The sequence below is a fragment of the Odocoileus virginianus genome, chromosome 3 (genome assembly GCF_023699985.2).
Source record: "Odocoileus virginianus isolate 20LAN1187 ecotype Illinois chromosome 3, Ovbor_1.2, whole genome shotgun sequence".
NCBI classification, from domain to species: Eukaryota; Metazoa; Chordata; class Mammalia; order Artiodactyla; family Cervidae; genus Odocoileus; species Odocoileus virginianus.
In genome coordinates this window covers 53,730,766-54,807,390 of record NC_069676.1, presented here as the reverse complement: position 1 = coordinate 54,807,390, position 1,076,625 = coordinate 53,730,766, and the positions used below count along the sequence as shown (strand labels likewise).

General features: G+C 40.5%; 7 protein-coding genes, 1 long non-coding RNA gene and 3 other non-coding genes across 43 annotated transcripts; 4 read left to right on the top strand and 7 right to left on the bottom strand.

The window, feature by feature from the left end:
* Positions 1 to 132,745: 132,745 nt before the first annotated feature.
* PPP2R2B (protein phosphatase 2 regulatory subunit Bbeta) lies at positions 132,746 to 645,271 on the top strand. Of its 10 annotated transcripts, XM_070465592.1 has the most exons (11): positions 132,753 to 132,872; positions 132,993 to 133,070; positions 340,980 to 341,173; positions 517,539 to 517,636; positions 520,833 to 520,998; positions 527,531 to 527,643; positions 570,636 to 570,813; positions 585,657 to 585,821; positions 629,010 to 629,179; positions 641,901 to 641,992; positions 644,546 to 645,271. In XM_070465592.1, exons 2-11 carry the CDS (start codon positions 133,021 to 133,023, stop codon positions 644,823 to 644,825), a joined length of 1,506 nt encoding a protein of 501 aa, XP_070321693.1. In that variant the 5' UTR covers positions 132,753 to 132,872; positions 132,993 to 133,020; the 3' UTR covers positions 644,826 to 645,271. The 10 variants fall into 10 exon arrangements, with proteins under 10 accessions (XP_070321694.1, XP_070321693.1, XP_070321695.1 ...); XM_070465593.1 differs by lacking the exon at positions 340,980 to 341,173 and having other exon boundaries at positions 132,746 to 132,872; XM_070465591.1 differs by lacking the exons at positions 132,753 to 132,872; positions 132,993 to 133,070 and adding an exon at positions 165,765 to 165,935.
* On the bottom strand, positions 378,957 to 379,028 carry TRNAC-GCA (transfer RNA cysteine (anticodon GCA)). Its single transcript has one exon. It is a non-coding gene; the product is annotated as a tRNA-Cys (tRNA).
* A 32,497-nt stretch (positions 645,272 to 677,768) lies between the features above and the next one.
* Positions 677,769 to 680,587, top strand: LOC139032416 (uncharacterized). Its single transcript, XR_011484956.1, has 3 exons — positions 677,769 to 678,345; positions 678,441 to 678,638; positions 680,282 to 680,587. It is a non-coding gene; the product is annotated as an uncharacterized lncRNA (long non-coding RNA).
* Positions 680,588 to 720,382: 39,795 nt separating this feature from the next.
* On the bottom strand, positions 720,383 to 721,723 carry LOC110124104 (armadillo repeat-containing protein 1-like). Of its 2 annotated transcripts, XM_070465590.1 has the most exons (2): positions 721,310 to 721,566; positions 720,383 to 721,119 (listed from the first exon to the last, which is right to left on the bottom strand). In XM_070465590.1, exons 1-2 carry the CDS (start codon positions 721,465 to 721,467, stop codon positions 720,735 to 720,737), a joined length of 543 nt encoding a protein of 180 aa, XP_070321691.1. In that variant the 5' UTR covers positions 721,468 to 721,566; the 3' UTR covers positions 720,383 to 720,734. The 2 variants fall into 2 exon arrangements, with proteins under 2 accessions (XP_070321691.1, XP_070321690.1); XM_070465589.1 differs by having other exon boundaries at positions 720,383 to 721,723.
* Positions 721,724 to 740,016: 18,293 nt separating this feature from the next.
* Positions 740,017 to 742,567, top strand: GPR151 (G protein-coupled receptor 151). Its single transcript, XM_020872607.2, has one exon. It carries the CDS (start codon positions 740,054 to 740,056, stop codon positions 741,272 to 741,274), a length of 1,221 nt encoding a protein of 406 aa, XP_020728266.2. The 5' UTR covers positions 740,017 to 740,053; the 3' UTR covers positions 741,275 to 742,567.
* Positions 742,568 to 744,170: 1,603 nt separating this feature from the next.
* Positions 744,171 to 796,963, bottom strand: TCERG1 (transcription elongation regulator 1). 20 transcript variants are annotated; one of them, XR_011486892.1, is made up of 25 exons: positions 796,884 to 796,911; positions 790,593 to 790,818; positions 788,162 to 788,314; positions 786,856 to 787,189; positions 786,434 to 786,553; positions 782,344 to 782,586; positions 778,073 to 778,135; positions 776,701 to 776,901; positions 775,806 to 775,978; positions 774,838 to 774,926; positions 766,465 to 766,625; positions 765,311 to 765,367; positions 765,100 to 765,166; positions 763,979 to 764,029; positions 762,487 to 762,622; positions 761,579 to 761,668; positions 758,457 to 758,575; positions 754,919 to 755,069; positions 750,685 to 750,849; positions 750,251 to 750,433; positions 748,665 to 748,844; positions 747,916 to 747,999; positions 746,623 to 746,723; positions 745,703 to 745,798; positions 745,346 to 745,433 (listed from the first exon to the last, which is right to left on the bottom strand). XR_011486892.1 is itself a non-coding variant. In XM_070465580.1 (24 exons), the coding sequence occupies exons 1-24, from the start codon at positions 796,912 to 796,914 to the stop codon at positions 745,232 to 745,234; spliced, it is 3,408 nt and encodes a 1,135-aa protein (XP_070321681.1). In that variant the 5' UTR covers positions 796,915 to 796,963; the 3' UTR covers positions 744,171 to 745,231. The 20 variants fall into 20 exon arrangements, 19 of the variants coding, with proteins under 19 accessions (XP_070321681.1, XP_070321677.1, XP_070321680.1 ...); XM_070465580.1 differs by lacking the exon at positions 745,703 to 745,798 and having other exon boundaries at positions 744,171 to 745,433; positions 796,856 to 796,963; XM_070465576.1 differs by lacking the exon at positions 745,703 to 745,798 and having other exon boundaries at positions 744,171 to 745,433; positions 796,884 to 796,910.
* Positions 796,964 to 811,266: 14,303 nt separating this feature from the next.
* LOC139034512 (U6 spliceosomal RNA) lies at positions 811,267 to 811,373 on the bottom strand. Its single transcript, XR_011487058.1, has one exon. It is a non-coding gene; the product is annotated as a U6 spliceosomal RNA (small nuclear RNA).
* Positions 811,374 to 886,976: 75,603 nt separating this feature from the next.
* POU4F3 (POU class 4 homeobox 3) lies at positions 886,977 to 889,517 on the bottom strand. The gene is made up of 2 exons (XM_020872593.2): positions 889,398 to 889,517; positions 886,977 to 889,082 (listed from the first exon to the last, which is right to left on the bottom strand). Exons 1-2 carry the CDS (start codon positions 889,515 to 889,517, stop codon positions 888,186 to 888,188), a joined length of 1,017 nt encoding a protein of 338 aa, XP_020728252.2. The 3' UTR covers positions 886,977 to 888,185.
* A 45,942-nt stretch (positions 889,518 to 935,459) lies between these two features.
* On the bottom strand, positions 935,460 to 997,612 carry RBM27 (RNA binding motif protein 27). 4 transcript variants are annotated; one of them, XM_020872327.2, is made up of 21 exons: positions 997,350 to 997,612; positions 987,109 to 987,227; positions 984,732 to 984,856; positions 980,261 to 980,352; positions 979,403 to 979,596; positions 978,208 to 978,471; positions 976,451 to 976,732; positions 972,184 to 972,318; positions 964,853 to 965,017; positions 962,798 to 962,947; positions 960,605 to 960,749; positions 960,024 to 960,177; positions 957,468 to 957,764; positions 955,984 to 956,124; positions 951,773 to 951,892; positions 950,776 to 950,850; positions 950,469 to 950,633; positions 948,824 to 948,928; positions 948,520 to 948,711; positions 944,228 to 944,338; positions 935,460 to 942,677 (listed from the first exon to the last, which is right to left on the bottom strand). In XM_020872327.2, the coding sequence occupies exons 1-21, from the start codon at positions 997,406 to 997,408 to the stop codon at positions 942,594 to 942,596; spliced, it is 3,174 nt and encodes a 1,057-aa protein (XP_020727986.1). In that variant the 5' UTR covers positions 997,409 to 997,612; the 3' UTR covers positions 935,460 to 942,593. The 4 variants fall into 4 exon arrangements, with proteins under 4 accessions (XP_020727986.1, XP_020727996.1, XP_020728006.1 ...); XM_020872337.2 differs by having other exon boundaries at positions 978,208 to 978,468; XM_020872347.2 differs by lacking the exon at positions 964,853 to 965,017.
* On the bottom strand, positions 943,076 to 943,147 carry TRNAC-GCA (transfer RNA cysteine (anticodon GCA)). Its single transcript has one exon. It is a non-coding gene; the product is annotated as a tRNA-Cys (tRNA).
* A 16,324-nt stretch (positions 997,613 to 1,013,936) lies between the features above and the next one.
* On the top strand, positions 1,013,937 to 1,076,103 carry LARS1 (leucyl-tRNA synthetase 1). Its single transcript, XM_020872313.2, has 32 exons — positions 1,013,937 to 1,014,090; positions 1,022,260 to 1,022,378; positions 1,024,338 to 1,024,425; positions 1,024,820 to 1,024,900; positions 1,026,731 to 1,026,868; positions 1,029,638 to 1,029,799; positions 1,030,435 to 1,030,547; positions 1,031,208 to 1,031,271; positions 1,032,842 to 1,032,909; positions 1,033,010 to 1,033,235; positions 1,036,270 to 1,036,357; positions 1,036,440 to 1,036,516; positions 1,037,769 to 1,037,822; positions 1,038,909 to 1,039,049; positions 1,042,279 to 1,042,356; positions 1,045,984 to 1,046,069; positions 1,046,163 to 1,046,228; positions 1,046,460 to 1,046,542; positions 1,046,942 to 1,047,080; positions 1,047,979 to 1,048,191; positions 1,049,629 to 1,049,686; positions 1,051,733 to 1,051,796; positions 1,056,497 to 1,056,680; positions 1,059,372 to 1,059,462; positions 1,060,705 to 1,060,845; positions 1,061,863 to 1,062,003; positions 1,062,243 to 1,062,353; positions 1,064,520 to 1,064,630; positions 1,067,392 to 1,067,496; positions 1,069,457 to 1,069,552; positions 1,071,008 to 1,071,140; positions 1,075,709 to 1,076,103. The coding sequence occupies exons 1-32, from the start codon at positions 1,014,085 to 1,014,087 to the stop codon at positions 1,075,912 to 1,075,914; spliced, it is 3,531 nt and encodes a 1,176-aa protein (XP_020727972.2). The 5' UTR covers positions 1,013,937 to 1,014,084; the 3' UTR covers positions 1,075,915 to 1,076,103.
* Positions 1,076,104 to 1,076,625: the final 522 nt, after the last annotated feature.

Here is a 1,076,625-nt window from a genome sequence, read left to right as displayed (position 1 = left end):
TTGTTCTCTTCCATGGAAGCCCCCTCTACTTCCCCCCTGTAATAATCAACACGATTGAAATTACTTCTTCACGTTTCCCCTCTGACCAGGAGTCGCACACACTTAAGCCATTGGAGAACTGGCACATAGGTTTCTTTTCTTGCTTTTACTTTTTTTTAGATTTTGAAGATCCCCGGAGAGGGATATGGCTGCCCACTCCAGTATTCTTGCCTGGAGAATCCCATGGACAGAGGAGCCTGGTGGGCTACAGTCCATGGGGTCAGGAAGAGTCAGACACGACTGAGGACTTTCACTTTTGATAGTTGCTTTACTGTGTATAAAATAGATAACTCCTGGCACATAGGTTTCTTACTGAAGTGACCAGGGTGTGAGAAGGTGGTCAGTGGTGAGGCAGGGAGACCAGAAGGTGTAGGTATAGTCTAGGAGTGGGTTGGGAATAGTTTATATTCAAGTCCAGCGTTCCCCTGCAATGTGAAAATGCCAGCTCTTTGTTGCCAAATATTCAGATTTTAAAAGAGAAGCTAGAAGTGAGAACTGTGTGAAATCTCCCATTGTTTGTCAGTTCAGTTTAGTTCAGTTGCTCAGTCGTATCCGACTCTTTGCGACCCCATGAATCACAGCACGCCAGGCCTCCCTGTCCATCACCAACTCCCGGAGTTCACTCAAACTCATTCCCATCATTTATAAACACTGGCAAATTTTAAGAATGTTTAAAAACTATGTTGGTCCAAGAAAATGCGTCTATGGCTGAAATGTATTTTTTTCAGACTCCACTTTTTGATTTATCTAGATACAAAATTGCAGAGTCCTAGAACCACCTTGGCGTCATTCAGTTGGAACCACCTTGAGATCATTCAGTTCAGTCGCTCAGTCATGTCCAACTCTTTGCGACCCATGGGTTGCAGCACGCCAGGCCTCCCTGTCCATCACCAACTCCCGGAGCTTACTCAAACTCATGTCCATCAAGTCGGTGATACCATCCAACCATCTCATCCTCTGTCATCCCCTTCTCCTCCTGCCTTCAGTCTTTCCCAGCATCAGGATCTTTTCCAATGAGTCAGTTCTTCACATCAGTTGGCCAAAGTATTGGAGTTTCAGCTTAACCGTCAGTCCTTCCAATGAGTATTCAGCACTGATTTCCTTTAGGGTGGACGGGTTGGATCTCCTTGCAGTCCAAGGGACTCTCAAGACTCTTCTCCAACACCACCCATGGGTACAGTCTATCCTAGGAATGTAAAACTGGACATAACCTTGAACTTCAACTGGCCTACTCTCTACTTTGATAGTGGAGGTCCTGAGGAAGGAATTTCCTAAAAGCCAAACAGTGAGTTGGTGGCAGAACTCTGTAGAAATTTACTTTATATTGCCAGCTCCTTATGAAAACCTGTTTGAGAGAGGATCAAATGTTGTAGCCGAACATTTAAAGTGGAGTTTTGGTCAATTTCCAAAAGAGGAAAACCAAATTTAGAAAGAAAAAAAAATTTTTTAAGAATTTATTTTGGAGGAGGGCATATTATTTTTAAGGCACCTGACTGAAAATACATTGTTTTCATATAACATCTGGTAGTTTCCAAAATACTTTTGATTGTCTTCATGGCATCGGAGAGGCCGTACAGATTTATTGAACCTATATTATTATCAGCCTCTCTCCACTAGGAGATAACAACATCCATTTTATTACTGAGAAGACTGAGATTGCAACAAAGTGGGCTGAGACTAGAACGGAAATCTCTGGAAGCCTCTTTTGGTGACAGTATAATGAGCTTTGGATTTTCCAGTTTTAGTAAAGGGTGTAAAGCTCATTCCTATCAGCTATGATTGATGGAGGATTAACTGAAATAATATATATAAAGCAGCATAGTATTCTTGCCTGGGGAATCTCATGGACAGAGGAACCTGGCAGGCTACAGTCCATGGGTTGGAAAGAGTGGGACATGAGTGAGTGATTAAGCACAAGAAACAGAGAGTAAGCCCTCAGAAACTGGCCATCTTAAGGCTGTCATTGTAGTTAGCAGCCTGCCGGATTCTGCCCTAATACTTCTCAGATATCTTTTGGCTTCCATTGTGATGCAGTGGTTGGGAAGATCCTTTGTAGGAAATGGCAACCCATTCCATGGAAAATTTCATGGAGAGAGGAGCCTAGGGTGCTACAATCCATGGGGTTGCAAAGAGTTGGACACCACCAAGCACACATGATTTGTAAATATTTTTTTTTGTTGGTACAGTAACTTTTTCTTAAAACTACTCATTGGTCCTAATGCATTTAGTCATGTAAAGACTTGGCATATCCTGGGTTTTATAGAAAAAATATTGATCCTTATTCTTGTATCATATATAGTCTATCGAATGCATACCTGTTTCAAAGAGTTGGTTGTATTTTAATCTTTTCTTTGCTCATTCACTCATATTCTCTTGTCCCTTTTCCTATCTTAAAGCTGTTTAAGGACGCTGCCATTAAGTGTTGAGAGACAAACCCAACCAGATACTTTTATGATCTTTGGAGCCCCCTTGTGGATAGGGGAGTGAAGTGACCAGTAAACCAGTGAGGAAGTCTTCTCCAGTCAGATTCCCAGAATTTTTTTGTTTAATGTTTTTTTTTTTTAATTGTGGTAAAAGTCACATACTATAAAACATACTGTTTTAGTCATATTTAAATGTTCATTTCACTGGCACTAAGTACATTCACATTATTGTACAACTCTCACATCCTCCTGATTTTTTCCTAAACTGAAACTCTCTCCCCATTAAACATTAAGTCCCCATTCTCCCTCCTCATCACCCTCCCACCCCAGACCCCTGGCATCTACCAGTATATTTCTGACTTTCTGAATTTGACTATTCTATTCTACGTACATTGTATAAGTTAGATATCCAGAATTTTTTTTAATGCTTTTTTTGAGTTACAAACACTAATACTGCACCAACCCAACCATGACATTTTTGGCTTGAAGCTGTCCACTGGGTTCCACCACATTGAGAATAAAGTGACACTTTTTTCACCAGTGGGTAAAACCTTATGGCACTCATCTCACATACTAGTAAAGTAATGCTTAAAATCCCAAGCCAACCTTCAGCAGTACGTGAACCGTGAACTTCCAGATGTTCAAGCTGGTTTTAGAAAAGGCAGAGGAACCAGAGATCAAATTGCCAACATTCACTGGATCATCGAAAAAGCAAGAAAGTTCCAGAAAAAACATCTATTTCTGCTTTATTGGCTGTGCCAAAGCCTTTGACTGCGTGGATCACCACAAACTGTGGAAAATTCTTCAAGAGATGGGAATACCAGACTACCTGACCTGCCTCTTGAGAAATCTGTGTGCTGATCAGGAAGCAAGTTAGAACTGGACATGGAACAACAAGACTAGTTCCAAATAGGAAAAGGAGTATGTCAAGTCTGTATATTGTCACCCTGCTTATTTAACCTATATGCAAAGTACATCATGAGAAACGGTGGGCTGGATGAAGCACAAGCTGGAATCAAGATGGCCGGGAGAAATATCAATAACCTCAGATATGCAGATGACACCACCCTTATGGCAGAAAGTGAAGAAGAACTCAAGAGCTCTTGATGAAACTGAAAGACGAGAGTGAAAAAGTTGGTTTAAAACTCAACACTCAGAAAACTAAGATGACAGCATCTGGTCCCATCACTTCATGGGAAATAGATGGGGAAACTGTGGAAACAGTGGCTGACTTTATTTTTGGGGGGCTCCAAAATCACTGCAGATGGTGATTGCAGCCATGAAATTAAAAGATGCTTACTCCTTGGAAGGAAAGTAATGACCAACCTAGACAGCATAGTAAAAAGTAGAGACATTACTTGGACAACAAAGGTCTGTCTAGTCAAGGCTATGGTTTTTCCAGTAGTCTTGTATGTATGTGAGCGTTGGACTGTAAAGAATGCTGAGCACCAAAGAATTGATGCTTTTGAACTGTGGTGTTGGAGAAGACTCTTGAGAGTCCCTTGGACTGCAAGGAGATCCAACTAGTCCATCCTAAAGGAGATCAGTCGTGAGTGTTCATTGGAAGGACTGATGCTGAAGCTGAAACTCCAATACTTTGGCCACCTGATGCAAAGAGCTGACTCATTGGAATAGACTGATGCTGGGAAGGATTGAAGGCAGGAGGAGAAGGGGACGACAGAGGATGAGGTGGTTGGATGGCATCACTAACTCAGTGGACATGAGTTTGGGTAGGCTCCAGGAGTTGGTGATGGACAGGGAGGCCTGGTGTGCTGCGGTCCATGGGGTCGCAAAGAGTCAGACACAACTGAATGATTGAACTAAACTGAAAACCTTATATTGTCCATTCCCTGCCAGTTGGTCCAACTTCATTTAGGAACAGTCACTCCAGTGATCATGGCTTTCTGTAGCGCATGCTGAGGCTGTCCCCAGCAGAACACTTAAAATGGCTCTTGTTCGTGCATGGACATGGTTCTGAACTCCTCGTCAGTCAGCTGTCAGTTCACCTTTCTCTAATTGAGAGAAACCTTCCCTCAACTTCTTACCTGAAGTTGTTTCCCTGCCACTTTCTCCATTCCCCACCACACTAATTTCTTCCATCTTATCATTTAGCATAACCTATAATTAATTTGCTTATGTAAATTCCTTGCTACGCTTTCCCCCATTGAACCCAGGCCCTGCAAGGGAAAGAATAGTATCTGTCTTATCTACGTATCTACCATTATACATCAAGGGCTGAACCAGTGTTTGATAAATAGATTGTATTTAACTATATAAATCTTTGACTTTTTCATCATTCTTTTTATTAATCTTTCTTAATAAATGCTCCTTTAAATAATTTTTATGCTGTACAGTGTTGTGTTGGCTTCCGCCAGACAACCGTGTAATCAGCCCTGGGTGTACATGCGTCCCCTCCCTCTACTGCCTTCCTCCCACCCCTACCCCAGTCCGCCCCTCTGGGTTGTCAGCATCAGGCTGAGCTCCCTGTGTTACAGAGCAACTTCTCAATAGCTGTCTGTTTTAGATATGGTAATATACATGGTTCGATTCATCATTTTTTAAATTTCTTAGTCCAGGAGGAAAATATCAAAAAGATAGATTACACGTCCAAAGCAGTAACCATCCAGGATGTAAATGGACCTTTATTGGGCCATATTTAAACCCTGCAAAGACAAGTAAGACCTGACAGCTGGACATGAGGTTTGTGGTTTGGATGGAAGTGTAGCCACAACCTGGGACTGATATAGGTGTCCAGCGGGAGCCCCTGGAGAGCACTGGTTACCTCTGCCTGAAGGTGCCGGAAGTTTCCGTAACGTTTAATCAGTGTCTTGAAGGATGAATGGAGGGTTGTTAGAGGGAGAGTAAGGCATCCCAGATCTGTAGACTGGAGGCATACAAAAGTATAGTTTTATGGGAGACATAGAAAAGATTTAGTGTGACTGGTGAGTAAGGAGTAAGTAAGTATAGTGGGAGTAAGAGGGGATGGAAGAAAGTTCTGAAGAACCAAATACACTACGGAAAATAGCTTGAAGTTTAAACATCATGGCTGTGGAAAGCCCTCAGATGTGTGAGGCAGGAAAATGGACCTCATTAGAGTTGAATTTTAGTATGATTGCTCTACCCTCTCCACATAAGATGAAACTTTATTTTCTTTTGGTCTGGTTTGCAAATGATTCTGTTACTAAAAGGGTAAGTTCTCTCTTGTAACAATAAGAAAATTCTCCTTAGTTATCAAATAAATCATCAGATCCTAGCATGGTGCCTCAGATTTTGTGAGTTTTCAAATATTTTTGAATGCAATTTAAAGTTCAGTGTTTCCTGGTTTGTCCACTTCTACCAATTTAATCACTTGTAGAAACTCTGTATAATAGCCTGAAGTTCTATTTTAGCTATTATCTTTGCAAAGACCCTCCATTTTATTTCTCAGTTTCATGAAATGAGTGACATTTATAGTTTCTAAATGGCACTTACAAGTTCTGTTATGTCAAGTTCACGATTTCTTTTAACAACCCATTCCTGCGGGTTTTATCATTTGTGTGCAGTGGGGCCAGCATCATGCTAGCAGCTGGAGACACAGAGCTAAATAGGGCACCCCTGTTCTTGGGGAGCAAGCCGTCGAGTGAGTGAGCGCACACTGTCTTCACCACTCTGCCTGTGAGCGTGGTGTAGTTCAAATGAGGTAGAGGGAAACAATAGGATGTAATGAGAACATTTTATATTTATTGTCCTAAATAAAAAGATAGCCGTAATATCAAATAGTTCCCTCATATGTGCTTACTTGAAAATAAATAACTGAAAAAGAGAAAGAGAGGGAACATGGGTGAGTTAAAACACCTAAGAAATGAACAGTCGTGGTGCCTACTGTGTATACCCATTCATGTGCTCATTTATTCCACAGCATTCACTGAGGCATGAATAATTTAACTGTCCTCCAGAGAACGTGCACAGGAGAGCGTTGTTAATGAGAAACCAATTTTGTTAGTGTCTGGCAGATCTAGGTTTGCGTCTTGAGTTCACCATCTAAAGCTTCATGCCCTTGTCAAGTTGTTTAGACTCAGGGTCTTTGTTTCTTGATCTGTACAATATGGATGCTCGTAGTACATATTCCTGACAAGGATGGCAATGAATAAGTGAAATAATGTATGAAAGCACTTTTGCCATGCTTAGTGCAGAGAAATACCTAATAGTTGCATTATTATTATGATTATTACTACACCAAACCTTGCTCTTTTGAACAAAAAGTGTGAAAGAATGCCCATCTCACTGCACTCTCCTCAGCACTGTTGGTTTGGAAAGATCATTATGGGGAGACATGGTTACAAAACTGAACGTAATAGATATGTATCCTTAGGAGCTCATCGTCTACTAAAACTTCAGGCAAATGAGTTGGCAGTTTCAGTCTAGGGTAATTGGGACATGGTAACAGAAGTTAGGATGCTCTGTGAGTGCATAAATGAAGTACGTGGTCTAGTCTAGGGGTGGCAACAAAATTGTCACAGGAGTGTCGTAGTCAAGATGAGTCCCGAAGGTAGAGTACACAGTGGTTGTGCAAAGGGAGGGGGAAAAGGGTGCTTCAGCCCAAGAGAACAGCATGTGCAAAGCTGTGTGGGCAAGAGAGGGTGGGTTGTGTTGAAGGAAACCAAGGAGCTACAGTGTGGCCAGGTTGTGAAGGAAGAAAACAGAGAAACAAGTGCAATATCCTGCATGTGACAGAGGCGGTGTGCACCTGTATTGCTTCACCCAGTCTGCATGACAAACCCATAAATCTGTGCTGCTGTATTCTGTCTTCAGAAAATAGAAACTCAAACTGTTCAGTAAGTTTCACAAAGTCCCAGCTCTGGTTTACTACAAAGTCTTATCCTTTCCACTACACCATAGGCACTATAAGCTTCTCTGTATGGCGTGTGTGTGTGTGTGTGCTCATGTAGATACCTGTGTGTGACACAGTTGTGATCCCTTCTTCTATATCACAAATATAATAATCAAAAATATAACCTTAAAGAGAGTGCATTCCCATAAAGTTGTTTTTAAGCCAGAAGAGTTCAACCTGGATTTTCTTTCTTTAAAAATAAGTTAGTTTATGCTTAAAATCACAGCAGGATCCTCTATGACCCACATCCCAGAATATTAGAAACAAAAGCAAAAATAAACAAATGGGACCTAATGAAACTTAAAAGCTTTTGCACAACAAAGGAAATTATAAGCAAGGTGAAAAGACAGCCCTCAGATTGGGAGAAAATAATAGCAAACGAAGCAACAGACAAAGGACTAATCTCAAAAATATATCAGCAACTCCTCCAGCTCAACTCCAGAAAAATAAATGACCCAATCAAAAAATGGGCCAAAGAACTAAACAGACATTTCTCCAAGGAAGACATACAGATGGCTAAAAAACACATGAAAAGATGCTCAACATCACTCATTATCAGAAAAATGCAAATCAAAACCACAATGAGGTACCATTACATGCCAGTCAGGATGGCTGCTATCCAAAAATCTACAAGCAATAAATGCTGGAGAGGATGTGGAGAAAAGGGAACCCTCTTACACTGTTGGTGGGAATGCAAATTAGTACAGCCGCTATGGATAACAGTGTGGATATTTCTTAAAAAACTGGAACTAGAACTGCCATATGACCCAGCAATCCCACTTCTGGGCATACACACCGAGGGAACCAGATCTGAAAGAGACACGTGCACCCCAATGTTCATCGCAGCACTGTTTATAATAGCCAGGACATGGAAGCAACCTAGATGCCCATCAGCAGATGAATGGATAAGGAAGCTGTGGTACATATACACCATGGAATATTACTCAGCCAGTAAAAAGAATTCATTTGAATCAGTTCTAATGAGATGGATGAAACTGGAGCCCATTATACAGAGTGAAGTAAGCCAGAAAAGATAAAGACCATTACAGTATACTAACACATATATATGGAATTTAGAAAGATGGTAACGATAACCTTATATGCAAAACAGAAAAAGAGACGCAGATGTATAGAACAGACTTTTGGACTCTGTGGGAGAAGGCGAGGGTGGGATGTTTCAAGAGAACAGCATCGAAGCATGTATGTTATCTAGGGTGAAACAGATCACCAGCCCAGGTTGGATGCACGAGACAAGTGCTTGGGCCTGGCGCACTGGGAAGACCCAGAGGGATCGGGTGGAGAGGGAGGTGGGAGGGGGGATCGGGATGGGGAATACATGTAAATCCATGGCTGATTCATGTCAATGTATGACAAAAACCACTACAATATTGTAAAGTAATTAGCCTCCAACTAATAAAAATAAATGAAAAAAAAAGAAAGTTAAAAAAAAAGTTTATTTATGTTTAATTGGAGGATAATTGCTTTACAATACTGTACTGGTTTCTGCCACACATCAACGTGAATCAGCCACAGGTATACATGTGTCCCTCCCAGCTCCCACCCCACCCTGCCCCCTACGTTGTCACAGACCACCAGGTTTGAGCTCCCTGTGGCTTTTCTGATGTCACTTCAATCAATGAGCAACCAAATCACCTATGACTGACAGCTCGTAATATACAGAGTTTTTGATTTCTTAAACAATCCCTGTATGTTATAATAAAGAAAAGAGACAGTCACAGCTTGACTTTGTTCTCTACCTCATTAGTTTATACCTCACTCTTATGAAAGGTTAGGTAGAGTTGTGACCATGGGGCAAGGAAGTGGCCTTACTCACCTATAAACAGTTGACTCCTTCAGTCACCGGTTCCTTCCTCAGTCCTTCACTCAGCACACACACTCTCTCAGCAGTATTGTGCTAGGATATCCAGGAGCATGTAGACTTGGTGTTTACCTATCAATAGGTAACATAGCAAACTAATAAGTGCTTACCTACCATCTGCTCTATCCTTCCTTTTTCTTCGTGTTTTTCTTGTTTTTCTCCGATGACTTTGCAATGAACTGACCTCCCGTATGACCCATATGAACTGGCCTCCGTATGACATGGAGTTGTGGTCTGATAATGGAAAATACATATGATGAAATTACATTCCTTTTTTCTAAATTACCTAGGAACTTACTTAAAAATCTATAAATTTACAAATACATATTTTTCATGCTGAGGATGAATGTTAGGTGTCATTGGATCAGTTTTTATATTTGTCTTGGACTCTTCTGTGTACCTTTGTGAATTTCTGAGGATAGTGTTTTTTTCCCCTAAAAATTACCCTCTCTAAACACAAATGTTTCTCAGTTTCACTTATCCATGCTGGAATTAGAGATGTTTTCTCCTAGCGTTGGTTTGAATTTTTCTATTTTTGAAGGATATTTCAATGAGAAGTTTGGAAAAGGCAAATATGAAACAATCCAGGATATAAATCAAACCAAGAAATAGTGAAATATCTTCAGGTATCTCTGAAATTAAGGATAAAATGCTATCCTTTACTTTTCTCAAAGCTGATCTCCATGTAGCACATGGTTTCTGTAGGGAATAGTGCAGGACCTAGGGTTGGTGGTGAAGACTGGGTATTTTGAAAGGAAACTTTAGATGAACTACAGGGAGTACTGTAGGTACTGTATTGAAGGTAAATTACTAAATCAATTTCAATGTATTTGTCCTAGCCAAAGAAGTGTCTTTTCCAAAAGTGTCTGTAAATTGTTCAGGTCAGCATGACACAAGTTCACAGTGATGTATTTCAGGTGAATTCCAAGTGTGAAATACATGAATACTTAATGTTCATATGGTTCCAGTGAAAATCCAAGAAAGGGTCTTATTTTGTTGCATATCCCTTGTTGTAAGGAGCAAGAAATAAAGGTAATGATGATGATAATGAAAGAAAAGAAGAGAAATAGATTAAAACTACTACTGGGAATTCCCTGGTGGCCCAATGATTAAGATTTCACTTTCCAGTACAGGGAGTGTGGATTCAATTCTTGGTAGGGGAACTAAGACCCCCCAAAAAACCAAAGCATAAAAAAGAAACAGTATTGTAACAAATTCAGTAAAGACTTAGAAAAGTGGTTCACAGTAAAAATATCTTTAAAAATAAACTACAAATAATAATAAATATTTATCATGTTTTATGTGCCAAGCACTGAACTCAGTACTTTATTTGCATCCTCTCAATGCTACCAAGGCCAATTTTCAGTCAGGAACATTAGGGCTTTAAAAGATCAGAGAGTTGGCCCAGAGTCACAGGACAGAAGCCCAAGTAGTTTGACCTCAAAGTCTGTGCCTTTCACCACTATAGATGTTTTCTTCTCTCTCTCTCTCTGTGTGTGTGTGTGTGTGTGTGTGTGTGTGTGTGTGTGTATGTGTGTGTTCAGTCACTAAGCTAAGTCGTGTCCAGCTCTGTGACCCCGTGGACGATAGCCCACCAGGCTCCTTTGTCCATGGAATTTCCTAGGCACGAATACTGGAGTGGGTTGCCATTTCCTTCTCTAGGGAATCTTCCTGACTCAGGGATCGAACCCAGGTCTCTTGCATCTCCTGCATTGGCAAGGGGGTTCTTTTCCACTGTGCAACCTGGGAAGCCGTTCTTCTGTATGACACTCGCAAATCTGGATTTAGCATACTGGAGCTCCCTTGTCTTCTGAAACACTGCTTGGGTTTAGCTCTGTATCTGTGGAGACATCATCAGCCCCTACCTCGGATCAGACTTCCCATCTGTGAAATGAAGAAGTTGGACTGAGTAGCTTCTGTGGTCCCTTCTAGTCCTGTTTGTTATTCTGTGATTGTGGAACATGTCCTGTGACCTAGCTAGAGCAACCAACGAACAATGCCCAGGACTGAAAGTGTTACTGAGATGTGGAAATTCAGTCTACGGCAAACCTGGACTGTTGATCACCTATTTCAGTGCCTGCTACTTTGACCTCACTATTCTGGGCACAGACAGTTTTTGAAGAGTTCTCTGAGCTCCTTTGAACTGGGACTTCCTGTTTCTTAGATAAGGTCTTGAAGAACTGGAGAGGAGAGTAGATATATTCAAAGGGACAGGGCCTGCTTTCTCCCAGGCATCCTATGCTTGAGTTGTTGGGATAGTTTCACCTTCTTTTCCTTTTCCTTCAAAATTGTGGGTTAGTTTGTTTTGCAAATTTGCCTTTGCACTGACACTTTAGGAGTGCACATTGACAAGATTACGGCACTGCTAGTCCATTTGGAGAAGGAAATGGCAACCCACTCCAGTATTCTTGCCTGGAGAATCCCATGGACGGAGGAACCTGGCGGGCTACCATCTGTGGGGTCACAAAGAGTTGGGCACAACTGAGTGACTATACAACAACAAACAATTCTATTTGAAATGACCTCCACGGATGAAAGGAAATGGGTGTGTAGGAACACTAACTCCATTTTATTAAGCACCTGCTCTTCAAAAGGCACTTTGTGTGCACTAACTGAATTTTGACAACAGTGATTCCAGGTAGCTATTATTATCCACACGTTAAGGGCAAGGAACCTGAGACTCAGAGAAGCTGAGTAACTTACTGAAATAAACAAATAAATCTAAATTAGAATTTGAACACTGGTCAGAGTACCTGTTTTTCCAAATTTAGAGTCCCTGTTTTTCCCATGCAAGTGGTGACTTCTGCTGTGCAAAACAGCTACAGTTTCTAGTTTATTTGAATATGGGTGCTGCTTATGTTCTTGAAGATTCCAAGTGAACTACATTTAGACATCTGGCTTCTTGCTTTCAAACCCTGACTTTCCCGTGCAGAATAATGGGATCATTTCTTCGACAGAGAAGAAGCAAGTGTCAGACATTGCTGTATTTTTCCCCTACTTTGTAAATTCTGTTTCATTAGAACAGAGTTGCATTTCCAGTTCTTGTAAGAGTAAGTAAAGATGTATTTTTATCATTAGAATAAACAGACAGTATCAATAGAAAGTTGAAAAAATACTATTTCCATGGACTTAGGTAATTCAGGCAACAAGAAATAACATTTCAATGACTCAGCATTTAAAAGAATTTACTTATTAAACTTCAGTTTTGAATAATATAGATTCCAAAATGTGTCTTTTTAAATCCAGTATATAATACTAGAAAACCCTTAACTCTAAGTATAAAAAAATAGATGAAAATATAATTTTGAAATCTAATCATTAATCAGCATTAGCACTCTTTTTGCAGTATATAAACAAACAAAATCACAAAATTATGGCAGTATTACAAACATTTATTGTATGCTTACTCTGTGAATTTAATCCTCACAGAAGCCTATGGACAAATAACTTTTTGTCTCTTTTTTCACATTTTACCTTTATTGAAAAGCTGTCTTTCTCCCAACCACGAAGAGTTAGATGAACTTTTCACTGTGGCATTTTTCTTAATTGTAATTTTAACATCTCACTCTCACGAGACACTGAGTGTGTTTCCTCTGCTCTCCAGTTATTTCCTCCTTATATGTTATTTGTTCTTTTCAGGGATAGGAACTGAGTGTTATCCAAATACTAATGAAAGCTAAACTGCAAATTGTATTTCAGCAAATGAGATGTTTCTTTTCTCATATATGGAGAAATTAACAGCTCCAAAATCCTTTAAAAGAAGAAAAATTTCATTAGTAAAGAGTATAGAAAGCAATTAGATTCTGAACTAATAAAATGTTGACGTCCATTTATTTGCTATCTTTCAGTTGCTAAGTCATCTCTGACTCTTTGCGACCCCATGGACTGCAGTGTGCCAGGCTCCTCTGTCCTCCACTATCTCTCAGAGTTTGCTCAAATTCATGTTTGTGAGTTGGTGATGCCATCTAACCATCTTATCCTCTACCACCCCCTTCTCCTTTTGCCTTCAATCCTTCCCAGCATCAGGGTCTTTTCGAGTGAGTCGGCTTTTCACATCAGGTGGCCAAAGTATTAGAGCTTCAGCATCAGTCCTTCCAATGAATATTCAAGATTGATTTCTTTTAGGATTGACTGGTTTGATCTCCTTTCTGTCCAAGAGACTCTCAAGAGTCTTCTCCAAAACCACAATTCCGTTCTTCAGTGCTCAGATCTTCTTTATGGTCCAACTCTCACATCTGTTCATGACTACTGAAAAACCATTACTTTGACTGTATGGACCTTTGTTGGCAAAGTGATATCTCTGCTTTTGAATATGCTAAGTTTGTCATAGCTTTTCTTCCAACGAGCAAGAGTCTTTTAATTTCATGGCCGCAGTCATCATCCACAGTCACCATCTACTTTTGGAGCCCCCGAAAGTAAAATCTGTCACTGCTTCCACTTTTTCCCCTTCTATTTGCCATGAAGTGATGGGACTGGATTCCATGATCTTAGTGTTTTTGTTGAGTTTAAGCCAGCTTTTTCACTGTCCTCCTTCACCCTCATCAAGAGGCTCTCTAGTTCTTCTTTGCTTTCTACCATTAGAGTTTTGTAATCTGCATATCTGAGGTTGTTGATATTTCTCCTGGCAATCTTGTGATTTATCCAACCTGGCATTTCACATGATGTACTCTGCATTGAAGTTAAATAAGCAGCATGAGAGCATACAGCCTTGTCTTATTCCTTTCCCAATTTTGAACCAGTCAGTTGTTCCATGTCCAGTTCTAACTGTTGCTTCTTGACCCACATACTTATATTGATAGTTAAATAGTTTTCAGTTTGCATAAACCAAAGTTTAATCAGAAGCAAAATTCTGCTTGTTTGCATGATTTATTGCAGACTCAAACACTTGTAAGCATATCATTAATCAATTAAAAAGGATTATCATATTGACATGAAATATAAATATCACTGGGCATGCTTTCATTTAGAGTATTTTTCCCAATTCCTCTCCATCCCTATGAGAGAAGAAGGAACTTATTTTAGCTTCTGAAATAGAAGATTAAATAGGTCACTTGTTTTATACAACTTAAAAATATGACTAGTAAATAGTGAACAATTTAAAAAATAGAATGCATTCTGCCAAGACCCCCATAGTGTTCACTGAACTTATTTCTTAGCTGGATTATAAAATACAAATCTCATGTTAAATTTACATTTCAGTGGCCTCTTTCAGAGCACCTAATTTCATGTCAAATTCTTCTCTGTAGTCCCCAAAAAATTCCGGGTCTTTTTTATTTTTATGTTTGGCATTCTTTTCTTATGAAAAATTTTTATTGCAAAATAATAAATGTAGTAGAAATTTTATAATAAAATTCACCCTTTTAAAATATGTCATAAGATGAGTTTTTGACAAATACATGCAGTCATGTTATGTTGCTTGCTCTTATTTTATCACCTCTGCTGTTAATACCAATTCTTTGACTTGGCGTACAACCCACAATTTTCTTATCATACTTTAGTTTACATATTTTTTTTTACTAAGGATCCATTAGTAATTATTTTAGATTTTGTGGGGTGTATACTCTGTGATACAACTGTAACTCTGTAGTGTAAAACAGTCATAGACAAAAATGTAAACAAATAACAGTGACTGTTTTCCAGTGAAACTTTATAAGTACAAATATTAATTACATACAATTTTATATTTCACAAAATATTATTATTATTTGATTTTTTGGTGATTTAAATGTGCAAAATCCATTTTTATCTCTCAGGCCATACAAAAACAGGTGATGAGGTGGATTTGATCAATAGGCCTTAATTGTCCGACCCCTGCTGTAACCTGTTGTTTTTGTTCAGTCACTAAGTCATATCTGACTCTTTGTGACCCTATGGACTAGGCTCCTCTGTCCTCTACTATCTCCTGGAGTTTACTCAAATTCATGTCCATTGAGTCAGTGATGCTATCTAGCCATCTCATCCTTTACTACCCTCCTCTTTTGCCTTCAGTCTTTCTCAGTATCATGGTCTTTTCCAATGAGTTGGCTCTTCATGTCAGTATTGGAGTTTCAGCATCAGTCCTTCTAATGAATATTCAGGGTTGATTTCCTTTAGGATTGACTGGTTTGATCTCCTTGCTGTCCAAGGGACTCTCAAGAGTCTTCTCCAACACATAATCTAATGGGTCATAATATCAGAATTCAGTGTAAGGTCTAGTAAGCATCTCATCTAGTGCTTTCTTTCTTAAAATCACATACAAAATGAAGCTAAAAACAGTAATGAAATCTAAGTTGTTTAAGAACATTATATGGAATGTCAGAGAATTTGTACTTGTTACCTGTAGTGGCTGTCTGAAGTGCTGTGTTGGGAAGAACTTTGAGGTCCAGTCTTGGTCAAATGAGAGGAAAATCGTGTTGTGACTGATTGATTATGTCTGCCTTGAGTACCACAGTAGAATTGCATCAGAGGGATATTTAATGTATGCAAAATTCTCCTGTTTGTGCTCTGCTAAAGAGAGGGAGGAGAAAAGGTGGGCCAAAAAGATAGAAGTCAAGGTTGTGTGAATGAATGGTAGCTTGAGGATGAAGATGAGAACAAACAAATGAATAACTGAAATACCACAAGCTCTTCTGATTGGCTTCCACTCAGTGAGTATGTTGTTCTTTGTTTGAGAAGATGGGTGGGAAATTCTTGTTTTCTCAGTCAGGAATAGTCACCATACAGAGACACGCTAGGGTTTAAAATACTTTATTTAAAAATTGCAACATCCCAAATGCAAGCCACTCACGTAATCTAGTGTTCAATCAGAAAAATAAAAGAAACATGTCTTAAGAGAGAAAAATCTGGCTGTGTTGGATGTTTTGAAACATGTTGAGATCCAACATGGAACTTTCCCAAATGCAATTTTGACTTGCTGCATTTTTGCCTTATGTGACGTACTTACAGCCCAACCTTCTTGAAAAATGTGTCTCTGTTGTAGGTCACAAATTTGACATTCTGTTTTAAGCCCAAGGTAGCACCGAACATTAACAACTCAATTTTTAACTTCCTTAGTACCCTAACCCATGTGGGTATAAGTGTTTGAAGAACAGACCAATGCTTAAGGAAGGATGCTGCCTTGTCACACTTAGGAGAAACTGAATCAATTAATCCTATTCTTTTGAAGTTAAGAATGACTTTCTAGAATGGTGTCTTTACTCATGTGTTTACTCATTCTTCTCAGGCTTTTATATCTGGATTAAATACATAGCAGGGCCAGAGACTATTCTTTACCTTTCTAATAACTTTATTGGGTGATCAATCCATGAGTTTACCTTAATCGTTCAAGTATCTATACTAACTCTTCACCCTTGCAGCCTCCCTATGGAACAAATGGTATCAGACAAACAGGAGTTCAAGCGGTGATACTGAACTCTAGCAATATAAGCTCAGGCCCTTGCTCAGGGTCAACCTTGGTCTCTGCCTGATTGGCAGGCCAGGGCCATATTAATACCAGTTTACATAATCATGAGTCATGACTGCCATTTTTCCATGCTCAACACTGCTTCTATTATAGGGAAGTTGGTTACAGACAGAAAGGAAACATATACAAAGGGAAGCACAAGCAAGAATTATAAATATCATTCCTGCCTCCAGTGCAAGGGGTATGGGTTTGATCTTAGTCAGGGAACTGAGATCCCACATACTGCACAGAGTGGCAAAAAAAAAAAATTATTCCTTTCTTTGTTCTCAATTTATAGATATTTCTGTAAATCCTTTGGAAAGTACAGAAGTGGCATATTCCAAATACAGACTGAAGCAGTAATCAGAGATTAAAGATACCCAATTTCTATGCATCCTCTGCCTTTTTTGCTGGTTCTATTCAACATCTCTTATCTTTGGAATAAAGGAAGTACTGTGTCTAGCTCTTTTGGCACAAGGGAACTATTGAGGATAAATGATATACTCTGCTTCTGTGTAATTCATTAGTTAATTATATTACCATGTAAAAATTATGCTAATAAACATTATTGCTCCAACCATTATTTGTGGTTTATGACAGATAGGCTTATTTCCCCCCAATTAGTTCTAATTTACCAGCAGATACCCTTTTTTTCTTACAGACTATAACTATCTGCTAAGTACACTCTTCCAAATGATTGGTTAGGCAAGAACAAAAAACCATTGCCTTTGCTGTATATTAACTAGATAATTGGCACAAATAATCCTTGTATTATAAATAGTTCTCTTTCATCCCAGATGCAACTAGAAAGTCAAAGAGAATAATGTGATAGATGAAGAGAAGGATTCTTTCCATTTTCTGGAAGGAACACAGTGCTGCCAGTGTTCACTTTTTTTCCCTTTCATGATTTCCACTGACACAGCCCGATTGTGTGGCCCTGATAATTTTCCAAATATGTGAAAGATCATATTTTCTGTTGATAAAGTGACATGACAGCTCTCTTTTACAAGCTTGAAAATTCAGTACTTACTAATTTGGGGGGGAAAGTTAATGCTATACAGGTCAAAGTAAATGTCTTTCTAAAATCTTAGTGTTAAGTTAATGCTTTTTTATTGTGGTAAAAAAACACACAATTTATGAGACCACCCTCTTAACAAAATTTCAAGTGAAAATACAGTATTGCTCAGTGGGAGCACCATGTACAGTGGCTTTCTAGAACATTTACATCCCTCGTGACTGAAACTTCATACACATTGAATAGCTGCTCTCCACTTTTCCCGCTCAGTACATGGCAAAGAGTATTTTACTTTCTGCTTCTATGAGTTTAGCTACTTTAGATATTTTATATTAGTGAAATCATGCAATATTGGTCCTCTGTGTCCTTATTTCACTTAACATAACGTCTTCAAAGTTCACTCATTTTGTAGTATATGACAGAATTTTTTTATGACTAAATAATATTCCAGGGTATGTACTTTTCAAAAATCCATTCATCTGTCAGTGAACATTAGGTTGCATTCATGTCCTGCCTATTTTGTATAATGCTGCAATGTACATGAGAGGGCAATTATCTCTTCAAGATCCTGATTTCAGTTCCTCTGGATAAATACCCATAAATTGGAATTGTTGAATCATATGGTAATTCTATTTTTAGTTTTTTTTAGGAAACACTGTGCTGTTTTCCATAGTGGCTACTCTATTTTATATTGCTATCAAGAGTAAGGAATTCCAGTTTTTCAACATCCTTATCAACACAGTATTTTCTGGGTTCATTTAGTAAAGTGGGCCTTTGGAAGCATCATCATGAACAAAGCGAGTGGAGGTGATGGAATTCCAGTTGGGCTATTTCAAATCTGAGAAGATGAGGCTGTTAAACAATGGAAACAGTGAGAGACTTGATATTTTCTTGGGCTGCAAAATCACTGCAGATGGTGACTACAGCCATGAAATTAAAAAACGCTTGCTCCTTGGAAGAAAAGCTTTGACCAACCTAGACAGCATATTAATAAGCAGAGACGTTTCTTTGCCAAAAAAGGTCCATCTAGTCAAAGTTATGGTCTTTCCAGTAGTCATGTATGGATGTGAGAGTTGGACTATAAATGAAGCTAAGTGCCAAAGAACTGATACTTTTGAACTGTGGTGTTGGAGAAGACTCTTGAGAGTCCCTTGGACCTCTAGGAGATCCAACCAGTCCATCCTAAAGGAGGTCAGTCCTGGGTGTTCATTGGAAGGACTGATGCTGAAACTGAAACTCCATTATTTTGACCACTTGATGTGGAAAACTGACTCATTTGAAAGGACCCTGATGCTGGGAAAGATTGAAGGCAGGAGGAGAAGGGGCGGCAGAGAATGAGATGGTTGGATGGCATCACCAACTCGATGGACATGAGTCTGAGTAAGCTCCAGGTGTTGGTGATGGACAGGGAAGCCTGGTGTGCTGCAGTCCATGGGGTTGCAGAGAGTCAGACTGGACTGAGTGACTGAACTGAACTGATCCTAGCAGGTATGAGGTGCTAACTCATTGTTGTTTGCGTGTGTGCTCAGCGGTGTCTGACTTTTTGTGATCCACCAGGCTGCTCTCTCCATGGGATTTTCCATGCAAGGATAGGGGAGTGGGTTGCCATTCCTTTATTGTGATTTGGATTTGCATTTTTCTGATGATTAGTGGTGTTGGTCCTGGACTTCTCTTTGTTGGGAGATTTTGGTTACTGACTCAATACCTTTTTTAGTTATAGATGTGTTTACATTTTTTATTTCTTTGTGATTCAGTCTTGACAGATTGTGTGTTTCTAGAAATTTATCCATATCTTCCAGACTATCTAGCTCCTTGGTATGTAATTGTTCACAGTAGTCTTTTATAATTCTTTTCATTTCTATGGCACCAGTTATCATGTCTCCACTTTTATTTCTGACATTGTTTGAGTCTTCTCTTTCTGTCTTAGTCTAGCTAAAGATTTGTCCATTTTGTTGATATTTTAAAAAATTAATACAAACAGTTTAGTGTTTGTATTAAACTTACAGCCAGTTTAGTGATCTCAGGTAACAAGAAAAGTGGAGAGGAAGAGTTTGAAGACTGGAGAAGGGAAAAAAGGAAGGGTAACAGAAGAGGCTATGGTTTTTCCAGTGGTCATGTATGGATGTGAGAGTTGGACTGTGAAGAAAGCTGAGCGCCAAAAAATTGATGCTTTTGAACTGTGGTGTTGGAGAAGCCTCTTGAGAGTCCCTTGGACTGCAAGGAGATCCAACCAGTCCATCCTAGAGGAGATCAGTCCTGGGTGTTCATTGGAGGGACTGATGCTGAAGCTGAAACTCCAATATTTTGGCCACCTCATGTGAAGAGTTGACTCATTGGAAAAGACCCTGATGCTGCGAGGAGTTGGGGGGCAGGAGGAGAAGGGGACAACAGAGGATGAGATGGCTGGATGGCATCACCGACTTGATGGACATGAGTTTGAGTAAACTCCGGGAGTTGGTGATGGACAGGGAGGCCTGGCGTGCTGCGATTCATGGGGTCGCAAAGAGTCGGACACAACTGAGCAACTGAACTGAACAGAAGAGGGGATTATTAAGCTGTCCTTACTGTAGCCAACTGAGGCTAACCTTGTAGGAACCCTCTGCGGAGCCTATAGGATGTTCCTTGGAATAGTCTACCCGAGGACGGATGAGAAGAGTATTGACTGCTGCATGTTTCTTTAGGATATTGTAATTCCTAGTGACTTTATCCCACTCTCGACTGTTCCTTAAGAATACAGTCCACATTCTATATCCCCAGTGTCTACTACAGTATTTGTACATATAAGGTACTTTATTCATAAATACTCACTGAATTAATCAATGAATGTGTTTGCCTCAGTAGTTATTCTGAGCCAAGAAAGGAGCTACTGAAATGCACAGTGTACATTTATACTTTCCCTTAAGCAAAGATGATGAATATTAACCTGGAGTCCATTTGAACTGCTAAAATATTAATAAAATATCAGGCTGGCCACAGAGTTCTTTTGGATTTTTCTATAAGATGTTACAGAAAGACTTGAATGAACTGTTTGGCTAACCCAATACCACAGACTAGGTGGCTTACAAACAACATACATTTATAGGTCACGGTTCTGAATGCTGGGAAGTCTAAGATCAGGGTGTCAGGGGAAACCTTCTGATGAGGATCCTCTTGATGGTTCTTAGCTGTGCCTTCTCACTGTGTCCTCATGGGAGGAGGGGCTGCAGATCTTTCTGGAACCTCTTTGTCAGGTGCTAATTCCATTCACGAGGGTTATACCTACTAATAACATCACACCAGACATTAGATTTTCAATGTATCAATTTTGTGTGGGACACAAATATTCAGACCATGGCATTAACCTATGTCTCTGAATAAGTGTTCAACTTATTCTCTGCTTCTTGACCAAGACTGCTACTGGTGGGGTGGAAGTTTAAGTATCCTTCATATTTTTAAAATTTATGAAGATAAATCATTGTTCTACAGTTCCTTGTTTATTTTAAACACACCTACAGATGTAGGCAGACACATAGACAGACACACGTAAAACTTGCTCCAGAGTTAGACTGCCTGGGTTTGAGCCCTGATATATATCTAACTGTTGTCTAGATATATCATACAGCTTTGCACAAGTTGCTTAACCTCTTTGTTCCTTTGATTCTACACTGAGAAAATGACAATGATTCTAATACCTGCCTCATGAAAGAATTATAGGTGATAAACAATGTAACCTGCTTTATAAATAGGTACAAGTCCCCCCAAATGAGGCATTTTACTGATAGTGTATAGTAATAAAATCAGTTTGGGCCAGGGAAGTATATTCTGTGTATCTCTGGCATCATCAGAATACACATTATCAGGGGCAACGTTGAAAATTTTTAACAGTTGTCTGGCATGGGCATTGACCAGTCAGAGTGGTCACTAGTCATTAATGATCATTATGGCCCTACTGGTATGTTGTTGTTCTTGTTCAGTCGCTAAGCCATGTCCAATTCTCTATGACCCCATGGACTGCAGCCTGCCAGTTGCATCTGTCATTCACTGTCCCTTGGAGTTTGCTGAAACTCATATCCATTGAATCTGTGATGCTATCTAACCATCTTATTATCTGCCACCTCCTTCTTCTTTTGCTTTCAATCTTTCCCAACCTCAAGGTCTCTTCCAATGAGTCTGCTCTTTGCATCATGTGGCCAGAATATTGGAGCCTCAGCTTCAGCATCAGTCCTTCCAATGAATATTCTGGGTCAATTTCCTCCAGGATTGACTCGTTTGATCTTGCAGTCCAAGGAACTGGTATGTACGTGCCAAATATAAGTGTGCACTGCCCTTAGAACTTTCCCAATGCAGAAGGCTCCTCTGATACTTCCTGACTCCACTCACTCCCAATTCGCAGGTTTCCTGCATCCTGGGGTGGTCTAGGACTGTGCATGAGTCTATGCAGGCAGAGTTAGATCGGAGATAGAGTGCTGAGAGGTGAGAAACTGTTGCCTCTGGGCAAGGGTATTGATTGTGGTGAGGAAGGGCCCTCCCATGCAACTCTTAGACAGTCTTGCTGCAGTTTTAGAAAATCAGGTGTGCTCTGCCGTGGGGGAGGACCTATGTGTCTGTGGCCATGCACAGCACCAGAGCCACCTGGGGTCTCCTTGCCCACTCCCCTCTCTCAGCGTCTATGGGCACCAGCAAGCCCAAACTTCCATCTACCAATGGTGTAAGAACCAAGGGTGCAGGCAGCTCTCAGATACTGGCGTTTGTCTGCCTCTGCATGGTTGTGCACTAGAGGAAATGTTTACTTTTATTAATCAAAACAGCGACCAGAACAGAAAGCTTACAGCCACCTGATTTCTGAAGAGGGGTGAAGATTTAACCACTGCCTCAGTTTATCAAACCAGACAGCTAAACTGTAATTAATTCCCACTCTGTCACTGTGGGATACATGGACACTTTTGAAAAAGGAAAGAGGCAAACTGGTTTACATGATCTTTTTGCATTATATAACCTTATAGATTGTCATTCAACATGTAAAAGCTAGAAACATGAATTGATAAGCGTGAATCCCCAAAGGCTTTTGGGATCTGTGTCACTGGATTATTTTTTAAGCTTATTGTATCAAGATAAGGAATGAAAAGTAGTGAAAAGAATAAGCAATTATAAGAGCTGGTTTGATCTCTGACCTGCTATATTCTAACTGTGGGAAAATCAGAAAGTTATTGTCCCCATTCTGAGAGCATCTGGTTCTTCATCTGTATCAAGATCTTCCTCGTGGACTGTATAGCCTCACCACTATGACACTCTTAAACAAAGTCACGAAGGCATTGAACACATCACAATGGGTTCCCACCCCCACTCCCACTCCTCATGTCTTCTGAGTTGGGTCTTGGATGGACAGAACCTCAAGACTGATTACCTCTGGCTGCCAGCTGTCTTCTTTGGGTACAACCTCTTCTTGTGACAAAGAACAAATGGGGCTGCTAGAGGAATTTGTATTCCAATTGTCTGAAGAGCATGTCACAGTGCCCAAAATGTGGTCAGTAAAGGAGGGGGACTGCAAATCTGGACAGGGGATCTGGGAGATGCAGGTGCAATTAGATACCCAAATCTGTCTTCCCATGCATGCATCATATCTATTCTTCTGCAGCATACATGCCCTTTTAGTGTGATCCAGACTGGCTTCCCAGGTGGCACTAGTGGTAAAGAACCTGCCTGCCAGTGCAAGAGATATAAGAGACGCAGGTTCAATACCTGTGTCAGGAAGATCCCCTGGAGGAAGGCATGGCAACCCATTCCAGTATTCTTGCCTGGAGGATTCCCATGGACAGAGGAGCCTGACTGGCTATAGTCCGTAGGGTTGCAAAGAGTTGGACACAACTGAAGCAACTTAGTGTACACACACACACATAAACTTGCTTCAGTTTCTCTGAAAAAGCATGTGAATTCTACAAATTAAAGCTCCATCACTGTTTTGAAGCAATAAGGAAAAGATGATGAGATTAAAAAGTTCATTTTCATTATCAAGATATTTGTCAACAAAAGATAGAGGAACTATTAGTGCTTTTATACAGAATAAATTTTTTTTTAATATGTGAATGATGAAAATTATGTTTCATTGTTTCACCACATTCTTGAGCAAATAGTTATTTCGTGGATAATGTCTAAGTTGAGTTTGAAGGGCTTATCATTCGAAAGTCTAGATCAAGCTATTATTTGAAAGTTATACAAATTGAATGTTTAGAATAAACTATAATATTTTGTACTTTATTTTTATAATGATATAAAAGTTTCCAAGCACAGACACACTAATATCTCTCAGTTAACTTGTGTTCTGTATAAATGTCTTGATTTTCTGTGTTCTGACTTATGAGGTGAGCTTGGAGCTCTTTAGAGGATATTTGTAAGGATATGTTTACACACACACACACACACACATACACACACACTTCTTATTCAAAATACCAGGGAAACTGAATATTTCAGAATTGAGTAAACAGAAAGCAACTCCTACCTACTGCTCCAAAAGACATGGTCTCCAATTTCCACATATCAAAGCCTGAACAAATGTAACTACTCCATTAGTTTATAGCCCTTCTAAACCTTTTTGTGGCCAACATGTTCACTGAATCTTTTTCTTTCTGTAAATGTGCTTTGTTTTGGCCCTTAAGACCCTAGAGAGCAGAAGCATGTTTCAGAACTCTAGACAGATATATGAATTCTTTGGATGATGTAAATTTTAGCACACTGTGCTATCAGAGCCAAATAATGTACTCTTGCTCTTCTGGGTCTTAATGAAGTAGGCAAGGACAACAGGGCAATGTAATCCTTATCTCCATTTTTAAATTGAGAGCATTAAAGACACCGAAGGAATAATAGTTCACGATGGTTCTGTTCATCCTAGTTCTAGATCATGTACTGACTCCATTCACTTCCCTCTAATTTCATTCTCTCCACCTTCTCTTGTGTAACCTCAGTCTAAGCTACTATCATTTGTTACCTGGACCATGATAATAGACTTCTAACTGGTTTTCCTCTCTTGATTCCTTACAATGTATTCCCCATATAGCAGTCCAAACCTATCACTCTCCCCAGAGTGGAATCCTTCAGTGATTTCCAATCGCACTTGGAATAGAATCCAGACTCCATTCAGGTATGACCTAAATCAAACCCCTTACAATTATACAGTGGAAGTGACAAATAGATTCAAGGGATTAGATCTGATAGAGTGCCTGAAGAACTATGGATGGGGGTTCATGACATTGTACAGGAGGCAGTGATCAAGACCATCCCCAAGAAAAAGAAAGGCAAAATGGTTGTCTGAGGAGGCCTTACAAATAGCTGAGAAAAGAAGAGAAGTGAAAGGCAAAGGAGAAAAGGAAAGATACACCCATTTGAATGCAGAATTCCAAAGAATAGCAAGGAGAGATAAGAAAGCCTTCCTTAGTGATCAATGCAAAGAAATAGAGGAAAACAATAGAATGGGAAGACTAGAGGTCTCTTCAAGAAAACTAGAGACATCAAGGGAACAATTCATGCAGAGATGGGCACAATAAAGGACAGAAATGGTAGGGACCTAACATAAGCAGAAGATATTAAGAAGAGGTGGCAAGAATACACAGAAGAACTATACAAAAAAGATCTTCATGCCCCAGATAATCATGATGGTATGATCACTCACCTAGAGCCAGACATCCTGGAATGCAAAGTCAAGTGGGCCTTAAGCATCACTATGTAGTGGAGGTGATGTAATTCCACCTGAGCTATTTCAAATCCTAAAAGATGACGCTATTAAAGTGCTGAACTTAATATGCTGGCAAATTTGGAAAACTCAGCAATGACCACAGGACTGGAAAAGGTCAGTTTTCATTCCAATCCCAAAGAAAGAATGTGCCAAAGAATGTGCAAACTACAGCACAATTGCACTTATCTCACACACTAACAAAGTAATGCTCAAAGTTCTCCAAGCTAGGCCTCATCCGTACACGAGCTTGAATGTCCAGATGTTCAAGCTGGATTTAGAAAAGGCAGAGGAACCAGAGTTCAAATTGCCAACATTCACTGGATCATCAAAAAAGCAAGAGAGTTCCAGAAAAAAAATCTGCTTTATTGACTATGATAAAGCCTTTGACTGTGTGGATCACAATAAAGTGTTAAAAATTCTTCAAGAGATGGGAATACCGTGCCACCTGACCGGCCTCCTGAGAAATCTTTATGCAGGTCAAGAGGCAACAGTTAGAACTGGACATGGAACAATAGACTGGTTCCAAATCAGGAAAGGAGAATGTCAAGGCTATATACTGTCACTCTGCTTATTTAACTTACACGCAGAGTACATCAGGTGAAATCCTGGGCTGGCAGAAGCACAAGCTAGAATCAAGATTGCTGGGAGAAATATCAATAACCTTAGATATGCAGATGACACCACCCTTATGGCAGAAAGTGAAGAGGAACTAAAGAGCCTCTTGATGAAAGTGAAAGAGGAGAGTGAAAAAGTTGGCTTAAAGGTCAACATTCAGAAAACTAAGATCATGGCATCCAGTCCCATTGCTTCATGGCAAATAGATGGGGAAACAATGGAAACAGTGAGAGACTTTATTTTTGGGGGGCTCCAAAATCACTGTAGATGGTGACTGCGGCCATGAAATTAAAAGGTGCTTGCTCCTTGGAAGAAAAGTTATGACCAACCTATGCAGCATATTAAAAAGCAGAGACATTACTTTGCCAACAAAGGTCTGTCTAGTCAAAGCTCTGGTTTTTCCAATAGTCATGTATGGATGTGAGAGTTGGACTGTAAAAAAATCTGAGCACTGAAGAATTGATGCTTTTGAACTGTGGTGTTGGAGAAGACTCTTGAGAGTCCCTTGGACTGCAAGGAGATCCAACCAGTCCATCCTAAAGGAAATCAGTCCTGAATATTCATTGGAAGGACTGATGCTGAAGCTGAAATCCAATACTTTGGCCACCTGACAGGAAGAACTGACTCATTTGAAAAGATCTTGATACTGGGAAAGATTGGAGGTGGGAGGAGAAGGGGACAACAGAGGATGAGATGGTTGGATGGCATCACTGACTCAATGGACAAGAGTCTGAGCAAGCCCCGGGAGTAGGTGATGGACAGAGAAACCTGGTGTGCTGCAGTCCACGGGTGGCAAAGAGTTGGACACGACTGAGTGACTGGACTGGACTGAACTGAACTGTAGCTTACTTGATCTGATGTGATCTGACTCACTCACATCATCTCCTCCTGGGTCACCTGACTTAATGTGCCTCAGCCAACATATAGACTGATCCTTGATTCTGCCCAAGTTCCTTCATCACAGCTCCTACATTTGTGATTCCCTCTGTGTAGGATCTCTTTGCTCAGATCTTCACACAGCCAGCAGCTTCTTATTCTTCAACTCTTGACTTCCCTAACTAGAGAGAACTTCTATGGCCATCCTGATTAAAGTAGCTTTCCAGTGGAGACCCCATTCTCTCCTTATGGACTAGGTTTGTTAGCATCATGCTTAGCACCCATTCAGATCTGAATTTATCTTGCTTAACTAATTGTTTCTTTCTTTATTTTCCACTTCTCCAATGAAAGACAAACTCCTTGAGAGCAGGCAACTTGTCTCCTTTTCCCACCAGTAAATTCCAGCCACTATTAGAGTACATGGCAAATAGCAGTTGATCAGTTATTATTTGCCAAATGAAAGAATGTATGAATGAGTGAAATGTACCATGTCAAGTACTCTGAAATAGCTTCAACAGGTTATTGGATCAGATCCTTCTGAGAAGGTAGAAGGGAAAACGAGTAGAAATTGCTAAAATTTATGCCATCAAAATAGCATTTCCTTGTCAGTTGGAAATTAAGCTATTAAGAGAAAGGAGGTAAAGAATTTTTTTTCAGGTTCGCTCTACTAACAGTCAAGCTAGGATTCAAAACTAAAACTGTCTAAGTCTGAAATGCATGGCCTTTTAACTGCACAGCACTGGCAATAGTGGCTAGGTTTCTTTCACTTAAGACATTGTCCACTGGCATAGTGGTTAATATTATTACATAGTTTTTGAAACTGTAATTGTCTCAATTGAATATTTATGATGTTTTAGAATCACATTCTTTCTTATAAATATTATTTTTATTCCTCTGAAATTATTGCAGGATGCTGATTCTATAATGAAATAAAGTAATATTTGCAGTAAATTTCCTCTATTCAAGACCACAAAGACATGCAAAGAGAAGATGAGTTTTTTTAAAAGTACATTTAGTTGGAAATAAGAAAGTAATTCTCGGAAACCAATCTAATTGCCTCACTGGAAGCAATCCCAGAGTTTTGAAAGTTACTCTTAAAAATAAAAGGGAGATGTTCTAAGAAATTAAATGGCTGCCTATAAACCACAGTGATTGCACCTCTCATCTCATGAGCAACAGGCTCTGCTGTACAAGAAGTGAATTCTCTCCTTCTAACGAGTAAATTCTCAACTCAGAATCACAGTCAGGCAAGCCATGTAGCCAAGTCTACAAATGAATCTTTTCACTCTCTGGGCAATTATATGTGTGTGTTCTACTGTCCACGTTATCAGTGGTAGTCGGTTCTCTTGTGCTAAGTACAACTACTTACTGTATCATTTTGCTCTCACAGCAATCTGATTTCTCCTATTTCAATTATGTAACTGAATCTTAGAGAGATGTGACTTGTCCAAGGTCACACAGCTCCTAGGTGTTAGAGCTGAAACTCAGTCCCACAGGGTAACTTTAGAACCTAAACCCTAAAGCATTCCATTATGTTCCATGTTCTTACAATTTAGAAAGAAGTTGACTCTTTAAATGGAAAAAAAAAAAAAAAAAAAACCTTAGCTGGTTTACTTTATTTTTTTATTATAATGATGCTTACTATAAGTGAAAGCATAAATCTGCACTTTTTTAATGTTTGAGTGCATGCATGCTTAGTTATTCAGTCCTGTCCAACTCTTTGTGACCACATGGAGCCTGACAGGCTCCTCTGTCCATGGGATTATCCAGGCAAGAATACTAGAGAGGAGGCATTTCCTCCTCCAGGGGATCTTCCCAACCCAGAAATGGAACCCATGTCTCCTGCATTGGCAGGCGGATTCTTTACCACTTAGCCACCAGGGAAGCCCCATATTTTTATGCTTAGAGCTTAGATAAAACCATAAAAGCAAAATGCAATTGGAAGTTAATTATGAAAAAGAACATTATTCAGATTAACACAGTTTTATGGGGGAAATGACTCTTGCTTTACTGAAACAAAGGTGGGATATATGGTAGTGATTCTGAGGTGGGAATTCTTTTTGACTTGGCATGCCTCCCATACTGTGGGCCATGATGTCTGAATTCTACCACCACTTTTCATTTCCATTAATAACCAAGGCACCTTGGTTTTGTGATGTTGTTTGTCCTTCTCAGACAACATTGGCTCCTCTTTTATTTTCTCACTGTGACAATTGAAATGGTGCAACCAGATGCCAATGTAAGCATAGGCGCAGGTGTGAAAGCAGGCACCAAACCGTGCAGAAATGAAAATGGAAGTCGCTCAGTCGTGTCCGACTCTTTGCGACCCCATGGACTATACAGTCCATGGAATTCTCCAGGCCAGAATACTGAAGTGGGTAGCCTTTCCCTTCTCCAGGGGATCTTCCTGACCCAGGAATCAAACTGGGGTCTCCTGCATTGCAGGTGGATTCTTTACCAACTGAGCTATCAGGGAAGAGCTGAGCTATACTTGTACAGTAATCAGGTCAGGTCAGTTGCTCAGTTGTGTCCTCCTCTTTTGTGAACCCATGGACTGCAGTACACCAGGCTTCCCTGTCCATCACCAACTCCTGGAGTTTACTCAAACTCATGTCCACTGAGTTGGTGATGCCATCCAACCATCACATCCTCTGTCGTCCCCTGCTCCTCCTGCCTTCAATCTTTCCCAGCATCAGGGTCTTTTCCAATGAGTTAGCTCTCCACATCAGGTGCCCAAAGTATTAGAGTTTCAGCTTCAGTATCAGTCCTTCCACTGAATATTCAGGACTGATTTCCTTTAGGATGGATTGGTTGGATCTCCTTGCAGTCCAAGGGACTCTCAAGAGTCTTCTCCAACACCACAGTTCAAAAGCATCAGTTCTTCAAAGTGCTCAGCTTTCTTTATAGTCCAACTCTCACATCCATACATGACTACTGGAAAAACCATAGCTTTGACTAGATGGACCTTTGTTGGGAAAGTAATATCTTTGCTTTTTAATATGCTGTCTAGGTTGGTCATAACTTTTCTTCCAAAGAGAAAGCATCGTTTAATTTCATGACTGCAGTCACCATCTGCAATGATTTTGGAACCCCAAAATATAAAGTCTGTCACTGTTTCCATTATTTCCCCATCTATTTGCCACGAAGCAATGGGACCAGATGCTATGATCTTATATATAGTAATACTTAACATAGAAAGTATTATACTGTAATACTTGTGTAGCAGTATTGTACAGTATTATACAGTAATGCAGAAGTATTATACAATAAGTGTTACTTATACAGAACCATTACAGAAGTATTATACAGTAATACTTGAATAGAAAGGGGTCATCCAGGTAGTCAAGAAGCACTGGAAGTCAGTGTTTTAGGATAACCAAACTGAACACGAAATTTAAAAAATTTAGAGATGAATGTGAAAACCTGAAAAGTATGTCCCTGAATACCCTTAAGGGTCTGCAGATCCCAGTTTGAGTAACCATGTTTGCAGTAGATCTATTTGAGTTCAAATGATGACATTACCATTTCGCCCACTGTGGAAACTGGGTACAAGTTACTCAATTGTTGAGCTCAGTTTCTCCATCTATAAAATGTTTTATATAGTTGTCACGAGTGTTAATGGATACAATGCACAAAACTTGTTCAACTTATATAATAAAGGATAAAATCTTTGTAAATATTTTCTAGTATTGTTAATATTATAGATAATCAGGGTATAATGAGGAAAGTAGATACACATACAATGAATAAGACCCAGAGAAAAACTGCTTTGTATCTTTATGTGTAGAGTGTACTGTTAGCATAGATAAGGTTGCAAATTTGCTATGCAAATAGCTGGTAAGTGACAAGGCTGGGATTTCAACCTGAACAGTCTGGCTCTTAGTTGTGCTTTTGAGTTCTTGAAAGAGATTTAAAATTAACAAGTAAAACAGAAGAACATTGGTAACCAGCAGAGTCAGTCCATCTGATGCTCAGATCCATGCACAAATTACTGTGATCCAGGCCTCCTGTAACAAATGCCACAAAACACTGAGTTTGAAGAGCCCCATTCAGTCTTGGGGCACTTCCCCTCACCCTTCCTGGCAAGTATAGCTGTTGCTCTGGGGTTCCTCCCACATTGTACATCATACATTTTAATTTTTTGTAAGTTGTTTTTAATTGAACAAAAGATTCTTTAAATTTTATAGTTTACAATTTTCAAAAGTTTCTCACACATGATTTCATAGTATCCCATAATAATCCTTTTCTTCTCCCTACCCATATAATGCTCCCTCCCCAGACTTTTCCCGTTGGTAACCACTAATTTGTTCTCTGTATCTGTGAGTCTGCTGCTTTTTCATTTTATTCACTATTTTGTTGTATTTTTTTAGATCCCTCATAGAAGTGATATCATACAGTATTTGTCCTTCTCTGACTTATTTCACTTAACATAAAGTGTTTGAAGTCAGTCCATCCATTCTTGCAAATTATAAGATTTCATTCCTTTATGACTGAGTATTATTTCATTGTGTTTGTGTGTGTGCGTGTGCATATACACACCATATCATCTTTATCCCTTCTTCTGTTGATGGACATTTAGGTTGCTTCCTTATCTTGGCAATTATAAATAATTCTGCTATGAACATTGAAGTACATGTATCTTTTTGAATGAGTGTTTTTCAGATATATACTCAAGAGTGGAATTGCTGGGCCACATGGTAGTTCTATTTTTTGTTTTTGAGAAACTTGCATACTGTTTTCCATAGTTTACATTGTTTACATAGTTTACATTGCACCAGTTTACATTCCCATCAGTGATGTACAAGAGTTTCCTTTTCTCCACAACCTTGTCAAAATATGTTATTTGTGGGATTTTTTTTTTTTTATGATAGCCATCCTTTCTGACTGGTATTAAGTATTAGGTGATACCGGGTGGTTTTGATTTGCATTTCCCTGATAATTAGCAATGTTGAGCATCTTTTCATGTGCCTGTTGCCATCTGCATTTATTCTTTTCAAAAATGTTTCTTTAGTTCTGCCCATTTTTTAATCAGGCTTTTTTTTAATGTTGAGTTGTATGAGCAGCTTATATATGTTGCATCATACATGTTAAAAAGAAGAGAGTGCTCCCAAGTCCATAATGACATAAATCACTTAGTTCCGGCAAGAAAGAGTCAAGGACACCATCTGATCATCCCTAACCCCCAGAGAATGTACTTGCTTCTGCACAAAGTTTAAGAAATTCAGTTAGGTGTCAGCACTTAAATATCAGATTTTATATAGAAATCCAGGTTTCTTCCATCTGCAGAACAATAAGAATATCTAGAAACATTGAGCCCGTGTTCCCAATGAAGGCAACTGAATGGTGTTTAGCTGCAAAATAGGGACTTGAGTATTTTTTTCTCTTAGTCTCCTCCCTAAAATAATCTTCTCTTGCCGTCAGTGGTAGCCTGGTCCCACGTGCACTGATTTGGGAGATGCCTGGAAAGCACTCAGAGTACGTCTGCTGCTACTCCTGAGGCTATGTGGGTTTTGTGGGCTGGCTTAGATGCCCAGTACTCTCAGAGCCTGGGACTTGGGCAGTGTGGTAGTTGGCAAAAAAGTGTCCACAAATTTCTCCTAGCCTGCACACACACCCCTTTGTAGTACAGTAAGCCCCTGTGTACAAACATTCAAGTTGTGAACTTTCAAAGATGCCAATGAGCATCTGGTTTCAGCAAAGAACCAGAACCTCTTCCATCAACACCAGATGTGAGTGACGTTGCAGCTTGCCCTCCATCTGCTGTTTCTGACCATCCTTCAGCTCTGCCATCTCCCGCCTCTCTCCCTCCTGCAGTCGGTAACTCTTCTTGCCTGTTCACTCCACGCCAGTCCCTATATGCTAGCTGTTGTACTACTGTACTTTTCACAGTACTGTCCTGTAAGGTTGTTTGCTTTATTTTTTGTGTTTGTTTTTTTAATGTATCATTTGTGTGAAAAGTATTATAAACTTATTACAGTACAGTGCTATATAGCTGATTGTGTTAGTTGGGAACCCAGGCTAACTTTGTTGGACTTATGAACGAATTGGTCTTAGAAACATGCTCTCGGAACAGAACTCATTCGTATGTAGGGGACTTACTGAATAACTTTGCCACTTTCCCTCTCTGCCCTGGAAACCTGGGCCTGGGCTTGGCTCTGTGACTTGCTTTGGCAAATGGGCATTGGCAGGGTGTGCTTCTGTCTTGGGGTTTGCCCTCGCTGGCTGTTGGGAAGCCTTTGCCACCATGTGACAAGCCCGGCACACCCGTGGAGGATGTGTGACCACGTAAAGAGGTGGGCCCGGCCCTGGGAACAAGGTTATCTGAGGAGTGGGTCAGAACTGACCCCCAGATCAGGAGTAAGAAATCACTATTGCATTAATGTGGGTTGACTTTGAGACAGCTGACTCACGAGTAGGTAAAGACTTAGAACATCTCCCACGTGACACAGCCTCCAGGGTAAACTCTGATGTTCCTGAGGGAGAATCAGGCATTTTCTCTCTACACATACGTTTTAAAGCAAGTGACTCATCTGCTTTAGTTTTTTAGTGAAAAAGGATAGCATTAAAATCACTGGTGAGAGGATATTTAAGGTGTTTTTATAATTGGGAAATGAATGTTTAGGTATACATACAGAAAACCAAAGTTAAAGTAATTTAATCAACTTACAGATGTCAAAGAACAGGCAAAGCAATGCACATAATCAAACCACTCTAAGACAATTTCTTGATAATTTTTCTAATTATCAAGATTCTATTCATGTGCATACAAATTTATTCTTTGAAGTATATCAAAATGATAATAAAATCAACAATAAGAAGAATAAATTCTATATTGAGCTCTTAGTTATCCAACACGTTTCTAAAGACTCATGTAGATTTTCTCCTTTAAATACAGCACCCTATAAGGGAGGTTCTATTGTTACCATTATTGAAAGTATAACTGACTTAAAACATTGTGTTAGTTTCAGGGCAATAGCAAGCAGAGTGCTTTGATTTTATATATATGTGTGTGTGTGTGTATATACAATTGTCTACATTAATAACTATTTTCCTTAGGATAATAGTCATGCAATCAAAGGGTTTATAGCTATACAGCTGCCCAGAGAGGCCTGGAATTTAAGCGGAAGTTTTTTTGTTTCTCATTTCTTTTATTTAATCTGACAGTTTCAAGCTCACTTTTAATTTGTTAATAGAATAACAGGATTGACTGGAGGCATTTTTATTCCAATCCACCAGAGGGCAGTATGAGGCAGAGTTTGCTTTGGAAGAAAGGCAGGCTCCACCTTCATTTCTATTACTGGCTTTTTGCGTTGTTGGTTTTTTCATTTTAAAATATTTGGAGATGCCCTTAACTTTTAGAACATTGTTCTTTTCCAGCTAAGCACCCTGTGGCTGTGGAAGCTGTGCTGGATGAAATACCTGGGTGCTTCTTTACTTGTGGTCCTTCATTTGTGATATTTGGAATCACATAGCTTCCTGGATCAGATTCATTTGTATCAGTCAGTTAGTGAGTACTCTGTCGTGTCTGACTCTTCTGTGACCGCATGGACTGTAGTTCACCAGGCTCCTCTGTCCATGGGATTTTTCAGGCAAGAATACTGAAGCAGGTTGCCATTTCCTCCTCCAGGGGATCTTCCTGACACTGGGATCGATCCTGCATTGGCAGGTGGATTCTTGACCACACCAGTTCTTACATTCTACAATTTCTAATGTAGAAGGCTCTATGAGTCATCTTTAGCACTGTGCAACAAGGATATGTAAAAAGTGTCCCATTTGTTGTCATTGTTATTAATAAATAGAATTCAATAGAACTGAGTTTCCACCCTACCAGGTTGATGAAAAATGCAATCTGTAATTATTGGGGGTTCCTACAATTCTCATCAGCCCCACTTGCCTCTTGAGTATTACAGAGTGTCCAAGGGTCAGGGAGGAGCCTGCGCTTGTGTTTCCTGAGGTCAAGCAGTGGCTTGGGAAACTTCAGCTCTGTCCGTCTACCTGTTTAGAGCTCTTGGCCCGCAGCTGGTCCTGGACCTCTTTAGGGCTCTGCGGATTCATGCTCTGCGGGACACTCTTTGCACTGGACCCTCCCAGGTGGCGCTAGTGGTAAAGAGCCTGCCTGCCAAAGCAGGAGACATTAGAGATGCTGCTTTGGTCCCTGGGTCAGGAAGATCCCCTGGGGGAGGAAATGGCAACCCACTCCAGTATCTTGCCTGGAGAATTCCATAGACAGAGGAGCCTGGTGGGTTACAGCCATAGGGTCGCGCAGGATTCGACAGGACTGAAATGACTGAGCACACACACTTTATTACAGCCTTTTTCATCTCCTGCGTTGCTCATTCTATAAACAGATCTTGCTCCAGGTTCAAGACCCTAAGCCAGATCCACAGTCCCACAACCCCAGGCCCCCCAGCAATGATCCATTAAGTGCAACAAAAGTCTATTGTACCAAAATAGCTCCACCACATCCCTTCTCATCAGCAGAGCACAAGGGTTAACCACTGTCCTATCCTCACCAGCATTCCGTCTTCACAGACTTCCATTATTAGCTTTTCTTTTCTGCTGCTTTCCATTGTTTGTTGTTAATTTTAGTAAAAATATATGACATGAAATATACCCTCTTAAACTTCTAAGCATATAGAACATTTTCTTGTGTTTTCACCCTGTATATCCTAATGACTAAGAAAATTTAGCATTTTTAAACAGGTTGCTAAGGTTGGCCCTTTTGTGAGTGGTCTCTTAAAACTCTTGAAAAACTTTAGCCCATGTCTCTGTTGTTGTTGTTGTTGTTTTGCTCTTTTTAAATTAATTTGAGTTCTTTATATATCATTTATATTTGACCTTTGTTAAATATATGTGTGATGAATGTATGTTTTAAGTCTATAGGTGATCTTTTCATTTTGTTCATAGTGCCTGCTGATGAAGTTCAATGTGCTAAATCTATCAATTGTGCTCTTTGTATTTTGTTTAAGAAATCCATTCTACCCTGAAAAACTGGCTGGGGTCAAATTTTAATGAGCTGTTGCTTGCCTAACCTCAAAAAACCTTTCTAAGATCTCTTTTAAAAATCCCCAAATTGAAAATGTCCTCTTTAAGGGTATTAGTTGGTTAAATGCCATTGATTCAACTAGTTTGCTCATATGAAAGACAATAATGACAGATTCCTACTTTACATGAAAATCAAGGCTAGGACTTAAAAACATGTGAAAAGAAAATCTTTTAGAAAAATATATAGGAAAAAGAATTTATTTTATTAAAAAGCTTTTCTTTCAAAATTCAGCCCTACTCTATTTTGTCAGAGACTCATTACGGTGACTGCAATGAACAAGTTGTAATGCAGTAAAAATACATCTCTGGAGTGGCCAGGCACATGGCTGGTCACACATTAGCACCAGATCCTCCAGGGTCTTGACACCAGACCATGAAGTTGGAATTTTATTTGGACGGTAAGACAGCTGTTGAGAGGTTTCACGTAGGAATTTTACATCAGATTTGCCTTTTAGAAAGATATTTCCAGCAGGAATAAGGCATAGACACTGTAAGAAGAAGAAATAGGATGGAGTAGAAAATAGTGAGAAGGCTGTTGAGTAATCTAGGTGAGAGCGGAGGGGCTTTGAAACAGGGTAGCAGGTGTTGTGATGGATAAAAGAAGGGGTGGATTTAAGAACATTTAAGGAGACAGTTTGCTAGGAGCTAGTTAATGGAAATTAGCTTTTTCCAAGTTCCAAGTAAGGTTAATAGGCCACCTGGAAATACAAAACTGGAAAGAGACACAAAAGAGAAATCTGAGTACTATGTGAGGGCCAGTTCTGGAGTGGAGGAAACACACCTGTTTTATTTTCTTCATCTCAAAACTCCTCTTTTAAGGAGATGGAAAAAATGTCTTTCCTTGGTGAGTTCGCAGTTCTTTGACAGTAACATTTTCATACTAAAAGCATGTTATTTGATTTTGATCACATTTTTTATTTTACAAGGGAAAAAATAGAGGCTTCCACAGTGGAGCTTCCCGGTGAAAGAAAGGATACTTGAAATTCACAGAGCAAGATGAAGTTTAGAACAAATCGATGGGAGGAAATTATGCTTAATAAATGTTCAGTTGTGAAATACATGTTAGTTACTCACCTGCAGTCCGTGCCTTTTCTGAGTGGAAACACAAGTAGGAGCTCATTACTTATGCTAGGAAATGCCTCCTACCCCACCACTGCCCACAAAAGCCATAAAATGTTAGTGCTTTAGAAAAATGAGACAGTAATGGGGGTTGAAAGAAGGGCAGGAGGAGATTGCTTTTTAAAACAAATTAGTTGAATGAAATAATACTCGTGACTTCTATAGCAAGGATGAATTGGAGACTATATATGCTAATTTGAATGAAGTTGTCCTAAAAATACTTACCTATGAGAAGGGTATAGAAAGTTTTTTTTGCTCCCAATGGCAGTTGGGTTTTTTTGTCTTTGTATCCAGAATTTGCCCCCAACTATTCATACACACAGTTGTTTTTTGTCTAATACAGTTTCTTTGCATTTTTTTCTTTTTAATTTTTTATTGAAGGATAATTGCTTCACAGAATTTTGTTGTTTTCGCCAAACCTCAACATGAATCAGCCATCAGTATACATATGTCCCCTCCCTTTTGAACCTCCCTCCCATCTCCCTCCCCATCCCAGCCCTCTAGGTTGATACAGAGCCCCTGTTTGAGTTCCCTGAGCCACACAGCAGATTCCCATTGGTTATCTATTTTACATACGGTAATGTAAGTTTCCCTGTTACTCTTTCATACATCTCACCCTCTCCTCCCCTCTCCCCATGTCCATAAGTCTGTTCTCTATGTCTGTTTCTCCACTGCTGCCCTTCAGCAGTAAATTCTTCAGTACCATTTTCCTATATTCCATATATGTGCATTAGAATATAATATTTATCTTTCTCTGACTCACTTCTCTCTGTAAAATAGGTTCTAGGTTCATCCACATCATCAGAACTGACTCAAATGTGTTCCTTTTTATGGATGAGTACTATTCCATTGTGTATATGTACCACAGTTTCTTTATTCATTCATCTGTCAATGGACAGCTAGGTTGCTTCCATGTTCTAAGTATTGTAAATAGTCCTGCAATGAACAATGGGATGCGTGTGTCTTTTTCAATTTTGGTTTCCTCAGGGTATATGCCAAGGAGTGGGATTGCTGGTCATATTATGGTTTTATTCCTAATTTTTTAAGGAATCTCCATACTGTCTTCCATAGTGGCTGTGATAGAGTTTCTTTGTCTTTTGTTGCTTGAGGAGAGGTGTGTCCAGGCGCAAGCTTTGCAGAGTTGCAGGTAAGAGTCTCGGGTCCCAGGCCTGACTCATTTCCACTTGTGATGATGTTAGTACTGTGGTGGACAGTGGCTACCCTGGTTTCCCACTTCACATCTGGCCACCATGTCATCAGGACATGTTCATCAGCCCATATGTATTTAAGTTCCCTAGTCAGAGGAATGAATGTGCTGCTTGCCTTAAGCCAAAGTTAACGAAGGAATCACTATGTCCAGGGGACTGAGATGACTTTGATTGACTTTGGGTTATCAGAGTCCACCCTGGGACCTGGAAATAGAGTCGGCTTAGCTTCAAAGTACAAGCCTATCTAGGAAAAGGCTAGATAATGGAATAATTTTATGAGTTCTGCTATGAACAGAGAAGAGGGAATGTGTTATTACTCATAGCATTCTAAACACCAATGGGAGAGATATGGTATTTTCTAATAGTTTATACTTGATAAAGAGACTTAGCTGAAATATGGGTGCAAATTTGAGTCTTTAATACTTTTCAAAGTTCTTTTACACTGAATCTCCTTTGATCTCTGTAAAAGCCATTAAGATTTTTAAGGTAGGCAATGGGTTCCCTTTCTTCTGCAGATGGAGAAACCAAGGAAGGAAGGACTTGGAAGAGAGACTGAATCTTGGTTGTGAATCTGTGAGAGAGAGTGTGACCTAGTGCTCAATGCTTAGGTTTTGAAGTAGGAGACCTCTGGTTGTTTGGGCAGGTTCTTAGATCTCTCAGAGACTCAGTTATTTCTGCAGTAAACAGGAATTAAAATGTCCACCACTAATGACTATAGGAGGAGAATTAAAAGGGATGATGTAGGTGAAGCATGGACTCTCTGGATGGTGCTGAGGACAGGCATTGAGAGGTTTAGGGTTCGGGAATGAGATAGGCTATTTGGTTCCAATCCCAGCTCCATCAGGACCTTGGCAAGTCATTTACTTCTCTCTGACCTTCAGTTGCTTGATCTACAACACGGGTTGATAAGATAGAGTCTTACTAATAGAGTTTCCAGGAAGATGAATTGAAATGATGACTGTCAAGCATTTAATACGGTATCAAGCACCAAGTGAGCATCAAATCAGATTTGGGTGTGATATTTTGATCATGCGTTAGCTAGGGCCCTCAATACAGGTGGTGTGGATTATCTGAGGGTCCCGGCCTCCATCTGTAATGTGACCAACCAGACCAACAACTGATCCTATAGATCCAGAACCCTTTCCTTTCCATGACCTGGGATATACCTTCATTTCTTTGGTAGGAGTCTGTTGGTGCATGGATGCATACAGCATTTTTAGTATTTCTGCTTTATCACAGGCTGGGCTGGGTAGAAAGATGTGGGAGCCCTACACACCCACACCCAGCTTCTGTTCTAAGGAGACGAGGCATCTTCACTGAGGAGGTGAGTTAAAAAGAAAGCCCCAGTGCAAATTGTACTTCAGTTATATCCATTTCCCAGATTTGAGGGAAAACTGCAGTGCCGTCTTATCCTTGTGTGAAAAAGCAGCAGAACATTTGATGTGAAAGAGGCATGCTTTGACAGCGATTTCACACTCCGGTGAAAGGCATCAGCTCTTTCCCTAGAACCGAAAAGGCAGGGTGGAGACCAACCATGTGTGTAAAATGTCAGAGAGCACTGCAAGTCAATTGCAGTATTTTAGTGCTTCATATATAGGCCTGTTTCACTTTCTGACATCTGTTTTTAATCCAGAAGTTTACGGAGAAATAGGGCATTGTCCTGTTGAAGTTATTTTCTCAACTAAGTCAGAATATTGTATGGAGAAGTGTTGTTGTGAAACATTTTTCTGATTATGTTTGACATTTCAGCACAAGTGTATTGATTATCATTTATTATAACTGTGACATTAAACATGTTTATTAATTAGTTTTAATAGAGTTGTCAAGAGCCAGTTATGCTCACTAGAAAAAATGAAGTAGAAAACACAAATGAATTAAAAACAACCATAATCCAGCAAGTGCTATGGATTCTTGACATTACTTTGCATTTATGTTTTCATGCATTAAAAAAAAAAATCTATGGTGTGTATTGTGGGTGTTTATATATATTTCACTCTGTTTCCCCGTAATATATTCAAAACATTTCTCATGATCATGATATTTTTCTCTCTTTAAAAATTTTTAATTCTATGAAATATTATGGGCACACAAAAAGGTGTAGAGAATAGCAGAACAAATACTAAGTACCTCTAAACACACACAAAAAATCACAAACAATTCAGTTGAATCTCTTATCACACTGGCAAAGGTAACTGTGCATTGAACTTTGATGTTTATCATTTTCATAAACTGTATGTTCTTTTATGGTACATTTAGGTAGCTTTAATATTTTTCCTACTGTTTCATGTAGTTCAGATTTTCATCTAAGTGGTGTCAGATAGTAATTTTTTTGTAAATTGCCTTTTATATTTCCTCTGTGATTTTTTATTTTTCAGATTCATCTATGTTGATACCTGTAGCTCTGGTCATTTTTATTTGTATCATATTCCATTTTATAAATATGACACAGGTTATTTGTCCACTCATCAGATGATGGGCATGGTTATGCATGTTCATAGGTATGAATGCAGTTCTATATGCCTAGAAAGGGAAATGAAGGGTATGAATATCCTCAAATTAGTTAGATGTTGTCAAATATTCCCAAAGGGGTTGTATCAGTTCATACCCATCAACATGTTAAGCATTGCATTTCTTCAAATCTTCCTCAAGTCTTTAAATATTTTTGCCTATCACACAGGTGTGAAATAGTTTTCCATTGTGCTTTTAATGATTGCTTTTATGATTGTGCATGAAAGTGAACAGATTTCATCTGCTTTTTTAATCTGAGTTTCTTTTATAACATTAGCTTCATATGCTTTATCAGTATTTTAAATTATTACTTATTTTATAGGTATGTAGAAAATATATGTCTGTGGGAGTGGATACACACACACATGCTAATCTTTTATCACATTAACAAAATCTTTAGTTTCTGATATGTGTTGCATGTGCTTTTGGTGTCTTTTGATGAACAGAAGCTTTTAATATAGTTGAATTTGTTAATTTTTATTTATGCTTTTTGTGTTTTACTTAAAGAACACTTTCTGTGTCAGAAAGATGATTTGAGTCTTCTCCAAGTTTTAAGGATTTTGCTTTTCACTTTTAGATCCCTACCACATCAAAAGTTGATTTTTGGTTCAGTATGTAGTAAGTTTCTATCCCTTTATATATCCCAGCACCATTTGTAGACAGCTTGTCATCTGTGCTGTAATCTTTGGCCTCTTCTCTGACTTTGATGGTTCCTGCATATGCATGCATCTGGTTCTCACCTCTCTGTTTTGTTCCACTGGTTAATTATCTAAATCTACTCATGTGATGTTACCATATTACAATAGCTTTATTACGTATTTTGATATCTGGTGGTAAAAATCTTCAACTTTAATTTTCTCTAAAGTTCTCTGAGCTATTACTGGACCTTTGCATTACACATTAATTTTAAAATTAACTTGTTGCATTCAATGAAAAACATATTAGTATTTTGAGTGGCATGAATTTATAAATTTATTTTGGAAGAACTGACATCTTTACTATGTTAATTCTCAATTATTTCTTCATTTATTTAAATTTATTTAATTTAAAAATGAAGTTTTCTGATTTTTCTGTAGAAACATTGTGTATCTTTTGTAAATCTATTTCTAACATAGTACAATGTACTGCTAAAAATTCATTTGCTAATTTTTATTTGTAGCTAAATGAGAATAAAATATTAATAAAGAATAAAAATGCAATTGAACTGTCATTAGTTCACAAAATGTGTTTGTGTATTATTTTTTATTTTTAATGTAGATAATCATGTTGTATCTAAATAATGAGGGTTTTATTTCTTCCCTTTAATATGAAGTACTACGAAAGTAGATTTAGAGGCATGGCCTTAAACAAATTAAGACAGTTCCCTTCTATTTTTTCTGTGCTAGTTGCTTTATTGTTAGTGAGTGTTGATAAAATTTTATTTAATGCCTGGCTTTGCCCCATCCATTGAGGTGAACTGTGTTGTTCTCTTTCAATCTCTTAATATTATGAAATATATTAATTTTCTACTATTAAACTATTTCTATATTACTGGAAAAAACATAACTTGGGCACAATAAGACAATAATTTTACATAGTGCTGTGATTATGTAGTGCTAATATATTCTTAGGATATTTGCATTTATATTCACAAGTTCACCTAATTGTTAATTTTCCTTGTTCTCATGGTCCTCAAGTTTATCCTAGTTTCATGAAAAGAGTTTGGAAATATTTTGTTTTTTCCGATTTTCTGGAAGCCTGATGTTTCTCTGTGTTTTGGGATAAATTTTTAACTATTGGTGTAATTTCTTTAATAAGTAAAGTCTCTTCTCATTTTCTGTTGCCTTTAGGGTTAGTTTGGTAAGCTATATTTTTCTAAAAATATGCGCTTCTAAAATTTATTTAAAATTGACTTGTTATGATTTTTAAAGTTTATGCTTTAAGTTTAGGCATAGACTATGTAGGCTCATGGTAACATTATTGTCTGAATTCTTATATTTTGGTTGTTTTCTGCCTTTATGTTTGAAAGTTGTTTGACTGAATATAAAATCTTTAGCTCACATTTACTTTAATTTATTGTCTTAAATATGTTATTCCATTGTCTTCTGGTATAAAGCATTGATATTGATACTTCTGATGATGATTTGACTTTTTTTTCTTACAGTGACTTTGTCTTTTTGCTTATATACCCAAATATTTTTTCTTTTTCTTTGAAGTCAATAATTATGGCAAAAATATATCTCGTCCAATAAACAGAGAAGAACATTTGCAAAAATCCAATATCTTCTTACAATAAATAAAAGAAACTCAACAATCAAGGAATAAAATAGAACTTCCTCATTCTGATAAAAGACTCTACAAAAAACTCATAGCTAACATCATGCTTAATGGTGAAAGACTTATTTCTCTCCTCCTAAGATCAGGAACAATAAAAGAATGACAGTTCTCATACTTTCTACCCAAATTGTACTGGGAATTCTACCCAAAACAGTAAGGCAAAAAAAAAAAAAAATAGAGACATTGAGATTGGAAAGGAAGAAATAAATCTATTTCTAGATGATACAACCTTGAATACAGTAGTCCCCCCTTATTCACAGGGGATACATTCTAAGATGCACAGTAGATGTGTGAAACTGTGAATAGTACCAAACTCTATGTATATTGTGTTTTTCCTATATATAGATACCTATGATGAAGTTTAATTTATAAATTAGGCACAATAAGAGATAAATAACAAATCATAAAATATAACAATTACAGCAATACACTGTAAAAAAAGTTATCAGAATGTGGTCTCTCTCCTGCTCTCTCAAAATATCTTATTGTATAAATTTAATGTATTTTTCATCTTAATTAAATACTTACCATGCACAGGGACTGTAACTTCTGCAGGTTGAGTCATAGAAGCAAAACCAGTGTGGATTTCTTTTTCTTTCTTCACAATTTTGTGGATAGAAGTTTGCTTACTATAGATGTTAGTAACTGCATCGTATCATTTTTTTTCTTAAGTCAAGAACTTTCACCTTTTCACTTAAAGGAAGCACTTTACAGATTCTCTTCAGCATATCTGAATCACCAGTATCATTACTTATGTGCTTTGGGATCATTATTAAATAAAATAAGAATTATTTGAACATAAGCACTGGGACACCATACCTGTCTGATAACCAAATGGCTACTAAATGACTAAAGGGTGGGATATCCTGGACAAAGACATAATTCATGTCCCAGGTGAGATAAAGCAGGATGGTGTGAGATTTCATCACACTTCTTTTTTTTTTTTTTTCATTTATTTTTATTAGTTGGAGGCTAATTACTTTACATCATTGCAGTAGTTTTTGTCATACATTGAAATGAATTAGCCATGGATTTACATCACACTTCTTAGAATGGTGCACAATTTAAAATTTATGAAATTTTTTGTTCCTAGAATTTTCCTTTTAATACTTTAAGATCTTGGTTAACTGCAGGTAACTGAAACCATGAAAAGGGGACTCTTTATTGTTGCAAGGTATAGAAAAAGTAAAATTCACTTAAAAAGTTGAAATTATCAACTGCAAGATATATTTTTATTTTAAAGGCATTTGTAACCAGGTATTCTTATCCTCAGTGTTCCCTGTCTCTTGTCTCTGTTCTGTTTTCCTTTATGGTCGTTTTTCTTAGGCACTTCTTTACTTGTTGCCCTGTAGTGGTTTTTTATTTGACCTATACTGACTTAACAACTCCACCGGAAAGAAAACTTCTCTTTTTCACATTTCCTATGAATCATAGAATTTATTTGATTGAACCAGGTAGAACTACTTGGTCATCCATGAGCCAAAGTGGGACTTGTGCTTAGTCCTGCATTGTTTAATATGGACATGGCTGAATAGTATTCTGAATTGTCAGGCCAAGGTAACATGAAATGAAGTAAGGAAGGTGAAGTAAGCAAGAAAAAAGAAGTGTTCTTTTAGCAGTCAGTCAGTCAGTCAGTCAAGTCGTTCAGTTGTGTCTGACTCTTTGCAACCCTAGGCTTCCCTGCCTATCACCCATCTATAACCAACACCCTGAGTTTACTCAAACTCATGTCCATTGAGTCAGTGATGCCATCCAACCATCTCATCCTCTGTCGCCCCCTTCTCTTCCTGCCTTCAATCTTTGCCAGCATCAGGGTCTTTTCAAATGAATCAGTTCTTCACATCAGGTGGCCAAGGTATTGGAGTTTCAGCTTCAGCATCAGTCCTTCCAATGAATATTCAGGACTGATTTCCTTTAGGATTGACTGGTTGGATCTCCTTGCAGTCCAAGGGACTCTCAAGAGTCTTCTCCAACACCACAGTTCAAAAACATCAATTCTTTGGTGCTCAGCTTTCTTTATAGTCCAACTCTCACATCCATACATGACTACTGGAAAAACCATAGCTTTACTGGATGGACCTTTGTTGGCAAAGTAATGTCTTTGCTTTTTCATATGCTGTCTGGGTTGGTCATAACTTTTTTTCCAAGGAGCAAGCATCTTTTAATTTTATGGTTGCAGTCACCATCTGCGGTGATTTTGGAGCCCAGAAAAATAAAGTCTGTCACTGTTTCCATTGTTTCCCCATCTATTTGCCATGAAGTGATGGGACCAGATGCCATGATCTTAGTTTTTTGAATGTTGAGCTTTAAGCCAACTTTTTCACTCTCTTCTTTCACTTTCATCAAGAGGCTCTTTAGTTCTTCTTCGCTTTCTCCCATAAGGGTGGTGACATCTGCATATCTGAGGTTATTGATATTTCTCCCAGCAACCTTGATTCCAGCTTGTGCTTCATCTAGCCTGGCATTTCACATGATGTACTCTGCATATAAGTTAAATAAGGAGGGTGACAATACAAAGCCTTGGTGTATTCCTTTCCTGATTTGGAACCAGTCTGTTGTTCCATGTCCAGTTCTAACTTGCTTCTTGACCTGCATACAGTTGTCTCAGGAGGCAGGTCAGGTGGTCTGGTATTCCCATCTCTTGAAGAATTTTCCACAGTTTGTTGTAATCCACACAGTCAAGGGCTTTAGCATAGTCAATAAAGCAGAAATAGATGTTTTTCTGGAACTCTCTTTTTTAATGATCCTCCAGATGTTGGCAATTGGGTTTCTGTTTCCTCTGCCTTTTCTAAATCCAGCTTGAACATCTGGAAGTTCACGGTTCATGTACTGTTGAAGCCTGGCTTGGAGAATATTGAGCATTACTTTACTAACATGTGAGATGAGTGCAATTGTGTGGTAGTTTGAGCATTCTTTGGCATTGCCTTTCTTTGGGATTAACAATGGCAAGAAAGCTAGCTAATTAAAAGTAACCACTGTCCACAAAAGAGTTCTGCTTATACCATCATTATGATTTTCCCAGCAGCATTCTGAGATAGGCAGAAATATCATGTAGTCTTGTTTGATTCCATGGTCTTGAGGATCAGTGAATAAATTGTTCTAAAATTCTCCCAAGTGGTAAAATGTAGAGCTTGGACTAGATTTTTTTTTTAAAGCAGTGGATTCCACTTGGCTTCGATAAATGGCTCCATAATAATTTTTTAAATTCCCCTGAATTTGATCTTCTACAATTGTTTCCTGAACTCTTTGGGTGATTAACTAGATTCCCAGTTAGTTCAAGATTTTCAGAGACTCTAGTGCTTGAAATTCAAGACTGTTTCACAACTGTATTAGCTAGAAACCAGAAATCTGCCATTTTCTGTCTCATAATTTACAGCCAGAATATGAAACTATTCGTTAGTCTTCCCCACATCTTTCCTATCTTTGCACCGTGGCCCTGGGAGTTCTTTCTCACTGGGATGTTGCCTTCTTTATGAGTCTAGCTATTACCCCTTTTTGTAGATGTATTGCTGTTTCCTCCTAGAGTCTGTCTTATCTGCCCCAGACAGGATTAAATACCCACCTCCATACTCCTCTCTGCAGGCCTCTGGCTTAACATCCACCACTTTCTGTTGACATTTTCTTTTTCCACCAGGCACTGAGGTAGGTTCTTGTTGGAGGAATTGTAACTTGTTTTTCACTGAACCCCTGGAGTCCATCATAACGCCTCATACATAGTAGGCCCTTAAGTACTTAGAAAATATATACTGAATAAATAGAAGACTACTTAAAGAAAATAAGTATGGGATCAGGAAAATTAGATGGTATGAACGTGATGTAGAGAAGGGTTGGCCTGATTAAACAGGTCCCTGGAAAGGTGACTTGTTGGTAAAATCTGGAGATCAGTGATCCAAATAATAAAGGACAAGCAACTAGATGTCACTAGTACTTAAGCTGGAGAAAGAAAGATAAAAAAATTTTTAATAATTTTTTTTAACAGTCAAATGGATTATCCATTTAGAATTTGTCAGGCAGAAGACTATCACTAGAAGCTATTACATTTTCCTCAATAAAAGGTTCACTTATCTTGTAAATAATGACAGCCTTTGTTTGAATAGCACTTTAACATTTGAAAAGCTCTCTGGCTCTATAATCTAATTCTGTCTTTTGGCAAACATGTCCTAAAGCCCTATGAGAGATAGTATGTGAAGCATAGAGGCAAATAAGAATTTTGTCCCTGCCTTCAAGGAGCAAAGGCTATTGATAGAGATAGAGGTAAAGAGTTACAACACGTCAGAAGAAAAGCTTTATTATAGGGATTGTGTCCTCAGCATATGGCCCTCCCTCAAAGGAGAGGGGAAAGTAGAAGCTTTGTAGTCAGGGTATGCCTTGGGAGAGGGGAGTTTGGTAGAAAGACAAAGCAGATATAAAGGATATTCTGGACAGGGAGAAATGCATCCAGAAAGGCAAAAATTGTTGATAGGAATGTGTTCATAAAACAATAGAAAATGATTGTGGCTACAAGTTATTTGATATTCCTCTTTTTAAATATTTTTTTTCTGTTCAGAATATTCTCATTTTCTTTCTTTTTGTAAATTTATGCTTTATTTATTAATTTATTTTTGGCCTACTGCACATGTGGGATCTTAGTTCCCCAACCAGGGGTCAAACCCACACCCCCTGCATTGGAAGCAGGGAGTCTTAACTACTGGACCATCAGTGAAGTCTCTGATATTCCTCTTATACCAAGATGTGGTCCATGTCCCCTCCTCTTGGATCTGGGAAGCCTTGTAATCAATAGAACCCAGAAAAGTGACGTGGCCTAGCTTCTGAGGCCAGGTCAGAAAAGGTGATGTGGCTTCCCCCTTTTTGCTGTATTGCCAGGGTACCAAACCCTGGGTTGCAATGTGAGAACCCCATCCAGTTGAAGGAGGACTTCCATGCTGAGGAAGCCATGTGTAGGCACTCAGTTAATAGTCCAGCTGAGCTCCCATCAGGCAGCACTATAGTCATTTTATGAAAGAGCTATCTTGGACATCCAATCCAGGCGAGTCCTCAGATGTCTACAGCCCCAGCCTACATCTCACTGCATCCACAAGGGAGACCCCAGCCAGGAACTAAGCCCTTTCTGAATTCCTGACCTCCAGAAAATCATGAATAAAATAAAATAATTTTAAGCCACTAAATTTTAGAGCCTAGAGTGGGAGAGACATTCTTATGGGTGAGGACAATAAAATAGGTATTGTTTCTGCCAGGCTAGCATTACTTTGGTGATAGCAGTCTGATTTCTGTGGCTAACTCTACTGTTCAGTCATGTATTTTAGACAGGATTGTGCCAGCCAGGCCTTCTGGATGACCCTGTCTTGTCACCATTTCCCTCCTAGTCACAGTGTCTAGTTAAGGATTTGGGACCCATGACCCAAGGCAGACTATTGTGGCTTTGCCTTGTGACTTGTTAAAATTAGTGAGAAGAAGATGTTCTCTTTCCAGGGAATTACTAAATAAGGACTAGGCAACCCTGAAACTTCTGGGGGTAAACTTGTTATTGAGTGGGAAGAGCCTAAACAAGAAAAAAGTCACTATGAGAAAAGCAAAGCAAACGATGACGAGAAACAGCTTTTTAATGAGACTGACTGAGCCTTTAGACCCTGTTGTACCTGATCTGCCCCACGCTTTTTTAGTTTTCCTATGTGAGTAAGTTCTCCTCTGTAGGTAAGCCTATTGGAGAGGTGATTCTGTCACTTGCATCTGAAGATACCTAACTCTTAAGGTATGTAAGATCAAAGTCATGGAGGGCTTTGTATCATAGGCTGGCAAGTTTGCATTTTATTCTTAAGTGAAGGAGAGTCATATAATACTTTTAGTCAGGATCAGCATGATGAGATGCGTACTTTAGCACAATAACCAGCTGCTATACAAGAAAGAATTGATGATGGTGCTGAACTAGGAACAGAGGGATTGGTTAGAAGGACCTAATATTAGTCTAGTGAGGATATCCTAATGCCTGAAGTAATGTAGCTGGTGGAAATGGAGACAGGGAGACTTGGGAGGTACTTAAGATATGAAATCAACAGAGTTCAGAAATAGATGGGGTCCTGGGGGGAAAAACAGAAGAAACAAGGATGACTTGTAGATTTCTGACTTGTATTCACATGGATTGTGTACCATTAAAGAAACAATGTTAGCTCCCATTTATGTCTGAGGACATTGAGACTCAGGGAAGTTAAGTGACCTGCCCAAGGTTGTGTACCTCATCAGAGATGGGCCAACCAGGTCTTTAGGCTTTAAGACCACTGCTCCTTCAGTTCAACAGGCCACTTCCTGTGTTCAGGCTGCCTCGGGCATTGCATTCCTAGGAAACAAACAATGTATGCGGGGTTGCTTGTTTTTCAGCCCATCACAAGGACGGTGATCTTATTAATGATTTATTTGGGGCCCCTCGCAGTGTCTGTCTCACCAGCAAACAAACCCTGCAGGGCATTTGTAGCATTCAGGCTTCCACGGCTGACTTAACAGTGTTCATGGGGGGTAAAGCAACTCTGGTCCCAGCCTCTCTGCATTCCAATTTCTGCAGCAGATTATAGACACAGAAGCCTCAAGGGAGAGGAAATCTATTCCCCAAGATGGACTATTGATTTGTACTAAAGACCAAAAGGGTGTGACTTTTCAATAAGTTCTCTGGAGGAGGAGAAAGGCAAATAGTAAGGGAGTGATTGAGTGGGAGTAAAGCCCTTGTTAAGAAGAAAAATGTGGAAGAACTAGATTATTTGGTTTTAAGGCAGGTATAAAGAGGTTTTGAGCTTTCTGGAAAGAGCATCAGAGGAAGAAAGGATGCACGCTGAGTGGTGGATACTGGTTTTCATACTTTTCTTTGCTGCTGGGTGAGGGAGATGGGGTGCCCTGGGCTCAGTCCATCTCCCTTGAGCTGGGCTTCACACCTGAAGGGGAGGTTGGGTAGCATGATGGTTAAGCCTCTACACTTGAACTTGACCTGAGTTCACGTTCCAGATCTGTAATTCATTAGGTGTATGAACTTAGGCAATTTGTTGCACATCTCAAAGGCTCATTTTCCTCATCTATAATATGTAGATAATAATAGCATAAACCTCAAGAGATCTGCCCTGTATAGTGCCCTTAACTAGACAATATTATCCGCTTAGGACCCAGAGTAGGGAGAAAAAGAAAAAATGTGCACAAAAAAATACTTTGCATGACTCTTTGGCTAATAAATTTTAGCCATTAGTGTTGTGGTCAGTTTCTTCATTCCTATGAATTATCTTAATAACTCATGGCTGCCAAGAATATAATTTTGTTTTTATTGTATGGATTCTGATATTAATAATAACATCAGTAATATTAACCTCCTCCTCCTTAGAGGTCAGTCACATGGATCCTCTACACTGGATCTTATGTCTGCAACATAGAGTAGCTGAAATGTTAATGATGGTGTTGTCTTTCCCCTTGCCCAAGAAGATTCTGTTTGATTCAGTTCATTTCTATTGGATTCAGTTCAGGTACCACATCAGGTGCCAGGGGGAAAACAAGGTACTAACTACATTTTATGCTTTAGGAGCTCACAGTGCAATGTGATTCCTAGATCTTTAAGTAATAGAGAGGTGATCAAATGCTGTCATTTTATGTTGAAAACTATTTATGCAACTCATGAGAATAGCGTACTATTTTTGGTACATGTCTGGTATAATGTTTGGTTCTTAGCTTTTGGAAGGAATTTATGAACTGAAGGAGATCTGACAGTATACCACTTCAGAAACCCATTCATGCATTCAGTTGAGATTTGTGGGTCTCATTCATCACAGTTTTAAAGACATTTTAATCTATTTTGTCCATATTTAAGGAATAGATGCTTCTTTAGTTATGTTATATTGTCCAAGTCCTTTACTATCTTGGGGCCACAATGATCTTATCAGTAATACTTTGTACCGTTAAGTTTGCTGTGAGTGTCAAAAGAATAACAGCCTGAATGTGCTTAGCTATGTGCATGTTATGTGGAATCTACGCACCTGATGCTTTTTGCCTATAGAATTTCCCATCCTCCTCTGTAAGCTTTTATTGATAAATGCAATTAAGATAGGGAAATTTCTGCTAAAATGATCCATGTGTATTTCATGGATGTTGAGTAGACAGAACAGTCAACATTCATTTGTAGGAAAAATACCCAAGGCTTACAGAGGTTTGACGGCTTGTTCAGCTGTCAAAGGACCTGAGGTGGGTTTTTCTCAGAGATGCCAGGTAAGATGCACAGGTGTGACCTGGGGTCAGTGGCAGCAGCAGTCACTTCTGGCCACTTCTGGCACCAGCTTCCTCCTGGCCTTCACTTTACATGGTGGCTTTTATCAGAGGAGAAAGTTGACACCCTGGACTGGAGAGAATGCTGTAAAGGACAGGGCATTACAAGGAGGGAAGGAAGAGGTTCTGAATGAAGCTGGGATGGTGATGGTGAGGTCAGGAATATGATGGTGAGGTCATGAGTCAAGGAAAGGTCAGAAGTGGGGAGGGTGCTTGTAGACTAGCGCGAGGTCTTCAAGTTTTGGATCCAGTGAATTTGTGCTCAAATATTCACTCCTTTACCTGTGTCCTGTTTGACTTCATGCAAGTGCCTTAACTTCTCTAAGCCTGTTTTCTTCAACTCTAAAATGGAAGAATAAGGCCTTAGTTAACTATCATTATTAATATCAAATATGATATGATTGTAAAGCACTCAGTCTACATACTTAGGAGATGTTCAAAAAATCTAGTGATGGTTAAGGCTAGTTATGGTTAGTTATGGTTAATTGTGCTTAGTGACTAGTTAGATATTGGTAATGACTTTTTATATTGGAGTAGTTCAGTTCAGTTGCTCAGTGATGTCCGACTCTTTGCGACCCCATGAACTGCAGCACACCAGGCCTCCCTGTCCATCACCAACTCCTGGAGTCCACCCAAACCCATGTCCATTGATTCGGTGATGCCATCCAACCATCTCATCCTCTGTCATCCCCTTCTCCTCCTGCCCTCAATCTTTCCAAGCATCAGGGTCTTTTCCAATGAGTCAACTCTTCACATGAGGTGGCCAAAGTATTGGAGTTTCAGCTTCAGCATCAGTCCTTCCAATGAACACCCAGGACTGATCTCCTTTAGGATGGACTGGTTGGATCTCCTTGCAATCCAAGGGACTCTCAAGAGTCTTCTCCAATACCACAGTTCAAAAGCATCAATTCTTCTGTGCTCAGCTTTCTTTATAGTCCAACTCTAACAACCATACATGACCACTGGAAAAACCATAGTCCTGACCAGACGGACCTTTGTTGGCAAAGTAATGTCTCTGCTTTTTAATATGCTGTCTAGGTTGCTCATAACTTTCCTTCCAAGGAGTAAGCATCTTTTAATTTCATGGCTGTAATCACCATCTGCAGTGATTTTGGAGCCCAAAAAAATCAAGTCTGACACTGTTTCCATTGTTTCCCCATCTATCTGCCATGAAGTGATTGAACCAGATGCCATGATCTTAGTTTTCTGAATGTAGATCTGTACAAAAAAGATCTTCATGACCCAGATAATCACGATGGTATGATCACTCACCTAGAGCCAGACATCCTGGAATGTGAAGTTAAGTGGGCCTTAGGAAGCATCACTACGAACAAAGCTAGTGGAGGTGATGAAATACCAGTTGAGCTATTTCAAATCCTGAAAGATGACGCTGTGAAAGTGTTGCACTCAATATGCCAGCACATTTGGAAAACTCAGCAGTGGCCACAGGACTGGAAAAGGTCAGTTTTCCTTCCAGTCCCAAAGAAAGGCAATCCCAAAGAATGCTCAAACTACTGCACAATTGCACTCATCTCCCATGCTAGTAAAGTAATGCTTAAAATTCTCCAAGCCAGGCTTTAGCAATACGTGAACTGTGAACTTCCAGATGTTCAAGTTGGCTTTAGAAAAGGCAGAGGAACCAGAGATCAAATTGTCAACATTCACTAGATCATGGAAAAAGCAAGAGAGTTTCAGAAAAACATCTATTTCTGCTTTATTGACTATGCCATAGTCTTGGACTGTGCAGATCACAATAAACTGTGGAAAATTCTGAAAGAAATGGGAATACCAAACCACCTGACCTGCCTCTTGAGAAACCTGTATGCAGGTCAGGAAGCAACAGTTAGAACTGGACATGGAACAACAGTCTGGTTCCAGATAGGAAAAGGAGTACGTCAAGGCTATACATTATCACACTGCTTGTTTAACTTATATGCAGAGTATATCATGAGAAACGCTGGGCTGGAGGAAGCACAAGCTGGAATCAAGATTGCTGAGAGGAATATCAGTAACCTCAGATATGCAGATGTCACCACCCTTATGGCAGAAAGTAAAGAAGAACTCAAGAGCCTCTTGATGAAAGTGAAAGAGGAGAGTAAAAACGTTGGCTTATACCTCAACATTCAGAAAACTGAGATCATGGCCTCTGGTCCCATCACTTCATGGCAGATAGATTTTGGAGTAAGCCTCAAGTAAATATATCACCTGTGGAATAAGACTGTTTTACTGAGCATTACCCAATTCAGATGGGTTTATTACATGGCCAAAAATTAGGCAATGTAATAAAACTAGGGAGAGTTTGACAAAGTCTGAAAATCAATTCATTAAATTGTCAGATTTTTAATTTTTTAACTGACGTGTAGTTGATTTTGCAATATTGTGTTATCTGGTGTTTTGAATGCAGAAAGTAATTGCAGCCCATCACCAGTCCTATTTCAGTTTGGAGTCAAGGCCAAGGCTTGAAGTGAGACATAGAAATAGGCTAGTTGGTCACTAAGATTCAGAGATAGGATCAGTTCAGTTCACTGCAGTCGCTCAGTCATGTCCGACGCTTTGTGACCCCATGAACTGCAGCACGCCAGGCCTCCCTGTCCATCACCAACTCCTGGAGCGTACCCAAACCCATGTCCATTGAGTCGGTGATGCCATCCAACCATCTCATCCTCTGTCGCCCCCTTCTCCTTCTCTCTCAATCGTTCCCAACATCAGGGTCTTTTCAAATGAGTCAGCTCTTCGCATGAGGTGGCCAAAGTATTGGAGTTTCAGCTTCAACATCAGTCCTTCCAATGAACACCCAGGACTGATTTCCTTTAGGATGGACTGGTTGGATCTCCTTGCAGTCCAAGGGACTCTCAAGAGTCTTCTCCAACACCACAGTTCAAAAGCATCAGTCTTTGGCGCTCTGCTTTCTTTATAGTCCAACTCTCACATCCATACATGACTACTGGAAAAACCATAGCCTTGACTAGATGGACCTTGTTGGCAAAGTAATGTCTCTGTTTTTTAATAAGCTGTCTAGGTTGCTCATAGCTTTCCTTCCAAGGAGTAAGCATCTTTTAATTTCATGGCTGCAATCACCATCTGTAGTGATTTTGGAGCCCAGAAAAATAAAGTCAGCCACTGTTTCCACTGTTTCCCCACCTGTTTGCCATGAAGTGATGGGACTGGATGCCATGATCTTTGTTTTCTGAATGTTGAGCTTTAAGCCAACTTTTAAACTCTCCTCTTTCACTTTCAGCAAGAGGCTCTTGAGTTCTTCTTTACTTTCTGTCGTAAGGGTGGTGACATCTGCATATCTGAGGTTATTGATATTTCTCCCGGCAATCTTGATTCTAGCTTGTGCTTCTTCCAGCCCAGCGTTTCTCATGATGTACTCTGCATATAAGTTAAATAAGCAGTGTGATAATATACAGCCTTGACGTACTCCTTTTCTTATTTGGAACCAGTCTGTTGTTTCATGTCCAGTTCTAACTGTTGCTTCCTGACCTGCATACAAGTTTCTCAAGAGGCTCTGGTATTCCCATCTCTGGGAATATATTCTGGTATGGGAATATTCTCTGGTATTTCCATCTCTTTCAGAATTTTCCACAGTTTATTGTGATCCACACAGTCAAAGGCTTTGGCATAGTCAATAAAGCAGAAATAGATGTTTTTCTGGAACTCTCTTGCTTTTTCCATGATTCAGCGGATGTTGGCAATTTGATCTCTGGTTCCTCTGCCTTTGCTAAAACCAACTTGAACATCTGGAAGTTCACGGTTCACGTACTGCTGAAGCCTGGTTTGGAGAATTTTAAGCATTACTTTACTAGCGTGGGGGATGTGTGCAATTAGGAGTCAGAAATATTTGTTGTAAATTAATAGATTAAAAAGTCCAATCAGTGAAGACGTGTTTTATTTGTTGAAGCAATGCCTCCTGATTTGTCTGGAAGGTTCTAAGTTAAGATTCATCATTGGAGGTAAAGGGGCAACTGACTGGAGATCCATCATTCTATGTTCACTGAATTTTATGTCCAACTTTCTGTGTTGTGGGTGAGGGCCATTTGCTAAATTTCATTTTTACTGTGCCCTGGATACAACTAGCTGGTTACAGGTCAGTGTGTGACCTCGTAGAAGTCACTGAAATGTCTGTGCTCCCTTTTTCTCACCTGTGAAATGGGCATACCAATGTAGCCTATGTGTGAAGATTATGTGGAATCTCTTTATACAGTGTTTAGACTGATGTTTGGCATTGAATATGTGCTTAGTAAATATTGGGTCACTTTTTTAAGTTACTGTCTCAGAAAGAGAATCAAGCTTTAGAGTAAGCCTGTGTAAAAATCCGCCACTGATTGTGTTGATGATCTGCTTTCTGCTTCCCTGCCAAACATTTAAAATGAAAAGATGTGAGTTATGGAGGTGAATTGTGTTCACAGCAACTAGAGGAGGAAAAACTATTGTCAGGGAAAGACCTTCAGGGATCAGGACTTCACAGCAGGACAAGGAGGATAGAACCCACTGAGAAAACAGGCTTGGGGCAGTGAAGTGGGCCTGTGGGCTGCTCAGTGGGAAAATGATGCCACACTAGATCCGAGTTGGATCACAGAGGTTGTGAAGTCTGCTCTCTGCCCCTCCTCCCTTCTGATGTGTGAAGAGCCATGTGAAACATCCTTCGTATGCTTCATACCTGCCTCTTTTGTTTATTCATTAAATGAACTTTTATTTTTAACCCAGGTTTTTAAATTTTGCAATATTTGGGTAACTTTATTTTTAAATTCTATAGTGCTTTACAATTTTCAAAAGTTTCACACATGTGACTTCATATACTCCCATAGGAACCCTTTTTCCTCCTGACCCTTACATTGCCCATCCCCCTCCCTCCTCTTACTGGCAACCCCTAGTTTGTTCTCTGTGTCTGTGAGCCGCTGCTTTTTTTTATTCACTAGTTTATCGTATTTTTTTAGATTCCACATATAAGTGGTATCATAACGTATTTGTCTTTCTCTCTCTGATTCATTTAACTTAGCATAATGGCCTCCAAGTCCATCCATGTTGCTGCAGACAGGAAAAATCCATCCTTTTTATGACGGAATAGTATTCCGTTGTGTGTGTGTCCCATATCTTCTTTATCCATTCTCCTGGGATGGACACTTAGGTTGCTTGCATACCTTGGCAGCTGTAAATAATGCTACTGTGAACACTGAGGTGCGTGTATCTTTTCAAGTTACTGGTTTTGATTTTTTTCAGGTATATATACCCAGAAGTGAAATTGCTGGGTCACATGGTAGTTCTGTTTTCAGATTTTTGAGAAACCTCTGTACTAGTTTCCATAGTGGCTGCTTCAATTTACATTCCCACCAACAGTGTACGAGGGTTCCCTTTTCTCCACATCCTCACCAACATTTGTAATTGGCCTTGTTGATGATGGCCATTCTGACAGAAGTGAGGTGATACCTCACTATGGTTTTGATTTGCATTTCCCTGACCATTAGCAATGCTAAGCATCTTTTCATGTGCCTGTTGGTAAATAAACTTTTTTTTTTTTTAAAGAAGAGTTTTACAGAATAGTTGCTAAGATAGTACAGTGAGTTTCTGTACATCTTTCACTCAGTTTTCCCTCCTGTTAACATTTTGCTTTAACATTTAGCATTTTGCTTTAGTGTAGTACCTGGGCCAGAACTTATGAACCGATATTGATACACTATTACTAACTAAACACCATACTTTATTTGGATTTCATCATTTTCCCCTCATGTCCCTAATTGTCTGCCCCAGGTCCCATTCAGGATACACATTATACTCAGTTGTCACATCTCCTTAGACTCCTCTGGACTATAAAACTAGACTTTCCTAGTTTTTGGAGAGTTTGACAATTTTGAGGAGTACTGGTCTGGTATTTTACAGGATGGCCGTCTCTCTGAGGGGTTGTCTGATTGGTTAGACTTGAGTTATGGATATTTTGGAAGAATACCACAGAGGTCACAGAATACTACAGAGCCATTTCATGACATCACATCAAGGGTACATATGATGAACATGACTTATCACTGTGGATGTTGACCTTGATCGCTGGGCTGAGATAATGTTTATCAAGTTCTACACTGAAAGATTATTCATTTCTCCCTTTTGCATACCAAACTCTCTAGAAGTCATTATGTGCAGCTCATGCTTAAGGAATGGGAAAATGACTTTTGAAAATAAGATGGCAATAGTATCAGCAACAACAACAATAATATTTGTGAACAGGTTTTAAGGGCTTATCATATGCCAGTAGCTTTGTTAAAGCCTTCTTCTGTATTAACTCATTTTATCCTCATAGCAGTTATGAGAAATCAAGGCTCCAAATGTGATATGTCTGATATGACACAGCTACTCATTGCAAAGGCTTCATCTTCAAAGCCAGCCTCTTTGATCAGGTCCCTCCTGCCCACCAGTAGGATTTATAAATGCTTCACTGTGATCTGTGCAGTCTGATATATCCTATCTGATGAGTGAAAGAGTCTCTTATATTCTCAATACCTAGGCGTTATTCTTTTCAGGTCCCACTGTAAGTGTGATGTACACCCTTGCCCACTCTCCAGGCCTCTGGTGCCCATGATGTAGCCTCTCAGATATTCAAGGGTGAGCCTGAGCCCTGCCACTCCCTGGGCCCATCCTCATGACTCGGCATGTTGTGTGACCTTGCCCTTCAGTCATGCTGTTCACAAAGGCTCATCCTTCCTTAAGCTTCCAAATTACAACAGCATCATCTTTCATCAGCTTTTATCTTTCTTCTCTCTCTGGTATTTTTTTGCAGTAAGGAATATTTGGCAGCTTTACATTTTGTAAAAAAACCAAAGAATAAAAACTGCCTGCCTTTCATCATGAATGTTTTATTCTATCTAGTTGTGAAATCTCTTGAGAGAAAAGAAACATTTTCCTTGTGAAAGTGTGACAGTGAACATCCTTGGAGACAAATCATTGTGCACAATTAATGACTTTGTGATTAACTTGTGCTTTTCTTCTCTGCTCCCCTCCATTTAATCTGAATAATCAAGAATCAACCCAACCTTATCTATTGCAAAGACAGTTGCCTACCAAAGAAAAATGATTCCATCTGTCCTGAGTTCAGAATCTTTCAGAGACTCAAAGAACACATCAGCTCAAAAGACCCACAGTGTGTTTTTATCAGAGAATCAGAATGGCCGATGACAATGAAGATTGCCAGGCATGAAGTGAGTAAATAAAATAGCCTGGGTCCTGGGATCATACCTCTGTTCTCAGAGCAGTGATGCACTCTGTGACTTCAGTAAATTGTTCCTGCACCTTCAGGTGCGACACCGCATCCCTTCCTGGGAGAGGGGACCAGGATGAATGAAACCAGATTTCCAAGACATCGTGTGGCCCTTTTGTGAGTTAACTCCTCAGAAGTGAAAGTATCAATTTCAGTTGACAGTTCAGATGGTTCAGAAACAAAAAGCATGCTTTGAAGGTCCTAAGTTGCCTTACTTAGGGATAAAATGGAGGGCGAATCAATAGCTGTAGCTTCCTCTCAACAATTGCAGTTTGTTTATTACTATGATTCTGTTTTCAGGTCTGACCCAAGTTATTACATTAGGGCAGGATTTATCCTGTATTTCCCAGAAAACTAAGAAGTCTTGTAAAAACTGTGGTGCAAAGGCCACAGAGCTCGCAGATTCATGCCAGGAAGTCAGAGCTGCCCAGCCAAAACTGCCCTTAATTGCTACAGCTCCAAGAAGTGAAAGCTGCAGTTTCTAGGGAAATTAATGTTTAATGATAAGCCAAGTGCTTGAAAGAGTTCAAGATGCAATAAATACGCCATGGAGGCAAGTTTATCCCCTTAACCCCCAATTTTTGCTTCCATTTCAGAGATATCCACTAAAGCCGGATGAACTGTTTATTTTTTTCTAGAGTCTTCTTTCATTCACAGACTTTGCAATCAGTGGTTGAGAGTCTAACTTTGATCCCCCCTGTTGGTTATTCTACTATGAGTTCAGTCTTGGTCAGATGATGTCATTCATGTGTGTGAATGTGCTCCTATATGCGACTCATTTGTAATGACAGCTGTGTAACACACCAGTGACTTCACACTTAGACCACTCATGTGCTTCATGTGCCTTGACGGTTATTGCATAGTGTCCTGAAAGCCTCAAGAGAAAATGTATATATTCAAGAGAGCAGAGCAGTGGAAGTTAGGAAGGAAATGGGAAGAAAGAGGAAAAGCTTCTTTTCAATATAGAGATCGGATTTTGAGTCAACCCCCGAAGGGTTTTAAGACCCAAACTTTGATTTTGTTGTTCAAAAAGCTGACTTCTTAACTATTTAGTAGTTAATCTCAAATGCTTCTGCCAAGTCTTCTTGTTATACCTGGAAAATGTGGAGGAGAAATGACTGGCCCAAGGTCTGACAAGTCATCAGACTCCAAACCAGAAAGTCATGGTTCTCCTGGTGTCTGGTGCGATGTGAGCATCTCTGACCTGGAGCTCCAGGGCTACAGCACTCAGGGAAACCATGTCCTTGCCCATCTGTGTGGGAGGCCACCTGGGGAGGCTCTTCCAACACACAGAGGGTGGTCCTGAGTGCAGGAAGGAAGGACGGGCATGCTGCGATTCGTGGGGTTGCAAAGAGTCGGACGCGACTGAGTGACTGAACTGAACTGAACTGAATGTAAGTTTTAAGGGACTGGAGTGATCTTTATAGGAAGAGATGGATGTAGGTATAGGTGTAGGTAGGTGATGTAATTACTTGGATTGCCCAGGACAGTTCCAGTTATTCTCTGTTGTCCTTAGATCTTGTTTATTTTTGCATTTGTTCCAAGTGTTTCATTTTCTAGTCAAACATGCTGTTCTGTGGAAACTACATCCACATATTCTTCTGAAGTGTGAAGAGCCAACTCGTTGGAAAAGGTCATGATGCTGGGAAAGATTGAAGGCAAAAGAAGAAGGAGATGACAGAGGATGAGATTGTTGGATGGCATCACCGAATCGATGGACGTGAGTTTGAGCAAACTCCAGGAGATGGTGAAGGACAGGGAATCCTAGTGTGCTGCAGTTCATAGGGTCACAAAGAGTCAGACACAATTTAGTGACTGAGCAACAACTGAAGCATGACTTGTCATTTAGATCAAAGGAAAATGACAAAGTTTAGATCATTTAGACAATTCTAAAATAATTTTCTTTATCCTAAATCTTTTTTTACTTGTAATAAAATAAGGCAACAGCTGTTTAACATGCCGGTACAATTAGCAGGATGAGAACTTTGCAAACATGAGATGCTTTAAATAAAAAATTAGGTTGATTCCATAAGTGGTTCAATTTTTCTGTTTATAAAATTGTAACAAAACATTTTGAAGCTCATCCTGTCACTAAAGTGAAAAAAAAAAAAAAAGAAGGAAGGTTGTTCAGATCCCAGCTTTGCCACTTTGAAGTTCTCTGAACTTCTGGTGGATAATGAGGCCAGCCTTGCACGGGCACTGTAAGTGGGCCAGAGTCAAGTGTGACTTATAAAGACAGTTATATAGATTAACTTTGGGGCTTTCTACTTTGATGAGTGGAGTATGAAATCTGTTAATAAGAGGAAGATATGGATTGCTGGGGCCAAACAAAAGGGACCTTTTAGAGGCTCTAGGGAGATGGACATGAGGAGAGATGGAGCAGCAGGGAGAGTGTGTGGAGAAAATTTGAAGAGAAGACTGACATGCTTAGTGTTGGACTTAGTTTAAGTTTTGTTGTGTGGAATAGGGTGTCATGCTGTCCTCTGTTCTGTGTGATACCTTCAGTTAAAAAAAAAAAACCCCATTCATTGCTAAGCTTTTAAAATCAGATGTGTGTGTGTATGTGCATGTGCATGTATGTATTAGTAAGAAAAGCAGTGATGTTCTTAGATAGGCCAGGGCTCTAGGCAAGCAAGAGGCCAGTGTCAGAACACAGGAAGTATGTCTGCAGCATGTATAAGATAATGCAGTGACCCTGACACATTGTCATGTCACATGCATGGTCTTCAATCAAGAACTGTAGAGAGTCTCTGATTATCATTTAATAGACTCAGATAAACAATAAACCAAATGTTGATTACATTTACCATGTGCCTGGTGCTGTGTTAGGCCCAACAGTGGCTGTGACTCAGTATATGCTTGCTGTTGTTGTTCTTCAGTCACTAAGTCATGTCTGACTCTGCAGCCCCACGGACTGCAGCATGTCAGGCTCCTCTGTCCTCGACTATCTCCTGGAGTTTGCTCAAATGCATGTTCATTGAGTTGGTGATGCCATCCAACCATGTCGTCCTCTGTTGTCCCTTTTTCCTCCTGCCCTCAATCTTTCCCAGATTCAGGGTCTTCTCCAATGATTCGGCTCTTTGCATCAGGTGGCCAAAGGATTGGAGCTTCAGCTTCGGCATCAGCCCTTCCAATGAATATTCAAGGTTGATCTCCTTTAGGATTGATTGGTTTGATCTCCTTGCTGTCCAAGGGACTCTCAAGAGTCTTCTCCAGCACCACAATTTGAAAGCATCCATTTTTCAGTGCTCAGCCTTTTTTATGGTCCAGCTCTCACAACCATGCATGACTACTGGAAAAACCATAGCTTTGACTATATGGACTATACTATCTGTTTCTGTACCGGTCTATCTCTATAGCCACACTCTTACACACAAACCTAAATTCCCTGATGTAGAGAAGCTTATGCTACAGAGGGGAAGAAATGAAAATCACATGAGGATGTTGAGATCCCAAGTGTCTCAGACAGACAAAAATTTCTAGTGGCTATTATTTTCGGTTAAGTTGGGCAACCTTCTGAAGGCTCCTCATCTCCCACAGTAAAGTTAAATTCCTTTCCACCGAATACAAGGCCTAAGTGACCTGGCCCTTGGTGACCTTTATGATTTCATCTCCGAGCCCTCTTCACTTCCTCAGCCACCCTGATCTCTTCCTTGTTCAGTTTTCAGAAACAGAGGAAGTCCCCTACAGTAAGTTCCCTACATACAAATGCGTTCTGTTTCAGGAGCACATTTGTTAAGTCCAATGTGTTCGTAAGTCCAACAGTTATCCTAGGTGCCTAACTAACACAGTGGGTTATATAATACTGTAATAGGTTTATCATACTTTCACACAAATAATACATAAAAAACAAGAAAACATTTTTAGTTTTACAGTATTGTCCCTTGACAAGTACAGTAGTACAGTCCTGGCATACTGGGGCTGGCATCCAGTGAACAGGCAAGAAGAGTTACTGACTGGAGGCGGCTGGGGAGGTGGGAGAGCTGAAGGATGGTCAGCAATAGGGGATGGAGGGCAGACTGCAATTTCACTCACACCTGGTGCTGATGGAACATACGTTTGCATCTTTAAACATTCACAACTTGAAGGTTCATATGTAGGGAATTTAATGTATTACCTCTGCCTCAGGACCTTTGTACTTGCTGCTCCTTGCTTAGAACATCTTTCCCTCCCTATCCAAATAGCGTACTCTCTCAGTTCTTTCAAGAATCTACTTGTGTGCTATCTTACCAGAGATTCCTTCCTTGACCACTAACTATAGCAGCAACCCTCGGCTCCATCCCTTGACATCTTATCCTGAACGTTTTCTTCACAGCTCCTGGCATCACATTATCATCTAAAGCAAGGAAAGAGGAGGGAAGGGGCAGTTATAAAATTTTTTGGAGGGCAGAGTTTACCCAGAAGTCTCCAGCAGATTTCCACATTTACTTAAATGGCGAGAAATCTAACTTTATATCCCCTGGTATATCCTAGCAGCAAGAGTAGCTACAAAAGTAACTGTTTAAGCTTCCCACCTCACATAGGGCTTCCCAGGTGGTGCTCATGGTAAAAGCCCGCCTGCCAATGCAGGAGACATAAGAGATGCAGGTTCGATCCCTGGGTTGGGAAGATTCCCTGGAGGAGGGCATGGCAATCCATCTCTAGTATTCTTGCTTGGAGAATCCCATGGAGAGGAGCCTAGTGGGCTTCAGTTCATAGGGTTGCAAAGAGTCAGACATGACTGAAGGGACTTAGCTCACACATACCTCACATAGGTATGGATGTTGATTTAAGAAATGTACAACATGAGAGTTAAATTTTACTTGGGGCAAAATGAAGACAGCAGCCTGTGAGACAGCACCTTGGATAGCTCTGAGAAACTGCTCTAAGAAGGAGGGGGAAGGTCAGTATGTATAAGATTTTGGTGAAGGGGTAGTACATGCAATCAGGCATAAATTTTTCCAGAAGTTTTCTGCTAGTCTCATGACACTTTCTGCTAGTCATGAGGAACTTTCATCACTATGAAAGATTTTAATGTTTATTTTAGACATAAGGAGATACAGGAATTGGGCTCATAAACCAGCTCGTGAAAATATACTAACTATCTGAAGATCTGTCCTGCCAGATTTCCCCACTGCCTGAACAGAGCGTGCCTCATTCCTGATCTCCACCTTGAACTCCTTTCCGGGGGTACTGAAAATCAGCAGCTGCAGCAGCACATAATTTAATCCTTGTAGAGCTGGATGGCAAGTGCCCATGCAAAGTGCCAATTTGTAGTTGACATGAGCAAGGGACAAGGAGGTTTGAAATAAAAGCTGTATTAGATGACCAACTTGTCATTCATGGTCAATACTTTCTTTTTTTTTTTGACACTACAGTTTGCAGATGGAGAAATAAAAGCCTTAGGATGTGTTGCTTTTCCACAGGCCCACATGCAGTGGTGGCAGAGCCAACAGTGGCTAGTGTGTTCTGCTCTCTGAGCCTGGAGTCTGAGGTGTTAACTGCTGTAGTGCTCTATGTCATTTCACCGATGATGACCATTTATTCAAGTTTGTTCAGTTGAATTCAGTTCACTCGCTCAGTCGTGTCCAACTCTTTGTGACCCCATGGACTGCAGCACTCCAGGCTTCCCTGTCTATCACCAACTCCCAGAGCTTACTCAAACTCATGTCCATCCAACCATCTCATCCTCTGTCATCCCCTTCTCCTCCCACCTTCAGTCTTTCCCAGCATCAGGGTCTTTTCATATGAGTCAGTTCTTTGCATCAGATGGCCAAAGTATTGGAGTTTCAGTTTCAGTGTCAGTCCTTCCAATGAATATTCAGGACTGATTTCCTTTAGGATGAGCTGGTTGGATCTCCTTGCTGTTCAAGGGAGTCTCAAGAGTCTTCTCTAATACCACAGTTCAAAAGTATCAGTTCTTCAGTGCTCAGCTTTATTTATAGTCCAGTTCTCACATCCATACATGACTACTGGAAAAACCATAGTTTTGACCAGATGGACCTTCATTGTCTAATGTCTCTGCTTTTTAATACGCTGTCTAGGTTGGTGATAACTTTTCTTCCAAGGAATGTCTTTTAATTTCATGGCTGCAGTCACTATCTGCAGTGATTTTGGAGAAGTCATCAAACCTTGACATAAGTTCACTGTGGAGTCATTACCATCTTAAAGGATGATCCTTAAGAAAAACATTACATACTGATTTGCTCAGTTTTTCCCTCTCCTGTCCATCCTTCAATAATTTGCTTAAAAGCTGTGAAATATTCAGAAGAATATAGATGATGAGAGAAACAAACCATAATCAATGATTATTGATGAAGGGAAGAGGAGAGGGGGTAAGAAGAAGAGGGAAGAAGGGAAAGAGAGAGACAGGTGAACCCTAAGGGTGATGACTCATTTTTAAAAATTAATTTTTATTGGAGTAGAGTTGCATTACAATGTGTTAGTTTTTACTGTACAGCAAGGAGAATCAGATATGTGTGTGTGTGTGTGTGTGTGTGTGCATTTGTGTACATATACATCTCCTTGTATACATATATGTATCTCCTCCCTTTTTTTATTTCCTTCCCATTTAGGTCACTACAGAGCATTGAGCAGAGTTCCTTGTGCTCCACAGTAGGTTCTCCTTAGTGATCTGTTTTGTGTATCATATCAATAGAATGTATATGTCAACCCCAATCTCCTAATTCCTCCCACCTCCCTACTCCCCACCTTTCTCTCTTGGTATCTGTAAGTTAGTTTTCTGTGTCCTCACTGAGTGAAAATTTCTGCTCATCCAGGGTTATTTGAAAGCCAAAAAGCCAAGAACTCCAAGTCCTCCATTTTGTTAAAAAAAAAAAAAATGTAGCGAGCCATATTTCTTTTGTCTCATGCTCTTTTTCACCCAGAGCCTGGCATGAGGCATCAGCTAAGTTGTCAGGGCATCTCAATTCCTAGCCCAGTTGTATCTGTGGCTAGAATAGCACCAAGCTGCTGGCATTGGATGCTAACTTAGGGGCTGTTTTGATAGAACATCTTTTACTACCCATAGATTGTCTGAAAGATAGGACTCTAGCCAGGGTTAGGGATAGCAGGAATAATAAATAATGAAAAAAACAGTAAAGCAAGGTCCATTAGGGCTTAGGTCCCAGCTCTGTCACTGTGACCTAAAAAAGAACAGAGAAAATGACTCTTTCAATCTCTGGGCATGAGTTTCTTCATCTCTAAAATAGGGGAATTAGGATAAATGATATTGAAGATGCTTCCAGCTCTTATATTCCATCAGTTAGGATTGTTTGTTTTCAGGCAACAGAAACCGATGGAAAACTCAAACAATTGAAGAGAAAGCTCAAGCACCTGCCTTGGAAGGGATGAAAGTGACAGATGTTTTGTGACCTGGGAGTAGTAACTGATATGCATTCTATTCCCAAGCTATTTTCAGGGCTATGCTTAGTGTCTAGCCAGTAAGCATCAGATTGGCCTATGCTAGGTCTTTAAGGCCTCTCTGCAGGGGAAGGACAAGGACCTGCCTGATAGTCTCCCAAAACAGTATCATTGGGAAGGAATCATTATTCCAAAAGTTTGTGTGGGCATCTGTACATACTTTGATATGATGTGTGTATATATGAGCATGCATGAATTGAATATCAATTGTTCTTTAGTACAGCTCTAATCTATGACTTGGTAATGGCGGTGGATTTGGATAGTTGGTAAGGGTCAATTGCGGATCTGTTTTTTTATACTGTGAAATTAGCAGCAGGAGGAGGACTAGGCATTGGGCAGACAAAAGCAGTAGACGATCATGGTCTGAGTCTGGCTCCTGGTCAAGCAACTTTGGTTCATCAATAAGAACAAAAATTTCCATTTATTGAGCACCTATGATATGCTGGAAAGTTTGTGGGATGCTCTAAGCCCATTTTTCTTTAATCTTCACAAATTCGGTGTCTGTTGTCCACATTCTTCAGGGAAGCAAATGAGATTAATTTACATGCACGTATCTGGGAGGCATTAATCAGCAAGTCATTTCTTGGCAGCTCTGAACAGGCTTCCCACGCCCCATTCTTCTTCCAGGAAAAGTCCTCTTTTAACTGTTGAAGTGTTTTCCTTTAATGTCATATGTTTAGAGCGTCCTGATAGCATTTCTTGGGGGAAATTGATGACATTATGTCCTCAAGGAATACAGTCATTGACACAAACTCTAATGTCTCTTTGTCCTCCACCTATTTCTAAAAACCTTCAGTGGCAATATTTGTACTGACATATTAACATTCCAATTTCCATACCTCGTAATTCAATAAAAACAATGATAGCAACTCTGCAAGGCAGGGGATAACTAGAAATTTTATTGTTTGGTCCTGAGGTAAATCTCTGTTAACAGTGAGTTCCAGTTAATTGATGTTCAAATGCAACAGTACACAGTTCAAATGCACATTGTTTTAATAAATCACCCAAGTTCTCAGGTGCTTTGTCCGTGAGAATAACTTAACATCAGCATCTATGCACTTGGCAATCCTTGCCAATTGCATTCTGATTTGAAACGTGAAAATGCATTTCCTTGTGCTCCTTACCACTGCAGTTCTGTAAAACACGTCCGTAGAATCCTAGGCTTGGCTAACATCAGCCTCTGTGGATCTTCTTCACTATTCTTGCAGGTTACAGTGACAGTGTTCTGTGTTGTTTCCAAGGGTCTCAGAAAATAATTTATTGTTTTACCCCCATGGCAGTCCTGTCTCCATTACTTTCCACTTTCTTATAGAACAGGATGAGACTGAAAAAGAATGTAATTAAATGTTAAACTCATCAATGATTTTGGCTTGGTTGTGTAGCCCCACCAAAGAGAAGCTCCTGCCAAACTGAATGACTTATTATTCCTATGTACCATAATCTCTTTCACCTTGGTCTTTGCTCAGACTTGTTCTCTGCCTGTCATGACTTTCCTCATTTCACCAGAGACCTTGTTAAAACCCAGATTCCTGAACCTGATACATTAGGTCTGGAATGGAACTGAAGAATTTGCATTTCTAACAAACTGCTTGGTGATGCTGAGGATCCTGTTCCAATATCATAAATTCGAGTAGCCTTGTTCTTGCATCTGTTATGATAAGAATAATTAAAGTGCTTGTGGAAGTCAGTTCTGTATTATTATTTTAAGATGAGGTTATTTTTTTTCATTTATTTTTATTAGTTGGAGGCTAATTACTTAAGATGAGATTGTAAAAATGAGATGTAACCATTCTCAAGGTGCAGACGAACGTGTATGCACACATGCAAATGTGCAATATATCACTTCCTTCTCTGGAGTAATTGCAAGTGAACTACAGACCATACACCAGGAGGAAACACGAAGTTAAAAATGATTCTACCTGTTAGGCTTCTCCAGATAAATGTTGACTCTGAGCTTCCATTATGAAGGCTGCATGAGGGGTAGGTGCTAGAGTGTACAACTCTTCCAAAGTGGGACCTGGATATAAGATCTCCACTCCTGGGATTCCCAAAGGGCCAGAGCTTCAAACTAAGAGGAAACAAGAAATAAACCCAGTGCTCAGGCTCGAACAACACCGAATGATGGGAAAACCAGAATACACAAACATTTCCTTGAGACTTCATAACTGTAAATTCATCTTTGTGTGGTTTTGTAACCAAGTCACAATGCCTATAGGATACGAAATACTTCCAGAGGAGAATTTGATTACAGAAGTCCTAAATTGTTAGTATCCCCAGGTGGTTACAAGAAGAACTGCAGTTTTTCTCTGAAGGAGTGAAGCCTTGAGTCAAGCTCTCCAAAATTGCTTCAAGAGAATTTGCAAGGAATTTGAATTCACAAGCAAGCACATGCACATAAATGTACCCACACGCAATACACATGGAAATAGGCAGCATGGAAAAGAACAAGAAACAATAGCAAAATAGTACAAAGACCTGTATGATTTTGGAATTCCCAATAAGGTAAGTAAAGGGACATCCCTGGTGGTCCAGTGTTTAAGAATCCACCTGCCAATGCAGGGGACATAGGTTCAATCCCTTGTCTGAGAACTAAGATTCTACGTGTCGCAGGATGACTAAGCTTATGCACGACAGCTCCTGAGCCCTTGTGCTGCAGCTACTGAAGCCCACATGCCTAGAGCCTGTGCTCCACAACAAAAGAAGCCACTGCAGCGAGAAGCCTCCATACTGAACTGGACAGTAGCCCCTGCTTGCTGCAACTAGACAAAGCCTTCACGTAGCAATGAAGATGTGGCACAGCCAAAAATAAATAAATACTTAAAAAAAATTGGAAGACATTTTTTAAAAATGCAGCAAATAAATAACTCTTTGTAGTATGTTTAAAGAAAAAGTGGTTACATGAATCATCATTGTATTTCCCTATTACTTGCACATAGTAATTTTTCAAACAATATTAGTTGACTGAATGAAGAAAACAGAAAACTGCTTCCGTAATAGAGATCATCAAAATCCAGTGCTAGAAGACAGTAGTCAATTATGTTCTCCCAGCAACTATCAGTTGGCATCAAGGAGTCACTTACCTCTAGAAGTTCCTAGGTTAGTAACCCTATACCTTCTCTAAGCCTGGTAGAGCATCTTGTATCACTCCAAGTGTTAACCTTTCACAGACTTAAATATTTAAGGGAACTTCTGAAGTGTCTAGGCTCTTTGTTGGTCCTGGGTACACATCTTTTCATTCTACAGATATTTAGAATTCTGAAATAAGCTGCTAAGTCACTTGACAGTAGAAGAACAGGAATGGGGGGCTGCTTTGGCTTATAAGAAACCTAAAACTTTATTGAAAATAACACAACATTTTTACCTGAAATTGAATTTAGAGATAAATTAGACTAAAGTCTTTAAACTTGGAATTCACAGACATTTGGTAACCCATTACTGGGTGGTGGTTGTTCAGTTGCTCAGTTGTGTCTAACTCTTTGCGACCCCATGGACTGCAGCACGCCAAGCTTCTCTGTCCTTCACTGTCTCCTGGAGTTTGCTCAAATTCATGTCCATTGAGTCAGTGATGCCATCCAACCATCTCATCCTCTGTTGTCCCCTTCTCCTCCTGCCTTCAATCTTTCCCAGCATCAAGGTCTTTTCTAATGAGTCAGCTGTTCGCACCAAGTGGCCAAAGTATTGGAGCCTTAGCTTCAGTATCAGTCCTTCCAACTTATATTCAGGGTTGATTTCCTTTCGGATTGACTGGTTTGATCTCCTTGCTGTCCAAGGGACTCTCAAGAGTCTTCTCCAGCACCACAATTCAAAAACATCAGTTCTTCAGTGCTCAACCTTCTTTATGGTCCAATTCTCACATCCATACATGACTCTTGGAAAAACCATAGCTTTTACTGGGTTTCAGGGGGTCTTTGAACTTATGGATCATAAAATTTGCATTTTTCTGAAGAAGGGATCCACAAACATCATTATATTCTCAAAAGGATTTGTGATCTCAACAAAGGATATAGAAAGATTTTTTTCTGTTTTTCCAAGATTAAGGATCCACTGTCACAATTTCACAGGTATGCCTTTATTCTGAGTGTTAATCATAGCCCAGGAGAACAGCTTATCCATTCAAAAATTTCATCTTTAGTCAAAGGCACCCAAAGAGTGGGTTATGAGTATTTCCAATCATTATCTCTCAGCAGATGAGAACATCTTTGAAGTTTCTTAAGCTTCCTCAGTAACTTGTTCTGAAAACTACTCATATTAAATGTTTAAAATTTCTTCTTTGCAAGGACATTACTGTGCAGATGTAGATTTTCTCCACTACACTGGAGGGTTCTAGTCCAGGCATCCAAACCTGCCCCACAGAGATCCTAAGTCTCTCTTCACTCATAAATACACACTTCTTTTTTCAGTGTTTGCATGGGGAACCAGAACAAGGCTTTGACAATTTTTCACAGTCAGATGACTCTGAAACACTTATTGAGGCTGCTGAGAGTTGAGAATTATCTTTCCCAAAAAGTTATAATTAGTAGATTTTCCATTAGCATTAGAAATATCTTAAAGGATAAACAGTTTTCCTGCAGGTCTGTTTGTAAGTTTGGTTTGGTAGAAAGAACACAGACTGGGTCTGCCACTTGCCAGCAATGGGACCTGAGCAAATCACTTCAACTTTTAGCTTCTTATGGTTAAGTAAAATGGAATCACCTTTAAAATGGATTAGGTATGGTTTTGTGCAAATGTAGGTATTGGAAAAGGCCCTTATTTCATTGAATATTTGATGAAAATTGCTTTGCTGCAAAAGATTATACACTATGAAAAATGTGTGATTTGCCCCCGAAACCATTACAAGTGAAATTGTAGAAACTAAATATGGATGACCCACTGTAGAAGGAAAACTGCCGCTCATCTCACACAGGCTTGTTGTAAGGGGGTGAACAAGTTGTAATGACTGAGGTTGAGGCGAAGTGTTAGTTACCTATGTAGCCAAGGTCTATCAGTTACCACTTGTGTGTGTTTGACTCAGTTTTTGAACCTCTCTGGCATCCCCTTCATGTTCTGTAGTGTAGGAATAGTAATAGTAACCATCTCATAGGTACTTGTTAGGATCAACTGAGTTACTAAATGTGATGTGTTTAGAACGGTAGTAAGTTCTCAATGCTGAAGCTGAAACTCCAGTACTTTGGCCACCTGATGCGAAGAACTGACTCATTCAAAAAGACCTTGATGCTGGGACAGATTGAAGGCAGGAGGAGAAGGGGATGACAGAGGAGGAGATGGTTGGATGGCATTACCAACTCGATGGACATGAGTTTGAGCAAACTCCAGGAGTTGGTGATGGACAGGGAAGCCTGGCGTGCTGCTATCCATGGGGTCACAGAGAGTCAGACAGGACTGAGCGACTGAACTGAACTGAAGTTCTCAATTAGTACTATTTTTATTGTGACTGTCTACTGAAAAAAAAAAAAAGCACATCCTGAGAGTTGTGAGTCAAACTGTATTTGGGACAAAGTGAGGACACAGTCTGAGAGACAGCACCTCAGATAACTCTGAGGAATGGCTTCGAAGAGGTAAGGGAAAGGTCAGTGTTATACATGACTTTAGTGAAGGAGCGCACGTGCAGTCAAACATACGTTTTGGCAGAAGCTTGATGCTGGTCATGAGAAGCAGATGTCACTAATAATGATGTCAGTGCTTTTCTAGATATGAGATGTAGGTTTTGAGCTCATAAAATTGTCTCCTGAAAATATCTCATATCTAAAGACTTGTTCTTCTGGTTTTTCCCTGAGCACAGAGAACCTCCTTCCTGATCTCCTCCCTAAACGCTGGATATGTGGAAATCAGTGGCTTCACTGGCTAGTGACTTAATCCTTGTAGAGGCAGATGGCGCGTGCCCATATTCTTGTTGGCATGACCATTATGATTCATGCTCATCAGGCTTATTAGAGGTTTTGAGATTTACAGATGATCAGTGGTGTTTTAAAAATTAATTTATACTAAACAACCAGGTTGGCACCCAACACAGAACAGGTGCTCAGTTCTGATTGAGTGAATCCCCTGTTCGGTACAGGGCAAGCTCTTGAAAGCTTTGAGGTGAAGTGAAAGTGTTAGTGGCTCAGTTGTGTCCAACTCTTTGCAACCTGATAGTCTGTCCATGAAATTTTGTAGGCAGGAATACTTAAGTGGGTTGTCACTCCCTTCTCCAGGGTACCTTCCCAACCCAGAGATCAAACTGGGGTCTCCCGCATTGCAGGTAGATCCTTTACTGTCTGAGCTACCAGCCTTAGGTGGTTTTGAATATCCTGGAGGTTCTGATGGCCCTGGCTCCTCCCCACCCACCCTTTGCCATCTAATCATCTTGCAAAGGGAGAGGGGATATAAGAGTCTTGAAAACCACCAGGGTGACTCTGCTGTCGGCCCTCCCTTCATCAGTGAGAAAGCTTTTGGCAGAACAAGAGAGCACAGCTGCAGGAAACAGAGAAGAGGAACTCGATGCACGGTCCCAAAGGGGAAAAGGGAAGCTATCCCTGAGGTGTCAGCAGCCACAAAGCTGCAATGACGGATGCTGGCAGACGCGGGGCTTCTTCAGGGTTGCTGACAGCAGAAGAGGGTTAGATAGCACGTGCATGCTCAGTTGTGTCCAACTTTTTTTGGATACAGTGAGCTGGTAATACGAGTGGCGATAAGTGCTGGTTGTCACTAATACCATCCTGCTCAGGACATAGGATCTTTGAGCATAGTTTGGGAACAGATGGCAATTGTACGGCCTCTCATTGTTGAATGAGAGGAGTGAAAAGTCACAGGAGTGACTTGGAGTGAAAAGTCCCAGGTTGTTCATTCTGCTTAGCCCCGAAATAACTTTGGTCAAGTGGATACTTTGTATGAACTTCAGTGTCCCCATTCTCCATTGGCTAAGCCACCACCTCCATTCCTGACTTGGCCCTGTGAGAACTACATCAGACAGTGGCTGACAGGCGCTTTCCGCACTGTGGAGGGCTAGACCAGTGGTCTGCTGTGACCCAGAGAGTTGGGTCTTCTCCAGATGCCTCTGCCTCTTCATTCAGGGGAGATCCTGGCTAGTGGTTCAGATAAAGAAGACCTACATCAGTGGTCCCTAAGTTCAGTTCAGTTCAGTTGCTCAGTTGTATCCAACTCTTTGTGACCCCATGGACTGCAACATGTCGGGCTTTCCTGTCCATCATCAGCTTCCGGAGTTTACTCAAATTCATGTCCATTGAGCCAGTGATGCCATCCATCCATCTCATCCTCTGTCATCCCCTTCTTCTCCCACCTTCAATCTTTCCCAGCATCAGGGTCTTTCCCAATGAGTCAGTTCTTCACATTAGCTGGCAAAGTATTGGAGTTTCAGCTTCAGCTTCAGTCCTTCCAATGAATATTCAGGACTGATTTCCTTTAGTATGGACTGGTTAGGACTCCTTGCAGTCCAAGGGACTCTCAAGAGTCTTCTCCAACACCACAGTTCAAAAGCATCAGTTTTTCAACACTCAGCTTTCTTTATAGTCAATTCTCACATCCATACATGACTACTGGAAAAACCATAGCCTTGACTAGATGGACCTTTGTTGGCAAAGAATGTCCCTGCTTTTTCATATGCTGTCTGGGTTGGTCATAACTTTCTTCCAAGGAGCAACCGTCTTTTAATTTTATGGCTGCAGCCACCATCTGTGGTGATTCTGGAGCCTAAAAAAATAAAGTCTCTCACTGTTTCCCCATCTATTTGCCATGAAGTGATGGGACCAGATGCCATGATCTTAGTTTTCTGGATGTTGAGCTTTAAGCCAACTTTTTCACTCTCCTCTTTCATTTTTATCAAGAGGCTCTTCAGTTTTTCTTCGCATTCTGCCATAAGGATGGTGTCATCTGCTTATCTGAGGTTATTGATATTTCTCCTGGAAATCTTGATCCCAGCTTGTGCCTCATCCAGCCCAGCTTTTCTCATGATGTAATCTGTACATAAGTTAAATAAGCAGGGTGACAGTGTACAGGCTTGACGTACTCCTTTTCCTATCTGGAACCAGTCTGTTGTTCCATGTCCAGTTCTAACTGTTGCATCCTGACCTGCATACAGATCTCTCAAGAGGCAGATCAGGTGGTGTGGTATTCCCATCTCTTTAAGAATTTTCCACAGTTTGTTGTGATCCACACAGTCAAAGGCTTTGGCAGAGTCAATAAAGCAGAAATAGATGATATTCTGGAACTCTCTTGCTTTTTCGATGATCCAGTGGATGTTGCAATTTGATCTCTGGTTCCTCTGCCTTTTCTAAAACCAGCTTGAACATCTGAAAGTTCATGGTTCACATATTGTTGAAGCCTGGCTTGAAGAATATTGAGCATTGCTTTACTAGTGTGTGAGATGAGTACCCTTGTGTGGTAGTTTGAGCAATCTTTGGCATTGCCTTTCTTTGGGATTGGAATGAAAACTGACCTTTTCCAGTCCTGTGGCCACTGCTGAGTTTTCCAAATATGCTGGCATATTGAGTGCAGCACTTTCACAGCATCCTCTTTTAGGATTTGAAATAGCTCAACTGGAATTCCATCACCTCCACTAGCTTTGTTCATAGTGATGCTTCACAGTCCAGGATGTCTGGTTCTAGTTAAGTGATCACACCATCGTGATTATCTGGGTCATGAAGATTTTTTGTGTATAGTTTTCCTGTGTATACTTGCCACCTCTTCTTAATGTCTTCTGCTTCTGTTAGGTCCATATCATTTCTGTTCTTTATTGAGCCCATCTTTGCATGAAATGTTCCCTTGGTATCTCTAATTTTCTTGAAGAGATCTCTAGTCTTTCCCATTCTGTTGTTTCCCTCTATTTCTTTGCATTGATCACTGAGGAAGCCTTTCTCATCTCTCCTTGCTATTCTTTGGAACTCTGTACTCAAATGGCTATATCTTTCCTTTTCTCCTTTGCCTTTCACTTCTCTCCTTTTCGTAGCTATTTGTCAGTGGTTCCTCACAACCCTCTGATTCTGAGGATTTACTCAGCTCTGGGCTGGATGTCTTTACCAGAGTCTTTGCAAGCAGTACCAGCCTAACTTTGGGGAGGGGTCATTATTTTCTTTAAAGAATTACTTGGCTGGTCTCAGAATCATATCCTCTTGGATAGGCTCATGGAATGGATCACATTAAAGGATCCATCAAAGGCAAAGGATCACATTAAATCTTGCACTTTAACAGCAACAGAATCTGATTTATCAACACATTCTGTGTGTCAGGCACCACTTTGGGTACTAAAGATTCAGTGGTTCCTGATTTCATAGGGCTCAGCTTCTCTTTGAAACTCCTTCATCTCAAAGGGGAAGAAACTGGGACTAGCAGCTCAGAGGTGAAAGTAATCTAGGGTGGCCTCTGCCTGCAGTAGCTAGAAGCAGGATTTCAGTTCCTGGCCAGAGGTTTAGATCGGGTCATGGTGGTAAATGTAGTGAATCCTAGCTACTAGACCAATGGTGAGTGACAAGGCATTGGCTCTTCAGCTTTGCAGAAAAGAATTCCCACATAGGTGGAGATTTGTGAATAAGTGAAGTGTTTATTAGGAAGAAAAAATGAGTACAGTACGTGTGGATAGAGACATGGGCGGGCTCAGACAGAGTCATGCTTTTGTGGCAGTTTGAGTCACTTTTATGAGGCATTTCTTTTGGATTTCTTTTGGCCAATCATCTTGCTTTGCACGGTTCTTGTCTCTATTAGGTATATCTTAGGGACCTCCCATATGTGCACATGCATCTCTTAGCCAAGATGGATTCTAGTGAAGAGGCCTATGGGTAGTTGACATTACTTACTATGAGGTGATGCCCCCTCCCTTTCTGACCTCCAAGGAGCCTTTCTGCACATGTGTAGTCAGAGAGGTCTCCTTAACTTTGAGAATGAGGAATATTTTATCTTTTATCTCTTATCTGGGCAAGGCCCAGACTTGTCCATCATCCTGCTTTTATGGAGTTTCTGTCTACAGGAAAGATAGATGGCCTGAACCCATCATTCTTGGGCCTCAAAGGGACTTGGGAGCATCCTGTATTGATATTGTAGCTTAACTGTATCCTCAGCCCAAGGTCTCACTTCTACTCCAGGCTTATTCCCTAAGTATAATCTTACAGACTGAGCAAGTTCTTTTTTTTCCTTCCCTCTGAAGTTACCTGTCAACGCCCAGCCTCAAAAGAATATGGTATGCCATGTCTGCAGAGGATCAGGCATCTATAGGAGGAGAATGGGATCACTATTTTACACAGGGCTTCCTTCCCTCTGCATTTTGCTGACAGCATTGTTTTTGCCATACAGCTTATTAACAAGAGAAAAGATGCTGGGGGCACAGCAAATGAAATTCCTGAAAACTTGCTCAGCCTTAGGGATGACTCCACAGCCTCTTGGGCCTTCCCCTTTGCTATTTTCAGTTGCATCCCTTTCTCTGGCTATACAGAGAAAATTGCTAGACAGTCAGGGGCTCTTTGAGGTTGCCGGTGCCAATTTCCATGGCAAGGGGTGATTCAGGGCTTGGGAAATGCTCCTGCCATTGAAATTATTGAGGTTCCCCAGTGCAGGTACCAAGTCCTCTGTGTCACTTCTCCCGGGGCATCTTCAAAGTCCTTTAGCAAAACATAGAGCAAACAGAAAAAGTAAATCCACCTGGGCCATCCTACTCCTTCAATTTTAATTCTTAGCTTTTTATGTTTATTTAGTAGGTGTATGTGTTTAGATATCCCAGCTGAAACCATTCGTATGTGAAGGACATTTCTCTCAGTGACAGTTAACACCACTGGCTGCTTTCTGTGGCCCAGGCACAGTGGCCAGTGGCTTACTTGCATTGACTCATTTAGTCCTCTTAGACTCCTATGAGATAAACACCATTAGCCTCATTTTATAGATAAGGAAATGGAGGCCCAAGAGCTTAAACCCTTGTCCAAGACTGTATGCTCAGTATGTGTCAAGGCTGGGACTGGAAGGCAGATCTACCGAACTTCAGAGCCCATGTTCTTTTTTCTTAAATTTTTATTGAAATGCATCATTGATTTACAATGTTGTGTCCCAGGTGCACAGCAAAGTTACTCAGTTATTTTCTCTTGCAGGTTCTTTTCCATAATAGGCTATTACAAGATATTGAGTTTAGTTCCCTGCATGATGCAATAGGTCCTTGTCATTTATCTATTTTGTATGTTGTAGTGTGTACCTGTTAATCCCATATTCCTAACTTATCCCTCCCCTCTCTTCCTCTTGGGAAACCATAAGTTTGTTTTCTGTGCTTCTGAGTTTATTTCTCTTTTGTATTTAAGCTCCTATAAATTCATTTTTATCTTTTTTTTAGATTCCACATATAAGTGATATCATGATATTTGTCTTTCTCGTCTGACTTGACTTCACTTAGTAAGATGCTCTCTAGGTCCATCCACATTGCTACAAATGGCAGTATTTCATTCTTCTTTATGGCTGAGTAGTATTCCATTGAATATATGTACATCCTCTTCTTTCTTAGTCATTAAATGGGACTGTCACTCCACAGATTTCTCATTGGAGGCAGGCAACAAGAACCACAAAGCATCATGACACCTTCAGGCAAGGCCTCTTCCATGCTGTTTGTGCCTGTGAGTCCGCTTATTCACTGAGTTTCTATTCCACTCTGTTTCTGGAGTTTAGTTTTTCTAATAGAATGAATGTCTAGTACAAGGAAATTGCATTAATTCTTAAGTTATTTCATGAGAAGCCCAAGTTATATTAGTGAAATATAGTCTAAATATGAGAATACTATAAGAAGAATAATGATATCTCAAAATTCTTTATTTCTTCCAGTTTATAGGAGGGTCACTACCTATATCTGTGTAATCTTCCTAAGAATCCACAGAGGTGGTAAGGGTGGAGTCCAAGGTTGCTTCACTCTGAACCAGTAGCTTAGGGTTATGCTTTGCAGGCAGGTAAAAATGAATCCAGTTTTCCTACATGTATGAATCCTGAGTGAGTTATTTAAATTACCTGAGCCTTAGTTTCTTTATCTGTAAGATGGGCATAATAACCCCTTTTGCGTATATATCCTCTGTAATCCATTGTATTTGGTATAACCCTACCAAATAATAAAATTATGATAGTGGTAATAGTAACAATAATAATACAACATCACTAGTTCAGTGTCTTCAAATAACAACAATGAAAATAATCAATGTCTGGTTGAACGTTTGCTAAAATCCAATCTCTGTACTAAATATATAATTCCGGCAAGGAATTGCTGACTCCAACATGTAAGATAATCATCATAACAACTAAGATTTACTAAGCCTCTACATATTTTGGAAGCTGAAAATAATAGGTCTATTTTTTATTTGTCTCTCTGTTTTGTAGACACTTTGAAGAAGCAAAGCACGCACATTCTAGGCAACAAGATAAAATCCTACCATACCTTGCCCTCATCACTCTCTACTCACTTGGTTCTGACAGTTATTTAGCTAGCAAGCTTGCTGTGGAGACTCAAAGAGCTTGCATCATAGAATTACTCATGTTTTAACTATTATTGTAATCATCATAATTGTTATAATCATGAAAAAATTTATATGGAGCAGAAATTCAGATTATTGTATGTTCTCACTCCTCCTTTGTCTTTATAGATGTAACCTAAGAAAAAAGTAAAATGAAAACCATTAAAACTAGGCAAATGTCATTGTTTAGGTAGTTTTAAATGCCCCAAATACATCATATTATTCCCCCTTTCCAGCAGTTAAATCCTTCTTGGCTGAAGCACTTCTATATTATGTTCAGGTTCACTCAGACTAAATTTGTTTCCACTGTGAATAGAATTAAGTGACGTGAAAATTCTCTCATCTCTATTTTCCTTGTTAGTTATATAATAGGAAATATTTAAAGAGTGAGGACTGGAATTTTTTTTACATTTCATTTTGTGCATTTCAAAATTAAACACAATGAGTATTTGTGCCTCAACTATAAAAATTTTAATGGCTCAGAATATTTGTGAAATATTGAAAGCATGTCAGCAGCAACAGGATTTTAAGTTCCATCAAGTCAGCCCTGGAAAAGCCTCTCTTCCCTTTGTCTCGAGGCTGGTACAGTTTTATGTATTCAAAGGAGGCTTGATAAATGTACAAATACAGAGTTTGTAGCTGAAAAACTGAATAAATAAAAGAACTCATCTCAGTACTCAATAAGGAGGTCTTAGCACTAGTTGGGCAGAGCTCTAAAAATTCCAAGCTTACTATGATTATTTGTAGAAGCTGTGATTCTTTATAGAATCATGCTGGTTTATTATTGTTATTGTTAGCAATAAACAGAGGACAAGAGCTACCATGTTTGAGCCTCTACTACTGTGCCTGAGGCATGCTAGAAGAGTTATATACCTTATCTCATTTATTCCTCATACACACTCTGTGAGGTTGTTATTAGTGTATCCATTTGACAGCTGAGAAAACTAAGGCTTAACAAGGAGTGTCTTCTATGGTTACACAGCTGGTCAGGGATAGGGCTGGTATTTTATACCAGGTCCCCCTGATTTTGAAACCATGTTCTTTCCAAGAATAGCATGGCTTTTCGTTTGTGTTGGCTGGACCGTTTCTGCGCCGAAGTTGCATTCAAAACTGGAAATCTCTAGGAATGCAGAAAGGCTAAAAATACCCAACTGTTCTACTCTGTGACCTGCCTGGGGACTGCCTTCAGGAATCTCAGCTAGCAGTGAGTGCCAGAAAATATCATTACAACCCTATCAGTCCCCTGGAACACTCAAGTATGAAGACAGATTTGATCTTGGAAAAGCTCCGTATAGATCTGAATGGAAAGGCATTTAATTTGCAAGCCCAGGCCATGTTACATGAGATAAAGAAAGCGGGGGTTCCCTGGTGGGTTTGAAGATGCATTAAATACACATGGAGCCAAACTTAGCTCCCTTCCCTTTGTCTTGGTTTATGGGTCAAGGATTGGTGTTGCAGTCACCTTGTGGAAACTCTATTGAAGGCATAGTCCCTAAGTGAGATTTCTGAATTATATGTGTGACCTCCAGTGCCTTCTGCATTTTAATTAGGAAGTTTGGAAGTTAAGACCATTATTTCTTCCTCTGAGCTCCCCTTGCTTCAAGTTAATTAAGTTCGCTGCTCTCCAGATGCTCGGCTCCCAGGCCCTGAGGAAGGGAGACTGTGTGTGAAGGCCCGGAGCTGACAGCAAGTGTCGCCAGGCTGCTATGCAGCTGCAGGACGGCCTGGCCTCCTGAGACCTTGCCGTTGTCCCCGCAGCTTGCCACTGAGAAGCTTCTAACTGCCAAGGACACAGCGACAGTAAATCTCTACTCTGGCCTTCTGGAGAATGAGACAGATCATTGAAGGAGGCGTTCTCACCACATTTCCCTCCAGGAACCATGCAGCTATGGCATGAGTAATAAAGCTAACGTGTGCTGAGCATTCATCCCGCATCAGGCAGTGTTTGTTCTGTGAAATGACTCAGGAAATTAACTCATTACGTCCCTTCAACATTTCTGTAAATTAGACTTCGCAGTCATCCTCACTGTGTCCTTGAGAAGATGAGGCACAGAGAGGTTAGTACCTTGCCCATGGTAGCACAGCTAGTAGAACATCTTTCCATTAACCCAACCAACTGCCCATCAGTATCCCAAGCTGCAGTACTAGCACGCATGGAAATGCAAACCAGTTCATCTCTCTTGTCTCCGTTAGAGGCCTGTCCAAAGTTAATAGAGAAAATCAGCAAAAGCATCCCAGTAAAGAGGATTTCGTAGTACTCCTTCAAATCATTTAATTGGTTGCAGAGCCTTACTTAGAACTTTGCGACAGAATCCTTGAGCACTACTACCCAAAAGAAATATATACCACTTTAAATTATCTAGTAGTCACATTTAAAAAGTAGGAAGAAGCAGACATGAATTGTTTTAATCATATATTTTAAACCAGTAGATCCAAATATCTTATCATTTAAAAGAATATCTTTTTATTTGGCTGCGTGGGGTGTGGCATGTGAGATCATTGATGTGTTGCGTTGAGCAATCTTCTCTCATGTGGTGGTGTGTGGGGTCCAGAGCACATGAATGAACCTGGACTTGTTTGCCCTGTGGCATATGGAATTTTAGTTCCCTGACCAGGGATCCAACCTGAGTCCCCTGCACTGGAAGATGGATTCTTAACAACTGGACTACCAAGGAATTCCCCCAAATCTTATCGTCTTATCATTTTGATATGTAGTTCATATTAAAAACTGTTCTTGAGATATTTTACATTCTTATTATTCATCTAAGTCTTTAAAATTCAATGTATTTTACAGCACATCTCAATTCTGACTAGCCACATTTCAAATGATCAGTAGATAAATGTGGCCAGCGGCTGTCATAGTAGATAGCACAGCTCTGGAAAGTTGCAGGGTGGTGGTAGTTGGGGGTGGTTGGGGAATAAATAAAGTGTCCATCCTCAAGGAAGCAACAGGACCAGAGGCCAGGAACACTGGGCAATGATTACAGTGCAATGTGGAAAGTAAAATCATAATGAAGGCACGTTGCCAGGACATAAGAGGAGCCATAATCCAACCTGTAAAAGGGGAAAAACAGAAAAGTCTTCTGGAGGATGTGTCATTTGAGCTGACTCTCAAATGATGAGTAAGAGTAAACTAAATAAAGCTAGAGAAAGTGTTTCAGGAAAGAGGGGTGGGCTGCTCAAGGAAATGAAAATAGCTGAGTGGGGTTGGAGATCTGAGGGGAGGCTCTGTGGCATGATGATAATGGATACATATTTGGCTCATAACTCTATCACTTAGCTGGACAAGTGACTTGACTTCTGTAAACTTAATTTCCTCTTCTGCAAAATGAGAATGATACCATCTACATTAAATATGCTTTCAAAGATTGCATGAGCTACATATTACAGAGCTACAGTAATCAAAACAGCATAGTATTGGCCCCCAAACAGACATATAGGTTAATAGAACAGAATAGAGAGTCCAGAAATGAACCCACACACCCACAGTCAATCTATGACAAAGGAGGCAGAAATATGCATGGAGAAGAGACAGTCCCTTCAGCAAGTGGTTTTGGGAAAACTGCACAACTGCACATAATTCAAAGAAAGTAGAGCCCTCCCTCACACCATATTAAAACTATGAATGCAAAATGGTTCAAAGATCTAATACAAGACATGGCACTACAAAACTCATAGAAAAGAATATAGGTAAATCATTCTTAAACATAAACCATAGCAACATTTTCTTAGATCATCTCCCAAAGCAAAAGAAGTAAATGCAAAAATAAACAAATGGGGCCTAATCAAACTTAAAAGCTTTGGCACAGCAAAGAGAATCATCACCAGAACAGGAAAGACAACCTTCAGAATGAAAAGAAATATTTGCAAATGATTCAAGTGACAGGGGATTAATACCTAAAACAAACAAGTCATACAACTCAATAATTAAAGAACCAAACAATCCAATCAATAAATGGGCAAAAAACCTAAATAGATATTTCTCCAAAGAAGACATACAGCTGGCCCACGGGCACATGGAAAGATGCTTAACACTGCTAATTAGTAGAGAATGCCAATCAAAACTACAAGGTTTTATCTCACACCCATGAGAATGGCCATCATTAAATAGTCTGCAAACAATAAATGCTGGAGAGGTTGTTGAGAGAAGGCAGCCCTCCTACAGTGTTGGAGGGAATGTGAATTGCTGGAGCCACTGTGGAAAACAGTATGGAGATTTCTTAAAAAACTAAAATAGAGCTAGTATATGATCGTGCAATCCTACAATTCCACTCTTGGGTATATATCCAGAAAAAATGAAAACTCTAATGTGAAAAGATTTACATACCCCAGTGTTCACAGTAGCACTATTTACGATAGCCAGGACGTAGGAACAACTCAAGTATTCATCAACAAACAGCTAATTTAAGATGTGTGTATATGTATATACATATATATATGTATATACAATGGAATATTGCCATTTGCAGCACCATAGATGGACCTAGAGAATATTATACTTGGTAAAGTAAGATAGAGAAAGACAAATATTATATGGTATCACTTATATGTGGACTCAAAAAATCATGCAAATGAATCTATACACAAAGCAGAAATAGACTCACAGCAGAAGAACTTTTGGCAAAGGAGAGAGGGAATGGGGGAGGGATAAATTAGCAGTATGGGATTAATTTATACAAAGCACTAAGTATAAAATAGATAAGCAACAAGGATTTACTATGTAGCAAAGGAACTGTATTCAATAGCGTAGAGTCTTGTAAAGGAAAAGAATCTGAAAAAAGATATATATAACCGAATCACTTTGCTGTATACCTGAAACTAACACAATATAATAAATCAACTATATTTCAGTTAAAAATAAATAAGTGCTAATTGCCCGATGACTTTAGAAATGTTGCATGGCCTCTTATGGAGTTAAACATGTTCCTCTAGGGAATGAAAACAGAAGTTCATAAACGTCTTGTGCTAGAAGTTCTAACAGCCTTGAACTTAATTGCCTAAACTGGAAGCACCCTGGGGTTAGTCAGTTGGAGAAAAAATAAACTTATAACTCATACAGTGGAATCAGTTCAGTTCAGTTGCTCAGTCGTGTCCAACTCTTTGCAACCTCATGAATCACAGCATGCCAGACCTCCCTGTCCATCACCAACTCCTGGAGTCCACTCAAAACTTATGCCCATTGAGTCGGTGATGCCATCCAGCCATCTCATCCTCTGTTGTCCCCTTCTCCTCCTGCCCCCAATCCCTCCCAGCATCAGGGTCTTTTCCAATGAGTCAACTCTTCGCATGAGGTGGCCAAAGTATTGGAGTTTCAGCTTCAGCATCAGTCCTTCCAATGAACACCCAGGACTGATCTCCTTTAGGATGGACTGGTTGGATCTCCTTGCAGTCCAAGGGACTCTCAAGAGTCTTCTCCAACACCACAGTTCAAAAGCATCAATTTTTCGGCGCTCAGCTTAGCAATTAAAAACTAATGATACACGCAACAGCACAGATGACTCTCAGATACAGTATGTTGCATAGAATAAGGCTTATATAAGAGGGCATACTATATGATTCTGTTTATAGAAAATTCTAGACTAGACAATGCTAGTATAAGGTGGAAGAATTCAGAATAATGGTCACTGGTTGGGAGGTGGGTGTGGCTGCTGATGGAGAAGGGGCAAGGGAAAGTGTTTCAGGGTGAAGGTCATGTTATCTTCTTAGGAATCTGAGTTATAAAGGTGTATAATTTTGTCAAAATTCAAGCAAATGCATAGTTAAGATCTTTGCATTTTATTGTATGTAAAATTTGCCTCAGAAGAAAAATCAGCGAACACATACTGAATTGTAGCTAAAGATAAGCATACTAAAGTATTTAGGAAGAAGTGTTCTGATGTCGGCAATGTACTTTAAAATGTGTTAAAAATGAGATGGTTTGATGCATAGTTAGAAGTTAGATAAGTTAAAGCAAATGTACTACAGTGTTAATGTTGTACGGGTAGATGTGGGTGTTTACTGTGAAATTCTTTCAACTCTTCATTTGAAAATTCTTATATTATTGGGAAACAAAGCTGTGTTTGAAATCTAGTGATAGCAGTACCTGTGTTTGTCACTGTCGTTGTTGACTTACTAGTCCATGCCTTAGTTTTTACAATATAAAACTGGAGATGTTAACTCTGAGCAAGGAGTATAGAGTACTGATTGCATGTGACCCTTCAAGCTCTGCTATAAACTGACAGTAAATGTCTTCTGTTTTATCTCCTAAAGCCACTCAGGACATTTTTACTTCAGGAATTATAGGTTGTGGTAGAATAATTCATACTGAATAGTTCCTTCAAGTCACCTACCTCCTCTGCTCTTCTTTCAGTTAGGGATAATAACATATACACTCACTGTATCTTAGGCTGAAAGTCAAATATGTCTGGGTGAAAAAAAGTAAAATACAGCCTATTATCAGAATTACGTAAGTTCTGGTAAATGAGGGATTTGTTTCTTTATTTCAGATTTGCTTCTTTCTCTGTCCTGGAGGCCTTGGTGTATTCTTACACACCAAAAAGGCACTACCAACTCAATCCTACGAGGAATCTCTTCTGGAAGAGGAAAAGAGTTGGGATATGTCAATTCAGAATTGTGTCAAGTGTGCGGATAAGGATAGCAAAGTTCTACGTAAATTCTCTTTCCTGGATCACTGTAGAGTTGCTGAGAAAGGAATAAGTTTCCTCTCTGCCTTTCCTGAGGTGAAACAGGCATTCTGATAAGCAGCCATCTGTAGCCATCCTGTGTTTGAGCTCTTGGCTATCTACTCCTGAGGTAAGTTCAGTATGGCCATAGGCAGCCCTGATGGAGGGGGACGAATGCAATCTCCTCACTTAGGATCTCCAAGGAAAGCATTTGCTTATGCAAATTCACATCCAGTCCTTCAAGTACATCCATTATTCAACAATCATATCTATGGAGATTTTTCCTGGTAAAAGATCTTTCAGGAGGAACACTTCTTAGCAAGCTGTTAATCAGTTCATCAACTGGATGTAAAATATCATGGCAGCCGGTACCTCAGTCCCATGGATTTTTCAAGTGGAGAATTCCAAAGCTTTATAAGGCTGTGAATTTTAAAATTCCCATTTCTTAGCACAGTGCTTAGTACACTAAGCAGGCATTAAATGTTTTCAAAATGAATAAATGGATGGATGAATGCAAGAATTTGTGAACATCCCAATGACTAAGAGCATATATTAAAATGAGGTTTCATTTGAGGATGGCCAACTTGACCAGTGAAGAAGAATTCATTACAGTATAAAGAAGGTAAATGATTCTTCTCCTTTAAATGATATTGCCTTGGGGTATCAATTGTACTGAATTAAAACTTTGCCAGTGCTTATTTTATCCATCCATCCAGTCTAATTTCATTTTAGGCTTCATAAAGAAATAATATTACTTTTGATTGTAACATTAAAAAAAGAGTTAAAATTTTCTCTTATTTCTACTTCAAAGTCTGCAAATTATGATTTTTTATTATACATGGCTTTTGGAAAAAGCAGTCATTTTTAGTTTAAAAATAGGGCCAACATTGGTACCTAATGTATACTCTCAGAACAGAAGTTGATTGGTGGCTAGATATAGGGTGGACTCTCCTGAGACACCAAGTCTTCTCATATCCAAGGGATTCTGAAATTCCTGGGGTAAATTATTATTTACTTCACTCGCAAATCTTTTCAAAATTTATCAGTTGGCTTCTTGATAATAAACCTCATTTTAATGTCTGTTCTTATTCATTGGGATGTTTACAAATTCTTGCATTCATCCATCCATTTAGTTATTCATTTTGCAAACATTTATTGCTTACTTGGTATACTAAGCTCTGTGCCATGAAATGGGTTTTAAAAATGCGTAAGATATCGCTTCTATCCCAAAGGAGTTTCATTGGGTAGATGACTCACAAATAGTTAACTATAGTAAAATATGAGATTTATAAATTAAATGTGGCCATTTTTAAAAATGTTATAAGGCAATCAAGGAAGCAATTTCTAGTCCCACTTTATAAATGGATAACACACAGAGGCCCAGATGTGTGACTTCCCCATAGTCACACAGCTAGTTAAGCTAAAACCAGATGCAGAACTCAGGCCTTTTCTTTGCTAACCCAGGCCTTTTTCTATCAAAGCATACTTTCTATATTTAGTGATTATGCTTGTTGCTTTAGTTAACTTTGCGTATCTACTTGGTGCTTAAAAAAGAAACCACTTTTCTTCAAGAAAAAAAGCTGACTTCCCTAATTGCAAGCTTAACCAAGTACTAGGGTATGTATGCATGGTACATAGATCATTACCGATTAAAGTTTGTAGAAAGAGGCAGCTAATTTAGCTAATCTTGCAGGAAGTAATATGGCAAAATTGAATCTCCCCTGCCGTGGGTGTTCATACATATGCCTAGAAAAGTAGCCAGTGTGTCTTGATAGAGAAGGACCCACAGAGTTTCTTGACACATTTGTGAATTTGTCAACACTTTTATGAGTACATTCCCAGGGTAGAAACCTGGTTTCATTCTCTAGGAAAGAGCTTGGCAAGCACCATCCTTCAGACTGAATCCAGCCCAACTCAGTTTTTATAAATAAAACTAAAACTTTATTGCAAACAACCATGTCCATTTATTTATAAATCATTTGTGGCTGCTTTCATGCTTAAACAGCAGAGTTCAGTAGTTATAACAGAATCACATAGCCCACAAAGCCTGAATAGTTACTGTCTGGCTCAGTACAGGAAAAGTTTGTCAAGCCTTTCTAAAATAAAAAGGTTTTTCAACTGGCACACCCTACAGATGAGTGTAAAATGGTGCATGCTTTCTGGAAAGCAGTTTAATCATCTTTATTAAGAAAGTAAAAAATGTCCATGCTGTTTAATGAAGTAATACCTCTTCTGTGCCACAAAGCCTGGGTTGAAGTAAAAGGGTGAAGTAATTGTTGCTTAGCACTTACTGTCTGCTAGGTGTGGGACTAACTAAGCACTTTAAGTGCATAATCTCATTTCAGTCTTCCAACTCAATAGAGTAAGTATACCAATAAGAAACTCAGTTTTCAAGAGTTTAATTTCCCAAGGTCACATCATTAGTAACTTACAGAGAGTTTCGGTACCCCAATTCTAAAGCCAATTGATTTTAAATACCATGCATCACTGTCCATAAGTTAAAAAAAGAAACAGATATAATGGTTAGCTATTGCTGTGTAACCAACAAGCCTATATTTAGGGATATAAACAACCATTTTACTGTGCTAATGATGTTATGACTTGGGAATTTGGGCAGAGTACAGAGGGAATGGCTTATTTTTTGCTTTACAGTGTCTTTAGGTTGGTTTCTCAGATTTCTTGAATCATCTCAGAAGGCTTCAGTGGTAGCATATATCCAAACTCTTGATTCTGACTGTTGGCTTGTTTCCTTGGTTTTACTCCACTTGTTTCTGTTGTGGTTAAAATTTCCAAGATGGCATCATTTTCATATCTAATGCCTGAGTTGGGCTTACAGGGACAACTGGGGCTGACCAAGCATCTCCCTCTTTTCACAGTCTCTCCTTTGGCTAGCTTGGGCTTCGGGGCAGTTACAGGGTACTCAGACCTCTTACGTGGCTTCTGGGTTCTCCTAAATGGAGTCTTCTGAGAAAAAGAAAGTGGAATGTGCTGATTTCTTAAAAGTTTGTGCTCAGAAACTGGTATAGCATTTCCACTGAATTCTACTAATCAAAGCAGTCATAGAGCCACCCAGTGAGCAGTATAAAGTCAAAGAATTAGCAGTCATATATTTAATCTATTATGTATTTTTCAAGAGAAAATACCTTTTTTGGGGAAACTTTGATCATATTGATGCCCTTGGGTGATTCTCAATGGACTTTTGTCTATTAAAAGACTATGAGAATACCCAGAATGAACAAAGTTGCTTTGCAAATATATTTAACCAAAGAACATTATATTTGTATTATAACTGTTAATATACTACAGCACTCACTTTATGAAATATTTTTCTAAGGAAATATCCTGAAATGGGATAGTTTCATGTACAGTGATCTTCTTTGCATTCTTATTTGTAGTAAGTTCATGTTTATACAGCTCTATGTTAAATATCTGATACTATTCAAGAACTGGTAAGACAAATAATGTTTCTATAATAGGATATTATAAAGGCATTAAAATTATGTTTAAAGACAGTTTTCCTATCTAAAATTATATTTACATGGTAAAATGCTTATGTCAGATTTGCTTTAACTGTTCATTTTAAGATTACTGTAGACTTATGTGCAGTTATAAGAAATAATACAGCAAGATCCTGTACATCCTTCACTCAGTTCCCCCAAGGGCCATATCTTGCATACCTGCAGTCCAATATCACAACCAAGATATTGATATTGATGCAATCCATTGATCTTATGCAGGTTTTATATGCCTGTGTGCGTGTATTTAGTTCTGTGCAGTTTTATAACATGTTTACTTTCATGTAACCACCATGGTGGTCAAGGTTCTGAGAAGTTCCATCACAAAAACCCCTCATGCCACCCTTTTACAGGCACAGACATCTCTTTGCCCCACTTCTCCTGGCAATCTCTGCTGTGTTTTTCCATCTGTATATATCATTTCAAGAATGTCCTGTAAATATATACAATATGTAGTTTTTTAAGACTGGTTTTTATTACTCAACATAATTTTCTTGTGGTTCATCCAAGTTTTGCACATATAAATAGTTTTTCCTTTTTGGTGCTAAGTAGTATTCCATGAAAGCATTCCTCAGTGATCAGTGCAAAGAAATACAGGAAAACAATAGAATGGAAGGACTAGAGATCTGTTGAAGAAAATTAGAGATGCCAAGGGAATATTCCATGCAAATATGGCCTCAATAAAGGACAGAAATGGCATGGAACTAACAGAAGCAGAAGACATTAAGAAGAGGTGGCAAGTATACACAGAAGAACTATGCAAAAAAGATCTTCACAACCCAGATAATCACGATGGTGTGATCACTCACCTAGAGCCAGACATCCTGGAATGTGAAGTCAAGTGGGCCTTAGGAAGCATCACTATGAACAAAGCTAGTGGAGGTGATGGAATTCCAGTTGAGCTATTTCAAATCCTAAAAGAGGATGCTGTGAAAGTGCTACATTCAATATGCCAGCAAATTTGGAGAACTCAGCAGTGGCCACAGGACTGGAAAAGGTCAGTTTTCATTCTAATCCCAAAGAAAGGCAATGCCAAAGATTGCTCAGACTGCTGCACAAGGGTACTCATCTCACACACTAGTAAAGCAATGCTCAATATTCTCCAAGCCAGGCTTCAACAATATGTGAACTGTGAACTTTCAGATGTTCAAGCTGGTTTTAGAAAAGGCAGAGGAACCAGAGATCAAATTGCCAACATCCACTGGATCATCAAAAAAGCTAAAGAGTTCCAGAATATCATCTATTTCTGCTTTGTTGACTATGCTAAAGCCTTTGGCTGTGTGGATCACAATAAACTGTGAAAAATTCTGAAAGAGATGGGCATACCAGACCACCTGACCTGCCTCTTGAGAAACCTGCATTGCAGGTCAGGAAGCAATAGTTAGAACTGGACATGGAACAACAGACTGGTTCCAAATAGGAAAAGGAGTATGTCAAGGCTGTATTTTGTCACCCTGCTTATTTAACTTATATGCAGAGTACATAATGAGAAACACTGGGCTGGATGAAGCACAAGCTGGAATCAAGATTGCTGGGAGAAATATCAATAACCTCAGATATGCAGATGACACCACCCTTATGGCAGAAAGTGAAGAAGAACTAAAGGGCCTAAGGATGAAAGTAAAAGAGGAGAGTGGGAAAGTTGTCTTAAAGCTCAACATTCAGAAAACAAAGATCATGGCATCCAGTCCCATCACTTCATGGCATAGATGGAGAAACAGTGGAAATAGTGAGAGACTTTATTTTGGGGGGCTCCAGAATCACTGCAGATGGTGACTGCAGCCATGAAATTAAAAGACTCTTATTCCTTGCAAGGAAAGTTATGACCAACGTAGATAGCATATTAAAAAGCAGAGACATTATTTTGCCATGAAAGGTCTGTCTGGTCAAGGCTATGGTTTTTCCGGTGGTCATGTATGTATGTGAGAGTTGGACTGTGAAGAAAGCTGAGCATTGAAAAATTGATGCTTTTGAACTGTGGTGTTGGAGAAGACTCTGGAGAGTCCCTTGGATTGCAGGGAGATCTAGTCAGTCCATTCTAAGTGAAATGAGTCCTGAATGTTCATTGGAAGGACTGATGCTGAAGCTGAAACTCCAATACTTTGGCCACCTGATGCGAATAGCTGGCCCACTGGAAAAGATCCTGATGCTGGGAAAGATTGAAGGTGAGAGAAGGGGACAACAGAGGATGAGATGTTGGATGGCATCACTGACTCAATGGACATGAATTTGGGTAAACTCTGAGATTTAGTGATGGACAGGGAACCGTGATGTGCTGCAGTCTATGGGGTCGGTCGCAGAGTTGGACATGACTGAGCAACTGAACTGAAGTATTCCATGATGTAAATGTCCGACTGTTTGCTTGCCTATTGAGTCATTGGAAAACATTGGCATTGTATCCAGCTTTGGGCTTTTACAAATAAAACTGCTATGAACCTTTTTATACAGGTTTTTTTAAAAATTGAGTTTTAATTGATTTACAGTGTTTTGTTCCAAGTGTACAACAAAGTAATTCACACAAACACACATACATATATGTGTGTATATATAGACTTTTCCAATTATTTTCTCTTATAGGTTATTACAAAATATTGAGTATATTTCCCTGTGTCATATACTAGGTCTTTGTTGAGTATCTTTTATATATAGTAGGGTGTATAGTGTAATAGGGTATCTATTAATCCCAAACTCCTCATTTATCCCCACCTTTCCCCTTTGGTAACTAGAAGTTGTTTTCTATGTTTGTGAGTCTATTTCTGTTTTGTATATAAATTCATTTGTATCATTTTTTAAATATTACACATATAAGTGATATAACATGATATTTATCTTTGTCTGGATTACTTCACTTGGTATGATAATCTCTAGGTCCATCCAGTATTGCTGCAAATGGCATTTTCCTTCTTTTTCATAGCTGAGTTGTATTCCATTGTATATATGTGCCACATCTGCATCCATTCATTTATTGATGGACATTTATGTTGCTTCCATGTCATCACTACTGTAAATAATGCTGCAGTGAACATTGGAGTACAGGTATCTTTTCAAATTAGGTTTTTCTCCATATATATACCCAAGAGTGACATTGCAGGATCACATGGTAGCTCTATTTTTAGTTTTTTAAGGAGCTGACTGTGGCTCAGATCATGAACTCCTTATTGCCAAATTCAGACTTAAATTGAATAAAGTAGGGAAACCACTAGACCATTCAGGTATGACCTAAATCAAATCCCCTATGACTATACAGTGGAAGTAATAAATAGATTTAAGGAACTAGATCTGATAGAGTGCCTGATGAACTATGGATGGAGGTTCGTGACATTGTACAGAAGACAGGGATCAAGACCATTCCCATGGAAAAGAAATGCAAAAAGGCAAACTGGTTGTCTGAGGAGGCCTTACAAATACTTGTGAAAAAGAAGTGAAGAGTAAAGGAGAAAGGGAAAGATGCCCCCATTTGAATGCAGAGTTCCAAAGAATAGCCAGGAGAGATAAGAAAGCCTTCCTCAGTGATCAATGCAAAGAAATAGAGGAAAACAATAGAGTGGGAAAGACTATAGATCTCTTCAAGAAAATTAGAGATAACAAGGGAACATTTCATGCAAAGATGAGATAGATAAAGGAAAGAAATGGTGTGGACCTAAAAAAAGCAGAAGATATTAAGAAGAGATGGCAAGAATACACAGAAGAACTGTACAAAAAATATTTTCACTACCCAGATAATCACGATGGTGTGATCACTTACCTAGAGCCAGACATCCTGGAATGTGAAGTCAAGTGGGCCTTAGAAAGCATCACTACGAACAAAGCTAGTGGAGGTGATGGAATTCCAGTTGAGCTATTTCAAATCCTGAAAGATGATGCTGTGAAGGTGCTACATTCAATATGCCAGCAAATTTGGAGAACTCAGCAGTGGCCACAGGACTGGAAAAGGTCAGTTTTCATTCCAATCCCAAAGAAAGGCAATGCCAAAGATTGCTCAAACTACCGCAAAATTGCACTCATCTCACACTCTAGTAAAGCAATGCTCAATATTCTCCAAGCCAGGCTTCAACAATATGTGAACCGTGAACTTCCAGATGTTCAAGCTGGTTTTAGAAAAGGCAGAGGAACCAGAGATCAAATTGCCAACATCCACTGGATCATCAAAAAAGCAAGAGAGTTCCAGAAAAACATCTATTTCTGCTTTGTTGACTATGCTAAAGCCTTTGACTGTGTGGATCACAATAAACTGTGGAAAATTCTGAAAGAGATGGGCATACCAGACCACCTGACCTGCCTCTTGAGAAACCTGCATTGCAGGTCAGGAAGCAACAGTTAGAACTGAACATGGAACAACAGACTGGTTCCAAATAGGAAAAGGAGTATGTCAAGGCTGTATTTTGTCACCCTGCTTATTTAACTTATATGCAGAGTACATAATGAGAAACACTGGGCTGGAGGAAGCACAAGCTGGAATCAAGATTGCTGGGAGAAATATCAATAACCTCAGATATGCAGATGACACCACCCTTATGGCAGAAAGTGAAGAAGAACTAAAGGGCCTAAGGATGAAAGTAAAAGAGGAGAGTGGGAAAGTTGTCTTAAAGCTCAACATTCAGAAAACAAAGATCATGGCATCCAGTCCCATCACTTCATGGCATAGATGGAAAAACAGTGGAAATAGTGAGAGACTTTATTTTGGGGGGCTCCAGAATCACTGCAGATGGTGACTGCAGCCATGAAATTAAAAGACTCTTATTCCTTGCAAGGAAAGTTGTGACCAACGTAGATAGCATATTAAAAAGCAGAGACATTATTTTGCCATGAAAGGTCTGTCTGGTCAAGGCTATGGTTTTTCCGGTGGTCATGTATGTATGTGAGAGTTGGACTGTGAAGAAAGCTGAGCATTGAAAAATTGATGCTTTTGAACTGTGGTGCTGGAGAAGACTCTTGAGAGTCTCTTGGACTGCAAGGAGATCCAACCAGTCCATCCTAGAGGAGATCAGTCCTGGGTGTTCATTGGAAGGACTGATGCTGAAGCTGAAACTCCAATACTTTGGCCACCTGATGCGAAGAGTTGACTCATTGGAAAAGACCCTGATGCTGGGAGGGATTGGGGGCAGGAGGAGAAGGGGACAACAGAGGATGAGATGGCTGGATGTCATCACTGACTCGATAGACATGAGTTTGAGTGGACTACAGGAGTTGGTGATGGACAGGGAGGCCTGGTGTGCTGTAATTCATGGGGTCGCAAAGAGTCAGACATGACTGAGCGACTGAACTGAACTGAACTGAAGGAATTTTCGTATTGTTTTCTGTAGTGGCTGCACCAGTTTACATTTCCGCCAACAGTGTAGGAAGGTTCCCTTTTCTCCACACCCTCTCCAGCATTTATTGTTTATAGACTTTTTAATGATGTACATTCTGGTTTGAGGTGGTCCTTCATGGTGGTTTTTATATGCATATAAGCTTTCGTTTCTCTAGTATAAATGCCCAGGAGTGAAGTTGTTAAGTTGTACAGTTATAATTTTAAGTGCAAAAATCCCCAGCAGAATTGTATTGAAAACTGTGTTAAAATATATAGTAAACAACTAGAAATGAATATCTCTAAAATATTAACAGTGGTTACTGCTTGCTGACAGATTTATAAATTTTAAAAACCATTTTATATTTCTCCAATTTCTAACTTTTCCTAACAAATATAAATTACTTTTAAATTTAGGGAAAAAAAGTTTTTTGAGAAATAAGAAATATAAACATGAAAGGGAAAGAGCTAAAATACTTAAAGTAGCTATTTCTAAATAATGAAACTAGGTAATTTTAATCTTCTTTAAAATGTTAAGAATTTTCTAAAATTTGAGTATTTATTACTCTTAAAATTGGGATAATATGGTATGTTTAAATGATGAAATTATTCTTGTTACTGTCTTTAGATCTTAGTCTCTTTTTCTATAGATCCATATTTTTAAAGCAATTTTCACAACCTGATGCTTTTAAAAATACTTATCTTGATTCCTACTGCATCTTGAATTTTCTTTTTTGATGGACATCTCATGGTACACATTTACCTTTCCTAAATTCTCTACTTCAAGCCAGAAATAAACTTCAGATCTCTTGAAAATTAGCTCCAGTTGTTTGGGCCAATCTTCTGCCCCTTCACATTGATTACAAAGTTTGAATCTTGCCAAAAACTGTATTGGCATGCAATATCTTAGCACAAAGTGATGACCTACATCTAGTGGAATTAAGCTAAAAAATGAATCAATAGCCAGTAACTTTCTCTGGGCCTTTTTCTGCCTTATTCTATTCTTCCAGCTTCCCAACTGTTTTTCTTTTGTAACCAGATAAAACAGACAGGTCCTTTTCTTTACTTGGGACTCTATCACCAATCCATTTAGTAACTGACAATAATTGGATAGTTACCTTTGTCAGGCGAGTGTATGCTCCTCGGTTCTGTCTCGTCACAACAAAGATTTGAAGTGATGGACATTAAAACCCTCGGTGCATCACAGCTCTTGGGTCTTGGACAGACCATGTTATAGCTCTTAGACAAATCAGTGTTACAGCTCTATTTTATTTAGAAGATAGCGGGAGAATCCATCCTTGAGGTGTGAGGGCATGCCAACCCAAAGACACGAAGAGAGTGGAGGAGTGTGGCAGTGTGCGGGGGGCGGGGGGCAGAGGGGAGAGAGAGAGAGAGAGAAAGCGCTTTGGCTCCTCCTTTTATATGCTTTTTCCTCCCCCTGGGCCTGCCCTATGCAAATTGGGCTTAGCCAGGAGTGCTGTTTGTTCTACCTAAGGTCTTCACTCCAGTCCTCGGATGTTCCTTTGACCTTTCTTTGTTCTATTTTTGTGGGCTTTTCCCTTCCTTGTCTTTTAGTCACTGCCATTTTGGGCTCCTTTTCCCTATTCTAACTACCTAACACCTTGAAATAAAAAATGCCCAAAAGTTTGATGCTCTCATGGCTGAGTTTCTGTAGTTGAGTTTTTATCGTACTTACAGAATATTTTACCTACAGTATTATTTCATTCTGAAGCACATCTTTGTTGAATCTTCTGTAATATGCCTTCTCCTCACTTCCAGCTTCATGAATTAGATAGAATTCATTCAAGATAATTTTAGTTGATCTATATACTGAAAAGTATACAGTACACTGAACACAGGCCATTAGTTTCTCTTTAGGGAAAAAAAAAGTTGAGCTCCTGAGAATTCAGTCTTTGAAGGAATTTACAGGTATTTATTAATCCTCATTAAAGATTCCTAAACCCATCTTGCCTATGAGTGTCCAGGAGTCTCCAGCAGGGGTGTGGGTTGGCAGCGGCCTGCTGCAGGGTTGGGGGCAGAGTACAGCATGGGACCTTTTGAAGGAGGTCGCCATTCTCTTCGTTACCTCCACCAGAGTTTGGCCTCAGGTCAAACAACACAGAGAACGCAGCCCCGCCCATCAAGGGAAATTTGGATTAAAGATTTACTGAGCATGGCCCCACCCATCAGAACAAGACCCAGACTCTCCCTCAGTCAGTCTCTCCCATCAGGAAGCTTTCATAGGCCTCTTATCTTTATCCATCAGAAGGCAGACAGGATGAAAACCACAATCACAGAAAACTAATCAAACTGATCACAGGGACCAGAGCCTTGTCTAATTCAATGAAACCATCAGCCATGCCTGTACAGCTACCCAAGGCGAGTCATGGTGGAGAGTTCTGACAAAACGTGGCCCACTGGAGAAGGGAACAGCAAACCACTTCAGTATTCTTGACCTGAGAACCCCATGAACAGTATGAAAAGGCAAAATATAGGACACTGAAGATGAACTCCCCGGTCGATATGTGCCCAATATGCTACTGGAGAACAGTGGAGAAATAACTCCAGACAAAATGAAGAAATGGAGCCAAAGCAAAAACAACACCCAGTTGTGGATGTGACTGGTGATGGAGGTAATCTAATGCTGTAAAGAACAATACTGCATAGGAACCTTGAATGTTAGGTCCATGAATCAAGGTAAATAGGAAGTGGTCAAACAGGTGATGGCAAGAGTGAACATCGACTTTTTAGGAATCAGTGAACTAAAATGGACTAGAATAGGTGAATTCAACTCAGATGACCATTATATCTACTACTGTGGGCAATAATCCCTTAGAAGAAATGGAGTAGCCCTCATAGTCCACAAAAAACTCTGAAATGTAGTACTTGTGTACAGTCTCAAAAGCAACAGAATGATCTCTGTTCATTTCCAAGGCAAACCATTCAATATTACAGTAATTCAAGTCTATGCCCCAACCAGTAATGCTGAAGAGTCTGAAGACCTACAAGACCTTCTAGAATGAATACCCCAAAAAGATGTTCTTTTCATTATAGGGGACTGGAATGCAAAGGAGGAAGTCAAGAAATACCTGGAGTAATAGGCAAGTTGGCCTTGGAGTACAGAATGAAGCAGGGCAACGGCTAATGGAGTTTTGCCAAGAGAATGCACTGGACATAGCAAACACCCTCTTCCAACAACACAAGGGAAGACTACACACGGACATCACCAGATGGTCAATACCAAAATTGGGTTGATTATATTCTTTGCAGCCAAAGATGGAGAAGCGCTGTATAGTCCCCGAAAACAAGCCTGAGAGCTGACTGTGGCTCAGATAATGAAATCCTTGTTGCCAAATTCAGACTTAAATTGAAGAAAGTAGGGAAAACCACCAGACCATTCAGGTATAACCTAAATCAAATCTCTTATGACTATACAGTGGAAGTGAGAAATAGATTTAAGGGACTAGATCTGATAGACAAGGTGCCTGATGGACTATGGACGGAGGTTCGTGACATTGTACAGGAGACAGGGATCAAGACCATCCCCAAAAAAAGAAATGCAAAAAGGCAAAATGGTTGTCTGAGGAAGCCTTACAAATAACTGAGAAAAGAAGAGAAGCTAAAGGCAAAGGAGAAAAGGAAAGATATACCCATTTGAATGCAGAGTTCCAGAGAATAACAAGGAGAGATAAAAAAGGCTTCCTCAGTGATAATGCAAAAAATAGAGGAAAACAATGGAATGGGAAAGACTAGAGATCTTTTCAAGAAAATTAGAGATAGCAAGGGAACATTTCATGCAAAGATGTGCACAAAAAAGGACAGACATGGTATGGACCTACAGAAGCAGAAGATATTAAAAAGAGGGGTCAAGAATACACAAAAGAACTATAGATCTTTATGACCCAGATAACCACGATGGTGTGATCACTCACCTAGAGCCAGATATTCTGGAATGCAAGTCAAGTGGGCCTTAGGAAGCATCACTATGAACAAAGCTAGTGGATATGATGGAATTCCAGTTGAACTATTTCAAATCCTAAAAGAGGATGCTGTGAAAGTGCTACACTCAATATGCCAGCATATTTGGAAAACTCAGCAATGGTCACAGGACTGGAGGAGGTCAGTTTTCATTCCAATCCCAAAGAAAGGCAATGCCAAAGAATGTTCAAACTGCTGTACATTTGCAGTCATCTCACATGTTAGCAAAGTAATGCTCAAAATTCTCCAAGCCAGGCTTCAACAGTACCTGAACTGTGAACTTCCAGATGTTTAAGCTGGATTTAGAAAAGGCAGAGGAACCAGAGATCAAATTGCCAACATCTGTTGGATCAAAAAACCAAGAGAGTTCCAGAAAAACATCTACTTCTGCTTATTGACTAGGCAAACCTTTGGCTGTGTGGATTACAACAAATTGGAAAATTCTTAAAGAGATGGGAATACCATGCCACCTTACCTGCCTCTGGAGAAATCTGTATGCAGGTCAAGAAGCAACAGTTAGAACTGGACATGGAAAAACAGACTGGTTCCAAATTGGGAAAGGAGTACATCAAGGCTATATATTGTCACCCTGCTTATTTGGCTTATATGCAGAGTACATCATGCAAAATGCCGGGCTGGAGGAAGCACAAGCTGGAATCAAGATTGCTGGGAGAAATATCAATAACCTCAGATATGCAGATGATACCACTTTTATGGCAGAAAGTGAAGAAGAACTAAAGAGCCTCTGGATGAAAGTGAAAGAGAGTGAAAAAGTTGGCTTAAAGCTCAACATTCAGAAAACAAAGATCATGGCATCTGGTCCCATCACTTCATGGCAAATAGATGGGGAAACAGTGGAAACAGTGAGAGACTTTATTTTGGGGCTCCAAACTCACTGCAGATGGTGACTGCAGCCATGAAATTAAAAGACGATTGCTCCTTGGAAGAATAGCCATGACCAACCTAGGTAGCATTTTAAAAAACAGAGACATTACTTTGCTGACAAAGGTCCATCTAGTCAAAGCTATGGTTTTTCTAGTAGTCATGTATGGATGTGAAAATTGGACTATAAAGAAAGCTGAACACCGGAAAATTGATGCTTTTGAACTGTGGTATTGGAGAATTCTCTTGAGAGTTCCTTGGACTGTAAGGAGATCCAACCAGTTCATCCTAAAGGAAATCAATCCTGAATATTCATTGGAAATACTGATGCTAAAGCTGAAACTCCAATACTTTGGCCACCTGACAAGAAGAACTGACTCACTGGAAAAGACCCTGATGCTGGGGAAAGATTGAATTCAGAAGCAGACGGGGACAACAGAGGATGAGATGGTTGAATGTCATCACCAGCTCAATGGATATGAGTTTGAGTAAGCTCCAGGAGTTAGTGATAGACAGGGAAGCCTGGCATGTTGCAGCCCATGGGGTCGGATACGACTGAGTGACTGAACTGAACTGAACTGAACTGAACTTAAACTCATCTCTCCTTTTTAGCTAATGGAAGAGATGAGCAGTGTGGGGAAGGGCCAAGAGTATTATGTGACTTCAACAGGGGCACAAGAAAATCAATGATTCTGAATTTGTAATTTCCAGTTCCCATGTTCGCAGTCAGAGAGGCTGGTCATTGAGAGAAGGTGAAAAAAGAACATGTCCCCATCTTGTACCAATGGAATCTACTTTGAGGAAGCAACACAAACTGCTTTAGTTTCTATTTTCATCCTGTAATTGACCCCTTTGCAAACAAATCATTATTATTGAACCCTTACTGGGCCAAAAGTGAAGAGTTGCTCAAAAAGCAACGTAAACTACTTCATCAAGGCAGATTCTGCTAATTCAGTTTTCCAACCAATTTTGTAAGTGGCAGTAGTTCCGCCATATGACTCCAGAGCCCAATAGGAAGTTTCAGGGAACGAAAGGTAAGAATTCAGCCTCATTAAGACATGAATTATTTTTTTCTTTAGTGTTATTACCAGGAAATAGGCTTCCCTTGTGGCTTAGCTGGTAAAGAATCTGCCTGCAATGTGAGAGACCTTGGTTTGATCCCTGGGTTGGTAAGCTCCCCTGGAGAAGGGAAAGGCTACCCACTGCAGTATTCTGGCCTGGAGAATTCCATGGACTATACTGTCCATGGGGTTGCAAAGAGTTGGACACGACAGAGCGACTTTCACTTCATTACCAAGAAATATTTCAAATAAGGGAGTAAACAGCTAATGCTTTTGGAAAGCTTTTAGTTGGCACAAGCTGGAGCTAATCAAACTGATGAATAACTTTGTATTCCCACATTTCAAGTTCCATGTCAAACATGCATTCCCAAGAAAGACAGTATTGTCCAAAAACACTGTGAATATGTTAGAAATGTCTAATCAGTGGTTTATCCCATCTTTTATTCCTCCCTCCCTCTAGTAAATATTTGTTAACCACCCTGTCATTCACTGTACCAGGCATTATGGCCAAGAGAATGAATAAATACATAATCTAAAGGAAAATCCAGGTGTCACATGGCTCCTGTAAACAGTTTCCTTCTGATTCCAAATTGAATATTGCTTTGAGAATGATTCCTCCCCCACTGTTAGACTTGGTTTCTACTTAGCACCGAGTCAAGGCATGGAGCATATGACCTAGATCTAAACCAGTTTGCTTCAGGCAGTGATTGATTCAGTAATAGGCATAAGCCCCATTTAATGCCCACGAGAAGCAATGGAATTATCATGGGAGTTTTAAGAAAGAACTTCTTTCTCTTTCCATTAGAAGTAAACAAGAGACAAAGGCTGGAGCTGTGGCAGCCATATTGCAAGCAGTATGAGAATGGAGGTCAAGAAACAAAGTAAAATTCCGTCCTGGTGACATTATATGAATCTTGAATCAAATGATTTCTATAAAAAGAACTATCCCTAAACTGTTCAGATTTGTGAGCCAATAATCAATTTTTTTTTCCCTTTCTGAAGTTTTTTGTGGAGAGAATTGCTAGCATTTAAACAGATTCTTGGCTAATATGTATAAGAACAAAGAAAACATATGGCAAGTGCCATAGCAGATATGTGGGCTAAGTAAAACTGAAGTTCAGGGGACAGAAGGATTACTGCTGCTCAGGGCACAAGAGAAATGGGTAATGTTGTAAGGAGACACCTGCCACCTCTGAATTAATCTCAACTTTGTAAGGATGTTGATTTTGAGTGAAACATTTCCACATTTTTAGAATCTGGCCACAAAGTATCCACAGGCAGAAGGAAAAGCAGATTAGGACTTAGGTTGGAAACCTAATGCATAAAAATTCATCAATCTTAAAACTTATTTTGAGTATCTACTATGGCTTTTTACTGTGTTTAGAGCTAAGGTAGTTACAAAAGACAAGTGAGATCTTTATAAAGGCTTCTCCCCATCCAAAGCTAATTCCTCTTATTCTAAAATTTCTTTTGGGGAAACATTTTCTTCTATTCCATTGGCTTAGGTGCTGGAATGGGGCAAACTATGTATCTGCAGCTCCAAGGTGTACATGTAACTGAAGCCGGTTCAATGCAGAGTCCCATCTCCTGGGATGTACATAGGAGTGGCTGGAGAAAGGCAGGCTATATTCCTTTGGGCTTGCTACTGTGAGGGTGTGAGCATGGCACTCCCAGCACTGGGGGTAAGCTTCCAAGGAAACAGTACAGATGGAGGCAGATCTGAGAGGTCCAGAGAGACTGGACTGGTGGTGTCTTTTGAGCCCCTGGATCCAGTTCTACTTGACCTAACTCTGGACTCTGGGCTACATGAACAATTAAACACCTTTAATACAGAATCTTGGTTTATTCACTATTTTCATATATTAGTATTTTTGGAATGCCTACCATGCTTATGGTACTAAACACTGACTTCAGGGAGCTTATTAAGTGAGGAGATAAGTCTTACAACGATGAAAGAATTTGAGAACACAATGAGGACTGTTTCAGAGACAGGAGACATCAATTGAGTGAAAGGTTTTTGGAAGGAGGTGAGACATGAGCTGAAATGTGAATTTATGTATAACCCTTACTTCATTTTGTCATAAAGTATGTTAGTAGAACATACTGGGACCTTTTCTTCAGAGCAACATAGACACACATATGTTCAAATAAATTAATGTTCCAATTCTCAATCTACTCATTTGGCAGGAAAAATGGTTTCATTCCCATTATAAATGGAAGGAGTTTAAGAATACAAGAAAGAGGAAGGGTGAACAGTAAAAATATTTTTTAAATTTATTGAAATACTGTGGTTGTAGTAATAGAATAGTTTTGATAGCAATAGTAGAAGTATGGTAGTTGGAGGAGGAGGAAGAAGAGTAATGGTAATTATTGTTCACTTGCTCAGTCATGTCTGACTCTTTGTGACCCCATGGACTGCAGCACACCAGGCTTCCCTGTCCATCACCATCTCCTGGAACTTGCTCAAACTCATGTCCGTCAAGTTGATGATGCCATACACCATCTCATCCTCTGTTATCCCCTTCTCCTCCTGCCTTCTATCTTTCCCAGCATCAGGGTCTCTGCAAATGAGTCAGTTCTTCATTTCAGGTGGCGAAAGTATTGGATTTTCAGCTTCAGCATCAGTCCTTCTAATGAATATTCAGGACTGATTTCCTTCAGGATGAACTGGTTGGATCTTCTTGCAGTCCAAGGGACTCTCAAGAGACTTCTCCAACACCACAGTTCAAAAACATCATTTCTTTGGTACTCACCCTTCTTTATGGTCCAAATTTCACAACCATACATGACTACTGCAAAAACCATAGCTTTGACTATATGGATCTCTGTTGGCAAAGTAATGGTAATAGTAGTACTAATAGTGGTAGTAGTAATATGGTGATATGGCTCAAACTACCACACAATTGCACTCATCTCACACTCTAGTAAAGTAATGCTCAAAATTCTCCAAACCAGGCTTCAGCAATACATGAACCGTGAACTTCCAGATGTTCAAGCTGGTTTTAGAAAAGGCAGAGGAACCAGAGATCAAATTGCCAACATCCACTGGGTCATCGAAAAAGCAAGAGAGTTCCAGAAAAACATCTTTTTCTGCTTTGTTGACTATGCTAAAGCCTTTGACTGTGTGGATGACAATAAACTGTGGAAAATTCTTAAAGAAATGGGCATACCAGACCACCTGACCTGCCTCTTGAGAAACCTGTATGCAGGTCAGGAAGCAACAGTTAGAACTGGACATGGAACAACAGACTGGTTCCAAATGGGAAAAGGAGTACGTCAAGGCTGTATATTGTCACCCTGCTTATTTAACCTATATGCAGAGCACATCATGAGAAATGCTGGGCTGGAAGAAGCATAAGCTGGAATGAAGATGGCCAGGATAAATATCAATAACCTCAGATATGCAGATGACACCACCCTTATGGCAGAAAGTGAAGAAGAACTAAAGAGCCTCTTGATGAAAGTGAAAGATGAGAATGAAAAAGTTGTCTTAAAGCTTAACATTCAGAAAACTAAGATCATGGCATCTGATCCCATCACTTCATGGGAAATAGATGGGGAAACAGTGGAAACAGTGCCAGACTTTGCTTTTTTGGGCTCCAAAATCACTGCAGATGGTACTGCAGCCATGAAATTTAAAGATGCTTACTCCTTGGAAGGAAAGTTATGACCAACCTAGATAGCATATTAAAAAGCAGAGACATTACTTTGCCAACAAAGGTCCATCTGGTCAAGGCTATGGTTTTTCCAGTGGTCATGTGTGGATGTGAGAGTTGGACTGTGAAGAAAGCTGAGTGCCGAAAAATTGATGCTTTTGAACTGTGGTGTTGGAGAAGACTCTTGAGCATCCCTTGGACTGCAAGGAGATCCAACCAGTCCATCCTAGAGGAGATCAGTCCTGGGTGTTCATTGGACGGACTGATGCTGAAGCTGAAACTCCAATTCTTTGGCCACCTCATGTGAAAAGTTGACTCCTTGGAAAGACCCTGATATTGGGAGGGATTGGGGGCAGGAGGGGAAGAGGACAACAGAGGATAAGATGGCTGGATGGCATCACCGACTTGATGGACATGAGTTTAAATAAACTCCAGGAGTTTGTGATGGACAGGGAGGCCTGGCGTGCTGCGATTCATGGGGTCTCAAAGAGTCGGACACGACTGAGTGACTGAACTGAACTGAACTGAATATGGTGATAGTGGTGGTAGAAATAATAGTGCTAGTTCTTATTCAGTTTTTCACTATCTCATTGCTTTTCTAGGTGATATAGCACACACACGTGTGTGTGTGTGTGTGTGTGTGTATGTGTGTATTTCCTTACATAATTCTCACAACAAACCTGAGTAAGTGAAAGTTGCTCAGTCGTGTCTGACTCTTTGCGACCCCATGGATTGTGGCCTGTCAGGCTTCTCTGTCCATGGAATGCTCAAGGCCAGATTACTGGAGTGGGTTGCCATTCCCTTCTCCAGGGGATCTTCACAACCCAGGGATCGAACCCAGGTCTTCTGCATTGCAGGCGGATTCTTTACCATCTGAGCCACCAGGGAAGCCCCACAACAAACCTAGGATGAGGCTATCATCATTATTTTTATTCTATATATGGAACCAAGACTTACGGTCAAAGGTCACAGAGCCCAAATTTAAGTCCACGTCTATCTAATCTCAGAACTTGTGTATTTAACCGCTAGTTATTCATTCCCATTTCTAATCCTAGAGTGAATGTCTGGCTTGTGTATTGATACTGATAAAGATGCATAGAATATTTCAGGCCTCAACTTCAAACCAGCTGAAATGGCTTCTAAATGCACATCTGAAGCAGCTACTAGACCAGCCACCAGTCACAGTCCTGGGGCCATTGGCAGTAGGTCCTGCAGATGGAAATATGCTAGTGATAAGCAGGACCATCTTCTTTAGGAAATGGGTTTTTTTTCAATCTTAATTCCTTCATCTTACTATATGCATTTAATACTACATGAGAATTTTTTATGTAAATGAAGTTTGGGTACAAATGCCAGAGAAACAGTTCATTTTTTTCCCCCTCTAAATCTGAAGGCTTACTAGAGTACAGTTTATGCTTTTTACTAAGTAAGTAAACATTGAGCAGGAAAGTGGTATTTAGAAAAATCTCTTGCTAAACCATGTTTATGTAATATAATTGACTTCTATCTTTTGGACTTTATTTTAGATCTCCTGCTTATTGAGCTTTTCTAATTTCAATTTGTTTTTTAAGTTCTGAGTTCAGTAAATTCTAGCATGTGACAAGGAAAATCAGAGAGAGTTTATTATTAATACATGGAATTTGTGATTGCCCAGCCTTCTCAGTGGTTGCCTCTTGAAATCAGTCTTAATCCTGTCAGTAATGAGACCTTGCCTGGAGGAGAAAATGGCAGTATTCTTGCCTGGAGAATCCCGTGGACAGAGGAGCCTGGTAGTCTACAGTCCATGGGGTTGCAGAGTTGGACACAATTGGCGACTTAGCACAGCACTGAGACCTTGGTCTGGGGATCTGTTTCACTGTGGACTGAGGATGGTGGGGTTTTCATATTGACTCATATACCCTGTTTACCTCTTATATATCTGCGCCACCTCCAGGATGGGGAAAACTTAGCCAATGAGACACCCTGTTTCACAGACAAGGTGTTAGAGGAATTCAGCAGAAGAGAACATTTCAGGAGATCCAATACTCTGAGCAGAAGCTGAGGTAGGAAAGTGCATGGCTGTTTGGCTCCCCAATTTATGGGCCTGGGATAACCTTGGGCAACATACTCAGCTTCCCTAAGCCTCAGTTTCCATTTCTTCAGAATGGGGGATACCAGTACCTATCATTTAGGGTTGCCGTGAGGACTAAATGAAGTCATGCTTAGCACATAGTAAGTCATTAATGAAAATTAGTGGCTATCATCATCATTATGTTTTTAATTGCAAGAACATGGAGATGTGACTCAGCTCATCATGTAAGACAAAGATGCTGCCTTTTTGCTTCTGCTTAAGTACCTGAAGGCCAGAGCCAACTGATGACTCAGTCGCTGTCCCCAGCAACAAAATCTGGGAGGGCTGGGAAGAGAGAGAAACTGAGGAATGAAAGCTGGAACCACTGGGGCAGGTACCACAGTTGTGTGAACAATTATAACAACTGGGGCAGTGTAAACAGTCATTGGGAAGATGGCCCTGTTTTTTGTAGCCTGTGGAGTGATGTGTCCTTGTCAGTGTTTCCTGTGACAGTCTTAAATTTCCAGAAGGCATCATATTTTTTTTTCTTTTTGAAAGCAGACCAAGTATAAATAATGGATAAATGAATAAATAGTCCTTTGTGTACCATGCCCAGCGAACAAGTGCTCAGCCAGTATCTTTTAATTCTTTTAAAAGACTATCGCTGATGAAGTAGAATAGAAAGGGCCAATATCTTAAACTAATCAAGAAGCTGCTGTAGACTGAATGATGGTTCCCTGGCCTCCCAGCCAACTTCACCTGTTGAAGCCTAACCTCCAGTGTGATGTATTTGGAGATGGGGCCTTTGAAAGGTAATTAGGTTTAGAGAAGGTCATAAAGGTGAGGCCCTCGTGATGGGATTAGTGCCCTTGTAAGAAAAGATACCACAGAGCTTGTACATTCTCCCCAACACATGAAGACACAACCAGAAAGTGGCCATCTACAAGCCAGGAAAAGTGCTCTGACCACAATCCAATCATGATGGCCTCTTGATCTTGGACTTCTAGACTCCAGAACTATGAAGTGTACATTCCTGTAGCTTAAGTTGTTCAGTCTATGGTATTTTGTTATGGCAGTCCAGCTTAACTAAGATAGAAGGGTTCTCTGCAGTCACTGAGGACAGATGTGTTCCCTCCCACAGGAGGGTGGGGAGGGGACCTGGGCAACAAGGCAGTGCATGAGCTGGAGCAGTGGCTGCCAGTCTGGCCCTGCAACAGCCCAGTTTGGGGATAGGGACACAAACCCTAGAGTGTAAACAAGTTACTCAGTTGCTTCTGATATGTGACCAGTTATGACAGTCACTGGTCAGGTGGAAAGCGTTGTCAGGCTTTGGAGGGAAGCTGACCCAGAGTCCAGTCTCTGCCAGGTTTGTGGCCTCAGGCTGTTCATCCATTTCTCTGTAAGACTTAGTTTCTTCATCTTTTCGAAATGGGACAAAAGTACTGCCAATTCATACTGGGGCCTGCCACCTTCTGAGTACTGTGTAAATGTTCACTGTGCATTATTTTTCATAGAAAATTTTATTTTTAAAGTGAGGAAAATTAGGGGGAGAGAGAGAGAGACTAAATGCCTTATTGAAAATCCCACAGCTGGTAAATGCAAAGTTAGACACCAGAGCTGTGGTTTCTATGAGAGATTGTTATGTTAATTTTCAAGAACTTCTGGAGACTCATAGCTGGCATATAATATTTGTCCACTAAATTATAGTGGCTGTTATTATCTCTGTTGAATCAGTATCAATTATCTTTGTCACTGTTATTTAGGACAGACCTGGGATTCAAGTCTGGGTTTCATTACAAGCTGTCATTAAGACCAAAGTATTTTGCAGGAAAACAGGTACTTCTGCTTTTTCCCAGATTGAAATGAACTCTTGAAGAAGATAACAGAGCAGTCCCTTAAGGTTTCTGGTTTTGGAATCAGAAGACTATCAGCTAGTAGTTGTGTAATCTGGTCAAGTTACTTAACCTCTCTGCGCCTGCTTCCTTATCTGCACAGTGGGCTTACATGACAATTTCATGAGTCAACTTGGCTGGGCTAAGGGGTTGCCTGGATTGCCGGTAAACATTATTTCTGAGTATCTATGAGGGTGGCTCTGAAAAGAGTCCATTTGAACCAGTGGACTGTGTGAGGAAGATCACCCTTCCCAATGTGGTGGGCATCATCCAGTCTGCTGAGAGTGGGAAGAATGAAAAGGCAGAGGAGGGGCCAGTTTGCTTTATCTGCTTAAACTGAGACATCCAGCTTCACCTACCCTCAGACATCAATGCCCCCAGTCCTTGGGCCTTCAGATTCATACTGTTACTCACCCAATGGGCCCCTTGATTCTCAAACCTTCTGACTGAATTATACCACCAGCTTTCCTGAGTTTCACCCTCGCAAACAGCAGATTGTGGGACTTCTCGGCCTCCATAGCCACGTGAACAAATTCCTATAATAAATCTTCTCTTATCTACATCTCTATACATCCTTTCAGTTCAATTTCTCTGGAGAACCCTGATAGCTTAATAATGATTCCCCTCTGAGAGGATGAGTGTAGGAATTAAATAAAATAATTCCTGTAAAACATCCAGCATGTTGCCTGATATATTAAGCACTCAGTATGTGGAAGTTATTAATATTTTTTATTATCATTCAGGAGAGGTCTTTGACCTCTTTGGCTGACCCCATCACACAGATGAGAAAATCTTAGACTCTGAGCTTTCCAAATTTGCTTTGACTTCTGTTCTAGAAGAGCAGAAAATCTGAAGCACAGTTGGCATGACCTTGGGTTGTACATTATGTCCCCCTGAACTGAGGCAGGATGAAATCCAGGAAAGAAAGGGCAGAGTGGGCTCCCTGCTCTCCCACCCAGACAGCGGTCTGTTTCCACTGTAGAGGTCTGATGTGGGCGTGTGGCCTCCCCAGCTACCTACACATCGTGTTGGGCAGGAATGGAGCTAGATTCTTACCGTATTTTGTGTAACAGCTCCCAAACACCATGTGACAGTCTCCTGTGTGTAGCTGTATTTAAAGGTGTAGAGGTGTACCTCTCAGTGAGCAGAAATGTGCACCAGAGATTTTGAAATTGAAGAAGTCTGTGGATTGAGCCGGAAAAGTAAAAGCTCAAAACCCACAGAACGAGAGGCCCTGAGCTGCCATCATCTGGAGTTTGGGCCTTTCCATCTTTAGCGTTTATAACCAGAAACAGGTCGATTTGTTAATAATTCATTAATAACACTCATTTATTACATAACTTTATGATAACATAATAAATCACCATTTATTGGGAATTTACCATGTGGCAGGCACCAGGCTAAGCCCTATATATACATTACCCTTTTCTTTAAAATTGAAGTGTAGTTGCTTTAAATATTTCAGGTGTAAAGCAAAGTGATTCAGTAGTTTTATATATATATATATATTTATATATATATATATTTTATATATATATATAAAATACGTATGATGAGATGGTTGGATGGCATCACCAACTCACTCGATGGACATAAGTTTGAACAAGCTCTGGGAGTTGGTGATGGGCAAGGAAGCCTGGCATGCTGCAGTCCATGAGGTCGCAAAGAGTCAGACACGACTAAGCAACTGAACTGAACTGAACTGATACATATACATATTCTTTTTTAGATTCTTTTATAGGTCATTACGCAATATTGAGTACAATTCCTTTTGCTATGTAGTAGGTCCTTGTTGTTTATTTTATATATAGTAGTATGCATATGTTAATCCCAAATTCCCAATGTATCCACCCTCACCCCTACCCTTTTCCTTTTGGTAACCATAAATTTGTTTTCTATGCCTTTCAGTCTATTTCTGTTTGTGTATAAGTTCATTTGTATCATTTTTCAGAGTCCTTGTATAAGTGATCACATATCATATTTGTTTTTCTCTGTCTGACTTCCTTCCCTTAGTATGATAATCTCTTTGTACATGACTCTTTGATCCTCATCACTCTATGAGTGAGCTGTCATTTTCAGCAGGGAGACCAGGAAACTGAGACTCCTCTGAGTCTCAGTAATTTATACTGAGTCAAAGTAATTTATACTAAGTCACACATGTATGGCAGAGCCTGGAATTCAACACAGGTAGTTTGGCTCAATATCTGTAAAACATGAATTAGTGTTTTTTCAGAAATTTTTCAAATACGTGATTTTAAAAGTATGCTTCATTTTAAAGTGTTATTTCTTATCACATCCAGAGACCCTTTTCCCCCCCACTCCTGGAACACCTCTTGGTTATCATGGAAACCAGTGAACTGATTGGAGTCAGCTAACAAAAATTTGCTGTATAGAGGCTCTTTGCCCAAACACATCTCTTCCTGCTGGGGAAGGCTACCTGTAGTGCCAATATCTAAGAAGGTATCATTTCTCTGCGTGGGCAAACTAATGGGAGCACTGAGCAATTATCTGGAAAATGCAATCGCTGCCAGCAGGCAATAAGAATAATTTAAACCAATAAACTCTTTTTCCCTCAACCGCAAGGCTCAGTGTAGGGTTTTCTTCGCTTGTCTTTTTGTTTTGTTTTCCATTGGCTGAGCTTTCCAAATAATTGTTCCATCTGTCCACTTCACTTTGTCTGAGTAATCGCAGCCGGAGGGGAGTTAGAAGTCAAACGTCAGACATGCAGGGAAAGCTAATGCGTGGGAGGCTGTGGGAAGAGAAATCCTTGTCTGTTCTCCTTCCCTGCAGCTGGGCCAGGGATCTGGAAGTAAATTACAAGCACCAGTTGCCCCAGGGAGGAAGCTAGATTTGGGGAAGGGGGTTGGGGGTACTATTTGGAAGACCCCATTGTCAGGAGTGTCAACTACCAGGAAGGAGCGCTCTTAGCAATGGAGTTAAGGAGAGAGATCATAGCTAAGCCAGAGATGAAAAGTGCAGAGACAGGAAATAACAGCCAGAACCCTTGTAACAGCTATTTACTGTGCCCTTTACTCTGAGCTGGGCCCTTGGCTGGACACTCTATGTAGAGTGTAAAATAAACTGTATTATTTTGATCCTTCCAACAGCTCTGTTTCACAAATAAGCTGAGGCCCAGAGAGGTCAAGTAACTTGCACAAGACCACACAGCTAGTCAATAGCAGAGTCAGGATCTGAACTGAGTTTTAGTCCAGAACCCTTGCTGTTACCCACTGCTCCTGGCTGCTGTAACCCAGAGGTGCTAGCCAGAGATGGAAGTAGAGTTCTGTAGAGGACAAAAATAAGATTATAAAAGCCTGGCTACTCTTTATTTTGCATCAAGATATTTTACATGCATTAGAAATAAAATACCTAGATAGTCTGTAATAACCAATATAGGAAAGGAATCCTGAAAAAAAAATGAATATATGTACATGTACAACTGCATCACTATGTCGTACACCTGAAACTAACATTGTAAATCAACTAGTCTCTAATAAAAAATTTTAAGATAACTTTAAAAAAATGCTTAGAAGTAAAACAGATTAGATTTTCAATTTACAAAGGCACAGAGAGGTTAAGTAACTCAACTGAGGCCACAAAGTCAATAAATAGGTTAGTGGAGGATTTAAATCAGAGTCTCTGAACCCAGTCAAAGACTGTGCTTTTCAGTATATTAGAGAGCCTCCCTTCTTTCTTACAATCAACTTCCAGGTAAAGCAAATGAGCTCTTTCTCTTATAAACAGAATATGCTATTTCTCAAGACATTGAGCAACAAATTAACATATGCTTGCAAAAATGCTATGCTAAAGAAGGTGAAAAAGATTTCTAAAATTTAAAACTTCTCCCAACATCTGACTTGCTAATGTCCACTGTAAATATCCAAGACTGGGAAATGATAAGCAGAATATCTCTAATCTGTGTGACTGAGGAACCATTTTTTTCATTGTCCAAGATAAAGCTTGGACAATGGTTGGCCAACGTGTCCGCCATAGATATGGCGTTTCTCCTGTGCTATGCCTCTGTCTAGCAGAATGGAGGCTTTTTAAAACACAGCACTCACACTCTTTGCTGCCTAATATCTGAATCTTATATTGTCTGAGCAGCCAACTGCAAACATGGTAAGGTCTCCCCAAATTTCTATCTTAAATGCTCTTATGTGACCCATCCCCTGTGGGGTGCAGTGAATTACACAGAGACCATTCTATGCTGATAAAATGTTAATAAAAAATAATGACTTCATTTCTTGATGTATCTTATTGAAGGATTCCTGAAAGGAAATGTCAGTGCAGAGAAGTGCCTCTTAAAATTCTTAGTGGAATTTTAAGCACAAGGATCTGCTTATGCCTTGAGGAGTGGATCGTAGGGTCTTTATGGTACTAAAGTGGAGGCTATGGCATTCTCTTTAAAGATAAAGGTAGTATGAGGATAAGAATTTCAGAGTGATGTTGGAGATACAGATTGTATGAGTAGGATGTTCTGGTGGGTTGAGTAAGACCACAGAGGAATCCTAGAATAAAATTTCCAATTACCATGGATGGAAAACTTAAAATTAGGTGGCAATATTGCCATTTATAATCAAGAAAATAGATCTACAATATTTATTTTGTGAATACACACGTATTATGTCTTTTTAAACAATTTTTTTTCTTGGAGGATAATTGTTTTACAATGTCTCTGCCATAAATCAATGCAAGTCATAATTATATATATATATATACACACACATATGTCCTTTCCTTCTTGAGGTTCCCTTCCCCACCCCATTCTACCCATCCAGGTTTTCATAGAGCACCAGGCTGGGCTCCCTGTGTTATATATCAGCTTCCGGCTAGTTATCTATTTTACACATGATAGTGTATATATGTCAGTGCTACTTTCTCAATTTGTCCTACCCTTCCTTCCCCATATGTGATGACCAGTCTATTCTCTACATCTGCATCTCCATTTCTTTTCTATAAATAGGTTCATCAGTACTATTTTTCTAGATTCCATATATATGCATTAATACACAGTATTTGTTTTTCTCTTTCTGACTTATTTCACTCTGTATAACAGGCTCTAGTTTCATCCATTTCACTACAAATGTTTCCCATTTTTTTCCTTTTTATGGCTAAGTAATATTCCATTGTGGGCTTCCCTGTTGACTCAGTGGTAAAGAATCTGCCTTCCAATGCAGGAGATGTGCATTCGATCCCTGATTCAGGAAGATTGTCTGAAGGAAAAAATGGCAACCCACTCTAGTATTCTTGCCTGGGAAATCACATGGACAGAGGAGCCTGACGGGCTACAGTCCATGCGGTAGCAAAGAGTCATATACAACTTAGCAACTAAACAACAACAACAACAACAATATTCCATTGTATATATGTACCAGAACTTCTTTATCCGTTCTTCTGTTGATGGACATCTAGGTTGCTTCCATGTCCTGGCTACTGTAAACAGTACTGCAGTGAACACTGGGGTACATGTGCCTTTTTGAATTGTGGTTTTCTCAGAGTATATGCCCAGTGATGGGATTGCTGGTGGTGGTGGTGGTATTATTGCTAAATCATGTCCTACTCTTTGCTGGGTCATATGGTCGTTTTATTTCTAGTTTGTCAAGGAATCTCCATACTGTTCTCTATAGTGGCTAAAACAAATTACATTCCTACCAGCAGTGTAATAGGGTTCCCTTTTCTCCACATCCTCTCCAGCATTTATTCTTTGTAGTTTTTTTCTGATAGCCATTCTTTATTGAAAGATAGTTGATTTACAGTGTTATTAGTTTTGGATGTATAGCAACATGATTCAGTTATATGTATGTATATGTGGTGGTGGTTTAGTCGCTAAGTCATGTCTGACTCTTGTGACCCCATGGACTGTAACCTGCCAGGCTCCTCTGTCCATGGGATTCTCCAGGCAAGAGTACTGGAGTGGGTTGCCGTCTCCTTCTCCAGGGGATCTTCCCAACCCAGGGATCAAACACAGGTCTCCTGCATTGCAGGCAGATTCTTTACTGATTGAGTTATACGGGAAGCCCTGTATATGTGTATGTATGTGTGTGTATAAATATTATGGGCTTCCCTGGTGACTCAATGGTAAAGCATCCTCCTGCTAATACAGGAGAGGCAGGTTCAACTCCTGGGTTGGGAAGATACTCTGGAAAAAGAAATGGCAACCCACTCTAGCATTCTTGCCTGCAGAATTTTTTCATGGAAATTCTGTGGACAGAGGAGCCTGGTGAGCTATATACACTCCATGGGTGTTTTAAAGAGTCAGACATGACTTAGTGACCCAATAGTCCCCTGTGCTGTGTAGTAGGACCTTGTTCTTTATCTGTTTCATATATAGTAATTGGTATCTGTTAATCCTAAACTCATAATTTATCTCTTGCCCCTCTTTTCTCTTTGGTCACCATATGTTTGCTTTTGTATGTCTATGAACCTATTTCTGTTTTATAAATAAGTTCATTTGTATTCTTAGATTCCACATATAAGCAATAAATACATTTTCTTTGTCAGTTCAGTTGTTCAGTCATGTCCAATTCTTTGTGACCCCATGGACTGTAGCACACCAGGCTTCCCCATCAATCACCAACTCCTGGAGCTTGCTCAAACTCATGTCCATAGAGTCAGCGATGCCATCCAACCATCTTATCCTCTGTCTTCCCCTCCTCCATCCACCTTCAATCTTTCCCAGAATCAGGGTCTTTTCAGATGAGTCAGTTCTTCATATCAGGTGGACAAAGTATTAGAGTTTCAGCTTCATCATCAGTCCTTCCAATGAATATGCAGGGTTGATTTCCTTTAGGATGGACTGGTTGGATCTCCTTGCAGTCCAAGGGACTCTCAAGAGTCCTTCTATACCACAGTTCAAAAGCATCAATTCTTTGGCGCTCAGCTTTTCTTATAGTCCAACTCTCACATCCATACTTGACTACTGGAAAAACCATAGCTTTGACTAGACAGACCTTTGTTGGCAAGGTAATGTCTCTTCTTTTTAATATTCTGTCTAGGTTGGTCATGACTTTTCTTCCAAGGAGCAAGTGTCTTTTAATTTCATGACTGCAGTCACCATCTGCAGTGATTTTGGAGCCCCCCAAAATAAAGTCTCTCACTGTTCCCATTGTTTCCCCGTCTATTTGCCATGAAGTAATGAAACGCTGGGCTGGAGGAAGCACAAGCTGGAATCAAGATTTCCAGGAGAAATATCAATAACCTCAGATATGCAGATGACACCACCCTTATGGCAGAAAGTGAAGAAGAACTAAAGAGCCTCTTGATGAAAGTGAAAGATGAGAGTGAAAAAGTTAGCTTAAAGCTCAACATTCAGAAAACTAAGATTATGGCATTTGGTCCCATCACTTCATGGCAAATAGATGGGGAAACAGTGGCTGACTTTATTTTTCTGGGCTCTAAAATCACTGCAGATGGTGATTGCAACCATGAAATTGAAAGATGCTTACTCCTTGGAAGGAAAGTTATGACCAACCTAGACAGCATATTAAAAAGCAGAGACATTACTTTGCCAACAAAGGTCTGTCTAGTCAAGGCTATGGTGTTTCCAGTGGTCATGCATGGATGTGAGAGTTGCACTATAAAGAAAGCTGAGTGCCAAAGAATTGATGCTTTTGAACTGTGGTGTTGGAGAAGACTCTTGAGAGTCCCTTGGACTGCATGGAGATCCAACCAGTCCATCCTAAAGGAGGTTAGTCCTGGGTGTTCATTGGAAGGACTGATGTTGAAGCTGAAACTCCAATACTTTGGCCACCTGATGCAAAGAAAGAGCTGACTCATTGGAAAAGACCCTGATGCTGGGAAAGATTGAGGGCAGGAGGAGAAAGGGACGACAGAGGATGAGATGGTTGGATGGCATCAGCAACTCAATGGACATGGGTTTGGGTGGACTCCGGGAGTTGGTGATGGACAGGGAGGCCTTGTGTGCTGTGGTTCATGGGGTCACAAAGAGTCAGACACCACTGAGCAACTGAACTGAACTGAACTGAATGGGACCAGATGCCATGATCTTAGTTTTCTGAATGTTGAGCTTTAAGCCAACTTTTTCTCTCTCCTCTTTCACTTTTATCAAGAGGCCCTTTAGTTCCTCTTCTGTTTCTGCCATAAAGGTGGTATCTTCTGCATATCTGAGGTTATTGCTATTTCTCCCAGCAATCTTGATTCCAGCTTGTGCTTCATCCAGCCCAGCATTTCGCATGATGTACTCTGCATATAAGTCAAATAAGCAGGGTGACAATATACAGCCCTGATGTACTCCTTTCCCAATTTGAACCAGTCTGTTTTTCCATGTCAGGTTCTAACTGTTGCTTCTTGACCTGCATACAGATTTCTCAGGAGGCAGGTAAATTTTGTAATTCTAAAATAACATCAGCATTTAATACCCTTTAATTAAATTGGAGGTATGACCTGAATTAAAGGGAAAGAGAAGATGTCAACTCCAGTGGCCTCTGTGTGGGTCATTCCACTGATGTGGCTCTGCTCTCTGACCTAGTCCAGGCAGGTTATGGAAGCAGATTTCAGTTGGCCCAGTTCCTACCACAGGGAGTCATTAGGAGTAATCACTCCCTTGCATTTTTTTTCATTCACTCATTCATTAGTAACTGAGTGCCGACTATAAGCCAGTCACTGTGCTATGTGTACAGTGGAGAGAGTTAAACCTAGTCACTGCTTTTAGGGGACTGCACTCCAGGGAAGATGATGGATGTCAGTCCACTTCATGTGTGTGTGCATGTTAAGTTGCTTTAGTTGTATCCAACTCTTTGTGACCCTTGGACTGTACCCCCTCAGGCTCCTCTTTCCATGGGATTCTCCAGGCAAGAACACCAGAGTGGGTTGCCATTCCCTTCTCCAGGGAGTCTTCTCTACGCAGCAACTGAACTCAGGCCTCCTGCATTGTTGGCAGATTCTTTACTGCCTGAGCTACCAGGGAAGCCTGGAGTGGGTAGCCATTCCCTTCTCCAGGGAATCTTCCCAACCCAGGGATCGAACCGACTTCACTTATGTCTCCTGTATTGGCAGGCGGCTTGTTTACCCCTAGGATCACCTGGGAAGTCCAGTCCAATCCACACATCGTATTAAATAAGGTAGCTTTGGCACAGAGTAAGGAGACATAGTGAAGGAAGGTGACGCTATGTAATGCCTACTTAATATGTTATGGGCATCTGAGGATAACATAGACACAGTACCTCCTGGCCTGCTCCTCCCCATCTCAGCTCATGATGACTCCATTTTCCCAGTCATTTGGGCCAAGTTCATCTTGGCATTACCCTTCACATCTGTCTTTCTTGCATGTCCAACATTTGACACTCAATACCTGCACTGCTACCATTCTAGTCTATTCCTTGCTTATTTATTCCATTAGCCTCCTAACAGAATTCTTCTTTTTTTTTTTAAATTTGTTTTTACTCTTGTTTCTTTCTGTACTACAGCCAGGTGCTCCAGTAACTTTTTTTGTTTAGGGTCCTTGTAGTGTCCTAAGTGTTCAGCCCTCAAGAGCTGCCTGCTGCCACACCCTCTTTGTCCCTGTTACCTTCTGCTCCCCTCTTCCCCTTCGGCAGCCACACTAGTTTTCATAGAGTTCCCAGAACACAAAGCACTTACTAACCAGTGATTTTGCAAAGGCTGTTCTCTCTCCCTGGAATGACTTCTCCTTGCTATCTGGTTCACTTACTCATTTTGGTCTGTGTTCAGATGTCACTTTGTTCAAGGGACTTATCTGACCTACTTATGTAAACTAATGCCCCTTGTAGATTTTTATGCCTCTTTAACCAGCTTCTTTGTGCTTCATAGAACTTGTTATTGTTGTTGTTGAGATGCTAAGTCACATTTAGCTCTTTGTGACCCCATGGACTGCAGCATGCCAGGCCTCCCTGTCCTTTACCATCTCCTGGAGTTTGCCCAAATTCTTGTCCATTGAACTCGAGCTGCCATCCACACATCTCATCCTCTGCTGCCCTCTTTTTTTGCCTTCAGTCTTTCCCAGCATCAGGGTCTTTCCAATCAGTTGGCTATTCACATCAGGTGGCCAAAGTACTGAAGCTTTAGCCTCAGCATCAGTCCTTCCAATGAGTATTCAGGGTTGAGTCCCTTTAGGATTAACGACTTTTTTTAAAAAAAAATTGTCTTCTATAAGTTTCATAAGAACAGTTACCTTATTTTCCATATCCCCACAACCCTGGACATAGTTGACCTGCAATAAATATCTGTTGAACAGTTTATTGGATGAATAAATGATGTAATGAGAAACAGTAACCCACTAGCCGTAAAGTTTGGGAAAGTGGCCCAATTCCAGTAACATTCAGCTCATTCCGTCTCTCCTGCTATTCTGTGTCCTTCTACTGTTTATTAATCAGACATCATTTTTTGCATACAGCTGTAAGAGGTTGACTAGCTCATGCCCCTCTGAGCTGCATTTCCCTCAATAGTTCCTCTCCCTAGTGATGATAGTCCTGAGCATAGTTCAGTGGGGTTAGTTCAGCAGGTGAGCCACATGTGTCTAGTCATTTGGGGACTCTAAGCACCTGATTATTTCAGGAGACCTTCCATCTCGCATCCTGGGCTCCAGCCAATGAGTTCTTCCCATGTGAGAGAACTGTGTGACCTAAAAGAAGCATGAGAGGGAGAAAATTTAGATCATCCAAAAGCAAACCACAGCATTTTCTCTTTTATGCCCTTCTTGACTATCACCTTTTGTACTTAGCATGCAGAAAAGTCTGAATTTACTAATTGACCATTACGAATGGATGCTCCATTTACCAAAAGTACCTTGAGGTTCCTTTTTGAGGTTCCTTTTAACCAGCAAGCTTCCCTCATACCTGTAGGCAAGAATTTAGGTCACAGAAATTCCATCTGCCTTTTACAACAGAGACACCTGATGGAGATGTGATGAGCAGGGAGGCCTGACTTCTAAATCCAGGTTTGTCTTTCTTAGCCAGCTCTTGGGCAGACTCCTTCACCTGTCTGTGCTTTCATGTCTTTGCTTGTAATCATTTAATTTATGGGGCTGTTGTGAGGAATCTTTGAGTCCTGCTTCCCTTGGTACCCAGCATACAACAAAACCTCAACACATAATAGTTAGAGAGGGCATCTAATTTGTAAGAGGTATTCAGTATCTTATTCATGTATTTCCACATGCATGTTCTATTATGCTAGGTTTATGGCTGTTATATACATCAGTGATGGTTTGTAGCTTCAGTTTATAAGAAGCCCATGATGACGTGCTTACCTACTATGAATGGCTGTCAGGGGCTCCTCCATGATCCTGGAACACATTTTATTATTTTTTTTTAATATTTCATAAGTGTGTTTAAATGGAATAAGAGAATTCTAAACTGAGTCCTGTGGAAACTCAGAAAATTAGACATTTAGATTATTTTTTTAATATGATGGAAAGTAAAACCTCATGGAAGAGGCATTAATGAACTTGACTTAGGGCAGTGTTCTCAGTCATGCCTTTCCAAATGGCCTGGAACACATTTTGAATGACCATCCTTTGCAGTATTTTTCATGCCTGCAGATTCTGAGATTTGCTTTCTGTTTCCGTTTGCTGTCAGTGAATTATTTTAGCTTCTAATTTTGCAGATCCTAATTGCTTATACTTTTTATTTTCCATAGCAAAAAAAAAGCCTGTGGATAAAGGGAGTGAAGGATGAGGTACCAAATCTGGCTGTACCTGCTTAGCTGGCTGGATTTCCTTCCTTCCTATTCTGATGCGGCATTGTTTGATTTCCCTGTTTGCAAATGTGCTCATTGCTTCCCATCTTGCCAGCCTCTTGATCATTTTCTTCCTTCAGGAGGAAGAAAAAACAACTGCCACCAAAACTTCATTTGCCATACAGTTTAATTGAATTTATGGCAGCTGTCACAAAATAAAACAAAAACCTCACAAATATGAATACGGCGACTACTAGGATTAGGTAACCTCTGAAGTTTTAAAAGAATTCTTCAAGGCATTTATTTGTAAATTGGACTCCATTTGCATATTTCATAAGCACAATGCAAATGTATTATTTATCAGGTGGTCTAGGCATGCCTGTTCAAATGAATGGTTGCAAATTCAACCTTCATTTAAAAAATCCTTGTTATAAATTTATTCCCCCAGCTTGCAGGACAAATGGGCCTTTCAACCCTGCCTTTCCTATTTTATTCAAAATACTCCAGGCTGCACACTAAGAATGACCTTTCTCAGGATTATAGTCCTGTGGATTTGAAAGAATGGGTTCCAATATATACAATTACAAGGTAATTTACAAGGTCAAAATTGCCCGTTCCCATTGAATTGCATCTATCACAACAATACCCATTCCAAAAATAATCTTGCAAGGCTTCAGACAGAAGTACAACCTCCTCACACTTAGGCAACTTCGGTTGTGAATGACTCAGGAGTCGGGTGTTTCATGCCTTAATAACTTATCTGACCTTCATGGGCAGGCCTGAGAAGAAACTGATTTTGAGCTGGTGCTGGTTCCTGTTGGTCTCAGACCCCATGGGCCAGAGAAAACCACACTTTTCAGTTCCAGGGAAACTAATGAGTGAATAATCCTCACAGGAGAAAATAAGATTCAATAAGCAGGTCGTTGTTTGGCTTTTTGCCACTTGTGCTTTATAAAGTCACCATCCATTTTAAGTGAAACAAGTAGGAGAGCTATATATATATTTTTAATATGATTGCTGTCTTTGGTGAAAAGTAATTACAGGCAGAAAATGCTGAACATAGAGGAGTATTTGCTAAAGCATCTATCAGGGCTTCATTTTTTGCACGTTCCCTCCCCCCACCCCCACCCCCCGGATGCTGAAGGCATTTTCATCCTTGTAGAGATGCACAATGTTCTCTGTATGAAAAGACTGAGACACTGGTTTAGTGACAGACAGCTGACCCTATATCCTGACTCCTTTCTGCTTGCCTGTCATATCATGTATCTGAGCACTGGTTTTTAACCTGTAGCAACAGCTTCCACCCTAGGATTAGAGAGATTCTTCTCCTGATAGTCTGAATAAATTAAACACTCGTTTCCTGACCTTTTAGTAGGTGCCAAGAGATGTTTTAGGTTCTAAAGGTGAAAGGATAAATAAGACATAGGTCCTCCCCTTAAATAATTTAGAGTCTATAAACAGATGTAAATAAAGAATTATAATGTAATACTATTTGGACTTTGCTACTTGACATTTTGGCTAAAGGTTGAATGCAGTGAGCCAGAAGATGAGTAAAATATATTGTTCTGAAATGATGTACCTCTTAAAATCTAAAAATGGCTGGTTTTTCTTGTGGAAGAAATAAAAATGATTATGTAATTATGCAAAGATAACATCCTCTTTCTCCATTGGTGTATGGGGGACTGGATTCAGCTGTAACTGAATAAAGAGTGGCTTCAACATATTAAGTTGGACTTTTTTTCCGCCCTGAAAAGCCAGAGGCAGGCCATTGTTGTGTTGGTTCAGCGGCTTAAATATATCAGGGTCAAGGTCTCTGTGGTCCTTTTTCTTTGGAATACCAGGAGACTGTGATAGCTTCTGTCACCACTTATTATTTCAGAAAGCACAAAGGGGGACAATGGTATATGGAGGAAAAGTGGCATCTGTATCACAAGACAAAAGATGCTTCAGATACTCCTAGGAGGAGCAGATATGAGTCACAGACCATTCCTAGCTGCAAGAGAATCTATGATTCCAAACATTTTTATTTGTTTAAACAAGACAATGGGTAGTAATGAACAAAATCAAGAATCTGTTAGTAAGATATAAAGAAAGGATGGATATTGCATTAGGCAGCCAGGAGTTTCTGACACATCATTTGCCAGAAGTACAAAGTAAAGGGACAATATAGAAGAGAGAATAGCTATCTGAGGACACAGAGTCTGCTGCAGAAGCTGGGGGTTGATATGGAAACAGTAACCTTAGTAGAAGCCAGAACTGTATCATAAAATTGTTTTGATTATATATATAATTTCAAAGTTAATTTCACATGAGTAAATAATCTGATCATCTATGTGATATGACAAGAAAAAAAATTCATTTTATCTAGAAATGGTCTTCAATGGTGACTTAAATTTCTACTCTCAGGAATCTTGTAAGAACTTTTCAAAGAATGTCTTATAGTGCTTTTAGTTATAGATGATAAAATAGTAACTCAAGGCTTAGAATAATTGGTTTCTCTGGTTAACACTACCTTTTGCAGGAAGCATGGTCTGAGGGAGTGGTATGGATAAACACACTTGAGGCCACAGGGATGATGGGATGCCATGGTGGGAAGCCAGGAACTTCTTAAGGCAAATGGATGTTTTCTTTGGATGGAAACATAAAGAGGCAAAAAATTCTGAAGATACTTGAGGGCAAAGAGTTATGGAACAAAAACATAGCCTAGTAGATTTCTACCTTCCTTTTTTCCTTCCTTTCTTCCAGGCCAGATGACCTAGCTGGTGAATGCTACCACACATTTAAGAAAGAAATAATACCAATTACACACAAACTCTTCCAGAAAATTGAAGAGGGGTGAGTAATTCCCAACTTATTCTGTGAGGTTAGCAGTCTTTGATACCAATTTCCCTCATGTGTATAACTGCAAAAACTATAAACAAAATTTTAGTGATTAAAATCTAACAATATACAGAGATATAGTGCACCATGACCAAATGCAAGCTTACTTTAATGTTAAAAATTAAAACCACATAATAAAATATTAAAGAAAAAAAATATCACCACAATAGATGCAGAAAAAACATTTAACAAAATCTAACATCCCCGATAAAAACTCCCAGCAAACTAGAAATAGAATGGAACTTCTTTAACCTGGTAAACAGGTAAATCAATCTGTGAAAAATCTACAATTAATATTATAATTAATGGTGAAAAACTTAAAGGCTTCCCCTTTCAGTTTAGAAATAACAAGCATACCTAATTTCACTGCTTCTGTTAAAATTTTTATTGGAGGTTTTAGCCAATGGAACTAAGCAAGAAAAATAAGACATATACATAGCAAATAAAAGATACTTTTTATCTTTTATTAAAAGACAAAGACAGAATACTTATCTAGGAAATATAAGAAAAGGTACTTATTTAGGAAAGTGCACATTTAATACACAATAAGCTACTAGATTCCCAGTAGAATGGCTAAAATATCTGCCTATATAGTGAGCTGGTGTGGATGTGGGTTAACTGAAATTCTCAGATGTGTTGGTGATAACAATCACTTCAGAAAAAAAATCAACTTAGATTGGCATTTATTATTATTAAAAATGATTATGCATACCATGATACTCAGCTATTCCATTCCTAGGTATTTACCCAAGAGAAATAAAAGCATATGCAAATACCTATATATGAATGTTCCTAGCAGCTTTAGTTGTAATAACAAAAAATTGGAAACAGCTCAAATTCAGGTAATGGGTCAGCAAACTGTGCTATATCCATATAATGAATGCAATGCTAGTCAGCAATACAAAGGTATGAACTCTTAACACAAAGATGTGGATTAATCTTAAAATAATTTGCTGAGTGAAGGAAATCAAAAGGAAAAAAATACATATAATAGACTTTCATTTGTATAAAATTATAGAGGATACAATTGAATGAATAGTAACAGTGAATTGATCAGAGGTGCCTGAGACGGGTTGAGGAAGGTGGCGAGGTGGTAGTGAGCAAGAGCTGGAAAGAATGATTATAAAGGAGCAGGAGAAATATTCTGAGGGTGTTGGCTGTATGTATTATGTTGATTTGAGTGATATTTGAAAGTGGTAGTATATCTCAATACATGTCAAAAGTTATCAAATTGTATACTCTACGTATGTCCAGTTGAATAAATGTCAAGTTTATCTCCAAAAGCTTTTATAAAGAGTAGAAAGGACTACAATAATCATCTACTAAGGCCTTATGATAAATAATAGAAAATCATTACAAAATAATCATTGTGTATACGGAAAACTTTGGAAAAAAAAAACAATGCTTTGATATATGCTACTTTTTAATCCTATTCCCAAATGACAAGCTAGGATGCATTGGGGGAAGAATTGCTGTTTTCTCCTTTTCTCAATATCTAACACACAAAAGTTTACATCCATCTTTTTAAAGTTCTTAGGCACCTCCATTTCCTTTGATTAGTAAACTGGAGTGAGATTTCCAGTCAGGCACATTGCTGTGTTATTACTTCTTTGAGAGTATAAAAACTTTTTCTTTTGTTCCACAAATAAATTCTTAGGATGTAGAATCAAAAGAAAAATAAAAATGAACAGCTCCACTGTCTCACCCATAGCCCCAGATTTTGTCCTCTCATCCCTTCCTCACTCATACATCCAGTCATCTCACTCATACATCCAGTCATCTTGAATTCTTCTGGATTTTTCTTTCTTAAAATCAGTCAGTATAGCCACCCTCTCCCATCCTCTTGTCCTTCCTCCCATCAGATGGTTTGAAAGTCAGTTTAGCCAATTAACAATTTGTTTGTTGATTAATACCATGCAGTGAATAGTTGCTGTTCAGTCTCTCAGTCACATCCGACTCTCTGAGACCTCCCTGACATCACCATCTCCCAGAGCTTGTTCAAACTCATGTCCATTGAGTCAGTGATGCCATCCAACCATCTTGTTCTTGGCTTTCCCCTTCTCCTCCTGCCTTCATCTTTCCCAGCATCAGGGTCTTTTCCAATGAGTTGGCTCTTTGCATCAGGTGGCCAAAGTATTGGAGCTTCAGCATCAGTCTCTCCAATGAATATTCAGGATTGATTTCCTTTAGGATTTACTGGTTTGATCTCCTTGCAGTCCAAGGGACTCTCAAGAGTCTTTTCCAACACCACAGTTCAAAAACATCAATTCTTCGGCACTCAGCCTTCTTTATGGTCCAACTCTCACATCCATACATGACAACTTGAAAAACTGTAGCTTTGACTATACAGACCTTTATCAGCAAAGTAATGTCTCTGCTTTAAAATACACTGTCTAGGTTTGTCATAGGTTTTCTTACCAAGGAGCAAGCATCTATTAATTTCATGGCTGCAGTCACCATCCAGAGTGATTTTGGAGCCCATGAAAATAAAGTCTTTCACTGCTTCCATTGTTTGCCCATCTGTGTGCCATGATGTGATGGGACCAGATGCCATGATCTTCATTTTTTGAATGTTAAGTTTTAAGCCAGCTTTTTCACTCTTGCCTTTCACTTTCATCAAGAGGCTCTTTAGTTTCTTCTTTGCTTTCTGCTGTAAGGGTGGTGTCATCTGCATATCTGAGGTTATTGATTTTTTTTTTTCTGCCAATCTTGATTACAGCTTGTGCTTCATCCAGCCCACCGTTTCTCATGATGTATTATGCATATAAGTTAAATAAGCAGGGTGACAATATACAACCTTGGTGTACTTCTTTCCCAGTTTTGAACCAGTTCTTTGTTCCATGTCTGGTTCTTACTGTTGCTTCTTGACCTGCATACAGGTTTCTCAGGAGGCAGGTAAGATGGTTTGGTATTTCCTTCTCTTTAAGAATTTTCCACATTTTGTTGTGATCCACATCAGTTCAGTTCAGTCGCTCAGTCATTTTTGACACTTTGTGAACCCATGGACTGCAGCATGCCAGGCTTCCCTGTCCATCACCAACTCTCAAAGCTTGTTCAAACTCCTGTCCATCAAGTTGGTGATACCAGCCAACAATCTCATCCTCTGTCATCCCCTTCTCCTCCTGCCTTCAATCTTTCCCAGCATCAGGGTCTTTTCTCTGGAGTCAGTTGTTTGCATCAGGTGGCCAAAGCATTGGAGCTTCAACTTCAGCATCAGTCCTTCAGAAGTTCTCGGTTCACATACTGTTGAAGCATGGCTTGGAGAATTTTGAGCATTACTTTGCTAGTGTGTGAGATGAGTGCAGTTGTTTGGTAGCTTGAACATTCTTTGGTGTTGCCCTTCTTTGGGATTGGAATGAAAACTGACCTTTTTCAGTCCTGTGGTCACTGCTGAGTTTTCCAAGTTTGCTGCTATATTGAGTGTAGCACTTTCACAGCATCATCTTTCAGGATTTGAAATAGCTCAGCTAGAATTCCATCACTTCTACTAGCTTTGTTTGCAGTGATGCTTCCTAAGGCCCACTTAACTTCACACTCCAAAATGTCTGGCTCTAGGTGAGAGATCACACCATCCTAGTTACCTGTGTCATTAAGATCTTTTTTGTATAGTTTTTCTGTGTATTATTGCCACCTCTTCTTAGTATCTTCTGCTTCTGTTAGGTCTATACTGTTTCTGTCCTTTATTATGCCCATCTTTGGATGAAATTCTCCCTTAGTATCTCTAATTTTCTCGAAGAGATCTCTAGTCTTTCTCAATCTATTTACTTCCTATATTTCTCTGCATTGTTCACTTAGGAAGGCTTTCTCATCTCTCCTTGCTATTCTTTGGTACTCTGCATCAGATGGGTATCTTTCCTTTTCTCCTTTGCTTTCACTTCTCTTCTTTTTTCAGCTATTTGTAAGGTCTCCTCAGACAACCATTTTGCCTTCTTGCATTTCTTTTTCTTGGGGATGATTTTGATCACTGCCTTCTGTACAGTGTTACAAATCTCCATCCATAATTCTTCAGGCACTGTGTCAGATCTAATCCCCAGAATCTATTTGTGTCTTCCACTGTTAATCGTAAGGTTAGGTCATGCATCAATGGCGTAGTGATTTTCCCTACTTTCTTCAATTTAAGTCTGAATTTGGTGTAAGGAGTTCATGTTCTGAGCCACAGTCAGCTCCCGGTCTTGTTTTTGCTGACTGTATAGATCTTCTCCATCTTCGGCTTCAGAGAATATAATCAATCTGATTTCAGTATTGACCATCTGGTGGTGTCCATAGCATCTTCTCTTGTGTTGTTGGAAGAGGGTGTTTGCTGTGACCAGTGCATTCTCTTGGCAAAACTCTGTTAGCCTTTGCCCTGCTTCATTCTGTACTCCAAGGTCAAATTTGCCTGTTGGTCCAGCTATCTCTTGACTTCCTACTTTTGCATTCTGGTCCCCTATGATAAAAAGGACATCTTTTTTTGGTGTTAGTTCTAGAAAGTCTTGTAGGTCTTCATAGAACTGTTCAACTTCAGCTTGGTGGTGTCCATAGCATCTTCTCTTGTGTTGTTGGAAGAGGGTGTTTGCTGTGACCAGTGCATTCTCTTGGCAAAACTCTGTTAGCCTTTGCCCTGCTTCATTCTGTACTCCAAGGTCAAATTTGCCTGTTGGTCCAGCTATCTCTTGACTTCCTACTTTTGCATTCTGGTCCCCTATGATAAAAAGGACATCTTTTTTTGGTGTTAGTTCTAGAAAGTCTTGTAGGTCTTCATAGAACTGTTCAACTTCAGCTTCTTCAGCATTAGTGATTGGGGCATAGAGTTGGATGGCTGTGATATTGAATGGTTTGCCTTGGAAACGAGCAGAGATCATTCTGTCATTTTTGAGATTGCATCCAAGTACTGTATTTCAGACTCTTTTGTTGACTAGGAGGTCTACTCCATTTCTTCTAATGGATTCTTGCCCATGACAGTAGATATAATGCTTATTTGAATTAAATTCACCCATTCTGGTCCATTTTAGTTCATTGATTCCTAAAATGTCAATGATCACTCTTGCCATCATCTGTTTGACCACTTCCAAATTACCTTGATTCATGGACCTAAGATTCCAAGTTCCTATGCAGTATTGTTCTTCACAGCATCAGACTTCACTTTCACCACCAGACACATCCACCACTGGGTGTTGCTTCCACTTTGGCTCAGCCTCTTCGTTCGTTCTGGAGCTATTTCTCTGCTCTTCTCTAGTAGCATATTGGGCACCTACTGACCTGAGGAGTTCATCTTTCCGTGCCATATCTTTTTGCCTTTGCAGTGAATTAAACCCAACAAAATCAATCCAATGATGATTTCAGTGTGATATCACTAATGGTTGCTTCAATTCCATGCCAAGAAAAAGTTTGACTTAAAAATAAGTGTAAGATGCTACTAACAGGGGAAATTGGTATATGCGAACCCTCTGTACTATATTCTCGATTTTTCTACAAATCTAAAACTGTTTGAGGAAATAAAAGTTGATTTTTTAAAAGTAAAAAAAAATCGAACATATCGAGACTTCCCTGGTGGTCCTGTGGCTCAGACTGTGCACTACCAATGCAGGGGGCCTTGTTTGATCCCTGTTCTTGGAATTCAGGGCTTTCCAGGTGGTGCAGTGGTAGAGAGTCCTCCTGCTAATGCAGGAGACTTGGGTTTGATCCCTGAGTCAGGAAGATCCCCAAAAGGAGGAAACGACAATCTATTCCAGTATTCTTGCCTGCAAAAACCCTATGGACGGAGGAGCCTGGCGAGCTTCAGTCTGGGGTTGCAGAGAGTCAGTCACGACTGAGCATGCGCACATGCGTGCAGGGAGTTAGATCCCACATACTGCAATTATGACTCAGTGCAGCCAATTAAGATAAATAAGTAAAAATTTAAAAGTTAAGAAAATAAAATATGATAATATTTGTTAATACCTTTGCTGTACTTGTTCATATGTTCCTGTTCTTTTTGAGCTCGCTGGCAAGTTGGGTATATAGAAATGACCTATTTTTACTAAACATAGCGACAATTGCTAAAATGGAGCAATATGTAAGATGTTAAGTTAGCAAGTTTTACATTAAAATAAAAGCCTGTCTTAGTCTAAGTGTAGAGTCCTCTTTTTAAAATTATAGTATAAATATGATAGTATAGTATAAATATAAAAGTACAGTATAATATACTTTTTTAAAATTTAAAATATAGATGATTTACAATATTATGTTAATTTCTGCTATACAGCAAAGTGACTCAGTAATACAGAGATATATGTTCTTTTTTATTTTTAACTCTCTCTGATGTGGCAATCTCCTCTTGGAGAATCAGCATCCTAGATAGAAAAGTTTTTATACTAAGTTGTGGCTGATGTGTTAGCGAGACATACATTCACACTGAGAGCCTTTTTAAAGTCATCATGGTCTCCTCATGACAACACACTCAGAATCGCACAACTGTAGGCTCTTTTTATGTAGTTGAATACACATTTACAGCTGTCTCATAGCCAATTGCAAAATAGATTTTTCTCAAAGAAAAATTTTCTGGGCAAGGATCATGTTCTTCTCTTGTCTCTGTCTCTGTCTCTCTCTCTGTAGAAAAAAGCATGCTGCTGATGCCAAGCCCCTGAAAATAACTCTTTACAGCAGTCTCCCAATCAACAAGGAGCTTTATTGGCTGCATGTCACACTCTCTGTTCATTGTATTCCCGCGGCCAAGTTGGCACAGAAGAGGCAGCACAAAGGCTGACCCCCAACTCCAAAAGGGCCCCGCTGGGGCAGCACAAGAGGAGAGCCAATGCTGGGCATGGGAGTGCTGGCGTCTAGCTCCAACTCTGCTGTGAACTCACTGTGTGTCCCCTCTGGGCCCCGGGGTCCTCTGCTTTCAATGAGGCAATTGGACCACATGCTCTCCAAGGGCTGACCAAATTCAGAAATCAGCTCTTGCATGAACCTAGAAAGAAGACAAGTGCATGCCATCTGTGAGCTGTCCTCCTGGCCTTCCAGTAAGTGGCACTCAGACCTTCCTGAGCCATAGTTGTGAGAAGAGAGGAATAAGCATCTTCCAGGATGTGTAGCTATGCGATCTGGTAGAGAATGGCTTATTGACAACATTACCATAGCAACTGGAGTGCCATTTGGTACCAAGGCTCAGAGAAAGCCTCAAGGTGGGCAATTTAAGAGGAACACATTTTCCTTTCTCACCCGTGTCAACTTCTTCCTCCCAGCCCATCCACTTTAGAAATTAATATACTTCCCTAAAGCACAGTCACTAAACCAGACAGGTATCTTACTAAATCATCACCATGAGAGGGAGCCTGGTGGTAAAAGAAAAACCTGGTATCAGAAATAAAACTGCCATCTTATAGTACTAGGTCCACAACAGTACCTTTACTGTATTGTGAGTCCTCTCCCCTCTTGGAGTCTTGCTTCCTAATCTGTCAAATGGAAACAGTCGGACTAGGTACTATCTAAGGTGTCATTCAGTTCAGATATTCTAGCCCGAGGTTTGCAAATTGGTGACATACAGATCATACTCAATGTGCAGATGTGGTGTGTTTGCCCTGTGTTGGATCAGACGCACAGTGTTCAAATTTTAATTGATTGACTACATTTAAAATTTTTGAGTTTATGCATAACAATCCAGATTTCCCGCTTCTTCTGGAAATTAAGCAAAATCCAGGCAATCCAGTAACACTGGACTGAAACCCTTCATGACAGCGATTAGCTGGTACTAAGTAGCTGCTGACCCCTTTTGTACAGGTCCCACCATCCCTGCCATTTCTGAGGTGATCACTGATTCAGGTCATGTATCAACTCTGCTGAGCGTCTGACAGCTAGCCAGCCTTTCCCATCCTAACTGATCAAGACATTTGTTTTTAGCTGCTGTCTAGCTCTTTTAGGATAGAGAGGGCATGATACAAACTCTTTACACCACTGATGCCATCACTAGGCAGTGATCTTGGTGGAAGATAGAAACTGGGTCTGAAAACTTGCTTGGATGAGAAAACTGGCAGTAACATTGGCTGCTTTGACCTCTCATACTAATCAACAGAGCTCATGGGACTAGGCAACCATATCTGTGGGTGATGATTGGAAATGTCACTGACATTGGTCACATGATCCCTTGCTCTGTAATTCTCAGCAAATTAGGAATTCTCTATGACTTGGCCTTTTCACGTGTGAAATAAGTTGATTGACAATAAGCAAGTTTCTATCTAAAGCTAAAGTTTCATGAAGGAAAATAAATACTCATACAAAGGCCCTTATTTTTTTTTAATTGTTGAAGTATAGATTTATAATATGTCGATTTCCGCTGTATAGCAAAGTGATTCAGTTGCATATATATGTGTATATATGTACATTCTTTTTCTTATTTTTTCCATTATGGTTTAACAGGTTATTAAATATAGTTCTCAGTGCTACACAGTAGGACCTTGTTGTTTATCCATCCTATATATAGTGGTTTGTTTCTGTTAATCCCAAGCTCCCAATCCATCCCTCCCCTACCACCTCCCCCTAGGCAACCACCAGTCTGTTCTCTAAATCTATGTGTCTGACTATGTTTTATAGATAGGTTCATTTGTGTCATAGTTTAGATTATACATATAAGTGATATCATTTAATATTTGTCTTTCTCTTCTGACTTATTTAGTATGGTAATCGCTAGGTTCATCCGTCTTGCTGCAAATGAAAAGGCCCATATTTAAATCTGCCTCTGTATGTGTGTGTTTCAGAGTTATATATGTCTGCTTATTTTAAAGCACTTTTTTTGCGTGATCATAGATGCAGAATCTACACTTAAGAGTCAGAACTCTTAAGTATGGAGTTAGACTCACTGGTATAGGACGTGCACTAGGACAAACATCAGGAAGAACTTTATCTGTAACCGGTATTCCCTGAGAGATAGAAGCAGTCCAGACCCAACAGTAGAATTGACAGTTTAGAGAGGACTAGCATGACTTAGAAAGAAAGAGTAGAAACTTATCAAAGAAAGCCTAACGTTGAAATCCAAGGCCAGAGCTAGAAATGAAAGCTAGAAATCCACATTACAGGTGGGTTCTCAACCAGCTGAGCTCCCAGGAAAGCCCCAGAAACATGAAAAGGATCAGCAATAGGCCTGTGGGTTGTGGCCTCTCTATACACTAATAGTTGCTGTGAAATGCCTTTGTATTCTCTCCCAGAAGCTAATTTTATTGAGAATTATAGCCCTGTGTAGTCTTAGAGGAGAGACAGGTATTTTCATTACTAACATCTGAAACTGTGTTCTAGCTCAGCTTTCCAAGTGAGACTTCAGTTCAAGCTGTGTAGCCTCTCTGGGCCTAAGGACTCTGACTATTAGGTGGGCAGGCTGACCTGGGCACACTGGGAATATTGGGATTTCATGGGTAGGATGACTTTGGCAAAAAGGGAATACTGGAATTCAGACAGCCAGAGTGGAAATCCCACCTCAGCCACGTCCTAGGTATGGTCTCAGAGGAGTTCTGAAAACTTCCTGGGTCTCAGGTTCTTCACCTGTAAGGTGGGGTTCTAGCACTACCCTCCTTGTAGTGAGAGGAGACGTGAGAATGGGCCAATGCATTTAAAGTATTTAGCACAGTGTGTACTTCATAGCGACTAACTGAAATTTGCTCAGCTTAAGTTCTTCTCCTTTTTATTGACTAGTTAACGTTTCAGGTCCTTCACCAGTATATTCTTTATTAAGTTGCCTCACTGTGCCTAGTGCCTTCAAAATGGACAACTCTAAGAGACGGGCACTGTATTATTACTGTCATTTTTAAAATGGAAAACACAGACTCGTCATGTCTGGGGACTTGTGTCGGGTCAGAGCCAAACTACAAACCCCAGCTGACTGCAGAGTGTATCCTCTGTGTAATGACCTTGTGTGGCTTCCACCTGGCATGCCGTCAGCAACAGTGAGAAAAGCAGGTGGGCAACAATGCCACTCAAGTGATAACGTGAGCGAGGGTTTCCACGTAGGAGTCCAGGAAAAGTCTGTCATGGGTGATGAGGGTGGCTGCGTAGCTCTCTGTGTGTTTTCAAAAGGTCAATTTGGTTTCAATGTTTGATTTTTTTTTTTCTGCTAATATAAATTCTTAAATTGATAGACTCTCCCAAAATTTGATGATGCAATATTCCCCTTAATTGTAAAGCCTAGTGGAATTGAAAGGGACATCCATGCTGTTGATTAGTAGACTACCACTGCTGCCATCCAAAAATGTTCATCAAAAGGGCCATTTTGACTTGAATATATATATGTGTGTTGTGTGTGTGTGTGTACAAATATATATATAAGTATATGCATTAGTATTGGATACATATATTTTGGGGAATTGGAAGTCATAGTAAGTCAGAAAATCTAACCCTACCTAAGGTCCAATTCGAATTTGAAACAGAAATCCCCACCAACCAAAACAGGCACCACATTCGTCAGCACTGAATCCCCAGCCCTGTGTTAGCCACCGCTCCCCCCCCATCAGCAATCCTGTTTCACTTTCCTCTAGTCTCCAGTCAGCTCCGACTTTGGCAAGCAGTCAAGAAGGGAACAAGGGAGATGGGAGTTCTCTGAGTATCTGACCCCTTACTGGCCATTCAGCCATGCAAGCTGTGAGACCAGCTTAAAAAAAAAAAAGTTGCCTTTCTTTTCCTCTCTCCCCTCTGACAAACTGCCTCTTTCTCCCTCCACCATCAGGGAGGGAAGAAAACAATGGGCAGCCTTAGCGTTCCCATGAAAAGGAGCAGTCACACAGGGTGTGACCGCAGGCCGGCTGTAACTGCCCCAGGACACTGCCAGGGGCCGAGGAGGGACAGCTCGGGTTGCTCCAGCTCAGACTGGTCCTGGCACAGTCAGATGGAGGAGCCAGAGCTGTGATTTGCTGCAGGACGCCATACTTGCAGCCGGGCATCCTTCTAGGAACCACGAGGTTCTCCTCTCCCCGAGATGATAACTGGTGTGCAAGTCTTCTTTTAGAAGTGCATAGATTACACTCTGTGTTTCTTTCCTTGTTGGTCTTTTCAGGACAACTGGGGGCCCTCACCTAACCCCAGGTGTCTCCTTGTGTTGCTTTCAGGACTTGGGGCGCTCACCCAGGACACACCATGGTGCTTCAGCCAGGTGAAAGGCACTGTGGAGATTGGAGCCACAGAAGGTAGGAGAAAGCTCCTGCTCCCCCTTTTCCTTGCCTCCTTTGGGTTTGAGTTGGTTCCAGATCTGAAATGTTCATCTCTGTGTCCATGAATGTAAGTCCCCACACATCCCAGAATAGCATTCTGAGCTAGAAATGGATTTAATCATCTCTTTCTACCCCACCTCCTTTTTTTTCTGTTGAAGCTTATTTTATTCCCACTAATGAGGCTGTGCTGAAACAAACTTTCAGTGAAATTGGTTGGCAGAGAGAGAGACTAAACCAGGCAAGTCTTGTTTCAGGATGGGCTGTTTGTTCTATAGGATTCTCAAAGCAAACATTTCAAGGTGGTCAGATGTTCATCTCATCCTTCCATTCCATGTTGAAGATGACTTGCCACTGTACCTGAAACGTATGGGGAGAAAGAGGAATTCAGATTTGACTTGAATACAAAGTGTGGATATATTGATTCCCAATATCAGCATATAATTTCCTTTCTGGCTGTCAGGAGATTATCCTATTCCAGGTTCTTTACCTGGGATAATGCATTCCTTTTCCTCCTCCTGAAGAACTTGCATTTAATTCTCTTCACTTTCCTCCCTTATTAGCATGAGCTTGGAGACCTTTAAGACTTTCCCATAAGACGTCTATGTTTCAAAACAGCTTAGTGATAGGCAATTGGAAGGAACTAGAATGGCACTTCTGGGTGTTTTAAATAAAGCTTAACTTGTCGTGGCAGAGTGCAGTAAAGATTGCCTGAAGCAGGGTATACTGCATGGATGGTGGGTATAGATACCAGGTGTGGTATAAGGCAGGTCTAGAACTAGTGTCAGTGAGTGAGGATGTTAATAGTTGACAGAGCTGAACCTGGATATGGAAACTAACATGCATAAATGCATGGAAACTTTTGGGTCATTCTATAGCATTATAATTCTGAGTAAAAAACTGCTTAAATAAAAATTATTTTGAGTAATGTGGAGGAGGTATTTTATCTGCAATCTTGCTGTAATTCATTTCTAGAAACACAACATAATTAATGGCAGATATTGTAAAACCAAGCAATTTATGGATAAAGAGAGAAAGCACTCTAAGATAAATTAGTGACTAAATCTGTAGAATTATAGTTTTCTGTAGCATTTGCTAGTTTTTCAATGTACAGTCAAATGAAGCTTTACAAACAATTCTTACAAAGCCCCTATGAAGTAGACAGAGCAGGTTTTAGTAGGCCAATTTATGTTCATCTAATCAAAAATATTTGTGTCTTCTATATGGCAGCACTGACCTAAGCCCTAGGAAAAAAGGGAAGGGAAAAATGCCTTACTCCCTAATCTTATGAATCTTAAGAAAACTGAAGCTCAAGTTAATCAGTTGGTTTAAATCTTGGCTTTGATTCCAAATCACTTGTGCTTTTTAAATAAGAGAGACTTCCAGGTCTTGGAGATACTGACTTAGGGTTTCGATGACCAGGGTGATACAGTGTATTTTAATGAGCTCATCAGATAATTCTGAGGATGTGGACTGGCTTTTGGGATCACCAGGCTAGATGATTTGTTCCAGATTATCCGTTACTCTCAGACTCTGGACTTAAATCTTGTCTGTGTGACTGGCTCCCCACCTATTATAAGGACTACGAGTGTCTACTCAAGGTAGAGTAAGTGGAGGACTTACTCTAATAAGTGCTTAAAACAAATGAATAAGGATGTAGGTATAGCATTTGCACAGTGCTTTGCACTTTGTGAGTACCCAATATTTGTAAGCAATTATTAAAAATATTATAGACCTTCATTCTAATTTTAACCCTCACCAAAACCTTATAAGTGGTAGGTGTATTTATTCCCACTTAACTTATAAAGATATTAAAGCTAAACAAATAAATAATGAATAAAGTCTTTGCCAAAGGCTCCCTAGCTAATCAACAGGTGAGCTGGGTTTCAACGCAGCCTACAGGATCCCAAGCCCAGCTCTTTAAACACTGTTGTGAACACAGAGATTGTCACATTGTAGGTTGGAATAAGGCCCAGGAATTGGCATTTTTCACATATGCCCTTTTAATCATCATGGCAGGTGAACAGGAGATGGGTTTAAATATCTGCTGCTCATAAGTAAGTACTGTAACTCACTTGAACTAACTGTTAATTGAATCATAGAGTCAGAATGATAATCACTCTTAACTTTTGTCTTAAAAAAAAAAATCACTCTAAAGTGGTGGAAAAATGGAGAATCGCTCTTTAAGAGGAGAATCAGATTGGACCCTAACATGTCCAACTAATACTACCTAAATGGCAGTTGAATATTTGTTGAGTGAATTAATGAGTGACCTTCAATTAATAAAAATTAAGGTTCTTAAAAATTAGGTTTTTTAAAATTGGACTGCTCTATCCAAGTTGGTTTTCTGCACTGTTCAAAGTCAATAAAAATTATTCAGCTTTTTTCTTTTTGCTTAATGAGTTTCCTTTTTTAAAAAACTGAGGTATCATTGACTTAGAATATTGTGTTAGTTTAAGGTGTACTTAAACTAAGAAAGTGATTCAGTGTTATACACTTTTCTTTAGATTATGTTTCCATTATAGGTTGTTACAAGATATTGAATATAATAGGTTGTTACAAGATATTGAATATAATGTACTATAAGGTAAATCCTTGTTGTTTATCTATTTTATGAATGATGAATACTAGTTTGTATCTATTTTTATATAGATTCATTTGTATTATTTTTAGATTCCACATATAAATAATATATATTTCCCTCCCACTTTACTTTTTTCTATGAATGATTTTTCTGTTCCATTTCTACTGCTTTCTAGCTGGTAACCTTTGCCAAGTCACTTAATGTCCCTGTGCTTAAGTTCCCTTGTCTGCAAAATGAAGCTAATAATATAGGTATCAATTAGGATGGTGTGAGGGCTAGGTGACTATGAAATCTAGGTTGTTATAAGATGCTCAGATCACATTACCTGCTATTACTGTTTTATAAAGGCAGGGCTGATATTAGGTAAAGTGACAAAAATACAGATCGATATTTTAATTCAGTATTTTTTAAAAACCAAAATTACTGAGAAGAATCCATGATGAACAAAATATCAAAATGCTTAATAAAGAAAGGATCAGTATTACTAATTTATTTTTCAAAGATCAATATGGCTCAGCTTGGCACTGTTACTGCTGATTTAATTAAAGGTATATCATGAGTATCAACTAGTAGGCTAAATTTTTTTCACATTCCAAATTATTTAGTAGGCTATTAGATGATTGATACTTTGGCCACCTGATGCAAAGAACCGACTCGTTGGAAAAGACCCTGATGCTGGGAAAGATTGAAGGTGGGAGAAGAAGGGGATGACAGAGGATAAGATGGTTGGATGGCATCACCAACTCGATGGACAGAAGTTTGAGTAGGCTCCAGGAGTTGACGATGGACAGGGAAGCCTGGCATGCTGCAGTCCATGAGTTGGATATGACTGAGTGACTGAACTGAACTATAAGTCCAACAATAAATTTAGTGAGCACTCATTAGACCTAAGGCACCACCCCAGAAAGTGAAAGTGTTATAAAGATAAATATAGTCCAAGCTTTCAATGAATGCACCATTTAAGGGGAAATAGGCATTGGTACAGGAGAATAAGGCATTACATCAACAAATATGATAAGGGCAAGGTGAGCTAAAGACAAAGTGCTTTGTTAAAGACTAAAGTGCTTTGAATACAAGAGACTGAAATCTCATGTATTTGAGGTTACTATTGAAATAGTTCTTATCAGAATTCTGATGAGAGGCAATGTGGCTTTATTAGTGAGGAGAAGTTGTAGATGATGAGAGGAAGAGACTCAGTATATATTCTGGGGGTAAGAAAGTGGACTCTAAGGGAGAGGTAAAGTAGGGAATTAAGAGAGCTCCCAGGTTTTGGCCTTGAGCCTGGGCACAAGTTATTGAGACTGTGAGAAATGTGGAAATGAAGCATGTTTGGGGATTCCCACCCCTCTCTAATGCTCATGCATCTGTGAAATAAACTAGCAGCAGGCAGATCAACAGGAGAAAACATATACAGATGCATGAACTTTGACTATGTGCATGGGGCAACCCAGGTGAAAAAAGTGAATACTAAAAAGGCAGTGAGATTTGAGAGTTTACCTACCATCTTATTGCCTTATCATACTGTTCATGGGATTCTCATGGCAAGAATACTGGACTGGTTCGCCATTCCCTCCTCCAGTGGACCATGTTTTGTCAAAACTCTCCACTATGACCCATCTTGGGTAGCCCTGCACAGCATGGCTTATAGCTTCACTGAGTTATGTAAGCCCCTTTGTCATCAGATCCATGAAGGAGCATGGTTTATATACCGTCTTCATAGTGAAGGACAGAGGAGCCTAGCATGCTGCAGTCCATGGGGTCACAAAGAGTCAGACACAACTTAGCGACTGAACAACAAATACGATCTTAACAGGGGAGGGGGAAAGGATGTAGGCCTCTTAGAGGAGAATAATGATTTTTAGGAAAGACGAATGATTTCTTAGATGGAAGAGAAGAGACTTTGTGACAAAGTTTCTGTACAGTGGTGTCCCCTAATCTTCTCTCCTGTAATAAGTCTATCTGTGATAAGTCAATCTTCCCTGGTTGACAAGATTCCCAGGGAGGGGACTTATAATGTGACCATGAGTTCCTTTTGGAGAATCTGTCTTACGTAGATAAAGAGAATTCAGAGAAAGCCTCTTCCTACATGTGCTGTTTTTCAAATGACTTCAGCTCAAAATAATCAATAGTCAATATATCAAAGTAGCATGCTTTGAGGTTGCATGTCCTAAACTCCTTTCTGTAGAGAGATCAAGAGCTTCCTTTTGAGCATAAGTGTGAAATGTCTGTAAGACACTCAGGGATAGATACTAAGAAGGAAATGTGAATGTGGCTCTTTGGAGAAGGAATGGGAGATGGAGCTGAGAGGCAGGGTGGCATCAGCAACTAGATGATATTTGGAACCACTGAGCTGGAGGAGACCACATATGTCATACAGATCATTTGACGTGCAGTCACCCAACAACTTGTCTGTGACCTGAAGCTTTCCCTCTTGCTGGCAGTTGCTGTCTAAGCGTTATTCACTTACTTTAGTTCTTGGAAGATTCAGAGTTTCTGATTCTGCATGTGCAAGTCTTGTGTTTGACTTGCCTAGGATGCACATTTCTTATGTTAATAATACCTGATTTCATCTCATGCAGTTTTATACTACATCATCCTAGGAACACTTTACATTCTGGAAATAGGCTACACTGGACATGAGACAATTTCTTGAGATGTTGCACATGAGTCTGTGTGTGAGAAGTCAGAAATATCTGGTGGGATTTCTTGGGGTTTTTTCTTAGCTGTCATATATAAGCATTTTCTTTCTGCCACTACAATTCTAGGATTTTTTATTTGTTCCTCATTCTACAATTTTTAAACACCTATCAGTATAGGTCATTTCATCTTATTCATGAGAAATAAACATTGTGTTCTTATTTTCTGCATGGCAATAACCTCCTTTCCTGACCCTTCCAAAAAAGACAAGTCGTAGAGGGAAGGATGAGGCAGTCTACTGATTCAGCTGCCTTCAGTTCAGTTCAGTTCAGTCACTCAGTCATGTCCGACTCTTTGCGACCCCATGAACCGCAGCACACCAGGCCTCCCTGTCCATCACCAGGAGTTTACTCAAACTCATGTCCCTTGAGTTGGTGATGCCATCCAACCAACTCATCCTCTGTCATCCCCTTCTCCTCCTGCCCTCAATCTATCCCAGCCTCAGGGTCTTTTCTAACGAATCAACTCTTTGCTTCAGTGGCCAAATTGTTGGAGGTTCAGCTTCAGCATCAGTCCTTCCAATGAACATCCAAGACTGACCTCCTTTAGGATGGACTGGTTGAATCTCTTTGCAGTCCAAGGGACTCTCAAGAGTCTTCTCCAACATCACAGTTCAAAAACATCAATTCTTTGGTGCTCAGCTTTCTTTATAGTCCAACACTCACATCCATATATGACTACTGGAAAAACCATAGCTTTGACTAGATGGACCTTTGTTGGCAAAGTAATGTTTCTGCTTTTTAATATGCTGTCTGGGTTGGTCATAACTTTTCTTCCAAGGAGCAACTATCTTTTAATTTCATGGCTGCAATCACCATCTGCAGTGATTTTGGAGCCCAGAAAAATAAAGTCAGCCACTGTTTTCACTGTTTCCCCATCTATTTGCCATGGCAAATAGTGACAGGACTATCCAGTGACAGGACTGGATGCCATGATCTTAGTTTTCTGAATGTTAAGCTTTAAGTCAACTTTTTCACTCTCTTCTTTCACTTTCATCAAGAGGCTTTTTAATTCTTTTTCACTTTCTGCCAGAAGGTTGGTGTTATCTGCACATCTGAGGTTATTGATGTGTCTCCTGGCCATCTTGATTCCAGCTTGTGCTTCTTCCAGCCCAGTGTTTCTCATGATGTATTCTGCATATAAGTTAAATAAGCAGGGTGACAATATACAGGCTTGACGTACTCCTTTTCCTATTTGGAACCAGTCTGTTGTTCCATGTCCAGTTCTAACTGTTGCTTCCTAACCTGCCTACAGGTTTCTCAGGAGGCAGGTCAGGTGGTCTGGTGTTCCCATCTCTTTAAGAATTTTCCACAGTTTATTGTGATCCACACAGTCAAAGGCTTTGGCATAGTTAATAAAGCAGAAATAGATGATTTTCTGGAACTCTCTTGCTTTTTCGATGGTCCAGCGGATGTTGGCAATTTGATCTCTGGTTCCTCTGCCTTTTCTAAAACCAGCTTGAACATCTGAAAGTTCACGGTTCACATATTGCTGAAGCCTGGCTTGAAGAATTTTGAACATTACTTTACTAGTGTGTTAGTTGCCTCGTGAAAGAAAAATATCAGTTTGGCTACTGATATATGTGATATACCCTAAAGTAAAAATTGATGATAGTGAGGACCTTTCTAACAAAACAGGACTCCTCTACCTAGAACATTTGCAAGAATGTCAGATCTTTACTTTGATGTTTGAGAAATGTGAGGATCATAGGAATGATTTTTCAGCTTCCCTTCAGTCATCATGACTCTCTGCTGTCATCCAGAAAGAAAAAGACTGATTGGGTTATCTCAAAGCAGTGTAAAGACTGCGACCCTCTCATTTTATGGAAAGAAGCCTGTGATTGACAGATAACCTATCTTAAATGTTTATGCCACATAAACGGCACAGGGTGATTGTTGTGTTACCTCACAGATCTTAGCCTAATTGATATAAGATAGATCCTTTCTGGCCTTGCTTCTCCCACTTCTGGATGTATGCAGTGGCATCTGTGATAAAAACCTCTACTTTAGGGAAGGAGAACTCTTGTTTTGGGACAGACACTTCCTGGTTCAACAACCTCAAGCCACCAATATAGGGTTATGAATCGAGCTGTAATTTGAAGTCAGTTATCTTTAACTTTAGGGTGGGTGAAGCTACCCAGTTAGTGACCTTAGGTCACTGAATGATTTTCAAATATTATTGTGCATATGAATCACCTGACGTGCGTGCATGCTTGCATGCTGTCATGTCTGACTCTCTGAGCCCAAGAACTGTAACCCACCAGGCTCCTCTGTCCATGGGATTCTTCAGGCAAGAATATTGGAGTGGATTGCCATTTCCTCCTCCTGAGAATCTTCTTGACCCAGGGATCAAACTCGCATCTCCTGCATCGACAGGCAGATTCTTTACCACTGAGCCACATGGGAAGCCCATATGAATCACCTGAGGACAATGTTAAAATGCATATTTCAAGGTCCTCCCCTTACCGATTCTGGTTCAGAATGTCTGAGATGCCATTAAAAACCTCGCAAATTTCACAGGCATCCCAAATAACTTTACCATAGGTCTTTCCTGCTTGTAATGCAGGAGACCCCGGTTCAACCCCTGCATCAGGGAAGATCCCCTGGAGAAGGGAATGGCTACCCACTCCAGTACTCTTGACTGGGAAATCCCATGGACAGAGGAGCCTGGCGGGCTACAGTCCATGGGGTTGCGTGGGGTCACAGAGTCAGACACAACTGAGTGACTAACACTAAACTACACAAGAGACAAACAGAAATTGTTTGTTCTTTCCTGACATCAGGGGGCTATTGTGAGAGCAGAGCAGAGAGCATATGTGAGCGTATTTTGAATGCTTTTTAAGGGAAGTCCGAGTGCCAATAAATACAAGGTTACTGTGCAGCCCAGTTCTCTGCCCCAGGCACTGAAGGAAGTAAGAACCTCTCTTCTGTGAGTCAAAAGTAAGCCCGGAATCTCCTCTCTGCATCCAGTCATCTACAAAGGGATTTCCTACACAACTGTACTTTGAACTGGGCTCCAATCCGCTGGAAGCAAAATTGGTCTGATTGTGAACAAGTTGACATGAGATGAAAGCATTTTTCTCCACTCTGATGGAGGATGTCTTTTTGCAAGAGAGCTGTGGGTTTGCCATGCTCCGAGGGTGCCTTGGTGAGAAGTGGACTCGCAGGAAGCTTGCAGTGCTCTGCGGGGGAAGGGAAGCAGATCCTCTGCACAGCACTGAAGTCAGATATCCTGTTGTCTCTGTAAGCATTAGGTAACAAAATCTTTCTGAGCCAAGAAAGAGAAAAAGCTCCATGGCTGTCCCTTTCACCCCTGCCCAGATGTCAGTCACTTTGAATGTGTTTCCTCAGCAAATATTTATGGAGAACCTGCTATTTGTCTTCTCCAACACCACAGTTCAAAAGCATCAATTCTTCAGCACCCAGCTTTCTTTATAGTCCGAATGTCACATCCATACATGACTACTGGAAAAACCACAGCTTTTACTAGATGGACCTTTGTTGGCAAAATAATGTCTCTGCTATTTAACATGTTGCCTAGGTTGATCATAGCTTTTCTTCCAAGGAGCAAGTGTCTTTTAATTTCATGGCTGCAGTCACCATCTGCAGTGATTTTGGAGCCCAGAAAAATAAAGTCTGTCACTGTTTCCACTGTTTCCCCATCTATTTGCCATGAAGTGATATGACCAGATACCATGATCTCAGTTTTCTGAATGTTGAGTTTTAAGCCAACTTTTTCACTCTCCTCTTTCACTTTAATCAAGAAGCTCTTTAGTTCTTCTCTTTCTGCCATAAGGATGGTGTTGGAGAAGGCTCTCGAGAGTCCCTTGGACTGCAGGGAGATTCAGTCAGTCCATCCTAAAGGAAATCAGTCCTGAATATTCATTGGAAGGACTGATGTTGAAGCTGAAACTCCAATACTTTGGTCGCCTGATGCGAAGAACCAACTCATTTGAAAAGAACCTGATGCTAGGAAAGATTGAAGGCAGAAAGAGAAGGGGACGACAGAGGATGAGATGGTTGGATGGCATCACTGACTCAATGGACATGAGTCTGAGTAAACTCCAGGAGTTGGTGATGGACAGGGAGGCCTGGCGTGCTGCAGTCCAGGGAGTTGCAAAGAGTCAGACATGTCTGAGTGGCTGAACTGAACTGAACACTATGTGTCAGGTACCAGCTGGGGGGAACAAGACCCCATTTCTCCCCTCCTGTGAGCCATTTACACTCTCCTGAGGGATAGCAACAAATGGTTGTCAATTGCAATCCGGGTGAGTGTGGAATGGACTAGAGAAATAGTAAGCCACCTAGCTCAACCCACGGTGGAGTGGCAGAGGGTGGCCGGGGAGGGTTGCTATGGTAACTGCCGGCCAATCTTAGATCAAAGAAAGGAACAGGAACTAGCCAGGCTTCTTAAACACATAGACCCAAGTTTTATTTAGGTTTATTTAGGCTTTCCTAGTGGCTCAGACAGTAAAGGATCTGCCTGCAATGCAGGAGACCCAGGTTCAATCCCGGGGTCAGGAAGATCGCTTGGAGAAGTTAATGGCTACCCATTCCAGTATTCTTTCCTGGAGAATTCTATGGACAGAGGAGCCTGGAGGGCTACAGTCCATGGAGTCTCAGCCCATTCCTTACCCCCACCCCTGAAGCTTTGTTGACAAGATCTTGAAAAGTACTGCACAATACTTGGCCACAGTAGAGTAATAATAATGATAGTTCTATTTAATCAGACATCACTGGGCCAGGTTCTATAATAACTTTAAATATACAATCTCATTTAATTTTTGCCACAACAATAAGATACAAGGCCACTTAATCTCGTTTTAGAGTGAAGGAAATTGAGACTCTGAAAATTTAATGATCTGGAGCTTCCCTGGTGGCTCAGTGGTACAGAATCCACCTGCCAAGGCTGGAGACACAGATTCAATCCCTGGGTCAGGAAGATCCCCTGGAGAAGGAAATGGCAACCCACTCCAGTGTTCTTGCCTGGGAAATCACATGGACAGAGGAGCCTGGTGGACTACAGTCCATAGGGTTGCAAAGAGTTGGAGTTGGGCACAACTTAGCAACTAAACAACAACAAAAAGTTTACTAACCTACTCCAGTAGCACACCTGTCTGACCTCAGAGTTTGTATTCTTAACTGTGGTGATGGTGCGTCCCTGGAAAATAGTCTGGTACCAAGAAGGGGCTCAGTGATTACTTAATGAATAGGGCCTTCAGCAAGTAATAAATATCAACAAAGCAAAAAAAAAATCATGGTTACCATTAATGCAACACTAATGAATGTTTACAGGGGAATGAAATAGCTCATTTGAAACAACTCATCATTTATACACATAGCACTTTTCTGCTTTTAACATGTATGAGTTATTTATTTCTTAAAATCCCCATGGGAAATAACTAGAGTAGGTTTTATAATCTCATATTGCAGAGATAAAAGAGATAGTATAGATATTACTGATAGTAGATAGATTATTCCTCATAGAGATAAAAAGATTAAGACAGATAGAAATAAATTTTAAATTGTCCATGGTCTCCTAGAGACCAGAAAGTAAACTTTTGAATCCTATACCAGCGATTTTTCTTCTGCTCAATATAGATTGAGCAATATAGATTGCCCAGTATACACAATATAGATTGATAGTGGCTTTGGGGTTGGGAGTACCGTGTTCTAGAAGCGCTAACTGTGAATTTAAAACATGGTTGACAGTCTTGAGAATTCAGGGCACTGGTCACATGGCAGCTCAAGGGAAATTCTTCCCTCAAGATGCATTTCCCTGCAACAGGAAGATGCATCTCAAAACTTATGGGACAGTGCAAGAGTTATTACCTCCTCTTTAGTTCCTGTATACCTACTCAGTACCTTCTGAGTTGTAGGCATTCTAGGCCTTGCAGATTCAGTAGCAGAAGGGATAGACAATAGATAAAGTAAGTGGAATATAAGCTATAAAGTTATAAGTGCATTTGCGGAAAGTAGAACAACGGAGGGTCTAGGGATGTGGGTGTTCACTTTTAAATAGGATGATCAAGAAGTCATGCAAAAGGTAACATTTTGGCAATGAGATGAAGAAGGTAAGAGAGCAAGTCATGTGGATGTCTGCAGAAGCAAGTTCCAGACAGAGGTAACGGTCAGTATAAATGCCCCGAGGTAAGAACTTGTCTGTTATGTTCAGGGACTAGACATGAGGCTTTGTTGTTGTTCAGTCATGTCCGACTCTTTGTGACCCCATGGATGGTAGCACACCAGGCTTCCCTGTCCCTCACCATCTCCTGGAGTTTGCTCAAACTAATGAGTCATTGATGCTCTCCAACCATCTCATCCTCTGTCACCCTCTTCTCGTCCTGCTTTCACTCTTTCCCAGCATCAGGGTCTTTTCCAATGAGTCAGTTATTCGCATCAGGTGGTCAAAGTATTGGAGTTTCAGCTTCAGCATCAGTCCTTCCAATGAACATTCAGGGTTGATTTCCCTTAAGATGGACTGGTTGGATCTCTTTGCAAGAGACTCTCAAGAATCTTCTCCAGCCACCACAAGTCAAAAGCATCAGTTCTTCAGAGTTCAGACTTTATAGTCCAACTCTCACATTCGTATATGACTACTGGAAAAACCATAGCTTTGACTACATGGATCTTTGTCAGCAGGGTGATATCTCTGCTTTTTTAATATGCTGTCTTGGTTGATCATAACTTTTCTTCCAAGGAACAAGCGTCTTTTAATTTCATGGCTGCAGTCACCATTGGCAGTGATTTTGGAGCACAAGAAAATAAAGCCTGACAGTTTCCATTCTTTTCCCCCATCTATTTGCATTAAGTGATGGGACCAGATGCCATGATCTTAGTTTTCTGAATGTTGAGTGTTAAGCCAGCTTTTTCACTCTCCTCTTTCACTTTCATCAAGAGTCTCTTTAGTGCCTCTTCACTTTCTGCCATAAGGGTGGTGTCATCTGCATATCTGAGGTTATTGATATTTCTCCTGGAAATCTTGATTCCAGCTTGTGCTTCATCCAGTCTGAGAATTTCACATGATGTACTCTGCATATAAGTTAAATAAGCAAGGTGATAATATACAGTCTTGACGTACTCCTTTCCTAATTTTGAGCCAGTCCATTTTTCCATGTCTGGTTCTAACTGTTGCTTCTTGACCTGCATACAGGTTTCTCAGGAGGCAGGTCAGGTGGTCTGGTATTCCCATCTCTTTAAGAATTTTCCATGGTTTGTTGTGATCCACACAGTCAAAGGCTTTAGAGTAGTGAGGCTGGAGTTGAATGACCAAAGGGAGAAGTTGTGGGAGGTGAAGACAGAGATAAGGAAAAGCAGGTGCAGGTCGGGGCCTTAGAGACCATTTTACAGACCTGATGGACTTCTGCTTGAATGAGGTAGAGAACTACTAGTCACAAAATACTCATGTAAATAGCAGGTCAATAATAAATGGTAAGGTGCCAAGATCAGAAGCAAAGAGCAGAGTTGAGCTTAGGTCATTGTCATGTCAGTTTTTCACAAGATAAGCCATGAGGCACGTGTCCCCCAGAGCTGATTAATTCCCTGGCTGGAGTGTAGCATACAGGACTCAGATTCTCTCCATCTCCCTGCTTTACTGCTCTTAGAATGTCAGCTTTGTCCCAAGACAACTGCAGTCCATTTAGGGCATCATACTCAGACACAACAAATTCTGGTGTAAAGACATTGTTGTGGGTTTTTTTGTTTTGTTTTTTACAATTCTTTTGCAGGGTCCCTAACAATTTCTTATGATGGCCCTTTGGCCTCAGTCTGAGTCATATACCCACTTCTCAACCAACATTAACAAGGAGAATGGGATTAGCCTAGCTGTCCTACACAGATCAGGCTTGTACAGGAACTTGAAACAGCATGATCATCTCCAGCTAGAAGATACTATGATAAAATCTGGGCTTTCCAGCAGGAACCGTGTCAACTACAGGAAGCAGAGGCAGATGAGTTCTGTTGCTGAATGCGTGCTGAGTTGCTTCAGTCATGTCTGACTCTCTGCAACGCCATGGACTGTAGCCGGCAAGAGTCCTCTCTCCATGGGATTCTCTGGGCAAGAATACTGGATTGGGTTGCCATGCCCTCCTCCAGGGCATCTTCCTGACCCAGGGACCAAACCTGTGTCTCTTACGGCTCCTGCATTGACAGGCGCGTTCTTCGCTACCAGTGTCACCGCTGAGCAAAGGGTAGAAGTTCATTGGCTAGTTCTTTGTATAACATGCAATTCAGTTCAGTCACTCAGTCGTGTCCCACTCTTTGCAACCCCATGGATTGCAGCACACCAGGCCTCCCTGTCCATCACCAACTCCCGGAGTTCAGACACTTTGGGCTCCAGTAAATCCAAAGGCCAAGCTACTGTGGGTTGACTTCCTTAAAGCTGGTATCTGGATGTATGAGATGACAACTTGCCTTTTGTTTTCTTCTTGTGTTACTAATTAAGCAGGCTCAGCATCATGCCAGCTTATTCCCTGTGTTATTTGTCAATGGAATTTAAAAGCTGAGAATAAATAATTAAGCATATGGACACTGTGGAGTGGTATGTGGTTTTGTGTTCAAGGTTTCAAGGAAGCATTATGGCTCTTTCTTCAGTGTTTATTTTTAATTTATTAGGTAGAGCTTCTTTTAAAAAAAAAAGAAGAAGAGTGTAGGTACCTTTATAATAGTCTGATTGGGGTAAGAATATTGAATTTCACTCAGCTACTTGTTTGGTAAATATTGGGTACTAGCTGTTGAAAATACAGCAGTACTTGAAATAACCAAGGTCTTTTGTGTTATGGCACTTTCATTGTAGTGAGTGAGAAAGACAATGAATAAAGCAAGCTTTTGGAAGCACAGGGTAATTTCAGATGGTGACAAGCTGTAAAGAATATAAAATGTGGTCTTGGGGTTGTGGCTGCATGAGGTGATGGGGAACACCACTTCTCATGGTTGTTCTGTGAGGATTTTTTTAGAGGTGAGACCCAGATAATGAGCAGAAGCCAGGTTCAAAAGATGTGTTGGAATACTGTGTTGACCCAGGGAACAGTAAGTGCAAAGGTCCTGAGGCAGAAGCAAACTTAGCATGACCAGAAGGAAGACCAGAATGATGGGAGTGGTGGGTGGGGGAAGGATGAGGTCGTGAGGGAAGCAGCAACAGGTTCAGGAGAGGCCTTGAAATCCATGGCAATTACTTCGTGTCCTTTTCTGGATGTTACAGCCATTGGAGGTTTTTAAGTATGGGAGTACCCTGATGTTGTTAGAACTAGTAATAAAATGGAGAATTGGCCATCTGACCTTCCAACAAAGCCTAGAGTGTTTCACCCCAATGGAGAACTTCAGTAAATGGAACTTTCCCTAAAGTTGTATTGAGAAAGTTAAATCTCATCTCAAACTCAAGCTTTTTTGTCATGTGCTTGTTTTGTTTTACATTCAACCCCGAGGTCTGCATACTCACCTCTCAGAGTTCAACGTTACCTGTGGTCTGGAGCTCACTGTGGTCTCTTTGCTGAGGACAGGAGTAGTTCACAGTAGGAACTAGTAAAATTTAATTTTAGTCAGTGCCTAGAATTTTACTTTCAAGGCATTGTTGAGATCACTTTAATTGGGGAGTCTACAGAACTGAGGCATCCTTTGTTTATATATAGTTCAGGGAATGGAGGGATCTGTTTTTTTTTTTAATTTTACTCTTTACCATGCTAGGCATTTGCGAATGTTTGTCAGCTCTTTAAGAATCATGATTACCTGTTTTTCAGGAGTGATTCTTCTGATCACGGTTTAAAACAACCTTCCCCCACATTATGGCACAAGTCAATTCTTGGTGTGAGCCTACTCTACGCCATTCATCAAATATATCAGGCAATTTCAATGCTGACAGGTCTATGCAAACAGTATTCAAGCAATAATGACTTCCAAATATTGATGCCATGTGCCTATTTTCTAAGGAAAATGGATGATAATTTTCTACAACTTACCATTCACACATGCATGAGAATTTACATTCCTCTTTTTTATTAGTCTATGATTGATGTAAAGTACAGCTTCTCATGAGATGTATCTGAGAATGTATTTCAATAAGTAATTTGCAGCTTTCTAAAGATAAGCTGTCTTTACAAAATATTGTCATTTAATAGCACCTTAAACCAATTCATGAAGCTAAAACTGAAAAAGTAATTCACAAACTTTATCTTCCCCATGCAAATAAAGAAAAAACAAACAGCAACAGCAAAATACCAATTAGCTTTAACTTTTTAAATATTCAATTCAATTCAATCGCTCAGTCGTGTCCGACTCTTTGTGACCCCCATGGACTGATGGCAGCTCACCAGCTCAGACTCAGGTCCATCGAGTCGGTGATGCCATCCAACCATCTTATCCTCTGTCATCCCCCTTTCCTCCTGCCTTCAATCTTTCCCAGCCTCAGGGTCTTTTGCAATGAGTCAATTCTTTGCATCAGGTGCCCAAAGCATTGGAGTTTCAGCCTCAGCATCAGTCTTTCCAATGAATATTCAGGACTGATTTTCTTTAGGATTGACTGATTGGATCTCTCAGTCCAAGGGACTCTCAAGAGTCTTCTCCAACACCACAGTTCAAAACCATCAATTCTTTGGCGCTCAGCTTTCTTTATAGTCCAACTCTCACATCCATACATGACTACTAGAAAAACCACAGCTTTGACTAGATGGACCTTTGTTGGCAAAGTAATGTCTCTGCTTTTTAATATGCTGCATATAGGTTGGTCATAACTTTTCTTCCAAGGAGCAAGCACCTTTTAATTTCATGGCCGCAGTCACCATCTACAGTGATTTTGGAGCCCCCCCAAAATAAAGTCTCTTACTGTTTCCATTGTTTCCCCATCTATTTGCCATGAAGCAATGGGACTGGATGCCATGATCTTAGTTTTCTGAATGTTGACCTTTAAGCCAACTTTTTCACTCTCCTCTTTCACTTTCATCAAGAGGCTCTGTAGTTCTTCGCTTTCTGCCATAAGGTGATGTCATCTGCATATCTGAAGTTATCGATATTTCTCCCGGCAGTCTTGATTCCATCTTGTACTTCATTCAGCCTGGTATTTCATATGATGTATTTTGCATATAAGTTAAGCAAGCAGGGTGACAATATACAGCCTTGATGTACTGCTTTCCCGATTTGGAACCAGTTTGTTGTTCCTTGTCCAGTTCTAACTGTTGCTTCTTGACCTGCATACAGATTCTCAAGAGGCAGGTCAGGTGGTCTGGTATGCCCATATCTTGAAGAATTTTCCACGATTTGTTGTGATCCACACAGTCAAAGACTTTGGCATAGTCAGTAAAGCAGAAGTAGATGTTTTTCTGGAATTGTCTTGCTTGTTTGATGATCCAGCAGATGTTGGCAATTTGATCTCTTGTTCCTCTGCCTTTTCTAAATCTACTTTGAACATCTGGAAGTTCATGGTTCATGTACTGTTGGGATTTTAAATATTGGGTTGGCCAAAAAGTTCATTTGGGTTTTTTCATTAGATCTCACAGAAAAACTCAAACAAACTTTTTGGCCAACTCAATAGCTGCATTTCTTTTCAAATAAAATGATACTCAGTATCTCTAATACAGACTTGAGGAATCAGGAAGAATGGATTTACCAGAGTTAAAAGCATGAACTCTAAACAGATAGCCTGGGTTTGAATCCCAGTGGCACCACATTCTATGCCCCTTTAAATAAGTTACATAAGTTGTTTTGACTGAACTTTACTTTTCTCCTCTGTAAAATGAGGGGTGGGGGGCAGGTAAGTAGTTTTCTCCTTTATAGACTTGTCATGAGCAGTAAATCAACCACATACAGCACAGAACCTGACACCAAGTAATTACTAAGTAAATGTTAGCTATTATGCTAATGAGAGAGCACAGACTATAAGAAAATAAAAATAACCTGTCATCCCACCATCCAGATAATTATTTCTTTAATATTTTATATTTGGTAAATTTGATACATTTTTTTCAACGTGAATTTAAAATGTTCATCAGTCTCATGTATTTACTAAAAGGATTACTTACACATGGTTGCAAACACAAGCCTTATCTTTGGGAAGAGCAATAAAGGTCTATAGAAGATTCTGGACTCAGTTTCTACCTACATAATGCCATAACAGTGGGAAGGCAATTGTAGATAGCCAATTGCCTCCATATTATCAACAAACATGAGCAATTTGTTAATATTCATTGTGCTATGCTGTGCTTAGTCACTCAGTGGTGGCCGACTCTTCACCACCCCATGGATTGTAGCCTTCCAGGCTCCTCCATGGGGATTCTCCAGACAAGGATACTGGAGTGGGTTGCCATGCCTTCCTCCAGTGGATCTTTCCAACCCAGGGATCGAACCCAGGCTCCCGCATTGCAGGTGGATTCTTTACCATCTGCGCCACCAGGGAAGCTGTAATACTCGTTACTCCTAATCAAAGCATTATTTGTCCATATTATGTCTGTGAGCAAATAGGTAACTGTGATTTGAACTCTTCGGTTCATACCACACTGTAGTGTGAAGCGAGGCTGAGGGTCACGTCTCATCTCCACATGGCATAGATGGGGGAGCTGGGGTGCAGAAAGAAAACATAACATAAGCAAAGCTACAAGTTTCCATCTCCAAGTTACCATCCACCACTCAGGTTCCCCTGTCACACTGCGAGGTTAGATTAGCCCTCTGATCTCCTTTCCAGTTAAAAAATGCCATGAATCTGTGGTCCCTGACATCTGGCCGCCAAACGTCTGTGAGATAAATGTTCCTGACTCCTCTGTGAGCCAGTTGTTTTCTTTTACCTAGACACTGAAATACTGGCTCCTTGCCTCACAAAGGTGCATAAAGATGGGAAGAAGGAGGTCAGCAGCCCCTCCAAGGGTCTCTTCAGGGTCTTTTGGGCAAAGTCAGATCAATCATCTCAAAAGTTTGGCTTAGCACTCTGGATTAATTTCTGATGAAGCCCGGTCCCTCAGCCTCATCTGAACCTTCCATATAAAACGCTGATATGTCCCAACTTCATCTGGACAGCAGTGGCCTGACAATGGAAAAACAGCTGACTAGAAATGACTTTCCAGAAACCTAACAAAGGCATTAAGACAGGGTCCATGTCTATTTTGTCTGCCTAAAGCAGTGCCTGGCACTTATCAGAAATGTGATAAATTTTAAGTTGATTAGAAATTGTACCAAGCAAGTATAGTTTCCCAGATACTAGGCTCTTGGCCTATCAAGTAGTTTCTAAGATCTGACTTTTTAGTAGAGGCAGCTTGACATAGCAGTGAAGAACACAGGCTTCAGAAATGCGCGAGAATGTTTACATCCCAGTTACTTAGCTCAGAGGATGCATTTAATCGGTCTGTGCCTCTGTTTCCTCATCTACAATATAGAGACCAAGAAGCTACTTCAAGGGAGATAATACATATAAAGTATTCATAATACAGCATGGAATATAGTCAGCATCAATAAATGCTTGCTCTCTCATTATTATTATTAGGACTAATTTAATCATTATACCTAGAGAACGGCATAGCAACCCACTTCAGTATTCTTGCCTGGAGAATCCCATGGACAAAGAGGAACCTGATGGGCTACAAGTCCATAGGGTCACAAACAGTTGGAATGACAAGCAACTTAGCACGCACACACACACACACACACACACACACACACACACAATCATTGTACCAACTCTGTGAAGGAGGTATTTCTAATACCCAGATTTTGGCTGAAGAAACTGAGATTCAAAGAGTTTAAGTGAGGTGGTGATTCCTCTAGAACTTGTTAATGACCAGAAGACCTATGATTTAAACCTAGAAGTGAACAGCTCAAGGGAATTAATAATGCTGATATGTGGTGGTTCAGACAGTGGGCACTGGAGGTGGGAAGCTGAGTCTGAATCTTGGCTTCATCATTTTCAGTTATGTGTCCTTGAGCACTTACTAAGAATAATACATCCTGTATCCCAGGGATGTTGCCAGACTTAAATGAGATAATGCTTATTATTCGTTAGCCCAGGGACCTGCACTCAGCAGGAGCCCCTTAAATGTTCTTTCATTTTTTTTATGATCAGCAACAGCCTTAGTCAACTCCACTTCCTCCAAAAGCCTACGCACACTTCCTCTGTGACTCTGTCTTCCTGACTTCCCTGAAAACACACTTGCTTGTGTAGTCTCGGTCCTGTGTCATCCTTCCTTCAAATGATCTCAGCTCCAGTCTCTGACATCTCTTGATCTCTCCCACCCCATTGCCACAGTCCCAGTTTGGGTACCATCTTTCCTTCTCTGGATGCTGAAGCACCCTCCTTGGTTTTCTCCATCCTCCTTGTCTTGATCACCTGCAGCCTGTTCTTCACCCTGTACCCGCAGTAGTAGTGAATATTTCTCGTGTGCACACATGTCACTTGACGCCCTAAGTCCTTCAGTGGGCTCCGCTGTTCTCAGAATACGTCCAGCCTTGCTCATTGTTTTTCTTCACGTCCCGCATGCTCCGTATCCCCTCACCTCCAGCATGCCGCACATGCTGTCCTCTTTGCCAAAAATGTTGTTCACCTTCTTTTTCCCTGGTGCACCCCTATGTATCATTCAGATTTCCCCCTGATTTTACTTTTCCCAGGAAGCCTTCCCTAACCCTGAACTCTCAGCTGATGGCCCTTCTCGGAGGTCCTGGATGTGTGTGTGCGCTCAGTCACTCAGTCGTGTCAGACTCTTTGAGACCCCATGGACTGTAGCCCACCAGGCTCCTCTGTCCATGGGATTCTCCAGGCAAGAATATTGGAATGGGTTACCATTTCCTCCTCCAGTGATTCTTCCCGGCTCAGGGATGGAACTCGCATCTCGTATGTCTCCTGCGTTGGCAGGCAGCTTCTTTACCACTGAGCCGGCGGGGAAGCCTGTTTTATTTCATAGCACTTCCCAAATGCTTTACAATTTTCTTGCTCCTTGCGTGTTTCCTCTACTAGATCATAACCTCTGTGGAGACAGGGCCAGGTATACTATGCCTACTACCTTTACAAGTTATATAAACAGCCCTAATGCCCAGCACAGGGCCTGGCACATAGTGGTACTGAACAAATGTTATTGACTAAATGGATGCATGAAATTGGTAAAGTGCAATAAGACAGAGGAGGCTAAGAAAATTCATCCTAGTGGCAAGAGTGAGGTTTCTCATTACTAGTTCAATACCCTGTCAGTCAAATTGGTAGATGGGATTCCTTCAAACTTAAATAATTTATCGCAGAATAGAGGTGCCATTTTTCAATGTGCCAGTAGCAGTGGCTGCCTAAAGACCCAGATTGGACTAAATGGCATCAACAGCTATATTTTGAAACTGTGAAAAAAATGTATGAATATTGTTTAATAGGATTTATACACCAGGTCTATGTAAGAATGAGGCGAGGACTGAGACCTGAAGAAGTCCAGTTAGAGCTCAGTTCTCCTTACTTCTAATCAACATACTACTTACCCACATTATGCTGCCTGATGTGCAATTAATGAGACCATACCCCAGACCTGGTCTCTGAAACCATGTTGCTATAAAGCAGGGATTCTCATTGTGGGGGTGGATTTGGGAGGGGGGGTTGCCCTTCATGGGGATATTCAGCAGTATCTGAAAATCATTTTTTTTTTTATTGTCACAACAATCAAAAAGGTGGGGAAGGCTCAATACTGGCATCTAGTAGGTATGGGGTGCGACTAAACCTACAACACACAGCATAGACCTCCTCCCCCATCCTTCAGGCCCTGCACCCCCAACCTCTCTGCCACTACCAACAAAGAATTATCCAGCCCCAAATGACAATAGTGCTGAAGCTGAGGATCCCTGCTGGAAAGCAAAGCTTATAGACAGAAACAGAGAGGACCAGAAAAGTGTAAATCTCCACAGATGCAGAGAGACTTGTGGGTGAACAGCCCATTTAAAGGCATGAAGTTTGAATTAAAATATAAAATACTCTGCAGGCCAAACAGAGCTCCTCGCAGGCTGCATGTGCAATGAGGACTCTCTGGGGAAGTCTTGGCTGAATGAGCAAGTCTTGGTCCGTGCCTCAAGAGCAACAAATGGAACATTCTCTCCCCTGCTACCTTCTGAAAGATTTACTATTATGGCCTCTCAGAATCAAGGGAAAACTTGGATTAAAAGTGTTTAAGGCATTAAGCTGATCACTCAAATGCCTTTTCTTGCAAAGGGTGGCCTAAAGGTCAGAAAACTTCTCACCCCCAGCTTCATGTGCCGGTTGCCTTAAAATCCTCTAACGTTCTCATCTGACCAAAGGGAAATAAGGCTGCTGAGTACTGGGGCATGTGGCCAAAGTGGACATTGTCGTCAGAGAAATCCTTATGAAATATGTTGTTTTTATCTTAGCATATTATTGCTTTTCCTACTGTTCATGGTTTAATTAAAACCCAGAACTGGACAGGAGAAAAGCAGACAAGGCAATTCCTTTTGAGGAACTGGAAACACATCCTGGATTTACATTGGAATGCTTTCTTCTTACAAAGGCTTTAAGACATTACACAGACTGAATAACTGGTTTGTTCTTTATCCAGCTTGGATAAGGGAGGTTGAAGTCTCCTGTTTCCAAATGGAAGCCAGTGAGTGTACAGACCCAGCTTAGAAGCTGGAGTCTTTATAAATTTAAAGCATATTTTATAATTCCATTGATTTACAGTAAATAGGGGAAGGAGTGAATTTGAGTTGTGAATATATACTAAAATTTTTACTGTGATATTAGTATTTTCATGTTCACAAAGTAGCATTAAGAAATGTCTTACAATAGAATGACTAATAGACAGAAGCACTCATTATTCCCCTCTACAATTCTTGAGGTTCCTTGTCTTTAAACTATTGCTCTAACTATTGCTGCCTATCAGAATATTCTTACCACTCACATCTCTACAGATTCAGCTTCTCCCTGTCCTCTAAAGGCTATCTCAAATGCCACCACCTCCAGGAAGTCTTCTTGGAATCTGACTCCATGTCCCAATTAAGTATGAGAGTTTCCTGCTTTGTACTTTATCTGTTACTGTATTGTGGCCTTTCTGTAATTTTTAATATATTTGTATTTTTCATATCTTTACACTCTGTGCCTTATTCATCGCGCCCCCCCCCGCCCCCCAACTTTGCCTGCCAGTGCAGGAGGCATAAGAGACTTGGATTCAATCCCTGGATCAGAAAGATTCCCTGGAGAAGAAAATGGCTACCCACTCCAATATTCTTGCCTGGAAAATCCCACAGACAGCCTGGCAGGCACAGTCCATGGGGTCGCAGAGTCCAGCATGACTGATGCGTCTTAGCACGCACACACTCCTACAGTCTTTGGCACTGTGTCTTAGAAATAGTAAACCTTCAGTGCATATTGGCTCTCTGGGGTCAGTGATGGGTAGGTGCATGGATTTGGTTAGATTCCCCGACATGATCATGCTAGTCATTAGCAAACCCTTTCTTTTAAGTAGGTCAGAAGTAAACTTGAATAGCCCTGATCAAATGTTCACAAGTTCCAAATAAGTAAACCCAGAAATTTAGTCTCATTCTAGGTGTTCTGTCCTACATCTGACCACACAGGAGAGAATGTCAAGATCATAGCGTCCAGGTAGCAGCGTGGCACCTACACAGCATGGGGTAGGAGTGAAAAGTCCGCACTGGAATCTTAGCTCTTCTACCTGCTTGCATTTGGCAAGTTACTTACCATCTCTATGCAAATTTACTCATGTGTGAACAGGTAAAGACATTTACTATATGATAATTTTAAAGATTAAATGAGATCTTCTAGGTATAGTGGTTAGCAGAGTGGCTGAACCTAGTAAGAACTCAGATTTGATGGTGTTGTAATTACGATTCTTATCCTCATTGATTAAAATCAAGTCATGTTTCTATGATTTAGAATTTATATATGGGCTTCCCTGGTGGCTCAGTGGTAAAGTGCAATGCAGGAGATGTGGGTTGGATCCCTGGGTCAGGAAGAACCCCTAGAGGAGGAGACGACAGTCATGGCAATCCTCTCCAGTATTCTTGCCTGGGAAATTCCATGGACAGAGGAGCCTGGTGGGCTGCAGTCCATGAGATCACAGAAGAATTGGACACAACTGAGCAACTGAACAAACATGCATATGTGCATATATATATATATATATATATATATAGAGAGAGAGAGAGAGAGCATATTTATATATCTTTATTTCATGCACCTATCCGTCAATGACCCCAGAAACAATGCCAAGGATTATGGTGGGCGGGGGTGGGGGGGATGGATAAGGCACAGGGTGTTAAGTTGAGTAGGGAGGTAAGAAATAAACAAGCTGGCTACTTGCTCCAATGTCTCTTGATAAATTGGGAGAAGTTACTTGTCTATTTTTGTAGGTACTGTAAGAATTAAAATAAAAAATTTAGTGGGAAATGTGTTTGGTTTTATTATGCTTTTCATTCTACAGTCTTTTCAGTGAGAGCCAAAATCTTCTGTTCTAAGTGACTACATTTTGTCTCTTTCTTTGCTGCATGCTAGCAGCTGCTCTAAATTGAGGCCGTCCTCCATCTCCGGAATCCTCTTTAGTCTTATCTGTCGTTGCCCACCTCTCACTTGCTTTAGTCACTTGCCAAGACAGCTGGCTCAGCAACCGATCCCGACTGCCAATCAGAAAAGTGGATCAGGTCTCCTCTGACATCTTAGCTAGGTCTGGGGGGGATGCCACAATGATGGAGAGAGCACACCCTATATCCCCACCAAACTTATAGTAATGCAGTGAGTCAAACACTATATAATTTATTACTTTATTTTTTGGGTTCTTATATTGTATTTTTATTTATTTTTTTAAATTGTCTTATAGTTGATTTTGTTTCTTTAATCAAACACTTCAATCATTAAATTAGAAGAACAAATTGCTCTGAAGGTAAATCAGAGGCTTCAGAGGAAGAAGAGAGGAACAAAACCCTTCTTGCCCAGCACCTTGTCTTTCAGTCTCAGCTGAAAATATCACCTCCTCAGAGAAACCTTCCATGACCATTCAAGCAAATCAGCCACTCAACTGCATCCCCCAATTTATTTTACAGAATCTACATTTTTAAAAATGAAGTATAAATGACAAGTAACACTAGTTGTAGGTGTATGTTATAATGGTTTTGTTCAGTTCAGTTGCTCAGCTGTGTCCAACTCTTTGCGAGCCCATGGACTGCAGCATGCCAGGCTTCCCTGTCCATCACCAACTCCCGGAGTTTATTCAAACTCATGTCCATCAAGTCAGTGATGCCATCCATCTCATCCTCTGTTGTCCCTTTCTCCATCCACCTTCAATCTTTCCCAGCATCAGGGTCTTTTCAAATGAGTCAGTTCTTCATAAAGAAAGTATTGATGGCCAAAGTATTGGAGTTTCAGCTTCAGCATCTGTCCTTCCAATGAATATTCAGGACTGATTTTCTTTAGGATGGACTAGCTGGATCCCCTTGCAGTCCAAGGGACTTTCAAGAATACTTCCCTAACACCACAATTCAAAAGCATCAGTTCTTTGGCGCTCAGCTTTCCTTATAGTCCAACTCTCACATCCGTACATGACTTCTGGAAAAACCATAGCTTTGACCAGACAGACTTTGTTGACAAAGTAATGTTTCTGCTTTTTAATATGCTGCCTAGGTTGGTCATAACTTTTCTTTCAAGGAGGAGTGATCTGTTAATTTCATGGCTGCAGTCACCATCTGTAGTGATTTTGGAGCCCAAAAGAATAAAGTCTGACACTGTTTCCACTGTCTCCCCATCTATTTCCCATGAGGTGATGGGACCAGATGCCATAATCTTAGTTTTCTTAATGTTGAGCTTTAAGTCAACTTTTTCACTCTCATCTTTCACTTTCATCAAAAGACTCTTTAGTTCCTCTTCACTTTCTGCCGTAAGGTTGGTGTCATCTGCATATCTGAGGTTATTGATATTTCTCCTGGCAGTCTTGATTGCAGCTTGTGCTTCATCCAGGCCATTGTTTCTCAATATGTACTCTCCGTATAAGTTAAAAAGCATGGTGACAATATACAGCCTTGACATACTCCTTTTCCTATTTGGAACCAGTCTGTTGTTCCATGTCCAACTCTAACTGTTGCTTCCTGACCTGCATACAGGTTTCTCAAAAGGCAGGTCAGGTGGTCTGGTATGCCCATCTCTTTCAGAATTTTCCACAGTTTGTTGTGATCCACACAGTCAAAGGCTTTGGCATAGTCAATAAAGCAGAAATAGATGTTTTTCTGGGAATTCTCTTGCTTTTCTAATGATCCAGTGGATGTTGGCAATTTGATCTCTGGTTCCTCTGCCTTTTTAAAAATCAGCTTGAACATCTGAAAGTTCACAGTTCACGTACTGTTGAAGCCTGACTTGGAGAATTTTGAGCATTACTTTATTAGCGTGTGAGATGTGTGCAATTGTGCAGTAGTTTGAGCATTCTTTGGCATTGCCTTTTTTGGGATTGGAATGAAAACTGACCTTTTCCAGTCCTGTGGCCACTGCTGCATTTTCCAAATTTGCTGGCATATTGAGTGCAGCACTTTCACAGCATCATCTTTCAGGATTTGAAATAGCTCAGCTGGAATTCCATCACCTGCACTAGCTTTGTAGTGATGCTTCCTAAGGCCCACTCAACTTCACATTCCAGGATGTCTGGCTCTAGGTGAGTGATCACACCATCGTGATTCTCTGGGTCGTGAAGATCTTTTTTGTATAGTTCTTCTGTGTATTCTTGCCACCTCTTCTTAATATATTCTGCTTCTGTTAGGTCCATGCCATTTCTGTCCTTTATTGAGCCCATCTTTGCATGAAATGTTCCCTTGGTATCTCTAATTTTCTTGAAAAGATCTCTAGTCTTTCCCATTCTGTTGTTTTCTTCTATTTCTTTGCATTGATCAGTGAGGAAGGCTTTCTTATCTCTCCTTGCTATTCTTTGGAACTCTGCTCTCTTAGTTACTTTCAAATATGCAATAGTTTCATTAACTATAGTCACCATACTTTGCATCTTTATGACTTACTTATTTTTTAACTAGAAGTTCGTGCTTTTGATTTCTTTCAACTCATTTTCTTTTTGCCTCCCCCTCCCCCACACCCCTGCCACTGGCAACCACCCAGTCTGTTCTCTGTATCTTTGAGCTTGGGGTAGGGATTTTTTGCTGGTGTTTTTTAGATTTCACATATAAGTGAGACCATGGTCCTTGTCTTTTTCTTTCTGACTTAGTTCACTTAGCATAAAGCTATCAAGTACCATGTAAGTAGTCACAAATGGTAAGATATCCTTCTTTTTAGGGATGAATAATATTCCATTGTGTGTGTGTGTGTGTATGTGTGTATATATGGTGTGTGTGAGTGTGTTTACAAAACACATCTTCTTTATCCATTCATCTACCAATGGACACAGGTTGTTCCCATATCTTGGCTATTGTAAATAGTGCTGCAGTCAACTTGGGGGTGCATGTGTCTTTTTGAGTTAGTGGTTTCATTTTCTTTGGATAAATACCTAGAAGTGGAATTGCTGGATCACTAGTCTTCTTTTCGCCATCTGAAATAACCTTGTTGATCTAATGTTTACTTGTTTATTGTCTCTCTCCTTCTTCTAAAATATAAACTCAATGAGCTAAACCGTAATACATTATTCACTGCTGCATCTCCAACATTTAGAGGTGTGCCTAGAATTTAATAGCTGCTAAAAATATTACCTTGTATCAGTGGATGAATGAACTAATCAAAAAGAGTTTCCTGTTCCTTGCAGATCCAAATGCACCAGGTTATAAAATTTAGGCACTGACTGGAGAGAGTGGGGAGGATGATGGCAGTTATGTTAGAATTCCCCGTGTTTGGTTCAACTCATTTCAGTCCTGCACATATTTATTGAATTCCTATTATGGGCCAGGCAGTGAACTTCACACTCAGGATTCAGCAAAGAAAAGTCAAAGTCCTACCCTCCTCTCACTTAGAGCCTGGCAAGGGAGATAGACACTTCATAGCAATTATAGAAGTAATTGAATAGCTTTTACTTTGGACCAGGTAGAATTCTAAGCACTTTCATGAGTTACCTCATTTAATCCTCACCATAGCCCTTTATGTTAGGAGCAATAATGATACCCAAAGAAGAGAGCAGGTATCTTTATCTGTCTATTGACTTCTTAGCACCATGTACAGTGTCTGGCATATATAGATGCTGGACAAATAGGATCAGTAATATATGCATGTTTTTAAAGGGAGGATGGTAGTTGAGAGCAAGTAGCAGATGGATTTGACCCTGTCTGAGGCATTAAGAAACCACTCTCTGATTTGATATTTAAGGACTTGATGAATGAATAGGAATTTGCTCTGCTTTGACTCGAGAGTAAAAACCTGGGCAAACTTAGCCTGACTGATCTTAAATAAGTTAATTTCATCTCCTACCTACCCCACCCAGAATTTAATTTTCTTAGTAAAATGAAAGACCATGATGATGCAACTTTCCCAAAGGAGGTTGTAAAAAAAATGCTAAAAGAGACTGATCAGAGTAGCTTTCCCATAGAAGTTGGGCTTCAGTGAGAGAAGGCAACAGAACTGGCACTGATGGGAATAGATTGCCTAGAGACCCCCAGGCCCACTGACCCCAAGGCAAGAGTTCTAGTTGGGACTTTGCAGGACAAAGTTGCTTGTTGAGCTCCCATGAGTTCAGTTTAAAGAAAGCTTGGAACAGCTTGATCCATAGTGAAGCACTCATCAGTTTCCCAATTAATTACTTTTTTTTTTTTTTTTTTTTGGCCATTTGATGTCGGAACCTGGCATTTGGAAGTCTTCTGGGGCATTTGTTGTCCCTGGGCCAGACTCCAGGCCCTTCTGGCATGGCACCTAAAATAGGTCACCTTTATCTTTCCCTCCTCCTGGCTTCTCGTTTCCCTTTCTCTCTGGTTGTGGGCACTCCCTGCAGGCACCCCTGCCACTGCCGTGGAGCCTCCCTTCGCCATAGAAAGATTCCATTCTCTCCTGGCAGCTGTGCTCTGATCTGTGATGACATGAGGCACATCAGAGTCCAGTTGCACTTTTGGAAAAAATGACTGCTCTTTATTTTCTGAGTTTCCAGTAAGATCATTTTCTTTTAATGGGAAACTTTCGTAAATAATACCTAATGCAAATTATGGGTCTCTTTATTATATGGGCAAATACCATATTATCATCATTCCTCATACTGGGTACTGACGACACACTTGGACAAAATATCAGAGATGGAAGCCAGTCTGTCCTTTGCCAGTGGGCTAGACACTCAGAATGTAAAGGTGAACATGGCAGGTTGAGCAAAACTTCCTGGCACTGGGTGGCCTTGGATGACCCTGAATAACCCTGCATGGCTCTAGGTGACTCTGGGTGGCACTGGGTGATCTTGAGTGATGTGAGGTGACCCTGGGAGATTCTGGGTGAACTTGAGTGGCCTGGGTGATCCTGAATGACCTTGAAGAAAAGCATGGATCTTTAACGTCAACCTTTTGGGAGGTCCATAATCCCAAAGAAACGTTTTAGAACCTCTACCTGCTGTCGCCTGTATAATGATATGATAGTTTATTAGTTCTTTTTTCTGGAAAACATACTCCATTAGAGCAAGGATGATATCTTATATCCTGTATCCCCATCACTCAGTCTGATGGCTGATATAAAGTCAAGTAGAACTATTGTTGGGCAAAAGTGACATGACAAATAATTTATGAAAATGGTGTTTGAAAAACTTGCCCTGTTACCCTGGCCCTTCAAGTCAAAGCATGAAATGAAATACCTTACTCCAGAGGTTCTTAAATTTTAAGTAAGAATCACATGGATTGCAAAATACTCAGATTCCTTGTCTATCCCCAGAGAGTCTGAATCAATAGCTTGAGAGCTATTGCGATCTTCACAAGATCATCAAGTGAATGTGATGCAGAAACACTGGATCTCCTGGTTTGGCAGTACATGGGGAGCAGGGTCTGTTTGTCTTTGGATAAATTATTATATCCTTTCAGCCCGTTTTTCCTTCCGTAAAGTGGAGTTGTTCAGAGAATCAAGGAGAGAAAGACACAAAAGCACAGAGTAGTTGGAATAGTGCAGTGCACACCACCCACCTGGGAACCACTCATCCGAGGAGACTGCAAATCTGGTTTCCCTGTTCCTTGCCCATTCTGCAGATGGTTAGGTAGGGTCCATAGGCCTGGCACTAAATCAGTCATTTTAAACTGGGACTGGAGAAGGCATTTATAATTGAGGTTATGAGGTACTGACTGGTTGGGGGTGCCTTGTTTGTGTCCAGTTAATGTTCATTTCTTTATTTAGTTCTTTGAGGATAATTATGGGCAGCATCATCAGTGAGTATTTTTTCACCCAGGAAGTACTAATTGAAGGCCTACCATGACTCCGAAGGTATTTACTAAATGCCTACTGTGTATATCTAAGACTGAAATATGCAAAGTTGAAGCATGTCTCGTCATGCATGCCATAATCTCTTTGCTTAAATAATATATTCCAGCTTTACGATGGACTCAAATTCACTTCATTTGTGGCGGGAACGCCACAGAAATTATAAAATATCTTTCAGAAGCTTTCTCCCATATATGTGGATTCATTCACTCATTCATTAGCTTATTCATTCAACTAATACTGATTGAGTACCTGCTTCATTCAGGCCATGCGTGAGGCACTACCAGTACAAAGATGAATTAGACGTTGCTATCTCCCCTGAGAAGTTTACAGTTTCATTGTTTAGATAAGATAGGTAAGTAAATGCCATAAGATACTGTGATTAAGGGCTGATACTGTTGTTATAGACAATAGCAATTAAACTTATGTGGCACTTACAAAATTCTAGGCCCTGTGTTTAACCCTTCATATGAGCCATCCTATTTAGCCCTCACGCTGTCATGTAACATTCTGTTATTATTCTGTTACTATCCTCATTAGCTCTGTCATGAGACTTGCTGTTGTTCTTCAGTTGCTCAGTCACGTCTGACTCCTTGTGACTCCATGGACAGTCATTTTAAATTGGGACTGGAGAAGACATTTATAATTGAGGCTATAATGAACAAAATGCATCACATGTTTATTATCTCCTTTCATTCAAGAAAGTGAGGGGAAAACCGTGTTGTTCCCATTTTATAGATGCAGAAACTAAGGTTAACAAGTATTAAAGCTGTGTTTATATCTTCCCAGCCAGTAAGTGAATGCACTGGGATTCAAACTCAGGTCAGGTTCCCTGTCCCTATCTCCCACAGTTTTCTCAAACTCATGTCCATTGAATCAATGATGTCATCCAACTATCTCATCCTCTGTCACTCCCTTCTCCTCCTGCCCTTAATCTTTCCTAGCATCAGGGTCCATTCCAATGAGTCAGCTCTTCGCATTGGGTGGCCAAAGTATTGGAGCTTCAGCTTCAGCATCAGTCCTTCCAATGAATATTCAGGGTTGATTTCCTTCAGGATTGACTGGTTGGATCTCCTTGCTGTCCAAGCAACTCTCAAGAGTCTTAGAGATGTTAAGTATGTTGCCAGAGATCACACAGTAAGTCAATATAAAAGACTGGCTTAAACCCAAGTGGTGTAATGGCAGCACCACTCTCTTAACCACACCCACTCGTTCATCACTCTGAAGGTTTTTGTGGCCATGGAGCTCAGAGAAGGCTGACAAGAACAGTAAGAACAGCCTTGGCAGTGACAATTGAACAAGGTGCATCACATGCTTATTATCTCCTTTCATTCAAGAAAGTGGGAGGAAAACCTTGTTGTTCCCATTCTATAGATGCAGAAACTAAGGTTAACAAGTATTAAAGCTGTGTTTATATCTTCCCAGCCAATAAGTGAATGCACTGGGATTCAAACTCAGGTCAGGTTGGTCTCAAAACCACCTTCCATTTGACTCATTACTGATCAGGGATTAGATGTTCTGTATCTCCCAGGAAGATGCCTCCAGATTTGCTTATCTGTTGGGGGTTTGAGATTATCCACACAACTAATCCAGACCATTTAGGCATTGTCTAAACAGCACCTGATTTGGGATGGCCCAACATTGCCAGGTCTCTAGGTCTAAGGAAGTGATCGATAACATGATTATCAAAGGGTTAATGTTCCGTCCCCAACAGTAGTTTGTCATCATGTTGCAGTGGTCCAGAAATCAGGCGGAGAGCATGTTGGTGGAAGAGTGAACTTCCACCTGGCCTGCACTGACTCTATAATTACTTACAGCTCTAAGTCTTTGCTCTTGTGGGCAGACCAGCACATTTCTCCAATGCTAAATTAAGTATTTTCATACAGAGGAGAGCCCATAAAGGCTCGAAAATTATCCTATCAGATTTCAAGGCAAACTCTTATATTCAATCTTATTTTTAAAATGTTCACCCAGGGGAATACTGGCTTTCCTTTATGGGCCATTTAAATCATTTCCTGTGCCTCTGAATACAGCACAGAAAATATTCACCTGTTTCTCTTTATCACACTCAATAGTGTATTTGACAGAACTTGTAAATCCCAAACTGATGATGTCTTATGCTTACCTTCCAGTGGTAAGATTTCCAAAATTATTACTATTTCCTGGGTCATAACCAAACCAACTCCCAAATCTAAATTGTTTGTGTTTGGCAATTGGTCCTTTCCTTTAATATTCTCTATGTCTCTGTCTCTGCAATCTCAGTGAGAGTTTTAGTAAAGTTGTGTAGTCCTGGCATCAACTTCCTTGTTCCAGATTTCCGTATGCCATCAGGGCACACGGGTTGGTGAAAGGCCATTTCCCTTGGGTTTGCCCTCTATTCTTGTGTTGTGGCTTTAAATTTGTACAGCAAATAACTCAGAACCAAGTTACTGCCTCGGCATGAGTGCTGGCAGGAAAAACAGCCGTAGTGGAGCACAGAATCTGTCTGTGTTAGCCCTGTGTCACCGACTACTCAGCCCAGCTTTTGGCTTCACCTAAATGATAAATGGTCCTATTGTCTGAGTTTCGTATTAAAAAACTAGAACTCAATCTAGATTAAGCAAGGACAGAGACCCATTTCATTGCACTGTACTTTAATATTCCTGAGACCAGGGCTTTACGGGTGTCTCCTTTTAACAGTCATCTCTCTCCAGGGCGGAACACTGTGCTGCCTTTGTTTTATCTGATCTTGCAGCTAAATAAGAGATGGTCACTTATCCTCACGCCTCCCATATCCTGCTGGATTTCTCTTGCTAAAAGAGAAACTGACCACACGGGGAAAGAGAGAGGTTTCAGGCAGGGCATTTCAGCGTGTGTTTACAGGCAAGACCGACTTACTCAGCAAATCCTGCTCGGAGGAGCTGCAGCCAATGAAGAGGCTATATCGCGGCTTGCTTGGGGGCTTCTGAGTTTGAGCTGCCTGCAGAAATGTAAGGCAGTGCTGCCTCGCGCTGATGGCAACATGGGACCCAGCTTCAGTTACTCCTCGGGCTCCCCAGCTCTGCAGCACGGGGAGAGAGCCTCCATAAACATGTGGGTGATGTAGCCAGCTTTAGAGGCCGAGAGAATCCTGATGGATTCAGGAGACTGTTTTTTTATTTAGATTTTTTTCTTTTGCCTTCTTTTTTGGAAGATGAAATGCTTCTCTCGTTACCTGCCTTACATCTTCAGACCTCCGAACACCATCCTCTCTTCCAGCTGCCACACGGAAGGTACAGACCAGAGAGGGAGAGTGTCTGGGTGGGTGGGAAAAAGTGGGCTGGTGTCTGACTTCCCACAGGCTCTGCCGAGACTGCCTTCTGCAGCTCCTAGAAGACTCTGGTGCCTGGCAAAAGCGTCTATCTCACAGACTCAGATCTGCTTCTAAAATCAGTCTGTTTTCTACAAGGAAAGTCTTTTCTGAAGAGCAGGATAACAATTGCAAAGGTGGTCTCAGCACTGATGCAGCTGAGTAGAAAATAATTTAGAAATGTTTTGCCAATTCTTCTTGGTCTCTTTCACATGCAAACAAGTAACTGGAACTAACGTTAAGGGGAAAACAAATTGCTGTAGGGGCCGCCACATACATTTATCCAAGCTCTCTTGTTTTGTCACTGTCCTTTTAATAACTTGGTGTATGCCCAAGAAAGCAATTAGCAAAATAGAATGGGCTTATTACTGTATGACGGTGGAGCATTGGTTGGTTGTTGGGTTGATTTGCTCAGAGTCTGTACTTGGGGTGCAGGGCAAGAAGATCGCAGCTGAGTTTCAGTGCTTGCTGGCAATGTGGTCTGTAGGGTCCTAAGTTGATGCCTTAAGGCGAGGGTGAGCCGAGTCTTGTACAAACAGTTCCTGGTCCTTTGGGGGACCTTCCCTGCACCCTCTAACCTAGCGTGCTATGTCTACGTGAGGGGGGACTTTCTACATGCACGTGTGCAACGCCTTGTAAACATGCTGGCAATTCCCCGTCAACTAAGCACTGCAGCTTTCAACATTTCTAGAGTCAGTAGCTGGTCTTGCATCTTCTCTGTGTGATTTGCCTGTTTCTTTTGATCTGACACATCCTAGGAAAAGAGCAATTTCAAGAAAAGTCTGGCTGTTTTTCAGCTGTAGGGGTTGTCCTACAAGCAGTCCTTGATAGAGAGCTGAGGTTGGTGGGGAACAGCAGCTCTGCCTTAGGGCCAGACATGCTCTCTGGAAGTGAGCCGGTGAGCAGCCTGTTCTGAAAACCCATCCTCGTTTCTCATCCTCATAGGAAGAGCCTTGGGCTAGGGGCTGTGTATTTAAAATAAGAGAAGTGTGTATTATACCATAAAGATGCTTTTTAATCAGTATCCTCAGGAAATGGGAGTAGAAGTTTGGAACTGAAATTGAGGGTGGTATTTTCCATAGGCATTGATAATTCATAGATTTTTTTTTTTAATTTGGATATTTACTTTAAAATATTATTGGTGGCTAAAGGAGATGGCCCACTGAGAAGTCTTTCTTCCCTCATAGAGACTTAGCAAGTCCCTATATATACTGGGGAGAGACAAAGGGTAGCATGGATAGAAATCTCCATGAGGAGAACTTTCCAAATACAGAAGACTTAAACTCATACAGGAAGCTGCCTCAGTGATTTCTGATTGGTGCCCTGCCTCTCCTCCCACCTTGAACTTTGAGAACTCAAACACTTTGTCTATTCAGTTGCTGTTTTGTATATGAATCAGACTCACGATCCTATCTTAGGGGACAGACCCTATCTTGGGCAGACAGAATACCACCACCATGAGAACTTCCTTGAACTGTTTTTTTAAATCAGATTTAACTGATTAATTCCATCAAAATGGAAACCTCATTTTATTCATGTCAAAGCAAACAATCTCTGAATCACCAGCTATCATCAGATGTAGGTGGTGGGGGGAGAAAGACTATAAATTTCTTGTAAACCTTTCAAAGACGATGGTCAAGGGGAATAGCCTCTGCCAAACATTAAAATCATGGATAAGACTCTGGGGCAGAGTAGAAAAGGTAGGAGTTAAATATCAAGAGGCCAGGGCCAAGTCCCTTAATTGCTCTATGCCCAGTTTCTTCTCTAACATGGAAATAAAGAGACCTACTTCCAGGATGTTGGACTTGCCAGGTAGATCAGTGGTAAAGAATCTGCCTGCCAATTCAGGAGACAGGGGTTCAATCCCTGGGTTGGGAAGATCCCCTGGAGAAAGAAATGGCAACCCACTCCAATATTCTTGTTTTAGCAATCCCATGGACAGAGGAGCCTGGCAGGCTATAGTCCCCAGGGTTGCAAAAGAGTTGGACACAACTTAGCGACTAAACAATAGCTACCAGGTTGTTAAAAATTAAGTGTGATAATTAAAGTTCTTCATAAAACTTACTTCATGATAGATGCCCTCCATTTTTTAGTCCCACACCCTATATACTTTCTTAGATATTCAAGTCTCTGTTATACTCTCTTAAGCAATAAAGTGGTTTCCCCCAACATATCACAGAGTCACTAGAAACTTGTTACTAGTTTGTTACTAGTTGAAACTTCTTTAGAGTTTGAGGAGAAAAAGATGTCAAAATGAATCTGAATTTATGTTTCTACATGGTTAGCAATCAAGTTACTCTGTAGTCTATTCTGGAAAAGTTATGACTGGGAACATTTATTTAATTGAAAAAGACAGTAATGATTAACTTGTGTCTATCCCTGTGAAAGTCAAATAAATCCACACAGTCCAGACAATCCCTTTAAGAGTAATTCTAGAACAACTTTAAGAGCATTAACAATTTCTGTGCTGCTTCAGGGATGGAACCATCCTACTGAGAAGACAACATTATCCTCCCAGCTTTGCCTTGACTTTGTTCTTTCAACACAGGAAGATCCTGGGCACTGCGTCCTAGCTCTACCACTTGCCAACTAGGTGATGTTGGGCAGTTCCTTTATCTCTCTTAGCCTGTTGTTTAGTTGCTAAGACATGTCTGGCTCTTTTGCAACCCCATGGACTGCAGCCTGCCAGGCTCCTCTGTCTATGGGATTTCTCAGGCAACAATACTGGAGTGGGTTGCCGTTTTCTTCTCCAGGGGATCTTCCCGACCCAGGGATCAAGCCTGCAAATCCTGCATTGGCAGGCAGATTCTTTACCACTGAGACCCCTGGGAAGCACTTCCTCTTATCCTAAGTTCCCTCGTTTGTAAAATATGCAAAGAAATACTTTCAGAATGCCATACACAGTGTGATGATAATGGTAACCAGCCTGTACTTCTATTTACTGCATCCAAGGCATTACCTAAACGCATTATATACAGCAATACATTGTACATAGGGTAAATCTATAATATGTAGTCAATAAATATTAGCTCCTTTTTCCTTCACTTTCTCATTCTCAGCCCTCAAGCCTGTTTCTTCTTCCATCATATAGAGTTGGTCCATATATTGCAGTCAAAATTCTTGCCTGAAACATGATTCCACCCCACCACCTCAAACACAAACACACTTGCAATGACCTCCCCAGGACTGCTGCTGCTGCTGCTGCTAAGTCACTTCAGTCATGTCCAACTCTGTGTGACCCCACAGACAGCAGCCCACCAGGCTCCTCCATCCCTGGGATTCTCCAGGCAAGAACACTGGAGTGGGTTGCCATGTCCTCCTCCAATGCATGAAAGTGAAAAGTGAAAGCGAAGTCGCCCAGTTGTGTTTGACTCTTAGGCTCCTACCAGGCTCCTCTGTCCTTGGGATTTTCCAGGCAAGAGTACTGGAGTGGGGTGCCATTGCCTTCTCTGCCCCAGGCCTGCTAGGTCCTGCATATTCTGACTCCTGCCTGACTTTCCTGAGTGACCCCAAACATGCCTTCTTGTCGGCTCTCCAGCCATAAGCTGTCTGTCTCCATATTCTCCCTCTGACCACAAATTTGGGGGATGGTTCTCTCTCCCCCCTGCCCCATTCTTTGATTCAAGCCGTCGATTCTCAACTGAAGCTGAGACGCTATCCTTGACTCTCAGCTGATCTTAACTCTTTTTTAAAAAATGTATTTACTTATTTGGCTCTGCTGGGTGTTGGTGGCAGCACATGGGATCCTCAATCTTCACTGAAGCATGTGGGATGCAAACTTTTAGTTGCCACATGTGGGATCTAGTTCCCTGACCAGGGATTGCACCCAGGCCCCTTGCATTGGGAGTGCAGAGTCTTAGCCCCCAGACCACCAGAGAAGTCTCTGATCATAGCTCTTAAAGACCTGGGTTTCTTTCCTTCAGAGCACCTATTCTAGTTTGCCATTACGAATAGACTGATAACAACTGTTTTGTTGGTATCTGTCTCCTTGCTGGACTGAAAGCTTCATGAGAGCAAGACTCATATAATTCGCTCTCTGTTTTATCCTCATCACTAGAACAATACCAAGTACATAATAGGCACTCAATTTTTATTGAATAAGTGGATTAAAAATACCAACATTGTTGTATAGGTAAATCTTAAAAACATGTGGACAATATTCTGAAAAGCATTACCTTTTATGTGAATGCTAGTTGTTGTAAACATTGTGGATTGGGGAGCTTTTGGTGGCCATACTTGAGGGATCTACTTTTATTACCATATTCTAGTAATACTATAACTTGAAATAAGAAGACACATCCAGAAAAAAAGGACAACTAAACAGTGCTGATGCAAGAGCACAGGTAGGGTTTTGAGAAGACAACGGGATGGTATGCCCTTCTCTGTGGATCCATCAAGTGAGCACATAACTCCCACCTCCTGATAGGGAAGGATTAATACAGCAAAATGGCTTCAGGAGCAGAGAAAAAAAAATTCCAATCTCCATCAAAAAGAAATTATTCCACATAGGACAGAGGGGCCTAGGAGACCCACAGAAGTAAGAGAGCCAGAGAGGTATGAGGAAATTTGCCTAATATTCTCCGATGGACCTGATTTGGTACCTGGCATGAAGGGCTTTTATTTGGATTATTTTACAAATTGGTACGGGTGCTTTCTTTATCCAAAGGGTGATGTGCTATGCCAGAGGCTGTATCCTTTCCCTGAGTTGCCTGGTCATCATTTCATGCTGCAAACCCCATTCATCCTTTAAAACTCAGTTTGAGTCACATCTTTCTAGGAAGACTTCCTCAACAAGTCCGAAGACAGAAGTGTTTTTATGAGTCACATAAACCACAATAACAATGAGAAGAGGAAATGAGAGAGAAGCAGCCGTAGCACTACAAAGTCTGTGGATCTTTGGCTGTGTGCTGGGGGCCGTGGCTGTATAATCTCATTGGCCCCTCACACAACCTCTCGTGTCAGATGCCATCATCTCTGTGTTACCGATGAGGACACTGATGCTCACCACCTTGCCCAGAGCCTTGGTTAGGAAAGTGGCAGAGCCAAGACTCAGGTCCAAACAATCTGAATCAAAACTCAGTGCTCTTCAGGGAACTCTGCTCAGTGTTATGTGGCAACGTGAATGGGAGGGGAGTTTGTGGGGAGCAGGGGAATGGACATAGGTATATGTATGGTTGAGTCACTCTGCTGAGTACCTGAAACTGTCACAACATTCTTAGTCGGTTATGAAAGTATTAGTTGCTCACTTGTGTCCGATTCTTTGTGACCTCACAAACTGTAGCCCAGCAGGTTCCTCCTTTCCCTTCTCCAGGGGATCTTCCTGACCCAAAGACCGAACCCAGTTCTCCTGCATTGGCAGGCGAATTCTTTACAGTCTGAGCCACCAGGCAAGCTAACTGGCTATACTTCAATAGAAAATAAAAAGTTTAAATAATAATAATAAAACCCTAGCAGCCATATATCACATGGAATTGTGTGGGTCTGGTGACTCTCTGATCTCTTTCTCTAGGCTGTTTGATCCTTAAAGGCTGGTATAAATTACTGTTGAACAAGACAAAACAAAACTCAGCTCTCTTGCCCCTTACATTGCATATTTCCTCCTGAAGATGTGTATGAGAATAGCCTTCAGGCTATATTGAAACAGTCCAAGTCTGCATCTATCTCCTGGTGGCCAGGAGCAGCTTGGGCACAGGAACCCTGCCCTAGTTATCCTCGGCCTCTGCAACCTGGTCAGTACAGAGCTGGACTGAGTAGATGCTCAAGAAATTCTTCTAAAATGAAGGACTGAACGACAGAGTGAGTGAGCATACTTATCTGTCTTCTTTCAATAATGCTCCTTCAAGACGAGGAAGGTTCTTTGCTCTTTTTGACTTTTTTTTAACTGGAGTATAATTGCTTTACAATGTTATGTTAGTTTCTGAGGTACAGTGAAGTGAATCAGCTGTATGTATACATATACCCCCTCCCTCTTGGACCTCCCACCCATCCCCCCATCCCACCACTCTAGGTCATCACAGAGCAACGAGCTGAGCTCCCTGTTCTGTAAAGTTCTTGCAGCAGAATATCTTCCAATGATAGCCAAAAGCAGGGCTGCTGGAAGTACATACACACACACAGGAAAAATACACATTTTTTTTCAAACTCTACTTTTAGAAGTAAACCAAGCAGTGTTCTCTACTTTCTAGGCACAGTTCCACTATGTGTGTAAATGGATGTAGGTACAGTTACCTGTATGCATTCCTCACAACAATCCTATGAAGTAGGTACAATTACTATCCCTGTGTGTTAAACGTGGGGAAACCAGAGCACAGAGAAGTTAGGTAACTTGTCCAAGGTCACACAACTATTAAGTGCAGGAGCTAGGATTAGAATCCACGCTGTTCAGTTCCAAAGGACCTGCCAAGAAAGGATTTTGCTCTACTTTGTGCCTTTTTACATATTTATAGAATTCTTATATGTATTTGGAATTCTTGTCTCAGCCCTTTTCACGTATTTAGAACCAACCCACTCTTTGGGTCCACGTCAAACACACTTCCACCTACAGCATCCCCTGACTACTCATTTTCTCATTGTTACAAATACGCAACTACATTGAAAGTCTTTCCCAAGTGCACATTGTGAGCCTCTGTAACACAGAAAAAATATTCCATCACATGAAGGGGTTATTATAAGGATTAAGTGAGACAAAACCTTACATTGTTTGACTCTGCTTTGCATTCCAAGTTGGCTTTCTACTTTTAGGTGCAGTAGATGAACAGTCCCTGCTTTCATCTATAGCCAGTCCTCCCCTGTGAGCCGAATCCCAGCCCTGACCCCTACTCAGGCCCCTCACTCCCACACTCAGCCCTCTCCCTCTGCTATCTCTAAGTCTTCCTCTCTGCAGGATCCTATGTGGCAGCCCACAGACATGCTGTAAATCATCTCACTTAAAGTCATCCTCTCCTGATCCTGTAATCCCCTCAGCTGCTGCCTCATTCCCCACTGCCCTTTTCAGGAAAAAAACCAAAATCTTGAAAGTGTCCTCTCCACTGTTACCATGTCTTTTCCTCCAGTTTGCTCTTTCCATCCGCCACCGAAGCCGCTCTTGAGAGTCACCGGTGACCCTCTCCTTCGTGAATCCCGTCATCCTCTGCTGCAGCTCTCACTAGTTTTGGCCCACGCAATCGCCGCTTCCTTCTGGAGAGAGTTTCTTGTCTTGGCCTCAAGGCCACACTTTCTCTCTGTTTCCCTCTCCCTCACTGGCTAGTCCTTCTCTGACTCCCCAGATGGTTCCTCATCATCTTCCCAACCTGTAGATATTGGGGCCCAGGGCTCAGTCTTATTCTTAACCTATACTTGCTCCTAGGTGATCTCATGGTCTGAAATATTTTCTGTTCAGTTTATATTTCTAGCTCCAACTTCCCCTTAAAATACAGACTTGTATATCCATCTGCCTACCTAGTATTTCCACTCGGATGCACAACAGAGATCTCAAAACAGAACTCCTGATTTCCTCTCAAGAAAAACCTCTTTGTCGAACATTTTTCTCCAGCTCACTAAGTGAGAATTTCGTTCTCCTAGTTACTCAAGGCAAACACTTTGAAATTTTCTTTTATTTCCTTCTGTCTCATATCCTTCTAACTCTATGATAAATCCTTAGGCTTAAACTCCTAAAAATTATCCAGAATCCAAACACATCTTATCATGTCCATCACTCAAATATTTCTTTATCAGAAGTATTTCTTGGCCTTCCTATCTAAAATAGGGACTTCCTGGGTAGCTCAAAAGGTAAAGAATTTGCTTGCAATGTGAGAGATCTGGGTTCAATCCCTGGGTTGGGAAGATCCTTGGGGGAAGGACATGGCAACCCATTCCACTATTCTTGCCTGGAGAATTCCATGGACAGAGGAGCCTGATTGGCTCCCGTCCAGAGAGTCACAAAACGTTGGACACGACAGTCTCACTCCAATGTTATTAGCAGCATTATTTACAGTTGCCAAGATATGGAAGAAATCTAATCCATCAACAGATCAGTGGATAAAGATGTGGTACGTATATACACAACTGAATACTACTCAGCCATAAAAAGGAGTGAAATCTTGTTATTTGCAACAACATGAATGAAATTGGAGGGTATCATGCTAAGTGAAATAAGTCAGACAGAGAAAGATAAATATTGTATGATATCAGGACATATGTAGAATCCAAAAAAAAGTACAACAAAGTAGTGAAAATATAAAAGAAACAGACTCACAGATACAGAGAACAAACTAGTGATTATCAGTGGGGAGAGGAAAGAGGGCAGGGGCGAGATAGGGGTATAAGATTAAGAGGTACAAACTATTGTGTATAAAATAAGCTACAAGGATATATTGTACAATGCACCATGCTGTGCTTAGTCGCTCAGTTGTGTCCAGCTCTTTGCAACCCCATGGATGTAGCCCACCAGGCTCCTCTGTCCATGGGAATTTTCCAGGCCAGAATACTGGAATGGGTTGCCATACCATCCTCCAGGGGATCTTTCCAACCCAGGGAATGAACTCAGTTCTCCCACATTGCAGGCAGATTCTTTACCGCCTGAACCACTAGGGAAGCCCAGTATTTTACAATAGCTACAAATGGAGTATAATCTTTAAAAGTTGTGAATCACTATATTGTATCCCTGTAACTTTTGTGCATGAACTGTATGTCAATAAAAAAAAAGAAAAAGAAGATTACAATATAGCCAAATGGAAAAAAAAAAATTCTCACACACACACATACACACAAATACATACTCCCTCAGTTACTTGTACCCTGCTTTATTTTTCCTCCATAGCACTTACCTTGACCTGACATATTATATATCCATTTACTTATTTGTCACCAGTCTTTTTGTGCTCTAGAATATAAACTACGTGAAAGCAGAGACATTCTCTGTTTTGTTCGTTTCTATGTCTCCAGTACTTAGAACAGTTTCTAGCACATAGCAAGCATGGCAAAGATGCTTATTGATTGAATGAATGTGAATCAACATTTATGTGAAATTTTAGTGATAAAGTAGAAAGAGTGAGATCTGAAGCCAGATAAACCTGAGTTCCAATCTCAGACTGATAATTACTGGCTGGGTGACCTTCAGTTACTTACCTGGTATATTTCCTTTTCTAATAACATGTCAAAGTATTATCATGAAGGTGAAAAAAATTATTGATAAAACCCCTAGCAAAAGGCCTGTGAACGTTCAGGGCCTTGGACTTATTTTTTGTATCCCCGCTGCGTCTACCACAGCTGTTACATAGAGGCATTAAGGTTCCGTGTTGATTGAATTTTTTGCCTATCTGCATAGCTAGCATTGATTGTGGGTTTGCTATGTGCCAGACCTTGCATTAAATACTTTATAGTTACTTCCTCCCATAAATCTCACAAAAACATCACAAATATTGATGAATGTTATCACTTTCCAGATAAGGGAATGAGGCATTGAACTGTATAGTAGTACTTACTCAAAACCACACAGCTAATATGTGGTAGATGAGGGTTCACATCCAAACGGCCTGACTCCAGCATCAAGGCTCTTAGCTGCCCCCTGCTACTACCTACAATACTCAGGCATTGTTCTCAGCACGTGGAAACTGAAAAAATAGAAAAAATTCATTCCTCTTTTAAGAAACTATGGTCTACCAGGAGAGAGAAAGGCACAGGCACTCAGCTCTAACAGCGTGTTTTAACCCTGGCCGTGTATGAGAATCAGCTGTGGAAAGGCACAGGGCTGTCTCCGCCCTACTCTCCATGGAAATTGGCCCCAGGAATCCTGGTTTTTAAGATCCCTCAGGTGAATCTTAGGAGTAATCAGAGGCTAGAAGCTGAGTCTGTGATAAGCAGCAGCCTTGACTGACGTATATCTTCAGAGCTCCAGGGAAGAGCTCTGGGAGAAAGCGATTGATCAGTCGTGGATCCCTTTGAAATGACAGACTAAAATCCTGCTGCTGACAAGAGGTTGCTTTTGGTCAAGATGTCTGGCAGAGAAGTACCTGTCCTGAAAAGATTCAAGGTCAGTGCTGTCCTCTTAAACATTCAGTGAACCTCTATTATGCATTTGTCTGCTTCACAGTACCTATGAATTTGCTTCCTGATGTTTTATTCAAGTACTGGCTAAACTATCTACCTAACATAGAGAAAATCACTCAAGTTTTGCTATCTATCAAAAGGGGGATAAAAATGATTCACATACCAAATGTGCATTTGTTCAGCAAATATCATTCATACAAAGCGACTAGTGTGGTTCCAGGTGCAACTGAAGAGCTAGCTGTTGTTTTTATTAATGTGATTCATATTAGGGAAGCTCCTGGAAATCAACTCCTGCCCTGTGTGTTTTAATAGGATGTGGTGGTGGAAAATATTCTGGCCCAGCAGTCTGGACTGGGTTCAAGTTCTCGTCTGACATTGGCGACTCTTGGGAAAATGGCTAATTCTGCTGTGCCTCGTCAAACAATGATGTAGCATCAGTAAATCTTGGTGGGATTGGTGTGAAATTGAGAGGTACTTTGTGAAGTCCTTGTCTTGAATCTTTGAATATTAAATCATCTTTCTGGGAGTAGTAACCCTATTTTAGGAATTTCTAATAAAAATCCATAAGGAATTCAACAGTGGGTAGGAAATAGGAAGGACAGAAAATAATGTTTAAGTAGAAGCCAATGGGGCTTCAGGTACTCTGCATGTATTACTATCACCTGGAGATAATCCTGCCTGGTCGTATCCACACTTTGCAGGTGAAGATACTGATGGAGGACTGATGAGATGAAATATTGGGTTGACCAAAAAGTTCGTGTTCAGGTTTTTCCATGACAGCTTACAGAAAAATTCAAACGGACTTTCTGGCCAACCTAATATTTAGTTGGAAAGACTTTGGCTTTGGAATCTGATAAACCAGAGTTCCGAACGTGACTTCAAGTTATGTATCCTCTGAGTGTCTTTTTTCTCTTCTGTAAAATGAAAGTAAATAATGCCCCCTTTTCATGTTTATTATAAGGATTAAAGACATTGAACAGCATGTGCCTGGTCGCCGCTTAATATACTGTCTCTGCGCTTGCTGTGATGGAATGTTTGTCCAGGTCTCACCAGTGAGTCTGGTTGCAGATCCTGAATTTCTTGCATTTCATCCCACTCCCATCAAAAAAGCTTCCTTTTTTTTTTTCTTTCTTTGATTCTTTCAACCTCCGTCACCTTTCCTGGTGCTTCCTGTAATATACATTGGTCAGTGTTGTTCTGAATTGTGTTTCTGAATTCATTATTTGTCTCTGGTGGTTGTGCCCCAAGGCAGTGCCTACATTTTGACTCAATTTTAGAAATCTAATAGAGAAATCAACAGTGGTGAAATCATCATTGTTATTAGAGAGTCTGGCCCATTAGTTTTCTGAGTCATTGTTTCTTCACTGGCAGCCTGAGCTGGGAGGAGAGATAGGCCGAGATGGCCAAGGGCTTTGCCTTTGCAAGTGTCTATAACAGCCCAGTCAGTAAGAAAAGCAAAGAGGAAGCAAATTAATTCAAAGATGTGCGTGAAAGCCCTATCTGAATCCTATACATGGCAATGTCACTTACCTGAATATGTTTGGAGCAAATTCATTAGTCAGGGAACCTCCTTGCAAGAGAAGTTATTAATGTATTTATTCACTTATTTTAAAAACACAAAGAATATCTCTATTCTTAACGTCAAATATTGGCTCGGCAGTGGGTTCCTGTGGTGGTAAAAATAGATATGGTTCAAACCCTGTTGAAAGAAAAACTAATCAAATGAACATTAATTGTGGCAAACGCTGCAATGGAGAGGACATGGAATTAGGACAAGGCCTCAGAGGGGTTTGTAATGCACAGGGAGCTCAGGATACTTTCCTTGGAGAAGTGTCAGAACTGAGATCTGACGAATGAGTAAAACTTAAGGAGGCAGGATAAGAGAGAGAATCTTCCAAGAAAGATCTTGTTACCAGAGGGTCATGGTGAACATGAGGTCCTAAAGGAAGGCCAGTGAGGCTGGAGCACAGAGGCCAAGAAGGAGTTTGGAAGAGACTGAGGCTATGAATGCTATGACCCTTTGTGTCTCTGTAGTGTGGATGATGGAACTGGTCTTGATCCAGAGACCAACTGGAAATTATGAAAGTATATGAACTTGGGGAAAGAAGCCTGACCATATCTGTAGCATGAAAGACTCTTCTGACTGCTGTGACAATAGAGTAGAGAGGCTAAGAGGGACTGGACATATTTTAAAGAGTTGGCCACTCAGATGTGTGGTTGCTTTCCTAGAAGCAGTCCTTATTGTTGCAGTGCAATAGACTTGTATTAATGGATAGTTCTTTGTACTCTCCAAATTCCTCAAGGTGCATTTGTGTATTATTAAAACAGTCTTACAAACACAGAAACCTGGCCATTGTCTTGACATTCAGACAAGGAAATTGTTATTCTAGATGAGCAATGGCAGGAGCACACCAGGCTGTGTTTTGAAGAGGCAATAAACACTATAAGCATTGAAAATAAGAGTGTGTTCACTCTTCCAGATACAGCACTTGCAAAGCACAATATTTAGAAAGAAGAGAAAGGCCGTCTTAGGATAAAACCATTAAGAATGTTGTCATATCATGTATGTTTGACAAGAAATAGCTGCCAGATCCAAGCCTCTGGAGAGAACGGTATGCTCAACCGTGTATCTTTATTTATAAACAGCAAGGTGACCCTCTCAGGGGACTGCTGGCCAAAGGTCACTCTTTTAGGAGCAAAGGTTAGGAAGCCACGTCCTACCTTAATTATAAACTCATCCTCTCATAGACCTGTAACCCAGATAGAATGTCTCAGCATGCAGTGGGTGCCCCAAACATCCTGCGGGAGCCAAGCAGGTAGCAATTACCAGAAAGACATGATATTGGCAACATGTTGTGTGTACAGTATGTTCCAGCCCTGACTAAAGGCAACACAAGTTAGATAGGAAAAAAAAAAAAACTACTGAGAAAGGAAAGCAAATCCAACCCATAAGCCAAGGCCTTTAGGCCACCTGTTTGCATCCCACAGAAAAATGTCATAGAATTTTCATTTGGGAGAAGACCTCTGATTCAGGGACTTTTGCAGGGTCCGTGAACTACCTCACAAAATTCCTGGTAAGATAATGGTGAAAAGCTAGCTTTCTGCCCAAGCAGGCCATTCAACTTCAGGACAGTGCTGACCATGCCTTCATCTTTAAGTTGCACTGAAATCTATTTCTTAGAACCATCAAGACAATTCTACATGTGCACAAAAATGCTTTGCATTCGCCTCTACAAGTTAAAAGATCATCATTCCCTGTTACTGGAATGTTCTCCCAACCCTACAATCCTTTCTCTCACTTCTTTTAAGTGACTTCTTTGTACAGATGTCATCCTTTAAATAGGCCGTCCTGCCTACCTTCTCTGAAAGGGCACACCTCGCTAGCACTTAACCTTGGTTTTACGTCATATATTTTCTCACTCCTTCACATGTTAGATGTTTGCATTGTTTCCCCTCGCTAGACATAAACTCCATGAGAGAGCGAGAACTTTAAGCCTTTGCTCCCCACTGTACCTGGTACATAGAATGTGCATGTGTGGTCAGTCACTAATTCAGGTCCAGCTCTTTGCGACCTCATGAACTGTAGCCCACCAGGCTCCTCTGTCCATGGAATTCTCCAGCCAAGAGTACTGAAGTGTTTCCTTCTTGTTGTTCCCTTATCCAGGGGATCTTCCCAACCCAGTCTCCTGCAATGTCAGGTGGATTCTTTCCACTAAGTCACCAGAGAAGCCCATACTTGGCACATAGTAGGTGAGATAAATGATGGTGGAAGAACAGATGATGAATCTTCATGTTAGCATCAAGAGTAGGCAAGTGGAGTGACCCGTGTTATGTTTGCCTTCCTTCATCTAGGACAGTGGTCCCCAAAGGCTAGCCCACATAAGATTAACTAGATTAACTAGAGTGCTTAGTTTAAAATGCAGATGTGGGAGCTCCCACACTCTCTGCTGAAATTCTGAATCAGTGAAGCCAGAGTAGAGCCCAAGAACTTCCATTTTTAAACTGCACTCCAGCATCTGTTGAGGAAGGAACCTCAAGTTCAATAATACAAGAGGCACTGTCCTAGGTTAACAGAGAGTAAAGAAAATAAAAGTGACACTACTAAATGTTGCATGGTTTCCTTCATCCCTCCCTCCATATCTAGCCCAAGATGTGGAAACTGTAGAGGTAGCATTAGAGAGCAATGCTGCTCAAGGGAAGGGGGTTAGGTGAACCCATTTGTAAACACACTGATTCTAAATCTCAGTTGGGAGATGGCATGACTGCAGACCTGCCAAAGATGGGTGAACTTAGAAGCAAAGGGTTAACACTCATTTCCTCTCCTACCTGAACACAGAGTATTTTTCTGAATGGCTGCTGCAGCCTGTGAGTGGGGCAGGGCTTCACCTTGGTCCTGACAATTTACATCGAACCAGATGCATAGCCAGAGCTGGAAGAGACAAGGCAACCTTGTTCAGAGCCCCGCCCTCCACCATGCAGAGACATGAAGTGAACCGTCCAAAAGCACACAGCTAATTAGTGTCCGGGGCTTCCCGGGTGGCTCAGCAGTAAAGAATCCGCTTGCCAATGCAGGAGATGCGGGTTTGGTCCCTGGGTCAGGAAGATCCCTTGGAGTAGGAAACAGCAACCCATTCCAGTATCCTGGCCTGAGAGATCCCATGGACAGAGGAGCCTGGCAGGCTATAGTCCATGGAGTTGCAAAGAGTTGGACATGACTTAGCAACTAAACAGCAGCAACAATTAGTATCAAAGAGAGAAGAGAGAAAGTAGTTCAGTTGTGTCCAACTCTTTGTGACCCCATGGACTATACAGTCCATGGAATTCTCCAGGCCAGAATACTGGAGTGAGTAGCCTTTCTTTTCTCCAGGGGATCTTCCAAACCCAGGGATTGAACTCAGGTTTCCCGCGCAGGAAGATTCCCATAGCTGGCGCTGAAAGACAGCCTGTGGTTTCACTGCAGTGTTTCAGCCTCAATACTCCTTTGAAATTGGTTTGACAGTTCCCGACAATCCCGTGGATACGTTAAAATGATAGGCTGGCCTGAGTAGAGACTCTATATGGAAGAGAGACAGGGAAAGCCCTCCAGGATACCCTGTAAAGACTTTCCTTCCTTTCCCATGGCAGGCTTGGGTCCTGATAAGCCCTCAAGAGAGAACCAGTTTTGAGATAATTTTAAATAACTGAGTGAGGTATGTGTAATGATATTATTATTTTACAGTTTTTTTTTTTTATAAAAGGAAGCTTATTTTTCTTTGAAATTGGCCCTATATACACACAGAATCAGCTGAAAAGACTATTATCTGGTACTAAACTTTCAGGAATTTTCTTATAAGTGCTATCTTCCCCGTTTTGGGTACCTAATTACGTAGCTTGGACCAGGGTATGGAACACGGGTTTCTCAATAATTGCACCTCTCCAGTGCCACTAAGCAATGGGCTGAACTTGACACTGTAGAGCTCAGGGCTGGAGCTATGGGCAAATTCTCCTCCAACATCTCCTGCTCCAATCTCAGACATGCCACTGTGCCAACTTGCATTTCTCTGTTCCCTGTCTAACTGCCTGATGTGAAGTTTGCTGTGAGTGCTGGGAACAGCCTCCTTCAAATTCACTTCATTTGCACTCATTTCCAGTCTTCTGTTTGGAAATTGTATTTTTGGCTCCAATTCAGATCAAGTCAAAGTGAGATGATAAATGGAAATGATCCTCTGGGTAAAGCACTGGCAAGGCTTTAGTTATAATTTTCTATTGATCCTCAGACATGTTCTGGGCATTGCACAAAATTATTTTTTTTTCATTTATTTTTATTAGTTGGAGGCTAATTACTTTACAATATTGTAGTGGGTTTTGTCATACATTGACATGATTCAGCCATGGATTCACATGTATTCCCCATCCTGATCCCCCCTCCCACCTCCCTCTCTACCAGATCCCTCTGGGTCTTCCCAGTGCAACAGGCCTGAGCACTTGTATCATGCATCCAACCTGGGCTGGTGATCTGTTTCACCATAGATAAAATACATGTTTTGATGCTGTTCTCTCGAAACATCCCACCCTCGCTTCTCCCACAGAGTCCAAAACTCTGTTGTGTACATCTGTGTCTCTTTTTCTGTTTTGCATATAGGGTTATCATTACCATCTTTCTAAATTCCATATACATGTGTTAGTATGCTGTAATGTTCTTTATCTTTCTGGCTTACTTCACTCTGTATAATGGGCTCCAGTTTCATCCATCTCATTAGAACTGATCCAAATGAATTCTTTTTAATGGCTGAGTAATATTCCATGGTGTATATGTACCACAGCTTCCTTATCCATTCGTCTGCTCATGGGCATACAGGTTGCTTCCATGTCCTGGCTATTATAAACAGTGCTGTGATGAACATTGGGGTACATGTGTCTCTTTCAGATCTGGTTTCCTCGGTGTGTATGCCCAGAAATGGTATTGCTGGGTCATATGGCAGTTCTAGTTCCAGTTTTTAAAGAAATCTCCACACTGTTTTCCATAGTGGCTGTACTAGTTTGCATTCCCACCAACAGTGTAAGAGGGTTCCCTTTTCTCCACACCCTCTCCAGCATTTATTGCTTGTAGACTTTTGGATAGCAGCCATCCTGACTGGCATGTAATGGTACCTCATTGTGGTTTTGATTTGCATTTCTCTGATAATGAGTGATGTTGAGCATCTTTTCATGTGTTTGTTAGCCATCAGTATGTCTTCTTTGGAGAAATGTGTGTTTAGTTCTTTGGCCCATTTTTTGATTGGGTCATTTATTTTTCTGGAGTTGAGCTGGAGGAGTTGCTTGTATATTTTTGAGATTAATCCTTTGTCTGTTGCTTTGTTTGCTATTATTTTCTCCCAATCTGAGGGCTGTCTTTTCACCTTGCTTATAGTTTCCTTTGTTGTGCAAAAGCTTTTAAGTTTCATTAGGTCCCATTTGTTTATTTTTGCTTTTATTTCCAATATTCTGGGATGTGGGTCATAGAGGATCCTGCTGTGATTTATGTTGGAGAGTGTTTTGCCTATGTTCTCCTCTAGGAGTTTTATAGTTTCTGGTCTTACATTTAGATCTTTAATCCATTTTGAGTTTGTTTTTGTGTATGGTATTAGAAAGTGTTCTAGTTTCATTCTTTTGCAAGTGGTTGACCAGTTTTCCCAGCACCACTTGTTAAAGAGGTTGTCTTTTTTCCATTGTATATCCTTGCCTCCTTTGTTGAAGATAAGGTGACCATAGGTTCGTGGATTTATCTCTGGGCTTTCTGTTCTGCTCCATTGATCTATATTTCTGTCTTTGTGCCAGTACCATACTGTCTTGATGACTGTGGCTTTGTAGTAGAGTCTGAATTCAGGCAGGTTGATTCCTCCAGTTCCATTCTTCTTTCTCAAGGTTACTTTGGCTATTCGAGGTTTTTTGTATTTCCATACAAATTGTGAAATTATTTGTTCTAGTTCTGTGAAAAATACCGTTGGTAGCTTGATAGGGATTGCATTGAATCTATAGATTGCTTTGGGTAGTATAGCCATTTTGACAATATTGATTCTTCCAATCCATGAACACGGTATGTTTCTCCATCTGTTTGTGTCCTCTTTGATTTCTTTCATCAGTGTTTTATAGTTTTCTATGTATAGGTCTTTTGTTTCTTTAGGTAGATATACTCCTAAGTATTTTATTCTTTTTGTTGCAATGGTGAATGGTATTGTTTCCTTAATTTCTCTTTCTGTTTTCTCATTGTTAGTGTATAGGAATGCAAAGGATTTCTGTGTGTTAATTTTATATCCTGCAACTTTACTATATTCGTTGATTAGCTCTAGTAATTTTCTGGTAGAGTCTTTAGGGTTTTCTATGTAGAGGATCATGTCATCTGCAAACAGAGAGAGTTTCACTTCTTCTTTTCCTGTCTGGATTCCTTTTACTTCTTTTTCTGCTCTGATTGCTGTGGCCAAAACTATGTTGAATAGTAATGGTGAGAGTGGGCACCCTTGTCTTGTTCCTGATTTCAGGGGAAATGCTTTCAATTTTTCACCATTGAGGGTAATGCTTGCTATGGGTTTGTCATATATTGCTTTTAGTATGTTGAGGTATGTTCCTTCTATTCCTGCTTTCTGGAGAGTTTTAATCATAAATGGGTGTTGAATTTTGTCAAAGGCTTTTTCTGCATCTATTGAGATAATCATATGGTTTTTATCTTTCAATCTGTTAATGTGGTGTATTACATTGATTGATTTGTGGATATTAAAGAATCCTTGCATTCCTGGGATAAAGCCCACTGGGTCATGATGTATGATTTTCTTAATATGTTGTTGGATTCTGTTTGCTAGAATTTTGTTAAGGATTTTTGCATCTATGTTCATCAGTGATATTGGCCTGTAGTTCTCTTTTTTTGTGGCATCTTTGTCTGGTTTTGGCATTAGGGTGATGGTGGCCTCATAGAATCAGTTTGGAAGTTTACCTTCTTCTGCAATTTTTTGGAAGAGTTTGAGTAAGATAGGTGTTAGCTCTTCTCTAAATTTTTGGTAGAATTCAGCTGTGAAGCCATCTGGTCCTGGGCTTTTGTTTGCTGGAAGATTTCTGATTACAGTTTCGATTTCCGTGCTTGTGATGGGTTTGTTAAGATCTTCTATTTCTTCCTGGTTCAGTTTTGGAAAGTTATACTTTTCTGAGAATTTGTCCATTTCTTCCAAGTTGTCCATTTTATTGGCATAGAGCTGCTGGTAGTAGTCTCTTATGATCCTTTGTATTTCAGTGTTGTCTGTTGTGATCTCTCCATTTTCATTTCTAATTTTGCTAATTTGGTTCTTCTCCCTTTGTTTCTTAATGAGTCTTGCTAATGGTTTGTCAATTTTGTTTACTTTTTCAAAAAACCAGCTTTTAGCTTTGTTGATTTTTGCTATGGTCTCTTTAGTTTCTTTTGCATTTATTTCTGCCCTAATTTTTAAGATTTCTTTCCTTCTAACCCTGGGGTTCTTCATTTCTTCCTTCTCCAGTTGCTTTAGGTGTAGAGTTAGGTTATTTATTTGACTTTTTTTTGTTTCTTGAGGTAAGCCTGTAACGCTATGAACCTTCCCCTTAGCACTGCTTTTACAGTGTCCCATAGGTTTTGGGTTGTTGTGTTTTCATTTCCATTCATTTCTATGCATATTTTGATTTCTTTTTTGATTTCTTCTATGATTTGTTGGTTATTCAGAAGCGTGTTATTTAGCCTCCATATGTTTGAATTTTTAATAATTTTTTTCCTGTAATTGAGATCTAATCTTACTGCACTGTGGTCAGAAAGGATGACTGAAATGATTTTAGTTTTTTTGAATTTACCAAGACTAGATTTATGGCCCAGGATGTGATCTATTCTGGAGAAGGTTCTGTGTGCACTTGAGAAAAAGGTGAAGTTGATTGTTTTGGGGTGAAATGTCCTATAGATATCAATTAGGTCTAGCTGGTCCATTGTGTCATTTAAAGTTTGTGTTTCCTTGTTCATTTTCTGTTTAGTTGATCTATCCATAGTTGTGAGTGGGGTATTAAAGTCTCCCACTATTATTGTGTTACTATTAATTTCCTCTTTCATACTCGTTAGCGTTTGCCTTACATGTTGTGGTGCTCCTATGTTGGGTCCATATATATTTATAACTGTTATATCTTCTTCTTGGATTGATCCTTTGATCATTATGTAGTGTCCTTCTTTTTCTCTTTTCACAGCCTTTATTTGAAAGTCTATTTTATCTGATATGAGTATTGCGACTCCTGCTTTCTTTTGGTCTCCGTTTGTGTGAAATATTTTTTTCCAGCCCTTCACTTTTAGTCTGTATGTGTCCCTTGTTTTGAGGTGGGTCTCTTGTAGACAGCATATATAGGGGTCTTGTTTTTGTATCCATTCAGCCAGCCTTTGTCTTTTGGTTGGGGCATTAAACCCATTTACATTTAAGGTAATTATTGATAGGTATGGTCCCGTTGCCATTTACTTTGTTGTTTTGGGTTCACGTTTATACAACCTTTCTGTGTTTCCTGTCTAGAGAAGATCCTTCAGCATTTGTTGAAGAGCTGGTTTGGTGGTGCTGAATTCTCTCAGCTTTTGCTTGTCTGTAAAGCTTTTGAATTCTCCTTCATATCTGAATGAGATCCTTGCTGGGTACAGTAATCTAGGTTGTAGGTTATTCTCTTTCATTACTTTAAGTATGTCCTGCCATTCCCTTCTGGTCTGGAGGGTTTCTGTTGATAGATCAGCTGTTATTCTTATGGGAATCCCTTTGTGTGTTATTTGTTGTTTCTCCCTTGCTGCTTTTAATATTTGTTTTTTGTGTTTGATCTTTGTTAATTTGATTAATATGTGTCTTGGGGTGTTTCGCCTTGGGTTTATCCTGCCTGGGACTCTCTGGGTTTCTTGGACCTGTGTAACTATTTCCTTCCCCATTTTAGGGAAGTTTTTGGCTATTATCTCCTCAAGTATTTTCTCATGGCCTTTCTTTTTGTCTTCTTCTTCTGGGACTCCTATGATTTGAATGTTGGGGCATTTCACATTGTCCCAGAGGTCCCTGAGGTTGTCCTCATCTCTTTTAATTCTTTTTTCTTTTTTTCCTCTCTGCTTCATTTATTTCCACCATTTTCTCTTCTAACTCACTTATCCTATCTTCTGTCTCCATTATTCTACTCTTGGTTCCCTCCAGAGTGTTTTTTATCTCATTTATTGCATTATTAATTTTTAATGGACTCTTTTTTATTTCTTCTAGGTCCTTGTTAAACATTTCTTGCATCTTCTCAATCTTTGTCTCCAGGCTATTTATTTGTAACTCCATTTTGTTTTCAAGATTTTGGATCATTTTTATTATCATTATTCTAAATTCTTTTTCAGGTAGATTCCCTATCTCCTCCTCTTTTGTTTCACTTGGCGGGCATTTTTCATATTTCTTTACCTGTTGGGTATTTCTCTGCCTTTTCATCTTGTTTAGATTGCTGTGTCTGGAGTGGGCTTTCTGTATTCTTGTGGTCTGTGGTTCCTTTTTATTGTGGAGGTTTCACCCAGTGGGTGGGGTTGGACGATTGGCTTGTCAAGGTTTCCTGGTTAGGGAAGCTTGTGTCAGCGTTCTGGTGCGTGGAATTGGATTTCTTCTCTCTGGAGTGCAATGGAGTGCCCAGTAATGAGTTTGGAGATGGGTCTATGTGTTAGGTGTGACTTTGGGCAGCCTGCATGTTGACGCTCAGGGCTATGTTCCTGTGTTGCTGGAGAATGCGTGGTATGTCTTGCTCTGAAACTTACTGGCTCTTGGGTGGTGGTTGGTTTCAGTGTAGGTATGGAGGCTTTTGGATGGTCTCTCATTACTTAATGTTCCGTGTAGTCAGGAGTTTTCTGGTGTTCTCAGGTTTTGGGCTTAAGTCTCCTGCCTCTGGATTTCAGTTTTATTCTTCCCGTAGTCTCAAGACTTCTCCAACTATAAAACTTCTGTGTTAATGGTGAAAAGATTCTCCACCGTGAGGGACACCCAGAGAGGTTCACAGAGTTACATGAAGAATAGGAGAGGGAGGAGGGAGATAGAGATGAGCAGGAGGAGAAAAAGGGGGACTCAAGAGGAGAGAGACAGATCTACGCAGTTCTCTGTTCCCAAAGTGTTCTCCGTAGCCCAGACACCCACAGAGATTCAAAGAATTGGATTGGAAAGAGAAGGGGAAAGGAGGAAATAGAGGTTTTCTGAGGTAGAAAATGGAGAGTCAAAAGTGGGAGGGAGTAATCAACACACTCCTGAATAAAAATGGGTACTGAATATTGGATTCTTAAATGTCCAAAATTCATATCACATACTGTAAAACAAAGATTAAAAATCTAGAGTAGAGGTTAGACTCTTAAAAATACAATATTAAAAATAAAAACACAAAAAATTTTAGAAATATATATGAAGTTCAGTTTAAAAATAGGGCTTCTCTCTCTCTCTTTTTTTTGCAAGGTTATAGTGAAATGAAAATGAAAATTAAGGAGTAGTAGAGGAGTAATAGAGGACTTTAAAAGAAAATAAGAGAAAAAGAAAAAAAACAAGAAAAAAAATTTTTTCCCCTATTTAAAAAAATCGTAAAAAATATATGAAAATGAAAGTTAAGGAGTAATGGGGGAGTAATAGGGAATTTTAAAAGAAAATAAAAGAGAAAAAATAGAAAAAAGAAAACAAAAAATTTTTTTAATTAAAAAAATAAAAGGTAAAAATATATCTAGGAATTTCTTTGGAGCTGTTGCGGTCAGTCTGGGTTCAGTTCAGTTTCAGATAGCTCCTCGTTTCAGGTTATACTTCTCAATATCTATAGGCCCCTTCCGGTGTAGTTGGTGTTATTTACAGGGATTTTAATCTGTTGCACTGGTCCCTTCTGAAGCGGTTTATTTGGCTTCTGTTTGCCGGTCTCTTCAGTGCCTAATTTCCGCCCTGACACAGGCGGGTGGAGGTGGTCTCTTGTTCAGGTTCGGTAGTTCATTCGCGCTGCGGGGAGGGAGGGGCGCTGCTTTCCCCGTCTACGCTGCTCAGGCTCCCGGCTGCTCTATAGGGAGCGTGCCCTGCGTTGCGTGTGGTTCCAGTTTTCGGGTACTCCACAAAAGCGCGGACTCGGTTGCGCCTGCGTTTTGTGCCTTACCCGGCCGAGCAGCTCAGGCAGCCAGGAGCTTGACGGGCGCACTCTCCCCGGGTGCAGTGCGCCTTCTCCCCTCCATGGCCCCAGCCTCAGTTTCCGCCCGCGCCGGTTGGGTGCTGCGCCTTGTGTTTAGCCACGACCCTCCCTGCGGATGTCGACCATCCAGAATCTCAGGCAGTCTTTGGTTAGAAACTGGAGGCCTGCTTGCAGTGTGGTAGGGGATGCGGTCCTTGGGGCCGAGCCTGCCCCTTTGCCCTCCCCGCTGCCTCCAGCCTCCGGTGGGGCTGGGCCTGTCCGCAGCCGGCTAGCTCTTCTCTGGACTTGCTCAGTCCCTTTGTTCTGTGAACGTCCGGCAGTGTGTTCGGGCCGGTTAATTTTCTCTCTCTCTATTGCTATTCCACAGTTTAAGTTGCTGTTTCACAAAAGCTCCCTCTGATTGCCCTCAGGGCACTCAGGCCCGGTCCTTACCCTAAGCAATGCCGCCCGCTCCTCTCCGCTCCGCCCCCACTTGCTGGTGGCGGATGCGGGTGTCTGGGGTACTTTTCTGCTGGGAGTTGCTTTTAGGCACATAATCTGTGGGTTTTATTTATTTTTCCTCCCAGTTAGGTTGCCCTCCGAGATTCGAAAACTTCCCCCAGACCCACCAGTGCGAGGGTTTCCTGGTGTTTGGAAACTTCCTCTATTAAGACTCCCTTCCCAGGGTGGATCTCCATCCCTCGCTCTTTTGTCTCTCTTTTTATCTTTTATATTTTGTCATTCCTCCTTTCGAAGACAATGGGCTGCTTTCTGGGCGCCTGATGTTCTCAGCTAGCAATCAGAAGTTGTTTTGTGAAGTTTGCTCTGCGTTCAATTGTTCTTTCGATGAATTTGTAGGGGAGAAAGTGGTCTTCCCGTCCTATTCCTCCGCCATCTTGGCTCCTCCCCTCTATTATTTTTTTTTGATACAGCACTATCAGATATCAGGCTTCTCAGGTGGCACAGTTGTTAAGAATCCACAGGTCAATGCAGAAGATGCAAGAGCTCAGTTTCCGTCCCTGAGTCAGGAATATTCCCTGGTGTAAGAAATGGCAACCTGCTCCAGTATTCTTGCCTGGAAAATTTCATGGACAGAGGAGCCTGGCAGACTACAGCCCTTGGGATCACGGAGAGTCAGACATGATGGAGCACATGCACACATCAGATATTGGTGCAGACCTCAGTGAACCGATTAAAGCCTGAAGATCCAGGGATACCCAATGTTCATTTAAAGAACCACTTCCCTAGCCAGACGTGGTTTTGGGATATAAAAGAAGAAAGGCGTCTTCCACTCTGTATATTTAACTCCTTGAAAGGTTTTCTGTGTGGGTCACAACAAACTGCGGAAAATTCTTCAAGAGATGGGAATACCAGACCACCTGACCTGCCTCCTGAGACATCTGTATGCAGGTCAAGAAGCAACAGTTAGCAACATGGAACAACAGACTGGTTTCAGATAGGAAAAGGAGTACATCAAGCCTGTATATTGTCACCCTGTTTATTTAACTTATATGGAGAGTACATCATGAGGAATGCTGGACTGGAGGAAGCACAAGCTGGAATCAAGATTGCTGAGAGAAATACCAATAACCTCAGATATGCAGATGACACCACCCTTATGGCAGAAAGTGAAGAAGAACTAAAGAACCTCTTGATGAAAGTGAAAGAGGAGAGTGAAAAAGTTGGCTTAAAGCTCAACATTCAGAAAACTAAGATCATGGCATCTGGTCCCATCACTTCATGGCAAATAGATGGGGAAACAGTGGAAACAGTGACAGACTTTGTTTTGGGGGGCTCCAAAATCACTGCAGATGGTGACTGCAGCCAGGAATTTAAAATATGCTTGCTCCTTGGAAGGAAAGTTACAACCAACCTAGATAGCATATTAAAAAGCAGAGATATTATTTTGCCAACAAAGGTCCATCTAGTCAAGGCTATGGTTTTTCCAGTAGTCATGTATGGATGTGAGAGTTGGACTGTAAAGAAAGCTGAACACTGAAGAATTGATGCTTTTGAACAGTGGTGTTGGAGAAGACTTTTGAGAGTCTCTCAGACTGCAAGGAGATCCAACCAGTCCATCCTAAAGGAGATCAGCCCTGGGTGTTCATTGGAAGGACTGAGGTTGAAGCTGAAACTCCAATACTTGTGGCCACCTGATGTGAAGAACTGACTCATTGGAAAAGACCCTGATGCTGGGAAAGATTGAAGGCGAGAGGAGAAGGGGACAACAGAGGGTGAGATGGTAGGATGGCATCACCGACTTGATGGACATGAGTTTGAGTAAACTCTGGAAGTTGGTGATGGACAGGGAGGCCTGGTGTGCTGCAGTCCATGGGGTCACAAAGAGTCGGACCAGACTGAGTGACTGAACTGAACTGAAAAGGTGGGCTCCCAAAGCTTCTAACTTAACAGGTAAATAACTGAGGTAAGATACATTCCAGGAACAGTGCCTGGGACTTAGCAGGGACTCAATAAACATTGGTTCCATTATGGTATTCCACCTGCCTTTCTCTACAGACACAACCAAGTGTGGGCTCATTTATTGGTCCTTTTATTAAATGTTTCTTGTGCACCTACAATATGTTTGCAATGGTTCTAGACACTGAATGTGTGTGTTTTCAGTCACTCAGTCATGTCTGATTCAGGCTCCTCTGAGAATAGGATTTCTCAGGCAAGAGTACTGGAGTGGGTTGTCTTTTCCTCCTCCAGGGGATCTTCCCAACACAGGGATCAAACCCAAATCTCCTGTGGCTCCTGCATTGGCAGGCAGATCCTTGACCACCAAGCCACTGGAGAAGCCCTGGACATTGAACATCTAGGAGTATAAAGAGAGTTAGATCCCTGCTCTCATGGCCTTAAGTTCTGTAGAGGAGACAGGTGATTAACCATCACAACCATTTGATCTCAAGTAAAAAGGGAGCCAAAACAAAACAAGACCAAAATAAGGAGATTCAGGTAACATTTAAAATGATGACCTTGCATATTATCTAACTATAGAAGAACCACTGCAGTGTTGTAAAGTAATTAGCCTCCAACTAATAAAAATAAATGAAGAAAAAAAAAAGTGAAAAAATAAAAAAATTAAAAAAAAAATACCCTCCAAGTTTGTCTTCTGGCAAAAGTTTGTCTTCATACCTGGTGGCCTTGGCAGCCTTCAGAGCATTCACAGCTCCTTTTAGGTGCTTATTGGGCAGTATTTCTCAGCCTCTGAAAACACCTGGTACACAGAATGATGGGCAGGTGTTGTCAGTAGCATGCTCTTCCATAAAAGTAATGCCCTCTGGGAGCTGAGGCTGCAGATCCCAGGGAGAGTGTAAATTCATTCATATGTTTTTTTTTTTTTTTTCTCATTCATATGTTTTTAAAGCCTCCGTGAGGGACCAGGCAGGGTTCCGTCTCTAAGGAAACTTCAGGAAGGAAGCAAAGCAGCTGCTACCCCTAACCTTGTGGTGCTTACATTCTGGTTGGGGAAAAAGATGACCACAAGTAGACATCAATAGCCAGGAACTTTCAAATACTGATCAGGGCTGGGAAGAAATCAAAAACAGGATAAATAGAATAGTGAGTGACTCAAGAATGTTGGCCAACTAGGCATAGGGTGGACAGGAAGAAATATGTTTGAGCTGAGGCTTGTCTGATAAGAAGGAGCCAGCCATGCAAACAGCCCAGGGAAGAGCTTTCCAGGTAGAGGTACCTACAAATACAAAGACTGGAAGGCTGAAATAAATTGGCAGTCTTGCTGGAATACTGTATGCTTTTGTAGTAAACTTGCTAGCTTTGTTTAAAAATAATCTTCTCATATATTTAAGCCCTATAATTCATTATACACTTCAAAGAAGCAGAGTATACTAGTAGTTTAAAAACCTTGGATTCTAGGGACAATGTGCTTAAATTCTACAGTGGAGTAACTTAATAATTTACCCTTAGAGTCAGACTGCCTGGATCCACTGCTAGATTTTTCCATCTACTAGCTGAGAGACTTCTGGAAGCTTACTTAATCTTTCTGTGCCTTGTTTGCCATCAAAAGGTGATAAGAATAGTGCCTGTTGCATGTGAATCTCTTGGTAGTAAATTAAGGTAATAAACATGCAATCCTTACCAACACAGGACAAGTGCTCAAAGTATGTTAGCTATGGTAAACCCTCAATTCTTTTCTCTAGGAGTGCATTTTCTTGATCACTTTTGCCATTTTTTTTATCCTACTGATCACTCATTAAATAGATTTCTGTACAATCAAGTGGAAAATACTTTTCCCAAATCTTCAAGACTTGAACATCATGGAACTGGATAAATGCAAAGATCTATGTTTAATTTCTTCAAAGTGTATATATTTAGTGCTTCATCTTATGGTTCTTTGAAATACCTCATGTTTATGAAAATAATTAGCTATTAAATGATGAAAAAAAGTTGTTACAGCTATATTTCCCTGTGCTATACAACACATCCTTGTTGCTTACGTATTTTATACATGTTGTTGTTGTTAAGTTGCTAAGTCATGTCCGACTCTTCCCAACCCCACGGACTATAGGCTGCCAGGGTCCTCTGTCCCTGGTATTGTTCAGGTAAGAGTACTGGGGTGGGTTGCCATGGGTTCCTCCTCCAGGGTATCTTATTGATCCAGGGATTGAACATGCATCTCCCTGCAATGCAGGAGACCTGGGTTCAATCCCTAGGTTGGGCAGATCCCCTGGAGGAGGGCATGGCAACCCACTCCAGTATTCTTGCCTGGAGAATCCGCATGGACAGAGGAGCCTGTTAGGATACCTACAACCCATGGGATTGCAAAAAAGTGGACACGACTGAGTGACTAAGCCCAGCACAATGTAACTACCCCTCCTCCCATCTCTCTCCCCACCTCTGGTGATCATTGGTTTGTTTTTTATATTTGTGAGTCTGGTTCTTCCAACTGTGTCTAAATCTACAACTATCTTAAAGTTAAAGCTTAATTTTAAAAATTAGAGAAAAAAAGACTTGGGCACCATTGATATCCTTGACTAGTTTTCAGTGTGATTTCCTAGAGGTGGACCTCGTGACTACCTCATTAAGTTGATTCTAGGTCCTGGACCGTGTTTCTATCTCCTCAGGGGAGATAGTTTGGGCTACTGTATATCAATAGTATTTGTCCATAATTCTTTTTCTTGTTTCCCTGATTTTTCATAGCATTTATTACCACCAGTTACTTATCCATGGTTTTATTATTGTGCTTAACCTACAAGAAGAGAACCTCTAAGAGAACTAAGACTTGTTTGCCTGTTCAGTGTACCATCCCCAGTTCCTCTAACAATGTTACAACAGTAGAGCTCAGTAACAGCTTGTTGATTGAACTGATATCTATATACCCCTAGAAAAAAATACTAGGGTTGCTAATGGTTCAAGGACCCTTGCTTCTAAAAACATCCAATGAATTTCATGCAGTCAGAGCTGCCAGCTTCTCAGTGACCCAGGAGAGCAATGATTCACAGGGAGGATCTGATCCAATAAATACAAAATATTACATTCATTTATTATTCATTTATTCATGCAACAAATACTTATTAGGTCCTGAATTCATGCCAGGATGTTGGTACACAATGGTGAATAGAAAAGACATGGTCCCTGCCCTCAGGAGATTAGAGTCTTGTAATTAATCAAACTAGTTATTATAAAAAGCATCTTATCACCAGATTTGGCAATATCATCTTTTCATATGAAACTGAAGATTAGAACCTAGAGAAGAAAATAAAACCTGGCAATGTGCCAGTGAGTGGGCAGTCAGGAAATGCTATTCTTGGCCTGACTCATCCCTCTTCACATCGCTCCTGGGGGACTGGTTGTTTTCAGGGCTGTCTCCAGATGGCACACGTGTACATTCCCCCATGGCACACCACAATTCCTCTCTCACCCTACACACACGTGCAAACACACGCCACCTAGTATGAAATGCTCATCAGCACCAAAAACCCATCCTGAGGAACTAGAAATAAAATTCAAAGTGGCACAAGAGCATAAGCATTTGCCAGTCTGAATACCTCTTTACAGCATGTAATATCACACCCTCGATTTGCCAGCTGCCTGTTGGTAAGACAAACTGGATCATGCAGAGGAAAACTTTCTTTTAGCAAAGAGGCAAAGGCAAATATTGCATAAGGAAATCTCAGAGAATTTGCTGTTGGTTGGCAGAGAATCCAAGTCCACATATATAATCTCCAAGTCAAGGGTAAGACCCCATTCTACTTACTTACTATCCCCAACTTACTGACTTGGAGCTCAGTTTCCCTTAGATCATGATGTCAGGAGTCACTCTGTCTTGAGTCTTGTCTGCTTTTTTTTCCTTTTTTTTGAAGTATAGTTTGACTTACCATGTCAGTTTCAAGTGTATAGCACAGTGTTTCAGTTATATCTCTCTCTATATATGTATATGTATATAAATATATGTATATGTTAATTGTATATGTGTGTGTGTGTGCATGCTTAGTCGCTCAGTTGTGTCCAACTGTTTGTGACTTCATGGACTGTAGCCTGCCAGGCTCCTCTGTCCATGGGATTCTCCAGGCAAGAATACTGGAGTGGGTTGCTATGCCCTCCTCCAGGGGATCTTCCCAACCTAGGGACTGAATCCTCCTGCAATGCAGGTATATTCTCTACCATCTGAGTCACCATATGTATATATGTGTGTATAGATATATGTGTGTGTGTGTTTGTGTACATACATATATATGAATATATATATTCTTTTTGAGGTTCTTTTTCCTTATAGGTTGTCACAAAGTATTGAGTAGAGTTCCTTGTTGGAACTCTGCAACAGTAAATTCCCTGTTGGTTATACAACAAGTGATACAGTGAGTCCTTGTTGGTTATCTACGGTATATACAGTAGTGTGTCTCTGTTATCCCAACCTCCCTCTCATCTGCTATTAACACCATGGTGAGCCTGTGATTTTGCCGCATTCATAGACCGTTGATCCCACAACTCCTTTTGTTGTGACTTAACCATCTCATTCATATGATTATATTTTTCCCCCAGAAAGCTGTAGATTTCCTTGAAGAGTTGCATGTAAGTATGTTTGGACTCTCAGGTTAGACTGTCTGGGTTCACGTGACCCTACTGCATGCTACCATCACTAACATATAGTTTGCTCATCTGTAAAGCTATGTTTGTAATAATACCTTTCTCAAAGGTTTGATATAAAGTTAAATAGGCTAATTCACAGAAAGTGCTTAGCAAAACTCCTGACACATTTAATTTGCTTAATAATATTTGCTGAATATCTCTTTAATATTTTGCACCCCCACCACGGGCTGATCTAGACACAAAGGAAGCCACCACTGAATCATTACTGATTCAAAGAACAGCCTTCCTAACAATATGATTGTGTGACTGTATTTAATGGATTTCACATCAAGGCTGATTATCCATATACAAAAAGTTAATCACATTTTATACCTCAAGATGTTAATATAGAAAACTAAAATTCTAAGAAAGTTTGTTGAATAGAAGCAACAATTTTAAAAATACTGTTTTAAACAATTTTTAAAAACAATTTTAAAAAAATCATGTGCTCAGTGCTTTAACACAATTCTACCTTCGTGATGCCAAATAACCAGATATAAAATTAATTAAAATTTTAGCCAATTATCTAGTCATCTAAACTCTCCTTTTCCATTAGTTTTCACCAAGACATTTGCTGTTGCATAGAGACAGGCTCTGGCTTCATGTGGTCTCCTATCGTGCCAAGATTTTCCTCAACTATTTTTCTCTCTTCATAGTCTCTTCTACTTCAAACTGTACACTTCTTGGTGATATTTAAATGCATTTTTATGTTGCATGTAATTTTGCTTCTGGGTAACAGAATGAATTGGGCAAGCTAAGCCCCAAGATTAATTGACTGAGCAAAGTCAGCCTTTCTGATTTTCTTGAACTCAAAACCTTGAGAGTCCACTAATTAGACAGTCGTTCTAATAGAAGAGGAAGAAATTCACAGTCAGTGATCTGACTTTGGTTTGTCTTTCCTTCTGGGGAAAATGCTAAATTAGCTGAGTTCAGAGTTTGCTATCAAAGTTTTATTTGGTCACCATGATACAAATTTCTCTCTCTCTCTATCCTACTATCACTGATAACCAAAAGGATTCTTGGGCGGGGTGAGTCAAAGTGATCCAAATTCCTCCTTATCCTACATGATTCCTCAGTTCCTGAGGTTCACTTGAGAAAGTAAAATAGAATATTGGTTAGCTTTGTGGCCTTGAAAAAATAATTGAAATATCACAAACTTCAGAGTTATAAAGTATGGACTGTATAACAGGATCTAATGTAGAGGATTGGTGTAATAAATAAATGAGATAATTAAGCATATTGTCTGGCATGAATAAGAGACTGAAAAGTGAAAGTAAAGTCGCTTAGCTGTGTCTGACTCTTTGCAACCCCATGGCTTGTAGCCAGCCAGGTTCCTCCGTCCATGGGGATTCTCCAGGCAAGAAAACTGGAGTGGGTTGCCTTTTCTTCTCCAGAGGATTGAGACTAATAAATATTAAATCATTTTAGTTCTGTAAGGAAAGAATATAGGCAGGGGGAAAATTATGAATTTTAAGCTTATTCTATTTTTTTCTTTTTAAGTAAAGAATAAATGAGCAACAATGGTGGGAATTACTTGGCAGTCCAGTGGTTAGGGTTTGGTGCTTTCTCTGCTGGAGCCCAGATTCAATTACTGGTTGGGGAACTAACATCCCACAAGCCACACTGTATGTGGGGCGGGGTGCAAAAAAACAACAAACGAACAAAAAAACAACTATAGAGCAACAATGGTGTGAGAGACAGCTTCTCCCTTCATTTCATTCGTCCATCTGTGTATTCCACAAAAAGTAGTCAGTATCTATTGTGTGTCATATTATTTTTAGATGCTGGGGAGATGGTAGGGAGTAAGATAATCAAAAGAAAACACATCAATAAATAAGATAACTTCAGTTGGTTAAAAGAACTGTGAAGAAAATAATACATGACAATGTTATAATGAAAAACTATGTGTCCATAGATGGGATGGTCAGGGAAGCTCCATATTTGAAGGGTGTGAGGTCATCATTAACACACAGACTATGTAACAGGATCCTCCAGACAAAGGGTAAGTAAAAGGGACCTCAGGCATCAATGAGCTTGTCTTGTTAACATAAAAGGAAGCAGGGCAATATGGCCAGAGCTCAGTTAGCAAGAGAGACCTGGGGGGCCTACCGTCCTAAAGGAAGACAGAGGTCATGTATGGTTTTGAAGGATGTGATAGGAATTTGGTTTTATTTTTAATTGTAGTAGGAAGTTTGGGTGGTTTAAAATAAGACAGGGACAAAGTGTTTTATGTTTTTCTAAACGCCACTTTGGCTTCTGTGTAGAGAATCAGTTCAGATCAGTCGCTCAGTTGTGTCTGACTCTTTGCAACCCCATGGACTGCAGCACTTCAGGTTTCCTTGTCCATCACCAACTCCCGGAGCTTACTCAAACTCCTATCCATTGAGTTGGTGATCACCTTCAATCTTTCCCAGCATCAGAGTCTTTTCTAAGGGGTCAGTTCTTCACATCAGGTGGCCAGAGCATTGGAGTTTCAGCTTCAGCATCAGTCCTTCCAATGAATATTCAGGGTTGATTTCCATTAGGATTGACTGGTTGGATCTCCTTGCAGTCCAAGGGACTGTCAAGGGTCTTCTCCCACACCACAGTTCAAAAGCATCAATTCTTTTGTGCTCAACTATCTTTATAGTCCAACTCTCACATTCATACATAACTACTAGAAAAACCATAGCTTTGACTAGATGAACCTTTGTTGGCACCGTAATGTCTCTGCTTTTTAGTAGGCTGTCTATGTTGGTCATATCTTCTCTTCTAAGGAGCAAGTGTCTTTTAGTTTCATGGCTGCAGTCACCATCTGTAGTGATTTTGGAGCCCAAGAAAATAAAGTCTGTTGCTGTTTCCATTGTTTCCCCATCTATTTGCCTTGAAGTGATAGGACCAGATGCCATGATCTTAGTTTTCTGAATGTTGAGCTTTAAGCCAGTGTTTTCACTCTCATCTTTCACTTTCATGAAGAGACTCGTCTTCACTTTCTGCCATAAGGGTGATGTCATCTGCATATCTGAGGTTATTGATATTTCTCCAGGCAATCTTGACTCCAGCTTGTGCTTCATCTAGTCTAACATTTTGCACGATGTACTCTGCTTATAAGTTAAATAAGCAGGGTGACAATACACAGCCTTGATGCACTCCTTTCCCGATTTGGAACCAGTCTGTTGTTCTATGTCCAGTTCTAACTGTTGCTTCTTGACCTGCATACTGATTTCTCAGGAATCAGGTCAGGTGGTCTGGTATGCCCATCTCTTTCCGAATTTTCCACAGTTTGTGGTGATCCACACAGTCCAAGGCTTTGGCATAGTCAATAAAGCAGAAATAGATGTTTTTCTGGAACTCTCTTGTTTTTTGATGATCCACCAGATGTTGACAATTTGATCTCTGGTTCCTCTGCCTTTTCTAAATTCAGCTTGAATATCTGAAAGTTCATGATTCACATACTGTTGAAACCTGGCTTGGAGAATTTTGAGCGTTACTTTGCTAGCATGCAGAGAATAGAGGGAATCTATCAGAGTTGATGGGAAAAGAGGAGAGGCTTGGACAAGGAGGCAGCAGAGGTGATGGAGAATGGTTTGGGGTAAACTATTTTGGAGGCAGAATCAACAGGATTGCTAATGGATTGGACAAGGAAGTGTGGGGTCAATAGAGGGATGTGAGTGACAGCCCCATAAGGAAGGCTGACTTTGTATGTAGGCATTCATTTTACAAAGAATGAGGATGAGACCTCAACCCATCCACATCCCTCCCAACTCTACTCCAGCCAAATGTCATCTCAGAAAAGAAAGTTCATTTGTTCCACAAGTAATCACTCAGTTTCTGTTACTGTGTTCTAGAATAAGTTATGGGTACTGGTCAAACAGTAGGAAGCAAAATAGACATGCCTTGTTCTAATGGAAGTTATATTCTAATGTATGAAATAGAGTATAAATTATAAATAATGAAAAATCAGACAACTTTGGTCCCTACTGACAAAAGTAAGAGCAGAACAGCATGTTAGTAGTTGGTGGGTTGCTATATTAGAATAGTTGTTAGGGAGGGCCTCTGTTAACAGTTTTTTCAAGAAAATTGACTTTGTTATGTATTAAACATCTGTCAGGGACATCAAATAGGTTATTATTAGATGTCTGTGTCCAGAATATCAGGAAGAGAACAGTGTTAGAAGTAGAGGTGGTGTTTAAAGCTGTGGGCCTGGGTTCTCATTAAAATAGAGAATAGGAGGAGGCCCAAGACCAATCTCTTGGAGTTCTCCAGTATTTATATGGTACATATGAACCAGCACAGAAGATTGCAGCATCCAGACTTACAGCAGTAAAATCAAGGGACTGTGGCATTAGAACCGTATATGCTGAATCTTCTCCCCCATCTTCCTCCACTAGCCTTTCATCCTCAGGGAATTTCAGATAATGATGACTTATTTAACACATATAATGGAATCTGGGTAGGGCCCAGCATTGAGACCCTGCTTCTCATTAATGTAGGGTGGTACCCACTCAATCAGAATTCATCTGTCCCAAGTGTAGATGAGTAATTGTTTTGCTGTTGGAGGAAAGACAAGGCCTTGCATTGTGGAAACTCTGACATCAATCTGATCTTCCTTCTTTTAAGCTCATAGGCTTTTGAATCAGTGATGCTCTCCAGGGCTGGCAGAGAGGTATCTGATATACAAACAATATTTAATTACTTCAACCAGGCAACATAATGGGTTCTTTTCTAGGGGAACACAAACAACAAGAGAAAGCTTCTCAGAACACTAGGGCTCTATAGAATATAGCCAATGTCACACTTCTTGAAACAGCAGGCAGATGCCACAGGATAACCAGGAAGATAGCTTGGTGGAGATTGAGGGGTAGCAGGGAGGAAGGTAAATTCTGGGGCCATGTCATAGCAATATATGAAAATCATAAGCTAAGAAAATTTAAAAATTCAGCAACTCAAATTAAGAACTCAATCAGTGTATTTAAGAGCTGCAGGTAGAGAAGATTACTGACCAGGAAAGCAAGTTGATAAAATATATCCAGATTGAAACAATAGAGTAAAAAATAAGAGAAATAAGAAAAGAGCCTAAAAGTTACATAGAACATAGTAAATAGGTCTAACTTTATATCAAAAGTCCAAGAAAAAGATGAAGAGAGATAACAGGCAAAATCAATGTTTGAGAAGACTTGTTGAAATTTTTCTAAAAGTGATGAAAATTACTGGGCTACAATTAAAGAATTGCTGTAAATGCCACTTGAGATAAATAAAATCATCGTTAGATCTATCATAGTATTACTGCTAAAAGTTAAAAACAAAGGAAATCTTAAAAATAGAGACAAAATCATGTTATCATTAAGCTATTGCATAGCTGAGTTTTCAATAGAAATTATGGGATCCACAAGACCATTTTAAAAATACTGTAAGCAAATGCTGCTACTCTAGAATTCCAGGGCTTCCTTGGTGGCTCTGCAATAAAGAATCCTGCCAATGCAGGATATGCGAGTTCAATCCCTCAGTCAGGGAGATCCCCTGGAGGAGGAGGCAACCCACTCTAATATTCTTGCCTGGAAAATCCCACGGACAGAGCAGCCTGACGGGCTACAGTCCATAGGGTTGCAAAAGAATCAGACATGACTTAGTGACTAAACAACAGCTAGAATTCTATATCCTCTGAAAATGTCCTTCAAATATAAAGGCAGAATAAAGATGCTTTCAAGTAAATAAAATCTGGGATGAATTATTACAAGCAGACATGTGTGTGTGTGTGTTTTTTTTTTTTAATGAAAAATGCATGGGCATCAACCCAGATGACACAGAAATCTGGCAGAGCTAGGCATGACCACTAGTGGTACCCGTAGGCAAGCTGTGGTCCCTCCCACTGTGGCACAGGTGTAGCCCCCTGACACTGCTCTATTAACCACCTCTGCTAGTTCCAGGTTGGCAAGGCCCAATCAGGAGTCTCTGTTAGGTTGTTACAGAGATCATCTTTGGGAACTGGTGTAAAACTCAAATCTCCAAAGTCTTTAAGGTGGCAGCCCAAATGGGAGACCCTTTTCATCAAACCAGCTTCTCTTATGGCAGTGGGATCATATTCCACTCCTTTTCATTTCTGTCCTCATGAGAGTGGGGCTCCAATGGTAGCTTCAGAGCAGACAGTTTTCCTTAGGATGGAGTGTGCTTGTGTCTAGAGGAGATGTAAGCGGTCGCTCCTCAGGGACGTGATGGACAGCATGGGACATGGACAAGTGAGAGCCAGGCAGACATGCATTTTAAAATTCAGAAATGACATGTACACCCCTGGCAGATTCAAGTCAATGTATGGCAAAGCCAATACAATGTTGTAAGGTAAGATAAATTAATTAATTTAAAAAATAAATAAAACATAAAAATAAAAGTCAGAAATGAATGAAAAACTGAGAAGTATTGACTATTGATGAAAATTTTTAAATGATAGCTTTATGTGTAGTTTAAAATACAGGTGAAAATAACATAAAAGGCAGAAAGGAGAGATGAATAGAGTAAGGTATTCCAAATGTTTAAGGCTTTAGGTTTTGGGAGAGAATAGTAAAATTGTTAGCATAAATTACATATATTCTAATAATTATTAGGTATATATCATAATCTCTAGTGTAACCATTATTTTAAAAGAATAAAATAATCCAGAAGTAACAAACTGAGACAAGAGAAAATTTTAAAGTTAAAAAAACTGTTATCCAGAAGAAGGCAAAAAAGGAGGAGAAGAGAAAAATATAAAACAAGGGGGACAAGTAAAATAAAAATAATCATGAGGTACATTACAGTAATTACAGTAATTGTAAATGGACTAAAATCTCCAAAAAAGCAAAGGTTCTCAGATTGAATTTTTAAAATCTGTACTGTATATATAATAAAATCTCTTAGCAACTACATGTGGAAGACATTTTAACATGATGAAGGGTATTACAAAAATCTTATACCAAATTCCATACTTAATGGGGAAATGGTGAAAGTGGCCATTTTTTAATGGCCAATCTTCTTAATTTTAGCCATTCTAATAGGTGTATAGTGGTATCTATCGGGAATTTAATTTGCATTTCTCTAATACCTAATGAGGGGCTTCCCAGTTGGCTCAGTGGTTAAGAATCCACCTGCTACACAGGAGATGCAAGTTTGATCCCTGGGTGGGCAAGATCCCCTGGAGGAGGAAATGGCAACCCACTCCAGTATTCTTGGAAAGTAACTTGGAAAAACCCATGGACAGAGTAGCCTGGCAAGCTGCAATCCATGGGGTCGCAAAGAGTCAGACACAACTGAGCACGCATGCAGTAACTAATGAAGCTGGACAATTTTGCATGTTCATGTTCTTATTTTTTATCTGTATTTCTTCTTTGAAGTACCTGTTAACATCTCTTGCCTATTTTTCATTGGGTCTTTTGCTTTCCTACAATTGAGTTTTGAGTTCTTTATCCTAGTTACAAGTCATTTATCAGATACATGATTTGCAAATATTTTCTCAAAGCCTATGGGTTTCCTTTTCTCTCTCTTCATTTGTATTCATTACTTTTAGCATATTATCTCTTCTGTTGATTTATTATCTATACCTTTTAATTTTTTTGTGGTTGCTATAGAATTTGTAGCATAAATCTAATTTATTATAGTCTGAGTATTATACCAGACATTAATAAATGTATAGTATATACAGTATTATTCCTTTGTGTTTGTGGTCTTTATGCTACTATTTTCACATAGGAAATATGTGTACGTATATACAATATACGTACATATGATAAAACACAATTCATTATTACTCTATTTTGTTTATTAAGTTAGATATTTGGTCAAGTAAGTCATTTTTTAAAAAAATTATAAAATGAGAAAAGAAGTCTTTTATAGCTATGCAGCTCTGAAAAAGCCTTGGCCAAATTAAGGGAAGCTCTGAAGCAAAGATGGTTAGGAATGGACAGCTCTAATACCCATGCATCATTCATTTCATTGCTTTGGAGCATCCTAGGGAAAATATAGCCTTGACGTTGATGCTATGGTGAATCTGGAAAGGGTGGCAGCTGGAAGATTCAGTTAACAACACTCCTCATAGCACATAGTCCCTGAAGGAAGATCTGAACAGAGCACTCCCATAGCTGTCATACAGGATAATTGAACTTAGTCTGGGAATTGGAGAAAGGATTATCTAGGACATATGTAAAACAATGACTAAGTGATTAACATCTTTTACATTGGACAGTGGAAAGGCTAGGTATTCAGGTCACATATGAGAACATTTCTTTGACTAGTTGTTAAGGCAAGGGCCATTTTGCAGTATTTTGGTGATATACCCTATATTTTTTTTTCCATTTATTTTTATTAGTTGGAGGCTAATTACTTTACATCATTACAGTAGTTTTTGTCATACATTGAAATGAATTAGCCATGGATTTACATGTATTCCCCATCCCAATCCCCCCTCCCACCTCCCTCTCCACTCGATCCCTCTGGGTCTTCCCAGTGCACCAGGCCTGAGCACTTGTCTCATGCACCCAACCTGGGCTGGTGATCTGTTTCACCCTATATAATATACATGTTTCAATGCTGTTCTCTTGAAACATCCCACCCTCGCCTTCTCCCAGAGTCCACAAGTCTGTTCTATACATCTGAGTCTCTTTTTCTGTTTTGCATATAGGGTTATCGTTACCATCTTTCTGTATTCCATATATATGTGTTAGTATACTGTAATGGTCTTTATCTTTCTGGCTTACTTTGCTCTGTATAATGGGCTCCAGTTTCATTCATCTCATCAGAACTGATTCAAATGAATTCTTTTTAATGGCTGAGTAATATTCCATGGTGTATATGTACCCTATATTTAAAACACTCTGTGATTTCAAACTATAACCTTTCAGACTAATGGATATTAAAAAGCAAAGGAAAAATACTTAGCTTGCATTGGATCTCACTTCTCTATGTTTTCATAGTTACATCATTTTATTCATTGTGAAAGCTAAAAATCTTTCTTCTCTCCCAGCACCATGTTAGTTGTAGATACCTTTATGCATATATCTCATTCTAAAAATATTTATTGAGCACCTAATATACTACAAACATTACTTTATGAACTTTCTCTTATTTTTACTGCTAACAGTACCAAGAAATAATTTACATTGAATCTTTTCTACTTAACTTGCTTTCCTTGACCTCAGCAGATCACATTTGTATTTTTAAACAGCTACTGTTGTGAATACCTTTGATTGTTGAACAGCAGTTATTTAAATATTTATGGTCAATCTGTTCCAAAACAATATTGAAAGCAGCAGTGCACAGTTTAAGAAATACATAAAAATCAATGGGGCAAATTTATGTATCAGAAGATCTACATTTCTAACTATGTGCCAGATTTTCCATTTATAATTCTTTTAAATGAAACACTTCGGGTAGTCATAAATACTAACCTCTCTGAACCTTTCTCTGTGAATTATGGTCTTGCAGTAATAAACAGAGAGTAAGATTTGATTTGTAGGCCGAACTATACAAAGCAAGAACTCAATGCTAATGCCTTTGATCATTCTTGCTCATTTTAACTGGCCAGGAGGGAGATGGCAAGAAGTCTTTTATAACATGATCACCTTCTGTTCTAAGTGTGCCTCGTGTCTGTCTTGACACATTTTCTGCAGAGTAGCTGTCCCTAACTTTGTGTTTGGCATGACATTGTTAAATATTGCTTATTAATTTGATAGTCTAAAGTCAGCACTGAATGCTGCTTAATTCATCCTGGACCTCGGTTCCCCTGCAAGTCCCATGAGAAGCACAGGCTAATATGACACCAATTCCCCTACTGCTGGTCCCAAATACTTTAGTTAACTAAGCTCTTTCTTTTTTTATTATCTTTTCAACATTTACTCTAGGAACTATATTTACTGTAGTTTCTAGAATCTAGATACATGATATTTTCTATTTAGAAGGGTCTTTAGGAGGCAACCCACCCCAGTACTCTTGCCTGGAAAATCCCATGGACAGAGGAGCCTGATAGGCTACAGTCCATGGGGTCGCAAAGAATCGGACACGACTGAGCAACTTCACTTTTCACTTTCACTTTAGGGAAAACATAATCCAGGGATAAAAAACATAATTTATTTTAGTTTCTCATCTTAATAGGAAGTGATAAATGATGTCTCTTAAAGGGGACTTACATCAGGAGCACCAGATATTGGGACTTCGAAACTGAGTCCAACTATCCATCCTGACAGGTGGCCATCAACCTCAGCTCAGATGCTTCTAAGGCAGCAGTACACTGCTTTTCAAAGTGGCTCATATTGTGACTAAATGATAGAAGTCCTAGTTAATTAGCTGACATCTTCATGTCTACAGCTTACACACTTTAATTTGAGTTCTGCTTTTTTGAAGTCACACAAAAATCAATATACTCTTTTTTTATTCTATGTAATAGTACTTTATATATTTGACACAATTTTTCTGAGCTCCTTTTTCTTTTTGTTAGTCTCCAGTTTTCAGCATCTTTGACATTTGTATTTACGATGCTGAAAGTTTTCCAACAGAAGTTCTGAAATAACTGCAAGGTGTCTGCATGCGTGCATGTGTTTGTGTGTGTGTATACATGCGTGTGTGTGTTTGTCCTAGATTATAATTCTTTCAGGCCTGGAAGATTTCCTCACATGAAAAGCAACACTGTTCTGTTTTGACTATATTCTAATTCATCTTGGGCTTTAATTCCCTCTTAAACACATTGGTGCCTCCTTTCCAGTTTGAAGATTGTTCCGCTTGATAGGATAGATAAGCAATGGAAATGCTAGATGCTTCTTCTCTCACTGTCATCTGTTAACATTACATCATCTTTTCCAAGCAGCACGCTTAACCTTTTCTTGTTTTTCTCCTTGCTCCAAATCTAATTTAAAATGCCTCTGCCAAATCTAAGAAACCTTTCAGTCCATATCTTATTTTGCATGGAAGCTGTGTTGGACACTGTTGATCAATCCCCACTTCCTTAAAACCTCTACTCCTTTGACCTTAGCAATATATTTTCATTTGATTCTGCTCTTCTTTTTCTCTATGTGTTCCTAATATACTTCCCCTGTGGCCTCCTCTGCTTTATCTGCCATGTTTACCAGGACTCTGGTCTCTACATAAACTCTACACTTGAGTGAGTTTCTACACTCTCATGTTTAACCACCCTGTATCCTGATGAGGATGAGATGGTTGGATGCCATCACTGACTCAATGGAGATGAGTTTGAGCAAGCTCCAGGAATCGGTGATGGACAAGGACGCCTGGCGTGCTGCAGTCTATGGGGTCACAAAGAGTCAGACACGACTGAGCGGCTGAGCTGAACTGAACTGATCCTGATGACAGTGAAACCCTATCTTCAGCTTCGATTCCTTCCCTGTTGAGGACTCTGAGTAGCGATGTTCCAGTTTGAATGGAAACTAACTTGTCATCATCTTCCCATGTGTCCAGCCCCTCCTCCGCTTCTTCTCATCCATATCCTTTCTTGGTGATTGGTATTCCCTTCTGCACAGTCATCCGAATAGAACCCTAAGTTCCTCTTTTCTCCCATCTAGTTCATTACCAAATCCTATTGATTTTGTTGCCATAAGTTCTTTTTTTTTAAATGTTTTATTGGAATATAGTTGCTTTACAATGTGTTAGTTTCCATTCCAGCAAAGTGACTCAGCCACACATATACATATATCCCCTCATTTTTGGATTTCCTTCCCATTTAGGTTACTACAGATCATGCCTACAGTTCTTGATTTCATCTCCCCACCTCTTACCATACTTCCCTGGTTAACATTTCATTTTTATAGCTTGGAGCTGTTGAATAGTCTCCAGACCTATTTTTGTATTGTTGCTATTTGTTTGTTGCTTTGATTTTGGTGTTCCTCAGGTCTACCTGCTACATGTAGCCAGAGGAATCTATAAAACAAAAATATGATCATATCCCTACCCCATTTAAAATTCTTAAGGTCTCCCCTTTCCCTGCAGAATTGCACTTAGGATATTCTGTGACTGGCCTGCAACTCTCTCTCCAAGTTCATATTTTCATGTTCTTTGCTCTGGAACAGAAGCTGCAGTCACACCAAAATGCTTGTAATATCCGGCGTGTATCATGCGATTTCAAGTCTTCTTACCTTTGTTTATGCCATGTCTGTTGCCTGGATAAAATGCCTATTCTACTCTTGTTCTTTTGACTGATTTTCACTCATCTCAAATAGTTTAGCTCAGATATCACCTCCTCTAGGAAATATTTCCCAAATAACACGTAAGGGCTGAATATGCTCTGATGTTCCCATAACACCCTGGGCTTGCTTCCATTCAATCACTTACTGTGTATGTTGACTCTCCAGGCAATCTGTATATAGTGCTGTCTCCTCAGTGACAGGGACCATGTCTTGTTGAATTTTATTTTTGTTCCTTGACTTTCTTCCCTGACCTTACATTTCCTTGGGACTATTTTATAATGATTTAGGTTGATATTTTCTTATGTAATGAATTCTTCTTGTACACTTGGAAACAATAAGAAAATCTAATGCTAGCAATTTTCATATTCTATGCTAATAATATCTGAGAACTAAAAGTCAGATAGGAATGGATTTACTTGCTAGAAGATGATTGCAAAGAAAAAAAGCTCTCATCTTTTTAGCAAGTTTCTTTAACTTAGAGGAAAAACTCTTGGTCTTAATTCTCCAATTTACTCAATAAAAATTTACTGAGTACCTAGGTATATATAGAAGTAAATTAGATATTTATCTAATTTCAAAAAGCTTACAGCTTAGTGGGAAAATAACATAAATCAAGGAAGAAATGATGTTGGTGATAATAGTGTAATAGCTAACGTTTATTGAGATCGGACTTGTGTCTATTACCTTGTTTAACTTCATAGTCATATTGTAGGTAACCCACTGCCATCCTCATTATCAGAGAACCAAGACTTAGAGAATTAATAATACACTCAAGGTCACACTCTTAAATTCGTGGGTTCTTTACCACTGGAGCCACCTGGGAAATCAAAACCCTTCACCCTGTGCTGTATTCTCTGCAGTACTATGATATGTTATGAAGGGGAGTCAGCTAGCAGTAAGACTCAGAGAAAAGTGAACCAGGTGGCTTCCTGCTGGAGGGATCAGAGAAGGCTCCATGGAGGAGGTGGCATTTGATCTAGGCCACTCATGTTGAAGTGTGAGTAAAATTTAGACCTTCAGAGAGGCAAGGCAAGGACATTCAGACAGGGAATAGAGCTTAAATATAGACACAGAGCTGAGATACTGTGTAGCATGTGTGCTCGGTTGGCTTCAGTCGTGTCCAGCTCTTTGCAGTCGTGTGGACTGTAGCCTGCCAGGCTCCTCTGTCCATGGAATTTTCCAGGCAAAGATACTGGAGTGGATTTCTGTGCCCTCCTCCAGGGGAATCTTTGCAACCCAGGGATCGAACCCGGGTCTCCTGCATTGCAGGCAGATTCTCTACCACTGAGCCACCAGCGATACATAATGTAAAGCAAGGGGGATTGGTTTGGATGAAGCAGGGAAAAAAAAAACTAGAATGCAAATTGAAATATTCGTAGGTCATTCCATCTTACTGAGTCATATGAATTTCCTTCTAGAGTCACAGAAAACCAATGAGAATTTTAGAACAGAGCAGTGATATATGAAGATTAATCCACCAAAGCCTATGAAATTGATGAGAGAAAAGAAACTGTTCTGTGCAGGGGCAACATCAGTGAACCAAACAAAAATCCCTGCTCTCATGGAAGTCCTCTCATTGTAGGATAATTAATTAATTACAGATAATTAATAAGTAAACAACATACATACACATACATTCATATGAACTCATATATATACATGAATGCTTTGTTAATTATTTATATTATATCTGGGATTCCCTGGTGATGCAGTGGTAAAGAATCTGCCTTCCAGTGCAGGAGATTCATGAGACATGGGTTTGATCCCTGGGTCAGGAAGATCCCCTGAAGAAGGGAATGGCAACCCACTCTAGTATTTTTGCCTGGAAGATTCCATGGATAGAGGAGCCTGGTGGACTACAGTCCATGGGTTCACAAAGAGTTGGACACAACTGAGCACACATACACACTCACACACACATATATAGTATTATATATTATACACACACACACACACTGTGTGTGTCTGTTATGAGATGATACATTTTATTTTATATATGTAATTTACATTATATGTACAATAATATATGCATATATATTTACAAGGCATGTGTCTTTTAGAAGGTGATAAATGTTATGGACAAAAACTAAGCAAGGGAAGAAGACAGAAAGTTCCTGGATGGGAACAAGAGGGCATTTACAATTTCATATAGGATGGTGGTTAAAGGCCTTACTGAGAAAGTGACATATGGACAAAAGCATAAAGCAGGTGAGAAAATGAACCATGTGGAAATTTGAGTAAGAGTATTTCGAGGCTGTGAGCATGGTGATTATTCACATTTAAAGTACAGCAAAGGATGCTCTGGTTTCTCCTCAGATTATATAGATCTTCCGCCTTTTACTAAAGACAATGAAGAGACCAAGGGGCTGGAGTGGACTGGGGAGGGGACAGTGGTAGGAAGTGTGCTGAGAGGTTACATGGACGAGGAACGCTGCGAGAACTTCAGCTTTTTCTGTGAGTGAAATGGAAGCCACTGAAGGGTGCTGAGTCACGGTGTGGCCTGGTCAGACTTGTGTTTGTAAAGGAGAGTTCTGGTCCTTGGTGGAGAATCTCTGTATGGACGAGAGCAATAGGTGGGAGCTGAGTTGGGAGGTTATTCCAGCGTGAAGGATGGTGCCAGCTGTGGAGCTGATGGTCACAGATGTGCTGACCAATCAATGTGGCGTGAGTTAGAGAGAAAGGCTCCGAGAATGACTCCAATAGACCCTGTTCTCAGCCACGACTACTGAGTGTGTTTGTCTTGCTGGGTTTGTGTTGGTATAGGTACACTTTTTATACACTATGTTTTTAGCCCTTTCATTTTAGGCCACAAAATTGGAGTTCCCTTTTGACAAATAAATGATACCCCTATAAAGTGTGTGCTTATGAAGAAATACACAGCATACTGCTTTTGATCAAGACTTTGTAAAAAAAGTACTTTCTCATCTCATTTTCTACTGACAACATTTCTATATTAGGATGCCCATATTTGTACTAAAAATGCACTAAATTACCTTTAGGTAAAATATCTCGAATCAAAAAAGTACATAAACAAGCTTCAGAAAGTTAGAGAATAATCACTTTAATAATAATTTCATACTTGGGATAGTTGGCAAATTGGTATCTATGTCTGTATATGCCAAATATCTGGATATAATCTATAAAAATGATCTGTATGATATTGAAATTGGTTGGAACCATGTAGGAGCAGTACCTTTAGAAGTTCAGATGTTCTAAAATATTTGGTGCATCTTGCATGTCCTAAAAATTTGAGTTTTTTCCACTATTCAACTATATGGCTGAGTAGGATATAGAAATTTCTACCACCAACTTTAATTTTTCCTTCCCCCTTATTATTCTTCCTCTTTCCCTTTCCTTTTAAAAAAGAAATTTATGTGTATGTATAAATGATTCACTGTGCTGTACAGTGGAAAGTAACACACCATTATAAACCAATTATATGCCAATAAGAATTAAAAATAAATAGAAAAGAAATTTGGCTGCACAGGCCTTAGCTGCAGCATGTAGGCTCCAACTGCCTGACCATGGATCAAACCCAGACCCCCTACATTGGGAGCCTGAAGTCTTGGTAGGTCACCAGAGAAGTCCCCTTCTTCTTTGCCTTTCAAAACACATGCAAACTTTCTAAGGTCCAAGTATTGGAAATTCAAAGCAAATAAGATATATCTACCTTCAAGGAAATATTAATTAGGAATCTATCTCTTAACCTCTTTTATAAAAGAATTCAAAGTGTTTTAAAGGAGTACATAAGCAAAAAAAAAAAAATATGTAAATGACTGAAATGACTGATGAGCAAAAAGTTAAAAAGGAAAGACTAAAGAGCAAAGTTAGAAAAATAACATGAAGCCAGAAATAGTATCAATATAACAAGAATGCACATCAAAACATTCTATAAAATGTTCACTTGGAGTTTTCTCCTGACCAGGGAAAAAGAGAAAACAGGACAGGATTCATTGCTATCAACAAGGTTAAAGCTCACCAGTTGCCTAAAAGAAGTACATTTTTTCCTGGTCCTCAACCAGGCAGACAATTTCCCCAGTGGGTAATATGGCACACTGCAGGTTTTTTATAAAAATTTTCTGACATTAACATAGCAATAGGTTTTATAGGATCGTTCTTAAATATTTCTTAATTCAGGGAGATTGTATGTGGAAGCATAGAACAGTAACGAGGCCCAAACAGCATGGGAAAAGAACATATCCCCTTATGTTCTGATGCACGAGTACTGCTTACCTTGAGAACTGAGTAGCAAAAAAAAAGTCAAGTTCAATTCCCTGAATAGAACTTAGGGTTCTGTTATTTTGGTTGTTGGTTAAAGCCTGACAGTCAACCAAAGCAGCTTTGACAACCAGCTGAACAGAGATTAGAATTGCTTGCTCCCCCCCACCCCCCACCCCATAGAGGATAATCAGCTTATGGAGGATAGTAGGACAGAGTGGAAACCCTGAGATTTCCGAGCTGCGCTTGGATGGAATGACAGTAACAAATCACAGGGACGTGGAATGGGACCTTAGGTGACACCTGAGTCTGATCTCAAGGGCTGGTTATGATTTTCTTTTTTTTTTTAGTTTTTATTTTTATAGAATGTTTAAAGATTACTTTCCATTTATAGTTATTACAAAATATTGGCTATATTCTGTATGTTGTATAGTACATCCTTTAGCCCATCTTATACTCAATACTTTGTACCTTTTAATCCCTTACCTCTGCATTGCCCATCTTTGCTTCCCTGTTCCCAGTGGTAACCACTAGTTTGTTCTCTATATCTGTGAGTTTGCTGCTTCTTTGTTATATTCACTAGTTTGTTACATTTTTCAGATTTCACAGACAAGTGAAATCATACAGTATTTGTCTTTCTCTGCCTGACTGATTTCACTTAGCATAGTGCCCTCCAAGTTCATCCATATTGCTGCAAATGGCAAAACGTAGCCCTTTTATGGCTGAGTAGTATTGCATCGTGTGTGAGTGTGTGCTTGTATGCCACACTTTCTTTAAGGGTGGATATGATTTTGATATGAGAGGAGAGGCCACTCCAGGCAGATGAGTTTAGGAAGGAAGTTAGTTTTACACAGTATGTTAACAAACAGTAGAAACTCCTATTTGGTGAGGACAAATGGTCAGTCATGGCAGGTATGAGGCTGAAAAGACAGTAGAGACTCCAGCATAAATGTGTCTGAATATACACAGAGGAGCCTGAGTTTCCTCCTTGGAAAACCTCTCCTTTTACTTCCCTAGGCTCTCTAAAGACACAAGAGTTCTGCCCCCAAATCTGTACATTGGGAACCTTAATGTATTACAGAATTCAACAGATATTTACTGCATTTACAAAAACTGTGATTTCCATCTTGGGAGTCAATGACAGTCTCCTCTCTCTACAAATATTTGTGTCACAAAACATGAATGGTGGATTCTTGGACTCTTTGGGAAGTACCAGCCATTTATTTTTATTTTTATATTGTTGTTCACTCACTTAGTTGTGTCCAACTCTTTGAGACCCCATGGACTGCAGCACACCAGGCTTCCCTGTCCATCACCATCTCCCGGATCTTGCTCAAACTCATGTCCATTGAGTCAGTGATGCCATCCAACCATCTCATCCTCTGTCATCCCCTTCTCCTCCTGCATTCTGTCCATTCCCAGCATCAGGGTCTTTTCCAATGAGTCAACTCCTCACGTCAAGTGATCAAAGTATTGGAGCTTCATCAGTCCTTCCAATGAATATTCAGGACTGATTTCCTTTAGGATTGACTGGTTTGATCTCCTTGCAGTCCAAGGGATTCTCAAGAGTCTTGTCCAATACCACAGTTCAAAAGCATCAATTCTTCAGAGCTCAGCCTTCTTTATGGTCCAACTCTCATATCCATGCATGACTACTGAAAAAACCATAGCTTTGACTAGACAGACCTTTGTTGGCATGGTAATGTCTGTGTATTGATGTTCACTCAATAATGATGGTCAGTCCAAAAGGTTTGTTTTGCTCTTTCTAAAGACTTTCATTTAAGATGCTGCATTTCATGTTTCTAACTTTACATACTTCATCTTTGGAATAAAGGTAATGCAAATCCACAAGGGACAAACTGGAAAATCATGAACAAGTTGTATGACTTGGTAAATTATATGAAGCCTTTGGCGGGGGAAAGGTTTATTCTCAGGTCTAAAAGAAGTCAGGGTAAACCTAATCAGAAGGGAACCTTCAGAGATGACAGAAACAAGAGGCATTTGCTGATGACACTGACTGCTTAAGGTATTCAGCCCACACTCTGTGCTTTATGTGTGTTATCTCGGTCAGTTACTATAAACCTGTATGATCAGTATTATTATCGTGACTTCATGGCTAAGGAAAAACAAAGGCCCAGAGAGGTTTAGCAATTTCCCTAATATTACACAGCTTGTAAATGGCAGAGCACTTGAACATAGCAGCTTGGCTCCAGAACGCCTTCTCTTTCGCACCACCCCTCCTGCCTCTCTTTAAGGAAATGTTAGAGCTGGAAGGGTCTTTGAAGTCACAGAGCTCAGTGATTCTCTGCCAGTGGCCCTTGGCCTGGTGGAATTAGAGTCAAGTGAATTCACCTTTAGGTCCAAAATGTCATGGGGCTCCAAAAACACTCCGTAATCAAATGAATTATATTTTAATACAGTATTTTTTAAAAATCAAAATAATGCAAAAACATATGAATAAAATATCAAAATTTAAATAAAGATAGGATCTCTGTCCACAATAAACAATGAATCCTTCTGGAGTTCTTTCTCTGGTAATGGCACCTCAGCCCGGCACCTGAAGCAGCATCAGTATCCCCTGGGAGGATGTTAGTAATTCAGATTCCCAGGTGCCACCCAGGCCTATTCAGTCACACACTCTTGAATTCAGGGACAGCAATCCGTGTTTGAACCAGGCCCCCAGATGACGCTGATATGAGTTCAAGTTCGAGAACCACTGGTCTAGTTCAATGCCTTCATTGGACAGATTGGAGAAAGTTGCCTCTTAGTGGCAGAGTCTGTGACTTCTCTTAAGTTTAGGGCCCTTCCTAACCTACTGTGTTGCTTCCCCTTCCCTTGACTGGGTATGGTTGGGCACTTCTTAATCTGTTCTATCTTATTTGCCAGGATTTCTATATGTTTCTTTTTAGTAGGCAAATCAATTTGCAGCTGAAAATCGTAGCATTCTCTGTTGATGACGACACACAATCAGATAGACAAGGAGCCATGTAAGGTCCTCTGGGAGATGGTTTAGAGTGGTAGAGAGTGGTTGTTAATTGTGGTGGCAAATTATAAGCAGCCTAGCAGCTTGGAAAAATTACCTCAGACCTCACCTCAACCAAGTCAGCCAGAATCTCTGAGGATAGGGCTTGAATTACTAGTATTTTTTTTCTACGTGATTGTAATGTACATCCAGGATTGAGAACCACTGGGTTGCAAATGTGGGAGGGGCCAAGTCTGGTCTAAGGTGATATTTACTGTCTGTTCACTAGTCATACACTGGACGTCATCCTCACCATCTTCCTTGTCGTCATCCTCTACACACCTCCACTCCAGAATCCTGTCCACAGTAATGCACTCCTTGCTCCTCAGTTCATCCACTTCTCCATCCCAGTCGCCATCATTCTGGATCAAGCCATCATTGTCTCTGCCCTCCAAAGAGTCCTTTCTGCCTGCCCTCAGGCAGTTCTTCAATCTGTGCTTTACCCTGGAAGCACAAAAATCATTTTAAAACAATAGGCTGACTGCTTAAGTTGCTCCCTCCCCAACTTTAAAATTTCTCATAGCCTTTCATTGCTCTTAGGATAAGAGAGCCTTCTAAACTCATCTGCCACAGTCCTGGGGGGCGCTCAGCCAGCCCACCTCATCCATTCTTGCCCAGAAGTTTGCCATACTCTTGCTATACGCTGTTTCCTCAGCCAGGAATGCTCTTTCCTGTCTTATTTGCCTTGTGAACCACTAAACATTTAGATTTTAATTGTGGTTTTACATCTCAGGGAAATCATCTTGATTTCTCTGAGGAGGGAAAATCCTCCTGTCATAATTTTTGTAATTATGGTTTTCTCTAAAGAACAGGAGAGGGAGGCTAAAATTCACCTGGGACAAGCCCTGTCATCAGTTCTTAGAGCACCGCTGCTGCTTTTTCATAACATAAATAACAGTTGCAATTTTATGTTTATTCATATGGCCATTTGAATCACATATTTACCCTGCAATAGAATTTGTGAGGACAGGGACGTCATCGTCTTCAGTGTACCGCTGAATCCACAGCAGCTAGGTAGTCCTGGGAACACATCAGGTGCTCAATAAATATTTGCTCATAGAATGAATGGGTGAGCACCTAGCAAATATGGCAGCCCAAATGAGTCATTTCATGGGCCCAATGAATTGCATAGGCAAGGTCTCAGAACCATAGACTAATTTTTCATCTAGATTCTGATCCTTTTAAGTCCTGTTACCTGTGAAAAGGCATTTGACTTCTTGACATCAGTCTTTTTCTGCACAGTGTCAAGGGGCTTCTAATTAGGCTTTGTTGTGTCTTTCAGGGTCAGTGGTTGATGGGGGTAGAGAATGGGAAAGCCAGAAGGAGCAACTGGAATGAACTCCCTTTTTATCTATTTCTGGGTAACATTTATTTTGAAGACAAAGTTTCTTGTCTAAAAGAAAAAACAGTTCCAAAAACCACTGTGCTAGAAGGTGCCCACAAGCCCATCTGGCTGACATTTCTGTGACAAGAAGTCTTGACTCACACGAAGTTACGAGGAGACTGAACAGCTGCTGCATTCATGTTTCTGGTTTTCTAGAATGCTGCAAATGGGCAGGCAAATCCAGGTGGGCTTTTATTTTCAGGAAAAAAACAAAAACAAAAACCCTGGCATAGTCCAGTGCAGCTGCCTAAGCAAAACACAGTGATAGGCATAAAGACTGAGTCACTCCCACTTCCTCAGTTGGCAGTTTAACAGGCTGCCCAGATTGTTGGGTTCAGTGCATGGTGTTTACCGGGAACACATTCCTAGACAGGTGGCTCAGCGTCAGGGATGCAAAGTGCAAAGGCAGTTCAAACACTGGAATTTCCGAGGCACTCACCTCGATCCTGAAAGGGCCTCTCCCCCATGAAGATCCCCTCCCCTTTCTCTGTCCCGGGTCTTTAGGGAAAAACACAATCACAACAAAAACAAATTTTCTTTTTGTATTAATTAAAATGCCTGTCCTAGGAATATGATGGAATTTCCCTGAGGCCTTTGAATCGGGCATGCAATAGGAAGGGGGAATTAAACCTATTTCTGCAGTAACGGGCCTGCTTGGAGCCCTGGGTCCCTGGGAGGAGGGGAGGGACTGGGGCGTGGCTGGGAGGCTGCGCGGGAGACGGAGATCTGACTCCCTCCCCTTTTCCCTAGAGTACAACCCAATTATCTTTTTTACATTTGGGGTTTGTATTTAGATTGCATTTAAATTAAAGGTTATAGAGCTTTTAAAAAAGAAAAAGAGTGGGTCTTGGAACCCACACATTTAGATGATGCAAATAAAAACTCGGCACTTACTTGCCTTAATTACCTGAATTTTTTAGACTTAAGCCTCCTGGGTAATTTCTTTCTTTGTCCATAGAGATGTTGCTAGGTTTCACTAAAGCGTCTACTTAATTCACAAAAATTAAATTCTATCCATTCTAAATTTTTACCACCTTATATTACTGGGTCTGCCTTTAGCTCACAATAATGCAGCAAGACGTAGTGATGCCTTTTTCTTCTTTCTCTCCATCTTTGAATTCATCTGTTCTCCAACATCAGCAGGTGCCAGGATCTCCTATAGACTTGTCACATGAAGGCTAGCTAGGCCCATGCCACAGTTTCTGATTCTGTAGGTTGGGAAGAGCCCAAGAGGACCTGCCTGACAATGAAGGAAACTTAAGAGACCTGGGTTTGATCCCTGATCCGAAAGATCCCCTGGAGGAGAGCATGGCAACCCACTCCAGTATTCTTGCCTGGAGAATCGCATGGACAGAAGAGCCTGGCAGGCTACAGTCCATGAGGTCGCAGAGAGTTGGACATGACTGAAGTGACTTAGCATGCATGCATGCTGGTGCTCCAGGATCTACCCAAGGAGAGCCTCGTTTTAATTCAGAAGGGCCCTGGAAATGGAGAGATCAGGGTGTGTGAGGCCCAGGTGCAAGGCCACCTGGGTGCTGGTGTCCAGCTTGCTTGGTCTTATGCCCCAGGGCACATCTGGACAGCCGGATGCCTTGAGCAGACGGTAGTTGATGCCCTCACTTTGCTGAGTCATCTGTGGTGCTGCTGGTCCACACAAGTGCTTTCACCAGGAACCAGAATAGGGAGTAGCTACAGGAAAGGATCTGAGAATCAGAAAAGCACCTCTGAAAACAAGTTCACCCCTTCCTGTCCAGATCTGCCTCTCTGGCTGCTGCTTGAAATCCTGCCATTAGTACTAAGTTTCTTGGTGAGGCCCTGTGCCTTGTGTAACTACCAATTTCTAGCAGGATCGTGAAGATGCCCTGAAAGCTTAACCCCTGAGTATGTTTGGTCCTGGTGGAGGATGTAAATTGGAAAAATGTAGAGCTTTGGAGGTGGATTTAATCCTGGGTTTCAGACTTCCAATTTAAAAAGGTGAAGTGAAAGTTCAAGGAGGTTATTTTTCCTAAAGTCCCAAAGCCAGGCTGTGGAAAGCCAGGCTAGGGGTGGGGGTTGTTTCTGCCAAAAGAGGGCAGGCTTGGATGGGGAGCAAGTTGGGGGCCCTAGGAGGGTCTAGGAGCATGAAGGCTCCTGGGAAGATAGAGTGAGGGGAGGAGGGAATGGGGTGGGGTGGAGAGTGCAGCTTACCTGAGTTTTCTCTCTCTCAATGATACCATCAAACTGGCCCCAAATTGGAAACGTGGGTCAACGTGGACTTGGTTTTCAACATCCTCATGAGTTACAATGTCTTACCAACAGTCTCCTCCTTTTCATTACCTCTCCTACTGCTCGAGTCCAGGCCCTCTGTGTCCCCAGAGCCTCCTTTGTCATTGCTGCTCAGTTGCTAAGTCATGTCTGACTCTTTGCAACCCCATGGACTGCAGCATGCCAGGCTTCCCTGTCCTTCACTCTCTCCTAGAGTTTGCTCAAACTCCTCACATCCATTGCATCAGTGATGCCATCCAACCATCTCATCCTCTGTTCCCTTCTTCTCCTTTTGCCTTCAATCATTCCCAGCATCAGGGTCTTTTCCAATAAGTCAATTCTTGGCATCAGGTGGCCAGAATATTGGAGCTTCATCTTCAGCATCAGTCCTTTCAATGACTATTCACAGCTGATTTCCTTTAGGATTGACTTGTTTGATCTCCTTATTGTCCAAGGGACTCTCCAGAGTCTTCTCTAGCACCACAGTTTGAAAGCATCAATTCTTCAGTGTTCAGCTTTCTTTATGGTCCATCTCTCACATCCATACATGACTACTGGAAAAACCATAGCTTTGACTAGACAGACCTTTTTCACAAAGTGATATCTCTGCTTTTCCACTGTCTAGTTTTGTCATAGCTTTCTTTCCAAGAAGCAGTTGTCTTTTGATTTCATGGCTGCAGCCACCATCTGCAGTGATTTTGGAGCCCAAGAAAAGAAAATCTGTCAGTGCTTCCACTTTTCCCCCATCTATTTGCCATGAAGTGATGGGACCAGATGCCATGATCTTAGCTTTTTGAATGTCAAGTTTTAAGCCAACATTGAGCCTCCTAATTCATCTTTATTCTAGTCATGAAATCACCCTTCTATACAGTCACCAGAGCTCTCTCTGAGCAAACCATGCTACCACTTGGGGGGTCTTCAGTAGCTGCCTGAAGCCAACAGGTATCAATCCATTTTCTTAGTATAGCACTCAAGTTGTTGCATTCTCTGAACTCAATCTCATTTTCACTCTGGTGTCCTTACATACTCTTCATGTAAACTCTGTCCCAGTCATACTATATGACCTAGAGCTCCTTGAACATGCTCTATACTTTCACACTCTGTTTGTGCTTAAGTTAATCCCTGCAACTGTGTCCTCCTACAGCCCAAATGCTTCTCCTCATTTAAGGTCATGCTCAAACTCTCCTCTGAGAAGGTTTCCCCAGTCTACCAATTAGACCTGATTTCTTCCTCTACGGTGATCTGGTAGCATTTTTGTTTGCAAATCTCTCATGGACCTAGCTGAACTCTATTTACCCTTTTCCCAGGATTTTGATGACTCCTGCCCAACACTTAACCAAAACTGTCCTTGTCGGTTTTCATTTTTATCATGATGACAGGGCTGAGATTTGAATCGGGTCTCCAGAGCAGACTGAAACACGATGTATATTTCACAAGCAATAGTGCTGACTTTATGAGCATAGGACTATTCTCTCTGTCCAACAATAACAAATTATTCGTGCTGTGTCTCAAAAGTCTGAAGGAGGGGCTCTTGCCCTCTGGTGTCCCTGCCCATCTTGGGTTATGCTCTTGATCCCAACATCTCCCTAGTCTGACCTTATATCTATCATCTTGAGTGTGCTTTCTCTTCCAGTCTTGTGGAGCTCACAGTCTTGCTCACTAGAATGGACACTGCATTAGTATTTTTCTCTGAGTCCACAGAAGATGATCCCTGACATGTGGTAAACACTTAGGAAGTGGGCAGTTGAACTTGTGGAAAGGCAGGTGGGTGGACACCATAGACATCCTTTATTTCCTTTCCACTTCTTGGCAGAGTGCCACCATTTGCCTCAGCAAACTGAGAAGTGCCTGCATTATCTCTGAATTCAACACATTCTGCCTCAAGGAATTCTATTTCAGAATGCTGAACCCATCACTCATCATCTCTGCACTTACAATGCCTGCCTCCTTGGGGTCCCAGCCTCAGCAGAGCATGTGGCTTTTTCTATGGCAGATCATTTATTTCTTCATTCCATGGATAATGACGACACTACTATGTGTGACAAACAGGGCCAAGTACTGGGGACTCAATAACATAAAAGGCATGCATTCCTCCTATTCAGTGATAATCCAACTACTGATTACCATGGAAGCATACTGATGAGAAGTAGAGCCTAGTGTGAAGATTCAGAAAGGCCTGTCTGAAGAAGTAACATATAAGTGGGGATGAGAAGAGTGTATAGGAGAAGCAAGCAGGAGACAAAGTATAGTAGGTTCTGTGCAGAGGGAACAGGATTGTGGAAACCTCAGACATAAGAGAGTATGGTAACTTAAATCACTGAGACATCATTGCCTCTGGGAAGTCTCCCCTGGTCCTCCTAATCTTGAAATGGAAGCCCCTCCTATATGTTTCCAAGCATCACCATGTCCATTAGCACAGCCCTTATCACTTTGTATTGTGTGGGTATCTATTTACTAAATTATCTATTAATTATTTATTAAATTATATATTTACTTGTTGATCTTTCCCACTAAGTAATGAAATCCACAAGAATAAGCATCATGTCTGTCTTGACCATTACTGCATCATCTGCAGTTGGTACAGTGCTGGGTATGTAACATCCTGAAGGAAATGCCCTACACATGGCCTTTCCATTCAACATTGTTGCGTGTGCTTGCCTGCCTGCCAACCATCCATGCCTGATGTATGGGCAGAGGAGGCCCTGCTAACAGAGAGCTACAGATGTCAGGGAATGAACGCCCCCAGGAGCAGCCGCCACCAAGGACTGAGGGTCAAGGGGTAAATATTACAGCAGTTCTCTTGCTTCTCAGGTGGGAGAGCTCTGAGAGGCACTTCCTACAATAGGATTGCATTCTAGTGACCCCCAGGACTAAACTGCTTGAAAAGGCATTCTTTATTGGCTGCCTTCCCTTCCGTTCTCACTCGCTTCCTGATGTCTCCTGGGCTCCCCTCCCAATTAAGTCACTCACAATCAGATCCTTGGCTCGGGGTCAGCTTCCAGAGGAAACCAAACTAAGATGGTCCTTACCAACTAGATGGCTCCTGTCTCAGCTGCTTATTTGCTTTATTAAGCAGTTATTATTATTTCCCTGAGTCTTCACCGTTGTCCCCCCCGCCTCCTCTGCAAAATGCCCTCCCTCTCTCACCAGGTTGTTGCATAACTCCAGGAATACAAGGTACATGAAGAGCCTGCTTGAACTGTGTTGTGCCTTGTTACATGCCCATATCTAAGGAGCTTGGGCACAGCAGAGAAAGAGTTAAATGTCTAGAAAAAGATTTTCTGATTGCCTATCTTAACCTCAAGAACCCCAAATCTGCACTAGTTATTCCTGAAGTGGGTCCATACCCAGAGGGAAAACACAGTGCTTTTAATGAGAGGTGATTTCCTGCAGGTCACACATAGCTCTGGGGCCTGTTCCTGCCTCCTGGCTTAAATCACAACTCTCTCGAATCCATAGAAACTGGCTGGTAACCATTCCAGCATTCTCACAGAGGGAGCCAGAATTTGGTTTCTATGTGTCTCGCATTCACCTAAAACTGTGCTGGATATGTTCAGTTAAAGTGACAATAAGAGCTGACAAAGACATTGATGGGAACAGTGATGAGAGTAGGGGTCATTTTTTAACCCTGCTAGGAGCTAGAAGCTGCACATTTGTTACCAACCTAAAGACTCCAAATAGTGCTGTAATGTTATTGTTGTTTTCACCATTTTGCAAATCAGGACCCTGAGACTCAGAGAAGCTAAAGTGCTGCTCAGGATGAGACAGTGGCAACTTAGAGAATTAAGCTCAGGTTCTAAGTCCCACTCTCCGTATACTCCTTGTTAGATGTTCTAAGTCCCACTCTCCGTATACTCCTTGTTAGACATGCCATCATCAGTTCAGTTCAGTTCAGTCACTCAGTCGTGTCCAACTCTTTGCTACCCCATGGATTGCAGCACACCAGGCTTCCCTGTCCATCACCAACTCTTGGAGTTTACCCAAACTCATGTCCACTGAGTCAGTGATGCCATCCAGCCATCTCATCCTCTGTCGTCCCCTTCTCCTCCTGCCCTCAATCTTACCCAGCATCAGGGCCTTTTCCAATGAGTCAGCTCTTTGCATCAGGTGGCCAAAGTATTGGAGTTTCAACTTCAACATCAGTTTTTCCAGTGAACACCCAGGACTGATCTCCTATTCCATCGTAAGAAGAGAAAATTGAAGAGTCCACTAGAGGCAGAGCTACCATAGGTTTTTGTGGCCTTACCGCAGAGTAACATCATCTGTCATAGAACACATGCAGCAAAGGTTGAATGGGAGCCTAGACTCCCCACCTTCAAGAGTCTGTAAGGAAGAAGCTCAACATCTCCATGCAGATGAGGTCAGAGAAGGCCAAGCGGGAATCCAGGACTTTAATCCCGCCAGGTGGTAATGAGCCCCTGGCACTATAGGGCCAGTGAGGCCCCAGGAGGCACCTGGGAGCCCACCCCTCCCTGGCCGTGATGAAACATTCCCCCCTCTTCCCTGACTAGAGGTGTCTCATAGGATGCCCAGAAAAGGGTCAGGACTCTCACCACCACCCACCAGAAACAAGGCCAGACCCTCCCTCCACCCCAAACTGATATCACTGAAGGAAAGCAATATCAAAGAATTCCCACCCCCCTCATCCAGGGAGCTATTAGCAATGCCTGCTAAGGGGTCAGAACCTCCCCTTCCCACCCCCACTCCTAGAGTCTTCCCTCTCAGGTGTCAATAGATGCAAGTGAGAAAGCTGGACTTTTACCCCAGATGACAGTTGCAAAGCTACACCCCTCTCACTTCCCTTTCTGATAGAACTTTAATATATCTAAATTGTATTAAATAGTCCAAATAAACAGAAGATAGAAATTGTCAAAGTCCCTATTGAAGTAAGCACAGCAAAAAATCTATAAGAAATGGTGAACTGGGTGAAAATGTTTAATTTGCATTGCAGAAAAAGTGCTTATTTCTTATATAAATTGATGTCAAAAAGAACTCCACAGAAAAATGGACAAAATAATAACAAAGTTTCAGAAAACACAGGTTTCTTACATATGAAAAGATGCTCACTCTCATAAGATAAATAATAACTACAATTTCACTAAGGTTTCCCTCTTAAGTTTGGACTTGACTTAGTGACTCAAATCCAAAGAATAGAGTATGGAAAATGAAAATATAAAGTAACATTATATTGGAGAGATTTGACAGACAATACCAAAACTAGAGGTAATATTATTATCCTATTAGGAAAAAAGGGTTATTAACCTATTAGAAAAAAATCCTTTAAGAAAAAAATATCAAACCTGAATTAAGGGATAGTCTACAAAATACCAACTAGTTCCTCAAAATTGTCAAAGTCATGAGGAAAAACAAGGGAAGATTGAGTAACTGTCAGAGATCAGAAGGGAGAGGCATGATGACTAATGCAATATGTCCTCCTGGATGGAATTATGGGGAAAGGGACCTCAGTAGAAAAACTGGTGAAATCCAAATAAAACCTTGAGTTTTATTAACAGCAGTATGAATGCACACTGTCACTTAAGGCATGTCTGACTCCTGCGACCCCATGAACTGTAGCCTGCCATCTCCTCTGTCCATGGGATTCTCCAGGCAAGAATAGTGGAGTGGGTTGCCGTGCCCTCTTTCAGGTTATCTGCCCTACCAGGGATCGAACCTACATTTCTTACATCTCCTGCATTGGCAGGCGGGTTCTTTACCTCTAGCATCACCTGGGAAGCCCGAACAGCAGTTTACCGATGTTGATTTCTTAAGTTTTCATGAGTGTATTTTGTTGTTGTAAGAGGTTACCAGGAGGGGAAACTGGATAAGGAGTGTCCAGGAATTCTGTACTGCCACTGCAACTTTTCTATAAAATCCAAAATTATTCCAAAATAAAAACTTGATTAAAGATATATTGTTAACCTATCAATTTGGGAAAGATAAAAATATTGATGTATATGCTCAGTCACTCAGTTGTGTCTGAGTGACCCCTTGAAACTGTAGCCCACCAGGCTCCTCTGTCCATGGAATTTTCCAGGCAAGAATTCTGGAGTGGATTGATATCATACTGGAAATTGTGTGGGAAAACAATATTTCATACATTCCTGGAAGAAATATAAATTGAAGCAACATTTATGGAGGTCAGTTCAGTTCAGTTCAGTCACTCAGTCATGTCCGACTCTTTGTGACCCCATGGACTGCAGCATCCTAGGCCTCCCTGTCCATCACCAACTCCCAGAATTTACTCAAACTCATGTCCATTGAGTCGGTGATGGCATCCAACCATCTCATCCTCTGTCATCCCCTTCTCCTGCCTTCAATCTTTCCCAGCATCAGGGTCTTTTCCAATGAGTCAGCTCTTCGCATCAGATGGCCAAAGTATTGGAGTTTCAGCTTCAACATCAGTCCTTCCAATGAACACCCAGGACTTATTTCCTTTAGGATGGGCTGGTTGGATCTCCTTGCAGTCCAAGGGACCCTCAAGAGTCTTCTCCAACACCACAATTCAAAAGCATGAACTCTTCAGAACTCAGCTTTCTTTATAGTCCAACTCTCACATCCATACATGACCACTGGAGAAACCATAGTCTTGACTAGACTACACGGACTTTTGTTGGCAAAGTAATGTCTCTGCTTTTTAATATGCTGTCTAGGTTGGTCATAACTTTTCTTCCAAGGAGCAAGTGTCTGTTAATTTCCTGGCTGCAGTCACCATTGCAGTGATTTTGGAGTTCAAAAAAGTAAAGTCTGCCACTGTTTCCACTGTTTTTCCATCTATTTGCCATGAAGTGATGGAACCAGATGCCATAATTTTAGTTTTCTGAATGTTGAGTTTGAAGCCAACTTTTTCACTCTCCTCTTTCACTTTCATCAAGAGGCTTTTTAGTTCCTCTTCACTCTCTGCCATAAGGGTGGTGTCATCTGCATATCTGAGGTGATTGATGTTTCTGCCATCAATCTTGATTCCAGCTTGTGCTTCTTCCAGCCCAGCGTTTCTCATGATGTACTCTGCATATATATTAAATAAGCAGGGTGGACAATATACAGCTTTGACATACTCCTTTTTCCTATTTGGAACCAGTCTGTTGTTCCATGTCCAGTTCTAACTGTTACTTCCTGACCTGCATACAGGTTTCTTAAGAGGCAGGTCAGGTGGTCTGGTATGCCCATCTCTTTCAGAATTTTCCACAGTTTATTGTGATCCACACAGTCAAAGGCTTTGGCATAGTCAGTAAAGCAAAAATAGATGTTTTTCTGGAACTTTCTTGCTTTTTCTATGATCCAGCAGATGTTGGCAATTTGATCTCTGGTTTCTCTGCCTTTTCTAAAACCAGCTTGAACATCTGTAAGTTCACGGTTCACGTACTGTTGAAGACTTGCTTGGAGATTTTGAGCATTACTTTATTAGCGTGTGAGATGAGTGCAATTGTGCAGTAGTTTGAGCCATTTTTGCTATTGCCTTTCTTTGGAATTGGAATGAAAACTGACCTTTTCCAGTCCTGTGGCCACTGCTGAGTTTTCCATATTTGCTGGCATATTGAATGCAGCAGTTTAACAGCATCATCTTTCAGGATTTGAAATAGTTCAACTGGAGTTCCATCACCTCCACTAGCTTTGCTTGTAGTGATGCTTCCTAAGGCCCACTTGACTTCACATTCCAGGATCTGGCTCTAGGTGAGTGATCACACCATTGTGATTATCTGGGTCATGAAGATCTTTTTTGTATAGTTCTTCTGTGTATTCTTGCCATCTCTTCTTAATATCTTCTGCTTCTGTTAGGTCCATCCCATTTCTGTCCTTTATTGAGCCCATCTTTGCATAAAATGTTCCCTTGATATCTCTAATTTTCTTGAAGAGATCTCTAGTCTTTCCCACTCTATTGTTTTCCTCTATTTCTTTGCACTGATCACTGAGGAAGTCTTTCTTATCTCTCTTTGCTATTCTTTGGAACTCTGCATTCAAATGGGTATATCTTTCCTTTTCTCCTTTGCTTTTTACTTCTCTTCTTTTCACAGCTATTTGTAAGGCCTCCTCAGACAGCCATTTTCCTTTTTGTGTTTCTTTTTCTTGGGGATGTCTTGCTCCCTGTCTCCTGTACAATGTCACGAACCTCCATCCATAGTTCATCAGGCACCCTGTCTATCAGATCTAGTCCCTTAAATCTATTTCTCACTTCCACTGTATAATCATAAGGGATTTGATTTAGGTCATAGCTGAATGGTCTAGTGGTTTTCCCGACTTTCTTCAATTTAAGTCTGAATTTGGCAATAGGGAGTTCATGATCTGAGCCACAGTCAGTTCCTAGTCTTGCTTTTGCTGACTGTATAGAGCTTCTCCATCTTTGGCTGCAAAGAATATAATCAATCTGATTTCGGTGTTGACCATCTGGTGATGTCCATGTGTAGAGTCTTCTCTTGTGCTGTTGAAAGAGAGTGTTTGCTATGACCAGTGCGTTCTCTTGGCAAAACTCTATTAGCCTTTGCCCTGCTTTATTCTGTACTCCAAGGCCAAATTTGCCTGTTACTCCAGGTACCTCTTGACTTCCTACTTTTGCTTTCCAGTCCCCTATAATGAAAACGACATCTTTTTTGGGGTGTTAATTCTAAAAGGTGTTATAGGTCTTCATGGAACCGTTCAACTTCAGCTTCTTCAGCACTACTGGTTGGGGCATAGATTCGGATTACCGTGATATTGAATGGTTTGCCTTGGAAATGAGCAGAGATCATTCTGTCATTTTTGAGATTGCATCCAAGTACTGCATTTCGGACTCTTTTGTTGACTCTGAGGGCTACTCCATTTCTTCTAAGGGATTCCTGCCCACAGTAATAGATATAATGGTCATCTGAGTTAAATTCACCTATTCCATTCCATTTTAGTTCACTGATTCCTAAAATGTCAACGTTTACTCTTGCCTGTTTGATCACTTCCAATTTGCCTTGATTCATGGACCTAACATTCCTGATTCCTATGCAATATTGCTCTTTACAGCATTGGAGGTCAGTTTGACATTATCGGTCAAAATAACTGAGGGAATTCCTTAGTGGTCCAGTAGTTAAGAATCTGCCTTGCAATGCAGGGGGACATGGGTTCAACCCCTGGTCAGGGTATTAAGATTCCACATGCCTTGGAGCAATGAAGCTTTTGCACAGCAACTACTGAAGCCCACATGCCACAACTAGAGAGTCTGTGCACTGCACAGAAAAAGATCCTGAATGCCACCACCTAGACCCAAAGCAGCTATGTAAATGAATAAGAATTTTTTTAAAAAAATAAGTGAACTTAACCTTTGACTTAAAAATAAGTGAACTTACCCTTTGACTTAGCAGTTTTATTTTTACCTATTTACTCAATAGGTTGACTTGTAGGTGTGCAAAACATACAAGATTATTCATCATGGCATTGTTTAATTCAGGAGAAAATTAGATATAACTTTGCACATTAGTAGAGGACTTCTTAATGAATTATGGTAATACTTTCAAGTGAAAACTTGCGATTGGAAAACAAAAATCTTCAACATGTATTGTTGAGTTTAAAAACAAAAATTCAAGGTGCCGTAGTGTGAATAATAGGTTTTCCATGCACTTAAGGAGAGGAGGCCATATATAATGTTTTCTTGTATGTATATTAAAATAAATCTCAAAGAGTAGACAGGGAACTAGAAAATACCTGCTTCCAGAAAAGAACACTTGAGTGGCTAGAACTGAAAGAGATCTCTACCTGGACACCTGGACACTTTTTAGTATATTTTGAATTTTGAATCTTACCTACCATATTTCCCCAATCTAAGATGCCATCAGTTGCAAAATGCAGCTTTCTTTCATGTACATCTAAGAACAAAAAGCTGCCATTTACCTGTAAAACCTAAAACCCCACTGGTTATAAGAGAAATGCTGATTTTAAGATGTACATCTTTAGAAGCAATAAATATACAATTTTCAATGTGCTTGTTAGAAACAATAAAATATGACTTCAAAATAAAATGTTAAAAATATTTTCAAGAAATATCCATTTGTTTTTAATATGTGTAGAAACTGTCTGAAGGAATGTGTGCCAAACAGTTCCAGGAATTATTGCTAGGTGGTAGAATAGGGGTGACTTTTATTTTCCTCTCTGTATCCTCTCTATTTTCTAAACCTTCTACAAGGATAAAGCATTACTTTTATGATCAGAAAAGAATGTTAATAAATGCAGTGTGACCCTAAGTTTTAAAGGGGCAACTTCAGTCACCTCATTTGTGGTGAGAAAGTTTTTAAGAAGTTGACCTTGTTAGTGATAAGCCCTCCACCTCCACGCCCTACCTAACAGTCTCCTTTGAAATTTCCTCCTCCTGTCACTTAAACGGTGATTTCCCAGCTTGTCCTCCTCCTCTTCTCTCCTTAGCCTGTCTGTTTTGACAAAGAACCAGCCGTGTTACAGTTCAGGGTGTAGGCTGTGATGCCAGATGGACCTCTTGTGAATCTGAGCTCTGCTTCTCACTGGACAACCTCTCCAGGCCTCGGCTTTTTCATCCACAAAATGGGGTGATAACTAAGAGAGTAGTTGTAATAATTAAGAGGGGGTGTGTATACAGTGGGTGCTGGCAGAGTAAATGACCTATCAACTCTAGTTATGCTGACTTGTCCCTGGATCATCTCCACACACAAGGTGTTGGTCATAATCTGTTTGCTGATGATTCCCAAATTTATATTTCAGCCCAGATCTGTGTCCTGAGCTTCAGGCCTCAGGCTTTCTGGATATCCCCCCTTGAACATCACACACGTACAACCTATCTAAAACTGAACTCATTAGCACTCAAGCCAATGATCTGCTTTTCCTTCATTTTCTTCTACTTCCAGTCATCTGCTGGTTTTCTCTGGTGAGACCTCATTCTTGACTTCATTTTGCTTGGCACCACCCCTACCGTCATGTCACACACACACACACACACACACACACACACACACACACACACACACACAGAATCAACCAGTCACTTTGTCCAACAGGTACAAACTTCTTCTCTATCCCCATTGCCATGTAGGCAACCTTCATCTCTCTCTTAGATTGTGGCAGCATCTTCTGGGCTTCCCTCCATCCTATCTTTTTGCCATGCTTCAGGCAGAATGATCTTCCCAATGAGAAATCTAATCAAGGTGTCCTTGTCTATGCTGCTGTCGTTCAATCACTAAGTTGTGTCCAACTCTTTGCAACACCGTGAACTACAACATGCCAGGCTTCCCTGTCCTACACTATCTCCTGGAGTTTGCTCAAACTCATGTCCATTGAGTTGGTGATGTTATCCAACCATCTCATTCTCTGTCACCTCCTCCTCCTGCCCTCCAGCATCAGGGTCTTTTCCAGTGAGACAGTTCTTCACATCAGATGGCCAAGGTATTGGAGCTTCAGCTTCAGCATCAGTCCTTCCAATTTATATTCAGGGTTGATTTCCTTTAGGATTGACTGGTTTGACCTCCTTGCTGTCCGAGGGACTCTCAAGAGTCTATGTAAGCTGTCAGTGAGTTCCCACTAGTCTTAGGACAAGCTCTTTTTATATGGTTATACATCCTGGCTCTGTATTCATTCTTTCCCCCAATCTTATTTCATGTCACTTACACTTGATTCCAGCCATAATGAAATACTGTTTATTTCTAAAGGGATCTGTTGTCTGGTTTCACTCAAGACCTTTGCACAGGTTGCTTTCTCTAGCTGGAACACACTCTCCACTCTTTGCACAGCTAATGCTTGCTTTCCATTAGACCTCAGATTAGATGCCTTTGTCTCAGAAAGCATCTCCCAAACCCAAATCTTGGCTGGTTTTGCCTTCCAGATGCTCCCACCATACCTATACTTCTCATAAAGGATTTTGCAATCTTTGCTTGTTTTTCCTCAACTTACCTTGACACTTCTTTTTTTCCTAATTTTATTTTAATACAGTTTTTTAAAGGTTACTTTCCATTTACAGCTATTACAAAGTATTGGCTATATTTCCATATTGTATGATACATTCTTGAGTCTTTCATACATCTAAAAATTTGTACCTCCCACTCCCTCATCCCTAAATTCCATCCCCCCCACTGGTAATCACTACTTTGTTCTCTGTCTGTGAGTCTGTTAGAGCAGTATTTTTTAAACATTTTACATTGGAGTATAGTTGATTTACAATATCATGTTAGTTTCAGGTGTATGGCAAACTTATTTAGTTGTATACACACATCTATTCTTCTTCAGGCTTTTCCCCTTCCAGGTTATTACCGACAGTTTAGCGGAGTTCCCTGTGCTGTCCAACACAAGTGTACAGGTGTACAGCAAAGTAATTCAGTTATACATATGATATATATCTGTCCTTTTTCACATCCTTTGCCCATTTAGGTTGTTACAGAATATTGAGTAGAGTCCTCTGGGTTACACTGTGGGTCCCTGTTGGCTATCTCTTTTAAATATAGCAGTGTGTATTATGTCAATCCCCAAATCCCAATGTATCCCTGCCCGACCCCATCCTCTCCCCCTGATAACCATAAGGTTCATTCTCTAATGAATGAGTTTGGTGAGTCTGTTTCTATTTTGCAGATAAGTTCATTTGTATCACTTTTTTTAGATTCTGCAAATAAGTGCTATCATATGATATTTATCCTTCTGTGTCTGATTTATTTCACTTAGTATGCCAATCTACAGGTCATCCATGTTGCTGCAAATGGCATTATTTCATTCGTTTTAATGGTTGAGTAATAGTCCATTGTATATAGTCACCACATCCTCTTTACCCATTCTTCTGTCAGTGAACAGGTTGTTTCCATGTGTTGGTTATTGTAAATAAGGCTGCAGTGAACACCGGGGTGTGTGATTCTTTTCAAATCATGGTTTTCTCTGGTTATATGCCTAGGAGTGGGATTGTGGGGTCATATGGAAGCTGTGCTTTGTTTTTTAAGAAACCTCCAAGCTGTTCTCCATAGTGGCTGTACTAATAGGCATGCATTCCCACCAAGAGTGAAAGAGGATTCCCTTTTCTCCACACCCTCTTCAGCATTTGTTCCTAGTCTTTTTGATGATGGCTGTTCTGATTGGTGTGAGGTAACCCACTAGTATTCTTGCCTGGGAAATCCCATGGACAGAGGAATCTGGTGGGCTACTGTTCATGGGGTCACAGAAGAGTCAGATACAACTTAGAAACTAAACAACAACAACATTTCCTCATTGTAGTTTTGATTCACATTTCTCTAACAATTAGGGATGTCAAGCATTTTTTCACGAGCTTTTTGGCTATCTGTATGTCTTCTTTGGAGAAATGTCAATTTAAAATCTGCCCATTTCTTGATTGAGGTTTTTTAGTTTTGGTATAGAGCTGCATGAGCCATTTGTTTATTTTGGAGATTAATTCACTTTCAGTCCCTTGGTCTGCAAATATTTCTTCCATTCTACAGGTTTTTTTCCATTCTGTTTATGATTTCCTTTGCTGTGCAAAAGCTTTTAAGTTTAATTAGGTCCCATTTGTTTATTTTCATTTTTATTACTCTAGAAGGTGGATTAAAAAAGGTATTGCCCTGAATTATGTCCCATATTTTTGGGACATATCTGCAGAGTATTCTGCCCATATTTTCCCCTAAGAGTTCCATAGTATCTGGTCTTACATTTAGGTCTTTAATCCATTTTGAGTTTATTTTTGTGTAGAGTGTTAGAGAATATTCTAATTTGGACTTATTTTTGCATGAAAGTGGCAAGTGCTACAAACCAGAACTTGAATTATTATTTTTGTTGATTGTGTAGACTCACCACTATGTCTACCTCCCTTTGACGTTCCCAGCACTGTTACCAAACCACACTTGGTTCTATTCTCCCCCACATGCAGTAAAGCCAATCTCCTGACACTGGGCTGTGGTGAAGGAAAGTGCAGTATTTATTACTGGGTGCCAAGCAAGGAGTCCAGACAGCTAGTGCTTGAAAGGCCCAAACTCCCCAAAGGCTTTCAGGGAAAGGTTTCCACAGACAAGGTGAGGAAGGGGGGTTGTGGGGTGTGTGATCAGCTCACGGACATTTTTCTGATCAGTTGGTGATAAGGTAATCAGGAGTCAGCCTCATCAATCTTCTGGGGTCTACATGTCTGTGAATAGCATATAGTTAGCTTCTTCCACCTGGTGGGGGTTTCAGTATCTGCAAAACAGCTCACAGACATGGCTCAGAATATTATCTATAGCCCTTGAAGAGAAATTAAAGATCCTTGACTTTACTTAATGACTAAACTGTTATTATTTTGTCTGATTTGGCTGCTTTCCTTTGCTTCTGCATTGTCTCACTTCTCTAATTAAATTTATTCTTTGTCTACAGTTGGTCTATAGACAAAAGACAGGTGAAAGACATCGGTCTGTTGGGTAGGGGCTGTTTCTGTTATGGGAAGGTCCTGTAGGGTCCTGCTTAGTTACACAGACACTGACTTGATACTTGATAAACATTTATTGAAAATGGATGAATATATAAAAAGATGAATGAATGAACACCAGGCCTATAATTTCCCCGAACCTTCTGACTATCTGTTGCTTTGGAGGAAAGCTTCAAGGTACCTGACGTGACACCCATGGACCGTCTTGCCGCTATCCTTAGGGTGTTGCCTGAATCTCTGCCCTGGTCTGGTGAACCAGGATCAACAATTCAATAAGCACAGGCTCAAGTTTCCCAAATTGCCTGTGGGTGCCCCCTAAATACATTTCATTAGCGTGTAATTGGCAGAGTTGTCCTAGATTCAGGCCTTGGTTGCATTCCTTAGTGGTGAAGGCCACTTACATAAGCTGAGTGGGCCGTCTTTGAGACATATCCAGGGCTTGCAGGGGAAATTTTCCTTCTCTCCATCATTTGTTTGCTTGCTGCAGTGAAGATATTTTTGGATTTTGGCTGAGTCGGTCTCTCTTTTTGGCCTGTGTACCCCTAGGGAATTGCTGCTCCTACAGATGGAAACTAATTGAAGAGTAACTGTAGGCAGGAAGAGGAAGAGGGCTGCAGGGTGCCCTGCCCTGTCCCCCAGCCCCTGCCCCACACCACCCTAGGGCCCCACCCGCAGATCTGTTAGGACTTTAGCATAACTTCTGAGCTGAAACTTTCCAGGAAGTGCACTACTGAGAGAGACGCCCTGAGGTCCTCCGCAGCACAGTGAGTGCAGCCAGATGTGCCCTCGAGAGAGACCGCTGGTGCAGAGGAGTGGATCCTAGGTTCAAGACAGGGCTCTGGCTTAGAACCTGGGTAACAATAGGGAGGTTAGTTAACCTCTCTGCACCTCAGTTTCCTCATTTGTAAGATGGGAATAATATCACTGTAACCCTATTTTGCAAGATTGTTTAAGAATTAGATCATTTGAATCCTGCCTGACCCATAATAAGATCTCAATAAATCTCATCTAGTCATTATATTTAAAGTGGAGATACAGGGAATAGCTTTGGATGAATAAAAACCTGGCTACAGGAAAAGCAAGCTTGAGATTTAGTTTGGCAGCAAGTCTTTTTTCCAACCTTTAACCAAAACTCAGATGTGGCTTTCCAGGACAAAATTAAAAGCCCTGTTTATCCATATATTTAATAGAAGGCAGTGTGCTGCAGTGAAAAGAGCAGAACTTTGAGAATTAGACAAGATCTGGGTTTTAAAGGTGACCTGAGTAACTTTGGGAAAATGACTTCTTTTCTGTAAGACTCAGCTTTCAAATCTGTAAAATGAGTAAAATGATAGTACAGTTTACAAAGGAGAGAGGATTAAATAAGGTACAATATTATAATGTTGGACAAAGAGATGTTATGATTACTGATGCTATGATTATCCAACTGAGAAAATCATTTGTAGGCCCTAGAAATTTCTGATTCCATGTGAGTGGTGACATGAACTCACCCCCTAGAAAGGTGATTGTATAGATTTAATGAGACCATCTATGTGCAGAGCTTTGCTCTGTGCCCGGCAAATAAAGATGGATATCCATAAGCAGGAATGTGGTGACTATTAGCTTTATTATTGCTAATTTTTAAAATTTTATAGACAACAAAATTTCTGAGCACTGCCTGTGTGCCAGTCTGTGTGTGTTTGGAATGAGGGACAAATGAAGGAATACAGCCTTGTATTCAGGAGACTTCCTTCCACTCCAGAGTTGTGGGGGAGAAAGGTGGGAGTGGGAGACAGAAATAAATATTTTTAGAAAATGATACGACTTACATAGAAAACAAAAGAGTAAGATGAGTGATGGGGGTGGGGTTACTTCAGTCCATGTTGTCAGAGGAGGCTGTGCTTTGGCTCAGGTCACATGACCAACACCAGCCTTAGCAAAATAAAACAGTTTTCATGTCTTTGTGTCAGTCTGACAACTGCGAGAAGATAAAGGGAAGTCTACAAAAGCAGGAATCCCCATATTGCTCCATATCCAGAGCTCTAAATTACGAAGCTGAAATCAGTATGGATGAAGTGGACAGAAGAGTGTCTTCCTTGGGTGACCAGGCGACCTGACGTAACCTCCGCTGATTTTCTTGCCTGCATGTGGCCTGTCCATCCACCAGGTGGCAGTGTTCAATAATGAACGACGACAGCATTATTTGAAGAGGGCCTCTGGCCAGCGTGAATATTGCAGGCTGCCTGATGAACATTTGCTACGAGCACTAATTACAGTTATCCTTTCTATGGCTGTGCAGGATTCCTGGTCTTGGTACCATAACAGTTTTCTTCTGATTCTCCTTTTTTTCTTTTATGGGTGAAATAAACAGATAATGTTTTTAAATGATATAACCCAGCGCACACACGCCCAGGTGCTGTTCCAAGAGCTTTACAAAAATTATGATGTTGCATTTTTGCACCAGCTTTGTAGTGAGTCAAATTATTCCTACTTTATCCATGAGGAATCTGAGGATCAGAGACTAGCAGCCTGCCTTGGGATGCTCAGCTAATACATGACAGTGATGTGTTCAAACCCAGGTTTGTCTGATGTCAAAGTCTCACTACTACCCATCACACTATCTTGCTCTGTATTTTAAGAACAATGATTACTTCTAAGATAAGTATCATTAAAACAAAAAAAACTGTCTCCCATGTTAAGGTGTCATATTCTCATCCATACGATGTTGTTTAGTCGCTCAGTCCTGTCCGACTCTTTACAATTCCATGCACTGTAGCCCGCCAGGCTCCCCTGTCCATGGAATTTTCCAGGCAAGAATACTGGGATGGGTTGCCATTTCCTTCTCCAGGAGATCTTCCCAATCCAGGAATCAAGTCTCCTGCACTGGCAGGATCCTTTACCACTGAGCTACCTGGGAAGCCCCATCCATACCATACTAGCATTAATACTATCAAATGGAGTATTTATGTAGCCCTCACCTAGGAGTGGCTGGGAGTTGGAGTGAAGAGAATGGGATTAGAAACACTTGAACTTGGGGCAGTGGCAGACAAATAGCCAGAGGACACAGGTTTGGTTTGGTTTGGTTTTACTATGACTGATAGTCCTCACAAAATATCTTCGAGTGAAAGGCAATTTTACTTCTCATATGAAGAATGTAAATCACAAAGAGGTAAAGCCGCTGCTCAAGGTCAACAGAGCTTAACTAGGACCTCTCTGGAGATTCTAGGGACTTTCTCATTGTCCTGGAAACTGGCTGATCAGGAAAAGCCTCAAAGCTCTAGAAAAGCAAATGATCATGTAATTCCATTACTTTCTGCAATTTACTAGCAGATGGAGGCAAATTAATATTTATATGTTTAAGATTTCTATAGCTTGAAAAGGATCATTATCATTTTGTCTCTGGGTGACTGAATGAGATTAAGGAGATATAAATACATAGTTTATCGTTATATTTTGCTTTGTGGCCTCACAAATTCCATGTGTTTTGGTGATAATATGTTAGAACTGGAAGGAAGTTAAAGACAATCTAGTACAAAACTTTTTTTTACAGATAGGGAAACTAAGGCCCAGAAAGGAGTGAGTCACAGTCACTCAACTAGCTGATCACAGAATCAGGCCTAGATTCTCCAAAGGGGTACCTCCACTAACCCGTTTTAAAGCACAATTTCAAACTGAAATTCACACCAGAAGCCTGTCTGGAGTGGGTCTTTGTGAGCTAGAGTTGCATGATGAAATAAGGCCCTAAGATCAAATAAATCTGAGAAGCATCAAATTTTAAAAAATAGATTTTAACAGAACTTGTCAGGATCTTTCATGTATTAACATTTACCTGGAATCTCCAAGAGGAAATCAGAATATTCAGTTTGCTGAGCCAAAATTATTTGATCTCAACTTGTTTATTCACTACCACAACTAATACAACCTCACACAACAGTGTTTAATAGAACATAAATGGAAACAATGACTTAATTTATCTCTGTTCCCTGAAGTATGTAGTCATGAAACCCAATGTTTAGGAGTGTCTCCTAGAATACATGCTTTGGAAGCACACTTAGGAACTGCTTCACTGAGGTATGGACAGAACAAAACTGCCTTGGAGTCCCATGTACAACTACTTTAGAATCAGCCTGTGGAAGGCTCACCTGCCTAGAGGAGATCAGGTCTCATCAGAGGAGACGCAGCCTCAGTTCAGTTCAGTTGCTCAGTTGTGTCCGACTCTGTAACCCCATGGACTGTGGCACACCAGGCCTCCCTGTCCGTCACCAACTTCCAGAATTTACTCAAACTCTTGTCCATTGAGTCAGTGATGCCATCAAACCATCTCATTCTTTGTCTCAAGAAAGGGCAATTATCCATCATAGTGAAATCTCCATCTTTGTGAAAACTTCCAAATGAGATCCAAAAGCTCAAGCGGTTTTTCACTCTTCTTTCTTTGGAGTATAAGTCTTTATTCACTATATTGGAAGTTAGCAAAGATGGTAAACTTTGAGCACAAAGAGTTAGGGAGCTAGGGTCATTAGAGCTGGAATTTGGGGACTCACATAAATGGACTTGAGCTCAGGCTGTGTGATGTGTCAGTGGTGTGACTTTAGGCAAATTCCTTCATTAGCCTTCAGACTCTTTACAAGGGGGATAATGGCATTATGGAAAAATTTGGATAGTAATATTACCTGTAGGAAAAGATGGGGGAAAAATTGAGGGTGCCAAATTTGTACAAAACAATTGGTTTAAACCACTTGGAGAAAAAAAAATGAAGCCCCAATTAACTGGATTTGCTCAGCTGACTGCATAGTTAAAGAATAAGAAAATCCAAGTGTGGGTGGAGAACTAAGCTGGTAGAGGAGGCAGTGAGCCTGTGAGAGGTGAGCAGCAAGCAGGTAGGAGCAGGGAGAGAAGGAACACCCCACTCCCCACTGCACAGATCCCCGCTTCCTGTGGCACCGAGGGGAGGGACTTGACTACAGCATCTGAGAGACATTTTCACATGTGATATCAGCCCAGCTTTAACCCCACTGAACCTCCATAAAGACAGCAGCTCACACACAGCCATTGCGTATGCTGACTTTTATCTGAAGGTAACTGACACTGGGGTATAACTACCAGTTATAGAAAGTTTTAGAAAGACTCCCAGGAGATACCCCTTGGTAGGGAGCTCTGCAAAGAGCCTGGTGTTTAGCTCACTTTGTCCAACATGTTCTGAAATAACAAAACAGCCCCGATCCAATCTGTACACATTTAATGTTTTCTCATTAGATTGCATCATCTTCTCAAAGATGAGTCAGCACGGTGAAGGGAATCAGCTGTGGCCTGCTGGTCAGAGGCCTGTATGCTCCGCTCAGCTTTGCCAAGGAAATCTGAGGACCACAGGCCAGTGGCATAGTCCCCTGGGCCTTCTATCACTTACTTATAAAAACCAGAGTGAGCAGACGTGGTGATTACAAGGCATTGTACACACACAATGAATTTGGACTCATAGAGGCCTGAGTTCCAATCCCAGCTCTGCCACTATTTAGTTGTGTGGCTACCGGCAGGTTCCTTACTATCTGTGTAATGAGTGTGATCAGAGTCAGGTCAGGTTATATTTGTAATTCTGAAATGGTATTTCTGATTGGGCCTTCCTCCCTCCGTCCCTCTATCTCTCTGTGCTAGATCCATCTTTTCCTCACCTAAAAAACAAAGAGAAACGTTGGAAGCAGAGGATTTTGGAGAAGTGTTGGACCCTGGACTGACCCAAAATATAAGCATAATGTTCTTCACACCTCTAGTGCTTCTAGAATTCAGAACACAGGAATGTAAAGAAAGGCCCCCACATGCAGATTCATAGAACAAGTTCAAAAAGACCTGGAAGGGAGTGGGGGTTGGGGGTGAGGTGATTCACTCTTTCCTTTCTCCTTGAAGCACAGAGATGGCTGTTTAAGCACATGAATCCCAGACTAGCTGAATAAGCTTTGCCAGGCTTTTTTCTTTCTGAAATACCTTAGACGATGACTTCATAATACAGTCAGTGCTCTAGGGACACACCCAGAGGTGTGTATCTGCCTATCAGAGGGTAGGGTGGAAAGTCTGTAGGTAACTGGACCCAATTATAATTTTCTGTCTATAAAATAAATTTTCAGTGGGTTAATATTCTTTTTTATTTTTAATTTGAGGATAGTTGCTTTACAGTGTTGCATTTGTTTCTGCCATACAACATGAATCAGGCATAAGTTTATATATATATATATACCTTTCCTCTTGAGCCTCCCTAATATTCTTAATATAATAGAAAAAGCATCATCAAACAGGAATATGAGCAGAAGACATGAAAATGCAATTCATAAAAGAATAAATGCCTAGTAATCACAAGCAACAGTTAGAACTGGACATGGAAACAACAGACTGGTTCCAAATAGGAAAAGGGGTACCTCAAGGCTGTATACTGTCACCTTGCTTGTTTAACTTATATGCAGAGTACATCACGAGAAACGCTGGGCTGGAGGAAGCACAAGCTGGAATCAAGCTTGCTAGGAGAAATATCAATAACCTCAGATATGCAGATGACACCACTCTTATGCCAGAAAGTGAAGAGGAACTAAAAAACCTCTTAATGAAAGTGAAAGAGGAGAGTGAAAAAGTTGGTTTAAAGCTTAACATTCAGAAAACTAAGATCATGACTTCTGGTCCCATCACCTCACCATAGATGGGGAGACAGTGAAACAGTGTCAGACTTTATTTTTCTGGGCTCCAAAATCACTGCGGATTGTGACTGAAGCCATGAAATTAAAAGACGCTTACTCCTTGGAAGGAAAGTTATGACCAAACTAGACAGCATATTAAAAAGCAGAGACATTAGTTTGCCAACAAATGTCCGTCTGGTCAAGGCTATGGTTTTTCCAGTGGTCATGTACGGATGTGAGAGTTGGACTGTGAAGAAAGCTGAGCACTGAAAAATTGATGCTCTTGAACTGTGGTGTTGGAGAAGACTCTTGAGAGTCCCTTGGACTGCAAGGAGATCCAATCAGTCCATCCTAAAGGAGATCAGTCCTGGGTATTCATTGGGCGGACTGATGCTGAAGCTGAAACTCCAAAACTTTGGCCACCTCATGCGAAAATTTGACTCATTGGAAAAGACCCTGATCCTGGGAGGGATTGGGGGCAGGAGGAGAAGGGGACGACAGAGGATGAGATGGCTGGATGGCATCACCGATTCGATGGGCATGAGTTTGAGTAAACTCCGGGAGTTTGTGATGGATAGGGAGGCCTGGAGTGCTGCGATTCATGGGGTCGCAAAGAGTCAGACACGACGGAGTGACTGAACTGAACTGAATCATGGGAAAATGTGTTCAAACTTACCAGTAATCAAAAAGTTGAAATCAAGTGATGCTGATTTCCACCTGTCAGGGAGGCAAAAGTTAGAACAAATGGTAATACTTAAAGCAGGTAAAGATGGTGTACATTGGACACTTTTGGTCAATTTTTAAAAAATAGGAATGTTTTAAAGACAATAACATGCTTTATTGTTTTTATTTTTTGACTGTGCCACATGGCATGCAGGATATTATCTCCCCAGCCAGGGATCAGACCTGCCCCCTGTCATGGAAGCACCAAGTCTTAACCACTGGACAACCAAGGAAGATGGTACATTGATACCAGCCTTTGAGAGGGCAGTTCAGTGATATGTAGCATATGTAGCAAGTTTTAAATGTGCATACTGTTTGGTTTCACAATTACACTTCTTGAATTTTAAGTAAATAATCGCAGAGATGTAAGAAAATTTAGCTACATGGGTGTTCCTCACAGCCTGCCTTTTTCATAAATTTTCTGGTTGTTATGAATAATTCTAATGTCTATGAAGAGGAGATTGATAAAATTATGGTATATCCACATAATGGAATATTCTTCAGGCTTTAGAAATCACAATGTAAAGCATAGCTACAGAATACTAAGTAAAAGAAAGAAAATTACCCAACTGATATTTCTTTAAAAGACAACAATAATAGCAAAAGAGTAATAACAATAACTTTATGTATATTTGAGGGCAGAAGTTGGGACAAGAGTCAAAAATGTTGTGCCTGGTTGATCTGGTTGGTGGCATGAAGAATACTTTTTGTTTCAATTATTTTTTCTGTATTGCATAAATTTTTACAATGAGCATAAGTTGCTTTCACAGTCAGAAAATACCAAAATGCCAGAAAACAGAAAAAAGCATGGAGGCTGGAGTATAGTATAGGGGGAATCACATACAATGAGGAAAGACTTGCAGCTTCAACATGCTAGAAATAAAATCTGTTGTTTCTAGCTTAAGAAATTTATAGGTTATCTTCCTCAAATGTGTGAAAACCTATCACCTGGGATTTAGGGCTGATGCTCTGCTTGAAAGATGTTGAACTGAGCTCTGACTCTAATTTGTTTAGGTTTGTCTGTACAACCTGGTCCTTTTCCATTGAGGTCTGGTGGCTTTTCATTCTGATTGCTATTCCTCTCTCTCTGCTCTGTTGAGATTCTTAGTGATTTTCATTCACCAGAGCATGTGCTGGTCTTTTTTCCCAGTGCTTCTATAGGTGTAGGATGAGATATTAGGTCTGATGGATGGAGCACCCTTAGAAGCAGTAAAAGGGTCTTGGATCATCCCGGCTAGTCTCACTAGGGCCAAGGGAGGCAGAGGAGGAGCTTAGGAGAGGGACTTATAGGCAGTCGCTCTAGAACTGAGCTAGAAATAGGATGACAACTACTAATAAATCTTGACACAACTGTTTACAACATTATCTAACAAATCCATACCTATAAAGGGTTAGAGAAGAGGGGTCACAACTTTTCCAATCAATTAAAATTGTTCATGATGTTTCCCTGCTTAAAACCTATCGATGACCTCTCTGTGGCTTTTGGAGTCAGGTTGACAGTCCTTAGCTTGAGAGCCGTGACCTGGCTCCTGAGGACCCCAGAGCTCTGTCTCACTGTGGCCACCCCTCCTCTTCGAGTCTTCCTGTCTTCTGGGTGTCAGCTGGTTCACATTTCTACGTGTCCCCAGACAAATCTAAAAAGGCTTTTTCAGAGGCCTGTCGTCAGCATCACAACTCACGTTGCTCTCGTCCATGTTTCTGGTCCTCCATTTCCATTGTCCCCAACCCCCTCCTTGGCTGGCTCACTTCTGCAAATTCTTCGGTTTTTAATAACCCACCTTTAAGGATTTTTCGTTGTCCTCTGTGCCCCAAAGCTTGGCTGATTTAGACCCTGTCCCCCACCCCCTGCCTCACCACCTTCATACGATCTGTTCATTCACACATGCACTTGTAAGTTTTTGTGTTCTCACCTTCCTTCAGGCACTGGTTTAGGGACTGGGTGGAGACAAAGCAGAATGAGGCAGAGATCCTGTCCTCGTGGAGTTCCCAAATCTGTCAAAGCATATGATAAACCGCAGTACTTGAATAGATCATTACTATAATCACTGGTTTCCTTTTGTGTCTCTTCCACCAAACTGGAAGCTTCTTGAAGTCAGGGATCATGACTCAGTCCACTTTGATTCTCCAGTCCCAGAAGCTACAGGAACCCAGTGACGATATGTAAATCACTGAACATGGAATGAATAAATTAATGCCAATAAGACATGTTAGGTAGGCAAGTTTTGACCATGTATTGCAAAATTTAGTTTCTAGTGATTATATTTGGAAGCAAAGATCTGACACTTAAAATTTCTAGATTCTTATGGTGCTTTCCCTCTGAACTAAAACACAAACCTAGATAACTTAGTATATTTTTCTAACTGGTAAAACATCTTACTAATGTTGGATATAATTAGATTAAGACTGCTATGTAAGAACAAAATACAAGATTGGAGCCATTTTAAATAGATATCATATGCTGTTTTGAATAATTTGATCCCACCTCCAACCACTTATTAACTGAATGATCTTGGGTGTATGGTTTAATTTCTCTGTGTCATGGTTTTCTGATCTCTAAAATGAGGACACTATAACCCACAACAGAAGGTTGTTGTGAGGTTTAAATAAGCTAGTATGTTGAAAGAACTAGCTCACAAAAGGTTAGGTATAAAATTGATATTGATGATATAGCTCCTTGTTTGAAACAAAGGGACAGGGCAGTATCCATACTGATTAGTACTGTGGCCTTTGGAGGCACACAATACTATGTTTGTATCCTGGTTCTGCTTTTAATTAACTGTGATCCAGGAGAAGTTACTTAACCTCTCTGAACCACAGTGTTCTCTTCTAAATGGGGTTTAATAATAGCTATATCACAGAATTCTTCTTAAAAGAAAATCATATGATCAAAGGATCAATCCAAGAAGAAGATATAACAATTATAAATATATATGCACCCAACATAGGAGCACCGCAATATGTAAGGCAAACGCTAATGAGTATAAAAGAGGAAATTAATAGTAACACAATAATAGTAGAGAGACTTTAATACCCCACTCACAACTATGGATAGATCAACTAAACAGAAAATGAACAAGGAAACACAAACTTTAAAGGACACAATGGACCAGCTAGACCTAATTGACATCTATAGGACGTTTCACCCCAAAACAATCAACTTCACCTTTTTCTCAAGTGCACACAGAACCTTCTCCAGAATAGATCACATCCTGGGCCATAAATCTAGTCTTGGTAAATTCAAAAAAACTGAAATCATTCCAGTCATCTTTTCTGACCACAGTGCAGTAAGATTAGATCTCAATTACAGGAAAAAAATTGTTAAAAAATTCAAACATATGGAGGCTAAACAACACGCTTCTGAATAACCAACAAATCATAGAAGAAATCAAAAAAGAAATCAAAATATGCATAGAAATGAATGAAAATGAAAACACAACAACCCAAAACCTATGGGACACTGTAAAAGTGGTGCTAAGGGGAAGATTCATAGCATTACAGGCCTACCTCAAGAAACAAGAAAAAAGTCAAATAAATAACCTAACTCTACACCTAAAGCAACTGGAGAAGGAAGAAATGAAGAACCCCAGGGTTAGTAGAAGGAAAGAAATCTTAAAAATTAGGGCAGAAATAAATGCAAAAGAAACTAAAGAGACCATAGCAAAAATCAACAAAGCTAAAAGCTGGTTTTTTGAAAAAGTAAACAAAATTGACAAACCATTAGCAAGACTCATTAAGAAACAAAGGGAGAAGAACCAAATTAACAAAATTAGAAATGAAAATGGAGAGATCACAACAGACAACACTGAAATACAAAGGATCAAAAGAGACTACTACCAGCAGCTCTAGGCCAATAAAATGGACAACTTGGAAGAAATGGACAAGTTCTTAGAGAAGTATAACTTTCCAAAACTGAACCAGGAAGAAATAGAAGATCTAAACAAACCCATCACAAGCAAGGAAATCGAAACTGTAATCAGAAATCTTCCAGCAAACAAAAGCCCAGGACCAGATGGCTTCACAGCTGAATTCTACCAAAAATTTAGAGAAGAGCTAACACCTATCTTACTCAAACTCTTCCAGAAAATTGCAGGAGAAGGTAAACTTCCAAACTGATTCTATGAGGCCACCATCACCCTAATTCCAAAACCAGACAAAGATGCCACAAAAAAAGAAAACTACAGGCCAATATCACTGATGAACATAGATGCAAAAATCCTTAACAAAATTCTAGCAAACAGAATCCAACAACAAATTTAAAAAATCATACACCATGACCAAGTGGGCTTTATCCCAGGAATGTAAGGATTCTTTAATATCCACAAATCAATCAATGTAATACACCACATTAACAAATTGAAAGATAAAAAACATATGATTATCTCAATAGATGCAGAAAAAGCCTTTGACAAAATTCAACATCCATTTATGATTAAAACTCTCCAGAAAGCAGGAATAGAAGGAACATACCTCAACATAATAAAAGCTATATATGACAAACCCACAGCAAGCATCACCCTCAATGGTGAAAAATTGAAAGCATTTCCCCTGAAATCAGGAACAAGACAAGGGTGCCCACTCTCACCACTACTATTCAACATAGTTTTGGAAGTGTTGGCCACAGCAGTCAGGGCAGAAAAAGAAGTAAAAGGAATCCAGATAGGAAAAGAAGAAGTGAAACTCTGTTTGCAGATGACATGATCCTCTACATAGAAAACCCTAAAGACTCTACCAGAAAATTACTAGAGCTAATCAATGAATACAGTAAAGTTGCAGGATATAAAATTAACACACAGAAATCTCTTGCATCCCTATACACTAACAATGAGAAAGCAGAAAGAGAAATTAAGGAAACAATACCATTCACCATTGCAACAAAAAGAATAAAATACTTAGGAGTATATCTACCTAAAGAAACAAAAGACCTATACATAGAAAACTATAAAACACTGATGAAAGAAATCAAAGAGGACACAAACAGATGGAGAAACATACCGTGTTCGTGGATTGGAAGAATCAATATTGTGAAAATGGCTATACTACCCAAAGCAATCTATAGATTCAATGCAATCCCTATCAAACTACCAACGGTATTTTTCACAGAACTAGAACAAATAATTTCACAATTTGTATGGAAATACAAAAAACCTCGAATAGCCAAAGTAACCTTGAGAAAGAAGAATGGAACTGGAGGAATCAATCTGCCTGACTTCAGACTATACTACAAAGCCACAGTCATCAAGACAGTATGGTACTGGCACAAAGACAGAAATATAGATCAATGGAACAGAACAGAAAGCCCAGAGATAAATCCATGAACCTATGGTCACCTTATCTTCAACAAAGGAGGCAAGGATATACAATGGAAAAAAGACAACCTCTTTAACAAGTGGTGCTGGGAAAACTGGTCAACCACCTGTAAAAGAATGAAACTAGAACACTTTCTAACACCATACACAAAAACAAACTCAAAATGGATTAAAGATCTAAATGTAAGACCAGAAACTATAAAACTCCTAGAGGATAACATAGGCAAAACACTCTCTGACATAAATCACAGCAGGATCCTCTATGACCCACCTCCCAGAATTTTAGAAACAAAAGCAAAAATAAACAAATGGGACCTAATGAAACTTAAAAGCTTTTGCACAACAAAGGAAACTATAAGCAAGGTGAAAAGACAGCCCTCAGATTGGGAGAAAATAATAGCAAACGAAGCAACAGACAAAGCATTAATCTCAAAAATATACAAGCAACTCCTCCAGCTCAACTCCAGAAAAATAAGTGACCCAATCAAAAAATGGGCCAAAGAACTAAACAGACATTTCTCCAAGGAAGACATACAGATGGCACAAAAACACATGAAAAGATGCTCAACATCACTCATTATCAGAGAAATGCAAATCAAAACCACAATGAGGTACCATTACACGCCAGTCAGGATGGCTGCTATCCAAAAGTCTACAAGCAATAAATGCTGGAGAGGGTGTGGAGAAAAGGGAACCCTCTTACACTGTTGGTGGGAGTGCAAATTAGTACAGCCACTATGGAAAACAGTGTGGAGGTTTCTTAAAAAGCTGGAAATAGAACTGCCATATGACCCAGCAATCCCGCTTCTGGGCATACACACCGAGGAAACCAGATCTGAAAGAGACACGTGCACCCAAATGTTCATCACAGCACTGTTTATAATAGCCAGGACATGGAAGCAACCTAGATGCCCATCAGCAGATGAATGGATGAGGAAGCTGTGGGACATATACACCATGGAATATTACTCAGCCATTAAAAAGAATTCATTTGAATCAGTTCTAATGAGATGGATGAAACTGGAGCCCATTATACAGAGTGAAGTAAGCCAGAAAGATAAAGACCATTACAGTATACTAACACATATATATGGAATTTAGAAAGATGGTAATGATAACCCTATATGCAAAACAGAAAAAGAGACTCAGATGTATGGAACAGACTTGTGGACTCTGGGAAAAGGCGAGGGTGGGATGTTTCAAGAGAACAGCATCGAAACATGTATATTATCTAGGGTGAAACAGATCACCAGCCTAGGTTGGGTGCATGAGACAAGTGCTCGGGCCTGGTGCACTGGGAAGACCCAGAGGGATCGGGTGGAGAGGGAGGTGGGAGGGGGGAATGGGATGGGGAATACATGTAAATCCATGGCTAATTCATTTCAATGTATGACAAAAACCACTGCAATGTTGGAAAGTAATTAGCCTCCAACTAATAAAAATAAATGGAAAAAAAAAGAAAAGAAAAGAAAATCATGAGTATAAAGATTTAGGACAATGGATGGGCACATGGCAAGTGATGAATAAATGTTATTTTAAATAGTCATGATAATGAGGTTGTAAGGATGGTTACAGAAGTAAGCTGGCTAACACTGCACCTGTAGATTCCTTATCGCTCCTTAGATGGAAAATATGACACCCTTGGAAAGTACCCATGTAGGAAGATCAACTAGGTGATGTTACTTTCAAAACTGAAATAAAAACATCTCTCTGAGGTTAAAGTCTTTGAAATGAACACGAAGGCTCAATTCAACAGAGAGAAGGACTGACAAAAACCCAGATAAGGGTGAGAGACAGTGAACAGTGAGGGTTCTCTTGAGAAATGAAAGCTGTGCTCTGGGTAGATGGTGTCTGGAGTTTGAAAGACCAAGGTCATCAGATCTGTGACTAATGGTTGCAGCTTGGTCTTCTGTCTGAAGCACTCTTAATATTGGTTGTTTGATTAATGTCTTGGCACCATTTGGAGAAAGACAGACAGTGAATAAGATGTTTGATCATCCCCCAGGTCAACTTCAACTTCTCCCATTATTTAACCTTTCTCCGAGCAGTCAACAGTGGGGTGTAACTGCAGTCTTTCTTTAGGATTCCTTGTGTTCCTTATCAACAGATGTGTACATCTATGAGACTGACAAGTAGTGAACATGGAGTACAGTCCTTGTATTTCTCTTCCTCTAGCCCAACCACCAACCCTCTAGTCTTGGTCCAAATCAGAAACAGGCACTCTTTCTTCAAGATACTTTGTTGACACATGTCAGAAAATCATTGCAGTAAGTACACAAAATTGTGATGGCTATAATGTGATTAATGCCCCCGAGGAGGTTGATCAGCATATAACCTACATGATGTCGTGTGCCAACTGCCTCTGCCTTCTCTCATTTCCCCCAACTTTATCTTTAACAATTGTACTTTAGAAGGTGTGTCTGTTTGCTTCCCATTAACCAGCCTCTGCTGAACTTTTACTTCTCTCTCAAGACTCAACTTAAACACACACTGTGAGGAAGCCACCCCTAACATCCTTCCCTACTCTGCAATAAGTATAGTCCTTTCTCTCCCTTTCCTCACTCCTTGAATTTATCAGATGTGTGCAATGATTTGTTTATATGACTGACTCCCATTCTAAACTCTGGGCTGCTAGAGAAAGGACCCCTGAGATACTTGTAGAAAGGCAGATTCCTGAGCCTGACTCCTCATCTCCTGAATCACAATTGCTGGGCATAGAATCTAGAAAACTGCATTTCCAAATAAGACTTATCTGGGGCAGGTTTGTTGTTGCTGTTCATTTACTCAGTTATGTCCAACTCTGTGTGACTCCATGGATTGCAGTGTATCAGGATTCCCTGTCCTTCACTATCTCCCAGAGTTTGCTCAGACTCATGTTCATTGAGTTGATGATGCCACCCAATCACCTCATCCTCTGTCATCCTCTTTTCCTCCAGCCCTCAATTTTTCCCAGCATCAGGGTCTTTTCCAATGAGTCGCCTCCTCATATCAAGTGGCCAAAGTATTGGAGCTTCAGCATCAGTCCTTCCAATGAATACTCAGGACTGTTTTTCTTTAGGATTGACTGGTTTTACCTCCTTGCTGTGAAGGGACTCTCAAGAGTCTTCTCCAGCACCACAATTCAAAGGCATCAATTCTTTGGTGCTCAGCCTTCTTTATGGTTCGACTCATATCCATACATGACTACTGTACGGAAAAACCGTAGCTTTGACTATATGGACTTTTATCAGCAAAGCAATGTCTCTGCTTTTTAATATGCTGTCTAGGTTTGTCATAGCTTTTCTTCCATGGAGCAAGCAACTTTTGATTTCAGAGTTACAGTCAACATCTGCAGGGCAGCTTAAGTCCTATCAATTTTTTTTTGCAAACTTGATTTTTTTCACCCAGTATTTTTAGTTTTGGAAATCTCCCCAGGTTGATACATTTAGCATTACTCTTTTTTATATTCACCCTCATTGCTCTATAGTATTCTATGACTCAATGAAGTCCTATCAATTTTGAAACTCACTTCTCTAGAGAGCACAGCACGTATTTGGACAACGAGATATCAGGTATTGTGTTTCACTTGAAGAAAGTCTTGACTATTGTGTTTTCCCATTAAGGAATGTTTTTGAGTCCCCAAATGTGTTAAAAACCCTATGATATATACATACATGTCTATATTGTCTTCAGAAATAGATTAACTCTTACATCTGTGAATTGGTGTGTGTGTGTGTGTGTGTGTTTGGCATGGATGGAGTTAATGAGAGGAATGGAGAGCTGAGTTTGAAGTAGTTATTAAAAAAAAATCGTGATGACCATATACTCAGTTATTCTAAAAACTTGCTGACTAAGTTGGACATATTTTTCTTTCCAAGATCAAAAGACTAATCTTTGGTCAAATAAAGGTTGATAAAATCATGAGCAAGTTCTTTGGGGAGTGACCAGGGCAATTAGTTTTCTGTGGTGACAGTTCCACATAGCTGTAGATCAGATAGGAAAATGAAGACTGCAGGAATTCAGGCAGAAGTTTTCCCATGTGAATAGAGTGTATAGGAGATGAAATTTTAATACAAAAAAAATTTGAACAGTAAATATTTGGAACTTCAGTACCATATAATTGTGTTTTTTTAAGATGTTTAAATCTTTTTGCAAATCCTAAAGAGCACATGTCATTTGCCTTTGTTCTGTAGTCTAACAACTTTCTTGATGGAGAACCCATTTTTCCATAACTCCCTAGAAAAGTGACTACTGTCGATTATCACCTAACAGGAAATCAGATTCAGGGACTGATTCCATAACTACTTATATGTGGAAGTAAATCAGGGCCCCTGCACTGTGCAGGCAAACTCCTTTGTTCCATTTCATCTTGTGCTGAGATTTTTAAAAGAATATTTTTCTCAAGAATTACTTAAGCATTCATTGAATGGCTTTATTTCTACAGGTCTAGCACTGAAAGGGGATGGAGATACTCTCTAAGATACTTAAGGTGTTGATGATTTGTCTGAAGACAGAAGAACTCAGGACATTATTAGAGAACAATTTAAAACTTTCTGCCCCTGAGTGCTGTGTTCTATTGACTTGCTGCTCAAAAAGTGGCCCAAGGACAAGAGCCGCAGTATCACCTGGCTCTTGTTAGGAATGCAGACCCTCAGGCCAAAATCCAGACCTACTGAATCAGCATCTCCTGTGTAACAAGATTCCTAAACAATTTTTATGTACATTAAAGACACTTTACTAGTGGATTCTTAAACTAGCATTAAGCTGGACGCATAAGAATTACCTGGGGGGACTTTTAATTATTCCCATTTCTAGTCTCCAACCCTAATATATTTTAACGTGATGAGTGAGAATGTGAACTCTTGGAGAAGACTGCTGAGATTTAAATTATGCTTTTTCCTCTCACTAGATGCATTAACAGCTTTCCTGGTGGCTCAGTGGTAAAGAATCCACCTGCCAATGCAGGAGTCATGGGTTCGATCCCCAGGTTGGGAAGATCCCCTGGAGAAGGAAGTGGCAACCTGCTCCAGTATTCTTGCCTGGGAAGTCCCATGGACAGGCCTGGTGGGCTACACTCCATGGGGTCACAAAGGGTCAGATACGACTTAACGACTTAACAACAACAAGACATGTTAACAGGCAAAGGATCCAACCTAACTGGGTCTGTTGTCTCATCAACAAAACAGGGAAGTGATACCTATTTGGCAGGACTGTTGGAAGGATAAGGTATCTCTCTTGGTTGTTGGAATATAGTAAGCAACTGAAGAAATGCTTGCTATTTTTTATTCTGAGGGTCAGTGACTTTTGGGAACCACTGTGCTGCGTCAGTGTACTTAGTTTCTTTTACTGATCAGATCATAGGGCTTGTTGGGTCAGAGCTGAGTGAAGGAAATGCTCAGTAATTCCAGCACCACCACACCCTCAACATGTAGACACATGTAGGCACTTGGCAAGTGTGCTTCTCAGTGGATCTGGTCTGTTTTTCATTTTGTAAGTTTTCCAGAGGTCCAACAGATGTACTCTCTTAAAATCTGGTCCAGGCATCTTATCAACCTTGATTATTTCACATTCAGTTCTGTTCAGTCGCTCAATCATGTCGGACTCTTTGTGACCCAACGAGTTGCAGCACGCCAGGCCTCCCTGTCCATCACCAACTCCCAGAGTTTACTCAAACTCATGTCCATTGAGTTGGTGATGCCATCCAGCCATCTCATCCTCTGTCGTCCCCTCTCCTCCTGCCCCCAATCCCTCCCAGAATCAGGGTCTTTTCCAATGAGTCAACTCTTCGCATCAGGTGGCCAAAGTATTGGAGATTCAGCTTCAGCATCAGTCCTTCCAATGCACACCCAGGACTGATCTTCTTTAGGATGGACTGGTTGGATCTGCTTGCAGTCCAAGGGACTCTCGAGAGTCTTCGCCAACACCACAGTTCAAAAGCATCAATTTTTCGGCGCTCAGCTTTCTTCACAGTCCAACTCTCACATCCATACAGATTAGCAGGGCAATATTTTTACTGAAGTGTCCTTAAACACTTGGGGCTGCTGAAGAATTGAGACCCAGAAAAATACCTTCCAGAAGGAGTGAGTTATTCAGAAGGGGAAGAGAAATTGTCCCTATTTAGCTCCTCAAGTTGAAAAACAAAATTTTTTCTAGGTAAAAGCAAACTACGTTATCTTTTTTAAAAGAATTTTTATTGGAGTATGGTTTATTTACAATGTTGTGCTAGTTTCAGGTGAAGATCTGAGTCTATTATATATATATATATATATATATATATATATATACACATATATATATATATACATACATCCAATCTTTTTTAGATTCTTTTTCCATATAGGTGATTATAGAGTATTAAGTAAAGTTCCCTGTGCTATACAGGATGTCCTTATCAGTTACCTATTTTTATAACTATTTTATATACACACTACTGTGTGTCAGTCCCAGCCTCCCAATTTATTCCTCCCCACTCTGACCCCCTAGTAATCATAAGTTTGTTTTCTATATATGTAACTCTATTTCTGTTTTGTAGATACATTTGTTTGTATGCTTTTTTTTAGATTCTACATATGAGAGATATCATAGGACATTGGACCTACTTCACTCAGTATGTCAATCTTTAGGTACATTCCTGTTGCTGTAAATGGTATTATTTCATTTTCTTTTATGGCCAAGTAATATTTCATTCTAAGGTTATTGATATTTCTCCCGGCAGTCTTGATTCCAGCTTGTGCTTATTCCAGCCCAGCGTTTCTCATGATGTACTCTGCATGTAAGTTAAATAAGCAGGGTGACAATATAGAGCCTTGACGTACTCCTTTTCCTATTTGGAACCAGTCTTGTTCCATGTCCATTTCTAACTGTTGCTTCCTGACCTGCATACAGGTTTCTCAAGAGGCAGGTCAGGTGGTCTGGTATGCCTATCTCTTTCAGAATTTTCCAGTTTATTGTGATCCACACAGTCAAAGGCTTTGGCATAGTCAATAAAGCAGAAATAGATGTTTTTCTGAAACTCTTTTGCTTTTTTGATGATCTAGCAGATGTTGGCAATTTGATCTCTGGTTCCTCTGCCCTTTCTAAAACCAGCTTGAATATCTGTAAGTTCACGGTTCACGTACTGTTGAAGCCTGGCTTGGAGAATTTTGAGCATTACTTTATTAGCGTGTGAGATGAGTGCAATTATGCAGTAGTTTGAGCATTCTTTGGCATTGCGTTTCTTTGGGATTGGAATGAAAACTGACCTTTTCCAGTCCTGTGGCCACTGCTGAGTTTTCCAAATTTGCTGGCATATTGAGCAGCACTTTCACAGCAGCATCTTTCAGGATTTGAAATAGCTCAACTGGAATTCCATCACCTCCACTAGCTTTGTTTGTAGCGATGCTTTCTAATTCCCACTTGACTTCACACTCCAGGATGTCTGGCTCTAGGTGAGTGATCACACCATTGTGATTATCTGGGTCATGAAGATCTTTTTGTACAGTTCTTCTGTGTATTCTTGCCACCTCTTCTTAATATCTTCTGCTTCTGTTAGGTCCCTACCATTTCTTTCCTTTATTGAGCCCATCTTTGCATGAAATGTTCCCTTGGTATCTCTAATTTTCTTGAAGAGATCTCTAGTCTTTCCCATTCTGTTGCTTTCCTCTATTTCTTTGCATTGATCACTGAGGAAGGCTTTCTTATCTCTCCTTGCTGTTCTTTGAAACTCTGAATTGAGATGGGAATATCTTTCCTTTTCTCCTTTGCTTTTCACTTCTCTTCTTTTCACAGCTATTTGCAAGGCCTCCTCAGACAGCCATTTTGCTTTTTTGCATTTCTTGTCCATGGGGATGGTCTTAATCCCTGTCTCCTGTACAAGGTCCTGAACCTCCGTCCATGGTTTATCAGGAATTCTGTCTATCAGATCTAGTCCCTTAAATCTATTTCTCACTTCCACTGTATAGTCATAAGGGATTTTATTTAGGTCATACCTGAATGGTCTAGTGATTTTCCCTACTTTCTTCAATTTAAGTCTGAATTTGGCAATAAGAAGTTCATGATCTGAACCACAGTCAGCTCCCTGTCTTGTTTTTGCTGACTGTATCACTTTATGAGAAATAGATGGGGAAACAGTGAAAACAGTGTCAGACTTTATTTTGGGGGGCTCCAAAATCACTGCAGATGGTGATTGCAGCCATGAAATTAAAAGACGCTTATTCCTTGCAAGGAAAGTTATGACCAACCTAGATAGAATATTTAAAAGCAGAGACATTACTTTGCCACCAAAGGTCCATCTAGTCGAGGCTATGGTTTTTCCAGTAGTCATGTATGGATGTGAGAGTTGGACTGTGGAGAAAGCTGAGTGCTGAAGAATTGATGCTTTTGAACTGTGGTGTTGGAGAAGACTCTTGAGAGTCCCTTGGACTGCAGGCAGATCCAACCAGTCCATCCTAAAGGAAGTAAGTCCTGAATATTCATTGGAAGGACTGATATTGAAGCTGAAACTCCAATACTTTGGCCACCTCATGCGAAGAGTTGACTCATTGGAAAAGACCCTGATGCTGGGAAGGTTTGGGGGCGGGAGGAGGAGGGGACACCAGAGGATGAGATGGCTGGATGGCATCAGCGACTCCATGGACATGGGTTTAGGTAGACTCCAGGAGCTGGTGATGGACAGGGAGGCCTGGCGTGCTGCAATTCATGGGGTCACAAAGAGTCAGACACGACTGAGCAACTGAACTGAATATTTCATTGTATACATCTTCTTTAACATTTCCTCTGTTGATGGACATTTAGGTTGCTGTGTAATCTTTCCATCTTCAGGACATGCTGATGTAACATGTACTTATAGGGAAAAGAAAGCTGCATGTACATATCCTCAGTCAACCTTAGCAATTCCAATTAGCAGAGTATTCACACCCCAACTAGAAACAACTTCAGTTCTTCCTTAGTAGGTGACCAAGCTAGACACTGTTTAGCAGAGATTTCACAGGTCTCTTTTAATACATCTCTATCTTTTCTCTATCTTTCAAAGTCTTGTTAAAATATCCACGGTTATCTTTAGATGTATGCATTCTTCCCTAAGAGTTTTTCATTGGACACACCTTCAGAAACTGTTGTCATTTAAACCTGTTTTTAAGAGTTATATGGAAATTAAAACTACTGCATAGGAATATTGTAAAGTTAATAAAGATAGTGAAGGGCTCAGTGCAATGTTTAACAAAGATTGAGCACTCCATAGAGGGTGACCATTGTATCAGAATTACTCTTGTGCTAAGTGGAGTTCATTTCCTTCTGGCAATTCATCAAATTCAGTTTCATATCATTTCATAATACTTTGTGATTTAAATGGCAAGTACTTCTAAAGTGAAAGTCACTCACTCATGTCTGACTCTTTTTGACCCATGGATTATATACAGTCCATGGAATTCTCCAGGCCAGAATACTAGAGTGGGTAGCCTTTCCCTTCCCTAGAGGTACCTCCAGGGATCAAACCCAGGTCTCCCGCATTACAGGAGGGTGCTTTACCAGCTGAGTCACCTGAGAGTTCTCTATTAACACTCCTGAATTCATTTTTCCTTTCCGCCATGTAAATGATGTGAAGTTCCCCTTCAGTTCAAAGGAAAATGCTTATTCCGTGGGAACAGGTGGAAACTCAGTGGAGCTCCATACTTGCAGCAAGCTATTTCCACTGTTCCCTGGATAGAACCATACCCAGAATGCCTTAGTAACAGTTTTGCAAGTGATTTGAAATATCATATTTCATACCTATCATAAATTGCAAGTATAATTTGCACATTGATGTAAGTGTATGGATATGTATTTTTAATGCAACAGCTATAGGTCATGCAAATGAAGGCAGTAAATACTTTATCAGAAGCCACATGGCAAATTTATTCCTTGTCAGCAGTTTTATTCAGATGTGGATCTATGAGCATTTATTATATTTTATAGATTATAACTCAGTGATCTGTTTTGATTAGTGGAAAAGTATGCAGCTTGGTACCAGTTATTTGGCTTTTTCTTGTGAAGCCAGGGTTCCAAATAGTGTTTATTATTTTTTATAGATTTCATTTAAACTCTAATATGAGTTTTTTAATCCTTGTGACTGTCCCCCCAAATTGACTGTGATCCTAGGCCTCTACCCTCTCACTTATTATCTTCTAGTTCCTATTCATTTGTTAACTTCATGTCAAGTGGATAACCAGACAGATTGGCTATTTTCAAAAGATTGCTAAAGTTTGTCACTTACTTTTTCACTCTTTCACACTCTCCCCTCACCTTGGTTGTAATCTAGGACCAGTCTAGACATCACAGACTGCTTGTAACATTGTACCTTATAGAGCTCTTTAGCTGCAAGCAACAGAAACCAACTCTGGCTAGCTTTTGCAAAATGGGAAATTGTTGGCAAAACATGAGTAGTTCAGCCAATTGAAAGTCTAGCTGAGAAAGGGCAGGAACCAGGGCAGCTCAGGCTGTCTAGGTATCTAATTGACTGTCTCATCTGGAAGCTATTCAGAATGGATCAGTCACAACCTTATTGTTTCCTGTCCTTGCATTGCTCAGCTCAAGGTCTGAAGTCTTAAGCGAGAAAACCTAATTAGCTTGGATCACAAGCAAGGCATCTTGACTGACAGTTTCACTGAGATCATTGGCAGTGGTAGAGAAGAGATGATGTTACCAGTCAAATGAATGGGCAAACGGCTGGTGGAAAAAAATCACCACAATCACTTTATGGTGTCATTTATCTGGTTTATTATAAATGATGATTATAGAAAATATAGCCTTGCAAAAGAAAAATACAAAATAAAAAGGCAGTAAAGGAAGGGAAAGTTGTTCTCTTCCCTCTATGGAAAGATAATAAAAATCATGATAGTATTTTCAGTTTATTCAGGTAGACAGGATTTTATCTATGGAACTTTTGAATTAGAAAAGTGCTAAAGATAGTAAATTTCAGTGATGCTCCACAACTGGGGTGAATCAGCTGTATTAAGTCACCAGGGGGCTTTTAGAACTAGACAGTTGAGTCCCAAAATCTGAAAAATAGTGGGGTATTTAAAACTGAGATTTACCTCCAAAAGTAAATAAGTAATTTTGAAGGACTGTCATTCGGGTGAATGGAGACCTCAGATAGAACGGCCGTTCACCTGGGCCTCATAGTCATGAAAAATCTCAAATGTAGATGATCAGTCTTATCTCTACATGAGGTTGTGTGATTTACTGTGTAAGCAACTTGAGACCACTGGGCTCAGAGTAAAAAAATAAAATAATTGTAACATATTTGGGACGAGTGGAACGATGGTCAGGCTCTGTGATCTCTTTGACAGTGACACCAGGAAAGCTATTCTCAATGCAGGACACAGTTGTCCTGCTTGTGTCAAAAGCTAGCAGACTCCTAATCATTGGTAAGAGCCCAGCACATGCGTCACCTCTGCCATGCAGCCTTCCTTGACCTATCCAGGCAAATGTTACCTTCTTTTCTTCTGTTCCAGGAATCACTCATGGAGATCTGTCACAAATGCAGGTACATAACCCCAGACCTGGTGTCTCAAAAGTTCTAGGAATAAAGCTCAAGATAGTGTGTTTTTAGTAGACTCTTTAGATGATCCTTAAGCACAATCATATCAAGAAGCATCGCTCCTATTCCCATAGCTTGTATATAAACATCTCTTATCACACACTGACTCAATTATAATCAGTTATTTACCTTTCAGAGTTCATCTACTAAGTCATGAGCTCCTTGAAGGCAAGGATGTTATCTTAATGAGTTTTGATTCCTAGAACCTAGCATAATTTTCTCTCAATAGATGTTTTTGTGCCAAATGAATGAATATGAGCAAATTTCAAAACTGCCAAATTTTCTTTAAAGTCTCATGATTTCTCATGGTGACATGAATTTAAGAAGATAAAGATTTAAGGATTAAGTTACTCTTCTTGCCCTTTCTTTTCTACCAAGTATAAGCTTTCTTATCATAGTTACATTTGTATTTTTGAGTACCTATTTTATGACAGATATTATTAAACACCAAAAATATAATAATAAATAATTATTAAATACTAGAAATACAACATAACACACTGTTTATTGAAAATTTATCATGTTCCAGATAGTTTTATTAAGTACCTGGCACTGATTAACTCATGTAATCCTGACTGTAGCCTATGATATAGGTATTAATAGTACCCCTAATTTTACAGATGGGGAAACTGGCACAGAGGCAGTAGGTAATGTACTTAAGTCACATTCCCTAGGAAGTAACTGAGCCAATGTTTGAATTCAGGCAGTATGGATCCAAAGACAGCCTCTGAGCCTGACAATGCCTGCTCTGAATGATCAACAGAGCTCTGTCCCTGATCTTAAGGAACTGAATGCTTTATGGGAGAGACAAACAGTCTCCAAAATATTCTAATAAAGTGTTAAACTTTTACAGAGCTAGAGAAAATGGTTATGAGAACATAGTTCAGGAAGTTTTCAATGTTGCCTTTGAAGGTAATAGGGGAAAACTATGCTTAAAGATCTCATTGAGGGAATAAATTTGGGTTGAACCATGAAAGGTGATTAGTGGAATCTGGCCAAAGGTGTGGCCTCATGAGAACGCTTGGTGCATGTGGAGAGGCTCAGTGCACTCACAGTGTTTCTAAAGAAGGAAATGACAGGTGGTGACGTACAAAGGCTCAGTGGTGGGAGATAAGACCGGAGAGGTGTGTGTAGCCTTTGGCCTCCTATAGAAAGGCTGATCCAAACTGAGTTAAGTGCCAAGAGACTGTATTGCCTCATTGAGCAGAGTCAGGATAGGGCTGGCCTTGGGCATTCGGGACTAAGCCTTGATACCCTATGCTAGGCATCCAGTATCTCTCCTGGGCTTCTGGCTGTTGGCTCCGTTCTCTGACTACACCTCAAAGACTCTGTCATCTCATGCTCCAAGCACCAAGCTCAGCAACTGAGAGAGTCTTTCACTCTCTCTTGTCCACTTCTCCAACTGTTGCAGAAAACCCACAGAAATCAATGTCATTGACCCTGATGGGCCAGACTTGAGTCACATGCTGGCCCCTGCCGTCCTTGACCCAGTCACCAGAGGAGAGAAAGCACAGACTGGCTTAGTCAGTCACATGCTCTGCCTGCGGAAGTCACGAAGAAGTCACAACATGGGGAAGAGGATAGAGAAGAGCCATACCCCAAAGCAGAACTAGGTATTGTGGTCACACAAAGAGGGAATAAATGCCAGGTGAAAACAACAAATGTCCACTAGAGTCGAAGCTCAGTTTCCTAGAGGCCTTAAATGTTGTCTGTAAACTTACTGAGGCTTCTTGGCATCATATTATGGAGTATTTTTCTCACTCTCAAGCGCTGAGGTTTGTCTGGTCACCAGCCATGCAGAGAGCTCTGTGTTGTCCTTTGCAGCTCAAACTGAGTTGAAAAGCAAGTTTTAGACTCTCCTTCAGTTGTGAGCATGTTCAACACAGAACAAGAGGCAGGCTCACTAACCATGCTTTGAATTTCAAGAGAAGCCCTCTCAGGCTCCTTTTGCTGAGTGTTTGCCAAAGTTACCTAAATAGACCACCCCACCCCCAGCCACCCACCCAGTCCCCATCCTATTGGCAGTTGCTTCCAAGGGGAGGTGCCTGTGACAGGAATTGTTTAGATGCAAACAATCCTTCTGTAATGGCCTGGCCCCCTCTGGCATGAATGGGACACTTACAGTAGTGAAGCCATGTTTTATTTATGCTATTTCCTCAAGACCGCTGGTTAACTTCCCTATTTGCAATGCAAATCACAGAAAAGGTTTTACAAATTCTACGTACGGTTCTCCATACATCCACATCCAGTGACAAATTGTAATCTCTTAGCCTAGCAGTTCGAGTGTGATTTCAGATAATAAAAATACTCAACACGTACAGTTCTAGCTCACGCTAATAGACTCACAGTCATCTGAGATGCTGGGACTGAGCGTCAGACTTGGGGATCAGAAATAAAACACCATTCATTACACTGTCTTTTGAGGGGACATCTTTCAGTGGGATACACTGATTTACACCCAGAGGGAGGCGTACACCCAGTACTCGGAAGAGATGAACTGATTACTAGAAATTCAAGCATCACTTAGCTTGTGAGTTCTTGCTGGTGTTCTAACAGACTCCAAGCAAAATAATCCAGAGCCACTTTAATATTTTTTAATTTTGTATTGGAGTATAGTTGATTTATCATATTGTGTTAGTTTGAGGTTTGCAGCAAAGTGATTATTATACATATATCTATTATATTGCAGATTCTTTTTCTGTAAAGGTTATTTCAGAATAGTGAGTAAAGTTCTCCGTGCTACACAATAGGGCCTTGTTGATTATCTATTTTGTATATAGTAGAGCCACTTTTGAAGGAGTGGAAAGACTAGCCTCTACATCTGGTGCCACCGACAACTTGAATGCTTAGGTTTGCAGCGGGGGAGTTGTGGGACACTAACTACTAGCTAATTCTCTACCCTTTTGTGTAAAGCTGTTGCTTAAGTGGCTACAGTTTAGGAAATGGAACATGAGGTTAAAGAGGGTTTAGATGAATTACTTTAAAGAATCCTCATGAATAATGGCTGAATTGGTTCAAAAAATACATGATAGATTAGAATCAACAGCCCAAATGTAAGAAATCCCACTCAGCCTTCTGGTTACCCTTCATTCACTACACTATCCCATTTGTCTTTTGGATGGTAAGCCTTGCTAACAGCTGATGATCTACTGGCCATGAGACAGGGGCCCATAGTAATACCTTGTCATTCAAAAGATCTGACATAGGTATATGTTATTGCCCTGTCTAGCCCTCAACTCATTATTAGAAACACTTCTTCCTCCTTACTATCAGCACTATTGTTTTTCAAATTAGGTTGCCTCACATGGTAATTTTCTGCCTTCAAAAATTAGACTCATGTGGGCATCATATAATACCATGTTATCTGTGATGACAAGGCTGAAAATGCCTGCCCTACTGTCCTGTAAACTTTCAGGAAAAATAAGTTGCTACTTTTGTTTCCCATCACTCTCCTAGTGGATGCATCCTGGAAACACAATCCTTAAAAACAGCAGCAGCAGCAGCTGCTCCAGCAGCACACTTCAGCTGCTTAGACCCGAAAGCCTCTGGGTGCAGTGGAGAGCAAGGTAATCAATACATTGGGCTTAGATGTACCTAGACCACTATTATAATTCAGGCCATGAATTCTGGCCTAATTCTGGGGAATTAGCTGCTTTCCAAGATAGAAATCTGTTTGGCAGAAAAGAAATGTTTGTTTTGAAGTGAAATCCATTTAGTTAATAATTAACCACCCAGTTTTCGATTGCTTTCCCTAATTCTGTAAATAAGATTTCCTGCATGGCCTTTCCCAGTGATAAAAAGTAGATTGACCATCTGAGAAAAGGATCCTAAGAATATAGCATGTCCCCCTTTCCCTGTTGGTGGTGGTTGCTTCTGAGGTTTTCTGGCTGTTTTTCCTACTGAATTAATCAGACAATACAGCATGCAGACAACATGAGAGTGGGCATTCATCAGAAGATGGAGAGATTCAGCATGGGTCACTAAGGTGCCATATGTTGACCTAATTTGAAAAGAAACTCTACAAACTGTAACCGACAGACATTAGAAGTCAGGCTGTCTACCTGGGTAATTGGGTTTTTACAAATCCTAAGTTGCTGTTAGAACATTTCTGTCAGAGAGTTGAAGCAGCAAGTTACACAAAGGCACATGTGGTTAAATGACAGAAGCTCATCTAATCACCAATTTGCAGAACCTTTTAAATGAAAGCAAAATAGTAGGCTCCTCTGAGAACCCATAGCAGACATTTGGTTTTTCTCCTTCTCATTCAGATGCCCCCTTAACTTCACAGTATTTCTTTACCCTCTAAATAATTTTTTTTTAATGTTGACTACTAAAGGTTGCAGGGGTGACGATGGGGAGAAAGGAAGGGAAGTAAGGTTTGAAATAACTTTTACTGATAAAATCAGCTTATTCAGGCTATCAACTTAGAATAAATAGAGCTCTTATACCGCCTACTCAGGCTTCTCGCTTATGTGAATGTTCTTACTTTTTTTTTGCTTTAAATCACAGGACACAATTCTGCTTTTTCAGGAGATGCATTGAGTTTCAATCAAACTATATAAAAACCCAGCCAAATGAAATCGAGTGCAGGTCAATTGCTGTAATAATGTGGGAAGGCTAAGAATCCTGGTTTATTTAATGTTATGGTTTCTTTAAACCTTTCAAATAATTTGAGTTTCTCTGGGTTGTGTAATTTAATAATGAAAAGAAAATAAGATTGTAACATCTACCTTCTCTCTTTCTCTCTCTCTCTCTCTTTTTGCTCTGATCTACAGCTTGAAAATCTCTTTTCAATTCCTTTCCTTCAATTAATGAAATAGTTTCCCACCCCACTCCCACTCCCATCCTGCCTGGAGACACCATTGCCATGGTTACCTGGATACCTCTTCTCAAAGAATATATGTAGTAGCAATTCGGCAATTTAAACGTCTCAGTGTGTTGCACTAAGGAACAGTAATAAGACCATTATGAAACTACTTGTGATGAGAGTACCACTGATGTTGCAGTCTGAGATTAAAACTTCAATTTGTATTCACTTACTCACTTAAAGACATGAGGCTGATCTCAACAGCTAAGGAGCAAGTCACTGACATGAAATGCCTTCCACCCGAGATGAGGCACTGGGACTGCCTCTTCTTGAACACATGTTGTGGATGCCAAGAGAACAGACAGAATCACCAGCTAACCCAATGGGAAGCTAACAGTAAAAGACCAGTGTGCAGAATCACGTATTTTTTTAATTTTTATTTATTTATTTTTAGCCGTGCTGGGTCTTCGTTGCTGCGTGGGCTTTTCTCTAGTTGTGGCGAATGGTGCTACTGTCTTGTTGCAGAGCATAGGCTCTAGGTGGACAGGCTTCAGTACTTGCAGCAGTTGGGCTCAGTCGTTGTGACACACCAGCTTAGTTGCTCCGAGGCGTGTGGAGTTTTCCGCGACCAGGGATCAAACCTGTGTCTCTTAAATCGGCAGGCAGATTCTTTACCATTGAGCCACCAGGGAATCCCCAAGAACCCTGTGTTTTGAGAGCGAGTGTTCTTTAATAGCGAATCCATGTGAGTGTCCAGAGGGAGAGAGGTCCAGGGAGGTTGTCTTCATTTTATTTGAAAACACTGTTGTGATAAGCTTGATCTGGGAGCTCTCATATGGATCCCTACAGATTTTCTTTGGGAAAAAATAAACATCCCCCTAGTTTCAGCCGTTTTGCCACCAAAACTTTACAATGCCTCTCTGAACCACTAGTCTGAAACTCTAGCTTGTGACAAGTTTGGGAGATGATTTGCAAGTAATCGTCACTAGTTGTGATAATTAAAAAGACTTGATTTTGCCGATATTGTAATTTAAAGAGAACAAATTAGAATGAATTAAAGATTAACCCTATAATTTTATATATTCTCACAGTTTCATGGGCTATTTTGAGTAGGAGAGAAAGGGAGTAGTTATAGCTAGAGTACTGGGAAATTTAATTATCCATGATATTAAAGCTAAGAGTACTGCTTATTACTGTGTGCTCAATATCATGTTCATAATTGCTTCTTGAAAATGCCTTTTTTCCTGTGAATTAGTATAGGTTTTTACTAAATAAATCTGATTCCTTTGAGAAGGGGAACAGGAAGCATACTGTATTTCCCCATTCACATTCCCCAAAATACACAGAACTATAAAAAAAGATCTTCATGACCCAGATAACTATGATGGTGTAATCACTCACTTAGAGCCAGACATCCTGGACTGCAAAGTCAAGTGGGCCTTAGGAAGCATCACTACAAGCAAAGCTAGTGGAGGTGATGGAATTCCAGTAGAGCTATTTCAAATCCTAAAAGATGATGCTGTGAAAGTGCTGCTCAATATGCCAGCAAATTTGGAAAACTCAGCAGTGGCCACAGGACTGGAAAAGGTCAGTTTTCATTCCAATCCCAAAGAAAGGCAATTCCAAGGAATGTTCAAACTACTACACAATTTCACTCATCTCACATGCTAGCAAATTAGTAATGCTCAAAATTCTCCAAGCCAGGCTTCAACAGTACGTGAACCGTGAACTTCCAGATGTTCAAGCTGGATTTAGAAAAAGCAGAGGAACCAGAGATCAAATTGCCAACATCTGTTGGATGATCAAAAAAGCAAGAGAGTTCCAGAAAAATATCTACTTCTGCTTTACTGACTATGCCAAAGCCTTTGACTGTGTGGATCACAACAAACTGAAAAATTCTTAAAGAGATGGGAATATCACCTTACCTGCCTCCTGAGAAATCTGTATGCAGGTTAAGAAGCAACCGTTAGAACTAAACATGGAACAACAGACTGGTTCCAAGTTGGGAAAGGAGAACATACAGGCCGTATATTGTCACCCTGCTTATTTAACTTACATGCAGTGTACATCATGAGAAATACTGGGCTGGATGAAGCACAAGCTGGAATCAAGATTACTTGGAGCAATATCAATAGCCTCAGTTATGCAGATGACACCACCCTTATGACAGAAAGAGAAGAGGAATTAAAGAGCCTCTTGATCAAAGTGAAAAAGGAGAATGAAAATAGCTGGCTTAAAACTCAACATTCAGAAAACTAAGATCATGGCATCCGGTCCCATTGCTTCATGGCAAATAGATGGGGAAACAGTGACAGACTTTATTTTGGGGAGCTCCAAAAGAACAGATGGTAATTGCAGCCATGAAGTTAAAAGATGCCTGCTCCTTGGAAGAAAAAGCTATGACAAACCTAGATAGCATATTAAAGAGCAGAGACATTACTTTCCCTACAAAGATCTATTTAGTTAAGGCTATGGTTTTTCCAGCAGTCATGTATAGATGTGAGAGTTGAACCATAAGGAAAGCTGAGTGCCAAAGAACTGATGCTTTTGAACTATGTTGTGGGAGAAGACTCTTGAGAGTCCCTTGGACTGCAAGGAGATCCAACCAGCCCATCCTAAAGGAAATCAATCCAGAATATTCATTGGAAGGACTGATGCTAAAGCTGAAACTCCAACACTTTGGCCACCTGATATGAAGAACTGGCTCATTTGAAAAGATCCTGATGCTGGGAAAGATTGAAGGTAGGAGGAGAAGGGGACAACAGAGGATGAGATGGTTGGATGGCATCACCAATTCGATGGACATGAGTTTGAGCAAGTTCCAGAAGTTGGTGATGGACAGGGACGCCTGGCGTGCTGCAGTTCATGGAGTTGCAAAGAGTCAGACATGACTGAGCAACTGAACTGGAAACACAAATTTTTAGAGTAAATTACATATCAAAGCAAAGAAATGAAACTCTATTGGAATCTCTGCATGGCAGTGTTACAATAAACACTTATTCGTACACACACAACCTGAATGGTCAAAGTTTAAATGTTAAAATATCAAATTATGAAAACAATAGAGAAAATACACATTCATATTTGATGCCTGAGAATAATGAAAAATTGTGGTTTACAATTCTGGAAAGGAGAACATATATTCATAAATTTAAAGTTTAAATTCACGTATCTCATTTATACTTATCAATAGGACAAAGGAAATGGGAAAAATTAGAACTCTCGTGTACTATTGGTGAAAGTAAAAGTTGCTATATCCTTTCAGGAGGATAATTTAGTAATATGAATAAATACATTTGTTCATTCTATACAGACATTTTATTTGTAGGAATTGATCCCAAAGAAGTAGTTGTACAAGTGGAATGAGAAAGATGGGTGGGATGGGGGGAGTGGGTAAGGAGAGAGGAAAGGTATATCATAGCATCATTTATTGTAATTTGCATGAAATGGCTGACATCTTTAACTGCTGCTGTCCTTCAGCTTAACTCATTTCTGATGGTAAAGAAAGAAACCATTTAGGGGGAATTTATCAAGATAGCAGCGTTAGGAGGACATGGAATTCACATCCCCCCATGAACACATCAAAAATACATCCACATGTAGAATTCTCATTGAAAGCTAACTGGAAACTGGCAAAATTCTCCTGTGCAACCAAGGCTGTAAGAAAGGTCCACATCTGAAAGGACTCAGATAGGAACAGAAGAGAAGTAAGTGATCATGTCAAGACCTGTGCCCTTCAGAGTGGATCCAGAGGAAAAGGGAGATTATATGAGTAGACATCCATCCTGGGGGGTGAGCAGTTCAAGCCATATATGATGTGCTCAGTCCCATCTGACTCTGTGACCCCATGGACTCTAGCCCGCCAGGTTCCTCTGTCCATGGGAATCTCCAGGCAAGAATACTGGAGTGGGTTGCCATGCCCTCCTCCAGGCGTCTTCCCAACTCAGGGATTGAACTCAGGTCCCCTGCATTGCAGGCGGATTCTTTTCTGTCTCAGCCACCAGGGAAGCCACATATAGGGCGTCCCGGTCCTGGAGTTAAACACAGGTAGGGTGACCTCCCTTGGCTGGTTGGAGGGCCACTGTGAGTAACAAGAAAGTCATGGAAAGCCTAGACTCATGAGGAGTCTGCAAGTGCTGGCTTACTCCAGAGACACGGCAGCGAGGGGGAATTGAGGACCACTCCAGTGGCCACCCAGTTTCCCCTGACTACCCCAGTGTATGCCCCAGCCTGAACTGAGCAAATTCTCCAGCCCACTCTTACATCACCTTGCATTTCTGCACCAGAGCTCAAGCAGCCACAGCCCAGGAGAGAACTCAGCCATGGGCTGCAGAAATGACTCAGCTGGGGTAGTGCCTGAGTGCAGTAGGGTGACCATTACGGCCTACCATTAAGCAGGCAGTGCATGATACGTGGTCCTGATATCTCACGGCAGCAGGACCACTACAGCCTGCAGCATGAAACACACAGAGAGCCCATGTTGCGTGGCTCCACAGCAGGGCAGGGTCGGCAGAGGCTATGGGAAGTGATTGGCCATGAGCGACAAAAGAGACACAGATGCAGTGGGGGCTGCCATAGCTGGTCCGAGAAGAGGCAGTGCCTCAGAGGCAGCTCAGACCTCTGTCCATGACAGAGCAGCCCACCGCAGCCCGTTCCCCATCATGAGCTGAGAGCCTGCACAGGTCCTTCTTGCTCCAGCACTGCTCCCAGCTGGGGCAAGGGTGCTGATGTTGGGAGAGCACACACTTAAAGGGCACAGAGTCAGCTCAGACCCCATCCTTGGAGCTTCTGCTCCATCAACTTGGGACTGGCCACGCACCACCCCTCACCCGCCCCCCGACCACCCGCAACAGAAAGCACTGTAGCAGAGGGGGAAACCCTGCCTCATACCTGCCCTAGCCTGGCCTGGGGATCCAGCTCCGGCCCCTTCATCTCCATCCAGCACCATCTCCCACCAAGGTTACTTGTTTTCTGGTTGTTTTTACAGTTCTCTGTTCCTTTCTTCTTCTTTGAGTTTCGTCCTTGTGGTTTGATGAGCTACTATAGTAGTACACTTGTACTCCTTTCCTTCTGCTTTGGGGAAATTCCATTTACTCTACAGATATAGTAAGATACACTGGTTCATCATGTCACACATGAAGAGCAAACCCCACTAGTAACAGTTCTGCAGTCAGTACACTAATCTGGAATTGAATTCACGGAACTTAGAAAAAGGAAGTGAAAATGGCCACTTCTTAGATGTCACACAGATGACACAAATGCTGAAGTGGTTCTGAACACATCCCAGGTAACAGAAGCATTATTTTGCAAAGCTTCTCAAAGGCTCCTCCTCTTGTGAGCCAGGATAAACATCGTGAAGCATGTAGAGAGCTCTCTCACTGATGGAGAGAGATCTTCGAAGGATTACAGGCCTGTGTATCATAATTTTCATTTCTTTCCACAGCCATATTAAACATGACAGTAACAATGAGCTGAAGGGAAAAAGGGTCCCAAGTATTTTGGCATCTTTTCCATATCGAAGGTCAACCACATAGCAGTGAGCCAGAATGCACTGTGAACAGACATATGGCATTTGTTTCGGAGAGGAGAGGGTGGGAGGATGAGTGTCCTGTTTTCCAGCTGCCTTCTAAAGTCAGCCTGGATGTCTGTAAAATCTTACTGCATCTTATGTAGCCTCCTAATCATTTTCTTTCTAAGCTCTCTTGGATATCTTAAGAACCGAGAAGACACAACTCTAGGAAACATGTGCCTCCTGACTGTGCTGGGTCTCTGGCAAAGTAAAGTGGAGGGTTTAATTGCATCAGGAGTGAATAAATGCACTGATTCAGGACTAAAGTCCGAACACGAGGGCAAACGAACCAAGAGACAAGGCATAACTCTATGGTAAGATTATAGCTTACGGAAAATATGACACTGAGGTCACTCTTAATATTTTTAGAGTTAACTGTGCTCTGATGCTACAATGGCAATCCACTCCAGTATTCTTGCCTGGAGAATCCCATGGACAGAGGAGCCTGGTAGGCTACAGTCCACGGGGTCGCAAAGAGTCGGACACAACTGAGAGACTTCACTTTCGCTTTCGCTATACCTATCAGTAGTTGCTTCCCTGGTGGCTCAGAGGTTAAAGCGTCTGCCTGCAATGCAAGAGACCGGGGTTCGATCCCTGAGTCAGGAAGATCCCCTGGAGAAGGAAATGGCAACCCACTCCAGTATTCTTGCCTGGAGAATCCCATGTAGGGAGGACCCCAGTAGGCTACAGTCCATGGGGTCACAAAGAGTCGGACATGACTGAGCACTTTCACTTTCATACCTAACAGCATGCTCTTATGTTAAAGAAATCGGCTGAGCACAGCCAATTCTGTGTACATAAAGACCATACATATGTACTTCAAAAGGTTTGGAAGGTAGAGGAAAGACCAAGTATCAGTCAAGGACTTGCACAGTTTTAAATTCTAGAAACCCATCTCCAACAAGCATATCTTAAAGCAGGAAAGGAGTTCTGATGGACAATCGAGGTGCAGAGGTGCCATTCTGTCTGTAAGGACTCAGCCTTAACTGTGCCTGTCCATCGCTCTGCTCCCTTTAGCTCCCGTTCTCCTTGGGAGGCGGCATTGCTTTCCCTCCTCTTCGTGGGCTACTCCCACATGGCCAGAGCAAGGAAGATTTAGCTCTGGACTTGGGTTCCCATGGCTTAAAATCCAAGATGAAAATGAAGAGAGAAATTCTCCTTCTTCAGTATCCATACATAATTCCAGAGGAGTTCTCTGGCTGTTGGGTTTGGGTACAGTGCCCATACATGAGTCTGTTATCCTGGCCAGGTAGAAGAGGTGTTCTGGTTAGCCAGGTGTAGATCAGCAGCCAGGAGGAAAAGGTGCTGTGATTGGCCAGACTGTTAAGACAAGATAGTGTGGAAAGAGTAAGTTTCTCCAGAGAAGTGAGGGTACTGTACTTTCAGAAGAATAAAGTGATGCAAGGAAGATAAATAGCAAATGCCTTCTAGAATACCCAAACATTACCCCAACACTGTCCCCTCTTCCCTTGACCTATGCTTCTATGTTACTTGAAATCTTTGTTGTATTCTTTTGTCCAACAGTATACAAAAGAAATATAGATGATTGATAGAGCGATATATTACATATAAAGCAAAACTTGCAGAGCTGACAAGTGAAATGACAAACCCAAGCCTATAAACAAATAAATAAAAATTGATCATAAAATAAAACTTTTATGTGAACTGAGCTTTAAGTTAAGGAAGAGTTAGATATATAATGTTTGAAAGCATAAAGAATAGCTTATTTTTAAAGCAAGCTATAAATAAATTATAAAGCTATATTGAAACCATATATCAAAAGGCAGCTCCTGAGGTTTGGGGAAAAAATATACAAGTAGAATGCATAGCTACAGGCTTGCCTTTTCAAGCAGAAATTCTTTGACTGGCCATTAAAAAGTGTCTCTTGTTTACTTAGAGAAGACCAGGTCACTATAGTAATAGATGGAGTCCAATATAGCACTTCATCCATAAAGTGGGGTATAAGCCACCAAGGTTTTATCCATCAAAAAATGACCTCATCTGTAAAAAATTACCAGTGACTTGCAAAAAAAACAAACAACAGAATTGCGAGTTTGTAGCGGGTGTATTACTTAAGAGACAGACCCAAAGGATTTTCCATTCTGCCCATAGTAAAAACTGAGGCCTCATCCTGACTTCTGACCTTTACCCTCCCTTCCCATCTGTAGGACCAGGAATTTGCCCTGCTCTAGCTCAGGGTCTCATATTTTGCCGATGACATGGCAAAGTTGGAGTTCCCAGACCCCTTGCGGAGTTGTGGTCAACAGTATTTATTTTCTGATTTTAGGTGTCAGCTTTTGAGGGGAAAACCCCCAGGTGAGGACGTTGTATTTCTGACTGGAAATCAAAGAGCCTCTTTACCAGGGCTTCAGTTGGAACCAGCCCAGCCAGGCTTGCTTAGGAAATGAGAAAGATTCAGGAGCCCACTCAGTAGAAAAAAGTTTCTATGTCAAGGTGGTTAATGTTCCATTATCCACATCCATATATCTACTTAAAAGTCTGCCAGAGTAATGTTTGGTTTTCCAGTGTTTGAGCAATTAGAACATAGAGAAAAGAAGAAGATCAGCCAAACAACCCCTGTAAACATTTTGACATGTGTCATCCAAGACTTTATTCCTATGTAAATATGAAATTAAATGTTCTTTTACAGCAATAATTTTGTTTTAAACAAGTAACACAAATCACCTGATTTTTTAAACTTAATGTATTAGAAAGATGTTTCACCATTTAAATATATTCTCTGTCACTTTAATCTATTATAGAATTCTAACATCAAATATGTTTTATGTAGATATATATATAGTGGAGAGTTCATGTTTACCATTTAAATATTTGCTATATTTTAATCTGTTATGTAGCACTAATATCACATATCCATGCAATATCACACATCACATCATGTATAAGTGAAGATTTTAGATTATTTCATTTCTTGTGGCTATAAGTAATTCTTTGATAACTCCTTATAAACTGCTATGTTTATTTCCTTCGATTCAATTCCTAGAGATACAACTGCTAAGTTTAAAGTGTTTCCGGAATCTTTAAGGTTTGAATTGTTAGACAAAGGGTCACCCAGAAAGGTAGAAAAGTTTCATTAATTTTTAGAATTTCTGACTTTTTAAAGTGGATGGGGGCAATATGATCACCATATTATCTCTTCTTTAAAGGCACACTTTTTTTCATATTTAACCATATCTGAAATCAGATTGCATCTTGCAATAGATGGAACTGAACATGGTATTATAGTTTAAGTTGCAGTGGGTTTTTTTTTTCTTAGTGGCACAAAAAGTGACAGCATAGCCATGCATCAGTGGCTTCTTAGATTCAGTGAAATACGGTGTTCAGTCTAAGCAGTTTTAAGTTTTGGGCCAGCTTTCTTGCCACCCACCGAGCTTCTGGGACCAGTTGCCCTTGCTAACTACTTAGAGTATGCTCAAAGTATGTAAATTCAATTCAACTTTCATTCAATTCGCTGTGCATATGGCTTAGGGAATACAAAAACAAGCATGACAGTGCTGAGAAAAACTTAATTAGGAAGGTCACCACATAAAAACCATATAATGAACTTTACCTCCAAACCTTTGTGGAATGAGACAGGATATAAATAAATAAAAACATTAGCCACACAGAAGCCAAAGAGACATGAATTTTAGGGCATCTCTTTCATGTGCTCCCTTTATGGATGCAGATAACAAAAGAGCTCTTCTGAGCATTTCCTTGGAACCATCCTCTTCCTGAAGATGGAAATGCTGCTCAGTGTCCCTCACAGGGTTTCTCCTTTCCTCACAATCTGACCTGCTCAGCCCTCAGAACTCCACGCGGAGACCACCTCCCTTGGGATGTTACTCTGGCTCCATCTCTTTCTTCCTGTCTCCCTGCCTTCTGTCAGTGTTGCTTCCACAGTACTTATACACTCAGCACCACACATCATAGTAACCTACTTAGACACCGTAAGGAATGGGAGAGTGGTGTAACCTGGCATTCAGAAGCCAGAGTCTTGAGGTAAGATGACTTCAGCTCAATGCCGGCTCTGCCACGTGTAACCTAGCCATCTGGGTTCTAGTTACTAGAAACCACTCTTAAATCTCTCTCTTCTTCCCTGCAAATTGAAGTCGATATTGCCTGTTTCAAAGGGTTGTTCAGAGGGTCAACTCTAACAAAACCTATGAAGCCTTTAGCACAGGTGCTAGCCATTGGAAAACATTGAAAAAAGCATTAACTTACAGGCTATCTATTTCCCTTGGCCGACCAATGACCTTTACGAGAACAAGAAGCATATGTCCTTTATCTCCATGGTCCCAGTTACCTGGCATGGAGTAAATTCTCAATACTAGTGGTTTACAGTGCTTCTACAGAAACACCAAGCCCACAGCCGTAGGGGCTAAAAGAAATGAGATAATAGCCTTTTCTTTTCAGCTCAAAAGAGCTTTTTTTTTTTGCTTGGTCAGCGAGTGCCTTCCTACTATCTATCAGTCTATTGAGAGAGGTTTTGTTTGTTTGAGCCTAGTGATGTGAAAAGCAATGGATAGGGCTGTAAGAATCTCAATAGACCCATCTTTCTTTTAGAAACAATTCATAATAATAACTGTCTGGCTTGTCTTATTTTTTTCCCTACTTACCATGAATCTTAAAGTGATAACGAAAAGAAGCCATTTCATGTATTAGGAATAGTTGGATGCAGTCATTAGATTTATTTCATTTACTTCCTGTGTCCACTCAGCAGGGCATATGATGGTAGTCTGAGGATCTTATGAAATAGCATGAATGATCAGGACAATGAGTGTGATCGTGGGTGGACACAATACCTACAACGATGTTCAGTCAATGGGCTTCATGCTTATTTTGGGAAAGCGTTGCTCTCTTGGAACTAAAGACTAACCTTTTATAAAGAATAAGTAACTGAGTCATATCAGGAAGTTAGCCCACCCCAAAATGTCAGCACACCTAGCCTCGCTGATGCCTAAGATGATGATAATAGTGCTTACTTTCTCTGAGAGATTATTCCTTATAGAAGTGCCATTGTACTTGACCATCACAAAGCAAACGGCTGGAGCTCTCATTTATTGACTACTCTCGTCTACCAATAGAGACATGTTCTATCACTTAATTTTCCAAGAAGTCCTATGAAGTAGGTATTATATCCCTATTAACTGAATAAGGAGGCTTAGAAGGGAAGTAACTCATCCTAGGTGCTGGGAAAGGTCAGCACTGTGGATCTAGCCCAGCTCTCTCTAATCCTAAGCCTGTGCAGACCTCAGAAGTCAGGACTCAATCCTCATGACTCTAAGATTTGCTTAGTCTTCTAGCCAGGTTTTCTACCCTCCTCTTCCAGATTTTACATCTAATGTCTATCAGACTTCTCTTAGTTACTCCAACATACCATTAGAACACTTTTTTCCCTCCTCTCCTTCCCCTATTTTTTTTTTCAATCCTTCTTTACCTGGCTCACACTTTTGGGCCTCAGCTGAAATGCCACTTCCTCAGAGAATTTATTTCCTGACAGTTCAGGATCATCCTCAGATATTGTTGGATCAACCCCTAAGTGCTGCCAAAGCTACCTGACCTTCACCCCTGTTAGCATGTATCATGCAGTGCAGTTATGTCTGGTGGAATTGTTCACATCCTTCATTACACTGCAAGAAGCACAAGAACTGGGCTTCCCTGGTGGCTCAGATGGTAAAGAATCTGCCTCAATGTGGCAGATCAAGGTTTGATCCCTGGGTCAGGAAGATCCCCTGGAGAAGGGAAAGGCTACCCACTCCAGTATTCTTGCCAGGAGAATTCCATGGACAGAGTTCGTGGGGTCACAGAGTCGGACACGACTGAGCGACTTTGAGAGAGAGATGGAGCACAGGAACTGGTGTAAGTCTGTCTGGTTTACTGTTGCACCGTCAGTGCCCAGCATCTAGTAGGAATTCAGTACATAATAGTAGAATAAAAGAATAAAAGCATGAATGAATTGATGGTAACTGGTAGAGTAGGAATGCATTACGGTAGGGAAGTGATGACTTCCCATCTGTTTTTCTACACCAAAGACAAGTCCTGCCTTTCCATCATTCCGTATCCAGGCCAGCCCTGCCTGTTTACGAACATTACCAATTAGTGAGCTGATTCACCTTAACAACACCTCTGACGCCTAAAATAAAAAAATTGTTCTCTTCTCTGATTTCTCTTTCAGCTTTGATGAAATAAGATCCAAGTTTCAAATATTTGGTTTTAAAATTTGAGCTACAGTGAAACAAAGACAAGTTATAGGTGTACAACCTTGTTTGAGGCCCCAAGTCACCCCCTGACCAGCCCCCCAACACACGTACACACTCTTTTCCCACCTCACTTGTGAAAGGTCACTCCTTCTACTTCCTCATGGGTTCTGTTTTTCACAATAAGCCACACGCTTCTAGTTGACGTGTGTTTCACTTTGCTTGTATTTGGATGCTTGGAAATCTGCCTGAAGTAGAAATTTCAGAACCAAACAAAGCAACCACTAATACCATCACTAGTACAGTTGATAATAAGGGTTTTTTCCTTTCATTTTCCCCCAAGAAAAAGGCACCATAGCCAAAGTGCTTATCTGATAGAAAATGAAAAAAAAAAAAAAAAAAACCTCCTCTCAAATAATCATAAAAAGCCTTTTGATTTAAGAGAAATAATTAAGGTGAGGTTTGACCTGCTCACTAATCAGAGGATTCGGTTCCCAGAACAGAGTCTTTGTGCTCGTCTACTTAACCAAAGAGCGACTCGGGCATTCATCCAGAGTACTCCTCAAGGATCTAATATGTTAATTGAAAAAAAAAATCTTAGGAAGTAACTTTACAAGCAAACAATTCATCCAATTGGAAACACATGAGATTACCTTCCAATCCCTTTTACTTGAAATCTGAGCTGTAGAAGGATATTTTTTTTTAATCAGAATTTTTCAAAGAGCAAACAGAATTTGTTATAATTCCAAGGTAGAATACAATTAGCTTTAATTAAAACAGCATACGATATAATTCGCACATGGGCATTTTAACATGCTTAATGCCGTTACAAGTAAGGAAGCACCATTTCCTAAGCAGTCCTTCCAGATTCTCAAGGTCGTTTTCATACCTTCACAGTGGTAATATCTCTGGTGGATTTAGCTTTCTCTGCCTGGCCCCCTCCTAAAGTGACTCTCTGGATGTACTTCAGCAGGAAGTATCTCTTGGCATGTACTGGGTGGTTAGTTTTCCTTTCCTCACTGCTCTGTGATTTTCTTTATCATAATCATGAATGTGGTGCTCCTTAAGAAGATCTCAGATGGGAGGAAAGGATGTAGCCAGCTAGACCTCTAGACTTTTTGAAAAATATTTATTTATTTGGCCATGCTGGGTCTTAATTGCAGCACACAGGATCTTTTTAATTGTGACATGCAGGATCTTTAGTTACATCATGCAAACTCTTAGTTGCAGCATGTGGGATCCAGTTCCTTGACCAGGGATTGAATAAGAGCCCTCTGCATTGGGAGCAGAGATTCTGAGTGACTGGACCACCAGCAAGGTCCCTGGACTTCTAAACTTTTCAGTCTCTTCCTAGCATCTATTATCCAAAGATTTGATATCTTAGATAATTGAACTGATCCTGTAAAACCAGGATGGAACATTGAGAGACAGACTGATCAACTGATAAGCTCTAAAACACAAAAGGATTTGAATTCGAGAATCCTGATTTCCTGGAGATGATTGTGAAATAATATAAGAAAAACAGAAATGGAGTGCCTTGGTGTGACTAGTTCCTGAATGAATGGGTAGAGCCAGTCCAAACAACTGAGTACAGACACACAAAGAAAGGTCCAAAGAGTTTGGAATTCTGCTGATGGCTTGTGAAGAATGGCAGGAAATATACTGGATTGTTGTTAATGACCTGCTCAGGTGGTAGAAAAGAATTGAGATGAATCCATTAACACCCTTGTGGAAAACAGAATGCACACACGTATACACACCCGTGAATAAATGCATACACACAGGTGTACACACAAACACACAAGTTCTCTTCTAGATGATAGATTACATTAATGATTTAAAGAAGTAACTTCTTTACTAGTTAGTCATTAAGATATTTAAGATCTGCTTCTAGTTTATAGTCAAATTTCAGTTATTCGTGATAAAGCAAGCTAAGGTGGGAAGAATGAAAACCTACAGAGAATTCTTAAACCTCACCTTGGACAGTTTCTTTCTACCGTCCTTTCTACCATCCACCCAGGCTTTTCCCAAACCTGTTAATGAGGAGCTAAAAGTGGCCTCAAGTTTCTCCCCTATGCCTACCCTCTCCTAGAGCTGCTAAGAATAATGAAATGTCTCAAAAGCCAAGAACCTGAAAAAGGAGGAAGATGTGTCATCTTCCTCTGGGTAAATCCCTGTAAGGCCAACAGCCCCTGAATCTTTGAATTGGTGCCTTTTGGTACCCCTGACTGGGCTGAGATCAGTCAAGAAAATGCTGCTTTAGAAAAATAAATGATAGATAGTATTTCCTTTTTTTTTTTTTTAACTTTTATTGGAGTATAGTTGCTTTACAATGTTGTGTTGGTTTCTGCTACACAGGAAAGTGAGTCAGCTATGCATATCCATATATGCCCTCTTTTTTGTATTTCCTTCCCATTTAAGTCACCACAGAGCATGGAGAAGAGTTCTCTGTGATACACAGTAGGTTCTCACTACTTATCTATTTTATGCATAGTATCAAGAACGTTTTGTTTGAGCCCTCTGAGCTTCCCTGGCAGGTATGCGGTTTGATTCGAAATGCGATTTTGCCCCTCCTACCGTCTTGTTGGGGCTCCTCCTTTGCGCTTGGACGTGAGGCTATCTTTTTTTGGTGGGATCCAGCATTCTCCTGTCAATGGTTGTTCAGTAGTGAGCTGCAACTTTGGAGTTCTTGCAGGAGAAGACAAGTGCACGTTCTTCTACTCCAGCATCTTGTGATATCATACAAGAGTCTGCTGAAGAATCAGATGTGCCTTCTCAGGGCCCAGATGGAATGAGCTGCCTCTAAAGGGCAGGCCTGAGGGCCCTGGCGGGAAGTTCTTTGGATGCCATCTTTGGGGCAATAATGTATATGTGTCAATAATGAATATACGTCAATCCTAATCTCCCAGTTCATCCCACCCCCCTTTCCTCCTTGGTTTGTTCTCTACATCTGTGGCTCTATTTCTTCTTCATAGATAAGATCATCTATACCAACTTTTTCAGATTCCACATATACACATTGATATATGATACTTATTTTTCTCCTTCTGAATTACTTCACTCTGTATGAGAGTATTTTTGAATATTTCCAAGGAGGCCTGCTGTGAGCAAGCATTCTTGTTAAGAAATTTTGTCTGAAGCTACAAGGTCAGCCATCCTCTCACTTTGCTTTCCCATTGTGGAGCAGAAGAATAACAAACAGGTCCGTTCTACATTCAAAAGCATTAAGATGGGGAACAAAGGCATGCCCACACAAAACAATGTCGTCACATTGTCACTTGCCCGTGTGTTATTGCACAAGGATCTGGTTTGAGTTACAGAGATATCACTTTCTCCTCCTTTCAACTATTGTTACTGAGAAGAGCACTAAAAATAATTATCCTTGGCACAAAAGGAACAAAATTTTCAGGCTAGTTTGACAAGGTCAAATGAATGCCAGTGAAAATTTATATTCACTGGCCATATGCATAGGGTTTTATGTCTGGAAAAGAACTTAATTATGGTATTGTGAGTAATTGAGCTTCTCCAAGGTAAGTGTGTGTTGTTTGCTGAGCATTTTCCTGGATGTTTAGTTGGACCCAGGAGATGTGTCTCTATCCTCCAAGAAGAGAGAGATGGAAAAAGAATACACGAGAGAATTTTTAGACTCGTGTCAAATGAGAGAAGTGAGTGTAGGCTTTGACAAGGATGAGAGTATTAGGGTCAGAGGAAAACACAGTATCATTAAGACCCAGGTATGGACCTTTACTCCTGAATTTCTATTTCCTTTTCTTTTATCCTCTGAGTTGATTATATTCATATCCACCTTAACCCCACTGCCCTTTTTAATAAGTAGTTGAGAAGAGCACTGGTCACCACTCTTACCTGGAAACCTATTCAAAACAGTCTGGTCAATTCCTCCTGAATCCCAGGAATGATAGTTGCATCTCCCTTCCTCTCCAGACCACTGGGTCATTGTTAGAATCCCTCTAGAACCACTCTCCTTCCTCTCCTCCCCTCAGAAAGGATTGTAAGTTGAGAGGCCATCCCCCAAATAAAAGCCCAGAAGTGTTGGTGCTATTTAAAGCAATGGAGACACTATCTCTCTCCTATCTTCCCCATGATCAGCCACATGGATATTTCATCTAATCCTGACCAAGCCAAGCTCATGTCTGCCTTTACACCTCTGCCCTTGTTCTGCTGTGATGCTATCTCCAGAAAAATGGTGGCTTGACACTGGATCCTAAACTGTTCAAATTCTCAGTGCAAGTTGCCCCTCTTCTGAAAAGGCTTCTGGACTACCCAACATAAAGCAACCCTCCACTCTTCTCCATCACATTGCCCTGGTTTACTTTCTCCATACTTCCATCATTATTAGAAAATGTTCATTCATTAGTTTTCCCATCTCTTTCCTCTAGAACATCAGTGCCATGAGGACAGGAGCCAATTTCTACCTTTGTATCTCCAGCATCACAGGCATTCAAATGGTTGTTTAGTTTAAAAACTTGTGTTGTTTAGTCGCTAAGTAATGTCCAACTCTTTGTGACCCTGTGAACTGCAGCATGCCAGGCTTCCCTGTCCTTCACTATCTCCGTGAGTTTGCTCAAACTCATGTCCACTGAGTCAGTGATGCCATCCAACCATCTCATCCTCTGTCACCCCCTTCTCCTCTTACCCTTGATCTTACTTGTGGGAATGCTTATTATTCTAGACACTACCATATTATCTTATTTCATCTTCACCCAAAAATGTGATATAGCTACCATCCCTATTTAAAGATAAAAGAACTACAGCTTAGAAACAGAAAGAATTCTTATAAATGACAAAGCCAAACTACAAACTCAGGTGTTTGTCTTTAAAGCCCACACTCATAACTGCTATTCACTTTACTTATGCATGGTAATATAGAAACCTTTTTTGGAAGTTTGAGATTAGGTCCATAAGAAATTAAGTTTTTATTGGACAATTCTAAATAAAATTAAGTTTTTATTGAACTTAATTCTAATATAGTTTTTATTGAACTTAATTCTAATAAAAATTAAGTTTTTATTGAAAATCTAGTTTCACATTAAGGCACTTGGAAGCTGCCACTCCACCATAACAATAAGAACAGAGCTGAACAGACTGAAAAATCAACACTTCTTAGATCTGTAAGAGAAGGGAGGGCACAGGGAAAACTGCTGTCCCTGAGATTGGAGAGACAGGTGAACACCAGAAATCTTGGCTTACCAGAAACTGCTTTGAGAACCAGTGCCAGGGTAGAAGGGGCTGTCAGGTGGCTCAGTGGTAAAAAATCCACCTGCCAATACAGGAGTCACAGGAGACATGGGTTCAATCCCTGGGTCAGGAAGATTCCTTGGAGAAGGAAATGACAATCCACTCTGGTATTCTTGCCTGGGAAATCCCATGGACAGAGAAACCTACCAGGGTACAGTCCAAGGGGTCAAAAAGAGTTGGATACAACTGAATGGCTAAGCACACACACACAGGGTAGAAAAATCTGAATTTTAATGGATGAATTGCTGGAGGTTCAGTGTGGATAGCTCTTAGAGTTAAAAACGCCACGGGAACCCTATCACAGAAGGGCCCACGGTTTTGTGAAATTTACCTCCAAGAGGTCAACTGAGTTCTCACAGTAAATTTCAGAGAAAAATTCCCTGTACTTCTAGCAGGACAATGGGAAAAGGAACCATTTTGAAATATGACAGAGCCTTCTATTCTTTTTAACAAGGCCTGCCCTCAGGAGGAACTATTAAATATACCCTAACATACTGGGGTCTTATCAGAGCCTAACAGACATGGAGGAAAGGAAATACCCAATTCCCCCAACTCTCACTTTTTACATGGAAGGAGAAGTTTCCACCCAACCCCAACCCACTCTACCTATCCTGTCCTGGTGAAGGGGAGATAAAAAACAGTGGGGAAACATATGAAGTTCACAGTCCAGAGGCATAGCCTGGTTAAAAGACAGAGACCTAATCATAGGACACTAAAATATGTCCCCATTTCTCCCATCTTTCCATTACATTAGTAAAGGTCCATTTATAGCAATTCCTTTCACTCGGTACATTATGCCCAGCTACCAAGAAAAAATTGCAAGATGTAGTAAAAGGCAAAAAATAAAAATTTTTTTGAAGCAGCAGAGCAAGCACCAGAACCAAATATGGCAGAGATTTTGAAATGATCAGCCTGGGAATTTAGAACAACTAAGATTAATATGCTAAGAGTGATAATGGATAAAGTAGACAGCATGCAAGAAGAGATGGGCAATGTAAGCAGAGAGATGGAAATTCTAAGAAAGAATCAAAAAGAAATGATAAACATAAACACTGTAATAGAAATGAAGAATGTTTTTGATGGACTTCTTAGGAAACTGGGTACAGCTATGGAAAGATCTCTGTGCTAAAGGACAAGTTAATAGAACTCTTGACAGTTAAAAGCAAAGAAAACAAAGACTGAAAAAACAGAATATTCAAGGATTTTGGAACAACTATGAAAGGTATAACATATATACATGTGATGGAATTAACAAAAGAAGAGGAAAGAGAGGAAGGAACAGAAGAAAAATTTGAAACAATAATGACTAAGAAGTTCCCCAAATTAGTGTCAGACACCAAACCACAAAACCAGGAAGCCTAGAGAATGACAAGGAAGATAAATGCCAAAAACCCTACACCTAGGCACATAATTTTTCACACTTTGGAAAATTCAAGATAAAGAAAGTAATCCTGAAAGAAGCCAGAGATAAAGTTAAGCCCATTTTTTGCCTACAAGATTTCTCAGAACCTTTAATATGCTAGTGTATCCCAGGACTTGCCAAGATGAGGATTATAATACCCTGTTTAATTTTTTTAATCACTGACTCTTCTTTTCATGCAAGTTCTCTTAACATTTCTTTTAACTGTTTTACTCCTAAAGTTTTTTGGGGAACTGTTCTCACTTCCTGTCCTTATCTTCAAGAACACCTACCTGTATCAGAACCATGGATCCACCAGTGATTCATTCATTCAACACATATTTTTTAGATACCTATTATGTACCAGGCACTTATCTGCAAAGTGTGAAATAATGTATCAATGAACAAAACAAAAATTCCTGCCCTTTTTGCATTACATTCTAGAGAGGAGGAAAGACAGATTATAAACAATAAGGATAATAAAGAAGTAAATTCTCCAGGACATGGAAGCAAACTAGATGCCCATCAGCAGATGAATGGATAAGAAAGCTCTGGTACATATACACAATAGAATATTACTCAGCCATTAAAAAGAATACATTTGAATCAGTTCTAATGAGATGGATGAAACTGGAGCCCATTATACAAAGTGAAGTAAGCCAGAAAGATAAAGACCAATACAGTATACTAACGCATATATATGGAACTTAGAAAAAAAGATGGTAATAATAACCCTATATGCAAGACAGAAAAAGACACACAGATGTATAGAACAGACTTTTGGACTCCGTGGTAGAAGGCGAGGGTGGGATGATCTGAGAGAATAGCATTGAAACATGTATATTATCAAGTGTGAAACAGATCACCAGCCCAGGTTGGATGCATGAGACTAGTGCTCGGGGCTGGTGCACTGGGAAGACCCAGAGGGATGGGATGGGGCGGGAGGTGGGAGGGGGGATCAGGATGGGGAACACATGTAAATCCATGGCTGATTCAAGTCAATGTATGGCAAAAACCACTACAATACTGTAAAGTTATTAGCCTCCAACTAATAAAAATAAATGAAAAATAATAATAAAAATAAAGAAGTAAATTCTATCACACAGTATATGGAGAGAACCCTAGGGAAAGAAACGAGAATGTAGAAAAAGGTGAGATGGGTGTGGAAGAAGGACAAAAAGGAAGAGTTGAGGGAGCAGTGGGTGGGAAGGAAAGGTTTGCAGTGTGAAATAGGGTGATCAGGGTGGGCTTCATTGAGGAGGTAGCATTTGAGCAAAACGTTGGAGGTGAATGTCACACGGACATCCAAGGTATAAGCATTTTGGGAAGAGGAAACTGCAAATGCAAAGTATTCAAAAAGCCAATATAGTGTTTTCAAGAAGCATCAGGAAGGCCAGCAGCCCTCAAAAGGAGTAAGAGGCTGTATAATGGAAGATGAGATCAGTGCGTGTAAGCACATACTGTGTGGGTTTTACTGGTGGCTCAGGTATTAAAGAATCTGCCTGCACTACAGGAGACCCAGGTTCAATTCCTGTGTTGGGAAGACCTTTGTAAGTCATTGAAAAGCCTTTTGTCCTAAGTGGAATGGAGTATTTTGGACAGAAGAGTGGCACAATCAGCCTTAATTTTGAAGAACATCCTTCTGGCTACTATGTTGAATATAGAATACCTGGGATCATGGGTCACTCTGGACCACTATGTTGGGTATAGAACATTAAAAAGTCAAATTTATAAGTAGTCAATTCAGTTTCAACAATCCTGTGAAAGACGTTGTATCTCAGACCAGGATGGTAGCAGTGCCAGAGGTAAGGCGGCAGAGTGTTCTGATCTACTTTTGAAGGCACAGCCAATAGGATTCCCCGATGGTGTGAGAAAGAATGAGAAGAACCAAGGATGGCTCTTAAGTTTTTTGTTCTGAACATCTGTGAGAATAAATTGAATGTCGACCAAGACTGACAAATCCTAGCAGGGTGAAGGAGATTCTAAGTGGGAAATCTGAAGTTGAGTTTTGGCGTGGTCACTTGGAGACGTCCTTAAGATTTCTAAGTGGAGATGATGTATAGGTAGTTGGAGTTTGGGAGAGATCTAGTCTAAAAATATAAGTTTGAGAAGAGCCAATAAGTGGATTGGATTTAAAATCATGATATCTTAACACATTGTTAATCAACTATACTCCAATATAAAATAAAAAGTTTTAAAAAATCTTGAGAATATAAGAAATCATCAAGGGCGTAAGTGCAGAAGCTAGAGGAAAAACTGAACCAAACGAGCTAAGCCTGAGATCCAAATAGAAAAGGATACCAAATCCAGTCTTGACTTGTGAGTGAAAGCAGAACAGGTAGTTGAAGAATTACAAACTTCAGCTTTGGGGACTTCAAGTTTCAACTAAGCAACCTCATCTCCTGAACCATCTGAGTGCTTGAGAAGTTCTACCTAGAGTTCTGCTTGAGGAGGATTCGGGGGCCATGTCTGGGTTTAGTGGGGAGGAAAATTGCAATTGATTAGTGATGTCTGCTGCAGTTGTGGTGCATTGAGTGACAGCAAATAAGGCAGTATCAGATAACTGCCAGTCTTTGCCTAGAGGAAAGGCCATGGGACTAAGACTAGATCAAGTGGTGTTTGGAGAGTTTACTGAATGTTGCAAGTCAGTTTGTGGGGTTTATAGCAATAGCAGTATATAACTTATTGCTGAAATTATCTTAAATATTTAAGAAAGATTTTATTGCTCTTGAGCCATTAGCATTTATTGGGCCTAAGTGTGTGAAACAGGATCCATACGGGAAGAAGAGAGAAAAAGAAAATCTGTAATAAGCAGGATGATCTACATAATTTGTGGACTCAAGACACAAGTGTACAAAGTCAAAACCCAAGGGAGAGTTGAACATTTGGCTGTGGCTCTGTGAGGAAGCTGGGCAAATCCTCTCCCTAAAATGCAATCAAAATGCTGGAAAATTTTAACAAATATAACAGTTCAGTGCTTTGGAAATCAACCAAAGACATACAATCTGACAAGTGTCCATGCTTTAAAAACCACTGAACTTCACACATAAAGAGTGGAAATCTATGAAGTTCTGACCCCAAGGCTTCTTTCATCAGCCTCACCCCAGCTTGTTGGTTCTGCCAAGGTAAAGAAATCCATGATGACCAGGAGCTTCTCTGCCAGTGTTGAGGAGACTCATCCAGTTTGGAAAGGTAGGCAATATGTGCACTCAGCAAAGCTGTCAATAGAAATTATAATCTCAGGAGTGGGTCAGTGGGGAAGATCACAAGCCCCGCCAGCCTGAGGGTGTACTTGTGGGCAGGAACAGCATATTCCTGGCTGAGGCTGTGATGTGTATGGTGGATACTGAAGATGGCACAAGCCCTTCACACACTTCTGGTTGATCCTAGGCCTGAATGCGCAAGCACAGAAGACTTGAGAGAGTCCAGCAGAAATTAAAACCCACAGCGGCTTGAAAACAGCCTGAACTTTAAGTGTGCTTCCCTACCCACAGTTACAATAGCAAAGGAAGGAAACCTTTAGGGTTCGAGGTGTTTCAGTACAGCTGATACATTAGCTGAGCACTAAGCTCTATAGACACAGAAGCAACTTCTGCAAACCAGGTTTAAGAATAAAATGAAGCATCTATATTTATACCAACAACAACAACAGCCTCAACCTAGCAGGGGCACTGGTGACCACAGAGGAAACATATTTCAGATTTAGTTCAGGTAAGTTACTAGACAAATAAAACCAGCAACAACAACCTCTGAGGGAAAAAATACCAGAATTCAGAATAGTTGTAATATATTATCCAGAATGCTCTACTTTTAAGAGAAAATATTAGACGTGCCAAGAAATAAGAATGTGTGGTCTGTACTCAGGGAAAAAAGTCAGTTAATAGAAATTTTCTCTCAATGTTACCAGATATTGGCAGACAAAATCTTCAAAGCAATTACTGCAAATATGTTTAAAGACCCAAAGGAAACCATGTTTAAAGAATTCAAGGAAAGTGTGGCAACAATAGATGATCAAATAGAGATTCTTAATAAGGATACAGAAAATATTTTTAAAGTACCAAGTGGGAATTCTGTAGCTGAAAAGTACAATAACTAAAAATTCACTAAAGGGGCTCAACAGCAGGTTTGAGAGAGCAGAAGAAACAGTGAACTGTAAATCAATAGAAATTACCCAACCTGAAGAATAGAGAAAAAAGACTGAAGTAAAATATACAGAGCTTCAGAAACCTGTGCCTTGAAAGATCAAGCGTAGCAACATCTGTGAACTGGGACTCTACCAGGGAGAAGAGGAGACAGAAAGGTTACTTGAACAAATAATGGCCCTAAACTTCCATACTTGATTTTTTTAAAGTGTTACTCTACACATCTGAGTTCAACAAAAGCTCAAAATGATAAATACAAATAGATCCACACCTTGCCACATCATAGTCAAGTTGCAGCCTAAATCAACAAAAAGTCAAGAAAGCAGCAAGAGAACAACCACTCATCATATATAGGCAAGCATCAATACAGTTAATAACTGGCTTCTTACCTAAAGCCAGGGAGGCCAGAAGGCAGTGGAATGACATATTCAGAGTGCATCCAAAAAAATGCCATCAAACAAATATACTATAGTAGACAAAATTCTCCTTCAAAAATGAAGGCAAAATAAAGACATTCCCAGGTACACAGTGACTGAATAAATTTGTTGCTAGCAGATCTGTCTTATAAGATACACTGAAGAAAGGAGGTCCTCCAGGAAAAGACATCAGAAAGTAACTTAAATCTGCAGGAAAAATAAAGAGCATAATAAGTGTGTGGTTTAGTATAAAAGATTCCATAATATACTTTTACTCGTCTTTCCCCAACTTCTTAAAAAGACATAAGATTGAATGAGACAACCATATCAACACTGTATTGTTGCATTTATAACACACTGATTTAATAAATATGATATAATACAACATAAGAGGAAATGGAATTATATTGGAGAAAAGTTACTGTATTTTTCAGAATCAAATTAGTATTAATATAAAGAAGGTTGTGGTAAATTAGAATGCATATTGCAATCCCACTAAGAAAATAACCCCCCAAATGTAAATCCAGTGTAAGAATTACAACGCCACATTGAAATATTTGTTCAGCACTAAGGCAGTCAAAGAAGAGCAGATAATCAAAAAACATAGACATATAGTTAGTCACAGGCAGGTCTTTGACAAAATTTCTTTTCTTTTTGCCCTTGTGTGATTTTAATGTGTGTTTGCTCAGTTGTGTCTGACTTTGTGACCCCAGAAATTCTGTCCATGGAATTTTCCAGGCAAAAATACTGTAGTGGGTTGCCATTTCCTTCTCAAGGAGATCTTCTCAACCCAGGGATCGAACCTACATCTCTTGTGTCTCCTGCATCGGCAGGCAGCTTTTCAGGAGAGGAAACTTAAGATAAATTGACCAGTAAATCAGTACAGTTTCAGATCAATACAGCAAGCAGGATGGCCTACCCAATTTGTGAATTAAGGTTGAAATGAAAATTCGGGGGTCCCTTGTTCAAAAAGTGTTAAAAATACCAAGATGATGACAACAGGTTATTATATAGATTATCAAAGGGCCTTTGTGAGTAAAGGGCCCTGTATGAGTTTACAAGTTACTCACCCAGGAAGCTGACTCTAATAGTAAGAGGTTACCATATCCTATTTTCTCACTCTTTTGATAAACCTCCTTTGGAGAGTCACTTCCTCCTATTGTGGTCTTCTCTGTTGTCTTCCCCTTTCCCATCCTTATATCCAAATTCCCCTGCATTTGGAAGAGGCTCATCCTTCACAACTAGATAGCTAAGAGATGAGATGCAGGCTGTCACATTAATCCAAGGCAGCTGTGATTCCACTTCGCTACAGATTGCTTTGCATTCAAACCTGTAATTCCTTTATTTGCACTGATTTTATATTTTCAAGTGCAGTTGTGTACAAAGGCAGCATGGAGGTCTCAGAAAGGAACATCATTCTCTAAGTAACTGATATTTACTAATCCATGTGAAAACGTTTAATTGTATATGAAACGCAAGCCACGTCTTTGCGGAATCATGCTGGAATGAACTGATCTGCTTGTTAGGGTAGACATTGCCTCTTGGTCCAGTTGTGCAATGATCTCATCGTGTCTTCATAATTAGGCTTTATGACTACTATTGAAAGCCTTGACTGGAATGCAGTTCACTAGTGCAGACACACTTTAGGGCCCTCTCTGAGATTACAGATCTCAATCATGCAAGCCGATCCTACTCCGGCTTTGATGGCTAAAATCAGCCTGTGTACAGTTTGTGTTAAGCTGCAGTCTCCTGTGATCCTTCAGACCACCGTCATACTTGCTGTCCTGAAAAACGAGTAAGTGAATTTTATGATGAGCATAAAACAAACAAAGTGGTTACCCATATACAGTGTGAATCTTTTTGTTTCAATTCAGAAAAAAAAAAAAAAAAACTAGCTCAAAACAGATTTAGTCATGAGAGAGGAGGAGAGAGTTCAGACTTCCATGTAGCTGTAAAATGTGGAAATAGTCCAAGCTTCGGAGCAAGGCTTGATTAAGTAGTTCAGCTATGCCATTGAAAACAATTTCTTTCCATTTTTCTTCTTGATCTTCTGTGGTATCTTCCTTAGTTCCAAGGTTGAATTTCTAGCTCCAGGATGATTCGCCTACCTTCTGAATATCTTTTTACATAAATGTTGAGCAAAGAGAGAGAAAGAGAGAATGTCTTTCCTGGGAGACCTCGAGCCATGAAGCAGTTTCCAGTAGCTCCAGGAAACATCTCCTTGTTTCTCGCTGGCTTAAACCATCTTCTGTCTTGACCTAATCACCATGGCAAGACCAGTGAGAGGTGCCCATTAGCTTAAGCCAATCAGAGTTCCACACTCAGGTTGACTGGGGAGTGCTTCCTCCAAACACATGGTAGACTTGCTGTTACTGGTCTGAGGAACAGCTTTGTGCGCTGAGAGGGTTAAACCCCCCAAAGCCCACTGCCCCCGCCAATGGGAAACATGGACTATTGTGAAGTCAGTGGCCCCCAGGCCTTGAGCTGCTGACGGGGTGCCGTGTGACTACAGAGCCCAGGATGAGGAATAGAGCTGCGTGGAGGCACTGGGCTGCCTCCTTCCATCGAGCTTGCCGTCCAACATGTGAGTAGCACCACTACAAATGAAAAGCCGTCGAAGGTACCCCACTGGGAATATCATCCTGACAGGCACTGAACTGAGAGGTAGAGTCCTGGAGAGGTGTTTATTTTCTAATGTGAAAAAGGTAAGGGGAGCTTTTGTTGACATTTTTGGATATCCAGTACTACTAATAACGCTTAAAGTCACGCGGACCTGGGAAAAATACACAAGCAAGTGGGAACTGCAAAGATTTAACCTTAACTACCAAGGGGATGCAGGAATGAGTTGATGGTAAGAGATGCATGTATTCCACTGACATGGATCCACGTCTGCTGTGTACTTGACCCTGACCTAGGTGCTGTATATAGCACAGAGACAGTTTTAGCATAGTGTTTCAGAACACAGAATTTGGAGTCTTTGAGACCTCGAAATGAATCCCAGCTGTCACTCAGCCTCTCTGAGCCTCAGTTGCCTCATGCATGTAAAGTGAAGAAGTACTTACCCCAGGCTACTGTTGTGAATATTAAACAACAAAAATTAAGTAGAAGTTAAAGCATTCACTCAAGTGACATATTGATCACAACTATTATCAGTAGTAGAAGTAGTTGTCATTGTTGTTGTACTTTGTGGTTGTTGGTGGTGGCTAAATCATGTCCAACTCTTTGCTACCCAATGGACTGCACAACACCAGGCTCCTCTGTCCCTCACTGTCTCCCGGAATTTGCTCAGATTCATGTCCATTGAGTCAGTGATGCTATCTAACCTTCTCATCCTCTGCTGCCCACTTCTCTTGCCCTCAATCTTTCCCAGTGTCAGGGTCTTTTCCAATGAGTCAGCTCTCCGAATCAGTTGGCCAAAGTATTGGAGCTTCTGCTTCAGCCTCAGTCTTCCAGTAAATATTGTTGTACTTATAAGACTAGTAATATATGGTTTCTGTTCTTCAGTTGCCTGCCTAGGAGAGGAGATATGAAATGTGTACAGGTAATGAATGTCAGAAAAGACGGAGTGATCAAATGACATAGAAGTTTGCAGGAAGATGAAATTTCTCCTCTGTACTGGGAGCCAAGAAGCCTCTCTGATAGGCATTTTCCATGCAGAAGCTAATGGGATCGCATTTAACATTAGGTAACATCTTTGGGATCTTTTCTTTTCTGTCTCTTAAAGGAACCAAATCTAAAGTGTCAGTACAAAGAAAGCTACATGAGCAACATTGACACTTGCATAAGAGTTCATTCTCTCGAGAGAGGGTGAATTGCCAGATGTCTCCCCCTGCTCTGCTTTGCCTCACATGGAAACAGGATGGTTGTGGCCCGTCCTCATGGCTAAAGGAGTAGCTTGATTCATGGCTTAGTTGGGGCTATTCGATTATACTCCCAAAGGCATTTGATAATCTGTTTAACTGAGCACAGTCGTTTGTCTTGTTTGCTGACTACTTAGCAGATGGATTTGTGATTTTGGTAATTACCGTATGAACGTTAATAAGACATGATATCTTTTATTAATTAGTACTACATGGGGTTTGTTTTTCAAAATAGCAAAAACTAGATGACTTACAAATATTAATGAGTCACAAGTATTCATTTGGCAAGATTAGCATTTAGAGGTTGTTCATTATAGAATGGTTTTCCTCTCTCGAATTTTTTATTTAAGAACAAAGACCAGAGCATTGCACTGTACTCTGTATCCTAGAAAAGGCTAATTTGGTCTGCTCAGCCGGAAACTTTAATTTAGAGAAGTGCTCATTTACACATTTTCCCTTTTAATTCTCTCCAAAGAGTTTTTTGGTGTTCAGAGTATAAACCATTTTCAGAGTATCTAAGTTATGCCTGAAGAATAATTTTCTAATAGAATTAAATGAGATTTGGACTTGTTTTTCAAAAGTAGATGAGCATTGCTGATGTAGTCATTCCCCCCCCCCACATACACTCTCACATGCACACACACACACACACACTCACATACACACTCTCACATGCTCACATGCACAGCATTATCAGACACAATGGTGTGCCAGAGGGTGGGAGTAGATTGGTGGAAGTCTCGTCCTGCTCCGCAGCACTCTCCCCTGTGGCCAGCCTCTTCCCTGCATGTATACACATACACACACCAGCAAGTGATCGTGAAAAGCCATTTCCTCGTGGGGGCTGGCCGTCATGCAGTGATGTAGCAAAGAACAGCATCTCTTCTGGGGTCACCCAGTCAGAAAGTGTTTCTGAACAAAGCAGTCAGGTGGCGGGTTGTTGCTGCCTTTCCTGAAGAAGTCTTTTAATGACTTGTAGGAGGGTACCATTTCCTGTCAAGATGCAGATGCCTGTGGTGCTTTGAACCACCTGCACGTGCTGTTACTGACAGCTTCCACAAACTCTTCATGAACACCCATCGTGTGCCTCACACTGCAGTGAGCCTGGCAGAGGCCTTCTAGGAGTAGGCTGCCTGTGCAATGAGGGGTTTACAGCCCATGCTGCTGATTATTACAAGAGCACATGAGAAGCCCACTAGCTTTTGCAGTAGACTTAAGTTAGCGAAGAGACTCAAAGGAAGAGCCGCTCATCTTTTTGTCCAACTACCTTTTTAGGAAATCAAATCAATCCTAATAATTACTGTAACTTTCCTTGATTAAGTGCCACACATTATGTTAAAAATTTTACATGCATTTTCTTATCTACTACTCACAAAAAAAACCTAGTAATTATGTTTATAAACCCATTTCATAGATGAACAAATCCATGATAAAGATATCAAGGAGATCTCAGAGGTCACATAGGCATGAAGTGGCAGAGCTGTGTCAGGACTGCTGCCATATACAAACTGGTCTACCAACTTTGAAACTCAATGTTCAATTCAATGGCTGTTTTTTTTTCTTACTACTAACCACAAAATTGAAACCTCAGCTTTTTTCCTCTTTTGAGTTGCTCTTCTGATAGAATCTACAGATTAAACATTGGACTTTTTACCCGACTACATAGTAAGAATCTGGAGATATTGGTTGTCTGTCCATGGAGTTGTCTTTATAAATTGTGTCCAGTTGGGGCAGGTAAATCTTTCAGCAACACAACCTTAAAAGTGTGTATGAACATGATTGACTGCCGCCCCCAGAAGTGAGCATCGTTGTGGTAGAAGGTGTAGATGCTGCTGTGTGTCTCAGCTGGGTGGTCTGGTGCTCGGGCTCTGTCTGTGTTGCCTGGGCAACCTTTCTCAGAATGTGAAACACTCACTTTCTCTTCTTTCATGTCGATCTGTGAGAAGGACTAAAAGTTATAGGTTGCCTGTTATCCACCACTATCTAGTTGAGAGACAAAAGCAGCATTTGAAGAAATCACACCATCATATCCAGGGTGCAAAAAGATTAAAAACTCATCTAGCCTCTCTCATGGAGCTCTGGAATCAGATGGAAGAAAGATCATCTCCCTGAATCCCAGCAGCTTTTTCTACTCCATTTCTTCTCTAAGAGAAGTATTTTATAGTAATTGTCTTTATTTTTTTCTGTTAAATTTCTGAGGAAATTCTGAAAAGACAATGCTATAGAATGATCATGACATGGGCTTTTGAGCCTTAGCTTTTCCAGTTGGCAGCTATGTATCTTTTGGCAAGTTATTTAACCCCTCTTAACCTGTTTCCTCATCTATGAAATGGAAATGTTCATATATAGATTATGCAGATACTAGTTGATGTCCCTTCATGTATTCAAGGTCTACTCATGTGGTAGGCATTCAGTTGGATGGTAAAGGAACTACTGTGAGTAAGAAGGTGTGGTTGGGGATTCCCTGGCGGTCCAGTGGTTAGGATTCTGTGCTTCCACTGCAGGGGATATGGGTTCAATTCGTGACTGGGGAACTAAGATCCTACAAGCCACATAGTGCAGCTAAAAAAGAAAAAAAAAAGAAATGATGTCTGCCAGCCTTCACAAAGGTTAAATCTGGCAGGAAAGGTACATATGTAACAAGTCACTTCTTGTTTTGTAACTCCAAACCTGTAGTCCTAGTGACTCCACTAGGACTACAGGCATAGAGTTATGAAATAAGAAGTAGAATGAATCATGGAACAAACAACCCAACCTAGTTTAGTTGGAATGAGGGACAGTCTCCTCCAAGAAAAGTTATTTAAAATGTGAGAGAAAGTTGGAGTTAGCCAAATGAAGAGTGAAAGAAATGTGTTTGCAAGGAACATATTTAAAGAAAGTGAAAGTCGCTCAGTCAGGCCTGACTCTTTGTGACCCTATGTACTATACAGTCCATGGAATTCTCTAGGCCAGAATACTGGAGTGGGTAGCCTTTCCCTTCTCCAGGGGATCTTCCCAACCCAGAGATTGAACCCAGGTCTCCCGTATTGCAGGCAGATTCTTTTCCAGCTGAACCACCAAGGAAGCCCAAGAATACTGGAGTGGGTAATCTTATCCTTTCTCCAGTGGATTTTAAGTACTGGAATGGGTAGCCTATCCCTTCTCCAGTGGATCTTCCTGACTCAGGCATTGAACTGGGGTCTCCTGCATTGCAGGTGGATTCTTTACCAGTTGAGCTACCAGGGAGGCCCTATATTTAAAGGCTCATAGGCAAAAGAGAGCACTAAACGTAGGAAGAACCAAAAGTGTTTAAGTGCCAATGAGACCAGACCATTCAAGTGAGGTGCAGAATGGTACAAGCTGAGGTTGAGAGAGAGGCAAAAGTTGATGGAGTCTTAAGGTCTCATAAACTATGTTAAGACATATGGACTTAATTTAAAGGTGATGGGAGGTCCTCCAGGGGTTTAAATGGAAGTGACATGTGGAGCAGTTTTAAGGACTGAATAAAACAATATACCCAATATATCACAGGGAACTCTAGTCAATATCCTGTGATAAACCAGAATGGAAAAGATTATGGAAAAATATATATACACACACGCATGCATATATAACTGAATCACTTTGCTGTACAGCAGAAGTTAACACAACATTGTAAGTCAGTAATACTTCAATAAAATGTAAGAAGAAATCTACCCAAAGGCTTAGACTAGTGCTACTATGACGCACTTGAATGGTGGGTGCTGTCCTCGTTATCACCTTCTTGGCCTTCTCCCTCCCTCGTACTATTACCAACTCCAGTTAAAAGGACAAAGTCCTGCCATGTACTACAGGAGGAGACTTAAAGTTGTCTGTGATGGACAAACTTGTTAATTCTGAAGGGCAGGTAAAACCATTCTCAGCAACACCCAGAAGAGGTGGGGAGCCCAAAGGCAAAATTCTCTTCTTGTCTGCTCTTCCTCCTGTATCTCGCTGCCTCCGAGGTGAATTCGTATGCTGCTTAAGCAATGAAGTCATCATTCTTTTTGGCAGTTCTGTCATTTTCATATGGTTTCTTTGCTGCAGTCCAGCTAGAAAAATGCAGGTGGACCAGATTTTATTTTTCCAAGGAAAGGCAAGGGGCTGTGGGTGGGCGGGTAGGGGGCACATTCTCACACATAAAGTATGAGGGAGCACCTGTGGAAAGCTCGGGTCAGTTGCAAAACAACACAGATCCATACGTGCTTGAGATGAATAAGTGTTGTTTTAACTGAAGAGAGACGTCACATTGCTTGGCACTTTGCTGTTAAATGAAGACTTTGCGTCTTCAGATAGCAAGTATAATGACAGGACTTGGTGAAAGATGAGGAAAGAAGAACTTAATAGCTCTAATTTCGTTAGACCGTTTATTTTCCTTGTCCTCTGGTCTTGCCACATTGAAGATATGAAGGAAGATTGGGCTAAAGGATTGAGATGGTTGAAGTTGGCAGTTGCTGTGGTGTTAGAATATGGATGGGGAACCAGGCGATAAATTAGTCATCTATTTCTAATCCTCCTGCTCATAAAAGAATGTGAAGGGACCCAGTGGAGTAGGTTCTGAAAGCAACTCTGCCATGAATTGTGTGTCCTTGGGAATAGTTTTGAGCCTTTTTATAAATAAGAATCCTTACCTGTAAAATGCATTTTTAATTGCATGCAGAATATCTGATAGATATCAGTGTGCAGGACAGTTTGTTTTGTTTTGACTCTGAGGAATGTTGTACAAGGGATGACCCTGCTCTGAGGCACCTACAGGCACTTGGTGAGAAAAACCACTTAGATCCTCTGGGAGAACACACAGCAAGGATCAAAGAGTGGCAACAAAAAACAGCAACACTGTTACTGCGGCAAATGAAGGAGTCAGTTTAACTGTGGAACATGGGTTTATGATCAGACAAATCTGGCTTAGAATACTGGCTCTGTCATTTATTCATGTTTTAGTGCCATTCACATGCCTGATACTGGTTTGGGCTGTGTGGGTAAACAGCAACCAGAACACAGAAAGAACACAGGGAAGCAACTTGCTTTATTTCTCTGTCATTCTCTGCCAAGTGTAATCATCTGATTAGCCACATATATGATGAGACCAGAGAGAGAACATTCTCTGAGCAGTCCAAAAAAAAAAAAAAAAATAGGGAACATCTGGTTAGAGTTTCCTTTTCAATTCTTCTGGGTTGGAAAGAATTTAAATAACTCAAACGCCTTTTTAAAATATTAACCCTTTGCATCTTTTTGTTGTGGATATTGTGGTGTTTATAACAGATATTTGAGTGTCAACTATGGGCCAGATGTTGTATGAAACAGTTCAAAGTGAGTAAACTTGTTTCAGTGGAAAACATAACTGACCCTGAAGTGAAAGTCCTGTGTCTGCAAGTCCAGGTTTAAAAGCAGATTCCCTGATAGCTCAGTTGGCAAAGGATCCACCTGCAATGCAGGAGAGCCCAGTTCAATTCCTGGGTTTGGAAGATCCACTGGTGAAGGGACAGGCTACCCACTCCAGTATTCTTGGGCTTCCCTGGTGGTTCAGCAGGAAAAGAATGTGCCTGCAATGTGGGAGACCTGGGTTGGATCCCTTCTCCAGGAAGAGACCTGGGTTGGATCCCTGGGTCTCTGGGTTGGATCCCTGGGTTGGATCCCTTCTCCAGTGAGACCTGGGTTGGATCCCTGGGTCTCTGGGTTGGATCCCTGGGTTGGATCCCTTCTCCAGGAAGATCCCCTGGAGAAGGAAATGGCTACCCACTCCAGTATTCTGGCCTGGAGAATTTCATGGGCTGTATAGTCTGTGGGGTTGCAAAGAGTTGAACATGACTGAGCAACTTTCACTTTCCTTTCACTTCCCCACCACCCCTCAAGGGGCGAGAGGTGTCCAAGGAAGGGAGGTGTCTGTTTTCTTAGAAGAGTTTCATTGCAAAAAGGGATGAAAAGAGAGGGAAGAGAGGGAGCAGTAACAGTGTTACGGTTACTGGAGGTTTCCTTTGCTTTTGTTTGGTTAATAGTTTGAAAATATCCGCAAGGAGAAGGCAGCACTATAATTGGGACTGAGGGGAGAAAGTCAACAGGAGTGAATTTTTCTGTGGTGGCTCAGAGTGTGGCATTATATGCCGACCAAACAAAATGATGTAGTCTCAGGGAACAAAGGGCAGTTCATCAATGAGTAGTCATTAAAACGGTGTAGTGATTGGAGCGGATTCCTCCTCTAAGTGTGCACCTGCATGTGACAGCTCAACTCAGGATAAAGGAACAGCAGATTCATGACATGACCTTAATGTCTAGGGCCCTGAAATTTCACATAGTGGAAATTTTTATGAAGAAATAGTGATAGAGGAAGGGGTAGATGTGTGTGTGTGTATGTGTAGGATACCTTCTTTGCACTGATGGGGTGAAATAGGGAGGAGATAAATGAATGAGAAGGGTAGGCCTGCAAAGGGCTGTGGGGAGAATATCAACAGAATACCAGGGTCAGCAGTTTGGATTTTATTCTCAGCACAAGGGGAAGACATTGGAGGATTTTAAGTAGAATGGCATGGTCTGATTCACATTTTTGTAAATGTGTTTCTCTAGCTCCTTGACAAGTAAGCCAGAGGCAAGAGTAGGAGCAAGAAGACTAGTGAAAAGGCTGTTTTCTCATGGAGGCGATGGTGATGGTGGCTTGTGCCAGAGGGGTGGCAGTGAATATCGAGAAGGACATACTTGAGAGCTCTGTAGAAAGTAGAACCGCAGTATTTGCTGATGAATTAGATATGGAGGAAAGGAAAAGAGGGAAGAGAAAATGCCATGTTGGTTTCTAGCTCTAGAATGTGTCCATTTTGACTGGGACATCCAGGTGAAGGTGGCCTTCGTGGAACTCACTGTTGATTCTAATGCCTCGAGCAGTGGACTATTTAGAAAGATGCTTTTGAGCTAATGAGTGCCCTTTAAGTATTAGGTCCCAAATCCTACTACACAAGATATGCCAACTCCTACTGGGTCTCTTTGGAGTTGCTATTTGGCCCACCAGATCTGCTTTCAGCACCATCATGTAGCCAAAGAAAATGGCTTTGTTCACAAAACCCAATCCTATAATATTTACTTAACAGGCAGGACATGATCTTTATCCTTTGTCAGTGTTTTTATCGACTGGTGTTTCATCCTTAACTTAGGGCCAACCTGGCCAACAACATTTGCAACAGCATCTTACCCCATTTGGATGTCTTACCCCAATCCATTCCCACATCTGAAGTGCTTCATTCAGTAGATTGTCACTTTGCTGACAAAGGTCCATATAGTCAAAGCTCTGGTTGCTCCAGTAGTCATGTATAGATGTGAGAGTTGGATCATAAAGGAGACTGAGCACTGAAGAATTGATGCTTTTGAACTGTAGTGCTAGAGAAGACTCTTGAGAGTCCCTTGGACTGCAAGGAGATCCAACTAGTCAATCCTAAAGAAAATCAACCCTGAATATTCACTGGAAGAGCTGAAGCTGAAGCTCCAATCATTAGGCCTCCTGATGCAAAGTGCTGACTCATTAGAAAAGACAAGGATGCTGGGAGAGTTTGAGGGCAAGAAGGAAACGACAAAGAATGAGATTGGATGGCAACATCAACTCAAGCGACTTGAGTTTGAGCGAACTCTAGGATAGTGAAGGACAGGGAAGCCTGCCCATGGTGGGGGAAGCTGCAGCCCATGGGGTCACCAAGAGTTGGACATGACTGAGTGACTGAAGAATGATAGCATCCTGAGCTCAAATTTAGAGGTTATTGTGAACACATCCTAAAGATGGAGATTGCCAGATATGGGAAGTGGTGCCAGGAAAAGATACAAATCATTAACTCTGGGATATGACCTTTATACAGGTAATGATGAGGTACCAGGATCCAGTCCAGTGGGACAGCTGTGTACACTGCCACCACCCTCACCACTGCTTCCCAAAGGACCCCGTGGATAGTCTCCTCTGAGTCCAGGTTACACAAGCTTGATGAATACAAACCACGTGTCTCCTTTAGCATTTCATCTTGCTCATGACTGAGGCCCTCTTTAGAGGAAAGAGAAAATATACTGCAATCGATCTTTAAGAGTATTGTAACATTCCAAGTGTCAATATTGGTTTGAAATGATTGCATCATTTTCTGAAATAATGATTTGTGTGAGGCATGTCATGAATTATAATTAATGTACACATGCATTGAAGTCCACTTGCAAAGAAACCCTCTTTTCTCCCTCAAACATTGGGAATTAAATATTTATACTTGTTGTGATTTCATATATACATAGTTAATATTGCCTCTCAAAGCCACCTGCTCTGCATCATATGTCATTTTCTCTGCTGATTCTTCATAACCCATATATTTGGAGTTGAGTGAACCCAACTGAAAATCTTACCAGAGATCACATATATATTCATAGAGAGTGGAAAGCTCTAGTTAGATCCATTTCAGTAAAACATAGAAAATAAATGGATTGTCAGTAGTCTCATTGCTTTAAAGGATATCTTCTTACAGTCCAATTCATTAAAGGATTTAAGAGTTTACTTTTTAGTCCTTGAGTTTGAATTACTGAGTGGCGGTGGTGGTTGTTCAGTTGCTAAGTCATATCTGACTCTTTGTGATCCCTTGGACTGCAACACACCAGGCTTCCCTGTCCTTCACTGTCTCCCAGAGTTTACTCAATTTCTGTCCATTGAGCCAGTGATGCTATCCAACCATTTCATCCTCTTGTCACCACATTCTCCTCCTGCCTTCAATCTTTCCCAGCATCAGTGTCTTTTCCAGTGAGTTGTTTCTTCACATCAAGTGCCTGACGTATTGAAGCTTCAGCTTCAGCATCAGTTCTTCCAATGAATATTCAGGGTTGATTTCCTTTAGGATTGACTGGTTTAATCTCCTTCCTATCCAAGGGACTCTCAAGAGTCTTCTCCAGTCACCATAATTCAAAAATATCAGTTCTTTGGTGCTCAGCCTTCCCTGTGGTACAACTCTCACATCTGTACTCCTAGACTCCTAGGAAAACCATATCTTTGACCCTACCGACCTTTGCTGGCAAAGTGATGTTTCTGCTTTTTTTTTTTATTTTTTAATTGAAGGATAATTGCTTTACAGAATTTTGTTGTTTTCTGTCAAATCTTACCATGAATCAGCCATCAGTATAAATATATTCCCTCCCTTTAGAACCTCCCTCCCATCTCCCTTCCCATCCCACCCCTCTAGGTTGACACAGAGCCCTTGTTTGAGTTTTCTGAGACATACAACAAATTCCTTTTGGCTATCTATTTTACATATGGTAATGTAAATTTCTCTGTTACTTTATCCATACATTTCACCCTCTCCTCCCCTCTCCCCATGTCTGTAAGTCTGTTCTCCAAGTTTGTTTATCCATTGCTGCCCTGCAAATAAAATCTTCGGTACCATCTTTCTAGATTCCATATATATGCGTTAGTATACAATATTTATCTTTCTCTTTTTTACTTACTGACTTACTTCACTCTGTATAATAGGTTCTAGGTTCATCTACCTCATTAGAACTGACTCAAATGTGTTCCTTTTTATGGCTAAGTAATATACCATTGTGTATATGTATCACAGCTTCTTTATCCATTCATCTGTTGATGGACAGCTATTTTGCTTCCATGTTCTAGCTATTGTAAACAGCGCTGCAATGAACATTGGGGTACATGTGTCTTTTTCAGTTTTAGTTTCCTCAGGGTATATGCCTCATAGTGGGATTGCTGGGTCATATGGTGGTTTTTTCCCTAGTTTTTAGAGGAATCTCCATACCACCTTCCATAGTGGCTGTATCAGTTTACATTCCCACCAACAGCGCAAGAGGTTGCCTTTTCCCCCACACCCTCTCCAGCATTTATTGTTTGTAGACTTTTTGATGATGGCCATTCTGACTGCTGTGAGCTTTGTAGTTTTTGATTACAACTCTCACTGTAGTTTTGATATACATTTTTCTAATAATGAATAGTATTGAGCATCTTTGTATGTGTTTGTTAGCTATCTGTATGTCTTCTTTGAAGAAATGTTTGTTTAGGTCTTTTCTCCACTTTTTGATTGGGTTGTTTTTCTGGTATTGAGTTGTACATTCTGCTTCTTAATATGCTGTCTAGGTTTATCATAGCTTTCCTTTCAAGGAGGAAGCATCTTTGAATTTCATGGCTGTAGTCCCTTTCGGCAGTGATTTTGGGGCCCAAGAAAATAAGATCTGTCACTGTTTCCACTTTTCCCCCTTCTATTTGCCATGAAGTACTGAGTGGTATTTGAAATATATCTATTGTATTTACTGGAGAGTATGAATAGGTTCCTTAATTCTCCATGTCTCAATATAGTTCCATCTTTTCAAATAGAGATAATCATATAATTCATGGACCATGCCCTGTGGGGTCTCTGGATAAAGGTAAATTAGAGATTTGAAAGGTTGAAGGGATTGTTTTAAGGTGATAAATTTAGAAAAATCCTTGAAATCCTTGAAATTCAGAAAATAGAGAGGCCTTGGATGAGAAAGAGTTTCAGTCTCCTTGGAAACACATACTGGCCTCTATTTCTTTCCATTCTAACTAAACTAAGAACTTCTTTGACTGTTTCTGCCGTGGATGTAGGGCTGGCTCGAAATTTTGGGCTAAAATGACCAATCACTCAAATCAGAGACAATAAGCCCTAGGGATTTCCCCTCTCTTTCTCAAACACAATATGTTCTTTTATTTTACTCACTGGCTGTGCTGGGTCTTCCCTGCTATGCACCTGCTTTCTCTAGTTGTGGCAGGCCAGGGCTATGCTCTAGTTGTGGTGCATGGACTTCTCGTTGCAGTGGCTTCTCCTGTTGCTCAGTACAGGCTCTAGGGCACCTGGGCCTCAGTATTTAGTGGCCTGGGGGCTCAGCTGCCCCACTGTATGTGGGATCTTCCCAGACCAGGAATTGAACCCATGTGCCCCGCATTGGGCAGGCTGCCATTCACTGTACCACCAGGGAAGTCCAAATGCGATGTATTCTTTGTGAAGAGTGTCTTTTCCAAAGCACCAGTCATTCTTCCCTTCTGCCTTCTCTATCCTCCTGAATAATAATAAGAACAAGCATTTAGGTAGCATTGTTTTTGTTTTGTTAAGTACTTGGCTCTCTCTACGCTCTGAAATCACAGTAAATAGACACTTCCAATCAAATATAAACTTAGTCTTGCTTCTAATTCTAAACATCTTGCCCTCAGAGCAGACAGTCACCTCAGGACCACTGCATTTCAATAATGGCCTGAAATGAAACACTACTCAGATATCTACTACAATTCTGGGCACAGGGCAGTTTTAGCAACCTTCCCTGCATGGTGCTTGAAAGTTTCTTGGATATAGATAGGATTTAAACATACCAGTATATAATCTCCCAAAGAGCACAAGATCTGTCTTTTTTCCTATTATATTTCCATACCAAAGTAGTACTTGGAGGTTTGTTATGAATGAATAAATAAATGAATGAATGAATACAAGTTAATAATTGAAAGAACAAAAGAGATTGCAAACTGTGTCATCTCTTTGTGAATGTGCAGAATGTCTCAGCAACCTTTGTCCTGAAAATATTGGTTTTCTTCCCTCTGTTCTTTGGTATATAACTCCTACTTATTCTTCAGGTGTTAACTCAAAAAGTTACCTTCTTCAGGAAGTGGCCATTGATTGCTCAAATGAGAAGATCCCTCTCCTTAGCCTACCTTGTACCTCTCTTACAAAATTTAATATATGCTGCCTTAAATCCAAGGCCTTCCCAGGTGGCTCAATGGTAAGGAAACTGCCTGCCAATGTAGGAGACACAGGTTTGATCCCTGGGTTGGGAAGGTCCCCTGGAGGAGGAAATGGCAACCCACTCCGGTATTCTTGCCTGGAGAATGCCGTGGACAAAGGGTCCTGGTGGGCTACAGTCCACAGGGTCCCAGAGTCGGGCACTGTTGAGCACGTACACATGTCTTAAATCTGAGCGCTCTGCCTGATTCATCTCCCCCTCTGCAGAGAGAACCTAAGTGCAGACAGAGTACCTTTCTTCACTGTGTTAACCCAGCCAAGCTTGATGTGCTACCCATTCTCAACAAGCGCTTATGAACTAAGAAATATACAAAGAAGGCGGCTGCATGTAGAAGAAAATAGGATGGAGGTATGGCCATGTAGAGAAAAGAGTCATTTGCCCTTCTATAAGGAAAAATAAGTAGTAAGAACTGTTGATTCAAAAGGCAGTGGTCTCCCATGTGAGGTAGTGCCCGCCCTCTGCCTGGCTTAGGATAGCCCTGTCAGAGAAGGAGCAGTGGCAATATGATGCTTTTATTTTTGCTTTTTAGGGTTAATCTCTTTGTTTTTTATTGGATTATAATTGCTTAAAATGTTGTGTTTCTGCTGTACAATGAAGTGAGTCCGTTATATGCATACATATGTCACCTCCCTCTTGGACCTCCTTCCCCGCCCAGTTCTCACCCCTCTAGATCGTCACAGAGCTTCGAGTTGAGCTCCCCACTAGCTGTCTGTTTTATACAGGGTAGTGTATCTATGTCCTCATCTCCCAATTCGTTGCACCCTCTGTCTCCTCCCTGTGTCCACATGTTCATTCTCTGTGTCTGCATCTCTGTTCCTGCCCTGGAAATAGGTTCATCTATACCTCAGTATTCATTACAGCACATTTCAATAGCCAGGACATGGAAACAACCAAAATATCCAACAACGGATAAATTGATAAAAAAAGATGTGGTAGGTATATGCAGTGGGATATGATGTGGCCATAAATAGGAATGAAATTGAGTCATTTGAAGAGATGTGGATGGACCTAGAGTCTTTTTCATACAGAGCGAACTAAGTCAAAAAGAGAAAAAAAAATATTAACATATATATGTGGAATCTAGAAAAATGGTACAGATGAACCTATTTCCAAGGTGGAAATAGAGATGCAATATTATTTTTGTATCACTCATTAAGCAGTTACTTATGGTATACCCAGTGATTATGTACTATGATGAGGATAAATTGTTGAGGGCATAAAGATCACTGCATTCTTGCAGTTTAGCATCTAGTGGAAGAGAGAGAGAGTAATAAACCTGGAGCGGTGGGATGGGGTAAGAGGTAGGAGGGAGGTTCAAGAGGCAGAGGACATATGTATACCTGTGGCTGATTCATGTCGATATATGGCAGAAACAAATGCAATATTATAAAGCAATAATCCTTCACTTAAAAATTAATTAAACTGTTAAAGATTATCCCCTATCCTAAGACAATTTTGGTATTAAAATGCCTTAAAATTTTTTTTAAGTAATCAAATAATCAAACAAATAAGGACCAACTATGATTTATTTTATTTTATTTATTTATTTTTCATTTATTTTTATTAGTTTGAGGCTAATTACAACATTGCAGTGGTTTTTGTCATACATTGAAATGAATTAGCCATGGGGATTTATTTTAAAGGTGAAAGAAGTATCTGACAGAGCTGATCTAGACCCTAAGGAAGCAATGACTGAGGTGTGATGTGAAGGATGAAGCAGAGTTAACTGTGTGAAAGGGGAATGGAAAAGCATTTTTGACAGGGAACAGCCTATGCCAAGGTCCTATGGTAGGCAGAGGGATATTCAGCATGATACATTCAAGAGCCCAAAGGAAGACCCATATATTTAGACAGCAGAGATTTTCAGAAAGAGTATTAGAAAATACTTTTAGAAAGAAATATAGGGACTAGAACATACTTCACTGTGAGGACATGTTAATGATTTTATACTTTATTTTTAAAAGACCATAAGAAACCATTGAAAGGCAAGAGGTAACACAATCAGATTGCATGATACAACATAATTGTTTTAATCAGCTTGTGTTGTCATAAAATACAATAGGCTAGGTGGGTTAAACTGTTATTTCTCACAGTTCTGGAGGCCAAAAGTCTAAGGCCAGGATGCTGGCATGATGGGTTCTGCTGAGAGGCCTCTTTCTGGCTTGCAGACAGCCACCGTCTCACTGTATCCTCACATGGTGGGACAGAGTGAGCGCCAATCTCTTCCTCCTCTTATGGCACTAATCCCATCGTGGGAGCCCTACTCTCATGAACTCACCTACCTCCAAAGGCCCCATCTCTAAATACCACCACACTGGGAGTTGGGGTTTCAATGTATATGAATTGGGAAGGAGCACATACATTTAATTAATAACAACATATTCTTAATAGTAACATCATTGAACATTTACTGAGTGCTTGCTATGTGCCAGGCTGTATGCCAAGGGCTGTATGTGAATTATTTCATTTCATCCTCTTAGCACAGCGGTCCCTGCCTCCAGGATCTAATGCCTGATGATCTGAGGTGGAGCTGATATAATAATAATAATAGATATAAGTGCATAATAAATGTAATGTACCTGAATCATCCTGAAACTATTCCCCCCAACCCAGTTCATAGAAAAATTGTCTTCCATGAAACCAGTCCCTGGTACCAAAAAGATTGGGGACTTCTGTTAGCAGATAAGGCACTTGATGTTTCAAGCTCAGGGCTAACGTTAGAGTGAAGCAAGCTACAGGCTTACAATGTTAAAGTTCAGAAGGATGTACTTACTGACAGGGTCGTGTCACAACTCTGACAGTAAATACCTCCTTCAATTTTGCACCCTGGGAGCCTCATTTGTCTCACTCTCTCTAGAAACTAGATTGAATCAATCTGTTCTGGGTTATTTCCCTGTTTGTAAATGATCAAACTAGGTTTTGAACCCAGGGCTAGAGAGTCCTGAAATTCTTTTCTATCTTTAAAATTTTGTGGGTTTTTTCCCTTAGTTTTATTCAGATGTAATTACCATACATCACTGTATAAGTTCAAGGTGTACAGCATGATGGTTTGGTTTGCATGTGTTGGGATATCATTACCGCAATAGGTTCTGTTAACAATCATCTTCTCATACAAATACAATTAAAAGACGAAAAGAAAAAATTTAATTGAAAAAAATAATTTCAAATGAACACTCAACTGCCCTCCTCATTGCTTGGGTTCCATAAAAATGAAATTATTTTTGATGAAAGATTAAATTTCATATGAGACTTCAAATTGTAAATAGTCAGACTGAGCAGCAATGAATTCAGAGGAAGAAAACTGATAAAATAGAGGATTCAGCCCGTGAAATGGACTATCTCAACATTATATGAGAGATGGGAAAGAATGAGTCAAATATTTAAAAAGTAAACAGGTTTTTCCCATTAATTTTAAGCCAACAGACTGAAAATTAAATCTTCTCCCTGCAATTAGATAAATGGATGTCAATCAGATAGGAAACTGCTAAAGAAATTAGCCATGAGGTAGTCCTTAATCTGTTTTCTGTGTGTGTTGGAGGGAGGTGGTGGTAGAAATGTAATCTGTTATCAGCACAGGTATGATTGAATTATTAATAATATTGTGCAAGGCCACCTAGAAACCAGAGCTTGGGGACTCTTAAATCTATTCTAATTGAAACCGAGAATCAGCAGACTGGAAAAGACCCTGACTCTTCTCAAGATATGTCACAGTATGTGACACGGAGGACACGTGGGGCTTGCCACATAGGGGCAGCTGCAGGCCGACCTCTTGGCAAATTTAATCTGCAAATGGGTCCCTGGTTAAGAGAGTTAATGCCGTCTATTATTAAGGAGCCTTCCTTCTATATTTTGGAAAGCCTGGTTAAACTATTTCATGCCAAGGTATTATGCAGATTGTCTAACTAACAGGAAGATTATGGATGCAAATAAATTTTAAAATGAAAGGTTTGCTGACCTCTTAAGAGGATAATAATACATGCATAATTGTGAGGAAAATGCTTGCTCACAGATCATCAGGATAAGAAAAGGGTCACGTTGTCCTTCCTTGAAGTAGATTGAGGTTAGAATGGACATCCAGGGACACCCAGAAACTGATGAACTAAATTCAAGAAGTGCTCAAGCTAATGCTGTTACTCCCTCTTTCCTGTGGCTTTAATGGGGGAAGGGAATCATAGTCTAGGAGAATGGATGGATGGGGTCCCCATGGGACCTTCAGTAAGTCACTTAATCTCTCAGTGTAAATTTCTACTGTGGGAATAGTTGGTGGTTAGAAACAGCTGGGGGCACTGACCCTGCTTCTTTCTGTGATGTCCCGCTGCCCTCTTTTAGCCCCAAGGGAACTCTTCTCCCACTTTTATCAATACTTCTCCATCTGCTTTTTCTTTGGTGACTGTCTCCAGGGACTGATCTCAAGGTCTTAAAGTAAACCTAGGAGGTTAGGAGCACGCGTTTTATATCGAAGGGAACCTGATATTGAATCCCAGGTCTAGCATTTACTTGTGGGTGTCCCTGGACAAATTCCTCCACCCCCTAGGTTATCAGCCTCTTCTCTAGAACGTAGGAATGATCATATGAACCTTACAGAACAGAGTCCTCTAAACTCTTTCAGTTCATAGAGCTCTGATTGTGCCTCAGTGATTCCAAAAGAAATACCAACAATTCCTTTATTAAGTGATTAGGTTAGAATAACTTAATACATATTTACATACAAAGAATTTAGTAGCATTTAAAAAAATAAATGTATATATGAATAAAGATTTTTTATTCAACTTTTCAGTAATCACAGGTTCTTGCTAATGGGCTGTGTGCATCTGTTAATCACAGCACAGTTTCTTGTGCCTTGGAATCACATTTGCCCTTACACATTCATTTTCCCACCATACTTGCATTTAATCACAGCAGCTGCGAAAAACCAAGCTTTGCAAAGATGTGACAGGTAGCACAATTTAATGTTGAAACTGTGATCTACCTCAAGCTAATAATTTGCCTGGTGTCTGACATGCGTGTTTCTCTCTCAAATCTGCCACGCACCCCTGTGAATTGCTGTGATGCCCTGAGGTACCTTGTGTCACTTTGGGTACATATGGTATCAATATATGTATTGATATTGGGTATCAATATGGTTTTAGGAACCATATTGATTGATTTTTGGATGAGAAGTGTGGGAGTGGTATATCAAGAAGTTGGCTTTGAACTTGTTTATAAAATAGTAGCTGCTGCGCTGCTTTACATATTTCTAAGGTCATTATTTATAAGGAAGGGGAAACATGGTTTTCCTCCTAGGGAATTCAGTGCTGCCAAACACTGATCAGCCAGTTTGAATGCCGAACCAAGTGCTGCCTACTGTGGGAGTGAAATATGCTCCCAGGAACCTCACAATTAGGTTGGAGAGGGAGGGTAAACACGTATGAAACAACAGGAAACAATTCACCAGTTCTGATATTAAAGTAGAGCAGGATTTCAAAGGCATAAATGATGAAAGTGACTTGGAGACGGAAGGAAGTGAGAGGGGTCTTGACAAACCAGCATTGAGTTTGGGCCAGGGAGGAGGGGCCCTCCCAAAGAAGGGAACCGGGCACTCGTGGGGCTAATGTTTACCCTTCTGCAGCCAGTGAGAGGAGGTTCACACCCTCCTTGTCCTCAGCACCTTCTCCAGCTTCATGAGGACCAGACAACACATGGATGCTCTTCTCAGCTTGGCTCCTCTTAATGACACGAACTCCACAAGCATTCTTTACCTGCTATGTGAACATTTCTGTGGTGAGAATGCAAGCCAACCTTTGGCAACACTAGAGCAGGAAATTCTCATTTTGACCTCGATCCAGGAGAAAGCCCCACCTGAGCTGGGTCTTCAGGAAAGGGCACGAAGATGGCTTGCTCTATGTGCCACAACAGTCCACCAACTCACTGGTACCCCAAAATGCAGATTTATTTCTTGATTTTACCTTTTACTTCAGCGAATGGCAGATGTTGTTTTGCCAATGTATGATCCAATGACTTTCAGATTTGTGCTGATAATTCAGGATGTGAACATTCAATTTCACACACACCCCGCCCTCCTTCACCTTCCCCCTTCCCCATCAGAAAAGCATCCCTCGTCCATCTGTCCTCAGGGGATCAGCTGAGAAGTATCTCACATTTCTGATCTTCTGTCCTGGCCTTTATCCCTGTAACATCCACTTCCAGGTAGAACTCATCTTGCTCTAGGTCCAGGGGAAATTTACTTCTCCCTCATCAGGTCTAATACATCTTGTGACCATGATTTTGCCTTTTCTACAATGTCACACTAGTGGAATCAATATAGCACGTAATGTTTTATTTCCGACTTCACTGATTTTGAGACATCATCTATGTTGCATTAGTGACGTCCTTTTAATTGATGTAGATGACACAGTATTCACCATTTGGTGGACATTTGGGTTGTTCCAGTTTGGGGCTTTGTATTTTAATGTTCATAACAATTTTAAGGTGTTATGAACATTAAAATACAAATATCTGTGTGGATAGACATAGGTTTCTACTTCTCCCAAATATCTATGAGTATATGGAATGGTGTGTGTTTAACTTTACAGGAACCTACTAAGTATTTTCTAAAGTAATAGCATTTTGCATTCCCACCAGCTAGTTATGTATGAGAGTTCCAATTGCCCCACACACTCACCAACACTTGATATGGTTAGTCTTAACAACTCTAGTAGGTGGGCAGTGCTTTTGTTGTGGTTTTAATTTGCATTTCTCCAATGACTAGTAGTGTTGAATGTATTTTTCTTGCGCTTACTTGCTTTCTGTATATTTTCTTTGGTGAAGCATCTTCATCTACTTGTCCCTATTTTTGTCAGGTTGTCTTTATATTATTGAGTCGTAAGATTTGTTTTAGATAGGGTAGATACACGTTCTTTATCAGTTATGTTTAGTTTATATTTTCTCACAGTCTTACCATGGGAATGATTTTTTAAATCTGGTCTCTGGTGTTAATGTTAATATTTGCTGCTGCTGGACATGGCCTTGCAGTGACCCCTGGTTCATTGTCCACGAGTGCATTTTCACTCCTGGCAGCTTGGATCCACCAGTGTGTTCATAATATTTCTACTTATCTCTCAGGGACCTGTAGGAACTAGCAATCTCTTTCACCCTATGCTGATGTTGCAAGATTCTGAGTAGATGCGGTCAGCTGGTTGACATGAACAGTTGTTACATCTGTCACTGGGCACCACATTGATTAGACATGAGGTTTCTCCATCTCACAGCATCTCACAGCCCCTCTGGGCCATAGTTTAGAACTTGAGGCACAAGTTTCCACTGTTGTCTGAGATTTCTCACAACACATCTGTACTTTCTATCATTCATCTGTCTATCCTAGGACTGGGCTTAATGAGCCTTATCTGAGGCTCAGGGGACATCCAAGTACTGGACTTGCCCTTCTCATCTTTCTGTTTCCTGCCTCTTGGTCAGACTTTGGTTGCCTTTAGTAATAGTGCCCCTATGCAATCAATTTTAATCCTTCCCTTCTTTTTCTTCCTCATAAAAGTAATGCCAGGTTTTCAGTCTTCCAGGCATTTGTGCTAAGTATTTAAAGCCAAGCTTTTGATTTTCAAAAATCCTTTTTGTTCCCATCTCAGGCACCAGATTCTAAGGTTAATATCCCTGCTATAAGTTTTATAAAAATCCGATTAGAAACTAACAAAGAATATAACATTTTAGTCTTTCCAGTTTTATCTTCTAAGTTGTGTGTACAAAGAAGGCTACTTCTTCTGACCAAATGGTAAGCTTTAGAAAGACAGAGTTACCTCTTAATTCTATAAAATATTACCCTATGGCAGTTGGCTTTCTGTGGGGTCAGGGGTAGCAGTCTCTAGAAGAACAGTCTATAACTAATAACTCAGAGACAGGAAGTCAGAGCATATTTGGAAAATAATAAAAGTAATTGTTACATCGATCATGATATTGGCAGAATCTACCATTTATTGTGGGTGTACAGTTTGCCAACTCTGGCTCAAGCACTTTCTTATAAAGTTTATAATTATTATCCCTATCTTCCTATTGAGGAGACTGAGAATTCTGATGCAACTTAACCTTTCCTGAGGTCAGAAAATATATGTCCAGGATTTTAAACTCCAGGTCAATCTGACTTTAAAGCATATACTCTTAACCATTAGAACAGGGGTTTCAAGACTTTTTGATGACTTCTATACCACCGTAAAAATTATTGAGGATCCCAAAGAACTTTGATTTATGTATGGAATGTCTGTTTATATTTACTTTAGTGTGTTCATTGCTCACTCATGTCCGACTGTTAGTGACTCCATGAACTATAGCCTGCCAGGCTCCTCTACACATGGAAGACTACACATGGACATCACCAGATGGTCAATACTGAAATCAGATGGATTATATTCTTTGCAGCCAAAGATGGAAGCTCTATTCAGTCAGCAAAAACAAGACCGGGAGCTGACTGTGGCTCAGATCATGAACTCCTTATTGCCAAATTCAGACTTAAATTGAAGAAAGTAGGGAAAACCACTGGACCATTCAGGTATGACCTAAATCAAATCCCTTATAACTATACAGTGGAAGTGACACATAGATTCGAAGGATTAGATCTGATAGACAAAGTGCCTGAAGAACTATGGATGGAGGTTCGTGACATTGTACAGGAGACAGGGATCAAGACCATCCCCAAGAAGAAGAAATGCAAAAAGGCAAAATGGTTGTCTGAGGAGGCCTTACAAATAGCTGAGAAAAGAAGAGAAATTCAAGGCAAAGGAGAAAAGGAAAGATATACTCATCTGAATGTAGAGTTACAAAGAAAAGCACGGAGAGATAGGAAAGCCTTCTTCAGTGATCAGTAAAAGAAATAGAGGACAACACTAGAATGGGAAAGACTAGAGATCTCTTCAAGAAAATTAGAGATACCAAGGGAACATTTCATGCACAGATGGGCTCAATAACAGAAATGGTATGGCCCTAACAGAAGCAGAAGATATTAAGAGGTGGCAAGAATACACAGAAGAACTGTACAAAAAAGATCTTCATGACCCAGATAATCACGATGGTGTGATCACTCACCTAGAGCCAGACATCTTGGAATGCGGAGTTAAGTGTGCCTTAGAAAGCATCACTATGAACAAAGCTAGTGGAGGTGATGGAATTCCAGTTGAGCTATTTCAAATCCTAAAAGATGATGCTGTGAAAGTGCTGCACTCAATATGCCAGCAAATTTGGAAAACTCAGCAGTGGCCACAGGACTGGAAAAGGTCAGTTTTCATTCCAATCCTAAAGAAAGGCAATGCCAAAGAATGTTCAAACTACCACACAATTGCATTCATCTCACATGCTAGCAAAGTAATGCTCAAAATTATCCAAGCCAGACTTCAACAGTGTGTGAACCATGAACTTCCAGATATTCAAGCTGGATTTAGAAAAGGCAGAGGAACCAGAGATCAAATTGCCAACATCCATTGGATCACTGAAAAAGCAAGAGAGTTCCAGAAAAACATCTCTTTCTGCTTTATTGACTATGCCAAAACCTTTGACTGTGCAGATCACAACAAGTTGTGGAAAATTCTTCAAGAGATGGGAATGCCAGACCACCTGACCTGCCTCCTGAGAAATTTGTATGCAGCTCAAGAAGCAACAGTTAGTACTGGACATGGAGCAATAGACTGGTTCCAAATTGGGAAAGGAGTATGTCAAGGCTGTATATTGTCACCCTGCTTATTTAACTTATATGCAGAGTACATCATGCGAAGTGCCGGGCTGGATAAAGCACAAGCTGGAATCAAGATTGCTCGGAGAAATATCAATAACCTCAGATATGCAAATGACACCACCCTTATGGCAGAAAGAGAAAAGGAATTAAAAAGCCTCTTGTTGAGAGTGAAAGAGGAGTGAGGAAAAAGTAGGCTTAAAACTCAACATTCAGAAAGCTAAGATCATAGCATCCGGTCCCATCACTTCATAGCAAATAGATGGGGAAACAGCGACAGACTTTATTTTAGGGGGCTCCAAAATCACTAGAGATAGTGACTGCAGCCATGAAATTGAAAGATGCTTGCTCCTTGGAAGAAAAGTTATGATCAACTTATACAGCATATTAAAAAGCAGAGACATTACTTTGCCAACAAAGGTCTATCTAGTCAAAGCTGTGGTTTTTCCAGTAGTCATGTATAGATGTGAGAGTTGGACCATAAAGAAAGCTGAGTGCTGAGGAATTGATGCTTTTGAACTGTGGTGTTGGAGAAGACTCTTGAGAGTCCCTTGGACTGCAAGGAGATCCAACCAGTCCATCCTAAAGGAAATCAGTCCTGAACATTCATGAGAAGGACTGATGCTGAAGCTGAAACTCTAATACTTGGCCCACCTGATATGAACGCCTGATATGAACATTTGAAAAGACCCTGATGCTGGGAAAGATTGAAGGCAGGAGGAGAAAGGGACAACAGAGGATGAAATGGTTGGATGACATCACCAACTCGATGGAAATGAGTTTGAGTAAGCTCCGGGAGTTGATGACGGACAGAGAAGACTGGCGTGCTGCAGCCCATGGGGTTGCAAAGAGTCGGACACAACTGAGCGACTGAACTGAACTGAGGGCTTCTCTCTCCACATAATTCTACAGGCAAGAACACTGGAGTGGGTTGCCATGCCTTTCTCTAGGGGATTGTCCCAACCCAGGGATTGAACCCAGATCTTCTGCACTGCAGGTAGGGTCTTTACCATTTGAGCTACTCGGGATTATAAGTTAAAACATAGAATTTATAAATAGTCATTAATTTCTTTTAAAATGATCTATTACATGTTAACATCAATAATATGGTTTTTGTGAAAAATATTATTTTCATGAAAACTAGTAAGAGTAGCATTGCTTTATATTTTTTGTAACACTTTAATGTATGTCTGACTCAGTGGAAGATAGCTAGATTCTCATATTTGCTTCTGCGTTTTCTGTTGTGAATTCACACATCCCACTAGGGCTTCCCTAGTGGCTCAGAGGGTAAAGCGTCTGCCTGCAATGCGGGAGACCTGGGTTCAATCCCTAGGTCAGGATGATCCTCTGAAGAAGGAAATGGCAACCCACACCAGTACCCTTGCCTGGATAATCCCATAAATGGGGGAGCCCAGTAGGCTACAGTCCATGGGTTTGCAAAGAGTCAGACACGACTGAGCAACTTCACTTTCACTTTTCACTTTTCTGTTGTGAATTCACACATCCCATAGCTTCCGGGAAACCCCACTGTACACTCATGAGAGAATGAGAGTCAAAAGGCAAAAAACACCTCACCTAACTATTATGAAAGTAGTTTTGTTCTGTGTGTCCCCTCAAGAGTCTTCAGAGATGCCTAGAAGTGCTCAGAACACAACTTGAGCATTACTACATTAGGATCATTACAAATATATTGATTCCATTGTAGCAAACATTTATTATGTATAGAGAAGTAGACTGTGAACCAGGAAGTATAGAGTTGAATAAGTATAGAGTTGAATCATGCGGATAGTGTTAAGGAATGTGATTGTCCTGAGAGCATAGATGGCTTTTAGTTAAGAGAGTTTCTTGTGGGTGAAATCAATCTGTCAATAAGATGGGTACAATGGATTGGAAAGAGGATAGAAAAATGGCAACCAGTTAAGAACACTCTAAAGACCAGCCCAGGTTGGGTACATGAGACAAGTGCTCGGGCCTGGTGCACTGGGAAGACCCAGAGGGATCGGGTGGAGAGGGAGGTGGGAGGGGGAACTGGGATGGGGAATACATGTAAATCCATGGCTAATTCATTTCAATGTATAACAAAAACTACTGTAATGATGTAGAGTAATTAGCCTCCAACTAATAAAAATAAATGGAAAAAAAAAAGAAACAGTGTACCATCATGTATCCAGAGCCAGACTTCTCAGAATTTTGTGAAAAATAAATGTGTTGATTTACAGAAAAAGCATAGAACAAAGCCTGCTCCATAGTAAGCACTGTCTGTATCATGTTTTTGTCATAGTTGTTGTAATTGTTCTGCTGTTGTTGTAACTATTAATATTAAATCAGCAGTAACAAAAACTTGAACAAAGCAAAATTGGAGAAACAGTTTGCAATAAAGTTTAAAAATTTAGCTGCTGATTGGCTTTGGGGGTGAGAAATTGAAAATGTGAAGATAATGATATTTTTACCATTTGACTATTATAGGGAACGAGGAAGTATTTTGACAAAGAATTGATTCTCAGTAAATATTTGAAAGGATGTGAGCACATGGGGAGGAAGGGGAAGAAGTAGAGCTTTCGAGGGCAAGGAAGGTGATTTCTGAGCCTTGTGATTTTGAGATGTCTGTGAAAAATGCATGAGATCCTTAAAGTAGATAAAACCCAGGACCATATATCAATTCATGTCCCTTCTGTGCTTTAATTTCTTCAGAGGTTTTCTGTTACACCTTGGGTTTTATTCTAATTTCTTATGATAGCCTAATACATAATGATTCTATTTGCCTTTCCAGTGTCATCTTGGGCCATCCTCGCTTTCCATTATTTTGGCCCAATATTACAGTTTCTTAAACCCTCCAAGCTGGTTCCTCACTGGGATATTTGAACTATGTTCCCTTCCTTGTAATGCTCCAGCCATCACACCCACCTTTCACATAGCTGGATCCTTTGAACTAACTAAATGTTAACCTCCTTGGGAGCCCTTGTCTGAGGATTCTCCCCAAGTCTCCCACCCCTTGCTTTCTTTTCTTTCCCTGAATCCTGTTCATTATTTTCATAGATTGAATGTTTCATGAGGACAGAGACTTTCTATTTCATTCATCATTGTTGACTCAGAACCTAGGGAAAGTCCTCGGATATAAGGTCTATCTGTTTCATGAATAAATAAATGGGATCCAGGAGACAGGCTGAAATCAAAAGAGAGCATTAAAATGTAGAGGAGTCTGTGCTTTAGTTTGAATTTATTTGTACTGGTATATTAAGTTAGCACCAATAAGCTGGTGACATTTAATGGGAGCTGCTTGATCATGTTTGACTTTAAAATTAGATGTGCCTCAATTTATGAAATCTCTTTAATCATATTTACCCATGTTGTCAAGTGGAACACTGAGCTTTAAAAGTTGCCAAGGTAGAACAAGAACATAATGCTCCTTTACAAATGGCAAAAGCCTTCCCCCTTACCCCAAGTCCCAGTAGTGGATGACTCCACCCTGTAACTCCTTCAGCTTGTAAGCTGCCTTTGTGTGTTCAGAGGCCCAGTGATTTGCTCCAAAAGAAGAATGGCAGATTGACTCAGGTACATTTTCTGACTCTACCACTTATTTGTTGGATTGATCTATCAGTAAATTCTCATCTTTGAATGGTGAAAATAAGTCTTCTCTAAAAGAAATGTTGATATCTCCAGTAAAGCATCTAGCACAGCAAAATAAACATTAGTTTCTCTTGCTATTTAGCCACTTCATTGAAAATATAGAATTTTTGTTTGAAAACCTTTCTGTCTTGGAATTTCAAAGTTATTGTTTCACTGTTTTTTAGGGAACCAGTATTGCTGAAGAATAAATTCCAGTGACAGTCTTAAAGTTACTGCCAAATAGATGGCCTGTGTTTTCTTCCAGGGAACTTTTAGGAACTTCTCTTTATCCTTGATATTCTGAAAATTCACAATGATTGCATAGCTGTGGGTCTTTCTAAGACAATGTGGACACCCAGTTGTTCCTTTTGATCCTGAAGACACGGGTTCTTTGATTCTTTAGTGAAGATGCATATTCTTCAAATATTTCCCTAATAATTTCTTTCATTTTGATATCCTAATTATCTCCTTGTGGTACTTCTATTAGTTAGATGTTGGGCTTCATAGAATAATTTCCTAATTCTATTATCTCTTAATAATTTCTCTCTTATATTTTTTTGTCCCTTTTGCTTCAGCTTTGTCGAGATATAATTGACAAATAAAAACTGTATATTTAATATGTGATGTGATTTTTTAAATTGGAGGATAATTGCTTTACAATATTGTGCTAGTTTCTGCTGTGCAACAACATGAATCAGCTGTAAGCATGCATTTATCCCCTTCCTCGTGAGACTCCCTCTCATTCCTCACATCTGATCCCTCTAGGTCATCACAGTCAACTGAGCTGAGCCCCTCTGTTATATGGCAGCTTCCTACTAGCTATCTGTTTTGCATATGGTGGTGTATATATGTCAATGCTACTCTCTGTTTGATATTTTTATATATGTGTATATTGTGAAATGATTACCATAGTCAAACTACTTAGCATATGTATCACCCCACATAGCTACTGTGTATGGTGAGAACACTTAATATGTATTCTCTTAGCAAATTTCAAATGTACAATATGTTATTATTAACTCTAGCCACTGTGCTCTACATTGGGTCTCCAGGGTGAATTCATCTTATAACTGAAAGTTCTTACCCTTTGATCAATTTCTCTTCATTACTCTGATTCTCTAGCTTCTGGTGACTACTATTCTACACTCTTACTATGAGTTCAGTTTTATTTTTTTTTAGATTCCACATACAAGTGAGATCATGCAGTATGTAATTTTTGGTGTCTGACTTATTTCATATACAAAAGTATCCTCTAGTTTCATCCATATTATTGCAAATGGCATGATTTCCATTCTAAGGCTGAATAATATTCCATTATATATCTTATTTTTTAAGGAACAATGTATACAGATGTCACTCAGTATCCAAGGGAAATTGGTTTCAGGACCATCCCCCAACACCCTCACCCTGTGGATACCTAAAATCCCTTATATAAAATGGCATAGTATTTGCATATAGCCTACACTCAAATTCTTGTATACTTTAAACTATTTCTAGATTGCTTACAATACTTAATAAAATGTGAATACCATATAAGTATAATATAAGTGTTAATAGTTGCTGGCACAATGCAAATTCAAGTTGTGCTTTTTATTTATGTATTATTTTGGGTCTACGTTGCTTTTGCATGGGCTTTCTCTAGTTGTGACGAGTAGTGGCTACTCTTGGTTGCTATGTGCAGGCTTTTCATTGCAGTGGCTTCTCCTGTTGCAGAGCACAGGCCCTAGGCACATAGCCTTCAGAAGTTGAGGCTGCAGGCTTAGTTGCTCCATGGCATATAGACTGTTTCAGGACCAGGGATCGATCCCATGTCCCCTGTGTTGACAGGCAGATTCTTATCCACTCCACCATTAGGAAAGTCCAGTTTTGCTTTTTTAGAACTTTCTGGAAAATGTTTTTCCAAATGTTTTTGATCCTCAGTTGGTTGAACCCACTGCTGCAAAACCCACAGAAATGGAGGGCCTACTTTATATCACATTCTGTTTATCTATCATCCATCAACAGATACTAGGATGTTTCCATACCTTGGCTACTGTGAATAATGCCGCAACTAGCTTGAAAGTGTAGGTGTCTCTTAGAGATAGTGATTTTATTTCCTTTGGATATACACTCAGAATTGGGATTGCTGAGTTCTGTATGTTAGTTCTATTTTTAATTTTTTAAGAAACTTTCCATAATGGCTATAATAATTTATATCCCCATGAACAATCTACAAGTTTTTTTTTTTTCCACATTCTCACCAACACTTGTCATCTTTCAACTTTTTGACCTAACAGTTGAGGTGATATCCTGTGGTTTTGATTTGCATTACCCTATTACTGATGTTGAGTATTTTTTCATGTACCTACTGACTATCTGTATGTCTTCTTTGGGAAAATGTTTATTCAGTTCCTTTGATCTTTTTTTCAGATTTTTAAAGGTCTTTATTTGTCATGTTTCTACAAACAGTTTATGTCTGTGTGAAATCAGATGAATTAGCAATATGGTTAGTTTGAGTTCTACTACCATCAGGCTGGGCATTTGTTGAGCAGGAAATATATGCAGTTTCAGACTGGAGATAGCTATTTATCATTTGGGCAAGTTGAGTCTCCATCATCATACTCAGAATGCACAGATTCAGTAAATATTGTAGAATCCTAGCACCTGATGATTCCAAACAGGAGTATATGGTATACTTTGTTTTGTTCCTTTCCACTTATACATGCACCTATTATTTTTCTAAGTCTTTTGATCTTGTTTTAGTCCAATTGTTATTTTGCTACTGAGTTATATGAATTTCTAATATATTTTGAATATTAACCCCTTGTCAGATACACAGTTTACAAATACTAGCTCCCCTTCCATAGGTTGCCTTTTCATTTTGATTGCTTCCTTTGCTGTGCAGAAACTTTTATTTTGATGTAGTCCTACTTGTTTATTTTTGCCTTTGTTGCCTATGCTTTTGTACCCTACTTTAAAAAAATCATCATCAAGATCAATATTAAGGAGCCTTCCCATGTGCTTTCTTCCAGGCATTTTACTAATTCTGGTCATACATTTATTTGATTTTTGTATATGATGTAAGATAACAGTCCAGTTTCATTCTTTTGCATGTGGCTGTCCAGTTTTCCCAATATCATTCATTGAAGAGACTGTCCTTTGCTCATTGTGTATTCTTGGCACCTTTTTCAAACATTAGTTGACCTTACATGCATGGCTTTATTTCTGGCCCTTCTATTAGGTTTCACTGTTTCAGTTCCTTGACTATATCTTTTAACCTTCCAGTGATTTAAAAACGAATTACCAAATTTTTTAAACCTATGGATTTTTCTTATTCTCTATCTGTTCCTTTTTTATAGCTTCTTGTTCTTCACCTGTAGATTTATTCTCTTAAAAAAAAATCTATATAGGGACTTCCCCAGGGGTCCAGTGGTTAAAACTTCACCTTCCAATGTAGCAGGTATGGATTCATTCCTGGGTTGGGGAACTAAGATCGCACATCCTTCAGGATAAAAAAAATCCAAACATAAAGCAGAGCAGTGTTGTAACAAATTCAATTAAGACTTTTAAAAAAATGATCCACATCAAAAAAAATCTTTAAAAAAATTTATACATGTGCTAATTAAAATTTGTTTCTATTCCTAAGAGTATATATATTTCCCCCAGTATCCCTTTTTTTAATGTTTATCTTGATCTTTTTTTTTTTTTACATTGTACACTTTACTGAACTGTCTAGATGATCTTATATTGCCCAGTCATGTAAGAATGAATATGCTAGTACTGATCTGATGGCTGGCTGGTTCCATAGTAGAGGTAGCTCACAGGGAGAAAATCTTGTATTTTGGACTCCCTAAACACCAGAATGCAGAGCACTTCACTTGAAAGACCCAACACTTGCCTTCTTATCCACTCCAGACTAACTAAATTATTTTTCCAAGGGGAAGAACCTTCTATTGCATTTTCCTTGGGTGGGGTAAGGAGAGGAGTTTTAAGCAGTTACTCCTAAAGGGCAGGTGAATCTATTTTTCTCTCTTAACTTTAGCACCCTCTTCCACTTTTTAAGCCTTCATCCCATGTCATTTGGATGTTTCCAAGCCCTAAGCCTCTCCAGGTGTCTCCAAGGTATTAATCAATGGGTCCCATTTTTGGTTTTGCAATCTCTCCCCTTCATCTGTCATTATCCTTCCATCTGCTTTTCTTCCCTCAGAAACACATAACATCGATAGTCCATTTAATAACCCTCTTTATATTCTCCTTACTGTTTGAGATTATATCTGCTTTCCTCCTTTGTTATCATTTTAAAGAGATCTTGGGGAAAAGAGACTATAGATGTATGTTCAATTCACTATTACCCTTAATTTTTCCTTTTTGATCTGTGCTAAATCAAGGAAGACTATCACCTTATTCAAAGACTAAACCACTCTCTTTTAGTTGGTCAACTTCTGTATCCTGAAACTTTGTTTTATAGCAAGAATACTATCTTTTTTACCAGTTTGAGCATCCACTTTCCCCCAATGATATTGAGTTTCCGTGCTTTCAGGTATTGACAACTCACTCTAATGCCTTTAAATCTTGGAATATTCAGTCTTATTTAATGTGTAGGTGTATAATGTTCTGAGTAATAGAAAAATGAATCACCAAAAAAAAAAAAAAAAATCCCACAGAAATGGATTTTTAAAAATTTTAAACAAAAAAGCCCAAAGATTTATTTATAGTTTCATAAGTTCCCACAAGACACTTTAAACTGAACAGATTTTTTTTGAGAATTATTCCAGTGACTGTTGAAGTGTTCTTTTCAAAGAATGATGGGGATTATATTAATAGCTCTTCATTTTTTTTTATAAACAGTTTGTATATATCAATATTTACATGAATGGAAATTTCCAAAGGAAAATAAAAGTGGAACTATGATGGAGTTGTTGATTAAGAGTCAAGTCAAGCTAGATTTGAACCCCAGGCCTGCCCCATTCTACTTGCTCTAAAATAATTAACATCTCTGAGCCCTAGTTGCCTCACCAATAAGTGATACTAATATTATCTCCTTCATGGGGTGGTCATGAGTGAGAGAGATAATGTGTACATAAAGAAATGAGGACAACACCTGATTTTGGTAAAAACTCATCAAATGACTTCAGATTTGATTTTGAGGTAAACAACTTTAACAATTTCATTGCTTACCAACTTCTTTAAAGTAAGGGGGAAAAGGGTACTTATTCATAGACTCTATGAAGGTTGTGTAATCCTACTCACCTTCAGATTAACTCTCTTTAATGTTTCTCTCAGTCCCTCTGTTGATTTTTTTTTTTTTTTTTTTTGTCTACACTTATTCTATTTACTCAGCCTTCAGAAGATTACAAAACTGAGTCAGGCCACCGTCTAGTCAATATCATTTAGCCCCAGTGAATGGACAAGCAGTAATGACTCCTCCAGACTGTTTGTTTTGCCATTTTAATAATTCCTTATTGAAGAATCACTGGCTAATCTCTGACATGACAGGTTTTGATGTCTCCCAATTATGGGCACATTATGTAATCTGTGAATTAGAGCTATTGTCCTTTCCTGTGGGTAGAGATAGACTTTGCAGCTCCTTTTTTGCTTAATACAGTTAAGTCCAAGAGCCAAGAAGATGGAGGTTCTTTTGACAATATTTATATTCATTACAGGGAAAGCTATCAACATATTAAAAGGTGGAATGGATATATGCAAATATTGCTAAATTTGTAGGAATGAATTTATTTAATTCAAGCATACTAGTTAACAGCTATTTACAAGCTTGGGAATGAAAATCAGTTCTAATCTTTCGTTTGATAAACAACTCTTACTTACTGAGCCATACTGTATACACAGTGCTGAAATGAGCCAACTAACTGCTGATGAGACAGAGTTTTTAACTCACGTATTTAACAAAATGTATTTACTTTAGGCACTGTACTTTAGGCACTACGGTTACAAATAGTAAATGAAAAACAGACTTGATTTTGTCCTTTGGAATTTACGTCTACCGAAGGAAGCCACTGGTAAATGAACAGTCATAGACATAAACATAGAGCTACATTTTGATAAGAATGATACAGGAAAGATGCCCAGTGCTAGAAGAATAACATAGACAGGGGCTGACTTTGCATTGGCAAGCATCTTTCCCTGCTGAAAGGATAGTTAATCTGAAATGTGAAGGATAAGGAAGCAGACTCTGGGTGGAAGAGGAAGGGGTATTCCAGGCAGATGCAAAGGCCCTACAGTTGAGTGTGGTGCTTTCAGGGAGTTGAAAGGACAATGTATTTTGACCTAGAGGACAAAGAGAAGTGGATGTGTGTGATAAAGCTCTCAGTTCCTTCTCTTGTAATATTCCAAGCTGCCTTTCTAGTTTGGCTTTCATTCACCCCTTTATTCATTCAGGAAGTCAACAAATGAATGTCATTACAGGCACTGTGTGGCAGGCAGTGTTAGGTGCAGATACAACAGTGAATATGCCCACAGACTCTGGTCCCAAGATGTCACAGGAAAAGAGAAAAGGATGCCCGGGTGCTATGGGGTCACAGAGGGAAAGCTTTCATCTTTGCCATGAATTACCAGGATGAGGATGAGAAGAAAGAATTTCAAGTCAAAGAAAACATGTGTACACAGGTTCAGAGGCAAAGGAATGCTTGGAAAGGCAAGAAACCTTGAGAACTCATGGAGGCTTCCAGAGTAGACTGTGAAGACCTGATTGGATGAAATGAAGGAAAAGAAGCAGGCAGTAACCAGTCCTTAAAGGGTCCTTTAGGCTGTGTTGAGGATCTTGGATCTTTTTCCCCTGATAGTCACAGGGAGCCACTCAAGAAATTTAAGCAGGGAATTGGTATGACCACATCTGTACTTTAAAATTATCATATTCATGTCAACATGGAGCATGGATGATTGGCTAAGAAGCTACTGCAGACACATTGCTGAGGGAAAATAATGGCCCAAGTGAAACTAGTAGCAGAATGAATCAGTAAATGGGGACAGGCTTTGTGGCCATTAGGAAGGGGAAGTTTATAGGACCTGGCATCTGACTAGATGTACAGTAGAAGGGAAGGTGTTGAAAATGTCTTTGATTAAGGATGGTTTTCTGTTTGGGGCAGCTATGTGGACAGTGGGCACCACTCAAAAGATAGAACACAGAAAAAGGAGTTTCTTAATCTGTGTGTTTCTTGATCTGTAAAGTGGACATTATTTATTTTAATCATCTTGCAGTGTTGCCTGTACTACACTAAGAAAAAAGATGTTCAATAAACAGCAGCAATTATTTCTATGGACAAAGTTGCATAGAAGCAGTTAGCCACTGGTAATAGAACACAAAGTGGTTACCAAGTATGTCAGTGAAGGCAGGCAGGGCTATTGGGCCAAGCCTGAAATGATGAGTAACAAACTCCCACGGCATAAATGGAGGGATGGGTGACAGGAAACATTCTCGGGAGAGATCACAACAGGCACAGAGCTCAAAGTTCTTCCAGAAACTTAGGAATGGCCCACTGTTCCTGGAGCATAGGACTAGAGGAGACAGCAGACAATGAGCTAGAAATCTAGGGCTTCTGAAAGCTCTATAAACCAAGCTGAATAATCTGTCATCCTCCACCCCAGTGTTTGCTGAAGTTTTCCTGCAGAATATAAATTTCCTGTAGAATGTTAACAGGGTTAAATTAATATGGAAAATTCTGGTTTAAACAAAATTAACTTTATTGCCTTTTTAATACTGTTCATGTATAGCATCACTGATTTAATGGACATGAACTTGGGCAAACTCGGGGAGATAGGGACAGGGAGGCCTGGCATGCTACAGTCCATGGGGTCGCAAAGAGTCGGACATGACTTAGTGACTGAACAACAACAGAAGTTTATTGCAAGATTCCTCAGAGCTTTTATTCCCCATGTTTCCAAAAGACAGTTAAATTCATTTCATAATTCAGGTATTGGCTTCATTTTAAAATTAATTTTCATATTAATTTTAGACTGATATTAGGTATTTGTAAAATCATTTCTGTTTTCTCATCTATGTATTTTATATAAATTCATCTCTTATTGACAGTTTTATGTTTAATCTGCTGCTGTGGTGGGTTTTTAAAAAAATTTTAAGCAGAGGATAATTTCTTTACAATGTTATGTTGGTTTTCTGCTATATAATGTGAGTCAGCCATAAGTTTACGTATATCTGCTCCATCTTGGACCTCCCTCCCACCTCCCCTCTCCTAATTTTTTAATGGGCATTGTAAATCCAACAAAAGGGTCTATCATTTTATTTTTTCTCAAATTCCATACCTCTTTTCCTGGAACACTGATTGGTACCTCAGGAAACACTAACACCATTGAGTTTAGAAAACTCTGCTCCAGGTAATGGGAAACCACCCAAGGATTTAAAGCAGGCAAGAAAGGACCAGATCTATCTGTTATAAAGACCGTGCTTACTTAGTGAGGAGGATGGATTGGAGGGTACTGAAAGCTTGATGGTCCTGAGAGTTCGACTGAAAGACTAAGACCTCAAATTCATACATGTCAAAGATGGGGCAGCAGTGGAAGGCACCTGTACATGCAGTAGCATGCACATGTGTGTTTTAATAATATATTGGACACTCAATGCAAATGCTGCTTATGCTTGTAGACACTAGGAAAGTCTTCATCAAAAAGTATGAAGCACTTTACCAATATGAGAAATCACTATTTCAAAGATCTTGTCTGTTTGTAATATCTTTTGATCCTCCTTCATCCTATCAGACACTTTCAAAATCAATTTCCCCAACTAAATATCAGAGCAGTCAAGAGACTTGCCCAGACCTCCAGTTCAGTTCAGTCACTCAGTCATGTCTGACTCTTTCCGACCTGCAGTTTGCCAGGCTTCCCTGTCCATCCCCAAATCCCAGAGCTTGCTCAAACTCATGTTCATTGAGTTGGTGATGCCATCCAACCATCTCATCCTCCATTGTTCCCTTCTTCTCCTGTCTTCAATCTTTCCCACCATCAGAGTCTTTTCTACTGAGTCAGCCTTTCTCATCAGGTGGCCAAAGTATTGGAGCTTCAGCATCAGTCCTTCCAACGAATATTCAGGACTGATTTCCTTTAGGATGGACTGGTTGGATCTCCTTGCAGTCCAAGGGACTCTCAAGAGTCTTCTCCAATACCACAGTTCAAAAGCATCAATTCTTCAACACTCAGCTTTCTTTATGGGCCAACTCTCACATCCATGCATGACTACTGGAAAAACCATAGCTTTGATTAGACAGACCTTTGTTGGCAAGGTAATGTCTCTGCTTTTTAATATGCTGTCTAGGTTGGTCATAGCTTTTCTTCCAAGGAGCAAGCATCTTTTAGTTTCATGGCTGCTGTCATCATCCACAGTGATTTTGGAGCCCAAGAAAATAAAGTCTGTTTCCACTGTTTCCCCATCTATTTGTCATAAAGTGATGGGACCACGTGCCATGATCTTCGTTTTTTGAATGCTGAGTTTTAAGCCAGCTTTTTCTCTCTCCTCTTTCACTGTCATCAAGAAGCTCTTAAATCCCTCTTTACTTTCTGCCATAAGGGTGGTATCATCTGCATATCTGAGGTTATTGATATTTCTCCTGGCAATCTTGATTCCAGCTTGTGTTTCAACCAGCCTGGCATTTTGCATGATATACTCTGCATATAAGTTAAATAAGCAGGGTGACAATATACAGCTTTGATGTACTCCTTTCCTGATTTGGAACCAGTCCATTGTTCCATGTTCAGTTCTAACTGTTGCTTCTTGACCTGCATATAGATTTCTCAGGAGGAAGGTCAGGTGGTCTGGTATTCCCATTTCTTTAAGAATTTTTCAGTGTGTTGTGATCCACACAGTCAAAGGCTTTGGCATAGTCAGTAAATCAGAAAGAGATGTTTTTCTGGAATTCTCTTGCTTTTTTGACGATCCAACGGATGTTGGCAATTTGATCTCTGATTCAAATCACACACTACCTGTCTGCTGTGGGATTAGCACTAGCCTTTTTAGGTTCTGGATGGGAATTCACGTTTCAGTTGCAGAGGTCAATGCTAAAAATTTATGTTCCCATAAGAGACTAATCAAGTGTGGATTAACCACAATGTAAGAATTTAGAGGTATTCACCTGGGCGAGAATGGACTCAACATGTACGATGGACAAATGACATACTTGATCGAGCTCTGAAGCAGGACTAGCTACATAATTTGTAAGGTTTGAGCCAACATAAAATCATGGAGCCTTCTATTCAAAGAGTATATATAAGGAATTTCAAGACTAACAGCAGAACTTTAATGCATATAAGTGACATATACAGAACCAGGGAAAAGCAAACTTGATCCTAGCTCTTCTAATTTCAAGTCCAGGACTCTTTTCATTATATCTTACATGCTTAGTCATTCAGCCATTTTGACTCTTTGAAACTCTTTGAACTGTAGCCTTCCAGGCTTCTCTGTCCATGGGATTTTTCAGGCAAGAACACTGGAGTGGGTTTCCTTTTCTCCAGGGAATCTTCCCAGCCCAGGGATTGAATCCACAGGGATCAAGTCTCCTGTGTCTCTTGCATTGCAGGTGGATTCTTTACCCGCTGAGCTATTGTGGGAGCCCTCTAAACTAAGACTTGAGCTGGAATTTAATGAATACTTAGAATGTTCCTAAGTTGAAAAAAAAAAAAAAGCAAAACCTTTTTAACTAGGAGGAAAATGTGGAAGAGAGGACACAGAAGTAGATATATGCATGACATGGCCAGTAGTCTAGGAAGTGTCCATCTGCTAAAGGCTGGCATCTCTCCATGAGTCCTCCTGACCTTCAAGGCAGGGCCGGCCCCATGGTGCAGTGACATGTTCAGTGTATGTCATTTCTATGTATTAAAACGCTGATGTTAGTCTTGAAATTCCTTGTGCTCTTTGAATAGAGGGCCCTGTGTTTTTATGTTGGATCAAGCCTCACAAATTATATAGCTAGGCCTGCTTCAGAGCTCGGTCAAGTGTGTCGTTTGTCCATCGTACATTCTCGCCCAGGTGAATACCTCTAAATTCTTACATTGTGGTTAATCCACACTTGATTAGTCTCTCATGGGCACATAAATTTTAGCATTGACCTCTGCAACTTGGATGTGAGTCTCTTTCCAACACCTAAAAAGACTGATGCTAATCACACAGCACACAGGTAGTGCATGATTGATGTTGAATGAATCTATGCCTCCATCATGAGCCATTGACATGAACATTTGCTTGTAATGAAACCATGTCTTTGAGTTAACTTTTAAAAAAGGAGGTTTGGGGGACAAGAAGCACATCTGGCAAAGCAATTCAAGAATGAGAACCAGAAAATTGAATAAATCTGGTGTGAATGTAGACATCAGAGCATGTAATAATGACAGTCTGCAGTGCCTCCTAACAACAGCTAACATTGTTTAGCTTTGTTTAACATCATTTTGTGCCAGGGACTGTTTTAAAATATTTTATATATAAGAACTCATTTAATATTTACAACAACCCTATGAAGTAGATACTATTATTGGCATTTTGCAAATGAAATTGAAGAACAGAGAAATTAAGTAAGTTGCCCAACATTACAGTGTTAGGAAAAAACAGAACCAAGATTTGAAATCAAGCTGTCTGGAACTCAAAAGTCCTGCCTTCAACCCTTCTCCTCTTACACTTGACTGACCCATCTGAGAAAGGAGCTCCCATCTGGCCTTGCATCATTGCTATTAAGTGTATGCGTGTGATAACTATTATTAGTCTCCCTATAAAAATACATGTGATTCATGAATCGAGACAATACCCTGGAGAAGGAAATGGTAACCCACTCCAGCATTCCTGCCTGGAGAATCCCATGGACAGAGAAGCCTGGAAGGCTACAGTCCATGAGGCCGCAAGACTTGGACACGACTTAGCGACTAAACCACCACCACCGATCCATGAATCACATATATGTGATTCACATATGTGGGGAGTAGTATCTGTGTAATTCTGAACTTGCATTCAACTTGGGGCCTTTCTTTGTTCCTAGGTCTTTTTTTCTCCTTTTTCTGTCCATGAAATAGATGTAATGAATCAGCAGTTGGAAGCAGGAGATGCTCTAAACTATGATTTCTTCTGAGGAGAGAATTCAAAATCTTCATTAAATTCTCAGAAAGGACCTGTGACCCCCAGCATGTTAAAGTCACTGCTCAGGGCCTTATGCTCCTTTTCAGATGTTAATTCATAAACTTTGATTATCATAGTTTGTTTATCCTTGTAGTGCTACAGACACCAAATGGAAATTACAGAGGTCTCTCTTTGAAAGATGTTTAATACAGTTGTTGATATTTTCATTCTGTATGATACCCATAAATATTTATTGAGTTTTAAAATATATTCAAACTTGCTTCCAAGTTCAAGGTCCAAGTAGTGCTTGAATTCAGTTCTTATAATTTATTTCTTTAGTATAGTGATGGCCAGGGTGTTATCCTTGTTTGCATAACACTTTGAGCTTATCAAAATGTCTTCCCGTGTAATAAGCTAAGATTACTATGATATGTCCTATAGCTTCCAAAGGTGCCTATACTTAGAAACTTCATTCCAATGAAGGAGAATGAGGCAGAATGTGGTGGTGTAGGAAGATGACAATTAGTGATGGTACTCAGTGAGCTGGAAGGCTTTCTTCCCAGACATCTGCAGCCTTGGATTGGGGTTGGGGGTGGGCAATGATAAGGTCCATCTGTAGCTCTTCCCTGACCCATCTCATGGCAGAGAAAATGGAGCTGAAGAAGATGAAGAGGAGCAAGGAGCTTGCTTATTTCAATTATATCCAGGGTTGGACCCTGGGACTTTTTTCCCTTCCAGTTTTATTGACATACAGCACTATGACATACATACAATTGACATACAGCACTATGTAAGTGTATAGCACAGTGATTTGACTTACATACTGTGGAATGATTTTTTAATGAGTTTAGTGATTACCCACCATCTCATATAGAAGCCAAATTAAAGAAATAGAAAAAAATTGCATAATGAGAACTCTTGGGATTTACTCTGTTGACTACTTTCATATGTGGTATAGAGCAGGGTTAATTATATTGATCATGTTCATTATATCTCTGCGTGCATGTGTGCTCAGTGGGTTCAGTCGTGTCTGATTCTTTGCAACCCAATGGACTGTAGCCCACCAGGCTTCTCTGTCCATGGGATTTTCCCAGCAAGAATACTGGAGTGGGTTACCATGCCCTCCTCCAGGGGATCATCCCAGGGATCGAACCCATGTCTCCTGCATCTCTCACTTTGCAGATGAATTCTTTACCTCTGAGCCACTGGGGAAGCCATTATATCTCCAGTACTTATTCATCTTATAAATAGGAGTTTCTTTTTGACTACCTTCATCCAACTCCCTTACTCCTCACCTCTAGTAACCACAAATCTGATCTTTTTCTATGTTTATTTGTGTGATTTTTTGTATTTGAAATATAATTGTTCCTATAACATTATGTTACTTCCTGAGTTTATGTGACATAGTAATTTTTTCTATATGTTTCAAGATGATCACAAGTCTAGTTACGATCTGTCACCACACAACGTGACAAATTACTTATCGAGTATATTCTCCACTCTATACATTCCATACTTACAACTCACTTATTTTGCAACTAAAGCTTGTACCTCTTTAATCTCTTTCATTTATTTCTTCCCTCCCCCCATCTCCCTCCTCTGTTAACTACTTATTCTCTGAATCTATAAGCCTCTTTCTGTTTTGTTACAGTTGTTCATTTGCTCTGGGTTTTTTTTTTTTTTAGATTCCATGTACGAGTGAAATCATAAGGTATTTGTCTTTCTCTGTCAGACTTATTTCAGTAAAGATGATACTCTCTGGGTCTATCTATATTGTTACAAATGGCAAGATGTCATTCTTTTTAAGAATGAGTAATATTCTACTATATGTGTGTGCGTGTGTGTGTGTGTGCGTGTGTATGTGTGCATGTGTTTGTGTGTGTGTATGTGTGCATGTGTCTGTGCCTCTGTGTGTGTGTGTGTGTGTGTACCATGTCTTTATCCATTCATCTTTTGATGGGCACTTGGGTTGTTTCCATATCTTGGCTGTTTGAAATAATGCTGCAATGAACATAGAGGTACATACCTGTTTTCTAACTAGTGTTTTAATTTTCTCTGGATAAATACCAAGGTGTGGATTTGCTGAATCATATGATAGTTCTCCTCATAATTTTGTTGAGGAATTCCCACAATTTTCCACAGTGGCTGCTTCAGTTTATGTTTTTACCAACATAAGAGGGTTCCCTTTTCTCTATATTCTTGTGACTTTTAAAAGAGAGTCATAATTTCTCCCCTTAATATTGACCTTAAAGTATTGAGGAGTTAAGGTCGACTTAACCATCCAGTAACTTTCAACTTAGCCTCTTAAGAAGCAGCAGTGTCTCCCGAAACAGAATCTGAGGAGTGCCTGTGGAGGGGTGTGTGTGGGAGCCAGAGCTGGCTTCCATGCTCTGTGTCTGTCAACCACCAGCTGACCTGGGCAAGTCTGTTCTTTTCTGCAGGCTTCAGTTTCTTCATTACCAAAATTATGGGCTGGAACTAATCATCTCTCACCCACCTTTTGTTTATTTGTTTCTTGACCATGTGGCTTGTGGGGTTTTAGTTCCCCAACTTGGGACTGTGTAGTTCCCAGACCAGGAGTTGAACTCAGACCCTCCACAGTGACAGCATAGAGTTCTAACTACTGGACCACTGGGGGATTCCCTAAGCTACTGTTTACCATGAATCTTGTTGAGTATGTGTTTGGTATGACCTGGAGTTACCTAATTTTTTTTGGCACATGCACAAATTTATTTTTATAAAGTTGGGGTCCTAATGCATATACTGTATTATACTCTGAGTTCTGCAAATAAGGAGTTAGCTAATTTGCAAACTTTAAGGGCAGAGTTCCCAAGACTGTCCTCACTTCTGACATCAACTGCAAGTTTGAGGGGTTTCCCAAAACCACTCTCAGTTTCAATAATTCACTGGGTCTCAGAGAACTCATAGAAAGCTATTATACTCATGGTTGTAGTTGATTACATGGAAAGGACACAGATTAAAATCAACCAAAGAAAGAGATACACTAGGGCAGTTGGGGAGGGTTCCAAACTTGCAGTTCCCATTGTTCTCAGGACACGTTACCCTCCTGGCATTGATGTATAACAATATGAATAAAGTATTGATACCCAAGAAAGCTTACATAAGCCTGGTGTTCAGAGTGTTTATTGGAGCTCCATTATATAATAGACATGATTCATTGATTGCCCACGTTGTTTGAACTTTGTCTGCAGCTTGTCCCAAATTCCCCACACTAAATCACATGGTCTTTCTGCCGTGGTCAATCCCCACCATAGAACTGTTGGAGGGAACATCTCCCACTCGAGACAAAGACACTATTATCACATCCAACACAGATTATCTCCCAGGAGCCTAGGGCAAAAGCCAGGCCTCTCTTTGGGCAAGGAAAAATTCTTTATTATTCAAGAATCCAAGATTTATTGTTTATTATCCCCACACACAGTTTGATCCATTTTCAAGCAAATGTACATTGACTGTTTCATTATTTCTCAAGGTACATAAGAGTAACCAGCATGTGCCAGGCTCTGCTCTAGGACCAGGTAGAGTGTAGGGAATAAACACATCTCGGTCTCCCCAGAAGTTATGTTCTTATGTAATAACTAAAGCCTAATAAATACATTGTCAAGTAGCAATACGGAAATAAGGAGTGCTGGGAGGGATACTTCTATTTTATTTAAAACAGATCAGTCAAAAAAGGCATCTTAGAAAAGTCCATTCTGGTGTGACACCCAAGTGAGTTGAAGCTCTGAGCTAGGCTGCTGATGGAAGGAAGACACTCAAATCCAGAGAGAACAAGCAGATGCAGAGGACCTGGGGTGGGGCTGCTCTTCCTCATGTGTGTGGCAAACAGTTATGTCTATGCGTGGGGTAGAGGGAAGCCGGGTTGAGACAAGCACTGGTATGCTGCAGGTGAGAAGTGAAAAAAGAAAAAGGATAGAGCTCCAGCTAGAGCCAAACCTTTCCAGCATTTTAAGAAAGTTTTACCCTGAATGTGTAGGAAGCCAATAAAGAGCCTGGAGCAGAAAAGTGACAAAATGATTTGCATTTAAAAGGCCATTCTGCCTGCTACACAGAAACTATTCTGTAGGAGGGGGAAGTAGGGATCACACACTCATTAGAGTCTATTGAGACCATCATGATGAGATGCGAAGGTAGCCGGACCGTGGTAGTAGCCATGGAGGTGATGAGGAGTGGCTGGATGCTGCATGCATTTTGAAGTTAGAGTTGGCAGGATTTGCTGATGGACTGGAAGGATGTGGGGAATGAAAGAAGAATCAAGGAACAGGCGGTGGAGCTGGTCTGGTGGGGGCGGATTTAGGGATTGGGCTGCCTGGTAGATATCAGGGAAATATCAGGTCAGCTGTTGGTGTTATTAGTCTAGGGGTCAGTGGAGAGATCCATGCTCAATATTTATGAGATTTTTACCGTTGAGTGAGTGGCAAGCTAAGAGACTGGACGAGGTCACCTTGGATGGGACTGTGGATAGAGAAATCTGAGAACTTTGAACTCGAGGGTACCTGGAGAGGTCAAGGCAAGCAGTGAGGAGGAGTGTGCATTGAGGATGAATCAGGAAAGGCTGATACCCAGGAATCAGTGAAGAACGTGTGTTTAGGAAGGAGGAAGTGTTCAGCCATACACACAAAACTGTTTGCATGCAAGTGCTAAAAGCCATGGGGTTAGGTTAGTCTTCAGAATTCACGCCACTCATCACATGACCACACAGTTCCACACTCTGATCCAATCCAAAATACTCCAATTTAAATTCTTAGCTGGAAAAAAAAAATTCTCAGCTGGATTCCCATAACTGCACCTTTGCATTTCTTCACCTTTAATGGCCATAATAGAGGCCAGATACCTAGCTGTGAAAATTCCTTTTTTAGTAGTTACATCTGGTTATGTGGCTGCTTCTACTGGCTGACATTGAAGCCACAGGTGTTGAGCTAAACATTTGGCCTATTCAGATGATAATTATATGCTGACTGAATTACATCTTTCTTGCTATTTGTTATAAATTGTTTTATAATGTCATTTTAGTGCTTCTAAAATCTTGATCTTTTATCATTCTGTTAATTCACCTTACTAGGTTTAAGGGGAAATGCAGATTGGGTTCCAGCTTAGTATTACATATTATACATGCACACACACGCATAGATATATATGTATATATGGGGTTGCAAAGAGTCAGAGACAACTGGGTGACTAAACACAGCACAGCGTGTATATATGTTGGTGTGTCTATATATTTTTTCTTTTCTTTTTTAAAAAAAGTTTTGGCTGAGTCACTCAGCTTATGGGATTTCAGTTCCCTGACCAGGGATCAAACCTGGGCCCTTGGCAGTGAGAGCTCAGAGTCCTAACCACAGGACTACTAGGAAATTTCCTATATATATTTTCATATTTAGTTTGTATTACTTTAAATAGTTGTGAGGTTCACCAGTTTAAAGTTACTTAGTTTGGTTTTAACATTACAGTCTAGTTCAAGTCCTTCGTAGATGAAAATTTTTCCTTTGAAATAATGTGATAAAACTCATTTTGTGAGTCTACAAACGCTAAATGCTGGAGAGGGTGTGGAGAAAAGGGAACCCTGTTATACTGTTGGTAGGAATGCAAACTGGTACAGCCACTATGGAGAAGAGTGTGGAGATTCCTTAAAAAACTGGGCATAGAACTGCCATATGACCCAGCAATCCCACTCCTGGGCATACACACAGAGGAAACCAGAATGAAAGAAACACATGTTCCCCAGTGTTCATTGCAGCACCATTTACAATAGCTAGGACATGCAAGCAACCTAGATGCCCGTCGGCAGATGCATGGATAAGGACCTTGTGGCACATACACACAATGGAATACTACTCAGCTGTAAGAAGGAACGCATTTGAGTCAGTTCTGATGAGGTGGATGAACCTAGGGCCTGTTATACAAAGTGAATTAAGTCAGAAAGAGAAAGATATATACAGTATAAAATACAGTGTACATTAATACATATATGTGAAATGTAGAAGGATGGTACCAATGATCCTACATGCAGGGCAGAGGAGACATAAAGAACAGACTTCTGGACTCAGTGGGAGGAGAGCGTGGAATGATTTGAGAGAATAGCATTGAGACAGGTACACTACCATATGTTGAATGGACGACCAGTGCTAGTTCAATGCAGGAAGCAGGGGACCCAGGCCCGGTGCTCTGTGACAGTGCAGAGGGATGGGGTGGGGAGATAGGTGGGAGAAGGTGTTCAGGTGGAGGGACACATGTATACCTATGGCCGACTAATGTTGATGTATGGCAAAAGCCGTCACAATATTGTGAGGTAATTATTCTCCAATTAAAGTAAATAAATTTAAAACACTCATTTTGTGAATGGAATAATACTTTTGGAATAGTTCCTCTATACTTGTGCTGTAACCACTAGGAACTTGTGGTTATTGAGCCCTAGACATGTGCGTATTTTGGAGAGGTGCTGTCAGTTGTAAAATGCACACCAGGTTTCAAAGACTTGGCATAAAAAGGGTGTAAATATATTGTCAATTATTCTGTATTCTATACATGCTGAAATTAATGTTTTTGGTATATTGGATTATTCTCATTTGATTTTCCCCAAATTTTAAACATTATTAAAACTAATTTCATCTGTTTCTTTTCACTTGTTAGTGTGGCAACTTGAAAATTTACAATTATTAATGTAGCTTGTATTATATTTCTTATGGGTAGAACTGTTCTGTGTGTTTGGTAGCACATACATTTACATCAGTGTCTCTCATTTTTCTGGTGTGTACAAAATGTTTTTTTATTTTTTTCACTACAAAGTTTCATCCTAAAAAGTATTTCATAGACTTATAAATTTTTAAAATTTTCTTACTATAAAAATGATTGTGTTCTAAATTTTCTTTGACAAGAATATGAACCACAAAGAAAGCCACACTTAACCACTCTCAAGCATTTTCATGTATTCCTTTTGTGATTCACACATTTTTTCCAAAAAAGGGACCAGTCAGTATACATTGTTTTTTGACTTTTTCAAACAACATGACATGAACATATATCCTTGTCATTACATACTTTAAAATTTTTCTGCACTAATAATAACCTGAGGGATGTACCATACTCCTAGAGGTAATAATGGTTTATGACAACAGCATTCTTTTTAATCTTTAATAACAGTTTTGTTGAAACACCCTTTTTTTCTCTTCTAGTTTTATTGGCATACAATTGACATACAGCCTTGTATAAGTTTCAGGTGTACCTCATGATTTGACTGACATCATGAAATGATGATCACCGTAAGTTTAGTGAACATTCATCTCATATAGATACAAAAAGAAATAGAAAAACATTTTTTCTTGTAATGAGGATTTACTCTCTCAACTTTCATATGTAACATGTGCATTGTTTGTGTGCTCAGTCGTGCCTGACTTTTACGACCCCACAGACTGTAGCCTGCCAGATAGCTGGGTCCATGGAATTTTCCAGGTAAGAATAACGGAGTAGGTTGCCATTTCCTCCTCCTCCTCTTCCCGACCCATGTCTCTTGCGTCTCCTATGTCTCCTGCATTGGCAGGCAGATTGTTTAATAAAGCAGTGCTAATTATATTTATTATGTCTACTGTACATCTCTAGTTTATCTCACAACTGGAAGCTTGTACCTTTTGAAGCATATTTTTAAAGTATTCAATTCAGTGATTTTTAGTCTATTCAAAGCTGTGCAGCTATTGTCTTTAAGTAATTTTAGAGTATTTTCATGATTCTGAAAGGAAATCCCGAACACACAAGTAGTCACTCTTATTCCCCCATCTCAGTCCCTGGCAACTAATCTACTCTCTCTCTATGGATTTGCCTGTTGTGAACATCTTCCATAAATGGAATCATACAGTATGTGGCTTTTTGTGACTGGCTTCTTTTATTTAGCATAATGTCTTCAAGGCCCATCCATGTTGTAACATGTGTTGGTACTTCATTACTTTTTATAGCTAAATAGTAATTCTTTATATAGATATATCACATTTTATTCATCCATTTATCAGTTGATGAATATGTGGGTTGTTTCCACTTTGGGGATATTATGAATAATGCTGTTATGAATACTCATCTACAGGTTTCAGTATGAATATGTGTTTTCAACTCTCTTGAGTGTAGAACTAGAAGTGGAATTGCTGGGTCATATGGTAACTCTGTTTAACATTTTGAGGAACTGCCAAACTATTTGCGATTGCACCATTATACAATCCCACAAACAGTGTGTGAGGATTCCAATTTTGCCACCTCCTCACCAACACAATAGTAGTGATTTTCAACTGAGAGGCTATTCATTCTTAAGAGATACAGATCAGCCTCCAGTGGTGGGTGGTTTGGAAAAAGACCTCCAAGTTTCTGTGGTGACCTCAACCCACCCAACACACAAGCACAGCCAGGCTCCTATTTGTTTGACTTTGGGTATGTTATTTATCTTGACTAGCCACAGTTACATGGAGATACCTTACCTTATAGAGGCAGTTGTTAGAATTAAATAAGATAATGCTAGTGAAACCCTTTGCACAGTGCCTAGTACATAATACATGCTCAGTAAACATTAGATGTTAATATTATATCAGTGGCTCAATAATTTCCCACTATACATACAGACCATAATTTGCCTAGACAATTCTGTTGTTGACACTTAGGCTTGTTTTCAGTTTTTCATGACTATAAACAGTGCTCTGAGAAATATCCTTATGGCTAAATTTTTGCCCTATATCCATGATTATTTTCTTAGGATAAATTCTGTAATGTGTTATTGCTTGGTGCATTTTAAAGAAATTTGAAGACATTTCCCAATGTATTTTTTTGTTTGCTTAAATTATCTTGAAATATTTCTTTGAGACATGTCTTCAGGTACTAGACAATATACCACTTTAGATTTGCTAAACTGGTTTCAGAAATCCTTACTTTGTACCTAACAAATATAATGCAAATACAAACCTCCAAGACAGTCCAAGTTTAACTCTTAAATGACTGAATGAGAAAAGGCTCTCAGATCTGGACTTTTGATTGTACCTTTTCTGTCATTGCTTCAATATCCTAACTAGACAACTAAAAGTGCTATCAGTGAAATTAGGCATGGTGGGTGTTTTTGTTTTGCACTGAGGTGAAACACAGGCAAAAATAAGGTGACAATAGAGCATAAACAGCAGAAAATAACTATTCATTGAGAGTGAGCACGCACCTCACTTTCCTTACATTGTCAGATCTAGAAACTTTGCAGAGGCCATCACTCACAAATCCATCATGGCAATTTCATAACCAGCCTAGAGGGGCTCAAACAGAGGCATCGGGTTTCCTCTGATGGATATGGAAATGCTTTATAAAGGTAGGATTTTTTAAAGATATTTGATCAAATGGTGAAATGTTCTGAAATTTGACAGTTTGGGAGATTGAGTGCTGAGGAACTGAAAGGAACTTTGTATAGATTAACACATGTAAGTAGAAAGATATATCAACAATTCATATGTTTCAACTGGCTATAGTAGTAAATGTTTACAAATCAGTTCTCTGCCACCCCAGCCCCAAAGTCAACGCACTGATTTATGTAGGTTTGGTTTTTTTTTTTTATTTTTATGATATAAATATCCCACTGTGGCAGATTTCAGATTTTAAGCTACCAACATGATGTCACTTGAAGCACAGCTGGATAAAAAGATGTGTATAATCGACACAGTCAGCTGTCAAGAGCCAGCACCTCCCAGCTCCTGCATACAAGTGTTTATTTTCATAAGTTTCTGTACTTGGATACTGAGGGAACATGGTACTCAGTGAAATCCATTAAGTATATCCAGAAGCCAGAATGAATACATTTTGAGAACAAGATGTTTTGTTTTCATCTCCTAGGTTAAATGCCTTGCTAAAGGTTCACTCATGTGGTATTTATTACATGCTGTAACACGCACAAAAAGGAATGGCAAACCTTGCTAGAAACTCAAGAGGTCATCCTCTGGGCGGTCGTGGCAAACCATCTCAGAGAGACATTTGGGGCTCAGTGATCTAGAGAGGGATTCCACAGGATTCCCTGATGGACAAACTTGATTAGGTCTGTACTTACATATGTGAAAATCAAGAAAACAGAATTCTAATTCCTTCCCTTTGCACAGGACTTCCTGGCTTATAAAGGGCTTTTTATAAGACAGTGAGGAGTGACTAGGGCTCATTAAGACGATTGCTAGGTGGTTAAACTCAGGTTTCTAGGTCACTTGTGTCCACACATCTGACTGACTGGTAGTGCATCTCTCCAATTCTCTGCTGACAGAGACCCCAATGAGCCACTACCAGGAGGCCAAAGGGACCTTTTAGTAAGGCCTGGCTATGGGCCAAGCTTGTATTAAGCACTTTCCTTACACAATCTCTGAAGCCACTCAACAATCCTATGAAGTGGTTCCTATTATTTTCTTTCAGTGTTGCAAATACAAAGGCTCAGAGATGTTGAATTACTTGCCAAAGGTCATGAAATTCATAAATGCCTGAGCTGAGACAGAAAACCAGGCCTGTCTGACACCTGAAGCCTATATTAAGAATCTCTAGACTGGCTTAAGTCAAAGGTTTTAATAAAATTGTAGATATTTAATGTGCTAATTGGATAGCATGTCCTACAAAGGGTTTCCAATGTAGGCAGTGCTAACCTAACTGGGCTGGGGGTATGTGAGTGTTGAGGGAGGGGGGAAACATATGAAAGATGATGAAAAAAAGAATGCTTTCCGGTGCTGCCATGATGCATTGTGTAACTTAAGAGGGCTGTGTGTTTGTAACTGGCCTTTTCTGTGTACAACACAAGCCTGGATTTGGTCAGCCTTTCAGAGTGTTCTTTGCTGCCACTTCTGCAGCCTGTGGCCCCCCTTTCCATAAACCATAAATTAGATACTAAGTTCCATGACAGCAGAGATGACAATACATTTTCAGCACTGATATTGCTGAAACCCTAGACCTATCCCAGTGGCCAACATGGTAGGTGCTTAAATATTTGTTCAATATTGACAGTGATAATGATAGTAAATACCCAACAAGTCATAGCAATATATTCTTTCCAAGTATTGTCTCATTTGATCATCAAAGAAACTCCATTAAGTAGTATTATTTTTCTTTCTAATTTATAGATTAAAAAAATAGGTTGGGAAATCTTGTAACTTTGCTCAAGGACATAATAATAAATGGCAGAAAATCAGTTTTGCTTGATAGCAGAGCCTTGGCACTTAATATTATACTCTAGTCTGTTAATTTATAATGCACTGTTGTATTTCTAAGAAAGCTCATATTTCTAAAATCAGATGATAGAATTTCAGTTTTGTGAAAGAAAGGAACTCTGTTCTAACTGTATTGCAATACCTACAAAAATTCTTGTCATAGATTAAGTGCTCAGTAAGTATTTTCAGTGCCTATGCATACAGGAATGGGTAGGACAATTGTTTCCAATAGGGATAGGCATTACAATCTAGAAATTCACTCACTCACAACAGTTCCTTGTTGGGCAAGAATTTTAATAAAAGTATAGCTTTGAAACCTAAATATCACTGAACGAATTCAGTAATTTACTCATTCATTTATGAAATATTTATCTCTATTCGGTAAATATAATTGAGCATCTACTAAGTGCTAGACACTTAATAGCAGAGATATAGTAGAATGGTTGACAATTATAAGTAAACAACTAGTACAAAATGCAAATGTTCCATGAAGAAGAAGAAACACATGTACAGGTAAAAAATTCCAAAGGAAGGGGCCATGGGGAGGGCAGGAAATGCTTCAGTAAAGTAGGGACAGATCAGCTGCAATGCTGCAGAATGCCAGGAACACAGGGAAGGGATAGGAAATGAATGGCATGGGCAAATGCCAAAAGGTTTTAGAAAGAACTTGACATGTTGGAGGAACAGAAAGAAGGTCAGTGAGTCTTCTGAGAAATGGCCTGTGTAGTCCTCTTACAACCACAGGATTGCACAGGGCTTCCTTCACTTCCTGACCTCCTTTATTGCACATTGTTGTGTTATAGAACAAAGCCAACAGGTGTATTTTTCTTGGTTTTGGTTGGAGGGGCTAGTTCCCCACTGTCCATAGTAGAAAAGAATGGTTCACAAAATAGAAATCTTGGAGTCTACTTAATCTATTTAATGGATAGCCATCTAATTTGCCTTCCCACAACTTGTGTCTTAAGAAAAAAACTTGTCTATACTATTGGATAAAATAAACACAAGAGGGATTTTGCAGAAAACTGGAAAGGAAAAATTTAGTAAACCCAGAGGTCTGATCTCTGGCAGGGACACTTTTGCCATTGGTTACAGTGGAAGATTTCTCAGGCACAGCCTGGCTAACAAACCTGGGCCTTCCTGATTGATCTTGTAACTCTGTTCCAATATAGCCCACCTCCTGGGAAGATATGGGAAAGAATAGCTTCGTGGTGACTCAGACAGTAAATAATTTACCTGCAATGTGGGAGACCTGGGTTCAATCCTTTGGGCTATGAAGATCCCCTGGAGAAGGGAATGGCTATCCACTCCAGTATTCTTGCCTGAAGAATGCTATGAACTGAGGAGCCTGGCAGGCTACAGTCCATGCGGTTGCGGAGAGTCAGACACAACTGAGCGACTAATACTTTCACTTTTCATCTCAAATACTACTCCAAGGTCTCCAGTGGCAAGTGAGGGTCATTTTGACTCAAAGCAAGATGTCTTCTCACCACTTTAAGATGAATTTAGCTTTTCCCCTCTTCCCCCCCCCCCCCCACCCCCTTATGCCAATCTGCAAGAGAAACTGGACTGTATAACTACAGATGAGCTGACCACTGGAGTCTTGGTGATGGATACGACTCATAACGTGGAAGAACCAGCCATGGCAACTGGCACTGGAGTGGATTACATCAATTTGTACATCAGTCTTCATCTCTTCCTGGAATTTCATATGTGAATTTGGCACACACAGTCAAAGAAGTAGGGAAGACTTAATTACCAGATAAGAATTAAATGGAATCTTTTGTAAGCTGAATATTATATATCAAAGAATATTTCTCCTATCTTCTCCCAGAGATAAGTGGTTGGTTTCTGGAGATGAGGACCTTGCCATTTTCTACCTGCCAGAAGAATGTTTTCTTCATGGAAGTCTAATGGCAATTCCCAACCTCAGTTAAGGACTTGTTTTCCGGTTTTTTTTTTTGAACTTCAAATACCGTCTAAATTGTGTTAGCCGAAGCATTGTATGTATATAATTAACTCACAGATCCCTCTGGGCTCATCCAGCTAAACTTGTGGAGCTTAACTGAGCAAAACATTCGCTGATGTCTCTCCCCTGCAGTGACGCTCACTGAAATGAATACGAGGAAATCGGGGACATTTCTTGTCCAAATTGACTTTCTAGTGATTTGGGTTGCTTCAGAAATGATTGTTGTTTCATAACAGTCATGATCTCATTTTCTTTCAAATATGAAATCTGTGATTTGGCAATTCAGGAAAAATTGGGGGCGGGGCGGACTTCTGTATTTTCTTCCTAGCTGAAGTGGGAAGACAGGCCACTTTTTGGTATTCATTGGATCTTTGAAATTCCCCCTGGGAAACAGTGGCGCTCTGGGGGCACTGGGCTCCAATGTACTTTTCACCGGGAGAGCAAAAGTCAGAGGTTCCTGCAGTGCTATGTCTTAGCAAGCAAAACCCACCGGAGGGGCTGGAGCAGTTTGACCAAAACTGAGTGCAAAGGGTTAGGGAATATGGACTTTTTCAGAGCATGTTGACTAGATTCATAATTCGACCCTCTTCCTCCCTCTGCTAGTATAGACTTAGACACCCCCAGTTAAAAGATATTTTTGACTCTCTTTGAAAGGGAAGAGTCAGGTGTGATCCGCAGAAAAGTTCTGGCCTCTGATTCCCCATTTATTCCTAACCCAGAGAAGGGCTTAAGCTAGGCTCTGAGCATTCTCTCCTCTCTGGGTGAGGCTTCAAACCCCAGGCCTCACCCTTGACCTTCGTCCAGGGACCGTGTGCTTGATAGAAGGGTGAGCAAAAGAGGCCGGGATGTAGGCTTCCTGCTTGCTCAAGGGAACCTTCTCTTTGCTATCCTGGAGCACAGGTGTCTGAAGAAAGGCGGTGAGCCAGGGGACTCTGGGTGCTGGAGTAAACGCCGCCCTGAGCTGCGTGGCGCTGGGCGGGGAGGGAGGTCGGAAGAGCGCGTCTACGCTTTTCACGTCAACCTGCGGAGCTGGATGCTCGCTGCCCAGGTGCGGGTTGGCGGCTGCGTGCGCCCCACTGCAGCAGAGAGCAGCCGCAGCCTCTGCCTCGGCCACCGCCGCTGCTGGGGAAAGAGTCCTGGGGCTGCTGACGCGGTTGGGAGGAGCCTCGCCTTTAATGCACCAGCCGCCTCCAGCCTCCTGCAGCAGCAGCAGCAGCAGCAGCTGCGAGTGCGCGCGTGTGGGTGTGAGGGTGAGTGCGCTGGCGCCGGCCGCCGAGCGCCCTGCCCAGCTCCCCGCCGGCTGCCGAGCCCCCGCCAGCCGGAGCCGCCCTCCCGTGGGACCAGCACCCTCCTCTGGGCCGGGCCAGCCTGAACCCTGCCCCTGCCATCTCGCCACTGCAGCTCGGGTCCAGAAAGGCACCATTTTGTCGTGGCTGCCCGCTCTCCCAGGGGGGAGGAGGGATCTTTTTTGCATTTCGGAGCGGCTGCCAATGAGGGGAACCTGTTGGGCATCTCCCCAGCCCGGCTTGTGAGCGCCTCCTGGGGCGGCGGGCGGGACCAGACCCCTCGGGGCACGGCGCATCTTGGCACCCCAGAGGCGGAGGCGGCGGAGGCAGGCGCAGCATCCTCGCTGGGAATTGGAGCTGGAGTGAGCGCACCGCGGGAGGAGCCGCCGCAGCCTCGGAGATCCCGGGCGGAGGAGGTGACAGCTCCATTGCCGGGTTTTTATTTTTTTTCTCTCTCCGCCTCCCCCGTCTCCTCCTCAGGCTCGGACCATGGTGCAGTCCCACTGGCTCCCCTGCCCCCCTCTCCTGTGAGACTGGCTGCGGGGAGGGAACATGGATACTTGTCTGCCGGCTTCTGGTTCCCACGCAAGTAAGCCTGCTGTCAATGGAGGAGGACATTGATACCCGCAAAATCAACAACAGTTTCCTGCGCGACCACAGCTATGCGACCGAAGGTAACGCCAGCCCCACCGCATTCCGCCGCTGGGGCCGGGCGCAAGTTGCGGATCGCTGAGCTCCGCGGGCGGCAGGGCGCGTAGCGGCGCAGACTCCTCCGGGCCCCGGGGCTGGGGCGGGGGCTCGGCCCGCAGGGGCAGCTGCCCGGGCGCCCCACATCCATCCGGGCTCGGCGAGGCGAGCTGGGTGTTCAGCAGCAGGTGGACCCGGCGCCCACGGGAGTTAAAATGGCCCTCGGGGGTGAGGTTTTTCAGGGTGGGGCTCCCGGCTGGAAAAATGACTCCTGCCCCCAAAAGCAGATGACCCTCTCCGAATATATATGCAGGGGCCGGTGGAGTGGGGGATAGGTAAGAAAGAAGAGGGCCCAAGAAGACCCTGGGTCCTCGTCTCCCCGAGCGGAATGATGTGTCTCAGTGGCTGCAAGGGAGGGCATGGTTTCATTTCCTGCCCGTTAATCTCCCCGGCCGGGTTACCTGCTTAGACAATCAAAAGCCCAAAAGGCCCGTTCATAAAGGGCGAACCTCTCTCCCCTTGGAAGTGCATTAGCAAGATATAAAAAGGTGGCTCGGGAAACCGTGTTGGGGCGGGCGAGTGAATGAGTCTGACACGTGGGGCGAGCAATGCGATCAGTGGGGCCTTTAAAAATCACCATTATGAATTCTGCAGCAGTAGTTTCTGCTGAATCAACAGCCAGCAGAAAGCAAGAGGGTTCAGTAAGCTGAGCTTTGCCAAGAGGTGAAATTGTCGTATCTCTCTCTCCCTCTCTCCCTCCCTTTCTCTCTCTCTCTCTCTCTCTCTCTCTCTCTCTCTCTCTCTCTCTCTCTCTCTCACCGTTTCCCCAGCTTGTTCTGACATTAGCCTGAGTGAGGTACGGGCAGAAAAGGAAAGTCAGCAGGTGGAATCTCATTTGCCTTTTGTGTGGGAATAGAGAGTGGGGGCATTTTTTCCAAATACCAAAACTTTTGCATTTTTGCTTTCATTTTCTACCTGTCGGCCTTTATCCTTAAGCACTCCTGTACAGTGTTGCATCGTCACATTGTAATACCCACGTGAGAAAATGTGTGTGAAAGGGTTTTAGGAACATGTAGCAAGGCATGTTCATTTCAGATGATTCCTACTATTGGATGCTAAAATTTCTGTCACATTTAATCACATCAAGACTACTAGAGAAATGTGGATGGGGGTGGTAAAGAGTTCAAGTTCTGAAAAGAAAAAGACAAACAGTTTAGGGGTAAAGGTGGCATCTTCTGTAAACATCCCTGAAAGTTTCAGATAGAATGCTCAGCACTTTGAAAATATATGCTTTATTCATCATCATTATTGGAGAGCATCACGCCTAATATGTCCGTGATTCTAGACAAATCAAGCAGAGCTGTGTGAGCTCTGGCCTTCAAGAGCTTAGAGGTGGCTTTTAAGATGTTTAGCTTGTCCCTGCCCCACATCAAGCACCATGCTTACCGAGTCTTTTTACTTGCCTGGTGACAACATGATTGTTCGATGGTCTTCCCTGGTCTTAGTGCTTTGTCACTGACTCACCAGCTAGCATATGATCAGCTCTGGGTCTGAGCATAGCGTCCAAAGAGAAGTTGGCTTTGGGTCCATTGTCTTTGGGGGCACACTTTTGTGTGTGTGTTTGTGACAACAAAGACAGAGGGTTGCCTTGACGTTTTCTTCTGTATTGCCTTATGCCTCCAAGTGCAGGCAAAAGAAACTTACTGAGCTAGGAAGATGGGAAAATTGAGGTCATGTGTGTAGGAGTATCATCTGTAAAATGAAGAAATGAGTTAAACATGGCATTCCTCATTGCTTTCAGGGCCTTAGATAGACCTAATCTTTGTTCCTCTCTGATGCCATTTTGGAAGACTGATTGCAGATAAAATATTTGGGTTTATATAGCCCGAAATGAGGTAGAGTTTATAGCAAAGAATTTTCTAAAATCTTTCCAAATTAGCCTCCTTGGATCACTCTCCCCACCGCAACTCCAGTGCCACTACATTCAAAACTAAACAAACCTTTATTTCACAGTACATTTTCAAGTTTTTTTTTTTTTTTTTTTACCTGAGCTTAGTGAAAGTCTGGGAAGAAAAAAATGGTACTTAAACAATGTAAGTTGTCTTTTTACGTGCAATTCCCAATTGCATTTTATTCATCAAAAGAGCATCCTTCCTCTTCTGATAAATACCTCAAAAGTGCTAGTACACCTTGAAGGAACACTGCTAGATCAAAATATTCATTGTTAAAATCCTCTGCATTTGGGGACTTGCCCCAAAGTTCTCTTCCTCTTTTTTAACTGAAACCCACCTTCTGGGGAATTAGTTTCTAGGTCCTTCTACAGACTTTGCTTTTCCTTTTGTCTTTTTTTATATTTCTGCATTTTCCTGTCTTGCCCAGATATGTCAGCTTTCTTTTTTCCTGCAAAATTTCCTTTGCATTTATGTCTGAATTTTTCTTCCCTTTGCTTGGATCATTCCACACTGCAGTATTCTATTTAAAGCTGAAAGGTTTTTGCTGTGTAGTTAGTGTGAAGGACTCCAAGCTCAATTTGCATTATAAGTGGTAGCTGCAGGCAAGTTCATCCAGCTAAGAGCAATGCAAATACTAAAGGACACTTTTCCCAAGCTTTTCTGTCTTTCTCTCTCTCTCTGTGGGAAAAGAATGCGTGATGTGTATTTATTTAAAACATTTCTTACAACTTTTCTTTTGTTCTGAGTATGAAGTTACCATCTTCATCTCCCTTTTCCTTTTTCTCCCTTTATCTTTGAGCATCTCTCTTTTCCAAGCACTGTACACACTGAGCTTTTTGTAAGTAGTGTTTCAATATGTCCATACCCAGTTAAGTGGATCTTGTGATTTCCATTTTTAATAAGAAAACTGAGCAACTGAGGCCCAGAGATGACACTAATTAGTCAAGGTCACACAGGCAGGGTAAAATTTGTCTTCCGACTCAAGACTGTCTGATGTGCTCTTCTATTAGGAAATTCTGCACAGCTTCATTTTTCTTTAACTATTAGCTCCTGTTATGAGGAAGATCACAGTGGTTTATCTCTGTGTGTAAATAGTGTTCCCATCTGAGGGAAAATTCTTTGCAGGGATCATTTGAAAATGTGCCTATAGGGTTATACATGAGGAAAATGTATAACCCCCCCAATCGGTAGGGTTGGCTTTCTATCTTTTGGACTTGTTAGAACCAACTAAAACTCCCTCTCCAATAGCACAATCAGAGTTTTCTAGATTAATACTTATGTTCTCATGGGGCAGAATAAATATTGTACCTAGGAGGAGTTCACGGGAATGGCAATCTGGTTAGAAGGAGAAGTCAGATAATTTGTTGTTTAAAAATAACTATTCTTTTCTCAATTTCCTTAGCCATAAAATGGGAATAACAGCAGAACCTACACCACAGGGGGAAAAAGATCTATAGTCGTTGGGGTCGCAAAGAGTTGGGCTTGACTGAGAGACTTTCATTTTCAATGCAGGAAAAACACTCAAGAAAGTGCCTAATACAAAGCCAGACCTTGATAGGTGCTCTCAGTAATTACAGCTGTTGTTATTATTACTTAAACTGCATTTGCATTGCAAGCACAATGTTTTTCCTTGCATTGTTGTTGATTTGGAGTGATCTTGAGGGAAGAGCTAGTGGAGATAGGAGATATGTCCCTAAAACCCACCACAGTCTCTTCTTGACTTCTCCACTAGCTGTGGATAGCCTCTAGGCAATTTGCCTTAATGTATTGGGTTGGCTGAAAAGTTCATTCAGGTTTTTCCATAATATGTTACAGAAATAACTTGCTGGTTATATTCTGGCAGCAAGTTCCGTTTTCCCCTTAGAGGCCTTAAAAAACCCATACTGCTTGTACATATTTTTGAAAGAAGAGCAAATTCACTTAGTCTATGTATAGTTATTATATTAATATGATATCATTATTATTATGTAACTGTTGATGCTTTCTGACTTTAATTCCTTCAACAACTATTAACTGACTTTCTGCAGAAGTGATCCTGCACACTCCAGTATGCTGTGTCTGTTCTCATGGAGTTTGAAATCTGGTGGAAGAGGTAGACATTAAACAAACAATTTTCCAAAGAATTATGTAGCTTCCAATTGTGACAAGTGATATTCAGGAAAAGCCTTGAGATGATTTGTAAAGCAGAAAGGTAAATCTAATTTAGATTGAGGCTCAGGGACTGCCTCACACAAAGTGTAAGCTGAAAAGCAAGGGATAAGTCAGGAATGAACAGGAGCTGAAGACATTTCAAGTAGAAGGGACAGTAGGTCCAAAGAGCAGAGATATAAAATAGTCTGACAGATTCAAGGAATGAGAAAATGCCTAGGGCTGAGTGTAGGGAACAAGAGGAAGAGGGGTGACAATGAGATTGAAGCCTGTAGTTTACTTTGGAATGGACCAAACCAAGAAAGATTAGTATTAGGAGAGAGGAATGGATAAATAGACAAGCAGATGATAGAACAAATATAAAATGTTAATGGTAGAATCCAGGCGATCAGTCAGTGGATATTCACTGTAATTTTTCAACTTTGCTATCTGTTCAAAAATATTCATAATGTTGCAGAAAAGAAACTGGAGAGGTATTTAGGGATTAGGTCACGTTGAACCTTGTTGACCATAAGGAGTTTGGACCTTATCCAATGATGGATCGAAAACCATTAAAGGATTTTGATCAGGGGGGAAATATGATCAGGTTAGTTTTTTCAAAGCTCAGGCTTGCTGCTGTGTAGGGTGGGGCCAGAGGGCTTGCTAGGAAGTGAACAGGAGAGAAAGCAGGGAGATAAGTAGGAGGCCGTAGCTGTTCTGTAGGATGGTGGCGTGAGTAGAGATGGAGACGATTCTGTAGATTTGAGGTACATTGTAGGAAAAGAATGGATCAGGCTGACTTGGTGTGGTAGACTAAGTGGAGATGGAGAAATGATGGAGATGGCATCGAGGAAGACTTGCCATGAGGATAGATGCATGATGGGCTGTTCACTGAAACTGGAAAAAAGACTTTGGAAATTGATGAGGTGTGTGAGTCATCTAGCCTCATGGTGAGACTCTCAAGTAAGCTTTGGATATCTGGTTCTGAAGCTCAGAAGAAAGATCTAGACTAGACACATAATTTGGGGCGTCATGGGTATATTAAAGGCACTTAAAAGTATGTGAACAGTTAAGATACCTAGGAGAAGAGCCCTCCAGGGCAGATTGAGCCCTATGGGTGAAAAATTTCAAGGAAACTGATCTTGGGTCCATATAAAGAAATTGTAACAGAACAGAGTACCTTGGTATAAGTGTAATTAACCACACAGTTAAATTATTCAAATAACGCTGTATGGCCATTTCTCAGAAATGTGGTAGAATAAGAAAAGACCAGTCTTGGGTGAGTTGAGTTCAGAGGGTCTCCAAATGTGAGGTCTGTGTGATCTGTGAAATGTTACAGCTTTTTAGGGGCACAAGAATCAGAGTAAGAAAGTAAAGCCCCTGCTTCCTCCTCTCTCCCTATCTATCCCACACACCCTCAAGAAAAGAGGGAAGCTATAATGAATAAAACTAGGAAGAAACGTGAAAATGACTTTTCATAAGAAGCTAATGAAAAGGCATCAGAAAAGTAAAAAGAGGTGATGTCATGATGGAGAGCTGCCTTGTATTAATAGTTCCTTAAGTTGCTTTGGTATTTTTATGCAAATCCAAGATCAGAATAGTATTTCCAATGCATATGGATGAATGTTTGAATTCTCTGCTATTCTCAGAAAAATCTGAAATGGAAGGTGAGAAGAAGCTGCCTTACAGTATTATAAATGACCTTTCCGGGGATAGGAAATGTTCCGCTACTAAACGAAATAACCAAACTGCATTGAAAATCACTAGCAAGTATTCATTATTAGCATTCAGGTCTCCAGAGGCTATCCCAAGCCCTTTATGAGGGCTGGTCAGAAACATACCAATAAACCTGGGGTGAATAATATTAGGCCAGTCCTGTCAAAATACTGGTAATGCTCAATGAACAGAGCACAGCTGCAGACTGACACTCCTAAATTCTATCATTTGCATTTATGAAGACGCTAAGGGTCCAGTTTAGATGCTTAGGTGAGGGAAGAGAACGAAGGTTTCTTGAGTTCTGTCTGTATTCCAGTCATTTTCCTAGATGTTTCTCATGTGTTTACTCACTTCATCACCTTCAGCAACTCTGAGAGAATACTTGCATTAGATGCATTTTTCAGAATAAGAAATTGTGCAAGGTTTGGAGAAGCAAAGAAACTTATGTATAAGGTCACATACTTGTAAGTGGCAGAACCAGATTGGAATCAGTGACTGCCTGGATCTAGGCAAGAGTTCTTTGCCCATCCCTGCTGTGTCTTGTTTGGAATTTAGGGGGAAATGCTGGCTGCGTTCAGCACTCTGCATACATTCCCGTGGTGGCCATTCAGCGCTACAGTTCACCTGGTCCCTCTCTTCCCAGCAAGGCAGTGCATGTGTCTGGGCCTTCCTCTTTTTCCCACAGGGAGGAAGCTGAATTCCCCTAGCTGATGCCAGAATCCTTAGCTAACTTGCTCCTGTAGATTTATTTTCCTCTATCTATAATAAGGGCTTCCCAGGTGACACAGTGATAAAGAATCACCCTGCCAATGCAGGCAGGAGATGTGGGTCCGACCCTGGGTCAGGAAGATCCCCTGGAGAAGGAAATGGCAACCCACTCCAGTATTCTTGCCTGGAAGATCCCATGGACTGAGGAGCCTGGCGGGCTACAGTCTTTGGCATCACAAAGAGTCAGACACAACTGAGCACACTCACACATGTGTATAATAAGAAAAGAAAGGAAATATGGAATTGAGCAATCAAAATATGAAATTTAGCTGGCTTTTTCTAGCCCTCTCCATGTCCCTCTGCCTGGGACACTTACGGTGAAGTTCCCACTGAACCATCCAGGCGTCTCTTCTCCAGAGCTAGTAGCAACTCATGTAATTGCCTGGAGTGGAAGGAGTGGACCAGAGCCAGCTGTATGATGGCTGATGTCCTTTTGCACTGAAGTGAAGTATGGGGGTGTCTAAGGCCAGAGAAACTCTCCAGCGGTTCTCTACACATCTCACATTAAAAAGATGAATTTGCTTTCACCAGACTTCATTTCTACCATCCAGTTTCCTTCTGCTGCCTTTCCAATAGAACTTTGGAATAAAGCTAAAAATCAGCTCTGACCTGACAAACCAATCCTGACATAACCGTCCCACTGGAAACACAGATTCTTTTTACAAGACCACTAGGAGTTTTGTCGTAAATAATCCAGGAACCCTTGAATTCTTATGCTCCAAGTTCACTATGGAAATAGCGGGGAGTGGTGATGATAGGATGTGAAAGTGTGAAATCCATGGACAACTACTTAGTATTAATAGTTTCTTTGGAGAAAGGATGGTTGTGGGCAATGGAAAAGGATGGGCATGTAGAGGGGTAAGTCAAACTGTCATTTCTATCCTGTAGAGGAGAGAGGCCTGATTGATTCCAGCGAATGTAAAGGGATGAAGGGGCGAGAAGATGCGTGGAGTCCCAGGGCCTGGAGGGGTCTCTGCAGGCAGGATTTTAACATGAGAAAGATGAGGTCTGCCAAAAGGAGTGTGCCGAAGAGTACCATACCTATGAGGCCATGTTTTCTAGGTGTACTTGACACCGGGTTACTGACAGCCTCCTCCATCATGCATAGCTGATTTCACTGCTGAGAATCCATTAAGTAATGAACCTGAAGTAGTCAGAGAATGGCAGGTCACCTCCTCCGCTTAATGCTGGGGACTCAGCTCTGTGACCCTCAACAGATGCACAAGGGTGCTGAGTATGGAAAAGCTGTAAACGGCTCTAATGGGGGATATTGCCACAAGATGCTGAGCGCTCCCAGGTGGTCTGAAAGGAAAAACCTGGATCCCTAAGTACAAAATATCACCAGGAAGTATTTTACCAAAGAGGAGAAGAGCTGAACAAGAAACTTGAGGAGAACAGCATCGCTCATATAACTTTGCAGAAGTCAAGTTGGGGCCAAGGACACCCAAGTTAGGAGGACCGTTGGTTCATGGCAGATGTACTGTTGTCATTCATGTTCCTCTCTGCCTTGATGTCTTTATTTATAAAGCAGATAATGCAGAAATGCCTTCTTACTTGAAAAGATTCAAGCATTATGGAAGTCGATAAAAACAAAGCATGAATCACCATCCATCCCCACACCCACCCACTTCCTTGTCCAGAGTTACCGTTGTCAGTAGTTGCTGAGCTTCCTCATAGCCAACTTGGTATACATTTTCATACATTTAAATATCCAGGTGCAGATACACATTGAGGGAGAAACTGTTTTTTCATGTAACTGAATGCATACTGTTTGTTTTATTTACGCTTTGTTTTTTTCCCATTCAGTGATGCATCTGAAAGACCTTTCTGGACACCTACATCTGCCTTGCTCTTTTTAATGGCTGCCTAGTGCACCATGGTATGACTGTACCATAGTTTATTTAGTAGTTCCCTTGTGGCCAGATGGAAAATTGTTTCCAGTTTTTTCTATTACATAAGATGCTGCAGTGATTATTCATATATATATGTGTGTGTGTGTATATATGTTCTTGTTGACGTTCTCCTTCCTGATTTTATCATCTTTCAAAGCCAAGATACTGGTTCTCATTTCTTAGCAAAATAGCGAGAAGGAATCTCTGGCCCTTCATTTATTCTCTAAGTGACCTTGGATAAATCATTTAACCTCAGGAACTTGAACTTCTTAATATAAGAAATATCTGGCATTCCTATGTATGTGTATTCTAAAATCACTGTGGATTTGAGTGTTCATATAAGATAATGCTGATGACTAGCAGTCGTGGAGGGCCTGCTTTGTGCCACAAATAAGCTTGAGATTTAAAGTATCTTCCTTGTTGATACTGTCCTTATACCCCTTTAAGTGAAAAGTTGAAACAAAGTGAGATTACTTGTCCAAGGTCACCCAAGAGTGGGTGGCAGAACAGAAGTCACTTCTAGGTCTGTCATTGTAGTACATGAACACACCTATTTTGGAAAAAAGGCATGATATTGATACAGGAAAAAAAAAAGTTATTCATTATTCTAATGAAATTCTCCTTTGAATCACTACAAATACAATGGGTATAATTTTTATCAAGAATTTGAAAATGAACAGAGGAAAAATAAGGCAATGCAGTCTTTATTGTTAAACAGTAGTTTGGAATGCCCATGAGAAGACCTGCATGTTGTTCTCAGTCCTGCCACCATAATTAGTTACTTTTATTCTCTCGGCTTTCATTTCCTAATCTACTAAAATGAGGGTTGAAGATGGGGGAGGGGAGGCGAGCTCTCTGGGGGTTTTTCTGGCTCTAAGTTTCTGTGGTGCCCTATGCCTGTATTTGTGATCACCTGTCTCTGTTGTGTGTGTTATGACATTGTGCTTAGGGGTGAGGCTGGGAGACACAGACGTAGGCTTTAAATGTATGTACTGATGGGTCAGACCATCCTCCTGGCAAGAAGGCTCTGGTGCAGCCAAGAGTGGAGACAGAATGAGAAGCATCTCTTTGCCAAAAGCTGCTGCAGATGGAGGAGCCAGCCTGTCTGGGCGGCCCATGACTTTGAGAGGAGCCATTTGGCAAAGTTACTGGCAGGAGCTGCCTTGTAGCACGAATGCTGGAGACCGTCCTGGGCTGGAGTGAATCAGGGACGCAGCAGAGGTGGCTGGTGGAACAAACAACCATCTGGTGAGCAGGGCACTGCTCATCTTGCCGCACCGACAGGCAAGAGCAAGTGCCAGTTGGTGAGGCTGAGTTCTCAGTGACATGATCTGACAGGCACAATAGACTGTCTCCCTTGCTATTGTGTGCTCCATGGAGGAGGGTGTAAATCCCAAGCAAACTTGGTTCTCTCAGAAACCAGGAAGCCCCAGTTTCTTCTACTGTTATAAAGTAAGAAAGAAAATTCATCAAAATTATTGACTGCATTTCTTGCCAGCTGCTATAGTGGTGGTGATGGGGGGTTTGGTGAAATAGAAATTCTTGCTCTCAAGCACCTCTCCATCCATTTGAGCAGATGATGCTCTGTCCTTCTCAAAAGGTACTTAATCATAGAAAGACCCAGACTGGGCAAATCTGTGCTACATTTGCCTCTCTTGAGACAATGGAATCAGAGCCTGCCTGGCTCTAGACCCCCCCTCCAGCAACATCAGTTCTGAGGCCTTGGAACAGACCCTCCATCTCTCTGAGCCTTTTCTTGCCTGTAAAATATGGCACAGGCTGAGACAACATGCCCCCTGTTAGCATGATATATTTTTAAACATTTTATGTATTTATCTATTTTTGGTTGTGCTGGGTCTTAATTGCTGCTCAGGATTTCTCTTGTTGGGTGAGTGGAGGATACTCTCTAGTTACTGGTGTGTGGGCTTCTCTTGTTCGGAGCACAGGCTTTAGGGCACACAGTCTTCGGTAGTTGAAACATGAGGGCTCACTAGTTACAGTTCCCGGGCTCTAGAGCACAGGCTCAGTAGTTGTGGCACATGTGGGCTTAGTTACTCTGTGGTGTGTGGGATCCTCCCAGATCAGGGATCGAACCTATGTCTCCTGCATTGGCAGGTAGATTCTTTACTGCCGGAGCCACCAGGGAAGTCCCTAACATGTTATTGTTTATACGTGAGCACAGAATACATAAAAAAGAATCCCTCTCACTCCATGCATTTGGAACCAGTATTGATGGTAAATTGGAAAAGTTAAGGCAGAGAATCATAAAAATGATACGCCTGTTATATTTACTTATTTATTTGAAGTTTAGCTGATGTTGTGTTAGCTTCAGTTGTAAAGTGATTCCAATATATATTCTTTTTCATATTCTTTCCCTTATAGATATTACTAAATACCGTGTATAGTTCCTGATGCATCTATTTTAAGCAGCATTGCTTAATTCTGATGACAAGCTTCTTGAAGAATCAAGGCTTAGTCTTTGAGTATGGGTGGGACTGCTGACTGGGGCACACATTCTTCTGACACAAACCACACCCAAAATGACAAAGACCACATCTGAGTTTGGTTTCCTTGAGATTGAGTGAGCGTATAGACCCTTGAGAAGCAATCTGAAGTACAGATCCTTCTAGGTTTTCATGAATGTCCCCCATATTTTATGTTTCCCACATTTAATTGACAGTTCTTGATGATCTTTTGAAAGCATTCAACTTAGTTTTCATGTCAGACAGTCATCACTCTCCATGATATTCAGTTAAATAACCAGTACAGCTGACATCAAGGGATTTGGGAACCAACACAACTGACTTTGAGTAGACATGCAGCTCAAACAAAAGAAGTGGAAGTGAGCCAGTGGGCCAGAGATGAGCCTAATAAATTAGCTGTGAATGTAGAACATGCTGGAGACACATTTTACAGAGGGAATTGAAAGCCTTTTTTCATCTGATGAGTCATCTTCTTAGAGATCTATTAAAAGAGCTTCTGTTGTAATTATGATAAGGAGGAAGAGCCATCGTATGCTGCGTGCTCACAGTGTACTAGGAATTGAGTTAAGAACTGTTTATACTATATATGATGAGCTATATATTATGTATATATTGTGTACTACATTGGTGTGTATACATAGGATAATGGGTGTGGGGGTGTGTACCATTTAATCCTCACAACAACCCTCAGCTATATTGAGGTTAATTCAATTAAGGCTGAATTAGGTGAGACTTTTAGGTCTTATTCACCACTGTCTATTATCCATCTCCTGGTCCAACATCTGGCAAATAGCACTCATTATATGTTTATTAAGCAAATGAGGGAATATATGATAAAACTTAGAGAAGTTGTGTAAGCTGCCTAGCATTAATCAGCAGCCTCAGGACTTTGAATGCACATATGTCTGACCCAAAAATGTATGTTCTTAAGAACAAATTTAGTTCTGTTATAATCATTTCTTTTTCATAGAGCTCTTGGACATGTACTTTGGATCCCATATTTCCTTAAGAATAACCTAATAGGATACAAATCTGGGATTATCTCCATTTTACACAAGTATGTAGATGCTTGAGAATAGGGTCAGTAGCTTGTCCTGTAAAGGGCCAGATAGTAAGTATTTTCGTCTTTCCTGACCATATAGTCTACTCAACTCTGTCACTTCAGCATGTGGGCATGGTTGCATTCTAGCATTCTACTTATAAAATCAGGTAGTGGCCCATGGACTGTAGTTTGCTGACTCCTGTTCAAAAAACTGTTTGGAACCCAATAAAGTTTTAAAAAATGTTGATCTTCCAAAGTGAGTGACTACATTAAGTGCTACAGGATGCTCGCCTGAACAGGTTCGGTGGGGAAGGCGGAGTCTTGGTGGGATGCCGACAGGTGGAGAACAGTGGCAGAGGCATTCCTAATGGAGAGTGATGTGTGTTCTTAGGAGGCAAAAGCAAGCAAGGAAAATGTTATATTCCTGAGCAAAGAAGCTGGAGACTATAGATACCGCAGACTGTCTGATGTCGGTTAGAACCTGCATACATCCCACTGTCTGATGTTGGTTAGAACCTGCATACATCCCACTGTCTGATGTCGGTTAGAACCTGCATACATCCCACGTGTCTTCCGGGTAGTGTCCCTGTAACTGCTCTCTCAGTGGTCACTTTAAGCATGCTTATTATATACAAAGCACCATGCTAAGAAAAAAAAATCCAGGTATGTAATTAAAAAACAAAAACCTGATGCAGACTCTGTTCTCATAGAACTTGTGTTCTATTGGGAGGATACACATTATACACAAACGTAAGAACATGAATATAAATCTTGTTAAATGCTATGTAGGAAAAGAATAGAGGCTGTGAGAGACCAAAATATATGCTCACTGATGGAAACTGGGACTATAAAGAAAAGTGTAAGAAAAGAAAGTCGAATTTACCTCTAGCCCCAAACATAATCATTATAAAGATTTTTTGATGTATTTTCTTCCAGGCTGTGTGTGTGAGAGAGAGAGAGAAGGAGAGAGAGAGGTGGATGGATAAATAAAGGAACTATATGAAAAATGTATCATATCTGTTTTTGTTTTGTTTATTTTGGTCCCACACACAATACTGTGAGCATTCTTCTGTAATATCCCATAGTTAAACTATAATTTTGCCAATTACCCAATGCTGGACGTTTAGATGATTTCCAGTATTTTGATGTAATATTTGTGTGATAAATAATTGGATGAATCTAAATCATCACTCTGGTTAGTGTCTTAGGACAAATGTCTGCATCAAGGTTGCTGGGTTAAATGGTACAAACAATTAAGTTTCTAGATCACATAAATCAATTGCTTTCTTAAAAAACTGTACTAAGGAGCACCCTTGTAATTGCTTTGGCTCTTTCCCACTTTTTCTAGTCTGTGGTTTTCCTCTGCTTTACCTTGTCATACATTTTCAAAGTGTTCAGGTTCATCCTAGAGAACATATATGGGGTGAAAATCAGGAGAAAAAGAAGTCATAAAGACATAATCGTGGAGCTTTAATTTGAACCTGTTGTCCTTATCCTCCCCCAAAGCCCCGGTGCTTTTTCCCTTCCTAGTGGGAAAGCAGGCTCAGTGCTCAGCTTCTGGTATTAAACACATGGGTGAGTAGCTTGTCCTCTGGGATTTAGTTGCCCACCTGTATTAAATCAAATGACTTTCCTGGTTCCAGGGCATTGATTGTAGATAAGTATATGGAACCTGGTGACCCAGAAATGTTAATTTTCCTCAAACTGGTGAGTAGGTAGTTTCCAAGAGTGATTGACCCACCATGACAACCAGTATGGCTGTTTAATGAACTAGCCTCTTGTGAGTTTCAAATCTGATATTTCTGAAAGCTATGTTAACTTTTCTTGTTAATACTACATGTGGTCAAATATAATTTAAACCCTGATAAATCTAAGAAAACTAGACTCTATTATTGGCTCAAGACTTCCAGACATCTCTTAATTTTCCTGCCAAAATTGGGAAAATGATTTTATGGAAATGAAAAGTAAAAATCGTATAAATTACCACCAGGATGGCATTTTTAGCAAGTGATTTTGGCCCCTCTAACAACCCTTGAACAATGCAGAAGTTAATTAGGTATAATTTATAGTCATCCCTCTATACTCCTGGTTCGTCTGCATCCAGATTAAGCCAGCCAGACTGTGTGGTACTCAGATATTTTACTATTTAAAAAATACCCATGTTTAAGTGGACCTGGGTACTTCAAACTACATGCTGTTCCAGAGTCAGCCCTGTGTGGGCTTTCTGTATTTCACTAGCCTTGGGTATTATAGTTGGGAGTCAGTCTGAAGTCTCAGTTCTTTTCCTCTTGACTATTTGTGGCATTTTTCTCTCTTTGAACTATCTGGAGGTATTGCTGTAAGAATACTAAGTTCTTTCACTTTTTATTTACAATTTTATGAAGTATTAAAAAATGAGACACAGTTTGTAACCTAAATGTCCAATAAATAAACTTTAAAAGATACATGGCTGGCTGGCTGGCTGGCTGGATGGAAGGATGGATGAACGAACAGATGGACAGTTGAATGGATAAAGATTTGTGTGGTTAGTAGGTGAGCTGAATGGGTAAAGATGTTTGTGGTTAGGAGGCAATCCAGTGGCTTCCCACTAAAAGTATTAAAACAGTTTCTAGAAGCATTAAGTTTCAATGATGATTTGAGATGGTAATATTAAAATCTACCTTTCATTTCTTTTCTCTGCTGGCTGTGAAGCCAGCACAGGTAGGATGAAGTCAGAGTACTGATTGGGGCCGTGAAAATGCATGGGGACAAGCTTCCAGGAATTCATCAATAGTGCTAGTTTAAGAGAAAAAGATATGACACAGGGGAGAAGAACTGCCCTGGGAGCCTGAGCTTAACAGGAAACACTGTTCAGTGCCTCCAACTGATGTCTCTTGCAATGATTAATAACTGATCCCATTCCAGATCTGTCAGATTAGCCTGGGTGAAACTAATATACTATGCTTTGGAAGTTAGAACCCTCTAGTCACTTCATAGGATATAAGAGGAAAGTTTTGGGCACAGTTCCATTTGGGTACAAAGTGTATTTCCTTATAGGTTCCCTGACCTGTTGCAGGGTCAGAGATCAAAACCCTACTAAGGTCTCCCCAGGACCCGAAGAACTCTGTGCACTGTAGTGAAAAATGCAAGAGGAGTCTGATTATCATACTAGGCTTCTGCTGCCAACATGCTTACTCAGTCCCTAAGCTTCCTCAGCACAATTTGAGATGGAAATTTTCCGATTAGAATTTTTCCTATAAGTCTAGGAAACTTGGATTTGAGCCCATTCCACAGGCCAGGGTTTTTTTTGTTTTTTTCTTTTTCCAGTTACTTGACAAGCAGGTTGCCTTTGAGTCGCCCATATGGATGGCCTTGATCTAGACATTGGCACATGATGAAAAGGCAAAACACATCTTCCTCCTTTTGTTTGGCCCTTTAAGAAGATTAGTCTGCGTACCATTTTCTCCTGTGCTTCTAAGTCTGTTTCCTGCCTGTCCCTTTGTTTACCTGAATTTCTCCTAAGTGATCTTCAAGCCACACAGGCTGGCTTGTGTGGGGTCCTCAACCACCCCAGCCATTCCTGCTTCCCTCTTCCTCTAAGTCACTTTCCCAGGACCTATGTGACCTGCCTCCAACCCACATTTTCTAATGACATTTCCCCTGAATTATTTGAATAACTTAAAAACTGTTGTTATGACAACAGTTTTAGATGTATAGTCTTATCCCCATTTCATAAATGAGAAAACTGAGGTCCAAGTCCAGACAGCCTGTCAGAAAGAGGCAGACCTGAATTTTGTCTTCCCAACTGAAAAGAAATTCTGAGAACACAGTTATCACATCTTTGCTCCTCGAGTTTATGTTACAGAGGACATTGTAGTGCTTGGTGTACAGGTGTTTAGTACCTGGCTTTTAACCTGGATCTGAGTTGGAGAATAAATTGATTATGTCTCCATAGTTAGGACAACAGCCAGTAACATAATCTTCATGTGGGAGTTTGAACTCGGGACTCCCTGTTAACATTTGAAGCCAGTTTCTCCTACTTCTTCTAGGGTTTAGATAATAGGGCTGATGTCAAAAGTTGTGCTGTATGTTTCTGCTGTCACTTGGAAATAAACCAGCTCATTAAGAGCATGGGTCATTATTTATTCGTTCATCCATTCATTTGTTAATGTGTTTGTTCATTTTACTCTTTAACCATTCAGCAAGTATTGATTGTCTGAAATGTCATTCATACCGTATGAGTTGGCGTATGATAGCATCCAAATGAAAATGTATATAAAGGGTTATTAATATTGGTTATGAGGGGGAGGGGAGAAGTGAGCAAAAAAAAAGACAATTTAAAAAAGTTCACCACATCGGTGATAAGACAAGTATATATAGTGTAATTCCGTATGAACTGTGAGAGTTCAGTGAACAGAATAGTTATCAAGATACCAATGATGGTTATCTCTGGCTAATGGAACTTTTATTTTTACTATTTATCTTCTCTAATGGATGACAGTTTTCAATACCTACATGCACTGAACATTATAAAGCTGTCATTGTGGTGAAAAATAATTCATAGTGTATCTGTTATGTGTGAGGAGTCAGTCTCTGGCTATCAATGTACTAGATATTCACCCAAGTTCTTCCTTTTTTTTTGGAAGTCCCATTAGTAACTCTTCAAATGAAAATCTGTTTGAAGAGTAGTGAAAAGTGGACACTGTCAAATTCCGTAACAAGAATTCCATTAAAGTTCTCTTACCTGTAGGTTCAAGTGAAAGGCCTTTGGCAATGAGCTTGGCTCTTAGGTTTAGAGCTCCTTTGGTCTTGTGTCTTAGCTTAAACAGTAAGGGTAAGATGATACTTGTGAGCTCAACCTATCATTTCATAAGGGGGCTGGAGAAGGGTCTTGGAGGAGTCAGTGAAAATCAATTGCAATGATGGAAAACTCATCGAAGAAAAAATGTCCTAAATCCTGTGGGTTGAAACCAGCCCCTCTGTACATAAAGGATCTCACCGTCTGTATTTATTGACACAGAACGTAGTTTTAATTACCCCGAAGGAATTTCTGGCATGTTTTGCCTAAGCCAGTCTTAAAATGTTTAATCAGTAGACAACCAAGCCCACTGGCAATGGGGGCACCTGGGGGGCAGCTGGTCAAGGGTGGTGTATTGCAGAGTGGCTATTAGTGACAGCAAAAGTATGCTTTATCAGAGAGACAGAAACAGGAAGATGAGATGGCCTTGACTTTGAAAAGTTTGGCATGTCGTATGTCTGAGAAGCCTGGGTTTCCTTCCCAGTTATTGACCATGATCTAAGCAACCTCCATAACCTCTATGTTTTGTATATTGAGGGTAAACTTTGGTAGGATGTTATAAGCCAGAGTTTGAGCAACTGATCAAGCCATCAGCTTTATTGCTTAACAACCAGTGACTTGAAAAAAAAAAAAAAAAAAGAATTTACCTTCCAAATATAGGCCCAGGGAAAATGTAGACTTTTTTGTGTTAATCACAAAATATTTTAAGAAAAGTGCTATAATAGGAAAAGCAGGATGATGGTGTCACATCATAAAGCCATCTTAATCTATCAGATAACTTGAGGGGAAGCCATAGCCCAAGGTGAATATGAAGGCACCAAAGACAGTTTCCTTGATTTTTATCTCTTTGTTCTTGAATCCCTTAGTTGAATCCTCTCAATGAGATGTAAAAGCAATCAATAGTACTAAATACTGTCTTTTTTTCATCTCTCTAGGTTTAACTCCAGATGAAATTTCTCTTTTTCTCTCTACATAAAAAATGCCCTTTTCCCTGTCTCTTGTCACAGCTGTCCCAACCAATCTGCATATAGGTTAATTATTACTTTTTTATGTAGACAGCGAAGGTGAATATCTTGGCACCTTGAAACCTGAATAGGAATCTAAAGATGTCTTTGGCACAATATATTGAGCCCCCACTTGTGGAGCTACCAAGAGTGTCTCTGTCCTATTTAGTGACATAATGGCTTGCTGATAATCCTTTTTGCTTGCACAGAAGGGTTTCCCAGCCTGTTTCATAGGAACATTCTCTGAATGCCAAGGGAATTGCCAAGCTTATAGAGAAGTGAGGCCATTGGAAATGAGTCCCTTTTAACCATCAAAACAACTGGGCAGATAGTTGCTTGGATGTTCTTGGTGTACCAAGACTAATCATCAGTTTTAAACAGTCTCCTTCCCTCTTACCTTACAAATTAGTCTTTCAGTAAACCAACTTGGCTAACCAGGTTGTTATGTCAGTGGCCAAATTTTAGGCAAGGAAGGAGTTACTGAAATAATAACCCCCTCTTATATTTCTGATGGGATTTTATATTTCTGCAAAGTATTCTCTCAACTCTTGCCTATGAGGCACAAATTTGGAGAGCAGGTTTTATTTTGTTTCATCTTCTCAGTGAGAAAACAGACCCAGTGGAGTTCATCAACTTGTCCATGATCACATGGCTGGTTTGTAGTGAAGACCTGACTGAGGTCCAGAGATTCTGATTCCGAAAACAGAGCTCTTTCCCATGAGATTAGAATACTTAAATAAATCAAGTTTCATTGAATTCTTAAGTAGATGAAATCTTGCAATTTGGGGAAAGGTGTTCATTTTGCAAGACATTAATTAGCCACCTCCATCCTTAGCATGACGTTGTTTGGGTAGAGCAATGTGGCATATTACCCTTTGATTGTTGGTTTTGGTTGTGGGATTTCTCATTCCTCAGGTTATTTATTGTTACTATTGCCACATGGGCAGGTTTCAGCCACGCTCCTGGCCAGTGGTGCAAGCCTCAAAGAGGTAGAGTTCGGTGATTATAAAGATGTGGAGCAGTCAGTGGATTTCGTTCTATTTCAAGACTGAATACAGCATTCAAATATCTAACTCACAAATAGCTGCCATATGGGACAAGTAAGAAAATAGGTAAGAAAGACAATGAATTCATCACTACTGACACCATGCTTATCCCCTGGAAACATAATCCAAGGACAGGGAAGTTAGATTTACTGAGTGGTCTTTACATGCTAAGTACCTATTTTGCTTCCTTTACACTTAATTCTGTGAGTAGTGTATTCTTAATTAAGAAGCTGGGCTCAATAGTTAAATCCTCTAACTATAAGTACCCATATGTAAAATCATGACATGAACATGGGCAAGCTCCGCGAGATGGTGAGGGACAGGGGAGCCTGGGGTGCTGCCGTCCAGGGGGTTGCAAAGAGTCGAACATGACTTGGTGACTAAACAACAACAACGCAATCATGACACTAAGAGGAACCACCTTCTAAGGCTGTTGTAAGGATCAAGTGAGAGAGTGTTTGTACAATGGTTAGCTCAGTACCTGACCTAGATTGAATATTCATTAAATGGTTGCTTGGTTGTCTTTAGTATTTTTAGAAGCCTTAAATGATCCTAAGTGTTACTTGCTCTGGGCCAAACATTCTTTCTGCCCTCCAAGTCCCTATAGTTCAGAATCACACTAAAAAGTATACTCAAAGGATTAAGAGCCCTGACTCTGAAAAACACTGAGTTTGTCTCTTGACTCCATCCCTCACTAGTTCTATGACCTTGGGCAAGTTATTGAACCCCTCTCAGCCCAGGTGTCTCCTCCTTAGAATGAGGCTAACCATGCTTAACTTCTTAAGGTTGCTGTGAGTATTAAATATGTATTACAGTGTATATAATGTGCTCAGGACAGTGCCAAATATGTAGCATGTAATAAAGATGAAATCATGTTAGGTTATCTTTTCACTAGTATTACTTCAGTTACCTAACTGTCCTAGAGCAAAATCATTGCTGTCAAATGACGGTTGTTTTGATTACAAAACAGAAACAGGTTAATAACCCAACCTTAACCTTTGATCTAGTATCAGTTCTGGCTAGCGGTGATTGGTCTTTTTTAAATAATAAATATAAACTCATAAAATAATAAATGGAATCTTATGAGAGACTTAGCCAACTGCTCATCTCTTCTAATTATGAGATAAAATATTAAGAAATGAAAACCCATTATCTGCTCTAGACACCATCAATAGGATAGTTTTTAAAGGTAATAGCTTTGAGATACTAAAAAATTAATAATAGATTAATTATAAACCTCTATATATTAGTGGCATCTTGAAGTTTTCTATTAAGACTTAATTTTGTTATTTTTGAAAAAAATCTTGCTTCTTTTAGTACTTCTTATTTTTGCCTGATTCATAGATTCTGCTAGAGCATAATCTTATACCTCTGAACACTGCAAGAGAAAGGGAGCCTCTTCTTATCAGTGAGATGACTTCTGTTTCTGAATGTATCCAAATGCTTACAAGTTGTTCTGTGTATCAGAGTGTTCTCTCTTTTTCACCATTGCTCCTAGCCCTACAATATGAAACCTTACCTCAAAAGCTTAGTCTGGGCACATGATCCCTCTTTAACTATGTGAAGATAGCTCTCCTAACCACAAACTTCCTCAAAACTCCCCAGATGCCACTTGACTGTTGTTTTCTACTCTTATGTTAGTAGCATCACTTGACGTGTTGCTTAAACACAAATTGCTGGGCTCCCCCCAGAGTTTCTAGTGTAATAGGTCTGGGATGGGGCCTGAACATTTGCTTTCTAAGGATTTCCCAGGAGGTGCTGTTGCTGGTGGTCACAGCAACATTTTGAGAACCACTCCTTCCCCAAACCCAAAGGCAGCGCACTTCCTGTTCGGGAGGCTGAAGCCCAGAGAGGTTTTGTAGTGTTGGTGGTGTCCCCTCAATAGCCTGGATTTTGATCGCCCAGGAGCAACCTCACAGAAAGACACTAGCAGGGGGTCCTGGGGAGTCTGTAATGCACCTGTGTATGTTAACAAACGTTGTCGCTTCACTGCCTCCTGGAGTCTGGATCTGAACCCCGTGTTTGTCACAGGACCCAAGGGAGAACCCAAGACAGAGAATAGTGGCACAATAATGAAGCATGAATTATCCAGATGAAATCACCTATGGAAACAAAGGTATTAGTATTATTGTTTATACCTACTATTCTTAATAAAACAGCAGTATGGAAGTGTCAAACAGTTCCCATTGCTTAAAAGTTGTGCTGTGGGACCCAAATCTGTTAATTCACATTTGGAAAGCAAAGTGTAGATAGGAAGCATCGTTGAACTTACTGTTTCGTAATAGAACTAAGAATGTGTTTTGATGAGATGTGTTAGTTTCTGGCAAAGACAAATAATTAGCCAAGAAATGACCAGAAAGGGATTAGGTAAGATCAGAATAGACCCTGCTTTAGAGACGCTAGAGATGTATGTTGAGTAGGCTAGTGAACCAGACGAAGAGAAGAGCTGGGGTCGGCAGGCAAAGAAAGACAATGTGGGCTTTTTAATTTGTGCATGATGAAGAATGAAGCATCTTACTAAATGGGTAATTTTCAGTTAGAATGCAGATCTAGAAATCACTATGTGGGAAAGACAGTATCTTCCAACCTGTATTAAATATTTGGAATCCCTTTTATTATAACCCCTAAATAGTCCCACCTGATTTGGAGGACATAGCATGAGGACTTTTGCTGGCTTGTTTTTATTTGTTTCTTGAAACTGTTCAGGGAGACCCTTTAGCTTGACATGTGGCTGCATTTTGGGAGCCCTGGAAAATAAAATTTAGTACAAAAGAACTATGTATTTTTATTTAAGGAAAAAAGAATCATCAGAGATTTTCCCTTGAAGTGGAGTTTGTAACAGATGTAGATAAGAACTCTGAGACAAAGTGAAGAGTGAGACAGAAGAGTCCCTTTTGAGAAAAAGAATGGGGAAAGAAGAGCTTCCAAATAAATATTTGTTATAGGGAAATGAAACAGAAAAGGTGGTCAATGACTTAGCAGGAGAAGAAAGCAAATTGTATATTTTTGTGTATGTATATATGTTTATGCATATTCTCCAGTCTATAAATAAGGATGTGTCAGGCATTGGTGTCCGAAGGAAATTATACAACCTTAGCTTTATACATTGATATAGACTCCATACAAGTTAAATTTCTTAATGTGTTTTCTTAAGACAATAAGAGAGCAGGGTTTGTTTTTAAATAATACCTTGGGGGTATTTGTAATATGAGGTAGAGTTCAGCTGTTCCATTGCTCTAGAAAAACTTACTTTTCTGTCTGACTTATTTTAATAACAGGTATATTTCAGTATATAGGGGCCATATTTCATTGTAATTTCAGTGTACATTTTTATCATTCCTACCAACCAAATCACTTTTTCAGTGCATTCTAATACAGTATTGATTGGAGGGAGGGCTGAGTTTTATTTGGTTTTCCCTCAGTAATAGTACTTTAATGAGATAAGATTAGATGAACTTTGAATAGATTTCCCCGAAGCTTCCAACTTTTATGCCTTCCTTACCTCCTCTGAGAGGGAGGGAGAGGGAAGGACTGAAGTATTTGGTTGTTTGGTCATGTTTTTGGGTCTGTATCATGTTAGACTCAAAATTTCCAAGAGCACTAAAACTGCAAGTGAGAAAGCCATGGTTCAGAGTGAAAAGATTAAGTGCTTGTTTGGAGGGAAAATAGCAAGGATGAATGCTGGCTTTTCACCATATCTCATCAAGTCCACATGTTGCTGAAAAGCACTTTCAAAGTAAGAAGACTGTGCCCTTTCAAAATGCTAAGGGGTTAAGATTCGTAAATAAGCATAGTGAAAGTGAAGTCGCTCAGTCATGTCCAACTCTTTGCGACCCCACGGACTGACTATAGCCTACCAGGCTCCTCCATCCATGGGATTTTCCAGGCAAGAATACTGGACTGGGTTGCCATTTCCTTCTCCAGGAGATCTTCCCATCCCAGGGATTGAACCCAGGTCTTGCACATTGTAGGCAAATGCTTTACTGTCTGAGCCACCAGCCAAATTAAATAAGCATAGGGTATGAAATGAATATGTATGTGTATATTATCATAATGTAAGTGCCATGCAAGGCATTATTTTCACAAGTTAAGCTACTTTCTTCAGAAATGGACTCTGTTAGAATTTGCTTAAGATTGCCTTGAGTTTTCAATGACAGGTTAAAATTAAGTAATAGCAGTATAGGGCATGAAGTCATGTGTTGCAATCTTTGATTGCCTAAATTGTGCTCCAAAGAGAAATAAGACTTTAAGATGTAGCAGCAGATTGGCATGAAGGGAGTCTGCCATTCATCCCTTCCTTTACTCAGCATTTACTGAGCATTTACTATGTGTTGTGCTTTGTACTGGGGATGCAGAAGTATAGTAGATACACCTAGACTCTTCTGTTAAAGGAACTCATGTCCTCATGGGGGACACAGATAGGACAACAGGCAGTTATGTAGTCTGAGAAGTTCCGTGATGGGGGAAGATGAGGCACTGTGAGATGGTGGAGGAGGGCTCTTGAAGAAGGAGATGGCTAAACTGGGACCTGATGGATGAGGAGGAGGAAGGTGAAGGGAAGAGGGATGAAGTGCTCCAGGTAGGGATGATGGTATGGGTCAGAAGATAAATGAGTTAGTCCTACCTGACTTAGTGGTTTGTTGACTTCAGAAAAAAGTCCATCTTGGAGATTTAGTTTCCTTATCTTCCTTGGGGGGGGGATGGTGGGGGGAGGGGTTAGGTGGTAGTGATAATGGTTCTGGCAAAGATGGTGGCCCTGAATGGTAAGGGGAGGAAAAAGGAGGTAAACAATAGCCATTCACATTTCCTGAGCACTTATTAGGTGCCATGTTTAAGCATACTAAAGAATTTCTATACATTAGTTACCAGCTTGAGTTTTATAATCTCTAGATGAGGTCAGTTCAGTTCAGTTCAGTTGCTCAGTTGTGTCCGACTCTTTGCGACCCCATGAATCACAGCACTCCAGGCCTCCCTGTCCACCACCAACTCCCGGAGTTTACTCAAACTCATGCTCATCAAGTCGGTGATGCCATCCAGCCATCTCATCCTCTGTCATCCCCTTCTCCTCCTGCCCCCAATCCCTCCCAGCATCAGGGTCTTTTTCAGTGAGTCAATTCTTCGCATGAGGTGGCCGAAGTATTGGAGTTTCAGCTTCAGCATCAGTCCTTCCAATGAACATCCAGGACTGATCTCCTTTGGGATGGACTGGTTGGATCTCCTTTCAGTCCAAGGGACTCTCAAGAGTCTTCTCCAACACCATAGTTCAAAAGTATCAATTTTTCGGTGCTCAGCTTTCCTGGTAGACGTCCTTATTATCTCTGTTTTACAGATGAGAAAAGTGAAGTTTAGAAAGGCGATGTGACTTGCTGACGTTCATCCTGCTAGTAAGTGGAAAAGCCAAGATTTGAAAACAGAAGTTGACTCTAGAGTCTGCATTTTCTAATATTACTCTGTTGTTCATAACCTAACTTTTTCACAGGGATGATATAGAACTGAGTGGGGCAGTTTATTTGAGAGAGATTTTTAAACAGCATGGAACTCTGTGCTGTCATTGTACATGTTGAGCTGAACGTGAGCCCTGAGCTTGGTAGCTAACCTAGAATAAAAAGTAAAAATGGTTTTAGCCATATGTGGGCTTCTGTTACTTGTCTTGTTAGCAACCCGTTTTAATTCCATGGATTCAGCACATTAGTAGTCAAAAGTAGCATTCCCTAGGGGATATTTTTTTTGAAGCAACCAAACATTAGATGAGCTGGACCATGGATTTACTCCCAGATGACAATTGTTATGTTAGAAAGTCCTCAAACATTTCTGAGATTGTTAATTTCTGTTAATCACTAATGTGCCTCTATGACTGCTTGGCACAAAGTGAAATGGAGGCTTGGCAGTTCTCCAGTTCTTTTCAAGGTCTTGGCTTCTCATAGGGATGATTCAGAGCCCCAGATGCATTCTAAAAAAAAAAAAAAAAAATCTCTGGGTTACCTGGTTGACATACATACACACACACACACACACACACACACACACATACACGTATATTTAAAGTCACTTGGTTGTGTCTGATTCTTTGTGACCCCATGAACTACACAATCCATGGAATTCTCCAGACCAGAATACTAGAATACTGGGGTGGGTAGCCTTTCCCTTCTCCAGGGGATCTTCACAACCTAGGGATCGAACCCAGGTCTCCCACATTGTAGACAGATTCTTTACCAGCCGAGCCACCAGGGAAACCCACATATATATACGAGAATATGTGTATAAACATATACACACATATTCTCATATTCATATGAGAATATATATATGTATATGTATTCTCAACCTTGCCTCTACTTTTTTGCCAGATAGACTCTCTTCCTGTCACTTCAGTGTCCGACAGTCTTGTCTGCACTCTCATCAGCCGTTGTGTTGGTGAACTTAGGACTGTCTGCACTAGTGACAGACAAACAGGCCCCTGTTGCTGGCCACTGCATCAGCCACCATTGGGAATAATTGAGAAAGTTCAGAGAGAGGCAGTTGTAAGCTCTTTGGGCACAGAGAGCATGCCGCCACTCTAAAGGGAATGGCCTGTTGTAATCTACACTAGGGAGATCTGCAGTGAACTAAAATAATGAATTCTTCTGCATCATAGTTGAATTCCAGAGGCTAATTATTAGTTTAAGTCCTGCTTGAGGCCCCAATAGTGGTGGGGGTGGGATTCCTTTTGGAAGCTTGATTGAGCTAATGTGAAAGGCATGGCTATAATTCAGATATACTAGTGAAATGCAAACAGTTTCCTGTATTAATGGTCACTAATGACCTGTAATCAAGCTATGATTTGTTAGGTTAAAGACAAAGATGCGGTTAGTTTAGTTTGTTCAGGGGTATAAATGGAAGAATTTATCAATCTGCTGATTGTTCTTCTCCATTGGAGACAGTGGACAGGCACATAGTCTGGAGCTGTGGGGCTCGGGGTGCCACTGTCTGTCACTGAGATTCTCCCAGCTCCAGCCCCTCTTGGGTCTACCATCTTTGTCAAACGGGATGAAGAGAGTACTCTTCTGGTGCCCTCTGTGACTTTTCCTCTTGCTAAGCAAGCCCCTGCAGTAGTAATTTTTCTCTTTTTTGCTCTGCTCTGGTCCCAAGCTTCTACTAGCCGATTTCCTCAAAGTAGTACTTGTTCAAACATGTAACGCATAAATATTGAGAGCCAGTTCTGTTCCAAACACTGCCCTAAGCCTTAAGGTTTGCAATGATTTTCAAGAGAGTCCTGTCTCAACCTTTGCAAAATTTACAATCTCTCTGTAGGTGTCTTTAAAATTTTCTGTGACAGTAACTACTCCTTGCAGTGCTTATCACCAAAACCCCTCAATGAAAACTCTCTTGGTATGAAACAGATGCTCTGTTGAGATAGGCATCTTTGAGAACAAGGCACTTCAATCTTTTGGGGGTACATCAAAATTGGCCCTAGAGGTTTTGAGGAATTAGAATGACTCCTTAGAAAAGATAGACCTGGTGTCTTCCCTAGTCTTTTATTTAACCCAAGGAAGTAAATACATATAAATTCTAATGGGAAACCATGACAATAAATTGTAAAATCCTTTCATCCTTAATCAAGTGAAAACACTGTGTTCCATTTGACATGCAACCACAGATTGCAGGTTATTCTGTTGAGGCACTGGATCACTTGAGAGCATGCTGAGACAGTGGGAATGATCACACTCCCATAGCACGTGACTTCTTTTTTTTTTTTTTTAAATTTTTATTAGTTGGAGGCTAATTACTTTACATCATTACAGTAGTTTTTGTTATACATTGATATGAATTAGCCATGGATTTACATGTACTCCCCATCCCAGTCCCCCCTCCCACCTCCCTCTCCACCCGATCCCTCTGGGTCTTCCCAGTGCACCAGGCCCGAGCACTTGTCTCATGTACCCAACCTGAGCTGGTTATCCGTTTCACCCTAGATAATATACATGTTTCAATGCTGTTCTCCTGAAACATCCCACCCTCGCCTTCTCCCAGAGTCCACAAGTCTGTTCCATACATCTGAGTCTCTTTTTCTGTTTTGCATATAGGGTTATCGTTACCATCTTTCTAAAGTCCATATATATGTGTTAGTATACTGTAATGGTCTTTATCTTTCTGGCTTACTTCGCTCTGTATAATGGGCTCCAGTTTCATCCATCTCATTAGAACTTCTTATTAAATTAATTTTTCTTGGAGTATAGTTGCTTAACAATGTTGTGTTAGTTTCTGCCACAGAGCAAAATGAATCAGTCACACAGATGCCTGTAGCCCCTCCCTTCTGTATTTTCTTCCTGCTCAGGTCACAGCAGTGCCTTCAGTAGAGTTCCCCGTGCTATACAATATGTTCTCATTAGTTTTTGATTTTATACATGGTATCAATAGTGTATATGGTAAATGCCAATGTCCCAGTTCATCCCACCTGCCCTTTTCCCTTTGTATCCATACATTTGTTCTCTATGTCTCTATTTCTGCTTTGCAAAAAGGATTGTCTATACCATTTTCTAGACTCCACATATATCCATTAATATACATTATTTGTTTTTCTGTTCGTGACTTACTTCACTGAGTATGACACTGTCAAGGTCCATCCACGTCTCTACAAATGATCCAATTTCACTCCTTTATATGGCTGAGTAATAGTCCATTGTATATATGTACCATATCTTTTTTCCACTCCTCTGTTGATGGACATTTAGGTTGCTTCCATGTCCTGGCTGTTGTAAATAGTGCTGCTGTGAGCATTGGGCCATAGTACATGACTTCTTTCCTCATCAAAACTAATCACACACACACACACACACACACACTTGCAGTTTACTCATCTGAAAGGACTATCAATGTGTTTTGGCTTCTCCTCTCCTCAAAGGTGAGAACTTGTGTCTCTTGCTCAGTTTTTATCCTAGGATCTAAAACAGTGCCTGACATACAATGAGTATGCTCAGTAAATATTGGTTGAATAAAATCCAGGCACAATGATGAGAGCTTGAAAGTTAGTAGTAGCATTTGTGATTTTGTGAAATAAAGTAAAATTACTTGATAACAATGATCTTAATAATTAGTACTAGTAAAGCATTAGGACGCCATAGCTGACCTCTTTGGCATAAGATTATTTTTCACGTCCCCTTTATGTTCACTTCCACCTAACACCTATTTCAGTGTGCTAATAACATATTTGATAAAAGGAATTTCCTATATCTTTAGCCTAGCAGTGACATTTCTTACACTCATCACAAGGGTGACCAACCACATTTCTAATGTGAAATGACATATCCTTCAGAATCCAAAGAGGAGCTTTAATGTTCAGGAAAGTCTTGGTAATAGGTAGGTGGATTGTGTGGTCATTTTCTCCTTAATTTCTTCAGTAGATGTTTTGGGAGGCACTTATTGTATGCCTGGCATGGGGTTAGGTGCCAGGAAAGTGGAGTAACAAGGCCATCTGATGAAATACATTAACCACAGACTAAAAGACAAATGTACAGCTGTGACAAGCACTGCAGAGGAAGAGTTTGTGGTGCTATGAGAGTGACCTGGACAGGGTAGGCATCTCAGGTGAAGAGGTGAATGGGCTACATCCTGAAGCCTTAGTAGGAGTTAGCTGTGTTGAGGAGCAGAGGCAAAGATGTATTAACATATGCAGTAGTAGCAGCAAAAAGAATGTGTGTTCAGAGAAGTAAAAGAGGACCCCTGTGGCAAGGTGGGCATTGGCCGGAAGCCTGATCTTGCAGGACCTTGAGGGCATATGAGGCCTTTATCGCTTTTTATCCCAGGAGTTAAGCAGAATGTTAAAATGTAGGGAAGATGGAGAGCTGTGACCAAATTTGTTTATCAAAAAGATTATTCTGGCTGCAGTGTAAGGGACAGAATGGAAATGATCTGGAATAGATTTACAGAGGCAAGTGATTTTGTCATATGAAACTGACACAGAATCTACATCATATATCCCATGTAAGGCAGTCCCCAATATAAAGCAAGTACCCTTCCAAGAGATTGAAGATGAGCTCCTCCAAGGTATAATATAGTCCTCTTCAAGTCTCCTCTGTGTAAGTGCACACGCTCACCCAGATATAAATTAGCATCATGGATGCAGAGTGTCACATTAGCACTCAGTTTCCCATTCAGCTGATGTATCACTTGAGCATCTTCCCTTTGTACTTTCCCCTTCGCCTTCAAAGGCTGTTCTCAGGTCTTATTTTACTTCCCAGAAATGTGAGATTGGTTTTATGCTGTTGCTATTAGAGTCATCCCCCACTTAGGGTATAATCCGCTGGGGCTTTGTGCCTGTTTGTCAGGAACTTCGAGCATATATTAAGACATTATACAGGGTGGAAGCTCTTATTTTGACAATGATTATGCCTATTATCTCTTTTAATATGTGTAAATTGCTATGGAGAAACAAACCATTTTATGCCACTTGAATCCTTTTCAGGGAAGTCTGAATCCTTTTTGTGTAGCTTAGATGTATTACTGTCATTTTCCCTTCACGGAGTTGAATAAACACACTTAAATCAGACCTTTGTTAGTGTACCCTCTTGTACTGTTGCCCTAATAAATTGTTGTGAGTTTAGTCTTTGACATCCATATTTGGTGACATTTGCAAATTCCTCTGTAGTCCCTTCCAGAATTGAAATTATTGGGTCAACTCAGCAGTCAGTCAACATGTGTATTATAGGTGCCAACTGTATTTGGGATACAGCCATGAATAAAGAATACTACCACCTTTAAGGGGCTTGTAGTCATTACCCATTGTTGTCATGGAATTTATAGAAAAACAAGGGCAGAAGGTTAGAGTGATGCATGTGGTAATGAATTAGAGTTGGAGACATCAGAAAGAACTCCTGTTTAACTTTATATAGATACATGTGGGGGCTTCCCGGGTAGCTCAGCTGGTAAAGAATCTGCCTGCAATGCAGGAGACCCTGGTTGGATTCCTGGGCCAGGAAATTCCCCTGGAGAAGGGATAGGCTACCCACTCTAGTATTCTTGGGCTTCCTTGGTGGCTCAGATGGTAAACAATCTGCCTGCAATGTGGGAGAGGTGGATTCGATCCCTGGGTTGAGAAGATCCCCTGGAGGAGGGCATGGCAACCCACTCCAGTATTCTTGCCTGGAGAATCCCATGGACAGAGGAGCCTGGTGGGCTACAGCCCAAGGAGTCACAGAGTCGGACACGACTAAGCACAGGAGAGCACAGATACACATGATTGCACAAGGAAATAGTTATACTTATGTGAACATATATGGATTGGCATACCTACATATATTTCTTTCTGTGTCAATGGGGAGAGCCTAAAAGAAATGACACCCTTGTAGCAAGAGACACAGCTGGCACCCAGATCTTGATTTCTGAAACCATTCTCCAATAAAGGGAACCAGGAATCCTTGGAGAAATATCTGACTTGGGGACTGGAAAAGGAAATAGATGAGATGTCAGAGTCTCTTAGTGCTAAAATGGAAGGAAATGCTCAAAAAAAAAAAAAAAAAAAGCACCTATATGGATGAGAGTATGTCAACAGGAGCCAACTGGAGGAGTTCCCAATGTCTCAAGTGGAATAATTATAGAAAAAATAAAGTAGTATAAAATAAATGTTCATGAATCCATACTGATATAAAGAAAGGATTAAATGCATGAGCAAATGGAAGAGAAGAGAAAAATCTCCCCTGCAGAATGCCAAGTAAATTATATAGATGACTCAGATTCAAGGGCATAATTCCCCATTTCTTAAGTGTGGACCGCACATAGTCTTCTCTCTACACAGTGACATTTAGGAAGGTGGGGAATGAGGATAGCAAGCTAACTTTACAGAGGAGAAATCTGACAAATTTTACTTCAGCTAGTGATAAAAGTCCACTGAAACAGTCATAAACTATGTTAATAGGATGTGATGAAAATGGCACTTCACCTCTGTGATCTTCTGTCAGGAGAAAAACATGAGACAAATTCCAATAAAGGGGCAATCTACAGTATCCCCGATCGCATTCCTCAAAACTGAGAAGGTCGCCAAAGGCAAGGAAAGGCTGAGAAACTGTCACAAAAAGAGTCAAAGAAATCATGACAATTAAATGTAACAGTATCCTAGAAGGGATCCTAGAGCAGAAAAAGGACATTAGGTAAAAACTGAGAAAATAGGAATGAAACTATGGACTTGAGTTAATAGTAATATAACCATACTGGTGTATTAATCATAACAAATGTCCCATACTAACGTAAGATGTTCATAATAGGGAAGGGAAAACTCTGCAAGAAGTATACGGGAATTCTCTGTGCTGTTTGTTTAATTTTTCTGTCAATCTAAAACTTTTTAAAAATTAAAGAAAAAGAAGCTTGCAGTTTAGTAAGGGAATCCGATAAGCTGGTGGGCAGTCATAATGCAGTATGATGAAGGAGGACGTATAGAGTGATGGGGAGAAACAGTGGGACATCTCACTCACTGGTCCTTCAAATCCTGACTTGACCACTTTAGGCAGTTTTACTCGACCATCTGTTTCCTCATCTCTAAAATGGTGATATGGGGACTTCCCTGGTGGGCCAGTGGTTAAGACTCCATGCTTCCACAGCAGGGAGTGCAGGTTCAATCCCTGGTCAGGGAACTAAGATCCCACATGCTGCACTGCTAAGCCAAAAAAAGAAAGAAAGAACTCCACTACAACATTTGTAGCATGTAACAAATTTTAAATAAATAAATAAAATGATGGTAAAACCTTCCATGAATCAATAATAGACTTCAAAGTCAAACTACAGTAGCTCAAACTCCCAGCTGTAGAGCTAGATGATTTAGTAAATCTATCTGGACTTTAGTTCTTTATCAGTCGGTAGGATAAAAATAGTACCTACCTCAGAGAATTGTCCTGAGGTCTGGGATAATACCTGTGAAATACTTAGAACCAGTTTTGGCATACTGTACTAGGTAAATATAGGCTTCTACGGCTGCTGTCAACTCATGGATTTATGGTGAAGACTCAGTAGAGTACTCATTAAGAGTGCGTCGCACATGCCTGCCGTGTCATAAGCCCTCTAGTGTTGGTGGTGGTGATGAGGGTGGTGATGGTGAGGGTAGGGGTGAGAAGGAAAAGTTGCTGGTGGCCAGGAGAATGCCCTTGCCTTGAATCCTACACACCAGACACAGTGGTTTCCCTTGACTCTCAACTGAGAACAGGATAGGAGTTGAACTGACGCAAAGAAGGTGATGGATATGGGCTACAACAGAAAGAACAAAAGTCCAAAAGCCAAAGGAGGCATGGCACTTTTAGAGAACTTTACTGGGTTGAAAATGGCTGGAGTGTGGACTCTTAAGGAGGGAGAAAGAGGAGAGGTAAAGTGGAGCTAGTATTATGTCAGGAACTAAAGGCTAGGTTAAGGATCTAGGGCCCATTTATCCTTGGGTCAGCATAAAATATGTACTCTTAGGCTCACTCTGGATATTGTTGGAAAAAAAATAGGTTGGAGGTAGGTCATTTAGGAAGCTATTTCAGTTCTACAAGTGAGATATCATGATAGGGACTTTGGAAGAAGAGTTTAAAGAATTTGAAGTCCAACAAGAGAACAGTTTGTTAGTGTGTGGGAAGGAGGAACAAAGATCCAAGGAAACCAGAGAAGAAGACAGTTTTATTTGCCGGACTTTTTGGAATATTTTAATATACTTTTGAAATTGTTATCTCATGGTCATGATAATTCTGTAAAATAGATGAGGTGAACAGAACCACTTCCAAATCAGAGAAGAATGCAGAGGCTTTGAGAAAGTAAGAATCACGTGGTTAGTTGTGGCCAAAAAGGACAATGAGATTTTATCTTTTAACTTGTACCTTTTTTCTCTCTTGTGAAAGAACACCAATGACTTTCTGGTCTTACAGTCCATTACAAAGCTCCTCCCCCCTGCCCCCGTTTAGGAATGGATAGAGTAGAATCTGAGCTCCTTTGGACCACATTTCCCTTGAGACTATTTAAAACCTAATCTCCAGTACTGCTGAGGGCAGGGGGACAGTTTCGCAATCTCTCTTATGATAAAGTAGTTTGATTGCAAGCCCCAAAATAACTAGGTTTATGTATTTTGCCAAGAATTCGCCAAGAATAATGTTCAGTACACTACCAAATGTCATTAAATAGCTAATAAAAATGATGGAATCAAGACCCAACTTGGTCATTATTCATAGCTGACACCTGTATAATTTTTAAGCATCAGGACAAAAAAGTCTGCATTTAAAAATTATTTTAACTGAATTTGCTAATTGAGAGTTTAGGAGCCAGACTTTCTAATAGTCAGTACTTGGTTGTAGGACAATCGGGAAAGGCAAACAGTGCATTTAACCTGGGCTTTTCTTTTCCTTTTGGGAGGGAAAGGGAAGCAGAGTCAGTTGGACAGAATAGCTCTTTTAAAAATGATGCAATGATACTTTAACCATGTATCTTTCACCCGGGCCTAGTTAATGCTGCCTTTTGGATGAGATGGACCCCAAGTAGAATTGGTACTAGTGAATAATTAAAGAGCAGAGAAAGGACTACACACATTCTGATAGAGAATAAAGAAGAATAAAGAGATAAAGAAGCCTCTAACTTCTGCTTTGAGTTTTGATGCATTTGATTTTTATGTTATAGGGAGAATAGAAGACCTTGCAAAACCTTCTCTCATCTTTAAAAATCTCAGCTCAAATTCCATATTTCCCCCAAAGTCTCCTTGACTATGTCATCTCTTCTGAACCCCAGTATCAAGGATTCTAATTTGTAATGCTTATAAAATAGTATATTGGCCACTGTTATTTAATGCATGTCTGCCTTGTTTCTGTTGCTGGTTGTAGCCTCCTTGAGGGTAGACTTTATATCTTTCCCTCTAGAGGGATAGATGCATCAGGTCAGGGACACATCTGGTTCTTTTGTAACTTTAATTTCATCACAGTGTCTCACATATTATGACAATCAATGAATAATTTTGAATGAGCAGTTCTAATATTTCAGCATCATTTATAGCTCTGATTTTTATGCTACATATACCATACTGGTAATTGAAAAGGCAATTTTTTAAATTTTTAATTAGAGGATAATCACAATATTGTGATGCTTTCTCCCATACATCAATATGAGTCAGCCATAGGTATGCATTTGAACCACCCCCTAGGTTGTCACAGAGCACCAGCTTTGGGTTTCCTGTGTCACACGGAAGACTCCCACTGGCTATCTGTTTTACATATGGTAATGTATATGTTTCAGTGCTATTGCATAAAACCAAGTTGGAGTCAAAGTAGGACTATTGGAAGTGATATAATCTGAGACTGATCTTTGAACTCTGGCTGTCGTGGACCTGCCAAAAAACATGGCGTATTTGCAGAATGTCTAGGTTTTATGAAACTCTGTGTTGGTTTTCTTTTTAGTTAAATCCTAGAACAGTACTTTTAAACCTCAAGTTGACTGAGAGACTACTTTGGTTATTCTAAGGACAGAGAAAACAAACTAAGGTTTGTCACTTTACCTAAGCACTGGTCTGTGTAATGTTACATGTGTTATCTCATGTAATTGTCAAAAGAACCCTACAAAGAGGCATGCATTTTCTTCTATTAGTTGTAAAAAGAGTTTCAGAGAGGTAACTAATTTACTTGGACTTTAAGTTCTGTGAGAGCCAAGTATCTGGTACAGAGGAATCATTCAGCTAAATGTTTGTTGAATTAAATTTATCCAGAAGTCCTTGATGGGGCACCAGTGGACCAAGTCTGAATTTGAACCCAAAACTATTGGTCCTTAAAGCCCATCCTCTTTCCTCTACTATTTCTCCTCTAAGAAAAATTTCTTGTAGAGAAAACACAGAACCAAGAATATTAGCTTTTCATTTTTGCTCTTTGCTTTTTCTGCTTAAGCTACATAAAACTTGAGTTTTCAACATTTGGCCTCAAATATCATTTTCCTCTGTGCTGTTTGCCCAGAGATGATGCTAAAGATAAACTTGACTTCCTGGCAACAACTCAGCCAGGAACTGAGAACTGTTAGAACAAACTCTTCCTGATACCCTAAGGGAACAAAAATAAACATTTGGAAAGAATAAAGTTGCCAAAATGGTAACACTCTTTGCATTTTAGTCCCTGTCTCCTCCTCCCTACCCCCAGGGTAGGGTGGGCTAGTGGCCATCCAGACACAGCCAAAAAGCAGCAAGTTAGAACTTTATCTTGTTTTATTGTTCTGGTTTGCAATTTTATTTTTAACAGAATTCAGGCTCTCCAAGTCACTGATGACTACTCCATGTGGTCAGCAGGTTTAAAAAGTCTTTTCCTAAGCTATAGTTTAAAAAAAAAGAAAAGGAGATGTTAAGTTTTTTTAAATTTTATTGGGGTATAATTGATTTACAATGTTGTGTTAGTTTCAGCTATAGAGCAAAGTGAATGTTTTGTGTGTGTGTGTGTGAAACTGTTAGTTGCTCAGTTGTTTCTGACTCTTTGTGACCCCATGGACTGTATGCCCACCAGGCTCCTCTGTTCGTGGGATTTCCCAGGCAAGAATACTGGAGTGGGTTGCCATTTCTTCCTCCAGGGGGTCTTCCCAACCCAGGGATTGAATCCACATGACTTATGTCTCCTGCATTGGCAGGCGGATTCTTTACTGCTCGTGCCACCTGGGGAGCCCGTGTTAGTTATCTGTTCCAATCTGTCCTTCCCCTGCTTCTCCCGTGGTAACCATGTTTGTTTTCTACACCTGTACGTCTATTTCTGTTTGTAAATCAGTTCATTTGTACCATTTGTTTAGATTCCACATAAGCAATATCATATGGCAGTTGTCTTTTTCTGTCTAACTTCACCCCATATGCCAGTCTCTATGTCCATGTTGCTGTAAATGGCACCGTTTCTTTCTTTTTTAATGCCCAAGTAATATTCCATTGTGTACATGTACCACACATTCTCTATCCACTCCTCTGCTGATGGACATTTAGGTGGCTTCCAAGTCTTGGCTATTGTAAATAGTGCTACAGTGAACATTGGAATACATGTATCTTTTTGAATTATGATTTTCTGTAGATATATGCCCAGGACTGAGATTGTTGGATCATATGGTAGTTATATATTTAGTTTTGTAAGAAATCTCCATATTGTTCTAAATAATGGTTGTACCAATTTACAGTTTCTAACAATATAGGAAGGTTCCCTTTTCTCCACTCTCTAGCATTTATTGTTTGTAGATTTTTTTTAAAGATGGCTATTCTAACTGATAGGAGGTGTGATACCTCACTGTAGTTTTGATTTGCTTGATATTAAGTTATTTTTCAATTTACTCTCATTTATTTATTTATTTGGCTGTGCTAGATCTCACTTGTGGCACATAGCCACAGCTTTAGTTGCAGCATATGGGGTCCAGTTCCCTGACCAGGGATGGAACCCAGGCCCTCTGCATTTGGAGCATGGAGTCCTAGACACTGGACCACCTGGGAAGTCCCGATATTAAGTTTTATAGGGGCAAGTTCTAATTCTTAGACTTACCTCCCAGCTGATACAAATACAGATTTTTTAAACTTTTTAGAAAGTGCATTTGCATTTTAGGACTCAATCTGAATCTGTGCTTCCTTTAATTCAAGTGCTACATAAATAATGCTTGCCACCCCTACCAGCATCGAAAATATGAGGCAAGTGATAATCTTACTGAAGAAGAGTTTTGTGTAGAGCACGAGAGCTAGCTCCTAACTAATTAGAAGTTATACAGAGGAGACTGGAGGTCTCTGTGTGGAACAGGCTTCGGTACTCAGCCATCAAGGAGTGGAAGAGACAGGCTGGGGACATAGTCCTTTTACAGGGAGGAGGATGTTCAGTTGCTAAGTCACGTCTGACTTTGCAACGCCATGGACTGCAGCACGCCAGGCGTCCCTGTCCTTCACCATTTCCCTGAGTTTGCTCAAACTCATGTCCATTGTTGAGTCAGTGATGCCATCCAACTGTCTCATCCTCTGTCACCCTCTTCTCTTGGGAGGATAGAGATCCCCTTTAAAGAGGTGATAAAAGGGCAGACTGAGGAAGATTGAGTTAATCTCTCAAGCCTCTTTTGACCAGGATGTCTTTAATTCTCACTGCCCAAAATGCCCTTTGCCCTTGGAAGCTAGGAATTTGTTTTTGTTCATTATTTCAAGGAAATCTTATCAGGAGAGACAGAGTGGTGGTCCAAAGTATAGTATATAAGGATTTGTTTAAGATTTGTTAAATGAGCTAGTTTATGTTAGCCATAAATGTGTTAATATAACACAGGCACAAACACACACATGCAAACTATAGGGATGGGGTAAAGGGCAGATGCTTTGCATATCTTGGGTCCTGTTCCCACCCTCACTTTAACTCTAAGCTGTAATCTGCCCCCATCTTTCTGCCTGTATCTTCTCCTTCCTGTTCCATTTGCCCATTCCTCTCTCCCTCCCTTCTTCCTAGCTCTGTGATCTTGGAAAATCATTTAACTACTCTGTGCTTTAGCTTCCTCTTCTATAAAATGGAGATATGTGTGGCTCCTTGCAAATCATTGTGTTAGAGAGAATTAATGCAAAATACCAACACAGGCTCTGGCAAGTGGGAGACAGCTGTTTTTATTTTTCTTTCATGCATTTTATTCAGCAGGTGAAGACTTTAACACCAGAATGGATATATGCTAGGCTCACTTTTAGGGATACAAACATAGAACCTTCTCACTAAGGGCTCATAAAATACTGAGAAAGACATTCTTTTACTGCAGGTTGGAACTAGGGAGCAAACTTAGCCCAGAACTCAGTTCAAATACCCAGATTCCTCATGAGTCAACATCTGTGATTCCTCTATTCTGGAGACAGTTATTCCCTGTTTCTGAATTTCCTAACTGAGTAAGTAAGTGGTAAGTAAGTAAGTAAGCTCAGTCATGTCCAACTGTTTGCGTCCCCATGGACTATAGCCCACCAGGCTCTTCCATCCCTGGGATTCTCCAGGCAAGAATACTGGAGTGGGTTGCCATTTCCTTCTCCAGGGGATATTCCCAACCCAGGGATCGAACCTGGGTCTCCTGCATTGCAGGCAGATGCTTTAACCTCTGAGCCACCAGGGAAGCCCCTTGAATTTCCTAGAGATATGCTATCAAAAAGGTCACCACCCATGTGGCTACTGTGTACTTGAAATGTGGTTATTTCATTTGAGATGTGCTCTAAGTGTCAAGGGCTTCCCTTGTGGCTCAGCTGGTAAAGAATCCCTCTGCAATGGTGGGCGACCTAGGTTCGATCCCTGGGTTGGGAAGATCCCCTGGAGAAGGGAAAGGCTACCCCCTCCTATTTGCTGGCCTGGAGAATTCCATGGACTCGCAAAGAATCAGACACGACTGAGCGACTTTCACTTTCTAAGTGTCAAGTACACAGAAGACTTCAAAGACTTAGTTCAGTATATAACATTATTAACATTTTAATATTGGTTGCATGTAAAAATTATATTTTTAATACATTGGTTAAATAAAATATAAATTATAAAATTAATGAGAGACAATATTCTTTGGGGTTTTTTTTTTTAGTTTTAGTGTACTTACTAGAAAATTTGAAACCACATATGTGGCTCCTATTTTATTTCTTTTGAACGTGCTGTCCTAGTGCTTCACTGTGGCACTTCATGGTCACACAATTTTCTTCTCCCATCTGCCATCTGACTGTCTAACATATTTGTCATATGGATTATTTTTGCTTCTAAATTATAGACTTCTCCAGGACACTACCATTATTATTGATGCTGCCATTTGTTGTCATAGCACCTAACATCAAGACTTCAATACATATTTGTTGATGGATGAATGGATGCATGGATGGATACATGGGCAGGAGCTGTATTCTGAAGCCTGTGAGCTTCAGAGGAGCATAGACTCTTAATGTGTTTTATGTAGAAGGCAAGTTCAAGGGCTGCAAATTGTCAAAAAGTTCGCTGATCTCACCAAGAGAGTATTGTACCAATTATTCAGTAAAGATCTCAGCACAAGGCTGATCAATATGTCCTCAGACTACCTCTGGGTTTGCAGCTAGCTCTGACCTTGGGCAATGACTTGTCGCTAGAAGAACAGTTCTCAGAACTGCACAAGTGTTTGTTCTTTGCATATGACAGATACGTGGCTGCCACTCATTTAGCAAACCGCAGAACCTGTAAGACACCTTCTACCCTGAGAGGTCCAGAAGTAGAGAGAACAGCGGTTACTAAGGATTCATCTCAGGAAAGTAAGCAAATAGCGTTCCTCCAGGAGCTAAACAGAATCAGCTCAACTGTACAAAATATGACTGGAGTCCAGTTAGCTGGAATTTGGAACAGGGTTGTCTCATTCTGACTCAGTACCTTAAGCCAAGGAAATCAGAAAATAAACACAGTTCTTGCCGTGGTTTCTGATACAATAATCTTGACAAAATACCCTTGTGTAGGAGACCTGCCAGTGCATTGCTATCATATGGTCATAGAGAGGACTTTCTTTTTTGTGTTTTTAAATATTTATTTTTTTGAAATATAATGGATTTACAATGCTGTGTTAATTTCTGCTGTATAACAAAATGACTCAGTTATACATCTTTTTCATGTTCTTTTCCACTGTTTATCACAGGATATTGAATATAGTTCCCTGTGCTACACAGTAGGACCTTAATTTTTTTAATCTATTCTCTATATAATAGCTCACATCTGTTAATCCCAGACTCCCAGTCTATTCCTACCCTACCCCTTTCTCCTTGACAACCACAAAAGTCTGTTCTCTATGCCTGTGAATCTGTTTCTGTTTTGTAAATAAGTTCCTTTTTGTCATATTTTAGCTTTCATGTAAAAATGATATCATATATTATTTGTCTTTCTCTTTCTGACTTCACTTAGTATGATAATCTCTAGGTCCATTCATATGGCTGCATATGACATTGTTGTATTCTTTTTTATGACTGAGTAATATTCCATTGCATACATGTCCCTAGTCGTCTTTATCCATTCATCTGACGATGGGCATTTAAGTTGTTTCCGTGTATTGCTGTTGTGAATACTGCTGCTGTGAACACAGGGGTGCATGTATCTTTTTGAATTAGAGTTTTTCTGTTATATGCCCAGGATTGGGATTACTGGATCATATGGCAACTCTATTTTTAGTTTTTTAAGGAACTTCCATACTGTTTGGAACTTTTTTTTAATCACATTATCAGAGATATTCCCCCAGTGAAGAGCCTTAAGAAGTTTGTGGTGAACCACAGACAAAATACACATTGTAAGAGATTTCACAGGAGTTCTCACTCCAAGTGGGCGGGGGATATGTGTGTGATAAGGGTGGGGAATGAGTTAGAATTTTTTTCATCCATTTGAGAATTCATCAACTGGTATATTGACTACAGTATGTTTGTTGGCAGTTGAATGGGCAGAGAGTTTTGGGCAGAATTACTTGTAGACCTAATAGTGAATTTTCTGCCACAATTTGAAAACTAATAAGGATAATGAAAATAATAGATACTGTTTATTATGTATTAGATATATTGTTGAGTATTAAATATGAATGGTTGCATTTATATATCAATTAGATTGGTTGTGTGATCATCACCTTATTACCAGGCTCAGGAAGGTTTTGTATCTTAACCCAAAGTCACACAACTTACAACCGGTGGAGCTGGGACCCTAACCCAAATCATTAGGCTGTAATGATCATAAAATACAGGGTATCTTTGAAGAATTAGCAGCATCTGTTTTCCTTACAATAAAACAGTTTCTGGTTAACCTTAAGAGGAGGGGATATTCTTGTCACCCTTCAACACAAATGATGACTCTTCTACTGGTTATCTGTACCATGCAGCCTCAGGTAGAGAGGAAGCAGGGAGCATGGTATGGTGGAAGATACCAGGAGGCTACTTCTGGGCCTGTTTCTTTATCTGAAGACTGTGAAGGCTGGAATACACTGAGTTCTAAGGTTTTGTACAGCGTTCTAGTTCTCTAAGTCTTGGAAACTTGAGGAAAAGGAGGGATGTGAAACAGTAGCTATTCCACTCCACATTCACTATGGAGAGCTGACAAACCAAAGAGGAACATCTTTTCTAGCATTGAACCTCCGTTGTGAGGTTGCTGAAGTGGGCTTGGTGTTGAAGTGGTGGACGAGAAGCTCTGAAAAGTCTCTGCAATTTCTCTGTGACTTGGCCACATTTCACAGTCTACAGTTCATTTCTTAAAGGAATATTTTAGTATTATTTTCTTCCCAAACATAATATATGAAAAAATCATATAATGCTAAATTGTATTATTGTTAGCCATGAACATTTTTCCCCTAGACTGTAACTATAAATGGGTTAAAATATTTTGAGATCATCTTTTATTCTGATTTTTGAAATCCAGTTTTGGAACATAAAACAGATCTTGACCTTTCTGAAAAATCATAAACCTTTATTATTTTTCATTTGGAGAAAGCAATCAGCATTACTTACAGCTCTGAGCCTTGAAAATGAAACCTGATAACAAGGATGTTAGGTGAGTTGACACAAGTGAAATATTTATAGCTAAACCAAAACAGAAACTGTTTGAAATCATTCCAGTCATCAAGAAAGGTATGTAAAGCAGGGTGAAGACTTTCAGCTCTTGATTCAGATAGAATAATCCTAATTCTAGTTCTGTCACTAATTAGCTGTAACCTTAATCAAATCACCATTCTGTCAAAATGTCAATGCCATCATCTGTATAAAGCATGAATAATAACAATGGGACTCACCTCCATAGAGTTATTATGCAAATAAAATGAATTATCTGTGTAATACACTTGAAACCTTGCCCCGTGCATTGCACAGCCTCAGTAAATGTTAACTACTCCTCTTATTAGAAGACAAGTAATTTACCATGTTTAACAAGTATCTCTTTTTAAAATTCTAGATATCATAAGATTATATTTTACCAAGGAGATCATTAGTTAGTAGATTAATGTCACCAAAAAGTAGTAAGAGCATTTCACCAGGTCTGTTTTAGAGCCACATTAGCTAAAACCCTAGGATGTGGCTAGAAAGGGCAGTCATTCCTTAAAGAGATAAACTGATTCACGTAATGAGTCATCTCTAATTTCCCTACAGTATTATGTGAAAAATAAATGCAGTTCTGCACCTTGAATATTATTTGGTTCTTTAGATGTCGACTATTGATTGTTAAGAGACAAGGGGATCGATAATAATAAATGTTTGAAGTTGTCAGCTGTGCTGCTGTGGGGAGGATGGGAAGAGAGAGAGGGTAAGGGAGAGACAGAGAGATGGAGACAGACACACAGCTTGCCTGACGGACCACTCCATGGTCCATATCATTGCTTCCCAGTCACCAGAGCTTAATGTGAAAATGCCTTGGAGAATGGGAGAGCTGTTTCAACACGTCATCCCCACAGTAAGTAAGATGTCAAGGTTTCATAAGCATTGGATGCCCTGCCTTGTCACATTGAAGGCAGAGCCTGGGTAGAAAACGCTGTATTTCCATTTCCAGCATCCAAACAGCCAGAGGGAGTTTGGTGTGATGCTACAGACAGGTTTTGTTTCAAGGCAGCCTAAGATCTTGGCTTATTCAGATCCTTACATATGCTCTTGCTATGACTAGTGAAAGGCTTAAAGATGACAATGAAATTATTAGCTAGTTAGTATTTTCCATGAGAAGGAAAGAAGCACAGCAAAAATCTCCTTGCCACCTAGGAATGCAGGTAAAAAAATCCTTTTGTGGAATGTGCCATTCGTTGAAGCTCTGCATGCCGAACTCATGCATAAGGTGTCCTTTTTGATGATGAGCTTGATACATTGGCATTGAAAGCATTTGAAAGCAATAAGCTAATGTGGCAGATTCAGAAATGAGAATGCTAGAAACAAAGTAAGCCAGATACTTAAGCTAGATACTTAATTATCTTAAGCTAGATACTTAATTAAGTATCTAGAAATGTTTTAAGTCATTGGCCCTCTGGTATTAACAGAAGTATGACAACATGGATGCATCTATCTCTCCTGCCAAGTTGGCAGAGAGTATCTGATGCATTCCCCTCAATTGCTTTATGAAATAATAGTATGATAAGAAGTCACCTAATGACCTTGGAGGTAATAAATATTAAAGCTGGTGTACAGATGAGACCACTGGTTAATTGTAATATGCGATATGCAGCCTGGCTAACCACGCTGGAAGAAGAGTGAACTAACGTTTGTTAAGATTCAGACATCACACTTGTCCTTTATGTACATTATTGCTTTTAAGTGTCACATCAGCCTTATTGAGTGGATATGCTTCTGATGAAGGACTCATAATAGCTAATTTTCAGGCAGGAGATAGCCTGTGTCAGATAGTGTGTTAAGTGTGTGACATAAATTATCTAATTTAGTTGTGACATTCCTATAAAGTATGGGAGACAACTCACAATTAGCTCAATATTTACATTTAGAGCTATGTTTAGCTCTATATTTACATTTACTCTATATTTATCTATATATTTACAGATGAGTAAACTGAGGAATATTGATCAGATACTCCCAGTCAGCATTCAAACTCAAATCTTTCTAACTTTGAGAAGCACTGTGCATGTTGCTAGTCAGTCACTAAGTTGTGTCCCAACTCATTGCGACCCCATGATCTGCAGCACACCAGGCTTCCCTGTCCTTCACCATCTCCTGGAGTTTGCTCTAACTCATGCCCATTGAGTCGGTGATGGCATTCAAACATCTCATCCTCTATCATCCCCCTCTCCTCCTGCCTTCAGTCTTTCCCAGCATCAAGGTCTTTTCCAATGAGCTGATGTTTCACTTCAGGTGGCTGAAGAATTGGAGCTTCAGCTTAAGCATCAGTCCTTCCAATGAATATTCTTTGTTGATTTCCTTTAGGATTGACTGGCTTGATCTCCTTGCTGTCCAAGGGACTCTCAAGAGTCTTCTCCTACACCACAGTTTAAAGGCATCAATTTTTTGGTGCTCAGCCTTTTTTATTGTCCAGCTCTCACATCCATACATGACTACTGGAAAAACCATAGCTTTGACTATACGGATCTTTGTAGGCAAAGTGATATCTCTCCTTTTTAATACACTGTCTAGTTTTATCATAGCTTTTCTTCCAAGGAACAAGTGTCTTTTAATTTCATGGCTGCAGTCACCATCCAGAGGGATTTTGAAGCCCAAGAAAATAGAGTCTGTCACTGTTTCCATTGTTTCCCCATCTATTTGCTGTGAAGTGATGAGACCATATACCATGGTCTTATTAGCTTTTTGAACATTGAGTTTTAAGCCAGCTTTTTCACTCTCTTCTCTTACCTTCATTAAGAGGCTCTTTAATTCCTCTTCGCTTTCTGCCATAAGGGTGGTGTCATCTGTGTATCTGAGGTTATTGATAATTCTCCTGGAAATCTTGATTCCAACTTGTACTTCATCCAGCCTGGCATTTCACATGATGTGTTCTGCATTTAAGTTAAATAAGCAGGGTGCCAGTATATAGCCTTGGCATACTCCTTTCCCAATTTTGAACTAGTCCATTGTGTCATGTCCGGTTCTAACTGTTGCTTCTTGACCTGTATACAGGTTTCTCAGGAGGCAGGTCAGGTGGTCTGGTATTCCCATCTCTTTAAGAATTTTCCACAGTTTGTTGTGATCTACTCAGTCAAAGGCTTTAGCGTAGTCAGTGAAGCAGAAGTAGATATTTTTCGGGTATTCTCTAGCTTTTTCTATGACCCAGTGGATGCTGTCAGTTTGATCTCTGGTTCCTCTGCCTTTTCTAAATCTAGCTGGTACATCTGGAAGTTCTCAGTTCACATACTGTTGAAGCCTAGTGTGAAGGATTTTGAGCATTAATTTGCTAGCATGTGAAATGAGTGCAATTGTGTGATAGTTTGAACATTCTTTGGCATTGCCCTTCTTTGGGACTGGAATGAAAGCTGAGCTTTTCCAGTTCTGTGGCCCCTGCTGAGTTTTCCAAATTTGCTGGCATGTTGAATGTAGCACTTTAACAGCATCATCTTAAGAAAGAAAAAGAAGAGGAAGTATCTATTGAGTATTGACTGTGTACCAGGCACTAGACTATATGTTTTGCACAGAAGATCTTGTATATCCCTCATGATCCTACTGTACCTATTTTGTTGCTGAGAAAATAGAGGCTTAAGTTAAGAACCTGCCCATTTTTATACAACTAGTAAGATGTAGACAAAGACTGTGAACTCACTGAAAATGACTCTGGTCATTACTAGTTAGTAGTTCAGTGTACCTAAATAGTAAATAGTTTAGTGCCTAAACTATTAACCAAATTGCTATAATAAAAATAGATAGTCATAATTTAGGACTACTACTTCCCTCTAATGTAAGGACAGTTACAGGAATAACTGTGAGTTCATTGGATAGAACCTGGATTCTTTGGACAGTCTGAGACATCCTGGATTCTAACCCAGCTGTTTGAACCTGTCACCTTTGCCCCTTTTGTCTCGGTCGGTCTTATTTGCTTTACTTTCAGAACTCTTTATATGATATCTCTATGAAATAGGTTACAGGTACTTAACACACAATCCACTAATGTGTGATAGCAGAGACTGTCCATCTCAGCCCCAGCATCTTAGCTGAGGCTGTACCTCTTGCATTTAGCTTTGCTTGGCTTTGCATGAACAATGTGATTTTACCCATGTTGCAGACCAAATGAGAAGATATGCTAAATAATACCTGGCCTTTTTTTAATGATGTTGTTGTTCATTGCATACATGCATTCCCATTCATCCCCTTTCATATTTCTGTGCTTAAAAAAAATAGAACTCATATATTGTGGAACTTACAAAGGTACCCCCACCAAGATATTTTAGCCATTTGATTTTGTTCTGAATCACATATTAAAAAGTAGTTTTCCCTGTATCACACATTGAAAAATAGTTTTCTATTTATCACCTATAATATCAGAAGTTATTGTAAATTTCTAAAACAGACAAAAAATTAGTGTTATAAAACTTAGTCCCCAAAGAATCATAACCCGACATTAAGCTTGGTAGCTGTATCACTCTTGTTTTGCAGTATGTTTTTCTTTCTCTCATTAGAATAAAAATGAACTGAGACCATAATCATGTTAAATCATGTTAAACAGGCTTATTTTCTTTTAGTGTTTTCTTTCTATAAGGATATGTCTAATGTGTTATTCAATCCATTCATTTTCCCTTTTTCTCTGTGTCAGAGAAAGTATTTCTGAGTAAGAAGACTGTCCAGTATCAAAGTCTATTTTTTTCCTTAATTAATTGCCAAATTGTTTCATTCCTGATTTTCTGTATCAGGATTTCATTTTACTAAGTCCTCTGGATGTTTTTAACTTTGTAATCTACGTAAGGAGTTACGTGAACAACAGAAACAGTGATAAATCACATGTAATTTAGAACCAGAGTCGAGAATTCCAAAGGAAAAATTTTTTTCCATAGAGACTTTGGCTTGCAATGAAACAGAAGTGTCGTGTTTTTAGTGTTGTCTGTTTTGTGTTGGAAAAAAATAGATCATCTTTTTGTCCATACAGTCACCCTGTGGTATTATCTCCATCTGGCTGTCTCTACAGCCCTGGGCCTCTTAGCTCTGAGTAAGTGTGTACCAGCAGCTATTAATAGCTGAATTCTACAACAGTCTGCTGTCACAGATGGAATCTGAGCTTCTAAAGACTAAGACCATAAAAACTCATTACAAAGAAAGCGGTACATTCTTTGGCACTTAATGCAATTAAGCTATCTATAAATAATGAGCATTTTTAAAGGCATATACCAAGCCCTGATTCTGGTTTGAGGATTTGATCATTGATTTGGTCCTTGATACATAAGTTTCTCCTTTATGATGATAGTAATAACTGAAACTGTATGTAAAATTGCAAGAGAATGCCTTGTTTTAGAGAAAAGTAAAATTTAACTTGGGCTTCCCTGGTGGCTCAGATGGTAAAGAATCCTCCTGCAGTGTGGGAGACCTGAGTTTGATTCCTAGGTTAGGAAGATCCCCTGGAGGAGGGCATAGCAACCTACTCCAGTATTCTTGCCTGGAGAATCCCATGAACAGCAGAGCCTGGTGGGCTACAGTCCATGGGGCCACAAAGAGTCAGACACGACTGAAGTGACTTAGCACAAAGTCTTTACAAGACCAACCTCCATTAGAAAAGACCCTGGTGCTGGAAAAGATTGAGGGCAGGAGGAGAAGGGGACGACAGTGGATGAGATGGTTGGATGGCATCACTGCCTCGATGGACGTGAGTTTGAGCAAGCTCCCAGATTTGTAATGGATAGGGAAGCCTGGTGTGCTGCATGCAGTCCATGGGGTCGCAGAGTTGGACACAACTGAGTGACTGAACTGAACTGAATATGTAACTTGAGGGAAATATAGGATTACTATAATAAATATCGCATTAATATAATAGGAAATTCCATCATAGTGAATAAAAGGGTGTGAGTAAAAACCTTTGAACTGAAGAATCATAGAATCCATGGAAGTATATGCATGTCCATGCAGGAGAGGTTGCTTCTTAACCATCTTGTACTCTGTCCATTGCAGGGGCCAGGATACCCACCCATGAAAAAAAAGCGTCTTTGACTGTTTCTCTCTCTCCCTAATCATGTTCCCCTTCTCTGCAGTATATCTATGGATACTCCCAACTGTTTTCCCCCCTTAGCAAGACAGAGTTTGCTCCCTCTAAAGGAACTGTCTTAGTATTTCTGGTTAAGAGTATAGGAAGAAGATGGAAAAGGGGATTAAAATCTATTTCTGGACCCTCTTTCTCTGTGATCCCCTTGCTTCTCCAGTATTTACCAAGAGAATTAAAGGATTTATTAAATCAGATTAACTGCTTTTGTCATCTGTTCTATACACAGTAATATCAGTGATGCAGTGAGACTAGAAAAATGAAAACCCAGTGCTTCTTTATCAATCTTTATCAATACTTACTGCATAAATGAAAGGGAGAAATTTTCTCATTAAGTTAGAATGTAGGTTTTATGAAGGTGGAACCATATTGGTTTTGTTCATTTCTTTGTCTCCAGTATTTACTACAGTAAATATTATTGAATAAATACATAAATATATCAAGTTAGGGCAGCTTGTATGCTCTTGAAAATGGTCCATGTAAATTCCTTCTCAGTTCTGTGCTGAAATATAATTTCTCAATATTTTCTTGATATGAAACATTTAGAAAATAATATATTCTGAGTGCCCTTTCCCTTTTATTTCCATGTACATTTTTATAACCCATGCTACCTTTTCAGATATGTAAGGACAGAATTTCCAAATACAAATTTCCTATGGTCCTTTGAAAGGGATTCTCATGTCAAATTATATAAATTCATTTAGGAACATAGTTAATCCACAGTTAATTCAAATCCAAATTTGAGATTTTCTACCAATAGCTGTTGAGGTGTAGGGGTGAAGGTATGGGCTTTCGTGTAGGGTAATAATCTCTGTCAATTCAGTTGGCTCATTTATTCTTTCCTTCATTTATTCCAACTATTATATAATCCCCTATGATGTGTTTAGCATAAGGGATACAGTAGTGAGTATGACCAAAAAAAAAAAAAAAAAAAGGACCATGACTTCAAGAATCTAATGAGGATCCATGAGAGGATGGGGAGAAAGCAGGATATCAACAATCAATTTCAATGGTTGAAGCTCTTAAATTTTAGTTCAACTAGTTATTGAGCACCTACTATGAATCAGTCTCTAGTAATCTTAAAGAAATAAGGTATAAATGTATTAATAATCATATATCATTTGTTAAATATATGTGAAATGTCTATGTAGGAAAATGGAGATATATCCTAGGATAATACAGGATTAGTTGAGAAATGTGTGGTATAGTTAGAAGTGATAGGAATGAAGAGAAAGTTTAAATTACCTTGACTGGAAGCCATCTGTGAATATTCATAGAGAAAGAATATAATCTGGGTCTTTAAGAATGGAAAGGATTTAGATGGAAATGCACAATAAATGCAATTTTAAAATAATGTAGTTGTTAACATTGCTGATTTTTGAGTTGTAATAGGAAAAAACAAAAATTACACCAAATATGCCTTATTTGAATCCCTTTGTATTGCAGTGAAATAACTTCTAAGTGGTTTAGAGGTACTGAACTGGTCATTTGTAAGTCAGTGCACATGTAATTCCAGGAGTCTATTCCCCTTCTCACTTGTTGCATCATGTGATCTGGGAATTTACCTTGGATTAGAACTCATAAGGCAAAGATTGCAATAAATTTTCTTTTATCTCTCTCTGCTCCCAATAGGACTTGTTTTCATTATCATCTTTAATGTGCTAGATAATGTGATCTCAGGAGTTCTTCTCCAGTGTAAGGCACCAAAAGAATTCTGGCCCGCTTCTAGGTTAACCAAGGTCCAAGAACCCATTCAGATACAGAGGGCTATGGACATGATGGTGAAGAGAAGGAAGCTTTTGATTCAAAATAATCTGGTTTCAAACTTTGGCTGTACTACTCTATTGCTTTGGACAGGTTATTTAATCACTCCTAGATCAGTTATTGTATTACAAAATGAGTGTTCAGATTAAATTAGATAATGTATATATACATAGCATGCTGACTGGAACATTGTTTAAATGAATGACAAATATTGAAAGGTAGAGATAATGAACCTGGAGATGACTAAGCATTTGGATCCTAATTTTTAAATGCTTTACTCAAAACATTGAGTAATATTCAGTTCCATTTCTAGCACTGTTTACCTTCTGGTCGGTCTCTCCTTGCCTCTATAGACTCCTCAGGCATGAAATCTAAAAATAATTATTTTAATTATTGTGAATTCCACAGGCCTGTTGGGAATTAGAAAGCCAACAAAAACTTTCACTGTGAATGAATATTTCGCTGTCAAGAGTATTTTAAAATGTGATGCTAAAAAAGTCAATATGATAGATGCTTACAATTTTATGGCTCATTATTTTTCAAAGCACTTTAAAATATAATATTGTACTTGACCCTCCTAAAATGTTAGTAATTGGGTGTTATTTGCTTCTTTTTACACATAAGGAAAATGAGGCACAGAGAATAACTTAACTCAGTCAACCAAATTACCCAACTACTAAGTAGTAGAGCCCAAATTTGAATCCAAATATTTCAACAAGTCCATGAGTATTTTCATGACTCTTGAGCTTATAGTCCATTTAGAGATATAGAACAGTTACAAAGAATAATGCAAGCAAATGCAAATTAATATATCTTATTACAGTAATATCTAAAAGTACAAAGAGTAAAAATGAGAGATTTTAGTGAGATAGCGTAATCAAAGCTTTCCAGGAAATTCAAGTATGAGGAGAGTCTCCCCTCGCCCCCCAAGTAAACACAGAGATGTGGGTCGCAGGACTATTAAGATACCATGTCATTTCTGAATGTGTGTCTCCTGAGGAACTGAAGGGGAAAGAGCTGCTTTTTCAGCACCATGGACAGCAGAGCAACTCTCTGAAGGGTTGTTCCATATACAGCACGAACAAAGTCCTGTCTGTTTGATAGCATCAGCTCTCTGAAGCCCAGGGGAGCTGACCTGACCTTGTAATGTTCACTCAGAGAGGAACGTAAATTTAAAATAGCAGTGGAGTTGCATTAAATGCTTATTCAGGAGGTTTCATTAGTGTCAATAAGTATGACACATTTGAAATTATTGATTTTTGTATTTTTCTCAATTTAGAACTAGGAAAGGCTCAATTAATTACTGTGAAGTGCCTTTATACAGCCTTCTTTCTATGTCTATTAAAGCCTATTTAAATAGTTGCCAGTCTATCACAGTTGAGTTTCATAAATCTACTTTTTTAGTATATGCACTTCCTCCCCCTTTTACCCAATGCTTTCTCCCTAACTCAACTATTCAATGTATGGCTAACCCTCAAAGCCAAATGGAAATCTATAGATGCTAATCCTGTAGCTATTGAAGAACTGGCCCTGGGAAGTCAAAGGGCTGACTCATACATTAAGAAGAGTAGAACAGGGCTGCTATGCAAGCAGTATCTGCCCTCACTGACCATAAAACCAGAGAAATAGTTGTGAGGAACATAAACTGAGGCAGCCTGAGCTGGGGGCACCAATTTGGACCCCTTCCTATGATTTTTTCCATGTCATGAATCTCTATCTGTGTTTTAAGGCTGGGTGGAGGGCAGGGAGGAGGAGACTGACTCTATGTTCCTTTTGTAATAGAAATAACCTCACATTCAGTAAGCTTCTCAATTTTCAGTTATCAGATTTGACATGATTACATATATCCAATCAAAATCCTGCTTTCTGTATTTTTCTGTGGTATCTGATAAAGAGGAATTTGTGACTCAGCTATTTAAAAATGAAGAAGAGGAAAATTAAATCCATTGAGAGAGAGCTTGCAGTTTGGGCCTGGATTCACTTTTCATGTACATCAATCACTGAAGACTTAGAAAGAAATGGATTCCCACCCCTAACCTTTCAGATGGTACTTGCTTACTTGTTGTTTAGTCACTAAGTTGTGTCTGGCTCTTTTGTGACCCCATGGACTGTATGTAGCCCACAAGGCTCCTCTGTCCATGGGATTTCCCAGGAAAGAGTACTGGAGCGGGTTGCCTTTTCCTTCTCCAGAGGATCTTCCCAACCCAGGGATCAAAGCCACAGCTCCTGCATTGGTAGGCAGATTCTTTACCACTGAGACACCTGGGATGCCGCTGCTCACTTGTTAGCAAGGATCATTACAGTATAAATTTGGTTTGAGTCATTTTCCAACTTTGCTCTCTAAAGTTAACCTGAAACTAAACAGTAGGGACTTCTGCTTTGCTAGGTTTTACAGTCACTCTGCTAGATTACAAGTCTTGTTACTGTTTCATGTTATTGGGAGAAAAATTCAGGAGGATAAAGAGAACTGCTTCATCCTTCTGCTTGAGAAGAATGTGTATTTGTCATGGATAATTGAATCAGTTTCCAGAATTTTTCATTTTAAAGTAAATTGATCATTACAACATTGCAAATGAAATTTCTAGATCATCTTAAAGTTAATCATAGAAATTAAATGATTATACTTTAAAGATCCCTTCTTCCCCTCTTGATGCACATTTTTCTCTTTGTGTGGTATATCTTCTAAGTTAACTCTCCGGCAGCAGAGCAAATTCACCAAAAGCAGTGACATGCAGACTGTCAGATAAAATCTCCAGATTGAAAGCAGAGCTCCAGGAGGCTGAGCTCCAAGCTGGAGAAGAAACATGTGTGACCTTTTGGTTCAAATGGAAGGAGTGTCTCTAAACAGTTCTCTTTGCCAAAAAACTCAGCTTTCCTTGGTTATAAATAAAAACAAGAGTCCTTTGTTCTCAAAAATGTGAAAATGATGTTCTGTATTACCTCACTTCTTCCCATGAGTTCTAATTTTGAGGACTGTATTGCTTTTAGGTTCGAGGATATTCTATCAGTCTAGATTGCTAAGGCATAGAATGATTTATCTTGGTGTTTTACTGATGCTTATTCATTCATCCATTTCGCAAATATTTTCTGAATACCTACTATGTCCCAGGAACTATTCTAGGTGCTAGAGGTAGAGCAGTGAGCAAGATCAACAAGGTATTTCTCTGTTTTCATGGACATTATAGTCTCATAAAGGAAAAGATCCAAAGAGCAAATAAGAATTTATAGGCTGATAAATGATAGGAAGAGACTAGAGCAAGTAAATGTTATAATAGAGAGTATGGGGAGTAGGGAGCCACCATTAAATGGAATAGAGAGGGATGTTCTAGACACTTAAGACCTAAATAACAAAAAGGTACTAAAAAGGGGAAAATCTTGGGAATGAGTACTCTCAGAGAAAACAGCAAATGCAAAGGCTTGGAGGCAGTAATGATGCTGGAGAGTGTAAAGAACAGAGACCAGTGGGGCTTGAACATAAAGAATAAATGGAAAGATAGAGTGACAGAAATGATAGAAGGTTACAGACCACATAGCAGGTTAGAGGCCATGACATGAAGGGCGGTTATATTCTGAGGGCACTGTAAAGTTTGAAGAGGGCTTAAAAGTAAGCAGGGCAATGACGTGATTGGATTTATGCTTTCCAAAAGAGATCTTTCAAATCTGCATTCTCATTTGCAAGGCTCTGCTCTAAATTGGGGAGCCAGTCCTTTTTCTGGCATCTTACTGACTTGTTATTTTACAAATTTCTTTTCTTGTAAAATAAGCATATTTTAACAAGGATCCAGCACAGTGCAAATGATTAGATAGCTATGCTATTTTTAGATGGCTTCGTTTTCTTAAATGTGAGTCATTGTTTTACATGTAATAGGACATTTGAAAGCTGAGTTCTTGTCTCACCTGGGCCACTAATTTACTGTGTCCTGAGCCAAGTTACTTATGTTCTCAATCTGTATTTCTCCATTGGTATTAAATGAGAAGATTAATACCTTTTTGCTTACCTTGCATAACTTGTGGGGAGCTCTGATCTGAAAGTATACTTACTTAGTTCAACCGCTCATTTGTGTTCGACTCTTTGCAACCCCATGAACCGCAGCATGCCAGGCCTCCCTGTCCATCACCAACTCCCGGAGTCCACCCAAACCCATGTCCATTGAGTCGGTGATGCCATCCAACCATCTCATCGTCTGTCATCCCCTTCTCCTCCTGCCCTCAATATGCTTATTATAAAATTGAAGGAACTGAAAACTAAATCCATTCATGCAATTGAACATTTGTTGAACACAGGGTACAGGGAATCTGAATAGTTTTAATAATAATGGTTGTCTTCACATTAAGTCTTGCCTAGGTGCTGGGTAGTATGTAGTTTTTTCATTTACTTCTGATTCCAACTGTGATCTCTGTTTCTGAAGTGAGAAACTGGAATTTGGAGAGTTCACTTTCCCAAGCTAGTAAGAGATGGCTGAGATTTTATCCCAGGTCTGCTTTCTCTCATGTTGTGCTGTTAAATTCTGCTCATTTTAGGACTCCAGTGCCTGGCAGGGAATCAAGGCTAACAAAACTTGTTGGTACATTGGGATCTGACAGCCTGGAATGGGGAGGGAACAAGTTCAGCTGATTTCAGGGAGGAGGGGTGCTTTAAATTTGACGTGGAAGGATAAGTAAGAACTTCCAGGGACATTAATGAGTGGTATGATGGTGAAGCAAGGACATCTTAGGAGGAAAAATAGCCCTAACAGAGGTCTCAAAATAGGAGAGAGAGATGGAGTAGGGAATGGAGGCAGGTTGGTGTGACTTGATAATGTGTTCTGTTGGATCTGTGGATGTGTGTGTGTCTGTTCTCTGTGGATTTTTATTTATTTATTTATGGTGTTGAGAGTGTGTATTTGTGTGTGGTTTTTTTTGTCTGTGGAGTGTGTGTGTGTGTGTGCCTAGAGCTGATAGGGAGGGCAGGATGTGCCTGGAAATGCCACTGTCAAGGCAGGGGAATGACAAGTTGGGAGGCCTATTTGGAGGCTAGTGCACAAATCCAGGTGAGAGATGGAGTGGACCAGAATTCAGACAGTACAGCAATATCTTGACATAGAGAAAAGCCCTACTGATTCTGTCTTGGCAGTAGTGTATGTAGATGGAGTCTTAGGACATTAAATGAGGAAGGAGTGGGTAGAAGGAGTTTTGGAGAGAAGAGGAGATGGGAACAAATTTGGGACTCTGGTTTGGAGCAGTCTGACATCCACACGGAGACACCAGCGTAGGGGTGGATTTGGAAATCAGGTCCAAAGCTTAGAGAGGTATAGCCTAGAGGAAGAGCTATGGGAAGAAAGGTCCCCACACACGATGGCCTTTCTCGGATAATATTGGTGTACTCTTGTGATCGCATTCCTCTCTTAGATAGCATTCGAAACTCCCACTGAAAATCAGAGATTCTCTCAGGGAGTTTTTGTGCCCCTCAGAAAACATGCAGTTCTTGGTCATCCACAAATGAGCATCCATGGCAGTTGTTTATATTCTTAGGCTGGCTGTTGGATTCTACTGAGCATATTCTTAAGGATGTGTTGTTGTGTGGTCAGTTGCTCAGTCATGTCCAACTCTTCGCAACCCTTTGGATTGTAGCCCACCAGGCTCCTCTGCCCATGGATTTTTCATACAAGAATACTGGAGTGTTGCCATTTCCTCCTGCAGTGGATCTTCCTGCCTGAGGGAATGTGTCTCCTACATTGCAGCTGGATTCTTTACCACTGAGCCTTTGATAGGTCCCTTATTTCCTCAAAATAAACTCATTTTAACACTTTCTGAAGAGGGGATTTTTACAGAAACTTATGCCTTTGGCCGGCGATTTGTTATGTAAGTGAATATTGAAACACTCTGGTCAATAACATTCAAGTAACACAAGACATATTAATATATCTCTGGTCAATGAGTAGTTAATATACATTTATCTGAGAAAAGCATACAAAGGTAAATCTTCTGGGAGAGAGTTACAAGCATTCCAAAGTTAACTAGAGCTGGTTTTTAACTAGTACATTTTCTGGAATTATCTTTTGTTTGTCTGCCTATTCTATTAGTTGAGACAATGGCCAGTTGACACTATTGGAATCTCCATGTTCAAAGACAGGTGTTGTGTTATAATCCATTTAGTTTCTGCTGTCCTGCATTGTGTCTCTGTCAGTATATGCCCATCCCAAACCAGTGTTTTCTTTACTTTAGATTTATTTCTTAAGACTCTGTCCTTCCTTATGTTCTTAATCTTTTGCAAAGAATCTTATTGTGACAAAAGGAGAACTCTCCACATAGCCCACTGAGAAACTGTTGGTGAAGATAAAATGTCTTTATCTGACAAAGCAGAAGAAACAGGAAAGCAAAAGCCTGATGGTGAAAGTGATGAATCAGCTCAGATTTACAGATTTCTTGGCCCCAAAATAGTTCATTTTTTAAATATATTATTCAGAGCAAGGCCTGAGCAAAAGAAAGAATTAGAGCTGATTTCCAGCTGGAGATTTTGTGCAGGAGAAGAAAGCCTACATTGATTTGTACGCATAACTGACCTTGGTAGGAGTGTTTGATTTTCAAATGAAGAGAAGGCCATCTGTTGGTTCTTGGGGCTAGGGGGATGAGGAGGAATAATCACTCTTTACAGCATGCTGTGCTTTATTCCTATTCAGAAACTTGTGAAGGCCTGGTCTTAATTCATCTTCAGATATTATCCTTATATACAAGGAAGTCAGAACTTGAAGATTACATGTTGGCTCAAGGTCACCCAAGTCTATTTCACATGAAATAGACTAAAACTCACATCTCCCAATTTCCAGGCCATCATCCTTTCCATCGACTACCTGTTAAACAATAGAAAACTCTTGACATTTCTTGTTCTGTGATCTTGGCCAGGTCACTTAGTCTCTCTGAGTCTCAGATTTCTCTCATTTATAAAGTAGAAATAATGAAACTACTTCATTGGGTCATTGAGAAAATTAAATAAGCTAAGGTGATGAGAGTCATATCCGCACATCATTGATGTTCAAAATACGTGAGTTCCCTTGAAACAATGGGGCTGATATTGATGCTTCTCTAAGATATTGTCAGTAAAAATGTAATGGTTTATAAATCGTGGGTGTCTCTCTATATGAAATAAAGGTGAGGAGAAAATAGTCCATCAACCAAGTGGAAGGAACAGAGACTAAATTAGAAATAGTATGAATATCTCCATGATTTTTTTTAGCAGAAATGGATATCCTTGGAATTCCATTCATTCATTCATTCAAAACAATCTATTGAATACCATATGCATATTGAAATTCCTAACTGACTCTGCCTGTCATGTTTCTGAATGGGGTTACTTTAGATGGTGTTTTTGGAGGCCAGAGCCATGAACTGAATTAGTCCTTTAAACTGATACCAAAATAAGTAATTATTAGGAAACGGGTGACAGAGACATTTGACTGTGGGTCAAAGAGATAAAATCAAACTTCGTAGAGAGGTGCACATAGAGCTTTCAGTATACACCAAATTGTCAATGATTGCCTGGTAGGAATGAACTTGGGGATGGAGGGAGGTTTTTATTTACATGTTTTCATAAAGTGTTTAAAGCGCTTCCCAGGTGGTGCAGTGGTAAAGAATCTGCCTACCAATGCAGGAAACCCAGGAGACTCAGGTTCAATCCCTGGGTTGGGAAGATCCCCTGGAGTAGGAAATGGCAACCCACTCCAGTATTCTTGCCCAGAAGATTCCATGGACAGAGGACCCTGGCGGGCTACAGTCCATGGGGTCACAAAGAGACATGACTGAGTGACTAAACAACAACATGCTTTTAATTAGCTGGTAGACTTTCCAAGTGATTGCAAAAACATACAGCACATCTTTTGACATTACTGAGAATGCATGCCTATAGTGTTTAAAGGATGTTTTACCATAAGCCAATGTTACTTGAGTTATTAAAAACTCTAATTGGAGACTTTCAAGCAACAAAAAAGGACCTTTTCAAATCATATTTCACTATCCAAATAAAAAGGGGGAAGGAAGATAGCCCTCTATCTTTAGTGGTGACCAGGCTACACAGCACTTATGTCAGAGGACGTCCAGGTCAGATGGTGAAGAAAAATGTGTGTTAGGCTTCCTGGTTAATGACACTGGGAATGATTATCTTGGGAAAGAGGACTTGTGCAGGCTAAGTACCTCAAGTGTCATTCTGATGGAGATTTTAGGATGACTCCCAGCTGGGAGGAGGGGCCAGAACAGCAAGATCTTGACAGTCTTGATTGATGGGCCAAATCTAGTAATAACACAAATCGTATGGGGATCAATGCCAGTATCTTCCCTGAAGTCTTATAAAGCCACCTGCATGCACGCAGGGAGGGGAGTAGCCTTTAAGAACAGCTCATCAGAACAAGCCTCCAGGGTCTTAGTTAGCTCTAAGAGTGAGCGGAAAGAATGTTGTGGCTGCCAAGAAAAGGGATATGGTGTTTGGCAGCATGAACAGAAATCTAGTGTCTAGTTTAATTCTTAGCCAGTGGTATGTATCAAAATCACCTGAGAATCTATTTCCAATTCTTTTTCCAAATCTCAGCAGTCCCTTCCCTTCAATCTGACTATATTCCAGTCTAGGGGAAGGAGAAGGAGGGACTAATCATATAAATTTCAGAAATGCTGCTTCTGTATAGGCCTCTGATTTTAAACATTGGCCTATATCAAGGCATGGGCCCCCTTGGACTTCTCAATGTCAAAGGATTTGTAATCTGAAATGTTTAATTAATTTCTGAAAAATACTTAAAAAAAATCAGTAGCCTGTGTTTTTGTGGCTGTAATTTCAGGACAGAGTTTTCATACCAGTTTGCAATCTTACTCAAATGGGTTTTAAATGAAATAGGGGAGTAAATTAGGATCAGTAGGGTCTGCAATGTTTTGTCATGTGACTTCCTCATTTAATATTCTAATATGAACACTTTTCTCTGTTCATCAGCATGATTTTTAATAGGTACATAAACCATCCATTATAGAGGTACCAAGCTTTACCAATTTCCTCTTGTTGGACATTCGGATCTTTTCTGAACTTTTTCGCTATTATAACACTGTACATGCTTGTGTGAAAGTACACTTTGAAGAGGAATGTTGACACAGTGCAGTGAACAGGATGGCAGGAGTTTCATAATCTTGACACAAGGAACAGCTGAAAGAACTTTAATCTGGAGAAGATTTAGTGGGCTTGGAGGAGGTGGTAAATATATTCAAATATTTGCAGGGAAATCAAACAGAAAAAGAAGTCGGTTTGTTTTGCCAGCCTCAAAGGGACAGTTAACAAAAATTGCCAGGAAACAGCTTTCGGGGGAAGGTAATGAATTTTCAAGTGATTAAGTTTTGAAGGTCCTGCTTGCCCCATCCTTAGGGATGCTGGAGGGTGAGTTAGCATCTGTAAAGGAAGTAATTGAGGAAACTCGAATTTCTGATGGCTGGGGGAAGGGAATTGCAGTCCCAAAGTCCTGTAGCAGGAGCTACAATCCAGCAGTAAATGGGTTTGAGCTGATGGAGTCTACTGAAACAATTTGAATTCAAATGTCTTTGGGCAAAACATTCACACCCCAGTTTATTTTACATGCATGGACTCCTGTTTTATTTTACCTGCCTGGACTCCCGAAAGCTTTTAAATTGATGAGCTCTTAGTAGATGCTGTTCAAATCCTTTGATGCTGTGAACGTCATTCATTCATTCAGATGCTTACTGAACATCTCTGTTGCCTGCTCAGTTGCTTGGTATGTCTGAGCCCAAGAACTGTAGCCCACCAGGCTCCTCTATCCATGTAATTTTTCAGGCAAGAATATTGGAGTGGGTTGCCACTTCCTTCTCTGAGGGATCTTCCCCATTCAGGGATTGAACCCATGTCTCTTGCATCTCCTGCACTGGCAGGCAGGTTCTTTACTGCTAAGCCACCTGGGAAGCCCCACTGAGCATCTACTGTGTGCTAATTAGTGTGTAAGACACTAGATGAAGAAATAAACTTGACAACTTCTCTGCCTTCAAGAACTCTGCAGGAAGAGGGTCATGTCAAGTGAATGGAGATTGGAAAAAAATAGATATGGGAGTTCAACTCTGGAAGGTCTAATCTGGACCTGTGGTTCCTACTAACAATAAGGTGTGTTTGACTTGCCAAAAAGAGGAGCATTTATAACTGAGTTCTCAAGGAAGGTAAGGGAGCTTCTTAGAGGCACCACCCACCCCCTGCTCCCAGCAGGCTGATGGAAGCAGAGGCAGCTGGCACATCGCTCGGGCTGCGCTGAAGGAGATGCTGGTCCTGGGAGAGGAGTGGTACCATTGGCTCTGTATCCCCTTTCTTTCTTGGTGATGGATCATTCTCGGATTCCATGTAGAGGAGCTTCGAGAGGAGGCAGGCGAGATTTTTTAAAAAACTGGTAAGTCAGAAAACTAACATTGTTGAAAAAATGTAAAAAGGGACAGAAGAATGTGGAGTTCTTAGCTGTCTCCTTTTCCTCGGGTATTTATTTCATGAGAGTTTTTTTTTTTTATCCCCCATTTTGTTGCCCGTAATCTATTTGAAAGCATATGTTGAATGCATATGGGTTTCTCAGGCAGCTAAGTCTGTAAAGAATCCACCTGCAATGCAGGAGACTGGCTGTTGTGCAGGAGACGTGGGTTCAATCCCTGGGTCAGGAAGATCCTCTGGAGAAGGAAAGGGCAACCCACTCCAGTATTCTTGCCTGGGAAATCCCTTGGACAGAGCTCCAGTCCCTGGGGTCATAAGAGTTGGGTATGACTTGGGGACTAAAGCCATCACCACCACCACACTGAGTGCAGACTTTGTCCTGGACGCCGTGAGAAGTGCTCTGTGTGCAGTAGTCCATTCATCCTCATGATAATCAGCAGTCCCTTTTGTAGATGAGGGATCCAAGGGTCAGAGAGTCCATACTCAGCAGGTGCTGGAGCCCTGCCTTTGTCTCTGCTCTGGACCGCCTTCTCCTCCTCCTCCTAGTCATGATTGGCTCCCTTCTCTGTCCTTTCCACTCCTGTCCTGTCTGAACGCTCATCATCTTGCCAGGACTCTTCCATCTCACTCTCTCCGTTCTGTCCCGCTTATTCCTGGATTGTGCTCTTCTTGCCATTTGTCTAGGTGCCCTTTGTCCCACCATTGATCCTTCCTGCTGGTTAAGCAAGCCCCCTTATCTTTTGATTAGTTCACTGCTGGCAAGCCAAACACATTCAGGCAGCAGATTTACTAATAACCAGAGTAGCAGCAGTGCAGAGCAGTGGAAAATGGAAGGTTTTGATTGTGTATCAGTAGGTGGAGTTTCAGGAAGGCAATGCTATATTGCTGCTAAAAAAGTATCTTCCCCTCTGACTCATTTCGACTCACTGAGGACTCTAGCATCTCCCAGTGCTTGGTTGGATTTGTCCCCACGGAACAGAGCTACCTGTGTATTCTTGCCTTTAAGTGTGGCTGCCACTGACTTCAACAAAAAAGCATCTTTTTCTTGGAGTGACATCCTACTTTGTACTGTGCTTAAAGGAGCTGTTTCTGAGGTTGGCAGCGACGTATTTCTCATTTGTGAATAATGTAACCCTCCTCCCCAATTCTCAGTATGGAATATGAATTGGTATAGGTATTCCATGTATGTGCTACTATATACTATGCACACATATACATGTGCATGCAGTACTGCAATATACTAGAGTTTATTTAACCTCAGAAGAGCCCTGTGAAATTAATGCTGTTCTCGTTAGTTCAGTTCAGAGAAAATAACTTACCCAACCACAAACAGCTAAGTGTCAGAACCAGGGCTCCTTAGTTCTGCTGGACTCCAGGATCTTCACCTCTGGGCCATCCCCTCAGAGTCCTTTGTGCATGAGATTCTCCAAGAAAGAATAGTGGAGTGGGTTGCCATGCCCTCCTCCAGGGGAACTTCCCAACCCAGGGATGGAACCCGAGTCTCCCGCATCTCCTGCATTGGCAGGCAGATTCTTTACTACTGAGCCACCTGGGTAGTTCTATACCTTTTCAAACCCTTTCACAACTGTTTGGATTTTATGCTCACTCAGTGAGGTCAGAAAGCCAGGTTTTAATTTCCTTTGTTTTGAGGTAAAAGGCAAAGCCTTCTGCAAAGTTAATCATCAGGTTTGGAAATAATGAATGCTAAAAGATAGGTAATGAGACTTGGCAAGCATCACAGAGCTAACTAGATAGCAATAAAAACCTCAAGTTCACCCACATCTCCTAAGTCCCAGTTTCTTGCAGAGTGTGAAGAGAACATGAATCCGGGCTCCTGATCTCTTGGGTTAAGTGGACAAGATGTCTCTCACCTTCACCAGTGACTGGGAATTCATCTAGCAAATATTCACTGAATTATTATTGCATAGTTTCAGGAATTGTGCCAGGCCTTAGCAAGGCAGTGATGGTCATTGCAGGTATCTGCATTCATAGGGCTTGAAGTCTTAACTGGGAAATCATTAGACAAGTCATTGCTATAAAGTTGAATGTACATTGAGGGAGCAAATTGCAGGAGAATGAAAGCCGTGTTTAAGATTCGAGAGAATGCTAAGGGGGAGCCACATTTTCAAGGCAGAGGAAATGTTTAGAGCAGAGAGATGAGCCCAAGAGAACACTTGATATTGACCAATAGAGAAAGAAGAGTTATAGAGATTTGAAGTTGGCAACTGAGAAATTCTGGCAGTGTGACAGTCTAGTGGAAACCAAGAGCGCCCAGAAGTTTGCTGAAGGTGCAAATCCTGGCTTCAGCATTCACAAGCTGTGTGACTTTGGATGAGTTTCTTGATCTCTCTGAATTTCCTAATTTGTAAAGGGAATGTTAATACAAGCTTTTGCAAGGTAAATCATCAGGCTTCCAAATAATGAATGCAAAGCACCTCACCCAGTCCTGGCAAAAGGTACCACTACTCACCGGCTGCCCAAACCTGCACCTTGGGAGTCATCTCTGATTCCTCATTTTTTTCTTCATCTCACCTCCCAACACAAAACAGGTCAGCTGGTAAGTACTTTTGTTGCAGGATGGGGAACCCCTTCCAGGGTCTGGAAGGGAGCTCTTGTCTAACACTCAGAAATGAATTGTCCAAGGAGACACACATGCTGATAAAGCAAGAGATTTTGTTGGGAAGAGGCGCCTGGGTAGAGAGCAGGAAGGTAAGGGAACCCAGGAGAACTGCTCTGCCACGTGAGTTGCAGTCTTGGGTTTTTATGGTGATGGAATTAGTTTCTGGGTTGTCTCTTGCCGGTCATTCAAACTCAGGGTCCTTTCTGGTGGCACATGTATTGCTCAGCCAAGATGGATTCCAATGAGGATGATTCTGGAAGGTGGTAGGACACGTGGCTCCCTTTGACCTTCCCCGAATTCTCCTGGTTGGTAGTGGCTTGTTAGTTCTGTGTTCCTTACCAGGACTTCCTGTCATAAAATAACTCAGGTGAATGGTTACTATGGTGCCTAGCCAGGGGGCGTTTTTAGTCAGTGTGTAATACTTTCTGTAATTCCCCCACATATCTTGGCAATTCCTCCCTTTATCCCCACACCACAGTGTGAGTCCAAGCTGCTTTCATTCTGCACCTGGACCAAGAACACAGCCCCACCCAGTCTCCCTGCTTCCACGCTCCACCTCATCCTCCACGTCCACCCATTCTTCACAGCTCAACAGAATGATGGTTGAAAAATAAAAAGTGCATGTCATTGGGCTGCTTCAAGCCAACCAATCATTTCCCCTTGCTCTTAGTAGAAAATCTAAATTTAAGTCCAGCCCCACAGTAGGGCCACCTCCTGCCATATGGCCTCACCGCCCGGCCCGTCTCCCTGAGCACAGCTCCCACTGGCTGGCTGCTCCATCTTTCACCTTTCAGCCAACAGGGATAGGCCACTTCCTCAGAGAGGGTCTTCGTTGACCACTATCTAAATACACCTCCCATATAAATTTCTACCCGACTACCATATTTCTTTCATTCCCAGCTGTTGTTAAAATTCATCATTAAACATTTATTTGGGTGCTTACTAGAGTACTTGTCTGGTTCACTTGCTAGCTTGAGAACTTTGTGAGACTGGACTGTTCTGTTAGGGACTCAGCAATTCATAGCACATGTCCAACACAAGATAGGCATTTGATCAACATTTGCTAAATTAGAAAAATGAAAGTGGGGCTCTCAATAAATAATAGCTGTTCGTATTAATGCATACCTCTCAGGGAGACTGTTGTGCTGTGTCTGGTTATGGGCATTTGGAAACGATTGTCTTCTGTTCCCATTATTTGCCTCAATTTCCAAAGTAGAAAGGCTGGCAACCCAGGGGATGGTTTTACACCTCAGAGAGAAGGGGAAGATCATTGTCAGTGGGATCACTGGAAAGCTCTGTCCCAGAGCCCCTCAACTTTGGATCCATACACAATTTGCAGGCAAATTTTTGAAATATTTTTTTGCTGCAGCTCTGGGATATTTATCACTGGAGAAGTGGGTACTCCTGCTAACACAGGAGTGTTAGCAGCTGGCATTTCTGCCTGGAGGATTTTACATTTACAAAGTAATAATAAAAGTGGTATTAGAACCTACAGATGGTCTGTCCCATAGAGATAAATGTTGATTGCAAACTCCACCACGGAAGTAGGATTGACTAGAGGTGTTATGGGGTAATTTAAGGCCCAGTAGTGGATGTCCCTGGAGATGCCTTGGCCAGTCAGTTCTATTTTATTTCAGGGAGGAAATAAAACTCTGCCTGATTGGACTTTTTGTTCCCCTGACAGAAATGAGTCTTTGTCGCAATGAATCATAAAGGCCAAGGCTACAGGCTGGCAATGCACACTGAAGCCTGACTTCCCCTCTTGTGGATGTGGTCTTTAAACATGAAATCAGGGTCAAGTCTTAGGGCTTGCATTTTGTTGGATAAACAAGGTCTCTCAGTTCTTCCCCATGCAGCCTTTTACCCCATAGTGGAAGGATGCAGAGATGAGTTTTCTAAGAGTGTACATTCGAGAATAGAGCATTCAGGACTCAGAAGTAATGAGTAAGGGGCAAGGTCAGTGATGGAGTAGTAACATTCAGCAATTTGATTCTCCAGACAACATCTAATAAAACTTGCTCTGATGATGGGAATACTCTAATTCTGTGCTGTCCAATATGGCAACCACTAGGCACGTGTGAGTACTGCACATTTGAAATGTTGCTAATGCAGTGAGGAGCTGAGATTTTAATTTAAACTTGAATAGTCATGCATGGCTACTGATGACCACATCAGACAACACAGCTCTAAAATACTGTATGATTAAAAGAAAGGCAGCAAGAATGATGTGCAGAACACAAAGGTTGAGTGGGGATACCTAGGGAAAGGCTGGGGAGGGCATGTCCTGTGGTGATCAAGCACATGCACTCTGGTGTGAGACAGATCTGGGTTCAAATCCCAGTTCAACTAAATTCCAGCTGTGTAATCCTATGCACGTCAACTTCTCCAAGACTGATGTTTCTCATCTGGAAAATAAGCATAAAAATAGAAGCTACTCCCCAGAGGTGCTGTCAGTTCAGTTCAGTTGCTCAGTTGTGTCCGGCTCTTTGTGACCCCATGGACTGCAGTACACCAGGCTTCCCTGTCCTTCACCAACTCTAGGAGCTTGCTTTTCAATGAGATATTATATGACTAGTACAATTTGTATCTTAGCAAACTTGGTTTAGTAATCTTTTCATGTGAAATATGATCTTTGTGTACCTAAGCACAGATCTAGATAACAGCATTGGCAAACTTTGTAAGCAAAGAGATAGGGGAAGAATCGGGAGAAATGACTGGACTTGTTTAACTGCGCAGAAGTATACACAGAAACAACAAAATATGCCATGTCTCCTTGGCCATCGATAGGTTCTGCAGCATCTCATGAGATGGCTGTTTTGTAAAAGGCCAAGGCACTGGACCATGTATAGTAGGATTATAGAATAACCAAGCTCGACGGCATCCTGAGGACCAGTGATTGTCAGGCTTTCATGCGCAAACAGATTACCTGGGAGGCTTGTTAGATGCAGGTCTAACTCCATGAATCCGGGTGGGAACAGAGGTTCAACCTTTCTCCCAGGCCCCCCGGTGTTGCAGAGGCTGTTGGCCCTGGGTCCACACATAGGGTGTTAAGATTGTTGGAGCACTTAGAGTCCAGGCCTTAAGAGCAATACCCTATATTCCCGACGAGGGAATGGAGACCCAGAAGGGAAGGTTTTAAGGTCATAGGACAGTGAGCAGTAGAACCGACTAAAACTCAGCTAACATGTGGGCTGCTCTAGTGTCAAGTGCACTTTTGCCCTTCCCCAGTCTGCTGAGGTCTCTTGCATTACATGATACTCAGCAGTTTGCAAATGTGCTTCAGTCTTATACTTCTTTTTCCACTTGTCAGCCAAGGATAATGAAGGATGAAGATTACTCCCACCCCTTACCCCCACTCTTCCAGCTAGTGACTACTAGTTAAGCTGGAGCTAACATTCATGTCCCCACTCTTACCCCAGGGCTCCTTCCATTGTACCAGTGCCCCTCTGTCACCCCATTCTCCATCGTAAGGGAGCTCCAGGCTGGATGTGATGAGGGCTGATACCCTAAGTCTTTTCAGGGGCTTAGTGGCTCATCTCTAAGCCCTTTTGGGCTTCCCTCATAGCTCAGTTGGTAAAGAATCTGTCTGTGGTGCAAGAGACCCAGGTTCAATCTCTGGGTCCGGAAGATCCTCTGGAGAAGGAAATGGCAACCCGCTCCAGTATCCTTGCCTGGAAAATCTCATGGACAGAGGAGCCTGGTGGGCTGCAGTCCATGGGGTTGCCAAGAGTTGGGCATGACTGAGTGACTAACACTTCACTTCAGTGGCTCATCTGCATTTAGGATGTTTTTGTTGTTGTTCAGTCGCTGAGTTGTACCTGACTCTTTGCAACCCCTTGGACTGCAGCACGCCAGGCTTCCCTGTCCTCCGCTATCTCCTGGAGTTTGCTCAGAGTCATGTCCACTGAGTCGGTGATACCACGTAACCATCTCATGCTCTGCCACCCTCTTCTGCTTTTTTCTTCAATCTTTCCCAGCATCAGGATCCTGGAGAAGGAAATGGCAACCCACTCCAGTATTCTTGCCTGGAGAACCCCATGGATAGTATGAAAAGGCATTTAGGATTAGCACACAGCAAAAATGAAGGAGTAGAAAGGGTGAAGTCTCTTCTTCCTCTTTCTTCATCACTAAACACAGGACTCTAGAGCAGGTACCACCATTTGAGCAGGAGTGATGTGTCTAAAGCTTGTACACAAGCCATTTCCAGGAGTCATAGATTTTATCCCAAGGGAGCCTAAAATGAACCGCAGCTCTGAGTGGGAAAGGTGGAAACAAAGCGCCAATGTGTCAGCACCAAAGAGAAAATGTTTCCTTGGTGGGCAGGAACTGCACAGTTTCTTAACACATCTGGATGAGAGAGATTGCAACTTAGAATAGTTATTATCGTTGTCACTGACTCTGAGTGACCTTAGATAAGGGCGTGCGGGTGTGTGTGTACCGCAGCCCAGGCATACACACGCCCACTTACCTCCCTGCGTTCCCGTATGTCCAATGGCATACACAGTTCACGTTATCATCCACCTCATTCACACTTGTGTTGTTAGGATGACTGAAGTGGCACCTGCAGTTCTCCTAGAGAATTTTGCAAGGTTTGGCCTTTATCTCCCTATTATCTCTTTATCTGCTTCAGCGTGCATGGTAAGGCCAGTTTTCTAGGTCTTTGCCGTCATATGGATTCTATGAGATAAATGTCAAGAACTAGAAATTCAGATGTGTTGAGCTGTTGATAATTAAATAGATTTGTGGCCTCTGCCTATCAGGTCTGGGTCACAGATGGAGCCATGTATTTTGGGGTCCCAACTTTGGTGAGCTGGCAAATATCCCTGAGACACATCCCCTCATGCATAATCTCAATTTGTTAGGATGCTTTGTGAAATAGTAAGGTATCCTCAAATAAAATACCACTTTCAAACCAATCCATTGTTTTGGCTGAGGCATCGTTTAGACATATCTGACTTAACATGTTCCATTGCTATCAATGAATCTTTCTAAAGGTTAATACTAATACAGATCTGATTGAACAGGAGGGCTTTAGCTCATGCAAAAACAAGTATATTAGATAATGTCACCACCCCATCTTCTGCCCAAGTATCTTCATGGATAAATGGGAAAGATCTGCTTTCCATTTTCAAAACCATTGATTTTTACTGCCAAAAGAGAATGAAGAGCTAGATGAGGCAAGATTCTTTTCCCTCTTTAAAAATCAGCACTCAAGGATCCCAGACGTTCTGTTGGTTTTCTCCAGTTCCAGGGGTGGGGGGCAAATGTTCCTTGAGTCAGCATGCCATCTTTGCTGGGTAAAGTGTACATCTGCAGTCTTATAGGAAAGTCTCCAGGTGACCTTGTGCTCAAATAACTCAGAGTCCCCAAATGGTTTCCCGGTCTTTAACCTTCCATGTAATAAGAGCTGTGGATCTTTCTGAGCACAGTTTGACCTGCATTCTATTGATCTAATCATTTGGCTAATCACTCTCTGCAATTAAATCCCTCTCTTTGCAATAAAGTTAATCTCTTCCCAGCCCGTAACATCCGACCCCCACAGCTTAAGGGAAGCGAATTGCTGTTGTTTATGTTACCATCTTGGGACCCCACTAGCTTTATCCTGAAGGCCAAAGCAACTCTTGGAGCTGAAGAAGTTGCCCCCTCTTTGAATTAATGTTAGAATTCCTTTCACTTCTAGTTATAAAGCCCCCACTAGGCTGCCTCCCTCGTTCCTCCTCACCTCATTTCTTCTCCAGAGCCCAGCACGGAGTGTGCAACACTGAACAGTGTGCTTTTCCTCAAGAAAGCAGCTTTTGTTTGTTGTCAAGGCCATAAGCCCATACTTTGCCATCACTCTGTTGGCCCTCTTTTCTCAGTTTGAAGAGTTTACTATTCGGTATGTAGTCAAGTTCAGAAAGTCTCCCATCTCTGCCCTACCTGTATCCCAATCTTTCTAAGGGACTTCTTGCTGCTTCTAAACAGAACCTGATCTTAGCTTTCCAAGCAACATTCATTCATTCTAAAGAAGATTCACTCATTCACTTGACAAAAATAGGTATTGAACCAAAAATCGCATAGTTTGTAAGTAGTAGGCTTCAACACAGGGGTGCCAGACATGGGCATTCATATTCCTTACCATGACCCCAGGCTGACAAGGCTAAGCTTTCCTTTTATTTTCAGGAGCTATGCATATCCCAGGGTTTTGAGAAACTTAATTTGCTAGATCTGTTCATGATGACTCAAGTTGTATGACTTACCTAGAATATAACATTTTTCAAACATTTATTCTATTGTGGTTTTCTTCCCTTACTATTCAGTGAATATTTCTCTTCACATAGAGAATTTTTATCAAATGCCTAATTAAAACTGGTTGGATTCTCACTTATAAGTGTTCTCAGTTCTGAATTTAAATTTAATGATGTGTTGAAATATTAATGACCTTTATCTTTTAAAGTGTCTCAGTTGTGCTAAAGTTAACAAATGGGGCTGATAAAAAGCCAGCCCTGTCTTGGAACATTCTTCTGCACAAGGCTTTTGCTTGGGCTTGCATTGTTCTAATGGTGGGTTGTACACAGCACTGACAAATACACAATGTAGGAAAATTTGGCATCACAAATTGCCTGGGGATTTGGTCTGCTAATAAATACTTTTAAAATGCTCTAACTCAGGCTAAGTAGTAATAGCTATAAAGTATTTAGAGGAATTGACAGTGTTGGGCATGTGTTCTATGGGGCTAACACTTGGATCATACAAAGGGGGCCATAAGCTGGGTTCATTCCTGCTCTGTGTATCCTCCCTTCCATGGCATAAACATTCCTTATGGTTCTGGTTTTAGCTCCCGGAGCATCTTATTAATGTTGGTTTTGAGTACAGGAGTAAATTTATCTGAGGCTTAATTCTTATAGTCGTATTGGACTCCTTCCAATTCCCCAGCAGTCCTTTGGGTTCCAATCTCTTGCATAACTCAAGTTATGGCGCTGGTCCTTGGGGCATAGCTTGAAGATTTGGTGTCTTTTTTTATGAGAATGTCCTTTGCAGAAATACCTTGATCCATCCCTGTCCTCTGCCATTATTTGGAGCATCCAAGCTGAGGGCAATTGTTTACCAAGCTGCCAACAAAACCCTACTTGTGGGAAATCCCATGTCTCATCTGGCTAAATAACTCAGACCATATGTTCAGGTCCCAAAGCTTGGGATTTTTCTGAGCAAGTTCATGTGTGCCTATTTGCATCACCTGGGGATACTGAAATGCCAAACGCAAGTTCATTTTCACATAACTCATTATCCTCCCTTGAAGTTGGTACTTAATGTGAACTTTGGCAGCAGATGGACCGAGAGAGAGATGATATTCCGGGAGCACTTACTAATGCTTTTGTGCTCACGAATACACACAGATAGTGATAATTTGCACTCAAATGAAACTTGGAGAGCCAGGCAGTGCCCTCAGGTATTCATTTGCCACCACCCCCTGTTGAGTTCTTGGGTAGAATTTAATTATCCAACAACTTTGGGAGTAGCTATGCCAGATGTTAGGTGCTGACCTAGACTCTTCAAACAGAAGGATCTCGTACATTCCAGAGAGAGCAGTTTAGGGAGGTGGGACTCTCAATAGGACTGAAAAAGGAGTATGAGACTGGGGATGAGAGATTTGGGGTGAGTTCCTGGAGCCAGATGTTAGTCTATAAGCCCCAAGACCACTAAGCATTTGTGAGTGTCATTTGGGAAGGTCTGGGAGCACCCGAGCCCCAACCCTGGCCTCTGTTAGACAAAGAATCTCATCATTTGGAATGAGTTGAGGACTCGGCTTTTGTCTGTGTACAATAAAATCAAAAGGACCTGGTTAATTTGAATGATAGACTCACTGAGCTGCTCCTCTCTCTCACTCCAGTGTGGTGAAGTGGGTGCCCCTTGAAGCACTTACTAATCTTAAAGTTTGGGCTTACCATGGAGAAGTTATCATTGCAATTATACTTTGCTATTTGTAAAATATATTAATAGTATTATGAGAATAGCTAGAATTGATAAAATGTGGACCAAGCACTGTGCTAAGCACCTGTACATCCTTTTCATTTTCATAACAACCTTATGAAATAGGTAATTATAATGTTCCCATTTTATGGATGAGTTGACTGAATCTCAGGTTTGGAACATGACTGCCTGAGATCCTGAAGCTAATAAGAGGCAGAGGCAGACAGCCTAACTCCACGGCCCATGCCTTTCCCCACCATCTGATGACCCTGTGCCCATCTCTACTCCAAGAGTTAATAGAGGGGCTCTATTAGGTGCCTTGTGTCATCTACATCTTGTCCAACCACAGCTGATTGGACTAGAAGAGAAAGACAACACAGCAACCTATCAGGAGGCTGGCTATGACTTCTGATGTGACCTAATAGCAAAAATAAATAAAGAAATAAATGTTGAGGTTATCAGACCCCTTCTCTTGGGAATTTAGACCGAAACATACCACCAATGTATTTTACCTTGAAAGTTTAAGAGGAAATGAAACCATGAGGTCAAGTTGGGGTTTTGAAGTATAAGACAGCAGTGAATAGAAGTAAAGAAATTCATTTGGTGGAGAGAACACAGGAGAGGAACCTTGAGAAAGGAAAAAGGTAGGCAGTAGCTAGGGATGCCCTCAACCTTGATGTTTTCCTGGTTTTGGTTTGTGGGGCTCCTTATAATATATAGTTGTAAAGCGAGATGGTTTATGTAAATAACCCAGTAGAATGCTGATGCATAGTTAAATAATCAGGTCAGCACTATTATTATGTTTATTGTTAGTGAAATTTTCACGTAATTTATCTCTTATTCAGAATATACAAAACTTCCTCTTATTCCAAGTTTACCAAGGTGTGTATAGCTAAGGTTATGAAAAGCTACATTCTTTCTTTCATCCTTGAACTGAATTCCTTAATTGTTATAATTTATAATTCAAATTTCAGCTTATGATTATCTTAGTTTTCTTTCGGATCGATTCCACACCCAGTAATGAACTAGCATGTTGAGCAATGGGGAGCTATTCCCATAATCTGTTTTCCTCCAATCCCTCTTCAGCTGCTAATGAGAAGTACCATGGAGACATCAGCCATTAGTATACATAGGCTGGTATAAATCATGGACCATGGATCATTGAGCATCTTTGTTGTAAAACAAATGGCCTGTGGTCAGTTAATCATACAAAGAAACATCTCCAGGGCCTCCTGGCTTTATTCATAACCCCTAAATCCGTTTGCAGTTTTATAAACAGAACATCTGTTAAAATATGCAGAAATTACAGTGATAGTCATTAGCAGAGAACTATAGAGCTTTGGCAGAGTTTTTTTTTTTTTTAAGCTTTTGTTGGTAATCTCCTGTATCTGTGATTCACGCTTTATTCCCATTCTTGCTGTATCTCTTTTGTTCCCCTCTGTTCTTTTGGGTCACAGCACTTTTAACCCAAGACTGAAAAGTAGACATGTGTTGTTCCAGGCTTGGTTGGCACCATGCCATTCTGCAGCATGACTGTAGCCCAGAAATGCTCCCTTGCAAAATCATGTATTTCGGGTATGCAATATGCCTAGCCTTAAGCAGCCAGAAGGTGAGAAACCCTAATTGGTTTCACACTTCTTTTATTGACCTTGGTCTCTTGCAGTACTGGCATTTAACCAAAAGTAAATAGAGCTCCCCACCACCACCACCCCCAATCTCTTATTCTCTCAAACTCTCTCTGGGTTGAAATTTTCACTGTGTTCACATTTAAATTAGCCTGGTGCAAGTCACCTCGAAGACGAAGACCAGGAAAAGTATGGTCATTGCCAAGTAACAAGATTTGATATGAGAATCAAGCTTGGCCCCCTCGTTGTTAAGTGAAGATATTTTTATTCTACCTAACTGGAGAGTTAGATAAACTGTCTTTAGCCTTGGCTTTTTTTCCATCTGCCATGGAATAGACATCAGCAGACATTCCCAACAGAAATTGGAAAGTCACCTCTGAGTGTTCGGTTTGTCCATCACCTATCCTTTTCTATACGAGGTTTTATAAAGTCTCAGGCAGAATCACTCTGGTTTTCACCCTAATAGACCTTTGTAAATGGGCCCACAGGAAAAAGAAGACAATACAATAAAGTGGAAAAGAGAGCAGACTCTGGAGTCAGACAGACCTGAACCTGAATCCCAGATTGTCCAGTTGTTAGCTAGCTGTCTGCCCCAGAGAAAGTGAACTCTCAAAGCTGCATTTCCCCATCTATAATATTCATGCCTTCCTCATTAAGTTATGGGGAGGCTTCTAAGAGGAAACCCCAGCAAAGCACCTAGCCACGTGTCTGACACATTGGTGAGTGCTCAGTGAATCTTAGTTCCTAATTGTTGTTACTTTTTGTATTTTTTCTTAGTACTTACACACCATTAGCTGTGCTAGGTGTTGATTTTATCATCAGTAGGACTTTGGTTTTTCAATACCGATACAATTTAAAAAGGGAAGGTTGTTCAGTCCTGTCTGACTCTTTGCAACCCCATGCGTGGACTATACAGTCCATGGGATTTCCCAGGCAAGAATACTGGAGTGGGTAGCCTTTCCCTTCTCCAGGGGATCTTCCCAACCCAGGGATGAAACCCAGGTCTCCCACATTGCAGGCACATTCTTTCCTGGCTGAGCCACAGGGCATCCGTTTGTCCCAGAATGTTTCCAGAGCACCTGCTCTGTGCTCAGTACTCTGTGAAGTGTTGTATGGCTTGTGAACATGGATCCTCTGGCGTGTGTTTTATATATATAATTTTTATTTATTTATTTATTTTTGGTTGCACTGGGTCTTCTTTGCTGCACACAGGCTTTCTCTAGCTGCGGCGAGCTGGGGCTGTTCTCTAGTTGTGGTGTGTGGACTTCTCACTGCGGTGGCTTCTAGAAGCATGGCTTCAGTAGTTGCAGCATGTGGGCTCTAGGGTGCAGGCTCAGTAGTGGTGGTGAATGGGCTCAGTTGCCCCTTGGCATGTGGGATCTTCCCAGATCAGGGATCAAACTCATGTCCCCTGCATTGGCAAGCGGATTCGTATCCTCTGTACCAGGGAAGTCCGTTCTCTGGCATATCTTTGTCAATAAGAAACTCATGGATATGAATCAGCATAGAACGTGTTATAGGGAAAATCCAAACCAAGGATTGTGGAACTTGAGGATCAGAGGAATAAATTACCCCTGGGAAGCACTTCACTGGGGAAGGTCAGAGAAACCAGGGTTTGAGAGACTTGACAAATCTCTCCCATGACATGTTGGGGAAAAGGGAGGTTAAGTCTCACTGGAAGATGAAAAACAAGCAAAATGAGGTGACAGAGTGGAAAAACTAGGCAAGGCATGGGCCAATTTTTGTTCTGGGGGAATCAAAAAGGATTGAAGGGTAAAAGCCAATTAGAGGATCAAAACCAGACTCGGCAAGCCCCCGAAGACACAGGGGGATAAAACAGAAAGCTCCTGAGAAGGAAACTAAAAATAAGACAAATGCCTGTCAGGAAGGGAGTGGTTACTAAGGGTGACTCTGAAAGAAGATTAATGGCATGTGCGTCCTTTTCACAGCCGCCCTGAGACGGGCTCCGGTTTTCTTCCATACCCATGGCATTTCCAGGCATTTGTGGCTGCACAGTTCCCTACCAACCTGTGAGCTCCAGTAGCTCAACCCAGGCATCTGCAAGCAGCAGCACTCTAAACTTTCAAAAGGAAAATTGCAGTTGTGGGTTGCAGTCTGCAGTGCCAATTAAAGTGTCAGGCTTTGAAGCAAACAAATACTGATAACAAAGAGGGGGATAATGTGTTAAAATTAGGTTCTCGGGAGTCCCCCCATTAATTTCAAGCTCACAAGACAGTTGCTGCATGTTCGATAAACACCATTGACGACAGGGACAGGCTGGTAGTGGGAGATGCCCGGCAGACCATTCTCTTTCAGTACATGGTTACAAATATATCGTTATATCATACTCAGCACGGAGGCAGCATCTTCCAGCTTTACAGCTCTTATGAACGTTAATCCCTCCAGGGGCCATAAAGACAGGGGCTATTGTCCTGCTAAAAATAGAGAATAGAAACAAAGCAAAGAGGGCTGGTTTTAAACATCAGGACAGTGAGCTCAGTATGCATGGATCCCCCCTATAAAATGTTCAATACACACAAAGCTACAGCATAATTAAATCAACTGTGTAAATACCCAGAGGTGGTTAGTGGGGTAGCTTGTGGAAATGAAAAAATTAGCAATAGTGGCATGGATATTTTAAAAAGCAATTATTTGCTTTATGTGATGACAAGAATCCACAGATGGTGCATCAAGTTCCAAAGCGACCTGAAAGCCTTTAAAGCATCATTGTGTTCACATTACGAACAAGAGCCCATGGGAATGTACATCAGAGCCCTTTATCCTGTTGACTGCAATAGGATAGTGCTTGTTATTTCGTGATCATGGTGGATCATCCCCGTGCTGTCAGGACATAGCAAGGATGTCAAGAGCTAACAATACATCAACTCCCAAAATTTTCATAAGAGTTGAGCTGATTTCCTACTTCCACCTTGAAAGGGGGATTTCCTCCAGTATGGGCATGTGGACCGGTGACGTCAGACTGATTCTTCCCCTTGCCAGTGGTTCCACTTCAAGCCACTGGCTTCTCCTCAGGACACCAGAGTGGACCTTAAATAATGGCAGTAAGCACAAGTATATGGACTTACCAAGATTCAGTGGTCTGAGTAAAAGCTTGGGCTTTCTGGCCAGATTTAGACAAAGAATACCTTCTGGCAATGGTGGCCACCAATAGGCGCTTGCTAAACTTGGTCCGTTTCATTTTCTACCCTTGTTTGTATACGGGACTGCCCAAATTGTATATTTACTCATTCTTCAGCAAATCTTAATTAAGCGTCGGCTATGGGCCAGGGCCTTTGCTTCTCTTTTGTTAGAGAAATATTGTCTCCCATGGGTTATTGTCACTTTGACTTCAGGGATCTTGTCTTATTTTCTTGTTTACTCCTGCTTGTGTTTGGCACATAGGGAGCCCTCCAGGAGTGTAAATGGAAAGAAAAAGAATTACCTGCCATTTGCAGCTACCAAGGCAGTCAGATGCCAGGGAAGTGGCTTTCTGTCTCCTTATCACCCATACCTGTTCCTTAAGAAAAATTGCATTGCCTGTGGTGAAGGCAGGTGGGTAATTTCAAGCTCTGCTCATTCCATGCTTTTAAAATCACTTGACTGTTGGGCAGTTATGTGTATAGACTTGGAAGCATGGGAGCGGATCACCTGAATGCCCTCCTTTAACTAGTACATGTGGACCCATCATGAAGATGCCCCCCTTTTTTTTCATTTCTCCGTAAGATGATGCCACTGCATTTTAAATCCTCTTCAGATGTCAGATCACTGCAGTGCCGCTCTCACGTGGGTGTTCTCATCCCGTGGTGTGGCACCACTTGAGTCAGCAGCAAAAATCACTGAGGGATGGCTACAGAGGGAGGGTGAAGCAGAAATGCTTATTAGGCAGGAACTGGGCAGCCGCGTGCGATACTGAAATGCAAAGTGGCCGAGAGTAGGGCTCGCCTGTGTGCATGTTTATACCCAGAGCATGTGTGTTGATAAAAAATGATAATCACCAATGATGGCAGAGCATTTATGGTGTGCCAGACACTACTACACTAGGAATTTCATGTGTGCTGTCCCATCTAATCTTCCTAAGAATCCTTATAGATACTTTCCCTAGCCACATTTATGGATGAAGAATATATCAGTTTCTTATCAATACTCAAGGCCATGCAACTAAGAGTCCATGGTCTTCATCACTATACTATATTGCTATACAAATGTTTAATACAACAGGATTAAAAGATTGAGTTGTTGATGGACAGTTGGATAGGAATGAGAAATTATTCCTTCTTGCCTCCATGTTTTCATGTATACAAAAATGTGGAGGGGAGATAGAGGCAGAAATTACTGTCAGTTGTCTTCGATTTTCCTGCTTTAGAAATTAGTTCAAATCCATTGCATAGCCTCCCAATGAAACTAATAAATTGGATGAGTCAGTGGCTCTGAAAAAAATCTGAAAATTAAACTCCACTATATTAATATGGTGATTATTCACATCCCTAAAATAGAGACAATTTGTAAGGACTGTTTTCCAAACCCTAAGTAGAAACAGAAAGCAATATGATGTGCAAACATTTGGCAATGGCATTTGGTATTGGAGGAAATCATTTGTGCAATTACCTTTAGAGTCTGACCAAGTTAGGAACAAATATTAGCTATTTTCCTCATGTTTTTCTGGGCTTACTCAACTGCTGAGTTATTGGAATTACGTACATTTCTGAGAAGCTCTGTACTTGTCTATTTAATGAAAACTAAAAAGGAAGTGGACGTTCACACTAACCCACTCTGCTTATAGCTCTGCTTTGGCATTTTTAAAATAAAGGATAGTCACTTATTAGGTTAACTTAAATGCTATTACACTTTGATTGCAACTGTCACTGGATGAAGATATCCAACTAAACTTGGGTCTCTACTAACAAGTGTAGGACATAAATTTCTCACTTACCTTGTCTTCTCAATAAGCATTTAGTAAAAATCCACCATTTGCTGTGCAAAGTTCAAGCACCAATTTTATTTACTAATACAAATAAATAAAGAGTAAGATTAATTTTAGTTCAAGTAAGGAGTTGCTTTGGGCTTCCCGGGGCTCAGTGGTAAAGAAACTGCCTGCCAGTGCAGGAGATTCAGGTTTGATCCTTGGGTTGTGAAGATCCCCTGGAGGAGGAAATGGCAAGCCACTCCAGTATTCTTGCCTGGGAAATGCCATGGACAGAGGAGCCTGGCAGGCTACAGTCATTGGGCTTGCAAAGAGTCTAAACAACAACAACAATGGCTAGGAGTTGCTTGCTAGTTAGCAAAAGAAGACTAACAATTTTTATGAAGAATACCAAATTGTTTATCTAAGCTAAGCTGTAGTCGTTAGCCATATACAGATACCTTCCTTTTGCCCCAGTCCCGTTTGTGGAGGTAAGTTGAATTAAAGTCCAATTCTAATGGTCCTTTTGGGGGGAAAGCTAAAGGACAGAGGTAAGCCAAAGTAGATGTCCTGTGGTAGTGCTTCTTAAGTAGGTGTTGAGAATTTCCTGAGACACATATCAAAATGCTATTCCCAAGCTCTGTTCACTATCTATTAAATCAGCATCTAGGATGGTCATCCAGAAACCTGCATCTTTTAGCAGGATCCAGGTGAAGCTGATATATACTAGGTATGGGGACCACTGAGCGAACAGATTTTCCTGTGTTTGGATACAGTAACTTCAGCTCTTGCCTTTGGTCTTGGCACTGTGTTTGCAGCCCAGTCTAGCTCCAGGGGCAGAAAATCAAATTAGTTTAGTTTAGTTGGCCATTCTGAGGTCCTGTGCACTGTTTTTATCACTAATCCTAAACATCTATCAGTTAATTAAACAATTCCATTTGGGAACAGGCGGCAATATTGAGTAATAGTTAGGAGCACAGACTCTGGAGCTGGACTTCCTGGGTTTCAGTCCCAGCTTGACAGCATACGTGTTTATACACAGTATGTTCTTGGCCAAGTGGCTGTGTGATCTTAACTCCTTTAAGCTTTGATTTTCTCATTTCCTATAAAATGAGGAGAATAATAATTACTGAATTTATAAGGTTATCATGGGTATTAAATGAGTGGATTAATTTAATGAATTAAGACCTTAAATCCTCTCTTCTCATCTGCAATTACCCTCTTCATTATTTCATTTCACTTTGTGACTTGAAACACTGTTTAAATACTGACTACTCCCAAGTTCAGGTCTTTAGTTCATTCCTCTCTCCTGAACTCCAGACTTACATATCCAGCTTCTTCAGGTCTCCAAAGAAGACCTGCTTTCATGTTCAGTAAAGCATTGCAGGCTTCAAACTGAGATGCTGATCATTTCCTGAACAATCTTTTTCTACCTGCAGCTTTCCCTGTTGATAGCAACTGTATTCTTCTAAGTTTCTCAAACCAGAAACCTTGGGGTCATCGTTGACTCACACCCCACATGTAATGCATCAGGAAATCCTATTAGCTCTTTCCAATCTATTTGAAACCAAATCTCTTTTTCACCACTTCTACTGCTACCCTACTGATCCAAGCTACTATCTGACAGGCATCGTTGCAACAATACCTTGCTTCCACCTTTTTCTCTGAGACCCAAATCTCTTTTCTGTACAGTAGCCAGACTGATTCTTGTAAGAATTTAGGTTTGATCATGTCACTCCTCTCTTCAAAATCTTCAGTGACTGTCCATCTTACTCAGTGAGAAAGAGTCCTTACGGTGGGACTTCAGTTTCCTCCCTGAGTTCACTCTTGTTGCTTTCTCCCTGCGCCACAGCCTTCTTGCTGCTACTTGAATTCACCAGTCCCCAGGGCCCTCACTCTTGCTGTTTTTTCTCCTGGACTGCTCTTCTCCCTGATATCTGCACAGCCAATGTCTTCACTTTCTGAAGTCTTGATTCAAGTGTTGTCCTTTCAGTGAAGCCTATATTGACTTGTTCCATTACTCAGTCATGTTCGACTCTCTAGGACCCCATGGACTGCGGCACATCAGGCTTCCCTGTCCTTTACTATCTCCTGGAGTTTGCTCATATCCACTGAGTCAACAGTGCCATCCTACCATCTCATCCTCTGTTGCCCCCATCTCCTCCTGCCCTCAATCTTTCCCAGCATCAGAATCTTTTCTGGTGAGTCAGCTCTTTGCATCAGGTGGCCAAAGTATTGGAGCTTCAGCTTCAACATCAGTCCTTCCAATGAATATTCAAGATTGATTTCCTTTAGGATTGACTGGTTGGATCTCCTTGCTGTTGAGGAGACTGTCAAGAGTCTTCATCACTGTGGTTCAAAACCATCTATTCTTTGGTTCTCAGCCTTCTTTCTTATATATATATATTTTTCTTTCTATATTGACTAATTATTTGAAGTTGAAATCCCCTTCCACCTTTGGCTTTTCTGATGTGCCTTAACTGATCCTATTTTTTTCTCATAACAATCTTTAATATACAATATACTTTATCATGTTATCATTATTATTGTTTATTATATATACCCCCACACTAAATCTGTGCTTTAAAAAAAAATTGTTTATTGCTACAACCTCTAGTGTCCTTGAACAGTACCTGGCATATAATAAGTGTTCATATATTTCTTGAGTGGATGAATACATGAGCAATTTGGAGAAGCCACTCCAGTACTCTTGCCTGGAAAATCCCATGGACGGAGGAGCCTGGTAGGCTACAGTCCCTGGGGTTGCAAAGAGTCGGACATGACTGAGCGACTTCACTTCACTTCACTTAGAGTATAATTTAGCTTCTCATAGATTTCTATATTGGCTCTCAAGCTGTTTGACACTTTTTGTCACTCTATTGGTCAGAAATCTTTTGGTTGAAAGGCTGAAAAAAATGTTTCTGAAATTTTGCTTAATCAAGATTTTAGCACACACATATTTAGAAGTTTAAAAAAAAAATAGCTTCAGGTAAGGCTTGACCCAGAGCTCAGCCTTGTCCCCGTCGCTAATATCTCTGCTCTGCTTTTTGTGTAGACCCAGCAGCGGTTCCAGGCTCTCCATTTGTGGTAGAAAACTGGCTGTCAGAGTGCAAGGCTTGACATCACCTTAAATCCTTAGGAAATATCTCCTTGCATATCGTTAGGTCTGTTTGGATTCTGTGCCGCCATCCCTATGTCTCTTCCCTGTATTCAGTGAGCTGGAATACCTAGTGGACACAAGCCAAATAGGGTCTAACTCTCGTACTACACAAGCACAAGAAAGGAAAAAGAACTGATTGTTGACAGAAGAAGGAGAGAATGGTTGTTGTGGCAATGTCGCAGGAAGGGGGACCCCTTTCAGGGCCCGAAGCTGGGCTCTTGTCTAACACTCGGAAATGAATTGTCCGAGGAGACGCATGTGCTGACAAAGCAGGAGATTTTATTGGGAAAGGGCACCTGGGTGGAGAGCGGTAGGGTAAGGAAAGCCGGGAGAACTGCTCTGCCACATGGCTTGCAGTCTTGGGTTTTGTGGTGATGGGATTAGTTTCTGGGTTGTCTTTAGCCAATCATTCTGACTCAGAGTCCTTCCTGGTGGCGCACGCCTTGTTCAGCCAAGATGGATGCCAGAGAGAAGGATTCTGGGAGGTGGTCGGACATGTGGTGTCTCCTTTTGACCTTTCCCGAACTCTTCCAGTTGGTGGTGGCTTATTAGTTCTGTGTTCCTTAGCAGGACCTCCTGTTGTAAAACAACTGATGCAGATGGTTACTATGGTGCCTGGCCAGGGTGGGCAGTTTAAGTCAGTGTGCTTCCCCTAACAGAAACAGCCAATGGTATGGTATAGTGAGTGTATGCTTATTAAGTAAAATATGATAGCATAAGGTTTAGGGGATTCAAGCCAAAATAACATATGGAAGAACTGATGGATTTCCTCATTCATTCAAGAAGTGGAATAGCATCTGCAAAAGCACAGAGGTATGAAAATGTTTGACATGTTTGGAGAGCTATGAGAGATTGGCGTCAAGGATGGGAAAGTATTATGTTGGAATCTTCTCAGTAGCGACAAAAGTCTGGACCTAACCCTCATTGGTTCAATTTGGGTTATATATATATATTTTAGGCCCAACCCACTCATTATCGAGAAGGGGATAGACTATGCCAATTAGCTCAGTTCAGGCCTTAAAGTACACAAACATCACACACAGCAGCTTACACTGAGATAAAGGAAAGTTAGTACTTTCTTAGGAGAGGAAAACTGATGCTGAAAAGGTACCAGAAGCAGAAAAAGACCTGTAAATCATCTCAGAATAGATCAGTGGACCAAGATATATTGATATGGACATAATTTTAATGTTATATGACTTTAAGTGCGGTGGTGATAATGTGAGATACGGCGTGAAAATTGTAGAATTCCCTGCCACTTGTTTTCAAAAAGGCCTATGCGATTTCACGCCAAAGGTATTTTTCTCTTTGCTGCTCTGCTTGTGAATCTAATCAGGAAATTGAGGATTAAAATTTGAAGTCCTGACCCTTCTCCTAGTGTCCATTTTATTCAGCCCTAAAGCAATATTCTACATCCTGCTTCTCTTCAGTGCCAAGTGCAATATGCTGTGAACCGTCATAACCTAGTCCTTTATTCTTTTGGGCATTGGTCACATCTTTGGAGAAGAAAACGTGGTTGTCTGGTCCAAGGTGTCGTTGGGGGGAATATTTGGACAGGGCTCCGCAGAGGTACACGTGGGTGAAAACAGACTTTCTGTGCTTGTTGCACATCGCGTGCTCATCCCCCTTTGCACGCTGGTCTCCGTTGCCTTGCTGGCGTAATTAAGCCCTCACAGTGCTGCTGCCCTAGATTCTAGTCCATGGGTATGGAGAGCCGCCCTCACCCGTGCCAGCCCCCAGCATGTTCCCTTGTTAAATTATGCATATGCTAATGAAGTGTGAAAATCAGCCAAATAACAACGCTTTCTAATCACTTAAGATCCCAAGTGTAAAGAGGCTTCCCCCCCCCACCCCGTTCTCTTTATTTTGGGGTGGTTGTTATGATTTGCAGGCCAATCCAAAGCACAATTCTCTGGGTGTTTCTCCTCTCCTGGTTTCTTTCCACAGAATGAGGGTAATTGGCATTCTCACTTCTACCTCCAGTGAGGAGAGTCTTCTGGAAAACCAGTGACCCACTGTGCCCTTTTCATTTGCATCTAGGGCTGGATAATCCCTAGTTTTACATTCATACACAGAGCAGTCCCCAAGGGCAATTAACTAGACTACATTATTTCCTGCCCCCTGGAGGGCTAGTGTTTTGAGAACATCCCCCCAGAGATGGTGCCTGCCAAGGCCCTTGCGTTGTGATTACATTTTACTTTTGCGTCTTTCAGTCAAGTCTCTGAGTCTTGGCAAGTCCATCCATTATCCTTGCAGACCTAGTAACTTAGTCTGGTAATCTGGGCCCTGCCTGCCTCTCTGATCATCTGCTATACTCTCCTCCCCATCGCTTGCCGAGTGCCTCCCTTGCTTCGGTCCATTTGTATACAGCTCTTCCCTCTTCTTAGAGAGCTTCATCCGCAGATCTTCTTAGTGATTCCCATCCTCCTGGTCTCAGCTCAGTTGTCACCCCTCGTTCATCAAGGCCGATCCTGACCGCATAGTTAGTGTTGGACCCCTTCTGTCATGATGTCGTTTTCATGTGATACGTTTAAAGCCCTTGTGACCAACATTGCCCCGTCCCTTAGCTTTACTGCCTCTCTCTCCTGGGGCAGGAGAGCTTGACTGCCCCCTTTGCTACCACATCACCAGGCCGCAGCACATGCCTGGCACACACAGTAAATGTACGATCTTTGCATGAATCATTAGTGTTTTGTATCTTTGGACAGTTTCTCATGGCTGTTTTTCTCATGGCTGTTTGCTCCTCCAAGGAAGGGACTTTGTTGTATTTATATTTGTTTTCCACACTGAGCACGTGTGCTTGGTATGCTTATAATACGGACACTTACTTGACTCCAAAATCACTGATGACAGTGACTGTTTTACTGAAAGTTTTATGGAGAGACTTGGGGAAGGGTTGCATCACACAACCCACTTCCTCTTTCCTCTCTCCCATGGCTTACCCGCTTGCCCCCAAGTTTCAGGTATTTTTTTCCTTCCTCTTAACCCTCACGTCCCTCTGAAATTCTCTTTTCCCTTCCTTTGTCCTGAGAAAATCAGCTGTTGCCCTCAGCTTCCACCCTACACAGTCAAACAGAAGTCTCCTAGTGATCTGAACGGTGGCCACCTTTTGTTCCTCGAGCCCACTTCTTGGGGACCTAAGCTCATGGCAACATATTTGAATGAATAAATCACAGCAGAGATGTTATCTTGGTCCTGAGTCCTTCTTTCATTTTATTCACTTATTCAGCAAGCATTAATGTTTTTGCCAAGTGCTGGGGGTACAACAATAAGCAAGATGGATTTCCTGATGCTAAGGTCTCAGGGAGAAACTCAGGAGGATGAATGAATGCCATGGTTTGTGGGAGCTTAAACCCCAGAGCAGAGAGACTTGCTTCTGTTATTGCAGGGCATCTCGTTGTAAAGCGAAGGACTGTCCTTCAAGAAAATCCTTCACCACAGATTTTAAAGGGCTTGATACTATGCATCAAATGGATAATTAGTAAGAACCTACTGTATAGCACAGGGAACTCTATTCAGTGCCCTGTGGTGACCTAAATGGAAAGGTAATCTAAAAAAGAGTGGATATATGTATATGCATAGCTGATTCACTTTGCTGTCACCTGAAACTAGCACAACACTGTAAAGCAACTGTACCCCAATAAACAAATTAATTAATTAAAGGGCTTAGCTTCCCTGGTGGCTCAGATGGTAAAGAATCTGCTTGCAGTGCAGGAGACCCAGATTTGATCCCTGAGTCAGGAAAATCCCCTGGAGAAGGAAATGGCAACCCACTCCAGTATTCTTGCCTGGAGAATCCCATGGACAGAGGAGCCTGGTGGGTTATAGTCCATGGGGCCACCAAGTGTCAGACACGACTGAGTGACTAACACTTTCGCTTTTCCAAATTACCTAATGCTAAGGTTTATCTGCCCAAACTCCACCTCCTACTTTGGAGAACAGTGATTTGTTTTAACCGGGGTGAGCTAAAGAGAAAAAGTGGTTAATGAGTGTGGAATTTACCATCGCTTGTGAAAGTTGAAGCTGAACTGTATTTTTTAAAGTTTCAGAGGCATTTTTTTTTCTTTTTTTCCTCCAAGACACAAAATCTAGCTAGACTCAGAGGAAGCCAGCATGTAGCTGAACCACAGGAGAAAGCTGGAGGCAACTCCAGAGATGTGGACACAAGAACCTGGAGGGGAGAGAGACAAATTCCTGTCACCGGCTGGAAAAGCAGCTTTCCACCAAGTCTGCTCGGTTTTAATGCAGCCTCCTAGAGCAGAGATGTTTGCCCCTCTGCTCCTGACCACAGTGGCTCGAGGAAGAAAAGAGATGTGATGCTTGGGTCAGAAATAATTTGTTTTTGAAGCAGAATGTTATGACCACACCAGTCAAGGTTGAATTTGAAGAAGGAAAAATACGGGGATTGGAAATTAGTGGCCCTTATGGTGAACTCTGCCTAAAGATGGCATTCATTTGGCGAGTATAGGGTTGGCCCACTGTTTAAATATGTTAAATAAGTTGCCAACATTTAAAAATCAGATGATTTTTTTAAAAGGCGTGTTTGTACGTGCTAAGTTGCCTTAGTAATATCTGACTCTTTGTGACCCTGTAGACTGTAGCCCACCAGACTCTTCTGTCCTTGGGATTCTTCAGGCATGGACATTTATTTATTTATTCATTTGGCTGCTCTTAGTTGTAGGTCTTAGTTGTAGCATGTGGGATCTAGTTCCCTGACCAGGGATTGAACCTGGGCCCTTGCAATGGGAGCTCAGAGTCTTAGCCACTGGACCACCAGGGAAGTCCCCAAATCAGATGATTTCATAATATCCATATTTCCATCTTTCCTTGAAAACTGTGATCCCCTGGCCACAGTGAGCACATAGACCCTTCATGGCCACAGCTAGCAGAGTGGGGCGGGGACACTCCTATATATCATGCTGAGACTCCAGGCTGCCACAGTGCCTCCCCAGCCTGCTCCATTCACAGAACTTAGCTGTCAGGCCTCTGAGTCTACAACCCCCAGCACAGGCGATGGGAAGGAAAATAACTGAGTAGTCATAAGCACTGTTTTTATTTGTGTGATTTTTGACAGACCTGAAATTCAAACCTAGATCTGCTACTAAAGAGCCCACTGACCTTGGACAAATATGCTTCGGTGTCTTCATCTGCAAAAGGGGGCTTTGTTAGAAGTACTTCATAATGTTGCAAGGTGTGAACAAGATAAACCCTATAAAGCATTAGGCGTTGGACTGGGATTAGAAGAAGTATAAAGTAAATAATGTGTCTTCATTAGCTTGGTCATAAAGAGAAGTTTGCTGAGATGGTTGAATTAAAGGGAATTGTAGAGGTCCCACCCTTTTACTGCTTCCAGGAGTCTTTTCACTTTCTCTGAAGACTGATCTGTAAGAAGGAACTTAATAGGTTACATATACTCAAATGTGTCTTCGTTTTTTTTTTCTCTGCCAGTTTGAGGGGCTATGTGAAGAGATAGGGCATCAAATCAAATCATCCCTCTCTGAATAATACTGAGAATGAGTCAAGGAATAAAACAGATTGTTAAAAACAAACAAACAGTAAAGAGTTGTAAACTAAGGTCAGAGAGCACAGAGGGCAATATAAATATCTTCAATTGCCTGTAAGTAACCTGGCCCCCAGAGCAGCTCACTGGTGGTTACAGTGGTTGTCAGGAGCTCCCCGGGTGCCCTGAGTGATATAGCAGCCAGGAGTTTCAGGAAAGAGGATGTCTTTCTTATCAGGATATGGGATACACAGGAAGGTGCCGACTTCCTAATTGGTACCTGGCTGACTATCTCCGGGAGCACTTAACTGGACAATCTGGGTGAACCACGGTAATGCATTTGAAGCAGTATTTGCTGAAGAGTGTGTGAGTGGAAAGAAAGGGACAGAGGGTGGAGGCTGTTCTGTAGTCATCCTGCAGCTCAGAAATGGCCCTGGTGAGGAACTTCTTCTCAATAGTATTGTATACAGTCTGGGTTCTCTTTACTACTCTGTTTGCAATCCAAGTTTTCACAGTTGATTCTCCACCCTCTTTTGCTTGTTTCTGAATTTGTTTCTAACTTCTGTGTGTCCAGCGCTGAAACTTCATAATTCTGACTTGTTAGTATGTCTAAGACTGAACTCATCAAGTCACTGACGCTCTGTAAAGTTAAGGTACGGGAACCTTCTTTTGTGAGGTGGTGTTAATTACCTCCATAGAAAAATAAATGATGTTTTAGTATCTGTTTGGCCATCATTCTTCTTAGGAACTAAAATCTGGGGGAAAAATATGCGTTGATATATTTATCAGTCTGATCTAGTACTTTTAGTAGTAAATTTAAGACCACCATATAGTCACATTGTTCTGATCTGCCTTTACCAGAAGTTATGATACTTATTAAGATGTTAATAGGACAGATAAGACTGTGGTGGAGGAAATGTTCCATACTCCCAGAGTGGTGTCTTTCTTATGTATTTTTTATTTGAGAATAGTTTCTTTACAATATTGTGGTGATTTTTGCCAGACATCAGTGTGTATCAGTATTAGGTATACATATGTCCTCTCCCTCTTGAACCCCCAGCCTCAGAGAGGCATCTTGAGTCACCTGTCCACCAGTGTTACAAGTGCTAATTTGTTTCTTACTTGATTGAAATAGATCTGGAAGAGTTTTCATTCATAGCTGTTTTTCAGGGTGGTATGGAAATATCCTTGACATAACAGTAATGACTGTGTTTCTTATACAGATACATCAAAATTCATTCTGTTAGGAGATCAAGACTATACTTGTCCCACTCTCAGTTTTAGCTACTGAGATTCCATACGGAATTCCAGAAAGGTAGGCAGGTAGTTTGATAAATAGATAGATCAGCCTTCATTGAGAAAACCTTCTTTGCACATAGTTCCACAATACAGACAAAACTGGACGTTGGATGCAACTTTAGCAAGAAATTAGATGGGAACCTTCCATTTTCTTATTTTCATTTAAAAAAAAGAAAGGCTAAATTTTTAACCAGCCTATTGTTCTTCTCTTGGAAGGTTTCACCATTACTGAACATCATTCTCATTTGTAGGCCAAGTTCTGTAGGTCTAGGAATTATCTGCTGAATCAAACACACAAGTGCACACACAAAAAGACGCACATACACACTCCTATCTTATTTCTCCCTGATATCCTCCTGTTGTGGTAAGTTACCCATGTGGTTCACTAAGGCAGAAACTCAGCTTCTTGCTGCTTCTACCCACCAACCAGATAATGACAAAATTACTGCGGAGCCCTTAGATGGAGTTGCCACTTAGTGATTAGTGTCCTTGGCCCGAGAGGCTGTGTCTCCTGTTCGCAGAAAGTCATTACAGGGACTTGCACGTTTGTTTTTCTGCATTTGTGTGTCTGGTGACAGTTGCAAAGAAAGGCACCTACATTCAAGAAATTTCTTTTGTGTTAGATGTGTGTTTCTAAAATTATTTATAGCCATTGACATTAATTATTTTAAGAATACTGTGGTTTTCATTAACTAGAAGAATTATGTGGACTGTAGAAAATAGGAAAAAATGCAGGAAAGCATAAATGGAAAAAATTTTAATTATTTATGCTATTTAACCAACAGTTGAAGAGAAAATGATAGGTTAGGGACACAGGATTCCTAAAGCAATGAGAAGTACATTCAGTGGACATTTTGGTGGAGATGTTTTTCCCTTTATTCCACACATATATCTTTTTGTTTCCCCGTCTACTTGTCATGAAGTGATGGGACCGGATGCCATGATCTTAGTTTTTTGAATGTTGAGCTGGGAGGCTGGGCATGCTGCAGTCTGTGGGATCACAAGGAGTTGGAAATGACTGACCAACTGAACTGAACTGAAATCTTTTTGAACTTTTTATCTTATATTAGCCAATTAACAGTGTTGTGATAGTTTCAGCCAGACAGCAGAGGGATTTAGCCTTACATATACACATATTCATCTCCCCCACTCCCTTTCCTTCCAGGCTGCCACATAACATTGAGCACAGTTCCCTGCACCGTACAGTATGTCCTTGTATCTATATTAAATATAGCAGTGTGTGCGTGTCCATCCCAAACTCCCCAACTATTCCCTCCCCACTCGCCCCCCCAACAACTGTAAGTTCCTTCTCTAGGTCTGTTCACACATACATTTTCAACAGAATGAGGGCTTATGCTGTAGTACGCTCCTTACACAGAGCCCATGATACTTCCAGTAGAAGCATCTGAAAACCTTCAGCCTTGTTGGTTTTTCAGTGCAACCTGAGTCATAAATTACACCTGGGGATGGGACTGTGGCCATGACTGCATCTGTCATAAAAAATGATCACAAATATGTCATTGTCATCTTCTATCATATGGCTTTTTTATGCATAATAATCTGCTTTATAAGTGTACCTTGGTTTATTTAATCTAACTTCTATTCATAGACACTTTGCTGTTTCCAGTTTCTCGATATCTTAATAATATTTACCATACCTTCATAAATGTGTATTTGGGGGAAACTTCCTCAAAGGTCACTTTGCATCAGAATATATGACAGCAGTTTTGAGGAATATTTTCTGTATTGATAAATCATCCTGTATCCATGTTTCTATCCACACTTACCCCTCCTTTGTCTCTCTTGATCTCTTTCTTTCTTCTCCCCCTGCCATTCCCCTCTCCCTCCCTCTTTCCCTCACCATCACACACACACCATCTCTCCTTGGCTAAATCAAGCACTTGATGTAGTGAAATAACCACACACACACACACACACACACACACACACCATCTCTCCTTGGCTAAATCAAGCACTTGATGTAGTGAAATAACCAGGGGGTGTTCAGAAGCCAAGGTGGTCACCATATCTGAAGCACAGATTGGAAAACCATGAGCCGACTCTATTAAAAAAAAATGGGAAAGAAAGAAAACAACTATTCTGGTGTTAGAGGATCTCATGCCTTTTGGTATTGATACAGTGTGTTTTGTACAATGAGTGAAAATCAAGAGAAAGCAGAAAATCTGTTAAGAATCGGGAGTCGGGCAGTCATTGATAAGTCAGGCTGAAGTATTGATTACTGTGAACATCTCTCTAGACTCTAACTTTGTAAGTTGGAGAGAGATCGTGGGTATAACACAGAGGTGGGGAAACTTCTGCGTCATGAGCATCCTAGATTAATACTGAAACCGAGATTCAGAATGGCATCTTTATTTCAATTTGAAGCATCTGTGTCAAGACTTTCAATATCCACAAGAGAGCTCTAGTTCTTTTTTGGCAGTGGATGGGGAAGAATCTGGATTGGTCCAAAATCCACTTTATTCACAGCATCTTCCTTCTCACTATGTTTGACTCTCAATTGGATTTGATCTGGTTCAGATGAACTCTTTTCATAAAGTATCACATTAGGGCAGTACTGCCTCTAGGAAAAGTTATGATTGTTTGAAAGGCAAACTTATTTTTCCACTGGTAATAATTAAGCACTATATACTTCTTATCTAAAACTTTTGCCTTGTTTTCCGTTTCAGATCTCTATGTTCTGTTTTCAGGGGAAATGCCTTGCCTTGGGGTTATGTGGAGCCAGGTATGCAGATAAAATCTGAAATGCTTGCTTTTGCATCCATTTTCCAAATATCCAGATGTTTGTGTTCATGCAGACTAAATATCCAGGTGGTCCAGTGACTGCACACATTTGAATAGCTGGCATTAGACAAGCAACTGTAATGCCCAAGTTTTCTTCTTTAAGCATGTAACTCAGAGACATATTTTCATGTCTGTTCATGATAAGTTAAGAATTAAGAGAGAGAGAGAATACTATAGTGGCTAAGAGCAAAGTTTTAGACCTGGATTGGCCTACTGACACTACCATTATTAGCTGTGCAACTTGAGGATGAGTTTACTTAATGTGTCTGTTTTCATTTCCTTACTTGTAACATGGGGATAATAATACATAAACATTATGGTGATGCTGCATATTTGAGGAAGTAATTCTATATAAAGAGCTTAGCGTAGTCCAGAGCCAATAGTAAGTGTTCTGTCAGTAGTATTAACAGTTTTCATCAGCAGCAGCAGCTGGGATGTGGATGAGAATTGGAAGGAAGGTGACTTGGCACCAAAGACTCTATCCTCATAAAGCCATAGATATTCCTGTTCTTCCATGTGATTCAATCAACATATGTGATGTCTTAACCATTTTAAATGAGATATACATGATTGAGTGAATGGATGAATAAATGAAATGGTCAACAACAATATACTACTGTGTTCTGGATGGTATTTGATATAGACTCAGAGAACAGTTTTAATGGATCAGCAGCTGGGTAAGAATGTCAAACCAGAGAAAATGCTATCAGCAAAAGGCACAGTGATTAATTATCTTTTTATTTCATACTTTCAACAGGCATTTGAGATTCTGTTCTGACCAGGCCCTAGAGCAAAGCATAGGGTGTTTGGAGGGAATAGGAACAATCTCATTTGGCTGTAGCCTAGAGTGGGAAGAGGAATATGTCAAAGATAAAGTTCAGTTCAGTCGCTCAGTAGTGTCTGACTCTTTGCAACCCCATGGACTACAGTATGCCAGGCTTCCCTCTCCATCGCCAACTCCTGGAGCTTCCTCAAACTCATGTCCAAGTTGGTGATGCCATCCAACCATCTCATCCTCTGTCGTCTCCTTCTTCTCCTGCCTTCAATCTTTCCCAGTATCAGAGTCTTTTCCAATGAGTCAGTTCTTCGCATCAGGTGGCCAAATTATTGGAGCTTCAACTTCAGCATCAGTCCTTCCAATGAATATTCAGGACTGATTACAATGAATATTCAGAAAGATAAAGTTAGAAAATGTTATACTTAGCTTTGGGTCTTTTTCTGGCAAGTTGAGGGAGTCACTTTTGCTATAGGACAGTCTGAACCACTGCAGCCTTGTATCCCGGGCACCCTAGGGTCTGGCAGTAAGTAGGCAGTCAGCACACATTGGTTCTCAATTTTAGAAACAGAGAGTCTCATTTTTAATTTTTATTTTTCTGACTGTATAAATTGTATGCATGTTTTCAATAATTTTCAATATCCCACAATCAAATCTTTGATTTATTCATCTTTAGATACTTTTTTAAACATGTTCTCTTTCCCAGATTTTATGGTAGGCACTGATCCCAGAGGTAATTAAGACTTTGTCTGTTTCCCCCACAGTTCTCCCAAGTGTTCCACACATAATAGGTTCAAAATAAACAGTAGTTCTGTATTAAAGGAACACGTGTTTTACTGTAGGAGAAATAAAACTACCTCCCTATTATATCATTCTTGGCAATTATGTGTGTCCAAAACGATTGGATTGAGCCAGTCTATGGAATACAAGAAAGCCACTTAATTTCGTGTCCAGTCTTTCCAATCAAAACAGAAACTAAAATGTGTCCCCTGAAACTCAGCAACACACTTCACCTTCATTCTCAGCTTTGTCCAGAATGTGTACTATTGATGTAGGAGATGATGCTCTCTATTTAAGACATTGGACTGAGCAGAGGGAGGAAGGCACACACCTGCCCTATGCAGAGCCTGTGACTTTCCAGCAGCAGCAACCAAAACTCTTCATCTCAGCCTAGCTAATTATGCAGGACAGCCTGCACCATAAATTGAAGCTGGGGATGAGGCTATGACCAAGCGTGTGCCTGTGATGTTTATGAGCTGTAAGGTCATTGCAGAAAACAGCAAGGAACATAGTTGTAGTAGACGGTTGGCCTCTAAGGAAATTATTAATTAAATTTTATCTTCTCCCCTGCATGCTTCAGTACCACCGCTATGGGTCTTTAGACCTGGGGAAACTACACCTCGGTAATAACTGGCCTTATCATCAGGCTGGCAGTCATTTAATATGCTCCTTTGTCTGACGCCAGTCGTGAACTGCAGTGTGGGATGTCAAGGTTTTTGCAAATGCCAATCGCATGCCTCACTGTGCCTCGGGCCCAGGGTTCAGATCTCACGATAGGAAATAAAGAAGCCACAGCGGGCGAAGCAATCCATTTCTCTGGAGATGAGTTGTGGGCGCAGTCCTGTTTCCAGCAGCCAGCCCATTCAGTTTCCAGTGTTATCTCCGGCAGAGCTAGCATCACTCTCAAAAGACCAAAGCAGAAGTTCAAGTGTCACTGTGTGGACAACATCTAGGTGGAGTGCTGTTTTTGAGTCTTTGGCTTATGGGGCTGACTTGACAAGAAAAATCAGAGCCGAAATGTCATTTCCAACTACTTTTCTTTGAGTGATTTCCCAGACGGCTTGGCTCAGCCCACGAATCAAATGGCATTTTCCTTGCTCTTGGTAAGCGCTTGCTGTGTCAGCCAGCTGTGTTCCTCCTGCCCAGCACTGGATCGCCGGTGTTAAATGTGTTCTGATCAGCTGGCGGCTATTCCAGGGGCCCACATGGCAGATTGGAGTCCAGCTCTGGTTTTCCATAGATGGGCGGTCCTGCCCCACTAATGGGGATTTAAGCACCTTCTTTTCAGGCGAGACAGCAGGTCGAGAATATAAGGCACAGATGTGTATGATTAGATTTAGAGTTTTCCAAATTGTTGCTTAAACAGGCCTTCTGTGGCCCAGCTCTCTATTTTGATGACTGGGCCATTTGCCCCTGGTTTAGACATTTGAGACACTCACCCCACTTCCTCCCTTCATTCCTCTTTGTTATAGAAAACTCAGGATAGAAAAGATCTAGGAGTGAAAATTTAACTTGAGAGATCTTGACTGAATGCCATCAGTAAGATCAAGAATGAATAAAACAGTTTCTAAAAGGAAGAAAACTGAGTCACAGGGCAGACAATAGCCTTGACAATTTTTACTCAAATGGCCTCGAAGTAGGCTGCGATATTTGAGGTTAGCATCATATGTGGATATCACATTTGTGTCTTTATCATGACCTTCCTAGTCATGTCCTATCTCCTCACTGGGAAGACGCTGGGGCAGACAGTCGGGGTTAGGAGAACTTTTTATTTTCTACATTACAATTTCATTGAGACATCTGGCCCCCTAAAATCCATTCTGGAATTTTAAAACTATTTTAAGGTGATGTACTTTATGAAACCTTGATAAGTTCTTTGGACACTTTGGGAAGGAGATGGATAGAAAATTGTTTTTAGTGAATTTATCACTAACCCAAGGTAGAAATTGTTATTAGTAATGCTGGATGGAACACAAAGAGTTGGTACAGCTTAAGGAAGAAAGAATTGTGCCAATTGTATACAATTCTTATAGGAACTACTCTTTTTAACTTAATTTTTATTGGAGTTTCATTGCATTACAATATTGTGTTAGTTTTAGCGCCAGCACAATGAATCAGTCATACATATATCCCCTCTTTTGGACTTCCTTCCTATTCAGGTCTCCACAGTGCTTTAAGTAGAGTTCCCTGTGCTATACAAAATGTTCTCATTAGTTATCTATTTTATATAGTACCAATAGTGTATTTGTGGCAATCCCAAGCTCCCAGTTCCTCCCACCCCACCCCCCACTTTCCCCCTTGGGATCCATATATTTGTTGTCTACGTCTATGTCTCTATTTCTGCTTTGCAAATAAAATCATCTCTACCATTTTTCTCAATTCCACATGCATGCATTAATACACAATGTTTATTTTTCTCTTTCTGACTTGCTTCACTCTGTATGACAGTCTCTAGGTCCATCCACATCTCTACAAATGACCCAATTTCATTCCTTTTCATGGCTGAGCAATATTCCACTTCATATATATAGCTTAGATTCTTAAAAGTGGCAGGCAGTTTGGACCCTTATCTTGTCTAGCGTTCTGCCACTTGTGTGATTCCTTCTAAGATCGCCCTGCCGAGTGAGCCTGCCATGTTTTATTAATAGCCTCAGCCCTCAAAAGTTGGAGCCCTCATATTCCTTCTCCAGGGAATCTTCCTGACCCAGGGGTTGACACTGCTGGGTACTGGCAGGCAGGTTCGTTACTACAGCCGGAACCACCAGGGAAGCTCAGGTTGTTTCTACCTCTTGGCTCATGTGCTTAATCCTCCATGAACATTGGTGTACAAGTAGCGGAGTTCCTGCTTGCAGTTCCTTTGGATGTACACACCTAGTGGTGGAATTGCCAAGTCATATATTTATGTGGGTATATAATTTCCCCAACACCATTGTTGAAGAGACTGTCTTTACTCTGTTGTATATTCTTGGTGTCTTTATATGTGTGTGGGTTTGGCTCTGGCTTGTCCATTCTGTTCCGTTTGTCTATGTGTCTGTTCCTGTGCCAGTATCACGCTGTGTACTATAGCTTTGTATAATATTTTGGAATTGTGATGCTTCCAACTTTGTTATTCTTAAGAGAGCTTTGGCTATGCTGGGTCTTTTGTGATTCCATATAAATTTGGAGATTTTTTTCTGTTTAAAAATGCCACTGAAATTTTGATGAGGACAGCATTGACTCTGTAGATCTCTTTGGGTTCTGTGGGGGTTTTAATAATACTGTCTGCTAGTCCATGAATGTAAAATGTCTTTCTACTTGTTTGTGTCTTCTTTAATTTCTTTCATCAGTGTTGTATAATTTTTGAGTACTAGTCTTTCACCTCCTTGATTAACTCTTTTCCTAAGTATGTTTTTTTAGTACTATTATAAAAGGGATTGTCTTCTTAATTTCTCTTTTGGATTGTTCACCACTGGTGTGTAGAAATGTAGTTGATTTTTGTGTGTTGATTTTATATCTTGCAGCTTTGCTAAATTTGTTTATTAGCTATAATAGATATTTTGTTAGGTTTCTTTAGGTAGATCATATCATCTGTGGATAGTTTGCCCTCTTGTTTTCTGATTTGGATGTATTTTCTTTTTCTTTCCCAATTGCTCTAGCTAGAACTATGTTGAATAGAAGTAGTGAATGGGCATTCTTGTCTTGTCTCTAGTCACAGAGGAAAAACGTTCAAACTTTCACCATTGAGTGTGATATAAGCTGTAGGATTTTCATAAAACTTGAACAGTCCATATGAATCTTTGAATCAGTTTTTAAATTTCTACCCAAAAATGCCCCCAGTAGAGTTTTCATATCAATTGCACTGAATTTGTATAGACTTTGGGTTATGTATACCATATTTGGTAGTGTTATCATCTTAACAGTATTGTGTTGACTATCGAACATTGACTATCTTCCCATTGATTTTGGGTCTTTAATTTCTTTCAGCAATATTTAGTTTTAAGTGTACAGTCTTATATCTCCTTGGTTAAATCTATTTTAAATGTTTTATCCTTTTTATGCTATCAATAGAACTATTTTCTTAATTTCCTTTTTGGATTGCATATTGCTAATATAGAGGGAAAAAACCTGAGTTTTGTGTATTGATTTTGTATACTGCAACTTTGCTGAATTTATTTATTAGCTATAACAGATTTTTTCCCTGAATTCCTTAGGGTTTTTTAAGATCGAGTCATCCACAGATGGAGATAGTTTTACTTCCAATTTACCTTCCAAATTGAATAGTTTTTTTTTTTTTTCTTACCTAATTGTTCTAACTACAACTTTCAATGCCATGTCAAATAAAGTGACAAAGCAGATATCTTTGTCTTATTTCTGATCTTAGGGGAGAAGCTTTTAGTCTTTCACCAATGAGTATGATATTTGTTGTTGTTCAGTTGCTCAATCATCTCCGACTCTTTGCAACCCCATGGGCTGCAGCATAAGGCCTCCCTGACCTCTACCATCTTCCAGAGCTTGCCCAAACTCATGTGCATTGAATTGATGACACCATCCAACCGTCTCATCCTCTGTCCTCCCCTTCTCCTCCTGCCTTCAGTCCTCCAGTAGTATGATATTAGTTAGGGGTTTTTCATAAATGACCTTTATTGAGTTCAGAAGGTTTTATAACTTCTATTCCTAATTTTGGAGAAAGAAATGGCAACCCACTCCAGTATTCTTGCCTAGAGAATCCCAGGGACAGAGGAGCCTGGTGGGCTGCTGTCTATGGGATTGCATAGAGTTGGACACGACTGAAGCAACTTAGCAGCAGCAGCAGCATTCCTAATTTATTGAGTCTTTTTTTTTTTAATCATGAAAAGGTGTTGGATTTTGTCAAATGCTGAGATGATGATGTGTTTTTTACTTCATTCTATTAATTTGATGTGTAGTGTATTGATTGATTTTCAGGCCCTGAACCACTCTTAAAAATCCTAGAATAAATCCTGCTTGGTCAGGATGTTTAATCTTGCATTAGACTGCTGAATTATTTCCCTAGTATATTGTTGAGGATTTTTGCATCAATATTCATAAGAAATCTTGGTCTATAGTTTTCTTGTAATATCTTTGTCTGGCTTTGGTTACCATAGTAATGCTGGCCTCATAAAATAAGTAAGGAAGCGTACCCTCCTCTTCAATGTTTTTGAAAGGCTTTGAGAAGGATTGGTATTAATTCTTCTTTAAATGTTTGGTAGAATTCACCGTGATTACATCTAGCCCTGGGCTTTGCTTCATTTCATTACTAGTTCAGTCTCTTTGTATGGGTCTATTCGTATTTTCTCTCTTCTTGAGTTAGTTTTGGTAATTTGTGTGTTATCTAGGAATTTGTCCAGTTCATCTAGGTTATCCAGCTTTTGATGTACAGTTGTTCATAGCAGTCTCTTATAATCTTTTGTATTCCTGTAAGATTGATAGTAATGTTAATGCACTCATTTTTTAATATATGTATTTGCCATCATTAGGGTGTTTTCTCCTGATTTTTACTAAAAACTGGATCCCAGAAGCTTTGCTGCTTCGTCCTGAATCTGACTGTATTTCTTTTACTCACTTTAGGATAAAAATGTACTAGTGGTAGTGATAATAGTAGCATCAATAAATAGTAGCTGTTGTTGTTTGTTGTTGTTTAGTCACTAATCATGTCTGACTCTTTGCCACCCCATGAACTGTAGCCCACCAAGCTCTTCTGTCCACGGGATTTCCCAGGCAAGAATACTGGAATGGGTCGCCATTTCCTTCTCCAGGGGATCTTCCTGACCCAGGAGTCGAACCTTTGTCTCCTGCTTGGCAGGTGGATTCTTTACCACTGAGTCACCTGGGAAGCCCCATGCTTTCCATGCGCCAGGTACTGTGTGTGAAACAGTTCACAGACATCATCTTACTTAACTCTTATACAAATTCATGGGATAGCTATTACCATCCTATTCTTTATGTTTTCAGGAAAATAAAAGACAGTGTAGTTCAGTCATTCACCAAATTAGAATTTCAAAGATCTCAGAGAATGAAAAAAAGAGAAATTTCATCTTGCTTGGATTAGTTTAGTACTTAGGAGTCCATAAAATTCACCAAGCCTACAAAATGCACATTTTCTCTCATGTTTTGCCTGTAAGTACTAAGATATTTTTTTCTTTTTGTGGCTGACATTACCCATTAGCACAGGTGTCTTGGGTGGGGGGAAAGGGGAATGTGGAAGAATGAAGTATTTGAAAGAAGAGATGATCTTTGAGAATCGCCTGTCACTAAGTGCTAGAGAAACAGGTAATCTGGATAACCCACATTAAAACAAAAGTTCAACAGCAGGTAAAAATGGCCTCTGTGGTTAAGATAGTTCAGGCAAAGCTGGATCACTGGAGAGACAATTTTCACTAATTTAGCTGTTCAGTTGCTTTATTTTTTATATACAGAACAAAACTTAGAGACCACCCAAATGTAGAGCAAGCTGAAAGGATATAAAAGAAAGAAGGGATAGACTTTGATTACCTTTGGGTTCTGAGGGTCATTTGGTCCACTTACTCTGTATTCTTTCAGACAACATTTATTTTAGTAGGTAGGCCATAATTTGTGATTTTGGTGGGTGTGCTAATATAAAGGAGAATGTACTCTCCCTGGTCAACCAGACACTGAACAAGGAAATGCAGAAGTGAAGACCCTTTCCACTGACTTAATTCAATGCTGGATCATGTAAATCACAGTCTGAAAGAAGAGCATGAAGACTGGTTCTGCTTTGTGCAGATTTTTTGAAAAGATGAAATGAGAGAGTCAGGGAGAAAAGGTACCACCTTCCCAGAACTATATCATATATATTAATCATGGAAGGTCCAAAAAGAGTTCCTGGAACACAAATGATAGGACCCATGAGGGTCACTTCCCATAACCCATTGCATTTTCCAAGTCACTCTCCATCAGCTGGATAATACTGTGTAATCCCTTATGCTGATTTAAAATTCCATCAGAGGGAAATAATGTGTTTCTGTTCTGGAGGTTTGCTATGGTAAATGTATTACTAGATTAACTTTATCTTCACTATTATAGGGGTCTTTTAGGTGCTAATACAATTTTAAAATAAAACAAAACAAAAACTCTTCTATTTGAAAATGTGCTTTTCACATCTGAACTCATTTGTGATGTTTATTGAGTACCATTTGACATCTGAAAAGCTCATATCATGTCCTTTACAGGCAGAGGAGCCTTCACAAAAAAAGAATCAGACAGTCAAACCTTTAAATGGTATGGGATCAGTCTAGTATTGGGCCCAAATGAGGTTTCATCCTTACTCCTTTGTGTATTTTAATATTCTGATAATGAGCAAGGTTGGGCTGTTCTTAAGCTTTGTTGCTGCAGGCATCTTTCATCAAAAGAAATCTCACACGGGTCTGAATAAATAAAGTAAGTGAAGGTGTCAGTTGAAGGAGGAGGAAGATTGTCTCACTCTTCTTCTTGAGGGGTTCCAAGGAGGACTTTGCAAGGTAGTTTTTGGCTTCATTATTGAAAAGCATTCCATAAAAAGGAATTCAAATGCACAATTGCATTTCTATAATAATAATGAAAACAACATAGAAGGATGTAGACCAAATAGTTACTATCCCTCCCTTCAGTCTCCACTCCCCTGACCAGAGGTCACTGCCATGAGCAATTTTGTGGGTATCATTATGGATCTTTTTTCTGTATTGAGAAATGATAAACATAGGTATTGCTAATTAATATATAGTTTTAGAATTTTAAAATATACCTTCTTTGTGCATTTAAGTTCCATAAGAGTTTTTGTCTGTGCTGTTCACTAGTTTATCTAGTGTCTAGAACAGAACCTGACATATAGTGAAAAGTGTTAGTCACTTAGTCGTGTCCAACTCTTTGTGACCCCGTGGACTATAACCTACCAGTCTCCTTGGTCCATGGGATTCTCCAGGCAAGAACACTGGAGTGGGTTGCCATTTCCTTCTCCAGGGGATCTTTGTGACCCAGGGATCGAACCCAGGTCTCCCACGTTGCAGACAGATTCTTTATCTTCTGAGCCACCAGGGAAGCCCAGACATATAAACCATTAATAATAGTTTGCTGGATTAGGGACCGATTATCCTGCAACTTACATTTTGTGTTCAGCAATAGTTCTTAGGGTTCTTTTCCTGTTAGTACATTTAGAGTTATCTTATCCTTTTTAAAGATTGCATTGTATTTTATAGTATGGATATTCCAAAATTTAATACCTTTCCTACAGTATGTTTCTAGCTGTTTCTAACTTTCTACTATAAGCACTGCTACAATGAATGATTCTCAATGACTCTTCATCATTTATCATGTACAGGTACAAGTGCATGCCATCTTTGAAGAGGGGGTTCTGATTTAAAGGAGGCACAGATTCTGACTTCCTTTAGGTTGACCCTAGATTTCTTTCTCTTCTACCAAATGACAACAGGGAAGAACTGATTTGGTAGAAAACTCATCATTTGCCACTACTCTGTTGATATTTAAGTTGGTAACCTCTGCTATAAATCATCTACAGGGCAATCCCTTCTATTTAAACCACATGGACCTTTCCCCAAATTTATACTTGACTTAATTTTAGCTTAAATCCAAGTATGCTTCAGGTCAACCGGTTCTCATGTAATTGACTTGACAGTTATTGACAGCACAAGAGAAGTCTTTAAAAAAAAATTAGTAGCACCTGTTCACAATGGATTTATTGTGTCTAGTGATTAGAAGCTGAGACCTTATCATCTGTCTCCAGGTTGTCAAGCCACTTATCATGGCCTTTGAAATTTCTGTATTGGTGCTGAGTGATGAATGAATATCAAAGAGGTGTTTTCCTGCTCTTTCAGTCATCTTGGCTATTAACGATGGCCAGACCACGAGATTAGGCCTGTCTCTAGGATTCTGGCACTGGGAGCTTGAGGTCTAAGATAGAATATTTTAGAAGGTCCTCCTCCATCTGATGCTATCTCAGAATAATTCAGCTGGAGTGAAACCTCAGTACGATTTCTATTTATTTGTATTATCATTTACACAAAGGGGAAGCTGTCTGTGGCTTTCACAATGCAGAGAGCCCTGTGGAGTTTAGCTGGCCCATCATGCGTAAGTAGACTCTGGTTTTGATTAATAAAGAGTGTCTCCGTCCATCTGGGGCTTTGCCTTCTTGTGTGGAGGTAAACAAACAGATCACTCTCTGTGGGCTGACCTGGGTGGAGAGCTGCAAGTCCTCTGTACGACCGCTCCTGCCTCGCTGAGCTCGTTCCTGCCCCCAAATACATTCTGCTCTCCCGAGTCCCGCTTGTGCTGTTACCGCTTCCTGACACCAGGCCCCATGCGTCCTCCAGTCACCGCTCAAATGACACCTCCTCTATGTTCATACCCTCCGGTCCTTAGAAATATAAAGAGACGCAGAAGGAGGAAAATTAAATTGCCTGTTACCACACCACCAAGGAACTTCTATTAATTTTTTGGTTTGTGCCTTTCCAATATATTTGTTTCTATGTTCAATATATTAAATATATTAAATATATTTCTGTACAAATATATATACTTCAATGTATTTGTATACAGATATAAATATATAGTGAATATCCTATATTAGGACTTTCCAGTGGCTCAGTGGTGAAGAAATCCACTTGCCAATACAGGAGACACGGGTTCAATCCCTGGGTTGGGAAGATTCCCTGGAGAAGAAAATGGCAACCCACTCCAGTATTCTTGCCTGGAGAATTCTATGGACAGAGGAGCCTGGCAGGCTACAGTCCATGGGGTCTCAGAGTCGGACATGACTTCGTGACTAAAAAACAACAAAAACATACTATATAAAACTATACATCATTAACAGTGTAATACAACTGCTTAACAATATATTGTGAACAATTTCATATGTCATAAATTACAGTAAGTTTTTCAGTATTTTATCTTATGCTTAGGATAATTTAAATACATGTAAATCCATGGCTGATTCATGTCAATGTATGACAAAAACCACTACAATATTGTAAAGTAATTAGCCTCCAACTAATAAAAATAAATGGAAAAAAAAATAAAATACATGGATTAAAAAAAAAAAATTATTCTCCGTACTTACACATCTAAGTTGCTTCTGATTTTCTTTGGCTATAATTCATAATGTCATTGTAAACGTCCTTTTGATAAGTCTGTGTATACATACTTGATTATTTTCTTAGAGTTAACTTTTATAACTGGTATAACTAAGTCAGAAGACAAGTGCATATATATTTCTTATGATTTTGATGAGTTTTACTAGGTTTTATTATAACACCTGCCAGAATGAAAGTCATGTATGTACCTATTTTTCAATCTCACTTACCTGTAATTTCTTTCAGAACAAGAACTTACTCATGTTTGTGTTTATATTGTCTGAAATAGTGCCTGACCTATAAGAGATGTCAAGGAATATTGAATAATTGAATGGAGAGAAAAGAGAAAAATTGGTGGCATGTGGCTCATGGCACTTGAAGTTTTTCCATAAACTAATCCAGATCCTATTTAAAGCAATATTACCCAAGGTGTGTTCCATGTCAGGAAATAGTAATTAACCTCCATTAATTGGTTCTGGACTACAACTCTCCTATCCATACAGTGAGTCTAGTGAGGGAGTTGGACAAAACAGGTTAAATAAACAAAGAAGAAATAATTTAAGTTTGTGATAAACACACAGGAAATAGACAGGATACTGTCATAAAATAGTGCAAGCTTTAGCTTGTATCAGCATCCCTGGAGGCTTGTTAATACACAGGTAGCTGCCTCTACTTTCCATCCAAATTTCCGATTCAGCAGGTCTGGGGTCTGGGCAGGGGAGCTTGTGTTTTTGATGGGTTCCCAGGTGGCTCAGACAGTAAAGCATCTGCCTACAGTGCGGGAGACCTGGGTTCAATCCCTGGGTTGGGAAGATCTCCTGGAGAAGGAAATGGCAACGCCCTCCAGTACTCTTGCCTGGAGAACCCCATGGACAGAGGAGCCTGGTAGCCTACAGTCCATGGGGTCGCAAAGAGTCGGACACAACTGAGTGACTTCCCTTTCCCTTTCCTGCGTTGCGGATGCTCTTGGTCCAGGTACCACACTTTGGGAATTACTATGACAGGCAGGAGCAGTTGGGCAGGACTGGCAGGGGGCGGAGGGGGGAGATTGTTGTTTCAGTTCAGTTCAGTCGCTCAGTCAGTCGCTCAGTTCAGTGTGGCTCCAGAGGCTTTGTCTAAAGATAGCTAAAATGAGACCTAAAGGATGGGGAGGGAGAGGCATATAAAGTCTCAGAAACAGTATTTCAGGCTGAGGCAAGAGCAGATGTCCAGAAATAGGAAAGGCTTCACTCATTTAGGAGCTGGGAGGAGGCCACTGGGGCTGGAAGGTACTCAGGAAGAGAATGATGAAAGCTGATGTCAGAGGGGCTGGTGTCAGCATCAGATGATGTTGAGCCTTAAAGACCTTGGGAGGAGGTTGAATTTTACCTTAACACAGTGGAACACCAACAAGGATTCTAAGCAGAGAAGGAAGGAGCTGTCATTCATATTTCAAGGAGATCACTGTCTGTTGAGAGGAGAAAGGATGGAAAGTTAGCAGGAATAGCATGAAGGGATCAGATTTGGAGACCATGACCATGGACTTGGGTGAGAGATGAGGTTGCCCTGGCCTAGGGAGTGACGTGGGAGAGAGTAAAAGGAAGGAATGAAGCTCTGTTTCAGCCCCCCAAAATGTTTGTGGCTACCACCAATTTGAATCAATTTTTAACCGCTAGACTTTTCAGAGTCTCTGAAATGGAAGTGTTAATTGTGAATCCTAGGGAGATGTTTTTCCCCAGAGCTCCTCAGGCAGTTAAATGTCAGTCACTGGACAACCTAGAGGGGTGGGATGGGGTGGGAGGTGAGAGGGAGGTTCAAAGGGAGCAGACATGTGTATACCTGTGGTGGATTCATGTTGGTGCATGGCAGAAACAAACACAATATTACAAAGCAATTATCCTCCAATGAAAAATTTAAAATGTCATTGGGAGTTGATAGTTGAAGCTTCTGCCATTTCAGAGGCTCTGGCCCTCTGTTTTCCTCAGTAGCAGAGTCATCTTGTCCAGCAGGAAGACTCAGTCTTCATTCACATTCCACATAAGCTACAGAGTAGGTCAGTCTCCTAGCTAAGGGTGGAGATGGTCTTGGGAGCACAGTGCCATGCACTGCTGGCTTCAGGGAAAATGTGAAGTAAGTGAAATGTGCCTATAGATGACTATAGAGTCTGTGCATTCTTTGGATTCCTGGAACAGGTAAGAATAGGGGTGCATGTGAACCCAGTTTTGAGGATCTGAGACCCTCTCATACATATGGCTGTTTTGTGATTGCCTCCTCAATTTAATCTTTTAGTGGAACCTCGACATATGCAAGAAGGAACTCAGGAATGCTACCTGAGACATTCTGTGCTATTACTGTTTCTGCTAAGCTCTTCGTGGGTGCCACAGGGGAGGGGAGCTTTCACAAAATGAGAGTTACTTCACAACTTACTCTGTGTGTGTGTGTGTGTGTGTGTGTGTGTGTGTGTGTGACTTTGAGCACTGAACCCCTCTGAGCCTCAGCTTTGTCATTCAAAACTGGAAATACTAGTATTCACCTCAGGAAGTGCTTCTGGGAATCCACAAAGTCATTCAGATAAAGATTTTAACACAATATTGGCTATAATAATAGTTGCTACTGTTATTAGAGGGAATTATGTGTTTTCCATCTCAGTTTTGATCAGATGTTAGCTTGTCTGTCTCTAGCTGCCTAAAACCTCAGACCACTGACACACCTCTTCTTCACCTTCGTTCACGGTTCTTCCTACATGGAATGGTCTTTTACACTGAGTGATATCTCTGAAAAATGGTCATTCCTCTAGCCACATGTTAATTTAGAGAAATTTCCTCTTGTGTTTTTTTCAAAGCGTATTATTTAAAAAATGGAATGAATTTTCTTCTTTTTGACTGGAACTTGATTATCATCAGGAAAATACCTCAAGGACAACTGAGTATGTGATAGAGCAACTTCTCATGAGCTGGTAGAATTAGCAAAGACATCCTTCTGCATTTAAGCGAGGCACAAACTTCAGGATGTAAAATGGGGGCTTTACAGGAGGCTCCATTGGTTCATTCTTTTCTTCCTTGTTATTAGTAACTTAACAACCACTTTCTTTTAAAAGAACATCTTAAAATAATTTTTTAATCACCAGACCGTGACAAGTGGAGAATCTGAAAAGATGTGTCCCAAACAGGTGGTCTAAACACTTTCCCAAGGTGACTCTCTGCCGGACTTGCAAGTTACAACATAAGAAATGGTGTGTGTCAGGGTGACTTAATTAGGTGACTTAATTAAAGTCCTTCTGATGTCTATTTGGGAGAACTAATGAGTTTCTTTTATCAAATTTATTCCAAGAACTTCCTGAGATGCAAAATCTGAATTAACTAACTTCTCTATAAATCTGATGAGGAAACCAAGTTCTAAAAATAACATGTGCAGTGCTGGAAGGATCTGGATGAAAGCATAGAAGCCAGCTGAGTGGATGTCAAGAAAGAGTGTCTGATCTTTATGTTTTCAAGCTTGGCTCAATTGAAATGCTTCTGCAATTTGGAGTAGTACAGGTGTCCTCAGTAATAAGTCAGATGCCAACATGAAGGGTTGGATTCACTTCACGTTATGGAAAGTGTATGTTTTTCCCTCTATGTTCTGGGTACTGCTCTTTGAATACAGGAGTCACCTTGAAATTCAGAGGAATAAAGAATAGAGAGTAAACCTTATTTCGCTTGTGCTGTTAAACCTCCTTATGAAGCTTTTCTTTTTTAACCAGATTGGTAGCAATCCTGAAAATTATCCAGTACTACGTGGGAACACACACAATGCCTAGACATGGGTTTGCTGTGCTCAGTCTCACTAAAAATGTATTTAAAGGCTTTCAGACTTCAAAACTATATTTTAACTTATAAATGGAGACATTAACAGGCCTACTGTGGTTATTATTTACAACTGTGAGTCTGAGTGACCTTTTTGAAATTAATATTCAATTTTCTGCAACATATAAAAAATCCTTACCTATTTGGAACTTTAAAAGAATATAAATTTGCTAAAGTAGTATATCTGACACTTTTGATAAAATCTGCTTATTCCTTCTGAAACCTCTGTTTCCAGCTGTGGATTTTCTACCAAGAGTTTAATCATTGGCCTTATTAGCTCTTCTTACTTCTGAGAAGAATAGAATTCTTAACTGTGTTTCAGTGAAATATGTAGCTAATTTTTTTATTCATACTTTACTAGTAACTATTGATGGTTTACACACAGGCATATAAATCATTCTTTGTGGGTTTTTTTTCTCTTTCTTTAGAGATGGAAATCTAATCCGTTAAAAAGTAAACTCCAACTGGGTACATTTTAAATTTAATGACTTTATTTAATGACTCAGAAATTGGGCAGCATCCTATCTAGCAGATAGAAAGAAACTCCAAAGACCTATACAAAATGGAAGGCTGTTACAGGCAGAAGAGGACAGGACAAGAAAATAGTAGATCATTTCTTCTTTGGGGGACAAAAAGGGTCTATCAGGCAGATTACCTCACTGGTGTTGACCAGGAAATTCCAGACTGACCAGTTAAGATTATATTCCTGGGAGAGGTGGAAACTGCAGTTAGTTTAGGTATTGTCTTGGTCTGGTGACATGGGCATAGCATTAAGTGACTCCATAGGGGGCCTGCTGGCTATTTTTAAACAATTTGCTCCTTTTGATCAGACTGTCAGCTTAACTGAGAGATGTCATAAAAAATTAAGGCATTAGTGCCCGTTCTCAGCTACTTTTCTGTAGTTCTCACTTTTACTGATCCTCTGTGTGATATTCACGGGTCATGGTGTTTGGGTTTTCTTTTATTTGGCTAACAATCTCTCTGGTATTCACAGGTCATGACTTTTAGGGTCACACTTCCTTAGTAGATCATTTTCTTCATCCCTTTTCCAGCATTGAAGTCATAAAGAGATCATTTTCTTGGTGGTTAGCAGCTATGAAGATGCATGTAAAGCTTTTGAGAGAATACAGCCTGCCAGGGAGATGACTGTTTTTTGTTGTTCTCAGTCAGAACTCTTTGCAACCCCGTGGACTGCAGCATACCAGGCTTCCCTGTCCTTCACCATCTCCCAGAGCCTGCTCAAACTCATGTCTGTTTAGTTGGTGATGCCATCCAACCATCACGTCCTCTATTGTCCTCCTTTCCTCCTGCCTTCAGTCTTTCCCAACATCAGGGAGATGACTATGCCTATTATTAAGTAGGCTAATTCCCAGTGTTTGGAGTGTACTTCAGAGACATGGTTCCCAAGACCCAACCCAATCTAAATCAAATACATCAAGGAAAGAACTCACTGCAGGAGTCACCTTTTCAAGCCAAGTTGAACTGAGTTTCAGCTTCCTCACAAGTGTTAATCCAAGAGCATCGCGGTGTTGGTTGCAGCACAGACACCTCCTAGCTCAGCTAAAAGATAATCAAGGGCTTTCCTGTTATCGAGATCAAGTTTGTCTGGAGTGCCTAGGGATTTTCATTGGACAGCTATTGCTTTAGCAGCACATTTTGCAGTATCTTTAAGAGTTAAGGAGAGGTTCCTGATCATAGTTTCAAGGACATTTACTCCTGACTTAGCAAGTAGGAACCTGCCAAAAAAAAAAGTAAATCCTGAATTGTGAAAGTTTCCTGGTATTTCTAACCCAGTGATGCAAATTCAGGAAAGTTGACCAGTAGGGTGTCTCAGTTTGCTTGTGAAGATTTATGGACACAGCTAGATAAGCAAAGAGGCAATGACTGGTTACGTACTAGCCATCTAGGCATTCAGAAGCCCAAGGAGAATGAATGATAACCAGCCCAGACAAAGGTAATTCCCATTGGGGCACAAACCACTCCCACTAAAGTGCATAGTTCAGACTTTTTGATGACAAATCTACCAGTTTGAAAGGTAGATTTCAGACCCCCCTTATCAATGGCCTAGGAGATGTGCTTGATGATGTTATCTTTCTAGGTCAATACCAGAGTACCGAAGAGAAACGGAGGAAAAAAAGTTTAGCCAAACAGTATGAAGTTTCTGACCCATCTTCTTGGGGGAAGCAGTCTACCTTCATGTTGGCTACTTGTCTCCCTAGTCAGTTGCATTTGGAGATCTCCAACATTTCCATAGGTCCCAGGGCCAGGTGGAGCCTCTTCAACTGTGAGATGTGCCCCCTGCGAGATCAAATTTCAGTTCAAGCCCCTGAAGTCTGCCATTTAGGCAGTGAGGAAGATGGGTTATAGTCCTTTCCAAGGAGATTCAAGGGCAGTCTTTGTTCTCAGTGATTCTAAATAAGAAAGATGGGAGAAAATTGGAAATGTTAGTTTGGAGAGTCAAAGAGATATTTAAGAAAACTAGAAGAGTTTGGGATCTGGTTCAGTTTAGAAGCATATGTAGCAAAACCTTTAAGACAGTTAACAAGACTAGAATCTAATATCTACAAAAGTAAGGACATAATTTTTCTCTGTACAATCACCTCCATTTTCTTTCAAAGATAATTACAATAAAACAAATTTGTTTACATTAAACCTGCCCGGGTTATTTATGTAAGTTCAACAAGAACAGTGATTGACCACTTAAGCTTTGGCCACATCTCAGTCTGTGCATCTCTCTCAAATATGACGTAACAGTCAAAGAATTGGTAAAAAAAAAGTGCTTCTAGTTGTATTCTGTAACAAGGAGAACTGATTCTATTTGAACTTAAGCAAATAACTACATTGTTGTGTTAGAATCCTCAAGCATTTTTGAATTATGGAGGAATCAGATAAGGAGAAAAACACAGATGTTTTATCTTTGTTTACAAAAATATGCTTTACCAAATTGCTTCACGACACGGTTTAAGAAAAAAGATTTCCTTAAATCTGGAAAAACAAAACATTAAGGAATGTTTTAATGTTTCAAACAAAAATACATTAAAAAGATTGTAATCATCCTCCTCAGCACATTTGGTCCCATGTAATTAGTACTTGTTTTATTTGAATCCAGTTTTTTCATTAGCTGTGGACATTCTTACGCATTTCAGTGTTATGATCTCAAAGTTATCAGAAATTTGTATTTGTCAAAGTCTTTTCCGTGACTCTCCTTTGAAGACTGAAGTACTTTTTCAGGAACTTTTGCAAAGGCATCAGAGTAAAACAATGACTCTGTAAATGACAAAAGACTTCAAAAATGGTTGAAGAGCTGATGAGCATTCATTACAATGTGACTGACAAAGAAATTGGGGTATTCCTGTGACATATTTTCAGAAAGTAACTAGAATTGTGATTGATAGCATTATTAGATTTCCAGGAATTTCACACAATTTCTGGAACAGTTATATCATCTACCTATACAAATACATCACAATGAAGGCTTAATATTCTTATTTGACAGCGCTTTCCATGACTCTTAATATATCCTGTAAACCTAACTCATTTAGCATCTCCATTTTTATAAGGAGAGGAAACAAATCTTTTGTCATTTTCAGAAGGCCCTTTGGAAAATCCCTAAAATGAGTTCTAAGTCAAAAAGACTATTTAGAATTTCATTTGGGAAAGTTTGTCAAAAATAGCAAAAGATTTTCAAACATTTGGTCAAATAGGATCATAAGTCACTGTGAAATAGTACTTATTCATTTGATTGTGATGACAACTAAAGATGTCACAGGCAATTACAGAAAGTTAAAAAGTTGTACAATTTCTTATTAAGAGGAGGCCAGTAGTATAATAAAACTTGTCCTTTCAGCAGATGACAGAAAATCTACCTAAGTACATTAATGACATTAAAGCTTATTTTTGAAACTCATATAACAAATTTATTCAATCTCATACAGCTTCACCTCACATAAAATTCTTTTCCCAAGGTTCCTTTTCCACAAACTTTTTATCCTTTTATTTTCTATTTCCCATACTGAAATAATCTCAATCTAGGCAAGAATTACTTTTTTTTTCAATAAAAATGCATCTCTATTCTTTGTACTCTCATTTACCAAAAACACACTCACTACTTTCTTTGCATATGGAGATGTTTTCCATATTATTTGTATTAACTTTAATTATGTATTATATATACATATATGTGTGTATCCACTATTTAAATAAAATATTTTATACATTATATATAAAATAATTTTATAAGCTTTAATTAAATATATATTAGAATTTTTGATCACAAAAAAACCTTAATTTTTAGTGAAAATAATCAGTTGCTAACTGTCTTTTATATTAGCATTCTGTGGCTTGATACATTTGTAAACACTTTTATAATTTCTATAAACATGCTTTCTCACAGTAAATTTTTTCAATGTGGCACAAATCACATTTACTAAGAGAATCAGGTGTCTTTAGTTTCTCTGTAAAAGGAGGCAAAAAATAAACTTGTGTTCAGTAATTAGTGTTTCAACATATTATCTTATTTAGAAATGATCTAGATCTTTAATGACTATCCATTATTTAATTTGAATGATGAAGCTCCAATATTTTGGCCACCTGATACGAAGAGCCAACTCATTGGATGCTGGGAAAGATTGAGGACAGGAGGAGAAGTGGGTGACAGAGAATGAGATGATTGGATGGCATCATTGACTTAGTGGACATGAGTTTGAGCAGACTCTGGGAGATACTGAAGGACAGGGAAGCCTGGAGTGCTGCAGCCCATAGGGTCACAAAGAGTCAGACATGACTGAGTGACTGAACAACAATAATTTAATTTAACTAACAAAACCTTAATGTTTTGAGTTACCAAAAAGATTTGAGGAAACCATTTTGCAAGTTCACCTAAAAACTTCTCTCCTGTTTACATCTATTAATTCACTTATTCTCAGGGATAATGTTTAGACTACCTACTTCTTGCAATATTAGACAAAGTCAGCTGTCATCCCCATCTGTTCACAGATTTCAACAAATACATAGTTATTTGACCAATAACCCAAGTAGAATAAAGTTGTACATCTGAATTATTTTTAATGCTCTTAATTCTGAAGACGTACCTACTTTAATCAATAAACCTAAATGAGCTTTTATTTACCAAAGATTATCTCATGTCACATAAATTTGAAAAGCATTGGAGTTAGTTTCTATTATATTTCTGAATTTTAGGAATCCTTAATTCACATCAGTGCTTAATTTTATTCAAACCAATTAAATGGAACTCTGTTTACAAATTATTTTGGTAATGTTATCCAGAGGTAGAAAATACCATAGATCTATAACATATGTACTTCCTGTTTGTTGTTTAGTTGCTAAGTCATGTCTGACTCTTTGCAACCCCATGGACTGTAGCCCACTATGCTCGTCTGTCTATGGGATTTCCCAGGCGAGAATAGTAGAGCAGGTTGCCATTTCCTTCCCCAGGGGATCTTCCTGACCCAGGGATCAAACCTGCATCTCCTACATTGGCAGACAGATTCTTTACCACTGAGCCACCAGGGAATCCATATAGACACACATAAATACATAGACAGATGCAAAAAAGACCTTATACCTCATGTTTTAAACTGACTGCCATGAATCCGGTACAATAATACAAAATTCACTAGTTATAAAGAAGCCATAATCTTAATTATTTTCTATAGATGAAATAAGATTACCTGCTCCGACGGGTAAAGTTTTTTTGTTTTTTTTTTTTTTTTTTTACTAATATTAGTGAAAAGACATAATATTTTTTATTCAGCCAAGTTTTAAAAGACCTTTCTCCCCTTTTGTTTTTTTGTTTCTGATGTGAATTACCTCTCCAAAGTTGGCATTTTAAAGAAATGACCTATATAAGAAGTCCTGGAGCATTTCTGGTTTGGTGAAAGATTTGTAAGATAAGGACAGTTGCTTTCAATTCCCTGAGGAATTGGGTTGCAACTTGAATGACATCATAGGTTGATCTACCCATAAATTGTTTTACAAGGGCTTTAGAAGGTTTTTATTTTCTCTTTCCCTTTGGGTACATAGTTTTATTTTAGCTTAGGGGAGGGTGACTAAAAATAAATTTCTATCAGGCTCTGAATATCAGCTTCCAATCTGGCCAGTTTCTGACTACAGAGCTACTTAAAAATTCTTTTAAATATGTTGTCCGCCTTCAGTGGGGGGTACAAAACTAAATATTGCTGGCAGTTTGAACAACTTCGTGGACTTGAGAAGCATCCCCAAGGAGTGCAAAAGATTTTTTTCTCTCTCTCTCTTTATTGGATACTACACACAGATACAGGAGAGCTGACTCTGGTACGAATTTTCACCACAAGCTGACTTTGGCCAGGTTTTCCAGGATCCCATGAGCAGGCTCCAAGTGGGATTTAAAGTCGAGAGTATAACTCTGTATATACCAGAATTTGGCAGTGTTTATGATTATTAGTATCAATTTTATAATAATAAATTTGAAAAAGATCCCGATGCTGGGAAAGGTCTGAGGGCAGGAGAAAGGGGCAACAGAGGATGAGATGGTTGGATGGCATCATTGACTCAATGGACACCAGTTTGAGTAAACTCTGGGAGATAGTTAAGGACAGGGAGGCCTGGCATGCTGCAGTCCATGGGGTCTCAAAGGGTCAAACATGACTGAGTGACTGGACAACAACTATTAATTTTAGTTTCCCATAGCTGTTCAATGAAATAATGTAGCAGTTGACCAGAAAATTTCTTGGAGTCTCATCAGTTCTGAGAGGTGCCCCAAGCCCTCCTTTAGGGGCACGTATGAGGGGATCTGAGTTAACACTGAAAAATTCACATAAAATGTTCAGGGACAACCTTTTTTCCAGTGCTTCAGTTGATTTTAAATGAGACATTGACCCCTAGGCCAGCTTTTTGATGATGGACCCCTAGGAGGATGTAATGGGTGAGTTAAAACCTTGGAGCTGTTGTACTGTGAGAGCAATAGCTTGGTGACTTTTGCTTATAATCTTACTCCAAAGCCCTTTCACAGTGCTCACTATGGTCATAAGTTCAGTTGAACTGGTGATGTCCAGTTTTTCCCATCAGTCCCTAATCTCAGGAGAGAGTCCCTTTACAAACAGGGCATCCAAGAGGTTGAGTGATCTATGAAACCCAGAGTGCTTTAGAAAGAGAGCTTCCAGATGAACTTGAAAATCAGATTCATCTCTCTCTTGAATAATAGACCGATTCGCATGGGCAGGGAAGACTGGGAATGACTCTTAACAGATCAGTTGTTATTTTTTGAGCTTTTTTGGTCCATGAGGGGACCATGTGGAAGACTGAATACTTCAAGTACGCCCTTGAGGTTTTGCCATTCATCTTCCTTCATCCAGTTTTGAGCTTCACTAGGTCCACCAGCACGTGCCAGGGCTGACAAAGATCTGGCAGCCTCATGCTCTGGCCCACTATAATGGCTCTAAATGATTCAGAACCTTTTGGGAGTCCTCCCTGGGTTTAGGAGATTTTTAATTATGACTCTTAGTTCAGTCTTTGACCAAGGAGTGGAGGATACTAAGGAGGACTGCCTGTAACCTGGGATGGTTTGACTTTAACAGGTAGCTGTTTAATAATCTTTCCAAGATGGAGAGGCAGTTGAGATAGAGAAGGAGTAGAACGTGAGCACTCAGGTAAAGGAGGATGGAGAGGAGCAGTAGGAGCCATGTCAGGTCTGCTGACTTCTGTTCAGGTACCTCTGCTGCTGCTAAGTCGCTTCAGTCATGTCTGACTCTATGCTACCCCATAGACGGCAGCCCACCAGTATCCCCCATCCCTGGGATTCTCCAGGCAAGAATACTGGAGTGGGTTGCCATTTCTTCCTCCAATGCATGAAAGTGAAAAGTGAGAGTGAAGTCGCTCAGTCGTGTCCGACTCGTAGCGACTCCGTGGACTGCAACCTACCAGGCTCCTCCGTCCATGGGATTTTCCAGGCAAGAGTGCTGGAATGGGGTGCCATTGCCTTCTCCATCAGGTACGTCTCATGTCTTCAGTTTTTCATGAGCCTTTTGCAGTGAATCTCTCAATGAAGTTATTTTGGAATCTTAAAGCCTTTTGGAAGCTTCTGCATACCAGTTGAAATAGGTATCCCATTCTGTTTGGTTAGGTTGGGAACCTTTGCTTTCAAGTCACTTAAAACTGAATGATCTTGTCTAATTGGAATGTTCCCCATAATTTACATGGTGGTGAGATTGTTTTTAAAGATTTTGCCATTTTTGTAGATAACTACAGTTCCTGGGACTACAGTTCTTAGACATGAAATAAACACATGTGCTGGAATCTTTTGCTCTTCTTTAGAATGTAAGAATCCTATTATTATTATTTTAGATAAGACTTTGGGTCTCTCATAGGCAAACTAATGCCTAAAGGGGATGTGCTACTGGACTGGGGATTGTGGAGTGTTTTACGGTATATCTCATTGCACAGATATTTCCTTGATGTTGACAAGTGACCTAGTATCACTCTAACTCATTCCTTGAGCAACTTATCTGACACAGGAGTCTTAGAATTAGGGGGTGAGTGCTCTGGCAGCTTTGAATGCTCCATCCATACCTCCCAGTTTTGCTGCTGTTTATCTTCTGAGATCAGTAATACTTTTTATTTGCATAAAACGAGATAATGAGCATGCACCTTAGCCTGCACAGTAACAAAGAGACGTTACTGTGGACTGGTCCGTAGAGGGCCTTGTGTGCACCACCGCCAGCAGTTGCCAACATGGAACAAGTTTAGGGGGGGAATCGAACCAGCAAACCCCAAAGAATAGGGACTTTAGACTGATTCCAAACAAATGGGAAACTGCGGCAGTTTTCACCATGGAGTCTGGGGACAGAACCAAAGACTGGATTTACAGTCAAATGGGGAATTGTGAACTGAACCAAGGGCTAGGGGCTTGGCTTCCAGTTGGAGCCATGTGCTGACTCAAGCTAACCTGCCCTGGACTGAAAAGCCAAATTAGACTGGGAGCTCAATGCAGAGAACAGACCTCAGAACCAATGACCTTAGGAAACAGAGAGAAAGAGAACTCAAAGGGTTTGAAGGGCATCATGTTTCTCCTTGTTCCCAAAGTCAGCAGAAGTATGCTTAAAAAGATCTCATTGCTGCCACCAAGTCTACTAAAAGGCAAAATTCAACTAAGTGAATTTTAAAGAGGTTATTGGCTTTACTTAGTGATTCATGAATTGGGCAGCATCAGCTTTACTAGACAGAGAGGAGCACCTGTACAAATGGAAGGCTGTGATGAGCAGAAGAGGGGCAGGGACAAGGAAGGCAGATCACCTCATCTTTCTTTGGGGGATGGAAGGGATGTGTCAAACAGAGCACTTCTCTAGTGCTGTGACCAGGAGATTCCAGGCTGACTGGCTGAGATCACATCCCTGGAGGAGGCTAAATCTACAATCGGTTAGGTACTAAGGTTCCAGTTTGGTGACCTGTGTTTAGCATAAGTGACTCCATATTAGGCCTGTGATCTGTTTAACAATATAGACCTCTTTCAGCTGGCACAAGTGATCGGCTCTTGAGGTTAGAGGGACTTTAGTTGTCTTAAACCAGAGAGCTGGGACCTATGATTTCCATATTAAGGTGACTTACAACAAAGTGAAGATGCCTAATAGAGGGTGATGAACTCAATCTTGCAGAAGCAGCTGAAGTGGGCAAATACATGGTCAAGGAACAGGGACCCTGGGGGGACAGGAAATGTGAGAGCTGAGAGAGGCCTGTGTGAAGCAGTTTATCCATTAGGGAATGATTAAGTGTGCAGAAGTCATCCTTGATTGTATGATTGACCTCAGACATCCACAGAGGCTATGGACTTGTTTGGGTTGGAAAAGAATAAAGAAATACACCTTAAACACTCGTGACATAGTAGCTCATCCTGTCCACCCTGAAGCCACTAATGTGTCTCAATGCCAATCCATCCCTTCTTCAGTCAGTTCAGTTCAGTCACTCAGTCATGTCTGACTCTTTGTGACCCCGTAAACTGCAGCATGCCAGGCCTCCCTGTCCATCACAAACTCCTGAAGTTTACCCAAACTCATGTCCATCGAGTCGGTGATACCATCCAACCATCTCATCCTCTGTCATCCCCTTCTCCTCCTGCCCTCAACTTTCCCAGCATCAGGGTATTTTCAAATGAGTCAGCTCTTCGCATCAGGTGGCCAAAGCACTGGAGTTTCAGCTTCAGCATCAGTCCTTCCAATGAACACTCAGGACTGATCTCCTTTAGGATGGACTGGTTGGATCTCCTTGCAGTCCAAGGGACTCTCAAGAGTCTTCTCCAACACCACAGTTCAAAAGCATCAATTCTTCTGTACTCAGCTTTCTTTATAGAAATAAATTTCATCCCTTTTTAAAGACTAATATCTTCTCAGGGAACATTCTGTCGAAAGGGGGGCCCACAAGGCTTCCGTGCCCTTCTTCTGCTCATGGCCCCAGCCTTAGGTCCCTGCAACCCACACAGTCCATGGTATTCCATGCCTGTCTGTCTGCAGTGCTGTTCCATTAATCTGGGAGGCCTGGTCCACCTTTCCTCATGAGGCTGACTTCCTTTATTTTTGTAAGCTTTGAAATTTATCTATTTATTTTTGACTGTGATGGTCAAAAGTCTTGTTGCTGTGTGGACTTTTCTATAGTCTCTCCTTTTTTTTGGTGGGCAGGAGCTGCTCCCTAGTCATGGTGGACAGGCTTCCCATTGGAGTGGCTTCTCTCATTGCTGAGCATGGGTGGGCTTCAGTAGTTGCAGCTCCCAGGCTCTAGAGCACAGGCTCAATAGTTGTGGCTCATGGGCTTAATTGCTGCATGGCATGTGGGATCTTCCCAGACCAGGGATCAGACCCATGTCTCTTGCACTGGCAGGAAGATTCTTTACCACTGAGCCACCAGGGACTCCTCAGGGCTGACTTGTGACTTGTGTAACTTCTGTCTTCTGCATATTGAGCTGCTTGCCTGTCTCAGTTCCTCCTGTTGCCTTGTACATTCTCTCTTCTATGAAGTCTCTCCTAAGAGTTATATTAAAATGATTCATGTTCTTGTAGAGAAGGACCCTTGCCTTATTCACCTTTGGGTTCCTAGCTGTTAACAGAGTCTGTCGCACGTGGTGGTAGGTGTTTAGTTAGTATTCTTTGCACAGAACTATGGAAACCTATGTTACAGCATTTACTTGGGTGGCTAATAAATCATGTTCACTGCCTTTGGCTTCTTTGACCTTGCTCACTTACTTACGAGCAACAGAAAAGCTAGTTAATAAGCTACCATTTATTGAACACCGCTCGAGAGCCAGGCTGTGTGCTGGTCACTTTACAGACATCGATGTCCACTGAGTTGCCAAACAACCTTAGCTGTCTTAGTGCTTATGTTTTCCAAATGAGATAACTAAGGCTCAAAGAAGGTGAGAAAATTCTGAAGAATCCACAGTGGACATTCAAACAGGCTGTGTTCTTGCTACCCGTCCACCCTAGGAAGCTGTCACTGTGTGTGTCCCTGTTTATAACAGCACTTTTCTCTCCCATGCCCTGGAGCCATTTCCATTTCCTCCTTCGTGTTTACTTATAAGACTCTGAGCAGATCATGGAGCAAAAGCACTTGGATGTTAGTGACGAGGACATGATTGCACAGTTGAAGGCTGATGTTAAGTGTGCCTTCAGTTCAGGTTGTATTGATTTCTTCCCTCTCCACTTTGTTATGGCCAAGTGCTCCAGGCAGAAATCTAACACAACAGGCTCAGAAAACTGTTCCTGGGGTCAGGAGGGTCACAGGTTTCTCTGCACTAATGTGTGGGAACATTATCCAAATGACAGAGGCTCAGCCAGAAGACTTTAAGTACTACAGTTGGATGCTTAGAAATTTATTTATTTTTGGCTGTGCTGGTATATTCTACACAGGTGGCTTAGTACCCGCCAGCCTGAGGCAGGGCAGACCTGAACTTGGTCTGGTTTGCTCCAGGACAGTAGTACTCGTCACTCAGGCTTTCTGTGAACACAGAGCCCTTGTTTAAAAATATTTTTTATTAATTTTTTTAGAATTGTTGGTTTACAATGTTGTGTTAGTTTCTGTTATACAGCAAAGTGAATCTGTTATATATATGCATATATTCACTCTTTTCAAAATTTCCTTCCCATTTAGATCACCATAAAGCATTGAGTAGAGTTCCATGCACTCTACAATAGATTCTTGTTAGTTATCAGTTTTATCCATAGTAGTGAATATATGTCAATCCCAATCTCCCAGTTCGTCCTACCACCTTCCGCACCTTGGTATCCATATGTTTGTTCTCTACATCTGTGACTCTATTTCTGTCTTGCAGATGAGTTCATCTTAACCACAACAGCTTTACTGCATTGTGACCTCTTGTCCACGTGTTTCTTGTCCCACCTCTGAGTTTCTTAAGCACAGGGATTAGATCTCATGCACCTGTTCATTCAAGCAAGTCACAACTATTAAGAACATACTGTGCTTCACTTCTGTGCTTGACTCTGGATAGATAGGAATGGATAGAATAGATTAGAACAGAACTCTGTCCTAAAAGAGTTTGCAAACATCTAAGAAACAACTACTAGATACTGTTATGAGAACTCTTAGGTATTTTATTCATCTTTGTAGCCCAGAATCTTAACCTAGCACCTGAAATAGCAAGAGTGCTGATTATTTCTTGAGTCCTATTTATGTGCCTGGCACAAGGCTAAGTACTTTATATTCATGATGTTATTTAATTCCCACAGCTCTTCATATAGAGCTGTCAATACTATTATTGTCCTCATTTAATAAGTGGAAAGTGGGAAGCATCCAGAAAATGTTTGAGTGAATTCAGAAATAGTCATACACTTGAGCCCGTATTGTTCAGTTGTATTGTCTCTTCTTAAAATCCCTCATCTGGAAGATTATCCAATATCCTTCAGTAAACCATTCTTGTATTTTAGCCAACATCATTAACTTTTTTCTCTTTAACATTTTATTCATTCAAGAAATGCTACCAGTCCCAAGAGCATGTCATATGAAATCATAGCATTCCATTATGTTTAAGTGGCCATTTGGAGTTGGAGCTGTTTAAGAAGAGCCATCAGTCTAAGGTGGCTTTAGACTAGAAGGTTTAAGCCCTAAGATAAATGGAAAAATGTAATGTTTGTCACTTCCTCCTCAGCTTCTCTTATGCCGCACGGATCCTACAGAGAACTCAGAGAAGTTTGCTATCTGTCAGATATCTTAGATCAGTGATTCTCACCATTTTCTCCATCATCAAGCCAGAGAACTACTTCTATTAGCTATCATACATTGACCATGTACTACACACCAGGCACCAGGCATTGTTCTAGGGGCTTTCCATATATTTTCTCATTACTGTAATTATTATCCTCATTTTCTAGATAGGAAAACTGAGATTCAAAGAGAGACTGGACATAGTCCAAATCAGAGCCCAGACTCACAATGTGTGTGTGTGTGTGTGTGCATGCTCTCACGCTTAGTTGTGGCTGACTCTTTGAGGCTTTATGGACTGTAGCCCACCAGGCTCTCCAGTCCATGGGATTTCCCAGGCAAAAATACTGGATTAGATTGCCATTTCCTTGTCAAGGGATCTTCCTGACCTAGGGATCCAACCCACATCTCCTGTGTCTCCTGCATTGGCAGATGGATTCTTTACCACTGAGCCACCTGGGAAGCCCTCCAGACTCACAACACTACCCTCGAGTTATTTCTATCAATACCCATGGCAGACTTCAATAGTAATTTTTCAAGTATGTGTCTTAAGGGTGAGGGGAGTAGAGTTTAGAAAGCCCCCTCCAAGTAGTTCTAATATATTTCCCACCCACAAAATCACAACCAAGCATATAGACCATATGGGTAGATCCAGATGTATCTCAAGTTCTGAAGGGTCTCCTGACCTCTCCAGCCCCTTGGTCTCTTCTTTCCTTAAACCCAGAGCGTATTTAGATTAAAAACTTAAATGGCAGTTCACTAAGTAATGTCTCTTTCCTTTTTTTTTTTTTTTTGTAATGTCTCTTTTTTTGAGACAAAGAATAATGACTTTATTTGGAAAGCCAGCAGACAGGAAGATGGCAGACTAATGTCTCAAAATAGCCATCTTTCATGTACTGTTTTACAATAGCCTCTTAGCTTTCACTTGGGTGTGTTGTCTGTCCTTTCCAGCTAAGCCAGAAGTTACTTGAGGGCAGTGTTCATGTCATCTATAGAGCAGCTGCCTAACACATGGTGGGGCACAAGCACTTAATAGGTGCCACTCATTTGCTTCAAAAGAGGCAGGGTAGTTTATTGGGCCCTGGAGGCAACTAAACCCAGTTTTCCACTTACTATGAGTAGCTGAGACCCAGTGAAAAAAATTTATAAATTCCATATACTTTATCTGTGAAATATGATTAGAACAATACCTCATAGGTTTGTTGGGAATATTAAGAGGGTACATACACAGCACTTGGTGTAGTTCTTGGCACTTAATAATCACTCAATAAATAGTAATTAGTAATATTGTTGTTCTTACAGAAAAGCTGAATTCCTTGGGTGTTTGCTATGTGTTCCATGCTGGGCTAAAGGCTTTGTATGCAATTATCTCATTTAATTTTTTTCTTGAAGTATATAGAAAAGGTTTATCTGCTTCAATGAGACATACCTTTCCTGTTGTCCCAAAGTTATTTAAGAATATTGGCTGCTCTCACTGTCTACAGAGGCAAGTTGCAGGCTGCCAAGCGCAAGTATGCTATCACAACACACTGTTGGTGATCCTTAGCCTTCTCATAATCATTAACTGCTAACAACAGCTAAAGCAAATGTTCTGCTTTTTTATATAAATTACAGTGGATTCAGATAACTGTGATACTCTCCCTCCCTCTCAATTCTGTCCCTATGCCCTCTCTCTCCAGTTAAAGAAGAAAGGAAAAATGAGTCATTAATCAGGCCGTCTCACATGGACACTTCCTCCTTGTATGTTGCTGTACAAAACAGAATGAGGGCCACTGGCCCAGGCTCTGTGTGGTATCAAATCTTTTAGGATCTAGGGACACTTGTAGGGCAAACAGAGAGAAGCTGTTTCATTCACTGTGGTCCAGACCAGGATGAACAGTAAGTTCTTCAATGCACCAGTCTGTGTACTTTACAGAGAAGTGAGAACACGCCTTGTGTTGCCCTGTTGTGTTTTGTCTTTTCAGTTTGGTGCTAAATAACAACAAATGTCCGTCTGGTCAAGGCTATGGTTTTTCCAGTGGTCATGTATGGATGTTAGAGTTGGAGTGTGAAGAAAACTGAGCACTGAAAAATTGATGCTTTTGAACTTTGGTGTTGGAGAAGACTCTTGACTCCCCTTGGACTGCAAGGAGATCCAACCAGTCCATCCTAAAGGAGACCAGTCCTGGATGTTCATTGGAAGGACTGATGCTGAAGCTGAAACTGCAATACTTTGGCCACCTCATGCGAAGAGCTGACTCATTGGAAAAGACCCTGAGGCTGGGAGGGATTGGGGGCAGGAGGATAAGGGGACAACAGAGGATGAGATGGCTGGATGGTGTCACCGACTCGATGGACATGAGTTTGGGTAAACTCCAGGAGTTGGTGATGGGCAAGGAGGCCTGGCGTGCTGGGATTCATGGGGTCTCAAAGAGTTGGACACGACTGAGCGACTGAACTGAACTGAACAAACTAAGAGATTTCTGACCACACTACAGAAAGCATGCATTGGTAATTGATAAAGGAATTCTGCCGAGCACAGAGTTTTCAGGGCAGTGAAACTACTCTGTCTGATACTACTGTGGGGAGACATGTTGTTCTCCACTTTTCCAGACTCACCAAGTGGATCCTAATGTAAACCATTAACTCTGGTTGGTGATGATGTGTCAATGCAGGTTCATCCACTGTAACAATGTACCGTCACTCTAGTGAGGCATGTTGATAATTGAGAAGCCAATGTGAGGGGGATATGGAGTGGCAGGAGAGAGGAGGGAAATCTCTGATCCTTCTGTTCAATTTTCTGTGACCCTAAAACTGTTACAAAACTGCTCAAAAAGATAAAGTCTGTTAAAAACAAAAACGGGAATCAAGTCCTGTTAAACATGAACATCTGTTCTGTGCCAAACTATGGGATAAATTGGGGGGGGGGACACTAAAATAATTAATTTTGCATAAATTGCACATCTTTGGTGAGAAAAATGAGTGCATATCCTTAGTAAACAAGTCTGGGAAGATAGATAGTGAGAATACAATCTCTAAAATGTTTAATGAGGGTTCTGTGAAGATGCTTACAGTAGAATAGAAAGGAGATGGGATGCACCTAATTGGACCTGGAAGGTAAAGTAAGGGAGGCTTCCTGAGGTAGGTGATAACCAAGCGGAGTCTTGTAGGATAAATAGGAATGTTTCAAGCCCACAGAGATAGAGGTGGAGATAAGTCTTTGATAGCATAGAAGAGATGTAATTCTCTTGCTTAGTGGCTGACTAAATATGTTGCAGAGGTGACTTTAAACTCAGTTTTAGTTTTCTGCAGTGGATAATTCCTTTCTCCTGGAGTGTAATGAGATTGGCTTAATTAATGTTTGTAAAGTTTTCCATAGTCTTTGGGTTAAAGGTGAAGTAGAATGGAGACATCTATTACTTATTATCATAGCTTCACCAGCATCTGATCACATAAGGAAAAATCCCTGGAAGGTCATTTCTAAGAAGCAGTATTAATCTGATGGCTCTTAAGCCTTATGTAACTTACTGGAACAATGAAGTAGCAAGGGAAAACAAAATGACATCAACATGGAGATAATAATGAACTTCAATCATAAGCCTTATTGCCTTACTGCAGCTGCTGAGGATGAGACAAGCTGGAAGCGTCTAAACTTAACTCCGCCACTGCCTGGAAGCTTCTAATTAAAAGTTTTCAAATAAAATCAATAAGTTTTGATATAAAGGAGCAGATGGCTTAAGGGAGAGAACTGAAAGACTGCAATAGGAAAGCAGTGGGCTTTCACTCCACTGGAAAAAACATTCCAAGTAGGAGAAAACAGGAACCAAAGTGGATCAAAGTGGATGCTGGAAAGGCAGGATTAGGCCCTGTTCCGTTGTAAATGTAACTGGGAAATTTTAGTTCGTGGCACCACTAAATCCGGCTGTTGCCAGAATCCAGACAGGTGAAACAGGAGCATTATTCTCTGTCTCCCACAAAGGGATGTTTGCCCATTCCCTGGCATGGTTTTGTTCATTCTTCCTTCTTTCATTCAGCACTGGTTTATCGAGCACCTATGAAGTGCTGGTACTTTGCTGGGGAACAAAAAAAAAGACAAGATTTTTTGCCTCTCAAAGAACTAACTTAGTGAAGACCTCATTTGTTGGCCAACTAAATAGAGCAAATGAAAATAGTTAAACATTGCTCAGTACTGTGCAAACATTTGATGTTATTTGACAGTATTGACGATAGTACTGTACTTGTATTTTATGAATTTGATAAAATATTTTCACGTGCATTATAGTTGGGCTTCTCTGGTGACTTAGATGATAAAAAAATCTGCCTGCAATGCAGGAAACCTTGGTTGGATACCTGGGTTGGGAAGATCCCCTGGAGAAAGGAATGGCATTATAGTTAATCCTCCTGACAAATCTCTGAGGTCGATGTTGGCACCTTGGAACCCAAAGGAAACTGAAATTCACAGGATATGGGTTCTTGCCCAGAATCATGAAGCTGGCTAATGACAGAGCCGAGACTTGAACCCAGCTCCTCTGAGACTAGTTGGCATGTACTTTTGCTGCTGTGGGTTAACCTTTGGGACAGTCATTTGGAATTTCAGTCGTGTGACCATTGTAAAGCTCTGATCCAAAGAGAATGCTTGTATGAGCAACTCTCGGCAATGCTAACATCTCAGATGTGTGTATTGAAAGGTGCAGGTGGCCCAGCAGGCAGAAATAGGGCATAAATAGAACACTGATGCGGGCAAAATGAATCCAGGAATAGTATCACTACGTGAGGTCTTTGTCTAGACATGCTGATGCAGTAGGCAATGGGAGCTCCATGTCCTTCCTGGGTCATTTTCATTTGGATATCAGCCTGCCTATGTTTACTCAGGGCATGGAGAGCTTCCCTTGACCTCAGTGCCTTGTGGAAAACGGAAGTCAGGCTCTATGGGTTTCCTTGGCCTTCAGAAGCCAAGGCGAGGTCAAGGCAGTGAGCTCCACTTGGGTGCAGACAAGTCATCGTTGTTTCTGGACCTTCCTTGCCGTTGGGTTCCACAGAGTAGTTTTTAAGTGCCCTGTAACTTGGAATATAAGAGATACACAAATGTTCCTGTTTGCAGATTTCCAAGATCCATATGGTAAATTTGGGACACTGCAAGGGAAGGTCTGTTAATATATGGCCTCTTTGCAAGATATGCATCAATTAGCGATGCTGTCTGTGTTTTCCAGATACCTCTGCATGTCTAAAAGCAATGTCCTGTTCAAGGTCACCTCAGATGGTGTCCCCTTCTCTGCTTCTCCACATCTTACTTCTGAACAGTACTGGCACTTTGGACTTTTCTGCCAGCAGGTGTCTCTTCAGTTATTATGTTCCTGCTCTAGTCACCCCATTCCCCAATCCTCAGCCCCCATGAAAGCCAGTACTCTCTTCAAATATGTGTGTATGGGTGTGCAATAGATATTTACCCATGGTACAGTTATATATGTTAAATTTGTACTGAGTGCCATATATAAAGAATCTCTGTGGAACCATGTTACTGCTCCGCCTCACACCCTTCTGTGGCTTCTCTTTCCATGCAGAACAACCATGACACTTGGCCGTGGCCAGAACACACCCAGCCCATCTCTCTCCTGTGGTCCGTCAGCTCCTTGAACCTGCCCAGCTCCTTCCCCCTTCATGGTTCTCATTTGTCTATTCCCTCCGCTGAGACTGTTTTTCCTCCCATGTTTTGAAACACTGGGTCTCACATTCAAAAATCAAATAATACCTGTTCTCACTCAGTTCCCCATTCATAACCCTTCTACCACTTCATTCACTTTTAATTTTGTTTGGATCTGACTGATCTACCAGAAATGCACGTCTCCTAAGGGACCTTCAGATACACCCTCAGAGCTGGGCACTGTGCCCAGCAGACAGCCTCTTAGTCACACCTGGAATGAGTGAAGGATGTGTCTTGTGACCCACCCACCCTAAAATACTCATTGTCACATACTCATTGTATGTAACAGTAACAGCAGCAACGGTTGCCAAGTGTTGGTGATGTACCAGACACTCTTCTAGCATCCTGTGTGAATTCATCCATGTATTTCTCACGAAAATCTATGATGTTTGTGCCATTAACACCAGCCCCACTTTTCAGATGAGAAAACTGAGAAGTTTTGTGGTTTGAAATATTTAACAAAGAAGCAATTTGCTCAAGACTGTGCACCTAGAAAATGGCAGAGCCAGGATTCAAGCCAAGATTCTGAAGTCCCTGCATTTACCTTCTCACCTTCCTGTCTTCCTGTAGCAGAGATCCACATGTACATTTGAGTTCATTGAAAGAAACTAGAAACATGCTGTGGTGTGGGGAAGTTAACCAGTCTCACACCTGCTACAGTGTACCCTTTCCCAGCCTGGTGAGTCTGGAGTGTGGCATCATTATTTCTTTTTTTTTTTTTTTCATTATTTCTTTAGTGTGTCCCTTTGAAAGGAAAACCAGAGTAATCTCAGCAGATGCTTGGTTTGAAAGAATCATTGTCCCTCATCAGAAAGCATAATTAAGAACCTCTCTGCCCGTTAAATGAGGCAGTGAATGCTAACATATTTTGTAAGAGTCTAAAATGCTCTATAAATGTTAGTTATTGTTATTCCCCAGCTCCATGGGACAGCGGTTTATGTTGCAGAAATGTGGGTTCAGAATCCTTCAGAAGTAGTAAATCTACCCAGTAGTCAAGGAAAGGAAATGCCTCTGGTTTATTCCCTTCCATCATCCCGAAAACAGAAATTCATTCTTCTCCTGTGTTTCCAAAATCCAGGGTCAGAGATATGCAAATTTAAACATGCAGGCTGCTTCTAAATGATACATGAAAGGGATTTTTGAAATGAATGTGCTGTGATTGAATTTCTGGTCAGTCACCCAGAAGGCATTTTGCACTAAGCTCTGGACCCAATTCCGCTGAAAATGCATGAAACTTTGGTGCCTGCAGCCAGTCTAGCCCCAGACGGAGATCAGGGTCCTTGCCACAGAACTTCCATTAAACGATGCAGACCCCCAGGCTCAAAGTTGAAAAACAAATCAGCACAAGCCTAAAAGAAATCCAAGGCAAAGTTACTTTAAAAATACCTTTTCCATAACCTTAGCCTGACGACGTAAACTCTTTGATTTCAAGCTGCTTGATAACAACAGTGTGCATTAATATATAGCTTAGTTTTTTCAATAGAGGTGACTTTGTCAGTTTCAAAAGAATTTGGCTATTCTTTGGGAGTAAGAATATTGTGAATACCAATAGATAAGAAACATGGATAAAAAGAATCACTTATTGTGTGTGACTTAGACTGAGGTGATTTATAAAAGTAACTGACAGGAGTTGGCTTTCTTAAGTATGGTTGGAGAGCTCTGCTAATCACCTTGTTTATTATTAAACAAGTTTGCTAAGCAACCTTCTTTCTTGGAGATGATCAAAGGTAAGCTTCAGCCTAATATGACTTACCATGAAATTCTCAAGTAGTGGAATTTTAAATTACATTTCCTTCCTTTAACTGTTTTTGAAAAGTATGCCAGTAATACATGTATAGGGTCTTGTGCAGCAAAAATAGAGAAGGTGAAGCTAATTTCACCTTAACTCTCCCAATCCCACTCTTCAGGGTATTATGACCACTTTGGTGCATATCCTTCCAGACCTTTCTCTATACATTTGTCTCTATGTATTAAATTTTTTAAATTCATGTTTATGTAGATGGTATACTAGTTATTGATTGCTGTCATGACACTCAGTGGTTTGAAATAACATACCTTTCATAGCGAAAACCTTTAGTATTCTAAGAGTGAGGAATGCAGGATGTCTGTACTGGGGGTGGGAGGAGTTCACTTATGATCTCGCATGAAGTTGTAGTCAGGACATACGCCAGGACTGCAGTCATCTGAAGGCTGGGCTGGAGCTGGAGGATTGGCTTCCCTGCTGGCTCACTCCTGGCTCTTGGCTGGAGGCCTCTGTCCCTCGTTGGCTGCTGGCTGAAGACTGCCACCTGGGCATACCGCAGGGCTTCTTTAGTGTTCTTATAAGAGGGTAGCTGGCTTCCTCTAGAGCAAGTGATGAGAGAGAGAGCAGAAGATATCAAAGAGGAAACCACGATGCCTTTTTCTGAACTAGCCTTGAAAGTGACACATGGTCATTTCTGCCATGTTCTATTCATTAGAAATGAGTCACTGTGTCTGGCCCACATGCGAGGGGAGGTCAATCAGGCTCCACTTGCTACAAGAAGAGAATCAAATGTTAATAGTCTCGACGTGTTTTAAAACCACCGCATGTGTCGCACAGCACATAGGACTCTCTAGTTTGCTTTTGTTATTCAGTAATCTGTTTTATGATGGACAAATTATTTTATGTGCTATTTTGTTATATGTATTGGCTTATTCTTTTAACTGCTGCATACTATTCCCTTCTTTATTGAATCATTCTCCTCTTGCTAGATACACCTTGAATTTGATCTCAGATTTTCGTAGAAAACACAGCAGTGGGGGTGCTTGCTGATGCCTCTTTAGCACATGTGCCAGGATTTCTCTAGTAAAAGTGCATTGAAGTGGAATTGCTGAGTTGAAGGACTTTATCATAACAGTTAGTGTCAAATTGCCCTCCAAAGTGGCTATTCTTATTTTCAACCATTTGTTCATCTGCCCACCAGATGCTTGGGAGGACTTGTGGTAGAACTAACGTTATCAGGTAAAATACCTTAGGGGATTTGGAGATAATTTTGACCCTTTTCAAGTCTAGACTTGTGAGGGGCATGAGAATTATCCCTTTTGATACCCACTTTGCTCATGATTACAGCTTTTCTGCTTCAACTCTGCTTGATATAAGCAAAAATCCCGGCACCCATACCTCAGGGGACAGGGAAACTTAACCGTTGTTTACAAAGTGCTCAGAGGTTTTCAGGTACAAGGTGCCCCTGGAGAGCCTGGTTGATTAGTGTTCATTCAAAACCACTTCCTGTATTCTGGTAGCAGCTGAGAAATCACATGCACCAATCTAGCTTGTAGATTTGAATGCAAAGGAAATGCCGTTTCAGTAGCAACTATTCCTGGACTCTGGCTGTGCTTTCCTATTGCAAGTTACTGATGCATAAAATCACTGAATCTTCTGGGCCCTCCCACCATATAACTTATCCTTACTTTAAAGTCAACAACCACACTGACTTCCTACCATTCAAATTGTCCAGTGTCCTTGGCTGGCAAGAATCATTAATAGCAGCTACCAACCATTTGACAGCTTAACTTCACAAAAGGGCTTGGCCTGATTGATTTCTGTTTATTTACTGTGCCGTCCCTCATTAGAATGGTTGGCCTGATCCAAAATAGTGTGCCATTGAGATAACCATCATTCACTCATTCAACATATATTTATTAAACCCCTTCTGTGTGTAAGGTACTGTGTTGTTTGATGTTTATATGTGGGAAGAGTAAGAATGTGATTGATCCCCTCAAGAGTTTGAAATCTAATGATAATTATTATTAGTTGTTTAGTGTTTCTTGTGTATCAGGCACTGTGCTAAGCACTTCATAAACAGCAATACCTTCCACCCTCAGCAGTCCTGTTGAAGTAGGTAGTGGTTGTTCAGTTGCTCAGTCATGTCCGACTCTTTGCCACCCCATAGATTGCAGCATGGCAGGCTTCCCTGTCCATCACCAACTACCAGAGCTTACTCAAACTCATGTCCATTGAGTTGATGATGCCATCCAACTGTCTCATCCTCTGCCGTCCCCTTCTCCTCCTGCCTTCAATCTTTCCTAGCATCAGTGTCATTTCCAGTGAGTCAGTTCTTCGCATCAGGTGGCCAGAATGCTAGAATTACAGCTTCAGCATCAGTCCTTCCAATGAGGATTCAGGGTTGATTTCCTTTAGGATTGACTGGTTTGATCTCCTTGCTGTAGGTTTAAGTAGGTGTTGTTGCCATTTTGCAGATATGTCATGATAAATGCAGAACCCTAGTTTTGTCATGAACCAGCTGCTCATCTTTATCTGTGTTCCTAACCCAGCTGAGCCCCAGTGCCTGAGAAGACTGGAGCAGTTCAGCTTTGCCAAAATGTTTACTCTCACAAGAAGCACCTTGGAAACCGGGATCTACAATCTCAACGTATACCCTGCTCAGAGATCCCTGAGGCCTGCGGGGATTTCTCCTGTGGATCTCAGCTCAGAGCTGCTTGCCCTGTGCTTCCCTGACAAGGATGGATCCCCAGATCCCATGCTGTCAGAGCTCTGGGAACCTTCCCTTCTGCATTCTTAGCACAGGGGAAGCCCATGTGTGTAGGAGTATTTACTGCCCTGCCAGGGTGCTGTAAGCTCCGTGGGGGTGCACATTGTACTTTTTGTGCTCACTTCTGCTTTCTCAGACTCTTGCACAGAGTTTGGACCAAATAATCAATATTATTTCATTGATTAACTGATTGCTTTATTCAAGGTTCTGAAAAGAAGCACGCTAAGGAAACTGCAGCCTGTTTAACTTGCTCACACCATCCAAGCCTCTTTCAATGAATATTTATCAACCTTGTCCCATTATCTAGGCTCTGAATTGGGTACTGAGGATGTAGCAATAAGCCAGGTAGACATGGTCCTTATTCTCTTGAGGTTTGCATTGCAGTCAGGAAATCCAGATGATCAATTGTTGAAATAAAAGGAGAATAAAAAGAGAATTTCAGATATTTGGTTAGTCCTGAGAAAAAAATTAAACCAAGAACTCTCAACCAAATCAGGGGTGGTCAGGAAAGATGCTTCTAAAAGGGGACATTGGCCTGAGGTGGAAATCATGATGAGGAGCCAGCCTTGTGAAGCTGTAGGCACAGAATGTTCCCTGTGTCAGCATATGTACTTGCTCAGGACAAAACCCTGAGTGTCATCCTTGACTCCTTCCCCTTGCACACCTGTCTCTTCAATCTCCAGAGCGTTTCAGATTGGCCCGCTTCTCCCTGCCCTCATCGCTACTGCACTGGTCCAAGCCGCCTCCCTCTCGCACCTGGACTGTTGTGATGACCTGGCAACAGGATTATCTGTCTCCATGTCTCTACCTCCTGTCTGCTCTCTGTAAGTCAGATCACGTCACTACCTCGCTCCTGTCCTTCAAAGCCTTCTCCTTACATTGAGGGCCTGTGGGAACCATGCCCTCAGAATCTCACGGATGGGGCCTCCCCTCCAGCCTCAGTTCCCTACCACCCTCGCACTCCACACGCTCTGCCCTCCACGCTGCTCCCCAAGTGGACCAGAAATGTTCCCACTAGGGCTTGTATACTTTGGTTTCTTATTGCTGGGAAACTCGCCTCTGTTCTTCTGTTGTCTGCTCCATCGATTCCTTCAAGTTCTGTTCAAATATTATCCAGAAGCCTTCCCAACTTCCCTACTGAAAATGGTAACATTATTTCCTATACCTTAATGTTGTCTAATTTTTCTAATGTTGTCTAAATTGTCTAACTCCTCACATCAACCACATGTTATATGTCTGTCTCTCCTACTGGAATGTAAAGCCAGTGAGGGTGGGAACCGAGTCAGCTTTATTCACTGTTGTGTTACCAGTACCTGGAATTGTGGTCCTAAATCACCATTTCTTGGATGGATGGATATAGATAGATGGATGAATGAATGGACGAGTGGGTAGGTGATTGGGCGGATGGATGACAAAACACAAGAACCTGAATCTTTATATTGGAAAAGCAGAAAACAGGCAGAAATAGGGAGACAGAGAGGAGGCTGTAGAAGCAGGCTGAGGTCAGATTATACCCCTGTAAGCGATTTTAAGAAATTCAGAATTACCCTAAGAGGCTGGAGAAACTGTCACCTCTAGAAAGCTTTTGCTTTGTAATTCCTCTAAGAAGTGACATGACATTTGGAGAATCCTTGAATTATATGACCTCTTCTGTATTACTTTCTTTGATACCCAGAAACAAAGCTTTGCCCTATGCTTTGATCCTCTCAATGTTTGCTAGAGATACTATGGATTAAATAGCACATATTGAATTAGCTACTTTGAGTTACTGTATAAATTTACTTCCCTGGGAAGTCATCTCTGACCTCCCAAAACAGAATTAAGTAACGGTCCTGCCATTTGCCACTACAGCTCCCACTGGTACCAGAGCATGCGGTACTGCTCTGTGCTGTTTCTCTCTTACTTCCACTGAAGTGTAAGCTTCTTGAGGCTGGAGAGGTTCTCTTGTTGGCTCCTTCAGCCCAGAAATGACAGGGAGTTGGCTGGTATCTGGATCCAGTCCATCAAGGTGTGTGTTTTACCTGTTTCATTTTATGTTATGATAGCTGCCAACATTTTAGATTTTTAAAAAATTGATTTCTGGCTTCCGTTGAAATTTTATAAGATGTGAAAATGCTGTGTCCGTGGTCTCAACAACTAGAGAAGTTAAGTAGCAGCTAGCCTGTTCCTAGGCAGCATGCTTTCTCCCCCAAGCCACAGTCCCCACCACTCGCTATTACTTCTCATGCTGAGGGTGAGAGCATCTTGTCATTTAGCAGATGATTTTTTGTTTTGTTGTAGTCAAGAAATATAATTCCGTGTTCAGTTTGCCATCAAAGAAGGCTACATGTTGTTAAACATGGTACTTAAAGCCCCTTTTGGAAAGTTAAGTTTATGATACTGGTCCCAAAATAAACAAGTATTGTTATTTGATGTTTAAAAGCATAGGCCTTCCCTGACCACTTGACATAGAAAAGGTATTAATTTTCTCCAAATTGGTATACAGACTCAATATAATTCCTAATAAAATCCCACCAAGATTTTTTGTAGACATAGACAAGATTATTCCAAAATTTATATGAAAAGTCAAAGGAACCATAATAGCAAAAATAATTTTTAAACAAATAATAAAATTTATCTGTTTAATAGTAATGAAGACCATATAGTAGTAACAGAGGGATAGATTTACAGATCTGTGGAACATAATAAAGACTCCAGAAACAGACCCATGCAAATATGCCCAACTGATTTTTGACTTGTAGTTTAATGAAGGAAAGAAAGTCTTTTCTTCACATGGTGCTGGAGCAACTGCATCTATAGACAAAACATGAACTTCAATCTAAGTCTCACATTGTACACAAAAATTAACTCTAAATGGATCGAAGTCTTAAGTGTTATATACTTTATGAACTTAAAGTTATAAACTTTTTAGAGAAAAAAAAAAGCAACAGAAAATCTTTAGGATCTAGGTTAGGTAAAAAGGTCTTACACTTGACACAAAACATGATCCATAAAAGGAAAATTAGATAAGTTGAACTTCATCACAGGTAAAAAACATTTGCTCTGCGGAAGAAAAAAAAAAAAAAAACCTTGTTAAGAAGGTGAAATGTCAGGCTAAAGCCTGGGACAAAGTATTTACCAACTATCAATACATAGCAGACAAAAAACAGTTTTTAAAGTATATAAAGAGCCCTCAAAATTCACCATAAAAAAGATGATAATCCTAGAAAGCAGGCAAAAATAGTGAAGAGACGTTTCACCAAAGAGGATATTTAGATGGCAAATAAACACTTCAAAAAAGTGTTCAGTATCACTGAGGAAATGCTAATTAATACTGCACAATAAGGTATTACTATGTATCTATCACAGTGGTTAAAATAAAAAGTTGTGACAACACCAAATGCTGGTGAAGATGTAGAAAAACTTGATCAGTCATATATTATTGGTGGGAAAGTAAAATAGTATACCCACTCTGCTAAACCATTTTGCAGTTTCTTTAAAAACTAAACATAATCCAGAAACTGCACTCCTTGACATTTATCTTAGAAAAATAAAAATTGACGTTCACACAAGAAGCTGCACACCAACCTATACACCGTGTTTATAGCAGCATTCCTCATAGTTGCCCCCAAACTGAAAACAGCCTGGGTGTCCTTTAGTGGTTGAGTGGTTGTATACACTGTGTTGTTGTTGTTGTTCAGTCGCCAAGTCATGTGTGACTCTTTGCAACCACACGTAAATTGAAAGAAATCATATTTTATTTCATCTTAAGTTGAGTTACTTGTAATGACAAATGTGCCCCCGTTGGACGCAACACAGCTTCTCCAACTCTGAAATCACCCTGGACACTGCCAGCTTCACTTTCTGCTTTACCTTGTTTTTGACACAGTACTTGTTTTGATTACATTAACAGCCAAAATCCAACTTTGCAAAGATACTGTGTTATTAAAGTAAATAAACCACACACTAATGCTAAAACGTGAGTTCCCTTGTGCTAGTTCTCACAGATCCAATAGATGTTGACTGTTGCTGTTTTTCTCTCAAAACTTAAAACATCCTCCAGCACACGTGTGAGTTTGCTGAAATACCATGGGGCACTTGACACAAACTGGGAGCTGCTGGTATAATGGTTTACTTTGGCCTCTTTCAAAGCAGAATGGAGTAGACCCAAACCAATTGCTTCTTTCCTGGGACCTTCCCATTTGGAATGAGCTCCTGGACATACCTATGTCCCCAAGATGATCTCATAGTCAAACCACCCCCCTTTAGGGAGCAAGCATCATTTTCTGTGACTCAGCCAAGGCAGAGAAGATGTTTAGGAATGGATGCTGAGGCTCATTCCAAAGATAGTATGCAATTTGGGAAACTCCTCTTTTCCCAAAATTAAGTTCCACAATAAGCACCTAGAAGGTGACAAACACAGTCCTAGTTACTAGGGTCACAAAAGTGAGTTAGGCCTTGTCCCCAAGCCCTAGAGTAATGGTTCTTCAACAAGATGACAGACAGCATGTTATGGAAAAGCTTAAGCCCAGACTACCAACTTGTCAGTTGGGCCTTCCTGAGCCTTAGTTTCCATGTCTGTAAAACAGGAGTTAAAATATCTGCATAGCACATTTTATCTCACAGGATCTAATGAGATAAATGTTTGGAAACTCAGAATCTGATGGCCAACATACAGCAAACATCTATTAATATATTTGCCATCTTTTTATTAATAATCACTAATTGCCAACCAAGGTGACTTTGTCCAGGGGTGAAAGAGAATCCAAAGAACAAGATGTATTTCTCATGCTTCTCGGAAGAGATGGGCATATCAGGAGATGGGGGAAAGGAAGGAAATCCCTGAAGGTTTTGTAATGTCAGTGAGAAGCTGAGGAGCAGAGTTACACTGGCCTGGAAGCTTCAGTCTCCTCTCCCTTCTGTAGGCAGAAAATAAGTGCTTGAGAGCTAAATTGATCTGTTCATCCCCTGTTCCTTTTTATTTATTTTTTTTAAATACATCCCTTAAAAGTGATGAACTTTCTTCCCCCTGCTTCTGGCTGTTACTCAGGGACTGTTTTACCCAGCATCTGCCACATATGACATTTTTTTCCCCTCCTAGCCCAAAAACCATTTCAAAGTCAGACTTAATATTTCTTCACAGATGTTATGTCATCCTAGGCACCAATGATCAATGTTGCACAGTTGAGGTGGATCTGGTAGGGATCTCTCTCTAAGAAAGTGAGATAATGTGGGAGACCATAAAGCAGCTGTTAATTTCCCTCTCAAAGTGAGGAGGATTATGCTCAGTGGTGGAAAGCCGTTCTCTGGGTCCCCAGCCTAATTGTCTCGATTAGCACACTGCACGGCCATCACAGGTGTAGCACATAATAGCTCTAGAAGGTTTTCATAGCCAGGCCAATTAAAATCTGTCATAGCGCCAGGAGCTAACAGTGTGTGCACCGTAATGCCAAAAGTCAAAATGAGTTCTCTAAATAATAATTGCTTGTGTTTGGGGGACAGTTTATGGTTTTCAGCACATTTACACTTCCTCGATCTCATGTGCTCCTCTTGCAGAGGTCAAGCAGTTTAGGTGAGGAAACCAAAGTTGAGAGAGATTTAGTGATTATAGGTTTATTATTTATTGCTATTATAGATTTAGTGATTATAGGTTTATTATTTATTGCTATCATAGATTTAGTGATATAGTGATTATATTAATATTATTTTAGGACCCCAGTCATTGTACCAAATTGCTCTCGATATTAAGTCCTTCAAGAATTTCCTCTAGTCCATATGGCAGTAACTAACATCCATATTTACTTAACAGCTCACAAAATGCTATTGTATTTATGTTTTTGTTCAGTTCAGTCGTTCAGTCGTGTCTGCCTCTTTGCGACCACATGAATCACAGCATGCCAGGCCTCCCTGTCCATCACAAACTCCCAGAGTTTACACAAACTCATGCCCATCGAGTCGGTGATGCCATCCAGCCATCTCATCCTCTGTCGTCCCCTTCTCCTCCTGCCTTCAATCTTTCCCAGCACCAGGGTCTTTTCCAATGAGTCAACTCTTCGCGTGAGGTGGCCAAAGTATTGGAGTTTCAGCTTCAGCACCAGTCCTTCCAATGAACACCTAGGACTTATCTCCTTTAGGATGGACTGGTTGGATCTCCTTGCAGTCCAAGGGACTCTCAAGAGTCTTCTCCAACACCACAGTTCAAAAGCATCAATTTTTCGGTACTCAGCTTTCTTCACAGTCCAACTCTCACATCCATACATGACCACTGGCAAAACCATAGCCTTGACCAGATGGACCTTTGTTGGCAAAGTAATGTCTCTGCTTTTTAATATGCTATCTAGGTTGGTCATAACTTTCCTTCCAAGGAGTAAGCATCTTTTAATTTCATGGCTGCAGTCACCATCTGCAGTGATTTTGGAGCCCAGAAAAATAAAGTCTGACACTATTTCCACTGTCTCCCCATCTATTTCCCATGAGGTGATGGGGCCAGATGCCATGATCTTAGTTTTCTTAATGTTGAGCTTTAAGCCAACTTTTTCACTCTCCTCTTTCACTTTCATCAAGAGGCTTTTTTAGTTCTTCTTCACTTTTTGCCATAAGGGTGGTGTCATCTGCATATCTGACATTATTGATATTTCTCCAGGCAATCTTGATTCCAGCTTATGCTTCTTCCAGCCCAGTGTTTCTCATGATGTACTCTGCATATAAATTAAATAAGCAGGGTGACAATATACACCCTTGATGCACTCCTTTTGCTATTTGGAACCAGTCTGTTGTTCCATGTCCAGTTCTAACTGTTGCTTCCTGACCTGCATACAGGTTTCTCAAGTTTTTGTTAGGTCTTCCATAATATACTGGCAACCCACTCAGTATTCTTGCCTGGAGAATCCCAAGGACAGAGGAACCTGGCGGGCTACAGTCCTTAGGGTTGCAAAGCATCGGACATGACTGAGCATGCACCATAATCTAGCACTGCAAATCAGTCTTCATTATCCCATTTTTATGTACAGAACTCAAAACCTTAGGATATTTGTTGAAATTCTGCCTGTTATTTTAAGAAAAAATTTTATTTTACTAAAGTATAATCGCTTCACACTATTGTGTTGGTCCCTGGTGTCCAACAATGTGAATCAGCTATAAGTATACATATATCCCCTCACTCTTGAACCTCCTTTCCACCCCCCACCCCATCCCACCCAGGTCATCACAGCACCAAGCTGAGCTCTCTGTGCTATATAGCAGCTTCCCACTAGATATCTGTTTCACACATGGCAGTGTATATATGTCAGTGGTATATCTCATTTTAGGGTCAAGGAAGCTGGGGTTTTAGTGAAGTTATATCACTTAAGGGTAGACAGTTGCCAAGTGGTAGGACTAGGATAAGAACCCAGGCCTGCTGATTCTGACCCAGCATTCTCTGCTGCTTCCCTGCATGCCCCCCTCTCTTGAGAGGTTCATTTTAGTCTTGGGATCCACTAAGAAAGTGCACTGACACGCTATGAAAACACAGGTGTCTCCTGTTGAAAGACTGAAGGGCTTTGGGGCCGTGATTTGTTTTCCTAGTGATTTAGGAATGGGTAGTTTATATTTTAAACTGAGCATAAACTTGACCCCTGGTCTCTTAACCACCTGATCTCTGTGGTGCTGAGCGTGTTTGGTGAAGGGACTTGTGTTGGTTTACTGGCCACCCAAGGCCGGTGGTGCATTTTAAGGGCCCAAGGGGCTGTGAATATGCATGAAGGCAGGATAAATGTCTTCACAGACACAGCAGGCTCAGAAGTTGAAAGACCGCCTGCCTAAGGGAAAAATGAGCTCTAAGCTGTTCTCCATCAGAACCCCCCAAAATCTCTTGCAGTGAAATGTTTTGTTCTTTGTTTCTTAGAGATGGGAAATGAGGAGGAGCCCCTTCTGGGCACTCCTGATGATTTTTTAGGTTAGGCCTGAGCCCCTGAGGACAAATGGTTGCCTGGCTAGTGTCCCAGGACTGATGAACCACAGGGTGGTTCCCTGTTGACACGTGTGAGGGTAGGAATGGAATTTCACTTTTCTCACTGCTGGAAGGGCAGTGCCTTCCACCCATTGTTCGCTCTGAAAGCTCTCTTCAGTCCCAGCCTGTGAGTTCTCCCTGGAGGAAGGCAGAGAACAAATTCTGCAGTCCCTATGGTGTATTGAAGTCTAAGGGCCAGGTTCCTTTCCCCTGCAGAGCCAAAAATGATGATTTCCTCAAGAGCAAATGGTTTCCCTTGCCTCTTTGGCTGCAGTATATCTGCGTCTGCTCTGCCATTCCATCCCAAAATCTGGGGTGCAGCTCAAGGAGCCAAGTTGACAACATCTCAACACAAATAGCTTTTCTTATATTTGAAAGAAAGAATTGGAATTGGAGGTGGGAGAAAATGTAGGAACAGCCTACATTTTTTCCATATTTTTAAATATGATTTAAAAAAGAACAGGTATCTATTTATGTAAATACATATTTATTTATAGATGAATCTGTATAACCGTATATACATTTAACTTTTTTTGCCGCTTTTATAAAGATGTTTCAGAGCATGGTACGAATAAATCTACACTTGACTTAGCTTAATGCAGTGACATTGATTTCTGCCTGCTAACCCATGATTCTGTCTCAGTGGGGGAGGATCAATAAGACTAGGGAGGCCAACTTCTGCGTGTCATCAGTGTTGGCTTTAATCTTTGCAGTCCTGGCTACAGACCACTCAATCTGGAGGCATACTGATTGGCAGTGATATTTTCTCGATGATTTCGTGATCATATTTCAGGCGTGTTTTAGTTTCTGACTCGGCGTATGGTTCCTCTTCCTTTGGGCTTTATAGTTTGGTACGTGTTTTCTCCCTTATACTGCAAAAGATCTGTTGGAGGAAAGCTTGGGAAAAATTGATTTCACAAAGAAGAATTGAGATAATTTTTAAACAGAATCAGAAAAGGGAAAAAAAATGAAAATATAGTGTCTTAATGCTTAAGGGATTAAAATTGGAATAGATTTGAGGGAGGAGGCACTGCATCCAGTAAAAATGCCGTCAGAGTCACTGGGCTTAATGCTAATTCCCTCTCATTAAGCATAAAGGAGCTACCTTATATTTTCTTTCTCTTGAAAAGGGCATCTCACATGTGTCACATTCAGGGAGAGTTCTAAATGTGACCTGCTAGTAACCTTATATGACAGTTGACAGATTTTCAACAAAGTCGCATATGTACCGAATGTGTAGATCCTGTATCATTTCCCAAGTCCTTTCAGTCCAGCATTCATTGAAAACCCTAGTAGGATGGACAGTTTGTGGTTTTGAAAAAAAATGGGGAAGAAAAACAATTCTTTCCCTACCCATGCAGCCATTCATTCCCTACCAATTAATAATTCACACCCATCTTGCAAGCCTAATACTGTTGCTGAAGAGTGTTAAGAGATAAACAGAATGCTAAGCATAGAACCTGGTTTGTGTATTGCTGTTTTAGTTTCCTAGAGCTGCTCTAACAAAGTACCATGAATTGAGTGCCTTAAACAACAGAAACGTATTGTCTCCCAGTTCTGGAGGCTGCTGCTGCTGCTGCTATGTCACTTCAGTTGTGTTCGACTCTGTGCGACCCCGTAGACGGCAGCCCACCAGGCTCCCCCATCCCTGGGATTCTCCAGGCAAGAGTACTGGAGTGGGGTGCTATTGCCTTCTCCGGTTCTGGAGGCTAGAAGTCTGAAATCAAGGATCAGTAAGGTTGGTTCCCTCAAAGTCTGGGATGGAGAAACTGCTCCATGCCTTTTTCCTAGATTCTGGTGGTTCACTGGCAATCTTTGGTGTCCTTTGACCTACAGATGGATCACCCTGATCTCTGTCATCATGTTCATATGACTTTCTGTGTGTGGGTATGTCTCTGTATCCCAATTTCTCCTTTTTATAAGGACACCAGTCATCTTGGATTAAGGTCCCCCATGACTTCGTCTTAACTAATTACATCTTCAGTGACCCTATTTCCAAATAAAGTCACATTCTGAGATATTGGAGGGGGTGGGGTGGACGGGGGCAGGACTTCAGCATAAATTTTGTTGTTGTTCAGTCACCCAATTGTCTCCAGCTTTGTGACCCCCATGGACTGCAGCACGCCAGGCCTTCCTGTCCCTCACCATCTCCCTGAGTTTGCCCAGGTTCATGTTCATTGCATTGGTGACGCTGTCCAGCCATCTCATCATCTGATGCCCTCTTCTTTCCACAGTCTTTCCCAGCATCAGAGACTTTGCCAGTGAGTCATCTGTTCCCATCAGATGACCAGAATACTGGAGCTTCAGCATCATTCCTTCCAGTGCATATTCAGGGTTGATCTCCCTTAATATTGACTGGTTTGATCTTCTTTCTCTCCAAGGGACTTTCAGGAGCCTTCTCCAGCACCACAGTTTGAAGGCATCAATTCTTTGTCATTTTGTCTTCTTTACGGTCCAGCTCTCACAGCGATACGTGACCACTGGGAATTTTAGGGTGATGTGATTCAACCCATGTGCTTCCTGGTGGCTCAGTGGTAAAGAACCTGCCTGCCAATGCAGGAGATGTGGTTTTGATCCCTGGGTTGGGAAGATCCCCTGCAGAAGGAAGTGGCCACCCACTCCAATATCCTTGCATGGGAAATCACATGGACAGAGGAGCCTGGAGGGCTGTAGCCCATGAGGTCGCAGAAGAGTTGGACAGAACTGAAAGACTAAACAACAAATTCGACCCATAACAGTCACTGTTATTTAGTACTATGTTTTAATTATGGTGTGCTCAGTCACTCACTTGTGTCCAACTCTTTGTGGCCCAATGGACTATAGCCTGCCAGGCTTCTTTGTCCATGGGATATTTCAGGCAACAGTACTGGAGTACTTTGTCTGTGGGACTTTTCAGGCAACCCAGAGTAGGGTTGCCATTTCCTTCTCCGGAGGATCCTCCTGACCCAGGGGTTGGACCTGCGTCTTGCATCTCTTGCATTGGCAGGCTGATTTCTTAACCACTAGTACTACCTGGGATAGGTTTTCTTGATTTTTTTTCTTTGTTATGATCTATCCTATTTATACTACATATTCAAATCTGCAAAGAACAAAATGAAGAAATTAGGATATTGTTGCGTAGTGTGTGAGAATCTTCAAGCAGCAGTGGCTGAAAAGTTAGAGAAGATATCCAGGACATCAGAGTATTCATGGTCCTAGTAGAGGGATCCAGGAGAGTCTGCAAGCCCAGTCCAGCAAGGCAGCAAAGCAAGCCATTCATTGCTCCCAAAGCCATCCAATGTTGGCAGTCTCCAGCCTTAAGATCCTGGTATCCTCTCACAGTAAGCAGACAGGCAGAAGCCTGCCCAACCTCAACAGATGGTGTGGAGTCCCTTGTGCCACTGGCATCATGCATCCTTTAGATTTATTAAAACACTCTCAAAAAAAAAAAGGGCGGGGGGAATACGCTTTGGGGCCATAAAGTCCCAAATCTAGCAATTTCCTGCTGTATCACAGCAAAGTACCTTTCCCCCGGCCCTGCCCCTCTGGCTGTTGTTGAGATGGTTAACCAGTAATTCCTGAAAACAGTTCTCTTCTGACACATGCACAGCATTTTCCTTTGTAAGAACGTTAAGGCTTGATGCCTCCAGAGCCCATTACATAGACAGATTGGCCCCTGAGATAATTACAAGAAGATAGTCTAATGGGCTCGATTAAGGCAATCCCATTACCTACCTGAAGAATCACCAGTGAGGTGCAAACCCAGAGGAAGTCTCCCCACCACAAAAAATATAGTTACTTTCTTACCTAGAAACAGAAAGAGCATTCAGTCTGCCTGTTTATATTTGGAAACTAGGTTGCTATCGATCTGGCAAGCAGGATTGTGGAAGGAGAATATTTTTACTCCATTCTGTTTCAGAAGAATTTAGGATGACATGCAAGGGTGGATCAAATATGACATGACTGAATAAATGAAAAATTAGGTGACCTAAAATCGTGGTCTCAGCGTTGGAAGCCAACTCTCCAGGGAAGGCAGCCTTGCCAGCTCTAGAAATGGTTGATGGATGGCTACCCAGCCCTTCCTGACCTAACACGACCCTCAGAGCCCTGAGGGTGACTCACCTCCACCTGAGATAGGCAGTCCCTGGCCTTGATATGACCCCCAGCTGCTGACTCCAAGCCAGCCTCGAGACAGGCGAGAGAGTGAAACCTGCATGGCTGTCTAAAAGGGAGCAGGCCGTCTTCTGGGATATCATGCCTGGTTTCACCCCACACTCCCCAGATGAGGGGATTGCTGTGGATATAATACCAGACTGTCAGCTTATAATTTACATGGGCTCCCTTCCCCTGCCACCCCCATCTCCAACTTCAGATTATATTAATAAGTACATTTTTTAAAAATGTATATGGAAAATGTTTCAAAAGGTGAAAGAAAAAACCATTAAATCACTAAATGAAAGTTAAGAGGGAGTATTATGCTCATCTCTGTCCCATACCCTCTTCATGTCTGGGACACACATATTAATACATGGAGAAGAAAGGTCACCTGCTAGTTTGGAAACTTCCTTCCTGAGTGCCTCTTCTTCATCAACCAGGTGTTTTCAAAACCCCCGTGGTGAGCATAGGACTTACCTGAGGAGTTTTGTAAATTGCAAATTCCCAGGCCCTATTCCTAAAGAGTCTGATCAGTAGAACTGGAGCCAGGCCTGAGAGTCTGCATTTTAATGTATTCTTCTAGTGGTTATGAGCTTCATGGCCAAGGAAACATAATTTGAGATGTGCTGTGCTCTCCTACAGCCTTCCCTGGTAGCTCAGCTGGTAAAGAATCTGTCTACAATGCGGCAGACCTGGGTTCGATTCCTGGGTCAGGAAGATCCCCTGGAGAAGGGACAGGCTACCCACTCCAGTATTCTGGTCTAGAGAATTCCATGGACTGCATGACTGACCGACTTTCACTTACATGCTCTCCTGTGGTTTTCTGTCTTTTAAAGCAGTAATTTTTGCATTCCTAGCCTATAATTTCTTCAAAATGGATTTCTTTCCCATGTGTAATGTTTGTAAAGCTAAACATGCTCATTATTTTTTAAATCAGATTATATGGGTAAAAATCATCAATTTTCCACGATCAAGACAAAATTATCATGAATAGTTTCACAAATATCCATCAGAACTTTTTTCTGTTTATATGTGTTTGTGTGTGTACGTAATTTCTATCATTTAAAAATATTAAGTTTGCTGACCCAGATTTGTGAAAGAAAAGGGGAAGGAAGTGGCTCCTACACAATATTTTTCTTTCAGTAATAATAATAATAATAAAGTAATTACCTTTTATTCCCTTGGGTTCTGTGACTCTAAGGACCCTATGTTTACAGTGACTTCTTTCAGCAATGCTTTCACAATTCCTTATAGCTCTACTCAAAACATTTTTCTTTGAGGACCAGGTAGCTATGAATTGCCAACTTAGAAGACATGAGGGAAATTAATACTTTCTTCAAGGTTCTTTTTTAAAATATTTATTTATTTATTGGCTGCATCAGGTCTTAGTTGCAACAATTGGCATCTTTCGTTGCAGCTCATGATCTTAGTTGCCCTGCCACAGGTGGGATCTTAATTCTCCAACCAGGGATGGAACCCAGGTCTCCTGCCTTGGAAGGTGATTTCTTAACCACTGGACCACTGGAGAAGTCCCTCTTCAAGGTTCTTTTCCCTTTTCCTGCAAACATTGTCTTCCTACTATAGAACTGTCCTCTTTTACCACCTCTCTGTCTTCACTTGGAAGTGTGTATGTACCAATTCATTTTTCTACCTTTTCTACTGTCCTTTGATGTTTCGCCTCTGAGAGGTCTTACCTAGCTAGAGAGAGCTTTGAGTATCTGATGAAAATTATAATCCCTCACTCCTGAAAAATTATATGTGTTTACACCCATATTTTTGCATATAATTTCAGGAGGTCCAAGGAATCTAATTTAAGAACCCTTCTGATAATACATCCTCAACAGGCTGAGTCCCTCAGACCTACCAAGGAGTACCAGAGATGTTACTCATGAAAATATGTATTCAGCCTCAATTATCCAGCATATACGGCATTTATTCCCTGGAGACACAGAGAGAAATAAGTAGGAACTCTGTTTTAAGGCTCTCTGGATACTGGGAGAGGCAGATAGAAAAACAGTGACCATAGAATATGAGAAGCACTGTGATAAAACACAGCAAGGACTGCAATAAAATGCTCATAAAACACAATTCTCACTTCTCCCCTTAAAACCTTTGGTGTTGCCTCTTCCTATTTTCCATGAAGACCTTCATCATAAATCTCAAGCTTACTTCACCAGGATCATCTGGACATGGCTTTTTCTTTTGCCCAGCCCTGGCTTGTCATGCCCTATCATATTAAAGTCTCGTCTGACCCTCAAACATGCCATGCTCTATGAATCTCCTTCCTTCTGCCTGGCAGGAAGGGACATTTCCTTTCCCATCCTTGGCCCTTTGGTCAGACTGACCTTCATTTGTCCTCTACCACTAGACCTAGGAGGCTTCCTCCAGGGAGCTTCCCCTGTTCCACCAAGTTCAAGCTCCCCTAAGTGCTACTAGAGGACTCTGTACTCACCTTCATTCTTACCACACTGTATTACAATTACCTCCGCATGTATCTGTGTCATTCACCAGACACTGACCCAAGGACAGGGAATATCTTGCTCAGAGTTCTAGTGTTACAGCTAAGGTATAATTGTTAATAAATATTTGAATTAATTTACCAATTAATTTAATTCTTAAACCTCAGCAGAATTAGTTTCCAGCTTTCTAGTGTAAGTCAGAATGGAGAGCCCTCCTACCTATGTATTTCCTGGGAAATGTGATCCATAATTAGAACTTTAGCAACATCTGATCAAGCTGCTCTTTGCCTGTAAGGAATCTGGCTCTCAGTTACTTGGCACACACAGAAGCAGGGACAGAGCTGAGGCCAGTTAATTAAGAGATGTTCACCTGTCACTTGCCTAGCACTCTGCAAAATACTTCGGGGAGTCACAGGTGTAAGAGTTGCCTCCTTTGAGAACTTGTTGTTGGGAACACAGGAGTTCCCCATATGGAATCTAGGTAGTATATAATTTACTGCTAAATTATATAGTAGAGATTATATGATGATGTTTATAGCCACATTTATGGCAGAAAGTGAAGAACTAAAGAGCCTCTTGATTAAAGTGAAAGAGGAGAGTGAAAAAGTTGGCTTAAAACTCAACATTCAGAAAACTAAGATCATGGCATCTGGTCCCATCACTTCATGGCAAATAGATGGGTAAACAATGGAAACAGTGACAGACTTTATTTTTGGGGGCTCCAAAATCACTGCAGATGGTGACTGCAACCATGAAATTAAAAGACGCTTGCTCCTTGGAAGAAAAGTTACGACCAACCTAGATAGCGTATTAAAAAGCAGAGACATTACTTTGCCAACAAAGGTCTGTCTAGTCGAAGATTTGGTTTTTCCAGTAGTCATGTGTGGATGTGAGAGTGGACTATAAAGAAAGCTGAGCACTGAAGAGTTGATGCTCTTAAACTGTGGTGTTGGAGAAGACTCTTGAGTCCCTTGGACTGCAGGGAGATCCAACCAGTCCATCCTAAAGGAAATCAGTCCTGAATATTCATTGGAAGGACTGATGCCGAAGCTGAAACTCCAATACTTTGGCCACCTGACGTGCAGAACTGACTCATTTGAAAAGACCCTGGTGCTGGGAAAGATTGAAGGCAGGAGGAGAAGGGGATGACAGAGGATGAGATGGTTGGATGGCATCACCGACTCAATGGACATGAGTTTGAGTAAACTCTGGGAGTTGATGGTGGACAAGGAAGCCTGGCGTGCTGCAGTCCTTGGAGTCACAAAGAGTCGGACACGACTGTTTGACTGAACTGAACTGAACTGATAGCCACTTCTAACTCATCTGTGAATCTAAGTTTTTTAATAGTGTTACTGAACACAGATCCAGCTTCTTGCTGCTCAAAGCCAATAAAGAGACAAGGTTGATTTTGGATGCTGACAATTGGGGGTGGTGGGAGATGCCTGCCCAGAGGTTTACTCCCCACCCCCCATGCCCCCACTGACAATCAGTGGGCAAGAGCTTTTTTAGACAGAGGGAGGGGGCTACATGCAGAAACAGAACAGTCAGCTGTGACAGTCATCTTGAAATTGGTTATCTGTGGTCTGACCAGCATCATCTTGATTGTTTTAAGTAGAGTAAATCTTCAGTTCCAGAGTCACTTGGTTTCTATTATTTGAGGCTAGTTCTTGGAATTGTGGTAGCTTATGTCATGTTGTTAACTTCTTCCACCTGGTGGGAGTTTCAGTATCTATAAGACAGCTCACAGGATATGGCTCAGAATATTATCTATAGCCCTTGAGAAGGAACTAAAGGTCCTTGGCTATGCTTAATGACTATTATTATTTGGTCTCCTTTGATAGTTTTCCTTTGTTTCTGCATGTTCTCACTTCTCTGATTAAACTTGCTCTTTGGCTAAAGTTTTTCCACAGGCAGAAGGCGGGCAGAGGACATGGGAGGGCAAGGACCGTAGAGTTCTGCTCCATTTCAACAGCTCTTCACTGAACTAAACTCTCTTGTAGCTTGAGAGTGGGGATCAGGTGTTGATGATCTCAGGTTGAGCACAGTCCTGTGGTCTGAGTTGGTACCTGACAACTATTTGTTGAACCAAATACAGTCAAAAGAGAGGAAGGCATCTATAAATATGACATCAGGGTAAAGAGTTGCTATTAGTTATTTGACTAGGATGAAAGAACTGTATATTTAACAACACTGGGGAATCACTGAACATAGCAGTGGGGGCTATGACTGACACACTAGAATTACAATGGTGTTAATGAAAGAATACAAGCTTCAGGACCTGGCATTCCTGATTCAAATCCCAGCTCTTCTGCAGGCTTGCTGAGTAACCTGCCATTCACTTCATAGATATTTGTTAAATCATGTTGTAAGCAAGGCAATATGCTAGATGTTGAAGAGGTAACATTAAATAGTCCCCACAAATGTGGGCTCTTCAACCCCTTCCCTCGGTTTCATTACCTGTAGTGTGAGTCCAGCAATATTTTCTTGGCAAGCCACTGCGAGAATGAGGTGTGATATATAGGAAAAGGCTCAGTACACTCTTGACATGTAGTAGATGCTCCATACAAAATGCCACTAGAAAGCACAATTGCTGTAATCTAGTCAGGACAAGTCAATGAAAATTCAAGATCCAGCTAGAGCTCACTGTCAGCATGGTGGCCCTGCTAGCTGTGGAGCACATGAAATGTGGCTAGTCTGAATTGAGAGGTGCTATAAGTGTAAAATATGAGCCAGGTTTTGAAGACATAGGATGTAAAAAGAAGAATAACTCACTAATGATTTGTTTGCTTATTATGTGTTGAAAGTATAGTATTTTTAATGAATTGGGTTAAGTAAGATATATTAATTTTCCCTGTTTCTGTTTTAAATTTCTTGTTGCTCTAAAAAAGTTGAAATTACATATGGCTCACATTACTTCTTTTGGGAAGTATTGCACTAAAGAATAAAAGTTACTGGTTTTCCAAGGTACTAATTAGAGATGCCACTGACCCAAAGACATGTCCCACACAGTAGGGATGGAGCAGACGAAAACGTAGAGCCGAGATCCTGATTTCATACTCTCATGATGGTATTGATAGTAGTTACCAGATGGCACCAGAGCATTTCCATTGACTTTAATTCTTCTGCCACTTATGACATGTATCTGTGTCTACCTGGGAAAGGGGATGATGCCAGTGGGTAGGGGAAAGCACTCAAAGGGGTCCTTTCTTCTCACAATGGCTGTTGGTGTTGACTCATTTGGAAGAAGTGTGAAAGCAGGTGGACTTTGGACGGAGTTTGAAGGTTAGCATCTTTCTTTCCTACATGAACTTGGGCAACTTACTTCTCTGAGCTTCAGTTTACTCGTTTAGAAAATGATGGTGCCAAAGGTAACTGTATTAGTCTGCTCAGGCTGCCTTAATGAATACCATAGACTGGGTGACTCTAACAAGAGGAATGTGTGTCTCACAGCTCAGCAGACCAGAAGGCCACGGTCAAGGTGCCCACTGATTCACTTCCCCTGGGAGGGCTCCCTTCCTGGCTTGTATAGTAGGCAGCCACCATCTCATGGTATCCCCACAAAGCAGAGAGAGAGAAAGCAAGCTCTCTGATTTTTCTAGGTCACTAACCGCATCATGCAGGCCTCACCCTCATGACCTCATCACGCCTCATTACTCCCAAAGGCCTCATCTCCACATGCCATCTCCTTGTGGGCTGAGACTTCAGCATATGAAATTGGGCATCCAGTCCATTACAGTAACTGTATCACTAGATTTTTGAGTGAATTCAAGGAGCTTGTGCATACTAAGAATGTGGTATGGTATAAATTTTGGTTGACTGTTAGATTGTCACCATAGCCTCTATTTTTTGTATTTACGTGTCCTCAGCTCCAGAACATTGCCTGGCATATATATCATATTTGGTGTTCAATAGATATATGTCAGATGAGTAATTCATCTACCAATCAAGCAATGACTGTTTCAGTTCCCGAAACACCTGTGTTATCAGGTAGGACCCAGCTTCTCGTGCCCTCTAGATCACATCTCCGAATGTGGACATGAGGCCAGCCTCAGCTGCTGAGAATAGGCCATGCTGACAGTCAGATTCTCTTGCTTTGACATTTGTGTCTGTCAAAGTTGGCTCCACCCTCAGGCCACTCTTTAGCCGCCCAGCAATGCCCTTGGTTTTATTTCCCTAATCCTTTTTTTTTTTTTTCCAGTATACCCAACCATGAGACTCCTTTTCTCCCATCCAATTTAATAATATAAAACCTGCCCTGATTTAGAATCTCTTTGGCAGCTAATCGAACCTTGAAGCATTCTATTAGCTCTCTGTATTTGCACTAAGCCCAAACTGACGCATCTGGGATTATTATGTAATAACTTGGGCTCATTTCTGGTCAGTATATACCATCCCTTTTTATTCTGTAAATCCCCTCAGGGCTTTCTTTCTGTTTGCAAGGGGTGAGAGAAGGGGTTATAAGGGCTGTGGTTAGGGGCTTTGGGGTAGGGGCAATGTTTGCTATGAGTAATTATCCCGCACTTACCAGTATTAAACTGGATTTGACAACTCATAGCCTAGGATTTAAATGATCTAAATCTTTCTTCATTTGGCAGCCTGGTTTCCCCATTATTTATTGTGGGACCCAATTCATTATCATCGGCATACTCAGAGGCTTGCCCTGTGATGCCTTCACAGTCAAATGATTTATACAAATAATAAAAAAGATGGGGGTTCCTAGCAACGAGATCCAAAGCAATTTTTTTCTCCCTTTCCCCTCATCTGGTTCGGTTCATCTTTTACACATTAACCCTTAGCCCTCTTACTTCTTCTCCTAGGAAATTCATCCTCAGCCTCCTTCTGGGCCTGAGAAGGAAAGGCTTTTGACAGGGCTGGGAAAGTGATGAGACCTGCGGTCCAACTCCAATGTGAGGAGTATCAGGTCTTTCTGTGGGAGGCACCTGTAAACCCTTCCCATACATTGCAGGATTTGGATTGTCACAGCAGCCCTTTGAGCTAGACATTGGTTTTACCCCAGCTTTTGCCTCTTGGTCTCCCTAGGACAGGTGGAGTGAGAGGAAGAAGGTGTGGGGGAAGGGATCAGGGCTGGGGATATGCCTCTAGTATCTCCAGAGGGAATACTGGTACCAGCTGTATAGTGTGGTAGTTAAGAATGTGAACTCTGACATCCAACAAGCCAAACCAGCTCTTTTACCTACTCACTGTGGAACAGTGAGCAAGTAACCATTCTGTGCCTCAGTCGCCTCTTCTGTGAAGTGATAATAAAGTACCCACATAGGGGATCATGAGGACTGAATGAGATGTCACAGCGAGGACTCTGAAATCACTTGTCCATCTGTGAAAAGGGTGTAATAGTATCTAATTCATTTTACCTTCACAACAAGGCTATGAGGTAACATGTATAAAACACTTCAAGCAACGCCTGGAAATGCATGTTACAAAGGTTAGTTGTTGTCACTATTCCTGCTACTATGATAACTATGCTACAACTACCATCACCACCATTACTACTGTTATTGTTGTCATGATTCAGAGCAAAATTCAATAGAGAAGGTGGGTACTATCCAATGACTGCATTGCAAAGATCTTGAGGTAGGTTGCTGGCTGACAGAATTTAACCGTCCATGACAGTGACCATGGCTTACCGTAAGAAAAATGGCATGTGTGTGTTTTACTTTTCCTGCCCTGAATCTACCCATGCCTTTCTCAAGCTCGATGCCAACTCTAGGCTTGCCTGGGGGAGGTGTGTGGTTTACTTTTCCCATCCCATATCTACCCGTGCCCTTCTCAAGCTCAGTGCCAACTCGATGCCATTCTCAGGCTTGCCTGGGGGAGGCTTGGTCTAAAGCTCCAGCCCGAGCTGAAAGGAACAGCCTTCACTCAGAAACTCAGTATCCTGTCCTCTTACTTCTCTAATCTCAAGCTTTAGTAAGCATACGTATTAGGTCATATGATTTTTGCTGAAAGCCAAGTGTTGATGGATAGGCTATAGAAATCTTACTCACTTATTTAAAATGTGGGGCAAGGGTACCTCTTTTGGGAGCATCTGCTGCATTGAAACAAGACACAAGTCCCCGCTCCAATTTCATATCTTGTGAAAAAAATTTCTGTTGACATTGGTCTTAGGGTAACCCTTAGCAATCCCATAAATGCTATTTTTTTTTTAATAACTCAGCCCTGTGCTTTGGAAATCCAATAAGTTTTATGCTGCCCCTTACAACTTGCTTCAAATGTGCTACTTGAATGTTTTATAGCTGATTTGAGTCTCAGTTGTAAAACTGCACTCCCCGTGGATGTACATTTGTAAAGGAAGTGATACCAAGAGTTCACAGTGGCCTGAAAGTCCAGATTTGGTCCAGATTTTCTCTTGTACCAACCTACTCCTAGAGCCAAGAGTAATGTTGAGTGCTCCAAAATATTTTTGCAATGTGTGTATGGGAAGAATTTATAGGCAGTGGATAGCACTGTTTTCACCACAACTCTTATGCTGAAAGCAGTGATGGCAGAAAATTGGCTTTAGAATCAGTCTTCTCAGCTAACTGTGTGGTCTTGAGCCCTAAATCTCGAGTTCCCCAGCTGTAAATGTGTGTAGAACCTCATAGAACCATTTGAGGATTAAATAAATAAAAAAAAGAAAAAATAACATTTAGACTGTGTAGCCCCCTTCCTGACACTAAGTGCTCAAAGAAGTGTTAGCTATTAATATTTTCTCTTTCATTGGTTTGCATATTCCTAACTTTGTACATTCCATAAATTTTATTGATGTTGTCTTTGTTGATGATTTTGCTGTGAAAAGTGATAGTCTTATTTATGCTGTTATTGTTCATGGTAGCAATCATAAATTTTACCTTTACTGATTTATGAAGCCTTTTCCATTTCTCCTTATATTTCTGCAAGTCTGCCCTTTCTTCCTAATTTCGAGGCCACTGTCACTGTGGAAATTCCAAATTATTCCTCCTTGCTATTTCTGTCGGTCCCCCCACTTTCCATCACCTGTCACTTAGTTTTCACTTGCTCTGCAGAGGAATGGGAGTTGCTGTGAGCTTGGAGCTGAAAGCCTGAGGCATGAGACAGAATATTACCATTTAGCAGTGCTGTAGCAATTGTATGAAGCAGGGCTCTGCAAACATTTTTCTGAGTGTATGTTCGTTAGAAATTCTTTTTTCTCTTGTGGTCAGGAAGGTGTGATTGCAATTCTGATTCTCATACTCAGCCCAGTGTTGAGTGGCTTACCTCTGACCTTTCCCCATAACTGAGCAACAGAATAATGAATGATGATTCTAGCTGCCTTCTTCCCTCCCAGGGTAACGAATGAGTCAGCATCAGGGACTTTGCCAGAAGGCCTGAGTCATAAATATCCCTGCAGTCCATCAAAAAAGCTCCACAGAAGGCTGTTTTTAAACATTAAATGAGGAAAGAGTCCTTGGCCTTTGTCTTAAATCATCAAGTCAGTGGGAGATATTTATGATTCTAACTTCGGGGTCAAAGCGAAAAGCAAGAGCCAATCATAGAGATAAGAGAAATGAGTTTGAACCCATAGTGAGATGATAAACTTCTCATAGAAGAGAGAGGGAAAAAAATTCAATGAACATACCCTCTCTGCCCCCAAATTCCTGTCAGTCACGTCACTTTCTTTCCCTATCTTTCTAGACTTTATTAAAGACTTATCAGATGCCAGGCCTGCTGCTAGTTCCTTTATTTGCATTATCTCACTGCTTTCTCACAGTCTATGGAAGAGAGATTTTCTTCACTGTTTTATAGGAAGAGGAAATTGGGAATGAGAGTGACCTTGGACCCCAGAGCCTTTGGACTGCAGAACCCTCCCTCTTAATTACTCAGTTACACTGTATACAAGGCCAGGAAAAATGAAGATGGATCGAAAAATATACAGAAATGCAAAATAGTCTTCTCTCTGCTACACAAAATACTAATTACCTAATAGCAGATATAGTATGGTGTACTTAAAGTCTTGGAAAAATAATTTTAATTTTCAGTACAGTACTATAAACAGAGAGCCCTTAAACAGATACCCTAAGACCCTAAAAAGTCCAAGCCATAGACTGTATTCCTGGGGATGTACCGAACAGCAGGAACCCAGCAGTACTGCAGATTTGGCAGACATTTTAAATGCCAAGAATTGCGGTCATTGTATATATCTGAAATGCCCCATTTTTGTCTTCAGCCATTGTAGCTTACTTGAAGTGCAGTCTGCCATCAGGGATGACTTTGTGATATGGATAATACTTTATTTATGAGAAGATTAGCAAAATATGATTGTTGGGTTCGCTAATCAAGAGGATATTGGAAAAGGAGCCAGCTGGCATGCCACATGTAGCTCCGGCAGGGAGACACATCTAATCTGTGTTTTTCTCTCCAAACTCACACCTTGGAGGCGCCTGGAACTCCCCACCCACCCGCCACCCCCCACCCTGCCCTTTCCACTGAGCGCCTTGAAGGCTTCATCAGTAACTCCTGAAAATGCAGAGAATATCTCTGTCTACATTTCCTGGCCAGACTTCCCATGGCTGTTCAGACTGCTGTTTCTAATGATTAAAGGATAGTCTTACCCAAATGTTGGAGCATTCCTGTGTCCAGATGACAAGGGCGAGAGAGCCAAGTCGGCTGACAGGATCTGGAGTTGAGCAGACCCACAAAGAGAGGTTGGCTCTGTGATCTGGGGCGCAAGCAGCACAGTTTCTGAGCACCATTCTTTCCTCCTGGAGAAAACACACACACACATACACACACAATTTAGTTTTCACTGCTTAATAAGTTTTAAGTTATTAATAAAATTTTAAGACATTTCGTTTGTAGGAATCATACCATGGGATGAGTAGGGCTGGCAATTAAGCCTTTTTTTTTTTCTTTCCTAATTCTGAGCTCTACTAGGTAACACTTACTGAGTTGATGATGTCTGTCTTCCTTGTTCTGTTCTATGTGTCGAAGCTCACACATAGTCATTGGACAGTCCCTTGTAGAAACCTCTTTATACAACCTGAGGCAGTCCTGCCACTTTATGTGTCTCAGTCAGAGGGACTTGTAACTGCCTCCGTTCCAACATCTGTTTAGCCACAGACCTGGTTATCCAGGTCTGAATTTTCATATGGCCTTCTGTGTATCCTAAGGATGGCATATGGGCACTTATGAACACCATGGACTCTGGGCAGTTTACACAGCAGAGACTCTGGGACATCCTGTGTAGGGCCATTCTAGCCAGTAAGACATTGTGAACCTGAAGTTTGAACCTCCATCGTTGTTAAAATATTGACTCAAGGACCAGACAGCACAGGTTTGAATCTGGCCCCACTAGTACTTGGCTTTAGAATGTTAGGCAAGTTACTTCACCTTTCAAAGCCTCAACTTCTATGTTAAATGAAAGTCATAGCACCAACCCATAGACTCATGTGAGGATCAAATGTGTTCATGCGTGTATAGTGCTTAAAAGAATGCCTAGCATGTTGTTCAGTACCTGTTAGTTGCTGGTGGTATTGTCAGTAATAGGAGGTGTCAGGACAGTACCCTAATCCTAATCCTAACCATACTCAGCCACACCCACTTCTGCATGATCCAAGAAACCCTTTTGGACTCTCAGCTTCCTGGAGGCAAAAGTTCTTGTGCTCAACTCTTTGCCCCCAGCAGCTCCAGGACAGTACCTGATTTGGCATAGAAGCTTCATACTGAATCCTTGGCTGAAATTGACTAAAAGCCAGTTTTCTTCTGGTTATGTGGTGCCTAATGAGGATGGACTCTAGGCTCTGCAGGTGTTTATGTCATGGTGGAGAAGGAGACTCCACTGGATGGTCCCACTCTTTGCCCCTCTTCTCCCAAACAAATTCTTCCCTTTAATCCTCGACTGCTTCAAGACAGGAACAGAGCAAGACTCCAGACAGTAGAGACCGTGAAAACCAGAAGCTGTTTTTAATTTTTACTTTCATATTCTTCCCTCTCCATCCATCATATCAGCCCTTGACATTTCCCAAAGGATACCTTAGAACATCAAGGTTACTCTATCATAATTTTCTTGTTATGATCTTCAGTCTTCTGTGTGCTATGCTGGGCTCAAGGGCAACTGTGAATGGGAAAGACAGGCCCTGCCTTGTAGGGTCTGCTGAAGAAGATGGGCAAGCAGATGGTATTTGTGTGTTCAGTTCTGTGTCAGGAAATTCAGAGTGTCATGGGAGTGTTAGGAGAGTCCCTTGACTATTTAAAAGTAAGGAAGACTTTTTAGCTTTAGTAGAAAGTAAGACCCTCCTTAATAAAATCCGGAGTAGGGATAGTGTTGTGAGTTTCAAGATTTCCTTGTTCTATATGATATTTTCTGTGCTGAGAAGAGCTTGGTACATAAACAATCAGGTTATTTCTTATAACTCAGTGTTTTATGGTCAGCTTATGCCACCTTCAACATATGGAGGAATTAAGATCATTTCCTCCCAAGGCAGGTTTCCTAACATTTAGACGCACAAATGCATATCTTCTCCTCCAGACACCTGCATCCATTTCCCTGTGGCTGGCTATTTCTTCCTCTGAAATGTTTTTTTATTTTCTTTCTGACAGTCTCATGGCAGAAAGATAGAGTTTCTTCATGCTGTGTTTTTACTTTCCATTTTCCTGATAAAACTGTATCACTGCAGAGGAAATCAAATCTAATCTTCAATATATTTAGCATGAAAGCAATAAAAAGCATTAATTCACTCCAGAAAGAGCAAAATGCAGTCGGGTACTCAAAGGAAGAATCACCATGGAAACTGTTTTCTTGAGATTCTGTACTCTCCAGGCTCCAGGCATGACTAAGTGAAGAAAGGAAGGCAAAGAGAAGGGAGGAAACATCCTGCCCTTTCTGTTGTCACTAAAACGCTGCAGTGGAATTGCCATGAATTATTGATTGCATGAGTAGAAGTGTATATGAATTAGAATTATTAAAATGTTGTCTTTTAAATGAGTATGTAGAACACATTGAGAACTTGTTCCTCGCTGTTCTCCTTTCTGTGCTGTCAAAATCCTACTGAACAATCAAAGAGCCATCCTGAGGTCAAAAGTTTGCAGAGAAGCACCAGGAATTATGGTGATTAAAGAATCATGTGAACTAGCACGGAGGCAGAGTGCTTTTGTATGGAACTCCCAGATACACTTGCTTTTGTATACCACTTCAAGATCGTTAGAGTTTCAGAATTTCTTCAAAGACATTAAATATGTAAAGATCAGAGGCCAGGTCTTGCTTTGGGGACTGTGTTAATGGGATGTGATGGAATTTCCCTAAGGACTTTCTCATGGATTAAATTCTTTCTGTGTTTATGGGTACATGTATATATCTCACAGTGCGCCAGCTCTTCTTGCGTTCTATCTTTTTACCAGCTCATAGGTTTTTTTTCACTGAACCTGCTCATCTGTTTTTAATAGCTCTGATAATAATATCTACCAGGTGTTAAGTAATTCCTGTGAGTCAGTCAGTGTGCTGAATCCTTTGCATAAAAATATTAAGAGCATTGACTTTTATTTGGATAATAATTGTGTTTCATTGAGCAAAATGGCTAATTCAATAGATAGTCACTAATAAAGTAAGCAATCATGTTCCTTTATAATTCTCAGGACAGCACTATGAGAAAGTCCCCATTTTACAGATTAAAAAAACTGAGTTTTGGTGATGACAGTTGTTTACGCTGCCTCACAGAAGAACCAGTGAGTTACAAAACGTGGGTCTGGAACCCCATATAAACACTCAGTTCAGTTCAGTCGCTCAGTCATGTCCGACTCTCTGCGACCCCATGAACCACAGCACGCCTGGCCTCCCTGTCCATCACCAACTCCCAGAGTCCACCCAAACCCATGTCCATTGAGTCGGTGATGCCATCCAACCATCTCCTCCTCTGTTGACCCCTTCTCCTCCTGCCCTCAATCTTTCCCAGCATCAGGGTCTTTTCAAATGAGTCAGCTCTTCGCATCAGGTGGCCAAAGTATTGGAGTTTCAGCTTCATCATCAGTCCTTCCAATGAATATTCAGGACCGATCTCCTTTAGGATGGACTAGTTGGATCTCCTTGCAGTCCAGGGGACTCTCAAGAGTCTCTAACGCCACAGATCAAAATCATCATTTCTTTGGCGCTCAACTTTCTTCACAGTCCAACTCTCACATCCATACATGACCATAGCCTTGACATGTGAACACTAAATCCATGGTTTTAAGAGCAGTACTATGTTTTCATTCTGAAGGACATAAACAGCCTGTCTTTTTCATCTCTGTACAAACCCATAGCTGTCAAGGGACTTACACAGATAAGCCCTCACTGTGTTTATAACAAACATGTATTTAGAATCTATCATTCTACCAGGCATCATGTTAAATATAAAACTTGAAAATAAGTTTCTGCCTTCAGTGAGCTTACAGTTTTCAGAAAGTGTTGGCATGAATGAACGAACCAGACAAAATAGTCAAGGGTTCAGGGAAAAGAGAGGTTAATGACATTGTAGAGGATGGAGGATCTCCCAGAAGGTAAAAGAGAAAGAAAAGAAAATGAACATGAGAGTAAGATGGTGTGATAAACATGGGGGTGGGAATGAGTGAGAAGAGTCTGAGGACCTGTGAGAAGACCAGGGCATGTGATTTAGAAAAGTGAGTTTGAACAAGTAAGTTGACAAGTGGGCCAATTAGTGAAGAACCTTGAACTCTGGTAAGAAGGTCAAGATTTTATCCTGTTAATACATGTGAACTTTCAAAGCACCTTTTTGTTTATATTGATGTATCAGTTTGAGTAAAGTGTATTACCTTCTCATGCTCATCTTGATGACTTTTTACATATGTATATATGCAATCGTCATTCCCCAGATCAAAGTATAGGATATTTTTAGGACTACATGTCCCCTCTTACTTAAATCCTCTGTATCACCCAAGATTATCGCTATTCTGACTTGTACGTGAGTGTTCAAAGGGAAGTGATAAAAAGGCAAATGCCACGATGAAAGTTTACATGGACATCTAATGACTTCTAGGATGGAGCGTGAAGTATGGAGGTGATAGCTTTCAAAGCAGGAGACCAGCTAAGAAAATGTCACAAGATTCAGATTCCCTCTGAGCACCGGTAGAGTTACATTTGTATTGAGCACCTGATATGTGACAGACCCTACACTGAAGATACAGTAGTAACCAACATACACTCCCTCAAAGAGGAGACTGACAAATAGACAGGCAGTTACTTTACATTATGGTTAAGTGCTGAAATAGGAAACAGAGCCGCTCTTAGAATAGGCACCTAAGCCGGAACAGGAAAGTCAAAGAAGAGAGATGTCCAACCTGAGGTCTGAGGACATGGAAATAGTTCCAAGCAGAAAGGGAGCATATACAAAGGCCCAAAGAAGACAGATGGTATGGTCTTGTTGATGTAGAGGCCTGAGCAAGAGAAGAATGGAAAGAAATGAGAAAGTTTCAAATTCAAGAAATAGCAAGACTTAGCAAACATTATCACAGATGAACCATGTGATATGAGTGTGGCAACCTAGTTGTGCAGTAGTCTGCATCCATTGTTCAGAAAATATCAGATGTTCAATGTGTTTGGTGTTTTCACTGTCATTTTTACTGTAAGCAGCCCACCTAGTTTCAGTCATTTCTCTTTGATCTTGAACCAAACAAACCAGTCAGGCAATGAGATTTCCATCTTTCACCTCCCTCTTTTAGATGAAGCTCTTTTCTTGTTGTCTGCACATTCTTTACCTTCTCTTTTCTGGGTTGGTTTGGGCTGTGCAAAGCAGCCAGGCCACCCCTCTTTCCTAACTTGTCCAACATGCTTCCTGATGCAGCTTTTAGAGAGCGATTGAGTTCATATGAGCCCTTCTCTCTCATTCATTAGCAGGTAACTCAGTCAACAGAAGAGGCCGTGTTAGCCCTGCAGACCTGAGTGAAGTCCTAGCCCTCTTACAAATTTTGCTTGTGACCCTGATAAGCAAATGTCTCTGGGCTTCAGCTTCCTTGTATGAGCTATGAGTGATGAATATAGACTGTAATGCAGCAGATCTCTGGGAGAGTGCCTGACACAGAGAAGGTCTTTTGTGATATTATCCAGAGGTAGTAAATCAAAGTGATTAAAAGCAAAGACTCTATGTAGACTGCCTGTGATGGGAGGCTCTGCCAAAGGCTAGCTGAATTCTTCTGGATAAGTCACTTAAGATCTCAGTGCCTCAGTACTCTCATCTGTAAAATGGGGATGATCACAGTGACACCCACCTCAAGGTGAGGGTTAAATGAGGCTTCACATGGAGTCTGGTGTGTGTGTGTGTGTGTTTATATCCTTTATTAACAGTGATCATATTGACATTAATAATTATAATTTTTGTGTAGTTTTTGGCTATATATGTGAGAAGAGCAGTGCTTGCCTACCTCATAAGGGTGGCTGCCAAGAGCAGCTAATGAAGGGGCACACATGGCCATGTGCCAAGTACACAGTGGGCCCCCGATAATGTTTGTTGAGCGAATGAGAGCAAAGTGCTTCTCTATAAATGTTGTCTATAAATGTTTCATCATAATGATCAGTGGGAGCTTCCACACAGAAGGAAGTGCCAAAGAGGTTCGTGGGGTGGCAGCCTGGGTTCAAGCCTGGTGGATTCTGATTACGTTGAACAAAAAACAGATTCGGATCAGTCTGTTTGGTGCCATTGAATCTGTGCCAATGAGCAGCAAAATGTGATTTCATGTTGGTGGAGTGCCAGGCGCAGACTTACAAAGCAGAGTGAACCCTGCCGATTTCCAGCACCCTCTCTCTCCCCACCACTATGGGCCTTTCTTACCTCTGAAAGAGCTTCCGGATGTTTCACAAAATCAGGTCCCAGATGTTGGAAAGACTTTTGCAGACAAGGTAATCAATCCATTTGGTGGCCAGATGCTGTCTGAGAATTTTCCTACTACAGCACTGTGAGGCTCTAAATTCATTAGAAACATAAATTAATTAAATCTAATCAACGCTGGGTGATGCAGAAGATTAAACAGTGAAAAACAAATACATTTCCAACTGGGTCATATTGGATGCAGAGAAAACACTCCACTTCAGTGGTGAAAGTCAGTTTAACCCTTTGAGTGATATTCTAAAAAGAAAAAAAACCTTGACCAAATCTGAGGTCCCAGGTGAGGCCATGGTTCTTCCCAAATAAGACTGCCATAGTGAGGTCATCGACTTTTCAAGAGATAAATTGTCTTTTTCTGTGACTTAGAAGGTTTCTGGAGTGATTGTATTTATTAATAATGCTCTAGTACGAATGAAAATCTCCACCATTCCCTAATCATGATGGTCTTCTGAAGATAGGTCCTACAAGGACTTTGCATAATGCATAAAGCAGTATTTCGCAAAAGCATTATGTAGTCAGACAAATTGGAAGCAGAGTAAAGCATCTTTATTCCACACAACAATAAATTACCTGAGTTCAAAATTCTTGTTTATCAATGCTGAGTCCCAAACATCTAGAATGGTGCCTGGTATGTAGGAAACATCTATTGTTGTCATTCAGTCACTCAGTTGTGTTCGGCTCTTTGTGACCCCGTGGCCTGCAGCATGCCAGGCTTCCCTGTCCTTCACCATCTCCCGGAGCTTGCTCAAACTCATATCCATCGAGTCAGTGATGCCATCCAACTTTCTCATCCTCTGTCGTCCCCTTGTCCTTCTGCCTTCAATCTTTCCCAGCATCAGGGTCTTTTCAAATGAATCAGGTCTTCGCATCAGGTGGCCAAAGTACTGGAGCTTCAGCATCAGTCCTTCCAATGCATATTCAGGACTGATTTCCTTTAGGATTGACTGATTTGATCTTTGAAGTCCAAGGGACTCTCAAGAGTCTTCTGCAGCACCACAGTTCAAAAGCATCAGTTCTTCGGCACTCAGCTTTCTCTATGGTCCAACTCTCACATCGTGGGAGAACTTATTTCTTACAGGATTTCTGAGTCTCATTTCCCCAGATGAGACCCTGAGATAGCAGTTAATGTCTGAGCTGTTTCCCAAAAGGGTTTGATCTTTTTTCACCCAAGGAGCAGAATCTTACAGCACTGCTAGCCCACAGGATATAACTTAAAGAATTACATTCTTAAGCATTGTTGTATGGCACCCCTGTCTTTTGTCCCATGTCCTCCACCCTCAGTTGAAATGGAACTAGAAAAGATTCAGCATGAGTATGTTGTGAATTTATGAGGTCAGCTTCTGGGTGACCTTCCTCCAAGGATGTGCTTATTGGCTCAGTGGAGAGGTCAGTCTTTAGTTGTGGAATTAACACACTTATATCTGCCAGTGCAGACACTTGGCCTGAGGCTGTGTGGATAGAGAGGTTTCTGCCTTAGGTGCAGTCTTGTGTGGGTATTCAATTGTAGAGGATGATAGTGAACAGTCAAGGCCAACAGCTGCTAGTCAGTTGCCTACAGAGGCCGAGTCACATCACAAGTGAAAGCAGAGGCTTCTCAAGTGGCGCAGTGGTGAAGAATCCACCTGCCAATGCAGGAGATGTGGGTTCGATCCCTAGGTTGGGAAGATTCCTGGAGAAGGAAATAGCAACCCACTCCAGTATTCCTGCCTGGAAAGTCCCATGGACAGAGGAGCCTGGTGGACTACAGTCCATCCATGGGAGTCACAAAAAGAGACATGACTTAGCAACTAAACAAAAACAGCAACAGGGGAAAAGCTCAGGAGCATAAGTGGGAGCTGACATTTGGCCTCAAGGTTAGGGGTACACCAGGGAGTGGTGGGAGATGAGGCAAATTCAAAACTTTGTGCCCTTCTAAAGGGGGCAGGCACTTCCCAGTTCAAGCCAAGAGTGTAGCAATACCAGCCTAATGGTGCCAATATTTTTATTTTCCTAAGGAAACTGAAAGTCTGCATTTTAAGATATGAAACTCACAATTTTTAAATATTGATAACTCACTCAAAAAATTGGAAAACCGGGCTAACCTTGCAGTGCCAAATAAAACAACTCTACTTGCGTAGCCAATGTAACTGGTGTCATCTGCCCTTTGATGTGGAACTGTGGACCCTTGCTCTGCCTTCCCTGGGATTCAAGGGAGGGATCCATTTGGATAAATCAGAACAAATGCTCCTATTTACTGAGCATCTATTAGTACATTTTGCTAGGTATCATCTAATAAGCTCCTTACCTTTCTTATCTCATTGAATCTTCATAACTCACCTCAAGAGTAGTGCCAATATTATTCTTAGTTTCTAGATAAGATGAGGTTCAGAGGATTCAAATAACTTGTCCAAAATCTTGCCTGGAAAATCCCATGGACAGTGGAGGCTGGCAGACTACTGTCTGCCCATGGGGTCGCAAAGAGTCAGACACGACTGAGCAAATGAACACACAAAGCTATAAGTGGCTAACCTGAATGGTATCTCCCTGACCTTTAAAGTGAGGTTGTTAACCATTCACTGTGTTAAATACTTTTAGGTAAAGTCTTATACTAACACTTATTTAGTGTTAATGTATGTCAGGTACCCATTCTAAGTGCTTTGCATAAATTTACTCATTTAATCCTCAGTATAATATAATTTCCATTTTACAGATGAGGTGATGGGGAGAAAGGTTAAGAAATATACTCAAAATGAACCAGCTAGTGAGTAGTGAAGCTAGAATGTAAACTGGCATTGCAAGACTGCAATTGACCACATTCTAGAATTATTTCTCCAAACAACGCCCTAGCTAAGGCACATAGAAGTTACCCAGCAAAGAGTTTTCAGTTGATACCAAATCTCATTTTCAGTCATGTAAACTCTGGGGATGCTGAGCCTAAGGTGTGGTTGTTGGTACTGCTAGAGAGCTACAACTTCAGCTGCTATTCTAGGTGACTCACTGGCGCCTGTCACTCACACTAACTGCAGACGTGCAGAGCAAAGGCTAGAAGCTGGCTCAGCCACTAATGAACTGTCTAATCCAGAAATTCCTTCTCAGCAGTTGAGCAGTCCAATTCATATTGCACATTGGACTGAAGTAGCTCACTGGGTCAGACTCCTTGGCCTATAAACATCTTCCCACCCGGTCTCTGGTGCTCCGTGCCTTTCTTCCTCAAACTGGAAAGGGTGGAGACTGATTTAGACAAGAGCTAGAATTTGAGAATCAGAAGGGTGTGTATACATTTTACAGTGTATGTGTTTTCATGTATATGGTCTGCTAAAGGGAATGAGGAGGATGAGGCAAACGTTGATTTTTTTTTAAGAAGAATGAGGCACATTGAACTGGTTTTTAAATTTTCATAATCATACAGGCCTGCTACACCCAGTTCAACTAAAACCGAAAGTGTGTGTTGTGTGTGTGTGTGTGTGTGTGTGTGTGTGTGAGAGAGAGAGAGAGAGAGAGAGAGAGAACAGTATCAGGAAAAGGATATGAACCCAAGTGATCAGGCAATAACTATTAACAAATACTCTAGAAAATTATACTTTGAATGAACAGTTACTGTGTGTCCACCCTGTGTCAAACATTGGACTGTGGTCAAGGAATACCAAAGTGAAAAGAATTGGCTATGATCCCTGCCCTGGTGAGTTTTACAGTCTTATAGAGGAGAAGGACATTAACAATAAACACCAAAATGTTAATGATGAATTCTGAAAGATGCTTTAAAGGGAAAGAATAGAGCCCTACAAAGGGCAGTGTCGAGTGACTTCACGCTGAAGTCACTCAGAATGAAGTCCCTTCAGAATGAATGAAGGCTGTCTGAAAAAGCCTCTCTCAGGAAGTGGTGTCTAAGTTGAAATTTTTTAAATGATTAGCTATTATTCAAGGAAAAGGGGGAGGGACAGTAGTTTAGGGAAAAAAGATAGCAGCATGTTTATAGACCCCTGAAGTGGGGAAGAACACGGCATTTATGAGATTCTGAAAGCAAACTGGTGGGGCTAGAGTGTATTGAGGCTGGAAGGTCAGCAACATGATTGAAGGTGAGATGTGAGAGGTGGGGAAAGCATTTCCTTAGTGATATATTAACAAAAGGTATTTATCCCAAGCCTTCCTCAACGTGGCTGCTGGTACATTTTACTTTGATTTAATTTCCATTGAAGACTCAGGTAGTAGGTATATTTGAGATTGTGGCCAGTGCTGAGTCTGCCCCTTTAGTGTTTAATGGTCTTATTCCTTCTATTGCCTGATAAAGTGTTGACATTTAATATCTTCCTATGGACTTTAGAGGAACTAATCAAAGCTTCAAAATCAAGGCCAACAAACTTGCTAAGGTATGTGCTAGAAAGGAATTTTGCTAGCGCAGTTAATAGTCATTGACTTTTTCATGCCCTAGGCTTTTCCATACCTCCAACGGCAATAACTTTGGTTGCTGGAATCAGTACTTGATTGGTGGAGGAAAAGGAAGGGACAGCCAAGAGGCAGGTTAGGAACTTGGAACTAGAGTAGAGTTCCAATCCCTGCTCCTCTAACCATCAGCCTTCCAAATTTGAGAATGCTGTTTAACTCTCTGGGCTGCCATTTCCCGATAGAGAAAGATATTGAAATCATGGAGTTGGAGTGACAATTAAATGACATCATATAAAACATAAAGCACAGATCCTAGCCGAAGGAAGTGTTTAATAAGTGAGGATGATAATATCAATTTAGGAAGAGACATACGTTAAGGGGCTTGTGCCGTGCCTTGGCATGCAATCAGCCAACTCAATAAATGGTCATTTTAAAGAAAAACTGTGCTTTTCTAAACTGTGCAATACTGGTATTTTTCTGAGACTGAAATATCTTGAGGCCAGGTCAGTAGCCAGCTCATTTCAGTGAGTCTCCTGCATGACAGTTGCATTCCACTCCCTGTAGTCACTGTAATAAAGGAATGTGCAGTCAAAGAGTTTTCCATTAAAGACTGACTTCCTGGAAGGGAGATCTACAAATCACTTGGAAAGTTTCTGGCACCATCACCTGGGCCTGGCCATTTACAAACTGTCTATAAATCTTCCATGGGGCAGGATGAGAGTGTGGGGTGTTTTTTATTCCCCCTGACAGACTTGTTTCTTTCTATAAGATATTAGGAGTAATAGATAAAGTTACCCAAAAAAGGCCATATGGAGGTCAGGCTACCCACCCACGCAGAAGTGATCTTGTAGTTGTCGCATCATTTTAAAGTGAATACAGGTGAGCAGTCTTCTGCCTGGTAGGCAAATCGGAGCTAATGGACCTTGAGTTGTGTAGCAGAATGAATAAAATCCTTTCTGCTCTCTGCTTTCTGTTTTTCTTTTTCAAAAGAAAAAAGGAGAGGAAAGAGGGAAGGATGGAAAGGCCATAAGGAAAGAAAAGAGGAAAAATTGGAAGGAGAAGGGGGAAGGGCAGAAGAACCAAAAGGAAAACCAAGAAATTGTTTTCCTTTCATGGTGATCACGTGATCTGAGATGATTTATGGGAGAAGCTCATACAATTCTAAATGTTTTGAGAATCCTGTGAAACCCTGTATGAACATAGAGTTTCAATCACATTTTTCTTCCTCTCCATGTTTTGGCTCTGGGTATGAATTGAACCTGTACAGGTTTTATTTCAGGTGTTAGCGGTGGACTAGTCCTAGTTTCTGGTTTGTTTCTTCATACGTTCATTTGCTAACTCATTCAGTAATTCTGCCCTCTTCATCTCTTCACCATTCATTTCCGCCTGGCTGTTGAAATGTTCTCACTGCCATATACACATGCTGTTGTTTTGATAATCGGACAAGAACACTTTCTTGACCCAACTGTCCATCCATCTTCCACATCATTTTCTCTTATGTCTTGCAAAACTCCTTGAAAGTGTTGTCCACAGTCACTGTCTCATTCCTCTCCTCCTGTTCACTCTGAAACCCACTCTAGTTGTTTCACCCTCACTGTACCCCAGAAACTATACTTGCCAAAGTCAAAAGTGACTTCTGTGATTCAGATCCAAAGGTCAGCTGAAGCCTTTTACCTTGCCCATCAGCTGGGTTTGACATGATTGACAGTTGTTTCCTCCACACTTAACTTGGCATCCAGAATACTAAGCTTTCTTGGTTTTCCTCCTACCTTACCGGCTGCTCCTTCTTTGTCTCTTTACCTGATTTGTCCTCTTCTCCCAGTTTTTTTTAGCTGTTGGAGTGCCCCTAGGTTCAGTGTTGGTCCTCTTCACTTCTTTTATTCCCCTCACTCCTGGAGATCTCAGCCAGTCTCATGGCCTGAAAAATATCATCTGAAAGGCTAATAACTCCCAAATTTCTATCACCAACTCAGACCCCTTTCCTGAACTCTAAACCCTAATTTCCAATTACCTACTCCGTATCTTCAGTTATATACTGCACGCGCCTGAAACTGAATGTCTGCTCTTCCCCCAGGATGGCTGCTTCACCCACAAACTTCTAATCTCAGGGATGGCAATCCACCCTGCCAGTTGGTGAGAGTGGAAGCCTTGGAATCAACCTTGATTCCTCCCCTGCATATGCCTATCCGATCCAGCAGCAATTCCTGCTAGGTCGGCTCTCAATATACATCCTCAGTGTGACCACTTCTCCCCACCTTCACTACCAACACCTTATCTGTCGTCATCTCACCTGGATTATCTCCATATACCCCCCTTACTCCACCTCTGCCCCCTACAGTCTGTTCTCAGCTCTAGAGCCAGATCGGTACTCGTGAAATGTCAGACAATATTGCTTCTCTATTCTGTGCCTCCCAACTGCCTTCCATTACATTTTTTCTCACTCTTTTTTAATCAGAGTGAAATGTACATAACACAGAATTTACCATTTTAACTACAGTTGAGCCTTGAACAACTGCAGGGATTAGAGGCACCAACCCTCTACAATCGAAAATCTGGGTATAACCATGGAATATTACTCAGCCATTAAAAAGAATTCATTTGAATCAGTTCTAATGAGATGGATGAAACCGGAGCCCATTATACAGAGCAAAGTAAGCCAGAAAGATAAAGACCATTACAGTATACTAACACATATATATGGAATTTAGAAAGATGGTAACGATAACCCTATATGCAAAACAGAAAAAGAGACTCAGATGTATAGAACAGACTTGTGGACTCTGTGGGAGAAGGCGAGGGTGGGATGTTTCAAGAGAACAGCAAGGGAGGTGGGAGGGGGGACTGGGATGGGGAATACATGTAAATTCATGGCTAATTCATTTCAATGTATAACAAAAACTACTGTAATGATGTAAAGTAATTAGCCTCCAACTAATAAAAATAAATGGAAAAAAATAATAAAAAAAAAGAAAAAAAAAGAAAAAAAAAAAAAAAAAGAGAACAGCATTGAAACATGTATATTATCTAGGGTGAAACAGATCACCAGCCCAGGTTGGATGCATGAGACAAGTGCTCGGGCCTGGTGCACTGGGAAGACCCAGAGGGATCGGGTGGAGAGGGAGGTGGGAGGGGGGACCGGGATGGGGAATGCATGTAAATCCATGGCTAATTCATTTCAATGTATGACAAAAACCACTGCAATGATGTAAAGTAATTAGCCTCCAACTAATGAAAATAAATGGAAAAAAAATTAAAATTAAAAAAAAAAGAAAATCTGGGTATAATTTATAGTCAGCCCTCCATATTCCGTGGTCCCTCTGTATCTGTGGATTCAACCAACTGTGGACCATGTAGTACTGCAGTATTTACTCCTGAAAAAAATCCACATGTAAGTGGACCTGTGCAGTTTAAACCCATGTGGTTCAAGGTTCAACTGTATTTTTAAGTGTAGATTGGTGGTATTAGGTACATTCACATTGTTATACTCATCTCACTTTCAGCAAAAGCCAAAGCGCTTGCCGTGGTCTGCAAGACTCTACATTATCTGAACCTCTTGTGTCTATTAGCTTGTTTTTCCCTGTTGACACTATCTAGCCACACTAGTCTTCTGACACATGTGTGTTCCTTTCTTAGAGTCTTCTCACCATCTCTTGCCTCTGTCTGGAGTGCATTTCCTAAGATACCTATATGGTCACCTCCCTCTCTTCCTTCAAATCTACTCTAGTCTAAGCCTCTGTCTTATCTCAAGTAATCTTAATTCCCCTTACTCGGCTATATTTGCTTCCCATAATACATAACATATGATGCAATTTGTTATGTTTCTTGATCATTATCTTTTCTCCACAAGTGGAACATAAGTTCCATAAGGACAGATATTTTTATCTATTTAATTAATTGATGTTTATCCAACCTGGAATACCATTTGACACATAGTAGGTGTGCTCAGTGAATATTTGCTAAGTGACTGAATAGAATGATGAATGAGTCTATCAATGTTTAGTCTTTTCTGAGCTTTCTATGTTTTGTATTATTCATTGGTATCTAAACTGCTACATTAACATGAAATCGAATATAATGGATTTTCTACATATCCAGGTTTCAGTGGATAGAAAAAAAGCAGTAAGGAGGTACTATAATGCCTTTGCCTGATGAATATTTATTCAAGATTGGGTCATGCTGATGAGAAAAATCAGCACGTTTATTTATTCTCTCTTTTACTATTTGCCTACTAGGTGTTAAGTACTCTATTCAGTCTTTAAAATAGGGACATTATCCAAAAGAGAGTAACATTTTATTCTAATTTTCAAAATACTGCAACTCCTAGCCAGAAAGAGAGGAAGGGTGGGGAGGAGGAATAGAGAGGAAAGAGATGGAGATGGAAAGAGAAATACTGATTCATAGAATTGTAAATAGCACATTTGGTCCTGAGACTTTCCATTAACTTTGCTGAGACTATTGAAAAACCATCATAGCATACTACCTTAGGGAGTGTTAGTAGCATCTTTATTTTGCTTGACGTAGAAATGTCATGTTTTAGAAGGGAAAATCTGAAAGCATTCTTTATTCTTTCCTTTAAACTTACCTAGAATTTAACAAAGGGACATAGTGCATTTAGTGTTAATTTTGTCCTTTAGAGAAATACAAGAGATTTTTCTGAATGCAGAGCTATGGATGGAATGTGAGTTATCTTAAGTTCCAGTAGTGACTTTATATTGCCTTCTAGACCAAAGCCATCAGTAGGATTCTTATTCTGTTGCTCAAAAACTTCATTATAGGGTCTTTGAACAACCTATTCTCCAGCATTATTTTGCTGTATCCCAATCTAGCACTACCTCATAGTCTTCTAAGTAGAAAGCTCCTTGAAGGCAAAAACCAGGTATGTATTGTTAGCATATCCCTGGCACCCAGCCCACTGATGTGCACATAATAGGTGTTCATTAAATAGAGTCCTTGCATCTCAGACCTAATTGTTCAAAATTCGCTTGCTACTACATGCCCTCTCCCAACAAACACCCCATCCCAGAACCCTCTGTTCACCAACCTATCTGCTCGCTTCTCTTCTTATGATTTATGGAAACCAATGCTACAGACACTTTGTAGGACAAAACCTCTTCTTTACTGATCAATCCATCTTGTTCTAAAGTTGTACAATGCTCACTGTTCCAAATCAGAGCTTCCCCTTGCCTCACACCCCTTAAAAATGTTTCTTACCTTCATCCAGCATCAATATTTCGCTCACTGATGCTTTGTTTGGGGTTGTCCGTCTTCTGTGTGTTGGTCCACTTCGACACTGGCTCTTTTGGCTCTCATTTGATGATCAGTTGAAGGAAAAAATTAGGAAGCATCTATTATATACTAAGACACTAAGCCAGGCACTGGGCTTTCTAGTGATGAACAAGTTCCTTGTGGAGTTTATGTTTTAGAGACTGGAAAAGGCATTTAAAGTGGTTCTTTTACCATTGTGATAAATGGTAATGGTGTGCAGTGATAACTGATAGATCTTTTACCATTGTGATAAATGGTAATGGTGTGCAAGTGATAACTGATAGATCAGAAGTACAGGGAGCCAGAAGGCTGCATCCTAAAGGGCCTGTCTGGGTTTGGGGAGAAGTCATGCCAGGCTTCCCTTAGAAAGTGACATTAGAGCCAATTCACAAATTCCTTCAGCTCCCACAAGGCAGGCACCATGCCTTTCTGAGTTCAGAGCATCTGGCACAACAAAATTTTTGATGCAAGACATGCCAAGAGACTCCAGTGCCTGCCCAGGAGCTCCTGTTCCCCCACAGATGTGATGGGCTTTCTCATCTTAGACCTGGGATCCCACTGACTTTGAGGTCAGTGCTAGATGATCCCATATTGTGTACATAATAGATATGAATGATTGACAGAGCTTGTATCACCTGAGCACTTAATTACTCCTCTGCTTTCTGAAAGAGTAGGTGACAGATGGTAGACACCTTTCCAGCAGATTCCACTGTAAACCACACAGGCTTGAAGGCAAGTCTGGACTGCTACTGATCTCCCTCGGGCTTTCTCTGTACTTAGAGGACTTACAATTTTTCAAATTCCTTTGCCCTTTAGGCAAGTTTTGTTCCACTACCAGAAAATTCTCTCTTCTCAGTTTCTGTGTTGCTGGAACTTGTTTTGAATGAAAGGCAATCTCCATGAACCCACATGTCCTGAGTTGTCTCAGACCTGGTTAGTGCTGGAGATTTGGTCAGTGTGGGGGAGCTGTGTGCATTTTAATGGGAACAGCATGACATTCATTACTCACCTGCTTCCTACCATCTGGATTTTCACAGCTCAGCAAGCATGGTGGGCTTACTACACATTAGCTTGGGAGAAACTTGGCTCCAACGGAGGATATGGCTAAGTCCATTTGAAGTCATCATTTTATGATGGACACCATGATAAATTGTAGGGGGAGGCATTCTATCCCAGTAAATGGATTTTATATTTGAATGGTCAAAAATTAATGCACCATTACCATACAGGGGAAGAGGGAAAAAACAAACACCTCAATATTGGAAACTAAGTATGTGGGAAGGAAAATTGGTTGTATGATAGAGGGAAAATGAAAATGTGAGTGTGAGAGTTTGTGCCTGGAGGTGGCAGGGCAAGAGATCATTTTTTTCCAATTCAATGCACATTAATTGATATTAATTAATCTGCCCCTGTACACAATACTATGTGGAAAACAAAGATGGAAAGCCATGTCTGTTAGTAAGCATTCACTTGCACATAGCAAAATGTCTATCCTGCAGTGGCTTAAACCGCTAGGTATCTTTTGTTTAACAAGTTCAGACACAGGCTGTCCCTATGGTAGGCTTTTGTTAAGTGATGTCACTGGGGACGTTGTCCCTTCCTTCCGTCTGTCATACTCAGCCTCTTGGCTTGGCCTTAGACTTAGTGCCTCATGGTCATGTGGTGGATGGAGCCACAGCTGCACATATGACTACATAGAGCTACATACGGAGGTAGTGTTATACAAGAAGTACATCAATGCAACCAGAAGGCTTCCCATCACTCGCTTGCTTCCTTTTATTCTGGGAAGAAAAAATTTTCCCAGATTTTCTGCCTCCCTGCCCCCCAAGAGACTTTTCTGTGTGACCCATTGGCCAAATTTGGGTCGCATGGCCATCCCTAGCCAGAGGAGAGGCTGAGAAGCAATTTGCATTTTCAGCTTCTACAGTGGGACAAGCAAGGAAGAAAGGCAGTGGAGAGGAGCAGCAAACAAGAGTATTAGCCACAGCGCACTCTCTGCCCTTCATGGGCTTGGTCTTCACAGGTCTGACATTTAAACTGTGCCCCTTCTCCAGCACTGCGCTTGTGGCTAAATAGGAAGCAGAAGTTGATAAAGTCTGGGGAATTGGGGCTGTTAGATCCTTCTACCTGCATTCTTTCATAGAAGAGGATTACCAGCACCAGACTGAAATTTAAACCTGTATACACAGAATTAATTATATTCAAGTAAAAGGGAGTGGATTCAGTAGCTAAAATCCAGACACCAGTTAGGTGACAAATGAATCAACTCTGGATCCAACAGAATGTGTATATTCCATATACTCGGTCAGTATAGCAAGCATGTGGCATAGGTACAGTCTCTTTACTTGCCAAGGCCCATGACAGACATAACCAATGGATCACAACACCCTCCCACCAAGCCCAGCTATGACCTCAGTCTTTCTCAATGGGCAGCTTCTGCCAATAGATCAAAATTGGTGACCAAGATTAGATCCATTTGTTATCACTTCTCAGAACTTGCTATTTACTACTATTGTCACTAGGACAAAGCTAAAGGAAAGTGACAAGTAATGTCAAGTTAAGAAGTTAATGCTACTGAACCAAGGACTCAGATGGCATCCCAATTAAAGGCAAAGGGACATTTGAGTCAGAGGGCAGAAAACCGCATGCATAAACCTGGTTTGTGATATAGAATAATAAAGATATATTGATGAATTGAGCTTCCCAGTGCTCTAAAAACAAAATTATAAATAGTGATAATATCTAAACAATAAGATGAAAAAATAAAATCTGACTCCAACTAGCTAGAAAATGATCATTGACTAGAAATTGAATTGAGCCGTGTGTGTAGAGACCAGTAGCATTAAGCCTCTGTATTTACACACACTCCTTTGGAAGGCCTTATATACCTGTTAGTTCATTTCACTCCCATAATTTTATTCCTTTCTGAAAAATTGTTCACTATAGAGAGGTAATATGAAGGAACTTTATAGGAGGAGGGTGATTAAACTGTTTTGTCTCATGACGGTGATAATGGGTACACATCTACATGCATTTATCTAAATTCATAAAACTATATGCTGCAAAAAGTGAGTTTTATTATATGGGAATTAAAAAGCAAATTTTTAAAAATCACTGACATAAATGTTAAAATCTTGTATTCAATTCGAAAGTCAATTAAAATTGCTTAAAAGTTAAAAGTTGTTCAAGCATGTATGATCAAGGTAAAAAAAAATTGGAAAATACTAAAAAATTAGAAGACTATAAAAGAGTAAATTTAAACATCTGTGTTCTACCCCAAAACAATATCATTTTGTAGTCTCTCTGATAGATTTTTTCCTATGATTATTTGTGTGTGTATAAGAGTTAATTATTTCCTTTGTGGGGGATATGTCATGTTATATTCTAATCATCATTTTGGTATTAATGGAAGTATATACCTCTTTGTGTATGTGCACAGTCACTCAGTCATGTCTGACTCTTTTGCGACCCCCTGGACTGTAGCCCACCAGGCTCCTCTGTCCATGGGATCTTCCCAGGCAAGAATACTAGAGTGGGTTGCCATTTCCTTCTCTAGGGGATCTTCCCCACCCAGGGATCAAACACAAGTCTCTTGTGGCTTCCACATTGGCAGGGGGATTCTTTACCACCAAGCCATTAGGGAAGCCCATATATTACTTTACTAGTTTAGAAAAAAATACATTTTAAAATGTAAATACTTTAACAAAATTGAGATCATTTTAGGCATACTATTTTATTACCTGACTTTTTAAAATTTTACAATATATTAACATCTTTTCAATGTAACCATTTGGAACACAATCCCAGTAGTAGAGCAGTACTTAGGTATATCTTGTTTGACCAAAACCAGACTTCCTTTCCCCCTGCCATTTTGATGGGAAATATATTCCAGTGTACAATTTCAGTTATCCATAGGAAACCTTTTCCAAGAAAATGGATGCTGACTTTGGACTGTGAACCAGAACCCAAGGAGGAGTCCACAGTGTTGTAAAGATGGAAGGAGCTGTTTTAACTCCCACTGGGGAGTACAAGAATCCCGTTTGTTTAATGATCCACAAAGTCAGGGCCAATCTAACTGGAAACCCCTGTGTGCGTGACAAAGGCTCCACAAGTCCCCTCACTGCAGGAGCCACTGCAATTAACCCAAGCATTTCAGCCTTGAAGAGCAACCCCCCCCGCCCAGTCCTTCTCCACCCAGATTTGCTGGCAACTACTGCCATTTCACCCCATTGTCATCTTGTAGGAAACCCATTTCCCATTCTTGCTGGTATCTTTGCCCTGGCGGAAGAAAGAGCAGACTCTGCTAGAACCAACCTCCTTGTCAGGAAGAAAGCCAAATATTGGAAGAAAGCCAAATATTGCTCGCCCAGAACTAGTCCACTGATACAAGTACCATATACGACCTTACAGTATTATCTCCAGATGTTTCCAAGATGAAAGATAAAACATGTAATGGGCTCTGAAGGCTAAATTGTATTACACTCTCATTTTAACCCCTGTGATGGAAGCTGAGAGGTCAGTGCTAGTGACATGGTCAGTAAGATCTTGTCCTATCAGAGGACTTGGGTTTAGGTCCTAAGTCTATACTGAGCATTGTTTCATCAAAATAGTCACCCTGCTGTTGAACTATGCAGCGCCTAATAATTGTAGTCAGCCCTGGCATTGCATAGACTCCAGCCTAGCATGGTACCAGGGGAGTCTAGGGCATGAGCAAGAGGATCGATCCTTCCTTCTCTTCAACTTCACAATCACATGCATATAAATGCCAAGTCAGTTTCTATTATTCAGGTAAATGGAAATTTTATGTGTGAACTTGTTAGTCTGGAACCTTTGAAGGATGGTGAGATTGATTTTAAAAATGAAAAACTCGATTTGAACAGTGCCTATTGAGCTAGAAATGGGGTTACCAGGCCACTGTCTTGTGGAAATTAAATCAGCACGAACAGATGTGGAGCAGGGCAGACGTCATACCTCCCAGGGCTTCCTTAAAAAAAAAATCATGTTAACTACACTTGACCTCTATAACTGCTTTTGGCTTCTGCTTTTTGTTTTTAGTCAAAAACACGCACTTCATTCACGTCTTTATAGAACAGAGAGAAAAATGCTCAAGTGTATAACTTTTTGCATAATAACGTGACTCGGCTGCGCCCTTAAGAAAATGAGTTGTGGTGAATACTTATCACTTAAAGGCAAAATGTCCTCTAATCGAACTTAATGAATTGAACTTTATTTGAACTTGATGAATTGACTTCTGTTGACCAAGATTTCACAAGACGTTATTGTCTCTGAGCTTGCTGGTTTATTGTTATTGCCATATCCTCTTTCTGTACTCAACCAAAGTCATGTTGTCTTGAGCAGTGTTATGTTTTCTAATTTACACTGCTCTACCAAGAGCATGTTGCAAGTACAAGAGCTTTGTATCCAAAGTCCCCCTATCTTGAAATTGGAATGTGGGGTGATTCATGAGTTTTGCCTCAATTATTAAACAGTCATAGATGAAGATACGCAAAAGATGGATAGGGCAGTAAAATTCTCTGGTTACACCTATTGGCTTAGCCATGATAAATGAGTCAGGAAACATGAAAGTTCAAAACAGGTATTAACTTGAGTTGCCATGGCACATGTTCTGAAGGGAAGCAGACAATACCCAGGTATAAACAGCCTAGTATACAGACCAGCTCCCTGGCAGCGTTAAGAGCAAGGTCAGGACTTGGCAAAAGACTAAGGGATTTCAGCATCCTGCCATGCCAGTCAGTCTTTCTCTGACAAGTTTCTCGAGGGAGACATAGCACAATGATAATGCTTGGAAAACAAAGGAGGCATTTATTTACCTCCTTTATATATCAGGGGACAAGCCTGATTGCCCATAGTGCTGAGTTCTAATGACATTGCCTTGGATCACGTGGTTTAGACTTGAGTTTGAATCCCACCTGCATTTTAATGCAATTTGACCCATGTGCATCTTAGAGAGTAAAGATGTTTTCACAGGGTCCAGACAAAAAGACAAGATGCATATCATCCTTGGGAGACTGAGTTTTGTTTCCCTTGGAGTGACATTTGCTTAGAAACTGAGCCAGAGACCAACCTTGGAAAAAGCTACTTACCCCTCCCTTCCAATACTCAGCGTCACCAAAAGGGAAGACTCATCTCAGTTCAATACAGTGGCCCCAGAACCCATGTAGCGCTCCAACGTCTGTGTTCATGTTGCTGCTGAGAGGAAGGGCTTCAGATGCCTTTACGCAGAATCCTGGGGCCCTGGTGGTTCAGTGGGTAAAGAATCCACCTGCAATGCAGGAGACATGGGTTTGATTCCTGGTTTGGGAAACCCCCCTGGAGAAGGAATATGGCAACCCACTCCAGTATTGCGTAGAGAATCCCATGGACAGAGGAGCCTGGTGGGCTACAGTCCATGGGGTTGAAAAGAGTCAGACACAACTGAGGTGACTTAGCACACACACACATACACACAAGCAAAATCTTAGCCTTAAAGACATGAGCACGGCACTGTTAACTCCCAAGCCTGGGCTCCCCATCACCCTCTCATTGCGCCCTGCTCCTCTTTCCCTCCAGGTGGTGTCTGGCTCATTTTTTAGTGCTTGACAGAAGCCTGGAAGTGAAAAGAAACAGCCATGTCTGCCTAAGCTTCTCCCCAAAGCCAGGAAGCTGGGTGAATAACCTCATTGCTAGCCACTCACTGAAAAGCCAAAGCAGCAACTAATGTGAGAAGTGTCTCCTAGCACTCGAGTGTTTTTCAACCAGGGCATTCTGAGGCAACTGGAAACATTAAACAGACTTCTTGTCCCCTCTGTACGTGAGAGTGCTTTGCTAAGACACGCAAACTCTAACAAAGGAAAGTGGTCGATCATTCACTCGAGGTGACTGGCTTCCCAACCTTGCTGGGCTCACCTGCTCCCCGCTGGGCTCTTGTTCTAAAAACAGGTCTTCTAAACTTGCATCAGGGACTGAGTAGCCATGCAGCTTATTTTGTGTTTCCTTAAGGTAGTGTTCATTTGGAGGGCTCTTCTCGAGTGAATGGATGGGATGTCCAGTTGAGATTGTCCATAAGGAATGGAGTGGCTTTTTCTGGAAGGAGCACTCTAGAGACTAGAAGTCAGAAGCGGGTGACCCACAAACCATTTTAGTCCCATAGACAGGATTATATTTTTTTTAATGTCATTGCACTCAGAAAAAAATCATTGGTTGCCAATCTATAAAACTGAAGAGGTTTTCATGTAAAGCTCTGGGTTTCCAGCTTCTTTTAAAAAAATATGACATCCCTTATTCATGGAATCTAAAAAGAAATGATGTAAATGAACTTATTTACAAAGCAGAAACAGATTAACTGACTTAGAGAGCAAACTTATGGTTACCAAGAGAAGAAAATGAGGGGAAGGGATGTTAGGGAGTTTGGGATGGACATGTACACACTGCTCTCTTTTAAATGGATAACCAATAAAGACCTACTGTGTAGGACAAGGGACTCTGCCCAGTGCTGTGTGGCAGCCTGGATGCCAAGGGAGTTTGGGGGAGAATGGATCCGTGTACATGTGTGACTGGCTGCCTTTGCTGGGCACCTGAAACTCTCACAACATTGTTAAACAACTATACTCCAATATAAAATAAAAAGCTTTTTTAAAAAATCAGAATATCTGGCAACACAGGTAATATTTCCTAGTCCCAGTTGGCTTGAGCCGAGTAGCCACTTGTCTTTTAAGAGGAGACTCAAGCTTCCTACCTCACCTGATTTCCTTCACTCCCCATTCCCTCATGGCCCTGTAGGATTTGAACCTGTTACCACTGGGGTCAGTCATCTAAGACACCAGAACAGAAATCATGAATTATTCTTTTAAATGCGCCTGGCTTGAAAGTGATTATAGGTTATGCCTTATTCTTTTTTCTTCTGCACAAAAAATGACCATTTAAAACATTTTCATGTATGGAAAAGGACAGTTAGAAGCAAAGTGGAGAATTTCACACTACTTACCTGAATCAATCGGGCATATAAAGAAAATCCTGAAATGATGATATTAAAGTAAGATTTGAGATTTGAATTATTCAGGGGTAATTGCCTTAGTTTTCCAGCTCACTGTTTCCCCTTCACTTTCCTTACATGGGCACAATCTTTAGAATGTACCTCTGTCAAAGGCCACAGTCATAATTCCCCCGCCTCATTTTTTATTTTTTTTTTTAACTCATTTGCACTCTTGGTAGTGATTGTTGGAGCCCTGTGGGGGAATAATTGCAGAGGAATTAACCTCTGACATTTTTCTAAAAATAGCCCTAATAAATCCAATCATAGGTAATTTACCTGTCCGTGTTCCTCCAGGGATAACCAGTATTGAAGAAAGGCTTGGCAGGCTGGCATTCCTTCAGCAATTATCTGTGATCTGAGTTCCTGGCGCCTGTGTATTTTCTCTGTTTAGAGATACACAGTACAAATTTCCCTCTCCCCTCTGACCTTGTGACCCTATTTTCTCAGCACCTTTCTCCTTGAGTTGCAATAAAGCTCTGCTCTTCCAGAAGGGTGTGATGGGCTCACCAGAAAAGGGGGAGCATTTCCAAGGTTCCTCCTTGAATTTCCAACTCCTGGAGTTTCCCTGATGGTTCCTCTGAGTTGTGTCCCTTCATTTTCCATGTCTGAGCTTCAAGCATCTCAGTCCTGCTCATCAGCCTTCAGTCCTCATTTAGATTCCACAACTGAACCCCATTTGGGGAAGTTTCTTGGTGTAGAAGAAAGGGGGATGCAGAAGGCCATGGGTGGGAAAAGAGTCTGTGGTTGGTAGAAATTATCAAAGAAAATTGCCATCTCCCAGAGCCATAAGAAAACTCGTTTTCTATTGCCCAAAACAAAAGAATCTGCATGTGCTTTTTCCTTTTGTTCTCTCTAGTTGTTCCTGGAGACCACAGTTCTGTGTGGGCATCTAGGAAATTTACTTCCCCAAGTGCCACTAGAAGTGGCACTTCAAATACAGGACATAAAATCCTTGTAAATTCCACTACAGAGACAAAGCCCTAAGCCCTTAAATGCGCAGAAAAGTACGTCTATTATCTATCGTTTGAAAGTAAGTGTGCAGTTACTTAAATTGCCTTTGTCTTCTTCTTTTCAGCTGACATTATCTCTACGGTAGAATTCAACCACACGGGAGAATTACTAGCGACAGGGGACAAGGGGGGTCGGGTTGTAATATTTCAACGAGAGCAGGAGGTAAGTGGCAGTGAATGCAAAATGCCCATTTTCTCTTCTTTTTAAAGGAGGCCTCCCACTGTTTCTTAATCCTCATGTGTCGCCCTTAACCTTGCTGCTTGGCTTGCAAACTAAAAACTGCCAAAAAGTCATTAACATCAACAGTTGCACAGGCTCACAAAAGCACCTGGAATTAGAGCCTTTTCTGGACAAAGTCTTCCTTTCCAATCCTGGGTACTGCACATTCAAAATGACCTCATTTCTCTGGATCTGCAAAATGCCACAGATGCTTGTAGAGTGTAACACCTCCATTCTCAGTGGGGTTAACTCTCTTGAATTTAGAAATTCAGGGACTCCTAACAGAATACCTGGGATAAGAGATACAGCCTTTCCCCAACAGATGTGAAAAGGATAACTTGGCTCAGAAAAGAAAATGTAGCTCCCTCTACCAAAGCAAGTGAAATCCCGGAAAATGACATCTGAGCAAAGAACATGGTTCACACTTTACTATGCACGTGCTTGCTAAGTCACTCAGTCGTGTCCAACTCTTTGTGACCCATGGACTGTAGTCTACCATGCTTCTCTGTCCATGGGATTCTCCAGGCGAGAATACTGGAATGGGTTGCCATGCCCTCCTCCAGAGGATCTTCCTGACCCAGGGATCAAACCCACATCTCTTACTTCTCCTGCCTTGGCGGGCGGGTTCTATACTGCCTGGGGGAAGGCCACACTTTACTATGGATGACATGAAGTTCCCTGCAGCTGAATCCTCTATGCCTTCCAAGCAGGAGTCATTAACTCCCAGTGAATCTCAAAAAGCCCATTTCTTCCTGAGACTTGGGTTCCACTAGGAATAGCTTCTCTTTTTCATATAAATTGAGTTTTTTTGGGGTGTCTGCTTCTGCTCTGTCAGAACAGAATTATGGCCCAATTTGATTTCCTTGGCCTCCCCTGGCAGGGTCCAGAAGCTTACAGCAGGCCAGTCTGTGTTCAAGTGACTCTCCCATCTGCTACTGCCTGCCTCGGAGATTCACCCAGTGTGGCGTGGCGGGAGGCCCCCCCATGTGGGAGGGAGGCTTCACAAGAGACTTCCCTAGCAATTTAAAGCCTGCTTTGTGCCTCAAAGCCATTTGTGTTCCATCTCCCCTCCAAAAAGGGAAGTCTCATTTAGAGGTGATATATTTGGTAATTGCACATTATTTGCAATTAATTTCTATAAGGGCATGGTAATCCCTCGGGGTTCTGTATGAATTCAAGTGTTCAGCATTAATTCAGGCACCCAGCCTATTCCATTGGCCCTGGAAACACGAAAATGTGGTTGGCAAGTAGAAACTAATAGCTCTTCGTGACCTGGAATTTTTCCTGCTTTTCCGGAGCTGCCTACTGCTAATTGGTCTGGCACATACTCCACACAGTTGACAGTCTGATTTGGATGGTAGCAAATCAAGGCTCTTAAAAATTTATTGTTCAGGTGGACTAGCTCTTTCTTCAGTAAACAGGACAGGAGCGAGTATGTCAGCCTCTAAAGTCCTTTTAAAATTGATTTTTAAACCTTCTTCTTCAATTTTTTTTTAATCCAATTAGGTTCCTAATAATGATAAAGAGAAACCAGAGGAGCTGTTTAGCATAAATTACCCAAGGCAGCATGTTGCCAGTAATATTCCATTCCGTGTTTCCCATTAGCTATTTATAGGTTTCACCTATTTTAATTTACTGAAATATTTGGGAAGCCTGATTCATTAGTAGAATGGAGGGGGACACATTTTCCAAAGGCGAGTGGTTTTGTTCAATAAGGAAAAAAATGTTGAGAATAATAACATGCAGTTCACCGTTGAGTTTTATGGCAAGGCTTGGGGTTGAATGAACGCTGACCTTGAGAAACACAGACATGTGGCAACATCTAAGTCAGATCTCCTCTCAGCTCCTGTGGGCGACTCCTGTGTATGAATGCTCAAGTGACACCATCCTGGAGAATTTGCTCAAAGAACCTCAATGCCCTCACGAGTACATTTAGCATCAGTACCATTACCTATCAGTAAATTGAGGCTTGGGTTTGAATGTCCAGTATCCACCCAGAAATAGTTTGTTTTTTTAATTTAAAGCTTTAATTAAGAGTCATGCATCTATGACAAATGCCTAATAAGACCTGGATTTGAATTTGTGCACACAGTTTTCCCAAGCCTGAATCTTGAGATTCTTGGTCACAAGATTCTAAAATGCAAACCTCCCCTCCATCTTTCCCTTCTTCCCTTTCTCTCTCACACCCTCTTTTCCTCCTGTCCATCTTTCTTCTTTCTCTTGTCCCTTTCTCCACACTCTCTCTTCATGTTCTGTTCTCTCATTATTTATTCAGTTCCTGCTGTGTGCACTTTGCATAATCGATGCTAAGGGAAAGCCAGTGTAAAGTTTCATAGTTCTCCCAATGATCTGCATGTCTTCTCTGCCCTCATGTCTGTTTTGTTACTCATGATGGGAAAAGGAGAGGGAGAGATCTGATCCTAATAAGCTGTGTGTCATTTTAATATCTCTGAGCCTGTTTGGTCCATTTCCCTGCCCTGGGAACCTCTCAGAGATTCTGTGAAGATCTGATGAGTTATAAAAGGCCAGTGAGGTATGCAGATGCTGCAGTTCTGTGTTCTTCATAAAGGATTGATATGCATCTATATGGACATCAGCATTGGATGACTCATTTCTAAGGGTGTCCAAGACATCCATTAGGACACAGAAAATATTAGAACATCTATTGATTTTAAAATCATGTTGTTGGGACTTGCCTGGTGGTCCACTGGTTAAGACTCCATGCTTCCATTGCAGGGGGTGTGAGTTCGATTCCCGGCCTAGGAAGTTCTGCATGCCATGTGGCACAGTCACCTAAAAAAAAAAAAAACTCGTGTCCTACTTCAACTTCTATTTCTACATATATTTTATGATGTATACCCTATGCCCATGCAGCAGTTTATGTATATAATTTATAAATAAAAATATGTAAATATTGGAGGTGCCAGTGTTTACCACCAGGGGTGCACAGTCAAATGACTTGAGGCCACGGAGCTGAAGAGGAACCTGTGGTCAGCATAGTCCTGCCCTCAGCCCGCTCGGACGCAGTCTGCCTATCCCACCTCTCATGATCCTGCTCAAAAAAAGAAGGAACTGGTGAATTTTCAGTTGGCTTATATGATTTAATCTTTGGTGTATGTGTTCTTTTCCCTTCCTACAGAGTAAAAATCAGGTTCATCGTAGGGGTGAATACAATGTTTACAGCACATTCCAGAGCCATGAACCCGAGTTCGATTACCTGAAAAGTTTAGAAATAGAAGAAAAAATCAATAAAATAAGATGGCTCCCTCAGCAGAATGCAGCCTACTTCCTTCTGTCTACTAATGGTAGGTGAAGGTGACTTACCTCGTTTGGTGTTTTCAGAGATATAGTCAGCAAACCATGTATTTTAATCTCTCTTAGCCACCATTTTCCTTTTTACCTTGCAGGCTGTTGGAAAACTTAGAAACCATACTTGCAAGATGCCTAGCAGAATGCCTGACTGAGAATAGAAACTCAGTAAATTGTACTTACTCTTTTTAAAAAAATAACAAATTTATGACTGAATTCTGTGAGACTTCTTATCTGTAGTTTTTGACAAATGCAGATTATTTCCAGGTGTTTTTGGAATGTGACTTCCTGTCTTAAGATTCACTGAATGTTATTCTGGGAACACATTTCAGGAAACAAAACATGCCGTCCCTATATATTTGGCCCACTCAATAGAAGTTATTAATCCCTGAATATATTTGGGGGTTTGGAAAGCAGATGTCTTTGACACAAGCAAGCGCCCTACTAGGAACATAGGTCAAGAAGACAGGAAGGAAAGTAGAGAAAGTAAAAGTCACTCAGTTGTGTTCAACTCTTTGAGACTCCGTGGACTATAGTCTGCCAGACTCCTCTGTCCATGGAATTCTACAGGCAAGAATATTGGGGTTGGTAGCCATTCCCTTCTCCAAGGAATCTTCCCAACCCAGGGACACCATCAAAAAATGGATCAAGTAATGGTTTCTTCTCTTTCTCCCTCCATACTTTTCTTACATCATTTATTGGTTTGGGGGGGAATTGATATAAATGGATCAGAGAGAGAGGATGTTAGGGGTTGCATAGAGAACTTGATTCTATACTAATCTTTAAGCCTCTATACAGTGGAATTACCAACTCTAAAGGTTTTTAATACTCTACTTGAAAGAAGCCATCTGTGCTCAAAACAATTCAGGATAAAATCAAATACAAAAGGGTGCTAATTGAATAGCATAACAATTAAGAGGCTTAGTACACACAAATTAAACACCCTCTGCCAAACAAATAAGCTGGAAAGAGACTTATTTCATCATCCTCTGTGTGAGTCTTTGAGGAGTGTACATTTAAGTATAAATCAAGAAACATTGGGTTTGCTTTTTGCCTATCTCCAGCATTTATTAAGAAAGGGTAATGCTCATATGTCAAGATAAAACAAAATGCAGACTGTATATATACAATGATCAAACCTATATTAGCATTTTTGAAGACTGAAATGAAGCACACTGAAAGATTTATTGTAAGTAATCTTATGCATTATGAGTGACTTGTCAATTTGTTACTTTTATTGTTTTCATTTTCTAAGTTCTTACAATTTTTATTTTAATATCATGATAAAAGAGGGAAAGTTTTTAATGTATATGAACCCCCCAAATCCCTCAAATGTAAAAGCCAGTGTATAAATCTATAAAGTAATGGTTCTGCAGTAGCCAGCATAGCGTTACTCAAGCATAGTTTATCTCAACATGACCAGATTTCCGCTCATCTGTTTCTCCAGATTCCAAGTAATTTAATTCTTTCTCATAATTGTATTTATTGTTTTGTTTACATTTTTGTGTTAGTTGTTCAGTTGTGTCCGACTCTTTGGGACCCCATGGACTGTAGCCCGCCAGGCTCCTCTGTCCATGGGATTCTCCAGGCAGAAATACTGGAGTGGGTTGTTATTCCCTTCTCCAGGAGATCTTTTGATCTTGATATTCCAAAAGTGAATTTGTTTCAAGTTCTTCTCTCTTAGTTTTAAGTTTTCCTCAAAGGCTCAACAGACTCAACACAACTTAGAATGGAAGAAACTTCTGATGATTTTGACGTAATTACTTCAGGCAGAGAAAAAGTATCTGATTATCTTCTCTAGGCTAGCTTTGTATTATGAAATTTAGCCTATTGATTATTATAATAAAAGTCAAAGACATATTAACTACTTTGTGGGGGGATGGGGAAGAAACCAGTGAAATGCAATGAAGATTAATTATATAGCATAATGTTCTGTTAATTGAGTTTTTAAATAGTTTTTTGATTAACAAGGATATTATCTTCCCATTTGGGATGCTATTTCATATGCCACCAGCATCTCAAAATGATTCTTAGAAGACAAATCCCCATGCTCATATGTGATTTTCTTTTTTATACTAATATTAAGGTTGAGAATTCCCCTTAAGGCAAATAGGTTAACATGGAAAAATTAATGGAAGACAATCGGAATTACTGTACAAAAGAGACAATGAAGATAGATGATAAGATTGTGTTTAAAGATGCCACAAGTAATGATAAACTACTCAGAGAGCCAGCCAAAAGGAAGAAAAAGTCATTACTCATGGTATCAGCCACATGTTTCTCAGACTTTTTATCCACAAAGCTTCAAGATACTGAGTCAAGAAAAATTGTGATAATAAAGTCAAGAATGACTCCAGGCATCCTAACCATGGGGAATCGAATTGAATTCACCATCAATTATCTTTTTTAAAAAAATTGTGCTTATCTCATTATAGCTGGGTACAGTTTTTAATCTTCTGCTAGAATACAGTCCCAGCTTTACAGTTTTTAATGAAAAATAAAGCCAACATTCAGTTGTGAAGCTAGACCTTAAAATTATTCACCAGCTGAAGACACATTACTTTACTTAGATGTCTACTTCTATCATAATACCTATGATCAGGTGAAAAGGTATACTTAATTTGTTTTTCATGCTATGAAAGTAGTAATTGCTCATTGTAAAAAATTTATAAAATTCAGAGAAGCAGAGTGAAGATAAGGAAAGTATTCTTATCCAGAGAGAACCACTATTAATGGTTTTTTAAAAGGAATAGAAAAGTGACTTGGATAAATCTGTTTCTTACCAAAAATGAGACATATTCTATAACTTTACAACCAGATTTTTAATTTAATAATATAATAGTAACAGGAATATCTTTGTAATTGTGAAATATTTCTCCTAAAATAACATTTTCAATGACAGCATAGTATTCCATTGTATGACTTTTCTATAGTTTATTAATATCTCCCATTTCTAGACCCTTAACTAATTCTCAGTTATACATTATGTGGAGATAGATGTTGGTATAAATAGATAAATGATTGGGGGAAAGGCATAGTATAAGCTATGTATAGTATGTTACATTTATTAAAAGCAGTTATGTAATTCCACATCCAATATAATATAAGGATATACACAAAATTTTCATAATAGTTGTCTTCATCTAGTGGAATTGAGAAAGGTTTTTTTTTTTTTACTTTTATATTCATTTTCATTTTCTACAATTATATGTACCAGTTTTACAATAAAATGAGAAATATAAATCTATGTATGTGATATTATAGGTTTGTACCCCTCTTCAAAAAGTGCATAGAAAAAATACTGCAGACTGTAACTGTATTATTAACTGTACTGTAAACTGTTAATAATGGTGGTCCTGGACTGGAGGGATTTTAAGAATTTTTATTCTTTATGTTTTACCTCTAATTTCTCTCTTTTTTGGTATAGTAATTTATCATTCATAATAAGAAAAATATGAGAATTGTCTTGCCATTAGGATGGAATACATTCCAAAGCCAAGCAATAGAAAATAATTGGTACTAAGATTCACTGATTTGGGTTCTTCTAAGCTCTAGTAGTATTCTACTCTGATCTCTGATTAGTAGTTAATCAAGTGACTATATAAATATAACCCAAGTTTCATTTTCCCACCTTAAAAAGAAGGTCATCATGCAGTCTGTATTCGGACCAGAAGAGCATTGCTAGAAAGTTCTAAATTCAACACAGCATCTAGGAGAGGCTTCTTTGCCTTCTGTCCTCGTACAAGCTGGGCTGAAAGCACAGATCGTACCCTTAGCAGACTTGACAGGAGTGCCAGCAGACACAGCCTGTGTGATGCCCACATGTTAGGAAGCGGGGGCCCTTCTCTGTTAGGACAGCCAGATGACGGCAGGAAGCCCACCTCACCACGTGGCTGGCGCTCTTCAGACACTCACAGAGGAGAGCTGGGGAGGGGGGTGAGGAGCAGACAAACGGGAATTCTCGCTCAGGCAGGGTCGAGGGGTGGCTTTCCTCCCCTGACAGCCTTGCAGAGAGGAAATAGGATGTGCTGATGTCATCACGGGGTGCCACTCATGCTGTCAGATCAGCATCTTATTGCTGCAGAATAGTTGCCCAGCTTCCTCTTGCCAACAGTCGCCGCCATCTGTGAACCATGACTAGAAACCCAACCCTGGGTTAAACTCTCTACATGCGGTCTTCCATTTAACCCGCAAAGAGTCCCATGAGAAAGACATTTGCTTTCCCCAATTTACAAATAAAAAACTGAGGCACAGAGAAGTTAAGTATCTCTGTCTGTAAGATTGGAATATTAGGGACATACTTATACTAAAAAAATGACTCCTATGTCTGCAATTTAAATTGAGCTGGCTGTTCTGTACCCCTCTTCCTGCCCTATCTGCTACTTTCATTTGGGTGTCACCCCAAGACCAGTTAGGCACCTACCGCGTGGAGATCCCAGTCCCCGACCACATGGTGGCTAGAGTTGGAGTCGGAATGTGGTCCAAGGTTGTCTGCTTTCAAAGCCACCCTGTGCAAGCACAGAGCAAGACTCCGAGGACGCAGCGGAGTCGCTGCCGTCCAGGAGAAGAATGAGAATAGATAGTGAACACGGGACCTGAGAAGAAAGGCCTACAAAGGCATGCAGTCACAGGCGTGATCTATTTGACCCAAATATGTTTCCTTAAAAAATGGATTAACATATGCACACTACTATATATGAAATGGGTAACAAACAAGGACTACGGTACAGCCCAGGAAACTACACTCAACATTTTGTAATAACCTATGAAGGAAGAGAATCTGTAAAAGAATATATATATATGACTAAAGCACTGTGCCGTACACCTGAAACTAACACAACATTGTAAGTCAACTCTACTTTAAAAACAAACAAACATAGAATGGAAGACCTGCAAATGGGGCATGCCACCTCCAGCTCCCCTGAGACCCCAGCCCTTTCACTCATTCCCCTGGCACTGACTACCTCCCATGAGCATTCGAGTCCTCACCTCTGTTTTATTTGCTATAGAGAATGACAGGGGTCAAGAAGTGATGTAAAGTCCTGGGACAGTATAAAGGTGAGAAAAGTCTTTTCCAGCAAGGGACTCAGAAGAGAGCCTGAAAGGGGAAAGTGTTCAGATGAATCTCCTTCTCATGTTACTTCCCTGAGTACTGCCAGCAAGATGCACTGTATAAATGAGATGCATTCATTCATCTACCCATATTTACTGAACATCCAAGATGGTTGGATGGCATCACCAACTCAATGGACTTGAGTTTGAGCAAACTCCGGGAGATAGTGAAGGACAGGGAAGCCTGGCGTGCTGCAGTCTATGGGGTTATAGAGTCAGACACAACTGAGCAACTGAACAACAACCTTTGTAGGTGCTTGAAGGTGTAGTTAGGAACACGACAGACTGAATCCCTGCCTTCGATGATTTTATGTTCTAGCAAGGAAGGCAGGATAACTAAGTTGCTAGGTAGTAAAATGTGCTCTAAAGAAAAATAAAGCAGGAAGAGGGGATGGAGAATGGTGAGGGGAACATCTTTCTGTAGGTTAATTAGGAAAGGCTCTGCTGAAGTTGGGGCATAAACAGAGAGTAAAGTGAAGGAAAAAATATTGTGAAAAGAGGGTAAAGGGCTTTCCTGGCAGAAGGCACAGCTAGTGCAAAAGGCGGGAGTAGGGTTAGCCCATACAAGGAGCTGTAAGGAAGCCAGGTGGCAGAAACATGAGAGGTGGCAGGGAGTAGGGTAGACAGTGAAACCATAAAACATGAGGACCTAGGGGTGCGGTCATGGAGGGCCTTTTGGGTCAGGCTAGGGACAGTGTGCGGAGAAGGCAATGGCACCCCACTCCAGTACTCTTGCCTGGAAAATCCCGTGGATGGAGGAGGCTGGTAGGCTGCAGTTCATGGGGTCACGAAGAGTTGGACACGACTGAGCGACTTCACTTTCACTTTTCACTTTCATGCATTGGAGAAGGAGATGGCAACCCACTCTAGTCTTCTTGCCTGGAGAATCCCAGGGACGGTGGAGCCTGGTGGGCTGCCGTCTATGGAGTTGCACAGAGTCAGACACAACTGAAGCAACTTAGCAGCAGCAGTGACAGTGTTAGCAAGGGGGGATGCAAGCATTGGACTTACATCTCAGGATTATTGTGAACATTGAATAAATTATCCATGGCAAGTGTGAACATGGTTGCATCATTAATTCTATACATGTTGTGGCCACTCTTATTCAAGGTTCAGGGCATATTTTTATTGAATTAACCCAATTAATGTGTAAGCTGTAGCTTTAACAGTCCATTGTCAGGGAAGCCATTTCTCTCAGCACAATAAATGATTTTGTTTGGAAGCATGAACTCTGCCCTCAAAGACCTTGAGATGTGCACACTTAGTCCTTGACATGAGCCAGCTTCCATAGCAGTCCCGTCCATTGACCTCCTCTTTTCCCTGCCCTACCACCCCCACCCCCATCCTGCAAAAGAAAATAAATAAATAAACTTCTTTACGAGCTTACTCTCACTGTCATTGTGGTTTCCTCCACAGATAAAACTGTGAAGCTGTGGAAAGTCAGCGAGCGTGATAAGAGGCCAGAAGGCTACAATCTGAAAGATGAGGAGGGCCGGCTGCGAGATCCTGCCACCATCACCACCTTGCGGGTGAGCACAGCCGACTTTCAGTTTCCCTGGCAACCAGGGTCAGGGGAAGTTTGACCACACACTGGCTGCTATTGAGGGTTACAGCTCTCAGCTGTGAGGGAGGGAGATCAGACAGAAACCCAGGCTCCCTGAGTCCCTGGTGGCAGATGGAGGAGCAAGAAGGCACCAAACTGTGATGACTATAAGTCCACGCATTTCCTTTTGTCACCAAGGACTTGCCTACAGGACTGCTATACATTACTATGTTCCTAGCCTCAGTCTGTTTGCATCATCAAAAGCATCTTGAGCATCTTCAAGGTACGGGGATAGGACGACTCATATGGGAAGTTGGAATCTTGTGATGCAGAACATAAACTTTTAAATCAAACAGGCACAGGCCTGGGTTCAAATTCTGCCACTTACATAGTCACGTTCCTTTTTCATTTTTTGTTTAACTTTTATTGGAGTATAATTGATTTACAACGTTGTGTTAGCTTCAAGTGTTCAGCAAAGTGAATCTGTTATACATATATCCATTCTTTTTTTAGATTCTTTGCTCCTATAGTCCATTGCAGAGTATTAAGTAACATTTCCTGTCACATTCTCTTTTTGAATTTCAGTCATGCAAGTTATTTTTAGTTTCTCTGTCTGTAAAACAGTGAACCTAGTACCTTACTGTGCGTGGACTTCTAAAGCTAAAATGCAGTATGGATGGAAGGCCCTTACTCCATGGCTGGTACTCTAGAAATGATCTCTACTCTTAGTCTAAGTAGCTTCCTCCCTGCCATTCAGACGTGCACAGTCTGGTAAGAAAAGAGGATGTGCAGGACTAACATGTAAATGTTTATAACACTACATCAGTTCAGTTCAGTCGCTCAGTCTTGCCCGACTCTTTGCGATCCCGTGAATCGCAGCTCAGCAGGCCTCCCTGTCCATCACCAACTCCCGGAGCCTGCCCAAACTCATGTCCATTGAGTCGGTGATGCCATCCATCCATCTCATCCTCTGTTTTCCCCTTCTCCTCCTGCCCCCAGTCCCTCCCAGCATGAGGGTCTTTTCCAATGAGTCAACTCTTCGCATGAGGTGACCAAAGTATTGGAGTTTCAGCCTCAGCATCAGTCCTTCCAATGAACACCTAGGACTGATCTCCTTTAGGATGGACTGATTGGATCTCCTTGCAGTCCAAGGGACTCCCAAGAATCTTCTCCAACACCACAGTTCAAAAGCATCAATTTTTCGGTGCTCAGCTTTCTTCACAGTCCAACTCTCACATCCATACATGACCACTGGAAAAACCATAGCCTTGACTAGACAGACCTTTGTTGGCAAAGTAATATCTCTGCTTTTTAATATGCTATCTAGGTTGGTCATAACTTTCCTTCCAAGGAGTAAGCATCTTTTAATTTCATGGCTGCAGTCACCATCTGCAGTGATACAGAGTGAGATAAATGCAATGAGAGTCAGAGCTGCAGTTTGATCAAAGGAGGAAGAAATTATGTTTGGTTCTGGGAGACCAGAATAGGTCTGGCAGGGAAATGGTATTAGAAACGGATTTCTAAAAGCTGACTTTTAAAGGATGGCCCTCTAGATAAAGAGTAAAATGATTTAGGACTGAGTGATGACTTTAGTTTTGGAGTGCTCAATGTGAATGGTAAAGCAGGCCGGTTTTGAGACCAGCTCTGGCTCCAGGCAACTTCCAGAATTGGGTAAAATATGTGCTTTCAGATGCCAGCAGCTGTACTAAAGACCGAAACCTAGGAAAAGAGATGCAGAAGTTGTTGTTGTTATTTAGTAGCTGATTTGTGTCCAACTCTTTTTGCAACTCCATGGACTGTAGACCACCAGGCTCCTCTGTCCATGGAATTTTTCAGGCAAGAATACTGGAGTGGGTTGCCATTCCCTTCTCCAGGGGATCTTTGTGACCCAAGGGTCAAAGCCACGTCTCCTCCATTGGCAGGCAGATTCTTTACCACTGAGCCACCTAGAAAGCCCAGACACGGAAGTACTTGTGGGAAAAAGAGGTTGTATCCCTACGTTTGGAGACAGATGTGGGAACTGAATGATCAGTGAGTTTCATGATTATCTGGCTTGTTGGTTTGTTCATTCATTCGTTCACTTGTTCATCTGTTATTCAGCAGATGCTTTTTGAGCACAGACTCTGCTGGCTATAGAGCTGGGCTGTTGCATGTGTATGCAGTAGCAATTGATACCTGCTCTTCTATTGAACTTCTTATGGGCCAGCAAACATTGGTGGCTGTTTCCTCCTGTCTGCCTGTGCCTTCAACATGGAGAATGGCCATGGACATCCACCTTATCAGAGTGGGTCAGTGCTGTAACTACCTAGAGGTTTTGGAGACCCGAAGGCATAGTAGTGAAGAGTATGAACACTGAGTCAGTCTGTCCTGGGATAGAATTCTGGCTCCATTCCTCTCTGGCTGGGGCCTTGGCCACATCACTTAAGTGCCTTGTGCCTGCCTTATCATATCTGCACAACAGGGTTGAGGGATGGTCACTACTTCCTGGGATTGTTGTGAAGATTCAGTATTGATGGTTTAGAATTACTCTCATCAGCAGCATTTTCATGGCTCTTATTACCCCCTAGTGATAGTAGGTCGTCTACATGTTTGAGAAAATTCCTATTTTCCTTTCCATATAATTTTTATACTATTGTCTTCACTGCTTAAGGTATTGACTGATGTCTACTAAGTGGCAAGCACAGTGCTGGTGATACAGAAAGAGTAAGACAGTTATTTCATCCCTTAGGACTTTGCAGTCCTATGGGAGAAATGGATCAGGGGGCCACTGGGGAGTTTATAACGTGAACTTCTGCCCAGATGTTACCTTGCCCTTGTTCGCTTTGTGGATGGAATTTCTCAGGTGCCACCTCCAGGCTCCACTGTGAATTCCAGTTGTCCATGCATCCAGTGAGATTTCATACATCTGTTTAGCCTCTAGGAGAATGCCATTCCCGTGATGAAGAGGAGAGACTGACTCTGTAAATTTCACTAGCACAGAGATTGTCCCCCAAATGATGCGGTGATGTTATAAAGTGGACTTGTACATATCAAACATGGGAGGGGACCCTGACAGGTGGCTGGGACTTAGAAAACCCCAGTTCTGGTTCTTGTGTCTGTATCCGTGGGCCAGTGAACTACCTTGGGCCAAAGAATCACATTTCTTCTCTTCACACTTAGTTTCTAAGCTACTGAACAGAGGACTGCACAGTGGCAGTGGTCCTGCAACCATGGGGGCCAGTTACAAGTGCAGATTACCAGGACTCAGCCCCAGTGATCCTCTGCACCAAGTTGAGGGGTCCAGAGGGATCAGTATTTTTATCATGAGCCCCTGGTGATTGAGACAAAGGGGTCTGTTATCCCTGGACTTTCAGCATCTCTAAGGCTCTTCCAGGCTCTAGTTTTTTATGAGCCTCTGTTACTTTTCGATCATCTCAACAGTTAATATACCAACTCACAAAATGCATTCACTATCATATTGTAAAATTCTCGCCTACCTTCCTAGGCTTTTAAGCATCCTCATTTTAGTGTAAACATCCACACTCCAGCGTTCTTTCAGTGCAAACACTGAAAAGGCCAGCCTTCTTTCTCTCTGATTCCAGTGGTAGAAGAAGAAACACCAGGCAGCCCTGAAAACCATCGTTTCAGAACAGTGACTCCAAACAGAATAAGCTGATGTGATGTTAATCAGACCATAATTTACTAACACGCTCTGCTCTTGAAATTTGCATTGCCAGCAATTGTGGCTTTTTTTCCCCTTCCCTGTCCTGTGATTACCTCTCATTCACTTTCATAGTTTCCAGTTCTACGTGGATTTTGAGAGTGAGAATATTTAATAATACCCGACAGCTAATTAATCCTCACTGAGTAATGAACCTGCTATGTTTCAGTTCTGGGAGGCTCAGCTTTTCAAAGTATGAGTGTGGTTATTTTTTTTTTTCCTTTTTTCATGCAAGATAACCTTTCAAATCCACTCACTCATTACCCACAGAGACTATAAGAAGCACTTCTATGAACCCTGTATCTCCTACTAAGTATTATAACATTCAAAGTAATAATCATGATGAGAGTTTTGTAAAATACCATTTTTATCACAAATTGTTTACTTACCTGATTCCCTGATTCATCTTCAGACCAGTCAGCGAGGAAGGCAGGTAGAGATGCTGGGGGCTAGTGTTTATTGTGCATTGACTGTGTGGCATGTTGCACACTGCATCTGCGTTGGCTGCTTTATGAGGTACAGTTCACTGTTAAATTCCGTTGAACCTGTGAGCTTCACAGAGTTTCAGTAAGATGTCCAAGACCAGGCAAGGCTAAGCATCAAACCCTGATCTACAGGGCCGTGAACCCTTCAACCTGATGCTGCCTCAGAGAGGGAAAATGACTTACCCAGTGTCGTCACCTGGGTACCTCCAAGCTGGGACTAAAGATCAGGAGCTATGACTCTTCCACTTGGACACAGACATTGGACATTGGGCCTTTAAATGGTTTTCTTAATAATCAGTGCTGTTATTATGTATATGTGTCTCTCTATGCCTTTCTCCTCTCTCATCCACACATGCACACACATTTCCAGACCTCTGACCTCACCCTGAGGTCTTACATAGTTCTACTTAGCAAGAGTCTCCATGCCCTTCTTTTCAACTTTCCAAAGCCCACAGCTAGGAGGCCCTTTCTTGGCAACAGAAACTCACAGTTGAAGTAATTTAATTAGCCCAGGAGGGGAGCTGTGTGGTGAGAAATCACACTTAGCACATGTATCCTTGCAGAATGAACCTGGAGTTATTATTTCCCTCATTAGGCTGGGCTGCTGAGGAAACTCAGGCCAGGTGGGAATGTGCTTTTGAACCAGTTATGATACAAATATTGAGTCTGGAAGGTGTGGGCTCCCAACCTGTGAGTTGCCATAACCAGCCCCCCTGCAAAATGAAGGGGATGTAATGAACTCAGGCTTTCTAATGGATATTCCTTATAGCTAATAATAATAATAATAGCCATGTTTATTGAGTGCTTACTACGGGCCAGATGCTGGATTGTATGTCCTTGTATCATCTTGTCCTAACAGTGACTCTCTTGGTAGGTTCTTTTACCCTTTCTGGATCATCCAAAGCCTCACTCCCTCATTTCTCTGCTCCAGTGCCACCTTCTCAGAGAAACTGTCCTAGAACTCTGTAGGGAAAACAGCACTCACATCTTCCCATTCACTCTCGGTCTCCTTACCCTGCCCCTTTTTTCTTTGTTTCTTCTTATAATCCTCTCTTATTGTGAATATTATAATATCACGTTAACTTCTGGAGGCTGGGTAGAGTTTGGATAAGCACAGTGGCACTGAAGTTCTTGTAGCCTGTGAGAAGGTTTCAGTGTTGAGCCCTAGGAGGCAGGCAGGAGATCCATGGGTGTGGGAATACTACTTCAAAGAGTAAGGGGTAAACCAACAAGGTCCTACTGTATAGCACAGGAGCTGTACTCAGTACCCTCTGAAAAACCATAATGGGAAAGAATACCAAAAAAAATGTATCTGTAAGTATAACTGAATCACCTGCGGCACAGCAGAAGCCAACACACTGTAAATTAGCTGTGCATCAATAATAGACAAGTGCCTTAATAAAATAAGTTTTTTCAAAAAGGAGTCCTCAGTGCATAATCTTTTTGAATTATAATTTTGTATGGATATATGGCCAGGACTGGGATTGCAGAATCATATAGCATCTCTAGTTTTAGTTTTGTAAGTAACCTCCATTCTCTCTTCCATAGGTGGCTGTACCAATTTACATTCCCACCAAAACCACTGCCGCTTTTGTCTTAGCTTTTTTCCTGGCCAGATGGATCACTCGTCCACTGTTGGCCTCCCCTCCCACTTCCCTAAATGGGAGGCTCTGTGAAAGCAGGAGCCACACATCTTCTCTCCTGTAGCTCAGGCATATGCTGGGTACTCAGTAAATGTTTGCTCAAGATCTCAAGGATAGAAAGCGCTGGGATTTGAACCTAGTCATCTGACCCCAAATCTGATGCTTTTCATTATGATTCCCTACAGCTGCATCCTAAGAAAATAATAATTCATGGTTTCAGAGCAGGGGGACTTCATTATTTGGGACTCTTACAATTCTTTGGCAAAGCTTTCTTAATGTATGAGCTACATTTTGGGGGAAGTGGAGGGCAAGGCTGATGGCTGCAAAGGCTTTTCTGCCAAAAGCTGAGCACACAATAGATGTGCTATTTTTTAGAGTAAAGGTTAAATTATATCATGTTTTTACACACCTGCCTTCTGCTCATGACCAGTTCTGTCAGTTCAGGATGCACACATTCTTTAATTTTTTGTTGAATATAGCTGATTTATAATGTTGTGTTAATTACTGCTGAACAACAAAGTGATTCAGTTATATATGCATTCTTTTTTCTATATTCTTTCCCATTATGGTTTATCATAGGATATTGATACAGTTCTCTGTGCTATACAGTAGGACCTTGCTGTTTATCCATTCCACATATAAAAGCTTACATCTGCTAACCCACCTCCCACTGCACCTGTCCCCCAGACCTCCACCCTTGGCAACCACCAATCTCTTCTCTACATCATTTCTTTTTCATAGATAGGTTCATATGTGTCATATTTTAGATTCTATGCGTAAGTGATATTATGTGGTATTTGTCTTTCTCTTTCTGATTTACTTCACATAGTCTCTAGATACATCCATATTGCTGCAAATGGCATAATTTTGTTCTTTTTTATGACTAATATTCCACTCCATGCATACCTCATATAAGTGGAGTCAAACAATATTTGTCTGCACTTACTGTATATTGAAATGCATTTTTAAGGTTAACTTAATATTTGTCCTGCAGATTGTACCTTCTTTTTCTCCCCTGTGCTAAAGAGTAGGTTCTCATTAGTTATCAATTTTATACATAGTAGTATATGCATGTTGATCCCAGTCTTCTAATTTATCTCTCTCCTTCCCACCAAATGTCCATATGTTTGTTCTCTGTGTCTGTGTCTCTATTTCTTTTGCAAATAGGTTTATCTGTACTATTTTTTCTAGATTCCAATATATGTGTTAATACACAATATTTATTTTTCTCTTTCTGACTTACTTCACTCTATATAACATTCTCTAGGTCCCTCCACGGCTCTGCAAATGACACAATTTATTCCTTTTTATGGCTGAGTAATATTCCATTGTATGTAAGTGTGTGTGTGTGTGTGTGTGTGTGTGTGTGTGTGTGTGTGTACCATTGTGTGTATATGTTATATTCCATTGTGGATATGCTGCTGCTGCTGCTGCTAAGTCGCTTCAACCGTGTCCGACTCTGTGCAGCCCTATAGACTGCAGCCCTCTGTCCCTGTGAATCTCCAGACAACAATACTGGACTGGGTTGCCATTTCCTTTTCCAATGCATGCATGCATGCTAAGTCACTTCAGTCATGTCCGACTCTGTGCGACCCTATGACCAGCGGCCCACCAGGCTCCTCTGTCCACAGGATTCTCTAGGCAGGAATACTGGAATGGGTTGCCATTTCCTTCTCTGCATTGTGTATATACATATATATCTTCTTTATTAATTCCTCTGTTGATGGATATTTAGGTTGCTTCCATGCCCTGGCTATTAAATAGTGCTTCAATAAACACTGGGGTGCATGTGTCTTTTGAATTATGGTTTTCTCCAGGTATATGCCCAGGCATGGGCTTGCTGGGTCATATGGTAGTTGTATTTTTAGTTTTTTACTGGACCTCCATATTGTTTTTCATAGATTTGTATCAATTTATATTCCCACCAACAGTGTAAGAGGGTTCTCTTTCTCCACCCCCTCTTCAGCATTTATTATTTGTAGGTTTTTTTGATGATGTTCATTCTGACCTATGTGGGATAGTACCTCATTATAGCTGTGATTTTCATTTCTCTAATAACTAGAGATGTTGAGCATCTTTTTATGCGCCTATTGGCCATCTGTATTTCTTCCGCCTCATAGATGATAAGTGGCAAAGCCCAGAATAGAGCCCAGGTCTGTCTGATCCCATAGCTCCTGCCCAATCACCATCATACAGAACTATTTACTGCATGGTCCTTGATCTAGATGACAGTGAGAATAATAACATCGACACGTAGAACTTTTCAATTTGTTATCCTGTTTATTGAGTGCCTACTATGCACCAGGCACTGTATGAAGTACATACTACAAAGCGGGTCTTACAAAGATGAGTGAAACACACTCTCTGTCATCCAGGGGGCAAGGAGGGGAGCATTACAAATGGCTACAACCTGAAATCAATTCAAGCAGTGGATTTCAAAGCACAGTGCCCCTCAGTCACTTGTATACACATTTTAGAACACGGTCACTGGCCTCATCACTAGGAATTCTGGTTACAAAGGTCTGAGTCGTACCCAGTGTCGTTACTAACCAGCTCCCTCCTAGAAACCGCCCCCAGGGGATTCTGATACATGTGATCCCTGGGTCAGACTTTGAGAAACACCAAATCAGGTAAGCACCCAGACAAAGCACAGACAATCACCGTGGTCATTCAGAGGAAGAACAGAAAGAGAGAGGGGTAAGACTAGGAAAGAGTTTGCAGGATGCATCTTTCATGCTGGGCAGTGGGCAGGGGGTGGGGGGAAACAGTAATCATTTAATGCTCCAAGGATCTTGGGAGTCAAGCAGGACATGCACTGTTAGTCCCCTATTTCTGATAACCTGGATGTGATTATCCCCACAAGAAAAGAGGAAGAACTGAGGCTCTGGGAGGCAGAACTGAGGATCAGATGCACTCTGTCTAGACACAACCTCTGTGCCCTCTTGCTGCCCCTGTGATAACTGTGGTGACACTCACTCTGGGAGAATGGGCAACCCCAGGCCCATGGTGGGGCAAATTATTGGTTGAGGCAGGATCACCATCAGCGCCTTAGGTTTTCATTTTGGGCTTACACTTTGACAACAGAGGCCTCTTAGGACACAGATACAGTCTTCCCCTGCCCATTTTTAATTTTTCTAGACTTCACTTTGTGGTTTGTTGCTGCTCTGGGGGCTTGGGAGCCAATCCTTGTACAGTTTCAGCTTTCCTTTCCCTGTATTTGTTGCAAGTAACAATGAAGTGTTTAGCTGCTGCAGTGCAGAATCAATCAAGGCTGTTCCATATTCACAGGCTCACAATGGCACCCGGACGGCCCCTGGATTAGATTAACTTTGTGAATGTGTCACTCTGGGGTGGGTAATTTCTCAACCTCCGCTCATTCCCCCTCCCATCTCCGAGGGGGGATACTGCGATCCCCCATTGATTGACTGCCCTGCAAGTGGATGCTGGCATGTGATGTGTGTAACTCAGCAGGATGCACATACTCTGTGTTTATGAAAATAAATAATCATTTCTGTTATCGTTATTGATTGCCATCATTATCTGATTCTGTCGGTCTGTATCATGGGGTTTCAGTTATGGGATCAGAAAGCACTCCACAGGAATCTCAAACACTACCCTCCCCACCAAGCCTTGGTATTTTGACACGTTCTGCCTTTTGGGGGTGATGGTTGTAGATGTCCCTGTCCTGTTCTTTGCCTAATAGTTAGTGAGACAAAGGAACTACTTCCATTGAAATAACAATAAGAGCAGCAGGCACTTGTTAGCATTTCGTCTCTTCCAGAGATGCTCCTTTGGCTACTTTAATCCTCAAGGTAAGCCTGTAATGTAAGCACAAAAATGGGCTTCTCAGGTGGCTCACATCTGCCTACAGTACAGGAGACGCAGTTTCAATCCCTGGGTCAGGAAGTTTCCCTGGAGAAGGAAATGGCAACCTACTCCGGTATTCTTGCCAGGAAAACCCCATGGACAGAGGAGCCTGGAGGGTTACAGTCCATGGGGTCACAAAAGAGTTGGACACAACTGACCATGCATACATGCATGTAGGTACTAAAATAAACCTCATTTCAGAGATGTGGGACCCAAAACCAGATTGGTTAAATATCCTGCCTGAGGTCAGACACTAGTAAGAGTACTTGGACTTGAATTCGTGTCTCTATGATTCTAAAATCCATTCTATTATTATGCCTCTTGTACAAAATAGAATGCCTGATATATTCATCTGAATAGTTGATGTAAACCAAAGTATGAGTAAACAGAGGCTAGAAAAAAAAAGAACAATGGTGAAGTAGATGGTAGAAGTTGCTGGAACCTTGGGCACAGGTGACATTTCTGTTTTGTTAGGGGGAGGGGTATTTGGAGCAGAAAGGATACATGGGTGTAGACCATGGTTCATCCAATCTGGATGGTCATCAGAGTCTAAGAATGACTTAAATCACTCCCAGCTGGCCAATTCAGAATCTCCAAGCACAGGGCCAAGAGATTGACCCATAGTTCTCAGCTATATTCCAGGCAGTTCTGAATATCTGCTAGGCTTGAACCACCGGCATGATGACTACTGAGGAGAACTCCAAAGTTCTCTGATTTGATTTTGTAAATTCTTTCTTTGCCTGCCTCCCTCTTCCTACTTCAAGGTTCTGTACAGAATAATCTGAGGGCAAGATTGTTATCCAGTGTGATTGGTTGCCTTTACAAGCAGTGAGTGATTTAATGTGAGTTTCTTCTACAAGCCAGGTTCATTTCAGCCTCCTGCTAGGCACAGGCAAGCCCCATCTCATTGCAGCCCAATAGCAATCCTATGGGCTGAATACTGTTCTCATCCCCATTTTACAGACATGGACATTTGATTCAGGAAGCTGAAGCTACTTGCCCGTGCGCTACAGCTACTTAGGGGCAGAGTCACATTTCTCAACCAGGCTCAGTATGACTCCAGAGTCTGTGATCTTTACCACGTTACAGATCCTCCAAGAGGTTCTCCCAGGGCTCAAGCTCTGACCACATCTCAGCCGACATCTGTGAAATAGAACTCCTCTTGCATTCTCCTCATCGAGGTCATGCTCTAGAGTAACGTGCTGATGGTACTGGCAGGATGCCTTACCATCACCGGATGCTCAGTGTATGTCATTACCGTTCTCCTTTCCCTTCCCATCGTGTCTTTCATTTGGACAACAGGAGTTTCCAGAAAGTCTGATGAATATTTTGAAAAAATTCAAAGCAGCATTATGGTTTTTTTTTTCATTTATTTTTATTAGTTGGAGGCTTATTACTTTACAACATTACAGTGGTTTTTGTCATACACTGAAATGAATTAGCCATGGATTTACATGTATTCCCCATCCCAGTCCCCCCTCCCACCTCCCTCTCCACCCGATCCCTCTGGGTCTTTCCAGTGCACCAGGCCCGAGCACTTGTCTCATGCATCCAACCTGGGCTGGTGATCTGTTTCACCCTAGATAATATACATGTTTCAATGCTGTTCTCTTGAAACATCCCACCCTCGCCTTCTCCCACAGAGTCCACAAGTCTGTTCTATACATCTGAGTCTCTTTTTCTGTTTTGCATATAGGGTTATCATCACCATCTTTCTAAATTCCATATATATGTGTTAGTATACTGTAATGGTCTTTATCAGCATAATGTTTTGATACAAGCAAATCCAGCCATCCATTCTGCTTTATTTTGAATGTGTGTTTGCCCTGAGCCTCCGAAACTACATTAGATTCAGAGTGTTTTCACTGGCAATAAAATATTTTCTTTCATCTCAAAGTGACCTTTGTTATGATGCATTTACCATGTAGTAATTAGATTCAAGATAAATGTAAATGTAAGTAGAATCCTATACCTGGCTTAAGATCAACTTCTCTTTGTCCCTTGCTCCCAACCCCTTTGGAGGGCTTCTGTGGCTTCTCGAATGTGATAGGAACTATTAATAGTAAATGACAGTCCCCACAGATACACTGCATGGCAGTGGGAAGCTGAAAAGGCCACTAGTATCAGAAGAAGAAAAGGATCACATTAGAGAAGGAAATCTCAGTCTTTCTGTGCTCTCTGGTGCACTGTGGTCTCTGACCACAGTTTCTGTGGTCCACCAGGGAAGGTCTGAATTTTGGAGACACGGCCAGGACAGGGCAGGCTGCCAGTCTTTTCCAGGCTTTGCAAGCCAAGATCTTATCATTATGTCAAACCTAATTCACACTGACCCAGATGGATTTTTCTCAAAAAAGAAGTCATTAGAATAATTTTCTTCATCTTTTCCTTTAAAGAGCTCTCTGTATACTTTTAAAGTCAATGGAAAATCCAAGACATAGTTGGATGATTTGAGGATGACAAGTATCTACATTTTCTGCATCTTTCAGATGGAATTATCTGAATTATGAGTGTCATGGGAAAGACCTTGTCCCCAGACCAGGTCCTGTCTCTCCAGTGTGAGCTCACTGTTGGCTGGAGTGACAGGTGTGAGGTCCAGCCCCTGAAACAACACGTGTGTGTGTGAGTGTACATGTGCATGCAGCACAAAGTATGAAGGACCTCATTGTTCAGGAAACCTTAGAATGTTAACATAACCTAGAGCTGATGTGTAGTATTTTCCAGTTAGGCTTATTTAAGTAGAGATCAAAATATGAGCCTAGGTTCCTTTTGCTCCCAAGTTATGCAAAGAACTCATTTGCAATCACAAGAAGAATTTTAGGGCCTCTGGTCATTACCTGTAAGAGTGTTCTAGAAAATAATTAACACAAATGGATTTGGAATCAAATTCAGTAGAAAATGCAAACACTTTGGTCTTAGGACATTGCAAACCAGACTTCAACTGACGCACTGATTTTAAATGTCTGTGCTTACTAGAGAAAAAGCTTTTAAGTATTTTTCTAGAGATGAAAGTATAGAGGAAGATACTTTCTTTTCTTTGGTGCATAAAAGTAAGAAACTGGTTGGAGAAAATATTTTATAAGTGTGGCTTTATATTAAAGGAGATTGTTATCAGTGGGAAAAAGATTTAATTCTCTGGTTTCCTTAGAATGATTGAGCCTAAAGGGAAGGAATTGCAACCAGAAAGATGTTAGACTTGTGTGTATTTGAGTGGAGGAGAGTAGATCACACTCTTGTAATTTGCTGTTTTCATCAGATGATCGGTTGAGTTCACGTTCTTTACCAGAAATAATGTTAAAAGCAGTGGAAAAAGCAAACATACAAGCATACATCCTCACAAATATTTATTGCTGAAGAATATCTGGGAAATCCTAGCTTAAATACATTTAACAAATTTATTTACTTTGCAGTTTCTCAAGACTTTTAATATATGAATATATCAAAGTCTAAGAAAGAGATCATGTGTGTGTTATTCACCACCAAACCTATCTGAGCATGAAAAACCCTTTTCTCAATTCATGGGATTACTGTTCTCTTTAACAGTCTACTCAAAATGTGGTCCTTGGCCCAGTGCCGGTCCACAACAGGATAAAGAGCTTGTACCCGCATATGAATCATCCGTGTCACTAATCCACTGTGTAGTTCAGCTGACACTTTTATTTCCCATAGCAAGACTTTCTCAATGGATGCAGCAGGGCACTGACTCTGGCTTGAGCTCCTTATCTTGTCATAGACTATTAGCAGCCAGTTCTGGGATCTGTTATTTTGAGCAGTACAGGGATGGACCTCACTTTGGGAGATGCTGGCTAAAAGAATTGGGTCAGGGAACAGTGATCAGCTTGGCAGCATTTCCACTCTCATTTTCCTACCATCCTGTCTCAGAATCCCATGATGGAGAAAGAGCCTTAACAGAGTCTCCATCTTGACATACAAGTTCATTAACATTATTTTTTTTTCAAACTTGAAACTTTTTATTTGGTATTGGGGTATAGTTGAGAGCATCAGAGGATGAGATAGCTGGATGGCATCACCAATGCAATGAACATGAACTTGGGCAAACTCCAGGAGATGCTGAGGGACAGGGAGGCCTGGCATGCTGCAGTCCATGGGGTCACAAACAGTGGGACACGACTGGGCTGCTGATCAACAACATAGCCGATTACCTATATTGTGGTGGTGGTTTCAGGTGAGCAGCAAAGCGACTCAGCCGTATGTTTACATGTATCCATTCTCCCCGCAAACCCCACTCCCATCCAGCCTGGCGCGTAACATTGAGTGTATATGACCTTTCCAAACTGCCTAACTATCCCTTCCCCCCGGCACACGTAAGTTCATTTTCTAAGTCTGAGTCTCTTCCTGTTCTGTAACAAGTTCATTAGCTGAGCCCTTTCTAGTGCCTAACACAGTTCCAGGCACTCTGCATATTTCCTCATTTAATCGTCCCCTTAATCCTATCCGCTGAAAACTATTAATGGCCATTTCACAGCTGAGGAAACTGTACTCTATATAGAGGAAGTGACTTGTGCAAGGTTGTTCGCTAGCAAGTGGCAGAACCAGAGTTCATCCCTGACTGTCTGACTGCAGACCCACCACTCTGAACCACCATGTTATCTGGCCTCCCAGTAGCAATGGTTCTTAATGATCTCAGTCAATGTGGGCTTTATCCTGTCATCAGGACTTCTTGAAAGAGAAATGACTCTTCAGCCAATCTGAAAACCATCACTGTACACAGCTGTCTCCTTCTGTATAATCTATCATCTGTCTAATATGCATTTGTTTAAAAAAGGCTCCATATACATAGTCATGTGTTGTCCCTGCCCTCCCATGGGTCTTATAATCCAGTGAGGAATTAGCTGGCTCTAAGCTTCTGTTTGAAAATAGTAACAGCATCAATCTTGTGTCCTCATGCCTGACGTTACAGTCTGTCCTGTGATGTATTTAAACACGGCCTAAACCCCTTCTCACCATTTTCTCTTCTGCCCTGTGATCCCACTTCCTCTGATTATTTTCAGGAGTTGAGAATTGTGCAACTTCGACTAAAATAAGGACACTGTTTAATGCCAAAACATCCAGACACGAGGTGAAAACTTCGTCCAGTTATCCTGCTCTTTCCATTCCAAGCATGCAGATGTTTAGAAGCATCTGAAAGCTCAATTTAAAAAAAAAAATTCTTTGTTTTCCAAATGCAAAGAGCATCTGAGAAAAGCATCCTGAGGGGGGCTAACATAAGTATCTATCAGTGCAGACAAGAGAGCAGGAGTTGTCAGCTTATATGCTGAGGCAGAAGTGACAGAATGAAGCCACACTCAGTTACCATGATTCGTTTCCATGTGAAGTCATCCCTGCACGTGGACTCGCAGATGGCTGATGAAATGGGCCTTCCCCTATCTAATCGTGAAATAAGTTAAGAACATGGGCGCCACCTCAGTCTCTTGCTTATTCATTTTTTCACTAATTCCACAGGTATTTATTGAGTGTCATAGACCCTGGCATTACAGCGATGAACATGAATGGCAAGTCCCTACCCATGACCTCATGCCCCCTCAGTCTCTTTTGGTGGAAAGGGCATGAACTGGATGCCCTTAATATAAAACTGACCCTGGGTGGGGGGCCACAGAGGAGAGGTGGCAGGTGCATGGGAGAGCAGAGGATGGCAGAATTGATCCATTCCTGAGCACAGAGAATAATTTCCTGAGCAGCTAACAGCAGAGCCAGAGCAGGACGTAGGTAAGGAGAGATGTGGGAGGAGCCTTTCAGGCGGAGCCTGGAATGCCATGGGCAAAGACTTTGAGGTGGGAGGTTGCACCGGAGAACAGGGGATGGGGTGAAGGCCAGAGTGGCTGGAAGGCTGAACATAGGAGATATGTGGTCCCTGCAAGATGCAGGTGACCAGGCAGCCAGATTGTGGCCAGACCATCATAGACTTTGCTAGACAATATGCTCTTTCTCCCCAAAGCAATGTGAACCCTTTATTCTCGGCTCCAGGCATTTTTTGAAATACCTCTTTTGTGCTCAAATGCCTAAATATTCCGTACCCAAGTCAGGATGTACACCAAAATACAAAAGTTGCCAGTACAGCCTAGAAGGTTCCTGGCGGATATGACGAGTTTAAATTCCAGAAGCCGGTGTCGTCCTGTTGCCCCCTAGCCCTTGACTGTCACTGTTTTGATCTGTGTCGGGGCATGACCTCCGTGGAGCTCCCCCAGTGTCAGAGCGTCCTCTCTCCAAGGTGAACCCTCCCCTGAATGAAATGCTTGGCGGGTCACAGAACCTGACAGCTCCCTATTATACAAAGGAAGAGATAAGCTTCCGATTAGTCCTGGGGCTGGAGGAAGCCAAGATCGAGTGCACCTGTCAGAACTACTTACAACATATAAATCATTACCTCAATTTTCCATGCAAGAGTTGGGCCAGAGAGAGAGAAGGCAGGGACTGAGGTTGGGCAGCAGTGCAGAACCACATCAAAGAGCTCTCGCTTGGCTCCAAAGCAGGATTCGCTCTGCTGTCCGTGCAGAGAGAACGGGGCCCCAGGCCCAGAGGGACCACAGAGATAAATGCCCACTGGCTCCAAGAAGGGACAGGTTGTTTCCCTGGCATTTCTGAATGGTTTCTATCACTAATCTAGCAATGCGGCCACCAAAGCTCCCACGGGCTCCAAAGGGGAGTGTGTTCAGTACTGCACTTGCTCTCTGCATGATCCTAGATTTTCCTATTGTGTGATCGCTGTAGTCATTGTTGCTATTGTTGCCATTTTTCTTTCTCTCATTCACTACACAGAAATGAGAGCCAAGCTCTAACAGTGGCTAACCTGCTTTCCCATCATCCAGGATATTGGGGTATTTTTAGGGACCAAAAAAACCATAAAACTGAGAAAAGATTGAATGAAGGATAGGAAATCAGAAGATGTTCAGTAAAAATTTTCATGTTGAAATTGATGGGTCAGTGCCCAAATCTTCACTGCGTTTCACGTCCTTAAAATACCAAGTAGCTAGCAAAAAGCATGAGAGCCTGCAAGATTCCAGTTGGAGAAGCCCCAGCAGGGAGTAAATTCAGACTAACTTAGCCATAGACCTCAAGAAACACTCTTGTGTTTCATCTGGGCTACTCTAGTCAGAGTGAACAAAACTCTGAGGGAACCGCTTCATTCATTCTTCAGGATGGACAGAGATAAGTCTGATTCCCAGAGCTTTGGAAAGGAACTTCGGTCAGTGCCACTTGCATGCAAAGGGGACCAGATGTTTGTCCAGCCTAGATATTCCTGCTACCAGTGATGGAGGAGCCTGCCTTCTTTTCCACCCTTCCTATATTTTAAAGAGAAGCATATCTTCAGAATTACAACATAGCCTGAAATGGGTTGGCAACCAGTTAAAATTCCCTAGGACCTGGGAGAGAAATGCAGTATATTTTATGTTAACAAACCCAAAATATGAGTCAAAATGGGGGCTGAAGAAACAAGTCACATGGGTACTTTAAAACAAAATCATCACCTGTGTGCTCAGAAGGTGTGAGCAAAATGTCCTCATTGCTGTGAGAAATGTAAGACTGACTTATTTCTGTTTATCCTCTGGCAGGGGAGGGAAACCCACAGTGGGAACCATTCTGGGAGAGTCTTGTGTAGGGATTAACAGACTTCAGTAGAATAGCTCTGGATTCAAATCCCACCTCTGTGTTTTTGTTACTTTGGGTTTTGTAGTTAAGCTGTCAAAATATTAATTTTATCATCAATCAAGTACCTACATCATAAGACATGTTATCAGAAAAAAAAAAATACTATCACAGTATCCAGCTTTTCATACTGACCATTCCATAATAGGTAACTAGCTCCAGGGTGGGAATCAGGAATTCTCAGAACAGAGAGACAACTTGTAGACCCCAGCTGCTGCTTCTGGATAGAAGTTCTGTGAGATAGGTGAGAGGGAAGAGACTTCTAACTTGATCCTACAGCCAGAGTCGATTTGACTAAGACATAGCAACCCTAATGTTTAAGACTCTTGAGTGAATGACACATCTCTAGCATAAAGGAAATCCCCATTAAAGATTCTTAATGAAACTCTGTAAGCAAAGATTAGGAGATAATGGAAATAAATCATCAATCTGAATCTCTCTGGATAAATTGAAGTTAAGTGTGTTCCCACCCTGCCATACCTATTTTCTAAGGACCAGTGGGCTTTCAGGTTGTCAGCGGGCTAAGGAGTGTTACATGCCTTAGTAGTAACTCTTTGTAGGAAAGAAGTTGCAGCCGTGTCTCGGGTGTGTGGCCTCGGGGATAGTGGCATCATGAGCTGACGGAAAAGTTGTTAAGAGTTGACCCAGGACTCTGGTTGTGAATCTTCCTTTAGATTCTCTGCCTCAGCCTCCAACCATCAGACAATCAAAAATGAAGAATTTTCTGCCTAAGGTCAAACGATCCATTATCAGATGTTAGACCTTCTGTCTTTATTTTCTGTTAAGCCATAAAGAGAAACATTCCAAGTAGATCACTTTTCCTTAAATAAAAACAACCCAAAAAAGTTCTCTCGATAGTCTCCTTTGTCTTGATCATTTAAAAAATAAAAAAGAAAAATTCTATTTTCCTCTTCCAGCACAAGCTCATTACCAACCTGTTTAACATTTGCACATTCAAATACAACATTGAACACTAAAATTGACTTTCCAGAAATTTCTCCCTTAATTGGTCTGTTCTTTTATAGAAAGCATTCTGCCAGCATCTGTGGTGAGATAAATTCTGGAAAAAACAATGTGCCAGGCCAAATTATCAGGTAGAATTAGATTGCTCTCTATTTCTGTTTGATAACAGCACTGTGCCTTTGCATAATTTTTTCTGATTATCAAAAGGGAAAAAGCCGTAACTCAGGCAGATGAGCTTTACTGGCGTCAGTCCCTTCTGGGGAAGAAAAAAAAATGTATGAGGAGAAGCATTAGCAAGTGTCATGTATGTTGAGAGATTGAAATTCCAAATAGTCTGTAAACTTAGCTTGCCTAAATCTGCAACCTTAAAAAATGAAAATGCCTCCCTATATTTGGTGTCATTGCTCAAGAGCTGGGTTTGTCTCACTTTCTATAATTCAAGACAAAAGACATTGCATGCCTAGAAATATATCTGGAGTAAAATGTCATTTTAAATGAAAGAGTTCTCATAGAGGAAAATAAATAGTTGGGGAAAATCTTGAGTCAGACTCCTACAAGGACGTGGAAACTAACAAGAAGTTAAATGAACTCTACAAACTAAACAGCTGCATACACTGCTTACCCAGGAACGGAGCTTTGTCCTCCACCTTGATTTGTTTACATGCTGAACCATAAATGAATTCTATTTTCCCTAGCTGTCCTTTATCCTCTAAGTTTCTACCAGTGATTTCCCCTGTCAGGAGAGATGATGTAACTTTCATCTGTAATGTTTGGATGGAATCTGCCTATTTTCTGTGTCTCTCAAGGCATCCCCTACTCCAGCAGTGTCCTGGCTGAGAAGCTGTTCCCTTGAGTTCGATTTTAGAATCTCCTCTTTCTGGGAGAGTCTATGGATATCCATTGAGCCCGCTCCCTGAGCAAATCCAGGTCTTCTCTGATTCTATCATTACTAGATTTAGAAATATTCAGTCTTAAGTTTCCTGTACTCCAAACAGCTTCAGATATCCATCAGGATCAAGGCCACTGGTATCATTTGATCCTTGTGCGGCATCAAACCCGGTGCTTCAAAACAAACAAACAAACAAAAATCAATGCTTTGCCTTTTGAGGACTTGAAGACAAGAATCATACTCCATAATCTTCTTCCCCTGGGAAATTTACATCTCTCGCCTCTTTGGACATCTCCCATTGTGAAAACTGCAGCAAATAATTTTCCTCCTTTATGTCTTTCTTTCTGGCACATTCTTACTTGTCAATCAATAAATTACCCCCTGCCAAGCTGCAGCAGCCTGGCTTCCTTCGTTACCACTTACATTCTTCTTTTGTGATTAGAAAAGAGCTCATTATTTTTCTCTTGACCTCCAGTGAAATCTTGTCTTTATGCTCTCCCTTTGTTTTGCTTATCATTTAACTTAATTCTCAGTCCAACAGTGCCCATCTGCACCTGCCTCAGTCCTCTTCATTTTCCCCTTTAATAACCAGATGTTAATGAGACTACCATTAGAGTCACGTGCTCCTTTTCTGATCACCCCAGGATAAGAAAATGGGATTTAAATAGCAGTAGCAGGTCATGCTATGAAGGAAAGGCCACAGTGAGGATCTCAGCTCGTCAGAGAGATAGTTTTCTGCTCTCTAGGATGGATGGGGCTTCTGGTCAGAGCTGCGCCTCCATTTTCTCTTCCGAGAAATGAAGTTAGCCATCACTTACCATCCCTGCCTCATGTGGTGGCTGTGAGGATTAGAGAAGATGGATCATGCCATGTGCTTGATGCTGTAGTATATAGCAAGCACTCTGGAAGCATTGCATACTACTATGATTATAGGAAGCCGGTGTAAAAGACACAGTCCCATGCTTTTTTAGGTTTGGAAGCTGCAGCCATACATTGGTAAGAGAGATGGAGTCAGTGACCAATCGAAGGTCCCAGCTCTCTACAGTGGGTCCCCCTTATTTGCAGAACCCCTGGTGGGTGGCTGAAACTGCAGATAGTACAGAGCCCTAAATGTACCTTGTGTTTTCCTATACTGTTTTTTTACTGTGCATGCATACCTACAATAAAGTTTAACTTATAAATTAGGCACAGTAAGAAGGTATCTGAACTGGCAGCACTATTACTCTTGTGCGTTGGGACTATTACTGAGAAAAGTAAGGCTTACTTGAATACAAGCACTGCAATACGTTGACAGTCGATTAGATAACCAAGAGAACTGCTAAATGACTCACGAGCAGGGTGTGGACAAGGGGATGGGCCATGTCTGCTAGATTTCATCATGCTACTCAGAACAATGGGCAATTTAAAACTTATAAATGGTCTATTTCTGGAATTTTCCATTTAATACTTTTGGATTGCAGTTGACTGTAAGTCATGGAAACCACCGAAAGCAAAACCATGGATAGGGGGGCACGACTCTATTTGTTTATGCAAATAGCTGTGTGAAAAGGCACGTGAAATAGCATTGGACGACCCAAGAACAGAGACTATCTTATTTGTTACCCTATTCCCAAGACCCAGAACTGTGTTTTATACAATGTAGTGAAAGTGTTATTGGTGTCCAGCTCTTTGTGACCCCATGGACCACAGGCTTCTCTGTCCATGGAATCCTCCAGGCAAGAATACTGGAGTGGATAGCCATTCCCTTCTTCAGGGGATCTTCCCAACCTAGGAATCGAACCTGGGTCTCCAGCGTTGCAGGTGGATTCTTTACTGTCTGAACCATCAGGGAAGCCCTGATATTTGTTGTCCTATTCCCAAGACTCAGAGTTGTGCTTTACACAAAGTAGGTTACCTATAAATACTTGAAATCAGCATATATTAATCACCTAACATGTCCCAGGTACTGTGATGGTCATCTTCAGAGATTACTGTGTTCCCTAAAGTCTGGGCTATTTGTTTTTGGTACAAGACCCAGCTTAAGTAATATTAAATCATATAACTGAAGTTTTTCTCTTTTCATTTCTTTTTAAAATTGCTCTGATTACATGAAACCCCGAGTCTTATTTTGAGTTAATATTGTTTTAACCTGTCTAGTAACACTTTTTTTTTTTACGATTTTTTTTGATGTGAAACATTTTTATAGTCTTTATTAAATTCGTTACAATATGGCTTCTGTTCCATGTTTTGGTTTTTTGGCCATGAGACATGTGGGATCTTAGCTCCCCAAGCAGGGATCAAACCCGTACGCCTTACAATGGAAGACAAAAAGTCTCAACTATTGGACTGCCAGGGAAGTTCCTAGTAACACTTATAAATCTAAATTTTTTAAAACCATAATTGGCCTTGAGTTCTTTCCAGGTGACCATATCTGGCTAGAATTTAAGAACATTTTTTTCTTGTATTTATTTTTATAAACATTCTTTTGGGATTTTTTTTTGGCAGTTCTTGGAAAACTAGCTTCTTGTGTATTGCTGTGATGTGAAGTTCCCTATCAAAATTAATAGAGTTTACTAAAAAACAGATTCATTTAAAGAAAATATTAAGTTATTTACTTTTATTATTTATAGTCTGGGTAAATAGGTAACGTAAACAAAAATTTTTTTGAAGAGGATACTAAAGAAGAACTGAGGTTTGACAGGTGGTCTGATTTCCCTGCAAGTATTTGGGAACTTCTTAAAAATCAAGATATTCAAACCCAACTGGGTTCAGATCTCAAAGTATAGATCTGGACAATCTGTATTTTCTTTTTCTCTTTAATAGCTCTCAGGTGGTTCTGATGAAAAAGCAGTTTAGGAATCTCTGAATGAGAAAGTATCCAATTTTCTTTATATAAAAAAGTTTTTAATTCAGTCAACAAACGTTTGTTGAATGTCTGCTGCACATCATGACCTGTGCATTAGATGCTGTCAGTAAAATGGGAGGCAATATGGAGGAGGTAGGCCTTGCCACTATGAAGCTTACGTTCTCGTGGAAACTCATAAATAGTGTTCCCTGAGTTTTTGCCTGCTTAAGAATGTTACTTCTATGCTAAATCACAACCTGAAAGGATATAAAATCGTTATAACTTTGTGGACACTATTTGGTTCTGTTTGTGACGTGGAGTTTACTGCGGAGAGAAGTCTGAAACCAGCCTTATTTTTACCTCTTATAAATATGACTGATTTTTAAAGCTCTGCATAACCCATACATCTTCTTTATACATGAAGTGAGGTAACTTCATCAGAATATGCCTTGATATTAGCTTTCTATCATTTTCTGTTGGTATACTGTACCCTTTCAATCTTTTCTGTCTTGGATTTAAGTTTTTGTCTCAGGCATTTTTTTTTAACATATTTTAAGTATTTTTTCCTATTTGCTACTTTTGATCTCTTCATGACCAGCAATAGTACGTACACTGGACTCTCTTTTCTGTGTGTATCATCTGCTTTTACAACTGATTTTTACCTCAGCAGTTTTTCCCTTTGTTTTGTGTCATTTCCTCATGCTTGTAAACCATGTTGATAACTATGTTTATCAGATTTTTCTGTTTCACTGTCCTTTAAAGTAGCTGATATCTCTGCAATTGTTTTATTCCCTCTGTCATTTCCTTCCTAAGTTTGGCTAGATTGTTCCTTACCTATGTTCAGCATACCATGTAAAAAGGCATTTGAGTTTTTTCTCCTACCTTCACTCACTCTCTTCCCCCTCACATTTCACAGTCTAAAACCACCTTGCACTTAGTATGATACTTTGCAATTGTAGATTAGATCATTCATTACCCTGTTAAGAGCCTAAGATATTTTCCCGTATCACCTAGAATGCACACCAAAGTCCTTCTCCTTACTCACCAGTCCCTGTAGTTGATCCCTGCCTACAAATTATTAGATTTTCTTGCATTATTTGACCCTTTGTTTTGTCTTCTCAATTTGTGAGATGCTTTTGGAAAAAGATGATTCCCTAGGCGTAGGCTACCAACAGTGCCTTGCATCTAGTAAGTGCTCAACAGATACTGCTTCGAAACAGTTACATTCATTCTTTCAAGTGTCAAAATATCTTACTAGAAAGTTAAACCCTGACAAAGGAAAATAGAAGATCCCCAGGATAATCCAAGGAAGAGTCTGAAAAGTATCAAGATTTTTAGATTCCCTGATGGGGTAGAAAAAGTATGGGCTATGAATTCAGATTGTGTTTCAACCCTGCCTCTGCTGATCCTAACTGAGTGACCTCGTGACTTGCTATGTCATTTAACTTCACTGAGCCTCAGTTCTTTAACTGTCTGTAAAATATTGAGCAGATGATGAGAAATTTTTTGTGAAGTTTACCAGAGATCATGGTATACAGGAAATAGTAGAGATTTGATAAAGGATGAGTCAGTAAATATCTTTTAAAAATCCCTTAAATTACCCATATGGTATAGTGTACATAGTTTTTTATAAACTCTGTAAAAACTAACATGTATGCATATATATGCATACTATAAAGAATAATGCACAATCTAAAGTGAAAAGTGAAAGTGTTAGTCACTCAGTCATGTCCAACTCTTAGTGACCCCATGGACTCCTCTGTCCATGGAATTTCCCAGGCAGGAACACTAGAGTGGGTAGCCATTCCCTTCTCCAGGGGAATCTTCCTGACCCAGGGATCAAACCCAGGTCTCCCACACTGCAGGCAGATTCTTTACCATCTAAGCCACCAGGGAAGTACAGTCTAAAGCTATAACCAAAATGTGGAAGGCCATTTATGAGAAATAGACTTCTTTAAACCTTAGTAACTCATTCAACACATCAAGGTGCTGGAAGATGAGATCCACAAAGACAATCTGAGCAGATCTACTGCCCACATCTCATACTTACTTGGGTGTCATTGAAGGGAGTACAGTTGCAGTAGTCAACATTATTTAAATGTGTTTCTGTCTTTCTTTTTTCTGACTTATGCTGAGCATATATATTTGAATCTACCTATTAATTCATATGTGGTGCCATTCAGGATACAATTATTCCTAGATGAAGGGCAAAATAAGTTCTTAACAGAAGGTGAGATAGGTGGAAGTCAGGGAGAGTAATTTGATGTTCAACCACAGTGACTTTTCAATGAAATGCATATTAGTCCTCTTTTCCCTCTGTATGATTAGTTTCCCCTTCCTTTTCACTGCGAGCCTCAAAGCTTTATGGCTTTTAAAGAGGTCCTCTGCTTTGCCTATTTGAGAAAATAATTCATATTTCTCCCTTCAGGAAGGGAAAAAAAATTAATGGAGCTTATAATCCTATGAGTCAGCCTCACATGCTATAAGCTCCACCCCATCACCCTTTCTCCTCCACCCCATCTTTATATCAACTCACATTTTACAAAACCAGGGGGCAAAGAAGAGGTCAAGAATGAGTGTGGGAATGGAGGACACCCTTGAAAACTTGAGGGGAGCAGAAAGGATGTCGAGTTCTAAGAGGACAAAGCAGGGTGCTAGCACACTTGGAGAGAAAATTCAAGCCTTCATGTGCAGGATGTGGAGAGACAAAGTGAATGTGTGAAAAAGATCCCAGGGTCTTAGTGAATAATAACATAAAAGCATCAGTTAAAACAAGACCGGGCATACGTCATCCAAAATCGTACGTTGTTTCAGAAGAAGTAATTACCAAATCTTATTCAGTTCAGGATATACTCTTATTCTAATACAGTTTAATGATGTAATCTAAAAAGCTAATCATGTGATTGGTGTGTAAGATTGACAGACACATGGGGGGAGATTAGAGAGTCGAAGCAATGTATTTATTGCTTGAAGCAGATTGAAAGGCAATCGTAGCAGCATTCCAAACAAAATAAAATTTCTATCCAGGGAATAGTGACCAGTTGCGCCTTTATTCTCTTTGAACAAGAGATTGCTAGAAGTCAGTCTGGATTATTAGCACTAGGAACTCAAGTTAGGAAATGATTCCAAGAAGCCTGTCAAAATTGTGCCAATTGGAAGAAGGAAGTTAGAATTTTGAACTCTTAAAAATATCAGAATTATTCTCCACTGGATTGTGTGCATACATGGCAGGGGGAATGGGGAGAGTTCTGGAGCCATCTGGATTGAGGAGGACTTAGGTAAGGGGGAGTAGATGGAAGTGGGGTGAATAAGGGGAGCGGAGCATTGCAGGAAAAAGGTATGGAGGTGATTCTGAATGCAGGATGTTCAAGGGCAGGGGTGAGACCTCTTTGAAGGTTCTGACTATATGTTTCATTCTTCCTACTGTATTTTCTGCTCTGTTGGTTCCCTGCTCCCTTTTTTTCAGGAGTCATTGGCAACTCTTATTTCCTTTGTTTTCATTGGAATATAGTTTCTTTACAATGTTAGTTCGTTTCTGCTATGCGATTAAGTGAATCAGCGCTATGCATACTTACATTCCCTCTGTCATCAGACCCCTCTAGGTCATCACAGAGAAGGGAACTGAGCTTCCAGTGCTTTATAGCAGCTACACATGGTAATGTACTGTAGTAGCACTGTGTGTTTACAGTGTGGTGTAAGTCAGGGCCAGAGTGAAAGTGTGGTGGAGTCAGGGCTAGAGTGACTCACTGAAGGCCATGTTCAGACTGGTAAACAGACAGAGTTAACTTTTATTGGCAAAGAGAGAGGGGCAGGGCTGACACAAAGAGGGAAGCGGTTTAAGAAACCAGAACACCCCTACGAGAGACAGACACGGAGACAAAAAGACAAGGTCAAGTTCCCCAGACCCCTAACAGCAGGCTAGGCCCCTGTTCCGTTTCACACACTGCGTTTTCAGTCCTGATCAACTGCAAGATTTTTCTCTCCCACAATACTCCTTTTTTGTTTTTTTTTTGTTTTTTTAAGTAAATTTGAGAAGGTTTCTGTTTCTTGGCATCTAAACAGTCCAGACTAGAATAGAACTTCTCCCAACGCCCTCCCTGCTTTCTTCTCTCTTTCCTCGTTCCCATCTCTGGAGGCTCTCCATCCTTTTTTCTTTATAGTCCTGTGTGCAGTTGCTTTTCTCTGATACTCTTTTCTCTTCCTTGTCCCATCTCCTCTGTTCTTGGCCCATTCCTGCACTGTCTCCTTGGAACTAGCAAACCTCATTCTGAGTTCTTTCTTCCCCCACCCACTTCCTGTAACAATTTTATTTGCCAGGATCATTACCTTTCAAATTCAGCCCCACCTCTCTGAAACGGAGGGTTTATGGTACCTCCCACCCTCCAGCCAGACTTCAGGACACTGTCATTGTCCTCTCCATATACCTAGCGTGTTCACCTATCTTCTAACCCATCATCTTCACGATGCAGAAAAATCCCATTTTCCAGAATCCACAATTCATTAGATTCCTCCCACCATCTCCCACATTCATATAGGTACTCTTTCATATCCCTGGATTTCACTTTTAAGAAAAAGAGATAAATCCTAGGGATAGAATTGGGATAATCACGTTCAAAATAGTAGAGAACATTTGACTTGACATTAGCTTATTTGAAAGAAGACCTAGGTATTTTAGTTGACACTGCGATATGAACTGTTACCAAGATCAATCAATGTTAAGTTGTTGAGGTAGAGAGCGCATGTCTTGTCTAGAAGAATGCAGGTCCCTGTGTGTTCTGAACTCTGGTAGACTGTGTTCAGCATGGCAAAGCATCAGTATAGGTGACCCAGGCATGACCACTGGTGGGTAATAAAGATTAGAGGCTAAGTCTTGGTGTGATTGAATGGACAGTGGGATGGACTGAGATCTGTGCTCAAATATCTGGAGAGCTTTTGCATAGACGAAGAGGTAGACTAGCTCTCTGTCAACCCAGGGGACTAACAGGTGGACAGTTGAGAAAAGTGGATCTAAATTCAAAGCCATGCTCATTGGGAGCTGCTTATACTTTTTCAGGAGGAGTCCAGTGCAGGCTGAAGAATCCTAAGAATCCTCCCTGAATGGACATTGGAGCCAAAGATCTCTCTTCTTTTTCTTTTATATTACAAAACTAATGCAGGATTATAGCATCAAATCAAACAATATTATACCATGGGCCCACATGTTAAGGTAACTCACATTAGTAGTTTGGCATGTATCCAGCCACACCATTTTCTGTATGTCCACACAAACATATATTATTAACCTTAATAGATGGATATGATTTTGTTTGTTTTTACAAATTCAAGATGATACTTATGTACTCTGCTCAGTAATATAAACATCGCTCCTGGTCACTCATCTTCTGTGAAGTAGCTGTCAATATTCTAAAGCATGGGTATACTATAACTTATTAAACCAGTCCCCTATTCACTGACAGTCACCTGTTTCCAGATTTTGTTACAATATAATTATAACTAACAGTGCTGCAGTGAATGGTCTCAAGCATATATCATCATAAACCAATGTCTAGTTTTTATAGGATAGTTTCCATTAAGGCAGGTTTTGCTAAGTTGAAAGATATGTGCATTATTGTATTTTAATAGCTACTTGTAGATCACCAGGTCACCTTCTAAAAATCCTGTTGCATTCATACTCCCACCAGCAAATGCCCATTTCCTCTTACTATCTCCAGGATAGATGTTATCAGTCTTTGTAATTTTTGCATATCCCAGTAGAGACCCTACTGAGAAGGGAGCGTAGGATAGTGGCTAAGGATAAGGATGCTCTTGGTCAGAATACCCAAGTACCCATCTGAGCTCCAACAAGCACTAGTGTATGACTTTAAGGTAAGACATTACTGTTTTGTGTCTTAGTTACCCTTACTTGCAGAAAGAGGTATAATATGAATTCCTACTTCATAAAATTATCTTGAATATTAAATGAATTAATGGTTAGAAAAAAATTTAGAACAGTAGCTGGCATAGAATAAAATTTTATAAGATTAAAAGATCAATAAGATTGATCTTCTTTCTGTAAGATTAAAGATTTAAAAATCTTAACTTGCATCTTCTTGATTACTAATAATGTTGGACATATTTTTATATATTTCTTGGTCATTTGCTTCTAGCTTTTTCTAAATTTTCTGTCCATATCCTTTGCCCATGATTTTTTTAACTGAGTTGTCTTTTTATCAACTGAGGGAACATTTTCTATGTATTATGAATAGTAACTCTTTCCTATCCTTTTTCCCTTCCATAAACTATTTTTATCCATTTATTAAAATCAGGATGTTTTAAGTTAATATTAAAAACCTCATATGGAACTATAAAAATAATTCTAAACTCATATAATTTCATACTCCAACCATTGTTAAGAGTTCTTTGTATGGACTCTTCCATTTACCCCTCCAACTCATTGGCTCTTAGCCTTGACTCTACATATTGATCATCTTATTGTTGTTTAGTAGCTCAGTCATGTCCAACTCTTTGCAACCCCATGGACTGCAGCACGCCAGGGTTCCCTGTCCTTCCCCATCTCCTGGAGCTTGCTCAAACTTATGGCCATTGAGTCAGTGATGTCATCCTGCCATCTCATCCTCTGTCGTCCCCTTCACCCCCTGCCTTCAATCTTTCCCAGAATCAGGGTCTTTTCCAATGGGTCAGTTCTTTGCGTCAGGTGGCCAAAGTACTGGTGCTTCAGCCTCAGCATCAGTTCCTCCAATGAATATTCAGGATTGATTTCCTTTAGGATTGACTGGTTTGATCTCCTTGCAGTCCAAGGGACTCTCAAGAGTCTTCTCCAGCACCACAGTTCAAAAGCATCAACTGTTTGGCACTCAGCTTTCTTTAATGGCCCAACACTCACATCCAAACACGACTACTGGAAAACACCACAGCTTTGACTATATGGACCTTTGTCGGCAAAGTAATGTCTCTGCTTTTCAATATGCTGTTTAGGTTTGTCATAGCTTTTCTTCTAAGGAGCAAGTGTCTTTTAATTTCATGTCTGTAGTCACCATCTGATTTTGGAGCCCAAGAAAATAGTCTGTCACTGTTTCCATTTTTTTCTCCATCTATTTGCCTTGATGTGATGGGACTAGAATTGATGCTTTTGAACTGTGGTATTAGAGAAGACTCTTGAGAGTCCCTTGGACTGCAAGGAGATCAAACCAGTCAATCCGAAAGGAAATCAATCCTAAATATTCATGGGAGGGACTGATGCTGAGACAGAAGCTCCAATACTTGGGCCACCTGATGCAAAGAACTGACCCATTGGAAAAGACCCTGATACTGGGAAAGATTGAAGGCAGGAGGAGAGGGGATGACAGAGGATGAGATGGCCAGATGGCATCACCGACTTGATGGACATGAGTCTGAGCAAGCTCTGGGAGTTGGTGATGGATAGGGAAGCCTGGCATGCTGCTCTCCATGGGGTCATAAAGAGCTGGACACAACTGAGCAACTGAACTCAACTGAACTGATGGGACCAGAGGCCATGATCATCATTTTTTGAATGTTGAATTTTAAGCCAACTTTTTCACTCTCCTCTTTCACCTTCAAGAGACTCTAGTTTGTCTTTGCTTTCTGCCATAAGGGTGGTATCATCTGCATGTCTGAGGTTATTGATATCTCTCCCAGCAATCTTGATTCTAGCCTGTACTTCATCCAGCCCAGAATTTCATATGACATACTCTACATATAAGTTAAATAAGCAGAGTGACAATATACAACCTTGACATACTCCTTTCCCAATTTTGAACCAGTCCATTGCTGCATGTCCAGTTCTAACTGTTGCTTCTTGGCCTGCATATGGGTTTCTCAGGAGGCATGTAAGGTGGTCTGGTATTCCCATCTCTTTAATGAATTTTCCACATTTTGTTGTGATCCACACAGTCAAAGGCTTTAGAGTAGTCAAAAAAGCAGAAGTAGATATTTTTCTGGAATTCTCTTGCTTTTTCTATGATTCAATGGATGCTGGCAATTTGACCTCTGGTTCCTCTGCCTTTCCTAAGTCCAGCTTGAACATCTGGAAGTTCTTGGTTCATGTACTGTTGAAGCCTAGCTTGAAGAATTTTGAGCATTACTTTGCTAATATGTGAAATGAGTGCCATTGTGCGGTAGTTTGAACATTCTTTGGCATTGCCCTTCTTTGGGATTGGAATGAAAACTGACCTTTTCCTGTCCTGTGGCCACTGCTGAGTTTTCTAAACTTGCTGGCATATTGAGTGCAGCACTATCACAGCATCATCTTTTAGGATTTGAAATAGCTCAGCTGGAATCCCATCACCTCCACTAGCTTTGTTCGTCGTGATGCTTCCTAAGGCCCACTTGACTTCACATTCCAGGATGTCTGGCTTGAGGTGAGTGATCACAGGAGCTTTCAAAACAGTAGTACTTGGGTTCCACCCTCCAGGCATTCTGACTTAACAACACTCTCCCCACCACCACCACCCAGTGGAGGGCCCCAGGCATCAGTTTTTAAAAGAAGTCTCATTTGATTCTAATGTACACTCAGTGATGGGAACCAGACAATGCAATCCTGAAAAGTCACTTTGTTACTGAATCAGAATATCACTTGTAACCACTACTGCCATCTATTGGTGGGAGGCAGAACTGACACAGTTTAGTTGCATGCATATAATAGCTTTGTCTATACTTATGAAAGGCTGCGTTTCAGAGCTCTTAGAGATTCATCTTTGTATACACACACACCTTTTTCATGTAATGACTTCTCAGGTAACTTCTAGCTCTAAGATTCTTAAGATTTATATCAAATTTATACTTACCTTCTTCGATCTGTGTAAGCCACAGTAATAAATGACAGAAATATAGTGTGACCCTCCTGAGGTCTTGTTGATACTTGACTATCAAAAATTCAGTGATACTTATCCCTGTTGTTAATAGGAGAAAGTATATGGGCAGAGTTCAGAAATCCTTCCATCAACAGAAGTTAAAAAACCAAACAAAAACAATTATTGTGATTAATCCTAACCAAACTAACCAAAAATTAAACCACTGCCTCTTCCCATCCCATCCCCTTTCCCACCTATAAATGTTAATTGAAATTTTCCTCTACTGTGATATTTTAAGATGTCTCCTTTTTTCCTGTGGAATTGCACAATGTGAAACATCAAGGGAAATAACAGGAAAGGCAATGTACAGGGAAGCACACTTTGAGAAATAGCAATGTTGGCAGAAAATGGAAGTGTCTGGGAGAAAAAAAATAAGATAAAACTGGCAGAATTACAGGCTGCTGCATGGGCTGGTAATTAGATACTGAGTTTATCTTCTGAGCAAAAGATATTTTCCCTCTCTTTTTTGTAGAGAGGCCAAAAGAAGTCAAAGACACTGAGAGCATGAAATTGTTAGTCTGCTATAAAAATCATCTTTGATACATTGAGTTTAAAAAAATATGTATTAATTTCCTAGGCATGTTTTATGGGTTGTGTGTTATTCTTGTAGCTGGCAATAAGGGATAAGCCTTTGAGAGATAGATAGATAGATCCTTCATATATACGTGTGTGTGTGTGTATATATATATATATATATGTGTGTGTGTGTGTATATATGCACATATATATATATATGTGTGTGTGTATATATATGCACATATATATATATATAAAGACTTTTTAAACCAGAACATATCTATGAACTGAAACTTTTTTCTGCTCATTGTGGAAGTTAATATTGAGTTTCTTTTATCCACCCTTGATTTAGACTCTTTCCAGAAATATTTTCTTAAGAACTGGATTTCTCAGTCTCAGAACTGTTAACATTTTGGTCCAGGTAATTCTTTGCTGCTCAAGGCTGTCCGGTACATTGAAGGCCTTTTAGCATCATCCTTGGCCTCTACCCAATAGCATACGCCCCATTCTGACAATCAAAAATATCTCCAGACCGTGTCAGATGGCAATTTGGCCTCCAGTGAAAAACCATTTATATAGAGAATGCTTATGGCTCTGTTTCTGGGGGGTGAGCTGTCACTTCTTCAAAAAACAATTCACCTAATTCCCTAATCTAAATTAGAACCCCTATTTCTTTTAATGAAAAAATATTTTTGCCTCTCTTGAAGCAATACACATCTTTCTGTAGCATCCTAGGCAGTTTGTAATAATGTGTCTATCTTGAGACACTAATGTTTTTCTTCCCTATTAGACTTTAAGTGCCACAGCTAATCTGCTTTGTTCACCCTATACACGTACCACGCAAAGCAGTGATTGGCACTTAATAAATATTTGTCAAATGAAAGAATATAATTCTAAGATATTTAAGACCCTGAAGCACAAAGCCTGATTTGTTCCAAAGGGGTTTTTCCTCTCAGTCTTATTTCAATTCATATGACAAAGCCAGTAAAAGAAGAACTCAGGGACATATTGAGGCTGTTGAAGGGTGTGATCCGGGAAATCTAAAAATTATATTATTTGGATAGGATTCCCTGGGAGTTTGGCGGGGTGGTGTTGAGTGGCAGTTTCATTCTGGAAACAACAGCTCTGATATGTCGTTATAAATCAGAGCCAACCTCTCACTCCTGCTTTCTGAACTCCATCCACCATTGATCCATGGAGGAAACAAGTTTTTCTATTTTTTTTTTTTTCTTAACCAGGGTGAGGCTTAATGCTCCATTAATTCTCTGAGAGAAAATGTTCCAGGACCCAGAGAGATGTCCAAGGGAGGGTGGACCTTGCTGCAGACTGCACAAGAGGCCTTTAAATGCTTCTTTTCATGTTCTTTAAAAAATGGAATTAAGATGCATATTTTTTAAGATGAAAAATGACTGGCATTCTTCCCACTGAAAATGGGAAGTAATTTAATTTGTGAGTGGTTTATTTTACTTGACAGTCTTTGTACGTACTCGATTTGGTTTGTTACACCAAATTACCCTTTGATAATGGGTACACAGAATGCCAGACTCTGCCCCCCAGGTTGGTTTGATAATTGGATGAACAACCATATTGTTCAAGGTTTTCATGACAATGTGGACAGAAGCTATTAGGAAAACTCCTAACCAGAAAAGCCTTCCGCTTTTTTTTTTTTTCACCAACAAAGTTAATTGCTACCGAATGACCAGTTATCCCACTAGCCACTTCTCCTGAGCAACGCTGAGTTCTGTAATCATGACTGAATTCCCTGGGTGGAAAAAGGGATGTCTAAACTCTGAAGCCAATAGAAAAAGTCAGAAAATCTTCCCTAGGCAATCTCTCGGGATGCACCTTTTTTTTCTACAACTGGAAGTTCATGGGAAGGATTCTAGTAATAACTATCATAGGGGCTGTAGCCAGACCGCCAACAAGGGTAACGCCACCTCCTACTATTTGTATGACATTGAGCAAGTTTCACCACTTCCTTTGCTTCAAGATCCGTACCTGTAATGTGGGAAGAATATTAGTACTTACCTCTTAAGATCACAGTAAGGATTCAATAACATGGTATGCATAAAGTGCTTAGCGCAGTTTGGCGAAAAGTAAGCTATCCAGAAATATCTCTTTGGTAGATGGTATGTATCAGGCCCTGGGCTAAGTTTTCTCAGCGAAGCTATAGAGGAATGCTATCTGTAACATTAGGGACAAGAGCCTTGACATGGAAAAAGGTGAAGTAAGAAGCCCAGGGCCACGTGACTGGTAAATAGCCCAACCAGGATTCAAGGCCAGGTCTACATGACTCTGAAAACTCTCTAACACCATATAACTTCAAGTTTGTGCTTATGTACCACCTAGAAGAATTTTGAATAACCACATACCTTCCTGAGCATCTTTCAGATCACCTTTTTAACGTGTGAAATTTAAACACCATTGTAACTGGATACCCATCAATATCCATTAAAGGAATAAGGAATAAAGTTCTTTAAAAGTCATAACTTTACATTGTTCCTTTTTCTTGTTTAATTTTGCATTTTCACTGCAACTTCCTGAAAATAAATGTTAAAAACTCTTTTTGATCATTTCTGCAGCAAAAACAGGTTTTCCCCTCCCCATGTATGTATAACTATAAGGCTTTAAAATTCTCTTCTGGATTTAATTATCTCTAAAATTATTAATGTGACACAATTGACCACAACAACATAAAACACAATTCTGATTATATTAGAATTTCATATTATAATTTTTTAAATTTTAATTTTATTAGAATTTTTTTTTTAGAAATCTTATTAGAAATTCACATTATAATGAGCTGGGTGATGGGGTCATTTGTGGGGCATCAATTAAAGATGTCATCTGTCCCTGCCTGAAGTGTTTTATGCCATGGATAACACATCCCAGTAAGATTCAAGATGGGGAAAGTCTATTTTTCTTTTCCAAAGATGAGAATGAGAACCTCAACTGTGGTTATATCCTGACATAATTTGATTTTAGGAAGGAAAGTATATTGTTTGTTGTTGTTCAGTTGCCAAGTTGTACCTATCTCTTTGTGACCCCATGGACTGTAGCCCACCAGGTTCCTCTGTCCATGGGGATTCCCAGGCAAGAATACTGGAGTGAGTTGCCATTTCCTTCTCCAGGAGATCATCCTGGCCCAGGGATTGAACCCAGGTCTCCTGCATTGGCAGGTGGATTCTTCACAAAAAGTCATGGTTTCCTTTGAAACTATTTCGTAAAGTTCTTGGGAAGTCATCACATTCTCCTGTTTGAAGACAGCTTCCCTGCGCTGCTTAGCTGGGTAGCTTTGAAACAGGGATATTTATAGTGGGACCCAATGGCTCTCTCGTCTTCAAGATGACTCACTCCCTCTTCCTTGACAATGAAGTCTGAGTGCTCTCTAACTGCTGGCTTTATCCCAAACCTACAGTAATTGTCTTTGGAGAATCACAGAAGATATTTCTTGAAGGAAGTCCAGGAAAGGCATGATGGCAAACCTGAAGTGAGGCTGATTCTGGAACTTTCTACCCTTTCCTCCAGCTTTACCATTTAGTGCTTCTAGATGGAATGGTGTAGTCAGCCCAGACCCCACGAGGCCTTGAACCTGTGGTCCCCCAGGGTCAGGGTTCCCTGCACCAAGAAAAGGTGGGCAGCTCCCATCTGTTTCTTGTCTAGATCAAACAAACATGCTTTTAGCTTCCCAAAAGAGCTGGTTATGAACAAGACAGGGTGGGTAGGGGGTTGTGTATTCTCTGCCCCCACTAAGCTTCATAAGAATACTTTGTGTGATAACTGTCCAGCACATAGTAAATGCTTAATAAATGTTTATGGAAGGTTTTATCTGGGGCCAGCATGTGGTCATGACAATGCTATGTGAACTTCCTAATTGATGGCACAGAACCCCACAACCCCCTGGCCTGAATATATCCTATCATTCTCAGTATGGAGTAATCTCAGTTATTGGGTAGGGTGGTGGGAAGCATCTGTTGAATATTGACAAGGAAATACAAGCAAACATGGGTGTAAGTTGGTAGCAATTTTTTCAAAAGGCACAGTCTTGTCAATTATGTCGATTGTACTTAGTATCCAAGGGTATTCACATTTGTCTGCGGAATTCGATCAGATTTGACCCGAAGTTACCAAACAGCTGGAATCCGTGCACATCCTTGTACCAGTGGACTCCTCTCTCCCTTTTCCACGGCTCCAACTTTTTTTCTGTTCCTGAGCTCTTGTCCAGCCATCTCTTCTCTCTCAGACTGTTGCCTTGAATCTGTCAACTTATGGAGGCTCTGGAGGTCACCATGGTGAGCACAGCTGTGGTTTTTTTCCCTGTGAAGAGCCCTCACCTCCAGCCCCTCCCCTGCTGTGCATTTTCACAGATGTCATGTAAAGTGGGGGGCCTTGGGGGCTCCCAGGATTCTGTTCCCCTTCCGCCATGTGTCTCCGAAGGGGCCTTTGTGACCTGCTGACACCACTTAGGTGCCACAGAAGACTGTGATGCATCACCACCATGTGCACTGAATAAATCAAATGCCAGTGACATCCGTTTTGTTAGTGAATGGATTCTGAGAGGTGAAAGGTGGGCTTGTGTTTCAGCAGGAGAGATAATGAGAAAGATGTGAAGGGAGGAAGACTGAAAGATGGGGAGAGAGAAACAGAGGTGGGGAGAGAGAAGGGAGAGAGGAGGAAGGCAGTATTGGGCAGCTAGTGATCTTCCTATCCCCACAACCACACCTGTGACCCAGCCCTGACTTCTGATCTTCCATCTCCTACCACTGTCCTTCCCTGCTCACTCCTCTCCAGCCGCAAAGGCCCCCTCTCTGTTTTTTCTATCCTCTGAGTGCATTCCAACCTCAGGGCCTTTGCACTTGCTGTCTCCTCTGCTTGGAGTGCTCTTTCTCCAGAGCACCACGTGGCTGCTGACCTCCCTACATTCAGCTCTCAGCTCAAATATCCTGCCCCCAAGGGAGGCCTTCCATCCCCACTCTGCTCTCATCAGTTCTCCGTCCCCTCACCAAGCTCAGTTTCTCTTCATGTCTGAGGAGGAAGACTTTATTTTGCATTTTGAGTGAATGACAAAATCACTGCCCCACCCCCAGCTGTGATGCCCAGAAACCCATGGAATCACACTCTTCACCTTGTACTTTGCTCCCTCCCATCTGAGCTCCGCACATGCTGCTCCCTCCAACCCCTCCCTCTCCTCCCCGGCCCCCACTTTCACCTGGTGGATTCCCACAAACCCGTCACCTCCCACTCGCTCAGTAGTCCTCTCCTTTCTGAGGTCTCTCTTGAGCTCCCCAAGCAGATACAGTCCATTTAGCTCACATTGCCCTGGGCAGTGCCTGCTGACTTCCATTACAGCCCAGACCCCCTACACCAAAACATCCACAAACTCAATTGTCTCTCCCACACACCCGAGCGTGCCCCCTCCAGGCCCAAAGGACAGAGCAGCCAAGGACTTAGACTCCAGAGCCAAGGAGTGCCAGGCCTTAGTCTGAGCTGTGTGACTTTATACAAATTACTTAACCTCTCTGGTCATTTCCTCATCTGTGCAGCAGAGATCATATTCACCGAGCTAAATCATAGGCTACCGATGAGGATTCACTGATGAACTGCTTAAGACTTGATTAACTTTATAAGCAGTAAGCTGGGTCAGAGGATGGTGAGTGGAAGGAGTGCCGTGTGAGGTGGGGTAGGGGCACAGAAGACCTCTCTCAAGGGGTGATCATTGAACAGAGCCCTGAATGATGTGGGGAAAGGAGCCCCAGGGCGTCTGGGGTTCTCCACAGCCCACTAATATCCCAGCTGAGATAGATATCTATAAGCCTCGTAGCAGGTTAGACTCTGAGGCTGCTCTCTTGGTCTGTGAAACTTTATTTGGTGGATACTCTTAACACAGTACCGGTTGTCTTGACAACCAGGCTGGGTTGCTTATGCTTTGCAGTCATGCTCAGGGCAATGAGCTGAAACTGAATCAGGGTTGGGGACGAGTATGGGATGCCTGGGGAGGGACAAGGATTCCAGCAGCAGACTTCAAGGCCACCCGCAGCCTCCAAGAGCTAAGGCTGGCCCTGTTCTCATTTGCAAGCCTAGTGAAGCACCAGCCTTGTCTTGGGGAATTGGGGGCGGGGGGTCATCTCGCCCCACGGCCACTGCCAAGATAGTGCAGAAAAGAGGGTGTGAACCACCAGTTGAAGGTCCGGGCTTGATCCTGGAGTTTGTCTGGTCCTGTGGAGGACAGCTCAGGCACCTGGTATGGGGACAGAGGAGGCGATAGGATCAGTGGCAGAGAGCCAGGTTGTGCTGGCAACCCCTCCCGGGTGACCACGGCCATGGCACGTCACCTCTAGGGTTCCTGACTTCTTCATCTGCAGAATTTGGAACTGTCTGTGGCAGTTGGTCTCAAACTTTCCTTATCCATAGTTACTTAAGCAAGATGTGAGAATCCGAACATATTACCAAGAATGATGAAGGTTGTAAGGCCCAGACACCATGGCCTCCCTCTGTGCCCTCCCCAAACACACATATGCTTGTGACAGCCTTGAAGGAGGCTCCAGGGGTCCTTCCGGGGTCCAGTGTTTCATGAGTCAATGTCACATCCATATGGCACAGAGTCCTTCCAAAGTGTGAGGCTGAACCACGTGAAATTACTGAGATGTGACCATTTTTGACTTGCAGAAGTGGCATTTTTGTGTTTCATCCTAGGCGTCTCTTTTGCAGCAGTGTTCCGTGAGCTCACTCAGGAACCACACTGTCCCAGTTCAGCCCCGCTCCTTCCTCTGTGTGATGTCAGACAGGTTATTTCACCTCCCCGGTAAAACGGCGAACAAGGAATCTTCCCCGTGGGGCCGGCTACCGAGAGGGCTGAAGGGCAGAGGTGCTCTGACTCAGTGACAGCTACCACAGGAAGCCCTCCCTGATCTTACAGGGAAGACCCAAATGATTGCCTATGGGCTGAACTCGGGGACCTGTATCCCTCTCTTCTCCCTGCCTGGCCCCAGAAAGAGCATATATCCAGAGCAGACAGGAAACACAGTCCCATCCTGTCCAGTTGGTAAGCTTGAACCACCTTCCCTCCTCCTTCCTCCTTTTGACAGGGTGTCCCTGGGCAGTGGACAGCCTTGACCTGGGCATAGGGAGGGTGTGGGAATATCACAAGTGATGTTTGTCGCCTGGCTTATCTGGGCAGAGCATTAGCGCTCTCTCCCCAGATACCTTCCCAGAGCTTCCCCATTAAGTGCTACATCATGGAGTATGTCAGCCTGAATTAGCGGGCAGGCCTGTCACATGTACCTGAAGCTCTGAGCTGGCAGCTCCCACTCGGTAATGCCTCTTGATCCCAGCTGTCACGTTCCCTCCCCCCATCGCCACAGCCACAGGAAGCCCGTGCAGACAGTGAGGGTAATGACGGAGGCCCAGGGAAGAGTTTAGGCAAAGCCGCAGGAAGTCCTCACAGATTCCACTGCTTCTGTAGCCCTGGGGAACCTGCTTTCGGGGCCACTACCTTGGGGGACGCGGGTGGGAGTAGGGGAGTGCAGAGCTCAAAAGCTCCAGGTAGGGAATTTCTTTGTGACAAACCTCAAAGCAGGGCATGAATCTCTGAAAGCACATGGAAGACACCCTATTCAAATGCCATGAACACCTCCAACTCCAAATTGAGATTTCTAGAGGCAGCTTAACTGCAAAATTCTACGACTACCACTACCACTATTACTACCCATAGTTCTGTCAATTCCATAAATTCTATGGGCCCTGTACTCAAGTCCCTTACAGAGCATTTATCACTTCCTACTATGTTATAGAATCTGAGTGTGGTGTGATACAGTGGGAAAAGCCCTAGCTTTGCAGTCAGATAGACTCTGCAATCAAATTCTGACTATGCCTCCTACAACCGGGCAACTCAGGGCCAGTGACTTAGCTTCCCTGAGCCTGAGTTTTCTCTTTATCATAGTACCTCATGCTGCTGCTGCTAAGTCACTACTGGTAACTATTTCACAGAGTTGTCAAAGAATTTCCTGAGGTGGTGTATGAAGGATAATTGACACAGCGTCAGTTCCCAATAAATATTTGTGGGAGAGTTTCTAAGGCACTTTTCTTACCCATTACAAAGCCTTAACTCAGACATACCTTTAATTGGTGTTCAATAGTATCAGTATATCACCTTCCCTTTTGAAGTTTTATTTCATTCATCCTCTATAATTTGTTCTCCCCACTACATCAGGAATGATCTCACAGAAACTTTGATCCCCATCATATCAAAATCATTGAAAAATCTTTTGATTTCTTCCCATATCTCTTGGGCTGGTGGGCTACAGTCCATGGGGTCACAGAGTCACACACGACTGACTAACACTTTCACTTTTCACTTTCATTTCTCTTAGGGTGGTGGCAAAAATCTCTTTGGGGGCCTGCCTCTTACCTACCCTGTAACTTCATCTCCCACCGTGGTTCTCATCACTCTCTGTCTCAACTCCTCTGATCCACTGATCTTTCATTCTTGCGTCACCCTCACCATAGGACATTTGCACATGCTCTTTCTGCTGACTGGAGCATTCTTCCTTCCCCTTCTGGACTAATAGATACCTTCTCATCCTTTAAGTCATCCAATTCATGCTTCCTCAGCAAAACCTCTCCAGACCTCTCTGACCAGGTTAAATCCTTCTTTGTGCTATTTCCTCTCCGTTTGGGTGCTTGCTACATTTTATTATGAGATGATTTCATACCTGCCCCCACCATCTGGACCAGCCAGATGAAGGCAAGTGTCTGGTTTGGCTCCCCAGTTGAATGTCCCCCACCAGGACCTTGTACAGAGCTCAAGAAAATGTTGTTGAAAGGGTGAATAGGAGGTTGAACTGAAGGGCAAATCATCTCAACAGATGCTAACCACCCTTCATGATAAGTAGGGCACAGTGGATATCTCAGATAGTATAACTAGAGCCCGGAAGGGGCAAGATAATTGCCCAAGGTCACACAGCCTGTCAGTGAGGGGTGAATCTGTGGTCAGAACCAGCTCTCTTAGTTTTTGCCTTCCCTGGACCTCTGCTATAGAACCACCATCCACAACAAGGTAGAGGGCTTGTGAAGACTTTCTTTTCCATCTCACTCCTGGCTTTAGGAGGATCCCTGGTTCTTCCTACATCCACATCTCAAGCTTCTCTGATTCCCAGGATATCCAGTGCCACATTTGTATAGGATTCTGTGTTTCTTCTGAATTCTTCATTCAACATTTTTTTTTAAGATTTTTGTGATATGAACCATTTTTTTTCATTTATTTTTATTAGTTGGAGGCTAATTATGTCACAACAGTGCAGTGGGTTTTGTCATACATTGGCCTGAATCAGCCATGGAGTTACATGTATTCCCCATCCCGATCCCCCCTCCCACCTCCCTCTCCACCCGATCCCTCTGGGTCTTCCCAGTGCACCAGGCCTGAGCACTTGTCTCATGCATCCCACCTGGGCTGGTGATCTGTTTCACTATAGATAATATACATGCTGTTCTCTCGAAACATCCCACCCTTGCCTTCTCCCACAGAGTCCAAAAGTCTGTTCTGTACATCTGTGTCTCTTTTTCTGTTTTGCATATAGGGTTATCATTACCATCTTTCTAAATTCCATATATATGTGTTAGTATGCTATAATGTTCCTTATCTTTCTGGCTTACTTCACTCTATATAATGGGCTCCAGTTTCATCCATCTTATTAGAACCGATTCAAATGAATTCTTTTTAATGGCTGAGTAATATTCCATGGTGTATATGTACCACAGCTTTCTTATCCATTCGTGAGCTGATGGGCATCTAGGTTGCTTCCATGTCCTGGCTATTATAAACAGCGCTGCGATGAACATTGGGGTGCACGTGTCTCTTTCAGATCTGGTTTCCTCGGTGTGTATGCCCAGAAGTGGTATTGCTGGGTCATATGGCAGTTCTATTTCCAGTTTTTTAAGAAATCTCCACACTGTTCTCCATAGTGGCTGTACTAGTTTGCATTCCCACCAACAGTGTAAGAGGGTTCCCTTTTCTCCACACCCTCTCCAGCATTTATTGCTTGTAGACTTTTGGATAGCAGGCATCCTGACTGGCGTGTAATGGTACCTCATTGTGGTTTTGATTTGCATTTCTCTGATAATGAGTGATGTTGAGCATCTTTTCATGTGTTTGTTAGCCATCTGTATGTCTTCTTTGGAGAAATGTCTGTTTAGTTCTTTGGCCCATTTTTTGATTGGGTCATTTATTTTTCTGGAGTTGAGCTGGAGGAGTTGCTTGTATATTTTTGAGATTAACCCTTTGTCTGTTGCTTCATTTGCTATTATTTTCTCCCAATCTGAGGGCTGTCTTTTCACCTTACTTATAGTTTCCTTTGTTATGCAAAAGCTTTTAAGTTTCATTAGGTCCAATTTGTTTATTTTTGCTTTTATTTCCAATATTCTGGGAGGTGGGTCATAGAGGATCCTGCTGTGATTCATGTCAGAGAGTGTTTTGCCTATGTTCTCCTCTAGGAGTTTTATAGTTTTATAGTTTAGATCTTTAATCCATTTTGAGTTTATTTTTGTGTATGGTGTTAGAAAGTGTTCTAGTTTCATTCTTTTATAAGTGGTTGACCAGTTTTCCCAGCAGATGTGGACCATTTTTAAAGTCTTTTTTGAATTTGTTACAATATTGCCTCTGTTTTATGTTTCGGGTTTTTTTTTTTTTTTGGTCACAAGGCTTGTGAAATCTTAGCCCCCCCAACCAGGGATGGAACCTGTACCCCCTGCATTAGAAGGCAAAGTCTTAATCACTGGACCACCAGGAAAGTCCCTTGTGTGCAAAACTATTTAACTGTCTGATTCTTTGACCCATAAGAAGATAACAATTGTTCACATATTCTCACTTATTCGTTCTACAAATACTAAGTATCCTTTATGTATCAGTAAGATGACCATATAATTTATTGTCCAAATGAGGACAGTTTTGACATCACAGTGTACACTGCCTTGTTGATATACAGGTTAAACCAAGATCTTCCCAGATAAAACAATGGGTTCCCTATATTTTAATGACTGATTTTGGGCTACTAGAATTGCGTGATTATATGCTTCCCCAAAATTCTTTTAAAAAGATGGAAGATAGAACCAGGATGGGGCCTAGGCTCCCAAAGCCATGAAGACTAAATTTTAATCTTAGTTGATCTAGACATTTCTAAACATTTCTACAACTTCCTTCTAAAAATAGATTTCATGTTTTAAAAGACAAACAATCTGGAACAACATCTCTGGCAGCTAATCACCCCACAGTGGATTCAAAGTTCCCCTGAGAGCAGGCCACTTGAAAAAAATCTTAGAGTTTACAAAGGATGAAATTGCCCATGAGGGCTAAGGGATGGTGACATTTTTTAAAAAGAGTGAAACTAGAAGGCACCAAAGGGAATAGGAACAGCATGTAATTTATCAGTCTCTTTCTCTAGCTTAGATCTCCTTTGATGTGATGTGGTCATGATTTTGTGTGTAATAATGAAGGACATAAACACACACACTCTTTCATAATGAAGAGCTTTGGTTCTGAAGCAGTTTGTTTCTCTTGCATCCCAGGTGCCTGTCCTGAGACCCATGGACCTGATGGTGGAGGCCACCCCGCGAAGAGTATTTGCCAACGCGCACACATATCACATCAACTCTATATCAGTCAACAGCGACTATGAAACCTACATGTCAGCTGATGACCTGAGAATTAACCTATGGAACTTTGAAATAACCAATCAAAGTTTTAGTATCCTTTCTTTGGGGCAAATAACCAGTTGGCTTGAATCAAGACTATTCAGGTATGAGCAAGCTTGGGAAGAAATGGAAGAGAAAGGGGCAATCACTATCGAAGACTTAGCACTTGTGGAGATCTGTTCCCTTTTAAATTATATTGGCATCTGTGATACGCTTTTGTCCAAAGTTAGGGAAGTATTGAATTGCAAGTAGTGAACCAGGACTACCTTTGGGTTAGAACACTGAATCACTTCCTTTATGCAGAAGCATTTGTGTGTCATGAATTAGAACTTTATCAGCTATAATACCAGACTCTAGAGTTTAGTGTAAGGTTCCTTCCTCTTGTTGATGGATTCACAAATGGCCTGTATCTACATAATGGACCACAGTTACATAGGAAATGGTTTTCATTGTATCATAATAATGAAAGTAATAGTGGATTTGTTGAATTCCAGGCACTGCGCTGGGAACTTAAGATATAGAATCTCATTTTGAAAAGTGCACATATCATAATTGTCCAGCTTGATGAATTTTCACAGGCAGAGGACTCCTGTATAAGTAACATCTAAATCAGAAAATCAAACTTTATTAGCAATGCTCATGTCCCCATCATACTTCTTCAGTCTCTTCCTGCCAAGAGTATATTGGATATAACACCCCCATATTGAAATTATTATTATCTTCTGTTAACTCAAATTTAGAGAAATCAAGACAACTGCTGAATGAGTATATGACCCAGCATTCTCGTCCTACTATGTTGACCCTATATTTCATATTAAGATCAGTCATTTATTCAGCACCTATCATGTGGTTCATCCCACCACAGACCTGACTCTTCTCTTGAATTCCCAATCTTAATGATTTCACCACCCAGGCAGCTGAGTAACTGACGTAAGAGTCAATATTGATCCTTTCTCCCAGTTACCAGCCTCTCTACCCCCCAACCCAATTTGTCCGCGAGCCCTGCCTTTGCTTCCTCTAAAATGTATCTCAAATCAACTCATCTCTCTCCATCTCCACTCCTGCCAACCCACACCAGTATCGGCCATGGTGCTTTCACCTTTGTGACTGCAATATTCTATTCCCTGGTTTCTGTTCTTTCTCACTGTCCTACACCATACATGTCCCACATAATAGAGCGGGCCTTTCAAAGTGTAATTCGTATATCATTCCTCCCAGGACTAAAACACACTGGCAGATTCCGTTTGAACTTAGAATAAGGTCCAAGTTCTTAACCTTGGACTGTAAGATGGTCGTGTCCCTGCCCCCCTCTTTGCTGTCTTGACATACCACTCTCCCCGAAGTCACTCTTCTTCAGCCACCTGACCTCTTTTCTGTTCCTCGGTAATGCTTGTTCTTCCTTCCATTCTCTGCGTTTGTTGTTCCCTCTTCTTGGAATACTTTGCCCCCAGGGTCCAAAGGGCTGACTTTTTACATGTCATCATATAGATTTCAATCTCCTGTCACCTCCTCAGAGGCATTTCCTCCCACTAACTCCCAAGGAACCCCCAATAACCTTCTATCCCCATTAACTTATGTTTTTTTTAATTTGTGTGTTTCGGGCTTCCCCGTCTTTGAATGTGTATTTTATGAGAGAAGGAACTTTGTATGATTCATTCCTGTATCCCAGTACTTAGGATATTCTGACATACAGGAAGTACCATTTTGATGGGACATGTCAAGTTTGAAATACGAGTAGGTCACTAAAGTGGAGATAATCCGTTAGATAATTGATAATGAAATAGAATCTGGTGATTTCACCATAAGGGTATATTAGTTATAGTAACGCTCTGAATGTTCTGATATGAAATACAGTCCATAATGGCTCAAACATATAAAAGATTATTTCTCCTGTAAAGTCCGATATTGCTGATCTCCATCAGCAGGCAGCCTCCTCTAACCAGTGATTCAGAGCTTCGGGTTCTTTCCATCTTGTGGTTCCCCAGTGTTACGATGCCTTATCGGCATCTGTACAGCAAAAGAGGAAGATGGTGTAGGACCACACGAGGGAGACGCCAGTGAGCCAGGTTCTAAATTAGCGTGCGTGCCATTAGCTAACTCAATCCCATGACCACCTCTAACTGGGAGGCAGGCTGGGAAATGTAATACAGCTGTTGCACATGAATAAAAAGACCCGGTTTAGGTGCACAGTCCCCTGGTCTCCGCCACAGAAGAGTCTCCCAAGGCTTTTCAGGGAAGGCAGCTATAAGCCAGTGGTGGGGATTATGGAGACTGAGAACTGACCATGAAGACTGTGACTGACATCTTTTGTTGATCACAGAGCAGATGGGACATATTGTGTGAGCCTAGGAGAATCTGCCCCCAGATTCTGCCTGGAAGTGCAGCTGCTAACAGAACGAGTGTGGGTGGTGGTTCCCTGTCTGCCTTGACATCTATTCCAAGAGCCAGAAATCTGTTCAGGCTCAGCTGCTGTCACTCTGAGCTTCTGCTGTCCCCAGTCTAGGTGACATGTTTTCCGAACTTTGCCTCTAGGGCTTCAAGAGGGAGCGAAGTTTCTTTAGGCACTTTAGGAGACAGATGCCTTGGGGAGAACGCAGAGGGGAAGTATTAATAGCACAGTTGAGGTTATATTCTGCAGATGTGTGACAGCCTGCCAGATGCTGGCATACAAATGAGCCCATTCCATTCACCCTTAAAGCAGCCATATGTAAAATAATCATTGTCATCATGAGAATGATAATAACTGATATCTATATAGTTATTTTCAACCAAACCGCCCTGAGCACCGAGCAGACTCTACAAACTGGGCCCCTTTAGCTTGTTGTCTCTGAAGTGCAGCCGCCTCTGGGGTAGGAAGCAGCCACCTTTCAAAGCCTTGGCAAAGCACCAGCCACCAGACAGGCCTTCTTAAATCAGATGTTGTTTAGTGCCATTTCCATGGTGCTTCTTATCCACTGAAAGAGGCAGAAGAAACGTGGTTCTGGATAGAAAAATGTGGGATTCCCGAAGTATGGTATGAGTAACCCTGACATGAGAGGCAAACTGCTTCTAAATACTATGTGGATGTTTTTTGTTTTCATAATTATGTATTTATGACAATGAATATTATAAAATGCAGCTATCATATCCTATGACATCACAAATACTGAAAAATCCATTTGAATTATGTAATGTGTAAATGTAAAGAAAAGTACTAGTAGCCATTAAGGCAAGTAGTGTTGCAATATGGTTTTTAAAGTCATGGCTTCCAGTGACTAGCATTTGGTGTGACATTGGGGCATTGTGCTTGAGAACACAGTCTTTGGAGTCCAGCAAGCCTGAAATTCTCACCCAGCTCTACTACTTGCTGGCTGTGTAAGCTTTAACATGGCTCTTAACTTAGCCAAGTCTTTGCATCACGATCTGTAGAGAAGAGCTCTGTCAAAGAAGATTGTTTGAATTTTGTAAAAGGTGTTTATAAACATGCACATATACTCATACATATGTGTGTATATGTGTACATATATGCTTAGGGCAGTACCTTGCTAAGTAAATGATCAGCGAGCAGGGACCACCACAATCATAATTATCTTATTAATTATTTAGTTATATTTATTTTTTACTGCATTGGGTCTTTGTTGCTGCACTTGGGCTTTCTCTAGTTGTGGCGAGTGGAGATTCTTCAGTTGTGCCACATGGGCTTTTCATTGCGGTGGCTTCTCCTGTTGCAGAGCATGATCTGCAGTAGTTGTGGCTCATGGACTTTTGAGCACTGACTCAGTAGTTATGGAGCACGAGCTTAGTTGCCCTATGGCATGTGGAATCTTCCCAGACCAAGGGTTGAACCTGTGTCCCCTGTTTTGGCAGGTGGAGTTCTTAATCAAGAGGACCACCAGGGAAGTCTATAGTCATAATTATTGCTGAAGATAAAAGGAAACTAGAAACGTTGAGTGTTAAAAGGGTAGATTCTATTCTGTTGAATTTATTATCTGAGTCTTCTCAGTTCTAGACACCCCCTTCAGTTCTGTTGTTTGGTGGTGTTTGCAAGATGTTGCTCATTATACCCTAGTTATCAGATACCTGAAAGGTCTCTGAGGTCCAGGCCTTGTGTTTAGCACCATATCAGAGGGAGACATTCCTAGCCTTGTGGCACCTGGTCTTGTATCCTCTTCCTTTCATCCATAGTCAGCCTGTCCCTGTTTTGTGTAACAGGTTCTAGCATAACATGGTCAGACTTTGGCCTTAATGGGTTAACTACATCAGGACAATAACAACTCATTTCTAGATTAGTGGTTTTCTAGGGCAAAAGGCAGCCCTGACTTTTCAATAAAGTAAGGATGTTTCTTAATTATGAAAAGTATTATATACCTAGGATCCTTTGAACTCTGTTCTCAGTTCTAAGAAGGAGTTGACTCTGGGCTCCTACCTAGTCCATTTTGGAACCTATTAAATAAATCCATATCAAGTAAAAGTAATGATAACAGCCCTCCACAACTATATACTGAGACCTAGTTTGTTCTAGGCACTGCGTTAAGCCACAGGGAAACAAGAATAAAAAGAAACAAATTTTCTGCCTTTAGAATGACGTTAATAAAATAATCACACTAATGAATATATAATTACAAACTGAAGTAAATCCTGCAAAGAAAGGAAATATGGTTTGGTGAATGCATTTTTAAAAACCTGATGTAGACTAGGGAATAAAACAAGGCTTTGCTGAGGAAGTGATTGTTGAGTTGAGAATTTGTAAGAAGATGAGCATGAGCTAACTTGGTAAAGATCAATCTATCATGTACAAAGGTCCTGTGGTAGGAGGGAGCATGATGTGTTGGTGGAACTCAATGAGGTCCAGAGAGTGAAGTAAATTTGTAAGCAAGGCTGGAAACATGAGCAAAGGACATACCTTGTGTAAACCCCAGTCTCTAAGCATGAGACAGAGGGTTTCTCTGGAAGAAACCAACTGGATGCCAGAGTGCTTCATCTCTGAATTGGTCTTTATCACCCCTCTGCATCAGCCTCACTTGTCAGCTGAGCAGATGTCCTTTTGGATTTTGATTCCCTGATCATAACCACAACTTTTGGCTTCTAGTTTCTGTCACTCCTTAGTACCATGGACAGCAGCCTTCCTTTTAACCCAGTAAGATTTCTCTGGGCAGGCTTTCAGGGAAGCTATGGGGCTTCCCAAATTTCTCTCCCTTGCTGCTGTTGCAGCTTTATCCCATGGCTTAATGCAGTGCCTAGCACCAACTAGGTGCTCAGTATACAGTTGTGAAGTACTGTATCTTTACTTTTACTTGATATGGATTTAATTTAACAAGTTGCATAATGGACTAGGTAGGAGCCCAGGTCTGCTCCTTCTTAGTCCTGTCCACAACTGCCCATATCAATCTTAGTCTGACATTTAGTTTAAAAGCAGAGCATCCCTTCCAATAACGCATCCAGCACATTGGCATGTGTGTGCCACAGTAGCCCCTTCCTTGCCATATTAAACACCACCTTGGTGGATTTTCCCAGGCCTGGTGCCTTGCTTGTGTGGTTGCTGACCCTCTGCATCTGAAACCAGATCTAGGGCTTCGGAGTCTGGGTATTTCTCTGCCCTTTGAACCTCATGTTATCAGGAGAAAGGATGAGAAGGCAACTCTGCAGACTTCTTCTGGGGCTCCTTGAACTTCCTTGGAGTTGTATCACTCAGTAGTTGGGAAGGCAGACTCTGGAGTCAGATTCCCTGGATTTGAATCCAGCTTCCTCTCCTAAAAGCTGTGACCTTGACAAGTGTTTTAACATTTCTCTGGCCTTCAATTTCCTCATCAGTTAATGGGGATAATAGAAGGTTGTTGTGAGGTTTAAATGAGGTAGTCATTAAAGTACTTAGCTGAGTGCCTGGCACAAAGTGACGACTATAAACAGTAGCTTTTATTATTGGGGGCATATTTTAAGTTCCCTATTCTTCTTATCCTGGATCCCATTCTTGTTGCTTGGATCCCATTCTCTGCTAAGAAAAGCACAGGTTAAATGATCTACATCCAGATGGTGCAGTGGTAAAGAATCTGCCTGCCGGTGCAGGAGACACAAGAAATTGGGTTTGATCCCTGGGCTGGGAAGATCCCCTGGAGGAGGAAATGGAACCCCACTCCAGTATTCTTGCCTGAGAATCCCATGGACAGAGGAGCCTGGTGGGCTACAGTCCATGGAGTTGCAAAGAGTTGGACAAAACTGAGCAACTGATCATGCACACATCCAGGCCTGGTATCTTGGCCTATTGACCTACTGTGAGTTTTCTGCATCTTAAAAAAAAAAAAAAAAAAAAAAACCTTGCCTAAAGAAGGATGCTAAGTCACAAGAATAAATTAGTGTAAAACCCCAAAACATTTAAAGATTTTTATTTTATTGGAATATAGTTGATTTACAGTGTTGTGTTAGTTTCTGCTATAGAGCAAAGTGAATCAGTTATACGTATACATATATCTACTCTTTTTAGATTCCATTCACATATAGGTAATTACAAAGTATTGAGTAGAGTTCCCTGTAGATAGCTAATGAAAACTCATCCACATTTACTGAGCACTTATGGTGTGCACTGGAGATGCCACGATGAATAAAAAATACATCCCTGATATCATGGTCCTTGTAATCTAGAGGGAGGATGAATTCAACCAGAGAAGCAAAACCAGTAAGAGAGTATATGTGGGTGTCCAGAGAGAGAGAGACAGATTGACATATTACAGTGAATTAGCCTTGCAAACCCAAAGTCTTTAAGGCCAGCAGTCAGGCGTAGAAAGACCACAAGAAGCTGGAACACCACAGGCGGGAACACCACAGGCCACGATCACACACGGCCATCAAGATGGACGATTGAGAGGGAAGGGAGAGGAGTTGTAGTCTCAGCATCTGTTGGGCTCTCTTCCTCAAGGAAGACTAACCTTGGTTTAAACGCCTGCCAACAGACTAGTTCAGGCCCACCCAGGATAAATCCCTCATGATTCAATTAAAGTCAACTGACTGGGGGCTTTAACCAGGTCTCAGGGTCCATTATAACAGCATGTAGATCACTGTTTGACTGAGCACCAGGGGAACCTGTGCGTGCCTGCAGGGTGGCTGCTTTACCCGCCCCAGAGAATGATCCTTGTTACCCCACCACAACCAGAAACATTTTAGAAGTGTTGAGCTTCACCAAGTTAACATTTCACAAAGCTTTCACAGTGAGCATGTGGACAGAGGGAGACAGACATGTAACCATACTAGGGAGGATGAGACTGACAGGTTTTTGTTTTTGTTTTTTTTTGGGGGGTGGGAGGGGGCCTCTATGAAGTAGCAGGTGGATTATATCATCTCCTATAGTTTTATTCCTCTCTTTGTTGATAAATTCACAAGTTCAAAGACATTTAAAATGAGGATTAGATAGTAACTGGCCACAGGATTTGAGATTAAAATCTAAATCTGTTGTTTAGTCGCTAAGTCATGTCCGACTCTTTGCAACCCCATGGGCTGTAGCCCGCCAGGCTCCTCTGTCCATGGGGTTTCCCAGGCAAGAACACTGGAGTGGGTTGCCATTTTCTTCTCCAGGGGATCTTCCCAACCCAGGGATTGAACATGCCTCTCCTGCATCGGCAGGTGGATTCTTTACCACTGAGTCACCAGTGAAGCTCCAAATCTAGGCCTGCCTCACTCTTATATTCCAGGAAAACACCCTCTATCACGGTATCTTAAGTGTAATCCCAGAGGTACGGTCAAGGTGATATGGATACATAGGTAGGAAGGATCATGAAAGAAGGGCTGGAACATTTCATACAGAAAGGAACATGTGCATTGGCCTTTGAAGCAAGTATTGAGTGTTTTCTAATGGAGAAATTTCAAGCTGTGTCACATGAATAGGAAATAGGAAATAGAAATAGGAAATAGGAATAGGAATAAGAAAGAGGCTGTGGTTATGGGACTTTCAAGTACCCCCCACCCACAGTTGTAAAGGACATCTTATCCCATGTCTTTTGCAGCTCAACACGTGTCCAAAAGCACCTCATAGGGCACCATGTGTCTCTTTGTCAGTCCTCTCACACTGATCCTAGCAGTTGGCAGAGCCCTCCACGAATATTTGCTCATTGGCTTTTTAAGCTCTTGAGAGAGGAAGACCCCTCGGAGTCCTCTTCAGAGATTTTCAGTGTGTTGCCGTCCAACAGCAAGTCCTTTCTGCTGACAAGATCTGGATGGCTTGTAATCACTGCTTTATACCCAAAGATTCAATCAGACTTTGGAATAAAGACTCAAATCAACTCATGTCCCCTGAAACAGAATCCAGCTCTAATATGCTCAGTTTTCAAGGTCATGATAAGGCTATTCTCCACTTTCAGTACTGGCAGACTTGAAGCGCTATCTGAAAACCCTCGACTGCTTTTGAACATGGGTGTCTTACCCAGGTGAATCTAGAGTCCAGTCTCTGACTCGACAGGCAGACTGGCCTCCTGCTGGACCCTGCTATCAGTAATTGGCTTAGAAAGAAAGGGGAGAGAAAAAAACTCAGTATCAGCACAATTAGCAGAGATCAAGACAGAAGCATATGAGAGAATATCTTCAAAAACTCACAAACCTAATGCATATAAAAGTTATCTTTGGGGAAAAATACACGTCTTATTTCAAAGTTGGGATTATTCAATCCGCTGCAAAAATATTAAATAAATAACTTTTTCTCCACTGTCTTATTTGATCATCAAAATTTCTCAGACTAACAGAGTTAACAGGATGATACCCATTCAAAGGCAAAGAAATTGAAATCCTGAGAGAAAGAAAATGACTTTCCTGTATCTTGGAGCAAAATAGAGTTGGAAACAAAATGAATTCTAATCTTTTGACCCCACTTGTTACAATCGCAGTGTTTAACACAATATTGTCTTCAGCTTTACCCAGAGATGAGGTTCCTGGTATCTCAACTGTCTCATAGCTGGTTCTAAGCTAAGGAAACTACTGTATTCACTGTTTGTTTTCTTGGTTTAATAATATGCATTCATTATAGAGATTATAAAATGACCTATAATCTCACCACCTAATTTTGTGTATATACAAGGAATTTACATCACAATTTTAATGCTGGTTAATTCCACAGTAGGGCTCAGAAAAATGAGGAACTTTTTAAATTCTTTATTTATCCAGGAAGTCATCTTCTGTTCAATCTAGGGTCTCACACACACACACACACACACACACACACACACACACACACACACACATATGCACACATACACACTGCCCATTCACACATATGTATTTTCTCCCTTCCCTGTTTTGCCTATTTAGCAGTTATTACTACCTAATAAATTATATATTCTATTTATTTATCTTGTTTAGTGACCATGTTCCCTTCTAGAACATAGGATCCATGGTTTAAGGGATTTTTTGATCTGCTGTGGTCACAGCTATATCTCCTGTGCCTGGAACCTATCCCTAGCAGATTCTTTGTGAATATTTATTAAATACATGAAGGAACAAATGAATGAACCCAAGCTAGCATTTTTAAAGGATAATTTAATACTAACCTTAAAATGAAATCCCTCTGTAAGATATAACTATATTTTCTTCCATTCTATTCTCTCATTCTTTTTACATGCCTATGATCAGACTGTATATATTTTTATCTAACTTACCTCACCTAAAATTATACATATGTATAATAAGCATTAAAAAATCTTGACTTTTTCAATCTTAAAATAGTACAACGTCATTAAAAGAAAATGTAGAAGTGAAAAAACTGATCATTGAAAAGAAATTCATAGACCCACCCCAGTAGAACTATCAATGACATTTGGTATTTTTGCCTTTTAGGCCATCAGTTTCAGAGTATAAATTTTAAATAACATTATGGTCACACTATAGATAGAATTTTTCCTGCAAGTTGTTTAACAGACTTGGCATTTTATTGCATAAACAATTTAATGATATCAACCAGAATTTACTCAATCATTTCCCTATTTCTGTGTATTAAGGTTGTTGTCAGTCTTTCTCCTTTATAATGTTTCTATAGATATTTTGATAGAAAACTTTTCCAAATTTGGGATCAAGGAAATGACTCTTGAATGGTCCCCATCTATCTCCCCTTGAGCATCCTGCCATAACCCTCTTCATCTCCTTACCCCACTGATGTAATTTATGGCCTTGGCTTTTTATTTGTTTGAAGCTGATCCCTTAAGAGGTGACCTCCTAGTGTCTTCAATTATTATTTTAAATGATGCCTTAGGCCATTGCCTGGCACAGCAGTGCCCTCACCTTCCCACCTCCTGCCTTCCAAGCGTGGAGCTCAGCTGCCAAACTGGCTGTGCCCCCTCCTGTCCCCAGCGCTGCCTCGAGTCCCAGCAGAGAGGCATATTAACCCCTTTTGTTAGCAGAGGTAATTTGCCTGGGCTCAGCATTAATAAGGAATGCCATAAGCGGTTGGGGTCAGGATGAACAGATCTGTCAAGCCCCAGGGTTAATTTAATAGCAATCTGTTGGCTGTCTGCCTTGTATATTAGCCGTGAATCCATTGCTCTGTTTTGCCTTTGCTATTTAGTTCTTTGGGACAACAGGGAAATAATTTGGATAGAGAGCTCTAAAAGATGAGGAAAAGAAAATTGACTGTCAACATGCATCATTCCATTTCCAAGATAATACAGGGAGCCAAGCATTACTCCTTTCCTGTCTCCTTCCCTCCCTACATGAAGGGCACAACCACACATGCTGGAGGTGTGTATCTCCCTTGAGAACTGTATAAGGAAAAAGACTGAGTTTACAGATAATGCATGTAAAATATGCTCTCTTGTCATCCCCACACACTGTTGAATTTTTGGAAATTAGACTCCTAAATGTTTTTAGAACTCAGAAAATCCTCCATCAGTTAACAATTCAAGAAACCCTTTATCTTGCTTCTGTCTCAACTTACAGTTCCTTAAAAAAAAAACTCCTAGGTCAGATGCTGGGTCCAAATTCTGGTTCTGAAAAATGTAGTGCGCAGAGTGGTGGGCAAATTGAGCGAGCACCAGTTCCAAGCAGAATCCCTCTCAGATAAGCCAGGGGAGTTTCAAGAGAGCCTGAATTACATTGCTGAGAAAGGCCGGCTCTGTGGGGGCCATTCTCAGTGAAGGAGGGTGGAGTGTGGTCAGGAACCAGGCTCTGGAGTCGAACAAACCTGGGTTCAGATGCCAGCTCCACCCGCTACCATCATATAACATTAAGTAACTTACCTCTGTCACTGTTTCCTCTGCTCGAAAACAGGTCTATTAATAATATTAGCGTCATAAGGATGAGGTGAAAAGCAAATGAGACAGTGCGTGGCACTTGATGAACTTTGGCAACTGCTTTTTATTTTCGTATTATCTTCCTTGTCCTTATCACCACAATTACTAAAAAGAGGATTGGAGTCATGGCTTTTCTCCTGAACCCCATAAGTTCAGACCCAAAGAAGCACTCTATTTAGTCACAAGGAAGTTGCCTGGTTGTGAGGGATGGTGGGCAGGCTTGGAGGTCCAGGATGGATGGAGGGGGAAGGAGAGAGGAAGGGTCCAGAGGCAGCAGCCCTAAGCACACTCAATTCTCATGGTGTTCTTGAAGGTGGAGGATGCTCCTGGTTTCATATATATGTTTAAGCACTTCATTTTCACACGTTCTAACTTGTGAGCTTTATTTTTAGGTGAGAAAAAAAGTAACCAGAGATGTAGCACCTCCCCTTCCCACACAGCCAAGATCCTTTCCAGTTAAGCTTGTTTTTAGAGCTGTACTGATAGAGGTTGAGAAAGCTGACACCAGATTTTCTTGCCCTATTTTGGGGAAAGAGAAACATGCTCACTGGCACAGTGGAGTATGGAGGCTCTTTCTGGAGGGAAATGAAGTCTGACAACAGCTGAACACTAACCTCTGCTCACCCCACCCTGTATTGTGGCTACAAAGCCCAGGGCATGCATGGGTCAGGGGGCTGGAGAGAACCCCAGAGCTGCAGCTTGGGGCCTTCTTCTGGGGGGAAACAGGCTCCTGTTCCCCAGCACGCGATGCTAACTGTGATAATATTTATAACTCTGAGAGCAGTTGAGTTGAAAGGTAGTATTTTATGAGTCCAGGGGACCTACATGCTCTGGAGACACAAGTTATATCTGTATCTGGGTTGCTGAGGGAAATTGTAGCAAGATGTAATGTTAGTTCAGTCTCAAGCTAATTTTAGAAAGAACCCAACAGGATTTATAAGAGATAATTGAAGGAGAAAGAGGCACAACTAGATACACAGCCATTATTGCCTCAAACCAGGAGCATGGGTGATGTTTGCTAGTAGATGACTACTTTGTTAGTGCTAATGTGACTAAAAATATCAGTGCATTTACTCATTACTCTTTTAAACTCTAAGGAGATTAGGCCACCAACCTCACAAAAAAACATAGACTTATCCATCCCAGTCTAATGGCATTGTCTGTCTCAAGTTATTGCTTGTTGATTCAATGCAGTGTTTTCCAAAATGTGATTCGTAAGTTCCTGGCACACACATAAATGTGTTCATTTTAATTATTAAATGCATTTATTTCAGGTGTGTTATTTAAAATGTAACTAGCTTATTAAACCAATGATTTCATGAATATTGGGTTACTGATTACGAGGCTGAGTAAAGAAAAAAGTAAGTTGATTTAAGTTCACCCATAGAAACAAATGTTAAGTTAAAAAATGCTACCTGGTGATAAACAGGAGGGGCAAAATCACAAATATGGCTCAAAAGTGAGAATCATTTTGGTTCACAGCATCCGCATCAAGAGACCTCTTCCTATGCTGGTTCTCAGACAGCAAGCCCTCAGGTACCTCCCTACCTGCACCCAGGTCCCCCGTGCTCTCAGTAGGAATGTGAATGGATCAGCACAAACTCATGCCCACTAAAGGTGTTTGTTTCTGTTAGGTCACCATCATATTGATAGATGAAAGGCCAAATGTTTGATTTCAATACACAAGGAGATGTTCCTTAAAAATAGAGGTATGATAATTCTTCATCAGAAAGGAAAATACTCAGGACAAAAAAAGAAAGACGATGATAAAACTAGGGGTGTATTACATGGGAGGCCAAAACTACCCTGCTGTGCAATTGGATGGCTTCTTTTTAATACATGAACTCCCACACAAGCTCTAAAGCAAATCACAGTTTGTGGAGATTTGAGATCCTGTATATCTTCAGTAAGAGAAATTTTGCATAATTACTAAAAAGTGCAAATCTTGCACCTGGGATAAAATCCTACCACTGCCATTCTTTAGCCATATGACTTGGGGCACGTTACTTACATACTCCAAGAGTCTGTTTCCACCCTTTAAAAAACAAGGATAAGTAAAGTGCTGATTAGAGAGCTGTTATAAGGATTAAATGAAAGAAAGCACATGACGTGCTTTGCACAGCGATTGACCTGTAGTCAGTGCTCAGTAAGTGGTAGCAACTGTTATTATTATAATTTCATTGACATATTTTTATTTTATTGCAGTAAAATTATTTTACAGTTTTGTGTTAGTCTCTGCTGTCCAGTGAAGTAAATCAGCTCTAAGTATACATATATCCCCTCCCTCTTGAGTCTCCTTCCCGCCCGCCCCCATCCCACCCATCCAGGTCATCACAGAGCACCAAGCTGAGTTCCCTGTGTTATATGGCAGCTTCCCATGAGCTCTCTGCTTTACGCATGGTGGTGTATATATGTCAGTGTTTCTCTCCCAATTTGTCCCACCCTCCCCCGCCCTCCCTGCGTCCACAGGTCCATTCTGTACGTTTGTGTCTCTATTCCTGCCCTGCTAATAGGCTCATCAGTACTATTTTTCTAGATTCCACATATATACATTAATATATGATATTTCTTTTTCTCTTTGTGACTTAACTCTGTATGACAGCTCTAAGTTCATCCACATCTCTACAAAAGATCTAATTTCTTTCCCTTTTATGACTGAATAATATTCCACTGTATCCTACTACTGCTGCTAAGTCCCTTCAGTCATGTCCGACTCTGTGCGACCCCATAGATGGCAGCCCACCAGGTTCCCCCATCCCTGGGATTCTCCAGGCAAGAACACTGGAGTGGGTTGCCATTTCCTTCTCCAATGCATGAAAGTGAAGTCACTCAGTCGTATCCGACTCTTCTCGACCTCATGGACTATAGCCTACCAGGCTCCTCCGTCCATGGGATTTTCCAGGCAAGAGTACTGGAGTGGGGTGCCATTGCCTTCTCCGAATATTCCACTGTATATATGTACCAAATCTTCTTTATCCATTCATCTGTCATTTAGGACATTTAGGTTGTTTCCATGTCCTGGCTATTGTAAATAGTGCTGCAGTGAATGTTGGGGTATACATGTCCTTTTAAATTATGATTTTCTCAGGGTAGTTCTGATTTGACTTTTTTAAGGAACCTCCATAGTGGCTGTCTCAATTTACATTCCCACCCAACAGTACAGGCAGGTTCCCTCTCTCCACACCCTCTCTAAAGATCTAAGGGGTTTTGTGGGAGAAGATTCACAGTCTGTCCTAGATATAATTTATCAGCCCAGGGGTTTGGTTAAAATTTCAAATCTATTGAATTGTTTGGTTGTGATGGGACTGGTTTCTTAACCGCTGTTGTAAAATGAGCAATGAAAGCCCTTGCCTCCTGGCACAGTTTAGCCTGACTGCATGAGCAGGTAACTTTAATGTGGATGGAGCATCTGCGTGTGACGGGGGATGGAACCCCGATTAGGGCCTGGGGGGACCCGAGGTCTAGTTCTCCCTTTGGCCACTGAACGTCCCTGGGCCGCGTCTGCGTGAGTCCGGTGATAGCCGCCTGCTCACAGAGTCCTGATGAGGCCCCTCCGTGTGTGCTCCGCGCTGACCTGTTCCTCTAGATAAAGCCACGATGCTTAGTCCCCGCTGAAGCGCCCCTCCCCGCGGCCCCCTCCTTGACTCGTCTGCGCCAGATATCGTGGACATCAAGCCGGCCAACATGGAGGAGCTCACGGAGGTGATCACGGCGGCCGAGTTCCACCCCCACCACTGCAACACCTTCGTGTACAGCAGCAGCAAGGGGACCATCCGGCTGTGCGACATGCGGGCGTCGGCGCTGTGTGACCGGCACACCAAGTGTGAGTAGCCAGCCGCCCCAGGGCTGAGGGGGGGTGCGCCCCGGCCCCGACACGCAGAGGAGAAGGGGGAGGGCCCGGGGCGCTGCCGTCCTTCCCCACCTCAGACACGCGGGAGCAAGGGAGCTGCACACGCGCTGTCCTGACTCGGAGGTCGGCCCCAAGTCTGGTGTTTGAGTCAAGAGAAAACCTTTACTGGTGTCGAATCCCACCAGCGCTGGCTTTGGGCCGTGGAAGACAGAGGTGAATAAGGCCTGAGTCCTGTCATTGTCACATTGTGATATGATCTGAATTATGTTCTAAGATCCCTCTTGTGGCCCTGGGGGAAATGAACCTGAGGACAGGAAGCGGGGTTGGGAGGACCAGTTAGGAGAGGGTTGTGATATCAGGCAGGAGACTTGGATAGCCCCGACAAGGGCGGGGCGTGAAAGTGGAGAGGAGTGGGCGGGTTCTGGACAGATCCTGGCAGTAGAATCAACTGGACTTGCTGGACAGTTGGGGAGCCTGTGAATATACAGGAATCGAGAATCGCACCTTGGGACAGTGACTAAGTTCATACTGTAGTGTGTATTTGGAAGTTGTTGAGAGAAGATCTTAGAAGTTCTCATCGTAAAGAAATTGCAATTCTGCATGGTGATGGATGCTAACTGAACGTAAATGTTTGCACTGTATACATATATCAAGTCATTATGTTGTATGAAACTAATATACTATTATATGTCAATTATATCTCAATTTTTTTTTAAAGTAGCAGCTGAGGGTCAGGGATTATTAGCTTCATGGAGAGGGTGAGGCTTTGAGAAGCAGCACCCTAGAAGGCGCAGTGGTTCTAGTGGGCACTCAGGAGGGCTTCAGAGAGGGGGGTGGGGTCGAGTCCCCCAGGCTCACAGGCCTAGGGGTCACGCTGGAGTTTTCATGGTGTTGATGGTTCAAAGCAGCTCCAAACTCATGGGGGCTGAGTGCTTGGCGGCCAAAGGCTAAGACCGATGTAAGCGAGTGAAGCAAGAGCCAGGTGTAGTGGACAGGATGGACCTGGGGCTAGTGGAGAGATTTTCTAGAAAACAAAACGCTTCCTGGAGTAAAGGTGCCTGGAGGGCAGCCGTCATCCGTACCCAGGGTCAGGCTAAAGAATGTGCAGCTTCCAAGATGCTCAGGAGCCACAGGATCTGAGTGTCTGGCCAGCGCCGTCTGCCGGGGCCGCTCTGCCACTGAAGCTTGCCATGAAGAACTGGGAGGGAAGCCCTCTCTCCCCCAGAGCCCCAGTTTTTCATTTTAATTCCTAGTGATGTGAGCAAGGTGATGATCATCTGTATGAGGTGTGGCTTGGAGTCGGGTGACTATCTGGGTCATTTTGATCGTGTCCATGTACTCCTTTGCTGTGAGGAGTATTGCCCAGGGGAGCTGGTATGACTAGTGTGGTGGGATGTAGATTGCATGGATCCTGGAGTCATATAGACCCAGCTCAGAGCCAGGCTAATCTCTTATTAGCCACCTGACTTTGTCCAACTTTCCCTTACCTTTCCAAGCCTGTTTTCTCATATGAAAAATGGGTAAGATAATATCATCCACCTCATGGGTTTGTCGCAGGGCTTAGGTAAGATAATCATTAAGAATTGTTAATGAGATGTGTCATACTGAGTGTATTTTACACTTCTGGAAGATTTTGATTCAGATGCTCCACATGTCCAGTACTCAATAGCAGCTCATATATTGACAGTGCTGACTTAAGACTGACCTAAGACACTTCCTTCATTGCAGAAGGCTCCCTTGACGACTGCTGATCTGTACTGTCGGCTCCTTGAGGCCATGGACTTGTCCTGTTTTGGTCACTGTTGATTTCCCAGCACCTGAAATAGTACCTGGCTCGTGATAGATGCTTTATCAATGTTTGTTAGTGTCTGTGCTGATATTGATCTTTGAGCCAACAAGGGGGCCTGATATGGCTGGTATATAAAGAATGACTTGGAGAAGGAACAGGTGAAGTTCAGGAGGAATGCAAGAGCCTGGTCATAATGGCCATGATAATGGACTTAACTTTTCTTTCGAACTAAATGAACAGCCACTAAATTAACCCGGGGACTGATCTGACTACAGTTATTTTTTGGAGAAGCTGCTTAGACTGAAGAAGAAGGATGGATGTTGGGTTCTGTCTGGGAGAACAAAGGGACACAAGGAAAGAGGTTAGGAAGATCCTATAATGAACACAAGGATTTCTTAACAATACATTGTTAAATTAAGGGCACAGGATTCTTTCTTTGGTGGAGGTGGTTGTCCTATGCATTGTAGAATGCTTTTCAGCATACCTGGTCTTTTCACGCTAGATACAAGCAGCAAAGGCCAGTTGTGACAACTCAAAATGACTCCAGACATTGTAAAATATCCTGGGGTGAAAATTGCTTCTAGCTGAGAACTGCAGATCTAGACTAAAATTCATTGGCAGGTCTTCAACATGATCTTCTTGTATCTGTGATCTGTCCATTGCTTGTAAGCATTCTGAGAGGTAAAATGGAAAGGTAAGACATCTCCTAACACTCAAGCAATGTCAAGTTTGGCTGATGAGGCAAGATGTACCTGGGACACCCAAATGAGTGGTGGAGACAATTAGGGGTATGGACATTCATAGGAGCGTGGGACATTGGAGGGAGACCTCAAAATAGGGAGGCAGAGGCTGAGGAGTCATGTTGAAGCACAAGTAGAATTTGGTTAGGTGAGAAATGGAGAGAAGGGTGTTTTTGGCTTTGCACACAAGGGCACAGCCTTCAGGGCAAAAACCTGAAGTTAGGACGTGATGTAACACCTTTAAAGAGTCTTAGCAAGAAGTGTTGGGCTTGGGTTAAAGAAGAATATGGAGAAAATGAGGTCAAATAGGTATGATGGTTTATATCAAGTCAGTGGTTGAATATCAGAGTCAAAAGTTTATGCCTTCATTCATTCATTCATTCACTGAGTACCTGCTCTATACCCAGAGTCTGGCTCCTCTGATAGCTAGTCCGTCTTAAACTTCTGTGCCAGGTTCAGCACTCCCAGAGCCAGGCCATGAACCTTGCTGCTGTGAAGGAAGGGCAGTGGAAAGCAATTCAGCCTCTCTGATGTGCTCTGGGTGGCCTGGCCTCTCAGCAAAAGCAAAACGCCACACACCTGGCAGAGGCCCAACACCTGAGGGGACATGCTGACCACAGTGGATTTTCTCTGAAGTATTATTTTTCCATCTTAAAATTTCACGTGGGTTTTACATTTTATTCCCATAAAATGACTACTTTCCACTTAATTTACTATTTACATTTGTACCCATACCCAAATTTCAAACAAAATTGACATTTCCAGAAGATGCAACATTTATCTATGGCTTCCTATACTACTTGGTGCACCACTGTATCCTCTTCCCCCTCCTCCCTGACCTCCAAGGATACATACGTGTGCCCCAGTTTGAGAAGCACAGCTCCTAGGACGTGAAGAGCAATTGGAGATCACTTGGTTGGAGAACAGAGTTATAGGATTTGTATTTTATGGAAGATTAACACAGTGGTGGTGGGAAGAAACAGGAGAATTAGAAGGTGGTGCCTTTGTCTCAATACAGTGGAAATTCATAACCTAGACAAGGATGGTAGCTATGGAAATTGAAGAGAAAGAAAAGGGGAAAATAAACATTTTCTTTTAAAATCACTGTGGGTATGTAAAGCAATATTAGAGATTGGTATTCATCACACATGGATATTACTTATTCAATATCCTGCCCCTCTAGAGGAAGACACGAACTGAATCTATTGGGTTGACCGAATAATTCATTCAGACTTTTTCATAAGATGTTACAGAAAACCCCCAGTGAACTTTTTAGCTAACCCAATATTTTGCTCACATTGTATCACAAAAGACTGACATACAAACATGTGCTCAGTATATATTGATTCCATAAATAAATTTATGCCTGAGGGTTGACATAAATGGCATGTGGATTGTGGACTCATAAGAAGCCATACGGAAAGAGAGTGAGGGGGTGAGGACCAGTCTGGGACATGGTCCCAGCTGTGTGGGAGGAGACACGAGTCATCTAACTGGGCTTGAAGGGCCACCGGCCCTAAGTGGATGGCAGAGACGGCGCGAGATACCAGGTGTGTTCACAGCCCCTTGTGGCAGACACCAGCCTGGGCTCTGGAGTCAGACAGACCCACATCAGGGATGAAAAGTGAGGACGAAGCTGACTAGAAGGCGCGATGAACTGTGAACTCAAGCTGGAAAAAGGATAAGGCCTTAGAAAGTTCCAGAATTAGAATGGCTTAGAGCAGAAGTGTCAGAATCTGAACTCAGCTCTGACACTTAGCAGCTGCGTGACCCCCCGAATCAAGTTATTGAATCCCTCTGAATCCCAAGCCCCTCGTTAGACATAGAGATAATAAAGACTGTCTCATAGGGCTGGTTATTCATGAGGAGTAACTGTCATCATGTGTCGAAGAGCTGAGCCCTGAGTCAGGCACATGGAAGTCAGCAAATGTCAGCAGCTGTTACCACAGCTACTCCTCCTGTGCATGCATGCTAAGTTGCTTTAGTTGTGTCTGACTCTTTGTGACCCCATGGACTGTAGCCCACCAGGCTCCTCTGTCCATGGGATTCTCCAGGCAAAAATATTGGAGTGGGTTGTCATGCCCTTCTCCAGGTACTCTTCCTGAGTCCCTCCGATTTGAGGCTGGCAGCTACAAGGAGGTCAAAACTCCAACCCTCCTTCCAGATATGTAAGCCCCATTATTCATTTATTTAACTAGTACTTATTGACCACAAACTATATGTGAGGTACTGTACCTGACTCTGGGACACAGTGATGAGCAAAGCCGGGTCTGCTTTCTTCCTTCTTGGAGCTCAAGGTCAGTATTGGTGAGGGTCTGCAGAGAAAAGGAGCCAATAGGAAATATATATCTTTTATACACATATACGTATAATATATATATACACACACACATACATACATATGCATATGTGTGTGTGCATGTATTATATGTGTGTATGTAAATATGAAATAATTGTTAGAAGTATTTGGGTCGTGCAATTAGGGAGGCCAGCAGGTCCCACAACCTGCAGCGTGCCTGCAGGAGACCCAGAAGAGCTGATGAAGTACTTTTAACACACAGGCCAGCAGTCTTGTGGTCCAAGAAGAGCCAGTGTTCCAGTTCAACAGCAAAGGCAGGGAAAAATTGATGTCGAGGCTGGAAGGAGTCAGGCAGCAGAATTTCCTCTTACTGGAGGGAGGGTCAGCTTTTTGTTCTATTCGGATCTTCAACTGATGGGATAAGGCCCACCCACATTAAGGACAATCTGCTTTACCCAGTCTATTAATATAAATGTTAAATTCATTCAAAAACAACCCTCCAAAAGCCACAGGATTATATCTGACCAAATATCTGGCCACCCCATTGTCCAGTCAAGTCAAGGCATAAGATGAACCATCACACCCTCTGAGGAGGGAAGATGCATTCATCAGAGAATCCCAGATAGATATGACATCACGACTGTAATAAGAGGTGTGAAACAGAGGCTTGTGGTGCTGGGAGGGGATGTAACAAGGACCTTATAACCCAAGGCAGTGAGCTCTGAGCTTCTGCCTAAAGACTGAGACGTTCCCTGAGGAAGATACTGGGGAGAGTCGTTGAGCCCACACACCCAGGTGTCCCTGGAGGCTGCTTCTCCCTGCAGTCTGGGTCCCACGCAGCCCTGGAGGGGCAGAACCCAGTGGACAGTCCCTAGGGAGGCCAGGAGCTAGCCGGCCATTTGCAGACCCCTGCCGCATCCTTGCCTCCCCGCGTCCCATCCCGACACCAACAGCACTCAAAATTGCCAGCCGCCAGCCTCCTAATCTAATTAAGGAGCGAACAAAATTCATTTTCTTGACTCAGTCCAAAGTGCTGACCTTCCTCGGTGAGCATCTCCCTTTGTTTGGCTGCTGCAGCGGCAGCCCCAGCTCCCGCCAACTGGGAAAACAAGTTCAATCTGACCTCGCGCCTGACATTTCATATTGATTTTCTCCATCCTCCTCCAATGCCAGCCTTCCGCAGACCATGGTTCAGCCCGGGTGTGCAAACGGAATTGAGACAGTTCATCAGAGTTCAAAATGAAAAGCAACATTGGCTTTCGGAGATGAGCTCTGAGAAGGAGGGTATTTAATAACCGTCGGTGTTTAATCAAAATGCCGAGGAGATTCGTGCTATCAGAGCTGCATATATTAATTTCCATATGTCCCTCACTCTGCATACTCAGCAGGGGTTGGAAAGGATGATTCTCTTCCTCATCTCTCAGTTTTTTTTTTTTCTATTGCTCCTGGCGGTAGTGACAAGGGTTGTGTTTGCAGTTTGAGATTCTAATGCCTGAAACAATAGGGTGCTGATGGCAGCAGCAGTGGCTGAGCTTCATTTTGCTTTTCCCTTTTAATGTGTGAGTATTGGGAGTTGGGGCTTCCCTGGTGGCTCAGTGGTAAAGAATTCACCTTCTAATGTAGGAGACACAGGTTCGATTCCTGAGTCAGGAGGATCTCCTGGAGGAGGAAATGGCAACCCACTCCAGTATTTATGGAGAATCCCATGGACAGAGGAGCCTGGCAGGCTACAGTCCATGGGGTTGCAAAGAGTCAGACACTTAGCAACTAAACAACAACAATTAGGAGTTGAATGAAAAAACTGGCCTGGTGTGGTGAATGATAACCAAGGACATGAGAGAGACTTTAAATTTAAACTCCCTTCCAAGCCCCATGGGAAGCTGGTCCCTGCCCATCTCTCCATCCTCAGTTCCTTGTAGTCTGACCACAATGGCCTGCTTCCTGCACCGTCAGCACACCCAGCCCTTTCCTGCCTCAGGCCCTTTGCACAGCCTCTCGCCTACCTGAAATGCCCTCCCACCATGCCTTCCCTTGTCTGGACTACTCTCGTTTTTTTAGGTCTCTGGGAAAATACCTCTCAAAGAGGACTTCTCTGTTTCCCCATCTTCACTCTATTTCTACTGCATCACCCTACTTTATTTCCTTATGTATGTCTTAGTTCTCAGCTATAGATATTTCTCTTCATCTGTCTCCCTGACTAGAATGTAGTCTCCATAAAGATGTGTGTGCATGCTATGTCACTTCAGTCCTGTCTGACCCTGTGAGACCCCACGGACTGTAACCCACAGGCTCCTCTGTCCATGGGTTTCTCCAGGCAAGAATACTGGAGTGGGTTGTCATGCCCTCCTCCAAGAGATCTTCCCGACCGAGGGACCAAACTCGCGTCTCATTATATCTCCTGCATTGGCAGGCAGCTTCTTTACCACTAGCACCACCTGGGAAGCCCCCATAAAGGCAGGAACTTTCTTTCTTTTACCAACCACTGCATTACTAACACTTAGCATAATACCCAGCTGCAAGTGAGGCTTCTCTGAGCTACTGTGGTGGAAAGGCAGGCGGGTGGGAAAAGGCAGTTGAGAGAAGGGGTTTTCAGTTACAAGAGTTGTTATAACAGAGTACCATGGGCTGGGTGACTTAAAAAACAAAACATAACTGTCTCCCTGTTCTGGAGGCTAGAAGTCCTGGACCAAGGCATCACCAGGGTTGGTTTCCTCTGAAGACTGTGGAGAAAGGATCTCTTCCAGGGCTCTCCCCTTGGCTTGTTGCTGACCAGCCTTTCCCTGTGTCTTCATGTCATCTTCTCTCTGCATGTGTCTGGGTCCCAAACTGTCCTTCTTATAAGAACACTAGTCATACTGGATTAGGGTCAACCCTCATGACCTCATTTCTTTTCATTTAATTACCTCTTTAAAGATCCTACCTCCAAATATGGTTACATTCTGAAGCACTGAGGATTAGGACTTCAACGTAAGAATTTGGGGGAGGGGGTACACAGTTTGGCCCATAATAGAAGACCTGAAAATAATCCAGAGCACAGTCCCTGGGGCTGACAGATCCAGGGGTGGGTCCCGGGCTTGTTCGCCATAGGCAGCCTGAGCAGGTTGCCAACGCTGATCCTTTCCTAAAGGTGGTGAGGGTGAAAAGTGGGCATGGACCTGGGGCACTTGCTGCAACCCCAACCCATCATGAGCACACAGTGCATGTGGCTCTTATTTAATGAGGTGGGGACCAGAGGATAGGGGCAATAAAACCTGTATGTGAGCCTCTACACCTCCCCATGTGTTCTATGGTGATGATGTCTGGGTACTTTCATGTGGTGTGGAAGCATAATTTCTCTCTGAATAAAGGGGACTTGAACTGATTTTCCTGGAGGAGGGCATGGCAACCCACTCCAGTATTCTGGCCTGGAGAATCCCATAGACAGAGCAGCCTGGTGGGCTACAGTTCATGGGTCTCAAAGAGTTGGACACAACTGAAGCGACTTAGCATGCATGCAGTCAGGAACTGATTTTAGAGGTGATGAGGTGCTAAGAAGTCTGTTTCCTACTCAAAAATCATGCATAAGCATCCTGAGTAAGCAGAGTTTGTTTTAACATCATACAAGAAAAGCAGAAGCTTAGGTGTATGGGATTGCCAGATACACACCATTGAATATAAAGTAGATTTTAAAAAATAAAGCAAGAACCTAAAGTATAGCGCAGGGAACTGTATTTCATATCCTGTAATAATCTATAACAGAAAAGAATATGAAATATATATATATAACTGAATCACTTTGCTCTACACCTGAAACTAACACAATATTGTAAATCAACTCTACTTCAATTTAACTAAGTCATTTTAAGAAAACTAGCAAATGGAATCCTCAAATGGGAGTGGGAATTGAGAAAGGGGTTCCATGAAGGGCCATAGAGATGTGACTTGCCAACGACCTTTGGACACAGTTAAAGATGGAACATGTGGGGAAATGCTTATGATAAATGTTAAAGCAGGATGCAGGGTTACAAACCCATCCTGAGTTCAGCAATGTGAAGGTAAGAACAAGGGGGTGTTCATGAAAGGGATGATGTCAGGGCCCCGAAATGCAGGCAGTTTTCCAGATTCTCCCCAAGGTTGCAGTTTTACCTCTTTAATTGGAAGAAGCTTAGTGGCTAACCAGAGAGCCTGCTGGGTGCCTCAGCTCCAAGATGGACAAAAGTGATTCCCTCCACACACACACACCCTGGACAGCACCTGTTTTAGGTCCTAGGACGGGCAAGGCAGTGTGGAACCTAGGATGAAGTCTCCTGTCTTAGTCCATTCGAATTGCTGCAATTGAATACCACAGACTGGGTGGCTTAAACAACAGACATTTGTCTCTGGTTCTGGATGCTAAGAAGTCCAGGGTAAGGCACCAGCAGATTCAGTGTGTGGTGCAGACCCACATCTTGGTCCATAGATGGCCATCTTCTTGCTGGGTCCTTGCACAGCAGAAGGATGTGAGGGTACCTTGGAGTCTCTTTTTCATAAGGGCACTAATCACATTCATAAGAGCTCCACCCTCATGACCTAATCAGCTACCAACCCCTTTTCAGATACCATCACACTGGGCCTTACATTTCAGTGTAAGAATTTTTTATTTTTTTTGGCTGCACCTGATCTTAGTTATGGCATTAGAGATCTTCATTGCAGCATGTGGGCTCTTAGTTTTGGAATGTAGGATCTAGTTCTCTGACTAGGGATTGCACCTGGGCCCCCTGTATCAGGAATGCAGGGTCTTAGCCAGTGGACCACCAGGGAAGTCCCTCGGCATACAAATTTAAAGGGACACAGTTGTTCATTCTATAGCATCGCCTAGAAGCACAGCCCAGATCATGTCAGCTTTGTTCCTTCCCTTCTGTCAAATAAACTGAGAGTAAACTCAGAGACAGGGCCAAAACAGGGGAGGAAAAGCACAGTGGTATTCACTGTCAGTCTACATCCATGACCTAACTGGGTGATCTTAAACTGATTACTTACCCTGTGTCTGTATTTGCTCACCTATAACATATGACTAGCAGCTGCACTTGCCTTATTATGGGGCTTATGAGGATTAAATGAGAAGGCACCGTGAAGCCTTAGAACAATGCCTGGCCCATGAAAGAGCTCCATGTTAGTTATGGTTGCAAAGGTGATGCTGTCTTACTTCCCTTCCACATGTGTCTACTAAGAGCAGGAATGGGGCAGGAAGTAGCTATGGTCATTATGTAATCATGCCAGCAGCCTTATCACAGCTAACTTCTGTGGCATTTACAATACCAAGAGAGTAAGCCAAGGTCCTGACAACCCTTTGGGGGCCAGATGATTATTAGTCACATTTCATAGATGAGGAAACTAGCTAAAAGAGAGGAAATGATACTCTTATGGCCACCAGAGAACAAGTGACAACTGGGGTTTGATCCAGGCTCACACTTCTTAACCAGGACTCTAGAAATCACTTATTCAGCTAAGATTTATTCAACACCTACTCATTCCTGCCTTCAGGAAGCATTCATTCTAGCAGAAGATATACAAGTATACAAATGAGTGAGGTATTAATAATTTCTGACATTGAGAAAAGCTATAAAAAAATTAAAGGACTGAAGGGTTGCTGGTGCAATGCTACTTCCTTAGGGTGGTGAGGGAAAGTCTTGGAATTGAGACTCGAATTATCAAAAGGAGTCAAACAGAGAACACCAAAATAGGAAGACCCTGACACAGGAACAGCTGTGTGTGAGTACCCAGAAGGGGAAAGACCTGTGCTTGGAGACTGATGTGCTGGGGACTAGTGTGGAGGGTGAGGCTGAAAAGCTGCGCGGGACCAGAGCATGGGGAGCCTCATGGGGAGACCAGAGTGCTGGATTTCATTCTAGGTGTGACAGAAGCTAATAGACAGCTCTAAGCAGGGAAGTGAATACTCTGTTTATGGTCTTAAAAGAATTCTGAAAAAAGATTGGGATGCCTAGAAGCACTGAGACCAGTTAGGAGCCTCACGCCATGATCCAGAAATAAGTGATAGTTGCTGTGACAGGTGATGGGGTAGTGATGGGGTGATGAGTGGATACACACAGAGTCTATTGAGGCGGTCAGGCTGAGAGGACTTGCTGAGAGGCTGAAAGTGGAGAAGTGACAGGGAGGATCCTGAGAAAACTTGGGTTTTGGTTGGAGCTGCCACGGTATAGTGATAACATACCCTGATGAGACAGGAAGGAACGGGTTTGACGTGCAAAGACCAAGGGTTCTGTTTTGGATATGTCTGAATTGAGATGCCTGTGATACACTCAGTTAGAGAAGTCTGATAATAGTTGGATACCTGAGTCTGGAAGTCAGGGAAGAGGTCTGGGCTGGAGGATAGAAATGTAGGAGTCATGAGTATCTCGTGGTCTTTAGAGCCATGTAGGAAAGAGGTGTAGACACAGAGGAGCAGAGGGTCCAGGATGGAGGCCAAGCTTTTACCAGTGGGGTCGGGGGAGAAGCGGGCAGCCTGTTACAAGAGACTGAGGAGGAGCTGCTAGGAAGGTAAGAGAAAAACCAAGAAGCAGAGTTGGAGGGAGGGAGTGGTCGGCGTATAAGCCAAGAGAAGAGAATGATCTAGAAGGATGCTGGGATCAGTTGTGTCAGATGCTTCTGAGAGGTCGAGAAAGGTGAGAGCAGAGAAGTGAGTATACAATTTGGTCTCGTGGAAATCTCTGGACATTAGCTGGTTAATTAAAGTCAAAGCAGCTAGCAGACTGCCTGGCACATAGAAGGTTCCCAGTGCACATCTGCTGGATGAAATCAATGGCTGTGTGAGCACCCGGCTCAGTGTCTGATGACACAGCACAGGTTCCTTGGTTGCATCTAACTCTGTCATTATTTGGCCAGCCCTGCTGCACTCATTACCTGCCCTAGAGGTCCCATCCTGCTGTCAGGGCGTGGCTCGTGCTGGGGACTTGCAGGAGGGGAGGCTGGCCTCACAGGGTCTTGAGGGCCAGAGTGAGGAGCCAGTGGTGATGGGCAGTCCCACAGCACCTGTCCTTCGGTATTGGCTCTACTGGTCACTCTGCTTCCCAGCGTCATTCTGTCCTTGCCCCAGGGCCCTTCCACAGTGGCAAAGAGGCAGCTCGAGGCATGGCCGCAGAAATTCCCTCCGTCAGATAAAATCAAGACAGGCTGGCTGGCTGGGGGTAGTCGGCAGCAACCCTGCCATGCATTTAAATCTGCCCATCACGGGCCTGGTGTGCACACAGTCTGACTTTTCCATGCTGTGGGCAAAAGGTTTAAGCACTTTAAGCCTGAAAGTCTGAGATGTGTTAGTGAATAGTGTCATCGTTGGAAAAGCAAGTTGGTTTTCAGTGTGAAAGGGACAAAGTTGGATGCCTAACCTAACAATCTAAATCAGAAATTCCATCTTCACCACCAAAGATGGGTCTAGTGGGAGGGGCTGAATATTAGCTTTGAGCCCTTCTGTAGTTCAATTAAGTCTCAGAGCAACCAAAGCAGATTGATTTTTAGTAACTCCAGATTACAGAGGAAGCACAGAGAGGTAAAGAAATTTACCCCCAGCCTGGATGGGAGCGGGGTTTGGGAGAGAATGGATACATGTGTATGTATGGCTGAATTCCTGCGCTTTTCACCTGAAACTATCAAAACATTGTTCAAAAAAAAAAAGAGGAAACTTGCCCCAGATCACAGTGAAAGACCGAAGATTTTAGCCCATGTCTGTCTGCTTCCCAAATTCTTTTCCTGGATGTATTTGACAGCAGGAGAAAGAGTGTGATCTTTTTCTAATATCTAGAAGGATAATTTCACAGAACTCCATTTTATACAGTCCCCATGGGCTGGATTCCTCAACCCAGCAATTTCCAATGGCAGCATAACTCGCCTTTGCACAGAACATGAGATCTACTGTCTCATTCATCACCTTCATCTACAAACTTAATTGCCAAGTCCTGGCTCTATAGACCACTGGATCCCTTAATAAACCTATGGCTCATTCCCCTGATCTCTGATGGAACGTGTCCAAAGGCATCAGCCCTGGCTACAGCTGCAATGCATCTTCAAACCTCTGAGGTCTGACACAGCTTCCTAAAGGGGTTCAGTATTGATTGGGGGCGTAATTAACAGTGTCTATTTCAGGGGAGTTTGGTTAGGTTAAAACAACAAAGCCCTTTATTAAAATGATTTTGCCTGATGACAGGATTACAAACACAGACACTCACCCACCCCCCTCCTGGACAAAAGCCAGAGCCTTGCTCCAAGCTGCAGAATTCTCTGAACCCGCCCCCCAATCCAGCGTCTACCCCATTCAAGCTTAGTGGCAATTAGCAGCAGAGCAGGCAAGGCCCAAGCCTGGCAGTAAAAATAGAATCCCTCCCCTCTTCCTCATTTCCATTTTTGATTAATTTAACCAGTTCTGTCAATTAGTCATCCTGGAGACTCCAGTTGAGTGGATTTTCCTAAGAAAGGGAAAGCTTATTAATTTTGGAGGCAAGTGTCATTCATTAGCAGTTAACACTGTCCCAGGCCCTGCCCTCTCCCCCTCAGGGGTCTTGGATAGAAAGGCAGGAGAGGCTGACAGTGGCTCCGGCATGTGGCTGCAGCTCCAGAGACACACGGGACAGGAAAGGTTGGCCTCGAGGTTAGACGTGACTGTGGCTGCTCTGTGCTTGGCATGTCTTAAGGGCACTTGCCTATCATCATTATTCGTGACAAGCCATCACTGACAAAGCAGTCACAGACACTGGGTGAGCATTCTCAACTTGAGGTTTGAGAGAACCCCTGTCAAGGGAATACCTGGGAGAAATTTTCCCCAGACAGAACCTGGGGAGGGCTCTGAACAGGGCACGATGGGTCTTGAAATAGGCCATCTCTTCCTGCCAGTCGTTCAGTCGCTAAGTCGTATCCGACTCTTTTCAACCCCATGCACTGCAGCACGCCAACTATCTCATCCTCTGTTGCCCCCTTCTCCTGCCTTCAGTCTTTCCCAGCAGAAGGGTCTTTTCCAATGAATTGGCCCTTCACTTCAGGTGGCCAAAGTATTGGAGCTTCAGCTTCAATATCAGTCCTTCCAATGAATATTCAGGGTTGATTTCCTTTAGGATTGACTGGTGTGACCTCCTTGAAGTCCCAAGAGACTCTCAAGAGTCTTCTTGAGACTGTCCCCCCAGAGAGCGTATCAAAGTTCACCTTTCCTCCTTGTATTTAGTTTCCTATAGCTGCTGTGCTATAAGAAGTCTGACGTGGATCTCACTGGCTAAAATCCAGGTGTTGAGAGGGCTGTTTTCCTTCTGAAGGCTCTAGGGGACAATGTTTCTTTGCCTTTTCCACCTTGTTGAGGCCATCTGCACTCCTTGGCTTATGGTCCCTTTCTCCATCTGAAAGCCAGCAACAGGGGAACACATCCTTCTCACGTCTTGTCACTCTGACTCTCCTCTTCCACCTCCCTCTTCCACTTATAAGGACCATTGCTATTACACTGGGCCCACGCAGGTAATCCAGGCCAATCTTATTTTAAGGTCAGCTGATGAGCAACTTTGATTCCATCTACAGTCTTAATTCCCCTTTACCAAGAAAGGGAACATATTCATGGGTTCTGGAGATCAGGACATGGGCATACTTGAGAAGTCATTATTCTGCCTACCATACTCTTCAAGGTCACCAAGTAGTTTAAGTGCCCTCCATCAGAGCATCTGATATGGCAGGTTGAAATGACCTGTTTCCATTTCTGTCTGTCCCTCCATATTATAGTTCCTCTGTAACAGCTAAAGCTTTTTATTTTTCCCTTCAACACTTTCCTTAGTGGAGCTACTAAGTAAATGCTTGCAGGACAACTAGAGTAGGCACCCAGAGCTTCTCTTTACATAAATGAAGAGGTTCACACCGAAGAGTGGCTGACCCCATCCATGTTCACTCATTTCTAGTTTTGGGAATGCTTTGGAATTTGTAGACAATTAATGGGAAGACGGGTCTATGAAATGATGGTAATCAACCTACTATTCATTTATTTAATATTTCTTGTTGCTACTGTGTGCCAGGGGCTGTTTTCAGGCACTAAGTAAATGGTCCCTCCTGCCCGCATGACCCTCTATCCAGGTACAGTAAGAAACACAACAAACACATAGGTGAATAAGGTAACACAAGATTTGGTGAAAGTGTTTCTGGAAAAGCCGCAGCAGCAGATGCCAAGGCTGTGAATTTGCACTCTGCTTGGCAGGTCAATGGGCAGAAGGAAAACCAGTCTGGCTGCCAATAGTATCGTGAGAAGGAGTAGGATGAGGGGAAATGGGAAGAGGAGGCTGGTGGCTTAGATCACAGGAGCACTCTACACTCAGGGTAATCATTTCCAACACCCCTGGGTCCTCATCCCTGTTGGATTCTATGCAAAAGGCTTGGAACTCAGGCAACATAGCCCTGTAGGCAAAAGTAAAGAATTTGGCTTTTATTTTATTTAAGAAGGAAAATTTGGTAGGGTTTTGTTTTAAGGAATAACATGTAATTCAGTTCATTTCAGTCGCTCAGTCGTGTCCGACTCTTTGCAACCCCGGGAACTGCAGCACACCAGGCCTCCCTGTCCATCACCAACTCCCAGAGTTTACTCAAACTCATGTCCATCAAGTCGGTGATGCCATCCAACCATCTCATCCTCTGTCATCCCCTTCTCCTCCCGCCTTCAATCTTTCCCAGCATCAGGGTCTTCTCAAATGAGTCAGTTATTTGCATCAGGTGGCCAAAGTATTGGAGTTTCAGCTTTAACATCAGTCCTTCCAATGAACATTCAGGACTGATTTCCTTTAGGATGGACTGGTTGGATTTCCTTGCAGTCCAAGGGACTCTCAAGAGTCTTCTCCAACACCACAGTTCAAAAGCATCAGTTCTTCGGTGCTCAGCTTTCTTTCTAGTCCAACTCTCACATACATACGTGACTACTGGAAAAACCATAGCCTTGACTAAATGGACCTTTGTTGGCAAAGTAATGTCTTGGCTTTTTAATATGCTGTCTAGGTTGGTCATAACTTTTCTTCCAAGAAGTAAGTGTCTTTTAATTTCATGGCTCCAGTCACCATCTGCAGTGATTTTGGAACCCAAAAAAATAAAAGTCTGTCACTGTTTCTGCTGTTTCCCCATCTATTTGCCATGAAGTGATGGGACCAGATGCCATGATCTTAGTTTTCTGAATGTTGATCTTTAAGCCAACTTTTTCACTTTCATCAAGAGGCTCTTTAGTTCTTCTTCGCTTTCTGCCATAAGGGTGCTGTCATCTGCATATCTGAGATTATTGATATTTCTCCCAGCAATCTTGATTCCAGCTTGTGCGTCATCCAGCCCAGCGTTTCTCATGATGTACTCTGCTTATAAGTTAAACAAGCAGGGTGACAATAAACAGCCTTGACGTACTCCTTTCCTTATTTGGAAACAGTCGCTGTTCCATGTCCAGTTCTAACTGTTGCTTCCTGACCTGCATACAGGTTTCTCAAGAGGCAGGTCAGGTGGTCTGGTATTCCCGTCTCTTTAAGAATTTTCAGCAGTTTGTGGTGATCCACACGGTTATACTTGTAAACATATCACTCTGTGGCTATGAAAAGAACAAAGCATCATGAGGAAGAGTGGGTGCTGGGAGAAGAGTTAGAAAGCCATCAAAATGGTCCAGTGGTGGCTTGGTGGCTTGACTAGATTAGGCTGATTTGGGCTACATTTTGAATGTGAAGTTAACAGGAGTTGTTTGTTTTTTAATTTTTATTTTGGAGTATACTTGATTCCAGATGGTAAAGAATCTGCCTGCAGTGTGGGAGACCTGTGTTTTATCCCGGAAGATCCCCTGGAAGAGGGCATGGCAACCCACTCCAGTATTCTTGCCTAGAGAATCCCGTGGAGAAAGGAGCCTGGTGGGCTACAGTCCACAAGGTCGCAGAGTCGGACATGACTGAGTGACTAACACTTTGACTTTTCATGGTTGATTTACAGTGTTGTGGTAGTTTCAGGTATACAGGAGAGTGATTCAATTGTACATATAGACATATCTATTCTTTTTCAACTTCTTTTACCATTTAGGTTGTTACATAATATGAGCAGAGTTCCCTGTGCTGTACAGTAGGTCCTTGTTGATGTAAATCCATGGCTGATTCATGTCAATGTATGACAAAACCCACTACAATATTGTAAAGTAATTAGCCTCCAACTAATAAAAATAAATGGAAAAAAAAAAAAAGAAAGTGAAAGTCACTCAGTCATGTCCAACTCTTTGCAACCCCATGGAATAGCCCATGGAATTCTCCAGACAAGAATACTGGAGTGGCTAGCCATTCCCTTCTCCAGGGGATCTTCCCAAAACCCAGGGATCAAACCTAGGTTTCCTGCATTGCAGGTGGATTCTTTACCAGCTGAACCACCAGGAAAGCCCAAGAATACTGGAGTAGGTAGCCTATCCCTTCTCCAGCAGATCTTCCTGACCCAGGAATCGAACCGGGGTCTCCTGCATTGCAGGCAGATTCTTTACCAGCTGAGCTACCAGGGAAGCCCAGGTCCTTGTTGGTTATCCATTTTAAATACATTAGTGTGTATATGTCAGTCCCAAACTCCAATGAATCCCTCTCCCATTCCCTTCCCTCCTGGTAACCATAAATTCGTTTCTAAGTCTATGAGTCTGTTTCTATTTTGTAAATAAGTTTTTTTGTATCATTCTTTTTTATTCTGCATGTAAGTGCACTCATATGATATTTGCTTCTGACTTACTTCACTTCACTTCTCCAGGTTCAAGACTCAAAAGTAGAAAACTAGACATGGAAGGTGAGGTTGAGGGAAAAATCTAGGATGATGCCAGCACATGCCTTGATGAAGGGCAGTGAATGAGTTGGCAAAGACTAGGGGAGGGAAAAAAAAAAAAAAGACTAGGGTAGAAACACAAATTCCATGGACTGGAGACTCACATGAAAAAGCAAAGCATAAAATGATTAACTATTTACCTTTTACTCTTTGGGCTTCCCTGATGGCTGAGACTATAAAGAATCTGCCTGCAACACAGGAGACCCGCGTTTGATTCCTGGGTTGGGAAGATCCCCTGGAGGAAGGCATGGCAACCCACTCCAGTATTCTTGCCTGGAGAATCCCATGGACAGAGGAGCCTGGCTGGCTACAGTCCATGGGGTTGCAAAGAGTCAGACACGACTGAGTGACTAACATTTTCACTCATTTTTTTTTTACTGTTTACTTTACCATTTACAAAACCCCTTCTCATCTGTTATCTTTTTATTTATTTATTGGCTGCACCATGCAGCATGTAGAATCTTAGTTTCCCAACCAGGAATCAAACCCACACCCCCTGCAATTGAAGGGAACAGTTTTAACCACTGGATCTCCAGGGGAGCCCCTCATCTGTTATCTTAATTGATCTTCATAAAACCCTTTGAGTTCAGAGTCTTTCTTCCTTGCTACAGCTTGAGAAAATCGAGCCCCAGAAAAGATGAATCTAATACACTGACAAAGATCATGGTTTACCATAGGTTTATTTCTTGCTTCATGTAATGAATTCAGCCACCTTCAGTGCTTGGCCAGCACTGGAGGATACAGAAGGGAAGGGGAGACTCTCTCGTGTGTAATTGACACATGTTTAAGTATATCAGCTAATTTAAGCCCCCCGTGCGGTTCACATAATTCTATTTTGACAGCTCTGTAGGTGGCATCGATAACTGAGTTGTGAGATCAGCTGCCCAGTCAAGCAGCTTTCGGCCCCATCCGTGCAGGCCCCTTTATCTGCTAAATTACTCAAGGCACCTGCTGGCCTGCCATCATCATCAAGCACAGCCCGGAGGCAGCCGAGGGCAGGGGAATGCTCATCCCTAGGGGGCTTGTAATGATACTTGCTTTTATCTTCTCTTATATCTTTAACCTAAACATTAGGATTTAAATAGGATTTATCTCTTGGATGGTCATCCTTAATCCTGGGGTCAACTAGTTCATCTTGAAATTTTGGTGTCATTCGAAAACCCCTATAATGTAGGGAAATTGAAGAGTTACATCTAAAATAAATGGGATCAACAAGCTTAGGAAAAAGATAGAGAGATCAAACATAGCAAGAATGGGTCAGTAAGTGTGAGCAAGGTATCGTACTAAACACAATGGGATAGACAGCCTCACACGGTGCAGTTACTGCTCCAATGTACTTATCGTGGTGGGATAAGAGGATGTGAAGGTTTCTAATAGAAAGTTCATTTAAAAATTAAATTTGAAATTTAGGTTCCCAACATCAAAGAGAGAAAATGCTGACCAAATAATGTTTACTCAGAACGAGGTGTCAGATGTTAAAATGAATGGTGATGTCAAACATCATCCTCAAGGTATCCTAGATGTTCCCCCAAAGTCCTGACATGTAGCATTTTTCAGTCAGTGTTTACTGAGAACCTTCCCTATTCATGTCATCATAAGGGCAAAAAACTACAAATCTGTGTTGCTACAAAACATGGTCACTGGCCCCAAGGAAGATTATTAAGAAGTAGAAGCATTTTGAGAATAGGGCCCAATGTATCATGGCTACTAAATCATAGTATATGAATGGATGGATGAACAAATGAATGAATTAGACATGTTTATAAAAAATCTAATATTAGATACAATGTGGTATGTGTTCTTTTCTTAAACCATATGTAAATAAAGGTATTGAATGTTAGCTTTTTTCATAAAAGTGAAAATCCTCTTTGTATTTCTTTTAGTTAGGTTAGCGAAAACAGCTACTAGCATAGGTGTTTCATAAATCACAGGGGCATAAGATGAACATTCGAAATGCAGGAGGTCCCCTGCATGCTGTCATGGCCAGTGGTGTTGGTTCTAGGGTCAGACAAACCCAGTGTGGGTATCTTGAGCTTCTTGGACTTGAACTTAACCTTTCTCGCTAAGCTTTAGTGTCTCCCTCTATAAAATGAGGACAATAACAGGGCCTGCATAATTGAGTTGTGAGGACTCAATGAGATAATGCCCAGCCCACAGTGCACAGTCATTGTTTATTTTTAAGTATTTTATTCTTATCACAATAATCCAGGAGTGCAGAGATACAGATGAGAAAGTGGAGACTCAGAAAAGCAAGTAATTTATGTGAAGTCAAGGACTGAGTCAAGGGTGGAGCCTGATTTGAACCCCAGTGTACAGCCCGGGGTTGAAGCTGTTGATAATGTCTAGAAAGCCTTCCCATTATTGCCCTCCTGGGCCAGAGTGGGGGGAAGCTCGGTAGGCCAGGTACCTGGAGAGCAGAGAACAGCACAGGTATCTCACTAGTGGAGTCTGGCTTCCAGGAAATCAACTCACTATGGTGCCCTTGTTTCCTGAGCCACCTACTTAGGGTGACCCAGTAGGCATGGCATGAGTCACAGTGGAGATGAAGAGATCTCTTACTCTTCAGCCAAATTAAAAATGAGAACTGGGCACAGACAGTCCCTCCTCCCCTTGTCCTAGTCATTAAGCATTAAAGTGCTTGCTAAGGGATAAAGCCTTTATTTGCTCCAGTGATTGCAAAATGCATCTTCTCTCTGCATCCAAAACCAGAGGCTTCCAGGTCCCAGAGGTCTCAAAGTGGGGATGGCATGTCTGGAGCCGGGGGGAGGGGGGGGCGCCTAGCAGGTAATAAGGTGCTCAACAAAGTTGATGACTCTTCTGTACATCGCCACTGGTGCATGATGTTAGGTCCATTAAGAGACGTCTCTGCTCTGGTTAATTCTCTGTGGTCAGTGAGAACTGAGAACACACAGCTAATGAAGTCCAAACCAGAGGTTTAAGCCTTAGACCAATTCAGTTCATTTTACTAGGACCATGTCCTCGGAGGTGGGACAGGGGGGCTCCCTATATCTGTGAGCATCAGACAGGGGTACCCTCTCTAAACACTGAACTGGAGGAGAAATGATGCAGAATGGGGGGACAGTAGTGTCCAGCTATAGGACCAGAGCCGGGTTTACATTTTAGCCCTGCTTCTTCCTGGCCTGGGACAAAGATAGATGGCGCTCTGATGTATCATCAGAGATGTATGTATCATGACTACTAAAGCATACTAAATGAATGAATGAATGAATGAGACCTGTTTATAAAATATCTCACATCCGCTAAAGTATAAAGCAGGCAGGTTGTGAGAGTGGAATGGACTATCACACGTAGTTAGCACAGTGTCTGGATGGGAGGCAGTGACTCCATCTACTTGAAGACAGTAGTTCTCACCTCTCCATGTATGCAAGTTCCAGGTGCATTCAGGCACAATGCTGACTGTCCGTAAGTCAAGCTCAGTGTTCTCCTGTTGAAAGCCAGCGCTGAGAACACACAGGCAGAGCATGGGGAAGGCAGTGAGGCAGCGAGCAGCCCCCGCCAGCGTCCGTCCGTGCTGTGTGCTCGGGCCGTGCCCAGACAGAGCCTCCTTGTCCCGCTCTGCAAGGATATGACTGTCAGCAGGGAACTGCCCCTCTCTTCCTTTCCGTGTTTACGCCTCTCATTGCACTGATTATGTAGACAGCCTAGAAAATGGGGGCATCTTGGGAGTGCAGCCCTGGCCTCGCGGTGCCATGACAACCAGCTTTCCAGCAATCACCCCTAATAAGGGCCACACACTCTCGGTGTCTGCCACCTGGGCAGAGGCTCCCTGGGGAGTCTGAGCTTCTCTCGGAGCAGCTGCCTGCAGCTTCCTGTTGGAAACAAATTATGAGAGAGAGAGAGAAAGCAGGGAGGTAAGAAGTCTAACCTGTGATGTATTGAGTGCACCTTGGGACCTGTGTCATGGTGCTGAAGCCCACTGGCTATAGGAACACATAAATCCACAGTAGGAGACACACAGCCCCATGAACCCTTTTGTCGCCTCCCCTCCCGCCCCCCGGTAAAGAGAGGGCTACCACAGAGTGAAAGACCAGATATGTGGGCTTGTAAAACTGGGCCTCGCTGCTACCACATTTCTTCATTAGGCTCCTGTCAAGACACCCACTGCCAGCTCATCATCTTGTCTGGACTGGAGCCGCCCTTTCCTGCTGCCAGCTGGCGACAAGATGCTCAGAGCCCTCCTTCAATAAGTATCTCTCCAGAATGATGTTTCTCCAAAAGACACCCGCCCCACCGGGCTAATAAATGATTAATCCTCACAAAGGGAGGACAGTCAGGCTCCACATGAATAAACTTTCCTGTGGCTGGGAGGCCCAGTTCAGCCTTTAGATTGGCAGGTGAGCCCTTAGCCAGACAGGTTCTCACTTCCCCTGTCTTTAGATCAATGATTCTAACTGAGGCTCCTTCAGGAGAAAGGTCTAAGCCCAGAGCGAATGAGCAGGGAGCACGTGGTCCTTTGTGTCCCAGGCTCCAAGCCTCTGTTTCCTGAGCTGTGAGATGCAGATCATTCGGGTGGGGAGCATGTGCTATAGTTATCACTAGTGCTGCCTTTCCATGGATCCCATTCCCTGAACTAGGATGACCTACTTGTGAATTCTGAATGTATATATATTATATAAATATTTATTTTAAATACATATATATATATTCAGAATTTACAAGTAATGACATGACTGACCGACTAAGCACAGTACAGTAGCTAATAGGGAAAAGTATGGAAAATGGCCACATTAACCAGTGAGAGGAAGGAAAGGATGCAGTGGTGGTCAAGGAAGGCTTCCTGGAAGAGACAGCGAGCCCTGATGGTTGAATAGGAGTCAGAGAAACAGGGGAGCAGAGGTAGAATGGTATTCTGGACTGGTTTTAGCCCCCCAACATTTATGTTGATATATTAACCCCCAATGTCACAGTTATGAGGCGGTAGTACCTTTGGGAGATAATGAGGTCATGAAGATAGAGCCCTCATGAATACAACATGTGTGTCCATGTGGACACAACAATAAAATGACCCTCTGCACCTCAGAGCAAGGCCTTCACCAAAATATGACCATACTGGCACTCTGTTCTCAGACTTCCAACCTGCAGAACTATGTATTTCTGTTTTCTATAAGCTACCCAGTCTGTGACATTCTGTAATAGCAGACAGAACTAAGACAGGAAGGGAATGAGCATGGATCAAGCCCTAGCACATGCCAAGTGCTCCATAAACATCGGCCATCATTAGTAAAGCATGCAAACCAGAGGTCACAAACTACAGCCCACAGGGCTTACAGGTGACTTCTGTTTAACTGCATCCTAAAAATTCTTAATTATTTGCTAAAAATGAAGCATCAGGGTTCCACGGGAAAATTTAGACTTTAAAATGAGATGATCAGGCTATGCCGGACCAGCACTTCTGGGTGGTCACAGTCAGCTGGAGCTGAGTGGAAATGGGGTGTGGACACTCCAGTTTGCCACAGTCCCTAGCACTCCCCGGTGTGTACCCATGCACGCTTCGTCTCTTTCACCACCTGATTGGCACCTGGAGAAAGGAGTTCTCTGACCCCAGCACAAATGACAAATAGGCCAGTCAGGCTGCCATGGAGAGTCTGAGCCAGTGGGAAGTGGGCAGTAACACTGGAGTGCTGATCTAGGGCCTGACATGAAGGGCCTTGCATGCCAGGCCCCGTGGGCGGGACTGTGGGCTACTCGTTGTGGGGCGTCGCTGTGAGTGTCTAAGCAGGGACGTGGCATTGGCAAGAGTTCTTGTGGGCACAGCAGGGTCACACACAACTTCATGTTCTGCTGCTAAATCCTGATGGTCCATGAGCTGCTTGACTTGCTCTGCTTTGCAGTCACTGTGTTCAAGCTTTTCTGGATGGTGTCAGCCCCTATGGGCAGCAACCAGGATGCTGGGAGGAGATGGTGGCTTAGCTGTGATGGCTCACTAGAGCCCTGGGAAGCAGCGAACTCAGCCCAGCCCGCTCTGGTCTGCCTTCTGGGCCAGCTGGAGAGGACCAGATGCTGAAATGGAGCAGTCTCTCAGGGACCTGCAGGCAGAGCCAGCAGCCACTGGGGCCCAGAAAAGTAAGAGCAGCTGCCCAGAGTCAGTGGGGAGAGCTCATAAACCACATCTCCCCCTTTATGGGGCCTTCCCTGGTGGCTCAGATGGTAAAGAATCTGCCTGCAATGCAGGAGACCTGGGTTTGATCGCTGGGTTGGGAAGATCCCCTAGAGAAGGAAATGGCAACCCGCTCCGGTATGGACTGTCTGGGGAAAGAGGAGTATTAATTTCCTGTTATTACTATATCAGATGACCACACAGTTGGTAAACGCAGTAACTTGAAACAGTAGAAAGTTATCATCTTACAATTCCAGAGGTCAGAAGTCCACAGTGTTTATCTGCCGAGTGGGCTCCTGCTTGGAGCTTCTGTGCAGGGGATGGGGTTGGTGTGGGGGGGGGAGGTGTCTGCTTCTTGCCTTTTTGAGATTCTGGAGGCAGCCCACTTTCCTGGGCTCCTGGCCCCTTCCCTCCATCTTCCAAGCCAGCCATGGCTGAGTCCTTCTCACATTGCATCCTCTGACACAGCCTCTCCTGCCTCCTCCTACATACAGAGTGGTGCTTGTCATTACACTGGGCACAGCCAGATGATGCAGTGCCAACATAATTGCCCCCATTTTAAAGTCAAGTACTCAACAACCTTAATTCCCCTCTGGCATGTAACACAGTCACAGGTTCTGGGGATTATGGTATAGACATCTTTGGCAGGGGTAGGGGGGTGAAAATTAGCAGCTTTTTTTCCTTTAGGGAAAAAGAAAAAGCCCTGCCCCACCCCCGCCAGGCCCAAGTAAATGTGCCCACTCCTTGTTGAAGGAAGTGCCAAAGAGCACAAGATCTTTTCCATCCAGCTCACTCTTGTAACCCCAACACCTATCAGAGCACCTCACACCTACCAGTCAGTCAAAATATGTCAGTAGAAGAGTACGTGACACTAGTATTTGTCGCCCTCTGATCATGTGTCAGCCACTGAGCTAGGTGGATTCTGACAACCATGAAAAAACGGGAACAGATGTCTGCATACTGAAAGTATTGAAACTGAATCTTAGGTACAAAACCTTGACGAAGACAATCCAGCCTGTAAATGGTGGTGCATGGGTTCCAACCAGATGTCGGCTCCAAAGACCACTGACATCTCCTGTACCAGCAGAGAGACATTCCTTAGTAAATCTCAGCAAATCTTCCTAAGCAATGATCTCAACTTCCAGCCTTCCCACACGAGCAATCTGTGCTGCTAGTCCCAGGCTCCCACTGTCCCCTCAGATATATGTATCACCCAGACACGAATTCATGCTGATTTCCCTGTCTAGCACAGGAAGCACCCCTACAACCCCGAAACGTATTCATCGAGAGAGTCAGCAAGCTCTGGTCTGCAGGTCATGTCTGACCTACCTCCTGCTTTGGCACAACGCCAGCAAAGAATAAGGTTTTTACATTTTTTTTAATGGTTGAGCAAAAAATCAAAAAAGAAGACTTGCATGACATGTAAAAATTAGATGACATTGAGATTCCAGTGTCCATAAGTAGAGCTTCATTGGAATAGACACTCATCTGTTTACATATTCTCTCTGCTGCTTTCATGCCACAGAGGCAGGATTGAGCAGTTGCAACAGGGAGCAGAGGACCCTCAAAGCCTAAAATATTTGCTACCTGGCCCTTGGCAGGAAAAGTTTGCCAACCTCTGATCTATCTAGAGCTGACTGATTGTTCAAGAGTCAGCTCCCTGTTAAGTCTTACCCAATCCGAGCAGCCGAGATTGCACCACCGCAGATTGGCTCATCATTACTGCTCCCCTGAGAATTTTAGGTCCATTTTTTTTCTATCTGGAAAAAAAATTTTGACTCATTATAGCTTCACTTTGAATGATGATTTATTTTTCAATATTTGTTTATTTATTTGGCTGCCTCGGGTCTTAGTGGCGGCATGTGGGATCTTTGCTGCATCACGTGGAATCTTTCATTGCGCCGCAGGGACTCTAGCTCTGGTGCATGGGCTCAGAAGTTGCATCGCGTAGGCTGAGTTGGTCCACAGCATGTGGGATCTTAGTTCCCCGACCAGGGATCAAACCTGTGTACCCTGCATTGCAAAGCAGATCCTTAACCACTGGACCACCAGGGAAGTCTCCAAATGGTTATTTATTAAAAGAGATGACATTTATAATACATGCAGAAATATCATGGAAATGGTTATACGAAGTCAGAGACCACAGTTCTCTGCTAGATGAGTTGTTCCTGCTCCATCATGCTATGCATTGTGTTGCTACAGTGTTCACTGTTAAACAATCATTTGTGGAATTAGTGAAGGTCTGTATGAAAAACAATTGCAAAATTGGAGTCCACTGGGCTTGGTCGTTTCCCAGTTCAGAATCCGCTGAGTCTCCATCTGATCCAAGCTCCAGTCTCCAGCTCATGTCTGGAGACTATGTCATTATGCCCACGGTAGTACAATAGCCACTAATTAAATCTTAAACTTCTCTCGCTCTCCTTAGCTGGATAAAGGCGAGCATTACTGGTCCATGGGCATTCTTAGCCACCGTGGGAAAACTGTTGGCCATTTCTCTCGCTGGACAGAATGATTCACTGTGTCTTCTGTATAGTAAAGATTACTCCTGCATCTCAATCAGTGAGCCTTTCCTCTCCAGGGGCAAAACTGTGGCCTGCACATACCTCTGAAGGAAAATTGCCATCTGCCTTACTCTGTAGGAAGATTGCCAGTTGTATCCCCATTGTGGGGAAACTGTCGGCCGTGTCTCCAAACGGAAAAGCTTGCCAGCTGTGCTTCTGCACAGAAGAAATGTCAGCAGAAGCCGGCGATTTAAAACCCTGTGCATGATTCTGAGTCAGTTCCTTTCTCACCCCCTCCCCAGTTTCCTTTACACTCTCTCTCATGTGCCTGAGTCACCAGAACGGGGAGGGGGTGGGGGGTGGTGCTGACAGTGTTCAGCACCAAACGAGGGGTGCATATACTGAGCAAGGTATATATCAACTGATGGTCCAGAGACAAACTGTTGTGTGTCCACGTAATGGCCCAGATAGAAGACCTAGAAATCAATTTAACAACCGGTAGCTCTTAAGATTGAAGAAGGCAGTTGCACCCCACTCCAGTACTCTGGCCTGGAAAATCCCATGGACGGAGGAGCCTGGTGGGCTGCAGTCTATGGGGTCGCTAAGAGTCAGACATGACTGAGCGACTTCACTTTCACTTTTCACTTTGATGCATTGGAGGAGGAAATGGCAACCCACTCCAGTGTTCTTGCCTGGAGAATCCCAGGGGCGGGGGAGCCTGGTGGGCTGCCGTCTATGGGGTCGCACAGAGTCGGACACGACTGAAGTGACTTAGCAGCAGCAGCTCTTAAGATCTGGTGCCGGTGGAAAAGCACAGCAGGCTTGCATTGAGCAGCACCACTTCTGCATTGTTGCTGCTCCTCTGTTAGTGTGGGTACAAGCCCTGTGCTAAGCACTTGACGTGAAAGATCTCATCTGTCCCTCAACCACACCAGAGGGTATATATTCCTCTTATGTCTATTTGACAGATAAGGAAAATGAAGCTTGGAAGGATCAAGCCACTTGTCCAAGGCTTCATAACTTATAAGCAGCAGAGCTGAGTTTCCACCCAGACCCGCTGAGCTTGGAACCACCTGTGCGCTCAGCCCCCACACTGTACGGGATAGAGGCGTTGGGCCCCCTCCTGACCCTCCATCATGGGCATGAGTTCCTGCGCAGTGTCCAGTGTGAGGTCCAGAAGAAGGAGCCGGCCCAGGATCAGCCTTTACCTGTGGTCTCCTGCCATTCTTTCTTCTGCTGTCCCCAGACTCTGCTCCCAGCACACGGCATGCTTTCTTTCTCCTCTTGCCCCACTTATCATAAATGTAGTTTTAGGTTTCTCCAAAGTCAGCAGTTTCCTTCTTAACTCTTCCTCTCTCTAATCTGTGGTTTTGACTCTTTTCCATGATTCCAGTATCTTATTCAGGTAGCCAGCCATCTGAACTGTCTGAGGGGAACAGCCCTGGGCCAGGCACCATGAAGGATAACATCATGGTACTTTTTGGCTCCATGGAGAGGTATTTGTGTCTGTACGTGTTAGAACACAAAACACAGTCTGTACCGGACACCTAATATAGCCTATAGGATTTGAAGGGAAGTGTCGATGCTTTTTAAGAAAAATTTTATTGGAGTATAGTTGCTCTACAATGTTCTGTTAGTTTCTACCATACAGCAAAGTGAATCATCTAAGTCATATCCAACTCTTTGTGACCCCTTGGACTGAAGCACACCAGGCTTCCCTGTCTTTCACTCTCTCCTGGAGTTTGCTCAAACACATGTCATGGAGTCGATGATGCCATCCAACCGTCTTATCCTCTGTCATCCCCTTCTCCTCCTGCCCTCAGTCTTTCCCAGCATCAGGGTCTTTTCCAGTGAGTCAACTCCTCGTATCAGGGGGCCATAGTATTGGAACTTTAGCTTCAGCATCAGTTCTTCCAATGAATATTCAGGGTTGATTTCCTTTAGGATTTAATACATATACCCCCTCATTTTTGGATTTCTTTCCCATTTATGTCACCACATAGCACTGAGTAGGGTTCCCTGAGCTGTACAGTAGGTTCTCATTAGCTACCTATTTTATACCTAGTATCAATAGTATGTGTGTGTGTGTGTGTGTATATACATATATATATATCCCAGTCTCCCAGTTCATCCCACCCCTCCCTTTTCCCTCTTGCCATCCATCTGTTTCTTCTCTACATCTGAGTCTCTATTTCTATTTTGTAAATAAGATCATCTTTATACCATTTTTCTAGATTCCATCAATGCACATTAATGTATGATATTTGTGGTTCTCTTTCTGAATCTTGCTTCTCTCTGTATGACAGTCTTTAGATCCATCCACATCTCTACAAATGACCCAATTTCATTCCTTTTTATGGCTGATTAATATTCCACTGTGTATATGTACCTCATCTTCTTCATTTATTTATCTGTTGACTGTAGCATGATAACCCAAAGTAAATTCTGAGGAGGTCTGTTCTGGAGAGAGATTGGGTTGCGAGTGATTTTCCAAGAAAAATAAAATGGAATGGGGGAGGGAGGTGGTTTGATTCAATAAGATTTGAAAGCAGGATTAAAGCAGGGGTTCTCAACCAGGGGCAGTTGTGGCCTTGGGATTTGGCAATCTCTGGAGCCATTTCTGGTTGTCCCAATTGGAGCATGTGGTTTAGTGAACAGAGGCCAGGGATATTGCTAAACATCCTACAGTGTGCCAAGCAAAGAATTTTCTGGCCCAAAATTCAATACTGCAAAGGTTGAGAAATCTGGATTCCTAGATAAAATTTAATAACTAAATTTATTTATTTTTGAGGGATAAGTGCTTTACAGTGTTATGTTGGTGTCTGCCAGATAGCAACATGAATCAACCATAGGTCTACCTCTGTCCCCTCCCTCTTGAAACTCCCTCCAACTTCCCTCCTCTCTAGGTTGTTGCAGAGCCCCAGCTTGAGTTCCCTGAGTCATAACAGCAATTCCTATTAGCTATCTATTTTATATACGGTAATGTATGTTTCCATGTCACACTCTCCATGCATCCATCCTCTCCTTCCTCCCCACTCCCCATGTCCGTAAGTCTGTTCTCTATGTCTGTCTCTATTGCTGCCCTGCAGATAATTTTATCAGTACCATCTTTCTAATTCCACATAATTGTGCTAGTATGTAATATTCATTTTTCTCTTTCCAACTGACTTCAATCTGTATAATAGGCTCTAGGTTCATCTATGTCATTAGAACTGACTCAAATGTGTTCCTTTTTATGGCTGAGTAATATTCCATTGTGTATGATGTACCACAACTTCTTTATCCATTCATCTGCTGGTGGATATCTAGATTGTTTCCATATCCTAGCTATTGTAAATAGTGCTGCAGTGAACTCTGGGGTACATGTGTGTTTTTCAATTTTGGTTTCCTTAGGGTATATGCCTAGGAGTGGGATTGCTGGATCTTATGGTAGTTTTATTCCTAGTTTTTCAAGGAATCTCCATACTGTCTTCCATACTGGCTATATCAATATATCAACATACATTCCTACCAACAGTGTAAGAGGGTTCCCTTTTCTCCACACCCTCTCCAGCATTTATTGTTTGTAGATTTTTGTATGATGCCCATTCTGACCCGTGTGAGAATGACCCATTTTATGGCCCATTCTGACCCATTCTACCCGGCATTGTAGTTTTGATTTGCATTTCTCCAACAGTGAGCAATGTTGAAGATCTTTTCATATGTTTATTAGCCATCTGTATGTCTTTTTTGGAGAAATGTCTCTTTAGGTCTCTTTTCACCTGCAGGACTTCTCAGCACTTTTAATAGACTAATTGCATCATTGACCCCCCAGATTGAGTAGGACTTTCCAAAGCTCAGTTGACTGCAGCATCTGGAATCCCTGACAAATTCCTGAGTGTTCTTCTGAAGTCATGATGGGAAGGCTAGCCTAGGATAATGGGCATTAGTAGAGGAAGCTGACCCTGCTTTTTAGCAGTTGTACTACAACGTACTGTGCGTTTATGTGTGTTTCTGTTTGGAGGTTGTCGTGCTTTTAAAATAGTGTCCTGATAACTCATTAGTTTTAAAATTTATTTTTTTGATATATACTCTCTATTCTCTTCTTCAGCTCCAGTTATATGTATTAACTTTTATCAATGTATTCTCTGTTTCTGTGAAATCTTTTTATATTCTCTGTTCTTTTGGAGGAGATGTTCCAGTTTACTGATTCTCTTTAGTTGTGTCTGCTCCACTGCTAAATACCTTTATTGTGTTCTAATCACCCTTGTTTGGTTCTTTTTAATATATTTTCTAATTATCTGTGAAAATTCTTAATCAGGCATTTTATTTGTTGAAATTATGAAAACATTATTTTAAAGAGTAATATATCATCTGTCTTTACTTGATCTGTTTTATTCTTTTTAAAAAAAAAAGTTATTTGCCTCTGGGTTGCCTGGTATATATATATATATATTTTTTTTTTTTTAATTGAAACTTTAAAAAAAAAAAAGTAGAGGAAAGATGAAAGACAAGACCAGTGGAATTCGTAGATCTTATTGTCTGAGAACTGGGAGTGACCTGGTTGGCAATCCTACCTCCATCATATTACAGACAAGGAAACCAGTCCAGAGATGATGTTGTCCAGTCATTCAAATGAGAGGCAATAGAGATTAAGAGCTTAGGCTGAAAGCAGACTGAGTTCAAACCCTAGCTGTGCCTCCTAGCAGCTGTAGAGCATCTGTGCCTGCCTGGACTGATTTGTGGAAAAGCAAAATAAGATCTGTGAATAGCAAATGAATTAATGCATGTAAGGCACGTGGCATAAGTGGTAGCTTAACAGGTAGTAGGTAACAGGGAGATTAACAGGTAGCATAACAGGTAGTAGGTATTATTAAGAGCCAGCTAATTTGAATCCAGTGTAGATTCCACCCAGCATTCTTGATTTCCAGTCTGATGTTTTTCCTGGTAGCCCATGGTGGGCAGGGGCAGAGATAAGCAGGAGCAGAGACATGGAAGTGGGCATGCACAGGTATGTCTAAAATATAGGGAGCCTACTGTGACTTGATTGTTTAAACAGAAATGATACTGACAAAGCAGGAGAGGCCAAATTGTGGAGGCAGGGTTAGTGAGGCAGCAGATGGTCAGCAGAAAGGCCACCTCTACTACCTGCATGATCCTAAGCAAGTTACTCAACCTCTCCTGATCTACCTCATCTATAAATTAGGACAGTGAGAGTACCTTCCTCTCATAGGTTTGAGCCTTAAGTGTGATGATGTATGCAAAGCATGAGGACCAAGAAGGGGTAGTAGATGCCATGATCGTTGTTGTTAATGTCATTACGGGGGTCTCCAAGACACAAGCATCCTGTTGGGAAGTCTGACACATCTGCAGTGAATAGTTCTGTGCTACTAGGATTCTCTTCATGGCTGCTTCCTCCTCTACCATTGTTCTCTTCTCTTGATGTCTTTATTTTCTAGAAGCTAGTCAGAAACCCTGCAAATCAGCAGGATTCATAATGCCAAGTCAAGGGTCTTCAGGAGAAATACCAGTTCTGATTTGTCTTGAGATCTATCACTTAAGCACTGGATCCCCTTGGACCACCTGTTCAGTAAACTACACAGAATGCAGTGATGCATCATTTGATTCCATGAGCTGGTTTCCCAGCACCTTTATTCCTACACTGATAATGCAGTAAACTCACTTATTCACATCTGCAATGGAATCTGTGGCTTGTTTAATGTTTATCTCCTTGTCTAGCCTGTGAGTTCCACAAGGATAGGACTGGGTCTATCTTGTTCCTTGTGTATTTGGCATATAGTGCAGGGCCTGGCATGCATCACCCAACAAATACTTTCTAATTTGCGTGTGCTAGGTAATGTACTAAATGTAGTGTGTATATGTGCATGCACACAAGAGACACTTAATTAACTGAAAGATGATGGCTCAGCCTGAATTAGTGAAAACCTTGAATTACAGGTGACTTGTATTTTTTGTACTTTTCAAGGACTTCAATCTGGATGAATAAAGCATTGGTTTGATAGATTTCTTTTAGGACCTGCTTAGTAGAGAAGTATTATTTTCATTTAAAAATTAAAATGGATCATCAAAATTCATTCATTTAACATATTTACTGAGCATTTCCTATGTTTCAGGGAATACAGTAGAATGAAATAGACAAGAACCTCAAGCCTTATAGAGTTTGTATTCTATAGAGAGACAAATAAAACCTTTCAAATGTGAGTGCACATAAACTGGGGGAGATGGATAGGAGGAGGAAAGGCTGCCTTGTTGATGACAGACTACAGGGATTAGAATCCAGGGGCGAGAGATGTCCTGAGGGCCTGGGCTTCCTGTGGCGAGGGTCTTGACAGGGTCATACAAAGTCCTGGGGACCCAGCCTTTGCCTGCCAATGGTGGAGTAAGGCCTGAACTCAAGAGCTTTTGGTAGAGAAGCTGTGTACCTTAAGTGTTTGAAATCGATTCATCCTCTTGAGGACTTAGGTTGTCAACAGACTAGAGTAGGACTAGTCATCATTAAGAGCCCTTCCACTAACTTTCATCTAGTTAATGCACAATAAAAAATATTTAGTGTGATAATGAAAAAAGCAAGAGACTTCCAGCTTTATAGTTCCATGATGCTATGTAGATACCACCCTGGTATATTCTTACAGCTCCTAAAATAAGGTCTTGTACATAGTTCAAGGCAGCATTGTGCCATGATTAAGAACAGAAACTTTGAAGTCAGACAAACCCAAGTTCAAAATTCTACTTCAGGTAAGCTATGGGCTTCGGAGGTGGTGCGGTGGTAAAGAATCCACCTGCCAAGGCAAGAAATGCAAGAGATGCAGATTCAATCCTTGAGTCTGGAAGATCCCCTGGAGGAGGAAATGGCACCCACTCCAATATTCTTGCCTGGGAAATCCCATGGACAGAGGAGCCTGGCAGGCTACAGTCCATGGGGTCACAAAGAGTCAGACATGACTCACACACACACACACACACACACACACACACACACACACACACACACACTCAGGTGAGCTACTCAATCAAGCTGTGTTGTCCTTCAACAGGTTGCAAAACTTCTCTGTGCCTTAGTGTTCCACATCTGTAAAATAAGAAATCATAGTTCCCACTTTGTAGGATTGTTATAAGGATTAAATAAGATAAAATATGAAAAGTCTAGGATCTGAAACATATAAGCTTCCCATAAGCAGTAATTATTAATAGCGTTGAATATCATTGCTGAATGAATGGAAGGAATTCATGGAGCTAATATTAAGACTTGGATAAGCATAGACATGTAATGAACTGCAGTGCAGTGCAGGTAGGCATGTTATCTATATTCTGGTCTCTGCATTCTACATGAATTTGTGATGGGTTGGTTAAACATTATCTTTTTTCATTTCACCTCCATCTTCTGGGGATGTCACTTTAAGGCTTTACAATGCTGCCACACTGGCCTTCCAATATGCCTAACATTTGGAGAACATATTCCTAGGTATAACCTTGTAAATACTCTTTTACATATTTACTGCATTTAAATAGCCCCCAGGTTCTGTAGTCTTCAGTCCCAAATTTTGAAGTCTTTTTCACTGAAGCATAGTTAACTTACAATGTGGTGTTAGTTTCAGGTGTACAACAAAGTGAATCAATTATACATATATATTATTTTTCACATTCTTTCCCATTATAGTTTATTACAGGATATTGAATATTATTACAGGATATTGAATATAGTACCCTGTGCTTGTTGCTTATCTATTTTCTATTCAGTGGTTTGTATCTGCTAATCCCAGACTCCTAATTTAATCCTCCCTCCGGGCTTCTCTCTCTGGTCGTCACTCAGTCGTGTCCGATTCTTTGTGACCCCATGGACTGTAGCCTCCCAGGCATCTCTGTCCATGGAATTCTCCAGGCAAGAGTACTGAAATAGGTAGCCATTCCCTCCTCCAGGGCATCTTCCTGACCCAGGCATTGAACCCAGGTCTCCTGCATTGCAGGCAGATTCTTTACTGCCTGAACCTCCAGGGAAGCCCCCACCCCAAGAGGCTTAGTAAGTGAAATATGATTGGCTATTAATACAGAATCAGTGCATGCTTTTCATGATAAAAATATCAACAACTGATATTTACTGAGGACCTGCCATGTGCCAAGCAACATGCATGCCTATTCTGCAGCTGGGAAAATGGAATCTCAGAGTAGAAAATAAAATGTGAGCAGCTGATAAGTGACAGAGGCAGGAACTGATGGCCACCAGTGTGCAGTTTTGCAAAATCCTTCCCATTTACTGCCTCAAGCTGTCCAGATGCACTGGGTAAGGGGTGACCAAGCCTCAGGGACATCATTCCTCTCTCTCTGGGGATGCTTGTATGGAGCATGCCTGGAGTTTCTAAGTCCCTGGTCCTAATGAGATTACCTTGCAGAGAAACTAAGGTGGAAATCTAGTATTCAACTATGAGGACACCAGTCAGAGTCCAGGGGCCTTGTTAGTGCTTAGAGGTAAGGGCACAGACTGAGACATTGGGTCAGAGATGGTATTGAGTTCATGTTTTTCTCTTTCGATGAGTTTTTTAACTCTCAAGTTCAATTCTGATTGATCAGGGGGTTTTTTTGTTGTTGCTGTGAAAATTACTATTTTGGTTTGGTTTATGGTATAATTCAGCAAGGTTTGGAAGACAACTCATTAGATTGTATTAGATTTTCTACAAAGAATTTGGAATTTTTATTTTATACTGGGGTATAGTTGATTAACAAAGTTGCGTTAGTTTCAGGTGTACAACAAAGGGATTCATTATACATATATGTATATCTATTCTTCTTTTCACATTTAGATTATTACAGATATTGAGCAGAGTTTCCTGTGTCATACAGTAGGTCTTTGTTACTCATCTCTTTTAAATATAGTAGTCTATATATGTCAGTCCCAAACTCTCAATTTATTCATCCCTCCCTTCCCCTTTGGTAACCCATAAGTTTGTTTTCAAACTCTGTGAGTCTGTTCCAGTTTTGTAAATAAATGCACTTGTATCATTTTTTTAGATTCTGAATATAAATGATATCACGTGATATTTGTCTTTCTCTGACTTACTTCACTTAGTATGATAATCTTCAGGCCCATCCATGTTGCTGCAAATGGCATTTCATTCTTTATAATGGCAGAGTAATATGTCATTATATACATGTGTCATCATTATCCATTCATCTACTGGTGGACATTTAGGTTACTTCTGTCTTGGCTATTGTAAACAGTGCTTTTTTGTGGTATCTTTGCTTTTGGTATCACGGTGATGGTGGCCTCATAGAATGAGCTTGGGGGTGTTCCTCCCTATACAGTTTTTGGGAAGAGTTTCAGAAGGATATGGTGTTAATTCTTCTCTAAATGTTTAATAAAATTCACCTGTGAAGCCATCTGATCCTAGACTTTCATTGGGAATTTTTTTTTCATTTATTTTTATTAGTTGGAGGCTAATTACTTCACAACATTTCAGTGGGTTTTGTCATACATTGACATGAATCAGCCATGAAGTTATTGGGAATTTTTTTAATCACAAGTTCAATTTCAGTACTTGTGATTGGTCTGTCCATATTGTCTATTTCTTCCTGGTTCAGATTGTACCTTTCTAAGAATTTGCCCATTTTATTGGCATTTGTTTGCTTGTAGTAGTTTCTTATGATCCTTTGTATTTCTGTAGTGTCCGTTGTAGCTTTTCTTTTTTAATTTAAGGATAATTGCTTTACAATATTGTGTTGGTTTCTGCCACACATCAACATGAATCAGCCTCAGGTATACCTATGTCCCCTCCCCTTTGAACCTCCCTCCCATCCCATCTCATCCCCATTGTAACTTTTTATTTCTAATTTTACTGATTTGAGCCCTCTCTGTTTTTCTTAATGAGTCTGGCTAAAGGTTTATCTATCTTTTCAAAGAATCAGCCTTTAGTTTCATTGATCTTTTCTATTTTTTCATCTGTTTCATTTATTTCTGCTCTAATCTTTATGGTTTCTTTCCTGGGTTTTGTTTGTTCCTCTTTCTCTAGTTGCCTTAGGTGTAAGGTTATGTTGTTTGAAATTTTTTTGTTTGTTTCCTGAAGTAAGACAATATTGCTATAAACTTCTCTCTCAGACATTTTTTTATTTTGTATTGGAGTATAGCCAATTAACAATGTTGTGGTGGTTTCAGGTGAACAATGAAGAGACTTAGCCATACATATACATGTATCCATTCTCCCCCAGACCCCCTCCCATCCAGGTTGCACATAACATTGACCAGAGTTCCCTGTGCTATACAGCAGGTCCTTGTTGGTTATCCATTTTAAACATAACAGTGTGTACATGTCCATCCCAGATTCCCTGACTATCCTTTCCCTCCATCCTTAACCCGCCCCCTGCCCCCAGCAACCACAAGTTCGCCTGTTAGAACTTCTGCTGTGTTTTGGATCCTTGTGCTTTCATTTTCATCTGTCTCTAGGTATTTCTTTCTTTTGATTTCTTCAGTGATCCACTGGTTGTTTAGTAGCATATTGTTTAGCCTCCATGTGTTTGTAGTTGTTTTACTGCAATTTTTTTTTTATAGTTGATTTCTAGGCATATAGCCTTGTGGTTGGAACGATGCTTGAAATGATCTCAATTTTCTTAAATTTACCAAGGTTCCCCCTCTGGCTGCCAGACCCCAAAGCTGGGGAGCCTGGCATAGGTGGGGCTCAGAGCTTTCACTCCTGTGGCAGAATTTCTGTAGTATAATGATTCTCCAGTTTGTGGGTCACCCACACAGCGGGCATGGGGTTTGATCTTATCGTGATTTCACTCCTCCTACCATCTCATAATGGCTGCTTCCTTGGATTTAGAATATCTTTTTGGTAGGTTCCAGCATTTTTTTTGTTGATGGTTGTGATTTTAGTGTTTTCATAAGAAGAGGTGAGATCACGTCCTTCTACTGCACCATCCTGTCTCCACCTCTAGATTTTCTACATAGAATTTGATAGCGACTCTGTGAGTGCATTGAATGGGCAGGAAAAGAAACTCTTGGGGGAAGAGTTACTCAGTAACCTGCAGGCTGATGTTTTGTTTAGCCTAAAACTGTAATAGAAGCACTTATCAAGCAGAACCATACTCAACTACCATTATGGTAGGTCAATTTATTCTTTGTACATGTCACCTTTCCCCCAGCCCATTGTGTAAATATTTTATTGTTTTTATTGCTGCCCTGTAATAAACATCTTCAGAATTTTATTAAATAATGTGGAATAAATATCTTCCATTTGACCACATCCACTTTTTTCTGGCTTACACACCAAGGAACTGATCTGAAAGAGCCTATGCACTTCCATGTGTATATTACCAGCACTTCTTTATCAATATCAGGACATCATGGATATGCACCCAATGTCTAGCATGAATAGTGGCATGAAAAGGAACATGTGGTCTATATATCAATGGTTACTACTCAGGCTATTAAAAAAGTGAATTTCATTTGAGTTTATTCTAGCTTTTAGAGAAACTCACCATGTATTACAGAGCTAGATTACAGCAAAAATAAAGGGTACCTTTTCTCTATACCTAACACATTTATATGGCTTTAGAAGATTTGTAATGAACCTTTGCACAGGAGGGTAATTGAGTATGATTTATTGTTAAAATAATAAAATGTAGGCAAATATGGATAGCTCAATGTCATGCAAACTAACCACTTATAAGGCCAAGATTTTGTTAAATTATCTGGCTTTGATTCCAATCAAGCAACAAATTTTTTTTTTAATTGAAGGATAATTGCTTCACAGAATTTTGCTGTTTTCTGTCAAAACTCAATATAACTCAGCCATAGGTATACATATATTCCCTCCCTTTTGAACATCCCTCCCATCTCCCTCCCCATCCCACCCTTCTAGGTTGATACAGAGCCCCTGTTTGAGTTTCCTGACCCATACAGCAAATTCCCATTGGCTATTTTACATATGGTAATTGTGAGTTTCCATGTTACTCTTTGCATACATCTCACCCTCTCCTCGCCCCTCCCCATGTCCGTAAGTCTATTCTCTATGTGTGATTTTCCATTGCTGCCCTGTAAATAAACTCTTCAGTACCATTTTTATTAATTCCATATATATGTATTAGAATACAATATTTATCTTTCTCTTTCTGACTCACTTCACTCTGTATAATAGGTTCTAGGTTCACCCATCTCATCAGAACTGACTCAGATATGTTCCTTTTTATGGCTGAGTAATATTCCATTGTGTATATGTACCACAACTTCTTTATCCATTCATCTATCAATGGACATCTAGGTTGCTTCATGTTCTAGCTATTGTAAATAGTGCTGCAGTGAACAATGGGATACATGTGTCTTTTTCAATTTTGGTTTCCTCAGGGTATATGCCTAGGAGTGGGATTGCTGGGTCATATGGTGGTTTTATTCCTAGCTTTTAAAGGAATCTCCACACTGTCTTCCATAGTGGCTATGAATTTACATTCCCATCAACAGTGCAAAAGTGTTCCTTTTTCTCCATACCCTCTCCAGCATTTATTGTTTATAGAGTTTTTGATGACAGCCATTCTGACAGGTGTGAGGTGCTATCTCATTGTAGTTTTGATTTTCATTGTTAATAATGAGCAAATTGAGCATCTTTTCATGTGTTTGTTAGCCATCTGTATGTCTTTGGAGAAATGTCTGTTTAGGTCTTTTTCCTACTTTTTGATTGGGTTGTTTGTTTTTCTGGTATTGAGTTGTATGAGCTGCTTGTATATTTTGGAAATTAATCCTTTGTCAGTTCTTTCATTTGCTATTGTTTTCTCCAATTCTGAAGGTTGTTTTTTTACCTTGCTTATAGTTTCCTTTGCTGTGCAAAAGCTTTTACGTTTAATCAGGTCCTGCTTGTTTACTTTTATTTCCATTACTCTAGGAGGTGGGTCATAGAGGATCCTGCTGTGATTTATGTCGGAGAGTGTTTTGCCTATGTTCTCCACTAGGAGTTTTATAGTTTCTGCTCTTGCATTTAGATCTTTAATCCATTTTGAGTTTATCTTTGTGTATGGTATTCAGTTCAGTTGCTCAGTCATGTCCGAATCTTTGCAACCCCATGAACTGCAGCACGCCAGGCCTCCCTGTCCATCACCAACTGCTGGAGCTTACCCAAACTCATGTCCATTGAGTCGGTGATGCCACCCAACCATCTCATCTTCTGTTGTCCCCTTCTCCTCCTGCCCTCAATCTTTCCCAGCATCAGGGTCTTCTCAAATGAGTCAGCTCTTCACCTCAGGTGGCCAAAGTACTGGAGTTTCAGCTTCAACATCAGTCCTTCCAATAAACACCCAGGACTGATCTCCTTTAGGATGGACTGGCTGGATCTCCTTGCAGTCCAAAGGACTCTCAAGAGTCTTCTCCAACACCACAGTTCAAAAGCATCAATTCTTCAGCACTCAGCTTTCTTCACAGTCCAACTCTCACATCCATACATGACTACTGGAAAACCATAGCCTTGACTTTGTTGGCAAAGTAATGTCTCTGCTTTTTAATATGCTGTCTAGGTTGGTCATAACTTTCCTTCCAAGGAGTAAGTGTCTTTTAATTTCATGGCTGCAGTCACCATCTGCAGTGATTTTGGAGCCCCAAAAAATAAAGTCAGCCACTGTTTCCACTGTTTCCCCATCTATTTGCCATGAAGTGATGGGACGGATGCCATGGTCTTAGTTTTCTGAATGTTGAGCTTTAAGCCAACTTTTTCAGTCTCCTCTTTCACTTTCATCCTTAGGACCTTTAGTTCTTCTTCGCTTTCTGCCATAAGGGTGGTGTCATCTGCATATCTGGGGTTATTGATATTTCTCCCAGCAATCTTGATTCCAGCTTGTGCTTCCTCCAGTCCAGAGGTTCTCATGATGTACTCTGCATGTAAGTTAAATAAGAAGGGTGACAATATACAGCCTTGACGTACTCCTTTTCCTATCTGGAACCAGTGTGTTGTTCCATGTCCAGTTCTAACTGTTGCTTCCTGACCAGCATACAGGTTTCTCAAGAGGCAGGTCAGGTAGCCTGGTATGCCCACCTCTCTCAGAATTTTCCACAGTTTATTGTGATCCACACAGTCAAAGGTTTTGACATAGTCAAGAAAGCAGAAATAGATGTTTTTCTGGAACTCTTTTGCTTTTTTGATGATCCAGCAGATGTTGGCAATTTGATCTGTTTCCTCTGCCTTTTCTAAAACCAGCTTGAGCATCTGGAAGTTCATGGCTCATGTATTGCTGAAGCCCAGCTTGGAGAATTTTGAGCATTCTTTGGCATTACCTTTCTTTGGGATTGAATGAAAACTGACCTTTTCCAGTCCTGTGGCCACTGCTGAGTTTTCCAAATTTGCTGGCATATTGAATGCAGCATGTTCATAGCATCATCTTTCAGGATTTGAAATAGCTCAACTGGAATTCCATCACCTCCACTAGCTTTGTTCGTAGTGATGCTTCCTAAGGCCCACTTGACTTCACATTCCAGGATGTCTGGCTCTAGGTGAGTGCTCACACCATCGTGATTATCTGGGTCGTGAAGATCTTTTTTGTACAGTTCTTCTGTGTATTCTTGCCACCTCTTCTTAATATCTTCTGCTTCTGTTAGGTCCCTACCATTTCTGTCCTTTATTGTGCCCATCTTTGCATGAAATGTTAGGAAGTGTTATAAATTCATTCTTTACATGTAGCTCTCCAGTTTTCCCAGAACCATTTATTGAAGAAGCTCTCTTTGCCCCATTGTATATTCTTGCCCCCTTTGTCAAAAACAAGGTACCCATAGGTACATGGGTTTATTTCTGGGCTTCCTATCTTGTTCCATTGGTCTATATTTCTGTTTCTGTGCCAGTACCATACTATCTTGATGACTGTAGCTTTGTAGTATAGTCTGAAGTCAGGAAGGTTGATTCCTCCAGCTCCATTCTTCTTTCTCAAGACTGCTTTGCTATTCAGGGTCTTTTGTGTTTCATATGAATTGTGACATTTTTTGATCTAATTCTGTGAAAAATGCCATTGGTAATTTGATAGGGATCACATTGAATCTGTAGATTGCATTTGGTAGTATAGTCATTTTCATAATGTTGATTCTTCCTACCCAGGTACGTGGACTATCTCCCCATCTGTTTATGTCATCTTTTATTTCTTTCATTAGTGTCTTATAATTTTCTGTGTACAGTTCTTTTGTCTCCTTAGGAAAGTTTATTCCTAGATATTTAATTCTTTTTGTTGCAGTGGTGAATGAGATTGATTCCTTAATTTCTCTTTCTGATTTTTCATTGTTAGTATATAGAAATGCAAGTGATTTCTGTGTATTGATTTTGTATCCTGCAACTTAAGCAACAAATGTTTATTGAACATCTATGTGCAAAACCCTCAGTACAAAGATAAGAAAAAACAAAATTCTGCCTTCAAGAAGCTCACATCCTAGGTGAGATAAGCTGTGGATTGTTAAATACTAATGTGAAAAATGATGCTTTCTTTGGGAGAGAACCCAAGCAAATGGTAAGTGAACGGGCCAGACCAAGTGTAATAGGACTTCAGAGAAAAGATCATTTTGTCTAAAATAATATGTAAGTAAAAGATGAGGCATATGAATCAAGCAGAATATGACACAGTTGGAGGAGGAACCATCAGGACATAAAAATGGGAAATATCCAGAGGTATGGTGTACATCCAGTTTGAACTAGAGAAGTTCAAAAAAAGGTTAGAAAGATGAATTAAGGCAGCTTACAATAAGCTTCAGTGTCTTTTATTCCTGTAAGTGAAAGTCAGCTGAATCTATGGGAGAAGAAAAGCAGCAACTGGATACCAGAGCAAATAGAAAACACAGACAAAAGACATTGTAGCCAGAGTTTACCTGTAAGAATGAGGCTCAGGAAAGTTAAATAACTTGCCCAAGGTCACACAGCTAGACAATGATAGTCTGACCTTAAGCCTAAGGCAGTCTGGCAGCAAAGTCCCACTATTTAAACATCATGATACAAGAGAGATGAATAAATATATTCACACAAAAACTTGTACATGAATATTCATAGCAGCATTATATGGTATATAATATATATATATATATAGTATGATTCCATTCATGTGAAATTTTTAGAATAGGCAATTTCATAAAACAAGAAAATAGATTAGTGTTTGCCTAGGGCTGCAGAAATTAGGGAACAGGAGTAAGTGCTAATGGGTATGAAGTAGTTCAGGGTTTTTTGTGGGGGAAGGAGATGATGTCAATGTCCCAAATTTAGACTTTGTTGATGATTGCATGGTTGGTGGTGTTATCTTTAATATAATCATATAAACTGTAAAATTTAGATGAGTAAATTCTATGGTATGTGAATTACATCTCAAAAAAGTAGAAAAAAATGTTTAAGCATCTAAGAGGACTACATTTTCATATGTAGCAATGTATACCATTGCTGGTATCACAATGATACCTACGACCATGCTGCTAAGTCGCTTCAGTCGTGTCCGACTCTCTGTGACCCCAGAGATGGCTGCCCACCAGGCTCTGCCGTCCCTGGGATTCTCCAGGCAAGAACACTGGAGTGGGTTACCATTTCCTTCTCCAATGCATGAAAGTGAAGTCGCTCAGTCGTGTCTGACTCTTCGCAACCCCATGGACTGCAGCCTACCAGGCTCCTTTGTCCATGGGATTTTCTAGGCAAGAGTACTGAAGTGGGTTGCCATTGCCTTCTCCATCAGCAGCCATGGAAAATCGTGAAACAGAGCTTGTGCAAGCGGTCAGCTCTGTGAACGGGACAAGTCCCATGAGAAACATGATATAGAAACCAGGGACAGCTTGTTCTACTACCAGGGAGCTGATAGGTCTGCGAGCAATTTACAATCTGCCGATTCCAACCCTATGCCAAGTTAGATGGTTGGCTTTCTAGCTGGCCCAAACACGTTCACATCAGTTAATAAGGAGGTACTAAATTTGTTGTGTTTTGCTTTTTGTTCTGCAGTTTTTGAAGAGCCAGAAGATCCAAGCAACAGGTCATTTTTCTCTGAAATTATCTCTTCAATTTCGGATGTGAAGTTCAGCCACAGTGGGAGGTATATCATGACCAGAGACTATCTGACCGTCAAAGTCTGGGATCTCAACATGGAAAACCGCCCCATCGAGACTTACCAGGTACAGACCCCCACCCACCCACACGTACACTGGGCACTTGAGGGTTCCAAGGCAGGTCAGTGTAAGTTTGGATAGATCTAACCTAAAGGAAAGGTCAGGAACTACCCTGAGGCCCTAGGGATTACAGGCTGGGAAGAGGGAATGGATCTGGCATGAGAAGTTGGAGAAAAGTGCTGGTGAAATGGGTCAGAAACTGAGAGGCGTCCTGGAAGCCAGCTGGAGAAACTGTCTCAAGGAGGATGTCACCGACTGCTGAACGGTGTTGTTGAATCAAGAGAGGACTGAGAAAGGGCCACTGGATTTAGTGACGTGGAAATTATCAGGTACCTTAATGACAGAGGTGAAGTGGTAGGAATAAATGTCTGATTGGAGTGGGTTCAAGAGAGATCATAAATGGAGATTGTGAATGTAGTGAAATTTGGAGAGAGATTTTGTTTTGAAGAGGAACAGAGAAATAGGGTAGTAGCTGGAAGAGGATGCAGGATTGAGGAAGGCATCATAGCTTGTTTTAGGGTGATAGAAGCCAGTAAAGAGTGGGCTAACTGAAGCAGTCAGCTTCTCAAGGGAACATACTCCATTGCAGAATTAGATATAGATGAGATGGACAATTCATCCATCAAAAGAAAGAGAAAAGTAAAAACAGCTACAGATGCAGATTTGTAATGGGAACATATAGATGGTTTCTGCTTCTATTTTCCAGTCAAATAAGAAGCAAGATCATTAGCTGAGTGAGAAGGGAAAGTATAAAATATTCCTCTAAAAGAGCAAATTGACTAGGGCACTATGGTAGGGTTGCGAAGGGATCCACTTATTTATATATTTTAAGACAAATCTGGTGATTATATCTTTCTTCCCAGCCACATGAGCCTGCTTGGTACAGGTAAGGAAGGGCAGAAAGATTTACCAGTTTTACCAAGTAACTACAAGGGATGAAGGGAAAAGGGCAAGTTTGTTGAAGGTATTGATTAAAGGAGTGATGGGAATGAGGGGCCACTGAGTCTAAGGTAGGTAAGGAAGGAAATGAAGAACTGATAGAATCAAGACACTAAAGGACTTGAATTAAAATCTTAGGAGGCAGCAATAGAGTGATATTTATAAGACAAGCACAGTTACAGTGATGACAAGGCTCATAATATGACCACGAAAGCAAATGACAAAACTCACTGAAAATAATGAGGCTAAGTGAGAGTCCAGAGTGTTTGAATTCCTAAGAATGATGGCAGGAATGGTGATGGAAGAGAAATCGAGGGTCTAGAGTGGCTTCCAAGCATGAGGCAGAGGGACTATTGATGACTATAAGAAGGATGGGGAGCAGGAAGTAGTGTTTAATGGCATGAATGATGGTCCAGAGGAACACAGAGACCACTCACCTTGGCACATGAAGGCAGAAGTCCAGCTGCCACATGAGAGGCTGAGGACTTTGATGACTGACTGTGGTGCTGTAAAAGGTTTGGGGGCTAGAATTGCAGATGAGGTGGAGGTAGTCTGGTTAACCCCTGTGGTTCACATAGCATCCCCTGTGTGCTTGCAGTCTTACTCTCCCCTAACCCTTGCCCTCAGGCTCCTGCTAATGCTCCTGCTAACAGCCCAACCATTTGGTGTTACGTGCAGGAACTAGAAGCTAGGAGGGTGTTGTTGACAGAGGTGTGGCCTGCTGGAGAGCCTCAGCTAGAGAAGAGTGGATTAGGCTACACCGTGGGGGAGCAATTGGTACTTTTTATTATACCACGTTCATTACCAGGATCATAGTAAGTAAAGAATACTTGTGTAGAGATAGGTTTTAAGCATAACTAGTAAAGTAAGCATTAAAAACTGAACCATTAAAACTATGTTTTAATTATTCCCAAGTAAGCAAGTAAGCATTGGGGCTTCTCTATTAGCTCAGTTGGTAGAGAATCTGCCTGCAATGCAGGAGACCCCGGTTCAATTCCTGGGTCGGGAAGATCCACTGGACTGTATAGTCCATGGGATTGCAAAGAGTCTGACACGACTGAGCGACTTTCACTTCCAAGTAAGCATTACCCTGGAGATGAGCTTGCCTTTCTCAATGGGTCTGAAACTGATTTTTCTTCAAAAATGAAAGCTTCATTTTTGTGGCTGCTTTTTCAACAGGAGATTTCTCAGCTAATCTATGGTACTTTTATTTTAGACAAAGACTTAAACTATATTTAGCGAGTGGTAGGCTTAGAAGTCTTTGTAGAATACTAAGAAATAGAACCCATGTAGAGAAATTAAACAAATTTTTGCATTATTTTAGATGGTGTATTTGAAAGCAATCTAGTTAAGTTTATATACCATATCAAAGGTGATAATGAGTTTACCATTTCTGATATAGTGTATTAAGTGAGTGAGTGGAACATGATTAAAAGAGATTATAAGGTCAGCAGGCTCCACAAGTACATGATGTGAGAATCTCTGTATTGGGAGACTCAGCCTAGTGTCCAAGCTCATTGGAACAGAGTGAAGAAACAATATTTGGGCATCAACTAGGATGAGTCTTAAGGTAAGGCATCCATGTGAGTGTGCTGAGAGGGAGAAAGACTTGGCTGAGCAGGTTTCTATGATACAAGCTTCTCAGAGATGCTTCTTGTGTTTGTGTCTGTCTTTTTCTCTCCTCTGATGGTGAGAGTGGGTGTTCTCTGCCTAACGTTTCTTTATGTATGGAGCATACCTTGATAGTCTAGAATCTTCTCCTGTACATGTCCTCACCTGGAGGTAGTCAGGAGCTCCCCAAGGGTAGAGGCTGGAAGGAAAAAATAAGGGTTCAGACTAGGTTTTCCCTTTGAATCTTTCCTGACTTTTAAGGTCTGGAGAACCTCTGTGCTGGGAGACTCTATTGGTTTGTTTTTCTATTTCAGGGATTGATAAACTGTTCCTGTAAAAGATTGTCTTTTAAGTCATAGAGTTCTTGGTGAGGTGATTTCCTGCAATAAGGGGCCCACAATTTCAAAGTGCAGATGCTTTGTTTGATACTTCTCACTCACCTGTAGGTTTCTACAAGACAAATGGTCAGGGGACAGGCTGAGCAGGACCTTAAATGGCACACCACTGCTCAATTTACAACCCTTAATGCTCTGCTTCCCTTTAATCCTAATTATTCAAGGCACTATTTGGTATTTCCCCTACCAAAAACAAATTTGGGGTGCTTACAGTAAAATAAAATAATATTCTAGTCCCCTCTTATAATTTTATAATTCCTTGATCATTGCAGAACTCTGAGAAGCCTGTATTGTAGAAGCCTGCTTAACCAAGTGCTCAGAACACTCATGGGTATGCCTTACCTTAAAAGTGCTCTGTACAGCTGGTAGGAATGTAAACTATTACAGCCACTGTGGAGAACAGTATGGAGGTTCATTAAGAAACTAAAAAGAGAGTTACCATGTGACTGAACAATCCCACTCCTGGGCATATATCTGGAGAAAATCATAACTTGAAAAAATACATGCACCCCCACATAGAACTACTTACAATAGCTAAGACATAGAGGCAGCCTAAATATCCATCACCTCTTGTTGATGAATAGATAAGAAAAATGTGGTGTCTGTGTGTATATACACACACACACCATACATATATATGCACAGGAATATTACTCAGCCATTTACAGCAACATGGATGTTCCTAATATTATCATACTAAGTAAAGTAAGCCAGAGAAAGGCAAGTATCATACGTTATCACTTATATGGGGATTTTTAAAAAAATGAAATAATGTATATGCAAAATAGCAATAGTCCCACAGACGTACAAAACAAATTTATGGTTACCAAATGGGGAAAGGGGAGATAAATTTGGAGTCTGGGATTAACATAAACACACTATACTATATATTTTATATAGTATATATATAGTATATATTTTATATATATATATATATATAAAATAGATAATCAAGAAGATCCTACTGAATAGCACAGGAAACTGTATTCAATATTATATAATAACCTATATAGGAAAAGAATCTGAAAAACAATGCATAATGTGTGTGTATAACTGAGTCACTGTGCTGTACACCTGAAACTAACACAACATTGTAAATCAACTATAATATATAGTCAAAATTAAATTTTAAAAAAATTGTAAGGACTGGTCTTGCGGGAAGGAACCCTGTCATCAATTACTAGCACCTCCCCTGAGCAGGGAGATACACAAGTGATAGGTCTGTCAGTTGCTCTCAAGCATGTTTCCAGGAATAAGAAGCTGTAGCCTTAAGTATGAATATAATGAACTATTTTCACATTTTCCTATAGAACAGGGGTTGACAAACTGTGGGCCAAATCCAGCCCTGCATCTGTTTTTTGAAAAGCAGTTTTATTGAAACAGCACACCTGGTCATTTACCTATTGTCTACTGTTGCCTGCAGGCTACAAGGGCAGAATCAGGTCATTGTGACAGAGACTATATAGCTCACAAAGCCTAAAATATTTATTGTCTGACCCTTTACAGTAAAAGTTTGCCAACCCCTAAAATAGAAGGACAAACCAAGAGAGTCTAATCTCGCCAGCCCTAGAGTGGTCTATACAGCAGCAGGCTCCACAAGTATATGAAGTGAGAACCTTTGTGTGGGAGACAGCCTAGTGTTAAGAGGGCCATACCCAAGCTCACAGGAACAGAGCCAAAAAACAATATTTGGAACTTGAAGAGAAGCATCTAATACGACAGGCTTTAAGTTCCCTCTTACTCTGCTCTCTAGATGCTTCTTGTGTCTGAGTCTTACCTTTTCCTCTCCTCTGATGGTGAAGGATGGTGAATAGTCAATGTTCTTTGCCAAAGATTTCTTTTTATGACAGAATATACATATGCAGCATACCTTCATACTTAATGATCTCCTGTAGACGTCCTCACCTGGAATTAGTCGGGAGATCCCAGAATGTAGATGCTTGGAGGAAAAAATCAAGGCTCAGACTGTGCTGTTCCTTCCTTAGTCATAGAGTTCTTGGTGAGGTGGTTCCTGCAGTAACAGGCCCACACTTCCACTCACCTGTAGTGTTTCTGTAAAAAAAATTTAAAAAGCCAAAGAGGAATGTTTCACAAAGAAGGGCACAGGCTAAGCCAGACCTTAAAAGGCACACAGCTGCCCAATTTATAACCTTACTGCTCTGCATCCTTCAATCCTAATTATCTTTGGGGCAGTATTTGGTTCTCCCCCTACCAAAATCAGATATTTTGGGTGCTTATATTAAAATAAAATATATTCTATTCCCCTCTTATAATTTTATAATTCCTTGATCATTGCAGAACTCTTGAGAAGCCTGCTTAACCAAGTATTTCTCCCTGCTCAGAACACTAGTTAACGTATGCCTTTGCTATAGAAGTGCTCCGAACAGTTGGTGGGAATGCAAACGAGTCCAGCCACTGTGGTGAGCAGTATGGAAATTCCTTAAAAATATGAAAAGATAGTTACCATATAACCCTGCAATCCCACTCCTGGGCATACATCTGGAGAAAATCATAATTTGAAAAAACACATGCACCCCACGGTTCCTAGCACTGTTTACAATAGACAAGACATGAAAGCAAATTAAATGTCCATCATCAGTCACTGATGAAGGATAAAGAACATGTGGTGTATGTATATGTGTGTGTATATATGTGCGTGTGTATATACACACACAATGGAATATTACTCCAGCCACTTGCAGTATGTTTAGACATAGAGAATGAAATAAGCCAGAGAAAGACTAATATGATAACACTTTTAACAAGGATTCAAAAAAATGATATAAATGAACTTATATACAAAAGAGAAATAGACCCACAGACATAGAAAACAAATTTATGGTTACCAAATGAGAAAGGGAGGGGATAAATTTGGAGTTTTCATTTAACATATACACACTGCTATATATATTTAATAACCAAGAAGTTCCTACTGAATAGCACAGGGGACTATATTCAATATTATATAATAACCTATATGGAAAAAGAATCTGAAAAAGATATATGTATATATGTCACCGAATCACTCTGCTGTACACCTGAAACTAACAGAGCATTGTAAACCAACTATAAAATAAACATTTTGTTTTATAAATTTTATACTCCAAAATAAAATAAAAATTAAATGAAAGTGAAAAAGATTATTAGGACTGCTCCAGTGTGTAGGAATTCTGTCATTAACTACTAGCACCTTCCCTGAGCAGGGAGACATACAGGTGATACTCCTAGGTCTCTTCATACATCCCCATCAGCTGATCTCAAGCATGTTTCTAGGAATACGAAGCTGTAGCCTTAAGCATGATGACCTAGTTTCATCTTTTTCTATGAACAGGGGTTGACAAACTGTGACCTGTGGGCCAAATCCAGCCCCCTATATTTTATAAAAGCAGTTTCATTGAATCAGCCACACCTGATCATTTAACTGTTGTCTGTAACTGCCAACAATGGCAGAGTTGGGTCACTGTGACATTGTGGCTCACAGATCCTAAAATATTTATTGTCTGACCTTTCACAGGAAAAGTTTGTCAACCCCTCAAGTAGAACAAACCAATAGAGTCTAATCTTGCCAGGCCTACAGTGGTCTATCAGTTATACAATGGCAGGTTCCACAAGTACGTGATGTGAGCACATCTGTGTTGTGAGACTTCAGCCTAGTGTCAAGGGGGCCATACCCAAGCTCATAGGAACAGAGCATAGAAACAGTATTTGAAACATGAAGAGAGAAGCATCTAATAGGATGAGTCTTAAGTTCTTTCTTACTCTGCTCTCTAGATGCTTCTTGTGTCTGTCTTACCTTTTTCTCTTCTCTGATGGTGAATGGTCAATGTTCTCTGCCTAAGATTTCTCTTTACGACAGAAGATACATATATAGGGCTTCCCTTGTGGCTCAGTTGGTAAAGAATCCGCCTGCAATGCAGGATCCCTGGGTTGGGAAGATCCCCTGGAGAAGGGAAAGGCTACCCACTCCAATATCCTCTCCTGGAGAATTCCTTGGATTATACAGTCCATGGGGTTGCAGAGTCAGACCTGAGTGACTTTCACTTTCTTATATATATATATATATATATATATATATATATATATATATATATGTATATATGTATGTATGTATGTATGTATGTATGAATGATATGCAGCATACCTTCATAGTTACTGATCTTCTCCTGTAGATATCCTTACCTGGAGTTGCCAGAAGCTCCCCGGAATATAGATGCTGAGAAGAGAAAATAAGGGCTCAGACTAGGTTCTCTCCTTGAATCCTTCCTGACTTTTAGTTACAGAGTTCTTGGTAATGTGGTTCCTCCACTAAGGGGCCCACACTTCCAAAGCACACAAGTTTTGATATTTATCACTCACCTGTGGTGTTTCTGTAAGACAAAATTCCAGGTGAATGGAATTTTGAAAGAAATATTGGTATAAAGAAAAAGATTGGTGTGTATATAGACACACCATATAAAGAAAAATTGGTGTGTATATATACATGTGGTGGTGGTTTAGTCACTTAAGTCGTGTCCGACTCTTACAACACCATAGACTATAGCCCACTAGGCTTCTCTGTCCGTGGGATTTCCCAGGAAAGAATACTAGAGTGAGCTGCCATTTCCTTCTCCAGAGTATCTTCCCTATTCAGGGATCAAACCCACAGACCTGAGTCCCCTGCATTGGCAGGTAGATTCATATACATATTCAGCCAAAAGAAGAATGAAATAATGCCATTTGCAATGACATGAATGGTCCTAGAGATTATCATACTAAGTGAAATAAGTCAGAGAAAGATAAATATGATATCACTTACATGTGGACTCTACGAAAAAATAATACAAATAAATGTATATATGAATCAGAAAGAGACACACAGACATAGAAAACAAATTTATAGTTACCAAAGGGGAAAAGGCAGGGGGGATAAATTAGGAGTTTGGGATTGACATTTTTACACTACTCTATATAGAAGATAAAAGATGCAACCAACAAAGTCCTACTGTATAGCACAGGGAACTATCCTCAATATTTTATATAATGACCTATAAGGGAAAACAATCTGAATAAAAATATATATGTATTTATAACTAAATCACTCTGCTATACACCTGAAATTAGCACAACACTGTAACTCAACTAAAACTTCAATTAAAAGATGGTACTCAAAAAAATAAATAAAAGTTTGAAGAAATATTGAAGAAAAAAAAAAGTGCCCCATAACAGATAAAAGGAAGGAGTAGGGAGAGAGAAGATTTAAAAGAGGATCCATTTTGCTCATCTTTTTCCTCCAAAAGGTAGGAGATCTGGAGTATGAGGATAACAAATGTGGCCTCCTTTGCCTACTGGATTAATTCCAGTTTGCCATTCTTCCCCTTCAGAAGCCCACTCCACTTCCTTGTCTCCCTCTGTTACACAGATCTTGGAAGCAAGTCAATGATAAAGTCAAGAAAAGGTAAGAATTAGGCTTGCTTTCTAGAAAAGAGATCAATTCTTGAGGTCAGTATCTTCCACCATCAGAAGAAAAGTACGACCCCCCAGTGGATGTCCTTACTTCCACCATCCCTTTCTTTCAAGGAAATGGTCTGTGCTGATTGGGAAGAAGGGAAATTATAGTCAAGACTTATAGTCAAGGGTTAGGCAAACTATGACCCAGAAGCCAATCCTGTTGCCACCTGTATTTGTAAATAAAGTTTTATTGGAACACAACTCTTAACTCATTTATGTATTATCGCTACTTTTGCATTACAAAGGTACACTTGGACAGTTTTAAGTGAGGCTACATGACTCACAAAGTATAAATATTTATAGTTTGGCCCTTTTTAGAAAAAGTTTGTGAAGATCTAGCATCAGCCCTCTCTTTGTCCTGGGACTCTTCTGCTTTAAAGATTCTTCACAATAACTAGAGAACTTTAACAAGCAGAAATGGCCCTACAAACAAAATGGCCTTCCCTATCAGATCTGAGCCACTCCTAATATGCACAAGAGGTGGTAGAAGAGGAAGGGAGGACAGTGAGTGGAGGGGAAGGGAAGACAGTGAGTTAATTTATAGCAGAATTCCGAAGCTTAGGACACAAGCCTCGCTCTTATTCTCCCCATCTAACAAAGCCATATGCCCAGCTGCCAATGGATTCACTTGTCACCATAACCCTGAAGCAGATACCCTGAAAAAGGCCCAGAGCTATTTGGGAACATGAGCATAAAGGTGAAGGAAATTAATTTGCAGAGTTAGAAATCCTTACCCTGTCCAAATAACTCAAGAGAGCTTTTCAAATACCCCAGACATCTAATGGAATGTGGAATGAATCTGACCTCATTCCTGTGCCCAGGGCTGAGCACACAGCTGAGACTCTGAGCTCAAAATCTGACAGAACCCTGGGGCAAGGGAGGAAAGGGGCCCAGGCTACAGAAAAAGAGATCATGAACCATCACTCTTCATCTAAACCAAGTCAAACTGTGCTTTCCATAACACCTCTCTGCCTTCACCCAATTCTGTCTGCCTCTTGGCCTCACTTCAGTGCATCATCACAGCTGTCTAGGACTGAGACTCTATGTAAGGCGAGGCCAATGAGGCAGAGCGAGTGGGAGGCAGATTGCTAGAGCTGGCAGGAGCAGGTGCTCCAGAACCTAGATCCCTGTTCATTTCCCATTCTGTCATTTCCTTTGCTGTGTGATCTTGGACACATGATGTCATACCCTGCAGTTCATGCTCCATTAAAGTGAAGAGAATGACAGTACCTACAACCTAAGATGCTATTAGAGATGAGATGAGATCTTATGGATAAAGAGCCCGGCTAATAATAACAAGCTGGCATATTATGTATGCCTAATGTCATTACCACTCCCCACAACGGATCTCAGGAAGAACTGAAAATGGCACCCAGATTACTATGCTCCAAGCCTCAATCATCTGCCTGCTTGCCATCTTCACCTGAGTTGCTGAATGCAGCTGGAGAGAAACACCTAACCATGCTGACCAGACTCATTTAAAATTCACATCTGGGTGGCTAACAAACATGTGAAAAAATGCTCAACATCACTCATTATCAGAGAAATGCAAATCAAAACCACAATGAGGTACCTACCATCTCACACCAGTCAGAATGGCTGCTGTCAAAATGTCTAGAAACAATAAATGCTGGAGAGGGTGTGGAGAAAAAGGAACCCTCTTACACTGTTGGTGGGAATGCAAACTAGTACAGCCACTATGGAGAACAGTGTGGCGATTCCTTAAAAAACCGGAAATAGAACTGCCATACGACCCAATCCCACTGCTGGGCATACACACCAAGGAAACCAGAATTGAAAGAGACACGTGTAGCCCAATGTTCATCGCAGCGCTGTTTATAACAGCCAGGACATGGAAGCAACCAAGATGTCCATCAGCAGAAGAATTGATAAGAAAGCTGTGGTACATATACACAATGGAATATTACTCAGCTATTAAAAAGAATGCATTTCAATAAGCTCTAATGAGGTGGATGAAACTGGAGCCTATTATACAGAGCAAAGTAAGTCAGAAAGAAAAACACCAATACAGTATATTAATGCATATATATGCAATTTAGAAAGATGGTGGCGATGACCCTATATGTGAGACAGCAAAAGAGACACAGATGTAAAGAACAGACTTTTGAACTCTGTGGGAGAAGGTGAGGGTGGCGTGATTTGAGAGAATAGCATTGAAATGTATATTATCAAGTGTGAAACAGATCGCCAGTCCGGGTTTGATGCATGAGACCGGGTGCTCAGGGCTGGTGCACTGGGATGACCCAGAGGGATGGGATGGGGAGAGAGGTGGGAGGGGGGTTCAGGATGGGGACACATGTACACCCATGGCTGATCCATGCGAATGTATGGCAAAACCACCACAATATTGTAAAGTAATTAGCCTCCAATTTAAATAAATAAATAAATAAAATTCACATCTGGGGACTTCCCTACTGGTCCAGCAGCTATGATTTTGCACTCCCAATGCAGTAGGCTGGGGTTCAATCCCTGGTCAGGGAACTAGATCATGCCACAGCTAAGAGTCTGCATGCCCCAACTAAAGATCCCCGAGTGCCACAGCAGAGGTTGGCATAGATAAATAAATAAAATATTTTAAAAAATAAATTCACATTCAACAACTTCAAGCAGCCCTCAGTGCCCTCCAGGAACCAAGCACTGTTGCCAACCACCTCCCCGCCCCGGCCTTTTTCACTCTCAGCTGATAACCTTGCTTCTTATTTCACTGAAAAATGGAACCAGGAGAGGATTGCCACGCAGCCCAGGGCTGCGGTGTGCACAGCAGCGTCTGCCGAGTGTTCTCCGCTTGCACAGACATCGCCAAATTATCCAACCCCAGAGCGAACATGGCCACTCCATCCTTCCGCCTGCTCACAAGCACAATCCAGGAGCCACTTCTGACTCCGGTTTTCCTCTCCACACTTGACAGCAGCTCCATTTGCAAGTCCTATCAACTGTCCTTCCAAACTCATCAAGACTCTGCCCACCTCCCAGCACTGCTCACCGTGGCCCTGCAGGCTTACCCTCTGTCACAATACAACAGGCGCAGCAGCCTTCCCGTGACGTCTGCTCACATCACCCAGAGTAAGGGGCCTGTGGGCACTGGTTGGCACACGCGGAGGCCCCCCACTCTGCTCCTTGCCACCCTCCACCCCACTGCCTCCAGGACTCCTGCCTCTGGGCCATTACATTCGCTCTTCTCAATGCTTAGTAGCTCAGTGGTAAAGAGACTGCCTGCAGTGCGGGAGACCCGGGTTCGATCCTTGGGTCGGGAAGATCCCCTGGAGAAGGACATGGCAACCCACTCCAGTATTCCTGCCTGGAGAATTCCAGGGACAGGGGAGCCCGGCAGGCTACAGTCCGTGGGGCCACAAAGGATTGGACACGACTGGGTGACTAACACTTTCCTTTACGCTTGGAAAGCCTTTCCCCGGACACCACTGAGATGCACTCTTTCCCTCCAGGTTCCTGCTCCAGTGTCTCCTTCTCAGGTGAACTTGACCACTCGCCCTGTATAAATAACCCCCAGGGCTCCCACTACCCTTTTTTCCACTTTCTTTTTGTCCTCATTTTGTCACCATCTAAAATATCTTATACTTGTTGTCACACAGCAGAAACACAACACTGTAAAGCAATTCTACTCCAGTTAACAAATAAAATTTTAAAATCCAAAACAAAAATTACCTTATGTACTTCCTTGGCTGCACAGTCTCTTCCCCAGCACTGGGAGGAAAGCACCCCAAGGGTATTCTGTTCATGGCTCTACCCCAAAAACAGAGCCGGCATTCAACAAATACTCATTGAGTGAAAGGCTGAATGAATGGTGTCGTCTAAATGGGCTAAGAGACTTCCCTGGTGGTCCAGTGGTGAAGACTCTGCACTTCCACTGCAGGGAGCATGGGTTCGATCCCTAGTTGGAAAACTAAGATCTCGCATGCCACGCTGCATGGCAGAAAATAAATTAATTTTTTAAAAAGATACTGACCAAAAGCAAATAATAAATAGGCTTAGAAAATGGGAATCCCCTGCTTACTGGGCTCTGTTCTATGCCACCATCTGTGTAAGCGAGTTTGTTTAATCCACATGTGCCATGGAAACAGCTCACCAAACCATCTTAAAGTCCCAAGGCTGAGAAGGGCCATGCCTGGGCTAAGAGCCAGAACTATCTGATTCAAGCCACATTTGCACTGGAAGAATGAACGGCTCCCATCCAAAGAGGAGCTTCTCACAGAGGAATCGTTTTTTTAAATGTTAATAACTAACACCCTCTTAATGTGTTTTCCCTGCCCCTCCAGGTTCACGACTACCTCCGCAGCAAGCTGTGCTCCCTCTATGAAAATGACTGCATTTTTGATAAATTTGAGTGTGTGTGGAATGGGTCAGACAGGTAAGAAAGGTCTGGTGGCTGGGAACCTTCCATGGGGTCCGTCTCCTTGCACCCACCCTGGGCCATGTGTCCTAAAGGGGTGCAACCAAAGAGCCATCAGAATCGGCCCTGAGGCCTGGCAGGGCTGCACCATGCAGCCCACCGGGTGACCTCGAGGTCAGGTCTGGAAAGGAACAGAGGGTGGGTGAGACCCTGGACTCCTCTTTCAGAACTGGCTCAGGTGACCCGTTAGCCTAACAAAAATCCTACCTTATACAGGCAAGACCCACCCAGAGCTGGGTCCATATGCCTAAAATGAAGCTCCCCTGGCAAATTTCGAGGATGAACCATTCCAGTGACTGTAAAGTGTGCTGTCTAGATGGGAAATTATCCCTCGAGGCTACCAGTAGAGACTGGCCTAAGGCCTGGTGGTCATGAACTGAATTCTCATCAGCCTCATTTATCCTGTGCCCTCAAAGGGATTTATGACTATTTGAGGCCTTTGATTTCAACAGTACTTCCTAGTACCTCCCTGCAGTTTCTTTTTGGCTTGACAAATAGATGCTGCTGTGATTTCCGGGAGAAGCCAGCATAGGCTACAAGGGAGGAAGGCAGCACCAGCAGTCATACTGAAAAGCAGGGAAATTCTATCACTGCAAAGCATTCAGAGAGGCGAGCTTCTAGTGAGCACAGACTACCTCTCTGACCCCTGTTGGGTTTTTTGGAGCCAGTGATCCAAAACCAGCCTTCCACTCAGCAGGCCTAGGAGGAGTCACCACATGGTAGACGACCCAGATCACACCACCCAGTTGGTGGAGGGCAGAAGGCCAAGAGCAAAGCAACTGTTACTTAGTTGAACAAAGGCCTTCAGGGGAAAAGTAGTTATCCCTGCCCTGTTATTTTGTTTATTTTCATTTCCATTGGTCATTTATTCATTGTTCATTATGAATAGATTTTTTAAAATATTTGTGGTTATTATTGTTCAAGTTTCCCTTCTATCTGAACCAAGATTCAAAACCTATACTTACTCTAGGTACTTTTACACACATCGTGATTTTTTAATCCTGACCACAATCCATCAAGATTGCTTTCACTGTCCCCATTTTAGAGCTGAGGAAACTGAGGCTCAGCCAGATACTAGTTCAGGAGCTTGGGCAGATCACTGTAAGTAGTAGAGACAAGAGGAAGAATTTAAATCCTAAAATGAACATTCTTTCCACCACATTACAGTTTCTTTCCATAACCGAGAAAATGTTATTCTTGGTCCAGATAAGGTTGAGATTACTTTTTTTTTTCCCCAAAAAAGACTTTCTCTTACTGTTTAAAAACAAGTCGGGTGGTGGTAATAGAAGCAGAGGTCAGTGCGTGGGAAGCAGTAAGGCCAAGTGGCTTAATGCTTGTGCCCCGGAGTCTGGCAGATGTGGGCTGGAGGCCCAACTTGGCTACTTACTGGCTGTGTGACACCATACACACACTCACTTTTCCTCCTGTGTAAATCCTTTAACATGGAATGATGGAAAAGGAAGTGAGGGTAGGGGTAAAGCACTCAGCACCCCTCGTGATGAGATAATAATTGCTCACCCTATCATAGATACACACATTTCATGCCATCAGTTTCCCAGGCCAGGGTAACAAAATCTAGCCCTTGATTAATTTCCGGGACAACTAACAAATACCCCAAAACTCAGCCCCCTGGCCGTGGCTCACTCTTGTCGGTTTTCCTTCACCTTCCTCTAACCCAAGACAACGAGATGTGGCGTTCTCCCATCCTAACCAGCCAGTCAGAGCCTCACCCACAAATGAGGCCAAGCCCACCTCTCCAGGGGTCAGCCATAAGAGGGTGCTGCTCGAGGGACATTATGTTTCCCTTGGCCTGTCACCTGTCAAAACTGCCACCATTAAGTAGAGTTGGTCCGTGGCTTCTGGGAGGCTCTTGGCACGCCCTGCTCTCATCATCAATGGGAGATTCTCCTAGGAATGGATAGTTCTTGTAAGAGGGTAGGAAACCATCTGTCAGTCCACTACAAAGGCTTATTTCCTCATCCTACATCCTTTTAAAAATTCTGATTTTTGTTTACTCCTTCCCAAGACTATGATGAGATCCATGTTTTAGATAAGTTTTCAGAAAAGGCAGAATGTCGATCTAGTTCGTAGCAGGAAGAGGACACGATGTCAGCATCCCTCGGTACTGATGTGAGAAAGCCTTATCAGTCGGGCAGCACAGTCCCTCCTACCACCGCCGTGCTCTAAATGAACATGATACAAGGACAGCTGCTTTCTGTGTTCCTACTCTCATGACTTGACTGCAGCCTCAGAATCCTGATGTGAAGGAGGTGGGCTGGGATCATTAAAACCACTAGACTGACTTATGGAACGAAATAACCTAAAGGAATCTATTGATAAATAACAAGGAGAGCTATCATCACCCTTCACCCAGCCCGAGAGCTTGTTTTCCTTAGTGCTTCTAAAGTCAACAGTCACACTACAAATCCTGTTGCGGTTTTTGGTCTCTTAGCTGTAGAAAGTCTATGTCCATGGCACTCAGTCACTCCCTGTTTCCTCTCTGCCTTGCAGTGTCATCATGACAGGCTCCTACAACAACTTCTTCAGGATGTTTGACCGAAACACCAAACGCGATGTTACCCTTGAGGCCTCGAGGGAAAACAGCAAACCCCGAGCTATCCTAAAACCACGCAAAGTGTGCGTGGGGGGCAAGCGGAGAAAAGATGAGATCAGTGTCGACAGTCTGGACTTTAGCAAAAAGATCTTGCATACAGCTTGGCATCCTTCAGAAAATATTATAGCAGTGGCGGCTACAAATAACCTATATATATTCCAGGACAAGGTTAACTAGGAGGACAAGTTATTACTTAATAATCTCACATACTGAATACTAGTCAAACACGTTTTTAAATGTTTCTTTGGGTGTTCATTTGATGCATCGACTTTTAATTTCCCTCTGCAGGAGACAATTGGAATAGAAGTCCATGGAGTCCAACCTTCCCACATCCCCAGTTCTAAGAAACTTTTGTCAAACCCAGTAGGTTCTGGGACACTTCTGTTTAGAATCGAGAGCTGCCAGCTAACAGTAATTCTTCCATAGTTGACTTGAATTTCTGATGCTTTTATTGCCCCGTTTTCTCTGGTGGGTCCAGTGTTTTGTTTCTAGGTGTCTGCTGAGATAAAATGAGGTTGTCTGTAGTATTTAAAGAGAAAAGAGATAAGTTTTTTTTAATTAAGCAATTCCATTTGATTGAAAAAAATTCAATGAAAAATAAACACTGTTTACTCTTAGAGAAATTCTCCTTGTTTTGTGACAAATCAGAACCAGTCAGCACCCCCCTGTCCCTACAGCACTTCTTTTTTTTTTTCCCCCATTTTCTTTTTCATGATTTCACTTGAGCCAGAGATTTATTTCACAAGGCTGCAAAGAGGATGCAGAATGGGAAGGGGAAAGGACCACATCAACAGTGCTATATTCTTTTTTTGTAAGCGCCATAGAAACAGCCTGAGAATTTGGCCAGGAAGCCCCATGAATGCTTCAGGGGACATCAAGAGAACACTTTGCTTCTCAGAGTTAGCTTGGCAGGGCCCTGTGGGGCCACATTCCATCTGTCGCTTTGTTACTCTTGCTTTTTGTCATTTTAAATGGCTCCATATAATCCTCTACTTACACGTTCCTTGGCTTTTTCCCTTCACCCTTTTCCAGCTTATTTATTCCCTTGACTTCTAAAGGCCGAGTCCTTGTTTATGATCTGGCTTCTAAATGCAGCAGTAAGCTGAGGGCTGGGGCACCTCCCTGAGAAAATGTATCTCCCAAAGCAGCCCCCGCCCCCTTCCCTGGGTTTTGTAACCCAAAGTAACACTCCATCTATCTCCACTACAGTGAGAACAAAAACAGCCAATGGAAAACGCTGCTCTGTAAAGGCTATTCAAGTGCTTCTGACCCACCATAAGTTTTACCATCCAGAAAAACAGACCAGAGGGCTCTCCTGCAGAAATGGAATATGGGGGAATCAAGAAGCTTTGACATCAAAGTGAAGTCTGCTTGAAACTGTAGAGGCTGGTTCATCCCCCCTCCTCCCGCCCCCTGCCCTTGAGGATTCAGACATGTAACTTCCAGAAGTTTCTCTGTGACGCACCTCTGGAAAGGAGACGAAGTAAATTCAAAAGATGGAGAAATTTGAAACGGAGGCTCAAGGAGGAAGTGGGTGGTTCTTCAGGCCGGGCCTGGGCTCCGAGTCCCCATTCCTGTCACCATGACTCATCTCCCCGGGCTTGCATTTAGTGACTAGGAAATGGCTTGAGATGAGGATTTTCCTTTTAAAGAGAAATTTTCTTTCGCTTTGTATATTTATTAGAAGTCCCAACTTTCAAGTGTAATTTGTTTTGGAAGAGAGAAAAATAGTGAAAGAATCATCTTTCAATGCTAAGCTATTACCTACTTAATAACAGCTTTTTGGCAAGGAAATCTACTTAAGCGAACAATTTTGTAAGATGCAGCTCAATTTCAGAAACGTTAAAATATGAAAAAGTACATCTCAAAACTGAGAGAGCATGTGGAGGAAGACGTGCTTTTTTTCCTCTGTGTTTATCTTTCCTGCAATAAAAGTCCTGGTGGAAACTCTCTGGGTAGGATTCCTGGCCTGATGGGGACCAGGTTCTTGGAGGAGACCCAAGAAAGCCACAGAAACTTCTCCAACTCACAGAGAATCATGGTAGCAGGACAGACAGAAGGTCCAGCAGGCTCCTGTCCTGAGCTGACCATCAACTTCCTCACGGCCTTTTCTCTGCTTCCTTGAGACTCAGCCCCTCTATCTGTACCAGCTGACAGGATGAATCATTGTTCCTCAAAATTTAGCATCGACCTGCCTTTATACTGTTACTCATTTCACACTTAAGTCACCTTTTCTAAAAGCAAGACATAGCCTCCTTCCAACAAAGAATGTTCATGAAATGTCAGCTTTAATGTTTTGTTCTAACACTAAAAGAATCACATAACCATTAATGAAACAAACATGTACCCATTCACCAACTACAGGCAACTTGTGAACCCCAAGATGCATGCTTACCAAACTTGGGGAACACTGAGTTCTGATGTGGCAGAACACTGAAGCCTTTGGAGGCATTAGAGACTTACAATGGACAGTAGTCCACAAATTGGGAGTCAAGCCTGCTTCTCAGAACACATGCGTGAACAATTCTGGTCACAGCTATAAGGGGTTCACAGGCCCACCTACAGCCTATCTGTGGCCTTCACCTCAAAGCTCCTACACTAACCCAGTGCCCTCAGCCCACAGATGTACACTTTGAGATCTACAAAGTGGGAGGAATTTGTGGAAGAAATCAAAGCTAAGAACAGAGGGCCACCACCTTCCCCGTTACCCCAAACAAAGGAGGCACCAGAGCCAACATCCTCGACTCATACGTGGAAACAGGAGGGGAAGGCCCTGGAGACCAGGCCTCGGCGGCAATGCCCACCGCCCTGCTTTAGCAGCGACCTGCTCTGTGCTGGTTATGGAGCCGGGTGTTTCCACCTGCCACCTTCTTCCACCCCAGTGCTGGTGATCTTCTTGGCTGACGGTGCCTAGAAGTCAGTCCCTTCTCCAGCTGACACTCAGAGTTACGTGGAAGCTGACTTACCACCTTTTCTACAGCTTCTTGGACTCTCAGATCCCTGCCCTGCAGCAATAGTCTGTTCCTGAGGCAATAGTCCATTCCTGATATTTTAACAAGCAATTCAAAAGCTGAACTTTGGCAGACACCCACACTTTCACTTCCAGAGGAAGAAGATGAGTTTGAACAAAACAAAGAAGACACGAGGCAGCACACAGCAATGGGGCGTCCATCAGTGAACGGGCAGTAGGAACCCCTGAGCTTCCTAACTCCTTAAGGTCTGGCTTCTGCCTTCAGTCTTCTATCAGGTACTGGGGGCGTGCAGGAGAGCATCTCTCAACCTCTCATTGATCCCGTAATTAACTCAACATGCATTAGGCAACCCAGCACATATAAGGTGAAACAGTTGTCAGTGAAAGGAACAAAGGCGAAACTGCAATTCTTTTAGCTCAGTGACCTGATGAAGCAAATCAGCTGTCTCACATGTATTTCTTTTGAACCAGCAGGGCCTATTATAATAAAAGACCCTCAAATGCTTCATCACTGACAATGTTGGAGACTATTTCCCTTCCTTCAAACCTACAGAGCAACAACCCAAAGCTTCCCTCTGAACCCCCAACCCTGGGCCCTATTCTTTCCTCAGCCCCTCTGCTGACTGCCTCCAAGAGTCAGGAAGGCCCTAGTAGGCCTAATAATAAAGCTTTGGGAGGACACTGGAGTCCACAGCCTGAATGAAGGAGACCTTACTAATTTGTCTTCCATTATGGCCGTGTGCAGATGACGATGGTGTGTTTTAACACTACCCTCAAAGACACAGCAGCCCCTGGTTCACCACTGGGAAACAGTCACACACTGTGCCTCTTGTCACATCTTAACTGTCCTCTTGCCCCTGCATTTCTAAGTCAAGTCTCGGGAGCCACTTTCCATGGGAATGACTCGCCTGGTCAATGGAAAGACATGGATTGAGGGGACAGGAAATGTAGATCCTGCTCCTGGCTCTGTGGAGTAACTGGGCAACCCAGGCAAGTCATTCAGTGCCTACATCAGTCACATCACCTGTAAAATGGTCAGAAAGCCATCAGCCCTGGCTCATGGGATGATTATGAGGGACACAAGAAACTCATTTTTTTATAACCGCTTTGATAAGCTTAAAGCCCCACAGAATAGTAACAGCAACAATATTCACTGAGGACATATGACTGATTTCTCCTCATCTCCTTCTCTGAACCCCATGAGATCCATGCCAGGGTTATTTCCATTTTTGCCACTGAGGAAATAGACTCAAGTTTTCAATGTAGCCAAAGGCACATAGCCAGTAAGTGGTAGAACCAGGTCTCCAACTCAAAGTTTCATGCTCTAAAGCCAGAGTTTTTAAAATACTGTTTCTTATATATGAGGGTAGCTAACACTTACCAAATGTTTACTATGGGCCAGGCTTGGCTCTACAAATTTCCCAAGTATTAATTCATTTACCTCTGTAACTCTAGGCACAGATACATTATTGTTCCCATTTTACAGATAAGGGAATAAAAAGATGATATAACTTGACTAAGTTTGTACAGTTCACAAGTACCAAAGGCAGACATTTTGATCAGAGTTCTTATCCTCTCTCCCCATCTCATGTGTGTGTGTGTGTATATAAAAAGAGAGAGAGAGAATATATACCTATCTATAGAGAGAGAGATGGAAGTTACAAATTAGAAAACAAGTTCCAGTAACATCCTGTAAGTTCATCAAGGTTAAATATTTATTGAGCTCCTGGTACGTATCAGCCCTAGGCACGGGGCTGGTGTTCCTGACATGTAAGCCACTGGTCACCACCCTCCCAGAGATGACAGCCATGTGTGTTGGGGACATACTTACAATGTATACAGTGCAGAAATGATACAGAGAAGGAAATGGTTAACTCATGAGGACTGGTAGGTAAGAAGTTTCTTGGAATAAGTGACACCTAAGCAGAGCTCTAATGCAGTTTTCTCAACAATGAACAAAACACATGGACTTCCCTGGTGGTCCTGGGGTTAAGACTCTGCATTTACACTGCAGGGGCACAGATTCAGTACCTGGTTGGGAAAGTTCCAGATGCCACATGGTGCAGCCGAAAAAAAAGAAACACATTTCTGAGAGAGAACAACATATATGAGTTACCAAAGTAAGAATGGATTTGGCATGGGAGCATGAAATCAATATTTCTCTACTTCTATTAAAACACATTTTCAATTTTCCAAAACTGACCGACCCCTTCTTTCTTTCATTCATCCAATGATAAATATTTATTAAACTCCCATGTCTAAGGACTATTCAAATGTAAAAATAGATGGAAGGAAGAAATAAAAGGAAACCAATAATTATGAGCACTTATTAGGTAACAGGTGTTGAGCAAGGCACTTTTTTAAGTCCTTACAGTCACTTGATGGGTAAAAACATTATTCCATTTTTCTAGTTGATGAACAGACTCAAAATCAACACAGTCACTGTGACAAAGCCAGATGTTTTATCTAGACCTGCCCTGACCCTGATCCTGTACTTCTTTCAAGGGAATGCGTAGCTACCTTGTCTTGTTTCTTTCCTCTAGTGAGGATATTCACAAAGCTCTCTGCAACCAAACATTGCCTGACAGCTAACCAGGAAAACAAATTTGCTCTGTCACCAAAGCAGAGAGTGAGTTCAAGAGGCACCCAGAGGTCTCCAACCCCTGACCTTATTATTACTGTTTAACCATCCCCCCAATTTACACCTTCCACGCCCCACTGGTTAAACTGCTGGTGGCAGAACCAAGGTGATCTGTGTCTCTGCCAATTCCTGCCTCAGATGCTGTCAAAACCAGTGATCACTGTGGGATCAGTTCAGTGATTGTTTCCAGATTCCCAGTCCACTCTCTACCCTGTCAATCTTGATCTCTTGAATGGACAGACTATTCCCCACCAGAGTCCCTCCTGCCATCTCAGAACTCCTGGTTGCAATCCCAATCATTTGGTTTGCTGTATTCGGTTTGAATTGAGGAGAGCATTTCTCCTGAACTCATCATTGTGTGGGAACCCTGAAACCACAATAAAGTGGGACCAGCCACATGTCCTGGGATTCTTGCTGTGGTTAGCTAGTGAGACACATCCTCCCAGTCAAAACATTAAATTATTGTGGAGGTCAAAGGTAATCCCAGGAAGGCTGGAGCAGAAGCGAGGGGAGAAGACTATCTCATTGGCAAAGGTAAAAAGCCGTATTGGGGCACTCTGTAAGCAGTCTCTCAGTTAGGTGATTTTCATGCATTTATTCACCCTGTCCTCAATAAACAGTTAAAGACTGGTCATGTCAAGCCCTGTGCTAGAGTCATCTGGGGAAGCAGTCATGACAGTCTCTGTCTTCACAGGGCTTATGGTGTCTTGGGAGAAGCAGGCAAGCTCCCAGGCAACTATAGCAGTAGAAGATCAAGAAGGTTAATAGCCCAGGTGCGGGACTTCCCTGGTGGTCCAGTGGTTAAAAATCCACCTGCCAGTGCAGGAGACATGGGCTCAATATCCCTGGTCCAGGAGGATCCCACATGACGCACACACTAAGCTTGTGTGCCACAACTACTGAACTCACACATCACAACTTTACTGAAGCCCCCAAACCTAGAGGCCACGCTCTACACAACAAGAGAAGCCACCACAATGAGAAGCCCGCATCCCACAATGAAGAAGAGCCCCCGCTCACCACAACTAGAGAAAGCCTGTGCACAGCAACCAAGACCCAGTACAACCAAAAACAAATAGATAAAAATTGTTTAAAAAATTTTAAAAGGGCCCAGGATGCTTGCCTGGGTTGAAATGTAAACTTCACCATTTATAAGCTGAATGACCCTTGACAAATAAACCTCTATGTCTCAGTTACCTTACTGATAAAATAAGGGTAAAAATGGCCTCTGTCTCATCACATAGACGTGAAGATTCCTAGCCAACAACAGTTGACACATGTTTCTTGCTCGTGTCCTTCTAGTACGTGTACAGCAGCATGGTGTGTGCCCTCCCAGGTATCTCAGATGCCAGGAGAATACAAAGGATCACCCCTTCACCCAGACCACAAGTTCCCCAGAGGAGGTGATGCCTACAGTGAGCATGAAAGATAAGCGGGGAATGAGTTATCCAGGGGATGAGAGAAGGAAAGAGTGCTCCAGGTATCAAGATGGTCTAGGTAAAGGCAGAGGAGCACATGGTGTATTGAAGGAACTTACAATATTCTGGTATGACTGACCAATAAAAAACAAGAATGTAGACCAAGAGAAGTAAGGGGACATGAAGTCAAAGGACAGTGATGCATAATATGAGAAACAACAATGCATGGCCTTAGTGAGGTTTGCATATCACCAGAGGATTCTCCAATAGCTAGACTATGATCTGCTCAACTGAGGAATAATAATTCCATAACAAATATGAATGGCCCAGGCACAGGGAGTATACAGAAAAACTCAGCTCAAGTGTCAACTCCTTGGAGAGGACTTTCTTGACCACCCTAACTTCCATGAGAACCAAGGTATTCTTTATTCTCCCCCTTCTGGTATCCCCAAAGCATTAAGAAGGGTCAGGCTCAAAATGCATTTGTGCATGCTTAGTCACCCAGTTGTGTCCAACTTTTTGCAACCCCATGGACTGTACCCCGCCAAGCTCCTCTGTCCATGGGATTTTCCAGGCAAGAATACTACACTGGGTTGCCAGGCCCTCCTCCAGGGGATCCTTCCAACTCAGGGATCAAACCCATGTCTCCTGCATTGGCAGGTGGGTTCCTTACCACTAGCACCACCTGGGAAGCCTTCTGGTATTCTTCCCCTCTGGCATCCTCATAGCATTGAGAAGGGTCTGGCACAGGGTAAGTGCTCATTAAATAGTGGTTGAATGAGTGGAAGAAAAAACAAGTGAGAAAGACAGGCACAGCCTCTGCCCTCAGGAAGCTTACAAGCTGAGCACAGTCCCATGGGAGTTTAAGTTAAGGGAAGTTTGGTATAGGTCATCATAAGACTGCTCAGATGAGTCAAGGAATGAAAAAGAAAAAATAGAAAGTCAGTGAGCCAAGATGTGTTCAGAGCAAGTGACCAAGCTCAGATAGCAGCATTAGTTAATAAAGCACATGTGTGCCTGCCTGATGCATTACCCTTCCAGGCGCAGTGAGCCTTCGGGGACCTTGCAAAGCATACAAAAAGGTTGACAGCTTACAATCAATACCATGTTCACCGACGCAGGAAGTGACATTATCACATCCAGGATATCACCCCCACATCCCGGCTCAAGCACTAAATATTCCCCATAACAAGGCTACGGGAAGTGACAGGAGCTATTACTTTTAACCCTTCTACATGGAAGCAAGAGGTGAGGCAAACCTTTCCCTGAATGTGCTTAAAAGAAGGCAAGCCAGTTCCCCCAAAGAAACTGCTCAGAGCTGAGCCCACGCTTAATACAGCAAGACAGGGATGGGGAAGATTGGCATTTTCACTTGCCTGGGTGTCCACAATATAGAAGGGGAGGTTCTGTGGGCGACTGAGAGGCACAACAATAAATTAGAAGGGTTGGCAGGATGTGTGAGGTGTGAATGCTAGACTCACTCGCATGCCCAAGTCACTCTAATAAAAAAACAACTTGACTGCCACTCACCACCCCCGACCCAGATGGCTTTCTTATTTCACCTTTTCTGACTGTGGCATAATTGAAAGTCATATTTCATCTAGGCCGGTGATTTCCAATGCCAAGTGCAGGTGGCTTATGAATAGTCAGCCCAAATTCATCAAAGAGAGCAGCAAACAATTGCATGTTAAACAGCACCCCTTTCTCAGCAGGGGAAGGGGAAACGGGTCATGTCACATCCCAGCCCCCACACAGTTCTGTCAGGTCCACTGCAGCCTGCCTCCTTAGCCTCTGGGGGGACTCCAACAGGAAGAAGGCTGGGGCTAGGAAAACCAGGGTTGATTTCTTAGTTCCGAGGTGCATTTATTTCATGGCAGCCTCCATTTTCCAGCCCCTTATTTCCTCTCTGACAAGAGGAAGGGTATGGCTCTTAGTTTTCATATTCTTTTTGAAAAGGCAGAAAGGTTAATTAGTTATATTTGAAATGGTTCTTAAAAAGAATCAGCTGAAATTCGAAGATGGTTATATTCATTGAAGATGCGACAAACATCATAGACGATTATGAAGTGTCCATCATGGAACAAGAAGCTCAATTCAAAAGCTAAAACTGTCCAAAGTACAGAAAGAATACCACTTCAGGAAGGGAACGCGGTTCAAAGCAGCTCTTCCCTTTGACCAGCACAGGAGCAGTTAAGGAACTCCGTCGGTGTCAGAAGACGTCCCGAGAGGGGCATTGCGGATGCTCCTGCAGGAGCCGTGATTACAGCTTTTCCCTCTTCTCCAGCACTAAACACATGATGGATTTTACTTAACATCACACACAGACACACAGCCTCAACGTCCCGCTAACAGACTCCCCCCTGTCTCGTAGCACCATCTCTGAATTTGTGATCCTTCCTTTAGGAATGGTGGCTGCTTCCTTGCTGATTAAGGACACAGCCTGGAAACAAAGGCTGTAAATCTGCTTTATTGTATTTTATATCAGGACTAGAGATCCATTTACAAATGAAAACCCCACTGACCTGGTTGATAATAAACTTATATGACTCCACATAAGACTGTAACAACTCCTTTTTTCACCTGCTCATGATATTGCTTACTTTGAGTGGAATAAGTATCCTGGTGATGAACAATAATTGAACATTATTGGTTGTGGAGACATTTCAATTGACTGAGGCACTTTCACAACCAGAGGAGTGATGCCAACTGCCTGAGTCACTCCAAGACCAACACTGAAACCAGGTCTTTGGAATCTCTAAGATCAGCTTTATTTCATGGTTGTTTTCCACTTTTTCCATGTGTCTAAAACCAGTGGGTCAACTCAAACCTAGATCGAAGGTCTTGGTAAGATATTTAATTCCTACTCAAGGAGCATTTCAGCATTTCTGCCTGCAGTACCAAAGACCGTTTCCCCAGTGGTGCTCAGAAGACTGCCTCATACCCAGGTTCCCTGGTGTCCAGGTTGGCACAGATTCATTCAGATAGATCCACTGCATTTATTCACCACATTACACGTTACTTACCTACAAGAGTAAATGCTATCATGAGGCATAGCAGAATCACATTTTAAATCAATTATTTCCAAAAATTTTTTGAAGATTAAATGCTATCAGTTATTCACACCTGATCATGTGCTGCAAAATAAGCAATGTAGGTAATCAAGGCATGATTCCTGTCCTCAAGGAATACAGTCTAACAGAAAATGAAATTCCAACAGGTGACTTCATTATAACATGGCTAAAGTAAAGGCAGAGATGTGTGTAAGTGATTAGGGGTGTACAGAGTTAAATAATATGATCTCCTGGAGATGAAATGAAGTTCAACCCTAGAGGACAGGGCAGCCAGGGGACCACAGACATGAACAAAGCACTTGGCTGAGAAGCTCCACCGGTCTCTGAGAACCACTATCAGGTTGATTTTGCTGCAGACTCTTGCCCAGAACTGCCTGGAGTGCTTATGAGAGAGCAAGGCCCAGACTGCAGAAGGCCACTTAGAGAACTTAGATGTCCTTAGCAGCCAACGGAGTACCACTGGAAGATGGATTTTAAGAAGAGAAGGGACATGGCTGGAATTTACATTTCCAAAGATCCCTCTGGCAGCTGAGTAAATGACATATCTGAAGTAGACAAGATTGAAGACAGGAAGCTGTTGCAGTGATCCAGGAAAGCAATGAGGAGGGCCTAAATTAGGGACAGAGAAAACATTGAAAAGGTGGGATCAACATAACGTAGAGACTGACTTGATGAGAGCAGAGAGAGACGTTAAACATGCCCAGGTGGATAGCTAAGGTGGTCAGCAATGGCGTGACCAGAGTTAGAGACTAAAGGAATGGGAGAGAAGGGTTTGGGGGAGGAAAAGAGAAAGCTGAAGAGTGTAATTCTGGACACAGTGAACTCAGGGAGCTACTAGGATAGCCAAGTGAAGGGAGAATCCCAGCAGACATCAAGATAAAAAGATCTGTGGCCAAAATGTCATTGATAAGACAGAGAGGTAGTCACTGGTGTGTCCTGGCCTTTATGGAGAGGATGACACAGGGAGAAAGTAGACAGACACTATGTTGGCTGAGAAGAGGGTCCTGGGGAGCAGTATGCTGAGGAATAGACAGAGGCGAGCAGCCACCCAAGCAATAGAGAAGGAAGAAATGAAGTCATGAGAAAACTAGGGACAAAGGACATCATGGAGATAAGGGAGTGGAGCTCCCCCATTGAAATATGCACTTCCTATAAATCTATGTTAAAAAAACAACAACAAACAACCTAATGTCCATCGGCAGATGAATGTATAAAAAAGATGTGGTACTTTGTTACACGGAAATATCAAATGGAATATTACTCAGTCATAAAAGGGAACAAAATTGGGTCATTTGTAGAGATGCAGATGGACTTAGAGTCTGTCATACAGAGTGAAGTACGTCAGAAAGAGGAAAACAAATATATATATTAATACAAACATATGGAACCTAGAAAAATGGTATAGATGACCCTATTTCAGGGCAGGAAAAGAGACGCAGGCATAGGGAACAGATTTATGGACACAGTGGGGAAAGGAAAGGGTGGGACAAGTTGAGAAGTAGCACTGATGTATAACACTACCATGTGTAAAATACATAGCTAGTGGGAACCTGCAGTATACACGGGGACCTCAGGTCCATGCTCTGTGATGACCTGGAGGGGTGGCATGGGGCGGGGGGAAGGAGACTCACAGGGAGGGGATGTGTATACATAAAGCTCACTCACTCTGTCGCACAGCAGAAAATGAACATAACATTTTAAAGCAACCGTACTCCAATTTTTTTAAAAAAAGAGAAATTCAGCAAAAAAGTGGGTAATGGATTTGAAGGCAATTCCCATATAATATCCAGAAAAATTAATGAACATAAGAAACATTCTCCACTAGTGATTATGAATGGCCACAAAATGGTTGCAAATAGAAGGGCTGACACTAACAAGTATTGGCAAAGCCTTGGCACAACTGGCACCCTCTCACACTGCTGGTGAGATTATCGATCCACCACTTTGAAAAGCAACTGTGGCACTATCTACTAACATTGGAGATATTCACACCCAGTGACCTAGCAACACATTCTAAGCATACACCCAGGTAACTTACGCACATGTACAGCAAGAGGCAGTTCATAGCAACACTATTTGTAAAGGTTAAAATTAGATAAGAACCCAAATGACCACCAATAGAACAGAACAGCATGTTCCTCTTGAAGTATGGAATTCTATCAAAAATAAGTGAACTACAACTTTAGCCAACAACATGGATGAATTTTACAAACTAGGTTAAGTAAAAGAAATCAAACAAAAAAATATTTGCTTCATGAATACAATTATATACAATTCAAAAGCAATTTTATAGATTCACAAACAGGCAAAACTGAACTATAATGTTTATGATGCATACTTAGGTAGTAAAACCATAAAAAAAAAAGGAAATGGTTATTATAGAATTAAGGACAATAGTTATATTTGGGCAAAAGTTGTGACTAGAAAGAAGCATTCAGAGGACTTTTGCAAAGCTGTATGTATGCGCTCAGTCATTCAGTCATGTCAGACTCTTTGCAACGCCACGCACTACCCCACCAGGCTCCTCTGTCCATGGAATTTTCCAGGCAAAGATACCAGAGTGGCTTGCCATTTCCTCCTCCAGGGGATCTTCCCAACCCAGGGACTGAACCTGTGTCTCCTGCAGTTCCTGCATTAACAGGTGGATTCTTTACCACTGAGTCACCTGGAAGGCTCCTCTGAAAAACTGACATAAAACTAATTTACCATTCTGAAGAATTTCCCTTTATAATAATTCACTAAGTTTTCCATTTGTGCTTTTCAATTTTCTGTGTATTATATTTCACAAAGATTTTTTTAAAGCTAAGAGAAGTACTCAAATACTTTGACTATATGACAGTGTTACATTTTGGGGAAAACAATCCTGACTACATGCCAAGAGCCCTACAGGGCATCATTGAATCACAACACAGGACACCACGTTTATAACGATGACCATTAGTTATCAAGAAAATACCAAGTTCACTCTGTATGTGCTGCTGGACAAGGCAAGGAAGCATGAAATACATAAAAAACGAAGGCAAGTTACATAGGTTGCGGCAGCTATAGCTGAAAGGACACCAGTGTTCAACCTGGGAGTTGAGTGTAAGTTCAAGTTCTCTCCCTTCCTTCCAGGACTATCCCTCATCCTTCTCTCTTCAATGATCTTTTTCTTAACTCTCCTGAGAAAAAACAGCCACTGTTACTGTCCAGTTTCTAGTGGGGAATAAGCATACCATCAAGAAGCTGGGTGGAAACATCACCTTCTCAAGATATCTGGGTGTATTACTGGACTATTTCCATCCAATATTTCCATTTGCCTCATTAAATAGCCAAATGAACTAAATAGAGCATTGCTAATGCAGCCAGCATTTGTTTTCACTACTCAGAATTCTGCCTTCTTTCTTACAAAAAAATCCCTAGATGTCTCTTAGGATAGGGCCTCGCTGGTGGCTCAGGGGTAAAGAATCTGCCTGCCAATGCAGGAAGCGCAGGAGACGTGGATTCAACCCCTGGGTCAAGAAGATTCCCTGGAGGAGGAAACGGCAACCCACTCCAGTATTCTTATCTGGGAAATCCCATGGACAGAGGAGCCTGGAGGGCTACAGTCCATGGGGTCGCAGAGTCGGACACAACTGAGCACGACCTTAGAGCAGACCACTCTCTCCCAGCACCTGGCCACATACCGTGAATGAAGCTGACCTCACTCTTAGCCCCAAGGATGGAGCATGACATCCGGGCCAAGCCAGTGAGCCTTGGCCACTATTCATAACCGATGACCTGAGTCAGGCCAATCAGGGCTAGCAAGGGTGAATTCTTGGACTTTGTTTGAACAATGAGAGAACTGAACATGTTCTTTCTTAATGAATATGAACAGAAAGGGGTTAGAAACAGGAACAGCTACAGCCATCTCGCCATCACATAAGCCTAAGAATAGTAAAATCCAATGGAGTAGGAAGTCAGTCAACTCTCCCTATAAAGGGCCAGATAGAAATATTTTAGGCTTTGCAAGCTATACTGTGTTGTAACCGCTCAACTGTGCCTTTGCAGCGTGAAAACATAAATAAATGAGGGTGGCTGTGTTCCAGTGAAGCTTTATTTATAAGAATGAGTGGAGGTGGAATTTGGCCTGTAAGGGGCCAGAGTTCTCCAACCCCTGTTTTAATGCACAGGTTCTAAAAACTAGAAATATCACATAGACGTGAATCCTGGCTCTCTTATGTGCATAGTCCTGAACAAGTGACTTCATCTCACCATACCTCACTTGCCTCATCTGTAAATGGAAATACCTACCTCCTAACAGTCACTGCAGCCATGAAATTAAAAGAGGCTTGCTCCTTGAAAGAAAAGCTATGACAAACCTACACCATGTATTAAAAAGCAGATATCACTTTGCTAACAAAGGTCCATATAGTCAAAGCTCTGGTTTTTCCAGTGGCCATGTACAGATGTGAGAGTTGGACTATAAAGAAGTCTGTGTACTAAAGAATTGATGCTTTTGAACTGCGGTGGTGGAGAAGACTCTTGAGAGCCCCTTGGACAGCAAGGAGATCAAACCAGTCAATCCTAAAGGAAATCAACCCTGAATATTCATGGGAAGGACTAACGTGGAAGCTGAAGCTCCAATACCTTGGTCACTGGATGCAATCAGCCAATTCATTGGAAAAGACCCTGATGCTGGGAAAGATCAAAGGCAGGAGGAGAAGGGGGCAACAGAGGATGAGATGGTTGGATGGCATCATTGACTCAATGGACAGGAGTTTGAGCAAACTTTGGGAGATGGTGAAGGACAGGGAAGCCTGGCATGCTGGAGTCCACGGGGTCTCAAAGAATCAGACATGACTGAGCAATGGAACAACAACCACCTCGTAGACTCAAGAGGATTAAATGAATTAGTGTCAAGTGCTTAAAACAGTGCCTGCACACTGGAGTGCTGTGTGTACTCCCTGCTATCACTTTCGTCATCATTATCTCTATCAAAGGTGCCAAGAAAAAGAAACCCAGGCTTGTATCATTGGAGCCCAAGGTCAAAATGGGCCCATGGTGTTAGCCCAGGCTATTTAGTTGCATGAGGTAATAAATTCCGTTTTTGCTTAAAACAGTTTGAGCTGGTTTTTCACCTTATAACTGAAATTACTCCAACTGAATAAGTGAAACCCCGATAGAAATGACAACAACCCAACAACTGTGTTGCAACTTTGCATCACAGACATCACCACATCGAACACAGCATTTTCTCCCACTAAACTCTGACAGGGCCTTAGACATGGCTGTGAACTGAATTATATCCCACCCTCTTCGTATGGTGAAGCCCAGTGTAATGGTATTTGGAGATGGGGCCTCTGGGAGACCATTAGGATGAGTTGAGGTCAGGAGTGTGGGGTCCTTAGGATGGAATTAGCATCTTTATAAGAAGAAATATTACGGGGCTTTCTTCCTCCCTTTCCCTCCACCTGCTCACACTAAAGAAAGGACATGTGACAGCAGTGAGATGACACCCATCTACAAACCTAAGAGAGGGTTTTCACCAGTCTCTGACCCCGCTGGCACCTCAGACTGCCAGTCCCCAGAAGGAAGAGAAGCAAGCTCCCATTGTTTGAGCCACCCAGTCTGTGGTGTTTTGTTACGGCAGCCCCGGCTGATTAAGACAGACATGTTTTCCCCTCAAAACAAGACCTAAGCAGTCTCTCTCAATCAATCAAAGTCAGTACATGAAATGAAACCTCTTTATCCCTGCTTTAGGTCATGAATCCTAGGGGCTGATCCCACGTAATATTAATGAGCTTTGTAAATGGTCTCCTTAGCATATGCTTGTGAGAGAGCAAGAAATTTGCACAAAGTGATACATACATTTTGAGATGTGTAATCTCCATCTCTAACTTCTCATTTATGAGTCTTTATTCCATTTCAAACCCATATACTTTAAGCTACCTGCAAAAAAAAAAAAACAAAACTTGAAATCATCTTATATTTCTTTCTCTTTTCACCAGGTACATTTTCTCTTAGAACATTCAATAAATGCTGTTTGCATGAATGAGGTCAGCAAAGGCTTGTAAAGAACAAGTTTCTCCTCTTACCTAGAAAGTGATAAAATTAATAGACTTGAAAATGTAGAGTGTCACTGATGAATGTAATGTCCTTAGTCTACAGTAGAAAAAACAATCACATAATTGATTTGTTTTATAGTCAAAGAGCATATCTTGAATTTAAAATGTAAATGAGCCAAGAACCTGGATATTTTTCTTTTTAATTAGCTATTGCTAGCAATATTTCATACTTCCTAAATCCTTAGCTCACAAGGTGGGAATACCACTACCACCTCCCTGAAAACCTATTCAGACACATTTCATCTTCTCAAATCAATAGAGATACCTTATATTCATTAAGAAAAGGATTCCTGGTAATGCTACAGCCATTTATGAACTGTGTAGAGCAGAGGTCCTCAAACATTAATCCACATCAAAATCACCCTGAGAGCTCATGAAAACCCACACTGCAGACATTGCAATTCAGTAGGTCTCGGGTGGGGCCTGGGAATCTGGATTTTTAACTAGTTCCCAAATTATGTGATGCTTAGCTACAAGTGATACATTTGTGTTAGTTTTCTACACCAGGCAATAAATTACTACAAACTTAGGACCTTTGAAAAACACAAGTATATTTTCTCACTGTTTCTCTAGGTAAGGAGTCTAGCCATGAGTTAGCTGGGCTTTCTGCTCAGAGCCTCCAAGGTGCCAGAGCTGGGTTATCGGTTCATTATTACAAGGGTGTTGGCAGAACTCATTTCCTTGCACCTGTGGAAGTCATGGAAGCTGTCTCGTCAAGGCCAGCAGGAGGGTTTCTCTCACACTCTGAATCTCTTCTGTCCTCAGGAAGACACGGTCCCTTTTAAGGACTCACCTGATTAGGTCAGGCCCACCCAGGTTCATTTCTCTTTGGATGAACTAAAAGTCAACTGATGAGTAACCCCATCTCAGGAGTGCTATCCCATCTATTCACAGGTTCCACCCACACTTGAAATGAGAAGATTATACCAGGGGGAAGGTAAGCAGTATACACTAAGAACTCCAGAATCACAGAGGCCATCCCAGAATTCTGCCTACCCCAACCTCTATCACAGTACCAAACCTCACAATACTGAATTATAAATTTGCCTATCTGTTCCCTTATTGAAAAGTACCATTTTATATCAATATCTTCAACACCAAACCCTGAGTGCCAAAAGATAGTCCATAAACATCAGATAGCCAAACTAACTGATGAATTCTATACTATTACCTCCTAGTGAAGACCTTTTCTTCCTTACTTGTTTCAAGTTTAACTTGAAAGCTTCTAGAAAAAGTAAATGACACATGTGATTATGTGTAATATAATCGGACAAAAGAACTGAGGAAGGAAGCAATGATAATCCTAAGCAAAATTCTAATGACGTGTGCACAATTCTGGCTTCAGAGGGTAACACACTTCATATAACAGATATTTAAACATTAACTAGGTTTCAATTGAGATCGCTGAAAGATTTGACACATATGCTTTGAATCTTTATCTTCTGCTTGACCATAGTACTTCAGTTTATAACTGTTATCATGCAAACAACCTAAATGTCCCTCAACAGATGAATGGATAAAGAGGATATGGTACATATATACATGTACACAGTTATATGTATATATATATATATATACATATATATGTGTATATATATAGTTAATATATGTATTATGAATATATGTATTCAGCCACAAAAAACAATGCATTTGCAGTGACATGGATGCAATTAGAGATTATCATACTAAGTGAAGTAACTCAGAAAGAGAAAGAAAAATACCACATGATATCACTTACATGTGGAATCTAAAATCTGACACAAATGAACTTATCTATGAAAGAGAGAATCACAGATGCAGAGGAGAGACTGCCAGTTGCCAAAAGGAAGGGGAGGTGGGAAAGGGACGGATTGGGATTTGGGGAATAACTGAGTCACTTTTCTGTACAGCAATAATTAATACAACACTGTAAATCAACCATACTTCCATTTAGAAAACAAAATATAACTGTCATTACTATTTATATTGATCATCTGAGCACTGACTATACGCCAGGCACCATGCTAGATGGTCTGAAAGCAAGCCTTCTCCTAGAACGTCCCACGAGGGGTACAGATTCGCTCTCTTTCTCACCACTTTACCAGCGGTAACCCAGCGTCTGGCCACTTGTGGGCTCTCAGTAAAACAGCTGTCAAATGAGTGACCAAAAACCCTTGGAAGAAGTTATTATCCCCATTTCAAAGGTGAGGAAACATGCTGAGAAATTAGGTATCTTGCCTAAAGACACACAGAGACAGGATTCAAACCCAACTGCTTCACTCCAAAGTCCACACTTGTCAATACTCATCTGTAATACTTCACTTCTCATCTGTGGAATTCCCATATCACAGTAAATTTTGGCAGCTTAAAAACTGGACTTAAATTGGCCTAAGTCTCTTAAACCAGCTTCCCCGGTGGCTCAGAGAGTAAAGAATCTGCCGGCAATGCAGGGGATCCAGGTTTGATCCCTGGGTTGGGAAGATCCCCTGGAGAAGGGTATGGTAACCCACTTCAGTGTTCTTGCCTGGAGAATTCCATGGACAAAGGAGACTGGTGGGCTACAGTCCACAGGGTCGCAAAGAGTCAGAGATGACTGAGCAACTATCACTTTCACTTTCCACTTAAAGCAAAGTCTATTTTGTGTGTACCAATCCCGGTTCTTACAGGGATCTACCTGTCAAGCCAGCCTGTTTTAAGAGAGGAAGATGAGAAAGAGAACCACCTGCTGTAACCAAGGCCTGCACTCCTGTAAGTTCATACCGCACACTCTTTCTTAGGTAATGTAAGGAAGAGCACTGACAAATTCATTTAGGATTTAATCTGCATGTCTTCCCCAGATGCTAATGGTTTTTGAAGTCCTCACCATCCTTGAAAGACCTTGACCTTTGCTTGACTAAACCCCAAGTGGACATTTCAAATCCTTCCCATGAAAGAGAAAATTAACCCACAAAACATTGTGTGGGAAAGAAACAAGGGCTTTAAGAGTTAGTTGGATCTGGGAAGTTGGGTGCTCAAAAAACATTGGGATATAGAAACAGAAGTAGGCTGGCAGGAAGTGTAAACATGATGGTGTGTGCTAAGTCGCTTCAGTCATGTCCAACTCTGTGCAACCCTATGGAGTGTAGCCCACCAGGTTCCTCTGTCCACAGGATTCTGCAGGCAACTGGAGGGAGCTACCATGCCCTCCTCCAGACGATCTTCTTGACTCAGGGATCAAACCTGCATCTCTTCTGTCTCCTAAATTGTCAGGCAGGTAACTTCCCTAAGGGCTCTGGTGAGAACAATTATGAAACAGATTTAAGACTTCTCTGAGCTCAGTCACACATTTAGAGTCACCTCCCAGAGTTCCTGGCAACCAAGCAAGCAAACCTTCTGATGACATGTTTAGAAGAGGAATAGAAATCAATGGTGCTAGAGACCTCCGTCGCGGACACATTCTAGGGTATCCGTGAGCTGACACCTTGACGGTGTTCCCACCGACGTGGCCACACTGCAGGCTGCCAGGGCTTCACCCTGTGCTGCCACCTGGTGGCCATAGCTGCAGAGACCAAAGTGTTGTGCAAGACCCTCAAAGCAAAGTCTGCCACACAGACCCCAGCGGGGCTGGGGCCCTGGTTTTGTGCAGTGATTTTGTTCTAGTTTCCTGCAGAGGGGTGCAAACTTGACAGCTGAGGGGAGGTGCTCTCCAGTTTCAGTGTGAAATACGGCCATGCCTGCCCACTAGCTCTTTGTTAACCGTCCATGAGAAATTAATGTACAGAAATTGAACGTAAGCATTTAGAAACTCTTAGAGTGGGGGAACTAAGATCCCACATGCCGCAAGACAACTAAGCCTTGCACCGGCAACTAGAGAAGCCCACGCAACACAAGAAGATCCTGTGTGCTACAACCAAGATGCAACACAGCCAAACAAATATTAAATTCTTATAGAACTTTGACAGAGTAATTTTAGGACTATGGAATCTAATAATCAAAATCTGAGTATATTTTATTTTGGCATAAATAAGCTTTATTGTGTTTTGGCAGAGTTTGGGGAACACTGGATTTCAGAGAAGCAAACAGGGATCTGCAGACATTTAAAAGAAGAGGCAAGGGCAGATGTTTGTGAAGGGGTCCTTGATATCAGTTCATTCCTGAGACTTGATCACCCCCAAGCCATTAGGGGCTTCTTTAGGTGGTGCCAGTGGTAAAGAATCACCTACACGAGACACAGGTTCAATCCCTGGGTTGGGAGGATCCCCTGGAGAAGGAAATGACAACCCACCCCAGTATTCTTGCCTGGAAAATTCCATGGACAGAGGAGCCTGGCGGGCTGCAGTGCATGGGGTTGAAAAGAGTTGGACACAACTGAGCGACTGAGCATGCATGCACATGTCATTAGATTCAAAAAACATTCCTGAGTCCTTGTGATGAACATTCCTTTTCTGCTGAAACTTGCTCGTGCAACTTTATGGGCCTTGAAACTGGAGTCCTAGCGAATACATTCACATCAATCTCGGAGGAGGAAAAAAGCCCTACAGGTCTTTATCCTAGTTTCCTAAGAATGTCTCCTAACCTGAGACTCCATCGAAGCAATTCAGAACAATCACTCTTTCATTCTCATCCTTGACTAGACCATTAATTCTAAAATAAAATGGTTGTTCATGTAGGAATCATGGAAAAGAGAAGGAAAATGGTTGAGACAGAAGAGTATTAGTCAGTAAACATGTAGAGAGAGTCTACTAGGTGTTCTCGTTTAGTGAACAGGTGTGAGCAGGTATATGCAGGTTGCCATGTGTAATTCAGGTCATAACGGGAGGAGAGTGCTGACAAGTCAATAAACAAAATTATTTCAGAGAATGATACATACAAAGAAGGAAATTATATACAACAGGAAAAACAGACCAGCCCCTCAAAACCACCAGCTAAGGCAAGGAGGAAGGTGAAGTAGAGAAGCAAGGTCAATAATTATTTTAAAAATATCATTTATTGAAAACTCTATGTCAGGCCTGCTAAATACTTTAAGTACCCTCACAAAACCCCTAGGAAATGCTGTTATCATCCCTATTTTACAGATGGGGATACTGTTCAGAGAGATCCCCTAATACGCCCAAGATAACAGTTGGGAAGACTTGAAGGCAGGGTATAAAGCTAAATATTTTATCCCAAAGCCCATACCATTAACCACCCATGGAGAGCAACAGAACAAAAAGGTCAGCCTCAGCAACATGACTATTTTATTTATTTTTATTTTTTGGTAACTCGGAACAGTCATGCCCAAACAGTCTTGCTTCTTAGGGAAAAAAAGGACCATGAAAAATCCCTTCACATACATATCCCCTTCTGAAAGCCAAATGCAAAGGCCTCCTATTTTGTGAGGCTGGTGGTTATCAGTTAGTAGAAACCAACAGTAACCAAGTACTTTGGGCCACAAAAAAGCTTTTTTTTAATTAAATGAAGTATAGTTTGTTTACAACATCATGTTTGTTTCAGGTGTACAACAGAGTGATTCATTTATACACACATATATATGTATACATATGTATACACACACATATCCATTTATACATATTTATATAAAAATTTATATAAAATATACACCTGAGACAAACATGTTGTTGTAAACAAACTATACTTCAATTTTAAAAAAGCTTTTATGTGGCCCAAAGCACTTGGCTACTGTTGGAAACATAAAAGCTATCTTTGCAGAGAGCATCTCACAAAACAGAACAGGAAATAAACTTGGATCTTACGACACTATTTCTCCAAGCAGTGGCAAGAAATGGCTGTAAGATGTCTCTTCAAATCCATCAAATGTACAAATGGCATGAACTTAAGTTGAAAAGCGATTCTGTGAATCATTGAATATCTGGACTGGATTGCCAACAGCCAGAAGAGCCTGGGGCTCAGGTCTTTGCCTATAGATGCCACCCAATCCATCATAAATCCCCTCCACCATTTAAGCCATGTCCTCCCTCTCTCCAAGGCGTACCTCTCTCCCTCTCACTCTTTTTCTCTTGATAGGTTAATGCATGTGTTTTCTAATAACAGTTTCGGGTGACTGAAGTCGTCCATCTTCTGCCTTATTGGTAGGCAGATTTTGAATTTAGGCCCCATAATCAGCTCCAGGCAGATCCCCTGACATCCAGACAATGAGTGAAGATGAACACAAGAAAGCTGGGTGCCTTCAGGTATGGAAAAGATTTATGGGGTGGTGGCTCTAGTGCAATAAAAAAAAGCCATTCCAACTTTAGAAGTCTAGAATTTGCTGCAATCAAGATAATTTTTATTGGATTTACCTGCAAGATGCTTATGAAATAAATGTACACTAAAGCAATTGTTTTAATATATTATATTATTTTTAAATTAACTCGGTAATTAACTTGGTCACTCAGTTGTGTCCGACTCTTTGCGACCCCATGGACTATACAGTCCATGGAATTCTCCAGGCCAGAATATTGGAGTGGGTAGCCTTTCCCTTCTCCAGGAGATCTTCCCAATCCAGGGATCGAACCCAGGTCTCCCACATTGCAGGCAGATTCTTTACCAGCTAAGACACAAGGGAAGCCCTTAGTAAAATTAGCTCTCTGCAAACACACCATGTGCTATTCATCTATAGTTGACCAGATATCACTAATAATAATATTAAGTGCTCCACAAACTTTATTTTTCTACCAGATCCCACCAGGCTAAGTGTTACTACAGCCCTGTGGTATAGAGAGTATTATCCCCACTTCAAGGAAAAATTAAATTCAAGCTTAGAAAGTAAGAGTTTACCAAGGATACCTCAGGTGAAATTGAAAGTAGCTCAGTCATGTCTGACTCTTTGCGACGCCATAGACTATACAGTCCATGGAATTCTCCAGGCCAGCATATTGGAGTGGTAGCCGTTCCCTTCTGCGGGGATCTTCCCAGCCCAGGGATTGAACCTAGGTCTTCCACACTGCAGGCAGATTCTTTACCAGCTGAGCCACCAGGGAAGCCCACTTCAGGTATGATTCAAATCCAAACTCAGGAGACAGGATCAAGAGTAGGAACACAGTGGGAAGACCTGAGTTCCCCCTTCCCCCATTGAACACATCAAAACCACAACTACATATAGAGCAGTTCTTGCAGAGAATGACCTGAAGACTAGCAGAATAACTCTTGACCACCAAGGCTATAAAGAAAGAACTACATGGAGTCTGGTAGGAGTGGAAGAGAAGCAATCAAGCCCCTAGTGGGTGACTCAGAAAAGGAGAAGAGTATCACAGGCTCAGGGATCTTCCTCAAGGAGCAAAGGTTTGACCCCCAGACTAGGCGCCCCATCCCTGGGGTCTGGCACTGAAAGGATGAGCCCCCTTGGCTGAACTGAAAATCAATGAGGCTTGCTATAAGGCTATAAGAAACCAAGACTTTGCTCTTGAAGATCATGCACAGACTTGCTTGCTACCAGTCTTAGCACAGAGGCAGCAGATTAAAAACTGCCAGGTGCTCTCATCAGCTCACCAAGACTGCCCCAGTGCACTGCCCTCTCTCCAACCCCCACTAGGCTCTTGTCTCAGAGAGGGGCTCCACGATATATTGAAAGTGTTGAAAGGAAAATACCTACACTCGAGGATACTCTACCAGGAAGATTATCATTTAGAATGAAAGAAAAAATAATTTCTCATGCAAGCAAAAACTAAAAGTTCACTAATACTATACCTATCCTAAAATGTTAAAGATTTCTCTTAAGGGGAAAAGACAAGGCTACAACAAGAAGTAAGAATACATAAGAAAGAAAAAAATCACACTAGGAAAGGCAAATATATAATAAAAGTAGTGGATCAACAAATAACCTAGTATAAAGATTAAAGGACAAAAAAATGGTCAAAAATTAATTATAACCACAATAAACAAGTGAAGGGATAAACATGAAGATGTAAAATATGACATCAAAAACCCAAAATGTGGGAGAAGGGAATAAGAAATAATGTGTATTTTTTTAGAATGTGTTTGAACTCAAACGACTGCCAGTTTAAAACAAATGGATTTAAAAAAAAAAAAAAAACAAGTATAGTTACAAGTTAGGAAGATCTCCTGGAGAAAGAAATGGCAACCCACTTCAGTATTCTTGCCTGGGAAATCCCATGAACATAGGAGCTTGGTGGGCTACAGTTCATGGGGGTGCAAAAGAGTCAGACATGACTAAACAAACAGCATATATGAACCCCATGGTAATCACAAATTAAAAACATAATAAACACACAAAAACTAGTAGGAAAGGAATACAAGCATACTATTAAAGAAACTCACCAAATCACAAGGGGAGAAAAAGAACAGAGAAGAGATACAAAAACAACTGAAAAACAAGTAACAAAATGCCAATAAGTACATAACATCAATAATCACTTTTTTGTCAATGGACTAAATGCTCCAAATAAAACATAAAGGGTAACTGATTGGGTAAAAAACAAGCAGACTCATCTATATGCTGCTTACAGGAAATTCATTTCAAAGCAAAGATATGTAGACTAAAAGTAAGAGGATAGAAAAAGATACTTCATGAAAACAGACACTACAAGAAAGCAGGGATAATATTAATAGTACTCATATTAGACAAAATAGACAAAGAAGGGCCCTCTGTATGTAAAGGGATCAATACAAGAAGAGGCTTAACATATATGCTCCCAAAACAGGAGCACATAAATATATAAAGCAAATACTGAGAGACATAAAAGGGAGAAATTGAAAATGTAATAATAGTAGAGGACTATAATACTCCACCTATATCAACAGACAGATCATTAAGACAAAAACTCAATACAGAAGCAGTAGTGCAACAATAGATCAGATGCACTTTAATAGACATCTACAGGACATTCCATCTAGAACAGCAGAATACACGTTCTTGTTAAGTTCACATGAAATATTCTCCATGCTAGACCACCTGCTAGGCTGCAAAACACAGCCTCACAAAACACAGCAAAATATGTTTCAACAAATTTAAGAGGACAAAAATTATTTCAAGCATTTTTTTTCTGACCACAGTGGTTTGAAACTAGAAACCAATTACAGGAAGAAAAATGGGAAAAACACAAATGTGTGAAGACTAAACAACAGGCTACTCAAAAAACAATGGGTAAACGAAGAAATCAAATGAGAAATCAGAAAATATTTCAAAACAAATGAAAGAAAATACACAACTTTTCAAAATCTATGGGATGCAGCAGAAGCAATTCTAAGAGGGAAATTTATAGTGACACAGGCCTACCTCAAAAAAATTATAAAATTTTCAAATAAACAACCTAACCTACCCTCTAAAGGAATTGGAAAAAGAAGAACAAATGAAGCCAAAAGTCAGCAGAAGGAAGGAAATAATAAAGATCAGAGTGGAAATAGAGACTTTTTAAAAAAGAGAAAAGATCAATGAAACTAAGAGATGGTTTTTCAAAAAGATAAACAAAATTGAAAAAAATTTAGCCAAACTCATTGAAAAAAAGAATAAAAAAAGAAACTAGAAATGAAGGAGGAAAAATTACAACTAATATCACAGAAATAAAAACAATTATAAGAGAACAATATAAACAGAGGAAAACAATAGAATGAGAAAGATTACATACCTCTTTAAGAAAATTGGAAATACCAAGCAAACATTTCATGCAACAATAAGCACAATAAAGGACAAAAAACAGCAAGGACCTAACAGAAGCAGAAGAGATTAAGAAAATGTGGCAAGAATACACAGAAGAACTGTACAAAAAAGCTTTTAATGACCCAGATAATCATAATGCGGTGGTCACTTCCCTAGAGCCAGACATTCTGGAATTCGAAGTCAAGTGGAACTTAGGAAGCATTACTACGAACAAAGCTAGTGGAGATGATGGAATTCCAGCTGAGCTATTTCAAATCCTAAAAGATGATGCTGTGAAAGTGCTGCACTCAATATGCCAGCAAATTTGAAAAACTCAGCAGTGGCCACAGGACTGGAAAAGGTCAGTTTTCATTCCAATCCCAAAGAAAGGCAATGCCAAAGAATGTTCAAATTACCGTACAATTGCACTCACTTCACATGCCAGCAAGATTAGGCTCAAAATCCTTCAAGCTGGCTTCAGCTGTACATGAACTGAGAACTTCCAGAGTACAAACTGAATTTAGAAAAGGCAGAGAAGTCAGAGATCAAATTGCCAATGTTCGCTGGATCATAGAAAAAGGAAGGGAATTCCCCCCAAAAAATCTAATTCTGCTTCACTGACTATGCTAAATGCTTTGACTGTGGATCACAACAAATGTGGCATATTCTTAATGAGGTGGGAATACCAGGCCACATTACCTGCCTCCTGAGAAACCTATATGCAGGACAAGAAGCAACAATTAGAACTGGACATGGAACAACAGACTGGTTCAAAATTGGGAAAGGAGTATGCAAGGCTGGGGCTTCCCTGGAGGCTCAGAGGATAAAGCGTCTGCCTGCAATGCGGGAGACCCGGGTTCGATCCCTGAGTTGGAAAGATCCTCTGGAGAAGTTAATGGCAACCTACTCCAGTATTCTTGCCTGGAGAATCCCATGGACAGAGGAGCCTGGCGAGCTACAGTCCACGGGGTTGCAAAGAGTCAGACACAACTAAGCAACTTCACTTTCTTTCTTTCTTTCATGCAAGGCTGTATATTGTCACCCTGCTTATTTAACTTATATGCAGAGTACATCATGTGAAATGCTGGGCTGGATGAAGCACAAGCTGGAATCAAGATTACTGGGAGAGATATCATCCACCTCAGATATGCAGGTGACACCACTTTAATGGCAGAAAGTGAAGAGGAACTAAAGAGCCTCTTGATGAAGGTGAAAGAGGAGAATGAAAAAGCTGGGTTAAAACTCAATATTTAAAAAACTAAGATCACGGCATCCAGTCCTATCACTTCATGTTAAGTAGATGGGGAAAATGTGGAAACAGTATCAGATTTCATTTTCTTGATCTCCAAAATCAATGCAGACAGTGTCTGCAGCCATGAAGTTAAGACGCTTGCTCCTTGGAAGAATAGCTATGACAAACCTAAAACAGTATATTAAAAAACAGAGATATCACTTTGCTGACAAAGGTCTGTATAGTCAAAGCTACAGTTTTTCCAGTAGTCATGTATGGATGTGAGAGTTGGACCATAAAGAAGGTTGAGCACTGAAGAATTGATGCTTTCAAACTGTGGTTCTGGAGAAGACTCTTGAGAGTCCCTTGGACAGCAAGCACATCAAACCAGTCAATCCTAAAGGAAATCAACCCTGAATATTCATTGGAAGAACTGGTGCTCAAGCGCCAATACTTTTGCCACCTGATGCAAAGAGCTGACTCCTTAGAAAAGACCCTGATTTCTGGGAAAGACTGAGGGCAAGAGGAGAAGGGAGCAACAGAGCATGAGATGGCTGGATGGCATCACTGACTCAATGGACATGAGTTTGATCAAACTCTGGGAGACAGTGAAGGACAGGGAAGCCTGGTGTGCTGCAGTCCATGGGGTTGCAGAGTTGGAAAAACTTAGAGACTTAACAACAACAATAAATAGTTACACATCAACAAATTGGACAACCTAGAAGAAATGGATAAATTCCTTAAAATATACAATCTTTCAAGACTGAATTAGGAAGAAATAGAAAATCTGAAGAGACCAATTACTAGTAATTGAAGAACTGCCAACAAGAGAAAAAGTCCAGGACTGGACAACTTCATAGGAGAATTTTACTAAACATTTAAAGAAGAGTTAATACCTTTACAAACTACTTCAAAAAAATTAAACTTCCAAACTCATTCTAGAAGCCCAGTATTATCTTGATTCCAAAACCAGAGACATTTTTAAAAAAGAAAATTATAGGCCAATACTCCTGATAAACATAGATATAGAAATAATCAACAAAAGATTAGCAAATCACATTCAACAAAACATAAAAAGGATCATATACCAGGAGCAAGTAGGATTTGTTCCTGAAATAAGTGGGATTTATTTCAGGGATGCAAAGATGGGTCAATATTCATAAATCAAACAATGTGATATACCACTTTAACAAAACAAAACACTAAAATCACACAATCTTATCAATGCAGAAAGAGCATTTCATAAAATCAGAGATTTTCCTGGTGGTACAGCGATTAAACTCTGTGCTCCCAATGCAGGCAGCCCAGCTTCAATCCCTGGTCAGGGAACTAGATCCCACATGCCACAACTAAAATTCGCATGCCACAACTAAAATTTGCATGCCAAAACTAAAAATTCCACAAGCCACAACTAAAGATTCCATATGCTGCAACTAAGACCTGGTGCAGCTAAATAAATAAATAAAAACTTTTAAATTTAACATTTAATCATGATAAGAACTCTTAGAAAGGGGGATATAAAGGGAACATACCTCAACAGAGTAAAGGCTATATATGCTATACCCACAGCAAACATACTAAGATCAGGAACAAAACAAAAAGCACCCATTCTCACCACTTTTATTCAGCAGGGTATTGGAAGTCCTGGGCACAGCAATTGGACAAGAAAAAGAAATGAATCCAAATTGGAAAGGAAGAAAAACAACTGTCACTGTCTGCATGTAACATGATACTATATAGAGAAAAAGCCTACCCAGAAGTCACCAAAAACTACCAGAGCTCATCCATGAATTGCAGATTGTAAAGTTGCAGGATACAAAGTTAATATATAAATTTGTTACATTTCTATACACTAATAATCAACTATTGGAAACAGAAATCAAGAAAATAATGTACAATTGTATCAAAAAGAGTAAAATACCTAGGAATAATTTTAATCAAGGAGGTAAAAGATCTAAACTCTGAAAACTATGAGACACTGAGTAAAGAAATTGAAGATGATATAAATAAATGGAAATATACTGCATGCTCATGGATTAGAAGAGTTAAAATTGTTAAAATGTCCATATTACCTAAAGCAATCTAGATTTAATGCAATCCACATCCAAATACCCGTGACACTTCTCACAGACCTAGAATAACATTAAAATGTATATGGAACCACAAATTGGTTCCATACACAAGCCAAAGCAATTGTGACAGAAAAGAAATGCAAATCAAAACTACAATTGTGTACCACCTTACACCACTCAGAACAGCCATCATTTTAAAAATTTACAAATAAAAAATGCTAGAGAGAGTGTGGAGAAAAAGGAACCCTCCTATACTGTTGGTAGGAATGTAAATTGGCATAGCCACTATGGAAAACAGCATGGAGGTTCCTCAAAACACTAAAAATGGAGTTGCCATATGACCAGCAATCCCATTCCTGGGCTTATATTCAGATCAAACTCTAATTCAAAAACATACATGCATCTCTCTGTTAAACTATTCACAATAGTCCGTGGCACTATTTACAATAGTCAAGACATGAAAAAAACCTAAATGCCCATTGACAGGTGAATGAATAAAGATGTGGGGTATATATACACACACACACAATAGAATACTACTCAGCCATAAAAAAGAATGAAATCATGCCATTGGCAGCAACACGGATGGATCTAGAGATTATCTTACTAAGTGAAGTAAGAGAAGGAAAGAGAAGAAAAATACTGTATGATATCACTTATACATGAAATCTAAAATGTGACACAAATGAACTTATCTACAAAATAGAAACAGACTCACAGACATAGTGTTGTGGTTGCCGAGGAGGAGGGGGTAAGGGACAGATGGACTGGTAGTTTGTGACTAGCAGATGCAAACTATTAAAGAATGGAAAAACAACACAGTCCTACTGTATAGCACAATGAACTATGTTTAATATCCTGTGATAAACCATAATGAAAAGAATATAATATATGTATAGATGAATCACTTTGCCATACAGCAGAAATTAACATGACATTATAAATCAACTATAGTTCAATAAATTTAAGGAAAAAAAAATAACTAAGCTGGAGGTATCACACTCCCTGACTTCAGACTATATTACAAAGCAACAGTAATCAAAACAGTATGTGCTAGCACCCAAAACAGACAAAAACAACAAAATAGAATAGAAAACCCAGAAATTAACCCATGCACATATGGCCAATTAATCTATGACAAAGGAGGCAAGACTATACAATGAGAAAGGACAGCCTCTTTAATAAGTGGGGCTGGCATATCTGGACCACTTGCAAATAAAAAAATGAAATTACAACATTTTCTCACATCATATACAAAAATAAATTCAAAATGAATTAAATCTAAATGTAAGACTAGAAATCATAAAACTCCTATGAGAAAAAAATACGTGTGTGTTCTTTGATACTGGTCTTAGCCATATTTCTTTGGATCGGTCTCCTTGGAAAGGGAAAAGACAAAAATAAACAAAGGGGACCCAACTTAAAATGGGGATCAACTTAAAGGCTTTTGCAAAGTGAAAGGAACTGTCAACGAAATGAAAAGACAACCTACTGAATGGGAGAAGATATCTGCAAATGATAAGTCTTATAAGGGATTCTTATCCAAAATATGTAAAGAAATCATATAATTCAACATCAAAAAACCAAATAATCTGACTTTAAAATGGGCAGAGAACCTGAATAGGCATTTTTCCAAAGAAGATATACAGATGGCCAACAGGCACATGAAAAGATGCTCAACATCACTAATCAGGGAACTACAAAATCCACAGTGAGATATCACCTCAAATATGTCAGAATGGCCATTATCAGGAAAGTCTACCAATAACAAGTGTTAGTGAGGACGTGGAAAAAAGAGAACCCTTGTGCCCTGTTGATAGGAATGTAAACCAGTGCAGGCATTAAGGAAAACAGCATGGAGTTTCCTTAAAACAGTAAAGACAGAACTATCATAAGACCCAGTAACTCTACGCTTGGGCACTTATCCAAAGAAAACAAAGACACTAATTCAAAAAAGATGCAGGTGCTCAATGTTCACAGCAGCATTATTTATGATTGCCAAGATATGGAAGGAACTTACGTGTTGACAGATGAATGGATAATGTGATACACCACACAATGGAATATCACTCAGTCATAAAATTTTGCCATCTCCAACAGTATGGAGAGACCTAGAGTGTGTTATGCTTAATGAAACAATTCTGACAGAGAAAGACAAATACTGTATGTTTTCACTTACATGTGGCATCTAAAAAGTAACAAACAGAAAGAATAGCATTGAAACATGTATATTACCATATGTGAAACAGATGACCAGTCCAAGTTCCATGCATGAAACAAGGCACTCAAAGCTGGTGCCCTGAGACAACCCAGAGGGATGGGGTGGGGAGGGAGGTGGGAGGGGGGTTCGGGATGGAGGACACGTGTACACCCGTGGCTGATTCATGTCAATGTATGGCAAAAATTACCACAATACTGTAAAGTAGTTAGCCTCCAATTAAAATAAATAAATATATATTTTTAAAAAATAAAAAAAATAATAACAAACAAATCTAACAAATCAGAAACAGACTCAGATACAGAGAACAAACTAGTGGTTACTGGTTGGGAAAAGGGTGATGGGAGGCGCAAGGTACAGGAAGGGAATGAAGAGGTACAGACTACTGTTGTTATGGTTTAGTCATTCAGTTGTGTCCAACCCTTTGTAACCCCATGGACTGTGGTTCTCTGTCCAGGGGATTTCCTAGGCGAGAATACTGAAGTAGGTTGCCATTTCCTTCTCCAGGGGAGCTTCCCAATCTAGGAACTGAACCAGAATCTCCTGCTTGGCAGGCGAATTCTTCACCTCTGAGCCACCTGTGAATACTATTAGGTATAAGAAGAAGTTACAAGGATATAATGTAAAGCACAAGGAACATAACCAATATTTTATAATAACCTTATATGGGATATAGGCTATAAAAATTTTGAAATGCTATCTTGTACATCTGAAACTAATATAGTAATTCAACTATACTTCAATTTTTAAAAAAAAAGGAATGATAAGCAAATAGAATTGCTACATCAGACAAAAGAAAGGGAGTGGGTACAGTAGCTTCCTAAATCACCTGACGTGGAGATGGGCATCTAGGATACTGAACAAGAAAGTCCAAATCTAGTCCTTAGGCACTCAGGAGTGAGTAGCTCCTGAGCTTGACCTATCAGCTTGACCCTGTGTTTCTGGTTCTAGTTAAGGGCCAGACAAAATACCAAGGGATCATAGGAACCAGGGGGGAGGCTATACTATTAATATAAAGCTTTGCTGTGAAGCATCCCTGTATGATTCTGTTCAGAAACACAGGATAGGATCACGCTGTCATGGGCCATTTGTGCTCCCTTCTGGATACCCCCTACTCCTTGACTTTTGGCCCAAGTTCTAATCTGGATAATCTGTCATCTACTGCCTGCTATATATTAATACTTTCCTCTCTGGCCTTCAGTATATTTATTGGTAGAATGGTAATCTCTGATTACCTTGTATTTGTGGAGTGATATGGATATGAAAGGATTTGGGGAAATGCAGTAAGTTAAATAGAGGCGGGGGGGGCGGGCAATGACCTCTACCCAATTTGGCCATTCCTGCTTTAGAGCCATTCTCCCTGGTCCCAGCCTCCAACTCTATCCTAACCTTTTGATCAGTCTTCGCCTGTATAGTCGCTCAGTCGTGTCCGACTCTTTGCAACCCTGTGGACTGTAGCCCACCAGGCTTCTCTGTCCATGGGATTCTCCAAGCAAGAATACTGGACTGGGTTGCCATCTCCTTCTCCAGGGGATCTTCCTGACCCAGGGATCAAACCTGGGTCTCCTGTATCACAGGCAGATGCTTTACCCTCTGAGCCACCAGGGAAGCCAGGGCAAAACTACATGTTATCCCAAGGAACAGGGATGACTATTAGACTCCGTTTCTTCTCTTTACCAATTCCTCTGACCATTCTTCAACCTAGAAACTGGGACCACTTTCATGATTGGTGGCGATTACTGACTGGTCACAAAGGAAGTGGCATGTACACTTCATAGAGGGAATTTCCATCATGAATGGGGTGATGTGCTCAGCAGTGTGACGTAACTGCTGGATCAGGCCTGAGTTCCCACCAGTTACTGATTTTCACAGGATGAGTATGCACAGAGTGACAATTGAAAAAAAGACAAGAAAACTGCCTGCAATTTCCTCCTCTCAATTCCAGCCTCCACCTCCTCTTCCTACTCCTTCTTGTTCTCACTGTCCAACTCACCTTCCTCCCCTGTCTCCTCCATCTTTTAGCCCTTGGCCTCCTCCCCAGCACCTTCCTCCTCTCTCAGTTTTGAGCCCTAGCTGTTTCCCTCCTCTGACTAGTGTCATCCCTTCCTGCCACCCTACCTTAAGGATTTCCATTCCCGACTCTTCCCTTGTTCCCTCCAGACCATCCACTTGCCACCCTGTTCATCTTGGCCCATTGTCTCTTTACTTCTTTATCCTTGCCCCTACTCCTCCTCCGACCCCTTCTAGTCCCTTAGACTCTGACTCTCACTAACACTCCGGCTACCCCCAAGCTGGTAATTCACAAGTATCATCCTGGAAAGATGGGTTCCCTACAAGAGGACTAATCTGGTGAAGTTCAATCAGGAATTAGATTGTGGATTTCCTGGTGGACATAGGGAATTTAAGATGATGGCCAAACAACATCCAGCATAAAGGGTAAGCTCAGTTCCTTACAGAACCTCTTCTCCGTCCTCATTATCTTACTACTATCCCTAGTTTGCCTTCATCTTCATCTTGTCACTTCTCTTCAGATGCCGGAGACATCTTCAACAAACTCCTTTCTTCTGGTCCTTTCCTCTCCTGCCTGATCACCAAGTCTGCACAATTCTCTATATTTCTAATCGACTTCTCCATGAAACTTGGTCTGCAGCCACAGAGCAAATAGTGAGACCAGTGACAGAGAAGGTAGAGAAGAGTGAGGAGTAGAAAGCATCTTCCCTTATCTCTCGGTGGGTAAGTTCTATTGCTCTAGCCTGGGTTAAAGTGAACCCAAGCATGGGTGACCCCTGAAAACTCACTTATGTGGCACAAGGTCCCCACTCCAGATAGATGGGGGCTCAAGGGATTTTAGTCTGGTTCTTCCAAGGCTTCCATTTTTTTCTGTATCCTAGAGTTCTAGAACCTTGCCAGGGACTTTCCTCCCCTGGGAAGAGGAAGGGACCCTCCACCTGTGTTCTCATCAAAGAGCTAAAGCTTGAGCCACTTCCTCAGTCAGCTGCTCATACCCAGAATGTGGAAGGTAGCAGAGACTGGAAGGCAAGGACAGGTCCAGATTCTACCTAGAAGATAGCATCAGATGAAGGCGTGTTATTTTTTAAGTGCTCTCCTCAAACTGATATACAGATTCAATACAATCTCAATCAAAATCTTTACAGATATTTTGGGGGAACTTGGCAAGTAATTTATATGGAAAGGTAATAAACCAATAGTAGCCAAGATTCTTTTAAGAACTAGTAGGAACAACTTCCCTACCAGATATCAGGACTCACTGTGAAAATTATAGAAGATAGTGTTAAGTTATTAACATGGCTGGTCTCTTTGCAGTCTGCCAACATAGCAAGTCATTCCTAAATCTAAAATTATAGTAGTTAAGACAGTGTCTACTGGTGTAAGTGTAGACAAATAGACAGATGGCCTAGAACAGAGTCCAGAAACAGATTCACACATGTGTGGATATTTAAACAGAAGTTTCATGGGGTTAGGACTATCTTTTCAATAAATTGGTTCTGAGTCAGTTGGATATTCATATAAAAAAATTAAGCTAGGTTACTACCTTGTACTACACTCAAAAATTTCAGAGAGAACCTAGATATAAATGTGAAAAGGTAAAAACAGTAACTCTTTTAGAACTGCTCTGGTCATGCTTGGCTATTAAGCACTTGAGATGCTTAGCTACTACATGTAAAATTCACACTAAATGGTAAGAAAAAGACAATAAAATCTCAATTTTTATACTGAAATGCTGAAATGGAAATGATCTAAATATACTGGTTAAACTAAACATTTTTAAATTGTTCAGTTGCTAAGTTGCTTCTGGCTCTTTAAGTACATATTCAGACCCTTGCATCTCCACAATTCCACTAGATTGTCCAGACATCTATTTCATGAAACTGTCATCAACAGCTACTTGACAGAAATAAAATATTTTTCAAAATCACTCTAAAATCCACAGCAGACTTGTACTCTCCAAGATGGGAAAAGAAGTGAGTTTTCCCTGCGGCTAAAAGGTTCTACCAATCGTGGAATGTTCTAATCCATCTCACACAATTCACTTATAAAGCCTTGAAGTTCTCAACAGCAATCCCGTACTTCGTCTCTTGTTCCCTCACCCATGCCACCTTACAAGTGAATTATTTCACCTCTCTGAGACGCAAGGCCTCATCTGACATGACAATAATAACGGAACCTAAATCTTGTAGCTGTTATAAGGATTAAGTGAGATCATATACATAAAAAACTTAGAACATGATAAGTCAATAAACTGGGGTACTGGGGTCCAAGAAAGGAAAGGAATTCATTTTTTACTGAGTATTTATTTGTAGTACTTAAATTTGTACCATGCAGATGCACTAATTTTTTTTAACTGTTGAAGGTCATTAAAATCAATGGTCCGGCTCGAGTCTCTCTGCCTGGACAAAGCGGAGAGACCAGGCCCTGGCGGTCTCTCCTCCAAGTTTTCAGAGCCTTGGATGCTCTCTGTTCTCCTCTCCTGCTGCCTTGACCGACCGACCACCTGTGAGTCTCACAGTCACCTCCTCAGGGTTACAACTCGTAAAAGCATAGCCCCAAATTAGGATACCATATGGAAAATACTATGACAGAGGTCCACGAATTTTGAAATGTGGTTCCTGGCAAGCCGAGTGGATTCGGATTTAAACTGCTGAGCCCTCGAGCTCAAATATTTGACAGATGCTCTAAGGCTTTACAAAGCACAAAATAAATGGTGTTTTTCAAGATATCTGGTTCCTCTACCTTCCTTATGGGCCACTAACCGCAAGGGCACTGGGGTAACCCTCTCCCCATTCTATTAGCTCAGAATACATCCCTGAAGTGAGCAGAGAGCTACTAGCTTTATAACAATAAGATGCACAAGAATTCAAGCTTGAAATCTGGAGGGGGAGGAGGGAAACATTCCCCATTGACAAGGCCTCTTTTGGTGGTAAAGTAATCAGAATGAACACAAATCCTTTTCCTGGATTATCACCCTCTTTCTTGCTGCAACTTAGGGGGTACTGCTAGTGGTAAAGAATCCACCTGCAATGCAGGAGTTGCAAGAGACAAAGGTTCCTAAGTTGGGAAGATCCCCTGGAGAAGGAAATAGCAACCCACTCCAGTATTCTTGCATGGAGAATCCCATGGACAGAGAAGCTTGGTGGGCTGGACAGAGGAGCTTGGTGGGCTCCATGGGGTCCCAAAGACCCGCCCTCCCACCTGCTGGATGCAATCAAGTAGTGGTTGCTAACCAAGTTCTTTTTCACACTTCTTCTGCTACCATATGACAGACAACCTCCAAGGGAAGTTTTCCTAGACCATAAGAAAGTGACATCCAACCAGCCAGATTTTTTTCTACCTAAAAAGCTTGTCTGTTTCTCTCTCAAACTATGCTGTTTCTTTCACTTTTTTTCTGCTGCACCACATGACTTATGGGATCTTAGTTTCTCAACCATGGATTGACCCTGGCACCACACAGTGAAAGAACTGAGTTCTAATCACTGGGCAGTCAAGGAATTTCTTCCTTTATTTTTAAAGATGAAAATGTCTTTCTCCCATTTTCATAGCTTTATATCTTAGTTTTCAACTCCATCGAAACTCTCTCCCACCACCCAATCACACTCTCTCTGGCTGATTGTGCTGACCAAGTTCTGCAGGCCCACATGTGGGAAGTATAGGACAGGTATAAGATGAAGTCCACTTCATTTAGGTCTTCTTGGCTGATATTCAACAGTTAACCTACATGGGCAGATGATGCCATCTTGTCTGTAAAAACCCCTGGAGTCCCACGGGATTCTGTTTCCCCAAAAGCCCCTGCTGTTCAGAGTTGCTGAGAATCTTCATGTCTTCGGTAAACCGAAGGACTCTAGGTGTTGCTGGGCAGAGGGGATGCAGAGATTGGGGCAGCGATGCAGAGTGGGCTGGGGAGTAAGGAGCCTCTTCATTGTCTCTCAGCTTGGGTCAGAAGAAGCCTCATGGTTGCTGTAATTTCTGCTACTGGGAATTGAAACTGAGTCCTTTAAAATCAAGTCCTTCAAAACTGAGTTCTCTGCTGAGTTTATGATTAAACTCTCTATCCAAAACTTTCTTCCCTTCCTTGTCCTGCCTGATTCCCTCAGGACTGAGGAGTATCTAAGGAAAGGAAGGGGGACTGAAACCAAGCAGTATCCTTTGAAGTATCCCCAGTGGCAAGACCTCTCTTGTTTGTAGGGGAAAAAGGCTTTGTCTCCTAGGTCTTCCCTGAGTTCCAAAGAGCAGATTCAAGTGGTTATTAATTAAAGAAGTGATGGAACACAGAAACAAAGGAGAAGTAGTTAATCAAGATAGCTTGCACAATAGTACAGCGATATAATAGAGCCCCAGTTCCTTCTCAAGGGATATATGCATAACAACCTGACATATATCTTGGAGTTTTATTGCAGAACCTAAGACCCCCACCCAGGTGGAAGATGGTGACTATCTGCTGACCCTAAGCACATAGAGCCCAGACTAGTTGAGTTAGAAGATTGATGATTAAGATTACCAAAACAGCATCCTGTTACCTCACCACCAACTAATCAGAACAAAGTCTGGGAGCTGCAACCCTCACCCCAAATGCTGCCTTTAAAAGTCCTTCCCTGAAAGCCACTGGGTAGTTAAGGTCTTTTGAGCACAAGTCTCCTGTTCATTACCCTTGCCTGAAGTGAAGTGTTAGTCGCTCAGTCATGTCCAATTCATTTTGACCCCGTAGACTGTAGCCCAACAGGTTTCTCTGTCCATGGAATTCTCTAGGCAACAATACTGGAGTGGGTTGCCACGCCTCTCTCCAGGGGATCTTCCCACCCCAGGGATTGAACCAAGGTCTCCTGCATTGCAGGCAGATTCTCTACCATCTGAGCTCCAAGGGAAGTCTTATCCTTGCTTCAGTTCAGTTCAGTTCAGTTCAGTCGCTCAGTTGAATTGCGACCCCATGGACTGCAGTAGGCCAGGCCTCCCTATCCATCACCAACTCCTGGAGTTTACTCAAACTCATGTCCATTGAGTGGGTGATGCCATCCAACCATCTCATCTTCTGTCCTCCCCTTCTCTCCTGCCTTTAATCTTTGCCAGCATCAGGGTCTTTTCAAATGAGTCAGTTCTTCATATCAGGTGGCCAAAGTATTGGAGTTTCAGCTTCAGTATCAGCCCTTCCAAGGAATATTCAGGATTGATATACTTTACGATGGACTGATTGGATCTCCTTGCAGTCCAAGGGACTCTCAAGAGTCTTTTTCTCCAACACCACAGTTTAAAAGCATCAATTCTTCAGCACTCAGCTTTCTTTACAGTCCAACTCTCACATCCATACATGACTACTGGAAAAACCATAACCTTGACTAGACGGACCTTTGTGGACAAAGCTTTTTAATATGCTGCCTAGGTTGATCGTAACTTTCCGTGCAAGAGTAAGCATCTTTTAATTTCATGGCTGTAGTCACCATCTGCAGTGATTTTGGAGCCCAAAAAAATAAAGTCTGCCACTGTTTCCCATCTATTTGCCATGAAGTGATGGGACCAGATGCCATGATCTTAGTTTTCTGAATGTTGAGTTTTAAGCCAACTTTTTCACTCTCCTCTTTTACCTTCATCAAGAGGCTCTTTAATTCTTCTTCACTTTCTGCCATAAGGGTGGTGTCAACTGCAGATCTGAGGTTATTGATATTTCTCCCAGCAATCTTGATTCCAGCTTGTGCTTCATCCAGCCCAGTGTTTCTCATGATGTACTCTGCACATAAGTTAAATAAGCAGGGTGACAATATACAGCCTTGACGTACTCCTTTCCCTGTTTGGAACCAGTCTGTTGTTCCATGTCCAGTTCTAACTGTTGCTTCCTGACCTGCATACAGATTTCTCAGGAGGCAGGTAAGGTGGTATGGTATTCCCATCTCTTGAAGAATTTTCCACAGTTTGTTGTGATCCACACAGTCAAAGGCTTTGGCATAGTCAATAAAGCAGAAGTAGATATTTTTCTGGAACTCTCTTGCTTTTTTGATGATCCAGCAGATGTTGGCAATTTGATCTCTGGTTCCTCTGCCTTTTCTAAAACCAGCTTGAACATCTGGAAGTTCATGGTTCACATACTGTTGAAGCCTGGTTTGGAGAATTTTGAGCATTACTTTACTAGCATGTGAGATGAGTGCAATTGTGCTGTAGTTTGAGCATTCTTTGGCATTGCCTTTCTTTAGGATTGGAATGAAAACTGACCTTTTCCAGTCCTGTGGCCACTGCTGAGTTTTCCAAATTTGTTGGCATATTGAGTGCAGCACTTTCACAGCATCATCTTTTAGGATTTGAAATAGCTCAACTGGAATTCCATCACCTCCACTAGCTTTGTTCATAGTGATGCTTCCTAAGTCCCACTTGACTTCACATTCCAGGATGTCTGGCTCTAGGTGAGTGATCACACCATCGTGATTATCAGGGTCATGAAGATCTTTTTGTATAGTTCTTCCATGTCCTTGCAAATAGATGCTGTATACCCCTTTCTTCACCACAACCCAGTGTCAGTAGATGGACTTTGCTACATGGTGGGTAAGCTGACTCAAGTTTGGCCCAGTAACAGAACTGTCTCAAGAAACCAACTCTCAGTTTGAAATGTGGGCTCCTTTGGCTAAAGTGACATTCTAAAGAACACACATTCTCAGGATGTTAGTAAAGCTGATAGAAAAAAGCTTCTCCGGTTAAGGCCAGTGGAGAATGCTATAATAAAAAGGGACTGGCAGATTTCTTCATTACAGGACTCATCAGAGACTTTTTCGGGCAAATAGTCTGTGCACCTACAAGGAGGAGATCTGACATGCAACATTTCTTGGTCATTGGACCATGAAGTCTTTCTTTGAGCAGATCATGGCATGGTTACTATTCTGTAGAACACCCTCAGAAATGTGCCGCCACATGAAACCTCTGTAAGGGTCCTCTTCACAAGTATTCCTGTCTGGTTACAGCAAGGGATTAGCAGAAATACTCTCTAAAGTCCTCACCACCCCTCTGATTCCATGACCAGCTGAAGATGACAAAATATCAGAACCCACTACTTCCTGTTTCATTTTAACTGGTTCAGGACTTCTTTGTTCAATTCAGTACAAACAAGGGAGCGGGAAGCAGCAGCAACCAGCTAGGTTACTTTTGCTCTGAGCATTATCTGCCAGGTCCCCTGTAGGGTTTTCTAAAACCTTCCTATGTGCTCTAGAAAGCAGGTTTCCCGTTTCACAGACACAGAAAGTAGACCTGGCATGTGTTAAGGAGCTTGCTCCAGCTCACACAACAAAAGGGTGGCAGAGCTGAGAGCTCCTGAGCAGTGTGTTATGCAGAATCAGCTCGTGACCAGCGGGAGACAAGTCCCTCAGGAAAGTCCTGGGGACAAAGGGGAGAGGACGCTCTTCCTAGAAGCAGCACAAGAAATATTAGCATGAGCTTGGCTTCCAGAAGTCTGCCCATATGGCGTACCGGGACTAGCACAGGTCTGGGCGCTCAGAAGGCTAGCAATATAAAGCTCTGAGTAATGTCACCCTCTGCCTAAGGATATTCAGCCCTCAGAACAGAGCACACACAGAAAAGGAGAAAGCAAAGGGAGAGAGACGGCGGGGACAGGAGACCAGGGCCCACAGAGACACAGCACCAGTAAGAACATCCCCAAGGCAGGAGAAGCTGACACATTTCATGACCCAAATCTGCCATTTTTTCCCCTAGATTGCAGGGTAGCCAAAGCTTACAAAATACCTAGGCACATCCTCTCTTTCCTCCCTGCACGCTGGCATGCATTCAATCCCTCGGTAGATTCTCTCAGGGCACAGGAGCTAGCCCTGAATCCCAAAGCTCTCAGAACTGCTCCTGAGCCCAGTCATCTACTGACACCTTTCCACTGGTACAAACCCAGTCCAAGCCAGCACCATGTCTCAGCTGCTCGACCACAGAGTCTCTGCCTGTTCTTCCCACTCTGTTCCTCCACCACAACCCATTCTACACAAGCTAAAGCAACCTCCCTGCCTGAACCACGAACCAAGATATGTCATGCACCTGCTGGAAATTGTCCTGTTGTACAAGAATACAAGCCGAATTCCTTATTCTGGCCTCCCAAGTTTTACTTATCCCTCGGGTCATCTCAGACCACACTTTCCTGTCACACTGTCCTTTCTAAAATGACCTCATCTCCTTCCCACCTCAGACTCAAACTTGCAGCTCCCTTTGCCTGGAACACTCTTCCCGGAGATCTTCACATAACTGGCTCCCTCCTACCTTTCAGGTGACGGCTTCATTATCACCTCCTCAAAAGTTCTTTCTCTGACCTCACACCCCACTCCACTCTGCATCATGTCACCCTGTGTTATCATCTTCAAAGTCCCTGTTACACCTGAATTTGCTGGTATATCTGCTGTGGACTCATTTTTGGTCAATCAGGCTTGAATATAAGCTTGAAGAGAGGAGGACCTTCCCTCTTGTTCAAAACTCTTGCTCCATGGCCCATAGTAGGAGCTCGGGAAGCAGTCACTCTGTGAATGGATAGATAAATGGTGTCTGTGTTGGTGTTTCTCTGAGGGAGTGAAATGGGGGGTCGCATCTACCGGTGGGAAGGAAGCTGGGGAGGGAGACTGGTGCCTGTGGGACCAGCTCTCCAGCAGAAGATGCCACTGCACAGAAGACATCTAAGCTTCCCCCCAGAACCTTCAGAGACTCTGAAGAACAACTCGGTGGCCCTCCCACAAAGTGTGTCGTCAAGTACCAGTAGCTCCATAAGGTTGAGGGACTCAGAATTATGTGATCTAGGTTACCTAATTTAATCTTCACAGCCACCCACTGGAACTGGCAGGATCCCTAAACTCACAAGATGAGGAAATGCAAGTTTGGAAAGGCTGAGTCACTGCCTGGTGGTCGAGTCCTCATACTCCTACACTCTCTCTGTCAACAACTCTGTATGCTGGGTTGAGTTATATTTACTCTGTGGCATTTGCCATCTTCTCAGACACCCATTTTTGGTATCATCTAGTGCTGGGGAAAAAAAAGCTTCCTTGAGTCAACTGAGAGAAAATGGCATTTTTTAGACAGCCAACTCGAGGTGATGGCAGAATTCAAAGGAAACTTAGGAGCATTGTGTCCACAGATATATCAGCTCTTTTTCACCTCTGGAAGGTTGAGTCTCTGCTTCTGAAAGTCTGAGACTCCAGCCTACGAGACCACCACAGAGGAGAGATGGCACTGAATTCCAGCACAGTCACTGGCTGGGGTTGGAATTTATAACCTCTGGTTTTCCTGGCTCCTCTTAATGTGATTTTTCCCTGCAATGATATCTCTGAGTGATGAATAATTGACATAATATTCAACACGTATGAAGATTGATATGATCCCAAGGCTATCAATCTACCTATTTTAATGCTTCCTTTGCTCACACCCCTGATGGGCCCAGAGATGAATGGGGGAGGGGAGGTTCTGCAAAGTCTGAGGGTGAAGGTGATAGAACAGCCTCAAAATACAGTGTCCCACAGATTGTGTGGGGGTGGGGAGAAGAATTTGGACTCTGCAGTGCTTTGTTAAGACTCCCTGGGGAGCTACTAGTCAGGCTGAGAGGCAGACCCCAGTGATGAATAGTCTTCTCAGGCCTTTATTTCTTGGTGTCTTTTCTGTTCTCAGTCATAAGATGACTGGGAAAGAATATAGATGCAGGAACATGTGCACACACACACAGATAAATACATCCAGAGAGAGATACATAAGTAGACACACACACAGATACATGCATACACACTGGATACATATATACAGAGACACACACACACACAATCTGCTTAGTTTTCAGACAGACTGCTAGGATGCTCCCTGTTTAGGTTTAAAAAAATCAGAAAATAAATGACTGCAGGGTGAGGTTTGTCTTAGGAATCAAAAAGATAGGGAGAATCTTCCAAATTTGAGAAACCTAGTATTTTCAATAAATCTTGTGTGAATATGGATATATTCTTTCAAACTAGATTTTGAGAAATATTCTGAAGGCTCCTTTGAATTCTCAAGACTCATGGGATCAATTAAAGGACAAACATATGCTATAATTTTAAGTTTTTCTGCTTGCTTTTGTGAATGGGATCCTGTTTAACCTGTTTAACAGTGATAATAATAAAAGTCTTCCTAGCAGTGAGACCAATATATATGAACACAAGATGTTGAAGTTACTGGTAACAATAATTATTCTGTTCCATAAACTTTAATATTTCTAGCATCTCTATAAAATCCATTTCCCCAAGTGGCCCAAAGTACTCAAACCATATGTTTTAACTACAGTTTTGCCACTTGTCAATCCGTGGTCTGAACTTCTCAATTAGTCTCCAGGTGATTTAATAATTTAAAATAGCAGTGAATATGATCTAAAGTCATCTGATACAATTACAAAATATTAATAATTACAAAATATTAATAATCTCAGACAGAGAAGGACTGACAGATATTATTAACTGAATTCTTATTCATGCCAGACACTCTCCATATAGCTTTTCATTCATTAGCTCATGTAATCCTCACACCATGCCATAAAATGCACTGTTAACCCTATTTACAGATGCAAAAAGTAAGGTAAAGAAAGATTCAACTGTCCTGTACTAGGTGAGTGGCAGAATAAAGTTTGGATCTTGCTCCCCATTCTCAAATTGTGACATAAAGCCCATGCTCTTAACAACTATTAAGCCCAGGCTCATAACATTATTGTATATTATTTCTCAGTGGCCAAAACTCAAACACACTGTTTTGTGGGAAATGGTGGAAGCAAATCATTTGGAAGCTTTTGCATTCTAACATGCCCCTCAAAAAGTTGCAATCATTTTTCAAATTTACTATGGTTTCTGAAGTCATAAAAATGATACCCTCCATCCTAATAATCCCAAGCGATCATCAACCAACAGAATATAAACTACCTTTATTCCCCTGGAAGATTAGAACTAATTCAGGGTATTTGCCACCAACGAGCTTCAGGTAATTTATGAAGCCCCTCCTGAAGTGAAATTCAAATTTATCTGTATCCACATGCATTCTTTTGGGATAAAAGCCCACAGTTTTGACTCATTTTGCAAAGAGCTACAGGACCACTACATGAGAAATAGTATTTAGATACTGCATACTTTCCTTGGCAGGAAAGCTATGACAAACCTAGACAGTGCGTTAAAAAGCAAAGACATCACCTTGCCTTCAAAGGTCTGTATAGTCAAGGCTATCGTCTTTCCAATAATCATACCTGTATGTGAGATGGACCATAAAAAAGGCAGAGTGCCAAAGAATTGATGCTTTCAAATTGTGGTGCTGGAGAAAACTTTTCAGAGTCCCTTGGACAGCAAGGAGATCAAACTAGTCAATCTCAAATGAAATCAACCATGAATACCCATTGGAAGGATGAAGGCTGAAGCTACAATACTTTGGCCAACTGATAGGAAGAGCCAACTCATTGAAAAAGACCCTAATTCTGGGAAAGACTGAAGGCAGAAGAAGAACAGGGTGACAGAGGATGAGATGGTTGGATGGCATCACCGATTCAATGGACATGAGCTTGGGCAAACTCTGGGAGATGGTGAGGAACAGGAAAGCTTGGCGTGCTGCATTTCATGGGGTTGCAAAGAGACGTACATGATGTGGGGACTGAGCAACAACCACAGTACCAAAAAAATAACACCTAGACATTTCATCTTCCTCAAAGGTGCCCACCAACAAAATACCAACATTTCAAGGAATTAAAAGGGAAATTCTGTTAAAGACACATGATTTGGAACTTTGCTAATAACTGTATACCCTTACTCATATAAAGCCTAACTCTTTCTTCTTGACTCCCCTCAAGCAGTATTTGAGACAGCCTTAGGAAGGAAAAGATTCTTCTGAGTCACTTTTGACCTTAGGCAGTCTTGTTGGCATTGTACCAACACTTAGCTTTCTCTAATTCAATTCAGATGACCATTATATCTACTACTGTGGTCAAGAATCCCTTAGAAGAAATGGAGTAGCCCACATAGTTAACAAAGGAATCTTGAAATGCAGTACTTGGGTGCAATCTCAAAGGCAACAGAATGACCTCAATTCATTTACAAGGCAAACCATTCAACATCACAGTAACCAAAGTCTATGCCACAACTACTAATGCCAAAGAAGATGAAGTTGAATGGTTCTGTGAACACCTATAAGACCTTCTAGAACTAACACTGAAAAAATATGTCCTTTCATCATAGGGGATTGGAATGTAAAAGTAGGAAGTCAAGAGAGACCTGTAGTAACAGGCAAGTTTGGCCTTGGAGTACAGAATGAATCAAGGCAAAGGCTAACAGAATTTTGTCAAGAGAACACACTGGTCATAGCAAACACCCTTTTCCAGCAGCACAAGAGATGACTCTACACTTGGATATAACCAAATGGTCAATACCGAAATCAGATTGATTACATTCTTTGCAGCCGAAGATGGAGAAGCTCTATACAGTTAGCAAAAGTAAGACCTGGAGCTGACTGTGGCTCAGATCATGAACTCCTTATTACAAAATCCAGGCTTAACTTGAAGAAACTAGGGAAAACCACAAATCAAATCCCTTATGATTATACAGTGGAGGTGACAAACAGTTCAAAGGATTAGATACAGTAGACAGAATGCCTGAAGAACTATGGAAGGAGGCATTGTAACATTGTACAGGAGGCAGTGATCAAAGCCATCCCAAAGAAAAAAGAAATGTAAGAAGGCAAAGTGGTTGTCTCGGGAGGCTTTGCCAAAAGCTGAGGAAAGAGGAGAAGCAAAAAAAGCAAGAGAGAAAGGGAAAGATACCCATCTGAATGCAGAGTTCCAGAGAATAGCAAGGAGAGATAAGAAGACCTTAAGTGTACAATGCAAAGAAGTAAACAGTAGAATGGGAAAGGCTAGACATCTCTTCAAGAAAACAAGCTATCAAAGGAACATTTTATACAAAGATGGGCATGATAAAGGACAGAAATCGTAAGGACCTAACAGAAGCAGAACAGATTAAAAAGAAGACGCAAGATTACACTGAAGAACTATGCAAAAAAGTTCTTAATGACCCAGCTGGCCACAACACTGTGGTCACTCACCTAGAGCCAGACATTCTGGAGTATGAAGTTAAGTGGGCCTTTTAGGAAGCATTATTGAAAACAAAGCTAGTGGAGGTTATGGAATTACAGCCGGGCTATTTAAAATCCTAAAAGGTAAGGCTGTTAAAGTGCTGTCCTCAACAAGTCAGCAAATTCGGAAAACTCAGCAGCAGCCACAGAACTGGAAAAGGTCAGTTTTCATTCAATCCCAAAGAAGGTCAATGCCAAAGAATGTTAAATGAAAAAAGCTGAGTATTGAACAGCATGCTCTGTATGTTTCTCTTACTTTTGTTTGTTGTGCTTTGGGGGTTTTGTATTTAGCTTGGTTTTCTTTAATTTTAAAAAAATTTCTAATTGGAGGATAATTGCTTTATAATGTTGTGCTGGTTTCTGCCATACAACACTGAATCAGCCGTAAGTATACATATGTCCCTTCTCTTTTGAATCTGCCTCCCACCCCAATCCAATTCCACCCCTCTGGGTTGTTAAAGAGCGCCAGGTTGAGCTTCCTGTGTTACACAGCAACTCCTCACTGGCTATTTATTTTACACAAGGCAATGTACACGTTTCGATGCTACTCTCTCAATTTGTCCCACCCTCTCCTCCCCCACTATGTCCGCAAGTCTGTTCTCTGCATCTACTTTTCTATTCCTGCCCTGCAAATAGCTTCAGCAGCACCATTTTCCTAGATTCCACATATTTGCATTATTATATACTTGCTTTTCACTTTGACTTACTTCACTCTGCATAACAGGCTCAAGGTTCATCTACCTTACTAGAACTAACTCAAATCCATTCCTTTTTATGACAGAGTAATATTCCACTGTGTGTGTGTGTGTGTGTGTGTGTGTGTATACCACAACTTCTTTATTCATTCATCTGTCAATGGACATCTAGGTTGCTTCCATGTCCTAGCTATTACAAATAATGCTACAGTGAACACTAGGGTACATGAATATTTTTCAGTTATAGTTTTCTCAGGGTATATGCCTAGGAGTTAAAGAAGGAAATGGCAACTCACTCCAGTACTCTTGCCTGGAAAATTCCATGGATAGAAGAACCTCATAGGCTACAGTCCAAGGGGTTACAAAGAGTCTGACACGATTGAGCGACTTCACTCACTATGCCTAGTAGTGGGATTGCTAGGTAATATGGTATTTTCATTCCTAGTTTTTCAAGAAATCTCCATACTGTTCTCCACAGTGATTATGTCAATTTACATTCCCACCAATTGTGCACCAGTTGTGAGGGCTCCCTTTTCTCCGTATCCTCTCCAGCATTTGTTGTTTGTAGATTTTTTTGCTGATCTGACTGGTATGAAGTGAAGTTAGTTTGGTTTTAAAGAAGAAGAGAACAAGGTGTTAACAAGAGAAGGTAAACATACTTGCTTGTTTTCACAGTAATTTCACATAAGAAACTAACACTTGCTGTTTCCAGGGAGGAGGAAAGGGCAAGAGAGAGGCACTCAACTGTTTAATTTTGTAACTCTTGAATTTGAAATCACATAAAGATATAACTTTTAAAAAATACTTTCAAGACAACTTAAAGTATAACAAGCCTTCACCTTCATTTTCTATGAATTCAGCATTTTTATTGTCCTTAACTGAAATATATGCATAAATAGCTTGCTTCTTTCTAAAGCCAATCATAGAAAGTTCAAGCACATGAATTGTCATACCAGCTTCTTACAGCTTAGAGAACTCAATCAATTATTCTAAGACATTTAGAAAATATTACTGCCTCTAGCTGCAACTGCGGCAATGTCTATTTACAGTAATTTTGTTTCTATGCTGCATGACAGTACAATCCTTTTGAAGACAGTTTAAATTGCAATGAGCTATCCACATTTGATTTTAGATTTGCTTTGAATGGTGCTACCAAAAAACTCTCTCAGGCAAAGTGATAATTGGTGGACAGTGTCCTTCTATGAATTCTAATTTTGAATTTGAACAATCCAAGACATCTGACCTGTCACTACTTATTCCTCTGCCTGGTAAATTTCTTTGATATTAACCCAAAAAGTGTCTTAACTTCCAAAGTGTTAAAATGAAGGGCAGGGAGGAAAAGAACACAAACACCCACAAGCATGGCTAAATTTTAAGAGACAATACTAAGTGTAGGCAAGAATGCAGAGCAGTTGGAACCATCGCATACTTCTGATACAAATGTAAAATGGTACAATCACGTTTGAAAACAGTTTGGCAGTTTCCTACAGTATGACCCATAAGTTTCACTCCTATATTCCTAAGAGAAGCAAGTGCATATGTCCACAATAATGCATCTACATGTCCATAGCATCCTGATAGCTCAGTTGTAAAGAATCTACCTGCAATGCAAGAGACGTGGGCTCAGTCAGGAAGAGTTCCTAGGGAAGGAAATTGCAACCCACTTCACTATACTTGCTTGGGAAATCCCACAGACAGAGGAACATGGTGGGCTACAGTCCATGGGGTTGCAAAAAGAATCAAATGCAACTAGTGACTAAACAACAAAATGAAAATGATCTAAATATTCCTTATCAGGAGAATGATGAACTGTGTTATATCCATACCATCAAATACTTCTCAGCAGTTAGGATGGACTACTACAAACACCTTAGATGAATGTCAAAAACATTATGCTGAATGAAAGAAATCAGTTTCCAAAAAAAGAAATGAACACCAAATGACCTCATCTACATGAAATTCAAAACCAGCCCAAATAATCTCCAGTGGTAGAAATTCTAATAGTGATTGCCTCTGGTGAGAAGGAAGGGTTGCCTGCAACAGGGAACAAGAGGAGATTCAAAGTGATGGAAAACTACCGTATCTTAATCTGGGTGATGGCTACACATGTGTATGTATTGTTAAGGCTCAACAAGTTACACATTTAAGAACTGTGCATGACTCTAGATAAACTATTCATTAAGTATTGTTAGCATTAAAAATGTAAAAAAATCTACAATTGAGAAAATGTGTTACACAGTTTTGTTTGTGAATACATAATATCCAAAAATAAGATTGAAACAGAAACTTGTGCAATCCTAAAAGCAGTAAGTAGGAACTCAGTAAAGGCAAATCCCATCTTAGAACTAAATTGACTGCCTTCACCCTGGCAACTTGCTCTCTTTTCCATCTTGTGGAGCAGCTGGAACAGATCACTGGATTTGTCTTTAGAACTTAATCGTTGAGAATCTGATTCAAGCAATGAACCAAAACTCTGGAAAAATAATTGCAAATACTACATTTTTGCATAGGATCCCAGGGGGATGAAAATGATCTAAAGACCATCCATAGAAGCCAAGGTAGGTAGCCCTGAAGAGATGTTTTCTCATCTCTTTGTTCTAACATTGGAGGTTCTTTATTTTCTAAACAAAACCAACGGCCTCTAAAATGCAAATTGGTCCATTGAAGTACCAAAATATTTATTATTTTAATAAAAAAAAACACTTATACTGTACTAATATTTAACCTATATTTAATCAGTAATAGACATATAGTTTATAAATATATATAAGACATGATTTCCTACTCAAAATTTTGTATGCAAGCATGCTAAGTTGCTTCAATTGTGTCCGACTCTCTGTGATCCCACGAACTGTAGCTCTCCAGGCTCCTCTGTCCATGGGACTGTCTAGGCAAGAATACTAGAGTGGGTTGCCATGCCCTCCTCCAGAGGATCTTCCCAATCCAGGGATTGAACCTGCATCTCCTGCACCACAGGCCAATTCTTTACTACTGAACCACAAGAGAAGCCCACTCAAAATTTTTTATAAAAAGAGATATATGACCTAAAAAGTGTAGAGCCCCCTCTTCTCTTTCAGACCTTCAAATTTCATAAAATTTGCCCACCTACCCCCAAAATGGAGACCTACATGTTTTTGGGGGGGTTGAGGTTTTTGCCTTTTTGCCTTAAAAAAAGGAAGACTGATTCCCCAACTTCACTATAATTTATAAAAGAAAAACAACAAATGGTAGGAAGGACATAGTCTCAGGAATTTTTTAATCCTTTAAGACAGAATAAATTCAGTTTTTTAAATAAGTCAGTACATTATCTTGGTTTTTTTCAAACTTCACTGGAAAAGGAAAAATGTTGCCAAGCAGTTCTAGTGCATAGTCTTAAATTCTGGTCTCCCTGAAATCTCAATTCTGTCTTAATTTGCCCCCACCAAGCTTGCATATGAGAAGAGAAAGAGTTCAGGCATTTTTTTTTTTTAATGAACAACACTGATGCCCCCTTGTAGAAGAGGAGGATGAGGAGGAAGAGAAACAGTTCCATTCTCACTTGCATTTCTGGCGGCACCCAGTCTCTCAGCATTAACATGAGGGCTAGAGCCAGGGAAAGGAAGCCCAGAGAGAAATAAATACAAAGAATACATAGCCTTCAGAGGCAAAATAAGTTTCTTCAAAAAAAGAGCAATATCAACAACCATCTACTGTCAACATGTCCTACACTATGTCATATTGGTGTGATCTTATTATGTCTTTTGACAACTAACTAAAACCCTGCATAACCAGTAGAGAAAAAGACATTCAAAGAGGTTATTTATCAGATGTCATCCAGCTAGTTAGAGAAAGAGACTTGAAACCAGGTCTGCCCAATATCAAAGTCCATCCTTGAACTCAGAAACAGGCAACTGCGAAGGTCATAGATAGAGCACTGGCATAAACCCTGGGTTCAAATCCTACTATTCCTCCCCAGAGATCTTCAGCAATTGTCCTTCTGAATCCCCAGTTTTTTCCCCTATGAAATGGGGTTATTACTGCCTGTATCCAAAAGTTACCTTGAGGATTAAATGACATACATAAATATGTAAATAAAGCCCCAAGTACAGTAATCGGCACATCCCAGGAGCTTGACAAGTGCTGGTCTGAGGTTCCCCTGCCTTGGCTGGACCAGCATGGTACTGTTTTCCCGGAAGTCTCCACTCAGTCCCAGCCCTTCACACCCACAGCTCTGCAGAACTCATTCCAAACAGGAATGCACACGCCCCACTGCTCTAGTGGGACCCAAGGCACTCGCCTCTGCAAGTCTCTCCTTCACTGGCTCCCAGTAATGAATCCCGCTTAACCAGCCTGACGCAGCCAGGCCTCCTGTTCCCAAGCCGAAGCCCATTAGCATACACAGCCCCATTTACTGATAAATGCATGTAATTTGTTTCTAGCATGTCACTGTTTTATCGCTGCTTCCTGTCTTGGGGCTCAAATGATAAAGTTTTATGCAGTTGTGAGTCTTTTCCCCCTTTTAATTGGAGCTTTCGGTTTTAAGAGATTAAAAAAAAATAGTGTTTAATTTAAAAATCACCCATGGGTTTGCAATCCTTTGGTGCATTAAAAGAGGGGAAAGAGTGATGAACAAAAAGGGGAGAAGGAACCGAATAGATCAACTGGGTAAAGAAAATCAAGGCTGCTGTTCTTGTGTTAAAGGGAGAAAACACCTAGTCATGTGTCTTTTTTGAAGAAAAGATCATTCCATTCTTTTTCTCAGAAGCTGCGACCCCATCTAATGGACCAGGCAAGCAGAGGTAAGGGTCCTTTGAATCGGCCAATGGAAAGAACAGTTCTGGTATCTGATGTCTGTGGGATGGAGTCCCGGCCCTGCCACACACGCATGACCTTGGTCAAGTTATTTACCTTATATGAGTTTCAGTCTCCTCTCCTGTAACATAGCGAGAATAACAGCACTGGATTCAGAGATGTGACAGGGTATTTGGTTGAAAGCAAGAAGAGTACTGGAGGGCTTTCCTGGTGGTCCAGTGGTAAAGAATCCACCTTCCAAAATAAGAGATGCGAAGTCGATCCCTGATCAGGGTAATAAGATCCCACATGCTGCAGGGCAACTAAACCCCCACGCTGCAGCTACTAAGCCCGCATGCTCTGGAGTTCACAAGGAAAACCCAGCGCAGCCAAATTTTTTTTTTTTAAAGTGTGTGTGTTGGAATTCATAGAAGTCAAGATGGGCACCATGCAGGAGCTGTAGGACCCCCAAGCTCTCTGACCACTGGGCAGTACCCCGTCTAGAATGCTGCCATGGCAGGACAGACTCCCATCCCGTCTCTGCCCTCGTAACTCTCAGCTCAGACTCACATTCAAAGAATCCAGCAGGAGTGTCTGAGGGCTGGCCTGTCTGCTGGAGGCAGGGAGAGGGAACATGAGGCATCCGTGGAGTTGGGGCCCTGTCTGGACCCGCCTCCCATGAGGGAGAGTCATATGAAGACATGCACAAGGGTGCTGATGCCCCCACCCCCACCCCACCCCAAGGGAGAAATGCCTACGACAACTGGATGGTTGTGGAGAATAAATGAGATAACACACAGAGAGCCCTTAGCAACTTACGAGAGCCTAGCAGATGGCCAATAAATGGCAGCTATTATTATTGCTGTAATTAGCATTATTTTCAGCGACTACCATTCTGGCCGCTGGGGGGAATCCATGCAGATGATAGAAATAGACTCATTTTAGATGAATTCATGATGAGAGTCATGGGGAGAGGCTGGAACCATAGACAATTCAACATAGAGGCCAGTGCCTCTGACCTGAGAACATCAAGTCTACTCGTGAACTACCCTTGATATCACTGTCAGCCTGGTCACCCCCTCACCCAGGGACCATCGTCCGCTCTGCAGCTAAACTGACCCTGGGATGCCAGGGCCTCCCTTGCATTTTCCGGGTTTCACCAAACCACACGCAAGCTCCTCAGCTCCACACAGGAGGGTTTTTCCATTTTAATGACTTGCCTCAACTCCCATGTGTCGGAGAAGAGGGATCTGAGGTCCTCCTGGGGTTCACGAGCAGGCTCCGACAACCTTGTCATTTAAAAAAGGACGGGCATGTTTATGCACTGTTTGCCTCAAAAACATGGGTTAAGTCTAAAGATTAGCCCAGTGTAACTATGCAGAAAATGAAGCCTGACATAGCAATTAATTCTTTGCATTCCTCTGCTGTCTACAACAGGGTTTTTTTTTTTTATGGTCTGAGTTCTCAGCACAGATTCAAGTCCTATTAGTCAGTGGCTTAGAGCTAAAATTTAAAGTGAAATACTACCTTGGAAGCCATGGTCCTGAAGTCATTCTGATATTGCAGAGGAAGCGAAACTGTTCTCTTAAGTACGTGTGGTCTGAATCACCTCTGACAGTCCAAAACTGACCCTGTATTGGTTTGTCTTTTCTCACAGCCAGGGTATATGATGGTATGTACATGATAAAGCTGAGGCCTTGAAAGGCTCAAAAGAGTTTTTTAAAATTAAAAAGAATATGTATATGTATAACTGAATCACTTGGCTGAACGCCTGAAACTAACACAACATTGTAACATTGTAAGTCAACCATATTAAAAAAAAAATTTTTTTTTAATAAAAAGAAAAGAAACCTATTTAGTATTGGGTAAATTTTAGTGACTCATTGGAAAAGACCCTGATGCTGGGAGGGATTGGGGGCAGGAGGAGAAGGGGACGACAGAGGATGAGATGGCTGGATGGCATCACCGACTCGATGGGCATGGGTTTGGGTAAACTCCCGGTGATGGACAGGGAGGCCTGGCATGCTGTGATTCATGGGGTCACAAAGAGTCGGACACAACTGAGCAACTGAACTGAACTGAACTGAAATTTTAGTGAAGTTAAAATAAAATCTAGTATTGGGTCTAAGTTCACCCTCCACACCATGCCAAATCTTTCACTCATCCTAATATAAAGTTGTAATCCAAGTGGTGAGAGTGATAAGGCTAAATGATGGTAATCAATCAAAATTCAGTTAAAAGTTAATATACTAGGTAGTCATTCCTTCATGTGAACAATCTCAACACAAGGCCTACTGTCTGCCAGGAACCATGCTGTGTCTGGGGCTGCGGGGCAGAAACAGTGGCAGTCAGGGACCTTGGGCATTTCCCAGGCTAAGCTAGTGATTGTACAAAGAAACACAAAGCAGCAAAAGCTGCCAGGACTGTCAGAGGGACACTCTCTCCGGGTAAATACTGCAGGCTCCTCAGGACTTCCATGGTGGTCCCGTGGCTGAGACTCCCAGATCCCAGTGCAGGGGGCCCAGGTTCAATCCCTGGTCAGGGAACTAGATTCCTCAACTAGAATCCAAATGCCGCAACTAAAACATCCTCCCACAACTTGTAACTAAAGATCCCGTATACAGCAACTAAAACCCAGCACAGTCAAATCAAATAAACAAATAAATACTGAAGAAAAGGAAAAAAAAAAAAAAAAACCCCGAAGTCTTCCCTGAGGAAATGTGGCCAACAAGCTGAGACCCAAAGGATGTGAGTTGGTACCAAGGTGAAGAGTGGATGGGGGTAGGTGGAGAGGAGAATATTTTGTCAGGCAGTCATCCAACTTGCCTTTATCCTCAGCCCTCCCTCGGAAATTCAAAGGTCTCTGAACATCATCATTAATAGGCTGGGAAGTATATTCCTTAGACCTGGAGTGCCAACAACCTGAAGGACAAAATTCTCAAATTGAACGTTTGTAAACAAGGCAATGAATATTACACAAGTGAGAGTAAGGTCTGCTTGATTCCTGCTCTCCACAGTGCCCGATTTAGTTTTGAAGACAAGTTCGTAAATAGTTAAGAAAAATATGTAGGCTGTTCAATGCAACAACCTACATAAAAGAAGGCAGAGTCTTCCACTCATTCAGCAAATATTTATTTAGCAATTACTATGGACTCAACATTGTGTGGGAAACCAAAATGACTAAGACTCATTATCTGGGTCAAGAAAATAGGATTCACCACACACCTATCAGGTTGGCCAAAATCCAGAACACTGACAACACCAGATGCTGAAGAGGATGTGGACAGACAGGAACACTGTTAGAGGGGATGCAGAATGCTACAGCCACTTTGGAAGAGCTTCCCAGGAAGATGGTCCCTTACAAAACTATGATCCAGTAATCATGCACCTTGGTATTTACCCAAAGGAGCTGAACTTGTATCCTTACAAAATCCACATGGATGTTTATAGCCGCTTCACTCAACTGCCAACATTTAAAAGCAACCAAGATATCCTTCAGTAGGTGAATAGATAAACTGCTGTTTATCCAGACAATGAAATATTATTTGGCACTAAACAGAATGAGTTACCAGGTCATAAAAAAATGTGGAGAAATCTTGCATGTTATGTGGAGAAATCTTGCATGCATATTAGTAAGTGAAAGATGTCAACCCGAAGAGTCTACCTCTTTGAAAATCCAACTAGAGGGACTTCTCTAGTGGTCCAGTAGTTAAGACTTCCAATGCAGGGGACCTGGGCTTGATTCCTGGTCAGGGAACTAGATCCCACTTGTCACACCACAACTAAATAGCCAACATTCCACAACCAAGACCCAGCACAGCCAAATAAATTAAAAATAAAAGAAAATCATATTATATAATTCTAACTAAATTTTTAAAAAGGCAGAGTTCTGGGGGAAAAAAAAGCAAAACTATTGAGACAATAAAAAACAATAGTGGTTGCAGGGGAGACAGGGTATGTGAGAGCACAGAGGATTTTTAGGGCAATAAAACTACTCTGTATGATATAAAGATGGATGCATGGCATTATACATTTGCCCAAACCCATAGAACATGCAATACCAAGGGTGAACCCTAAAGTAAACTGTGGACTTCAAGTGATTATTATGTCAACATAGGTTCATCTTAGTGAAAATTATAGCATTCTGGTAAGCGACATTAAGGGGGGAGGTTATGCACATGTGGGGACAGAAGGTATACAGGAAATCTCTGTACCTTTCTCTAAGGGTTGCTATAAACTTAAAACAGCTCTAAAACAAAATCTTTAGAAAAAGAAAGACAGGGCTTTTGTTGCATCTTCAGGGGGAGTAGAAATTGAATTGGTGGGAAAATGAAGACATGTAAGCCCCAAGAGTTGTAATGATGGAGGAAAGAACAAAGTCAAAGAAAACGGACTAAATGTCCGGCTTCTTTGTAACTGAAGAGTTGATCAGCTCTGCTCACTCTGTACCCAGGGCAGAAAATAGTAACTGACCTCCATTCTACTCTTCTTAGATTTCAGGATCTTACCTTCCAGGAAGCCACTCCTGATAAGCTAAAATATGAAACTTATCCACCAAAATTGTGGCACCATTTACAAAACTAGGGGAGAGAAGAGAGGGAGCTGAGCTTGGAGGGAAATAAAAAAGGCTAATTTAATATGTTGGTAAAGACATGTCTAAGTGCAAACTAGTAAAATTCAGCAAGACCTGTTAACCTGGAAATCAGCCTCAGAAAGGTGCTTCGAGATCAATATTCACTCTCTTGAGTCCCCTCTGCTAGAGAAAACCACAAATCCAGGCTACTTTTGATAGGTATGAATAAGCTCTTCATTTAAGAGGTTACATAATCAATCATGGAGACCATGTAGCAAATTGCATGACTGCAGAAGTGTGCTAATGGACTGGATTGGGGTTTTTCAAACTTTATTCATATCATTTCTGTTAGTGAGTGTAAAAGAGGTTGTAATGGACATACTAGCAACTAATCAAGACTTTGTCTTTGAAAGATGAAAAGAGAATTGAAAGAAAGTACGTCTGTGTGAGTAAAATCCTACCTATATTAGGTTTCAGTGTTACCAAAACCCCATCTATTGGACCATGTAAGTTTCACATTTTTGATATATTGGACAATGCATAAACTGGCTAAAATGTATTGAGCCTGTACCAGTCATCATTTTTAAAGCATTATGCTCCAAGCAACTCTAACTCATATATGAGAAAAAACAGGACATGAGGTTAAGAAATTTCCCTGAGTCATACTGCCAGGAAATCATAGAGCTGGTATTCAAACCCAGTCAACCTAGCTCCAGAGGCCATCCCCCAACTAGAACACTGCTCTGGCTGGCCAGAGACTGAAGCATCTCTGTAGAGCAACACTGTGGGAAGACTGGCCTGATTGGCTGCTGAAGATGTCAAGGGATGAGAAGAGAGTCTCTGGAAATGCGGAGTTTTGACGGATGGTATATACCCATTGTTTTAAGAACATACAGAATAGCATTTAACTAGTGGAGAAAGATAAGCTGGGGCCTCCATGGGTGAGAACACAACATGATTATGCATTTTCAAAGAACATTAATTTAATATAGCATGTGTGTGTGCTCAGTTGCTAAGTCCTGTCCAATTCTGTGACCCCATGTACTGTAGCCCACCAGGCTCCTCTGTCCATGGGATTTCCCAGGCAAGAATACTGGAGTGGGTTGCCACTCCATTCTCCAGGAGATCTTCCCCACCCAGAGATCAAACCCACATCTCTTGCATCTCCTGCATTGGCAGGCAGATTCTATACCACTGGGAACCAACTGGGAACTAAATACAAATTCAAGACTGATTTATATGTGATATGTACAAAATCAACTACACAATTATATATATGTGTGTGTGTGTGTGTATATATATATATATAAGAGAGAAAGAGAAGGTCTAAGGTAACGTTTATTTACTGACTGGAGTTCAATGCAGGAGGCAAAAATGACTCTAATATGTTAAGAACAATGAGATTTAAATCAGAGATAAGATGCAACATCAGTGGAAGAATTAACTGAATGGTATTAATATCAAAAGGCTGCCTCTAGGCTCCTGTGGGAGTCATGAGGACTGTTCACCAAGTCTTTTCAGCTCTCCACATTCCAGGCACACTTCCTAACCCCTCTGTGATTAGGTGGGACTTGACTAGTTAGGACCATTGGTTTGTGTGTGACATGTATTGCTTCTAGGTCAGAGCATTTAATTGCCAGCACGATTTCCCTACACCTTGCCGCCCCTCCACGTGGTACCCAGCAAAGGAGGGGTTGATGTCTGCTGCTTCAGTGTAAAGCCTAGTGTGAGGCAACATGAGGCACAGCCCTTCAGCAATCCACACCTGGCACATTACAGAAACAAAAGAAATTGATCATAAAAAGCAGACTTCAGATTTCAAGGTTGTTTGTTACCCCAGCAGAACCTTGCCTACGCTGACTGAAATGGGTTCTGATTTCAAGATTATAACCCCCACAGCCACAATCCAGAGGGCAGGGACTATTACTGCCAGGGAGATGTCAGGCTATTACTGTTTCCATAGCTACCGCCACTTCTGAAGCCATAGCTTCTCCAGATGGTGAAGCTAAATAAACTGTGACTATGAAGTCCAGCTACTGCCAACATTCTCATATATCAGCAGCACAAAAATCTCAGGGGGCAGGGGGGGAGACTGGTCTTTGCCTCCCTTCTACCTTTGAAACCTCCAGGGCATCTCCTTATCAAAACTTAAACCTCATCCAGGATCCTAGTGGCTAAAGAGTCAGAAAAAGGTGGTTCTTCGCCTTCCAGCCTCTACGACAGGGGGTCTGGGGACACAGAAGGTTATGGAAACAGACGCTGAGTGCCAGAATTCCTCAGCATGCTCCAGGGACCCTGTGCCTCGGAACCATGTGGGTGCATACCAGCAAATGTCGAACATACATGGTCAGAATCTCAGGAAGTCTGGGCATCGACACTTTGACAGAGCCTCAAGAATCCTTTGAAACACACTAAAGGTTGAGATCCTCTGGACTATAGCAAAAGGAATTCACCTATAAAAGTGATGGTGAGGCTGGGGGGCTGGTGGGGGCCGGAGAGAAAGATTCAAAACAAAATGACTCCTACACAAAAAAATTGTTTTACTATTTTAATGGTCCCCTATAAGGCTCATGTTTCTTGCATAATTTTAAATCATATTAACATTTGCAAATCATAAAGGTTATATTTAGACTTCATAGAAAATAAAACCCAACTCCTTCATTTTAAAAATGAAGAAAATGAAGCACAGACAGGTTAAGAATTTTCCTTAAGGTGAAATATTTTTAGTCAGAGAATTCTGTGGACCAAAGACATGACTGAAAACCAAATAAATCAGATTTGACCTCAGAAGACAAGTCTATTCACCAGTCACCCGAGCATTACCCACAGGTCTCAGTAACCCTTAATGTAGAAGTTATAAATGGGCAGCACTCAAGCCACAACTGTACTCTTTTATTGTCCACTGTGTATTCTTTTAACACTTGAGCTAACATCTACAATTCAGGAGATTTCATGTAAAAATCTATGTATCTGGTTGCTGACAATTAGGTCCTCTGGGAAGCAAGTGCCAACCCCCTCTATCTTTGCTACAATTTCCACCCCTCCTTTCCGTCTCCAGGAATTTCATGCTGAGAGTCAATGGCCATTATTACCATGCTTGAAATAGATTTCCTTTCTCACTGCAAAGAAAGATTTCTGAAGCAGAAACAGACTGCCAGGCATCAACAACAGATTTGTGGCTGCCAAGGGAACAGGGGGTAGGGGATGGATGGGATTGGGAGGTTGGTATTAACAGATACAAACTATTATATATAGAATGGATGGACAGCATGGTTCTACTGTATATCACAGGGCTATTGATATATATATTCAATATTCTGTAACAAACCACAGTGGAAAAGAATATGAAAAAGAATATATATCCATAAAAGAGAGGAAAGATTTCTCAAAACTATATGTTGATTAAAACCACAGAAACAAATATAGACCAATGAGGCTGTGTGAGTTCTTAGACCTTTCCATTTCATTCATTTTTGTGGCCAGCCTCACCACTGGCCCCTCCCCACCCCACCACCCCTTCATCCACAACAATTTGCTCCTCTGGCCTTAGAGCATCTGGTACTATTCAGGTCCTAAGAACAGGACTGAGGCATAAGGTCTGAACTCCAATTGAAGGGAGCCCCCACCTGGCCACCTGCAAAACAGCACCCTGGAGAGCTCGCTATTTTCACATTCTGGCACATGCAGGGCAGTCAGAGCACTTCTCCATACTGGATACCACTGCGCTGTGTGTTTGAGGTAATTAGCTTGGCTCTAAAATTAGCAGTTAAATAAATGTTAATGAACAGCTGTTCCCAATAAACAGGATAAATTGAAATTAATAATTGCTGTATTCATTTAACAAATGAATTACCCACATTTTAAGTACACCGACATCACACATGTGATCTCCCGCCAAGCCCAGCCAGTCTAATAAAATGCATTTAGTGGTGAAACGGGGCAAACTGGGAGCTGAGCCGGGCAGATACCGTGCCACCCAGCCTGACAATACCAAGTAAATATGTGACTGCTTTGTTTGCTTTTACTTTGAAAGGTAAAAAGAAAAAACAGATTTAATTGCTTATGGATCTTTAAAAGAACCCAGCTGTGTTATGTCCTGGGGTAGGGGTTAAAAAGAAAAACTCTAGAAACATGGAGTTCTTGGGCAGTGAGAAGGGCGTGAGCTTTTGAGGGACAGATTTGGCTCAGTTGCCTCAGTTTCCCTACCTGCATAGTGGGAACACCAGTTTTCTCATGGGATGGTGGTAAGCTTCGCATGAGATCATATGTAAGTCAAGTAATTAGCACAATGTGTGCGGCATAGCAGTTGCTTATGTTCATTTATATACATATTCATTTCCCTCTATTTCATAAAGGAAAAAGCAGATTCCAAAAAGGAACCAACTCACAAGTACACTAAGCATCGATCTGGAGGACTTCTCTAGTCCAACGGCTAAGCCTGCACTCCCAATGCAAGGGGTCCAGGTTTGATCCTGGGAGGAGAACTAGACCCCACGTGCCACAACAAAGATCAAAGATCTTGCATGCTGCAACTGAGACCCAGCACAGCCAAATAAATATATAATGAATTTTTAAAATACAAACACTGATCCACCAGAACCCTAGCTTTCATCGTTCACGAAACAGCCATGTACTGTCCAGGGTGCTGTTCCAGGCAGGGATGAAGCGTGACAAGGGTTCTGCCTGGTGGAGCTCCCACCCTGGCTCCTCATGATGCTCGAGAACTTCCAGGGAGTGACCTGCAGGACCAGAGGTCAGAGGAGAGGGTTGGGTGGCTCCCACTGGGACCACAGGAACAAGTGAGGGAGCTCCTCCCTGACAGGACATTAAAACCAACTCCCGGAGGAGAACCGAAGGCTGCCAGAAGGGCTCCAGGAAGAGCATTCCAGAGAAAGAGCAAGTATCAAGATGTTGAAGTGGGAAAGTGTTCTGGTATATTCCAGCAAGAAGACCAGATTGGTTGAGCACTGGTTGAGTGATGCTTTCACTTCTAAAAGATCACTCTGAGGCTTCCCTGGGGACTCAGCAGTAAGAAATCCGCCTGCCAATGCAGGAGCCACGGGTTCAATCCATGATCTGGGAAGATTCCACATGCCATGAAGCACATGCCTGCGCTCCCACAACTACTGAGCCTGCGCTCCAGAGCCCTGAAACCACAAACTCTGAAGGCTGTGCGCCCTAGAGCCCATGCTCTGCAACAAGAGAAGCCACAGCCACGAGAAGCCTGCACCACAGCTAGAGAGTAGTCCCCTCTTGCCGCAACTAGAGAAAGCCTGCACAGCACCAAAGACTTAGCACAGCCAAAAGTAATGAAATTACTTTTTTAAAATTTTTTAAAAAAGATCACGCTGTGTGCCACATGGGACAAAGGCAGAAGAAGGGAAATGAGAAGAAAAATCTGGAAGACAGTGACTTCAACTAGGGTTTGCCATAAATTGCCCAGCCTACCTCTTCCCATGTAAAGTCATCCTCCCCATCCCAGAAACCCCCACAGCACATCACATTCATGATGAAACACAAGTCTGTGACTGACAGAGGGGTTACAGCAAAAACCAGCAGAGTCCTACACAATCTCCCTCCAGCTTGGAGCTGGGCCTTGAAGGTAATACCAGGGCTGCACATAAAGACCTTGCTAAGACTTCTCCATCCACTCCCTTGTCTGTTTCCCTACCCCTGATGTCCAAACCACTCATTATCAGAGTAGAAGGACTAAATAACCATTACATGCTCAAAATATTAATCTACCATAGACATATGAAATATTTCAGAATGTTTAATAGATCTTAGCCTGATCTGAATCTCAACTCGACCACTTTCTACGTGGTCAATTTACTGAACCTTCTTTAGATGTCAGGAGAAAGTCAATAATGGGAAGACCTTTGGATATAGCATGTCAAACTTATAGTCAGTCCTCAGTCAATGTCAGCTCTCAGGAATAGGCCCCCAATACACAAAGGTCTTCTCTCTGATTGACATAAATCCTGTTCCACTGATGGCAGTTCCATTCAAAGTGAGAAACAAAGTTGGTGGTAAAATTACAGAATAGACTGGATGTTTTAAGTTTTAAATAAAAACTAATTTAGGGATCACATCAGTGGCAAACATTAGTCTCAGCAGACAACTCTATGGATCCAGTATAAAGTGCTCAAAACTTTATAGTAGAAGAACATGAATATAAGCAAAGTATGTAAGACAGAACCCTCATCCACAGATGGAAAGGGTATAAAACCAGAGAGCCAGCTCAGAGGTGAATTTGGTCAAATCTTATCCATTTTTGAATGTGTACAAGCTTCAACTGATCAGTTTAATTCTCAAATATCTCTTCTAGAATATGATACTTACTATGCTCCGAAGATTTAAGTCCCCCTAAAATTCACTTTGACACTGGCAAAGACTAAAGGCAGGAGAAGGGGACAACAGAGGGTGAGATGGTTGGATGGCATCACTAACTCAAATTATGAGTTTGAGCAGGCTCTGGGAGTTGGTGATGGACAGGGAAGCCTGGCATGCTCCAGTCCACGGGGTCACAAAGAGTCAGACATGACTGAGCAACTGAACTGAACTGAAAATTCACTTTGGAATTCCAGCATTCAATGTGATGGTGTTAGGTGGTGGGGCCTTTTGGGGGTGATTAGGTCACGATGGTGGAGTCCCCCTGAATGGAATTAGTGCCCTTATATCAGAGACCCACAGAGCTCCCTAGCCCCTTCTAGCTGGTGAGGACACAGCAAGAAGTCATCAGTCAGAAAAACCTGGAAGAAGGCCCTCACCTGGCCATGCTGGCACCCATATCTTGGACTTCTAGTCCCCAGAACTGCAAGAGATACATTTTTGTGGTACTACCACCCAGTCTGTGGTATTTTGTTATAGCAACCTGAACAGACTAAGGTAACACCCAAGTGTGCCTAAAAAATACTGTACAAAGGTATTCGTTACACTACTGTTTGTAATAGTGAATAGCTCGAAGTAACCCAAATGATTACCCATGGAGAAATAGCTTAAAAATCACAGTATTTTTACAATACAGAATACTATGCATGAGTGAGTGAAATGCGGTAGAATTATACTGGGTTGGCCAAAAAATTTGTTTGGGTTTTCCCCATAAGAGTGTACAGAAAAACCCAAACAAACTTTTTGGCCAAGCCAATATGTAACCCAACATGCTAAGATCTCTAAAACATACTGTACTGGGTGGGGGCGGGGGGAGTTGAAGCTGAAATATTGTATGTGGGGTACAATATGTAAAAATAATGCTATGCACTTGCCAGCAAATTTGGAAAACTCAGCAATGGCCACGGGGCTGGAAAAGGTCAGTTTTCAGTCCAATATCAAAGAAGGGCAATGCCAAAGAATGTTCAAACTACTGCACAATTGTGCTCATTTCACATGCTAGCAAGGTAATGCTTAAAATTCTTCAAGCTAGACTTCAACAGTACATGAGCCGAGAATTTCCAGATGTATAAGCTCTATTTAGAAAAGGCAGAGGAACCAGAGATCAAATTGCCAATATCTGCTGGATCATAGAAGTTGACTACACTAAAGCCTTTGATTATGTGGATCGCAACAAAATGTGGAAAATTTTTAGTAGATGGGAATACCAGACCACTTTACCTGCCTTCTGAGAAAAGTATACACAGGTCAAGAACCAACAGTTAGAACCAGACATGAAACAAAGTTTAGTTCAGTCACTCAGTCGTGTCCAACTCTTGGCAACCCCATGAACTGAAGCACGCCAGGCCTCCCTGTCCATCACCAACTCCCAGAGTTCATCCAAACTCATGTCCATTGAATCGGTGATGCCATCCAACCATCTCATCCTCTGTGGTCCCCTTCTCCTCCTGCCCCCAATCCCTCCCAGCATCAGGGTCTTTTCAAATAGGTCAGCTCTTCACATCAGGTGGCCAAAGTATTGTAGTTTCAGCTTCAACATCAGTCCTTCCAATGAACACCCAAGACTGATCTCCTTTAGGATGGGCTGGTTGGATCTCCTTGCAGTCCTAGGGACTCTCAAGAGTCTTCTCCAACACCACAGTTCAAAAGCATCAGTTCTTCAGCACTCAGCTTTCTTTATAGTCCAGCTATCACATCCATACTTGACTACCAGAAAATCATAGCCTTGACTAAATGGACCTTTGTTGGCAAAGTAATGTCTCTGCTTTTTAATATGCTGTCTAGGTTGGTCATAACTTTCCTTCCAAGGAGTAAGCATCTTTTAATTTCATGGCTGCAATCACCATCTGCAGTGATTTTGAAGCCCAAGAAAATAAAGTCAGCCCTGTTTCCCCATCTATTTGCCATGAAGTGATGGGACCGGATGCCATGATCTTAGTTTTCTGAATGTTGAGCTTTAAGCCAATTTTTTTTTTTACTTTCCTCTTTCACTTTCATCAAGAGGCTCTTTAGTTCTTCTTCACTTTCTGCCATAAGGGTGGTGTCATCTGCATATCTGAGGTTATTGATATTTCTCCTGGCAATCTTGATTCCAGCTTGTGCTTCATCCAGCCCAGTGCTTCTCATGATGTACTCTGCATATAAGTTAAATAAGCAGGGTGACAGTGTACAACCTTGACGTACTCCTTTCCCAGTTTTGAGCCAGTCCATTGTTCCATGTTCTGTTCTGTTGATTCTTGTCCTGCATACAGGTTTCCCAGGAGGCAGGAAAGGTGGTCTGGTATTCCCAGCTTTTTAAGAATTTTCCACAGTTTGTTGTGATCCACACTGTCAAAGGATTTGGCATAGTCAGTAAAGCAAAAATAGATGTTTTTCTGGAACTCTCTTGCTTTTTCGATGGTCCAGTAGGTCTTGTTCCTCTGCCTTTTCTAAGAGCTGGTTCAAATCTGGGAAAAGATTATATCAAGGCTGAATGGGATTGTTACCCTGCTTTTGTCACCCTGCTTATTTAACTTATATGCAGACTACCTTATGTAAAATGTTGGGCTGGATGAATCACAAGCTGGAATCAAGATTGCCAGGAGAAATATCAACAGCCTTAGATATGCAGATGATACTACCCTAATGGCAGAAAATGAAGAGGAACTAAAGAGCCTCCTGATAAAGTGAAACAGGAGAGTGAAAGAGTTAGCTTAACACTCAAAAAACTAAGATCATGGCATCTGGTTCCATCACTTCATGACAAACAAAAGGAGAAAAAGTGGAAACAGTGGCAGATTTTGTTTTCTTGGACTCCAAAATTCCGGTGGACAATGACTGCAGCCATGAAATTAAACAATGCTTACTCCTGGAAGATAAGCTATGACAAACCTAGACAGTGTATTAAAAAGCAGAAACATCGCTTTGCCAACAAATGTCTGTCTAGTCAAAGCTATGATTTTTCTCAGTAGTCATGTACAGATGTAACAGTTGGACCATAAAAAAGGCTGAGCACCCGAGAATTGATGCTTTCAAACTGTGGTGCTGGAAAATTCTCTTGAGAATGCCTTGGACAGCAAGGAGATCAAACCAGTCAATCCTAAAGGAAATCAACCCTGAACATTCATTGGAAGGACTGATGCTGAAGCTCTAATACTTTGGCTACCTGAGGTGAAGAGCCTATTCTTTGGAAAAGACCCTGATGCTTGAGAAGACTGAGGGCAGAAGGAGAAGGGGAAGACCTAGGATGAGATGGTTGCATGGCATCACTGACTCAAGGGACATGAGTTTGAGCAGATTCTGGGAGATAGTGAAGGACAGGGAAGCCTGGCATGTTGCAGTTGAGGTGGTCACAAAGAGTCAGACATGACTTAGTGACTGAACAGTAACAACTTTTATATACACATATTTGCATGGCAGAGTTTGCTAGCTATCTACCCCACTTGCTATTTAATAATAGAACTATGATTTTGGCTTCCCCAGTGGTTCAGCAGCAAAGAATCTGCCTCCAATGCAGGAGATGCAGGTTTGATCCCTGAGTTGGGACTATCCTCTGGAAAAGCATATGGCAACCCACTCCGGTATTCTTGCCTGAAAAATCCCATAGACAAAGGAGCCTAGCGGATTACAGTCCAAAGGGTTGCAAAGAGTTCGTCATGACTCAGTGACTGAGTGCACACACAAAGCAATGAATTCAGCCAAAAGACTACAATTCCCAGAACCTTCTCGCAGTTAAGCACAGTATTATTACTGAATTCTAGTTAATGAGATGTACTCAGAAGTGAATGCAAATAAGACCTCCTTCCAGGATGTGGATAGAATGGTTAGCATTGTGCCACTATTTTGGACCAGAAGGTGACCTTGAGGATGGAGACGATGGACAGAAGATGGCAGTCTGGTGCCCAGATCCCTGACAACATCTTGGAGCCAGTATATCAGCCCTGAATGCCTGCCTCCAGACTTTCCATATGGAAGAAAGAAACTTCTAATTCACTTAAGCTATTTTTATTCGTGGTTACCCTGTCATAAGCAGGCAAATCTAATCCTAAGTGACACAGTAGGCAAATCCAATTAGTCTGCAAAGATAAATAAACTAATTTCAATGATCATCTCTGGGGAAAGGAAGCTAGGAGTGTAGTCACAGAGAGAAAGTCCAAGGAAAATAGAGCTCTCTCATATTTGATTCTTTAGAATTCATTCATGTATTTGTGCATCTAAAAACTGATTCTAAAATAAAATGAAGGGACTTCCCTGGTAGTCCAGTGGTTAAGAATCTGCCTTCAAATGCAGGGGATGCAAGTTTCAATCCCTGGTCAGGGAACTAAGATCCCACGTGCCCAGAAGCTACTAATCCTCTGCCACAACTACTGAAGTCTGAGTGCTGCAGCAAAGAGCCCCATGCACCACAACAAATACCCATCACAGCCAAAATAGTAAATAAGTAGGAAACATTCATGTTGAGAGAGTCTGGTGAAGCAGCAGCTAGCAGGGCTCAGGGCTCAGATGCCCCAGAGCTGCTTCACCATGCAGGACCCCTGCAGTCACAGAGGGTGGGGCCGTCATAGCAACCACACCCCAACAGGACTCTTACCTGGACTGCAGCTGGGCACCCCCACCAGAGACATTTCACCTGAGGACTGACCATCAGAAACCATCCAGCAGGCAATATGCCTGGTTCCCTCCCAAGAAAAATGAATCCCAGCCAAGATATTCAGGGAGTTCTGTAATTGTTGAGTCATCAGACTCCAACAAGAGTTAGGTTAGAAGACATGTATTGTCAGAAAATTGTTTTATCTTTCAAGATCAGTTTTTCTAAGACAGGAGGAGACATGGGGATATGACAGAGATGATGCTGTTTCGGCATTCTCCCATGTGACAGATGATACCATACAGTTCCAACCATGTCAGCAAAGAGCCCAGGACAAAAGCATGACTTAAAGTTCTGCTGGCCCACCAATAACAGAGAGATGGGAAGCTAATTAGCCAGGGGTAGGAGGACATGGGGCATGTCACTCAGATTTTAAGTCCATATTCAACTTACATTCACCAGTATCACATTTTTAGTAAGATGAGCAAGAACTCCCAGATGGATCAAAACAGGGCAAAACTGGAGAGCAACAACAGATACGTCCTCATTTACTCCCAGACTTGGCCAAACCCCAACTCTGAAGAGTTCAACCATCAGCTTAGTGAAGTAAAGTGAAGCCTGGCCTGGGCAGGTGGATATCGCTCTACATCAGCATGGTGGTGGTGGTGGTTTAGTCACCAAGTGTCCGACTCTTGCGACCCCATTGACTATAGCCTTCCAGGCTCCTCTGTCCATGAGATTCTCTAGGCAAGAATACTGGAGTGGGTTGCTGTTTCCTTCTCCAGGGGATATTCCTGAAACAGGGCTCAAACCAGGGTCTTCTGCATTGCAGGCAGATTCTTTACCAACTGAGCTACAAGGGAAGCCCCTACATCAGCATCCTTCATTTCAAATAAGCCTTCAGCCAGCCCCAGCATTTCTGCTGTTTAGAGTAACAGGTCTTCAGTTCAGTAGCTCAATTGTGTCCGACTTTTTGTGACCCCATGGACCGCAGCACACCAGGCTTCCCTGTCCTTCACAATCTCCCAGAGTTTGATCAAACTAATGTCCATTGCGTCAGTGATGCCATCCAACCATTTCATCTTCTGTTATCCCCTTCTTCTCCTGTCTTCAATCTTTCCAAGCATCAGGGTCTTTTCCAGTGAGTTGGTTCTTCGCATCAGGTGGCCAAAGCACTGGAGTTTCAGTTTCAGCATCAGTCCTTCCAATGAATATTCAGGGCTGATTTCCTTTGGGATTGACTAGTTGCATCTCCTTGCAGTCCAAGGGACTCTCAAGAGTCTTCTCCAGCACCACAGTTCAAAAGCATCAATTCTTCAGCACTCTTAATTTGTCCCAATTCTCAAACCTTCCACACACTGTCCCCTGCTACTTACTAGCTGCTCTCAGGAAAACAGGGGCCAAAGAGCAACCCCTCCCTCTGTCTGTGTCCATCTGCCACCTGCTCTATTCCACAGCAGAGAACTGCCCTCCTCCTATTTAAGGCCAGTCCTCGATATGAGACCCGGATCTCCTGCCTTCCCACTTACCAAAGCAATTGCCACTCCTTAGGCTGTTTCACAGAAACAGTGATCAGTCTCACCTCTTGTCTCTGTGTTTTTTCCTCCAACACACACACGTTGGCTTTAGTGAAGGAAAGGGACCAGTGCTCTGAACAGGAGACATAACAAATATCAGGAAGGTTTCCCAGAGGAAGCAATGGTTGGACAGGATCTGAAGAGTAAGAAGGAGTTAGGTGGGAATATAGAGGGAAAAAAACATCCCAGCCAGTGGGACCCTGCTTGTTCATAGATCCCAAGAAAAAACAGAGTTCACATGGCACTTTGAAATTCAACTGTTAGAATCACCTATTTTTTTTTTAATGTGTTTGTTTATTTTTGGCTCAGTTGGATCTTCACTGCTGTGCATGGGCTTTCTCTAGTTGCTGAGAGCAGGGTCTACTTTCGAGGGGCAGAGCACATGCTCTAGGCCCATGGGCTTCAGTAGTTGCTGCATGTGGGATCTTCCTGGACCAGTGACCGAACCTGTGTCCCCTGCATTGGCAGGCAGATTCTTAACCACTGGACTACCAGGGAAGCCCCATCAACCATGTATTTTTACTTGCAAAAATAAATTCTGAAGGCGGATAGTCTTTCAGACACGTAACAACCAAGTAGTCTATATCTGTTAGCTGTCTTGGTCCTTTCAGGCTACTATAACAAAATCCCACATACTGGGTGTCTTACAGAAATATTTTTCTCCCAGTTCTGGAGGCTGGAAGTCTAAGATCAGGTGGCAGCATGGTCAAGTGAGAATCATAAACTGATTCTATCTTGACATGGCAGAAGGGGCTAGGGAGCTCTGGGGGTTTTCTTTGAGAAGGGCACTAATTCCACACTTGAAGCCTCAGCCCTCATGACCTAATCACCTCCTACACGCTCCACTTCCTAACACCATCACCTTGGGGGTTAGGATTTCAACATATGAATTTTGGAGGGACATAAACATATAGACCATAGCAGTAGCCAATATTCATATGTGGCAATTTAACTAAAATTAAATAAAATGAACTGGACTTCCCTGGTGGTCCAGTGGTTAAGAATCTGCCTGACAATGCAGGGGAGACAGGTTCAATCCCTGGTCTAGGAAGATTCCATATGCCACATGGCAACTAAGCCCATGAGCCCCAACTACTGGAGCCCACGCTCCCTAGAGCCCACGCTCTGCAACAAGAGAAGTCACTACAATAAGCAGCCCAGGAACCACAGCTAGAGAGCCCACGTGCAACCACACAGATGCAATACAGCCAAAAATAAATAAAGTTTTAAATATAAAAAATAAAGTTAACTATCCAGTTCCTCAGTTGCACCAACCACATTTCATACTGGACAGGCCAAAGAGACCATTTCCATCATCTTACAAAGGGCTATTGGACCTTGCTGATCCAAACTACTGGAAGCAGGGAGGGGGATATGAGGTTGCAGTTCTGTTTGATTTTCTTTGTACATAGATCATTTGGATTTAATTAGAAAAGATCGGTCAACTTAAGGTCTGTGTACAAATTCAGTGAATGATATTCTTCAACAAACATGTTAACAAATGCCATTTTACTTACATGTACAAGCAGTTTCAAAGTTACAGGTCTACACTCCTAGGAAGTAACTATTCAACCCAAACAATGAATATTACCAGAAAGTTCTTGGCACTCCACTTTTTTTTCTTGCTTGCACCTCATGACATGTGGGATCTAGTTCCCTGACCAGGGTTTGGACCCATGCCCCCTGCATTGGAAACACAGTCTTAACTACTGGGCCACCAGGGAAGTCCCCTAAGTGAACAATCAGAAGTGCAGCTTTATATTAATAAGATAATCAGAGAGATTTAACTCAGATTTGATGTTTCTCAGTTTGTCGATAGTCTCTGTCCTTTTCCTTTAGGTCTCTAAATGAAAAGATAGAGAATAACCCTAGCTTGAAACTCCTATGCCTACACCACCTTCACTTAGGGCTTCTCATCCCATTCCAAGGAACTTGTTGCATATAGTTTTAACTGTAACTTTAAGCAAAGCTCTCTTGGGGGGTTTAAAATAGCTTTGTTTCAAAGCTGCCAGGGGAAGGAAACTTGGTGATTACAAGGCCAGGGTGGCAGGAATGCAAAGAGGAGGAGATGGTTGAGATAAAACGGGAGAAATAGTCATGGAGAGGTCTATCTTTAACCTAAGGAGCAATAGGAGGGCTCTGGAGGATTATAAGAGTACAAGAAAGAATGCCGAGGCAGGAAAAACTTAATCAAATTTGAGTTTTCAGAAGATGACGCTGGTTGCCTGCTGAGGAAAATTACGAAGAACAACGTGGGAGGATGCCGGAGAAAATGCAGACAGAGCTCTCAGGAGACTAACAGTGGAGGGCAGGCTGTGAGGCACCAGCCAGAGGCTCACTCCATCCCATGTTAAAAATAAGACACCATCCTCACAAATACAGAAGCGGTTATAGGGAAACAAGGTGGAGTGTTTAGAAGTTCAACAATCCCACAAAATCTGGATTGTAGCAGTAGACTTACTGTAAGTATGTGTTAATATGTTTTTATTTTTAATACTTAATTTATTACTTGAAGGAGACTGCTTAACAAGCAAGCCAACTCCTATCAGAATTCCATAACAAAAATGTATTATTCACCTTGAAATTTTAATCCCAGTGGAAGCGGCATGACTTTCCACTAAAATATTAAACCCAGTCTACTTTTATTGTCTATACTCTACTCTTCCCTCTTTTAAAGAAATACTATGGAAATGTCCTTTAAGAAAAAGAGAAGAATAAATCCGGGCCATGTATTGATATAATCCTGAGATTCTTGGCAGACCACAGGACAAGTTCAGCCCACTAATATGACTTTTTTTTTTAATATGACTTTTTTTGTTTGGCCTGAATGATGCTTTATATCATCACTGAGTGATGATAGTTTAAATTAAACTATCTTTTTAAGTCAGAAAATTTTAGGGAGAAACCTGGAATGCTTTTTACTCCTGAAAAATCAGAACTGGCAACATGAGGGCTTCTTTCACAAAATAACCATCAGCTAGAACTAACTGCAAGCTTATGCTTTCTGACCTGGAACCCCTCTCCAGCTCATTAACATCACCACCCTCATCATCTAGGTATCTGAGTTCGCACAGGCTATATACCTCCTTGGCGTTAGCATCAGCAACTGTCTCTCGCCCTCTTCTGACCATTCCATGCAACTTCACTAAACTGCCAAATTATTCCAGCCTGTTGATCGTCTGCAAATAGGTCAGCCACTCAAAAACCAAAATTCTTTATCAATATCAAAACAAAAATTCCTCATCTCCTCCCAGCATCAGATGATATGTATTTAAGAAATGCAAACTGGATTTTGTTTTCATAGACCATCATTTGAAAAGTGTCAAGAATGTCAAACATCAAACACAAATCTCATTATAGTATAATTTGTGAATGGAATTCAGAATTACTTCACTTACATAACAAAGCTTTAATTTTTTCCTCCAAAACAGCATATTGAATCATTTTCCACCACATTCCTGAATATGATTCAGTTCAGTTCAGTCGCTCAGTCGTGTCCGACTATTTGTGACCCCATGAATCGCAGCACGCCAGGCCTCCCTGTCCATCACCCACTCCGAGAGTTTACTCAAATTCATGCCCATTGAGTCGGTGATGCCATCCAACCATCTCATCCTCTGTCGTCCCCTTCTTCTCCTGCCCCCAATCCCTCCCAGCATCAGGGTGTTGTCCAATGAGCCAACTCTTCCCATGAGGTGGGCAAGGTGTTGGAGTTTCAGCTTCAGCATCAGTCCTTCCAATGAACAGCCAGGACTGATCTCCTTTAGAATGGACTGGTTGATTCAGGCCCAATTAATTTCATCCTGAGGCTTCTGTGAGCTACACTGAACTTAGTCATCCCAAAGACTGAATTCTTGTCATGACATGGTGCTCACAATACCCATCACTGGGGTCAAAACAAAACAAGGGGCTCTTAGTCACTGAGCTACTGCCAAGTGCAACACTCCAAGAGGGAAAGCCGCTGCCTCATGGGGTAGCCCCAGTCTGCACGCAGATTTTATAACCAGCTCCAACCTGATGTGGGCTTCCCTGGTGGCTCAGGTGGTGAAGAATTTGCCTGCAATGCGGGAGACCTGAGTTGGAAAGATCCCCTGGAGGAGGGCATGGCAACCCACTCCAGTATTCTTGCCTGGAGAATCCCCGTGGACAGAGGAGCCTGGCGGGCTACAGTCCATGCAGTCACAGGGTCAGACACGACTGAGAGACTAAGGACATACAGCAAACCAGCCTGATGTACTTAACAAGAGCTCTATTTTGAAAGTCATATATTCAACTAAAGAGATTTCTGCTCTATTTTTACCACTATTCTCTTCTTTCTAAAGATAAAATGTGACAAGAGAGCAATGCTTTGTTCATACCCTGTAAGTTAATCACCAATTTCCAACTTGCAGCAGCAACAGCCAAAGAATACAGAATGTTAAAACAAATATTTTTCTGCAGCTGAACTGGAAGTCTAGGGGTAATTGCCAAGTGCCCCTAATCAAAAACTCCTGTGGAAATGCGACAAAACCCACAGGTGTGTAAGACCAATCCGAATTAGCAAAAATGGAGCATTATAAATCTTGCAGAAATTCTCTTTAATGCATTTCAAGTTTATCATGGGGTCCCAGCAGAGCTCTGGCTCTATAAAGCACTTAATTAACGTAGAAGAATAAATACTTCAACTACATGTATTTGCTTGTAATGAGTGTACTTTCATCTCTTAAATTTCCAGTTTCCTGGGATTCCCTGAGACCCTATCAGGGGATCTACAAGATCAAAACTAATTTTTAGTAATACTAAAATATTATGTGCCTTTTTGACTCTCATTTGCTCCTGAGTATACAGTGGAGTTTTCTAGAGGCCACAAGATGAGGGATACTTCCACAGACCGAATGCAAAAGCAGACAGGAGAATCCAGTTTCATTCTATTAAGCCAGGCTTTAAGGAGATTTGCAAAAATGTAGAAAACCACCACTCTTCTCACTAATTTTTCCTTTTTATTGTGGCCATGCCACACCACTTACAGGATCTCAGTTCCCCAACCAGGGACTGAACCCAGGCTCCGGCAGAATCCTAACAGGCAGGCCATCAAGGAAGTATATTTTTTTGTTTTATAAAATATATTTCTTATAAAACTATTGCTTAACGTTAACATGTACTGGGTTGATTACAGTTTCTTTTAAATGAATTGATTTTTTTTTAATTATGTCACCTTTTATTATTTTACAGCATATTTCCAAAAAATGCCATTACAGTTGCCTTAACTGCTCTATAAGACCTGGAATCAAAGAACACTGAGAATTAGAACACACACATCAAGCTGTAATACCTACTTGTGCTGAACCATTACTACCAAAGGGATGTTGTTTCTTAAAGAAGCAGATGTGTGGCAATGCAAAATAAAATCCAAACTGGTTAGAACAGTAAACTTTGTTTCAATGGCTATAGAAAGGAGGTGGTTTTGTTGTGTGTTTTTTTAAAACATCTGGTCTGGCAGCAAGATGTAATATGCATTTAGAGCAATACATGCCCTGAAAGCTTATATTTTCAGTTGTGTGCATCACCTGAACTCAGAGCCCAGATGAAAAAAGTAATCACTCTCCATACTCTCAACACCCCTCCCTCCAATATTCCTAAACTCGAGATTCTTGTTGGTGAACTATTTTACAATTTTTTCTCCAATGACACTGGATGCTTTTAGTTTTTTCTCTGAAAGAGAAGCAATGAAAATGCAAGGACACCCTCCAGGGTCCAATTTTCACATCACATTCTCCAAGTAGTAAAATAGCAGCGCTATAACGTGAATGAAAAAAAGTTTTCAGTTTCCTCCTATTCCTCCTTCAGTTTTTAATCATATTGGCATTAAAATTTATCTGGCGTCAGTGGGCTTTCCCAAAGAAAATTTTTAGTTGCCAAGTATTTTTAGAAATTTATTAAAGCGTTACATATATGTAATTAGCTCTTATCTACCAAAAATATATATATGTATATATATATTTGTATTTATTTATCTTACCTTCACTGAAGTGCTGTTTGTTTTTTTTTTCCCCCTGGCTGAACATAAGAACCTAGTGGACGGACAAATGCTGGCTTTATTTCTTTATAAGCAATAACTGGAGTCTTTTTTCTTTTCATTCAATAGAAACTGCATGTTCATAATAAATTCACAAAAGGCAATATAAGGAAACACCTACCGAACAGGCATCTGCCAAACAAGTCATGTTAAGGTTGGACTCTACCAAGTAGCACTATGGCATTATAGACATTCCATTTTTCTTTTTTCAAGTCTGTCAGTTCTTTGCTAATTTTTTACCCCCCTAGCAGGGGATAGTGTGTAATCACAAAGTAAGGCCTAGAAACCATTCATAGTCACTCCCAATATTAGGGTGGACATCATTCTCAAAAGCTGATATAAACCAGACTGAGCAGGAAGTACTCAACTAGAACCACATTTGGGCCCATTCAAATAGTCTCCACTAACACTTTGCTGATACACGTTCCCTTCTCGACTGATTTTGTGTTAACCTTCAAAAACTTCTAACAAGTAAGACTGCAAAGTTTTCATAGAGTTGTAGTCTTAGGGGGACTGCTACGTTCCAAAGAATATGTTTTAATTCACAAAATGTCATTGGTAACGTCTTGTCCATAAACATGGTTGGCAAAATTTAAAAAAGTCACAAAAGGGGAATAACGAGAAATGCTTTCCACTTTCAGTGAAGAGTACCAAAGCAAATATCTTTCACGAGAAAAGGCAGAGAAAAGTGTTCAGTACGTCATGCACAACTTGAGCTTAAAAAAAAAAAAAAAATTATCTTCTAGGTCCTGAAGCTTGAGAAAATGAGTTTTCCTAATCACGTGCTTCATGTCAAATAAAATGTAAAGCTGCACAATACATGTTTGGTTTAACAGTGGACCCTTTTTCTTTTTTAAGTGAGGCAATTAAACAAAGGACTACAAAACCAAAATACCTTCATCATCAAAGCAACTCCACCTGTCGCCTCTGTCCCTTTTACCACTTAGGGGGGTAAAATGTCCGGTAGAATGTAAAATGCAGCATTCTCAATCATGGGATCTAGAAACTTTTCATGATAAGTTATTGCAAATTGCACTTGACAGTTCACCACGACAATGGAAAACTGGCCCCTTGTTCGCTTATACAGTCCTTGAGCCCCAAAGGGAAGTCACCAGTAGAATGACCTGGATAAAAGGTTTGCAGCTGTGCTCAGCCAGCTAGCTCCACCCTCCGGGCGGGAGCCCACCCGGGACACCGCCTTGTCCTGCTCCTTCGTGGGACTCTCATCCTCGGGCAGGCAGTCAGGCAGCTCCGTGTTCTGTTCTACCTCCACAGGCGTGTCCTGGAATGGGACCAGCATCTCTTCTCCACTCTCGCTCTTCACAACCTGCTGAGCCTTCATAACCTTGGTTGATGCTATTGCTGATGCCAACGCCTCTGCTTTAAGGTCTGAACGGATTCGTACCACACATCTCTGAACGGCCATTTGAAAAGTAAAGCTAATAACACCTTTAATTTTTAACAAGGCCTCTTCACACAGGTTTCTCCGGGACGTATCATCAAGACCATCTATATGCAAAACCACTGTTTTGGCACGTTTGTTTGTAGTTCCCAGGAAAAACTGAGCTTTCCTTCGACGTGAATTCATTTCCCTGAAACTATCCCCATCTGCCATAGAGGAAGATTGAAGAATGTCATAGATTTTAGAGGCCAGCAGTTTTGTTTCCCCTGGAGTTGTAGACTTCTGTATAATATTTTGCAAGCTTAACATCATTCCCAGCTCTCCTTTCATCTTTTCTCTGTTGGCACGGCACTCTGCCAAGTATCGAAGAGCGAGCAAAGCTGAGTGGACGACAGGGGGGTTGGGATGGTCCATAAATAAAATAAGGCCAGGCAGACATCCCTGATCCTGGACAATGGCTCGTCGGTTTAAAGGATCTGCGGCTAGGTCTCGGAGCTGGTTAACTACAGAGAGAGCATCAGGTTCCTCATTCATGGTGGAGGAGGACGAATTCATCTTCTATGCCATACACGTGGACAAAATCTTCTTAAATTCACTCCAGCGCTCTAGGAATTCACAGCCTGCCGCACCATTAGGGCCACATCGACGATGAGGTAGAGGAACCCAGAGGCGCGTAGCAGGGTCAGCGACGACAAATGACCAAGCTGTCTTCTCATGAATTGATATTTTAAAATTTTCTTACATGGAATGCTATCAAAATCAAGAAGTTTAGGTAGGAATTTCCCTAACTAGGCAGTTTACAAGAAACAGAAATGGATGAATGAGAGAGAGCACTGAAATGTGCAATAATAATAATAATAATAAAACAGAAAAATAAATCATAAAAAAAAAAGACAAAATTTTTTTGCTCTACCCAGGTATCAAAACGGTGCCCCTGTGGAAGCACAGAGTCTTAACCATTGGACCACCAAGGAAGTCCCCTCAAAAAAATATTTTCTCAAAAAAAAATAAATAAATAAAATTTTCTCAGCTTTAGTTTCTAATAAGGTCAATATCAATAGATATAATCACATAAACAAAAAGCTCTATGGTGTTCTCAATAATTTTTAAAGGATAAAGAGGTCCTCTCAGACCAAAAAGTCTGAGAACCACTGTTTTAAACACCAGTTCTCCTGCTGCTTCCTAGACTAAGCAAATACTCAGAAAACTGAGTCATTAAGAATGTGAGAGTTGAACCATAAAGAAGGCAGAGCACCAATGAATTGATGCTTTTAAATTGTGGAGTTAGAGAAGATTCTTGAGAGTCCCTTGGACAGCAAGGAGATCAAACCCGTCAATCCTAAAGGAAATCAGTCCAGAATATTCATTAGAAGGACTGATGCTGAAGCTGAAATTCCAATGCTTCGGCCACCTGATGCGAAGAGCCAACTCACTGGAAAAGACCCTAATGCTGGGAAAGATTGAAGGCAGGAGGAGAAGGGGACGACAGAGGATGAGGTGGTTGGATGGCATCACCGACTCGATGGACATGAGTTTCAGCAAACTCTAAGAGATGGTGTATTAAGGGGAGCCTGGCATGCTGCAGTCCATGGGTTGCAAAGAGTTGGACATGACTCAGTGACTGAACAAAAACAGAAAATTTTACCCCAAATAATCCTTTTTACATCACTAATGAAAAGCTGGGGTCAGATGTTCAGAGTTTGGTCCTGAACACCCTAGCAGGGCCAGCACCCACCTCCACTCCCCAAATCCACAACCTTCAGTTCTTCAGCTGAGGAATGCCATTCTATCCCACTTGCTAAAGACCATGCTTTAGACTGATCATAACAATCACAACCCATCAGGTTTTAAGATTTGATGAGACTTACCCTTTGCCAGGCAAGCAGCCTTCCCCCATCCCATTCACAAATTAGTAACAAGTGTTAGTAACAGCACCTAGGGTAGGGTGAGCCCTCATTAATCCTTAGTGATGATGGTGGTGATGTTGCTGGTGACGGTTGCCTGACAATAATCCTGTGAGGGATGTACTGGTTATACTTCCTATTTACAGATAAGGAAACGGAGGCACAGAAATGTCACCTGCTTAAGTTCACACAGGTAATAAGTGGCAGAGCTGGGAATCCAACTCAGTTCTACCTACATCTCAAATCCATGGACCAAACATCTGCTACGCTGTACACCAGAGGTTCTCATGCTTCACCATGTGGATGAGTCATCCCAAGTCCCTGTTAAATGCAGACTCCGATATGAGAGTTTGGGGTGGGACCTGGGATTCTGCATTTCTAATGGGTTCAAAAGCAGTACCCAAGCAGCTGGACCTCAAGCCACAATTTAGAACACTGTATACCTCCTCTCATGGGCATCTGTAACCATTTTTTATTTCTGTGTTCGTTTTCCTTGTGTACACTCAAATATGCTTATGCTAAGGTAATTTTCATCCATGTCCCATTCAACAATAGTCCCTAAACTTCATTCAACTTTTATTTTGTATGTTAGTCACTGATGCCTACAAACTACTTTTATTTTTTTTTTTATTGAAGCATAGTTGATTCACAATGTTGTGCTAGTTTCAGGTGTATAAAGTGATTGTTTTATGTATACATACTATATATATATAAATCTTTTTCAGATTCTTTTCTCTTATAGGTTATTACAAAATAGTGAGTATAGCTCCCTGTGCTATACAGTAGGTCCTTGTTGGTGTATCTGCTAATCCTAAACTCCTAGTTTATTCCCCCTCCCTCTCCTCTTTGGCAGCCCTAAGTTTGTTTTCTATGTCTTGAGTCTATTTCTGTTTTGTAACTAAGTTCATTTATATCATTTTTTTAAATTCCACATATAAGTGATATCATATGGTATATGTCTTTGACTGACTTCACTGAGTATGATAATCTCTAGGTCCATCCCTGTTGCTATAAATGGGGGCAAAAAAACAACTACCTTTAGAACAAATAAATGCACTCCTTTCTTCATCAACTGACAGTGTTTTGAGCTGTCCACAGAGGGCAGTGTCTGCCCATCAGTAGTTCAGATTAGGCAGCAGGCTTGGTAGAGTTGTGGAATTGAGTGATTACATGAATGTATTAAAAACAAATGGGAAAATGAAAAACTAAATTGCAGGAGGTGGCCAGAAGCATAAGTTCCAAATATAACACCACTGATACAGCAAAAGCCATAATTAAGTATGCCAAAATGAAATAAAGATGAAAACTGGCCTCAGTAGAAGCTTTATGACAATCAACTGTGTTTGTTCATGAAAGACAAGAAAACTAAGAACTTGTCTGATGCCAAGAAATAGATCAAGTATTAATGCTAAAGCCAAGTTATTATTAGGTATTTTATAATATTAATTAATTGTACCTTGAACAGAGTTCAGCCTCATCTTCTCCATGGTCACCTCCACACACACACTTCTGGTAAAAAAAAGTCTTTTAAGCAATGGTATTGCACATAGCACAGAGAAAGAAAGACTGGATTCATGTATGATGGAATCTAGTAGGATCCCATTTGAAATCACAAATACATATATCATTTATTTGTAAATCTGGATAAAGACATCTATGGAAAGGTGTTCACCAAACCACTGAGTTACTTTCACATGAAGCAGGCTGCTTTTGAGAGGGGATCCCAATGAGGAAATATCTAGGTTCTGGTCCATATAAAGGGAGAAATAACCACCTCATATGAGAAAGAGAGATGGTGCTTATTAACATTTGCTCCATTCACTTTGACAACTCATTACCTACTATTACAGTTATCAGAAAGAAAGTCTATTTTGGAGACAAGTTAATGCGCTGGAGCACAAACGCTAAAGTCAGACTACCTGGATTCAATTTCAGGCCTATCACTCACTAGCCACATAATTTTTGAATCCATTACTTCTTGAAATTGAATGCTTATGCTGGTTAGAATGGCCACCATCAACAAAATATACAAACAATAAATGCTGGAGAGGGTGTGGAGAAAAGGGAAGCCTCTTGTACTGTGGGTGGGAATACAAATTGATATGGAGAACAGTATGGAGATTCCTTAAAAATATAGGAATAAAATTACTATATGACCCAACAATCCTACTACCTGGCATATACCCTGAGGAAACCATAAGTGAAAAAGACACATGGACCCCAAAGTTCAACACAGCACTATTTACAATAGCAAGGACATGGAAGCAACCTAGCTGTCCATTGACAGATGAATGGATAAAGAAACTGTGGTACATATACACAATGGAATATTACTCTGCCATAAAAACGAGTGCATTTGACTCGGTTCTAATAAGCTGGATAAACCTAGAGCCTTTTATACAGAGTAAAGTCAGAAAGACAATTATGTATTAACACATACATATAGAATCTAGAAAGATGGGACTGAGGAACCTGTTTGCAGGGCAGCATTGGAGACGCAGGCATAGAGAACAGACTTGTGGACACAAGGTGGGAAGGACAGAGTGGGATGAACTGAGAGCACAGCACGGAAACATGTATGTTACCATATGTAAAACAGATAGCCAGCGGGAATTTACTGCATGACTCAGGGAGTTCAAACCAGTGCTGTGTGACAATCTAGAGGGGTGGGAAGGGGTGAGAGGGAGCTCCAAGAGGGAGGGGACATAAGTATACCTATGGCTAACTCATGTTGATACATGGCAGAAACCAACACGATTCTGTAAAGCAATTATCCTCCAATTAAAAATAACTTTAAAAAGAAAAAACAAATTAAAAATAATAAAGTACTGCAGGTGGAAAAAAAAAACAGATTGGGTGAGATGAGACCTTGAAACAGATGCTATAAAGAACTCAAAGACTCAAGCTGATTCAGTTATCCAGGCCACCCCTGTACCCATATAACACAAGAAATGCACACTTCGGCAGCAAGATTTAAAGCCAATTCACTGATCTCTGCAGTCCATAGAGTTGCAGGGAGCCAGACTGGACGAAGCGACTGAGCACAGCACACACAGCCTAGCACGCTGATCTCCAGTGTCATCTGACATTTATGCGCAAGGATAGCTCTTTCTGGGGAAAAAGGGGAAAAAATGGCTGGTTCTGGGTAAAGAATCTACCCAAGGATGTTGGCAAGGACTTGACTTGTATCAGCGACACGAGATCCTAAGGACGCCCCTTCTCCCCTACCTGTCCTCCGCTCTGCACAAACACAAGAGAGAATGTTCAGCTACCATTTTAAAGATGCAGATCAGGTAACAACAGACCGCTGCGTATGAGATGATATAAAAAGAAAAGGCAAATTAGCAATAGCATCTAGCAGGATCCTTTCAAAATTATATATGTGTGTACCAGAGGACAGAAGCATATAATTATATCACATTTCTGTTTAAGAGTAACAAAGGCCTTTCTTTCCCACCAAAATATGTGTGTGCGTGTGTGTGTAGAAAATGTATTTGAAAATATGTATATAGACGCACCTGGGAAGTATCATAGTTCACCTTTCTATGCAGCATTCCCTCAGAAACCCAGGAACACTCCTGCCTCTGAGCTTTTAAACTCTTTTCTAGACTCTGTCAGTGACTTACATCTCCTAGAGCAGGATCCCCAACTTCCAGGCAGAGGACCTCTTATCAGATCAGCAGCAGCATTAAATAAGGAAAAAAGTGAACAATAAACATAATGGGCTTGAATCATCCCAAAACCATCCCCCACCCATGCTCGGTCCATGGAAAAACTGTCTTTCACAAAATCAGTCCCTGGTGCCAAAAAGCCTGGGGCCCACCGCCCTGGAGTTTCCGGGAGGCACCCCAAGGGCCACAGCCGTAAATGAGGGGAGGGCCGCAGAAAACAGGACCATGATTCCACCCAACACTTGCTTCACATAGGACAGCGTTTTTTGCTTGCTTTCTGTCATGTGGCTTAGTGTGTGGGATCTTAGTTCCCTGACCAGGAACTGAACCCAGGACCTCAGCAGTGACAGCACAGAGTTTTAACCCTGGGCCACCAAGTCCCAGGGCAGCTCTCCCGTTGTCACAGTTACTGAGCTTCTGCCTGTGATCTCACCTGAAAAGATGATTTCCACAGCCAAATAAATACGAACATCACTGGCCGTAACATTAACTCAGTACTTTCTTTACAGCGTTTCCGCTGATACAGTCTTATGTAGCATTACAGGAAATGGCAACCCACTCCAGTATTCTTGCCTGGAAAATTCCATGGACAGAGGAGCCTGCTGGGCTACAGTCCATGGGGTCTCGAGGAGTCAGACACGACTGAGCGACTAAGCATTAAGCACACTAACATTACAGATGGTCTTTTCACCAAAGTGCATGCTGTTTCCCCAGAGCTGTTTCAAAGGCTGGACAGGACCTTCCTATGTCCTTGATTCTCCCACAGTTTCTAGACTATTTTCACAGTTTTTTGTTGAATGACTGAAGAGTTCTTCCACTAGGACATCCATCTTTAGGGAAAACTGTCAGCTAACCAGTTCCCCAGGTAGTTCTATCAAAGACAGAAACCATTTTTCTAGATTCCATATATATGCTTAGAATACAATATTTATTTTCTTTGACTTATTTCAGTCTGTATAATAGGTTCTAGGTTCATCCACCTCATTAGAACTGACTCAAATGCATTCTGTTTTATGGCTGAGTAATATTCCATTGTGTATATGGACCACAACATCTTTATCCATTCATCTGTCAATGGACATCCGGGTTGCTTCCATGTTCTAGCTAATGTAAATAGCACTGCAATGAACAATGGGATGCATGTGTTTTTTCAATTTTGGTTTCCTCAGGGTATATGCCTAAAAGTGGGATTGCTGGGTCATATGGTGGTTTTATTCCTAGTTTTTAAAGAAATCTCCATACTGTCTTCCAGAATTTATTTACAGGTCAGCGATGGAGAAACTGACATAGAGAACAGACTTACAGACAGGGGGAGAGGAGAGGAGAGGGTGAGATGTATGAAAGAGTAACATGGAAACTTACATTGCCATATGTAAAATAGATAGGCAATGGGAATTTGCTCTATGGCTCAGGAAACTCACAGGGGCTCTGCATCAACCTAGAGGGGTGGATGGGGAGGGAGATGGGAGGGAGGTTCAAAAGGGAGGGGACATATGCATACCTATGGCTGATTCATGTTGAGGTTTGACAGAAAACAATAAAATTCTGTAAGGCAATTATCCTTCAATTAAAAAATAAATAAAATTTTTAAAAAAGACAGGACTCAGGGGTCTACAAATTCCCACTGACTCTGCCCAAGACATCTGAAATCCTGTTTTACTATTATCCTCCACCACAAAGACACATTCTTCATAGGAGCATTTTCTGAAGAAACTTTCAACAACCATTCTTCAAATGACATTTGATCAAATACAGTATTATGCTCAAAAGTAAAGTAACTGCATGGGCTAAAGTGAAACATCAGGTATTGAAAGAATAAAGACTGGGCTATCAAATATGGAAACCATTAGTCGCACATGATTATTTCTATAATTTAAATCACATGAAATTTAAAATTCAGTCCCTCAGTTTCTCTGACCACATTTCAAGTGCTCAACAGCCATATGTGGCTGGCAGCTCCCACACAGGACAGGACAGATACAGAACATGCCCATCGTCACATAAAGTTCTATAGGGTAACACTGATATGAAGGCCACGAAAAAGCAAGAGAGTTCCAGAAAAACATCTACTTCTGCTTTATTGACTATGCCAAAGCCTTTGACTGTGTGGATCACAATAAACTGGAAAATTCTGAAAGAGATAGAAATACCAGACCACATGACCTGCCTCTTGAGAAACCTGTATGCAGGTCAGGAAGCAACAGTTAGAACTGGACATAGAACAACAGACTGGTTCCAAATCGGAAAAGGAGTACGTCAAGGCTGCATATTGTCACCTGCTTATTTAAATTATATGCAGAGTACATTATGAGAAACGCTGGGCTGGAAGAAGCACAAGCTGGAATCAAGATTGCTGGGAGAAATATCAATAACCTCAGATCTGCAGTTGACACCACCCTTATGGGATAAAGTGAAGAGGAACTAAAAAGCCTCTTGATGAAAGCGAAAGAGGAGAGTGAAAAAGTTGACTTAAAGCTCAACATTCAGAAAACAAAGATGATGGCATCCGGTTCCAACACTTCATGGGAAATAGACGGGGAAACAGTGAAAACAGTGGCAGACTTTATTTTGGGGGGCTCCAAAATCACTGCAGATGGTGATTGCAGCCATGAAATTAAAAGACGTTTACTCCTTGGAAGGAAAGTTATGACCAACCTAGACAGCATATTAAAAGCAGAGACATTACTTTGCCAACAAAGGTCCATCTGGTCAAGGCTATGGTTTTTCCAGAGGTCGTGTATAAATGTGAGAGTTGGACTGTGAAAAAAGCTGAGCACCGAAAAATTGATGCTTTTGAACTGTGGTGTTGAAGAAGACTCTTGAGAGTCCCTTGGACTGCAAGGAGATCCAACCAGTCCATCCTAAAGGAGAGCAGTCCTGGGTGTTCATTGGAAGGACTGATGCTGAAGCTGAAACTCCAGTACTTTGGCCACCACATGTGAAGAGTTGACTCATTAGAAAAGACCCTGATGCTGGGAGGGATTGGGGGCAAGAGGAGAAGGGGACGACAGAGGATGAGATGGCTGGATGGCATCACCAAATCCATGGACATGAGTTTGAGTAAACTCTGGGAGTTGGTGATGGACAGGGAGGCCTGGCGTGCTGTGATTCATGGGGTCACAAAGAGTTGGACACGACTGAGCGACTGAACTGAACTGAAAGTACTCTGAAGAACACTAGCCTGGTAAGATGCTATGCATGCTAAGTCACTTCAGTTGTGTCCAGTTCCTTGTGACCCTATGAACTGTGTAGCCCACCAGGCGCCTCTGTCCATAGGATTCTCCAGGCAAAAGTACTAAAGTGGGTTGCCATGCCTTCCTCCAGGGAATCTTCCCTACCCAGGAATTGAATCTGTGTCTCTTACATCTCTTGCATTGGCAGGCAGATCCTTCACCACTAGAGCCACCTGTAAAGCCAAGATGCTATGATTTGGGTTAAATTAATATGAAAATGTCTGTATCCTAAACCCCCTGCTTTCCATAATAAAGCATTGATATAATGACTCTCCAAGACTCATGCTCTAGCATCACAAAGATCTGAGTTTGAATCCCAGCTCTGCCACTTTTTAGCAGTGTGAGTTTGAATTAACTTTGAACTTCAGTTTATTTGATAAATGGGAACAGAACTCCTTTTTGTATTGTCATGAGAATGAAATGAGATAATCAACATAAAATTTAGCAAAGTGCTTCACAGATACTAAAGTTGCAACAAATGGAAGCTTTGGTTACCATTTTTAAAGTGCAGAGAAATTCTGTTTAACTCTGTTTAGTCCGGCAAGTCCCAAATGTACTACCACCAAACTTTTTTAGACTGCACGGAAGTGAGAATGATAGCTTTCCAAAAGATGCCTATGCCCTAACCCCAGGAACCTGTGACTATTCACCTTACACGACCAAAGGAACTTTGCAGATGTGATTAGGGTAAGGATTTGGAGATGGAGAGACTATCATGGATCATTCAGTGGGTACGATGTAATCACAAAAGGTCTTTCATATAAGAAGGAGGCAGAAGGGACAGAAGCCAGAGAAGGAGATGTGACAATGAAAGCAGAAGTTAGAGAGAGAGGTAAAGATGAAAAGGAGCAGGACCCTATGGTCCTCCATCTGCCTTTTGTCTGTGGAGAAACTAGCCAAAGAGCAAGTTTAATTAGAGAAGTGAGAAAACGCCTAAACAAAGGTAAACAGCCCAACAAGACAACAACGGTTGAGTCATTAAGCACAGTTAAGGACATTTATTTCCTTCTCAAGGGCTATAGATAATATTCTGGGCTGTATCCTGTGAGCTGTCTTGCAGAGACTGAAACCCCCATCAGGTGGAAGACGTTAACTACATAATGACCAAGCTTGCCTCTTTACTGGCTTTTGAGTGGGGAGCAGCTGGACCCCAATATTGGTTACAAAGATGCTATGTTGCTGGCTTAGCAGATGAAGGGGCCAGGAGTCAAGAAATGTGAGCAGGCTCTAGACGCCGGAAAAGACAAGGAAATGGATTCTCCCCTAAATCCTCCAGAAGAAATGCAGCCTGCTGACACCTTGATTTTAGGACTTTGGGTCTCCAGGACTGTAAGATGATTTGTGTTGCTTTCAGCTGCTATAAATTCATGATAATTTATTACAGAAGCAACAAGAAACTAATACAGAACACCTGAAAACATCTCTCAGTATACTGATTTATGTTCCACTGCAAGGTTGATCTGGTGGAAGAGTTGGAAGCAGAATCAGGAATCCAGGGTCTCTCTCAATCCAGCAACTAACAAGTTCTGAAACTACTAGCAAGTCAAAAACCTCTGGGATGCTTTAGTTTCTTACAAAATAATGACAATATCACCTCTTCTACCTAATTTTTAAAATGTTTATGAAGGTAAAATTTATAGACATCACAGGAAGCACTCAAACTTGCATATTTCAATTTTTCAACTACTGAACAAGGGGGGGAATAATGCATAAATAAATAAATAAAACAAAAAGCAAGGTGGAAAAGTTTTAAACCTTTAGAAGAATTTCCTAAACTTTCAACAAGGATTTGCAATGAGGGACTGAAAAGTGTTAAAAAAAAAAAAAAAAAAACTTTTTGTTTTAATGCACTCAGCAGAATAGCTGATTGACAAACATTTTGTACCCAGGTTGAAACATTTGAAATCAAACTCTAGTCCTCCTTCCCCTTCATCCAAACACCTTTTCTTTCCAAGATATGGAGCATGATATTTCATTACTGAGGATTTTTTAAAACTAAAAAAAAAAAAAATTTTCCTCCCCAGAGTAAACATGAAGGCCAAAACCTACAGACTGCCTCTTCCATTTTAAAAAGGGGGGCAAAGTCTGGGACTCGGGGATGGCAGCGTACTCTCTTCTAAGGGACCCCCAGGAACCTGAGATAGCATGGGATCTCTGAACACTGTGTGCTCCATGCCCAGCCCCCATCTAGTCCTGGGCTGTCTGAAATGTGCACGATGATGCCACTCTACCTGCTTGATTTGGCAGTCATGGAAACGGCTCTAGCTGGTGCTGAAGAGAGCATCACACCCACAGTAGCCACTTAGCATGGACAAGAATGTGAAAGAGTAAAATAACAAAAGCCACTGAATTGAACGTTCACTGGGTGACGTGTGCATGCATGTGTACTAAGGGTATGTGAACTCTATCTCTATAAGGTTTTATAAAAGGAATATGAAAAAATTCACTGTACAAGATAGACATGGCAATAAAATTTTGATTTTTTTTTTTTTAACAACTAGACCTTCCTCTAAATAATGGGATGTGTCATTCAGTAAGAACCCACAGCAAACTGTACCCTACAAAAACAAAAATAGCTGTAGCTGGGAATGCGTTCATTGGATTCAAAGCATGATTTTAGCCATTCTATACCCATGTGTATGTGTTAGTCCTTTACTTGCTGTTCTCCCAGGACTATGGCCTCTACAAAAAGGAGCCTGTCATCTTCACCGCTTGTGAAATCAATCCTTGAGACAGTTCTCCCTAGGGTCATTTTGGACAATCAGAGCCTCTCATTACAACAAAAATCAGAGCTTCAGGACTTCCCTGGTGGTCCAGTGGCTAAGACTCCACACGCAGTGCAGGGGGCCCAGGTTTGATCCCTGATCAGGAACTAGATCCCATGTACTGCAACTAAGACCCAGCACAGCCAAACAAATATTATTTTTAAAAAATCAGAGCTGCAGTTATAATTTCCATTCTAACAATGTAAAAAGCAAACAAAGTCTTGCAAAGAAAAAAAACAGATAAATGGAAAGACACCATTATATCAACAGCCACTGTGTTTTATAAGACTGGAAATCTGATTTCTAGAAAAGCAAGTTTAAGTTCTCCATCAGCTGATACATTGCAGCTACCTCCTATGTTCTCACCATCCTCTTGCTTTCCAAAGAGCCTTCCCATCTACATCAAATAAATTTTACCCTCCATAAAGTCAACACACAAGTTATTAACAAAGGGAAATAAAATACAGCAGGAAGAAGTCTGAAACAGTATGAAGAACAAAAAATAAGAGACTCCTGAATCCCGGTTGCTGCCCAGCTACCGAGAAACCAAATGACCTAGAACTGGTCACTTACACTTTCTGAGCATCTGCCTCCTCATCTGGAAAATGAAGTTGTGACACAGACAACCCAAAAGGGTCCCTGGCAGATCCAATAGCCTCCCTCTGTGGGGAAGGGTTCAGATCGCCTGACTCTCAGTCTGCGGAAGGTAAAATACACGGGATGGCCATCAAGTCTGGAAATGTGTGCAGCACATAATAAACAGTTACTACAACAGAATATTACTCAGCCATAAAAAGGAATGAAATTGAGTCAGTTGTAGTGAGGCAGATGTACCTAGGGTCTGTCATACAGAGTGAAGTCAGAAAGAGAAAACCAAATATCATATATTAACGCATATATGTGGAATCTAGAAAAATGGTACTGATGAACCTATTTGCAGGGCAGGAATAGAGACAGATGTAGAGAACAGACAAGTGGTCATGGGGAGGGTGAGATGAACTGGGAGGTTGGGACTGATATATACACCATCATGTGTAAAATACACAGCCAATGGAAAATGGAAACCTGCTGTGTCGCACAGGGAGCCCAGCTCAGAGCTCTGTGATGATCTAAAAGGGTGGGATGGAATGGGATGGGGGTGCTGGGAGGGAGGTGATATATGTATACATATGGCTGATTCATGTTGCTGTACGTCAGAAATCAACACGACATTGTAAAATAAAATAAAATAAATGGTTATTGATGTTAAATAAGGTAAGTTGATGACCTATGTTTCCAGACTTGGTGCCCATTTTGTAAGTAAAAGCACAATCCATCTGCTTCCACCATCTTCCCCACAGTGGACTTAAGAGCCACTTAACCAACAGCAGAAACAAGAGGGACAGGGGAGGGACGCTTGTAGGAGCGTCGGGCCCAGCCAGACCTACCCGGCACTCACGGTAGAGATGGAAGGTCACGCAGCTTTGCACCCGCAGTCTGGAACAACACTCCAAGATGCCAGACACAAAGTAATGGGACACGCCACTCAGGAAGGCCCCACGGCAAAGGATGCTTCACCCAAACCAGGAACTGTGGTCCAGAAAGGAGCACCGTGAGCAGCCTGGAGAGAGGACGCTTCAGCAAGCAAGGTTGTTGTCAAAGAAAGAACCACCTACCGGTTTCCTGACCTTGGGAGTGGGAGTGCGGGTGGTAAAGATGCTGCAGACCGGAGGGCTGACTCCCTACGGCCGGGAGAGACGGAGCTGAGCACGCTAACAAGCCAACCAAAGGCAGCTGCTCAAACCGCCCCGCGTGCCCCACTCTGCTCCTCCCAGAGCTTCGCGTGTAACATTCAGGGACTGACAGCCCACAGGTGGAAGGAGTGTACTCTCAGACCCCGCGAGCCAGCCACGCTCACCTTGCTGATGAGAAGCAGCTGTTCTCTGGCGTTTGCTCCTCGGCCAGTATCTTGTAGCACTCTCTCCGCAACTTCTCCTTTGTCCATCTCTCCCACTGCCTAGTAGCTCCTGAAGAAAATGGGACTCTTCTACCACAGTGGGTTCCCGGAGGCTGGCATTGGGTTTGGCCCAGGGAAAGTGGCTCAGCAAATATTCACTGAAAGAAAAATAGGTGGAGTCTGGGTTAGCGCCAGGTGGGCCAGGCACCTGCCTGCTTGAAGGCCTTGGAGACAAGCACCTCCAGGGGTGGGAGTGAAGGTGGGGGTGGGGGACCCAGAGAGCAAGAGGAAACCCAGCGATCCCCTCTGCCCCTTCTCTGTCCACCTAGGGATCTAGAACCCCGACTTCTCTTCCAGGACTCATGGAACAGCTCCCCTCCAGAACTCGAGTCTAGGGCCTTTGGTTCCCTGCTAGGACCAGGGAACCACACTAAGTCCACATCGCACACCTGCTTCACATAAGGTCCAAGCTCTGATCCTAGGCCCTCAGCGCCTCTCCTGAACCCAAGCTTGAAGTCTTCCAACTCCCACTCAAGACTATGGATCCCAAGGTACCTATCCCCACACCAGGACTGAGGGATCCCAGACAGCCAGCTCCCTCTCTAGACTCAGGGATCCTCTGTACCCAGCACCTCTCTTGGACTCAAGAATCGGAAGCACCCAACTTCCTCTTAGACCCAGGGTATTCCAGGTCCCTGACTTACCACTAGAGACCCAGGTACATCAGTCCCAGCTCCATCCTAAACTCATGATTCCAGGTCCCCAGAAAAGAAGAGAAGAATACACATTATATTCCCAGTGACCAAGGGCTCAAAACATGCTTATTGAAGTGAACTGTAGTCCATTATTTGGGCCTTGGAATATTGGCCTTGATTGGATCAGTTTCACAACTGTAGTGTTTAGACAACAGTGGGTACCCAGAACGTTCTTAGTGGGGCAGAATAGCAGCATACAGCTTACCAATACTCACTCTGGAACCCTGACTCTAGGGTCAGACCCATGGGGGTCTCTTCCAACTCTCTTATCTAGTAGCTGTACAATCTACATTCCCATGGGGGTGTTTCTTGTTTTTCAGTTGCTAAGTCATTTTCTGACTCTTTGAGAACTCATGAATTGTAGCTCGCCAGGCTCCTCTGTCTATGGTATTCTCCAGGCAAGAATACTGGAGTGGGTTGCTATTTCCTTCTCCAGGGAACCTTCCTGACCCAGAGATCAAACCCACATATCTTGTGTTGGCAGGAAGATTCTTTATCCCTGAGTCACCAGGAAAGCCCCATAGGCAAGTTATTCACCTCTTTATGCCCCAAGGTCATCACCTGTAAGGAGAAAGTAATAGTATTTCTAGGAGCTGTCATGAAGATTTGGGGCATAGAATGCTTAGTGCAAAGGTAGGCACTGAGGACTCCCTCAAAAAAATGGATGTTTTTATTATTTCCCATTCCCTGGATGGAACTGAGCTACAGGATAAACTTTACCTACTCCTAGTGAGAGCTCACACCTATTTCTGCTTTTATCAGGAGTCACTTAAAATCTTAGCCACCAATTTGCTTTGTCTTGGTTCTTTTGAGGTTTGAGCTGGCTGAGGTCCCTTGTAACTTAAAAATTTTTAAAGAGATGGGGGGTTGTCTATGGCTCAGATTTATCTGTTTTATTGTTTTATTACCGTTTCTCAATTTCTAAGGGTTATCTCAGCATCATCACTGCGGATGGCGTCCCTGTCAGGGGAAGGAAGCGCAGACTGGAACCCAGCTGAGGTGCTTGTGGGGGATGGCTGCCTTGTTGCTGGTGTCTTAGCAGGAGTGTGAAAACAGAGGGAGAAGTCTCTGATGAAAGCCCATTTCCAAGCTGGGGAAGCCGAGCCTTGGGGTTCTGAACCCCAGCATTCTGGGGCTCCCTTCTCCCCACGGCCCTTTCCCACCTAGTACTGCCCTTTGGTTTGGTCCTTCCAGGTCACAGTCTCTCCCTGGCTCCACATCATGCACTTTAATCACAGTCTCAGAATGGGATAGTCCTCTTACTGGAGCTCACTCAGCATTCTAAGAGCCATGACATCTGCTCTTTACCTTTCCTCCATCCCAAATAACTCTTAAAAAAAAAATGTTTCATTGAGGTATGATCTACATACCATAAAATTCACTCATTTTCAGTGTACAATTCAAGGTTTTCAGTACATTGTTACAGAGTTGTATAACCACCCCCACAATCCCAACTGATCACGTTTTTCTCACCCCGAAAAGATGCTTTGTGCTCATTTGCAGTCACTCCCATTTCCTACTCCGAGCTCTAGGGAACCACTGTTCTACTTCCCATCTCTATAGATTTGCCTTTTCTGGACATTTCATGTAAGTGGACTCTCACAACATGTCATCTTTGTCTCTGGCTTCTTTCAACTGGCATAGTATTTGTGAGGTTCTGACATGTGGCAGCCTGTATTCCTTTATATTGCTAAGTACTAGTCTATTGTATGAATACAGCCATTTCTTTCTCCATTCACCAACCCGTGGACAGTTGAGTTGTTTCCAATATTTTGGGGTGGGGGTGGTGGGTTGTTTTCAGTTTTTGTCCCAAATACTCTAAATATTTTTACTGTACTTCTCCATCTGTCTCATCCAACTCATTTATCTCCAGGATCCCTTCTACCAAATAAGAAAGGGGGGCTTCCCTGGTGGCTCAGATTGTAAAGCGTCTGCCTGCAATGCAGGAGACCTGGGTTTGATCCCTGGATCAGGAAGATCCCCTGGAGAAGGGAATGACTACCCACTCCAGTATTCTTGCCTGGAGAATCCCACAGACAGAGTAGCCTGCAGGCTATAGTCCAAGGAGTCACAAAGAGTCAGACACAACTGAGTGACTAACACTTATACTTTCACATACTAGGCAAATTCCAAAAATAAATAAAAATAAGGAAACTTGGCAAATGTCCACCAGGCATGCAATTGAATACTATTAAAAAAAAATTCTTTTTAAACAACATGCCATGAAGAAAGATCAAAATAACTTGAATGCATGATATAAATAAGAAAAATGCATAGGATGTAATTTTTCTTTTAGGTTTGTTTGCTAAGTTACACTTATCCTCTAAATGGAAGTGATGTTAAAGAAAAAGTGGATATAAGCTAAATACTGCTACATATTATATTTGACTAATATCTAGATGCACAAGTGCTGATATATCAGAAGATAAACAGAGACTTGGATTGGGCGATGAGGATTGCCAAAGGAAAGAATTCCTTTTTGCTATAAGCACATAGTCTCATTTTGAGTTTTATATCTGATAATCAAGGAAGAAAACTCAAAATTTTCTGAAAACCAATTCTCAATTTGTTCAGGAAACAATGTATATGTTTCTGTGTCTATATACATGCATATAAGCATGTGTGTGTGTGCAGAGAGGGCATGAGCACAAATCTGAAAACTGTTGATAGCTGGAAAATCAGAATGATAATTCTTTGTACTATTTTTGCATTTCCCCCTATAAGTTTGCAATTATTTCAAAATAAAAAGTTAGAATCAAATTTCCATGCTGTTAAAGCCTTCTCGAATTAATTTAGCTTTCTGTTTTCTGTATCTTCAGGAGCATCCCAAGTTTATAAGCCACAATGTAAAGTAGTATTTGTTTCCTTGTCCTGAGCTCCTCTCTTCCATGTACATCGAATAGAACTAGCTCTGTTGTAGCCTGTAATTCACAAAACATTCATTTGCTCTAAGTAGTACTCAAGGTGTTTCTCTGCACACCCTGCCCCCAACCATTTGCCTTCCCATACAATGGTGTGGGCCTCTTCACCCCCAAAAATGGTGCTATTGAGACTTGATATTTCACTGTTCACAGCACTAACCAGAGGTTACGGTGAGTTGCTGGGACAAGACATTACCCCCATTAACTGTTTCATAGACAAAACTACTTCCTAGAGGGAAAGGAAAACAGAAAAGATAATCAAGAACCACTGACAGCTTTCCTGATATTCAGTATGTTTTTATTGAGTCAATACTTGTTGAGTTCTGGGATTTCAGGGAGTTTTTTTGTTTGTTTTTAGGGAGATTTTAAATGTCATCCTTAATTTCCAGAGAAAATCTAGTGAAAGCAGAGTTAGAACCAGAACCTAGAGGTCAGATTCGGAGCTCAGCACACTTTCCACTATACGACACTAAGCATTTCTGACTCAGCACAGAGTAGACCTCAAAATCCTTTCAATTCCACAAACTCTTCTCCATGAACAATTCTAGCTCCTCTGACCTCCTCCAGAGTATCTTTCTGCTGCCTATTATAAAACTTCAAGAGTGGTTCTAGAATCATTTTTTTCTTTCCTCAACTTTAAAATGTCATTTTCTTTAAAATCTCTTAAGTGCCTTCTGCAAATAAATTATTTTTCTTTTATTTCACTTGTCTCCGTAAATCCTTTAGGAATTCTAAAAGAAAATCTAATTCAACATTTGGTTGGCTTAATCATCATCACTTGTTTAAGTCTTCTTAGTATGTAAACTCATTCTAATGCACTGCTCTAAAATCACCTCTAAAAAATTCACAATAGACTAAACTTAGAGTAATCCATAATTAGACTTTTTAATAGGGCTTCTTACCAGCAGCTTTTTTTTTTTTTCCATTATCCAGTTCTGCGCATTTGATCTCAACCAGGTGTTGATAAGGCTGAAGTGGTGGTGCTGTTTAGTCGCTAAGTCGTGTCCCACTGTGGACAATAGCCTCCAGGCTCCTCTGTTCATTGAAATTCTCCAGGCAAGAATACTGGAGCAAGTTGCCATTTCTTTCTCCAGAGGATATTCCCAACTCAGGGAACGAACCTATGTCTCCTGCATTGGCAGACCGATTCTTTACCCGAAGTGGTGGTGAGGGTTGGGTAAAAGAGGAGGAAGCTCATTCCTGCAGCCAAAAGAGGAAGCACCAGTTCTTCCTAGGACAGTGTGGCCCTCCGACTCACATCATAACATCCCTGGGAAACCTGATAGAAATGCAAGTTTGGGGGGCCCTACCCCAGACCTGCTGAATCAAGCCATGCAGGTGATTCTGATGTGTGCTTACGTTTGAAGAAGTGGGTTACTCATATGTGGTGTTGGCTGTATTACAGATGGGGGTCTAGATTTAAAATCAGCTAGTTGAAAATAATTACCTTAACTGGCTCTAGCAACCCCCCAGTAACACAACCCACTTACATGTATGTTCTCATTTATCATTGATGGGTCTATCAGGGAGTTTTTCACTCCGCTGGGCTGACAATGTTATTAGACTTGCTAATGAGCAGCAACCATGAGCTCCTGCTGCTTGTCACTCAATGCAGTCAAGGACTAGCACACACAGCAAAGAGCTTAGCAGTCAACCTTCTTCACAGTCTGCTCTCAGGGAATAAAGGGTGGGCCCAGAGGTGTCATTGGACACTGACGATGACGTGTTGATTTCCTACACCAAAGAGCCAAGGCAGAAAGACAAAAAGCAGCTAACTTTTGCAAGCAGGCGCTAGATGGAAGGGGGTGCACTGACAGCTGCCTTGGCAGACTCCAACACCATGAACGTGTCCTCCGCTCACCTCCACTTTGCCGGCGGGTACCTGCCCTCAGACTCCAAGGACTGGAGGACCATAGTCCCAGCTCTCCTGGTGGCTGTCTGCCTGGTGGGTTTCGTGGGGAATCTGTGTGTCATTGGCATCCTCCTCCACAGTGCTTGGAAAGGAAAGCCATCCATGATCCACTCCCTGATTCTCAACCTCAGCCTGGCTGATCTCTCTCTCCTGCTGTTTTCTGCACCTGTCCGAGCTACAGCATACTCCAGAGGTGTTTGGGATCTAGGCTGGTTTGTCTGCAAGTCCTCTGACTGGTTCATCCACACGTGCATGGCAGCCAAGAGCCTGACGATCGTTGCAGTGGCCAAGGTATGCTTCATGTATGCATGTGACCCAGCCAAACCAGTCAGTATCCACAACTGCACCATCTGGTCAGTGCTGGCGGCCATTTGGGCTGTGGCGAGCCTGCTACCCCTGCCAGAATGGTTCTTCAGCACCACCAGGCATCACGCAGGTGTGGAAATGTGCCTCGTGGATGTGCCCGCTGTGGCACAAGCGTTCACGTCAATGTTTGGTAAGCTCTACCCGCTCCTGGCATTTTGCCTCCCGTTACTCTCTGCCAGCTTTTATTTCTGGAGAGCTTATGGCCAATGTCAGAAACGAGGAACTAAGACTCAAAATCTTAGAAACCAGATGCGCTCAAAGCAACTTACAGTGATGCTGCTGAGCATTGCCATCACCTCTGCTATCCTGTGGCTTCCTGAATGGATAGCCTGGCTGTGGATGTGGCATCTGAAGGCTGGAGGCCCGACCCCACCACAAGGTTTTATAGCCCTGTCTGAAGTCCTCATGTTTTCCATCTCTTCAGCAAATCCTCTCATTTTTCTAGTGATGTCAGAGGAGTTCAAGCAAGGCTTGAAAGGCATATGGAAATGGATGGTAACCAGAAAACATCCACCTGCTTCACAGTCTCAGGAGACACCAGCTGGTAACTCCCAGGTCCTTCGTGACAGTGCTCCATCTCTAGAATCCCCACCATCCATGTCAGAGAAAGAGAAAACTGGCTCTCCTTCCTTCAGCAAAGAGAAAGCCAAGAAGGCAGAGATTCCCATCCTCCCTGATGTCGAGCAGTTTTGGCATGACAGAGACGCAGCCCCTTGTGTACAGGACAATGACCCTATCCCCTGGGAACACGAAGATCAAGAGACAGGAGACTGTGATAAATAGTTTCAAAGCAAAACAAATTGTGGTTATTGTATTTATTTATAATGCTGCTTATCAGTACCGTTGACTTTGCCATATGAAACATAGAATTAATACCATTAGGAATTACAAAAATGCTTTGCAGTCTGCATTTGCAAAATGTACAATTTGGTAAGTAGGACATCATATTAGAATAACTATGTTATCATCTGGCTGTCAAAGATTTAACTGCTGTATTTAAGATGCTTCTGTCACAAGTGATTAGAAACGCCAGCTTTTTTCCCTTTTCTGCAGTGGCTGTTTCCCGGGGTAGTCTGTACGGCCAGCTGTGTACTGGCTGGGGTAGAGCTCATCTGTCAGAGGTGCGGTCTCCTTCCTTTTAGTTTCTTCCTGAACCTGCCAACTTTACCCATCAAACCTTATTTCACATAACCAGAGCTCAAAATCTACTTCTAGGAGATCTAACATGCAAATTTTAATGTTATCTTCATTTGTTTTAGGAATGTTAATTTACTCGATGAAAATTCATAATTTCCATGACTGAATGTTGCAGAATAAGGAATATCCTTATTCTGAGCTAATTTCAAAACATGGCTTATTTCACAGGCAAAGTCTAAGTAAATTCAGACTTTGCCTCATACAAAAATCTGCTTCATAATAAAAATAAATGAAAAAAAAAAAAATCTGCTTCACTGATATTTTTAAAGCACCTCAGTGAGTTTCCAGTTTCTAAGTCTGGGGATTTTAGCAGTTAACACTGAACTTAAGCAGTAAAATTAAATTTGTGTTTCCAAATATATAACCAGTATAATTTGAGTAACAAGCAATAACTGTTAAATGTATAGCATGATGAAACACACCCAATAAAACAATTGATATATGTCTTCCCCTATTAAATATAAAAAAAGATATTTGTCCATGATTTTTGGTTACTCTGTAATGGAATTCTGGGATATTTTCACTGAGGGGTTCTCTCTGGAGAAAACAAAACTGCATTTAGGCTAAGCAATGGAGAAAATATAAAAACATGCTGTGGATGGAATTTTTTAATGTATAGTCTGTGGCTTTATTCTTTATAAATGGTCATGATTTACTTTTTTAACACAGATGATAGGGCTTTTTCCCTTGGTTCATAACACACTTCATTTTAAGGCTCACAAGAGCACATTAAACTACAATAAACACAGGTATCTAAAATACTGTCTTGTGAGGCAATGGTAATATAATGGGATTACCTTTAAAACTGTGATGAACTATCTGAATTAAAGACTTGTGATCATTATCTATAGTAAATGGAGGGTGTAAGCTTTCACTATTTGACATTTCAACTTGTAAATAAATAAAAACATTATGTTTTGCTTCAGAAAGTTTTGGAGACTTAAAAGCTTTGTCTTGAATGCTGCTTTCAAAATTATCATTTAGCACATGGGGGCTTTACAGGAAGGTGAGACCTTAACACTGGCACAGGTATCAGAGAGCAAGGAATCATGTATTCTTAAAAAGTTTGCTGATAAGCACCAAATCAAAATGAAGATACTGAAACACAATGTAACTACAATGACCCTGTCATTAAGAACCTAATGGGGGGGTGTGTGTGTGTGGTAAATTATGAGTTTAGGTATAACATACACACATTACTAATAAAGAGATAAACAAGGACTTACTGTATAGCACAGGGAATTATCCTTGTTATCTTGTAATAACCTATAGGGAAAAGAACCTGAAAAAGAATAGATATGTATATATACAACTGAATCACTGTGTTGTAACCTGACACTGACCTGATACTCCAAATCAACTGTATTTCAATTAAAAAAAAAAAATCCTAATATACAAAGTCTTGACTTGCCCCCTTAAAGAAATCTGCATAGAAAAGTTGGATTTATACCTTATGTGAAAAGTTAATTCCAAGTATTTTACAGTAAAAGTAGGAAACTAAAATAGGTATCATCAAATCATTTTCTTCAGTTTTCTACAGTGAGAAACAGAGCATATTGAGCAGACAAACAATATTATGTGGATTTCAGAGTAACAAAACATTCTAGAAACTTTACCTTTGTAAGACAGTCTTAATTCTATAATAGTTGTTTCTTTTGTCACACATTTTCAGTTTCACTTCAGACTTCAAAGTCACTCAATGGATTTACGTAAAAATCCCATTAATTACCAATTTTATAGGTTAAAATTGTAGATAATCCATTCCGGGTTTCTACATACAGAAAGAAAGAGAAGTCGCTCAGTCAGGTCCGACTGTTTGCAATCCCACTGACTGTAGCCCACTAGGCTCCTCCGTCCATGGGATTTCCCAGGCAAGAGTACTGGAGTGGGTTGCCATTTCCTTCTCCTGGGGATCTTCCTGACCCAGGGATCAAACCCACACCTCCTGCACTGCAGACAGACGCTTTACCATCTGAGCCACTAGGGAAGTCAACTCTACATATAGAGTCCACATAATATCTGTGGCGCTTAATATATTTGAGCTAAGCACTGTATCACAGAGATGTGACTGTGTTTTTGTCTGTGTGTGATGCGTGCCTGGGTCTTTATGCATATAAAACATACTTATTGCCGTCCCTTTTTAAGGTTTTGTTGCCATTGTAGAAGGTGCAAGATAACAGGGAAAATAAATTATCCTATTAACATATTTTTTATTCAACATTTTATTTATGGTGGTGATTCAAACTAGAAATCTACGAAGGAATGAAATAGAGATCTTTCTAAACTGGAGAGGTAAAGCTAGACAGAGTAACTGGGAATCAAAGTTAAGTTTCATGGTATGATGCACTCAACAAACTGAAAGAAATCCAAAAAGGCATTCATCGACGTTAATATAAAAGAACAAGAAAACAGACAAACAAAAATCAGCATCTTCTTGCTATGAAGCAATAAGATATTGCTAAGAGACTGAGCACCAAAATGGTTCTTTACAAATTTCTTCCCTTTTATGGTAAGAGTAATTTATTATATTCAAGCTTTTTAAAATGACGTGATACTCAAGATTCAAACCTTCTTTGCGCCAAATTACATTTGCTGCTGCTTTTAAGAACAGGTTTAAAAGAAGTATTTATACATTATATAACAATAATCATATACAATCCACATATATAAAAAGGGTTGGTTTATTGTAGTTCAAATACATAAACTGAACATTCAAACATCTTAAAATTAAACTTTAGAAACAAAAAATTAACATTCAAATAGGAGTATAGTTTACAAGGAACATCCAAGGAAGGTAATTTGTTGTCTAATCCAGAATATTGATAAAGATCACTTAACGGTGAATAAAATGTGTTTAACCAGCAGTCCTAGTCTGGCCAACATGTTAGTTATGACTGTGACTCCATACCTGAGAAGAAATTACTAAATAAATCTTCTCTTAGGCTAAACAACAAGACTTGGCCTATAATTCAAAGGGGATAATCAAAGCACATAAGTGAACAAATGAAACTAAAGTATTCTTTAGAGACAAAGGTCAAAGTATGTCCATTATAATAATCTTAGCCTCTGGAAGATAAGAATTCAATTTTCAGTGTTTTTTTCTTTTACCCGCTTTAAAAAACAAAATCAAAACAAAACAAACCCTAACTTAGGTTTTTTTTTTTGGGAATCTGTGGTATTTGCATCTTGCAAGTTCAAACCACAAATGCTCTTACGTCTTGCATGTATTATAACACTAGTAGAAAGAACATCACCAAAAGTCACTGACTTCCACATCTCATAAAAGGATGATTTTTTAGCTTCAAGATTTTAGATTTACTAGAGACAGCCTATGTTTGAGTATGTAAGTCAGTCATGCCATACAAAGAAAAGCATAAATATTTCCAAAGTGTTCTCTGTTCAGAAACTGCTCACGGATGCTTCTCCTTCTGCTCATCAGATGGTCTGCAATAGTCTGACTAATGCACATACATGTAAAAACCTGAAAACTGGCTCATGCAAGCGTTTTGAATGAACAGACACCCTGTGGAAGAGTATTCCAAGTTATTTTGTTGATCGTCTTGTGGGCTCTGACGCTGTGGGAGGTGGGGGTGGACCCCGGCGATCCAGGTCATCCACATACGCCACAATCAGTTTACGCCTCTCCTCTGGCACACAGTCTAGTACTAGATACCGTTTGTCGTTCTGCAAAATTTTTTCTACGTCTTTCAGGTGCTGGTCAGATTCCTGGATTAGCTTTTTGGATCTGAAATAAGAAAAGAAGTCCAAGAATTACTTACTGCTGTTCATAGGTCTTTCAGAAATGAGCTGGAAATGTCCATCTAGTTCCTAATTGTGTTTCCATTTTTTTTTTTTTAAAGAAAAATTTCACTGCAGTGGTCACCTTTGTAAGTCGCCTCAGCAAAGACTCCAAGGAGTGAAAGGGCCTCAGAAGCTGAATTACCCTCCCACCCCTGCTGGTGGTCCCTCCAGATCAGGGCTGAGGGTGGGTGGGTAACCTTGCCCGTGCTGTACCTGTTCTGTGGATGAACAGAGGACTTCAGTCTGCGGGGCTGCCAATCCCAGCATCTTTCACAAGCTTTTTCACTTTCACATCTTTCACTAAATTAACTATAAAAATGTAGAAAGAAGTCTTACTTCACATCTAATTTAAAAGCCCAAGCTGATGCAAAACATTAAGGATCCTGACCAAAAAATCCAATGACAAAATCCTAAAAACCACACCCTCAGCACTATCTATCCTCCCGTGCATACCCTTCATTAAGATGTTTCAAATTTTTCTCTTAAAAGAAGAAAAGTTGGAGCATGAAACAAAAAATAGTTTCCTGCACACTGACTGCTAAGCAATATAAAAACTGTTTTCCCGATGACAACTTGTTAGGGGGTGGGGAACTACTGGGTATGTTACAGCCAGATCTTGTTTTAAAGTGCTGATTTTATAGTTTTGAAGTTTTAATTTAAAAGTATCCAGCAAACTGCTTTCATCTGAGAAAAAATGCATTTGCTGAGTTTAAATAGGATGAGTTAAAGCTTTAGAATGAACACACTAAATATTTAGTCTTCAGAGGAGGCAAAGATAATTGACAGTGAAAGATTGTTTTTTTTAAAGTCTCTTCATGAAATACAACTTTTATATATTTGAAAATACTTCTGAAAAAGCAGTGAAGTAAAAACAAAAGAGTGTTTAAAAAACAGATGGGTGGGTAACGCAAAATAAGAATTAACATCTGGGCCCTTTCTTTAAAAAAAGAAAAAAAAAAAAAAAACCAAAATGGTAGATATGGGCTGTACTCAGCCTTTGAGAAAAGTTGGCTTCTTCTTATTCCTAAAAATTAACAATGTCAACATGTGTGTGAATGCAAAGTATGCTTGGCCATCAGAGTAGGACTAGTAAAGACAATGATTGGCGATATGAAACATTTCATTGCACATACCTATATGTTATAAATTTGGTCTCTTTCAAAAGCGTCCTGAAGTCAGCTTTGGCTGTGATGTATTTGTCTCTGATGTATTCTTCAAACTCTCTTTGTTTTTTCTGCAAAAAGACAGTAAGATTAGGGGGAAAATTCCACTAATTCCAAAATTATTGTCAATTATTTATTAAACTAATGACCGGTAAGTCACAACATAAAATAATACAAAAGAAAAAAGCAGTAAGACACATTTCTATTCATGCAACATTTTAATGAATGTAAAATCTGCAGCGTACATTTTAAAGGTAAAAAGCAAGAATAAGAAGCCATGTATTAGTAGCAGCTAATATACAGTTTATGTTATAACTATATATTGGGGGCTTGCTACATGCTGCACTGTGCTGAGGCTTTTATAAAATATCTCCTTTACCCTTCATCACAACTTCACGTGGTAGACACTCTAAGTTCAACTGAGCATTTAGCTCAGTAAGAGAGCTTAGTAAGGGATCAGCAAAGACACACAGAAACTCCGAGCTTTAAAAAGACATTATTAATTCTAAACAATTAGAAAAAGTCAAGAGACTGACTTCATGGATCTCTCAGCTACCCATCTACCACTCTTTTCCAACCATGTATATTTTGTGGTCCATACATCTAAAATTTAATGGAGCAGGAGGGGAAAGAATATTAGATAATGGGCTTTTTAAACTCAAAACCAACCAGGATGGAGAATGATGGGAAGAAGAAAACTAAAGGCCAAGGGACAAAATGGATGGGAATAAGCTACACTTTCCTTGACATCATTCACTAATAAAGAGCCCTGTGAGTTTTTTCCTACACAGGAGTCAGAGTGCACCAGAATGGGGCTTCTACAAGGTTCACACAGCTGAGGCTCCCCTACTCCAAAGTCTCTGGGACATTAAGAACTAGAGATCATGTTTCGTTTTGCTGCTAGCATGGCTGTAAGGGTTAAGCACTTTTGGTAGCCTAGCACCAACTGTCATTCTGAATATATCTAGTGGGACCTGACTATACAATAAATAAAAACTACAGCTTCATTAAATCTCTTAGAAGATCCCAAAACACAGGTGTAAACCCAAGGATTAAAATTTTAAAGTGCCTCTTGTGTTGTCTTGCTAATATATCATACAAGAAAAAAAATATAAACTTAAAACTCAAGATTTATTTCTCATACATTTAAAATTATTCACTTAAAACCATCAACTTCATTTTAGTCAAGATACTAGTGTTGCTGATTAAGCACCCAATTAATATTTATAAACTGAAAATAAATCTCAGACAAAATTTTCTTACCCTGTCACTGGAGGAGAATTTAATGCACCGAGGATCCTCCTTAATGATTTTTTTTACTTCTTTCCATGTGGATGTTAAGGTAATCTTTTGAAAGACAAGTGAATAAAAAAATAGAATTGACTTTTCTTGAGGGGTGATATTGCAGCACATGCATACATCATATCACACAATGATCTGCAATCTCTTGTTAGGCCCAAGTGTAATGGGACTAGTGACGGAGAGGAAGGCAGCTTTAATGCAGTTTCTTTTTGTTGGCTTGCCACAAGTTATTTTCATGGCCATACTGTCAAGTCAAGGTGACCTATGACAATTAACTGCAAACCCTGTATGTCCATGGGCAATATCATAACTGCTGAAGAAACCACCACCGAAAAGAGGTCAAAGAGGAAAAACCTGCAGAGAGCACAAACTGCCAAACACGGGGACCAAGGTCCCAAATTGAAAATATAGCAAAAGAAGGGACCTGTTAAATCTATCATCAGGAAGCATCAATGATCACACACAGGTAAGAATATCTGGAATTACTCGGGGAGTAGATATGAGCTTGAAAACAGTAAAATGAAGTAAGTTGTAAATAGTAAAGAGTATCATTTCATTTAAACAAAAAAATCAGAGAAGAGCCATAAAACCCACGAACTTCAGTAATGGCTCTAAAGACAATGACATTAAAAATCATATCGATATTTTACTTATAGGAATTATTAACAAAGATTCATCCAGATTAAAGCAGAGAAGTAGAGGACTCTTACTGCAGAAGTTTCATCCAAAAGTTGCCTAAAGTGCTCCCTCTTCTTTTTGGTAAGTGCTTCAATGTGTTCATTAAAAAGCTTCTCTTTCTCCTCTCTTTCCAACAAGGATCCAGATTCCCAGCGGTGATCTTTCCGTAGAGTTCTCCGAGTATCAGACCAGGACACATCTGAAGAACGTACCTAAAAACGCAGAATGCTATCTATCACCCGAGACAGACTTATCTTTTTATATTTTGTCAATAAAAGACTCATTTATTTTGTTTAGGAACAATACACTTAATAAAAGAAGCTCCTGATGATTTCATCTGAGCTAAGCAGTCACTGAAAATCTACTTCTTTAAAACCAGAAATCTCATCTCCCAGAGCACATCTAAGCTATACAGTATGGGCTGAGAGGTGAGAAGGATGAAGAGAACTTATCTCCCATAAACCACGGTCCCTAAGAACTTTCAGTACCTAGGTACTTTACTGAAGATCTTACCAACTTCTAGTAGTAGAAATGGATATAAATAAGAGAGGAAATACACGGTCTTACAGCATAAGCAGCTCACCAGACCAAAAAAAAAAGGATTTTTTAAGGTCAAATTGGGACTTAACTATATCCTGGAAGTGACACTTGCACATACAAGCAGGAATGAACATCATTAAGAAGATAAAAGAACAGACAATGTGATAGCTCTGGCTGGGTCAGCAACCAGCAGAAAGGCATGCTTCATGGATAGCAATGGCATTACAAGTTAAGTCACACTGCTGCCAACACAAAGAAATACGGGATGCTGAAAAGACAAAAAAAGTAATAAAGAAGAAAAATATAAAAACATTTATTTACCCAAAAAACAAGTACCTAAAAACATGTCAAGTGAACACTGAACTTGGCACTGGGAATACAAAATAAAAAAGAACTGCCAGGAGTAGCGAGGACCTCACCCTCTTCAGCAATAGGGAAAGCGACAAGAATGTGCCTTTTACAAAGATTTCTGTGATTGCAATAAAGAGGATGAATCTGGGGGAAGCAGAGGCAGGGATAGAAAACAGGAAATAACTGTAACTGCGCAGGAAACAGAAAAAAGGTCACTGAAAACAGACCAGCAGAAGCAGGGGAAGAAATCAGAAGAAGCAACAGAAGTGGTGAGAGGAGCCTTGTTAAAAGAAGTAGTAGGAGAGACAGTGACAGGAAAAAGCAAGCAGAACAGCAGGGTGGCCTGAAGGCATTCACTGTAGGGACAAAAAGCCCTTCATACCTGAACAACCTGGGTAATACAGGAGGATTTTAATTTTAAGTCCCATACAAGTGTATGATGATTTAAGATGACTTCATCAAGGACAATTTTTTAAAAGCTCTGAGACTAAAAGATTATGAAATTTTACAAACACAAAACATCAAACTTCTGAAAATATTAAATAACTAGGTTTTCCTATTCTATTGGTGTTAATACCAAGTACTCAATTTTAAAATACTTTATAGGTAACTTACTAAATTACAACTCTCAGAGTCAATTTAAAGAATATTAAAATGTCCACTAATGAGGTAATACAAAAGATTTCTAATAGTACTTTACAGAAAAAAGCAAAACAGTAATATATACCATATCAGACAGAAGAGCCTTGAAATTCTGGATAGCTTCTTCTCGTTTGTGCTGTTCTCTCTCTCGATCTATTTCTTTTGTTTGTTCTGAACGAGCCTTCTGAACCTCTCTTTCTCGTTCTCGAAGGCTTGCCTCAATGCGGGCTTGCCTTTCAAGCTCTTTTTCTTTTTCTGAGTCTAAGTTCTGTAAAAGTGAAGTTACCAACTCCATTAACATATGACCCCACAGGATAACTAGTCTGCCAAATACAACGTTTCAAACCTAGTTTTTACCAAGAATATACCTAAATACTCGTTCCAAAATTAACCACTAAAGGTTCTATTAGGAATACCAACAAGAAAAATTCTAAACCCTGAAGAAGTAGCAAATACCTTTGTAATGCAATTAACAATTTTACTATTCCATGGTTACATAAAAGTAAACACAATGGTTACCTTGGCTATTTTTTCAATGTACTGTTTGAAAAGGTCTTCTCTCATGGATGAACTATCCACTGCTTTGTAACGTGGATCACTTTCTACTTTGTCTTTTACTTTGCTCCATCGAGACTGACTGTCCAAGTGATGATTAGATAGTAGTTCAAAGAAATCCGATTTAATCTATATTTCAAAACAGGTGTAAGGTGGGAGGAAAACAATATGCCATGAGAAATTCTTCATAAAGAGTTACAACTAGAACAAAGCTCGCGGATTAAAGAATAATTTGTTTAATGCATTTAAAGTGCAATTTAGTTAAAAAATAAGTATCAGAATTGCTCTTTTATGAGAAATTAAAATTCAGGCTTATGAACAAATGGCAAAAATAGCTCAACATCAAGATGGTAAGAATATTTTTAAAAGTAGATTAATACAACTGTTAAAACTAATAGAGGAATTTGGAAACAGCTGCACCCAAACAGCAAGTCTTATCACAAATCTGAAACTTACTGTCAAAAGTGTAACAACAAAAAATAAACTTTTATATTTTGCTTTAAAAAAGAGCAATGTTTTTACCTTTATATGTTTAAGAAAACTATATAATTTCTATGGTCATAATTAGTCATTTCTAAAACAAACAAACAAAAAAACCTATATTCAGATTTCTTGCACTTTTTAGCCATTAAACATGTATGCCTTCACCAGAATATGTGTCAATGAAATTAATGTTCTTAACAAATGAAGTACCAAATTAGTAACATTATACTAAAGATATAATATCAATCCTTTAGTGTCAATATATGCAATACTTAAAAAGCCTCTTCCAAATTGTACTTTTTATTTTTTAATATGAGAAGAAGAGAATAAACAAGCATTTGTTTCTACACACTTTGAGGATCCATTTTAAAATTCAGTCTCATTTAGGTTATTGTGTATTGTTACCAGCAAAGACATCTGAGGTAGCTAAATTCATTTCAGCAGAGGATTCTGACCATATCAAGATCCTCTCTTCCCCGTACATTAAATATGCTATCTCCCCATCTGACCAAGGGAATGAGAAATTAGGAATGGAAACAATTTCCACAGGGGCACAAAATACAATGAATCATTCCTTAGGTCTATTTCAACCCTCTGGTTCTCCCTGTAACTTCATTTCTCCTTAAAGAGGATTAAAAGGGAGGTGGATGTCCTTTTTGGAAAACACTTATAAGGTTGTTAAGAAACAGAGCTTATGTATTAGAGAACTTTCTAAAAGATAAGAACTATTCAGTTGATTTCTCCACTCGCGGAACTGTGCTCTTGACTTTGTTTCGATTAATAAGAAATAACTCATAAACTCAATATTTCTATATAGCAATAAAGGAACTACTTGATGTAATAGAAATGTAACAATTTTTCTGTTCATTTATCTACTTTGTATCTGACACAATGAACATCAAATTCCCAGAAGGCAAGATTTATGTTAATAAAATAGCTAAGCTGCATCAAATAAGAATCTTTCTAACCTATAAAATGTCAATTATCATCAGCAACAATTCAAGACCCTATTGTCCCTATTTCCCTCTCTCTAAAAATGAAAGCATCTTACCAACTAAGCTGTTTAGTTAAGGGAGAAATAGTCTCCTCAGTTAAATGTGTTGTAACAAAAATTGTTTAGCAGCTAATTTGAAAGAGAGGGGAGAGAGAAAAATGCCAACTTTACAACAGGATTAACCCCATTAGGTGCAACTTCAAATCTGCTGTTCCAAAAAATAAATTATTTGAAACACTAATAAAAATTGGTTAGAATAATAATAATAAAATTATTACCAAACAAACAAAAATTCAAGGGTAGCTACTTTGGTAAACAAAACCGTCCAGTAAAAGTTTTAGGGGCATTTTTTAAATAAAACTACCCATGAAAGTTACATGAAAATGATGACTGCACTCTAATTTGAAAAATCCCAACTAAAGAGAAAGAATCTCACCAAAAGTCAGTATCATTCATGATTCCAATGTATCAGTTTACTATTCAATCATACACAGTTAAAATACAATTAAAAGATGTACTCCAGGACTTCGCTGGTGGTCCAGTGGTAAGGAATCCTCCTGCTAATGCAAGGAACATGCGTTCAATCCCTGGCCTGGGGAGGTTCCACATGACTTGGGGCAAGGAAGCCTGCAAGGAACAGCTATCAACCCCATGTACTCTAGAGCCTTTGCTCTAAAGAGAAGCCACCGCAACAAAAAGCCCACACGCCACAACTAGAGTAGCCCTCACCTGCTGAGTCCAGAGAGAGCCCGTGTGCAGCCCGTGTGAATATCCAGCACAGCCAAAAGTAAATACATGCTAAAAAAGTGTTTTTAATGTACTGCCAATATATGTCGTAAGAATATACAGTGGCAGTCATGAAGAGATAAAACTTCATTAGCCAGATACTTCTCAAATTTGAATATAAAATATACATTTAAACCTCTATTTTCAAAATCTAGTTAGTAATTGACTTTGCATTCTTTAAATTGGCTAAGAAGTTTCACTTTAGTAATTTCCTGTTTTTCCCTCCACCAATGTAATAGTACAAGGCTAAACCTTTAGAGAATTCAAATTTTACAATCAAAAGAAAACAAAGCTGAATAATTAAGTTTATACAGATGTAGTGTCTATTCAATGTCTTATTTTAATTAACACATTCTGGACACAACTCTCATTACTTTATAAGAAAAGAACCCCCCCCCCCCCCAAAGTAATGTACCAGAGGCTAAAAGCACCACACAAGTGTAGTGAAGTGTTGCTTATTTGTGTCCGACTCTGTGCGAGCCCATGGACTGCAGCCTGCCAGGCTCCTCTGTTCATGGAATTCTCCAGGCAAGAATACTAGAGTGGGTAGTCATTCCCTTCTCTAGGAAATCTTCCCAACCCAGGGACTGAACCCAAGTCCCCTGCACAGCAGGCAGATTCTTTACCATCTGAGCCACCAGGGAGATGCCAATTCTTTCCTCATCAGAGAATTACATTATCAGTAACTGAACAGCTGTCAGAACGAACTGACTGGCAGGCCACACAGCACAAAATTGTAAAGTCTACTCACTTGTTATAAAACAATACATAAAATAGCTACTGAAAAACATGTTTAGAAAAAGAACATCAGTTACAAATGCAAAACATTCAATTTGTTTAAAACAATCAAATGATATCAGCAAGTTCTTACTAAAAGTCAATCGTAGCAAACAATTCATTGACATGATTCTAATGTAACAGACAAAATGCTTATGTAAAACTCAATCTTCCTCTGAGAAGCACAATCATTTACTCCCAAAAATGTTAATAGTGAAATGATTCTGGAAAAATCTACCATGAAGCATAATAAATCACACAATCAGGAAATTTCAGTTATTTCTGAGAAAAGTCATTTCACCTAATACTGTTGTTATTTTTCAATTAAAGAGGCTTCTTTTCAAGAAGACTGGTGTTACTTCCATAACAATATTTCTTAATAGAATTTGAAATATTTTAACTCTCTGGAATAAGAGGGAAATTTAAATGTCAAGAATAATAAAGCTTCAGAGGTTCTTTTTCTCCATTCAAAAGCACACAGGGTCACTGAGGAGAGCGGCTGCATGTTCTGATGGTTCACGCACCACTGGTGCCACCTCCCTACCAGTCTGCCTCCCCAGTGGTGTGCTCCTCTTCACTCATGACACCGCTATCAAATGACATTTGGAATTCATTAATCTTTAATAGCTGACCTTTAATTCTGATAAGCAATAATTCATATGTAAGATATGTTTACTAAAAGATTAGAAAGTCGCCAAAATGCTATCTTTTAGATGGCAAAAAATATAAAGAAGCTTTTTGAAAAATTTAAACATTACTGCCTATGAAGAACCTTGAAATGTTAGCAGGCAAGCACCAGTGAACAGTCTAATAACCAGTTCTGGATTTAATGGGCATCTTAGAATTAATAAAATATAAAGAAAATCTATGCAGCTTAGTGACACTACTAAATGTGCATTATGGAAGCGGTCAAACACACACATATAAACAACTGTAAAAGTTAACTTTAAAAGCTAGACAGTAAATATGGATCTTGTTATTGGGTTAGCCAAAAAGTCTGTTTGGGTTTTTCCATATATATGATGTTACAGAAAAACCAAATGAACCTTTCAGCCAACTTAATATTTAAGCCCATGAATGAGATTAGAAACAGCACCAGGTTAGTCCCTTCCCATTCATACCCCCATCAATCACACCACTGGAACTAAACCTTCTTACCTTCTCACCTCTCGTCTTCGAATCTTCTTTCTCTTTCTTCCTTGCAGCTGCCACAAATTCATTAAACAAGGCTTCTCGATCTTTCATCTTTTCAATTGCTTTAAATCTTGAATCTTTAGCATGCTTGGCTGCAAATTCACTAAATGTAGCTCTGTAACAAAATGGCAAGTGTGCTAACTTTGGTAGAGCTATTTCTACTTAAAGAAAGGCATAGATGATATCATCTTCCCATTAAGAGTATGTGCCAACAAGACAATGAGTCCCAACATCTACCAATAAAAAGGAGTAAAAGGGCTAAAGACTAAAACTGTGGTTAGAGATCTGTATTACTATCAGCATGATGTTAGGGGGACAGACATCTGAGAGCAAAAAATCTGTGTATTTCAAGAAACTTCAGAGTTCATTTAGTTCTACTCTAAGATGGGACTGACTAACTCTTCCTGAATTAGCTCTCCCTCCAAAAGCAACTATAAAACCAGACAAAATATATGAGGCAACTGATTTCAAGCACTGGACAACAGGTAGAGTAAAACTGAAGTAAGAAGCCCCATGGCCCTCTGCCTCAGGACAATTTCCCAAAATGCAAACAGCTAGAGTCCAAAAAGAGTACAGCGATCCCCATGAGCTAGAAGCAGCAAAGATCAGAGTTGGGGGTGCTAAAAAAAATTGGCAGAGGAAGAAGCTATAGAAAGAAGGTACCCCAGAAAAATACCATTTAGAAATTCCCCATGAATAAGTAGACAGCCAAGACCAAGCTATAAAGCAGCAGAAAAACTATTCCCTGTACCAAACTGCTACATGCTTAAGAGCAAAAAAGAGACACTAGACACTGAGAAGCGCTGGAAAAGGAACAATAGGAGGACAGCAAAATCCGCAAAAGATCCCCAGGGAGACGAAGCTGGAAGTTCGACAACAACAATTCCCACTTTCTGAGATCCACAGTAGCAGCATCAAATCAAACCTAAAATTAAGGTGATCAGCCTGTAATTGAACTGCCTGCTCAAACAAGAATCCACATTCCTGAGATGAAAATAACAGTCTCTAACTATTATTCCACAATTTTCAATATTCAATTAAAAATCACAACACATACAAAGAAACATGTGATCCACGGAGGGGGGGGACCTTAAGCAATAGAAAGTAACCCAAAATACCCAGATGTTGTTTGAGGTATAGACAAATCTTTTAAACTACTATAATTATATTGGAAGAATTATATAAAAATATGTTCAAAGAATTTAAACCATGATCTTAATGGATGAACAATTAGGTAGCTTCAGTAGAGATATGGAAAATCAAGTCTATGAGGGACGATGAAACTAAGTATTAAAGAGGTTTCTCCATGAATAAAAGAAGCATTTCTAAAGCTTTCATATGGTTGGATATATTTCAATATCTGAAGCTTTTCACCTTATTGTATATAGTAAGAATTCAAATACTCCCATGTTTAGCTTATTTTTAGAGGTGAAAAATAAAACTTACTTTTCCCTTGAAAAACCATCTATCTCAATACAAAAATAAAACACTTTATCTCATGTATTAAAGATTAAGTCCAATAAATCTATTTTCTTTCCATGATAAATTAGGTACCCTACTTTATAATTTTAAGAAAAAGTATTACTATGATTAAAGAACAAACTTCTTAAAAATGTAAAATCAATGAACAAGTGAGAATTCAATTATTTAATACATATTTCTATTATTTAAAATAGGTTTAAAAAAAAGGTAGCAAATTTTTTTTTATCAGAACAGACTAAAATTTTAGCATTAGATTCCATAGAGATGTTTTCATGATTCATCTTTTAACTCCAAAAATGCTATTGCAAAGAATTTATCATAGTATTTTGCTACATTATAACAGACATGGTATAAAAGTTCTTTACTAAAAACAGTGAGGTGGATAGTTTTTGGTGATAATGGATGAGAAAGAGTATAATGACTTGAAGTTAACCATAGGAAGTACACCAGAAATTTCCAACAAAAAAGAAATAAGACATAGAAGAAACAGTCACTAAGTTAGGTAATTCTTCCCAGTCATTCTTTTTCCTTGGAATAAACTCCATTGCTTTAGAGTTCTGTGCTTTTGGTCTTTTCCCAATTCAAAGAAAGTCTATGGATGGTATTTTCTCAACTTTAAGAAGTTTTTCCTCTTTGTTTCCTACTTATTAAAATGGGTCCTAATCTCTATGACAGTGTCAAATGCATCAATTTAGCAACACAGCCCAATGCCCCAAGTGCTAAGACTCCCAGTTCTGTGCCTGATGGCTTTACTTTCTGATATAACCTGCAAAGTAAAAATTACTCCAACAATTTTATCTGCCCCAAAAGAATATTAGTAGGGTACTGTGATACAGTAAGATTTAACTTTTCAAATCTACAACAGAGAAATCTCATTGGAGTCTCAATTATTCCCAGATCCATAAAGGGTTTTTATGGATATATTTTGCTGAATCATTTGGAAGTAACCTGTAGACATCATGAGATTCCATCAATAAATATTTCAGCATGCATCTCCTGAGAGTAAATCCTTTTTCTACCGTAATTACAAAATCCAAGAAAATTACTAATCTCTAATCTCATGTAATACCAATTCAACTACCTTCCAAAAAGTATTTTATAACAGAGTCACAACTACACAGACCCATGAATTTTTAATCTTTTGAGTAAGAAAAACGCCCAAGATCTCCTGGAGAGTCTGAAACTCTATTACCCTTAAACAGTACCATTAAACCCAGAGATTCCATGATTCTACCCCATAGTTTCAGAAATTCTCCATATTCTGGGATATTCATAGCAATTTAAAATACTGGAATCTAGCTGAAATTCCACATTCACTCAGTGAAGTGACCTAATGTGTATAAATCTTACTTTCCTTATTTGTAAAATAGGTAGGATATGAGCACTTAAATCTTATTGGCAGTTTTGAAGACTGAATGTGGTAATACACACATACATATGCATGTTACTTTAACTGCATATATGTGAAAGTTCATATATCTAAAATATCCAATAATTGATGATATTATTATGATCCTAAGCATGTACATTTAAAATATCTCCTTTTCTTCAGCCATTACACATATTCAATATATATTAACAATCAACTGGAAGTGTCGAACAATCATCAACACACTTAGAAATTTTTAAAACGAAAGACCCTACATTACTTCAATTCAATCAAAATAATGTTCCTCCTCTGCAATTTATTACGTGTAAATCTTTAAGAAGACAAGAGATTTGTAATCATTCACCAGTTTTAGAGAAAGAAACTTATTCTCAAAGAGAAGTTTTTAAAACAAGGTACCTTCTTGAAAACCAGTGCCTCAGCAACCAGTAAGAGGAATCCTCCAAAGAAAATGTATTAAGAAAGAAGATTCTTGGAAAGCCAGAAATCAATAATCAAACAAGAAGTTTTTCATGTCCCCAAATCCAGAATATATATATATATATATATATATATATATATATATATATATTTAAACTGATCTAGGAGACAATACATACATGCTTTGATATTTGACAGTAACAAACCATATACCTCGGATTAAATTTTGCTTCCTCCATCATTTTTTTGAAATCTTCCTTGGCTTGCATTATTTTGTTTTTCTTTTCCCTCCGTTCTTCCTCTGCCCTGGTCTTTACATACTGATCAAATACCTATTACAAAAACAGCACAAATTGATGTCAGTCTTTCATATTAGTACTCTAAATACCAAACTAGAGAATCTATGAAAAAAAAATGCTATGTAAATATCTGTCCCAAAACAGAAGTATGTTAATTATAGGTAACTCAATTATATGCCAATGATCTATAGCAAATCTCAACTTTGAAGTAAGGACACAGTACAGCTATAACAAAGATTTTGAAAAAGCAGTTTAATCACTAGATCCTCCTTGCCAACTTTACGTATCTGGGGCACTCTTGAAACTCAGTAAAAGGCAAGGAGTGATTTTATAAAGCAAGGGTTAGCAAATCACAACCTGTTGGCTGAATCTGGCCTGATGTCTGTTCCTATACAGCCCAAGAATAGTTCTGATATTTTTAAAGGTGGGGGAAAAATAGAAAACTTAATTACACAAAAAACTAAATGAAATTAAAATTTCAGTGTCCGCTCATTCCTTTACATAAATCTACAGGTGTTCTCACACTACAACAGCAGAGTTGCACAATCATGACAGAGACCACATAGCCCACAAAACCTAAAATATTTATTATCTAATCCTTGATGTTAAAATTTTGTTGACCCTTCCTCTAAAAGGCAAAACCGTCTCTGGACTGGGAGAACACAAGTTAGGAATAAGGCGTACTAGATTGAGAAAATATACCATGTTATCAAGACACAGTCCTTATCCAGGATCTCACCAGCCTAAAAATGACCTGCTCTAGAGGATCTCAATAAACCAGCTGAAATCGTCCCACAGCAGGGGAGTTTTCAACCTCAGCACTGACCAGACCATGTTCAGAAGCATCCCTGGCTGCCAGATGCCAGCAGCACTCCCTCACTGGGGCAAACTACAATGTCCTCCAGTGTAAAAAAAAAACCCTGGGGCTCCCCTGGTGGCTCAGCGGTAAAGAATCCGCCCACCAATGCAGGAGACATGGGTTTGATCCCTAGTCCGGGAGGATCCTACATGCCTCGGAGCAACTGCGCCTGTTCGCCACAACTATTGAGCCTGAGCTCTAGAGCCTGGGAACCGCGGCCGCTTAAGCCCACACCCCCTAGAGGCTGTGGTCTGCAACAAGAGAAGCCACTGCATTGAGAAGTCCGAAACCGCAGCTAGAGAGTAGGCCCTGCTCACTGCAACTACAGAAAAGTCCATGTAACAATGAAGACCCAGTACAGCCAAAAATAAATGCATAAATAAAATTACTTAAAAAAAAAAAAAACCCTGGTTGAGAACCCTGTTCTACAGTAAAGCCAACAATCATTAAGAGCCCACCCAGATGCTAAGAGAGCCCAAAGAGCATTTTAGTACCTTGTTCTTAACCATTAGCAGTCAGGATCTACAAAGACATCTAAGCAAACTCTCCAACATGAAAGTCCTCAGGTTGTGGTAGGAAAAGACAGATGGTAAAATAATTTTAGATGAGAGTTCTGAGTGCTACTGAGAGTAATGAAGGCAAAGACGTTAATCAGAAGGCATTTGGGCAAGTATCTGAATATAAATGATTTAGTAAGTTATGCAAACACCTGGGGGAAGTACATTCCAGGAAGAGGAACTAGTTAAGTACCAGAATATTCCAGTACTGGCCAAGGCATACCAGTGTCAGTGTAGCTAGAATAAATGAACATAAGAGTCTTGAGAAGTTGCAGAGATGAGTATATAGAGAATCTTATAGGCCATGAAAATTGTATTCTAACTAAAATAGTAAGCAGTGCCCATTTTTCAAGCAACAGAATACTGCCTTAATTTGTCATTTAAATTTCAAGATTAGTCTGGCTGCTATGTGGAAAAAGAACTTGACTACAGAGGACAGAAAAGAATGGAGGAGGCAAGGAGTTCAATTAGGCGCCACAATCAGAGTATTTTGAATTAGGGTTTAGTGAGGGAAATGGTAAATAAGAGGTTGGATTTAGAAAAGGTTTTGGAGGTAGACTGTGCTGATAAGACTTGAAATGCACAGTGGGGAAAGTAAAAAATCAAGGCTAATTTACAGGTTCTGATAGGGCCATCAACTGAGTGAAAATGAGACAATCACACACGAAGAGTTTAAAATAAAAAAGATTATTGTGCATGAAATACAGGTGCAAATACATGTGGAAAGTCATGTCTTCCTATTATGAGTCTCAAATACATTTCTGACACAGTGTAAACGTCCTCTTTTCATAAAACGTCTATAATCAGAACTAAATTATTCCAACCATTAAATTACAAATATGGAAGATGGACACTACTATCAAATGAAACTGTTTACCTCAACAGCACTATAGCAAGTGGTTCAACATACTCAACGTTTTACACAGATCAGTGTCAGGGTGGTCCAGGTAATTCAGAAACTATAAAAAGTATTGCAGTGTGCAACATTTCAGAGGAAGCATTCACTGAGATATATGTCACTGAATCACAATGGGAATAAACCGCAGCTCGGTAATAAGGCAACTCTAGTTCTTATAATTCTAGTTCAGCAGAGACCTGAAGTGTCCATTAAATTTATTATGAAAAGACATCCTAACAGTTGCCACTGAAGAGATGTGTGCGTAGAGGGTGTGAGACAAAAACCTGCTGCTGCTGCTAAGTCACTTCAGTCTTGTCTATCCACAACACAGATGCATATATATGCATATGCTGACACACCATAGTTGGGAAGAGTCAAATGTCAAACACTGGAACTATCAGTTGGGAAGAATTGTAGGCAAGTTTTATTCCTTTCTCCTCTTCTGTATTTTGCTATCTTGCTACCTTAAATTTGCATCATTTGCCGAATAAAAATTAATAAATGTACATGAGTTGATTTTGAAACCTTGGTATAACATCAGTATATATGAAACATAAGAACAAAATGTTCATGAGGCAAAAGCCATGTCCATAATGGCAAAAATATCCAAGTATTTCTGAGGCAGAAATGACGACACAGAGGGTCACTAAGGTATGAAACGGTTCAATTTAAAAGTTATGCTGGCAAGGGATATACATTTCTTACTGGTATTTTCATTTTACCTGTTTTCTCTCTTTAGGATTGAGCAATAAGTACCGAGGATCAAAAACTATCTTGTGCAACTCCTTCTCCCATGTTGAAAAAGCAGACACCTTTAAAATAAAAAAATGTATTGCCTCATAAATTAAGTTGGCTCTAAAAACTGAAAGGTCATATAATTTTGCTTGAAATCTATGGGACGTCTACTTAAAAAGGACACATAATAAAAACCATACTGCAGTTTCCATCACTAATAAATGACAAGCAGTGGGAGGCCAGGCAAAAGCAAATTTCCACACTAATTGGCTCTGAACATCTCTATATTATATAGAAATAACACACTTAATTACTCATTAAAATAACCACTACTGTGTGACATTTTAAAAATCAGTACATCAGAAAAAGCCTTGAAGATTTGCATTTTGATTTCCCAAGCTTGCTCTAATCTTGTGAACAATGTTGTGGTATAAAGTTGAACAATTTTACTTACTCAAGTGAATCTGTGAATATAATCAAAAGGTTGAAATCCCTTCTCAATTAAGCTTCATTAATAGTAATATCATAAAGTACCAGTACTCCTTTAACCAAAAGCCATTCTGTAGATATTAAAAGAATCACATTTACCTTACCTATCCCGAGTAGTCCGCCATTCTGTAATGTTAATACTCGTCATATTACTCACCAAAATTTAATGACCCAATAAATGTTAAATGTTATTTGTACTTAAAAGGATAATAAAATGGCATTTAGTTAAAACATAATATAATTAGCCAAGAAAAACACTATCTGAAAAAGAGCACAGTGATTTGACAGGCTTCCCTTATCCCGCCCCCACGACATGAGCACTAACCTTAGATTTGACCTTTTAGCAAGACATATTTATATTACTTATACAAAACAGAAATATCTCCCCCAAAGATTGTTTTCTGACCCCTCTCTCTAGCAGCATGTCCTTGAACTGCTTCATTCGGGCCTCCAGAGGGACAATGGCCCTTTCTCGGGCAGCTTTAATTTCAGCTTCCATGGCAGCTTCTTTCTCTGAATCAATGTCTTTATTATCGTCTCTCCTATAAAAAAGAAAATACAGGCATCAACTGACAAAATATTAATAAATAATCTTACTAAAATCTTAAAATTACTGGAATATTCAAGACTCACTACTGAGCAGAATATTTTTGGCAAAAACAAATTATACTGAGCCTTTCAAATCAACTCTAAGGGATAAGCAACTTTCATTATAATAATAAAGTCACAATGAGCTTCTAATGATGTTACAGTGGCTACATTGTTAGGAAAGAAAAATACCTTTAATATGCTGTCTCTCCCTGATACTATTTGATACACAAAATAAACGACCTTACTTAAAAACAAAACTTATCCAATATTGCAATAAAACTCTATGTGTTAGAATCAAACAGCACAGAATATAATTTTTAGTTCTTGAAACGATATAGGAAAAACAGTATTTTCCAAAATGTTTTTACATTATAAATGCATACGATTTTTAATCTAATAAAACTTGGTAAAAGTCTTACTAATCTCAAATATTTATTTTGAAAATAAAATATCTGCAAATTTGGCTAAGTGGATATGTGAGATATATACCTTACCTACCTGACATTTTTTTTACTCACTTTCTGGGTGATAAGTTGAGATTTAAGTTGAAGGACAGGTCCCAGAGAGCAACATAGGCCCCGGAGTAGTTAGGTGGAATTAGAACTGTTCATCAATGACTAAACTACTTCTTGTTTCTCCAAAAATGCACCTCAGGGCTAAGGGCAACCCTGCTGCTGTACAGTACTCAGGTGAGTTTGTGAACATGAAATTAAGTCACCTCTCAAACATCTGCCCTATGAATAAGGCCCATTCATGTGAATAATCAAAAAAAGTAATTCAGTAATGCTCAGGTGTGTTTAAGCAGATCTTCCATCTTAAATTTGATCTGCTTTGTATACAAATAAAATTGGTTCATATTTCCTGCATAAACTTAAGGGAATTAAGAAAACAGAATATTAGGAAATTCAAAATCATGCTATATAGGCAAATGAAGGTAGCCCAGGTGATTTAAATGGAACTAAGGCTAGCCCACAGATATGGTGAGAGGTATTTAGCAATTTAGGGAATGAATCAAAAATAGAAGATATAATCCGTGACCTGCAGGAACTTAGCGAGATAGTCTGTGACCTAAGATATGCACAAAACAAACAGGTAAAAGCAATTTGCCAAACAATATACCCTCTTATAATAATTTAAGAACTATTTATATAAAGAGTTAAAAGACAAGAAATACAACTAATGAAAACAAATAACCTTTACAGAATTATACTAATTGAAAATGTCACAATACAAACTATCACTATCTATCTCAATAAAAGAAATAAAAGAAAAACTAAGCCAGGAAAAATAGGCTTTTAGCTTTGTACCTAAATAGAGAAGCTCGGGCAATCCACATAAAGGACTTCTTTGACATTCTCCTGATAAAAGCAGTTAAAAACCTTACAGAGTTGTCTATAAGAACAAACAATTAAAAACAACCTAAAAGTTTAACATTGTAGGAACATCCAAAATCATGGTACATAAACAGAATGAATACAGTCATTTATAATATTAAGAAAACAAATTCTTATTCTAGATTTTTAAAAGAACACAAATTCAGTTGATTACAACTAATAAAAAATACATTTGGACAAGAACTAAAAAGTCAACTGTAAAAATTCAAACAGCTGCTGTTACTGTGGTCAATTATAAGTCACACTTGAATATCTTAATTTCTTTAACACTGTTGCCAATAAAGAAACTTTTTTAAAAAAGAAACACCCTTAACAGGGGTTGTCTTACTGATTTCTCTGCCATAATTTGGCTGCATTCAATCTGTCCTCAGATAAGGACTATGATAAACCAATCCGTAATAATGTCTTCAAACTTTCCTTCTTGCTGCTAAATAATGGTCCCATGCCTCCCCCACTCATATACAAACACCTTCTACCCCACCCATTCACCCCCCGTAATTAGTAACATTCGTATTTTACTGCACACTGGTCAAACTAAGGCTTCCGTTTATACCACTCTCTTTCTCTCAGAGCACTTTCTAATAATAATAAGCTCAGGGGTTCCCTCTTCAACAAGTAATGACCATGGATACAAGGACTAAGTGAAATGATAAGTATATAAAAAGAGAGAGAAGTCTGGGTCTACATTTATCAGATTTTTGGAACGGTATCTGTTGGGGTCTACATTAGGAAGAAAACTTCTTTTTTTTATAAAATTCAGGTATAATGAATCTCTGAAAACAATTTATCATAATAATGTCATTTGGCTTCATAATACATATTTAAATAACCAAAACTCTTCCACATCTAGAAACAGAAGGGACACCATTTCTACATCCTAAAGCAAGGCTTAGTAATAGGCCTAAAGAGAGCAATCATGACTTCTGCCTCCTAACACACACATTACCTGTCCTAATCATGAACTGACTGCAGCCTAATCATCTTTTAAAAGGTAAAAATCTACCTAAATTACATAAACTATAAGTATTACTTACTTCCGTTTTTTGGCTTTAACAGGTTCATCTTCATTCATTTCTTCCATTAATTCTTGTTCTTCTTTAACTATAAGAAAATTTAATTTAACTGTCAGAATAAAAATAAGCAAGCAACAATTTAAATATTTAGGTATGAATCCTTCTGCTAACCACTACTGGAACACTTGTGTCAGCAGTATTTTTTTAAAGCTGCAACTTATAGCTCACTCACTTGCACTCATAGAGAACTGCCACTTTTGGATGGACAGCATTGTCGGGGTTGGGTGCCCTGGCAAAAAAAATTTTCAAAAATTATGAATAGTTATATGTACATGTTATGCAATCTTTAATAAAATTACTCCTTAACTATTTATGTATCTATAACACTTCTTTATAAAACATTAAATCATGATAATTCTACAACTCCTCTATTAATCTTCCCTTTAAACTTGATTCATTCTGAAATTTTTATTACAGAAAATTTATCAATAAATGAATATTGTATTCATTTATCAAATAAATGAATATTTATCAGATAAAGAATAAAACCCTTATACCTTTTGCACCAGGTAGACCAAGTTCCAATAATTTGGAAATCACAAGCAAGCAGAAAATGTTAGTACCATGTGTATATATATAATCTATGAAGACTTCTCAATTATTATAAATGATATATCAGGATTTGTTTCAACTAAAGTATTAAATTAGTCATTTATCATGCTTCTATACTACACAAAGGGTTTTTTTAAAAAACACAATCCTATCAATACCATGGCAAATTATCAATAAAAATGCAATAAAAATTAAATATAAATATTTATATTTATTATATATCTTATATATTGAAAGGCTGTCTGAGGGTAAGGTGAATTAAAAGATTATCTCTTAAGAAGGTGCAGGCGTCTCTCCAGTCCCAGGAATAAGGTTTACTTCCCCAAATTTCATCAAGTTTAAAAGACTGCAGTTTTAGTTAACCAAATTTTAATAAACAATATCTTAAAAATACTCTATACAGCTTGATTATTTCAAAATATGTAACACTAATCACAAAAGGTGCTAAAAGGCTCACCGAGGAGCACTGCAGTACTATTAGTAAGAATGAAGCAAGCATCAGCAGTACAACATATCCTGGACTAACTGACAACCTTGAAAAGAACAAGATGTTTTTAAAATACAAATAATAATAAATATTTACAAACCATAATTTTATCCAAATTGTTTTTTAATTATCTGAACTCAATCTAGAAGAGCAGTCTACTTTCCATTTCTCAAATATTCCTTTCTTTATATTCCTTGAAAACAGACATTTCTAAATTGCCTCATATTTTCCATAAAAATATTAAAAGCATATTAAAATCAGAGGACAAATGCTAATTTAAGACTTACTCAGTTTCTTCACCTCTTCCATCCCTTTTTTATGCGGGGGTTCCTGAATAATTTTGTCAACATCTGCCCTTCCAATCAGATCATCGGGCCGGTCCCACATAGAAAGACGGGTGGTAGGATTATAAAAGAAGACCCTCTCATCACCAGTCCAAACAACACACCTAGGAATAGTCAAACATTTTCTTACGTTATGGAACATATTTTACAGTTAGGTCTTTTAATGCCATCCAATCAAAAGGGGAGGTGGTAGTGGTGGGGAAGGACACATTCACATTATTATTACTTACAGGGAGCCAAATATGATTTTCAGAAAAGGAGAGGTGACTGGCTATGGGTTAAGTAAAATAGCAACTCAACATACTAACAGAAAACTAGCAAAACATTCATGAGCAGAATTTAGAGTGCTCAGGAACATGTCTGGCACACTCAATGTTAACCTATCACAAAAGATGAGCCTAACAGCAAATAATAATGCTATTAAACAGTTCTAAAGCTAAAGAACACACCACAGCATCTGACCTATTACATAATACTATTTCTTACCAAACCAGACTGCAAACTCAAATGCAATTATTTATGAAGCTTTTAATAATTGACTATACAAGTATCTAAAAATAAAAGCACCTATTGTGCTATGGCACTGTAACCCAGTACAACCCACTGTTCCTATTAATTACAACTAGAAACTCAGCAACAATGTAGAAAGAAACAAGTACCTAAGAACTCTCTAAGGTTTTAAAAAAAAAAAAACACAGATATGAAGTCAAAATTTAGAGAAGCAAGGGTATAAATTTCTCCTCCCTCAAACCTCTGCTGAGGCCCCTGGCTACACAGAATAGTAGCACAGGCAGCTAAAACTTCGCTTAGTTTTGCTCTGATTTCTCTTAAGCAGGTCTTTATGACCAGATCATCAAAGTTAACCAACAGCTGCCAAGCTCAAGGTGACCTAGATGTTACAATTAATCAGACAAAGTCTCTATTGTTGAAATAATCAAACACTTTACAGCAGCAATTATAATTACACAATGAGATCAAGAAAAACAAAACAAAGATAAGCCAAAACTTGAAAGAAGACAGAGGTTCTGAGCAGAGAAACTGTTAAAAAAGAAAACAAAAAAAAGAATGGTGTTTCAGGAACCTATGGCACTATATCAAAATGCCTGACAGACATGTCTGGGCAGAAAAAATTTAAAGACAAAATGGCCCAAAGATATCTCCAAATTTGGTAGACGACATAAATACTAAGGAAGTTCAGTGAACCCCAAACAGGATAGACTTCTAGAAAATCATTTTTAGACACAACATAAACAGATGGAAATCGAATATAAAGAAAAATCCTCGAGAGCAGTTAACAAAAAGTACAGCAGAAAACAAACAGGGAAACTAGTCCAGGGACTGTGGATTTCCTACCAGAAACCACAGAGGCAAAAATACATTAAAACAACATCATTAAAGTCCAGGAAAAACGGAAATGCCAACCTAGAATCCCAATAGAGCAAAAACATCCTTCATGAACAAAGGAAAAGAAGATATTCTCAATGAGGGGAAACCAAGAGGTTTCATTTCTATCAGAATTGTCCTGTAAGGAAGTTTCTCAGGCTAAAAGGAAGTGACACCTAAAAAAATACCAAACAAACAAATAAAAAAGCACCTGGATCCTTAGTAATGAAGGGGGAAAAAAAGAAATGGTAAATATCAAAGATTTTTTCCTCTTAAGTTCTTCAAAATATGTATGAAAAATTATGAACAACGCATGTTGGGGTTTTCAATGCATGTAATAGTAATACATATGACAACTATAACATAAAGGTCAGTAGGTACAAGGTTAAAAAAGAACCTATATGATAACAACGGTCCTACATTTTACGTGAAGTGCTACAATAATAACAATAAGTACGCTATGATGGTTAAGTGGGTATATTATAATAAAAGAAAAACTAAAAATTAATGCAAAGAGATATCACCCGAAAGCCAAAAGATAAAATTATTAAATGCTAGAAAATGTTCAAATAATTAAAATAAAGGGAGTAAAGGGCGAATGGAGGAACAAAAATAGAGAAGACAGAAAACAAATAATAGATTTAAATCCAACCAAAAGTTACATTCATGTTAACAGTCTAAACATTCCAAAGTGAATAAAAACACAAGACACTACTATAAGCTGTTTTAAGAAACTTTAAACATAAAATTATAGAAAGCTTTAAAGTAAATGGATGGAAAAAGCACAAAACAAAAGGTATTATGAGAAAGAAATGGGGTCTTTTCATGATTAAAAACAAAAGACAATCAGGAACATGTAACAACTGTAAAACATATATAAGAAGCCTGTTTACAGAGCTTAAAAGTAGATGAAATAGGCAATTCCACTATAATAGATTAACAGAACTATCTTAACAACTGCCAGACCAACCAAACCCTAAAACTAACAGTACCAAGAAAGATCACCTGGTGAACAATTGAAAAAAAAGAAGTCTTAATGAATTTGAAAGTATCAAAAACCAAAGAAAGCACATTCTCTGACCACAGGACAATTAAATCAGTACAAATGAAATACACAGAAAAAATTCAAATTAAGGAAATGAAAAAAAAGACTTCTAAATAATATGAGTCAAGGACAAAAATCAAAAATAAATTTTATAATTAAAAATTGAATGGTAATGAAAATACAACACATCAAGATTTGTAGGCTGGTGCTAAAGTGAAGTGAAGTTGCTTAGTTGTGTCCAACCCTTTGCGACCCCATGGACTGCAGCCCACCAGGCTCCTCCGTCCATGGGATTTTCCAGGCAAGAATACTGAATGAGTTGCCATTTCCTTCTCCAGGGGATCTTCCCGAACCAGGGATCAAACCCAGGTCTCCTGCATTGCAGGCAGATGCTTTAACCTCTGAGCCACCAGGGTGCTAAAGCAGGGCTTTAAAGTAAACTGTTAAGCTTTAAATGATAAGAAAAGAACACTAATGACCTAAGAGTAATTTCAAAATTACTAGAAAAAGAAGCTAGAAAAAGTATAAAGTAAATCCAAAGTAATCATAAAAAAGGAAATAAGAGAGGGAAAGAGTGAAGGCACCCAATCACCCTAAAACTTGTGGTCTTTATGAAAGACCACAAAACAGGCAAACTTCTGGCTTGACTGGTCCAGAAGAGAGAACAAATCACCACTATGTGGAAAGAAAAAGCAGTATCACCACAGATCATAGACATTTAAAGGATATTAAGAGAATAATAACAACAAAAACACTCAAAGGATACTAAGAAAATAATTAGAACAAATTCAACTTATACAAAATAAGCAAATTTCCTGAAAAATACAACTTAAAACAACACAAGAAACAAAACAAAATGAATGGTCCTATAGCTATTAAAGAAGTTTAAGTTGTTACCAAAAATCTTCCCCCCCAAAAAACTCTGACCACAGATGGTTTATTTGTTAATTCTATAAAACCTTAATGAAAAAGTATTATCTTACAAACTTTTTCAGTAAACAGAGGAATAGAAATCACCAATCTCCGTCCAACTCATTTCTTGAAACCAACAAAATCCTAATACCAAAATCCAACAAAAACATTACAAAAGAAACTTATGGATTCATATGCCACAAGTATAGATGCAAAAATACTTAGTAAAATATTAGCAAATCAAATCCAACAATACATTAAAAAAATTAATCTACCATGATTAAGGTTTATTACAGAAATGCTTGTTAAAGTTAGTTTAACAATCAAAATTCAGAGTAATTCTCCATATTAAAAGAATGTAAGAGAAAAATTCATTTCAAAAGATGTAGATTTATGATAAAAACAGTATCAAATTTTTTAAAAACCATATAAGCTAATATTATATCTGATGTAAAAGACTGAATTTCTCCCCCTACATAGAGAATAAGGCAGGGATGTTCATTTCTTCTACTTAGCATTGCACTGATAGTCCTAGCAACAAGAAAAGAAAAAGAAAATACATTAAAAATCAGAAAATAAGAAATGTGCTCCCATCTGCACGTGATAGAATTCTTCATGAAGAAAATCCCAGAGAAATCTACAAAACTATAATAGATGAATTTAGCAAGATTCTAGTCTACAAAATATCCAAAACCTTATTACACAAAAGTTTTATATTTTTATGAGACCAAATTTAATTATCTTTTTATTTACAGCTTCTAGGTTTTCTGTCTTACTTAGGAAGCATCTCCGTTCCCTCTCCAAAACTGCAATTACATGGTCCTAATGTTTTTATAGTTCATCTGAATACCTGAAAGATAACCACTTGTCCAAATTATCTTCCAAGTTTTATCAATGAAGGAATGTATCAACAGTGTAATTTTAATTCCCTAATTATTTTCTATTTCTTATAAAATAGGTAACCGTAACTTTCAACTGTTCAGCTAACCAAGCATGCTACTTCATTGGATAATCAAATTTTATTAGTTTATTTCTTGGTATCCTTACATGCTGCTCTTCAAATTACTATTTCTTAAGAGATAAGCTAAGAAATTACATGTAAATTATGAAGTTTCATGTTTTCCTTAATTACACTGTAATTTTTTTCTTGGTATCATCGGTTTGGCTTTATTTTACCTTTTTTTTAATAAAGAAGGATCAAAAATTATAAATTTTCTAGGTTCAGTAAACTTTAGTTTCTGGTTCTAATAAAGTTTTTAATGTTTTGACAAAACAAAAGTCTTTAAGGTCATGGAGACTTGTAACTTTTCCAATTGCTTACTAAGACTGCATCACAAAGATTTAGCGTGCCATAAAGACAGAGGAACTAGAGATCAAATTGCCAACACCTGTTGGATCAGAGAAAAAGCAAGAGAATTCCAGAAAAACATCTACTTCTGCTTCTGCTTGACTACGCTAAAGCCTTTGACTGTGTGGATCACAACAAACTGGAAAATTCTCAAAGAAATGGGAATACCAGACGACCTTATATGCCTCCTGCGAAACCTGTGTGCAGGTCAAGAAGCAACAGTTAGAACCGGACATGGAATAACAGACTGGATCCAAACTGGGAAAGGAGAATGTCCAGGCTGTATATAGTCACCCTGCTTATTTAATTTATATGCAGAGTACATCATGAGAGATGTTGAACTAGATGAAACACAAATTGGGATTAAGACTGCTGGGAAAAATATCAATAACCTCAGATATGCAGATGACACCACTTTATGGCAGAAAACTTTGAGGAACTAAAGAGCTTCTTGATGAAAGTGCAAGAGGAGAGTGAAAAACTTGGGTTAAAACCCAGCATTCAAAAAGTGAAGATCATGAAACCCAGCATTCAAAAAGTGAAGATCATGGCATCCGGTCCCATTACTTCATGGCAAATAGATGGGGAAATAATGGAATGAGTGAGAGACTTTATTTTTTGGGGCCCCAAAATCCCTGTAGATGGTGACAGCAGCCATGAAATTAAGACGCTTGTTCCTTAGAAGAAAAGCTATGACAAACCCAGACAGCCTAATAAAAAGCAGAGACAATACTTTGCCAACAAAGGTCCATCTAGTCAAAGCTATGATTTCTCCAGTAGTCATGTATGAAAGTTAGAGCAGGACCATAAACAAAGCTGAGTGCTTGAAGAATTGCTGCTTTTGAACTGTGGTGTTGGAGAAGACTCTTAAGAGTACCTTGGACTGCAAGGAGATCCAACCAATTTAAATCCAATCTAAAGGGAATCAACCCTGAATATTCACTGGAAGAACTGATGCTGAAGTGGGCTTCCCTGGTGGCTCAGACGGTAAAGGGTCTGTCTGTAATGCTGCAGACCCGGCTTCGATCCCTGGGTCGGGAAGATCCCCTGGAGAAGGAAATGGCAACCCACTCCAGCACTCCTGCCTGGAAAATCCCATGGACAGAGGAGCCTGGCAGGCTACAGTCCATGGGGTCACAAAGAGTCTGACACGACTGAGCGACTTGACTTTACTGATGCTGAAGCCTAATCTCCAATACTTTGGCCACCTGATGAGAAAAGCCAACTCACTGGAAAAGACCCTGATGCTGGGAAAGACTGAAGGCAGAAGGAGAAGGGGATGACAGAGGACGAGATGGTTGGATGACATCACCGACTGAATGGACATGAGTTTGAGCAAGCCCCATAAGATGGTGAAAGACAGGGAAGCCTGGCGTGCTGCAGTCCATGGGTTCGCAAAGTCAGCCATGACTGAGCCACGGAACAACGAAGTCAAAGTGAGGCTGCCTTTATTTGCCATTCATAATTTGTTTGTAACCTGTGTTGGATTTCAACTTATGAAAAATTTATCTTTGAACTTATGTTATTTGAAATTTCATATTTACCTAGGCTGGCATGGCAACTTTATTTTTATTTACATATTTATATCAATTGATTAATTGCTGATGCATTTCTTTAGTTTATTTCCATAGGTTTTTACTTAGTATTATGGAAAAATTGAAACATACAGAATATTCTAAGAATGTCTCTAGAACAATGAACACAATATACTGATCATCTAGATTTAGACTTAATATTTTATCACATGCTCTTTATCACGTATCTATCCTTCCCCTAAATATCTGCCAGTCTTATTTTTTTGATATATTAAATGATGCAGATTATCAGTACACTTCACCCTAAGCACTTTATCATGCATATTATTAGCACAAGGTAGTTTTGTGACACAAGAATTCTTTGTCCATATGCTGAGTGCTTAGTCGTTTCTGACTCTCTGCAACCCCATGAATTGTAGCCCACCAGGCTCCTCTGTCCATGGGGATTCTCCAGGCAAGAATACTGGAGAGGGTTGCCACGCCCTCCTCCAGGGGATCGTCCCAACCCAAGGATGGAACCCAGGTCTCCTGCAATGCAGGTGGATTCTTTACCACCTGAGCCACCAGGGGAAGCCCTGGCGACACAGGAATTCTTTGTCCATAGTCTTTCTATTAATTCTGAAATATCCTGACAGCTTCTCACTCCACACCTACGGCTCATACCACTGGAACTGCATTAGCACACCTAGGGAGGAAAATAACCAGAAAAACATCTTAACTGTCTTCAGCAATCATACTCTTGCTGACACTACTGGTCTTGTCTGTGGGAAAAGCAAATGAGTAAATATGCCAAAAGGCCAGGTTTTTCAATCTCCGCATTATTGGCATCTGGGCCAAATAATTAATTCTTACAGGGAGCTGCCCTGTATATGGTAGGGTGTTTAGGAGCAGCCCAGGCCTATACCTACCACATGCCTTTAATACCTTCCAGTTACAACAACCAAAAATGCCTGCAGACTTTGCCCAACATCCACTTCAGGGAGGGGGCTGAGGGGAGGAAGCCAAATTACTTCTGATTGAAAACCACTGCTGCTGCTGCTGCTGCTAAGTCACTTCAGTCGTGTCTGACTCTGTGCAACCCCATAGATGGCAGCCCACCAGGCTCCCCCGTCCCTGGGATTCTCCAGGCAAGAACACTGGAGTGGGTTGCCATTTCCTTCTCCAATGCATGGAAGTGAAAAGTGAAAGTGAAGTCGCTCAGTCGTGTCTGACTCTTCGTGACCCCATGGACTGCAGCCCACCAGGCTCCTCTGCCCATGGGATTTTCCAGAGTACTGGAGTGGGTTGCCACTGCCATCTCCAGAAAACCACTGATCTAGGCAAAAATCAGCAGTGACCACTAAAATCACACACAAAAAAAGGGACAACCAGATTCATCCTGAGGGAAAGGTCTTCATCAGTTAGTCTGCCAAAAAGATCAAGCATGAATTTGATCACATCTCTGTAACTGCCTGCTAAATTTACAGGAAATTCAGAATGGAGGATTCTATTAAAAATAAAACCCAGTAATAAAACCCAGACTGTGGGCTTCTATAGAACAAATAATAAAACCAAGGAGAAAAAAGGAAAACAAGTTGAAGGGGAATTTACAGATTACAAGACTTAAGAAACAAGCCAACTCATTGCCATGAGTAGACTGAATACAGATTAAATAGAATAGGGAAAGAAAGCCCTGATGTGGGGAGAGGAAGAAAAGGGAGAACCAAATAAAAAAAGGCAAGAAAAAACAGACTACTCAAAGCTAAGATAAAAAGATGTAATTTTACACAGTTCTCTGAACATAATCATTTTGAGGATAAAAAGCAATTTTAAAACATTTCAAACAATAAAAAAGGAGATTCAGGATCTAACAGTGGTTCAAATCTATAATTATAATCTGTAAATATTAATAGAGAGTTCTGTGAGAAGAGCAAGACACTGCAGCAGTTGAATTTTAGGTTTGAGAATCCAAAATAAAACAACCAAAAAACATTCAGTATTTGACACATACTTTTTTTAAAGTACTTTCTCTTCCTATTGTGTAATAATGTAATAATCAAACATGGTAATAAATAAATAAATAAAACAACTTACTAATTAAGTAACCTACATACCACGGAGTACCAGGAATAGGGGTAGTAGCTACTGGCTTTGCCTTCTGGGCAGCTTTTTCTTCCTCAGTCATCTCTTCTTCTTTGGGCTCCTATGGGAAATTGTATTACTCCCATTAAATTAGTATCACAAAATTATACTTAAATATCCCACAAACATTAGACTGCAAATACCTTAAAGTAAAACTAACATAATGTCTGTTGCTACCATACAGAGGGGAGACACTGAGTCAGAATTTCTAAATCTTTGCCCCTTAGGCAGAGCTGAATTCCATGACAGTAGAACCTATTGGCTTCCCAGATGGCACAGTGATAAAGAATTTTCCTGCCAATGCAGGAGATGTAAGTTTAATCCCTGGGTCTGAAAGATCCCCGGGAGTAGGAAAATGGCAACCCACTCCAGTAGTCTTGCCTGGAAAATTCCATTGACAGAGGAGCCCGGCGGGCTACCATCCATGGGGTTGCAAAGAGTCAGACATGACTGAGAAGGCACACACATAGAAATATAGACCCCGTCAGAAGATGTTGTTTCTAACTTAGAGAGTCATTAACCATCTGTTTAAGGGTAGAAATAAGGAAAGGGGTATAGAATATTAGAGGAGATTTCCTCATTTAAGGTTATTTCTTTTTCTGCTAAATTCCTTACTTAGCAGAGCATCCAAAAAGCAGAGCTCTTTTAGTGCTGTTCAGAAATTATTCCATGCAAGAGAGGACAGGTAAAATACAATGAACAATCCCCAAATATGAAGTTGTACTTAAAATTATAAGATGTAGCAGCTTGTAAGTCAGGAGGAGACATCAGCTCTGGTCCAGGGCTTGCTCTTTCTAGGGCAGCCTTGGTTTCGTGTAAGAAGTAATTCAATGAAATTTTCATAGGAAAAATTGAATTACAAATTTCAAAGAACCCTAAAATTTCAGGGATCAGATTTACAGCAATTATCTAAAACTACAGCAAACAGATTTTCAGTTACCAGTAAACTGTATCCAACAATCAACGCTGGCTCTCTTGTCAGTAGGAAATGGCCCTTTACCTCCTTTATCTCCTTTATCGGCTCTTCTTTAGGATCTTCCTCCTCCGTCTCCATTGGCAGAGGCTCTTCAGAAGGTTCTTTAATTGGCTCTTTAATCTTCTCCTCTAGTTTTTCTATTAAAAAATGGAGATAACATCACATAGTGGTTCTGATGTAACTTCTGATGAACTCTGAGACTAAGCAGTAAGGATATTCCATTTCTAGCTGTTAACCACAAAAATTATTCTTCCTGTAAAACTTTCTTCCTGTAATATCATTGATTTGAATCTAATGTCATGCTCAACTTCAAATACCTTGCTATACTAATTAGGACTGTCAGCAGAAAAGAACTACTGATTTCAGAAGGACATAAAGTCTTACATTCATGTATCATTTTTGCTACAAATGAAAGGGATAACATACTAAAAAACAGAAACAGGGACTTGTGATTATAGAAAATTATGAGTCCTCTTCCTCCAAGGTTCCAACAGCCTAAAGTTTTTTTTTCAGAACACACACAATACACACATTCCTTCCTGGTCACTATCATCAATCTCAGGAAGGATGATGACAGTAATTCAACAGCTAATTAGGCAATTATGCAATTCCTGACAGCAGTAAAAAATATATCTATTAGTGTGGACATATAATTTAACTTCTCTAAATGGTAAAATGATGGACAAACATGTAATGCAGAACAACCGTGGCTTTTTAAATGAACACATTATCAATTCAGTGGAAATAATCCAACACTACATAAACAGAAAATCCCTCAAATGTTTTAAAAAGGAATTAATTCAGAATTTCAAATACCATTCTATGTATACTATGTCCCACTAAGTCATTACAACTATACCTTTTTCCTTTAGCTCTTGTGGTTTTTCCCAGGTTGATTCTAATGTTCTATTATTATAATAATATGTCTTCCCATCTGCTGTTTTATATTCAGTCCATTCAGAAACTGCTGTTGCTCCAGCTAAGGTAGCAGGTGAAGCTGCAATAGCAACCTGGGGATGTATCATAGGTACGATAGGAGGGGCCATTCCTGGCAATACACCTAAAAGAAGAATAATAGAAAATATCAGATCCAAGTACCAAATTGTGATACAAAGTAAAACTTCAAAATATGAGCTAAATCTTTCTATCAAACATAATAAATGAATGAGCGAACTGAAACAAAAAAAAAATCATATAAAATATTACTTAATTACTTAAATCTGGCTTACTTCTAATGCCTAAATTCAATTAGATTCAGAAATTCAACCCAAGAAGTACCTTGAAGTCAGAAATTTGCATCACACCTATAATGAAATTGTGATAAATCATAATAACATAAAACTTTAAAAATTATAAATTCTCAAATTTTAATAGAAATATATTTTTATAAAGAATTTCTTAAGTTCTAATGAAGTCAAGGCAACAAGCACATTTACTAAGAATATTTCCTGAGGTAAAATTATTTTCTTGTTCTAAGATACTTAAAAAGGATACAAATAAAATTCTATTTCAAAGTAAATGACTGAAAAAATAAATAAATAAAAATAAATCTGACTCTGTTATCAAAGCAATTTTAACATAGTAAGTGATTAAGTCACATAGCCCTGTAAACTGACAGCTTATTCTTTTCCAAAAAGAGAGCAAAGTTTCTTTTATTTTTAAAAGATAAGCCAAGATTTATATTTTTCACCAGACAGCTAAATAAGCTGGTGCTACATAATCAAAAATGTGAATTAAAATTGGGAAAAAAAAATCTTCATGTCCTATACTAGAAGTTAAGTTTCAGGTAGTTAACTTCAGTAACTTTAAAATGCAAATTTATACTATACACACAAATATTCACACACATAAACTCACTGGCATGCAAGCATAATCACATCACTTTACACATGGAAATGATTTTTTTATATTTAACTTAAAAAACACACATCAAAAATAAAATTAAATGTTATGAATATGAGAATGAAGTTGTTTACACTTATTACAAAAATCAAGATATAAAGTGATCTGACCTTATTTGCTTTTGTGAACCAACAAAGCTAAAACTACAGGCAACTGGGAAAATTAAGTGTTGGCCAAATATGACAACTGCATTTATACTGCTCATTAAAAAGAAAAATATAAAAAAATCCACTCACTTGGGCAAAATAAATAAATAAAAGGATAAACAACAACATTCACTACCATGCCAACTTACAGACAAAACAAACTAAGATGGTTTTAAAAATTACCGGTCTTGGTGGTAGCGACTGTCTTTACATACGGGCAGCTGACTATTTGCATCATTGCTACACCTGTAAAATGGATAAGCAAGCATACGTTGGAAAGCTGCCATTGTATGTCGGCTACCACTGGGATTCAGGGAAATAATTTACCACTACAATTTAGAATGTTATTTCCAAATGAAAAAGACCAAGGATGGAGTAAAATTTCTTTCTGTTTGACATTTTGTGGGAAGTGGTGCCAAATTCAATGATAACTAATTCTAAGTTATAGCATCAATTACCTTTTTATCAAACCAGCTGGTAATTTTTGAAGGAGTCTCAAGAGTTTAAAATCAACAAAGGAAAAGTCCCTTCATTACATATGCATAACAGGTTTCCATGTGGGACATTTTCCCACAGGACCTCAAGTCCATGCTGCTTAAGAAACTAGTGAAAGGCAGACGCAGCATGGCACTGACAAGACACCCTCTCTGTGCCGCTGCTAAGTGGGAACTACATGCAGAAGCAGAGGCATGGAGCACAACCATGCAGAACAGTAAGGCAGGACAAAGAGTGTGAGAGCAAGGAAGAAAACTGAGTAGGAGATAGATCCAAATATTCCACTGCAAATAATAAAAAGGGCAAGGATGAACAGGAGGGTAGCATCCAACTAAAGACAGAATATCCACGTGTAGTGCCTGTTCTGTGAAATGCCATGGGCTTGGGACACTGTGGAGGTAGGCTAACAAATTAAGAAAAATACAGCCTTACTGATGACTACATGGGTTGATTAATTTAGAAACCTCAATTTGTTGAAGCTAGCTAAAGGAATGGAAATTACATACAGTTCTTAGAAGAATGAAGCCTCATTACGATGCATTACAATGATGATAAAAAGGGAATGAAAGGAAAAGCGGGAAAACTAAGATTTTTGAATTGAGGAAATTTGAAATTAAAGAATGAATTTAAAAAAATTTTTAAAGGAAAAGGCCTAAAGCAAAGGGTTTGGAAATTAAATTTTATCTTCTATTTGTTTTGGCTAAAAAAAATACTAAACTTATTTTGGTATTGACAAAAATTAAAAAGAATAAACTATTTTCCCCACAAAGTACAACATGAAACTCTTCATGATTCAGAGAAAAAAATTAAAGCTAAACCCCTGGGATTATAAATAATGTGCCTATGTTCACTCACACACACACAAAAATACTGCCAATTTTTGCAAACTGCCTTAACTTCTTAATTATATTTTAAATAAAAACATAAAGCTAAACCTTCTATTAACACTGAAACTAAAACAAATGCACTGGATCATAAAAGCATGCTGAATAGTTATATGTACAGTTTTATTTTCCATGTTTAAAGAAAGCAATGGAAAAATTCATTTGGTTAGAAGTTACAGCATGTATTAGGTTTAAATTAGTATAAATACTGCCATCTGCAGGACTACTGAGCCTAGTAAGCCAGCACTAGAAATTCCAATCTTAGAATATATGAACTTTATTCTCAAAGATTGTTCCTAAAGACATACCCCAATAAATAATTTCAACTATACAACTAAAACAGAAGAAAATCCTACCTACTGATATTTAGGCCTAACTGCCATGTCTAATATCAACCAGGCCAACAGAGAACTCTTGTATTTGACTATCAATATTACAGGTCATGATAAAAGAACATTTCTGTTTCTTCTCATGTTAAAAAGGTTTTCTGAGGATGACTATATGTGTACCATGAAGACTCACAAAATAACCAAAGAGCTAAATTTTTAGTCTTCTTTTTAAAAGGAGCAGCTGTTCAATTTCCCTACAACTCCATCCATCCTCACATTATGTTCTACCAGGAAATTAGAAAATTCCATTTAGTATTCTGGATAATCCTGATGTCACTGACTACAAGCTTCTTAAAATTCCAAATAAGATTTTACAGTAGAAATCCTATAATCCTAATCCAATTCACTATCCCAAAGCCCACCTCTGAAGGTTTTTACACCTAACTCTTCCACTCCTTTCCTTCACTAAGTATCCCCTCTTTAATCATCCTCAGAGCCATATATACAATGTTTCAAACAGCACTTAAGGCTCCAAGATAAATTACATCCAAATCCCCCATTTACCTTACTACAAATATTCAACAAATATTACTTCAAAAATATTAATATTACTTGCTATAAAAAATTAGTTCCCTCTCCAAAGAATCTTTCGTATCATGCACAAAATTTTATAGATTATCTAATTCAGGTCGTCTTCCAACTGACCTAAAAAATGTCATTAATAGCTGCCATTTATTAAACGTCTTTTTGCTGACAAACTTCATAGGTACTACCTCATCTGGTAACCCAAATGTTTACCAACTGTTCTAAAATTTAATGGTGGGTGAGGGCCAGAGAAGACCAAGATATTCAAAGACAGCTGTAATTGAAAGGATTTTATTGTGACAAAATTCCACTTCCTATAAAAATAATTTTGGTACTAGCAAAGAGTACTCTTTGCTACTCACTGGTACTAGCAAAGAGTACTCTTTGCTACTCACTGGTACTATTAAGAACCTCCAGAGCAAAACCAAACTCTTTTAGATACCAGCCTTTCCAATATCTCATATATGTTATGATACTACCTCTCAATCTTCTCTCTACAGAATTAACAACCCCAGCTCCTTAAGATGACTCAGAATTCAGGATCTGGTCTTAACACTGTCCTGGCCCTAAAGCTGACCAAGATTGCAAGAGATTATGTCACGCTTTTATTCATTTATCACTTAATTTTCTACAAAGAGTATGCCAAAGAGGAAAGTATCTAGCTGTTTACCTTTAATTTTGAAAAAGGGTAATACCTAGTATTTGAGAAGATTTTTTAATTTTCTTCTTCCTTTCAAATGATTTCAGTTTCTTAAATATCATATACTATGCATTATCTAACACTACAAGAACATGAAAAAGATTTTCCAAAAAACCCACTGATTCTTAAAATTTTGGCTTCTTTCTTGCTCAGGCATAATAGCTGAAAGTGTTCTTTTCAAAGTAGTTACAAGGAAGTAGACAATTAGAGCAACAGTGATAATTCATGTGTGCAACTCTTACCAGCTGTATCACAACCCTATTTTACACAAAAACTAATGCAATGAAGCAGCAGTCACGTGGAAGGGATGCAAAATTAGCAGACAGGCGGCCTAGGTTCTATTCATCTTTGCTACAAACTAGCCTTGTAAACTTGACCTTTTTAGTCAGTGTCAGTCGCTCAGTCATGTCCAACTATGGACTACAGCCCACCAGGCTCCTCTGTCCATGGGATTTCCCAGGCAAGAATCCTGAAATGGGTTGCCATTTCCTCCTCCAGGGGATCTTCCCAACCCAGGGATCCAAACCGGGTTTCCTGAACTGCAGTTAGATTCTTCACTGTTTGAGCCACCAGGGAAGCCCTGACCTCTTTAAGGGATCAATATTTTCAACTATAAATCTGGGAGAATAGACGATGGATTAAGGAGTAAATGTGTCTGACAACAAAAACACTCTCATATTAGGATGCTGAACACTATCATTGTTTAATTCCTATGGGGAAAAACTTTACTCCAAAATCTTTTAATTCCTTCTCTAGTTGAAATGATTTCCCCTAAGAGAATAAAAGACATTCACTGCAATTATGTAAACATTTAAGTGGTATATGTTATACTTCACAATTGTTACAGGGGAAGCATGCATTCTGTTTCACATGAATTTTTTAAAGTTACATGACTCACAATTTTTTCTCAGTATAACATCATTATTATGAGCATGGTATTTGGATCTGAAGTGCCCAGACTCAAACCCCAACACCATCTCTTATCAGCTATGTGACCATGGGCAAGTAACCTTAACCTGTCTGTGTAGCTACCTCCTAAGATGGTGGTGAAAATTACATGACTTATTACATGAAAAGTGCTTGGACCAATGGATGATATATAAATCACTTGTGGTAACTCTTATGACGTGATTTCTTAACTTTATACAGTCAATCCCTTAAAATATGGCATTTAGAACATATTTACACAAAAAGATGATCACTTTTAATTCATTGAGGCCATTATCCAAAATAAGTGTAGCTTTAAATGTGGCTCTAATTTTAAGACATGTAAACAACAATAACAAAAAAGGACATTTACCAAAACTGAAGAGAAAATATTGCAGTTAGCCATGAATCTTTCAAAAATGTTTCAAACAAGTGAGATTCAAGGCAAATTTCAAATGCAACAGACACATGAGAACAAACTAACTGACAATATGAAAACATAACTGGAAAAACTATTATCATCTATTGGTTTACCTGGAAGTGGAATTGGCATGCCAGGAAGGGGAACACGAAACGGAGGTACCATTACTGGTGGAAAAGCAGGTATTGCTGCTGCTGGCTGAGGTACTGAATGAGGAACAGCAGGAGGTAACGTCTGGGGGTGCGGCTGAGGAACGGTTTGCACAGGTGTGGCTGTAGGAGCAGGAGTTGAAACACTAACTGTAGGCGTGGCAACTGAAACAGCAGAACTTGGGGTCTGATCTTGTGTTGTGGGTGCTGATAAAAAATAAAACAAAAATATGTATCACTCGTTCATAAACGATTTTACTATACTCATTCATCATTCACTCATTCAGTATTTAAGGGCCATTCCATGCACTGCAAGGTATTTATAACAAGGTCTCTGTCTTCAAGAAGCTTGAAAATAGTTAAATGAAACACAAAAAAATAAGTAAAATACAAAGTGAGATGGGATAAATGTACATGAATGTGAATCAAGACAAAAGACCACTTCTGTGAAACGGTAAAGAAAATTTTATACTGTGATGATAGGCCTTGAAAGATTATGATTTTAACAAGGAAAATGACAAAATGAAAAGAGAAAATAAGCAAGTGGTGAGAAAACTGAGTAAAAGCAAAGACTAGGGGACAAAAAGGAATTGTTTAGAAAGGCAAGCAGTCAACTAGTCAAACACTAGGCATACCAACAGAACCAGTAAATTATAGCTGGAAAGGTAGGCAAGAAATAAGTATAAACTGGGAGGCCTTGAACACACAACTAATGAGTTTGCACTCAACTGGGTAGGGAAAGGGAAGAACTCATATAAATGCAGAGAAATAATCTAAAGGAATGAACACCAAACTATATCTGTATACACCCTTTTGTTTTTACTACACATGCTTCATAGTTTGATTTTTCAATAAGAATGCATTCATGTGTTATTTATGTGACTTCATGAATGTAAAGGGGATGGGTGGAGGCAGAATGAAGTTTTCTGAATTAAAGAGTAATAATCACAGTTCATTTGATGAATTAACCTGGCAGATGCATAGGAAGAAAAGGAAAAACAGAGATGTGAAAAGCAATTTCAACACATCTGGAGTTGTCCAAGAGAGGAAGAACAGAGGGAAAAACATATGCAATAACTAATGACTGACTGGATATGAACAAATGGAGTAAAGAAACAACTTGGGTTTCTTATAATTATTTCAAAATAAAAAGGTTAAAAAAAGAGAAAAAAAACACTCAGGTTTCCAAAGTGAGACCAGGAAAATGTGAAATTCAGAATAATTTGGCTCTGCTAATACATTCTTTTTAGGTATGAAAAATAAAAACATTTCACCCCTAGTAATCGCACATAAAATCAAATTGTGACTCTTGAAATATATAAAATTCATATTTCCCTTCTTTAAAGTTTCAGTTCTCAAATATAACATCCATGTAGTGGCACAAAACTAAACCATCTAGTTTCAAAACAAAATTTGTTTTTATAATTCATTGGTAACAAATACGTCATCTTTATCTTGACAGAAGGAAAAATGTCAAACTTTACCTATATTGGACTAGGAATGAATTCATCAAATTTATAAATAAAACAGTGCTTTCCCAACCTTTATGCCAATTTTATTCTAAGGGAAAGCACACTGTTTAATGCAAACCACCCAATAATTCAACTGAAAAATTTGTCACTATCTTTCCTTCAGCTCCTAACAATGAAAAACTCACTCAGGCTGGGAAGATGTGTGCAATTTCATACTTGTTAATGAGGGACTCACCTTGGCTAAATAGACAGCAGGGCCAAACAAGTATCTTCAGGGGCCCAGGAATGAATTGGTGGTCTAGCATAGACCTAGCCTTAGGGTACAGTATCATATTAATATAATTTTATAACAGTGTGAAAAATACAAATTACATGCAACATTTGCCCAGTCCCATACATATACCATTTATCATTTGTAATCTACTGCAATAGCTGAAAATATATCTAGTTATTTCCCAACTTCCCTGAGAAGTAGGATTTCATCAGCATTTTTCACAAACTTGCACAAGATAAAACGAGTTTAGGCTCACATGGGGTTAAAATATAAACTCCTTAATTTTTAGGTCCATTTACCCACAGATTTATACTGCAGTTAATAGAATTACATTTTTCAAAGTATTATGGTAATAGTACTTAGTAATATTTGTTAAAATTATGATATAAAGTACTGAAGTCAGGAAAATGAGTTAGAAAGGGATCAAATTTCAAGGGGAATGGTACACCAATGGAGATGGCAGAAAGTATTCACTCATCCTCTTGCTGAAACAGGATTTTCTGAATTTGATTAGTGGCCGTGAGTTATGACAGAAAAGGGACAAAGGAAATAAAAGAATTAAATGAGGAGCTGGGAGAATGGTAGCTAGGACTTTAGAGTAGGTAAATTTCTACTAACTCCATTTGCTAAAATGACTAGTATAACACTACATCTCAAAATATACTACTAATCCAACCTCAGACCTTAAAGACAAGAGACTACCTCTAAGAGATGGAAAAATATTAAGAATTACAGTACGGTAACACTTCATGACAGTGAATCAAGAGAAATAAAAACAGATGTCAGGAATACTCAAAGACAACATCAAAACTAATGTTTAAAGGCAATAAAAAGAACATTTCACTGTTTTGTTCTTAGAATAAAGACATCCCTTCGTATCACTGAAGAGTAGTGCAAAAAAAAAAAAAAACAACAACAGGAATTCTGAATAGAATGGTTAATAACCACAAGACACCTATGGGCCTACTAACAGACCACTCCAATACAGAAATGGAATACAGAGAGAACAGTTCAAAGGTTTTGGCTATCCACTTTACTGAACAAGTACTACGGACTTCTCTTTCCAAAGAAGGCAGGGAAAAAAACAGAAGCAACACAGAGATTCCCCGTAGGACCACACTGCTTTTAACGATCTCCTTCTCCCATTTCAACCAAAAGTACCCCATTAAAAACTGGCAGCTTTCTGCCTTGCCGTACAGGTTTAAGAAATATTTCCCTATAAAAAGGCAAAGATCCTCAACCAACTAGCTAGTATCACTGCTAAACTTCTATATTTTCAGAATTCAATATAGCTACAGAAGAAATCAGACTAATAAAGCATTATTTTCATCTTCCTATTAAGTATATTTTCTCCCAAACTATCTAAAAAATATCAAATAGGGCCTTAAAAAAACTGTCTCCCTATCACAGGTACCTTAACTACTTTGTTTACTACTTGTGTAAATAAAATCAAATTTGAATTTTTAAAATGACTAGATTTCTTTTATTTCTTATAAGGTAATATACACCAATAATTCCCTAGTCCCCAAAGCTACTGGGGGAGGGAGAAGAGTTTCTTTTTTCCCCCTTATTCTCACCTATTAAGCAGGTAGGAAAAGAATCTAAATTGTAATTGCCTTATAAGGATAACTATGTATCTTCATATCATATTAAATAATCAAATCAATAAAATTATTTAAATATTTGGTTGCTCAATCTGAACCTGCAGAATAAGTACAGCATTTATATATATTAAAAAAATAAAACCCAGAAATGGTATAATAAATATTAATGACAGTCTTTTAAGCAAATTAACATTCTTCTCTCCTCACCCCTGAAATCTATTCAACACTGCTCATCTTTAGAAAAAAGACATACCTTTGGGCTTCTGTGATTTCACACCTGAAAGTTCTCTTACCTTTTGGACTGCTTCTAACTCAAGTCCTCATTTCATCTGCCTGCACATCATTCCGAGTCCTATCTACCTTTAAACAAGATTACTGGAAGTTTTCCGCAGTTTCCCCAATTTCAACACTAACCAAAAACTGAGCACAGGAAAAAATCTTACAGAATACTGAATTTATACAAATCACTTAGTGTCTGCCTGCCTTACCCATTTGCCTGGTTCTTAAAACTCCATAACCTGGTCTCTTATTCAATATATTAACTAATAAAAATCCTCCCACCTAACAATCTTACAAACTATATTTACCGTCATTTCCTGACCTATGTTTCCCCCATCTGAAACACCTCTCTGAAATTTTGAACCTATTCAAATCCTATTACACACCCTTTATGATCCATCTCAATACCCATGTAGTCCACTCACTTGTCTCTCCGTTTTCTTGAATTCTTATATCTTCTAGTTTCGCTGTATAACTCTGCACACTATTTTCTAATTGTTTCACATGCATTTTTCTTGCCTCCTCAATTAGAAAAACTGGAAACTCTGTAAGATAGGGGCCAAGACTCACACTTATTTTGCAAATCCACAGCACCCAACATTACTGTTGGCCAAGTTGAACAAGCTAACTCTGCACTTTCCCAGTTTAGCTTCATGAATTTCAATTGAACAAATAATTTCTTCTACTAATATAAATTTCTGTTCTTTTTAGCCAAAAGTCTTAATGTCAAAAAATGTATTTTAAATAATATCAAGGATAATACTTAAACTAGGACCATATGGGAATGCATTCCTACTTGTCCATTTCTCTAGTCCCTAAATGAAAACCCATGCTGACTAATACTCACTCGATACTGTCTGCGAAACTGAAGAGGCAGTTGTTGTGGTAGAAGTGGTAGAGGATGGCGTTGATGATGATGTTGAAGTAGACACTGCAGGTGCTGAGCTACTGGTCGTAGGGGTGGAAGCACCGACCGCTTGTGCTTGCACTTGCACCTGCGCCTGCACCTGGGCCTGAGCCTGGGCCTGGGCCTGGGCCTGGGCCTGAGCTTGTGCCTGGGCCTGGGCCTGAACCTGCGCCTGGGCTGCAAGCATAGGTGTCAGTTCTGACTGCTGAATAACCTTAACTCCATCTGGCTTGGTCCATGCAGATTCACGTGTACGAGCATTATAATAATAAACCTGCAGAGTAAGCAAAATCATCAGTTTCAAAGAACATGTCAACTATCATTTATAAATAATACAATTGTATTTTGCCTTAAATAGTATTTTTTTAAAAACCTAGAAAAGAGAAAATACATCAAAATTGGCTATTCATATGAAATTATTGGTGATTTTTCACTTTCTCCTTTTCCCTCAATTTTCTATAAAGAGCATATTGTATTTTTAACACACATCAATAAAGGAGAACCAAGGCTATGTTTGTGCACAGTTAACACAGCAGATCTAAGACCACTATCCCTAGAAAGCCATTGTCCACCATTCCCTAACTGATAGGAATGGCTCAGCTATTCACACAAACAATGAAGTTTATGCTCTATACCTGCCTTCCTTCTGGAAGTCTGGAATTTCGTAAGTGCAAGGCAGATGGTACCAGATATGGGACCAGTCCCCAATGAAAACCCCGATTCCTCAGCTCAGGACAGCGTCCCTGGCAGACAACACTTTATCAGTGTTTTCACAATTCCATGGCACAGGAATTAAACACACTCATGAGACTCCAACTGAAAGGAATCTTGAAAGCTTGTGCTTGGTTTACTCCAGACTACACCCCATGCACCTTTTTTTTCTTTGCTGGTTTTGCTTTGTATCCTTTTTCTATAATTAGTCATAGCTGCAAATACAACTACCTGCTGAGTCCTGTGAGTTCTCCCAATAAACACTAAACCTGAGGGCTGTTAGGGGACCTAAGGTGTGTATTTAAAAACACAGTTTTCAGAATCACAGGCAGACCTAGCAAAGTGCTCCAGCCACCTTATGTCTGTGCAGAAGTCCAATCAAGTGAAACTTTCCAGGAGTCCTGCCCTACCCTGGCTTACTTGAGTTTCATTCTTAACTGGCAAGGATACAGTCATTGATCTCAATCTGCCAAACTCCCAGGTTTTACTCTTCTATCACCAAAAGATAACAAACTAAATACATTTCATAATTTACCTTCCCATCTGGAGTTTTATTTTCAACCCATATCTCCTCAGTAGGAGGCAGTGCTGGAGTACCAGGAGCAGTCACAGGAGGCATTCCTGGTGGAAACATCATACCAGGAGGAGGAGGCATGGTTCCCATGGGTGGAGGCATGAAAGGTGGTCTCTGTTAATTCACAAGAAGTAATGTCACTTGTGTTTATCTTTTTTCCTTCAAATTATTACTAAATTCTACCCAAAAGTAAGGCACTGTAAGAGAAATTAGCTTTATAGTCAATTCAAATACATTTACCTAGGTTGTTGTGTAAGCAAACTTTTTCTGTAATAAAAATGATTACTAAACAGACTAGAAGAATGTCAAGATACCAACAATAGTCATCTCTGGGTTATAGAATTATAGGTGAACAATATAACATTATATTTGCTTTATTATTTATACTTTATATTTATATTTATTTATATTTTATATATATATTATTTATATCATTTAGTATTTATACCTTAACTGCTATTTCATATATTGGGCACTAGATTACTTTCAGAAGAAAAAAACTGATTCTCTTAACACCAGCCACCCAATGCCTCGACAGCTCACATACAACAAGAACCAACAAACTATAAGAAAAATGTTATTTTAAAAATAACAATAACTTAAAAAGAAAAATCAGATATACCTAATCTTTTATTCTCCTTTCCTATAAGAAAAAGATTATTAGCTAGGAAAACATTTATTTCCTAGTTTTCAAATAATAATGTAGCTCACCAAAGATGCTAACATTAGTAAGTTTAAACAATACAGTAAAATAATTATTCACTTTACTTTTGGGAAAAGAATTTAAATGGTATATATTACAATTAAAAAAAAATCTCCTGAAACCATCACTGATTCAACACTATCCCTCATAATTCCTTCAATGATTGCTGACCCAACCCAAGATCCTGAACCAAAGAATTTAACTGTAACTGCAATATCTTACTCACTAAAGTAGAAAAAAGGTCTGCAATTCTGAAAACAGATTTTGAACAGGGATTAAAAGATTTCCTCTATAATCTACACATAACATTAGAACTTAATTACCCAAAGCATCTTAATCTGGATAATGGAATTGACACTATGCTAATAATGTGAAAGTTATTTTATTTTCCTAAAAAAGTTTTCTTTTCCATACTCGTTTTTCTAGATTCAGCTGTCTTTCAAGCATCAATCAACACACAGGCCCATATTCTATAAAATGTCCATTCCAAATATATGCTACACAGTTGTCCGAAAGTCATTTGGATTTATTGTAAAAATCACACAATGATCTATCAAGACCAAAAAAAGCATCACATTAGGAAGTATCCCATCACAACATCTGATATATTTCCATTAGAGGGTTACACTAATTCATTACATTTTATAATATTCTACAAGAAGGTTTAACTCTTAAAGGCACAAAGTAGAGTAAATTCACATGTAACAAGTTATACCACAGTCAACAAGTCAAAAAGTTACTTCGTATTCTAATTCTAAAGAAAATATAAAACAATTTAACAGTTTGTTTAAGAGGGCTGGGAGGAAAGGAGGGACAGGCTGTTCTTCTAGGAAGCCAACAAAATAACTAAGCAAAGTACTAAAATCTGGTGTTTCTGCCATAAATATAATTCTATCAGAGCTAACATCACTTAAATAATACCTCATTATCTCTATTTTTAGTAAGTTCATTTTTGATTATCTAAGCTAACAGAAGGCAGATGATACTACTGTATTTGGTTTCAGAACTGTACAGGCTAAATAAACAGAAAACTCAGAAACAGTCAAAAAGAATATAATCTCAAAAGTAGGTATTTGAGAGTTGATACCTTCATAACTTCACTAAAAAGGGATATATGCTTCAGGTTAAAACACTAGGAAAATTTTCATTTAAGGAAATTTCACAAAAATTCTACTTCTAAAACTGTGACACACTCATATTTTTTTCCTGGGGAAGGAAAAAAATCCAAATACTGTGCTTACAAAATGTGCTTATTGTCACATTCTAGGTTCTACTCTAGGGATCATTCCTGGAAAGAATTCTTCAGGAATATATAGATATATAGAGATATATTTAAACTCACTAGTAACATGTATCATTGAAAACAAACTTCCCTCACTTTACACATAAGCTTTCAAATATCATTTCCCATAAAGAAGATCATTACAGACAACTGTCAGAGATGAAGGCAAGTTAGAACTACCTTATTCAATCCTTATACATACTTTTTCATCACCATATAAATTTCCATTCTGAATTTCCATACTAATTATCATTATCAGTGCTTCTGAAGCAACACATTAATATAAAGATGTTCTCTTTAGTTCTCATTCTCCTATAAACCCAAGAATACAAGTTTTAAAACCAAACTCATCTATATACTACTGACACTAACGCCAACAAAGAAACAGCTATCTCTACATTCTTTACCTGAAGGTGTGGAGGGCCCATAGGTGGAGGAATCCCTCCTGGAGGAGGCATTGGTGGCATATTAGGATCAAAAGGGGGACGTCCAAATGGGGGCCGAGGTGGAGGAGGAGGGCCTCGCATCATACCAAAAGGTGGAGGAGGTCGCATCAGAGGTGGTGGGCCTCGCATCACTGCATTTGGCGGGGGAGCTGGGCCTCGGAACCTCAAGGCCTGCTGTTGAGCCATCCTGTATGGGAAACCAATGAATAAAATGTTCTTTCTCAAAGTAACAAAAATATAGCTACTAAACTCTGATTACATCAAATTTTTAAAGCCCTTAAGAGCAAGCAGAGTTGGAAAATCATCATTTTGTATCACTGTAGCAGAGTGCATCAGCAAGAATGATCAATGGACACCAAATCTAGGAGAAAATGAGGGGGTTATTTGCATGGTCTTAACATACTGGGTGTTCATTGGAAGGGCTGATGCTGAAGCTGAAACTACAACACTTCGGCCACCTCAAGCGAAGAGTTGACTCACTGGAAAAGACCCTGATGCTGGGAGGGATTAGGGGCAGGAGGAGAAGGGGACGACAGAGGATGAGATGGCTGGATGGCATCACCGAGTTTGAGTAAACTCCGGGAGTTGGTGATGGACAGGGAGGCCTGGCGTGCTGCGATTCATGGGGTCGCAAAGAGTCGGACACAACTGAGCGACTGAACTGAACTGAATATATCTTCCCACATGTTTCTTACAATAGAAAGAAGGCTAAACAAAACACTATGCAATAGAGAAACTGATCTAATGCGACTGAGAGGGACACAATACCACCTATTCCAAGCAAGAATGAACCTCAATATAATAATGAGGAGTTATTAGACAAACACAAAATAATGTTCTATTACAAAGGGGGGAGCAGAGGGTATATTCTTCAGAAATGCTGTTATAAGAAGAAGAAAAAAGGAAGGTTGTGGAAATGTTCTAGATTAAAGGAGGCCAAACAGACATGACAATACAGCTGCAACTCTAGACAGGATACAAAACTAGAGGGAAGGAATACAGTAAAGGACATACCGCAGTAACAGACAACACTGGAGCAAAGACAAAAATTGCTGTATCAGTGCAAAGTTACAAAGAGGGTGACCATGCTGTCCGTCAGAGAGGATCACTATTCTCAGAAAATAAGCACTCAAGCATTTAGAGGTAAAGGGCCATGGTGTGTGTGGCCCTTCACCACAAATGGCTCAGAGTAATAGAGAGCACGTATGTGACCAAGCAACAAAGCAGAACAGGTAAAATATTAACATTAAGCACACTATTTTTGTTTTTGCCACTTTTTGGAACCTTGAAACTACTTCTAAATACAAGGTTTTTATAGCAGGGGAGGCTAACAGCTTAAGACATAATTAGCATTCTCATATAGAAGGAAATGCCCTTCTGTACACTGCACCCCACCCCACTCCTCAATCTCTAGCTAAACACCCTTTATTTTCTCCATGGCATTCAAGCAGATAAGCAATATCACAAGATATTCTCTATCTCCTAAGTGCTTTAAAAAAAAAAAAAGTTTTAACTCTTACAAGTGCTTACTGGGCTTTCCAGGTGGTGCTAGTGGTAAAGAACCAGCCTGCCAATGCAGGAGACATAAAAAGATCTGGGTCAAAAAGATCCCCTGATGGAGGAAGTGCTCCAGTATCCTTTCCTGGAGAATCCCATTGACAGAACAGCATGACCTGCTACAGTCCACAGGGTCACAAAAGAGTCAGACACAACTGAAGCAACTTAGCATTCACGCAATCAACGTAACCCTGAAATAGATTTTATCAACCTCATTTTACAGATTAAGGCACAAAAAAGTAAAACAACTTGTCCAAGGCCACACAACTGGTTCAGAATTCAAACACAGGCAAAAGGCTCTTACATACTACACCATGCTCTCTATGTAAGCCCCTTTAGAGCAAGAATTGTCTGTCCTGTTCACCTTTATATCCCCAGCACACAGTTATTTATGCCTGCCCATAGTAGGGCTCAGTAAATATTTGCTGAATGAACCAATGAATATGTAGGTGATACTGTACCTTATAAATAGGGTATGGAGAATCTTATAAAAATCTTTCCTATAATTTTCCATAGTCAATTTACTGAGCACCTATCACAGTCTACCCAGTAGCTACAATAATTCTCTTCATTATAAACATGAAATTTACATTCCAGTGCTCAGGAGAAGATTAACAATTATATCCTCATGTGCATCTGATAATCATTCTGACACTCGCCTCACCAGATTCTTCCAACTTTCCTACATTTTTCAACCCTGTGCTTAAGACTACCCTTTCAACTTCCTCTAAATTTTCCACATTGTAGTTCAATTCTGACATTAAAAAAATCCTAATAAAAGAACCAATTTGCCTTCTAGGAGAGCACTAGGATTGTAAACAAATCCAGAACTACTATACCAAACATATTTCACCAAATCTGCAAATCATCCTACACTCAATGGTAGAAGTATGAGTTAAAAGCAGTGACTGCAGAAACAATAATCAGCCTTTTTCAAATTATACACACTCCCAAAAGGCTGATGTCACTGTTACCGAAGCAATGTCTTAACCTTTGGGACAGGAAAAATCTTCACCAAGGAAAGATATTCCATTTCAGCCTTCAGCTACACATTATTTCTTTCTTTTGAATTTCACACTTTCTAGCTACCACTTGAAGTTAAGTATTTTAGGCTCTAAAACCATGGACAGGGCTCTGCCTTCTGTTTCAGGCTTCTCACATATTTTCCGAGTCTGAACATACTCAGATGTAAGTGAGGGGCAGTGGGGACAGAAATGAAACCTCTCTTTCTCTCTGTTCAATAAAATAATCCCCATGAAACATTTAGGATGGTACCTGGAACACAGTGAACTATTTTAACCATCATTACTTTCATTCTCCCACAAAACCTAGCATAGTGCTCTACCTGAAAAGCTAGATGCTTTCAAATGTCTGCAGTGAAAATGGTAGCAAAATTCACATAATTTCCTCTATCGACAGCCTCAAGTCACCATTTTCTTATATCAGATATGTACAGTACATGTGCGAGCTCTATATGCACTTTATCACAACAACCTTACCTGCAGTGAGGGTTAAAGAAGCTAATGAAGTACTTGGAACAGTGCTCAGCACGTAAATATTAGTTATTGTTGCTGCTACTACAACATCAGTATAGTAACAGTAGTAATCAAAACCATAACCTAGTGACTACTAAAATTACCTTGTTAAACGGTATTAATATTAGTAGCAGTGTTAATATTATTATAATCATTATTAGCAGGCTCTATATAACCTGGCCCTTGCTGATCTCTCTACAGACGCTAGTCCTCTGACCAACTACTTCGTTCCCCTGAAGCCTCTGCACTTGCCCCCTCTGCCTGGCATGCTTTCCCCGGAGCGTCATGTAACAGACTCTCCCATTCTTCAGTTTAAGTGCCAAGTTCTTTCCCACCTTAGTCTCTCCCACCTCCTTTCTATCTCACTACCCAATCTGAGTTTACAACTATAAGGTAAATGCCATGAAAAAAATCTCACTTATTTAGCCTTGTATTACCTATACTCACTAGTATTTTCTCTTTAGTATAGTGATGCCTCCCAGAGCCCAGAAGGCAGGTGTTCAATTACTGTTTTAATGAGAGTGAACCCCAGGTATTTCTTCTATACCAGGCACAGTTACAGGGACATTGTCTGTATTAAATCTTTCAATCATCACAAAAACTCAATGAGATAAGTTCAGCACCGTTTTTACAGAGGAAACCATAGCACAGAAATAGAACTTGTTTCATGTTAGTCAGTGGTAACACCAGAGTATTCTTATTCCCAGTGTACAGTTGAGGAAATTCAGACAAGTACCTTGTCATAAGTCATAAAGCATTAATAAGTAAATAAAGGCCCTGGGTAAAGTATCTTTACCAACATGACTCTAAAAGTTATCTTAATGATCCTTAATCATAAAGATATAGAAAGGTATTTGGATCTCCAAATAAATCCTATTGTAGATTATTTGCATTCCTACCACTTTGGATCTTTATGAAAATAGAAGTGTACAAGCATGAACAGAAATGAAGAAATTTTTTTTTACAAGAACAAATGTATTTCCCTAGAAGTACAATATCTAGATATGCAATCTTCCCAATGGTGAGGACTGCAAATACTTTAGCACAACAGAGCAAAAATTTTTAAATACTGATATATGGGAGGCAAATTATAAAGTAGACTAAATGAAGAGACATAGGTTTTAATCCAGACCCTGCCAATAACTCAGTGACCTTGTGTAAGTCTCTTCACACTTGTAGGCTGATTTCTTCATCTGAAGTCCTTTTTGAAATTTAGATCAATCTTAATTAGCATGGAACCTCCTGGAGGACAAAGGATTTTGGTCCGGTTCAAGACTACTGCCAGCACCTAGATCAGTGACTCTCAAATAGCACACAATAAAAGTGAATACAATAAATGAACAATCTCTTAAAATCTCCTATAACAATTTATTTACAATATACATACCTGAAAACCTTATTCATGAGGCACTATGACGGTGACACACCATGATATATATTCAGAATACAAATACAAAAAATTAAGCCCCAATTTCTGTAATCAGAGGACACAAAAAACTAATTCCTCTTAAACCATGAGAAATGCTAAAATAAAAGTCTGTACCACATGCTGTGGAAGGAATTTCCAACCCTAGACGTTAAGGTATGAAACATTTGCAACAGAACACCTAATTTAAAGCACTATTCAAATCAGTTTTGCAGCAGTGTCTTCACTTACTATTAATAAAATCTAAAAGGCTACTCACTGTAAAACTGAAGAAAGATACTCTCTTAAATGCAAAGTAATGTTTCCAAATCAATCCATAAGACTAGCTTAAGTACCTCTTGAGATCAGAATCAGGAATAACCCTTTCATCACTAATACTAAACGACCCTGGCAATGGACTCTGATCACTTATTATTGAAGTATATACATGGAGTTTAAAAGACTTAAGATCCATCCCTGAAATAAGACTTTATTTCTGCCAAACTAAAAATTTTTGTGACAACTCATCATCTCAAAGACTTGGTTCTCCCCCTCCCCGCCCCGAAAACTTTAGTAACAATACCCAGTTTCCTTATACAATTTTATCTGGAGCTCTACAGACAATGCTAGAATCCTCATAACTTATTCTACTCTTCCTCATTCTCAAAGGATGACAATGGTACAATTCAGAATGGGGGCTAAACATCTGAAATGCCATTTTTTTTTTCCATCCAAGCAGACGTAAAGCTCAGTACCTCGTTTTCCTTAAAAATCACTAAGGATTTTTCTCTCCAAGACAATTAAAAATTCCAGAGGCTGCCCAGAAACCAGGGCGAGAAAGGTCACTGCTGCCGTCCTTAGGGAGACGGCGTGGGCAGACGACTAGAAGGGAGAAGGATAGAAAAGTGCAGGCTCCCAAGCCTGGCTGCCTGCGTTCAAGCCACTTCCTGAAGCCAAGATTCTACCAAAGACACCTGGCTCTACGTCAGTTTCCTCACCTGAAGGATGGGCAAGTCACTTAACCGAAGGTGGCTGTTGCTCCCGGGGCCTGCAAAACGAGAAGAGCAACTACTCCAAAAGGTGGGTATGAGGATCAAAAGAGGAAACACTAAGGAAAGGGCTCTCTGGCTCTCGGAAGCACGAAACAAATGACTGCCGCTATTGTTACTACTCATAAACTCGGGATAAGGGATCAAACGATGAGAAAGGGAGGCCGCGTGAAGTTAAAGGAAAGCAAGCGACGTGGGCAAAAAGGAACCAGGCGGACGCAGGGACACCAAAAGGCGGCGGAGGGCGTGAAGAAGGCCGAGCCAGGGCGCCGAGGAGTTGCCCGCGGCATGGAGGGCTTCAGGGAGGAAAACTGGGCCCGCGGCGGCGCCGAGCCGGGAGTCAGGCTGAGGGCCGCCCAAGCGGAGGCGGACTGCGTCTGAGGCGGGGCCCCAAAGCGGGAACCCCTGGCCCAGCCTGTGAGCCGCAAGCTGCGAAGGGCGCCGGGGCCCCACAAAAACGGAAATGAGGGCCCCGAGAACCCACAGGAGGCCGCGGCCGAGACCCGGCCCGGCTCCCTCATTCAAGCCGCCTTCCCTTCCCCCTTCTCTAACCCCATGCGGTCCCAGCTCTTAGCCGCCGCGCCTCCTCAGCCCACCCTCCACCTCGGCTCTCCGCGCAACAGGCTTAGCCCCTGGGACGCCGGAGTGCCGAGATGTAAGGCGGAGCAGCGCCCTTACCTGAGCTCCCCGGGGTTGAATCGCTCACCGTCTCCCCCGTCCCCGCCACGCTCCGCCATTACAGAAGGCCGCTTTCAGCCACCCGCCGACTGGGCGTCCCCAATTGGCCGGGTGGATCGTCAATCCCGTGAGAGAGAGGCGTTGATAGCGGAGATCTGTGAGGTGATTGGTGAAACTCTCCATCAATCCCCGACCTGAGGGTGGTGTCTGCCTTATTATTGGTGAAAGGGCCCGCCGACTTTAAAAGCGGTATGGAGACAGTCAGTTTATTGGTCGCTCAGAGGCTTTATGGGAAAACGAGACTTTAGCAACGAGGAGCCGCCGGCGCCCTCTCGAGGTAAGCGAAACTAGGTCCTCCCACGTACGGCTAGGCCTGCGGTAGCCACGTGTCTGTCGGCTTCCAGCAAAGCCAATTGTGGGGCCATATTGTCCCAGTACCGGTCATATTGGCTGAGGCCTTGACCAGGTCTATTGAGTGAGCCAATCAAAAATCGACCTGGGTCGCCGGTAAACCAATCACAGAGTTGTAGAAAAGAGCTATTTCCCAGATTTTTAGTATCTAGGGGCCACCAGTTTATACCCGTGTTATTAAATGATACATTACTAACCACAAGAATACCTGTTAAATTGTATCCAATAACTAGTTGCAGGCTGATGAGCGTTACAAATTGCTCTATTAAGTTGGGGGAAGGAAATGTCTTGGCAATTTATAATTTAAACCATACGTCCTTCAATTTTAAAGTATACTTGTGTAAAATTAGCATACCCTAATACCTAGGAGGAATTCTGAACATTTATTAAACTTTTTATTAAAAACAAAAACCTTCAAATACTGGGGTTTCAAAGGCACGATACAGAGGAATTCCACCATTAAGGAACTCAAAATATTAAGCTAATGATAGAGATTTTTTTTACTCAGACCTAGGGACTTTCCAGGTGGCACAGTGGTAAAGAATCTGCCTGGCAGTGCAGAAAATCAAGAGACACGGGTTCAATCCCTGAGTCAGGAAGATACTCTGAGGCAGGAAATAGATCCCACTCCAGTATTCTTGCCTGGAAAATTCCATGGACAGAGGAGCCTGGAGGGCTACAGTCTTTGGGGTTGCAAAAGAGTGAGACAGGACTTAAAGAGTAAACAACAACAAACCGGCTACACCAATCACTGTCCTAATTACTTTCCATATATTATCTGTTTTAGGCCTCCTTTTAAAAAGGCCTTTTAGGATTTGAGTACTATGACCAGCCACAGTTTATAGATGAAACTGAGACACAGAGAAGTAACTTGTCCAAGTTTACATAGCTAATAAATGGCAGAACTGGGCCTTAAACCTGAGATAGTATGGCAGCAAAGCCTCACTGCTAAACACCGTCATCTGAGAAAAACTGAAAACATATATGTACACAAAAACTTGTACACCAATATTCATAGCAGCATAATTCATAATAGCCAATATGTCTGAACAACTGATGAATTGATTTAAAGACGTGGTATATCTATACTTGGAGAAAGAAATGGCAACCCACTCCAGTACTCTTGCCTGGAAAATTTCATGGACTGAGGAGCCTGGTAGGCTACAGTCCATGGGGATGCAAAGATAATTGGACACGACTGAGCAACTTCACCTTCCTTCATGTCTATACAAAGGAACATTATTAAGTCATGAAGAGAATTAAGTACCAATACATGCTACAACACGGATGAACCCTGAAAACATTATGCTAGGTGAAAGAAGCCAGACACCAAAGGCTACATAGTATATGATTCCATTTAATGAAATATCCAGAAAAGGCAAATCCATAGAGACAGAAAGTAGATTTTCAGGAGGCAGGAGTGACTGCTAATTGGTACAGGATTTCCTTTTGGATGATGAAAATGTTCTGAAATTACACAGTGGTGATGATTGTACAATTTGGTGAACATACTAAAACCTATTGAATTTTGTACTTTAAAGGATGGATTTTATTGTATGTGAATTATAGTATTTCAATAAATACCATGCTATACTGAATCCTAGTTAAATACTCAAAATTAATGAAGTATGATAAAATGTGATAAGACCCAAACACAATTCTGATCATAAAATTTGGAGAATGGAAGTATGGTTAAAGTTTCACTAAATACGTAACATTTAAACAAAATGGAGCTTGAATGAGAATGAATGGTTAGATCCCCATTTTCAACATCAGCAAACTCAAATCCTGGCAAACTATTCTGAAAATAATACTTGTACAGATGACCCATGACAGACTAATCCCCACTGCTGGGGGGCAGGGGCAAGGGGACAATCCTCAAAATAGATACCTCATAGAGAGACAGTCACTGGCATTAATAAAAGATGAAAACAAACTGTCAATTTGAATGAATGGAAGAAACTCCTTGGGGAGGGGGCAGATTGACAGCAACTGTATTACAGATCCTAAAACTTAGTATATCAAAGTGAAGTAAGAGACAGTGTTGGCTTAAGACTAATTAATATCATCAGGGCTCTAAGTCCTGGCTATGAAGTCTGATTTTGAATTCAGAAGATAATTCATTTGTCCATTTGGCAAACCCATTCATTTGCCCATCTGACAAACATTTCATGAACACCTATTGTGTGCCAGGGATTATCATGGTTGCTAAAGACACTGTCCATGGAGTACATAGTCTAGAAGGGAAAGCAGATAAGCCAAATATAAGACAGTAAAAATTGCTGTGACTGACCATGATGAGACTTTTAGCTAAGACAATGACAGCAAGACTGGAGAAGAGGGGACAGGTTCAGGAGCCATTTTTTTTCCAATTAGAAGTTCATTTAATTAAAGTTGGTCAAAGATCAGAGAGATGAAATGTTGCAAATATATCAAAGATAAGCTCTAAACAAATGGTCAAGTATAATTGTGAATTTGTAATCTTTTGTAGATTCATCCTTATTACATGTAAGTCTAAAAATAGAACTTTTCAGAAAAATATTTTTTAAACAGAACGGAATCACCACAAGGAGGTCACAGATATGATAGCAAAAAAAAAAAAAGACTTTAGAAACTTTTAATTATTTGTTCACTTTTCTGCAAACATTTTTGTGGGTAACCCTTGCTTGAAATCCACTGTCCCTGGTGGCTCAGATGGTAAAAAAAAAAAAAAAAAAAAAAAACCTACCTGCAGTGCAGGAGATTCAAGTTCAACCCCTGGGTTGGCAAGATCCCCTGGAGGAGGAAATGGCAACCCACTCCAGTATTCTTGCCTGCAGAATTCCATGGACAAGGATCACTGCAACTTCTCTGTCCTAACCTGTCTAGGTTTGAATCCTGGATCCACCTTTTACCAGCTGTGTAATTTGGGACAATTTATTTCCAGTCTTTGTGCCTAAGTTTCCTCTTTCTTGAAATGAAAATAATAAGTACATCTCCACAAAGAGTTTATGTGAGGGTTAGATGAATGTAAGCCCATTTAAAATGTTTAGAACAGGGCTTAGAGTAAGTGCTCAATAAACATTAGCCATTACCATTTTTATAAATATACTTTTTATTCTTATTATTTGATCTCTTCTTACTGTCTTTCTTAGGTGTCCATGTCTGAATCTTTGTCTCTGTTTTACCTGGTTCTCTCTGTTGCTTAAACTGCTCCAATTTTCTCCTTGGTTATCTAAATTCACTTAGCTAAGTAATAAACAGGGCCTTCCCAGGTGACTCAGCGGTAAAGAATCCACCTGGATCAGGAAGATCCCCTGGAGAAGGAAATGGCAAACCACACCAGTCCTCTTGCATGGGAAATCCCTGGACAGAGGAGCCTGGTGGGCTATAAGCCATAGAGTCACAAAGACTAAGCAACTAAAGAACAACAACAAAGTAATAAATACAAACTATTAGTCTGATGTCCAATTCATAATGCATATGTCTGGTAAAAATAACCAATATAAATTGAAACTGAAAATCCCTGCCATTGCATGTGGTTAAAGGTCGTTTTGACCAAAACTTTACTGAAGATCAAATCTTAAAGTGCAAATCTGTAAAATTTGACCAAGGAATCTTAGACCTGGTAGAAATAATAGTCATTGAAGAAACCTCACACAAACAATATAAGTGGTAAAATCTGATGCAGACAGAACTTCTGGATGACTCAATTCTTCACTTTGAAGAATTCTGTAAATTTATTTTTTCATTTCACTTTGGAATTTAAATGGAGAATTAATTCTGTCAAAAATAACTTCAGTAAATTAAAAAAAAAACTAATAGTGAAGCAAATGGAAAAATCTTATCTAATATAGAAAACTATTCCAGAAATGTATTGGTGTTTGGGGGTGATTATTTACTGGAGTTTATTATACACTGGATTTTTCTTCCTGAAAATGCTTTCTCGATGAACATATAACAGTGTTGGTATAATTTTGATTCAATGTCAAAATGCCATCAGGAGAACTCCCCTGGTGGCCCATAGCTTAGAATCCATGCTCCCAATGCAGGGGGCTTGGGTTGCATCCCTTATCAGAGAACTAGAGCCTGAGTGCTGAAACGAAAAGATCCTGAATGCCCCAACTAAGGATTCCACGTGCCCCAACTAAAGACTGAAGATCCAGCATGCTGCAGCTATGAACAGCACCGCTAAATAAATAAATAAAATGCCATTGGTATCCAAAGAGTTAGGGTCAGGATGAGGGTATGGATCAAAGGGCATGTGTGTGCGTATTCAGGTGCACATGTGTGTACAAGAGAGGTTTGGGAAAAGCAAAAGGTAACGTGGTCTCCTAATGAGAACACATGTCGAATATCCCCCCATGCTATGAGTAATCTCCTGTTAACCTAACTGATGGGCCAGAGATACAGTAGTGCACAGGCATCAGGGTCAGGTAGACTTGGGTTGAAAGAGGGTTCCAGCAGTCACAAGCTGTCACCCTGCAAAAGTCACCACCTCCCAAGCTTCAGCGTCCTCCTCTGAAAGAATGAATGTCAACAGTACTAACCTTGTGAGTGTTATCAGGAGGAACCCCTGAGACAATGCCCCTGGCAGGCCCCTGACTCGCAGCCTTGCTCTCAGAATGGATGCTAGCCACCATTATTTGTGAGTCTTCTACTTTTGCTCTTGAAGTTACTCATCCAGCTGGCAGTCAGTGAGATCAGTAACTTCTGAACCGGGACTTTTTCATATCATATTTCTTTACTCCCTGCCACCCCCAGCCCAGTTTCCAGGACCCCAGCATAATGCCATGTTTTATCATATGATCCCAGTGATTTTTAGCTGTATGTTGAGTGCCTATTACAGAAAGAGACACAAAAGGGGAGAAAGAAAGGGGGCTGGGGGTTGGGGCAGAGACATATGGGGTGCATCAAAGGGCCGCCAGACAGCTGGTGAGCAGGGAAAGACTCCTGGGTGCTAGGTCTTAATTAGCTGACAGGTGGGTCAAGGCTTGGAAGAGGTGGAAAACAGTATGTTGTTTACTCCCAGAATGAGAGGCTGCCCCAGGCCAGGTTTCCTTACACTCCACTCCTCCTGGCCACTTCACCTTGCAAAGCCCTGGGCCAAGGGAAGAGGAGCTTTGCAGAACAGATTTGAGAATTACAACTTCCAAGAAAGGCTCTGAGCCACTTTGCCCTCAGCTCGCACTCCACTTCCTCCGGTCACATTTTACCCGACACTAAAATACAGCTGGGAAAGACATCTTGGTGCCCTCACAGTCGCTGTGGCTTCCTCAAGCCACGGCCTGCTCTCTCTTTGATGAGCCTGCGGGGCTGTAATTCTCATCACCTGACATTTATGGGAGGCGGCGTATTAGCAAGAGGCTTTACAGCCATTTTTATGAGGGCTGCCTCCCTGAGACCTGTCAGGTATAATCACCCAGGCCAAGCAGAAGGAAAGAGCAAAGACACGCAAGTAATGACTCTGGGCCCCTAGCCCACAGAGCGCCCACAACGGAGCCCACAGGTGCCACATTTCTTCTGTCGTGTGTCACGGCTGATTGGTTTGCCCTCCTAGCCCTGGCAGCTGTCAATCATCCTCTGCCACCTCCAACTCATCAGCAGGTCCTGAAGCTGCAAATCCCAAAGGCACCTCCTGTCCATCCATTTCTGCCCATCGCCACGGCACCGCTCTGGTCCAGCCTGCCTCCCACACAGTTCCCGCCTAGCTCTGCCTCCTACTTTAAGATTAAAAAAAATTTTTTAAGGTTTTATTGAATTTGTTACAATATTGCTTCTGTTCTATGTTTTGGTTTTTTAGCCCTGAGGCATATGGGATTTTAGCTCCCCTCCAGGGATCAACCCACATCCCCTGCATTGGAAGATAAAGTCTTAACCACTGGACCACAAGGGAAGTCACATGCCTCCTAATCTTGTCCCCTGTCCCTAACTTACTTGATCTACACAGGAGACAGAGTGATCCTCTAGATGTTTACTTCTTTCCTGTACGTACCTTGTAAACTTTCTGATATGAGTACTGCTACTCCAGCTTTCATTTGATTTCTATTTGCATGAAATACCTTCTCCCATCTCCTTACTTGCAGTCTGTAAGTAGCCCTAGGTCTGAGGTAGGTCTCTTGTAGACAGCATGTATTTGGGTCTTGTTTTTGTATCCACCCAGCCAGCCTATGTCTTTTCGTTCGTGCATTTAATCCATTTATATTTAAGGTAATTATCAATATGTATGATCCTATTACCATTTTATTTTTTGGTCTGTAAAGCTTTTGATTTCTCCATCAAATTTGAACAGAGTTTTGCTAGGTAGAATAGTCTTGGTTGTAGGTTCTTCCCTTTCATTACTTTAAATATATCATCCCACTCCCTTCTGGTTTGCAGAGTTTCTGTTGCAAAATCAGCTGAGACCCTTATGGGAGTTCCCTTGTATGTTATTTGTCATTTTTCCTTTGTTGCTTTTAATATTTTATCTTTGTCTTTTTATCAGTTTGATTACTGTGTGTCTTGGTGTGTTCCTCCTTTGGTTTATTCTTCCTGGAACTCTCTGCAGTTTCTGGATATGGTTGACTATTTCCTTTCCTGTATTAGGAAAGTTTTCAGCTATTATCTCTTCAAATATTTTCTCAGGTTCTTTCTCTCTCTCTCTCTGGGACCCTACAATGTGAATGATGGTGCATTCAATGTTGTCCCAGAGGTCTCTTAGGCTGTCTCCATTTTTTATTTTTCATTCTTTTTTCTATATTCTGTTTTGCAGCAGTGATATCTACCATTCTCTCTTCCAGGTCACTTCTCTGTTCTTCTGCATTAATTATTCTGTTAGTGATTCCCTCTAGTGTATTGTTCACCTATCTTTGTTGGCTCTTTAGTTCTTTGGTAAAATTTCTTGCATATTCTACGTTCTTTTTCCAAAATCGTATATCATCTTCACTATCATTATTCTGAATTCTTTTTCTGGAAGGTTGCCTATCTCCACTTCATTCAGTTGTTTTTTTCTGGGGTTTTATCATGTTCCTTCATCTGGAACATAATCCTCTGCATTTTCACTTTAACTTTCTGATTATGTTTTTGTTCTGGAGACTCAGTTGTAGTTCTTCTTGCTTCTAGTCTGCCCTCTGGTGGGTGAGGCTATCTAAGAGGCTTGTTCAAGTTTCCTAATGGGAGGGAATGGTGGTGGGAAAAACTGGGTATTGCTCAGCGGGCAATAACTGGTGGGCAGGGCTGCGATCAGTAAAACTTAACTGGTGGGCAGGGCTGCGATCAGTAAAACTTTAATCCAATTGTCTACTGATGGGTGGGGCTGTGCTCCCTCCCTGTTAGTTGCTTGGCCCTGGAGTCTATAGCCTCTAAGGTAGGGCTAATGACATCCTCCAGTAGGGCCCACACCAGTGGGCCCTTCCCAGAACTGCAGCTGCCAGTTCCCCTGCCCGTGTGGTGAGCCACTGCCACCCCATGCCCCTGCAGAAGACCCTTCAGCACTAGCAGGGAGGTCTGGTTCAGTCACCTGTGGTGTCACTGCTCCTTTCCCCTGGGTCCTAATGTGCAAGATTTTGTGTGTACCCTTCAAGAATGGGGTCTCTGTTTCCCTCAGTCCTCTGGGAGTCCTGCAATCAAATCCCACTGGCCTTCAAAGTCCAGTCCCCTGGGAATTCCTTGTCCCTTTCTGAATCCCCAGGCTGAGAAACCTGATGGGGGCCTAGACACTTTACAACAGTAGGAGAACTTTGATATTACTATTCTCCAGTTTGTGGGTTGTCCACCCAGTGGGTATGGGATTTGATTTTGTCATGACTGTACCCCTCCTACCATCTCATTGTGGAATGAGTTTCTCCTTTGTCTTTGGATGTGGGTTATCTTTTTTTGATGGATTCCAGCATTCTGCTGTCTATAGTTGTTCAATAGCTAGTTGCAATTCAGGGCTCTCATAGAAGGAGATGAGTGCACGTCCTTCTACTCCACCATCTTGAACCAATCCTAAGCCTAATGATACTTTTGGGAAAGTCTATTGTAAATTCTAGGACGCAAAGGTCCTACTGAGAGAATAATCTTTTAAAAACAAAAACAGCAATGCTTCAACAGCTTCCTCTATTGCTAAGATTTACTCAGAAGAAAATCCAAGTTCCTTTGCAGACTGCAGGGTCCCTCCATGCCCCAGGTCCCTCCCCTCCACACTGACCCCTGCTCCCACATCAGGTTCAGGGACCCAGCAAGCGGGTTTATACTCACTACCCAATCTTCTCACAGAGCTCTAGGCTCTGCTCTCAGCTGGTTTTGCCTCAACCTTCCAGTCTCCGCTCATGTGTCACCTTCCAGCTCCCCAAGTCTTAAATTGCCTGTTAAGTGCTTTCAGAGCCCACTGAACAAACTTTAAATGTCTCTCTCTCTCTCTTTTTTTAACATGTACATACTGCTTTATTTACTTTTGGCTGTGCTGGTCTTTGATGCTTCACACAGGCTTTCTCTAGTTGTGGTGCGTGGGCTTCTCCCTGTGGTGGCTTTTCTTGTGGAGCACAGGCTCTAGGCACACAGGCTTCAGTTGTTGCAGCATGCAGGCTTAGTAGTTTCGACTTGCTGGCTCCAGGGCATGCGGGCTTCAGCAGTTGTGGCGCAGGGGCTCCTGAGTTGTGGCTCTTGGGCCCTAGAGCGTGCAGGTTTCAGTAGCTATGGCATGCTAAATGTTTCTTGTTTGTGAACTTACACACAGTCTGTCCCCTTTGCTAGCATGTACGTCCCAAAGCAGAACAGGGATGTGTATTTTTCACTGTTGCACTAATCCCGAGCACCATCAGCACAGGGTGTAGGCAAAGTATACTTACACACAGTAAATATGTATTGAAAATTAAATGAAAGGATGAAGCAATCCACCGGAAAAGCCCCCCTCCTCTCAAACTCCCTGCTAGTCTTCATCATAATCGGTAGAGGGCAGCAAAGACCCTGTGTTATCTGACTTCTGGGGTTTCCACCAGAAGCTTCAGAAAACTACTCTCCTTTGCCAAATAGCAGCCTCAGATGGATCAGGAATCTTGGGGAAATGTCTTGCCTTAAACTTTCTTTCCTCTCCTTATTCCTGAAGCCCTCTTTTCTCTGAGCCATTTACAGATTTTTTTTTTTTTTTTTAAGATTTCAGGGACAATAATCCTTAGAAATGAAAGCAGATGTTGTATTGATCAATGGCCTGGAGCCTTGCCTTCCTGCCAGACGAGTTAGTGTGGAAAAAAGACACTCCTGTCATAGCTGACAGCTGTGTGGGTCTTAAGGATTTAGGCTCTCCCTTATGGTGTTTGGGAAGGAGCAGGTACCAGTTAGGCAGCTGCTGTTTATGTTTTGAGCACTTGTAAAAGCAGGTTGTGTGTATGCATTTCTAGTTCTGTCTTCCGCCTGGATCTGTTTCTGCTTATTCCATCTTCGCTTCTTCTTTAACAGTCTCCCACCCGGAGCAGGAACCTCAGCATCTGCTGCCTTTGTGGGTTCCTTCACCGAGAATGCACCCTGAATCCAGGTGAGTCAGCAGTAGAACCGGCATCCACACAATCCCAGGATGGTGTTTTCATTTGACCTCTGCCCCCCAAAATAGATACTGAGACTCATGACTTACCAGGGCTTCCCTGACAGCCCAGGTAGTAAAGAATCTGCCTGCAATGCAGGAGACCCCGGTTCGATTCGTGGGTTGGGAAGATCTGCTGGAGAAGGGATAGGCTACCCACTTCAGTATTCTTGGGCTTCCCTTGTGGCTCAGCTGGTAAAGAATCTGCCTGCGATGCAGGAGACCCTGGTTCGATCCCTGAGTTGGGAAGATCCCCTGGAGAAAGGAAAGGCTACCCACTCCAGTATTATGGCCTGGAGAATGATTTATGACTTACCAAGCCTGGGTGTGTGCTCTGTGGTACAGGTACAATTTGATCGAAAGAATCAACAGTGAGGCAGAGTTTCTCAACCTCAGTGCCACTGACATTCTGGACTGGATAATTCTTTGTTGTGAGAACATTCTAGGATTTTGGCAACCTCCCTGGCCTCTCCTCATCAGATGCAGGTAGCACCCACCCCTAAGCTGTGATGACCAAATATGTTTTCAAACAATGCAAAATGTCCCCTGGGGACAGGTTCCTACCATTTCAATCTTGAAAGCCATTCTTTTGAGGATCATGGTGAAATCTTTTGGGGTGTCTTTCCAGCCTGGGTCCATGACCCCTTTCTCCTACGTCTGCTCCTCACTATCCTGTGCATGCGTGCTGTGACCCCAAAGTCTATGGACCAGGCAGATTGGACATCTGACTCAACTTAGGTCTCAGCTTCTTTCCTTTGGGAATTTCAAACTAGGACCCAGGGACTGAGAACCACCTGGGTTCTTCAGGGGGATAAAACTCTAACTCAAATTTAGAAAATGTAGGCAGATGTATGATAACATGGGAAACATGAAACAGGCATCCTACTGCAGAGATAAGAATGAAATAAACCACAAGGGAGGGGGAGGGAGGGCAGATTAGAAGGTAGGGATTAACATACACACACTACTGTATATGAGACTGATAGCCAAAAAGGACCTACTGTATAGGTAGGAAACTCTACTCAGTATTTTGTAATAATCTATAAAAATCTGAAAAAGAATATACATAGATATGTGTGTATTTTGTATGTGTAACTGAATCACTGTGCTATACACCTGAGACTAACGACATTGTAAATCAACTATATTTCAATTTAAAAATAAAATCAAATAAACTACAGAGAAACCCAGAGGGAAGAGGCAGAGAGAAGGTGCCTCGTTCTGGCCCTTTCTGGTTCTAGTACTTCCTAAGGATAGGCTCAACTTCCTGCCTTGGGTAGGAAGTATATTGGTAACTATTAATAATTATTCTTTTGTGCTAGGACAGTTTTTGTTTGTTTATTTCTGAGTCCTAACTAGTACATTCTCTGTAACCTAGAAGTAAAATCATAACCAGAAAACATCAGGGATCCAGGCAGTTGGGGGAATAGTTTCAAACCCTCAAGGTAGCTCCACCCACCTCTCCACATGTGCTCTGTTCTTCTTTCTCTACCAAATGGCTTCCTCACCCTCTCTGTGGAGTTTTTCTTGCCTTAACCTTGGCTTGTTCATGGCCTCGTGTGCCACAGCCTCAACTCAACTTCTGGTGGTGCTTTCACTAACAGCAAACCCAGGTCAGTTTTTTCGTTCAGATTCCTGAGCAAGAGAGTCTGATTGGTTCATGTGGCAAAATACTATTAGCTGCCCATCCCACAGTCATCTCTCCCAGTCAGTTTTGTTCAAGTGAACAATCCCAGGTGATGAACCAGAATTGGTTTGTTAAGGGCAATGAGATATAAAAGAAATCCTCCTGAGGGGCTTATGGAAAGAATTTTATTCTTGATACAAGAGGGCAGAATCCAAGGAGGAGCCAGTCCATCCCCTTCCTGCACACTCTGGATATGTCATGTGAGGACATGATATATGAAGCCGCTGTGGCAGCCATTTTGCAACCATGAAGTAAAGCCAAGAGACCTAGAGAGAAGAGGCCTATGACATCCTTGCACTGACAAATTAACAACCCTGGAGCCATGTGCCTTTAAACTTCTTGTTACATGAGATAATTAGGTATCCTTACAGTTTAAGCTACTTTGACTCTGGTGTCCTGTTACATGAAGCCAAAGGATCCTGACTGATACAATGTAGCTCATCTTTTCAGACCAGGTCACTCAGGTCCCAGGTCACTAGCTGACTATCCTGTAGATTCACTCTCTTGGAGTCAAACACCTACCTCCAATCCATGTGTTTATTCCCCTGCTCCAAACGTTTATGAAATTTCTTTAACCTGCAGAAAAGTTGAAGAAATAATACAGTGAACACTGAAATATCCATCACTTATGATTCCCCAATTGCTAATATATGCAGCTAAATGCTGCATATGTTCATTGTATAATATTTCCATATATATGTGGGTGTTTTTTCACTGAACCATTTGAAAGCTCTCATAGAGAGCTTATGAAACTTCACCCCAAAGTATTTCAGCAATTATCTCCTAAGAAACAAGGACATTGTCCTATATAACTAAATTGTTATTACAGTAGATTCAATACTTATTATGTTATTCTATGATATAAAAATCTTACTAAATTCTTCAATTTTCCCAGTAATGTCCTTTGAGCATGTTTTGAGTTTCTTCTAGTCCCCTTTATTCTAAAAAAGCTTTTTTTTTTTTTTTTTGGTCTTTCCTGTCACTGACTTTCAGTTCAGTTCTTTTATAGAATGTTCTACAATTTGGATTATCCAGTTACTTCTTCAGAATTAGATTTATGTAAATATTTTTAGCAAAAACTCTACAGAGGTGATATTGGGTCCCTCTCAGCACATCACAGGAGGCACAGGAAGCCACTGTGTCCTATTACTGGTCTTGCTAAGTTTAAACAGTTGCTTAAGGTGCTGTCTGCCAGAATGCTCCACTGTAAAGGCATCTTTTCAAACTTTATATAGTTAATAAGTAATCTGTGAGATAACACTTTGAGAACATCTTGTTCCCCAACAACTTTCACCCGATGTTTTAGCAGCTATTCATAAACCTTGCCTGAATCAACTATTATATCAGTGATTACAAAAATCACTTTTTAAAAAATTTTATCATTTCCTCTACATTAACTGGCATTCTATTTAAGAGCTTTCTCTCCCTTCACACTCAATTTTCTTGAGTATTATTATGAACTTGGGTTTTTCATTACCACTAATTTTCAATTTTCAAGTTGGTCCCCTTCAAGCGGGGAGCCCCTTCTAGCTGGTCTCTGTTCTTCAGACATGACCCCATCAATGTCTGAGCACTTCTTTGCTCTCTGGCAGAGGAAGCCCCAAGTTCATTTGGTACTTTACAGACCTGGAATCAGCCTTTCTCCATTAAGGCCTGATTCCTTTTAATGAGAAGTAGTTCATAGAAAGCAAGAATTGGGTGCTTATGAGTGCTCATTGCTATTGAGGTGTCATGGTGTCTAGGTCTTTTCAGTAGACATAGCCAAGAAGTATGCTTGACTTTAAATCATGAATTTATCTTGATCCCCAACTTCAATTGGGCTTCCCTGATAGGAGGTGAAGGGGACGACAGAGGATGAGATAGCTGGATGGCATCACCGACTCAATGGATATGAGTTTGAGTAAACTCCGGGAGTTGGTGATGGACAGGGAGGCTTGGCGTGCTGTGATTCATGGGGTCACAAAGAGTCAGACACAACTGAGCAACTGAACTGAACTGAACTGATAGCTCAGTTGGTAAAGAATCTGCCTGCAATGCAGGAAACCCTGGTTCGATTCCTGGGTCAGATAGATCTGCTGGAGAAGGGATAGGCTACCCACTCCAGTATTCTTGGGCTTCCCTTGTGACTCAGCTGGTAAAGAATCTGCCTGCAATGCGGGAAACCTGGGTTCAATCCCTGGATTGATCATCTGGAGAAGGGAAAGGCTACCCACTCCAGTATTCTGGCCTGGAGAATTCCATGGACAGAGTCCATGGGGTCACAAAGAGTCAGACATGACTGAGCGACTTTCACTTTCCAACTCCAATCCAGCACCAGAAGATTTTTCTTCTTTTCCCGCAGGTCATATTTTTACCTCCTTTCTCTTACAGTGAGAACCTAGTTTTCAATCCAACATCAATATATTTATTAATACTCACTTGCTCCTCCCTACAGTACACCCAAGAGTCAGAATGCCTGTTCTCAGTATCTTTACCAACCGTAGACCTACTCATAAGCTCCAGATTGTTTGCGGCACTTTTTTTAATCCTTAGAATACAGCCCACTAAAGGTAACAAGGTCTGTTAAAAAACCTTTAAACTTTGAAATAGATTCATTTGTCTCTCTTTATACTCAATGTTAGGGTTCTGCTAATATATTGATTTAATTTTTGTGATAGTGAGCTTTTTAACTTTTTCCATTTTTATTAACATATAACTGATATATAACATTTGAAAGTTTAAGGTATACAGCATAATGATTTGGTATATGTATATACTGTGATATGATTACCACAGTAAACAATTAATATCTGTAACAAAACTACAGAATGCTTTACAAGTTTGCATGTCATCCTTGTGCAGGGGCCATGCTAATCTTCTCTGCATTATTTCAATTTTAGTATGTGTGCCACCGAAGTGAGCACTAATTTAATTATTTTGCATATGTAAAACAGCAGCATGGTTCAAAAGTCAAAACTATATTAAAATGTAACTCAAAGAAGTTTTCTTCAACCCTGTACATAGCCAATTTTATTAGTTTCTTGTTTATCCTTTAATTGCAAAAATAATCAAATGTATATGTACACACACAACACATATATCCTCATTTTGCCTTCTATTCAAATGGCAGCACACTGTATACACTCCTCTCTGCACCTTATTTTTTTCATTTCACATTGTTTTATGTTATACACATGCAAGTGTTTTATCGTACTTGTATCTCACTTATTTGCTCTCTCAAATGTATTTGGTATTTCACTTCAGTTTAATTGCTCAGTTGTGTCCAACTCTTTTCGACCCCATGGACTGCAGCACGCCAGGCTTCCCTGTCCATCACCAACTCATGGAGCTTGCTCAAACTCATGTCCATCGACTCGATGATGTCATCCAACCATCTCATCCTCTGTCGTCCCCTTCTCCTCATGCCTTCAATCTTTCCCCGCATCAGGGTCTTTTCCAATGAGTCAGTTCTTCGCATCAGGTGGCCAAAGTATTGGAGCTTCAGGTTCAGCGTCAGTCTTTCTAATGAATATTCAGGACTGATTTCCTTTAGGATTGACTTTAGGATTTGGTATTTAGGAAGTTTTTATTTTTATGATTTGGTATTTAGGAAGGTTTTATTTTTATGGTTACTTTTATAAAGCTAAAATAGCCTCAGTCTGCAACCCCACCTTAATTTTGTTATTTTCTAATGGTTCTCCAACAATGCTGAAACTGGTCAACAGTTTCTTTTCCTCTTTCATCTCTATCCACCAGTATCTTATTGCAATAAATATCCTTTACCCCCATCAGCAACAAGTATATTCAGTAAGTATATTGTATATTCTATCTCTCTTATCATTCTTTCCTTTTAACTATTGTATAATATCTTTGCCTGGGCATGTAGTCTTCTTACAACCATCATAGTTTTATGAGTAAATATATATTTAATGCTCACCATCAGTCTTTATGCCAATGTCTTTTCATTTTAGTTCTCTAAAAAGTCTTTCTTCAGTAAATTCATGGGAGCAGTATTCTGTTTCTTTCATGTTCATCATTTGTGACCTGTTAGATGGATATAAAATCTTTGGCTCATATTTTCTTTCCTTGAATATCTTCAATATGTTACACTATTTCTTCTGGAATAAAGTCTGAAGACAATTATTTCTTTCCCATCAAGGTGACTTGATATTTTGACTAGATACCCAAATGATATTTTTCTTTCTTGTAATGTCCAGAAGTTTGAGAATGTACCTTGACATTAGTCATTCTGGATTGATCTTCCTAGGTAGTAGTATCACATCTCTTTTTATCTCAGGAAAAATTTTCTTAAAAGATTGCTTTTTAAATTTAAATTACTTTTAAAATTTCCACTGCTTTTTTCTTCCTTGTGTGTCTTCTATTATATATGGCTTGTTCATTTGATTGTTTACCTTCTACATCCATCACTTCCTCTCAGATCTCTTTGATTTGTTGGAATTCCCTCCTTTTCACATGCTGTTTATTTAAAGGTGTTATAATGTATTTATTCACTTCTATTATTTTTATTTTAATCTCCATTTCTCAGATGATTAATATTAATTCTAATTTGAAGCTCTCCTACATTTCTGAGAGTCTCTAATTCTGACTTATATACTTCTTTCCTGTCTAATATGATTTTATTAGGTTTTTTTTTATCTGTCTTGTAAGCATGTCCTCCTTGTATGTTTTCATTGTTAGAATGTTATTAGACTTTTTTCCTTTTTTTTGCAATGACTTAGTGTTGGATTTTTTTCCAATTTTATTGAGATACCATTGACAAAGAACATTGTATAAGTTTAAGGTGTACAATGATTTGATATACTTATTTATTGCAAAATGATTATCACAGTAAGGTTAGTTAACACATCTGACAATGTTTGATTTGAACACAATCTTATTCTATTATTCATCTTTGTAGGAATTTAGTTTCTCCTTTATGAAGGAAGGGTGAACCAGGGTAACTTTTCTGGCTTCATTATTCTATATTTCCTTCTTATGGTGTCCTTATCAAGAATTTTTTTAATGGCCTTTTATACGTTCTAAAACGTAGTTCCTCTGCTCTTTTATCTAGACTTTCTTTTTCCTTTACTTCTATTATCCCATACTTCCTCATTTCGATTCTACTCTCAGAAGTCTTCTTTTGTTGTGAGGTTTTCTTCTGAAAAGGAGCTTTGTAATTAAGTTGGAGTTCAAAGAGCTAAAACCATCACAGCTACTTTACACCTTATCTGGGACCCCCATACCCCCCCATCTTTACTGAAGTGTAGAAACCCCCTCCCAGTCCCAGTAGTTGTTCTCATACTAGTCTACTCTGATTTTCAGTGAACCAGAAATGGTATGGACCTAACAGAAGCAGAAGATATTAAGAAGAGGTGACAAGAATACACAGAAGAACTATATAAAAAAGATCTTCATGACCCAGATAACACAATGGTGTGATCACTCACCTAGAACCGGACATCCTAGAGTGCAAAGTCAAGTGGGCCTTAGGAAGCATCACTACGAACAAAGCTAGTGGAGGTGATAGAATTCCAGTTGAGCTATTTCAAATCCTGAAAGATGACACTGTGAAAGTGCTGCACTCAATATGTCAGCAAATTTGGAAAACTCAGCAGTGGCCACAGGACTGGAGAAGGTCAGTTTTTATTCCAATCCTAAAGAAAGGCAATGCCAAAGAATTCTCAAACTACCACACAATTGCACTCATCTCACATGCTAGCAAAGTAATGCTCAAAATTCTCCAAGCCAGGCTTCAACAGTACGTGAACCATGAACTTCCAGGTGTTCAAGTTGGATTTAGAAAAGGCAGAAGAACCAGAGATTAAATTGCCAACATCCGTGCATCATCAAAAAAGTAAGAGTTCCAGAAAAACATCTACTTGTGCTTTATTGCCTACGCCAAAGCCTTTGACCGTGTGGATCACAACAAACTGTGGAAAATTCTGAAAGAGATAGGAATACCAGACCACCTTACCTGCCTCCTGAGAAATCTGTATGCAGGTCAAGAAGCAACAGTTAGAACTGGACATGGAACAATGGACTGGTTCTAAATTGGGAAAGGAGTAAGTCAAGGCTGCATATGGTCACCCTGCTTATTTAACTTATATGCAGAGTACATCATGCAAAATGCTGGGCTGGATTAAGCACAAGCTGGAATCAAGATTGCTGGGAGAAATATCAATAACATCACATATACAAATGACACCACCCTTATGGCAGAAAGTAAAGAAGAACTAAAGAGCCTCTTGGTGAAAGTGAAAGAGGAGAGTGAAAAAGTTGGCTTAAAGCTCAACATTCAGAAAACTAAGATCACGGCATCTGGTCCCATCACTTCATGGCAAATAGATGGGAAAATAATGGAAACAGTGACAGACTTTATTTTCTTGGGCTCCAAAATCACTGCAGATGATGACTCCAGTCATGAAATTAAAAGACACTTGCTCCTTATAAGAAAAGTTATGACCAACCTAGACAGCATATTAAAAAGCAGAGACATTACTTTGCCAACAAAGGTCTGTCTAGTCAAAGCTATGGTTTTTCCAGTAGTCATGTATGGATATGAGAGTTGGACTATAAAGAAAGCTGAGTGTTGAAGAATTTATGCTTTTGAACTGTGGTGTTGGAGAAGACTCTTGAGAGTCCCTAGGACTGCAAGGAGATCCAACTAGTCCCTCCTAAAGGAGATCAGTCCTCGGTGTTCATTGGAAGGACTGATGCTAAAGCTGAAACTCCAATACCTTGGACACCTGATGTGAAGAACTGACTCATTTGAAAAGACCCTGATGCTGGGAAAGATTGAAGGTGAGAGGAGAAGGGAACGACAGAGGATGAGATGGTTGGATGGATGGCATCACCAACTCAATGGACATGAGTTTGAGCAAGTTCCGGAAGTTGGTGATGGACAGGGAAGCCTGGCGTGCTGCAGTCCATGGGGTCGCAAAGAATTGGACACGACTGAGTGACTGAACTGAACTGAACTAGTGCCAATCTTAAGAGTTCCCCTGTTCTCAGGTCTGTCAGATACCTCATGGCTTCCTTCTGCGCAGACACTGATACGATGTGGGTCTTGAACTATTGGTAGTTTTCCTCCATCTGCTCATATTTTGAGGTTCACGAGAATATCCTTTTCATCTAGAACAAAAATGTTAAAAAGTAAATGTCAGTCAAGGAGGAGTTGGCTTTAAAATGTAGTATAATATCATTGTAGTTATTAATAAGGTGAAATCAATGGTCAATTTTATATAACAATATGGAAAGCAGTATATAATATATTGTTAAATAGGAGATACAAAGTTTTTATATTATGATATAATTAATAGGGTTTTTTTATTTTTTAATATATATTTTTAGGGCTTCCTTGGTGGCTCAGTGGTAAAGAATCTGCCGACCAACTCAGGAGACGTGGGTTCAATCCCTGATCTGGGAAGATCCCACATGCGGAGCACGTAAGCCTGAACCACAACTATTGAGCCTGTGTTCTAAACCTGGGAGTGGCAACTACCGGGCCCATGCCCCACAACTACTGAAGTCCGTGTGCTCCAGAGTCCATGCTCTGCAACAAGAGAAGCCACCTGCAATGAGAAGCCCGCACACGGCAACTAGAGAGCAGGTCCTGCTCATTGCAACTAGAGAAGCCCACGTAGCAATGAAGACCCAGCACAGCCAAAAATAAATAAATAAAAATTAAATATTATATATATATTTTAATGTTAAGAATATATGTATGTATATGTTAGTGTAAAAGATGCCTAGAAAAAGGAACACCCATTTTTTTCAGATACTGGTGTGAGGAAGCTATGTCTACTTTATACATATGAGTTGTACAGATAAGTAGTATTAGATTCTTTTATTGAGCTTAGGTTGGCCCATAGATCTGGTCAAGAAGGGCTCCTCCCTTGGGCCTCATTTGTGAGAGACTCTGATAATCACGAACACACAGTGAAAAGGTAAGCTTGTTAGAGACCCTGTGAGATTGGGTACCCACTGCTGACACAGAGTAGCCATCATCCTAAACATCCACACCGATGACTAATACCGTTTAGGTCACAAAAAGTGCTTCTCCACATTCTTGCTCTCTGTTCTGAAAGCAAAAGGTGCCTTAACTCAGTCAAATGTCAGGAAGAATCGTAAGTTGTCCTGCTGCCAACAGCATAGAAGGACACTGCTTAGGAGCATAAGGAGAATTTGAGCTGTGGAAGCATTTAGGTAAGAGAAAAGACAAATTAATTCACTTGTCAAATCCTTCCTCTCAGATGGCATGAATGCTATAGATTCTTGCATGATCAAGTATCGTTTCCCAGGAGTACTGAGCGTCTACTTTCTTGCTTTCTTCAAGTCCCAGCTTGTAGACCTGTAAGCACTCATGAATAAATGCAGTATTTTCAATAATTACATATGGCAGCCAGAGAGCATTTTACAATATTAAACAATATTATCCTTATATAGCGCTTCCCTGGTAGCTCAGTGATGAAGAATTCACCTGCCAATACAGGAGACACAGGTTTGCTCTCTGGGTCAGGGTTTGCTTTCTTCTCTTCCCCTGGAGAAGGCAACCACTCCAGTATTCTTGTCTGGGAAATCCCATGGATGGAGGAGCCTGGTGGGCTACAGTCCATAGGCTCGTGAAGAGTCGGACACAACTGAAGTGACTAAACAACAATCCTTACATCATTTTTATATATACTCCAGATGTGTTTCAGGAATGAAGCATAATAGCAATTTTTGGCATTAGAAACTGATGGATATTGAATATAAGAATTATAAATAATTTTATGTTTATGAGAATATAATCTATAATGACATTTTAAAACTAAAGTAAAAACTAAGCTTTATTTGAATAATTTTTGTTTAAATTGTAATGACCAATCATTTTAATTTTGTTTTTAATTTTAATAGATTATTTTAGAAGAAAAATGACTTTTTCAGAAAAGGAGGTCCCATTTCTGTGAAAGACAACAAACAGAAAAAATAATTTTAATTTTCAATATTTTAACATTTCCTTTAATTGTAATTTTGATGACATATATTCAAACTTGGAACCTTTTGAATATAATTACATTTTATCTTTTAATTCTATAGATCATTGAAAATGAGAACAAGTTGAGACTGGGATAGAAACACAAAACATGAAAGTAAGGCTCAGAAAAGTAAGGACTGAAAAGATATTAGAGTATATTCAAAGAGATGGTCTGCTTCATTTTTTAAATTTCAGACATTGAAAGTAAACAGGCTTCCGCTGAGCATGACCCACATGCAGTTCACAAACAGGTATGACAAGTTCTTTATTTAATGTCTTTTAGCTACTATGCAAAACTAGGAAATGCACAAAGTATATTTATCATCCATGACTCAAAAAGATTGAATGAAACACCTATTACTTTATGTTCTTTACTAATGAAGTTTTTTTTCCTGGTCAAAACAATGAAAAATATGTTTTTTCTATAAAATTCACAACACATGCAATTCTGGCCTGCCCATCAGAAGATAAATTGCAAAAAGTTTGGAAAATTGATGAGAAATATGAAATCTTTGGATCTTTATTGTTTGTTGGAAAGTGATCCTGGGAAAAATCTGTCATATCCTTCTGAAATCATCAGATTGATTCAGGAAAAATGTAAGTTGATTCAAATTATTGGCTATGAATTTTCCATTGAATAAATGGTGGAAAACTTAATATTTCAAATAAAAACAAAACATTTTTCAAATAGAGAAAGCAACCACAGAAACTTTTTAATATCTTAAGATGGAAGACCAAAGTATTTTGTTACTATTATTACATATTTCACAGTGAGTTTTCACAATTAGTTTTGGTCAGGGGAACCATTTGTGACTAGAAATACTTAGGTTCTCAATTTAAAAAATACAAAATGTTAGCTGTACCAAAAACAAACAAAACCACAGCATATGCAAAAACTAGAACTAAAAAAAAAGCCCTAAAGACTAACAAATAGGGAACTTCCTGGTGGCCGTGTGGTTAAGAATCTGCCTTGTAATGTAGGGGACACAGGTTGAATCCTGGTCGGGGAACCAAGCTCCCACATGCCACAGAGCACCTATCCCGCATGCAGAAACTAGACAGCCCTTGCACCACAAGCAAAGACTGCACATGACTCAGTGAAGATCCTGCAGGCTGCAATGAAGACCCAATGCAGTCAAAAAATAAATATTTAATAAATTTTTAATAAATAAATAATAAATATTTTTTAAAAATAGCAAATAGTAATCAACCAAGAAACCAGCAAACACATAAATACCAATCTTGGAATGATATTCTTAAAGAATAGTCACAGGACTCAATATTTCATAATAACCTATAAGGGAAAAGAATCTGAAAAAAGAATATATAATGTGTGTGTGTATATATATATGTATGTATACATGTGTGTGTATAACTGCTTACACCTGAAACTAACACAACATGGTAAACCAACTACAAGTTAAAAAAACAAAGAGAATAATCACAGGTGTTCCATATTTAACCAAGATTTGTGAGACAATAGCACAACATTCATAGAAAACAATGGACATTTTCTAGTTTGGTAGAAAAAATTTGATGTCAGAAAACTTTCAAATTTGATGTTAGAATGTAAGATAGATTTTTTAAAAGTCATATAAAAATAGATAACTCAAAATAGTATTAAAAATGAGAAAAGAAATTACACATACAAGTTTTAACATTAATGACAACTAATTTAACTAGAATATGCTAGGACAAATCATACTGAACAACTATCATGTTCAGTCATGACACAACCATCACTCAGTCGTGTCCAGCTCTTTGCGACCCCATGGACTGTAGCCCACCAGGTTCCTCTGTCCAGAAGGATTCTCCAGGCAAGAATACTGGAGTGGGTTGCCATGCCTTCCTCCAGGGGATCGTCCCAACCCAGGGATTGAATCCAGGTCTCCTCATTGCAGGCAGATTCTTTACCATCTGAACCACCAGGGAAGCCCAAGAATACTGGAGTGGCCTATCCCTTCTCCAGGGGAACTTCCCAACCCAGGAATCGAACTGGGGTCTCTTGCATTGCAGGTAGATTCTTTACAGCTGAGCTACCGGGAAAGCCCAACATTCAACGTATATATGGTCAAGCTATCAAAAGATAAAAATTGAGGAAGTCAGGGAGGGAGGTGGGAGGGGGGTTCAGCATGGGGAACACATGTAACTCCATGGCTGATTCATATCAGCGTATGGCAAAAACCACTACAATATTGTAAAGTAATTAGCCTCCAACTAATAAAAATAAATGAAAAAAAATTGAGGAAGTCAAAATTAATGAACATTTTATTGGTTTCATGCAGATTGTAAAAAGTTGAACTACAAAAACAACTTTGAATTTCGGGCATTGATGGAAAGAACAGTGAGGGCACGCTAATGGGAAGGAACATTAGCCACTGGGAAGGAACAGCGTTTTTTCTGTGAGCCACGAACAATGCATTATTTGAGTTTCTTACTGAGACATATTCTCAGCTGTACTAAGTGACAGCAGTTTTGAAGCAGCTCAGTGATTACATAGGATATTTTCTATATTTGTCCAAATATGAAATATCTTGATTTTTAAAAAACACATCATATCTACCACTAAAACTACTTTCAGACACACAAAGAAAAAGTTGACTAAATGCCATTAAAGCAATAAAAGTTAATTTACAGAAAGTAACAAGATGCACTAGAATTGTACAAGAAATAAAAGATGATCATTAAGTAAAGAGAATGGTGATCTTTAACAAAATAATTATTTTTGAATTTGCAGTGCCCACAGTTATCTTTGAACTGCTGCTTGCTATTAAGAATGTTAGCCAAAGCTTGCAGAAACTTCAAAATCCAAACTGATTTGGCTCTTTTTCTTTATAAGATGAATTCTTTTGAACTTAGAGAAACTCTTTTCCTTAAATTGAAATAAACTGTATGTGAAGTGTGTAACAAATGTGACATTCCTATAAAATATAGGAAAACAAAAACAAGTAAATATTTTATGCAAATAAAAATATTTGCATCACTATAAAGAATGTGTATGTGCTCAGTCATGTCTGACTCTGTGACCCCATGAACTGTAGCCTGCCAGGCTCCTCTGTCCATGGGATTTTCCAAGCAAGAATACTGGAGTGGGTTGCCATATTCTCCTCCAGGGGAATTTCAGACCTAGAGATCGAACCCGCATCTCTTTTGTCTCCTGAATTGGCAGGCAGATTCTTTACCACTGTTCCACCAGGCCTTCCCCATAAAAAGAATACTTGCACACAAATAATCTCCAAACTTCTTTTCATTTATTTGCTTTGTGTGTGTGTGTGCTGCACATGGGCTTTATCTAATTCTGGAAAGCAGGGAGCTACTCTCTAGTTGTGGTGCGTGGGTTCTTATTGTGATGGCTTCAGTTGTTGCAGAGCACAGGCTCTGGATGCACAGGCTTCAATAGTTGTAGCATAATGGGCTCAGTAGCTGCGATTTGCTGGCTATAGGGGGCACAGGCTTCAGTAGTTGTGGCACATGGGCTCATTTTTTGCAGCTCGAGGGGTCTAGAGCACAGACTTAGTAAGAGACATGGGTTCGCTCCCTGAGTCAGGACGATCCCCTGGAGAAGGGCGTGGCAACCCACTCCAATGTTCTTGTCTGGAGAATTCCATGGACAGAGGAGCCTGGTGGGCTACAGTCCGTGGGGTCACAGAGAGCTGGACGTGACTGAAGTAGCTGAGCACACACACAAACATGCATGTACCAAGGTACAGTGTCAATTAAATAGAGATTTGAATAAATCATAGAAAATATTGCCAATTTTTGGTCTTCCTTATTTCAGTCTTGAAATTTCTTTAAAAAAAAGGACATCAGGCTTCCAGTTGGGGCAGGCTTCCAGTTTGCTGGGTGCTGAAGGGTAAGACATCAATATTTTATGGATCTAGATATTGCTTTGAGAGACTGTGAGAACTGCAATATAAGTGGTAATGATTTATATGATGGAATTAGAGTATTTAATAATATTTTCTATAATAATTAACATAAGACCCCATCATACTATTTGGACTTTAATGTATAAAATTCATTGTTAATTTCTGAATGTAAATGTTACTACAATAATGTTATTGACTATTTTAGTTGCTATTGGCTAAATAAAAAGTTTTTTCCATATTAAAAATAATTTTTTTTTCTTTTGAACTTTTTATTTTGTATTGGGGTATAGCCAATGGTAGCTCAGCTGGTAAGAATCCCCCTGCAATGCAGGAAACCCCAGTTCAATTCCTGGGTTGGGAAGTTTCCCTGGAGAAGGCATAGGTTACCCACTCCAGTATTCTTGGGCTTCCCTGATGACTCAGATGGTAAAGAATCTGCCTGCAATGTGGGAGACATGGGTTCAATCCCTGGGTTGGGAAGATCCCCTGGAGGAGGGCATGGCAACCCACTCCAGTATTCTTGCCTGGAGAAGCCCCATGGACAGAGGAACCTGACGGGTTATAGTCCAATGAGTCACAAAGAGTCAGACACTACTGAGTTACTAAGCTCAAGCATATAGCCAATTAACAGTGTTGTGACAGTTTTAGGAAAATAGTGAAGGGATTCAGCCATACACATACATGTATCCATTCTCCCCCAAACACCCCTTCCATCCAGGCTAATATTAAAATTAATTTAAAAATAAAAATGTAATGACTTAAGCAAGGTCAACTAATTTGGCATTACTACCCTTTAGAATGTAAATTATGTAAAAATCATGGTTATAACAACATAATTAGCAATTTTGCTAAAATGAGAAAATATGTAATAAATATATCAAAATGTATGAATTATGTATGTCATTGCCAGCCAAACAACAAAACTGCCTCATCTGTGCAAAAAATTAAAGATTGGCCAACTTTAAAGTTTGCTAATATTTAGTCATATAAAACTTGTTCTCCAGATCTCATGTATGTGTTCTTACCACAGGAGAAAAAAAAAAAAGAATGTTTAAGGACAAAAAAAGACCAATATTCAATTTTGTTTTGAAAGTAGGAAGGATAGGAAATATTTTACTATATTTAAGAGTTGTTAGCCTGTTTATTGGAGAAGGAAATGGCAACCCACTCCAGGACTCTTGCCTGGAGAATCCCAGGGACAGGGGAGCCTGGTGGGCTGCCGTCTATGGGGTCGCACAGAGTCGGACACGAGTGAAGCTACAGAAGCAGCAGCAGCAGCCTGTTTATAACTTTTAAATATTTAGACATATACTTCTCCATTTATACTTTTGCCCAGGTCCATAAATTCAGGGGTGGGTGTGATTTAGCACATGCTCCTTTTATAAGTACTGCTGACAAGAATGACCGTTAAGTGCTTCTCATGTTCTGGGCACTGAGCTGGGTACTTTTTATACAGTAGCTCACAACACCTCTCAGAAGCAAGGGAAATATTCTCATTTCATTTTACAGCTAGGGAAACTGAGGCTTTAGAGGGTAAAGTCTCTGCTCAAACACTGTCAAAACTGAATCAAAAGGACATTTACCATACCCATCCTGAACTGGGACTAACTGTTAAGGCTGACAGAATACTGGGGAATGGACTTTATAAGTGCAAGACATCTTCCATGAAAGGTCTATTGCTCTATCCCAACTCATGCTGCCTGAAATTCCACCATTATATACTGATTCCTTCTAGTTTTAAAGTCTTTCCAATCTCTGAAAGAAACCAATGGAATGCAAATACTCCCAGGTGGTAAAAGATGATAATGTGTGAAGCCAGGTGTATTTTTCATACTTTTTTCCACCAAAGCAACCCATCGGACCAAAACTGAAGTTTTAACCCCTAGAAGTCTGAATGTTCAGTCCCAAAGATGCTGATCAATTTCTTTTAAGTCTTATGTTATCTTTTTAAAATCATGCATGTATTTTTCTCCATACTATATGTGATATGTATGTATATATATATATATATATATATTTAAATATAAAAGTGTTTCCCCCCAGGATTCCCTGGTGGCTCAGTGGTAACAAATCCATCTGTCAATGCAGGAGACACAGGTTCAATTTCTGATCCAGGAAGATCCCACATGCCACGAAGCAACTAAGGGTGTGCACCACAACTGCTGAGCCTGTGCTCTAGAGCCCAGGAGCCACAACTACTGAGCCCATGTGCTGCAACTACTGAAGCCCAAGCTCCCTAGAGCCTGTGCCCCACAACAAGAGAAGCCACTGCAATGAGAAGTCCAAACAGCAACAAAGACCCAGCACAGCCAAAAATAAGTAAATACATAAAAAGTTATTTTAAAAGTGTTTCTCCTCCAGCTCTCCAAGTAAAAATGATGCTTCAGAAAATACTCCCTGTTCCTTTGAGTTCAAGAACCCCTTGGCATACTGTATGGCCCTCTGACTTGGAAAGCAGAGCTTAAACTGCTATTGTGGGCACTTGGGTGGGGTTTACTTGACCCCCAGGTGAGAGAAAGGTCCGGCAGAAAAATGAGAAGCTGGATTAACTACTTCTTGATTTAACTCAGGACCCATCAGGTTCATCTTTTATTTTACTCATTTTCCCAAGTCACTTGAAGCCTACCTCTGACTGTTTTGAAGGAGGTGAGCTCCCTGTCATTAAGGTGTGCAAGAAGACAGGATGATTGTTTGCTTGGGAAGCTATGGCAGGTAGGGCATGGAGAAATTAATGAAGAAACCTTTCAGGCATGATACCATATGATCCTGCACGTTTCTAAGTCCTCTGCAGCAGTCATTTCCAGAGAAATGTATTCAATTCAGTAACTATGTATTCAGTACTTTTTAAAGTGCCAGAGGTCATGGTAGGCAGTGGTAGACAGGACAGTCTTCTAGAAACTAAGTTGGCTGCAGAGAGCAATAAACCAGCAAGTAACTAGAAGCACATAATTATGGAAGCTCAGGGGAGGGATCCAAGCCTGAAACTGTGGAGCTGGATCCTGGTAGGTTTCCAGGAAAGGGCAGTAGCTAAACTGAGATTTGAGGAATGAGTAGGAGTTTGTCCAGGTCCTTCTGGAAGCGACTATGGTTGTGAGTAATTTCAGCTAGCTTTTAGGTCCCTTCTCTGCACTGCTACACTTTGTTCACTGATTCTACCAGTCAACACAAGCTATTTAGGAATGAAAGTGCTGACTTGTTAATTATCCATTGTAACCATGAAGGTGTAGAAAGAATGAGTGGTCCATCTCATAATATAAAACTGTATCAGACAGAGGGACTGGATTTCAGGCTTTGGGCATCAAAGATACTGGACAGATCCTAAAGTCCTTTTACATATTCACAGCTGTTTAATCAAGGGGAAGGGAGGAGGGTGAGGCATACTGCATTTGCCTCCTGGGCTGTGAACACAAAGGAAAGCAGATATTGTGAAGGGAAGAAGCAGGCTCCTCCTTGCAGTAGTATGTGTTTTGGTTGTCACACAGTAGACGGCAGAGCCAATAAGCCAGTCTGCAAAACTGCCAGCTAAAAAAACCAAACCCTTTGAAGTAGCTAATGAATACACTCTTTTTAACTTACTCCGATCTCATCGCTGAGAGCTGTGCAGTTGCTCCTGGGCAGAAGTTTCACTAATGTAGGGATGTTGACTGGCCACTGCATCAAATATTTATCAAGTCACAGATGGGAATCTACAAAGAGTTTGCAGAGAGGTTTAGTGTCTCCCTTTGGTTCTAGGGGAAGCACGTCAGCACTGCAAAATGCAAGCCCTCAAATACACACCTTTAAGCTTAGGTGTATGGTTGCTGACCCATTTAAACAGGCTAAGTGGAGCCCGATTTAAAGAAATCACTTGTTTTTCCCCCCTTAACATAAAAGTAGTACATTTTTAGAAAATATCTTTACACTAAAAGAAGAAAAGAGAACTTACCCATAATGTCACCATCCAGATATACTGTACCTGTCTTTTAAATCAAAACTAAATCATCCTTCATCCAGTGTTCCGTACCTGTTTCACGCTTCTGCTTTTCCCATTTAACAATATATTCTTAACATCTTTGTAAGACTTTATGTATTCCTCTACAGCATATTTTGATTTATTTACACTATCTACACTATTTACAATAGTGTAAATATACAATATAATATTTATAGTATTTACACTATTCCAGTCTATCAGTGTGCCATGATTTACCCAATCAATCTCTTGGGATTGGATATTTAAGTTGTATCTAACTCTTCACTATTTACTGTAAGTGATGTCCTTGATAAGTAGCCTTATAATTAATTACTTGTGCGCAGTTATATTTTCCCAGGCAAATGAGTGGAAAAGGAATTGCAAGGTTGAGTTAGGCTGACACCCAGGTTGCATTTCCATCATCAGAGTATAAGAGGGAGTGAGGTTGTCCTTTTTAATGGGCTATCAGCTCGTCCATCTCAAATGAGATGGCCTTTGAGGCCACTGAGAGCTACATATTGGTCTAGGAGTTTGGGGGTTGGTTTATTTGCATATTTGTTTGTTTTTGTAACAGTCTCCTTGAAACTTGAACTTTTTTCTTCTTTAATTTAACAGCTATCTTATTTCGCTAATCTTCCATCTTTATTTAGTTACACTGGAGAGAAAGAAGGATCTCTTCAATGATAAACATCAGTGCCTGGGTTCAATAAGGATTTATGGCTTGCTGTTTTGCATTGTTAGTAACCGCAACTATAATGCTGGGTCTATCAATACCATTTTCCTCTAACTATAGAAGGCAGACTGTTTCCTGCAATTGAAGTCTCCTAGAACAAAGATTCAGTGATATATATTAAAAAAAAAAAAAAAACTATTGTTAAGATTGCCAGCTTTTTGTTTTGCCAAATAAAATTATTAGAATAATTACAAGAAACAGTGGTCATCTACTATCATCAAGCAACCACTAAAGCATGAACATTTAACACACAGGCACTTGCAGCAAGACAAGTAGAACATAGTTCCAGAATAAAGTACTTTCTTACCTAAGAAAGAACAACTGGCATTCTTGCACTGACATATACATTGTCCTTATTTTTCTTCTCACAAAGGATTTGAAAACAGCGTCTTAGATCGGCATCAGTCAGTGGACCTTGGCTTGAGAACCACAGTCTCCAGGCTCATAACTATGTCTTTCTCCCATGGGCAGCAGGATCTGACCCAGCCCTCTTCCTCCCTGGAAGAGAAAGAAGTGAGAGAAACCCTCTAACTCCTGCTGTATGTCCCTTCCTACTTGCCTGGTCTATGGGGTGTTCCTAAGCTTCGGTAATTTGGATATTTTTCTCATGACTTGCCCATCTCCACAAACCACCTATGTATTATTTATTTAAAATTCGTTCTAAATCAACACTTTCTTAACTTCAAAAATAAATTTATTTCAAAGAGAAAGTTAATACCTTAAACATCAATGGAAAAACCAATACTGCTTGTAATAAAGTAAAATAATGTTATTAGATTCTAGATCAAAAAAATTACCTGCCAAAGGTTCTGAGACAGAGTCCTACACTTCCTTGGTTTCAAAAGAGAGAGTTTAGCACGTGGAAGGTGTTATAAAGATATATAGGAGACTCCGCCCTTGGCGGAACAAAAGCGATTAAAAGAGAATTGGAATAGAAATAAACTTCTTGCCAGGTGAGGTCATATACTTTGATGCTCTGTCTGTGTGCCCCTGGTAGGGGTCCCATAGCCTGGAAAGCACCAGTAAAATGGAAATAGAATTGGACGTGGAGACATGGCCTGGCCGCTTGTTTATTAAAAACCCTCAGGCCAATCACTTCACCTCTTCTTAAAACCTCAGCTTCCCCAGCTATAAATGGGATGGCAATAACCTCTATCTAATCGGGATATAGTGAGGAATTCAGGAGAATAGTTAGAGCATTTTGTAATTTCTGAAGTACTATACATGCCATGAAGGATTAGCCTCACTTGTAGTGTTTTTATTTATGGTGATCAGATATTTTTCCCTGGCCCAGGATATACTTCCAGACCAAACATCCCACTATAGCCTAAAATACATGAGAGGATTCAGTTCAGTTCAGTTCAGTTCAGTCGCTCAGTCATGTCCAACTTCTTTGCAACCCCATGGACCAAAGCCAGGCCTCCCTGTCCATCACCAACTCCCGGAGTTTACCCAAACTCATGCCCATTGAGTTGGTGATGCCATCCAACCATCTCATTCTCTGTCATCCCCTTCTCGAGGATTAAAGCCTTTAAAAATGAATTATTGGATCCCAGATCATGTAGGATAAGTCCTAGTGAAACCGAACTAAGCATTCTTAACAACTGTAATTATGGGACTTCCCTGGTTGTAGAGTGGGTAAGAATCCACCTGCCAATGCAGGAGACATGGGTTCCACCCCTGGTCTGGGAAGACCCACATGCTGCAAATCAGCTAACCCACAGCGCCACAACGACTGAGCCCATGCTCAAGTAGTTGTGAGCTGCAACTGCCGAGCTCACATGCTGCAACCGTTGAAGCCTGTGCCCTAGAGCCCATGCTCTGCAACAAGAGAAGCCACTGCAATGAGAAACACTACAGTGAAGGGCAGCCCCCACTCACTGCAACTAGAGAAAGCCCATTAGCAGCAGCAAAGACCCACCGTGACCAAAAAAAATTAATTAAAAAGAATTTTAATTATATGATCAATGGCTCTAATTATCCGGAGGGCAGAACCTTGCTTGGCTTGTTCACTTCTATGTCCTTTGCACCCACTTCAGGGTGTGGTACCTCAAAGATGGTCAGTAAATGCTGTGTGACTAACTGAATGAGTGAATGAATGAATGAGATGACATCCCTATGTTACACCATCATCTTTGTAGTAGCTATTTATCAGTGGCTTTTTATCATCCAGTACGGTATTCATCATGTCTTTAATGTTCTATATTTTATGATGCTTTGATATCTGAGGGCTTGTAGACCCAGGGAGGAACTGACCCTCCCAGGGGTAGCTAATTCCTAGAGATAGCAAACAATTTACCAGTGAGTGCATCTTTTATCATGCAAACCAATCAATCCTGAGTCTCTACCCACTGTTTTCCTCCTTTCACCAGGCTCCTGCCTTCCTGGACACCATCCCCCTATGCTAAATCACCCAGGGCTATGTAACAGACAACTAAGGACCACCTCTGTGGTCTACAGTCCTCCAAACTATTCAAACTCTCCAATCCTAAACCTCCTCAGCTGTTTACTCTTCCTAGCCCATCCCTTCCTGTGCAAACCACAATAAAGGCTCTTACCCAAGGTCTCCCTTCCTCCTTCTGACTCCTGGTGCTTTGCTGCTGTGGCCTGGCCTGGCACACCCCAGCCTCTTGGGAACTCCAAGTAATAAACTATCTTTCCAATGGCAGCCATCTCCTGATGTGTTGGCCTGTCCATATCTGAACAAAAACAAAATCCTAAGTACATTTAAAGACAAGTTTCAAGCCTGAGAACCCATGCCAATTCCAATCTCAATTCATGATTTCAGGGAAGCTATTCTCATCTATGGCTCAGGTAGTAATACACGCCAGTCAACTTGTCACATCCCAAGTGTCTCAGAGATGGATCCATGACCACAGTAAAGTTGCAATGAGTCTCCTACTGGGAAAAAAACTTCTTGCTATTTTTTTCCTGCTGGATTAGAAACTGCAAGAGTTTAGGTACAGAGCTATGCAGCCATTTTGCTGGCTAGAGACAAACAACCTGTTTGAAATGGAGTCAATCAGAGAAAGCTGAGCCAAATGACAGAGGAAGCGAAGTCAGTTCCTGGGAGCATCGCCGGAGGCAAGCCCACTCCTGGACTTTGCAGTTACCTGTGTTTAAGCCCACTGATACTGAGTTTTCTGGACTTACAAATAAGAGAGACCTGACCTACAGGTTTTCTTTCCCCTTTTCTTAACACCCAAAGCCACCTGTGGAGCTATTGAAAACTGCAATGTGAATTAATCCAATTGCACAGTTAGTGTGTGCCGAGCACTGTGCTGGGCCCTCATGATGCTCCATCTAAGATGACCCTCCAAGAGCTTCAGTTTAGGTGGGAAGACAGGCATGCAAACAACCTAGGGAGTGTAGAGGAAGAGCTTTCCCAGAGGCCCCAGCAAAGGCTGTGGAGCAGGGAAGGAGTAGTCACATCTGCCTGGAGGCCTGCCCTCCTCAACCCAGTATGAGTTACAGCCGTGACTTAGCCGGTTCCTGCGGGATTGGCGGGTGGGGAAGGTCTCTGCTTCAAGAAGCATCAACTCTGATGAGTCCTGACACAGAGAGGATTTCCTGTGTCACTGTGCCATGCTTATTTCATTCACTCCGTTCCTTTATAGGGCAGATATTATCATCCCCAGTTTAGAGATGAAGATTCCTCCATTCAGGGGCTTAGCTCAGGTAAACAAAATCCTACTCAACTCAGTGATAGAACCCAAATGTAGGACATGACTCCGAAGGCCAGGTGCTTCCTTGCCAATCCACTCCCTTGTATTTGCTGAGAGCTCCTTGTGCACCAGACTCCACCCCATAATTGCAGAAGAGAAAGCAGCTCTCCAAAAGCATTCCTTACTTTACAACAGAATTTGCCATAGGATTCTTTTACTGTATTGTCATTGTTCTTATTTAGCCATTAAGTCACATCCCACTCTTTGCAACCCCATGGACTACAGCCTGCCAGGCTCCCTCTGGCCATGGGATTTCCTAGGCAAGAATACTGGAGTGGGCTGCTGTTTCCTTCTCCAGGGGATCTTCCTGACCCAGGGATCGAACCTGTGTCTCCTGCACTGGCAGGTGGATTCTTTACCGCTAAGCCCTCAGAGAGGCCCCTTTTACAATATAGTACATGGACAACAATAGTCAACTTAGAAAAATCTTTTTAACACACAAGTGATTCTAAGGGCCATATCTAGTGAGTAAAATGAAGTCCACCTATGTGCACATTCTGGCTCAGGACTCCAGCCTCTCATTTGAGATGTCTCCACTTGGCCGTCCTCCGAGAGGTAGAGCAGCCAGGTGCAATGCTAAGTAGCAAAGACCCTCCTGGGCCCCAAGATCAGGATTGCCTGAGGTTGGAAGGGGCTGGGCGAGATCTCCAACTGACATGGTCAGTGAATTGTGCCTTTGCTTCCAGCAGAGCATGTGGGGCTTCTGAGAATTTCATCATGCCTGATGGAGGCACCAGAGGCAGCCTGAGCCCCAGGCATATCGGCCACCTTGGCAGATTTCCTTTTTAAGCTTCATGTTGCCTTGTCAACCTCATCATCCAAACCAGTTCAACAAACAATTTATTAGGCTGGCAGCCCCTCTGGATGCTGTGACTTTTCTTTAAGAGACTGTTGGTTTTTCCATTCCACTTTCATGATTGCCTTTCCAGAGGAAAAAGGACGCATCTTTCAGCTTGGGTAAGAAGTGTATTATATGAATATGAACATGCAGTTCATATACTAGCTATGAATATTCATAGGCCCTCTTGGACATATCACATCAAATTTGTGTGAGGGAATAAGAATTTGATTTTAAAATCAAAGCTGAATAGGATGCTTTTAAATTGTCATTAGGTTCTTCATATAAATGAATGCATTTATATTAAATTTGGATTAGAATTAGATATAATTCACACAGTACATAATTAGATAACTAGCTTTCTTCCCTAAATGGTGTTTCTCCAAGATCTTTTTATGATCATTTAATTTCCAGTCTTTTGAAACAGATCTGAATAGACAGATTGGATTTTGTAACACATTATTGCCTCCTTTATTTCAAAATTGCTATTTTAGGCTTCTTGACAACTAAGAATAGCCTTATTTTTTATGGCACTTTTTGCAATGGTCAGCCAGGAAAAATTGGGAGGTCACTGCCTTGTTTTACTCTGCTTGCTCACAGATCTTCTCTGAAATCAGTTTTCATGCCTGTAAAATTCTTTTATTGTTCACTCGTCACATGAACTATACCAGGCTCGATAATGACAGCCACTGCCATTTGCCAGTGCTCACCCTGCGCCATCCACTGTGCTACGTACAGCATAGCATGTTCAAGTCTCATCTGTAACCCAGAAGGCGGGTATTATCTTTTCTTGCTTTATAGTCAAGGAAACCAAAGCTCAGAAAATTCAAGTTATCTTGCTCAAGAAACCTAGCTCATGAGAAAAGGAGATGGGTGGCCAATGAATGCCAAGTCAGTACACTTATCTTGCCCATTTATTATTTGATTTCATAGAGTTCTGTTTCTAAACACTGGAGAAACTCTGGGGAACAAAAGACCCCTGTTCTCAAGGAGCTTGCAATCCACCAAGCATCCTGATCCAGCCTGAATCCTAAGTCAGGACTCCCAACCACAGATGTTGTAGAAGATGCCTGTCTTCAGCATGACTGGATTCCCCAGCTGGTTTGAATCCACTGCTGAGCATGTCTCATTCTCAAGGGCTTGGGTTTATATCAATGCCTAACTCAGTGTCTGCATCCTTATAAATTCTTAATAAATATTTGTAGTTGTTGCTTGACATTTAGGCTTCCAAAAGAGAGGTGGGAGCAGGTTGATTCAGATGAAAACTATTCCTTTAAATATCCCTTTTAACATGTTCCCTCTTTAATTTTACTCTTGACCTGATTTCTCTCTCATTCTTCCTTGGCTGCAAGTGCCTGAGATGACTTGGAGGATGGTAACAAACAGACTGCCACCTTACACCTCACATAGGCATTGCTATTGCACCACCACCCACCACACCACAACCTGAGGACCAGGGCCAAACTCCCCAGCCTGGGTCCCTCCCCTTCTGAGGCTGCCTGACAGGCGGGGCCTGGCTGGCTTCCCATTCCTCAGAGTCTCCAAAAAACAAGAATGGAGATGAAAAGAGGTTTGCTACTGTCTCAGCCCTTGCCATCAGATTTATAGTGCCTGCCTCTTGATCAGCCAAAGAAGGGGAGATGAAAAAGGCCCATCAGCCCTGCCTGCACTCTCCTATGTCAGAATTGCTTCTTCAGCCTCCAAAGCATTTGGAGCTTTCTCACGGCAGGAAACTAAAATGCTTTTTTCCCAGACATGATCGCTTAGGTCCTCCCCAAGCAGTGGGGCCTGCCTGTCTTCCATTGGCATCTTTCATCTTCGTTTATAGTCCCTCTTTTGGAGCTTCTTCAATTATTGATGGTGTTCTGAGTGGAACGTCCGTGGCCTCTGCAGGGCTGAATCGGGGTGTGAAGGATGGGGACGAGGAAGGTGACACTGCTGTGGTCCCAGCCTCAGCGGTGGCTGGCGTCCTCTTCTCAGTACCCGTTCCTCCACTGCCCCTGGCCAGCGCAGTGTCCGTGAAAGAAGCTTGTGATAAATGATGTTCTCTGGATGCAGAGGCCCAGATGGTAATTCTTGTATAAGTGATTGAGAGGGACTACCCTCAGAGGAAGACTCTAATGGGTCAGGGAGAGGGGTTAGAGAGAAGGAGAGCAGAAGACAGGACAGGAGATGGGCAAAGATGGAACTTAGGGAAAACCTAGCCTAGAAGCGATCTCCCTGGGATCTCTGTGGAATGAACTGCATCTCGGAGGTTATCCTGCCCAGGTAAAAGGGCTGGACTGTCACGCTCCCCCATCAATCAGCCAGATGCCATGCCATTCCCACCTCTGGAGGCATCTCCCACCATGTGGCTCTCTGCAAGCGCGGACAGCCCTTTTGAGAAGATTACAAATATGTGAGCCAGTAGCAGCCAACCTCTGCAGGGCTGGGGCATGGATGTACTGGCCTGGTAAAAGGATCCAGGTTGGGTACCAACCGCATCTACTACAGTGCTCGAAAAACAGTTTTCGAGAATGTGAGAATGACACAGCAGTTCTGTTCATGTTGAGAATATCTGTTAACAAGGCTCCCTCCCTCCTTTCCTCACTCCCTTCAACAGAAATTTTAGTTAACTAGTCCTCAGGGAACTTAACAGTCTAAAAGTCAGGCAGTGAACGAGGAAATGAATAAGCATATAAATAAACAAAATAATTCCAAATTTTTACCACCGCCCCAAAGAGAGTCCTGGGATAGAGGAAAACAGACAACGGGGACAGGCAGCTATTTGACGTGAGGCAGTCACAGAAGGCTTTTCTGAGTAGGTAGGTGACATGTAAGCTGAAGCCTGAAGAGAGAGGAAGATGTAATTCTGAGAATGCTGGACAAGGCAGTTTCCGTGGAGAGTGGCATCAGTATCATGTCCCGTGGCAGAAAGTTGCGCATGCTCTCAGGATTGACTGGCCGATAGCTGTTTGAGACTCTTCATGGGGGAAAGAATGGTATGCTAGTTTAAAATTTCCAAATTATTACTCCTGTTACAAATGGTATAAAAAAGATCACTGCAGTCGCAGTATGGAAATGGAAGAAACAGTCGGCAGCCGGCTTATTGTTCTCCAGGGAAGAGTAGCTTGGACTTGTTAGAGTTTGAACTGGAGTTACAGTGGTGTTGGAGAGAAGTGAACAGATTGAATACATGTTTTGGGAGTAGATTTGGTCAACAGTCTAGTTAACAAGTCTTCATTGAGCACATTCTCTGAACAAGGCCCAGAAAAGACACAAAGATGGGGAAGACATGGTCTCTGAATTCAAAAATGCTTATATAACAATAGGTAATTCTTTTCTAGCCACTCTGTCTTATTTCCAAGGGGGGTGTGCCAAATAACTTGATAAATATCAAAAGTAATGAAAGTGTGAATGTTAAAATATAGTATATAAGAGAAGACATGTAATAACATTTTAAGCTAGGTGAACACTAGAATTATATATAAGGAAGATCAGAAGTAGGAATTACTAATGGTAGACTTCCTAGGTCCAGTAAATTGTTAATGGGTTTTCAATACCATCATCCCCATAGTACATGTGACCTTGCATAAATTACCTAACCTCTCTTAAATCTTATTTTCCTAAAGCCAAAAAAAGAAAAAGGATGCAATAATAGAGTCTACTTCACAGCATTGTGTGAAGACTCAGTGAGATTATATATAATAGGCACTTCAGATATGCACTGACTCAAAACATATACTTTTTTAGATATCAACTTAATTAAGCATTAGTCACATACCTTTACTTCACTTCCCCGAAATGCACTTTCTCTGACTGGATACTTCTCCATGTCAATAGGAGAGTTTCCAGACCATGCAGTCTTCCATGGCAAAAAATGGCTGATGTCAATCAGCTGCTAATATCCAACCAACACTGTCTACCTAACACTTGCATAGAGGATGAGGCCCATTATGAAACCTCTGATCTGATTGGAAATATTAGTCATGAAATACATGAATAAGGAGCAACACAAAGCAGCATTAGTGGCTTCCCAGATGGCTCAGTGGTAAAGAATCTGCCTACCAATGCAGGAGACGCCGGTTTGATCCCTGAGTCGGGAAGATCCCCTGGAGAAGGAAATGGCAACTCACTCCAGTATTCTTGCCTGGGAAATCCCACAGACAGAGGAACCTGGCAGGCTACAGTCCATGGGATCCCAAAAGGGTCAGAGTCAACTCAGCCACTTGGAGAAGGCACTGGCACCCCACTCCAGTACTCTTGCCTGGAAAATCCCATGGACGGAGGAGCCCGGTAGGCTGCAGTCCATGGGGTCGCTAGGAGTCGGACACGACTGAGCGACTTCACTTTCACTTTTCACTTTCATGCATTGGAGAAGGAAATGGCAACCCACTCCAGTGTTCTTGCCTGGAGAATCCCAGGGACGGGGGAGCCTGGTGGGCTGCTGTCTATGGGGTTGCACAGTGTCAGACACGACCGAAGCAACTTAGCAGCAGCAGCAGCAACTCAGCCGCTAAACAACAATAAGGCAGCGTTACATTTAGTGATTCTTTCAACAAACAATTACTTAAGGCATGTAGAATAATAGATAACAGGCTTATTCAGTCCTCCCAGCTGCCCTCCCAGGAAGGCATTATCAACCCATTTCACAGATGATGAAACTGAGGATAAGTACTTTACCACAGATCACAAACAAATGTCAGATGTCATCTTGACTCCAAAGCTCACACTTGAATATGTGTTATCAGCCAGTCAATAGATACTTTTAAGTTCTATCCACGGACCAAGACACTGCTGAGCTCAGGGTACTCAGTTTGGGCAAACTTCCAGGCTGTGTAGCACTCAGAGGATAGAAAGGTCAAATGTGTGTCACCCTGGATGGGAGGATGCTGAAAAGGCCAAGAACAGCTTGTGTGACTCTGAAGAAGGTTTATAGCATGGCTTAGAAGCAAGCTTTAGAGTCAGACAAACCTGGGGTGAATTCTAGCTCTGCCACTTAATAAGATGTGTGCCTATAGGCAAGTTTATTTTACCTTTCTATGCCTCAGTTTCCTTATCAAGAAAATGGGAGGAACATCTACTACTTAGGGTAACTGAGAGCATTAACTGAGATGATCTATGTGAAGTGCTTTGTCAGTGTCTCACCCAGAATCTATGCTTTTAAATGGTAGTTCCTTTTAGGGTTTCCCTGGTGACTAAGACTGCCTGCAATGCTGGAGATTTGGGTTCTATCCCTTGGGTTGGGAAGATCCCCTGGACAAGGGAATGGCAACCCATTCCAGTATTCTTGGCTCAAGAATTTTCCATGGACAGAGGAGCCTGGCAGGCTACAGTTCATGGGGTCGCAAAGAGTTGGACATGACTGAGTGATTAACACTTTCACTTTTATATGATATTGGATAAAACTGGATATAAATGATGGTGAAAATCATGTTTACAGCATTGCAATGTTTCTTGGTACGACCCCTGACCTCAGGAAAGCTTATATAACTATTTTGTTAAATAAGTTCATGGGATGTAATCACAAAGTACTTTAATGTTGACCCCTCTGTTCATTCACACCTGCCCTGTGGGGTGAGTTCTTCTTCCACAGGATAAATATATAGGCTGGTTCCCATGACTGTTCTGTTTACTCTTAGGCAACTTACATTTACTTTAATTCATAAAACATGGTCTCAATTTGGTAATAAGGATACCCAATCACCATGTAATAATAAATATATCTAATATGACTTAAAGTTAAATGTTCAGCTCCCCTGCCTTAGTGCTGCAGTTGGGGAATGGGATCTGATAGACTTCTGTAAATACTTCCCATTCCTAACTCCCCCTAACTCCTGCAGGAGAGGCAGGCTGAGGGAGAAGAGGTAACAGGATGTTGGGCTGGACCCCACGGTCTGCAAGGCCTGCACTTGCCCAGCTTGAAGACTGAGGAAAGAGCCCAGATTCAGCCCAGACACAGCCCAGACACAGACATCAGTGGTTTGACGGACAGGGGGCTTACACGTCTGAAACAAGGTCCTGGAGCAACACCCTAGTGTGCAGTGGACAGTGGGCAGGACAAGGCATTAGTCTTCACTCCCTGGGCGAGGGGGAGAAGAGATTGCCAGTTATAGGGGGAGTTGACATCAGGTTGGCTCATTAGTTACCAGGGAAACCAGCAGAAGTACACACCACTCACTGCCCTTTGATAAAAACAGTCACGAGTTGGGGCCCAGGACAAGTACATAGGAAGGTCAGTCAGTTCTAAGTAGGGTGTAGGAGAGGCACGCTGGTCAGTCAGGGGATGTACAGAGAGCAAGAAAGAGCCATCTTGAGTGGCCTGACCAGACACAGAAGCAGGAATATTCTCCCTGGACAATGCTAATATTAGACTTGGCAGAAGTGTAAATCTCACTCTCTTGAGAGGTTTCCTTGCATTCACTGAGACCCACATCAGTGCAGATTGCTTGCTAAATGCCTCCTATTCTGTTCATTGCTTATGGCTCCACCCATCACCCCTGGGCATCTTAGATTTCATTTCCAGGTTTTTTTCTACTAAGGCCCCCTTGCCTCTTCTGGTGGACTTCTTGGGCAGAATCTACAATGGCCACAAGCTGACTTTCTCTTGCATGTGGTCCACAACTGATCATGGGAAATACTCAGGTATCTTTTACTCCATTTAACTCTAGGAGAACAATGATTTCCCAAGTTTCAGACCTCCATCATCAGAGGCCACTAGGACAATCTCATCTTCCTTAGATTTCTCAAACATGGCTCACACCTGTCCACTGTCCACTAGAAACAGCAAGTGACTCATTTTAAGTTCTTTGATGGTCTTGAAGTCTTTTTCCTTGGGATTGAGGTGAAGTGCAGCCTCCATGCCTCCCCTTGGGGTGAAGAAATCCTCTTCAAAACTCTCATCTCCAACTAATGGCCCTTTCATACCCTTGAGGTGAGTGAGGGGTTTCTCAGCCACCCCCTTTGAAAATGTTTGTATCTTGTTCCAGCGCCTCACTTTAGAATGTGCCTTGGCCAAAACTTCCCTTTTAATGTCCTATTACACTTACAACTCAGTGAATGAGCTAATGACTCCTTCTCCCTCGAGGCAGGTGGGAAGGCGCCCTTAAACAGCCATTACCAGCCCCCAGTTCTTCTCCTAACCTCAGCCCAGTTTCTCCAGGTGACCTTGGAGCAGCCCTTTCATCGCTCTGGGTCTCAGCCTCTCCTCTCAGTGAAATGGAAATCAAATCTCTGTTCTGGCCCTCTCTCAGGGGAGGTATTGTGAGGAATAATAAGGCAATGCCTATAAAGTGCTTTAAGTACTTCGGGGAAAGACGTTGGCTAAATACCAAATGATAATAATAACACCGTCATCATCATCCACATTATTATTCATGGGTTGAGAGGAGAAAGCGGTTGCTGATGGTGTCTTTGCTCTGTGGGAAGGAGGACTACAGGCCCCAGGATGTTCTATCGATAAGTCAAAGCCAATAAATACGGAGCGCTGGAAGTGGAAGTTATCTAGCCGTAAAGGCTGAATGTACATGCCCATTTGTATTTGAAATGACAACAACCGACTCCGTTTCTCATTTAGTATTTTTATAGTTAGTGCCCAGAGCAGCTAGAATTGAGGGGAAATTGCATTCCTTTTCTGGTAGATGAGGGAGCAAAGGGATTACATTCTTTTTTAATATCTTATATTTGACTACCCACCTCTGTTCTTTTTTAAAAAAATTTTTTTATTGGAGTGAAGTTGCTTTACAGTGTTGTATTAGTTTCTGCTATGCAGCACAGTGAATCAGCTACATGTTTACATAGATCTCCTCCTTTTTGGATTCCTGTCCACTTCAGATCACCGAAGAGTACTGAGTTCCCCGTGCAATCCAGTAGGTTCTCATTAGCTACCTATTTTATACACAGTACCCACCCCTCTTCTTACCATATTTTTTTTTCTATACTTCCCATATTTCTCTCAGCTCTACCCTCCAAACCCCCCACCCCCAAGTGGAAGTTCTAATCAGAGGCAGGGGAGGAGTTAGGTAGGGGAGAAGAAGCAGAAAGGATCAGAGGTGAGCCATGTGGGGAAACAGACTCGAAGCATGGGACAGAGAAGGAAGGGTCTCTCTCCTATAAAGCTCTGATACAAATTCATTCATTCTTTTGTTCATCAAGAAAAGAGTGTCACATTGTGTCACCCACATGTTAAGGGCCAGAGCTAAACCTAGAATAAGAGGCAGCCCCTGGCCAAATTTCAGCCCTTTAAAGTCCTGCAAAATGTTCACTGGAGGCCAGGTAGGACAGCACAATTCCCTGATCTGATGATCTTTATCCAATAATGCAACTGCCTGGAATTGATAATGTATTACCTTCAGAAGCCTTTGCCTCAAATAATTCCCAAGTTTACATTTCTGGTTCTCAAGGAAAATTTTCTCATCACCACTCCAAAGGAGCAGCATATAGTGTGAAATTCACAAGATGATTCCCAAGTGTGCACACATCTTAAAATATGTGGTGGTAAATGCTTGAAGACAAGTTTCAGGCAAGGCTACACCTTACCGCCTATGTTTCTCTAGCCTCAGTTTCTCCATAGGCAAATTGAAAGTAAAGATGACTGCTCTGTGTACATCCCAGAGAGGCTGTGGGATGCAATGGATGATGAAAGTAGTGCTACGCTGTGACTCTATCCAGTTGGACATTATTATTACTGAACTCTGGTTCACGCCACGCTAAGCACTGTGCTAAGTGAACATGCTCCCTGAATTCTACACACCTGGAGATTTGACCACTAAGCTGCCTGGGCAGTTGAGAACTTGCTGTTTTCTGCTCTAGGAGTCTGTAGGCACTGAGGGGCTAGACACCCAGCTTTGTTCTTTTGTATTTTCAAAGTTTATACAGATAGCATTTTTGTGGTTACAATGCAATGCATCGGGCCTTTGCAAAAAAAATTCAGAAGATAGAGAAAGCTATAAGGAAGAAATGTTAAATATTATATGATCTTAGAACTGTGAATTTTAGGGAGTATAGCTTGCTAAAGTTTTTGCTATGTATTCGCACACAATTTTTTTCCAAGGATGGGTCTTTTATATGCATTGTTTTGCAACCTGCTATTTGACCTCAAAAATATACTCTGGAAAGCTTTCCACCTGCCTTTGCTTCCAAGGCTCGCTGGCCAGATCTGGAGGTCTCTTATTGAGACACAGCAGCCCCTTTGAGCTCTTCCAACATCCTTTAAGATCCCTTTGATGGTGTACAGTCACTTTCAGCAGCCAAAAAAAACAAGGAACGTCCCCCCTGCTCAAAGCAATCCAGATTGGGTACATTTGCAAGCACCACTTGCTGGGTTCGGAGACTTTGACATCTTGTCATTTCCCCCCCTCTTTTTCAAATTTCAAGTTGAAGTTTGATGTTGAATTTCAAATGTTGCCAGGGGCTGCCTGCAGGGCCCTCAGGCTAAAACAGTGGCAGCATCTGCCAGGGGAGACCCACAGGTCCTTCTTCGGACCATGGCAACATACAGCTGGCATCTAAGCCCAGCAGAGAAGGGGAGAAACGTGCCTGTGTAGGGAAATTCAAGGATCACTGCCTTAAAAAGAAAATCAATCTTGGCAAGTGCTTACTCATTTTATTTGGGTTTTACGACTAAATACCTGTGGGACATTTGTGTTCAGATTTTTCTAAGAGTATGGAAAGGGGAGAAGCAACTTGTGGCGGAGACACCAGACCTCATTAAATGTCTCAGGACCCTGGATGAATGCTGCGAAGGGGACACACGTGGAGGTAATCAGCAGGTTTCCTCACACAGTTGGGCAGTTTGCTGAGATCAGGAGAGAAGATGCTCTCAATGTGGATGTGCTCTGGAAGCAGGAAATGCTCTGTAGATGAAGCCCTGAATTCACCGACATGGCTGTTTGTGCAGAGGGACTGGAAGGATTCCCATGAAACTGGAGAGAGGAGAGTGTCTCTTGAGAGAGAAACTCAGTGACTGGGAGAAAGGAGCGGGAGAGAGACTTACTTTTCATTGTGGGTCTTTTTTTTTTTTTAATTTTGTACCATAGGTATGATTTGCCTTTCAACTAAATAAATAAACAAGTTAAATAGAATCTTGACTCTGAGGACACATCCTTTAGGAAAAACACTCTGGTAAAGGCAGCTCTTCCTCATGCCTCAAAGCGTGTTAAGTCCACGGAGTCTTTTCACTGAACAGAATTGCTGGCCTCATTCTTTCCCAAAGAGTACTCTTCCTTTGAAAATAAAAAAGAACACTCCAATCAGAGAATCAGCCTGGAGTCTTAGATTATTATTGTCTTTATGATTTGATGTGCTATGTACTTTCTGACTTTGGGGAAGAAATGATGGGCTCAGGTGGCATTTATAGCTGTCAATGAGACTGACTTGTGCATGGGTCTTGTGATTGCACTGTATTACTTAAAAAAAACCTTTTATAAGCTAACACTGTATATAAGAGGGCTTCTCAGATGGCATAGTGGTAAAGAATCTGCCTGCCATTGTAGGAGACACAAGAAATGCAGCTTTGATCCCTAGGTGGAAGATCCCCTGGAGAATGGAATGGAAACCCACTCCAGTATTCTTGCCTGGAGAATTCCATGGACAGAGGAGCCTGGTGGGCTACAGTCCGTGGGGTCACAAAGAATCAGATGCGACTGAGCATGAGCATGTATTATATACTTCTAATATACTTACAGTAACATATTTAGTCTGTCATTCCAGCTTACTCACACTTCCAGTTATGTGGCCTTAAACAAATTATTTAACATTTCTGAGCCTATTTCTTCATATCTAGAGTGGGGACTAATAGTAGGACCTACTTCCCAAGGCTGTTATGAATTAAATGACAGTGCCTATATGGGCTCCACAAACATTCTTATTATTAGTTTTTCTTTTTTTTTATCATTTACTATCTTTGGACAGAATCAAATGTTGACACCTGAAACTGACTTATAGGTATACTGGGGAGGAAAGATGGCTGTTCAAGGGAATGAAAGCTGTACAGAAATAGACTCAGTGTCCCAAGGTCTATAAATCCTCCTGAACAAATCCACATAACTCTCATAAGCATGAGACAGTGTCTCAGTGTCTCAAATTCTGAGACAGTGTGCCTCTCTGTGTGTCTTTCTTCTGATGCCTAATTTTCCTTTACTACCCTTAACTTTACACCTTTCTCTCCCACAAGTTGTATTGCACAGAAAGAAGAACAGAACCAGCCATTGTGTCCTATGAGTGCCTGGGATTTAGCTTTAACTACTCAAGGGTGAAAGCTGCTCCTGTGATGACTATGGTAAATTATGAATGCTGGGAGACACCATAAGGAATACATGTATCTAAAATTGCTCATCCTTTTTTCCTTTCTTTCAATGAATAATGATTGAATGTCAGCCAAGGGTAGGCACTCTTCTCTACCATAATTCCCAAGTGGGGACTACTTTGCTCCCCAGCAGACATCTGGCAATGTCTGGAGACAGTTTTTGTTCTCACATTTAGGGGGAGCTACTGGCAACTGGAGGTTAGAGGCCATTGGTGGTGTTGTTGTTGTTGAGTCCCCCACTCATGTCCGACTCTTTGCAACCCCATGGACTACAGCATGCCAGGCCTCCCTGTCCCTCTCCATCTCCTGGAGTCTGCCCAAGTTCATATCCATTGTCTCGGTGATGCCATCCATCCATCTCATACTCTGGTGCCTTCTTCTCCTTCTGCCCTCAATCTTTCCCAGCATCAAGGATTTTTCCAATGAGTCAGCCATTCGCATTAGATGACCAAAGTACTGGAGCTTCAGCTTCAGCGTCAGTCCTTCCAATGTGTATTCAGGGTTGATTTCCCTTAAGATTGACTGGTTTGATCTCTTTGCAGTCCAAGGGACTCTCAGGAGTCTTCTCCAGCACCACAGTTCGAAGGCATCAATTCTTTGGTGCTCTGTCTTCCTTATGGTCCAACTCTCATAGCCTTGACTATATGGAACTTTGTCAGCAGAGTGATGTCTCTGCTTTTTAATACACTGTCTAGGTTTGTCATAGTTTTTCTGCCAAGAAGCAATCGTCTTCTGATTTCAAGGCTACAGTCACTATCCGCAGTGATTTTTGAGCCCAAGATGAGTAAGTCTGTCACTGCTTCCACCTTTTCCCCTTCTATTTGCCATGAAGTAATGGGGCTGGATGCAATGATCTTAGTTTTTTTAATATTTAACTTTAAGTTGACTTTTTCACTCTTCTCCTTCAGCCTCCTAAAGAATTTCTTTAGTTCCTCTTCACTTTCAGAGAAGGTAATGGCACCCCACTCCAGTACTCTTGCCTGGAAAATCCTATGGATGGAGGAGCCTGGTGGGCTGCAGTCCATGGGGTCGCTAAGAGTCGGACACGACTGAGCGACTTCATTTTCACTTTTATGCATTGGAGAAGGAAATGGCAACCCACTCCAGTGTTCTTGCCTGGAGAATCCCAGGGACGGGGAAGCCTGGTGGGCTGCCATCTATGGGGTTGCACAGAGTCAGACATGACTGAAGTGACGCAGCAGCAGCAGCCTCTTCACTTTCTGCCATTAAAGTGGTATCATCTGCATATCTGAGGTTGTTGATGTTTCTCCCACCTATCTTTATTCCAGCTTGTAACTCATCCAGCCTGGCATTTCTTATGATGTGCTCAGCGTATAAGTTAAATAAACAGAGTGACAATAGACAGCCCTGTTGTACTCCTTTCTCAATCCTGAACCAGTCGGTTGTTTCATATAGGGTTCTAACTGGGTACTGCTTAACATCCTACAAAGCACAGAGCAGCAGCCCATCACAAACCTAAAGATCAACAGTGTTGCAGATGAGAAACCCTGTTCTAGAGGCTTGGGAGAGTAATAACCCTAAACAGGCAAAGATGAATAAATTCTACAAGAAGTCAGAAAACAGATTGTTAAAATAACAAGTAAATTAGAAGGTGACAGGTACTGTAACACAAAAGACAAAGTTGAGCAAGGTAAAGAGAATCAAGAGAACAGGACGTGGCATGTATTATGTAGGATGGTCAGAAGATGAGTGGATGAGATCTGAGCAAACATTTCAGGGAGGCGAAGAAAGCAGGCAAATAACCTGTGAAAGAACATTCCAAGAAGAGGGAAGAGTGACAGACAGAGTGTTCTGACATTCACGTAACAGCAAGGAGGCCAGCGTTTAGAATGGAGTGAGCCCCGTAGAGGATGAGGACCTAGAGGGATCAGAAACCTAGAGCCCCCAGAGCTTTGTGGGCCACCGCATAGATGTTGACATCTACCCTAAGGAAATGTCTTGAGTATAGATATGACCTGACTAGACTTATATTAGCTGCTTTGCTGAGAACAATGCAAAGAGGGGCAAGCGTGGAGGCAGGGGAACCCATTTCTCAGGAGCTTCTGTATGAGAATGATGACAGCCTGGGTTAGGGGGGTAGCCATAAAACAGTGAGAAATGGGCAGGTGTATTTCGAAGGAAGAGTTAACAGAATTTCCTGATGACCAGATATGAAGAATGACTAAGTTTTTTGACCTGAGCACCTGGAAGGATGGGATTACAATAAACAGAGATGGAGAAGGCTGGGGCTAGAGAAGGTTTATTGAGGAAGATCAGGAGTTCTGTCCTTGGACATATTAAGTTTCAAGTCTCTTAGACATCTGAATAGAGATGTCAAATCAGCAGTAGGATATGCAAATTTTAAATTCAGAAGAGAGATGGATGCTGGAAATTTACATGTGTGAGTTAACAGACTTGAGGTGGGACTTGGTGAGATGGCCAGTAGAGAGCAAGTAAAGAGAGAAGAAGTCCAAGGACTGAACCTGAGAGACTGCAATTAAGAGCTGGGAGAGAAGAGGAGGAACCTCAAAGGAAATTTTGAAGGATTAACCTCAAGGTAAGAGAAAACCAAGAGAATGTGTCATCCTGAAAGCAAAGTAAAAATTGAATCAAAGAGAAGGGAGTGATCAATTGCTTAGATACCGTTGATGAGTTTAGGATGCTGAGGGCTGATTAATTAGCCAATGAATTTGACCAAGTGCAAGTCATTGATTAAATAAATGGAGCAGTTCAGGTGGAGCTTGACTGAACTGGATGCAGGAGAGATGGAAAGTAGAGGAACTGAAGACAGGAAACAGACAACTCTAGAGAAGTTCTGATGAAAAGAGGAGCAAAGAAGTGGGAGAGCAGAGCTGATGAGGGGAATGGAGTCAAGGGAAGGCTTCTGTAAGATGGGATTAACATGCTGTAGAGAGCATCAATTGGTTATGTGGGGAGTATGGACAGATTTTTCGAACTTATTAATATGTCTTAGGGTAAGTGAGAGGAGAGAGGATTTAGTACAGAAGCAAAGGCATTGGCTTTGGATAAAACTATGGAAAGTTCCTCTACACTAACAAGAGGCAGAGTAGGAGAATGAAGATGTTGGGAAGTTTAGGTTTGGTTGCTTATTGCTTCTATTTTCTCAGTGGAGCATAAAGCCGACCTGCCAGTTGAAAATGAGGATTGCGGAGGAGGTATTAGAAACTAGGAGAGGACATGTGCAAAATAATTGTCTAGGATACAGGAGGACGAATGAACCAAGGGCAAGTGACATGACTGCCTGGTGGGGCCACTTTAGTTTCAAAGTCATCTTTTTAAAGTGAGTCCAGTCAAGGGGGTGATGGGCTTTCATCTAGCACATTCAGTGGCATGGACACAGGCTCAGAGTATGTAGGTGTTAGGCACATTCAGTGGCATGGACACAGGCTCAGAGTATGTAGGTGTTAGGCTGAACCAAAGCTGGTGGTTTTCATCAACTATGAAGAAGTGACAGAAGAGCAAAGTGATTAAGGATATACAAAAAGGAAGCATTATAATAATTCCTCTCAGTACTTAAGCTATTTATCTTTTCAAAGTGTGCATTTTCATAATGAAGCTGTGATATTGTAACATAGAAATAGGTAACAAGCACTTTGTTGAGTCAGCCAGAATGCATATTTGCAGCTTTTCATGAAGCTTGAAGCTTCACCAACATGAAGATGTCACCTATTCCCATCCTCTGTCTGCTTTCCTAAGCAAGTGAGACTCTCTTTTGTATTTTGTGTTTCCTAAGAAGATTCCACCATTCCCCAGAGAAAGCTAAGACTAATGTTTAATAACCCAAGCTTACAGAAATTTTCCCAAATAGCTTAATCAAACTTCCCTCGCTCTTTATTTCCTCATGTTGTATTTATAGTAGTGATAAAAAATGAATTGCCAACTTTTCTTACAATATTTTATGTTATTAATTAATTCATGAAGTGTGTAATGAGTACCAATGATGAACTAGATGCTAGTGTAGAACAGTGGGATGCCATGGTCCTTTATCCCCCTAACTATACAGGCAAGTGGTTAAATACAGGTGATTTCAACATGCTATGATAAGGGATGTGATTGAGGTGGAACGGAGTCTTATGCGACACATAGCAGAGGCACTATGAGGAGAAAGAGGGAGGGAGAAGCACATGGATGGCTTCCAGGAAGAAGAGACATGGAAGTTGAGCAAGACTAAGTGAAAAGCAAAAGAGATGTGTGTGAAAGGCTGAAGGAGGGAGAGAGAGCAGGGTGTGAGATGTTCAATGTGCAAGGAGTTCAAGGAGGCAGGAGAGAAGCAACAAAAAGATGAGGCTGGCACGGCTGGCAAGGGCAGTAAGGAAGGGCTAGCCAAGAATCCAGACTTGATCCTAAAAGCAGTGGAAGCACTGATGGGTTTTAAACAGAGAAATGACACCATCAATTAATTTATGCTCTGAAAGATTCACTCTGGCTGCCACACTCTGGTGTGGACAGAGTTGAAGGAAATCACCTCTGCGGATGGCAGAACTAGCCGGAAGGCCATGCAGTGAGAGCTGATGGTGACTGGGAATAGGTGCATGGCAGTGGTGCCACAGAGGAAGGAATGGATTTAGGAGATGTTTTAGTTGGCTGAACTGATAGATCTTGGTGAGTTATTGGCTGTGGAAAGTCAAGGAAAAGGAAGCGTCCAAAAGGATGCTCCAGTGTCTGACCTGGAAAACTGGGTGGCTGGTGATGCCATTTGCTGAAATATGCTACACAAAAGAATAAATAAATCAGTTTTGAAAATTTGGACTTGAGGTACCCATGACATATTCAAAAGAATATTCTCGAGGGCTGTTATACAGAGGGTCTGGTGCTCAGGGAGGTGAGAAAGAAAGACATATACATTTAAGACTGATCTGCAAATAGATGCCGATTGAGGCCATGGGAGTGAATAAAACAACCCATCATCTGTGTGGAGTGTGAAGAAAGGAAGACCTAAATCAAACCCCTGAAGAACACCAACATTTAAGGGATGGGGAAAAGAAGAAGCTTCCAAAAGTAGCTGAGAAGAATCAGCTGGAGAAGGAGGGGGGAAAAATCAGGAGAATGTGAACTCATTGAAGCCAAAGAAAGAGGTGCTTTAAGACGGAAGGAGTGGTCCCCAGTGCAATACCTCCAACAGGCCAAATAAAATGACATCGAGAAAAGGCCCATTTGACTTGACTATGGCAGCTGTGAGGGTAGACACCAGACTGTAGTGGATTAAAGAGTAACACGGACATGAAAAATTGTAGACAACAAATGTTAACAATCCTCTGAAGAAGTGTGCTATGTCTCCATGCAAAAATAAGAAAATAAAATGGAGAACTGAGTGCAGATTTTCACACAGTTTCTCTTAAAAGACAACTTGGTCCTGGGGGAAACATTTTCTTTGTTTTCTTTTTTTTTTGAAACATTTTCACATGAGTTTCCAAGATAATTTCCTCAACCCTCCATCTTGTTAGCACAGACTCACTCAAAAATGGTTATTATAAGTCAGCACAAATTTCGTTTCTTGGGACAAAATGATATTTCTTGAAGTGGGCCCCACAAATCTATCATCTGCTAGTCATTTTTGTGACTGTCCTCAGAATGCTTTGCAAATTTTTCAACTTTCTCTTTAACCACTGAAGCATCGTGTAATGAAAGGTTTACGTGGTAGGAATTCATTAGCTAGGTAAAAAAAAAAACCAGACTGGTTAACTTAGGCCAAAAAGCAGGGAGCTTTTTTTTTTTTTAAACAAAAAACCTATGGAGGAGCTCACATAAACAAATACACAAAACTTAAGGAACTAGAAAGGGCAGAAACCAAAGCAGCTTGGCGCATCTATGAGGCAGGAGCTGATAAGAACTCTCTTGAGGGTAGAACTCTCAGGGAACAGCATGGCCTACTTGGGTCACAAACCTCGCATGTCCAAGAGAAGCAAGGACACCTTGACTGATAGCTTTATCAAGAGGGGCAATGGATGTTCCCCAAGGACAAATGAGGTGCTGGAATAGGAAATAGAGGTGGCATATTCACCACAGCCCTGGAAGATTCAAGTCTTGGAGAACCTAGCTGCACATAAGACCTAATATGTGCATGCGTGCTAAGTCGCTTCAGTGGTGTCCGACTCCATGAGACCCTATGGACTGCCAGGCTTCTCTGTCCGTGGGATTTTCCAGGCAAGAATACTGGAGTGGGTTGCCATTTCCTCCTCCAGGGGATCTTCCTGACCCAGGGATTGAACCCAAGTCTGTTATGACTCCTACATTGGCAGATAGGTTCTTTACTACTAGTGCCACCAGTGAAGCCCAGGACCTAATATAGTTGACACTTGAATAATAATTATTCAAACAGTGTGACTTTTCTCACCAACACTCCTTTGGCTATGGTTTCCACCTGCCTCTTCTTTCTCTATCTCCTTCCTGGGCTTAAACATACAGACACGTCTTCAACACTACAGCAGAACATACTGTTGTCATCTGTCTGGCCAATCTTCCTCCTTCCTCCAAATTAGAGTTTCAAATCTCCAAAGTCAGCCTGGGACATTGATAGATGGAGAATCTGAGCTCTGTACTTCTCTTACCTGGCTCATTTGATTAGCAGAGACAGCTGAAATAGAAAATTCAGACCCCAAAGTATGTTCTGAGTCTGGATGATTCCATTTGGCTGAATCCCCAGACAGAAGAACTGGAGAGCTATCAAATACCCACTTTCCTTTGTGCTGGGCACATGCAGCCAGCTGAGAGTCCTAATGCCTTTGTAGTAAATAACCTCACACAGTTCATTGTTATCCTAGACTACAATTGTCCTTTGTGCATCTCAGTCATCTCTTAATTGTGTGCAAAAAGAAACATCAAGATCTTTCTCTTTTAAACTCAATCAAGGAGAAATAGTTGCTGAGCAAAAGGGCTATAGGCAAATAAGACTCTCCTTAAACAAGGGTCTTATTTTGCAAAGAGATGTATTTCTGCAAAGATACATGTAAATGATTTGAGGATTGTTTTATTTTGTTGTTAAATTAACTAATACTCATTTTTCCCCTTGGCTGAGTTCAGGGGCTTCCCTGGTAGCTCAGCTAGTAACGAATCTGCCTGCAATGCAGGAGACCCCGCTCCAATTGCTGGGTCGGGAAGATCCCCTGGAGAAGAGATAGGCTACCCACTCCACTATTCTTGGGCTTCCCTGCTGGTTCAGTCGGTAAAGAATCTACCTGCAATTCGGGAGACCTGGGTTAGATCCCTGGGATGGGAAGATCCCCTGGAGGAAGGCATGGCAACCCACTCCAGTCTTCTTGCTTGGAGAATCCCCATGGACAGAGGAGCCTGGTGGGGACTGTCCATGGGGTCACAAAGAGTCGGACATGACTGAGCGACTAAGCACAGCATACCACCATGAGTTCAGATGGTTTCATTGCTGCCTAAGCTTCAGTTTTTCAAAGCATGATAATGTGACAGTAAAGTGTTGTGGCTTTTGAAGCCACCAGCCCAAGAATTCAAGCCCACTCTTTACTAGATACATTGCCTTGAGTTACATTAATAAATGTTTCTGAATCCCATTTTCTTTGTGTATGAAACAGTTTGTCCAGGTCTTAGTGAACAGCGCATAACAACACATAGTCCCTGGCGCAAAGTAAACATCCAATGAATTTCAGCAGCTATTGTTACTTTTAGCTCTTCTCTAAATTTCTGTGCTCCTTGCTATGCTAAACACTACTTGAAAACAATTCCGTTTTTTTTTTTTTTTTGAGTAGAGATAGCTATTTGAACAATTACCCAGGGTAGAATAAGAGCAAGAACGGAGGAGAATGAGATAGAAGAAGCATGGTCACCATTAAGATACCTGCCACTGCAATTGCTTTGGACAATGAAGGCGTGTTTCCACTGGAATCTCCTGAGAAACCTCTCTACCTTGTCCCCAGAAAGATCTGGAAGCTGGCACATTTATCAATAGTTTATATACACTCTTCACTATCCTCTGAGGATAGTAACTACTCTACACTTTGGGGCAGAGCTTACGTTCTGCCTGAGCAAACTCATGTGGACTGTGCTGGAGAAATTCTAAGATGAAAGATAGAACAAGAGGTGCTGACAGTGTTAAGTGTAATTTTCCACGGAACTGTCCACCCCAGGTGTGACTAAATTTAGACATTTGGACTTAACATCAGAAGTACTTGTGATGGAATCAGAAAGCAATTCTTTAAAAACAATTTTTTACTGTAAAATTAGAAAATGCTTGTTGTAGAAAACTTGGAAAATGTAGAAAAATAAAGAAAAATACACAAAAATGACCCTTAATCCCACTTGTGAGAGATAATCTTTCCTAACACTCTAATGTTATCCATTCACATATTAATACATGTCCTTTTTTGTACTTGGTTCTTCCAAGTATTAAAAGAGCTGTTAGTTAAAGGAACCCAGTTCATATAGATGAATCCTTTTTTTAAGGATTAAAAAAATGTTTTTTTAATTTTTGTTGAGATTTAATTACTATACCATAAAATTCACCTTCTTAAACTATAATATTCAGTGGTTTTTAGTATATTTTTCTAGGTTGTGAGACAATTACCACTAATTTCAGAAATTTTCATCATCTCCCCCCAAATCCCATAACCTTTTCCTTACACCCCCAGCTCTTGGTAACCAGTGGTCTACCACAAGGTAGACTGGATCATGAGGATTCATCTATTCTAGACACGTCATAGAAATGGAATCTCACAATACAAGCCTTTTGGTCTGTCTTCTTTTACTTAGTGTAATGTTTTCAAGGCTTATCCATGTTGTAACATGAATCAATACTATATTTTTTTGGCCGAATAATATTCCATTTTATGTCTATAACACAATTTTTTTATCCATTTATTAGGTGATGGACATTTAGAATGATTTTACTTATTGACTATTATGAACAATGCTGTTATGAACATTGATGTACAATTCTTTTGTAGACATATACGGTGAATCCTTTTGAAAAGTATAAACTTTTCAAAAATAAAGTAGATCTCCAAAATGGTTCCCATAAACGGTGTTATGAATGATGTTTCCATGAATGGTGTCTACCAGAAAGAAGTTGAAGTCCTAACCACTAGTCCTGGCAAATGTGACCTTGGAAATACCGTCTCGGCAGATGATCAAGTTAAGACGACTGTGTGCTTATTTAAAGGGGATATTTGGACAGTGAGATAAGCACCCAGGGAGAAGGCCAAGATGAAGGCAGAGGTTAGGATGAAGCATCTCCAAACCAAGGAATGTCAAAGACAGACAGAAAAGCACTAGAAGTCCAGAGAGAGGCCTGGAACAGTTTCTCTGTCACAGCCTTCGGAAGGAACCAACCATGCCGACACCCTGACCTAGGACTTTGAGCCTCCAGAACTGGGAGACGGCAAGTTTCTGTTGTTTAAACCACCCATTCTGTAGTGCCTTGTTATAGCAACCCTTGGAAACTCATGCACACTGAAATGAGGAAAGATCAATTATCTGAGTTAGTGGATGTCTGCTTTGGCATCAATTTCTCTTCCCTTTGTCGCCATGGATATTTTTTAGTGTTTTTGGTTCTTTTTTTTGGCTTAGATGTGTTTTGTCTTTTAGATGTCTTTTAGATGTGTTTTGTCATTCTTTTTTAGCTCTTTATCATTCTGCTTTTTGTTCTGAAGGCCTAATTCTATCCACTGAGCCCTTAAATTTCCTTTGAAATTACAATATTTGCATAGCACTTTTGGAAATTAGCTACTATTCAAGGTCACTCTTACCTTGTCCCTACTTAGTATGTTAGATAATTATTCCAGTTTTGGTGGTCAGTGACTCAGGCTACTTATTGGTATATATTAAGACATAAATGGCATCCTTGATTCTAAAGTATTCCTGGAGTCAAGGGGAGACTCTTAGAGAAAACTTGCCTTCAGAAAGCCTGTGGGAAGAAAATATTAGTCAGGGGTATTTTTTTTTCCTAAACTTAATGCTTAAGAAATCTTGATCCACTGGGAAAATAATCCTGGGATCCTGGCATGTGTTCCTTACTAGAAAATCAAGTAGAAAATCCATAAAAGAAAGAATGAAGGGAGATTCAGACAGTGTGGGGTCTATCAGTAAAGCAAGAGAACTGGAGTGGCCTAATTATTATATATTTTTATTTTGAATAGCAATAGAAGAACAGAAATATCAATTATAGGATTCTGCTTAGCAGAATTCACAAATGAACCAGAGTTACATATACATGTACATATACATATGCATAGACAAATCTCCAAAACAGGAAGTTTAAAGATACTAATAGAGAAAAAAAAAAATTTTTTTTTCCCTTTTACTGTGCATGGATAAAATACACCTAGCTTTAGCAGAACAGTTACTTCTAGGAGAATATGAGTAGCATAAAAAAATAAAACCAAATTTGGAAGCACTTGGATAGTGTTAAGCTAACAAATACTAACTCTGTTAGGTAAGTTTATATTCATCATCACCAAATCACCCCAAGAGTCTCAAGGAGTAGCTAATTTTATCATCTCTGTTTTTAAAATGAAGAAACTGAGGCAACAAGGACAGTCAGTAGGTTTCCACGGTCGCAACTGCTGGTGAGTTTCAACTCCAGAGTCTGTGCTCTTAAAGTCTACTCTAGGGCAGGGGGTCCCAACCTCCAGGATCTAATGCCTGATGTAATAATAATAAAATGCACAATAAACGTAATGCGCTCAAATCATTCTGAAACCATCCTCCTGCCCTGCTCCCCCTTCTCCATGGAAAAACTGTCTTCCACAAACCAGTCCCTGGTGCCAAAAAGGTTAAGGACTGCCACTGTAGGGCCTTCTACAAATGTTAGAAATACTAGATTGCTGGGGATATTATTATTACAGATGAACAGAGTAGTTTTGATTCTTCTGCTAGAAACTCCTCTGGAAAAGCAGGCAGTTTAGGTGGATCAGATGCCCACTCAAACCTCAAATATTACACTTGGCTTAGAGGACAGCTAAGCTCTTCCATGAAGCCGGGGGAGGAGGGGTAAATGGCAGCATTTAGCTTCTGTGACTGAACCGTGCAGGCGTTGGAACCCTTCCACCCACTTGAAAAACGGTCACCCATCTGACATTAATAGAAAAAGACCATTAAAAAGCTTTATGCTATTCTGTTCTCCTGGTTCTGGTCCCTCTTTGCCTTTGTTGCTGCTGGCATTTTATAAATTATGGATGCGCCTAGGTGCTGCAGTTCCCCGGCTTCCTCTGTAGTGCCGCTCGCTCCCCGCGCCTGCATCGCATCCTTCCTCTGAGCAAAGGACCGAGCGGCCCAGACCCCACATCAGTGTAATTAGCGCGCCGCACACAGCTCGGGTGTCAGGACTGCTTCCACTCACTGCCAGCCCTCCGCCGGCCCCTGTCACTCAAGCGGAAGTCAGCCAAGCGGCGGCAAGGCCAGCGGCGTGGGCCCCGCAGTGGGGAGGGGACGCTCAAGGTGAAAACTCGGGGTCTCCTGCTGCTAGCTTAGGTCTGGGGACAACTCGAGTTTGGCGGCTGCCTCTGACAATGTGGAAAGGAGGGACGTTGATAATCGGCCCCTTGACTGGCCTCGGAGGAGGCAGAGGAGGGAGTAGAAGGAAAGTGGGGGGAAAAGTCTTAAGGAGCCCAGGGCTGGGATAGATTTGGGGAAGCCACCAGATCCATGTTTCCGGAAGTATGCTGCTGCCCAGATACCCAGTATCCGGTGGTAAGGAATGTTTTGGAGTGGTACACTAAGGAGCAGCTTTTATTTGAATGGATTTGTATTTTAAAGTTGATAAATAGAAATAGAAACTGATGTAGTACACTCATCAGACCCACACTCATAGTTTCATGAATATTATCGTTAAAGCAGACATACTCCTGTGTTCAACTTTAAAGAAAAATTAAACTACACAGTTGATATGCAAAGATGGCAAACTTGATAAAAACACAAATAACGTAACTGTATGGATTCTTAATAATTGGGAGGGTCATGAATTCCCATAAGAACTTGATGGAAAAAAAATTTTTTTTAACAAGTTGATGAAAGTAGAGGATTTGCCTGCACCACCACCTCCCCGCACTTGAATACAAATACTCATAAATTTAGAGTGCAAAGGCAAGGGTTTTGCAGGTCCCCTGAAGGCCCTTCTCTGACCACAGGGATTACATGGACCCCACACTGAGACCCTCTGAGCTATACTAGGAATTCTCCAAGGCAAGAATTGGGCCTTTTTCCTCACTGTATCCCAAGTGCATCAGAAATGCTCCGAAATGTTTGCTCAAGAAATCCATAAGCTGTAGTTCAAATCCTTTTCCCCCCACCCAGAGGACCCCAGGAAGATCAATAGGCTTGTCCAAGATCACAAAGCTTAGGCAAAAGTCCTGTTTCCTGATGCCCAGCTACTCCACTAAATGTTTCTGTCGCCTCCTCACTTTCGTCTCCTTTTTAACCACCCCCACTACTTCTGCCTGTGTCGCCTCCCAAGAATCTGTTACATTAGGAGTCCAGAGATGGACCAGAAAAAAGTAGATGAGAAGGAAAGGCAGGATAGGTGCAAAGAGGATGTCAGGTTTGGTCCCAAGCCCTCCCTCCTGACAACTTCTGCCCAATCTTCCTCCCAAGCACCTGTGGTCAATAGAGGAGGTACAATACAAAGAGGATGGTGAGCTGAGGACCAGTCTCTTTGCCTTTTGTTAGTGATGGCATGGAAGAAACATACAGGTATGTAGGTTTATTTTCCTTGGAGTGTTCTACCTAAGTCCTTTCCCGGATGGTTATGAGTGAGATGTACAAAGTTTACATAAGAGACCCATTAATGCTCCATCTCTGGGGTTAATATTTAATTAGACGATTTTTTTAAATGAATGCTATTGTGGGCGAAGCTGCTTCAGTGCTTGTCTCTTTCCTCTGGGATTCAATGCTCAGACACAGAATTCTAAGTCCCTTATGGTTCCCATAGAAACCCTGGTGACTCCATGCCAGTCACGGCAGGCAGCAAAGGCCTAGAGGCGACCCCAGGTGTAGGAGACTTAAAAATACTCTTGAATCTCCTTTAAGGATGCAGTCAGAGACCATCTGGCTGACTACCTAGGTCCAGTGTCAGGGACACCACTATTCCAAAGGCAGTCTATCCAATATTTGGACCATTCTGATGGTGCCAGAGGCTTTCTGTAGATTAAGATCAAATGACTAACTTCTAGTGGTCTTAATTCACCAAGCTGTGGCCAAAGAAACCAAATCTAATTCCTCTCTTATGTAGGATTCTAACTATCATTATTATTTGAGTACACATGTAGGTAGGTACTATGCTAAGCAATTTACATACACATCTCATTTAATCCACACACAACCATGTGACGTAGGTATCATTAGTTTTCTTATTTTTCAGATGATCTGCACAGGGCCATCAATAAACATCAGAATGGGACTACAACAAATCCAGGTGTGTCTGACACTATACTCCATGCTTTCTGCCATCATGCTATACAGCCTCTTTCCACTTCCCCTATAATATAGCTCATGATACTTGAAGTAAGAACTCATGTTCCCCGTCCTATCCTGACTTGCTGAGGCTTCTCTTTCTAGTCCCTTCAGCCCAAAGTGAATGGTTTCTGCCTCCTTATCACTGGGAGCCAATACTGGTGATTCTCCTATACCTATTTGGTCTATACCCTACTTTAAGGGGGATTGCCTACAACTCAGCCCAGCATTCCTGCTAGCTAGTTCATTCAGAATACCATGGCCCTTATACTCCCCACATTTAATGCAGACATTGTAGTGTGAAACAGAATGAAATTTCTTTTCTTTAGATTTTTTGATGTAGACCATTTAAAAAGTCTTTATTGAATTTTGTTATAATATTGCTTCTATTTTCTGTTTTGGTTTTTTGGCCCCGAGGCATGCGGGATCTTAGCTTCCCGATCATAACCACTGGGCCACCAGGGAAGTCCCAGAATGAAATTTCTGTTGGTTCATATTTTATACTGAGGCTTGACTCAACCCACATGTTTTGTTGCATGAAATTTTCTTTTGTTAAACTGTGTTTTCCAGTCCTTTATCTTTGCAGTTGTTTGTTTGGAAATATACATTTTTAACTTGCACTTCTCACTCTTTCAATCCCATCCTAAAAGTTGGTCTATCATTCCAACTTCTTGAGATATTTCAGAACTTGACATTCATTGAATTTGTTCTCATCTCCCAACTCTGTGCTGTTCCCACATGTGATCAGCTTCTCTTTCAGGTTTCTAAGTTGTTAACAAATATTAAATAGCAGAGAAAAGAGAGTCTGAAGTTGCACGTGTTTGGATACTGCAGGGCCTTTGTGTGCCCTGCCCAGGCCTTCTGTCCACCTGATTTCAGCACAGAGTGTGGATGGCTCAAGGCACATGGTCTGCAACTAGCGCCCCCTCTGGTGTCTCTGCTCTCCTGCCTCCAGGCTTTCTTCCACGTCAAGGATGACAAAGCACAGCCTGGAAGTTGGGAGGGAGCTGACGTTTCCAAGAACAGTCCTCTGTCAGTGGTGCACAGGTGTGGATAAATGCCCAGCTTCCCCTCTTTCAGAGGAGAGGGACCATTCAGCTGAAGCACAGATCACATGGTTCTCAGAGGTTTGCAAGGGAGGCTGAGCTCTGGTTGCTCCAGTGATAACCAGCTCACAAGTACATCCTGCGTGTGTTAACTTTTCTTCATTGTGTCTCACTTTCCTCATTCTCTCAGTCAGTCTTTTGAGGATCACCTCTCATAGAAAATATCTGCTCCCAAGTTTGTGTCTCAGCTTTCAAGTAACCTAAACAGAGGCAAGTATGAAGTTGGGCAAGCAGAGAGTTGGAAGGTAGATCATCTTTGTTTGATTCAGGACTTTCAGAAATAGTTTATGTTTGAATTCTTTGTTAAGAAAAAATATATATTTAAAAATCGAGAAATTTTTGAACTAGAGAACTGAAGGGGGAAATCTAGCCACAATACCATACCACCTTAAGATTACTAGCCAACATTTTTGTATGCTATATTTTTATGTAAATTTTTAAAGTACGTCCATTTTATTAGTTAGGACTTCTTACATTGGTAGTACAAGGGCAATACAAGCATAATCTCTCTCTAAATTATGAATTATAGGAATCTTAATCCACTAATTTTCTTTTTTTTCCTAGTCCCACACATGCACTTTTTTTTCTTCCAGCTTTGTTGAGAAACAATTGTCATAAGCACTATATAGATGCCCAGCATAATGATCTGATAGACTGTATTTCTCTTCAGTCTTTCCAAAATGGTACAAGGGCACGGGGTCTTCTCAGAATATAAGAACAGCCAAAGGAGAAACATACTCCACAGAGTGTAGGCCACCTTCAAAGGTGAGAGGCCCATATCTTATATTTTTAACTTAGTGTTTCCTTATTTGTTCAATGTTATCAAGCAGTCCAAAAACCATTACTTTCAATCGCACTCACTGTTTAATATTTATGTTTCCCCAGGGGTCCTTGACCTATTGAGGGCTATGCTTTTGTTTTATTTTTCTTTTCTTCTGAGCACTAGCTCAGTGCTTGACACACACTTAAGTGTTCATTAAAGCTCATTAAATTAATGAGCAAAGACATCATAGTTTATTTTGGCCCTTTTGTATGGCTACACATGAGTTTTTTCCAAATTTTCAAGACTTTCATTCATGCTGTTGTGTACACATTGTATTTAGAACATCTTGGATTTTTCACCACCCATTCTCTCCCTGCATTTATATCAGCCTCATTCATATAATGAACTTTGGAAATCCACTCCATGTGAAAAGCGGTGGAGCGAACAGCTCGCAACATGTTACCTATTCCATTGATTCTGTAGCCCACAAGCAGGAGCAGTTCAACTTGGATAAACAAACCAAGAAGGTAACCCTAGACTTGCCATCCCTATTGGAAATTTCCATTAGGGTTATTCCATGTTAAGTAGTACTCCACAGGTTCTCTGAGAGGACACATTTCAATTTCTTCCACTGATCACAGACCTGAGAATGTCTGATTTATTTACCTGCTGACATCACTTAGCTTTATAAACACTATGCCAATGAATAAATGACAATTCAATAATAGTGATAGTAGATCAAATTCATTTTTCATCTCTGATATACCAGATACTTTACATATGTCATCAATTTCATATAACTGTCACAGTATAACTCTCTGAGGTAGCTATTATTACTATCCCTATTGAATAAATGAAGAAATGGGGGGGGCAGAGATTAAACAAAATGTAATTGCCTGGGGTTACACAGAAGAAAATTTAAAATATAGTTTAATGTTATAGAATAAAAAATTTTCACCAAGAATCAAATGTTAACTGCTAGAACTGGTTTTAGGAATAGGGATAAAAGTCACATGATTAAATGGTATATAACCTGAAGGATTATTAAAATATTATACTGACACCAGAACTTTACCTATCACTTTATCTTGCCAAGGAGATGGCAAGATCTCATCTTGATGGAGATCCCATCATGAACTTACTTTTTGAGTTATGGCATTGCCTGCAGACCAGTTCTGAAGGAGAACCAGAACTGCCCTGGTTGGGCCAGAATATGAAAACATTTGCACCCAGTGGCATGTGAATCCAAGTTAGATTGTCAGACTAGCTGGTCATGTGGTTCTCAACTCTGGCTACACATTATAATTATTATCTTGAGAGAGCTTTAAAATACATTGCAGCCCAGACCTCACTTGTTCCCCTGGGTGTGAAATAGGAACAGTACTGGCCAGAGATAAAACCAAGATGAAGCAAACAGTTCATTCAACTCAGGTCTCACTATGACAGGGGCAAACAGAGAACTAGGAATTAGGCCTGAAGCAACGGGATGGGAACTAAAGAGTTCAGAACAGAGAGGAGAAGTTGAACTGTGAACAGGTAGAATGGCCTGGAAAGCTTCCCTGGAGCACTGGTATATAGATAAGGAGAGCTGTTACAGGCACCTGTGCTATGACCTCAGGTAGAGAAGGAGCCATTGGTGGCACTGAGGACACGAAGCTGGTAGCAAATTCTCCTGTCTTTGCAGGAAATTCAGTCCAGCACCTAAAGAAACCTTCCCTTATCTTTAGAAGATGAAGCTTTGTACCCCATTGAAGGAGTAGTGTTAGATATAATTAATTTATTGTTTGTCTGCTTTTTGCTGGTGCTCAAATTATTTCATTATCTCATTTAATCCCCACAATAACTCTATGACATAGTTATTATTATTTTCTGGCCTAGATATGGCCAGTTGTTACTCAGCATCAATTTCCATCTTCTTAAGGTAGCGTCCTGTTTTGGAGAGGCTAGAAAGCTAGTAATTCATTTCCAGACTCCCTTGCAGCTAGGGTTCTAGATGTGAGATAGATTTCATTATGTAGATGCACTCAGGCAAGATTTAGAAGGCAGAAATAAAGTGAAGTGTCATTTCCTGCTATTATACTGTTTTCAGCTGGCAAGAAAAAGTATGGAGACACTAACATCTCATCTCAAGCTTCCAAAGGCAGCTGTGGTGGCAGTGGTGGCTGGTTTCAGTGATCCAGTGTCCAGATCAGACATTGCACTGGCGATGGAGGCTTTCCTGAATCCTGGACAGCAGCCAAGATGGTGTGTTCTGGGCCTCAGTTGTTCCAGTGATGAGCTGCCAATTACTCACTGCCAAGATTGTGACAAAGATTATAGCTCCCCTAATATTCGAAGAGTCATCCCTACATGTCCAGTCTACAGCCCAAGCATTCAGCCCTCCCACCAGTTCCATAAGTACTTCATTCCCAGTAATAAATCTCAGTGCTTCAAAATTCTTAGGGTGATTTCTGTTTCCTGCACTGAACCTTTTGTTATGGATGAGGAAACTAAGTCTTAAGGGAATGTAAATAGATGTTCAAGACTGCCCAGCTAAGAATACCTGGATCTAGAATTCTATACTCCATTCAACAAAAAGTATTCCAGAATATAGAAGAACAAGAGTGAGGCATTCACGGGCTATATTTCTTATAGATTTGACAAAACCTAGTAATGCAAAGCCAAGTTCACATATCCTCTCTTCCCACTTTTAAAGCTATGAGTTGCACTTGTGATTGCGGTAAGCGCTTAACTTAATTGGTTTGCATCCATGCCGGGACCTCTGGGATGCCACTTACATAACTCATCTACAGGAGTCTGTCTTGCCAATAAGTACTTGCAGAGATTCTCACTCAATCATAGCCACATAAAACACAAAGCTCAGTCCTCTGCAACTAGCCACTTGCCTACTCTAATTCTTGGGTTTCAGAGGAACTAAGGGCAAAGGAATGATAGTAGCTGACATGTAGTAGGCACTTCCTGTGTGCAAGGCACTATTCTGCTATTTTACATGATTTTCTGGTATAATCCTTACAACAGCCCTGGGAGGTCAGCATGATGATGACCTGCAGTTTAAAGATCAGGACGCTGAGACGCACAGAGTTCAAGTCACTCACCCAAGGTCAGGTAGCCAGGGTGTGGCAGAGCCTAAATACCAGTCCAAGCACCCTCTTATTTATCATGCTATGCTGCCTCCCAGTCATACTGAGAGTGCTTTGTTTTAATTTTGTGTGTAAATGGCATGAGATCCTCTCTGTAGGAAGGTCAGGAACAAACAAACGAATCATGAGTGATGGCTTCCCTTGGGATCAGCCCTCACGCTTGTCCCACCCCAGCCCCCTCAGGATGCAGCCTCTCCCAGACGCCACTGGTCTGGAGTCTCTGACTGCTCTGAACAAGACGAAGTGCACATGATCAACCTCACTGCAATAGATTGTGGGGCTACATTTGTTTTCTCCATCCTTCTCTCTGTCAACATGTTACAGCCATCTCAGACATGATGGTTTCCCTTTCCATAAGCATACAGAGCACAGATCTGGATAGTCAGAGCACAAATGTGTTGGCACAGAGAAAGAAATCAAAGATATTACTAGAAAATGGTTAGACCCTCGGCAGGCTCATGAAAGTTTAAAAATCAGAATAAACACGAGGCTCTCTAATTAGACAGCCCTCTTTTTCCTGCCCAGCATTTCTACCCGATTCCCATTTCTCCTAGAAATAGATCTTCAGGAAGGCGAGCATCTTTTTAAAATTCTGTGCTACAGAGAGCCAGACTGAGATGGTTCTGTCGAAATTACAAAACACTATACTTTCAAATAGCTGCTGAATTATTTAGTGACTTTACACTGTCCAAATGCTGGGCTCTTTGGGTAGACAATGTCTTGGTTTCCCTCCTATTTCTTTTGTTATGACATTCAGTAAATGGAGAGATATTGCTCTTCTTAATAATTTATAAAATAATAATCCACACTAAGGATCAAGCTCCACTGTTAGGTTTGGGGTTTCGAATCGGGCAGTCAAGAGAATGAGAAGCTCAAAATTCTCTTCCAGTTCTGTAAAGTGATTGGTGCCAGCAGGTTCAGGCTTCACTTCTCAGGATTCTTTCTCATGTCAGTGTTTTCTCTTTCCTATAACTCTTCCTGTATCTTATTGTGACTTCTTGAAGTATAAACTGCATTTGCTATCACTTCTTCCTGGGAGCTATCTGATTTGGTCTTAAAGTGAAATACATATATTAGAAGCAGAAAGCAGGACAAAGTGTTTTGTCATGCACCTGACATTTCAAAGATTCCTATATACTTTGGCAAAGGTGTTTTTTTCCTCACCTGTTCCAGAAAAGGAGAAAGATGGAGAGAGACAGAAAGGAGGAAAAATGAAAAGGAAAGGAGGGAGGGAGGAAAGAGGAAAGGAGGGGAAAAAAGAGAGAACGAGGGAGGGAGGGAAGAAGTGATGGAGGGAAGGAGGGGGAAAAGAAAAAGAAAAGAATACTTATTTAAGATGAGGATGGGCTTACTTATGCGCCTATTCTTTTATCTCGAGGGCACACATACATCCCGTAACTTCTGTGTACAGCTCACTGCAAGGTTGACATGAATTCTGTGATGGTTATAGAAATGATTAAAATGAACAGCTATCCACTTATCTAAGATGAAAGAGTTCTGATAAGCTCTGTAATTCCTCAAGAGCAGGGATCCTGCCTTTTTTCTCACTGTATCCCCAGTAGAGTTTAGTACAGTACCTTGCATGTCCCTCCAGTAAATATTAACTCAGTGCTTACAGTTCTCACTGAGGACACACAAATGAGTAAGACATGGAGAGTAAGTACCTAAACAAACATGATACCTGTGATGAGTGCTATACAAATGGCAAATTGTGTGGGAGACCACAGGAAGGAGCTCCCAGCTGACTCAGCTCAGGGAAGACAGGGAGGCATCACAGAGGAGATGGCCTTGAAGTAAAGACTTGAAGCGTGGATGGAATTATGCCAGGGAGAGGGAACAGCATGTGAAAGTTATAGCAGCAGAGAAGTATGACCCAATGAGGAAGAAGGGATACTTCTGAACATGTGAAGTAGAGAATCCATGCGGAGTCTGAGCACGTGGAGTGGAGGCTAACAGATGGGTAGAGGGACTTGTGCGACATGCCGAAGATGTCCTGGGAATGCCAGCCAGAGCAGGAGACCGAGGCATTCTCTCACAATGCTGTGGGGCGCATTCGAGGCACATGCTTTGTGGAGAACAGATTGACAATATCTATCAAAGGTACAAATGCATAGCCCCTCCAACCCAGCAATGACACACCTAGTAATCATTCTTAGAGATAAATGGTGACGTCACATAGGTACAAGGTGGCCAATCACAGCATGGCTTGCAAAAGCAGAAGGCTGGGATAAAACCTTCAGTTCCATCAACGGGGATTGGTTGAATAAATTATGATAGATCCCTAGAATGGAATACAATAGGAAGCTGTAAAAGAAAGAGAGAGGGAGAATGAACTCGTTATACACTGACAGGGAATAAACTCCATGATGTAAGTAAAATAAGAAAAGCATAAAACAGTATACATAGTTTGTTACTATCTTGGAAAAAAACACAGGAAAATACCTATTCATAAATATGTATTTATACATATGCACATGTAAACAAGCCAATATATATGGTTAGAATTAGTCAACTTTCTCTGGAAGGACACATAAGAAATTGACAGTAGCTCTGGGTGGATAGGAAGAGGAGTAGAAGGGATTTTTAACTGTATGCCATTTTGCATCTCTTCAATTTTGAACCATGTAAATGTACTGAATGTACCACTGAGTCCAACAAATTAAATATGATTAAAACTAAAAAAAAAAAAGAAAGGGACTTTCTTGGTGGTCCAGTGGTTAAGACTTCATGCTTTGCTGCATGGGGTGCAGGTTTAATCCCTGGTAAGGAAAGTAATATCCCACATGCCACGTGGTGTGACCAACAAAAGGAAAAAAAATTACAAGGCTACTGACCCATGCACACATGAAGCAGTGAAGTCGGGGAGGTGAGCTTAGAGGAAGGGCTCAGGTGAATGTGATTTTACCTGTCCTATTTTGTGCATTTACTATACGCCAGGCACTTTATACACAGTGAATCATTTCATACTTCCTACCAGCATGGCGCAGTGATAAAGAATCTGCCTGCCAATGCAGGAGGCACAAGAGAAGTGGGTTTGATCCCTGGTCAGGAAGATCCCCTGGAGGAGGGAATGGCAACCCACTCCAGTATTCTTGCCTAGAGAATCTCATGGACAGAGGAGCCTGGAGGGCTATAGTCCATGGGGTCGCAAAGAGACAGATACAGCTTAGCGACTGAGCACACACACACACCACCATAAAAGATTTTACCAGCCCCATTTTACAGATGAAGAACCTAAAGTTCAGAGTGGATGCATGACTTACCAAAAGTCACACAGGCAGAGGAAATGCTAGAACCATGATTCAAACCCCTACCCCCATGCCGCTCAGGAGGCTTTGGTAGCAGAAGAGCAGGTGACCAGATCTGGAGGCAGCGTGCTGTGAACAGAGAAAGGGAGAAACCTCAGATAGAGCATGAAAACCTTTAGGCACCTCTGAAAGTGGTGCTCCAGAGGCTCAGAAGAACCAGGGCAGGAACCTGGGTCTGTGGGCTGGAAAGCTGAGTGATCCTTGAAGAACAGATGGTTCCTTTGTCCTGAGACTGACTCTGACACCCTGGGAGAAGCCCAGACAAACTCTCCCAGCTCACTGTCCCCTGGGGTCTGCTAGGGGAACATGTGCCCCTCCTCTCCAACAGGAAGGGGTTCCCTGGGGTGCCATTTAGCCAGACCAGGCTCCATATTTTCCCCTCCCATCTCCCTGTGGTATCAAGTGTGTGACTATTGATTTCCTCCCTGCATTTGTTTTTGTTATCCATTATTTATGGGATCATTTTTCCATCCTTCGTGCATGAAGGCAAATTTTGTGTAAAAATCAATTGAGTGAGCGCCGCCGATGGCTCGTTGCGTTTTCTTGGCTTTCATCTCTGAGGCACCAGTTCTCGGGAGAGGCAGAGCAGAATATGAGCGAGCATGCCAAGACAGGAAAGGGAGGTGGGGGACGGGGCAGAGTTCTGAAACCCGCTTTAAGAGACCTATTCCTTTGGTCAGTGGCCTTTGGTCCCTGAACAACACACTCTGTTGAGCTCACCTGGAGTCTAAGTAAGGATTAATGTCTTCTTGCCCTGATCAGATCCCTCCTTCCCTTACTTGTTTGCTGGACAGAAGTCTCGAAAAGGGTGGGGTCCCAGCTATAGAACCTCTTCCATTTCATTTAGATTTATTTCAATGAACAACTCCTCCAGGATCAGGCCTGGGGGCCTGCTCCCTAGTGGCTTAACCTCAGGACCCCAGGAAAGTCATCCCAAAAGATTAACCATGGAGAAGTGGTATTAGGACAGGACTGCTATTTAATAAGCAGGCCAAGCAGTTCACATATATTCCTTTTGGAGCTTCAGCACACCCTGTGAGATAAGCAGAATGAAAAAAAAGGAGCAGAGCATTTGGAGTCAGACAGTCCATGTTAAAGTCCCTACTTTGCCCTTTCCTAGGCTGTATGCCCTTGGGTAAGATATTTAACCCCTCTGTGCCAGAGTTTTCTCACTTATAAAATGATAAGGCTAGTGCTTACCTCCAGTGAGGTCCTGCATTTAAGTGTAGGTATCTGTTTCATGGTAAGGACACAATAAAATCATCCTCAGCTTAAATGTCAGTTATACAAGGAGCCCTTCCCTTTTTACTCCAAGGAAAGTGGGCACTTTCAAGCCTGGCAGTTATTTTCCACTGTATGCATATCACACTTTGCAAGCCTCTACATTATTTGCATGCTACCCGTCTCTTCCTATGCTCCAGTTAAAACACAGGCTCATTCAGGGTGAGCATCTTGTCTGTACTAGTTGAGTGACCACACAGCACATAGTGGAGACTCAATGAATGTTAGTTACTATTATCATTTTCTCATTTTCCACCTAAGTACAGAAAGGCTAAGCTATGAGTCCTGCCCAAGGTCACATAACCAGTTAAGTGGCACAGCTGGCATTCATATCCACATCTTTCAGGCTGAAAAGCCTGTGATCTTTCCACTCTCTCCACTTTGAAGTTGTCCGTGAGGTCAAATTCAGGTTAATGGTTGGTTAAACTAGAAACTGACAATGTGTCTCCTAAGGCACTGTTCTGTCTGCTGCATCCTCTCCCCTCTTCCACCTTCCCTACAGTTTAACAGTGGCCAAGATCTGGGGCTACATTTCTTAACAGGTACTTCTGACTGAGTCATCAATCCTCCAGAGAATGTCCTCCTCCATTCTCTGGCATCCTGAAGCTGGAAAACCAACTGCCCCAGAGTCAGCCCATCCTCCCTCCCCACTGCGCTCAGGACAGGTTTCGGCAGGGTTCACTGTTGTCAAAGCGACAGCTCTGCACGTGACAATGAGGTGCAGAAGTTTCAATGGCTCTGCTCCAGGCTGAGTCTCTCAGAGGTTAGGAAAGGATTTTTGTAAAACTTGGCATGATCCTTCATCTCTCCAAAAAGATGGATTCCCTGAGCTATGTCACCTGCAAATTGGCACTTGCCATCTACCTTCATGAGGATCAAATTATGAGCCACTACAGCTGACCATCAACACCCCCTCTAAGTTTAGGGTGGAGACCAGGAATGAGGCACTCTTGTGCTCTAGGGGGGGAAAAAAAAACAACTGGCAGAACAGGTCTTTAGATACTTAGATATTCTCAGGAAAAGATTTTATGAGCCCAATTCTTATGTCTCCTCATACCTAGAAAAGCAGTAAAATCCTTCGTGGCAACATATGCTCCTGGTGACCAGTAATAACCTTCACGAGACTAGCAGAAATATACAAAAAAATATGTGCTAAATTGCATGTACTCCCCCTTCACCAAAATCACATATATACTGACCTTCCCCCTTTGGAGCAGTTTCTCAGAGCTATCTGAAATGCTGTCTCCCAGGCTATCATCCTCATTTTGCCCCAAATAAAACAACTCACACATTGTGCTTTTTTTTTTTTTTTTTCAGTTGACAGGGTCAACCACAAATTGGCACTAGCCATGGGTGCTTGCCATCTATCTCTACAAGGATTAAATCATGTGCTGCTGCAGCTGCTGACCTCCAACACCCCCGAAGGAGTTCAGGGTGGAGAGCAGAAATGAGGCACTCTGTGCTCCAGGAAACTGGCAGGGATAGGTCTTTAGACAGTTAGATATTCTCAGGAGCTGATTTTATGAGCCCAATTCTTGTATTTCCTCTTATACAGAACAGCACTAAAATCCTTCATAGTGATGACTGGTTCTTGTAACTATCAGGAGCTTCATGAGACTAACAGAAACCTCCTACAAAAAAATATGTCCTTGATTGCATATACACTCCCTTCACCAAAATCACACATATACTGTCTCCCCCCCCCCCCCGCCTCTTTGGAGCAGTCTCACAGAGCTATCTGAGGTGCTATCTCCAGGGCTGCAGTCCTCATACTGCCCCAAATAAAACTTAACTCTCAGCTCTCCCATTGTGCTTTTTTTTTTTTAAGTTGACAACAGAGAATTTCTCATTCAACCCAAAGTTTTGTTTGATAAGATTCTGTCCCACTTCTCTTCTAGATGAACAAGCCAGTCTCTGTTTGAAGGGACTTTTAAAAAGCAGAAGATGCAAGGTTTGCTGGGGGTATGCCCTGTGAGCCGCAGAGCTTTTTTAAAGTGAAAACACTTCAGGATTTTCCAAGACCAAGATGTCTCCTTAAGATCACTCAAGGATGTGTGTATGATTCAAAGCGTAGCAAGCAAACCATTCAGGAAGCCTCTAGAAGATCTAAGAATTGCCTAATATTGGGAAAGATCTGTATTAGAAAAGACCCAGGGGTACTCTTTCTGCCCCCTTCTGATGCCTCTGTCAGAAGCTTTCTCTATCTCCTTTATATTTTAATAAAACTTTATTACACACACAAAAAAAAAAAAAAAGAAAGAAAGAAAAGACCCAGAAAAAGTCCAGGAGACCCTGGAAGAAATCTTAGACCGAGGGTCAGCAAACAATGACCTGCAGGCAAAATCCAGCCCACTGCTTGCTTTTATAAGTAGGGTGTTGCAGAAACACTGCCATTTGTTTCTATTTTACCTATGGCTGCCTCTGCATTACAATGGCAGAGTTAGGTAGCTGCAACAAAGACTGCACAGACGCTAAGATACATGCTATTACTCTGTTGCCACGCTGTTTCCCAAACTGGGTTATAAAGAAAACTAGCATCCCTCAAAACAATGACGACAGCTTTAAGGGGGGGGAAAAAAAGAAGGATCATTCCTTGACCAAATACCTTTGAGAAATGCTCTATTCTAGATTCCTGACCTAGAGATTCATCTACATTCTCAACTTATAAAGGACTTCAAAAAGCTCTGCTTTTTCTTAAGTTAAAACAGAAACAACAGTTAAAACAGAAATAACAACAACAAACCTGCTTGAAAATTTCCCAAACTTATTTTACTTTCTGATGTGATACTTTTTATATTGAAATCATATTTTATGAATTATCAGTGGTATGTAAGACCAAAACTTGATAAAAATCCATATAGTTGTTATTCACATTTCAGTCATTTGCATGACCTTTATGAAATTTGTCCTTTGTATATACTATATACTATTTATTAAACATATTTACTAAAAAATTTTACTAACATTTTTCTTTAACTAACTTCCTTTTTAAACTTGATCTCAGCCAGGCAATAGTATCCATGAAATCATGGGCTTGGAGGGGGGGGTGTGTGTGTCGAGAATAAGTGTCGCTACAAATGCAGACGTTTTTCAGTCTTAATTATCTACATGTCACCCACAAATGAAAACATAACACACTTTAGGATATATTGGTCTATCTCCCATTGCCTAGTTCACTAGCCATAGTTAACTTCTAACTTTAAATTTAGCCCTTCAGTCAAATTAGCCACATTCCAAGTACTCAGTAACCACATGTGGCTAATGGCACATTGGACAGTACAGATAGAGAACATTTCCATAATCACAGAAAATTTTATTGGCCAGCACTGGACCTTTCAAGAATTTTTTTAAAACTATTTAGTCATTGTTGCCTCCTTCGCAATCCCCACTCCCACCCAATTTTATATAACTCTCCCAGCAAACTCTGAGAAGCATACTTATGGGGGTTAAAGTCAACACTCTCTGGTCATCTTAATGCCTCACCAGAGTTCTTTCCTCTCTCCTCTCATCTCTACCTCTCTCTCACACATACACACACTCCAATGCAATCAGCTCCCACCCTTTGGTCTACATTCAAAAGACCCAGGGCTGCCCACAGGGATCCAAGGACCAGTCTAGAACATTCTCCTGGGTAAGAGTGACATGGGAGCTTCATCATTCTGGGCAACTGGATCCTAACATGCAAAAGAAGATTGTAGTAGATCAGATATCACAAACTGGTGCTCTGTGAGCTAAATCTGGTTGCATGTGTGTTTGGTTTACTTGATTTTTTTTTCACCTTTACTTTAAGGAAGGAGCAATAAGGAGATATCACATTTTAGAAATCTAGCATTCCAAGGACTTCCCTGGTGGTCCAAGGGTTAAGAATCCACCTGCCAATGCAGGGGACAGGGGTTCGATCCCTGGTCCGGGAAGATGGCACATGCAGCCAGACAACTAACCCTGCACGCTGCAACTACTGAGTCCTTTGCGTCGAGCTTGTGCCCTGCAGTAAGAAAAGCCACCACAATGAGAAGCCCTTGCACCACAGCTAGAGAGTAGCCCCCGCTTCCCGAAACTAGACAAAGCCCGTGCAGCAACAAAGACCCAGCACAGACAAAAACATTTTCAAGGAAAGTCTAGCATTGCAGCTTCTCTTGGGAAATCAGATTTGCTCACATCACATGGGGCTCACCTTCCCACATGGCAGTCACTGGCTGACGCTGAATAACTTCTGCCCCCTCTAGTGCTGAACCTGCCCTCCAGTTCACCACAGTTTCCGCATTCTCTGCCACCTTGTGTGGGGTTCATTGTTCTCATCTCCATGGCCTTCTGGCACTTGAGTCTGTTACTCTGAAAGGATCATTTCAAAGGTTTCATCAGTTACTTTCCACCTATGATTTCAAACAGTGGGTGCTCCCTCCTTGGGGATAGTGCAGTGGTTCTTCAGAGACCTGGGACCAATGGCGTAAGGAATAGGAATGAACCGGTTTTCAAGAAACTCCCAGTCCGTGGAAACTTCATCTACTAGCAACATTAACAAGTTTTGGGCTAGTTTAATATTCTCCTGAATATGAATATCTTCAAGCCTATACCATTTTTTTACCCAATGTAACATATTCTTGGCTTCTAGAGAAATAATACTTAGATTTTGAGGTCACAGATCACCTTGAGAATTTGATAAAAGCAAGGAAATGGCAACCCACTCCAGTATTCTTGCCTGGAGAATCCCAAGGACAGAGGAGCCTGGTGGGCTACAGTCCACGGGGCCGCAAAGAGGCGGACACGACTGAGCGACTTCACTTCACTTCACTTCACTTCACTTCATATATAGACTCAGTGGTCTTCCCTGGTGGCTCAGTGGTAAAGAATGGGCCTGCCAACGCAGGAGACTCGGGTCGATCCCTGGGTTGATCCCTGGATTGGCAGGATCCCCTGTAGTAGGAAATGGCAGCTCAATTCATTACTTTTGCCTGGAGAATCCCCACGGACAGAGGAACCTGGCCGGCCACAGTCCATGGGGTGGCAAAGAGTTGCACACGATTTAGCGACTAAACAACAGCTGCAGCAGCAACAAGGGTGGAAATACACACATAAAAACACATAATTTTTCATATAGTGCAGTTTCAGGCGGTACAAGACTCTCTTCACCAAAACCTAGCCCTGATTCTTTGAAGAGTCCGGAGACCTTAGTTCCGAATCCCGGTACTGGAGACTTCCGGTCAAAGCAGAAGACTGCACACAGCACACAGCTCCATTCTCTCTCAGAACCTAACCTTAAAACGATGAGTAGGGACTTGCCTGGTGGTCCAGTGGTTAAGAATCTGCCTTGCAATGTAAGGGACGTGGGTTCAATCCCCGACTAGGGAACCGAGGGCCAACGCTCCGGGGAGCAACTAAGGCGGCGCCGGCGCGCCTCCACCACTGAGCATGCGCACACCGGAGCCTCGCTCCACCGCCGCGGAGTCTGTGCTCCAGAGAAAGATTCCCAGTAGCACACGTCTCTGGAATCAAGACGAAGATGCAGGTGGATGGCTTGGTTGAGAGTTTATTTAAGAAGCATTTAGACACTCAGTTTACCTTACCCACTTGGCACAGGTAGGCAACTGTCTCACTGAACCTGGAAGAATACTGGTTATTTATTCACTAGAAAAAATGTTTTTTTTTTTTTTTTAAAGTCATTGTATTTGAGATACCAGCCATAGTTAAGGGTTGGAAACCGTACTGAAAACAGAGAAATTAAGTACAATTTTACATCCTAAATGTTAAAAACCCTATTCCCGTTCCCTCACTGAGCACCTTGAACATCAGCTGCCAGACGTGTATCCTCCAGACAGGAAACTGAGAATATCAGCCAGTCCAAAATGAAAGAAAGAAATCTGCCCTTAGACAATCCCAAGATCCCAAGGAAACAGCCCAGCCGTGTTACTATAGATAGAAACCAAAATGAACAGGACATCTCAGATGTGCACAGCTTCCAATCAACTTTTTACCCAATTAATCTAACAATACCTAATACAAACACAGAAACCAGGATAGTTCAACTGAAAACAAAAGCACTTTGGAGGAAATAGACGTTGAGGGAAGAAGACATTAAAGAGAAACTATTAGCAATATTAGAGATGTAACTGAACAGAACTCAGAGCTCCAACTAAAAAGATAGCAACCATAAAAATTTTTTTAAAGATTTTTTTCCTTAATGTAAAGGAAAAACATCTATTAGAATCGTTTTTAATGATAGGATAAATTTAAAACTCAATAGAAGGGTTGAAATAAAAAATTTAAGAAAACATCACACAAAAGGACAAAAAGACAAAGAGAAAAACAGTAGAGAAATTATAAATCAGGGAACCAATTCAGATGGTTCAGTATCAAAACAACAGGCATTCGGAAATATGAAAAAAAAAAGAAAAAGAAAAAAACAGAAAACTTCAAAGAAGTAATGCCAGAGAATCTCCCAGAATAAAAATTGTGAATATCAAGATTGAAAATTGCTCAGCAGAATAAACAAAATGAATATGCTCTATGTAAGTTTCCAGAGAGATAAAATAGGTTTCTTACAAAAATCAAGAATGTGAATGGTCTTGAACTTTTCTATAATAACACCTAGTGCTAGGAGGCAGTGGAGTAATCTCTCTAAAATGGTTAGGGAAAGTTAATTCTAACCAAGAATTCTGCATCTGGTCAGATAACCATTCAAGTATAAGAACAAAATTAAGACAGTTTTTTATTTGATGGCTTTCAAAAATTCTGTCTCCATTGCACTTTTTCTCAGAGAACATGTACCACCTAAATGGAGCATAAACCTAAAGAGAAGATAGAGACTTCTGGGAAACAGAGGATTCTATACAAGTCCGTCTAGTCAAAGCTATGGTTTTTCCAGTAGTCATATATGGATGTGAGAGTTGGACTATAAAGAAAGCTGAGTGTTGAAGAATTGATGCTTTTGAACTGTGCTGTTGGAGAAGACTCTTGAGAGTCCCTTGGACTGCAGGAAGATAAAACCGGTCCATCCTAAAGGAGATCAGTCCTGAATATTCTTTGGAAGGACTGATGCTAAAGCTGAAGCTCCAATACTTTGGCCACCTGATGCAAAGAACTGGCTCCTTAGAAAAGACCATGATGCTGGGAAAGATTGAAGGCAGGAGGAGAAGGGGACAACAGAGGATGAGATAGTTTGATGGTATCACTGACTTGATGGACGTGAGTTTGAGCAAGCTCGGGAGTATGATGGAAAGGAAGGCCTGGAATGCTGCAGTCCACAGGGTAGCAAAGAGTCGGACACGCCTATGTGACTGAACTGAAGATCATGGTGAAAGGGGATCCCAGGATGACAACTGTCAGCAGACCTGGAGAACAGCTAGCTCATCCTGAAGCAGGGGAGAAGCCTCCAAGAGAGGTTTCTTTGAGGAGAATACACTGATAAAACACTTTAGGTGTTTGAAAGTTTTGAACAGAGGTTTGTATAAATGGGGAGCATTTGGGGTGCATTTCTGAAAGAAATGGGAATAGCAGACCACCTGACCTGCCTCTTGAGAAATCTGTATGCAGGCCAGGAAGCAACAGTTGTAACTGGACATGGAACAACAGACTGGTTCCAAATAGGAAAAGGAGTATATCAAGGCTGTATATTGTCATCCTGCTTATTTAACTTATATGCAGAGTACATCATGAGAAACGCTGGGCTGGAGGAAGCATAAGCTGAAATCAAGATTGCCGGGAAAAATATCAATAACAGATATGCAGATGACACCACCCTTATGGCAGAAAGTGAAGAACTAAAGAGCCTCTTGATGAAAGTGAAAGAGGAGAGTGAAAAAGCTGGCTCAACATTCAGAAAACAAAGATCATGGCATCCAGTCCCATCACTTCATGGCAAATAGATGGAGAGAGAAACAGTGGAAACAGTGGCAGACTTTTTGGGGGGAGGGCTCCAAAATCACTGCAGATGGTGACTGCAGCCATGAAATAAAAAGACGCTCACTCCTTGAAAGAAAAGTTATGACCAACCTAGACAGCATATTGAAAAGCAGAGACATTACTTTGTCAACAAAGGTCCATCTAGTCAAGGCTATGGTTTTTCCAGTAGTCATGTGTGGATGTAAGAGTTGGACTATAAAGAAAGCTGAGCACCAAAGAATTAATGCTTTTGAACTGTGGTGTTGGAGAAGACTCTTGAGAGTTCCTTGGACTGCAAGGAGATCAAACCAGTACATCCTAAAGGAGATCAGTCCTGAATGTTTACTGGAAGAACTGATGCTGAAGCTGAAACTCCAATACTTTGGCCACCTGATTCAAAGAGCTGACTCATTTGAAAAGATCCTGATGCTGGGAAGGATTGAAGGCAGGAAGAGAAGGGGATGACAGAGGATGAGATGGTTGGATGGCATCACCGACTCAATGGACATGAGTTTGAGTAAACTCTGTGAGTTGGTGATGGACAGGGAGGCCTGGCGTGCTGCAGTCCATGGAGTCGCAAAGAGTTAGACACAACTGAGCGACTGGACTGAACTGAACTGAACTGAACTGAATAATAAACATAGAAAACAAAATTTTAAAATGCAATGATTATTAATATCCCCCCAAAATTAAATATTATGCAGGAAAGGAAAAGTAACTATAGTATCTCACATGGCTCAGCAGCAAAGGATTTTGAGAGTAAAACAAATTAATTTTGATCTACTCAAATTTGAGATTTAACTATAATAGAATGGTAGTGGAATGGGAATTAGAGTAGGGAATGAGAGACAGCTTAATCTTATCTCACTACAGGGAACTAAGCAATAAAAAGAGAAAAATATAGACATGATATTTAAAGATAGTGAAGTAAATAACAAAAGAACCAGTTTCAAGGGTTGAAAGTGATTGCCCTGGGGAATCAGGGCATTGGGGAGGAGACTTGGGGGACAGCTCTTTATCAAACCAAGCCTTGCTAAACTATTTGAATCTTGGAACTATGGAACTTTCATTTCTTTTTTTTTTTTTTTTTTGAACTTTTATTTCTTAAAAAATTAAAAAGAAAATAAATCTTGCTTTGACTCTTGGGAAAAACATAAGCATCACCTAAAAAAAAAAAAAGTGTTAGTCACTGAGTCATGTCTAACTCTTTGTGACTCTGTGGACTATAGCCTGCCAGGCTTATCTAGCCATAGATTTCTCCATGCAAGAATACTGAAATGGGTAGCCATTCCCTTCTCCAAGGAATCTTCTCAACCAAAGGATCGAACCTGGGTCTCCTGCATTGCAGGCAGATTCTTTAACATCTGAGCCACCAGGGAAGCATCACCTAGCTCCTAACTAATCTCAATCCTAGAACACAACCTCCGTTCCCTGTTAGTATCAAACCTTTCATCCTTCATTTGAAAAGAAGCAGCTCTTCTCACACTGTTCCCAATTTAGAAAACCATTTAAACTGGGTTTAAACTCTGAGGAGTCCAGCTGCATTATATACAGCTCAACAGTTGGTTTACTCTGGAGAAGAGGCATCCGTCTCAGCACAGCATGTACGAAGAAAAGGGCTACCTAAAAGCTGGATTCATGCAACAGGGGACCCACAGGGGGGCACCATCAGTGTCATGATCCCATGTGGCTGCCAGGAACACACACCTTCCGCTCCGCTTGACTGTTTTCTTCCTCTTATCATTTTTTCAAAATATCATAGTCAAGCTCCACAGTCTGTGACCAACCGATGTGATGCACACTCACCAGGCTTCAGAAGTTATTTTCTGTCTCTTCAGTTTCCCATTTCTCGCTGCAGAGGAGGGCAAGGGTTGGGGGAGCAGAGAACAGTATCAATAAGGTTAAAGAGTCTGCTAACAGAGATATTCAGAAATATCAGGACTAGTTCTCCCACACTACAGACAGGTAAATGTCAGATGAACCTGGCCAACTGCTCACAAAGAAATTGGTCCTGAGTCCTAGAAATGAGATATGCTAGTCCCCAGTCTGAGTGGAAGCTCTTTGGGGGAGGGGCCTGAGTCCTGAGTTCTTTGCTGAATCCCCAGTGTCTTGAGTAGGGCCTGTCACAGAGTAATAACATAGCAAATATTTGTTCAACTAACATATTTTAGATGACACCACCCTTATGGCAGAAAGTGAAGATGAACTAAAAAGCCTCTTGATGAAAGTGAAAGAGGAGTGTGAAAAAGTTGACTTAAAGCTCAACATTCAGAAAACTAAGATCATGGCATCTGGTCCCATCATTTCATGGGAAATAGATGGGGAAACAGTGGAAACAGTGTCAGACTTTATTTTGGGGGGCTCCAAAATCACTGCAGATGGTGACTGCAGCCATGAAATTAAAAGATGCTTACTCCTTGGAAGGAAAGTTATGACCAACCTAGACAGCATATTAAAAAGCAGAGATATTACTTTGCCAACAAAGGTCTGTCTAGTCAAGGCTATGGTTTTTCCAGTGGTCATGTATGGATGTGAGAGTTGGACTGTGAAGAAAGCTGAGTGTTGAAGAATTGCTGCTTTTGAACTGTGGTGTTGGAAAAGACTCTTGAAAGTCCCTTGGACTGCAAGGAGATCCAACCAGTCCATCCTAAAGATCAGTCCTGGGTGTTCATTGGAAATACTGATGTTGAAGCTGAAACTCCAATACTTTGGCCACCTCATGCAAAGAGTTGACTCTTTGGAAAAGACCCTGATGCTGGGAGGGATTGGGGGCAGGAGGAGAAGGGGATGACAGAGGATGAGATGGCTGGATGGCATCACCGACTTGATGGACATGAGTTTGAGTAAACTCAGGGAGTTGGTGATGGACAGGGAGGCCTGGCGTGCTGCGATTCATGGGGTCACAAAGAGTCGGACACGACTGAGTGACTGAACTGAACTGAACATATTTCTAGACCTCAGTTATTTCCTTTCTTTGAAGTACAGTTGATTTACAATGTTGTGTTAATTACTGCTGTATGGCAAAGTGATTCACTTATACATATTAATATATAAGCATTCTCTTTTTTATAGTCTTTTCCATTATGGTTTATCATAGGATACAGAACACAGTCCTCTGTGCTAGACAGTAGGACCTGCTGTTTATCCATCCTATACGTAAAAGCTTACATCTGCTAACCCTAGGGTCCCAGTCCATCCCTCCCCTAACCGCCTCCTCCTTGGCAACCACCAGTCTATTCTCCATTAGACCTCAGCTATTTCTGATGAAATCAAACACCTACATGGAAGCCAGAAGAGACCTCATTCTTCCTCATTCTTTAATGTACTTGTTCTAGACATAGTACAGTGTTCATAAACATTTTTATAATTGTATTTATAAATGTTGGGTCAAATGAAGATCTTTAGAGGCTTGAAACACTACTTTATGTTACCTGTCCTTCTGTATGAAATTTAAAACACTACCTCATAAAATACATGGGAGGAAGTTAAGCACCATTTTGAACTTGATGACTAGTATACTTTTTTAAATACCAAATACTGAAGTCTTCCAAAACACCCTTTGTTATGTTGGGGTTTCTTTCCTTTGCAAGTATGCAAAGCACATGTTTAGGCTGCCTTCTGGTAACTGAGCCCTGGCTCAGAGCATTCTCTTTAGCCTATTGTTTCTGGAGCATTCGAGGATCCAAATGAAAAACTTAAAACCAGTAGCAAGTCCTCACAAGCACTTTGACACCGTGATCAGGGAAAGGAAGACAGGGAGGGAAAGAACTGAAAGAACAAAAGAAAAAAAAAGCTTTTTCTTAAGGAAGAAAAGATGGGAGAGAACACAAAGCCCTGCCAGTAGGCAAAAGGCAGGCAGGGCCCCCAATCTAGTCCCTAGGCTATAAATCCATTTTTAAACAACAGCTCCTCAGGGACGCTCCCATTCTCCCCTGAAGTCTGCAGTGACTGCCTCTGCGCACACTCGGCGAGTCATCTGTTGTTAGATTCTTCTAATATACTAAGTCAATAAAGGAGCAGAGCCCAACATTTTAGTTTTTGTTAGTTTCAAGTACATTCATTATCTTGGTATTCCAGAAGACAAATGGAAAGGACAAATATTTTTAAACATTTGCTTCCCATGCTCCTTTAAGGGAGTTGTGCATTTTTTTTTTTTTTTTATGAGATAGTTCCTTTATATTTTTCAGTGGAGGGATCCAGGAATGAACAACCATCTAGAGAGGAACTGGCTCTCAGGTCAGAAGGAGATGTCATCTCTTTGCAACCACATGTCTGAACTGAAATCTACTCTCAGTGTCATTCACTAAAATCTCTGTTCAGATCCTCCAGTCAAGAACTCATAGTACATCTATAGTGAAACAGATCACCTGCCCAGGTGGGATGCATGAGACAAGTGCCCGGGCCTGGTGCACTGGGAAGACCCAGAGGAATCGGGTGGAGAGGGAGGTGGGAGGGGGGATCGGGATGGGGAATACATGTAACTCCATGGCTGATTCATGTCAATGTATGACAAAACCCACTGCAATGTTGTGAAATGGTTGGCCTCCAACTAATAAAAATAAATGAAAAAAATAAATAAATAAAATCACACTTATAATCTCATGAAAAAAAAAAAAAACAGAACTCATAGTACAGCCCCCTCCTTGGACCATGGTGAAGGCCAGAGTTTTCTTTTTCCTATGAAAATGAAATTTTTCCTCTCTGTGACTTTCATTTTCTACTTATTGTACCCTTTGTGCCCTGTAGAACAAGAATAAAGCTTCTTTCACATAGGAGTCCTACAGATTTTACCTGAAAAACATAAGTCCATCATCTTCTGCAGGAGCAAGCATGGTATAGTGCAAATCTAGAGGAAGACAATTCTGGGCTTAACGCTAAGTTCTATCACTTATTAGTTGTGTGACCTTGGACATTCATAAAATATGGGTTAAACTAGGTTTGTAGACCATTTTAGAAGCGGCAGCGCATTGAATGTAGGAATATTCCATACCTTAAAATTTCATCGTTGGGATTTCCCTGGTGGTACAATGGTTGAGACTCAGAGCTTCCACTGCAAGGGACATGAATTCAATCCCTGACTGGGGAACTAAGATCCCACATGCCATGCAATGAAGCAAAAAAAAAAAAGAATTTCATCGTTGCCTTCAGTCACCTTTGAAGGGAAGGGATGTGGTCAGGAGAATAATAAGTAAGAATGGTTCATTCATGCACTCAGTGTCAAATGTTTGTTAAATACCAATTATTCTAAAGTGATCAGTAGAGATATTGCTTTTTATTGTTATATACTAAATACGTTTTACACTATATATTTACTAAATTTCTTTTAGGTCTCATTTTTGCCCTACAATAAAGAGGTTGCAGGAGATTTATTTTCAAACTAGGCTGCCTGTCAGTCTGCAGGGAGTGGTTGAAGCCAAAGGTTCTGGGTATTGCAACAGTTTACTCTGTGATAAGTAAACTCCCACCGCAATGGCTGGGAGGGCAAAACAGTAACAGCTGTGTTGTGAATGGAACACAAAATTTATACCATCTTTAATGAAGTAAGAATTGAAATTTTGTGTTTCAGGCTATATTCTCAAATTCCAGGGTGGGGGCATTTTGGTTAGAAAAAAAATACTGTAAGAAACATCTTTCTAAATCTGAGCAAATAATCGGAGATACATGGAGAGATGGTGAAGAATATAGATTCCTGGGCCCCTAGAATGACACCACCATATTCTTCAGCCAGTGAATCTCTAAGAACTCATCTTGGCTCACGTTCTAGGATACCATGTTTCTGACAGTGACAATATAAAGCATTTGAGTAAATATTATTAACACTCTTTCTTTGTGATGGAAAAATAAACCCTACTGTGACAGTCAAGAAATACAAACCTTCCCCTCAATGACCTACCAGAATTAGCAGAAAATTAGAGCCATACTACACAATGCCGTAAGTTACGGTAAAGAACTGACAGTGAAAAACTCAAGAAGTAAAAGCTTGGAATTAGGGGAAGGTGGTCAGAAGATTCACACTTGCAGTTATAAGATAAATAAATCCTGGGATATAATGTACAGCATGATGACTAAACACTACTGTGTATTATTCTATATTTGAAAGTTGCCAAGAAAGGGCAGATGCTAAAAGTTCTTACCACAAGGAAAAAATATTGAAACTATGTAAGGTAATAGATGTTAACTAATCTTAGTGTGGTAATCATTTTGCAATATATACAGACATCAAATTGTTATGCTGCAAACTTTAAACTTACACAATGTAATATGCTAATTAAATCTCAATGAAACTGGGGAGGGGGGAGCACTACAAAATCAACTGGAGAAATTCTGGTTAAGTTGGAAATGGAAGAGTTGAAATTGAAATAATGTTTCTATCATTTCACTTGAGCAATGTGACCAGTAATGCAGACCCTCAAAAGCTGAGTGAACTCACAGCTGCAAACATTAATTCAAGTCAGAAGGTAGAAAAAAGTGAAGATCCAAGAGCAGAGAACAGAAGCTGATCATTGTTTTCTTATTTGTGGATTCCGGCCAGAGCTGTGATAGGCTTCAGTGCCCTGCCCAGCCCACAACAACCGCCTTCTGCTCCCCACTGGACTGAGTCTTCCCAGGCCTTCCAGAACTATTAGTCTAACAAAATGTTTTAATTTCATCCGGCCTCCTACTCCCACCCTGCCTTTAAATTTTAAACTTACAAACTGTTGTTGTTTTTCTTTTTCCATTAAGAAGTAGAAGTTGTGTTTCCACCACAGGGTTTTAGAAGCCTCAGTGCTTCGGAACCCAGAAACTTGGAACTAACCTTTTGTCCAACACCACTTTTTTACAACTACCCTTTTGAAAACAAGATAGAAAGGTAAAATAAGCTAAAACAAATACCGAATATAAGACATGCCAGTGTCTTTACACATAAGCTCACATAAAGTGAGCAGCGGCACCTTCAGAAGTCACGTGGCCCAATCCTCTCCTTTTACTGAGTAGGAAAGAGGGGGGCCAGAGCAGGGAAACCCCAGCTCGAAATCTCAATTCTCAGTGTTAAAAGATGGTTTTTTAAAAAGGCCTAGATTTTGACCCCTAATGTAGTGCTTTTTTCACTCCATCACATTACCTCTTGGGAGACTGACTATTGATCTGAAAAATAATTTTGCTAAAGCCATTTGGAATCTTTATTGACAATTGACTCATGGTCTAATTAACACTTCATTTTTGCCTTCACTGAAGTTCTTCCCAGTTTCCTAAACTGGTTTCAGTGTTTATGGGTATTTGACTATAAATTCAGATAGTCACATAAAGAAAAATCTTTAGATCACCTAGCCCAAGAGGTCTTAACCTTGGACCCAAAGCCTCCTGGGTTGAACCCAGGGATTCCAGGGTTGAACTCTAAGTAAAGTTAGTAGGACTTTTGAGAGCATTTTTCTGGGTTAGGAAAACAGTTTTCCTCAGATTCTCAAGGAAGACCGTGAACCCTCACTAAAACTGAACTATTATCTAGGTCAATTTCCTCAAGTTAGAGTTGCGGAAACTGAGAAAGGAATAGAGTTGCCAACATCATATAGAACAGGTGAAGGCCTGGAATTCACACCTCTTTGCGCACCCTCCAGGAATCATGTGACCTTGCTCTGCCTGCTGCCCAGCGAGGATTCCCTTCTCCCGGTTAACTCTCTCCCAGTACAAGCTTCTCACTACAAGAGGAATTCATCGAGACAACATGCAGGGCCCGGTACAAACCCACCCTGCCCTGGAACATTGGTGCCCTGTACCTCTCCCAGCAGCCAAGCAGGACCCCCACCTAGAACTTCTGGCAGAGATGGAGTTCGTATCCCAAGGCACTGGGCTCCCTCTCATGTGGGTGCTCAGCTGGAGTTGCTGAAGTCTGATGCTCAATCCCTAACCTTAGGTAGATTAGTAAATGCTGTCATCCACATCATCCCCAGATAGACGGCTTTAAATTCTATTTGGAAGGTTAGAACTCAAATCCACCTATATGTATGCTTCATCCTCGCAGGCAGGCAGTTCTTATATATTTGTGATGTCCACACCTCCAAATTAGTTTTTGGTCACACACACACAAAAAGAATAAGAATTTTCAACTGCATACACAGTTCGTAGTTTTGATTATTGATTTTATACAAAACTTCTTAGCATACTTGGTGTGGGGAGATTACTCAGGATTATTGTATCCCTAGTTCTCTGATATCATAGCTAGAAGTTAATGCACAGTGACTAAGAATGACAAATCAAGAAACAGTGGCTAATAAAACATCTCTGGAGTATACACAAGAAATTGATGTTATTTGCCTTGAAGAAAGGGAACTGCTTAACTTGGGTCAAAGGTGAGAGAAAGATTTTCCACTGCAAATCTTCTAATCCTTTTGAATTTGAATCATGTATTATTTAATTAAAATCTTAACATTTTGTAATATTCTTAATAATCTTTATATTCAAATAAGCCTTGCATTGAGAAATAGTGCCAAAAATATATTATTGCGATATAATTTACTTCCAAAAGAAACAACTAAAAGTGGCTAAAGGAAAGCCTTGGTCATGTGGCCCTTCTGTATTCAACTTTTTAAACTATGTGCATAAATTACTTTGACAAAATGTAAAACTAATTAAAAAAGAAACAAAAATCATCCCAACCAACTTGTCTTATATGTAAGCCACAGGGGTGGGAGAGACTAGTTTCCCAGGGTGTCAGAGCTGGGATAACCACTCAGGTTGCTGTATCTCAGGCTGGACCTTTTCTTAACATGAACAGACTCTTGGAGTAGCGGTGTCTAAATGCCTTCTTTTAATTATTCTTATATTAAGACATTTTTAGAATATTTGAATAAAATTGACCTCTCCTCATTCTGATCCTCTGTGCTAATAACTGTACCCTTTTTTATTCATTCAATTACAAGCAAATTGACAGGAGACATTTATATGAGGCAGCTTAAACCCCAGCTAATGGAGTGCCTAATGACTAATTGATCAGATCCCAACCCAGAGAGCAGCTCTGAGTGGCCTAAAGGAATTTATGCAATTAGTTTAGGTTTGGTAGAAATTGAGTGCATATGAAAGTAAGCTTTTTATGGTCTTGATTTATGAGGGCTGGGCATTAACTATATCTGCCAAGAGGTGAGCTGCTCAGCAAAGCCCCAGGCATTGGGGAGCACTGAGGTGGGCGGGGATGTTGGGTCGGAGCTGCGTTGATGGGGGCAGGGGGGTAGCGAATATAGGAAAGAGACAGTGACCTCAGGAGTGGGATTCGGGCAGAGGGCTCTTGAAATTACGGTGGTCCCCACTCCCGATGTAATTCAAAGTAGAATCAATATAAATCCTAACTATGTATAAAGAAGTCCAATGAAATTCTGATTTTCCCAAGATGAGCAGTAGGATTTGTGTGTGTGTGAAATTCTAAAATAAACTCAAAAGAGAGGGAGTACTATTTCGGTACCAGTTTACCTCCCGCGTTGGACTGGGTCGGATTGGGCCGAAGGAAGGAGCAGAGAACTGATGCTTTTTAGACAAGTCTCCACCCGTTGAGGACCGGAAGCAACAGTGGGGAGGACTCCCGGGAGGAGCCAGGGGCCGGCGCGTAACCCTCTCGGCGAGATGCTCCTCCCCAAAGTCCGGGGGGTGGGGCTGGCTCCCGGGCCGGAACGCTGCAGAGGGGAAGCCCCTCCCGAGGCGCCAGGCGGAGCCGGGCGAACCTTGACCCCGCGGGGGAACCCGGGGAGCCGGGCTGGTGCGGAAGCGCCGTCACAGGGCGGAGGGAAACCTGACCTGATCGGAAAAGAGCGATCGAAGGCGAGGCTAATTTGTCCGCCGGGGTCTTCACTGGCTCCGTCTGCCCGGCGGGCGGGTTACGCGGGGGCTCCCGCCGCTCCAGGAAAGAGGGGAAAGATGGGGAGAAGGCTCTGTACGCGCCCTGGGGACGCGGCCCGCCCGCCCCTGCACTTTGGGACCAGACTTTCGCGCCTGAGAGGTCAGAGGGAAGCTGAGAGAGGGTTGTGTGAGAGACCGGTAACAGAAAAAGGAACGGAGATGTGAAAGGCGCGGAACGGAGACGGGAAGACCTGCAACCCGGCGAGGACGGCGGGCATCCTCGCCTTCCACCACCTCCCCAGATCGTCCGGCGACTCCAGCCTAATATGACACGGCTGCTCCGCCCCCGTTCCTGGAGGCTCCCCTTCCCTGTCCCTCGCCGAGGGTGAGGCGAAGAAGCCAGTTTTTGCCAGCTCTCTCCACCAAACTGCTAAGTTCACGATCCGCCCTGGGCAAGTTACAGAAACATATCAATGCTTCCAAGTTCTCATCTGTAAAATGGGCTTAAAAGGGATACCTGCTCATGGTGTTGTTGAAGGATTAATAAATTACCGCACGTGAAGTACTTGGAACAAAACCGCACGTGTGGGGAGACCTCAATACCTGTCAGATACCGTTATTATTCATTTACCTAACGAACACTTGTAGAGCGCTCACTGCCTGTGGCCCTGCGCTTGATTCAGGGAGGCGGGAGGGAACTGGGTCTATGGAGCTTGCTCGCCCCAAGTGCTTTTATTGCTGAATAAATAAACAGGGTGCTATCAAGGAGTAATAAGGGCTAAGACAGAAATTCTACAAGGTAGTCTGATGGAGGAAAGAAGATTTAAGGTAGAAAGAGCCGGCTAAATCCCTCCGCCCTTCTCTGGGCCTCAGTCTCTGGGCTCTGCGCTCCACATCCATGCTGAGGCAGTCTAACCCCGGGCCGACAGTGGGTGGAGGGCGGGGAGAACGAGCCGGGGACCCCCATACCTGGCTCCTCCTCTGCCCGCTGGAGCCCCACCCCTCCCGGTGAAGCCTGCACCGAGTCTTTGTCACTGACGGCTGATGTTTCCCAGGAGTCTACAGAGGAGCAAGGCTTGGGTCCAAGGAGCTGTCAGAGGGTCAAGCCTCTTAGTGGGAACTACACATTGGCACCATGGACTCCTGAAAAGCGAATTCCTCCTTCCTTCCTAGCTAGGATGCACAGAGTGCAAAGAGATTTTTTTTATGCTTCCTAGCTTGCCTCCGACACACACAGCTCTCACTACTCTCATTTTGTACACGATCAGATGGTGGCTTACAGAGGGAAACTGTTGATCCCACCTGACTCCAAATCTAGCAATTTGCCCCTGCAACATAACCTCTCATTTTTCTGAGTATAAGTAATACTTTAAAGAGAGTATCCATTAATGCCTACTATGTGTCAGGCCCTGGGCTTATGTGATTTCACTTACTCATGAAAGCAATCCTGAAAGACAGTCTTTTTTTTTTTTTCCAATTTGACAGATGAAGTCACTGAGGCTCAGGTCAAGTCACTTAGTCAGGTAAGAGATGGAGAAGATATTCCACCCTAGGTCTGTCCACTCCAGAACTGGAGCAGTTTATATCTTAGCGGGAAAGTAAAATAACCCAGGCTCAAAGCAGGGCCAAGAGAGGGTCAGGCACACTCAACAGGGCACGGGTCACCGCCCCCCCATCCTGAAGATTCCTCTTCAAGGTTCCCAGGGCCCATGTCACAGAGGACCCCATCTCTACCCATGATCAACACAGAGGGAGGCAAAGCCTCTTCTAATTTAAACAGGAAGGAAACATTGTCTTTGAATGGAAGCTTGATATGCAGACCACCACCTTGGCCCTGGCCTTACTCCTGACTTGTCTATTCTTGATGGTCTCTGTTTCTCCTTGCTGTCCCCAGAATCCAGAGAGGATTGCCCTAGAGGGGTCCTTTTATTTACAAAACTTCATTCAGTTATTCAACAGATATCAATTGTCTGCCACTCTGGACCAGATCCTGAGCTGGCATTGAGCTTGAAACCAACAAAACACACACCACCTGAGGGCAGAGGAAGTTCCTAGCCAGAGATCACACAACCTGGACCCAGAGTTCCTACCTCACATTCTGGCTGCCAGGGCTTCAGCCATGCTGACTCGTTCATGTCTGGCTCATTGAGGGTCAGTCCCTGGTTCCAGCCAGGCAGGGGCCTAGAAGCCTTACTCTGGTCCACAGACAACTCTCAAAGTTCCACCAGGAGAGGCCAAATGCAGCTTTCCATACAAAAAGCCCTGAGAACTGGCCTTCCCTTCTCTTGGCACAGGCTAAAGAAACCCCTGGCTGGGCCTTTGGGCAGTGAAGGCCGCCAAGTTGATGGGACTTGGGAAAAGCAAATTTGCTCCACACTGCTTTTCAACTACTCTTCAAAAAATTTTTGTGCAGTTTTACAGCCATTAGCAGAGCCTTAGAGAGGTGATGTGACTTGCGCAAGGTCACGCAATTAGGAAATGACCCACCAGGATGCAAATCGGGCCTGCCTGAACCCCAAACCCGTTGGTACCCAGACCCCCTCCCCCGCCCTCCACGGCGTCCTGCTCCGGGCCACATACACACTCCACCCCTCGAGAGGTCTGTGCCTCCACCGGACGAATAACAGAGGCGACTGAACAATTCCGGAGAAACCGCAGCTCCCAATGCTTCCTGGACAAGCCCAAAGAGAGAGGCAGCGGCGCCGGCCGGGCGCACTCGGGGGGGGGGGGGGGGTGGGAGAGGGTGGGGCGCGGCGTGGACCCGGCCGCAGCTCCCGCCCGCAGGTAGAAACTTGTCAAAGTACGGTGCGCATATCGTCCGGGACGTCTGAAGCCGCTGACGCAGAGGCGCGGGTCCCACTCAACACCCCGCCCGGCCAACAGTGACACAGACCTTGCATTCAGGCGACTCATCGCGCCCTCTTCAAAAAAGGCTCCCAAACTTTTGATGTTATTAATACAATAAACAAATAAATAAGCAAATAAAAAACATCAGGGAACTTTTCGAAAAAGGAGATGGAGGCGGATATCGAGTATCTTCCCCAGGCCAAAAAAGCCGAAGGTTCTTACCTGCAGGAAAGCTCGCAGCCCGCAAAGGCGCGTCTGTCTGGAACGCTTCGCTTCGGCGCGGGACTTTCACGGCCGCCTGCTCTGTAGCCCGGCTGGGCTCCGGCCCTGTGTTTTATACCACTATAGGCAATTAATATTGCATCAGCCGTATTTTAAATTTTCAAAACCCACAATATAATGTAATGGCATAAGGGCATTTATTATTAAAGGACACCCGATGGAGGGGAGGTGGAGGAATCGCTGGGGCTGTTGCGCAAGGCGGAGGAGACGAGCTGAGGTCCAGGGAGTGGGGGCGATCCCCAGGTTTGCTTTTGCAGTAGGGGGGCGTGCTGCGCGGAGGGAAGACCTGCTCTACTCCGAATTTCAGGCCGGACGTGATGACCCAGAGTTCTTTGAAGACACGGTGGAGAAATGTACAGAAGACTTCTGGGCTTGGAACATTCATTTTTAAATCATGAAGGTGTTTCTGCGGCTCACAAATAAGATTTCCTCCCCCTTTTAGAGTGTGTCGAAGAGAGAGGGAGAAGGAAACTGGCATCTGTTAAGCACCTATTGTGAACAAGCACTAAGATAGGATCTTTGAGGCAGGTATCTTTTTACCACCGCTACCCCCATACACCACCACCCCCCACACACACAGAAGCCAAAATAGACGCTGGAATAACCTCCTGGACGGTAATTCCAAATGAGTTTCTTAAGTAATCCCAAAGAAGTCCTAACGACTCTGTCCCAGCAAAGAACACCTTCCTCTCTCTTTGCATCTCTCTGCTCACCTCCCACCTAGCCGTTTGAATCTTTTAAAATAATGTTTCTACTAAGAGCCAAGCACCACCAGACGCCTTAAATAAACAATCTTACTCAGTCCTGACAATAACCTTGTGATAAGTATTAGCATCTTCATGCTGCAGACAACCAACGGAGACTCAGAGATGTTTAAGAAACTGGATTCAGGATCATTCAGCCAATGAGTGGAGGTACTGGGGGCTCCTGCTCCCATTAGTCAGGCCTAAAAGTTTTCGGTCTGAGTCAAGTTGAACAAATAGAAGCTGACAGATTTGCACTCGGGGAAGTGTGGAGGAAGTGTGGAGGAAGGATCTGGAAACTCTGAGGTCCAGGGAGGGTCTGGGTGAGAAGATAAGGCACCCAGGGGAAAGGAGAAAGGAGAAATAATTGCAGAAGATTGGCCTGCTAGAAATGACAGTTCAGCCCTTCTGGGTTCTCACTTCTAAATCCTTTCGGAGACTAGTACTCCTTAACCTCCGAGGAAGTAAAGCACCGCGATTCGGGTTGAAAAATAAAGCATTTATTTTAGAAGTTAATTCAAGGGGTAAAGAGAGAAGGAAACAATATTTTATTTGCATCTATTCGGACAACAAAACCAAAGGTCACACAGCAACACGCAAATTACATGAAGTAACGAAAGATAAAAGGTGACGGGGCCAGAGGGACTGGGGTAAAAAGGACCCAGGCCAGTGGTTTAGCCCCACGATCAGCTCAAAACTATTAGTGAACCTCCACCAAGAGGTTGGGGGATGGAAAAAAGTGGCGGTAATAAATAATAGTAAACAACGATGCGAACAGTAATAAAAGCGCAACGAGGTGAGCCGTGTTAGAAGGACTTGCATATGCTCCGGAGAGTTACAGTTACTTTCGTTCGGGCAGCCGCCTCTACGCTGCTCTGAGAGTCTGGAACAGGGAGCAAGGGTCAGAGAGTCCTCAGTCCAACCGGAAAGCTACCAATCCCCCGCCTTCCTGCAGGCAGTCTTTACCCCTCGAACGGCCAGCAGATCGTGGTGGATGGGCCACAGCAGGGGCCGGCGGCTGCTTGCAAGCCAGCTACAGGATTCCAGCATTTTCAGTCGCTGAAAAGGGCCCACTTTTTCTGGAATCCACCTTATGGCGGAGAACAGCTCGGAGCCGGCAACTCTCTGCACATTTTCCCTGAACCTAATCCATGCTACCTTAGAGAGCTTACAGCAAACCAAAGGATGAGATGGATAGAATTTAGGTGGGGAGGGGAGTATAAGGCTATCCTTTGGAAACATACGTGTATTTTATATACTCTAAATAAATCTCCAGTACATGTTTGTGCCCCACTTAGACTTTGTATTATTACTTATCACTTCCTTCCCATCCCTTCACCCCTTGTCTAATCACGCTAAGCCAAGTGATGCCTTCACGCCAGAGTCGTGCGGTCGGGCTAATTGACTATCCCTTGCTTTTGGGCTCCTGCCCTGAGGTCGCGCAGTCCTGGGCGCGAGGGAGATTTTCAGCACCACGGAGAGCACAAGTCCCTCCAGGCCTGCCTTTCCTGAATTTTTTTCTTAGCGCCCAAACTTTTCTGGTGGGAACAGAACGGAAAGAAGGGAAAGAGAAAGCCGGGAGGCAACCAATTAGGATAAAGGGGAAAGTCTGTGACTTCGGGGGTGAGAGCCTGACCTGCCAGGAAACGTCTTGGAGCCCCCATAACCGTTCCCCCCCAACTCCAGGGGGACATACACTCAGCTCTCCCGGCCCCGGACGCCGTGCCCCGTCGCAGTCAGTGGACAGCCGAGTACTTCATTCGTTTCTGTTTCTGTCTCTGGTTGCAGAACCAGACCCTCACCACGTTCTTTTTAAGGTCCAGTTTCTCAGCGATGGCCGCGATCTTTTCGGATGAGGGCCGCGGCTGGATCGCAAAGTAGGCCTCCAGGGAGCGCTTCTCCGGCGCCGCGATGGACGTGCGTTTGCGCTTCCGCTCGCTGCCATTGAAGAGCTCCGGCTTGCTGTTTTTCTCTCGGTAGGCGGCCTCGGCTTCCTCCAGCCAGGCCTGGAGTACCGGCTTGAGCGCGATCATGTTGTTGTGCGAGAGAGTGAGAGACTCGAACCTGCAGATGGTGCTCTGGCTGAGCGAGCCGACGCCGGGGATCTTGAGGTTGGCCAGGGCCGCACCCACGTCCGCCTGGGTCACCCCTAGCTTGATGCGCCGCTGCTTGAAGCGCTCAGCGAAGGCCTCGAGCTCTCGCGGGTCCGACTCCACGTCGCTGAGGCAGGCAGGCATAGCGCTATGAGGCGCCACGGCATGTGGGTGGCTCATGCCCATGGCCTGATGCAGGTGGCCCATGGCGCCCAGGTGGTGCGGGTGGATCTGGGCCGGCATCACCGAGTGCTCGGGGGCGCCCAAGCCGCTCACGCTCAGCGTGGGCGAGATGTGCTCTAACAGGTCGCCCTCGAGGCCCTGGTGCACGGCGTGGTGCGGGTGCGAGGTGAGCGCGGCCGGGTGGGAGATGGGCACGGTGGACGAAGTGGACGTGCAGGGCACGCTGCTCATGGTATGGTAGGTGGCGTCGGGCTTGAACGGATGGTTCTTGCCGTGGGAGACGATATCCACCGCCGCCAGAGCTTCGGCGCGTGCCAGCAGGCTCTCATCAAAGCTTCCAAATATATTACCCTGCAGCTGCAAGCGAGAAGGCGCACAGCACGGTCAGTGGGGAATACTGTCAACTCAGGATTAAAACACATTTTCAAGCAACCGAGATGCCTCTCCTCAAAGCCCAGGTCATAAAAATTAATACGGAGACAGAGGCTCTGCTGGAACAGACGTGTGGATCAGAGACATGAATGAGAGAGAGAGCGCGCCGGGAGAGAGCGCGGGGGAGACAAGGAGAGGGGTTCAGACAGCGGCGATTGTTCTGGGCGACATGAAAAAAACATGAAGCAAGTGCCTGTCAAAAAATGTGCCTTAGAGCGGTAATTATGCTCCACTACCTACCTGCGGGGCTGGGAGACAGACTCGGCGCATGGCCTCGGAGCCGGAGTGCAGGCTGGAGAATTTGGGTTCTTGAAGCACCGGGTGCATGCCGAAAGGCTGCTTGGCGTTCATGGCCATCATCTTCGCGCGCCGGGCAGGGAGGCAGCGAGGGACATGGATCAGGCTCTTCTCGCTCGCTCGCCGCGCTCCAAGTGAGCGCCGCTCAGCGCCAGCGCTCCCCTCGCCCTCTCGCTCGCTGCCTCCCCTCTCCCCCACCTGCTTCTTCACTCATCTTACAAGCAGCCTGCCAGGAAGGGCCCGGGCGCGCGCAGGCGTGCTCACGCGCCCGAGACTCGCAGGGGCGGCCCGGGAGGCGAGGCCAGGCGGCAGCTCTCCGCGCGCCTCTCTGCGCGGGCCCCCGCCGCCCCCGCCCCAGCGTTTATACCCCTGCCGGGCCGGGCCTCCCCGCGTCCGCCCCGCCCCGCCCGGCTCCAGCCAGCAGACCTTCCGGAACCTTACTTCTTCTTTGGGGACTTTTTCTCCCCAAAGTCCCAACCTTTCCATCCTGTCCCAACTCGCACAACCCAGACAGAAGGGCAGCCGTGGGGCAGGAAGCTGACCCTACCCCAACCCACCGCGCGCGCGCGCACACACACACACACACACACACACACACACACACACTCACTTTGTCGGCCCGGCTGCCGCCAAACTGCCCATTTCCAGGGCGCTCCTGGCCCCACGCCCGAGCGGTCCACTAGAGTCCGGCCCAGCCGCGCAGCGAAGAGGCGCCTCCAAGCGCCCAGACGGGCTCCGGCGAGGATGAGAAACCACCCGGAGCCCCAGTGACCTCCACCCCCCAGTCGGCCGCGCCGGTGGATGTGGGGAAGTAACTGCCTGCCCAGGCCCGGAGGCCTGAGGCCTCTTCCCCGCACTTATCTTTCTTGCCTTCGCTTGAAAGGACAATTTGTCCCCCCAGCTCCGACTCCCCAACCAGCCGACCTAAGGACAGCCTAAAATTCAGAGTATTTTTTAGAGTGGTCACCGTTCAGGACTGCCCACCGGCCTTGGGAGTGGGTGAACAGATTTCTCTTGGGCCGCTGACGCTTACAAGCCCCATTCCCCAGACAACAGCTTTCATTTTTAAGCTCCTACTATGTGCTGGGCAGTTTAGAGTGTCAGCCTGTGATGCGCTCACACCCTGCGGAACGGGGCTGTGCTGCCATTTTACAGACGAGGAACACGCGCGTCGGTGGGGTTTGTGCCAAGGCAACAAGACTGGTTGGGAGCTGAGCCATTCACTCACTCGTTCCGTGGTCGCTCTCCGTTTTCCACACATATTTACTGTCAGCCTCCTGCGTGCCAGGCGCCATGTCTGACGCCCCAGGAGCCTAACCGCTTGGCTACTCTGTCTTCCTTCCCGAAGTTTCCTTCCCTTGCGCCCCGGCGTTAGTGCGGCTCCGACCCCTCCCGTCTGCTCCCGGCTCCTTCCCTACTTTCTCCCGGTCTCTCCTCGCCTTTCCCTGCGCTAGTAAACAGCGTGAATAATGCATGGGGAATCCTGAGCCCGCGGCCGTCCGCGCCGCCCTCCGGGTCAGGAGAGAAGCCCTGTGCGCCCAGCTGAGCCCACCTCGCCGCCGCCTCCACCGCGGGGCGGCCTTCGGGTTTCGGTGATGCTGGCAGCCGCGCCTGAGGGTGTGAGTCGGGATTCCCAGAAGGTTAACGGAGTGGGGGTGGGGGGTGGCGGTGGGGTGAAGGGGCCACCCTCAAGCCTAAGAGGAAACGCTGCCAGTCCCGGCCTCCCCCGCCTCCGGTCCTGCCAATCCCCCATCTCCTGGCCTGGATCCCGCCCTCCAACCCCAGAAGCCACGCGCCGCCCTTTCACTAACCCTTTCTCGGCCTCGGTTTGCCGAGCTCTGAAATGGGAGTTGCCCTGCTGTTTGCTTGCCTTCCTGGATTCTGGTGAAGAGGGTTCCACCCGGAGTAGAACGTAAAGCACTCAGTCAACTTCCTGAACAGCCTGAGGCTTGGAGGCGCAGGCTCTAACCTCGGATCTTGCTGGCGGAGAGGCCAGGAGCCCACCTTAGAGTCTGCATATGGCACTTTGCTCATCTGTCACTCTCCTCCTCTGATGGTTGTGGGGAATGCACAGATAAGCATTTGGTACCGTGCTTGGCGCACTGAAATCATGGACTGAACGCTTATTACTTTCTTCTTTCTCCCTCAACTTAGAAATCTGTTGGGAGCAGGAGTGGCCTGGGTCCTCTCTCTGGAGAATGGTTTGTCTGCAGGAGCAAGCTGGTTCCTTGCTGTCCTCTGTTTACCTGCTTTGCACCACACCCCATGGCGAGGGCTGGGACACAGATGCGAATCAGACACCATCTCTGCCCTCACAAAAGCACCAGCCTAAAATCCACTTCAGGAAATAGTCTCATGCACAAGAAATTGACTATCTCAGCCACACAGAGCAAGGCTGATGGGATTCTTGAAGTATAGGGTACACATAAGAACCATGGGCCTCGGGAAGACCAGGAGTGGGATAATATTCAAACACTGGATGGATGTGACCCTGGCTGGGCCTCAGTTTACCCAGGAGAGAGGGCTGGACCGCTGCTGCTGCTAAGTTGCTTTAGTCATGTCTGACTCTGTGCACCCCCATAGACGGCAGCCCACCAGGCTCCTCCATCCATGGGATTCTCCAGGCAAGAACACTGGAGTGGGTTGCCATGTCCTTCTCCAATGCATGAAAGTGAAAAGTGAAAGTGAAGTTGCTCAGTTGTGTCCGACTCTGTGTGACCCCATGGACTGCAGCCTACCAGGCTCCTCCATCCATGTGATTTTCCAGGCAAGAGTACTGGAGTGGGTTGCCATTGCCTTCTCTGGACTAAGACTACTGCTAAGCCCTTCCAGCTGAAGCAAAAGACTACTGTTTGGTTAATTTAAATGCAACACATTGTGAGCAATTCAGGAGCTTCTCTCCAGGAATTCTCAACTCCCTAGTAGCTAAATGTAGCATTATTTGATCACTCAACAGCATTTAGGACCACTTGTTCTTGTTTTCTGCACAATACTAGAAGCCAAAAGGAAAAGGGGAGTGGGAACCTGGGGATACTGGATCCTTCAGGGAAAAAAATCTATAACTTGCCTCGCCTTATGGTGCCCTGAGACCCTAGTTATCTGTGAAGCTGAACCCCCCAGAAATGGAGGGAAAAGCCCATCTACATCCATTCTTCCCTGTTTTGTCTCCCAGTGGCCTGGGACATGCTGGCCAGGGTCGAGGTCAAGCAGAGGTCAGAGAAAGAGCAAAACTAACTAGCCCCTTTAGGCCTCCAGTGCAGACCTTCGGCTCACCAACCCCCACTCCAACATCCTGAGGCATTAGGATCACAAATCAAAAGCCATGCTTGCATCAGGCAACTGTGTTCCCTGGGTTTGTCCCACCCTGCTCTTCAGGAGGGTCTACCAGCAGCTCCAGGCAGCCAGCAGTAAGATGACACCCATCCCCACGGACCAGTCTTAGTGAGAAGGCTCTGGAGACAACAGAAGAAAGGAGAGACCATTCAGAAAGCAACTGGAAGGAGAGCCCCAGAACACAGTCAATAACATCATCTATACTGTACAGAATTTGCAAACTTAAATTGTCAGAGGCAAGTCTGGTAAAATTAATTAGCTGGGTGTATAAAAGGGAGGATTGGGACTATGGCAAATTGGAGAGCCCATGTCCCCACCCTCACCCTCATGGTGTTAAATTACAGTTAAAGCACTTACACATGCAAACATCATGTATGGACTAAATAAAATCTGTCTGAGAGCCAAGGAAGGACCACATGGCCATTTACACAAATGGGGGGCATAAAGGGGGCATTTCCTTCATTGTACAATCATTTCCAAATACTTGCTGAATACATATTGAGTCTAGAAAAAGGGTACAGATGAACCTATTTACAAGGCAGGAATAGAGATGCAGATGTAGAGAATGGACATGTGGATGCGGTGGGGGCTGGGGCAAGGATGGGGAGGGTGGGATGAATGGGGACAGTAGCACTGACATCTATACACAGCCATGTGTAAAATGCATAGATAGTGGGAAGCTGCTAAAGAGCACAGGGAACTCAGCTCAGTGTGGGTGGAAGGGAAGCTCAAGAGGAAGGGGATATATGTATACATATATTAATAGCTGATTCACATTGTTGTATGGCAGAAACTAACACAACACTGTAAAGCAATTACATGTCAATAATAAAGTTTAAAAATAATAATAATACCTGCTGACAGCTGGGCCTTGTGATAGGTTCTGCAGGTATAGAGCACACTGCTGGGGGGCTCAGAGTCAGTGGGGCACTAGAATGGCTACATGTAACTCTAAGTCAGGACACAAAGTACTATGTTCTCTGGAAGGACTAGCCCCAGAAGTGGAAGGGAGGCATTTTCCCTGTTGGTCACTAGTTTTCAGCTTTACTATGAGTAGGAGTTATCTGTGACCTCTTAAAATACAGCATCCTAGGACCACATGCAGAGATTGACTACAAGGACTAAGGTGCTTTTTAATAGACATTCATGATTTACATACAGATGTTCTGGGACCATCAACTCAAAAAACTTGGTCTGGACACTTGCAATCTGATAAGGATGGTGTTAAAGCCCTGACATAATTGTGCAAGTTTCACCAAGACTCAAACAGAGAGTGTTCCTTCTTTCAGGCTTTTTGCACCTTCTGTTATATCTTGGGAAGAACATGATGTTTTATGGTCTCTGCTTCTTGAAGGACCCTGAGACTTCTTTGAAGATGAGTCTTATTTGTCACTGTGTTTACAGGTACAGGCACCACGCAGGATCTTAATATAATGATTTGTGTTGAATGAATGAATGCATGGATAACATCCTCGCCAGGCCTCTGGCCTGTTATGATGGTGACAAGAGGAACCACACAAGAGGTTCCTTATGTGCCAGGCTGTGGGCTAAGTGCTTTAGAAGTATTGTACACTGAATCCCATCAAGCCTGTCAGGCTGATATCATTATCTCTACATTACAGATGAGAAAACTGAAGCTCAGAGCAATTGAGTTGCCTAAAGCCAGTTGAGCATGGCAGAGTAGGGATAGGAACTCAGACGTCTGACTCCCACGCCCACACTGAAAGGTGACTAACATACTGGGCTGGCACCACCCCAGACCAGGGGTTGAGGGAGCGGGGTGAGCTGGCCTTTACTTCTTTCTCAGAAAGCCTTGCTTCCAGAGGCTCAGAGTCTGGCCCTGCTCCAGGCTAGCTTCCGGCTTAGGCCTAAGAGAAAAGACAGCAGCTACCCCCTCCCACCTCCGTCTCTGGCCAAGCTCTACCCTCCAGATCTGGGGAGAGACAAAAGGGATGGAACGGGAGATGGCCCCGAGAGAATGGCCCGAACTCAAGATGCCATCGCGGGGAGGCAGCTGGCGGGGCTGCCTGGCCAGGTGTTCGCAGCCGCCCGCCTCGCCTGCCTCTCTCTTTCTCTCATCTCCTTTCACAAAGTTCTCACATATACCCGCCGCCTGCGCAGCTGCTGTGGACTCGCCTGTCGGCCGCTCGCCTCACATTGTCTGCGCTGGCTCGGAAGATCCGAGATGCCCAGAGGGACTCGGGACCCTGGAGCCGAGCATCCCCTCTGTGACGGGCCAGCACGCGCCTGGAGCCCTCCCTTGCCCCTGGGGTCCACTCTGCAGCCCAAGCGCTGGCTGTCAGACTCCAGGCAGGGCCTCAGTTTCCTTATCTGAAAAATGAATGGGCCGAGCCAAGGGATCCCCAAGAGCCCTTCTCCATCATGCATTCTTTCATTGGATACATTTATTGAGTGCCTACTATGTGGCAGCCACTATGTTAGGAGACAGGAATTCAGCTACAAAGGAAACAGTCCCCAACTTTCACCTACGACCCCTACTACCCCTACCCGCCACCAGCTGATGCTTCAGCAGAAGATGAGCAGTAAATAAAGAAAACCTTCAGTAGTGAGAGCTGCTACAGAGAAAATAAACCAGGGTGACAGAACAGAAAATGCAAGGACAGAAAGGGGAGGAGTAACCTTTGAATCAAAACCTGAAGGAGAAAATAGAAGATAATGGGGAACAGCATATGTGAAGGTCCTGAGGTGGGAGCAAGTTTCGGGCATTCAGGGAAGAGCAGGAAGGCTGGTGGGGGTGGGGGGAATATGGTGAGAAAACTGAGGACGGACATGGAGGATGGCAAAAAAAAAAAAAAGAGCAGCTGCTGGAGTTTGCAGCGAGGTTGGGTTTTGCTCCAGGGAGAGTGGGGAGCCACCCGAGCACTGAAGCAGGACAGTGATAGGATTTGAGGTCTACTTCTGGTGATTTGTAGGAATTGGGCGCAGTGATCCGGAGTGGAAGAGACAGACCCCACGTTTTCTAGGCTTAATCCTTGGCTTTATGGGGAATCTGGGTCAATGGTTTGAATCTGAGGTGCCATTCCCTAGAGAAATCTTCCCCCACCCATACCCAGTATAGTTCCCCTATGTCTTTTCTGAGCTCTAGACACTGTCACACGTGTTGTGAGCAGCATGGCCAAAATGGGGATTTTCCTGGTGGTCCAGTGGTTAAGTGCCTGCCAGGGCAGAGGACACAGGTTCAACCCCTGGTCCAGGAAGATCCCACATGCCATGGGGCAGCTAAGTCTATGTGCCACAACTACTGAAGCCCACACACCTAGAGCCTGTGCTTCGCAACAGTAGAAACCACCACAGTGAGAAGCCCACACACCGCAGCTAGAGAGCAGCCCTGGCTCACCACGACCAGAGAAAGTCTGCATGCAGCAATGAAGACCTAGCGCAGCAAAAAATATATAAATAAAAAATAAACACATGGTCCTTGCACATGAGGACTGGTCTTGCCTTCCTCTTCTCCAGTTCATAGGTAGCTCAGAATTCAAAGTCATAAAGTCAACTCCCCCATGGCCTGGTTGGTTGTCATCTCTTCCATGGCCAAAGGATTAGGCCATTTCTTTTATCCAGCCAGCGACGCTGTGAAGAGGCAGCAAGGGGTGGTGGACAGGGTACAGGAGATGTGTATTCAAACATGAATATGTAACTAACCTGCTGCACAACCCTGGACAAGTCACTCGAGGACTCTGGGCCTTATCACTATAAGAAGGTCAGGACTGAAAAGTTAGGCCTTTTCAGTGTGGATGTGTCAAGGTTGTAAGTGTAGATCTTGGAGAAAGTGTAGAGGCTAAATCCATCGCCATAAATAGAAACCACATTCTGATGGTTCTCCACATGCTCTGTAAGCAAAGCAGAGGCCTCCATTGCTTTATGCATCCACCACATGCTTGCTGAGCACCTACCCTGTGCCTAGCATGTGCCAGGTCTGGAGATATGATGATAAACAAGGGATACATGGTCACTGCTTCTAGTAGCTTGGCGTCTGCTGTTATCTTATTCAGTCTTCACAATACTCCCTAGAAAAGAGCATCATCCCCTCCCTTTTCCTTCTCCGTAAGGACACTGGCTCAGAGAGATGAAGTAACTTGCCTATCAGTCACAGCTCAGCGTTTCCTACTCAGCCTGGTTCTGTGCATTATGTCACTTAGTCCCCACAGCCGCCCTCTTTAAGACTTAGGTACCATTTTTACCTCTGTTTCTCAGAGGGGAACCCTGAGGCTCAGTCAGAGACCTTAAGTGTGTTCCTCGAGGTTGCTCAGGAATAAGTGGCAGGACAGGAATAGGATCTGAACTCAGGTCTGCTGCCCAGAAACCACAAGCTTTCCTGCGCACACTAGACTCTCCAGGAAAATGGGTTGACACTTTCTGTCACTTGTTCACTTCCCTTTAAGCCTTGGATACAGCAAAGAGAAGTGGAACCATTAACCAGCCTCTGTAAATTAAAAAAGAAAAAAAAAGGAGAAGGAAAAGAAAGGTAGAAAAGAAAAAGAATGAGGGAAAACAAGTGAAGGCTTTGCTCCCATCAGGGGGGAAATCGGCGTCTTGTCGCCTAGCTCCATGCCCTGATTTATGATAAAAAATTTAGAGGAAATCATTTATATTTTAAAGGATCTAAATAGCTGCATGAAAGTTTTATCTAAAGTGCCACTGTATTTATAGGCAGTTCTTCCATGCTGGAGGTAATTAATAGATGTATAAATCGCAGGGCTCCCGGCTGTCCTCCTTCAGGGCTGGCTGGCCACTCGGGCCTTGGCACTTGGGGACCGAGTGGGAGGGGGCAGGGAGGCAACTGCAGAGACGCGCTCCAAACAAGCCCCGGCCACACCCCCTGTTTTGTGAGACCTTCACTGGGACCAGGAGCTATTTCACATTAGACCGGCAGATGCAGCCTCAGTTTGGGCTACAGTTCCTGGCCACCTGATGTCTAAACTCTTTCCAGGACTGTCCAGAAAGCGCTCAAAGGTTCAGCCCCCCTTCCCTCTTTCCTGCCCTGGGGCCAGCGCCAGGGGATAGGCTGCACCTCTCTGGAGGGCTTATAACTCCGCTAGGTCCTGGAGAATGAAATCTTGGGCTCCCTCGCTCCCGCTCCCCAGTGTTAGCCAGACTCCCATTTCCCTGTGTGTGCCCCCCAGCTCAAGGACACCAGGCACTTGTTTTGGAAAAGGAAGCCAGTTGCGAGAGGCCCGAGGCTCTCGACTTACTTTAATTAAGGCCCTGAAATATTGATGGTTTTGGCTCTCTCTGTGGCTGCCACACCTTACAAGCCGGGAGAGAAGCCCAGGGATGAACAAGCTAAGGAGAGCCAGATGGTTTCCCTTCAGAAACGCCATACAAAACTTACAGAGGTGTCACCACCCTGGTTTAGCCCGGAGCCCTGAATAATTGATGGATCTCCTGAATTCAAAAAGAAAAAATCCACCAAAGTGGAAATAACAGTGAGGACTCACTGAAGGTTGAACCTTTGGGAATGGGGAAGGTGTGCTTACCTAGTGGGCTGAGAGTGGACAGCCTGGGGAACAGAGAACAGCCCCTGTGGCCCTCTTCCTCCGTTTGGGTTCCTTCCAGTAGCGCCATGTTGAACAGCTTTCTGTCCAAGGGTGGGACAGATAGAAACTTCTCCATCTAAACACTCTTTTCTTTTCCTTGTGAGACCAAGGGTGGGCATTCTTTACTGAGGAGAAACTGTCTGACTGCCTTTTGAAATCTCTTTAACGTCCCATGCTCTGATAATGTACCCCACAAAGGTGGACTTAAACTCACACAGCCATCTATTTACTCCACCATTAAATTTAAACTGGAGGATAAATATGTGTCTGTGGGTTTTTTTGCTTGCCCTGTGGCCCTAAACACAGCACAACTGAAAGGGCTGCCATCCTGGGGCACCGAGAGTATCTTCACCAAGTAGATTCACCTATGAGATTTAGAAAGGGAGTGATGTTGATGCTAGAGGTGGTGGTGGTGGAGACCTTGTCTTCCAAGGCCCATGTCTTCTGTCTGGTCTAACCCACTTGGGTGAACTGGGGTCAAAAGTTATCTCAGCTTTCAACAAAATTTGATCGTGCCACTGACATATTTTAATATATTAGTCCAGAAGGGTTTTACAGATGGCTGCTTTCTTTGCTAAAATGCATCACTTTACAAATAATACAAAACACTATAAGCAAATACTATCCCCTTCCACTTCTTCTTATGTATATTTATCTATAACATTTTATTTCTTAGTTTTTCAACATAACAAAACAATGAAGGTCTGACCTTATGAGTTGGTTTAACATCCAAGTTCTAGTAGGTTAGAAATATTACTGGTGGGTCAGTGGTAAAGAATCTGCCTGCAATGCAGGAGCCGCAGGAGACGTAAGAGATGCCAGAGCTGAGGGTTCAGTCCCTGGGTTCGGAAGATCCCCTGGAGCAGGAAAAGGCAACTCACTCCATTATTCTTGCCTGGAAAATTCCATGCACAGAGGAGGCTGGTGGGCTACAGCCCACGTGGTTGCAAAGAGTAGGACATGACTGGGCACACACACACACACACACACACACTCTCTCTCTCTCTCTCTCTCTCTCACACACACACACACACACACACACAAAGAAATACAGGTAACCTGGAAGCTCGTTTCTACTGTTTTTTTCAGAACTTTTTTTTCCCTCTGAAAATGGCAGTTCATCCATTTCTTCTGCTCTTGTGTCCTACTTCCTGAGCAGTGTACAGATTTTTGCATACAAATGGAGTCTTTTAAAATTTTAAAGCAGGTCTGGTGGCAAATTGAAGGATCTGGAAGTGACTGTCATATTCTAAAGGGCTGTAAGCCTCCATGATAGAGTAGGTGGGTCCTCTGTTACATTTCATTTCACATTTATAACCTGCTTATTCTCCAAAGAGCGTATTATACATAATTGGCCAGATTCAGTGCCATAGGAAATGACTACATCCTTTGTAAATAAGCAGTAGGTCTTCCAGATAGTTGAGACTTTGAAAACGACTATGAGTGGGAAGTGGCCATGTGATAGGGAATGGGCAGAGGATTTGGGGAGTCATGGAAGCCTTTTCTGAATTGCTAAGACCTTAATGAAAAGAAGGAACCAGTCATATGATAAGCTCTGGGGAGAGTTTCTAGGCAGAGAGAGCAGTAAGCTGGGGATGAGTGTGCATGTCCAAAGACCAGGAAGGAGGCTACTGTGGCTGGAGCCAATGAAATGAGAGGGAGAAAAGGGAGAGGAGTTTGGAGAGGTGAAGGGGTTAAATAGGATGTAAACCGTGCTTAGGAATGTGTGCTCTTCTCCAAGAACAGTGGAAGGTGTGAAGCAGGAGAGTTATACATACTTTGATAAACGGGGACACAAGAGGCAGGCTGGAGGCAGGGAGGTTGTCCAGAAAAAGGGGGGTACTCTTGCTGCCTCCTCTGTCTGGAATGCTCCCCACTGGACAGTCACAGGCTCACACTCCCTTCAGGTGGCAGCTCAACTGTCCTCTACTCAGTGAAACCTTCCCTGATGTATCTACTTAACATGTTGACTATCTTGCTCCCCCCTCATTTCCTCTGCCCCTCCTGGCTTTATTTGTCTCTGTAGCACTCATCAGGCTTCCCTGGTAGCTCAGCTGGTAAAGAATCCGCCTGCAATGCAGGAGACCCCAGCTCGATTCCTGGGTAAAGAAGTTCCCCTGGAGAAGGGATAGGCTACCCACTCCAGTATTCTTGGACTTCCCTGGTAGCTCAGCTGGTAAAGAATCCACCTGCAATGTGGGAGACCTGGGTTCAGTCCCTGGGTTGGGAAGATCCTCTGGAGGAGGGCATGGCAACCCATGCCAGTATTCTTGCCTGGAGAATCCCCATGGACAGAGGAATCTGGCAGGCTGCAGTCCACAGGGCTGCAAAGAGTTGGACACAACTGAGCGACTAAGCACAGCACATAGAGCTCATTACCCTCTATATGTTACATGAGATATGAGATTACCTTTTTATGGTTTTATTGTCTATTTTTCAAATAGAATATGTTTGATGAGGGCAGGGATTTGGCTTTAGTCCCTTATCTATACCCAGTGTCACAAACACATGCTCAGTAGGTATGTGCAGAATAAATGAATTAACCTGACGTGAGTTTTGATGGGACCTGATTTTTATAGATGAAGAATGACTCAGTCTGCACCATCAATAAGGTATGTATTTTGAAAAAGTTAGCTTCACCCATATCCCTCATTCAGGCTCTCATGTCTAAGGGGAGGTCACACAGTTTTTTGTGATCTTGAAAGATATCAAAGGTGGGGGGCATCAACCTCACCTCAAACTTTGCTCCCCATCATTCTGCTCTAGCCCCATGGCCTTTCTTTGTGTCCCTCAGACATGCTAAACCCATTCCCATCTCTAAACCTATGCCTTCATGTTCCTCTACTAGAATGATCTTCCCCCATTTCTTTCTTTTTTTAATATAATTATTTACTTATTTTTGGCTGTGTCGGGTCTTTGATGCTGCACAGGCTTTTCTCTAGTTGGGGAGAGTAGGGGCTACTCTCTATTAATAGTTGCGGTGCACAAGCTTCTCATTGCAGTGGCTTCCCTTGTTGCCGATCGCGGGTTCTAGGACACAGGCTCAATAGTTCTGGTGCGTGGGCTTAGTTGCTCCATAGCATGTGGAATCTTCCCAGATCAAGGATTGAATCTGTGTCTCCTACATTGGGAGGCAGATTTTTTTTACCAATGAGCCATCAGGGAAGCCCCTCTTTCCCCATTTCTTTACTTGGCTAGTTCCTCGTCATTTAGCTCTTAGCTCAAATGTCCCCTCCTCAGAGACAACTTCCCTGACTTTCCCTGACCACCCAATCAAAATTATTTCCCTCTATCTCTTTCCCTTTACTGGTCACATTTTTACACCATTACGTTTGTACTTTTCAACCTAGCTCTCCAATTGTCTGAAAACGACTCACTCCTTTATTTGTGTACATGTTTATCACTCATGTCCTTTCACTGGAATGTAAGCTCAATGAAAGCAGACAAAGCCAGCTTTGTTTTTCATGGACTCTCCAGTGCCTGATGCATGGGAGGTGCTCAAAATGTGTGTTGGATGAGTACATAAATGAATAAATAAGTCAGACAAGCTAAGCTTGGCCTAGAGGTGAGGAGTAAGTGATTAGCATTGCCTAGGAAATCCACTTCCCATTCCCTCCTCCCCTTTAGACCACACTGCCTTTCCGATGTATGTGGGAAAAGATACCTGAAAAGATAAACAAGAGAAGCTGAAACTATTCTCAGCCCAAACTCCAGGGGAGATGCCAGGCTCTTGCGCAGGAAGGAGGAAGCGTGTCCCAGCCTTGGGAGGATCACTGCCTCCACTGTTCACCCAGGCCTTTGGGTCAAGAAAGCAGATTTCTGACATCCTAAAACCGATCAGGACTAAAAACCAAAAAAACTCAACACTGGCTATGACATGACTGTTCCATTGTACAATCTGATCGAGGAAATGTATCTAGGATTACCCAGACAGTCAATTATTCATGAGCTAAACGTCCAGGCATCAATTACCTGGCTTGATGCTCTTATTCATTAAGGAGATTGAACAGCCCAACTTAACAAAGCAAGAGAAAGTTGCTAAGTAACAGAAGTTACCTGACCAGCTCACAACACTGCAACCTCCACAATGTGAGTCTTTTCATGGCAAGAAGTGCCCGGGGATCACCAGAACAAGAGATCAAGTTGTAAACGCCACTGGGGCTAGTTTCAGCTTCAGAAACAGGAAGGGGGGCTGAGGGTAGATGGGCTGGATTTAGAGACAGCAGAAACAATGTACAAGACAGAAGCTACGTTCATTCGTGTCATTTTTTTAGATTCCACATGTAAGCTATATCATATGATATTTGACTTTGTCTGGCTAACTTCACTTAGTATGATAATCTCTAGGTCCATCCATGTTGCTGTAAATGGTATTATTTCATTCTTTGTTATGGCTGAGAAAACATAAATAGACTCACCAACATAGAAAACAAACAGCTACCAAAGGGGTAAGGGAGGGAAGGATAAACTAGGAGTTCAGGAATGAAAGTATACACACTACTATATATAAAGTAGATAAGCATCAAGGACCGACTGTATAGCACAGGGAACTATACTCATAATTTTGTAGTAGTCTATAATGGAAGACACTATTTAAGAAGAATATATATATATATGTATAATTGAATCACTTTGCTGTACATCTGAAACTAACACAATATTGTAAATCAACTATAATTCAATTAAAAAAAAAAGTTTTTAAAGACATAAGCTAAGTTACCTTTTTCCAAATGAGAGTGATATTTACCAGGAAGAGTAAGAATATTTCACAACACACGTTGTTAATATTTTACTTAAAAGTCAAAGATGCTTATTTCAAATATAATTGAGCAAGAATAGACTACGAGCATAATAAAAAAAAATCCCCTGGGTGCTACAAACTCTTGGAATTTTTTCTCTTCAGGCATCCCTATGAGACTGAGTCTAAAAATCATTGTTAAGGACAGGGAATGAATAAAGAGGATACAAAAGTTTATATAGAGATCATGGCTTTATATATGCAACATAATTAACTTTCTCCTTATAAAAAGTTGTTCCACTGTAGATAAAGATATAATCCTCTCAACTGCTACTTCCAGTATTTTTCTGTGTAACTTTTATAATCAGAAAGGAAAGTAGAAAAAGGACTTACAGGGAATTCCCTGGCAGTCCAATGGTTAGGATGCCAGGCTCCCACTGCTGAGGGCCTGGGTTCAATCCCTGATCAGGGAAGCTGCATGGTGCAGAAGAAAAACAAAATCAGATTTGAACACCAGGATTGTAAGGAAAGGAGCTTGTGATTCTGGCTTTGGCTCATATAGGGAGTGATGCAGGATTATCAGAAAATCAGGATGCTCCCCCATCCACTGCATTGTTCCAGGGCCTCATGTGGTGTAGACAGGACCAATTACATAATTTTCGGGGACCAGTGCAAAACAAAAATGTGGATACCCTTGTTCAAAAAATATGAATAATTTTAAGATGGCCACCACAGAGCATTAAACCAAGCACAGGGCCTTTCCAAACAAGGGCCTTGGACAACCGCTCAGGCCACACACCCCTGACGTGGGCCCTGGGCTGCAGGTTGCTCAGGCTTCAGAGTGAGACAGACTCTGGTGAGGCCAGGCTTCACCTTTCTCAGCTGTAAGGTCTCAAGGAGCCTCCATTTTCTCAGAGGTAATAATGGGGGCCAAATGAGGATTAAGGGAGACTTGCCTGGATCATGCTAATCACTCCTTTGGAAATAACTATCTTTAATGCTGTGGAAATGTTAATGACAAGTAGTGACAATGGAAGGGGCCCTTCCAGGCCTGATGCTGAATGTCTGCATGGAGTCACGCAAACAGACTCCACAGCAAGGCAAACCACTTTCCCTCTGCACTTGAGTATCACTTGGTCACAAGGTTCAATGGAATTCCTTTCTTCTCACAGCTGTGAGCACCTGAGAAGGGCCTGGTTTGGGTTGATGTGAATTTTTCATGCAAAGTGGAGTTGTTACAAGAGTTTGATGGCTGAGGTTCATTCTGAACCAACCTAATTTGGCCGTTTCATTCACTCATGACTTTTGATGGTAATGGGCGTGGCCGTGAGCAAGAGATACATGGTCCCTAACCTCAGGGAGCTTACCTTCTAGCAGGGCAGACAGACATGACAGCAGTCCATAATGACTTATGTTTAATCATTAAACAAAAATAATGAAAGGCATTGTAATGAAACGTTACAGAGAAAAGCAGTGTGATGAGAGTCTATAACAGGGAGAGCTGCTCTGATTTGGGGATTAGAGAAGTATTCCCAGACTTTCAAATCAGTCCTAAAAAATCCATCACTTTATGTCAAAAATTATAACTTCATGTACTAATGGGGGAAAAAATCTCACATATATGTTGACAAGTTCAGTAAATCCATTCCCAGAAAGAAACATTTCATTTGATGCCATTTATAAAGCACATAAAATATTACTGTCTATTGATACAAACATATAGCATAAAGGCATACATGGGGATGAAAAACACCAGAATCAGTGCAGTGAATCCCTTGGGGGTAAGGGTGAAGGTTGTAGTAAAGAATATCACTGGGGAGGTTGACGTGTATTTATGATATTTTATTTCTAAGCTAAGGATAGATACATGGGTTAATTTTATTCTCTATGCCTTTTCATATTTTTGAACTATTTCAGTTTAAAAAAATAAACTGAAGTCTACACGAAACATTTTTTATTAGTTCTCATTACCACAGAAGAGATGGTAATGTCTGTTCTCCAAGAGAGTACAGGAAATGGAAATACATATGTGATATCAATTCTAGCACATATTACAGAGTAAATAAACTCCAAGCCCATAAAAATGGTTATTAGGTCAAAAAATTTCCCAGGTCCTATAAGTTCTTCCCAGAGATCCTGTATATAAAACACAATGTAAGTAAAGAAAAGAAAAGCAAGTTTTAGAAAACCAGTCCTTGGAAAAGCAACTGTTCTTGTAAACTAAGATTCTTTGGTGACTGTCTGGACCTCTTGAGAATTTCCTTTATCTTTATTTGGGGAGGAGGCAAGTAGAAGGGAAAGCAATCCAGGGACAGCAGAAGTACCTGGAACCTCAAGCCCTCAGCAACAATACCAGAGTCAAGGCGCCAGAGGACAGCGCCCTGATTGATGACTAAGTGCACGGGAATGGCCCAACCTCACCCCATTGTAAATGGCTTTCAGGGGTACCTCTTGGGAGGGACCCCTCCACTTGCACACATCCCTGGGCTCTGAGACCGAGGTCAATACTGGAATAGGAGAAACAATGAACTTCCTTGATCAGAGCATTGCCTTCTGAGTCCAAGGTGGGTCTCTGTGACAGTCCTTAAAATAGCCATCGAGGAGTAACTGGACTGGCAGCCAGTTATTGATCATTCAGCAGAGTGCTACAGCTGTCATCAGGCCAGAGTAATACAGAGACCATGAACCTGCCCTCCCCTGGCCAAACACATTTCCCCCAAATCCTTATCATGGACACAGAATTAAAAGCCCTAACTTATTTGCTACCTCAGCATCACAGTGTCTAATGATAACATCTGATAAATGGAGATAAATAGTGTTTGGAAGGTGGACAGTGCTTTCCCAATTGACAGCCCAATCCTAGGAGACACAAAGGCGTCAAGCCATCATCCGAAGTGAAAGTATATAAAACCATCAGCTGTAGAGGCTCTTTCCCACCCTGGGCCTGTTTCTATGGGCCTACTCAATTGCTAAATCCATCTATCCATCCATCAAAGCATGGCTCAATGTCTAATCTGTGTCAGGTTCCATTTCAGGTTATGGGATATAAAAATGCTCAGGATTTTGGCCCAGAAGAGCACACAATCAATGCTGACCACATACCCACTGGAAATAAGTCCTGGCCTAAGATTTCTAAGGAAAGATCCTCCTTCCAGTTTCGATGTGCCAAGTGAGTTAGCTAATGAGATGAACGATGAAGGCCAGATAGTCTGGTCCAGGAATGGCCAATAAGTTTGCTATATTCTTGTGTCATTTATATTCAGCTGGTGATGGTTGTCTGGAGCACTGTGATGAGAATGACTCTGAGCACACACTCAGCTGGTTGGAGAGAATCTGACGGTTGATTAGTGATGCCTGTGACAAGTGAGACAGAAACTGCACATATTTGCTTCTCTGGTGCAGTGAAAATGCACTAGAGGACTATAGGTAGAGACTCTGAATTTATTTCTAAAAATAACTGTGTATCTTAGGCAAGTTAGTTGCTCTCTCTCTCTGTTTTCCTAATTTATAGAACTATAGATTTTCTATAGCAGGGGTCCCCAACTTCCGGGATCTAATGCCTGATAATCTAAGCCGATGTAATAATAACAGAAATAAAGTGCACAATAGATGTAATGTGCTTGAATCATCTGGAAACCATTCCCCTCCTCCATGGTCCATGGAAAAATTGTCATCCTTGAAACCAGTCCCTGGTGCCAAAAATATTGGGGACCATTGAATAGGATGGTGATGCATGCTCTGCTCTATCTTCCTCTCAAGTTTGCTAGTAGGAATCCAATGAAAAAAAATATGAGAAAGTATTTATCATCATATATTTATAATTACATTGTAGGTTAATACTGTACACAAATAATTAGGCTTTAATTGGGGAGGATAGAAGGGAAGCAGGCAGAATATTTCATATTTTTATAGATTTAATTTTGGTTTTCTGTTCTGTCTGTACTACGGAAAGCCCTTGCAAGAGGCTGGTCTTTTTGATGTCAAGTAACCTTCAAAATAGGAGAAGAGCACCAGAGAATTCAGATGCTCATTTTATCTACTATTGTGGGCAAGAATCCCTTAGAAGAAATGGAGTAGCCCTCATAGTCAACAAAAGAGTCTGAAATACAGTACTTGGGTGCAATCTCAAAAATGCTGGGATAATCTCTTTCTGTTTCCAAGGCAAACCATTCAATAGCACAATAATCCAAGTCTATGCCCCAACCACTAATGCCAAAGAAGTTGAAGTTGAATGGTTCTATGAAGACCTACAAGACCTTCTAGAACTAACACCAAAAAAAAAAAAAAAAAGTCCTTTTCATCATAGGGGACTGGAATGTAAAAGTAGGAATTCAAGAAATACCTGGAGTAACAGGCAAGTTTGGCCTTGGAGTACAAAATGAAGCAGGGCAAAGACTAACAGAGTTTTGCAAAGAGAACATACTGATCATAGAAAACACCCTCTTCCAAAAACACAACAGACAACTCCATACATGGACATCACCAGATGGTCAACACCAAAATCAGATTGATCATATTCTTTGTAGCCAAAGATGGAGCAGCTCTATACAGTCAGCAAAAAAAAGACCAGGAGCTGACTGTGGCTCAGATGATGAACTCCTTATTGCCAAATTCAGACTTAAACTGAAGAAAGTAGGGAAAACCACTAGATGATTCAGGTATGACCTAAATCAAATCCCTTATGATTATACAGTGGAAGTCACAAACAAATTCAAGGGATTAGATCTGACAGAGTGCCTGAAGAACTATGGACAGAGGTTCATGACATTGTACAGGAGGCAGTGATCAAGACCATCCCCAAGGAAAACAAATGCAAAAAGGCAAAATGGTTGTCTGAGGAGGCCTTACAAATAGCTGAGAAAAGAAGAGAAGCAAAAGGCAAAGGAGAAATGGAAAGATATACCCATCTGAATGCAGAGTTCCAAAGAATAGCAAAGAGAGATACGAAAGCCTTCATTAGCAATCATGCAAAGAAATAGAGGAAAACCATAGAATGGGAAAACTAGAGATCTCTTCAAGAAAATCAGAGATACCAAGGGACCATTTCATGCAAAGACTGGCACAATAAAGGACAGAAATGGTATGGACCTAACAGAAGCAAAAGATAGGAAGAGGTGGCAAGAGTACACAGAAGTGTACAAAAAAGATCTTAATGACCCAGATAACTACAGTGGTGTGATCATTCACCTAGACCCAGACATCCTGGAGTCCAAAATCAGGTTGGTCTTAGGAAGCATCACTACAAAACTAGTGGAGGTGATGGAATTCCAGCTGAGCTATTTCAAGTCCTAAAAGATGATGCTGTGAAAACCCTGTACTCAAGATGCCAGCAAATTTGGAAAACTCAGCAATGGCCACAGGACTGGAAAATATCAGCTTTCATTCCAATCCCAAAGAAAGGCAATGCCAAAGAATGTTCAAACTGCCACACAATTGCACTCATCCCACACGCCAGCAAAGTAATTCTCAAAATTTTGCAAGTGAGGCTTCAACAGCTCATGAACCAAGAACTTCCAGATGTTCAAGCTGGATTTAGAAAAGGCAGAGGAACCAGAGATGAAACTGCCAACATCCGTTGGATCATCGATAAAGCAAGAGAGTTCCAGAAGTGCATCTACTTCTGCTTTATTGACTATGCCAAAGCCTTTGACTATGTGGGTCACAACAAACTGTGGAAAATTCTTAAAGAGATGGGGATACCAGACCACCTTACCTGCCTCCTGAGAAATCTGTATGCAGGTCAAGAAGCAACAGTTAGAACTGGACATGGAACAATGGACTGGTTCCAAATTGGGAAAGGAGTACGTCAAGGCTGTACACTGTCACCCTGCTTATTTAACTTATATGCAGAGTTCATCATGCGAAATGCCAGGGTGGATGAAGCACAAGCTGGAAAAGATTGCTGGGAGAAATATCAATTACCTCAGATATGCAGATGACACCTCCCTTATGGCAGAAAGCAAAGAGGAACTAAAGAGCCTCTTGATGAAGGTGAAAGAGGAGAGTGAAAAAGTTGGCTTAAAGCTCAACATTCATAAAACAAAGATGGCATCTGGTCCCATCACTTCATGGCAAACAGATGGGAAAACAATGGAAACAGTGATAAACTTTATTTTGGTGGGGCTCCAAAATCACTGCAGATGGTGACTGCAGCCATGAAATTAAAAGACACTTGCTCCTTGGAAGAAAAACTATTCCGAGCCCAGACAGCATATTAAAAAGCAGACACATTACTTTGCCGACAAAGGTCCGTCTACTCAAAGCTATGGTTTTTGCAGTAGTCATGTACAGATGTGAGAGTTGAACCATAAAGAAAGCTGAACACCAAAGAATTGATGCTTTTGAACTGTGGTGTTGGAGAAAACTCTTGAGAATCCCTTGCACTGCAAGATCAAACCAGTCAATCCTAAAGGAAATCAGTCCTGAATATTCATTGGAAGGGCTGATGCTGAAGATGAAGCTCCAATACTTTGGCCACCTGATGTGAAGAACTGACTCATTGCAAAAGACCCTGATGCTGGGAAACATTGAAGGCAGGAAGAGAAGGGGATGACAGAGGATGAGATGGGTTGGATGGCATCACCGACTCTAAGACTATGAATATGAGCAAACTCAGGGAGTTGGTTATGGACAGGGAGGCCTGGCATGCTGCAGTCTATGGTGTTGTAAAGAGTCAGACATGACTGAGTGACTGAACTGAACTGAACCACAGAATTCCTTACAAGGAAGGAATAAAGTTCTCACAAGGACCATGCTCCTGGAGACTGGTCCCCAGTTCAAGACAAGGGAGTTGGTTTATGATCAAACGCACCCTAAGGCCTTTCAGCAACAGGTGTCTGAACCCCCACATCATGGCAACTCTCTCATGGTTACTCCTTTTCATGATGTTGGTGGTGATAATGATGAGAAGGATAAAGATAGCAAGTGATGCTGTGTCAGGCACTTAATCACAAACTTCCTTCCAACTGTTCCATGAAGTATTCTCATTTTATTTTTATTTATTTAATTATTTGGCTGTGTCAGGTCATAGTTTTGGCACACAGGCTTATCCCTAGCTGTGGTACTGGGGCTCAGTAGTTGTGGTGCGTGGACTTAGTTGCTCCACAGATGTGCGATCTTAGTTCCTTGACCAGAAATCACACCTGTATCCCCTGCATTGCAAGGTAGATTCTTAACCACGGGACCACCAGGGAAGTCTTAAAGCACTCTCGTTTTAGAAAAGAGTTGAACAAAATCTTAGAAGGCTAAGTAACATCCATCACAACAATGTTAGCAAGGGCCATCTGAAAGCAAAATCTGTTGAGGTCTCACTCACTGCATTCTATTACCACCTGTTCTCGAAGTCTCCATGGTAGGTGACATAACCACCAACAAGGAGGAGTTTATACCCCAGGCTAGAAGATGGACTAACAGCCCTGAGTGCCTCATTAAATTGGGATTTCTGTGATTCTAAACCCAGGAACACCTGTGGAAAGGACCATCACTTTAAGCAGAAGGGTTATTTCTCAGGAATAGGCAACTTGAGCAAGTCAAAGTGAGCACAATTAACCCAGGGATGTTGTAGTTCTAGTATTCATGATTTTTTAATAAAGTACTTTGGATTAAGTTCTAGCAAGGCAGCAAAAATTAGAATTTTCTCCCATTTCACTCACATCACCTGTTTCTGTTCCCAGAACTCGTAAAATTTCCATTTTCTAATATCATGTTTTACAGAGCCCTTGTCCATAATGTAGACCACATCCTTTTAGCATTTACATCCTAGCAGGTAAATAACATTAATTTTAAGAAGTTCCCATCATATGCTTCTTAAGAACTAGCTAAAATCTATATATAGTGCAAATGCTTGGGCCTGTCTAGACCACCAAGAGGAACTACTCTGCCATAGAACATGGGGTGAAGTTTGTTGAATTGACAGCCTATTCACTGATTTCAAAATATCTTCTGGAAACTTCCCATCTTAAATTGTGTCTATTTTGCCCACCAAGTAGTTACAGGAACTTACGGGTGGGCAGCATGGCCAGATGGCACTCAGCTATTCAGTCTCAAATCCAGCTCAAGCTTAGGAGCTAGAAAATCCTACCCTTGGGTAGGAAAGCTACAGAGCGTAATTCATCTGCATTCAGAATATGGTATTTGGTATTAATATAACAATCATAAGTTTGTTTTAAGAGGAAAAATCAGTCCACGTGTACAAAGTGTTCAGGGGCTAAAACATGCAGGTCTTCATTAATATCAATACCTGGTGCCCTTGGTTATGGTGGTCAGAGTGGTTTTCATGTCTATCTTTGCACTTCAGTAAAACTTAGTCCTTTTCATGACTATATAGTATTCCATTGTAAGAATGTTTTGTGATTTATTTATTCATCTGTATTTTCCGAATTTCTGTATTTTCTGAACTTCTTATAGGTAGTAACAAGACATTTTTGAAGACTATTACTTGCAGAGAGTAATTCATCTGCATTCAGAATACAGTACTGTTACTTTCAATTTCTTGTCCCTGTTACTAATTCAAAGTCCTTATTAGTCAAAGTCCTTATTCAAAGTCCTTATTAAACACACATTTGTAGATAAAAGTGAAGTGCTATTTTAGAGTTGTTGAAGAAAGTCTCACCTAGTTGATCTTTAAATAACAGACAAATCAATTTCCCCATATCGCTACTAATTAGGTATTCTAGAGAGACCTAGCACACACATTCTAGAGGTATCTAGATGGCACCCCTCTATTTCAAGAAAATCCCATCTGTTTATTCTTTGAGATGTTTAACAGTATTCAGATTGCAAACATTAAGGTTATTTTCAGCTAGTTAAATGTCGTTAAGAATCTGAGTATGAATTTCAGCCCAGTGCTTACATAAGCATGATGTTCCAGACAGTGTCTCCTTCTATTGCACTGAAATGGGCAAGTGCACTGCCTAAGAATCCCACATTCACATGCAAACAAGTGTATATATACATACACACACATACATGTATGTTCTTTTTCACATTATTTTCCATCATGGTTTATCACAAGATATTGATCTATATGTGTGCAATACAGTATCTTATGTATTTTAAATGTGTAAACACACACATTTAAAATATTCCCTGGTGGTTCAGTGGTTAAGAAGTCACCTGCCAACCCTGAGGGTACCCGTTCCATGCCTGGTCCAGCAGGATCTATTGAATTTGATCCCTACAGCAAGCCTAGGCAGCTGGTATTCTTTCTCTCCCCACCTGCCAGAGTGGAAACAGAGGCACGTATTGTTAAGTAACTATGGTAATGGAGACAGGAAGTGTCAGAACCTGGACTTGAACCTGGGGCTAAGTGACTTCAGAAGCTGCCCTGCTGAGGATACTGCGTCCAGCAATGAGGAAAGCCATTAGAACAGGCAGAGATAAATTCATGCATAACTGGCAGGCTCAAGCATGTGCTAGGCTTATGTGGTTTTGCAGTTAAAATTCATTTATACCATGGAAAATATTATTTCTCTAAATAATACTTGCTCCCTTCAATTTCTTCCTTCTCATGCCATAGTGATCACTGACCTGGGAATATTTCATAGTGAGTGAGTACTGCTGAATGAGGAAGAAAATTACAAATTTTAAAATGTTATGGAATTGGTGAGGGCTATCAGAGAACTTTGCTGAACTTCCACAATCCCCTATTATAAATGGAAAAATGCAACTTATCTCGAAAAAAAGTTTTCTCATTGTGTGCACATTATAGAAACATTAGCAATAGAGAGAAGCAGAAGCAATAAAAGCAATTCACAACCCACAGAGAAACATTTTCGTATATGTCATCCTGCCCTTTTTTATCTTCCAGTCATGTTCATTCATACAACAGTTCATTTCTACCACCTTTCCCCTAAGTTCTCCCCTCACTCAATGCTGCCTGTCCCCAAAATAGTACAATCATTTGTCTAGTTGCTCATAACAATATCTTGGAATGACATTTGATTCCTCTCATGAACACCCCACCTCCAATCCGTTGACCAATCTCATTTCCCACACATCTACTTCCAAGGTCATTATGTCTAGACCACCACCCATCCTTGCCTTCTAACTGACCTGCTGACTTCTGCCTTTATCTCCCTGTCTCTCTAGTTCATTCCCCAAACCATAACCAGAGTCATCCTTTTAACCCTGGAGAAGGGATAGGCTACTCACTCCAGTATTCTTGGGCTTCCCTGGTGGCTCAGATGGTAAAGAATCCACCTGCAATGAGGGAGACCTGGGTTCGATCCCTGGGTTGGAAAGATTCCATGGAGAAAAAAAAAGAGCATCATCATATCATACCTTTGCTCAAAATCTTTCCATCATACTCAGAATAAAATCCCAAGACTTATCCAGGGAACTACAGAACCTATATGATCTTCTCCCTTCCCCCACTGCCCCTACAATCTTCATCTCCACCCCTTGCCACTCTCCACCCTGTTTCCTTCACCCCAGCATCAGGAATAGCAGGACCTCTCCCCTCTCCCCGAACTCACTCATCCATCAGTCTGGAGCCCTCTGCTCTCAAACAAGTGTACTTGACTTGTTTTCGAGCAGATCTCTGCTTTATTTTCTCATGATCTGTCTTTCCCATCAGAATGAAACTCCATGAGAGCAGGGGCCTTTTGTACCTTGTTCACTGCTGAGGTTCTGTGTTCCAGGGCAGTTCTTATGCCTGTCAAATAAGAGATATACACATAGATGAGACTAAAAATTACACAAGCAAATGTAAAACTACACCTATGATAAGTGCATGTACTAGTCACATCTCAGTCATCTCAAATAACAAGGAATTGTTTCTCTTTCACATTGTGTCCATCCTACTCCAATGGGGATGGGAGGTGGTCTCTGTCGGGGTCACCTCACTCAGCAACAAAGGCTGACTGAGTCTTTACTGTTGGACAGTCCCAAGCCCATGGGAAGGAAGAGAGATTAGAGCAAACCGGACTGCTTCTTAAAGGCTGGTACATGTTTCTGCTCCCATTTCTTGGGCCAAAACAAGTCACGTGGTCACATTTACCTCCATGGAGCCAAGGGATGTGTGACCCAAACTTGTCCCAAGGTGAGGGAAAGCAGAAGTACAGGGTGTTTGCAAAGTCTGAAGACACTGAAGAATCATAACAAACAGTTTATTGATGTCATAATTTGTAAGAGATTTCTATTTTCTTGTCTCCAGATTTCTGAATACCTTGTATTTGGTCAGCAGCACTCATGACCCTCACCACGCTATGCAGAAAATGTCCTTTTCATCTGTGGTGACTCTGAGAACACAGAATGGGGATCTGACCCCTATTTGTGGGGGAGGTGATATTTGAGCCAAGATCTGATGGATGTGTAGCTAAAGGAGAAGGAATATTTCTTGGGCATTAGGCCTGGGGTAGTGGGAGAAGAGGAGGAGATGTAGCAAGAGAGGCAGATAGGACCACAGCCCTGTGTGATGTGCATTTGTGTGCGTGTTGGGGTGCATATGCATGTCTTATTTTTACAAAATGAGTATCAAACTCAAATTGTTTTGTACCTTGTTTTTTAAAATTTAGTTTTATATAATAAACAACTTTCCTTGTTATTAAAAACACTAATACAACTTGTTTTTAATGACAGATAGAATAGCATTATATAATCAACTCATAATTCATTCAACCCATCTCCTAACGGTGAGCTCTGAAATGACTTCAATTTTTTCACCCCTGTAAATGACACTACAGAAAAGATTCTTGTAATTCATTCATCATACTTCTCCACCATTATTCACTTTGGATAAGTTACTCAAAGCACAACTGCAGGGTAAATGGGTACACACAATTTTTAATCTTTTTTTTTTAATGAATTGACAAATCATCTTCTGAAAAGCTTCTGTCCCTCTGCACTCACACACACAACCAGTATGGCTTTACTTTAAGCGTTCAGACCTTTGAACCTTCTTGTATTGCACTATTTTCTAGCACAGCACATTATACCAGAGTCAAGCGAGAGTTGGGAGGAGAGATCTCCAAGTGCACAGAGATATTTCATTGAGACAAAACAGCCAAAGTCATCTATCAGACAATAGTTCCAGTAAGTACCCATCATCGCATCCACAGTATAGATCTCTCTGGCAGCAAACATTTAGGGGCCATATAATTCAGGAGTCATTGCTGAAACAGATCAATGGGTCCAGCACATGATAACAAGCTTTCACTCGCAATTGAGAGCGGGGGCGTCTGTGCTTCTCTGGACTGAGTGACCTGGACTGTGAATGGTAAATCACCATTCAGCCCTCCGCGGGAGGCACTTTTCCTTTTCCAGCCCAGCCCTGAAGCAGCGGAAGGGGAAGCAGTGTGGCTTTGCGGTTTGATGAGAGGGCTGGGCCATCAGAACTTCACGTCCTCTTTGGGGCTCTGCTGGTGACTTCTCCCCTGGTCTCAATACTGTCGGCCTCCTTTCTCTTCAGGGTAAAACAGAGACAACGATGCTAGCCTCTCCCACAGAAAGAAGACACACAAGTTTAAAGACTTTTAACACAAGTGGGCATCCAGAAAGGAAACTTGGTTGCCCAGGGCAACTAATTATTTTTTCAAAAACACTATGTGTTTTTGAAATGTGTCAGAGATTCTGCTGGGTCACTTTAGAAAGAATCTAGGTTTCATGGTCACATAAAGAGGGCAAGTCAAAATGAAGGCACTGATGGAACATGAGGTTTGTATGGAACTTCCCTGGTGGTCCAGTGACTAAACTCCACACTTCCAATGCAGGGGGCTCAGGTTTGATTCCTGGCCAGGTAACTGGATCCACATGCTGCATCTAAGACCTGGTGCAGCCAAATAAATAAGTAAATATATATTTTTAAACCCTATATATGTATACATACATACACATACACACATATATACACATATATATAAAGAAAAATAAAATATGTGGCAAATTTTCTTTGTGCCACAATGAACCAGTAAGCAAAATGATATTAAAATAAGAAGCTCATTAGATGTGTGAAAACAATAGAAGAAATACTCTTTATAATTATGGAAAGATAATGTATTATTGAAAGAAAAAGGTGATGAAAGCGGCATGATCAGCATAATTTCTATGTTTTAAAATTTTGAGCATCTGTATATGTAAATAGATGAAACACAGAGGAAAAAACTCTAGAGGCACATGCACAAAAATTATCAAGTGGTCGTCTGTGGATTTTCACTTTCTTCCTTTTGGCCAATCTCTATTTTCTGATTTTTCTACAACACACATAAATTACTTGAGCACTAAAAATTACTTTAAAGTAAAGTGATGAATATTTTAGAGGACAATGATCCTTGTGAACCTAAATAGCAAATAAACCGGGAAGCTTTCATATTATGTATATGGACACAATCCAAAATTGAGTAATATGAAATATCTATTTTCATTGGAAAGATACAAGTAAATCAAAGGGAGAAGGCATTTCCTGACTTGAAGTAGACATATTCAGCGACCTGATTAGGAATAGTTATTGACTTTTGTTTCACCACTTAGAAAACTCTGTCTCCAAATATCCTTATAGATCAGAGTCTCCTTCCCTGCTGATGATGCAGAATTTAGTCTCAATCACAGAGCCGATTATCTCTCCTTATTACACCAGCAGTCATCAGTCCAACCCCCAGTACCACACTGTCTCATGTAAGTCTGGAGGGTTCTCATGGCCCATCACATGCCTCCATGTGCACCAAGGACAAGCCTACTGTGCCAAGTAACACCAAGTGCTAAGGCAGTGGACCCATGCTGATAGCTGATAACAAGACTATATATGGTGGCTCCTCTTGTGGATTGCTTGGAAAGGGAGACGGTGAAATGTGGAAAGAACAGGAAAAGCCAACTATTACGAACCTGATCATCTTCAATCACCGCTTCGGTTGCTTTACACTTCAGCTTCGCTTTGGGGAACTCACCTTTCCTCAGTGGATACAATCTTGGTGGGACTGTCAGTCAGGAGAGCTGCCCTCTTCTGGCTGATGGCTCGGTACAGGACTCCAGGAGGGCTGGGCACGTGTTCTCTACATGGACACTGAATGGACTGATAAGGGCTAAGGAGCTCACTCACAACAACTGCAACACCCCAAAGTTGGGGCTTTTCCTTCCAGCTGCCTCAGAACTGCTTGCTCTCCCACTCCTCGAGATTTTCAGGCTTTCCTTCAATTCTGTATGCTACTCTATAATTCCAGTAATTCTTCTCTTGTTTCAGTTAACCAGATTTAGTTTCTATTGCTCACAATCAAGGAACCAAAAAGATACAAAGCCCCTTTTTCATGGACCACTTTCACATCCAGTCTTCCAACTCTTTCAAAGTCATGAGATGATATGGGATAATGACAAATGCGTGCCTGGAGTCTAGTGACAGGTGGTCATAAAATATCTATTTTATAATAATGTAAAACAAATACAAACACACACACACATATAATACAGTGCTCTGTAACTAGTACATTTTTGAAATTAAGCGTAATCCACCAGCACCATCTGCTCTAAAAAGAAAAATATTCTCATTTACAAGTAATGCAAAATAAACTGAAATCCTTGAAAACACAACCCAAAGCAATGAGGACAGAGCAGCAAAAGTTTTGTGATCCCACCAAGTCAAGAGCTCTGAATGGGAGAGGGGGATAAAAGAAGCAAAAATAGGATGACAATCTACAAACTGCTCTAGGCCGAGTCAAAAAAGCTGGTTGTTAGGATGGAATGATAAAGTTGATGACTCCAAGCATTTCTAAATGACAACATCAAGGTCTAGAAAGGAGATGCCATTATTCCTTATCCTTCTCTTTGTCCAAATCCCAAAAAGACAGTCTGGAGGATTCTGCCAGCAGAACCCAGTGACTGCTTTCCTCTGGCTCAGGCGTCCACCTATGGTTCAATCACCTGTGGTCACAGGAGGACAAAGTCACATCACAGAAAAGAAAGACACAGAAGCCCCAGCCAATGGGAGGAGAGAACAGTTATGCAAGGGGAAAGGTACTGCTGGATCATATGGTAACTCTAGTTTTCTGAGTAACCTCCACACTGTCTTCCGTGTGGTTGTACCCTGGCATTTTATTTTTATGAGATATAAAAATTTTACTATTATTATAGCAGAAAAAATATAGTTATGAATAAAAGCAGTTCTCTCTCTCTGCCTGATATTTTTCCACCCTAAACTCATAATCTGATATCAACTTTTTGCAATATCAATCTGATCTTGGAAATAATTCTTTATTATGATAAGTTCTTAGGCTAAAGCAGAATGAACAAGCCAGAAATCCCTCTTTCATCATATAAGCACTGATAATTGATTTTTTTTTTTTTAGGTGATGAGGGAAAAGGGAGCACAGTGCTCACTAAACCTTGATTCACACAATGAATATTAACATGAAGCAACCCCCTCCCTTTAGCCCCCCTGCCTCTGCCCCCACGGCCTCTCCCCCCCTCCTTCCTGTGTGCATCTCCCTAGTATTGTCCCGGCTCCTGTGATGTACCCTCTCAGGACCATCTTCAAGAGCCCAAAAAAAAAAAAAACACTTTTTATTGATTTCATTTCATATACATTTATGCTGTTGGTTGGCTGCTTTTATGTTACATGCAACCTTCAGAATTCAGGTTGGATATGTCGCACCACCGTGTGCAGGAGGCCTGCAGAGAGAGCGCCCCTGGACTTTAATGGGAGCCAAGTACATTCAAAGGAAGAATTTTGCTTTCAGTGTATTTAACATTGTTTGCCTAGAGTTCTGCCTCCACAGGGGCTGACATCTGTGTAAGACAGCAGGGAGGGCAGCTCCTGGCCTCGACCCTGCTGAGAACAAAGCCAGGACACCTGAGAATGAAAGGACTCGGGTCCTTCAAAGCTTTCCTAAGCCGGCATCGCTTCTCATTCCCTTGTACATCTTGACACGTTTACCATCTACGTCTGCCTCACTAAACAGCTCATCTGCAACATCGCTGTGCCAGTTTACAAACTCCATATAAATGGCATCATATTTTATGCATCCCACTGCCACTTGCTCTTGTGGATCAACATTCTGTTTTGGAGATTTATCCACATCTCTCAAGTTCATTCATTTTAATAGCTGTGGGGCTCTTGGTTGTTCATCATGTTTTATTTCTTAAGCTGAGTGATGGGTACCTCTGGTGTTTGCTGGATTCTTCTCTCAACTTTAGAGGAAGTCAGAAATATTTCACAGTTTAAGAAAAATAAAGTGGGTGCTGTATTGTGGGTTCTGCTGACATATAATGCTGCTGGCAGTAACGTGTGGCTGTGCTGGTAGGTAGCAGAAGGCAGCCATCCACTCGCCCACTCTTTTGATTCTAGAGGCTTGAGCCCAGCAACTCACAGTTTTATAATAATACCTAGTTGTGTTTACTGAATGTGGATGTGGTACCAGGCACTATGCCAAGTGATGTGAGAGGCTGATCTCATTTAGTCCTCATAACAATACTATGGCTTGGGAGTGTCATTATTATCCTGTGTGTATAGCCTGGAAGTTTGGTGACTTGAACAACATGTGACATATGGGCAGATATGGACCCAGTATGTGAAAGCAGGCCTGTTCTAGGGACTTCCCTGGTGATCAAGGGGCTAAGGGGCTTTGCAAGTAGCACTAGTAGTAAAGAATCCGACTTCCAAGGCAGAGAGACTCAAGAGACAAAGGTTTGAGCCCTGGGTCAGGAATATCCCCTAGAGGAGGAAGTGGCAACCCACTCCAGTATTCTTACCTGGGAAATAGCAAGGACAGAAGAGCCTGGTGGGCTACAGTCCGTGGGGTTGCAGAGTCGGACATGACTGAGCTGCTGAGCAAATACACACACACACACACACACACACACCCAGTGGCTAAGACTCTGAGCTCCCAAGGCAGGGAGCCCGGATTCCATCTCTGGTCACGGGACTAGATCCCACATGCTTCAGCTAAAAGTTTGCATGCCACAACTAATGATCCCACATCCACAATGAGGATTCAGCATTCTCAATGAAGATCAAAGATCCTCTGTGCCACAACTAAGACCTGGCATCAGTTCAGTTCAGTCACTCAGTTGTGTCTGACTCTTTGTGACCCCACGAACAGCAACACGCCAGGCCTCCCTGTCCATCACCAACACCCAGAGTTTACTCAAACTCATGTCCATTGAGTTGGTGATGCCATCCAGCCATCTCATCCTCTGTCATCCCCTTCTCCTCCTGTCCCCAATCTCTCCCAGCATCAGGGTCTTTTCCAAAGAGTCAGCTCTTCACATCAGGTAGCCAAAGTATTGGAGTTTCAGCTTCAGCATCAGTCCTTCCAATGAACACCCAGGACTGATCTCCTTTAGGATGGACTGGTTGGATCTCCTTGCAGTCCAAGGGACTCTCAAGAGTCTTCTCCAACATCACAGTTCAAAAGCATCAATTCTTCAGCACTCAGCTTTCTTCACAGTCCAACTCTCATATCCATACATGACCACTGGAAAAACCATAGCCTTGACTAGACAGACCTTTGTTGGCAAAGTAATGTCTCTGCTTTTTAATATGCTATCTAGGTTGGTCCTAACTTTCCTTCCAAGGAGTAAGCGTCTTTTAATTTCATGGCTGCAATCACCATCTGCAGTGATTTTGGAGCCCAAAAAAATAAAGTCAGCCACTGTTTCCACTGTTTCCCCATCTATTTCCCATGAAGTGATGGGACCAGATGCCATGATCTTAGTTTTATGAATGTTGAGCTTTAAGCCAACTTTTTCACTCTCCTCTTTCACTTTCATCAAGAGGCTTTTTAGTTCCTCTTCCCTTTCTGCCATGAGCATGGTGTCATCTGCATATCTGAGGTTATTGATATTTCTCCCAGCAATCGTGATTCCAGCTTGTGCTTCTTCTAGCCCAGCATTTCTCATGATGTAATCTGCATATAAGTTAAATAAGCATAGCCAAAGAAATAAGATAAATAAATTATATAGATAAATAAAACAGGCCTATTTGATCCCAGGATTTGTTTTCTCACCACTATCCTGTATTTTTCCATGTTTGGGAGAGGCCATCGGCTTGGTCTGGATGCTCTGTTTGTCTGTTCCCTCCTCAAGAGACTCTCACTCAGATGCCAGAGGTAGGAAGGAAGGATGAAAGTAGCCACGGGATTGTAACTCTGCTCAAGCCCTTCTTCACTCTAACGATAAGCTGGTTTGATCTATTGCTACATAATCAAAAGGTTCAAAGTGCTTCCCTGGTGGCTCAGAGGGTAAAGTGTCTGCCTGCAATGCGGGAGACCAGGGTTCGATCCCTGGGTTGGGAAGATCCCCTGGAGAAGAAAATGGCAACCCAGGCCTGTACTCTTGCCTAGAAAATCCCATGGATGGAGAAGCCTATAGGCTACAGTCTATGGTAGGCTACAGTCTATGGGGTTGCAAAGTCGGACACGACTAAGAGACGTCAGTTTCATGTCTCCCTTTCACCAGATAATGTCCACACCCACTCCCACGCCACCAAACACAGGCCTGTGCCCAGTGTCTGTCCCTGACACTGAGGCTCAGCATCTACTACGTGGCAAGCCAAGAGGATCCTTGGGGGGGGGGGGGGGTGTCTTTAGATGCTCACAATTTTTCTCCAAATAAGCTTACACTGAGAGTCATTGCAGTTTTTCTTTTCCCTCTTCCTGTCCTTTCTTCCTACTCTTCTTCCTCTTCTTTAAATGTGAAAGCATTTATATTATTTAATGTAAAGATTAAAAATATTCTGACTTCATATCCTCATGTTGGTACTTCTTTTATTTTCTAATATAGTGGGACCCTTAAGAACAGGGCAGTGGCTTCAATGCTGAGAAGCCTTGCTTAGGCCCTGGGGGGAGGGGAAGGGCCAGGGTCTTATGGGTCACTCCCCTGTGTGCTGGCAATCCCCTCCGGTGCTTGGAAGAGCCCTCAAGATGTTGCAACTACCAGACAAAAAGAAGCCTCTGCATGGTTCTGTACTCACTATCTGTAGAAGGCCTGATAGAAGGTAACATGGAAGATACCTGGTTTTGTTTGCTTGTTTGTTTGTTTTTACCATATGTTCAGTCCAAATCAACACTGGGGGTAGATGAGCAGCTATAGAAAACTGCTTTTGCAGGTGACACCTCTCAACCGCAACCTCCTCCCCAAACCTACTCTGACAGCCTCGCAGCTATTAATTCTATTCTGTGCCTGTGCTACCAACCTCCAAACCTCTGGGTGACAAAAGGAAATAAACTTCACGCCTCTGAAAAGAGAAATCAGCATTTTATTCATCAATCAGTTGGACAAGATTGCTTCCTAGCCAAGGACCTGACCTGCTGTTTTAATAATTCCCAATGTTCTGAGGGAGACCGCTGCTTCCTCTATAAGACAGCTGTAACTTCAGGCGCTTGCGACAAAATCTGGGTGGATTATTAGACAATTTCACGCTGGTTTGCAGAGTGATTAAAACAAGTGGCCTTGAATGATAGCATATGTTATAAAGAGATGGAGCCTTTCAGTTATAAAAGATGTATCCATCAGGGGAAAGAAAACACAAATTAAAGTTTGATGAGCAATTGGATATTAATTGGTACTAACTCTGCTTTTTATGTCATTTTGATGTGGAGTGGATCGTAAACATGGTAAGCGATGCTAATAATGTATATTCACTTCAACACAACTTTATGGCGCCATTTATTATAGAAACCAATATTGCAATGGAGTTGTGAGCGCGCTGGTGTGCACTTTTCCTGTCGTGCACCTTCGCCTAACTCTTGCCACACGGACTCTCAGCCACAGCCTGCTGGCTACATTGCAGTTGGTTAGACAGCTGAGAGTTGTTCCCTGAACGATGAACCAATTCTAAATTACAGTAGAAACAAATTTCACAGAAAACTGTCTTTATAGTTTTCCCCAGAATTTTTTCAACGAGTTGCCTACTCTTTTCTGAATTTAGACAGCAAGCTCAAAAAAAGGAATGCCATCTCAACACCATTAGATACTGCAGTGCAGTCCTAGGGCTTCCCTGGTGGCTCAGAGGTAAAGAACCTGCCTGCCAATGCAGGAGACTCAGGTTCAACCCCTGGCTCAGAAAGATCCCCTGCAGTAGCACATGGCAACCCACTCCAGTATTCTTGCCTGGGAAATCCCATGGACAGAGAAGCCTGGTGGGCTACAATCCATGGGGTCACAAAGAGTTGGACATGACTTAACGACTGGACAACAAGAACAACAAGGGAAGACAGCTTTCTCATACGGGGACTTGCTTACTTTTCGGTACTTGTGGTAATGAGCACTCACACTGACCCTGGAAGGCAGGTACTAATAGTATCCTTATTTTACAAATGAGGAAACTGAAGCCCAGAGTGATTAATTGACTTGTCCCAGGTCACACTGCTGAGAAGAGGCAACACGAGGAGTCCAGCTCCTGTCCCTCTGTGGGCTACAGTCCACGAGAGTCAAAAAGAGTTGGACACAACTTAGCAACTAAACAGCAACAACAAAGTGTAGTCCTATAAATAGCCAACATGCTTTATGTGAAATATAACCCAACATGCTGCTGCTGCTAAGTCGCCTCAGTCATGTCCGACTCTGTACAGCCCCACAGACGGCAGCCCACCAGGCTCCCCCATCTCTGGGATTCTTCAGGCATTAACACTGGAGTGGCTCCAACCCAACAGAGTTTATCTCAAATGTCAAAGCCATTTTTTGCACTTTTTACAAAAGTGATAAACAGTAAAAGAAGAAAATAAAAATTGTCTTAAAAAAAAGTTAAAATGGGAGCTTACTAGATAATCAGTTCCACAATGTCTTTTTCTCCTTTAACAATCCATTTGGACAATTTTATTTCATCTTACCTGGATTCTTAGGCCAGCTCTGCCATTTCTTCACTGTGTGACCCTAGGCAAATTACTTAATCTCTCTGTACTTTAGTTTCTCATTTGTAAAGTGAGGTTAATAACATGTACCTTCAGGATGACTGTAAAACTAAATGAGATAGTTTATAAACATCTTTAAAGCTATTATTTAATACTTAGTGCTATGTTTAATGTGCTCAAAAAGTTAGCTGTTTTTATTATGATAACATTATTTATAATGGATGGGGTCTAGTCAGTTGTATTGCCAAACTATAATTTATTTAATTAAACTACTAATAATGCTGGTCTTTCAGGTCGACACCAACATTTCTCATCAGTACCTGGCACTGTTACTTTAGGATACATCTTCAGAGGCCACATGGCTAAGAAAACATCTAAGAAACACAGCTTTTCTTGCCTGCAATGGTTGCCATTACTTAGAATTTTAGCACAGCCCTATAGGAGATACACTTTATCAGTACATTGGAGATACTTACTTCCATATTATTCTACTAGTTTTACTGTTTTCTTTTTAAATAAACCACAGTTTGCCTTGGTTGGGTGAAATATAGGTAGTTTAGAGCTAGTTTCAGCCAGTTTAGAACTAGGCTGAATACTTTCTTAAGATTCTGGGTACTTTGTTGATATTAGGGTAGGAGGAGCTTTGCCTATTTTGGGTGTCAGAACCAGGCAAACCCTGATGTGCGTTAGATTTTTTTTTTTTGCATAGGAGGAAATCTAACTATTAATTAGGCTAAAGTGCTCAGGGAAGTATTTCACAAGTATTTTCACTGGGCTATTTGCCTCAGAACCTATATTTTTATTATCTGCCAATTAATTTGACCAGATTATTTAAAGTGCATGTGCATTAATAAATAGCAAGGGAGGGAACTAAAGATGAAACTGGGCTGAGGGTTCTATCTGTTTATTCACCGAGAGGAAGCCCCCAGCAGGTAATGACTTGTGATTGATTCACAGTAAAGAAGGAAGAGGATCAGTGCAGAGACAGAGGGGACCTTTGCGTTTTGGGTTGGTTTGATGAAAAGGCCAGTTTGTTGTAATATTTTATAACTATTTCAATATAATACATAGTTACTATTTGCATTAAAATTTTTTTTAAAAAAAGCAGGTTTGCATGGAAATGAGGGAACAGATCACAAAACAGACACCTTGTGATGGAAGGCCCTTAGCAAACAAAAGATGCTTAGCATCTCGCTAAAAGAGGTTTTGTTTTGTTTATTCTTGCCATGGATGGACTCACATGTCATAATTTTCCTGCAAAAGTAAATGGCCTGTTTTCAAAATAGGCAGAGAACCCCTGTTCCTTAGATCTGCCCTTAATTCAAGAAATATATCTAACTGTAGTCTAACAAGAGTCAGTTTCAGAAGAAATTAATGAGGAGCAGCCATTAATTATTTATGATCTGAAACAGTAGGTCTGCTAATGTTCTGCTAATCACCAAAGCTGAACAGATGTATCTTCATAGAGACATCTTGAAGAAGAGAATGAGTATAAAAGAGGCACAAAGAGAAAAAAAATACATATATGACAGGAAACAAGAACAGTGAATGTATCACTGTCCCCGAGATGATGTGTGTTCAACCTGCAAGGCACAATAAAACTATCAGAGAAAGTTCTGTTCACATTTTCCAACATTTAAGGATTATATTAAGCAATAATAATAGGAGTTGAATGTAGGGGGCTACAGCTAATACCGGAGAATGAAAAGAATGAGCCTGTTACTCTTGAAAACAGCAGCCAGAAAACATTCAAAAAGCAGCCTCTTTTGTGGAGGTTATGTAAGTATTAAGGTTGTAAATTCTGAAATCATTATATCCAATTCTGAAATGATTCAAATCTTTGTTTTTTTGCCTTCATACAAAAATCTACTGGCTCCTCTTTTGAGTTGAAAATGTTGAGTGAAGAAGCTCCTATAATTCCATGAGCCACAGTCCCAGAGTCACAGTTGGAGTGGGGCCTTTTCTGAGAACTAGGATATCTGGATTTAAATCCTGGCTCTTTCACCTAATAGCTTTGCAATCAGGCAAGATGGCCTCTCAGTACCTCGATTTCCTCCTTGGCAAAATGGAATAATAAGATGACCCACCTCCAAAGGTTATAAAATGAATTTTCAGAGCAACCCAATATATGGTGGTACAGGACTGGGTCTTCTATTCTGCTGGCCAAAAAGTTCTTTTGTGTTTTTCTGTGACATCCTATGGAAAACATGGAATTCACATTCTATCTGGTCATAGCTTCTATGATGAATGAATAGTGACCGGCTCCGTCTTGCCTCCTTACTTGTAGACTCAGTCACACTGATGTTTCTCATCATTCTTCCAGTAGAACACAGTTCCTCACATGTTCCACAGAAGGTTTGCAAGATGGCTGTATCAACATAGTGACCATAATGGGAGCTGATAGGAGATGGGTCTGCTCTCCATGTCCTTCTTCCACTGTTCCTGTTCTGGCCCACCCTGGAGACTAAAGATTAGAACTTTTCAAAGACAATTGTAGCACTCAAATCTTGTATCCAAAGAATCACAGGGGGGCTTCCTTGGTGGTCTGGTGGTTAAGAATCCTCTTGCCGGTACAGGGGATGCACGTTCGATCCCTGGTCAGGGAACTAAGACCCCACATGCCCAGGAGCCAATAAGCTCACACGTCACAGCTAGAGAGAAGCCCATGGACAGGAACAGAAGATCCCTCATGCAACAGTTGCATTCTGACGCAACCAAATAAATAAATAAGTTTTTCTTAAAAAAAAAAAAAAGTCACAGGGAATGACTCCTCTTTGAGATATCCTGCTTGTGGAATTACATGTCGTCAATACAGGCAGTGATCCTAGGAAGTACTTCTCATGCTGCCTGCAAGAATCACTTGGAGAAGTTAACAAAATGAAAATTTTTAAAATTTTCCAAATAATTTTATTTATTTATTTTTGGCTGTGCTGGGTCTTCATGGCTGCAACAGCTTTTCTTTAGTCATAGCAAGCAGGGGCTACTCTCTAGCTGTGATGCACGGGCTTCTCATTGCAGTGGCCCCTCTTGTTATGGAACATGGGCTCTAGGGCACTTGGGCTTCCGTAGTTACAGCACATGGGTTCCGCAGTCATAGCTCCCAGGCTCTCCAGCACAGGCTCAATAGCTGTGGGGCACGGGCTTAGTTGTTCAGTGGCATGTGGCATGTTCCCAGATGAGGCATCAAACCCGTGTCTCCCATATTGGCAGGCAGATTCTTTACCACTGAACCATCAGGGAAGTCCGAAAATTAAGATTTAAAAAATATATTTATATTGAATGTGTGTGTATATATACTCAAGTTCCTCTCTAAGACTGCAGAAATAGAATCTTTGTAGCTGAAGCCCAGTAACCTGCATATTTTAAAGTTCCCCAGAACCTTCTGGTGTGCACTCGGATGTTGGAGCTACTACTCAAAGGCAGGGATTCTCAATATCCTGTGTCACAGCATAGCTGCATGTCTTGCATCATTTGCTGTGATTTAAGAGTGTCCACATTTACGAAACGACATAAATTAGGGTGGATTTGAGGTTACTCCCCGCCTCCATAATGAAGTCATTCTCCCTCACTCATGGTTTCTAGTGCTTTCTTGCTTGGAGAAAATAGGGAGTTACATGGCTGGTGCAGAAGCCGGCATCCTGTCCCATCTCTGCAGGAGTCTCGAATGAGCGAGTGCCGTTGATGGTCCCTTAGCCAACGTGGTTGAAATATTGCTTTGCTTGCCAGAAAAAATAGGGGTGGGCTGCTATTTTCAATTGCTCTCACAATACACTCACGAGAGCCTGCTGCTCAGGTGACTATGCATTACCCACCACGTGGGGCAGGGCAGACGCTGCCCTCTGCTGCAGCAGACCAAACAGCATCTTCTCCTGTGGCCAGAATGACTCTCTCTCCTTTCACACAAGAACCTGTCTCACTGGCGAGAGTCCACCCTGCCTCCATAATCAACCTTTCCTTAACACGTCTTCCCCTCTGTGCCTACTGAGCTGTGACGGCTTCAGTCAAGGACCCACACAAGACTGTTGAGGAAACAGACAGGAAACAAGACAAGAATGACAGATTACTTTAGTGTCCATCCTTCCACTGCTTTCCACAGTCCCCTGCACCTACTCCTTTAGCATCCATGAACCCTGGACCATTCATCAGGTTATGGAACATCACTTCATAGCAAATAGATGGGGAAACAATGGAAACAGTGATAGACTTTCTTTTTTGGGGCTCCCAAATCACTGTAGATGGTGACTGCAGCCATGAAATTAAAAGACACTTGCTCCTTGGAAGAAAAGCTATGACCAGCATAGACAGCATATTAAAAAGCAGAGACATTATTTTGCCAATAAAGATCTGTCTAGTCAAAGCTATGGTTTTTCCAGTAGTCATGTATGGATGTGAGAGTTGGACTATAAAGAAAGCTGAGCGCTGAAGAATTGCTGCTTTTGAACTGAGGTGTTGGAGAAGACTCTTGAGAGTCCCTTGGACTGCAAAGAAATCAAACCAGTCAATCCTAAAGGAAATAAGTTCTGAATATTCATTGGAAGGACTAATGCTGAAGCTGAAGCTCCAATACTTCTGCCACCTGATGTGAAGAACTAACTCCTTGGAAAAGACCCTGATGCTGGGAAAGATCAAAGGCAGGAAGAGAGGGGGTGGACAAAGGATGAGATGGTTGGACGGCATTATCGACTTGATGGACATGAGCTGGTGATGGACAGGGAGGCCTGGCATGCTGCAGTCCATGGGATCACAATGAGTCGGACATGACTGAGCAACTGAACTGAACTGAACTGAACCCCAAAGAGAGGAGAGCTTATTACCTAAAACCAAGCTCTCTGGAAGTAGCACATTAGTTCATTTATCCAAATGTGGGGAAAATATGTGGGTGGCTCAGGTAAAGAATTTGCTTGCCATTACAGGAGCCACAGGAGATGCAGGTTCAATCCCTGAGTAGGGAAGATCCCCTAGAGGAGGAAACGGCAATCCACTCCAGAACTCTTGCCTGGAGAATTCCGTGGACAGAGGAGCCTGGTGGGCTACAGTCCATGGGGTCGAAAAGAGTAGGACTTTACTAAAGCGACTGAGCACACACGCACAGGGACAATATGCAGGGACTGGAAAAAGCCTATGTGCCATTAGCTGTACTAACAAAATCAAACCCACATGTCAACAAAACTTTCTGTGCCACTTCTATGTTTTATTAAACAACATGACCTGTCAGGCCGTGCAACTGGCACTGCTTTCTGTACACAGACCAACTACAGCCAACGAGCCACTCAGGTGTAGGCAACAGTACACTTTTAAGTCTTTTGACCCCACACTGGTCACATTTCCATTTCTCTCTCCACACAGTTCTAACCTGAAAAAGCAAAAGTGTTAGTCGCTCAGTCGTGTCCAACTCTTTACAACCCCACAGACTGTGACCCACCAGACTCCTCTATCCATGGAATTCTCCAGGCAAGAATACAGGAGTGGGTTGTCATTCCCTTCTCCGGGGAATCTTCCCCACTGAGGGATGGAACCTGCATCTCCTGCATTGCAGGCAGATTCTTCACCATCTGAGCCACCTTCTAACCTGAAGGCTGTGCTTATTTGCCATGTGAGCTGTAAAAACACATATACTCTCACTGAGTCTAATGGAACACATCTGAAGGAGAATCACAAATACTTTATAAAACCATAAAAATGAAATAAGGTAGAAAGACTGAAAAGAGAAATACATTGCTAATTACCAAAACTGTCAATCCTCATACGTTTTGTGCCACACCGAAGCAAACTTTTCTAATTTACCTATGAAGCTATTCAGAATGACAATTTCCAACCTCTCTTCCACTCCAGTGATCTGCACAAGCTTCTACTCAGCATTTTTACTTTCTAGGACACATACTATCAACTTTATAAAGCAACATCCAGAATTACACCCATTACTAAAATATCTGCAGGATGTATGTCAAAAACAATTAAACCAGCGATTGGGAGAAAGGAAGAAAATGAAGGAGCTATTCCAGAATTTCTCTTCCCGGTGTTGCCAGCCTCTAATTGCTTGAAAGAAAGAGGTAACTCTTATAAAAATCTGAGCTATTAAGGTTATGCAAAAATCAGCTTGTATGAGTGGAAAGAATATTCTCTCCGTGTTTATTTTATAAATTAATATACTCCCTAAACAAATGGGCAAATGACATTCATTTGTTTCTGACGCAATGCAGTGGGTGACTAAGTTCTTCAAAAATTCTGTAAGTTCGTTTTCAGTACTAACTACCAATGCACAGAGTGACAATGATCTTTTCCTTCATGAAGCCTCAGCTTCTTTCATAATCTATTATTGCAGGGTGGAAAGTAATATAACATTGTAAAGGTTTGAACGATATTAATTCTTAGGCTTATTGCCTGAAAAAAACTCTGTGTGAGCTATAAGAGAGACTCATTTTTCTTCTGCGCTGTTCTCCCTTTGGGGTTACAGCGTGGTAGTAGAATGGAACCCACAGGTGCTATTCATTACCAGTGGAAAAGCCCCCTTCACCCAGTGTCCCAGATCTAGTCCAGATAGAACCGATACCAAAAAGTTCACAGCTGCTAGCCCCCTGTTTTGATTTTAAAGTGGAAGTGCAACTCTGCCCCTGGGTTCTGGGTATTCACACTAGGTTAGTCACTCCAACAGTAAGAAAGAATAGGCAGAAAACAAAGAGGGACTCCCAGTGAATTGAGCCTGGTGCCCCTGGCAATCCCTGAGAGAAGCATATTGCTACAACCTCCTTTCTTCCTAAAAGGGAATCCTTTGCTACAGGGAATGGGTTATTTTTTGTTTTTGTTTTTTTAAAAGAAGACAAATTCCTGCAGTTTTATGAATAGAGAGGTGATAGCCTGAGGAAGTGTAAAATAAAACAGAAACAGACTCACAGAACTAGAAAACAAACTTATGGTTACTAAGGGTAAGGATTGGTTTGGGATGGACATGTACACACTGCTATATTTAAAATGGGTAACCAACAAGGACTTCCTGTATAGCACAAGGAACTCTGCTCAATGTTATATAATAACCTCAATAGGAAAAGAATTTGAAGAAGAATAGATACATGTGTTGATATATGTATAACCGGAATTATTTGCCATACACCTGAAATACAACACTGTTAATCAACTACTCTCCAATATAAAACAAAAAATAAATTTAAAAAAAAGAAACGTGAAGAGTCTCAAAGGAAAATACCTCTGTCTGGTCGCTTTAATGGTGTGGTTAAGTCTGAAGTGAGGAGGGGAAGCAAGCAGAGACAAGGTTCCATCTTCTCCAGAGCAAAAATATGTGTTTATTTTAAATCTGAGTGTTTAAAACACTTCTATCTCCAGAATGTTCAATAAATCAACATGTTTTTTAAATAATTACAATAGAAACCAAAAAAGAAGTGTGTAAGAGTTTTAACATGATCCTTTTCACAGTGTCTATCACCTCACTGATAATTTTACAAAGAGATGGAGAAAATGACAGCTTGCTTTTAAATATTTTCTACCTTCTATGCTGAAGCCCACAAAAGCCATGAACAATTGGTACAGGTATTTCGCACAATTTGTATTAATGATATATCTATACAAGAGCTAATTCTGGTATCCTCCAAATATATTTAGTATGGAAAATAGTTTCATTAATTTTTCCATTTTACATATTTTCCTTTGGCCACACCCTAAAGCATAATTCACTGACTATTATGTACATACACTTCACAGAATTGCTCAACCAAGGAAAAATCTCATTTTGTCGAAGAGGTTCACAGTTTTCTGATGGGGGCAGATCATATGGCAAACAGCAGGACAACCAGTACAGGTGATTCTGAAGTGTGACTCTGTTAAGTAAATTCCCAGTTCAAAGGGCTTGAAACTTTAGGGGCATGATGCTTAGGCTTTTCTGTGGTACATTACATAAGCATATAAAATACTTACATTCTTCTGTGGAAGATTAGACAGGAAACCAAGCCCCTTCACCCAACTGCAATTTGAAGCTTGGAAGATGGTCAGAACATACTATATTTGACCACTTCATGGCTATATGTAATATTCACTAACAATTGGTAAGGATTACAAAATATCATTATCTGTGTCTGGTGGTCTTCATCTCCTTGATTAGTATGACATATTAAAGAAATATAAAGGTGCAATCTCAGTTATGAAGTATTCCCTTCTCTTTTCTCCAACATTGCTAAGCATATTTAGGTGATTTCACAAGATTTAACAACCAAAGTAGGAAATTCAATTGTAGTTGAAAACAGCTCCATTCAGCTCCAAACTGATGAAGCTTTGAAGATCTGCTAATAAAAGTTTACATTTCACGAGGTACTTTCAGAGGTATTATCTCATCTAATGCTTATTGCAATCCTGCAAGCAATAAATGGGTTCTGATATTATAAAGCACATTTTATGAGTAAACTGAGCATTCAAAAGATTAATTAACCTCAGCTCATACAGCTATTGGGCTTCTCAGGTGGCGCTAGAGGTAAACAACCCACCTGCCAATGCGGGAGACGGGAGATTCACAGGTCGGATCCCTGGGGTGGGGAAGATCCCCTGGAAGAGGTCATGGCGACTCACTTCTTGCCTGGAGAATCCCATGGACAGAGAAACCTGGCGGGGTACAGTCCATAGAATCGCAAAGAGCTGGACACGACTGAAGGGACTTCGCACGCTCCATACGCATGCACGCATGTACGCATGCACGCATACACGCATGCACGCACGCACGCAGCTACTAGGACGTTAACACAGTAGCAAGCAGTGTTAAAAGCCGTGCTTTCGGGGTTTTCCTGGTGGTCTCATTGTTAAGAATCTGCCTGCCAATGCAGGGGACACGGGTTTGATCCCTCTGTGAACATCTCACCGCATGCCGCGGAGCAACTAAGCCCAGGCGTCATAACTACTGAGCCACTGCTCCTCCAGAAGCCACCGCAATGAGAAGCCCAAGAACCGCAACCAGAGAATAGCCCCTGCTCTCCGCAACTAGGGACAGCCCCTGTGCAATAATAAAAACCCAGCACAGGCAAAAATAATTGTTGTGTGTTTTTTTAAGCTGCGCCTCGAAGTCAGATTGTATTGTGGTTTCAATTCTCGGCTTTGTTTTGAGACGATGACCGGTCTGTGCCTCAGCTGTCCCTTGGACAGAAAGGGGGAAATCACAGTATACTTCGCAGAGTAAATGAGAAGTTTGAAAACACACAGCATAGAGAGTCACATGATGAGCACTGAAGTGGTGTCCAGTCGAATCTGACACCATGCCTGGGGCTCTCTGGACCCCTGAGAGGCTAAGGAACACCCCAGCTGTAGGAGATGAACTTCCTTCATCAGACCTGTGGGTCTTCCAACATTTTGCTCGCCATCCCTCTCTGACTGGGAATAGTGGAATAAAAGTACAACACAAAAAATGGTACTATGCTTAAAGAAACCAAGACTGAAATTGAAAAGAAACCGACTTACAGGAACTACATCATGGATTAAAAACAGCCTTCACAGTTTCAAGTTTACAATCATTTCTTTTTAGTATAATTTAAATTGTGGTGAAATGAAACAAAAATACACTAAATAAAAGGCAGAAAAGGATTGTTCTTTATGAAACTTCCCTAGTTCTTCAAGTTATTTATGCAACAGTTATTAAAAGAACTTCTACTTGCAGGCTATTTTACATTGTCTAATTTTTAAAAATTTCTCATTTATAAGAAATAAGAAAAAAAAACACATTAGGTTTCTGGGCAAGGCTGGTTGGTCAAGGATTACCCTACTAAAATGTTGAACACTATCAAAAGTCATTGTCCTTTTCTTCTAAGTGTGGAAATTTTCTTTGGATTCTGACTCATGAAAGTCACAAAGAAAGGAAAACAAGTGACACTCTCTACTGTAACCTGTTCTTATGCTCTCAGTCTGTGAAGTATCAAGCTATGTGATGATCACGGAAACCTCAAAATGAATAAAAAGGCAGTCCTCCTGGATCATACAACAGGAGAGACAAAATGCACTGTGTACTATTTTACAGACAATATTCAAAGCTTTCTGGGCATGTTTGAGTGTACCAGTAGGGTTCTTCAGTTTCTTTTTCCTAGACACAGCCATTTCTGAGAAAGTGATAGGTGCTTACAACTCTTAAATAACTTTCCAAAAATACTATGAGCTCAGTACAAAAGCTAGCCATAAAAAGAGTCCTTATAGTCCTTACTTAAAACCTTCAATTCTACATAGATTTTAATCGTTGATTTCAATCTTTAAAGACTTTTGTCCAGCTTTATCTGATTTATCAATTACAGTCAGTGGAAGATGTGAAACTAAGAGTGGCTGAAACTTCTTTGACATACTGTGGTCTCAGGAGGCCACACAGCACCATTCTATTGCAATGACTCCAAATAATTTTCACATGAATGGCTAAAGTGCAGAAATGTATAATTTATTAAGATTTAAATAAATCACAGGGAGAGAAGTGCCTTAACATAATTGGTAGAAATTTTTCAAAAGATAAGAAAATAAATAATTCTAAGAAATTAAGTTCTATGTATAAAATTCATCTTTGATATTTCAAAGCAAAATGTGTTCCTAATGCTTTAAAAAGAACATGTATGCTTTTTTAGCATTTGATGAGTTTTTTTAAATGACTTAATCCAAAATTTAGAGGAAACACCTTTCTAAAAACTTGTACTGTTAACCTGCAGAATGTTATAATCATTCTTTGTCTTAGCAATTTCCCAGATACAGTTCCCATACTGGAAATATTCCTAATAGCTGCTAAATTTGTCAAGAATAAAAAATTTATTCTGTTGAATCTATTAGAACATGCCTACTTTTCTCATGGGCTGTTGAAAAATGAAAAACTCCCTTTCTTCCAGGGGTGCTAACATCTTTTCCTTTTTGCTGATGACAATTACTACCATATCATTAGTAGCCAACAAACATCTCATGGTTGCCAACATAGCTAAAATTAGAAATCCACAGGATTCAGAATGACTACTAAAAAAAGAAATCTGAACATGTAAAAAAAATAACTCCATAAACAACAGACAGTGACATGAACATCAGTTTTATTCACTGAGAATATACTCTTTAAAAAAAAAATCTATGGCATAAACATAACTATGAACAAACACTGCTATACTCAGCACTTTCCGTCTAGAAGATTCAGTATACTATATGAAAACATCATTAAATTAAAGCATATAAACTTATTTATGTGCACCATGATTTTTTTAATGCTAAGGTTAAAAGGAAGAAGGCACCAGAAATATTGAAAAACACAAAGAAGCAAGGTAGAAACACTCCAAGATTATCATAATTCTGTTTGCCACAGGGAAAATATTTAAGATAAAATTGAAAATAAAATAAACATAGGTTATGATATAGCCAAATTATTGTCAAATGTATCAAATTGGCTGGCTGTACATTATGGAGGTCACAGAAAATTATTACCTTAAAATGCTTCCCCACAAATTAGCATCTATAAACACTATGCTCTGTGGTTTCCAATATGCTACCTAAAAACAGCATTGCTCCCCAAGGGAGCCTGGTTCCAATCCAGGGCAGATGAGATAGATGGAGCCAGAATGGCAGTATTTGACAGACACTAATAAAAAAGACCAGTGGAATCACAGACTTGCAATATCCCATTTTATTAGAAGCAGCAGAACACAGAGGTTAAACACATGCACACGGAAGTCAGACCCACGTTCAAATCCTGGTCCCACCACTACAGACTGTGTGACCTCAGGGAAGCCACTTCTCTTCTAAACTCAGTTTTCAAGGCCAAAGGGAACAAGGGAGCACATTTTTCAAAGGGCTGCTTCAAGCAGAATGCAGGCAAACTACTGAGCTATGATCCGGTTCACAGTCTGCCTCAACACATCTGCTGAATTGAGTTCACCAAAGTGAATCGTTTATCAGCCAGTTTAATAGAAAAGTTACTTTGCACCATGTATCAGAGAAAGTCAAGTTTTATTGCTTAAGGAATCTGAAAAGGATTGTACATGGACAAGAGGGAAGAAATACTGAAATGTACCAGTAATGTATTTTCCATGATCTGTGATTTCATTACTTTGCAGATAATGGTTTTCTCCTACAGATTTCTGAAAATATGGCAAACTTCTCACTGACATGTTCTCCAGCTTTCCTTTTATACTTTAGAAAGGTTCAGACAACTGTTGTTGCTGTTTATTCACTAAGTTATGTTCTACTTGCCATGCTCCTCTATCCGTGGGATTTCCCAAGCAACAATATTGGAGTAGGTTGCCATTTCCTTCTCCAGGGGATTTTCCCTACCCAAGGACTAGTCTCTTGCATCTCCTGCAGTGGCAGGCAACTTCTTCACTGCGGAGCCACAAAAGAAGCCCCACTTCTTTCTTATATAGGGGTTTATCAGTATTTCCTATTTCTTATGAACCTACAGGAGAATATGTTTTAAAAGGGTGAAACTGAATTCCAAAATTCAATTTTAGAATATGTACAGTTTTCTCACAGAGCTATCAAACCTGGTTTGTTGTTAATGCTTTTTAGCTAAGGTGAACTCTCAGTGCAAAATTCAATTCAAAGACAAATAATCTTTTCTTGATTCACAGACACTAAGTATTTGTAGTAATATGGACTTCATGGGCAGGTTTTTTAACATAAATAATTCTTGCAAATTGCTTTAAATTTCATAAAAAGTAGCACCAATATTCTAGTATTCTACTCCCTTCCCAGGATAAACAATGACAAAAATATAAAACTGCAGGAAAATTTTACAAGTCACTCATAGTTGTTTATTACAAAAATTAAAAACTATGAAATAACTCCATGCTCAAGAGCACCAAGTAATCAATAAAGAGACTGATGTATAAATTATTTTCACCTTCAATTTATTTTGTAAAATTTACTTTTGGCTGCACCTTGAGGCATGCAGGGTCTTATTTCCCCAACAAGGATCCAATCCACAATCCCTGCTGTGGAAGTGTGAAGTCAGAACCACTGGACTGCCAGGGAAGTTCCTTTTCTTTAATTTTTAGACTAAAGGTCAACTTCAGACCCCAGACTACTTTTCCAAGCAAAGCACAGAAGATAATATTTTATCATTTATACTCAAAATTATATTGACAATGTCATCGGAAGAGGAATTTAAAAATGCAATTCAACCTGCAACTTACTAGGCTAGTGTTTTCCAAACTGCAATTCTGAAAGCAAAATAGTGGGTCCTGACAAGAATAGAAAAAAATATCAGGCGCATATAAAGTTGTAAGGGTAGGCACTGTCTGGTAAACTTTTTGTTTGGCATGTGTGTACATATACATTGGGTTGCAGTGCAGAATGTTTTCCACTCTTGAATTGCTATGATTCAGTTACTGCTCTAAGGCCCACTAAATTTTGCCTTCTGGAGCCCCCTACAGGCTTTAAATGTTAAAATCTTGAGTTTTACAGTAAATAAATATAGTAAGCCTTTTGATGGAGGGTGTTCAAGACCTAGAACTTGATTGTTTACACAGGAACAGTCGCTTATACAGATGTATCAGCAGCCTTTGCTCTAAGAACTGAAACTAACCATGTGCACAGCCTCAACCTTGAAGTTATACCATCCTCAAAAAACCACATTAATTTGGCAAGATCAACCTTAGCCTTTGTTGTTTAATTTTCTCTTAAAATTAAGAGAAATATATCAGTATCTCACAAAAGAAGCTGTTTGGGGGCAAACTAAGAAGTGACAGAATCATGAGGACTTTAGTCTTGTTAACAAAGAGATTCACTTTTATGAGGTTTTCACAAAGCAGTGTTGAAAACTCAAATCAACAGACATGCAGCCAGGTAATTAAAAGGTTTATTCCCATAATCCTACTCCCCAAGAAAGGTTTGAGTAAAGAGCAAAAATTCTGAACAATCAAGTACTAACCATTACCCCAACTCAACTGTTATAAGAACTAAGGGGTCACATATCAAAGTAATAGAACTCTATGATGTGATAAGAAAACTGAAGTGCTGTAGGTAATACAAGTTTCCATTGAGAACCAACTAATAGGCTCTTAGGCTAGGGCATTCTTCCCTTGCTCCTCTTTCATAAAAGGAAAAATATAAATACAAAGAAAAAGTAACAATGTTTATCATGCTTCCTACCACACCCAAAACAAAAATTTGAAAAAAAAAAAAAATCTGTTTGCAGAAGCCTAAGAGGAGACTAAAACCACAAATATCCTGCAAACAATCATCAAACACTATTCTGACCTTAATTCCACCTGTATCAAGTCACCTATCTCAGAGAGTTTGGGATGGTTTAGTAAACCTAAGGTTGATTAGTAAACCTAAGGTTGATTACAGAACCATGTAAGAGGCCAAATAAATGGTAGATGAGCCTGTAGAAAGATCACTTGGCAGTAAATCAATTTAGCATAAATGAAGGTGATTCATAACACATCAATTAGAAGCAGTTTTTTTTTTTTTTTAAATCAGTGTTGGTTGGCTCCTTAAATAGATCTAAGACTGAAAGTGATACAAAATGGACAGGTCTGACTTGCAAAATTTTGGTTCGTCCAAAGCAAACTTGGCACATCTTAAAATGATCCCATAGGCTGACATACACAGTCATGTCTTATGTTTATTGGAACATAACTAGACCCAGCCTAGATACTACAATGGGGTTTGCAATTCAAAATGTATCCTTGGCTTTAGAATAATTTACATTGAAATTAGTAAAATCTTCACATAAAGCCAGTAATTTGTTTAATAAGAGCTCCATTTTAGTAAAATGTTTGACTTACTATTAAACAAATATAACTATGTTCAGAATTATGCTTGCCCTCCCCCCAAAGCCTCAGACTAATGTTTACTATGAACATGTTGGATAAATTATAATCTATTCAAAACAAATGGTAACACAGCCTATTTGCTACTTAATTCATAAAATATGGATAAAAGTTTATTTGAAAAGAAGGAAAATGAAATTTACTCCCATTCTTTAGTATTTTCTTGTATAAACTGAGGTTTGAAGAACGACTCTTCTTGGACAATGAATAAACATTCGGAGGGAATTGTGTACAAAAAGCAGTTTTTAAAACAAGAAATGGGAGTTCAAGTGATATACTTCCTTTTCCTATCACCACCCAGTCCTCTTGATTAAGATCACTCCTTCTCCTGTTATTCCTCTCTAAACAGCCATCACAATTACCATCGTCATCTTTAGTTCATCTCTTCAAGGTGTTCTTTCCTTTCTCTCTATTGTGCTTAAGGGAAATATCCTTCCTACTGTTTGCTGGCATCTTGAATATCCTCAAGATAATACTAAAATAACTGCTTTTATAAAATAGTTTGTGCTTTTATCTGTGATATCAAGACCCATTCATGAACAGAGAAATATGTTATCAAGTTTACTTGTAACACTTTAATGCCCTTCCCTTTTGTTTCCAAGACCACTCTACCTATCAAAGGAGTTATTCTACTGAACATTTAATAGCCAGTGATTTTGGTACCCAAATTCAGATTGAGTGACGTTCTCCCATGTACATGAACTCAAACATAAAACACACATTCATATCCATTACTCATTCATTCTCACTCAAGCAAGCATACACACACATTTTCTTTCTTTCCAGAACAAGCCAGAATTACAGCTCTTTTGGTGATTGTTATAATTTTTGGAATGGTTCATAAATTTTGCAAATTCTTTGAAATTTGTAACTTTTATCTTTTTTTCTTTCTTTTTTTCCAATTGTGAACCATTCCATATTGCATCTTTATTGCAAAAGTCAACATGCTTCTTAGAAATTCAGATTGTAATTGATAAAACAAACATTACATATATGAATTTAAATGTATAAACAGTTAGAAATTCAACAATATCTCCTATTATACTATTACACAAGTTCACAATTCTGTAAAAACTATAATACAGGCATACTATACATCAAGAGGAACCACTATTCCTTTTCACATGATTTTTTTCTCTTTTATTTTTTTTTTTAAATAATGATCCATACCATGGACCTTTCTTTTTCCACCCTAACAAGACGTTTTCCAATTTATCACCTTAGCTAGTGACAATGTTTTCTCAATGTTACAACATGAAGAAATTGAGGGAAATCCTACATTCCCCGGGGTTACCTTTTTAAGCCTCGGCAGTAAGCCACTAGTAAACCCAAGCTGACTGAGCCAGGTTGGTGGTTGTTATTGCTCAATTGCTACTTAGAAAGATGTCATACACATTCAAAAGAACAGAATTTGCCTCAGATGGGATGTGTTATTTCTGTAAGTGAAGATGCCAAGAAAACAAGTCATCTTTACTCGATTTTAAGAGAGATTCTAATGGTTTGGGATCTCAGCCCTAAAGGAAAAAATACATACATTCAACTAGTTTACACTAACCTTAACTTAAATTTTCCAATATTTAATGAATATATTGAGTTATTTTTGAGAGTCAAACATTAGAAATGACATTTTGAAAGTGTTTTGGTCCTATTTAAGGTATATCAAAAATTACATTTTAAAGGGCCTAAAAACTTACTGGAAAAAGTGTCTATTTATTCTTCACTTTAACATCCTTCTCTTTCACCCCCTCTCCCCCAAAAACTAAAAAATCAAACAAATCCTTTAACTCTCTCCGTACTGAGAGTGTAATAAGATGTCAATTTTAGGTTAAAAAAAAATCATATGAAAAGGAATCTCATTCTGCTGAACTGTCAGTCTACTGAAAATTTTCTTACAGCTCCATTAATTTACTGTAATTTTCAGTTTCCAAATACAAAAATACAACAATTCTTATTGAAATCTATACGCTGGTAGTTTTAGTACACAAAAAAAACCAAACAAATTATTTACAAAATTATACAGTTTAAGAAAAAACTTTATACAAAAAATATATAAATCCTTTGTTCCCTCTATCACGTTTAAACTGTCAGGACTCAAAATATTCACCACAATGAATCTTTCAAAATATATACCGACTGAGCCACAGACATCAAGAAAATTTCATTAGAGATGATGGAGGAAGAAGGAGCAAGATTGCTTATTCTAGGTACCCCACTGTGATGTTTTCCTGCTCTTATAAGCTTTGTGTTATCAGAAATATAGTAATAACCTAGAAAGAGGAAGTCCTTATCATTATGAAGGGAGGATTACATGAAAACTTAAAAATGATCCTGGTTTGACACATCATTCCAGGAAAACATACAGAAGAGGAAAGATAATCAGAATGTGGGACTTAACTTCTTAGAGCCAAAAAAAATCTAGAGTCCTGATGGTTTTAAGTCTCTTAGTGAATAGTTTCTGCTGTGAGAAACAATCTTTACCTCAGGAAACAAAATCCTTGACATGGTGATCACCAAGAACCTTCTGAAGCCAACAGGAGGTTTCAAATTTTCACACCACACATATTATAAAAACATAGATGTGTATATCCTTGAAAAAGTGATATCCTATTTACATTAATCATTTTATTTCCCCAGGGGTCAATACAGTGTAGTGTTGCTCCTCTGCTTTTCCATCTAACATTCAGAACACAAGGACATAAATTTACAGATATATTTTACTTAACAGATACTCTACTCTATACAGTGCACAGTAAAAATGCACAGTGATGGAAACTGTCTACTGAAAGATGCATATGTTCATGGATAGCAACAAGCTACAAAATTATGAAAATATAAGGTCATCTGATCAAAGTCAAGTTATGACTCCCATTTATTACTAGCATACCCATCCCCCTTCCCCATCCCACCCCCAACCTACCCCCAGTCACCTCACCATCATGGTTTAAATTTAGGAAAAGCATTTCAGACACTTTAAAACCCTTTTGCATAACTATTAACTGAAGTGAAGCTTAAAAAAAAAAAGCTGGTGACTCTCCCCACAAATCCTTCCATCATTCTCATCAAAATATCACTTATTTATCAAGGTGCTGGTTTAAACTTTTTATTGGGGACTGACTTTTGGTGGCCCCAAAGAATCACTTATCTCAGTAATGGGTAAGTCAGGCTATTAATAAAAAGGAAGGAGAAAGAAAATGGGGATGAGAAAGGGGCAACAGATAAAAGCCTTTTATAGTCTGAAAACAAGGGGAAAAAAAAAAAACACAACTGAACCAATGCTTGATAATTTCAAAGCAAACTAAAACTCAGTAGCAGAAGTTCAGAAGAGTTAATGTGATGACAGAACGGAAATACCACAGAGCCTGCCTAGCACTGAAGAACAGATATGATTAACACTAAAATAGTACTCACTGCTGCATATTAAATCCCCCCAAAATTTAGACTGAATATAAATTGGGCTCCGCCTCAATAAAAAAAACTAAATTTACATTTCTTCCAAGACAACTCTTGAAAGCCAAAGGGTATTTTAATTACAAGTATCTCCTACTGTCTGACGACCCATCCATAATAGCTGAGAGTTAAGAGATTCCAAGCGATTTGACATTTAATGAAATTTTATCAGCAGATTATAATCCAAAATAAAATTTCTGAACACCCTGTCATTTACATCATAATCCAACACCAATAGCAACAAAAACAGGTGGTGTGGAAAATAAGGCTCTAGAGATTATCCATGTCATTCCTGTGGATCTTCACAACTGTGTAAAAGTCAACTAGGCCTTTGGTGCTTTAATATCATGAACAGTTATGAGATGTATTTAAATAGCAAACTTGCTGTCCTTACACCTACTGTGTCGAAAAGAAAAATAAAAAACAATTTTTTTTTGGCTCATTGACTTCTTTAAATAATTTTAAAAAGTTGTTCTTCTAAACAATATTCCTAAAAATTATACAAGTCGCATCAGATTTCATCTTCGCCATGAACGAGACTCATATTCATCTTCGTCTTCGTCGTCGTCATCATGCAAAAACAAATCTGAGGTTTCTGTTTCCTGAAAAAAAGAGGGTAAAATCTGCTCAGTGGCACAAGAAAGCTAAGTAGAGTACTTCTTAGGCCAAAGAACAAGCAGACTAGTATACAATGCCCAGATTGGACTGACAAGTGGAAAACTCAAGAGTATCTTTAGTGAGTAAGTAAAGTCATTTACTGTGTCTGACTCTTTGTGACCCCATAGACGGCAGCCCACCAGCCTCCTCCATCCATGGGATTCTCCAGGCAAGAACACTGGAGTGGGTTACCATTTCCTTCTCCAATGCCTGCAAGTGAAGTTGCTCAGTCGTGTCCAACTGTTCGTGACCCCATGGACTGTAGCCTACCAGGCTCCTCTGTCCATGGGATTTTCCAGGCAAGAGTACTAGAGTGGGTTGCCATTTCCTTCTCCAGGGGATCTTCCCAACCCAGGGATTGAACCTGGGTCTTCAGCATTGCAGGCAGACGCTTTACCATCTGAGCCACCAGGGAAGCCCAAGTATCTTTAGGGGCAAGAAAAACTAAAAATGTTAAAAATATATACATATATATATTTGTCTCCCTTGCTAATTTTTTTAGTTTAATAGGAAACTTCATTCTAATATCATCAGGAAAATTAAAAAACATATGTTTAGTGGGGGGTGGTATCTATGAAACATGTTTTTGATTAATTTTATTCTATTATATTAAAAGTGAGAAAAATAAATAATCCTTGAACTTCTGAATTTTTCCTCTAAAAGCCAATTATTTGTGAGGGAAGAATGTAATAACTTCCCTATGACACTGACATTCCATATCTACCATAAAAATCTAAAATCTTATAAACATTATGAAGTATCTACAAACATTCCCAAAATACCAAGATTTTTCTGTTCTTAACAAGGGAAAAGTTTCTGCTTTTGTAAAATTTTCTGCTTTAGGTAAAATTACCCATTTGGTCAAGAAAACTCTTGATCAGCCAAAAATGCTTGCTATCTTTTAAAACCAAAATTACAGTGAATGAGGAATAACTTGCATGCAATGCTCCCTAAAGTGTCTACTTTAAGCAACTAACTAGAAATATAGGAGTAAAAAAGCAATATTAGTCCCCATTGTTTTAAGAAGTTGATTAATACTTATATTAAGTCCATGGTTTTGCTATTCTTTCCTCTTATGTCCAACTTCCTTACACTCTCACTTCAATGAATTATACATAGAAAATAAGAAACTCAAATCTATTACTTATGTAACTTGAATATATGAAAACTAAAACAACCAGATAAAACTGAATTGTTCCCTTAATCCACACCTTTATTTACCAAAATAAAAATGTCCAGAGCCCCAATAAAGCCGAAATAAATGCAAATTTAAAAAAAAAAGAACAGTCTCTCCTAAAACAGAAAATAATCCCCAAAAGAGCTTTTTCACTTCTGCACCTGTCCTGATTCTTTAATAAGCTTCTAGACTAGTGTTAATCACATGCATGAAAAAACTCATTATGCATTTTAAAATTTGTATTATTTAATGTCAAGAAAAGCATACAGCTGGAAAACAATCTAATTCATCTCCTTTATTTTCAGTTGTTAAATTTACCTCCTCCTTGACTTCTTCTTCTTCAGTCTCAGTGGATACAGAAGGCACCTTGGCCTTGTGCCATGATATTTGTAGCCGACGGTCTTTGAATTTCGACCCTTGGTTTGCAGGCTAAAATAGATTTTAGAACACAAAAGTTTGTACTCACATTTACTAATGATTTCTTCAAATTGTGTGCTATTAAAAGTTTAATGATTATTTGAAGGAAAAAAAAATCTGTTAAAATGGATCTACAAATAATCTCCAATGAGAGCTAGAAAAGTGATGTTCTTTTTAATTAGAAAAACATTTCTAATTAGAAAACATTAGAAAAGCCATTATCCTGGCTTTCCCAGGATAATCCATGATTAATGCTGATGCCACATAAATTTTAAAATTTGTCTTGGTTTGGAATAAAAATTATATACAGTCATTCTACTTAGAAAAATCATGATGAGAACAACAAATACTGCCTTAATATGATTATGACCTTTCACATTGATAATTACAAATTTAGAGTAAAATCTTACAAATGTAAGTAATTTAAAAATCATCTATTCATCTCATGACATCCCTTCTATCCCAATCTATATCTGATGAAACTATTCCCACTTCCTTTCATGAAATGCTATACGACGACATACACTCCCCGGCACATCTAAGCATCCCACAAATGTTAAACACCATCCTGCGGTTTTGTTTTTGTTCGCTTCTGCAAGTGTGCTCAGCTGTGTCCAACTCTGCAGTCTCAGGGACTGTAGCTGGCCAGGCTTCTCTGTCCATGGAATTTTCCCGGCAAGAATACTGGAGTAGGGGATCTTCCTGACCAGGGATCAAACCCAGATCTCCTGTGTCTCCTGCACTGGTAGGCAGATTCTTTACCACTGAGCCACCTGGGAAATCAAACACTATACTACCTACCTCAGGGTAAAATTACTCAGTTTCAAATGTATTTCTTGTTACTACCATCTAAACATTCCCCCCCACCACCAAATTTCAATAAGAGAAAACAAAAAACTCATGGGACATATGAAAATAAATATCAGAATTACTCATTTCAATGTCCCATGAGTCAAAATGTTTACATTTATCATCTTTTCAAAATTAGGCAGTTACTAAGCAAGTAGATATTAAAAGTTCTTATCACTAGGAAAAAACTTTTTCTCATGAGGTGACGATGGATGCTAATTAATTTTAGTAATCATATATGTATAGCAAACCATTAAGTTGTACATCTGAAAATAATAGTGTTACATGTCAATTATATCTTAATAAATCTTGAAAAAAAGGCAACTTGTGTAATTTGTTGATTTGTTGTTGTTACTGTTCAGTCACTAAGTTGTGTCTGACTCTTGTGCAACTTCATGGACTGCAGACTGCCAGTCTCCACTGTCCATGGCATGGAGTGGGTTTCCATTTCTGTTTCCAGAATGATCCAGATCTTCCCAACCCAGGGATGGAACCTGCGTCTCCTGCATTGGCAGGCAGGCGAATTCTTTACCACCACACCACAAGGGAAGCTCCTAATTTGTATAATAGACATCCTTTACTCTATCCTTTAACATATAATATGACCAATTATAGAGACTTTATCAGTATTCTGTTCATTCCTATATTATTTAAGTTCTTTCCAATTTTACTGAAGTATAACTGACAAAACTGTAAGATATTCAAAGTGTACAATGTGATGATTTGAAACACTGGGAAAAGATACCCTTCCTCCTTCGATCAATACATCCATATCTCACATATTTAGCCTTTAGGGAGGGGATTGAAGAAGGGGGCTAGAACATTTAAGTTCTTATCTCTTAGCAAATTTCAATTATATAATACAATCTAATCAACTGTGGTCACCATTAAGTTCTTACTTTGTTATTTCAATTTTTAAATAAAGATATGTTACTTTTACTAGCAAGAAAAAGCAATATAAAAATTTTAATCTGTATTAACTGGGTTGCTTTCCAAAAAAGGCAGTAGTTCTATTCTCCAGAAGGGAATTTTAAGGCATTAAATGTATTATATATCTATTAATATTATTGAAGGAAGAGGAGAAATCTAATTTGCATGCAGCCACGAACTAAGAATATAAAACTTCCACTACCTAACTTGCAACAAATAAGATTAATAAATAGAATAAAGATGTATTTTAACATTAAGTTCAAGTCAGGAACTCTCACACAACACTGACGGGAACCTAAACTAACTAAACTAAACTAACCTAACTGAGTTTACTCAACAGTTCCATCTACACCAACAGAAATGCATAGATATATTAAAAGACATTTAAAATAATGTTCACTGCAACACTGTTCATAAAAATGAAATGGAAATAATCCAAATACCTATCAACAGGAGAATGGAAAAGTAAATTGTGGTATATTTATACAACTGAAAATTATACAGAAATAAAAATAGCAAACTACTGTTACATGTAATAACATGAATAAATCTCAGAAATATAACGTTAAGAAAAAAACCAAATAGACACACTTCAAAACAGCTTCACTAAAACCCATCAACCATCTTTACATTCAGATACAGCTGCTCAATGAGCTTTTCACAATCATTAAGGACAGTAAAAGGATACTGAAAACATACATTTTACTAGCCTTTGTGAGATATGAAATACCTCAAAGAAGAGCTGCCCTGTAAGTTTGTCAAATCTACTCTCAATAACGTCTCAGGCATATGTATTTCTGTATTTTTTTTTCCCAAAGAAAGCATACAATACTGTCCAAGTACCTGTTACCAGAGTTTTTTCTAGCACTCAAGACGGTCTGATAGCACCCTGTCAAAACAAAAAACAAACTACAAAACACCATCAAAACTAACAATAGTGTCTTGTTCTTTAAGTTGGCTCATGTGCCTTGGCTTTCTTTGCTCCTTCCCCAAATGTCTGGACATATCCCATAATGCAGAGGGTGTTATATTTCAGACTTTAAAAAAAGTATATATGTAAAAGTTGGTTATTATAAATACTCTATTATAATGACTCTACTTATGACAAGGGCAGAGAGCCAACTGAGCATGACTTCTGGGTTAAAACTTAAACATTTACATATACATCTCCAGTAACCCTTAGGATACAGCAAAGTGGCTTCCTACCCCACAAGATAACCTCCTTTTTTAATGAAAACTTTCTGCAGAGCCAAATTTATGAAAATTCTGATTTATATTATCTAATGCCACCTCAGCAGAGCTGGCCATGGATCTAAACGCCCAACTATTTGGCAAGGAGATTCAAATGTTACATAATCAACACTGAAAGACAAAAATCAACATTAACCTGGGCTCCAGAAGAACACCCTGCACACGTACAGTGCTCCTCCACATGTTACCTTCTTTACTCCTAAAAGAAGTCTCTTAAAGACAATCTTTCACTTTACAAAAAAAAAAAAATTACGGTCAGACTAGTGAAAGAACTGGCTCAAGAGTAAACAGGCTACAGCCAAGATGGCTAAAAATCTGGACATTTTATAACAAGCTAGTGTTCTCCCATGGCCAGGGCAAAGCAGGGGCATCAAACTAATAAAATAGTGTGAAGTCTTGCTGTGTTAAGATTTCCTTCACCATCTTTAGGGCTGAAAATGCTTTCTCTCAAAAAAGTTGTTTGAGGAATAGGGATTTTGGATGTTAACAGTGAACTGTGTATTATCACCTTGGTCCTGCCACATATTAAGTGTATGATCTCGATTGACTTTTTTAAGCTTCACTTTTCCCATCTTTACACATGGGATTTTACACGTACTTTATACAGTTATTTAAGATTACATGAGATCATGCATGAAAATGCTCTAGCACAAATAACACTCAGAAAATATTTACTGAATGAATTAATGAATGGTTAGGAAGAGAATATATGCAAAATAACAGAAACATTTATCTGTGGCAAATATTTATTTAAATGTTTGTCTAAAAGTAAGTGGTCATCACTGTATACAGAATATAACTAAGCATGACACTTCTCCTAACAAATTTTTCCTTTGGACTTCATCTCCATCCCAGACTATTTTCACTTATTGGTACCTAAGCCATGTAAACACCTGGTAAAAAATGTAATAAACCCTAAAGCAAAAATCAAATATATCTTTGGAACAACTTTTGTCACTACAAATGCATTTATGTGACATATTTCGGAATACAGCATGAGCTACTTCTTGACCTTCAAATATATTAGCAGGAATGTGCTAATATCCGTGATTTTACAACTTAATTTTCTAATCTATAAAACATTTGACATTTATACAGAAGGCAGCAAGGAAATGCTGAATACAATGAATTTATAGTTAGCACTTACTACTTTAAAAACTTACTGAAAAATGCTGAAGTAAGTCATCTTTCTCCTCTTCCATGAAGCCCCCAACTGTGAGTGCTTTGGGGCGGTGGTCCACCACCATGTGATTTAGTGAACCCCTTCCTCTCCCTCCACGGCCTCGGCCTCTCCCTCGACCTTGAGAGGACATGGTCTTTCCTCGACCCACAGGTAAAATACCTAATCGTGCAGCCTGAATAACAAAAGGCAGAATATAATATACACTGTCAGACTAAACCTTGGAAAAGAGAGGGATATTATTTTTTGAGATGTTAACTGTAATAGGTAACTCTTCTTAATCTCACCTCAACCTGTAACTGATTGAGTTTTTTCCGTAACTCTGTTGTGTCTTCTCCTGAGGATAGCCTCTTGTGAAGGTCCAGTTCAGTATCTAATAGTTCTTTTTGGGCCTGTGGAAAAATTAAGAGTAAAAATGTATTTTTTAGACAACTTACAAAATCTTGTTCAGAATATTACACTTTTAGAATGACACAGATCTCTTCTGGGTAAATGTGAAAGCATGAAATCTCTTCTGGGTGTTTTAAGGAAAGTAACTTGACAGATATAATACTGAAAACATGTAGAGTATAATGTTATCAGTAATAACAATAAAAAGTATTACTGTTTAATAAGTAGTATTACAATATGCTTAAGATGGCCTAAAAATCAGACACTGAAAACAGTCATCTGAGATGAGGGAGCTGAGAATGATTATCACATAATAAAACATCATAACTGAAACACAATGTTACAAAATAAATTATATTGTAAAAATTCACTAACAACATTTATAGTAATTGCTTTCAGATCTGAACCCTGTAACTATTGCCACTCTTTTTCTTTTTTAAAGGAACAAATGATCAGTCTTTAGCTGGTGTGACTCTGAGAGATATTCTTCCCCCATCTTCTCTTAAATTTCTATAATTAAATGTTCTTTCCATAACTGGGGAAGCTTCAATTAAAAATAACATTTTTATTACATATTTTAAAAGCTTTTCATCATAAGTTAATATTTTAAACAAAATTTTATTGGATTATATAGTTGACAATGTTATGCAAAAAACAATCTTAAAGAAACACATTCTTTTACTAACAGAAAACCACAATTTCAAATGTAATATAATACTGTATATAAAAATTTAATTCTATATATCTGACAAATTTATTCCCAGTTCTCAAGTGAAGTGACGTTGCTCAATCGTGTCCAACTTTTTGCGACCCCATGTACTGTAGCCTACTAGGCTCCTCAGTCCATGGAATTTTCCAGGCAAGAGTACTAGAGTGAAAAAAAAAGAGTACTAGAGTGGGTTGCCATGCCCTTCTCCAAGCGATCTTCCTGACCCAGGGATTGAACCCAGATCTCCTGCATTGCAGGCAGATGCTTTTGCCATCTGAGCCACCAGGGAAGCCTCTAGTTCTCAAGGGCTGCAGATTTATCTAAAATCCTACTACAGAGCTATAGAGCAATGACAGAACCTCAGTGTAAAAGCAAGCATTCTCCTACGGTAAGGAAACAAATAGAAGTTAACAAAATTAGACTTAAATAGATCTAGAACTTTTGACTGTTGTTTTCAATAAAAAGCCATATTTTTACCCATACTAAAGTCAACGCTATCTTCTGACTATTAAAAGAGATGGCTGTATTACAATGTAATCAAAGAATTATGGAAAGAACTAAAAAGAGGAAATGTCTCTTTCCTTGTCATTACTCTAGCAGTTACATCTTCAGCATGAAGAACAAAAAAATTTCAGTTAAAAAAATACATCTTTGTTCAAACTGGGTAGTATCATTTCTTTCAAAGGGAGTACATAGCATTTACAGAAACATTAAAAAAAATTGTTGCTAGTGTCTCACGCTAGTCATTTAAGGGTTCCACTGTACTTTCAAAGTGCCAAGCACACCACAAATGTTCAATAAGCCTATGCTGAAAGAAAAATGCAAACAATTACCTCTGTTTTTGTCTTTATTTTAGATGGTGTGGAGACTGCAGAAGATGTTTTTAACTCATCTTTCAATTGTGAGATCTTTTCTCCAAGCTCTTTCAAAGTCTTCATTATATTTGCCCTCTCTTCTGGTTTCATGTTTTTGTTTTTTTCTAGCTTGGATATTAACATCTATAAAATAAACAACAAAAAAAGTAAAACTATGCTTAGTAAATTCTAATACAAATAACCTTGAAAATTTTGGGGGGAATATCTTTGGAAAATCCACTCTGTACATAAATTCCAGCAAGCAAATAATGAATGTTTGTCTTACCTTTTGGCATTCTATTTGTTTTTCTAACATTTCTTGCCTCTTTTTCCTCATATCTTGTTGTAGCTTCATTGCTTCCTGTACAAACAGGTAAGTTTCTCATTACTAATTTTTTCCTTACATGTCTGCCAATGATACATAAGGCTACTGTATCTCAACTCATCTCCCCTGAGTCATTCCTTATACAAGCCAGCTCTTCCTCCTAATCAAAAATTGGCTAACCAGATATGGAAATCTTTAAATCTATTTTCCCAACACTTCAAAGTTTACAAATGTAAACTTCAAAGTTTACATTTATAATTGTACTTTAACATTTAAAATACTGAACACAAATTAGCTGTATCTATGAGGTTTATTCACTTAAAAGACCTGAATGCATATATAAAGAAAAACTAGAGCTGTTTTCACCTCCCCATGTAATAAGTCAAATCCTTATTTTTGAAGTTTAAAGTCTGAAAATGTGAGATGCAGCTCTAGGTTAGAAATGATAGCAAAATCTATCTGGAAAATGTCACCTCTGACCCTTACGTTAATTAAATCTCTAATTATACTTAGGTAATATATATATAAACGTCTATTTTATTTGAAAAACTATGTGAGTTTAAATCTAAGATGATAATTATTGTTATACTTCATGTGAAACAATATCTAGTGTACAATGCCAGAAAGAAATTAAGAGAAAATAATGGAACAAAAATATCTGTTTCTCACCCTTTTCTCTCCCTTGTAGGAAAAAAAGGAAATAAAAGGTCAACTCACTCAGTGTCTTTAATTTTTATATAGAAAAAAAAAAAATTTCTTTCCTTGTGCTTGATGTAGCTACTAAAGCAACTAACTGCAAAACATTTTTCAAGTATACAATGCATCAAGTAGCAGTTAAATAAACATTATAATGTAGTAGCTCCATACCAACATTGGATTGTTCAAGTTTATTAATACAATCACTTAAGAATTCAATAGATCCTTTCTTTTTGAAGAGAAGAAGAATCAAGATTGTTACCTGTTTCTTTTTAAGAACTTCTTGGACATCATGAGATTTTGATCCTGAACAAAGTTTTGAAGGTGTCTTTAAGTTTGAGGAGCTATAAATCATTTTTGGATGGCCTGGAGTTGAAAATATCTACAAAACACATATATGATTAAATCTTAGCAATGCCTTAAAATAATTTTTTAAAAAGACTGCATAAATTTTTTAAAGGAGTAAAGTTTTGGCTATTTTTACATTTTTTTTTTTATTTTTACATTTAAAAACTCTCCATTTATAAAACAAGTTCTTTATATATAAACTCAATTATCATTCCAATACAAAAACTTTTTAGCAATAATGTTGCATTCATGAATATAAAGAAAATTTCCTTTATATTTTCTTAATTGGGAGAAAAAGAACAACTACTCGACATCTAGGAGCCAGACTGCCACTCACAGCTGGGCCTCAGTGTCCCCTTGTTAAACATGAGCAATTTCATAATATATTGACTTCAGACAAGGCCACTCTTGTGGATCTTGGTGGATCAAGGCAAAAATAAAATCATTGCATGACTAAACACAAAAAAACCTGTAAATACTACCCAAACCATAAAATGACTAAACTCTATCCTGGCTAATATGAATGACTACAGCTTCTTTACCAAATACAGCTTTGGCCTAATTCTGGTCTTCCCTCCTTCTAGGTAAACTTATTAGGAATTCTGATCATACCATTACTCCTCTTTCTTTTAACCTTCCCCCAAATTACCTAACACAGCCAATCCTAAAATAAGCCCTTGCTAACACCCTCTAAATGACATTTTCCATGGTTTCACTATGTATACTTCCTCAATGAATAATAAACTCAACTTGCTCAACTAAAGATGTGTGTGTGGAGGTCTTTCACGGGGTGAGGTGGCTAATGTCATTAAGCTATCTTCCACAGCTGTCAAATAAAAATCCATGTTTCTAATAATTGTAAACCCCCCTAAGAAGTAAGGTACTTTGCAAATGTTACAACCAACCATAAGACAAGTAGCCAGCTCACAGATCTAATGCTGCAAGCAAAATGGTGTCCGTCTTTACTCTGTTCATTTTGCTATCTAGATTTCTTTACAAACAGATGACTGCAGATAATCTTCCCCTCTTAAAGGCATAGCAGAGCAACATACTATACTACAATCTCTCTGGTCAAGTTTTCCCTAACATACTCCACTCTTATTTTTTAAATTAACTTTGAACACATCATATAAGGGACACAGAAAAATGTGTATAATACTAAGAAATTATAAATACTTAGATATAATACTAAGAAATTTGTGGAAAATTCAGTCATGTAATATATATAAATACAAAACTTCTCTCGATCAAACAACACTTAATTGCCCTAAAAATTAAACCATTTTAAATACACAGGAAACTGAAATACTGTAGAAATCTGTACATATGATGTTCATGTTGTTATAATTATTTATCAAAATAAAAATGCCAATAGCTATAATTTACTGAGCACTTAATATATTCTTTTGTGTTTTACCAACACGAAATTTTTTAATCCCCATAGCAACTAAGTTTATTAAAATGGAAACCAATGCTTGTCAATTATCTAACACAGCTAAGAGTCAGTCAGCACCATGTGACTTCAAAAACTGTGATTGTTTTTGGTTTTCCATTTTTTACTATTGGTGATTTTTAAAAAAATAAAGAGAAGTACAAAATTACATATGTATATAAAATGATGCATCCATCACCAAGCAGCAATGATCAATTTACATTATTTTATGTAAAATAACATTGTTATATTTAAATTCCCAACTGTATCCTCATAACAAACACCACATATTATTTTATCTGTGGTTTTTTTTTTTTTGGCTTCACCCTGAGGTACGTGGGATCTTAGTTCCCTGAAGAGGGGAGGGGTCAAACTCATGCCCCCTGCATTTGACGCATGGACTCTTAACCACTGAACTGCCAGGGAAGTCCTTGTGAGTATTTCAGTTTTATCTCTAAAAGATAAGGACTCTTTCCTTTTTTACATAAAACCACAATACAATCATCACACGTAAATGGTAACAATTCTTTAAAATCATTAAATATTTACAACTCCAGATTACAATATAATTTTCAAAACATTTTCCCATATTTGAATTAGGATGTACTACTTTGGCCACCTCATGCGAAGAGTTGACTCATTGGAAAAGACCCTGATGCTGAGAGGGATTGGGGGCAGGAGGAGAAGGGGACGACAGAGGATGAGATGGCTGAATGGCATCACCGACTTGATGGGCATGAGTTTGAGTAAACTCTGAGAGCTGGTGACGGACAGGGAGGCCTGGCATGCTACGATTCATGGGGTCGCAAAGAGTCGGACACGACTGAGCGACTGAACTGAAAGTCCATATAGTATAATTGGTTATATTTCTTTAAAGTCTCCTCTAATTCTGTTTCCCTCTCCACAGCTTTCCTTTAATAAAGAAAAACATTCATTTGACTCTGCTGGGTCTTAGTTGCAGCACATGGAATCTAGTTCTTTAATCTGGGATCAAACCTGGGCCCCCTGCCCTGGAAGTGTGAAGTCTTAGCCACCGGACCACCAGGGAAGTCCCTCCATCACTGTAAATCACTTGTTGAAGAGACCAGGTCACTTGTCCTGTTGTATTCACCACAGGATTCTATGGTATCCTTTAACATGTTTCTCTGACCTCTGAATTTCCTTTAAATTGGTGAAGAGTTCTAATATCTTCATGACATTTTTTCGCTCTTTGAAAGGATGCTAGTAATCTTTGACAAATTCTTTGCTTTTTGGTTTGACAAAATATTCTAGGGCTCATCTGGAACACTGTCAGCCCCAGATTTGGGAACAGACATCTCTTCAAGGATCCCTGGTTCCTTTTGATGCTGGGGACAGGAGTGTCAGGGTCATTACCATCAGGCTGGGTTAGTGTTTCTAGACCTTTTTAGTGGACAGAATTGAGAAATGTTTCGGAGGTTTTTAAAGTTGTCTAGTTTCGTCTATCCCTGCCAAGATTTAAATTACCAAGATACCACCAAGATTTAAATTACATGGGTTACTTTTTTTTCCTATTATAAACAAATACTTACATGTGTTCACTGCCCCTACTTTCTAACAGTGGCTGACTACATTTTTTGTTCCATTTTATTTCTTTTACTTAATGTATCCTGATGATCACCTCATGGTATATATAAAGATAGTCCTCATTCCTCTGCAAAGTTACACATATGCAATAGGGTGGATGTACTACATTTTTAGTAACCTATCGCCTACTGACTGATATTTGGACTGTTTCCAGTCTTTCACTATTGAAAAGAGTCTATGTTTCCTGGTCTTGCTCATACTTCTTTCCATAGCTTGACAAGTACATCTTTGGCATAGATTCTTAGAGGAGGATTACTGGTTTAGAGTAAATGTGTACATAATTTTACAGCATAATTCACAGACAACGCCAAATTTCAAGGGGATTGTACCATTTAGCATCTCTGTCAGCATATAAATTTCAGATCCTTGTAGAAATTACCCTGGTTTGTTAGGTATTTAAAAAAATTTTTTTTTCCATCAGGCTATCCAGTCATCCCAATAACATTCCCCAAAAGTCCATACATTCCCCACTGATCTCAGATAATGTGTTAGCATATAATATATCCCTATTCTTAAGTCTATAAATCTCAGTCTCAGATTGTGTTTTAGTGCTCTCTCATGTGCCAGTATCAAATTGTTTGAGTTGTACAGACTTCACAGTGGTTTTAATATCTAGGAGAACTATCCCCACTTGTTCTTTTTTAGTTTTCCTACCTCTCTTAGGAAAAAACAATCACCATTCTAGAGAGGAGTCATATAGATATATTTTCAAAAGCAAAAGAAACTAGTTAAAAATATGTTTCAAAATTTGACTTTTGAATTATGACTGAATCCCTTTCATGATGTTAATTAAGCAAGACAAATGATTAAAGAAATGGATTAATAAAGACATCTATTAATAAATGGCTAAAATTCTCAATTCACACCTAGCTTTGAATAGGAAAAGAAAATTTAATTAGCAAATTTCTGGCTGAATTATTGAAATTTAGGCAAGTTGACCAGCCATATTTATGATCAGCTGTCATAACTATCTTGACTGAGGAACTAAGACATTACAAATCTGGGTGATAATCAATTTGTTAATTTCTTTGTGTCACTGAACAACTCCAACTCTAAATATATTTAAAGATTCACAGAAACAGATATACCTGGCAATCATCTCCAGCACCACCTGACTGATTCAACAAGTGTGCTGCATCACTCTGGTTACCACTGGCATGTCCAAGACGATGTTTCACAGGAACCTTATTAAGAACATATGCCCCTGATGTCTGCGGTTTGCTCATCATCTGCATATACAAAATAAATACATTTGTGGCAGAAGTTTTTTAAATGCCTAGGAATGATACAAATTTAGGACAGTGATTACCCTGGGGAGGAAGACACGGGAATGTGAGGGTAGAGTGTTTCTATTATTTATAAGGTTTTTTAAGTGAAGAGTTAGACATACAAACAACTGCTATTATCCATACTCTTTTGGATGTCTGAAATATATCACAACATAATGCAAATATATGTGTATGTACTCACAAATAAAATTAGTAATTTTTCAATGATCCCCTCAATATGTAATGCTGAAAGACTTACGGGTTTTGACAGTTTAATATGAGTAACTGTGATAGGACTACCCTAAAAACATAACATAATCTCAGGCTGCATTAACAGCATGGGGTCTAATGGATCACAGAAATGACTGTATCACTTTTCAACACCCTTTAGCCAACACTTAAGGAAAGCCTTTACCTTAAGGACCTAACATGAAATGGGACAGAGACAAAAGAAATGCAAACTTTACTGCAAATAAACAGGATGGTGAATGGAGCTAATACTAGGTCCTAGTATTCTATGCTTCTTATTCTATCTGAGTATAGATAGAATAAGAACATGCTTCTTATTATTCTATCTGAGTATATTTAATTCAAACAAAAGAATGCCTAGGACATTATCAACATCACCAATATCTGAACAGTTCTACTGCAGGGTGATTTGTTCTTTCCTTCGTTCATCTATTCATTCAAATATGTTTAGAGCACTATGTGCCACGCCTTGCTTTAGGCACCAGGGATGGAACAAATAAAACAGACAAAATCCCAGTCTCCTGGGCTCCCATTTCAGTTTTAAAAGAAACGTAATATTTCTATATGAGAAAAAATAGGACAAGATGGTGGGTATAAGAGTGATTGATTCTAACACAAAACAAAGAAGTTGTTCTAGATTCAGAGTTGTTCAGTGGTGGATGGTTATCGTAACTGAGTGCTGAGAAGAAGGTATTTCTTAAATGTGAAGATTTATGGGCCTTGTATCTAGAGACTGACTCTGTAGATCTGAGAAGGTAAGATTAAAAAATGTGCATCCAGGTAAGTGATTCTAGCACAGTGCTTCTCAAGCTTCAAGGTACCTGAAAATCACATGGACAGCCTATTAAAACAGATTACTGAGTCCTCCCCATTCAGTAAGTTGAGGTGAAGCCCAAAATTACATGTCTAATAAGCTCCAAGGAGATCAGACGTTGCTGGCCTACAAACCAAAATGACTGGCTCTGATGTACAAGACCAAAGACAACAAATTGAGAGACAACGATCTAGGGGACAGGCCTAAGGGGCCTTTAGTTCCCTGTGAACCAGCAGATTACCTTCTGAATCCCCCCATGTACTGACGAGGGAGGAGACTGGGCCACCAGCACCTGCTGCTGGTGGAGGTGCTGCGGCAGGTGATGGTGCTGCTGTGACAGGTGACTAAGCGTTTGCTGCTGCTGCAGGAGCAGCTGCGTTGGAGACTGTAGTGCTGGTTGCTCATTATTTTCCCTGTGCCACAGGACTCGAATGAACCGGTTGTTTAGAACTGCTTCAGTGCTAGAAATGGCTTTTCTGGCCTCTTCATTAGTAAGATATTGAATAAGGGCTGCTTCTGGATCTCCCTTAAAAGCAACCTATAAGAAAAAACAATAGCAACAACAAAACACAGAAATGAATGATTATAAGCAAGTAAATAAATAAATTACTGATAAAGAATTCAAAAGCAGAAAACAGCCTGCTGAAATCCATTGTGAAGTCTATGTAAATAAAGATAGTTCTCTCTTATAAGGTAACATATGTATTTCAATGTTATATATGAAAGAATACTAGATTATTTAATAAATAATCCTAGTGATGTTACATAACCACTTGGAAAAGATATAAGAATTCCTTCCTGATATCTTACATCCAAATAAACTCCAGAGACAGAAAATGTTTTACAATAAACAAAACAACCCACAAAAACCCAGGTAGAAGAGGTGAACATCTGTATACTCTGAAGGTCTGGAAAGCCTTTTTACAACACATCTATAAATGCAGGACCATAAAGACAAACAGCAGATTTAATCAAGTAAAATCTTAAACCACTGTCAGTCCAAACAAGTCACGAACAAATGACAAAATGAAAAAGTAATTTTAATATATATGACAAGCAAAGGTTTGGAAAAGACTTATAATGCCTTCATTTAAAGAAATGAAGAGGGAGGTGGGAGGGGGGATCGGGATGGGGAATACATGTAAATCCATGGCTGATTCATGTCAATGTATGGCAAAAACCACTACAATATTGTAAAGTAATTAGCCTCCAACTAATAAAAATAAATGGAAAAAAAAAAGAGCAAAGACAGTGGATAGGTAAATGTGAAAGTATTACAAATGGTGTATATCAATTAGAGTCTACCTAGAAATAAAAACAAAGCAAATTCAAGTAAGTACGATTTTTCACTTATGAAACTAGTCTAAAAATTTTTAATGGATCCGTATTATAGTTTAGATGAGGCTTCATAAATTGCATTTGACAGTATCAATTTGGCTGTTCAAATGAAAAGTTTTAAAATTTCCTTAATTTCAGCAATGTGTCATAAAAATAAAAATAAAAACATTTATCCAAAAGGAGCCTTACCATAGCATTGTTTCTATTAAAAAACAACAACAATGTAAATTTCCCCAGAGAATAGTGCTTATATAAATTATGGCTTACTGCTATGGACTGAATTATGTCCTCACTAAACTCATACACTGAAGCCCTAACCCCCAGTGAGACTGCATCTGGACACAGGGCTTTTAGGAGGTAAATAAGGTTAAATGAGATCAAAGGGAAAGGACCCTAATCAGATAGGACATACAGCAAGAAGGTGCCATCTGCAAGTCAGGATCCATATAGGCTAGTATCTTGGGTTCCAGGCTATGGTACTTGTTATAGCCACCCAAGCAGACTAATATACTCATCTGCATTAAGCTATCTACTTTTTCTAAATGCCTAGGAACAATAATGACCTAGGAACAATTTAAGAGAAAAAACGTAGCTAGAGATAGGTAAACTATATTTTGATTTGATGGCAACACTAAGTAAATGGACTGAAATACCAATTTAAACAGATCTTCTAATATATTACCCTCAATTACAGCATAACACTCAACCACCAAGTTGGTAAAGTCAAAAAATTAGCAAGCACATAGCAAAATATAAAAGCTATGATTTACCTGATGTTAAATTTTAGTACCTAAAATTCTCATAATTAGAACCAAGCTTAATCAATTAATATTTCACAAAAGCCAGTTCAGTAGACAAAAATACAATCTTAGAAACTACCAAAAATCTCACTACCTAGTTAGAATACTAAAGCAGGTAAAAAAAAGTCATTTGTCCAGACATAAAACTATGAACAAAGATATAATAATCAGCCCAATGTCTTTCAGGAAGAGGTTCAGAAAGAAACCAAGTGAATTCAGAGGACAAATTCAGCACAATTTCAACGTAAAGCTGGGCATACAAATACATGGTGGGATTTAAAACACATAGCAGAGATGATCAAACTAATCACTGATTTGTTTAAGCAAAAGTGAGCTGTTTCCAAAGATTCATTATGATCCAGTGTTAAGAATCTGCCTGCCAATGCAGGGAACACGAGTTCGATTCCTGGTCCAGTAAGATCCCATGCGCCACAGAGCAACTAACCCCATGTAACTACTAAGCGCACGTGCCACAACTACTGAAGCCCACACACCGAGAGCCTGTGCTTCACGAGAGAAGCCTGCACACTGCAACAGAAACCTGCAGCAGCAAGAGAAAGCCCCACACAGCAGTGAAGACCCAGTGCAGCCAAAAATAGATCGATCTTTAAAAAACACATTATATACATGGATTCTGTCACCAACATAGCCACACCTACCTGGATATTAACAATAGTTCCAAATTTGCTGAAGTGTTCATTGAGCTTGGTAATGTTGTTCAATTCCTGAGGGATTTTCTTGACTTCTAATTTGGTGTTTGTATACTGATTCTTTCTCAAGAATCCTGGTTTACTCTGATTGTTATTCCCTTGTCTGAAAGGAATATTAACAGACCTTAGTTAATTCTCTTACATTATGCCCTAGGCAAGAGATAATCAGCAAAGAATGTAAGTTTATATTTATCCAAGTGTCTTCTTTAAGCACTTAACATCCTTCAGATATTAGTAGGTAACTTTCACATTATCCTTATTACATAAGAGCAGAACAGGTGCAAAGAAAGACTGATGTCTCAATAATTATAAAACTGGGCTAAGCCTAGAAATTATTAATATCTGTTATGAATATTCTGTTGACTTTTTAACATATAAGACATACTAATGATGCCTCTGGGAACCTCAGTTTTGATACACATAGATTGAAAATTAATAATTAATGACAACTCTTAATTTTACAAATTTACTAATGCAAGCAAAAAGCCAAAAACATCAATTAGATGTTACTAATAAGCAAATTCTCTTACTTTCCCAACCAAGGTTTCTTTGTAAGTGGCCCTTCCAAACCACTCATAGCTCTTTTCCGGCTATCAGGTTCAAGAACTACTCGGGTTATGTTACTATTAATTGAAACAGGAACCGGTGGTTCAGTCTGGATGACGATGTTAGCAGCTGTTGAAAACAAAAACTAACATTACTGGCAATGCATTATATTTGGGGAATTTCAAATGATTAAAATATTTAGTCCAAAAGTTAAAAATCACTGTGAATAGTACCTAATACTACCACTTCCTTTTCAGAAATGTTTAACAGTAAGAATAAATTATCAATTGACTCCCTTTCCTCCTTTTTTAAAGATACAATATGCATGTTTAAACAGTCCTAGCCAACTCTAATCTAATGACTGAGTCAAGCAAGGATCATGAATGGAAAGGGAAAAAAAAATCAGTGTAACAGTGCTGGAGAATGAGATACTTAACCTGATGCCAAAGTACCACTCTACAAATTATATACTTTACAACAGAGAGCTAAACAATTACTGCTCTAGGTAAGTGATCAAATTTATTAGACCACAAACAGAGTGAAATATTTATCTCCTTATATGATTCAACAAGAGGTTCACATGGATACGATATTACTATGAAATTATGATTTTCCTATGTGTGGCAATATTGTGCTCATATAGTACTGTGTCTTTTTCTCAGATGTAGTCTAAAGGATCTTAAAGTGTCAGAATCTCTAAAATTTATTTTCAAGTGATTCAAGAAAAAAACTGTAAAGGGAGAGGGGAGGAAGGGAGAGAGGAGTGCACACCAGTGAGCATTCAGGCCCAAAGCTGACAGAACGTCAACAATTGGTGAATCTAAGTCAACGTATCTAGGGGCTTATTGCACTTCTGATTTGTAGCTTCAAAATTACTCAAACTTAAAAGATGAAAGGAAAATTCAAAGCTAATATTATAAATTAACACATTTCATTCACAATAGTCAGGACTAATAAAATATTGGGTTGGTCATAAAGTTCGTTTGGGTTTTTCCAAAAGATATTATGGAAAATCCCAAACAACTTTCGCCAACCCAACACTGTATTAACACACTGACCTTACAACAGGTTGTCAGTGGAAAGAGGTGTGCTGAACAAAAAAAGCAAATGCCAACACAAAACTACACATGTTACATTCTGAGTATTCTTCATGACTTTCAGCAACTCTACCAAAAGTAAAATCAATAGCAAAGAATAACAACTGTGGGGCTGAAACCATGATCTTCCCACTAATTTGGTAACAATATGTGCATTACAGCACAGGAAAAAAGAGCCTATTCTTTGGAATTAGGTTAATGAGCTAATTAATCTAGCCTCTTTTAGTTGGCCTGAGTGTCTTTAACTGTTAAAAGAGAGTAAAAATATTAATAGTACCTCATTTAAGGAGTTGGTGGTAAGGAATACGAGAGATAATAATGTATTAAAAAACATTTGGTTTAGTCTTGTAGAGTTAACCTGTAGTGGCAATAGTACTATTAATGGAAGTAAAGAACAGTAAATACAATCAGGATAAGAAGGTAAGAACAGGAAAATGTCTACCAGATGATTAAACCAGGAAAATATTATCAGGATGGCCTATGGCCAATCATTCAAACTGAAATTAAATGCTGGAAATCTGCCTATTATTATAAGAAACCAGAATCTCATCAAACTCTTTAACCAAATTTTTTCTCAGTGGAGATATCAACCCATATTAAAAGCAATACTTGCATTTCATCTTTTAAGATTTGTGGCTATACTTTATAAAGGTCCTAACATATGGTTATAATCATGAATACTAACAACAGTCAAAGAATAATTTTATGACAGTGTTTTAAGTTCGGTGTTATTAGTATGAAGCACAGCTCTTAAAATACAAAGTAGGCCATTAAATGATTTTATTCCTGGAGGAAGAGGGATCATGTCCTCTTTCTATATCTAACATCCAGCACAGTGCCTAAAATAGCCTAAAGTCCTAAAAAAGAGCAATTAGTCAACATTAGTATTATTTTTACTTAAAAATAAATACATTCTGCTTAAAGCTTTAAAGTAACATTTGGACACAGATATTCAAAAACATTTATGAGAGATCATTACATAACACCCTTCAGAGATAAAGTATTTTTAGACCTTAGTGAGGTCAGAAACGCCATGCCCAAGTGACATTTAGCATGACAAAAAGTTAAAGGCAGTATCACCTCTTGGATTTGCATCCATATCTCCAGATGTTAGGCCAATCAGGTTTGGGCGCTGTGTCTGTGTTCTTGAAAAAAACTGTCTATATTGAGATCTACCAGAACTGGTAATACTAGGAGCTTCTGGATTATAACCATCAGGTTCATAGGTATCTGAGGGAAAACAAAACAACAGAACATGTAAAAATCAAGAGTAAACAATTTCTTATTATAAAATAACCATAAAAATGAATTTTCTTCAACAAATAAAATTTTATCAACCCACATGTATTTGTCTTTGAATTTAGAGTATATAGATAAAACCTACTGAACATCAAAGAAACAAAAATGCTCCAGTCACAAAACACAGACATGCAAATCCATTTTGAATTATGGATATGTTTCTGGATTCATTCACCTAATGTCATTTTTGTCCTCTATAATAACCACATAATTCAAACTTCACTGCACATTTTTAAGAGAAATGTTCACATATACAAACACCATATACAAATGACTGAGTTTCCTCTGTAATCATGTCTCGCCACTTTCTAGGTATTCTTTTAATTAGGAAAGAAACAATACATCTATTAACTTGGTTATCTGCATTTTTTTTTTTTTTTTTTGGCCACACTACACAGCATGTGGACTCTTCGTTCCCCAACTGGGATCAAACCCACATCCATTGCATAAGAAATGCAGAAATCTTAACCAGTGGATGGCCAGGGAAGTCCCTGGCTATTTGCACTTTAAACTAGAGAGAAGAGTCAATTTCATATGTAAAACATATTTTAAATGTTGTATTTCAAACAACTAAATAAGCTAAATTTTGTATTTACAAAAGTAATCATTATCTTACTACCATCTGCCTCATCAACACATTTTTATCATCTTCTCTATATTTTCTCTACAACTGAATATTTAATTGTTTCTTGGGGGCCACTCTCTGCACAGCATGAGGGATCCTAATTTCCCAACCAGGGATGGACCCCAAGCTCCTGCAGTGGAAGCATGGAGTCTGAACCAATGGACCACTAGGGAAATTCTTAAAAATTTAATTTTTAAAATTCTAATGCTAAATAAATATTTTATAAGCATTGAAAAATCATTCTGAAAGTGTTGATCTCCAAAACATCCTCCGCATCCTACATAGAATCAAAGAAAGGTTAAGATGGAGTGAAGACAATGATTCTCTCAAATGCATTTATAAATCCTTGCATCTCTTTTTTTTACTTAATGGAAAAATTCCTTTGTTGCTCATATTAGGTTTTAGTTACAAGATAAGGTACCTTTTACATTTTTATTACTAGCCAATCAGTTCTGTAGTTCAGAGTATAAGATCAGCAAATTATGATTAAAGAGTTTCCAGTTATTAATACAATTTGGTACTCCTGACAGAAAAATCTCCTACATTAAGGCTGCAAAAAGTTTTAAAGAGTTATATAATCAAATAGCCTTATTCTAATAATTCTTGGGACCACACAGAACCCCAAGAAAATTGAAGGTCCTTTAGTTAATTATGATGAATTGAGATCTAAAGGCAAAGTGAAAAATGTTAAAAACCTCATGAGACACCCTCAAAGCACTCCAGATCTTCAAAAATGTCAATAGGAGGGAAAAGTTTTCAAGAAATCATTATACACAGTCATTCCAAACAACAGGACAGAGGGGAAAAAACACATGTTCATCCATGATCAGCAAGAAACCACATGTTTTTATTTTGTTTTAGAGAAAAATTAACCTAGCTTTTCTTGTAACATATAACTGATTAGAAAACATTCAAGTAGATATTCTTCCTATCTGCTGGATTAAAAACTAGTTCAAGAAACTCGCATGACCTTAGTTACCGAGGCACAGAAAGTAAATACAAAGGACACCGGAGATGACAGACACACATGGGGCCTAATCATCTAGGAGCACTAGGGACAAACCAAAGGAGAAGAGAAACAGAAAACAAAACCACCTGGGAGCTTTAATGGGAATCTGTGATAGCAGATCAGGATACCAGGTCACCTCTTAGGTTGGCCAGTTTATGGTACAAAAGATCAGAGGTGGATGGCCATCTGTAGCAAAGCTTACCTGGGACCAGAGGGGTGGGGCTGGAGACTGAGGTATGGTACCCAATGGAGGATCCCATGAGGTTTCGAGGTGGCACCAAACGAGCTGCCAACAGAGGAGGCGGTGTCCCCAACTGAAGTCGCTCAGATGCAGCAGCACCATGTTCACGAGAGTACATGGGCTGTCCTACAGAGGAAAGAATAGGAGGGCAGCTGGGATTGAGAGTCACAAGCTTCTCTTAAGTAATGATCTACTTCCTGAGACTTGAGCCAAGAACAGAGAAAGTACACCAATGGGAATAGTACTTGAGAAAGATGCTATTAAGATTCCTTCTAACTCAAGAAACAGACATGCAACTAGGTAGGATGCACTGAGGTATAAAGAAAGAGTAAGAATGAGGTAGTGTGACTGCATAATGTCCATTTTTTTATCATCTTAAATGGAATAACTACATGCTGATCTTACCAGAAACTGATCAACCATATCAAGTTATTGACAAAGGAGCCCTGAGCTATTATTCATTTAGAGTTTAATATCCAGGGAGACATGGTTATGAAAGCTGTCATACTCATTTTAAAAAAATAAAAACACTCCTCCCAAATTCATATAATTTCAGGTATGCACAAACTATTCCCATATCTGGGAGCAGAAAAAACAAACATAATAAAGGAATTAAAAAAGAAACACCCACCACAAGCATACTCTCATGGAGAATAAGAAATGTTCAAAAGAAAAACATAAAGACAGTGAAAATCTGCTATTCTGTAAGTAGGACAACAAACAGACAAGGGGACAGAAGTCCCACATGAACAGCCTAGCTACTGTGCACACGGAAGTGTCTCAGACATGAAGGACCACTTCTGGAAAGAAAGCACGTTTAGAATTTATGTTTATAGATGCAAAAATGGCAGAAACAATGAAGCCAAAGTTTGTAGAACAAGATTAAAAAAGACAAGGCATCAAGGAGCAAAACCTTTCTTTGGTTGGTTATTTAATAGTATCTTTTTCATTTACTACTCCATATGAGACCTATTTTTAAGATTTACTCAATATTTTATATCTGAAGTCAGACGTTCACTATGTGACACAAGACAAAGTGAATTTAGATTTTTTTTTTAATATGATGAAATATCCTTAAAAAGTTGTAAAAAAAAAAAAAAAAAAAGTTGTAAAATTCCAGAAGACTTTTAATGCACTTTAATAAGACAAGTCACAAAGCAACCACTTGATTTCACAATAAATGTAAAGAAATGGATATGCTATACTTTCCCATATATGGAGAAAAGGTGACAAATCATACTGTACAAGCAGACCACATAATTGTGTGCTTAGCACCAATCTTTTCAAAATTTACATGAAAAAAGATCAATCATTACATTCCAAAAGCAATCTAACATATCCTCAATGATCTGAAAATAGTTTTTTTTTTAAATAGTCAAAGCATGATATACTGCAGAGAATTTCTTGCAGAATGAAGTCATGTGCTAAAGAGAAAAATGGGAAGTACAATCAGTTCATATGACTAGCTTAAATTTATGATAAAGCATTTTATAGCATGTGCATTTAATTAATAACTATCTCAAAGCAAATGAGAAATTAAAAGGCTAGTTTGTACAATGCCTTTTTAAAATGAATGACAAAGAACATGCATTCTTACACTTCAGAAAGATGGCTGTTTATTCAAATGAGGCCTGATTTTGTTTAACAACATCTATTCAGGTCTCTCTCTAAATACTATGTGAAAAAGAAAGAGTTCTTAGGTAAAAGGTTGATTCTAGGTCTGGACAGAAAACTTCTAAGATGAGTCTGGTACACGCTCGTATAATGTTCCAGGAGCAAGATGGCTACCAAACACCAGCACATAAAAAATGCAACACAGCAGCCTGCAGAAGCCAACACGAAGAGGCTTCCCATGGTCAAATAAGAGCCAATCTGAACACCAAAAAAAGGCCACAGTGGGGTGAAACATAGCAAACATTATAAATCCATGAGTTCATAATGATACTTAGAAAAAGTACAGTGGTCCCTCTGGAAGATACATGGAAACAAACTCATTTTCTGAAAACTGATAAATGAAAGGACAGAGCATTTATCCTGTCTTTCCTGTAAAAAGTACATTTCGGTTAACCAAATGGCGAACACTGCCAAGTTCTACTTTGTCAGCCAATAAACATAAAAGAAATCATAGAATTAGAGTATCGCACTTTTATAGCCCCAAATGAAACAGGAGAACTGGGTAGGGATCACAAACAACCACGAGCAATTTTTTGAAAGGATGGATCAGGATGAAAACCTGTACACAGTGATCAATATTTGTAACACAGAAAGGAGACAACCTGACATTGTACACCAGGTATATACTGCAGTAGGAAGTACAAAACCCCATCAGTAAAACATTCATGCAAAATAAGGAGGCAAAAACCCCCAATGTGACCCTGTTAATCTAGATCTAGATAAATCTCCAATTTCCAGAAAAAATGGGATAGAGGAATGCATTAAATGACACCAGCAGATGCAAGATATGCCAAGTCTAGGTTATGGAAAAATTCTTTAGGACAAATTACCTGCTCCTTCAACAAATAAGTGTCAAGGGGGAAAAAAAGAGGTAGGAGAAACTGTTATAGATTCAAAGGCTTAAGAAACATATCAACTAAATGTAATGTGTAACCTTGCTTGTTGGATTCAGCTTCAAATGAGCCAGATATAAAGGAATGTCTATGATACAACTGGGAAATATGAACACTGATTAGATACTTGAGAATAATACCTGTTATATTTTGGGATTGTGATAAAGTATAGTAATTGTGTGCGTGTATTTATCCCTTATCTTTCAGAGATTTATAGATTAAATGGTATGTTTGGAACTTGTTTTTAAATAATCAAGTCAGGAGTGAGTTATAGATAAAGTTAGGTTAATCAATCCGTTAATAAATGTTGAAACCAGCAACTGAGTAATGAAGATTACTACAGTGTTTACTCTCTTATGTATATTTGAAATTTTCCATAATAAAAAGTTTTAAAAAATCAAGTTGGTTATAATGATGGTGAAGACAAATCAGTCACAATTGAGATTCATTCACTTTAGTTTTTTCTCAAACTTTTACTGGAATATATTTGATTTACAGTGCTGTGCCAATTTCAGATGTACAGCAATGTGAGTCAGTTAAACATAAATATAGGTGTGTGCATATATTCTTTTTCAGATTCTGATTCAATTTAGTTTTTATCAGTGTAGACTGACTCAATAATTTCAAAATGCGAGTCTCCTAAGTTCATGCTCCTATTTTAAGTCATTCATGTATCTTATATGTTTGATTGATAGCAATATTTTCATTCTTTAGAGTTGGACATGACTGAGCAACTAACACACAGACACACACGCAATGTTAACTCTAGTCTTTTGAAGATAGTCTTTATTCAAACTAAAATTTTAGCTACACTTTGTAATTCTCCTGATTTTGTCTTTAAGAGTATTCACAAGGGAAAAAAAAGTCTTAAGGTGAGTTTTAAACTGAAAGCTGAATCAGAAGAAAATAGAAAGTTACACCTTCCAACTATTGGCCATATTTATTATGTGTCTTCTCTATTAGAATCCAAGGTCCCTGGCATACCTTTTAAAGTTCCAGGGCCTAAATGGTGCCTAGCACATAGTAGGAACTCAATATTTAACAGAATGGATGAAAGGTTATTTACTAACTGCTTCCCAATGACATTTAAGTATTTCTAAGGACAAATACCTTTATTTGATATTCATCAGACATTATTTGAAATGGGCAATATGACAACTAACGCAAAACAAATCCAAGTAACATACGAGGGGAGAGAAATTCTAGACAATATACGACTCTATAGGAGACTGACTTTTCTAGACATCAAAATCTGTGACTGTGCACAGAAAAAAGTTATGTACTCCACAGAATTAAATGAGGCATCTCAAGTTTAAGAATATGATGTTTTAATAATTTTACACAGCTAATAGTAAATATATTCTCTGAAAGATAAAAGTAACTTATGTAAATTCACCTGAAGATTGACAACTGCCTTCAAACGAAGAATCAATCTTTAGGTTGTTATATTTTACTACTTTAGGCTGTTATATATTTTACTACTAATCTTTCACATACTCAATACAAGGAGCTTAGCAGGTACAAAATATTTCTATTACATCTTTTTCAAAGAAGCAAAAGAAACAAGTCAAATTTAAAGGAATATAGTTTAAAATGGTTCTGTCCTGTGAAAACAAAACCTCAAACCCCCAAACCACACACTCAACTGGCAAATCTGATTTTGGGTAAAAATGCTTAAGTATGTCAAAGGAAATAGTTGTCTTTGATAGGTGTTTTTCCATACACTTCCAACTACATTTCATTATTTAAATCCTTTTCAGAGCATCTGTGACATTTTAATTCAACAAAAACCAAATTTCAGTTTTTTCTAAATTATAATCATACCTGCCATTAAGTTTTAAATAGCATTACCAGGAGCCCCATATAACCTACAGTTTTACAGTGGGGAAATTCTTTTTCTCCTTTTAACATTCAATTGTCCTCTTCAAAACTCAGTAATAATTAGACTAGATGAAGGTTTTATTTCAGGCAGAATTAGTTCCTTTGTTACATGTATTTCTGAGGCACTCTGCTGCTTTACAGCAAAATACACTGTAATTGGTTTTTTTGAGTTTGTAATTTTTGACATATTTCTTTCCCACTATTAGATTTTTAGCTTCTTAGGAGAAAAATCATCTCTCACTCATATTCCCAGTACTGAGCATTGAACAGACCCTATTCCTACCTCTAAAATACCAGATTTAATTTTTCTATGTTTATTTGGGTCCCTACTGATAAAATTTTCACAACTATCATATGATATGCTGTTCTTCACTTATACACATTTTCTATGCTGTGAATATTCATGATGAATTTTTTTAAAAAAACTACAATTTTTTTACAAAATTTTTTCATTAAAACCAAAAGGGACCTTTTGTTATACTGAGTCAAGTAACTGAGATGGAGAAAGACAAATATCATATGCTATCACTTATATGTGGAATCTAAAACAATGGTACAAATGAACTTAGCCACAAAACAAATATAGATATAGAAAACAAACCTATGAATATCTGGAGAAAAAAGAGAAGTGGGGGACAGGGAGGATAAACTGGGAGACTGGAACTGCCATATACACACTATATATAAAATAGGTAACGAGTAAGGAACTAGTATATAGCACAAGGAACTCTAATCAATTCTCTGTAATGACCTATACAGGAAAAGGATCTAAAAAAAGAGTGAATATATGTGTGTACATATATATATATAACTGATTCGCTTTGCTGTACATCTGAAACTAACACTACGTTGTTAATCAACTATATTCTAACAGAAGTTTTTTTTTAAAAAGCTGAAAAAAAAAAAAGCTGGACTTTGTGCCACAAAATTAGATATACATTTGCCCATAATTATCTGAAGTAGAAAATAAAATCTAATGTTGGAGGAAAAATAAAAATGGAATCACAATGTTAAATTTAATAATATTAAAATAAATCATAATTGTCACATTTTTTATAAATTAAAAACAAAATGAAATTTTTATCATGCTATATTTAACAATATGAAAATGTGTAATCTGCAAAAGATTTTCAGATAAATAACTCATTTTTCATATTTACAAGTCCAAAAGCACTAAGAAATAATGCTAAGAGCTGGTTTAGGGAGGGGAAAGATGAAACAAGATTGGTAAATGTTGAAGCTGAGTGATGGAAACATGGGAGTTTATTATACTACCTTCTTTATTTTTATATATGTCTGAAATTGCCCATAATTTAAAAAATGAGAGCAGTAAAATAAGCACTGTAACAAGATACTATAGTAATTAGAAGACTATGAGATACTAAAAGTAAAACAAAGTGGATAATTATTTAACTATCAGATATGGCTTCTGTTCTGAGAAAGCACAGCGGAACATAGGAGGAAACAGTAGCACTGAAGAATTCTCATAATAAGGAACTGTCATGGTTGGTTTTCTCAGGCAAACTAGCTTAGCAGCATTATATGGTGTAACATAGAGGGAAAATGGGAGTAAAATACATTGGAGTCAAAAAGACTGCAGCAATAATCCAAAATGTGAAGTGATTCAAGTGTGGATGAGGGCAGAAACCACAGCAGGAAGAGAGAGAAAAGGATGCATCAATGAAAAAAGAGGAAGAAATTTTCAATTAACTAGAAATAAAAAAGCAAAGCAATGAGTCAGTCATGTTAGGGTTTTCAATTCTAGGTGATTAGGTGGGTGTTACTCATATTAGCAAAGAAAGACAGGGATTGTGGAGGTAATAGAGACTTAGGGGAAAATAACAGGTTTTGATTTCGGAGAGGCTGAAATTTATGGAGACGATAACTACAAAACTGTAACAACTATTCCTTATGTATAGCTTAAGGTGCCAGATACTATTCTAGATGCTTTATATGTATTAACACATAACATGTTTCCCCAAAGTAACCTTAATGAGATGAGTAATGTTACTATTATTTCTGTTTTACAAAAGAGAAAATTAGGATACAAAAAGGTTAAGCAACTTGCCTAAGGTCACAGTGACACAAATGATGAAACCAAAATTTGAACCTAAGCTTAATTACTTTCCTGAGTTGCCTCCCCAGGTCATGAAAGAGATGAAGAAATGTTTATGATAAACACAGTTACAAAAAAGGTAAATTTATCTATAAAGTTACCTAGCTCTGTAAAGAAATTCTCACAGTCTGACATTTTTAACAATCAACTAACTGCCTTATTTTTATATTTCTGAAGAGAGAAATTTTTCTTTTAAGCCCCAGTAAACTAAAAACAACAGTTAACAAAAACTATGAAAAATAAAAGACAGGATTCAAGAAAAACATATTATTACAGTTACACATCAATGTTACAAGACAGTCTAACCACTAAATGCTATAGTTTAAATGATGCTATGCTCATTTCAGCATTACAAGTTAAATAATTAGGTGTATTTTATCCGATCTTTTGTATGCTCTTAGGGGGTAAGTCTTAGGCTTTGGAAATTCAATCAGAAGAACGATTCTTAAACAGAAGCTTCAAAATATAATTCCTTTAGCAGAAGAATGTTGCTACACTATAGTAGAGCAGACTTCTCCAATAGAGAAGGCCTTGTCCTCTCCCATCATCACACAAAATTAAAATACAGTTACAGAGCATAACTACACAGTGAATTGCCCTGTAAACATAAGTATAATTTTGCATAGTCCTTAAAATAGAAATTAACTGGTTTTTTTTAAGTGTTCTGAGAAAACTTCTGGCTTTTCTATGCCCTAACAATTTTATTAATAAATCAAATGTATACTTACGTTCTGACACTGTATAAAGGAGGTTCTGGGGTAAAGGAGGAGGTAGTCTTGCTCCCACTGGTGCAAGATTGGGCACTGCACTTGTCCCAGGCTGGTCTCGGTTGTTGATCAAGCTTGATTGTGTTATGGGTGGTCCTACAGACAAGAAAAAGTGAGAGGGAGAGCAGTAAGGTTTGCTAGCTAATAAAAACACTCACTACACCAAGTACAATAAGGATATTCACATACAAAATACCTACTTTGGTTTAGAACAGAATAAAGAAATTTGATATGAGCAGGCTTGAGCACTGAGAGCATTATTAAGTGAAATGACATTTTAGTTCTGTAATAGACTAACCTAGGGTGGAAAAGGGGCAGATCTGGTTGCATCTGGAGGGTGGGAGTAGATAATGGCCAAGAGATTTGAACAAACTTTCTGGGGTGATAATAAAGTTCTATAGAACTCTTAAGTTAATGACAAACATGTTTGATGTATTGATGTCTACAATGTACTGTGAAATGCGTTAAAACTAAAAATGGAGAGATGGAAAGATATATGATAATACAACATGAAAAAGAAAGCGTGAATCACTCAGTCATGTCCGACTCTTGGCGACCCCATGGACTATAGCTCACCAGGCACCTCTGTCTATGGAATTCTTCAGTCAAGAATACTGGAGTACGTAGCCATTCCCTTCTTCAGGAGATAGGAAAGTGCTAATTGTAGAAGCTAGATGGTATTTGTTTCCTTGAAACTTTTCTTGACAAAGTGTTCAGGGGGAAATGACACTCTTAGATTTAACTTTTACACATGTATGTTCCCCCAAATGAGGTAGGATCTTTTATTGTGAGAATTTCTATACATCAAAGATGCTTTTATCTGAGAAATTAAATCTCAACTTGAGCTTCACAATTATACAATTTATGTGACAATATTAAATACTCACAACCCACTGTTAAAAGAACCATACTGCTGCTGACCAAATCTATGCGTTAAATGTATACAAACCTTTATCAATTTTAATGAAATGTGTTCTACAAAGAATGTTATGGAAGGAAAGCTATGCAATGGGTACAAGGTATCATGTTAAACTATTTCTGCCACTTCCAGTGAGCCTATAATAATTTTAAAAATTAAAAATTTTAAGAAGAATTTAAAAAGTACCATTTAAATAAACTGAATGGTAACCATTTTTTCAAATAATTTGCCAACTCTTAAAACATTAAATATCTTCAGGTAGGTATTTTCTTATACTTCTGTACACAAGTAAAAAAAAAGATCTTCATGATCCAGATAATCACGATGGTATGATCACTCACCTAGAGACAGACATCCTGGAATGCAAAATAAAGTGGGCCTTAGGAAGCATCACTACAAACAAAGCTAGTGAAGGTGATGGAATTCCAGTTGGGCTATTTCAAATCCTAAAAGATGATGCTATGAAAGTGACACACTCGACATACCAGAAAATTTGAAAAACTCAGCAGTGGCCACAGGACTGGAAAAGGTCAGTTTTCATTCCAATCCCAAAGAAAGGCAGTGACAAAGAATGCTCAAACTACTGCACAATTGCACTCATCTCACATGCTAGTAAAGTAACACTCAAAATTCTCCAAGCCAGGCTTCAACAGTATATGAACTGTGAACTTCCAGATGTTCAAGCTGATTTTAGAAAAGGCAGAGGAACCAGCAATCAAACTGCCAACATCTGACGGATTATTAAAAAAGCAAAAGAGTTCCAGAAAAACATCTACTTCTACTTTATTGACTATGCCAAAGCCTTTGACCGTGTGGATCACCACAAACTGTGGAAAATTCTTAAAGAGATGGGAATACCAGACCACCTTACCTGCCTCCTGAGAAATCTGTATGCAGGTCAGGAAGAAACAGTTACAACTGGAAATGGAACAACAGACTGGTTCCAAATAGGAAAAGGAGCACGTCAAGGCTGTATACTGTCACCCTGATTATTTAACTTACATGCAGAGTACATCATGAGAAACACTGGGCTGGATGAAGCACAAGGTGGAATCAAGACTACCAGGAGAAATATCAATAACCTCAGATATGCAGATGACATGACCCTTATGGCAGAAAGTAAAGAAGAACTAAACAGCCTCTTGATCAAAGTGAAAGAGAGCGAAAAAGTTGGCTTAAAGCTCAACATTGAGAAAACTAAGATCATGGCATCTGGTCCCATCACTTCACGGCAAACATATGGGGAAACAGTGAAAACAGTGACAGACTATTTTTGGGTGCTCCAAAATCACTGCAGATAGTGACTGCAGCCATGAAATTAAAAAGACACTTGCTCCTTGGAAGAAAAGTTATGACCAACCTAGACAGCATATTAAGAAGCAGAGACATTACTTTGCCAACAAAGGTCTGTCTAACCAAAGCTATGGTTTTTCCAGTAGTCAGGTATGGATATGAGAGTTGGACTATAAAGAAAGCTGAGCACCAAAGAATTGATGCTTTTGAACTGTGAAGTTGGAGAAGACTCGAGAGTCCCTTGGACTGCAAGGAGATCCAACCAATCCATCCCAGGGGATATCAGTCCTGAATATTCATCGGAACGACTGAGGTTGAAGCTGAAACTTCAATACTTTGGCCACCTGATGCAAATAACTGACTCAAATGAAAAGACCCTGATGCTGGAAAAGATGGAATGTGGGAGGAGAAGAGGATGACAGAGGATGAGATGGTTGGATGGCATCACCGACTCAACTGACATGAGTTTGAGTAAACTCCAGGAGTTGGTGATGGACAGGGAAGCCTGGTGTACTGCAGTCCATGGGATCACAAAGAGTCAGACAGGACTGAGCGACTGAACTGAACTGACAACATGTAAAATGACTGCTCCAGAATTTTCTGTTATATTTTAAAAATTCAGTCTTATATCTGTTTTAGCTCAACTAGCAACTGTTTTTTTGAAATGATCATTTTTAAACATTTCTCCTAATTTTGGTGAATTTGGTAACAGCATATTGACCTTTTTTTTTTTTTTTGAAGTCTTTTATCAGTAAAGAGATTCATACCGCAGTACATACTGGTGAAATGCTCTGACATCTGAAAAATACTTCAGGAAAAAAAAGTAAAAAAAATTGTGTGGGGCAGGCAAGAATAATAAATGAGACAAAAACAGCTGAATATTAACCACTGAATTTAGATGATGAAACATGGTATATTATTATTCTACATCTGTGTGTATTCAAAAATTTCCATAAAGGGGAAGAGAAATTGGATGAAGGCAGTCAAATGACACAAACTTTCAATTATAAGATAAATAAGATGTAAAGTAATTAGCCTCCAACTAATAAAAATAAATGGAAAAAAAAAAAGATAAATAAGTACTAGGGATATAATGTACAACATGATAAATATCATTAACACTGCTGAATGTTATATATGAAAGTTGTTAACAGAGTAAATCCTAAGAGTTCTCATCATAAGAAAAATAAACTTTTTTACTATTTCTTTAATTTTATACATATATGAGATGATGGATGATCACTAAACTTACTGTGATTATCACTTCATGATGTATACAAATCAAATCAGTATGCTGTACGCCTTAAACTATACAGTGCTGTATGTATATAGATTAACATAACTGGAAGAAGAAAAACAAGAAAAGTTCCATAATAAAATGTTTTAAAGAGTATTTCAATATTCTCTAAGAGATTTTCTTTAAAGATGCTGCTGCTAAGTTGCTTCAGCCATGTCTGACTCTGTGTGACCCCACAGCCGGCAGCCCACCAGGCTCCTCTGTCCCTGGGATTCTCCAGGCAAGAATAGTGGAATGGGTTGTCATTTCCTTCTCCAATGCATGCATGCATGCTAAGTCGCTTCAGTCGTGTCTGACTCTGTGCCACTCTATGGACAGCAGCCCTCCAGGCTCCTCTGTCCACAGGATTCTCTAGGTAAGAATACTGGAGTGGGTTGCCATTTCCTTCTCCCCTTTAAAGATGGAACTTGCACTAAACTACTGGCATACTCTTTTTTTTCTGACCTCTTCAAAACTCTGGCTTTCTATCAAAGAGCAAGATTTTGACTCCAGGTCAATATAGGTTAGGGCACTACTAATAAAATTTACACTTGGAGGTGCTATAAATAATGCAATATGACACTGGGTATAAAAAAGGGAAGAACATCTTAATTATGGGAATATATTCCTAATTGTATTAATAATTAACTTTTCAAATTCTTAAAATCTAGTGTCAAGTTACATAAAAGGGATGGATTCCTCTAAATATTCTTCACTAAAGAAACTATACATATACTTACTTGGTATGGGAAGCACAACAGAAGGTGGAGGCTGGCCATGTCCTTGGGGAACAGGAAGTCTCATGCTGTGGCCAGGGCCTGGGCCTGGGCCTGGGCCTGGGCCTGGGCCTGGGCCAGGGCCTGGCATTGGAGGCATTAACATTCCAGGAGGTGGTGGAGGAGGAAGCCCAGGAGGAGGTGGAGGGAAAGGAATCATGCTTGGCAGAGCAACTTCATCAACAACCAGGGGATCATTTCCATGATCAAACTGACAAAGGTCACCAAGTACACAAAATCCTCTTTCTGTAAGAATCAAAGATAAATTTCATTATGACCTACACAGAGTTCAGCAAACAATTCCCTGAAACATCCACCAATCTAATTTATGGAGTGCTTTTTCTGCAAGGAATTTAAAGCCTTCTTGGTGTCACTGTTACCATTGCATACTCCTGAGGTAGGAACAGGTGTACTCTCTATTTTCTATACTGTGACACTATGCTTTGCTGATACAGCAAATAATCAGGTCAAAAGCAGGCTATCAACCACTATCATATTAACCCATTTGCTATTGAGTTTTCATAATAAAAATTCTGATATTTTAAATAACAAAGGTAGAGAGGATAAGGAATGTGAATTGGATGACTACTTTCAACTATCTCCTTTCATGATATTATTCTAAAGCAACCATTTTTGCTATAAGTTGAAACTTTAAATTATTCAACTGAATATTATGTTCCAGGTTATTCACTGAAGAATTGTTTGTTAACAGCAAAAATCTGAAACATCCCAAAAGTGTCATCAATAAGAAATCAGTTTAAACACATTTTTGTACATACAGAATACTAAGTTTAAAAAAAAAAAAACAAAACTGAAGAAGCTCTTTATAGTTAATATATTTATACAGGATGACTGCCAGGAAATAATGTTAAGTGAAAGAAAAACAAAATGCATAGTATGAATGAAGTATAAATAGTATAAAGTACAATAACATTTATGTTAAAAAAAAGTGGGGGAGAATGTGTTTTTATATACACATGCATAGACTAAGTGGAAAGATACCAAGAAACTGACAGCATTAAATTGGCTTTGAAAATATCTTTGGGCTGGGAGACCAGGGTGAGGGTGAGTTAATGCCTGAATCATGTGATTCTATTCGCTACTTAAAAATAAATAAAAAGCAAAAATACATACATTCTATATTTAAAGAAAAAATGTTACGATGTCCAGTCATTTGCTATAAATAATACAGGCCTGGGAGGAGCTGTGGAAGTATACATGAAAACAAGATTGCCTATGAATTGACAACTGTTGATATGAGCTCACAAATACACTAGGATTAATTATATTACCTTGTGAATTTTTGTAAATATTTAAAATATTCCCATAATAAAAAATAAAAATAATTGCACACGTAACACCAATACATTCATTCAAATGGAAAGTTAGCCAAGTTAAAACTGTAAGTAGGTTATACATGCTTAACAAATCCCCAGGGTCAAACAGCACATAAAAAAATGACACTTCCTAGTGTCTACCAAATTTTGCGGTGTACTTACAGTGTCAGAAGAGGAAAACAAAAAATAAATTAAAGGGTCAAATATGAACACTATGTTAACAAGAGCCAAACTATTACATCTAACAAGTAAAGAAGCATATGCCAAAAGAGATTCTCCTCATTCATCCCTTTTAATAAAATCCAGACTGTAATGAAATGGTATGCACTACTAGCAACATTTACTTTACTAGTACTCTGGGGTACAACATAGAAGAGAATTTACCATCATAATCTCTGCATCGCCTCTTTGGTGGTGGGTTTCGACCAAAAGAATTGGAAGAGTTATGATTATTATAGTAATTAGACCAACTCTCCGTTGTGTTTTCAGAGTGGTGCGCAGGTGCAATCACAGTAACAGTGCTGGGAATAGACTGTGCCCCCGAGGAATACTGCTCAGAAGAGTTCGGAGCTGGTGCAGACACAGGCACATAGGAGCTCTCCAAGTCATTCCTTTCACTCTTAAACTTTGATCTTTCCCTATGTTCTGCTTTGGAGACAAAATAAAGACAAGAAACAAATAAGACCAGACTTCTATGTTGTTAAACTATATTTATTTTTTCACAGGAAAGGCAAGATGAGAATACTAAAGTAAACTTAATGAGCTGTCCATATTTTAAAGTGCTCTCATTATTACTATAGTCTAAAACCAAGAACATCAACAATGTGATGGATCTTGACCAGTGACTTGTATAAAATCATCTTTTATAACATCAACATCAATACATAATGAAGAAAGATCAGTTTCTCTACTGACTTAGTAAGAATGCTAAGAACTGACTTTCAAACTGATATCCTAGGATATCAGAGGTTGGGATCCCAGTAATCTACTGCAATTTTTTTCTTTTTAAATACTCTAGCCAACCTTAAAGCAAATCAATTATTTTCAGGTAGGGGGTGTGGGTACGGAAAGAGGCAACCCTCTCCCACCAGTAATAGTTTTATTGATTAAAGGACATATGTTTCAATTACACAAAATGACTTAAACTTAGACATGTCCTATGATACATGAACAAATAGCTTCTTCTTAGTCAAACTCCTTTGACGCCACCCTGAGAATAGAGCCTGACCTTGTGACAAAAATCAAGTTTTTGTGACACAATTCAAGATTTTACATTGCTTAGACATATTAAAGGTTGCTTGTTGGCGTTCAGTCCCTAAGTCATGTCTGACTCTTTGCGACCCCATGGACTGCAGCACGCCAGGCTTCCCTGTCCTTCGCTATATCCCAGAGTTTGCTTAGATTCACATCCATTGAGTCAGTGATGCTATCTAACCACCTCATCCTCTGCCGCCTCCTTCTCCTGTTGCCTTCAATGTTTCCATATTAAAGGTACATTTACCTCTAAGCGGTGTTCTGACACCCCTGTGATACAAGACAAGCAACTATGGAGTTTTAGGGGGAAGCCACATGGACTCACCAACACTCCTATTTGGATCCCGGTCTTTGCTGCGCCCCCGGCTTCGACTCCGACTTCGACTCAGGCCTCGGCTCTTACTCCGGCTCTTACTCCTGCCTCTTCTCCAGTCATACTTCTCACGGTACAGTTCATTCCGCTCATAGTACCGGTCGTAGTCTCTCCACTTGCCATCTTCTCTTTTCTTCTCCCGTGTCCTGTAATACACAGATATGAAAGCCATAGGTACACTGGAGAAAACAGGACAGAAAACAAATCTGGAATATGAATTATCCTCTGTGATTCATCAAAATTCGTAACTTCTAAGCTTTTCCAGAGAGCTGTAAAACCACTGCGTAATTTCTCTAATCCATTACATAAAAAGAAAAAACATTCCCTTCAAGTGTACTGGGTGGGGAGAAATGAAAAAAAGAGGTGAATCCAAAGCATGGGGAGGGGTAAAAGGAAAAACATATTTAAAACTAGAAAAGACAGAAAGTTCAAAACAAAGCATTCCTAAACAAAAACTAATTTTTTGATGGCAGGCTGATGAATCAACATATATACCGCACCACTTGTAATATAAAATGCTATGGACAATGTTAATACTGAGCACCCCTAACCAAATGGAACATTTCATTAATATTCTCTAAGGACACTGCTCCCACCCCTGAGCTCTTGGGGAAAGCACATAATGATTACTGTTTATAAAAGGAAGAGAAAGTATGACAAAGACAAAAAACAAAGGGAATGGGGGAAAAAAAATTATTTCTTTAATCATTTTACAATGAGAGGAGTAGAGCATATGTCAAAAATCCTGCTAATGTCCTTACAAGGTAACTGAAAAGTGAGTTATCAATGTCTTCCTAATTAAACACAAACCTTCGTTCACTAGATTCTGAACGAGTCTTCTGGGGACTAGGGTATTTCTTTTTTCTGCCATCTCGTTCTTCCTCTGCTGGCTCCTGAAATACCTACATGAAAATAATCATTAGAAACAAGAACAGTTCTTCCATAAATTATAAAACACATCCACCTCATAAATCTTTCTGGCCACAAGAGAGGGCATAAATATACTGAAATACTAAAATCAAATCACATCCCCCAAAGTTGGTCAACGGGAAGAAGTAAAAAAAGATGTTGAAATTACTTTAACAGCAATATGCTAAATTTTAAATATCACCCTAATAGCAGTGTAGGAGGAAAATATTAATTCATTCTTTAAAATGTAACAGTAAAAATAACAAATCTCTACTTCTAAGTATCATATAGTAAAATGGTTTGTGTGTTTTCCTAATTACAAAGTATACTCACAATATAATTCATTTGAGGAGAACTTTAGATTTATTTCATAGACAAACTTTAAGGAACAAACGGTTAAGTTAACCACTGCTATAAAACTAAGTATTTTATGTGAATTATGGAAAAATGGTATCGGAATTATTGGAAATGTTAAGGCTTCTTTTAAAACTTAAAGTCAAGATTGACCAGAAATACAGAACTAGTGATTCTATTAGTTTTTTAAACACAAGTTAATCTCAAAGCAAATACATGGGACTTCCCTGGTGGTCCAGTAGTAAAGAATCCACCTGCCGATGCAGGGGACACGGGTGCAATCTCTGGTCTGGGAAGAGCTCACACGCCTCAGGGCAACTGAGCCCTCGCATCACAACCACTGAGTCCAGGCACCTAGAGCCTGCGCTCCACAACGAGAAAAGCCACCTCAACCAGACGCCCGCACACCACAGCCAGAGAGGAGCCCTGCAGCTAGACAGAGCCTACACGAGCAACCAAGGCCCAGCACAGCCAAAAATAAATAAGTTACAAAACATATACATGGCCTTTATTAGAGAGAAATTAAGACAAATGAGGACATTTGGAAGAGCTAAACAAATGCCCATCTAATGAGAGGCTCATTTAAAAATACACAAGTCAGGAAGTGAATGAATGGAACAAAAGATAACAATTTAGTAAAATCCAGGCAACACAATGGCAGCCACAATGTGACAACTATATGGTGCTGACAAAAACATTCTACAATTATTAAACTATATTTAAAAAATCATTCTACCAATTCATAGAAAACACAGAGGATGCAATCAGCAAAATCCAGAGTCAAAAACTCCAATTTCTGGAGCAAATGATTCAGTTTTTTGCTGAGCAAAAATGACTTGCTCAGTGTCTTCAACAAAATATAATTTAAGGGAAAAAAGGGGGTGATGAAAAGAAGAGATACATAGGTAAGTAGGAAGCAGGGGTTAATATAAAGAGATTTAAAAAGATAACAACTTGGAGAACTTCATCCTTCTTTTTGCTTTTGTATATCCTCTAAAGTTTTTTTTAATGGATATCTATTAATTCACGCCTTGAATTTTCCTAATTTTAGGGAAGTAACTTTCTAAACTACGAATTAGCTTTTCTAATGGGAAAATCTATTCTTAAAAAGTTAAAGAACCCAAAATAATAAAAACATAAAGCCAAACAAAAACCTGTGCATGAATGTTCATAGCAGTATTGTTTATGATAGATAAAAAGTATTAACTATTTGCCTATTAATACAAATATCCATCAACTGATGACTGGATAAAGAAAATGTGATATATTCATAAAATGGAGTATTATTCAGCCATGAAAAATAAAAGAAGTCCTGATACATGTTACAGTGTGGAGGAACCTTTCAAGTGTTATGCTAAGCAGAAGAAGCCAGCCACAGAAGATTACATACTGTGTACTTCCACCTATATGAAATGTCCAGAATAAGCAAATTTAATGAGATTGAAAATAGTTTAGTATATTGCCTGGGGTGGGGACTGGGACTGGAAGCATTTGGAAGTAATGGCTTAATGAGCATGAAGTTTCTTTTTTGGATGCTGAAAATGTTCTAAAATGGATTATGGAGATGGTTACACAATTCTGAATACAATGAAAATTATCACATTTGTATATTTTAAATAGGCGAATTGTAAAGTTGGTGAATTACATATCAATAAGCTGTTCAAAAAAGTCAAAGGGCATGAACAATATGAATGAATCTCATGTAAAAATAAGCTAAGGAAGCTAGACAAAAAGAGTTTAAGACTTTTACATCCAGGGAGCATCCAGTAGGTTAAGGAAGCTAAATTAATTGTTCCCATGGGTATGGAAAACATAGAAAGATCAAAAAATCCAAGGCAATATAGGTGAAGTTTTATTCAGCATCCTGAGGTACACTGCCAAACATGATTTTTAATCTCAAGTATACTTAAGTCGAGAATAAATGAGTGCTTCCTTGCTATATAAATAAAATGCTTGATTTGTACAGATTTTAAAAAGTCTGTATGATTCTTATTACATAAAATGAAAAAACCAAGAATACACTGTATCCCTGGTAGCTCAGACGGTAAAGCGTCTGCCTACCATGCGGGAGACCTGGGTTCGATCCCTGAGTCGGGAAGATCCCCTGGAGAAGGGAATGGCAACCCACTCCATGGGTTGGAAAATCCCATGGACCGAGGAGCCTGGTGGGCTACAGTCAATGGGGTCGCAAAGAGTCAGACACGACTGAGAGACTTCACTTCCTTACACTGTATTAGAAATAAGAATAGTAGTAATCTTGGCATGAGGCAAGTGAGAGGGAATACATAAGGTATTACAAAAAAAAAGACAGTTCAGCCAACCTTATTATTTAGATCTTGACTCAAACAAATGGGGAAAAAAATGGACATTTATGAACAATTAGCAATTTAAACACTGGATATCTGATATTAACGAGCTATTGTTACTTTTATATAAGGCTTTAAAAATATAACCTTTTAGAGATACCTACTAAGTATTCATGAGAATGGCAAGTGGCTGAAGGTACAAAAAAAGACAACTTCCTCCCTTCAATGTTATCTAACAATTACTATAAACTATTATATTTACACACTATTCTACCAGCTATTATTTGTCAGTAATAACAATTAAGTTAACTATAAAAGCTAAGAAAATGGAAAAAATGCCAGACATTTGGAGTAGTATACATAAAAGCTGAAATCCATTTTCCATAATTTTCAAAATTAGGATTTACTGCAAAGATACAAAATGAAATAGTGTAACAATTTGTTTTTCTTTAACTGTTCTTTCGAAACTCAAGATAATGTAATTTTCCTCATTCAGACAAGCTATCTTTCAAACAGACACTTTCAATCTACTGACCTTCAATGACTCTAAAAAAGGACACATGTTGCAAAATTTTTAACTTATTATACAAAGATTTAACCTATACCTTAAAAAAAAAATTTCCCTGACCAGGGATTAAACTAATGCCCTCAGCAATGAAAGCACAGAGTACTAAGTGCCGCATGCTGCGTGCTCAGCTGCTCAGTCACGTCTGACTCTTTGCGACCCCGTGGACTGTACCAGGCTCCTCTATCCATGGGACTTTCCAGGCAAGAATACTGGCATGGGATGCCATTTCCTTTTCCAGGGGATCTTCCCGACTCAGGGATCGAACCTGCACCTTCTTCCACGTTTCCTGCATTGCAGGCAGGTTCTTCACCCACTGAGCCATTGAAGCAGCCCTAAAGTGAAAGCACCAGTCTCTTGGTTGGGACCGACTCTCTGCGACCCCAGGGACTTGAACACACCAGGCTCCTCTGTCCATGGAATTCTCCAGGTAAGAGCACTGGAGTGGGATGCCCTTCTCTCCTCCAGGGGATCTCCCCAACCCAGGGATGGAACCTGGCTCTCCGGCACTGCAGGCGGATTCTTCGCTGTCTGAGCCACCAGGGAAGCCCCAGGGCACGCTGCCTCCCTCCAGGGAAATACCCCCGGGCTCGCCCCCGCAGGACAGGTAGGATACTCACCCCTACACTAGCAAGGACCACCAGAATCCCCTAACCCAGAACTCAACCACAAGTTATACATTATCCAGTACAGAAGAAAAGTTCCTTCGTGTTTCCATTACCTGAAAAAACACTGGAAGCCAATTCTTTTTTTAACTGATGTGTAGTTGACTTACAATGGTGTGCTAATTACTGCTGCACAGCAAAGTGATTCAGTTATACACACACACACACACACACACACACACACACACACTTCATATTCTTCTCCATTATGGTTTACCATCACAGGATACTGAATATAGTTCCCTGTGCCACACAGTAGGACTATGCTGTTTATCCATTCTGGATACAAAAGTTTACATCTGCTAACCCCAAACTCCCACTCCACCCCTTCCCCAGTCCTCTCCTCCTGTGCAGACCCATCAGTCTGTTCTCTATGTCCAGTTAAAAGAGAATAGCTTTTACAGAGGTCAACTACCAACTAAGAATGATACTGGTAATAAGACCTAAGAAGTCCCTGCAAGCGAAAGAAAACTTTACATTACCTCTTCTTTAATTTCTTCTTTTTCTTGGACTGGTGGTTTTGGCTCAGGCTTAACTGGTTCCAAAGGAGGAAGGTAGTTCTTAGTATAGAGACTTTCAAATAGCTTATCCACAAAACCTGAAGTTTCTAAGGAGAAGAAATAATATGTAAATGTTACACAAAGGGAAATGGGGAATGACTAGTAGGTAACCAAACGTTTGACAACACACTCTATTGGCAAAGCTGAGGAAAGTGGGACATCTGATTCACAGCTGGTGGAACTAAAAATGAGTCTACCCCTTATGAGGGAGAATCCCACTTCTGGGGTTTAAAACCCTTTAAAGATACTTGCACATGTACAAAATGATTTATATGCAGGATTGCCTGTTTGAGTATGTAAAAGATTGGCTACAACCCAAATTTCCATGAATAAGAGACTATTTAAATAAATCATATGACAATCAAACAATAACACACAGCGGCTATAAAAAGAATGAGTACTGATAATATCAACAGGCCAAGATATAAAATTAAATATTGTATCTATATATTTGCATTAAAGAAAACTCTGAAAGGACACAAAAATGATAAGGTAATGCACTGGGGGTGGGAAGGGATCAGATGAGGTGAGAGAGACTTTCATGATATACCTTTATATTGTTAAATTAACTAAATTGCCTACTCAAATATTTAATTTAAAATATTTTTAAATTAGTTGAAAAATAAATTTTGACATGAGAATGATATGAAAATATTATTTTGTGTTTTAAGTAAAACATGAAATAGGCTGCTCTATTTTTTAACTTTTTCAAACTCTTTAATGGAGAGAACCAGAGAAAGTTATTAAAAATTAAATGTCAAGATATTTATGTTACTTAAACCAAATTTAAGTCACTTCCATGGGTCCTACCCCTCAGGAAGAGCTAAAGAGGATATTAAAAGTATAATACAGATTCTGCTTACACCGCAACTGCTACATGTTTTATACAAACAGCTATTTCTAAAATGTCAAATTTTTTCTTCAGAAAAGCATCTTTTCATAAACTTTTTAGGTTATTAATTTGTACAGTAAGCATTTTCCATGATTATAAAATGGTAAGCTCTTCTTACACATAACTTTAAGACAAATTAATCAGACCATTCGAAAGACTTTATGATCAGAAGACTGTTTTCACATGCCTCTGCATTTCTAAAGCACTTTTTAAAACATGTATTACTTTTGTAATTTAAAATATACACATATCATGACTATCTTTAATTAAAACTAAGCAATATAAATTAATACATTTAGAAAATACTCATCTGTACTGAAAGAATTCTGTATTAATTTTGTATAAAAAGCCTTTAAAATGCACAAAAATATGTAATCCTTTGTTTTAGACTGAGAAGCCATATGACTTATCTTTTCTTTCTCAGCAGATACTTGAGCTACAGGATCTTTTCTCATTATTAACAACTATCTCAACTAGTAAATATAAAATATCCACATTCCTGTTTGTCCATTCAACAATATTTATTGAGTACCTTCTACATGTCAAGTCTGTAGGTTCCAAGTCTCCGATTTTAACAAAGGAAAAGACAAACGGGAGGTGGAGAGAGACATACACAGATAAACAGGCAGATTAACATATAACATGACAGGGAGTAACAAATGCCATGAAAAAATAATAAAGCAAAAATGCGAAGGGGAGAGCGTGACCTATACTGTATTCAGGATATTCAGGGGAAACCGCTCTGAGAAGATGACATTTGAGAAGAGGCCAGAAACCATGAGAAATCGTGTTTCAAGCAAGGGTAAAACAGTGTTCAAAAGCCCTCAGTTGGGAACATGTTTGCCATGCTTTACAAAACAGCAAGGTGGTCCAGGTGCTAGAATGAAACAAATGACAGGGAGCGGTAGGAGATGAGGTCAGAGAAGCAGCAGGGAGGCACCCAGGAAGCTAGCAGACTAGGAACAAGATTTTGCTAAGATAAGAAGTTAAAGACACACAAGGAAGAGGAGCATGCCCATTTCTTCTTGCATATCAAGAAGCCCCAGTCAAGAAGGAGAAAAAGTTACCTTCATTGTCTTAATAAACAGTAAGAATAACCAGCTTCCTTATCTTAAAAATTGTTACTCTTTAACCATTAACTAGATTCTACCACAAGCTCCAAGGATTCTTTCACTTAAAAAGTACTTGAATTACCACTGACTCAATATTGGAGAGGAGCAGAGTGGGAAAGGGAAAAAAGTTTTGCCGAATACACAATAAATAATTAAGCATGAATAGGTATATTCAAGTATTTAAAGGACTCTGACCAATTTCTTTCCTTTCAAGCTTTATCTTTAAGATTTTATCAGGAAGTTTTAAATTTAAGATCTCTATTTAAATACTTGGTTGAAGGCCTATAATAATTACCTTTTTGTAAAAATACGTCAAGTTGATCGGCACAAAAGGCTTTCAATTCTTTCTCAGGTTTGTCCTTCTTGACCAGTGCTACAACATAGTTGGCTAAGGCTGAAGGGTCAGCATCACATCTAGTTAGACAAAGAGAAAACAAGTATTTTTAAACATTTTTTTTCCCAAATAATGATGTCATTAATGAAACCACCCCCGTTTTGGAAGGCTTCAAGTAAAAAACTTTGTTTTAAAAAATGACTGCAAACATAGGTGACTATCGTTAACAAAGAGCATATTTATATATATACTATAGTTAACTTTTTCTTTTTCTGCTTATTTTTGTAAAATAATGTGCCTCCTATTTTCAATGTTCCAACTATACTCAGAACTTTGGAATGAATCTATATTTATTTGCTCTCAATGGTAACAGGGTGGCAATGGACTCTTAAGGTGCAGCTTGACTCCCAGCTGTAGAAGTGCTGTAGATCTCCTCAGGAACGCTCTGTTCTGAGCGATCAATGAAGAAGAAGCAGGGGAAGTGATGGGACAGCTTTTCCATTCTCTGTAATACCAAGCACCAGCATCTAAAAATGGCAATTTCTGCCTCTAATCTTCTCAGTGAGTATCTTAAGGATCATTTTAAGACAAAAAGTAAGAACACAAAGAGCATGTCACCTTACACTGTGTTGGCACACACTTCAGCAGCTATTAGGAAGAAAGGAAAGACTGGGGCGCTAGAACAGAGAGGGTAAGAGAAGTGGTGAAAGGGCAGCAGAGATAACCTTTATCTACGTCACTTTTTTTTCTGGTCAGTAGTAACCCGACTTTGACATTCCAAATTATCTCTTATGCCAGGGCAGCACAAGATCCTTGAGTTGCCAACTCCTAATGTACAGCAATCTGCCAGACTTGACATTATATATATATATTACAAGTAATAGAACGTTTTCTTCTTATTAAAAAAAATACACACGCTTATATATTTATATTCTATTTTCCCCATGAATGTACACTTAAGTAGCATATATCCTTTGTGGCTTTGCAGCACTGTTGTGAAGATAAAATGAAAAAACTCAGAATGACAGGAAGTAAAATCATTATGCAAGCAAAATGATTATATCCCTATAAAACACTAATCTTATTCTATGATCCTTGGGCCTCTACTATAAATCAGAAAGTTAAAAAAGTTTCAGCTCAAGGTATCAATCACATTTCCAATATTATGATATTGTATGCTAATTATGGTATTAGTAAGCAAAAGACAACACCAACACCCTTACTCCCTTTCTAGTGTATACTTTTAAAACATTTATGCACCAAATTCAAAGAGCAAATTTCAATTCCATCAATTTTACAAAACTCAAAACCAACTTTTAAAAAATGATGGGCAAAGGTCAAAGTGCACTAGAAGTCTAAGTACACAGATGATGAGTTATGTATTAATTAAAAGAAAGCTGGAATCCGTAAATAAAATGATTATATTTTGGAGAATTATGAACAAATTACCTTAATAAATCCAACTGCTAAATTCTAAAATGGACATATACCATCTCCATTTATATTCTAAATACAAAGAGAAAGGATTTTTTTATTTAAATAACTAAGAATGGCAGAAAAGAAGCAATGTTATTTTCCCTGATGTTATGGGAACCTTCAAGGAGTCTCAGGACCTAATAGGTATAACACTGGGTAAGAATATGAGGTTTCCAGTGAGAAACAGGCGAAACTCAGATTACTGGAAAATGAGGTGAGTTAAACAAATCCAGGTATCTTCTACATATAGTTAGTATTCAGACTAATAAACAAATGCAGAATTAGGTTGTTTCTGATGAAGTACATTTTGATGGAACAGTGATAAAACTCAAGATGAATAGTTACAACAAGGTAAGAGTAGACACCAAGGAAAGACTGATTATAGATTCTAAATATTTGTTTAATGTGAGTGAACAACTGATTGTTAATAAATGATAGTTAGAATTCTGCATAAAATATAAAAATCATGTTTACAGCCAAAGGAATGGGACCATTTAAATTTAACAGCTCCTAGTGGAAACAGTGGCTGACTTTATTTTTCTGGGCTCCAAAATCACTACAGACGATGACTGCAGCCATGATATTAAAAGACGCCTACTCCCTGGAAGGAAAGTTATGACCAACCTAGACAGTATATTAAAAAGCAGAGACATTACTTTGCCAACAAAGGTCCACCTAGTCAAGGCTATGGTTTTTCCAGTGGTCATGTATGGATGTGAAAGTTGGACTATAAAGACAGTTGAGCACGGAAGAATTGATGCTTTTGAACTGTGGTGCTGAAGAAGACTCTTGAGAGTCCCTTGGACTGCAAGATCCAACCAGTCTATCCTAAAGGAGATCGGTCCTGGGTGTTCATTGGAAGGACTGATGTTGAAGCTGAAACTCCAATATTTTGGCCACCTGATGCAAAGAGCTGACTCACTGGAAAAGACCCTGATGCTGGGAAAGATCGAGGGCAGGAGGAGAAGGGGACAACAGAGGATGAGACGGTTGGATGGCATCATCGACTCGATGGACATGGGTTTGGGTGGACTCCAGGAGTCGGTGATGGACAGGGAGCCCTGGCATGCTGCGGTTCACTGGGTCGCAAAGAGTCAGACACGAATGAGCAACTGAACTGAACTATGTATCCACAAAGTGCACTAAGAATGAAGGAAATCACCAGTCTGAAAGAATAAGTCACATCAATTGAATGGCGAAACAAATACATTAGGGAGTTTTTTGCTATGATTTTTTTTGTACCTTTATGATTACTCTTATTTATTCTTTCATCACCACTTACCATAAAATTTTTAAAAACTGATAATTACAATATTACAGTAGCTATGGTACCAATAGTAGCTATAATAGCTACTATTATAGTAGTACTATTATAGCTACTATTATAGTAGCTACTATTATAGCTACCATTATAGTTGTATACTATACTATAATAGTATACTATAATAGTAGCTATACTATAATTGTAGCTATGGTAGTAGCTATACTATAATAATAGCTATGGTACCAACTTTCCTGGAGAAGGAAAAGGCTACCCACTCCAGTATTCTGGCCTGAAGAATTCCATGTACTGTATAGTCCATGGGGTTGCAAAGTAAGACATGACTGAGAGACTTTCACTGACATGGACATGATACCAATACTAATACTAGACTGAAAAGACTTCCAGAAGTATGTCACAGAAATATGAGCATGACTAAGACCCTTGATAGGTTACAAGACAAATGCAGGGCCACTTCCTACTTCTCTTATGCAAAAACAGTACCCAAAGAGTATTTAAAACCTTTTAGCTCTTGGGACTTCCCCGGTAGTCCAGTGGCTAAGACTCCACTCTCCTAATGCAGGGGATCTGGGTTTCAATCCCTGCTCAGGGAACTAGATCCCATGTGCCGCAGCAAAGAGTTCACATGCTGCAATGAAAGATCAAAGATCCCATATGCTGCAATTAAGACCCAGTGCAGCCAAAATAATTAATTAATTTTTTTAAAAACCCTTTTAGCTCTTCATTTACAACCAAAGCTTATGGAAATTCATTTCTGCTTAACTATAGGGACAAAGTATATCTTGGAAAGAGATTTTAAAATTATGGAGCCATCTCCACGTTAAACACACATTTCTAGACAAAAAGGGGCTTCCATCATAACAAAGAGATTAGAAAAGGTAGTAACATCCACCAAAAAGTACTATTCTATAGTCTTTAAAAGGTCTTAACAGCATGTGTGTACGCGTGCTATGTCGCTTCAGTTGTGGTTTTTTGCAATCTTACGAACTGAAGCCCATCAGGCTCCTTTGTCCATGGGATTCTCTACGCAAGAATACTGGAGTGAGTTGCTATGCGTTCCTCCAGGGGATCTTCCCAACCCAGGTATCAAACCCGCATCTCTTATGTCTCTTGCACTGGCAGGTGGGTTCTTTACCACTAGCCCCACCTGGGAAACCCCTTAACACCATGATCAATTATTATTCATTTTACAGATGCCTAAATTTGTATATATGTAAAGACAGATCAAGTGATCCATTCAAGACCAGGGAGACAGCTTACCTGTGGAACTAAAACTCAGTTTCAATTCCATGCAAGTAAAATCTATCACAGCATATACATTTTTTCTAATGTTTATCTGCACGACAAATTAATGTATTATAAGCCTCAATCGGTAATCACCTTTCAGTTAAAATAAAGATCCATAAGAAGTTTCCTAAAGTTTAATGGAAGTTACAAATGAGGATTCTTTAAAATTCACATCTTGCATAATGTTCTACAAACATGTTTCCATTATCTATTTTTATTTAAAAGAATAAAAATTGCTTAGAATGAATTTTTATCACAAGAAGTTAATAGAAATATTGCCCAGAAATGTCTGATCTGTAAAAATCTCAAATGTCTTTTTTCTTCTTAATGAAATCACCATTGCAGGTACTGACACATCCACTGAGCTATCAGCCCAGTCTTACAGATGCTTTTAGTAATCTGATTCTCTCAAGGTGCTTAGCTGGAGGCTACTGTACTACTACTACTGTGTAGGAAACAAAAGTATTGGTACTTCCATGTCTTTTCTAATGAAAGCTTTCATACTCCCCATCATTAGTTAGGGGCTTTCGTGAATGAAGATGATGTGGAAGGAAATACCCCTAGATGTATCTGGAGGGGAAAAATAGATGTTTCTCAGTTGCAAACACCATTGTGATACTTGGAGATATACAGCTCCTAGCACAGTGGCCACCAGCTAAGCACACTCAGAAAATGAGACTACTTAAAAAAAAAAAATCACACTTTTCTATTTGTGACCAACCTAAATACACATATGAGGACACTGATTAGACATTTACTAAATGTTAAGGAAATGCCAAGCTCCTTGCTGGGTAATGGAATTACTTTAAGCAAGACAGACCCTGCCCTCAGTCACAAGGAAATGAAAAAATAATAATTATAATACAAAATATTAAATGGCTAAACAAAGAGATTAATAATGAAGTAACAATACTGTGAGAGGATGAGACAAGACATTGGTAGGAAACGAGGCTATGAAGGCAATAAATGGCTCCTAGCCTACAGCAAATGGGCCAGGGAGAGTGAAGTCAGAAACATTTAGGAGTCAGACCAAAGGCCAGAAGAACAAATACGTTCCTAACTAAAGTATACTAAAACTTGCCAAGAAGTCTTTGGGCCAGAATAAGTCTTCTATGAAATAGTGAATGGTCTCCTTAAACACGTCCCACAGAACTTTAGAGGGACATCAATTCTTTGAAGCTACTACATACATTTTAGAAAATTATCAGTACTTTTCAGTCTCAAGAACATACCTACAAAATACTCATTTTATCCTTGCAGTTCATTTATTAAGAGGTGAGATCTAACAAGCTGCTACATGGTGATTTTTCTTCCCATTTGGGCAACTGCAGAGATTTCTAGTCAAGATTAATTTGGTAAGGACTGCAAACATACAAACAGCATGTAAACTCTAGAGTTCAACCCAAATATACACCCCCTGACCACTGCATCAATAGAATCATCCCAACAAACATTATTGTGTCTTTCCCATCATACTCAGAAATGACACAAAGTCAATGTTTTACAGCGTTTTTTTTTGTTTTGTTTTTTTTTTTTACAAAGATCTTGATATGGCCTAAACTCACAGAAACTGCACATCAAGTCGATGGCTTTCTCTACCAATTCTTGTCTAGGGCCTGCAATAAGAATCTGTCATGCACTAGACTGATTATTCTTTAAGTGGCAGAAGGACTTAACACTAGTATTAATAAGTATTTCTGCAAAAAGAGTTTACTATATTTTCACATTTCAAAAACCATAAAATTCATTTATATTTAATGATTCTGGTATATAAAGTACTTTTTATAGTCTGCATTATAATACTCATATTTGCGAGATAGGTAAAAGGTTAATATAAGTAATTGTTTAACACAGAAAGGTGAGAAAACTCTCCAAAGTCAGTGACTCAAATAAAGATCTAGAAACTAAATGCCCTGCATCGCACAATGATGCTCTACCAAAACAGATGACAGATAAATGAATGAATGCAACTGTCCAGAAAGTATTATAAACCCTATTACTCTCTTCAAAACATGTATCAAGGCAATTTTTTTTTGGTTATTCATAGCTTTTTTTCTTTCAGTTTGAGATATAATTGACATACAGAACTATGTATGTCTGAATTGAACCAGCATTAATGATTTTACTTATATATATGAAATGTTACAATGATAAATTAAGTGAACATTCATTTCAATAGATAAAAAATAAGAACAAAAAACACATTTTTTCCTTGTCATGAGAAGTCAGGATTTTATCTCAACTTTCATATGTAACACACAGCAGTGTTAATTATATTAATCATGCTTCACATTCTTAGTACTATATATCTTGTACCTCGAAGTTTGCACCTATTTACTATCTTCATCCAACTCTCCTCCTGCCAACCCCACCTCTGGTAATCACAAATCTGATCTCTTTTTCTATGAGTTTGTTTTTGAAGTAAAATTGACTTAAAACACTTATATTAGCTCCTGGTGTACAATGCCGTGATTTGGTATTTCTATACATTACAAAATTATTATCACAAGACAAATTTTTACAATAAACCTAATAAGTAGCAGTGAATTAGATGTACTTATACATATTAAATATATATAAAATAAAAATAACTTTAAACATTCCTCATTAAAGACAACATTTTTGGTAGAAATGCATGTTTGTTATTAAAAAATGCTTGCTTGAATGTTTTCTAAATATGTAGAAATTTCTCCACTGGCTGATTTATCCTCTAGATTTACTTAGAATCTTATCTTTAAGGAGTCTGATAGTTCAAGTGAGCAGTTATTTGTAATAAAAAAAAAATCATGACATGTCCTACTCATGTATAATCCCTACATAGTCTCTATAACTAGTATATCTAGAAGATTTTGAAACTGAAGAAAGATGAGGACCCCAAACAAGATCTGTGAGATCATTCTATTCATGCAGCAGTAGGAAGAGAGAGAAACTCCTGGACTAAGATGGTTTCTCTCCCTTTTACTGCACTGCCAATGAAAATGGCACTGGGTGGCCCACAGCTAGTTAAGGAGTCATTTCATCTAGTCTCCCTCCTCCTGTCCCTCCTCTAATAAGGTAACAGATATGTCCCACATCTACAAAAAGAGTGGAAACAGATAAGCTCTAACAGTATGAGATTCCTAATTTGTCTATGGGGCACAAACACATACAAACAAGACTGGTTTCATAATATTCTCTTACATGACTTCATTTCACTAATGACAAGGTGGACCATACTAAAAATCCCTAAAAATCAAGAACTTTTATAATTCAGTTACTTTTTATTTATTTATTTTTTTGGCCATCTATGTGGCTTGCAGGATCTTAAGCTCCCACAATAGGGATTGACCCAGGTCCACGACAGTGAAAGCACAGAGTCCTAACCACTGGACCACCAGGGAATTCCCTAAATTTAGATAATTTTAAATTAAGCTAAATAAGAAAGTGCAACAGGAAATCATGTACACAGCTACAGTCTGATTAAAACATATCCACTGCAACTACATTATATGAAAGCCTGACAACTGCTCTGAAATGCTATGTTGTAGCAACATGCCAATCTCCCATGATAATTTTCTTGAATCTGGAATATGAAAAAGTAAGCTTACAAATACAACCCACTTCAGCATATCATTTCTTACATTTTAGGATGTCTAAACAAAAAAAAAATCTCCCATGACAACAGACTAAGAATGAGAATATATGTGACATTTGCACTTGCCTTTACTATTTATTAATTAACACTTTCACCCAAAACCATTACCTATATGAGTTAAAAATAAGCATTTGTTTTGTAGTTTATTTTGTAATTTTGTAGTTCTAGGAAAATCATCTATATTATTACATCTAAGCAGTGATTTCAGATCTTTCTTAACACTAAAAAAGTAACAAAAATAATCTTTAAAAGAGGCATGATGTAAGCTTTATGTTGAACATATAACTCAAAACAAATGGGGAAACTAATCATTTTGAAAGATAACTTTTACACATGAAAATTACAGAATATATATGAACAAAATCAGCATAAATAGTCCAAAAAATCTGGTGAAAACACCCTAGGGAGACTTAAGTTCCCACCCAAACTAAATTCTGATAATAAGAAAAAAATCAAAAAACATTACCCAGATCAAAACATCTTAGGGAGCTTTAAAAAAATAATTAACTATAATATTAAAACTTGTCACCTTCTACTCAAGGCATAAAACACACATTTAATGCTTTCAAAAGTATTACCATTTATTACTTTCAAAAGTATCTACCAACCAACTAAAAACACAAAGGCTCTCCTGTTCTATATTTTAATAGACCTTTTTCTATTCTTAGCCTCGTCCATATACGGTCAATTTCACAAACTCTACTTCATGATTTCCCACCTTCATCACAATCCATTTCCACCTTTGTGCTCCAATCTTGATACTGTATGTAGGAAAAGTATGATGCACACTCAAGAGGCCCATATTCTTCTATAAAACTTTTAAGTGTGCCCAGAAGTCATCTGCACTTTACTTAGACCATCACTAATGTAAAACTCAGAAGCCCTTAGAGTATGTTTATTCACACCTGTGCTCTAGTCACACACACATCCTCAGAAAACAAATACCACTTCAGACATCAAAATTCCCCTAATGCTGTCTCACTTTCCCACCCTACCATCTTCACAAGGCTGACACAATGGACTACAGATGAGTCTTCCTAGGTGTTACCATCCCACCCCAAGAAACCGAAATAGCAAAACATCAAAAGTTAGTTAACAGGGTTTCTCAGGAGCACAAGGAAATAGACAACAGGGAAGCAGCAGTCTCCTAACAACCAACTTCACCACATCTCCACACCTCCCGAATTACCCTTTATTTCCACCTCTGCAAAAACTCAATTTTTCCACTAAAATGATCTGATCTAATGAATCAAAGCCTGACCATCTCTTCTTGTACTCCTTTTCTTTCAGCCAGAAAGCCCTCACCTCCAGTAGAAGGAAAAGTAAGAAGTAGAAATGACAAAGGGGCAGCAAATGATTCCTTTCCTTCTCTTCCCATACCTTCTTTCCCAAGAGAGTTAGATACCACCTTCTCCCACCTTCCTTCCAGCTTCTCCTCTTGGCTCATGGAGATACCTTTCAGAGACTACCTATACCCCAGTGTCCCAAATTAACACTTCACCATCTCATCCCTTTAAAACGGTTACAAAACCAACAAAAAGTTCATATCTTCGCTATTCCTTTATTTCAAGGTTCCCAACAGTATTTCCACCATACTACTCCAGATAACAGAAACAAACCCCTAACCAATAATCCTACACCCCAATCCTCTCACTATTTACAAAACTCTTTCTTTTCACTACCCGTTTCATTATTCCAATACCTGCATCTAAAAATCCCTTGGTGCTGCCGGTATACCCCTTTCAGCCTGTCCTCCAATAATATTACATACTCAAGTAGTCCTTTCAACCCCCAATCAAACTTACAAAAACCTCACTTTTCCCAACCCCTAATGGTATTTAAAAATCATCAGCTTTCTTGGCACTATCAACTCCTCAATAATAGCATCCCTTAATAGGCTTATCAGATTCCTAATAATTCCCCAAACACTTCAACGTCCACAAATCCCTGTCCACTACCCTATTTTAATTCAATATTCTTGAACCCTTAGAACTCATCAGTAATATCTATAAAGCCCTCAATGTCCCTACTCTCCTTCTCTCCTTTCATGCTTCCAAAAGGTCCCCAATACTCCGCTTCTAGATCTTTTAGTCCCGGAATAATACTGTTTGTAAAACCCTTGATATCCTGCTACTCCCTTCAAGATCCCGATATTCAAATTCTAAAATCCCTCAAGAGCCCCGATTACTCTCTCAGTTCTCAAAAAGCAGTATTTTAAATTCCCTCACTTCCCGCTCCCCCTTTGAGCACCCCAAAACGTGTATTTCAAAAGCCCTCGCTGTCCTCCCCGCCTCCCCCCCCCCCCCCCGCCCCGTTCCCAGAGGCACACCGCCTCTACGTCCCTTTCTCTCCTCCCCCCACCCCCCCACAATGGTGATAGTACTACAGAGAAGACGTCGCCAGGACCTCCCGACCGCGGCCCCTCCGCTCAGCCCTCCCCCATGCCGCTTCCCCTCCCCCCCACGCCCCCGCGGGCCCCCAACGCCCACGTTCGCCAGCCCCGGCCCAGCCTGCCTCACTCACATCGGCTCCAGTAACTTGGCCAGCCAGGACTTAAGGGCATCCACATCCTCTATGAGCATGGTGCAGGGAAGGCGGGCTCGGCCGCCGCTCTTGTTCGGGCCTGCCGCGAGTCGCCCCTTGCCGCCTCCTCACGCCTTCTTCACAGCTCCGGGTGCCTCAGCCCACCGGGCATCTTAGGAGACTTCAACCTACTCCCCCGGCCGGGGCCTAACAGGAACTAACCCAAGAGCCCTCACTCAACCTAGCCCGACGGCACAGGAGGGTGGGCGATAGCGTCGAGTGGCGAGCGCTGGAACCAGTAGGAAAGAGAGGGCCGTGCGCGCAAAGCCAATGAAAAGGCTCGTTCGCCCCGCCCGCCGGTCGTACCCAGTAAAGGAGGAGGGATTTAGCAAGGTAGGTAGAGAGCTTACGTGAACTGCTGGTGCAAGATGGTATCTTGGAGAAGGTGCTGTGGCTCTTAAAGGGGCCGCGGCACTTTTTTTTTTTTTTTTTTTTTTAACCACGCCGCCGCCCGCCGCGGAATACCGGTGTCTGCTCCTGGGAGTGCCTGGGGGAACCTGGTGAGCCCCTCAGCCTGTTTCCTTCCTCCCATTTTTTCCTGGAAACACACACTAGTGTCCCGAAATGACTCAGCTGTAGTAAATCTGCAACATAACGTGCAATACGTTCACGTTCGACACTGTGCACAGATCGCAAAATTTTACTTTTTTTCCTCACACGCTCATTTTGTTCGCACACATGCTGGTATCTTTTGCTGCTGTGCTTAAATTATGCACAATGCTATGGCAACCCTGCCTTGGACTCCAATAATCGTCATTTTAAAAACGTGGCGCAACGGTTGCAGAAGACAGAGGCCATTTCAATTTTATCAGTATTTTTAGTATATTCTCTACAAGGGAGAAAAAGGATTCCATTTTTTAAAAAATTCTCTTTTCATTGCTTCTCTAAAGTTCGATGGGGATTTTGTGCAGGGAAGATGTTGGTCAGCAAAAAAGTTTTTAAAAATAATTTAAAAAATTGAAATCACTGAAATGGGCAAATTGGTTTGTACTAGATGAAAAATTTCCTTTTGGAGTTTTGAAATGACTGGCTTGGCACTGGTGTTAGAATATTTATTCAACAACGATTACTGAGCACCTGCTGTATACCAGCACTGTGTAAGACACTGGGATTTCAGTGGTGAGCAAAACAAACAGTCCTTCCTCCCAGAAAGCTGAACAGTTTATGAGATTATGCGTTGTAATCATAACATTATGAAAAATACCTGATGAGCAGATACCTCATATAAAAGAGATGGGTCAACCCAAAATAAGCAGACAGACTGTAATATAAATATGTAGCAGATGTAGGCAAATTTTTTCTGTAAAAGGCTAGACAGCAAATATTTTTTGGTTTTGTGGGCCATGAGGTCTCTGACAACTACTCAACTCTGCCCTCTTGGCATGAAATAGGTCATAGGTAATATGGAAACAAATGACTGTGGCTGTGTTCCAATAAAAAGCATATGAAAATTTCAATGTGAGAGTTTTCATGTGTCACAACATACTCCGTTGATTTTTTTCCTCCAACCATTTAAAAGTGTAAAAGTTATTGTTACCTCACAGGTGTCTAGGGACAGGTGCCGACATGGTCTGGCTTGCAGGCTAGTATGTGGACCCCCTGCATGTGTATGTGTGCGCCCAACTCTTTGCAACCCTGTGGACCGTAGCCCACCAGGCTCCTCTCTCCATGGGATTCTCAAGGCAAGACTACTGGAGTGGGTTGCCATTTCCTCCTCCAGGGGAACTTCCTGACCCAGGGATAGAAGCCTGGTCTCCTGTGTCCCCTTCACTGGCAGGCGAATCTTTACCCCTGAACCACTTGCGATGTGACCCAGGTGGCATTTAGTGGTAAAGAACCCGCCTGCCAGTGCAGGAGATACAAGAAACCTGGGTTCCATCCATGGGTGGGGAAGGTCCCATGGAGGAGGAAATGGCAACCCACTAAAGCATTCAGTTCAGTTCAGCCACTCAGTTGTGTCCGACTCTTTGCCACCCCATGGTCTGCAGCACGCCAGGCTTCCCTGTTCATCACCAACTCCTGGAGCTTACTCAGACTCATGTCCATCTAGTAGGTGATACCATCCAACCATCTCACCCTCTAAAGTCCCCTTCTCTCGTGTTCAATCATTCCCAGCATCAGGGTCTTTTCTAGTGAGTCAGTTCTTCGCATCAGGTGGCCAAAGTAATGGAGTTTTAGCTTCAGCATCAGTCCTTCCAGTGCATATTCAGGACTGACTTCATTTAGGATAGACTGGTTGCATCTGTTGCAGTCTGAGGGACTCTCAAGACTCCTTTCCAACACCACAGTTCAAAAGCATCAATACTTTGATGCTCAGCGTTCTTTATAGTCCAACTCTCACATCCATACATGACTACTGGAAAAACCACAGCTTTGACTAGATGGACCTTTGTTGGCAAAGTAATTCTGCTTTTTAATATGCTGTCTAGGTTGGTCATAGTTTTTTTTCCAAGGCGCAAGTGTCTTTTAAATTCATGGCTGCAGTCACCATCTGCAGTGATTTTGGAACCCACAAAAATAAAATCTCTCCGTTTCCATTGTTTCCCCATCTATTTGCCATGAAGTGATGGGACCAGATGCCATGATCTTAGTTTTCTGAATGTTGAGTTTTAAGCCAACTTTTTCACTCTCCTCTTTCACTTTCATCAAGAGGCTCTTCAGTTCTTCACTTTCTGCCATAAGGGTGATGCCATCTGTGTATCTGAGATTATTGATACTTCTTCCGGCAGTCTTGATTCCAGCTTGTGCTTCATCCAGCCCTGCATTTTGCATGTTGTACACTGCATGTAAGTTAAATAAGCAGGGTGACAATATACAGCCATGACGTACTCCTTTCCCAATTTGGAACCAGTCTTTTGTTCCATGTCCAGTTCTAACTGTTGTCTGCAAACAGATTTCTCAGGAGGCAGGTAAGGTGGTCTGGTATTCCCGTCTCTTTAAGAATTTTCTACAGTTTGTGGTGATTCACACAGTCAAAGGCTTTGGCATAGTCAATAAAGCAGATGTTTTTATCCTTATCTGTCAGAGGGCAGACAGGATGAAAATCACAATCACAGAAAATTTCAGTATTCTTGCCTGGGAAATCCCCTGGCAGGCTACAGTCCATGGGATTGCAAACAGTCAGACACAATTGAAGCAACTTGGCATGCACACATGCACCTGGGAAGCCTGGACCCCTTACATAGCGAAATAAGAGATAAAAATAAAAGCGAAACACACTTAGAAATTATCTAGTGAACCTCCTTCACTGTTATCTCCTCCCCAACTCTGCAACTATGTCAAGTCCACAGAGACTAAGTAACATCTGGATCTTCTAACAGCAAGCCCAGAGCTTTGACACATTCAGCTGTTGCCTTTTCTTCTCTCTCTCCTCCTCTTCTTGTTTTATCCTTATCCTCATTTTCCCTTCACTTCTTTCCCCTGCAGAGATGAAGTATTACCCACAAATGATAGATATTTTAAAAAGAAAAATGTAAAAGTGATTTGATCAGGCCTGCAGCTAGGCAAGAACTTGATAGCATGACTGATATGGAATAGGAATTGCCTTTTTCACAATAAATCACTCTACTGCAAGAATTTAAAAGTACTTTTTAAATGTAATATTTATAGAACAAATTTTCAAGCCTTACTTCAGAGGTGAGGGTGCTGAAATACTGGTTTTCTAGTGACTGAAGTCATCATTTAATCAAGAGTATTACAGGGAGTAGAACAGACATGATTATGATAGTCATATTTGGGCTTGGGGACCATTGATCGTTTTTTCCTTTTCCCTATTTTTTCAAGTTATGATTCCCTATTTTTTCAAGTTATAATGTCATTACTTTTCTAAACTGAGTAGGATAGCATCAATGGATAGATATAAGCTCAGTATTTGAATGTAGATGTCAAACTCCAAACCACACCTTGAGAAAGTGGCATCTATGGAAGAGTCACTTTTCCAGAGGTGGAAAACAATATGATGAATCCCACTCCCAAGCCTCGCTCACTCCATTTCCTAGATAGTTGGTTCAGATTTAGTCAGTAGCCACAGTCCAGAATTTTCCTTATACTTTATTTGTTGTATGCATAGAACTGACTCATCTGAAGTCCATGAATGAATGAGGCACTGATTTCAGTCATTCAGTTATTGGGCTACCCTGAAGACAGTGCATACACATAGGTTCTAATTCAACATACCTCTATCAAGTACTGTACAAGGTACCAGATTCTGTGTGCTGGGCTGGGGCAGAGACATAAGTTTGAAGAGTTATATCCATTCACTGGAGAAGGCAATGGCAAGGCACTCCAGTACTCTTGCCTGGAAAATCCCATGGATGGAGGAGCCTGGTGGGCTGCAGTGCACGGGGTCGCAAAGAGTCGGCCCCGACTGAGCGACTTCACTTTCACTTTTCACTTTCATGCATTGGAGAAGGAAATGGCAACCCACTCCAGTGTTCTTGCCCGGAGAATCCCAGGGACAGCGGAGCCTGGTGGGCTGCCGTCTATGGGGTCATACAGAGTCGGACATGACTGAAGTGACTTAGCAGCAGCAGCCATTCACTGCCTTTTGGGAGCTCAGATTCTGGTGGTCTGATAGTTAGGCATTGGACATAATAATCAAACCCAAGGTTGTTGAATACTTACGCTATGCTGGCCCCATGCTAAATATCTCACTGTATTGTTGCCTATCTGGCTGAGTATCCCTGTATAGTAAACAATATTCATAGGCAAGAAAATTGCATCCCAGAAAGGTCATGAAGCTGGAGTGAAGAGGCCCAGCCTTGACCATGTCTGTTAGGTTCCAAAGCCCACACCTGTGACCTTCACTTAATCACCTCACTGGCGAACACTGAGATATGAGGTTCATTTAGCAAATACATATTGAGCCTATTACCATATCTTAGGCACTGCTCTTGGATAATTCAGAGTAAAACTGATTTCAAATAAATGTTCTTTCCTTAGTTAAGTTGGATGTTAACATGAATACTTAACAAATATTGACTTTTCTCTCAGTTTATTTGCACAGAGGAGAAAGAAATAAATCAAAGGAAAAAAGAGATTATTAATATGGGACATTGAAAACAGAGAGTGACAAGAAAAAAGACATGCTTATTCTGACCAAGTTCTCTTCCTAGGCTTGAGGGCAACTGTGTGTTCTTTCTCCACCAGGAAGAGCTGTCGGTGATTTTGCACGAGTGTTGTCAGGGGTAAATAGGCTTTGCAAAATCAGACTGTGTTGTGCCTACTTTGGGGCAGGAAGGCTGGGGGAGGGGGATTGGTCCTTAGTCACCAACCTATGAGAATGTCTCAGATGTACAATAAGAGAAGTGGGGAGTCATCTTTGAATTTTCTCTGTGACATTTACAATCACAATAGACTTCCTTTACATGCTGTTAAATTAAACTTTGGTGGAATTTCAAACTAGGAAGCTCATGCTTACAAACAGACCCTGTCATGTCTGTATATTTGTAAATAATCAGTTAATTGAACAGCACATCCATCAAAATGTCAGTCTCTCTTGAGTTTAGGTCCCCTGAAGCAGCCCATCTGGCTCAGAGAAAAGTTGCTTTAGTAAAAGTCTCTCGAATCTTCCTTATACAAAATCCAGGTGAGTGGGCGGGCAGCCAAATTGCCAATCAGAATAGTCTCTTGGTTATGGAAATGTCGATTGTTTTCCTAGGAGAACTATGTTAAAAGGGTTTTTTTTAAAGAAAGTTGCTTCTCTCTAAATACCTATAAGATTGGCTAATACAAAAAAAAAAAAAAACAAACACAAAAAAAACTGGCAACGCTGAATGCCAATAAGGATGCAGAGAAACCGGATCATTCATACTTTGCTGATATAATGTAAAATGGTACGTCTACTTTGAAAAACACTTTGGTATTTTCTCTAAAAACTAAATGCGCAACTACCATATGACCCAACAATTACACTTCTAGGCATTTATCCCAGAGAAATGGAAACTTTTACACTGAAAAACCTGTACTCAAATGTTCAGAGCAGCTTTATTTATAATAGGCCCAAACAAGAATCAGTTCAGGTGACCTTAAACAGGTGAATGGTTAAACTGTGTGATATAACATACCATGGAATGGGACTCCACACTTCCCTCCAGCAAGGAAGGAACTGTTAATACATGCGACAATTTGGATGAATTATGCTGAGTGAGGAAAAAAAATGAAATGCAATATGTAACCAATCCCCAGAGGTAACATATTGTGTGCTTCCATTTATGTAACAGAGGACAGAGATGGGGGTGTGGAGGGAAAGTGGCATGCTTTTTAGAATTAATTAATGTTTGGTTGCGCTGGGTCCTCTTTGCTGCCTCCTGGCCGAGAGCAGAGGCATCTCTGGCTGAGGTCTGTGGGCTTCCGGCTGCCATAGCTTCTCCTGTCGCAGAGCAGGAGTTCTAGGGCGCACAGGCTCAGTAGTTGCGGCGCACCGGCTTAGCTGCCCGTGACATATGGGATCTTCATTTCCCAAGCAGAGTTCGAACCCATGTCCCCTGCATTGGTAGGCAGATTCTTAACCACTGAACTACCAGATTAGTCCCAAGAGTGTGGTTTTTAAAAGGCAACATGAGGGATCCTTGTGGGGCTGGAACTGCTCTGTATCTTGACTGCCAGGATGGGTCCAGGGAGCTACAGGTATGATAATGCTGTAAAGAATTTTACACACACACACACACACACACACACACACACACAGATGTGCACAAGTGATTACATACAAAACATGTCAATATCAGTGTTCTGATTATGATATACCATAGTTTTGCAAATGTTACTATCGGGAAATTAGGACGAGTGTGCAAAAGTTCTCTCTGCATTATTTCTTACAACTGCTTATGATACTACAATTATCTCAATTTTTTAAAAAGTTGCTTCACATGGAGAGAGCCATGTCAACAGGGAGGAAAGGTTGAAAGTGGCATCTCTGGATGTGTGGACCAGAATTAGTCCACGTGCCATTCTTCAAGAGTTTCATAGGGGCCTCAGTCTGCCATCCTTCCTCTCAGATTAGAAAAACATCAGGAGAAATGTGGGATGCATCACTGCAATAATAGTGACTTTATTTTTTCAAGCAGGAAATAGCAACAGTAGACTGACCAGACTCCAATTCCCTCTGGTTATCTCTCTGATATTAGAAGACAACAGCCCTCTCTTCCTTGGGTTGAATAAGCCCTTTGGGATTTGGACACAGCAAGTAATAATAACTCATACTCCTTGTGTACTAGGTACTCTGCCACCAACTTTGCATAGATTAGCCTCTTTTGGTTCCTGCATTTAGCCTTTCTTTCTTCCAAGAAATACTGATTGCCAACCTATCATAGGCAAAGCGCTATTATAGGCCTTGGTTCAGTGAAGAAAATATGCATTGTCTTGGAGATCTGTTTTAGCATCAGGAGAATGGTGACAAGTAAACAACTATATCATATAGCTGGGTACATTCTATAAAGAAAGAAAGCAAAGTGAGGGGAGAGAGTGATGGGGAAGTTAGAAGGACTGAGCAGTGATCTGAAAGCAGTGGTCTGACAGTTTGAGGAAAGGAAAAAAGCAATGGGATGAGCCAAGAAGAAAATAATGGTTGAAGAGATTAAAGAGGTAGTGAGAAGCCAGATCATGGAGGACTTTGTTGGTCATGGTAAGGACTTTGAATTTTTGCTGTGAGTGAGACTGGAAGACACTGAAGGTTTTAAACAGAGGAATCAAATTATATGATTTAGTGTTTTATTTTTAAACACTAGCTATGGCTATGGCTATGGCTGCCTCATGGTTATCAGACTGGAGGGGACATAAATGAACAAAGGGAAACCAGTTAGGAAGGAATAATCCAAGTTAGAGATAATGTTGGTTTGGACCAGACTAGCACTCAAAGAGAGAGTGAGAAGTTAAATTCTGAATGTATCTTAAATGTAGAGTCAAGGAGTTTTACTGACAGAATAATTGTTGGTGTGAAACACGAGACGTCAAGGATGAAACCAGGGTGCTTGACCTCAGGTGGGGAAAATGAGCGAGGAGCAGATTTAGAGAATGGCTGGTAGATCATGAATTCAGTTTGGGTCATGAATTAGACATTGTCTTAGACATTAGACATGGTGGTGGCCATGCTCCAAGATGGCTGCCAACAATCCTTAACTTGTAAGGATCACACTCATGTGTCCTTTGCTCCCACACTGGATCAGGGCTTCTCGGTATGATCAACAGAATACATTGAAATGACAGTCTTTTACATCTAAGTCATAGGATAAGAGGCATTGTAGCTCCTATTTTGAACCTCTTGTTCTGGGGAAAGCCAGTCACATGTTCAAAGGCACTCAATCAACCCTTTGGAGAGTCCCAGATTGAAAGGAACTGAGACTTCTTACCAACAGCCAGGACTAACTTTCTAGCCTTGTGAGTGAGCCGTGGTAGAAGTAGATCTTCCAGCCCCAGTCACACCTTCAGGTGATCACAGCCCTGGTCAGCATGTGACTGCATTTTCATGAAAGCCCCAAAGCAGAACCATTCAGTCAAGCTGCTTCCAAACTTCTGACCCATGGAAACTGTGAGTGATAATAAATGGTTATTGTTGGGAATTCCCTGGCAGTCCAGTGGTTAGGACTCTATACTTCTCACTGCTGAGGGTATGGGTTTGATCCCTGGAAGGGGAACTAAGATCCTGCAAGCCATGCAGCATGACCAAAAGTTAAAAAAAAAAAGGTGTTTTAAGCCCCTGAATTTGGGGTAATTTCTTAGGCAAGACACATAATTAATATAAAAATCCAAGTGGAGGGAGTTCCCTGGTGACCTAGTGGTTAGGTTCTGGGCTCTTACTGCCATGGCCTAAGTTCAGTCCCTGGCTAAGAGACTGAGATCCTAAAAGATGCATAGTGTGGGGGAAAAAAATCCAAGTGGAAATACCAAGTAGACAGTTGAGTCTAAGAGTCTGGAGTTCATGAGAGATTAGGCCTGGTGTTTAAAACTGTGGATCCAAAAAATAATAATAATAAAACTGTGGATCCATCAGCATTGTAAAGTGTGTTGAAAATCATGGGCCTGGAAAAGATCATCTAAGAATTTACTGTATCTAGAAAGAAAGGCCATTAGAGCCTTCTCCTATTTACAAGGAAAGGGAATAATATGTGCTAAGCTGAGAAGACTTGGCCAGTGGTGAAGGAGGAGAATAGAGAAACAAGAAATGTGCCTCAGGAAAGATGGAGTTTTCAACTATGTCATGTAGTTCTTGCATCAAGTAAGATGTTGGGTGGTTGTTTAGTTGCTAGGTAGAGGCCGACTCTTTTGTGACTCCATGGACTGTAGCCCACCAGGCTCCTCTGTCCATGGGATTTCCCAGGTGAGAATACTGGAATGGGTTGCCATTTCTTTCTCCATCAAGTAGAATGAGGACATAGAATTGACCATCAGATTTGGCAATATGGATGAGGAGGTCATTGGTGATCTGAACAATTCCATGGAATGCAGGAGGTGAACACTCAATTGGAAAGAGTCTGGGAGAGAAAAAGAAGAGAGGAATTGGAAGATAGTATGACAGTTCTCTTGAGTTTTATTGTAAAGGGGAGTAGAACAAAGAGGGTACCAAAAGATATGATGGGATAGGAAGGATTTGTTTATATTTTGTTCTGTTTTTCTTTTGCTTATGTTAGGTTAGAAGATATGTATGAAGGTAGATGGGTGTGATCTAGTTGGGAAAGAAAATTCAATGATGTGGAAGGTGAAGTGGGCAACTGTGGGAATGAAGTCTCTTAGTAGGAAAAGACAATGAGATTTTGTGTACAAACGGAGTTTAGGTCTTAATAGGTGCCCCAGTTATTTATGATAAGTAGAAAATAGAGCTCATGATAAGGGGCGGAGGCATAATAGTAGCTGTAGTCAAAGGAACTCATGGAGGTTCTTTACAGTTTGCTTCTATGTTTTCAGTGAATTAGAAAGGAATCATCAGTTGAATGTGAAGAAGGAGTGCTGGATGCTTGAGAAGAAAGGTGTGAGGACAAAGCATCTTAGGTTTTTCAAACATTTTAAGCTCCTTCTTACCTCAGGGCCTTTGTATTTGCTGGCCCTTTTGCCTAGAGCTTAAAAAAATATTTTTTTCTTCCAGTTTTATTGAGGTATAATTGACATACATGTGTGTGCTCAATTGTGTCTGACTCTTTGTGACCCAATGGACTGTAGCAGGCCAGGCTCTTCTGTCCATAGGATTTTTCAGGCAAGAATACTGGAGTGGGCTGCCATTTCCTCCTCCAGGAGATCTCCCCGACCCAGGGATTGAACCCACATCTCCTTTGTCTCCTGCATTGGCAGGCAGCTTCTTTACTGCTGACCATCCTGGGAAGCTGTGTCTAGAACTCCTTTCCACACATCTTTTTTCTTTTTGGCTGTGTCAAGTTTTAGCTGCAACATGCGGGATTTTTGCTGAAGTGCACGGACTCTTGCTGTGTCACACGGGATCAGTAGTTGTGACGTAAGTGCTTAGTTGTCCTGTGGCCTGTGGGATCTTAGCTCCCCAACCAGGGATCTGGGATCTTAGTTCCTGGACCAGGGATCAAACTTGTGTCCCCTGCATTCAAGCTGGATTCTTAACCAGTGGACCACCAAGGAAGTCCCTCCACACATCTTTTTATGGTTGACTTTTTCTTGTCAGTTCAAATATCACCCTCTTAGGAAGACTTTCTCTGACCATCCATCTAAATTAACACTACATTTCTCTTAGTGTGATTATTATTTGTGTTATTAGTGTTTGAGTTATTCTCTGTCACATAATCCTGTTTTATTTTCATAGCATTTTTCATGGTCTGAAACTTTTTCATGAATTTATTTTCTTTACCTCATCCTAACTAGAATTTTCATGAGGTCAAGGATTTTGTCTTCCTTGTTTGCATTATATCTTTAGTGCTGAAAACAAAACCTGGTATATAATAGATGTGCAATAAATATTAATGAATAACTAATATAATCATGAAAACAATATTGCTAGGTAAGTACTATTATTGTTACTATGTTATGGGCCTAGGCAGATCAAGTGATTTGTCCAAGGTCATACAGCAAATTTGCAATGGGGGTATGCTTGATTCAAAGTCAGGCAACCTGGCACTAGAGCCCACCTTTTCAGACACTACCTAGAATGGCATGTAGAGGAAGATACTGACTTCTGGCTACGAAGAAAATGGGAGCCTGTCCAATTACTAGGGAAAAAAAATGTAAGACCATGATTGTGCCCCTAATTTACATATTTGAACTTAGGGCTTCCTAGATAGCTCAAACATAAAGAATTTGCTTGCAATGAGAGAAACCTGGGTTTGATCCTTGGGTCCTATGGAGAAGGATATAGCAACTCACTCCAGTATTATATTTAGACCAGTCTGATTTCACTGATACTGTAAAAATAGGAATCCCAAATGTAGTAAATGCACAAGCTAAATTTTAAAAATATAGTCACTGAAACTGGAAACTGTGTAATAAGTGATTGGCTGCTTTACTTGTTTTTTTCCTCCTCCCTTTCTTTCTTCTTTTCCATCTGTCCGTCCTTCCCTCTTTCCTTCTATTTCAGGTGTGTGTGTGGGGGGCTGCACTGGGTCTTTGTTGCTGTGCGTGGGCTTTCTCCAGCTGTGGAGCTCAGGCTTCTCACTGTGGTACTTCTCTTGTGGAGCATGGACTCTAGGCATGCAAGCTTCAGTAGTTGTGTCCCACCCACTTAGTTGCCCCCAGGTATGTGGGATCTTCTCAGACCAGGGATCAAATCGGTGTCCCCTGTGCGGCCAGGCAGGTTCTTAACCACTGGACCACCAGGGGAATCCCATTCCTTCTATTTCTGGAGGCCCTTGGACTGCTCCATTATGGTGATGGAAATGCTGGTAGCAGTTTGGATAGGCAGGTTATTTAGGAATCACAGGCAATGTTTTGATGACTCAGGAGTCACATTTCCCATATGACCCTGTGACACCCTGGCAATGCTCTGTGGAATGTTGACAAGAGCAGGCTGAGGCATGTGGATCCTGAATCTGCAGTGGGATGGCATGAATGAGTGACTTCCAAGTCCTGAGAATTACAAGTATCATTGCTTTAGGAGAAATCTAGGCAACAGGGGCTTCTCGAAACTTTGGTACCTGGAAGTGCAACTTCTCAAATTTGGTTACATTTGTCTTCTTAATTAATATGGCTAGTTGTTCCTAGCTTATGTCAGTCAGATACAGAATTCCCATTAACTGAATGACTCTCAGTTCATTTGGGCTACTATAACCAAATACCATAGATTGGGAGGCCTATAAACAGCAGAAAATTTCTCATGGTTCTGAAGACTGACAGCCTGAGGGCAGGGTGCCAGCATGGCCAGGTGAGGGCCCTCTTCCATGGAGAACACTTCTGTTTGTATCGTCACAAGGTGGAAGATGTAGGGAGCTTGTGGGCGCTCCTGTATAAGAGCAGTGCATGTGCGCATGCTAAGTCACTTCAGTCGTGTCCTACTGTTTGTGACCCCATGGGCTGTAGCCCTCCAGGCTCCTCTGTCCATGAGATTCTCCGGGCAAGAATACTGGGGTGGGTTGCCATTTACTTCTCCAGTGGAATCTTCCAGACCCCAGGGGTCAAACCCATGTCTCTTCTGTCTCATACATTGGCAGGCAGGTTCTTTACCACCAGTGCCACCTGGGAATCACATATAAGCACATTAATCCCTTCAAAAGGGCTTCATCCTTCTAACCCAAGCACCTCATAAATCTTAATGCTATCACATTGAGCATTCAGATTTCGATATATGAATTTTGTGCAGACCCAAACATTAGACCATGAGAATGATCTAACTGGCTTCCAGTCAACCACTTTTCTTTCTCTTTAATCTTTCTTGAGCACTTAGATCATGAACCACACTAATCACCTTCTTTGACATAGGTCATTTTAGTTTTATAGCAAGCCTAGGAAGTAGGTTCTATCATTACCCACAGATTATATGTGAAGACCTGGAGTCCCAGGGTTGAAGGAGCAGAGCTAGCACAGGACAAATCTCCAAGTCAGACCTAGACATCTTACTCCAAAGCTTGTGAGCACCACACACGTACATACACTTTCTCTGTTGCCCATTAACTGTTGGAAATTGGACACAGTACAACCCCGGGATCAGCTAAAGTCCATAAATCATAGAGAATCTTTCCTTCTCTTTATATTAATCACCTAGACTATAAAAAATAATCTGTCCATCATTCAGGAAACATAAAAGTAAAGGCAGAACACTAATGTTGGAAAACAAAATCATTTAAAAACAAAGAATGAGGAATTTCCTTAACAGTCCAGTGGCTAAGACTTAGCTCTCCCAGTGCAGGGGATGTGGGTTTGATCCCTGGTGGCAGAACTGAGATCCCACAGGCCATCAGATATAGCCCAAATAAATAAATACACTAAATAGCCTAAAGAAAAAAAAAGGTGTCTAATAGGGTAGGGAAGTGACAACCATATTTATTGCATGCCACATTTGTGAGACAGAAGTGTGAAAGTAGATGCCCACAATTCCTTCCTTGGCCCATGTCATACAAAGCCTGGGAAGTTAGGTAAATAAGCATGAAAAACAAATATAAAGGGACTCAGAGACAAGCCAAAATTAATTATAGTTTTATGGATCTCAATTTAGAAATGCTGGCTCAGTTGAATCCAGTAGAGTGACCAGTGGGATGGGTTTGGAAAACAAAACAAAATAAATGAGCTCTGTTATGGAATTTTAAAGAATGAGTGCAAATGATCTGACAGTTGATGAAGGTATACCACACAATTATATGATGATAACTAGCTCAGTCAGGCTAGGAAAGAGATTTATTATGGGCTGCAGGCAAGCTTTTTCTGTTTTAATCAGATTAGTGTTTATAGACCAATTTTCCTAAAATAATAATAAAAATATCTGACATTTTAAAGTGTTTACTACATGCTTGACATATATATATATATACACACAGGGTTTATATCTATGTACATATTATTTCTTTAATCCTCATAGCAATCCTGTGAGGTGCTTACTATTATTACCTTTAAACCAGAGTGATTAATTGAACTGCCTGAGGTCACCCAGCTAATAAATGATGAACTTGGTTTGACTCACAGCCTGAGCTCTTAATCACTCTGCTACCTTTCTAATTTCATTTATCTAGAGAGGGTATTCCACATAGCAGAACAAAGAATGGATGTGTGTGTGTATGTGTGTGTGTGTGTGTGTGTGTGTGTGTGCGCGCGCGCGCGCGCGCGTGCGCACTCAGTCATGTCTGACTCTGTGACCAACAGATTCCTCTGTCTATGAAATTTTCCAGGCACGAATACTGGAGCGGGTTGTCATTTCCTTCTCCTGAGGATCTTCCTAACCCAGGGATTGAACCAGCATCTCTTCCGTCTCCTCCATTGGCAGGCAAATTCTTTACCTCTGTGCCACCTGGGGAACTCAAACAATGAACACTTCCCAGTTAAAAAGCCATATTATCAAGTTGTGGTAATTTTCATTGCCTAGATATCTCTGGACTCTGTTTATTTTTCTTTACCTTGATTGTCACCACTATAGTCTGAACTATTATCACCTCTCACCCGGACAATTGCAACAGCCTTCTGCTTCCACTTTTTATTCTTTTCAACCCTTCTTCAGAAAGATCTTTATGAAACACAAATAGGACCATGCCCCTTCCTCACTTAAAACACTTACTTCCATGGCCTCCAATTGCGTCAGTGTTTGCCTCTTCCACTAGAAAGAGGTGGCAGTGCCTGTCTTGTTCAAGTGTTATATCTCCAGCATCTAGGACAGTGCACTGGTTATAGCATAAGCGAATTAAATGTTTGTTGAGTGAATGAAAACCAAAGACTCTTGAAAAAATATCACTTAAATAAGAAAGTTAACAAGGATGCAGTTGGATGCATGGAGGTAGGTTTTTCGTAATTTTCACAATTTGCTATCACACAATTACTTATTTATTTTCTTCTTTAATAGTTCTCACCCTTTAGACTGTAAGTTCCATAAAGGCAGGAGCCATGTCTTTCTCCTTACTATATCCTACCTCTATGTCATGTTCATAGGAGATATTTAATACATATTTGTTGTATGAACAATGTGGATTGGAAGCCGATGAATCAAAGATGACAAATAGTACTGGTTAGGGCAGAACTGGAACAGGAAAGCCTAACCATAGTTATAAGAGCTGTGGAGGATGAGGATCCTGTCTTTCATTCATTCAATAAATGTTTGTAAGACACCTGCTATGTGCCAGACACTATGCTAGGCAGCTTCTGCTATCATGGAGCTTATGTCTAGTGATAGGTCAACACACAATTAAAATTTGGTGAGATAACTTTCACAAGGGAGGGCAGGAAGGAGCTGCTTTGGGGAACATCAAGAAAGGGGCATTTAACCCAGACTTGGGCTGTCAGGAAGTGGTGTCTAAATGGTTAGTAGCTAAAGGTGGAAGATAATGGGGAGTATTTTTGTGTGTAAGAGTCCAGAAGCAAGGGAACCATCAGTAGGTTCTCTATAACCTAAGGTTCCTTCTTAACTTCTTCAGCCACTGAATTTTCATTGAGCCCATACCACGCTCCAGGCATTGGGTTATGCCATCACTAAATTTATATTTCAAAACTAGTTGTTGAACAGTGTAAATATAATTGAATATAATGTACATTATACATATGTAATTTAAATTTTATTTTTGTTAAAAATTTTATTAATTTTTTCCCCTGTTATTCTTTCAGGAAGACACATTTCTGACCTGGGCACACCTCTACCCCTCCCAAGTGCTTTGTACAATATATGCTAAATGACTGTTTACTGAATTAACAAAGGAAAGCATGTGAGAGTAACTAATCTGACAACCAGAAAGTAAAAGATTTGGATCTGTTTTTTTCAATAGATCTTTCTTTGAAGATGGAAATTTTCTGTATCTGCAACTGTCCAGATATGATAACAATTGACAACATGACTTTCCAGCACATGAAAAGTGGCTAGTGCAATTGAAGAACTAAATGGCCACATGTGTCTAGTGGCCTAGACACTTAGTACCTAGACAGCTCCATCTTGGTTGGTGACATAGATGAAATAATCTGAACCAGGCACTGGGACCAGGAGAAGGTTTCCAGCCTCTCCTTTAATAAATTGGAGGTTGTTAATAAATGGCTTCAAAACATTTAAATTCTGGACTTTTGAATGCCACCGACAGTCATAAATATCTGTGCACAATGGCAAGTCATAATTAGCACTGAAGACGAATACACTTTGCTTCCTGGCATCCTGACAAGACACCCAACCCAGCTATGTGGGTTGAAAAGGTTGAAGGCCAGGGAACCCCACGTCAGCCATAGCGTGCTCGCTGCAGTCACAGACCCTGAACTGCATCATGGGCTTTGTAGTTAGGGCTTTGTAGTTGACCATGTTCATGACGTCACTACCGGCGCCGCTTTGAGAGGCGTACGATTTGACTTCCGGTAACCTATTGTTCTCTGGGAAATGTCGTCAATATATGCCTGAAGGCCGTGGGCTATAGGGATGTGAGAACTACAATTCCCAGAAGGCTACAATATACCCCGGAAGTAGTTAGTGCGCCAGAGATTACCTCTTGCAGCGTGTGCTTAAGTGTCGTGGTAGCCCTGACAGCCCCGAGAGGGAGGGGAAAGATTGTAACCACTCCTTTGGGGGTGATCACCGAGGTCACTGTCGTGGGTTTGCTGGAGTCTCCTGGGCGGCGCCATGGCGGTGAGTTTTGGCGGGAAGCAAGTTCGCTTGGCCGGGGCTTGGAACCCGTCTGGCTGCTTTCTCCAGAGTGGGGGCTCCATGTGGTAGCCACTGTCCTGAAGGGAAAAACCATTTTCTAAAGAAAAGGGGGGGGCCTTGCCTCTCACGTTTAAGGCTTGGCTGTTGTGAACACTTGCCTTTTCGTGCTAGCTGATGAGCTAGGCCCTGGTGTCTTTAACTTTACAGATTACTTCATGTCACGTGTGTTATTTCACAAAGTTTCTAAAAACTGATTTGTAGAAAGAGTATGTAACATTGATTCCTCCTTCCAACACAAGTTGTTGAGCGCCTCTTTGTAAAACAGACAAACTTTTCTGTATTCGTGGTGTTTACGGGTGTGCGCGCTACATTTTAAAGTATGCGGTAAAATATGTCAGGTGCCGATAAGTGCTGTAAACAAGAATAGATCAGGAAGGAGGATCAAGAATGTCTTTACCAAGGTGACAGTGTGGCCACTGAAAAGATTTCCGAGCAGAGCCAGCCATGTCAGTGAAAAACAAGGAGGGTTGTATGTTTCAAAGTGGGCGGGGGTGGGGGGGTCTTCCAGGGGAGATGGTGATGATGCTGATGGTGTTTGGGTGGTGGTGGTGGTGGTGGTGGAGGAGGAGGTTGACCGATGATTGGATGTAGTTCATGTAAAGCCTTGAGGTCCTGACTGAATGAAGGGGAACTTAGCGTTGCCAGGTGGAAGGGAGTTTGGGATCCATGTTCACACTGCTGTGTTTAAAATGGATAACCAGTAAGGTCCTACTGTACGGCATAGGGAACTCTGCTCAGTGTTACGTGGCAGCCTGGATGGGAGTGGAATTTGAGGGAGAATGGATACATGTTTGTGTATGAGTCCCTTTGCTGTCCACCTGAAGCTGTCACAACATTGTTAATCGGCTGTATTCCAATAAAAGATGAAAAGCGTTTTTGAAAAGAATAGAAAGAGAGGGAGTGGAGATGATGAGTATAGACCTCTTTTGAAGAATATGATAAAGAAGACCAAAAAAATGGGGTAATAGATGAAGGCTAAAGAGGTTTTCTTTTCTTTTTTTTTTTAAGGACAGGAGAAATTATATTGTGCTTGTATGCTTATGGAAATTGTCCTATAGAAAGGGAAAATGGATATAGAAGAGAGAAGTGATGTTCCTGTATAGATAGAGGAAGTGAGATCAGATCTACTAAGAAGTAGAATTTTAATACATTTGGTCCCATTCTGGAGCTCATTCTCTTAATCATTGTTCTATTCACAATTGTAAACTAATGGGGAAATTTCTTTTGCAGGCTCACTCCTATAATGAAAGTTTTCTAACTCTGATAGAAACCTTATAATAGTAAAGTGTACAGGATAATAAACATGGAGTAGCATGGATGTAAAATTAGTTTTTACTTTATAATTGAATGTGTGAAGAGTAAGCAATATAATTTTCTTCGTATCATAGAAGTATTTATTTTATAGAACTTTTGACAGTTTTAATCTCTTTTAGTTACATATCAGAAGACTTTTAGAGGGCACTGGGGGATGTGATGTAATAAAAATAATAGTCAACTTTAAAAACTATTTTTAAACTTTTCATTTGGAAAATTTAAATAGTGAACAAAGTAGAGATAATAATAGTATTGTGTATTTCCATGTACCCATCACCCAACGTCAGTAATTGACAGTTTAGGGCCAGTTTTGTTTCTGTTGTGTCATCCCCAGAACCTCCACTTCCCCGTCTTAAGATTGATTTTAAGCAAATTTAAGGCACTGTATGATTTCCTACATACATGTTTTAGTAAGTTTTTAAAAATATAATGAAAAATTCTCCTAAGACATAACCACAATGCCTTTTTGACACAGAACAAGATGTACATGATGTCCAGTTGTCTCCCTGTGGTAATGGTTAGCATTATTGAGCATTTACCATGGGTCTGGTACTATGCTGGGCTTCCCAGTTTGCACTAGTGGTAAAGAACCCATCTGCCAATGCAGGTAGATGTAGAGAGACGTGGGCTTGATCCCTGGGTTCCGAAGATCCTTTGGAGGAGGGCAGGGCAACCCACTCCAGTATTCTTGCCTGGATAATCCCATGGACGGAGGAGCCTGGCAGGCTGTAGTCCATAGGGTCTCACAGAGCCTGACACAACTGAAGCTACTTCGTGTGCATGCACACTGCTACTATACTGAGTCCTTCGTGTGTATTATATCTTTTAATCTTCATAATAATAGTTGAAGGTAGGTATAACTATTACCTATTAACCTCATTTTATAGATAGAGAAATGGAGGCTTAAAGAGGTTAAGGATCTTGTCTAGATTCTATAGCCAGTGGCGCTAGGATATGGCCAGACTGCTAAGAGAAAGCGGAAATAAAAGTGAGAAGATGAGAGTTTTTGTCCAGTCCCACCATTTGCTGGCGTGATGATCTCTAAGCTTCGTATTCATCATCTTTGAAATAGTAATCCCGGGTCTGCCCATTTCTTAGGGTGATTCTTGCCCACCTCTTAGGGTTGTTGTTAAAATCAAAGAAGTTAGGGTCAGTGTGCATAAAAGTTTTAGTAACTGCACAATGCTATACACATATGACAAAGTTTACTGTCTAGTTCAGTGGCTCTTCACTGGGGTGGTTTCGTCCTGCAGAGAAGTTGGTTTGGAGACTGGATCAGGGCAGGGGGCATGCCACTGGCAGTTAGTGGGTAGAAGCTAAGGCTGCTCCTGAATATCTGGCAGTGCACATGCCAGCCCCCGAAAACAGAGTTGTTTGCCCCCAAATGTCAGTCAAGCGGAAGTTTATGACTTTGCTCTCATTAAATAGCCAATTGTTGACAATTCCCTGATGGTCCAATGGTTAGGACTCTGCTTTCTGTGCAGGGGCCAAGAGTTTGATCCCTGGTTAGGGAATAAAAATCCCACAGGCTGCGCAGCACGGCCAGAAAAACCCCAGACAAAACCGAAAAACCCCCAGTTGTTTAGTTGAGTAACCAGTGAAGAAACGAAGACTCAGCTTGATCAAGTGACTTGCTCAAAGTAATACAGCAAGTTGGTGCTGGGGCCAATATCAGATTTCATTACAATTGACCTTGGAGGTTTTGAGAAACAAGGTTTTCTGAAAAGCAAAGACCTCAAAGAAGAGCTTTCCTGCATTTAGCTTCCTCAGTACGGTGAAAAGAAACAGTTCTAAGCAATTTGTGAAGACTGTTGCTTTCATGTCCTTCCTTAAAGTGGGTGACATGGTCATTTTTAGGCAAAAGATATTTGTCATATGACTTCTGTGTCTGTTAGCATTGTATGTGGTGCTGAGGTGAGTATAAAAGTTTTAAAAGATGCTGTCTGCCAGAAGTTCACAACCCAATTTGGTAAATGTCAGGAGTTATTCGATTGCATTCAGTGGAAACCAACTCAAGTTGATTTAAGGAGAGAGGAATTTAGTAATGATATCCTGGGATTTCATATGACCCATGACCTTAACATAGGAAGTACACTAGGCTTCATGAGGTCTTAGATACTTTTCCTTTGTGAACCGCTTCCTTTGTAAAAAAAAAAATTAGACATATTTGACAATTGTGTTGGTTAAAGATACATATGAATATTACATATTAAAGAGTTTTCTTCTATTGAAAATTTATTTTTTCTGCTGATTTTAAAAGATACTAACATATTTTGATGAGCCCCTAGAAGTATTGTGGGCCCTATGAAGTGTGCCTGTTCCATCTATAGGTTAAGTGTACAGGCTGTTTTAAGGGCTGGGCAGAAGCGATATACTTTCTTTTGCTCAAAACTGCTTTGGCAGAACCCAGAAGCATAGTTCCTATCTGAATTCTCCTGGAACCATGGAAGCATATGCTTAACTGCCTCTGATGCACTACTCTAAATAAGACTTGGCGTTTGTTGCTGAAGAAGAACGGGAAGGAATGGATGGATATCGCATAGGCAAACTGCCATCTCACCCTAGCTTTTTTTCAAATAAATGGTAGTAGTCCCTGTATGTTAGAAGTGAAAATTGGTCAGCATGTATAGACTTACAGGTTACTTGTTAAAAAGAGGATTTTGCAGTAAGAGGGTGCAGAGGAGCTGAGGTCTAGATGAAGTCCTTTAGAAATCCTTTAGAAAAGAGTGAATCCACGGAGGCCCTTATTCTTTCTTGGAAAAGGAAATATGTTATGCATCCACACTTAATTTTATGGAAATTCTTAGGAAGGAGTTCAGATTGTTTAGCATCCTGATTCAAATAGGCAGCCCAGTTCTTAGTCTCTGTTATTTTCTATGGCCACAGTATGCAAAAGCGGGCAATGTGTTGCTCACCTCTCCTTTTATTTTATTGTATTTTATTTATTTGGTTGTGCCGGATCTTTGTTTTGGCGTGTGGGATCTAGTTCCCTGACCAGGGATCGAGCCCTGGCTGCCTACATCGGAAGTGCAGAATCTTAACCACTGGACCACCAGACAAGACACTTCTATCTCTCTCTTTTTTTCCTCACTTCACTTTTTAAGTCTTTAAATTTCAACAGGTACTTGAGAGCCTGCTGTAAGCTCATTACTTCATGGCAAATAGAGGGGGAAAAGGTAGAAGTGACAGATTTCCTCTTCTTGGGCTCTAAAGTCACTGCAGATGGTGACTGTAGTCATGAAATCAGAAGCCATTTGCTTCTTGGCAGGAAAGCTATAATAAACCTAGACGGTGTGTTGAAAAGCAGAGACATACTCTTTCGACAAAGGTCCATACAGTCAAGGCTGTGGTTTTCGCAGTGGTCATGTACGATTGTAGAAGTGAAGTGAAGTGTTAGTCACTCAGTTGTGTCCGATTCTTTGCAACCCCATGGACTGTAGCCCACCAGACTCTTCTGTCCATGGAATTCTCCAGGCAAAAATGCTGGAGTGGATCGCCATTCCCTTCTCCAGGGGATCTTTCCAGCCCAGGGATTGAGCCCCAGAGTCCTGCACTGCAGGCAGATTCTTTACCATCTGAGCCACTTGGGAAGCCCCACAGTTGTGAGAGCTGGACTGTGAAGAAGGCGGAGTGCCAAAGAACTGATGCCTTCGAACCATGGTGCTGGAGAAGACTCCTGAAAGCCCCTCGGACAGCGGGGAGATCAAACCAGTCAATCCTAAAGGAAATCAGTCCTGAATGTTCATTGGAAGGACTGATGCCGAAGCTGAAACTCCAGTGCTTTGGCCACCTGATACAAACAACTGACTCACTGGAAAAGTGCCTGATGCTGGGAAAGATTGAGGGCAGAAGAAGAGGGCGTCAGAGGATGAGATGGCTGGATGGGCATGAACTTGGGCAAACTTCGGGAGATGGTGAGGGACAGGGAGACCTGGCATGCTGTAGTCCATGGGGTTGTAAAGAGTCAGACCCACCGGGTGATTGAACAAACAAAATATAAGCTTAGATGTTGAGGATAGAATGAGAAACGAGACACAGTCCCCTCTGTGAATAAACTTACAGTCATGAGGAAGATAGATACTGATACTGTGTGATTAGTGCTATCTTAGAGGTAATACTGATAGGTAGGGACATATTAAGAATAGCACTTGATCAGCTCTTGGGGAATCAAAGCAGGTGATTAGCTGAGAACTGAAGGATGAGATAGCCAGGCAAAAAAGATGGATGGGCTATGAGGGTGGAGAGAATAGCTTGAACAAAGGCCCAGAGGGGACAGAGGAAGCATGAAACACTTGGAAAAGTCCAGGATAGGCCTGGAGTGATGGCGAGAGGGAAGAAGGGGCCTGGCAAGGATGAGATAAGAAGGGCCTTAAGTGCCAGGGTTAAGAGTGTGGACTTTATCCAGAGAGCAGTAGAGAACCTCTGAAAGGGAATTGCATTGATCATATTTGTATTTTGATATAATTTCCATGCACGGCAGTTATGATCTGGTCAGAATTTATAGAAATAAAAAATTTACTTATTTTTATTTTCTGTTGGTTATTAGAGAAACTTATGTCCATGATGTTTCAAGTGTGGAATTCTTTCTTATTTCCTTTTTGCCTTTGTGGCAAGGTCCTTTTAATCTATCACTGTACCTCCTCCTAGTATTTCATCTTTTCTGTTGCTTGTCCTCTCCTGTCTTAAACTTACTTAAAAAAATAAAAAGGAATAATAAACCATCCTTTGATTTAAAATATAGAAAACTGAGGGAATTCCCTGATGGTCCAGTGGTTAGGACTCAGCTTTCAGTGCCGAGGGCTGGGCTTTCATCCCCGGTCAGGGAACTAAGATCCTACAGGCAATGAAGCACAGCCAAATGGGAAAAAACAAAACAAAACAAAAAAATATATATATAAAGTTGAAAATAGCAAAACAGAGTTGATAAATTTATGGTAGATTTGTACTGAATCTTACCTAATTTTAATACTCTTATTTTTATCATACAGTACAGAAGGTATATTTAAGATAGTCGTTGAAGAAGTAGTAGTACTACTTTTTTAATTGCACAGAAGTACTGTTTGCATCATTATTTCAAATTTATGTAGCCATTTAAAAAAATAGCTGTCTAAAAATAGCAGCATTCGATTATAAAGCATGTTTTGAATTGTTGGGTGGAAGTACAGAGGGAGACATGACATGACTTGGCAAGGTTACCTGCCTAGTAGGTTGTAGAAGTAGATGTAGAACCCCAGGTATTTTCTTATTTAAAAATGATGCAGAATCTGGAAATGTTAGCATATAAGAAGGGGATGAAAATCTAATTTTGGTTCAGGTAAGTTTGTATAAGAAAATAAAATTCTAGACACTAATATTAAGTTTTCAAAATGGAATTAGATTTGTGTGTGGTATCCAGCTTTCATACTTGCCAGTTGCATAAGTGCTGTGTTCTTCAGCACACATGCTTTTAGCAGCTAATTCTTTTTCACAGAGTCACAAACAGAGGGAAGTTATAGCCCTTCTTTTTCAGAGTTGGAGTGGTCATGTGTATTTTTTCTGTTTATTTTCATCCAAGGGTGGCATAAGGAATGATGGGAATATTGCCAGGTAGATCCAATATGCTGAAGGCATGCTTGCCATTTTCTTTCTTTCTTTCTTTCTTTTTTTTAATATTTACTGATTTATTATAAGGGGTATGACTCAGAAACAACCAAATGGAAGAGAGGTGGAGGGCACGGTGTGGGTGGGGACAGAGAATTCAGAGACCTTCCATGTCCTCTTTAGGCGGTCACTCTCCCAGTACCTCAACACGTTCACCATCCAGGAAGATCGAGCCTCCCCACCAAAGAGTTTTTATAGATCTTAATCTTCAGCACCCCCTTCCACTTCCCCTTCCTAGAGATCAGTAGCCTGAATTTCTAACCGTCTAACTCCTTGATCTTTCTGCTGATCAGCCCCATCCTAAGGCTATCTTAGGGTCTCAGTCACCCCATTAGCACAAACTCAGGTTGTGCTAGGAATAGCAAAAGATATGCTCATCATTCAGGAAATTCTGAGGGTTTTAGGAGCTCTGGCCAAGAAAGCAGGACAGAGACCAACTGTATTTCTTATTATGCCACACTTTTTATCCTCTGTCTAGTAGTCATTTTTGGTTTAAAGGCTATATTTTCTCATATCAGTATAGTTATATCAGCTTTCAGTTAATTAGTATTAATTAACCAGTTTTTAGTTAGTACTTGTGTAGCATATTTTCTTTTAGTTAATAATATTTGTTGTATAATTTTTGTTTCATTTTAATTTCATCTTAATAGCCTGCTAACCATTTTGGGGAGAAGTTCTTCATCAACTTTCTTGGGAAAAAAAAACAAACATGTAGATTACTAATCCTCCTGCAGCCTCTATCCATTTGGCCTCACTGTCCTCCTTTGGTGGCAATAATTGCATCTGGGCAAGCAGGCAGTGTTCTATCCTATGCTTAAGTATTCACCTACTTTAACTAAATAGGAATATTTGAAACCAGTGTTTTATTTATTGTAGTATCTAATTAAAAAATATTTCAAAGCTTTTTTATGTAGTTAAGTAAGTCTTTAATCTTCCCTTTGAATTTGAAGTGGATTACCCTATCAAGTCATGATAACCCTAATTTTTAATCTTAACTCATTTAAATTTCAAGATAACCATGAAAAGATTATCAGTAAATGGCTCAGTTCCGTGTGAACCCAGATCTTTTTTTGCTTTTTTTAAAACAAGTCTACTGAAATATAGAGTGGATTATTCTTTATTCGTTCTGTCTAATAGGAAAGAAAAGGAACAGCCAAAGTGGACTTTTTGAAGAAGATTGAGAAAGAAGTCCAACAAAAATGGGATGCAAAGAAGGTGTTTGAGGTCAATGCATCTAATTTAGAGAAACAGACCAGGTGAGCAATCATTTGTGAGGTTCCCCATGTTATACTTCCAGAACCATTGGCTCAGAAACTGCTGTATGGAAGGAATAAAGCAGATTGTGTTTATAATGTCTGAAACAGGCTGAAGGGGGTGACTTCCATTTTCTCTATTTCAAATTAGCATCCTCTTTCCTGTGGAATTCTTAAAAAGATTTTTTCCTATGTAAAGGTTTTTAAAAAACTATTATTTCTCATAGTTAGACAAAGGAGAGTGTTTTTAAGTTTTATCTTTGCTGACTGATAAAAGGATGTTGTTCTGTTACAGAGATTCATATTATAGTGATAATTATCTCCAAAGGCACAGAATATAAATTTTGAAGGGTTTCTGTAGTTTAAAGATCTTCTTTTATAAATGTGTATTGCCTTGATGTTAAGAATTGATATTGGGAAAAAAAACAAAAAGTAACTTCTGCTGCACAGTATGTGCATCAACTTCAGTCGCAATTTCAGATATGTTGGAATGTAGAAAAATGTGCTTCTTAGAATTGAGGATATACATTGACAATAGCAATAATAGTTATTATTGAACAGGTGTTCAGTATGCCAAGGCAGTAGGAAATATGCTTTTTTTAAAACTATGTATTCTCGTTTAATCTTCCTAATAATGCTTTGAGTTTGCCAATATTTTAATTCTTGTTCTATTGATGAGTATAGTAAGACAGAGAGGTTAAGTAACCCGCTTAAGGTTGCATAGCTAGGAATTGACAGGGCTTGGACTTCTTATCAGGACTTTTTAATTCCAAAGTCTATCTTTGCTGTTAAGCTGCACTCTAATGGAATTTTTTTTTTTTTTTAAGAGAGGAGAAGGATTTGCTCTAAGACAAAGTTTCTGATGTTATACTTTATTTTTTCCAATAAAAAAAGTTTATTAATTTATTTGGCTGTGTTGGGTCTTAGTTGCAGCACTTTGATCTTTGTTGCTGCATATGAACTCTTAATTGAGGCTTGTGGGATCTGGTTCCCTGACTGCAAATGGAACCTGGGTCCCCTGCATTAGGAGCATAGAGTCTCGGTGTTATACTTTAAACTAGAATTTGAAGCTTCTATTTGGTTCTAGGATTTTGGTCAACTCTAAGGTAATTTAAAATAATCTAACATGAATTTGAAAGCTCTTTTGCTCAGTAAAAGAAAATGAACTGAAGAAATTTAGAAATATAACATTGAGTGAAAAAGGGAATTGAGGAGTCTTTGTGAAGTAGACCATATTTAAAATAAAGCTCATAAGTGAATGAAACTGAATGATGTTTAAGGGCATAGACATATGTGCAACCTATTAAAAAACAAAGGAATGTCAAAAGTAAATTTCAAGATAATGGTTATTTCTGGTGGGAGGATGGGGAGGCGCACATAGGTCGCTTCAGTGAGTTCATAGTTGGATAGTGTGCTTACATGTGTTCATTGTGTTTCATAACTTACATATGTCTGTTTGATATACTTGATTCATTAAAAAAAGGAATAAAGCATAATCAAGCAGCTTTTAAAAGGTGCTTTTTAAAGTGAATTTGCCACATACGTATTTTGAGGATGTTTTATTTTACCTTAGGGACTTCAAATTGCTTTACGTATATTTAGTGAAAGCATATCTCATTTAATCAGTAAAACATTACGGTTTTCTATTAATTTTCTTTTTTGTATATCTTTTTTACTCAGTGTTTTAGCTTAAGTTAAACCTTCCAGTATTTGCTACAAGGATATTTATTTCTTTAATAGCCACCTATAAATATCTTATTTTTTTCTAAATCAAAAATATGTTTCAGTTTGAGAGACCTTGTAGTTTCTGGATTTATAAATTTAATTTTCAGTATATTTTAAATAACTAAAATTTAAGCAAGTTACTTATAGTAAAGTGTTCCCTTGACCCCACCCTTAATTGTTAAAGGAATTTAACATTTTCTTTTTTGTGCTTTGTTTCTTAACCTGATGGTTTTACAGCAAGGACAAGTACTTTGTAACCTTCCCGTATCCGTATATGAATGGGCGCCTTCACTTGGGACACACATTTTCTTTATCTAAATGTGAGGTAAAGCTTCCTTTTTGTTTAATATAATGGAATGGAGGGGCTTTAGTGAATACTATTTTGAAGAAAATGACATCTATAGAATTTATTTCCTGTTAAGGGAACTTAGAGTTCTTTAATTTTAAGCATGGGTTTTATATTTAAATAATTTAAGTTTTCTGTTTTCACATGCTGTATGTGTGTGTACACAGGGTTCTAGGTATGTGTTTATGTTCAAAAGTAATTCTTAGGTTGGTGAAGACAGAGGGAAAAAGTATAACTCTGGAATGACTATAACATCTAACTGGTGCTCTAAAGGAAGATGTGAAGAGGAAAACAAAGCTAATTCTGAAAAGTTAGAATTTTGTATTTGTCTAGCATTTAAATTTGTAGTTTAAAATTAATTTTCTCTCTGTAGTTTGCAGTAGGGTACCAGAGACTGAAAGGGAAGACTTGTCTGTTTCCCTTTGGTTTGCACTGTACTGGAATGCCTATTAAGGTAAGATTGCTTGGGAATTGCTTTGTACTCTTTTTAGCTTAGAGCAAATAGTAATATCCAATTCAAGAATTTGAAATAGGGTTTTCAAATATGTGCTTCTGTACTATGTTAAAGTATTTTTTGAAATGAATTGAATTTATTATAGTAAAAATTAATTTTTAGAAAACATTTGAAGTAGTGCTTAAAGGGCAAACATTAACATCCAAGTGATTTCTAACTAATTTTGATATCTTTTGGTTACCTTATATATTCACATTTCTGTTTTAGAATTAGATAATGACTACTAACAAGTACAGTGGACACTCCTTTTGTGCATTCATGGCATATATAGACTGTTGGCATAAAATAATAAACAGTTCTGTTGTATTTCGGTCATTTTTGTAAGTGTCTTAAATTTGTCATAAATTTATATTAAAAACAATTTTTAATATAAAATGGGCAAGAAAACTACATTTGAAAGGATTCCCTAAATCCTTGGGAGTTGGGAAATTTAACTTACTTCTTTTTATGCTCCAGCCTTTTATTTTGAAAAATGTCCGACCTATAGGAAAGGTAAAAGGACGGTGCAGTGAACAGCCAGATACCCTTCACTTATAGCTACCAAGTATTAACATTTGTACAGTTGCTCTAGTTCTGTCTCTCAACATACAATACATGCACACTTTTCTTTCTTTGTCTGTGAACTCATTGAAAGTAAGTTGGCAGACATCATGACATGTCACCCCTAAACACTCCAGCTTTTATCTGTTGAGAACAAAGCCATTCTTCTACATTGTCACTATCCCATTATCCTCTCCAAGAAATTAATCATTGATGTAATACTATCATTATCTAATCTATAGTAAAATCTCCCTAACTGTCCCAAAATGTCTTTTCTGGCAGGTTTTTACTTTTTATTCTTCCCACTTTTATTCTTCCCACTGTCTGACATCAAAAGCCATATAAGGCAACTTGTATCATTTTAGTGATACTAATAATGTCCATGTTTCCTCATTCTAAAGTTAACTTTTCTCTTTTCTCATTAAAATGTAATTTATGGAATGATAGCTTAAGACCCTTGGAATATCTGATTACCCAATAACTCAGTGGTTTTAGCATCCTTTCATGATCCTTGTCTTTCAGTTGTTGAATTTGTGGTTGTAAAATGATGACTTTCTAGTTGTCTTGTTTTTTCCCTGTTTATTAGCTGAAATTCTTCTTTTTAGAAGCATCCCCTCCCTTTTTGAAAATCCACAATTCTATATTTGTATTTTTTTTTTAACTTTAACACTGTGTACTTGGTGTCATCTTTGTTTGTGACAGTGGACTCATTATGGGGTACACTTGAAAAGAGCTGAAGTTGAACATGTAGGTTCATGTTAGAATGCTGTAGCTCACTAGCTTTATAACCTTGGATAAATCACTTCATTTTCAGTGTCTGTTTTCTAATGTATTATCTCTCGTCCCACCTACCTAGCAGCCTTGTGATGATAACTAATAGAGTATATGTGACAGTAATCTTTAAATTGAGAAATGTAGTTATTAGAGTTGTTTTCAATATGATAATACTATATCTTTATCTTTGTACTTCTGACACCTAACATATAGTATATTGCATTGAGTAGTCTGGTTATTGAATAAGTCATTGCCAAGTAAATCAAGTAAAGTAGTTAATTTTTAGATACATGATTTGTATCACATGAGTTTTCTATAATGATCTACACATCTATAGATGTATTGCTAAAAAGTTCAGAGTCAGTATTAGTTGGCCATAGAAGCAATGAAAAAACACAAAGTGTTTCTACCTTGGAATTTTTAACTTTACTGCCTCTAATGTTGTGTTTTTTGTAGGCATGTGCTGATAAATTAAAAAGAGAAGTAGAGCTTTATGGTTGCCCTCCTGATTTTCCAGATGAGGAAGAGGAAGAGGAAGAAATCAATGTTAAAACAGAAGATATAATAGTTAAGGATAAAGCTAAAGGAAAAAAGGTTTGGTGACTTGATACTTATTTTGGTTGAAGTTTCATTTATATTTGTCCAATTTATTTATACATTCCCAGAGTAACAATATAGTATCTGACACATAAAATGTACTCATTAATTTTTAAAAAGTAATGAAGGAAAAATATCTTTCTTACCTTTTGATTGCCTTTTCCCCCTTTTTATTTTATTTTGAAATAATTTTAGACTTACAGAAGAATTGCAAGATTGCATAGGTTTCCTTTACATCTTATATAACCATAGTACAGTCCTCAAATCTAAGAAACCAACATTTGAACAATACTGTTTGAGAAACTACCAACTTCATTTGGTTTCGCCAGTTTTTCCTTAACATTCTTACTTATTTCTAAGATCCTATCCAGAATCCCATCTTGCATTTGCTTGTCATGTCTCTTCTGTCTTGTCTTCCTGATCTTAGCATTTCTGAAAAGGACTGGTCAGATAACGTATAAAGTGTCCCTTGTTTTAGGCTTGTCTAATGCTTTCTCATGAGTAGATTGAGAGGTGATGTGTCTTCAGTGAATTCAATCAAGGAGTATAAGATATTGCTATGTATTATTACTGGTGATGTTAACCTTGATCATTTGGTTTAGGTGGTATCTGTCAGGTTTCCTACTGTGAAGATTTCATTTTTTCCCTTTGAAATTCATGTATGTTTTGGGAGAGATACTTTGAGACTATGGGAATAACATCTTGTTTTTTTAAAAAATATATATTTCCTCACTAATTTTAGCATTCATCAGTGGATCTTGCCTGCAGTGGTTATTGCTGTTTTGTTCTAATGTTGATTTTCTGTTTCCCTCATCTTTCTACACTTATTATGTGAAGTTCTTCTGGAAGGAAAAGTTTTCCTTCTTCATTTACTTATTTCTTTTTTGCATCAGTGTGGATTCATGTGTATTTATTTATTCTTTGAGTTATAATCTAATACTATTGGTTTTTGTTGTTGTTGTTGCTGAGTTATTGTTATTGCTCAGATTGTTCTAGCATTGGCCATTAAGGGAATCTTTAGGTTGGCTCCTGTGTCCACTTGACATGCCCCCATCTTTTCTTTTATTCCCTTTTTTTCTTTTTCTGAGCACTTTTGTACTTTCAGGTGCCTCAAGATACTGCAAGCTTATTTTCTATTCTCCCTATTTTAGCCCTGGAGTCAGCCACTTTTCCAGGGAGTCCTTTTTCCTTTTATTGAAAAATGATATTTAGAAACTAAATTCTGAGTGCTAGGTATGCTCATTGTTTCTAGGTCTTCTCAGTAGAAAGAGCAAGGAAATATGTGTATGTCTACGCCCTGTGTATGTATGTGTCTGTATTTACTTCTTTGTATTTTTTTAAAATGAGATTGTTTTTTTTTCTTAATGTAAACACTTTATTTATTTTTGGCCACACCGACCAGGGATCCCTGACCGAGGATCAAACCCACACGCACAGCAGTGAAAGAATCAAGTCTTAACTACTGGATTGACCGGGAATTCCTGTGGTTTTTCTTTATTTAAAAAATTTTTTTCTTTTCCATTATGGTTTTTTTTTTTTTTACAGTGTATTGAATAGTTCCTTGTGCTATATAGTAGGACCTTGTTGTTTATTCATCTGTGTATAATAATTTAAATCTGCTAATCCAAAACTCCTAAACAACCCCTCTCCCACTCCCCTGGTCTTTGGCAATCACAAATCTGTTCTTTATATCTTTGAGTCTATTTCTGTTTCAAAGATAAGTTCATTTGTGTCATATTTTAGATTATCCACATGTAAGTGATATCATATGGCATTTGTCTCTCTCTCTATTTTTTCTAAGCGCATACTGATGCCTCTGGCTCTATTTAGCACCACAGGGCTCATTCTAGCACTCTTCCTTTGCTTATTTGTGACTTCTTTCTCCAACAGTAGGAAACCTAGCTCTCATTATTTACAGTATATCTGTTATTTGTTCAGTTGTCTACCAGTAGTTACAGAATGCTAATCTGTACTTCTAAGAGAAACAGTTTTACCAACTAAAACACATTGGTTGTGTATAGTTCATTTTGTCTTTAGAATCTAGTCAACACACTCTTTTCCAGTTACTTCTAAAGTTCTTTCTTTCCTACCCCTTTAGTGTGGTTATGTCATGCATTTGTAATACAGTTAGATAACTTTGTCACAGTCGGCTTTCTATCTTGGGTTACTCCTACATCCTGGTCAATTTTTTTTTTTAATTTACATGCAGTAAAATTCACTCTTTGGAGTATATCGTTGCCTTGGTTTGACAAATGCACAGAGTCTTGTTTCTGCCACCACGGTACGTAGAGATCGGTTTCCTTAGCCCCGAGATTCCTCTTCCTACCTTTTATATAGTTTTATGGTCCAACACCTTTGCCCACCTCCAGTTCCTGGCATGTGGTTACTTTTTTGATATTGGTAAATATTGGAAAAGGAGGAAACTCTTGTTAATAGTTTATTCATAACTAAAAAAATGCATGTGGTATTTGAAAAAAGGAAATAGAGAAGGTTTGGTGCTAAGAACTTAACTTTGTGATGATAATTTTTTTATGGTTCCATCCATTTACTTATCTTTGTGTCAGAATCCAGATATCAGACTGTATGGTTTGGCATATAGAACACTATATCCAGGTTCTGCAGTATTCCTATATGTCAGTAATATTGTTTTAGAGTTTAAAAAACTACCAAATAGGATCATTCATTTAAAATTATTGTGGTTCTGGAGTTTGTTAACTGGTTGTTAGTTGTTCTTTGATGGAGTTTGGTTTTGCTGGTTGTTTTCAGAGTAAAGCTGCTGCTAAAGCTGGATCTTCTAAATACCAGTGGGACATTATGAAATCCCTGGGTCTTTCTGATGATGAGATAGTCAAATTTTCTGAAGCAGAACATTGGCTTGAATATTTCCCACCACTGGCTGTCCAGGATCTGAAGAGAATGGGTTTGAAGGTATGCCGGCCTCATCTGTAGTTTAAGGCAATGTGAAGAACACAGTTATATTTGTGTGACTCTAGGAGATTTGGGCCACCTCTTAATGTAGAGTAATTTAGTCCATCAGTATTCCACGAATGACTTGGTACTATTATTTTCTGATTAGAACCACATAGGCCTTGAGGTAAGCAATGAAGTACTTTAATGTTTGTTGTTTTGGAATATATATATAGATATACTAGCAATTAGTAAAAAGGAATACTGTTCAAGTGAAGAAACCTACAACATTATAAATCAACTGTACTTCAATAAAGTTAAAAAAAAGATATATGAAGAAACCCAAGTGTAGCTTGTATATTTAGGGACATATAAAGATATTGTTTAAGTGTTCCTTAATGTATTATAATTCCTATATGTTTAATATGTAAATATATATGTTTAAAGGCTTACATATTAAGCATAAATTAATGTAATAATTGTGATATATATTTAATAGATAGAACTTGAAATTTTTTCGTTTGCTTTTGATATTTGATATAATTCTACATAGAAAAGTAAGGAGTAGGTGAGTAAATAATTGATTCATGGGAATTCCTATTTATAGTGACTATATAAATTTCTAAAAAATCACCATTTCCTTTCTCCTCCTGTAGGTAGATTGGCGCCGGTCCTTCATCACCACTGATGTTAATCCTTACTATGATTCATTTGTCAGGTGGCAGTTTCTAACATTAAGAGAAAGGAGCAGAATTAAGTTTGGGAAGCGGTGAGTTTGTTGTCCTTCAGTTTAATAAAGCAAAAATCATATAATTCCTGTATTGTAATTCAGCGTGCCCCAGAGCCTACTTTTTTCCATTTTCTCTTCTTTTTTTATAATTCCTCTTTTGTTCTCTAATTTCCTTTGGTTTCCTTTTTGTCTGGCCAGTGTCTTGATTTCTTTGAGCTGCTTAGTGTTTGTGACAAATAGAACCAGGGAGAATAGGGAGTCTCATTAAAGATTCTCTTTTATGGTCTCAGGAAAGATTCTCTTAAGTATTCTAGCCAAGTAGAAAAATAATCTTAGTTGTGTTTTAGTTTATCCTCTTGCTCTATAAATTGTTCTGTAAAGTTCTCCCTTGATCATATGGACTCATTAAAAGGTATTTGCATTTCAAAAGCTTATTTATATTCTACAGTCTTCTGTTTCATACCACAAAGCCAAGATCAGTGAATATTTTTCAGTGGTATTACCTTTGATGAAGGCAAAAAGCTTTCATTGAGTAACTGTGTTGGCAACAAAATTCCCCATAAAAGCATAAAATGATGTAGACATTTATTCAGAAGTTTTAGTTGGAATAAATATTGTGAGATGTTAGGAGCAACACTGACAAATCCATTAGGATAAAGCTTGTACATTGTAATGTTTATCATTTATTTCTTGTTTTAGGTATACCATTTATTCTCCAAAAGATGGACAGCCTTGTATGGATCATGACAGACAAACTGGGGAGGTAATTATTTGTGACATAGAATAGCTGTTGTAATAATTCTTAATGTGGGCATAGATTTTAAGAAATAAATCACAAACCTAAAAGTAGCTTTATTCCAGTATTGAGGTTTAAGTCATGATACTCTGGTGGCTGTTAAGAGGAAGGCAGATTGTCATCATAGGTACCTGTATCTTCTCTAGAACCTTGGCAGTAGGTTTAGCAGCATCAGCTTGTGCTGGAAAAGCACATTCTTGGATTTTTTTTTTTTTTTTCCTTTGGTCACTCAGCTTGGCTTGCAGGATTCCCAGATCAGGGATTGAACCTGGGCCCTTGGCAGTGAAAGCGTGGTGTCCTAACTACTACACTGCCAGAGAATTCCTAGAGAGTAGTTTCTTGAACCTCACCCCCAAATTGCTGAATCAGAAGCTCTGAGGGTGGAGCCCAGGAATCTGTCTTGTAGTGTGTTCTCTGTGTGATTCATATGCGTGCTCGTGTTTGAGAAGCACCACTTGGAGAGTGCACTGTTCTAAAAAGAGACCATGAGGAAAGGTAATGAGATACGTGGTTCACTCATGTACACAGATTCCATTTATACTTGCTTCGGTCACATGCCTGCTTATTTTCAAAGTACTTCAAGTCATGTATGACATTAGTTCATTCTTTATTCCTGAAGGACACATTAGTGACATTATTCCCTGTAATACTTGAATGAAGCAAGGGTAAGTCATTCGTGTAAAGCCTTGGCACAATAAATCAACAGTGATGAACTTTGTAGTCCCTATGAGTGTGTCATTCTTTGTTACCACTTTGAACACATTTATAGCCTAGTGACTACCTTTCAAAATCAGCCTTCAATTATGATGTAACTTACCTGATAGAAGTGAGAGTTGATCAAAATTTTGAAAGATTTGAGAGCCTTCAGAAGGCCAGTTTACTATGTTAAGCTTTAATGTAGTCAATGATAGCAACATCTTGAGTTTCAATAGTACATCATAATTTTTCAAAGCATTTTGTCATTATCATTATGTGTCATTCTCTTATGTGTTCCTCAGGACAGTTCTGTGTGAGGCACAGCACAGTTTTTTTTTTTTATTTAAAAAATTTTAAAGTAGCTATTTTATTTTTTATGAAGTAATGAAGGTTCAGAGTGATTGTGACTCCTTGTGGCAAGCCACAAGTGAGGGCCCAAGCTAGGTTTTGAATACACATCATTTGATCCCTGGTCCATCGTATATCTGTGATGACTGCTCTGTAGGATTGATGTTGATTGTATCTTCTGAGTCCCATTTTGTCAAACACTGTTTTGGCTGATTAATCCAAGTCATTCTTCCCTTGTTCTTCCCTCTCAAGAGAGCTTTTAGCAAATCTTACTCAGTATTCTGTCTGGTGTGGGGTAGGATGGTGGTCTCTCAAGTCATTTCTTACACATTAGGCTTCCATGTGGTCAACACACCACTGACAGTCTTTTCGTTGGAAGGAAGAATTATTCTAGCAATGCAAGAACCCATCTTAGAAATTTGAATCAGATCTCTTTCATAGATTAGTAGTTTTAATCCAACTCTTTTCTCTTTCAAATTTTTATTTTGTTTAGGGTGTTGGACCTCAGGAATATACTTTAATCAAGTTGAAAGTGCTTGAGCCATACCCATCCAAATTAAGGTAGGTTTGTCAAAGAATTGTGGCTTCTTCTTTTTGAAGTATCAGATAGTTGTGATAGAATCAACAACATATTTTGCATAAATGTGTGTTTTTTTCTTAGTGGCTTGAAAGGGAAAAATATCTTCTTGGTAGCTGCTACTCTCAGACCTGAGACTATGTTTGGACAAACAAACTGTTGGGTTCGCCCCGATATGAAGTACATTGGATTTGAGACAATGAATGGTGATATATTTATCTGCACCCAAAGAGCTGCAAGGAATATGTCATACCAGGGCTTTACCAAGGACAATGGAGTGGTACCTGTTGTTAAAGAATTAATGGGAGAGGTAAGTTGGGTAATGGAATTTATTTTAGGGCATACACTTAGAGGAAAATGTCAGAAATGAAATTTGAGAAAAGAACGTTTAAAAAAACTGTTCAGGTATATGTACAGTCAAGTGTATAAGTTGTAAGTGTCTGTTTTGGTATATCTTCAAATGTTATGCACCACTCAAATCAAGGGATGTCCAGTTGGAGCACTCCAGAAGGCACTCTCATGTCCATTTCACATCCCTGCTTCTGCAGAGATAACCACTACTGTGACTTAAGTCACCAAAGATGAGTCACTCTTCATGAACTTTACACAGTGAAATTGTATACTCTGTACTCTTTTATGTCTAGCTTCTTTGCCTCAATGTGATGCCTGTGAGATTCACCCATGTTGTATATGTAGGAGTAGTTTGTTCTTTTTGTTTGCTTTTTAATTGCTGTGGTGTATTCATTGTGTGACCATATCAGTAAAACAGCATTTTTATTTATGTATTTATTAGAAAATTTTTTTTGACCATACCATATGACCTGTGGGATCTTAGTTACCCGACCAGGGATTAAGCCCCAGGCCCCTGGCAGTGGAAGCATGGAGTCCTAACCACTGGATTGCCAGGGAATTCCCTAAAATAGCATTTTTGAATCTTACGTTTCTGCTTAGTAATTATCTGATTGAAAAATACTGTTCTCCCCAAGAGATTTAGTATATAGCTGCAGTAGACATTATATTACTCCTTTTAAAAAATGGGTTGTTTTTGCTGTGCACGGGCTTTCTCTAGTTGCAGTGAGCAGGGGCTGCTCTCTAGTTGCGGTGCTCGGACTGCGCTCTGCGGTGGCTTCTCCTGTTGCCGAGCATAGGCTCTAGACACATGGGCTTCAGTAGATGCGGCACATGGGCTTAGCTGCTCCGTGGCATGTGGGATCTTCCCTAATAAGGGGTTGAACCCGTGTCTGCTGTATTGGCAGGTGAATTCTTAACACTGGACTACCAGGAAAGTCCTGATACTACTTTTTTAATATGATTACCCGCGTTCCTGGTGAGCAGTAGCAGCTGCTTTTTTTTTCTGAAAAGGAAGTCTTGATCTTAACTAAATCCCTGATGGCTCAGCTGGTAAAGAATCTGCCTGCAATGCAGGAGACACAGGACACTTGGGCTGGATCCTTGGGTCAGGAAGATTCCCTGGAGGAAGAGATGGCAACCCACTCCAGTATTCTTGCCTGGAGAATCCCATGCACAGAGGAGCCTGGTGGGCCACAGTCCGTGGGGTCGCACAGAGTTGGACATAACCGAGCGTGAGCACCTGTAGTAGCCTTAGAGTTTATTTTACTTAAGTTTATTTTACTTTTACTTATTTACTAGGGTGTTTTATTCCCTTTGGTTAAGCACTGATCTTTGGTATCTTAATAGATAATCTTTTAAAAGAAAAAGATGAGTAGAATGCCATCTCAATTCTCCTTTTGAATTAGACATTTCTTATTTTGTAAATTTATTTTTTGACTAGATTACTAAATATTCATAAGACTCAAAATTTAAAAGACAAAAAGAAGGGATTCCCTGGTAGCCTAGTGGTTAGGATTCTGTGATTTCACTGCCGAGGGCACATGTTCCATCCCTGGTTGGGGAACTGAGATTCTGTAGGCTGTGCAGCCAAAAAAAAAAAGAAAAGATACACAAAATATTCCCAGTCACTTAGGTCTCTTTTCCAGAAGCGGTCAGTGGAACCAGTGTCTTGTGAATCCTTCCAGAAGGATTTCATGTATATGCGAGCAAATACATACATATATATTCTTTAGCTGTCTTTTTTAACACACAAATGGCAGTGTATTTCATCATATTGTTCTCTGTTTTACTTTCTTTTTCACTTAGCTATTTCTTAGTAATCATTTTATCAGTAGATAAGCATCTCCTTGTTCTCATTCTTTCTTTTTTTTTTTGGCTGTGCCATGTGGCTTTTAGGATCTTAGTTCCCTCACCAGGGGTTGAACCTGGGCCCTTAGCAGTGAAAGTAGAGTCCTAACCACTGGACTGCCAACGAATTCCCTTTGTTCTTATTTTCTACTGTTACACAGTATTCCATTGTTTTTCTCTGCCATACACAGTATTCCATTGTTTGGCTGTGCCACAAATTATTTAATGACTCTGTATAATGGATATTTGAATTGCTTCTTCTGTTATAAGCAGTCCTGCCACATCTCATTAGTTCCTGATGTTAGAGTTTTGTCTGAGAGGTTTTGGGGAACAGTATTAATGACACAGTTTTTTTTTTTTTCTTGCTCTTAAATGCAATGTCTTTCCTTGTTAATTTGAGCAGATTCTGGTATGAGGGAAATGGGTGGTATAATTTTAAAAATAGTTTTAAACTGTTAATGATATTTAGCCTTTATCAGTATGGCTCCAAATTCTATAAGCAACTTATGTATATGGGCAAAGGAAACTATATGGAATTGAAAAGTGCGTTTCTGTAGCTAAACAAACAGCTGCAAGCTGCTTGTTCATATATAAAAATATGGGTCCTATATTGTTGGATCTTCTATTTTTTTTTAATTTTAAAGAGAAACTAGATACATCTTCTTAACTGTCTAATTATTGTTTAAAATAGAAACACAGAGACATAATATTCTATCTTGTTGATGTCTCATATTTTGTTAAGTGATTTTTTTTTTTAATCATTTAAAGTCTTAGTTGTTTCCAGGTTTTGCTAATGTAGTTAACACAGCATTGGGCAGATTCTCAAAGAATCTTTTGAGGTAAATTCCTGGAATTGGATTGCTGGGTCCAAGCTGTGTGAACATTTTTGTCTCTTGCTGTGGATTCCTGTATTGTTTTCCTGAAGGAGTGCAAAGTTAAAAACAGTATATTAGTGTACTAATTTCTTTACAACATTACAAGATTTGAGCTTTATAATTATTTTCAGTTATTTCTAGTCTAGGAGGTAAAAAAGAATGAGTATTGTTGATTACTAGCCTCTCATGGCTTAAAATATAAACATAGTTTGAAATTTTAGTGATTAGAGTAAGTTACTTCCTCTTTGCACTGATCTTTTTCTTACATAGGATATTCTTGGTGTATCACTTTCTGCACCTTTAACATCTTACAAGGTGATCTATGTTCTCCCAATGCTCACCATCAAGGAGGATAAAGGTAAAGAGTTTATTTCTTTCTAGAAGTTCTTTGGTGTACACATCTGGTTGTTATTAGTTAATTCCCCATTTTCTTTTATAAGGCACTGGTGTGGTCACAAGTGTTCCTTCTGACTCTCCTGATGATTTTGCTGCCCTCAGAGACTTGAAGAAAAAGCAAGTGAGTTTCTGTGTTTCATGTTCACATTTCCTCTTTATCATCTCATTGGTTAGGTACCACTGAACTGTTGGATTAGGCTGAAAAACTATGCAGATATCTTTTTAATGCTATCTTTAACCTGTTTCTTGATATTTATATGTTTTCCTTTGATTTGAATTTTAAATATAATATTTCATAGAACCTTTTTTTTCTTTGGCTGTCCTGCAAGGCATGCAGGATCTTAGTTCCCCAGCTAGGGATTGAACCTGCGCCCTCTGCTGTGGAGGCGTGATATCTTAACCACTAGATCACCAGGGAAGTCCCTGTAGAAGCTTTTCTTTTTCTTTTTAAGAATCTTTTTTTAAGACTGACTTTTTTAGGGCAATTTTAGGTTCATAATAAAAATAGTGAGGAAGGCACAGAGATTCCCAGATGACACCCCCTGCTTCCACAGCTGCATAGCCTCCCCGTTATTAGTGTTGCTCACCGGAGTGGTACGTTTTATCAAAGATGAACCTGCATTGACGCCATAATTCCCCAAAGTCCATAGTTTACCTTAGGGTTCACTCTTGGTGGTGTACATTCTGTGGGTTTACGCAAACATTTAATGACATGTATCCATCATTATGATATACAGAGTATTTTCGCTGCCTTAAAAATCCTCTGTGCTCTTCTTGTTCATCTCTCTTCCTTCCCACTCCTGGCAACCACTGTACTTTTTAATTGTCACCATAGTTTTACCTTTCCAGAAAGTCATGTAATAGTTGGATTCATACTTTATGTAGCTTTCTTAGATTTTCTTTCAGTTAGTAATAAGCATTTTGGTTTCTCATGTCTTTTCATAGCATGATAGCTAATTTCTTTTTAGCACTGAATAATAGTCTGTTGTCTGGATGTATATTTATTCATTCACCTGCTGAAGAACAGCTTGATTGCTAACAGGAGAAAGTTTGTAGAAACAAGTTTCTGATACTCGCGTTTTCATTGCAACTGGAATGTAAACTTCATTTTAAGCGATATGTGTGTGTCTGTGTGAACTTTTGCTTTGGACTGTATAGTTTCGTCATTTAAGCAATTCAGTCTAACTTAAACTGTTTAGTTTTTAAAAGTCATTCATCCCCTCTTGAGATTTTTTCTCTATAAAATTAAAAAATTGTTCTTTATGGAGAGAAGAAGAAAAATACTTTAAAAAAGTTTATAGAGGGTACTTCTCTTAATGATAATACCAGAAAAATATTGATCATAAGTGTTAACTTCCTTTTTGTTTTTGTAGGCTTTACGAGTGAAGTACGGAATTAGAGATGACATGGTCTTGCCATTTGAACCTGTGAGTACATGGATGATTCAGAATATTAATGTCCATATTTTCATTAGAGGAAGAAAAGAGCTAACACTTGTAACAGAATTAAATAATTGATTCAGTTCAGTTCAGTTCATTCGCTCAGTCGTGTCCTATTCTTTGTGACCCCATGGACAGCAGCACGCCAGGCCTCCCTGTCCTTCACCAACTCGTAGAGAATGAAAATAAGATAGAGTTTAAGAGTTTATCTGCTTTAACTTGATATCTGCTGTGATGGATAAGAACAAACAAAAAACTTTTAACAGTAGGCATTTTCTTAGCACCTGCCACCTGCAGTTCGAGAACAGAGAGTTTGCCTTTTCATATCACCAATTCTATAGTAACTTATTTTTTAGTGTGGCAAATTTCCAGGCTTCTAAAGATAAAATTTTGCCATGTTACTCATGAATGTTTATGTTTTCATGTTAGTGTCTTCAGAAATGTAAATTACTAGTGAATAATTTTCATGGAGTCTTCAGAAGACTTAATATAAATCAGAAATAAGTCCATCCATAAATTTAGTTGTTTACATCATTTCACTGGCTTCCCAGGTGGGGCTAGTGATAAAGAATCTGACTGCCAGTGCAGGATACATAAGAGATTAGGGTTCAATCCCTGGGTCTGGAAGATCCCGTGGAGTGTGGAAATGGCAACCCACTCCAGTATTCTTGCCTGGAGAATCCCATGGAGAGAGAAGCCTGGCCGGCTACAGTCCATAGGGTTGCAGAGAGTTGGACATGACTAAAATGATTTAGCACACATGCATGCATCAGTTTGCCAATTTTGAACATTATTCAGTAAATTATATGCTCAGTGAGGGCTTGAGAGCTGTGGAAGCTATATGTGTAGCGAGGAAAGGACAGCGTGGGGGTTGGTGCAGAGAATTTGGGTGGTTCCTATGGACAATAGGAAGATAGATTCACATCTGGATGTTTTCCCTAATGTGTGGAGCTGACCTGATGATACATAAAATCTCATATGACTTCATTGGACAGTGGAGGCAAAAGACTATGCCCATAAGGCTGTTTTTATGTTCATTCAGTGTGAATAGTTTCACATTTCTCTTTTTTGCAGGTGCCAGTCATTGAAATCCCAGATTTTGGAAAGCTTTCTGCTGTAACTATATGTGATGAATTGAAAATTCAGAGCCAGAATGACCGAGAAAAACTTGCAGAAGCAAAGGAGAAATTGTATCTAAGAGGTTTTTATGATGGTGTAAGTAATATTTTTGTTATCATTTTTGTTTGATTTACATACTCCATGATCTTTGATTTTCTTCTTATTGATTTAGAAAAAAATATAGAAAAATTTAATACAAATTCATCTGTGTCCTGATTTGAGAGGGATTACTATAAGATATGAACAAAGCTAGTGGAGGTCATGGAATTCCACTTGAGCTATTTCAAATCCTAAAAGATGATATTGTGAAAGCGCTGCACTCAATATGCCAGCAAATTTGGAAAACTCAGCAGTGGCCACAGGACTGGAAAAGGTCAGTTTTCATTCAAATCCCAAAGAAAGGCAATGCCAAAGAATGCTCAAACTATTGCACCATTGTACTCATCTCACACACGAGCAAAGTAATGCTCAAAATTCTCCAAGCGAGGCTTCAACAGTGTGTGAACCAAGAACTTCCACATGTTCAAGCTGGATTTAGAAAAGCCAGAGGAACCAGAGATCAAATTGCCAACATTCGTTGGATCATTGAAAAAGCAAGAAAGCTCCAGAAAAACATCTATTTCTGCTTTATTGACTATGCCAAAGCCTTTGACTGTGTGGATCACCACAAACTGTGGAAGATTCTTCCAGAGATGGGAATACCAGACCACCTGACCTGCCTCCTGAGAAACCTGTATGCAGGTCAAGAAGCACCAGTTAGAACTAGACATGGAACAATGGACTGGTTCCAGATTGGGAAAAGAATACGTCAAGGCGGCATACTGTCACCCTGCTTATTTAACTTATATGCCGAGAGCATCATGTAAAATGCCGGTCTGGATGAAACATAAGCTAGAATCAAGATTGTTGGGAGAAATATCAATAACCTCGGATATGAAGATGACACCACCCTTATGGCAGAAAGTGAAGAACTAAAGAGCCTCTTGATGAAAGTGAAAGAGGAGAGTGAAAAAGTTGGTTAAAACTCAACATTCAGAAAACTGAGATCATGGCATCAGATCCCATCACTTCCTGGCAAATAGATGGGGAAACAATGGAAACAGTAACAGACTTTGTTTTCTTGGGCTCCAGAATCACTGCAGATGGTGACTGCAGCCATGAAATTAAAAGACGCTTGCTTCTTGGAAGAAAAGTTATGACCAACCTAGATAGCATATTAAAAAGCAGAGACATTACTTTGCCAACAAAGGTCCATCTAGTCAAAGCCATAGTTTTTCTGGTAGTCACGTATGGATGTGAGAGTTGGACGATAAAGCTGAGAATCGAAGAATTGATGTTTTTAAAGTGTGGTGTTGGAGAAGATCTTGAGAATCCCTTGGACTGCAAGGAGATCCAACCTCTCCATCCTAAAGGAAATCAGTCCTGAATATTGACTGGAAGGACTGATGCTGAAGCTCAACTCCCGTACTTTGGCCACCTGATGTGAAGAACTGACTCATTTGAAAAGACCCTGATTCTGGGAAAGATTGAAGGCAGGAGGAGAAGGGGATGAAGGAGGATAAGATGGTTGGATGGCATCACCGACTCAATGGACATGAGTTTGAGCAAGCTTCAGGAGTTGGTGATAGACAGGGAAGCCTGGCGTGCTCCAGTCCATGGCGTCGCAAAGTGTCAGACATGGCTGAGCGACTGAACTGAACTGAACTGATTATAAGATTATGTTCTTCTCTTTCCAAGTTTCTTTTTTTAAATCTATTTTTGTCCAGTAGTATTACAGAAGTTCCATTTTTCTGCCCCTAATTTGTGAGTGAATATATAAAGATGATGTTTAAAGTTAGTTCATCTTATTATGCAATACATGCCAAAGGTTTGTGGACAATACCAGGTCCCTTTGCTCTCTGTGTTTTTTTCCCTTTGCTATCTTAATGGGATGAAATTTTAAATAAACAGTTTCATTCAGTTCATTAATTTGCTTGTTAATACAACTACTACATGCCATCTTAGCACAATTTTTGAACCTCTCTTTTCTCCTTAATTGTACATATGTTAATGTGGCTTACATTTCTGTGGAAAGAAGGTGAGGCTAGAGAAAGTGAAAACCCAGTCAAGTTATTAGTGACTTGAGGTTGAATATTTTTAAGGCTGTAAATGAGAATGTTTTTTACTTTTGCTTTCCATTTCTCTGTATGACCAAATATTGTTTATATGTCTTTTTTAAAACTCAACTCATCCATGTTTTGGATGACGCTAAAAGCCAACACTAATATAGCACTTACATATTCACTTATTTACATCTCAAAATGACCTTGCAAAGTAGGCACTTATTCCCATTTAACAGATAAGGAAATTGAGGTACTAAGACACTTAAGTAATTTACCCAGTATCAGACAGATAGCCAGGTCAAAGCAGAGCTGGAACTCAAACTAGGCAACTTGGCTCTAAGATTTGTGCTGTTAACCCCTGTGCCATGATGATCAATAATCTGTAATTCATAATGATGAATTAAATAGATGCGGAGCATTTTGGCACGTTAGAGGATTGGGAGGTGAAAATAGAAAACACATCTTTTCCACTTAAGGTAGAAAGTGTTGGGAAATCCCTGTGACCCTGTGGTTAGGACTCTGCATTCTCATTGCTGAGGGCCCAAGTTTGATCCCTGGGTTGGGAACTAAAATCCCACAAGCTGTGAGGTATGGCCAAAAAGCCCCCAAAACATAAAAAAGATAAAACCTATTTGAAAGAGTCAACAGGAATCAGATAGATGGAGGTCAGTATCTGCCGGAAGGGGATGGTGTCTTACCTCTGTGACAACAATGGGCAAGGCAATACTCTGCTTGAGAATTAAATCTCCCCATTACATAAAAGGCAGAGTTGAGAAACCGTAGGCCTTCCTCTCAGAGCCAAGTTTATCACATGGCCAGGCAAAGGAGAATGCTTGCTGGCAACAGACGGAGTTGAAAAGAGAAGCCTAACGGGCTGAGCTGCACTGGCTCAGTTCCTTCCCCCAAAGCCTTCAGGAATGATGTGAGTTAGGGCAGAGGAATTCCCTCCACATGGAAACCTAAGAAGTAGGAAGGAAGTGAACTTTTCTTTCTAATCATGTTCATAATATGTATCCTAGTTACACTAAAAGAAAACCAAGTGTGTTATAAATACTAGTTGTCCAAGCTGTGCCAAAATAAAGATGTATGGTTATAAATGTGATAAATTTCACACTGAAAATATCCTGGTTGTTTGTGGAGGTAAGCTTAGGTAGGAGAAAGTTTAAGGCGGGACCCAAAACAAATTTTAATTGTACGTGTTTTTACACTTCTTATCCTTTTAGGTAATGTTGGTGGATGGATTTAAGGGACAGAAGGTCCAAGACGTAAAGAAGACTATTAGAAACAAGATGATTGACACTGTATGTAATAGACTATCCCCTGAAGCCTGTTTTAGAAGAGCTTTTAGTTCATAGACTTTACAATGTTAATTAGTAATTTTCTGTAGTAGAACCTGGAGCTGTATTAAAGATATAATTTTATTTACATATAAAATTGAAGACGTGTTTAATAATAGCAATTCATTTAACCTGAACATTCCACCTGTAATGTTGATGAAGGTAGTGTTCTAAAGTTGGCATGTGTAGATTGCATACAGCGAAATTTAATGACGCTTTCTGGCAGTAACCATTTGCAGTACTGGTAGTTAACAGTTCTTTCTGTAGCGCTTTTTGCTTTTATCCTTTTCCCCCTCTTCGTTTTTGTTGTAATTTTTTTATTGTTGAGCTACTTAACTGCTGAACTTTTGAAATTGAATTTTTGTTTTTGACAGTTATGTATACCTGTAATACAGAGAGACTGTGGTCTGTAAGTCTTGTTAAAAAAAGGCAGCAGTTTCCTCTCCATTCTTCCACATCCTCTTAAATTTCTTTTCTTTGGACAGGCTTACTTTCATCTGTTTTATTTCTTTTCATATCTCCACCTCTCTTACAGATCTCTAATCTAAACGCTTGTAATGTAATTTAAAAATTTTTCAGTTTTAGGCATTAACCATTGATTTCCTGCTATGAAAGATCAAGATTTAACTCTTCTCCAATCTGTGTGTTCCCCTCTAACCTCATATTTGTATATACTTCTTCACCCCACATCTTCATAGTATAGGAATATTATAACTTAGGTTAGAGAGGTAGCCAGTGTGTTGAGAATGGCTGATCCATAATGTAGTATACAATGATAACTTCTCTTCCTCAGCTTTTGGTTTTCCTTGGAGTTAATAACTGTCTTTTTTTCTTTCTCTACTTTTTTTTACTTTTAAATATAATTATACACATTTCATCCCCAAACTCTGTCCAACTGTTTATTTCTCTTCTCAGTACTTTCAAACATATCAGTGTGCTATTGTTTACATCTTAGAGAAAGTTCTCCCAGAGCCTTCCAGCCTGTTGTAGTCATCCAGACTGGTCGCTTACTGTAGGCGTGCACAAATGTCATCTGGGATAGTCCTCCACTGTTACTTAGGATTTCCTTTGTTTTTCTTGAGTTGAATCTCCTTGATCTCATGGCTGCTTCTTTCTTATTTACTTTCTTGTTTTGTTGAAGTTCTGCCTCTAGAAATGTTCCTGGAAAAGGGTACCTGGAAGATAAATTTTATGACCTTCCATATCTGAAATATCTTTATTCTGTCCTCATACTTGAATGCTTGGATGTAGGATTCTGGGTTAGAAATAATTTTCCCTTAAAAATTTGAAGTCCATTACCCATGATGTTCTGGTTCAGTGATGCTGTTAAGAAGTCCACAACCATTCTGCTATGGCGTGATCCATGTCTTCCCTCCCCCCTGCCAAGCTTGTAGAATCCTCTCTTTTGAAATTTCATGATGATTTATTTGGTGTAGCTTAGTTTTCATTCATTCTTCTGGGTGTAGGATTGGCTCCTTCAGTCTGGAAACTTATGTTCTTTAATTCTGGGAAAATTAACTTTTTGTTTAATTGTTTTATCCCTTCTTATTCTTCATTTTTGTTTTCGGAATTCTTACTATTCAGATATTGGCTCTATTAGACTCTGGAAGTTCTTTTGCTTTTCTCTCTGGGGGAGTCCCTCAGCTTTTTCTTCCTATGAGTTTTTGTGCGTTTGTTTACTGTGTGTTTTTTATATCAGCTCCACGTCTGCTTGTGCATATGTGTATAAATAAATATTCCTTAAAAAAATCACTAAATTTTTTTCTTTGTGTAGAAAATTTCAAACATAGAAAAGTGGAGTAGTGTAATGAATTCCTGTATACCTGTTACTCAGCTTAAGCATTTACCAACTCAGCCAGTTTAAGAACTTATTTTTGTTATCTGATCTTTTGTGATAGGATGTTGCAATTCTTATTTAATGAATATGAAATTTTAATTTCTTATTAGTCTGAGGAAGACTATTGATATTTAAGAGTGCATACAAAAAGATGATTAAAAAAAAAAGATGATTGGAACTTTTTTGGATATAGGTAGAACTTGTCACTGGGCTTCACTGGGAGAGATCTGGAAGGTCCATTTGGGTCAGAGGGAAGCCCTGCTCTTAGCCTTGATGTTAGGTAGGGCTTTGTGGTTTGTTAGATTCCTCTCAGAAGATTCTTCAGTTTCTGGCTTAAAGGGTCTAAGCTAAGTGAGCATTCTGGGAGCTAACATGCAGGAAGATTGCCAGGGTGGGTATCAGCGCCCGTGTGCTGACTTTCTCTTAATCCCCCTCTTTTCACCATGAAACCCATTCCCTCAGCCTTGTCCTCCGGTTGGGAGACTCTGTGTTGTCCTCTCCCGAGTACAAACCCTCATTGCTCTGCATGCACAGGGAGGGGCAGCTGCCTGTCTGCACAGTGTGGGACTAGGGTATCTGGTTCTAACTTCTTTAAAAGACTTCAGTGACTCTTCCTCTTTCCAGCCTCATGTTACCTCCTTATCCAGAGCTGTCTTGTGCCACAAATCTCGAGTCTTTTGGAGGTTCTGTAATGCAAGTGAAGTGAAAGTTGCTCAATTGTGTCTGACTCTTTGCAACTCTATGGACTATACAGTCCATAGTCCGTGGAATTCTCCAGGCCAGAATACAGGAGTAGGTAGCCTTTCCCTTCTCTGGGGGTTCTTCCCAACTCAGGGATTGAATCCAGGTCCCCTGCATTGCAGGCAGATTCTTTACCATCTGAGCCACAAGAATTCAGCTTTCTCTTCTGTGGGCTTAGGATTCAGCTAGCTTCCTTTTGTCCACTAATACAATTGTCAGTCATTCTGCTTTTTAGTTTCCAAAATTTGGTTGATGTTATTTCTTCTCCCATTCTTGTCTTTGTGACATCATACCATTAAAAAGAAAACCTTTTTGTTGTCATTTTGTTCGAATTTTGAGAAGGAGCAGAGTTAATTAAATGTCTGTTTTTAATTTACCATTGTTAAACCAAAGTCCTGCCTGTTTCAGTGTGAAGAACTTGTGTTAAGAACACAGAGCAGTGAATCACTTTATGAATAACAATGCTGAATCTTATTTTAAAAAATTATCCTAGCCTAATAAGCTTGGGATTGTAACACCTTAAGAGATATTTGTTTTAATATTAAAAAAAAATAAAATTTATGGTCAATTTTCTAGTGGAAATTTTTCACGATACTATAAATCTTTGGTAATGTTATTTGCCGTATCTAGTTTTCATGCCTGTGTTGTTTTAAAGGCAGTTGTTCCATGCATTTAGTTTCCTATTTTTATGTTCTTATAACAAACATAGAAGGCTGCCATAGCTTTCAAACCATAGCAATAGAAGCTGTTAAACATCTTTTACTCTGCAAAGGAATAAGTTGTACCTAGGGAAGGCGATCCACCTGATAAAGATGCAGGCCTTTTCAGAAACAAGTGATATACAGAAAGAAAGGCAAGTAACTTCTACTCTGGGAAGAGGGAAGACATAGTAAAAACTTGCAATTTAGTTATTGGTGGTAGAGCATTTTTTTAAAAGTTACTTCTTTTCTTGAGGAATAGAGATAGATTGCTTTGACATGGTATCTGACATATTTTTATTTATTTTCATCTAGGGAGATGCATATATTTACATGGAACCAGAGAAACAAGTTATGTCCAGGTCTTCAGATGAATGTGTTGTGGCCCTGTGTGACCAGTGGTTAGTTTCTCTTATAGATAGCAAGCAGAAATTTTCTCCCATCACTTTGTTTATCCTTGACTTTTTTTTTTAAATCAATTTGTCCATTCCCAGGTACTTGGATTATGGAGAAGAGAACTGGAAAAAACAGACATCCCAATGCTTGAAGAACCTGGAAACGTAAGATGGGAGAAGGTGCTGGGGAAGGGGAAGTGTTAGTCGTTCAGTCATGTCCAACTCTGTGAGTCCGTGGACTGTATCCCGCTAGGCTCCTCTGTCCATGGAATTCTCCAGGCAAGAATACTAGAGTGGGTTGCCATTCTCTTCTCCAAGGGGAAGGGGAAGCAGATGAGAAATAGGGAAGACAATGAAGCTAAAGAGGAGAGACACGTTATATTCTGCTCTGTCCAGGTACTGTGAGGAGACTAGGAGGAATTTTGAAGCAACCTTAGATTGGCTGCAGGAGCATGCTTGCTCAAGAACTTATGGCCTAGGTAAGCAAACTTAAAATTTGTCCATTTGAATAACTTTGCCAGTTACACAGCAGGTTAACACTTTATCTTTTTTCCTTCTCTTTCATTGTTTTTCTGAACTGGAAGTGAGAGGTTTTTGGTTAGAGGATGACAGAAACTAGGGTCTGGTCCCCCCTCCTATTCACCTGATGGTAGAAGTATCTAACCCATATAGTTTTATGGTGCAGTTATTTTTAATAGAAAATTTCTAGTGCTTCAACCATTAAAAAAAAATTTATCAGTTTATATTATTCAAGTAAATTTAAGAACCTACAGAAGTAGCTTTGTCAGTGCTAGAGATCTGCTTTTGAAAATGTGAATTCTGGGGATGAAGTGTCTCTTAGATTCCTCTTGCACAAATTTTCTTCCTTTTACTTGTAGGTACTCGTTTGCCATGGGATGAGCAGTGGCTGATTGAATCGCTCTCTGACTCCACTATTTACATGGCATTTTACACAGTTGCACACCTGCTGCAGGGAGGTAACTTGCATGGACAAGCAGAGTCTCCGTTGGGCATCAGGTTGGTAAATGGATAGGGGAAGAAAGGTAATTTGTTAACATGAGATGTAATTTTTTGATTTATGTATTGAAAATGCTTTTTAAAAAATTATTTTTGGATGCATCTGATCTTGGTTGAGGCAATATCATTATTGTGGCATTCCAGATCTTTAGTTGCGGTGCAAGGACTTTTCAATGCTCAAGCTTTCTCTCTAATTGTGGTGTGCAGGCTTCAGAGCACATGGGTTCTGCAGTTGCAGAATGTGGGCTTACTTGCCCCTTGGCAAGTGGGATCTTAGTTCCCCAACCAGGGACTGAATCCACGTCCCCTGAATTGGAAGGCAGATTCTTAACCCCTGGACCACCAGAGAAGTCCCTGAAAATACTTTCTAATAATTTGTTTTTATAAGAATTCATTTAGTGGAATTTTGTCATGATGTTTTTTGCTGCTGAATTGAGAAAAAGTAGTCAAAAACCCCTCTGTTATCCACTCTTTATTCTTATGGGATTCTCTTGTCCTCATTTGTTACTGTAAAACATTAAGAAAGTGATTTCTGGGATTCCACTGGTGGTCCAGTAGTTAAGAATCCACCTTGTAATGCATGGGATGCGGGTTCAATCCCTGGTTGGGAAACTAAGATCCTACATGCTGAGGAGCAACTAAGGCCGAGTTGTGCAACTACTGAGCCCGTGTGCCACAACTAGAGGATCTGTGTGCTGAAATGAAAGATTTGGCATGATGCAATGACAATCCCCCATGCCACAGCTAAAACTCGACACAGCCAAATAAATGAATAAGTAGAATAAATACTTAAAAAAAAATCTATTTCTACTTCATGGTTGGATTAGAATGTTGTTTTTTTTCCAAAGAAACTATATATATGTGTTGTTGTTTATTCATTACTTTTATTTTAATACAGACCACAGCAAATGACCAAGGAGGTTTGGGATTATATTTTCTTCAAGGAAGCTCCATTTCCTAAGACTCAGATCTCAAAGGAAAAATTAGATCAGTTAAAGCAGGAATTTGAGTTCTGGTATCCTGTGGATCTTCGAGTCTCTGGCAAGGATCTTATTCCAAATCATCTTTCATATTTCCTTTATAATCATGTGGCTATGTGGCCAGAAGAGTGGTGAGTGCTAAAAAAGATGTGAACTAAGCTTATTGATTATTGACAAGGGTTCCTTGTGGCTTCAAATATACTGATGTTATTGTAGGGGGTATTGTTAGATTTGCCAATACGTTCTTTTTCTTATATTAAATGTAATGAAGGAGAAAGCACACCTTCTGTTATATACAGAAATTCTCATACCTGCTTTGGACTGCCAAAGCATTTCACATTTCAGATATTTTGACGGTCAATCAGTAATTCGCTTGACCTATTATGTGACTCATTTGACCTGTTAAGATGCTGAAATAACAGGCAATTTCAAACAGAGCCTAGGTCATTAGAATGGGAAGGAAACATCCTTTTAGAGCTGAGAGCCCCAAGTTTCCAGTATTAAGTCATGATGTTCTGACTAGAATCTGGATCAGAGATGCATTTTTAATACCATGTGCTCGAGAGTATTCCTTCTGTCATCTTCCCTTTTGACCCAGACATGTTCCTGTGTCTTTCTCTCCTGTCTTCAAGTAGCTGAAGAAACAAACCCCTCCCACTATTCAAATTTTATTTTGCAGAACCAAAGCAATCTCATGGAACTTCTTGTATTTAGGGTGAGATTGCATTTGGAATGAGATTACATTTTCTTTCTCAAGAATAAAAGATTTTGAAGGAGAGGAATAAAATAAATCTGATGTGGTTCTTGTCACTCAGTTTTCTCTATTGGTTTAAATGTGTTTTTGGAGAAATCAGGTGTTTTAGAAGTACTTATTAGTAACATGGTTGAATACTGATCCCATTGCATCAAGTTTTGGACATATATGAGGGTGTTAAAAATTATATATATATATATATGTTTATATTTTAAATATACAGTAGGAACATTTAACACTTCTAAAAGATATTTAAATAAGTGGTAGCTTCCGGTGCCTATGTTACCATTGTTATAATTACTTTTAGTAACTCATGTAATTTTCATTACAACGTGGAAGAGGATCTATCCCTGGTGGCACAGTGGGAAAGAATCCACCTGCAATGCAGGAGATGTAGGTTTGATCCCTGGGTCGGGAAGATCCCCTGGAGAAGAAAATAGCAACCCACTTCAGTATTCCTGCCTGGGAAATCCCATGGACAGAGGAGCCTGACGGGCTACAGTCCATGGGGTTACAAAAGAGTCAGACACTGCTTATTGACTAAACAACAAAGATCTTTTTATATATAGCCTGGCCTGTATTTTTAAGATAGTTCATAGTGTTTCATCGTATGCCTGCACCATAATTTATAAGCCAGTCCTTCACTAGTGAATACTTATTTTCATTTGTTTCCTGTTATAAACAGGACTCAATAAATATCCCTGCACATTTGCCTTAAGAAATTTTTATGACTCTTAGCATTTTCCTCAACTTTTTAAGGCTAAGCCATAATCTTTAAATTTTATTTTCTATCTTTAAACATTTACCTGTCAAGTGATAAATGGCCTGTAGCTGTGAGAGCGAATGGACATCTCCTCCTCAACTCTGAGAAGGTAACACTCATTACCTCTTGAAACGTTAGAATTCTGCAGAAATGTTTTTCAGATTTAGGATGTTGTACTTTCTTAAAGAAATAAAGAATATGAAAATCAGAGAGGTAAAAATCTTGCATTAAAAATTTTTAGTACTACCAATTAAATTAAAGATTTATCTTTAAAATTGAGTGAATGGAATAGATAGTATTAATTGAGAGGTGGGATGGGGAAAACTTTCCTATATAATAATTGTATTAGAGTGGCAAAGAGTGACAAATTGTTACCAGAGAAGAGAGGCAGAGAAAGGGACAGGAAATATAAAGATTCTAGCTTTATGACCCTACAATATCTTTCTCATTAAGTTGAGAAAATAGTTTGGTGGTTTTTGCTTTTTACTGTGACTAGCCATTAGATTAGAATAATAGAATTTTGGAGTCTGTAGGATTCTTAAGTGTTATTTAATGCTTCTTTCTAGACAGTATATCTCTCCCTCTACTACTGCAGCTTCCCCTATTACTACTAATGATACTATGATTATACTAATAGTATCATAGTAGTATAATGATAGTACATATATTAATATATATGATTTTTTTAACGCTTCATAAGTATCTGATTATTCAGTATCCTCAACAGGAGTTATGCCAGTCTCTTGACAAGTCCTTTTTTGCCCCCATAATGCCTTTGTGCACGAGAAAGGGGCACGCTTCCTCAACTAAACAAAAAAATTATATTACAATGTTATTTATTTCTCATTAATAACAATTCTAACAAGTTGGACGTGTTCCAACTTGGACTTGTTCCAACCATTGTATCTTGCTATATCTGATGGAATATTAATGATCAAAGAATATTCATTGCTATGTCATAATGAAAATAGTTATAGATATAAACAAATAGTAGATTATATGAATTGCAAAATGAGATTTCTTTTTTTAACCAGTACCCTAACAGGGAATAAAAAAGTTCATTTAAGATAACCTGTACATTAGGCTGGAAAATAGCTACTTTATAGATTTTGTTAAATCAACAAGGACTTTTGATTATCTAACTCATTTTTTCTTTGTAGGTCAAAGTGGAACTGTATATATATTTACATACATATATGTGTGTGCATGTGTATATGAGAGTGCAAATATAAATCCTGCTATTAATATAACATGATGTTTCCTTTGGTCTCCACATTGTTGTGTTATGTATACACTGTACGTCCCTGGTAGAGGGCTTTCTTGGTGGCTCAGACAGTAAAGAATCTGCTTGCAATTCAGGACATCCCAGATTCAATCCCTGGATCAGGAAGATCTCCTAGAGAAGGGAATGGCTACCCTCTTCAGTATTCTTGCCTGGAGAATTCCATGGACAGAGGAGCCACAGGGTCGCAAAGAGTCGGACATGACTGAGCGACTAACACTTTCACTTAAGTTTCACTTAAGTTTCATACTCATTTTATTACAAGACTTTATTGCTCTGTAGTAGAAACTTGATAGAATGGCCACTTCTCTTTGGTGTTAGCAAAGTTACCGAGACATAGAAGTTTTTTAAACAGTAGATTGCTGGGCTGTGCACAGTACCTACTTACTTGTGCTGCCCTCAGGCAGAGCACAACTTGAGTAAGCAGCTATTGTGAGCCTAATGACAAGAAGTTTCCTAAAGCCCTGATTTTGACCTAATGAGCTTGTCCATTCATTTCTGAATGACTCTAATTGTTATAAAGCTCTTCTAACCAGCTGAAGTGGTCCATAGTCACAGCGTAATCACTCCACATGTCTAAACCAATTCCCAAGCGACAGTATCAGTTAATGGAAAGAGCCAGGGACTGAGCGTCACATGGGAGATGCCGTCCTAGCTTTGTCACTGACTCGATTAGTTACTCAGGCAAGTTATTGTATTGACTGGGTTTCAGTTTTCTCCTCTGTAAAATAAGTTTAAGGTGTCTTTTCCTTTGCATGTTTCTAATCCTTTTTATCTAATTGTAGCCTGCTCATTTAATTTGATGTAGCTGATCTGGTTTATTTTATTGATATATACTCTTACTAAAACCTTATCATTGACTTTCTTTTTCAGATGTCAAAATCCACAGGCAACTTCCTCACTTTGTCCCAAGCTGTTGACAAATATTCAGCCGATGGTGAGTGTATGTTTTTGTTATTGCTGTTGCCTAGTGTCCCCAGTTCTCCTCAGACTGCAGAAGGCAAGTTAGCATTCTTGTCTCAGTTTCATTGCTTTTCTCTTTAGCTTTTACCAATACTTTAAAATATTCATGTTTTCTTTGTGTACAAGCAACATAATTTTTAAAACATAAGAATTGCTAATATCTGTTTAGAAACAAATTTAAGCTAAGATTATTAGAGTCTTCTTTCAAAGGAAACTCACTGTTAGTGCTACCTGACTTGTTCCTAATTTCATGCTGGGGTAAGTGCTTCAGTCATGTCCAACTCTTGGCGACCCTATGGATTGTAACCACCAGGCTCCTCTGTCAGTGGAGTTCTCTAGGCAAGAATACTGGAGTGGATTGCCATGCCCTCCGCCAGGGTTTCTTCCCAACTCAGAGATTGAGCTCACATCTTTTATGTCTCCTGCATTGGCAGGTGGGCACTTTACCAGTAGTGCCACCTGGAAACCCAACTTCATGCTATTTCTAAAATTAAATAGTTGGTTGTAGAGATGTTAAGCATATAGGAAGCTTTTTCAAAGTATTTCCTCCATATTTGATATACATATAGATGAGTTGAACCTAGAAGCCTTCATTTTTTTGAAAAATATGTTTCCCCTGACTTCATTACTATTTCATTTAATCATTACTTTGTCAAGAGAAAAAATGCACTGTCTAACCTGAAGAAGCCAGTCCTTCCTTATGTAACCTAGCCTTTGGTCATCATGGCACTTCTTTTTGTTGTTCAAGGCTGCCACAGTTTGAGACTGTACTGAAAGGGATGGGGAAGAACTAACCTAAGTTACTTAGAAAAACAGTATTTTGATAACAGAGTAAGATGAAAAGAATTGTACACAATATTGTAGTTTTTTTTGTTTTTAAAGAAGTGTATATTAGTTCTGAAACTTTTATATGTTTACTGGGATTGAACAAATATTGTGGGTGAGATCTCAGTGTCAGAAGCTATAAATAAGAGGAAGTGCTTAAATGAACTCCCTGGTGTTGGATTGGAATTGGCAGTATCAGCATAAACTCATGGGTTTTATTTTTCATACAGACAGACATAAAAATAAACATAGGTACTTCCCTGGTAGTCCAGTGGCTAAGACTGTCTGCTTCCAATGGAGGGGACTCCAGTTCGATCCCTGGTCAGGGAATTGGATCTTACATGCCACAGTGGAGATTGAAGACCCTGCATGCTGAAACTAAGACCCAGTGCAGCCAAATAATATATAAATATTTCAAAAATAAATAAAAATAAACATAGATTTATGTGTGGGTTAGTATACATGCATTGCTGAGAGAGCCTGTGGATACTGACAACACTAGTTAGCGGTGAAACACCTGGCATTCAGATCTTGGTTTCTAAATACCATTCTCTAGTAAAAGGAAGTAGGGTGATTTGAGGTCTGGAGTAGGGAAAATACAAAATGAGCATGGAATAGTTTATGATGCCAGAAAATGAGGAAATGTTTCAAAAAGGATGGGGACAGTTTGAAAGGGCACAGGAGCTAGCTTGAAGGGGCTCCCAATTGCTCAAGCAAGAACTTTTTAAGAGACAAAGTAAATAATGAGGTATTGAATTATAACCCCTTGCATAAATTAAATATTTATGAACCCATAGGGATATATAGTAATGATTGAATAAGTAAGTGGGGGAGTAGGGACTGTTGTTCTTTTCAGAAGAATTCCAAGTTATTTGGAAGGATTGAGTGAAATATAAAATCATCAGTAGAAAAACATCATAGTAATATTGTCACAGACAAGATCCATCAGTTTAGTTCGGTTCAGTCACTCAGTCACATCCGACTCTTTGCGACCCCATGGACTACAGCCTACCAGGCTCCTCCATCCCTGAGATTTTCCAGCCAAGAGTATTGGAGTGGGTTGCTGTTTCCTTCTCCAATATGCTGTCTTGGTTGGTCACAACTTTTCTTCCAAGGAGCGTCCTTTAATTTCATGGCTGCAGTCACCGTCTGCAGTGATTTTGGAGCCCACAAAAATAAAGTCTCTCACTGTTTCCATTGTTTTCCCATCTATCTGCCATGAAGTGATGGGACCTGATGCCATGATCTTAGTTTTCTGAATGTTAAGTTTTAAGCCAACTTTTTCACTTTCCTCTTTCACTTTCATCAAGAGGCTCTTTAATTCTTCTTCGCTTTCTGCCATAAGGGTGGTGTCATCTGCATATCTGAGGTTACAACAAGATCCATCAGTTCACTTCAGTCACTCAGTTGTGTCCGACTCTTTGCGACCCCATGAACTGCAGCAGACCAGGCCTCCCTGTCCATCACCAACTCCTGGAGTTCACCCAAACCCATGTCCATCGAGTCGGTGATGCCATCCATCCATCTCATCCTCTGTCGTCCCCTTCTCCTCCTGCCCTCAATCTTTCCCAGCATTAGGGTCTTTTCCAATGAGTCAGCTGTTTGCATCAGGTGGCCAAAGCATTGGAGTTTCAGCTTCAACATCAGTCTTTCCAATGAACACCCAGGTCTGATCTCCTTTAGAATGGACTGGTTGGATCCCATTGCAGTCCAAGGGACTCTCGAGTCTTCTCCAACACCACAGTTCAAAAGCATCCATTCTTTGGTGCTCAGCTTTCTTTATAGTCCAGCTCTCACATCCATACATGACCACTGGAAAAACCATAGCCTTGACTAGATGGGCCTTTGTTGGCAAAGTAATGTCTCTGCTTTTTAATATGCTGTCTAGGTTGGTCATAACTTTCCTTCCAAGGAGTGAGTGTCTTTTTATTTCATGGCTGCAGTCACCATCTGCAGTGATTTTGGAGCCCAGAAAAATAAAGTCGGCCTCTGTTTCCACTGTTTCCCCATCTATTTGCCATGAAGTGATGGGCCGGGATGCCATGATCATAGTTCCATCAGTGGTTGCCAAAATCAATGGATGAAAGTTTAGAAAAAAAAGCAATAGGTTATTTGCATACTCTTGGAGTATCTATCCCAAGATACTTCTTTATCATAAAGGGAAAAACAGTAACTTTACAGTGGAGAGACTTGGCAGATACTACCTGACCACATGAGGAGGGTTTGCAATGGCAATAGTAAGTCGTATCAGTATCATGTACCTCCCTGATAATGATGCACTGAGAAGACATACAGCATCACTCTTGTGATATTCTTGCCAGAGGTTCATAACCTCCATCTAATCATGCAAGAATATCCGACAAACCCAAGTTGGGAGAAATTCTGTTAAATTCCTGACTACCCATCAGTAGTCAAGGTCCAGGACAGACTGAGAAACTCTCAGGATTTGAAGAGACCAAGGAGATAAAACAGTCAAGTGCAAGGTGGGATTCTGGATTGAATCCTAGGACAGAAAAAGGGTATTAGAGAAAATGCTGGTGAAATTTTGAATTAAGTCTGTAGTTCAGTTAGTAGTGTCATACTGATGTTAACTTCCTGCTTTTTTGAAACTGTGGTTATGTAAGTTGTTAACATTAAGAAAGTCTGGTAAATGGTGAAACGTTTATCCTTGTCTTTTGCATCCTTGCTGTAACTGTAAAATTATTATAATATAAAAAGTTTAAAAATGTGTTCAACTTCTTATGTATTATTATAAAGGATATTTAATGCATACATAATTTGATATCACATATTCTCATCTCCTCTAAGGTGCAGATGGTAGCATACCATCCATACTATTCTGAAATTTGCCTTTTTCACTTATGAGTTCGTATTTGAGGTCACTTCATGTTGATACCAGAGAAGGCAATGGCAACCGACTCCAGTACTCTTGCCTGGAAAATCCCATGGGTGGAGCAGCCTGGTGGGCTGCAGTCCATGGGGTCGCGAGGAGTCGGACATAACTCAGCGGCTTCACTTTCACACGACATGACTCAGCGGCTTCACTTTCACACGACTGAGCGGCTTCACTTTCACTTTTCACTTTCATGCATTGGAGAAGGAAATGGCAGCCCACTCCAGTGTTCTTGCCTGGAGAATCCCAGGGGCGGCAGTGCCTGGTGGGCTGCCTTCTGTGGGGTCGCACAGGGTCGGACACGACTGAAGTGACTCAGCAGCAGCAGCATGTTGATACATTAAAGTTTCCTCACTGTTTTGCAGCAGTATAGTTTTCCATTGCAAGTATGTCCTGTAATTTAATTGATTAGGCTCTTACAGATGGATGGGTTGTTTTTGGTTTTTTAATTTAATATTTTAGGATGGAAGATTTTGTTTTAAAAATTGTATTTTGTTAGTAAGAAACTTAGAAGACTCTGCTTTTAGAAGTAAGAAAACATATTTGTGCACATGAGGTACCGCTCTGTTTTCTTTTGCATTAAAATAATCATAATATTTTGCTGCCTTTAAATGATGCTGAGATGTTGATAGGGTTATCTTTCCTGAGTTTATCATTTTTTCCTCTGCCTCATTAAAGATTACTTTATCTCATTAGCACAACATGCCTGAGAAGAAATGCATGTTGATGCTGAGTATATGCAAATCAATATAGAAAATTCAAATATTTTAACAACATCATTATGGATTCTGCTTTTGGTGATCGTTATTTTTGCTGTTGGTCCATGCAGTGGTTTAAAGCACTTGCTATTTCCTAATTTATATGTGGGCTTGGCAGTTTACCCACCTGGACACATAGTTCATATTCAGTAACTACATTTTTAAATCATCAATTAATTTTTTTTCTTCTTCTTCAAGGAATGCGCTTGGCTCTAGCTGATGCTGGTGACACTGTTGAAGATGCTAACTTTGTGGAAGCCATGGCAGATGCAGGTATTCTCCGTCTCTACACCTGGGTGGAATGGGTGAAAGAAATGGTTGCCAACTGGGATAGCCTAAGAAGTGGTCCTGCCAATACCTTCAATGACAAAGTTTTTGCCAGGTAATTTATAGTCACCAACCACTTATTACTTTAAAGAGTTGCTTAGTCCTGGTGTATTAATTTTCTTTTTTTTTTAACTCTTAAATTAGATGTTAATAATAGCCACTCTTCATTGAAAGCTTACTTGTGCTGGGAACTATGCTAAGCACTTTGCATCCATTATCTGATTTTAGCCTTATAGCAATTTTATATGATAAAAATATTATTAGCTTTCTTTCTTTCTTTGGCAGCATCAGGTCTTAGTTGCAGCATGTGGGATCTTTTAATTGCAGCATGCAGGATGTTTTATTAATAGTTGCAGCATGCAAACACTTAGTTGCAGCATGTGGGATCTTGTTCCCTTACTAGGGACCGAACCTGAGCCCCCTGCATTGGGAGTGCAGAGTCTTAGCCACTAGGCCACCAGGGAAGTCCTCAGTTCATTTCAGTCGCTCAGTAGTGTCTGACCCCATGGACTGGAGTACGTCAGTTTTCCCTGTCCATCACCAACTCCTGGAGCTTCCTCAGACTCATGTCCATTGAGTTGGTGATGCCATCCAACCATCTCATCCTCTGTTGTCCCCTTCTCCTGCCTTCAGTCTTTCCCAGTATCAGGGACGCTTCCAAGCAATCAGTTCTTCACATCAGGTGGCCAAAGTATTCGAGTTTCAGCTTTAACATCAGTCCTTCCAATAAATATTCAGGACTGATTTCCTTTAGGATGAACTAGTTGGATCTCCTTGCAGTCCAAGGGACTCTCAACAGTCTTCTCCAACACTACAGTTCAAAAGCATCAATTCTGCACTCAGCTTTCTTTATAGTCCAACTCTCACATCCATACATGACTACTGGAAAAACCATAGCCTTGACTAGATGGGCCTTTGTTGGCAAAGTAATGTCTCTGCTTTTTAATATGCTGTCTAGGTTGGTCATAACTTTTCTTCCAAGGAACAAGCGTCTTTTAATTTTATGGCTACAGTCACCATCTGCAGTGATTTTGGAGCCCACAGAAATAAAGTCTCTCAGTGTTTGCACATCTATTTGCCATGAAGTGATGGGATCTGATGCCATGATCTTAGTTTTCTGAATGTTGAGTTTTAAGCCAATTTTTTCACTCTCTTTCACTTTCATCAAGAGGCTCTTTAGTTCTTCACTTTCTGCCATAAAGGTGGTGTCATCTCCATATCTGAGGTGATTGATATTTCTCCCGGCAATCTTGATTCCAACTTGTACTTCATCCAGCCCAGCATTTCTCATAATGTACTCTGCGTATAAGTTAAATAAGCAGAGTGATAATATACAGCCTTGGCGTACTTCTTTCCTGAATTGGGAGCAGTCTGTTATTCCATGTCCAGTTCTAACTGTTGCTTCTTGACCTGCATGCAGATTTCTCAGGAGGCAGGTCAGATAGTCTGCTATTCCCATCTCTCGAAGAATTTTCCAGTTTGTGGTGATCCACACAGTCAAAGGCTTTGGTGTGGTCAATAAAGCAGAAGTACATGTTTCTCTTGCTTTTTCGATGATCCGGTGGATGTTGGCAATTTGATCTCTGGTTCCTCTGGCTTTTCTAAATCCATTTTGAACATCTGGAAGTTCATGGTTCATGTACTGTTGAAATCTGGCTTGGAGAGTTTTGAGCATTACTTTCCTAGCGTGTAAGATGAGTGCAACTGTGCTGTAGTTTGAGCATTCTTTGGCATTGCCTTTCTTTGGGATTGTAATGAAAACTGACCTTTTCCAGTCCTGTGTCCACTGCTGAGTTTTCCAGATTTGCTGGCATATTGGCATATTTCCAAATTTGCTGGCTCGGGAAGTCCTAGCTCTATTTTATAATTAAATAAATTGAAGCCTAGTAAAATTTTAATTTTTCATTAAATGCCTCAAAGCTAGTCATTTCAGACTTGGATTTGAATTTGTTTCTGTCTCCAAAGCCTATTTTCATGACCATTGCACCATGCCGTCTTGCATTAGAGAACGGAATGGTTAAAGGAAAAGTAGCTTAAAAGAAAAGAATTGTCTTTTTTCTTTCTTCATTTATAAGATATATATCAGTCTCTTTGTATTAGGAACCATCCTAAGCACCAGTGTTACAGGATGAATTAAGACTTGATCGTTCATTGTAGTCTAGCAGGAGAGAAAAACACTTCTCTGACCAATTATAAGTATACTAGTAGGAATAGAGGGAATTTAGAGGAGGTGGTATGTGAGTTTTGAGTTTCTTGAAAAATAGACTGAAATTTTGAGGGAGAGGAGAAATCCATGCAAAAAGTATGGTATTTATTTGAAGTATAGTGTGTAGAGGGCAGAAGTAGATCAGACAAGTTGGGGCCAAATTAGGCCAAATTCTGAAGGGCCTGAGGTAGCATAAGGAATATCTTTTTTATTCCAGTGTCCATGTTTAAAATGCAACAGTTAAACCTGACTATACAGTCTTAGTAAAGGTATTTTCATATTGCACTTTGGACTTCATAATAAAATTTATTGTGTTGTCATAAATAGGATCTGTAAGCAGTGTCAGATGACAGTACTGAAGTAGACAGACAGTGGGAGGTTATAATAGTTTTAAGGAACACAAAGATGGTTTTCTGATAGAGCAGTCTGAAATGTTTCAGGCATTGTTCTCATTACTGTTTTATTAGTATATGTGGAGGTTTTTTTATACCTGTATATACTTGCCTTTAAACTCAATTACCTTTGTTCCATACTCCATAGTGAAATGAATGCAGGAATTATAAAGACAGATCAAAATTATGAAAAGATGATGTTTAAAGAAGCTTTGAAAACAGGTTTTTTTGAGTTTCAGGTAAGTGGTTAATTCTTTTCATAGCTATAAAATAGTCAATGTGAATATTATATATTTCTTTTTTTTCCTCCTGCTATAGCATAATGACTCATCTTTCAAGTGGAGAGTGAAAATTTGTAAAGTCTTCAATAAGTTATGATTTTAAATAGTTTTCTTGGGTACTTTTTCTATTATGTTCCTTTAATATAAATAATTCTGTTCCTAGTTGAGCTGTGAGTTAATTGAGGTTGAATTTGAAAACTAGTCATGTTTTCCAGAAAAGCATTTTAAAATTGACTAAAAAAAAAAAGACCTAATTGTAAACTAATTTTTGTTAGTTGAAAGCAAATGTTTTCTGAGATTTTCCACAAGGTGTCAGTATATCCTCAAGTTTGACAGTCTAGGTGCTTAAAGTAAAAACGTAGCTTTTCTCAGTTTTGTAGAATATCACATTGGGATTTATGTAATTTGGTTTTCAGAGATGTGGTTAAATAAGGATAAGTGCTGAGCATATCAGTGTATCATATTTATAGGCTTTTTCGTACTTAATACATGTTACTTAGAGAGTTCACCTTTAGTACCCAGTTTAAATAGTTCAATTTTTATGTCCATTTCAAAATGTCTTTTTCAGATTTTTTTTTTTTTTTTGAGAATTAGTAATATAAAAGTGCAGTATTCTTTTGTTAGGATTGATGCTTTTTTTTTTTAACTGAAAAACAGGGTTAATCAAACATTTATTTGATCTTGTAATTAAGAGATTTCCTAATCATAAAAACAAAAAAAAGGAGCAATCAAAAAAATGCTGATGAATTTGGCAACACAGATAAGAAAATCACAACTGAAATCATCTTAAAAATACACAATTAATTGGAAAATTATTTACAGTCTGTATTTTAGGATTTTTGACATATCAAAAAAAAAAAAAATACAGATGTCCAAAGAAAAATAACCAAAGAATGTGAACAACCATCCCCTTAAAGAATCCTAAATGGCTAAGAAGTGCTTAAAAAGAAATGTTTAATAGCAAAGGTCATCAGAGATGTACAAATTTAAACAGTTAATTGTTATGGACCTAAGCATTGATACACATTTATTTTCAGAATCTTAAAAATAAAGTAAAACCTTTTCAGAAGTTCATTATGAAATTTTTAAAGACTTAAGTACTTAAAAATGCATGAAAATAGAGATACTGGATTTTTTTCCTATAATTTTATTTCAAAGAAGTAGGGGGAGAGAAATGATAAATAATTCCAAATTTTATAGGCCGCCAAAGATAAGTACCGTGAACTGGCTGTAGAGGGGATGCAGCGAGACCTCGTGCTCCGGTTTATTGAAGTCCAGACGCTGCTCTTGGCTCCGTTCTGTCCACATTTGTGTGAGCACGTGTGGACGCTCCTGGGAAAGGTAGCGCTACACGTTTAAGATGCTCTGGGTGGTTTTGATTTTGGTCTCATTAAATAAATGTGGTAATAATGTCACTTACAAGAAAAAGACTGAAAATGAGTACTGTTAAATATAATGTTGGGTTCATCATCTCATAATTATTGCAGCAGCTTAAATTGAAGCTATCTCCTTTTTAGATAGAAACATCATGTATGAGTCTTTATTTATATACACACTATGTATATTTTAAAAACATGTGACTGTGTGTGTTGTTTATCTCCTTCCTATTAGGAAACATTATAATACATTTGAATACATTCAAATATATATTTTAATATATGTATAACTAATATTGTTTTTCTAGCTGTTTGTTTTAAAAGGTGAAAATATTGAGAAAGATATATATAACTGTTATGAACTACTTATAAACAAAGGTAGAAGTGTATATTTGCATAAATATTCTTGTTTTATATAAAATTCCTGGCATATATAGGGCTGCATATTCAGGGATATTATATTAGCATTCTTACTGTGAAGGTAAACTTAATTATTTCTCCCAGGCTTGCAGATAAACAGATTGGCTGGTTTAATAACTCCTTTCCAGCCTTATTAGCCAAGCTCTTTTCTGTTTTTCAGTGTGTGAACAATGCAAAAATGTGTTCATGAAATATATTTCAAATAGCCATACTTTCAGTACTAGATGTATTAATAGGGTAAAAACTGAGAGTGTGTGTAATTTATATAATAATGATTAAATTTAGGCAAATTAGCATTACATAATTTTCTTTGAAAGTGAGCATATGTGTGTGGGTATTAATATGCTTGTACAAATGGATGCTAATTAAGAATGTAGAGTCAGACTTCACAGCTTGAATTCTAGGGAACATTAGATCAGGGGCTGAAAGTGTGTTCTGTGTAGTCAGGTTTGAACTTTGAGCACACAGTTACAGATTGTAGCTTTGGTATGAAACTGTAACCAAAAATCATAAAGTAGTTGTATTGTCTAATCTCACTGAACCTGTTTTTTTTTTTCTTAAGCCTGACTCAATTATGACAGCTTCATGGCCTCTGGCAGGTCCTGTGGATGAAAGCTTGATACGTTCCTCACAGTATCTCATGGAAGTAGCACATGACCTTAGATTGCGACTCAAGAGCTATATGATGCCAGCTAAAGGGAAGGTGAAGTCATTTTTTTTAAAGAGTCATTACTTAAAAGTTATTGGTCAAATAACATCTAATAGTAATGAAAATAAAGACAACTTTCATTAAAACATGTCAGGCTATTTTCATTATTAATGTAGTTCTATAATATGATTTTTTTTTATGTTAAAGGGAGTAGTGTAATGCACTGGAAGTGTATCTCATTTTTGGTGTATATAAAAGTAAGTAGATGTTTTTTTCCTTTCTCTGCCCTGTAGAAGACTGACAAGCAGCCCCCTGAGAAGCCTTCACACTGCACCATCTATGTGGCAAAGAACTATCCGTCTTGGCAACATATCACCCTGTCAGTTCTACGTAATCACTTTGAGGTAATTTTCTCAGTAGACATTCCCCTCCGAGCAGTGTTGTGTACTGTTTATGCCGTTTTTGTTTTTAGGATGTTGGCAATGTCTAGGGGAAGGAAGAATGGCATCCTTGTTTAATTACCTTTAGATGTGGAGTGTCCTTTGTGGCTCTTAAATGGATGCTGAGGGAAAAGCTGTTTCATTTCTGAAACTTTCGTACAAAAATACTGGATCTAGTAGTATGTAGTAAGAGATGTGGAACTTTTTCATATATTGGCTAAAATTATGAAGCAAAAGAGCTAAGTTTGCCTTTTGGTTTCGTTGTACCTTGAACACTGGGAGTCACAAAATCTTAACATTATGATATTTGAAAAATTTGAAGCTTGGCACTTGAATAATTTAAAAGAAAGTGTCCAGTTTGATAATTACCAGTAGAAATGGAGAGTTTGGTGTTTCTTTTTTTTTTTTTTAGACTGTCAGGTAAATCGCTATTAAATATGATAGTTATATTTGAAGGAAGCTCAATATTTAAACTTAATTCTAGGTTTTCCTAAAGAAAAAAATTTACCTACCTTTTTCCTTTCATGTTCAAAATATGGAAACAAAGTATATATTGTGGAATTTTTGCCTAGGTATAAAGAATAGTTATTGGTGGACAGAAGCCATTAAGGTGCACTTGAGAAAGAGATAAAATAGGGATTATGGCCAAAGCATAAAGTGATAATACAGAGAAGTCCATAGCTTTGATCTTCTAGACCTTTATTGCAATTTTGTCTCACTACTTGTCATAGTTACCCAAGAAATACTTGTGAGAATTTTTAGATTTGTAAGACTTGATGGAAAGAGAAGAGCAAGTGTTTTCATATTCCGTGTGAACCTGTTTTTATGGAGAAGTATTTCTTCCTTTGATTGTGTATAACAGAAAGAGAGAGTAGCTTTTAGAGTCTGCTTATAGATTTTTGACTTATGGTAAGTAAAAGTAAAAGCTACTTTGGTAGTCAGGAAAATGAAATTGTGCCTCAGTGGTTTATATATTCGTATCAGCATTTTCTAGGAAGCAGCAGAAGAATTCAATAGGGTATGGAATATCCCAGGTATTAAAAAAAACTTATCACCACTGTTCTTTTAGAAGTTATATTTTTGCTTATATTCATTGACTAGATTATACAGTTTGAATTCAGCATCATCTTTTGACCAGCTTCCTTTAAAATTATCATTTGTTTTCATCCTAAAGAGCTAAAATAATGTCAGTTTATAATCTAGAAGAATGTTCTTACGTTTAGTATGACACTTTTTTGGTGACATAGGGAAAAGGAATGTGTCTCACCCTCTCCTTTTCTCTTCCTCATGTATTTCAAAGCAACATTTTTGCCAGTGGAGAAAATATTTTTTCCTGTGTGCTCTAGTAAACGTTAGAGTTGAATGTCAATAAATTATTGAAAATCTTACTATTTCTTTTCCTAAATCTTACTTTTCTTTTAGATTTATTCCCAACCCTTGGCTTTGGTGCAATGCTTTTATGAAGAGAAAATAGGTCATCCAAAACTCTGAAAAGGCCACTTGCTTTATTACTCCTCTGTTAATGTTTGTAGGAGTGAATTTAAATTTAGGCAGCACATTTGGGACTGTGTGCATATTAGTGCTTATGGTATTTTTAGGTAGATAGAAATTATTATTATTTTAATTTTTATTATTTTAAAGAAATTATATTCTTTTTTCACATTTGTGGTAACAATTTATAAGGAAGAGTGCTCAAAAACAGAAGTTATATACATCTTGTATGATAGTTGTATAATTAATTTTCATTTTGCTCTGATTAATGAATTGCTTTTAGAAGTTTAAAGATAAATGATTTCTTTATAGACCATTTTATGACCAGGTAAGACTAATGTTACAATCCTAAAAGTGTTGTTAGTGTAAGGAAAAATTAAATACTCTGCATGATGCACTTGTTTTTCTTCTCTGTCCTTAAACACGTGTCCTTTGAATTTAGAGGAAACGAGAGACTCTTCTGTATTACTCACTTACCGTTCACTTCCCCATGATGCTGGAGCGTGCCCCCTCTTCTGCTCTTTTCTATCAGGCTGGTGGCCACTGTTTCATGTCTGGCCAGTTTCTTATAGGTGTATCTACTATCTTACATTATTTTAAAAACATTTTTTCTCATATTCCTCTCCCACTCTTTTTTAGAACAACAGTGGAAAGTTGCCTGATAACAAAGTCATTGCTGGTGAACTAGGCAGTTTGCCAGAACTGAAGAAATATATGAAGAAAGTGATGCCATTTGTCGCCATGATTAAGGTAAGCTGTGGATCTTGTGTAGCTGTGATCGCACAGGTGATAGTTAGCTAGGATAGTAGAAGGAAGAGGAAAACTTTGGGCAAGATCTCTATCAGGAAATCTGCTAAAATTACACTTTACAATCAGTGGTTGTGGAAATGAGTGATCATATTTGGGTTTTACCTGTGAAATTGCTGAGTGTGTTAAAATATGTATCGTGGAAGAAAAATTGGTTTAGAATTACTGCACTAACTGCTTCTCTTCATGTTCTACCTGCCCTTCTTTTCAGTTTAAGGAGGAAGCATATTCTTTGGCTTCCATTAGGGTCTTTTTACTAGATCCTATTACTGGAAACAGAGTTCTACATTTGTATAGGTTTAACTTATTAACAGGATAAATGTTGTTTATAGTGGTTAGACCAGGGTTTCTCAGTAATGGCTCTGTTTGTATTTTAGGTTGGATAGTTCGTGGAAGGCTGTTCTCCTGTGCACTATAGGATGTTTAATAGTGTCTTGACTTCTACCCACTGGATGCCAGTAGAGTTTCTTCCTCCCCAACTGAAGTTATGACACTTAAATGTCTCCAGACATTGGAGACATTTATCTCCTGGTTGTCCGCCCCCCAGTTCCAGCTTCCCCATTGAGGGCTTCCCTTGTGGCTCATTTGGTAAAGAATCTGCTTGCAATGCAAGAGATCCGGGTTTGGTTCCTGGGTCAGGAAGATTCCCTGGAGAAGGAAATGGCAACCCACTCCAGTATTCTTGCCCGAAGAATCTCATAGACAGGAACCTGGCAGGCTGCTATCTATGAGGTCGCAAGAGTCAGACACGACTGAGCGACTAAGCACACACACATTGAGAACCTTTGGGTTGGACTCTTAGTTTTCGTCATCTAGATAGCTAATCTGTTGGATTTCTTGACAGAGAAACAGAAAGAAAACTGAATGTTGCTTAAGATCCCAGACTCTGGGGGCAGACAAATCTTGACCCCAGTCCTGTTTTCTGTTACTTCTTAGTTTGAAGGCCTTAGACAAATCACTTGAATTCTCTGGGCCACAAGGTTTTTCATCTATAAAATAGGAAATTAGTAGAATCCTTTTAGGAGTGCTGTGAGGAGTAAATCAGTTAATACATATAACACATTTTAATACTACCTGTCAAAAAGTAGGCTCAGTAAATTAAAAAAAAAGTTAATTAGTGTCTTCCACCCTATTAAGCATGTAATGGTTATTATACTTTAGATTAATTCTTGAATCTTGGAGGCTATAGATGCCTTCCTGATAAGAAAGTAAAACTCATAGATTGTCCTGTATTAGAGTAAATTGCTTCTAGGAGAATTAAAAGGCTTTCCTAAGGACACATAGTCAACTGTCTGAGCCTTATGGTATTTGAAGTTTCAGAAATAACTTAGAATCTTGGCTTGATGTACACTAATCAAGTTGTTTGTGGGTATACTCATAATTCATTGGTTCTCAGCTAGTGCCATTGGTCCAGTGTTAGATCCATTGTTAATATGGGAATCAAAAGAATATCCCATTGTTCATTGCACAGGCAATAAATTTTGGTGACATGCTTTACAGAATCCAGTAAAACTGATTTTAAATGATGTTAGATTCAAGGGTTGGCTTTTTGAAAAACCATTCTTAGAATTTTCAAGTAGTAAAATATTTTCTCAGTAATATTGGTGATTTGCCAGGCAAATTAGTGGTTTGAAACTTTGAAAAGTATTTAACAAATCTGGGAATAAGAATGGTTTTCTAGTACTTTATGGGAAAAGAAACAACTTGGATGATAAATGAAGATAGCATCAAGAATCATGTCAGGTCACTTTCATATAAATAAATGAAACATGTTCTAGGCAGGTTAGCTGTATTTGTGCATTTGAGCTTAGGTCTTGAAGGTTGCACCTTGAGCAGCAAATGTTTTATTTAAAGAAAATTAAGAATAAGGAATTTTTTTTTAAAGAAATGGTTTTTTATGTTATAGGATTATCTGAGTACCCATTTAAATCAAGTTTTAAAGATATTTTTGAATTTATAGGCATTTTTTTGTTTGGTTATTTATTTCATTTTGGTACTCTTATTATTTTTTTTAATATTTATTTTTAATTGATCAATGATTGGTTTATAATATTGGCTTGATTTCTGTCATATATCAATATGAATCAACCATAGGTGCACATATATACCTCCCTTTTAAGTCTCTCTTCCACCTTCCACCCGTTACCACCTCTCTAGGTTATCACAGAGCCCCAGTTTGAGTTCCCTGAGTCATAAAGCAAATTCCCATTGGCTTTCTATTTACATATGTTTGTGTATGTATCCATGCTACTCTGTTTCTGGTTATTATTAATTTACTATTCCTTGAAATAGTCTTATTGATGTGGTACCTTAGAAACTTTTAATTTTTTTTTTTAGTTAGCTAAGGAATATTTTAACATACTTGTTTGATTCCTTGTCAAAGCAAGTTCTTTGGATCTGCTTGTTAAGTCAGGCTAAATAAACAATGATGAAATCGTATTTCTTTTATAAGTCTGAAACCCTGTCCTCTAGTCTTTTCCATGCTGTCTTAATCTTATCATACTTTAAATGATAATTACTCTCAGCTAGTAATTTCATTAGCGAGCAAACATAGATAAGGGAAACCATGAGTCCAAGGCCTTTCCTTTAACTGTTCAAATTTGAAGATTTTATCACTTGAGAGACTGATTGCTTTGGCGGAAGTATGTTCTTTTCAGCATATTCTTAATGTGGTTTTGTTTTTCAAAACCATTTTGGCTGTTAGGAAAATCTGGAGAAGATGGGACCTCGTGTTCTGGATTTGCAATTAGAATTTGATGAACAGGCAGTGCTCATGGAGAACATAGTCTACCTGACCAACTCTCTTGAGGTAAGAGGGGCCCATGGTTATGATATCTAACTGACTATAGTAAACAGTCCAATTCTTTTGTTTTATAATAAGCCTTTTTAAAAACTTCATCTTCTATGTTTAGTACCCTTGCCAAATATATTGTAGGGGGAAAGAGAATGGGTAGTATAGAAGTTACAGGAAGAAGAAATCATCTTTTATCTTATTCCACTTATCAATCATTCTGTATCTAAAATACTAACTGTATATGCCTAAGTTTTCTTGAGGAAGAGACCTTATATTCATATACTTTCAAAATCTCGTATAGTATGGGACACTCTGAATTGCTTCTTTTTCCCACCTCCCTTCAAGACTTTAGATTGACAGATTTGGATTAATTAAAATCCTTGATTCATGATATATTATCAGTGGTCCATGTTTGGCCCTTTTTTCCCCTAGTTAGTAATACATGAACATCCATGAATCTACTGCTCAACTCAGGAACCAGAACATTACCAGTAGCTTTCACATATTTGAGTTTCTCCCCACCCCATCTTCCTGTACCAGTGACAGTTTAATATATAGATTCTAAAAATGCTGTCTCTCATTCAACTTAGGAAGAAGGAAAGATAATTTTCTATAGAAAATTGTGTTAGGGGACTCAAAAAGTGGTTCTGATAATAATGAAAACCTGGTGGCTCAGATGATAAAGAATCTGCCTGCAATGCGGGAGACCTGGGTTCATCCCCTGGGTTGGGAAGATCCCCTGGAGGAGGGCATGGCAGCCTACTCCAGTATTCTTGCCTGGAGAATCCGCATGGACAGAGGAGCCTGGTGGGCTAAGTACATGGGTCTCAAAGAGTCTGAGCACAACTGAGCAACAAAGCATAAAAACAGAACAGGGTTAGATTTGAATAAAATTGTTTTGTGAAATATGGGAATGAAAGAAACAATCATTTCTAAGTAAATATTTTATTTCGTGTAATTATAAGTGTGTGGGTTTCCCAAAGAATCTGTCTGCTAAACCTGAGACACAGTTTCGATCCCTGAGTCAGGAAGATCCCCTGGAGAAGGAAATGGCAACCTACTCCAGTATTCTTGCTTGGGAAATCCCATGGACATAGGAGCCTGGCAGGTTACAGTCCATGCGGTTGCAGAGTCAGACATGATTTAATTACTAAACAATAGCAACAACAATTATAATGCATAATTAAGTATTAGTAGACATCTATTTATGTATTTCTAAATGTTCATATATATTCATGAAAGTCAAAACACTGCTTGGATATTTTCATTGGGACAGTGGGAACACTTTTTATTTAGGGTCATCTTATATTCAGATATATGCAGTTTGCTACATATCTTGAGCTTTTCCGGGCTTCCCTGGTAGCTCATCTGATAAAGAATCTGCCTGCAATGCTGTAGACCCCGGTTTGATTCCTGGGTCAGGAAGATCCAATGGAGAAGGGATCAGCCACTCACCCCCATATTCTTGGGCTTCCCTGGTGGCTCAGCGGGTAAAGAATCTGCCTGCAATGCGCAGACCTGGGTTCGATCCCTAGGTTGGGAAGATCCCCTGGAGAAGGGAACAGCTACCCACTCCAGTATTCTGGCCTGGAGAATTCCATGGACTCTATAGTCCACGGGGTCGCAAAGAATCGGACATGACTGAGCTATTTTTACTTTGAGCTTTTCCATTTATTTGAATGAAAGCTTTTTATCCTCTTTATTGTTTTCTCGTAGGCAGCAGGTAAATGTCAGATTTCCTTATAGAAGATGGTAAACATGATTATATAAATAACATACTAGGAGACATCCAAGATGAGCGTTAAGTAATTGATTGTAGATTTCATTTAATGTTTATATGGAAAATAATAAAATTGCACAGATCATTTCATGTCAAGTGGAGAACCTAGTTTTGCTATTTGGTGAAATGAGGTGATGATTAATTTCAGTCATATTAAGTGATACTAATGACTTCCATTTTTCCCTCTCTATTTAGCTAGAACATATAGAAGTCAAATTTGCCTCTGAAGCAGAAGATAAAGTCAGGGAAGATTGCTGTCCTGGGAAACCACTTAATGTTTTTAGAACAGAAGTAAGTTGAAAGAATCTCACTGAATCATTGCATTTTAAAGCTGGGAGAGACCTTAGAGAGCTTTACATCTAAACCTATCATTTTGAAGATGAAAGCAAAGTGAGGTGCAGAGAAGTTAAATGATTAATTTGACTTAAGCCACATAGTTGGTCAGTAGTGGGACTGGATTTCAGGTCCTGTAATTCCCTGGTTAGTCCAGTCCTCACTTTTCCTTACTCTACTGTTATGGTTAGCATCAGATGTTGCTTGTGATTTTAAAAATAAGAATATGATTTTCAAAACCTGACTTAAAAAAAGATAGTGGACATTGAAATGTGAGACTTTTAAACAAGGAGAGGGAGCTTTCATATTTCAGATGAGTTTTGGTTTGATAATGTTATTTAAGACTTTTGGCTTCTGGCATAAACCAGATTGATGGATCATTTCATATTTTGCTGGTAGTTCTTTTTTAATTTCTTATTTTGAGGCCATTATTGGTGAAGATAAATAGGTTTTGAAGTTTGAGGAGATTGTATTTATTAACTCTTAAAGAATCCATTCAGAATGGCAGCATTTGGTAAAGTCTGGTGGAGTGCCATTGTGAGAGTCCATGAAATGCCCTACTTTTCTTAATAAGCAGAAGACTTCCATAGATCCTGCTACTCTTACCACATTTCATCAAAAACCCAGCAAACAGAAAAAGTCTGTTTTGAAAGAATGAGGTAATGATGATCATGCAGACCTCTTGAATTTATCATCAGATTATAAATAGTCTCATTACATTAAGATATGGTGGCTTTAAAAGTACAGTCATTTGAGCCATGGAGATAGGTACATGAAATAGTGTTCCCTATACAAATGTGTTTATTTCAAGCTACTTTCAAGCATTCCCTTAAGCTACTATGTATTTACGTTTCATAATGCTCAGTTAATTTCTTTCACTTAAAATAATGAGTATTGTCTTTAACTATATAGCTTATACAACATGGAAAGTAGTACGGTATAGAACTGAGTTTATGCTCAGTAAATGTGAGGCTCTGCCTCTTTCTAGCTGTGTGACCTTGGGCTGCTTTATTAATCTTTCTGGTTTTCAGCTTTTCATCTGTGAAAAGGGGTCTTAAGGACCTGCTTTTCAGGATATAGGAATGATGTCTATAAAGTGCTTTGTACATCATCTGGTACCTAGTAGGAATTCAGTAAACGGTGGTAGTTGTGGAAGAGAAAATAGAATCATTGTTACTATCCATCATCAGTATAGATATGTGTACTCATAGTTACTCTTATGTAGGCATTTGGTTATAAGCATGAGCTTTTGTGCATCTTTTCTTTCATACTTGAGTATCCTTTGATCTTGATTTTAAAATACCAGAATTAAGTCTATATTTCCTTGGACATTAAAAGTCTAGCAGACACTCCTCTCTCAGCAGGATTCATATTTGATTTCTAATAATAGTCATTTTCTCTTTATTTTCTTAGCCTGGTGTATCAGTTTCCCTACTGAATCCTCAACCATTCAGTGGCCACTTCTCAACCAAAATTGAAATCAGGCAAGGAGATAACCGTGATTCTATACTCAGGCGTTTAATGAAAGTGGACCGAGGAATCAAAGGTAAATGGCTTCCCTGAAGTGCACATTTGGCAGTAGCTCATGGATTTGTGAGTTCTAAGCAGCGGGAAGAAAGAAGAGTAACTGGCTTGTTTAGGGACAGTCATGTAATGTTGTGGAAAGAATATTGGCCACAGAATCAGGACACCTGTCTTCTTTTTTGGGACCTTGTGACTAGGTAGCTTGGTGACTTGGTCATGTCACTTAAGCTCTAAATTGATTTCTCTTTTAATAAAATGAGAACACTGTATTACATGTTTTTCTAGGATTCCATCTAGCTTTATTTTGAAAAATATTGATTGATTGATTTGGCTTCAGTTGCACCATGTGGGATCTTAATTCCTTAACCAGGAATTGGACCTGGGTCCCCTGCATTGGGAGCATAGTCTTAGCCACTGGACCAGCAGGGAAGTACCAGGATTCCAAGTTAAAATTGTAATAAGCAATTTCCATCTCTCAGAGAGATTCAGAATTAAGCTACATATTCCCTTAATATTCCAAATTAACCTGCTTGACTGAATCTGTTCCTGGGGAAGGAAGAGAAGAAGAAAAGTTTTTACTTGTTTGCCATGTGTTAGTCATTTAATCCTTTTACAGCTCTCTAACATTGAGGGTATTATTCCCCTTTTGCAGATGATGAAATGGTGATTTGAATGGCTAAATAACTTACAAAGTTCATACAGCTAGTAAATCTTGGAGCTGGAATTCAAACAATTCAAACACAGGTCTCTGCAAAGCTCATATTCTTTCTTTTAGACAATATGCCTCTGGGTAAAATATGTAAAATCTTAATTTATTAGCAAGATTGTCTATATCTTTTATGATTAGATTTGATATAATAATTTGTAGTTCTTTTGTAATAATTTGTAGCTGATCTTATGCTGAGAAGAGCATGAAGGGAGTTAGTGTGTTTCTGAATTATTTTTCTTCCAAATTATGAAGATAAATTAATGTTGAGATTCCCTGTTTTGCATGATCTCTCCCTTCTCTTGATGGCAATCAAGCGTTGATTGGGCCACATACCATCAGTATAAAAATTTCCTGAAAAGATTTACAAATCCCATACAGTGACCTAGTTTTTGAAACTGTATTCAGGGTAACAATATTCCGTTTACATAGAAGACTTAAAATAGCCCTGTGGAATTCATTCTGCCATGCATTTTTTTGTTCTCTCAAAATTTTTGAGAGACTATTGTGTGTGGTATGTGTGCAGAGATAAGTGTGTATGTAAAGACTCCTGTGTAGGTACTCGGGGCTTTGGGGAGTCCACAAAGTACTGTTCATTAGGAGACTGCATCTCCTGAAGGAGTAGGGGACTTAACTATTGAAGTACATAATTATAATCTAAGAAGAAACTGCTGAGTACAGTAGGAGAGGTCCAGATACTGTTTACAGCAGAGAGAAAGGTGAGCTTATTTATTTCCAGCTGTGGTGATCAGGGGTGATTTTATGGAGGAAACATCATTTGGATGGGCCCTGTGAGGGTGAAGGGAACGTGTGTACTTGCAGGAGGGAAGCACTGATAACTTGTTTCACTGTGTACCAGCAATATGTTAGGACTGGGGATCTTTTGTTTTTTTTGTAGACATTTAAAAAGATTGTGGTAAAATATACAAACCATAAAATTAACCACCTTAATCATTTTTTTTTAAATGTGTAGTTCTTTAGCATTAAATACATTCACATTGATGTGTAACCATCACACTATCCATTTCTAGAACTTTTTCATCATCCCAAACTGAAACTCTATCCGTTAAACAATAACTTCCCATTCTTCCTCCTTCTAGTCCCTGGCAAGAGCTCTTTTATTCTGTGTATTTGACTCTTCTAGGTACCTGTATAAGTGGAATCATACAATATTGTCCTTTTGTGTCTGTCTTATTTCACTTAGCAGAATGTTTTCAAGGTTTATCTATGTTGTAGACATTTAGCATGTTCCCTCAATAAACCAGGTACTGTAGAATGATAGTGCCATCCTTGCAACTTATAGGCAACAAAAAGCAGAACTTGAAAATTTTGAAGTGTGAACAAGTAGGAAGCCATTTTGTGGTCTTCCTTTTTGCTGTTTTATATTGCATATATTAGTCATAAGAAAATTTTGTAACAGGAAAAACTCTTAACTCTGAAGAACAATATAATATCTTCTGAAGAAAATAGATTTGTGTGCACCCACTGGGTAGGATAATTATGAAGTTGTAGTGCATGAGAGGCTTTATTCGTGTATTGGAAATTGGATTATATAATGTTAAATCTGATTTCCCTTTAAATACTCTCAGATACAGCACTGACTAGGTTCTTTGGAACTGTACTGGTGTGTTTTCTTTAGCTTGTCTTTTCTCATTGAGCTTCTGGCATAATTCTTACTTCCTTTGTTATTCTAGCTGTGAATAATGTTATCATAAAGTGCTTTAAGTTTGATATTAGTAGCTGCTGTGAATTTTGGAAAATAGATAGAGAAACATTAGGGGGAGTTTGCAAGTGATATTCCTCCAAGTATCTACAGAAGAGCTCTAAACTTAAGACTTTTCCAAAAGCCCTCAGGATACTTTGATATCTAAGGGAACTGAGTATGTGAAATGAGAAAGGAGTGAAATTCAATAACATACTTCTCTGCTATGATAGCCAGCAAGTTGTCCAATTAGTGCCAATTGTATTGAGGGTGATTATGATCTAGGTCCAGGAGGAACGAGGAACTAAAATCATCATTTCACTCCACAAAGGCTGTGGAGTGACTATTTGATGATAATGACTTTAAATCACTCAAAACCCATGCCACATAGGAACTAATAATTCGGAGGTGAAAAGCTCCATTTCGCATTATCAATCCCTAGGGACTTTCAATCATTCTCATCTTTTCTCTAAGTGCCTTAAATCTTGTGTAGTTGCAGACTTAAATTTCAACATTTTCAATGATAAGACAGGTCTGGGATAAGAAAAGATAGTAAAGCCACTAAGAAAGCCCCAAGAATTTTATTTGCAGTAATGAAGTACATGGGGAAACATCAAAGCAGATGTGTTTTGTCACTTAGGAGCCTGATTGGGTATTAAGGCTTCTTTGAAATAGTTTGATTCAGAATTGCATGGAATGATGAGGGAGGTCTGTTTCAGAGAGATTGAGACAGAGAGACAGAGGCATATCTGCAGTAAAAAGCCTTGTGCATAAAATCTGCTGGCAGGACTTGTCATTGCTTCTGTAGGGAAATAATCTGATACCACTGATGTGCACATTGAATTACAATAGCTATTAAAGTGAATTGTGTCCTTCCGCTCAAATAAGACCATGACTGTCATGAAGACCGGGCCTCTCCTTTCTCATTTTAATTTTCAGGGCTTGTGCTGTATCTGGGGATAGATTATATGGCCTCTGCAGAACCTCTGTAAAGACTCTTAGGCAGGATTGCCTTCATGGTAGTTGTAGGTAATTGCTCTGTAAACCCTGAGATCCCTGCTCTAAGCTTGTCATCCTTTAGTCTTTTGTTTCCCAAGGATAATAGAATGCCTGGATAACTTGTACTCCTCGAATAGCTGCCAGCTGCATTAATGTCTCCTTTTATCTTTTTCTTAAATCCTATCCCTCTCATGCTAAGAGTCATAGTCTCAAGGCAGCATGAGGGAGTGTAGCTCATGGACCACCCAGCAGTCTACTTTAGAAAAGGGTGGGAAATAAGTCAGAAGATATCTTCAGTTTCTGTAGATCAAGTTAAGCATAAACTAGCCATGCTATGCTTAGAATGCGCAATAAGCCCAGAATCAGCATTTGTAGTCATTTATGGTGTTTTTCCACCTTGTAAAATAAAACCATTTGATGTTGAAAAGTCTCAGAATTGCTGAAATAAATACATTTCTTTTGGGCTCAGTTGTTGGCAGGATTGTTGCATCATAAGTTTGTTCAAGGGACAAGCGCTTTCTTTGCCAGGAGCTATCTTATCAGCTTGCACAAGAGCGGGTCAGGAAAATCTCCAGCAGGGGAGGGTTGGAGCTCATCAGAAGCTCGAAATTCTAAAGTCTGTGCCCTTTCCCCCCTTTTCTTCTCCCTTCCTTGTCTCCCATCAGCTTGTTAATACACTTTTCATCATTAAAGCAAAACGAAAATCTGATAATGCTGTTTCTTAGAGTAGTAATTCTTTTTCCAAAATTATCTTCCAAAGGAAAGCTACAGTTCTTGCACTTTTAAATATTCCAAGAAGCAAGACAAGAAAAGTAAAAAAAAACTTTTAGGTTTTTTAATGTTCTGAAAAATGGTTAATTGAAGTGTGTTAAAAGTGATTCGAGAGAGCATATAGAGATAATATGTATCTAAAATACACTCAGTACCTCTCCTTGGTTTATAATTCCAGAAGATGTGTTATACAGAAGTTCTGCCAGTTTTTGATCTGGGTAAAAGCTGACAGAGGATGAAGATTTGTTAGATTTATCTTTGCTTTCTGAGTTTGGGTCTTGTTTAATAACCTGATGAAAATATTTTTTAAGATAAAATGAGTGTGTTTAAAACATGAATTATGAGACTCAGGCATGGGTTTGAGCCAGTGACTGTAATTAAATGTTCATATTGCCACTTTATTTTGCCGTAGACCTTTCCAAAGTGAAACTGATGAGATTTGACGATCCAGTGTTGGGGCCTCGGCGAGTTCCTGTCCTGGGAAAAGAGCACGCTGAAAAGACCCCTGTTACTGAGCATGCTGTTTTCCACGTGGATCTCATGAACAAGAAAATTCATCTTACTGAAAATGGGCTACGGGCAGATATTGGTGATACAATGATCTATTTAGTTCATTAAACAAAGGCACAGGAGATTTATCCTGGTTTCTGAGGATATTACTGCTATGATTGTGTCTGTAGGTAGGCTCTGAAGAACCTTAGGCAGAACCTAAATGGATTTAATTTCTGACCATCAAATTCTGCATGTACTCGTAACTATACCAAGTTTTCTTCAATTCCTGGACCTAATAAATTTTTTTTTTCCTCATTGAGGCCTCAATAGAAATAGTTTGTACCATACTTTGTTTTTTGTTTTTGTTTTTTAACAGATGTTTGCTGGTTCCCAGAAGCTGTGAGTACTTCAGGTTAATGCAAAAATGTCAGTATGCTTCTTGTATGAGGTGTATTTCATGTTATATATGAGGGCTAAGGAGTAGCTAGCAACTTTTTTATTACATCCATTACGGAGTTAGCTGTTTTTCTTTTTTAAAAAGAAGAGTAATTAGACAGCCAGTTTTGCTTTTTAAAAAGAACTCTCATGATGATTTTAAAAGAACAAATATTTTTATTTGATTGTGATCACTCAGTATTTTGTATAAAGAACAAATAGTTCTTAAAATAATTTTTTTTAGCTTTGACATATTCAGTTAGCCACCAATAATATTTTTTCAAGGGTAATATTAATAATTTATAAATAGTTATTTGATTTATACTAAATTTAGATGTTTTAAAGGAGAGGATTTTTTTCCACCCTCAGAAATCTGCATTTATCAGAGTTGCCTTTAGTCCA

What these genes read in the sequence shown, in the direction of transcription:
- PPP2R2B (XM_070465591.1), top strand. Translation starts at nt 165,862, where the DNA reads ATGCTTCTCTCGTTACCTGCCTTACATCTTCAGACCTCCGAACACCAT. An exon ending in GTGTGACCGGCACACCAAGT is followed by an intron (nt 585,822 to 629,009) that starts GTGAGTAGCCAG and finishes TTTGTTCTGCAG; the next exon opens with TTTTTGAAGAGCCAGAAGAT. An exon ending in GTGTGGAATGGGTCAGACAG is followed by an intron (nt 641,993 to 644,545) that starts GTAAGAAAGGTC and finishes TCTGCCTTGCAG; the next exon opens with TGTCATCATGACAGGCTCCT.
- LOC110124104 (XM_070465589.1), bottom strand. Translation starts at nt 721,583, where the DNA reads ATGAATTCGTCCTCCTCCACCATGAATGAGGAACCTGATGCTCTCTCT.
- GPR151 (XM_020872607.2), top strand. Translation starts at nt 740,054, where the DNA reads ATGAACGTGTCCTCCGCTCACCTCCACTTTGCCGGCGGGTACCTGCCC.
- TCERG1 (XM_070465580.1), bottom strand. Translation starts at nt 796,914, where the DNA reads ATGGCGGAGCGTGGCGGGGACGGGGGAGACGGTGAGCGATTCAACCCC. An exon ending in CATGCCAATTCCACTTCCAG is followed by an intron (nt 778,136 to 782,343) that starts GTAAACCAATAG and finishes TCCATTTTACAG; the next exon opens with GTGTAGCAATGATGCAAATA. An exon ending in GCAGTTCTCTATGAGTGCAA is followed by an intron (nt 765,167 to 765,310) that starts GTGAGTGAGCTA and finishes ATTTTCTTATAG; the next exon opens with TTAAAGAAGAACAAGAATTA.
- POU4F3 (XM_020872593.2), bottom strand. Translation starts at nt 889,517, where the DNA reads ATGATGGCCATGAACGCCAAGCAGCCTTTCGGCATGCACCCGGTGCTT. An exon ending in TCTGTCTCCCAGCCCCGCAG is followed by an intron (nt 889,083 to 889,397) that starts GTAGGTAGTGGA and finishes TCTCGCTTGCAG; the next exon opens with CTGCAGGGTAATATATTTGG.
- RBM27 (XM_020872327.2), bottom strand. Translation starts at nt 997,408, where the DNA reads ATGCTCATAGAGGATGTGGATGCCCTTAAGTCCTGGCTGGCCAAGTTA. An exon ending in TCAGAATCTAGTGAACGAAG is followed by an intron (nt 979,597 to 980,260) that starts GTTTGTGTTTAA and finishes TGTGTATTACAG; the next exon opens with GACACGGGAGAAGAAAAGAG. An exon ending in AAGAAGAAGTCAAGGAGGAG is followed by an intron (nt 942,678 to 944,227) that starts GTAAATTTAACA and finishes TCTTTTTTTCAG; the next exon opens with GAAACAGAAACCTCAGATTT.
- LARS1 (XM_020872313.2), top strand. An exon ending in GTGGCCCTGTGTGACCAGTG is followed by an intron (nt 1,046,070 to 1,046,162) that starts GTTAGTTTCTCT and finishes GTCCATTCCCAG; the next exon opens with GTACTTGGATTATGGAGAAG. An exon ending in TTCTACGTAATCACTTTGAG is followed by an intron (nt 1,062,354 to 1,064,519) that starts GTAATTTTCTCA and finishes ACTCTTTTTTAG; the next exon opens with AACAACAGTGGAAAGTTGCC.